Source organism: Macaca nemestrina, chromosome 1 (assembly GCF_043159975.1).
Source record: "Macaca nemestrina isolate mMacNem1 chromosome 1, mMacNem.hap1, whole genome shotgun sequence".
In the NCBI taxonomy this organism is placed as follows: Eukaryota; Metazoa; Chordata; class Mammalia; order Primates; family Cercopithecidae; genus Macaca; species Macaca nemestrina.
This window is the reverse complement of record NC_092125.1, coordinates 5,136,183-6,170,576: the sequence shown is the minus strand read 5'-3', so window position 1 is coordinate 6,170,576 and position 1,034,394 is coordinate 5,136,183. Positions and strand designations below refer to the sequence as shown.

General features: G+C 39.3%; 4 protein-coding genes, 5 long non-coding RNA genes and 3 pseudogenes across 54 annotated transcripts in view; 6 read left to right on the top strand and 6 right to left on the bottom strand.

Annotated features, from left to right (window-relative positions):
* The first annotated feature begins 9,065 nt into the window (after positions 1 to 9,065).
* LOC139356417 (uncharacterized) lies at positions 9,066 to 10,724 on the top strand (annotated as a pseudogene). The gene has a single exon (XR_011608261.1). The product of XR_011608261.1 is annotated as an uncharacterized protein (transcript).
* Positions 10,725 to 60,117: 49,393 nt separating this feature from the next.
* LOC105474672 (centrosomal protein 170) lies at positions 60,118 to 188,312 on the bottom strand. 10 transcript variants are annotated; one of them, XM_011729498.3, is made up of 20 exons: positions 188,173 to 188,312; positions 160,341 to 160,486; positions 156,928 to 157,017; positions 148,236 to 148,314; positions 137,350 to 137,408; positions 137,090 to 137,252; positions 135,642 to 135,776; positions 127,104 to 127,580; positions 122,635 to 122,798; positions 122,155 to 122,448; positions 108,920 to 109,069; positions 105,203 to 105,329; positions 99,865 to 101,697; positions 91,540 to 91,774; positions 77,178 to 77,355; positions 74,806 to 74,976; positions 71,312 to 71,400; positions 64,307 to 64,400; positions 63,194 to 63,245; positions 60,118 to 61,654 (listed from the first exon to the last, which is right to left on the bottom strand). In XM_011729498.3, the coding sequence occupies exons 2-20, from the start codon at positions 160,443 to 160,445 to the stop codon at positions 61,365 to 61,367; spliced, it is 4,785 nt and encodes a 1,594-aa protein (XP_011727800.2). In that variant the 5' UTR covers positions 160,446 to 160,486; positions 188,173 to 188,312; the 3' UTR covers positions 60,118 to 61,364. The 10 variants fall into 10 exon arrangements, with proteins under 10 accessions (XP_011727800.2, XP_011727802.2, XP_011727794.2 ...); XM_011729500.3 differs by having other exon boundaries at positions 77,208 to 77,355; XM_011729492.3 differs by having other exon boundaries at positions 122,155 to 122,798.
* A 176-nt stretch (positions 188,313 to 188,488) lies between these two features.
* LOC105474671 (SHH signaling and ciliogenesis regulator SDCCAG8) lies at positions 188,489 to 441,582 on the top strand. 23 transcript variants are annotated; one of them, XR_011607733.1, is made up of 19 exons: positions 188,938 to 189,373; positions 201,356 to 201,521; positions 202,246 to 202,328; positions 205,903 to 206,016; positions 216,698 to 216,823; positions 223,965 to 224,093; positions 235,802 to 235,866; positions 239,087 to 239,275; positions 249,671 to 249,809; positions 263,207 to 263,359; positions 273,323 to 273,457; positions 276,489 to 276,605; positions 310,282 to 310,424; positions 347,197 to 347,324; positions 349,455 to 349,563; positions 357,886 to 358,017; positions 426,939 to 427,065; positions 427,962 to 428,102; positions 437,700 to 441,582. XR_011607733.1 is itself a non-coding variant. In XM_071069480.1 (18 exons), the coding sequence occupies exons 1-18, from the start codon at positions 188,489 to 188,491 to the stop codon at positions 437,720 to 437,722; spliced, it is 2,325 nt and encodes a 774-aa protein (XP_070925581.1). In that variant the 3' UTR covers positions 437,723 to 441,582. The 23 variants fall into 23 exon arrangements, 17 of the variants coding, with proteins under 17 accessions (XP_070925581.1, XP_070925635.1, XP_070925578.1 ...); XR_011607735.1 differs by lacking the exons at positions 427,962 to 428,102; positions 437,700 to 441,582 and adding exons at positions 411,438 to 411,558; positions 412,018 to 412,202 and having other exon boundaries at positions 426,939 to 427,070; XR_011607744.1 differs by lacking the exons at positions 427,962 to 428,102; positions 437,700 to 441,582 and adding exons at positions 388,237 to 388,314; positions 390,196 to 390,308 and having other exon boundaries at positions 426,939 to 427,058.
* Positions 198,270 to 199,503, bottom strand: LOC139357025 (rRNA-processing protein FCF1 homolog; annotated as a pseudogene).
* Positions 441,583 to 441,767: 185 nt separating the features above from the next.
* Positions 441,768 to 798,627, bottom strand: LOC105474669 (AKT serine/threonine kinase 3). Of its 7 annotated transcripts, none has more exons than XM_011729486.2 (14): positions 798,611 to 798,627; positions 786,493 to 786,650; positions 642,882 to 643,007; positions 610,423 to 610,534; positions 588,520 to 588,664; positions 580,575 to 580,706; positions 556,325 to 556,390; positions 554,894 to 554,962; positions 514,430 to 514,552; positions 505,169 to 505,297; positions 494,215 to 494,429; positions 486,988 to 487,075; positions 450,607 to 450,709; positions 441,768 to 443,228 (listed from the first exon to the last, which is right to left on the bottom strand). In XM_011729486.2, exons 2-14 carry the CDS (start codon positions 786,536 to 786,538, stop codon positions 443,143 to 443,145), a joined length of 1,440 nt encoding a protein of 479 aa, XP_011727788.1. In that variant the 5' UTR covers positions 786,539 to 786,650; positions 798,611 to 798,627; the 3' UTR covers positions 441,768 to 443,142. The 7 variants fall into 7 exon arrangements, with proteins under 7 accessions (XP_011727788.1, XP_070925650.1, XP_070925644.1 ...); XM_071069549.1 differs by lacking the exon at positions 798,611 to 798,627 and adding an exon at positions 798,513 to 798,529; XM_071069543.1 differs by lacking the exon at positions 798,611 to 798,627 and adding an exon at positions 797,616 to 797,747.
* LOC112425379 (fatty acid-binding protein, brain pseudogene) lies at positions 556,397 to 566,826 on the bottom strand (annotated as a pseudogene).
* An 89,189-nt stretch (positions 798,628 to 887,816) lies between the features above and the next one.
* LOC105474677 (uncharacterized) lies at positions 887,817 to 891,325 on the bottom strand. Its single transcript, XR_982902.2, has 3 exons — positions 890,917 to 891,325; positions 888,976 to 889,182; positions 887,817 to 888,768 (listed from the first exon to the last, which is right to left on the bottom strand). It is a non-coding gene; the product is annotated as an uncharacterized lncRNA (long non-coding RNA).
* A 66,018-nt stretch (positions 891,326 to 957,343) lies between these two features.
* On the top strand, positions 957,344 to 958,527 carry LOC139356415 (uncharacterized). The gene is made up of 3 exons (XR_011608254.1): positions 957,344 to 957,417; positions 958,140 to 958,260; positions 958,429 to 958,527. It is a non-coding gene; the product is annotated as an uncharacterized lncRNA (long non-coding RNA).
* A 19,106-nt stretch (positions 958,528 to 977,633) lies between these two features.
* On the top strand, positions 977,634 to 986,425 carry LOC139356413 (uncharacterized). Its single transcript, XR_011608252.1, has 3 exons — positions 977,634 to 977,846; positions 982,261 to 982,449; positions 986,293 to 986,425. It is a non-coding gene; the product is annotated as an uncharacterized lncRNA (long non-coding RNA).
* A 4,424-nt stretch (positions 986,426 to 990,849) lies between these two features.
* Positions 990,850 to 993,691, top strand: LOC139356412 (uncharacterized). Its single transcript, XR_011608250.1, has 3 exons — positions 990,850 to 990,945; positions 991,306 to 991,426; positions 993,442 to 993,691. It is a non-coding gene; the product is annotated as an uncharacterized lncRNA (long non-coding RNA).
* A 2,584-nt stretch (positions 993,692 to 996,275) lies between these two features.
* Positions 996,276 to 1,005,106, top strand: LOC105474795 (zinc finger and BTB domain containing 18). Of its 6 annotated transcripts, none has more exons than XM_071073515.1 (3): positions 997,159 to 999,072; positions 1,001,416 to 1,002,789; positions 1,002,822 to 1,005,106. In XM_071073515.1, exons 1-3 carry the CDS (start codon positions 999,060 to 999,062, stop codon positions 1,002,899 to 1,002,901), a joined length of 1,467 nt encoding a protein of 488 aa, XP_070929616.1. In that variant the 5' UTR covers positions 997,159 to 999,059; the 3' UTR covers positions 1,002,902 to 1,005,106. The 6 variants fall into 6 exon arrangements, with proteins under 6 accessions (XP_070929602.1, XP_070929616.1, XP_011727918.3 ...); XM_071073507.1 differs by having other exon boundaries at positions 997,162 to 999,072; positions 1,001,416 to 1,002,103; positions 1,002,216 to 1,005,106; XM_071073501.1 differs by lacking the exon at positions 997,159 to 999,072 and adding an exon at positions 996,276 to 996,627 and having other exon boundaries at positions 1,001,416 to 1,005,106.
* An 11,185-nt stretch (positions 1,005,107 to 1,016,291) lies between these two features.
* The window catches only part of LOC105474679 (uncharacterized), a 25,133-nt gene continuing 7,030 nt past the window's right edge, over positions 1,016,292 to 1,034,394 (bottom strand). For 2 of the 3 annotated variants that reach the window (XR_003016420.2, XR_982904.3), the window contains one exon: positions 1,030,616 to 1,031,096. This is a non-coding gene — a long non-coding RNA (uncharacterized lncRNA). Of the gene's footprint in view, positions 1,016,459 to 1,030,615; positions 1,031,097 to 1,034,394 lie in introns of those variants that run through there. The other variant, XR_011610106.1, reaches the window with a different exon arrangement.

Below are 1,034,394 nucleotides of genomic sequence, written 5' to 3'. Positions count from 1 at the left end.
TGAATGTCTTGGTGCCACCCTTGGTGATGAGTGAGTTCTCGCTCTCTCTCTCTCTCCTCTTTTTTTGAGTGAGTTTCGCTCTTGTTGCCCAGACTGGAGTGCAATGGTGCAATCTTGGCTCACTGCAACCTCCACCTCCAAGGTTCAACCCATTCTCCTGTCTCAGCCTCCTGAATAGCTGGGATTATGGGTGCCCACCAATATGCCCAGCTAATTTTTGTATTTTTAGTAGAGATGGGGTTTCACCATGTTGGTCAGGCTGGTCTCAAACTCCTGACCTCAGGTGATTCGCCCGCCTTGGCCTCCCAAAGTGCTGGGACTACAGGCGTAAGCCACCGTGCTCACCTAGTTCTAGCTCTCTGAATTTCCACAAGAGCTGGTTGTTAACAAGAGCCTGGCACAAACCCCTTCCTCTCTCACAACATGATCTCTGCACATGCCAGCTTCCCTTCCCCTTCTGCCATGCGTAGAAACAGCCTAAAGCCCTCACCAGAGGCAGATGGTGGCACCATGCTTCTTGCACACCTTCAGAATTGTGAACCAAATAAACCTCTCTTCTTTAAAATTACCCAGCCTCTGGTATTCCTTTATAACAACACACACACACACACACACACACACACACACATACACACACAAAAGCAGACTAAAATGGGAACTAATTAGAAATAGTGAAGACCCCAGGGACTGGCACCAAGGCTCCCCAACACAAACTGAAGCCACGGATAGAAGGACACACTCATTGTTATTTTTTTCTAATGGTTAAGTAATTATTTGCTCTTAATTTCACAATTTCTGCCAAGGCCTCCCATGGACCAAACTCAACTGGAATCTAGAAAGCAGAGAACCTGAGTGGTATATTCAGTAGAAGTCAGCTTCCTAGGGAACCTTGCAGGAAGGATGAAGGTAGAGAATCTGGTGGTGAAGCAAATGCCCATCACACGCACTTTCCTCCAACAGCGCGACTCAGATGCTATGAAACAATGGTAATTCAGTCTCAGGGTCTGATTGCAGTAACGTACAATCCAGGTTTTAATCACCAGAAATCACATCCTATTGTCTTCTGCACAGACCCAAACACACTTGGAGGTCATGTTCAATATGAATACCTCACAGAGAAGGAAATTTACACACAAGAAGTACATGCAGAGAAAGCCAGCTGGCATGTCGACCATTCAAAAACTCAGGGTATTTAGGATAAAAAAGACTCAGGAAGACAAGTATGAAGCATAATCTGTGGCGTTCCACACAGCAGACATTAGACACATACAGGAGAGTTGTTGGAAAGCGGAATTTATCTTCATATAAATAATACTGAGCTAGATCTTAAATCTCAATATTTCAGATCTCTAGAACTATCCGTCAGTGAAATGGATTGCCAACAGAAAGAGCAATACCATGTCACTTAAGAATACAATCATGGACGAGGCTGCCACCTGCTGTTGGGGGCCACTGCAGAAGAAATTCCAGAACACTGGGCTGTAGAGCATCTCACTTTCCTTACGGGTCTAAGTTTCTGACTCAGTGACCTGGCGTCAGTACCATATACACCAAGACCCACTTACACAGATGACCGTTCTTCACATTAGGCCCATGGAGACAGGGGTAAAATTCTGAATTTGCTCAGATACCTTCTCTGGTACTGACATCTACGCATTACACAATTCATCTCTTCATACTTAATCTTTGAAGTTTGCTACTTCTCAGACAGACTAATGAGTAATGACCAAATATCCTGAAGCTTAGAATGCTTCTAACTCCTCTCAAAACAGAATATTCATCAAAACAGAGCAGTTGTGCACTTAATTTTAGGCCTTGTCTAATGCCTCCTTTCTTGGCAATAATTGTGGCCAGAATAGCTCTTTCCAGGGACAGAGAAAGGACCTTTTGAAAGGATAGGGTCTCTAGATAGAAAAGCAAATGCCTCATTCCAGAAGGTCTTCAAGAAAAAAAGGCTGTGGTGATAACAAAGATAACTGAATATAATCTATTCTGTTAAAAAAAAAAGTTTATGAAATAGTATATGTGTGTATACAGTCCATAAAAAGCTGAATATATATATGTATATATATATACACACACACACACATACACACACACATTCAAATAAATAATAGTTATCTCTAACTAGAGGAATTCTAGTTGCCTTATATTTTCTTCTTTTTCCTTACTTTATTTTCTACAATAAACATGTATTCTTAACAAGAAAAGTATTTTCTGGTGTGCTTTTTAATTTTCTTTGTTTAACTGAGAGTGAGGCTACATAACTACATGGCTAGGAACATTTTTAGAAAACTTGGCTGCTCTGGAAAATTGACATATCCTGATTTCTTCCATAGCTTGGATCTTGACCTACAGGGAAATATAAAAATGTTGACTTGAACCTGAGGGGTGCCATTTTCACTGCTGAAGCAGTTTCATGGATCATGAATTGGAGAAATGACTTCAGCAACATGGGTGTTAAAAACCGAAAGCACAAGTGACCTACAACAGATGATGGAGAACAAAGAGCAAGCCGGGAAAAGCAGTGGCCTTTAATACACACGCGATTAATTACCCTTTGAAAGGAAGCAACACTCCACTCTGCTCCTCAAACTCCCGTATGCAACTATAAACTTACAATGGCTCATTTCAGAAAACCCAAGGGCACCAAGTGATGTGCCAGGGGCAGGGTGGAGGGAGTGGTCAGTCCCCATGGATGCAAGAAAGCACTGTCTGCAGAAAATTGAAAAACAGTCATGACACTGAGTAAAACTGTGTCTGCTTTTGAAAAACCACTATACATCAGCAATGCTACCCGCCCTTGCTACATGGCCAAGGGCACCATAAAAGCCCCAGTGGAGAATTTGCTGATGGAACAAGGGAGTTTCTTCTCCAATCTTCAAGAAAGTATGATTTTTGGTATACACTTCTATTCCCCCTCTTACTTTGGTATATTTTCCTCCCTCTCTTCTCTTCTTCTGTCTATTTTTGTTTGTTTGTTGGGTGGCAGGAAGAATATACATTCCTTTAACTAGAAATAGTCAATGGGGTCACCTGTGTTCCAAAAACCTGAAAAAGGGCTGATTTGAGACTGGACAACTTCTGTTGATTTGTTCCTTTCATTAGCACAACATTCCATTTTAACTGGATTTTAGGGTCATATTGCTTTCTTTTCTATTTAAAGAGTTTGCCCCCCAAGTCCGGGCACGGTGACCCACGCCTGTAATCCCAGCACTTTGGGAGGTTGAGGTGGGCGGATCACGAGGTCAAGACACCAAGACCATCTGGCCAATGTGGTGAAACACCATCTCTACTAAAAATACAAAAATTAGCTGGGTATGGTGGCCCTCACCTGTAGTCCCAGCTACTCAGGAAGCTGAAGCGGGAGAACTGCTTGAACCCGGAAGGTGGATGTTGCAGTGAGCCGAGATTGCGCCACTGCACTCCAGCCTGGCGACAGAGCGAGACTTTGTCTCAAAAAAAAAAACAGTTGCCCCTCAAATTTCCTCTGTTCTTTGAAAACCTAGTCGTCTTCTTCTTTTTTCACTCCTATATTTATATGCAACTTTTCTATAAATATTGGGGTTTGATCACCCAAGGACAAATGCTTTTGAGATAAATTTTACTTATTATATGCTGTATATTATTTTTCCAGGTATCTTATAATGTTTTTATGCCATTGTGCTATTAGAATTGTATCACCTTGATATTGCAAGGCTAAGTAATTCTCTGTTGCATCTTTGATTATATAAAGTTAATATGCCTACAGATTCCATAGGGCCTGAAATGCCTTCAAAATTGCAGACTCTCCCTTTTCATTCATATGATATTTTTAGTTTTGAAATTCTTTTCAGGTAGAGTTGAAAACCAAGTACAGAGGAAACATCCAGAGGAACAATCCTATTCTTACAATCCTATCGTTTTAGTTCGACTGGATATATCTCATTTTAACGACAACGAAACTGAGTCAGAAAGAGCACTTTTGGTTTGTAGACTCATATCAACCCCAGAATTTACACACCACACAAACAGCAGCAGGAAAGGCCAAGGCATTGAAAATGCTAGAACATGGTTCCAGTAGGACCAGTGTTAAATCATTTTTTAAGAGTAAACTTTATTATTATTATTATTATTATTATTATTTTTGAGACAGAGTCTTGCTCTGTTGCCCAGACTGTAGTGCAGTGGCATGATCTTGGCTCACTGCAACCTTCACCTCCCAGGTTCAAGAGATTCTCCTGCCTTAGCCTCCCGAGTAGCTGGGATTACAGGCGCCTGCCACCACACCCAGCTAATTTTTGTATTTTTAGTAGAGACCAGGTTTTGCCATGTTGACCAGGCTGGTCTTAAACTGCTGACTTCAGGTGATCCGCCCACTTTGGCCTCTCAAAGTGCTGGGATTACAGGCATGAGCCACCATGCCCCGGCAAGAGTAAACTTTTATAGCACTTTTTTCTTCTGGTATTCTTTAAAGATAATGAGCTAGAATCTCCGTAGTATCGAATGTATTATCAGGTAGTAATGGAAGGTCCTGAAGGGAAGCACAGTCACACTGGAGACATCTAGTGCTCTGAACATGCCTCTTTCAGGTTAACTTATTTATAAAAAATAGCTGTACCATGGGAGCCATATTTTTTCAACAAAGTTATTTAGTACAGTTACATTGTGTGAATTTTTATCAGAGTAGCGAATCACTTAAATGGACAAAACTTCCGATTAATCACAGAAACAAAGAGCGTTTCAAAGATAATCCCCCTTTGACATCATTATGGTTCTTTACATAGCCATATAGAAGTACCTACAAATAAGAATTATTGTTATCATATATGCAGAGAGTAAAATGGTGGGGGTTACCAGAAGCTGGAGGGTGAGGGGATTAGAGAGACATTGGTCAAAGGATACCAAATTTCAGCTAGACAGGAGGAGTAAGTTCAAGAGATCCCTTGTACATCATGGTGACTATAGTTAATAATGATATGTTGTATGCTTGAAAATTGCCAAGACAGTAGAATTTTAAGCATTCACATTTTTTATACTGTCACAATTTATTCTTACAATAATTCTGGGAGGTAAGTGTTGTTAAGCGATTTAATGGTTGAGAAGAACGAGGCATTTTTACCCACGGAAATGCACTTCAATAATAATGGTTAATATTTGCTTTACCTTAAACAGTCTAGTATGAAGTATATTTTATATAATTTGACAAAGCTACTCACCACTAAACATAACCTAGTGACCTACAAAAACATAATGATGTGTTCACAATATGGGTTTACTGAGAGAACATCTTTAGCCCTAGCGAGAAGTTCTCTTATTCACGCTTATCAAACACTCCTTATATAGGACTAGTTTACTACCAATAAAGAGACTTCACATAGGCATTTAAAAGTGACTTTCCCAAAAGTTACAAAGCAGATCGACAACCAATATTGGAACACAATACACGCCTCCGTACCTCTTATCCACTCTGTAAGCACTCAGAGGAGTCCTGTTTATTTAAAAATTGTGAAACTGTTTTTTTGTTGTTTTTTTGTTTTTGAGATGAAGCCTCGCTCTTGTCCCTCAGGCTGGAGTGCAATGGCGCAATCTTAGCTCACTGCAACCTCCGCCTCCCGGTTCAAGCAATTCTCCTGCCTCAGCCTCCCGAGTAGCTGGGATTACAGGCGCTTGCAACCACACCCAGCTAATGTTTGTATTTTTAGTAGAGACGGGGTTTCACCATGTTGGCCAGGCTGGTCTCAAACTCCTGATCTCAGTTGATCCACCTGCCCCAGCCTCCCAAAGTGCTGGGATTATGGGCATGAGCCACCATGCACGGCCTAAAACTACTTTTAAAAAACTTTGGACATAGTGCCTTAAATTTGTGATTTATATAAATATCTCTTCTATTTTCATAAACGTTACTAGGAAGTAAAGTTCCAGGACACACGAAGAAATCCTCATATAAGTTTCTTAAATCTACGATGGCAGAGGCTACTAGTTGCTTCCCAGTATCCATTCTCTCATGTTTCTTACTAACACGAACCTGAGTTTAGCTGGGCACATGGACATCTGGAATAAAAGACTTATTTCCTAAGATCTCTCGCAGTCAGGTGAGGGCCTATGAATAAGTTCCGACTAAAGACATGTAAGCAGAAGTGTTGAAAGAGATTTCCAGGAAGTCTCCTTTACGGATTTGGCTTATCTAGGAAAAGTAGTCTTTTTCCCTTTGGCCTTCCTCATCTTCCTTGAAAACTGCAAGGAAGTCTGTGACGTCTGGAACCCTAACAGCTATTATGAACCCTGAGGTGACCACAGGGAGTAAAGCCACATACTAGGGAGGATATAAGATAGAAGGAACCTGATTCCCTGGTGACTATGAAAGTGTCCTCCTAACCCTGGACTACCTATGTCAAGACTTATTTTATGAGACCCAGAGATAACAGTCTGTTCTGGGAGGCAGAGGTAGAGATTCTGTTATATACAGCCAGCTAACAAATACAACCGTCACCCAAATACAGCTCCCCACCCTACTCACCACAGGAAAACTGAACTGATAGGCTATCCCTACAAAAGTCCCTGCCCTAAAAAATGACAAACAGAAAATTAAAGAAGCAGACCTGTAATCCCAGACTTTGGCAGATCACTTGGGCCAGGAGTTCGAGACCAGCCTGGCCAACATGGTGAAACCTGATTCTACTAAAAATGCAAAAATTTCCAGACGTGGTGATGCACGCCTATAATCCCAGTTACTCAGGAGGCTGAGGCAGGAGAATCGCTTGAACCCAGTAGGTGGAGGTCGCAGTAAGCCAAGATGGCACCACTACACTACACCCTGGGTATGAGCAGGAGAAAATTATCAAACTGGAATGGGAAGTCCCCCTCTGTCAATGGTTGATTTAGTGGTCTCAGATCAGTTCACTGACACAGAACAACTAAAAACCCTGGCCAAAAATTTAAAAAAAAAAAAAAAAACTAATTGTTTAAAGGTTTCAGAAACATATGAAGATAGTGAGAATTTGGAGGGGCTAACATCCAGAAGAGGAAGGAATCCAGAAAGTCACATCAAGTGTCCAGGGCCACTTTAAATCTCATTATAACTGGTGATTCCAAAAGTAAAAGCAGCAGCCAAGAAGCAAAGGAACAGAGCAGAGGTATTGGCAATTTCACAGAGCTAAAAACATGAGAATTAGAGTTCAGGGGCCCCTGATAAGGAAAGTCCTGATAAACACCTCAAGATTTTTATTGGAACCCCAAAGAGCTATACCTGGAATAAAGTTCAACTTCAAACAGCCTCTATTCCTGATTCTGATCCTACCTTAGCCTAGTTGATTGACTGATGAATAAGTAGTCAATCGAAAGAGAGAGAGAGAAATTAAGCAGAAGAAATAGATCCCTGGAGCTTCATATATTAGAATTATAAGACTGGCCAAGGAATTAAAGTACAAGACGGTAAATTTTGGCAGAAAACTAAAGAATCAAATGGATTTTCTATAACTGAAAATTTCAATGACTAAAATTAAGATATTACCAGATAGGTTTAACAGAAAATTGCATAAAGTTGGCAAGAAAACAAGTAAACTTGGATACAGGACAGAAGTAGAATAAAAGCACTGAGAAGCAAAGAATGCAAAATTTAGAAAAGAGCTTAAGAGACACATCAGGCATGATAAAAAGGTTTAACAAAGTATAATCGAACTTTCCTAGCTCTATTCACAGAAAGGGCCCAGGAGCAGCGACACCTCAACAGCAATGAGTACACATGCTACCTAGAACTTGGTTTCTAAAAACCATCCTCCTCGAAAGGGAAACAGAGCTCATTAAAGAAATGGTAATTTCAAAGCAAGAGCAGAGAAAGTGTAAGATAAGCCCAGAATATCTTTTTGTACAAGAAAGTAAGAAAATGCTCAAAGAATGATGGAGACATGACCAAAAAAAAGCAGAGAAGCCAACTTGAAAAGATTCCAACAAGCCAAATATGGGACAATTTGAACATCAGAATAAATAACAATAACAGAATTGTAACCCATTGAATAAAGTAGGAATTCATGACACCATATTAATATAAATAATTAAATATATTGAAATGTTTTAAGGGGAATGAGGTATTTATGTAGCCTTAAGGTATCTTCTCCCAAATTATGTATTACTTACAAAGGGAAAAAGTGCAGCTTGGCAGGTGAGAATCTTGGCAGAACCACTTTAATCAAGAGGTTTAGTTGAGCATTATCAGTAAGAGTAAATCAAAATCATGATCCACTTGATAGACACAATGAGAAAATAGAGCATCACTTCTGTGACACCCCTACAAAAATTGTATCTAATAATGGAAAAAACCAAAATGAGAGACATTCTACAAATAAATTGTCCTGTAATCTTCAAAAATTTCAAGGTTATAAAAGTCGAGAAAAATAGACAATCTTTTCCAAACTAAAGGGAACTAAAGAGGCATGAAATCTAAATGCTTAATTCTGGATTTCATCTTTTTGATATAAAGAACATTATTGAGACTATTGATGAAATTTGAGTGGGGTCTGAAGATTCATTGGTAGCAGTAAGCTCAAGTTAATTTCCTCACTTTGATCATTGTACTCTGATTTTGTAGAATTTCTAATCAACAGGTAATATAAATTAAACTAATCAAGAGTGATAGGGCATTATATCAGCCACTTATCAATAAACATTTCAGAGAAAAAAATTTACTTGTATTGTTATTGCAATTTTCTGTAAGTTTGAGGTTGCCCCCTCTAAAACAGTAAGAATTTTCCAAAGCAAACAAAAGATATCAAGCCACAGATTCAACGTGCTATCAACTCCATGCATGATGAGTGCATTAAGAAAATTCCTACCTAGGTACATCGCAATAAAACCTGACCTCAGAGTTTCTAGCTCTCAAGACAAATTCCTCCCATCCTGCCACTAACAGATTTCTCCAAACATCTCTGCACCTCAGAGTGCAAATACAATGAAACATTTCACTCTATCAAGGCCTTCCTCCTTTGTTGCTTCAATAGTTTTTATGAAAGGAACTTCCATTTTATTCAAAGTACCTCCAAACCTGCAATCCTAAGGTCCGGCAACTCAATCCCAAAAATCCACTGTAGATGCCCAAAGGCTGGGGTGTTTAGTCTTCAACATTTTTGCCTTTATGGCTCCCAGTCAAGATAGAGCTGCACCAAGTCCAATTCCATTCCTCACCACAGATGATTTTTTCCACTTTAAGATCAGAACTATACAACCTTCTTGCTTTGTGTCAGCATGCTGTTGCACCCATGGGCAAATTCTTAGGTAAGACGAAAACACAGCCCCAAGGGCAGGTAGTAATTTTTTCAGAAAAAGGTAAAGCAATCATTTATCTCAGTCTGCCCAGGACAGTCCCAATTTATATATGTATATTCTCCCAATCGGTAGGCTGTCTTTTCATTTTGTTGATTATTTCATTTAATTTTTTATTATTTATTTATTTTGTAGTGACAGATCTCATTATGTTGCCCAGGGTGATCCTTGATCTCCTGGCCTCAAGTGACCCTCCAATCTTGGCCTCCCAAAGTGCTGGGATTACAGATGTGAACTACCACAACCAGCCAATGCGCAGAAAGTTTTCAGTTTGATGTAGTCTGATGTAGTCTCACCTATTCATCCTTGTTGTTGTTGCCTGAGCTTTTGGTGTGATATCCAAAAATATCATTGCCAAGATCAATATCAAGAAACTTTCCCCCCATGTTTCTTATAGAAATTTTATGGTTTCAGATTTTTCATCCTTTTTGAGTTTATTTTTGTGTATGATGTAAGATGAGGGTCCAGTCTCCCCAGTGGTGGATGTCCAATTTTCACACCACCATTTATTGAAGAGATTATTCTTTCTCCATTGTGTTTTCTTGACGTCCTTGTAAAAAACTAGTTGATTTTTATATGCTTGGGTTTATTTCTGGGCTCTCTATTCTGTTTCATTGCTTTATGTCTGTATTTTCATGCCAGTGCCACAGTGTTTTGATTACTATAGCTTTATTAATATAATTTGAAATCAGAATGTGTAATGCCTATAACTTTGTTTTTCACTCTAAAGATTTTTTTTGTTTGTTTGGGCCATTTCAGGTCTTTTGTGGTTTCATATGAATTTTAGAATAACTTTTTCTATTTCTGTGAAAAATGCCATTGACATTTTGACAGGGATTGTGTTGAATCTATATTGCTTTGGATAGTATGGACACTTTAACACTATTAATTCTCCCAATCCATGAACATGAAATATCTTTCCATTCACTTGTGTCTTCTTCAATTTCTTTCATCACTGTTTTATAGTTTTCACTGTGCAGATCTTTCACTTCGCTGGTTAAATTTATTCCTAGAATTTCATTCTTCTTGATATTAGAGTAAATCAAATTGTTTTCTTTATTTCTATAAGTTATTTCTTATAATACTGATACTTCTCAGGCCTCTGGGCCCAAGCCTGCACATATACATCCAGATGGCCTGAAGTAACTAAAGAATCACAAAAGAAGTGAAAATGTCCGGTTCCTGCCTTAACTGATGACACTACCTTGTGAAATTCCTTCTCCTGGCTCAGAAGCTCCCCTGCTGAGCACCTTGTGACCACCCCCCCCCCCCGACTGCCCCACCTGCCAGAGAACCCCCTTTGACTGTGATCTTCCACTACCCACTCAAATCCTATACAACAGCCCCACCCCTATCTCCCTTCACTGACTTCTTTTTCGGACTCAGCCCGCCTGCACCCACATGAAATAAACAGCAGTGTTGCTCACACAAAGCCTGTTGGTGGACTCTCTTCACACGGATGCATATGACGATACTAACACTATTATTATTTTGATTTGTCAGATGGAAAAGTGAGGCTTGAAGAGGTTAAAAATAACTTTTCCAAGGTCACAGAGCTAATCATCACAATTAAAACTCAGCTCTAGTATGTGAACAAAGATTTTTTTTATACCAAACCAAAATCATTTGTTTCTACTCCACTATTCTGTCATGGTGAGTTTTAGGTGCTAATGGGAAAAGGTGCTCTATGACGGTGTCCAATAGACAATTAAAATTCAAATCTGGAAATGAAATCTGGACTGAAGATTTTTAAAAAAATTAACCCTCATCACATGCAGTCAGTTGTAGAAATCTTTAGCATGGCTGAACTTTTTCATATTAAGAAAAGACTAGAACTTGGCCAGGTGTGGTGGCTCACACCTGTAATCCCAGCACTTTGGGAGGCTGAGGTGGGTGGATCACCTAAGGTCTGGAGTTCGAGACCAGCTGACCAACATGGTGAAACCCTATCTCTACTAAAAATACAAAAAATTATCCAGGCATGGTTGCACATGCCTGTAATACCAGCTACTTGGGAGGCTGAGGTAGGAGAATCGCTTGAACCCGGGAGGTAGAGGTTGCAGCGAGCCGAGATCATGCCATTGCACTGCAGTTTGGGCAAAAAGAGCAAAACTCTGAAGAAAGAGAGAAAGAGAGAGGGAGAGAGAAAGAAGGAGAGAATGAGAGAGAGAGAGAATGTGAAAGAGAGAGAGAGAGAAGGAGAGAGAAGCAGAGAAAAGAGAGAGACAGAAAGAAAAGAAAAGAAAAGAAAAGGAGAAAAGAAAAGAAAACAATGAACAAACAAATGAACTAGAAATCGAGCAGGAAACTGGGAGGACGTATTACTTAATGGGAGGGCCAAAGAAAGTAAGTTAGGGCAAGAGGCCAAGGTATGCCAGAGACCCAGGACAAAACACAGTGCAGAGTGATGTCACAGAGCCAAATGGGAGTGTAATCTATGGCAAGCCCTCCCAAGTATGTGTGGGTGAAATGTAATTAAATTCAGAATCTCTCAACCCCAAAATTTTCCACAAAGGAAGCAGAGAAACAAAACAGTTCATTATTGAATAAGCATTAAACCAGAATGTGATGTGCACTATAGGCAATCCACAAAGACAGAAAGAAATCGCACCTTTTTTTTGTTGTTGTTTGTTTGTTTGTTTTGAGACGGAGTCTCACTCTGCCCAGGCTGGAGTGCAGTGCCGCGATCTTGGCTCACTGCAAGCTCCGCCTCCCGTGTTCATGCCATTCTCCTGCCTCAGCCTCCCGAGTAACTGAGACTACAGGCGCCCACCACCACGTCTGGCTAATTTTGTGTATTTTTAGTAGAGATGGGGTTTCACCGTGTTAGCCAGGATGGTCTCGATCTCCTGACCTCGTGATCTGCCTGCCTCGGCCTCCCAAAGTGCTGGGATTACAGGCATGAGCCACCACGCCTGGCCAATCTCACTCTTTTATACAGCCAAGCAGAAACAACCTATTACATACATGTTCTCAAAATAAACAATAACTAGTCCTCAAGCAAGACGAATTGACAGCACCATTTGTCACACATAGTTTATCCTTGATTAACCTGGCAATTGGGGTGACTATCTATGTTAGTTAATTTGCTTTATACAAAGGAAAATAAATGTTTCATATCTTTGTCACAGGAGGTAGTTTTGAAAGTTGGAACAAGGCACCCACTATCACCCAAGCTAGGCGTCTACACTTCCACAGAACCTGGGAGACAGGGGTGCTATTTCCTTTCTTCCTTGATGTTTAAATTCCAAAGAGATGGTTTCCATGTCTTTGAGAAAGACCTTACTCCTGGAACATAAAGCTGACAAAAAGGGCTAGCTAGTTTTCCAAAGGGTTTATATGCATTTCAAAGACAGGAGGGAGAATTTATAATGACAAGTTTTCTGAAGTAAATGCTCTAAGAAAGGAAGGAGAGAGGCGTGGAAGGAGAGAAGTTCCTTTTCTTATTTTCAACAGGAAAAAAATAAGCCACTTATTTTTCATTTGCATTTGCATTTACATATGAATAGACACCTCCATGCATTCAATCAAGATTGAAACTGAAGTTTTTTTGTTTTGTTCTGTTTTGTTTTTAAGATTAAGCAATGCAATGGGTTGAGGAGTGAGAATATGAGAGGTATCAAGGACGGAGAGCCACAGTACTTTGCAATAAGTTTAATCAGAAAGAAAAATAGAGAGATGAGATTTATGCTAGAGTATAATGTTTGTAGCACAGACCCAACCAGGTTTATTTGCTAAGGGCGTGGAGGTAGTGGAAAGGACAAGTTTCAAAGACCAGGAAGAGAGAGGCTACCAATGATGGTGAAGAGTTTTGGAGGAAGAAAGAAGAAGGATAGTCAAGAGCTGGGTGGAGGGGTTCATCTTGGCCAGGAGGACCCCTTCCTCCAAGCACAGGCGATGGGAAATAAAGGATGAAAGGAAGGATGGGGATGTATAGGTTTGAAGGAAATGGTAGAGGAAGTAGAGAAAGTTTGTATTTAATGGTTTCTACAGTCTCTAGGGAACTGGAGACAAAGAGATCCATTAAGTGGAGAATCATAGTTCTTCAACAAATCTAGGGGAAGGCAGTGTGGTACCTTTCGTTTATGAGCCAAAGAGATGTGAGTGAGTCCAGATTGACATAATAGCATTGTGAGACTGAAATTAGATGATTATAATATGCTCTCTTAGTTGTCTTAGACCACCATAACAAAATACATAGGGTGAGTTAAGCAGTCTTCAAACTTACTTCACAGCTCTGGAGGCTAGAAATCCAAGATTAGGGTGCTAGTATGATCTGGTTCTGGTGAGGACTCTCTTTCTGCTTTGCAGACAGATGCCTTCCTGCTGTGTCATGGCATGGCAGAGAATGACAGCCTCTCATGTCTCTTCTTATAAGGGCACCAATCCCATTCATGAAGGCAGAGCCCTCATGACCTAATGACCTCCCAAAGGCCCTGCCTCCAAATACCATCACATTGGAGATTATGGCATCAACATATGAATTTTGGGGGTTCACATTCAGTCCATAGCATATGCCCAACACCTAGCAAGCAGCAGTCAGCCAGTAAATAGTAACTGTTAATATAACCCAAAGTCAGACAAGCACATGCTAGAGCCAAGACTAGACTCACTGTCCTCTCCTCTGTGCCAGGCTACCTTTTGCCATCTGGGTGACCCAGGCAACTTGTTTACTCTCTGGGTCTCAGTCTCTTGCAAAATTAGAGGATTAACTTTGTCGGTCTAAGTTCCTTAATCCCTTTGCGTCTTTGGCATTGGAGTAGGAATCCATCAGTCAACTGGCATCCAGAACCACTGCAAGAGGGCATGCTGGGGCTCATCAGTCCACAGAATGGAACAAGGAACCAGTAACGAGGAAACCTTGACACAGAAGCAAACTTTGTCAGCAGTTCAGTCCAACAAACTTTGTTGATAACCTACTGTATTCTAGGTACTGTGCTGGGAAATTGCTGTACATCATTTCATTTAATCCTCTTATCCACCTAGATTAGGTTTCATAGTACCCATTTGACAGATGAGGAAATTGAGTCTCCAAAATCATGCAAATTTCCCAAAGTCATGCAGCTAGAACAAGCGGGACCAGGATTTAAACTCAGATATATTTGACTGTAGAATTCAAGATATGTTCACCACTTCAGGCCCAGGAAAGGTTCTTATCTTGTGTCTCTCTGCAGAAAAATCAATCGGTCAAAGTCAAATTAGGGGCTATAAGTGACTCCAGAGGATGGAAAAACACCTATAATAGGCTAGTGCTCTTAATGTGTTAAATTGTAAGAAAAAAATCGAGAAAGACTTTGAAATTTAGTAGGCATCCTAACCATCTCATCCATCTGGGTTATTCCTGCCTTTCATTGTGATTGACCAGACTATTGTACAACCCTGTGGAAACAGAAGTTACCTGTAGAAACATATTAGTAATCAAATAATTTCTGCCATACAAAGATAAATTCTGTCCCAAGGAAGTTCAATTGGCTTCCCTCCCTCAAGTGGAAGAAGACAGGTTTTTTTTTTTGTTTTTTTTATGTGCTTTAATGCAAATACATTCAGCATGCTTAATAATAGACTATAATTGCGTCTGCTGTTTGGATTCTCCTTTGAACAATTTGTAACAATTTTCTGGTTCCCTCATTAATTAACAAGTTACATGAAATCTTTCATGTGGGTCCATTTTATATTTGTATGAGAGTCAGATTGTATCCTTTTTTTTTTTTTTTTTTTTGAGATGGAGTCTCGCTGTGTCACCCAGGCTGGAATGCAGTGGTGCAGTCTCGACTCACTGCAACCTCCACCTCCCAGGCTCAAGCAATTCTCTGCCTCAGCCTTCCGAGTAGCTGGGGTCACAGGCGCCCGCCACCATGCCTGGCTAATTTTTGTATTTTTAGTAGAGATGGGGTTTCACCATGTTGGCCAGGCTGGTCTCAAACTCCTGACCTCAGGTGATCCACCCACCTCGGCCTCCCAGAGTGCTGGGATTACAGGTATAAGCCACCACGCCAGGCCTGTATCCTCTTTTAAAATCAATGTGTTCTCATCTTTGGTTGTTCCCAGTTTCAAATAGTCCCATAAGAAGAGATATCTAGCCTTTCCGGGTCATCATCTCTTCCTGTCACAGAAAGTACCCTGCCTGCCCTTAACCTAAGGCATCGCATTGTATGCCTGTATCAAAATAACTCATGTACCCCATAAATATACACACCTGCTATGTATCCATATAAGTTCTTTTAAGTTAAATTTTAAAAACACATGAAAAAAAAAAAAAGACTAAGCCATGGCATGATGCTCATGTTACTGGAAAGAAGGAGAAGATGGAATAGAGGAGGTAAGCCTGACTCTTTTCCCCCCGGTGGAGTGCAAAAAGGAACCCGGAAGTAGAGAAAGAACAAGGTCAGACATAAGCAGTCTCCTTTCCTTAGGTCCCTAAGATTTGAACCTCACCTGGGGATGGGGCTGAGGAAATGGTGAGGTAGCTAGAAAAGCATCCAAGAAAACCAGTCTGTTTCCCTGCTCGTGGGTGGAAAGATACTAGCCTCTTCTGGAAACCTCACATTCAGCCTCACAAATGCGCAAGAGCAGGATTCTGGCGGGGAGCTAACTAGGGAGCTGACTAGAGAGCTTCCCGGGGTCTCCTCCAGGTTTCCACATGGTGAGCAGACAAGCCGGAAGTCTGCCATGAGGGGATGCGGAAGTGCTGTGGGTCACCCGACAAAATACCAGATGCCAGGTAAGTTTGAATTTCAGATAAACCACAAATAATAACAATTATTACTGTTATTATTTTAGAGACAAGGTTTTGCTCTATCGACGCAGGCTGGAGTGCAGTGGCGCAATCACACCTCACTATAATCTCTAACTTCTGGGCTGAAGTGATCATCTCACCTCGGCCTTCCAGAGGCAAACAATTTTTCAATATTCGTTTAGCTGCATGCTTATGCTAAAAATTATTTGGCGTTTATCTAAAATTCAAATTTAACTGGTTGTCCTGTATTTTATTTGCTAAATCTGGCAACTCCCAGAGGCTCCACAGCCTCCTCCCTCCTGGCTCCACCATCACGGGTGTCCCAGAAACACACCCAGACACCATCCGGGAGAGGGACTGAGAGCAGATCTGAAAGTCCATGTTATCCTAACAGGATCATCCAAAAAGGAAGAGAGTTTGTTCAGTAATTAGCAAGTTTAAAGTTACTGTTCCCACCCCCTCCTGCAGGTAGGGATTCCTGTAAAAGATTAATTGGATTAGGTGTAAAGAAATCAAGAAGCTGTTTTCCTTTGCACATCTAAACAGTATGGGTGTTAAAGTTTTGACCCTTGCTACGCTGGCTAGAAGAGATGTTTGGGGTAGGTGTATGGACAGGTCCTAAAACACAGGGCCAGGAGAGTGCCCGTCCCCTCCTGAGAGAAGTACTAGAGGTTGCAGCTACATCCAGAGGCTGGGAGCAAATGGCACATGCCCATCCCTACTTGTACCTGTGAGGGTAACTGGAAAGCATGTGGCTCCCCAACTTCCTATGGTAAATGGTGAGAATTTGGGCTTTGTTTTATATTCATTGCTTTTGCTTATGGCACGTCCAGAAAACCACAGGGAAGTTCTACAAGCGACTAATGGAGCAATTAAATTATATCCAGCAACTAAAATTTCCCTTAGACAAAAGCACCTGAGCTTCTCTCTCCTGGAAAGAATTACACTTTCTACTTCACAACACTTTTATGAAGATTAATAAATTGATGTTTTCAAAGGTGGTTGAGAACTCTGGGTGGCAGTGTCTACATTGACTGTTTTAGAAATTTATGATAATTTGCATTACTACAGTACTTACTTTTAGACTCAAAAAAACCAGAGTCATGTCCTATGTGGTTAGCACCTTGCCACATGTGGCTATTGAGCACTTAAAATGTAGCTAGTCTGAGGAACTGAATTTTCAGTTTTATTTAATTTTAATTAATTAAAAGTTCAATAATAGCCCCATGGAGCCAGTGGCTACATATTATACAATGCAGCATTAGAACAATAACAAAATAGGAGCATTTAATATTTTAAGGGTCCAGCCCATGGTAAGGTTCTAGAAATAATCATTGCAATGACACATGATTATTATACATATTTTAAACATCTAGACAGAGTTTCCCCAACTGATTTTGCAAATAGCACTTTTCCCTCAGGAAATATTAAGTTTAATAAAACGTTTGATTAAACCAAATTAAGCAGGACTTGTCAGATCCTTTAATATTAATATGCATTATGCATATTATGCATATTTAAACATAAGACATCATATGCAGGCTTTTTCAATGTTTCTTCCAAACTTATTTATTCCCAGAACCTCTTTTAGCCACAGAGGGCCTGTTAACATCTCCTGAAACTTGTGTTTTGGACGTCTTCTTAAAGACAGTTTGGGAAATGCTGGTGTGGAGAAAAGTGATGCAATAAAATTAAAATCTTGAACCTAACAGTACTACTTTAGAAATAAGCCTATGTCAGCATTAGGAGTTGATGCTATTCATTACTTTGTGGTTGATAACCTTTTTGTATCACTTTTTTTTTTTTTTTTTTTTTTTTGAGAGAGTCTGGCTCTGTTACCCAGGCTGGAGCACAGTGGCGCCATCTCGGTTCACTGCAACCTCCACCTCCAGGGTTCAAGCAATTCTCCTGCCTCACTCTCCTGAGTAGCTAGGATTACAGGTGTGTGCCACCATGCCTGGCTAATTTTTTGTATTTTTAGTACAGATGGGGTTTCACCGTGTTGGCCAGGATGGTCTCGATCTCCTGACCTCATGATATGCCTGCCTCGGCCTCCCAAAGTACTGGGATTCCAGGCATTAGCCACCATGCCCGGTCTTTCTATCACTATTCTTACCCCATTCATTGAACCTAAACTGGCCTACATATATTCTGTTGTAGCAATCACTAAGAAAAGTTTCCACAATAGTGTCTAAAACTGTTGTTTTTAACTTATTCTTAAGCATTGGAGCACATTTTTAAAATGTATTCTTACAGAAAATTTGATAATTTCTATACATAATAGATTATGACAGTTATCTTATAAGTATATTTTAGACCTATATATTTACAATGACTTGTAATCACGATAATTAATGAAAATAATAATAACAAAAATTTCAAGTTGGGGCTATGGACATTAAAAGCCATCTTACATCTTTCTCAGCATATAATTGATTTTGGTGTTTTGTTTTAGTTGTAAAAGTATTAAAAGGTTACCACTTATATGTAGAAGTAATTGAATGTGATAACAGGGCTTTTGTGTATTTTGTTTTGTTTTCTTAGTAGCTGTTTTGCAATTACAGGATACTCTTAGGTTACACATATTTAGCAGAAAAAATTTTTACCTAAAAACTAATTTAAGCTTTCCACTTCTAGCTAAGATACAGTAATATTGACCAGATTTATCTTTAGTAAACAACAACAAAACAGGCAAAGTATATGAAACAATGTCTTTCAGATATTTGACATCAACCAGTACAGGAGAATGATACCTGAGAGGGGCTCCTACAGGTTGAGTCCTACAATCATCCCAACTTACTGCCCGGAGAGCGTTCTCAGGGTACAACCCAGAGAAGGCAATATCAGTGGAGCCCAGCAGCCTCCCAGACATCAAGAGACAGAACTGGGAGTCCGGCATGCCAAGACAGTGACAATTCACAGGGCAGAGTGCCAAGAAGAGAGAACTGAACAGAGAAAAAATTGAGGAGATCTGCAGAGGATTCCCCCTTGATTGTTTAGCACAGTACTGATACTAATGAGCACATTTGTGTGAGAAAACTACCCAAGGAGTTCACATGGGGCTGGAACTTGTGTTTCCCCAGCCAGAATAGAAAAATCTCATAATTCATGGAACATTGGGTATATCGGTAGGAAAGTTTTGCCTCAATAGAGGGATAAAATTAGCCCTAAAGACTGCTCTGATGCCCCCTAGTGAAAGCAAGCCTCACAAGAATCAATGTTTCTAATTAACTGTATCCAAGAACAAAGCCCAAAAATTTCATAGAAACACAAAAATATTCAGTGCTTAAAAAGGTAACAATTCAAAATGTTTAGCATCCAATCAAAAATTACCAGACATGCAAAGTAGCAGGAAAGTACAACTTTTGAGGAGAAAAATTAATCAATAGAAATAGACCCCAAAATGGCAAAGATGATAGAATTGGTAGGCAAAGCATGTCAGAACAGTCATTAAAACTATTTCCCTATGTTCAAAAAGGTAGAAGAAAGATGGAGCATGCTAAGTAGTCATGAAAGCTATAAAGATATGTCTTAAGAAGACCCAGATTGAAAGTACAAAATCTGAGATGAAAAATACACTAGAGGGATTAATGACAGATTAGATATTGCAGAGGAAAGATTAGTCAACCTAAAGACATAGCAGTAGAAACTATGTAAAATGAAACACAGCGGGGAAATGACTTAAAAAATGAACACAGGCCGGGCGCGGTGGCTCAAGCCTGTAATCCCAGCACTTTGGGAGGCCGAGACGGGCAGATCACGAGGTCAGGAGATCGAGACCATCCTGGCTAACACGGTGAAACCCCGACTCTACTAAAAAAAATACAGAAAACTAGCCGGGCGAGGTGGCGGGTGCCTGTAGTCGCAGCTACGCAGGAGGCTGAGGCAGGAGAATGGAGTAAACCCGGGAGGCGGAGCTTGCAGTGAGCTGAGATCCGGCCACTGCACTCCAGCCCGGGCGACAGAGCCAGACTCCGTCTCAAAAAAAAAAAAAATGAACACAGCGGCCGGGCACGGTGGCTCAAGCCTGTAATCCCAGCACTTCAGGAGGCCGAGATGGGAGAATCACGAGGTCAGGAGATCGAGACCATCCTGGCTAACACAATGAAACCCCATCTCTACTAAAAAATACAAAAAATTAGCCAGGCGTGGTGGTGGCGCCTGTAGTCCCAGCTACTCGGGAGGCTGAGGCAGGAGAATGGCGTAAACCTGGGAGGCGGAGCTTGCAGTGAGCCGAGATCTGGCCACTGCACTCCAGCCCGGGCAACAGAGTGAGACTCCATCTCAAAAAAAAAAAAAAATTGAACACAGCATCAGGACAACTTTAAGGGGCCTGATATGTGTATAATTAGAATCTTTAAGAGGTAAGTAGGAGTAATGAAATAAACATTGGAAGAAATAACCAAAATCTTTCCAAATTTGATGCAAACCATCAACTCACAAACCTAAGAAAGTAAAAAACCAAAAACAAAAACCCCAAAAACCAAACACCAGAAATGTCAAGAAAACTACACTAGTACACATCATAATCAAATTGCTTAAAACAGTGTTACAGAGAAAAATCTCTTGGGAATCCGAGGCGGGTGGATCACGAGGTCAAGAGATGGAGACCATCCTGGCCAACATGGTGAAACCCCGTCTCTACTAAAAATACAAAAATTAGCTGGGTGTGGTGGTGCGTACCTGTAGTCCCAGATTTTGGGGAGGCTGAGGCAGGAGAATTGCTTGAACCTGGGAGGTGGAGGTTGCAGTGAGCCAAGATTGTGCCACTGCACTCCAGCCTGGCAATAGAGGGAGACTTCGTCTCAAAGAAAAAAAAAAGAGAGAGAGACAAATCTTACCAGCAGCCTGTGAACCAGGAAGTGAAAGTCCAGCACAAGCTCAAGACAGTGGAGTCAGCATTGCTCCACCTAGGAAGCCCCTTCCTCTTCTCCAGAGACTCCAGAATTTGCTTCACCTCCTCAAAACCTTTCTTCTTACTTGGTTGGGAGGCATTTGACCATAGCAACTCTATCACTCAAGGTCAACCAGAAGCAGAAGCATTAAGAGATTTTTTAGAAGATAGAAATAGAGATATAGATACCGGTGTTAGAGATATACAAATGATAGAGATAGACGAGAGAAACAGAGATGAGATTTTTTTAGAAGATAGAAATATAGAAATGAGATGAAAACAGATAGAGATGGTAGAGGCAGAGATCATAGAGATAGAAATAGACATATACAGGGTTTTGTTAGAGGTGTGTAAGTTGTCAGAATCAAAATGGAGTCGCTTATGTTAAGATAACCTTGACAAATAGAGTCAGGGAAGGACAAGAAGAGAGGATTCTCATGCTTACATGCCTGCTAACAGAAACGACTACCAAAAACAATAAAAACTACAACTTTGCACAAAGGCTGTCACAACCTTACATTAAAAATACTCCTGCAAGGACATCTGCCTAGTGACTGCCTATACACTCTCGGACTGGCATCACCCTTGCTATTGTTCTTTGTAGCCCAGGATAATTATTTCAAAACAATTATGTAATCCTCCTTATTTTTTCCTGTAAAAATCTTTGTCTTCCTTTAACCTCCCTGAATACCAACATAGTTTACTGTTGCATGCATATTTCCTTTGCAGTGCTTTATTCCCAAATAAGTATCTTTTAGAGAGCTTCTCTCTGTTATTTAGGTTGACAGAGGTATTTAACCTTAAGCAATTGTGGGAGCTGGTTAAGTCATCTCTGAAAAGCTGTTTTTGTGTCTGAGGGAAGTTGACGTCTATAGGGTAGGCAGTTGAGAAATGTGTTAGGCTGTTCTTGCATTGCTATAAAGAAATACCTAAGACTGGGTAATTTATAAAGAAAAGAGGTTTAAATGGTTCATGCTTCTGTAGGCTGCACAGGAAATACAGCTCCAGCATCGGCTTCTGGGGAGGCCTCTGGAAGCCAGAGTCATGGCAGACAAAACAGGAGCTTACATGGTGCATGGTGAAACTAGGAGCAAGAGGAAGGGGGGAAGGGCCACACACTTTTAACCAGATTTTGCAAGAACTCACTACGGTGAGAATAGCACCAAGGGGGTGGTGCTAAACCATTCATGAGAATTCTACCCCCACGATTCAGTCACCTCCCACCAGGCCCCATCTCCAATACCAGGGATTACAATGCAACATCAGATTTGGGTGGGGCAAATATACAAACTATTAATATATCAGAAAGGAAATATGGATATTAAAAGAGAAAGAGCAGGCCAGGCACAGTGGCTCACACCTAATCCCAGCACTTTGGGAGGCTGAGGCAGGTGGATAGGGAGGTCAGGCATTCAAGACCAGCCTGGCCAAGATGGTGAAATCCCGTCTCTACTAAAAATACAAAAAAATTAGTCAGGCATGGTGGCAGGCACCTGTAATCCCAGCTACTTGGGATTACAGGAGAATCGCTTGAACCCAGGAGGCAGAGGTTGCAGTGAGCCAACATAGCACTACTGCACTCCAGCCTGGGTGACAGAGCGAGACTCCATCTCAAAAAAAAAAAAAAAAAAAAGAGGAAGAGCAATATAAAACCACAATTATGAGCTGAGCTGGAGCCCACAAAAGTGGACTGAAGCCCTTTTCAGTTCTTGTTGCATCTGACCTTGATGGTGACCTTGATGTCCTGCAGTAACCAACACCATCCCAGAGCTAAACACATACTCAGGAGTGGGAGAAGCTGAGGCAGGCTTGGGAGGGTGGAGCAGTTGCAGGCCTGACCCCTGCCTCATGTGAACACAAGGTGAGCCAGAAGATGAGTGACAAGGTGTGTGAGCTACACAATGGCTTCAACTTCCCTTGCTCCCCACAAATCTCCCGGAAGAATCGGTTTTGTGGCCCATCCCAACTGAAAACCAATAGGAAAGGTAATTTTGGGAAATGTAATTCAACCAAGCTAAAAACCATCACAGCAACTGAAATAGCATTTGTGGGATAGCAGAGAATTTCCATTACCCATGTTCTTTCTTCTCCCAATTAGCATTGACAATCAAAAATGTGTCTGTGGGTGGTCTATCCAAGTTTATCACATAATGAATTGTTTTACAATCACCTTTCCCTGTATTTGGAAATCCTGCCAGAACACTGTGATGAATTCTCCACGTACACATAGCTCAAGATGCTTTTTAATGGAGAGGGAATAAAGAGACTTACTGGAGAATACAAACCCACTAAATAATGCTAAAGAAAGATTCCATCTGTAGAGAACTTCCCCTCAATATCCAAGGTCACGAGGAAAGAGGTGAGGGTATCTGCTCTAAGAAAGAACAAGGTTGACCAACTGCAGAATGAGCCAGAATAGAACGGGATAGTTAATGAATTTGAATTTTAGTTGCCTTAAAAGGATGATGATCCAAGCATGAGCTCTTGAGGTTAATGTAGTCTGATGCAGGAAAGACCTCAGTGGTAACAAATTTTTTTCCTAGGGATGGCCCAGAGTTCATTTTCCATTGTGACACAGGTAAGACCTGGAAATGGCTTAATTAGGACCCAAAGTGTTTTAGTGGTGCTCAAAACTGGTGAAAGCAGCGGCCAGAATCCTTCATAGACACAGTGGCAAAGGGACTCCATTTGTGAGAGCCAGACCAACTTCAACTGATCTCCAGTGGATGCACGTGTAGAGCCATGCCTGGTGGTCTGAAGGGAGAAAAGCAGCATCTGTCAGTGGAACACCTGATGAAGACAGGCCTGCAGCAGAGAACAGCTGGCAGCAGAAGGGGCTGGGGGACGTCTCTTTAAGAGCTGGGTTTCTGGAAGCCAAGTAGGAAACAAACGCACCACCACCACCACCATCACCTTCGTTGAAGGGGTAGGCAGCACTGTAACAATAAGGGCTGCAAGTTCTAAGTGTTCAGAAAATTGTTTAGAAGCCATAAAGATGGAACAAAGGCTGGGTGCAGTGGCTCATACCTGCAATCCCAGCACTTTAGAGACTGAGGCAGGTGGATCACTTGAGCCCAGGAGTTTGAGACCAGCCTGAGCAACATAAGAAGATCCCCTCTATAAATATACATGTATTTATATATGTAAATATATGTATATTTGCATACATCTATAAATATATAAATATGTATATTTGTATACATCCATATTTATGTATATTTGTATACATATTTATATGTGTATATAAATACATATTATATATTATGTTTATATGTTTATTATATATTATGTTTGTAATATATAATATGTAAATATATATTTTTATATATTTATATATAAAAATATAAATATATAAATCTATATATTATGTATCTATTTATATATTTATATATTATATATTGTATTATATATTATATACTATATATAATATATAATTTATACATATAATTTACATATATGTATAATTGCATATGCATATATGTAAATTATATGTGTGATTTACATATATGGTATATAAATATATATTTATATATAATATATATTTATATATTATATATAAATTAGGCACGGTGGTACATGCCTGTAGTCCCTACAGGCTGAGGTGGTACACATCTGTAGCACCTGAACCTCCTGAGTAGCTGAGGGACTATAGGGAGTCCCGTATTGCCCCAATTGTTCATCCCTCCTTAAATCTATAATTTCTACTGTGTAAATTTGCAGTTCCTTCCACTCAAGATGTAAACTGCCCTCACTCATAACATCTGGCTTGGCCATGTAACTCCCTCCTACCTCAGCCTCCCGAGTAGCTGAGGGACTCCCTGCTGAGGTAGGAGGATCGCTTGAGCCCTGGAGGTTGAGGCTGCAATGAGCTGTGGTCACACCACTGCACCACAACCTGGGTGACAGAGAGAGACCCTATCTCAAAAAAAAAAAATAGGTGGTCCAAGACATATATTGGGTTATTCAAGGGTCATTGAGTTCACAAGAGATGCAAGGAACATTGAGGATTTTGTGCTACTGGATTAAAGGAGAGTTCTACTTTCTCTACCTTAAATTCTGAATATACATGCATTTTCAATTTATTATTTCCAAGGGATTCAGGGACTCAGATTTCTCCTCCGCTTCCTGATCCCTGTAATAATAACAGACATACCCTTTCCATCCTTGGCAACAGTCCTCTGAAGTGATCAAGGAGGTGGGATTTTTGGAACACTCAAGCTGATAAAAGCAGCCTGGGGATGGAGGCGTGCTGAGGATCACTGTGTGATGGAATAGGCCTGGGTCATCACATGGCATCAATCAAGAATCACAGGCAGCCCGCGTCTTAAGTACCATTATGGACTAGAGACCTGCACTTAAGCTATGCAATGAGCTTTCTGCCTGTTCACATAATTGCCTTTGCCCAGAAAGGACTAACGGTTTCTCAGGATGAAGAAACTGTAGTAAGATGTGAGATGCCCATTTATGGCTAATTGAAGATTAATGAGCTTTTAGTGCCATTTACCAAGTGTTAAATCGCAAACAGGTAATTTCTAGGCAGAACCACATCAGGTCTCGGATTTCAATTCTCCAGGGGAGGTGTGTGATTGTGGGCAGCCACAGCTTTTCACTGCTCATGCAAATCCCACAGAGTTGCAAAATGTGAGGACCGAGTATTCTTTTGTTTACTTTCTGTGTGTAAAACTACAATTGGCCTTCGATATTCTTATATGTGGCTTATGCAAGAATGTCAAATGTTACGAATTATCAAAAGCAGTCTTCATCGGCACAGAGAGCTGGTAATCTGTATACGAAGCCTCCTAATGAATCTATGATGCTGGTAATTCACTGTCACCTTGAAACTGTCCTGCATCCCCATTTTCCCAATTCTGCCCTCCAGCAAGTATAAAAAGTTGCTTTTGATCATGAATTTACTAGCAGTGGTAGATTGGACTATTGCCCCCGATTTTTCATCCCTCCTTAAATCTATCATTTCTACCAAGTAAATTTGCAGTTCTGCTTAAGATGTAAACTGCCCCAACTCATAACATCAGGCTTAGCCGTGTCACTCCTCTGCCTAAGTGAATGGAGGCAAAAGTGATGGTTTAGCTGGTTCTGTGCATAAACTTTCAGAGGCTACAATGTATTTTTCCTTTTCCCTCTAGGGCTTCTGCCATTTCCAGAAGAACACGCCCTAGCTGGCCTGCTAGTTCAAGGGCAATGCAAGACACGAGGAGCAGAGATGGACCCGACGCGTGGCTGACAGCTAACCTCAGCTGCACCAAGTATAGATCAGCCCACGCAGCTGGCTCACAGCTCCTGACCAAAAAGTAAGACAGCTGTTTTAAGCCACTGAATTTTGGGATGGGTCGTAAAGCAGAGCTAACTGATTATTGATCGAACCTCTGTGATATTCTAGCCATGGGTTAGGAGCAGGGCATACCGAGACGTGCAAAACCTAAGTCTTTGCCTCCAGGAAGGGCCAGTCTCACCGGGACATTGTGTCACTTCCCAGTGGGGTACTTCTGACTGGAAGGAGGGTGCAGAGGGCCGGGCTTCCAGACTCGTTTCCAGCATCACTTTATTTCACGAGTTCAGTGTCAGTAACGTAAATGATGACTGTCGTGGTGCCAATAGAGAAATCTAGTGAAGAGGTTATGGGAATTCTTACTAAATTTGAGCTTTTGTCCAAACTCCAGCAGCTGCTTTTTCAAATATTTTTTTTCATTTGCCAAAACAAAGTCATTGAAAGATCCTTATAAACCTGTGGTTCTCAAAAAGCTGCCAAAGAATCCCAGGGGGCAGTGAGTGACTTTATTTGGAAATTCAGAATCCTCAGGGATTCCGATTCGGTCTGTCTGGGATGCGAGACTAGAATCGGCATTTTTTTCATGCTTCACTCTTCTCCCTTTACCCAGCAAAACTGTGATGCTGTAAGTCTGCAGGCCACTGTTTGAGAAATTCTGCTCAAAATGGCAAGCTTCCTGGGGATGGTTACCATGGAAATGGACACGAATCTACGGGGACCTCATCCTGGATTTGTTGGCAGAGCTCTTTGGCTTGTCCCTTCATTTCTGCAACCTTGTTTCCTGATCCCCGCCTCTTGACTTGATCGGCCTGGACTCTAGATATTTCTCTGAACTTAGTAGGTGCCTGCTGTGGTTTGACTCTCTGTCGTCCCAAACCTCGCGTTGAAATTTGATCCCAGTGCTGGAGGTAGGGCCTTATGGGAGGTGTTTGGGTCATGAGGACAGATCCGTCATGAAGAGATTGATGCCCAGGGTGGGGCATGGAGTGGAGTGAGCTCTCACTCCATTAGTTCCCAGGAGAACTAGTTATGAAAACAGAGCCCAAACCAGGCATGGTGGCTCATGCCTGTAATCCCAGCACTTTGGGAGGCCAAGGCAGGTGGATCACGAAGTCCGGCGATCAAGACCATCTTGGCTAACACAGTGAAACGCCGTCTCTCCTAAAAATACAAAAATTAGCCAGGCGTGATGGTGCGCACCTGTAGTCCCAGCTACTTGGAAGGCTGAGGCAGGAGAATTGCTTGAACCTGGGAGGTAGAGGTTGCAGCGAGCCAAGATCACGCCACTGCACTCCAGCCTGGGCGATAGTGAATTAAATTTAAAAAAAAAAAAAAAAAAGAGCCTGGCACCTTCCTGTTCTCTCTTGCTTCCTGTCTTGCCATGTGATCTCTGCACGCACCTGCTCCCCTTTGTCTTCCTCTATGAGTGGAAGCAGCCTGAGGCTTTCACCAGAAGCCCAGTCTTCCAGCCACCAGAATTGTGAGCCAGATAAACCACTTTTTAAAATAAATTACCCAGCCTCAAGTATTCCTTTATAGCCACACAAAAGGACTAAGACAATGCCCAACCGATGTTTTTTAATTGAATTAATGAGCTTGTCACCACCTGGATCCAGATGCCTGCCTGTCTGTCCTTGAGCACTGACTGCTCTAGATCTGAGCACTGGCCTGATGCTGTGAGCTGGCTGCCCTGATCTGTCTCGAAGTTCTGGACCATCCTCATTTCTTCCTCCTCCACCCCACATCCACCCCGCTTGTCTTTCTCTGGTTCCCTAATATTCAGGGCTGACTTTCTGAGCTTCATGTTCATCGGGATCTACAGCCAGTGGGACATCAGCTGCCAGACCAGCATCTCTGCTATTATTGAGACTGGTCTGAACTCTCAAAGCTTCAACGTAAGGGGGAAGAAAGGTGGAAGGTTTCCATCTATAAATAAGAACTGGCCACCTGTGAATACACTGAGGCAAAACAGAATCAAATGCCATCCCAGAAATGTCACAGTCAGGGCGCAGCAGCCATGTTTACAATGCAGATCTAAATCATTTAGAATTATTGAAGTCTAGTCCAGAATATGGTGCCGCTGGCTTTTTAATAGGGATCAATAAATAATTTCAGCACATAGTGAAATTAAAACTCTGCATTGCCATCTGGAACTTGGTGTTCATATGCTGATTAGAAACCAACTAGCTGATGTAATTCTATTTCTCACAATATCCCTGAGCACAAAGGAATTTTTTCAAAAAAGACACACAAGAGAGAATGAGGTTCAAGTCTGGTCTGCGTGTTTAGGAGCTGCTCTCAGAGAACAGGAATTCGTTTTGTTTTGTTTTGTTTTTCTAAATGGAAGTCTCTGTTTAGTGACCCCTCCAACCTTGGGATTCTGCCTTTTTTAGATGCTGCGTAACATTAATTATCACTTAAACTCATTGTAACTTGGGGACAAATAAAAGGAGGTTATGGAGTGACATCTTTTACCCAGTAAACACATGGCCAAAGGGCTGCATGTAAATTCATTTGCAGTAGGTCAAGTGACAGGTTTGGTTTTGTTTTTGAGACGGAATCTCGCTCTGTCACCCAGGTTGGAGTGCAGTGGTGCAATCTTGGCTCACTGCAACCTCCACCTCCTAGGTTTAAGTGACTCTCTTGCCTGAGCCTCCCGAGTAACTGGCATTATAGGCACCCACCACCATGCCCACCTAATTTTTGTATTTTTAGTAGAAACAGGGTTTCATCATGTTGGCCAGGCTGATCTCAAACCCCTGACCTCAGATCATCCACCTGTCTCAGCCTCCCAAAGTGCTGGGATTACAGGCATGAGCCACTTCCCCTCGCCTCATGACAGTTTTAATTCAATCACAAAGGTTGGCATTTAGAGGAATCCTATGACAGATTTTTTGTAAAATCAAAAATTGCCTTAAAATATATAGATGATAATAAAAGTTTCATATGGATGCACACAACACATTCCTGTACCTCTCTAAAGGCACATGTAAGTTTTTATTTGTTCTAGCATTTCTATGTAACTCTGTTATACCTCTGGCTAGTCTATTCACTCTTTTAGAATGGGCCTTCCTGATCATTGAATTCTGTCAGCAGCTGTCTCATGCTGTGAACAAAGCAGGCACTTGTTTTTGTTAAATGAGTATCTGGAGGGTGCAATTTATTTTGTTTAATGTGGCAGCCAGGTGACATATGCCTCTCTTTGAAGATGACACCACCTGGAAACTTAAATCAACTTTTAAAAGAGTGTAAACTTCTGTTCAAGAATGACAGATCCATTGATGGTATTATCTAAAATGACATTGCCCAGAATTTTTTAGGACAGCTAGCATTGTCTCATATATATACACACATATATATGTGTATATATATATGTGTGTGTATATATATGTGTGTGTATATATATATGTGTGTATATATATGTGTATATGTGTGTGTGTGTGTGTATATATATGTTTGGTATTTTTTAGACAGAGTCTCACCTTGTCGCCCAGGCTGGAGTGCAATGGCGCGATCTGGGCTCACTGCAACTTCCACCTCCCAGGTTCAAGTGATTCTCCTGCCTCAGCCCAGTAGCTGGGATTATAGGTACACACCACTATGCCTGGCTAATTTTTGTATTTTTAGTAGAGACAGGGTTTCACCATGTTAGACAGGCTGGTCTCGAACTCCTGACCTCAGGTGATCCACCGGCCTCAGCCTCCCAAAGTGTTGGGATTATAGGCGTGAGCCACTGCACTCAGCCTCTCTCTTATACATTAATCTCCCTCAATGCCGTTGTCAGAAAAGGAATTCAGTGGGACATAGACCAAGGGTAGGAGGGCAGAAGATGGGGAGAAGCGGTACCCTGACAGAGCTAATGGTCTGTCCTGGTGGGAACTGATCCACACGGTTAGTAACCATCCCCCAAGCCAGACTGGAAGTCAGGGCAAAGCCCCCATTTCATTAAAATCCCAGCCCCCAGGTGACAATTACGGAAACGAAAAGTTAATGATTCCAAATGGAGCTGTTTCTCCTACGCGAACTTATTACTTCAAAAAAGCATTTCAAAATATTTTTGAGAACACAAAAACAAAAGAATTAGAATGAGTGGGTCTTTAAATGTGAAATGACCTTGTTAACATAATTCATGCCTTCGGTGTACATTTTGAACACCTATCATGGGCTTGCCTATAAATCATTCCCAATCTGTGCCCTGGTGAAGCTCACATCCTGGTCAGGAGGAGAATCCAGTGGACATGTCAGTGCCCTGTGCGATAATAAATCAGTAACATATGTGTACCAATGCAAGGGCGTGGCAGGGAGGATGAAGCATGTTTTGCAGAATGTGGAGAAACAGCAGAAAGGAAGCAGTAGCTGATGTCGCTCTTGGTGGAGTGGACATGTCGGCGCCCATCTGTACCCCTCAGATCCCTTTGACCATGTCTAGCACCTCATTCTTGGGGTTCATATTTCTGCTTCTAATGCTACATGTCTCTGGCTCTTTCAGAGCACCGTCCTCAGACTGTGCAGGCAAAGCAACCCCAGCACAGACAGCTGCAAGTACCTGGGAGTTTTAGGATACCCGGCCCCCCCACTGCAAGCCAATGACTGATGGAGTACAAGAAGCATGAAGGTCCAGATCCCTGCCTCAGGGTGGAACAACTCCAGGCCATCGCTTACTCCAGAGCCCCTGCAGGATCAGGCTGCCACCATTCTTCATGGGCCTTCACCTAAAATGCCACCCTTGTTTGGCTCCTTTCCTTTCCCTGTCCTGACTCCTCCACTCTCTTACTATTTTCTCCTAGGAGCATTTCCTTCTTCAATCCCTTGCACGTGCCTTCTCACCTCAGAGTACGTTGTAGGCCACTGGTCTAAGGCATATGAGGAGATTTTTCAGGAGAACATGGAGAAAATAAGGGTGTTCCAGCCAGAAGGAAAAGCACTTGCAAAGGCTTGGGGGCATGAAAGAATTCGAAATGGTGGACTGTGGCCTGGGCATGGGTTGAGTTGGGGGGGAGGCAGGTTGGATAAAATAAGAATAAGCAGAACCCTGTTGTGAAGAACCCTGTGTACCATGTTCAGAAGTTTCTACTCTAGCTCACAGGCAGTGGGAAGCCAAGGGGGTTTGTAAGCAGGAGACAGAAATAAAAAGGGATGAATTTAGATCTAAGATTTAGACAGATGTCTTTGGTCTCTTACAGACTCAATGTTTGTGTACCCCTAAATCTCTGAGTTGAAGCCCTAACCCCTAATGTGATGGTATTTGGACATGGGACCATTGAGAGGCAACTAGGGTTAAATGAGGTCACGAGGATGGGCCCCTATGATGGGATTAGTGTCCTTTTAAGGAGAGACCCAAGAGGGCTTGTTCCCTTTTTCTCTCTGCCAAGTGAGACCACTGTAAAAAGGCAGCCATCTGCAAGCCAGGAAGCGAGCCCTCACCAGAATCCAACCATAATGGCACTCTGATCTTGAATTTCTAGCCTCCAGAACTGTGAGAAATACATGTCTGTTATTTAAATCACCCAGTCTATGGCAGCCTGAGTTGACCAATATAGCCTTTTGCATCTAAACATGTTTTCCATGCCTACATTTTGAGATTTAAATAGTATAGCCATTATGTAAGTCAGTCTTGTATTTCCTCAAATCTAACATGCACTTTTAACCTTCAGATCTGACGGTTTCATGTGACTTATAACCCAAGTATAAAATGTGTGGGGTTTTTTTTTTTCCCCAAAAACCTATTTAATCAATAATGACTTGTGAGATGAGTCAGACACAAACTACAGATAAAATTTCAGCATAAGTGGCTCAGCTTGGATAGTGTGTGGATATGACTTATCCTAGAGACTACTTTATATTAGCTTTTAAGGCACTTTTCAGTCCTCATAGTAGATGGTTAACTGAATATACATTGTAGTGACTGAAGATTCCTTTTTCCTTTTCTGAGATGGAGTCTTGCTCTGTTGCCCAGGCTGGAGTGCAGTGGCGTGATCTCGGCTCATTGCAACCTCTGCCTCCTAAGTTCAAGCAAATTCTCCTGCCTCAGCCTCCTGAGTAGCTGGAATTACAGGTGTACACCACCACACCTGGCTAGTTTTTGTATTTTTAGTAGAGAAGGGTTTCACCATGTTGACCAGGCTGGTCTCGAACTCCTGACCTCAGGTGATCCGCCCACCTCGGCCTCCCAAAGTGCTGGGATTATAGGTGTGAGCCACTGTGCCCAGGCAGGAAGATTCCTTTTTGTTGAAATTATTTTAAATCACAGACAGGAAAAAACTTCCCTAACCTTAAACTTCATACTATTCCTTGAGAAATGTATCCCGTTTAAAAGAAGGGTGAAATGAAGCATCAAGGACTTAAAAGGAGGTGAGGGTATTAGTAGACTTTTCTCTAAATCACAGGCAAAGCATTCTAACAAATACGGAAAGAAAGACACTAGTATTACATGAAATATTTTTACTTAGCTGACCTTTCTAGTTGAATTTTGAGTGTGAGCAGTGGGGTTAGTTTGATTTTTGTTTTTTGTTTTTTTTTTGAGATGGAGTCTTGCTCTGTCACCCAGGCTAGAGTGCAGTGGCACGATCTTGGCTCACTGCAAGCTCCATCTCCCCAGTTGACGCCATTCTCCTGCCTCAGCCTCCCCAGTAGCTGGGACTACAGGCACCCGCCACCACGCCCAGGTAATTTTTTTTATTTTTAGTAGGTTTCACCGTGTTAGCCAGGATGGTCTCAATCTCCTGACCTCATGATCCGCCCTGCTCAGCCTCCCAAAATGCTGGGATTCCAGGCATGAGCCACCGTGCCTGGCTGAGCAGTGGAGTTCTTAATAAAATGTTCACAATATGCACACTATTTTTTTTTTTTTTTTTTTTTTTTGAGACAAACTCTTGCTCTGTTGCCAGGCTGGAGTGCAGTGGCACGATCTCAGCTCATTGCAACCTATGACTCCCTAGTTCAAGCGATTCTCCTGCCTCAGCCTCCCGAGTAGCTGGGATTACAGGCACGTGCCACCACACCCAGCTAATTTTTGTATTTTTAGTAGAGACAGGGTTTCACCATGTTGGCCAGGATGGTCTATGATCTCCTGATGTCGTGATCTGCCTGCTGCGGCCTCCCAAAGTGCTGAGATTACAGGCATGAGACACTGTGCCGGGCCATGCATGCCAATTTTACACAACCCAAAATAAGGCTGAACAAGGAAGCTCAGGAAGCCAACCAATGCATAGCCCAAACTTTTTCGTTAAATGAGTAAATTCTGGCATGAGGTGTGTCACTTGATATAAACACCAGCAAGTATAGGAGGAATCTGGGCTGTGGTCCCACCTGAGGCCAAAGGGACCACATGGCCATGATGAAAGTGAGGGAGAAGAGATCTGTCAAGATTTAATTCTCAAAAATGAATGATCACCAAAGATTCCGAGGTCATAAAAATCAAGGAAAGACTAAGGAACTGTCAGATGCCAGAGGGGCCTGCAGAGACATGATGTCTACATGTAACATGGCATCCTGGATCAGATCCTGGAACAAAAGAGGTTACAAATGGGAAAACTGGTAAAATCTAAATAAAGTCTATGGTTCAGTTAATAACAACGGACCAATGTCGGTTTCTTAATTTTGACAGCTGCATCACCACGGTAATTCAGGATGTTAACAACAGAGAAAACTGGATGAGGGAGTATATAAGAATTCTCTGTACATCTTCACACCATGTCTATACATCATAAGTTATTCTGAAATAATAAAAAGTTGACTTTGAAAACACTGATAAGTAACAGGAGAGAGAAAAGAATACATTCCCTCATCCAGCTGTTGGGAAAGACAGAAACTTGTTCCATTCATTCATCTGTCTGTGCATTTATTTAATAGCTTCCATGTACTCGGTACTGTTATGGGACTGTAAAAACAGCACTGAATAGGCCGGGCACGGTGACTCACACCTGTTATCCCAGCACTTTGGGAGGCCGAGGTGGGCAGATTACCTGAGGTCAGGAGTTCAAGACCAGCCTGGCCTACATAGTGAAACCCCGTCTCTGCCAAATATACAAAAAATTAGCCGGGCGTGGTGGTGGGCACCTGTAATCCCAGCTTCTCAGAAGGTTGATGCAGGAGAACTGCTTGAACCCGGGAGGTGGAGGTTGCAGTGAGCCGAAATCGTGCTACCGCACTCTAGCCTGGGAGACAGAAAACAACAAAAACAGAAAAAATCAGCACTGACTAAAGCACAACTTTTACTCTCTTGGAGTTCTAATTATTATTATATTCACCTTGTTGTTCTATCAAAGATTGCTAATGATCAACCTAGGCACTGATAACTGTAACTCCTGTCTTGAAATACTTCACTCTGCCTAGCTCTCTTTTTAAATTTCTGCCTTGGAAATATTTCTGGTGCATAATATATAGAGCATAATACATGCTAGTCAATGTGCTAAGGTTTTACTGCATTAACTTTTTTTTTAAGAAAATTTGCTCTGTCATCCAGATTGGAATGCAGTGGTGCAATCATAGCTCACTGCAGCCTTGAACTCCCGGGCTCGAGTGATCATTCCACCTCAGCCTCCCAATGAGCTGGACTACACCATGCCCTGCTAATGTTTTCTTAATTTTGTTTTGAGACAGGATCCCACTATGTTGTCCAGGCTAGTCTTGAACTCTTGGCCTCCGGAATCAAACATAATGAAATATTATTCAGCCTTAAAAAGAATGAGAATTTGATACCTCATGGATGAACACTGGTAGATGACACTATGCTAAGTGAAATAGGCCAGTCACAAAAGGACAAAGATTGGATGATTCCACTGTTGTGATGGACCAAGAGTAGTCACATTTACAGGGAGAGAAGGTAGAATAAAGGTTACCGGGGGACTAGGGAATTGTTTATTTTTCAGCATATTCATACTTTTTATTATTTATTTATTTATTTTTGAGACAGAGTCTTTCTGTGTTGCCCAGGCTGGGGTGCAGTGGTGCAATCTCGGCTCACTGCAACCTCTACCTCCTAGGTTCAAGCAATTCTCCTACCTCAGCCTCCCAAGTAGCTGGGATTACAGGTGTGCGCTACCATGCCTAATTTTTGTATTTTTAGTAGAGATGGGGTTTCACCATATTGGCCAGGCTGGTCTTGAACTCGTGGCCTCAAATGATCTGCCAGCCTTGGCCTCCAAAAGTGCTGGGATTACAGGCATGAGCCACCACACCCGGCCCATATCCACACTTTAGAATACTGCTCAGCAATAAAAAAAAGGAACAAAGTATTACTCAAAAGCATAGATGAGCTCAAAAACATTACTGCTAAGTGAAAGAAGTCGAAATCAAAAGACTCAGACTATATAATTCCATCTGTATGAACTTCTAGAAAGGCAAAAGTATAGAGACAGAAGATCAGTGGTTGCCCTTGGCTGGGGCTTGCAAAAGATTGATTGCAAAGAATTACAATGAAACTTTATAGGGAGAAGGAGCTCTTCAGTATTTTGATTGCAGTAGAAGTTACATGACTGCACACAAGTATCAGAAGTCATCTAACTGGGCCGGGCACAGTGGCCTATGCCTGTAATCCCACTTCTTGGGGAGGCCGAGGTGGGTGGGTAGCTTGAGGACAGGAGTTCAAGACCAACCTGGCCAATATGGCAAAACCCTATCTCTACTAAAAATACAAAAAATTAGCTGGGTGTGGTGGCACAGCATGTAATCCTAGCTACTTGGGAGGCTGAGGCACAAGAACCACTTGAACCTGGGAGGCGGAGGTTGCAGTGAGCTGTGATGGCACTGCTGCACTCCAGCCTAGGCCACAGAGCAAGTCTCTGTGTAAAAAAAAAAAAAAAAAAAAAAAAAAAAAAAAAAAATTAAGGCATTGAACTGTATACCTGAAATTAGTAAATTTTATTGTATGTAAATTATATATCAATAAAACTATTTTAAAATTATAAAATTTGGCTGGGCATGGTGGCTCACGCCTATAATCCCAGCACTTTGGGAGGTGAGTCGGGTGGATCACCTGAGGTCAGGAGTTTGAGACCAGCCTGGCCAACATGGTGAAACCCTTTCTCTACTAAAAAAATACAAAAATTGGCTGGGTGTGGTGGCACTCACCTGTAATCCCAGCTACTCAGGACTCTGAGGCAGATGCGCCTGTAATCCCAGCTACTCGGGAGGTTGAGGCAGCAGAATGTCTTGAACCTGGGAAGCAGAGGTTGCAGTGAGCCGAGATCACGCCCCTGCACTCCAACCTGGGCAACAGAGCGAGACTCTGTCTAAAAAAAAAAAAATTATAAAACTTAAAAAAAATAATGTTAATGATAACAGAAGTTTGAGAATCAGAGATAAACTGTTTGTGTAATGATTTTAAAAACAGGTGCCCAATTTTTTTATGGTTCAGTTTCTAAAACAAGAGTTATGCCGGGCGCGGTGGCTCAAGCCTGTAATCCCAGCACTTTGGGAGGCCGAGACGGGCGGATCACGAGGTCAGGAGATCGAGACCATCCTGGCGAACACGGTGAAACCCCGTCTCTACTAAAAAATACAAAAAACTAGCCGGGCGAGGCGGCGGGCGCCTGTAGTCCCAGCTACTCGGGAGGCTGAGGCAGGAGAATGGCGTAAACCCGGGGGGCGGAGCTTGCAGTGAGCTGAGATCCGGCCACTGCACTCCAGCCCGGGCGACAGAGCCAGACTCCGTCTCAAAAAAAAAAAAAAAAAAAAAAAGAGTTATTCACCTGTAAGTCATTTGACCAATGGAGAGATAATTTTTTAGCACTCTTTCCAATTACTAGCGTGTGTTTTCTTTGTCCTAAATCATGTTTAACACATCATTTATACTAAAAAAGCTAATTAAAACAATTATGGCATACTTCTAATAATGTTAAAAATGAGTAACGATACTTAACCTAAAAGGGTAAATTTATAATAGTACAATTTCAAGTTTCAGAAACCAGAGAGGGAAGAATATTTCAGGACTGGAAAGATTCCTGCCATTCCTTAAATCATATTCCTCAGCATCCATTCATTAACACATATTAAAGACCTGCTACACTTCAAACGCTTTCTATATGCTTCTGATCCATCAATGAGCAGAAAACACAGATATGTATCAGTTAGGTTAGATGAACTATTGCACAGTCTCAGCGGCTTCTAGCACAATAGTTCATTTCTGACCCATGGGACCTGATCATTGCTGGTTAACGACAGCTCTGCGACAGATTGTCATCCTTCTGGGACCCAGCCTGGTGGAGTAGCCATTGTCTGCAACTCTGAATAAACACATCGTAGTTCATTCACACTTTGGAATACTATTCAGCAATGAAAAGGAACAAGGTGTCAAACTCAAAAATGGGTGAACTCAAAAATACTACTGCTGAGTGACATAAGTCAAATGCAGAAGGCGTTATGGCAGGATAAAGAACATGGTAAACCACATGCTGGCTCCTGTAACTTCTGCCTACAAATGACAATGCTTTTGCTTACATGTCAGCAGTCAGACCTGGTCATGTGGCCATGTCCAAGGCCAGTGGGTGGGGAAAGAATAATCCTACTGAGAGGGTCAGAGTATGCATTTGAATAATAGCGCAGTTTACTGGTTTCCTATACATAACAACATAGAAGGAAATAAGGGTCATAGAAAAAAAGAATAGGGCATGCAGGATTGGAATGCAATGATATGGAGCAGGACATGGGGTTAAACAGTTCTCAGTTCTTCAAACCCTGAGAAGATTTGAAGGAGGTGAGGGAGTTGGCTAAGCAAAATATGAGGAAAGAGCATTCGAAGAAGATGGAACATCGAGAGCAAAGGCCTTGGAATAAGATCGTGCCTGAGATGTTGGAGGAACGGTAAGGAAGCTGGGTGGCTGGAGTAGATTAGGAGCATGTAGTAGCTACTCCTCCTACTGGAGGTAATCACAGCAATGGGGTGGGACAAACAAAGAGGACTTTGTCATCATCATAAGAACTTTAGTTTTTACGCTGAGTGAAATGAGCTAGTACAGGGTTCTGAGCAGAGGCTTATTATCTAAGTCACCTCTTAAAAGATCACTCTGGGATGGGCACAGTGGCTCACGCCTGTAAGTAATCCCAGCACTTCGGGAGGCCGAGGCAGGCAGATCACAAGGTCAAGAGATCGAGACCATCCTGGCCAACATGGTGAAAACCCATCTGTACTAAAACTACAAAAATTAGCTGGGTGCGGTGGTGGGCGCCTGTAGTCCCAGCTACTCGGGAGACTGAGGCAGGAGAATCGCTTGAACCCGGGAGGGGGAGGTTGCAGTGAGATCTCGCCACTGCACTCCAGCCTAGTGACAGAGTGAGACTCTGTCTCAAAAACAAACAAACAAAAAACATCAGCTTGGGCTGTGTGCGGTGGCTCACATCTGTAATCCCAACACTTTGGGAGGCCAAGGTGGGCAGATGCCTTGAGTCCAGGAGTTTGAGACCAGCTTAGCAACATGGTGAAACCCTGCCTCTACAAAAAATACGAAATAATTAGCTGAGCATGCTGGTGCCTGCCTGTGGTTCCAGCTACTCCAGAGGCTGAGGTGGGAGGATCGTTTGAGCCCAGGGAGGTGGGAGTTGCAGTGAGCAGAGATGGTGCCACTGCACACCAGCCTGGGTGACAGAGGGAGACCCTGTCTAAAAAAAAAAAAACTCTGGCTATTATACTGGGGACAAAGGGAAGCAGCAGGGAGACCAATTAGGAGGCCATCACAAGAATCCATGCAAATGTCAACGGTGATTCAGACCAGGGAGACAGCTGAGAGGGTGGTGAGAAGTGGTCAAATTCTGGATATTTTTAAAGGTCAAGTCCATGGCATTTCATGACAAATCGGATGTGGGTGTGAGAGAAAAATAGAGACAACGATGACTCTAAGGATTTTGTTTGTTCGTTTATTTGCTTACTTGGGTAACTGAAAAAACAAAGTTGGCTTAAGGACCTGAAAACATTTCTCAGAGACGACACCAAAATGTCCCGTAAGTACATGAAAAGATGCCGAACATCACGAACCTTCAGGGAAATGCAAATCAAAACCACAATGAGATGGCACCTTATACATGTCAGGATGGCTATTATAAAAGGCAAGCCATAACAAGGGTTGGTGAGGATGTGGAGAAACGCGAACACTTGTAAGCTGTTAGATGAAACAAACTCGTACCCCATTATGAAAAACAATATGGAGCTTCCTCCAAAAATTACAAATAGAACTATCATAAGATCCACCAATCCCACTCTTGATATATATCCACAGGAAACAACATCAATATCTCAAAGAAATATCTGTACTCCTGTGTCCATGGCAGCACTATTCACAATAGCCAAGGTATAGAATCAACTTGTCTGTCAACAGATTAATACAGAAAATGGAGTATATATATGCAACAGAATAATATTCAGCCTTAAAAGAAGAAAATCCTATCATTTGACACAACATAGATGAGCCTGGAGCACAGTATGCTCAGTGAAATAAAGAGTCAGAGAAAGACAAATACTGGGTGACCTCACTCATTTGGAATCTAAAAAAAGTCACACTCAGAAGCAGAGATTAGAGATGTGGTTGCCAGGGGCTGGGGAGTGAGAGAAATGGAGAGAGGTTGGTCAAGTGGTACAAACTTTCAGATAGAAGATGAATTAAGTTCTGGAAATCTAACGTACAGCATGGTGTCTATGGTTACCGATTATTGTATACTTGAGATTTGCTAAGAGAGAGCAGATCTTAAATGTTCTCACCACACACCGACACACACACAAGGTATTCGTACACCAAAAAGTATCTGAGACAGGCCTCGATCAATTTAGAGGTTCATTTTGCCAAGGTTGAGGATGCACTGGGAAAAAGAAACACAAGTTACCGTGCAATCTGTGGCCCATGTATTTTCCAAAGAGAGTTTTGAAGATTTCAATATTTAAAGGGGAAAGAGCAGCAGGAGGGGAAAAAGGAAAGAAAAGATAGATAGCGAGATAAGTGGTTATATTCTTGTGAAACTTTCATTAGTGCTTACTGAATTCACATGTAACATGTGAAAGGAGGGTGTAGAGGAATAGTCAACTATGCATTCTTGTCACCCTCAGTAAATCTGCATTTTACATAAGATAAAAATACACAAAGAGAAAGAAGTCAAATATGCATTTGTAAAGATAAACTCTTATTTATTTTACATTGTCAGGGTGATCTGCTTTGGCTGTGTCCCCACCTAAATCTCATCTTGAATTCCCACATGTTGTGGGAGGGAGCTGGTGGAAGGTGATTGAATCATGGGGGCAGGTCTTTCCCATGCTGTTATCCTGATAGGGAATAAGTCTCAAGAGATCTGATGGTTTTAAAAAGAGGATTTCCCCTGCACAAATTTTCTCTTAGCCTGCTGCCATCCATGTAAGACGTGACTTGCTCCTCCTTGCCTTCTGCCGTGATTGTGAGGCTTCCCCAGCCACGTGGACCGGTAGGTCCAATTAAACCTCTTTCTTTTGTAAATTGCCCAGTCTCAGGTGTGCCTTTATCAGCAGCATGAAAGTGAACTAATACGCAGGGTGAGGGAAGCCACCTGGAGAGGTATGTGGCCTTCTATCCTGCAGCTATGAGTTTAGGAACAAAAGGAAAGCAGTTTTGGTTTTTGCTGTTGTTGTAGTTGTTTTTTGCATGACTCAGCTCCCAAACTTAACTTTTCCCTTCGGCCTAGGGGGTTTGAGGTCCCAGAGATTTTATCTTCCTTTCACATAACCATAGAAGGCAAGGGATCTCTTAACTCACTTGATTATGGTAATCATTTCACAATATATAAACAAATCACATTGTACCCCTTAAATGTATATAATTGTATTTGCCAGTTATAGCTCAATAAAGCTGGGGGAGAAGAGATTTATCAAAAACACATTAACAAAAGGCATTGCTGTAACTGAGGTGGGGAAAGCTGCAGGTAAAGTGGGCTTGGTGTAAGATGGGAGATCAGGGGTTGAATTTAAAACATTGTAAGCCTGAAAAGTCTGTGGGATACATAGGCAGATTCCCAGTGCACCTTGGATGAAGTCCGTCTCATCTCCGCTTCTCCCGTGTCACAGAATGTCCTCTGGAGCCAGAGTCAGCAGATCCAGGTGGTGATGCTGGCCTCACCAAAGAAGTGGGGAGGTCACTAGTGTACTCCATCTCTCCTCATCTGTGCAGTGGGTCAGTAAAACATGCCAACAGAGTTATTCTGAGCATTCTGTGACATAAGTATATGGCAGAGCTTTGCCAATTAAAACATAGGACAGAAAATGGCCTGGCTGCCGCCGCTGCTGCTGCAGTTCACAGTAATGATCTCATCAAAGAGGTCAGCTGGCTGCTTTGGGATAAAACACAACAAAAAAGTGGATCACATTCTCCTAGAGTCTCACGATCCCAGGTATCCAGAAACACAATTTGGAAACACTGAAGTTATTTAATTTTTCTTCCTTTGATGTGCTAATTTTTCATTCCAGCCTACTCCACTCTGGGCAATTCCCTGTAGAATTCCTTGAGCAACATGAGCTCTTTTGCTGACTCAGATAAAATTGGACATTACGTAAGGTCCTGCGACCCTTACCTGGAAGCTATCCCAGCTGGCTGCTGGGGTTGAGTCAGACCCTTAGGACCAGGCTGACCCTGAGGCCTGGCGACTGCCGAGCTCCCTGTTCAGTGTCTGGAGAGCAGCGAGCACAGGTGGGAGCCGGACCCTGCGCGGTTTGGAGCAGCGGGACACTCACTTTGAGACAGACAGGCCTGGAAGTGAGCAGCCACTTTCCACTTCACTTTGTGGCATATGATGGATGTTCAGCAACAAATATCAGCCTCCCGTCTTCTCCGGGCCCCGCCCCTGGCTCAGGCGAGTGGTGAGTTTCTGCCAATCCTCTCTGATTTTGGGCTCGCGGGAGTATAGTGCGGAGCAGCACGTGACTGCTTTCCAGATGTCAGCCCCAACACACCCCAAATCCTCTTCATTTCTCTCGCAAAACATTTTGACTCTGTCATGCATGGGTTACCTGGATTCTTTTTCAAGCAATTCAGCAGGATTTCATAGAGCCTCTTGGTGAGGGGATGCTCATACATTTCCTGTTGAAGCATCACATACTTCTGCCCACTGTTTTATTTAAAAAACCACCTAACTCAAGTCTCCAGGGATTTCCTTTCCTCCCGGTAGCCTGGGGTTTGGTGAACTCCTCAGGCTACCCACACTTTGGGCTGTGTTCTTCTTCCATTTCCCTAGATGTGCAGCCAACAGTTATAACTGGACAGTTGCAGACACGGCCTGTGTATTGATATTGACATTTATAGCAGGTTATTGCAGGTGTTTGTAAGACAGCCTTAATTATAAGCTTCTCATTAGGATCTTAGCGTCTAAGAGAAAAAATATTTTCATGTATTTTTTTTTTCTTTCTCCAAATCCAGTGAGGGTGAATCATGGCTACTTAGAGAATCCAAAGTTGAAAATCAAGATAAATATTGCAGTTTAGACCAGGCATGGTGGCTCACACCTGTAATCCCAGCACTTTGGGAGGCTGAGGAGGGTGGATCACCTGAGGTCAGGAGTTTGAGACCAGCATGGGCAACATGGCAAGACCCGGTTTCTACCAGAAGTATAAACAATTATCTGGGTGTGGTGGTACAAGCCTGTAATCTCAGCTACTTGGGAGGCTGAGGTGAGAGAATCACCTGAGTGAGCCTGGGGAAGTCAAGGCTGCAGTGAGCCATGTTCACGCCACTGCACTCCAGCCTGGGTGATGGGAGTGAGATCCTGTCTCAAAAAAAAAAAAAAAAAAAAAAAAAAAAAGATGCAGTTTAGGCAACATATTGTCCTAATGAAGCCCTTGCATCATCACTATCCTTATAATGCACACTTACAAAATGTAAAAGGGGAAAATGCCTCCTTTTTGCTTATTCCATTAAGGATGTAATAACCCTAATGGCCTTTCATGAACAGCATGTTCTCCAAATGCATCGCATCTGGACACTCCCGAGGGGCTCTGGAATGGATTTACTGCTTTCTCTGAAAACTAGGACATGGCCTATTTCATACAATATTATTTGATTCAAACACATAAGAATAAAAACTAACTTCTAGTGCTAAAAGTCAGCTACCCTGATGTACGGTTTTGCTCCCCGAGTGACGAGATGGGAACAACACATGGATTTGCCTTCTCTTGTGTGACTGAAGAAGGGTAGAGCTGTAGGTTTTTATTTCCCACAACCCAGGAGATGGCTCCTATTTTCACAGGATCGACCTGGATGGCACAAAACTTATGGCCTGGCTCCTATCCTTGGTCCATCTCTTACTCTAGCCGCTGCTACAGCAAGCAGCTTCGAGGAGATGGGACCTTCCCACACCGCCCCTCTGCTGCAGCATCTCTCTTGCTTTTTGACACCACAGCACGGAACACTGCAGCAAGCAGCCCAGCATTCACGCAAGCGTCATCCCAACGCACAAGAGAATGAGTGCCCCAAGAGCACCCCTTGAAGAACTGGAGCTGGAAACTGATGAATCGAGGCTCCCTCTGTCTTTCAGGCGCACAGGCAGTCCATTCTGAGGTGCATTCCGTGGCTCATTAGGAGCCCCTGGGCAGTCATGCCCCAGCTGCCTAGAGGAGCGACCAAGCTGAGACTGTACTCTTATTCGCCTTCCCTCCTTCCCTGTGCCACCCTTGCCAATCCCTCAATCTTGTTTTCTGGGAACACTTTCCCAACTTAGAAAATTCTGGAGGCCAATTAAGGCAGTAAGCCAGGGAAATGTGTTATGTAACCCTGTGATGAACTCACAAGAGATACTTGGATACTTGGAGAAGTCCATATCCTGTGTCTAGGTGAGACCACAGCTAAGTCACTGACTGAAGGAACTTTGTATTAAAAAAGAAAAAAAACTTAGAAAAATGAAATTCCAAAATCACCATTAGTAATTCTCTTAGGTATTCAGATATTCATTGATATACATTCATTGAAATTTTCCTGAATGCAAAGGAGGAGATACAGAGGTCTGAATGTTGGATGTAAGAACTCACATCTGCAATTACAGGAGCCAAAGAATAAGCTTAATGGATCTAGATTCTGTGATTTTATTCTTTTCAGAAGTGCTAGTTCAGTTTCAGAAAAGTTCAGTGCCATTTTTTTCTTTTTACATTTGTCTCCATCAAGTTTATGACAAGTAGATCCAACGATTTACTCTCGATCAGAAATACTGGAAATTTACTCTCAATTTCAGTCCTTTAGCTGATTGGTATTCTTTAAACATAATGAAGGGGAAAAGGAAATATATCTTAAAACATTTTTTTTAAATGTGAAACAATTCAGGTCTTACAAAAAACACAGAAAATGATAAATTATGTGGTATACCACCAAGATCAAACAGCTATTAATATTTTATCTTATTTGCTTCAAACCCATCTTTTCAGTAAACAAGCGTGCTATTTATTTAATAAACAAAATATCACAGTCCAGCTCCTGCCTCACCCAGTGTGCATCACCCTCTCTTTCCCCCCATCCCTGGACATAACTCTATTCAAAAATTAGTGTGTATCGGCTGGGCGTGGTGGCTCACACCTGTAATCCCAGCACTTTAGGAGGCCAAGGCAGGTGATCACCTGAGGTCAGGAGTTCGAGTGGCCAACATGGTGATACCCCGTCTCTACTAAAAATACAAAAACTAGCTGGGCGTGGTGGTGGGTGCCTCGAATCCTAGCTACTGGAGAAGCTGAGGCAGGAGAATTGTTTGAACATGGGAGTCGGAGGTTACAGTGAGCCGAGATTGCGCCACTGCACTCCAGCCTGGGTGACAGGGTAAGACTCCATCTCGAAAAAAAAAAAAAAAAAAATTAGTGTGTATCATCCCCACATCTACTTTCCTACTTCTTCTGCATAAATATACACCCATAAACAATATGTATTAGTCCTCTGCATTCTAGCTTTTTTTTGTTGCTGTTAAGAAGTCTAGTTGAAGTTCTTGGTAAATAACCTTTCAATCATCTGACATATAATATTGTAAAGAGAGAGGCAGATTTTTATTAATGCCTCATCAAAAGTAAGTTTTTCACCAGGAATATGCTTGTGAATGCAACATAAACATTTATAAATGTACCATTCGTCAGTTTTCTTTCCTCATGGGAATAGCGAAAAAAAAAAAAAGAATTCATGAGAATTCCTGTGCTTCTTTGGCACAGACTTACAGCAATACAATAAATAGCAAGCACACCTATGTGTGAAGTCTTATTTTGTACACCTCAACTACCAAAAACAAACTTGATCAACTATGCTGGAGGAAAGACCGAATATCTTTCTCTTCTCTCCATGGAAAATGATATTACAAAATTGTCATCACATATTGAGGCCAGCAAAGAGAATATAGCCCGATGACACAGGAAATGACATTTCTCAAAAGAAGACATACAAATGGCCAATAGGTATATATAAAAAAAAAAAAGTTCAACATCACTAGTCATCGAAGAAAGGCAAATTAAAACCGCAATAATATATCACCACATACCTGTTAGAATGGCTATTATCAAAAAGACGAAAGATAGCAAGTGTTGGAGAGGATATGGAGACAATTTTTATTTATAAGTTTATATAGTTATTTATATTTCAACACTATTGCTAGAAATATAAATGACTATGGAAAACAGTATGGGGATACCTCAAAAAATTAAAAATAGAACTGCCATGATACAATCATCCCATTACTGGGTATCTACCCAAAGGAAATGAAATCAGTATGTTGAAGAGAGATCTGCATTCCCATGCTCATTGCAGCAGTATTCACAATAGCCAAGATATGGAAGCAACGTAAGTGTCCAGCAACAAATGAGTGGATAAAGACAATGTGGGATGTACAGCATATATACACAGTGGAATGCTATTCAGCCTTTAAAAAAAAAAAAAAAAGGGAAATTCTGTCATTTGTGACAACATGGATGAACCTGGAGGATTTTATGCTAAGTCAGATAAGCCAAGCACTGAAAGACAAATACCGCATGATCTCATTTATGTGTTGTAACCAAACCCAGGTTCAGGTACTCACCAAAAGTCAAACATGAGATACAAGAGTTGGTGGCTGGGTGTGACTCATGCCTGTAATCCCAGCGCTTTGGGAGGCTGAGGCGGGTGGATCACTTGAGGTCAGGAGTTCGAGACCAGCCTGACCAACATGATGAAACCCCATCTCCACTAAAAATACAAAATTAGTCAGGCATGGTTGCACGTGCCTGTAATCCCAGATGCTTGGGAGGCTGAGGTAGGAGAATTGCTTGAACCTGGGAGGTGGAGGTTGCAGCAAGCCAAGAGATCAGATCTCGCCATTGCACTCCAGCCTGGGCAGCAACAAGAGCTAAACTCCATCTCCCCCCGCCCCCCAAAAAAAAGCATTGGTGGGACAAAAGCCAGGTTTATTCACAGAGCTAGTAAACCAAGAAGACACTAGCATCCTAAATTGCTGTCTTAAGTCAGGACAAATCACAGTCTCTTTTTATGTTAAGGGCAGAGGGAAGAGGAGGGGCTTGGGATCAATAGGTGACTGTTGACTACAGACATCTGGGTGCCAGTAAGGGTCCTAGAAGATGGGGAAAGTCTTAGCTTTTAGTCAGGTCACATGCTCCTATAAGTCTTTTTATTTTATTTTTTAAATAGGATCTTGGTCTGTCACTCAGGCTGGAATGCAGTGGCATGATCATAGCTCACTGCAGCCTCAGGTTCCTGGGCTCAAGCAAATCCTCCTGCCTCAGTCCCAGTGGCTGGGACTATAGTTACACACCACATTGTGTGGCTAATTTTTCCATTTTTTTTGTAAATATGGGGTCTCACTATGTTGCCCAGACTCGTCTTGAACTGAACTCAAGTGATACTCCCACCCAAAGTGCTGGGAGTATAGGTGTGACCCACTGTGCCCCACTCCTATAAATCTTTAAAAAAACATAGTTTACATACTTCTCCTTTAATCTCAGATGGTTGTTTTTGTGTTTTATCTCAGTGCTCTAAAATTATCCCAGCCTATGTGCCAGAATGGGTGAAGACCACTTAAACAAAAATGGAGTTAGTTATGTTCTTTTGCTGTTTTGCTGTTATATTGAAAGGACACAAAGATAGATGTGTACCCGCCCCCCTCGCTACACCCTTTGTTCTGCTCTCTAATCTTTGCACATACCAGAGATTTTGTTTTGCACATACCAGAGATTTCGTAAGTTCTCTGAGTATCTGTTTTTCTGCACGTACCAGAGATTTTGTAAGTTCTGAGGCAAGGTCACAAGACGTGTTTAAGTAAGATAAACTCTTGCTGCCATAAACCTGCTCTCCCGCCTCAAAGGTTGAACCAAAATATCAGAAATGGCAGGAACCAATCATAGTTAGCCAAATCGCCTTGTTCAAACACTAGCCAATCATATATCTGATTTGTATAATAACTCTATGCCCACTTTTCTTAGACTATATAACACTGCTCGGAGCTCAGTGGGGGAGCTCTCCTGCCCGTCTCGTTTCGCGAGCGAGTGAGAGTTCCAGGTTCGAACCTGTAATAAAGATCCTTGCTGCTTAGCTTTGACTCTGGACTCTGGTGGTCTTCTTCGGGGAATAAACGGTCTGGGCATAACAATATAATTGAAATCTAAAAATGTCGATTGCATGGAAACAGAGTAGAGTGGTGGTTACCAGGGGCTGGGTGGTTGGGGAGATGTTGGTTAACGAATACAAAATTTCAGTGAAATAGAAAAAATAAGTTCAAGAAGTCTGTCATAAAGCATGGTGGCTCTGATTAATAACAATATATTGGGCTGGGCACGGTGGCTCACACCTGTAATCCCAGCACTTTGGGAGGCCAAGGAGGGCAGATCACCTGAGGTCAGGAGTTCGAGACCAACCTGGCCAACACGGCAAAACCAGGTCTCTACTAAGAAAAAAAAAATACAAAAATTATCCAGGCATGATGGCACATGTCTGTAATCCCCGTTACTCGGGAGGCTGAGGCAAGAGAATCTCTTGAACTTGGGAGGTGGAGGTTGTAGTGAGCAGAGATCGGGCCACTGCACTCCAGCCTGGGTGACAGAGTAAGACTCCGTCTCAAAAATAAAAAAAAAAAGCCAACATATCGTATTCTTAAAAATTGCTAAGAGAGTAGATTTTAAATGTTTGAACTACAAAAACATGAAAAGTATGTGAGGCAAGGCATATGTTAATTAGCTCGATTTAATAATCATTCTACTATGTATACATATTTCAAAACAACATGTTGTCAACAATATACATAATTTTAATTTGTCCATTGAAAATAAATTTTTTTTAAATGCAGGAAAAATTGTAGAGGTTTATATTTCCTGGATTTGGTGATGTTGTGGCTTTTCTCCCCCCAGCTTTTTGAAACTTTTGGTTTGTTGTGATTTCTTGTCTCTTTCTAAATAAATATTCACTTTACTGACAGATTTTGTATCCATACTTTTGTATTCTTTGTCTTTTAAATGGCTTCCTAAATGGTAAACATCATCAGGCCCTCAAGATGTGCTCCACCCGCTTTGAACTGTAAAACCCCTGGGGACCCTAACCTGAACAGCTCCCACCCTCCCCAGCACTCTGGAGCTGGCTGTGCCCACAGGCTTTCTGCAAACGCCCCAGGCACCGAAAGGAAGGAAGCCAAACGCTCCACGCTGCTGGGTATCTGACTCCTGGAGCCGCAGCTCCCACGACTTTGCAAAGGGCATGCGCCACGCAGGGCATGTACCCCAAGCACTAGGCGTTACTCGCTGCTCTCTTGGCTTTCGAAAACGAGACAGCAGGAAGTGATGGCAAGCACTGCGGTCATCGAATGTGGATGAACTGAAAATTTGTTAACCAAATGGAAGCACTCCGGGGGGTGAAAGTGGGGGCACTATTCTTTTTTTTTTTTTAAGTCAGGATCTCACTCTGTGGTCTCAGCTGGGATGTAATGATGTGATCAGGGCTCATCGCAGCCTGGACCTCCCAGCTCAGGTGATTCTCCCACTTCAGCCTCCTAAGTAGCTGGGACTGCAGGTGTGTAACACCATACCCAGCTAAGTTTTTGTATTTTTTGTAGAGACGGGGTTTCAACCATGTTGCCCAGACTAGTCTCAAGCTCCTAGACTCAAGTGATCCGGATGCCTAGATCCCCCGCCAAAATGTTGGGGTTACCAGCGTGAGCCACTTTGCCTTGCCTTCATTTGCCAGATTGTCCCAGGGAAGTGACCTTGGCTGAAACCCTGGCTCTGCTTCTTCTGGCCGTGGGGCCAGAAGTGAATTACCAAATCTGCCTGGGCTTGTGTCCTCACCCCAAAAAATGGCAATAAGAACTACCTCACAGGCCAGGTACGGTGGTGCACACCTGTAATCCCAGCAATTTGGGAGGCCAAGGCATGAGGATTGCTTGAGCTCAGGAGTTTGAGACCAGCCTGGGCAACATAGTGAGACCCCACCTCTACAAAAATCAAATTAGATGGGCATGGTGTCTCATGCCTATAGTCCCAGATACTTGGGAAGCTGAGGTAGGAGGATCATTTGAGCCCAGGAAGGTGGAGGCTACACTGAGCTATGATCACTCCACTGTACTCCAGCCTGGGTGACAGAGCCAGATCCTGTCTCTGAAGAAAAAGAAAAAAAGAAAAGAAAAAGAACTACGTCAGTATTTTGTTAAAGGTTAAGGTTAGATTACCTAGATATAGCCTCTCTTTCTCTCCACATATATCTGTGTATCTATCTATATACACATATATATTTAGAGCTATGTATATATACACAGAGATAGGTATAGCTGTAGCTAGATCTATATAAATATATATATATAGACATAGAGCTATCTCTTTACGTATGGATATATATATTTATGTATCAATCCGTAATTCATAAACTTGGATATGCACAAAATACCACATTTTCTCTAAACCAGCTTAATTTTTATTTCAAACGCCCCTTCACAGGAGGCTGGGAGGATGCTTGAACTCAGTCTTTTTGAGGTATCTCACTGCCCCCTCCAAGATACACTACAAACTCCCACACTCTGTCAAGCTCTGCACAGGAGTTACCTTGGAGAGCCTGTTGTCCTGGGAGCCTGACCCGGGAGTCCTAGGGGTCTCTGCTGCTTCCATGTGGACATCAAGTCAAGGGGCCTCTTTCCCAGGCTGCCCAGACACACTGTGCTGTAGCTTTTCCTTGGGATGTTGTCTCCCCAGTGACTCTGCGGTGACCTGTCTGGGGACCTAGGATCCTCATTTTTTTAGCGTGGAAGAAATCCTTTCTTCACATTCAGCTAAGACATTCTATCAAAGCCTGAGAATCTGCTTCCTTTTCATTTCTCTTAAAAAATCATATACATTCTAGGTTGGGCACGGTGGCTCACGCCTGTAATCCCAGCACTTTGGGAGGCCGAGGTGGGAGGATCACAAGGTCAGAAGATCGAGACCATCCTGGCCAACATGGTGAAACTGTCTCTACTAAAATACAAAAAATTAGCCCAGTGTGGTGGTGCATGCCTGTAGTCCCAGCTACTTGGGAAACTGAGGCAAGGGAATTGCTTGAACCCTGGAGGTGGAGGTTGCAGTGAGCCGAAACCATGCCACTGCACTCCAGTCTGGCGACAATGTGAGAGTCCACCTCAAAAATAAATAAATAAATAAATAAATTCATATACATTCTACTAAGGGCTTTGGTCCTGAAAATCTCAAAACCAGTGAGAACTGCAGTTGAGTTTTGCTTTCTGCCCTGCCACATCTCTCCTTGCAGTGCATGAGCAATTGGGTTGGCCAAAGGGAGAAACATGGGGAAAACAAACTTTCACAATACTGCACTGGCCATACAGCACCTGCCATAAAGAAGGGGTTCGGTAAGTGCTTGGCCCTTTTCCTGGAAATGATACCATAATCACCAGGATATACTGATCCAGCCCGAACCACTGGCAGCCTTTACACGGGCAGAAGTGAAATGAGCAAAACATTATGGTGAAGCAATAAGACTGAACATTTCTGGGAGAAGCAGTTGAAAAGAATAACTTCTGGACAAAACAGTGAACACCTGGTAAGTCACCCATTAAGCAGGACAGGAAGAGAAGCAGAATTACTGACAAATAAAGAGCTAACAAAACGTTTCTTCCAGAAATCTGGGGGAAGAGAGTAAAGAGAATAGCTGAAGTCCACAGAATAGCCACGAATAGCAAAGAAGATAACTTAGAGCTCAACCACTCAACATCGTCCCCACCCCATTTTACAAGTAATGAGGCTACAGCTGAAAGCACTTGCACAAAACCAGTAACACATTAAGTTTAGCTGCAAGATTCCTAACTCCACCAATTGGTTTTTTACTCTAATTACAATATGTTGTCTTTTTATGCCTGAAAATAGAGGATTGAAAAAGTCAGTTGGACCAGGGTTAAGATTTTGACTCTCTCACTTACTCTGTAACCTAGAGTCTCTTCTTTAGCTCTAGCCTCTACTTCTTCTGTAACATAGGACTAATAATTCTTGTGTAAGAGTCTGGGTTGTTGTGAAGATTAAATGAGGTACTGAAGGACCCAGTACAGTGTCAGCACATTGTAGCTGCTTGTTTTAGAGTGGCAATATTAAGATTCTTTCCAGTTCTTCCAGTATGATTCATTTTGATAAACTAAAAGTCTTCATGAGAAATATCCCATTTGCTTTTTTTTTTTAAAGAACACATATCCAAGATTTTATTTAACCTTTAATTAATGAGGGAACCAATAATATGTTAAAACCAACACAAAGGAAAATCTAGAGGACACGTAGGCAAGGAGGAATGCAAATAAATGCAAAACTGGCCACTTTCATGGCACCGTAATTGGTTGTGTCTACACCTGACATGTATCCATTCCCACAGTGTTATAAAGAAATACCTGAGACTGGGTAATTTTTAAGAAAAGAGGCTTAATTGACTCACAGTTCTGCATGGCTGGGGAAGCCTCAGGAAACTTACAATCGTGGCAGAAGGCACCTCTTCACAGGGCTGCAGGAAAGCGAGAATGAGTGCAAGCAGGGGGATTGCCAGACACTTATAAAACCATCCGATCTCGTGAGACCCACCCACTATCACGAAACAGCTTAGGGGAACTGCCCCCATGATCCGATGACCTCCACCTGGTCCTGCCCTTGACACGTGGGGATAATGGGGATTAGAATTCAAAGTGAGATTTGGGTGGGGACGCAGAGCTAAACCATATCAAGATGCATCATTCATTATTTTCTTTTATTGTTAACAGCTTTATTGAGAGATAATTCACATACCTGTTATAAATATATATGCAATAATTTACCTGTTGTAATTGTACAATTAAATGGGTTTTTTTGGTGTGTCTTTGAGATGGAGTCTCGCTCTGTCACCCCGGCTGGAGTACAGTGGCACGATCTCAGCTCACTGCAACCTCTGCGTCCCGGGTTCAAGGGATTCTCCTACCCCAGCCTCCTGAGTAGCTGGGACTACAGGCACGTGCCACCACGCCCGGCTAATTTTTGTATTTTTAGAAGAGATGGAGTTTCACCATGTTGGTCAGGCTGGTCTCAAACTCCTGACCTCATGATCCACCCACCTCGGCCTCTCAAAGTGCTAGGATTACAGGCGTGAGCCACCGTAGCCAGCCAATTCAATGGTTTTTAATGTATTTACACAGTAGTGCAACCATCACCACAATCAATTTTGAATCTTTTCATGACGCCAAAAGGAAACTCTGCCTTTTAACCATAACTCTTAACCTCCCACTTCTACTCTCACCTCCAGCCATAGTCAGCCCCTAGTCTATTTCCTGTTTCTGTAGATTTTCTCTCCTGGACATTACATGTAAATGGAATTGTACAATATGTGGTCTTTTGTGGCTGGCTTCTTTCACTTGGCATACTGTTTTCAAGGTTCGTACTTGTTGGAGCATGTATCAGTGCTTCATTTCTTTTTATATTTGAGTGATATTCTACTATGTGGTTCATTTTAAAATACTGACTGTGCATTTAGTGGGCTTTCATGAGAAGCAAAATATGGAGAACTCTTTTTTTTTTTTTTGAGACGGGGTCTGGCTCTGTTGCCCAGGCTGTGGAGTACAGTGGCGTGACTTCAGCTCACTGCAAGCTCCACCTCTCAGGTTCACGCCATTCTCCTGCCTCAGCTTTCCGTGTAGCTGGGATTACAGGCACCCACCACCACGCCCAGCTAATCTTTTTGTATTTTTAGTAGAGACAGGCTTTCACGTGTTCACCAGGATGGTCTCCATCTCCTGACCTTGTGATCCACCCGCCTCGGCCTCCCACAGTGCTGGGATTACAGGCGTGAGCCACCACACCCAGTCAAAATATGGAGAACTCTGAGATCTAATAGATTAGAGCTTTCAGTTTCTCTCCAGGAGAGCAGATTCCTGATACAAATATCAGTTTCTGCATCCAAGCCATGAGGTTCAGTACTTTTGTCTTCTGGCTCTTTGTTTGAAATTTATATTTGCTTTCATACAGCTTAGCACAACCCGGCTAAAAGTAAATCCCACTCAGGCCACTGGCCAGTTTTCCATGGTGGCAGGCCCCGTGGACTCTTCTAGGAACTGCATGTCTGGAAAAACAACATAAAACAAAGGAGTCTCTAGAGAACATCAGTCAAATATTATAGTTTGATATGGTGACCTGAGGTCTGATCTGGGGGCATGTGCTTAGAAATATCAAAAAAAAGTAGGCAGCTTCAGTTCCTCTCACCCTCTCGGCTGTTCCCAGCAAGCTGTGGATGAGTTAAGTTTGCCTCCCCACCTTCCCACTCACCCATTGTCTGCCCTTTTACCTGCTAGCACTTGGTGTCCTTCAGGGCTGTTGCCACTCCTTCCAATGAGGGAACATCTGACCAAACTACTGAATTAATAAGAAATTGCTGATTCAGCAGGAACTTTATATTTCCAGAGAGGAGGTCAAGGAAAGGGCCATATGATTTGTAGACAGAATCTCTAACAGAATCTCTGAAGCCTTTTCCTTCAAAAATAAGTGCATAATCTTTTTTTCTTTCTTTCTTTCTTTTTTTTTTTTTTTTTTGGAGACAGAGACTCACCCTATTGCCCAGCCCAGGCTGGAGTCCAGAGGCAGGATTTCGGCTCACCACAACCTCTGCCTCCCAGGTTCAAGTGATTCTCCTGCCTCAGGATCCTGAGTAGCTGGGATTACAGGCACCCACCGTCACGTCGTGCTAATTTTTGTATTTTCAGTAGAGATGGGGTTTCACCATGTTGGCCAGGCTGGTCTCGAACTCCTGACCTCAAGTGATCCACCTGCCTCAGCCTCCCGAAGTGCTGGGATTACAGGTGTGAACCACTGTGCCCAGCCCCAAGTGCATAATCTTAGTTCAGACACAACTGAGATCAGAATTCTGCTTGCTCCTTTTAATTCACCCATTCATCCATCCATGCATCCATCCATCCATCCATCCATGCATCCATCCATCCATCTATCCATCCAACGCACATTTATTCAATACCAGTTTGGTCAATCTTTAAGCCTAGTGTTAGGTAGAAGGGAGCAATCTGGGCTGAAAACTTTTTCACAAATTGTATTTAAATTATGTATTTGCGTCTTGTGGTAGTGTTTTAACTTTTTCTTCCTTAAGGACAAGGACTGTATTCATTCCTATGAATATAGAGATGATGATTACATAATATTCTTGATCATAGAGATACTTGAATAAATGACCACATATATGTTTGGTAGTCAGCCTAGTGCTCGTCTGTTGGTGGTGTGGATAAGGAAGGCTCACTGGGAACCAGGGATATCTCCAAGTGGTAATAGACTACAGAAGCCAAGCTGACCATAGTCTGTTAGCACACTTTATTACACCTGCTGGAGCTAAATGAAAAGGAATGCAGTTCAACCATGGCCCTTCACGATGACCATTGTTTGCTTTTGTCCTGTGAAAGTCAACTTCTTCCCTCTGAAGGCTGCTTGATTCCTAGACTGACACTGGAGAGGAAAGCAGTAACTTTGGAAAAGTCACGGTGACACTTCCTAGTAATAGGACGCTTTGGAGAGCTAAGAATCAGTACAGCAATGCAGGAGAAAGAGGTGACGTGCTCCCCAAAAAGCAGTTCGAGGAAGTAATTATGTGCATCAAAGTTATAGACAACTATCCGTGCCATTTTAACATGGATCAACTTTATTGAGAAATAGTTTACATTTGATAAAAAGTATCATTTTAAATGTACCTGGTGAGTTTCATGACATGTACTCCTGTGAATAACTGTCGCCATGCCCAAAAAACTCGCTAGTGGCCGGGCGAGTGGCTCAAGCCTGTAATCCCAGCACTTTGGGAGGCCGAGATGGGCGGATCACGAGGTCAGGAGATCGAGACCATCCTGGCTAACACGGTGAAACCCCGTCTCTACTAAAAAAATACAAAAAACTAGCCGGGCGCGGTGGCGGCGCCTGTAGTCCCAGCTACTTGGGAGGCTGAGGCAGGAGAATGGCGTGAACCTGGGAGGCGGAGCTTGCAGTGAGTGGAGATCGCGCCACTGCACTGCAGCCTGGGCAACAGAGCGAGACTCTGTCTCAAAACAAAACAACAACAACAACAACAACAAAAAACTCACTTGTGATTTTTTTGTAGGCAATTTCCTCTCACCTCCCATCCCCACTAGCACTCATCTGTCACTATCAGTGTTTTGTCTTTTCTAGAATTTCACATAAATTGAATCATCAAGCATGCCCTTTTTTGGGTCGGTTGCTTTAGCTCAGCATGTTTTTGAAATTGGTCCATGTTACCGTGTGTGTCAGTAGCGTGTTCGTTTCTATTGCTGAACAGGATCTCATTTTATGAATGTTTCACTATTTGTGATGCATCCTATTTGGGATCCATTCACTTGTTGGTGAACACTGGAATGCCCAGTTTCTGGCTATAACAAATATGGCTTCTATAAGCATTGTGTACGAGTGGTTTTGTGGACATGTGATTTTATTTCACTTGGGTAAAATACCTAGGAGTGGAAAGGCTGGGTTGTGTGGTAGGTGTACATTAATGAGGAATTTCTAGTTTTCCAAAGTGGTTGGACCATTTTTTCTTTGTGCCTTTTTGAAAACACTGTTCATATTATGAAGTCTTATAGGGCAATTAAAAATTTAGGATAAATTTTTTTTTTTTTCTCTTGAAGGGAAGACTCTGGGCTATAACCACAGACAGACTGGTAACAGGCAGCAGACGTGGCAAAGGTCACAGATCCTCCATATGCTGGACATAATGGTCTTTGCCAAACAGTTGAAAGTCTTGGCCACGAAATGCTGCTTTTCATCACTGAGTAGACACTACTGGAAAAGCAAGCAGGAACCAGAGCTCCAGAGACTTGGGTGCAAACATTACCATGAAAATAGCACAAAGAGACTTTGTGTGTTTATTTCGTGTCAAATTTGATGGAAATTTTTCTCATTCAAGAAAAATCCAACTGTCACTACCCTTGCTCATTATTGCAAATTGGCGTAGGAGCCCCCTACACTTTTTACTGTTTTATCTCTAAGTGACAGGTTAAGACCATGCTGCTTTCTGCCTTGCTACACTCCAGCCACTGTTTGTCCTGAGAGATTTCCATGGTCATGTTCTGTTAGTCCAAGGGGTGGTTTTTTACTCCATTTTATTTGGCCTTGCTCAGAGACAAGTGTTGTAATCAATAGCTTGGGAGGCAGCTCACTGGTCACATAGCTCTGATGTGGACTCACCAGAGTTTCTATTGGCAGCCCTGGGTTTTCATCTCTTTAAAACAAGTGGAGAGTACAGTCAGCTCATAAGCTGATGTGGTTCTTCATAGCATTCTTCTGGAAGCACCCAACATCCAGCTTTCAAGGAGACAGTTCATTATCTCTTTCAAAGAATCTGTTTCACCTAACAGACATTCCTAGCATTTGGTCATTGCTTATCATCAGTAGAGAAGTTTACTAGGAGAAATGTCAGGATACCCAGCTCTAGAAGTTCTACTCAAAAGCAGAGGAAGGGCCTGGTGACCTCTTCGGGTCTGTGGTCACGAGACAAAGCTGTAAAGGGTGAATACAAGTCACTTGGTTTGTCCAGGCTCTACCAGTTGTTTGCTGGGTGACAGCCCGTGGAGAATGGTTATAAAGAGTTTGGACTTCCAAGTCAAATACATGTTGATCAAATCCCAACTGGGCCGCTGCCTCCGTTCCTTCATCTCTAATGTAGGAATAATAGCTTATTAATGAGTTGTGAGCATTAAAAGGGACAGTACATGTAAAGCATTTATTATACTGCCTAGAAAAACAGCCCCTCCCTCCTTGTTATATTTGTTTCAATTACCCTAAATATGACATTGCTCAACTAGTGTTGAGCATTTCTAGAGCTAATGTACTGTGCCTCAAAATTTACAGAATTTTTCATCTTTCAGTTCAAGGTTAGACCTCACAGTAGCAGTAGTAAATTACAGTGGTAATAACTTGAAAATATTTTAATTAACAAAATCTACAAAATGTTTGTTGTACCTTGCAGGATGTATAAGAGTTAAAGAGAATAAGTTAAACATTCAACAAGAATCAGTTCCAGGTGATGAGGTGTTGTGAGAGACAGAATGTGGCTGACGGGGAACTTTTCCTTATGGTCAAGATTCAGGAAAAGAAGCAACAAGTGTTAACAGTGAAACAGCAAAAGGACTAACATAACTAATTCCATTTCCGTTTAAGAGGCCTTGACCCATTTCTGCACGTAGGTTAGGATGCTTTTAGAGCACAAAAGCAGCAACCATGTAGTTTTTGAAACTAACTGCGATTAAAGCACGTAAACAACCACGTTCTGTTAAAGACTTACAGGAGCAAGCAGGCTTGGCTGCTGTCACATGGGAGACCATTACTCAAAGACAAAGACGTTTCATAAACCTCCCCCAAACCCTTGCTGGCAGCCAGATGTCTGTGGTTGTTGGCCCCCCAGCCTGTCCCCCTTATCTAAACCTAGAAGACCAAAAAAAAAAAAGCCTGCATTTGTCTCCTATGTGTAGAGATCCCATTCTACCTCATCTTAGAGTGAATTGTTTACACAGCTATCTCCCAATAGACTTTCTTGAAAGTGAGTACATACATCTCAATTAATGCCGATTCTATTAAATACATTTTTATTTTGGTTTCTAAGAACTTTCTGTGTTATGCAAACACAAAGGGGTTATGCAAACACAATGAAAGGAAGATCATGACAAAGAATCAGAAGAAGCTTTTTGAAGAACATTTCATACAGTCATAGACAACTTAGGCTAAAAGGGACTTGGATAATAACGGTGATGTCCTAATTTTGCAGATGAGAGGGAGGAACGCACTGATAGCTAGGAGGGAGTGGGTCTGGATCTCAGACTTCCAGGTTTGGTTTCCTTTCCAAGTCTGAATCCTTTCAGGCAGAGACGTGGCAAGCAAACCCAAGGAGATGAAGGAGGCAAAATGGCACAGATGTTTCAAAGCAAAGGGACCATCCAGGAAATGAAGATTACTTTAGTTACCAGGGAAGAAACGTGTATATGTCATGGGGGAAGGGAAGAGAAAATGCACGTATGTGGCACAGCCCTATGTGGTGCGGTCATGTGAAGGAAGCTGTATGAAGAAGTTGGTGGGACCCTGAAGAATGAAAGGGCTATGGGTAAGCAGGAAGGAAGGGGAGGAAGATACAGGGTACAGAAGGATGAAAAGCTCATGGTGGTCAAGAAAGTTGTAAATGGTGGTAGATACTATAATGGGTCACACAGATATGCACAAAAGAAAAGGCCAGAACACACAAAGTCTCAAAAGGTTAAGCTGTGAAATTTATAATTTTGAATAATACTGAGACATTCAAGATTCTTGAGCTTGAGTGATAGGATAAAAAAGAAACAGTATAAATTGATAGTTATCAAATTTAAGATGACAAAGGTATTTTAAATTTCTACTTTATTCCCAATATAGATCACTGTCATAAAGCTTTCTGATGATCTAAAGCTGGTTAAAAATGAAGACCTTGTATAGGCACATTACTTTAGGACATTAAGCTAAGTGAATTATATTGATCATAATCTGCTAAGACAATTTTTTTCTTTAAATAGTCAAACTAATAAGAGATTTCACAGTAACCACATATTAATAGAACTGGAGGATTCTTGCTTTTGCTAAGCCTTGGGAAATGGTTTATAATCATTTGATAAGTTGATGAAGTATTAGCAAGCAAGATGGTAAAAGAAATAAAATATACAATCATTGTATAAAGTTCCAGAAACACTTTATTTAAAAATGGAGTTGTAAATGCATAACAAAATAACATAAGTAATAAATGTAACAAAAATAAATAAGGAGGATAATGTATTCATACAAAATAAAAATAACATAGTAAAAGGCCAAATGTTTATAATTGAACCAAACTGTGTAAACACTTAAACAAGAATGTAAGCAGAGTAGATTCTAATATTTTCCTAAACTCCTTACCTTCTACTTCCATGTGGATATAATCAGTACCCAAATATTAAATAAAAGAGGGAGCAATGCTGATTATTTTGTCCAACTTTTTCTTCAAATGGATTGACCCTGTTTTAATGTTTCGTTTATTCCTTCAAAGCATTTGTATCTTTCCATTTATGTTCTTTAAAACCTTTTTTCAGTCTTCCTTTATTAGACAGAATGGGGAATTTAGCTTTACAAGGAGAATAGTTCATTTACCTTTTTTTTTTTTTGAATTTAAAGAAAAATAGGGGATCCATTATACTTTTGTTTTTACATCTCTATAAAAAGTTTTTTGCATCTTTATTAATTGATCCAACAATACAGGATTTTAAAAATCCTGTAAAGTCTTGAAGTGTATAGAGTTACTTTGTTTCTTAAAACAAATATAGCACAGGATTATTGTGGAAATATTAAAGACCATTTCATAAAAGTTGCAGTTTAACCTTAATAGACTGATGGGGTCAAGGGGGAAAATCCAGGTCTACTAATAATATTTAACTGAATTAAGATACACTCCAATTATAGTGTTCTGGAAACACAAAGGTAATTACTTTTCTTTTTTTTTTTTTTAAGTTATCCAAATGTCAACTTACTGGAAAGAGAAAAAACAAGTTTAAAGAAGAAATTTTTCATAGGCTTCTTGTTTAGTAGCACAGGCCAAAGGCCTTTGTCGTCGTCGTCTTGCAGGGTCCTTATAAATGTGTAAGACAGACAGGATTTACTATTGAGTCCTACAGGGAAACACACAGAAGCAATTCATTGCTTGGGAGTGAAACTATCAACTAATCTTATGACTACTGGTTCTCCAAGTCCCCTAATGAAGAAAATTTTAACCTCATGATCATTTCAAGAGAATTTTTTTTCAACTGTCACATATAAACTTGGTAACACAGGACCAATATACATGTTCTGAGTTTTAAAAATATACTCCACCTAAACTATCTGTCTAGTTTAATCTTTCTAGTTATCATTTAACCTAAAATGAGAGACCAAATCTTATTTCCATTAAAAAAATGAAAAAAAGTGCCAAATTGATCTTTTTGAAAGTGGAGTAAAACACTGTGGGGTTAAAACAAATACAGTATTATCAATCTCCTATGTACAAAAAAGACGGTTAGTCCTTATTGATATATAGATATGTCCACCTACCACTCCCAGCAAATCTTAGTGCAAACATAATAGTTAATTTCCGTAAACCCCAAGACAATTTATGTATCAACAAAGTTATATAAATCACATCTATGTTGGAAAATTTTAGGACACAGAGTGACTGTTGTGGAAGGTCTGCTTTACTGTGGAGAATACTTCTGTCATTGTGTCCAATGGTAATGAGTACTAATATAAATCCTATTATTAAGAAGCAAATAGAATGGTTTAACAAATCTGTACAGATGAAGAAGTCCATTTCAGGGTGCAGCTTGGCACAGGAGACACACGGGTTCAGAAATGTTGGCTATTTAGTTTGCTTGTAGGTCACAGCATGGCTTAAAAAAAAGAAAAAAGATCTATGAAGGGAAAGGGTGTAATCATAAAATTCAATTTGAAAATCATAAAACCACAAAAGGTGACACTGCCACAATCTGCTTTTTCCTATTTGTGCATCAAGTGGTTATCTAAATGGTTTGAAAGGATTGATATACTACATTGTAAGCCAAAAATAAATAAATAAAATTAAGAAGACAGGGATTCCAAGATTGTAGCTGACCAAGCTGTCTTGTTTTGTGTACGTCAACACTATGCTGCTTCCAATATTCCTAGTCATTCCACAGGTAATGATTTTTCAACACTCAAGAGAAAGTCATTCATGTACTGTAACATCTTCCTCTTCCCCATCGGGGTTGAATCTATTGAAATGTATACTGAAATCAGCCTCAGATTCAGCATTCTCAAATTCAGCTGAGACTGAAATAGCAGCAGGATGAAGAGCCCTAGCTTCTGGTTGGCCAAGTGTTGGTGTCTGACCCGGGCTGCTATGGTTATTCACAGGGCTGGACTTCTGTTTTGGTGGAGATGGCAACATAGCACTGGGAAATCCCATGTTGTTCAGAGCCTCCAAAGTTCCATCAGGATCAATCATAGCGTTGATTGCTAAAGGGAGGGAAAAGGGAATAATTCTAGATGCAGTTACATTCATGTATAAACACTGTTGATGATTTGGATAATACTTAAACTATCAGCGCGTATGTGATCTTAAATGTGGCTAATCTTCCAATATTATATTTAAAACTCCATTCGTAGTTATTCTGTAGTTGTACTGTAAATTACCCAGCCCTGAATACTTTCTCTGGGTCCTTTGATGTGTCACTTACGGGCATTTCAGAGACTTGTAAGTCTGGTATTTGAAGATGTAGAATTCAAGAAAAATCTTGTTGAAATTTGTCTTCATTATTGTGAGAGGATAGAGAAAATACTGAATATGATTTTTAATAAATATCTAAACCCTATTTATCACTCAGATAACTGAGGAATTAGCTGCTAAGTCAGGGTTCAGAGTAACCTCAAGGCTAGAGAGGCCAGAAGAACATCAGCATACTTTGAATACTACCACAGAATATGTCATTTAGCCTGGCCAGAGTGCTAGGGTATCAGCTGTATACACCACTGAGATACAGGGGTTCCCTCAGAGCCTACAGACTAATATCGCAGGGCAGCTTGCAAAGCCAAACAAACTTGCTGCCTGTATGGGAGGAGTCAGTTAAAGATCAGCTTTCAATCCAAAAGATCTTTGGGTTGACATGGAAAGTTCACAGGCTGTGATTTTCAGTTTGGCACTGGGCAGAGTAGGGAGTTGGGAGAAGGAAGTAACACAGATGTAAGAATCATGTCGAAGGTACTTTTAAAAGTATACCCCCAGTCTACCAGCTAAGAAGCACTGTGTTAGCAAGCCGCTTTTACTCATGGGGTGTATCATAACCCTTAGGTATGCTGGGGCTGAATAAAGGTTAAAAATCATTTTGATAGGATCCACATATGTACCTATGATTATTCAATAGATAAAGACTCAGTAGAATCAGCAGTCGACTATGGAACCTGCTTGTTGTACCACTGGGGACTTCTAGGTCAAGAGATACACAGGCATTAATGTACAATCCAGCTCTGACACAAACCAAACAACGTCCCTTTCACAGTTTAGAGGGCAGTCTCTTTCATTTTCTCCTCTCCTTTCTCTTCTGGTCTCTATGGCCAATATGTACTCATTTCTTGTTAACTAAGCAACTATTATTTCTATTAGAATGTAAGTTTGTTTCAGGTTACATACACCACCAACATAATTTAAGAATTGTCAAATCACACAAATAATGCTAATTAACACAACTTTATTATATATTTTTCACGTATTATTTAACACATAAAAAATGTCAATTAGTTTATGACATCTAGCCTATTGTCAAACCTATGAACTAAAATATGCCCCACATATATCTTTATTATATTTTTAATTTTTACACTGGGTTTAAAAAATTCCTTTTTATGAGTAATGTGAATGTATAGAACTCTATATTTTATGTATGTCATTACATTTAATCAAATAATATGCTAACAATAAGAATATTTTAAGAAATACCACTTAGAAGGCACTTATTCTAAATTATTAGCTCTTTATATTTAATTCAGTAGTCTATTTACCTTGTAGCTGTTTTTCTACTCTTTTCAGTTCCTGTAAGATAGAAGAAATCTCCTGCAGGGAAAGCAATAACAAAAATTAGCCTCTACTTTAGCTAAATGGTATCCGTTTACAAGCAATGAATTTCACTCTCATTTTATTTGGAACACTTAATATTATCTACATGGTACTTATTACATTAATAGCAACATGATATGAAATAATTATATCTACTAAACAAGATTCAAACTAAAATATTTAAATTACAATGAAATAGAATGATTTTTCAGTGAGATGATTGTAGCAGATGAAAAGTTTAAAGTCATTTACTACTATTTAAGCAAAGTTTTTTTTTTTTTTTTTTTGAGACTGAGTCTCACTGTTGCCCAGACTGGAGTGCAATGGTGCAATCTTGGCTCACTGTAACCTCCTCCTCCCAGGTTCAAGTAATTCTCTTGCCTTAGTCCCCCTAGAAGCTGGGATGATAGGCGCCCGCCACAATGCCTGGCTAGTTTTTGTACTTTTAGTAGAGACAGGGTTTTGCCATATTGGCCAGGCTGGTCTTGAACTCCTGACCTCAAGTGATCCACCCTCCTTGGCCTGACAAAGTGCTGGGATTACAGGCGTGAGCCACTCTGCCCGGCCGCAAAGATTTTTAAAAATTCTTATTAATCAACCTTGCAGTGACTATGTAAAAATGCCTTCAAATTATCTTTGTAAAAACATATAAACTGCAACCTCAATATTATAATTGTATTCTGAGCAATGAAAATCTCTACAAATTCTTTTAAAAAGATAAGTATTACATTAAGTAAATGGAAACAACTTATGTCAACTTAATATTTTCAAGTTAAATTTGGTTCTCTTTAAAAATTTCATGTTTCTAATGTTTAATTATTACAAGAAGAATATATACTAGTAAGAAACACAAAAGGCTCCTCCTTCATACCCTCTGCAACTCTGAAACAATCAACATTTTAAACCTGTGAGTCAGTAGAAGCAATACAATTTCCCAAAAGTTTGCATTTATATATTCTTTTGAAAAAGCAAATCAACGAATAGCTCAAAAATAAGGGTATTTTCCTTAAAATAAAACTCTACTAAAATGTTTTAATCTTCAAGAAAAATTACTATACCATGCTTGAGGTTTTCACAATAGGGACTTCACTTTCGGCTCTTAATTTGCTTTCTATGTCATCCCAATTCCGATCTTTGTCTTTAAATAATATTCTATAAATCAAAAAACATAAGCATATAACTTTTTATATTTTAAAAACTTATTACTTTTTTTGTTAATGATACCAAAACAACGTATCTTTTCAAAGAAAAAAACCCAACCATTGCATAAATTGAGAATTAAAATACTAAGCCAACAATACCAATTAATGAATGTGTATGAGCTCCAATTGAATGCTTATTAATACATGAATACATTTTTTACTGTTTATCTTATTCTTTATTGAAAACAAAATATAAAACAAATGTAAAGATGTTATGACCTCAAAACTTTAATATTTATAATTTACAATACAGTAATGCCCTCTTATCTACGGTTTCTCTTTCCAAGGTTTTAGTTAGTGGCAGTCAAGCATAGTCCAAAACTATTACAGTATTTCGGGAGAGGCAGAGGGAGAGAGAGAAAAAGACCACATTCACATAACTTTTTTTTACAGTATACTGTTATAAATCTTCTATTTTATTATTAGTTACCATGGTTAATCTCTTAATGTGCCTAATTTATAAATTAAACTTTATCATAGGCATGTATGTGTAGAAAAAAACACAGTATATTAGGTTTTAGAACTATCTGTGGTGTCAGGCATCCATTGGGTGTCTTGGAACAACATGTATCACCTGATTATAAGGAGAAACGACTGTGTAACTGTCACTTATAAAAAAAATGCAATTTTGTTCAGAGAGAATATATGAAGTATAGGAATAAGTGAGATAAACAGATTGAATTAGGTATAAACAATTGTGTCTGTAAAGACTTCTTTATATAGGAATAAGCACCTTATTGATCAAGAAAAGTGTGTATATTATTTTAAAGACTGAAAATTGGGAGTACTTACTGTGCTTTTCTTTAAAAATTGTTAATTCGTGTTAGTATATTTGTACATAATAACCTATTAGGAATTAGGATGCTATTCTTTTGATAAAAACAATTGCCAATAAAGATAATTATTCTATCATTACCCTAACATCAAATAACTTATAAAATAAAGGACCACAACATTTTGATGTGTCTTCCAAATGTGGGACATTTTTCTCTCTAACACTTTAGAATCTATCAGACATGATTCAGCAGTTTTAGAAAGATGTAAAATACTAGCTACTTTTTTGGTTTCTTTTAAAATTTCTTCAGTACGTCTGGAAATCTAGTGTAAACACTATAAATCTCATGTAAATTTATTACTACTGGAAGCTGAACAGCATTTAAGCAGTAAACTAAGTGAATATTTGTGCTGGTATTTCTTCAAAGATCAACGTACCAGACTTACCTTATGTAAAATCACGAAATTCATTAACATCACATCGAGTCTGGAACATTTGCTTAACATGACAATGGGTCTAGAATCTGGTATAAGAATATTCTTATTGCCTACTTATTAAATTTTCTAAACTCAAAAAAAAATAAACACCCTTGCCAGCCATCTTTTCTAAACTATTACGTTCTTATAAAAGAGTCCTTGCAGCATTAGGACTGATGGAGAATAAGGAAATAATGACTATTTCATGGACCAACTTAGAACTTTAATGGACTTACACAATAAAGAAAGTCTCTGTTTAGCCACACAGTGCTAAAAATTCAGTGAATTTTTCCAGAGGATGGCTACTGAGTATAGTGTTTGTGGATCTAAAACTGTTAAACCATAGACATTTCACCTTTGGTGAAAATGGGTTAGAATAGTTACCTATGGTCCCTGAAAAAAAAATGCGCCACTGAAGAAATAAAAGGTTTATTTTAAAATACAGTTTGTTGGCCAGGCACAGTGGCTCATGCCTGTAATCCTAGCACTTTAGGAAGGCAAACTGGGTGGATCACTTGCTGCCAGGAGTTCGAGACCAGCCTGCGCAACATGGCGAGACCTCGTTTCTATAAAAAATACAAAAAAATTAGCCAGGTGTGGCGCAGATGCCTGTAGTCCTAGCTTCTAAGAAGGCTGAGGTGGGAGGATCACTTGTGCCCAGGGAGGTCAAGGCTGCACTGAGTGAGTGAGCTGTGATCATGCCACTGTACTCTAGCCCGTCTCAGAAAAAAAACAAAAACAAAAAACAACAAAAAAACAAAACACAAAAAACAATTTGTAAATATAATGGTACAGATCTAAGAAGTCAAACTTGCCTTTTTTTTTTTTTTTTTTTTTTGTGAGACGGAGTCTCGCTTTGTCCCCCAGGCTGGAGTGCAGTGGGTGTGATCTCGGCTCACTGCAAGCTCCGCCTCCCGGGTTCCCGCCATTCTCCTGCCTCAGCCTCCTGAGTAGCTGGGACTACAGGCGCCGCCACCTCGCCCGGCTAATTTTTTGTATTTTTAGTAGAGACGGGGTTTCACCGTGGTCTCGATCTCCTGACCTTGTGATCCGCCTGCCTCGGCCTCCCAAAGTGCTGGGATTACAGGCGTGAGCCACCGTGCCCGGCCCAAACTCGCCATTTTGACATTATGAAATAAACTTTAATGTAATATTTAAATACTAGAGAATCAGAAAATTAGACCAAGAAATTAGTTTAGACCAGGCTATAATGATCAGAACTTGTTTTTGTTCAAAGGTCCTTATCAGTTTTAAACTGAAAAATCATAGCTTTCAAAGTCATATTCAGATTACATTATGGATTTAAAATAAGCTAAACTTCAGCATGAAAATACATAAAATTCCAAAGCTCATTTCATTCAATAATTTAAGAATTAAGTTAGGATACTTTTTGATAAAGTCATTGGTTTTAGGGAAAGAAACAAACAGAAGTCTCAGGCTCCTATCCTACGAGCCAGAACCAATTCTCTAGTACTAGCCATTAAAACATGCAAACGCCGAGTTGTGCATTGATGGCTTACCAATGCAAGGCCGAGCGACACAACCTAAGGGTTGCGAATTGATGGCCTACCAATGCAAAGCTGTGTGACACAACCTAAGGGGGTCATTTTCACATGGAATGCGATGAGAATGCTGTACATACAACAGGAGTTCCTATATAAATATTTAACAATTGATTCAGCAGACAGTGTTCATACAATGTAAATATGCGTGCCTCTAGGATGAACCCCAGTAGACATCTGAGGTTATAACTCCTGACACAAAGCTTAAAGACCAGTTGATGCTCAAACTACCCTGGCACTTTTCATGCAGAAGGCCCAGGTCTCTACCCCTTAGGTTTGGTTATCACAACTCAGGTCTACCTTTGAACAATATCTTCTTCCCAAAGCCTTCTCTAATCATCCTAGGTGAAAGTGATCCTTTCTTTGCCTTTATATCTCTAACTGAGCACTAATCTGTTTTATGCTATCTTGTACAATAGTTGATTTTATATGCGCCTCACCTTGCCAATTATACTGGAAACGCTTTAATAATAGAAATGGTTTTATCCTCATTACCTTCCATAAAACCTGCCATAGTGTCCAAACTCAACGCTCAAACTGAAGGCAATTCCAATACATTAAACATTCTGTATTTATGTATAACTTTATTGAGGCATTTTTCTGCATCTTTTTTTAAACTTCATAAATTCTGTCACTTTCTGAGACAATACAGTTTATCAATCCATCAGCAATGTGTTCTTTGTTTTCAATTTTAGTTCAATGTCAAAGCTATAAAAAATATTTTTCTTTGGGGGAAGACTACAGAATGTAGGAAAGCTGCTCTGTGGTAAGGAAGAGAATGGTACAGGGCAGGTAATCTGTGAACATCTGCTGAATAAATGAATGAGTGGTTAAGAATCCAGTTATCAGGGACGACGACCTATACTTCAGCAGGTAGGATGAAAAAAACATGGTGTACTTGTTTATAGGTGAGGAGACTCCAGGGTTTTCCAGTTACAAGCCAATGACCATACAAGACTCTCATAATTTTTTTATGGGTAACACTGGTGTATCAAGAGGACCCATATTGGATATATTAGCTTCCTAAGGTTTATAATGATAAAATCCAAACTACTTAACAAATTCTGCCAAAACAGATTCATCCTCATCTCTCTAGTGTCATCTCTCACCATACTCTGGCCCTTTCACTTCACGTAATTTTTGACTAACTCCTCTCCTCATCATTCAGGACTTAAACTGCATGGCAATTTCTCTAAGAGCCCTTCTCTGAATTTCCAAAGTGCTCTTGCTATGGGCTTCCATAGTAACCATCATGTATTTCCCTTAACACACTGAACTGTAATTACCTGTTTACCTGCCTTCTACACTAAAATGTGAGGACATCAAAAACAGTGCTAGACAAATAACATATAATCAAAAATCATTCAATGAATGAATGAGTCTGGAGACTTTATTCCCACATAATATGATCTTAACCAATGTTTATTTCATTTATTTATTTCTTTGGTTAATAATCCTTCCATAATGCCCCAGGTCTAGAAAATAATTTTAGTGGAACTAAAATAAAAATGATAACAATTATATATTATATTTAACTACAATGAATGCTTGAGCCAAATCTGAGGCATGAACCATGGTATTAATAAGCAGCTGTGTGATTGAGGCCTACAGATTTGTTTATTCATGTGTAATAACTAATAAGTTAAGTTTAAAATTTTTTTTCCCTACAAATTTCAGTTAGGCTTTACCCCAGGGAATGGTGGACTTCATTTGTCTCTGGTCATAGGATATATTAGCAAATCATAGGTGAATGAGTTGCACAGTGAAGGAGATTCTTTTACTTGTGAAAGAAGTAAACCTGGGAATGATGGAGTCACAAGGGGAAAACATGTACTATATCTTACATAAGACAATAATAGGGTGCTAATTACTTAATCACTGAGTGTGAGTAAAAGAAAAACAATGGACTCATTTATAAGCCCTATCAGGATTTATAAAATGTGGTATTTATAAACAGCATGCAACTACTTTAATTTCTCTAAAATCAGTTATAACCCTTAAAATTTCTTAGTTAATAAGGTTCCAGTTTATACCTGAAATTAATATTGTTCTTATACTTTTTATCTCATCAATATAAGCAGTGATTTTAGTATTAAGAAAAAGTTAATGCAGGTAATTGGGCTTCAAGTGGAAACAGAAAATGTGAGTAGTAAAATACAGGGAAAATCAAGTGAAATAATGAAATTAAGTCAAATCGTGTTGATAGCAGAAATAGCTAACTTAATACAAGCTGATTGGTTTACATGGTATAGAATGTAAATTCCATGAGAACAGGGGTCTTTGTTTTGTCAATGTCTAATTATAAAGTGACTAGAATGTACTTAATACTTATTTGTTAATAATATTAAAATATTATTCTGTAAAAATTAAGTCTGTTTAAAATTCATAAGAATATATAGGATTTGATAAAGGTAAATTCTCTTCAAAAAAAAACAATGGATAGGTATGTAATGGCAGTCATTAAAAACACTTTCGACATTATTTATATGTACAAGGTACTCCTTACGAAAAGCCAAACATTAAATGTTCTATTGCTTTTTTTTTGAGATAGGGTCTTGCTCTGTTGCCCTGGCTGCGGTGCACTGGCACGATCACAGCTCACTGTAACTCTGAACTCATGAGCTCCAGTGATCCTCCCATTTCAGCCTCTCAAGTAGCTGGGACTATAGGCATGTGCCACCATGCCCAACCAATTTTTTTTTTTTTTTTCATCTCACTATATTGCCCAGGTTGGTCTCCAAGTCCTAGGCTCAAGTGATCCATCTGCCTTGGTCTCCCAAAGTGCTAGGATTACCAAGCATGAGCCACTGCACCCAGACTCAGCTGTTTTTTCACTAGGCAGCATGCCTCATATTCCAATCAAATATGGAGGGGTCTGTCAATACATTTCACTCATACTCTTTGGGAAAAGTAAAGATCTAATTAAGAGAAAAGATCAAGGTACAAAAGCAAATAAAATATGATCATATTTGTATAAACCTTTGAGAAATGAACCCAGAGTGGGGAAACACACCACTATTAGATATAATATACATTTTTTCTGGAAGATTTATATTTTTTAACCATGTTCATGTATTACTTTTGCTAAAAAGACACACATTTTAAAATAAATAGAAAAACGGGACAAGACAGTGCAGAGTACATTATTTTTAACATAAGGAATTTTAAATTAATATTCTTTTAGGAGGCAATAAAGTGAAGAGAAGTTCTCGTACACCTTTAAGATTTTTTTTTTTTTTTGAGACAGAGTCTTGCTCTGTTGCCCAGGCTGGAGTGTAGTGGTATGATCTCGGCTCACTGCAAGCTCTGCCTCCCGGGTTCATGCCATTCTCCTGCCTCAGCATCCTGAGTAGCTGGGACTACAGGTGCCTGCCACCATGCCCAGCTAATTTTTTTGTATTTTTAGTAGAGAGAGGGTTTCACCATGTGAGCCAGGATGGTCTCCATCTCCTGACCTCGTGATCCGCCCACCTTGGCCTCCCAAAGTTCTGGGATTATAGGTGTGAGCCACCACGCCCGGCCACCTTTAAGACATTTTTAAGATACAGGCTCAAGATAACTTAAAACACATTGTTTTAAGCTAAACAGACTGTTTTTAAGAATACTTTAAGTTTTAAATGGTGTTTTTGAAATTATTTTTGAAAAAATTTAATGGCTTCTTGGTACTCATCAAACGCTGATAAAATATATTATTTCAATATATAAGCAATATAGAATTATATTTGTGTGGAATATTACAATTCACAAACCATGTTCAAATACTGTTTCATTACATTTTAAATTTTAATTATAGGAATCAGAAATAAGCAATAGCAGCATGGATTTCTGAAGTACTGTTAAATAAAATCTGTAAGTCTATTTATGTTTTGAATTAGTAATAAATTTAAAGTTATAAAGTAGTACTGGATAGATTTTTACTTTGGGACAAATTTTTCCAAAGGTAAACACATTCATTCTGACGATACATTTTTAGCCTTGAGAAAAAGCAACAAAAAGCAAAGTGAGGTGATATTAAAGTTAAAAAAACATAAGCTATATATATATGTACCTGATCTTTCCAGCTGTCTTATCTATAGATTGTCTTATCTTCTTAGAGAACTGAAAGACAGATGACAGCAGCAGATTATCTCCCATGACCTGCAACAGCCAAAGAAAAAAGTAGATATTAAAATATTACCCCTGTATTGTATAACTACTGGGATCACCAGTCATAAGTCACTATAGTTAGGGGCAGTTAGTATTCATGCTTATTTTAATTATAAACCAATGAAGAATATAATTAATATGTAACTAAAATGAGAAAGTGAAAGAAACACTATTAACAAAGGAGTTCTTTTATTAAATAGCTTGTCAAGTTTCCATGTTATTTTGGTCTTATCAGTTTCCAAACACAATCCATTTTATCCTCAGTTTATCTTCAATTACTATCATGATCCTGTCTCTCTTACTTCCACCTGAAGTATAAAAGAGAAGATACAAGTAACTTAGAGTACTAAATTTATTATTTATTCTTTCACCAAGTAATGTGAATACAGAAATCAAGAAGAGTACAATCCTTGTTCTCCAGCAAAGAGTCTAATGGGAAAGATACATTTTTAAAAATTTACTCAAAATAGTAAGTTTTTATACGGGGTGTTGGTATTACTCCAGCTGAGATGCATGGGCAAAACCAGGGGTCACCAACCTCTGTAAAGAGCCAGAGGGTGAAGGTTTAGTCTTTGAGGGACATAGGGTCTCTGCCACAATTCCTCAAGTCTGCCTTTGCAGTGTGAAAGCAGCCGTAGATAATGAGCAAATCATGCATGTGGACATAGCTGTGTTGGAACAAAACTTTTACAAAACAAGTGGCAGGCTGGATTTGGCCTATGGGCTGAAGTTTGCCAAGCCCTAGGCCAAATCATGAAAGGCAAAGCTAATGAAGCATGGTAGAAAAAGGACAAAATGTGAGTCTAGATCTGGTTTTCAAAATCAGCTCCTTATATTGTCAGTACTGTATCTGGCGTCTGAAAGAAAACAGAAGATAAGGCCCTAGATGGCAAAAAGGTTTAAAGATCACGGGGGGAGATGATGGTAATATACAGGGAATACGATTACACGTTTTATCAGAAAGCCTAAGGTCTACAAAACAAGAAGAGACGTTCAGATAAATTTTGAGATTCGGTGCTGTAAGAATTCTAATGAGGCCGAGCACAGAGGCTCACGCCTGTAATCCCAGCACTTTGGGAGGCTGGGGCGGGTGGATCACAAGGTCAGGAGATCGAGACTATCCTAGCAAACATGGTGAAACCCCATCTCTACTAAAAATACAAAAATTAGCTGCCCATGGTGGTAGATGCCTGTAGTCCCAGCTACTTGGGAGGCTGAGGCAGGAGAATTGCTGGAACCTGGGAGGCAGAGGTTGCAGTGGGTGGAGAGAGCGCCACTCCCCTCCAGCCTGGCGACAAAGCGAGACTCCCTCTCAAAATAAAAAAATAATAATAATTCTAACGAAAGAGAGTTCATTGATGAGTGGCATAAATAAGGAAGTGATCATGGAAAAATGTGAACTAACTTCAGAATGACAAGGATTTGAATTTAGTGGGCAATAAAATGTTATTTAGGTTGTGAAAAGTAACATTGTCAAGGAAAGGATAAACAAGCAAAACGGTTTTTGTGGGCCTTAAGAAAACAATCAAATAAAGATGGAAGACATATACAAATTAGGAAGGCATGAGAAAGGGCAGGAGAGTCTAAGGAAAGATTGCAACACAGAATAGGATATTTCTCTTTTCTTTGCTCATGAAGTTTAGCTTGTTGTCACAAAGCATTAAATAAATTCCTGATATCAACCTTGAGATAACTATCAATGTAGATGTTTCCATTCTCTTTAAAAACATAAACTTCTTCCACATAGTTTTATTACGTTTGGAGAAATTTGTCTTCCTAGACATCAGGACAGAATGAGTAGAACAAGATTAGAGAATGGGCCCTTTTCCTCACACCAAGAACAAATCAACTATTAGGCCAGGACAGATCAAGTACGCTTTAAAACTTTTTAGTGTACGTCAATTGTAACTTTCAGGCTAGTTGCATACTTTTCCACCAGGTAGATCTTTTTCTACTCAGTACCATGAGAAACATACATATTCTTACATAATAATCTCAAGATCCTATTCCTAAATCCAGGGATCCACAAATATTAATCTGTCATCAATCTCTTCTTGTCAACTGTTTCTTTCTACACTTTTCCTGTACCTAGCCCTTAAGCATATACCACCTCTGTGTGTTGTTCCTAAATCACCTCTTTCCATAGTAGTATTTGAAATAACCACTCTTTGATGAAGGAACTCCTTTATATCCTTGAATTTTTTATTACTCTGTAATTGTTCAATCTGGGAATATACCAGTTTATACATTCACTTTTCAGCTGATGTAAACAGTTTCCAAGTTTTTGGTATTGTCAACAATGTTACTATAAATGTAACTTCTACTGTCAATAGGAAGGGGTTTTTCTTGTACATACACTAGCAAAATTGCTAGGTCATGTGATGTCTTTATTTTCAACTTTAGGAGATAGTGTCAAACTGTTTTCCAAAGCCACAGCACCAACTTAACCTCCACCAACCACACATAAGAAAGCCTATGTGTCTACATTTCCTCCAGTACTTCACATTTTAAGACTTTTTAACGTGCCAACAATTGAATGATTATAATCTCACTGTAGTCTTGACATGCATTTTGCTGAACACTCGTTAAGTTAAACATCCCTTTATGTTTTCTAGGCCTTCAATATTTTCTCTTTTTTTTGTCATTTTTTTTTTTTTTCGGAGACAGAGTCTCACCCTGTCACCCAGGCTGGAGTGCAGTGGTGTGGGTTCAGCTCACTGCAACCTCTGCCTCCCAGGTTCAAGCGATTCTCCTGCTTCACCCTCCTGAGTAGCTGGGATTACAGGCACGTGCCACCATGCCTGGCTAATTTTCGTATTTTTAGTAGAGAAGGAGTTTCCCCACGTTGGCCAGGCTGGTCTGAAACTCCTGACCTCAAGTGATCTGCCCGCCTCGGTATTTTCTCTTTGGTGAAATGTTGTTCATGTCTTTTGCAGATTTTTCTATTGTGTTTTTTAATTGATTGGAGGGAGTCCTTTATATATACTGTATACTAATCCTTCATAGGCTTTATGTTTTGCAAAAGTTTGTAACTTGTATTTCTACCTTCTTTATTATTTATAAAGAAAAAGTCCTTAATTTTAATATACTCAAATGTATCAATTTTCTAACGCCAAAACTTTTTGTTTCTCTTAAGAAATCACTCCCTAGTACAATATTGAAAGAAATTTGTCTGTATTTTTTAAGTAAAAGTTTTACAGTTTTTCTTGCATTATTTAATAACTAAATTCGTTTGGAGTTAATTATTTGTATATGATGTGATGTCATGGTGAAATTTCATTGCATTTATTAAGGAGAATCACTTTTTCCCCAGCCCTACTTACTGAATGGTTCCTCCTATTCTCACTTACGGAACATGCTTCTTCTGCCGTATGTTAAAATTTATAGTTTACTTACTTCATCCCTGCTCCAGGTTCTCCGCCTTGTGATTGTTAAGTGATCAGGAGGCTCTGCTGCTTGAGGTCTTGGATCACCAGATCGACCGTTGTTTCCTTCTGGTGTTTTAGAATGAACTAATGGAGGCATCTTTCGGAAGTTGAGGCTTTCATCAAAAACACGATCAACCAACTAACGGGACAAGAGCAAACCTTTATGAGAACACAGTAATTTGAAAAAGTACCAATACTGGCATTACAATTTTTATGATTAGACAGAAGTTATTCCATTCTCAAGTAGTAACAGAGGCATGACATCTTCAATAAACCAATTACTCTTTCTTTTTATAAGCACTTCAAAGGTATTTCCTTTATAAAATCGAGGTTCATCTACATAGGTTTTATTTTCAAAATCTAAAATAGGTAACTATGTTAAATTTAATTCTTCCATGGATAAGATTTTCTCCAAATGGAAAACAGACGGTAAATAGAAAAAAAGCTGAGCCACGTAGATGGACAATGAGTTTCATTTTACACACATTGCCTTACCAGTATAAAATAATGTTTCTTTTTCTTTTAGTTTCCTATCTTGTTTTTCCTTTTTTTCCTCCCCAAATCCAGGTGTCAAATTTCTTCACAAGATATATAAATTGCAAATTCCAATTAAGTTTACAAAAGGAAAATATTTTTTTAAACCACAAAATAAATATTTTGGTCTTAGTCAAATAAACTTTTAACAATGCTACAGAAATTCACATTCTAATAAAAATGATATACTGCCATCTACAGTGCAAATCACAGACATACAATACTAAGTAACTCGGGTTTACTGAAGAGGGAATCAACCTAGTACAATATTCTGAAATAAAACAAACAAAAAAAAATGAAATTTATTCAATGGAATGTTTAAGTAATTTTACTGGGTCTGAGTGAATGTATAATCATGTTAGGTAAAATTTAGTTAGAAAGCTGAGAAAATAATATCTTCATCATTTTAAATGTACCAGAAGAATTGTGTATGTCTTGCCACCAGGACGATCCTTAAGGTTTTCATCAATAACGATGATTTCATATACAATTACATTTGATCAATGTGGTAACAAAACTCTACACAGATTGATGAAGTATCATTTAATAAGTTAAACAACACATTGAAGGAAAACAAACAAAAAAGTGACCATTAAAGAATCAGATTAAAGAATAAATGTGACAAAAAGCAAACGAAGAAAATATTATTAGCACAGTTTACCACAATTAAATTTGTCAGAAAGGCTAGCCATTTTTGCCTACTATTTAGGATTATCTTGTAAAATTGAAGAAACAGAACAAGTAGTATCAGGGGCTGGCAAACTTTTATGCACAAAGAGACAGATAATAAAAGTTCAGGCTTTGTAGCCATACAATCTTTCTCTCAACTACTGAGTTCTGCCCCTGTAGCAAAGAAACAGCCATAGATGAGAGTTAAACAAATGAGTGTGGCTGTGTTCTCATAAAACTATTTATGAACACCAAAATTTGAATTTCATGTAATTTTCATGTGGCAAACTAGTGTTCTTTAGATGTTTTTTCCTGCCATTCAAAAATGTAAAAATCATTCCTAGTTCTTTGGTCTGCATTAAAACTGGCAGCAAGGCCAGTCTGCCAATCTCCAAACACAGAAGTTCATTCTTTTAAATGCCAATCCTTTGCTTACATATCTGTCCCAGATCAAAACAGCCAACATGGCCAAAGAGAACACTAATTTTGTATTATATGTTAAAGGCGCTGTCTGGAGCAATGTTATGCAAATGGCGCCTTCTGGAGTTGTACTGTAAGAGGCCCTGATATTGATATTGGATGGGTAATAGTCTATATATGCTAACTTGTATTCCAGACTTTATAAAAATGTTCTGAATATGTATTTGTATGTGTGTATATTACATACATATTTCAATTTTTCAAAATATCTTTAAGTATATGGGTATTTATCAAAAGAATTATTAAAGCAGTGAAACTGTAGGATTTTTCTCTTTCTTTGTTATCGGAGTATCTTCTAGATAACTAGCAATGAAAATACTTTTAATTGGAGCATTTTCATAGTCAAACTTTATAGAAACTTTATACAATCATTTATCAAATTTTGGGTTGCTTTTCAAGGTACCATTTATATTCACGTTTCAAGTGAACCTATGGACCAAGAATTAGCAGGCAAAATGCTGTTTCTAAAGAATTTTCCAGCTTCATGTTAATAGTAGACCAAATGTTAGCCTTCACTAGTTTTGTTACAAAAACATAAAATAAACTGTTAAAGCAAAGTTGGAAAATGCAGAGCTTCATGCAAACAGGGAGGGTGGACATAACTAAAATAAACTAAGCAAAAAGCTAAAAGCAAAAGAAATAAAGAAAAGAAAGAACCTTATGCATTTCTCCATGAAGATCTCCTACCTCTTCTCTAGTGTCTATGGCAGAGCCAGGGGTGGTGGCAGCAGTGCTTACTGTGGTACTAGGGGCAGTGCCTGATGAAGTCACTGAATCTATCTCTCCTGCTACATCGTTGATCTCCCGAGCAATGAGAGCAAGATCTTGGCTGATCCTGGTAATAATTTTAGAAAAGAAGTTTAATCCCTCTTAAATAAACAGCTCTAGAAACAATCATTTTTGAGATAATCAGTCATGTAAGTTGTATATCTAATTAAATATTTGTACCCCAAATTAACTATTAACTATTTTATAGTTAATATAATCAAACTCTTAAACCTGAATTCCAAAATTAAGATTGATGAAACTAAACTCCAAATAACCTACAAGACATCACCTTGATAAATGTACTTTAAATACCCTTGAGTAGAGATATGCCCTTAACATACACTGTTAGTGTTAATGACTAGCATTAATATATCACAGGGGTTCTTAAACTTGGGGAATAATGGATAGAATTCAAGGAGTTCATGAACTTAAATGAGAAAAAACAATTACAATATCATTTTCACTAACCTCTAAGTGACGTTTAGCATTTCTTTCAATTATAAATACAGGCAACAAACCACAGTGGTATTAGCAATACTGGTGATTTTTGTCATCAACAGAGATCACATTATAGTTGCTACAGGTATCTCAAAACATCATTTACAGTCATCACTACTTCAAAATTAGTGAAGTCATTAAACACACAACAATAACATTTTATTTAATGTTAATAAAGAACCATAAATTACTCTACTACTTTCAAATATTTTCATAACTGAATTTCAATATAATTGGATTTCTTTGTAATTCTTTTATGTTTACACCTCAGAAGGGCTCTACAAGCTTCACAAGATGGCCAAAGGGGTCTACAGTACCAAGAAATTAAGAACTCTGCACTCTTCAGTAGAGCACTTTACACTATGCACAGCACTTTCTAGTACATGTTATGTCACTTGAGGCCCACCAAGTTCTTTTGAGGTAGGATTTATCTGACTTTATCACAATCTCAGAGAACCTGAATGGCTTGCTCATGATCACATATTTAGACGTAGCTAAGGCAGGACCGGATCCAAGCTTTAGTGCTCATTTCCATAAAGCCATTTGTATTTTTACCTACATGGACTGAAGAACTAAATAACTGTTACCAGTGATAATCAAAGGGGAAACCAGATTTTTCTTTTAGATTTTTTTTTTAAGAGGGAGAAACTTACAAAACCTACCACTGATATTCCTGTTTTTTGAGAAACATTTCGTTTCAGTAAGATATTAATGTTTTCCAAGTTGCATCCACTGCCCATAAACTCAATGTGGCTATTTCCACAGAAAAGGTTTTGGAATGACAGAATATTATTAAAAGTATATGTGAAAGTTTCTGCAACTTCAAAATCCAAAGGAAATAAAAAGTAACTTAAAAAAAAAAAGAAAGAGCCTAGGAGGTCTGGCTATATTGCCCAGGCTGGTCTCGAACTCCTGAGTTCAAGCAGTCCTCCGACCTCAGCCTCCCAAATAGCTAAGATTACAGACATGTGCCTGGCTTAAAGTAACGTTTTTTTTAACTTACGAAAAATGTAAGTTTGAAAGACTTTCAAGCACATTAGTAATTACATAAAAATTTAGATTTAAAAAGAGAACTAGGTTGAAGTTATGGACCAACAGAAGCAATTTATGGTCAATATATAAACTTTGTAAGAAATGACAGCTAATTCCTCATTTATTTATCAACACAAAAAGGCAGGAAAAACACCAACAAATATTTACTGATTCCTTATTATGTGCCAGGCACTGTGCTAAGTCTTAAATACTACAACAATGAAGAAGCAGAAAGGGTCCTTGTCCTCATGAAGCTTAGAATAAATAGAAGGCACCCTTATAATATAATGAGTACATTACAAAGCAGCTTCATATTCCTCAACTCATTTAATTCCCACCACCACTCTGTAAGAGAAGTATTAATCATCTTGTTTTCCAGATAAGGAAAATGAGACACAGAAGAAGATGTGACCATTTTTTTGGCCAAGGTCACAAATAGTTAAGTGCCATAAATCTTTTTACTATGCCATGCTATATCTCACATGATCGCTCCATATATAATTTTAAAAAACATATTAACTGTTGATGTGATTCTTTTGAAAATGTGTTTAAAGTGTTCCCTTATATAATATAGCAAATCCTTGCAATTCCCCAAAATAAATGAACTAAGATGAGAAACAGAATAACGAAGCTTAATGAGATAAAATACAGATAAGCATCAGTGTATCCAAAACACTATTTTTCATTAAAGTTTTTTATGCAGATGATCTGTACAATGAAGTTTCTAATATTTGTGGAAAATAGTATAAATTAATTAGAAAAAACATGGACAACAGCAATTTCCACATGTGATACGGTAAAATATGTATTAAAATCAGCAATTCTCAATGTATACACAACATATATTGTTGATTTGAAAACCTAATTGATATTTTAACATTTAATTCCACTTTATTACAAAATTTAGATAAGAAAATAGCACCAAAGGAACAAAACAGAAACTAAGGGTTCAGTTCTCTAACATTAGTCCAGTCTTTATGTTTTCCCGAGTGTCAGAACCACTGACTCAGTTTCAACAATTCTGTAGAAGTATGCATTATTTAAGAAAAAAAGGTGAGATAACATGATAAATGTACTTTAAGTCACAAAGTTTGTAATTTTTCTATGTAAACTATCTCAGTCATAACACTTTTTTTTCACTGAAAGGCTGTACACTGGCAAAAATAATTGTACATTTTGGGTATATTGGAAGATTAAAGGATATATTAAAAACTACAGTTCTCGTGATATGCATACCCAACTAAACATACAATCTTTGCAAGATTATATATCATTACAACCACAATAGAAACAAACTATCATACTTTACTGATTTAAACTGCCAACAAAATATTGTTTTAAATTAGCTATTTAAAAATTTGCCTTATTTATTATTATTTTTTGAGACGGACTCTCACTCTGTTGCCAGGCTGGAGTGCAGTGGTACGATCTCAGCTCACTGCAACCTCTGCCTCCTGGGTTCAAGCGATTCTCCTGCCTCAGCCTCCAGAGTAGCCAGGATTACAGGCATGCGCCACCACGCCCAGCTAATTTTTGTATTTTTAGAAGAGATGGAGTTTTACCATGCTGAACAGGATGGTCTTGATCTCTTGACCTTGTGATCTGCCCATCTTGGTCTCCCAAAGTGCTGGGATTACAGGCGTGAACCACTGTGCCCAGCCAAAAATTTGCCCTATTTTTTAATAGCACATTAGTTTTCAAAAGTTTTTACATGTAAAACTTTCCAGAGGATACACACATGAACCACTGGAATTAAGTTTCCTTTGACATTACTGGAAAAAAGCAACTGGTTGGCTATTCATGAAGTATACTAGCTTTAGAATCCTAAAACCAAAGCTAATGACAGCAAGTCAAACCTCCTGTTACTTTAACATTGGCTAAGAGATCATAACTGTAATGACTCAGCTTTTAAGAAATAATTTAGTCTAGTTTGTAAATGACCAGAAGTGTTAAAATGTAAAAAGAGTTTAAGGACAGACATTTAAGGGTCGTTGCAGAAAAGCTCATGATTTCCACACAATCTAGAAGAGTTTAGTAAGAAAAAAAAAGTTTTGTAAGACGAAAAAGGGCTAGCCAATTTTCCCAGCACCGTTTATTAAATAGGGAATCCTTTCCCCATTTCTTGTTTCTGTCAGGTTTGTCAAAGATCAGATGGCTGTAGATGTGTGGAAAACAGTGCGGCGATTCCTCAAGGATCTAGAACTAGAAATATCATTTGACCCAGCCATCCCATTACTGGGGACATACCCAAAGGATTATAAATCATGCTGCTATAAAGACACATGCACACGTATGTTTATTGCGGCACTATTCACAATAGCAAAGACTTGGAATCAACCCAAATGTCCATCGGTGACAGACTGGATTAAGAAAATGTGGCACATATACATCATGAAATACTATGCAGCCACAAAAAAGGATGAGTTTGTGTCCTTTGCAGGACATCGATGCAGCTGGACACCATCTTCTTAGCAAACTATCGCAAGAACAGACAACCAAACACCGCATGTTCTCACTCATAGGTGGGAAATGAACAATGAGAACACTTGGACACAGGAAGGGGAACATCACACACCAGGGCCTATTGTGGGGAGGGGGGAGGGAAGGGATAGCATTAGGAGATATACCTAATGTAAATGATGAGTTAATGGGTGCAGCACACCAACATGGCACATGTATACATATGTAACAGACCTGCATGTTGTGCACATGTACACTAGAACTTAAATTAAAAAAAAAAAAAAAGAGGAAAAAGGGGATATCAGCTGAAAGGTACTCAGGAAAGCTGGAAAAAGAAAATATAAGGAAAAAAAGTCTAAGGTCAATTATTCTAAGTGAAGTAACTCAGGAATGGAAAATCAAACACCACATGTTCTCACTTGTAAGTGGGAGCTAAGCTATGAGGATGCAAAGGTGTAAGAATGACAGGAATTAGCTTTTAATCCTTGTATCAATTATGAACCCGTTTAGAACATAGGCTCTGTGTTTCAGGTTTTTTTTTGCCTCCCCAACAGTGGCAAATATGGTCAGCGATTCATAAAAAATATGATTGATAATAGGATGCACCAGGGAAACTTTGAATCTGAATAGAGATCATGGTAATGAGATACGGGAAGAACAGAGAAGAAATTAGTGGTCCCTCTCCCTCCCAACTCCTTGCAATGGTATAAAAGCCAGTCAGCCAAATAATAAAGAGCCGTATTATTTTTGCTGAGTCAAGGATCCTGTATCGGGCCCCAAAACTTCAAAGGTAAGTATAAAGTAAAAATTCATAAGCATGTGGCTAAAAAGTTTTTTATTTCCATAGGTAAAAACAAATGTTGTTTCATTAAGGATTTGGTTTAGCTTGCATTTTTCCTTCTAAGTGATTAGCTCACTCACGCTCTCCCCTGCACCTCAAATAGAACAAGTATAGTGGTTTAAGGTTTACAAGGCACGGGAAGAAAAAAAAAAAAAAAAACCTGAGATATTAGCAAATTCACTTCATTTCATTTAAAATTCTCATTGCTTATACAACGCAGGAAAAAGTACACTTGTAAGAGACCCTGTAATAGCACACAGAGGGGGTAAAAAGTCAAGCTAGAAGTACATGAATGCTGGCACCAACTGGACCTATAAAATAGGACATATAAGGTTTTTACTTTGTATATGAGCAAAAAGTTCTAGATGTTCCCTAACCAGTAAAGACCAACTGTGAATCCCCTGTCTAGAGGCAATCCAGATGGAATGCTCAGTATCACTGGCTACGCAGCACGAACGCTTAGCAAGGTCAAATAGATACTTGGAAATTCTATCTCAAATAAAAGACAGAATTCTTATTACTACACTGCCTACAAATAAAAATACAGTACTTGTTTTTGGCATACAAAAAAGTACCCAGATGAGGCTTTAATGTGATAAGGCTGTAATTTTAAAAAATATACATGCCTTGTAAATACTTATAACTACATTTTCCCCTGAAGGCTTTTCCTGGTTTTGGCCCATCATTCAAGATTATTTTTCTCAGCAGTTAAAAGCAATGAACATAACCACATTTATGCGATTCTGTCATTAACTGGATCTCTTCTTTCTTTTTTATTAGACAGCACCTAATTTTAATACAGCCTCTGGCTTGTGGTAAAGCCACATCTGATCTTCAGTTCTTCTTGACATGCCTTTCATACAGATGTGTTACCATTGATCCTAAGAAATTCACCTAAGGAAATTCACCTAAGGTTTCCTAGAAATGTCATTCACATGAGTTCTGTATTTTAAACCATGACTTTGAAAATGAGCTATGTAAAAATCTTTAGAGTTTGACTTAAAAATTTTCAAATTGGAATCTTAAGCATTTAAACTATTCATGGCCTACTGATAATGAGCTAGATTTCTTTTAAAAAACAAAAGAGGCCAGGCACAGTGGCTCACACCTGTAATCTCAGCACTTTGGGAGGCTGAGGCAGGTGGATCATTTGAGGTCAGGAGTTCAAGACCAGTCTGGCCAACATGGTGGAACCCTGTCTCTATTAAAAATACAAAAATCAGCCAGGCATGGTGGCGGCGCCTGTAGTCCCAGCTACTCGGGAGGCTGAGGCAGGAGAATCCTTTGAACCTGGGAGGTGGAAGTTGCAGTGAGCCATGATCACGCCACTATACCGAAGCCTGGGCAAAAGAATGTGAGACTCTGTCTCAAAAAAAAAAAAAAAAAAAAAAAAAAAGGAAGAAAAAAATCCAACAAAACAACAACAAAAAACAAAGGAGACACAGACAAATTTGGGAAGACTCCAGGCATTATTTATTCAACAAAATTTATTTGGTATCAGTTGGGCATGGTGGCTTACCCCTGTAATCCTAGCACTTTGGGAAGCCGACGTGGGCAGATCACCTGAGGTCAGGAGTTCGAGACCAGCCTGGCCAACACAATGAAACCCCATCTCCACTAAAAATACAAAAAAATTAGCCAGGCGTGGTGGTATGCACCTGTAATCCCAGCTACTCGGGATGCTGAGGCACGAGAATTGCTTGAACCTGGGAGGCAGAGGTGGCAGTGAGCTGAGATCATGCCACTATACTCCAGCCTGTGTGACAGAGTGAGACTGTCTCAAAATAAAATAATTTTAAAAATTTATTTGGCATTTACAAAGCAATGGTTATGAATGATTTCATGATCTCACTGTACAATAAAGAATAAAAAGTTCAGTCAAGAGGCTTAAAGATTAATTTATGTATTGATTAACTCACATATTTGACTTACATATCAACTATAAGGAAGGTTCACAAAAAAGTCTCCTAATGAAAAGGAAAGATCTTTCTCTTCCATTAGTGGAAACTGTCAGTTAATTTATTAGACGTTAGTGGCATTGTGATTCAATAATAGAAGACCTTAACGAAAAAAATTTGGCAAACCCCATTCTTTATGCAACAAAAGTATGGAGAACTGGGACAGAGTTACTCTGAGCCACAAAAGGTTTAGGATGGGATAATAATGAATTGAAATTGGAGGTTTCTTTTGGGCAGCAAGAGCAATTTAATGAGTGACCTGATTACAAAAGCAGAGTTCGAACAAAGTACATGGAGTCTACTAGCTATCAAGAGACAGGGATTTAATTTTTTTTAAGGCACCTCAAATTATTGTCAATGAAATGTTTATCACTACAGATAAGTTACATTTGGTAAAATGTAGAAAGATTCTAGTCTCGAAACTAGACTTATGAATGTGCTTCAAATAAGCAGAGAAAGTCGCAAATAAAGAGGTAATTAAGAGGGTAACTTTGCAGGTTTTAGCAAACCCACGCTATCTCCACCAATGACAAAATCAGTAAGTTAAAAGAAGATGGTCTGATGTCATCTGACAGGAAAGTACTTAATAAACAAGACTCGAGATAGCCAGAATATTTTTAGAAACCCGGGTAGAGACTATGAGGAAGGAATAATGAAGTTTTAGGAAATGTGGGAAACTACAGAGAAATTGAAGAATCATTGTCATCTGAACCTATGGGCAGATGATTTATTTCCCTACTCTTGCTCTTTGGATCTGAGTAGCCCAACAAAATAACAGGGCCTAGACTTTAGATATTATGAATCAATAAATTATGTCTTAAAACTGACTTAGCAGATATGCCTTATTCCTTGATTAAGGTAGTTTTTATTTCCATAATATTTTCTCCAAAACAAAAAACATTTTGGTATTATCAAAGCTCACCTCCACTCACAACTCCAAATGTAGTATATCCTTCAATTATATTATAATTAAAGACTTGTTAGCTAAATTGCAATACACAGAAAAGCATTATATTACCTTATATACAATAAGAAAACCCATACCATTTAATTCTGACAACTAAATTGGTTCCTACCAACAAAACAAACAATAAAAGCACAAAGCTTTTAATAATGTATTAAAATTACAAGTAATTTGGTTTTTTACTGTTAAGATTACCACTCATTCATAACTGTAACTGCAAATATTTTAGGCTTGAAAAACATAAACCATAGTCCTATTTTAAAATGTTTTCAAAGAATTTGATCAGTATTCTTTTTACTTGAATTTCACTAATAAAATTATGTGTAAAAGACTCAGTAATAATAAAAGCTTTCTGTCTTACAATGCCAAGTGAGTTTCATTTGGGGTCAACAAACCAGGGAATGGGACTGATAGGTGTTCTGTGATACATTTATTTTTTTTTAGACAGAGTCTCACTCTGTCACCCTGGCTGGAGTGCAGTGGTGCGATCTCGGCTCACTGCAACCTCTGCTTCCCGAGTTTCAACAATTCTCCTGCCTCAGCCACCCGAGTAGCTGGGATTACAGGCACCCGCCACCACACCCAGCTAATTTTTGTATTTTTAGTAGAGATGGGGTTTCACCATGTTGCCCAGGCTGGTCTCGAACTCCTGACCTCAGGCGATCTGCCCGCCTTGGTCTCCCAAGTGCTGGGATTACAAACGTGAGCCACCGCACCCAGCCGACACATCTATTTAATGATCACTTTAATATTAAAAAATAAGCCACTTACATACCACTGTTTTTACTAAGAGGACAAAAACATTTGTAATAATTAAGTTTGGACTGAAAATTTGAACAAAGCATTGGCTGGGATTCTTAAGCACAAATAAGGTAAGCCTAGCATTTTATAAACTGTAGGAATGTAATGCTGATTCTGAAATTCCAAGTATATCTGGATTCTCACAAATTTAAATATGTGAGATCTACAGAAAATTGAAAACTCCAAATAAAGTTCTAACTATAATCATAAACCACTGTTTTCTCTGTATCCCTCTTAAATATAACTAACATTTATTGACTACTGACTATATGTCAAGCACTAGGTTAAGTATTTGCATCAACTTGTCACCTCTCTCAGGTTGGCACCATTAAGTCCATTTTCCAGATGAGATCACTAGAGCACAGTTAACTCACCCAGGGTCACAGACCTTGTGGTCGAGTTGGGTTTGAATCTCAGAACAAGAATATGGTCTGAGTCCACAGTCCATATTCTTCACCATTCAGCTACACTGCATCCCTGTCACTGAGGTTATCTCAGAGTTCAGCTGCATTTGCAGCTCCCTCACCATTCCCTGGTGACACCATTTACTGGCTCCAAGTATTTACTCTTTGCGAATGACTCTACATCGATGAGTCTAGCTCTCACGGCTTCCTGTTTCACAGCCACGGTTCAACTGTCTGCTAGATTTTTTCACAGGGCTATCCTTTAGGCATCTTGGTGTCAGTATGACCAAAATACAACCTATCTTCTTTTTCCATACCTTCTGGGTTCCCTACTCTCACCAATCTCCCATCTGATCAACCATGGAACCATTTTAAATTCTGCCTTACTATTCCAGCAACCATCAAAAGCTAGGCCTCTTGTGCCACACAGCCAAGTTGTGGATGCACAGGAAAAGTTCTTGAAGTAAATTAAAAGTGCTACTCTAGTGAACACAGGGATGATGTGAAAGCAAAACAGCCTAAATAGCCTAATGCTGATATGGACAAAGTCTGAGTGTCCGGATAGAAGATCAAAACAGCCACAACATTCCCTTAAGCCAAACGAATCCAGAGCAAAACCCGAACTCTCTTCAACTCTGTGAATGCTGACAGAGGTGAGGAAACTGCAAAAGAAAAGTTTGCAGAGGTCGGTTCATGAGGCTTGAGGAACAAAACCATCCCCTTAACATAAAAGTGCACAGAGAAGCAGCAAGTGCTGATACAGAAGCTGTAGCAAGTTATCCAGAAGATCTAGCTGAGATAACCGATTAAGGTGGTTATAATAACAACTGGTTTTCAATGTTGATAAAACAGCCTTTTATTGGAAGAAGATGCCATCTAGGACTTTCATAGCCAGAGAGAAGACAATGCCCAGCTTCAAAGCTTCGAAGGACAGGCTGACTCTCTTGTTAGGGGTTAATGTAGCTGGTGACTTTATGTTGGAAGCCAACGCTCATTTTCCATTCCAAAAGTCATAGGGCCCTTAAGAATTATGCTAAATCTACTCTGCTTGTGCTCTACACATGGAACAATAAAGCCTGGATTACGGCATATTTACAGTGTGGTTTACTAAATATTTTAAGCCCACTGTTGAGACAAACTGCTCAGAAAAAAAAGATTACTTGCAAAATATTACTGCTCATGGACAATGTACCTGGCTACCTAAGAGCTCTGACTGAGATGTACAAGGGGATTAATGTTGTTTTCATGCCTGCTAATAGCCATTCTGCAGCCCATGGACCACGGAGTCATTTTGACTTTTTGTTGTTGTTGAGGTAGAGTCTCGCTCTGTCCCAGGCTGAAGTGCGGTGGCACAATCTCGGCTCACTGCAATCTCCGCCTCCCAGATTCAAACGATTCTTCTGCCTCAGCCTCCCGAGTAGCTGGGATTACAGGCGCATACCACCACGCCCAGATAATTTTTTTCTATTTCTAGTAGAGATGGGGTTTCACTGTGTTGGCCAGGATGGTCTTGATCTCCTGACCTCGTGATCTGCCTGCCTCGGCCTCCCAAAGTGCTGGGATTACAGGTGTGAGCCACCGCGCCTGGCCCATTTTTGTCTTCTAAGCAGAAAATGTATTCCTTTATTTAAGAAATACATTTTGCAAGACTATAGCTGTCATAGGTAATGATTCCTCTAATATATCTGGACAAAGTAAACTGAAAATCTTTTGGAAAGGATTCACCATTCTATATGCCATTAAGGACATTCGTGATTCATAGAGGAGGTAAAAATATCAAGATTAACAGGAGTTTGGAAGAAACTGATTCCAACCCTCATAGATGACTTTGAGGGTTCAAGACTTCAGTGGAGGAAGTCACTGTAGATATGGTGGAAACAGCAAGAGCACTAGAAGGACTAGAGGTACAAGTGGAGCCTGAATATGGGACTGGATTGTTGCAATCTCATGATAAAACATTAACAGATGAGAAGCTGCTTCTTCTGGATGGGAAAAGAAAGTGGTATCTTGCAATAGAATCTACTCCTGGTGAAGCTGTTGTGAGCACTATTGACTTGACAACAAAGGATTCAGAATATTACATAAACTCAGTTGATAAGCCGGAGGCAGGGTCCGGGAGGACTGACTGTAGTTTCGAAAGAAGTTCTACTCTGGGTAAAACGCTATCAAGCAGCATTGCATTGCTACAAGGAAATCTTTCATCAAAGGAAGAGTCAATCAATGTGGCAGACTTCACTGCTGTCTTATTTTAATTAAGAAATCGCAGCCAGGCACGGTGGCTCACGCTTGTAATCCTGGCACTTTGGGAGGCCGAGGCGGGAGGATCATGAGGTCAGGAGAGCGAGACCATCCTGGCTATCACGGTAAAATCTCGTCTCTACTAAAAATACAAAAAATTAGCTGGGCGTGGTGGCGGTCACCTGTAGTCCCAGCTACTCGGGAGGCTGAGGCAGGAGAATGGCGTGAACACGGGAGGCAGAGCTTGCAGTGAGCCGAGATCGCGCCACTGCACTCCAGCCTGGGCGACAGAGTGAGACTCTGTCTCAAAAAAAAACCAAGAAATCGCTACAGTCACCCCAGCCTTCAGCAACCACCACCCTCAAATAAGTCAGCAGTCATCAGCAGGGATGTAAGACCCCATGCCAACAAAAAGCTGATGACTTACTAAAGGCTCAGATGATCACTGGTGTTTTTAGCACTAAAATATTTACTTGTTTAGGTATATACACTTTTTTAAGAAGCAGTGTTACTGCACACAGTATAGTGTGAACATAATTTTTATATGCACTAGGAAACAAAAAAAATTATGTGACTTACTTTATTGAGATATTTGCCTTACTATAGTGGTCTGAAACCAAACCTGCACTATCTTTGAGGTGTTACTGTAGATAATCATCCAGTATAATTTTTTGGTTAAATATATTTCATTTGGTCATCTGTAAAGCTGGTATTATAGCTCTATTTACCCTAATATTCATGAAAGTCTGCATCATGTCTTGTATTCCTATTAGATGGAAGTTAATATCTGTATTCATAACAGAGAAACTGAGGCAGGAGCTAACAAAGCACATGCATCAGGGATACCTGAAAGAAACTTTCCCTCGTCAAACTGAAGACCAAATATGCCATATCTCGCTTATATACTTTATATTCTAAATGGAGCTTGCTTTTGTGCTTTAAATTTAAATGCAGGTAAACAGTTACTATGTACAGATTAACAAAGTGCTGATCAAGTGAAATAGTCCTAAATTCTAAACAGAAAGAGTATGCTAAAGCATAAAACATTTTTGTAATACATTAAAACTCACTATTATATTTTTCAAATAAAAGTGTCTTTACTACTCTTCAAATATTGCTCTTAGCACAGGAGTCTTCTAGGTGACAGTAGTAGTTCATGTAAATAAATAAAATTATTTCTCATATTCTACTTAGTTTGTGATTCACAGCCATTTGAAAATGAATTTTCTCACGCTAAGCAAACTTATCACTGCCCTATAGAAAATTACATATCAACATTTCCTTCCATATTTTGTATTTTTCCTTCTTCCTTCCACTACCCTCCTTTTTTCTCCATATAAAATAAAACAAAAAAACCCCACTTCTCTAGCTTTGAGATATATGTCTGGAAAGTGTATCTTGAAAAATTAAAATCCCAAAGTCAAGTTTTATTAGCATAGTGCTACTGACAAACTAGAGGGATAAGGCATGAACATCACTGGAGGTTAAATAGCCTGGCCTTAAAGTCCTGCCATAGATAATAAAAAGTACACATTGATAATAGTAACACTATGCACATAGCAAAATAGAACCAAGTGAAAATACAGTGTATAACCCTTATTCCCTCTTTTGTTTGTATTACAACTATTTTTTTATTTGAGGGTAGGGAAGTGTATTTGGCTCAGAAGAAGGGTTTTAGTCTTTCTAGTTTGGGGTAGAGGGAGCTTGAGAGAGGAGGCCTCCTGCCAGGAGGCATCTAGACATACAGGCACCACTGGATCTTTATATGGACGTCTTTTTCAAGGGAAGGGGAAATATGATGAGACAAGAGTAAGACCTGTGGTTGCTAGCTGAGCCTGGAAGTACAAAAAATGTGTCAAGTTGCTCTCTCTACAAGCATTTTGTCGGCCCATAATGATCCATGGATGCCAAAGCACATATATGCCTTTCCTCTAACTAGAACAACTGGCTTAAAATGCTTCAGTAATTACTCTACTAAAAAGCTATTTGTATGTTAAAGCAAAAATGTTTCAAGCAGCACAATGAGATTAGAAAGGCATGTTTTCTCCAAGAATAAAAGCAATGACAAGTGAATAGTCTTTAAAAATAAAAAACTAAACATCAAACCAATGAGCCAGAAAAAACACAATTCACAGAAGTCAATGAAATAAAGAAAAAAAAGATGAACATTAAGATAGAGTAAAATTTTGTTGTTTTTTAAAACCATCTATGAAATATTATGTATAAACTCTTTAATAACGTTCTCAAGTATACAACTTGAAGATTAAGGTCTTAAAGACAGAAGTAAGCTTAGTATGTACACAGTGAAAATGTTTAGGTAACAAATGGTATAGTGCAATAAAATTTAACATCTCACAAACTTTAAACAAAAAATCCTTATATTTTAAGTACTATAACATCTGCTTGAGTATAAACTCTCTTCAAAGTTCAGCCATAGTAAGTTATTATGTTATTAATTAAAAATCATCAGCAGCATAAATTTTATTTTTTGTACATAATCTAAATCTAAAAGTTACTATAGACATATTTATTTAATCTTCAAAATAATCATATTTTGTTTTACTTACTAAAGGGTTGAACTGACCATACTTAATGAGCTCATAAAAGTATGAGTGAAAATCTGCTTACCCTAATTCTCTCCAGAGAGCATTAGCCACATCTCTAACACGTATACTATTACATCTTTGGAAGTTTAAAGGAAAGTAATCCATAAATTGCCTGCACAGTTCTTAATTATGTAGATCTGATACTGCCTCCCTTTCAAAGTTATACTTACTTATCACCATCTATAAAAGAAACTCTTAAAAAGGGAGGAGAGGGGAGAGAGAAAAGGTCAAAATAAATCAGTTCTACAATATGTTAGTGGCACAGGTATAGAAAAAAAAGGAAAAAAGTTGGATAGAGAGTAATACTACTGAGTAAACAGAGTTCACAGTTATCTGTGGATTTCAGTTCTTAGACTACTAGTACAAATGAAGTACAAGCTAAACTCTGTTACCAAGTTGTAACGTTCTTAGAAATTTTCAGTTCTTAAAGGTAAGTTCTGAAAACCAACCTGGCTATCTCTTCTCGATGAGCAGTCCAATCTCGGATGTAGTCTTCCTGCTCTTTAATCCGGTGCTTGAATGAAGAACTAGTAGGCATTGCTGATCCAGCGCTCTGCAAGCGAGTGGTTTTCAGGGCTGGAGAAGTACGTAGACGGGTATGTTTAGGGGAATTACGGTTTGATCCAAATTCATCTTCTGAGGTGGAAGCATAATCAGTAGGAAAGCGCCTCCATCTTGAATTTACTAAATTAGTTTAATTATTAAAAAAAGAATTATTATGTTATCATTTAAAGGAGGTAAAAGTCATGACTTCAAAACACCATGAGAGCGCACACACAGCACAATTTTCAAAAACTGACATACACATACCTCACAAAAACCATAAGTCTACTACTCCTTAGAGATAGAAACATTACACTTTGGTGAATTAAAAACAATGAAGAATCAAAAACATCGAAAGACCATGTTTTCCATAGTGTGGTGAATAAACATTCAGATGAAAAATTTCACTAATGATAAACAACTAAGCAAGCTCTATCCATCGATGTTTAACTGGAGCACTTTTCAATTGCAAATATTTCTTATTTGAGTGAGAATATGAATTTTTCCAAAAAAAAAAAGACAGTAACAACATCAACGACAACAAAAATAAAAACAAGGGAAAAGATTTCCTCATGCCACATGGACTTTCAACATGGAGATGGTAAAAACTCTCTTTTCCCAACACACAGACGTGCATAATTCCGGCTGTGGAAATTATGCCTTTATGGCAGAAAAAAAAACATTACCTCTGTCATTCAACATCCTGTTACGCTATGGTTGGAAAAAATCTTTTTACATATGGTAAAAAACACAACAAAGCATCTTCAGTACAACCCTCTGCTGCTTTGACACTGAAAGCATATGGTGAAAATAGACAATGGCATAAAATCTACAAAAAGCAAAACTCTACAAGCTTTTGTCACAACCATTGACATTGAAGGCACAGGAGATACTGTGAAGAGTCACATTAAAGAAAGTGGCAATCACTTTCTTATTTACAGTTAGTAAAGACATTTAAAAAAATGGCATTGCTGAAACATTTAAAAAATCAGAAGACAAAGCAGACACTTTACTACTGTTAATATGAGAATCAAACATACAAATAATTTGTGAAGCATCAATAGAGGTAAAAAAGAGAAATAAAGGCTAATTCCTGGTAAACTTCACAAGGGTAGGAACCATGTCTGTTTAATCCAGTAACGTATATCTAGCACTTAGCTGAGTGTTGGCTAGCAAATTTTTAACAAATATTTTGGAAAAAATGTAAGACTTCCTGGATATAAACACTTACTTTTCCGAAACCTAGTGAAAAGCATTAAATGTTATCGGCATTTTAAAGTAATAAAACCTTAGCATCTTTTTCCTTTTCAATAGAAACTGACCCTAAGCTGCATAGAACCCAGAATTTCCTCCACTTGAATTTTATGCCTTTTATATCTTTTCCTCCAAAAAGTACATTTTTACCTGGGGATCTCTAAGGCTGAGCTTGCTCTCAGATAAAACTGGCATACATTGCCACCAGAACCGGCTTAAGAAACAGAGAACTCTATAATGAGGAATATGCCATAAATTGGAGCCTATCGATCTGTCCTCATTCACACCCCTATCTGGAGATCCTGATGTTTGGAACGACATTCATTCATAGATATGAGAGAATGAACATATGCAGAAAGTTCATGGCTCTCTGTAAAAGTGTATGCAAATGCATATACTAGGTAATTAGTCATAGATTTTTTTTGAGGAGCTTAAACATAATTTCTGATTTTAACACTGTAAGATAATTTATTAACATAGATACTATTTTTACCATGGTGATAATGTACTCATTTCTAGATATAAAAACTTCCATGAGTTGAAGTGATCCTGAGACTTGAAACCAATTTTAGGAAAAGTTTAGGAACAAGAGTAGAGAGGTTTAGAAAGAATTAGAAATATGGCAGGCAAAATCAGAAATACTGTAAACAAATCTGTACTTCTCAAAAAAGTGTTTCATTAAATGCTAAATGTGTGTTTTTTTGCTATCTTACAATAGTGTTCATAAGGAAAAAAAAATCAATTGTTACATCAAATTTCCTGATTTTTGATTAGGCAACTATGGTCACCATACATATGATTGGAAACTAGAGAGAAAAGAAAAGCAATTAACAAAGAGCTTTAATAAACTGGAGAACATATGAAAACATAAGTATGATAAAACTAAGACAGTTAATTTCGAGGTAACTTAGAAAGAATGGCATCGATGGCTGACTACATGAAAGCAGAATGAGAGACTGAGTGCCAAGTACTGTTAATATATGTTAAATGTCAGGTGACCACATATAAGCAGAGCCATGCTAGAATTAACTTTAAATAGTCTGAGCTCAGGATCAAAAAGCAATTACATTTTGAGGAAAAAAGTAAGAGAAAAACTTCCTTTTCACAAACTTTCCATCTCTTTTCATAGGTTGGTCTACCTAGAAGTCAGTAAGAATAGTAAAGCTACTAATAATATCTTTTAAAAGCAATCAGAGGCCGGGTGCAGTGGCTCACGCCTGTAATCCCAGCACTTTGGGACACTGAGGCGGGCAGATCACAAGGGCAGGAGGTTGGGACCCTCCTGGCCAACATGGCGAAACCCCATCTCTACTAAAAATACAAAAATTAGCCAGGCGTGGTGGTGCATGCCTGTAATCCCAGCTACACGGGAGGCTAAGGCAGGAGAATCACATGAACCCAGGAGTCAGAGGTTGCAGTAAGCTGAGATTGCACCACTGACTCTGGCCTGGTGACAGAGCCAGACTCCGTCTCAAACACAAAAAGAAAAGCAATCAAAAGAAATACAGCATATTTTAAAAAGTAAAAGGTAACATCTTTAGGTACGTTCTTTTAAAATCGAGGAGGAAACTGGATAAAATAATCAGCATATAGCACAGAAATAAAAATGTGATTAAAAATTATTAAGTAATTAAGAGCTCCCTTTGCCAGTGGAAAACATATCACACACGGTGTACTATGAAGAAAAGCTCCAGTTACCTCTGGACACACTGAGTCTGTGTAACAACGAACAGCAGAGCAGAGACTGAGTGAAATGATGGCTACTGGTGGAGAAGGAACTGGGAAAGGGAGTTCAATGCAAGGCCCTTTAACCTATTATTTCTCAAAGAATTAATTTCAAAACTTTTTGCTTTCTTAACATTTGCTTCCAAACTATACCAGCTACCCAACTTTTTTTTTTCCCTAAATTCTCTACCACCCGCTAATTAACACCAAAGAAACTTCAAGTTAAAATATTTTAACTTTTCCCCCATCTACTTATTTCATAGAATTTTGGAACCGAATGACCTTTGACATGAGTCTAAATTCTTCCATTTACAGAGAAGAAACAGGCCCAGAGAGGTCTTACCTTGCTAAAATCACAGTATAAGCCAGGTCTATGGACTCCCAGACTTCAAAACTAATTCTCTGAGATTCCAAGTGTTGTATACATTCTACACTTTTGTTTCCAGTAAGTTTTTTTTTTGAGATGGAGTGTCCCTCTGTCACCTGGGCTGGAGGGCAATGGCGCCATCTTGGCTCACTGAAACCTCCACCTCCCAGGTTCAAGTGATTCTCCTGCCCTCAGCCTCCAGAGTAGCTGGAATTATAGGCACCCGCCACCATGTCTGGCGAATTTTTGTATTGTTAATAGAGACGGGGTTTCACCATGTTGGCGAGGCTGATCTCGAACTCCTGACCTCAGGTAAACTACCTGCGTCAGCCTCCCAAAGTCCTAGGATTATAGGCATGAGCCACCGTGCCCAGTCAAGTTGTTTTAAAAAGACAATGTAAATTTCTCATGTAATGATAGTTTTTCTGATTTCTGATTTCTACCTGTGTTGAAGAAAAACTTTTTCTTTCTCTTGAATTTTATTCAGCTTAAGTAACAATTTATAAAAATAAATTAGATTTTCTTAATATATTATTAGGCTCATTTGATGGGTTGATATTACTAAGGCATTTAAAGGTGTTTGAAATGCCAATCTCTAAGAGACTTATTGGTTAGTAAAGGCCTAGACAGCATATATATTAAAATGAAAGTTCCAAGATGGGCTTGATTAAGCTCGTAGCTAGAGCTACAGCATTCATTACAAAATTTAGTTTTTAATTATAAAATAGGCAACATTCCCTCTTGTGTTGTAGTACTAAACTACTATATTCACTACAAAAACATACTATCATTTATGATGTCTAGAGAATTAAAAAGGAAAAAAAGAGTTGTTAGTATCGTATTTCTGTGACTGTTCCAATTTCTTTGTTGGCATTAAAACGTGCAACTATAGATTTTGCAAACACACTTCAAAAAACACACATTGCATCTTCATACTATATCAGAATATTTTAGTGGAAAATTACCACAAACATGTTTTGCATGTATATTTATGAGCATGCAGCAATAAGATCAGTTGGGGAGAAAAACTGCTGACAATGCTGTTTTGTCCTTTGACCTGGAGAAAGAGTTAATTCAAGCCATGCATGTCCAACATTTAATTTCTACTGTCTATAAACTGTGAAGATTAGAATTAAAAAGGGACAGCAAACAGTCTAAAAAAATTTTTTTTTTTTTTTTTTTTTTTTTGAGACTGAGTCTGGCTCTGTCGCCCAGGCTGGAGTGCAGTGGCCGGATCTCAGCTCACTGCAAGCTCCGCCTCCTGGGTTTACGCCATTCTCCTGCCTCAGCCTCCCGAGTAGCTGGGACCACAGGCGCCCGCCACTTCGCCCGGCTAGTTTTTTTTTTGTATTTTTTAGTAGAGATGGGGTTTCACCGTGTTAGCCAGGATGGTCTCGATCTCCTGACCTCGTGATCCGCCCGTCTCGGCCTCCCAAAGTGCTGGGATTACAGGCTTGAGCCACCGCGCCCGGCCAAAAAATTTTTAAGGATATTAACATAATGTTTTTATTTTCTAAAATGTGCACTTAAAACATAATGAAAACCAAGGGCTTTATTTTGATAATTCAAGGTCTTTAAATTTAAATATATCTTGCCAAAATAAATCTGGATATCTCAGTTACAACTTGGTATCAAGAATCACTGAAGGAGGCCAGGTGCCTGTAATCCCAGCACTTTGGGAGGCTGAGACAGGAGGACAGATCAGCCTAACCAATATGGTGAAACCTCGTCTCTACTAAAAATACAAAAAATTAGCCGGGCCTGGTGGCACACGCCTGTAATCCCAGCTACTTGGGAGGTTGAGGCAGGAGAATCACTTGAATCCGGGAGGCAGAGGTTGCAGTGAGCTGAGATCATGCCATTACACTCCAGCCTGGGCAGCAAGAGCAAGACTCTGTCTCAAACAAACAAACAAACAAACAAACAAACAAAAAATCATTGAAGGAATGTTTTGGGGGAAAAAAAACTAGTTAAACTCCTAGAAGCAAATTGCAAATTACATCAGAGAAACATAACAGAACTCTTCTCTTAATGCTAAATCTGAGATTTCCAATCTTCTATTTTTATTACACGTTACTTTAAAAAAACTTTTTTTTTTTTTTTTTTAATGGAGACAGGGTCTCACTTGTCCCAGGCTGGAATGAAGTAGTGTCATCACAGCTCACTGAAGCCTTGAACTCCTGGGCTCAAGTAATCCTCCAACTTTGCCCTCCCCTAAAACACTGGGATTACAAGCAGGAAACACTGTGCTGGCCTAAAACTATTTTAAAAACATCATCTAAAATATGGAATTGGAAACATTACAGAATTATTTTTACATATCCAATTGGGACAATATCAAAGGTGCTAAGTTCAGATTATTTCCAAGGTCTTTAAAGTTTATACCGTGCACAGCAACACTGATCAGTATGATTTAACATTCTTTTAAGTCATGTTTCAAAAGATAAAAATTTTCTTTTTTTTTTCCATTCAAAATAGTATAATTATCTTAAACAGAAATGTTATAATATCAAAGGCACCTAAATTAGCAAAATCAAACAGGTATGTTTGTTTGTTTGTTTGATGACCTTCTCCATACAGCTATTATAGTATGTTCACACTGAATGAAAGATCCTGGCTACTGTCCTAGATAAGATGTAATACTATAAATGGGTACCTTGAGAGAATCTGAATATACAATCCCAGATTACAATGTGGCTTTATGCTCATAAGGTGGAACAGAGAATATAAACTGGGTAAAACATTTTAGTAAACAATACCAAAACCTTTATATGGTATATTGACCTTGCATATACTCCTGATAATAATCCAGTAGATTCCAGCTGTCTTCTGGAAGCTTGCATACAAGTAAACACTCAAACTATTTCTTAGAGCTAGAATAAATATGGCAGAACAACAACAGGCTGGGGATTAAAAGCCTTTGATTCTCATTCCGCCCCTGCCACAGCCATGTGCCCAGGGCAGGTTATTTCCTCTCTTGGCCTCAGTTCCCTTAAGGGAATAACTCTTCTAACTCTTAAATTCCATGATTCTCATTATTTAATATACTGCTAGTAAGTATGAAAAGACCAAAATCATATACTTCAATTTGTCCTAGGGAATTTCATATACAATTCAAGGTTATTTTTGGACACAGAAAACTGAGTATTTATCAAGTTCTGTATTCAAAGAAGCAGAAAATGAAATGTAGCTTTATATATAGCATCTTACAGTTGTTTCTTAGACTTGCTGAAGTAATCATATTTAGCTTGGATCTCAAGCCTTATCCTAAATATCAAGGAATAAAACCACATCATGTGTTAAGAGGTACTCCAAGCTACCTGGTAACACAGAAATTATGTTAAGACAGGAAAATACACACATATCTTAATGGAGATGAGGTGATAAAACACGGAGTATAGCAGAAGAAATTTCTTCAGGAAATGCAGCAGAGATGAAATGTGAATTGAAGAAGTAGAACCATAAGCAACAACAGAATGAAAAAAAAAACCAAAATAGTTAGTTTTAAAATATTTGGCAATAAATTTATGAACCACCAACCAAAGCTTCAAGTGTGGAAATGAGGACTGGGGTAATAAGGAAAATGTTGTCTAATTTTTTTTTGGAATCATGATTATATGTTATCCGGCTTCAGCCTACATCCATTTCTACCATAGACAGTGACCATCATTACCAAACCCACTGACCAGCAAAGAGAGAGAGGTGAATGGAGTGGAGGAAAGCAGCAGTGAAAAGAGGAAGAAAAGTGAAAAAAGTATCATATGCAAAGTACCGTTCCTTTAGGGTCTTGTAGGATATAGTGTGGTAGATGTAAACCAATCAAAAATAAAAAGATGAAATTTCCTATCAACTTCCCCTCCACTTTTAACTCAAGACTTAGGGCTCACTGAGATGTCTGCCTACTGAAAATCATCACGCATCTGCAAGCCTGTTATAACAGCTGGCCTCCCACACTGGCCTTTGCAGCCACGCCCACAAAGGAGACTCATTATGAAGTAATGAGAACAGGCTTACAGGATACAAACAAATATCCACCTCATGACTCTTCGGTCACACATGTCTCTCAATGGCTTCAGCTCTGAACACAAAGTATGTAAGCAAACAAATATAACAACATCAGTTAAATTCTGGTGGAGAGTAAGTAGTTTTTGTAGTTATTATATTCAATTACACCTAATTACTAGAGTTAAACGATGTAACAGCACTTTTTGAGATAATGCTCATAACCAGTTAAATTTCTACAGCCCAGTTTGGCCAATATATGCTGAGTGATTCCCCATGAATCCATCTTCTTCCACTGAAATAAATTAAGGGTTAGTTTTCACCTGCTCCAACTATAAACAGATTTAACTTTAAAAAGTATAGGTAAAGTATGTGAGACATTTCAAAATAGGTAGGGAAAAAAAAGAACAAAACATTGATTATTTAACTCTGAAAGAAGTAATAAAGCATATGCTGCTTTTCTTCAAGTTCTTAAGGGCTTTGAATTATGTGAGGATATTTAAAGGTTAAACACGCTTTTAGAAGCACAATGTTAATTCCTATACTTTAAACCAGATAATGCCAGATAATCTAATTTTGACACACACACATCCAAATATATCACCAACTGGAGAATTAAAACTCCTAAATCAGTTCAATGAATTCCTAATTTTGAAATCACTATTTTGCCCCAGGACTTTAATTGGAAGTATATATAACTTCTGACTTTTCCATTTACTATGCTACATAAAACTATTTCATGGAACCTCCCCCGCCACCTCATATATCATAACTTTTGTTTTGAACGAGTATCTTGGGAAGACAACTAGACACTTTTTTTTTTAAAAAGGAACCCCAAAATATACAACATGCTAATGCTATTAGAAATCTGGATCCAATTTACCTGAAGCAGAGCCATGAGCTGAGGTCATACTTTTGACCTTGGAGTCTGAGAGTCGAGAGATACTGTTAGCTCTAATTCTAGGAGAAAATTTATCTGATGGTACTAATCTGGCTCCACTTCTAATGATGGCTTCTGCGGTCCTCGAAGAGGCACTACTTCTAGAAATTGTTGCTTCAGAGTCACTACGAGCTGACAGTGAGCCAAGTCGTGTTCTACGAGGCTGAGCCAATAAATCAATCCGAGAGATGTTACGCCTTCCTGTGGGAGGTTTTGATGTAGAACTTGTTGTGGATACTTCAGAAGCAACAGATGCTTTGTCAGCATCGGCAAGTTCACTGTCTGAAGCTTCACCAAGTCGTGCTCTGCGCAAGAGGGAAGTCCTGGTAGGTCGTGGCCTTGGAAGGGTGGTCGATTTACTGGATGAACCAGATACTACCGGAGAAGTCTTAGATTTCGTTACTTTACTTCCTTCCAGTTTGGAATGTACATGCTCATCAGCTGAGGTAAGTGGAGTCCGTCCATGAGGTTTACAGGAGTAAGTTTCTTGATCAGATGACATAATATCAGAGATGGCAGAATGAGGTACACTAGAGGTTTGATCATCATCGGTTAGGTCTACCGAAGGCTGTCTTATTCTCCCACTGGATTGAACAAATTTACGACCATCTGCTCTTGAACCCACATCTGTGGAACGACTTTTTGTTTTCTTTTCCATTTTTTCCCTAGTACCTGAAGATGACGATTTTGTAACATCTTTGGAAGGAGAACCTGTGGAACACCTATCTTTATAGAGGCTAGTGAAACTCTTTCGCTTTTGGGTTGATTTTCTTTCAGTTTCTCCAGTAACCAGACTGATTGTACTAGCTGTATCTACATCAGATTCTGGTGAAATAGAATTGTCTCTATTATAACTGGGAGTGTCTGGTCCTTCATCAGTTTTATTATCTTCACGTAGTTTAGCTTCTAGAAAAGCCATGACTGCTTCTGTGTCTTTTAGAATAAGGGTTGTGTCCATACTAGAATCAGGATCTAAAGACTCACTTCTTTCTCGTATTCTACTTGCAGATGTTAATGCTAAAGAAGAAGGAGTAGAGGAAGTCTGTTTATTTATATGAGGAATAAGTTCTATGGGTATGTTTGGGCTGGGTTTTTCTATAGTGAAGCTCCCTTGTCGCACTAATGACTTGGAGGATTCCTTCTTGTCTCCTCCCTTTGGAGTCTGACTTTTCAGAATTTCCTCAGCTTTTCTTCTTTTGCTCTCACTTTGTGCCACTCTGTCTCCTTTGCCTGTAGAATGTCCTGAATTTTTTTCTGGAGGTTGTGATTCTTGTTTAAAAGGTTCCTCCCTACATTTATCTGTCTGACCTGAAACGTTTTTGGAAGACAATTTAGTAGGTGTCCACTGAGCCTCCTCCCTTTGTTCTTGTTGTTGAAGTTTTGCTAATGTTTGCTTTACCAAAGAAGTTTCCTTATCAGGTTCATTTTTCTCCTTTCCAGGAGCAGAGCTGCCTAAGTGAAGTAGGGTTTTATTATCTCCACCAGTTTTGAGAGTTTCTCCATTTACTGCCCTGTTCATTTTACTCAAGGGTCTGTCGGCATCTTGTTTATCTTTCTGGTATACCTGTGTAGGTGCTTCTTTCTCCTGAAGTTCTGTGTCTTGTTTTTCTCCTATCTCTGACCTCTGTGTTATAACCTTTGCTCTGTGGCTCTCAAGAGACTTTTCTTCATTTGGAAGCTGGGGAAGAGTTCGTCTCCTTCTCTCTCCCTGGCTAGCCAAGGAAGTTGCAGAGCCAGTACTTCTCACTGTCATGCCAGACTCACTGATTTCTGTCTCTATAAAATAAAAACCACAAAGAAGGAATTGGCTAAGACAAAAAAATAAAAATAAAAGGAGCACCCTACAGTTGTCTGTCAGTATCCACAAAGACTGGTTCCAGACCCCTTCTTCCCCCAGGATACCAAATTCCAAGGATGCTTAAGTACCTTATATAAAGTGATGTAGTATTTGTATATAACCTACTCACACCCTCCCATATACTTTAAATCATGTCTAGATTACTTATAATACCTATTACAATGTAAAAGCTATGTAAATAGTTGTTAATACTGTATTGCTTAGTGAATAAGTACAAAAAATAAAGTCTATACATGTTCGGTGGGGACGCGATCATTTCTTTTTCCCTCTCAAATATTTTCAGTCCTCAGGTGAATTCACAGATGCAAAACTCACTAATACAAAACCTATGGATGCAGAGGGCCAGCTATATTACATTACATTTTGAGATGTAATTAAAAATGACTTAGCCTAAAAAACAAGTGAGCCAGCATTGTGACTAAGTAGTTTAAAAAGTAAGTACAATTTCAAGCTGCACAAAAAAGCAATTCCTAGAGGAGTCAGGAAGGCCAATTGTATGAGATGAAAATTAGAGTCATCTGATCATTTTTCTCCTTTCATATATTTAATTTTCTATTTATTAATTGACAAAAATTATGTATCTGTGTGGTGTATAACATGATGTTTGGATACACGTATGCCATTATGGAATGGCTAAGTCAAGGTAATTAACATATCTATTACCTCGCATACTTATCCTTTTTGTGGTGAGAACATTTAAGATCTACTTTCAGTTATTTCAAATATACAATGCATTGTTACTAACTACAGTCATAATGGTATATAAGGGTCATCTGATCTTAAACCTAAATATATTGCTCTTCTTTCCTCTTAATGTGTTTTATAGAAGGAAAGTTCACTGTGTTCATTCTTGCTTTTGTAACCTTCCATCCTTGAGGTTTGCTCAAAAAGCCAGAATCTAACTATTGTAGATGTATACAGAGAATGTCAAATAAACATTGTTTATTTTCTGTATTTTCAACTGCACAGTAGAGAAGAACAAAATATATAGTTTTTAAAAAGTATTATCTACTTCAAAGAATGACACTTTTGGATTTCCTAAGTAAAATGAAAAACACAGAGCTTTAACATTTCAAAAAAATCTATAGCTGATTAAAATAATTTTAAAAATTAGAAGTATGAAATAGCAGAATTTTCATAGGACACAGCAAAATTTTATAAATTGAGGAAGTTTTAAATTATAGTCTTCTGGTTATTAATGCCACATATGGAACTACAAAATCCCTTTCTTTTTTTTCAAGTAGAAGCCGATGAGAAAATATATATTTTGATTTTTCCATGAGAGAATTTGAGAATATTTAAGGATTTTCCTGACTGTTAAAAATGGAATGTATTTCTGAGAAAAAGGAGACATCTTTTCAGGGAAATATAAATTAACATATAAAGCTTCCTAATCCCTTAGGGATAAATGGAGAAAAGATACTAGATACAGCTTCCGTGGGTCTTTTTTTTCTCTTTATAATCCTAAAAGTTCAGCATTTAAATATCGTATCAATACAATGGTTATGATGGAGGAAAATCCTTACTGAACTGATAGATTTAACTTTAATTTAGTCATTAATCATGTTATATCTTGTTTTGTTTTTTCTTTCATATGTCTTATCTCCTTAGTACTAACTGAAGCATCTAGAATGTAATGGCTACTTTACCCTTTTGTATTTTTCTAGTATTTCTCATACTGCCCCCTCCTCATATACATTCAATATGTTTAACAAAAACATTTTACGATTTAAGTGGATTTATCAAGCTTATGTAAATAAGTTCATTTAAATATGATGAATAGAAATGAGATCATGAAAGCTAAGTGGTCTATTATTTTTTATAACAAGGGTAGAACTTTGCTTTTCACAGATAATACTTAATAATTTTATAACAGATTCTTTGGTAAATTTATCTAGCCTTCCGTCTGGTTTCTTTGTTTCCTAAACACAGGGTATATGAAGCAAATGACTCTGTTCCCTCAAAAGAATTTTTGGTAATACTATCAATAACTTCTAGATTCTAATATAAATAAATGATGTAGCTTTTCTAGTACACTGCTATGTAGCTTCCTCAAATACTTGTAATACTTACAAAATTCTTAAAACAGATTTTTGGGGTGCCACAAGCCTGAGACAAAACAAATTTCCATTTGCAACCAGAACAAAATTAAGAAAACAGATAAAAATCACGTACAAAACCTCATCGAGGGTCTTTTTGTTTTTTAACTGTAAATGGGTATTTATTTTTCAACTTGGATAAGTTTTTTATTTTGATTTTTTATTGTAAGTTGACAATGTATATTTGTATATGTTTATCGTGTATAAAATGTTGACCATAAATACAATGTGAAATAATTAAATCAAGCTACTTAGCATATTCATCACCTCAAAGAGTAAACATTTTTTGTGATGAGAACATCTAAAAGGTGCAATACTACATTATTAACTATATTCACCAGGCTGTGCTGTAGACCTCAGGAAAAAACAAGCTGCTTCCTCCTGTCTAGCTGAGATTTTGTATCTTTTGACCACCATCTCCTCATCCCCTTTCAGGGTCTTAACTAATGAACAAAATGCAATAATGAAATCCTTGAAGGCAAACAATTTCATTTTGTTTAAATAAATTTCATTTTGTTTGTAATAAAAATCATACTACATAGATTTGTAAGATTATTAATTTCTTTTTCATTAAATGTATCACATGAAGTAGGCACTCAATAAATACCTGTTGTATTTGTGAATGAAATCATTTAGACCTGTCTTCAACTTATTTTTAAATTTTAACTTATATATACAATATATATATGCTTCATCTACATATGTAATATATATACACACATATATATTATGCTTCATCTACAAATTATTTCCTTATCTTCAGTTAAGATTATACTTTAATGAGAGCTACATCATTAGTCAAAATCATATCTTAAGATATCAGCATATCAGAAAGAGTAGGAAGAATTTTTATTTAAAAGTAAAAACACAAAATTTAAAAACCATTCTTATTTTCAACAGCAGAAATTTACAACTAAAAGGAAAAGTGCCTTGGAATGAACTATTAAATCCAAGCTGGTGTCTGTTCACCTGTCCTTAGAAGTCTCAACTTATGAAGTCCACAGAATTTCTCAAAAAACAGTTTTATCACTTTGAATTTGTCCCCTGCTTAATATCCCTCAAAATATACAATATCTAATAAAAATCAGCGTTTTACTTATAAAATAAATTCATGTATCAGCATGAGAATATGTGAACTGTTTATTTAGGTTTAACTTCCTTCTTACTATATAGATTTGGCTTGTTTTTATAATAACAACTGATATATGATTCACAAAAAACAGAAGGAAAGAGTAAGAGAAAGAGAGAGAAATGGCGAAAGAGAAGAAAAAAGGGATAAAGAATGAAAGGGAGGAGGAATGAAAGAGAGAAAGAGAAAGAATACCATTCTCTAAAGGAAGAGGTGCAGAAAATTCCATTATCCTTTCTTCTTGATCATGCCTTGTATGATTGGCAGCCAAACTAGCCCACTGTGACACCCAACGCTTGCTTCCAGATGAAGATGTGCCTTCCTAAAGGGGAAAAAGAAGAAAACGAAATCATGCAGCCTGGTCATATCTGAGTCTCATGAAAGACAATTTCATTTAGTCACAGTAACTTGTCATACAAACCCATAAGTAAACCTCACCTTGCTATATTATCATTTATTACATTTTCTCTTACACAAAATAAAAATTCTCTAGAAAATAAAGATTTTCTCTGAAAACAAACTATGTTACTAAATGAAACTGTTTTGTTAAATTCTCAATGAAAAATCTCTAGAGAAGCCAAGGCTTCATATGAAAACTGTAATGACAACTAGGGAGTGGAAAGCTATGACGGAAACTTTATTTTGAACTAGTCAAAACAAATATTTCATTGAAAGTGTCAGATTTGGGCCGGGCATGGTGGCTGACGCCTGTAATCCAAGTACTTTGGGAGGCTGAGGTGGGCAGATAACGAGGTCAGGAAATTGAGACCATCCTAGCCAACGTGGTGAAACCCTGTCTCTACTAAAAACACAAACATTAGTTGGGCATGGTGGCGCATGCCTACAATCCCAGCTACTCGGGAGGCTGAGGCAGATGAATGGCATGAAACCAGGAGGTGGAGGTTGCAGTGAGCTGAGATCACGCCACTGCACTCCAGCCTGGCAACAGAGCGAGACTTTGTCTCAAAAAGAAAAAAAAAGTGCCAGGTTTGATAGATTAATAATGACAAGCTAAACACTGAAGAAGTGAAGACTTCAAATAGATAAATCACTACATGATTTCAAGAATAGTATGTAAGAATAGTAAGTATAGGCCAGGTGTGGTGGCTCATGCCTGTAATCCCAGCATTTTACGAGGCCAAGGCGGGTAGACCACCTGAGGTCAGGAGTTCAAGACCATCCTGGCCAACACGGTGAAACCCTGTCTCTACTAAAAACACAAAAATTAGCCGGGCGTGGTGGCATGCACCTGTAGTCCCAGCTACTTGTGAGGGTGAGGCAGGGGAATCTCGTGAACCCGGGAGGCGGAGGTTGCAGTGAGTTGAGATTGTGCCACTGCACTCCAGCCTGGGTGACAGAGCGAGACTCTGCCTCAAAAAAAAAAAAAAGAAAGAAAAAAAAAAGAATAGTAGGTATAGAGAATGACACACATACAGTGAAGCCTCCTAAGGATACTAAAGCCTGCTGCATCCTTAATCCCACCCAAGGTTTTCTGTTACCTGCCCACATTTCTGAGTAGTGAAGGTGGTACCAGAGCCATGTGGACCATGTTAAGAATACCAACAGTATGAGTGTCACTGACACACGCTTATGTAAAACCATTCTGTGAAGTGTTCTAAATGGCCTGTTAGGTAATTCCTACAGAAGAACCTACTAGGGCTATAGCTTTTGCTTGGCAGGGGTTCAGGGAATAGAGAAGAGAGAAGAGAGTCTATTTAAATTCACATTTACCAAAACCATTCCTGGGTTACTCAGAATGGCAACATATTGCCTCAAATAACTATCACCTGCTTTCAATAAGTAAATTAAACATCTCATAAAACAGGAACCAGAATTAAAATTCTCCCAATCATAGGGAAATAATGAGCCCTAAAATACAGTAATTGCTTTGACAGTTTTCAGGAAGTAGACCATATAAAGAAACAATTTTAACATTAATAAACAAACATATAGGTCTATTTACCTGTATGTAAAAAACAAATCTTATTTATACTTAATACAAATGTTAACATTTTATTTATATTTTCTTTATTTATACCTTAAGATTTTCTTTTATATTTCATTTTTTTCTTTTATTTTCCATTTTATATTAATTTATATTTGTATGTTAAATTAGCTTATTTCCTGAGAGACACTATAGCATGAGTGAGAGAATGAAAGCTTCCATTTAATGCTAGTTCTTATTATCTGAGTAAATAATAATTAATACTTCTGCCTTAGATACTTTTTTTACATTTCTTTTTGACACATCAATGTGGTATGAAATTCTTTTTTTTTTTGAGACGGAGTCTCGCTCTGTCGCCCAGGCTGGAGTGCAGTGGCCGGATCTCAGCTCACTGCAAGCCCTGCCTCCCAGGTTTACGCCATTCTCCTGCCTCAGCCTCCTGAGTAGCTGGGACTACAGGCGCCCGCCACCTTGCCCGGCTAATTTTTTTGTATTTTTTTTAAGTAGAGATGGGGTTTCACCGTGTTAGCCAGGATGGTCTCTATCTCCTGACCTCGTGATCCGCCCATCTCGGCCTCCCAAAGTGCTGGGATTACAGGCTTGAGCCACCACGCCCGGCTGTATGAAATTCTAATATCATTTCTGATAAAGGTAAAAAACATTTGTTAAGTGCATAAATCTCAGGCAAGTAATACGCTGGATGCTTTATATACTTCGTTAAATTCTCTGTAAATAGATTTTATCAAAAATGCCATTTGTGTAGATGAGAAAACAGAAGATAAGGGAGAAGTGACTGATTCAAAAGCTCTGAGCTAAAAGTGGCAGCTCTGGGTCAGATCTTTCTAGCTCTACTATACATACTGACTGTAATTATCGTAACCAAGCAATCCTTTTTTTTTTTTTTTTTTTTTTTGAGACGGACTCTAGCTCTGTCGCCCAGGCTGGAGTGCAGTGGCCAGATCTCAGCTCACTGCAAGCTCCGCCTCCCGGGTTTACGCCATTCTCCTGGCTCAGCCTCCCGAGTAGCTGGGACTACAGGCGCCTGCCACCTCGCCCGGCTAGTTTTTTGTATTTTTTAGTAGAGACGGGGTTTCACCGTGTTAACCAGGATGGTCTCGATCTGCTGACCTTGTGATCCGCCCGTCTCGGCCTCCCAAAGTGCTAGGATTACAGGCTTGAGCCACCGCGCCCGGCCGTGCAATCCTTAATTAGTTTCATATTATTGTAAGTATATCCTGGGCTGTACTGTATTTGCAGTTACTGAGGTATATAAATTGTATCTATTAGGCAGTGCCCCAGTGCATGTTTCCTGGTATGATATACAGGAAACATATACTTCCAAGAAACCATAAGCAGCATATGTTTCTTGTTTTATCTCATAATGCCAATCAGAACTATGAGCATATAGCTCATTAACTGCTTACTGAAACATAGTATTTTCCTCATTGACAAAATAATATTTTTAAAACTTAATAAAAATTAAAGTTGAATTATTATAAAATTGCTTTAGGCTTTCATTAGAAAATAAATTTGTAAAAATTTAGTTCTTAGAAGCATTTTATAAGGAGATACATTAATTGCTTAAAATAATGTAATTTACAAATGATAAGAATTCAGGCTGGGTGCGGTGGCTCACGCCTGTAATCCTCACAATTTGGGAGGCTGAGGTGGGTGGATCACTTGAGGTCAGGAGTTCGAGACTAGCCTGACCAACATGGTGAAACCCTGTCTCTACTAAAAATACGAAATTAGCCGGGCATGGCAGTGCACATCTATAATCACAGCTACTTGGGAGGCTGATGCAGGATAATCACTTGAACTCAGACGGCAGAGGTTGCAGTGAGCCGAGATCGTGCCATTGCACTCCAGCCTGGGCAACAGAGTAAAACTCCGTCTTGGACCAAAAAAAAAAAAAAATAGAATTTATACTTTATGCATACAAATAGGTACACAGAACAGATGTATACCTCTGAGTGGTGAAATCCAGATGTAGTTAGTGGTTTTCTTTCTTCCATTACTGCTGCAGCGGAACTGAGAGCCCAATCTTTTATTAGATCTTTATGTTTTTCATTGATAATAGGCCTATTATAATCCTGATTGTCATCTACTCCAAACACCTAGAGGGAAAAATTATTTTATAAATGAAAATGAAAAGTCTGAGCACAAGATTAATATGTGAATAATATAATTAACTTCAGAGGCAAATAAAAATATTCTAAATTAATTTTAATAGTTAATTTCAAAACTAAGGAAAACTTCTTGAATGACAGTATCAGCTAATTGTGACAGCTGGAAAGGAAAGCAGGCAGACACAGCTTATGTGAAAGTAATCATCCTTTTTCCTTTTCTCTTTTTTTTTTTTTTAGACAGAGTTTCACTCTTGCTGCCCAGGCTAGAATACAATGGCCTGATCTCAAACTCCGCCTCCAGGGTTCAAGCGATTCTCCTGCCTCTGCCTCCCAAGCAGCTGGGATTACAGGCATGCGCCACCACACCTGGCTAATTTTGTATTTTTAGTAAAGACAAGGTTTTTCCATGTTGGTCAGGCTGGTCTCAAACTCCCAACCTCAGGTGATCCGCCCACCTTGGCCTCCCAAACTGCTGGGATTACAGGCGTGAGCCAACGCGCCCGGCTGAAAGTAACTATCCTTTTTTTTAACATTTAGCAAATGTCCTGTTTGATTAAAAAAAAAGAAATATTCAAGACATATTTTACTTGTTAAAAGATGTAATACGCCAGGCGCGGTGGCACACACCTGTAATCCCAGCATTTTGGGAGGCCGAGGTGAGCAGATCACTTGAGGTCAGGAGTTCCAGACCAGCCTGGCCAACATGGTGAAACCCCGTTTCTACTAAAAATACAACAATTAGCTGGTACCACGCGCTTGTAGTCCCAGCTACTTGGGAGGCTGAGGCAAGAAAATAGCTTGAACCCAGGAGGCGGAGGTTACAGTGAGCTGAGATCAGGCCAAGGCATTCCAGCCTGGGCGAAAAAGTGAGACCCTGTTTAAAAAAAAAAAAAAAAAGATTTAATAATGTTGTTAAACACTACAATAATGCAAAGAGTTAGAAATAAGAGTATCTCTTCCGTTTCTTTTCAGCTTCTTTGCTCTATTATTTTTGTGATACCTGTTGGAAAACTATGAACATGTGGCTCATTTTATCTGTTCCTTCCCCATCAGTGTTTACCATTTACATATCTGAGTTACAGTTACACATATAATTTTCTAAGATGCCATTTTATTATATAATTGCAACACAGTGGATAGCATAATTTTCAAACTGTATTTGCCTAACAATCACTTAAAGACCTTTGTTTGAAATGCAGATTCCAGGCGTATTCAAGATTAACTGCTTAAAAAAGCAAGTTGTCAATGTCCAACACTTTTGAAAAGTTCTAAATACAAAGACAAACAATGGTGTGCTTCTCTTTTACGGGCAGGACCTAAGTCTTACTCATTTCCTGGCACATAATAGGCCCTGGATGTCGTAGAACAGATTGGAAAAATTTTAGGCATATAAATTTTAACATTCTATTCTGCTATTAAATCTCCACTTTGTTCCCAATTTTTATTCTTTATAGTTATTGTTTGTGGCTCTGATTATTACAATCTAGAAAAATATCATGTGTTTGAATGAGCAATTTGCAGACAGGATCTTTAGGATATAACCAGAGAGCCTTCATTTTCTTTAAGGAGAAACTACCTCAGGCTCAACTGTTTTCTGGCATAAAGTTTTAATGGTCTTATAGTACAGCTCTCTGATAAGCTCTGAAGTTCACATTTAGTGAAACAGATATCAGACTTTCTCATTCATTAAAACTTGAAAATTTTACCACTAGATGGCCTTATTACTTAATATTTAATTCTAACATAACCATAATTATCAAGAATTATGATTTAATATTCCTTGAACTCCTCAATATTTAAATTATCTTTGCTTTAGGAGCAAATTACATATTATTTTAAATCAAATATGAATTTTAATACATGGAAGCACAGTGTACACAAGGGAAAAAACAAAAACTGCTTAGTTTTGCTTAACATTAGGGTGACTTAACAGCAGTGAAAAAACCAGAGTATAACCTGTGTCCTCTACCTTTATCCCCCACGTGCACAGAAAGCAAATTATAGCTATTCAAGTTATTTGTGTCCGTCTTTAAAAATGTTAATCATTCCTAACTCAAGTCATTGAACTCCAATTTTACTGGTTTATTTCCTTATTTTATAATTACTAACAAAAATCTAACTCAAGTTTGAAAGTAAAAATAACCACATAAGTACTTGCATTTTTGCATCTCTTTGACATGTGATTTAGAAATTACCTTGAGTGATTCTCTGATTAATATTTAATTCTAATCAACACTAAAAACTTGATTTCCTCAAACATCTAAGTACCAGCAGTTTCAAATAAAATATCATGAACCTCTCTAAATCACTTCTGACACCACTTTGAAATGACAACAAAAAACACACACAGAACTAATCCTGTGAGGAAGTGGAGCTGAAGTTAGACAGAAAATACTTGGATGACGCTCAACAGATTCCTTTTAAAGCATATAGAGACAGCTATACATACATTATTAAGTAACAATTATTTCTTCTCCAAACAAGTGGTAGGGCCTGACCTACTACGCTGTGGGGAAAGAAGCCTTCAAGTTTCACATCTGTTTTGATAGTTTTGAAAAATTAATGATAGCAATGACTACCAGTCCTGATTGAAATCCATATCTATTCGTTTCTTCGTCTAAGAAGAAAAACATCCACTTGTGACAACTTTTATGTGAAAACAAAGACATAAATTTTATACTGTCTATATACTTAAAGTTAGTGTACTTTTCACACTTATAAAAGATACCTACAATCTGAAAAAAAAGGGCTGATAATTGTACAGAACTTGAGAGCTCCTCAAAACCAAGATCAAGTATACTAGGTTCTCTCACTTTTCATTCTAGATTCTGGTCCTAGGTGATTTCACCTAGGAACATGCAAGGCTTCACTTCAATTACCAACTATAGATGTTGCTTACTGTCATCCCGCCTGCTGGAAGGGGCTCAAAGATATTTCTTTTTTTTTTTTTTTTTGAGATGGAGTCTTGCTCTGTTGCCCAGGCTGGAGTGCAGTGGTGCGATCTCGCCTCACTGCAAGCTCCACCTCCTGGGTTCCCGCCATTCTCCTGCCTCAGTCTCCCAAGTAGCTGGGGTTACAGGCGCCCACCACCATGTCTGGCTAATTTTTTGTATTTTTAGTAGAGACAGGGTTTCACTGTGTTAGCCAGGATGGTCTCGATCTCCTGACCTCGGGATCCGCCCGCCTCGGCCTCCCAAAGTGCCGGGATTACAGGCGTGAGCCATGACGCCCGGCCTCAAAGGTATTTCAAACACAGTATCTCAGCTCTAGGCTCATGATTCTCTTCTCTGGTCCGGTCTCAATCAAAATCCCAAATATGTGATAGTACAAAATCCAGGTCTTTCATTCAGCTAGGAACTTCTGTAGGCTAGAAGTCCACAGTGGGGAAGGAGATGAGATACCTAATATTTATGCTTGCACCCCAAGTTTGTCAGTCTCTAATTCTTCCAGAGTAGGATCAAAGGCAGGAAAATAGGACAGGAGTAGAAAACTTCTTTGTGAACTTGCACTTGCCCGCAGAGCTGTCTGGGCTTGGCAGACGTTTACAGACAACTCGTTTGTACTGGGGGTAGGAAGTGGGTTTCACATGTTCTCTCCTACAGTTCCCCCGATCTGAGTAGACACATCTCTATTTGTGGAATGAGCCGTGACCCCTCCCCCATGGCCTCTAGGTTTGGGGTAAGAAGGCAGTACCTCCCTCCCTTTCCCACTCCAACAACATGAAATAATCTTTTCTTCTGAATACATTTGTGGATTTGGCATTTCACATCCAAAGCTCCGTGGCTACTGTAAACAATTTTAACAACCTGTTACTGAGGAATGGCACTTACTCTCCGCAGGCAGGCTACTCAGCCAGTCACTGCAGGGGATTACAAAATCTATATGACGGTCTTTGCTTTTGAGGAGGTTAGGTCTAATAAAGGAGCTTATAAAAAGAAGAGGATGTCACCTGAAAGAACCATGCAGGAATATTCTGTAATTAAAACCAAATATCCATAAGAACCAAACTAGATTTTTAGATTTTAGTTTTAAGTTTAAAGAGACTAAACATTCTCCAGATAACGAACTCGTACAATACAAACCAAACCTATGAAAAGTTTGATTCTGATTTTTTTCACTAGCATATTATGATCATAGTCATTATTATTTAAAAGCTCAGGCTGTGCAAAGAAAGTCCACAGTGTCCAATTCTGAAATCAGAATGGTGAGGATGGGGGATACAGGGTCAATTTTCGTGGTGATAAATATCCTACCTACTGAATATTTGCAGAGAGGTCAAAATTTACATTTAGTAACATCAGATACAGGAAGCTTGCTGATTGTGACAGAAAACAGAGATCACTGTGCACGAAGAGAAGTGCCGTGGGGTAAGATGTAGGCACAGAAATATAGTAATACAACATAGAGCAAAACAATTCAATAGCAATAGTGCTAATTTATTAGCTTAAAAAATATCCAAATTAGTTGGAATTCAGAATTCATCTTTCCACAGAAATGAGAAATATAATGGCAGATTAAATACCTCACTTCTATAGTCTTATTTTAAAGTAACAACAGAATAATAGTATTGCATTAGTATATCAATCACATCAAGGTGTCCAAGTAAAAATGTAGTCAAGTTTCAACCTCAGATAACCAGAACATCTTTCTCCTCAATGAGCAAATGAGCAAAGACTTCTTGGGTAAGGAGAACAGGGTCTCTGTTAGATCAAACCAACAGTAGAGGTTCCCATGGCCCATGAAAATAATTTAACACATAATTACTTTAAGAATTATGCAGAATTCTAGCCACTAGGGTCAAAGAACTAAATCAGGATGATTTAAGAGGAGAATTTATTTTTGTAACTGTCCATGAAAATCTAATTTTACTTTTAAAAAGAAAAATCCCTTAAAATTCAATGGAATAAACTATTCTGAATATTAAACACTGTGATTTTTATCGCATATTTGTAATCAACTTTTAAATTTAAAATCCAGACAGAATTATTAGAAGAGCACAGAAAGGGAGCCAGGAGAGACATTTTATCATTTATCCTGGTACACAAATAAATATAAGTACACACACATTCATAGCAGTGTTACAACAGCCAAAGGAAGAAGCCACACAATTATCCATCTGCGGATGAATGGATGAAGAAAATGTGGTTTATGCACACAGTAAGATATTTATTCAGCCATAAAAAGGAATGAGCAGGGCGTGGTGGCTCATGCCTCACTTTGGGAGGTCGAGGTGGGTGGATCACCTGAGGTCAGGAGTTTGAGACCGGCCTGGCCAACATGGCGAAACCCCCTCTCTACTAAAAATACAAAAATTAGCCGGGCTTGGTGGCATATGCCTGCAGTCCCAGCTACTAGCGGGGCTGAGACAGGAGAATCGCTTGAGCCCGGGAGGTGGAGGTTACAGTGAGCTGAGATCACGCCACTGTACTCTAGCCTGGGCAGCAGAACAAGACCCTGTCTCAAAAGAAAAACAAAAAAAAAAATTAAAAAAAAAAAAAAAAGAATGAAGAGCTGATACAGGTTACAACACATGTGAACCTTGAAAACATTATTCCAGGTGAAAGTAGTTGGTCACAAAAGGCCATATATAGTATGATTCCATTTATATAAAATGTTCAGAATAAGCAAATCCATAGAGACAAAAAGTGTGGGTACCAGGAGGCCGGGAGAGGAAGGAATGGGAAATGGCTGCTTCATGATGAAGAGATTTTGTTTCGCAGTGATGAAAATGCCCTGAAATTAAGATAGTGCTGATGGTTGCACTCCCTTGTGAATGTACTAAAAGCCACTGTATTGTACACTTTAAATGGCTAAAACAGTCAATTTTATATTATACGAATTTTACCTCATATTTTCTTTAAATGGGACTCTATGTTTTGTTTTTTTTTTTTTTTTGGGACAGGGTCTCATTCTGTTGCCCAGGCTGGAGTGCAGTGGTGTGATCTCAGCTCACTGCAACCTCCACCTCCCGGGTTCAAGCGATTCTCCTGCCTCAGCCTCCCGAGTAGCGGGGATTACAGGCTCATGTCAGATGCTCTGCTATATTTTTTGTATTTTTAGTAGAGACGGGGTTTCACTGTGTTAGCCAGGATGGTCTTGATCTCCTGACCTTGTGATCTGCCTGCCTCAGCCTCCCAAAGTGCTGGGATTACAGGCGTCAGCCACCGCGCCCAGCCTCTATCTTCTTCCTTTGCTCCTCTGTCTGGGTGAAAACATGTTCTTAAATCTTTGTCTTCCCTCTTAACCTAACTTGTGTCCCTGATTCTCCCCACTCCTTAGAAGTCTTACATCCATAATCTCTTCCCTCCCATCCCTTCCTACATCTTTCTCAATTTGCTCTTTATTTAATATCTTCAAATTATACTTAGATCTCATTTAATGCCTCTAAAATTAAAATGTCCAATTTCTCTTCTCTTTATGGTTCATTCCCTTGTCATGCATTTCCTCTTATAGTCTCTACAAGCTGGCTGTTCATCAATAATCATATTTCCCTTTCCTTGCCAAGCAGATTTTCCAGCTGGAAGCTGCCAGGTAGGTATTGCTAGGAACTCAAAGGTAAGTCTAGTCTTTTTATCACAGCATCTCGCCAAAATTTATACATTTCTTTTTCTTCTAAGACTATCTATCTATCTATCTATCTATCTATCTATCTATCTATCTATCTATCTATCCATCCATCTATCTATCTTTGCAGCTTTCATACTTAATATTACAAAGCTAAGTTTATAATACATAGAAGGTTTTAAACTATGTATTTTAACAAGTTATTTTGGAATCAAGATATAAACTAGTTTCAGCATATAAAAATGCAGAAAAATTTCTTTGTGGGGCCCCGGTTGGATTTAATCAATCTATAAATTCATTGAAATAAATTAGCCAATATACAATGAATCATATACAAATGCTAACAAATGAAAAAGCAGGTCACAAATTTTTCTTTCTCATTCATTCACATTCAAAAGATATTTATTGAGTGTCTATTACATGCCAGACACTGTTCTAGACACAAGGGATACAGATGTGAACAAGACAAATAACATCATCTTAGAGTAGACAAACAGAAAATAAACCAGATGGAAGTGAGTTCTATAAAGAAAACAGAACACGGTAATCTGATGGAGAGATATAAGCAGTGAATGATGGAGCTACTTTAAATACAGTGGTGGGTAAAAGCCACTTCAAAGTGAATTATGAGATGAGTATAGAGTTTCCATTTTACAAGACAAAAAATTACAGAGATGGATGGTGGTGATGGTTGTGCAACATCATAAATGTATTTAATAACACTAAACTCTACACTTAAAAATTGTTATGATGATAAATTTTATGTTATATATATTTTCCACAATAAAAAGATGGAAGGAATAAATAAAATGAATTATGAGAAGCTAGGCATGCCAAAAACACAAGGAAGAACTTATTAGATTGAGGGCACGGTAAGTGGAAAGTTCCTCAAAGAGGAAAATAAACAGAATTTCATACAACAAGAGAGAATGGAAAATGAGGGCAAACCTATTATGTTAGGCCTGTGACTGAATAAAAGGTGAGGGTTCCCTCGTGAAGCTTTGGAAATTCACATCGCAGAAGAGGGTTTCTTATACCTAGGAAGGAGGCGGCAGAGGTCAAGAAGGTTTGGGGAGAATTGATCAGAGAAACCAAAAGTAAACTTTCCTGGTAGAAATTAAAAAGAAAAAGTTCTCAATATAGAAAAAATTGCTCAGTCAAAAATAAAAATGCTGACTCTTTTATCAAAGTCTTCTCCTGTTGTCCAAGGCTCTTATTTGATCTTCTACTCCTTGAGTTCCCATGCACATCTAATTTTCTATTTGAGTGGACTTTGGACATCCTGCCTTTCTCTGAGTTCTATGTGGCACTGTCTACATAGATTTTGATTCTAGTTTATCATCATTTCCCTGGGTCTTACTTGGATCTCATCTTAAATCTTGCTGTGACTTTCAGGGTTTGGAATATTTTCCCAGGGTCCAGGTCCTCAGCACCGACTTTCTTGAGCTGTTTGACTCACTTCTGTAAAGGTTCTTCCTCCCGTGTTTCTAGTTTTGTTACAGGTCTCCTGGCTCTAGATTCTTCCCTACCAACTGTTGCCTATAGAACCAGCAGTGACCAGGCCCTATGAGGGAAGAAAAGACGCTAATAAGAGGCTATGTGGGGGAGATATATTGACACAATGAACAAGAATCAAAACTCGGGACAAGAAAAGTATCTGGCAGAGTTGTCTATGGTATGAAATTGATGAGAAGAAATATCGCTTTTAAGAAGATAGTTCCTCAAGCCCTCCACAATGATCAAGATTTTTTCTTGTTCATTTAACGTTTAGCTTTCTGTTCTTACCGCAAGTTTCTCCTATTTAGCTTAGGAGGCTAGGAAGTAACCCTGACGAGGTCCTCCTCTTGCCTCAGTGGTTATCTCTTTTGATGGAAGAGTGGAGAGAAGAAACTGGTACTGTGATGGGAAGGTAGTTATCAGAGAGGCCAAAGGAGAGAGGGTTGGGAGAGATATTACTACTATGAGAGATAAATGCCTTTAGGCGGTCAACAGCACTTTCTTATAGTGTATTTCCATGTAAACTTAGATGTAAAACTTAAGAGGTCTTTATCAATATCAGGTATTTGTGTTAACATTTTAAAGGTGAATTTGATGACATGCATAAAATAAGGTGATCTATTGACAGAGACAGCCCCAAAATACAAACCCAAATGCTGTAATCTCATAACCTGGCGACAGAAAAAGAGGGTAGCTCACTATCTTTTAACTACTACCAGCACAGAAAAATAAGGAGACAGCAGTTTAATTTGGTCATCTCTTTAAAGAAACCCTATTTCAATGTTACACAACTCTTCCCAAGGTAAGATGCGAATACATGGTTTGCTCATCTTCTTTAGACCAAGAATAACAATGTATTTTGGAGAAAAACTGAAAAGGCATATTCTGTGCTCATCATAGTTAACATCATTGTATCATGTGATACTGTTGCTTACTGGCTTCTCTTCACTCTGCTTTTGATTCCAAGGTGCTACATATTCCTTTGGTTTTCTCTTATTCCTGTTTGATACTTTCCAGTTTCCTTTGTTCACTTTTCTCCTTTGTCCATCAATGTTGGTGTTGCTGAGATTTTCATACTTTAGTTCCTCTCACCCTACACGTTTTCTCTGATTGATCTCATCTCTTATTTTGTATTCAATTACTGCTATGGTTTGGATGTGGTTTGTCCCTGCCAAAACTCATGTAGAAGTGTAATTGAAAGTGTGACAGTGTTGGGAGGTGAGGCCTATGGGAGGTGTTTGTGTCAAAAAGGCAGATCTCTCATGAACATATTAATGCTGTCTTGTGAGTTCGTGTTCTCATGGGAATGGATTTGTTCCCTTCATAGTAGACTGTTATAAAGTGAGGCAGCCCCTCGTTTTGCCTTTTTGCGTATGTCCACTTCTCCTCTGACTTTCTCTACCATGTTTTGACCCAGCATGTAGCCCTTAACATAAGCCAGCCATATGTGCAGCTATGCTCTAGAATGTCCCAGCCTGCAGAATTGTGAGCTAAATAAACCTCTTTTCTTTATAAGCTACCCAGTCTCAGATATAGTAACACAACACATACTAAGACAGCTGCCCTCTATTGTCTAATAATTCCCAGATTCCAAGATCTGGGCTATTTTTAGCCCAGACCTCTTACCTAAGATCTAGGCATTAGCTGATTGACTACTGGACATGACAGCAGCTTTTAGATTGCCTTCTGTGCTTCTGGCATTTCCAGTGTTCAATCCATACTTCACATTTCTGACAGTGACTTGACCATATCATTGCCCTACTTAAATGTTTTCAATGATTCCCCACTGCCTTTGGCATTAAAGTCCTTAGTATGATATATAAGGAACTTCAACACCAAGTCCAATCTCATCTCTTCAAAAGTAACTTGGTCCTCTGAAAAAGTCATGTGTGCTCCTGTGCTTTCGAATAGGCTGTTCCATATTTCCGGAAAACTCTACCTAGCATGCCTGTTATGGGATTAATTACATATGTTTCACCACTAGCTCAGCTGGCAATATTTATTGAGGACATTTTATATGCTGACACTAGGTTCCTACAGTGATGGAGTTTACATTTGTTTGTGTCTCTCTCCAATGGGAGTGGGGAGGCAAATGAATAAACAGTGAACTAGTGAAGCAGTAATAAAGTTTATGATTAAAATGAAACAAGTGGATGACAGTGACTACTTTTTTTTTTTTTTTTCACTGGATGACTAAAGACTTCTCTGAGGAAGGAATGTTCTCTGAGGCAGACCTGAGATCTCCTCTTGGAAGCTACTGGTAGCTTTCCTCCAACAACTTTATTTTTAAAGTCTTGGTTTTTGTCTGTGTATATCTATTCCAGTACACAGCCATTTCTTGAGGGAAAGAGCTCAGTCTTTTCATTATGAATCACCCTCTCCTAGACACAAAGCCTGACACATAGTTAATGTTGCATTAAAGTTGCTAAATAAACGAATCAATGAAATAGAACACATCTCAAATGATGACGTGAAAAAGAAGAGTTAGACCACATGAACGTTTCCAGGACAAAAGAGCATTTAAGTTCAGACAAACAACAGCTGATGGCCCCAACTTCCATCCCACACACCCAAACTTCAAAATGGAGAAACTGGATGACAACACTCGTCCAGGCAACTTGATATGATGCCTGTATCTACTCCTATCCTCCCAAAGTGCTTTTTCTGCCTTCCTTCTGGCTGTTGTTGGTCTCTGTTTTCTTCATACCCACAGGTTACTTCATCTAACTCAGGCATATGATTCCTGGTTCTACGCTTTTGTTTTCCCAGAGCCTGACTGTAATTAGCCCGAATATGGCTTTGAGCTTTATGTGGATTCAAGCTAATGGAATCTTAGCTTTTTTTCTTTGGTAGTCACAAGACAATGTAGTGAGCTTTGTTCTTCCCAGCAATATGGTCTCAGCTTCATTTTCTGGTTTATACAAACTAAGAAAGTCTTTGAACTATGTACCTGGGCACCTACTATCATTACTCCTTTAAATGACTCCTGCTCTAAAGCCTTGGGTTTCTCGATCCATAGTGAGACCATATAATTTGCTGTCAAAATGGACTCTGAGAATAAAAAATGATGCTTATGACAATTGTAGGCAACAGGTGTAAACCAGGTTTTGTGGCCACCCTCTCTATCCAGCAGTTTCCGAAGAGTTTCATCTGCTACAATGACTTCTTTCTTGGCTTTCTGCTATCCTGGTCAAGCTAGGTCCTCACACTGTCACTTCCACTGTGGTTTTCTATTTGACTCTTTCAGCGCTGAAAGAACATTCTGGGACTTGTTAATACTTGATGTAGAGATTCAAATGTGGAAACTCCTAATAACAGTAATGATAAAGTAACACTTATACAGCAATATAAGAAGATGGGTATTGTGATAAGCCTTTTATATGTTTTATTGAATTCTTTTTATAATCTAGTGATACCTCCTCTGTTTCAGAGATAAAAGAAACTGAGGCTTAAAGAGGTTACTTTACCCAAGGGCACACACTAGCACATGCAAAGTTTATATTTAATCCCAGATCTGTCTGCTTACAAGTGTTCATGTTCTTAAATTGCACGCGCTCTCTGTCTGTCTGTCTGTCTCTCTATCTATATATATAATCCTTCACTGCAAAATAATCTTTTAATGGGAAAACATCAGCCATTATGATCAGTCATTAAGAAACATTAGATGTTTCTTAAACACTATACTTCTCTTATTAACAACTATAACATTGCTCACCTATTTCCCAGACAATGGGTCTCCAAAAGTTTGGAGTTGAGCAGCCCAGTGGTAAACTTTAAGCATGTACTCCACAATAAATGTATGCTTAGAAATTATACATACTCTTTTACAGTGTAGTAAGAGATTTTATACACTATAGGACACAATCCAAAATAAAAATTAAAAATATGAAAATAAAAGTAAACATAAGCTTTAATATTTTTCCTGCATCCCAAAGGGTTATCTTATCTTGCCCTCCTCCCTGAGAGGCCATTCCAGAAACTTATCATCTAAATAAGTGCATCTCAAATGTTAATGTGCACGTTAGTCAACTGGAGATCTCATTTGTAATGTAGATTTTGACTTGGTATATATAGGATGGGCCTGAGAAACTGCATTTCTAACAAGCTTCCAAGTAATATTTATGCTGCTAACCCATGGAGCAGATTTGAGTAACAAGAATTTAAACAAAAGATTAATGTTAAGCCAAACGGATACTGCTATTTTTCAAGAGGTAATATCAGGTTGGTGCAAAAGTCACTGCGGTTCTTGCCATTGAAAGTAATGGCAAAAACTGCAGTGACTTTTTCAACTACCTTGGTAGCGGATTCTAAAGTCAACCTTTCATGACCATTGGCAAAACCGAGAAAAATTACTTTTTAAACCATGCAACAATCCTTACACATACTAACCAGTAATATCAAAGAACATACTTGAAATGTAGATAACCATCATGACTGGGCATATACTTGGCTAAACCAGTAAACTAAATCATAACCAACTGATTTTGTTTTCATATACTTCTATCACCAATGACAGCAGTGAATACAAATTAAGAAAAAATACAGACAAAGAACAAAGCTAAAATATGGATTTTCATCTGCTTCCAACATGAAATCAGTAGGCGGGAAATCTGTGGTTAACTGTCATTGGCTAATATCTACATTTATGTTAACAGAGTTACAGCAATGTTTGTTGGTTGGTTGCTTCTTTTTATTTTTAAAATAAATGCAAAGCAAGAACGTCCAAAGCATAATATTTTTAAAACCTATCTTTAATTTACACAAATTTAAAAGGTCCAAACCTTTTAAATGTACAGAGCTTTATGTATGAAACTCAGGCAAATGCAGAGTATCAGCAAATAAAATCACAAAGCATGTTGGTCTTACTGTTAGTCTTGCAGTTCCCTAACAAAACCCTAAAATTCACAAACCACTGACTTCATGACAACATCTCATGCTGACTCTCCAATAATTTCCACCAGTCAAATACACCGCACAACGACTAAGATCACACTCAAATTTCAGTTATTTACCTTGTCAATCATTTTTCTTGCTTCCACTTCCTCACTGTTGGGATTCTCTAACTCAATGGTATAAGTACCCTTGTCACTTTGGTCATCATCATTATCCTTTTCAGAAGTAGCAGAAGTTGCTTGATTTTTTAACATTTTATCCATCTCCTGGCTTGGTCTGTGCCCAAGACTCCCTGAACTTCTTAACAATGCAGTTTGTAGGAAGGGTATTGACACCGATGGCTCCTCTGATTTCTGTTTTAACAATTTCCCATGTGGAACACCATGCCCCCCTCTGTGATGCGCAGAGCTAGTCTGTAAAGACAAAGAAACCACTTTGGCATCTGCTGTTGGAGATTTTGCTTTCTCAAGTTTTGTATGTGGTGGTGAATATGTAGTTTCCTGACACAAGATTCCCGCACTTTGAGTAAAAGAATATGACCTTCTTTTCCTGGGATTGTCTTCATCAAAGAATGCAATCATAAAAGCAGTTTGACTTACAACAGCTTGGTCTTGATGCTTTTCAGTAGCCTGGACCTTCTGTAGCTTTTTGTGTTCTGAATGGTGGCGTCTTAAGTGTTCCTCAAGAGTTGCACGTTTGCTACAGCGCCTGTGAGCCCCAGCATTCTCTGAATCACTCTGCGTACCATCATCATGTTTATTTCCTGGATACAAAAAGAAACCACACAATAGAGAAGGAAAAAATCCCATGTAGAAATTTAGAAGCATACACAAAAGTGCTATTTGTTTTGTTCCCCTCCTCCTTTTCAATCCAAAGTCATATGTTCTCTTCAGTAACAGGCTCTGCAAACTTGCTCAATTGCAATGGTTACATTCAAATTTATCAACTAACAATGAGGTCCTTTATAAATGACTGAATAGGATCGCCTTTCTTTCTGCAAATTTTAACTTTATAATGTTTCATCAATGTCTTAATAGATAATCAATGTTCTATTTCTGTGATATTTGTATTCCTAACATCAATAAACATTAATTCTGCCTTCAAATTATACACACTATTTAGCAATAAAAAATTTGACTCTAGCATTAGAGATGAAAAAAGACAAGAAAAAGGGTAACGTCACTGAAATGCTTACTGTTACACAGGAAATGAGAACACAAGTATCGTAAAAATGTGATGAATCTTAAGCTTCACTGATGTTCAATACTTTCAGAAGCTCAGCATATTTTTTCCTTTTTATTAAAAAGATTCAAATTTGTAGTCCCCAATAATTATTGCACAATTTTTTCCAAATATCTTTCCAGTTATGAGAATTTTTGAAAACTGTATTTGCATTAGAAACCCTAGTGGCTTCAAAGAGTTAAATAAAGCATGCTGAGAGGTCTATCAATGCAAAGGGTCATCTATGAAATCTCCACCTAGATCTAAGGACCCACTGGGCAAACAGCATGGTGCTAAATATTACCAGATATCTTCCCCATGAAGCATATCAGGTTAGAATATAATTGAATTTTGAAAGATCACCTCTTTAACAAAGGTTATTCTATTTTAGAGCAAGTAAAAGCCACTAAATAGTTAGCCTTCATGGTTCTGTTAGGTTTTGGATGTGATGACACAAAAATTACTTTTTTTTCTGATTTAAAATTCTCATTAACGAAATAATAAGTATATGATAAAAATAATCAAATGATATTGTATTATTATAGTACGAAATTATTAGAAAGTTGAGTTATTCTATGCATGTTTTAAATGGAATCACAAATCAGAGCTTAATTTAAACTTCTGTAGCTATAAATGAATTTAGTCAACAAGATACATTCTAATGCTTCCAGGACTAAATCTGATTTTTAAATTTACCTGGGCTACAAATTTTAATGTGAACGCCCACTGAATAATATGGTTCCAAACAAAATAATGATCAGACCTGAAAGACCTGGGGGGTGGGAGAAGCAAACAACCTATGTCTAGGGAAAAAGTTGAGTGTTAATGTTTCTAGGTTGTTCCTAATGAATTTAGAGATTACTAACTGGTCCCAATGATTTAGCACAGAAGCACTAGTTATAAAAATGTGGTGCATAAAAGGAATGAGAAGACACAGAAGAGAGAACTACAGAACACACAGAAAAGGGTCACGTATTGGAAAAGTAACAGGCAACGGAAACAAAGGGAGTAAGATCAAAAGGAAGGTGATTTGGAGATCACGTCTATCAAAGTAATAGTGATTAATACTATAAAAATCATATATGACAACAAATCTGAAGATCTTTCTTCAAATTGTTGACTATTCAAAATGCAATCTGAAAAGAAAAAATGGGATTAATTAATGAAATCCCTGCCTCAGGTAATTAAGCTAGGAATAACAGATAGCAGATGAAGGGCAAGCCCAAACAAACTCACTAGTTCAAATACAGACTTCATTAAAAACACTGGATTTTACAACCTATTTCATTGTTCTATTGGCTCTATTGAAAAGGAATCCAGTTTCTAAGAGCTGAAGATAACTAAACTCCAATATTCGCTGCACCATAAGAACAAAGAATAGATCCTGCACATACTGAACAATCTTAATGAAAATACCATCTTCACAGAATTTAATTCTGATTCTAATACATAAAATTTGGCACTTAGTGGTGTCAGGCCCTTTCAAGTATCTTTCCTATAACTTGTAGTTCAAAACTTTTCTTATCAATTAGTCATTCTCTTTTTTGGAAAATTACCATGCCCTCTTGTATTTTGTTGGTGTTATACAAGTCAATATCTCATCGCAGTTGCAATTTTCTGTTTCTACTCAATAAAAAGGTCACTAGCAAACAGTCCTCACCAAGTTCTGTTCTTTCCTTTGCTTATCATTAGCCATGCCTAAATATGTTGAAGTCCTTTTAATATTTTTAGGCTAGGTTAGCTATAACAAGTTAGTGGTGTGGCCACAAGAAGTGGCAACTCTCCTAAAGGGTCAAAGTGTATGGGCTTTATTTTCCTCACTATCCCAAAGCCCCTGCACTTCACTCTTGTAGGAGCAAAGTTTTTGTTTTAGTTTTGTTTTGCCTACTTTCAATTCTTTGATCTAAACAGTTGCTGAAAACCTAATTTTTGTAAAATTTTTATTATTTGCTATAATTACACTTATTTAGAGTCCTGCTATATACTCTTTTATATCCTAAATCATGGAATATTGTTATCTAATGATGGAAGCTCTGACTTTTGGAGAAAGTCACATGTCATTTATACACATGTCCAGAAAAGTAAAATGAATCTATCTTGGATCAAAAATGAGTTATATTCACAAAAACACTACCTTGAATGGCTTGTAAAATGGTCTGAAGGCAAATCTAAAAGAAGAGTTCTCACACTGCCACCATACTGGAATATATGTCTACCTATAAATCAACTTTGAAGGACAACAGTAATATGATTACATAATTTCTAGTAAGGGCTTAAAATATCTAATCATTAAAATACAGATATAGTATACATGTGGACATTAATCCTTCTATTTGGAATTAGGTCCACAAATGGGTCTTGTGAGGAGAGAATGTTTTAAAATAATGGCTTAAAAATAATAGCCAGTACAGAAAAAAGTTATAATGACTAAAATAAGTTACAATGTAAATGGGTTTAATAAAGATATTTTTAAAATGATTATCTTTTAAAAGGATATTTTACCTCAGTTTTTGTTTATTAAGAGTGGTTTTAAAAAGTCTAAGTTATTTCTAAATTCTCAAGGTTCAGCCACCTCTTATACTGTACTAGGATATCAATATTATTTATCCATTTCATATAAACAGCCTATTTATTTGTGACTGTTAACCTATATAAATATAAATAAAATGTCTCAACTATGTATTGTCTAGAAGTAAAAGGTCACAGTCATGTCTAAAAAACACATATGCCAGGTAACTGCTGATAACTATAATTAAATATTGTAATAGGCTCCAACAAATAATTAGGTAATCACATCATCTCACTGTCCTGAAATGTCTTAGAAGCAAATCAGAAATAAGTATGCAAATACTATTTCTTCATTACTTGATCAGAATGCCAGGACATAAGATATAGATTAAATCAGGGCCAGTCTTGTCATTGACAGAGAAATCACCCATTGCTTATTCAAATTAGTACCTATCACATGCTCGAGTACTAGATGAAGTGTTAGGAGTACAAAAACTCCTAATATAGTAACAGAATGCTCAGATAAACATGTAATCACAATTTGTTCTAAATCATTTTCCTTATAGATAGCTTATTAAATAAAAGTAAGACAGAGTAACATAAATCTATATTCAATTAATTCTAAAATAAACTTAACTGGCAAAACCAATGAGAAAAAACTGATCAGCTGATACATCAATGTACAAATATCAAATTTTACTAATTTTGGCTAAGTTCTATACAAACAAAGTATATATAACTATTTCAAAAATGAACATTCAACCCTAATGTTCATAAAGTCCTAATATTAAAAAAAATATAAACTTGATTAACAGATCCTACCAAATATTTCTAAACCAAAAACCTTTGTTTTATGAGTAACCACTGAGAATACTTTGAAGCACTCCCTTCAGTGATGTGACTGTATTATCCAAGTGGAACATTTGGCTCATACCAACTTAAAATGTCTTTCAGAATCTAGGTATTAATGATAATAGAGAACAGAATTGAACATAGCTTTTCCTTAAATCAAGAAAATGATGGAACTCATCTGCTAGGGAATCCTACTGGTGAACTTAACAAATTTTGTATTTCTAGAAGAAAAAGAAACATGTTTTACAGCATAAATATAAGTTCATAAAACCAATCTGGTTTTGTCAAGAAAATGAAGAAAGACTAATTTGAGCGAGGAAGTTGGACATGGGTGGTGTGGCTTCCTCTTGAGTTTTAAAATTAAATATAACCTTTGAAAAAAGCAGAATGTTTTCTACCATGTAAATATCTACTAGTAGTATAGTAACTGCAGACTGGATTTTCTTTATCATAAAATAGGAAGTTCTGAATGATCAAATCACTTTACCTTTCAACCTTTTCAAGTACACTGGAACATCACTTTTAATGCTTTTAGAATCCTCTTCTGTTCTTTCCCATAGCATTTGAGGAGGGTTGTTTTGTGCTAGCCAGTCAGCGACTTTGTTTTCGGGCGCCATCATTCCTGTTTGAATCCCCGGCAAGTCCTGAGTTCCAGGAGAAGACTTCTTGGACTTGTGGCGCTGATCAGAAGTAAACTTTGTCACATGGTCTCTAATAGTTACCTTCCCTGGGGTACTGTCATCAAATTCAATGGTAAATGAAGCATGCCCTGCACCTGTTATATGGGAACTTGGTGTGTCTTTTGTTGGGATTTCATGAATAGTGCTTTCTGTTATTTGTGATGGTTGCTGGAATTCTTTTGTAGGGATTTCAAAATAACTTGGTTCCCTACAGAAAGGAAAAAGTACTTCTTCATTTGCAGCTGCAGATTGTTCCTCAACTTGCTTGGCATCTATGCTGCACCCTAATGAGAAAAATAAGAGAAAATTCAAAATATTTGATTGCTTCTGGCACTTGAAGGAGTCTGGTAATGGCCATGTGTACTACTCCGTGAGAACTAGAAGGCAGATCACAGTCTGGATGAAAACCAATGGCATTTATATTACAGAACAAATGTCATAGAGAAAAAAGAATCTTGATTATAAACATGCTATTTGATTACCAACAGGGGATGCAAGATAAGCAGCAGCAATGGCAAATGAGAGCAAAGCAGGTAAGAAATGGATCTTGCATGGCTAAGTCCGTATTTTTTCCAACTTGGATCTAGAATTCATTAAGGTCCAAAAGAATTAAAATAAAATGTAGATGGAGATGCATGTTCAATGTATACATAAAAAGTGACAGAAAAACTATGAACTTCCTTCTCAAGTCACCAAGATGAGATATGTAGCACATGTAGTGCTTCAAAGGAGAACAGGTACTCAAATGAGAATATAAACATGAAGTAAATATGTAAGTGATCTTCTGGAAGTAATGATTCCACTTACCATTCTTCACCACTACATTCAGAAACATTACTTTCAGAATGACAAAGATATTGCTGAAGTGCGATCCTTGCAAGAAGATACAAACTTTTTATAAAGACTAAAACATGTGGTTTGCAATCCAAGCAGCAGTGTGAAAGAAATAAGGTTAAAATGGGAAATTCAGTTTCCAGACAATGACTCTGGAAGAAAATCAGTTTACTTTTCTATACAGCAGAATATGCAAAAGTGTCAAAAATTCTTGGAGGAAAGCTGAATTGTAAACCTCAGATTAACATTAGTTGGCAGAAGGAGCAAGTAACTCTGGAACACTATCACTACTCTTCTATCGCCTCAGAGTCTAATACAACAGTCTAAAAACAGATGCACTTATGAATAAAATACATGAATAAAATGCATTTATGAATAAATGAAAATGACAACTAAAATGTTTTTGGCATGTTATTAGGTAGTGCAAACGCAAAAGAAAAAAATTAAAGATGATATTGTCCTGTTGTTGAAGAAGCAAAGCACGTCCATTATCAAGATGAAGAGCAAGTTCAAATGAGATATATTTCCCTAAAGCTTGAAAATAAACTCTGCTTTTAAACAGATTAATAGAAAAATCATTTACAGACAATTTATTAGGAAAACAAGGCAATACAGGGAGACTAGGCTGTTTCCAAACATTTTCTAAGTAAGTGAAGCATTTGATCTTTTGAAACATCTTTTCAAAGATTAAATTTTAGTGGGATCTGTCAGGTACTATAATTGGTTTCTTGACAGCAGTCTGAATATGAAATAATAAGAAACCTGACTGCTTTTAGGTTACAGAAGAATGATATAGTAACATCCCTTTTCGTAATCAAATGTGTGGGGTAGGGCACTGAAGACAACAAACTCCATTTTCACAATAAACATAGTAATAATAAAGTGTCAAAAAAATCTAAACAGAAGGCAAGGAGAACATGTAATATGAAAGATTATAATTTTCACTGTAAAAAATTACCCTTTTAAAATCTACTCAGTTTTCCTATCACTGAACATGAAAGAATAGTATTGGAAAAACTCTACATTATCAGAGAAATAATCATACATTTATATGACACGACCTAAAGTTTTAAAAAAGTTTGATTAAATGAAGAGTTAATTTATCTTTTTCTTAAAAATAAAATGTTCAGCTGGACTTTTGAGTGTTTACTCTGAAGTCATGTTAGTTAAAATTTCCATTAGAATAAAATATTAACTACTCCTCATATATTAATAGTTCATTAATGTTATTTTTCTATTTTTTCAGACAGTGATTTTTTTTAACTATGTACAATGTACTGTACTTGATCATAAACTTGTTCATAAACCTGTCCTCTCTCCCTCCCCCCATACAGATATATACATATAGTTTGTTTTTGCTTTGCTCATCCTTCAGGTGACAGAACAAGGTTAAGATGGTAGTTTCTAATACCACTACACAGAGAGCCAAGTCAAACTGACCCACTACACAGGGAGCCAAATAAAATTGATGTGGCTCAGCTATGAAGCAAGTAACACAAAAAAGCTGGCCAGGGATATAGCACTTATCAACCACTTGTTGCTCATGATTCAAAGGAATATTATCTCAATTTTCCTCCCTTGCAAAAAAAGTTCACATGCTAATACTGACATGTTTCAACATGTTTCATGCATTAAGACAGCTGAGATCAACAACTGCACTGCATTGTTTTGGAGGTTACCATTCCCAAGTTAGTACTACTTCAAACTCGCACTTACTCAAAGCTAGAAACTTGAGACTTACACAAGTTAATAACTAATTCATCTAGAAATCAAGCACCTAACCATGCAAGCAGCACAACAGAGTGGAAAGGCAGCATGTTATGATCTGATGATCACAACCGGGCAGCCTGTTTCGTGCAAAGCCCAGACAAGATCTGAAATCACATAAATCTTATCTCTAATCAGTCTGCAATCCTCATTTTCCTCATCATAAAGTGAGAAAACAGTATCTTCCCATAAGATTGTTGTGAAGATTTAGTAAGATGAGTATTAAGTGAGATCATGTAAGTTACCCAGAACAAAGCAGATATGCAAATAAATGCTTCTCCCTCAACTTTCAAAAACAGCTGAGAATCAGGAAGACAAAAAGCTAATACCAAAATCTAACTTTAAAAAACCCAAGACAGATATGACAATGCCTATCCTTAAGTATTCATAAACTTTACTAACAGTTAAGATCTTCACTGAGAGATTTTTACTATTTACTCAGATCACATGTAGCAAATCTTGGGCAGGGTACAAAAAGTGAGGATTAAGGACAGACAGACTGCACCAAGTGGTAGAGATAAGATGAAAAACAAGAGCAGACAAATGGCCCCAAAAACATGGTAGTCCAGTACCATTCAGTACACAGGGCAAACAGTCTTATATACTACAGTCTCCTGAGGACATTATTGTAAGGCAATGTCAGTATTATTATATTATTAATATAATTGAGTATTGATATCGATATTGCTCTTGATATACATGAATAATAATAGTGATACTGATATTGATGATTAATGATGATTCTGAGTCATAAGAAGAAGTTTTAAATTATACTGAACCTTCTCTGCTTAAGAAGGTGGTAATGGCCGGGCGCGGTGGCTCAAGCCTGTAATCCCAGCACTTTGGGAGGCCGAGACGGGCGGATCACGAGGTCAGGAGATCGAGACCATCCTGGCTAACATGGTGAAACCCCGTCTCTACTAAAAAGTACAAAAAACTAGCCGGGCGAGATGGCGGGCGCCTGTAGTCCCAGCTACTCGGGAGGCTGAGGCAGGAGAATGGCGTAAACCCGGGAGGCGGAGCTTGCAGTGAGCAGAGATCCGGCCACCGCACTCCAGCCTGGGTGACAGAGCGAGACTCCGTCTCAAAAAAAAAAAAAAAAAAAAAAAAAAAAAAAAAAAAAAAAAAAGAAGGTGGTAATATGGGTAATGAATTTAATAGAAACTTAGGAAATGGTTAAACTTTAAAAAAAACTATCAACTGTAAAAGTAAAGTTCAATTATCTGGAAAATTCATTATGTGGAAAGACTCATTTCCCTAAAGATGATAAAAACAGATGAGGTGTGGTTCAACTACACTTGAGAAGTACCTAATAGAAAAACTATGAGGAGTCTTCTAATCAACACAGAAAAATAAAGCACCTTTCCTCCCTCAGAACACTGACAGAACATATTCTGGAATTTAGAAATTTAACATTCATCTATCTTCAGAACTCATTTTGTTATACCAAATTAAACTAAATAATATAGTAAATACTTGTTTAGACTAATATTATATTATTAACCTCAATTACTACATTTAAAAAATTATTTAATGACTATGCTGTAATTAATTCCATATATCTACACCAGAAAAGCAATTGGTGATAATCTGCTTATGTTCTTAAGGTACTTTATGACTGTGTTACCTTAACACAATGTATTATAAGGGATACTTATACTTCATCCAGAATAAATGTTCTTTTCATTCTTCTGTACTAAATTCAATGAAATATTAAACTTATTTGAGATGACAAGGACTATAATTATAACAGCTCATTCTGCTTAAGACATCCATCCAACCTAGTCTGTTCAAGTATGTCAAATTAAGAAGACCTGAGAAGCTCCTTTTGCTTAGAAGGAGCTACGACTTGAACATTTCCAAATTTAGTTTCACTGGATTAAAAATCAATATAAGAGAGCCAAAAATCTACGATGCCCAGTTGTACATGCCATTTCAAAATGTGTGCAACAGTCAAAGGCCTTTAATTATAACCTAAATTGGTTGAGACCAAGTTAGGAGGTAGAAAAGCATAGCTGTAAATAAATTGAGGACAAATTTTCTGTCTTAATACGATTAAAAATAGTCACACAATTTCTGAGAACGAAATTGCTCTAAAGTAAATATCTGCTTAAACCAGGGCTTTTAAAACCATATGGCAAGTCTTCCAGAGTTTCTGGATATATATGAACCCTCAGAGAGGGACGTTAAAAATTACTAGGTAGCAAACACACTATTATACTTTCTGGAATGCAACTTTAAAAATTAATAACTAAGAAGCAAATCCCTTTTTGCTTTCACTAAGAGTATGCTTACAGGGTAAATTATGAAACTAATCACGTATACTCCACAATTTGAAACTTAAAAAAGAACGTTTAAATTTTTAAAAATACCTTAATTTCAAAATGATCAAATTAAAGAACACTTGATATACATTTCAAATCCGATTCTACAATTTCTGCTGGCGTCAAATTATTTCAAGACAGTAATCTATTTCCCTCATCCTATAGTTTAAAAAGCTGCAAATGATAAACCTGAAACAGTAATATCCTCATACTAACATAAGAAAGCAAGTGAGAGTCTCTTAAGGCTATTACTAATCAGACAGGGCACTTTAAGGAATTTGACACAAGACATAAATCACTGAATTATTACTCAAAAAGAATGCCAAGATTATGAGACAGCTTTTGTTCATCGAGCAGAAAGAGCACACAAGCTGAGAATTCAGTTACATTCATAGAGATGAAAGTACTGCTGGATGCTTCACATTTGAAATTTATTTTATTATGCTGAGCTATGAGGGATCAATTTGTATGGCTATTTGATTTTGGAGTGTTTAAGTATCTGTACCCTATGAAGTATACGCTTTTAGAGTGGTTGTGTTTACAAGAATAATGATGGCTGAAATATTAAAACTTCTTCTGCTTAAGAGCATGGACTCTGGAGTCAGGCAATCTAAGTTCAAATCCCAGCTCCATTATTTGTAGTTGGGTGACTCTGACAAGTAAATTAATTTCAGTATGCCTTAGTTTCTTTATCTACAAAATCACAGTAACTACAACTTTAAATACTCCTGTGATGATTAAATAATTAAATGCATACAAAGCACGTAGAAGAATGTCTGGATAAAGTAAACACTACTGCAGTGTTAGCTATTACTGTAAATCATGGTTATGCCTGCTGTATAAAGATTACATATACACTTCATTGTATGTTAGAAGTTATGTGCTTCAGATTTCAAAAGCTGTTTTGTGTGTGACAGGGGAGGGCTAAAAATGTTAATGGCAAGATAAAAATTAGTGATTTTCAGAGTTCGGTGATAATTCTATTCAGCTATGTTTTCTTAATCACCTAATTGGGAAATCTTTTCCCCTCTCAGTAATAGGTGGCTCTAGGGCACAATGACAGTATATTATGTGGTACTTGAATAAGACATGTATAGTTTAGTTGTGGGGAGGAGGCATACACACAACATACTGAATGAAACTGTAAGGTATTGATGATAAATATACAGACATCATTTAGAATGTATCTCTTTATCATCTAATGTATGTGTGTATTTATGTTTGTGGGAAAAGAGCAGGCAGGAATTAGCATAATTTATGGGGGATGCACTGGGAGAGAACACTCAAACAACTGGTAATGGGACGTAAACACTCAAACAACTGGTAAAGCGACCATGGAAATTGGGACAAAATTAGAAAACTTTGACATAGAAAACTTAGTTTAAAATCTATTTGGCAGGCAAAAGACAGTCATTGTAGTTTCTTAAGCAAAGAAAATAAAGATCAATTTAAATGTACTATACAAAATAAACTGCAGGAGGGTTGAAACCAGGAGGTTGGTAGCCCAATCATGACTCAGGACGGGGGGCAGTGTGGGGAAAGCAACAGACCTACAGACCTAAGGATTACACAAACAAGGTGAAGGGAAGGGAACACACAAAATTTACAAATAAAGCAGACATCCTTGGTTTTCTTTCCATATCCTTTCCCTGTTCTTTCCTCCTCAAAGGACTCCAAAAGTCTCTGATATCCACTCTTTCCCGACACAGATCATGTGGCTTGGGGGAAAACTAACACCACACACAGATTCAAGGTGGGCAAGACTGGTTTAAGGATAATCTAACTTGCCTTGCCAGGGACTGGTTCAGAAATAAGCAGGTGACCCTCTCCTGAACCTGTGAGAGGTCAATGAGATGAGAGAGATGTTGAGAACTTTTGCCAAAGTTCTTCCAAATTCTGGAAGGTCTTCTGGAAGTAACATTTTCGCTTTTCTGTTGCATGTGATCAAAGCAGCATGTACCCCTTGCTGCTACTGGCAGGCAGCCTATGAGAGTGAGGGTAAACTCCTCAGTCTGCAACCACTATGAAGAGCAAGACTGAGAGGCAGAGAGAAGCTAGCTAGCTGATGACGACATTGCTGAGATGCTGAAGTAAACCACCCTGATGGGGTTCAGTTATGTGAGCCAGGAAATTTCTTTCCTGTTTGTCTCAGGCAGCATTTGTTATTTACATCTGAAAGCGTGCAAAGTAATACTGTTTCTGCGCATGGGCATGATGAAAACTGCTGGTGGCAGAAACGAATAAAGCTGGGATGGGAATTTATTTGCAAAGTTGACAAATTCGGCCTTGGGCGCCGTAAGATCAAGTTGACAATGCTTCGTTCTTAGACTTGTGTCCATTAGAGCATACCTAAAGAACCAATGTTCTCATTCTCCAGCTAAGAAAAATGTACTATTTATTTTGTAGAATTAGGGTGAAAAGTAGAAAATTGAAAAGAGTTCTCATGAAATTTATCCTTGTTTCAGAGCCAGACTTAGTCTTCCATACTGAGCCCAGGTGCCCGTTTAAGTACAGGATTTTAAGATCCAGTTCTGGATCCTTATCTGCTGTTATCTCAAAAACTGGCTGCTCCATCTTTCTGTTCTCATGTCTTTGCAAGGTCCTTATGTGGCAACTGACACCTCCATTTATTTCCTGGAAGTCTTGATTTTCTGGTTTATGGACTGAACCACTCCATTAACAGTATCAGAAATATCAAACATACGTTACTTGACTATTACTCTGAGAATCTGACCCAGAACTATTTTTTCATGCTGGCTGCCAAACTCAACTAATCCTGTTGCTGCCATTTCTCATCACAATGAGCACACTGAGGTTTTGAAGAATTTGTAATTTCCTATCACATTTCTGAACAAAGTGGAAATTGCTCAATTAAAAATATGACTAAGCTGGACATGAAATGGTGTGTGCCATAATCTCAGCTCCTCAGGAGGCTGAGGTGGGAAGATGGCTTAAGTCCAGGAATTCAAGACTAGCCTGGGCAATACAGTGCGATCCCATCTCAAAGAATAAATTAACTAATTTATTTTAAAAATATGATTACATGCTGGGGATCTAATAAAACACAAAATTAGTGCCTAATATTTTGGTCTAATTGATATATTTTAATAATTATTCTTATATACTTAAAATGCCTAGTTACATCATTAATCTGCTTTCCAAATCTTAACATCTCCTTTCAACTGTAAAAAATATTTTAAAGGTGCTTTATAAAGATATTAAAATTAATACTTTGCTTATAATCACTCATAATTTTAAATTTTACATTAAAATAACAAGGCCATTAAAACATTCATCAATTAAAAAACATCAAATTATAGAATACTAGAGCATCTCTTTTCATGGTAGACTGCTGTTTGCTTAGATTACATATGCTTCCCAAAATATCCATTTAATGTCACAGTGATTGAGATTTTTTACCTGATGTTCCAGCTTCATGATTTTTTTCTTCAGGTTTGCCATTTGTCTTGAAAGCTCTTTTTTCATCCACCTCATCATCCCCCCACCATGACGGTTGCCCATATAATGGAGTACCACGGGGCATGGCAGAAATATCTGGAAAGAGGTGGGAAAAATCTGTCTAGAGCAGATGAAACAGAAAAAAATACGCTTTCGCAGAATGCTAGAACTGCCTGGTTGATTAAATTAAAAAGCAAAGTACAGTCTTGATAGCTAAAATGTAATCTATCCTGAATAGCTTTGTATTTGTGATAAGATCTTATCCAATGTTGGACATAACTAAATAAATACTATTTCCACTGGGTGGTATCTAAGTCAAACAACGTGCTACATATCCCAGTAGCTTTTTCTTCAAGTGTTATGACTTGTTTGGTATATAACTGAACCACTTGTAACAAATGGCATTTTACTTGAATTTAGACAGAAAGTGACCTCAGAAGAACAAGTTTGTTGAAACTAGGCAATAATTAACTAGGGAAGAACAAAACCAGTCTGATCAGAAATGGCTCGTTAAGGTTAAATGTAAAAGACAAAGCTAAAGTAAATGTTGGCATGAGCACCCATTTTCTAATTTTTTTCAAGCCCAAGGGCACACAAACTAGTTCTTAACAGAACTAACATATTTTTGTTTGAGCAAATGTAGTAATGCCTATCCATTTAAAAACTTGTTTCTGTTTGAATGGGATTATTTATGTGAGGCATTTTATAACATTCCGAGAATTATAAATTATTATATGATGATACAGCTACATTTGATTTTTAAAAATTTCCTTTTAATTCATTTTTGTTGTTATGCTGCAGAAGAAAATGCAGACAAACATGAAATAATAAAAATACTGTAAGGTAACCCTCTGAATCTGTAGGTATTCTGCATCCATGGGTTCAATTAGCTGCAGATGAAAAATGCTTTGGGGAAAAAAATTCCACTAAGTTCCAAAATGCAAGACTTAAATTTGCCTTATGCCAAGTACTACTACACAAATGAAGTGATGTGTATGCATTGTATTAGGTATTAAAGTGATCTAGAGATGATTTAAAGTATACAGGAGGAGACGTGCATAAGTTATGTGCAAATACTACGCCATGTTACATAAGGAACTTCAGTATCATGAATTCTGGTATTCATGGGAGTTTTGTCCTGAAACCAGCCCCCATGGATACTGGAGGATGACTATATTTACTTCCCTTAAACATTTAAACATATTAAGCACACCTATATACAACTGCCATATATAATTATGTGTTTTATAATGTTTCCTAATGAAAGCACTGGCAGCATTAAAACACACTCTGAAATTATCACTATTATACATTATTTTTATATGGACATGGCCAACTTTCTGAGAACAAAGCATGCAGTGTCTTCAAGATCAAGTATAAAGACGGTCTTCAGAGAGAGGCCAGCTTACCCATGGCTTTCTCCTCGGATTTCAGTGCTTCGGTAGCTTTGTGCTGCACTTCAATGGCAGCGTCTGCTCCCTTTGAATCTATGCTTTTGGCACTTGCAGATTTGGATAATTCTGATTCTGAAGATTTTTGCGACAACTGAAGCTGAATGGTAAACTTCTCATGCTGTAAAACATTTAAAAATGGAAGTGAAACATCAAGAAGTAAAATTAACCATAGTGAAATAGTAGATTTGCAAAAGAAGTTAAGTAAAAACTGTTACCTTAAGAGCTTCTTCGGGGACCCTCATTTCTCCTTGTACTACAGTGAAAAGATTTGTATGTAAACGGGGCTAAGGAAGAATATAACCTCAAATTTCTTGTAATTGAGCTAAAAATGATCATCAAATGTAATTTGGAAATTGTTCTATTTCAACAGGCAATTACAGCAGAATTATTATATTTCCCCTGAATAGTTAAATCTTAAAATATGCTCACAAATATAAACATTTTCATTTAAACATACTAAAAACCTTAAGATCCAGCAAGTTTTCTAATTTTAAGTAAAGGTGGCCCTCAAGAAGCAAACAACTGGGTAATTAATCAGAGCACAGAGACATTTTCAATTGTCACTAACAATAATAGAACTACAATGAAGAAAATTAAGTGAAAACATATACATAAAAAAACATGCATCAAATTATATTGATAGCTAATCACAAAAATGTAAGGAAATATCTCATCGAGGATTAATCAACAGCAATTCCTAAAAGAATTTGATTACTCAAACTTCATAAGCATTGATAAAAATATAGTTCACTTTGCAAGTACAAAAGAAATGCTATAATTAGGGTCCTTACAGCGACCACAGCCATGACTGTTCCCCATGAACTGCAATCAAGGTCATATTACATTATCAAACAATGGATTCTATACCAAGATTAGATTAGAACCAAGTGCTAGATATAATGAATGCCTTCATTATTAAGCCAAAAAGAACAATGCCTCTGTATATTAAAAAGATCTATTCACTAAAGAGTAGAGGTCACATTTCCCACCATTACTTAACTCTGTAATGAAAGGACTTTTATAACCATGTACTAAATTCTATTCTTTGCCAGTTCAGAGCACTTATGACTTCAAGGGTAGAAAGTTGTAACTATCATGACTACTTGGGGAGAAAAAGATGACTTCCCAAGCATAAGGGAAGTGGGAAACTTGAGTATTTACTCTAGGTTTCTACTTGTTAAAATAATAAAAATTCAGAATTGTAAATATACAGAGTTTTGGGAAATATTCTGTTCAATTCCATTAATCCTTCCGTTTCATAAATACAGAACTTGGGCAGTGGACGGACAGAAACCAAAACAAGAGTCTAGTCAACCGAATCCCAGGCCAGGGCTCTCCTATTAATCTACATTGCTTTTTCCCATAGCCTTGAAATATTAAAATTTTCCTTTTTGTCACATTCATACACTGGCATATATTTGCTGGTACATATGGAAAGACACATCTCATAACTAAGTATATTTAATAAAAGATAATGTCTAAATTGCAAACATATGGAATCAATCTAAATGCCCATCAACTGATAAGTGGATTAAGAAAATGTGGTATATATATACCGTGGAATACTACTCAGCAATAAAAAAGAATGAAATAGTGTCTTTTGCAGCAACTTGTATGGAACTGAAGGCTATTACTCGAAGTAAAGTAACTCAGGAATCAAAAACCCAAATACCGCATGTCCTCACTTCCAAGTGGGACCTAAGCTATGGGTACACAAAGGCATATAGAGTGGTATAATAGACACTGGATAATCAGAAGTGGGGAAGTCGGAAGCGGGATGAGGGATGAAAAACTACCTGTTGAGGTACAATGTATACTACTCAGGTGGCAGGTGCACTAAAATCCCAGACTTCACCACTGTACAATTCATCCATGTATCCAAAACCTCACTTGTACCCCTAAAGCTATTGAAATTTCTTTAAAAAGACAAAAATGTGATTAAGCTATTATAAGAAAAAACCTAGAGTTTGGTAAGTATACATACATTCACATATTTATATAATATATAATATGAATTTTATATAAACACGTATATATAATGTAGAAAAACACTGGCACGACTACTGCAGATATTATTGAAGTTTTTCATTCTCTTCTGAAAATTGCTCTTTATCTAATGTCGTTACAGATGTGAGTTCCCTGAAGCAATATTATGGTAAAAACTTTGCTTTAAATATAATAATAATATGGTCTAGTAACTTTGTTTTATCCCCCAAAAACTCATAAACAGCTAGAGAAAATTCATAGCATTCCTACTTTTTTTTTTTTTTTTATGGGAAAAGGCATTAAAAACTGACAATCATTACCGTTTTTTCCATGGAAAACACAAGTGATTTCAGCCTGTTGTGAGGGTTTTCGGGTGCTTCAGGCTCACCTCCTGGGAGTGCCCAAAGGCAATCTCCCAGGGCCCATCTAAGGTATCCTCTTTAAACCTAGACACGCTTCAGGTCATGGAGAGCTTGAGAGGAGTCATCCTTCGAAAGTTCAAACATTTTACCTTCCAAAAAGGTTTCTGTGTGTGGAAACGAGGAAGACCTCAAGAAGCCTCATTTGGGTCATTAACTCATCCGGGAACTCTGGCGCAACGGTGAGATCTGGAGACTGCTCTAGCCCCAGCTTTTGACAAACTGAGGTACAATAACTTATGGTATCAGTAAGCTATAAAAAGTTTGAATTCTTATTTATTAAAAATCATAATTGGATAGGTTATTTCCCCATTTCTTTATATAAGACTATGACTGCTATTCTAAGCCATCCCTCCCCCTGTATTGACCTAAGTCAATTTATTCAAGAAATGTTTATCTAAAAGTAGGACTGTGGACACTCCCCTGAACACTAGTAATGTGTTCTTAGATATGGTTCCTCCCACTCTTTTATTTTAATGACAAGATTAAAAACAGAGCAAAATTTTAAACAGCATTAGTCATTCCAAGGAGTATGACCTAAAATATGAAGTGTCAGATATCACTGTAAACATGTCTTTCAAAAATCATGTCAGATAAGTAAGAATACTTGAATAAAATTATTTTATACAAGGAAAGATCAGAAAAACCTATTTTTCAAAACTAATATATTTTATACATGTGATTTTAAAAAAAATGTAATAAGGCTATCCCTAGAAATTCTTGAGTTACCCAAAACTGTTTCCTTTTCATTAAAAATATGGAAATTTTCCCTCATTTAACAATAATTGATAATAAAACATACAATTATGCTAAATTAGAGTCCACAGAGTATTAGTAAGGTACGTCCTAGGAGACAATAAGAGTTTAAAAGAAAGTTAAGAGCAGGAAATTTTCTAAGGAGAAAATTTTATCTATTTGTTTAATTTTGCCTATACCTTCAGAAAAATGTATCATTTTATTTTAGGAGATGACTATCTTTCCAACTTGTACAAGACCCTGTTCTTTAAAAACACAGTTTTCAAACAACTGATTTAAACTTCTCTATCACTTCATTCTTTCATCCAAAAAACATCATTTCCATTAATTTAAAAAATTTAGTTCTTTTAAGCTTTGAGAAATGTCCTCTATTTTTGAAATTTGAAAAATATTAACATGTCCATGTTTTGTTATGGATATCAACCACATAAATAAGGAAAAATCCTAACTTCTCTTAATGAAAGTGCTTAATTTTTGCTTACGTTTAACTTCCCCTTGATCATTTCAGCAGCCATTATCTGGACAGCCCACCAAACAGTGGTACATATAGTGCTGGAAGTACAGACTAATTATAGTTTTAGACGCTATGACATGTGTTGGAGTTTTCTTTAACCTGGTTTCCAATATGATTAACCCAATCATTTTGTGGGCCATTATGCAGGAATATAAAACTTCTTTGGGAAAATATATAAATCACAATTTTAAAATACAAGGTACTGGGTTCTTACTTATGATGACTTATACTATTAAAATGATGAGGCGGTGGATCTTGTGATTCAAGATATTTAAGTAATGTGTAAATAATTTCCCATGAAATGTGGAAACCATACTGTACTCTGCTTTTCCTCCTAGCACATTAGTGGTTTCTTCTTAGTCTCTTTTACTGGTTCCTAATCTCACCCATCTCTTAATATTGGGAATGTACCAGGTGTCAGTCCTTGAACCTCTTATCAATCTATATTCAGTCCCTTAATGATCTCATTCAGTCTTATGGTTTTAAATATTATTTATATAATAAAAATCCCCATTGACATCTTTAGCTTCTACTTCACCCCTGTATACAACCTTACATTCAACATGCCCCAAATCAACTTCTTAAACTTCTGGATAAGATGGAGTAAAAAGAATTGGATTTATTCTCCTACATTAAACAACTAAAAGATGGGTAAAACACATGACACAATGTTTTACAAGACAATTGGCTTCAGGCAACAAAAGACAATGATCTCTGAGAGAAGGGCAACAAAGCAAGAGTCCAATCACTGCCCCAACTCACTGCCCTGTGAAAGTTTCTAGGTCACACTGCGAGGAAGAATAATCCAGACAGAGCCTGGCAGACTCCCTGAGTTGTGGTGGAAATGAAGTCAACAGTCCAAGCAAATCAACATTACCGGAATTCACAGGACTGAGTACTGAAGAGAAGCCTGCACAGAAAGAGAATTCCAGACATATTCAGTCTCTGGAAAACAATATTAGAGATAATAGTACCCAGTGCCCACACAGGGCCAGGAGTACTACCTACTCCCAACAGCCAGACTGTAAAACCTCATGCATGATTCATGAGTCACTGGGTAGAGCACAAGTCAGCAAACTTTTTCTGTAAAGGGCCAGATAGTAAATCTTTCAGGTTTTTCAGGCCATATGATCTCTGCTTCAGCTACTCAACTCTGCAGTGCAAAAGAGCCTGAGGGCCAGATTTGGTCAATGAGTTTACTGACCCCCTCCCATAGAACATACAGAAAGGTCTTGCCTCAGTTGTTGGTAATAATTAGCCCAGAATAATCTTAGAAGCCTAATAAATCTTAAAGACCCAAAGTGATAAAACTGTTTCCAAGTAACTTGTATTCCAGAACAATGCTCAAATAATATTGATACAAATACTAAAATATGCATATAACACTCAGCAAAGTAAATTCACAATGCCTGCCATCCAATAAAAAATTACTGTGAGTGTAAAAATTAATCAATGGAAATCAACCCAGAAGAGATGAACAAACTTTAAAATAAATAATGGTGGAGATTTTTTCTAAATTTGATTGAAACTATAAAGCCACAGGATTTTAGAAGGTCAACAAACCCCAAGAGGGTAATAAAAAGCAACAAACAAAAAGAAGAAAGAAGGAAGAAAAAAGAAAGAAGAAAGCTACACCAAGACACATCATAATCAAACAGTTCAAAGCCAGGGACAAAGGAAAATAATGTGAGTGAGAATACAGTGGAGCAACATCTTTAAAGTGCTAAAAATAAGAAAAAGCCAACCCAGAATTCCATACCCAGCAATAATATCTTTTTTTTTTTTTTTTTTTTTGAGATACAGTCTCACTCTGTTGCCCAGGCTGGAGTGCAATGGCATGATCTTGGCTCACGGCAACCTCTGTCTTCTGGGTTCAAGCGATTCTCCTGCCTCAGCCTCCCGAGTAGCTGGGATTACAGGCGCGTGCTGCCACACCTGGCTAATTTTTGTATTTTTAGTAGAGATGGGGTTTCACCGTGTTTGCCAGGCTGATCTCAAACCCCCAACTTCATGATCCGCCCGCCTCGACCTCCCAAAGTGCTGGAATTATAGGCATGAGCCACCGTGCCCAACCAATAATATCTTTCAATAACTAAGGTGAAACACTTTTCTAGACATATAAAAGCTGACAGAATTCATCACCAGCAAAGCCATAGTACAAGAAATGTTGAAGTCCGACAGGTAGAAACAAACTGACATATGAAAATATGGATCTATACAAAGGGATGAAGAGTACCAGAAACTGAAGCTTCATGGGTATAAGACATAAGTACAAAGGGTATAAAAAATGTATTTCAAAATACATATTTTAATTATTTAAACTTCTTTAAATGACAATTGACTTTTTACTAATAACAATGTAGTATGAGTAGGACAAAAGAAAGTATACTGCTTTTTCTTTTTTTTTTTTGAGACAGAGTCTCACTCTGTTGCCCAGGCTGGAGTGCAGTGGCGCAATCTCCACTCACTGCAAGCTCCGCCTCCCGGGTTCACGCCATTCTCCTGCCTCAGCCTCCCGTGTAGCTGGGACTAGAGGCACCCGCCACAACGCCTGGCTAATTTTTCGTATTTTTAGTACAGACGGGGGTTTCACCGTGTTAGCCAGGATGGTCTTGATCTCCTGACCTCGTGATCCGCCCGCCTCGGCCTCCCAAAGTTCTGGGATTACAGGCGTGAGCCACCATGCTCAGCCCCAAAAGTATACTGTTGTAACGTCCTTGCATAATATGTAAAGTGGTATAAATGTCACTTGAAGATAAAACTTGAAATTAAAGACAAATTTTAAGTCCTAAAGCTACCACTAAAACAACAACAAAAAATTATTGCTAATAAGCCAACAAAGGAGATAAAATGAAATAATAAAAACTATTCAAATAACTCAAATGAAATCAGAAATGGAGAAAAAGAAAACATAAAACTAATGGGCCAAACAGCATACAAATTTCAAGATGATACATTTAAACCTAACCACAGCAATTATCACATTAAATGTGAATGGCCTAAATCACCAAATAAAGGCAGAAATTATCATATCAGATAAAAAAGTAAGAACTACATGCTGCCTACTTTATATGTAAAGACAAACAGGGTAAAAGTTAAAAAATGTAAATAGACAAAAGAAAGCTAGAACAACTATGATATTAAGACAAACCAGATTTCAGAGCAAAGAATCTTATTATGGATAAAGTAGATCATTTCATAGCGATACAGGGGGATAATTCATCAAGAGAACATAATAATCCCAGTTGTCTATACAACTAATAAAAGAGCTGCAAGTGACAAAGCAAAAAGTTCTGCAAGAAGGAGGGGCTAACTTGGAATTATAGCCTGAGATTTCAATACCCCCTTCTTATTAATTGAAAGAGTAAGAAGACAATAGATCAGTAAAATACAGCAGACCTGAACACCCACCAAGCCAACCTGGCCTAACTAACATTTATAGAACATTCCAACCCCCAAAGAGCAGAATGCATATCCTTTTTAAGTACATATGGAACATTTACCAAGATAGAACATATTCTGGGTCACAGAACAAGTCTCAATGAATTCAAAAGGATTTGAGACATACAAAGTATGTTCTCTGCGCAAAATGGAATTAGAAATCAGTAACAGAAACATAGCGGAAAACTTCCCAAATATTTGGAAACTAAACAAACATATCTATGACTCAAAGAAAAAATCAAAAGGGAAATTAGAAACATTAAAGTAGAAATTGGGGTAAAATTGATAGCTCTAAACACCAGAACGAGAAAAGAAAGGTCTCAACTGAATGGCCTCAGCTCCTATCTAGGAGAAAGTTTAGAATAAAGATAACAGAAATCAAATAGAAAACAGAAAAATTGTGAAAACCTGGTTAAGCCTAAAGCTGGTATTTTGAGATGATTCTTCCCATATTCTCCACAAAACCTGCTCTGCTACTGAGTTCTCTATCAGTTATTAAAATGATGCCTTCCTCTTTCATATTGCTTAGGCCTAAATTCTGGTTCATCCTTGACTCTTTCTCTTACTCTACATCCAATCTAATCAGAAAATTTTATTGGCTCCATCTTCAAAATACACACTGAATCATTTCTACCTCCAGATATATCACCCTGGTCCAGACCTCCTTTATTGTTCACCAGAACTACTGCAGTAGCCTCCTAACTGGTCTCTCTTTTCATACGCCTGCCCACTTCACCCTTAGTTTTCTTTGAACAAGAGTAGCCAGAGGATCTTTTTACACATATGTCATTTATCACTCCTCTGATAAAAAAAAAAACAAACCTCCAAAGACTACCCATTTCACTCAGAATAAGTCAAAATCCGTATAATATCCTATGACAACTGATATATTCTGACCCCTAATATATGCAAGTTCTTTGCTGGCTCCGACCACGCTGGCTTTTCAACGCCATCCTCCAATACGTCGAACGTGTCTCTGCTTCAAGCCCTGTGCACTGTACGCTCATCTGTTCGCAGGACAGTTTCTCCGCACGTCCACACGGCTAACTTCTTTACTTTCTCCGCATCGTTGCCCCAGTGCTGGCTTCTCACTGAGGTCTTCATGAATATTCTTTTCAAAACTCTAACTTCCCACTTAGCAACACTAGCGCTCTGCCTCCCCCTTTCACACGCTTTTCCACAGAACTTACCATCCTCTAATACCCTCACTCTTAGTGTGTGTTGTCAGTCCCTTCAATCCCATTAAAGTGTAGGCTACAGGAGGACAGTGACTATGATCTATGTTATTCACAATTATATTCCCCCAAACCACTGGGACTATGCCTGGAACATAAGGGACATTTAATAAATAATTAGAAAATGAATAAACTTAGGTTTCCTTATCAGCCTCATTTTTGGCTACCTGAAGATGACCACTTTCTGGTTTTTCTTGATTACTGCAGCATTTTAGTACTCCTCATGAGTTTACTGTCATTTTTAAAGCTTGTATATTTCACTGAGTATGTGTTTCTCCAAATCATTTATTTCTCCAGTTAGAAAAGAGACTTATGTTGCCTAATTCTAGTCTCAATCCATGTTAAATTGCTCCTTCTAGTGCTGTAGCATTTTATTTTATTTTATTTATTTGAGACAGAGTTTCGCTCTGTCAACCAGGCTGGAATGCAGTGGCACAATCTCGTCTCACTGCAACCTCCGCCTCCAAGTTGAAGCAATTCTCCCTGCCTCAGCCTCCCAAGTGGCTGGGATTACAGGTGCCCGCCACCACGCCCAGCTGATTTTTGTATTTTTTGGTAGCGATGGGATTTCGCCGTGTTAGCCAGGCTGGTCTTGAACCCCTAACCTCAGGTGATCCGCCTGCTTTGGCCTCACAAAGTGCTGGGATTACAGGTGTGAGCTACCATGCCCGGCCTGCTGTAGCATTTTAATTAAAATCGTTTTTCACTCCAAAGTATAGCAGTTTATAGATTGCCTATTAAGATTAATTTTAATTAGAATAAAGTACAAAAATGTCTTCTAACTAGTATAGCTAAATACAGACACAAGTAAATAAAATCTGCTTTTAAAATTACATATATAATATGATTTCTGCCACTATAACAGATCCTATTTTAAAATAATAAAATTATATGAGCCTCCTCTGGGCATCCAGACAGTAGTTATGGCTCAACATTAAGTGTACAACCCTAAGAAAGTCTTTGGGACAAAACATTTGTCCCAACAATTTTAGACAGACATATTATGACCTGGTATGTAAGAGAAAAATGTCAGTTTGCTGTTAAGAAAATGGTATACTATGTATAAAAGCATGAGGTTTCTTCCTCAATCGTTTCTTTTTGATATAAAATTCAAAGTTAACTTTACAGAGTTTTACTAAAACTTGAATTTCCTAGTATTTTCTCATGATTCAAAACAGTTGATGCCAAATGGATTAAAGGAGGTACCTAAATTCAAAATACACTTCTATTTGTTCTTGATGAAACTTAGGCTGGTAGAAAATGACAACCATTCATTAAGGCTTTAATGCTAATTCTTAATTATTTCACTGACGCATATTTTTTTAAAGACTTAAAATATACACAAGTATTACTATTTAATGGTTTGGCTTTTTGTATATTCCTTTGGCTCTATAAGTGTGAACATTATAAGGTATGCTACAAAACTTTCTTAGATTTAAACTTTAAAAAGTTGTAATATTATTTTTTGTAATTTTTTTGTTTTTTTTTTTTTTTGAGATGGAGTCTCGCTTTGTTGCCCAGGCTAGACTGCAGTAGCGCGATCTTGGCAAACTACAACCTCTGCCTCCTGGGTTCAAGCGATTCTCCTGCCTCAGCCTCTGGAGTAGCTGGGATTACAGGTGCGTGCCACCATGAATGGCTATTTTTAAATTTTTTTTTGTATTTTTAGTAGAGACAGGGTTTCACCATGTTGATCAGGCTGGTCTCAAACTCCTGACCTCATGATCCACCCGCCTCGGCCTCCTGAAGTGCTGGGATTACAAGTTTGAGCCACAGGACCTAGCCTATTTTTCATAAATTTCAAGGAACAATTTCATATAGTGTTAATACATTTACTTTGGACATCAACTCTATTTAGCTGAGACTACACTTTTTCTGCTACAGTGACAAAAGTCCATCCAAATTGCTATGCTTAATACATTCTTTATTACCAAAGTCCCGATAAAAGTAGTAATTCAAAAAAACTAAAACTCAAAAAAAAATTCAGCATAATATGGAATAGCTGTATTTTAATTAAATGTACATAAGTCCTTTTTACAAAGCTTCTTGCCTACTATGAATGGAAATGTCTTCCTTCTTCTGCAATCATGCTCCTTCCCTTCACTAGAGATTCTTCACGCTACCCCATGCAATTTAATACAATCATGTTCTTGTTCAATTATTAGATTCCTAATTTTAAACATAAGAATTTTAAGTACACACTAAATGCATATTGTGGATTAATCAGAGAGTGTAGGTCTTTAGAAGACACAGGATATTGAAAAGTTTGTATTTTATAGGCAATATAGCTGTGATGCATAAAACAGTAACGCGAGAGATGGAAGGAAAAGTAGGTTTAAATTCTTACATTCATCCCAGGAGGCTGATTCATGCATCACGTTCTACCTGAAAGCAATCCCTAGGCCGGACTAAAATTAAACATTCCCCTGTCCTCTCCCCAGTTACATTCTTTGATGCTCAAACTATATATGCAATAGCACTTCAGTGAGACTGCTGCTGAAACTATATAAATAGAGAGAGAGAAAAAAAAAACAAAAAAACAAACGCTGAGTCCACCAACTTTTCCAGGATTATTTTTAGGAACAGGCATAATAACTAAAAATACATATGTATTTTAGTATAGGAAGGCACCCAATAAATAGAAATTCTGGCATATCTATATTGTGAATTGTGTTTCAAAAATGTTAATTTACACCACAGTAAACATATTTGAATAAACTTAATAAGTACATAAAACCATTTAAGGATATCATATCCAAATCTCAGCTTATCTTCAAGTTTCAAGGTGATATAAGTCTGTTCCGGAATCCTTACATCATTCACAAAAGTCTACAAGGAAACAAAAAAAGATGTTAGGTTACATATGAGGTATTAATTCTTACATTTTAGATAAGCAAATTCTCAAATCTGAGAGTTAAAAGTACGTATCACATGGTGGCTAATACAGCCTGAGTATCATAAGATGTGCCATGCAGCCTGTAGGATGAGAAATGATTTTATACTAAGCCTTTTATCTCTATTACTGGTAACACACAAAGAACCCAGTGCTGCCAAGATGAATTTAGGCACTTAGAATAGTTCCTAAAAATGGTGCCAAGAAAAGCTCCTAATCTAAAGCTGGCAAACCGTAAAGGGTAAAATATTTAACTGTTAATATACCATCAGGGTTTGCTCGACCCAATTTTAGATTTTTGAGAAATTCTGACTATGTGTAAGCACTGACATTTCACTACTTTTAGTTTTGGAATTATTATAAAGAAGAAGAAGAAAATTTACTTTAAGAAAATAGAACAAAACTGAATTCAGTTTGCAATTGTCATATGGGTCCTTTGGATCCTTTTAGGAATCTGAGATACATTATAAGGTTTCAGTGATCTTATTTTTCCGATATGTTGAAATTCTGCTATTTTATCATCCTAGTAGCTATTTAATCTTTACTCATCAATTATTCCTAACAACGCTAAAAGTGACCCAAATAATAAGACAAAATAACAGAAGCAATAACCAACAAAAAATGTCGTAAGCCACATTTACTATTATATTTTCTTTCTTCTCTCTCTCTCTCTCTCTCTCTCTCTCTCTCTCTTTCTTTCAGGGTCGCAGTGGTGCGATCATGGTGCACCGCAGCCTTGATTTCCCAGACTCAGGTGATTTTCCTACTTCAGCCTCCTGAGTAGCTGGGACTACAGGTGCATGCCACCATGCCCAGCTAATTTTTGTGTATTTTTTTTGTAGAGACAAGGTCTCCCTATGTTGTTCAGGCTGATCTCAAACTCCTGGGCTCAAATGATATGCCCATTTTGGCCTCCCAAAATGCTGGGATTATAGGTGTGAGCCACCATGCCTGGCCAAACTATATTTTCTAGTGGGCACATAAAAAAGGAAACAAGATAGAGGTAAGATTAGTTTTAATAATATATTATACATTTCACCTAATATATCCAAAACAGTACCATTTCAGCAAATTATCAATATAAAAACTAACAAGATAGTTCACATTCTTTTTTTTCCTTTTTTTGGTACTACATCTTTAAAATTTAGACTACTCCACATTTCAAGGGCTCAACAGGCACCCATGGTTAGTGGCTACTGTAGTGAAAAGCACAGACCTAGAAGTATGATGCAATAGTGAAATAAATCACTATTTCATCATTCTTTAGTTATCTTACTGCAGTGGCCAAAATATTCATCATCTTTCCAAGAAGATATAAAAGACATCTGGAGATACAATCTTAATACATTTTGGGGTTTCTTTTTTCACCTATTAAAGAGCACAGTTGAAAATTCAGAATTTCCAATTTAACATTCATAAAGGCAAAGAGAAGAAAACAGACAGGAAGATATTTCATAATTATAAGATAAACACAAGAGAGTGGGATTCTAGACTACGATAATGATGATAAAGCTGACAGCATAAGCAAAATTAGTAGACTCTGTGTCTTCAGATGAAGACAGTCACAGACACATTTTCTCTAATGCAAGAATCAATGAGAAAGAATGTTTCCACGGAAAAAAAAGAAATTTTCATCCAGTTAGTCATTCAGTAAGAATCATGCAGTATTTTTCAAAAAGAATACGAATGATTTTGGGTTTTGTGGGGATTTTGGCGGTTTCGGTTTTGGGGTTCTTTCTGAGACAGGGTCTCGCTCTGTCACCCAAGACGGAGTGCAGTGGCACGGACCATATCTCATTCTGAAGCCTCGACCTCCCAGGCTCAGGTGATTCTCCCACCTCAGCCTCCTCGGTAGCTGGGACTAGAGGCTGGTGCCACCATACCCTGCTAATATTTAAATTTTTTGTAGATGGGGTCTCACTATGTCGTCCAGGCTGGTCTTGAATTCCCGGGCTCAAGCAATCCTCCCGCAGTGGCCTCCCAAAGTGCTGGGATTATAGGCATAAGCCACTGTGGCCAGCCTCATTTTAAAAGAAGTGTCATATTTTACAAGCAATACTGACAGCCTTCTTTCTTTTTTTCACATCTGTGTTCCAATACTTATTTGACATAGTATGTAAGTGGACATATTCTCAACACAAGTATCTATACAAAGGTGACTAGAAGGAAAGAGATGATGTAGACATAAAATTACTGGATTAAGCTTCTAATTATTGTTTATAAATCTAAAAATAACAAATGTTTTGCAGTTATGGAGGAAAAAAGATGGCTATCCTATTAACAAAATTATAAGCTGTTAAGGTTTTTTTTTTTTGAGACGGAGTCTTGCTCTTGTCGCCCAGGCTGGAGTGCAATGCGGATCTCAGCTCACTACAACCTCCGCCTCCCAGGTTTCAGCCACTCTCCTGCCTCAGCCTCCCAAGTAGCTGGGATTACAGGCGCCCGCCACCAAGCCCGGCTAATTTTTGTATTTTTAGTAGAGATGGGGTTTCACCAGGTTGGCCAGACTGGTCTCAAACTCCTGACCTCAGGTGATTCACCTACCTCGGCCTCCCAAAGTGCTGGGACTACAGGCATGAGCCACTGCACCCAGCCAAAGTTTTTAAAACACTGTGTTTTGACCATGCAAGAACAAGAAGAACCAGAAATAATACACTAGAATCAACTGAAGACACACAGTACTTGAGATCTGGAATCAGCATTTATAAGACGGATATATGTTCCAGGTGAATACATGTCAAATGATGAGCAGTTAGTCGCATTCAAACAACACTGCCCATTTTGGGTAGTATATACCTTTAAACACCAGGGAAACATGGAAGAAAATTTGAGTATGTCATGTCTAATTTTTTATTAAAATTTCAAGTTGTTTTAATTACCCTTTTATTCTTAATTTTGTAAATTATTTGTACAATATGTTTTTATTCTTTTGTAAATTATTTATACAATATGTTTTTATTCTTTTGTAAATTATTTATACAATATGTTTTTATTCTTTTGTAAATTATTTGTACAATATATTTTTATTCTTTTGTAAATTATTTGTACATATGTTTTTAAAAAAGGGTCCACTGGATACAGATGCTAAATGGTGATGACTATCTTTACTGGCTTACTTAGAGTTAAGGCCCTAGAATTTCCTCTAGATTTATAGAATACAGAACAAAAGTATGCTTAACTGCCTGTGCAGACATCAAATAAACACCCAACAAGTTTTTCTTTGATAAACTGAAATTTTAAAAATTACTTTATTCTTTCCTTTTTAATTCCAATTTTCCTTTTTAATTACTTTATTCTTTCCTTTTTAATTCCATTTTTATCATCTTCTATATTACTAGATTTGAGATGGCCATAAGAGCTTATTTGAGAAAACTGCCCTTCCATGGTGAGGAAGTTACAGTAAAATACATAAATGGATTAGGTTATTAAATCCTCAAATTCCTATGCATAAATAGCTCTTTGTAATATGCCATAAAATAACAGTTTTAAGTCTACAAAAGAAATTAGAAAAAGTTACAATCTTAGTTTCAAGCATATATATGGAGATAGTGGAATATCATGAAGACTCTAGATTATATCTTAGAATGAGTTATGAGTTGTCCTAAATCACAAGCTTCCAACATGTTTTACAGAAAGGTTGAAACTGGAATACAAAGAAAATTCAAAGGCTTCTGAGACATAAACTCTAACTTCAGGTTCATTTCCAAAATGAAGATTTCAGAGTGTTTTCAAATTTATGTCTTGAGTTTACCAAAGTATTCGGAGGATACAGTCATGCATTGCTTAACAACGGGGAAACATTCTGAGAAATGCATCACAAAGTGATTTACTTCACTGTACGAACATTACAGAGTTTACGGTACTTCCACTAACCTAGATAATATAGCCTACTACACACCCAGGCTGTGTTGTATATCCCATTGCGCCTAGGGTACAAACCTATACAATACAGCATGTTACTATACTGAATATTATATGCAATTGTAACACAGACAGGAATTTTTCTGCTCCATTATAATCTTATGGGACCACTGCTGTGTATGTGGTCTCCCATTATGGGATGCATGATTGTAATTACAAAACAGGAGAAATGAGGAAAATGATGAAAAAGGATGAAAGAAAATGTTAATTTACTAATGTCTGCTAGGCAAAAGATAAACAACTAGATACAGTATTGAAGAGGAGTGCTACAGCTCTGAAGTTCTGAGCCAATTTTATTTGAAACTATCTCTAATAACCTAAAACACCACATTCATTCAAAAGGCCTACAATGACCTAGAAGATCCATTTAAGTTTAAGACTGCACAACTCTCTTAAATATTAAACACCTGTTGCATGTTGAACATGTGTACTCGGCACTTTCAGAGATGAAGAAACATATAATTTTAACATGCTGCCATTTATGACAGAACTATTCCCTAAAGTCTAAAAAGGCTTAGGAAATATGAGCCAGACACAGTTTCAGTTCACAAAAATGCAAGTGAAAACATCTGTGAGGAAACAGTCTCCTGAAGGTCTAAAATCACCATTGGAAGAGAGAAAATTTCAAAGAGCAAGAGGAAAAATCATTTAACTACAACAAATTTTAATAGCTTAGATACGGAAAAAAAATGAGTTTTGTTTCTTTGTCAGTGCCATTTGAACACACCTCTACCTGGTGGTGAGGAAAATGAGGCAAAGAGAATGAAGTAATCATCAAGAGCTTGGAGTACGGAAGTGGCAATGTTGGGATTCGAACTCAGCTCTCTGAACTACAAATCCTATGAGCATTCCACATCAAGAAAGATTAGGTGCCCAAGCTAAACCAGCTCCCAAAATTCCTCCATTCAAACCACTAACCCCACAGAAGCAAACCAAACTTAAATAAATACCTATTTAATTTACATACAACTAAATGACCTAATTGATAGTATAAAATCATATAGCCAGCACACATTACATTGATGATCTGGGAAAGTGAACAGAGTACAACCACCTCAATCTCTGTGCCACCTACAAAAGCCTCCTTTCCTTCCCTAACCTTTCCTTTCAACCTTTAGTGAAGACCATTCTCTACTCTATACCACACAGGTCTGATGCTGGCAGGAATTCTAGTGTGCAAAGGGGACACAGTGTGGCTGGAACACAGACTGCTGATGGGGGCAGTACAGCAACAAATGGCAGGCTAGGAATGGCACAGGAAGGGTGTGGCAGAGGCCATGGTGGCTACCAGAGAACTGAAGGCAAACAGGGGTTCCCAAAGAAAGAGAACCTTCAATGGGCTTGCAGGAAAATGGCCCATGAAAATATCAGCAACGGAACCGACTGCAGCTTTCTCAGGCAGAACAACCTCATTTCCGGCGGCAATTCCATAAATTGTAGATCTAGGTCCCTTGGGAGTGTGTTCTGGGATAGGGTGAAAGGGGACAGCAGTGCAAATGATCATCTTACGTTGAATTTAGTTGGTAAGTGATTTTTCTAAACAGTAACAGTGAATTCTTTGAAAAGTGTATGGGCTACAGGGTGCTAACCTTGTCTTTGCTGCTTTTCTTACCATGATAAAAATAACTTACACTTACTGAATGCTTACTATGTACTGTTGTGTTTAAAATTATTAGCTTATTTATATCTTCACAACATACACAACACACTCACACAACCTGTGAGTACCATTTTATTATTTCTATTTTTAAAAAATTGAGGAATAGGGAACTTAGGTAACTTGTCCAAGGTGACGTCAAAGCTGGGTCCATAACCACTACACTGTGTCCCCTACCTCCAAAATTTATACTTTTAACCTGATACTTAAAGTTCTAGAATAACATGGATAAGAATAGTAAATAGTCTGTGAATAACAGTCTACAAGTTCTCTTATGACTAAAATGCATGACAGTTGGTACTTCCTAGACTTTTGACATGTTTTGGCGGCTAAAGGCCTTTATGTCATGTTTCTTAGGCTGTCATTTGGGTAACAGTATATTTGTAATTTATGTAATGCTTTAAAGTTCTACACTAAGCACACACTCAAATGTACTGTTACATTTAATCCTTATAACAACACTACAGAACAGGAATTATTTCATCCCTTAATAGCTGAAGCAAGATTCTGCACTGCATCTTTGCTTTCATAAACTTCAACTCGTAACACATTCACACACTTTGGAAGGGAGTATATATGAGGAAACTGAATTTCAGAGAGATTAAGTGATTTGTCCCAGGTTACACTGCTGATAAATAACATATCTGAGTTTCAAATCCTGGTACTGATTTCTAACTCAAAATGCAGATGTTGCTCTCCATGAGTTAGTATCTTTCACAATATTATTGAGTATAATCAAATTATAAGAAAGATATCATTCATATTTCACCTGATTATTTTTGGAACCAATGCCAAGTAATTTCCATATTTGATCATAGTCTTTTAAAAGACTAAAATGCTGATGTAATTCCCACTTACTATTTTCCAAAATAATAATGTAAAGACATACAGACCACCACTGTTCGTCTGTTGTCAAGATGAAACTTTCTAGACTTAAAGACAATGTAACATTGTTAAAATAATCCACACATAGAAGTTAAACTTTTTCACTATAAATTCTTCAAGTAGAAAATTAATTCAATTCCACTCAAAGCAGATGGACTGGGTCCGTGCACTGTGCAGAACTCTCTGCTGGGCACTGTGTTCACGGGAGCAGAAGGCACAGGAACTTATTCAGCAGCTCCTAATTCAGCACAGCTACAGAGGTATAAAAGTAGATTTAATACCAGGCTCATCAAGCACACAAAGGCTTATGGGTGTGAAGAAGGAAGACAGAAATTCTAGCAAAGAGGAGTTGAGAATCAAAATTGCTAACATTCATGCCTAATGTTACAACAGTTTCTACCTACTTTGCCCATCTCTGTTAATTTTAACCCTTTCAACATGTCAACGTCAGCAGGTTAAAATTCCTAAGTAAACGGGCCTCTGTTTCATCTCTTCAAAAAGAAGTCGAATTTGAGCTTTACTTTAAAAAATGTGTACAACTTTTATGAATGGCAAGGGAGATGGGAGAAATAGTAGACTGAAGAAAATCTAACAAGTTATTTGAAGAAAGACATAGTATAGCAGGAAGACTGCTGTTTTGGAAGAAGAGCAAGGGAAAATGTAATGATGGAGCATCAATCTGAAAAGGAGAATAATGCCAAATGTGAGAGTTCTCAAGGCAGACATGAAGAACGTACACTTAACTTTATGTGCTTTGAGAAAAAAAAAAGGCTTGAATAAAACAAAGAAAAAAAAAAAGTCTTGAATAAAACCAACAGAAAAACATGCCTACAAAAAATTTGTATTTATCTCAAAGAATAAATATAAAAGTCCTTCAGTAGCAGGTCAATTCAGAATTGGTAAAAAAAAAATGTATTACCATATTTGCCACATTTCTGCATATTCTTGTATACAATGTTTGATGCACATTTGAAAAGCATGAGTAGCCTGAAGCAGTTGGGATACACTTATTTCTGTTAAATTCACTTCAAGAATTTCAATAGCACAGACATGAACACCACAGTATTTGCTTGTGTTTGCAGAACCATAAGAAAATGAAGAAACTGAAATAAGAGAAATAATTCAATACTTTAGCATTCTTTTTAGCTTGTGGCTACTTATATTATGCCAAATTTAGAAAGACCAAATGAAGAAATAAGAAAAAATTCACTTCAGTAACACAAAAATATATTCAAAGTATGAATTCCAAGAATAATGAACACTGGTGTTTAGATAATGTACTGTATTTGTGAAGGCAAATGGTTGTGTTGTTTCACCTTTTTTACTCTAGCAGAGAAAGCTGTCTACTCTCCAGCACCTTTCCATCTTTCTTTTCTTTTTTGTTTTTGTTTTTTTTTTTTTTTTTTTTGAGACGCAGTCTCACTCAGTCACCCAGGCTGGAGTGCAGTGGTGCCATCTTGGCTCACTGCAACCTCTGCCTCCTGGGTTCAAGTGACTCCCCTGTCTCAGCCTCCTGAGAAGCTGGAACTACAGGCGTGCACTACTACGCCCAGCTAACTTTTGTAGTTTTAGTAGAAACGGGTTTCGCCATGTTGGCCAGGATGGTCTTGAACTCCTGACCTCAGGTGATCTCCCCACCTTGGCCTCCCAAAGTGCTGGGATTATAGGTGTGAGCCACCGCGCCTGGCTCCATCTTTATTTTCTAAAGTTAACCACTACGTCTCTGTCCTTAAGAGTACTTTTTTGCATTCTTACTGCCATGACTTTGTATCGTTTTCCCTCATATAAATTACAGCCATATAGTGAAGTCCAGCTTAGGTTCCAGCTTCTTAAAGAAGTCTTCTTTAGCCATCACAGACAATGACAACCACCTTCTGGACTCATCTGCTTATACAGTGTCTTTGGAATATGGGCTAGTTTCATATTCTACTGGATGGTCCCCAAAGTGCTGTGTACTTGATAAGCATTTAAAAATAAAATACAAATTAAAGATAAAGAAAATGTAGCTAGGAAATGTAATCTGATTTTTCTTCTTACAATATTAAACAAATGTTCAAAGACAACAAAAAATAAACCCTTAACTTACCCCATTTAGACTGCCCAAATCTTTCACTAAATGTTCATCCGTGGAGGCATCATAGTTGATGACAGCATGTTGCTTATCCACACTACGAGACTGAAAGAAATTTTTTAAGTTAATAAATACAAGAAAATACTAGAATAAATACCAATCACATTTTGGCTAGATACTAGCATTAAGAGAACAGTAAATATACAGAAATATCAAAGTTAATGTGGATTAAATGATATTAAAATAGTGCCACTATACAACAAAAATTTGTAGCATCACTCCCCAAAGAGGAAAGCATTGAATTTGAAAGATATTCTTTTCTACTAAATTCACATGTTCTACTATTGAGAATTTACATCAGCTGACTTTGTTGAATGTATTAATTTTTTAAAATTTAAAACAGCTATAGAGAAATCATGTGAATTATAATTTTACCATGTTTTATATATCTTATTGTAAAAAAATTTACCTTGTAGGATTTTCTTCTTTCAAAACTAAAAATGAGCATAAACTATATAAAGAGTCCAAAGACTTAGAGGAAAAGGGACACACTATGATATGTTTCAGAGCAGAATTATCTTCACTTAAAATATGGGTTCTAAAGCTGGAATTCACGGGACAGCTCTAAGAGGGAAAAGGACTGGAAGTCAAAAAAGAGTATTTTAATGGCAAACTGTGGTTTTTGAAAATTGCTTTTAAGTTTCTTTTAAAGTTTTCTCTGTCTTTCTCTAAGCTCTGGTGCAGATGGAAGCACCCGAAAGAAGAACTATAAGCCTGTGGAAGCTGGTATTGAAAGGAAATATCATTATAGTCACAGAAGAAACAGTCTGTGAGCCAATGAATTGGAACTTGATCACCGTGTATTACGGGGTTACTGTGTGAACCCTGGTATACTAAAAGCAAAGGGAGTATCAAAAATGGGGAACAGACATGACTTCCAGTTTCTGGTTCAACATGCAAAGAATTTGAAGTCATCACTCCCATCTTCCTAGTAAGAAAAATGTTGAACAAACTGAAAACCAAAAACTCATCTTAACTTTTATCAGAGACTTGAGGTCACAAGGCAAACGATCACCCTGAAAAGTAGAGAGACAAGCAAATACAGAGAGAATCACAGCTTGCCAGGAGCAGAAGCCACCGTGAGACACAGCAACCAGTAGGCCAACTTAAAGGTGAAGTGATTAATTGCTGAAGACTTGAGGGTGGACCAACTTGAGATTTTAAAAAACTCCTGCATTAAATCTAAAAATTACTTAAAATTCATTTTTGCCTTGTTTTAAATTTTTTTTTTCTTCTGGTTAAGCTAATGAAATACTAAATTCAGTTCTTAAGTTGGTAAGAAGCAACATAGCACCACTCAGCAAAATAATTTCACCACATTGTTGATTTATCAAGTTGATCTAGTCTAAGGATAAAACCTCCAAATGTTGTAAGAGAAGTGAGATTTCAAGTACATGTAGGCTCTCAATAAATACTTAATGGATCCTCATAAATAATCTGTCTCTGAGGAAAAGAGTACACAGAAAAAGGGCAGAAATCCTTTGGACAATGGACTGAAATTCAAAGAAAAAAATCAAATTAGAGTTGAGAAAAGGTAAATTCCAAAGTAAAGAGAAACGTTACTATTAGATACAAGAATAAAGGAGTCGAACGGCTGCTCATGGAGCCAGAGAATGGTGGCTTTCAAAGGAGTGTGATAAACACAGATCAGGGATATTGAGAAAAAATGATTTGGGGAGGATACTTAGGACAGGCTGCTTCGCTACGTCTACAACTTGTTTGAAATCTGGAATATCCTTAATCTACAGTGTACCCTGCCCTCCAACTGCTTATGGTGAACACTGACAGTACATAAACACCTACAGCAAGAGATAGAGCACTCTTACGACAAGAGAACAACAGAGTCCACTGAGTCGAGTGAGACGCCATTACAACTCCGGGGATTAGGGAGTGAGGAGTGGGCCTGTTATGTGGGATCCCAAGAATACATCGTTTGTTTGTTTAATAAAGACAGTAACAACTTTTCAAGAAGAGTAGTCAGGAACTCAAGGCAAAGAAGATCAGTTTAGTATTCACAGAATAAGACAATCCCATTTGTGTAACTATTTTTTAAACTAAGCAGCCAATGAAAAAAAAATCCTATGTTTTTAGTTATCATGAAATGTATATAAAGTATCAGTGTGTTTCAGCACCCACCACAGGAATTAAGCAGAAGACCAAGATTACAGAACATAATATGTAGTGACTGGGTCAAGGAAAACTGAGGGAACAGGAAGAGTATATAATGGATATCTAACCACTTAAGCATTAATCTGTTTTCATTTCTACATAATCAAATTCACATTTCCTCTAAATTAAGCTGAACCAGAAGGTGCATGACAACTTGATGTTCACAACCCATTTGGATATTTCAATGAAAATTTAATAAAAATCCCTCAGAAATATGTAATTTAAATCCTAACAGACTGCTAACTTCATCACGTTTCTGATACTAATGGGAAAATCTTAGCTGATCTGAGCGTAAAACTGCAAAGACAGACAATTTTGACCAGGCCTTTTTTCCTGTTAAACTTCTGGCCAAGAATGAAAGACTCTAGTCCCTGTCCTTTTATAGCAGGGGTGTCCAATCTTTTGGGTTCCCTGGGCCACAATGGAAGAAGAAGAATTGTCTTGGGCCACACATAAAATACACTAACAAGAGCTGATGAACTAAAAAAAAAAAAAAATTACAAAAAAAACTCATAATATTTTAAGCAACTTTATGAATTTGTGTTGGGCCACATTCAAAGCCATCCTGGGCCCAGGCTGGATGAGCTTGTTTTATAGTGTTTTCCCTGAAGACTATGCCTCCTCCGTCTGATTCTAACTCCTAGAGACCCTCTTCCTGAGGCTGTGTACTCTTGAGGATCTATTTTACTTGGAGTAACTTATGGTAACTTTTATACTATCTGTATGTATCACATAACATCACATTGTATACCCTAAATATACACAATAAAATTTGCTTTTAAAAATAGTCAACAATTTTTACTTATGCTTGAACTCCTGGCAGGCATCATAATGAACATCTCTAAAAGTGCTGAAACTAATTTCCTTTATCACTGAAGTATCAGTGATCAAAATTCAGTTTTACTCCATGCTGTGCTGATTTTTGCAATGTCTTATTTTAAAAGTGTATAATGTGAAACTTTCCACTTACTAATAAACTTCCTTATTCTGAGAACTTATTTTTCAAAATAGAATCCTCAAGACTTAGAACTTTTTTTTAGATGGTTCAAGGGGACAAAAAATTAATTAGAATGATAGCTGGAGCTAAAAGGAGAGAAAGTTCAAATCTAAATAGCACTGTTTTCTAAAGGAGTAGAAAAAGATTATATACCAATCTCAAGTTTTGAATAAACACATATAGAGAAGGCTGACAAAATTACCTGCAACATGAGCTCACAGTCATCTCTTCCAACAAAAATCATTTCTCGCGGCAGCCTGTGGCGAGTGCCTCCACTGCTCACCAAAAACCAGGATGTTAAGCTCATTTTCTGCTTAGCTTCTAAGTCTTTGGCAAAGCTACGTCATCCTGAAGAGAAACATGAAGAAAAATATACATTCAGATATTTTCAGCTTTAGTGGGCTATTCACCAAACACTGGAAGGCCTAAGAATAGAACTGCATTCATTCACATTTATACTAAATGAACTGTCCACAGGTTCCAGGAAATATACACATATATACTAAATTCTCATCAGTGAAGTAAGCCCACAGAATTGACTAAGAGTACAATTAAAAAGGAAGAGATTAAAGTAATAAGTAGGTTATAGTTTTCATACTTCTGAAAGCCTTTTAGCATAGTTTATAAAGGTCTATAATCCTCAAGTAAATGCTCATGTTAGCATCATGTTAGCATCAGAAAAACAGCAATACTGTACCAATAAATGTCTTAGGTATAAATGGTTTGAGAAAGACACAATGAATTCAGTGAGTATATATGATACCTGATTAAGAACTACGTTGACCAAATAAACTGCTCCTTTGTCTACCAAGTGTAAACTACAGAATGCAATTTCAATTTCTTTTTCCTCACGTGTACTTTATTTTCTTAATACATTTTCCTAGGGCAGCAATTCTGAAACATTCTGTTCTTGGGACTCTTTTAAACTCTTTAAAAAATGAACTCTAAAGAGCATTTGTCTACATGAGCAATACACACACATACATATATATATATTTTACATATTAGAAATGAAACTGGTATTTATTAATTCATTTAAAATAACAATAATCCAATTTCATTTTAAAATTACTAACATTTCTATGACAAAGTAACCATATTTTCCAAAACAAAAATAAGAAAGGTAGCACTATTTTACATTTTTCAAATCTCTTTAACGTCTACCTTAAAAAAATAAAACCTGATATCAGCTTTGAATTTAATCCATTGCCATATACTGCTTAATTTAATGACATATAAAGAAAACTTGGCTTCATACAAACAAGCAGGTGGAAAAGGGAGAGGTATTTTAATACGCTTTTCAAATAATTGTAATTATTTAGTAATTTCTTTGATACTACATAAAAATTATACAAGCAGTAGTTTCTTGAAGGTTATTTGCAATATGGAATCTGAAACCATATTAATGAACTTTTCACACAATTTTATATAAAAATCCATCTCATGGCTGGGCAGGTGGCTCATGCCTATAATCCCAGCACTTTGGGAGGCCGAAGTGGGCAGATCACCTGAGGTCAGGAGCTCAAGACCAGCCTGACCAACATGGAGAAATCCCGTCTCTACTAAAAATACAAAATTAGCTGGGCGTAGTGGCGTGAGCCTATAATCCCAGCTACTTGGGAGGCTGAGGCAGGGGAATCACTTGAACCCGGGAGGCAGAGGTTGCTGTGAGCTGCAATGGTGCCACTGCACTTCAGTCTGGGTGACAGGGCAAGACTCCGTCTCAAAAAAAAAAAAGAAAAAAAAAAAGAAAGAAAAGATAGACAAATAGATCAATGGACCAAACACATGGATAAAACTGAAACCTGGTTAGTAGTTTCTTCAGTAGCCAAGGCACATGATTCAACTCAGGTTCCTCTAAATGGTGGGAAAGGAGCCTTTGAGTTTCCAACTTGTATAGAATATGACCAAGGTCTTAACCAGATGTGATAGCAGGTACATTTCTTTCCAAAATTTCTGGATTAGTCAAATAGACATGGGTTTTAGAGTATACTTCCTGAGTTAGATTACCAGTCCCTCATGCTTTCTAAATGACTGCAAAAATATATGCATTATGTTTCTGCATTTCAGGTATCCCACCTGTAAGAAAAAAAAAAAAAAAAACCAAGAAGATATCATCTAAAGATGCAATTGACAGAAATCATCTGAAGTGACTATTTTGGAACTCTGGCATATAGTAAAAGAGGGTGATAAATGTCACGGAATTTCCATCTTTCATGGTAGCAGCTATCACTCATTCCACAGCCACAACCCCAACAGCTCCATGAAGCAGCCTGGAGACAGCCTCCTGCATTCCTAGTGTGGCTTCCTGGAGCCAAGGTACACAAAAAGGACCTAGTCTTCCAAATACTGGATTGCATGATCTCATTGCTGCTTTTGATTACTGAGGAACCAACACAACAGCAGGCCACCAGTACTTTAATACCCACGGGTCTAAGAAACTTCCAAGGAATTTATTATATAAAGACAATGTATGTGTGTTTTGTTTTTCTTTCTCCTTTTTGAGGTCAGATATTTAAAGCAATATTTATTAGGTCAATAGCTGACCACAGAAGAAACACAAGAAACTTCAGTGCCCACATATAACAAAAACTACACACCTTGCAAAAACTGTTTACAAAAGTCACAAACAGATAATCACTTCAACCCTGAACAAGTAAGATTCAGCAATCCCTGGAGAGTGCAAGAATTACATTTCCGGATGTACTACAACATAATTTTTAAAAGGTCTAGTTCTCACCAGGCATGGTAGCCGATGTATGTAATCTCACCACTTTGGAAGGTGGAGGAGGGAGGATTCCTTGAGCCCAGGAATTCAAGACCAGCTTGGGTAACATAATAAGACCTCACATCTATGAAAAATTAAAAAAAAAACAGCTGCGCATGGTGGCATCCAAGAGGTTGAAGCTGCAGTGAGCCATGATCAAGCTCTGCACTCCAGTCTGGACAAAAGAGTGAAACACTGCCTCAAAACAAATGAATAAATAAAAATAAGATAAAAAGTACAGTTCTCAAAAAATAAAAAATAACATAACGAAAATAAAGAAACAACAAAAAAGATTTGATAGAATCTCTCCTGTTAACGCCCATTGTAGTTATTAGTCGAAGGTGTTACATCAACTATCTACTGTCTTAAATATGTTGAATGAGCTAAAGAAAACCATCAACAAAAAAATTAGCAAAACAGTGTATGAGAAAAATGAGAATATCAGTAGGAAGACAGAAATTATGAAAAGGAACCAAACAAATTCTGGAGCTGAAAAGCAGAATAACTGAAGAAAAACTCATTAGAGGGGCTCAAAAGCAGATATGAGCAGGAGTTAGAAAGGTTCAGTGAACCTGAAGATAAGAACACTGAGGTTGTCTTATCTTCAATATGAGAAGTAGAAAAACAAATGAAGTAAAATGAACAGAGCCTGAGGCACCAGCAGGATATCATCAAACATACTAACATATACATTATAGGTGTCCCAGAAGGAAATATGACAGAAAAGTATTTGAAGTCTTAATGGAAAAATACTTCCAAAATAAATCAATACATACATCCTAGAAGCTCAATAAACTACCAGCAGATAAACTCAAAGAGCTCTACACAAAATACATTACAATCAAATTGTCAGAACCTAAAGAAATAGAAAGAATTTTGAAAACAGTGACATAAGTGACTCTTCACGTACAATGGAGCCTCAGCAAGATATACAGCAGATTTCTTCTCAGAAACTATGGAGACTAGAAAGCAGTGGGATTGACAGTGGGAAAGGAGAAGAAAAAAAGACTGTCAACCAAGAATTTTATACCCAGCAATACTGTCTTTCAAGCATATATATATATATATATATATATATATATATATATATATATGTTTTAAAGCAAGCAGAAATTAAGATATTTCTAGTGAAACAATAGCTGACAGTTTTTGGTTTTTTTTTGTCAGCACAGTGCCCTACAAAAAATGTGAAAGACATTCTGGCTGCAATGAAAGGACACTAGACAGTAACTTAAAACTGTGATAAAAATTTTTTAAACCACTGATAAAGGTGTCTATAAAGGTAAATGTGAATCCACTGTTTTCATACTTTTCATATGGTTTGTAACTTCTGTTTTTCCTATATGGTTTAATAAGCAAGTTCATAAAGCAGTAATTATAATCTGTTACTGGAAAGGGAATGTATAAAGGTGTAATTTGTGACAATTATAATATTACAGGGGAGGAACGGAGATGTACACAAACGAAATATTTGTATACTCTTGAAACTAAATTGATATATTCAAACTAGGCTTATAAGTTTAAGATATTAATTGGAATTGCCAAGGTAACCACTAAGAAAATACATTAAAAATATACAGTAAAAGAAAGAAAAGGGAAATCAAAATGATACACCACAAAAAGTTAAATATTTAAAAAGACAATAATAAAGGAATAAAAGAAAAAAACACATAACATACAGAAGACAAATAGATCAATGACAGAATTAAAACCATCTTTATGCTGAGTGTGGTGGCTCATGCCTGTAATTCCAGCACTTCATTTAAAGTGATTAATAATATAACTAAAGCAAACCCCCAAATTTTTCCATTTTTCCATATCAGCAATCCTCACTGTCTTTTCTTCTTCTTCTTCTTCTTCTTTTTTTTTTTTTTTTTTTTTTTTTTTTACTGAGACAAGATCTGGCTCTGTATTGCTCAGGCTGGAGTTTGGTGGAAATATCTCAGCTCACTGCATCCTCCAACTCCCAAGCTCAAGCTCCGGGCTCCCACCTTACCCTCTTGAGTAACAGGGACTACAGGTGTGCACCACCACACCCAGCTAATTTTTGTATTTTTTGTAGAGACGGGGTTTTGCCATGTTGCCCAGGCTGGTCATGAATTCATGAGTTCAAGCAATCCACCTGCTTCAGCCTCTCAAAGTGCTGAGCTTACAGGTGTGAGCCACCATGCCTGGCCTTCAGTGTCTCTTCTAATACTGTAGTACTTATTCTTGAAAGCAGACTAGCCATAATACAAAATTTTATCAGTCTCTATCTTCTGTGCTTATTAATTTCAGCATTTAGGAAATCTCAAAGAGTATGAGAAGGTACAAAACTAACAGATTTGCTTTTCAATAAGTTTATTCCCATTCCCCCAGGGCACAGTTAGCCATTCTTGTCTCTGTAATCCCACAATATTTTGTTCAAACATTTATTATGCTAGAATTTAAACTATAATTTTTTGCATTAATAATTATATACTGTAACGATATGATTACACCTCAAGTTGATGAGCTCTTTGAAGGCAGCACAACTGTCTTCCTCCATCCTCCCTTCTTTCAACAGCTATTGAGAAGCCTGCAGAATCCAGGCACTTTTGAGGATCAAGGACACACAAAGATAAAACAAAAAAATCTTGCCTCAAGGAACTCACTACTGCAGGGAACGGTAGTTAGTAGATGCCACGACAGAGATAAGCCTAGGGTGTTACTAGAACAACAGGAGGTTGTCATTACTCCGGACATGGATGGTGACAGTAGGGATGGTATCATTCTAAATCAGCACAGAGTTGAAATACAGAAACATTTTTTCATCACTGTATCCCTTGAGCCTACCCCAATGTTTCATCTACAGTGAGCATTTGACAAGCTATTTTTCAATGAATGAGTAGCTTTGGACCAGCTACAAGTCTTGAAGTGAGGATAACCTAGAAATCTCCAGGGGCAGGAGGTGAAATTAATCATCTAACCTTCGACAGCAATTAAATCTAGCCATTAAATCCTAGTTATAGTCCTCTTCGGTTGTCTCTTTCTGATTCTTTATCTTTCTGTCACATAAAGCTGTTTTCACCAGCGATCTGAGAAAAGTTTAAAGCTCAGACACTTGGGTGTCAGATAGATGTGAACACTGGCCCAGTATCATAGTTCCATTTACGTGGAACTATCATTACATTTACATTTAAAGCTATCATTAACTTTAAAAACTGACTTTCCTGCTAAATCAGAGTTCTTTTCATGATTTAATGGACTAAAATGTTAATAATCTAAGTTTTACATTCTAAATAAACATGAAACAAAGAAAAACTCTGCAGTTATTGAGCAGAGCACACAGGTTTCAAAAATATGTACATTTTACAGCAAATACTTTAGGCTGGGCGCGGTGGCTCACGCCTGTAATCCCAGCACTTTGGGAGGCTGAGGCGGGCGGATCACGAGGTCAGGAGATCAAGACCATCCTGGCTAACACGGTGAAACCCTGTCTATACTAAAAATACAAAAAATTAGCTGGCACGGTGGCGGGCGCCTGTAGTCCCAGCTAACTGGAAGGCTGAGGCAGGAGAATGGTGTGAACCCGGGAGGTGGAGCTTGCAGTGAGCTGAGACCTTGCCACTGTGCACTCCAGCAGGGGAGACAGAGCGAGACTCCATTTCAAAACATAGATGTATATATAAATATAAATATAAATATAATATTTACATAAAAATTAATATATAATATATATATTTAAAACGTTGTTCCTAGTCACATATCATTTAAATTGAGGAACGATGGCAAGAGGGGTCTGAATGATGTTAATTACTATAATACTTAAGTCAAGACAGGCAATAATAAACAGTGCACTTGATATATGACAGCATTACAAGAGAACTACAAAATAGTGCACCACATCACCCATAAAAAGAAACTGGTTTACTCAGATTATTAAGCCTCAGAAAAAATCATTGTTATATAAATGATAGTCAATGTATACAATCATTTGAGCTAAAACACATGTTAAGGGCAGTCTATCCTTATGCCCTGGCAATTGGCTGGCTGATTCATCACCAGATGGCTTTACAGAGAATAAACCTCCTCTTACCCCACAACTCCTGCTATTGCAGAGAAAGAAATAGCTGGCCTCACCTTAGGACTATGAGTCTACACAGTAGAAAATGCTTTCCTTTAGTCTATGCATTTCTCATTTTAATAAGATACTATCTACTTAGGCATCCATGTGACAACTTTTCTTTTGGTACTAACAGGCATGAAAGGGTGACAGTAATCTCCATGGGGTTGGCCCAGGACCTAGCTTTGTTTCCTGAAAGAATAAATTGTAGGAGAAAGAAGATCTGGTTCTCTTAATAAAATCAATGAAAATATAAACAAAGGGGGGGTAAAAGTGATAAACTTTACCTTACAAAATTGTAATCTGAACCAGCAGTAAAGCTTACCAACTAAAATAAACACACTAAGGGTTTGCATCAACTGGCATCTGTAATTTTGCCATGTCTTTTTACTCCATCATACAAAGTATCTAAAAGATACAATTTTAAACAAATGTATAAATTCAGGAATCCTATTTCACATTTTCACCCCTAAAAAGTCCCTAATAGAAAATATATCCTCAACACCAGAGGTCTGTCTTTTGATGCCACGTACTTCTGAAAATGAAGGAAATAATTTGGGGTGGCATTTCAACTAAGGATTCATTATCAAATAAAGTCCAAACATATGTCATAATAACTCAGGATCAAAAAAATGCAAATCATGTATTATAAAAGCAAATGATTTTATTCATAATTGGTAGCATTTATTGATGACTTAATATGAGTCAGGCACTGTTCTAAGAATTTCACATATATGTGTGTATACACACATAATTGTTTTTAGCTACTAAAATTCTTCAAGTTTTAGAAAATGGACATAAACATTATATACTGATTATACATGAGAACCCCATTTTATAGAGTACTATAAAATAAAACCCAGTTTGTTTCTTCATTCACAAGTCGTAAGCACCATAAGATACTGGGGAAAGAGAGTGGATCAATATAGAAAAATTTCTAATCTCATAGAAACAAAATAAACAAATAGCTAAATAAATGAATAAGAAAACTTCAGGGGCGGTGGGAAGAAAGAAACATGAAAAAGCAAAGAGGACAGGATAACTCAGGTGGTGCTGTTTCGGCTGGGGTGGTCTAGGGAAATATCTTTGCAAAACTAACGTGTGCTTAGAACCCATTCGAAAATTCAGCTCTGCTGTATAATTAATTTGATCTGGCACACAGAATGAAATACACTCTTGGAAAAAAATTCATTTATTTTAAATCTCCACCCTTATTTATATAGCTACTCCAAAAGAATAAATCCACAGCTGTGCTTTTTTTGGATACTTACCAAGATACTTGTTTCATGCTCATGTGAACAAACTCATTACTGGGAAAATTTCTGCTTTCATATGCTCATGATTATTCTGGAATGACTACTCTAAATTTTACCTTTATCATCTGCCATATATATTATTAATTCTTTTGTAAAAGGCAATTAAAGCAAATAGGTATAAAGAAAAAATATCAGCTGCAACTTAAATCTGAAATAGCATTAAAACTAAAAAAAAAAACAAAAAAAAACACACTTCTCACAAAAATAAGTGAAGATGACATTCCAAATACCAAGCCGCACATTCTGTGTCTGAGTTTATTACATATTTTTAACAGAAGACTTAGATTTGACAGGAAAAGCTAGCAAGCCAGAGATTTAATAAAAGATTTCTTCATAAAAAACCATTCAATAAAATGCTTAAAAGAAAATACCTAAGAAAAAATAAGTTATACTTTTCCATAAATTATCTAGGCATTAATAATTCTTGCTAGGTTTTCCTTGCCAATTTATGAAAAATGTTAAGTATGACTTGTTTGCTTTTGTAAAACTGTACTACCCTTAATAAAGCATAATTGTGTTGCTTTACACCAAAAAATCAATTAAGACTTAGATTCAGACATTTATCAAGTACCTCCTTTGTGCCAGTAACTGTGCTAACTGCTTCTATTAATACTTGCATTCTTTCATTTAACTCCCAAAACAAGCATTCAAGAAACATTTTTCCCTTAAGAAAACTAAAGTTAAAGGCTTATTCAAGGTTACAAATCTAGTATAAACACCTAGATTCAAATCTGGACCTTCAGCTACCAAATACGGGGCTTTTCCCACAAATCACTATCTCCTTTGTATTTTTCTTAAATATACCTTAAAATGATGCAGGTGATTATGCTAGTCTCGGATATGGCTACAGTTGGAGTATGACTGACAAGGAATATATTTTAACTTAACAAGAAGTTCTCTGACACTCTGTTTGGGCAATAAATGCTGACAGTTCATGTAAATTTCCGCCTACTTTCAATCTTCTCAGCTTCCTGTTTGGCCACCAGCAGGCTCCAAAATTCTCTCCTTGAGAAGTTCCCAGACAAGAAAGAACCAATCAGTTATTAAAAACAAAAACCAAAAATCAGCGGACCAAAAATCAGCGGATCAATCTAGAGAAATGAGGCAAATTTAGTAAACTGGGGTACAGCATGAATTAGAAACCTAGAATCTGAAAGAATAGTAAACTATCTGCAGGTTCACTAAATAACTATAAATCTGAAAAACTGCCAGATCATAGAGCACTAGGAGCAGGAAAAGACATACAAAGCCATTTCAAAGAGCTGAAACTGTCTACAGGAGGGAGTGACACTGGGAAGAAAGCAGTCTGAGTTTAGGGTCTGTAAGACCCTGAAAGCCAAATGCTTTGATTCACTGTTCTTAGCTCACTCATGACAACCATTTCTCTGTCATGTGCCTGTAATTAATTTTAGCATATCGCTAATTCTTGTGCCGTTTAAAAACAGTTTCTGTTCATCTTCAATACCTTTTCTGATTCACTATACATTAACTATCTGGGAGGTGGGTACAAATCATTTCCATCGCAGCTTCAGTATAACATATGAAAACTGAATTGAAACTTCAAAGTGTAGAAAACTGAAAAGTCTCAGGGTCTATTTTAAGCAAGAATGTATTTAGTGAATATATCACTAACACACTTTACTGTATAACAGTAAGTTGCTAATTACTAGCCTAAATTATGCAGTTTTTATTTTTATCTTCATGTTAAATTATAATTTTTATAAGTATCTCTATACCAGCATTGTGCAACAGACTGTGATGATGGAAATGTTCCTGTTCAATACATTAGCCACAAGCCATATATTAACTATTGAGCACTTGAAATACGGCTAATACAACTAAAAAGATGAATTTTACATTTCATTTAATTTTAATTAATTTAAATTTACATATTCATACGTGGCTAGTGGTACTCTAGCTAGTTCAGTTCTCAAACCAACAAATGACACTATTATTTACCTTAAGGATGGCTTTCGTTAAATATCTCATACTTACCGTATATAAACATGCAGAATGGCTGATAAAATAATGCATGCGGAAAAGAAAAATTTAATCAAAAGAAAATTAAGTGCTCTTGTATTTTAATTTAATTAAGAGAGTATCACTATAGGCCAGGCATGGTGGTTCACACCTGTAATCCCAGCACTTTGGGAGGCCGAGGAGGGTGGGTCACCCTGAGGTTAGGAGTTCGAGACCAACCTGGCTAATATGGTGAAACCCCATCTCTACTAAAAATATAAAAAATCAGCTGGATGTGGTGGCGGGTGCCTGTAATCTCTGCTACTGGGGGTGCTAAGGCAGAAGAATTGCTTGAGCCTGGCAGGTGGAGGTTGCAGTGGGCCGAGATTGCGCCACTGCACTCCAGCCTGGGCAACAGAGCGAGACTCCATCTCAAAAAAGATAGCATCATTATGACTTTCATACACATTAGAAAATTATATAAACAATCGGGTCTATCTTCTGTCTAAAATTTTTAAATATTCATTGCACTGGCAAGACTGTTCTTTCATATACCGTAATTCTTAGGCTACGGATGTTTAAAGTGATTAGGTTTATCTTTACCAGAGGTATGTACATACCTAGGGCTATTACATACCTCTACGCCATGAGGTATGTAATAGTTCAATGGAATTTCTTTGTAGTTTGATTGAGAAGGTGAAATACAAGAATTCTCTTAAGGGAGGGAATTGCTAGGCATAGCCAGCCTAAAGAATACTGAACCCTGGGAGGCCGAGGTGGGAGGATTGCTTGAGCCTAGGAATTCAGGACCAACCTACGCAACAAAGTGACACCCTGTCTCTACAAAAAATTAAAAAAAAAAAAAATTGCCAGGTGTGGTGATGCACCTGTAGTGCCAGCTACAAGGGAGGCTGATGCAGAAAGATTGCTTGGGCCCAGGAGGTCAAGGACACAGTGAGCCAAGATTGTGCCATTGTACTCTAGCCTGGGCAACACAGTGAACTGTCTTAGAAAAAATAAAAATAAAAAAATAAAAGAATATTGATATATTTCATTTAGAGAAGAGCTTCTGCAATTTTGAGGGTAAAAAGAAGCTAACATGGATAAAAAATTATTGGCATTAATAGTCAACAAGTGGAAGTAACCCAAAACCTAATGGTAGATACATTTTTTAAAAGTATAAGGCCGGGCGCGGTGGCTCAAGCCTGTAATCCCAGCACTTTGGGAGGCCGAGACGGGCGGATCACGAGGTCAGGAGATCGAGACCATCCTGGCTAACCCGGTGAAACCCCGTCTCTACTAAAAAATACAAAAAACTAGCCAGGCGAGGTGGCGGGCACCTGTAGTCCCAGCTACTCGGGAGGCTGAGGCAGGAGAATGGCGTGAACCCGGGAGGCAGAGCTTGCAGTGAGCTGAGATCCGGCCACTGCACTCCAGCCTGGGCGACAGAGCGAGACTCCATCTCAAAAAAAAAAAAAAAAAAAAAAAAAAAGAGTATAATTTTCCTCATTATGTTTGAATTTTCTTATAGTAAACGTACTAGAGTGTATGGTGTATATACATGTATTAAAGAAAAACTCAAATCACCTAATCAGAAAGTAATTTTATAACAGAACTCAGTCCACATATTAGTAAATTTGAATTTCTGAAGTCAAAGTAATTTTTAGAATTTGAACTATGGTGCTAATAGTTCATGGTTGAAAATGTCCTCCTAAATGTTAAATCTAATGATCTCTAGTATTGCTATCTTAAATTACCTCTCAATATCTTTGACCATTCTTGCCTTCTACAAACATCACTCTGGTTTCCTCTCACTTCTGTGGGCACTCCTCAATCTCTTTTAAAGTGTCTACTTTTTCTTTAAATTCTGTTTTTAGGAGGTTACTCCCCTGTACATAATCCCTTTGGGACTTCTTTGAAAACCCTGGGCTTCCAATATTGCTTATTATAATGTCACACATATAATGTCAAGTCAAAACGTTTTTTACAAGATCCAGACCTTCCCTCTAACTGCTTACTAGTCATTTTCAGTTCAAGGTCCTCAGATTTAATTTTTTAAAAACAGAACGCTTTCATCTAAAGAAATGTGCCTTTTTTCCTGTTCTCCCTGTCTTAGTGAATGGCATCACCAACTGCCCAGATATCTTATCTCCCACTCCCACTTTATTTAGGTAAGTCATTATGTCCCTTTGATTCCACCTCCTAAATATCTTTCTTGGTGCCTTTCCTCTTATTCCACTGGTACTTACCAATAAATTACTGCAGAACTCTTTTACCTGAATCCCTTGTCTCTAACCTCCCACTCTCCAAATCCTTCCTCTATCCAGCTATCAAAAGTACATTTATAAAAGTAAATCTAATAATTTCACTCCCCAATTTTCAATAGCTCCCTGTAGAGTTCAAGATAGAATTCAAACTCTGTAGTTTTGAGTAAAAAGCCCTGTTAGCTCCCCATGTGACTCTGCCCCTCCCTTGTGTTCCATGTTCAACTGAATTTGAAAGTGAAAGCTCTGTGCAGTCCCAAGACCTTTCATAGTGAGCTTCTCAGCAACCACTTCCCCCAGGAAAACACCCATAGAATTCCCAGCCTCCTAATTCTCATCACCTATGCTGCCCTTCACATACACCTACAGCAACTCCTAAACTTCTTCGTACAAAATATACTTACTTTTGTCTATTTTCCCTTATAAACTGAGTTGCTTGAGTAAAGTGACTATTAGTAATCCTGGTATCTCTTGTACCTTGTATGGATGCCTGAAACTTTAGTAAATGTTCAGCAAACATTAATAGGTAGTAGTGGCACAACACAAACTTTTTCTGGTGAAGTTTTATCAAGAGGCCAATAGCCATATTAGAAATCTGACATAAAATTCATTGGGAATTTTCTGATTACTTAGTAATATGAATACAATCTGGTCGACCATGGTGATGGCTCATCCTGTAATTCCAGCACTGCGGGAGGCCGAGGAGGGTGGACCACCTGAAGTCAGAAGTTTGAGACCAGCCTGGCCAACATGGTGAAACCCCGTCTCTGGTAAAAATACAAAATTAACCAGGTGTGGTGGCACATGCCTGTAATCCCGGCTACTCAGGAGGCTGAGGCAGGATAATTACTTGAACTTGGGAGGTGGATGTTGCAGTGAGCTGAGATCGCACCACTGCACTCCAGCCTGGGCAACAAGAAACTCTGTCTCAAAAAAAAAAAAAAAAAAAAAGAACACAATCCATTTAATATAAAATAAATCAGACTAGAATTGCAATAAGCAATTCATAGGATCAGTTTCAATATTCATCTCCTCACTTTGAAAGTTAAGCCGTTCACCACCACTGTTAGATGTTCCACCTTATTTCCTCAGAAGAACACCCTTGGTTAAGGAGATCACCTTAAGCTAATGGCTCTTAGACCTAGAATCACTTGTGGAGATTTGTACATACAAGCACACTTTTATGTGTGTATGTATTTATCAATGTCTAGGCTTCATACGTGAAGACTTCAACCTTATAATATAACTGGTAAGGTATAGGTATCCGTATTTTTTTTTTTAATTCTGTAGACACCACTGTGCACAGTTTAAGAGGCACTGATTTATGTATTTATTTATTTTATTTTATTTTTTTGAGACAGAGTTTTTGCTCTCTTGCCCAGGCTGGAGTGCAATGGTGCGGTCTCAGCTCACTGCTACCTCTGCCTGCTGTGTTCAAGTGATTCTCCTGCCTCAGCCTCCCAAGTAGCTGGGATGTCAAGTGCCTGCCACCTTGCCTGGCTAATTTTTGTATTTTTAATAGAGATGAGGTTTCACCATGTTGGCCAGGCTGGTCCTGAACTCTTAACCTCAGGTGATTCTCCCACTTCATCCTTCCAAAGTGCTAGGATTACAGGTGTGAGCCACCACACCCAGCCAGAAGCACTAATTTCAACAACAAAGTGCTTAATATTCCATTTTCACACTATGAAAACAAAGTTCAAAGTTTTAATAATATCTAAATGAACAGGGAATTGCAGAAGGCAAATTTTATTTTGTGTAGGAGGGTACCTCTGAACACAAAAATGAAAAGTTAATGAAACACAACTTTTTGCATGAATTATTTAGAAGTACTAAGGAATATGAATATTTTGAATCACAGATTCAGTTCAGGCCAACTGGTGCAAACTACAGGTGTGCTCCCCATTAAGACTACAGAACTAGAAAGTGCAAAAAACCAGGCACTAATAATTTAATTGCCTTATAAAACAATGTTAACAACATCCCTTCCTTTACCAAAATGCCACTACAACTGAAATGACTGCTTTGTGAATGAAAACATAAGAATGCTTCACCTTCTATAAAGGTATTTTAAAATATAAAAGAAGGTAATGATATGATGACAGCTATAAAGAAATTATCCTAACTATATCAAGAAAATGTAGGCCGGGAGTGGTGGCTGACGCCTGTAATCCCAGCACTTTGGGAGGCCGAGGCGGGTGGATCACCTGAGGTCAGGAGTTTGAGACTAGCCTGACAACATGGAGAAAACTTGTCTCTACTAAAAATACAAAAATTAGCCAGGCGTGCGGCGGGCGCCTGTGATCCCAGCTAATGGGGTGGTTGAAGCAGGAGAATCCCTTGAAACCGGGATGCAGAGGTTGCAGTGAGCCGAGATGGCGGCACTGCACTCCAGCCTGGGCGACAAGAGCAAAACTCCGTCTCATTAAAAAAAACCAAAAAAAACAAAAAAAACCCAAAAGTATATTTTCTAATCTCTCAAATAGACTCCTTCAGCTTGGACTGCATGGGCTGACAATACGGGAGGGTAGGCAGAGTGGGCTATGAAGCTGACTAGGAAGATCAAAAAGAAACAGAAAAGATATTACAGCACAGGAAAAGCATAATGTACTGATTTAGAACGCAGACTGGAGGAGGAGACTACAAATTGGGCCCAAGAACAAGAGAGAAAGGAAAGTCAAACATTAGAAATCTTAGTGGCAAGAGCAGACATCTGAGAGGTAGATGAAAGCAAATGGTTGTCAACACAGCATTCTTTGATGAACGATTCCTACCCCTCATCTTATTATATTTGAAGGGCAGGGGATGTTAATTTGGAATCAACCCAATATCCACTAGGAAAAGGTGCCAGATTCTAGTGATGAGTTATGTTCTTTTTTTTTTTTTTTTTTTTTTTTTGAGACGGAGTCTCGCTCTGTCGCCCAGGCTGGAGTGAGCGGCGCCATCTTGGCTCACTGCAAGCTCCGCCCCCCGGGTTCCCGCCATTCTCCTGCCTCAGCCTCCCGAGTAGCTGGGACTACAGGCGCCGCCACCGCGCCCCGCTAATTTTTGTATTTTTAGTAGAGATGGGGTTTCACTGTGTTAGCCAGGATGGTCTCAATCTCTTGACCTCGTGATTCGCCTGCCTCAGCCTCCCCAAGGGCTGGGATTAAAGGCGTGAGCCACCGCGCCCGGCCAATGAGTTATGCTCTAAATGTTACTCACAATAAACACTAGACCTGCTGCTTCTAGATACCAAACGGTCCCATCCCCTTGTCCCCAGCGTATGGTACCCTCCCTAAAGCTCTAAATTTTACTTTAATTACCTTTCACCAAGTTGGATTCTATTTGTTCCTACCTCTCCAATTTATAAATTTTGAACTTTTTTTCCCCCCTCCGAGATGGAGTTTTGCTCTGTCACCCAGGCTGGAGTGCAATGGCACCATCTCGGCTCACTGCAACCTTCCCCTCCCGTGTTCAAGTGATTCTCCCACCTCAGCCTCCCAAGTAGCTGAGATTACAGGCATGCACCACCACGCCCAGCTAATTTTGTATTTTTAGTAGAGACGGGGTTTCTCCATGTTGGTCAGGCGGTCTTGAACTCCGGACCTCAGGTGATCCGCCTGCCTCGGCCTCCCAAACTGCTAGGATTACAGGCATGAGCCACTGTGCCTGGCCCTAAATTTTGAATTACTGATTCTTTATAGTAGATCCTTAACATTGTGGAATTTGTTGTACACCACTTAGAATCATAGGGTAAAGGCTAAGTGAGGTGGCTCATGCCTATCATTTCAGTGCTTTGGGAGGCCGAGACAGGAGGATCGCTTGAGCCCAGGAGTTTGGGGCTGCAGTAGGCTACAATTATGCCACTGCACTCCAGCCTGGGCGACAGAGTGAGAGGGAGGGAGTGAGAAAGGAAGGAAGGAGTCATAGGGTAAAACTTCAAGCAAGGGCTCTTATTTTTTACTAAATGGCCCAACATATAATTCCTTATGTAAGTAAAGAAGGGTAGGGGGATAGTGGAAGTGGAATGTAGTAAGATATAAAATTTAGAACAATAATTTACTCCTGGATTAGATACTAAAGGGTAGAACCTCTGGATTAGAGAAACAACATAAGCTTCACTAAATAGCTCTTTAGCTTAAAAAACAGAAACAAAATTCAACTTACCATACTGATTTATTTATTTATTTATTTATTTATTTATTTATTTGAGATGGAGTCTTACTCTGTCACCCCGACTGGAGTGCAGTGGGGTGATCTCAGCTCACTGCAACCTCCGCCTCCTGGGTTCAAGCGATTCTCCTGCCTCAGCCTCCTAAATAGCTGGGACTACAGCTGCGTGCCACCAGGCCTGGCTCATTTTGTATTTTTTTTAAAGTAGAGACAGGGTTTCACCATGATGGCGAGGCTGGTCTCGAACTCCTGATCTCGTGATCCACCTGCCTCAGCCTCCCAAAGTATTGGGATTACAGGCAGGAGCCACCACGCCCGGTCATCATTCCTCTTTAAAAGTAGATACCACACACACACACACACACACACACACACACACACACACACGCCCTACCCCCGAAAGGAATAACTCAATGTCATCTGTGTCAATGTAGTTAGCTAGCTGTTTACAGAAACACCTACTTCACCAAAACTACTGGAGTGAAAAACAGTATGTTCATTTTTTAACTGTCTTTTTTAATATAACAGTGATAGGTTGGAAAATATTTCAATAGTACATTCAGAAAATGTAAAACTGAAACATAATTAGCCTCAATTAAGAGTACTTTAGTCAGACACACACAAATGCTAATATCTGCAATTTACTTTGAAATGCATCAAAATACAAGATACACTGATAAATGGAATGATGAATAAACGGCTAGGTATGTGATAAAACTGGTACTGTGTTACTGGTAGAATCAACATGGTGAGTATATGAGTGGTCACTGTCAAATTCTTTCAACTTTCCTGTATATCTGAGAATTTCCATTTTAAAAAAAGAAAAAATCTAGAATAACCACCCCACCAAAACAGAGAGCTCCTTGCATCTCACACTCACCCTCAAAAATGTATCTCCCAATTTAATTCTAGTGAAAAGAGGAAATTAAAAAACAAATAGTTTAGAAAGTAAAAACTTTGGGCCAGGCGTCGTGGCTCACACTTGTAATCCCAGCACTTTGGAAGTCTTGGGCACGCAGATAGCTTGAGCTCAGGAACTTGAGACCAGCCTGGGCAACACGGTGAAACCCCATCTTTACCCAAAATACGAAAAAATTAACTGCGCGTGGGGGCGCGTGCCCTGTATTCCCAATTACTTGGGGAACTCAGGCAGGAGGATCACTTGAGCCCAAGAGATCCAGGCTGCAGTGAGCCGAGATCCCCCCTACTGCACTCCAGTCTGGAGGACAAAGTGAAACAAAAGAAAAAAAAGATAGTAAAAAGAAAAAAGAAAAAAAAAGAAAGTAAAAACTCTGGGGAGTTATACAATAAACTGACACAGCAGGCTATATATGACTAAACACATTCAAAAAAACATTATCAATTAACACATTTGTATGTAAAAATTCAAATCACAAATACGACAGGCATGAATTTAATAAAATTTTGGGTAGTGAGATTATTTCATAAGAAAAAGGAAATGAGAAATTTGATTATACACATGTTAAAATCTTTGTTGGGTAAAAATAACAAATTTAAAAGGCAATGACAATCTGGGAAAAATTTTTTACAGTATCTATTACACAAAAGCTGTTACAAGTGAGGGTAGCAGGGTGATACAACAGAAGTATGGTGATCCTAGAATCTGTCACAAGTGAATATAATGATGGACAATCCTTTAGAAAAACAAGCAAAAGGAACATACACAAGCAATTCAGATCGGAAATACAATGGCCAATAAGCATATTTTTTAAAAATGTTAAGTGTTACCGGTAAGAGAAATTTAAATAAGGGTTTTTTTGGTTATTGTTTATCAAAGTGGCAAAACTGTCCAGATTGGGTGGCTCATGCCTGTAATCCCACCACTTTGGGAGGCTGAGACAGGATGACTGCTAGAGCCCAGGAGTTTGAGACCAGCCTAGGCAATAAAATGAGACCTTGTCTCTGTGAAAAATAAAAAAAACTTGGCCAGTGTGGTGGGTGGCTCACGCCTGTAATCCCAGCACTTTGGGAGGCTGAGGTGAGCAGATCATGAGGTCAGGAGTTCGAGACCAGCCTGACCAACATGGTGAAACCCCATCTCTACTAAAAATACAAAAATTAGCCAGGTGTGGTGGTGTGCGCCTGTAATCCCAGCTACTCAGGAGGCTGAAGCAGGAGAATCGCTTGAACCTGGGAGGCAGAAGTTGCAGTGAGCCGAGATCGCGCCATTGCAATCCAGCCTGGGCAACAGAGCGAGACTCCGTCTCAAATAAAATAAAATAAAATAAAATAAAATAAAATAAAATAACTTAGATGTGCATGGTGGCCGATGCCTACAGTCCCAGCTACCTGGGAGGCTGAGTGGGTAGGATCCCTTGACTCCAGGAGGTAAAGGCTGTAGCAAACCATGATCACACCACTCCACTCTAGCCTGGGCAACAGAGCAGGACCTTGCCTCAAAAAAAAGAAAAAAGAAAGCAAATTTTAAAAAAGATATGCAATATTCAGCACTGATGAAGGGTTGAAGGAACACACAGTTTCATATGCCAGTGGTAGAAGAATAAACTGATATAAACTGGAGGGGGTAATTTTATTGAAGTTAGAAAAGGTTTAATTAGTAGAATTCTGCATTTGTATCTGCATTGTATTTTAACCATAATTTGTTGAAATCAAAGAAAAACATTGATTTGCACAGAAATTCAGAGTTAGAAATGTCCATTACAGTGTTGTTTATTTTTTTATTATTATTTTTTTTGAGACAGAGTCTCTCTCTGCTGCCCAGGCTGGAGTGCAGTGGAGCAATCTTAGCTCACTGCAACTTCTGCCTCCTGGAATCAAGCAATTCGCCTGCTCAGCCTCCCGAGTAGCTGGGATTACAGGTGTGCACCACCAAGCCCAGCTAATTTTCGTATTTTTAGTAGAGACGGGGTTTCCCCATGTTGGCCAGGCTGGTTTTGAACTCTTGACCTCAAGTGATCTGCCAGTCTTGGCCTCCCAAAGTGCTGGGATACAGGCATGAGCCACTGCGCCCGGCCTGTTGTTTACAATTCTAAAAATGCAATTTTAAAAATATCTTTAATTTTCATAAATTGTATGTAAGTAGATGATATGTTTCAGAAGACAGACTCTATACCACCATTAAAAGTTGGAGCCAAAAAGTTTAACTTCATGATAAAATGTTACCAAATTAAACTGGAATAGACAAGATTATATAACACGGCTACTGGCTAGTGGGATTATAATAGTACTTAATGGTAGAAAAACTTGTTTTCTAAATTTTCTGCCATGTATTAGGATTAGATTTTTAATATAAAAAAGTATTAAAAAATAAAAGGGCCTTCAATTTGCAATGCATTATATGCATTTCTTTTTATCCGGGGAGAAGTATGTAATGACCAACCATAGCAAATCATATTATATAAGGTTTGCAAGATACCTAAATGTTGTGCAGGTATAGCCCCACTGCCTCCAAAAGCTGACTGCAGAAAGTCCTGTATTTGTGATGCTCCTTTTTCACCAAAATAAGTATTTTGCACTTAATTCCTATTATCATCAAGGGGACTCATTTCTCCTACCCTCCTGTTTCCTCAAATCAGTTTCTAGCTGGCTGCCAACCGTTCAAAACCCCTAACCAGTCCCTAAGCTTTCAATGTGCACTTTTTCTATTCCGTGTAATGTGACAAACCAGTACTGAGTTGAACACCTTCCAGAAAAAAGTTGGTTAAAAGAAGAAAGTCTTCCTGGCTGGCCTAGGGAAAAACTGTAAGCAAGTCTTTTACATTGCTCACTTTTCCACCCAAAGTCTCTTTATCTGGACAGTTTAGAATTAAAGGATGAATTCAGGATTGGGGAAAAAAGCTATTATCTTAAAACTTGTTTTTTTTTTTTTTTTTTGAGATGGAGTCTCACCCTGTTGCCCAGGCTGGAGTACGGTGATGTAATCCTGGCTCACTACAACCTCCTTCTCTTGGGCTCAAGCGATTCTCCTTCCTCAGCCTCCTGAGTAGCTGGGATTACAGGCCTGCGCCACCACCCCTGGCTAATTTTTGTATTTTTGGTAGAGACAGGGTTTCACCATGTTGGCCAGGCTGGTCTCGAACTCCTGACCTCAGGTGTTCCACCCGCCTCGGCCTCCCCAAGTGCTGAGATGACAGGTGTGAGTCACTGCGCCCGGCCTGGTTGTTTTTATCCTCTTTCTAGCATCAAGCCCTTTCCTCTACCCTCAAGAATATTATAAAATGATGTGCAAATCTGCCTATGGGGATAGAATGCAGAGGAAGTAAAAAAAACATTCCTACAGACTCAAAATGAAAAATATTTTTATTTGCCAACATACATAGTTCTTCAAATCTAACACCATCAAGTTGGTACCACACTTGGGGCAGTAAGGGAAGGAGACCCCTACCTGCAGTTATACCTTTCATTTGGCTTTTACATCCACCTCATTTGGCTACCACAATAAAGCTCTGAGGTAGCTGGCCTATCACTAGCCTCCTGAAAAATTCTTCCCATGCAACAGCATCGCTTCTCCTGTTCAAACATAGAGGCAGCAGCAGCGGCCATACCCATCCACGTAGGAAACAGCATTGGCCTCTTCATGAGTAACACTTTGTTCAGGGCTTTAGATTTCGTAGTTTCCAGGGAAGAATAACTGTGAACATTCATGTTGATAAACCAGATGGAAGAAAGGAAATTGCTTTCTCAGAGACCATTCAGAAAGAAAGAGGATACTGCCTGATTTCTTAGGAAGTATTTAGGTGATTAAAGGTGATACAGGTCACTCCTTATCTCTAAAAATACTTCCTTTACTTGGCTTGTGGGACAATATACTCTTCAGTTTCCTCACACCTCACTGGCCACTTTTCAATCCTCCTCGATGGCACCTTCTTTTTTGCTCAGCTTTCCATGTGGAAAGTACAAGTTCTCAATTTCTGGATCTCTTCTCCGTCTAACTCCCTACCCAAGAGATCCCTTTAAGTCTACTGGTGATGCTTAACATTTAACTATCTTCAGTCCAAACCTCTCCTCTGAATTCTTGACTCACATCTCCAACTGCCTACCTGAGGTGTCCTCTTGGGTGTTTAACAGACACTTCAAACTAACATGTCCAAAACGTTTGACTCTCTAAAGCCAGAACCTAATAACTTTCACTAATGCCACTACTGTCGCTCTACTCTAAACCATTAACGTCTCTTAAACCAGATCATTCCAGTCATTTCCTCGCTTATCTCATGGTTCCCAGTGGCTTAAAGAATACCCAGAGCCATTCTTTAAAAATATAAACCATCTTTTGGGCTGTGCTCAAAATCCTCCAATGAACACTCACAGTACTTAAAATCAACCAATAAAATCTCTATGCAACCTCATTTCCTCCTATAAGCACCTTTTCCTCACTCACCTTCAGCCACAGTGTTCTCCAAATTCACTTATCCCGTTCCTGCCTCAAAACCACTGCACCAGAGTAGAACACTCTCCACTCAGATACCTACAGGCTTGCTTCCTTACCTAATGCAAGCTCTCTGCTAAATGTCACCTCAGAAAGAGGGATTTCCTAACCACTCTAAAACAGTTCTCAAGGTGTAGCATAGTGGATAAAGAGGCTATTTTTTTGTGTCATATAGGGGACACAAAATATATATTTATATTTGCTTGAGGTGAAGAAAAATTCATGGCCAGGCATGTTGGTTCATGCCTGTAATACTAGAACTTTGGGAGGCTGAGGAAAGAGGATCACTTAAGCTCAGGAGTTCAAGACCAGCCTTGGCAACATAGTGAGACCTCATCTCTACAAGAAATTAGCTGGGCATGGTGGCACATACTTGTAGTCCCAGCTACTCAACAGGCTGAGGTGGGAGGATCGCTTAAGCCCAGCAGGTCGAGGCTGCAATGAGCTGTGATCCTGCCACTGCATCCCAGCCTAGGTGACAGAACAAGACTCTGTCTCAAAAAAAAAAAAAAAAAAAAAAAGTTCACTGAAGAATACGTAAGAAATAATAAAAATAGCTACTTACTGGATCGGCAAAAGTGGTAATTCAGCAGATAAGATGTGGGGTGAAGAGGTTTTTCATATTATTTCTTTTCAACATATTATTTGAAAACTACCTGAATGAACACTTGAAAATAAATTTAAAAGAGCAGTCCTCCATCACTATCTCTTTACCTTGATTAATTTTTCTTCATCGCATCTATCCTTACGTGACTTTATATCATAAAAGAATTATCCATATCCTCCACTATATTGTAAACTTCATCTAATTCCTTTACTACTGGAGGATATAATGGTTTTCTCTTTAATTTAAAAAACAAAAGAAGGTCAGGTGCCGTGGCTCACACCAGTAATCCCAGCACTTTGTGAGGCCTAGGCAGTGGATCATGAGGTCAGGAGATCAAGATCATCCTGGCCAACATGCTGAAACCTTGTCTTTACTAAAATACAAAAAATTAGCCAGGCATGCCTGTAGTCCCAGCTACTCGGGAGGCTGAGGCAGGCGAATAGCTTGAATCCAGGAGGCGGACGTTGCAGTAAGCCGAGACTGCGCCACTGCACTCCAGCCTGGAGACAGAGCAAGACTCCGTCTCAAAAAAACAAAAACAAAAACAAACAAACAAAAAACCCCAAAAAACAAACAAACAAAAGCCATCCAAATGGTTTTCATTATTTTTGTGTCACCTTTCTTCCCAGCATCTTTTATTTACGTAACATGTATTCTATTTATAAATGTGCATGGCTTCGTCCTTGGCTATATTAAGTATATGGCCAGGATGAAGACATAAGAGTTTGGCCTGTTAAATTTATAAATGTCAAAAAGCCAGGAAGGAAAGCTAATCCCTTGGATGAACGAATCATGATTCAAGAAGATCCCAAGTTTTAACTATGGCTACGTTCACGGAGATGAAATTTAATAGGGTGCAATGGTAAAATACTGCTTTAAAAACATCATCAGTGTGTATATACACAATGGGAGAGATCTAGCTACGTGTAAAAATGTTGATTTATGTTGACTACGTCAGTGGTTTCCAGACCAATTTTCTAGAAAACAAAGTAAGAATCAACATAAGGCTGCCAACTTTTTATTGGTTAATTAGGAACACTAAAAGAAAACAAAACCCCATGACCAACATCAAAAGAAACTTAACACCTATCATTAACAGGTGTTACTAACACTATCATTTAATAAAGGCCATTTATGAACATTAGAAAAGGAGAATAAAATCTCAAAAAATAATCCCTTGAATTACATAACTATAACTTGAGAAGCCATGTAACGTTTCTCTCTCTCTCTGTTTTTTTGCTTTGAATTAGCAGAGATTACTGTTGTTAAAGAGTTGATACAATTTTAGACTTTAAACACAAGTGTGTATGGCTTGAAATAAGAAAAGGGACAATTTCACTGCACTTTGCATTCAGACCCTAACTGCAGAATTAAATATGGAAACAAGCTCAGAACACAAAGAATGGCACTGACAGAACTGATTGAATCCAACTTAGAGATGTGAGGGATGGCAAAGGAAATTACATGAAGTTGGAGGTGTTGTTAACATTTAGACAAGAGAAAATCTAGTTAATACACTGAGAAAAACCTTACTTCATCTTACTTCTAAAGACTGAATTGCAACCAATGGGAAGAAGTTATATAGTAAAAGCAGCTACTAGCTCAATTTAAGTAAGATCTTCCTATTACACTTTTTGGAAGCTAAACAGGCTTTTCTATGTCCAGGGAAGGGTTTGTGGAGAAGTTGGACCTAATAACATCTCAGAGATATTAGTAGTGGGTGGCACATTGTATGAGTTGACTTCTAAAGTTCCCTTGAATTCTAAAATTGTATGAACCAGAGTAAGGAAACAAGTGGTACTCTTTAACTTACTAAGATGAGTAGAAAGAATTTTGGCTTTAGCCAGAAAGACAAAGGTTCAATTATAGGCCCTATCAGTTAGGAATGTGTAACACAGAGGCAAAGTTATTCACTAACTTTATGCTTCAAATTTTTTCAATGTGTAAAACTAATACCTTAATTTAGAAATTTGTTGCATAAATTAAATACACACACATCACAGACACACTTCCTGGCACTTAGGAGATGTTCAATATTTAGTAGGTATTATTCAACTATTCAATAAATATTGTGTTTCAAAGGGTAATATTTTCTATATCATTTATTAATTATGGATATACCTAAAAAATGACTTGTTCTCTGCTATGTGTCATTTGTTTTTCAGACCTCAACAATGCATGCTTGGGATTCTTCTCCACTTCTATACTTTGTCACAATCCCTGTTTGTATGTAAGTAGATTTTATGAGGTTTTCTTTAACTTTGCTTTTGCTGTTTTGTTTCTGCACCTTTATTTGATCCAAAAGTGGGCTTTACCGGTAACACACATTGGCTATGTCACTGGCTTTGGCTAAAACATTTCTGCTAAACTGTACAATATATCCAGTTTAATCAACCACACTACCAGACAGATGTTTTTTCTCTCTCACAATGGCTAACTCACTGCTGAACAATCCTTCATGAAATATTTGAGTAAGTAAATCAAAACCTAGGGTATTTGATTAGAAATTTTGGTTATTAATGAGATAAAGATGGTCTGATATTTCTTCCCATCAAAAGTATCCCATTTCTTAATGAAACAGATCAATATTGAATGCTTCAGTCAATATTATCTACTCACCAAGCATTCTTCAAATGGCATGTAACTGCTCTTTTGTTATACTTCCAGAATAATTTGCAACTGTACAGATATTTTAGTTAGCAATTAAATATCAGGTTGTCTGTCAGATACTTAGTTGAAAAGTACACTGCTTAACATCCCAGTGTTTGGGACAGATAAGAAAGAAAAGTCTTTACATATTAATTAGTATAGAAAAAATATTTTTCAGGAATAGAATTTTGTGGAATAAAAAAATTTTGACAAAAAAACTTAAGCATATACAATATTTAGTACTAGATGAGCATTATCTAATTGCAATCAGATACAATAATAAAACTAGTTCTTCTTTTCAGTAGATAAAAAGGAACAAGAAACTGATACTTAGAACAAATCAAACAAATCACGAAGCACAGAATTTTAAAAAGTACCATAGCAGCATTAATATGCAGAATGTATGCTAAGGTTTACAGTATAAATTTCACTATTCTAATGTTAAAATAGGGAACAGGCAGATTATTTCCATACAAAATAATCTCAGAACACAATGAAATTTACCAGTAAAATACATTTAAAGCATGATTGAATATAATTCCACACACTGAAATTTAGTTACACATTTTTTTAAGTTGAAATTTAAGATAAATAATAAATCCTTTAAAGAAGTCTATTAAAATGCAACATAAAATTAAACGATTAAAATTATAAGGCAAGAAAAGAGCACTTTATGGCAAAATCAACCCAATAAAAAACAAAGTTAATATATCTTAAAATGTAAATTCTAGTTTAAGTTGAAAGTAATCACTAATAACTCATTAATGATTACAACTCATTAACTGTGGTAAAATAAACATCACAGGCTCTTGTTATGCAGAAATTTTATTTTTAACACAGCCTATAGAGTTGATCATCATATTATTATAAAATACTATTGATTTTCAAGAAATAATACTAAAACCTACCATTAAGTAGTAGGGAAAACACTGCAACACTTCGTTTTTATGAAAAGCACATGTTAGGACATCTTTCCTCATTTAGTAAGTTACTTTATACAACTAAAGGTCCATTTCAGAAGAATTACTACTTTTACATCGCAGAGGCAAGAACTTGATTAATAACGGTGAGAATCAAGTTCAGTGATAGTCACAGCCTGCTCAAGGAGAGCGTAAAGAAGCTTTCCATACATTTTCACAGGGTAAAAGGGCTGGGGGGACACAGGAAAGATCACTCTGCAGAATGGACCTTGAGTTTCATTTGGCTCTGCCTTCCATTAACAGTCTGGCTTGGGCAGACAAGTCAGTTAACTTTCTGAGTTTTAGTGTCTTCCTCTGTCAAGTGCACTTGGGCTCTTCCGTGTTACCTACAAAGTTAGGAAGAGCTAAAGGCAGCCCTAGTTTTACTTTTAAAAAAATAATGACAGAAAAATACGTAACTTGTTATTCATCAGTGTACTGTTTCCAGAGCTGAATTCCTAAGTCTCTGAAGCATACCCAGCTAGGGTTATACCAGTGAAGATCCAGATACTATAGTCAAAATGTCACTCTCTCCTCTCCCATTATTCCTCCACCTGCTCCTCCCCATCCTGCTTTATCCTCTCTTCTGGTGTGTTTTAAGAAGCAACGCCAGCAAACGGCTGTATCCATTGTAAACTTGAGGATGAAATCGTTTTAAAAGATGCATTTTCAATCAAATGTATCATCTGCTTCGCCAAATTCCTCCCAAATGGCTAAATTTTCATTAATACAATAAAAATGAGGTAACAACTTCGGAAACAGAAATGACCTGGGCCAGTTGTTTTGTTTGTTCTACTTGCTTAAAAAATAAAACGGAAAGATGTATCTATTCCCTCAGGAACATAAATGCATTACCCGCCCATTGAAAAAACAATTCTGCTGGTTCATTTCCCTGACACAACAGCTTCCTTGTCAGGCCCTCTCCAGCCCAGGCTCCAATGTCACCTAGTAATTTTATATTGATCACCTTGGCAGTGCTTGGACTCCAGCAGGCATAGTCCCTGTCTCCCTTACATTCCTCAAAAATAAATTAAATAAATAAATAAAACTCTACGAAATGCCACCGAACAGAGATTCTGTGACTTAGTAGACAAATCCCACGTCTTCCCGCCCTGTGTTAGGCAGCTGCAAATGTTATTTTTTCATCGCTTGCATAAAATGGAAGCGAAACGTACCAAAACCCTATATTTGAATCCTAGGACAATGAAGCCGACAGGAAGCCACTCTCTCCTCCCCCGGGTTTACTACGGAGCCAGAGCCTCCGCGGGGTGCAGTCGCCTGGCAGGGTGCATGACAGCGCGTCTTCCACGCCCTCCCAACGCGTCCAAAAGGCTCCTCGCCTGACCTCGCCAACGGCCTCACACCTCAAAACCAACCACACAAAAGGGATCGGCCCGCGGAACTGCTCCAATCGGGGAGAAATCCCTTCCCCAGCGACAGCGCAGCCATTCCCTCCAATGCTCCGCCCGCACCCCTCGCAAACTGCTACGGCGGAAGGGGGAGGGCTGCACAAAGCCAGGAGAAAGCTGAAAATGAGTCAATGCACTTAGGGGACGCGGAGGCGGCGGCAAGGGACTCGGGAAAGCCGGGGGGCCGCAGGACTGGAGCTCCCGAGGGCGGCGGGTGGGGGATGGGAAGGGTGGTCCCGTCCAGACCCCGGTCCTGGGCGGGCAGAGGGTGGGGGTGGCGGCGCCGCGCGGAGCATCCGGGAAGCGCCCCCTTCGCGGTCCAGCCCCGCAGCCCCGCACCCCCGCCCCGCGGCGGGCCGCGCCCGAGTCCTCGCTGCAAACCCGAGGAGCAGGACGTGGAAAAGCAGCCGCGGCGGCGGCTGCGGCGCCTACACCGAGCAGCCGATCGCATCACTTACCCCTCACAGTGGCGAGAGGGACCGGACGGGGGAGGCGGGGCGCGTCGCGTCCCGTGAGTCTCTCGCACGCCGTCCTCCCCCCACCTCGTCGTCGTCGCCGCCGCTGTTGTCGTCGCTGCCGCTGCGGTCGAGCTCCGGGGCCCTCAGCTCCGCTGGGCAATAACGTTATTCCACACACGCCCCACACATAGCGGTAACGGCAAAGAGCGGCTGCCTAGTGCGCAGGCGCCTCGGGAAAGGGCGAGGAGCCGGACCCTATCCCCTCCTCCTGCCCAGTTCCAACGATTCCTTACTGCGCAGGCGCCAGACACAGACAATGAAAAGGGGTTGTGCGAGGGTCTCACCCACACGTTTTTCCAGCTTGCCCACTGCGCAGGCGTGCCCCGAAAGACCAGCTAGAACAATGAAGAGGACCTCGGAGTTAGGTGGGACCGCAACCAACAAGGACTACAGTTCCCAGCGGGCAGAGCGCCAACTCCAAGTGGAGGTCCGGTTACTGGGCATGCTAGGAGTTGTAGTGTCGGCCGCCTTTACAATTTAGGCTGTTTGGAGGATTTAGAGCTTCTATTTCTTGAGGATTTATTCGACCGTTTAAAAAAATACCGCAACTGAAGCAGGGTTCAGAGGTTCCTCTCTGCGTCCTTGAGTAACCTAGGGATCAACTGCTGCATATTAGCAAATTCGAAGCGTCAAGGCCTTCAGTGAACCCTTTCTGTCATTTGGGGTGGTCCAGGCGGCAGAAGAGCGGGATGGAGGCGGGACTAAAACAGGCTGGGCTGGAGGAAAAGGGCGGGGCCTGCAAGCCTGTCTCTTGGCAACAGGCTCTGGCAGCCCAACCGTCCGAGCTAGCGCCTGGTGCGCAGTGGTCTCTGGGAATTGTAGTGTAGCTGGAAGGCTCTCAGGATTGTCGAGCTTGGAGGCGCTGAACATGAGGACTACAACTCCCGAGGTCCAACGCGAGGGCCAGTGGGTGGGAAGAGCCCCCACGAGCTTCGTGCGGGATTCTAGGCTCCCCTGTGACAGCCGCGGCAGGAAGCAGGCGGGCGCTCCGCGGCCACAGGCCTGCTGTTTTCGGAAGGGAGAAAGCTGGACATTTCCCCACGTAACTCCCAGCTCTGGGCCTAGAGTGTGTGCATGGCGAAGTCCCCGGAGAACTCTACCCTGGAGGAGATTCTGGGGCAGTATCAACGGAGTCTCCGGGGTGAGTTGCTCCAAACCTCTGTCCCTAGCCCCGAGGTGCCCAGGGCCTAGTGGGCGGGAGCGGACCAGGTGCGTCTCCTAACACCTGGGTCTGCCCCATCCAGGCTACAGAGGAGCAAGATGGATGTTTGCTGTGGTCTTCTGAGGAGGATGAAGTAGTTTGATTTAGTTTTTACAGTTAAGCAACGATGTTTCCTCAGATTCCCTTAGTTACCTGAATCAACTCCTTGATCTTGGCATCCTTCTCAACCAGCGACAGCAGAGACTCTTGGATAGCTCTATGTCATTTTTGCCCAGTTCCCATACTTTGTTGTTTAATCCAATAAAAGTCTGATGCACAGTTTTTACACATTTAAATTATGGCATAGTGGATTGAATGTGATTTATAGGATCCGTGGGGGGAAACACATAATAATTATTTTAATCACAACAGCCCCCATTTAATTGGTCTAGGCTATTTGCATACAGTAAATCATCTGCAGCTTACAACAGTTGTATGAATATTTTACACATGGGGAAATCGAAGCTCAGAGAGGTTGAATTACAGGCCAGAGCCCACACAGCTGGTTAGTTGCAGAGCCAGGTATTATCAGGCTTGTCTGTCTTCAAAGCCTATCTAATCAAGCCATAACTACTATTATCAAAATCTTATTAATTCAGATTGTCTTACCACATTACCCTATGAGCAAGTATCTGTACAAGTAATGTCTGTATTTATTTTCTTTTAAGCTCTGTTGGACTTAATGTCTGTACTTTTAGATGGCGCTGTCACCTTGGACAATATATATGACATCTAGAAATTTCGATTCTGTTATAATGGAAGTTATGGAATTGTCCATAGGGTTATTGTGGGGAGCAAATGAAATAATCCCATAAAGCAGCGATTTTAAGACTCCTTAAAATGTTTACCTATAGTAAGAAATAAATTTTATATGGGACATATGTGTACATATAAACTATAAGTTTCAGTGAAGAATTTTTATTCTACTAAATATAATAAACTCTGCTTTCTATTCTGTTGCATTTTCATAACCCTCTAAGTCATGACTGTTTAGGACATTTGGAATACTAAGTTATGAAGCATATGTTGTTCTGCATAATATGCCTACTATGTGTCAGTGCCTCCTACTATGTGTTAAGCATACCAGGTGCTAGACAGGCAGTAAGGAACAAGACAAAGTTCCTATCCCCATGGAGCTTCTAGATTAGTTGGGGAGAAAGACAACAAAAAATTGTAGATTACTATGATAGAAAATAAGGGTAAACATCACTGCTTACTAGACAAGCACTCATTAAATGTTAGTTGTTATTTATACTTGTTACTTAGAGCAAAGTGAAGGTTTTTCAATATTAGAAAGTTTATCTTTCCATGACTCTAGATTTTATAAGGGTTACTATGCATTGTTACATCGGTCAATTGTGTTACAAACTGTCAACATTCTCAGTATTCAAACTGCAGGAGTAAAAAAATTGGTTTTAATGAACACCTTCCTCAAGCTACTGATGTTTCAAGAGCTGTTAGATACAAAATAAACACTTGTAACTTTTCATATGGAAGCAAGAAAAATACTGTGCACAATGATATGAGTAATTTTAATTTTTAAGATTGGCAAACATTTTTTGTTTTCATTGAAAGTTTTTCCTGATGCTTCTCTTCCTTTGACCTTATTTTAAGCCTTTATATAATTGTTGGAGGCTATTTAACATTAGGCATTTTAACGCAGTAAAGGGGTTCCTTTTAAATTAATGTTATAGTAATATGTTTAATACTAGTGGTACTGCTTTCAATAATTACAGAATGAAGAGTTTTCATTCAAGGATAATACATTTTAAAATTAGTTTGAAATAAAATTTAAATTTAGTGTGATAACAATATAAGGTAGTGGAAACGTTTCACCAGGAGCGAATACAAGGGATAGAAAAAGTTAAACAACTTTAAAAAAATACATAGTCATAATTTTAACAGTGAATCGAGAAATGTAACCTGAAATGTTTATGGGCTTTTCAGGACATATCATTTATTTAGTAGCACTTTTATTTTTGTATGTTAGCTTGTATAACAGCTTCTGGAAGGAAACAAAGCAGAATTAACCCTGAACTTGAGTACAGTCAGAAGTTCTTCACAAATATAAATTGCCGTTTTTGAGTAGTATAATGTCATTTATTTATTTATTTATTTATTTATTTAGAGATGGAGTCTCGCTCTGTCATCCAGACTGGAGTGCAGTGGTGCCATCTTGGCTCACTGCAGCCTCTGCCTCCTGGGTTCAAGCAACTCTCCTGCCTCAGCCTCCCAAGTAGCTGGGATTACGGGCATGCGCCACCATGCCTGGCTAATTTTTGTATTTTTGGTAGAGACTGGGTTTCGCCATGTTGGTCAGGCTGCTCTGGAACTCCTGACCTCAAGTGATCCGCCCACTATAGCCTCCCAAAGACTGGGATTACAGGCGTGAGCCACCGCGCCTGGCGGATAATTCCCTTTAAAGTAAAATATTCTGTTTCTTAATAAACAATGCTGGAGTTATGTGGAAATTCCTTATTTTGAGTGTGCCTAATAATTTAAGAATTGTATTACTATGTAGTAAGATAAAATGCAGTTTAAAGTTCTGTGCCTTAATTTGTTTTGGTTTTGTTGGTTTGTTTGGTTTTGTCTACCCACCATTACTTCCCCAAAATGCCTTGCATAGTTTATGATTAATGGAAACTTAATAAACAGTCTGGTCTTTCCTCACCGGTTATTCCTCTGGCTTGTAAGTAACTGCACATGTAGTCACTACTAATATCCCTTCATTTGATATTTAGCTAGGAAGTAGCTGCATAAAAATGCAAAATGCTTTTCCTATTTTCCGTGATTGTACTTCCATTTTAAAAACATCTTTTCCTTATTTCTTTAATATTGGTACTATTATGGCATATCAATAATTTGAAGTTCTAATGTGAAAACTGAGTCAGCGTTTACTTTCTTGTTTTCAAAATGAGGTTGGGCGCGGTGGCTCACGCCTGTAATCCCAGCACTTTGGGAGGCTGAGGCGGGTGGATCACCTGATGTCTGGAGTTCGAGACGAGCCTGAGCAATATGGAGAAACCCTGTCTCTACTAAAAATGCAAAATTAGCCGGGTGTGGTGGCGGGCGCCTGTAATCCCAGCTACTCCGGATGCTGAGGCAGTAGAATTGCTTGAACCTGGGAGGCGGAGGTTGCGGTGGGCGGAGGTTGCGCCACTGCACTCCAGCCTGGGCAACAAGAGTGAAACTCTATCTCAAAAAAAGAAAAGAAAAGAAAAGAAAAAGATCTTTTCTGCATTTTTAAAATTTTGGTGCTATTATGGTATATCAAGAATTTGAAGTTGTAATGTGAAAACTGAGTCAGCATTTACTTTCTTGCTTTTAAAATGAGATCCTTGCCTCATTTTGACCCTGATGATCTTGGAGCAGCTCCACGTTCACCTTTCATCCATTCCCTTAACACTTTTCAGTGATTTGCTCTTTGAGTTCTCTAAGATATCTCTTGCTTTGGGTCGCCTATGCCCCTTTCCAAGAAATTGGAGACGTTTAATGATTCTTCTTCAAAACGAGAGTTCTGGCAGAAAAACCGGAAGGTTTTGTTGCCCCCACGTATCTGTTGTATTATTTCCTACACAGTAAATGGTCTGAAAGTTTCCAGTGTGGTTAAAAGTGGATATATACTGGGGATCCTGGGAACCACAGAATGTAATCTAGAACAGGGAGTGATTTGGGAGGTCTCTTGGCAGTATGGTTAGGTGTTCATTTATTCTACGGGCAGTTATAATTCAACACCCACAGAATGGCCGAGAACTACATTTGTAAGTGGGCAAGATAGCACATGCCCCTTCTCTAAATTCAATACATCATTGTATAAAGCCAAGAGGTATGAAATAAACTATTTCACAGCCAACAAAGGGTGAAAACAGCCCCAATCACAGGCAATCCAGGCTCTATTTTAAGTACTGCACACTTGAGTGAAAGGAGAAAAAATTGCTAGAAATGCAGTATCCTAGCCTTAATAGCGGAATCATGTCTCATCTCTTGCTACAGCATTGGGAATAGGTAACAGTTTTATCAGCATCACCTATATACATGACTCACCTATTCGCCTAATTCCTAGCCACCTTTGGTTGGGTGAGTATAAGGAAAAATGAAACAGACTTCTTGTATGACAGGAACTCATAATTTTGTATATACATTTTGCGTTTTGGTTTTACCCTTTCAACATTTTGGTGTTTCAGCCTTTAGATAAACTTATGGCAAGAGTGTGGTGGAGTCAGAGGAGAGGATGTGGAACTAGAAGCCAGGTCACTGAACTAACTTTTGCTTTGCTGACAACCATCTGTGTAACCTTAGGCAAGTGAAAGCAACTGTTCTTGGATTCCCATTTCCTCATCTGTAAAATGAAAAGTTTGGACTGGATGTGAGAATTATTGCCTTTAGGTGCCAAGCAAATGATCAAAAGGTATGATGGAGTCAGTGCAAGACATTAGAGAAATGATGAGGCTTATGGCCAAATTGGGCAATTTCTGCTTTTTCTCAAAACATTTCAGTTTCTTTCTTGCTCCCTCCCTCTTTGCTTCCTTTTTTTTTTTCTTCTCTCTTTTTCCCTCTTTTCCTCCCTCTTTTCTTCCAAGAAGGAAGCCAAGCGAAACACACCCAGAGCCTGACTCCCCTTTAGACACCACTCTCTGACGCTTTGATCATTAATGTTCTTCCCTTCAGCACTTGGTTGGATCAGATGAATGATAAGGGCTGTGTTTTTGTCTTATGGAAATGAGAGTAAGGAGTTGAACCAGGTACACAGAAAGTGAGCGGATGAATATGGAAGAGAATATACAATCTCGGGGATGGGCTTTATCTTTATGAATTGATGTAGTTCAAGAAAACCAAAGATAAGGTTGACTTTCTATGTTTTTCTTGTATATAATTAGCACATCTATCCAAATCCTGCAAAGTGGCTCACAATTGTAGAAGGGCTGTGTTAGTCTTACTGGCCAACAATTTGGTCAGTGTATTCGCCAGCAGTGATATCATCTGGCTGTCTTAAGAAAACGTGTGTAACTCAAATAAATGTTCGTGTTTTCTCAAAAAACTTGTATTTCTTTTTTCTTCTTTTTTGTTTTTCTCAAATGTTTTCTGGATTTTTAAATATTGTTTGCCATAAACACTATATATGAATATATATACATAAACATGAGGGGTTTTTTGCCAATAAAATTCAAATTACACATATTCATTTTTTGTTTTATATACTCATGTGGCTTTTCTCTCTCTCTCTTTTTTTTTTAATCTCGGCTTACCACAACCTCCACCTCCCGGTTTCAAGCGATTCTCCTGCCTCAGCCTCCCCAGTAGCTGGGTTACAGGCACGTGCCAACACGCTCGGCTAATTTTGTATTTTTAGTAGAGATGGGGTTTCTCCATGTTGGTCAGGCTGGTCTCGAAGCTTCCAACCTCAGGTGATCCACCTGCCTTGGCCTCCCAAAGTGCTGGGATTATAGGCATGAGCCACGGTGCCCGGCTTTTTTTTTCTTTTGAGACAGGGTCTTATTCTGTTGCCCAAGCTGGAGTGCAGTGACGTGATCTTGGTTCACTGCAACTTCTGCCTCCTGAGTTCAAGCAATTCTCCTGCCTCAGCCTCCCAAGTAGCTGTGATTACAGGTGCCACCACCACGCCTGGCTAATTTTTTTCATTTTTAGTAGACACAGGGTTTTACCATGTTGCCCAGGATGGTCTCGAACTCCTGGCCTCAAGTGATCCACCTGTCTTGGCCTCCCAAAGTGCTGGGATTACAGGCCTGAGCCATTGTACCTGGCCTCATGTGGCTTTTCTTAGTACTTTTAACTTTATGATCTTTTATTTTACTAGAACTTAAAAGTACAATCTCAAGTTTTCTTTCCTACTACTGATGAGATAAAATTGACAAAAGACAGGATTTAGCAATCAGAAAAGAAAGGAATGTTCTACAAGTAAATAGTTATCCCTGGAATAATCTAAATCAAAGCTATGTTTCAGTGTTAGGAGATTATAAGGGTACTTTTGCATGTTCTTTGTCAGAAATAGGAATAGGGTAAGTTTTTTTCAAACTGTTGAGATATGGGGAGTAATAATATTCTCTCTTGGGATGTTTAAAGACATCCCAAGATATTGCCAGTTTGTGCTAAGGTTTTCACCGTTTTACTTGATGATAACTCTTCTCAGAGTCCAAAAGTAGACAAGGTAGCTAGAAATGCCCTTGTGCACTGCCTAAAGCGACCCTGATGATGGCGGAACTTCAAAAAAGCCCACTGGATACTTAAAGGGATGGCCTGAGGGCAAATATTGCTTTTAGGCCCTGAAACAAAATTAAGCTAAATATGAATTCTGAGCTCTAGCTTCTGATGGATGTAACATCTATTCCTGACACCGGATCAGGTGTGTCCCATCGCGGCACTGTCGGTCTCAGGCTGTGCCCTCCCTACCAGCGCTCCTGTGGCAGAATAGCTCACTGTCACGCTCATTTTCCATCAAGAGGCGGCAACACTTACAATGTAGTAATGTGGTCAGTGTGATAGCAAGTCTCCCCTCAACACTGAAAACTCTTGTTTTATTGATCTTGTTTCATTGACTTGAAAACTGTCTTGTTTAATTGATCTCGTTTTATTGATTTTTTTTTTTATTGTCACAATTGGGGGTGGAGATGAGTGCTGCTGGCCTCTAGTAGGCAGAAGCCAGGGATGCTATTAAACTGACACAACACAGCCCCTTCCAACAGAGAATTATCACGTCCAAAATGTCAATAGTGCTGAGGTTGAGAAATCATGATCTAGAAGTACAGGTTTTGCTCGTAGACCTTGCTCTGCAAGAATCCTACTTTACAGTAATTACAAGTAAGGATATACAGATTGTATTTGCTGGTGATTCTACCTATGTTCTTTGCCAGCCTAGCTAGGTTTACTTCTTTTATCACTGGAAAGTGACAGGTGCATCAGTCCTCCCCGCTGGTGCCAAAGAAATACCAGGTGGATCCCTCAGAATGCATATAGCCAATCTCCTGGATTTGCCACCACCCATATATCTTTAATGATCTTCCAGATGTTGCTTTCTTAAGATGTTTACATTCTTTATCAGATTATCTTTTACCCCTGGCGCCAAGCACTTCAGCATATTTTCAGATATCAGAGTCTTAGGATAGTATTTTCTTTGAGATTTAAACAAAAAAAAATTCTACATAGTACTTGTAATCTCTTTCACAGTTGTAATTGCCTTTCACAAAGCTGACTTTGTCTGATTTTTTGCTTCTGCTGTTTATATCTTGGTAGTGCTACTTGTTGGTTCCTTCATAAACAGTGACAGCAATCTTCTGAACTAGGCTGAGGCCCAGTCAAGTGTGGACAGACATATGTATCTCTTATCTCACTGTGGTTTCATTTTTCTGCGTGTCTGCCCTAATCTAAGCTTGTACTGGGAGCTGCAGTGCATCTCGTGTCTCGGCCTAGGGAGGAATAGTTCATTGCATATTTTCTCAGAGACAGCTGGGCGCTTCGCAGGGAGTGGTCCCCCCTCCCTGTCACCAGGGCAATCTCTTTCACATCCCCCAGGACAGATGGAGAATGAAGAAATTAATAATTCACAGTGTGTATATAAGTGGTGATTCGTCCTAGACTGAAATGTACTTGCATTTTGTTCAAAAACATCTTGATGAAGAGAGGCCCAATGGTGAACTAAGAGTTAGAACATAGGAAGTAGGGAAACTCTACTAAGAAAATGGACAAGACAGGCCAGGCAGGGTGGCTCACGTCTGTAATCCCAGCACTTTGGGAGGCTGAGGCGGACGGATCACCTGAGGTCAGGAGTTTGAGACCAGCCTGACCAACATGGAGAAACCCTGTCTCTACCAAAAATACAAAATTACCCCGGTGTGGTGGTGCATGCCTGTAATCCCAGCTACTCGGGAGTCTGAGGCAGGAGAATCCATTGAACCTGGGAGGCGGAGGTTGCAGTGAGCCGAGATTGTGCCATTGCACTCCAGCCTGGGCAACAAGAGTGAAACTCTGTCTCAAAAAAAAAAAAAAGAAAAAAGAAAATGGACAAGACAGACTGAAATTAGCCAGCAGCCATTAGCTCAGGTACCGTTTAAGTGCTCATTGTACTGATTGATGTTTGGATAGTGCATTAGCAGAAATATTATTTACTTGCACTTACTTTCATGTGATCTGTAGGACTCAGGGGTCCTGTTTGTGTCTATAGTCATAGTTAAGTTTATAGTCAGTTCCTGGTTGGTGCTGGGGAAAAGAAATCAGGATGCATTCATCGTGAAATACCCTTACTCTCCTCTCAGGAGAGAAGAGGAAATGAGCGTGTTCTCTCTCTTGGTTAGAAACAGATAAAACTGTGTCCCATTAGCAATTGGATAGGAAACGATAACTGGAACCTTCTGTCTAATCTGGTTTCCTTAAATGTACGGAGCAGATAACTGCATCTGGGGAGTAGTGCTCTTAGTAAGGGTTATGGGGGCTTCAGTTGCAATGGCTCCAGTTGAAGAGCCATGGGATTTTCATCTGTCCTGAATCATCTGAGTGTTATTCTTCTTCAGATTAACTGGGTTTATCTGTTACAGTATATAATTATGTTGCTTTGTTATATATTTGAAAAGCACTTAGCATGTTTTGAAATGTAGCGCTGAAGTGACTTTAAAATGTCAACTCTGTAGTTTTAGTTTTAGGGCACAGTTCTTGCAAATTCCTGCTTTTCCTCTCTGTCTCTAGTACCTCTGAAGTCAGTAGTTGCAAACAAACAACCTTAAAGCCTTTTGTATCACTTTTCTTTGGGATAGTTGTTGAATTCAATAGTTCATTATTTCACATAATATTGTGTTCATAGTACAATTTAACATGTAGTCTTTGAATGTTATAAATTCTAAAAGATTAAACAAGAATATTAGAAAAGGAATGAAAAGTGCCCTTAAAATGCTGCCCTAGGCTGGGCACGGTGGCTCACTCTTATAATCCCAGCACTTTGGGAGGCCAGGGTGGGCGGATAACCTGAGGTCAGGAATTCAAGACCAGCATGGCCAACATGGTGAAACCCCGTCTCTGCTAAAAATACAAAAATTAGCTGGGTGTGGTGGCAGGTGCCTGTAATCCCAGCTACTCGGGAGGCTAACGCAGGAAAATCGCTTGAACCTGGGCGGTGGAGGTTACAGTGAGCCAAGATCACTCCAGCCTGGGGACAACAGTGAGACCCCCTCTCAAAAACAAAAAAAAAAAAAAAAAGAAAGGAAATATACATAATAGGAATTCCAGGAATCTTATGGATTCTTCTTTTTAAGGTCCCGGTCACCGGGCGTGGTGGCTTATGCCTGTAATCCCAACACTTTTGGAGGCTGAGATGGGCGGATCACCTGAGGTTGGGAGTTTGAGACCAGCCTGACCAACATGGAGAAACCCCGTCTCTACCAAAAAAATGCAAAATTAGTCGGGTGTGGTGACAGGTGCCTGTAATCCCAGGTACTCGGGAGGCTGAGGCAGGAGAATCGCTTGAGGTTGTGGTGAGCTGAGATTGCACCACTGCACTCCAGCCTGGGCAGCAAGAGTGAAACTCCCTCTCAAGAAAAAAAAAAAAGTCCCAGTGAACTGTGGGCACAATGTAACACTTACACACTTAGGCTGAGTTACTCTCTGTACTAGGCAGTCATGTGCATAGGTTCCTTTGTGTGTTCATGGTAATCGTTCAAATCTTGGATCCTTGGCGATCCTTAGAGCCACTCAATACTTCTGCCCCAATTTCTCAATTTCAGCCATTACACAATCAGTTATCCAAGGGATACACTTGGCATACAGACAGTCCATCATTGACTGCACTAAGTCCAATTTGACTTTTATGGAAAAGTTGATAAAGTTGGTATCAACGAGGATGTGGTAAGGTGGGCCCAGCTGTGTATTATATTGGAAAAATAAGCAGGAAGGGTGTTGGGGAACTTCTCTTTCCTTTAACGCGCTGGGATCCTTCTTTTCTTTCTCTTTAGGTTTTACTCTGTACTTTTCTTTAAGCTTCCGATCTCTGAGACTAAGCATTCACTTCATGGTTGCATAGTTCCTTTTTTTTTTTGCTTCCTCATGGTGATGCCACACTCCTGTTTCATCCATAATCACCAACGGTGCAATACTTTTACCTGGTATACATTTTTATGTTAGTCAAACTGTCTCTGTCCTTTCTAATAGATTCAATAAAGATAAGTGTTTTATTCGTGGATTTAAGGGCATAAATCTGAAGCTACATGAACTGAATTGCTTATCGTGTAACACTTGATTTTCCTTTTGCATGACCAAATCTCTTTTCTACTCTATTTTCTAATACTAAGTTATTGTAAAATTGTCACGGTTTCATATATTCCCAAAACCAGGAATGTGTCTTATCTGAACTTCCTTAAACTCACGATGAGTCAGAGGAGGCCAGTCTTCATTAGTAATCAGCACCAAATTCATTTCAAAGAAAGATCTGTGTGGACATAGGATTGGTATGGAGAAAAATATGGTGATAAATTAACTGTGTCTCTTGTGGAGTTGAGTAATAGAATTTCATTGTCGAACCCTGACCTGAGATACATGTTTTCTTTTATCAAAGTAGAAAATGAGTTGCTGTAAGTAAAGAAACTGTTTTAGATATTGTGTAACATGGAGATTTTTTTTTTCTATTAAGTACTAATATTGCTTTTGTTTCTGTTCCAAACTTTGAAATCAATGCACTTGGAGAAAATGGAAACTACTTTTCAAGGTCCTACAGAATAGATGTTTATGAATATATTTTCCTGCATGATTGGTAATGAATCAGGTCTCTTTCGTGCCATTGCAGTTAGAGGGCCTCTGGTGCTAGAGTCCTCTGGAGGACTGGGCTGTCGGAGTGGGGGCCGCGGGGTGCGTGCGGGGAGGGCTTTTCTCTTTCTTCACGGGGTCTCAGGGCCTCTCGTTTCCTCTCCACGTATGCTCTTCCCAGGTCTCTCCAGCAGGGTAGCCAGGTATCTTACATAGGGCTCCCAAAAGCAAACATTCCAAGAGGAAGCAGGAGCTGCCAGTCCTTTTAAAGACGAGGCCTGGGTCTGACATGGTGTGACTTTTATTGCATTCTATTGGTTAATGCAGATTACGGGCCCCGTCAGTTTCAGATCAGAAGACAACAAGGGAATGAGGCTGGGTTCCTTGGAGGCTATTTTTTTTTTTTTTGAAACAGAGTCTCGCTCTATTGCCAGGCTGGAGTGCAGTGGTGTGATCTCGGCTCACTGCAACCCCTTGGAGGCTGTTTTTAGAGATGAACTATCACAGTAATATACCTTAAAAATGCTTCATTTTAGACAGTTTTTGTGTGTTGTAGGGGTGGTCAGTTGCGCTAACCAAGAATCTATGAGATGTGGTTAGCCAGCAGTATATCAGAAGAGCTGTACTACCGGGGCTGCCACTCTAAGCACTTCAGCTATGCAAATTTTGATCAAAACTAAGCCAGACATGTGGATGTTTCTTGGTGGGGGAGGAATTTCCTGTCCCCAGGGACAATGAGGTTTCCCTAGGTTGGAACTGGGTGTGATGCAGTCCCTCTTGCTGGCTCTTCCCACATCCCCACTGCTCCTCCCGTCCTCCTCTGTCTCCAGGTTGGTAGAGGAGTCAGGCATGAGGGGAAGGAGAGCACTTCCCTTAGCAAGTTATCGTTTAATGGGAGCTGGTGGGAAGAGTTCTATCATTTAATACTCCTTGCTGGTGGTGCTATATGTAGTGAAATCAACTGCGACAGTGATAGGGACCTTAGAGATCATCAAGTCCTACCTCTACACCATGAAGTTAATCTTCTCTCACCATCTCTGGCACATCCCTCAGCAAGCTAGAAACAGAACTCTGCGTTTTTTCCATAAAGTACGAGAAATAATGATTTCACCTTTAAAAACTGCCTTCTTGAGCAAGTGTCCATTTGGTCACCCAGATTTCATTGGTCCTAACTTTCATCAGGTTGTTCTTGCAGAACGTGCCAGTAGAAGCATTCACCAACTGAAATGTGCCCTGAAAGAAGGTGATGTCACTATTGGAGGAGATGCACCAAATCTTTCTTTTAGCACCAGTGTGGGAAATGAGGATGCCAGGACAGCCTGGCCCGAATTACAACAGAGCCATGCTGGTGAGTATGAAAGTCAGTCCTAGCCTGAATGATGCATAGTGAATTTTTTAAACTCCGTAGAATAATAAGTCCTTTCATTCTTCGTTCTGCTGCTATGATGTTATTCCTGAAACACAAATCAGATAATTTAATTCCCTTGCTTAATCTTTTTTTCTTTGACTTCCCAATGCCTATAGGCGAAAGTCCGAAATTCTTAGTTACAAAATAACAGTGTTTTCCTAAGATAGCTCCAACCTGCCTCTTTGGCTCATCTTTGTGTACTTCTCATGTTAATCATCCATCTCACAACTCATATTCTAGTTATAATGACCTCCTCGCTATGCTTTTATGCTTTGACATGTGCAGTGCCTTCTAATTGGAATTTTTCTTATCCTTTTCTGCTTGGTGAACTCCTTCCTGTTCGTCCTTGCAGTGTTATCTCCTCTGTGAAAACAAGCACAATTAGGTGCTTCCTCTTCTTGTAGCACAGTGCACAGCTCTAGGTCTACATACAAACTTATTTTATATCAGTGTCTCTCTCTTCATTGCTAGATTCTTAGCACTTAAGGGGTAGAAATTCTTTTTTTTTTTTTTCTGATGTTGGTCTTTGTATCCCCAGTTGATAGCAGAATTCTTGATAGATAATATATATTTCAGCAATTTTTATTAGTTGGAAAGATGGATGGGTGGTAAGAAACCATGGATCTCAAATAAGGTTAATAACCCCTCTGCTTTTGCTCTATAGTTAATCAGCTCAAAGATTTGTTGCGCCGACAAGCAGATAAGGAAAGTGAAGTATCTCCATCAAGAAGAAAAATGTCCCCTTTGGTAAGTATCAGCTTTTCCAACTTGACAAAGCATTCCTATGTTTTAGTGTACTGTGTCATTTTGTAGTACATGTTGCAGAAAGAATTTAAGCATGGCATGCTAATAGTGAAAAACATTAAAAGTAATTCTTTTCCCTCTGATGATTTTGGCTGAAAAAATAGATTTCCATGGCAGAGGGAATCTTGATATTTTTAATTTATTATTCACTTGGAAAATGGGAGCAAGGGAATAGTTGGGAGAATTTATTTTGCAACTGTTAGCAAAATATGTAATACAAATATATAATATATAATAAATTAATATAAATTATATAAGTCAAAGGAGAATATATGTAAAAGATAAACTAATGATTTTAGTAATTTCTTTTTTAGAGGGCCATATCTATCATCCATCATTTTTAGAAGTTACTTAATTATAATTGTAGCCCACCTTTGTAATATTTTAAAATTTTGAATGTCAAAATAATACATTTTGTTTTTAATTAATTAATTTTTTTGAGATGGAGTCTCATTCTGTCGCTCAGGCTGGAGTACAGTGGCATGATCTTGGCTCACTACAACCTCTGCCTCCCCGGTTCAAGTGATTCTCCTGCCTCAGCCTCCCTAGTAGTTGGGATTACAGATGTGCACTACCACACCAGGCTAATTTTTTGTATTTTTAGTAGAGATGGGGTTTCACCGTATTGGCTAGGCTGGTCTCAAACTCTGAACCTCAGGTAATCCACCTGCCTCGGCCTTCCAAAGTACTGGGATTACAGGCATGAGCCACCGCACCCGGCCTCAAAATAATATGTTTTAATATGTAATGTTCTATGTGTTAAAATATATGGTTATAAAATTGTATGATATATAAGAAGTGGTGCTGTATTTCTTCTGAGGCTGTTTTTTATTGCTTTGACAGAGTATATTATTCCTGATTAAAGCATTTTATATGCTAAAGGCTGAGATAGATGTGAGTGAAAGAACTCTGAACCAGATTTAAGTGGCCAAAATAATAGTCAAGGGCTTAGTTCTATCTAAGATCTATCACATACTCTCTAGGATATTGTGCCTGTCTCACGGAGTTTTTGGAATAACAAGATAAGATTACATACTTAAAATTCTTTAGAAACCTATGAAGTGTTACACAAACATAACATGTCAGAGCAGCAACCTCGCATTTTCAATGTGTTTTATAGTTCAATACAATGCCTATATGCTGAAAAGTATGGAGACATGTTACTTTCTTTTCTTCACCACTGAAATGTCAGAATATCACTCCCATAAGAACACTTCATTCCAGGCTGACACAAACTTTTAAGCTTAATTCCAACTTTAGAGAAATGTACTTCATATGCATATTCAATATTTATAGATATAGATTTTATAATTTTAATAAAACATCTCATTATTTAATGAATTTATTACTATTGACGTCTGGTTTCTAGCATGCTCTTAAGCACACACTGGTGGAATGCTTTTAAGTCTACCTAGATGCAGTTGCTTTTTCTGTTGAATACTCAGACATGCTTATTCATTTTTTAAAGCATGAGCAAGTGATATTATGGAGCTTATTGAATCCAGGCAGGCTGGAAGACCTTCATTAAGAGAATCAGTTTAGTACATACAGAGTACACTTTAAAATATACAAGTCTATTTATATGGAGCTGTGTAAAAGAATGGAACTTAGACTCTAAATGTATATAGCCTACATGTAATAATTATAAACCATAATAGTAATAATTAGCTTTTTAAGATTATACCCTTAGAATGCACTTTCATAGCCAGTATAACGTATTAGAAATACATGCATATATTGAGAGTAAAACTGAGGCACTATTGAGATGGAAAAGAAGTTATTACTTACTGTCTTAAAATGTAGATATCCAAACTAAAGCCCTTTAAAGTAGACACAAATGATTTCAGGTGAACGTTTTTCATACAATATTAGCTTGAGCTTTTTATTTTTCACATTGACTTCCTGCTGTATACTCATAGTAGTAATTTATATTTGCTTACCTTCTGAACCTATTTCTATTAATGGAGGATGATTCTAATTGTTTGATTTCTACTCATGACAGATAATTCATTTAATTAGAGTTACTTTGGTTTTTAAATATCTTCAATACACCAAAAAGCAGAGCTCTATTTTATTTTATTCTGCCATGGTAGCTGGTGCTTGGTTATCGTTTAAAATTTCTGCTGTGCTGAGAAAGAGAACAGCTGAGAAACAGACACTGTGTCTCATTTCAAGCTTTCCTCTGGGTTTGTTTAACTGGGTGACCCTTGTTTTCCCTTTTCCTGATTTCCTCATCCTTTTAAAAAAAAATCATGTGATGTGTATATGATTTTACAAACTATATCACAGTCACTTTAAGATAAGGTAAGATATACATTAGCAGTAAGTTCCAGGAATGCTACAGAGCTAAAATAACATTAGTGTTTTTTTTGAAATCTCTTCGTTGGACCCCTCAACGAAAAAAGTAGTCAAACTACTTCAGGGCTCTACTCCTGGAGGTTCTATGCTCCAGAGCGGCATACGCTTGAATTGCCTTCAATACTAGAGTCAAAAATCGAAAACTATGTTTTGCTAATGTATCCTTTTTGAGATGGAATTTTATCGCATTGACACAGGCTTGGCATCAAAGAGTTCCTAAAGAATCTCTCCCTCACGGAGCTGCTGCAGTTTTAGCTAGCAAATCCTCTTCCATGGCAGTTTCTTGGAGAGAGTTGTCCCTTGTATCTCAGCATTACTGAATGGAATGTTGTTTTTCCAATTTGTTAAAATCGTTCATTCCAAGCCAGTTATACTACTGCTACCCCAGCATTTTTCCATTCACTATATGTGCTTTTTATAACCACTTTCACCATCCATCTTAAAAAACAAAATGATATTCACGTCCGTGAATCTTGTGTATTTGTGGAATTTATAGGATAGAGAAGCAAGTATTTGTGTTAGTCCATTCTCGTGTTGCTATAAATAAATACCTGAGGCTGGGTCATTTATTTGAAAAAGAGGTTTAATCAGCTCATGGTTCTGCAGGCTGTATAGGAAGTGTGGGACTGGCATCTCATTCTGGTGAGGGCCTCAGGATTCTGCAGGCTGTATGGGAAGTGTGGGACTGGCATCTCATTCTAGTGAGGGCCTCAGGAAACTTTCAGTCATGGTGGAAGGTAGAAGGGGAACAGGCTTTTCATGTGGTGAGAGCCAGAGCAAGAAGTGAGGAGAGGTGTCACATTCTTTTAAACAACCAGATCTCACCAAAACTCAGAGCAAGAACCCATTATCATGAGGATAGCACCAGCACCGAGGTATTCATCCATTCATCATGACCTAAACACCTCCCACCAGGCCCCACCTCCAATGCTGGGGGCTGCATTTCAACATGAGGTTTGTGGGGGATAAGCATCCGAACTATATCAAGACTGTAAGCTACATTGCGATCAATTATATGTTTATATCACATCAATGCACAATTGAGTATGGAGAAGGTAACAACTGATTCTTTGCTAAATCCAAACATGCTTAATTTGCTTTTTAAAAATTATGTATGTATGTATGTATGTATGTATTTATTTATTTATTTTTGTCATAGAGGTCATTAGAACATGAGGAAACCAATATGCCTACTATGCACAACCTTGTTCCTATTATTAATGACCAGTCTCAATATATTCATCATTTAGAGGCAGAAGTTAAGTTCTGCAAGGTAAGTTTCTCATTAAGAATTTAAAACTAAATAAATTAAAGCTTATATTAACTATACATTGTATACAAATTTGCTACTATAAATCTTCATGTTTGTAGCAAGGCATTGACAATTGCTATTCTTACATGATTGAGAGACTGATGTGTCACAAGAGCTTGTCAGACTTGGGAATGATGCTCTTGACCATACCATTTCTGATTGCTTGATTTCGCAGTAGTTCATTACTATGTCTAATGATTTCATAATATGCTCTCATATTTCAGAAGTTTTCCTTCTCACCCCACTTGCTGTAACCCAGCAAATGGCAAATGCTTTAGAATACAAATAGCAATCATTCTCCCGCACTTGTCAACCTATTGGGGCAGGGGTACAATAATCAGGGATTCTAAACTGGCAAGACCAGTTCTTCTCCACTGTCAGTATTAGGGCTCTTACTTTGACTTTGAATGAGAATGGTTCATAGGGTACTGACAGTAGTGATCAAGAAACCAAACACATCATATATAGCTTGTGACACTAGAGGGTTATATGCTCAACTGTGTGCAGTTTACTAATGTCATTAATGCTAATAGAGCCTTTTCATCTCCCCAAAGTATGTCGTGTTTTACTTCTTTTCTTTCTCTCCCTCTTTCTTTCTTTCTAGTTTCAGTGTATTAGATTGTACAATATTTTTATAGGAATTACTGATATCTCTTGTATCATGTTTTTACATATAGTGTATGATATTATGTATTATATTGTTGACATTTTAAGATGATGCAAGGCCAGTATGTAACTTAAGGAGGCTTTAGATGTTTCACTCTCCTGATTTTACCAGGGAATTTCTGATCTTAACATGTAATTTCCTGTTCTTGGAGGACACAGTCATTAATATACAGGTGGTCTTGGATTACCAGTAAAGCTGAAATAATATCCTAGGAACTATTTCATTAACAAGGCTCTATTAATCCCTAAGATGTTGTGGATAAAACTTGAAAGATATAAAGCAGAATGTATTTACCATCTACTTGGGAAGACAGAACTATTCCCTATTAACACCATAAGCAGCACATTAGAGAATATAGTATAGGCCTTTACTTCTTGGTATAAGCTATAATTATAATAAGAGAAGAAAGTTAGGAAAAGCTAATGTCTTTGGGAATGTTTTTATGGGAGAGAGAGATCTTGAACCGGTCTTTTTTTTTTTCAATTTTTAAAATTTTACTTTATGCTCTAGGGTACATGTGCAAAACGTGCAGGTTTGTTACATATGTATACATGTGCCATGTTGGTGTGCTGCACCCATTAACTCGTCATTTACATTAGGTATTTCTCCTAATGCTATCCCTCCCCTCACCCCCCACCCCACAACAGGCCCCGGTTTGTGATGTTCCCCTTCCTGTGTCCAAGAGTTCTCATTGTTCTCCATATCCTCATTAGCATTTGGTGTTGTCAGTGTTTTAGAGTTTAGCTGTTCTAATAGATGTGTAGTGGAACTTCATTGCTGTTTTAGTTTCAATTTCCTGATCACAAATGACGCTGAGCATCTTTTCATGTGCCTATATTCCACCTATATCACGTCTTTGAGTGAGGTGTCTGTTCAGGTCATTCACCCATTTTTAAAATCAGGTTGTTCGTTTTTTTATTGTTGAGTTTTAACAATTCTTGTTGTATTTTGGATGCCAATCCTTTATCAGATATGTCTTTTTCAAGTATTTTCTCCCAGTCTTTGACTTGGCATTTACTTCTCTTAACAGTGTCTTTCAATGAGCAGAAATTTTTAATTTTAATGAAGTTTAACTTACCAATTTTTTCTTTCATAGATTGTACTTTTAACTTTGCATTTAAAAATTTATTACCAAATCCAAGTTCACTATATTTTCTCCTTTCTTCTTCTAGGTATTTTATAATTGTTTATTTTACATTTAGATCATGTTTGAAGGACAGTTGTCCATATTTTGGGGTCTGTTTCTGGGCTATCCTGTTCCATTGATTTACTTGTCAATTCTTTTGCCAGTATCACTCTATCTTGATTACTGTAGCTTTATATTAAGTCTTGAAGTTGGGTAATATCAGGACTCCAATTTTATTCTTCTTCAATATTGTGATGAGTATTCTGGGACTTTTTTGTCTCCCTGTAAACTTTAGAATCAGTTTGTTGATATCCATAAAATAGGATTTGGATTGGAATTGTGTTGGATCTATTGATCAAGTTGGGAATAACTGGCATTTTGATACTATTGAATATTCCTATCCATGAACATGGAATATCTCTATTTACTTAGATCTTCTTTGATTACTTTAATCAGTGTTATGGTTTTCCTCAAATAGATCTTCTACAAATTTTGTGAGATTTATACCTATTTTATTTTATTTTATTTTATTTTATTTTATTTTTGAGACACAGTCTCGCTCTGTCATCCAGGCTGGAGTGCAATGGTGCAGTCTCGGCTCACTACAACCTCTGCCTCCTGGGTTCAAACAATTCTTCTGCCTCAGCCTCCTGAGTAGCTGGGACTACAGGCATGCGCCACTACACCTGGCTAATTTTTGTATTTTTAGTAGAGATGGGGTTTCACTACGTTAGCCAGGTTGGTCTCGAACTCCTGACCTCATGTTCCACCCGCCTCGGCCTCCTAAAGTGCTGGGATTACAGGCATGAGGAACTGTGCCCAGCTACCTATTTCATTTTTTAGTGTAAATGGTATTATGTATTTAATTTCAAATTCCAATGATTTATTGCTAATATAGAAGAAAACAATTGACTTTGTGTATTGACCTTGTATTCTGCAACCTTGGTATAAGTCACTTATTAGGTCCAGCATTTTTTGTTGATTCTTTGGGATTTCCTCATCAACAAGCATATTATCCGCAAACAAAGACAGTGTTATTTTCTCCTTTCCAATATGTTTAGATTTTGTGTTTTTTACATTTTTCATTTATTTTTCTAATTAATTGTTTTGAGATAGGGTCTTGCTCTATTGTACAGGCTGGAGTGCAGTGGCATGATCATGGCTCACTGTAGCCTTGACATCCTGGGCTCAAGTGATCCTCCTACCCCAGCCTCCCTGGTGGCTGGGACCACAGATGCACACCATCATGCTTGGCTATTGTTTTATTATTATTACTTTTTGTAGAGTTGAGGTCTCATCATGTTGCCCAGGCTGGTCTTGAACTCCTGGGCTCAAACAGTCCTCCTACGTAGGCTTCCCAAGGTGTTGAGATTATAGGCTTTAGTAAATGTGCCCAGCCAGATTTTATTTTTTTTAATTGTCTTATTGCATTAGCTAAGACTTTTGGAATGATGTTGAATGGTTGTGAGAGGGGCCATCTTTACCTTGTTCTTGATCTTAGTGGGAAACTGCTTTCTTACCATAAGGTATGTTAGCTATAGGTTATTTGTAGATGTTCTTTATCAAGTTAAGAGTGTTTCCCTCTATTCCTAGTTACTGAGAGTATAGATGCCTCTCGACTTACAATGGGATTGTGTCGTGATAAACTCATTGTAAATTGAAAATGCATTTAATATACTATAGAATATTGGTTGTTTACGCCTGTGATTGCACGGCTAACTGGGAGCTACAGCTCACTGCCACTGCTGCTGCCCAGCATCATGAGAGAATATTATACTGCATATTGCTAGCTTGGGAAAATATCAAAATTTGAAACTTGAATTATGGTTTCTACTGAATGCATATTGCTTTTGCAGCATAATAAAGTCAAAAAAATCATAAGTCAAACCATCGCAACTGAGGGACCATCTGTGTTTATCATAGATGGCTGCCGCATTTTGTCAAATGCTTTTCCTGCATCTACGGTTAAAATTATGATTTTTCTTCTCTACATTGTTGATGTGACATTAACTGATCCTCAAATGTCGAACCAATGTTGTGTAATTAGAATAAGTCTTACTTTATCCTGGTGTAGAATTCTTTTTTACATTGTTGGATTTGATTTGCCAGTATTTTGTTGAGGATTTTTTCATCTACGTTCATTAGAGATATCGATCTGTAATTTTCCACTTGTTTTCACTTGGTTTGGGTATTAGGTTAATGCTGGCCTCATAAAATAAGTTAGCAAATACTTCCTCTTGAATTTTATGAAATACGTTATAGATAATTGGTATAATTTCTTTCTTAAATATTTGGTACAATTCACTAGTGAACTTATCTGGACCTGGTGCTTTCTGTTTTGAAAGGTTGCTAATTGTTGATTTAATTTTCTTGATAAATATAGGTTTATTCAGATTATTCTTCCCTCTGTGAGTTTTCATGGATTGTGTCTTATAAAGAAATGGTGCGTTTCATCTAAGTGACTAAATTCATGATCATGGAGTTGTTCATAGTATTTCTTTGTTATCCTGTTTTTTAAACATTTCTTTATTATCCTTTTAATGTTCATGGGATCAGTAGTGATAGCCCCGTTTTCACTTCTGATCTTAGTACATGATAGAATCTAATTGGTATTTTCTCTTTTTTTTTCTTAGTTAACTTGTATAGAGTCTTATCAATTTTATTCATCTTTTCAAAGACCCAACTTTTGATTTTGTTGTTTTTCTCTAGTGATTTTCTATTTTTAATTTCATTCTTTCACTCTGATTTTTACTATATGTTCTTTTCTGCTTACTCTGGAATTAATTTGCTGTTGGTTTTCCAACTTCTAAAGTAGAAGCTTAGATTATTTATTTGAAGTCTTTCTTCTTTTCTAATTTTTTTGCACTCCTTTTGCTGCATCCTTTTAATAAGTACATAGCTTTTTATCAGTTGTATTTTAATTTTTACTTAGTTGAAAATATTTCTAAATGGATTTTGATACGTCTTGGATTCATGTGTGTCATTTAGAAGAGTGTTGTGTCATCGTCAGGTATTTGGGGAGTTTCCCAGCTGTCGTTCTGTTACTGATTTCTGGTTTAATTCCATTGTTGTCTGACCGCATACTTTCCGATTCCTTTAAATTTGTGAAGGTTTCTACATTGTAGTCTGCCCGGGTGAATGTTCTGTGTGAGCCTGAAGAAAACATGTGTACTGCTGGTCTTGAATGAAGTAGTCTGTAAATGTCACTTAGATCCAGTTGATTGATGCTGGTGTTCATTTCCATTGTGTCCTTTGTGATTTTTATCATTTCTGACAGGGGATGTTGAAATTTCCAACTGTAATAGTGGATTCATCTGTTTTCCTTTGCCTCATACATTTTGATACCCTTTTATTAAGCACGTATGCATTAAGACTTGTTACATCTTCTTGGTGAATTGACCTCTTTATCATTATGTAATGTACCTCTGTATCCCTGATCATTTTCATTGGTCTGAAATCTGCTTTGTCTAAAATTAATATTGCTACTCCAACTTTCTATTGATTAGTGTTAACATGATATGTTTTTTTCATTCATTTATTTTTAATCTATCTGTGTCTTTGTATTTATAGTTGGCTTCTTTTTTTGTTTTGAGGTTTTTTTTTTTTTGGTTAGAGATGGGGTCTCACTATATTGCTCAGGCTGGTCTTGAACTCCTGGGCTCAAGGGATCCTCCAACCTCAGCCTCCCAAGTAATGGGATTACAGATGTGAGCCACCTTGCCCGGCCGGCTATTATAGGCTTCTTGTAGACAACATATAGTTTGTTGTTCTTCCTTTTTTTTTTTTTTTTTTTTTGAGACGGAGTCTCGCTCTGTCGCCCAGGCTGGAGTGCAGTGGCGCGATCTCGGCTCACTGCAAGCTCCGCCTCCCGGGTTCACGCCATTCTCCTGCCTCAGCCTCCCGAGTAGCTGGGACTACAGGCGCCCACAACCGCGCCCGGCTAATTTTTTGTATTTTTAGTAGAGACGGGGTTTCACCGTGGTCTCGATCTCCTGACCTTGTGATCCGCCCGCCTCGGCCTCCCAAAGTGCTGGGATTACAGGCGTGAGCCACCGCGCCCGGCCTGTTCTTCTTTTTTTAACCACTCTGACAGTCTCTATCTTTTACTTGGTATATTCAGACCATTATATTTAAAGATATTATTGTTATGATTGGATCAATGTATAACATATTTGTTACTATTATTTTCATTGTCTTTATTTTTTGTTTCTTTAAAAATTTTTCACACTTTTTCTGTCTTCTCTGGCTTTTTTTTTTTTTTTTTTTAAAGAGATAGAGCCTTGCCCTGTTACCTAGGCAATGATGTAACCAAAGCTCACTATAGCCTAGAACTCTTGGGCTCAAGCAGTCCTCCCACCTCCTCCCTGCCGAGTAGCTTGGACTGCAGACTTGCGCCACTATGGCTGGCTAATTTTTATGTTTTTTGCAGAGATGGAGTCTCACTATGTTGCCCAGGCTGGTGTCAAACTCCTGGCCTCAAGTGATCTTCCCACCTCAGCCTTCCAAAGTGCTGCACTTACCAGGTGTGAGCCACTGCACCTGTCCCTTCTGTAACTTTGATTGAGCATTTTATATGATTGCATATTATTTTTTATATTTGGAGACAGAGTCTCTCTCAGTTGCCCAGACTGCAGTGCAGTGACACCATCTTGGCCCACTGCAACCTCTGCCTCTTGGGTTCAATCAATTCTTGTGCCTCAGCCTTCCTAGTAGCTAGGACTACAGGCGTGAGCCACCACAACCAGCTAATTTTTGCATGATTGCATTTTTCTCCTGTCTTAACATATCAGTTGATCAACTGTACTTCTTCGTCTTTTTTTTTCTTTACTGGTTGCCTTAGAGTTTGCAGTAAATATTTATAACTAACTTTACTTTCAAGTAACCCTGTGCCACTTCTTGAATAGTACAAATTCCTTATGACAGAATTCCCAAGCCCTCTCTCATCCTTTATAATATTTCTGTCATTAATTTCAGTTATCTATAAACTACAATTACTACAAACACTATTGCAATTATGATGTTGAACACAAAGTGTCATCTGTCAAATAAATTAATAAGAAAATATTTTCTATCCACTTACTCCTATTTTAATACTCTTTTTTTCTTTATGTAGATGGCAGTTTCTCACCTTATCATCTTTTCTCCTTTCTGAAGAACTTTTTTAACGTTTCTTGCGAGGCATATATGCTAGCAATAAATTCCATCAATTCTTGTTGGTCTAAGAAAATATTTTTCTTTCTCTTTTGAAAGTTAATCTTGCTGAATCCAGAATTCTAGGTTGGTGTGTTTTTTTTTTTTTTAAAACACTTTAAATATTAGATTCATTTTATTCTCTTCCTGTTTGCATGGCTTCTGAAAAGTATTCCCAGGTAATTCTTGTCCTTCCTTCTTTATAGGTAAGGTTTTTGTTTTTTTGTTTGTTTGATTTTTGTTTTATTATTATTATTATTTGAGACTGAGTCTCGCTCTGTCACACAGGCTGGAGTATAGTGGCGAGGTCTTGGCTCGCTGCAATCTCGGCCTCCCGAGTTCAAGCAATTCTCATGCCTCAGCCTCCTGAATAGCTGGGATTACAGGTGCCCACCACCATGCCTGGCTAATTTTTGTATTTTTAGTAGAGACAGGGTTTCACCATGTTAGCCAGGCTGGTCTTGAACTCCTGACGCTCATGTGATCTGCCTGCCTCGGCCTCCCAAGGCATACATTCCCTGTATGCTGGGAACACAGGCATGAACCACCGTGCCCAGCCTGATTTTGGGGTTTTGTTTGTTTGTTTGTTTACTTTGGCTTATTTTAAGATTTTTCTCTTTGTCTTTGATTTTCTGCAGTATGAATATGATATTCTTCAGTGTATTTTGTGGTGGTATTTATCCTGCTTGGTGTTCTGTGAGCTTCCTAGATCTGTGGTTTGGTGCCTGTCATTAATTCAGGAAATTTTTCAGTCATTATTGACTGAAATATTTCTTCTTTTCCTTTTTTGTGTTCCTGTGGTATGTATGTATTTATTACACCATTTGTAATTGTACTGTAGTTCTCGTATAATTTTTCTGTCTTCAGTTTTTTTCCTTATTGCATTTCTTTTTTGGAAATTCTTATTCACAATTCTTAAAGTTTACTAATGCATTCCTCAGCTACGTCCAATCTACTGATGAGCCTTTCAAAGGCATTCTTCATGTCTGTTAATAGTTTTTTTATTTTGAGCATTTTCTTTTCATCTTTTTCATAGAGTTTCCATCTCTCCACTTATATTACTCTGCTGTTCTTGCATATAGTCTATTTTCTCTATTAGAGACCTTAGCATAGTAACCATAATTATTTTATTTATTTATTTATTTATTTAGAGACAGAGTCGTACTCTGTCACCCAGGCTCAAGTGCAGTGGCGTGATCTCGGCTCACTGCAACCTCTGCCTCCTGGGTTCAAGCGATTCTTCTGCCTCAGCCTCCCAAGTAGCTGGGATTACATGCATGCACCGCCACCCCTGGCGAATTTTTTTTGCATTGTTAGTAGAGGTGGGGTTTCACTATGATGGTCAGGCTGGTCTTGAACACCTTGGTCAGGTGATCCTCCCACCTTGGCCTCCTAAAGTGCTTGGGATTACAGGCGTGAGCCACCGTGCCTGGCCTTAATTGTAATTATTTTAAATTCCTGGTCTGATAATTTTAACATCTCTGCTTTATCTGAGACTGTTTCTGATGCTTGTTAAATCCTTTCAAACTGTGTTTCAGTCTTTTAGCATGTCTTGTAATTGTTTGATGAATGCTGGCCATGACATATTTGGTAAAAGGAACTGAGATAAGTAGGCCTTTAGCATGAGCTTTTATGTTTATCTGGCTAGAAGCTAGGCTGTGTTTGCTGTCACTATACATGTCAGAGGCTGAAATTTCCTTCCATGTCCTGGTCTTGTCTCTTCTGTTGTCTCTTCATTACCCTAGTGAATTCTTCCTAAATATAGTCTGAGATATGCAGTTCTTTCTGTTGAATTTCTCTGTTAGTATACAGGAGCCCTAGTGATGTGGTCGTTAGATGTGGGAGTAGAGGGAAGCGTTCAGTAGGCCTATGACTAGATCTGAGTCTTTTAATAAGCCTTTGCCTTGGGCTGTGACATTCACAAGTGCTTCTCAGTCTCCCCTGCCCTTTAAGGTAGACGGGAAGGCTAGAGGAAGCTGGAGGCCCCTTCTCCCACACTGAATGCAAGAGGGGGCTGGAGCTGGATTTCTTTATTTAGGCCAGTTAGGTGACGGCAGCCCCCCAGTCACTTCGGCTCCGGTAAAGTCGTTTCCCTCGAGTCAGGCCTGTGACAAGGAACACAATGTGCTGAGCATATTTCAAACTGGCTGCTTTTCTTCTTTCTTTAGGTTGCATAAGGGGATTTTTCTCTAGTTTTTACTGTGAAAATCTGGCACTGTCCTAGAGATAAAACTGGGGAAGCAGGGCAGTCCTATGACTGGGTCTTCCTGGAATTTATTTATTTATTTATTTTGAGACGGAGTCTTGCTCTGTCACCCAGGCTGGAGGGCAGTGGCGTGATCTCGGCTCGCTGAAACCTCGACCTCCCAGGATCAAGCCATTCTCCTGCCTCAGCCTCCGAGTGGCTGGGACTACAGGCGCCGCCACCACACCCGGCTAGTTTTTGTATTTTTAGTAGAGATGGGGTTTCACCATATTGGCCAGGCTGGTCTTGAACCCCTGACCTTGTACTCTGCCCACCTTGGCCTCCGAAAGTGCTGGGATTACAGCCCTAAGCCACTGTGCCCAGCCCGGAATTTTTAACTCTCAAACTTGTTGACACTGAGCTTCCAGCAAGTCATCAATTACAGTTTAGATTTTCTACCTCCTCCAGAGGTTTCTGATTTCCTCCTGTAAATTCTGTGTCTCAGCGACCACTCGTCTCGTCAATTTTGGGGCAGCAGTTTTCCCTGTGACTTCAATTATCTGATGAATCTAAGAAGAGTTGTTGATTTCCAGTTTGTTCAATGTTTTTCCTGTTGTGAAGATGGGAGTGAGCTGTTCCAAGCTCATTACATTCCAGACTGAAAAATGAAAGTCCACAATATTTTTTTAATTTCAGCTTTTAGTATAGCTTTGGGTTTAAAAATAATAATAATTGAGGGGAATTTTCACATGTTGTACAATAGCTTGTGATTACACTAGTAATGAATATTAGGTTACGTATTATATGATTGATATATTGATGTTATTGAATTGTTTTTCCAGCGACTGAGGTCCACTCAATAGCTATTCTAATTATTGTTGACCTGTAATTTCTTATGTTACATCCTGTAATTTTAATTGTTATTGATTTGTTAATTCTTTACATTACATCCTGTGAGGCCAAGGAAATACTCTTTCAGAATTCTCCATGAAATGTTTTACTATAATTCTCTCCTATCTGGCTACCATTTCATAGGTAATCATCATGCCTGTCTATGCCTTTCTGTCTCAGAGCCTCCCTCTATTTAATCTTCCATCAGTTTTTAACAAGTTGATGGTATTTGATCATTAGTCATAATATGTCTTAACTCATTTTTCAGAGTCTACTTCTTTAAAATCTCTTGGATAACTCTTTTAATTAAGACTTTTCTTTGAGCCTTGATTCCTTGGAGAAAAGGAAATTGTCAGAAACGACACACTTTTGTGATATGCCACCAGCAGGCCCATTACTATATACCTTAGCCTTCTCTTTGGTATCTAGCTAATATTTAGGTTGCCTTGTTTGTCTAAATATAATTATATTTCAGGAAAAGGAGAACATAAGTCTTCCATACTTTATATCATGCTGGTCCTCTAATCAACAAATAAAAACACTGCTTAATAATGCTTAATGTATTTGATGTTGCTTATTATAGGAGGAACTCTCTGGATTGAAAAATAAAATACAAGCCGTTGTGCTTGAAAATGAAAGCCTCCAGCAAGAGCTGAAATCTCAAAGACAGGAGGAGACACTAAGGGAACAAACACTTCTGGATGCATCTGTGAGCATTCTTTTAAAAAATCATACATTTTATTTAGTGTGAATATTCCCTTCTGCCCTCTCTCCCCGCCTTCTTAGCTGCTTAGTTTTTCTCCTTGAAGTGTGGCCAAAGTACTATGTTAGTATTTGTTTGAGACCTCAAATACCAGATTTCACTGTGGTAGAATGAATTCTCAAGTGAAATGATCTTGTAATATTTGCTGTTGTTTCCTGAGCGTACCATTTCTGCCTTACCATATGGAAAGAGCAGGTCTGAAAGCAGGAAATGTGTTATACAGGAAGGACTTTGCTGAGTCTAGAAACCATTCAGAACCTTAGCTTAGATTTGTGCTGGATTTCTCTAAATTGTCCTTGATATCTGAAATCTGAGAAGTCTAATTAGCAGCATGATATAGCAGAAAGAACATTGGCCTTAGGGTCCAAGAATCAAAATGTTAGTCTTCCCATTGTCCCTAAGAAGGCTGGTGTTTAGCAAGTAATTTTAGAAGGCTTTACATAGCTTAATCCCGTATGTCCTTTATTTCTTTATTGTTATTTTGAGAAGATTAACATATACCAGGGGTTTTCAATGCAAATTCCTGGACTCCAGGCCCTGTGAGTCTGATTCACTTGGTCTGGTTGGCCCCTGGGAATCTAAACTTTTATCAAGTTGCCTAAGTGATTCTAATGTCAGTGGCCCAGAGTTTGAAGAACGTTGGGTCAGATTATCCCTATAATTCTGTGACATAGAATTATTGTGGTGACTTTTAAATAGTGCTTAAACCACTTTCTTATGACTTATCAGAGTACTTTTGTCTTAAACTTTTTAAAACTGTTTTTCTGTAAGATATAGTCACAGCTGCTTCTGCTTTTTGAGACAAATGCAACTTTTCATGCGGAAGTTTTCATGCTTGCCTATTCCAGCTTCACTTTGCAGTTTACTTTGGTGGTTTTGACTTTGTCGTCATTAGTAAATCAGCTGTTAAGAAAACATGAAAGTCTTGATGTTTGACTGAGATATCCTCTAATTTTCGTTTTTGAAGTCTTTTTTTTTTTTTTTTTTTAACCTGAATTGATAGCTTGTTTTTAATCCTGGAGTTGTATATGTTAGAGTCTGCTATTGAGAAGTATAGGAGTGTATTAACTCTGATAAATGAAGTGGGCTAATTAGTATTTGAGTTTAATTTTCTGCAGTTGCATTTAAGTTTGTGATCAATTCTCTTCTCCTCACTATATAACTTTTTCCTGAAGATTTATATAATTATTAATGGTAAAAATTCCATCTTAGTTGCTTATTATTTTAATGTCAATTTGAAGAAGATATCACCATATATGAAATACTTAGAAGTAGCTTATTTTAAAAATATTCATTTGCTTTTCTTCCAAATATGTAGTCACTTAGCAAGCAGTGATTCAATTATTCATAGTCTTCAGTATTTATATAACGGCCAAGAAGTGGAAGAAAGGGAAGTGAAGTGAGAAAGGAAATTAGGCAGACGAGTGAATCAGAGGGCAAGAGAAATGAGTAATGCAAAAGGGGAAGGAAATGATGGTAAGAGCACACATGCCTTGCTGCATGAGCAAAGAAAATGTGCTAAACAAAACTACAGTCCGAATCATAGGAAGGATAAGGTTTTAGAGAGGTTTTGTTGTTTTTTTAAACATTCATGTGAGCTAAATGTAATGCAGATATTGAAATGATTACTGCAGATATGCCAGATGACCTTGATATCTATTTTAATGTTAGTCTCCTGTTATTTGTTGTTGTTGAATTGTTACCCCCACATTTTACCTGTGTAAGTGAATTGAAACATTTCAAGGCCAGATACAGCGTCTTATGCATGCAATTTCAGCAGTTTGGAAGGATGATCATGTGAGTGGATGGATCACTTGAGCCCAAGAGTTCCAGACCAGCCTGGGCAACATAGTGAGATTCCATCTCTCCAAAAAATAAAAAAAATAAAAAAAATTGCCAAGCATGCTGGTGCACACCTGTGGTCCCAGCTACTTTGGAGACTGAGGTCAAAGGATCCCAGGAGGTCAAGGCTGCAGTGAGCCCTGATCACGCCACTGCACCCCAGCCTTGGCAACAGTGAGTGAGACCTTGCCTCAATAAAAACAAGATGAACAAAAAACAAGACATTTCAGCAACACGTGCATTGTGCTGTGGCAGAAGTTATAACATGAATAAAAGTGTTTAGGATATCTTAAATATAAAAAAAGTCAAGAAATACCTTCTTTTGGGGGGATGGGGTTTTTGTAATGAGTCAATTAAAATATTGATGCTAAATCTTCCCTTGCTGTATTTAAATTTGCTGATTTCACCATAGATTTTCAGTGTTTCATAATGCCTTTTAAAAAAGATAATTGAAACATTTATATGGTTTATTAGTCAGGGTTCTCTCAAAGGACAGAACTAATAGGATAGATATGTATAAAGGGGAGTTTACTAAGTAGTATTAACTCACATAATCACAAAGTCCCACAATAGGCCGTCTGCAAGCTGAGGAGCAAGGGAAGCCAGTCCGAGTCTCAAAGCTGAAGAACCTGGAGTCTGATGTACAAGGACAGGAAGCATCCAGCACGGGAGAAAGATGTAGGCTGGGAAGCTAAGCCAGTCTAGCCTTTTCACGTTTTTCTGCCTGCTTTGTATTTGCTGGCAGCTGATTAGATGGTGCTCACCCAGATTAAGGGTGGGTCTGCCTTCCCCAGCCCACTGACTCAAATGTTAATCTCCTTTGGCAGCACCCTCACAGACATACCCAGGATCTATCCTTTGCATCCTTCAATCCAATTAAGTTGACAGTCAGTATTAACCATCACATACAGTAATAGCTAACGTTTATTGATGACTACATGGTTATAATGTGCCAGGCACTGCATCAAACACTTTATTTACATTATATTACTTCAGATTTGCGATAGCCACACAAGGCGGGTGTTATTATCTCTGTTTTCAGAGGCGTAAATTAAGGTACACAACTGTTAAGTAACCTAAGTAATTGGCCTAATGTCACAGAGCTAGATAATGGCAAAGCAGGGACTCAAACCCAGGACTGTCTAAATCTCTAAATACACCCAGTAGAACCTTAAATTATACGGCTTTTCTGTGTAAATTAGGAAGAGCTCGTCGACAGTGAACCAAACCATCTTTGTTTGCAGAGGATAGAAGTTTTCCCTGGCAGAAAAGAGAAGAACCTCCTTTTTATTGTCTCCTGCTTGTAGCCCTGGACCTGGATGGTAGCCTGCAAGACTTTCAACTTTTGGTCTAGTTTTTGACCTAGAAGTTAAAGAAGCAAGCCATTCAAAGTATATTTCATTGCTGTCCTGATTTTTCATCACTTTCCCTTCTCATAAAATATTTCCTCATGGAAAGCTTTTCTCTAGAGTTCACAAAATCACAATAATACAAAAACAAGTTATTTATTCGACATTTTGTCATGTGTCCTCCTTTAAAGATCTAGGATTTTTTTTTTTAAGGAGAAAATTTCTGGGCCAATTTTTTTTCATGTTTGTTTTCATCCCCTCTCTTACCACCACCCCCCACCCTGTCCAGTTAAGAAATCAAAGGTCTTGAATGATCTTCAGGGATTTAACGTACTTAGATTAAAAAAAAAAATCTTGGTTAAGTAGCATTCAAGTTTTTTAAAGCTATGTGTGAAAGAACAAAATATCCATTAGACTAGCACTTCTTTCCAAAGAATGATAATATTTTATATCGTAAGTCAGCAATCTGTGGTCTCCATGCTTCCTCCAGTTTCTCCATAGAACATTAGTACCACCCTCCTTCACTGATCTCAAAAACAACTTTAAATGCAATAATATCTTAGGGGATTTGGCCCTGCCTGGAGAATCAAGTGCAGACTCATTCCATGGTGTGGTATACTCTCAAGTCCCTTACTTGATTCTGTAGCTTCATCTTCTGACATTCATCACCTTATATTTTGACCTCTAGTAATGTTGAATTGTCTAAGACCTCCCTGCAGGCACCATGCTATTCCATACCCCTGTGACATTTGTCGTGAGGTTCTCTCTTCTTAGAATGCCCTTTCCATCTAGCTTACCCTTACTCATCCTTCAACGTATCACACCAGTGTCAATTTTTTTCTAGAAAACCTTCCTTGGATTGCTGGGTGCCCTTAGTATCCCTCCTGTGTTTTGGCAGAGGCCCCTGTGCACACCTTTAGCCTAGCACTCACATTATTATATTGAAAGGACGTGCCTAGCTGTGTGTCTCCCTTATTAAACTGTAAACTCCTTGGAGCCAAGATTGATGTTGCTCATTTTTGTCCTCCAAGCTCTTAGCATAGTGTCTGAACACCGTAGGTGTTACACAAATGTTTGCACTAAACTGAACTTCCAGAAGAATATGAAATAGAATTCAGAGTACTACTTTAGGTGAATGTAGTTTACCACATTCTAGCATGATGTGACACTGCAGTATAGTTCAGTGTTTGGGGACCTGTCCTCTCTTGTGACTACTACCATATCCTTTGGCCCTTAGCAAGTGTTCAATAATTATTTGTTGGATTAAATTAATATAAGTATTTTAATCCTTCTTGTGCACATGAATTCCCCAGATCGTTGGGCTGCTTACTACATTGAATGTTGAGAGGGTGACAGAGGTTGCAACTAACAATGGGTACACTAAATTCAACTCAGGCATGTTTGGTTTGTTTGATAAATTTTGAGCCAGTATTTAATAATGTTTCATATGAAGGACCAGGTATCTGGTAATATGAATTTTCACTCCCACATGGCGATGATTGACTGGAATTGAGTAGCGACTGCTTCCTTGGGATAGTACACCTTTCTGTGGCTTGTCACAGTGCCTACTCTTCTTCCTTTTTGAATCCCTGGCATGCAGGCTGCATGTCAACTCTGTTTGTCACTGCACATGCACTGTTTCTTTTTACTAAAGATAAATATTTATCTTTCGGAAAGGCAGAAGATCAGAATAATATAGGACATTGAAGGGAAAAAACTGTTCCTTTTTCTCATAACGCTTCTGACACCAAATGTTTGGGACTGTTGTCTCCTACACCTGGCCATTCTCCATTTCTCTGTCGATACCAACTAGGTGTCCAGTGATTCAATTCAATTCTGACACTCACTACACAGTTAGTATCAGACCCACAGGTAAAGGGCTCAGTCCCACATGACTACCTGCTACTTTAGATACCAACTGCAAATAGTAGGTCTGTTGGTTATCCACAATTCTGTCTGATTTGTTTGTAAATTGGGGGTTCCTACAATAATTTGTGATAATTTTCTATAATGGCTCGCAAAATTCAGGGAAACACTCTACTTGCTATTACTGTTTTATTATTATATAAAGGATATAAATGAACAGCCAATTGAGAGGCACAGGTCCAGGCTGGTCCCAGGTAGAAGAGCTTCTGTCTGTGGAGTTTGGGTACACCACCCTCTTGGCATGTGGATGCATTCACCAATGCAGAAATTCTCTGAACTTCATCATATAAGATTTTTATGGAGGTTTTATTACATAGGCATGATTGGTTAAATCACTGGCTGTTGGTGATTAAGTCAATCTCCAGTCCTTTCCCCGCTTGAGGTGGGAGAGTGGGGCCACAAGTTCTAATCTTCTAATCATGGACTCCAGCCACCAGTCATCTTAATAGCATACCAAAAGATACTCTTATCACCATGGAGATCCTGTAGTGTAGAAGCATATGCTTTTTCTCTAGATAAGAATCGGTATTCACAACCATATACAACGAAGAGTCACACTTCCAAGAAGAAAGCCAATGTCCCACTTCAGCATCAAATCTAAGACACTGCATTTCGCTTTCTCTGTACCAATGTCATAATTTGTTTGTTAATCTCTTGGTTTTATTTCAAAAACGAAACTATATTTAGAGAGGAAACAAATTCTACCAGCTGCTGTTGGATGCAAAAGATCTTTTTCTTTCTTGAATGGTTTATATTTGGACAGAGAAAGGTACATATTTGAACCATATGTGAATTCAATGTAATGTATTAGCTTTGATTGTGCCAGAGTTCCTAGAGGGCTCCAGAAATCAAAGGATGTGGCTGGTCACCCTAATTTTGGAGACTTGAATGCCTTTGTTCATAGTAGGAATCCAGAACAGAACGTAGCAACTTCTGTTCCTCATGATTTCATATACTCCGTCCATAATCATCTGTCCTAATTCCAGATGCTAGTTTGCTTTACCCTATGGTAGCAAAATCAGTCAGTTTTCATTTTCTCAGGAAGAGAGAAGACTACTGGCAGGAGGAAGTGGAAGGCAGAGTAGAATGATAAAACCATGTGTGTGAAACATGGCTGCTTAGCCCAGTACTAGCAATCGCAATCATTTTGCTCTCTCTCTTCCATGTCTATTAAGTGAGAGTTTGGCTTGGTTGATTTCTAAGATCTTTTCTATGTCTGACAAGGAGTAATCTTATCAAATTATTGAATTAGGCCTATGGTTGTGAATACTCTTTCAGCTGGCATTTTATACCCTAATGTTAGATACTCAGTTTTTATTGGGGAGCATGAATTTGGGTTATGAGGCAAATAAATAGTTGCTCTTAATGCCTGGAAACAGATTGAAATGCAGTGTTATAGATCTTACAACATTTTCCTACAGAGGTTAAAAATATTCAGAGATTCCTGGATTTTAGTCACATGAAGTTTTGTGCTTATGCCTTTTTCTCAATTTTGCACATATAATCCAAAGAATAAATGAATGACTCTAAATTAATGACTCTAGAAGGTTTCTAGACATAGTACCTTATTGGATCTTGATGTTAACCCTATGATGCACATTAGGCTGAAAAAACTAAGCTAAAGTAGAGAGTTTTGTGATTTTCCAACATCAGTTAACTAGTGATCAGCAGCGTAGGGTCTTAAATCTATGTTTTTTGTCTCTAAATGTCATGTCTTTTGATTTAAGATTTTTGGCCATATAGATTATGAAAAAGAAATGTTAAATTAAACAGTGGAACCACTCTATTTCTTATTTATAGTTTGAGAAAGATTGACTCTCCTGGAATTTAATTCTCAATGTCTAAATTTAAGATCAAGATTTCTAATAACGTTTTATTTAAAAAAAAAAAGAATCGGTATTCTATTGGTAAAGTATGCATGTTTATTTAAAGTTGAATTCAGTTGCAATTACTGGCACATTTTGTTTTAGGGAAACGTGCAGAATTCTTGGATTACAACAGGTGAAGATTCTGGGGTGGGTGAAACTGCCAAAAGACCATTTTCCCATGACAATGCAGATATTGGCAAAGCTGCATCTGCTGGTGAGCAGCTAGAACTGGTGAGTATTTGGGTGCTTTTCTCTTATACATCTTTTTTCTTTTTCTCTTTTGTACTTTTTTTTATTCTGGTAAAATATATATAACAAAATTTACTATTATAACCATTTTAAGTGTACAGTTTATCTGTAATAACTACGTTCATAATGTTAATCTTACCGTTATCTGTTTTCAGAAGTTTTTGATCATCTCAAAAAGAAACTCTGTACCTATTAAATAATATCTCCATTCCCCTCCCTGCCAACCCCTGGTAACCTCTATTCAACTTTCTGTCTTTATAAATTTGCCTATTTCAGATATCTGATATAAGTGGAATTAAACAATACTTGTCTTTTTGTGTCTGGCTTATTTCCCTTAGCATAATATTTTCAAGGTTCTTTTTGTTGTAGCATGTGTCAAAATTTCTTTTCAAGACTGAATAATATTCCATTGTATGTGTATTACCAAACTTTATCCATTCATCTATTGACTGACATTAGGGTTGTTTCTTTTGACTGTTATGAATATTTCTTCTGTGAACATTGGCATACAAGTATCTGTTTGAGACCCTGTTTCAATTATTTTAAGGATATACCCAGAAATAGACTTGTTGGATCAAATGGTTATTCTTCATTCTTTTTTCTTTCTGCTCCTCAGACTTGATCATTTTAATTGTCATTTCTTAAAGTTCACCAATTCTTTTTTCTGCCTACTCAAATTTGCTCTTTAACACCTTTAGTAGATTTTTTGTTTCAGTTGTTATACTTCTTAGCTCCACAATTTCTGTTTGGTTTCTTTTTATAATGTGTTTTCCTGATTTTCTTTAGTTGTTTGTCCATGTTTGTCTCTTGGCTTTTTGAGTGTATTTAAGACAGTCATTTAAAAGTCTTTCCCAGTAAGTCTGATGTCTGTGGTTTCTCAAGCATAGTTTCTGTCAGCTTATTCCATTCCTTTGAGTGAGCATGTTTTCCTGTTTCCTTGTATTCCTCGTTATTTTGTTGTTGAAAATTGAGCATTTCACTATCATGTGATTACTCTGGAAATCTTTAACTCCTTCTTTCCTAGGATTTGCTGTCTTATTTTACTATTGAAGGCTGTAGTAGTCCTTTTGTGTTGAGACTTTTTCAAACTATTTTTGCGAAGACTATTCCATGTCATGTGTGATTATTGAAGTCTGCGTTCTATTAGCTCATGTTCAGCGAATGTTTGACAGGGATTTCCTTGAATTCCCAGAACTGAAAACAAATACCCCCCACTCCCCTCCAAAGGTGGAGGCGAGGTGGGGAGAGAGAGAGAGAACAGCCCACCTCTCCCAGTGTTTTCAGATTGGCTCTGTGCTGGGACATTCTTTTCCCATTTAACCAGGCTTGCTCTGAGCCTAGGGATCAGCCATAGGTGAAAGCTTACGGTCTTCTCAGAATGTTTCCGAGTGTGTATCTTTCCTAGGCATACTGTGACTTTGTAAATTCCCCTGTACACACAGCTGCTTTTGAATGTCCTAATTTCCCAAGGTGTTAAAAACAATTCTATTTTAAGACCAAATAATACTTTTCAATCCTTTGATGTATTTAACAGAACTTTATTCTTCTTTTGGTAACCTGAAGTTTTCTTTGCATTAAATGTGACATGTCAGAGTTGATCAACAATGATGAAAGTGTGAGATTAGCACTGTAAATGGAATGTTCCAGAGGAAGATACAGTGAATCATAGTTCAGGTTCTCGTTATCATCCACAGATGTTACTAGTTTTCTAAAGGTTCTTTCTGTCCAGTCGCCCTCCCCTGTCTTAGTCCCTAATCCAAGCTTCATTCTACTTGGGAAAGAGTACCCTTCTTCAAAAAAGAAAATTGGAAAGACTAAGTAAATTATATCTTTTTTTCCTTCCCTGAGTAATTTACAGTAGCTATTTAATGCCCGTAGGATAAAGACCAATGTCTCAAGTCATCCACAATTTCTGTCAAACTAACGTTCGAGACTAGTTTCACACTCTTCTCCTGTCTTTTGTTTTTTGTTTCTTTTTGAGATGGAGTCTTGCTCTGTCACCCAGGCTGGAGTGCAGTGGTGCCATCTCAGCTCACCACAACCTCCGCCTCCCGGGTTCAAGCAATTCTTCTGCCTTAGCCTCCAAAGTAGCTGGGACTACAGGCGTGCTCCACCATGCCCGGCTAATTTTTGTATTTTTAGGAAAGAGACAGGGTTTCAATATGTTGGCCAGGCTGGTCTTGAACTCCTGACCTCGTAATCCACCCACTTTGACCTCCCAAAGTGCTGGGATTACAGGCGTGAGCCACTGCGCCCAGCCTCACTCTTCTCCTGTTACAAATCTTATCTGTAGGCAGGCAGACCACTCTCCAGTTGCTACTTCATAAATTTATAATCCACTTTCATTTCTCTTTGAAGAACTGGCTTTGGTTTATGCAGCCCTCCCTCCCCAAAATGTTCCCTTCTTACTCTCTACCTATTGAAATGTTTCCAGCCTTCAGGGTGTAGTTGAAATGCCCTCCCACATTCTGCTTTCCGGAATAGCGTGCCTTCTCTCTTCCCTTTTCTGCATTAGAATTCCTTTCTCTTTCATGCCTCCCCCTAGCACTGTGTTTATGATTGTTGGAGACTCATCTATTTTCTCTGTTTGTGACAAAGGTCCATTTCTGCATTTGTGTGCTCTACGTCACAGATGTTTTTCACTTTTTTCAAGGGTTTCATCCTTGCACTTTTCTTTCTCTTGTATCTTTTCCCTCTCAGTGGTTTATTCTTTTTATTTAATTTAGTGTTTTGAGACGGGGTCTAGCTCTGTCATCCAGGCTGGAGTGCAGTGGTGCAATCTCAGCTCACTGCAACCTCCGTCTCCTGGGTTCAAGCAATTCTCCTGCCTCAGCCACCCGAGTAGCTGAGACTACAGTCATGCGCTACCACACCTGGCTAATTTTTGTATTTTTGGCAGAGATGGGGTTTCGCCATGCTGCCCAATCTAGTCTCAAACTCCCGGCCTCAAGTGATCCACCGTCCTCAGCCTTGCAAACTGCTGGGATTGCAGGTTTGAGCCACCACGCCCGGCCAATGCTTTATTCTTAGCAGAGTGCGTTCTTTAATAGCTCCCATAAAGCAAACAAACCCAAAATATATTCTCCTGACCCTACATTCACTTCCAACTATCACCTTTCATCTTTGTTCTCCTTTTCATACCAAAATGTTTCCAAGCAGTTGTCTATGTTTATGTCTCCACTTCTTTCCCTCCCATTCTTGTTTCAGTATGCTTCAGTTGAGTTTCGCCCCCTATAGTCCACCCCAACTGCTCTTCTTCCAGCTATCAGTTCTCATTGCTATAAACCTTGTAGCAGCTCTGTGTAACGTGGACATTGGTTGACTATACCCTCCTCCTTTATATTTTCTAATGACACAATTTAACATAACATTCAGTAAAGTACACAAAACAAAAATTTACAGCTCAATGATTTATCTGTAAATGAACACCTATGTAATTATCACCACTTTATGCTTCCTGCTGGTTACTGCTCCTTCGTGCCTTTAAAGCTAATCACTATCCTGAATTTTCCGAAAAATACCCAAGTATGCATCCTTAAACATTTTAAGTTCTCTTTTTTCAATGTTATGTAAGTGGAATTGTAGAGTATGTATTCTTTTGTATCTGGCTTCTTCTGTCCACCATTATATTTGTTAGATTCATCCATGTTGTCGCATTGGCTGAACTTTGTTCATTTTCTTTGGTGGGTCTACTATATGAACATATGACTTTATCCATCCACTGTCAGGGAACATTTGTGTTGTTTCCGGTTTGCAGCTATTGTGAGCAGTGTCGCTATGAACATTCTTTCATCTACTGGTGTGTGTTACACAAATTTAGGCTGCATATGTATGTTGGAGTGGAATTTTTGGTCTCAGGATATGTCTGTGTTCAACTTGAGTAGGTAATGACAACCTTCCAAGGGGGTTTTATCAGTTTACACTTCTACCAGTAGTTTATGAGTGATACGTTTGCTCCATGTCCTTACCGACCATATAGTATTGTCGATTTTTCTGGTGAACTTAGAGTGCTGTCTTGTGATTTTCATTTGCATTCCCCTAACTACTAGTGTGATTGAGTATCGTTTCATATATTTATTGTCCATTTGATGCCTCTTTTGTGAGCCACCTATTCAGATATCCTTATTATTTTTTATTGAGGTATGTATCTGACATATTTATTTAGGGAGTTCTTTATATATTCTTGATGCAAGCCCTTTGTCAGTATGTGTATTATAAATATATATTCCCACTCTGTGGCTTCGCTCGTAACTCTCTTGATAGTTTGCATGTTGCTTGCTTTGATGGCTAGAACTTCAGTTTGTTTTCCTTGATTATGTAGTTGTTTTCTATGTCCTTTTAAAAAGTTTTTTTTCCAACCACAGTCATGAAGATATTCTCCTACATAATCTTCTGGAAATTACAGTTTCTTTCTTCTTTTTTTTTTTTAAGACAGAGTCTCACTCTGTTGCCCAGGCTGGAGTGCAGTGGTGCGATTTCGGCTCACTGCAACCTCCACCTTCCTGGTTCAGGCAATTCCTCTGTCTCAGCCTCCCGAGTAGCTAGCATTACAGGCACATGCCACCAAGCCCAGCTAATGTTTTTTGTATTTTTAGTAGAGACGGAGTTTCACCATGTTGGCCAGACTGGTCTCGAACTCCTGACCTTAGGCAATCCACCTGCCTTGGCCTCCCAAAGTGCTGGGATTACAGGCATGAGCCACCGTACCCTCCCCTGCCTTTTTTTTTATTTTTATTTTTTGAGATGAAGTTTCGTTCTTTTTGCCCAGGCTGGAGTGCAATGGCACGATCTCAGCTCACTGCAACCTCCGCCTCCCGGATTCAAACGATTTTCCTGCCTCAGCGTCCCATGTAGCTGGGATTACAGGCACACGCCACCATGCCCAGCTAACTGCATTTTTAGTGGAGACTGGGTTTCACCATGTTGGCCGGGCTGGTCTTGAACTCCTGACCTCAAGTGATCCACCCTCCTCGGCCTCCCACAGTGCTGGGATTACAGGTGTGAGCTACTGCTCCTGGCCTACGGTTCCACTTTTTGCATTTAGATCTGCAACCTACCTGGAATTTATTTTTGTATATGGGGTCATAGTTTGTTCTTTTCCTATGTATTTATACGTCCAAGTGCCATTTCTTGGAAAGGTAGTCCTTTGCCTTTACGATAGTACCTTTCTCATAAATAAGTTGTCCATATATATTTGGATCTGTTACTGGACTGTGTTTTAGTTCATTGTGCTAATACTATACTATCTTGATTGTTAGCCTGATATCTGGCAGACCAAGTCTTCCAACGTTGTTCTTTATCCTTTGGCCTTTAGTATTTCCAAATACAGTTCAGAATTGTGAAGTTCCAAAAGTCATTTTGGGATTTTGATTGAGATGACTTTAAATTATAAATTATAGGTCATTTGAGAATTAACGTTTTATGATATTATCTAATCCTTGTAAACTGCATATCACTCCACTTATTTGAGTCATCTTTAATTTTTGTCAATAACCTTTCATAGTCTTCTGAGTAAAGGTTTCATACATCTTTAATTAGAATTATTCCTTTTTATTTTTTATGCTATCATAAATGATACATATTTTCCAAATTTTTATTTTCTAACCCCTCATTGCCAGTATAGAGAAAACACATGAGTTTTATATTTTGATTGAATGTCACTTTCTTTTGACTAGTGTTAGCATGGTATATCTTTTCCCTCCTTTCACTTTTAACTTATTTGTATCTTTATATTTGAATTGGGTTTTTATAGAAAGCATATAGTGGGGTTTTGCTTTTTTATCCAATCTGACAATATTTGCTTTTTTTTTTTTTTTTTCCTGAGGCAGAGTTTCGCTTTTGTTGCCCAGGCTGGAGTGCAGCGGCACAATCTTGGCTCACTGCAGCCTCTGCCTCCCGGGTTCAAGTGATTCTCCTGTCTAGCCTCCCAGTTAGCTGGAATTATAGGCACATGCTACCATGCTTGGCTAATTTTTGTATTTTTAGTAGAGACGGGGTTTCATCATATTGGTCAGGCTGGTCTCAAACTCCTAACCTCAGGTGATCCACTTGCCTCGGTCTCCCACAGTGCTGGGATTACAGGTGTGAGTCACTGTGCCTGGCCATATTTGCTTTTTAATTTGGGTATCTACACCACTGACATTTATTGTGATTATTTATACAACTCAGTTTAAATACACCATCTTGCTATTTGGCTTCTTCTTTACCCATCTCTTATTTATTCCTCTTTACCTCTTTTTCTGTCTTCTTTGAATTATTATTATTATTATTATTTGAGACGGAGTCTCACTCTGTTGCCCAGGCTGGGGTGCAATGGCATGGTCTTGGCTCATAGCAACCTCCGCCTCCCAGGTTCAAGCAATTCTCCTGTCTTAGCCTCCTGAGTAGCTGGGACTACAGGCGCTTGCCACCACACCCAGCTAATTTTTGGTTTTTTTTAGTAGAGATGGGGTTTCACTGTGTTGGCCAGGCTGGTCTTGAACTCCTGACCTCATGATCCACCCACCTCGGCCTGCCAAAGTGCTGGGATTACAGGCGTGAGACACTGTGCCCAGCCATGAATTAATTATTTTTTATGATTCACTTTTGCTTTTTTTGTTATTGGTCTGAAAAAAAATCTTTAGTACCAGTATTCACTTGATTGCTCACTTCAGAAACCCGGGATTGTTTTTGGTGTATTTTTCTCCCCTATATCTATTCTGTCATAAAATTCTGTCAGTTTTTCTCTTAAATATCTCTGTACTAAATCCTTTCTTTTTAATTCCTACTGCTTGATTGCTTTTGTTCATGTGCTTATCTCTTACCTATGTATTTGTAATTACTGGTTTCCCTTTCTTCACACTTCAATTATGATTTAAGACTCAATTCTGATAAAAAGTTTTCAGTGGCCCTCCAGTGTTTCTTCTAGGGGGAAAGTACAGGAGACATGTGTACCAAATAAAAGTCTTGATATTTTTATTCTTCTTGTGGCCCACCTTTACCTACTTTACCCATCTCCAACCACCCCTCGACCTCGCATTTTACATTCTAGTGATACTGATCGACTTACTGTTCAAACATATAGCATGGTTCCTTCAGCCTCTGTGCCTTCTGCTCTACTGGAAATTATCCTTCACGACTTAACATTTCCTCTGTGAGGCCTTCTTTACTTCTCTTTGGCTGAATTAGGAGTTCCTGCCTCTCTAAATTTTTCAATTTCCATATACTTCACTAGAGCAATTTATGAACAGTTGACCCTTGAATAATATGGGTTTGTATTGTGTGGGTTCACTTATATGTGTATTTTTTTCAAGAAATATATCAGAAATTTTTTTGAGATTTGTGGCAGTTTGAAAAAACTTGCAGATGAACCATGTAGCCTAGAAATATGAAAAAATTAAGAAAGAGGTATGTCATAAATGAATAAAATATATGTAGCTAATAGTCTATTTTATCATCTACTACCATAAAATATACAAATCTATTATAGAAAGTTAAAATTTATCAAAACCTATGAACACTCTCACTTACAGACTGTACATGGAGTCATTCTCAGTCAGGAGGAATGCAAAAAAACATAAAGATGCAGTATTAAATTATAACAGCATAAAGTTAAATGTAGCACATACTGTACTACTATAATAATTTCATAACCATCTCCTATTGCTATTGTGGTGAGTTCAGGTGTTTCAATTGTCTGCTTAAAATACCATGTGACACTAGTTATCTCTGTGTAAACAGTTTGTCTCTTCAGTAAATTACATATTACAGTAAAAAGTGATCTCTTGGCAGTTCTCGTGTAGTTTTCATCATGTTTAGTGTGATACTGTAAACCTTGAATAACACCATGAGGCCCATGCAAAGTGCCACTAGTTATGCTGGAAGCGCTCCCAAGAAGCAATGTCATGACATTACAGGAAAAAGTTACATTGCTTGATACGTTCCATAGATTGAAGTCAGCAGCTGTGGTTGCCCCATTTCTAGATAAACTAATCCAATATGAGGACCATTGTACAAAAAGAAAAGAAAATTTGTGAAACCATCACTGCAGCCGTGCCAACACGTACAAAAACTTTATACTTTTGCCCAATGCCTTTTTATCTGTCATGGAAAATGCAAGTTTTATGTGGGTACAGGATTTCTGAAGAAAAGCATACCTGTAGACTCTAATATAATTTGAGAAGAAAAAAGAAGTCATTTTATGACAACTTAAAAAAATAAGGAAAGTAAAGGATGTAAAGCTGGAGAATTTAACACCAGCAAAGGATGGTTTGATAATTTTAGAAAGAGATTTGGCTTTAAAAATGTCAAGATAACAAGAGAAGCAGCTTCTGTTGACCAAGAGGCAGCAGACAAGTTTCAAGATGCCATTATGAAAATTATTTAGGAGAGGCTGGGTGTGGTGGCTCACACTTGTAATTCCAGCACTTTGGGAGGCTGAGGTGGGTGGATCACCTGAGGTCAGGAGTTCAAGACCAGCCTGGCCAACATGGAGAAACCCTGTCCCTACTGAAAATACAAAAATTAGCTAGGCATGGTATCATGTGCCTGTAATCCCAGCTTCTTGGGAGGCTGAGGCACGAGAATCACTTGAACCCAGGAGGTGGAGGTTGCAGTGAGCCAGGATTGCACCAATGCATTCGAGCTTGGGTGACAGAGTGAGACTCTGTCTCAAAAAAAAAAAAAAAAAAAAAGGAAGAAAATTATTTAGGAGAAATGATATCTACCTGAATAGGTTTTTAATGCAGATGTAAGTGCTCTATTCTGAGGGGCAAAAAAATGTCACAAAGGACTTTTATTAGTATGGAAGAGAAGTGAGCACCAGGATTTGATGCAGGAAGGGATAAGCTAACTCTATTGTTTTGTAAAATGTACTCAGGTTTATGATCAGGACTGCCCTTATCTACAGAGCTCCTAACTCATGAGACTTGAAGGGAAAAGATAAACACCAACTGTTAGTCTTTTGGTTGTGCCACAAGAAGGCCTGGACAATAAGAAACCTTTTTCTACACTGGTTCCATTGATACTTTGTCCCTGAAGTTAGGAAGTACCTTGCCAGTAAGAGACTGCCTTTTAAAGTTTCTTGATATTGTACAATGACTCTGGCCACCCAGAACCCCACGAGTTCAACACTAAAGGCATCAAAGTGGTCTCCTTGCCTGCAAACACGGTGTCTCTAATTCAGCCTCAAGATCCAGGGAGTCATAAGTATCTTTAAGGCTCATTACACACGGATACTCTATGGAAAGGATTTTCAACGCAATGGAAGGGAACCCCAGTAGCAAGAACATCATGAAAGTGTGAGAGAATTACAGCATTGAAAATGCCATCATTGTTATAGAAAAAGCCACGAAAGTCATCAAACCCATAACAATGAATTCCTGCTGGAGAAAACTTTGTCCAAATGTGGTGCATGACTTTACAAGATTTACAGCAGTCGGTCAAGAAAATCATGAAAGAGATTGTGGATGTGGTGGAAAAGGTTGGGAGTGAAGGGTTTCAAGATAGGGATCTTGGAGAAATTTGAGAGCTAATAGACACCACACAAAGGAATTAACAGAATATGACTTGATGGAGATGAGTGCTTCTGAACCAGTGCCAGAAAATGAGGAAGAAGACATAGAAGAAGCAGTGCCAGAAAGCAAATTGACATGAGATAATCTGGCAGAAGGGTTCTGATTATTCAAGACTGCTTTTGACTTCTTTTATGACATGGACCCTTCTATGATATAGGCACTGGAACTAAAGCAAATGGAAGAAGGGTTGATATTGTGTAGAAACAATTTTAGAGAAAAAGAAAGAGCATAACAAAGTGAGACAGAAATTACCACGTGTTTCCATAAAATTAAGTTCACCTGCCTCTCCTGCCTTCCCTCCCAACTCCTCCATCCCCGAGAAGACGAGACCACCCCGTCCTTTTCCTCCTCCAACTCGGCCTACTCTGTGAAGATGGTAGGGTGAAGGCCTTTATGATGATCCACCTCCACTTAATGAAGAAAATACCACTTTCTTTGCCTTCTGATTTTCCTAATAACGTTATCTTTTCTCTAGATTACTTTCTTGTAATAATACAGTATATAATACACATAGCATACAAAATATGTGTTGTTTATATTATTGGTAAGTCTTCTAGTCAATAGTAGGCTATTAGTAATTAAGTTTTGGGGGAGTCAAAGTTATACATGGGGCCAGGCTCAGGGTCTCATGCCTGTAACCCCAGCACTTTGGGAAGCTGAGGCGGGCAGATCACTTGAGCCCACGAGTTTGAGACCAGCCTGGCCAACATGGTGAAACCCCATCTCTACTAAAAATACAAAAATTAGCCAGGCATGGTGGCATACACCTGTAATCCCAGCTACTTGGGTGGCTGAGGCACAAGAATAGCTTCAATCCAGCATGTGGAGGTTGCAGTGAGCCAAGATTATGCCACTGCACTCCAGCCTTGGCGACAGAGTGAGACTCTGTCTCAAAAAAAAAAAAAAGAAATTATACATGGATTTCCAACTGTACAGGGGTCAATGCCCCTAACCTCCATGTTATTTAAGGGTCAACTGTAATTGAAATTCTTCATTTTTCTATTCCTTTCTGGGATATTTTATAAGTTCCTTGAAGTCCAAGCCACCGTCATCTTAGATACACAATAAATATTTGTTGAATGAAAGAATAACCGGATACCAAGAGGCTTATAGGAGTTAGTCTATCATCATGTGATTTAAAACTTTACTTTTGATCATTCATCTAGCACATATTTATTGTATGTCAAATATTCAACAGCCACAATGAAGGAGTCTAATAAGATCTGATCTTTGCCCTAATGGACCTTATGGGTTACAACTGTTTTTTTCCCAGAGTCACACTTTTAGGGATAAGACCTGATATATGCAATTTTGAAAGAAAAAGAAAATCAATTTTATGACTCAGAAGTTCTTTGCAGGCATTCACACAATAAAAATAGAAAATTTGGGGTGGACTAGGAAAATATTTTCTAGGAAGACATGTTTCCCCCACCTTGGGTAAAAAGGAAAAATTGAACTTAATATTAAAAATTAAAGTTTATGGGTGGGCACAGTGGCTCATACCTGTAATCCCAGCACTTTGGGAGGCCGAGGCTGGCATATCATGAGGTCAGGAGATCGAGGCCATCCTGGCTAACACGGTGAAACCCTGTCTCTACTAAAGATACAAAAGAGCCTGTAATCCCAGCACTTTGGGAGGCCGAGACGGGTGGATCACGAGGTCAGGAGATCGAGACCATCCTGGCTAACACGGTGAAACCCCGTCTCTACTAAAAATACAAAAAACTAGCCGGGCGAGGTAGCGGGCGCCTGTAGTCCCAGCTACTTGGGAGGCTGAGGCAGGAGAATGGCGTGAACCCAGGAGGCGGAGCTTGCAGTGAGCTGAGATCCGGCCACTACACTCCAGCCTGGGCGACAGAGCGAGACTCCGTCTCAAAAAAAAAAAAAAAAAAAAAAAAAGATACAAAAGAATTAGCCGGGTGCGGTGGCGGGCACCTGTAGTCCCAGCTACTGGGGAGGCTGAGGCAGGAGAATGGCATGAACCCGGGAGGCAGAGCTTGCAGTGAGCCGAGATTGCACCACTGCACTCCAGCCTGAGCAACAGAGTGAAACTCCATCTCAAAAAAAAAAAATTAAAGTTTACTTATAAAACACAGGACATGGAGAAAAATATACTTTTATTTTTCTTTTCTATAGGAGAAGCTAAAACTTACTTATGAGGAAAAATACGAAATTCAGGAATCCCAACTGAAGTTTTTGAGGTAAAGTGAAATCTTCCATTTATAGTCATACCAAAAGCATAATGATCTTAAAATATATTTGAATGTTTGCTGAACTTCTAGTTTTAGTCATTATCAAACTTACTTGCTGACATTTTATATATAATTTAAAAACTTTCCTCAGATTATTAAAGGATAAAATGGCCTAAAATTGAGTTATTTTTCAAATCACATTCCTATTTCTTCATCAGTTGTAAAATACTTGTGTTTTCTCATAAAAATAAGAATCGTGGCTGGGCGTGGTGGCTCACGCCTGTAATCCCAGCACTTTGGGAGGCCGAGGCAGACGAATCATGAGGTCAAGAGATTGAGACCATCCTGGCTAACATGGTGAAACCTTGTCTCTACTAAAAATACAAAAATTATCTGGGCGTGGTGGCACACACCTGTAGTCCCAGCTACCTGGGAGGCTGAGGCAGGAGAATTGCTTAAACACGGGATCACTTGAACCAGGAGGTTGCAGTGAGCTGAGACCGTGCCACTGCATTCCAGCCTGGTGACACAGTGAGACTCCGTATCAAAAAAAAAAAAAAAAAAAGAATCACTAACTCACTAACTGCTCTTATAGAAATTATGATATTCAAGTAAAATAATAATGAAAAGAAAGCACTTTAGTTTTCAAATTATTAGTATTTTTCTCTGTAGATAGTCTTCATCTAATTTTAAAATTGTAATGATAATATAATAGTTTGAGTATTTGTATGCGTCATGAATTTGAGTGTATATGATGAATCTTCACATAGTTTTTATAGAATCTATTTATTAGAGATCCCAGTAAGACCTATATATTATAGATTAACCATTAGTGATTTACATATAATGAGTAGAAAAAGACAGCAGGAATTAATGTTTTTGTTGTTAAAGATTATTTTTAAATAGTGGTAATGAAGTATTTTTAAATCAAATAAACTTTCAAATACTGTTTATCATTTTATTTTAATAAGTCCAATTTGAAATAAATTTTAAAATCTTCCAGGCCATATCTATCTAGAGACATAACTAGAGTAATAATAAGAGCCAGAACTCAGCCGGTTGCAGTGGCTCATGCATGTAATCCCAGCACTTTGGGAAGCCAAGGCGGGTGGATCATTTGAGGTCAAGAGTTCGAGACCAGCCTGGCCGATATGGTGAAACCCTGTCTCTACTAAAAATATAAAAATTAGCTGGGTGTGGTGGCACACACCTGTAGTCCCAGCTACTCAGCAGGCTGAGGCAGGATCACATGAACCCAGGAGGTGGAGGTTGCAGTCAGCTAAGACCACGCCACTGCACTCCAGCCTGGGTAACAGAGGGATACTCCATCTAAAAAAAAAAAAAAAAAAAAGCCAGAACTCATAGCTTTCATTGAACATGCTTTTTTATTTTTTAAATATTCTTATGTTTTTCATAGATTACCCTGATTAGTTTTAGGATTTCTCTAGAGATTTCGACTTTTTGTTTTTACAAAGAAACATAACATTTAAAAATTACTCTAATTTTTGCTTTCTTGCTTTTTGTCCTACTTTATTTTATTTTGATTTTTTTTATGACTTGATTCTTCAGTTTTTAAAGTGATATGTTTCTAGATCATTGTACTTAGGGGAATGTGACTTATTTTGTCTCATTCAGAATCCAGATATTTCATCTTTAATTACATTAAAATACCGACTTGCAATGAACTAGACTTTGTTCTCTGAATCCTTCTGTTTCTTCATTTTCTTTTACTATAATTTAAGATTCTTTAAAGAGGCATTTTCTTAAATAAAATCAGTCTTCTTTTCAACTTTCTCTTTTGCCATTGCCAGTAACCAAATCTACTTGAGTGTTTTGAGTTTGGACCTGACCAAAATTAGTAATGGGGACCCTTTGAGTTTGGAATGTGCTTCCCAAGTTCTTTTTATAAAGCCTTTGAAAGTCAGACATTCTCTACATGGTATTGAAAAAGAAAACTTACCACGTTGGTGTTATTATTTTGGGGATAGGGTAGAAGCGGCTCCTTTTTTCCCCTCAACTTTGGAATGCCATTAGATTAGCTTTTTTTTTTAACCCTTAGATTGCCTGTGGGTCTTTTCTGCCTCTCCTGGGTTGCTTGACAACCCCCGAAATCTCAACAATTGTCTGACAGCCAGGCTGTTGACTTCTTCTCTGTGACAGGGAGCCAGTTATGATGGCCATAGCCCCTGAGCATGGAGACTCTGACAATGACAGTAGGGAGTAGACAGAGATGGAGATACAGTTCCTGCCTTCAGTAGTCTCATTTTTCAGCTTGAAAGTTTTGTTTTGTTTTTTTTTTAAATAAAAATAATAATAAAAAAACAACAATGGTACAAGAGCCACCTAGGCAAGGAAGCTCAGTCGCCAAGTTGACTTTAGCGCAACTTTACTAGGATAAGGTAGGAAAATACAACCCATGCACCAGTCATTTAATCCTTAAAAAGTCACCTTGAAGAAAACCTCATCCAGAGGTGAGCTGATAAAGTAAAAAGAAACAAAAACTGCACCCACACCCACACTCACACCTCCCCACCACCCCCAGCCCTTTCTTTAGCAGCCTGTGTTTCTAGCTAATAGCTACTACCCCTGAAATCTTATGACTGGCAAGTTCTATGTAACTTCCTTCTGTAACTTACTTTCTTTTGAAACAGATCTTTGTAGAAGTTTGTTGTTAGATAATTATCTATCTAATGTTTTCCTTCTGAAGAAAAATGGGCAGTAATAAACTAGTCAAGGATAAAAATCCATGTTTTTTTATGTGAACTTTTAAGGTACTCTAAAAATTTTAAGAGGTTAATGCTTGAAAGAGGTTATTTTCGTCACCTCAAGTATGTTGTCTTGTATTACCCCACCTCTTTTTTAAGAAAAACTATTTGGGATTTATATTTGGAGTTTTATTTTTGTTTTGTGGTTAATATAGCATTAATGGAGGTTGGATCCTGGAACAAGAGAGCCAGTATTGGGCAGACTCTAATCTAATATTAAAATCTTACAAGAACCTGAGCTAATTATTTAATATATTCAAATCTCATCATATTCAACGTGTCAATTACAATCACCACACCAAAAGTTTCAGGGTCATGGTAAAAATTAATAAGGTATTGGATGTAAACTAAAGCATCAGGTGAATGCCCATAAATGATAGTAGTAGTTAACATTATGATGATTCATTTTAAAGTCACGTAATTTTACCTGGCCATTTTCTAGAATTTTTCCCCCCTCTTTTTAGGAAAGACTTAGCTGAATATCAGAGAACTTGTGAAGATCTTAAAGAGCAACTAAAGCATAAAGAGTTTCTTCTGGCTGCTAATACTTCCAACCGGGTTGCTGGTCTTTGTTTGAAATGTGCTCAGCACGAAGCTGTTCTTTCCCAGACCCATAATAACGTTCACATGCAGACCATTGAAAGACTGATGAAGTAAGTATGCTTCTACATACGGAGTCTTTGGCAATATGGAAAATTCTGCCTTTAAAGGAGCATTGTGTTATTTTAGCGCTATGCTAAATCACATGTGATTATTGTTAATCTTCAAATACAATGGATTTTAAAAGGTTCCTTCATTGTAGCTTCCTTGAAGACAAATGGGTAGGTTCTGCCTTGTCACCATGCCGCTTTGAACAGAAACCCTGTCACTTTGAACAGATAATAGTATCTCTTGGTTTCAGTCCATCTTCAAGTGAGAGAATTGAACTAGACAGTCTTTACAATTCTGTCCGGTTCTGTGAATCTATAATTACAAATTGAATACTATTCTTAACAAAAGTGAGTGTAATAGAAATTCCTTTGGTTTTGCCATATCTTGAATTTTTCTGCTGTACTTCAGATGGAATGAGTTACTACCACGTCTTTCTCGTGTGTCTGTTGTAAGGAATATTATGAGGACCCACTGTGTCCCACTATTGATATTTGAGGGTTAACTGAGAACAAGTTACAGATGACCTTTTGTGTTGTCAAAGTTTTCATCTAAACTGAGTGAAACAATTCTCTATGTACATCTGTTTTGTTCTGTTTTCACTATTCCAGAGGGAACCTTTTCCTGTGAAAATTGTTTTCAGTAGAAATTGAGAATTATTATGTAATGTGGAACCCAGTGGCAGTTTATAGTGTATGTTCTTCTATGCCCCCTACTTTTCTGTGTGCTCAATGTCACCTCTCTCTGTCTGCTCCGCTCACTTAAATAACCCCAGATCACTTCCTTTTAGAAGAAGTCTCTCACCAGCCCTGCCCCATTTTGTCCTCAACTGACTTAGGTTCCTTTCTTCTGTGATTTTACAATATATTGTGTACACCTGGAGGCAGCAATTGTGTTTTGTTTATTTCCATAGCCTTTGTTCCTAGCAGAGTGTCTGGCTGGCAGTAGGCACCCAGTAAATGTTCGCTGTTCATGTGACAAGGCATTTTGGCATTGACTACTCCACAGTCAGAGATCCTCCTGCTGGAACTGCTGTGGAGAGGTGGCATGACTGTGGTCATTAAGGTCAGACCGATTTTGCTCCATGTCCTGACCTTCAACAAATTACTTTTCTTCTCTGAGCCTGGAGTCTTCTGTTGTTTGGAGGAATAATACCTGCTTCTTGAGATTTAAGATCTTTTTGGGATTTTTACTAAGGCAGGTTAGCCTGTGACCAGAAGTACTGCTTTTGAAACTGACTGCTTGGGTTCATGTTCTGATTCTACTGCCAACTCACCATGGAACCTTGCAAAAGTTACTTAGCCTTTTTGTGCCTCAATTTTCTCATTTTTAAAATGGTGACGTAAGTACCTAACTCATAGAGTTACCTTGAGGGGTCACTAGAGAAAACCTATATAGTGCTTAAAACACTTCCTGACATATAGTAAGTGCTCAATAAATATTAAAACCATTCTGTACCTTCCATACTCCCAAGAATGATCAATATGTCTTGTAGCTGTGGTTTCCACACATGGCTAACCCCCTGGGGTCGGGGGCAGGTTGCTGTTGATTTTGAGTTGGGGTCTCACTCTGTTGCCACGGCTGGAATATAATGGCACGATCATAGCTCACTGCAACTTTGAACTTCTGTGCTCAAGTGATCCTCCCGCCTTGGCCTCCTGGGTAACTGCAGACATGTGCCGCCACACCCAGCTAATTAAATTTTTTTTTTTTTGGTAGAGATGGAGTCTCACTATGTTGCCCAGGCTGTTCTTGAACTCCTGGCTTCAAGTGATCCTCCCACCTCAATTTCCCAAAGTATTGGGATTATAGGCATAAGCCACCACACCTGACCTAACCTACTGATTGTTATATGAACAGAATTTCCAGTGTGGACTGGCTGGTAGCTTTTTTGTTTGTTTGTTTGTTCGTTTGGTTTTTGTTTTTTTTGAGACAGAGTCTCTCTCTGTTGCCAGGCTGGAGTACAGTGGTGCAATCTTGGCTGTCTGCAACCTGTTTCTTGGGTTCAAGTGATTTTCCTGCCTCAGCCTCCCAAGTAGCTGAGACTATAGGCACCCACCACCATGCCTGGCTGATTTTTGTATTTTTAGTAAAGACAGGGTTTCACCATGTTGGCCAGGATGGTCTCGCTCTCTTGACCTCGTGATTCGTCTGCCTCGACCTCCCAAAGTGCTGGAATTACAGGTGTGAGCCACCACGCCTGACCCGACCAGTAGTTTTTATGATCTATACTGCTTGGTTCTGTTTTTGTTAAGTATTTTAAGTATTAAATATGTTGTTAATTTATTCATATATGCTCAATATAACTATTAAATATGTATTAACTATTTTCAGATACAACTAACAAATGTAGTAAACATTTATTGTATGTCAAGGACTGTGCTAGGCAATTTAAGAACATAATTTTTAAAAATCTTAAAGCATTCATGAGGTAGATATTATTACCCTCGTTTTAAAGGTAGGGAAATTGGGGTTCAGAGAAGTTAAAAATTTGCCTGTTTATATTTGAAAAACAAGAACAGAACTGTACCTTACAAAAATAAATTCATGGTGGTTTTGAAGGTTCAGATATAATTCAGACTATAAAAGCATTAGAAATAAATATAAAAAATATCTTATAGTTGTGGGTTATAGTACTAAGGATGACATGAAAAGTGGAAATCATAAGGGAAAAAAGATACATTTATTTCTATTAAAAAATAAATTCCCTTACAATAAAACATTACATATTCAGTTAAAAGGCTGAGAAAAAAATATTTGAACTATACATGACAAAAGACCGATAGAATAAATTTCCTTTGAAACAAACAAAAAGGACAAGCTGCCTAGTTGCAAAGTAGGTAAAGAATAGAAATCAGTGAGCAACAAAAGAGGAAGGTGTCAGCATATCAGAATGTATTTATTCTGTTAGTATTTGAGGAAATACAATCAAAAAATAAAAAACCAATCCATCAGACTGACAAAATAGAACAAGATTGATAATTTCAAGAGTTGGTGAGGTTATGAGTAAGCAAGTATTTTGATATTCTGCTGGTGGGTTCATAAATTGGTGGAAATACTTTGGAAGTAAATTAGTACTGTCCATTAATATTCAAATTGTGCATTTCACTTTTCAAAGTCTACCCTCAAGAAAAAAAACTCATGTACATGCATAATGGGGTATGTATAGGGAATGCTTTTTGCAGCATTGTTTATAATTATATGAACAACTTAAATATCGTTCAAAGGAGAGTAACTAAACATGGTTTAGATAAACTATGACATTTTGTGCATAGTATGAAAAACGGAAGTAGTTCTATGTATATTAATGTTGTACCATCTCCAAAATACATTGTTGCAGGAAAACAAAACAAAATGGCTAAAGATACATCCAGTATGAAACCTTTTGTATTTTTTAAGTCCATATACAACTATACTACATTTTTCCCCTTCAAGGTTCATAGATATGCACAGAAAAATATTTGAAAGAGTAAGCACCAAATATTTAATAGAGATTACCACTAGAGAGGTGGACAAAGGCAATGAAGTTGAAAGGGTGTCAAATAGGCCTTTAAAAATATTGGTAACTAATTTTGCAAGGAGAATATAGTTTAAAAATTAATTTTAGAAAGAAGAAAGCATATTAAAAGTTGCACATAAAAAGAGCCAGAGCTTAAAACTAGGTAGTCTAGCAAAACTAATAAGCCAGGCACAGTGGTTTATGCCTGTAATCGCAGCATTTTGGTAGCCTGATGCAGGAGGATCGTCAGGCCAGGAATTGGAGACCAGTCTGAGCAACATAGTGAAACCCTGTCTCTACAAAAAATTTAGAAATTAAAAAAGAAAAAACCATAACCAACAAATAACAGGTTATTATGTTGCCTTTTATATTATCCTTCTAGATTATGAAAAAATATTTTTAAAGGAAGCTGTAATGTTTCGGTTACTTCTAAGCCTGGCAGTCATTCAGAAATTAAGATTCTTGATCAGTTATGTATTCCTTTGTCTCTATCCTAAATTTAAGCTCGTAGCCTCTTGAAGTAAATGTCAGTCTACTTAGTTCAATTTTCTGCCTTGTCAGCAGAATATCATTGTCTCATGTTCTGCATTAATATCGGAAAGGATATTAAACCTATTAACACTGAATGGTTTCTGCTTTTATTGTCAATGAATTCTTTTTCTGTATCGTTCTCTTGGCCTAAGCTGGTGTTCAGTTTCTTTAAACTTACTAATGCAGAGTGCTGAATATTGAGTCCTATGCTAACTTTGAAGAGTGTCCAGCACCTTTTGGGTTTGGATTTCTAGTTTTATGTATAGTTAGAAGCCTGACCCCTCCGTAAGCTGTTATCATATTACCTGGATGACTTTAACATAGAATGTTTAAAAATGATACCTTAAATATGATAAATCAAAAGTTTCCTTGTAAATGTGGTATTGTGACAGCAGCTTTCAGCTCCTTTGTTGCATCCTTTAGCATTTACTATTTTGAATATATATTCTTGACACAAGAATGGTTTGATGGCCAGCCATGGTGGCTCACACCTGTAATCCCAGCACTTTGGGAGGCTGAGGCAGGTGGATCACTTGAGGTCAGGAGTTCGAGACCAGCCTGGCCAACATGGTGAAACCCCATCTCTACTAAAAGTGCAAAAATAGCTGGACATGGTGGTGCACACCTGTAATCCCAGTTACCTGGGAGGCTGAGGCAGGAGAATTGCTTGAACCCGGGAGGCGGAGGTTGCAGTGAGCCAAGATTGTGCTATTGCACTCCAGCCTGGGCAACAGAGGAAGACCCTGTCTCCAAAAAAAAAAAAAAAAAGAAAGAAAGAATGGCTTGTACAGTTGACAGGGAGGAGATCAGGCATGACTTGGAGACCAGGCCACCCATATGTTTCTGGTGGTTTCTGGTTTCTTAGGACTCAAGGACGTTTTGGAGAATATACTTAACAACTGTCAATGACACTGGATATATTTTTTACGTTGACTTGAAGTCTTCATATTGTTTCTGACCTTTCGCCTTTCACTTGGCCTCTTTATGCCATAAGGGAGCTAAGAGTAACAGTAACCTCTTTTTCTTGCTTAATGATCAAAATACCTTCACATGGTAATGAAGATGGAACTGCTTAAATTCTTTTCTGTAGCTCATAGTACCTTGGAGAAGTTTCACGGTACTTTTCAAAAAAGAGAAATGATTCCAAGGGTACTTTTCTGGGGCTTTAATCCAGCTTGTGATTTTGGAGTGGATCGTTGGCCATGCTCTGCATAGTTGGCTTTCAAAGACGACAGCAGGAACTTCCCAGAATTGAGGAACAAAGAAATGTTGTAGTCAGCCTTCTAGACTTTCTTTGTAAAAACGGCATAGTAACACTTACTAGTGATGCCTACTAATGCTTAAAATTAATAGTAACTGGAGTAATTTAGAAATTATAAGACATTTCTTAGCCACTCCACATTTCAAGATGAAGCTCATGCATATACATTAGACCAACTCTTTTGCTTAAACACTTGGCTGAGATTGTTAAGGGACTTTCTCAGTCCTTTTGGCCCCGATTGCTGCGCTAAGGTTCTTAAATATTACATGCTCATTAGTGCATGTAAGTGCACGCTTTTCACCCCAGAACACTCGGGATCTTTACGTCATCTTTCTGCCTCAGCTGCTCTTTCATCTGGATCATGGAACGTTGCAGGGTTAACATGGTGTTGCTGGCTTTGCTTCAAGAAGCTCCTTGATTACATTGATCGCCACATCCACAAGGTGTTTCCAAGCACAAGCACTCACAGAACGTTTGCTATGGAAGATGGTAATTTGGAGAACTGCCCTTTCCCTTTCACACTGATATGCCATGTGTATCTGTACAGCTTCCCACTGTGAGAGCCTCATTCAGGTGTGACTCTGGGCCGGCCCTGTGGACTGCGGGATCAGGAGCAGGACTGTAGCTAACTGGGCAGTTACCCTGGGTGGCTGGAATCGGCTGTTTCTGAAAGGCAGATTATATAAGTAGCACTGTCAGACCCAGGGGATAAGTGTGGGGCTAAAAAGGGAAAGCTCAGACAAGATGAAGCCAGATGGACACAGGAATGGAGCAGGAAGCAAGGTCTTGTGTTGAGGAGAGGGGACTGCCAGCCCAGGGCTCTTTCGAAAAAAATTATTTGTGGGGTTGCTTGCTGCTATTTGGTATGTGGACTGGCTGAGTCAAAACCAAACCAAACCAAAACCAAGATTTAGTAACACCTGAGTGGATGATTAGATAATCCTAAATTGCCAAAATGACTACCTACCTGCAAGCTTCCCAGGTGGTCTCAAAGCTACCTTGAAGCATGCGTTGCATTTGCCTTACAGAAAGGTGGAGTGTGTCAGCCCAGCGGTTACACGGAGTTTGAGTGTAATCGTTTTGTGGTCTCACTGTCGAATGATGGGCTTAACAAGCTATCTGTATATTGGAGTTTTATCTTTGATAATTTTCTGTGGTTCCATAGTCTAAATTTGGTGAGTTAATATTCTGAAACACTTTTGAACCAGAGCAACTGAACTCTAGTTTCTGATTCAAAATAGGTAATGTTTTCAGTTTAGATCATGAAATATTAGAACTGAGAGGGAGCTTTACTTCACATCTTTTGACACCATCCTATAGCAGACTCTTTCTTCATTTATTTGTTTTCTTATTGCTTATTCTGTTGAGCATCTACTGTGTGACAAACACTACTCCTGACAAGAGCATATTCTGAAAAGAGATAAAATCTATTAGACATAAGTTTCCCATAAGCAGCAGGTTTGTTAGATTTTTATCCTGTTGTGGATCTGTCTGTTTGCATACTTACAAACATGGAGCTTTTTTGACCATTCTTTTTTTTTTTTTAAATGGAGTCTCACTCTGTCGCCTAGGCTAGAGTGCAATGGCACGATCTCAGCTCACTGCAACTTCCACCTCCCAGGTTCAAGCAATTCTTGTGCCTCAGCCTCCCGAGTAGCTGGGGCTACAGGTGTGCACTACCACAGCCAGCTAATTTTTGTATTTTTAATAGAGACAGAATTTCAGCATGTTGGTCAGGCTGGTTTGGAACTCCTGCCCTCAAGTGATCCGCCCACCTCAGACTCCCAAAGTGCTGGGATTACAGGCGTGAGCCACTGCGCCCGACCTTTTTTGTTCATTCTTTTTCTTTGGAACTTTGGCTTTGGTGATTGCATGGTATCAGAAACAGATAAGAATCTCATTGAATAGTTACTTTTGCTCTTCATTAAGTCTTAGTGATTTAAGAAAGGTGACTATAAGATGCCTATATTGACTTGCTGTCCTTACAGAGTGAATTTTTCTTTTCTTCTAGAATCATAGGTCCTAACTGGATTGCATATCCTTGATGAAGCTAGACCCCTTTTATGTTATAGAACTTTTATGGAAATATAAATAGATACATACTCAATTTTGCTGGTGTTTATTTTTTTACTTAACTAGGATAATTTAATCTTGCCTTGATTCTTCCACTTTTTTACATAGTAACTGTGTTTGATTATATTCAATTAAAACAATTTACTTCTTTTTTCATTTCCTTGGAAGAAAAATTACTTTTACCAATTTAAAACAAATCAGGAAATTCTAAAGTGAAGATCACTCTGCTTCCATGAATTTTATATTTGTAGCAATTTATTCTTTTTTAAATAAAAAAGACTTTTATGAAACTGCTAATAACTGTAACTTTGTTCAGTGTTACATGTTTCTTCAAATGTGGCTGCTTTCCAAATACCACAAATAGTTTATTTTACCTTTAAGAGATGTTTTAAATTGAATCATTGGTTAATCCTGAAAGTGATTCAAGCAGAGTTTATAATCCTCTAAACTATGACTCTTTAAAACTTGCTAATTTAAAAAAAAAAATCATAGTTGGATCTTTTCTCATAGTTTAAGAACTTGGCAATGAAAAGGAAACTGCAAGCATTTATTTCAACTAATTTTGAAACCGTGGTTTAGTCTTCAACTCTTTAACAAAATGGGGAATACCATATGTAACAGTCCAACATACATTTTTTGCTTTTTGTGTCTTGAAAGTTTCCTGCCTCACTTTCTCTTTGGTGTACTGGATATTTTTATTCAGTCGATAAATTGCAAATATCCTAGAATATTTTATATGAGACTTATTTAATCTATGAGATTATATCCTTGCTATTTTACATGCCAGAGCATTTTGGCATTTGGTTCACTTCTACCCTCAATAAACAGCTTAGGATGAAGTACTTCTGAGAACTGCTGAAGAGGGGTGGGTCTTGGCAATGATCAAACCCGGTGGGATAAGATTGTGTTAAATTGTGAATATTATATGCGTAACCAGGAGATTTGAGGAGTTCAGCAGTGCTAATCATTGAACAACAAGTGTTCATAAGTAACTGAAAGAATGTAATTGAAAGAGAAGCACAAAAAAGAGGATTGTGGAGAAAGATAAAACGGAAAGGACATTTATTTGTTCAAGTAAATGAGAGGAGAATCTGCTGCATGGACAAAGCCTCAGTCCTTTCTTAAAATGTTGACTGCTACTTTGATTTACAATTCCTACCTTCCCTACTTTGCTGCATTTTTCCTTTTCAGCACCTCCCCCCCACCTTTTTTTTTTTATAATTTTATTTTTTATTATACTTTAAGTTCTGGGATACATGTGCAGAATGTGCGGGCTTATTACATAGGTAAACACATGCCATGGTGGTTTGCTGCACCCATCAACCCATCATCTACATTAGGTATTTCTCCTAATGCTATCCCTCCCCCAGCCCCCACCCCCCAACAGGCCCTGGTGTGTGATATTCCCCTCCCTGTATCCATGTGTTCTCATTGTTCAACTCCCACTTATGAGTGAGAACATGTGGTGTTTGGTTTTCTGTTCCTGTGTTAGTTTGCTGAGAGTGATGGTTTCCAGCTTCATCCATGCCCTGCAAAGGACATGAACTCATCCTTTTTTATGGCTGCATAGTATTCCATGGTGTATATGGGCCACATTTTCTTTATCTAGTCTCTCATTGATGGGCATTTGGTTGGTTCCAGTCTTTGCTATTGTGAATAGTGCTGCAATACGTTTTATAATTTTATTTCATATCTCTCTTCTGATACCCTCCACCACTCCTGTTTCCTTTTGAGAACTGATGCTAAAGACAGTCTATTCTAGTGGTTCTCTACTAGAAGCAATTTTTCTCCCCTGCCGCAGAGACACTGGAAAATTTCTGAAAACAGTTTTGCTTGTCACAACTGGGGAGAAGGGCACTACTATTAACCAAAAGGTGAAGTCAGAAATGTTGTGAAATGGCCTACAGTGCAGAGGAGAGCACCCACAACAAAACCCTAGTCTACCCATTTATTACCTCTTTTTTTTCTCCCGAGAAGTCACCACTATCAGGAAGTTGGGGTGAATTATCTCCCTGGAAGTTTTCTTTTTTTTTTTTTCCAGGTTAACATTTATTCATTCTGATGAATTCTGTCACACATATTTAGCATTAAACAGAAGCAAACTGTAAACCACCAAATATTGGAAGAGAGGTATTTACTTTTCTTGGTTTTTCATTAAAACGGCAAGAATGCTATAAAGACTCCCTATTCACAATAGCAAAGACTTGGAATCAACCCAAATGTCCATCAGTGACAGACTGGATTAAGAAAATGTGGCACATATACACCATGGAATACTATGCAGTCATGAAAAAGGATGAGTTTGTGTCCTTTGTAGGGACATGGATGCAGCTGGAAACCATCATTCTCAGCAAACTATCGCAAGAACAGAAAACCAAACACCACATGTTCTCACTCATAGGTGGGAAATGAACAAGATCACTTGGACTCAGGAAGGGGAACATCACACACCGGGGCCTATTATGGGGAGCGGGGAGGGGGGAGGGATTGCATTGGGAGTTATACCTGATGTAAAGGACGAGTTGATGGGTGCTGACGAGTTGATGGGTGCAGCACACCAACATGGCACAAGTATACATATGTAACAAACCTGCACATTATGCACATGTACCCTAGAACTTAAAGTATAATAATAAAAAAAATGAAAGACATCAGACCACAGACAGCATTCTATGTCTTATAATGGCCAAACCTTTTGAAACTAGTAAAACGTACAAATTTAAGGGAGCCTCCCCCCAACGTTTAAAAAACTAATTTGCTCTTTTCTGGGCTTTCCCCTGCAGCTATCTCCACAATAGATGATTGTCCCACACAGATGCAGTCCTGCCACGAAGGCTCTTGGCCTTTCCGGCTGCTCTGCCTGCCGCTCGCCAAGTGAGGACAGAGGGTCTTTCTCTGGGGTGTGCTTTATTTAATATGTGCTCAGCCGGCCTACTCTGGCCCTTCTAATACATATTAATGCCTTTTCCTCCCTGACTTATGAAGACATGATCATTTGATCATTTCTTGTTCTGAATGTTCTTTTTGTGCTGACAGAGAAAGAGATGACCTGATGTCTGCACTAGTTTCCGTAAGGAGCAGCTTGGCAGATACGCAGCAAAGAGAAGCAAGCGCTTATGAACAGGTGAAACAAGTTTTGCAAATATCTGAGGAAGCCAATTTTGAAAAAACCAAGGCAAGTCTAATAAGATGCAAATAAAAGCGTCTTTTTTTTTTCTTTTTTCTTCTGAGTATTTATTTGGTTATTCTTCTGTAACTAAACTCTGTTTTTCAAACACACAAAGTGAATTATCAATCTGTTAATGTTGACTTTTCTGAATTAAACAAATTTGCTATTTGGAGAATTCTTATTCCTCTGCAAATACTGTTGTATCACTGTTCAGAGAATGTAGTACAGTATAATACTTTGAGAGACCTATATGCTTAATCTTTTTATTTGCTGATAATTTGCAACGCTGCAAAAATCTTAACACCCAGGCATTAGTTTATTTATGTTCATATATGATTAAAGAGAAATGTTTTTCCTCAATAATTGGTAAGTTTTGAGAAAATCCAAATACACCAAAGATAATAATATGTACATATTCAGTAGCATTTCTTTCTTTCTTTTTTTTTTTTTTTGGAGATGGAGTCTTGCCTTGTCACCCAGGCTGGAGTGCAATAGCATGATTTCCGTTCACAGCAACCTCTGCCTCCTGGGTTCAAGTGATTCTCCTGCCTCAGCCTCCCACGTAACTGGGATTACAGGCATGGGCCATCATGCCCAGCTAATTTTTGTATTTTTAGCCGAGATGGAGTTTCACTATGTTAGCCAGGCTGGTCTCGAACTCATGACCTCAGGTGATCTGCCCACCTCGTCCTCCCAAAGTGCTGAGATTACAGGCGTGAGCTACCACGCCTGGTCTTAGTAGCATCTTTGAGTCTGGACTTACTGTAAGGTAACTCAAACATACCTAAGGAGAATAACAGTTTATACTTAGTGATCAGATGGTGTTAAAGGCAGTTTGAAGAATAGGAGGTTACTGTTGATTCATTACTGTATTTGGGGGCCACACTGTAATCCGTTAAAGTTGCATGTATTTTCCCTAGACACACTAGCATACAATTCAAGTTCTTAATGGCCACATGTAGCGAATATTGGACAGTGCAGATATAGAGCATTTTCATTATCATGAAAAGTTTTGTTGGATAGCACTGGTCTAAACCATATACTAATCTCAGTGTTTTATTAAAATGTTAGGGCTACATTACTGAGTATATGCCCAGAGGAATAGAAATCATTCTGCCACAAAGACACATGCACGTGAATGTTGATTGCAGCAACCTTCACAATAGCAAATGTAAACGATGGAATTGATGAAATCAACCTAAATTGACGGAATCAATCCTAAATTGATGGAATCAATCTAAATGTTCATCACTGACAGATTATATAAAGAAAATATGGAACATAGACACCATGGAATAGTATGTAGCCGTAAAAAGAATGAGATCAGATCTTTTGCAGGAACATGCATGGAGCCAGAAGCAATTATTCTTAGCAAACTAATGCAGGGACAGAAAGCCAAATACTACATATTCTTACTGATAAGTGGGAGCTAAATGATAAGAACTTAGGAGCACAAAGTAGGAAACCACAGATAGTGGCATCTCCTTGAAGATACAGGGTTGGGGGAGGGAGAGGAGCAGAAGAGATCACTACTGGGTACTGGGCTTCATACCTGGGTGATAAAATAATCTGTGTAACAAACCCCTGTGACATGAGTTTACCTATATAACAAACCTTCACATGTACCCCCGAACCTGAAATAGAAGTTAAAACAAAATTAGGGCTATTCAATTCTGCATTAAGCCTCTTGTCAGCCATTGCTATGTCCATTTGTCTTTATACAGTTCATCCATAACTCTTCCCATTTGACCCTCATGCCTTCTGAAACTTAGGTTCAGTTATAACCAAACTCCCCACCATATTGTTTCCTCAAACTCTCCTGTTTCTTCATTTGTTCTGAGCTCTAGCTGTCCCTCGATATCATGACTTTCAAAACCTTCCGCGAATGCCCTTGTGTCAGTCAAGTCATCTCATGTGAATGTGACGGAGGAAACCGCAGTTACTTCACTCCCGACTGCCATTTCCAGGGCTTTGTTTTGACACTTACTCTTAGGTCCTATTCCTCTTTGAAATTAAGCTACCACTCTGTGTTAATCTGTTTTGCATTGCTATGAAGAAAGAGTGGAAACTGGGTAATTTGTAAAGAGAAGTAAGTGGTTTATTTTGGCTCATGTTGTGCAGGCTGCATACGAAGCATGGGACCAACATATGCTTCTGGTAAGGCCTCAGGAAGCTTTCACTCTGACAGCAGGCAGAGGGGAGCAAGCCTCACAAGGGAGCAGGACTGAGCGCAGAGGAGAGGGGCCAGGCTCTTTCTAACCATCAGACCTCAGGATAACTAATAGGGCACCAAGCCATTCATGATGGATCCACCCCGATAACCCAAACACCTCCCACCAGGCCCCACCTCCAACACTGGAAGTCACATTTCAACACGAGAGATTTGGAGCGGACAGGTATCCAAACCATATCACACTCCTCTTTGAAATCAGTGTTGTCTCTCTTCTCCCTAATCAATAATATTTCTCAATCGAGAAGGTGCTCTTTGACCCTTTCTATTTTATTTTAGTTTTATTTTTATTATCATTTTTTTGAGACAGAGTTTCATTCCAGCCCAGGCTGGAGTGCAATGGCACCATCTTGGCTCACTGTAACCTCAGTCTCCTGGGATCAAGTGATTCTCCCACCTCAGCCTCCCAAGTAGCTGGGACTACAGGCATGCACCACCATGCCCAGATAATTTTGTATTTTTAGTAGAGACGAGGTTTCACCATGTTGGCCAGGCTGGTTTCGAACTCCTGAGCTCAGGTGATGCACCCACCTTGGCCTCCCAAAGTGCTGGGACTACAGGCGTGAGCCACCGCGCCTGGCCCCTTTTTAAAAAGTTTTAACATCTGACCCTTTTCCTCTTCATTCTGTCTCTTTTGTCATCCTTAAATGTTTGAATTTCCATGTTGTTGATACACAAAACACTAATACTCTTCAGCTTCCTTAACTCTACTACATCCCCTACTTCTACGCCAACCTCCCGCATGAACTGAAGTGCCCCTAAGATCTCAAACTCTGAAACCACACTCTCTGACTAGAGCCTTCCCTCTTCTTTCCTCCCTGTCAAAGTTAAATCTGCTCCATGTCTTCATCTTCGCCTCTAGTTCTTCAGCATTCTTTTTATCTCTCATTTTATCTGTTGTGTCCAGGCTGGTCTTCTTTTCTTCCCATTTAAATATAAATTTTACAATCTCAAACTGAACTCACATATTCACTCTCCCAAATCTGCTGCCCCTTCTGTATTCTCTTACTGGATGGCACTTTTATCCACTAACATGCTCTGATCAGAAAACTGGATTTCACACTGTCCTTCACCCGTAACTTTTAACCAGTCACTAAGTACAGATCTGAGTTTCTAACGTTTTCTTGAATTCTTTCCCTCATTAACACTTTTCTTATGGAAGCTGAGTAATCTCTGGATTTATCTACTACACTTCTTCCTAGCTTGCCTCCCTCCTTCGTTCCACTCCCTACACTGCAGCCAGAAGCGATCTTTCTTAAAGACACATTTGATCATGTGACTCTGATTTAAAATCCTCCGGTGAATTTTCACTACCTTCAAGACAGTCTCCACATTCTTTCCCATGCCCGTGGTCTGTCATAATGTGGCTCCCTTTTGTCCTCCAAGGCTGCTGCTGCTTTCCTCCTCTCACACCCTATCCCCCAGTACACTCAGCTGTCGTCAAAGGCAGGAGCGTTTAGGGAGTGAACATGGGCTTACTAGAGTTAGCCAGACCTAGATTCAACTTGTGGCCCCACCATTCACTCGCTATGTGACCTTGGACAAATTACTTTAACTTCTCCGTGCCCCAGTCCTTCCTCATCTGTAAAACAGAGAAATATGTGACTCGTAGAATTGTGAATGAGGACTGCATTTTAAAATGTATATTGGTTATCTTATACAAACCCAGGCAGGCACAAAATATTTTCTCAATAAATAGTGGTAGTGGTGAGAACCCTGCTGATTATCCCATCCTCTCTCTAGCCTCTGAGTCTTTGTATGTGCCATACACATTCTTCTCCACTCCACTGCCTGTATATTTCTCTAGCCTTACCTGTCTTAGCCCACATGGTACTCCCTCTAGGAAACCTCTGATCTCCCCTGCCTAGATTTGATGTACCCCTAATACGCCTTTATAGCAGGGTTTTCAACCTTGGCGCTATTGACATTTTGGGCTACGTAGCTCTTTTGTTTTGGATGCTGTTCTGCACATTGTAGGATGTTTAGAAGCATTCCTGGCCTCTACCTGCTCAATTCCAGTAACTTACCCCCCTCCCCCAAGTTGTGACAACCGAAAATGTCTCCAGACATTGCCAAATGTCCTTTGGAGGGCAAATTTGCCCCCATTTGAGAACCACTACTTATTAGAGCATTTATCAAAATGTATTATTATTGCTTATTTGTCCGTATCCTTCATTAAACTTTTTAAAAAAAATTTCAGCTTTTATTTTCGATACAGGGGTACGTGTGTAGGATTGTTACATGGTGGACCCAGGTATTGAGCATAGTGCCCAGTAGGTACTTTTCCAGCCCATGCCCCCCTCTCTCCAACCCCAAGTTGTCTGCAGTGTCTGTTGCTCCCATGCTTATGTCCGTGTGTGCACGACGTTTAGCTCCCATTTATAAATGAGAGCATATGGTGTTTGGTTTTCTGTTACTGCATTAATTTGCTTAGGATTATGGCTTCCAGCTACATCCATGTCACTGCAAAGCACGTGATTTCATTCTTTTTTATGGATGTATACATTCCCTGGTATATATGTACCATGTTTTCTTTATCCAGTCTGCTATTGATGGGCACCTGGATTGATTCCATGTCTTTTTTTTTTTTTTTTTTTTTTTGGAGACGAAATCTTGCTCTGTCGCCCAAGCTAGAGTGCAGTGGAGTGATCTTGGTTAACTGTATCCTCCGCCTCCAGGATTCAAGTGATTCTTCTGTCTCAGCCTCCCGAGTAGCTGGGATTACAGGTGTGCACCATCACGCCAGGCTGATTTCTGTATTTTTAGTGAAGACGAGGTTTTGCCATGTTGGCCAGGCTGGTATTGAACCCTTGACGTCAAGTGATCCCCCCGCCTCGGCTTCCCAAAGTGCTGGGATTACAGGTGTGAGCCACCATGCCCAGCCTCCATGTCTTTGCTGTTGTGAACAATGCAGTGATGAACATTTGAGTTGATGTATCTTTTTGGTTTAATGATATATATCCCTTTGGGTATATACCCAGGAATGGGATTGCTGTGTTGAATGGTAGCTCTATAGTAAGCTCTTGGAGAAATCTCTGTTAAACTTTAAAATTGTCACCAAGCCAAGGGCTTGCTTCCCTATGCACATAGAAGCCAATGCTATGGCCCTGGCTTTTAAGAAAAGAAAAGGCTTTCTTGCAAGTTGACTGGCAAGGAGGTAAGAGGCCACACTCAAATCTGTCTCCTCATTCTGCAGCAAGATCAGGAAGATTGGTCTCAGAGGCATTTCTGAGTAGCCCCAGGTGATACCGGTGCAGCCAGTCTGCCAGGCTGGTGGTATTCACAATGAGGAGGTTAAACATCTCATGTACCCCACAAATATATGCATCTACTATGGACTCAACAAAAATGTAAAATAAAATAAAAACAATTAGGAGGTTAAAGCTTTTTCCCATTGCACATGCCTGGACTACATGACTTGCAATTTTGGCTCAGTGCTATCTGTAACAACTTAAACAATGGTTAATCAGTTTGCGCTAGTCCCTTGGTTACGGAATTTCTCCATCCTGATCACCATTAAATCCATAGCATCTTGCATAGATCTCAGCACATAATAAATTGGTACTGAGTAAATATCCACTGAGGAAGGAAATTGCAACTCAGTTCTCACTAGCACTCTACAATTCCTTTATTCTTATCTTTCCAGCTTACCTACTTTGCCAGCAAAAGTACCCAGTGAAAATTAGGCCCAATCACACCTTTTTTTTTTTTTTTTTTTTTTTTTGATGACTAGTTTGAGCCTCCCAAGCATTGCTGAAGGAAGTCATTTAAGAAAGCCACTTAATAGCTGGGCGCGGTGGCTCATGCCTATAATCCCAGCACTTTGGGAGGCTGAGGTGGGCGGATCACGAGGTCAAGAGATCGAGACCATCCTGGCCAACATGGTGAAACCCCGTCTCTACTAAAATTCCAAAAATTAGCTGGGCGTGGTGGCATGTGCCTGTGGTCCCAGCTACTCGGGAGGCTGAGGCAGGAGAATCGCTTAAACCCGGGAGGCGGAGGTTGCAGTGAGCTGAGATCACGCCCCTGCACTCCAGTCTGGCAACAGAGTGAGACTCCATCTTAAAAAAAAATCTACTTAATGAATTCCACTGAAGAGTAATCCTAGTCACCTTCAGTGGTTGTAGGTACTATTGAACAATTCTTTTCTCTGCAGTTGAAAACCTTATATGCTCCAGCCAGGAACTCCACTTTCCTCACTTCCAACTCCACTGCTGGCACCTGACTTTCATCAGATGACCTGCTTCACACTTGACTAAGGACCAACTGACAAGAGCCTCCTCAGCATCTTCTCATCCCTCGAATGCCTCCTCTCCTTATTTCTCCTTTCTTTTCTGGCCCTGTTATTTCCCAAGATGAACATCTTTCTCCTCATTTTTGATGTCTCCCACTTCTGTGTCATCACATTTTTCTGGCGTCCTTTATCCTTTCCTCTTCACTGTTTTTTCCTCTCATCCTGCCCACAGCCTTCATTTAAGTAAACAAAAAGCAGCTTTGCTGTGATCATCTTTCACTCCGTTTATTACTGTCCATTCCTCATTTCACTGGCAGACATCTCACAACAGTTGTCCACCCTGGTAGTTTTCCTTTCACTTCTGAGCACATCGCAGCCAGGCTTTGAACGAACTGTAGCCTGATTTCATGTTGCTGAAGTGCTCACTTAATGATCACTGGTCACTTCCTGATTGCCAAACCCAGTGACCTCATCTCAATCCTCACTGGACTCAAACTCTATAGATTTGGAACCCTGTTAACTCTCCTGTCATAACATACCATCTCTTTCCCTTGATTTAGCTGATACATTACTCTCATGGGTCCACATTGCACCATTCTTGTCCACTCTTAAGTCTCTTTTAACTTGTTTCTTGTTTTCCACAAGTCTGAAGTGTGGATGTTCCTCAGAGTTAGTTCCCAGCCCTCCTCCCATGTTGCCTTGACTTCCTGGGATTCATTTCTCCTCACGTGGCCAAATATTACCAGTGAATATGCCCACATTATGCCTTTAGCTTTAACTACTCTCCTGAGCCCCAGCCCTAGTGTTTTACAGCTACTAGATCTTTTTTATGGATGACACACTGCTGGCATCTGAAACTCTACACAACCAAACTGTTCATTGGCTCCGCCTTCCCATCTACCACTCCTTTTCCTTCTACCATTTTCTCTGTGATCGTCTTCAAACGAAGGCAGCACCATCTTGACCGCAGCCCTGGCTTGCATTCTTTAAAACATCTTGGTTCTTCGCTATGCTTGCTCTTGACATTCCATCAGTTCCCAAGCTCGCTCTCTCTCTCTCTTCAGAGCCAAATTTCTATTTAACTATGCCTACCTTTTCATTCTTACACCACTGCCCTGGTTCAAGTCTTCACATCTTCACATGCTCTTTTTTTTTTTTTCGGAGACGGGGTCTCACTCTGTCACCAAGGCTTGGTGGTGTGATCGTATCTCACTACAGCCTTGCACTCCTGAGCTCAACTGATTCTCCCTCCTCGGCCCCCCAAAGTGCTGGGATCACAGGTGTGAGCCACCGTGCCCAGTGGTATACTTCACGTATTCTTATACCAAGTATGCAGACAGTTACACTAGCTTTCTAATTGGTTTCCCTCAAATTTCATCTAATTCCAGCATACTTTTCACAGTGCTTTCATAACATTTATAATTCCTGAGTTATAAATCTCCCTGTTTAGGTAGCTCCCCTCTTGCAGTAGAATAAAAGGCAAATCTGGCCCCACTCCAACTTGGCTCGTCTTCTCTTTCACTCTCTACTCTTTCACTCTACTCTTTCGTACCACCTTCACTGTGGCCAGAACATGACCTACATTTGGCCATTTGCATTCATTTGCTCAAGGTGTATTTTTCTGCCTTGTATTAATCTGTGAAATATCTATTCCATCTATGAGGCTCAATTCCAGTGGCAGTCTTCCCAGAAGTTTTCCCCAGCCCCTTCTTGTTTGCATTAACTTCTTTTTCCTCTATATTCCTGTTGATGTGGTGTATAATTTTGGTAGTTGTTTACACAGCTTTCTCTACCAGAAGACCTTGAAATCAGGTCTGTGACATCTATCATTGTATTTCACACATGACCATTTATGTCTTAATTAACAATAAATGTTTGTTGAATGGAAGTCAATTATTATTAATGTGAAGTTTTGTAATTAATTTTTTTAAAAAATGTAATAGCTGAGAGCAAGCAACGCTATTGTTCGTTAGGAATCTATAGCATTTTCAGTAAATTAGTAATAATGAATGCAAGGACAAAATGTATTGCAAGTCTAGTAGTTTTTATCTGGAAGGTATGTTAAAACACATTAGAATTTTTGCTTTCTGAGTGTATTAAAAAGTCAGATGGCATACATATTTTAATTTAAAACCCTACTACTTACTGAGCGATGAAATGGTTACTTTGTTTAGTTCCTTGATGTTTGTTGCCATCTAGTGTGACATTTGGGTATCACATGCTAAGTAGAAGGAATTACATATTTAACATTCATAGTGGCAGTGAAAATGCCTAAGAAAATAAATACATAACTTGAGAAGTGTATAATGCCATGCATAGATTCTTGTGTGGAACTATCTTGGATAAACTCCCTACTCTTCCACTTTCTAGGTCTCTGCTTTGGGCAAGTTACTGAATATCTTGAAGTACCAGTTTCTTCAATTGAGTGATAAGAACCAATTAAAATGTATTTAGAGGGTTAAATAATGCATATATGCCACTTAGCAAAGTATCTGGCACATAGTAGGTGCTCAATAAATGTTTTTGTTTGAAAATGGAAGTTGTCTCAATTGGTGATAATTTTAAAAGAGGAAAAAAATTCACCTGGGACTAAATAGTGAGAAAAAGTAGAGGCTTTTGCAGTGACACCTTGATAAAGCTACAAGACACCTTGATAAAGCTACGAGAAGCAGATAAAAAGGTTAACCATGCCTTAGGCCTGCCTGCTTGTGTTGGGAAGGGAAATTGTTGAGAGGTATGTGGAATGGCCTGAAGGTACAGGCTGTGGCATGAAGTTACCATAAGCATATCTATAATGACATAACCCTCTAAGGAAAAAAAATTTTTTTTTTCTTTTTTACTCATAACAACTTGAGCAAAGTATTTATTTCAAATTTGCTAAGACCTATCCTGCCACATACCTTCATGGGTAAGTGGTGTGAACTTTTTTAAAAAGTTAATTATTATGTATACATAATAATTGTACCTATTTATGGATTACATGTGATATTCTGAATATTAGTTTTTAAAACAGCAACCTGGTAGGTTGAACAAATATTTACAAAGACTTTTTTCCCCCTTTTGAAATATCCAAGTTATTCTGTTTCTTGGATTACAGGGAGTCAGAAAGGCAGGAATTAGAAACCTGGATTAAAAATAAAATCAGAAAAGCACTGAGTTGTAGTCACAAGTATAGAAAACAAAACTTCTTGATAGGCACGTTATCTGTCACAAAACAAAAACAAAGTATTAAGTATCTTGAAAAATGGTACATAGGGATAGACTGGTAAATTTCTGGTTAGCAAGGGTTTATAAATTAAAATCAATAGTTTGCATTATTTGTAAGTTAGATGCTTGAAATGTGTTAATCTTTTTAATTTTGTGGGCTTTATTATTACGTAAAAATAAAAATGTTTATAAGCCTTAAAGTTCATGTTCACAGGTGTGAGCTGTATAATTTCATAAGATCTTAATTCCTTAGTTATGAATTATTCTGTCACAAAGATTTCTTGAAAACTAACCCTAGCAGTTGGGAAGGACTTTTATATGGTCCACAATAGGTCTCCTGTTTTAAAATTTTAGTTGACTAGATATAAATTTTGTTTTTGAAAATGTTTTGACTGCCTAAGATAGTAGTGCCTACCCTTTGGTTTAATAAAACCAGGACTGGGAATATCAAGTCCAATCAACTGTGTTTGAAAAAAAATGTTAATATGTCAACATAGAATGACCACAGCTAAAGAAATTTCCCAGAAAAGAAAATGTACCTTCAGGAATGAGTCTGATGGATGGGGGGGAATGTATAATTCCCCAACTTCCTAAGACCTACAGCCATTTCCACCAAGGAAAGGGCTGTGTTCAGGGAAGGGAGAGAAGCCAGGACTTGGGAACTACTGAGAGAAATAACAGCCACAGGCCCCAAATTAACTTTGTCACCTGTAAAGATCTATCATTTAATGGCAATTGCCCATGTATAGCATTCAGTTACTATAAAGATCCATCATTTGATGGTAGTTGACTTTTTACTGACTTAGCCTTTGAGAAGTCGGTTACTATGTCTTTACTGAATGGTTATCGGGGTACTCAATCGACAGGGATTCTGGAAAATAGGAGAAGAAACTCTAGAATTAAGAGAAAGCTTTAATGGAAATAGTGTATAAATATTTGTTTACTACACCCAAATCTTTTAGTATGTGCGGTCCAGTTATCTTTAGAAAGAATAAATCATTTTTCTGATTCCAAGTGTTACTACGCTTTTCTATTTTCTTCATTGTGACCGAGCATATATGTTAAAATCAAAGCAAATAAAAGTAAAAGCTATTTTTGTTTGTTTGTTTGTTTGTTTTTGAGACGAAGTCTCGCTCTGTCACTCAGGCTGGAGTGCAGTAGTGTGATCTCGGCTCACTGCAAGCTCTGCCTCCCGGGTTCATGCCATTCTCCTGCCTCAGCCTCCCGAGTAGCTGGGACTACAGGCACCCACCACCACGCCTGGCTAGTTTTTTGTATTTTTAGTAGAGACGGAGTTTCACCGTGTTAGCCAGGATGGTGTCAATCTCCTGACCTCGTGATCCGCCTGCCTTGGCCTCCCAAAGTGCTGGGATTAAAGGCGTGAGCCACCGCGCCTAGCCTTAAAAGCTATTTGATAATATGGAATTGTTGGTTACACGCTAAGAGACGTCAATAACCAGTTTTTTGTTTGTTTGTTTTGTGTGTTTTTTGGGGACCAAGTCACGTTCTGTTGCCCAGGCTGGAGTGCAATGGCGCCATCTCGGCTCACTGCAACCTCCGCCTCCTGGGCTTAAGCAATTCTCCTGCCTCAGCCTCCCTAGTAGCTGGGACTACAGGCATGCACCACCATGCTCAGCTATTTTTCGTATTTTAGTAGAGACGGGGTTTCACCATGTTGGCCAGGCTGGTCTCAACCTCCTGACCTCAAGCAATCCACCCGCCTCAGCCTTCCAAAGTGCTGGGATTACAGGCATGAGCCACCGCGCCCGGCCAATAACCAGGTTTTAACCTAATATTTGTAATCAGTGTTGTGTTGCTCATTACTCATCCTCAACCATTGGTGGTGGCTAGTCCTAATACAGAGAAGACCATCCACAAAACCAAGGCCTTAGCAGTGGTTTTGTTTACATGATTTTACAGCTTCTCACTTTGTGCTTTTCGCTGTATCATCCTATCTTGGCATTACATCTCTTATCGTGCCAGGATTATTTACTGTTGCTTGTTCCTTAGTTGATTGAGTTCTTTGAATTGATTCTGTAGGTGCCTTTCATGGTAGCCTGGTTTTAGATCTTCAGTCTCTTCTGCTGTTCCTATACTTAATGATGTTGACTCCTGAGTTTTTGTTCAATTGAAAACTTTCTGATTGGATATATTGGTTTATATTAAGTAAGCATTTTGTCTATTCATACCAGTAGTATTCATTATATCAGGGAGAGTTATGAACATTTACTAGATTCATGTGAAAAATTTCTCAAGAGCAATTACATTTCGAATCACAAAAGTAACTAATTCATATTTCAAGCTCCAAGGGCTTAAATTATAGAAAAAGTATGCCTTTTCATTTATTTTAATATCTAATTTAAAATTGCCTTTTCCAGGCATTCTCAGCTGGAATTTGGACTTGGGACTAACTCCCTAGAAGAATCATTTTTACTCATTGCATTTGTTTATTAGTTAATCTGAGACAATTGAATTTTACCTTTACATTTTATGCCTGGGAGCATAGAAACTTTTCAGAAAGACCAAAAGAAATCAGAGTTTAATGCTTTCCAGATGAAGAGAGGAAAATTCACATATCCTAGATATTTATTGTCTGAATTTATTACAGCTTTCACCAGAGGGAAGCATAACTATGCATAAAACTTACAGTGCTTACTGAGGCCATTTCAGTCTCCATTAAAATCAAATGTGACTATGAAATTTATAATCAAGTAGCATGTGAGTTATATGAGACCTGGGGTTCTTTCTACCATTTCAGGAGAAAAGAGAGGTTGTGTAAGGTGGATATCGTACATAAGGGCCACTGGAATAAGACTATAAGATGCTATAGTACCTTACTTTTATTAGGATTTTTAAAAATTGGGATTTTACTATGCAATCTATGTATGTAACTAAATTACATTTGTACCCCATACATTTATACAAAAAAAGACCTCTCCAAATTGGGATTTTTGAAGTCATATTTTATTATTGGGTGTTATAAATAAAGATATGGTAAAAGTGGCCAAAATGAAGTTAGAGAGTTTTTATTTCTGGAAATGCAGAGTGGGAAATTTACAGTAAAGGACAGTTATGAACTTTACCAGAAATGGAAGATCCTCATAAAACTAAGTAGTGAATACTGTCTTGAGTCTTTCCATTTAACTTATGATTATTACATAATTTTTACTTCAGTTGTATGTTTAAGGGGAGTGAACTAAATTTTCTCTTGGTTATATTTAAGGAAACTTGATTATTATATAGTATTAAACAAAAGATGCCTGTGTGTAATGATATATTCAACATTTCATTGTAGTATTTTGATCTATCATTTGAAGTATTCCAATAATTTTTATCCATGAGCAAATAAGAAATGAGTTAAGTTGGATGCTTATGTATTTCTTGTAGTAGAAACATGATATGTAATTGAAAATATTCGAGCGCTTAGTTTTCCTGGTTCCCTTTTTTAAAATTCTGACTCATCTGTGGCCTTCATCAAGGTTCATTACCTGAATTTTGTCATTGATTAATTAATATGGCTTTAATCATGAAAACTGAACTATGTCAATACATGTAACATTTGGATACTCTCTTAGGTCAATAAGTGGTATTGATAAACAAATACAAAATTATTCTAATAGGCTTTATAGTGAATTTTAACTATTTTAAATATACTTAAAGCTTAATTATCTCATTTTCCCCATATTTTTTCCAAATTCTAAACTCCTCTTTCAATCTCTTCTATCCTGGCAGGCTTTAATCCAGTGTGACCAGTTGAGGAAGGAGCTGGAGAGGCAGGCGGAGCGACTTGAAAAAGAACTTGCATCTCAGCAAGAGAAAAGGGCCATTGAGAAAGACATGATGAAAAAGGAAATAACGAAAGAAAGGGAGTCCATGGGATCAAAGGTACTTAAGGACTCTGCTGTTATCCACATTGCAGAAGAAAGGTTTTTTACGATGCCACTGATGATTCCTTAGGCTGGAGTTCTTGAATGAACCTTAAATTTTAAAATTGTTATTATGTAAGTAGTTAAATTTCTTATAATTTAGAGTTCATAAAAATGTTTTATCATTTCATATATTTCTCAATAGTTTGTGTTGATCTTTTCAGATAAAATAATCAGTTAAATTCCATAAAATGAAATTACAAAATTTACTGTAAATCCTGCCATTCTGTTGGATTCCCTCTGTCATGCTTCCCAGAGGCATGCTATGAAGATACCCAGATTTTATTTCAACCTTGGCTAAATCAAGGAGAGATGACTCCCCTGCTTTATCTCCTACCCCTAAATTAAACCTGCAGAAAATGAAAACACTTGTAAGAAACTGAGTAACCAAGAAAAAGTGATTATGCACTCTGTCTGAAATCAGTTCTGACAAATTACGTGATGAATAATGATGGTAACCAGATGAAGAGAGAAATTTAAGACGAAAGGAACAGATAGCATGAAATGAGCAGTCTTTGAAAAAGAGTTCACAAACTAGAATACAGAGTTGAGTGGGACCTAGCTTTAAAATTGCTGACTAGACTCGAATTGAGCAAGTTGTGGTCCATCAAGTAACCAAAACAACTGCGTTACATGTTTGTTTTGAAAAGTGGACTCACAGCTTGTACTCTAAATTCTATGTTGTTATAAGATTCCAATGTATGATAATTAACTCATTCAATCAATATATACTGAGAATGTACTGTGTGCAAAGCAATGTGGAGGCCTAAAGATATGTATAGAGAAAAATCACAACTTCTGCCCTGTGAGTTTTAAGTCTTAATAAGAGTAAACTCAGGCATTTTCTGTAAATGTCCTTGTCTTCTTATCCATTTTTTAAAATTGTGTCTGTCAAAACCCTACTACCTACCTTCTCTGCCCTGGATTGGTGATCTCAGCTGGTAAAAATCGCACAGCCTTGCAGATGACACAGCTGTAGACTCCAGGTCTTCGGTGTCCATGGTTCTTTCAGTGCTTTCTAGCAGTCCTCTTATGCCTTCCTCTCTCTTCTTCATTCCACACTCAACAGATATTAACTGGGGGAGCTGGGAATGTTGTAGTCACAGGAACGATGCAGTTTCCTCATTTTCATAAGTGAGTTTTCGATCATCATTGCAATAAAGCCATAAGGTTCAGTTTAGGATACCGTGGACATGTGTAACAGAAATCTGACCTCGTCTAGGCAGTCACGAAAGACTTTCCTGAGAAAGAGATGTTGAAAATGAGACCTGAAAGCATTGATGAGTGGTCAGGTGAAGAGGGGAAGAGGGTTTCAGGCCCAGGAAAATAACATACCCAAGACTCTGGACCTGGAAAGGATCGCACTTTCTAGGAATTTGGAGAAGGCCCTGATGGCTGGAGCATAGAGAGAGAGGAGCAGAGTAGTGGGAATGAGTTTGGAGACTTATGTTGGGATGGAATCATGAATGGCTTTAAAATCCATATGAAGGATTTCAGTTTTGTCGAAAAAGGGATGGAAAGCCATTGAATGGCTTTAAATTTGTCAGTGTCATGATGCCATTTATATTTGAGAAAAATCATTTTGTCAATGTATTGGAAGGAGAAGCAGAATCGATGCCTGGAGATCAGCTGGAGGTGATTCTCGTAGTCCAGGTCTGGAAGTGGTTATTGCAGTCCCGGTCTGGAGGTGATTTTCACGGTCCCGGTCTGGACATCACTTGTCTTCTCAAATTCTCTATAATACCACTTTTCCTCTTATTCTCAGCAGAGAGCCTTACTTCCCTAACACAGAAAATTAAAGCCACTGGGTGATGACCACCTCAACTATTTATCTTCCCCATGCCTTAAAATAAATTTTCACCTGTATTCCAACCCAGTCTGAATGGCAAAGGCCTCTTCCTAATCCTTTCCGCTTCCCATGGACGCCGTTTCCTTCACCCCCTCGAACTCATTCCATTTGTTCCCTCCACTTTTCTGAATCAATCTTTCCTTCACTACAGTCTCTTTCTTATCCTCAGGAAAATACTTTCAAATGTCTCTTACTGTTGAAAGAAACAATCTTTCTTCTAATCTGTGGTTCTTAATTTTTGCTACACAAGAAGTTCTAAAAATCTGATTGTCCAAACAGTACCCCAAGCCCATTACATCAAAATGTCTGAGAGTAGCATCCAGGTGTCAGTATGTTTGAAACCCACCCAGGTGATTCCAACGTGCAGCCGAAGTTGGAAACCACTTCAGTAATTCCATCTCCCTCTTTGACTCGTTCTCTTAATAGTTGAGTTTCTTGAAAGATTTGTCCATACATGTTGTCTTTATTTTGTCACCTCTCACTTACTTCAACTTCCATGCCGCAGCCAATGAAATTACCATTGCTATGTTCACTGAAGATCTGTTTGTGCTATATTTACTGATTTTTTTTCAGTTTTATTCTCCTTAAAAGATTCTCTTTCCTTTTATGATTTCTTTGAATTCAAATTCTTGATTTGGGAGAATGATGATGTGTGCTTTTTACATTACTCTGAGTTTAAAGTGCCTTTGAGGCAATAAAGAAGACACATCCAGAAAGCAGCTTGATAGGAGGTTCTAGAGTTGAGCAGGGAGCTAAAGATTTAGGTGTCTTTAGCAGTACTGTGGCTTGAGTTCCATGTATATATAGCCTTAGGACCTAAAGCTTCAGGACTAAAGCTATTTGATTTCTAAATCCTTAACTGTACACTGAGCTCCCAAACCAGCTTTACTTTCTACCTTCCCTATCTCAGTGGACCAACTGTTTATCCAGTTATCCAGCACAGAAATCTTGTCACCCTTTTCTCCCCCATCTTTCTCACCCCACACATCTCATCATCACCAGGCTCTAAGACTTAAGCCCCTGAGCATTTACATTGCCCTGTATCTCCGTCCTACTGCTACCCATATCTCATCCTTGGCTGGTTCCTGTAGCCCCTGTGGTGTCCTTGCCTGCAGTCTCACCTCCTTCCTATCTGTTCTCCAAACCGCCGCTGGGACGATCTTTCTCAACATGTCAGGCTCTTGCTTTGAAATCCTTTCACGTCTCCCTGCAACCTTGGATAAAATTTAGAATCCTTTATCATAGCATGAAGACTCTACAATATTCTTCCTCTCTTTGGCTCTCAAGTCTTATGTTCCTTCATTTTTCTTCTTTGCACCCTCACCACACTGACCTACTTGTACTTCCCCAAGCATGCACATATGCCTATCTTCCATACTGTTTTTTTCAGTGCAGGATTTTGCGTATGCTTTGCCCCCTGCCTAGAGGAATCCTCCTCTGCCCTCTTTCACTGATTCTTCAGAGTTGTTTGTTTGTATTTGAGACAGGGTCTCACTCTGTCACCCAGGCTGGAGCTCAGTGGGGTAATCACAGCTCACTTAGCCTCAACCTCTTGAGCTCAGGTAATCTTCCCACCTCAGCTTTCCAGGTGGCTGGGACTACATAGGCGTGCCACCATGCCTGGCTAATTTTTTGTGTTTTTTGTAGAGAGGTTTTTGCAATGTTGCCCAGGCTGATCTCGAAATCCTGGGCTCAAGCAATCCACCCTCCTTGGCCACTCAAAGTGCTGGGATTGCAGGCGTGAGCACTGCGCCTGCCCAAGAGTTTTTCTTGGTACCATCTCCTCTCAGCGCCTCCCATAACTGAATTGGGATGGTCTCCTGTGGGTTCCCATAACTCAATTCATCACAAATTCATGTTGAATAGTTTGCTTCCCCTAGTTCAGTGAGTCCCTTGCATGTAACATCCTCAATGCCTGGCACATTCCTCTCATATAAAATGTGCTCAGTATATATTAGATGAATGAAGGAATGAATTACAAGGAAAAGAAAAAAGTCCCTATGCCATTGAGAAGTTATGACTAAAATGCTGAGAGTTCAGAGGATCAGAACTGATTGTCTGCCAGAGATCGTGGAAGGCTTTGTGGAAAAGATGGCATTTTAATTGAGCTTCCAAGAATAGATGAGATTTAGAAACACAGAGTATGGGGGAAGGAACGCCACCTGTAACCAACATGAATAAGACATGGAAAGGAGATGAAGTTGCGAATTGAGTGTTGTGTAAGAGAGAATGGTATCAATAGCAAACACCAGCTATTGTTCACACCTAGGAAATTTGTATTTTTTGGTTGTTTGCTGGAAACCATTTGCCTTGCTGAGTAGTTCTACTGTGTAGAAGTACATTGATGAGAATTCCTGATAAGAAAGGAAAAATGAAGGCTGAAGTATGCCTGGCAGTGTTCCAGGTACCTTCATATGTAACAGAACCTCTCTCTTATGCTGACAGTTGTTTCATGAATAAAGGTGGTGACAGAAATGCAGCACAGTTTTTATTTATCATTTATTTATTTTTAACTTTTAGATTCAAGGGAGTACATGTGCAGGGTTTTTACTTGGTTGTATTGCATGTTGCTGAGGTTTGGTTTACAAATTATCTTGTCACTCCCTACGTGAACAGAGTACCCAATAGTTAGTTTTTCAACCCCTGCCCTGCTCCCTGCCTCTCCTCTCCAGTCATGCCCAGTTTCTGTTGTTGCTATCTTTATATCCGTGAGTACCTAATGCTTAGCTCCTACTTGTCAGTGAGAACATGCAGTATTTGATTTTCTGTTCCTGCGTTAATTCACTTCACACTATGGCCTCCAGTTTCATCCATGTTCCTGCCAAAGACCTGATTCCATTTTTTATGGCCGCGTAGTATTCAGTGGTGTATATGTACCACATTTTCTTTATCCAGTCCATTCTTGGTGGGCACCTAGGTTGATTCCATGTCTTTGCTCTTGTGAATGGTGCTGCAGTGAACATGTGAGTACATTTGTGTCTTTTTGGTAAGACAATTTGTTTTCTTTTGAATATATATCCAGTAATGGGATTGCTGGTAGAATGGTAGTTCTCAGTTATTTGAGAAATTTCCAAACTGCTTTCCACTGTGGCTGAACTAATGTATATTCCACCAACAGAGCAGAAGTGTCCTTTTCTCTGTGGCTTCTCCACGGTCTGTTGTTTTTTGACTTTTGAATAACAGCCATTCTGACTGGTGTGAAATGGGATCTCATTGTGGTTTTGATTTGCATTTCTGTGATGGTTAGTGTATTAGTCTCTTCTTGCACTGCTATAAAGAAATACCTGAAACTGGGTGATTTATAAAGAAAAGAGGTTTAATTGGTTGATGGTTCTGCAGGCTGAACAGGAAGAATGGCTGGGGAGGCCTCAGGAAACTTTCGGTCATGGTGGAAGGGAAGCAGGCATGTCTTCTGTGGTTGGAGCAGGAGGAAGAGAGAGCAAGGGGAGGTGCTACACACTTTTAAACAGCCACATCTTGTAAGAACTCACTATCATGAGAACAGCAAGGGGGAAACCCGCCCCTACGATTCAATCACCTCCCACCAGGCCCCCCCTCCAACAATGGGGACTACAATGTGATGTGAGATTTGGGCTGGGCAGAAGTCGAAACCATATCATTCATGAGTGATCTTGAGCACTTTTTCATATGTTTGTTGGCCATTTGTGTGTCTTCTTTTGAGAAATGTCTGTTCATGTCTTTTGTTCATTTTTTAATGGGGTTGTTTTCTGCTCTTTCAATTGTTTACTTTTTTTTTTTTTTTGGAGATGGAGTCTCGCTCTGTCGCCCAGGCTGGAGTGCAGTGGCGCGATCTCGGCTCACTGCAAACTCCACCTCCCGGGTTCACACCATTCTCCTGCCTCAGCCTCCCGAGTAGCTGGGACTACAGGCGCCCGCCACCACGCCCGGCTAATTTTTTGTATTTTCGGTAGAGACGGGGTTTCACCGTGTTAGCCAGGATGGTCTCGATCTCCTGACCTCGTGATCCACCTGCCTCGGCCTCCCAAAGTGCTGGGATGACAGGCGTGAGCCACCGCACCCGGCCAATTGTTTACTTTCTTTATGGATTCTGGATATTAGACCTTTGTGTGATACATAATTTGTGACTATTTTCTCCCGTTCTGTAGGTTGTCTGTTTACTCTGTTGATAGTTTCTTTTGCTGTGCAGAAGCTCTTCAGTGTAATTAGGTTCCACTTGTCAATTTGTGGGTTTTGTTGCAATTGCTTTTGAGAAGTTAGTCATCAATTCTTTCCCAAGGCCCATGTAGGACTGAGTGTTGTATAAGAGAGAATGGTATCAATAGCAAACAGCAAACCTAGCAAACACCAGAATATGGTGAAGGGTAAGAGCCCAGTTTCGTTCTTCTGCATATGGCTAGCCAGCTATCCCAGCACCATTTATTGACTAGGGAATCCTTTCCCCATTGCACATTTTTGTCAAGTTTGTCGAAGATCAGATGGTTGTATGTGTGTGACTTTATTTCTAGGTCTGTATTCAATACCACACATTTCTGAGCTAGAGTCATTGAAGATGCTTTTGTCCCTAGGAAGCCCTGACATTTGTCTCAAGGTCCTGCTCTAAATAAAGATGTGTGAATAAAGAGCTGACAGTGGTCCTAGCACTGAGGTTCCAACTCTCATCAGGAAATGGCAGAAAATGGTTTTGAAGTAAAAGGATTTAGAGTTGAACCCAGCTTGACCTTTCTGTGACCTTGAAAAATTCACTTAACCTCTCTAAGTTTCAGAGGAGTAAATGAAGTTAATACATCAAGAATTGATAGAATTAAGTCAGATAATGTTTAGAAAATATCTAATATAATGTCTGACTTACCATGGGCATTTAATAAATTTTAGCTTGTGGCTATTGTTTTAGAGAAAGAGAGGAGCCTTATTGGATAGAATTCTTGGCCCTTCATGTTAGTAAAAGCAGACAGACTTTTATATAAAGCCCAGCTTTACCTTTTACTTATTAGTTTGAATGAACTTGAGCAAGTTACTTAGTTTTCTGGATCTCATTTTTTCAAATAAAATTAATTCGATATAATTCCTTCTCTAGGGGATTTATTTTTTATTTATTTATTAGAGACAGGGTCTCACTGTATCACATAGGCTGGAATGCAGTGGTGTGATCATAGCTCATCATATCTTCCAACTACCTGGCTCAAGCAATCCCCCTGCCTCAGCTTCCTGAGTAGCTAAGACTACAGGCATGTGCCACCGTGCCCGGCTAATTAAAAAATAATTGTAGAAATGGGGTCTCATTATGTTGCCCAGGCTGGTCTTGAATTCCTGGCAGTCCTCCTGCCTCAACCTCCAAAAGCTGTAGGATTCCAAGCATGAGCCACGCTGCCCGGCCTTTCTAAGGGGATTTAAAGAGAGAATGCATATCACACTGCCTGGCACAAGAACATAATGACTAACCAATTAATTATAACATTGTAAGTGCTAGGTAGTTAAAGTTAGTGCTAGAACAAGAACCTCTGCTTTCCTAACAGTAGGAATACTTGTGAAACTTACAGATTTTCTTTCTTTCTGTTTTTTTTTTTTAAATTCCTCCCTTACTTTTCTTTTTTTAAAAAATTCCATTTGTGTGGGAAACTGTAGGAGAACAGATGCCTTCTACCTAGACAGGTTTGAATCATTCCCCATCAACGGTACTTGCTGTGAGTTTGTGTGTTATCTTCATTAATGGTCCTTGGTTGCACTGAGCACTCAGCTTTGTTAGTTCATTCAGTCATTGATCATTTATTTATTGAGCACCCCCTGAGGTCCACACATTTTCTCAATTGCTTTCCTTGACAGTATCCATTGTTAAAATCCTTAATTCTTATCTCTTGCATAGGGAGTAGAGCTTCATACCATGTTCAATACACTAGGGACTGCTCTGCAGAAATTTCTGTCAACCTCTCCCAACCTGGGTGTCCTTGTCTCTTCCTTGCCCCTGTCAAAGTTTAAAGGACTTACCTGATGTCAACGTCCTGGACATCCAGCAGTGTTGCAGCTGTGTCTGTGTTACTTCTGGCTCTGCAACAGATGTGGATGGAGAAGCTCCTGCCGTGCAATGTTGACTTCCAGATGGTGGGCGTGGGGAAAAAGAAGGTGTGACAACAGGAGGGGAGACCTCAGAAAGTGCGCGACAGGAGGTAGCAGACAGGTAGTGGGCAAAGTAAGGAAATGACGGGTGGCAGAGAGAGGAATCCTAAGGAACGGGAGAGATTTGTGACATGCCTTAGAAGAGAAATTGACTAGAATTTATAATTAGCAAAATAAAAGTATATTTACTTCAAAAACCATACGATGTTAAGATGTTTACCGTCAGTTATATATGTCCACATAAATAAGTAAAATATGATTTTTAGTAGCTGGTAATTGAAGTTTGTTGCTGTCATATGGTTCCAGAAAAGCTATAATTACACATTCATGATATGTGTACTCGTGAACTCAAAATTTTAAATTAAGAAATTAAATTGATATTTTTGATTTGTTATATTTAACTTCTTTTCAACCTTAGGTTTATATTGTAATGTGCTCAAGAATATTTTTTTAGTTTGTTATTAGTAAAACTAATTGTATGTGAAAATTAGATTTGTAGACAATCCTTTGATGATAGGGACATCTAAACAACCATAAGTCAAATATACAATTCTCCACTACCTTCAGAAAAGTTAATTAATATATCTGCCTAAATTATTTTCATAGGGTAAACTTTAGCTAGTTCTGTAGTTCAAAGGCAGACACCTGTCTTTCTTTGATTGATCTAAGGGTCTTAATTTACTACAACTTTGGTTCAATGTTGATTTTTATTTTTATCATAGAATTTTAGTAATTGATTTAAGTTATAAAACTGAATTCACACCCATGTCAGCATACAATGGTAAATTTCAAACATCATTATTTAAAATGTGGGACCAGTTCTTGTTTTAACAGATAAAAATTGATAGATATTCCTATATATTTTGCTGCTTCTACATTTTAAAAACTGCCGGTACAGTAAGAAATTAAGAGCCTAGAAGAGCGACTTCCTGGAAAAGAACAAAACATAATTGGAAACCAAAAGCTATAAAAGATAAATCTAAGATCTAGAAAGCATTTCTAATCTTGAGAAGAAAAACTGAGAACCTAATATCCATAGAGTCCATTGGAAAGCCATTTATTCTAATAATTTATTCATCAAATATTCGGTACCTCTTGAGGAACTTCTACTCTAATGAAGAAGCAGACAACTAAAAACAGTGGGATGAGTACTGTGGTCGAGGTACACAGAGGTCGCGGTGTGACGGAGGTATATATACTGAGATTGTAGGAGCACATGCCATAGTGATATTCCAAATATTAATCTCTACAGTGTGGGAAATAGTGAGAGTGGACACAGGCTACAAACAACAGGCATGACTGTCCCAGTGCACACTAGCTGAATATCAACCCTGAACATGGGAAGGGTCACCTATTTTGTGCTGGAAACTGGAGTCAAGGAAGACTTCCTAGAGGAGAGGAGATAATGGCTGAGCTGAAACCTATAGGAGAAATGAGGGAGAACTAGATAATAGGGGGTCGGTTGGGATTTTACCAACAAAGGGCACTGCACAGAGCCTCGTCTTTGTTGGTTTTGGGGGAAGGGTAGTGGGACCCACAGCAGACCAGTTGCTCTCTGTAAAGAACTTCCTCCCTAACTCTCCCCATCTGTCCTTTTATACCCTCCATGTGGAAGAAGGGTTTAAGAGTTGTCTGCTTCTGTATCTCCTCTGAATGTATCTGTGGCGCGCTGTTTCATAACTTAATTGGGTGTTTGATATCTGTCACCTTAGGGTTTCAACCAACACCTTGATTTTATCACCTTGTTATACATTTTTCAAACTAAGGTTAGAGATCAGGGGGATGAATAGGAGAGAAGTACATATTTCAGTTCACTGGGCATAGGTGAATAGAGGAAGGAGAAAAATGAACATACCCAATCCACAGAGAAATGGCTCACAGAGCCCAGTGACTATGCTGAGATGCTATTAATTCAAGAAAGTTTTGGTATTTGTTTTGTCAAATGACATTATTGTTTAGGACTTTTATTTTCCCTTACAGATGTTGATCTTGTCTCAGAATATTGCCCAACTGGAGGCCCAGGTGGAAAAGGTTACAAAGGAAAAGATTTCAGCTATTAATCAACTAGAGGAAATTCAAAGCCAGCTTGCTTCTCGGGAAATGGATGTCACAAAGGTACAGAAAGAGGTTTTAGTGTAATTGTTACTTAAGGAAATATTTTCTTTGAAAAATGTTTTCCTAATGTGTACAAAACTCTTACTGTTATGAGGAGGAAGTTTGGAGTAGAAAAGTTTTGTGATTTCAAGAATAATAAAAGGCCACCTAACAGTTACTCAGCAAACATTCAGTTACCGTATGCAGCCCCTTAATGGGTATTGCATGTACAAGGATGAATTAGACACACGTCACGGCCTTGAAGAGCTTAAGGGTTGAGTGACGGAGACAGACTTACAAATAAATAAGAGTTATATTACTTCAATTATTGAATATTTGATAAATCTCATTTTTCTAAATTAATTAGCAGTGCCTTGTTTTTACCATAGATAGCATAGGGTTGGTGTTTACAATAATTGCCAAAGACATATATTTACAACTTAAAAGGTGTGCTTGACATAAAAAATCTTCCACTTCCTACTCCTTTTCAGACTTGGTCATTAAAATAAAGATTCTAATACTACATGATCTTATTGTATTGGTGCTTAAATTTATACTTGAAAATACTACATTGTCTGTGCTATGGGCGTCACTGGTTCGTGAATCAAGAACTAAAATGTTTAATGGTCTTTACTGGCAATGATTAAGATACATATTGTAAGAAATACTAGTAGTCCATCTAGATTTCAATAGTTAATTGCTTTAAAACAAAGAAACTAATAAAATCAATTTATTTTTTACCACTAAATATATAGATAATTTGCTTAAAATACTCCTTCCATGTTGCCTTTTATTCTTCAATGTATTTTCCAAAATTTTGACATATTTGTAATGCCATTGTTGCTCTGTAATTCAGTAATTAAAATTAATTTTAACATATATTAGGAAAGGGAGCCATTTTCCCCTTTTTCTTGAGTTTCTATAATTCTCCATTTGCTTTTTAAAATTCCTATTAGCTAATGTACAAGTGTAAGAAGCTCAAATTTTTGTGTGGAGATAGGGTGGAAGTGAAGGAATTAGTTCAGAAGGATGGGAATGCTTAACCTAGATTTATAGGTGAAAGCTATGATGAGACAGTTTTCAGTTGTTAATAGAGAGGCAGCTTTCTGTTGAAGTCGGTACAGCAGAGAGAGAGTTCTCTGTCTCAAGAACTAGCTGAAAGGACATATGAATGCATCAGAAGAGTGATTAGACTAAATCGCCTTGAAGTTGCTTCCAACGTGGAGATAATGTAGTTCTGGTTCAATTTAATGTGCTAATTTATTTGAAAAAGAATTTCAGTGTTGTGGATAAACGTAGCAAATGCTGAACTGAAAGTAGTAAAGCAGGGAACCGTAGGAGTAAAATGAAGGGATAAAATAATTTTAAATGTAACCTGATGCTTAAACAGTTTTTACCTAACAAGTTTGTATTGGTGTTGGGTTTTAAACATCATGGTTGTATAATCATTATCTTCTGACATTATCAATTCAGGGTTTTATTCCATTTTATTCATAGAAATAAATAGTAATAGTGAACAAATGGGAAAGAAAATAAAATATGGCTCCTCTCATTTTTTTTCCTGTCACTCTGAATTTGTAATTTTTATTTAGGTTTAAAATGAATAGTTTTTATAAATTTATAATTTTTGAAATGGGAAGAATAAACTCTCGTACACTGAAGGCATTTGAACTTTCAACAGAATTTTTAATAAGTTCGTTATTGTTCTAGCTTTCTGAGGGCCACTGGGGAGAAGCCTGTTGACTTTTTCTTCTGTCTTGTCACCATAGCTTTTAAACGTAGATTATTTTTAAAGTTACTTTTTAGGTTCTGTTTTGTTTATTTGGAGACAGGATCTTGTTGTATTGCGCAGGCTGAAGTGCAGTAGCTATTCACAGACACTAGCACAGTACATCGCAGTCCTGAGCTCCTGGGCTCAAGCCATCCCTCCGCCTCAGCCTCCAGAGGAACTGGGACTACAGGCATGCGCCACTATGCCCAGCTTAAATGCATATAGGTTTTATACCTTAGTCTGTTCTGATACCTCAGTAATGATGAAACTGATTTCTAAAGTTTCCAAAATCGTTATTTTTGGAGAAATACCAAATACTTGAAGAGTTTCAAGAAAGCATAACCATGAGATAATATATTAAGAGCCATATATTTGTAAATTAGAAGCCAGCTTAGCTGACTTCTACATTCACTGAACTTTCCATAGGTTCTCAGTTCTCTCAAAAGGCCCATAATCTGCTTGTTTAGATTTATCTGCTAATAACACCTTTCAAATATATTTCCGTGTCTGTAGCAGCCCTAGATTGGAAAAAATAAATAAAACAAAGTTCTTAGTGTTAAGTATAGAGGATGATACGCAACACTTTTAAGATACTATGTATGTTCATTATTGATGCTATATTACAATTATTTCCTTTTATATTGAATGTTACAGTGGTAAGTGCATAGTCTGCTTAGTTCCAGTCTATGGCTTTTGCCAGAAAATCTTCCTTAACTTGAATACCTGGCATTGTGTATGATAAGATGACATCTGCAAGCCTTGCAGTCAATAGTGGATACTACAGACCTATATATCAATAGTATGTCTATCAGCAGACAAAAATTCCTGTATACGTTTCCTTTTAAAGAGCATAACTGATGAAATCTTTAAAAGAAAACTTTGTCATATAGAGTGAATGTTTAACTGTATCAATGTGAATGAATAATAACATAGCTTAACATTTTAACTGCTAACTTTACCTATTTAAGGGTTAGATGATAGTGCATTTTGGTTGATAATATGCAATTGAAACCGTTATATAAAATAATCTTGGGCACATTACTTAAATTCCTTAGTTATGCATTTATTTATCTATAATTTCAAGTTGTTAGAATTAATAATCCCTGGTGTTGCTTCTGAATCTTAACAGTCTACGTTGAGTATTCTAGTAGAAAATGGCATTCTTAGAAAAGTTTTGTTGTATTTTATCCATATGACCTCTAGGGGGCACCAAAGGATCTAATTGCAGGCATTGCCTGGAAGATTCCAGCAGGTAATCATCCAGTTTTTACAATCTAACAGGTGTGTGGAGAAATGCGCTATCAGCTGAATAAAGCCAACATGGAGAAGGATGAGGCAGAAAAGGAGCACAGAGAGTTCAGAGCAAAAACTAACAGGGATCTTGAAATTAAAGATCAGGTAAGAGAGGACACAGCATAATTGCAGCAATTATAGATATGAGTAACATTCTTTCTCAAGTTGATGTTGTTTTATTCCTAAGTTATTTATTTGTATTGTTTCTAACTAATGGGATGATCCAGTTTATACTGTTAGGAGAATTTCTTTTATAGTTGCCTAAAATTATCACCTTTCACATGAAATGGTGAGAATACAACAGCAGGCATACACAATTCCAATCTGACAGGTCATAAATATACATTTGGATATGTGTATCTATTACAAAAGTAAAAAGAAATGTTCTAATGCACAGTTTGAACCTAAAATATACATACATAAAGTTCTTGAAAGATGCCAACTTGAATCCAATTTTAAATGAAAAAGTTTAAAATTCGTAAGATGAGATGAGTTGATATGTAAATATGTCAATCAAATTGATTGTTGGCAGAGTGAAACCAGTTTTAACTGAGATAACCATGAATACGTTTGTTCATGAAGCCTAAATACGGTGACATTAGAAATGTTAGTGGATAAAAGCTGCGTACTTTAATTTCAGTTTGAACAGATGTTTTATGTTATATCTTTATTGAAATGAAGTAGATACTCGAATTTTAGTTGACAACATGGTTAAAGTTTTTAGAGAGGCAGTTCTAATAGGCTGACTTTTGATTTTCTATTTTTGTGTTACAGTACAGGACCTTGAAGGTTTTCATTCTTTATGTTCAATGAAAGCAGGTTGTTTATTCAATGAAAATAATAAGACTGGGTTCTTAGGGTCAATAGTTTAAAATAATTGTTTTAGAATTTAGAAGGACGATGCTCCAAATACATTTTTTTCAAATATGTTTCTAGTTCGAGGTTTTTCATCATATTTTCCAACATATTTTCTCTTTTGAGCCAATGAAGTCTTTACAACAAATGACGCAAAGACAATTGGGAAAAGTATTGAAAACAAAAGTGATAATGAAGATTAGTACAAAAAGCTTTTCAAGCTGAAATCCTTAGTACTAAATTAAAATCTTGGCAACCAAAGTAAAATTCTGCATTTGAACCACTATATTTGGTGTTGTGGTAATGGGTTTTAAATTTTCAGAAGACTTTTAATTATTAACATGTGCAAATAATGAAACATTTTATTTCATCCAGTTGGGGGCGTGCCTGATAGTGGAATGGAAAATGCTTTCTATCAGGGACTGAAGGCCTAGGTCTACTGAGTTTATCACAGATAACTTTTCTTTCCTAATATATTGTAATTTTTTTAAAGGAATCATATTGGCATACTTTTGGTCTTTTGTATTATTTGAGAGCATTTTGACAGCATAATATTTTGGACTAACTGGAAAAATACGTCAGGAAAGAGTCTCAGTTATTTAAAATTCCATTATAATTTTCTAGAGGAAAAAAAACCCATCAGGAACAATAAGAGTATAATATCACTTGTAAAGGAATAACTTGTTTAGAAGCATTTGCAATATTAGAAGTATTTGCAGTATTAAATCTCATTTTAATTAATCCGTGATGGTATGGAGGCTAAAGTTGCCGGATTTACAAGGAGCAGTTTTCATTTGTAAACATTTTCTGATAATAGTAGTTTTCTGACAATAGTAGTTTTCATAATGACATTTAGTGGGTTGTTTTTAGATAGAGACTGCCTTTTTAGGAGAGTCACAGCTTTAGGAATAAGACCTCTGAACAGTTACAAGATGTTTGTGATGTGATGTGATGTGATGTGCTTGTTACCGTTTTTTTCCCGACAGAATGTGAGGAAATCTTATAGGTCCTCTTTTAACTATTTTGTATTGAACAGACAGTTTCAGAAAAGAAAGTAGTGGTGTCTCATTCCATGGATGATTTGGAGGAGCAAAGCAGCAATTGTTCTTTGGTCTTTCAGCCATGACCTGACCTTCTGTCTGTGAGACCAAAGAACTACTTTGCTTGGCCACCATCTGCACTCAAGAGAGAAATTTACATTTAACTTTTAAAAGCGGGGCATGTTGAGCATTTATCTGAAATGCCTACAATAATAGAAAGTAGATTAAATGTTGAAGTGTTGTGCATCTTACAATTCCGCATCACAAGCAGGTTATCTGTAGGTTTGCAAACAAGGTGTTCTTCATAATATAGTCATTTTATTCATGTTTTAGTTCATCTGACCACTTGATACATTTTTTAAGTAGGTGGGAAACTGTGAGATTGGAATGTGTGAGAACAAGAGCCTTTTTGATGTATACAAAATAGGGCAAATGGTTGACCACCAAAATAATTTTCCTTGTGACCTGAGCCTTGGCTCTGGCATAATTAGAAGGAAAGGTTAGGAGAGTAACAATGACAGCCTCTTCCACCCACTTTCTTCTTTTCTTCGTTATATTGTGTCAGGAACCGATGGGCGGATTATCCTTCCCATCAACTCCTTTGTATCTCTTCAGCTTAGATAATTCCTGTCAGCCTCAGAGGATGCTTCTTGCACCAGAAAAAAAAAGGCATTTGGTATGAAGGAGAATGTGAAATATGCACTGTGATTTTTATTAGAAAATTTTTTAGGCAATGGTTATACACATACTCGATCAGGGGAATTTAAAAGCATATATGAGGGTACAGGGAATATTGTAATGGGTCCTCACATTTCCATCACCTACACTCATCATTTTTCCAATCCTCTTCCACAATCCTATTCCATCTATCTTACTTTTCTTCTCTCCACTTCTGTCCTCATCGTCACCTTCATCTTCTTTGTCGTGTTTTTTCTGTTCCACCTTCTCGTCTTCATCTTCTTCCTCTTTGTTTCTGTCTTCTTCCTCTACCTCTTTTTCTTCTTTTGCAGAAGTATTTTAAATGGATCTCAGACCTTATGTTATTGTACTCATAAATACCCATGTGGATCTATGAAGGATATTTTTACATACTATGTCATTATCATACCTACCAATGTTAACAATACTTCTTTAATATCAAATAACACCCAGCCTATATTCACATTTCTTTGTCTCAAAAATGTTTCTTTTACAGTTGGTTTATTCAAATTAGGAAAACAAGTATGTTTTTGTGTGTTAGAATGATCTGGTGTTACCCTTTTTAATAGGAAATAAACAGAACTCTTAGTAAAATTTCATCTTTCTTTGTTGTTGTCTGTTACATTTTGTACATAATATTTTGTGCTTTATTTTTATAAAATGGCTCATTATCATTCTAAAGAGGCATAAATTAATCCTACAGCAAACTGTTTGAAGGAAATGGCTACCACGCGGCATTCCTGATAATCACATCCCAAAAGGAGCTTCCTAGCATCTGAAACCCCAAATTCATCATTAATTTCAGTGCCTTGTATTTAAGATTTGGAAATGTTGCAGGAAGCGCTAACGTTGCCCGGATGAGCTGACCTGAAATCAGTGATGCATACATAGAGTTTTTTGTCAACTTCCCTTTTGGTAAATGAATCTCAGAAAATGATTCTTTATAGCCCCTAACCTTTGATTAGGACCCAGTGCAAAGTGAAAATACAGGACCCTTTTGTTCAGAAAGCAGGAAAGAAGTGATAGTAAAAAGAACTAAAATATAAAATATTTTCCTTTCTTCTTCAGTCTGTCTGTCCTTGCCCCTCCTCCCTCACCAACCCAGGCTGGACATGCCTCTTTTTATTTGCTATTTGATGTTAGGCTTCTTCAGCATAGGGATGATAGTTATGGGGGAGTGCAGACCCCACAGGTGCCCATGACGGGCTGTGCACATGTGGCCTGTCAGCTTCTGGGTTCTTCTTTCCTCTAGCCACAGGATCTACACTATGTCCCAGCATAGAGCAGGGGCTCATTCTCCCCACCGCTGCCCCCGCAAGGAAGTCAGACAGGTGACCCCTGAGAGACTGCAGTCTCCATACTGCAACACATTTGCTGTCTGCATCAGGGATGGATAAGAGGCTCTGCACAGAATCCACTGAGTGTGCTGTGGTACTGCCAGCTTGGGGCGGGAATTCTTACCTCCCTGTCCGGCTCTAAGATGCCAGGGATGGGCACACTTGACTCAGTCCTCTCTAAACACACATTCAGGATTCTGCCAGGGGCAAAAGACACAGCAGAACACACACCTCCCCCAGTGACATGCCCTGGTCCCACCCTGGGTGGAGGACCCCACCCCAGCAGCAGGGCAGGGCGGGATAAAGGAAGCTAGAGAGGAGTATATTTCTGAGAGCTGCCTAGGGCTGCACTGAGGCAGTGGAAAGATGAGACCAGATATAGGAGTTCAGTCTCCATTGTTCCATCAGAGTACACCTACAAAACACAATTCTAGGGGGGCAGTGGCTCACACCTGTAATCCCAGCACTTTGGGAGGCCGAGGTGGGCGGATCACCCGAGGTCGGGAGTTTGAGACCGGCCTGACCAACATGGAGAAACCCTGTCTCTACTAAAAATACAAAAAACAAACAAACAAACAAACAAAAAAAAACTAGCTGGGCATGATGGTGCATGCCTGTAATCCCAGCTACTCAGGAGGGTGAGGCAGGAGAATCGCTTGAACCTGGAGGCAGAGGTTGCAGTGAGCCGAGATCGTGCCATTGCACTCCAGCCTGGGCAACAAGAGTCAAACTCTGTTTCGGAAAACAAAAACAAAAAAAAACACAATTCTAAGATAAAATTGCTGATAATTTCAAGACATTGACCACAGAGTGTTAAACTAAGCGCCCTTTGAAACAGCACGTGTGACTGCACTGGTCACGTGCCCAAGAAACTGCCATGACCAGGGGGTTGGGCAAATGGAGATTTTGCATACTATTATATGTGTATATACTCCACTTACATATACAGACACATATGTATATTCAATATGCTAATGTGCCCAGTATTCATAAAAAAGTGTTAGCCAACTACAGCTCATAGGTCAAATCTGGCCTACTATCTATGTTACAAATAAAGTTTTATTGGAACTCGGCCATATCTACTCATTTGTATATTGCCTATTGCTACTTCCTGCAATAACAGCAGACTTAAGGAGTTGTGGTAGAGACCATATAGCCCACAAAGCCTGAAATATTTACTGTCTGACCCTTTACAGAAAAAGTTGCCAATCCCTACCTTGAGTATAGAAATACAACTGTATTTTTTAAGTTTCCTCTGAGTTACTAGGATGCTGAGCTTTGAGTTTGAAGACCCATGTGTCTTAAATAATAACAATGGTTTTAGAGTATTTTGCAGTACAACAAATGTGCCACATCTTTGGTCTCTTAAAAATCTAATGGCATTACCAAGTGAGTGTATCACTGATAATCATGGCATTCTCTTATTAGTGTCATATGACTTACTAGGAGCTTGGATGGGAGTGTAAATACAGTATTATTTTATATTTGATATTTACAATTTTGTTTTTAGGTTGGTTCTTATTTTTCTGAGATAAGGCTGATATAGAAAGCTTTTTTTTTTTTTTTTTACTGGTATTGTATAAATTATAATTTTGGAGTTGTGGCTACTATTTAGTAGAAAACATCAAGTTTGAAATGACTTTAATGGAGCAATCAAAGCAAATATTTAGGGTGGGGTATCTCTACAAAACAAATAGATCCAAAAATTTTGGCCGGAAAAATGAGAGCAAAAAAGGATTTGAGGGTTGCTCATATCTACAGCAGTGATTCAGCACTTGGACACTGACATGAAGGATGGAGTATAGCGACACAGAAATTATCACCTAAATTCAGTTGAATTAACTAGACTGTTGGAAGAAGTGCATCTATATTGGATGGCTTTGTTTAAGGAGAAGAAGGCCTGCCTCCAAGCACCTAAAAGTCAGTCCTTTTTTCTTTCTTTCTTTTTTTTTTTTTTTTTTTTTGAGACGGAGTCTCATACTGTCGCCCAGGCTGGAGTGCAGTGGTGAGATCTTGGCTCACTGCAACCTCTGCCTCCCAGGTTCTAGCAATTCTCCTGTCTCAGCCTCCCGAGTAGCTGGGACTATGGGAGCACGCCACCATGCCCGGCTATTTTGTTGTTGTTGTTGTTGTTGTTTTTTAGTAGGGACAGGGTTTTACCATGTTGCCCAGGCTGGTCTTGAACTCTTGAGCTCAGGCAATCCACCTGCCTCGGCTTCCCAAAGTGCTGGGATTACAGACGTGAGCCACCACTCCCGGCCTAAGTCAGTCCTTTTTAAAGTTAGAGAAATATAAAAGCAATAAAGAAAAGTTGAAGAATTGTACCTTTTGCTTAGAGAAGACTTCAACATTGCTTCACGTCTTCAAGGATTTGACAGATTATTTCAAGGAAAAAGTTAAACACCTGATTTGAGTCTTCAATATGGACAGAACAAGAACAAAGGGATTTCACTACAGCAACCACAAATCACAATAGCCTGAGACAAGAATTTCCTGACAGTAAGAAGATTGAAATTGCTGCAACAGGCCATGGAACCTTTTCCCTGGAATTTTTAGTTTTAAATAGTAGCAGCAATATGATTTACCCGAAGACCCAGCTTATGGACCTCTGAGGTCCAGTCTTCTATTTGATTCTGGAAGCGTCCTAGAAAGACATTGTTGTGTCTTTTAAAAGTGGATAACAGCAGTGTTAGTCTTTTCTACTTGAAACCTAGCACTTACAGATTAAAGTAAAATCCTCTTCCGTTCTATTCTCTGCTTTGTGTCTGTAAAGCTATGTACTCTTTTTCAGAAGGTTTTTGGGGAATATGCTAAGATAATGGATGACTTCTCAAGAGCCAGACTTCAGAAACTTATCCAAGTACCACCTGCAGTCTCACTTCTCCCTCTACAAAATGACTGGGAGAAGGGCCATTTGGGCCTGCCTTTGGTACATGTAATCACTCGGTCCTGGTGATGACAGAGTTGCTCTCCAGTATTCTTCACACCCTCTTTCAGTCTGTAGGCTTAGCACATTCTTGTCCCTGCTCCTCACGAAGACAACAGCAGTTCCAGAGGGCTTGGCTTACCCAGACCAGTATGCTAGACACTGTGGGGGTAATAACTAGGAGACCCAGATCCTACCCGTAGGGAGTTTATATTCTAGTTGAGGAGTCAGAGTACACATTCGAACATGCCTTAAGAATACTTGCAAAGCAGCATATCGACAAGTGCAAATTAATGTAGTGTGAACTTCATGCTGGCTACAGCCCATGAGAGGGAGAATCTGGTTCCATGTGTGTGATGCAATAAAGCTTTTTTATAGCATCTTCTCCTAAGTATGCCCTAAAGCATTGTTCAGCATACTTAGATAAATTTGTGTTCTTATCACAGCCTAACCAAGAATTCTGAGAAAATTCTTCAGCCTCACATATGTCTAATAAATCAGCCTCTTTTGTTCTTGTCCTGGATGATGCTTGAATGGGAGAAGTAGGATTTATTGGATTATGCAAATAATTTAAGATATGTTCATTTAATAAAAGTCTAAGTTATTGATTGAACTTATTTTTCTAAAACACTGTGCTGAATTACTTTCTTCATTTAAAATCATCACATTTTGGTAAAATCACAAAATTAGCAGTAAAAAATATAATTCAATTTTTCTGTCTAAAGGAGCAGTTCCAAATCAATCCAGCGAATAATACCGAGTTGGAGATCATTGGGGCATTTAATATTTAGTCACTTTGTTAATGATTTAGGCAGTTGTTTTCTGAGGCTGTGTAAGTATACCTCATTCATACACTGTGCTTTCAATTAACATGCTCAAAAAAGAGTCTATTAATTTCTACTTGTCATTTGATTTTCCAACAAAGATGATAATGCTATTCAACGTAATAATTTTTTTTAAAAAGTCAAATGTATAAGCAGAGACATTACATCTGAAAATAGCAATTTAGGTATATTTAGAAGATAAGAGTACAAATAGCAAACAAAACCAGCTTTCTTAGAAGTAATATGCCTTATAGGAGAAACATTAAGAAATAAATGTTTGCCTTTGGATGGGAGTAGAAAACTGTACACTGGACTCTAAGAATATTCCTGTGTGCCCTGAAGAAATATAATGTTTGCTCTATTTTCAGTTTCAGTGGATGACATGTATTTTGGTTCTTTGAACATTTTTTTGCATGCTTGTTTTGACTGTAAAAGTTGACTCACCAGCCAACTGCCAACTTTGCAAAGTGCCTTCTCAGGTACCAACTCTGCAGTCTGGTAGCTACCAGGTAGTGGCAGTTCTTTGAATGCATCCATGCAGGCCAACAAGCTGAGAGACATTAGAGATAAGACAACTACATATGCTTTCTTTTTTCTTATAGTCCAGAAATATTAGTACCAATATCCAATATGAATATTACTAATTACTACATATGTATACATTTAAAAACATTTATTATATAAACATAACCACATTAACAGAAGCCAGTAATTCCATCACCCAACAGTGCAAATTGTTTTTATTTTTCTGTTTTACCTTCCACTTTGTGTACATATGCATCTATAATATTTGCAAATATAAATAGATTCTAGTTTTGGTTTTTGCATTTTTCATTTAACATTATCTTAACCATCTTTTCTGTGTTGCTCCTTATTCTTCATAGTGATCACTTTACTGTGGCCATTTACATGTACTTTTAAGGGAAAATGATAGTAAGTTAGACTTTGAGAACAGCCACTATGACAGATTTAGAGCCCTTTTGCCCTAAACTTCATATGTTGCTTTAATTCAATAACCATATATTATGTGCACTCTACTTGGCTATAATCAATTTCTGTCAGAAAGGAGTATGTAAGCCAGGTATGCCAATAAATATACGTCAAAGAGAACATAGTAACTATCAGCAAAATGCAGAGGGCATGGGAATTTGGGAGGGAAAGAGAACATCCTTGCAGGATGGTTAGAATGTTGCCCAGGGCCAGACATGGTGGCTCATGCCTGTAATCCCAGCACTTTAGGAGGTCAAGGCGAGCAGATCACTTGAGGTCAGGAGTTCATGACCAGCCTGGCCAATGTGGTGAAACCCCGCCTCTACTAAAAATACAAGAATTAGCCGGGCATGGTGGTGTGTGTCTGTAATCCCAGCTACTTGGGAGACTGAGGAAGGAGAATTGCTTGAACCCAGGAAGCGGAGATTGCAGTGAGCTGAGATTGCACCACTGCCCTCCAGCCTGGGCAACAGAGCAAGACTCCATCTCGAAAAAAAAAAAAAAAAAAAAAAAAGAATGTTGCCCAGCATGGATAAAAGAAGAAATTCATTTGGTTAGAAGTTTCAACATGGCAGCTTGAGCAAAGGAATGGGGGTGAGAAAGGAGGGTGCATTCAAAAACATATGTGTCTTTTGATTCCATAGCATTTTTGTATAACTGACCTCCATATTTCAAGTGCCACTTCTCTGCTATAATAGATTGCCCATAGAAAAAAGGTTTCAGTAATACTCAGAATCCCAATATAATTGTCTACTTGTAATATACCGCATGCCCTGCAGTCAGGTATAGAAGTCATGTTATCATTTGGGAATGGATGCATATGTATTTCATTTGGTTTGTAGTAGTTTTTACATAATGGAAAAATCTTAAGATTTTTCAAATTTCAGATAACATAAATAAAATGGCATTTTATTTACAGTGTTACAGTCATATAGGATTGTTTTTGTAGAAATAAAGAATTGACAATTATCTTGATTTGTGGAAGATTAGCACATGACTGTTGATGAAAGGTGAAACACACATCATACAGGGCACTACTTTGCCTAAGGACTGTGAGTGCAAAGACTTGACTTTCTGATTTGGCTTTTCCAGCTAACTTCCTGAGCAAGCCTCTTGGAGCCTCAGTTTATTTCCCAGTGAAGTGAGAAGCTTTGGACAAGTGGTAGCAAAGGTTTTTCTCTAACTCTAAATTCTTACGTTTCTAGAAACACAGGAAATATTTCTTTGCTCCTCTTGTGAATTCAATATTCATAAAATCAATAGAAATTGCATGGAGCCTCAAGTTTTCTTCTGTATTTTCCAGTTATTCACTCTCATTTTATAAACATGACACTTTTGTTAAGATTATAAAAATGAATTTTGACTGTCATCTGTAGTTTTAAATATTTTCGTTATGATTGGTAATAGAACAATAAATGTCCAGCTTTGTAAAGAGTTAAGTTTACTTACAAGACAGACATCATCTAATTTGCAACAAGGATTAAAACCCCACTCTAAATTAAAATTTCAGTGCTATTGGAAGGATTTGAGGCACCAGCAAAGTGTCAAAGGTAGTATTGTGGGGGAGTAGCCAGCTTTTACAAGACCTGTGAAAGTAAATCTCTTCGGCCAGCGTTTCTCAGGTATGTGAACTTATGATGATCAGGAATACATTGGTGGATTCCCGCTGGAGAAAGCATTAATAGTTAATGCTTTCACTTTCTGTTTTCACTTGGTGCCCTCATAAATGCAAGCATGCAATGAAAAGCTGTGGCAGTTCTGGACACAGATGACCTAGAATATGATCATCTTAAGATTTTGCTGTGGGGGTTCTTTTTAAAATAAATCATCAAAATGAAACCAGAAACAATTTTGCAATTGTCTTAGAAGTTTTACAGATCCCCGGCATGTTTTCCTGACCCTCACTGGAGTTCAGTGTGAGACAGAACACCCTACACAGAGATTCCTGATCTAACTCTAGGCTGCTCATGAGTGTTAATGAATTGCAAGGTGTTTAGAGCTTTCATATTACTCTTCTTAACAGATGGTCAAGTTAATTTAACTCTTTTTGGTGTTAACATCTGTACTTCAGTGGATTTGTTACACTTACATTTAGGAAAAAGACAAGAACGCCACAGGGTCTTTATTTCTGGTCTGCCTTCTGCCATCCCTGAAAATTTCTGGAGTTCCCTATAGGAATGGAAAATTCTTCTTTGTATAAAATCTCTCTACTTATAACTGAAGTCCTGATACCTTCTCTCTCTCTCTCTCTCTCTCTTTCTCTCTCACACCGTCTTTCCCTGGCAATAAATTATACAAGTAGTAGTATTAGCCTTTCTTCATGAGTCAAGCTGTTAATGAAAGTTCCCATTAAAGTGCAAGGGGATGCTCATATCTTTATAGAAAGTGTGGCTGCCAAGGAAACAAGGGAGGTAAAAATAAACTTTTAAGGAGATCTTAAGATGGAAGAGAAAGAATTGTTCTACTCGAAAGATCATTGCAAATGCTACCTTTTCTGTTGGACTCTTCTCTCTTTCTTTCTTTATTATTGTTATTTTTGGATTTGGGGCTTCACCCTGCTGTCTAGGCTGGAGTGTGGTGGCTCGATCTCGGCTCATTGCAGGCTTCCCCTCCTGGGTTCCAGTGATCCTCCTGCCTCCACCTCCCGAGTAGCTGGGACCACAGGTACATGCCACCATACCCGGCTAATTCTTTTTGTATTTTTTTGTAGAGACCAGGTCTTGCCTTGTTGCCCAGGCTGGTTTCGAACTCCTGAGCTCAAGCCATCCCTCCATCTCTGCCTGCCGAAGTGCTGGGATTACAAGCCTCGGCCACTGCACCTGGTGTGGACTCTTCTTTAGCTTGCTTAGAATATTCTGCAAAGAAATCTGAATTCACTCATATGGAGAGGTGATTGTCATATCCTAGTTTGCATTAGAAACTTAAGGTGTCATTTTCAACTAAATTTATCATAGAACTGTAGGAGGATCAGTGTTTCTTCTCTAATTTACTGAAGGTCCACTATGTGTATAGCAACTTAAGCTATGCAAGGTTTTATATAATAAGCACCAGACATGTTTCATTTTAAAGGCGGCATCAACACAGACTAACAAATGGATCAAATATCTGTATCTATTTTAAATCCATATGTAGATATATATCTTTCTATATATCCTATTAATCTATAACCTTAATGTGACTTACTGATGATTTTTCTTGAGCAGAACATGAAGTTTGAAGTATCTCAGTGCTGAATTTGACATACCATAGACTTATTTCAATGGCTAGGAGAGCAAGAAAGATGCTAGGATTATCCTTAGTTATAAAAACAAGAAGAGAAAAGAAAAGTAGCCGGTTGTAGGGGGGAGTGGGGATGTGGGAAGAGAAAATGGGAGAGATTTTAGAGGAAGACATTCTAAAGGCATTTATACTAAGAAGAATTGGACTTTTTTTTTTCCCCCTGTTTACACTGCTTCACCTTAAACAATAACTCAGAAGAGGCAAACATGACCACATATCCATCAATATAGTAATACATCAGGATTTTCAGAAGGGAACCACGATAATGGATTTTAAAAAACTATTACTGGTATGAAAATCCTTTTTCCCTACAACCACTGCTGATTGTCGAGAATAACTTCATGAGAGACATGGTGGCTTATTCCCGTCATCTGAGCACTTCAGGAGGCTCAAAGCAGGAGGATCGTTGAGCTCAGGAGTTTGAGACAGCCTAGCCAACATGGTGTGACCCTGTCTCTACAAAAAAAAAAAATCCAAAAATTACCCAGGTGTGGTGTCATGTGCCTATAGTTCCAGCTACATGGGAGGCTGAGGTGGGAGGATCACTCACACCCAGAAGGTCAAGGCTGCAATAAATTGTGTTCACGCCACTGCACTCCAGCCTGGGTGACAGAGCGAGACCCTGTCTGAAAAGTAATAATATATAATAATAACTTTATGTACCTTGGCATTTTTCAGAAGATGCTTCTTATCCACATAGCAATGGAATTTATGAAAGTAACTTTTGGCGGTGGCTCACACTTGTAATCCCAACACTTTGGGAGGCCGAGGTGGGTGGATCATGAGGTCAGGAGATTGAGACCATCCTGACGAATACGGTGAAACCCCATCTCTACTAAAAATACACAAAATTAGCCAGGCGTGGTGGCACGCGCCTGTAGTCCCAGCTACCCGGGAGGCTGAGGCAGGAGAATCACTTGAACCTGGAAGACAGAGCTTGCAGTGAGCTGAGGTCGTGCCACTGTACTCCAGCCTGGGCAATGGAGCGAGACTCCATCTCAAAAAAACAAGAAAATAAAAATAAAAGGAAGTAACTTTTGTCTTTAGTCTTTCCTATTTCAATGGCCTGGAAGGAAGGGCCTCACATAATAAAGAGCAATGGCTTGGTGGGCACCAAGGGTCAAAAAGACTTTAATAACTTAGTCCACCCCTCCATTCTGTAGATGATTAGACTGTGAGTCAGCTGGGAGTAATTACCTTATTTCCATGCAGCCATTTATTTAACTAATAGTTAGTGATAACCTATTATGTGTTACAAACACATAGGCACGGGGATTGCAATGAAAAATATAAATCTGTTTACTGCTCTTAACAACTCTTATAGTCTGGTGAGGAAGGTAAATGTGCTGGGGGTTCAGTGAAGGGTGTGGCCTACTGTGGTGGGAGAGGGTCCAGAAAGATTTTACACATTTACAGCCAATTGATTTTCAGCAAGGGTAATAAAACTCAATAGAGAGCAAACAGACTTTTCAGTAAATGGTGCTGGGAAAACCTGATAACCACATGTAAAAGAAAGAACTTGGGTTCCTACCTCATAGTGTAGACAAAAATTAACTCAAAATGGATGAAAGACTAAATGTAACAGCTAAACTTATCAAACTCTTAGCAGAAAACATAGGCATACATCTTACTGACTTTGGATTAGGTAATGATTTCGTAGGTATGACACCAAAAGCACAAAGAACAATAGAAAAAAATCGATAAATTGAATGTCACCAAAATTAAAACTTTTGACCTTTAAAGAACATTATCAAGAAAAAAGACAACCCACAGAAAGGGAGAAAATTTTTGGTAACTCCTGTATCTGATAAGGAACTTGTATCTAGGATATGTAAGGTACACTTACAATTAATAATAAAAAGACACCCCAATTTTTAAATGGGCAAAAGACCCTAATAGGGCTTTTTAAAAGAAGATATGTTAATAATAACTGCATTATTAACAAATGATTAATAAACATGTGAAAAGATGCTCAACATCCCTAGCTATCAGGAAAATGCAAACCAAAACCAAGATGAGAAAGCATTTTACATCTACTTTGGATAAGTATAATAAAAAAGACAGATAATAACAAGCATTGGTGAGGATGTAGAGGAACTGGAACTCCCCCATACGTTGCTGGTAGAATTTAAAGTCATACAGGCTGAAAAACATTCTGGCAGTTTCTCAAAATGTTCAACATAGAGATACCATATGATCTAGCAATTCCAGTCCTAGGTCTATACTCAACAGAAATCAAAACATGCTACTCAAAAACTTCTACACGGATGTTCATAGCAGCATTATTCATAGTAGCCCCAAACTGACAACACCCCAAATGTCTATCAACTGATGAATGGGTAAATAAAATGTGGGGTGTGTGTATATACATACTTATTACATGGCAGTAAAAAAGAATGAAGTAATGATACATTCTACAGCATGATAGACTCACAATTGAAAACATCATGTCAGGTGAAAGAAGCCAGTCACAAAAGACAACATATTGTATGACTCAATTTATATGAAATGTTTAGAATGGGAGAATCTATAGAGACAGAAAGATTAGTGATTGTCCAAGTCTGAAATTGGGGACAAACGGGAGGGACTCCTGAGGGCCATGGAGTTTCTTTTGGGGTAATAAAATGTTCTAAAATCGATTGTGGTAATAGTTGCACAACTCCATGAATGTACTAAAAACCATTCAATTGTATACTTTAGGTGGGTGAATTCCATGGTGTGTGGATGATGTTAATAAAGCTGTTATTTTAGAAAAAAATATATATCATCCGAGTCATATTTTAGCCCAGTCTGGAGGGAGCACGAGAGTGGGAAGTGAAGGCCATTCCGGCAAATGGGACAGAGTCACAAAGGTACTGTTCTGTGTGTACCTGGAGGGCACAAGGGGTGCAACAGATGAGGAGGGAAAGACAGAGCCCCACAAAACTGAAATGATGTGCCAGAAGTGGCTGTAAGGTCCTTAAAGTCCGGGTCTTAGCTTACCTTTCATCGTGTGTCCGGTACTCAGCATAGAGGAGACCTACCGCAGATATTTATCTGTTGATTGAGTGAATGCATAGTGAGCTAAGAACAAACCTTAAATACTTAGTGATAGTACCTAAATGAGATGACTGGGCTTCTCACTCCTAGGTCAGTCTTTGTTGTGCTATGTCTGATGGAAAATTTTAGAATCAAGATGAGAATAACTCCTTTTATAATGATATTCATGTATTAGCAGTTATATGTGTTGAAAATGCTTGATCAGTCTTTTTTATATTTAGTTGTTCTAGTACGTATGTAATGGTATCTCATTGTGGTTTTAATTTTTATTTCCCTAGTGATGAATGGTACTGAGCATTTTTTTCAGATGCTTTTCTTCTGTCCGTATATCTTCTTCACATATATCTACTGCTACCGTCTAGTTCAAGGTACTGTCATCTTCAGCTGTGTTATTGCAACAGTCTCTTTTTTTTTTTTTTTTTTTTGAGATGGTGTTTCGCTCTGTCGCCCAGGCTGGAGTGCAGTGGCGTGATCTCGGCACACTGCAAACTCCGCCTCCCGGGTTCACACCATTCTCCTGCCTTGGCCTCCCAAGTATCTGTGACTACAGGCACCTGCCACTACACCTGGCTAATTTTTTTAAAATTGTATTTTTAGTAGAGATGAGGTTTCACCGTGTTAGCCAGGATGATCTCGATCTCCTGACCTCATGACCTGCCCACTTTGGCCTCCCAAAGTGCTGGGATTACAGGCATGAGCCACCACGCCTGGCCAGCAACAGTCTCTTAACTAGGGTTCCCTGCTTCTCCCTATCTAGCCCCTTCACAGCATAAGGGCCAGAGAAATTCTGTTAAACCTATGTCAGCCGGCCAAGGTGACTCACTCCTGTAATCCCAGCACTTTGGGAGGCTGAGGCAGTTGGATCAGGAGGTCAGGAGTTCAAGACCAGCCTGGCCAAGATAGTGAAACCCTGTCTCTACTAAAAATATAAAAATTAGCCAGGCGCAGTGGCAGGTGCCTATAGTCCCAGCTACTCGGGAGGCTGAGGCAGGAGAATCGCTTGAACCTGGGTGGCGGAGATTGCAGTAAGCCGAGATCGTGCCGCTGCACTCCAGCCTGGGCAATAGAGTGAGACTCCATCTCAAAAAAATAAAAAATAAAAAATAAAAAATAAACAACCTATGTCCAATCTTGTCACCCTTCTGAAACTATCCAGTGGTTCCTACCTCAGTAACAGTCAAAGGCAAAGTCTAACAGTGACCTCCAAGGTGCTAACCAGTCTGCCCCCACAACCACTTCAGAGCCTTTGGACTCACTCTTCTCTTCGCTGGCTTCTCTGGGCTATGCTGTGGATCACAAGATTAACCCTTCAAGTCATCGCTGAAATCATCTCTGTGAGACTTTCCTGACTACCTTGTTTTACGTTGTAAACCAGTTTCCAAGTGCTCCTGCCCCCTTTCTGCTTCATTTTACTCCATATCTTACTCATTTGTTTATTATCATCTTTCCTTATCACAACATTAGCTTCATAAAGTTATGCCCTCTTTAGTTCATACTCAGCACATTCGCAAAAGCAAAATGTGAATTGCATTGCATTGCTCTTCCATTTAGCAGTTTAGAATGGCTTCCCATTTGCATTTAGAAACACGAATCCAAACTCCTTTCTACAGTTTACAAGGCCCTGCATACTCTCCCCACTGCCTGTCTTTCCACCCTCTTCTTTTTTTTTTTTTTTTTTTGAGACGGAGTCTCGCTCTGTGGCCCAGGCTGGAGTGCAGTGGCCGGATCTCAGCTCACTGCAAGCTCCGCCTTCCGGGTTTACGCCATTCTCCTGCCTCAGCCTCCCGAGTAGCTGGGACTACAGGCGCCCACCACCTCGCCCGGCTAGTTTTTTGTATTTTTTTTAGTAGAGATGGGGTTTCACCGTGTTAGCCAGGATGGTCTCGATCTCCTGACCTCGTGATCCGCCCATCTCGGCCTTCCAAAGTGCTGGGATTACAGGCTTGAGCCACCGCGCCCGGCTTCCACCCTCTTCTCATGCACCCTTCCTCTGTCCATGCACTGGAGCCTCCGTGGTTTGCCTTTAGCCTCTCAGACATGCCACGGCCTTTGGACAAACATCTTCCACATATATTCTTTCCCACTCTTCCTTTGCTTAACCAGCTCCTTTTCTTTCTTTTGGTTTCCAATTCCATGTCTCTATTTCACTGGCTACTAATGTATACTCTGTTATTCTCTCACAGCGCCTCATTCCCCTCCGTCATGAAGCTTATTATAAGTTTTTTTATTATTTTATTGTTCATTTGCTTTTAAACAATCAGTTTCTTCCATTAGAATGTAAGTTGTTTGAGGACAGAGACTTTTACTTGTCTTACTCTCTTTTGTATTCTGGTGCTCCAGTGCCCTGATTGCAGTTAGGGTCACAGTAATTGGATGGATAGGTGGGTGAAGAGATGGCCAAGTGACTGCCTCAAGTAAATTTCTCATTTTACTACCCACTACTTGCTGAACCTGAACAGGTTACTGAAAATGTGCAAGCTTCAGTTTTCCTCTTTGTAAAATGAAGATAGATAACAATTCCTACCTTATAGGATTTTGTAAAATTTTAGGTCATCTATGTTAACCTCATAGTACAATGCATGCCAGATAATAATTGCTCAATACATACTGATAATTACTAGTTTTACTAATGTTGTGATTCTTACCTTTTCCACCTTCATCTTTGTCCCATCTGTGTCGCATTTTACCACATTCCTTTCCAGAGTCGCGATGATTACTGAACATGAGACTGCGGTACGAACCGCGCAGTGCATGGCGGTGGAGGTATTGCCTAAGCTTACGTTCATCTAGCATCAGAGCCAACTAGCATTTACCTTGTTGTTTATCGAACATGTCTCATTGTACATTCTTACTGAGCTTAAAATTCAGTTAAAACCCCTCATGGCACGTATCTACTGACCTACAACTGGGCAGTGAGTATAGACATTTGCATTTACCTGTCTGGAACTTGGTCATTTTCATTTGGGCCTGTTGTGTCAGCTTGTCCAAACTCTCTTGGAACTTCTTTTCAACATCTTGCCATAATAAATTATTCCTCTCAGGTTTATGTCACAGACACACTTGGTTAGCACATCGGTGGCATCCTCATTAAAGTTAGTGGTCTAAATAGTATAGCACAGAAAGCATCGCAGAGCCTATGACCTATAGCTTCCTTATAATTTGATATTTGCTGTTCTGTCTTCCATATGATTTGTTCTAATTGATGTTTAAGAACCAGGTCATGTTTGTTTTTCTGTTTAAGAACCAGACCATTGCCTTCTTCAAAATAATTCTAGTCAATTAAAAAAATTATTTTTATGCCTGCTATGTATAAGTAGTTTGCTTAGATAGCGATGAGCCATGTGACAGAAGCTTGCATTGATGGCAGGTAATGAAGAAATCGGGCCCGGATGGCTGAGAACTCAAAGTGCCTTTGTAAATATGGAGCAGATTTGTAGTTCGGCAGGATATAAACCCGTGCTGGGAAACTCCCAATGAGAGGGCAAAACTGAAATGGGTCTGCCTGAAACTCCGTTTGGTTCATCTAGATAACCTGGATAAATGGGCTAAATTGGAAATTTGGGTCTTTAAAATCATTTTTTGAGATTTTCCCTATTCATTCTATTGACTTACTCTCCATTTCAAAGTGTTTTGTCCTAATCATTTACCCTATATCTCTCTGTTCTATGCCTATTTTATTTTTCTTTATGAAAATGGGTGAAAGCAGGAATTATGCTAGTTTTCTAATTATCACAGCATGTAAATTCAGTAATGTATATGAAAGTGTTTTATAAACTATGAAAAGCTGTATACATACATAGGAATAGAATGGATGGTCAGTAAATTGAAGAGATGAGTTTACCCCTTTGTATGTGGAAGCTGTTAATTTGAAAGAACACACTCAAAATATTAGCTAAAAATCTACTTCACATTTTGGTGCTGCTTGCTAAAATTAGTTAGAAAGTATAGGTTATTTTTGAGTTAAAAGCAAATTCAATAAATTCTTAAGTTCCTCAAATAGAATTTTACAGAAATATTTACATAACCCACAGCTAAAGTGAGTTTTCTAAAAACTCCCCATAAGGTGAGATCACGTACACCATGTCTCAGTACAGAAGGATTTTTTTTTTCAATCAGTTATGTCTCTATAAATAAACCTAGTTTTGTTGTTAAAATTGCTGTTTCCTCTTCACATAAGAACATTTCATTAATTTTGGTGAAAACCTTCCAACAAAATAAGGTTAAATTGTCCAGTTTTCCAGTGGAAGAGGAATTATTTTGCGTCACCAACAAGCAGAGTAACAGCTTAAAGGTAAGTTGAACACAGACATGCTGTTTGGGTGGTCAGAATATTTTGCATCCAAGCATAAATGTTAGTAAGAGCCTAAAGGTGAGAATGCTTTAGGTATGTTTTTGGTAATACTTTACCTCTCCTGCTCTCTTTAGGATTTGGGAGCCAGAGCATTGATACTGATGTTCTCTGTAATTAGGTACACCAAGGAGTAACAGAAACTGGGTAGCTAGGTAGGTAGGAGAGGTGACCTCAGCTAGAGCCGGTGTGTTTGTGTAGGCAAGAAGAGGAGCTGTATTCCATGGTCTAAAGTGTTAAGTGATCCAGAGTACAAGAATATGACTTCCTTTTCTCAGTTATTTGAAGCTCATTTAGTGAAAAATTAAAATACCGTTTCCTACAAAACAAAATCATGTAGTTTGAAATAGAAGGCTGGGAGACCTTTAATGGGTACAACAAATATTTGAGGTTTTCTTGGTTTGAGAGAAAATAAACATTTTCTTTTGTCCTAGCACCTATACCAGACAGTAATATTGACAAAAACCAAACCTAAGAAAATGCATTTTTTTCCCTCTAAATTAAGAAATAATATGTATGGCTTTAAGATGCTGCTTAAAAAAAAAAAGAGTAAGTCTTAACATTTGTTCTACTTGTCAGAGATTGACAGAATAAAGAGAATAAAAGAGCAAAACGAAAAAGTTCTTGTTGATTAACAGTTGTCTGAGGAGAAACAGTTGATATGTTTTCTTTATTGCATTGAAAAGTTAATCATTGCCAATAGAAGCTTATTTATGCTTGTAACTGAGTTAGCATTGTGGCTTGGCATTATTCCACATTTGAAGGGAAATGGGTTTCGGCGAAGAGTCTGGAGCTTGAGTTCCAGTACAGTTGAGTGGGCTTAGTGAGTGGTTTAATTTCACTGGGGTCCCACGTTCCCACCTGTAAAGGGAGGGGATAGATTAAGATGATGACTGAGGTGTCATGTATCCCTAACTGCATGTTTTTTTCCTAAAGGCCTATTTTGTTTTTTATGGAACAAAATATTTTATGTTCGCATGGCAGTTTACTCCCAAATGTTTTTGGGACCATTTAGATAGGAGTACACTTTAGAAAAAAAGATAAGCAGCACAGTATTTAAAGAACAGGAATTATATTTGCTAAATAAATACTGTGCATCAAAGTCTTAAAAGTTAGGTACAAAATAACCCAAAAGTTTCATTGTATATTCCCTTTAGCAATCAGAATATTTGATTATTTTCTAGAGAGTTTCTATAAGAGTACCATTTAGTATAAGAGTTTTAATTTGTGATATTAGAAAAAAAAATGTGTGCACCATCTAAGAGACAAAATAGTTTTGCCAAAAATTTCCTATTGTTCTGGTTAAGAATAAATGGGCCAGTTTCTTTTACACAATAATTTTTAGTACCAGATACCATATCTAAAAAACTATATTTACTATGGCAATAGTAGCAGACTAATTATCTAGCTTTCTTTGGAAATTGTGGCTTTTGTAGTTGTCAGTACTTTTATATCTACACTAAAAAGTTTTTGGCTTTGAAAAGTATGCCTGCATATATGTTGGTTTTCCTGTAATTTTAGTATCTGAGAAAGTATTACATCTGAAGCATATGTAGAAGTATAGAAAATTGTTGAAAATTCCATATTGAAATGACCTTTAGGCTGCTATTCATTTAAGGTAATAGTGTCAATTTTGAACAAACTTTTTTAAAAAACTGTTTTTTCAATTTAGGATTATGAATGGCATCCTTGTCAGTTTTTAGGTATTTTTAACCTCATGATGAGAACCTGAGTGCATTGTAAATACATTTAATAATGAAAAAGATATTTTGTAAACTTGAAGTCAATAATACATTAACTTCTTGCGTTTAAATTGACTTATGAAGTTTTCTTAAGGCAAAACTGGTTATAAGTTTACTAATAGCAATATTTTCAGTTCATTTAAGTTTATTTTACTTTTATAGATAGTGAAAGCATCTTTGTCTTATTTGAAAGTGCCTGTCATTCTTATTTATTAAAATTGCTTTAGTGTGGTTTTTATGTTTAGTCTTGCTTTTTACTTGTGTTTAGCCATATTTCTATACATAGGGAATGGTGCAGGAGCTACACCACTGTAATTAGTAGTGGGCAATGTGACCAATTTTTTTTAATCTTATATTTCAGTATAATTTCAATGCAATTACTCTATTGAGTAATTAATAGCTTTAATGTTTAGACAGAAGTGAATATAATTAGCCCAAAATATAACAACAACATGTGAAAATGATGTTTGGACTTAGTATAAATCCTGAAGCCCTAATATTAATACTTATAATTTTCTGTTGTAAATTTTTATGAAAACTAAATAAGAGTAATATAAGAATTTCTGTTATTTACTGTAGCCCAGATGATTGTAAACTTGAGGAGGAAATGATGTAACTTAGATGTATCATTGGACTTGCACTTCTTTTTTATCAAAATGATAGAGAATCAATTAATATTTTAATAGTTATGAAATAAAATAAAGTGAAGAGTGAAATAGCTTGGATATTATTCATATATAGTATATATAGTGTGTATATGTGTGTGCATATATGTATATGTAGATATCTATAAAATTATCTGGCCATCTGGATTCATATATATATATATATATATTTAAAATGTCTGGCACATTGCACATAGCAGGCACATAGTGTGTGCTCAGAAATATTTATTGTATTGAATTGAGAGCTTGGGAAGGAATAGTTTAAGGGAATAAATTAACAGTTTGCTTTCCTAAACTGGAATTATTTTATTATATTTTATTTTTGCTTTGGATGATTTTCTCAGTTGGCAAAAAAAAACTATTTTCAAATGGTAATAAAAGTCAATAACTGTAATGAATATTCTTTTTATTACGCTTTGATATGTTTTCCTGCATTTTGGGTAACTGTTTAAAGATTATTTTTCTTTGGTAATTCTTTTATCTACCAGCTTTTGTACTTTTTAGATTTTTTGTTTTTATTGGCCATTGGAAAGACTGCTTTTTCTATATGGAGATGTCCCACCAGAAAAGATGTTTTCCTGTTTTTTTGCAGTTCATTTTGAAAGAAACAACTCCAAGTTTATTTTTCATTTGAATACAGCTAGTATAGCAAGAAAAAATCCTTCTGAAGTGCTTTCAAAAGGATTAGGTCAGGGTTAGGTGTAATTTTTTTTTTTTTTTTTTACATTAAGTAAATTTAGAGTTGCTATTTAAAAAAATTGTGCCAATTTGTTAACAAACACAGGTCAAAGGCACCTTTACACTGGTGACTCTCACCTGAGAAATAATGGGTGTTCTTCACCAGCTACCCTCTTTCTGCTTTTCTACCTAGGGATCATGGCTTGATCGCAGGGAAGAAAAGAAGGAGTCTCAGTTTCTTCCTGGTACTTTTGTTTACTAATGTACCAAGGGCTATTTTATTAAATAGCATTATAAGTCAACTTGAATATATTACATATATTTAATATATGCATCTATATATAATATTAATATATATCTTAAAATAGATGCATATATCTAAATATTATATGTAAATATACATGTATATAAAATTAGTCTTATATATTAACATTTTAAGTGGAAAATAATTTTTTCTTTCATTAAATTGGAATGTCCAGTACATGGCTGACATAATTGTCTTCTAGAAAATGAGAAGCCAGCTAGACACATTGGCTCATGCCTGTAATCCCAACACTTTGGGAGGTCAAGGTAGGAGGATCTCTTGAGCCCAGAAGTTCAAGACCAGCCTGGGCAACATGACAAAACCCCATCTCTACAAAAAAAAAATACAAAAATTAGCCCGGCATGGTGACACACACGTATAGTCCCAGCTACTTGGGAGACTAAGGCACGAGAATCTCTTGAGCTGGAGAGGTTGAGGCTGCAGTGAGCTATAATCTCACCAGCCTGGGTGACGCTAAGACAATGAGACCCTGTCTCAAAAGAAAACAAAAAGAAGAGAAAAGAAAAGAAGGGCCAAACTGTTACTTTTTTGAGCCTTTCTTTCTTTAGAAATCATAACATTTGGGTGGTCATAGCATATTAAAGGATTCCTTTTATAGGTATACCAAGCAAAGGAATATAGGTCTACATTAGTCTTTTTAGTTATGTTCTCTCCACAAACATTATGAGACCATCATATTTAAATGTCCCAATACAGCATTTTGTAGTATGTGCAGTAGAATAGATGCCATAGGATTACCAGCTTTGCAGAACAAGGAACTGCCAAGTATCCAAAATGTTTTGAGTTTATTAACTTCATTAACATAGCTCTTGTGATGCGGCTCCGAACAAAACAGAGAAACATTCTCTTGGATGATACTTCCTTTAGGTGGATTTGTAAGTGATTGAGCACCACTCCCGGGATGTTTTTCCTACAGATACAGTAAACATTGTAGTCCTCCAGTAGTCAGGTACTAAAAACAGTCAGCCCCCAGCTGAGTGAGGGGGAAGAGCGCTATTAGGAAGCCGCTTTCAAAATCTTTACAGTGATATCAGACCCTTGATATTTGTAGGGACAAATCTAAGATCTTCACAAGCGGAGGCAAAAACAATGAATTTCTCCTAGTAAGTGTAGTAAGGTATAACGGGTCCCTTCCGTCTCCAGAATGTTTATAAACATAGAATAAAAATTATTTGTGAAGCCAGTGAAATAAATCCTACCAGTAAGATAAACTCAGTGTATTTCATCGCAGTGGTGTGACATTTCAGGAGGGGGTTATGTTCCAAGTTCAACCTAAAAGGTTAAATATTGCATGTGATCAAAATTACTTTAAAACATCTCATCCGTTCCTCATAATTTAATAGTCTACATGGATTTGTCTATACTGATTTTATATGCATTTAGAGCCATATATTCCTGCCACATTGGAGACATTCATACCCTATCTCAAAGATTTTAACCCATATCATTTTACTTTCATTGTTGGGATAGATTGCTATTTAATCAAATGGGGAGTCGATAAACAAGTTGACTTGTGTTTGGCAATGTTTGTGCTTTGTGTGAAAAATATACCTGTTTCGTAGACGAAATTACCACATAGTGTTGTCGGATGGTCATACTATGAAAGGTACACATGTACCGTGACCCACCAAGGGCTCAGTGGATTCATGTCTCACTCTTCGTGCTCACCCCAAGGCATTCACTCATTGAGTTGAATGGTGGGTGGAGTCACCCATACTTCTTCCATTTATCTCTTTCTGTTACATGTTGCAGCTATACTACATGTTCCTATTGCAGTAACTGTGAACCATCTGATTTTATGATCATAATGTTTGAAGACAAGGATGAAATGTACCACATAGCAGGGTGATAAGAGATTGCATCTCTTGGGGGCCATTTGCATCAAACTCAAGAGCAGAAACAGGGGGCCTTAAAAGTAAGAAATGAAGGATACAACCTGGGCAAGGGACAGGTGTGCTTCTGAAGTGGAAGGTTCTTTAACATTGTAATTGATGGCTGTCTTTTACAGTTCAGCTCTTGATACATTTTCTGGTATTGAACCAATGCAAAACTTATTGTCAGACAATTTTAAAACTCCACACCATTGACAGCTGATAACTAGTGTGGTCAACAATTAGGAGATTTATATATTTGACTCCTTCATTATTTTAAGACTTTTCTATTTATTTCAACATTGTCTTCTTTCACTTTACCTCTTTTTACTCACAATTTTGGGTTGTCTTTATCCATTTCAATCTGTAATCTGAATCTACCTCTCCCAGTTACTCTTGGTGATATTCACAATACCTTAACAACTCTTTTGCAATGTATCATTTGAAAAATGTATCACCTCTCTTTTATAGCTTTACAACAATCACATCTTATTTCAGATTTTTCCCTCATCCAGGGCTATCTTAATGTTCCTTTACAACTTTTATGTCTGCTGCTAGCATCAGCAGACATAAAAAGTCAAGATCTCTATCTATGTATGCAAATATGTCAGCATACAATACCTTGAACATTGTTAATGTTTTAGTCATTTAGAACACTGAAAAAGCATGATAGGATTGGGGCAAAAAAGGCCCTATATTATTTTAAAGAAAAAAATTGCAGATTTAACAAATGGCCTGATATTTTGTCTATGATGATCAGAAACTTACATTCATAGGAATGCAAAGCAAGTTTTTTTTTCACTTTTAGCAAACATAAAGTCTTTATTAAACCTGTCCAAAAAAGTAGAGCTATCACCTGAACTCATTTTTGTAAACTGACCACAGAGTTGTAGTGATTCTTTTGCCACTGAATCTCCTGGCATGACAGAACAGTGGTGTAAACTTGGCTTAGTCAAAAAGTCTGCTTTATTGTCACAATGTAATACAGTCAGCTTTATATCAGATGTCTTAAATTCTTCTCTTCTTTAGACACATACTTTTAGAAAGGCACTTCTTTCCTGCCATAGTTCCATTTCATCTGTTTTGAACACTTGTTTTGGCTGAGAGCTACGTTAGCTCTGAGGAAGTGCTTCTGAATTTAAGTGATCAGTTGATGCTACTTCTGTTAACATTATGCAAAGAAAAAAAAAAGTTTCTTAAAATTCCTTCAAGAATATTTGCTTAGAGTAAGGATTGATTAAATAGCCACATTGGAAGCAATTGGAAAACTGAAAATTCCACAAAAATGTTGCATATTTTGTTGGGAAGGCTGAGGGTTAAGTTGCATGTTGATTCTTAGGCTGGCATGGAGTTCATCATGTTGTAAAAGGTGTAGACAGTGGGACCTGAGGCTAAACAAATCCAAACCTCAGGACGTCTTCAAGTCACTAGCCCTAAAGTCTCCAGGAGAAATGCTTCCTCAGAGTGAACCAGGCCCAGGGCTTTGCACATTAAGATCCTTGTGTTTGGTAGCATGATATTTGATCTGTGTCATCTGAGCTGTATCTTCTCCAGTTGTCTCTGTGCTATTTGTGTCTTCCACCTATGTCACATTATAGACCAAGAGGTTTTAGAAGGCAGACTGTGTCATTTCCTCTTTATTTTCTGTTAGATCTAGGATTGTTTAGGGAGACAATATGGTGTAGTAGAAAGATTATAGGACTTGAAATCAGACGAACTCCGTTTTGAATCTCGGCTCTGCCACTGTATAATCTTATGTAAGTTACTTAACATCTGTGAGCTTCAGTTTTCTCATCTGTAAAACAGGAATAGGATACTTATTTTTATGTGGTTGTCATGAACACAGAATGGAATTTTAAAATATAAAATGCTAAGACAGTGCCTGGTACATGGTAAGCACTCAAAAATGTTAACGGGTATCAGTGTTACTATTAAGTCCACAATAAAAGCATTAAGTCAGTGTTATGTGCAATCAACAATGGTAACCGTGAACAGGATTTCTAGAATGGTATCAGCAACCTTCTACATCTGCCACAGTGAAGAGGACAATCATTTTTGGCTGTTTCCAAAATGAGTTACTATTTATAATATCCTTTTGTTCACATAGGCTGATTCCCCAAGTGTCTAGCTTGGAAAATGAGTCTTAGAAATACATTTTGCTATATTCTAGACCGGTGCTATGCCAAAAAATTTTCTGTGATGATGAAAATATTTTAAACCCGCACTTTCCAATATGGTAGCCATGGAATCACCATGTGGATACCAAGCACTTATACTGTGATTAATGAAGTAAGGAACTAAATTCTTTATTTTAATTAGCTTAAATTTAAGTAGCCAAAGCTAGCTAGTGCAGCTGTAGACAAAAATTTACTAATGATTTGACAAAATCAATCTTAACATCTGTAAGTTAATAAAAGTATGAACTGGTAAATACTAAATTTCCAACGAGTACATTTTTTTTTACACACACAGAACTTTATATAAATGATTATTTTCTCCCAAGTGATAGGTTATATGTTTCAAAATTCAGTATTATGTACTACCTTGCTTTTGGAAATATATTCTTTGAATTCATCCATTGGCTTCTGAGTGATAAATTCACATTGTCAAAATTTGTCAGCCTCAAATCTACCAGTTCCTTCTTTTGACTTGTGAGGGTTTTTGGATCTAGTCTTCTTACTGTACTGTAATTTTTTTTCTCCCCATTCTCATCTTCTCTTACACAAACAAGTCACCCTATATTAAAGATGGCGAAATAATTTTTAAGTCACATAATGTTTAGTAGCAGGAATAAATCACTACCATTGAGGTATTATAGTTTATGCTTCTTTTCTTTCCAGGCAAAGTTATCCTTTTGAATTAAGATGTTGTATAATGTTTCAAATAGGTTTTACATTCATTTCTTTGGATATTTTTTCTTAGGAAATCAGGAAAAATGTATAGTAGAATTTCTTTTAATGAAACTTTTTATTTGATTCTATTAATTTATGTAAAAATATATTTTAATTATCTGAAGTATAGAATGCTTCTCAAATTGTAGGATTGTGAAATCAATTTTATAGATTGAAGCAGGAAATGTTTTTTTAAAAGAAGTGGAATTGGCCAGGCATAGTGGCTAATGCCTATAATCCCAACACTTTGAGAGTCTGAGGTGGGAGGATTGCTTGAACTCAGGAGTTTGAACCAGCCTGGGCCATATAGCGATACTTTGTCTCCACTAACAATTTTTAAAAAATTATCTGGGTATGGTGATGCATGCCTGTAGTCCCAGCTACTTGGGAGCCTGAGGTGGGAGGATCACTTTAGCCCAGGAGGTCACAGATGCAGTGAGCTGTGATCACACTACTGCACTCCAGCCTGGGTGCCAGAGTGTCTCAAAAAAAAAAAATAAATAAATAAATAAATAATAAATATGTAAGATAAGATAAAAGAAGTAGAATAAAATAAGATGGAATAGGAAATGTCAGAGTGTGTGACACATCATAAGAGTTAATATTGTTTCATGAAATGCTTCTTACATTTATATGTGTGTGTGTCTCTGAATTGTGATTTAAAATGAATTTTTTACTATGGATCTTGGCCAAAAAAATGTTTGAAAGCAACTGCATAATTTATTGTATGGTGTGGTGAAGGCAGTGAAGTTAGAAGATCTGGTTCAAGGCTTGGGTGTACTGCTTTAGACAATTTTCAATGTCTTTGACCCAAAATTTCTTATATGTATAAACAAAGATACCTGCCCTGTAGGTTTCATGCAATTGTTTCAAAGATCAAATAAAATTCTAAGGTGATGTATAGTTGTAACACTCCTTGTTCCTTTCAAGTAATAATTTTATATTGACAAAACTCAGTGGCTTGCACCAACAATCATGTATGTTTGTATTTATGAGTCTGCAGGTCAAGTAAGATTTGGCTGATCTGTGCTCTATTTGACTGGGTGTTTCTGCCTCAGGTTGTGGGTTGTGCGTTGTCTGGGCTATGGTTGGGGTTTGGGTCTGATCTCCATGTATTCTTTCTGCGGGCTAAGCTGAAGGGGCAGCGGCTACCCAGTGCATACACTTCTCTTGGTTAATCACCAGAACATGAGCTAAACATAAACATATTTATGATTTTTGCTTACCTTATAGCCATGCAAATTCCACTGGCCAAATGAAATCATATGGCTAAGCCCAGAGTCCCTGGGGAGACGTAATGTATTCCACTCTCAGTGGAAGAGAGATGGGAGTGAATATTTGCTGAACAACAGTCTAAATAAACTATCATATTACCCCCAAACTATTAAACCCACACGTTTATTAACTGCCTCATTCTTAAATATAAAAGGATAGCCAAGTATTACCCTGTATTTGAGGAAAACCTACACCATAATGGAGAGTCCAAATCAGATAAACAAGAAAGGAACCTGGAGGAAACTGAGGCAACATATAATGAGCAAAGGAAAACATTTAAATACTGTATATTCTAATAGGTAAGATATTATATTCATAGATTAAAATTAGCATGCTATGTGAAAAAGTGTCAATAAAAAGAAATAGCTCATAGAAATACAAAAGGAGTAGAAAATTTTCTTAACATTCAAAATGAAGTGTCATCAGTCAAAGAAATCTTTCAGAAGTTACAATCAGAAGACAGAGATGGAAAAATATAAGAAAATGAGATAATCAATCCAACAACTAATGTCCTGGAGCTAAAGTGTATGGCATCAAAATATTTTAAAATAGTAGAAGAAAACATTCTCAAAGTGAAAAAAAAATAAGCCTTCAGATTGAAAAGGACTCACTGAAAACTCTGCACAAAGAATGAAAAACAGCTCCATTCCAGGATTCAGCATTGCAAAATTTCAAAATGACAAGGAAAAAGAGATGACTGTAAAAGTTTCCAGAAAGAAAAAAATATAAATCATAGACCAGGTACTAAGAATCAGAATGGTACAGGGTTTTTCAGTTGTACTATTAGGATCTAGAAGACAGTGAAATAGTTATTAAAAATCCTGAATGAAAACTAATTTCAAAATAGAGTTTTATACCCAGCCAAACAATCAAGTGTATGCATACAGTAGTAGCATTTTCTGGCATGTGAATACTCAAAAATGTGTTTTTCGTGTACTTTTTCTTATGAAAGCTACCTGGAGATAGCTTTCATACCAAAAAAGGGAATAAATTGAGAAACATGATGACTTATGACCCAGAAAACAAAGAACTCTAAAAGAGTATGGAGAAGGCTTGACACAAGATAGAGATCAACCAGGCCATACATAAGGTGCCAAGAGGGATATATCCAGAAAATTTTTTTTAAAAGAACTTATACTTTATCTAATATGTTTGGTTATTTGAAAAAATACTGTTGATGGTTGTTTAACAGATATGTTTGAATATTTGGGGAAAAATGTCAGTTATCTAGAAAAACAAACTATTAAAAAACTAGGCAATTAATTCTAGAAATAATAAAATGATATGTAAGAAAGTTAATTTAAACAAGAGAATGCTTTTCTCAGTAGTGAGCAAATTTTTCATAATCATTATAATGTAAATGAACTACTGACTAATGCTTTAACCAAAATCATTATATGGGAGCATGAGGTGGGTATGTAGGGTGGGTGGTACGAGACCTAAATTGTCACCCTTCTTCCCATAAGAAAGGTCTAATATTGAAAACTTAAGAAATAGCAATATAAGTTTGTCTTTTAAAAATATGAAGATAAACATCAGAAGAGCTAATGGTGTGTGCCATTGGAGATTAGGTTTGAAATAGGGAAGGTAGGTCATGCGCACTGCTGTTCCTTGTTATGAGCCATTTAGTACTATGTGACTTAAATTAGGTGCATTACTTTGATGGGCAAATTTAATCAACAATAAAAATAAAGTTACATATGCCCATGATTAAGAAAAAAACTTCCTACAATGTGGAGGGATATAAATGAACAGCATCAAGTCTCCCCTTTTCCACATTCGATCCCCAGTACTGTTTTCTAGCAGTGATCACTTTTAATAGTTTCTACTTTGAGTTGTTCTGGTGGTTATAGTCATGACTTGAAAGATATCTTTTGGTAAGGTGTAAAGCTAGCTGGACCTGCCTTTGCCCAGTTAGCCAAAAGATGGCCACATCAAACTGCACTGTAGACATGCAGGTTAATAGTGTGCTTTGAGAGTAATGTACGATTGGCCTATGGCTATGGTTGGTCTTTCATCCCCAAGCTACTATATACAGCCAGGGAAGCAGCTCTGACCTAGTTGGGTGAGGCAAAGGGTTATCCTGCCAGTGGGAGCATGGCATTTCTGGCAAGAGATTTCTCTTCTAACGGTTGGACTTGGTGCCATGGCAGATTTTCCTGACTCAGGGAGTAAGTGTTGAGCCCTGGTCCAGCTGGTTAGATTATTTGTTGATTTTGATTATCTGCACCAATAAGCTCTTTCGCTGGCATGGATAATCAGAAGCAGGCAGTGATTTTCCATCTTCCTAACAAAAATGCATTTCACATTTTGAAATTACAATAGATGAAGTTTTATTCAGTTTTCACCAAAATACCGCTTTATTGAGAAGGGGGAAGTTTTATGAACTGAGAACTCTTTAGAGAGAGTCATATATTCTTAGGTGGGTCATTTTTTCTTACCACTTTTCTGTTCTTGAAAGACAAAGGGAAAAATCAGTAATAATGATATTCGCTGTCTTTTATTCAGCTTTTACTGTGTGCTAGGCACTCTGCTAAGAATTCTCAGCCTAATTTAATCTTCACAACAGCTTTAGGAGCTTGTTATCACTCCGATTTTGGAAGGAAGAAACTATATAATAGTCTAATGACTTGTCCAAGGTCACAGAAAAGTGCCAGAGCTGTGTCTGGAGCCCTGATCTGTGATGGCTGTTAGACCCATGTTCTTTACCTCTGTGTTTGGACTGTCCTGCAATGCAACCCTTGACTTTTTATTCCATGAGAAAAAGAAAGCAGCTAATTTTACTTAAAATCTAATTACCAGTGTAAGGTACATACGTTGTTATTGTTGCATAGTGCTTACAAAAATTGTATCTTTTCTTTTTAAAAAAAAAGTTTGGAATTTTATACATTTTCTGTTTCTGTCATTCTTTTGTCTTCTCTCAATTCAAAATTCTGGAGTCATCTTTGGTCTTCCGATTCCGCTCCTTTTACTTCCATAAAATCACCATATTCTCTTTGTATTTCTGTTTTAAGTCCTCCCACTCCTCATGTCTGGAATACTGCAATTATCTTTTCATGGTCTTCCTTCTGCCATTCTTTGCCACCGTAAATTGATTGTACACATTGATCCAGTTTTCTCAAGCTCAGCCTCTGTCATATTGCATACCTGTTTAAGCCATCAATGTCACCCTATGATCTATAAGAAAAAGGTAGTGTTATTAATCTACAATTAAAGAGCTTTCATGTGATCGAAAGTATCACTCCAGAGCTTTTGTGCCCTCACTTCTTTCTCACTTTTCTTGTTCATGCTAATATATCCCTCATCTGGCTACTGAGGCATGAATTTTCTCTATAACTCAGTTGGTGTTTTTATATGCTTTGCATTTTGATAGTCTTCTTGTGTATATATGTCTCATTTACCCAGATGAATTATAAACTACTGAATTTAGAGATGGGAACTCTGAATTCATCATATTATTTAGTATAGTTTCTTGCATATAGGACTGTGTAAGAAAATTAATGAATTAATTTTTGAAGTTTTAAAGTTAGCATATCTTTCCAATTCTATAGTTCTTTGCTTTTGTTAATTTTATAAAGGTTAAACAATACACATTTAATACTCTTTATTTATTTTTATCTCTTTAATTATATTTAATTATGAAATTGGGAATATATGGGTTTAACTTTAATAACACAATATTTTAAAGAAACAAGTCAGTTTAACTTAGTATTTCAATTGAAAGATACAGAAAATCTACACTGAATGAAAATGATATAATTATTTCATAGTTTTTCAAATAAACCCATATTTGAGAACTGTACTAAGTTATTATATTGTTGGTTAATGTATGGTTTTGATGGAGATAAGCTGAATATTTATACTGTTATGAATACAAGAAAAAGTGTAAATGAATTATTTAATTTATCCTACATGATGTATTAAATGCAGTTGGAGGTTGTTCAGAATATTGAATAAGGACATGAGAAAATTTGGAAGTTTATTTAAATACTAAGTTTAAATCCCTCTACTTACACATAATTTTGTTTTCCAAAAGGAGGTTGCATTTTTTCTGTATCAAATTTGTTTCTTGCTTTCTGCTGAATTTGAAAATATTTCTGCCCTTTCTTTTTTTTTTCTTGTTTTAATAGCCTAAATATTTTTAAAGGTTCATCTTTTATTTTCTTTGACTTAATTTTACAGATGTTCTATTGATAAATAAATATTTCTACTTTAATATATAAATTATTTAAAATTATGGCCTATATAAGGTATTTTTGCTTTGAAATATTTGAGTTTCAGTAAGATAAGGATAATTTCACCCTGAAACCAAAAAATAAACCTTCATATATTTTCATATTTATTAGTCTTAGAGTGTTCTTGTTGACTTTTAAAATTACAAATTTAAATGGAAATATTATTTTAGCTCAGAAATCTCATACACTCTCAATGCTTAAATTTCTCATGCTGTTTTCTTTCCTGGATTATTTTTTCGAAGTAATATTGAACATCATAATCATGCCATTTTTTACACCTCACAAATTTCTAAAAATCTCTTAAATTATTTATTTTACCTTTAATTTGGGTTTCAAAACACCCAAATGGAGCCATAAATTTATCTTTTAGAATAAAAAGTACATACTTGATGTAAATCACTGCATGTGTCTGATTGAATCTCACACAAAAATGTTACATTTTAAAGGTAGTCACATTTTAAGTAAATATTACTTTTTAAAGGGAATAACTCTTAGAGTGAAAGTGCAATTATCCAATTTGACTGCTCTCATTTAATCGTTTCAGTTTTAAAATTAGACTTCATTTTACAATCCAAAATAAAATCTTACTCATGTGCATTTTTGGATGTGCTAATTCCTTTTGTCATAAAATGGAAGCTAGCCTAAATTTTCTAATAATTTTTTATCACATTGAAATTCATGGCAAAAAACTAAAAATGAGCTAATTTTGAATTCAAGTGCATGTATTTTATATGGATGCTTTTCCCCTTTTCTCTACCTAAGGAAATAGAGAAATTGAGAATAGAACTGGGTGAAAGCAAACAACACTTGGAACAGGAGCAGCAGAAGGCAGCCCGGGCCAGAGAGGAGTGCCTGAGACTAACAGAACTGCTGGGCGAATCCGAGCACCAACTGCACCTCACCAGGTACTCCCTAATCCCATTATGCGCCATAGCACCGATTTCATTCCACTGATTTTTGCCACAGGCTTCCAAACAGTTGTTAGAGTTAGTCTTAGTCATTCAATTCACACATAGCTTTCAGGCATATTAAGAAAAGTGGAGATGTGGTAAGCAAAACACCCAGACATGTGAATGATAAGTGTGGCAGGGAATTACTGATAGATTACAAAACCTTTCATCTACAATGCTCAAATATTTAGGTGATTCTCTATCAATATAAGCAAAATGACATATTTCTCCTACCACCACTACTACCTCTTCTGCTAATTCTACGTCTAATAAAAATCTTGAACTGAAGGATGTGAGGAATTTATTTAGGAAAATAATAAATACTCTCGGTGAGAGAGACAAAGTAAATAAATTGTAAGATGCAAATTGAAATGGAACTGATACGAAATAAGGAATCTGCATCCTAAGGAGGTGTAAAATTTCGAGATGAAATAGATTGGCACTGCTCATGTTCAAATCATTATTATAACTGGGCTTACACCATTGAGATTTTAGATTACTTTGTTTCCATCTTGAGATTTTGTGATGTGATCATCATTGTCATCAACTTTAGTAAATATGTAGCTCGGCCCTAAATTACATTAAGACTCTTTAGGTTGTAAGCATTGTGAATTTGCTGCATTGGAAAAACATACACACACACACACACACACACACACACAAATACACACATAGAAAGAAAAATTCAAACAGAGAGAGTAGATATTTCGCTTTATCATATGTGGTTTCTTTTCACTTTGAGTTTTATTACGATTTTTCAGTGTTCACATCAAGCCTTTGGGGTTGCTCAGTTCTTAGAGTTTTTCAGTTTTTAGAGAGAACTTTGTTTAAATAAACATGTAAGTTTATGATATTTGGTTTGGTTTATAAATTAGAAAAACACTGGTCTTCCAATCATAGTAATATGTTGAATTTAAACTATGAAAGGGGACTGATCCCTTTTACATTAAATATGACAATGTAATTCTGAGCACGGTATGCTAACAGATGGAGAAAAGCACCACTTGAACAGCCTGCATTTGGAGAAAAAAATATTCTAGAGGTTGGTGAACCTCCCAAAGTTTTGGGTGAGTGTTAAGATGCCTCTGGTTCTGTTAAAATCAAACCTTGCATGAAACATTTTGTTATGATAATATTCCAAATGATTTTACATCTTCCCTTTTAAACAATAAAAGAAAGAGGAAAGAAAGAGAAAGCAAAGAAAGAAAATACATTATTTATACACGTATGGTATCTAGAAAAAAATCCTAATAGATGAAACATATGAGAAAAAAATTGCTTAATATTGCAGAATAATAACTGTTCTTTTAATGCTCATTTAAAGTATTGTCATTGTAGAACTGAGAACCTAATGTTAGCATAATTCCTGTGGTTATTTAATCTTACAAGCTTCAGAATTGAGCTTCATCATGGTAGTGTTAATAGTTTTTCTCTTCTGTCAGACTTCTATTCAAAACCAACCATTTGTGTGCTAAGCACTGCTAAACCTCAGAACTAGGACGGCTTTTAACGTCTCAGTGTGGCTGGGCTTCAGTAAATAAATATTAATGCTGGTTTTGCCCCTTTTGCCATTCTGTCTTATTCAGAGAGTTAATTTCTGAAGTCAGAGTCCATAGAGAGTTTTCCCGTGTAGTATCAATTTGTAGTGTTTGACAAGATCAATTTCTTGCAAGTAGAGCATATTAAGATGCAGCAACTGCTGAAAATGGACGAGTGGTAACTAATTCCTTTGTTCTTAAGAAAAACGGTTTTGCTTGGTTCCATAGAAAGCTTTTTTTTGTTGTTGAGCTTTATTTAAACCAATTCTACAAAAATTTAAGCGTAGTTTTACAGGAAATAAAAATTATTTTCTAAGTACGGTACTCTTTTGTAAGCATTTTATGCTGAGTCTGTGTTCATGTTTTATAAAATCCACATTCATAAATTTAAAGATGACAATTAGAAATGCAAGGAACTGTGTATATCTCCCCTTTGCACTGGCAACGTGACTTGGTTGTTGGGCTATTTCTGCTATATAGCACTTTTTTGTCTTTTTGTTTTTTGTTTTTTAAGTTTGCCACCCCTCACCATGCTTTATTGATTCAGTATACTCAGGTGTGTGACTGAGAAATGTTGTGTCGTTCTTTTTCAGTGTAGATCAGCTGAAATACATAACTCCCACACAGATAACACCTTACCACACAGTCTCAACTTAAACACTTCAAATGGCATATTCTAAACAAAGTTTAAAATTGAATATGAAAACCATGTTTAAAGTAATGATGAAATAAGGATCCAAATCTTTAGAGGCAAAGAAAATTCAAAAAGTGTAGTAGAAATCTGTACATCAACCTAAAAGAAAAATAGCCTACCACTTTTTTGGTGTTTCTCCTTATTGGATTTTAAAACAGTAAATGGATGCCAAGCGCAGTGCTCACACCTGTAATTCTAACACTTTGGGAAGCCAAGACAAGGCAATCACTTGAGGCTAAGAGTTCGAGATCATCCTGAGCAACACAAGGAGACCCCATCTCTACAAAAAACAAAAAATATTAGGCAGGCATGGTGGTGCACCTATAGACCCAGCTATTTAGGAGGCTGAGGATGGAGGATCACTTGAGCCCTGAGGTTCAAGGCTGCTGTGAGCTATGATTGCACCGCTCCACTCCAACTTAGGTGACACAGTAAGACCTTGTCTCAAAAAAAAAAAAAAAAAAAAAAGGAAAATAGAAATTTAGCATTAATTAAAGGACCCAAATGGGTGAGTATAACATTCACTTAGTCAACAAATATTTATTGAGCACCTACTATACTTTGCTTGGTCCTAGGCATAGAGAGAAAAAATAAAACTCAGTTTCTGCCCTTAGATTGCTCATACTCTAGTAAAGAAGCCACATCTGTATATTCAAATATAATGGAGTGTGACAACAGTGCAATGATAAAAGTGATGATTACCACAGGAGCACATAGGGAGGAGGTCTGGCCCAGTCTGCACCAGAGGTGAAGGCAATAGTCGAGGAAAGCTGATATCAGGGAAGGCTGACAGTGAGAAAGGGATAGTCAGGGAGGTGGAGATATTTGGCAGCAATCTTGATTAGTGAGTTCATGAGTAAGAATTCTGAAAGTGGAAAAAGGTGGGTTGGGGACCCCAGGTAGAGAGACCAATAAATACAGAGACATAAAGATGGGAGAAAACATAACTCTACTATCAGATTAGGTGATTGGTAGGAGATAAGACTGGAAAGGGGAAGCAGGGACCAGCAGAAGAGCCTTAGGGGCCATCTCCGGAGTTTCGCCCATTCTCAGTTGCTCTTGATGCATTTTAAGCAGGGGTGTCAACGTGATTGAATTTCTGGGTTGGGAGCTTGACTCAGAGAACAGTGTGGAAAGTGAGCTTTGAGAGTTGATCTAGGAGACAGAAAGACCAGTTAGCCCAAGGTCAGCAATTGCAGCCAGTGGGCCAAGTCTGACCTATCGTCTGTTTTTGTGTGACCATTAACCAAGGATGGTTTTTATATTTTTAAGTGCATGAAAAAAAGGGAAAACAATATTTTTTGACACATGAAGATTATACATCCATAAGTAAAATTTTATTAGAAAACGCCACCATTATCCTTCATTTATTATGTATTTCTCTACCACACTTGGGTTGAATATGGTCCTCAAAGCCTAAAATATCTACTATCTGTCCCTTTACAGAAAAAGTGTACCAGCTTCTCAGTTAGGAGGCTGTTAGTTCAAGTAAGAAGTCAAGAGGGCTTGAATAATGACAAGATTCAAATATGTATTTAAAGAAGGTAATTGAAGAGCTTTGTGAAAAATGGATGGGTTGAGAAGAGATGACTGGCAGGGATCCCAATTAGAATATAAGCACCATAGTCCAGAGGGAGAGTAATGAAGCCCTTGGCTATGGCTATCCTGTGAAGTGGAAAGGAAGTCGCATCTTCAGGAGGTATTTGGAGTCATGAATAAGAGAGGACAGAATTAAAGGTGGCTGTAAGTTTTCTAACCCAAGTTGACTAGAGGATCTGTTAAGCCAACTGAGGAACTTAAAAGAGGTAGCTGAGGAAAAGAATACTTTTTATTGTGCAACCCCAGTGGAGATGTCCAATGTTGGCTTGGTGTGAGGAGAAAGGTCATGACTAGAGGCTTAGATCTGGATCCCCTTTTACATTAATGTATTCATTGTAGCTAAGGGAGTGGTTAAAAGCACATAGAAAGGACCATGTTTTAAAGTACAATGGAAGAACAGCCACCAGCCAGTAAGACTGAAATGGGGTCTTTGGATGTATAAGAAAAGAATAAAGAAGAATGATTCAAAGAGTATTTTTTGGGGGGTGGGGGGCGGTAACAATTAAAACCGTATGCTTTCCCAGACAGCCTAGGATTGAAGAAACTTGAATTATAGTATCTTCTCTAGGCATTCACTCCAGGATTTCTTTGCAACTTTTGAGAAATTACTTTAACTCTTTGGGCCTGCTTATGTACCTATAAAATGAGGTGGGACTAGATGATTTATAAGTTTCCTTCTAGTTCTGATAATCAATGATTCCAATCATGATTTAAGACAACCCATTATTAACTTCCTATTTCTAGACGTTAGGCATTTAAATTGCTTGGACGATCTTTTGTTTAAGTTATTTTCTTAGTTTGAAGTTTAGAAAGTTCATTGAAATGACCCTCAGACCCACCACTTAAATTCATTGTAACTTAGGTTCTGCTGACCTCTCACAAAGGTTATCAAAATTGTCTCAACACTCTTCCAGTCTCTTTTGCTGACCATTGCCCAGTGAATATTCATGAGCCTCTGCCTTGACTCTGTTACTTACTATACTCTGAAAACCTTCCATGGTGCCGCTCTATTAGAGAAAGGCAAATGACAGCATGGCATGCGAGGTCATCCTGATAGGCTCTCAACCTTCCAGTCTTATTTCATCCAAGATGAAACCCTCTTACCTGCTGATTTCCAGACAAATGTAAGTACACACAGCTCCCCTTGCACTTTTGGAGGGCTTTTCCTCCCATTTGCTGTTCTCTATACCTAGAATACCCCTCTGACCTTCTCTAGCGCTATTACTAAGCGCTACCAAGGTCTCCCTGAAATCCTGATTTTTCTTCTTACCAAGGTCTCCCTGAAATCCTGATTTTTCTACCTAGGCCTCCAAATTGATTCTTGTCAGAGGGAGCACTTCTCCCCTTGAATCCTTCTTCCCACTTTGAGCTGATGACATTTGAGCAAATGAATTACTCGAAGGAGGAAAAAGCAAAATCTGGGAAAAAAAAAAGAATCAATATTTGGAAGTTTTTTGTGTACTTGCTATTTTTTGCTTCTGGAATGTGTTATTCTTCAAGTAGGAGAGGTCTTATCAGTATTATATTTCCAAGAGCTCCTAGCTCGCCACTTTACAAAGAGTTGGAGCTCAATAAGTCATTAATAAAAATGGCGAATATATTCCAAATGTATGACTATTCTTTCAAGCTCAGTACTGCTATACAAACAAGTATCTTCTCACATATATCAGAAGAAAAAGTATAAGAAGGTGATAAGGCTAAATTTTTTTTATTGGGAATTTTACTTGTCCCTATGATACTGTATTATGATTTTGTAATCACTTTTTATTTTTAACTTTGCATAAATATATATGTTTAAGTATATCAGAATCCAATGATAATCATTCTAACAATGCAAGTAGGTTTAGTAAACTGCACCAGGCCTCTCACTTACATGTACGTGTTTAAAAACCACACACACACACACACACACACACACACACACACACACTCTTAAACTAGACTTCCCCGTAATTAAAAGATGACAGTGGAAGTCATGTGCTGTAGTGCACACCTGCAGTGCTAGAAATTTGGGAGGCTGAGGTAGGAGGGTCGCTTGAGCCCAGGAGTTCAAGGCCAGCCTGGGTAACATAGCATGACCACATCCTGGGAAAAAAAGAAAAAGATGACAGTGTTTGAAACAAGTGCCTCGTAAGCATGAACGCTAAACATATCTAGCCTAGCATGTATGAAAACAAAGCAAGGCTGCTTTCTTCCAGTTATTACTGTTAATATTACTCAAACAACTTCTTCCTTTTCCATAACAGACTTTCAGGTACGTTTAAAATTGTTCATCCATTTATTCGCCCATTCTACATGAAGCATTTTCTGTCGTAAGACGCTGTGCTAGGGATGATGGGAGATAGAAATATAAAGTGGACTCAGCTACTGCCCTTTAGAAGCTTACAGGCTAGCGGGGAAGAGAAGAAAAGACATGAGTAGATCGGGTGTGGTGGCTCACGCCTGTAATCCCAGGACTTTGGGAGGCTGAGGTGGGCAGGTCACTTGAACCCCAGGAGTTTGAGACCAGCTTGGGCAATGTGGCAAAACCCCATCTCCACAAAAAATACAAACATTAGCTGGGCATGGTGGTGCGTGCCTGTAGTCCCAGCTGCTCTGGAGGCTGAGGTGGGAGGATGGCTTGAGCCCAGGAGGTCAAGGCTGCAGTAAGCTGTGATGGCACCGCTGCACTCCAGCCTGGGAAACAGAGCAAGACTTTGTCTCTAAAGTTAAAGAAAAAAGAAAGAAAAAGAAAATACACATGTAGTTGGTAAGATAAATGATAAGATCTAGAAGGGAGGTTCTAGAAAAGGATTACAGGGAGAGAAACAGATTACTTCTTACTGATTTTGGTAGGATTTGGATGTAGGAAAATGGGAATGAAGGGCGTTCCGTGTAGGGGAATTGATGGAATTTGGGAGGTGCGCATGTACGCATAAGAGTAAGTTAAGTACAGGACACACAACGATCATACAGACACCTAACGGTATCACCTCGGAGTAAGAATATATTCATCTTAGGCCAGGCATGGTGGCTCACGCCAGTAATCCCAGCACTTTGGGAGGCCGAGGCGGGCAGATCACGTGAGGTCAAGAGTTTGAGACCAGCCTGACCAACATGGAGAAACCCCGTCTGTACTAAAAATGCAACATTAGCCGGGCATGGTGGCACAAGCCTGTAATCCCAGCTACTCGGGAGGCTGAGGCTCGAGAAGCGCTTGAGCCCGGGAGGCAGAGGTTGCAGTGAGCTGAGTTCGCACCATTGCACTCCAGCCTGGGCAACGAGTGAAACTCCGTCTCAAAAACAACAACAACAACAATATATTGATCTTAGTATCTGTGTGGTACCATGCTACATGTAGCAACTCTTTAAAAAATAGTAGAGTTATAGCTCACAGCAGTGGCTAACATTTGCTGAGCCTCTACTATTCCAGGAACCAACCTGAGAGCTTCTCATATAATCCTATCAATAGCTCTATAAGGTACAGATTCTTATTTTCTCTAATTTACAGCTGAGGCAACTAAGGCACAGAGAAGGAAAGGAATCATCTAAGGTTACACAGCTGATATGTTATCGAAGCAGATTTTGAAACCCAGTAATTTGCCTGCAAAGCTTGTACCCTTATCCATTAAGCTGTGATTCTATGTAAATTACTAGAGAAATGGATTAATGCAATTGTTCTGAAAAAGACAACTTAGAAAATCAGTAACATTAATTTATAATAGAAATAAATGTTAGCTGCTTCTGGCCGGGCATGGTGGCTCACGCCTGTAATCAATCCCAGCACATTGGGAGGCCGAGACGGCAGATCACGAGGTCAGGAGATCGAGACCATCCTGGCTAACATGGTGAAAACCCATCTCCAGTAAAAACACAAAAAGTTAGCTGCGCATAATGGTCCGCATTCGTAGTCCCAGCCACTCGGGAGGCTGAGGCAGGAGAATCTCTTGAACCCGGGAGGCGGAGGTTGCAGTGAGCTGAGATTGCACCACTGCACTCCAGCCTGGGCGATAGAGTGAGACTCCATTTCAAAAAAGAAAGAGAGAGAGAGAGGGAGAAAGAAAAAGAAAGAAAGAGAAAGAAAGAAAAGAAAGAAAGAGAGAAAGGAAAGGAAAGGAAGAAGGAAAGAAAGGAAGAAGAATGGAAAGAAGTGTTAGCTGCTCCCTTATGCGTGATGCATGACGGTGAATTTTGGCTTGAATTTTTCCTAAGAAACATAGTTTCCTTTGGCCTATTATTTGCCATTGTCATTTAAACATGTTATAATGCAATTGTCATTCTCCTTTACTTCCTTACTTAATTTTCACGCAAGAAGAGAGGCTTTTATTAAAAAGTAGAAATTTTTCAAGTATTTGTTTTTGACATGTCCAAATAGATAAAGAGCTATAGGATTCAAATTCCTCTCATACGACTACCATTTACACACACGTGGTCGGGTTAATTTACGATATGGCTGAAGAAAGCAACCACTTCTTAACATTTATGTGACTCTTATTAACTGCTTACTGAGACATTCTTTTCCATACCTTTTGCCCATGTACTGAAACACATTTTTTTTTAATCCTGCATTTTTTTTTTCTTGTATCTGATCTTTAGGGGAACTACTGCAGGAAGCTTTCTTTTGTTTATTATCCAGAGAATTTAGAACTCGGATTGCCCTAAGTATAAAACCTTAAAAATTCTTATTTCTCCTTTTATATAAATGATCTTTTTACTAATGTATATGTACTTCAAAGAATTTCTCAGAGCAGGAATCTAAGTGAGAGTCCACCAAACAGGTATTATACTGTGACCTACTTTTGTGATCCAAATGGGAAGATCTGGCCTGTGACCTAGAGAGACAGCAGCTCGACCTATAGGATTTGTATCTTTTTGAAAGTGAGAAAAGGGTGCAGCAGAGGAGTCACTAGGTTACCCTATTACAATGGATAGATCATGTGGGGAGAGTGATAGAGGCTGCCTTGCCAGGGCTTTCAGTTTCCACATAGTAACTAGTACAGATTTTTTTTTTTTTTTTAATTTGAAGCAAGAGTCTTGCTGTGTTGCCCAGCCTGCAGTGTAGTGGTGTGGTCTCAGCTCACTGCAACCTCTGCCTCCCAGGTCCAAGCAATTCTCGTGTGTCAGCCTCCCAAGTAGCTGGGATTACAGGTAGGCAGCACCATGCCCAGCTAAGTTTTGTATTTTTAATAGAGACAGGGTTTCACCGTGGTGGCCAGGCTGGTCTCGAACTCCTGACCTCTGGCGATCTGCCTCAGCCTCCCAAAGTGCTAGGATTACAGGTGTGAGCCACTGTGCCCAGCCTCTAGTACAGATATTTTCTTGAAGTTAATTGTTTGACTTCCCAGCCTGTCAATACAAGTCAGGACTTTTAGGGTTAATTGAAATCCAAAAAGGATAAAGTGATAAATTTTTATAACGAGACCATGTACAATCCAGGTACAGCTGGCCTCAGTGTTTCCTGGAGCCAGCATGCTATCATATTCTCACTTTCCAGAACAGGGCTCAATTTCTATCTGAATTTTGCTCATTCTTTCAGATTCTTCCATACCATGGAGTAAAACATCCTTCATTCTGAAATTGATGATAAAGGAAATACCCTTGATCTCAAACTGTAAGAATGTGACTTCCTGGCTCCTTCACTTCCAATTTCAAAACCTTTGGTTAGGATCATCCTTGGGCGCACCCACGCACTTTTGGGTGCTGTGGCTGGTAGCCCCTTCAAAACCACATAGAATAAGGAAAGAAAGTTGTACTAAGTAAGGGGAGGTGCTCTTACTAGGGGAAGGGTGTCAGGGGTCCTGGGTGAGTAAAACACCAAATGTCTGCACTGTTGCCCCTTGTTGTCTTTTTAAAAATATAATCCCTGGTCAGGTGCCGTGGCTCACGCCTGTAATCCTAGCATTTTGGGAGGCCAAGGTGGGAGGATCACTTGAGGCCAGAAGTTCAAGACCAGCCTGAGCAACATATCAAGACCCCAGCTCTACCAAAAAAAAAAAAAAAATTAAAAAAATTGGCCAGGCATGGTGGTGCATGCCTGCAGTCCTAGCTATTGGGGAGGCTACATGGTGGTGCGTGCCTGAGTCCTGGCTACTTGGGAAGACTGCTCGAGCCTGGGAGTTTAAGGCTGCAGTGAGCTTTGATTGCCATCGCACTCCAGCCTGGACAACAGAGTGAGACTCTGTCTCAATAATAATAATAATAATAATGATAATAAATGAATAAAAATGCAATCCCTGATTTTTCATCTAAGAAATGGTTTGAAGTGGAGAGAGGGGAGCAAAGAGCACATTTTTGTCCATGTACATTGGAACGTGATACTCTCCACTGTCAACATGTGATAGATCCAAAGAGACATCATCAGTTCTTCACAACAGGTTCTCCTTGTTGTTTTACTTAGAAAACTCTTAGAATATAAAAAGAAAGATGCACGGCTAAATCTCCAGCATGCACATGTACTGTGCTTGGTCTCTGCAGTAGTGCTGTTCCAGCTGTGGCCCATGATGGGCTGCTTGTTAGTGTCTATGACAAGATAAGTACTGAAATCCATAGAAGTCTTTGGCAAATTTTACATCAATTTTTAATTGCCACAATTTTCAAGTGCATGATCAGTGAGCTTTTTTTTTTTTTCTGGTATCTTTTAAATTTTTTCTAGTAATTCATTTTTATTGTGTTTTAGAAAACTATTTGCAAAAGATTCGAAATTAAAACAAATATGCTGATCATTTACCACAAGAAGCTTGAGATGCTATGCTTCTCACTGCTTCCAGCAAACCTAAGAAAAAACAGTCCTCTATAGATGAGGAAGCCGAGCCTCTAAAGGTGAAGCTTGAGGTTGGGCATCCAGGAGGGAGGAGAGTGGGCAGGGGATGAAGGGCCAAAGCTTGTTTCAAACTGAGATAGAAATACTTTCGGTGTTGTACAATCTCAGCACCCAGACCAGGAACCAGGGCTCTTTGATCTCTGTGCCCCCAGCACCAAGTTAGGCACTGAGTGTTTAGCAGGTTTTCTATAAACATTGAATAAAGTTGCCTCTGCTCTTTATTGTTGGGAAAATGTAAAAAAAAAAAAGGGGGGGGGCAGTGGGGAACTGCACTCATCTTAAGATAACAACAAACTTAGGTCAAAAAGCCAAACTCATTCTCTGTTTATTTGAAGAGGATATTATAACACTGATATATATTCTTGCTATTTTACAGTGAACTTTTATCTTTTTTTTTCTCCTGAGTTTTATTCAAGAATTTTTAGCCTAAAGTTTCCATTTCAAAGTTAAGCTCAGTTTTTTTCTTGTACTCCTTTCATGAATAAATTAAGCAGAGAATGTGTCAAAAATAATTTTAAATGGATATATGTGCAACCAACATCTTCAAGGCTTGAAATAGATGGCCTTGGTGCTGTTTTAAATTGCGTCCTCTTTTCCTTCCCCCACCCGGTATCAGATAAAACAGGCTGTCAGAGAGCCAGGAAAGAAAAGGCATTTCATTTTGCTCTGGTGGACGCCGCACCGCCTGAGCCTGCTCTGCTCCACCTGTTTGAAGGGCTAAGAACCCTGGTCTCAGTGTGGCCCGGGGCGGGAGAGGTTCGAAAGTCAGGCACTGCCAGGAAATGTGTGTTTGCAGGTTCTGCTTAACGTTCCCTGGCTCGCTCCTCTCAGTTCTGTGAAGCCCAAATGTGAATGCAATGAAAATCTCCACTGGGGATGCACTCATCTCCCCTGCCACACAGGCCCACAGCCTGGAGCATGGTGGCAGCGGCAGCCAACTCATTTCCTGAAGAAGCCCAGAGGAAGCCGAGAATGTATTGCCCACACCACTTGCCTGACTCAACAACAATGAGCATCAGGTTCAATGAAAATAGGAAAGAAAAAGCAAAAACAGAGAATTGTTCTCATAGTAGCCCTAAGCCAGAGTATGTCTCTAAAAGAAAGTTCTGCTCTCCAATATTATTTTGAAATAAAAGGAATATAACAAAAGCCCATCAACTTGATGTTTAATTTCTTTTGGTGAATTTCTAAAATTAATTAACATACTTATATATATACATATATATTTTAGAGGTGCAGTCTCGCTGTATTGCCCAGCCTGGCTTCCAACTCCTGGGCTCAAGGCGAACCTCCCACCTGAGCCTTTCAAGTAGCTGGGATGACACGTGTGTGCCACTGTGCCCGGCTTTGATACTTAGTTTCTTCTCAAACGCCTCCTCCTAGTGAACGTGTTCTTTACATCAGTTATTCGGCATGACTTCCCTTAATGTTTCCGTAATACCCACAAAGTATGTGGTGGTTTGTTGATTGATACATCTTGGAATTAAAACTCATTTTAAGGATCCTGAGCAAGTGAGAGGCTTGGGGAATATTCAGTCTCCTCAGTGCCCTCTCCCAAGCCATGTCTCATGGGAGACCAGGGCCCGCTTCAAGTAAACACATTGTCATTATGGTGCAACTCTGTTAGAGCCGCCAAGCAAAGGATGCAGTCCATCTCGGGAGCTCAGAGTAGGCACCAAACAGGTCAGAAAACGTTTGGAAGCAGCTTGCCATCTAGCTGAGCTAAGACTCTATTCCACCTTGGCTCTATGTGGCCTCTCCCCAGCAGGCAGGGTTTCCTGTGATAGGGCTGAGCATCTCCTGCCTTGACCAAGCCATGGTGGGTAGGGAGGGAGAGCCACAGGCTGCTTGGGTTTCAGAGTATCAACGGGGTTCCTTCCCCAGGGTGGGCACCCGTGAATAAACAGGGCATCCCTTTGACACCTTTCCTGTGTCTAACTTCAATAAGCCTATTCCTGACCAGGAGATTCACCAAAAGAATGAACCCAGTGTTGAGGAAATAACCATTAGAACCATATGAACAAAAGAGGTAAACAAAATAAAGAGCAAGTCTCTATTGGAATGTATGCAGGAGATGGGGGTGATAGGTGATCAAGGTGAAGCATTCACCGTGGGTTTGGGCAGTGGTTTGGGCAGTGTTCCAGATTTGCCCTTTGCCCAGTGGCTCATCTGAAGTGTGGTTCACCAGGCTGGACGTTGCTTGATCTTGACACTTGTCCTAGTTCTATTTCTGATTATTTTTTGTCACCTTGGGGAAAATCCCCTATTGTACTTGATTTCCTACAGACCTTAACTGTGATTTTATGAGGATATATATGAGTATGCAAAACCTTTTTAACTCATTCAACGTTTTGTAAATCTGAAGTATTGTTTTTCTTTTCAGGCACTCCAATGCTTTTAATATGAGTTCGGGTAAAAAATGAGTAGTCAGTGTATTGATCAGTCTAGAAAACTTTAGAGCAATTAAGGGCACGATCACCTGACTGAAGCTCTTTATGGCAAGGCTATGGTGCTGAAAAATTTGGGGCACAGAGTAATATATTGTTAAATATATTATTTCTGACTTTCTACATCTTAAATGATCCTCTTTGTCTTTAGAGGGCAAACTCTCTTGCCATTCCTGATATTAACTCTTTGTCAAAACAATATCTAATGGAAGCAGCTCTGTAACCTAGGGGCTCTTTCAGTTCTGCTTTGTGGCACTGATGGCAGCTCTCTATTCTTAACCTATTTCTGAAGTCAGGCATTTATTCGGAATCATTCACTATTGAATTAGTTAACGATGTTTGGTTTGAGGAAAGATGGTAATGATATTAAGGAATGATAAAATCCATCTACAGTGAACATCGAGACCAAGTCAGAACTGTGGAGGAACCCCAATTCAGATCCTGCACTCAAACTGATTTGCACAAAGAATTATCTGTTAAAAGTGGGAAAAAGAATGGCAGCATGAGACAACTCATGTAACTAATAAACTTTTTAGATGCTGTTTCATATGTTTGCTTTTCATTAAATGCAGGAATGGTTGCGACTATGTTGTTGTGATTCAGTCAACATTTATTCCTATCTGTTTTTCATATACAAAGGCTGAGGGATGCCAGAAAATAAACTGTTAACGGAGAATTAACTTCTTTGGCATGCTTTCATACTTATCTTCCAAATTAAAGAAAATGAAATGGGCAGAAACAGAGTGTAGATTACCTCCTTTTTGTCAAAAATGGTGGGAATTTGAAAATTAATAATAAAAAAGGGAACAGATGCAGTAACATGCCAGAGGGAGATTAATGTGGAGAGTAAAATCTGTGAGCAACAAAACTGAAGCAAACTGAATCAGTGGGAGGTGGTTGTACAATCAAAATCAGGATAAAAGAGAAATTACAAACAACCCTGCACTTGTCAAAGTAGTAGTAATGAAATCCTGACTCTGCCAGCAGTGAGAACCTGTGTTAGCACTTTGGGGTAAGGATGGTAGCCGGGTGCCAGGTAGGAGGGCAGTGTTAGGTTGCTGGGCAGCAGCCATCTTGTGTAGAACAGATGGCACCGAAAGCTGGCAGGGGAGGGGCTCCTTAGCAGAACTAATCAGACAGTAACAGATAGGGCAGCTGGGAAGACTGACCACAGCGAGGGAGTCTGCGGGGTAGCCGAGTGCCATGATGTTTGCAGTGGTGTGCCCATTGGTCTGAGATAAGACCTTGCAATGTCTTTCCCATCTACAGAAGAACGGAAACTTTGTTCAAAAAGGAAAATTGAGTTGAACTGTGTCAAACTTGGAGGGTGGGGGTGGGCATTGGGGTAGTGACTGAGAAAGGAAGAATTGTCCATCTCTGAATTTGTCCTGTGAGTTTTCAGTCCCAGCTACCATGGAACCTTGATTTTTGCTGTTTGTATGGTTCTGCCAATCTAACGTAGACAGTGTGGCACATGGAATGATCACTTTATACATTTTATGCATCAAAGAGTTTGCAGTATCAAAGCTATAGTTAAAATTAGAAAAGGTTTTTTGATATGCTTTCTACCACATATGTCTTTCACAAAATGAAAAACTAAAAAGAACCATGTGATACATGCATTCCTACTTAATAATTTTTCATAAGCTCATTTAAGCTGTGTTTGATTCAGTCACTTGCCCTTCTTTTTTCCCCCATGTAACTGTCAGTTGAACATCAAAATATAAGCATAATTCAGAGCCAAAAACCTTAAAACAAAAATCAAACCAAATCATTCTGCAAATAAAAGAGAAAACTGACCTGTTAAAATTTGATAACTTATTAAGGAGTCATGGTTCTTGAAGTATAGAGTTGGGACATTTTATTAAAATGATGACTTTAACAAAGAAATGCAGATCTCCTACATCTGCCTTTGAACTTGTCTATTTCTTTTTCTACAGAAGGTTTATAGCTTGGCTCAATTCAGTCATTTGGGAGGGGGAGGGGAACCTTACAGGATTTGAAATAGGTGGTATAACATAGCCATATGCTATTTATGCAGCAGTTTCTGCAATAAATCTAATTTGGTGCTGTCAAAAAATTAGACTTATTTGATATAGCAGCACATTAGTAAATGATTGTGGCAGATTTAAAGTTGTCATTTAGTCTCTTCTTACTCTTAACAGAATCTCGCAAATCCATTTTCCCCCTTGATCAACTCTATGAAAATATCCCAGTTCTTTGTCCTGCAGCCCTGAAAATATTTCCACATCTGAAAGAAGGTCTTGCCTTAAGGTAATTGAGGAAGGGGGTGGAAAAATGAATATCCTCTGTTGTTAAAAGACTTCATAAATATATAGGCAGAAAAAAAATAAACCAGAGATAATTACAGTATTTTCATCATTTGCAGTTCTTAGAAAAGCGGAACTGCAAGTCTCATTCAGAATGTAAATAAATTAAGGTCAGTTCTTTATTAAGGAGTTTAAATATTTTACCTTCCATCCTACGTCCATATGCTGTTTTAGGAAAACTGATATTAAAGAATGTGAGTGACATCAGCTCTTCGTCTTCACCTAGCAGTGCCCTTAGAAACGGCTCTACTCTTCGGTAGTGTAACCTGGCAACATTGCTTCAATGCCTCTTTTTCTTTTTTTTTTTTTTCCCCTGTAAAATTTGTGTTTCCGGTGTTAGTATCAAACTATCTAAACTTTTTCCTAGTTTTTCTGTTTGAAAGATAAGATAAGCAATTACGCATTAAGCAGGTAAATATTAACAATATTCTCTGAATTCCTAAATCAGTCCATTTATAAAAGTAATGATTTCGTTTCCCTTTTCTTTTTCTTGCGTGTTTATGGAAGAGAAAAGTGTATGTGTGTATCGCATTTATGCGTCTGTGTGTGACTGGAAGTGATGTTAAAACTGATTGTTTTTCATTTGTTTATGTTCGTATCGTACAAATTATCCAAAAGAAGGCTACTAGTGTGTTTTTGAAACGCAGTTTACTTAGAGTGAAGAGTTCCTTCACGGTGATTTAAGCAGCCTCTATTAAACTAGCATCTTGCAAATGCTTCTTTCTTTTATATAGCAAATCAGACCATGGAAGTGATCAAATTACCAGGATTCTTTCAATGCTATTCAGAAGCAGGGATCCAGGTGACCAAACTACTGTCAAGCACAGATTACACTAAAGGAAAAAATATCCAGAAAAGCTTTAACAAACCTGCTGGGTAAACTTAAGCAATATTTTTGAAATTTCCTCCACATGAAGAGAAATTATTTAGAAATGATGTTTTAGGAAGATGAAGAAGAAAACACCCCCTAGAATTCATATTTTGAGTATAAAATCCATATATTAAATTACATTGTATGTTACATGAGAATGATTTATATGACACTGGGTATTTTGAAAGTCAGCAATAAAATTGAAATTATAGCTAAGAAGCATGTCTCAGTACTTAGATTTTAACCTATCCTTTTGGTTTTGGTTTTGGTTTTAATTTAGCCTCACAATTTTTAAAAATATGTCTGAAAAACTGCTTTGATAAAATCCTTTTTATAAATTATAAATGTTTAATCAGAACTTTAAGATTTAAATTTTAAATTCCATGTTTTCTCCATTGCTTTTGTTAATAAAATTGACATTCAATTTTATATCAATAAAAAATATTTAATTTTTATTTTTTCTAAAAATTTAGAAAATTTTACAGACTTGTTTGATTTTACTTGATACAAGCATCTGCCATAAGATTAAATCTTAGGATAATCTTTCAAAATATAAAAGCAGCCTTGTGAATGAAGTGCCATTTAGGTTCACATTTAAGTTCACATTTATAACGGTGTTACTTTTTGCCATGTATTTTCTCCTAAAAAATGATCTTCCATTTTCTGATAAGAAATTTGAATTGAGTCATTGGTTTGCCCTTTTCCTAAAGAATATGATATCTAAAATACTAGTAAATAATTCAACATTGAGTGATTTCGTGTCTAATTTATGAAGGGAGAGTAAATACTTGATAGCTATCGTTGCCACAAAATAAATTCAATTGAGAGTGTAATTTTCACCTAATTTCTATGAGTTTATTTTTTTCACAGAACTAGACTATTGATACAACTTCTATTTCTTTAGATAGATTATGTGTTTGTTTGGCAGCATATATTTAAACTTTATTGAAATGGAACTTTGTTTTTTAAATGATGGAATTTATAATATACATGAATTGATTTGTATATTATGGGTTAAGTTTTTCAAAGCAGTAATGGAGCTGTGTGTTAATATATAGCTTATAATTGAAATGGTACATATTTGTACATTTTAAGCCTTTCAGTGTAAAATTTCTTAATTGGAATACTCTCTCCCTTGGCTAATTCATTAGTGAAAATATTTATTCCTCAAGTTAATGCTATCTAGTATGATGCAATTTTTACATAGTGTAAACTTGTTTATGATATTTTGATTTCACTTTAAAACTTTTATTTTGCTTCTTATACATATAGTTCACATTCAATATAATGAGAAGTGCAGACACACATGAAGAAAATACTTATCAGCTGTCTGGTTTTACAAATGATCATTAAAACACCATGTCTTACTACTTTGACTCCAAATTATTGTCTTCCTGAACCCAAAAGTAATTTTCACAAGTACATTACACAACAGAACTTCATCTTCTGCTGGTTAGCAGTAGAGGATTTAAATCCATGCCGACAGTTCATTTGACAATGACCTTGAGGGGCTTTGCTTCTTGAAGAAGAAAGCAGAAGCTTGCGGTAAACAAAGTTCACTTCTGACAGATGGATTGAATGACAGAAAGGTTGCGAGTGCCAGAATAGCCCTGGCAGAGGAGGAAATGTTCAGTGGAATCCAACAGGAGAGGAGGTGTGAACAGGTGCAGGGTTGCTGACGGAAGGGGAACCAGATGGAAGGAGCCAGAGCCAGTTTATTTAAAGGAAAAGGCAGAAAACATTGAAAGGCTGTGCGATCAGTGGCTAAAAGTGTTCATAGAGGAAGGTAAAAATTCACAAAGCAAAACTGCACAGTGGGGTAGCTAACACTTAGCATAATGGTAGTAATTTGTGAGTTTAGTTTGGAAGTTGCAATTGAAATACATTCATCTTGGCTCTTGACACCATCAAGTATAGATATTTGAAAGTTGTTTATTTTTTTTAAGTTTCTAAGCTTTTTAAAATCCATCCATTAATTTAATTTTTTCCAGCCAGAAGCTCCATTATGATAATACTAAAATTGTGTCGTCAGCTAGGAAAGAAAAAAATTTAAAGTGAAGGTTAACGTTCCATTCAAATTTATCTTGTGATGCCTCAGTTTTGTTCACATATGGGAAGCAAATGCATGCACTGTTGGGTGACATCTGTAATATCTAAGAAATTTGCAGTGTTAGAATAGATGCTGTTGGTTGCTTTTGTTGTTTTGGATCTCTGTTCATTTTGTTAAGTCCGGTTTGATTGTTTCAGTAGGAATAATGCTCTTTAAAATACACATTTGCCTGCCACAATCTGCAGGTGAATTTCTGCTGCTGAGGTTGACCTGATTTTCATTGACTTTCAGTGACCTGCCTTTGGGCAGACACCTGCAAACCCAAGTACGATTTACAAAAAGAACAGTATACATACAGTGAAGCAAGAAATGAGGACTTTCTTGTTTTCTAAGACCGATTAAAATGTAACTTTCTCCTCTGCAAACCAAAGATATCCCTGCTAATACTCTGTGTGGCCAATTCGTACATACCACTTATGCGGGCTCTTGTCTACCACAGTTTTCCTTGAAAATTTTACTACATTACATTTCTGACAAAGAGACGCCAATAGAGGAGGAGCTATTAAGAAGCTATCACCAGGGAACATGATGAAAATGCACAATTATTTTGAGGTTTTAAAGGTCTCGTAAATAATCCACAAAAGTTTCTGCACACTGTTCACAGAGATTAAAGACACAAAGCAAATGAGTACTGTATTGACATGCCTTGTTTCAGAACTGGCCGGATCAAATAGGTTATGTTTGATTAAGGCTGGATGTTTTGGGATGTTTTGAGTTTACAGAGAATGTCTGTGATCTGTGGCATGCTTTTGTCGGTAAATACAAAGAACTGAAATTAGATTAGCAGTTATAGAAGATGTTGATTTACTCCTATGCTGTATATCAAGATCATCAATTTTGGTCTTTTTTTTTTTTAAATCTGGATGAGGCAATATACAACTATATTTTGAAGGAAAAATGGTAAGTGATTTCTTCTAGTAAATGGAAGTTGATGACCTGTATTTTAAAATCACCTGCAAAATGTACTTTTTTCTCCCACTTGTTAAGGAATTCTTCTTATTAATAACTTCTTATCTAATAACTTCATATTAATTATCTAATAACTTCTTATTAATCTAAAATTTTATGTAAAATTGATGGAGTAGCCTTGCTTTGGTTATAGTATACTGATTTTTCCATCTCTTCCATCATAATTACCAAATTTATTTATATAATAATGCTACCAGCATGGTGCTGCTTTGTAAAATAGTAACATAAAACTCACCTGAACTATGGGATTCAAACTGAAAGTCAGTAAAAAGAAACTGCAACAATCAGTGTCATCATTTGACAGTCGTATCACAAATTAAATTGCAAACATCTTACAGGTAGAACCAATAGCTTCCCAGAAATATGTAAATTTAGTTGTGCCTAGTAAAGTGTCTTATGTGGTACGAGTCTTTAATTTTCTTGAATGAAGGGATAACAAGTTGATTGCTGTTAAACAGGTGTTCAGTCAACATTTATTGAGCACATGTTCTGTTCTAGCTACACTAGGCATTATGTAAATTTTCCAAATAAAGAGTCCATGATCCTTTTTTACAAGTATCTTACAACCTACCAGACAAGGTGTATGTAATTACATGTACACATACGTGTGTGTGTGTGTAAAATCTAGAAAATAGTATATAAAGTTATAAACTTTCTGTGACTCATGATCATCTTAAATGAATTAATGAAACTCCCATCTAGCCCAACACTTATAATGTGTGAGAACATTGAGAGAAGCTAAGTGATTTGCCTAGTACCAACCGTGGGTGAGTGACAGCAAAAAGTGGAGTGAATTTCCTTTCACTGAGTCTAGTGCTCTTCCTGCATCCCACGTTATACTTCTTTGTTCTCATTGATGATATGACTTGTCTGAGAAACCCCATTAAAATCCTTCAGTGCAAGACTTTCACAGCCTGTTTTGGAAAGGAAAAAGAAATTAATTTTGGATTTTGGCACACGGTTACTGGTTCTTGAAACAAACAAAACACAAAGGTTCTTTAGCTTGCAAACAGTAATTACCAAGTTCACTTCTTGGAACCTTTTTTTTTTTTTGCTGGAGTCTCACTCTGTTGCCCAGGCTGGAGTGCCGTGGCGCGATCTCAGTTTACTGCAACCTCCGCCTCCCGGGTTCAAGTGATTCTCCTGCCTCTCCCTCCCGAGTAGTTGGGATTACAGGCATGCACTGTCACACTCGGCTAATTTTTGTGATTTTAGTGGAGACGAGATTTCACCATATTGGCCAGGCTGATCTCAAGCTCCTGACTGGGCTCAAGTGATCACCCGCCTCAGCCTCCCAAAGTGCTGGGATTGCAGGCGTCAGCCATGGCACCCAGTTACCCTGCTTCTTGGAACTACTTCTGGGAGGGGTAGTGAAGATAACCTCCCGCATACATGCGCTTACCCTGTGATAGGCACATTCTATACCCTAACTCACTTAATCCCCACATAACCCTTCCAGGTAGATTCTGCCATAAACCCCACTTGACCGATAAGAAAACTGAGGTATTCAGAGGTTAGTACCTTGACCCAGGTCACAGTGCTACTAAGTGGTGCAGTAGGGACTTAAGCCGAGGCAGTTAGGCTCCCACCTATGATTTTATCCGTTACACTATATTGCCTCTGATGGTGGATGTTGTGAAAAATAACTTCTGTCTCCAGTTCCTTTTGGAAAGTTGTATTCAACAGGCTAAACCAGGTTTCTTGACAGTAAGGGCTTCTCAGCACTTTTAATATGTTAGTGCACACTGTGAGTCTCTTAGAAAGGAATTTAGGTTTCAGGGTTTCCCAAATTTATATGACTTACGGAAGTTTTTCTATCAAATCTCCACACATCTTCCAGGAATCAGGTTTTTAGGAATACACTTGGGGAAAAATTGAACTGAATTAATTTGTAGTAGGACTGCTGCAAACTATCATACGGGGTTATTCGTTATTGTATCTCATCAGTATTGTATCATCGTTATTGTATCTCATCATTATTCGTTATTGTATCTCTGCAACACCCTACTCCATCCCACCCTGCCCCGCAACTTCACTTTCATTAGAACACAGATGGCTCATGGAAAGAGTAGATAGGTTGGTAACTTTCAATTTTCGTTTAGTCATTTCTCTAAAATGGGAGTGTGGGGTGGGGAAGCATCTTTGACCAGACTTCAAGAGTAGCCAGACAGCTGTGCCAGAGTCATGTTCCAAGTTCTTCCATATCTTACTGTCCCAACTTTGCCTTTATGTGATAATTCTATTTATTTTAAATTATGTGTTTATTCTAGAAAACAAATTTGACAATTACATAACTAGATTGCCAGTCAGTTCATTGAAGTCAGACGCCTTTTAAAGCATGACTCTTTGAATGAGATTTCATAGAATAGGATGGTATTGTGGTTGCTCTCCTGTATAAACGTTTTAGACAATCTCCTGCCAGGAATTATTGGCACAGATTTGAAGTATGGGCCCCGAAGTCAGACTCTGCACTAGATTTTATTTTCCTTCAACCCACGATATGGCAGTATTCCTCCCTTTTATGTGTATTCTTTCCTGTGTTAGGAAGAAATAGAGCAACTCATGGGCAGTAAGCTCTGGAAGTCGAGAAGTTTAGCACTCATAATGTGCTAATTTTTCTGTAAATACACTTGGAGGTGCCTATAAATTATAATTATGTCAAGCAGTTTCTACTGGTGAGGTTTTCTATAAATAACCGTCTTGTAACGATAACAACTGGAATTGTGATTCTCATGAAGACTTACTATGTGTGGTCCTAGCTTTCCCACCCCCCCCCACCCCCCACTCTCTGGGTTCTCAAATTACATTTCCTTCAACAAATCAACTCCAGCAATTTTTATAAAAGTTTGAAACCATTCACTGGCTTATTTGTATTCCTCAAGGTGCAGAAAATGTTTGGGAATAAGCGAAAACTACAAAGGCAACAGATTAACTCCCCAGGCAGTGGGATAGCTTCCTAAACTGGCTGACACATTGATTGACAGGCTAATACGACTGCAAGGTCCTCTCGATGAACTTTGAAACTAGTCGTTTCTTACTAGAAACAAGTAATGAATGATACAAGGATGATTCCTAGAGATTGAGTAAAGAAATCCACGGGGAAACATTTCAGAGAATCTATTCGCCATTTAAAAATTATAGAAAGACTATCCAATGATGAAGATTTTCCAATTTTATTTACATTCACTTATTAGGAAGGAGTCTGCGACCCAGGTACATAACCGAACATTTTTAAAATAATTTGCCAGCTTGGCTGTATGGATTAACTTTTTCATAATGCTTTGTAATTTAATTTTAAATGTGAATATGTATTTTGGGAGTTGCTTCAAACCAAATCAGATTTGCAAAAAAAAAAAAAAAAAAAAAAAAAACAAGGATCGTTTTGGTATATTATGGTGACTACTTCAGCTTCTGTTGTTCTTAGTGTTCTATCAGAATTCTTCTCCTTTGTTTCTCCTTTCAAATAATAGGTGAGTGGCTGAATTAAATGAGAAATTTATCAAGGTTAAAAAGGGTCATTTTAATAGTTTTTGAAAATTATGAGTTTTGATATCTTCATGAGGCACTTATGTTTAGTAGTTTTGGGCACCTGGTTATTTTTATTTGTGGAATCAGGATTTAAAATGCTGCTTTGCTATAGGGTGGTAGACAAAGGAGTGGCACTCGGACCAGTGCTGTCCAATAGAAATACAGAGGGAGCCACAAAATGTAAACTACACATGTCATTTAAAATTTTCAAATAACCACATTTTAAAAAGTAAAAGGGGGCCAGGCGCAGTGGCTCACAGCTGTAATTCCAAGACTTTAGGAGGCTGAGGCGGGCAGATCATTTGAGGTCAGGAGTTCGAGACCAGCCTGGCCAACGTGCGGAAACCTTGTCTCTGCTAAAAATACAAAAAAATTAGCCAGGCATGATGGCGCACAACTGTAGTCACAGCTACTCAGGAGGCTGAGACAGGAGAATTGCATGAACCCAGGAGGCAGAGGTTGCAGTGAGCTGGGCAACAGGCAAAACTCTGTCTCAATTAAAAAAAAAACAAAAAAGCAAAAGGAAACAGGTGAAATTAATTTTAATAACATAGTTTATTTAACCCAATGTATAGAAAATAGTATTATTTCAACATGTGATTTATATAACATATTATTAATGACATATTTTAAATTTTTTTCCTAAGTCTTCACACCCCTTTGTGTATTTTGCACTTACAGCATGTCTTGATCCGACCTAGCCATATTTCAAGTGCTTACTAGCCCCACGTGGCCAGTGGCTGCCACTCCAGATGTCACAACCTTACACTTTTGTTTCTCACTTTTCCAGCTTTCCCACGATGCCCATCAGAGATGCAGTTAGATTCCCATGAGCTTAAACCCTGAATTGTTTCTACAAAAATAGGAACCATTTTATTAAAACAAGAAAATTATGCCATCTTTTTCTTGAATTTTGGAGGCAGTAGCCAGTACTCATATTGATTAGTCTTTTTCTGAAGAACTGCCACTTTGCGGAGGAGGAGGAAGACAGAGGAAGCTACCGCTTACTGGCCATTACTTGAAGAGCAGATGAACGATTAAATGTACAAGCATCACATTATAATAAGTTCTTCTATATCTTACTGTCCCGTCTTTGCCTTTATATGTTGAAGAGTTGTTGAAAATAAATTCGACAATTAAATAGCTAGATTTAATTGTTAACTAGGATTAACAATCTGTTGTTAATCTGTTAACTGGATTTAGACAGTTTAGGAACCTTTCAAATGGTGATCTGGGCTGGACATTGCCAGTTGCCTTATGTGGAACTTCTCACATAATCCTGATAATATCATTTGTTTAATGAGAAAAGTGAGGCTTAGACTGAGATGAGGGTCCGCCTTGACGTGACACACCTAGCACACGGGGGAGCCCGGGCTGGAGCCCAGCCCTGTGTGTGCAGTGCTGGCCTATGCTGCCTCCCACTGTGGAGCTTATGTCAGTAAATCAAGGAAAATTTTTATTCTTTCCTCATGGCTGTCTTTGAGATAATTATATTGATTGTTCCAGTTTGAGTAGTCATCTTCTAGGAAATAGTAAGGATGACAATAATAATAAGTACTATTACTATTTTTTAACTTACTATATGTCCGTGCTGTACTAACAGTATTTTATACGTAATATCCTCATAGTCCTATGAGGAGAGGTGCTGTTACTAACCTTATTTTTCATTCAAGAAAACTGAGTCGTAGGTTATGTGACTTCCTTAGAGCAGGAGTTCCCAACCTGGGGCCACCTGAGCTCCACCTCCTGTCAGAGCAGCAGCACTGAATTCCGGTTGGGGCACTAACCCTATTGTAAACTGCGCATTTGAGGGATCTAGGTTGTGCGCTCCTTATGAGAATCTAATGCCTGATGATCCGTCACTGTCTCCCATCACCCCCGATGGAACTGTCTAGTTGCAGGAAAACGAGCTCAAGGCTCCCACTGATTCTACATTATGGTGAGTGCTATAATTATTTCATTATATGTTACAGTGTAATAATAATAGAAATAAAGCACACAATAAATGGAATGCAGTTGAATCATCCCCACACCCCCACTCTGGTCCATGGAAAAATTATTTTCCACAAAACCAGTCATTGGTGCCAAAAAGGTTGGGAACCACTGACTTAGGGCACACAGCTAGTAAATGGAGGAACTGTGACTTTGATGGTAAGTCTAGCAGACACCAAAGCCTGTTCTCTAAACTTCTGCCTCCTTATGTACAGGTGCCCTGCTGGCAGTGGAGCTTACATGCGAAGGGATAAAGGCTGAAAGTATCCTGTTGTTTTTAGGGGTATTTTAGGATTTCAGTTGCTTATACTTATTTTCTCAGAGCACAAAGTCCTCTGGTTTGAATATACTCAGGGCAGGCTACCTTGTGGAAATTAGTTTGAAGATAGATTTAGAAGGCTGGAAGAAGCAGGTCTCCAGGAATAGAAAGGGCAGCTCTGTAGCTACAGGAATGCTGAGGATGAATACTAAGAAATGGCTAGAGGAAGAGAAAGATCCAGCAGATACAGGTTATTGAAGCAGAGGAAATAATTAAGGATGTAGATAAGAATAGTTTCAAGCAAGTACTACAAAGTCAAATAGAAATAATGTTAAATCATAAAATGACTAAAAGTCAAAATGTTTTGTTGAAGAAAGTGACTTAATTATTGTATCAAGAACAAGAATTTTCTTATTTAGAAGAGTGAGAATAGTGGAGTAGGAATCAGAAAATTTGGGCTCGGGTTGGTTTTTTTCTTCTGTAAATATAGTGCTTTTTACCTCTAGAATTGTGTGCAAAGATGGAGAGGTTACAGAGTTCTCAATCAAACTTTAAAAATGGACTACAGTGGTCTTGTTGCCAAGTCAAGGTTACTAGTCCATAGAATACAGCTGTAATTTCTGTATACATGCATGTTGGATGTTTGACCAAAGGCACACCGTCTCAGCAATAATGAAAATTCTACTATCTTTATTACGGAAGTTCCCCACTTACTCAAACTTAGACTTCTTTTTCTTTTCGTTCTGAGACAGAGTCTTACTCTGTCTCCCAGGCTGGAGTACAGTGGCACAATCTTGGCTCACCGCAACCTCCGCCTCCCAGATTCAAGCGATTCCCCTGTCTCAGCCTCCTGAGTAACTGGGATTACAGACACGCACACCACACCTGGCTACTTTTTGTATTTTTAGTAGAGATGTGGTTTCACCATGTTGGCCAGGCTGGTCTGGAACTCCTGATCTCAGGTGATCTGCCCGCCTTGGCCTCCCAAAGTGTTGGGATTACCAGTGTTAGCCAGCACGCCTGGCCCAAACTTAGACTTCTGGCTAGTTTGAAATATAGCTGTAAATTGAGGCATACATTTAAAAGTGCTTTTAAGAAGCAAGTAACGATCACAAAGCCCTTGCACTTGTCTGTGCAGCATCTGTGGAACTATCATGACATACTTCTAGATGTTAAAAAGCAAAAAGGGAAAAAATTAAAAACAAAACAAAAAGCATGGCAGCAAATCACAGCAAACCAACCAATAAAAAATTATAAGAAGACCAGTATGCTTTTGGTTCTTTAGAATAACATCTGAGACCTTTCTTGCAATGAATATTATTGAGTGCCTTCTGTTTCTAGCCACTCTATTAAGCACTTAAAGATCTGGCAATGAGCAATGATCCATAGGCGCTCGCTAGCAGAAGGAATAGTGACAGTACGTAGGCCCACCTTGTTTTAAATTGTGAACGTTGTTTATTAAGGAGAGCTTATTGTATTTGGTATAGTTTCCTTAAGAAAACAGAGACATAATTAACACATTTTAGACATATTTCTACTGCAAATGGTCAGAATTCTATGGATCTAATACCTGGAAAATTCTCGTATGTGGAACATATGCTCAACATTCTAGATAAATGATGCATGACTCTGTCATACTCATGAGATAAAATATAATACAAATATATAAATATAATTCTTACTATTATACATATTTCTGAATAAATTTTATAGCCACAAGGGAGCCAACATGTTCCCCATTTAATAAGATGTCCTAGAAATTAATTTGCAAAACATTTTAAGAATAGAATAGAAACTTTTCAATTAATTATGCTACAATTTGATAATAGTGAATTTCCATTGACATATTATAGAAATGCCACTAGAATGCATATTGATCCTGCTGATACCTGATTTGAAGTTACTCATCAGAGGGCTTAGTTACTGGGAATTTGTAGATCAAGTGATATTTTTCAGAGATGAAAGCCAAGAATGCATCAAAGTCATTAGTTCATACAGACAAATTGAAATGGAAAACATGAATTTTTGAAAATATGAAGATACAAAGGCAAAATCATGATCAAATTTATTTTAGGTAGTAGCGTATTTGTCCTTATCATTTAATCGGGCACCGAGTGTTGTACAGTAGGATATGGTGGCGCTTTACTCTCTCAGGATCTTTGCCCCATGCAATCACTTAATGCATCGGGCACCCTGAGCTATTGAAAACATTTGAAGACTGAGAAGTAATGAAGTGTGCATTATCAAATGCACTGAGGCTGTTCAGTCTCAGTATCTACCTGTGGTATCTACCGTATCTAAAGAAACCATTATAGAAATTGCTCTTACTATTGCTGTAGTAATAAGTGCTTTCCCTGATTCTAATGTTGTCCCTTCCCCATCTGTTCCCCACACTGCAGCCAGAGTGATCTTTCTAAAGCATGAGTGTGATCACAACACTCCACTGCTTAAAACCCTACATTGGCTCCCTGTTTCCCTCAGGACGAGGGCCTTAAAAATAGCTTCATGTTCTGGCTCCTGCCTACATCTCCAAGTCTCGTCTTTCTTCAGTAATTTCCCCTCCACCAACTGCGCACTGCGGCCCCACAGCATATATCCTCCAGCATCCAGCCATGTCAAAACCGTTCGCAGCATTCTCGGAGCGCCTGGTTCTCTCTCCACCCTGAGTCTTTGCACAAACTGTCCACTTCACTTGTAATAATCTTCTTTATGTTCTTTGTATAGCAGGTTACTACTCATATTTTAAGCTTCTGATTTTTTTTAAGTTTCCTGAAATCCTTCCTCCCGGTCCCCAGCCACTCCCCACTTCCTATCCTTTCCACCTGTATAATGGTAGGAATTTAGCCCTACTTTAATATTTACTATACCATGAGTTGTTTTTTCCCCCCAAAACTTGTTTATTTTGTTCACTAGACCATAGACTCTTTGGGGCCGTGGTCTACATCTTGCACACTGATGCATCCCCATACTTTTGTGCTTGGCACAAAGTAGTTGCTTAAGTATTTGTTGAATGGATGCGCATTCCACTGTTTGACTAAACAAACCCCATGTGAGGCAGTGCCATGGAATGGGAAGAACACTGGACTTGGAGTGAGAAGACAGAATTGGATTCCAGCTTTGCTACTAATACTGCATGGCTTTGAGAAAAATCTCTTAATTCCCTGAGTTTGAGACGCTTTATCTATCAAACAGGAATATCTGTTCCATCTCCCTGCCCCATAGAGATGTTATGAAGAATAGCGAGGTTGATGCATTTGAATGTGCCTTTTAAAATAGAAAGTACAGACATGCAAAGGATGATGCGATAGTAACTGGAGTTGATAGTAAGAGTCTGCGGTTTTGTTTTAAAAGTAAATGGGATTGTGCATATGTAATAGAAACAGGCAATAGCTAGTCTACTGTACTGTCTTTTGCCTTGAAGGTAAGTTTTCATATTATTTTGGAGATACTGGAAGAACATTTTTGGAGGGAAAATTATTTTTAGAGATGTTTCTGTTAAATATTTCCTTCCTTTTGTGTATATTCCCTTGAAAGAAGTTGACCTCCTTTCTGTTTCTGCTTTCTTCCCTAGACATGACTCATTCTCTGATCTGATAACTCATCTTTCAACATTGTGCTTGAAGTTCTGACATACTTTGCAGTGAAGAAAATAGAAGTAATTTACTCCAGGAAATATGTATGATGCCATTAAGTCTTTTGCATACTTAAGGAAGTAGAGATTCCAGAATCTCATTCCTGTGTTTTCCTTTCTGTTTCTTCTCAGTAGTTCTACATTTGCTCAAATAAGAGAATATAGCCCCTGTTAGCTGTAAATAAGCATAGAATTTTGGGTTCTTCTCAAACATGGAAGACATCATGCTGTCTACCAATTTTATTATTGTTTTTGTTTTGTTTTATTGCCGATAATAATAATAATAAATTCTTGGCAAAAATAGGGATTATCTTATCACATTCTCTGACTGTAGTCAGGAGACAGGGTGATATTTACCCCTGTGAGGATACTTAGTACTTTGCGTCTTTTAGTAGTTGATCATTCATTCGTTTGTTTATTCATTCATCAAATGTTCATTGACCACACAACTGTATACCAGGCACTATTCCGGATTCTGGGGATAAATTAGTGAGCAAAACGAAGGTTCCTGTTCTCCATGGACTCAATTTTGATGCACATTCCAGATTGATGCACACGTCTCATCTTTTCTAGAGTCTGTGGCCACTTGAGGCAGGAGATGTGTTTGTGGTACCTTTCAATGTTTTTGCAAAGCTGAATATATGTCTTTAAGAAGGACACAACTAATTGATGGTGTCATTGTAGGAGAAAGTAATCTAATAGCTTAGAGGACAGCAGGGAAAGAAGAAGGAGAACTAGTTGCTTGGGATTTGGCTGTTAAGATGGATAATATGGCTATTAAATGGCACACTCCCATAGAGATAATTGAAATAGAAACTTGTTATCCTTTCACCCTTCTCTCATTTCTCTACATCCCTGATAAAAGAAGAGATTGAAGCATAGTGATTCACCGTGGAGTCAGAGAGCCCTGGATTTCCTGATATAACCTTTAAGAACTAAAGAACATGAACATACTGTATAACCTCTCTAGGCCCCCATTTTCTTACCTATAAAGTGAAGATACTAAGAGAACCTACTTTCTATGGTTGGTATGAGGATTACATAAAAGAATGCATGTAAGGACCTTAGCTTATGTGTAAACATTAGTAATTGGTAGCGTCTTAAAATGATTAGTCCTTTAAGGTTGGATTTTTTGTTCTGCTTGAATGAAGAACCCCAGGATTAAAGGATGAAAGTTATTTGTCTATAGTCACACAGGTGATAAGGTGGTGGATGCCATACTCTGACCCTCTAGCTCTGTGAGTTTTGGCTGTACTCCATTGCCTCTCAAGGTGCCATCTTCCCAGAGCACAAAGAGAATAAACTCAAAAAGTACCTATACATTTGTTTAAAAAACAAGGCAAAACAAAACAAAACTATAAGCAAATATTTAATTCTAGTTGCTGGTAGATTTGCTTTCCATAGATTATTAATTTTGAAACTACTTTCTGTGTATTCCAAGTTTGAACAAACAGATAAGTATGTTGAGGATAATAGGAACCAAGTTTCTTACTACTGAGGAAAAAATCACAATTATGGAAAAAAGGGAGATAAGGTTCTGTGTATGTTGTTGGCTTGTAATTGGAAAGACCAGTATGAATGTGTATGCATATATTCATATAGGATACAGATAAACATTTATATTTATATTCACATTTATCAACTTATATGTATATTCATATCCAGACTTAGTCCACCAAGGTGACCTAGAAGCAATGATTTTGCAGTAGCAATGAGCACCACCTAGTGACAGATCCTGGTTTCTAAATACCATTCTCCATTAAAGGCACAAAAAGAGCTGCTTGTTCAAATGCTGATTCCAAGACTGGTACAAGGACATTACAAGACAATCCTGCAACATTTTGTGGAGGTAGAAAGTCACAAGAATAATAGAGATATGTCACATAGGAACCACCTTGAAAGGGTTCCCACTGGCAAAATTCAGGATAAATTGAGCATAAAAATAATCATCATAATGGATTATAACCCACTGAATATGATATGAACCCATGACTTCATGCTGATATTAATGAATTAATAAATGATAGAGAAGGGAAAGCTCTTTCTTATACTACAATGTTAACTAAAAAATAGAGAAAGAATGATGGAGCAAAAAAGTCACTTTTGGATGTAAAACTATTAGGTGAGAGCTCGCTGAAGAATAGGATGTTTGCGTAGTCTCGGCATCTCCCAACAAATTACCTCTTACTTATTAGGTTGGAGCAAAAGTAATTGTGATTTTTGCCATTGAAGGTAATTACTTTTGCACCAACCTGATACAAAGAGGAAACATAACTTTACGGTAGAGAAGCCTGCGAGAGCTCACCTAACTACTGTTTTGCTGAGTCTGACTTGTACCAGCTCATGAGAGCCAGTTATGTGTATTTCTTCCCAACTTGGTATTCAGGGATGTCACTTCGGTAGCTTAAAATAGAGCATGGTGGAAGTGTCTACACTGAAAATTGGTAAATACTACAAAAGAGGGATTTCCTGTCCCCCTGGAGGCCAGTCATTGAATATCATCTGGTACACCAGTGATGTTAATCAAGCTATCAAAGCTAATAGCACCAATACTGGGACAAATGTACATTTTCTGTCTAAACTCACATCAGTACCCAGCACCTCCCTGCCCCTTCTGTCTGTATTCCTTAATGATTTTCAGCCAATAAGCATGTTATAAATTCTCACAAGTTTTTTATACCTAGATGCTACTATCACAAAGCTCAATATTTTATCTTAAAAGGGAAACACCTTTTAACCAAAAGAGTTGTATGTCTCACACTGGAACTTTAGACATCAGTAAAAAGGTGAATAGGAACATGGAAGGTGGGATTGGTGCCCCAACCCCACAACTACCCAGTCCTTGTTCCCAGACTTGAGCCTTTCATTGTTTCTGTCCCAGGGTCATTGTTGAGCTAAATTTAACGTCATTAGAAAATATACTTTAAAAAATCTGTTTAACAAATCATTTTTGCTCTGTGACATGAACATTTTTTAAATTGCAAGATTTAAAATAATAAATGATATGAAGAAGTTGAGTATCAAAAATATAAGGTTAATGCTTCAGTCCCATTTCTAAAAAATGGGATGGTAAATATCATTGTGACTATTTTCAGAAAATGCAATCAACCAGAACTATAATTGGTAAAAACGAGTGACTATGCCTCCATGTATATGTAGTCTGTATTTGAGGCCTAGCCAGTCCTTGTTCACTCCTTTTAATTCTGAATTTTTGTGAAGAAAACATTGACATGGCCCACACATGCCTGGATTGCAGGTGATGTGAATAACTTGGAGAATAAAGGTGGATGTTCCTATTCTAGATCATTTGCTCCTTTAATTAATTAATTAATTAATTAATTTTTTGAGACAGGGTCTCACTCTGTCACCCAGGCTAGAGTGCAGTGGTGCAGTTATGGCTCACTGTAACCTCTACCTCCCTGGGCTCAGGTGATCCTTCTGTATCAGCTTCTTGAGAGCTGGCATTACAGGCACACAACGCCACATTTGGCTAATTTTTGTACATTTTTTTGTAGAGATGGGATTGCACCAGGTGCCCAGGCTTGTCTTGAACTCCTGGGCTCAACGCTCAAGTGATCCACCTGCCTCAGCTTCCCAAAGTGCTGGGATTACAGGTGTGAGCCACTGATTTGCTCCTTTTAAAAATCGGCTTTATTGGGGTAAATTTAAGTATAATAAAATATCACCAATTTCTAACTGTGCAGGTAAAGATGGTTTGACAAATATATAGAATTGTGGAAAGATCATAGTCATAACGTAGAAGAACATTTGTATCAACCTAAAACGTGTCCTTGTGCCCTTTTGCTCCCTGGTACCCCTCTCCTACTTCCAAATCCTGGCAACACGGATCTACTTTCTGTCCCTTAGTGTTTACTTTTCTTGAATGGCCTGTGAATGACATCATAATATATGTCTTTGGTGTCTGGCTTTTTAAACTACGTGTACTACTTTTGAGGTTCAACCAAGTGCTGTATGTAGCATTGTTCCTTTTTATTTCTACTCTTCCTAGCCATGGTAAGACTATACCACAGTTTATCCGTTAAACAGTTGATGGACATTTAAGTTGTTTCTGGTTTTGAGTGATTGTGAATAAATATTTCAGCTCCATAACTAACAAGAAATTCTTTTTTACTCAGTGTTTTGAGTGGGAATTACAGCAAACCAATTGGAGAGACTGGCTTGACTCTCCTTCACCAGGCTCTCACACCCAGCTGGATTTGACTCGCATTTTGTTATGCTTTGGTAAATTTTCCCCCTTGTACCTTTCTTACCAAGTATTTTACCATCTACTTTCTCTTTGGCCACGTTGAACTCCCTGCTAGGGGCAAGGAGCATGTCTTCTTTGTTTGACCCGGTGCCTAGCAGAGTGCCTTTCACATAAGAGAGGTATGATACCTCTTTAATGCATTGATTTACGTTCTTCTCTAGTCGTTCCCTGAATGCCTAAGTGCTTTTGACAATTTTTTGAATCCATTATTGTATTACCTCTCGAGCAGGTGTGGCCAATCTTTTGGCTTTCCTGGGCCACACTGGAAGAGGAAGCATTGTGGGCCACACATAAAAGACATTAACACTAATGGCAGCTGATGCGCTAAAAAGGAAAAAAACAAAAAGGCCCGTGCATAAATCTCATAATGTTTTAAGGAAGTTTATGAATTTGTGTTGGGCCGCATTCAAAACCATCGAGGCCGCAAGCTGAGTAAGCTGTCCAGCTGGCGGCCCAGGACAGCTTTGCATGAAGCCCCATACAAACTGTAAACTTCCTTAAAACATTATGAGATTTTGTGTGTGTGTAATGCTCTTTTCTTTTCTTTTCTTTTCTTTTCTTTTCTTTTTTTCAGCTCATCAGCAATCATTACTGTTAGTTTCAGTGTATTTTATGTGTGGCCCAAGACAATTCTCCCAGTGTGACCCAGGGAAGCCAAAAGATTGCATACCCGAGCTCCAGAGTATTATAAAATAGGTTTCCCTAGATAAAAATATTTTAATCCTACCTCTGCCTTTAAATCATTCGCTGTACAACCTATAAGCAGACTTCAAATTCTTTGTGACCCTTGGGGATTTTTTAGTAGGTTTTTTTTTTTTTCCAACTGTAAATTGAGAGGGTTTGATGAAACACATTTGAGGTTCCCTTTTAGTTCTAACATTCTGGGAATTTATAAAAAGCCTACCAAGTCAGAAAGAACCTGCAAGAGGGGAGAGAAGGCAACATAGGAAAGTGGAAGGGGAAAGGAGGTTGGAAAGCAAGACTGTATCATGTTTCTAGGCAATGAAACATAATGTATAGTTTCCCAAATAGAGGGAAAGTTGGGGAAGGATTCAAGAAACATCAGTTGATGTGTAACTCAACATTTGTTTGTAGAAGTCTGTTAACTTGTTTTATTTTATAGAAAGGACTGCAATTATGACAGTTCTTTTCTATAGTCAATTTATTTTTTATTTTTATTTATTTATTTTGAGACAGAATCTCACTCTATCACCCAGGCTGGAGTACAGTGGCACAATCTCTGCTCCCTGCATCCTCCACCTCTCAGGTTCAAGTGATTCTACGGCCTCAGCCTCCCAAGTAGCTGGGATTACAGGCGTGCACCACCACTCCCAGCTAATTTTTGTATTTTTAGTAGAGATAGGGTTTTGCCCTGTTGGCCAGGTTGATCTCTAACTCCTGGCCTTAAGTGATCCACCCGCCTCGGCCTCCCAAAATGCTGAGATCACAGATGTGAGCCACCGCGCCTGGCCTATAGTCAATTTAGAATATCGGTGATTAGGCAGCCTATTCTGAAAACTGATGGTGAGATTGACAACCCCTTTACACTGGGGAACTGTAAGTACCAGTTTGTGATGGGTAGTTTCAGTTATGACTATTATCCTCATATAATTATTAGTAGTGCCCCTCTCACTCCCAGATGAGTATTGGTGTTGGAGAATGCATTTATGTCACCCAATTGTTAGGGGTTGCAGAGCCCCAGGTTTCTATCTCTGTCTCCTGCCCCAGCGGGGGGTCTGACCTGGGGATGGTTAGAGTCCACAGGGCTTTTTTAAAGCTGATTACTTTAGCAGCATGGTCTCCAACTGGCTGAGCCATTAGAACCATTCTCTTCCAAGCACCTTTTTCTAACATGTCTGAAAAGTTTTTGCCTCCTCATGTAAGACTTAAGCAGATTCTCCAGCTACACATAAAGATAGCAGCCTTCCTTTCCCCTATGACAAGAGTATCACAACATCCAATCCTGAAATATTCACTGCCCACTTTCTGTGTGCCAAGCACTGAGCTGGGCCGAGGGTATAGAGACAAAGATGACAAAGGAAGTAGGCATGTAAAACAATAACTAAAGTGTGATACATACTATCTTTGTACATTGTACACAACATATATTGAGGTCATTGCGGGAAGAATAGTTAATTCAGGAGGGAGGAAGGAGAGGGGAAGAATTTTGAGCTAGGCCTGAAGGGGGTAGTGGTATGTATACATCTTACAGGGGGATTGAGTGGGCAGGTGGCGGAGCTTTCCGGGAAGAGGAAGAGACATATGCAGGGATCCATGACCAGAAAATACATGGTGTGACTGGGGAGGCAAAACGTAGCCTAGTCTGACTGTCCATTTGTTGTATATACTAGTTTGGAACTGAGTGCGACGTAAGACCGTGGACCACATCCCGGGGGGAGGAGGTGTTATTAGAAGTACCAGACAGGACCTTATTTCACATTTAGCATGGACCCCCGATGATTCCATTTGAGTGAGGTGTGGGTGTATTTTCATTCCAGAATTTTACACTACAACATTACCACATGCATTGACCAATTTTAATACAGGCTTTCCTTATGTTGCTTTATAATTAGAAGCCAGTGAATTGAAGTTCCACAGCGGTACATAGACTAGTAGTGATAGCTTTATGGAATTGTTTATTTTTAGTTTGGCAAAGGCTAAGCAGTAAATATCTCAATTAGTAAACTAAAGCAGCATGGATGAGAAATGCCCACAAGGAGATCAGGAGTTAGAAATAACTAAGTCAGTTAATTGAAGGAAACCCTCATATCACTTACCCCATATTTAGAGTTTGAAGAACCATCCTAATATGTGTGTGTGTGCGTGTGTGTGTGTGCGGGGGGCGGGACATGTACATGCACACACACACTGTCAGTATCCACGGTGCTGCCAGCATTGAAGTCCTTTGCATTCCCCAGATTCTAATTGTTTAGGAAGTTTCTCTCTTTGGAGCCACTGTGCTTGGTTATTGACCCAGTGGGATAGGTCAGTGTCCTATCACAGTACGATGGGATGTTGTCTGACTACAGAAGCTTTTCATCCTGCAATTTCTTTCACTGTGACCCACGAGGGATTTTCTTATGAAGTGCTGGGGGAAGTTATTCATATTCATATTCGTATTTATATTCACATTATATGGCCTGATGTGTGAAGATATTTAGTGAAAACATGCATGTGGCACTGCAGAATCATTTACTCGCCTCTAGATAGAGGCTCCTGCATTATGTTTAAGATTCCATTTTAAGTTTCGAGTGAAAACAGAAGTGGTCTACAAAGCTTAGTTTTAAGAATTTAAGTTTTGTTTAAGGATCGAATCATGCTGTTCCTAGAGTTCCAGTATCTCTTGGAAATATTGACCACTCAGAAGATGAAAGATTCATTGGTAGTGTAAAACATTAAGAATGTTAGAGAAAAAAGGTTTGTGTTTTAAAGTTACAAAGTACCGTTATTTAGTTGTTATGATTTTTTGACACTGCATACTGTAGTCCATTTGCATTCATGACACATATTTAACATTGTATGGAAGGTTGTTTGGATTTTCCCTCTAAAGTGGGGGAGGATCAATAGAAAGGTCATTGTCTTCTTAGGCTTAACAATTTACTACCTATCAGCTCTCTCTGGTCTATAGGGGACATGATGGGGGTTTGTGCATCTGCAGATCAAATTTCTGTATGTCTCCTCTCTGTTTTGCAGACAAGAAAAAGATAGCATTCAGCAGAGCTTTAGCAAGGAAGCAAAGGCCCAAGCCCTTCAGGCCCAGCAAAGAGAGCAGGAGCTGACACAGAAGATACAGCAAATGGAGGCCCAGCATGACAAAACTGGTAGGTGGTAGGGAAAGATTAGAGCCTGGGCACTCGCTCACAAGCCAGGCCCACGCCTTACTGTGAAATGACATCAGGAACACCTGTAACCTTTGGCTGGCCGAAGGGAGCAGATGCTAACTACACCGGAGATTCCGAATTACATATTAGTTAGCGTTTAAAAGAGAAAATGGAAAGTATTGCCCACTGTCTGTTGATTTCAGAGTGCTGCTCTCACATCTGTTGCACCATCTGGATTATGAGTTTATTTACCTGTGTTCAAGAAACGTAAAGCTGAGAGAGACCACAACAAAGTAGAAAAACAAAGGGCTTGTTTTTGGCTGGGTTTTCAGGCACACATGTCATATAAAGAAAATAGCATCAGAAGCTCTGCGGGAAATGCTCTGAGCTTACAGTTAGAGTCTCCTGAATAGCATTGAACAGTTCCCACAGTACACACATTATAGCTACTCTAAAAGCCTAATGAGTTTGCTTCAGCATCCAAACTGGAGAAAAGCTTTAGCCATTAATCGGTTCTTAATTCACTGTCGCAGCTGGATGTAATTCAGTGGCTCCAAATTGATATGTTCCTTTATTTAATCTTTGCAGCTTCGAACATTTTTAGCATTTGTATGATTTCCCCACCTCCCCCAACCCAATCTAGAGTGATGTTTAATCCTTTGCATTCTTCAAGTTCTCACAACTGCTGTTAAAATTCACTAATACAAGGCATTGACCACAGCTGGCAACTTGGCTAAAAATTGCCATCTTTCATCACATTGGCACTATTCTGCAGACTGAGTTGGCCAGTAACTCTTTACCTTTAATTTGAAAGTAAAATGCACTTTGAAAATAGACAGTTTGATTTGTTCAGTCAGAGCATTATGTAGTTTCTTTCACTTTTGAGTTGTGTGTTCACAGACAGTGTTAGTCAAAACAAGACAGTGTCAGTCATTATAATTCCACGCCACATACTCCACACTGATTGTACTATTAAAACAAAAGTTTAATTGATCCTGTCTCTTCCAGAAAAATGTTGCTTAATTTTAGTGCCTTGATTTATTTTGATTTGTATGCTGTATGCTTTTTGCCAATCATTGGCTAAAATTGAAAAGAAATAAAGGACTCTTAAAACTTATGCTTAGAGGTAATTTTCATATGATTTAATGTATTAATATATTGTATTTGATGGTACGGTAAAAATTATTTCTTATCCTATGGGTGAAAAATTGCTAACATGCAAGCCTTTAAATAATCTATTTACTTATGAAGAGGCAAATGTCATATTGACTCACATAATTCCTTCTAGCACTTTCAGTAGAGATTTTCTTCTAACAGCATTTGGCCAGAAGAAACGAAAATTCACCAGGTTTAGTAGATGTTTCTCCACTAAAAATAAAAAGAGGAAATTGGAGGATAAATTATTGTTCGCCCCCACTGCTAGCATGATCCTAGTGATCAGAGTCTTGGGCAGAATCTCAGCACTAGATGAGAGTGTATTTAACTGTTAAAACCACCTTAAGAACATTTCCTTTTGTACACACACAAAATCACACCGTTTTCAATTTCTTTGACCAGATCTCCATTGAAGCTCATGCTGTTGACAATGAAATTGAAATTCTAAAGAAAATACACATTTTTACCTTCACAATTAGAGAAGTGTATGCAAGATTGGGGGAGGGGTGGTGGTGGTAGTAAACCATGTGTGCAAATATGAAACAAAGCATGAATTACAGTGTAGAAGAGAATTCCTCGATGATTTTAGTTTTGAATTATCTGGTTGTGAGAATTTTTTGACACTGTTTATAGTAAAATTGTCAAAATTAAAATATAATATCTTGCATATTACAAAGATATAAGTATCTTTGCTTCCACTTGAGGTATCTGACACTTTATTAACATGTCAGAATGTTACACCAAGCTGGTCTGATCAAACATGTTTCTGGTGTATACTTATGTTGAAAATAAACGACTCCCAAGATTGAGTGTCTTTCCAGATGATGAGTCCTTTGACTTAGGACATTGAAGGTGATGTAGTGGCTTATTGGAAATGTGTAGGGGTCTAAGCACTTTACCACTCTGTGTGTGGAAGCACTGCAGAGCGACAACCATAAACATCTTATGTTGGTGGGGGTTTATTGTTATTTCTAGAAAATGAACAGTATTTGTTGCTGACCTACCAGAATACATTTTTGACAAAGTTAAAGGAAGAATGCTGTACATTAGCCAAGAAACTGGAACAAATCTCTCAAAAAACCAGGTAGGTGATGTTACAGAATACTTTCAAGAGCACTGTTTATGTGATTACTCTAATTTTTCCTTAAAAAACAGCATTTACACTGTTTTATAATGTCAAAATTAAGTATCTGCTGATGTTTTCTTTGAAAATATTTTCTACATATGGACATTTTCTTAATTGTCCATACACTTTTATGTTTTTTCATGATGATGTGTGTACTATTATTTGACATTTTAATGTTTAGAATTGAAAACTGAAATTTCAGGAAAGAAAATATGGTAATAACATAAAGATGCAGATAAATCAAGCAGTTATAAAATCTTACATTTTATAATGTAAGATTGTTATGGTTAACACATTTTAATCTATTGTTACAATTCACCATGAACACAAAAGCTATCTTTAGGTTAAATGATAACAGATGAAATGTGCATATATAAAAATGAAAGTAGATGGTACTTTGAAATAAACACACCAAAACTATTCTTCTCTTCCCTAAAATTGTTATATTTTAATAGAACAGCCATCATTCATTTTATAGGCATACTACTCTTTTATAAATCCATTGATTGGAATCTTAATGACTTTTTTCTACACACTTTCTAGTCAGATTATCTCAATGAATAAATTATTTTATATTTTAAACTGCAAGAAGCCTGACTCCTCATCTCAGCTCCGACAGTAACTGACTCATCTTGGACAAATGTATTTGACGTACTTGGACTATAGTTTCTTCTTTTGTCAACGAATAACATTGGACAGAATCACTTGAAATTGAACTATAGAAGGCAATATTCACATAACTGATACGATGTCAAATATTACTTTATATGATAATGAAAAAATAGCCTGTGTGTCTTCTCTTCTGTATTTTTCTGAAACTTACGTAGATCTATTGAGAGCAGGAAATATGTCTCAGCAAACAAACTGCTCACCTAGATGTTTCATTCGGAAAGGATTTCCGGGAGGATCAGGGCATATCTGATCACTCTGAGCTCCATCTTGGGATCCTGCATCAACAATCTGTCTTAGCTGATAGAATCCCCATCCCTGAATCTTTTGGGGAATCAGAGGGCTCGTGCATCCAACTCTCCCTTCTCACAGGAAGGCAGAGGCTCCTGTAACCACCAAGAATGTACTCTGACATGCGCACCTTCCTAGCACATACTAAGATTGTATTTTGGTAGGGGAAAACCTAGGTGCCAAAATACCAGATATTTCAAGGAGATTTGACCATGAAAACTAAATGATTTGGTCATGAAAGAGACCCATAAAATATCTACAGTAGCTATTCTTAACCAGAAATACTTGATTTGCACCACATAGGTCCAAAAGTAATTTGTTAGAAGCAAACAAACCAGATTATATCATTTAGGGATAAAATGATACTAATCTGGGTTTTATATAAATGTGTTAGGTCTAAAATTGGTTTGTGAATGATGACTGATCTTGCTCTCCAAGGAAACGTAATTAGGGAAATTTATTATATAAAAGAGACAAAAAGGTGCTTGGTATATATTATTTAATTCTCACCACAACTTGAGACAGAAATTATTATCTTCCAGATAAGGAAACCAAAACTGTTTAAATAACTGGTGAGTGGGAGAGCTAGGGTTCTAACCTAGATATTTCTGGTTCCAAAGTATATGTTCTTTCTTACAGTAATTATAGTATTTTACATTTATTGCTAAAGAAAATTCAAGTCATAGTAGTTATGGTGAGAAAGTTTGGGAAGGAAAAATTAACCTTTAAATTTCCGTAGAGAAGTAAGCGTCCTTGGCATGTAACAGTTAACTTACTCTTTGCCCCTAGGCCCTCTTTTTCCTCCTCTAGATCTGTCGTCTTGGCCTGTACTGGTCTAACTCAGCACCTCTACTGCTTCTCCTGCTTCTCATTCCTCCAGCTCCTGAACACTGCTTTGTAAATTGGATGTATTCTTTTATATCTGACACATAGGTGGCACTTAATGAATAAATGATGAATGAATGAAACAAATAGGTATGGTGCTATTCGCACCTCCTGATCTGACTTTTGATGCCAGTCTGTTCCATTGTGGATGACTGGCAGTGTGCAGTAAAGAACACGTGGCAATTCAGAGGAACTAGATTTGAATCTCACTCTCCCACTTGGAGCTTTGTAACCTTGGGTGCATGGCCTCATCTCCCCAAACCCCAGCTTCTCCTTCTGTAAAAACATTTCCAAAGCCACGCTGCAGGACTGTTATGGGAATTGGAATTATATATGTAGATACACTTACATACACGTTATCAAGTGCCTAGCACAATGCCCGACACATTGTAATACACACTAGCTGCTGTTGTTTTCACAATGGCATTTTTAAGGGTCTTGACTGGAATTTGGGTATCACTTGACATAGCTGTTGTCTTTGCCGGGGAAAGTCTGACTGTCATTTGCTGATGGACAGAAGTCTATGCCACAGTGAAAGCCTTTTTAAAACAGTCAGATCAGGAAAATGTGGATCTAGTTGTATTTTGTAACTCTAATGAATTAAAACAGGCACCTACTCTAACTTTACAATTTGTCTCAACCAAGGCCTGGCAAGTTGTAAACACTTGATAAATTGTTACTTCCTAGTTTTAAAACTCTTAAGCGCCCCTAAAACTTACGAAAAGTGCATTTTGTGCACCTCACAAGAGAGTAGTGAATAGGACAAATTGTGATTTTAGGGTTATTTGTTCTTAATTTCTTTTAGTTCCGGTTTCATTTCTCCCTGGCTTCCTACTCTGACATTTTCAATAACTCATTCATGTTAAATTTAACATTCCATGTTGATGTTACCTTCTGCTTTGAAACCACCTACAAAACTTGAAGGGCTCAAACTGCTTCTTTTAAAATACAAGTTATTAATGTAGTAAACCCTGAAGAAGCCCTCCAGCAGTGTGCCTCTGCATACCCCATGCCAAACTATTGGGCTAAATAATTTTCCCTGTGCTTTGAGGTAAGGAAAATCTTGGAGTTTCCAAAGTTTTGTCATTGTGGAAACTCAGTCTCCAACTTTATATTTATCCAATCTGTATGGTAATTTTGGTCCAGCTTTTCCTCAGAGTATTGCAGTAAAATTTTTCTTGAAAGTAAGTGTATTTATTTTGTATTGAACAATAATTAAGACATATTTTTCCCTCTTCTGTTACTAGCAACATTACTCTAAGAGTCTTATGTTATTCAAAATACCAACTAAACAAGCGGATTCCTACCATTTAAAACAGGTCTAGTCATTTGACTGGAGCCCACGCGGAATGACGGGAAAGCTGGCCGCGCGGGCTCGGTGGGCACGTACGCCCTTGCTCTGCCCCAGCCTCATGCTAGGCTGCTCCGTTGCTCTGTGAAAACGTTTTGAAATGGTACCTGCTTGTGTGGGTCTGTTGCATGTGTTTTCTCCCCAAGTAGACCGTAAGTCGCATTGTGGCAGTGATGACTGCTTCTGTTTTCTGGAAGCCTCCATAGTGATTAGCACAGTAGTTTGCGCCCTGAGTGTACCCCACACTGCACGTAGTGGTGTCTGTAACCCTGGCATTTGTGAATGGCACGTCCCATTTTAAACTTAAAGTGAACTGCCGATTCTGTGCATTTTATATAGCTTGTTTTTGACCATCAGGCAAGAGAATTAATTCCATTTTGCTTTTAATTGGCACCAGGCAGACATTCTGGCTGATTTTAGTCGAGGCTCACATAAACTTTCGCTCTCCTTCCTTCTGTATTCCCCAGTACTCTGAGAGCTTATTACAGTTATGGGGTTGTTTTTTGAGGGAGGTACACGGAGCTATTTAAATAGCTTTGGTACAACTGTGATTTTTCTTTATCAAAGTGAAGGAAGCGTTCTCTCTCCCCACGCACTTAGATGAATCAGCAGTGAAACGTTGCAGTGCGGTTTGCAGTGCTATCTAACACCTGGCCTGGGAGAGCTTGGAAGGATTGGGTGCTGGCAAGGAGTGAGCCTCTGCCAGCCACAGAGTGGAGAGAAGTGTGTGCTAGGTTTTAGCTTCCACCACTTGCACATTGAAAAGAACCGGATAGAGCGTAGAACCAGGGTCTATGTGGATTTGCTGCTTTCTTTTCTGTCATTGTCACTTTCTGGGTTGTGGGGCTTGTGGACTGATGTCTAACACTGCCCATTGTGTATTTGTGATTTGCGTTTTGTAATTAAGAGGAACAATGGGAGTCCATGGGGTCTCGTTATATATAATGGTTGGTTTAATTTGTTTCACTTCTATCTTGTTAATTGTAAATTGATCATTAAGATTTGAATTCTAATCTGTCACCAGGGTTGTGAGTATTGAGGCTAGAGCAATGATCCTGGTTTTAATCACTGATGATGAGAAACAAATTTTATAATTTTGGTACATATTGCAGTTCATATATTTTAACACTATACTTTATGGTGTTATAAATATTGTTAAATGACTTTTAGTGTAGTTTTACTGTGTGGACTATAATGTATAAATTATATTACTGTTTTGGCAACAGTAGGTATCCAACTGTGTGAGTTTAATTGAGGTGAAGAACACACACCCGGTTGAACTGTTTTTTTCCTTTGCATGTTTACATGACGTTAGGTTGGGATACTATAAAAATTATATTTTCTACAAGAGAAGACTGATATTGGCCTCTGCTAATTGTTACCAAAAGTCAAACTAGAACCTAAAAGAATAAAAAATTCAGATATTATATTTCCCTTTGAAAGCAATTATCATTTTAATCTGAATTGTAGTAGTAAAATATATTTCATGCAAATGCAATTATACAATATAACTGGTATATAAAAATACAGGGGAAAGTTCATGCTTCTGCAAAGCCAGAAATTGCCTAAATTTTCTGTGAAAATGAATTAGAGTCAATTATCCTTTTATATGACACAGGATAATCGTGCCAGAAATGTATCTCCAACCTAACAGAAAACTTGTTAAGTTTACTCTTTGAGCTTTGCAGACTACTGTTCTAGGAATATATCGTGAACTCCAGACAGAAAAAGGATGGCGTGCAGGCATATATGTCAAATTTTTATTGAGAAATGGAAGTTGGTAGGCAAATTACAATTATAAATAAAGAAAAAAACAAAAATATGCGAAGCAGAAAAAAAGATGGTTGCAATAACACACTTGATAGTGATATGTTCTTTATAAATAACATTTGTATTTTTGTGGTTATGTAAGACATCCTCAATGCAGGGAATTTGGAAAATACAAAGAAGAATTAAGGAAAATTTCCTGCCACTACCATCTAGAGATAACTATTCTTACCTCTGACATATTTCCCTTCAGTCATTTTTCATGTGTATGTATGTGTACATTTATATTGTAATTGAGATTACACTGTGTGTACAGTTTTGCATCTGCTTTTTCATTTGATATCTAATGAACATTTTTCTCTATCAGTAAATACTCTGAAAACAGAACTTTATTAAATGATTTGCATGGATAAGAATTATTAGGCTCTTAAGATGCTTCTAATTTTTAACCATTATGACTAATAATACAACAAAAACTTTGTACCTAAGTCTAAATTTTTGATTGTTTCCTTAATTGCTAGTCCAAGACTATGAATCCTTTTAAGGGTATTAATGTGTTTTACCTTGCTTAAGTACTACACTAACTTCTAATCACTGTATATGTAGCCATATTAGTAAATAACATTACAAAGAAGTGAGATTTTTTAAAAAAGGATGAGAAGCAATATTGCGCAGTGGGTGGAACGACCCCTTTAGAGGTGGACTAAGTAGTATTTGTATCTGGGCTTGCCTACTTGGATGACCTTAGGCAAGTCATTAAACTTCATATTTAACCTCACAGAGAAAAGAAAATAAACCCTTACAAGTACCTTATAGGATTAATTGAGATCATGAATGTAAAGGATGGATTTCACTATTTGTTATACAGTGGCATGCAGTAAATATTTGGTGGTAGTATCTGGTTTTGTTGTGCTATATTTTGAATAATAGTGAAATTGAATATGTTATAAATAGTATTGATCATTTATGTTTCTTCTGTAGATATTTTAAATATTTCTTATACTTTTCATTGGAATTTTGATGGAGAGTGCAGTTAGTGTTTCATTAAATGATGCTTTTAATGTTTGTCTTATTTTGTAAATAATTTCCTGTTGTTTACATTGATTTTAATTAATAAGCTTTATTTTTTAGAGCAGTTTTATTTTCATAGCACAACTGGACAGAAAGTACAGAATTCCCATATATTCCCTGTTCCTTCCACACACAACCTCCCCCACCAGTGACATCTACATTTTGTTTTATTATGATTTTGTTTCAAAATCAGAATTTTTAAAAAATAAAATACATAACTATTTTACAAATTTAGAAAGATGAAAAAAGAACAGAGAAAACATTCCTGATCCTACCATCCAGAAATAATCAGTATTAATAGTTGGTATACATGTCAAAATATTTTTCTAAATTATAAAATGAAATCACATCATACGTGCTGACTTTTAATGTTTTCTCTTTTTTACAAATATGTCACAGTTTTAGATCAATAAATATCACTTATAAATAGCCGCATTATCAGATTAATAAGTAACAGAACCAGGCTCCTGTGGATAGATTTCTTGGTTAAGTTTCCAGATTACGGGTTGCAAAGAAAGGTTGTTTCTAGAAGCAGTGCTACAATGAATACTCTCACACAAACCTAGGATATATTTTAAATATATGATTTTTTTATGTGTAAAAGTTTTGTATTTTTGTATTGTAAAATCTATTTTTTTCTTTGTGATTTTTCTTTTTAAAAGTGCCTTTTGCTTGGAAAGTGCCTGAGAAAAGATCAATGTTCTGCATTTTTTTCTAATCTGGTTTAAGGATTTTTTTTTTCTTCTTTTGGAATTTATTTTAGTGCATGGTATGACAGGAGATACTAATCTTGGAAGGGATACCAGATCAAAAATTTATTATAACTGCCTCTAAATTCTTTTGTATTGTATGTGATTCTGAAAGGAGAAACATAAGCCATTATTAACTCCTTTTGGACTATTTCAAATATGGGTAGATTCTTATTAGGAGAAGCAAATGTAGATTGAACACTTGATCTGAACTTGAAAATGAGATAATCCATGCTCTCATACAGAATCTGGTAGGAAAGACAAGGCACAGAGCACAATTTAAAAGAATAAATTATAAGCTAATGTATGCATAAAGGCTAGAGGTAGCTTCAAAAAACGTGCTGACATATTGAGAACTGCAAGGTATTAATCAGGGCAAGCTTCCCGTGGGATGACATTTGAACCAAGATGAAAACAAAATGAAGAATGAGGTGAACTAAAAGCAAGAGTTTTTGCCCCATACACGTGAGCAGCCTGGTCCTTGGGATTAACAATTTGTAAAGTAAAATTTCCCTTAGCAAATCCAAATCCTTTCCTGACCAGGAAGAAAAGGCTATCTTGCCTACTGGAAGAATCCTTTCTTTGAAGGGAATTAATTTTATGTCAGGAGTCTTCAGGAAACAAACCAATTATTAACCTGAAAACGACTCATAATATACAAGAGTTTTAAACTCTCCATTCTAACTGATTAGGCATTAGGGCGTGAGGAGATGGTGGCAGTAGGCAGAAATTTAGAGTTTACTTAATACAAGGAAAGGAATATAATTTTTCTTGGATAAACATCTTTCTGATCTTCAAATTTTGAGACTTGGATTGTCATTTAAGACACGAACAACAGGATATTGCCATTTTGCTCAGGGGAGGTCAATCTTTTTTCTATTAAGACCTTCAGTGGATTGGAGGAAGCCCGCCGAGGTGGAGGGCAATCCGCTTTTCTCAAAGTCTACTAATTTAAATGTTAATATCATCTAAAAAACACCCTCACAGAAATGTCCAGAATAATGTCTGGTCAAATGTCTGGGCACCATGGCCCAACTAAGTTGACACATAAAATTAACCATTAAAGAACTATTTTTATTTTAACCGTGTGCCATTCAGCTGGTTATGCTAATTAAAAGAAACTCTGTGATAGAAATTAGGCCTAGGGTTTCTTCTTTGACAGCATAGTGTTTGGCCTATAACAAGCACTCAGTAAGTATTTGTTAAATAAATGATAGTCTTTTAAGAAAGAGATTTGATCATTATCATTTTTGTCTTGTTCCTTAGGGAAGCCATTTCTATTAGAATAAGTTGTTATTCCTTTTTCTGTCTAACACGTGAGTCTCTACAATGTATCTTGCCATTTCTGAAATATTTTCTTTTGCAAAGGATATAGTTTTCATTATACTATTATGTTTAAGTATGGAGTTTAAGATAATGTTAAGGTTATATAATAACAATATGCCCTAGTAATAAGAACCTTTAACATCTATTATTTTTGTGTTTTCACCTCTCTAGATCTGAAATTGCTCAACTCAGTCAAGAAAAAAGGTATACATATGATAAATTGGGAAAGTTACAGAGAAGAAATGAAGAATTGGAGGAACAGTGTGTCCAGCATGGGAGAGTACATGAGATAATGAAGCAAAGGTAATCAAGGTTTCATGATCAACTCACGTGTCACGTATTGAATGTGTTTGGTTTACACGCAGAAGGGGAATTGCTGCAGAATAAGTAGAATTCATCATCATGATGCCATTCCGGACATGCTCAAAATGTAATACTTTTATTTTATGTATTTATGCTTCCTTAATTTACATTGTTCTTATTACATAGAAAGAGGAGAGTACATCCTCTTTTTGTCGGTCTCTGAAGACATAGAATTAGATTTAACATGGAAGAATGGAGGAAAGCCATTTTCCTTTAAGACGTAAGTTAGTAATATTGCAATATGGAGGAATTTCAAATCATCTTTCCTAGAAATTAGGTTTTATATGCTTTTTGTAAGGTTAAGCACATAGTAGGTCTAAAGAGGTTAAACATCTTATCAGAGGTTGCACTAATAGCATTGCTAGAGTCAGAACTTGGCTACAAACAAAACCTTTGCTTCTTTCTAGTGGCGTTACTTTGAGCAAGTCACTTAAGTTCTCTGAGTGACTGTTTCTTCACCTATATATTGGCACTAATCATATCTACTTTGCATTTTGATAGAAAGATCGAATATAATATAGTAAAGCACATGGCTCATACAGGCCACCCACTAAATGTCATCAATGATTATTCTCTTTTTCTTGATGAAGAAATTCAGCTCAGAGAGGCTAATAGGTTTGCTCAAAGTGACAGATGGAATAAGTGGTAGAGTTCAGACTTGAATCTTGATCTTTTGACTCCAAATCCTTTCCTTTTTGTGCAGTATTGGGGATTTTTTTTTTTTTTTTTTGGCAATAAGCACAGCCTCTTATTATTTTTTATCCATGTGCCATTTCTCATTTCTGTGTGATAATGGATTCCCTGGGGAGAAAATAATCTCAGTATTTCACAGCAGACAGTGAATAGGTTTCTGTGGACTTGGACTTCCACGTGACAACCGCATGCTCAATGATAGCAGTCACCCTTCCAGGGGACACAGTTCGCGTGGCCTCCAGCTCTGTATCCCCACACCAGTTCCCAGTCATCCCTGCCTTCTCTGTTTCAAAAACAGTTCTTGATATAATTGAAGGAAATGAAAATATTTATAGACTCCTTGTATTTTTTAAATGTAAAGTAACATATTAGCCTGGGGAGGGGGGAGGTATTTTTATGTTGATTACTTGCTTTATTGAATGGAAGACAGGCAGTCAGATAATGGCACTGCTTGTCAGTCATCAAAATACCAAAATATGCATATATTTGCAAAGTAATAATTATTCATTCACTATTAAAATATTTACTTAAGCCCAGGCACTTCTGTAGGCCAGGGGTCTGCAAACGTTTTCTGTAAAGGGCCAGAGAGTAAATATTTTGGACTTTGCAGGCCACACATGGTCTCTGTGGCATAGTCTTCCTTGTTTTGTGTTTTTTACAACCCTTTGAAAAAGTAAAGACCATTATTAGCTAGAGGACCAACAAAATGAGCCAGCGAATTTGGCCATTGGGCCAGCCTTTGCCCCAGTCCTGTGCACCTGGGGCAGCTTTCCATTTATTTTCTTACATTTGTGTATTGCTTTAGAGTTCTCAGAATGCTCTCACACTTGTTACCTTATGTACCTTGAAGCAGCCTTGAAAGTAGCTGTATTTATCATCTCCATTTCCAGATGGAGAACTAAGCCTAAGAAAGACAAACGTGCCGAATGAAGGTCAGGTAGCAAATTATGATTCATTCATTCAACATTGATTGATTGATTGAGTGAGTGATTGCTACTATGTGTCACATTTTCTACCACATGCTGGAATAAAATAGCAAAGTAGATATAGTTCCCACTGTAATGGAGCTTACATCCTTATAGGGAAGATGGATGTTAGCAAAAGAATTTCACAACTGTCTAATTAATTATAGTTGACCCTTAAACAACACAGATGTGAACTGTCTGGGCCCACTTACACACAGATTCTTTTCAATAAATTTATTGGAAAATTTTTTGGAGATTTGCAACAACTTGAAAAAACCTGCAGATAAACCATGTAGCCTAGAAATAATGAAAAGAAGTTTTAAATTTAGGTATGTCATGAATACATAAAATATCTGTAGATACTGGTCTTTATCATTTACTACCATAAAATATATGCAACTCTATTATAAAAAGTTAAAATTTATCAAAACTTACACACACAAACACAGATCATACATGGTACCATTCGCAATTGAGAGAAATGTAAAATGTAAAGATGCAGTATTAAATCATAACTGCATGAAATTAACTGTAGTACACACTGTACTACTGTGATAATTTTGTAACCACCTCCTGTTGCTATTGCGAGGAGCTCAAGTATTGTCGTATCCACTGAAAACCCTGTGTGTACTAAATCATCTGCATGTGAACAGTTTCTCTCTCCACTAAATTGCTTATTGCAATAACAAGTGATCTATTGCAGTTCTTGTGCATTTTTCATCATGTTTACTGCAATACCATAAACCTTGAATAACACTGTGGGACCCATACGAAATGCGGCTACTGATGTTGGAAGTACTTTCAAGAAGCAGAGAAAAGTCATGACATTACAAGCAAAAGTTGCAGTGCTTGATGTATAGCTTAGATTGAAGTTTGCAGCTGCAGCTGCCGTCATTTCAGATGATTCATCTTGTAAACAGACAGTATAAACTTATCGCATCAATATATAACAGTGCAGTACTGTAAAGGTATTTTCTCTTATGATTTTCTTAATATTTTCTCTAGCTTACTTTATTGTAAGAATATAGTATATAATACATATACAAATATGTGTTAATCAACCGTTTATGTTATCAGTAAAGCTTCTGGTCAACAGTAGGTTGTTGGTAGTTGAATTTGAGAGGAGTCAAAGTTATGCATGGATTTTTGACTGTACAGGGGGTTGACGCTCCTAACCCCCATGTTGCTCAAGGGCCAACTGTGCAATCATGACCAGTTCTATGAAAGAGAAATACATTTGGTGGTACAAGTACATTTAATAACGGGACTTGTTTTTTAAAAAATTATTTGTAAGAGAATATCTCACTCTGTTGCCCAGGCTGAAGTGTAACCTTGAACTCCTGGGCTCAAGTGATCCTCCCTCCTCAACCTCCCAAGTAGGTAGGGCTACAGGTACATACCACCATGCCCTGCTAATTTTTTTTTTTTTTTTTTTTTTTTTTTTTGAGACAGAATCTTACTCTGTCACCCAGGCTGGAGTGCAGTGGCACAATCTTTCGGCTCACTGCAACCTCCATCTCCTGGGTTCAAGCGATTCTCCTGCCTCAGCCTCTCAAGTAGCTGGGACTATAGGCACGTGCCACCATGCCCAGCTAATTTTTGTATTTTTAGTAGAGACAGGGTTTCACCATGTTGGCCAGGATGGTCTCGATCTCTTGACCTTATGATCCACCTACCTCGGCCTCCCACAGTGCTGGGATTACAGGCATGAGCCACTGTGCCTGGCCCTTTTTTTGTTTTTGTTTTTGAGACAGAGTCTCACTGTGTCATCCAGGCTGGAGTGCAGTGGCACGATCTCAGCTCACTGCTACCTCCGCCTCTGAGGTTCAAGCGAGTCTCCCGCCTCAGCCTCCAGAGTAGCTGGGATTACAGGCACCCGCCACCACGCCCAACTAGTTTTTGTATTTTTTAGTAGAGACAGGGTTTCACCATGCTGGCCAGGCTCATCTCGAACTCCTGACGTCAGGTGATACCCTTACCTCGGCCTCCTCTGGGATTACAGGCATGAACCACTATGCCTGGCCTAATTTTTAAAACTTTTTGTAGATACTAGGTCTTGCTATGTTGTCCAGTCTGATCTTGAACTCCTCACCTCAAAGCATTCTCCCACCTCAGCCTTCCAAATCTCTGGGATTACAGGTGTGAGCCACTGTCCCTAGCAGGGCACTTAACGTTGATTAAGAAAAGCTTCAATGGAACATGACATTTCAATCGGTAAGCAGTGGGGTTAGATGATTAGCCTTTTAGATCAGGAATTGGCAAACTATCTTGCTGTCTCCTAAAAAATTTTACTGACTCCTGTTCTAGAGAAGGAAAATCTATAAAATGGAAGTTTCTAAGATAAGAAAGCATAGTACTTGAAGAACACCAAGAACTGTGTGTCTAACATAAAGGGAAAAAGAAAGTGTGGCATACAATGAGGTTAGAGAGGTAGGCAAGGGCTGGACCTAAAGGCAGGGTCTTTATTTTTTTATTTATTTTTTATTTTTATTATTATTACTATTTTTTTTTTTTTTTTTTTTTGAGACGGAGTCTTGCTCTGTCACCCAGACTGGAGTGCAGTGGCAAGATCTCGGCTCACTGCAAGCTCCGCCTCCCGGGTTCACGCCATTCTCCTGCCTCAGCCTCCCGAGTAGCTGGGACTACAGGCGCCCGCCACCACGCCTGGCTAATTTTTTGTATTTTTAGTAGAGACGAGGTTTCACCATGTTGACCAGGATGGTCTGGATCGCCTGACCTCGTGATCCGCCCACCTTGGCCTCTCAAAGTGCTGGGAGTACAGGCGTGAGCCACGGTGCCCAGCCAGTCTTTATGTTTTTATCATGGACCTTTTATTTTGTCTTGTTACTAATGGGAAGAAAATGAGGCCAAGGTGGGTGGATCACGAGGTCAGGAGTTTGAGACCAGCCTGGCCAACATGGTGAAACCCCGTCTCTACTAAAAATACAAAAAGTAGGCCGGGTGCAGTGGCTCAAGCCTGTAATCTCAGCACTTTGGGAGGCCGAGACGGGCGGATCACCAGGTCAGGAGATCGAGACCATCCTGGCTAACACGGTGAATCCCCGTCTCTACTAAAAAATACAAAAAACTAGCCGGGCAAGGTGGCGGGCGCCTGTAGTCCCAGCTACTCGGGAGGCTGAGGCAGGAGAATGGCATGAACCTAGGAGGCGGAGCTTGCAGTGAGCCGAGATTGCGTCACTGCACTCCAGCCTGGGTGACAGAGCGAGACACCATCTCAAAAAAAAAAAATAATAAATACAAAAAGTAGCTGTGCATGGTGGTGAGTGCCTGTAATCTCAGCTACTTGGGAGGCTGAGGCAGGAGAATCTCTTGAACCCTGGAGGCAGAGGTTGCACTGAGCCAAGATGGTGTCATTGCACTCCAGCCTGGGTGATAGAGCAAGACTTTGTCTAAACAAACAAACAAAAAATAATTAGGGAGCTTTTGGATGATTGCTCCCAATTAGGCAGCAATGATGATGCTTGGACTGGAGTGCTAATATTGGTGACAGAAATAAACATTGGTGAAATGTATAGGAAGTAGAACCAGCAGGAGTTACTTGACTGGCAGTGCTGGGTGGAGAAGAGGAGCATGTCAAGGATGACACCCATATTTCTGACATGCAGTGGGTGCCTAGTGCTGCTACTTACTGAGAACTAGGGACCACTCTAAAGAAGCAGGTTTGTGGCTGAGATGGCCTGGGTTTGGGATGAGATCAGGCGTTACGTTTTGGCCATGAATTTAATGTGCAAATGCGTTGTTCAAATGGATAGGTTGAATAGCAGTGGATGTAAGGATCTGAGCTCAGGAGAGAGGTCTGGACTGGAGACAGAAATTTCCTCTGGCCTATAGAGGATATTTGTAACCTTGGGAGTAAATGAAGTCACCTAGAGTAAAAAAATAGAGTAAGAAGAAAGGAGGGCTTACTGACTCCTAAAGAACACTAACATTTTTAAAGGAAACGTAGAGGTTGGCAACAGGAACTGAAGGAAAGCACCCTGAGAAATAAGTGGAGACTGAAGAGCAGGTTCTGATGCATGCTGGAGGATGGAGATGCCTCGGGAAAGAGGAAGTCCTCTACCAGATGTGCCCAGTGATTACAGAAGACTGAAAATGGCGCGGTCATCACTGGTGACCTTAACCAAAACAGGTTTAGTTGAAGAGTCGGTGCAGAAACAAGATGACAGTGGATTGAAAAGTTAGCAAACATAAACCACTTGTTCAGGAAATTTGGCTGCAAGGGAAAGCGAGAAGTAAGAGACACCAGTGGTGGGAATGTATTGGGAGGGGCATTTTGGACGAAGGAACATTTTATTTTAAGTTGGAGTAGATGTGAGTGCATTAAATTTTGATTGTAAAGATCATTCAAGTTATAAAAATGAAGAAAGTTAAATTTTCAACTGGTGGTTTGGAACCCCCAGTGTTCACAAAGGCAGTCCAGGGAATTCACATTAAAGATAGCAGTGCCTTTTTTTTTTTTTTCTGTTATTTAAAAGTAAGTATCAATTCACGTATTTCTCCATAGAAGATAGAGCTGTGTGAAAATCCCCCAGTGTATTCAGAGTGGACAAGCCCCAGAGCCAGTGGAGCCCTGCTGAGCACCTGCGTCCTCTCATCTGGGTGTTCACTGTCACCAACTCCCAGTAATCCCAGGTGTTTCATCAATTACACAGTTGTACAGGAGTTTTCCCCACTTTTGTTTAAATTATATCCATAAAAACCATTGTCTAAAAACACAGCTTCTGACTGTAACAATCTAGTAATGAGTTTAAAATAGGTAATTCTTCTATAAACTAGATTCAGGATGATCTTTACCAAATCCGTAAGTTCTGTGTTTGTGACAGAAATCTGATTCTTCAAAAGCCAGTGTTAAAAATACAAAATATAATATTGATTTGTATGTAATTAGACATTTTAATTCAGGGAATTAACACTATTTACTATTTTCAGAAAAGTGCTTGAAAATAGAAGCCTGAAATCTTAATCTTAATCTCATAATTTAAAAACAAAGAGAGTCCTTTGCAGGAACATGAATGGAACTGGAGGCTATTATTCTTCAAACTAGTGCAGGAGCAGAAAACCAGATACTGTGTGTTCTCATTGTAAGTGGGAGCTAAATGATGAGAACACATGGACACGTAGAGGGAACAGAAGATACAGGGGCCTGCCGGAGGGGAGGAGTGGAAGAAGGGAGAGGATCAGGACAAATAACTAATGGGTACTCGGCTTCATACTAGGGTGACAGTTAGAATCTCTTCACACTCTCCCATGATGCACATTTACCTCTATAACATACTGCAGATATACCCCTGAACTTAAAAGTTTAAAAAAATGGGAAAATTTTAAAAAGAAAGCTGTAATAGTAGCAGTTGAATTTTACATTCAAAAATCAAACATTTCAAAACAGATCATGAAATTGTTTTTGTTATTGATTTTATAACATGGATTTAATTTCATATCTATGTTTTAGAGTATCTTGTGGTGTGAAGACATGTTATTAGCCAATGGTGCCTTTTTCTTTCATAATTAATTCGCTATGGATTTAATTTATGTAAATGAAATAGTGGCTTATTTATTGCACAGGAAAATTAAAATTTTATTTTACAAAATTCAAACTTATGCTTATTTTAAATTTAATGCTTTTACTTAAAAAGTTCCTCTTTATTATATATAGTAGTGAGATGATTTAATAAATTGCATGTGTTTCTGTGAAAGGGGTTTGAGAGGCAAAAGAAATTTGGAGATGCTGAGGTAGACAAAGTGCGGCGTATAAGGTTCCTGAGAAGAGAGGTGGGTTGGGACACCAAGCGCTGAGCAGAAAATGATAGTGAACTGGGCAAAGGGTCACCTGCCCCGTTGCCATCGCAGCAGCTGTAGCAGAAGAGATGGTATGAGCTGATAAATGCAGGCTTATGGATACGGTGCTGGAAAGGTAACCTGAGGCCAGACTTAGTTTATTCCGTGTTTATTGGGCATCTGTTTTTTTACCATTCACTGTGCTAGGTCTGGAGACACAAAGATGTAAAAGATACACTCTGCCTCGGAGAACTGCATGAACTCGGAGGGTGGAGGTTGCAGTGAGCTGAGATCGCACCACTGCACTCCAGCCTGGGCAACAGAGTGCAACTCTGTCTCAAAAAAAAGAGATACACTCTGCCTCACTCCCATGGCTGCAGACTTCCTCTCTGTTTGGGCTGGCCTAAGTATTGCAATTCTGCAGTGCAGAGTAGCCACGGCAGCACCTGCCATCTCCTGGGAGGTCACTCCCAGCTGCTGCCATGCCTCCAGAAACGCAGATGCAAGGAGAAAGGCTCTCCTGAGGAACCAGCCTCCCTTGGCAGGCTAGACGGGAGTTGGCTGCCCTGAAAGTGTGTATCTGTTTCAATCTCCTGTTCTCTGTTTTATATAAACCTAAAGGTCTGTTACGGAGATTTGGGTGTATGGTCAAAAACTTCCACTGCTCCTGGGGAAATGTCTTGAGTTGTTCATCCTTTGCTTAGAAAAGTGATCAAGGTGTAGACCCAAGCTCCCGGGTAGTGATGAGCAGAAGACTCACCCCGAGTTATAGGTGTTTTTATCAGTTCTTACGGACAGTTTCAAAATCTATTAAGTAAAAAATTTAAAAGTACTGAAATTTGGTTTCTATAAGCCAAAAGAACTTACTGAGAATGCTAATGCAATATTCTACTGGCCGCCTCCACACCCAGCAGAGCTTGTGCGACGTAGCCTGAGCGCTGCTCGTTTGACTAGTGATGATTTGCGGAAAGGATTCTATTACTATGTTATCAGCGTTGTTCCGGGGCCGTCTTCATTTTCAAATGCTGCTCTTCTTGCTTACTTTAGCTTCATCACAATAATTTAGTTTGTTTTGGATTGTTTTGTTAACCCCCTACAGTGCAGTATTGCATACTTGCATCAGCAGTGTAATGGTTTCCCAATAACTACGTTTTAAGTCCCGTATGACTTGTAATTCAGAAATGAATCACCCATTATCTGTTTTGCTAAAGCAGATATATGATCCCCGCCTCCTGCCACCACCTCACCAATTTGCTGTAGAGAGGCACTCCTTTGATTTGCTGCTTGCAAATCTTTTTTTTTTTTTTTTTTTTTTGAGACGGAGTCTCGCTCTGTCGCCCAGGCTGGAGTGCAGTGGCCGGGTCTCAGCTCACTGCAAGCTCCGCCTCCCGGGTTCATGCCATTCTCCTGCCTCAGCCTCCCGAGTAGCTGGGACTACAGGCGCCCGCCACCTCGCCCGGCTAGTTTTTTGTATTTTTAGTAGAGACGGGGTTTCACCATGTTAGCCAGGATGGTCTCGATCTCCTGACCTCGTGATCCGCCCGTCTCGGCCTCCCAAAGTGCTGGGATTACAGGCGAATCTTTGTTTTTAAATAACTGCTATTAAGAGCAAATTAACAAAATTAGATTTATATGCCATTATTTTATAATATAAAATTATACTCTTATGAAGAAATGGTAAGAGATGTATATGTTGCTAGAAAAGAATCTAGATTATTACATTTTGTTTGTTTTGAATGTTCCTGTTATCCCTAGAGTTTGTTTCACTGGACCATTGACATGTTTGGATTAGGGAGGCTGTCTCACCTGAGGGGTCTGACTACAGACAATCTGAGAGGATCACATAGAAGAAAGCAGGAAGCTGCGAATACTGGAAATCACTTAGGAAAGTTTATCCTTTTTCAAATTATTCAAAAATTATAAGCCAATTGGGGTTCAAGCCATCCCTTTATAATAAACCAGTTGTATGCATTGAGAACTCCCTGAGAGGACTGGAAGACACGTTTGTGTATACTGTAGTGGGAAGGCCAGATCAGACTGCTGCCCTCCCAATAAGTTGGGAGCTTTGCCACTCTGTGGGAGTTAGAATTTTGATCTGGGAATGGATAATGAGTGATTTAAAGCGGGCTGTGCAGTTCCCTTAGCCGGGACAAGGCAGCTGCTGGGACTGATTACCAGGGAGAACATTAAATGGGAAAAGGAGGCAACAAAACAAAGTTGGGACAATGCCAAAGAAACTATAAGTTACACTTTTGCCTAGGATAGGCCCACTGCCCGGGAAGAAGAAAAAAACACCCTTTGATGTATTCATCAAATATTTACTGAGTGTTTATACACTGCTGATGTGCTTGGGATACATCAGAGGACATGTAGACAGCCTTGTCCTTATGGAACTTACATTCTTTGAGCTACCTTCAAGATCTAGTCCTTTGTTTTTAAGACCTAAAGCCAAAAGTAGAGAGAGAGTCTGCATCATACTTAACAGCATCCATCCTAAAACCGAATTCTCTGGACTCTCCTCAGTTTACTTCTTTGAGGCTGCTTTGTAGCTCCATGAGCTAATTCCTTAATCTTAAACTTAATCTTCCTCACTTTCTTGATCTCCAAAATACTACCTTGTAGGGTTGTGAAAATTGCCTAAAATAATCCCTGAAAAGGTCTTTAGAATAGTTCCTGGCACAACGTTAGTGCTCAACAAATGTTTCACATTGCTATTCATTCATATCCTTCACTCAACATATTTATTAGACCGTTAATACATGCTGAGCTCTGTTCTGGATTCTGGGATTGCGTCAGGAACTTCAAAGACTTAGATTCTAAATGGTTGTTTATTTATATTATAGGTTAAATTGACTCTTGTGAGTTAGTCTGTGAACCAAAATACCATGTTTACATAATGTTATTTCTAAAGCAAAATGCCTTTTGAATTTTCAACAACTGATTTATGGAACGACATTTTGGACCACAACTTGGGATATGCCTATGATGTTCTAAGTGTTTGTGAACATGTGAATGTGTGTGTCGTGTGTGTGTGTGTGTGTGTGTGTGTTTGTGTGTCCTCTATTTGGTGGTGAAAGTTTTCAGTCTGAGCCCCAAATAAAATTTCAAGAGAGATACATCTATCTGGCTGCTTTTTTAAAATCATATTTTCAGCATAGTTAGGAATAAGAAACACTCCAAAAATTTTTTTTACACAAATTTTAGGTTCACAACAAAATTGAAAGGAAGGTACAAAAATTTCCCATATAACTCATACATGCATAGCCTCCCCAATTATCAGTATCCCCCACCAGAGTGGTATAATTTTTACAATTGATAAGCCTTCATTGGGACATCATAATCACCCAAAGGCCATAGTTGATGTTAGGGTTCAGCCTTGGTTTTGTACATTCTATGGTTTTGGACAAACATATGATATATATCTATTATTGAACATGCTCTGTATGATATCATATCATGATATATAGATAATATATCATATATCATGATATGTATGATATGATATCATACTGAGCATGTTCACTGTCCTACAAATCATCTGTACTCTGCCTATTCATCCCTCCCTGACCCCATGCCCTGGCAACCACTGGTCTTTTTACTGTGTCCTTAGGTTTGCCTTTTTCAGAATTCTCTATAGTAGGAATCATATGGTATGTAGCTTTTTCAGGTTGGGTTCTTTCACTTTGTAATGTGCATTTCAGTTTCTTCCATGTATTTTCATGGTTTGATAGCTCATTTCTTCTTAGTGTTGAATAGTACTTCAGTGTCTGGATGTACCACAATTTATTTATCTGTTCACCTACTGACAGACATCTTGGTCACTTCCAAGTTTTAGTCATTTTAACGAAAGCTGCTTATAAACATCCATGTGCAAGTTTTAGTGTGGATGTCTTCAACTTTCGGGGGAAGTCCCAAAGAGTATGATTGCTGATCTGTATGTTAAGAATATGTTTAGTTTCGTTAAAAACCACCAAACTGTTTTCCAAAGTAGCTGTTTCATTTTGCATTCCCACCAGCAGTGAATGAGAGTTCCTGTTGCTCCACATCCCAACCAGCATTTGGTGGTGTCAGTGTTCTAGACGTTGGCTATTCTAATAGGTGTGTAATGGTATCTTGTTGTTTTAATTTGCATTTCCCTGATGACATATGATGTGGAGCATCTTTTTTTATGCTGATTTACCATCTGTATATCTTATTTGGTGAGGGCTCTGTTAAGGTCTTTGACCATTTTTCAATCAGGTTTTATCTTCTTACTGTTGAGTTTTTAGAGTTCTTTTAATAACTTAAATAACAGTCCTTTTATCAGTTGTGTCCTTTGCAAATATTTGCTCCCAGCATGTGGCTTGTCTTCTCCTTCTCCTGATATTGTGTTTTGCAGAACAGAAGTTTTTAATTTTAATAAAATCCAGTTTATCAATTTTTTTTTTTGAGCAGTGGCAAGGTTTATTGTGAAGAACAAAAGAACAAAGCTTCCACAGCATGGAAGGGGCCCCAGGTGGTTTGCCCCAACTTTTTTCATGGATCATACCTTTGTTGTTGTAGCTATAAAGTTATTGTCATACCTGTGGTCACCTAGATTTTCTGATACGTTATTTTCTATGAATTTTATAGTTCTGTGTTTTACAGTTAAATCTGTGATCCATTTCAAGTTATGTTTTGTAAAGGGTGTAAAGTCTGTGTCTAGATTCATTCTTTTTTTGCATATGGATATCTAGTTGTTTTAGAGCTGCTTGTTAAAAACTCTATCTTTGCTCTATTGTACTACTTTTGCTGTTTGTCAAAGATCAGTTAACTACATTTATCTGAGAGGAACACTCTTTTTAAATTCCCAATTGTAACTTCATTAAGTCTTTAGGAACAGAAAAATAAAAGGCTAGCAGAGTTTAACTTCTACTTCTGGGAGGGAAAATTTTATGTTAGTACTAGGAAATAACTAATGCCTGTTTGGAGGCAAAAATTCTGACAAACCATTTATAACCTGCCAATTTTAATATTTTTATAATATTTGTTATTTTTGCTTTTTCTACAATTAACTCTGGATAATACAAAAATATTCAATTAATAATGCTTGCTACACACGTTAGCATTGTACAAAGAACCACAAGAGGCTATGACTATTAAACATCTATGTTTAGAAAGGTCTTTTGCCAAAAGACAGAATAGGTAAATTTCTGTTCTTATATTAGAGGGGAGAAAAGGTGCATTTCAGTGCTGAAAGTCCCTGAAAAATTTCTTCCATATATCCAATGTAAACCTCTTTTAGTCATTTCACTCTCTAAAGCTGATTTTCTCTCTTTGGTTTATCTTTTTGGTAGATCTAGAACTTCTGATTAGAATTTTCATTATCTTAACTCTTAGACTTAAAATTTAACTTAGAACTTTTAAGTTAAATCGGATTTTTCATTTCTGTAGTTGTGTTTGTGGCTTTGCCTTAGACTCTATAATTTTAAACACTGAATTTTAAATTTGAAAACCTAAACTAGATTGCCTGGCTTTTGCTTTATTTTGCACCTTCTAACTTATTAATATATCCCTATATTTATTAACATGCATTCAGCACTAGGTACAAAAGGAAAAAAGACATATTTACCCGTTAGAAGCTTCTAATCCAGTGCAAGAGGTATACAGTAATCATATAGGTGTTATAGACTATGGTAAGAATAAACCCAGGATGCTGTGTGTGCCCATCAGACTGGCATGTCACCCAGGTTTAGAGGTACAGGGCACAATTCTTTTGAGAAATAATATCTATCGTGAAATCCTAAAATGACATGGAAGAATTCTTTTTTTTGTTTTGTTTTTCGTAACAGAGTCTTGCTCTGTTGCCCAGGCTGGAGTGCAGTGGCACAATCTCGGCTCACTGCAAGCTCCGCCTCCCGGGTTCACGCCATTCTCCTGCCTCAGCCTCCCGAGTAGCTGGGACTACAGGTGCCTGCCACCACACCTGGCTAGTTTTTTTGTATTTTTTAGTAGAGACAGGGTTTCACCATGTTAGCCAGGATGGTCTCAATCTCCTGACCTTGTGATCTGCCTGCCTCAACCTCCCAAAGTGCTGGGATTATAGGTGTGAGCCACCGCGCCAGCTATGACATGGAAAAATTGTTAACAGGAAAAAAGGTGTACATGTTTGAAGATCTTGGGGGTCAAGGAGAACATGGTCTCTTCAAGAACTCACTATTGCTTTAAAACATAAAGGGAGAAGGACAATAAATGAGGCAGAGACAGTAAGCGGGGGTTTAATCTTCCTATTGTCTTTCTGTTCTTCTGGGACTCCAGTTATGCATTAGAAAGACTATGTGATGATGTCCTACATTTGATGTTGTCCCACAGTTCTTGGATGTACTGTTCTAGTCTCTTCCCCACCCCCATCCTCAACTTCTTTCTCTCTTCTTTTTATTTCATTTTGGATAATTTTTATTGGTCAATCTTCAAATTTAATGATTTTTTTTCCCTCTGCTGAGTCCATTCTGCTGATAGACCCATCATGGGAATTCTTTATTTCTGATGTTGTATTCTTTGTTTTTTCATTTGTAGCATTTCTGTTTCACTCTCATCACGGCCTGTGGTGGGGCTGGGGGTGGGGTTTCCAGCCATTTCCACAGTGTTAGATACAGTGGTTTGCTGGAGCTAAATATTAAACTTTTAGAAATGTGTGAGCCATTTGACATCACATTGATAGTTTAAAATTGGCCATGGCAGAAGTAGGTACACTACAGAAATTTTCAGACACTATGAATCAGGACTTATTTTTCCCCAGAAAGCTGTTTTTTTGTTTGTTTGTTTGTTTTGTTTTGTTTTTGAGACGGAGTCTCGCTCTGTCGCCCAGGCTGGAGTGCAGTAGCACGATCTCGGCTCACTGCAAGCTCCGCCTCCTGGGTTCATGCCATTCTCCTGCCTCAGCCTCCTGAGTAGCTGGGATTACAGGCACCTGCCACCATGCTTTGCTAATTTTTTTTTGTATTTTTAATAGAGATGGGGTTTCACTATGTTAGCCAGGATGGTCTGGATTTCCTGACCTCGTGATCTGCCCACCTCGGCCTCCCAAAGTGCTGGGCTTACAGGCGTGAGCCACCGTGCCCGTCCAAAAAGCTGTTTTTTAAACATTTAGCATCACACCACTGATGGATTTTGCTTTTGCCCTCCCTCAGTGACAGTTCACATTTTTCCTAGGATCAGGGCAACAGGTTTCCACCCATTTCCCAGAGGAAGACAGCTTTTGCCTCTCACCTTCCCCTGGACACAGTGGGCCTTTTCCTGAGAAGGTTTCTTGCCGCTCCCCCAGGAGCTTGAGGCTTTTGCTTCATGTGAAAAAATAGAGTCTAGTCAGTGGGCAGTGGGAGTGCTCATGTCCCATCTCAGAGTGGGGAAGCTGCCCGCGGGTTTTTTGCCCCGCCTCCAGTCTTTCCTGTGTGCATCCAGTGGGAGGAAGGCTGTGGAAAAGTTCAATAATGAGTGCAGGTTTTTCTTGTCCTCTTGTGTTTGGGGCTCCCAGGGTTCCAGGCTGGCACACTAGCCCACACTCTAAGAACCCACTAAAATGTTGGCTGCTTTCCTTTAATCTACTTTTACAGTGGCCTTTTCCCCTTTCCATTTCCCCTTTCCATGCCATGCCAAAGATAAAACGGTTCAATTGTTCTGTCTTCAGAGAGACATGTCACCTTTTGGAATTTACATCAGCTAGTTACCTTGCACCTCAGCTGTCTGATTGGCTCAAGAAAAAAATATGATTTTGAAGATTATCTGGCTTTTGCTCATTGTTAGAGTGGGAGTGATTGTGTGTATGTGTGTGCGTGTGCGTGTGTGTGTGTGCGCGCGCGCGCACGCCTTCCTACCTCCTAGTAGGAGGTAGGCCCCTCAGAAGTTAGACCTGGAAGTCTTTCTCTTGAACCATGTAAAAATGTTTAGGATTTCTTCTGAGCACTCTGAGAGGGTCCTTTGAAGGCTTTTAAACAGGGGAAAAACGTTTCTGTGATGTTAGTGTTTTCAGTACCATGAGGCTTTTCTCATCCTTGGTGAGCCGGAGTGGCTCCTGATAACTTTCTGCTGATCGTGGCCTATCTTTAACTTTGAAGTTGGTTTCTGATCTCTGAGTTTATTGACATTTTTACCAGTGATTTTGCTTGCATTATCCAACTACTTCCATTCGTATGACATTCCTCTGGTTTGTATCTTTCCATTTCTGTTTTAAGATATGTTAACTAACCAAGTGAGTGACTTCAATGAAGATTCTGCCAATTCCTTCATTCCTACTGTCTTAGAACCTGCACAAGGATTAAATACGAATGCTTATTTTGGTTGCAGTCCCTGGGCAGTGAGAGTGAGGGTACGGAAGGTGAGGTGTGGAAGAATGGAAAACAATGTGTGATAATGTGTTACAATACTGGTGACTGCTGCTTCTTTTATTTTTACGTTATTTTATTTTTTATTTTTTGAGACAGGGTCTCACTTTGTCACCCAGGCTGGGGTGCAGTCGTGCGATCATGGCTCACTGCAGCCTCAACCTCCTGGGTTTAAGCGATCCTCCCACCTCAGCCTCCCAGGTAGCTGGGACCTCAGGTGCATGTCACCGCACCCAGTTTACCATTTTAGATTTAATCATGTGGCCGGCTGCAGTGGCTCATGCCTGTAATCTCAGCACTTCGAGAGGCCAAGGCAGGTGGATCATCTGAGGTCAGGAGTTCAAGACCAGCCTGGCCAACATGGTGAAACCCCATCTCTACTAAAAATACAAAAAATTAGCCAGGTGGGATGGTGGGTGCCTGTAATCCCAGCTACTCCAGAGGCTGAGGCAGGAGAAACAGTTGAAGCCAGGAGGCAGAGGTTGCAGTGAGCCAAGATCACGCCACTGTACCCCAGCCTGAGCAACAAGAGTGAGACTTCGTCACACACACACACGCATGCGCACACACATACACACGCATGCACCCATGCACACACACACACACACACGCACACACACACACACGCATGCACGCATGCACACACACACACATCCCCAGCCTGAGCAACAAGAGTGAGACTTCGTCACACACACACACACACACGCACGCATGCACACACACACACACACACGCATGCACACACACACATCAGTGGAGCTGTTCTGTAGAGATAGTAGTATTGCCTTCTGTTTCTAGAGGGGGAAATTGAGGCTCTGAGAAGTTATATAACTTCCCCAGCATCACATAGCTAATATGTGGCATTGTTAGTCTAGGAATGCAGGAGTATCTGAGGTCAGAGCCCATGCTTTTAACTACTGTACTGCAGTGCCTACCTGAGTTTCCCCAGCAAGCCAGCATCTCAGCGGGGCTTGGACTACAAGCCACCTGACTCCCAGTCCACGAAGCTCTCTGGCAGATTTTCCCATCCCAACTTGGTAGTGACAGTGTTTGTTACATCTAAGAGTCAAATTCTTTCTCTACTAGGGGCCTTTCAGGCTAATATGCCTTAGAAAGCTTCCCAGGTTATAGCAAGACTAAATGAGCTTTTAAAAAGACTTTTTAATTGCTAATGGAGCATATGGTGCATAATGGTTAAGAATATGCAGTTTCCAGAGCTTTCTGCCTGGGTTCTAATGCCAGTCCCACCACCGAACCTGCTGTTGACCTTGCGCAAGTTACTTCCCCCCTCAGTGAGTCAGTGTCTTCATCCACAGGAGAGAAAAACAGAAAAGTTCCCACCTCGTAGGGTTATGAGACTTAAATGAGCTTAGAGCTTGCCTGGCGTGTACAAAATAATGTATGTTTTTGTTAAATAAAATAAGTTCTTCGGTTTTATTCTGCAATTCAAACTTAATAGTATATTGTTATTAAATTAGAAAAAAAAAACAAAGGAAAAGAAGAACATTAAATAGCAGGTCTTCCTTTGAAGCTAAATAAGCTCTGCTGCTAGGCAGGACCCCACTTTTGTCTCAGGAAACGCTCAATTTCAGGCTGCGTTTCAGAGGTTTGGTTCCAAGGCAGACCCTTTTCACCTGACTTGGGAAGGGCAGTTCAATTTGCCTGTCAGAAAGCCTGTGGATCAGTTCCAGGAAGAATTCCAGGAATTCTGGAAAATGGATGGAAGGCATTGACATGGGGTGGGAGCTGTGTGTAAGGCCCTGTAGGCAGCAGTGTTCCAATTGTGCACTGTTGATGTTGCACAAAAGATTGAAATCTAGACTCAATCAAACATGATGAATTAACTGCTTTGTGGGATACCATGGCTTTTTGACATTTCTTTGGTAATGTTGAACAAAATAACTTCTGAGGTGATTGCATAAGGAAAGCATTGCCTTTAGTGCTTTTGAAAAGTGTCTTCCTGTGTTGAGCTGAATGTGCATATTTAAGGGGGAAAAGCAATTTTGTGCATTGTTTTGGCCATGTGTAGCATGCAGTCTGCTGGCGGTGGGAATTTAGCAGATTAAAGTAAATGTTTGGTTTTGTGATCATATCTTGATGATATTTAGTGATATTTTCTGGACTTTTGTTTTCTAGAAATTAATTGGTTTAAAATTTTTCCATTATCCATAAAATAATTTATTTTGTATATGAACATGGGCAGAACCATTTTCTCCTTCTTATCTATGGAAAATATTCAGCTTTAAGGAGCGGGTATTTTTTTTTTTTTTTTTTTTGCCAAGTTTTCTTTTTATTTATTTATTTATTTATTATTATTATACTTTAAGTTGTAGGGTACATGTGCACAACGTGCAGGTTTGTTACATATGTATACTTGTGCCATGTTGGTGTGCTGCACCCATCAACTCGTCATTTACATCAGGTATAACTCCCAATGCAATCCCTTCCCCCCTCCCCCCTCCCCATGATAGGCCCCGGTGTGTGATGTTCCCCTTCCTGAGTCCAAGTGATCTCATTGTTCAGTTCCCACCTATGAGTGAGAACATGCGGTGTTTGGTTTTCTGTTCTTGTGATAGTTTGCTAAGAATGATGGTTTCCAGCTGCATCCATGTCCCTACAAAGGACACAAACTCATCCTTTTTGATGGCTGCATAGTATTCCATGGTGTATATGTGCCACATTTTCTTAATCCAATCTGTCACTGATGGACATTTGGGTTGATTCCAAGTCTTTGCTATTGTGAACAGTGCTGCAATGAACATACGTGTGCATGTGTCTTTATAGCAGCATAATTTATAATCCTTTGGGTATATACCCAGTAATGGGATGGCTGGGTCATATGGTACATCTAGTTCTAGATCCTTGAGGAATCGCCATACTGTTTTCCATAATGGTTGAACTAGTTTACAATCCCACCAACAGTGTAAAAGTGTTCCTATTTCTCCACATCCTCTCCAGCACCTGTTGTTTCTTGACTTTTTAATGATCGCCATTCTAACTGGTGTGAGATGGTATCTCATTGTGGTTTTGATTTGCATTTCTCTGATGGCCAGTGATGATGAGCATTTTTTCATGTGTCTGTTGGCTGTATGAATGTCTTCTTTTGAGAAATGTCTGTTCATATCCTTTGCCCACTTTTTGATGGGGTTGTTTGTTTTTTTCTTGTAAATTTGTTTGAGTTCTTTGTAGGTTCTGGATATTAGCCCTTTGTCAGATGAGTAGATTGCAAAAATTTTCTCCCATTCTGTAGGTTGCCTGTTCACTCTGATGGTAGTTTCTTTTGCTGTGCAGAAGCTCTTTAGTTTAATGAGATCCCATTTGTCAATTTTGGCTTTTGCTGCCGTTGCTTTTGGTGTTTTAGACATGAAGTCTTTGCCTATGCCTATGTCCTGAATGGTACTACCTAGGTTTTCCTCTAGGATTTTTATGGTATTAGGTCTAACATTTAAGTCTCTAATCCATCTTGAATTAATTTTCGTATAAGGAGTAAGGAAAGGATCCAGTTTCAGCTTTCTACTTATGGCTAGCCAATTTTCCCAGCACCATTTATTAAATAGGGAATCCTTTCCCCATTTCTTGTTTCTCTCAGGTTTGTCAAAGATCAGATGGCTGTAGATGTGTGGTATTATTTCTGAGGACTCTGTTCTGTTCCATTGGTCTAGATCTCTGTTTTGGTACCAGTACCATGCTGTTTTGGTTACTGTAGCCTTGTAGTATAGTTTGAAGTCAGGTAGCGTGATGCCTCCAGCTTTGTTCTTTTGACTTAGGATTGTCTTGGAGATGCGGGCTCTTTTTTGGTTCCATATGAACTTTAAAGCAGTTTTTTCCAATTCTGTGAAGAAACTCATTGGTAGCTTGATGGGGATGGCATTGAATCTATAAATAACCTTGGGCAGTATGGCCATTTTCACGATATTGATTCTTCCTATCCATGAGCATGGTATGTTCTTCCATTTGTTTGTGTCCTCTTTTATTTCACTGAGCAGTGGTTTGTAGTTCTCCTTGAAGAGGTCCTTTACATCCCTTGTAAGTTGGATTCCTAGGTATTTGATTCTCTTTGAAGCAATTGTGAATGGAAGTTCATTCCTGATTTGGCTCTCTGTTTGTCTGTTACTGGTGTATAAGAATGCTTGTGATTTTTGCACATTAATTTTGTATCCTGAGACTTTGCTGAAGTTGCTTATCAGCTTAAGGAGATTTTGGGCTGAGACAATGGGGTTTTCTAAATATACAATCATGTCATCTGCAAACAGGGACAATTTGACTTCTTCTTTTCCTAACTGAACCAGGAAGAAGTTGAATCCCTGAATAGACCAATAGCAGGCTCTGAAATTGAGGCAATAATTAATAGCCTACCAACCAAAAAAAGTCCAGGACCAGATGGATTCACAGCTGAATTCTACCAGAGGTACAAGGAGGAGTTGGTACCATTCCTTCTGAAATTATTCCAATCAATAGAAAGAGAGGGAATCCTCCCTAACTCATTTTATGAGGCCAACATCATCCTGATACCAAAGCCTGGCAGAGACACAACAAAAAAAGAGAATTTTAGACCAATATCCCTGATGAACATCGATGCAAAAATCCTCAATAAAATACTGGCAAACCGGATTCAGCAACACATCAAAAAGCTTATCCACCATGATCAAGTGGGCTTCATCCCTGGGATGCAAGGCTGGTTCAACATTCGCAAATCAATAAACATAATCCAGCATATAAACAGAACCAAAGACAAGAACCACATGATTATCTCAATAGATGCAGAAAAGGCTTTTGACAAAATTCAACAGCCCTTCATGCTAAAAACGCTCAATAAATTCGGTATTGATGGAACGTACCTCAAAATAATAAGAGCTATTTATGACAAACCCACAGCCAATATCATCCTGAATGGGCAAAAACTGGAAAAATTCCCTTTGAAAACTGGCACAAGACAGGGATGCCCTCTGTCACCACTCCTATTCAACATAGTGTTGGAAGTTCTGGCTAGGGCAATTAGGCAAGAGAAGGAGCGGGTATTTGAAAGGCATTTTGTATGAATATAGAAAAACAGCATTAAAGTGGCTTTTGAGTCACTCTTTTCCACTAAATGTAAATTGTAATATTTCTATGTTAGGCAAATGTGTCATTAAAAGAAAGTAGGCGTCCATCCTGCTGATGTATTGCTGACCCTGGCTGCTAAGTGAAGCTCACACAGTCTTCTGCAAATGTGGGTACGGGGGACAGATGGGTATTAAGATGCCAAATGTGCTGTTCATGCTGAATTGTTTTCTAACCAGCCCATGCTACTTCTCTGCTATTTCTTTATCTTTTTCTTTGTCTGATACTCCCCTCAATTTTACATTACTTTCCTGCTCTCTTTTCACAGTCCTGTTGCTTTGGTTCTTCATTTCTAGAATACCCACTTCATTTCTAGAAGGAAATCTGGTCAGAATGTATACTCTTCTACAGTAAAATGGTAAATGGTGTGCCTAGGAGTAGCATTTTATTCAAATTCATATGGCTAGACTTTATTATCTAAAATCTGAGATGTGCTAATTAGGGAACAGAGAATTTTAATCAAAAATCTAGTTGTCAGAAAACTCTAGGTTTGTTTAAAAATATATATGTAAATATAGGTACAGATATATCATACAGACTTTGAACTATCTTAGCATTGGGATTGTTTTATATGAGTCAGATCAGAACATAGGAAGAGTCACAACTGTCATTGATCATAATTTATGACCCTTTCTAGACTTTCTGAATGTTGTTATAGAAAGAAATGTCTTATATTGAGCTTGATTCTTTAGCATCATAGAAATTCATTCAGGAAAGTTTGATGAATAACAGAAGAAATCCTTATTCACTGGCCCAAAGCTTAGTTTATACTCAGTGCTGTTATAACATCTGCATGTGTGTCTGCATTAGTACTGTCAGTTTTCCATGGCAAAAAGAGACTCTTTAAAGATGGAAATTATTATAATAAGACTTTGTATTTTTATAAAGTACCTCTAATTGGTAGCATTCAAAATGAATTCATGTTGGTTAATAATGAGGCGTAAACTTTGCTGTATAAGTGAATAGTTCATCATATTACACCAACAGGTGATTTTTACATCGATATCAACAGTGTTTCTTGAGATTGAGGAACTGTGGAAAGGATTTTAGTAGAAGGGTGGCGATTTGCGGCAGATGTGTATCTGCACCTCTGGTCTCACTGGTTGTAGTGGAACAATAAAAGTGTAGCAACCGTCTGGGTGGCAAGATGGCTAAGGTCGGCTCCCGCCTGTGACAGTAAGAATGGAGGAGATTTGTTTGACGTCCTAGACTCCGGATTATAAGAAGGAGACATGTCAAGCAGTAACTACGTGGCATGTGGCTGTGATGCGTGTGCAGCCAGCCTCCTGGTGTGGCCTTCCCAAAGACAGGGAAGCGTTCCATTCAAGTGTGTCTCAGCACTTGCATGACACAATGCCGCTGGATTTGACGTCAGTTCTGCCTTCAGGGAAAAGCCCTGATTTTCATAGGTAACCTAATCTGTAGGAAAAAAGAACATCAAAAAAAAATATATATATATATAGCCACAAAAGTTCTTTCCACTCGTATGTGGATCTTTCCAGTTTTTTCAGACAGAACCCGAACGACAGCCTCGCAGTCACAGAATCTTCCAACACTGAAAGTTAAAGCTGATTTCTTCGTCATGGAGAAAAGCTTACAAACCTTTTCAGACTACTTTAGGACCAATTCTTGGAACCACATCTTCTTCCTGATTTAAATGTTTGGCTGTGTACCTCCAGCTAGAGCTATTAGAGTTTTTGCTGATTTGCTTGGCATATCTCCAGCAAAATAGTCCATTAAAATTCAAATCCTTTCCCAATAATTGAGACAATCAATTTACATTAAACAAGGCACAAATATAATTTTATGTACAATTTAAATTCTATAGAAAATAATCAGTATGCAATACAGAGGGACACTTATTTTGATGCAAAGAGATGTTTTTATAGTCTGCATTAAACAAATCTTTCATATTTTCAAAATAGTGCCCTCATTATCTTTGCGTAGAGGAGCTCTATTGTGTTTTATTTTAATGTAGGAACAAGTGTGTGTCCGTGGCTGCATGTTTGATAAGCAATGTAACTTTCTCTCCGTGACATGTAAAGGGAAAGGCTTGAGATAGAATAAGGAAGGTACTTGCTTGCTATTTAACTTGGAATAATTCTTACAAAAAGGGCAAAGAGGATGCGTGGAGCTTTTATTGCCTTTGTACCAGCATTAGTGAAATGGGCATCGTTTGTTCATCTTCACCCTTTTAGGACAGACCAGGTAGTTGTTGCTCTGCCAGAGGTTGTGTTAGGTCCTAGGCAGATCACTTAATGGGACTTGGGAAGGATGCATAGGATGGGGGGCCATGTGCACGCACATAATTGTGTGCCGTAGTGCAGAAGGTTCCTGGGAAAGTTTTAAACCCCCAGCAAGTAACCTCGCAAGGCAGCTAGCCTCCACCAATGTGCCTGAATCCTCCACAGTTCTCATTTGTAAGCTCTGAATGAGACCGGTATTGTCGGTCAGGAAATCTAGAACGCTGGAGAAATATTATTAGGAGGAATATAGTAAAAATAATGACAAGATCGAAAACAAATCCTGTCAGAGCCCAAGAATAAATTTGGCTTCCGCTTGCTGTGTCTGTCTGTTTCCATAACGGTCCAGAATAGAAACCGGATGTTTAAAATCTCTCTCCTTTTCACATGCTCTCCTCCCCTCCTGTCTTCCTTCCTCTTCAGTATTAGTAGACTTACTATTTTTATTATTTTTTATTTATATTCCTAGTTTTCAATATTTGCCATTTGTGTGGATAACACATTAATTTTTAATGAAATATTTTCAGACTCTTGGAACTCTTGGAATAGCTGAATCATAAAAAAAAAAAACTTGAAATGGATATAGATTCCAGGGCAGCACACAAACTGAATATTACACTTGTTTTAGTCTTCCCACTGACAAATGACAAATGGTTATTCGAAAGGATCATGTGTACTTAGATTTAAACTTCTTATGTTTCTATATGAGACTAGTTTGTATAATTTTTGTGGCACAGAAGGTAATTCAGACACCATTTTAATTAATAATTAAAATGAAAGAAACAGCAAAACAATATGTTAGGTAGTGAGCTCCAATAATTTTCTTTTTATCTAGAAATACTTATTTTTGACAAGCCACATTGCTGGTAAGGGAATTCAGATGTGATTTAGATTAAGTCTTAGGCTTAGCTTTATTTTAGTTCTGTTGTAGAACTAAAGTTGTTGTTTTTGTTTGTTTGTTTGTTTGTTTTGGGGGTTTTTTTGGTTTGTTTTTTTGAGATGGAGTCTCTTTCTGTTGCCCAGGCTGGATTGCAGTGGCATGATCTTGGCTCACTGCAGCCTTCACCTCCCGGGTTCAAACGAATCTTCTACCTCAGCCTCCTGAGTAGCTGGGACTACAGGCACACGCTGCCACGCCCAGCTGATTATATTTTAGTAGAAACGGTTTCACCATGTTGCCCAGGCTGGTCTCAGGCTGTTCTCAAACTCCTGAGCTCAGGCAGTCCGCCTGTCTCAGCCTCCCAAAATGCTAGGATTACAGGTGTGAGCCACCACGCCAGGCCAGTTCTAAAGATTTTAAAGTGGCATTTGTTTCTTTGGGTAATTTATTTCCGCCAATCAATAATTGTTGTTAGTGAAATTAAAGTTAATACTGGATATTATTTAATTTTATACTACATGCCTTTCCCAGAAATGCAACTTTGTAATCTACTTTGGAACTGTAAATTAGTAAGAATAGTTTCTTCTAAAAGTTTGTTTGTTGTTATAGCTAGCATGGACATTTAAGATATAACATCTTTTAGATCTTTTCTTATTCTCAAATTATAAGGATTTCAATTTCTATTTTATGTTGGTAACTTATATCTTATTTTAATCATTTATATATGTGGTTACTTTTGTATTTTCTTCCTTTTAAATTAAAATTCCTAAAAAAGTTTACTTATCTCAAGTAAATTTACTTATTCTCAACATTAATAACAAATATATATTTTTCCAAATGTTATTTTCTAATGTATTTCTAAAGACTAATAAGTGTTTAAGGAGCTCTGCCTGCCTTATATGACCCAAGTTATATAGAATGGCATTTTATAGAATCAGAAGAGACTTGAAAGATTATCTAGTCCAACTTAATCTCTCATCATCTACTCCCGGCCTCCATTCCCATCCCCATCCCCAGCACCACATTTTATAGATAAGAAAACGGAAGCCCAAAGAATCCAGGTCATGACTCGAATCTGTTTTCTGACATCAGGTCTAGTGTTTCTACTATACCCACTCAATAACTTACATGCTTCCAGAAATAGGGAGGTGGACTAGTACTAATGATGAAAGGAAAATATAAAATGGACATAAATAATCAGATGTTTACCAGAAGCTATTTTGTCCAGTGACCTTGAGAACAGAAGTTGGATGGTTAATCGAAAGGTCAAAAAATACATGACAGGTGATGTATATGTGGGGCTAAGACATATTTTTTGTGTGTAAGGATCACCTGATTTGGCATGCCATGTCATTTGCCCTGGATAAACAATGCCCAAAATACATCTTTTATTGCACCCAATTTTGATTTCTCCAAACCAAATGAGGACGTGAAGACACTTGGGAAACAGCCTTCATGCAGAATTTCCTGTTTTAATGGCCTTGCCCACCAAGTCTTTTACATTTATTTCAGGCACACCTAATTGGACAAACTTTTTGTGTGTGGGGGGGTGGAAATTCAGCTCTGTTGAATGTTTCTAAATCATTCCACTGTGTTTTCATAGAATCAGCAACTCTTTTTTTTAACACTCATATTTCTGAATTCATCAACGATGGAATTACGTTTATGTAAGCAGCACACATAGGCTTGGGAAGAAACACGGCTGACTTTAGGAAGTAGAGCACAACTGGCGGGAACACGAGCACCCATTTATGCTGGAGAGCAGCAGTCATTGGCCATAGTACTGAGTGTGCCATGGACATCTTTCATGTGTTTGACAGAGGGAAAAGGAAAGGGTTTGCTGTTGGATGATCAGGGTAAGTGGTGCTCCATTTGGAGAGCTTCTCCTGTCCTTTGGAAGGAACTACCTGAGTCAGACAAATACAGATGTACAACATAAGAACTGGTTAAGAAGAATCTGCATTGCATTCTCCATGAACTGCCTTTCCTCCTTCTTTTTTTAAGACAGGGTCTCACTCTCTTGCCCAGGCCAGAGTGCAGTGGCATTATCACTGCTTACTGCAGCCTTAACATCCTGGGCTCAATTGATCCTTCCACTTCAGCCTCCCGAGTAGCTGGGACTATAGGCATGCACCACCATGCCAGCTAATTTTTGTATTTTTTATAGAGACAGGGTCTCACTTTGTTGCCCAGGCTGGTCTCGAACTCCTGGGCTCAAGCCATCTGCCCACCTTGGCCTCCAATTGGGATTATAGGCATGAGCCACTGCACCTGACCAATTTTTTTCTTTGTGTCAGAGAAAGGCCAACTTGGAGGCAGAAGAAAGGGAACTTTATCTGTTCCCTTTCTGCTTTCTCTGTTCCTGGCTTAAGAACATCAGCCTCACCCCACCCAGAAGCTGGGCCAGTAGAGCTTTTATATACTGAGCAAACCATCCATAGCTACGTGGCAATAAAAGCAGTGGACACTGTTCAGCCTGGAGAATATACCTCATGTACGGGTTGTCAGGCGACCTGCTGCCCGGTTGGGGCTGCCTGGGGCTGCAGCCTGCTTTCTCAGATGGGGAGCTGATCTACTCCTTGCATAAAAGTCATGGAAGAACTACTTTCTTAGAAGACTGAATGGCTGAAAATACAAATAACTTCAAATGGGTTTGGGAAACTCTTGGATTAAGAACCCATGCTTGGCCAGGCACGGTGTCTCACGTCTGTAATCCCAGCACTTTGGGAGGCTGAGGCGGGCGGATCGCCTGAGTTCGAGTTCGAGACCAGCCTGGCCAACGTGGCAAAACTGTCTCTACTAAAAATACAAAAATGACCCAGGCACCGTGGCACGTGTCTGTAAGCCCAGCTACTCCCAAGGCTGAGACGGGAGAATCACTTGAATTCAGGAGGCAGAGGTTGCAGTGAGCCGAGATCGCGCCACGGCACTCCAGTCTGGGAGACAGAGCAAGACTTCATCTCAAAAACAAAACAAAACCATGCCTCATTCTTAAAAGACATTATGAATGCATTAAGACTCATTGCTAAATGAGGAGTACACAAATCAATAGGTAATGGACAACTATTCTCTCTCTAAATTGGGCGAATATAATCCTTCCACTTTTCCTTTTATTTTGGGGGGAGGAAGGGGATCTGAGCATCCATTCTATTTTTCTTCCTTAATTAGGTCTTAGTATCTGTCAAGATGGTGATACATACACTGTCTTAAATAACTGCCTGCTTACTTCTTTGCTACACTGCTGTGACCCAAAGGGGTGGGGCAGCACTGTTGCAAATGTGTTTTATAGACAATCCGCCCTTCACAGATAGTCTTTGAAAAAAGGATTGCATGATATCTTAGTTTTGGGACATACTGCATAAGCTATCTACTTTTTAGAGAGTCAAAATGTACATTAGGATATTAAAAGCATTGATAAGTCTTCAGAATTATTAACTATTTTTAAAATTTAAGTTATAGTTAAAATAATATAAATAAAAATATTTGTAAACATTTAAAACTTTACAAGAAAGGTAAGAAGATATGGCGTGAAGAGCTTCAAACTTCCCTGGGGGGTGGTTGTTGGAGACATGTCACCTAAGTAAGCGTGTAAATGGCTCCCTGTGGCATTTCTTAGAGGAGCTAGTTTCTGTGTGGCCTTGTGATCATCTTTCACCCTTCCTGTCCCAGCCGTGGCTTTTATTTTGGCTTTATTTCCCTGATACCATAGTGTGTAGCAGGATTCCCGAGTCCTTGCTTCCTAACTCATGGGCCAGGGGAGCTGCTCGTGGCTGTAGCTGCTGCAGGCGTCCGCATTGCTGAACAATGGGAGGTGTCATCCACAGGTGAAGCTTGAGGTGTGGCTCATCCAGGCTCCTGGGACCTTGTCAAGGCGCAGATTCAGAGAGAAACAGGTCCTCCAGGGCTTGGTTATGTCCGTTACTAAATCTGGCTGTAGCAAACAAGGAGAGTAAACATCTTTTCTTTATAGTTCATGGGCTCTGAAAAGGGATTTTCTGTTGTTCTGTTCTTCCTTCTCAGGAATCTAGAATCGTGTGTGAATAGAAGTAGAGAGGTGGTTGGTGTTTGTTCGTGTATTTGTTTTATTTATAGTTCTTTCACTACACATACATACATTCTTCAGATATGTATTGCGTTCTAACAATGGTAGCAGGGGTCTGTGGTAGGCTTCGGGGTTGAAAAGATATGTAACACTTAACCCTTGTCTCTGAGAATTCACAGTCCGGGTGCTCTTGCCTGGAAGACCTTTTCCTCCCCTGCCTAGAGACCTCTTATTGCCCAAGACCAGGTCAGCCGTCACCTCCAGTACAGCCTTCCTGAACGCCACTCTCTGTGTTACTCAGTACTTCATTCAGACAGCAGTTTGCTCAAACGTACAGGACATGATAATTATTCTTTGACTGTCCGACTTGTTTAGACTGTGAACTCCTTAAGGACAGGAACCATACTCTGGTCATCTTTGTGTCTCTTGCCTGTAATTCAGATCCTGGCCCTTAGAAGGCATTTACTAAATGAATTTATAGTCCCTTTTTATCTTCTTTTTTAAAATCATCATATTTATATCATCCTTTTTATCTCCTAAAATTGTAGAAGGATAAAAACGAGACAAAAGCAGAACTTGATGTGTATGTGTAACATTCAAAAAATATTTTATAACCTCTCATGTATATCTTCACGTTTGGAAAACCTACTCAATATATGTGTGTCTAATTACTATTATTAAGTAATACAAATCTATAGTTTTATTGTATAATGATGCACATCCAGTGGACACTCAATAAGTATTAATCACACTATTAACTATGCTTTGATCTCATTAGAACAGGAATGGCTCCCTTGCTCTAGTTAGGCTATTTAACAACTCGTTGTGTTATTAGTTGATCCTTGTTTTTCAAGGTTTGTAGGTCATGTTTAATGGAGCGACTTGCTAAGGTTGTTAGCAGTTACATAAATGACTCTGACTTCACAAATTTTATGATAGCCATTTGGAATGAATTACATATTTTCCAAGCTTTTGATTTCCGCAGCGGCTGATACATTAAAGAATAATTGGTAAGTTGCAAAATTTGTGACAGTTTTGTTTTTAAAAAATCAGCTAAATTTGGCTTTTTACATATTGCTAGTGATTTCTGTATCATAGATGAAGGAGATAGCATAGACTTGAGGCTGGGAAACACGTTTCTTCTTTCACATAGCCAGGCAGAACAGCCCTTGGAAGACGATCCTTGGAAACACATTATCATTTCTTGTTCAAACCAAATATACTTAACTTCTGTATCTCTTCCACTTTAAAATCATTATTTTTGTGACCGATGTCTGGAAGTGCCCCAGTTTTTCCACATGGCCCTTAACACAGAGTGTTAGTGTTGCATTTCATAGTTCTCATTTTGAATTATGCCACTGTATTCACTAGCAGGGTTACCTCCTGTTAGGCCCGACTGGACCATGGAGTCCTGGACTCCTTTTGGCTTTTTGCCTAGAGTAGGGGGGCCTCAGTGACTGCAAATGTGGCAATTCAGACAGTCCCTTGGCCCTTTCCCCTTAAGTACACACTCCCATCTTGGGATTCTGTCTTCTCCACTTCAATAAATGGCTCCAAGGAAGAGCTTGAAAATGTGTTTGGATCTGATTGCCAAATTTCTCACCACAACTATTCTTTCAGGGTGGGATTTTTGAGGTTGGGTAGGGGCAGGGTTAAAAACATGAGCTTTCTCTAGAGGCCAACATTCCCTGATTCTAGGCAGTCAGTCAGTCCTTTTCCCATGGTAAATGTCTCTGTTTTCTAGCTCTCAGAGCACTGTATTCACGGCACTCAGTGTCCTCTCATTAGATTGTGAGGTCGTCAGTGTGAACCATGTGTTATCAATCTCTGAGGTCCCAGTATATGAAACTGTATTGAATTAATGAATGATTCTGTAGGAACAGACATTGTTTTCATTTAAAAGTTCTTAGATAGTGGTTAGGATTAATATAGGCTGATTCCATATGTGTCCTCAGTTCTTTCCAGCACGCCATTAGGGTTTGAACTCCCCTGGCTTCATTAGCTATTTTGCAACTCCTTTAAGCTACTGTATAGTTTGGTTCTTTTGAAACAGAAAACCAGCGAAAAATACAAAAGTGATTGAATACCTATTACATGATAGGAATTCTGCAGACCTTGGAGATAATGGAAGATGAATCAGTCACTGACTTCCAGGGATTCTCGTCTGGTGGGAAAGCAGGTATTCTAGCCTTGCCAGCCCCTGTTTTAGCAGAGATATGTGTGGACAGCATAGGGTATGTATGACCTGTTTGTTTTTGTTCGTTTGTTTTGTTATATAACCTGGTTTTTTGCTTGTTTGTTTGTTTTGAGACAGAGTCTTGCTCTGTTGCCCAGGCTAGGAGTACAGTGGTGTGATCTTGGCTCACTGCAACCTCTGCCTCTCGGGTTCAAGCGATTCTCCTGCCTCAGCCTCCCGAGTAGCTGGGATTATAGGCATGTGTCACCACACCTGGCGAATATTTGTATTTTTAGTAGAGACGGGGTTTCACCATGTTGGTCAGGCTGGTCTCGAACCCCTGACCTCAGGTGATCCTTCCGCCTTGGCCTCCCAAAACGCTGGGATTACAGGCATTAGGATTAATATAGCATTTAATTCTAAAATGCTGCTGAAATGACTTGTTGAAAAAAAAGCGTTTATTGATATGACAAAATGTTCAAAATATATCCCCTAAGGGGAAATAGGATAAAAGTAGTATACTTTATTTCATCTTTTGCACACACAGAAGGTATATAGTTATAGATCTCTAGATGGATATGTACCCCAAATGTAACATCTTCTTCATACTCTAGCTTGTGTATCTCACACATGTAGACTCAAATTTTGCCCCATGTCAGTTTGTACCTAGAGCTCAGCATCTCCTTGAGTTTCCCAAAAGATTTCATAGGCACACGTGTACTGCTGATCAGCGTAGATTTCACTGAAGATATTATAAGAAGATGGAAAACATTCATGCTATACCTCCCTTAGAAACAACATAACAATCTCCCTTAATACTTAGTTCTCCCCTCCGTAGTCCTTTCCTGGTTGCATTCCCAACTTGGAACTTTTTTTTTTTCCTATCTCCCAGTTTCCTTAACTCTATAACTTTCTAATTCTTTGCCTTCTTATATTTCTAGGAGCCAGACATTCCTCACCCCCTTCTATTATGCAGAACCATCCAGTTCTGCCACAACTCTTGCCTTAAATGTACATATTCAGAGTAGCCTGCATCTTGAGTAAGCACACATTGTACACACATGCATACGGACACTTACATATATATACTAAAGGAAATTTAAGCCAGGCCCAATGGCTCATGCCTGTAATCCCAGCACTTTGGGAGACCAAGTTGGGTGGCTCACTTGATCTCACAAGTTCAAGATCAGCCTAGACAACATAGAGAAACCCCGTCTCTACAAAAAAAGAAACACAAAAATCAGCCAGCTTGGTGGTGCATGCCTGTAATCCCAGCTACTCAGGAGGCTGAGGTGGGAGGATTGTTTGAGCCCAGGAGGCAGAGGTTGCAGTGAGCCGAGATCACTGCCACTGCACTCCAGCCTGGACAATAGAGCCAGACTTTGTCTCAAAAAGTAAAATAAAAAGTTGACTGTGGCCTGCTAAAGTAATTTTGTGACCCCCTAAAGGGTCATGACCCATAATTAAAAAACCCTTCCATCAAAGACCCTTTAGCAACCACACAGCTGCTGAATAAAATTGTCTCCCTCTTGTTACTTCTCGTTACACCTGCGTGTGCATGCTCATGCATTTCCATGTGTGCACACACACAGAGACAAGAGGCCACACACCGGAAAGGAATACAGGCGTGCTCTCTGGGATTACTGGTGTGTCTCTTCCACTGCACTTTCTGACCATTTCTAAGTTTTCTGCACTAAGCATGTGTTACTTTGTAAAAGGTAATGCAAACAGTAACAGGCTCAGTTGAGGTTTTTCATCTTCCCCTTTTCACTACCTCCCCTAGTAACCCTTGCAAACAGAGTTAGACTCCTCTCTCTCTCTCTCCATCGTGCCTTTTTGACTTCTCCCCACCCCTGAGATGATCTTTTTTTTTTCTTGAGACAGTAGCTGGCTCTGTTACCCAAGCTGGAGTGCAGTGGTGAATCACAGCTTACTGCAGCCTCAAACTCCTGGCCTCTAGGGATCCTTCTCCCTCAGCTTTTTGAGTGGCTGACACTGTAAGTGTGCACTATCACACCTGGCTCTCTCTCTATATATATATATATGAATAAATTTTTTTTTTTTTTTAGTAATGGGGTCCTACTGTGTTGCCCAGGTTGGTTTTGAACTCCTAGACTCAAGTGATCCTCCTGCCTCACCCTCCCAAAGTACTGGGATTACAGGTGTGAACCACCGTGCCCAGCCTGCAACGAGATTCTTATACTGAAATGCATAGATGGGCTGTGAACCTTCAGAAAATGTATATAAAACTTAATGTTTACTCATTTCTTTTCTGAGAAGCAGATCCAATTATTCCGTGAGGGCTTCTGTTGTGCTGGGCAAGGTTCTAGGTCTGATCCTTTAGCAGCCTCTCAAAACACTGAGGAACTAAGTGACTCCCCTCACTCTGTTGCTTTCCTTCTTTGTACTGTGAGTGCCATGAGGCAAGGACTTCATCTGCCTTGCTTATCACTGGTTTCCTGCTGCCCGGTACAGTGACTGGAACATAGTAGGCACTCACAAAGTGTAGTGTTCTGAATGACTAGGCATTATGAGGTAGAAAATACATTGATCTTATGACTCTCCTTTTCCGGAGTTGATGAGATATCATGATGTTATTTGAGGGTGCATGAAGTAATCAAAAGTATTCTAGGACTCTGGGAATTCAGACTGGGGATGGCAAAATTTGGAGCAGGTTTCGATTGGCACTCAGGTGGGCATCTGTCTCCCTGTCCCACCAGCTGTACTCTGCAGTCGCTTGTAAATTACCCTCTTCTTGGTGGGCTTGAGGCCCCAACCCAAGACTGCAGAGTCAGTGCAACATAAAAGTCCAGGTCTCCTGATTCGGAGTCGAGACTATGGCAGCACTCCTGAGCTTGACTTTCCCTTGGCTTCGTTTAGTATGGTTCATTTTGTTTTTGAAGGTAGTTTGTTCCATAGAAACCAGACAGGGTGCTGTTTAAATAGTAGGCTGATGTCTCAATGTAACATATTGGCCCACTGAGCTCTACAAGAGTGTGAATCACAAACCCGCCTCTGTACATTTCTGATACAGTGTGAATGTTCTGGATGTAAGAAAATCCCGTTACGAATGATCAGGTTATCTCATTTTGCCATCAATCGTTATCTTGAAATGTTAAGTTGATAGAATAACTGCTGTTCCTGGCTAAATAGTTTCTCTCAACTGCAGCAAAATATTTTTAAAATCAGGTAATTCAACCACTAATCCAAATTTTATTTGGTTTATTTTCTTCAGACTGTGTATATAATACTGGGACTGAGTGTTTAAAGTTCAGCTCAGTGTGTAGTATTCCTGTGATAATTTCAGCACATAAAATAAGATGTTTACAAAAGCCAACCTGAGACCGATATTCTCCAGCAGTTTAGCAGCAAATTCCTACTCTGGGTATATAACAATCATTGGGATCTTTCTGTTGGCTTTACATAAACTCAGATTAGTAGTAAAATCTAAGTACCATCCCATTTGGCAAACTCTTAACTTCAAGCAGTCACAAATTTGCTTCTGATTGTGCTTTTCATTCGCACCTAGCTCAGATTTTTGCCTGATGCTTTTTTAAATCCTCTAATTTACATACTGTGGTAAATTTAAAATGAGAACAGATGAATGCTGCTAAACTTTTCTATTTCACTGATGAATATGGTATTTTGCTTTAACTATCTAGCTGTTATATATTCAATGACCTTTAAAACATGAAATAGATACTTCTTTTCATATATACTGTGCAAGATGAATTATTAGTATTGTCTTCCTTTGAAACTATGAAACTGAGACACAGAGGCCAAGCAGAGCATCTGGGAACTGATTTCCATAGGACTAAAATCAGAGTTTCCTATTCCCGGGACTCACACCCAGTCAGCTGGTCAGAGAGGCCTGGTTCACTCACGTTTGGTTATCTTGGAAGTGTGGGAGGTAATGCATCTACTCTGAACGCACTTCTTTCCTTACCCTACAGCCCCAGCACACCACAGTCTACATCACTGTACCCGATTGGGCATGTTGGAACAAGTACGAGTAAGGGAAGAGGTCACAGTTTTTGAGTGGCTAATAGGAATTTGGCTGCAGCTAAGAATATGTTATCTCACATATTGTTGTTAATAATAATAATAATTATCGTGTTCTCCAAAGGAGCTAAAGGAGAGTTGGAGAAGTTAAATTATTCAACAACTGAGATATCTAAAGCCCGTGCTCTGTACTATCTTCTGTTTGTCCCTGTTATCTTGTTTAGTGAGCAGCATAGCATTTTGCAAGAGTGGGCCATTCACCTGCTCAGGATTTCAGTCAGCGTAACAAATGTGCCATCCACTGTGGTGGGTGTCTGGGGTAATCAGAGAAAACTTCCCAGATACGGTGGAAATAAACTGCTTGACAAAATGAATAGAATCTACCATCACATAATTTTCTAACTGTTCATTTGTTTTCAACAACCAAAATCACTATTAATTTTGAAACTATATACACTACTTAGGATTAAAATGCCGTAATTCACAAGACAAGAAAAATCTAGGGCACATTTTAAAAGAAAAGTGTAATTTTGAAAGGAGGAAATCTATTTCAGAATGAAGAAATGAAAACTTTTGAAATCTTTAACAAAAAATTCCTAGGGAATTTTGAAGTTTTATTTTGCCCTAACATGAAAAAAGTAGGCCAGTTGCTCAACATTAATTGCTTTACTTCCATCTATCTTTATTTGCATTTGTATTTTTTGAGATGGAATCTCGCTGTGTTGCCCAGGCTAGGGTGCAGTGGTGCTATGTCAGCTCACTGCAATCTCCGCCTCCTGGGTTGGAGGAATTCTCCTGCCTCAGCCTCCCAAGTAGCTGGGATTACAGGTGTCGGCTACCACGCCCAGCTAATTTTTGTTTTTTTAATAGAGTTGGGTTTCACCATGTTGGCCAGGCTGGTCTCAAACTCTTGACCTCAAGTGATCCGCCTGCCTTGGCCTCCCAACGTGCAGGGATTACAGGCGAGAGCCACCGCGCCTGGCCTACTTCCATCTATCTTGATCGCTCTTGATCATGCTGAGAGACTAGAGGCTCTGAAATTTAATAAATGACCCTAATTCAAAATACCTTACTCCAAATTCAGCTTGATAGAAAGCCAAACTGTTGTCAATATATCTCACTTTTACGAAACCCAACATACATATTTACAAAATAGATTAGTTAAGTAGTCATTCTTCACTTAGCAACATAATTCATTGTAGTAAGTTCCCCTTGTAATGCATATAAATGTGATTTAGTTTATTAGAACCCTGTGTAAGTGCAAAGTACATTTGATAATGTTATTCAACAAATTAGTTTCTCATTTATCCAAATATTTGGTTGGGCATTGTTGTGGCCCCTAAGGAAGCAAACAAGTGGGTCAGGACGGCCTCTGGATCGGAGGGATGCGTGTTCCAGGAGCAAGGACTGTTGGTGTGGGCTGATCGCTGGTCTACAGGCTATGGGAGCTCGGAGCATGGACCCAGTCAGTTCCGTCTCCCTCATCCTAGTTTTCTGGATCTTCCAACTCCTTATTCATCGAATGAACCAGGAGCATGCAGAATTTATCTTGGTGGAAAGCCTTTCTTCTCAGTTTTCTCTCCCTGTTTTGGTTTACTGAACAGGGAAGCCTGACATAATTAGGTCTGAGAAGAGTCATCGGGTTCTGCTCTCATCCTTGATCCTGCCCTGGTTGGCAGGGAAATTCTCTTATTAATTCTGTGGCTGGCTTGGGTCATGCAGATGACCCAGGGCCACTGAGCTGTTCAGGTTGTCAAAAGCTAAATGACGTGGGACCCTTCTGGGGATTAGTTTAATGAAGCTGCACAAATATAGTCAGATGACAAATTTGGAGATGAAGTGGCAGAGTAAATAGTATTTTTAAAAAATGCATGTCTCTGAATGTAATAGTAAACCTGTACGGGAGGCTCTGCTTAGAGAGAAATTAGAGTGAGCTATTAGCTATGCCTATGTGTTTATTTTCATGTAAATACATCAAGAAAGCTAGATTTTCTTGCTTTTATTTTTATGCCAATATGCCTAGGTTAAAGTGGGTCATTCCCAGCATTTAAAAAGGGGGTAGAGGGAGGGCAATTTACTTGGTTTTGGTAAAGGGGTTGGGGATTATTTTATATTTTATTTATGGGGCAATCTTCCATCTTTATCTCTTCATTCTTACTGTGCTTTTCCTGGACCTTGTAATCTGATCATACTTAACTTTCTTTTGTAGAATTGGGGTGGAATACCTAGAGTTCAGCTTGAAAATCTTTTGGTAGATGCTATATCTTTAATAAATGTTAAATACAGGCATCACACTTTTAAAGAACATTTGTTTTTTAAGGGTCTTTGTGCATTCATCTGAGGAAAAAGCAACCAAATCTGTTTTATTCAAATTCCAAATTCTAGGGGAGCAGATTGTCACAGAATACACAGTGATAAACTTCCAAAAAGGAAAATGGGCGGAAGATCGTAGGTATTTATTACGCATGCTAGAAACATTAATGCTTTGTGAGGAATCAACAGATCTTCCATTCTCTTTTGGTTGAGTGCACCTTATTTTGTAAAGAATTAATTTATTGATTATTTCCTATTTTTTTCTTTAAGGAAAAATCTTATAAATATTCATATTCAGAATAGCATGTGTCTATTCTGTTGATCCTGAAGCCATAAAAGAAGTTTCATTCTCAGTGTCATATCGACAATGAAAATTATCACAAAACCAAAAATAATTCATGTAAATGTCCGCATTGTTTCATCATTGGTTTTAGATCCAAAGCATCATTCTTTCTGTTTAAAGTGGCCATTCGGAACTGAATGTTTTAAATGACTTATAGGAGCCCTGTAGAAAATATACAGAAAGAATTCACCTTTTAAGTAAAAATACATTTGCTTTGCTTGGCCTGTCAGTTTCCGTATTTGCAGTGGCTTCCCATTATTGACTAGCATCACGCATTGAGGATTAGGTTTTCAAATGCCGTGTATTTACTTCTGAACTTCTCTGCTGGTAACAGTCTGTGCATACGTGACATTTGTGACGCTGATGGTTGATTTCAAAGTATGGTATCTAAGTCCAATTTTTCATGCATTTTATGAAGCTTTTGTCCTTAACACATTGATTTAAGTCGCTCAAAATTGATTCTTAAAAGAGAGATCATTTCTATGTTTACATAATTGCAACCTCAAGCGTACTTTGCAGATTTTAGCTGCCACTCTCCAATCCCTCTGTTAAGTGGTTATCAAGGGTGGTTATTACCATTTACAATATGAGGAAACCAGGAGACAGGGATTTTATTGACTTACACTGTAAGACAGCATTGCTGCTAGTCTGTTAATATGCGTTTTCTTCTCTTTTCTAAACAGATTTTAAAATTTGGCTATAATATGCAAGGCATCACTCTCTGTCAGAAATATAATTGTCAGGTGTCCTGGTATGGAGAGAGGTCCTGCAGAAACCTTCAGGACCCATCCCAAAATGAAGAAGACACAAGATACAGTTATGTTCTGTCCTCCTCTTGACTTCTGTGGGGGTCAGAGTGAGTTACTAGTGTTCTCGTGAAAACATCTGACTATTCAGCACACACAATCTTAAGGTCTTTGCTGTAAGAAGCTCAACCATCCTTTAGCCTCCCTGGCCAGGGATCCTGGCCTCTGCTTTTGTGTTGCAAGAATTCTTGGTTCTGGCCCTTTCCTTGATTCCCTAATTTCCACAGTTTGACAGCACTGAATGTTGTGTTAAACTTCTTGCTACCATGTAAAAATTTCCTGACACCGCTTGCAATAATTGTTATTATATAATATATAATTATGTAAGATGTAACAACTATATAATAATCATCATTGTAATTCTTATCACTGTTGTAGCAGCAGCTTAGAGGGTGCTTGCTGTATACCAGCTCCTCTTCTAAGCACTTACCTTTTAAACCCACTGAATTTTCATAACCACCACGTGAAGAGAGTACTAGCAATATCCCCATTTTAGCAATGAGGAAATTGAGGCACAGTGAGGTTAAGTAACTGGCTGAAGGTCACACAGCTACTATGCGATAGATGCCGAACTTGAACCTGGGCAGTGTTGCTGCCCAGTCTGGGAAGAAGGGATGCTGATTTGAAGAATCTTAGCAATACTTTAGCTCCCATAATAGTAAAAATTTTTAGAAGCTCTTCCTGTGATTCCAATCAGATGTGGCATTGTTTTATATTCCCATTCTCTGTGATCTCTAAATGGCATTCCTGCCACTAAACTGCCACTGTTTTCCTACAAGGGACATCTGATCAGTTTCTGAATTGAGTCCCAGGATACGTGCCTTAAGCTATTGCATGAATCTCCTCTATGTAGGAAATTCTTGTGTTCTGATAGATGGAGAAAAATGTGGTGGAGATAGTAAAATATTATCAGTTTCAAATGTGTTTATGTTACCTTAAATTTGAGGCAGATTATGGACAGTGAGAAGAAAAAGAAGAGGAGCAATAATTTGAAATAGAAGAGTGACAGAAAGGACAATTTAGTAGAGCCTTTCCTTCCCGTAATGAAAAAAGTAGTCCCTAGTTATTGACAGTTCACTCAGACGTTACTGTACTTTACAGTCGTCTTTCAAGGTTTCCAATTTATGACTGGGGAGGTGGAGGCTCGGAGGGAGGAAGTGTGGCCACAGCTGCACAGGCCTAGGAGGGAAAGCTAGAATTTAAATAGGTTTGCCTGACTCGAAAGCCTGTGCTGTCACTGAAAGACCATAGTATCTTTCTGCCTCTAAAGAGAAGATGGTCCTGTTGGACCTGGAAAATCAGTGGCTAACATGGGGCTTTTCAAGATGCAATAAGATGGAGGAGGCCGGAGGTTCAGCACGTGCTACCAGAAACAAGTCACTGAAGAATGGAGGCATATTACAGAGAGACTTGGGGGCGGGGGGTAGAAAAATTGTACCTAAAATGAAAGAAAACACAACCTTTTGAGTGAGTGGGAATGGAAGGTGATACTAAAATATTTAGAAAGCTAAAAAGTTTTTGTTTTTTAAGAGACAGGGTCTTACTCTGTTGCCCAGCTTGGAGCGCAGTGGCACAATCAGAGCTCATGGCAGCCTTAACTCCTGTGCTGAAGTGATCGTCCCACTTCAGCCTCCTGAACAGCTGGGACTACAGGCGCACCAACACCCTCAACACCGAGAAATGTTTTTATTTTTTCGGGCGATGAGGTCTCACTACATTGCCCAGTCTGGTCTTGAACTCCTGGCCTTAAATGATCCTCCTGCCCAGGCCTCAAGAAGCTAGTAAGTTTCTCATCAGTTTGCACATGCTTCTGAGTATGCTAATGCTTTTTTTTTATTACCACTCAGTGGTAATAAATGGTGATGTGGTAATTCCAAGCTGTTTAGGAAAATTTGTACTACCAAATGTCACTGTCACTCAAGGGATTATTGCATATAGGTCTTATTTTGTTTCTTCTTTTTTAAGGCTTTCTCTGCCTTTCTCCCTTCTGTTACCATGGCAGTATTAATGTTATTGATCTGAGTAGAACATGATGTTATTCATCAGTGTGACATACATTAGATTTGTAAAGAATCTATGTATTAGAGCAATTTATCAGGTGTTAATAATTCTCATACATTGTTTTATTTTTTGGTCACCCAATAAGAAGCCTCTATTGAGATAAAGAGGCATGATTTTTTCTCACAAAATGGATGATTTCTTATTTTAAACACAAAGTGTGTGTAGCGAGCACTACTTTCTCTAGGACGATCTATGGGAGGATTCCGGTGGCATGTTGGTCAGCCTTCCCTGAGGTGACCCGCGGGAATGGAATTGGTGCCAGCAGGGAACAGTCATGCACAGGCCACCCAACTCACAACGTGACTGATCACCACGCCAGCCATGTCAAAACTGGACATTTCCTGTTCACAGAGAGTTGAAGCAGGTCCATCTTGAAGAACATCTGACTGGACATTTAAAAATGGATAAAGATGATTCAGAGGACAAAAAGCCCAATTTTCCATTTTCACGAGCTATAGGTAGAGCAGCCCTAGGTGACGAGAACAAAGTGTGACCGAAGCATGTTTATTATTAAGAAAGAGATGGAAATACTGGAGATGGGCATTGGCTTAAGTCTATTTCAGTAATGTTGTGGTCACACCAGTAAGTCCCCAGCTTCCCTCTCCCCTGTGTAGCTTTTTCTCCTTTTTCTATTTGTTGCACCTGTGACGGCAGCATGTTAGGCCTGTTCGGTTTCTCAGGTGGTGGAAGTCTGTGGCCTCTTAGCTTGTGCCTCCCAGCACACCTGAAGAAAACCACAATTCCCAGAGAGGCACTGATGCTTGTATCTTATTGCTTAATTATTATACCTATTTAATGCTACTTAGAACATTGTCAGCTGTTGAGAAAAGGTAATTATCACTAGTCAAATGAAAAACACTTTTTTGGCTGCCTTACGGATACACATTTTACTGGTACCTTGATACATAATGAAGCCTGATAGCAAAACTTTTGCTTGTCTCTTCTTCAAGCCACAGCTGTTTCCCTGCTAAATTCATCCCATCTGTCTTCCCTTCCGTAGAGCTGTAGGCAGTATAGCATAAGTACAGAAGCAGTTCAGTGCTATTTTGGATAAACATAGCTGAAATTTGAATCTTTGCCATTTGCGATGCACACATTTTGTTTTACTGCTGTAAAGAGAGCTGTCAAAATACAACTACATGGATAATTTACTAAAATGCAGTCAAATATAAGGTTGATCAGAGGGAGAGTACATTGGGTCACTCTGACTATTGCAGTCTGTGCTCTGAGAGGTGTCACTGACCTCGAGGTCCCCGTGAATTCTGTTTGGGGAGAGTGAGCACGTGAAGTCTTCGCTTTAATCCTGCAGCATGGTTTTGAGGAGTTACCAGTTCCCTTCACTGTGCCTGTGGCATGACTTTCAGAGTCTTTCAGAGGCTTCAGAAGTCCATTTTCTTCGTCTTCAAAAAATGTGCACTGATGAGAGGCGTGTTCTCTTTCTTGGCACAGCCAGACGGAGCTGAGCTACACGACCATTCTGCTGAGTTCCGACATTTATTTCATTGGAACCTTTGTTACCACTGAGGCAGTCTGTTTCGTTTTCATCCCATTCCTTATTTCTGGACAATTGGTGCATCTAAGTGTACCATGGTACATTTTAAAACTCAATACTAGACAATGCTTTAGAGTCGAGGGAGAGGCTTTCTTGAATGAATTCCTCTTCTGAATTCTAAGAAGATTCACCTGGCCCACAGCCCTCACACACATATTTACTGCTTTTTCCCATGTGCAAAGGTCTTTTCCAAGCCCAAAAGGGTCATGACCTCTTTGAGGGGAAGGGCTAATACCTAATATATTTTGGTAGCCGCTGTGGTCAGAGCTCATAAGAGGTACTTGGACTTCAGGTAAGTGAAACACAACATCTTTGGGATGAGATCTTATCCCACTGGTTCTTTACTCTCAGATTTCACTTTATCTTACCCTCTCTCCACCACTTCTCAACCCTGCATCAGTGTAGCACAGAGGGAATGAAGGGGGCTGCAGGAAAGGTGTGGAGGCCAGGCCAAGGCTTGGGCCCACTACTTTCTGCCCGTCCCTATTTGCCAGAACTCAGTCACCTGGCTCACCCAGCTGCAGGAACTGGGATGCATGACCTAGAAGAGGAGGAACCTGTGGAGTGGTGAGCTCCAGTGTTCTTGTCCCTATCATCCCTGCCTCTAAAAATAACCCTTCATAAACAAATGGTAGCAAAAGTCATCTCGTGCATATAGAGACATGACAGAAAGCAACATCTTTTTAGGTAAGGGGCTGTGTGGCTCTGAAGGTAGGGACAGTGACCAGTGAGGTTTCGCTCCTAACACTGTCATACACACATCTTTTTCACAAATGTCATCTTGCTAACGACTCTGCAACCTCCTCGGAGTGCAATCTTGGCTGTCTTTTTCTCCACTGTATCCCAGCGCCCAGTAAAGAAGACATTGTGGGTGCTCAGAAAATACTTGCTGAGCAAAAATGAATGCAATGAACGCGTGAATAGTAGAACAAATTTACATTACATTTTTTTTCACGTGATCTTAAAATTCCTACCTTTGGTACAGCCAGAAGACACCGGCATCTATGTGTGCATTGCGCTTCAACAGCTTTAGCAAAATCACAGTGTGCTGCCGGGTCTCCGGCTGCTGCCGGGCCTCCAGCTGCTGCCGGGCCTCCAGCTGCTGCCCGTGAAATCGTTTCCCTAGAAGGCCCCCAAGGCCTTTTCTGCACCAAGGCATTTGCCTTCTCTCATCTAGTTTTCTTTTGGCAAAGAAAAAAAAAAAAACCCTAGGCTCTTGGGAAGATAAAAAAAAGCATATGACTGCCACACATGCCACCGACTCTCTGCTTCGACCAAAGGTGGAAATGGTTTTGTCAGCGGTTCTTTGAAAGCTGTTTATTTTAAAAGATAAATAAGTCTTTCCCCTTACCCTGTGAGGACATCTGATCCAGGGCCAACAGGAGCTTTCAAAACACAGTCAAGTCCACTGATGCTGTTCTTAAAAATACCTTCTTCATTCAACAGCCACATGTGTTGGACCCTGTGCTGGATGCTATGGGTACCAGCAGGATTCAGTCCTGACTCTCAAGGAGCTAACATTTTAGTGCAGGAGGCAGACAGTCATAGTGCACTGTGGTAAGAGCCATGTGTAGGGTACAGAAGAAGGAACAGGTAAGCATGAGGAGACCAAGAGGGGCTCTGTAGAGTGGCGACACTTGATGGCTAGGGAGAGGCAGTGTATGCAGAGGAGATTAAGGCCCTTTCTCTTCCGATATTTTTTTGGATTGCACACTTTAGAAAACGATTTTAGACTTAAGACCCAAAATGAGAAGAAGCACATGACTTCTGGCTGACAGCCCTGACATCCCCAATATGAGGGCATGATTCTGTGCCTTGCTGGACCTCCTGACTGCCCAGCCAGCCAGCCGGGGCTGCTCCTGTGTCTGTCCAGCCCCAAGACCCACCTGACAGAGCCGCTTCCTATAATGCCTAATGTAGCACAAGCCACTCACAGTATGGGTCTAAAGCCAGAGTTTTATCTTGGGAGGGAAAAAATAATATATGTGACAAAAATGTTATCCATGGTAATATTACTCATTAAATTCACCATATGATTAGTTTTTTGAGTTTTTCAGTAATCCACTGACATCTTCGCCCCGTCTTTGTGACAAGTCCAGAGCCTGTGCCTTTGACTCTGTTTGCATAGGTGGTACTCCGACATCTTTGATAGGGAGGGTAATGAGACCGTTCTGCCAATAGGGCACATGGCCACATAGACCGTTTAAATAATGAAATCTCTTGGCAATACCTATCCAAGGGGTGGATGTGAACTCTCGGTGTTCCTGTGAGAGCCAGCAGGGGTAGGTGCCACTGGAGAGAGAAGGCTGAAAATAGCCCCTCATTCAGAGCCTTGTGTAGAAAGTTGGGTTGTTGTGCTCATGTCCTCTTGACCCAAAATTGTTAACATGGTTGGATGAAATAGTGTTCCTAGACAGGAACAGAAGTGGCTATCAAAATTAACATGGCCCTGTTTGACACCTGATCCTAAAAGTGATACTTATTTTTGTAAATTACAGTTGGAAGCTTGTGGTGGCATTGATGGTGCTTTTTCTGAATGTTGTACACTTAGGTTTTCCAGTTACACGAATTGTTTTGGGGGAGCTTATACATCTGTTCCCATCCTCTAGGGTGGGCTAGTTGCTATGTTATGAACCTTAACCTTTGCATATACCTCTGTTTTACATGGGAGGTCACAACTTGGTAATTCTATCTGATATTCAAGCGGATTATTACAAGTGCTCAGAAGACTAATATAGTTAGCATTTGATTTGAAAGGGACAAAGACCAATTAATAGTTTTCTGAAACTATACTTAATATTTCATCAGGCAAGTAAGGTTGCTGCCACTTAGTTAACTGGGATGCCAAGGAATTGCTAAAAGAATCAAATTAGTACACATTATTACACATATTTACACACATTGAACTATTTCAAACCAGTATTGCTGGAATAAAGACAAAATAATACTGTGTATTTACATAACACCATAACACCTTTCATCAGAAAAATCTCAAGCCTTCGCAAACGAACTGAGCTGCACAACACCCTGTGAGGTGTGTAGGAAGTAAGGTAGAACAATAAACAAGAAGTTGATGAAGGGAAAAGGCAGGCAGGCAAGCGTGCTTGCATAGGGTGAGCGAGACTCCTGCTGGATGACCCACTGCATTCAGGTCCTGGTCGCCCCATCCTGAGGACACCTAGATTGAAAGCTCCAGTACCTGTCACAGCTGATTATAGACTTGAGTATTCTTCCAGGTGTTGTTTTTCCATTCTAATGTCTGCATTTGCATTGAATTGACTGGACAGAGATACCGCATTCCTCCTCTAGGGGGCTGTAACAGTGACTCCCAGTGTGACTGATCATTTGATCATTCTTTCACTTTCCCTAGGGCCGACTAAATACAGTTTCCTTTCTTTTTCCTTAGCCAGATTTTTTTTTACTAAAGTGTGACAGTTTATTCTCTAGAAATGCCTAGAGATGGCTGGGTACATGCTAGTCCCTGGGAAAGGCACGGGTGAGTCATGGTCTCTTTTGGGAGGGTCAGGGCTGGTGGGAACAAATTCATGCCCAGGCCTGCCTCAGTGGCTGCCATGCCCAACGCCTCCCATGACAGGCCTGGCCTGGCACCGTGACCAGAGAGAGCTGACCAGGCCTTCTGTGGAGCATCTGAGACAGGCCTGGAGCTGGAGGCAGTAGCGTGCCAGGAGAACCAATGTGAACACAGGAATAGCAACAGGCCAATGGGAGTCGTGAATTTTGCTGTTAGAAATTTGGAAGACCATACATTAACATCTTTAAATCAATTTTGAATGGACTCTTCTATTGGATATTCAAAAAGTTTAGTCCTGAAACTTAGTACTCATTCAGTTATCCCATGCAAAGGATTTATTCACCTCATCCTTTGAGAAAAAGAACTTTCTGTATGTTAGTCTTTCACACAGCCTCTGTTTCAGCTTCACCTTTCAGATTTTCCGATAATTTAGGTGTCACAGATACCCACGATAGGATCATTTTTCAGACACTATAATTTAAATGTCTCTGAAATGTAATAAATAGAGCTTTGTCTGGGTTTTGGAAATAATGTTTTCTTCCCAAACAGCTGTTCATTTGTATTAACAGTTTTTTCTGTCTCTAACAGAAAGGCAGCATTTCTTTTTTATGTTTAATCTCATCTGCCTTTTCATCATGTTAACTCTGTTCAGTCTATTGTCGTGGTATTATTTTAATATCCTGGTGTACCACAGGCAGATGACTAGCATGACCTCAGGGCTTTCTGAAGACAAGATACCCCTCATTTTTCCATAGCCTGTTCTAGGGCCGACTATCACTCTCTCTCTTAGTGGGGTTGGCTAATTTCATTACCTATTCAATTCTTCTGAGAACATTCTGGTAAAAGCATTGCAGTAGCAATGCAGTAGGAGCAAGTCTTTGCTCCTGTATTTAACTGGCAAAGCAAAGGACTTTGGTTTTCATTTTGGGGGCCCAAGTTAACACCCAAAGGATGGCAATTTGTGAGGCTGTGATAAAGATGGTGAGAACTGGCATTTGAGATATAGCAACATTTGATTTATTTGATATCTGTGATCTTCTAACAACCTTGTGACGTAGGTAGAAGAATTATTGTTAAAATTAAATTTTACTTTGAAGAAATTCAGGCCCAGAGAGGCTAAATGTCGCAGATTCCCGTGGCTGGTAGGCTGGGCCTCATACCCTTTCCTACTTAATGCCTCTGAGACTCATCGAAGAGAAGAGTAGTTAACAGTGCGGGTTCTGAACCCAGACAGTTTAAGTTCGAATCCCGTCTCTACTATTTCTGTGCTATGCGATTTGAGGGCAAGCTCCTTAACATGGGTGTCAACTTCTTCCTCTCTAAAATTGTAACAGTTGTGTTACCTGTGTCACAGTCTTCTCTCAAGGACTGAATGAGTCATTACACAGACATGTTAAGAACAGTGCAGGGCACATAGTAAGTACTCAACAAACATTAGCTAGGTGAATTGTTTCAAGTGTCCAGCACAGGAAGCAGCCCGTAATAGGAAATCAGCCTGTGTTATGCCTGGGAGGTGATATTCCACAGGTCCTATTCAGTATAGACAAGCTGACTAAGGAAGGCGCTCAAGTCCGGCAGGGAAAGTTCATTCTGCCCGTACTGTTAGCAGAGTTAGAATATAACAATACTTCTGTTTTTGCGGTACAACCCAGGACTATTCCAGCCTATTAAATTAATGAGAGGCAAATAATTGACAGTGTCTGCCATTGGGGAACCGGGTCTCACTCTGGGTGGAGCAGTTAATATGCAGGTCTCCACTCTGGAGGGATAGGAGTGCCGCTTCCACATGTTGCATTCCAGAATCCTTTCTAGATGCCTTCAAGATTTATACCCTTAAAGTTGGAAACCTGTGGGGCGCCTTGTGCCCAGACAGCACTAAATTCCAAGTAACGCATCTCCATTCACAACCTATTGTGTGCAGACCTTCCTGGACACTGCTGTTGACCGTTGACTGATTATGTGATCAAAGATTGGTGAATCTGGAAGCCCTGGAGGGGTAGCAAAGGCTTTCATTTTTTTGTTTGTCTTTTTAAATCCTGTTCCATGTTCCACTTTGAACTGGATTGAAGTCAGCAGTGAAATCAGGAGTGTGGAAGCTGTGGTACCGGAGGAGAGAACCAGTGAGAGAGACTTGGCTTATGGCAATCAGTCCAGCTCCAGTCAGATTAAGGAGACACCAGTGAGGGAGTGAACAGAATGATAGAGAACAACCCAGCTGAGATTCCAGCATCCTTGTCTTCTGTCATCAGATACAAGAGGAGAGTTCACAAGCGAAGCCCAGTGGCTTCGTTCAGAGAGAGTTATCTGGTTAAGCACATATGTACGCCACAAATCCACATTTGAGTTCCACCGGTTTACATTTCTTCATGTCAGCATCTGATCAGGAACCTTCAAATGTTCTAGCCTCCTGTGCAAATAATTTTGATTTGGAAGCCTTCTCTGGATAGTTCACTTTTACTGAAAGACTATTCTCTTGATAAGAAATTTCTGACAATTTTAGTGATGTTAAATCAGATTCCACATATATAATGACAGCTTTGTTGGTGTGTATTCATGTGTGAAACATTGAAACACATGTCATGTCCTGCCATCTTATAAAGAACAGTGCCTTAATGTTTAACTATGCTGTAGGGAGCACCCAGCATTCATACACATGTATGAGTGTGTGTCAACATACATAGGATGATTGAACCATGAACTCTGTAAAGTTTGGTAGCATACACAGAAATTTAGTAAGGAAAGGATTTTTGTGCTACAAAACTTCCTTGTCAAATGCCCAGTAGCTTTAGATGAGTTCCACCCAAGAACATTGTTGTATGGACAAAAGAGAACAGGATTTTCCAGCCATTGCTACAATAATAGGTTTAGAAGACAGATCTGGGATCGTGTTCCAGCTTTACCACTTAGTACCCGTGTGAAGTTAGGCAAGATATTGTAGCATCTTCCAGCCTCAGTTTCCCAGTCCATAAAATGAGGATCATAATATTATCAATAATATCTTCTTCAAAGGGTTGGTGTTAATTTTTTTTTTTTTTTTTTTTTTTGAGACAGAGTCAGCTCTGTCACCCAGGCTGAAGTGCAGTGGTGTGATTTTGGCTCACTGCAACCTCCACCTCCTGGGTTCAAGCAGTTCCCCTGTCTCAGTGTCCCAAGTAGCCGGAACTACAGACGTCCACCACCACGCTCAGCTAATTTTTGTATTTTTAGTAGAGATGGCGTTTCACCATATTGGTCAGGCTGGTCTCGAACTCCTGACTTCAGGTGATCCACCCGCGTCGGCCTCCCAAAGTCCTTGGATTACAGGAGTGAGCCACCATGCCCGGCCTGATGTTAAGATTTTAAAATGGGGCCAGGTGCAATGGCTCATACCTGTAACTCGGTGCTTTGGGAGACCAAGGTGGGAGGATCACTTGAGCCCAGGAGTTTGAGGCTGCAGTGAGCTGTGATCACGCCAGTGCACTCCAGCCTGCATGACAGAGGAAGACCCTGTCTCTAAAAACATTAATTAATACAAATAAAATGGCTGAAAAAGCATTTAGCACAGTAACTGCACATAGAAAGGGCTCAATACATGTTGTTTATTGCTTTTGCTATTTTTATTACTGAATCACAATGACCTCATTCATTAGATAGAAGAAATACTTCCTCCGTAACAGAGCTGGGTGTCAGAGTTGACTGAGCTAATGTATGTGAAAAGCACTTTGTATATGCTCTGAAGCACCCTGTGAAAATAATGGTTGTATGTTTATTTACTGAGGATCTACTAAGCGCCAGTCACTTTATATACTCTCCAATTCTCACAACAATCTTGTGAGAGACATAGTATTATTTTATATGGCAAATGGGGAAACAGGCTTACAAGGATTTGCTTAGGATCATGCTCAGATTTCGACCCAGATCTGTTTTATTTTAAATTCAGATTCATCCTTCTACATAGCCACATATCAATAATAATAACCTTGAGAATTGCTAATAATAGTTTCTTGACTTTATTAATGGTTGAATTGGACTCATATTATCTATTTTAGGCTGATTTGTCATTTTTTTGAGTAGTATAGCATCCGATGCTTGCTTTTTTTGTTAAAATGTATGATTTTGATGAAATGCACTTAATACATCCTCACTCACAAATTGTGTATGTAGCTACCTACAAAAAATACTTGTAGCACTAAGTCCTTGGCTATGAAGGCAGTTCCAAATAAAAGAACATGTCAGCAGAGTCCTAGGCAATGGCAGTGTGGTTGAAATACACATGCTGTCCTCAAGGTGAATAATTTGAAGGGCATATTTTTTGAATGGATAAATTCTGATTTTTATTATAATTTTCAATGCTTTTTCAGTCACTCCTCATGTTTTTACATTTTAGTTACATGAATTTTCATTCATATTGTGGATTACAAGTAAACTGAATTTACAATTTGATGCCCCTGCCTGCATACTAATGATAACTAGCTTATTGCTCACCAGCTCACAGTGATCTGCTCAGATTGGCATATTGGACCCCGGGCATATTCATGAGGTAATGTATCTGCCTGCGAGTGCATGTGTGCATCTGGAACCTAGCGTATTGTAGGGAGATAGGCATGGCCTTTTCGGTGTGGTCCCTTCCTAGCTACAGGGCTTTGTGAACGTGTTCTTTTTTTTTTTTTTTTTTTTTTTAATCTTCTAAGCCTCAGTCTCCTCATCTATTAAATTGGAATAATGATACTCATCTCTCAGAGTTTCTTGGCAAGTAAAGGGTACTTCAGATAATGTGCACCATACTCAAAACATGTAACTTCCCTTTCCACCCTTCTTTGTTACAAAAAACAAACAAGTATAGCAACAGTAGAATATTTGCTTTGCTTTTTCACTGGATCATAGTTCCACACACATGAAAAACCATGTCTGGTTAACCAACACAAGGTCTAAACAGATTTACAAGGGGATCAGATGCTTCCCCTTTCACCTGCCTGAGATGAAGGCACCAATGAGGCTGTCCCATGTGTGCAGTGCCTTCTGCCCAGATGTGGCACAAGTGCTCCAGCTGCCCCTGACGGGACTGGGGCCTCAGAATCCCCTTTGCTCTGCCTTTTGGGTTTTTGCCCCTAAAGCATCCTGGTCATCATCACTCACATGTGCTTACCAGGTTTTCCTTCTAGTTCAGAGGAAACCCATACTTTTCACCTGTGTCTTTTTGATCCCTGGCATTTTTCTAATGCCCCCACTTTTCCCAACTGCTCTTAGTTACAAATGGCCAGATTTCAGTCATTAGGAGAGTAGGATTTTTTTTCTTTTCCTTTTTCTTTTTTTTTTTTTTTTTTTGCAGCCTGTCTCACTGGGGGCTGGATTCCAAGGAAGCAGCCCGTGCACTCACAGGCCAGGAGAGCCAGGATTTCAACGGTGTCAACAATCTTTGCTCATCATACCAAAAAAGCGCTGTGTCGGTGCCGACTCATTAGCATACAGCCGTGCTGTGCTTGCTAACAAAGCAGGCTCTGGGTATCTGCTAGTTTCTCAGCTTGTCTGTCTTCCTTGACCGAAAAGAGGAGAAGAAATAGATTCAGGCAAGGGTGCTGTCCCCCTCCTGTGGCAAGAAAGCATCACAAGGATTCCCAGAGAGAGCGAGCTTTGAAGTGGTTTTAAAGTCACCATCCTTGGGAGAAAGGAGACTGTCCACCCTTTGTTTTTCTGATCTTCTTTTATAGCATCAACAAGCAAAAGAAAAATCGCTATGTTCTCCAGTTAAAAATGATCGAGCCCTGCATGCTTCCTGGTCGTCTCTTTCGTTGTTGTTGTTGTTGTTGTTGTTGTTGTTGTTGTTGGAGTGCATAAGAAGAAATATCTGTATAGGCAGAGGTACACAAGCATGCTCTCCCCTCGGTCTGTCTCTCTATCCCTCTTTTGTTGGGGGGATGGAGGGAAGAAGAAACGTACAAGCAGATGTGCTGCTAGATCTACAGGCTTCTGCCAGCCATATGGCATCTTAAGGAAAGATGGTTGGAGCGTCTGGATTAGCAGAGTCGGGATGGGAAGCCATGTGTCGTGTTGGTACAGGCAGTTGTTTGAGCTCTCTCTAAATGGCTTCAGGAGATTGTGTAATGGAACAAATGGTCCTGCGAGCCCAGGAACAGCCTTGCCGCTGCTGGAGAGGCAATTGGCCCTCGGGCGGGTACTGCTTCCCTTTTTCCCCCAGTATTATGTATTCTTCATTTAATGTTCTTCGAACTCTGAGACTTGACTCGGAACTTTTCAACTTATTACGTTCGTGGGTTCTGTCTGCTCTGTGTCTGCCTGAACTCTACTCTCTCCCTAATCTGGTAATTAATAATGCCCCAGTCCTCTTCTGTGTCCTCTCCCTCGGCCCTCCACAGGGGGTCCGGGCTCAGCAGGCCAGCCTTTCGTGCCTCTTGACAAAGGCCTTTTCGGAGGAGGCTGCTCTGCTATTAGGGGTTGGGGAGTGGAGGGAGGATGTATCCACCCATCAGAATTCCCGGAAGCTTCAGGAGATGGAAAATCTTCCATTTCTTAATGAGTAAACTGAGAGCGTAATGTGGTCCCAGGTGTTAAGCACATGAGAAATATGTACCGTCACTATTTTGGACCTCATGTGTGGCATTTAAAAAATTATTCTAATTTCATACTAGTGAAAGCATTGAACTATTAGGTCACACGTGCCATTTACTCAGCAATTGGAGACCTCAGGACTCTACTCTCTAATACATAATTTAAATACTGTATTAATATACTGTAAATTGGAGAATTGAAACACTATGAGGCTGGCAACACATGGGCAGTATTTCAACTGTGGTCAGGTTCTCAGGCCATTCTTACTTGGGGAGGCTGGAGGTGAAAGGAGCAGTGAGACCTCACAGCTAGAACAGATCTGGTGAGTTTCTTCTCTTAGGAAGGCTCTTTGGACATTTCAGCTGCGTATTAGGGCAAACAGATCTTGTTTTGTTGGTGTTTCAGGGTCATTGCATATGCAGTGCAGTGTCTGTAGCTGCTAAAATAGTTAGGTCTGCCTCCTCCCTGGGATAGATAACAACGCCTGAGGCTCCAGGTGTATCATACGTTGTGCTTAATGGAAGATAAAATGGCTAGTTGACTCAGTCAAAGAACCCGTCCATTTATCTGACTAAATCATCAAACCAGTTTGAATTAAGTCATCAGTTTGAGTCCCTGAGAGTAGCTGGTCAGTACCTGGTGGGCGTTTTTGTTTGGTTGTCTGTTTCTAAGTCCAGGACTGGAGAAAGAGGTCAGTACCTGGTTTGTGCTGCACGCCATGGGGGCAGAGTGCCCTTCTTCCTTTCTCACAGGCAATGACCCCAACTGCCCAGGACCCCAACAACGGGAGCAGGTAAGAAGTGCAGCTTCCAGGTTAAAAATCAGTTCACCTGTGGTCAGCTGTGTCCAGGCATCCAGGTTAAAAATCAGTTCACCTATGGTCAGCTGCGTCCAGGTTAAAAATGAATTGCCTGTGGTCAACTGTGGGAGATAGGAAGCTGTCATGCCTATTGCAGCTTCCCTCAAAGGTACTTTGAGCAATGAAAATACATTCTTATTTATTTGCTGTGGAACAATGCAAAGCCTTCCCCAAAAAAAGAAATGAAACCTGGAGAATGTGTGACTGAACTCTAGTAGGAGAAAAGGACACAAGTCTAGAAATCTCAAGTGTCTTCAAAGTGTTATTATTTGTATGGACTTGTGACTCCAGCAAACAACTTTTACTATCTTAAACAAGGTCATCTGAAAATCATTTGAAGATTGTTACCAAATTCCTTCGTAAATATTTTCTACAAGCATAAATGTCAACCAGAAATTTCAGATAAGGTACTATTTCTCCTGTGTGAATTCTTTGTGTTTAAAATTCATCTCATATACATAGGTTTTAAAACACGTTTTTAAATTTTCAGAGCTCATTTCATGCTGAACATGTTAAGTGCTAGGATATTCTTACTTTGTCTTCCGAGTTTAGGATCTGTGCGGGGGTGAGGGGGGTATCTGTAGAAAGCATAATTTTGATTGTTATCCACCAATTGGAAGAAATCACTACTTTAATCCCTTTTACCTTCCAAGTGTACATGGTCCCAAATTTGTCAGTCTTAGAATTTCTTGAAACAATGCAATTAAACTGCAACATATTTCCTAACATTCTTAATTAAGACAGTGACTGAAAAATGTAGATTAACAGAAGTTACTGTTTTTATCAACATATTTTCTCTCTCTTTCCTGCCACCATCACATCCCCCTCCCCCCACCCCTTTTTGCTTTAAATGTCTGATGTCAGTTTCATCCACATGTACATTATGCACATGGCACTGAAGAAACAAAGTAAAAAATTCTCTTTTAATTCTGAGCTGCATGCCCAGCGCCACATGCACTGTCTGTTACATGTCGCTTCTTATGAGGTTCATGCTGGGAAGTTTCTTTTTAAAGGCGAAGTGTTTCTGAAGGAAAGAGTTCAGGTTGGGCAGATTGTGTTAGAAAAATCTTACTGTCTCCGAGTGGAATTAATATACTGATTATTCTGTGCAGGCTCAAACTGGCAGCGTGTGCAAAAGTTCAAGAGTGTCTGGGAATTGAAATATGGAGGAGAAAGCGGGAGAGTGAGCAGAGACAAAGAATTGGAAGTAGGGCTCAGAAGTGAAACTAAACGGTAACTTTGTAAAGAGGGGAAGGGAATTCAAGTATGAACAACTGTCATGAAGCAGTACTGACTGAAAATATTTTTATGGATTCAGGAAGCCCCATTTTCCATGGCACTTTTTAGGAGTGGTCTTAAAAATGAGTTTGGTTATTGGAGAAGAGTTGACGGGGGCGGTGGGAGGGGGGCAGAAATACTTCTCTGAGTTCTGAAGGTCCTTGCCAGTTTCAATTAAGTCACATGAGAAGCTTAATCACTAACATAGAAATGTCAACGGGTTGCAGTATTTCTTTGACCTGTTAGCCAAGATTTTTTTTTCCTGTTTATTAAAATTTGAGTCCTCCATGATCACTGACAAACAATGATTCATTTGTTTACAAATAAGGAATTAAAAGGTAAGAAAAGCAAATGCAATCACGCAGCACCTTTCCCATCGCGGGGAAATCAACCTTTTTACTCATTGCCTCTCAGGGGAAAGAACTTGGGACGTGAGCATGGAGTTAATGAAGCTTTCACCCATCTCCTCCTCTCAACCGTCATCCCGGTTTAATCCTCTCCTTCTGCCAAAGTCCAGAGGCCCTGCGAGCCCCCGCGGAGTCGCCTGAGCCAGATGCTCCGCACCCAGCCTCCCCAAGCCCCGGCCGGCTGTCCTCCAGGTGCGGGCTCCGGGCCCTCTCGCGCGGCTTCGCTGCTCGGCGGAGCCCGGGCCTAGTATCCAGAGGCGAAGCAATCGGGAGGTCTGGGTGGGCAGGGAGGCCGAGAGGACCATGCACCGCCCGGCGGCGCTGAGACCTGGCTGCCTAGGCCACCCTGCCCGGCGAGGGAGAGGGATATCTCCTGCCTGGAGCGCTCCGCGGTGGCCCGAGAGCAGGTGCTGGCGTGCGGGAGGCGCACGTGGAGCCCTGCGGTCTGTTCCACCTGCAGAGGCAGAATTGCCCAGCGTGGGGTGGAAGGCGGGCTGGGAGCTCCCGGGATGCGGCGTGGCAGCGGAGGGCTCGGCTAGATGCGCTCCTCGGACTGGCTAAGTAAAGGAGGAGGCTCCTCCTGAGCGTGCACAGCCGCTCCTAACTCCCTCAACGGAGTTTCACTCAACTCCGAGACTGAAGCATTTTATTGGCAGCATTTAGAATGGGGGAAAAATCTACCTTCTGTTTAGCAGTTGCTCTTTTCTGAAGCAGAAAATATCTCTAGGGATGACTTAGTAATAGGGGACCCCATTGCCATGTGGGTCAGGGATTGGGAGAATGTCCGGATCCTGCCAATGCACCTCTGTGAAAGGTGGCATTCAGCCTGGGAGGAGAGGAGCTGGCAGGGCAGGCCCCTCCCAGACACGCACAGGCCCTAAGCCCTGTCCTAGAGTCCCTCTCCTGTTGTCATTTGCTATCAGGGCAGTTCTCCTGCCACTAACCCTTGCTTCTCCCAACACAACCAAGAGACAGGCATATAGCAGTGAATACTGTCTGGATGATTTCGCATGTCTGGGTCTGGGGTCTTTCTATTGCCTGCAGGGGTTTCCTAGTCTACCCAGCAGGCGCTCACCAGGAGTGGGGGCTGTGACTGGGACCCATGGCCTGTGCTGTGAGGGGTGAGGGGCCACTGTGTACTGTCACCGGGAGCAGCCCCGAAGAAGGCCCCTGCTCCCGCTTCCTTACGGCGGCTCTTCCTCAGGAAATCTTAATGTGGGAAGGATGTGTGTGGGACTCCATAAGCAACACTAACCCAGTCCTGGGGAGAGACAAAGCTCTTGCCCTCTATCAGACCATCCTCGGAGATCTCTGGGGCCTCTGAGTTGAATCCCAGGCCCTCCCCTGCTTTCGCGAGGATGCAAGGCTTGTGTACATAGAGGGTTTCTGATTGGAACACCTAAAAGTTGATTGATGACAGAGAGATGGTGCTAAACTGGCATATTCCAATCTTGGTATTTGTTCTTTGTCACCTTCCTCAAGGCTCAAGGTGCTTTTTGGGCTAAAATGGGGCATTCTGTGAATGTGTGCTACTTTTGAAAAATAGAGGAAGGAGTGTTGGAAGCCTAGACTGGTTCTCTTGCCACTCCTCAAAAAGCAAAATTTTGCAGCCCAAATATTAAAAATTGACTCCGCATATTCCTTCTCCCCCACAGTGGCACACAACTGGGCAGGCTCCATCTCGTCTGCTGCTGGAGCCCACTAGAAACCAAATGAGCCCTCCAGCAGGCCTAATCACTCTGATCTGTCATGGACCTTCTAGCTGGAAGAGTTATGCCATCATATTATCCCAACACTCACCACTGTGTGGAGGACCCCCTTTTACTAAATGATTTATTGCTCTTTGCAGAATTCCTTTGGCTGCAGATTTTATTTCTGAGTCACTGTGTTCAGCTCAATTGGTCGCCTTCAGTTACCGTGGCAACCAGCAGATGGGGTTCTTTGACAAGGGTCAGCGGGGAGGCTGCCTTGGTTTAGACAGAAGAGGAGCTAAATAAAAAGCTTTCAGCATTGACAGTTCTGTAGTGGATGGCCAGGAGTTGTTATCAGATTACTTGCATTAAAACCTAATTAAGATGTGTGCCAATAAGTGAGCTGTAGTGATTGAATCTGGTTACTTAGCTGCCGTGGGCCCAATCTTATTCCGTCACACCTCTGTGGCTAGTTTGACTATCCCAAGAACGGTCAGATATGAAGGAAATTGAGGGAGACCTCACCACAGTGTGGAACGTGACAGACTCTGGGACCACAACAGGAGGGTTTTAGTCTCTGGGAGCACCAGGAAGACCCCATTCAAACAGAAACTTCCTGAAAACACAGCAGTGTGTCCCCCAAACCCAAGATGGCAATTGAACAGGACCTCCATGCGTCTGATAGTTCCATGTCTTCCGTTAAGACTATTGGTGATTTAATTGCAAATAGCATTCAACAAAAAAAAAACTGGCCTGTAATCATTCTGGGTTAAAGAAGTCTAAATAGAGACATGCCAACTAAGTATGAAGGATCTTTTCTGGAGTGGGAAGAAAGGAACATTATTGGGCCAGTCAACAAGATTAGAATCCAATTCAGTAGGTTGGATGAAACTATTAGGTCAATATAAAATTGACTGTAGTTGTTAATATACTGTGGTTCTCTAAGAGAATACCTTTATCCTTAGGAAATACACACTGTAGCATATAAGATAAAAGGGCAATGGTGCATGCAGCTTACTGTCAACTGGTTCTGTACACACACACACACACACACACACACGGAGAGAAGGGAGAGCATAATAAATCAGATGGGGCAAAACTATTACAATAGGTGAGTTTGGATAAAGGGTATGTTGGTATTCTCTAATATTCTTGCAACTTTTTATAAGTTTGACATTATTTCCAAATAAACCAGTTTTTAAGGACGGCTTTAGGGTGAGGTAGGGTATGGTGTGCATGGCAGTGTGGGTTTTCCTGCTGGTGCTTCTTTATGGCCTTGAGCTACATGCAGCATAGATATTACTCTGCAAAGATTCTGATTTTCAACCATTTCCATTCCTCTGTCCCATTTCCTTTGCACAGTGGGGCTATCCTCACCATGACTCTGTTCTTGCTTGAGACAAAGCTGATTAAGGTAACTCTTGCTTCAGGCAGATGGTCTTCTAGGTTCTTCAAAGTCTAAGATTCATAACGTGTCAACTGCTGTCACTCTTGTTTCATGGTGTCAGGATCCTTTATTCATGCTCAGTCTTCCAAAGGTGTTACAAACTCAGCCTTGGTTAGATAGCACTTGTATTTTAAGAAGGTTACAAGGTAGTGATACAACAGATCTAATGGACCTAAGATGAAACTCTGCCTCCTTTTTGGTAGAAGCACTGTTTTAAGAAGTTGGTCTTTGACGAGCTTCGGTGACATTGTCAGAGGCTTTAGGGTCCTGTCGGAGGCAGCAGTGCTGGAGCTTGAAGAGCTGAAAGTGTCCCCTTGGCCATGGGCCCACTCACTGGGTATTCACTGGGGGCCTCTGTGGCACTGTGGGTTTCCCAACATGGCCTTCCAAGCTTCTGGCCTTTTTTGCATCCTTCGTGCCAACACCAGTCTATGGATGAGATCAATTGTGTCTCAAAGTGTGGTTTCCAGAGTACGGTCCTCAAACTGTTACTGGTCTGGGATGAGGCAAGAACTGAAATTGCGTCAGAAATTTTCCAAGCAATCAAACACTGCTTCTTCCTTTTTCTTGTACTCCACAAAACCATTAGACTGCAATAGATTGGAAATTTTAAAAGAATTAAAATCAAATTGGGTTCTCCTCACTGAGCTCACTGGAGAAGCCCTGGCCTAGGGATTTCTCTCTCCTCTGGCCCCCAGGCCTCGGAAAAGGAGCTGGTGTCAGCTGCTGCCCGGAAGATTGCCCCGCATGTTCTGTCTCTCAGGGTCCTTCCCTGAAATTCTTATGTTTCACATGGAATAGAAGAACGTCGGGCCTTTCAAAGAAGGATTTTGAGATGCTGCAAAGCTCACTGGATTTGGAGTCAACAGATGTGGGCTGTAGCGCCAGATTTACTACAGACAGGCTGCCTGACCTCGGGCAAGTCACTTATACTTTCTTGGTTTCACCATAATGGGCTGAACTGAGTGTTCTCCAAGGTGCCTCTCAGCCCTAACATAATATGATTCTTTTGATGAGAAGACCAGGATTTGATCTCCCCCATCACTTGGGGGCATCCCCAAGGAGCCCCCTGTTCTTCCTCTGCAGGCAGCCAAGGCTAATTAGGAATCTGAGAGAATGAGCCAGGAAAGGGGCAGTACAGGACATACATGCTCTTCATTGAAGGTGGTTACCCCATCCCGTACTGCACGATCCTCAGGAAAATTCCTCTATTGAAACCATTATCGAATAGGGTAGATTTAGGCAAAGGAAATTTAAACAGCAAACCAGCCACTAAAAGTGCCTTAATGTGACGCCTGTAATCCCAGCACTTTGGGAGGCTGAGGTGGGCGGATCATGAGGTTAAGAGATCAAGACCATCCTGGCCAACGTGGTGAAACCCCATCTCTACTAAAAATACAAAAAAAAAAAAAAAATTAGCTGGGCATGGTGGCGTGCACCTGTAGTCCCAGCTACTTGGGAGGCTGAAGCAGAAGAATCATTTATTTGAACCCGGGAGGCAGAGGTTGCAGTGAGCCAAGATTGTGCCACTGCACTCCAGCCTGGCCACAGACTGAGACTGTCTCAAAAAAAAAAAAAAAAAGTGCCGTAATGTTCTGAGCGAGAGTAATGGGCTAGAGCGTGTTCCGGAAGCCTCAGCACACTGCTTGTTCTCGCTGATAGGACCTCGTTCATGAGATGGAATTACGTAAAATGCCACAGCAATGGTTAAGTGTTAGAACGAAGTAATACAACTTTACATTAACATGGTTTATTCACTAGAATTAATGACCTAGAGCAGTAATCGCATTTTCAAAACTTCAGCTTGCTGACTAGGTGTATTGCTATGTAAATAGCTAGCGATATTTGAAGATAGGAACACAGTAAAATCTGTAAAGTAATAGGATTGTAGAAATATGGAGCTGGAAGAGAATGTAGTCATCTAGCCCCGAGGCTGGCAAACTTTAAAAGGTCAGGTAATAAATATTGTAGGCTCCATGGCCATATGGTCTCTGTCGCAGCTACTCGGCCGTTATGGTGCAAAAGCAGCCATAGACCAAACGTGAATGAATGGGCATGGCTGAGTTTCAATGAAAGTTTATTTAGGGGCACTGCAAGTTGAATTTCATGCAGTGTTCACATATTATACTCCTTTTGATTTTTAAAAAATCATTTTAAAATGTAAAAATCACTCTCAATTGGCAGATCATACAGAAACAGGCAGTGGCCTGCAGTCTGAAGTGTGCTGACCTCACTTCTAGTTTTCTCCTCTCATTTCACATGTGAGGAAACTGAGATTCAAAGTGATCACAGGATTTACTTAAGTTCTCATGACTGATGCCAGAGTATTTTAGGAGCAGACTAGGAGAGTTTTCATATAGACAGTTGGTTGTTTTGATGATGAAAATTGAAGCCACACAAAGATTATTCTCCAGAAGAACTCATTTTGTATGTGTGATTAATACTGTGAATTAGAATGTACCAGTAGTTCTCATGCTTAAGTATTCATCAGAGTCATCCAGAGGGCCTTACTAAAACGCATGCTGCTGGGCCCCACCCTCAGAGCTGATGGTTCAGAAGGTCTGGAGATTACTTATATTCTTAGTTTTACAAATGGAGAACCTGAGGTTGAGAGAGACATTCAGTTTCGGGCTTAAGGTAAAATAGCTAGCTTGTGATAGGGTTTTGAACCCATGTCCCCCATTTCCAAGTTCAGCACTCATAGGATTAGGATTAGAGCTACAGGTAATCATCAAGCAGAGAGGCAGGACTGGAGTTTTGTTTAGAGAGATCCTTCTAGTCTAGCTGTTGTGGGGAGTATGGATTACAGGGGGCCGTGTAGAAGCACACAACTCTATGAGAAGGCTGTGCAGGAACCTGGATGTGAAGTGCTGGCAGCTGGACTTCAAGAGTGAAGGTCATGGAATGGATGGGTGGGATGGATGGGTGGATGGATGAGTGGGATGGATGAGTGGGATGGATGGTGGGATGGATGGATGGATGGATGGTGGGATGGGTGGATGGATGGGATGTGTGGATGGATAGGTGGGATGGGTGGATGGGTGGAAAGGGTGGATGGATGGGATGGATGGGTGGATGGGTGGGATGGATGGGTGGGTAGGATGGATGGGTGGGACGGATGGATGGGCAGGACGGATTAGTGGGATGGATGGATTGGTGGGATGGATGGATCGGTGGGATGGATGGATCGGTGGGATGGATGGATGAGTGGGATGGATGAATGGGGGATGGGTGGATGGATGGGATGTGTGGATGAATAGGTGGGATGGGTGGATGGGTGGGAAGGGTGGATGGATGGGATGGATGGGTGGGATGGATGGGTGGGTGGGATGGATGGGCAGGACGGATGGATGGGCAGGATGGATTAGTGGGATGGATGGATCAGTGGGATGGATGGATCAGTGGGATGGATGGATCGGTGGGATGAATGGATGAGTGGGATGGATGGATGAGTGGGATGGATGAATGGGGGATGGGTGGATGGGTGGGATGGATGGATGGGTGGGATGGATGAATGGATGAGTGGGATGGATGGATGAGTGGGGTGGATGGATGAGTGGGATAGATGGGTGGATGGGTGGATGGATGGGTGGGATGGATGGATAAGTGGGATGGATGGATGGGGGATGGATGGGTGGGTGGGATGGATGGATGGATGGATGGATGGATGGATGCATGGATGCATGGATGAGTGGGATGGATGGATGGGTGGGGTGGGATGGGATGGGATGGGAGAGGTTCAGAAGGCCTAAAGGGCTCATCTATGGAACCAGGAGACTGAGCCGTGGGGATGGTGACTAGGGGTGGTCCCACCCACATGAGAGGGTCACAGAGAGAGGAGCATTGAGAGATGACTCCACTGTGTCAGGTGGCGAGTTTGAAGTGGGCTTGGAAATGCAGGGGAGAGGCCCGAGGCTGAGATCAAGTGCTCAGGATCCTTGTCCTCTCCACTTGGAGTCATGAGTGTAGATTTTAAAAATCATGCAGGCAGAACGTTTCCAGTCAGGAGGGTGCTGACCCCAGCCCTGGGTCACACCAGCATTTGAAGGTCTGATGGAGGAGGAAGAGGTGCCTGAGACGATGGGACCAAAGGGGAGTGAGAGACCAGGACAGAGTCTAAGAAGGAGAGTGATGAGTCACACTGTGGGCCTTACTCTGTGGCCTTGGTGGCTTAGGTAATCCTGGCTCTGCCTTACCTTGTGTGCGCTTGGGCAAACGATCACTTCTCTGCACCTTGCTTCTCTCATGCATAAAATGCAGATGATAAATTAATGCATAGTATTGTTAAGAGGATTAAATTAGTTAAGGAATGTAAAATGCTTACAATGTGGGCATTTAGTAAATGCCCAGTAAACATTAGAGGAGGCCGCTGGGAGGAGTAGAAAAGTGAGTGCATATTTTACAGTTCATGTATTTGCACCTTTGAAATCCATATGTTGTTTGAAAAATGTTCTTCATTTCCATGAGGAGGACGCCACTCCCAGGGAAATAGTCTAAGCACTTTGAGAACACTTATCTAAGAGAAAGGACAATCTTTGCTGTAGTCAGAGGGACCACAGGGAGGAGGCTCTGGTCTGAAAACATTTCAGAACAGAAGATTTTACCATTACCACCAAAACCAAAACCAAAACAAAATCCAAAACAACAACAACTAAAACCTTCCACTGTAGTCTGTAGGTAGCTCCCAGGGGGAATTGTCCAGTGAAGCAAAAAACTCTCATTGAAAAACATATACGCATGAGGATACGGGCCCCCTCTGGGGAAGGAAGGGGCTGGCCTGGAGAAGAAATCCATTGGTAGTGGCCCTGTGGGGCTGGTGCTAGGTTCCCAAGTGTTCATTTGGTTATTATACCTCATAACTTATTTATACATTGCATATATTTTGTATGTATCACATACAACATAAAAAAATTTAAATATATGTATTCACTTGCTTTCACAGTATTCATAGCAAATGAGTGTCTGAAGCATAGGACCAGAGCTGGCAGCTTGCACTGCTTCTGTTTTGCATAAGATATTTTCCCCAGCCCACTCAGCTCTATAAAGTTGTTTTGTATTTCACCACTTGCTCCATCTTATCTTGAAGCCTTGCATATTTTTTTAAATGCTGGTTCTGATCATGCTTGCAGGGTGTGGCTCAGAGGATCGCTGTTGGACCAATGGAGATCTGTCTGGGCCCAGCACACTTATGAGTCCCCTGTGATTTCATCAGCATCTGCCTTTAGAAACCTGGGCGTGTTTGTTCCCATGGTAACTGCTGCCCCTGACACGCCCGAAATTCCTGGCGATGCCCTTGTGTGGAAGGGGAGCCCGTGATGCCCATTCTACCCCTGCATAGGGCAGCTGCTTTTCTCCACCAGGGTCCCCAGTCCTGCCCAGGCAGGGGTGGCAGTTGTACATCTGCAGATCCTGAAGGACATGGACCCTGTGCCTGAGACGGCCACACTAGCCTGGGTGCGGGCTCCCTCAAGTGTCCTTCCTCATGGACCTGCGGGCCCTACCCTGTGTTGTAAGGGCCGGGGAGCACGGGGGCTTCCTGGGAGGAGGACCGGCTTCCTGCCCCTGATGGGGACCGGCCACAGCTCCCAGGGCTCCATGACAGCACAGTGAAGATACCAGCCACATCCTGGGGGCCCTGGATGCAATCCCTGCCTGTTGTAAAGATGAGATAAAGGCGGGGGGAAAGAAGGGTCTGAATTAGGGGTTGAGCTCTGAAATCTGGCAATTCTGTGTTTCCTGCCGCATGGAGGGTGTGTGGTTCGCAGGCCGCGGGGCGCTTCTGCCAGCGGGGGCTGGTGCCTAAACACACTCCGCAGACCCCATGATGGCAAAAGCCCCTCGCCCTGTTCATGACTTAATGCCTCCTAGAAGAAAAGGCTAAAACCAAGAAACACAGAACAAGAAATTGCACCCTCAAAGCGACAGTTGCTCTGAGACTGGAACGCTGAAAGGGGTTTCCAGGCCCGTGGCGATGGTGATGGGGGTGAAGGTCGCAGGTGGAGGGCACGGGGCGGCGGCTGCGGAGCCGGGGGAGGAGGCGGCGGGTGCCCGGGTCTTCCTCGGAGCGCGCCCCCTGGGCTGGGCGGCTGTCCCTGCCTCCCACCGGCGCCCTGGTCCCCGCAGCAGCTTCCCCGCCGCCACCCCGCTGCCTCGTCCCCTTTCTCAGCAAACAGTGGTGCCGGCTACGTGGGGGATCCTGGAGGCTGCTGAGCAGGAGCGCCCTCCTCGACCCGCCCCTGCTCCTGCCTCCACTCTTGCCTCGGGGGGAGGGTCTCAATCTTCTGCCTAAGGCACCCTCCTCCCTCGGGAAGTCCGCTGTCCTCTGCCGTGAGGATTGCCCCTCTCTCCTCCAGGGCCTCCTCCCCAGCGGCTCCCACCCTCCGCACCCCATCTTGCGACCTCCCCGCCAGCCCAGCCCCTCACCAGAAGAGCCTCTCTCTTCCAGCCCCTGAAATCTGGCTTCTGCCCCAGCCAGGAGCCTGTGCAGGGCGCTTCGCCACCAGGTGGCATTTCCCACAAACCGGCCACTCCGCCCTGACCCCTCTTCTCCCTGGACCTCCATCTCCCAGTTTTCCTCCCTCCAGGATCCCACTCTCAGTGTCTTGCCAGATTCCTGTCCGCTGCCAGCCCTTGAATACCGCGGTTCCTAAACCCCTATCCTGGGGCGAGCCCTGCCCTCTCACTGTAGAAGAGCTTCTCAGCCAGAGGGTCTTGCGGGCCGGATATCTGCATTTTTAACAAGCTCCCCACACTGACAATCTGTGCCAACCCTTCCCAGGCACATCTTGCCCCCGCGTTCATGGCCTCACCTCCCAGCAGGTTTGGCCCACTCCGCTAGAGCTCCAGCTCGGCCCTTCTTAAGCCCCAAGCTGCATAACTGCCTGGTGGGAGCGTGTTCCACAGGTACCTCGGACTCGCCCTGACCCCAGAACTTCTTTTCTACTCCAGGCCGGTCCCTCCTGCCATCCTCTGTCTGGTAAATGGCACTGCCATTGCCTGCAGGACGAAGTCCATACTTGTTTTTTTGGCTACAGAGTCCAGCATCACCTCCCTCTGAGCAGCCTGCAGCCTCTGGTCCAGCCACACTGCACAGCTTGCAGTTTCCAGATAGGCAGTGGCCTTTGCACTGCCGGCCCCACATGGGAAGGCCCCGCCCCTGGCCCTGGCCAGAACAGCACCCACTCATCCTTTCCCATCCCAGCTTGTCCGCTGAGTGACTTTGAATGAATAATTCATGTTGCCTGTGCCTCTGTTTCCTCATCCTTAAAGTGGCATAATAATTAGTTCCTGCCTCATGGAATTGTGAGTGCCAAACAGTAAGTCCAGTGCCGGACATAGTAAGTGCTCAGCATATGATGATGATGAGCCACGTCTAAGCAGGCGCAAGCCCGCCCAGGCTTCTCATCTGCAATATTGGCCATTTCTCTTCATGCCTCAGTGTCCTGTTTGAGTTGAGCATGTTTTTTTACAAGTGAGTCTCCTCCATTGGCCAGGAACCGTCCGAGAGCCGGGAGCATTTGTCATTCTTGATGGACTCCCAGGACCTAAATTAGTACTTGACCCTTAAGAGGTGTTGGCTGGGTGCGGTGGCTCATGCCTACCATCCCAGCACTTTGGGAGGCAGAAGTGGGCGGATCATGAGGTCAGGAGTTCGAGACCAGCCTGGCCAACATAGTGAAACCCCCGTCCCTACTAAAAATATAAAAATTAGACGGGTGTTGGCATGCACCTGTTGTCCCAGCTACTTGGGAGACTGAGGCAGGAGAATTGCTTGAACCCAGGAGGCAGAGGTTGCAGTGAGTCAGAATTATGCCACTGCACTCCAGCCTGGGTGACAGAGCCAGACTCCATCTCAAAACAAAACAAAACAAGGTGTTTACCAAGGGTTGGTTCATTTAGTGAATTAAGTGAGTTAACCACCATTAACAATGGTTAAGGACACCTGGGCACTGGCTGGATTTGACTCCAAGCTCTACCGATTACTTGTGTGACTTTGTGCAAGTTAATCAACATCTCAGCTTGTTTTCTCATCTGTCAAATGGGGGTGATACTAGCATGTACCTCCCAGGACTGTAGTGAACTTTTAATTAAGATAATTATTGAATGTAATAGGTAGTTTATTGATTAATCAATTAAATTTACATAGGTCATTGTGGCGCAGTGAGCCCAGGGGCTCAGTAGGTGTTAGCAGTCATCAGAGGTGCTATTTGAAACTGTGGGTGGATGAAGAGGTGAACTCAGGACCACGAATATGAGAGAGCAGTAACCACCATGGAAAAGAAAAGAGAGCCTAAGTGTCTAGGACACCCCAAGCAATCTCTTCTGAATGACGGCAATGAGACATCCATTAACAGAGGGGTAGGCTGGTTTGTGCAGGGTTGGAGGCTCTTCCAAAAATAAACAACTTTAAAAAAATCTCCCCCGGGTGCGGTGGCTCACACCTTTAATCCCAGCACTCAGGGAGGCTGAGGTGGGTGGAGCACGAGGTCAGGAGTTCAAGACCAGCCTGGCCAAGATGGTGAAACCCTGTCTCTACTAAAAATACAAAAATTAGCTGGGCACGGTGGCAGGAGCCTATAATCCCAGCTACTTGGGAGACTAAGGCAGGAGAATCGCTTGAACCAGGGCTGCATAGGTTGCAGTGAGCCAAGATTGAGCCATTGTACCCCAGCCTGAGCGACAGAGTGAGACTCCATAAAAAAAAAAAAAAAAAAAAAAGTCTCGAGCCGGGTGTGGTGGCTCACACCTGTAATCCCAGCACTTTGGGAGGCCGAGGCGAGGGAGTTCAAGACCAGCCTGACCAACATGAAGAAACCCCATCTCTACTAAAAATACAAAATTAGCTGAGCGTGGTGGTGGATTTCTGTAGTCTCAGCTACTGGGGACACTGAGACAGGGGAATTGCTTGAACCCAGGAGGAGGTTGCAGTGAGCCGAGATCATGCCATTGTACTACAGACTGGGCAACAAGAGCACACCTCTGTCTCCAAAAAAAAAAACTCTTTTCCCAGTTTTTGTAATATAGGGAGTCTTCAAGTTGCTTTAAAAATGGAGTCAATGGGAATCCATCCTCAGCTCTTAGCTGTGAAGGGAGGGCTGTCCCTCCTCAGGGATCTCACTCCTCACAGCAGGGGTGCTTCTGTGGAAACCTGGTCAGCTGGTCCCCTGCTGTCCTGCGGGGCTCACACCCAGGCACTTGATTCAGCGGGTCTGGGTGGTGTCTCCTTCCTCCTCCCCACCCCAGTAATCTCTATAGCTTTCCCAGGGCCCCAGGTTGCAAAGCACTCTGGACTAAGCCTCCTCCAGGTTCTGAGGGCTCCATAGGAGGAAGGTCTAGGCCGGAACCGGCCTAGAACCCCCATCGCTGAAGGTGGAGCCAGGGTGGCCTGCCATGCCCGGCGTTTATGCTGTGAGAGCGGCTCTGGCCCTGCCCATTGCCCTGGATGGGCTGCCATCCCTTTTTAGGAGTTCAAAACCACATACCGAACCCATTGGTCCAAAGGACCATCATCCTGTTTGATCCTAGCACAGGGCAAGGGACCACATGGACAGCGGCTGCTCGCGGCACCTTCTTGCTATGCAGTCATGTCGTGGTGTCATTTGTCACGTTTCTGTTCCATTATTTTCAAGCAAGCAGGAAGCCACGGGGCTACCACCTCAGTTGCTCTTAGCCAGTGGCTCTCTCCACAGGTAGGCCTTCATCGGAGGGGAAAAGCCACCTTAGGGTTCTAGAGCTCAAGGGCTAGTGATGTATTTCACCTGTTGATTTAAATACGAAGCATCGGATTGTCTGCTTCTCAAGGAAAAGAGCTGTTACCATCTCTGTCTCTTCAACGGGACCCACTCCTGGGCCCTACAGCAGGGCAGGTGCTCAGATGAATCGTGGCCGCCTGCCTGTGTCAGAGGGTCGGCCTAGGCAGGTTCCCCAGCCCGCTGACCCGGGTCGTCCTCCTCTCTCCCGGCCACTCGCTGCTAAGGACAGCCCGGGCTCCCGGGGCCATGCAGGAGAGCTTCTGTGATCTGCTCCAGGGCGGTGGCTTTGAGAGTAGCTCCCAGGAAAGGCTGCCTCAGCCCCAGCGTGATGGGGACGGGTAGGGGCGGATGAGGCTTCCCAAAGCAGCTATGGCCTTAGGTATCGCCAGAAGGAAACCTACTTTTCCTCCAAGATCAGAGGGAAGGATGGGGTAGGATGAGGTGGTATGGGATGGGATGGGATGGGATGGGATGGGATGGGATGGGATGGGGTAGGGTGTTGGAGCATCACCATGTATGTATGTCACACACACAGGGAAACACTCCTACTTGGATGGAAGATCTTTGCTGTTCTGTTGAGGCCAGCCTGATCCTGGAGGCAGGGCAGGGCTAGGCTGTTGCCCAGGCTTGAAAGAGGCGCCAGGGCGTCCCTGGGTCCTTACACTTTCCCCAGAACCTGCGGGCAGCAGGAGGCCCTTGGCGGGGTAGGGAGGGGCGGCGGTGGTGCGGATTGTGGGCGAGGCCACTCGGAGGCGCCCAGCCTGGGGGGCGGGGCTTCCTGGGAGCATGCGCAGTGCCGGCTCTGCCCGGGCTGGGGCCTAGACCGCCGCCCCCGCCTCCCCGGCACAGGTAGGGCGCCCCACAGACCGGGTAACGCTGGGCATGGCTGAAAACGGGGAGTCCCGGTGCGTTCTGGGGAAGGGCCAGGGCTGGGGGCTCGGGCCCCTTGACCAAAGCCTCCAGCCCAGCCCAGCGGAGGCTGAGAAGGGCGGTGGGGCAGGGCCGGAGTAGCCGTGGGGAAATGGGAGGGCGTGGGCCGAGCAGCGCCGCGCGGGAGGAAGGTGCCACCATCGCCGGGTTTCCCAGAGGGCAGTGGTTCCTGTGCCCGCATGTGCGGCCTTTTCTGTGAAGGAACCTATCCCAAGGCCCAAACATGTGGCCGTGTCAGTGTTTGGTTGTGCTCGGAGCCCCAGGAGAAGCCGAACTGAGGGCAGCCAGAGGCCGGTGTCCGCAGAACGGCCCCCGAGGTCTTTGGCTCATGGGCCTGGAGTTTGAAATGCACCTTGAGCTTTAATGGCCTTTTCCTTGTGCGACTCCGAGTTAACGTGGCTGCTGGTGCTTTTGACGGGTGAGGACGTGAGGCAGGCCACACATCTCGCTGCTTTCCAGAACACTCTGGGTCGTCGTTCAATTCCCAGTTTAATCCAAAGCCAGCAGTTCCGTGAGCGAGTGTGCTGCTGGCTGTAGGAAGCCGACTGTGGACAGATGAGGATAATGGTCTGAGTGAATTAGCAAGTCTGGAGAGGAGCGCCCATCAGCAGAATGACAAATTTAGGATCTTTAAAGACATCTGGTCAGCGATGCCGGAGCTCGTGATTGACTGAGTGATTAATAATGGAAAACCCTTACTTCAGTGTTTCCACGGCCCTCACCCACGTCCCCAGCCGGGGCGGCCGTCCGCTCAGCCTGCCAGAGACCTCTCCAGCTGAACGATGGCGGCAGTTGGGCCCTCATCTTTGACCTGTACTTGTTAGTTCAAAGTTTCCTTTTTTCTTCTAGTTACCCCACTTATCTGCGTGTTTTCTAGTTGATAGTGTACTGAGATGGCTCCCAGTTCCCACGCACATTTGCTAGAATGTTACCTTCACACAGTGCTTACCAAGGGCCCACTGCTAGCCAGAGCCTGGCACCTCAGGGTCACCTTGGGCGTCCTGCTTATGGTTCCCTAGCAGGGGCTTCCCTCAGATACACACAGCCCCTGGGCCTGTTGAAAGGCTGACGTTATCCCTCTTTAATTCTGCGGTGGATTTTTCTTCAGGCTAAGGCAGCTGGATAAGCACAGCCAGGCCACAGCCCAGCAGCTGGTGCAGCTCCTCAACAAGCAGAACCAGCTTCTCCTGGAAAGGCAGAGCCTGTCGGAAGAGGTGGACCGGCTGCGGACCCAGGTACTGTGCAGAACGCGGCGCAGGTGGGAGTCCTTGGGCGGGCTCAGCCCACCTAAGAACACGCGGGAGTCTACAGGTGGGTGTTTTATGCAGCTCAACAGGCCGGCTTTCCCACGGATCACATCGGTTAGCAGTAAGCTGGGAGGGAGGTCCTGACGACTGTGCTGGGCAGTGCAGGACCCAGAGAAGCGGAGCCATGCGCCCGTCCTGGTGAGGGGGTTAAAGTCTGTCAGGTGAACAGACCCAGGCCCGCGAATGAACGAACCACACCTAGTGCCAAGCTGCGCTGTGCAGGCCGCGGAGGGTGCGAGAGCAGGGAGAAGCGGGAGGACGGCCGTGGCCGGCGGAACAGGCTATTTGGAGGAGGGTGGCCTTGAGCTGCCTCTGAAGGTCGTGTATGGTTTGAATTGGTTGAGGAAAGAGGTGTTCTCAATTAGCAAAGTCGTCTTGAATGGAATGCAGGCATCTTGTCCTAAATTAGCTGATTACTGGGCTACTATCTGGAGTGCTTGCAGAGCACCCGGCAGTGTCACACAGCATGCATTAATTCCCTTTACCCTTGAACAACCCGGCGGTGCTGACATTATTGTCTCCATGTTTTAGATAGGGAAACCAAGGCCCAGACAAGCATTACAGCTGGTAGGTAGGGACACCACAAATGGAACCTGAGCCTGACTCCACAGCCCAGGCTTTCCCCATTCAGGTGAGATCCAGGGCCACCAGCAGGGAAAAGGGAGGAAGGAAAGTGTCCGGTGAGTTTTGAACGCGGTATGAAACCTCTTGTTTTCTAAATCGCTTCTCTGCCTGTTAGAGAGGCTGTGCATTTTGCCCCATCAAGCAGTTTGTTAGGATAGTGAGGCGGTCCTGGGCTGACCAAGGCCTCCGCCTTTCATTAGGATTGCACCCAGGTGCTCTGTGAGTGCCCTGGGGACTTCAGCAATACACGCTTGGAGTGATGAATAGGAAAATGCATCTGGAAATGGAAACGAAGAGGAGTCTCATTCTCCTTACAAAATGACCCTGTGCTCAGGGAACCTGTAAGTACTGACTTTTCCCACTCAGCCCAAAATCCCTCTGCAAAACATGTGTTCACAGGCAGTAAATGAGCACAGCCAGGCGCCAGGGAGCTAAGGCCTGGAGGTGGAAAAGCCTCTGTGTCCCCATGCAGTCCCGGGACTGCTCACCGGGACCGTGGGGGGAGCAGGCCGCTCAAAGTCCTAGCCACAGCCGCACTGCCACTGCTAAGCTAGGAGGCGAGGCCTCACCCGGCGCGCTCCACGGCAGGGTCCTGGAACCCGAATTTCGCCAAGCTGGTGGGGTGATTCTGGAGGACACTACATTTTGAAAACCTTCGAAGTGTTTGGAGCTGGAAAGAACAGAGAATTATTCCAGTCTGTGTCACTGTGCTGAAGCCCCCACCCCCGCTTCGGACAAGTAACTTAAGCCTTTTTCCAGCCTCAGTTTCTCCTCTGCACAGTGGGCATGGTGCACGCCTGGCTTCACCGGCTATGGGTGTGCTGAGTGCAGGCGGGATGCCCCACAGGCCCTGGGGCACACAGGCTGGACATGTGAGGGTGTTTCCTTTCTCCCTCATCTTCAGAGGGTCCTGGGAGAGGTTCAGGGAAGGCAGGGGCCTGCAGAGCAGCAGCCGTAGGACCAGCGCCACTCCCCTGTCCTCTGCTTTCAGGATGACCCCCTCATCCTCCACCAGACCCAGCTCAGAACCCAGCCCTGTGGGCAGGTCCCCAGGGAGGGCCCCAGCGGCATCTGCTTTAGGCCTGGCTAGCCAAAGGTCAGGGCCACTGGGGCCACTAGGTCTCCTGGCAGGTGACTAGGCTCTTGCCACATGGGAGGGACCGTGACTCCTGGCATGCGTGAATCTTTGGCCTCTAAAGCCAAGAGCTCGGTCAGACCTCAGGTTGTGGGGAGTCTTCCATGGAAGCTGAAGCACACGGGCAGCTTCCTGTGGGCTCTGGACTAGGTCAGGAGAATGTGGGCTTTGCCTTTTAACTCCCCATCTGCCTGCTTTACAGCACACTTCGATCTTAACATGGATCACCGATGCTTAGAAGCCTCTTCCAGGGCTTTAAAAATCTGGTTATGCCAAGTGAGTTGCAAAATTTTCACAAAATGCATTAAAAAAACCCCGAACCTCAAAAAATCCTCAGAAAAACTAGCAGGTCTTTCTTCTTTTGCCTGAAGCAACAGCAATGATTTGCCCATCCTGTGCTATCTGATACTGGCCCATCTGGCTCATCTCTAAAGCAGCCTTTCAGATTCAAATATTACACTTGGAGTTATTTTAATATGAACATGACAAAAGAAATTTGGTAGAGGGAATGTTGGCTTTCAGTTGCAAATACTAGTGGTCAGAGAGGAGGCAGGGATCCAGGTTTGGAAGCGCTCTGCGGAATATCTAAACCCAGAGCCCGCTTTTTCTGGCTGAGCCTGGCCTTCACCTCTAGGTAGGGGCTGTCAGTGGGCTTCAGCCCCTGCAATGCCTTTTTGTCACGGAACCAGCTTGTGAGTGAGGCTTCTGCTGAGCCGTGATGTAAGCGAGGCTGCTGTAGGTTCAAGCAGGTATTTTGGAGGAGGTGCCGCCTGCGGACTCTGGAGTGCTCAGCCAGCCTGTCTGTGTTCCTGGAGTGGCCTGCAGGTCCAGATCCTGGGCAGCTGAGGGTAGAGCTGTCCTCATGTCCGGGTTAGAGATGGTTTAACTAAAGGCTTCCATTTTCTCAGCCTGGATAAGTTAAGCTTAACTTAATTTTGCATGTCTAACTCTAAACATCTCTGTCCACTTAATACCCAGAAGAGAATGGGTCGGGCAGCGGTTCCAAAGCAAAGTCCATCCCTTTCCTTCACTCCCTGTCCTGGGTCCTGAGCCCTGCTGCCCCTGGTGGTGGGGCTCAGGCTGGCCTGTGGCCTCTGACAGCAAGTGTCTAGCCTGTTAGCAGGCTTCATTATTCTAACTTGTTTCTGCTTGAATTCTGAAACACTCAAAACGACATGGCTGGCAGAGGGAGCCCCTGGTAGTGGTATCTGCCACATGGATGCTTTTGGCCACGAGACCTGCCACCCTTCCTGCTCCCCTCCCCGGGGCCGTCTGCGGTGGGCAGGGCTTAGGCCACTGGCTACAGCTCTCGGCTCATGGCTTGGCTTGTGCTTTGTTTTGTTTTGTTTTTTGAGACGGAGTCTCGCTCCGTCACCTAGACTGGACTGGAGTACAGTGGTGCTATCTCTGCTCACTACAACCTCTGCCTCCCAGGTTCAAGTGATTCTCCTGCCTCAGGCTCCCAAGTAGTTGGGTTTACAGGCACCCACCACCATGCCCAGCTAATTTTTTGGTATTTTTAGTAGAAACAGAGTGTCACCGTGTTGGCCAGACTGGTCTCGAACTCCTGACCTCAGATGATCCGCCCACCTCAGCCTCCTTTTAAAGGGCTGGGATTACAGGTGTGAGCCACTGCGCCCGGCTGTGTTTCTTTTGAGATGAGTTTTGTTCTTGTAACCCAGGCTGGAGTGCAATGGCATGGTCTTGGCTCACTGCAACCTCCGCCTCCTGGGTTCAAGCGATTCTCCTGCCTCATCCTCTCAAGTAGCTGGGATTACAGGCGCCCACCACCACACCAGGCTAATTTTGTGTTTTTAGTAAATACTGGGTTTCTCCATGTTGGCCAGGCTGGTCTCGAACTCCTGACCTCAGGTGATCTGCCCCCCTTTGCCTCCCAAAGTGCTGGCATTACAGGCGTGAGCCACTGTGCCCGGCCTCTTGGCTTGTTCTTAGTTTTGGGTGACTACAAATAATGGCATCATTGATCTCCTGCCTCACCCGGGGGAAACAACTTCAAGAAAATGGCTTTTAAATGTCATGAAATGGCTCGCTCTTCTCCTTGTGGAGAACAGACATTGAAGCATTTGGCCAGCTTTGCCTAGACGCAGTTCCCCGCACTCTATTGCGAGAGGGTCAGGGCCTCCAGGGACACACTCTGGCCTGTGTTTTGTTTGAAACTGGGTAGTCACACTCTCACCTCTTGTTGAGAGGCGGCCCTGGCTGGGGGAGGCTGAAACCTTGGTGGGGGCCGGGAGGGAGGGGATTCGGGGTGAGGTCAGTGGGTCCTGGGGGAGTTTGGGCAGGGCCTGACAGCTTGGAGCAGGGTCAGGGGTCTGCAACCTAGCGCCGGGGGCTCTAACATCTGGCTAGGAAGGTTGGAGCCGGCTGGTGAGGAAATAGGAGTCTTGGGGAGAATGGCATCTGGGAGAGGGGAAAACAGAAATTATCTGTCCACTTAGAGGATGGTCTCAACCATCAAGCTGATTTTCTGTGTCTGCGTGCTTATTTGGTAATGAATACGGTCTCAGCTGACTTGCATTTTCTGATGGCCGTCGTATCCTAAGTAGGCTGTTTGGTTCTGTCTGCAGTGTTCAGTCTGGGGAGTGATTCCCTTTTAGTCCCCTCATATGAATCACTTACAGTTTAGAAAACAGAGTCGGAAACTGACTTGTCAGTGGTTAATCAGTTGGCCCTATGACTTTTAAGCATTCTTGGCAGTGAATTTACTTTCTAATTTGATTTAAACTTGTGCATGGATCCAGCAGCCATATGTGATTATATTCAAGATCATCGACATTATCTCATTATACCAAAGGACTCATAGAAGAGAGCCGAAAACAAGCAGGGGACGCAGAGACACAGAAGATGATGAAGGAGGAAAGGCCCATTGCGACTGCAAGCAAAGGGAGAAGGGAGGCTCTAGAAAAGTGACAGCTCTAGGGGACCAACACTCCCTGCTGGGGAGGCCTGCCTGCAAGGCAGAGCTGCTGCAGGCTGCCCATGTTAGGCCTTGGAGGTGTCACTTAATTTACTGTGGTCCTTCCAGGAGCCCTGGGGGCCTCGCCCAGCTGACTTAGGAGCTACCACAGAGTTAGCTACCTGTAAGACAGATGGTGCTTGAATAGAACAGCAAATACACTGAATAAAATAAATTAAAAAGCCTCCTCCTGAACCAAGATTTTTTGGAAAGAATTCTAAATAGATGAAAACAAACAATTTGATTTCAACCAAATTGTTGTTTTTTTGTTTTTATCCTGATTTTCACCCGAATTGTCAGTCTCAAAAATAAACACTGATACATTCCCAGAAAATATTTTTCAAATAAAAACTGACTCTGTTAAAGTTTGCCCTGATTCTTTCAAAACTGTGTACAAGACACTGTCAACCAAAGTGACTTGCATATTTTTTTAAATAAACTTGAACATATGCAGCTAAAATGTCATTAACTCCCTGCTGCCTGAGTGTGTTTAAAGAATGACACGAGGCCCCGGGTGCTGCGTGTCTAACATGAGCATCTCGCGACCTTCGGCGAAACTTCCCCAAACACCTCCAGCAGCAGAGAGTCAAACTTCGTGTTTTTTTGACTGAGCACCCTGTGTCTAATACTGAAAAGCGCGCAGGGCTTCATTTTAGCCAGACTTGCTCTTCCGTTAGCAGTTCACTTTGTCCAAGAGAGAGTACTTTCAGAATGAGAATCATGGGAGAAAAGTGCATTGAATTTTATATTCCTTCAGATACATTTGCTCTACTTATTGCTTCCTGAGTCAGACATTACATTTTGCAATATAAATTCACAATCAAGATTTTAAAGGGAGCTAAATATTTTAATCCAATTAGACAAGTGAACAAAACACTGAATATTACATGTAGTGTAGATCAGTGGTTCTTGCCTTTAAAAGACTGTAATTCCGTCACATTACAACCCCAAATGTCAGTGTTGTCTTTATTTTTAACACTTTCAAACATGAGGCAGCCAGAGGCTCCACTCTCTGCTGTTGGTGACACTGTCTGTCCTTTGGGAATTCTTAAAATCTATTTACCATGGAAACATGGTTCATATAAAACACAGACCTGCCTGTGTGGAGAGGAAGTTCTGATGACTCAGGGGACTTGAGAAAGCTGGAAGATGACAAACTCAGACCCCATGGTTAGGAAGGAACCCCTGGGCTTGGGTGCACCCTGGGGAGGCGAGCGGCACCTCAGAGCCAGGACCTCCACCCCAGCCTCCTGTGTGCTGGGGCCTCCCTCTCCCCCTCAAGTCCAGCTAGAGATGCTGTCTTATGGAAGTCCCACTTCGTGTCTGCAAGGCGGCCTTCTCTGTGGCTGCCTTACCATTTCTCTGGTTTCTACGGCCCCGTTCCTTTCTCGGAGCCCAGAAGCAGCAAAGCCAAGGCCTGCAGTGGAAGGAGGGCTTTGAACTCTGACTGCCGTGTGGCTGCTGTTGTCAGAGGCCCAGCTGGGCAGCCAGGAGGGAAGAGTGGCCGCTGCCCTGGGATGGCTTTAACCATGAGCTCCTGCCCTGCTCTGCAGCTGACAGAGCAAGGTTCCTGGACAGGCCTGACCTGGAGGGGATGAGGCCCTCAGCGAGAACCTCAGTCACTGTGCTGGGGACAGCAGGGCCGCGGGGGCCTGAAGGTGGCCGACCGCCCCTCAGCTCTGTAGAGGAATACTCCCTTCTAACAGGTGGGCGGTCCTGCTCGAAGGCTGTGCTTCCACAACGTTCTGCCCAGCATGCTGAGGGCACCTCCTCACTGCACTGGTGGCAAGCCAGAGCTCACGTGGCTTATTTCATCCAGGTTTCCTGCCCAATTTGGCAGGTTAATTCCGTAGACATCAAACTGGCTCCCCCTCATCTGCTAGAGCAAGCGGGAGAGTCCTGCATGGGAGTCTGGACTTTGAGGTCAAACTGCCTGGGTTCGAATCTCAGCTCTGCGTCGCCTCAGAGACATGTGTTAGCTTCCATGTCACTTGATTTCTGGCAGAGAAAAAGAAAAAAGAACCAGCTTCCCTTTAAAAGGAAGTGCCTGATATCACCCAGAGCCCAGCACGAATGGTTATGAAACCAGCAGGATTAGTGCTGAGATCATTGTGGGCTTGAAAGGGCCATTTGACATAAATAACCATTTTGTACATAGAAAAATAAGGCTCAGAGAAATGAAGTGAATGGAATTGGGAAGTGGCTGGGCAGGGAAATGAACTTCTTCTCAGGCCACAGGATGTGTGGATGGGGGCAGGTACCCGAGCGGGTGCGGGCGGAGCCGGGCCTGGCTGGAACAGCTGCCGAGCCCTAGCTCTGGCGCCCAGAACACGAGGCGGAGGCGGGAGGCGAGCCACCAAGCGAGGCAGGGGCTGCCCTGGAGCTCTGTCAACTCAGGGCCAGCTTTGAAATGCCCCAGATGGAGATGGGGGAGGGGTCTGCCCTCTCCAGTTACAAATGGATGCTTTATTGCCAGACACACAAGGAACCAGGACCATGTTTTGACTTGGCCAAACAGAGGCAGCACGCCAGTGACAGAGCAGATAGAGGGGGGGAGGGGATGTTACCTTCAGAAGGGCTGGCTAGAGCCACCCACAGAGAGAATGAAGTGGGAAGCCCGGGCAGGTCTCCCGTGAGTAGGGGCGAGGGGTGCCACCATCTCCCCGGGCTGCCACTTCTGGCCTCTCTGGCTGGCTTGGGAACAAAGCAGCAGAAAAGGCTGGCTGGACCCCACAGCGTGGTTGCCCGGGGAACAGTTCAGGTCACCCAGAGCAACTCATTTCTTACACTCAGAACTTAACAAACTTCAGAAATGAACGAGGCAGGGTTTGTGGAGAGAAGACTAAAACGAGAACAAAGAAAATGGGTTAGCAGCTGTGTGCCCGCAGCTGGGGGTGCATTTCCGCCACCTGTGGACAGCACGGCAGGGGAGCCGTGGCCAGTGTGCTGCGGGGCAGCCACAGGAGGGCCACAGCAGGGCCATGATGACAAATGGAAGGGGCAGAAGGATGGGAGACACTGGCTGAGGGCTCAGGTCCCGCTGGCATACGCACGCGCTGCTTTCCTGGACAGCGAGACCACGGCCACTGCGGTGCTGATGACAGGACCTTCTGGAAATAAGCATCATGGATATCCCTAACGGCAGATAAGCCAGATGTGGGCAGTAACTACGACTTCTGTCTCGGGACATGCTGCAGGGTCAGAGGAGTGTGTGGTACCGAAGAGTCAGCAAACGGAGGCGACAAAACGGTGAGCTCCTAGGATAGATTATCCAGCCCCCCAGTGCTGACTGAACGCTCTCCATGGGCCAGGCACGGCTGCAGGCACGGGGGCTTGCGCAGGGACGGTGAGTTTGACAGTGTGAAAGTGGGGATGGGTAGAGAGCTTCTCACCTGAGCCGCATGAAATTCAAAGCCCATGCAGACGGTCACGGCCGGTCTGCCGCAGGAAGGAATCAGGCTGACTTCTGTTAGTTCCTGGTGAGGCCCACACATCTGTGTCACTCCCGTGCAGGCCCACGGAATGAGGAGGTCACCTGAGTGCCAGCAGCGAACAGCTCCGATACTGACAAATTGCTAGGTGGCCTGGGAGCCCATAGGCATTATGTAGACTCACCATGAGAATTGCCTGTTTCCTGGAGCTTATCAGAAAATTCCGCAACACGTTTTACTTTTATTTCAGGTTTTCACGCCTGTTCTGTATTGTGTGTGGGGGGGTGTGTTTTCTACCCAAAATTCAATTTTTTTTCTTTTTTTTTTTTAAGAGACACGGTCACGCTTTGTCACCCAGGCTGCAGTGCGGTGGCATGATCATAGCTCACTGCAGCCTTGAGTTCTGGGCTACAGCAATCCTCCTGCATCAGCCTTTTGAGTCCCTGGGACTACAGGTGTGCACCACCACACGTGGCTAATTTGTACAAATTTTCTGTAGAGATGAGGTCTTGCTCTGTTGCCCAGGCTGGTCTCCAACTCCTGGACTCAAGCGATCCTATTGCCTCAGCCTCCCAAAGTGCTGGGATTACAGGTGTAAGCCATTGTGCTAAGCTGAGAGTTGGGCTGTTTTTCTTTTGAAGTGTTACCTGTTGGGATTTATGCTTACCCTTTTTGTATTCAGAGTCATCCTAGCATTTCTAAGGTTAGGAAGCCACTGTGTCAAGAGCGAGGCCACCAGGCCACCTGCCCTACGTGGCCAGTCCATGGAGCAGGGGTGGAGGGCCATTCAAACCAGTCATTTAGCAGGACTGTGCTGGGTCAGTTCGATCCGCTGGCCTGGAAGGCAGGTCAGCTTGGTGCAAACCATGTGTCTGACGATCAGATTGCATTGGTGGCAGTCTCTGCTGTGAGTATCGCACTGAGGATAGAAGGGAGTCCCCTCTGCAATGGCAGGGCTCTAGGGCATAGCGCACGGGGTGGACTCCCCATGGGCCACTCAGAAAGGGCCTGGAGAACAAGGCACCCTGTGGGCCCAGGAACTAGTTCACCTGGCTCCACAGGCTGCGAGGGCTGTGCGCATCGGATGGCAGGTTTACCAGGAGAAGTGAGGCCTCCTGCCAGAGCCCCACCTGCATTCAGCCCGAGGCCAGGCCCCCCAGCTACTCTAACTACCCTGCTGAGACCCCCCCACTACTCACAGACCTGTTCAAGAAAAAGCTGTCCTCAGGGCCTCTCACACACTGGGAAATCTACTTGAAATGGAAACATTACTTTTTCTCATTTCTTGTAAAAGGCAACGGGCTGATGTTCATATATTTCTCTTGAATGCAGATTCGGTTTCACTCATTGTCCTGTCTTGGAAATCCCCACATAATGACGGCTTAAAGTAGGTTGACAGAGTCCTCCCTTGGAGTCTAGCTTGGAAAATCCTCACTGGGGAGGAGCAGGCCCACTTCTCTTTTTGGCAGATGGTTCCTAACTACGGAGGGACCAGATTGGGCGCCTGGCCCTGCAGTGCGTGCCAGTGTAACTGATGCGGAAACCGGGATTTGGAAAACACCGTCTTGGCTTTCCCTGGACTTTACACTCTAGAGGGCGAGGACTGTGGCCCAGTCACCTTCCCACACAGTGCAGAGCAGAAACTCCAGCCATGTTGTGTGGAACAGAACCATTTCCAGTGGCTTCTGACTCTAGTTCCTGATGTAGTTTAAACTAATTTGGGCAGCCATGGCAGCAGAGGCCAGGAACAGTATTCAATACTTTCTGAACTTGCGATTCTCCCCCAACCCAATTCGCATGAAGCAGCTTCGGAACATTTGTATCTGTGTAAAACTAAGAGACCTCAGTACACCCAGTCCCCTCTTCCAACACATGGGAGGTTCGAGGTTTCCATGTGAAAATACTTTTTATATGTGACAATAAATCATTTGCAGCTATAAATCTGGAGATGTTTCAGCTTGTTTCAGGAGGAATTTCTTAGGGGCACTTGGCCTACACCCTGTTTTTCTTCTAGAATTACCTGCTGTAAGGTCTGAAAAATTTTCAGTAAACAGATTCTGGCACAAATCAATGTGTCCTTTCCTGGAGAGGAGAGATGGCTCTCTGGCCATGTCCTAACACCAGCCTGTCCTTATTTAAGAGGCACGAGTGTCTGTAGTCTAGGTTGTTTTCAAATTTAACCCATTAAACCAGTTAACCTTATTTCGTATGTGACAAGGGCTTTGATGTGGACAAGATGAGGCACAAACTTTTCATATAATTTCCACATTTTTAGCAACAGGTTTTTTTTCTCCAACAGTTTTCATCATAAAAGGTGACTAAACCAGCAAATGAGAAGACAAATCACATTGAAGAACATGAGCTATTGAAACTTACTTTTTATTATTTTTTCCAGTTACCCAGCATGCCACAATCTGATTGCTGACCTGGATGGAACAGAGTGAAATAAATGATTTACAAAGAGATATTTACATTCATCTGATTTAGACTGAATATGCCACAACGCACCACGACCTTCCCCGGGTGACACCGCCTCAGCCTGTAGGGGCTGGTCCTCCTCAGCACGTGCGCCATCCCTGCACGCAGCCGGGCTGGAGCTGGAGTCTGACTCCAGATGAGCAGAGCTCCTGGTGTATGTTTTCAGAAATGGCTTGAAGTTACGTGTTTCAATCTGCTCATTCGTATGCTAGGTTATACATATGATTTTCAATAAATGAACTTTTTAAAGACTTGAGTTGTAATGTTTCCTTTTTATCTTGTAGTGATGAACAGAACACACCAAAAAGGCACATATTTTAACTAGGCCAAAGTATATTAAGGACCAAACTTTTTTTCCTGCCATTCATTTTTCTTTTCATGATCTATATATCATCCTTCACCTTTAATCAATGTCCCATCAGACTCCATTTTATTTATTGTCCTAATTTGTGTACAATCAATCAGGAGACACCAGGAAGCACTATGCATTACTCTTTCCATTCTGTTAAACAACGAAAACAGACAAAAAAGCATCTTTGGCTCGGTGGTGTCAGATTTTTTTTCTTCAATATGCAGTATTTGAGAGGAGCCTAAAAACGTACTTAGTGAAATTAGAAAATTTACTTAGAGTATATCAAATATCTGTACACAGATAATTATTTGTCTAAAATAGTATTTCTACTATACATAGTTAAGCCCTCAAATGCTTTAAAGTAATAAAAATGGACACTGGACATACTGTGTTGTATCTGGGAATGACAAACACTAAAGGCAAGGCTGCAGTTGGGACAGGTCCCTGACCTTCGGCTACCCTGCTTGGCCAGCGAGCCGTCATCCTCATCCCCATCTCAACACAGAGCGGATGTCACCACACGCTCAGCCTTGCCTCTCAGAAGTGGTGTGGACTAGGCTTTGGAGGCGGTGGCATGATCTACACACACAGACCATTCGAATCTCTTGAGCGTGTAAAAGGCTCAAGCCTGAAACAGTAGAACTTCTATTCAGATTCAGAAGTTTTTCATCAAATGTGCTAGACATAAAGGCTGTCACATAAGATATTTTAATTGTCCTTAATTCTGTTTTAGATATACTGTGAATAAATTATACAATATTCTAAAAATAGCACCTTTAAAGAATTATAGAGGTCACTTTATTTTAGCCTCCTGGATCTGTCAACCCCAGTGGTTTTGAGAGAAGAGCACATGTGAGAATGCTCTCAAATTTGGCTGTGTGACGTACACATACGCGCTTGACTCACTCTGGTCCCAAAAGCCATTCCTCTGTCTGGCTTCATCACAGGAGCAAAGCCAAGTTTCTACAATAGTAGCTTTATGAGGTAAAATCAGAAAAAGGCCCCATCCAGAATGATTCAACGTGAAGTCAGACTGCAGTCCAGCCGTCCTACCCATCTACATCACCCGTGTCGAAGTTTGTTAATTTGCCATGACGTGTTAGAAATACACTCTAAGAAAGGAAGTATGCAGAGCAGTACATTATCAGGAAGACATTAATGACAAGCTACATTCCTTCAGATTCTGGGTCCAAACCATGTGTTGTAGAGATGATGAGGGTCTGAATGTCTCCAAGGTCTGAGACCTCCTCCATCCCTGGCTTCACAGAACATCCGTCCTAAATCCAGTGCTGAGAGTCAGCGTCTCCCCTCTGAAGCAGCCCTTCATCAAAGTTTGCGTAACCGCACTACTACCATTCCACTGAAGTAAAAATGATCCCCTATGTGTGTGGGAGCTACAAGGAATTTGTATATTTTCCTGTCACATTTTATACAAGGTGGGTTAATACCAGCTGGGGCTATTAAAAATCTGTTTTCATTAAAGAAGATTTAATTTGGGGGGATTATAGAACCACATCCAACAACAATAAACAGAGAAGTAGCAGATTGACATAGTGCTTTATTTAAGCTGTCTGCACGAAGGAAAATCATGTTCATCCCTATCATATACGTGTAAAAATACTAAGGATGTACAGTGTACAAAAACAGTTTCTCCTAGTTATTTCACATCCTCGTGGGCCATATACTTAAGGAAATAGACAGTTTTAGTATGACCAACAGTAAGAGTAATACAGTTTCTTGGGTTTATAGTTGCATCTGCTTAAAATCCTTAACCAGATGACTAGATCTTGCACAGATCTAATGAAAGAACTAGCAAGGTCAAGAAATGTCACAAACTATAAAGCTACAGGGAGGTAATTCAATTACCAATTTAGAGGTTTTCTTTTTATTTAAATAAATACTTTACATTTCATGCTTGCCTGTAATGCACTACCAGGAGCAAGATGAGGAAATTCTACTGTGGACAGTACAAACAGTAGCAGCAAAGTGTGTACGTTGAGGTGTAATATAGAGACCCTGCAGTTAGTAAGGAAGGCCCTTACTTTTGTCCTCTAGGAGAAGCAAGTGGCCCCTGCAAGAACAGTCAGCTTGAAGAAGCTGGAAATCAGGGATGGGAAATGGAAAACAATACTTGAATAATGCTATGTAATTAGTGTAGAAAGCAAAGCTGAGCGTGACCCTGCCAACAATCCAAGCAGAAATGGCCAATTTCCTCCAAGATGGCTGCATTACGACAAGAAGTCAAGCTTCATGACAGTTAGTATGGGCTGGAGTCTGCAAAGTATGAACTGTATTCTCACAGAATGATTCCAGGTTTCAGGGTGTTCCACCTGCCAGAACCCAAAACTACAACTATGGGCGACACAAGGGAAGTTTTAGAAATCTCCCTGTACACACATTTCTGGTTTTCTATTATTCCTCCATGGCAGCTGACAGATCTGGAAGTGAAAATAGGGGATTCTCAAAATCAAAGCCAAGAAGACACCTTGTGTGACCCCAGTGGAGTCTCAGAGGCTGGAATGGAAGTGACTGAGCCCCAGGCGTGGCTGGGGACTGAGAGCCAGTGTGAGGAGTGGCCCGACTGGGGCAATGTCAGTGCCAGTCATTACACTTTAGCAAGTGTCCTTGGCCAAGGTCACGGGAATCACTTTAAGATCTGGGGGAAAAAACCAAAACAACACAAAGCTATGTGCTTAGTGTACAGCGCCATGCTTTCCCTCCAGAGGAGTGAGTGCTCTGAACATCAGCCAGTCTCAGCTTTCTGCTCCTCCTCTCACCTGTTTCTTTCTTATATAATGGATGCAAGACAACTTAAAGAACATACCTTCTAGTCTACTTTTTTGTCAAAATGAAACATTCAACATAATTCCAAGTGAAAAAAAAATTAACTGTGTGTAAGTAAGAATGAACTACCATTTACTGTAACTTCCTACTCAATACTAAGGATGAACTTCACTCAGGTAGAAATATGAAAAATAAGGATAACATTGATGTCTGAATATGTCTTAGCTGCCTTAGTAAAATGCCCTTTAACCCCCGTCAGTCCCAGTGGCCCACCCACTGCCAGCAGTGGTTTCATAGCTATAAATCCACACTTCCAGCGTCAAGAGGCTAAGACATCTGCATATGAATATGATTCATCCTACTTAGAAAGTCACTTGCTCTTTCATACAACGCAATCATAATACTGCATCACGCTGTCGTCTTCCATTTGGGAGCTGTCAGAGAGTTTAACTAAAATCCATTTCCATGATCACTCCACGGAGTGGGTGGCCTTCTGCTTGCCGCAAGAATGGCCCCAGCCCCTAGGACTTCATAGGCTGCTTTGGAAATTGTCAGCTCCTAGCACCAAAGGGTTTAATCTGAAGATCATCATTAATGAAGGAGAAAGATGAGGTTTGCATACATGCCCCCTTTCAGTGAGAAATGTTGGAATCTGGGGACATGAGTATATACAGAAAAAGAAAAGCTGGAGGTGTTCTCTTTTTTTGTTGTTTTTTCCCTGATGGCTTAATTCAGTGATAAATGTACCATGATCCCAAGAAACACACCAGGTTCTTAGCCTTCACTGCCCACTTCCTAAATCCTCAAGATGTGTTCATTTTGCCATGTAAAGATCATTTCTTATCATCACTCAGGTCTCAATTTTCTTCATTACTTTTTGTTGCCAGGTCATCATAATGTTTCAATTCTTCAATGAGCAAACGTCAACAGCTATTTGTTTCATTAACCCCTTGGCATGGATAGTTGGGGATTTTCTCATTTTCAGTACCAAGGGGTTAAATGACAGCATCTCTTCTCCCAAAGCCAAATTCTAACCAATATATTCCATTTCAGAGCCTTATCGTTTTTTAACAGAGGAGAAAAAGTGCATGATTCTCATCAGCGTGTACAATCCTTGCACATGGGTCAAAAGAAACTGCAGTAAGTCTATTTTATATAGGTTGGAGCTGCGTTTGCTGACATGACATACAATTCTCATCACTAAAAAATAAATACTACTGCAATATAAACAAAATCATAAAAGGACATTCAAAGTTTTAACATCTGAGAAAAAGCTAATTCACGTAGAACTGAAAGTAAAAAATTAAATAAGGCAAACACCTGTTTACCTTGGTGTACAAATTTTGGTGAAAAGCAGTATCATTATACCTGTCTACATTCTTCAGCCATCAGAGGTGATAAATGTCAAGAAGGAAAAAAGGTTTCCAAGCACGGGGGAAAGATGCTCTCTGGCGCAAACTGTTTCATAAGACCCTGTAAGTGACCTTGGCTGTGCATGTGCCTTCGTTTCTTGGTAGAACAGTGTTCACTGGCTCATGATTGCCCGGGAGTCTCGACATCCACATGTGATACGGGCTTCTTCTACAGTATCCACCAGGAATTTAAAAATATATATATATATCTCTATATATCCCAACAGTTGTTCAGTCCTTCTACCAAATGCTTCCTAATCAATTCCAGCCACAGCTTAGTGATATATACCTACTTCACGCATGGATCTGATGTGCTTTACATATGCACGCCACCACCCTTCCACAATTGCTTGTTCTGAATTGATAAACTATATCTTCTTAGTCTAGTTAGATTTTCTCTTCTAGAAAGTTAAAAAATGTACCTAGAATCAGTGTATCTCATTTAGCCTTCACTGAGGGAAAAACTCAAAGATCAAAAGATGACAATTGGTGCACAAATGAACAATGGTGGGCTCATGACTTCCAAAGGCTGGAAAATTACTTCTGAAAGTTGCTATAATAGTAAGACAGTAGCAGCAACAGCATGAGACCTTAGACTGAGATACAATTTCATGCAAAAACAAAAACTGGAGTGTATTTGCGTGTATGTGTGTTTTCAGGAGGGTGAAAGGTGGCGAGGGGTGAAGACCCTTGGCTGGTCTGGGATGTCGGAAGGTGCCCCTGCTATGTGTAAGAGCTAGGACTGGTGATGTCCAGGAACCGTTTTCAGTAATAAATTGAAGATGACAGTGAAGTAGCAGAATGAAAGAGACTTATTCTCGTCCACTTGCAGAGTAGGAAAACTGAGGGAAATGCGGCCGCCTCTCATTGTCCATGCAGTCCATACCATCCTCATCATCTGTGGGCAGGAAACAGCTATTTTAATTTTACATTTATTTTTTGCAACATTATCTCTGGTCTATGTTTTGTAAACTCTGAACATAGGAAAGATGAACAGAGGCAATAGCTCCTATAAACTTGTGTTTATCGATAAGCTATACAGTGATTACACTTCCAAAATCATCTGATTTTCATAAATACATAGTCTATGAAGAAATAATACTGTAGAATCATCTCTAAGACATCAAAATTTCAAGACTCAACTCAATGAAACAGTGAAAACAATGGTATTGAAGAAAACAGAGTGTTTAAGAAGGAGCAGTCTTCAGTAACCTTTCATTTCATGTAACCACATATATCAAAATTGCAAGTCAGTGAAATCCACAGCATCCAAAGTCTGTACAGAATCCATCATCAAATGTCTTCAAGTGCTTGTATTTTTTCTTTGTGAGGCTTTAAGTGCAATTGTAAAATAAAGCTTCCTATGAAATGTTATTCAACATCTAACATCTGGCTTAACTCACCTTTCCCAATTGCCCTATGTGAAAACTTTAGCATGAAGGGGCTAAGTGAAAGAAAAAGAGGGAAAGATGTCAACGTCTGAGGCCTGGCTCATCAGGAAACAACCGAAGAGACTTGAAAGGCATCAAAACAGGCCGCTTACAATCACAGTGTTCCTCCTCTCAGCTTTCCTGGTTTTCTCTATTTCAAAGATCACAGATGATCAGCACCCTCTTCTCATAAGTGTCCTGTGATGACAGTCCTGTGCTGTCGGAAGCTCTTCCTGATATGTGGCCACACGGTCAGCCACTCAGTCAACATGCACTCCCACACATCTGCTCTGGGCTGAGCACCCATCAGGCCCATGGACCGCAGAACTCTGAACAAAGTTCCCAAGGACCCCCTGGACTCACAGTCTCCTGGGGGAGGTGCTCCACTTTAAATCCCCCGTGCTCTCCTCTAAGCTTAATTATATGCTGTCCTGCAATGGAAATCAGTGAATCTTTCCAAAACTCAACCCTTTTCTCTTCAAGCAAAATAATTCAGTTTCCTCAAACCCATATAGGAAGTACATTACCAATTTTTTTTTTAAATATTCTAACCTCTCCAGGGAGCATCAGCTGGACGTGGGTGTAAACAAATAAAGCATATAGGCCAGATCCCACTGCACTGAGGCTCTGACTCTGTCACCCTGAAGAGGAGGATGCTCGGCCTTTGTCTGAAGAATAAACACTTCCATTCTTGTCTCACTGTTTTTCTTTTCTGTATCCCATTCTTAATGCAGAAGATTCTAAGAAATGGGATTCAAGCTGGCATTAGCCCAAATGTTTGACCTCTAATGTATCAGAAGATATCCTTGCATTAGGTAAGATTTGGGGCTCCCTGCTCTGTGGAAGACACTGAACTCGGAGGCCCTCTCTCCTTCAGCAAATAGACCACTGGAACTGCAGTCGGCATTGCTAGAAGGTATTGAGGTTTGGGGAAATCTCCACCTCCTTATAAAGTTATTGGTTCCAATATTTGTACCAAGCAAGTCACATGCATCTTTTAGATCAAATACCTTCAGCAGTTTTTTTAGCTACAGTAGAAACGGAAGGAGCTGGGAATGATGGTGTATCCATGGTTGAGCCACAGAGTATAAACACTCTCTAGAGAATACAGGCAGCTAAAACCTTCATGTTCAGATTCTGACATGTGCCAATCACATTTCAAATAAACAATTTTCCTCACCAACAGCTTTATTTTGCTCAGTGTTTCTGCACGGCAAACATGCAGCTGGCTCTGGACAGCAGTGGGGAGCCTGGTGCTTGTCCTGCTCAGCCAGGAAGGGCAGGAGAGCTGCCTGGGCTCCTGGGGCCATGACCAGGACTCACTCTAGCCCGGCGAGGTTCAGCATCCAGGTTAGCCAGACGCTCCACAGGGGCAGGTGCTGGACACTCTTTTGGAAGAGGAGGGACTCTTGCTGGGTGTCAGCTAAGAATTGAGAGACAGCCTTCACTCTCACTTCAGTAACACATTCCTCGCAATTCTGAATCTAGGAAATTTCACAGATATCCCTGAGGGCTCCAATCCTTGATATTCTTTAAAGCCAATGATCCCCCTCCATCATTCCAGCCCTTTTCTGTTGGCAGGCTTGGTAACAATGAGGTGTGAACATCTGATCATGGCCCTAAAAGAGTTGAGAGCCTGGGCAGGATGGTGGGAGGGGAGCTGGAGGAAGTGGCAGCTGACTCTGAGTCGGAGCCTGTCAATGTACACAAGTTAGTTTCTGCTGTGAGAGGCAGTGCATAGGGAACAGTGATGATGATGAGCATGAACTATGTTTCTCAAAAACACTTATCTGGAAAAAGAAGACCATGATCAACTCTACATGAGGAACATCAGTTGCCTGATTTTCTTAGAACATTTAACAAACGTCATTATATGGCAGTAAAAGTGACCAGATCTCAAAGAAACCCTCTTTTTCTGTAAGGGGAAGGCAGAGGACCATCAATGGCAATAACGAAAGATGACACATTCCCAAATCTGTTCCATTATTAATGCCAGTGAGGACAATCTGGCATGTCACTGCAGCTGTTTGTAGAAAATGGGACATTTTGCCTTTCTAACTGCTGATGTGTTCTGAACAGTAACTGTACTCTGTTTTATACAAGCAAGGTGGCAAGTGGGAAGACAACTGCTAACGACGGTGCTACCCTGGACTTGGACCAATGAAACCTCTGTGTGTTAGCAGTTAGGGAGCTGCAATGGTTTCTTACCAATTAAACTATTCAAAGCAGCAAGAAAAAGGTTATGTTCAATGTAATCACCGTTTTAAGGTTTCACTCATTCTCATTTTTATCTGCCCCTTAAGGGAATCTAGGATGGATCCAGGAACTGTCAAACTAAAAACACCGCCCCTTTGCCCTAGAAGAACCTGCAGTTCACCACCATCGAGGCTGCTCCCCTAAGACAGGAAGCCCAGGGCCCCGTGGCCCCCAGTGCGGAGCGCTGCGCGGTGCCGAGCCACACACACACACACACACACACACACACACACACACACGAGCCCCCCCCACACACACACACAACACACACACACGAGCCACACACACACACACACACACACACACGAGCCACACACACACACACACCACACACACACACACACACACACACACACGAGCCACACACACACACAACACACACACACACACACACACACGAGCCACACACAACACACACACACACACACACACACACACCACACACACACACACACACACACACCACACACACGAGCCACACACACACACACACACACACACACACACACACGAGCCACACACACACACACACGAGCCACACACACACACACACACACCACACAACACACACACAACACACACACAACACACACACACAACACACAACACACACACACACACCACACACACGCACACGAGCCACACACACACACACAGCCACACACACACACACACACACACACACACACACCAGGAGCGGCTGCTGAACAGAGGTGCCTACAGATGCGTCGATGCTGGTCTTTGCCTGGGCACACTCTGCTGAGCTCTGTCATCTGACTTTCCTTTCTACAGTGGTCCTGAATCGGGAAAAACACAGGAAGTCCACAGCGCCCTCCCCACCCCTCAATTGTGGGGTGCCCTGTCAGACACAGATGACACTGCTGGGCTCTCGTTGCCATACTGTCCGGGGCCCAGGGGCAGGGCAGGACCACATCCCATTTCTGACACCCACAAAAGCCAGACTTTTCTTTAAAGACAGAGTCTTGCACTGTTGCCCAGACTGGAGGGCAGGGTTGTGATCTCAGCTCACTGCAGCTTCTGCCTCCTGGGTTCAAGCGATTCTCCTGCCTCAGCCTCCCAAGTAGCTGGAATCACATGCATGCGGCCCCACGCCTGGCTAATTTTTGTATTTTTTTGTAGAGAGGGGGTTTCACCATGTTGGCCAGGCTCGTCGTCTCAGGCTCCTCCTGACCTCAGGTGAGGCGTGCACCACTGTGCCTAGACAAAAAGCCAGACTTCCGTGGGCGGACAATTGCAGGCGGATTTTGATAACCATCTTGGAAGTTACTACAATGTACAGGCTTCGTAGGTATCTCTGTCTCAATCTAGAAGTGAACCTATGATCATTTAAAGACACCAAGGTTGTAGGGCTTTTACAGCATGACCCATGTCTGAAAGGACATATGTTATTTAATAATGGAGTTGCTGTTAGTGGTAAAATATGACATGCCAGGAAAAACATTCTTGATGGCTTTTATATTGCTGATTAATGAAGTCAAGGAACTAGGTTCAAATTATGTTCTAGAAACTGTGCTGGGGGACTTCTAACACTTTCTAACATTTCAGTCTCATTTTAGAAGTCCTAGAAATTGAGCAATAAAATGCAAACTAACGACAAATTCTCATCAGGACAAGTGCCCCGTGGGTGTGGTGTAAGGAATAAGGCAGGTAAGATGAATTTCGCAGAGATTCTGGTCCTTGAAAGCTAGGGCTTTGAAATTCAAGTCAATCATGAAAAAATAACTAAGAGGCATATACAACAGTTTCTAATTGACCTTATTTGTAACCAAATCCATTTTGATTTGCTCTGGTCTTTCCAGTCCCACATTTCCGAGCACAGCATTAGTTGGCCCTGCCCGCCGGCCCTCCACTATGCCAGCCCTCCACTACGCCGCTCCTGCAGCCAGGTGCTCGCTGGGTCGGGCCTATCGTCCCCCGAAATGGACTGGACCACAGCACACAGTAATACTATGGACTAACCAATCTGGTGCTTGAGCAGAATTGAAAATAGGGTGATTCAAATTTGCAGAACTCTCAGTGCCTCTCCTAAATTTCTCAGGCACACAGGAGGACAAAAACAGGCCACCGAGAGAGTGTCAGCCCTGCTCCCCGCTTTTGCAGAGGACAAAGTGACCGGCCATCGCCCAGAGCTGTAAGGGGCAGAGGCAGGACATAAGACGGGTTCCCCAGGTCTGAGTCCTGGGCTTTTTCAGCCTCACTCTGGGTCCCAAATTGGGATTTCACTTTTAGCTTTCTGAAGTAAAATATCTACTCCTGATATGTTAGAGCCTTCCTATTTCTACGACTTCCAAAATAACGTATTTACTTGCTCTAAAGAGTATGCAAATGCCAAATGCTCTATTTAAGAATAGAAACTTTCTCAAAGAGGCTGAGACTGAGGACAGAGACCTGTCAGGACCTTCCCAATGTCTGCTTTGGATATTCAGAGGGGAGGCAAACCTGGGTGTCCTCCCAGCTCTGAAGTTCCTAGGCCCTCACCATATTCTGTTTATTTATGCACCTAACAAGTATTATTGAATATGCACACTGTGCCAGGCATCTAACCAGGAGCTTGGGCTAACAACGAATGAGACAAACTAGATCCTTCCTCTCCAACCCACTGCACATTAGTGGTAGAAAGAGACACTAAGCAAACAAACAGAAAAATACCAGCAAGTAAAGGTGCCAGTGTAGAGAATGAAGGGTGGGAGGGAGTGTTGTCAGACTGATGTTCTTCAGACTAGGAGGTCAAAGAAGGTTCTCTGATGGAATGACATGCAAGCTTAGAGCTGAAGGACAAGAAGGAGCCGTCCATGTAAGATCAGGGAAGAAGAGCATTCCAGGCATGGACACCATAAATACCGTACCCAGAGCCTGAGGCATGGTGACCTGTGGCATGTTCAAGGTGTGGCTGGAACCCAGGGACAGTGGGGGAAGATGGAGCAGGAAGAGGTCAGAGAGGTGGACAGAGCCCAGATCAGTCAGTGCTGTGCAAACCAGTGTGAGCAAATTGGATTTAGAGTGCAATGGAATGGCACTGGAAGGTTTTAAGCAGAGGAATGGTGTGGTCTGATTACAGTTAGGATTATATCCAAATGAAAGGGCCTAGCAAAGGCTCTATGGCAGGAACTGCCCATGGGCGGATCCAAAAACTCACTGGTGTTACCCAGCATTTTGGACAATTCTAATGCCACAGTGCTGGGGACAGAGGCCAAGGCCTATGCCCATTATTTCTACTCAGCCCTGAGCGACTTGCCCATGACTCCACAGGCTTTCCAACACTGTCTGTCAGTGACTCTTAGTGATTCTAAAATTCTAGCAATGGCACAAGACTGAGTGGAAACTCTGCCTCACCACAGGATAGACCATCAGTAGCTCACTTCAATGTATTGGTATTTCACAACTTAGACTAGACATCGGTCAAGTTGGTAAGCCCTGCTCCCTGACTATGGCTGATCCAACTTCAGGACCTGGAGCACCTTAACTTTATGTGAATCTAAAGAAAGAAAAGCACACACACACAAATTATATCTTCACTTTCAGGGTGTTCACAGTCCCCTTGTCGCCAGACCATGGTCCCCATATTAAGACCTCTTGGCCCATATGACCCCTTGTTTGCCTCTTGACAGGAGAATCTGTCACCTGTGACCATGTTGGGCACAGCATTAGCCTCCAACCTCCCCTCTCCCGGACACTGAGTCCACATCAGCACTATTGATGAATCTGCCTCCGAAAAAGGAATGAGAAGAGAAGACATATAGGAAAGGAATCGAAAAGAAAAGGAGAGAAAAACTATGATGTGAACCAAAAAATGTGTGACTTGAAGCATCCTTGCAGCCCTCCAAATATTGCCCCGAAACGCAATCGTATTCGTATTCCTAAGTTAGTGATGATACACACAGACCTCTGTCAGCATGAAAATGTTTATCAATTATGTCTGATCACCTTTTCCCTCATTACAGCTCCACTGATTTATGGAATTTCTCTAAGTGTGAGACATACTAATGTATATGAATTGACTTGAAGTGGTACATGAACACATAGTTTTCATAAATATGTAATTTATATGTATTCAAAAGAACCAGCAAACTAAATTATGTCCTCACAGATAATGCTATTTAAGAGAGAGCTAAGTAAAAAGGAGTGACTCTAAGTGAATTTTAAAACTATGAAGTAAGTAGGAGGCCAGAATTGGCAAAATTCTGAAGGTGATGTGGGAATGAACGAAGTCTAGGAAAGAGGGGAGTCTCTATTTCACAGTCCTTTCAGTTGGTGTCAAAAGAATCTATTGGAGAACAGTAAGGAAGGGCTAGTCTGTAATTTCATCTACAATTTCTCTCTATATAATTTATCCTACCCAGAAAAGCATTTCTTGCAGTCCTTTGATATTACCTGTCTTTTGATATTTCCACTGGGAACTCAATGTTCTTAAATTCAATTCAATATTCAATATTCTTAAATAGAATGGAGTAAGTCACTGTGGAATTTGATCTTGAAAATATCAGATGAGTTTTTAGAAGACTGTTTTCTTCAATTACATTAGAAGAAATTATATTAGAAATTTATCAATTGCCTTCTAAATTTACTTACATTTTTCAGGTGGTGTTATTGTAATAGTCTGAGCTGTAAATTCTTCATCAAAATATCTAGTATCTGTCTCAGATGTTACTTGAGGTTTAAAAGGAGGTACAAGCTGTAAAAAGAAAGAAAAAGAGTTTTATTAACTGATTTCAATTCAGGAAAATTCCTTTCTGGGAAAAATGCAGAGAGCATGTAGTTAAATGAACAGAACAAAAGTCTACAATGCTGAGTCGCTGTGTAAGGGGGACATGGTATTTGGCTTCCCAGTCAATAGTTTAAACAAACCGGTGGGTAATTGGTGGTTCTGTATAAAATGTAATGGATCACGAAAAACAACAAAGGAAAACCACAGAATAGGACGGGAGAGGGATATTGAAAAATCTGTCCTGGTTTTTTCCCCCAATAACAAACATACATGCAAAACCATATTGACAGGGAGCAGTGTGCCAGGACGTGGGCTCCTCTCCGGGCAGCCTCTTTCTAGTACTAGCTGAAGAAAGTATTAACAAAGATACAACTTAATAATACAGCTACCACCAGGGTACGGACGAGAGTGCTGCCTTTCCCTTCGTAAAGAACTACAACTTTGGACTTTGCCAAGAATTTGCTGATAGGAAGTGGGCATCGATGCCCGCCCCGCTCTGGAAAAGGGTTTCTTGGCAGCCCCTGCAGTTACACGCAAATTTTTGCCCACAGCTTTCATCAGATCCTCAAAGGGGACCACACCCCAGAAGAGATTAAGAGTAGCTCCTCTGGGATTGACAGGGCAGGAATCATCTCATTCAAGTTGCACCTGTGGCAGGCATGGGGGTGGGGGAGGCGGGGGTGGAAGAAAGTCTTGGGGAACCGGAGGTCTCAGGAGCCGGAGCCCTGTGAACCTCTGCTGGTTGGGAGGGAGAAGAAACTAACATGAGGCTTCTGCGTCTCGGGGCTCTAGCCTTCAGGGATAGGTGGAACCCACAGGTTCCTTCTAGCACAGGATGCCCAGAGCCAGAGCATTAGGGTCAGAGTATGTGCTCTGCAGAGCATCATTCAGAACAGGGGATGCTGCTTTAGAATATGGTTCTCATGGGGATAGGAACATGGCAAACAGAATGACAGAAATCAGCATGTTTTATACAAATTTTACAGAAACAAATACACAATTGGCTTGAGATCAGTGCATTTTCCCACTCTTTCTGTCACCAAATTTATGTTAAATAATAAGGCAAAATCTTTAAACTATTCTCTAGACAGAACTATATTTTTAAGAATCGTGGGATGAGCAGAATTAAAAGCAGGTTTTCAAAATAAAGGACCACATTTCAGTTTATGGTGCATGCTACAAAGCATTCTTAATCTCTTCTTTTTAAAATTCTTTGTTTGCCCCCAGCACACAGCTATTCTAAGGTCTTCATGACTGTCAAGCTTTGAGGATGAACCAACTCTACATTCCACGGATCAGCTGGTAATGGCTACTAATCCCTGACCTGAAACAAACTCCTCTGCTAGTGGTAAGCAGAGCCTGCCATGGTGCCAGACCAAGTTTCTTTCTAGCTGCTCTGCTGGCTCCCTGGACATGAGCAAGCAGGTCACTCCACTGCTAGAAACCCTCCCTCTGACTCTCGGGCTAAGTGCACTGTCTTCACCGGCATCACATATCACATGCACATGCGCGGGGAACACCAGAGGCGACAGAGGCTGGAACGCTTTTTGTTTGTTTGTTTTTTAAGAAAACCCAGGGGTAATTGCCCCTATCTGACAGGAAACTGGAAGACTGGAATTCTGGTTGGGTTTTTCTGATTTACTATTCTACAGACGTTCACAAAATAGGTCTTTATCCATCCAATCAAAAGTTAACCACAAGAAATTCCTGTGGCTGGAATCGGCTTCTCTTGGGCACTAGGAGTAGGTTTTGCTTACCTCTGCTCCCCCCTTTTCATCTGGTTCTTTGTGATGTCAGAAATTTAAATTTGCCTTCAAGTTAGGGGAAACTTGTCCTTTTAGATGGGAGAATGATCATCTGTAACTTGAACAAACTGAAACCTATCTTAACACTTTTCAAAAGATTACAGGAGAGCTTAAAATAGTCTCTGTTTCAAATGCCACATGTACTGAGGACTTTCCTGACCACCTTCTTATATTAAACAGCTATCCTCCCCCTCACTTTCTATCTTCACATTGCTTTTTCTTCGAGACTTTGCAACATCTGATACACAGGCACGTATACCACATATGATATACGTAGATTTGTTTGTTACTGTCAATGTCATCATCAATAAAATGTAAGTTCCACGAGGGCAAGGACTTTAAAAAAAGTTTATTGATGAGTAATTAACATACACTAAACGGCCCACGTTAAGAATATACAACTTGGGCTGGGTGTGGCAGTGTGTGCCTGTAGTCCCAGCTACTTGGGAGGCTGAGGTGGAAGGATCACTTCAGCCCAGGAGGCAGAGGTTGCAGTGAGCCAAGATTATGCCATTGCACTTCAACCTCGCCTGGGCAAAAGAGTAAAACCCTCTCAAAAAAAAAAAAAAAAGAAAAAGAAAAAAGAAAAACAGGCAGCTGATATGTTTTGACATATGTATATACCCATGAAACTGTCACCAAAATCGACATGGTGAAAACATCTCTACCACTTTAAACGTCGTCTCGTGCCCGCGTGTGCCTCCATCCTCCCACCCCTGCAGGCCAACATCTACCACTTTAAACGTCGTCTCGTGCCCATGTGTGCCTCCATCCTCCCACCCCTGCAGGCCAACATCTACCACTTTAAACGTCGTCTCGTGCCCATGTGTGCCTCCATCCTCCCACCCCTGCAGGCCAACATCTACCACTTTAAACGTCGTCTCGTGCCCATGTGTGCCTCCATCCTCCCACCCCCTGCAGGCCGTGACTGGCATACTTTCTGCCGTAACTGACTTGCTTGTATGTTTCAGAATTTTATGCAGATGAATCATATAGTATGTACCCTTTGTCTGTCTCGTTCATTTAGCATGATTACTTTGATATTCATGCATGTCACCGCAGGTATCAATAGTTTGCCCACTTTGCTGGGTCATATTTCAGTACACAGATGTATCACGATTGACCCACTCATCTGTCAATGAACATCGGGGCTGTTTCCAGTTTGGGGCACTTACAAACAAAATTGTTATTAACTTTTACGTCCAAGTCTTTGTGTAGACATATGATTTAATTTAGGACAAATACTAAGGAGTGGAATGGCTGGGCCATATGGTAGGTATACATTTGACTTTTCCAGAAACTGTCAAATTGTTTTCCTTTATGTTAAAAAACAATTCTAATTCCTAATTCACTCAGAGCATTTCATTTTTTGTTTAAATAAATTTTTAAAAGGATGAATTTTTCTTGATTTTTTTTTTGCATCATTTGATATAATCATTTCCTTCTTACTCTGTTAATAGGTGAACTATAGTGATTGGTTTTGAATGTTATATTCCTAGAATATATTCCTAGATATTCCTTATATTCTATTCTTATATTCAACCTTATATTCCTAGAATAGACCACACTGGTAGTGGTTCTTTGTATCTATTGTTAGATTTAATTTGCTAAAATTAAATTAAACATTTCAGCATATATGTTCATTAAGAATATTGGTCTATAGCATTCTTTTAAAAATCTTTTTGCAGGCCAGGCGTGGTGGCTCAGGCCTGTAATCCCAGCACTTAGGCCGAGGCAGGCAGATCACGAGGTCAGGAGATCGAGACCATCCTGGCTAACACGGTGAAATCTCCGTCTCTACTAAAAATACAAAAAATTAGCCGGACGGGTATGGTGGCGAGCGCCTGTAGTCCCAGCTACTCAGGAAAATGGCGTGAACCCGGGAGGCAGAGCTTGCCATGAGCTGAGATGGGTGGTGCCACTGCACACCAGTCTGGGCAACAGAGTCTGAGACTGTCTGAGACAGACTCTGTCTCAAAAAAAAAAAAAAAAAAAATCTCTTTGCATACTGATGTCAAGTTAGTACCTGCCTCACAGAATGAACTGAGAAATATTCTTTCATCTTCAATTTTCTGGAATAATTTGTATAGAATTGATAATATTCCTTAAATGTTTGGTAGACTTCATTGGTGAAAATATGTGGGTCTGGTGTCTTTGTCAGAAGGATCTTAACCACAATTATAATTTCTTTAGTAGGTACAAGGCTATCCATGATATCTATTTCTTCTTGGTAATTTGTATCTTTCAAGATATGTGTCCATTTTAGCCAAAGAGTTGAATTTATTGGCATAAAGTTATACATAATGTTTCTATATTATCCACTTAATACCAATATAATCTGTAGCAGTGTCAACGTTTATTATTTGTCTTCTCACTTTTCTATTCAGTCAGGTGAGAAATACATCCATTTTAATGATCTTCTCAAAAGCCCAGTTTTTCTTTCATCAATTTTCTCTATGATTTTTTGTTTCTGTTTCATCGATTGCTATCCCAATCTTTATTTCCTTTGTTCTGTTTAAACTGCATTTAATTTGTTCTTGTTTTTATAATTCCTTTTTTGTCTTTCTTAGAGACAAAATCTGACTCTGTCACCCAGGCTGGAGTATAGTGGTGTGATCATAGTTCACTGAAGCTTCAAACTCCTGGCCTCAAGCAATCCTCCTGCCTCAGCCTCCTGAGTAGCTATAACCACAGGTGCGCACCAGTATGCCCAGCTAATATTTTATTATTCAGAGATGGGATCTCACTATGTTGTCCAGACTAGTCTAGAACTCCTCTACCTTGGCCTTCAAAAGTACTGAGTATAGTTGTGAGCTACTGTGCCCAGTCCTAGTTTCTTAACATAGAAGCTAAGGTCATTAATCTTACACTTTTCTTCTTTTCTAATATTTAAAAATATCTTTTAGTACTATAAATTTTATTTAGTACTATAAAGTATTGCTTTAGCTGTATATCACAGCTAAACATGTTGTGTTTTCATTTTCAGTCCATTCAAAATACTTTCTAATTTCCCTTTGACTTCTTCTTTGATCCATGGATTATTTAGTATTTAGTTTCCAAGAACTTGGGGATTTTCCATATATCTTTCTGTGTCTTTTTAATTTCATTTCCTTCAAAGAGAATATGTTTTACAGTAGCTAAATCCTTTAAAATTCATGGAGTTGTTTTGCTCAACATAGGGTAGACTGTGGTAAATGATCTGTGACCTTGAGAAAAATAAGTGTTCTTATGTTGTTGGGTAGCGTGTTTCATAAATGTCAATTAGATCAAGCTGATTGATAGTATTGCCCAAGCTGTCTATAATCTTACCAATTTCTCTCCAATTGCTGTATCAATTATTTGAAGATGGGTATTGAAACGTCTAATAGTAATTGTAAATTTGTCTATTTTTCCTTATAGTTATATTAGTTTTTGCTTCATATATTTTGAAGTTTTGTTATTAGATGCATAACTAAGATGGTTAATACTTCTTGATGAAATGACTCCCTTAATTATTATGAAATAATCCTCCTTTTCTCCAGCAATATTACTTGCTTTGAAATCTACTTCGTATGATTTAATATAGCACTCTAGTTTTCTTTTGATTAGGGTGAGCATAGTATATAATTTTCTGTTCTATTACTTCTAATCTACTTATATCTCACATTTAAAATTGATTTCTTATAAGCAGCATATAGGTAGGTCTTGCTTTTTACCAAGTCTAATCTCTGTCTTTCAATTGTGGTGTTTAGAACATTTACATTTAATGTGATTATTGATATAATTAAGATTAAATTTACCATCTTGCTATTTGTTTCCCACTTGTCTCATCTGGAACTTTGTGTTGCACTAATGTGGTATTCCCAACCCCTAAAACAGTCTTTGCCACATAGTAGCATTCAACAATATTTGCAGAATAAATGAATCAATCATTAAATCTTGGAGTGGAGTAAGATGTCAGTGAGCACGTAGCATATCTTTTTAGAGATTAGGAAATTAAAGCTGACACTGGTTAAATGGCTTGCCAAAAATTATACAAATAAGAACTGGAGTGGCAAAAACCTAGGTCTCTTGATCTCAAGGTCTTTCTACTGTAGCATTTACAATGTGAAGGCTTTGAATGAAAACTACTTTCACTTTTGATTGTTTCTCTACAAATTAGTCAGTCAAGAAATTCATTCTGGGAAGCATTATTCCCCCTTCCACTCCCCCTGTCCCTGAAGGTGAAGACAACTCAGTGTAATATAAACATTTGTAGAGGAAGCAAAGACCCTACATTATGTATATGGGGAACATTGTGGGGTAGGGCTTGTAAAAGACTGCCTCAGTACAGTTGGGCATGGTGGCTCACGCCTGTAATCCCAGCACTTTGGGAGTCTGAGGCAGGCAGATCAGGAGTTTCAGACCAGACTGGCCAACATAGTGAAACCCCATCTCTATTAAAAATATAAAGATTAGTTGGGTGTAGTGGCACATGCCTGTAGTCCCAGCTACTTGGGAGGCTGAGGCAGGAGAATCGCTGGAACCTGGGAGGCAGAGGTTGCAGTGAGCTGAGATTGTGCCATTGCACCCCAGCCTGGGTGACAGAGCAAGACTCCAACAAAAAAAAAGAAAAAAAAAATTGCCACAGTACTTGAACAGAAGCAGTCCCGTAAAAATCATCAGGATGCCCCAACTTTAGATTTCATTACAAATTTCTAGAATATATAATATTCCGGAGTAGTCTTCATAAAGTTTATGGAAAATGTGTATTATGAAAAAACCATGCACAGATTTCAAAAAATTTCTGCACCAAAATTAACTCACACTAACTTGTTGTAACATGTCTGTACAGGATCAAGTTTGAGGCACTAAGAAGGATAAGACGTCAGTTTGGAAAGAGCCCCTGTAAGAGCAACATGAATTCTAAAATCAAAGCAAGAACAAACATTAAATTCGTGGTGAAGCTTGGGTGGAAGAATGATTAAATCACTGATGCTTTATGAAAAGTTATGGGAAGTATGCCCCAAATAAATCAGCAGTCTAAAAATGGGTAACTTATTTTAAAAAGGGACAAGACAATGTGGAAGATGAAGCCCGCAGTGACAGACCATCCACATCAATTTGCAAGGGAAAAATTAATCTCGTTTGTGCCCTAATTCAAGACGACCAGTGATTAACAGCAGAAACAATAGCCAATACCATAGACATCTCATCTGGTTCCGCTTACAGAATTCTGACTGAAAAATTTAAGTTGAGCAAACTTTCCACTCGATGGGGGCCAAAACCGTTGCATCCAGATCGGCCGTAGACAAGAGCAGAACTTTCAATGGAAATTTTAAACAAGTGAAATAAAGATCCTGAAGCATGTCTTTGAAGAATTGTAACGGGAGTTGAAACATGGTTCTATCAGTATAATCCTCAAGATAAAGAAATGGGTATGAAGAAGTGGCAATGGTCCAGTCAAAGCAATATTGGACAGGTCAAGGGCAAAGGTCATGGCAATAGTCTTTTGGGTGCTCAAGGCATTTTGCTTATTGACTTTCTGGAGGGCCAGAGAATGATAACACCTGGAGAAAGTTAGCCAAAGCTTTAGCAGAAAAACTTCCAGGAAAGCTTCACCAGAGAGTCCTCCTCCACCCGCATAATGCTCCTGCTTAATTCCTCTCATTAAACAGGGGTACTTTCATGAGCTTTCATGGGAAACCATTAGGCATCCACCTTACAGTCCTGATTTGGCTCCTTCTGACTTATTTTTCCCCTAAACTTAAAAAAGCTTTTAAAGAGAACTAGTTTTTCTTCACTTAAAGACTGCACTGACATATAGGTAAATTACCAGGACGTTCAGCTCTTTAGGGATGAACTAACTAGCTGGTATCATGGCTTACAAAAGTATCTTGAACTTGATGGAGCTTATGTTGAGAAATAAAGTTTATATTTTCTGTTTTTATCTTTTAATACCATTTTCCATGAACTTTTTGAAGTCCCCTCATATTTACTTTAAATAATAGCTGAACGAATTTCAAATATTATATTATTATAGGTTGAAATGTGTCCCTCCAAAATTAGTATGTTTAAGCCCTAACCCCAAGTACCTCAAAATGTGACTCTATCTGGAGATAAGGCCTTTAAAAAAGTAACTGCATTAAAATGAGATATAAGGGTGTGTCTTAACTCAATCTGGTATCTTTACAAGAAGAGGAAATTTGGACACACAAGTAGACACACTAAGGAAAAACCACATGAAGACACAGGGAGAAGACGGCCTTCTGCAAGCCGAGGAAAGACACGTCAGAAGAAACTAACCCTGCCTGTACCTTGATCTTGGACTTTAGCCAGAAATGTGAGAAAACGAATTTCTGTTGTTTAAACCACCCAGTCTGTGGTATTTTGTTATAGCAGCCCTAGCACATTAATACATTAATTTCCTATTTCAGCTTTAAACCAGAATCTTCATCTCTTCTTTTTCTCTAACCACATCTCTCAAAACATTTCTGTATCAACAGAATGTAAATTCCCATTTAGAAAGGATAGTCATAAATATTTCTGTAAATCTCAGCTACTTTTATGGATCAACTCAATGAATAGCTATAGTGTCATTAACTGCAAACAACGTATTTTTCTGACAAATGCACTAAACTTGAAACAAATCTTTATTTGAAAAACAATTCGCTTTCAGAAAATGTGCTATCCAGTGATCTTAAACAAGACAATAAAGTTTCTGGGTTCAAGACATCAATTTCATTTCACTGGAAATATGCAACTTGAAGTCCATATGGTGACAGCAAAGTTGAAGCACCCTAGATCCTTTCCACACTGATCTTTTATCAAACTTTAAATGTTATGAAATCACTCTACCATTTACTATCTTCCTAAAAGTGTCCATGAAAGAACAGAGAGAATTTTCTGAAGGTTGTTAGAGTAAGTCACATTTGGTATTCCTGGTATGGCTGGAATGACCACACGAGGGTATATAGGAACACCAAGGTCTCTGAAGGTAAGGGACTCCACAGACCTTTCTTAGCAACAGGTCGCGTGCTACTATCAGATATCTATATTCTTTCTTCTATTGTTCCTTCCAGGTGCTTAAGAAATAGAGTGGAGAACTTGAAACTTTCTGGGGCAGCTGATGTAGACAGTGATTATGGTATCTTAACTGCCTTAACAACTGTGGTTATTTCCACCACTTTGTGTTGGCTTATAGGGTTCAAAATCAGCGAAAATAGATGTTTGCTGTAAAGAATTGCCAACACTATTGCATGTTTAGATCTCCCAGAGATAGTAATCTGGTGCTGTAATTTGCACTTCTCTGAAACAACATGAGAAAGTAGTCAATCACAGGTGGAGATTCTGGCTTATTTAATTTCTATTAAATACTGGCTTCACACTTTGTGTATATGTAGGTGTGCACGTAGTGGAAAAGCAGGAGTATAAAAGAGGATTTATTTCTAACAAAACTAATGGATATATGGCATACATTATTTAGTTACATTGTATGCTAAGCTGTGCCATACCAGTGAATTCTTCTTGACATAAAACTAGACACGATAATTATATTTCATTTTTACAAAACTACACAGTAATAATTGAAGCTCAAGCTGTTAATCTTGTGCCTATATAAAACGTACCAAGGGGCCCAAGGTATATAACAAATTAATATACCACTATTGTATCATCATAGACCTGCCAAAATGAGTACTTTAGCTATAAAAGACATTAAATGTTTAATTAATACACCTGCTTTCCTTGCTGGAATTCTGAAGCGTTTGTTAACACATGATATGGATGATTTGCATTACTTTAAAAAGTAATCCCCAGAAATTGGAACTTGTATTTTCTTTTCGGTGATACATTTTTCTCATTCAAAAATAACTTCATAAGCACTCATCCTACTGATTGTAGGTCTATGCACAGGTGATGTTATTCACAAATATCTATAGCTATGATACATTATTTGAAGATCTGTTATACCTGGAGAGGATTCACCTATAAATTACAATAAAAGAGCTCTCATTAGTGAAACACTGGGAGCCTTTTTAAAAGGCATGAGAGGGGAACAAAAATACTTTGCATTAGTAGTGTTTCTGGACAAGTTGCATCTATTCTAACTATCGGAACTTCACTAAGAGCCTAGTGAAACAATCTACTTTCTCCCTTCTTCAGCTGATTTTATAGGCACTGTCCAACATCAGCAGTGTGGCAGCCATTAATCACTATTTCTCATGAGAAATATTCAAGAACATGAGCAAAAGTTGAATAAGTATGTAAACTGGGGAGAAATGACATAAAGGCAATTTCCAACTTACAAGCTAATTTTGTTATAAAAGCCTATATAGGGAAGGCTGGGCACAGTGGCTCACATCTATAATTCCAACAATTTGGGAGGCCAAGATGGGCAGATCACTTGAGGCCAGGAGTTCAAGACTAGCCTGAGTAACACAGAGAGACTCCATCTCTACAAAAAAAAATTTTTTAATTACCCAGGTATGGTAGCACATGCCTGTGATCCCAGCTACTTGGGAGGCTGAGGTGGAAGGCTGAGGGTGAAGTGAGCTGTGATTGCACCACTGCACTCCCCTGGGTGACAGAGAGAGACCCTGGCTCAAAAATTAAAAAAAGAAAAGAAAAAAAGAAAAATGCAGCCTACATATAAACTGGAAAAAACTTGGGACCTGTTTCAATAGATACACACACATACACACAAACGCTATATAATGTAGGTAGGTAACTACGCAGTAACATTAAGGTCTATTAAACCAGAAATATATAAAAATATAATACTAAAGCTTCTAACAAGTATCTATTATTTTTAGAGAGAAATTCATATTATATTTCTGTAAAGATGATGTAACCAAGACCCCCCCTCTCTCTCTGTCCAGGTTCTAGCACTGACAGCCCCAGCCACTCTCTTAACACCACATCAGATGAATGCTGGAGAGACCCAGTGGCAGGGAGCGTTTGGGTTGGGGGATGAATTTGTGGTGAGAAGGAAAGACAGGGGCTTTAAAAGCTGAGGAGGAAGAGGTAGAAGTTCAATTTCAGGCACGGGGCAGGCAGCAATTTCTATGTTCGGCAAGGAAGCTACTGGGGAAAAGAACCCGTATTTATCCGGAGCTACTATGCCCAGACGCTACTATGCCCAGAAGCTCTGGCTCCAAACAGGGGTAAAAGAATAGCAAGGGGGGCAGATGAAGTTCTAAACACACACACACACACACACACACACACACACACACACACACACACCCCTTTCAGAACCCCAATTGGATATCCAAGGCTTCCCTTGCAGGTGTGTACTGGGCAGTTAAACATCAGAACAGGAACAGGCAAAGAAATCACAAGGAGTACTTCCTGTTAGCCTGGTAAACTCTCAAACAGGACTTTAAATGATCTGAAATACTCTATTCCCTAAAAAGAAAAAATAAGTATGTTTTTTGAGCATCTCTTCAATGTGTCTTTAAACAAATGACAAAATAGTCACATTGAAAATAATCTTACAGATCTAGTCCAATCCCCTCATTTTAAGATGAAAACACTGAGGCCCTAAATATTCACACTAAAGTCATCCTAAAGCATCACGGTATTAACTACCGCCCAATTAATTTTAACCCAATCCTAACTGCAGCCTCGGTAACAGGTCCTTTACTCTTAAAATCTGGGTCAGGCAACCTCTGAAATACTTCTATCACCTCTGAAACACAACCCACATCACATGAAAATGTAAATCACCTGCTTATTTATGTCTCTTCTACTAAACTGTAAGCAACTTGAAGGCAGGGACTTTATCTTAGCTATCTTTGCAACGCTAGCTGTTGGCATAATACTTACCACAAACTACAGTTTGTGGTCGCTTAATGACAGGGATCTCTTCTGAGAAATGCATGTTAGGTGATTGTGTCATTGTCAAACATCATGGAGTGTACTTATATACAAGCCTTGATGGTGTAACCTACAATACACCTAGGCCATATGGGATGGCCTTCTGCCCCTAGGCTACAGCCCTGTACATGCTACAGTGCTGAATACGGTAGGCAACTGTAACACAATGGTAAGCATTTGTGTATCTAAATGTAGAAAAAGTACGGTAAAAATATGCTATTATAATCTTATGGAACCACTGTGGTATATGCGGTGTGTTGACTGAAGCATCGTCATGTTGTGCATGACTTAACAGATAAGCACTAAATATTTAGTGAGTAAACACAGTAAAATCTTCACAGGAGGTTCTTTGGTGTTTCGGCCATTGATGCCTACTCACCAGGCATCAGCCTCTGCTGACTCCTGAACCATGCATGCACAGGGCAGCCTCCAAGCTCCCTAGTGAAGTCCAAAAGGCATTGTCAAAAGGTAATGAAATTACACGTTCTCTAAAAAGAGGTCTGAATTTGTGACTGAGAATTGGGACAAAAGAGAAGGGGAACAGCCACGAATTATGTTTTGGCTGCACTGAACTAACCATAACATTCACTGGTAATTCGCACTGTTTAAATAAGCTCTCTCACACAAGCTCTTTAGAATGTTGTACAAATGTGAATCTGTGAGATATTTCCTTGCATGAATACAAAACATTGCTGTGTCACATGAAGAAAAGGTGTACATCTGGCATGCAATAATGCATAATTAAGAACAAATACTCAGTTTCACTTCCAATCATGGTGAAGCAGCTCCGACTGGATTAACCCTCCTGCATGTAACTGTAACCTCAGGAAAAAAACATGAAAACAATCTAAGGGTTCTGGGAAGCAACTGAAAACAGGTAGGTATTAAAGGGGAGGTGGGCATTAGGAATAAGGAACGGTACCAAATGAATTTCTCATTTTTATGGCTTTTGGCCTGAAGGTGGGCCCCAGCTTATGCCATTTAGGGTAAAAATCTTAAATCAGACACCCATAGTTCTACTGCCATGAACGATCAGAGGACAGAGCTTGAACAAGTACAGCAGCTTTAAAGTGAGGGGGGTGAAATTCCAGAAAAGAGGCAGCCAAAGAGAAAAAGCCCTAAACCCTCAGTATAAAGTCTGCCCAAATCTCTGCTGACTCCTAAACTACACATGCACAGGGCAGGCTCCAAGCTCCCTCGTGAAGTCTAAATAAACAAACCTGAAATCTTAACCCACTGGAAAAAAGAAAGCATTTGCAGTTTGAGTTCATCCATGATGACTGGCCTAGGAAAATACAAAATTCAGTATCTTTGCTGCAACCTAACCGAATTCAGAGGCACAACATACCAGTCACAATGCCCAGGATCCATTCCAAAATGACTCAGCATTAACAAAAAAAAAAAAGAAACAGAACCCATACACTAGAAAAAGATATCAAAGGAAACTGATGCTCTGATGATCTCATATTGAAATTAGTAGACAAAGATTTTAAAGCGACTTTATAATTACCTTCAGTGACGTAAAGTAAAATATGTTCATGAGTAAAAAGGTTGAAAATCTCAGCAGAGACACAGAAACTATTAGGAAAAGGACCAAATGGAAAAACCTAAAATAAAAAAAATAAATAAAATATCTGAAATAAGAAATTCTCCCTATGGGCTTAGAGCACACTGGAGATTATGTAAGAGTCAGTACACTTGATATACCAGCAGAGATTATTATCCAATTTGAATAGCACAGGAAAATAATATGAAAAAACAAACAGAACTTTATACATTTTGGACAACTTCCAAAAGTGAGAAGAAAGAAAGAGAGAGAGAGAATTAAGGGGAGAGGGGAGGGGGGAGGGGAGGGGGGAGGGGAGGGGGGAAGGAGAAGAGGAGAAGTATGGAGAGGAGGGGGAGAGGATGGAGAGGAGGGGAGGAGGAGGGGGGAGGAGGAGGAGGGAGGAGGAGAGGGGAGGAGGAGAGGGGAGGAGGGAGGAGGAGGAGGAGAGATAGATAATAAGACAGAAAATATATTTCAAGAAATAATAGCTAAAAGTTTTCCAAAGTTAAAGAAGGATATGCAAGAAATTTAAAAAGCTCAGGCAACTCCAAGCAGAATAAATAGAAAACCTCACCTAAACACATTATAGTCAGAAGGCTTAGAACCAGAGTCTGTCACGGTTCCGTGAGAGAAGCAGAACTACTCTGTGTGTGTGTAAAGACATTACAGGGAATTGAATTTACCTGATTGTGGGAGCTAGTTGTGTTGTCTCTGTAAGGCTGTTGTCTCCAAGTTCACTGCTGGGGTTTGATGTCCACAGGACAGTAAGTCGAGAAGGGAAGATACAAGCAAAGCCAGGAAAGATGAAATGAAATCTAGAAGCACAAGCTGGAGCCCAGGAGGATACACTGAAACCCGTGTTAATTCGTACTGCCTGACCTTGCTGGTGTGGATATCCTGCAAAAGCTGGGACCCTCATCATGGAACTAAACACACACCCCAGCCCAGAAGGAGGCTCCACGGCTAACAGGATGCAGGAGGAGGTGGAGCTGATGCAGACCACTGTCACGTGACAATAAGATGGTCTAGGAGACAACATGAATGAGCTACAAAATGGCTGTTCCTTCACGTCTATCCTCCAGATCTCCTGTGAGAATCTTAAATAGCAAAGGGAATCCTGGGAAATGTGGCTCAGTCTAGTCAACTGACATATTACAAAGCCATCACACAAACAAAAATATCTTGAAAACAGTCAGTGAAATATACCACGTAACTTGCAAGGAAGAAATACTTAAATATGTACTCACTAAACTATCAACTCACAATTTTATATTCAGTAAAAATATCCTTTAAGAATGAAGGCAAAATAAAGACATCATCCCATAAAAGAAAACAAATTTTTTTGCCAGCTGCACTACAAAAAATGGTTAAAAAAAAAAAAAAAGACTGAACGGGAATTATTCCAGAAGAAAACATGTATCTTCAAGAAAAAAATGAAGAAATGAAAGTGTTCTGAAATTAGACAGTGGTGATGGTTGCGCAATTCTGTCAAGACCCTAAAAACCATGGAAGTGTATACTTTAAAGGGTGAATTATCTCAATAAAAAATCAACAAAACAACAACATTGGAAATAGCAAATATCTAAGAAAATAATAAATACTAAGAGTCCTAACTTAGAATCTGGGACAGATATGAAGATTAATCTTCAAATAGAAACACAGATGTTTAATGAATAAACCAAAACACTTAAAATTAATATAGTAAGGTCTGGAAGATTCACTTAGGCCCTTTCAAAGGAGACATTATTTCATTGAGGGCTCTCTGTGCCTTGCACATGACAGATAAAAATATTACTTAATCAGTTGCCATCCCATTGAAATGAGTATCAACCAAGTGACCAAAATAAACTATAAAGTACCTAAATTACTCTCTAGAGGCAAGATTTTTCTTCTTTTCTGAAGGAAATCTCTGAAGGATAAGTAGGAATGCAGTAAGTATTAAGATCCATTTCACCATAAGCCAAACATTCTAAATCAATCTTCCTGGAATACCTCTTAAATCTTTTCTAAGTTGTGCTTTATATAATACTTATATAATTATGTTTTATAATAATTATAATTTTTTCTTTCAAGGAACAAAGCTTTAGCAGTCAGCATAAAATTGAGCTTTGGGATTTTCAACCTCAGCTGGGCCTCCAGCAATCTATACCTCTTCATTGGTCCCTACTTGGGTTTCTCTCTAGCTCTCTCTGAGCCTCTCCCTACATGTGACAGTCACTGTCTTAAAATTTCTAATATCAACCATAAAACATTCTTCTCACTCTTAATAAGAAGGCAGAACTTCTGCCATAAAGATGGTGGGACTTATACCTATAGTCCCAGCTATTCGGGAGGATCCCGTAAGGCCAGGAATTCGAGGCTGCAGTGATCTGTGATCCTGCCACTGCACTCCAGCCTGGGCATTACAACAAGACCCCATCTCTTAAAACACACACATACACACACAGAGAGAGAGAGAGACAGAGAGAGAGAAATTGAGGCCTTCATTCAGGAACTACCATAACTTTCTGACTAAATGCTTATAAACACATCTGCTCTGGTGGGCATCTTACTTCTTTCCAATTGATGTCACTACAAGGGTATCCCACTTTTCTATAGGTTAGCTACGCTTCAGAGACCTTACATCTTTTTCTGTATTTATTCACTTTACATCTCACTATCTGTATGTTTTTATCTTAAATATTACTTTTTTCTATGTAGCTCCAATTTTACACTCCCTTTTGGATCATTCCCCTGAGTATGAAATAAATATCACCCATTCTATGTGTTCCCTTTAGCTACTGCTCCTTCTTTCTTTACTCTTCAATTTTCTCTATTTTTTAAATTTTAGGTTGAGTGGCACACATGTAGGTTTGTTATATAGGAAAACTGCGTGTCTTGGGTGGGGTTTGGGGTACGTGTCGTTCCATCACCCAGATAATAAGCACAGTACCTGATAGGTAGTTTTTTGATCTTCACCTTCCTCCTGCCCTCCACCCTCAAGTAGGCCCTGGTGTCTGCTCTTCCTCTCTTTGTGTTGATATGTACTCAATGTTTAGCTCCCACTTATAAGTGAGAACATGCAGGATTTTGTTTTCTGTTCCTGTGTTAGTTTGCTTAGGCTTATGGCCTCCAGCTCCATCTGTTTTGCTGCAAAGGACATGATCATGTTCTTTTTGATGACTGCATAGTATTCCATGGCATAACTGTACTACATTCTTTATTCAATCTGTAATTGATGGGCATTTAGGTTGATTCCACGTCTTAGGTATTATGAACAGTGTTGTAATGAACATATGTGTGCACGTGTCTTTACGGCAGAATTTACATTCCCAATAACAGGACTGCTGAGTCAAATGGTAATTCTGCTTTGAGATATTGCCAAACTGCTTTCCACAGTGGCTGAGCTCATCTACATTTGCACCAGCAGTGTATAAGTGTTCCCATTTCTCACAACCCTGCATCTGTTATTTTTTGACTTTGTAATGAAGGCCATTCTGACTGGTGTGAGATGGTATCTCACAATGATTTTAATTTACATTTCTCTAATGATTAGTGATGTTAGGCATTTTTTCATATGCCTGTTGGCCACATGTATGTCTTCTTTGGGGAAGTGTCTGTTCATGTCCCTTTCCCACTTTGGAATGGAGGTTTTTTTTTTTTTTTTTTTTTGTATATTTGTTTAAATTCCTTATAGATTCTATAAATTCCTTATAAATTTCTATAAATTCCTTATAGATTCTGAATATTAGACCTTTGTCAGATGCATAGTTCGCAACTATTTTCTCCCATTCTGCAGAGGTCTGTTTACTCTGTTGATAGTCTCTTTTGCTGTGCAGAAGCTCTTTAATTAGGTCAAGTTTTGTTTTTGTTGCAATTGCTTTTGGAGTCTTTGTCATTAAGTCTTTGCCAAGTTCTATGTCCAGAATGGTATTTCCTAGGTTATCTTATATGGTATTTTTTATGATTTTAGGTTTTACATTTAAGTCTTTAATCTATCTTGAGTTGATTTTTTGTATATGGTATAAGGAAGGGGTCCAGTTTCCACCTTCTGCATATGGTTAGACAGTTATTGCAATATCATTTATTGAAGAGGGAGTCCTTTCCCTATTGCTTCTTATTGTTGACTTTGTCAAACATCAGATGGCTGTAACTGTGTGACATTTCTGGGCTATTTTTTCTGTCCCACTGGTCTATGTGTCTGTTTTTGTACCATTACCATGCTGTTTTGGTTACTATAGCCTGTAGTATAGTTCGAAGTTGGGTAATGTAATGTCTCTGGCTTTGCTCTCTTTGCTTAGTATATTGCCTTAGCTATTCAGAATTCTTTTTTGGGTCCACATGGATTTAAAAATAGTTTATTAATTTATTTTTTTTTCTAATTTTGTGAAGACTGTCATTGGTAGTTTGAATAGGAATAGCACTGAATCTGTAAATTGCTGTGGGCAGTATGGCCATTTCAACAATATTGATTCTTCCTATCCATGAGCATGGAATGTTTTTCCATTTGTTTGTGTCATCTCTGATTTCTTTGAGCAGTGTTATGTAGTTTTCATTGTAAAGATCTTTCACTTGCCTGGTCAGTTGTATTCCTAGGTATTTTATTCTTTTTGTGGCTACTGTGAATAGGATTGCATTATCGATTTTGCTGTCAGCTTAGATGTTGTTGGTGCCTAGGAATCCTGATTTTTGTACATTGATTTTGTATTCTGATATATTGCTTATGTTAATTTGTCAATTTTTGTTAAGTTGTTTATTGGATTATAGAGCTTTTGGGCAGAGAGGATCGGGTTGTTTAGGTATAGAACCATACTGTCTGCAAACATGGATGGTTTAACTTCAGCAAATTTTAAAAACCTGAAATCATACCAACCATACTCTCAGACCACAGCGCAATAAAAACAGAAATCAACACTAAGAAACTCTCTCAAAACCATATAATTACATGGACATTAAACACCGTGTTCCTGAATTACTTTTAGGTAAATAATGAAATTAAGGCAGAAACCAAGAAATTCTTTGAAACGAATGAGAACAAAGATACAACATACCAGAATCTCTGGGACACAGCTAAGGCAGTGTTAAGAAGAAGTTGATAGCACTAAATGACCACATAAAAAGTTAGAAAGATCTCAAATTAACAATATAACATCATAGCTAGAAGAACTAGAGAAACAAGAGCAAAGCAACCCCAAAGCTAGCAGAAGACAAGAAATGACCAAAATCAGAGCGGAACTGAAGGAAATTGAAATGCAGAAAAAGTACAAAAGATGAACAAATCCAGGAGTTTTTTGAAAGAATTAACAAAATAGACTGCTAGCTAGAATAACTGAAAAAGAGAGATGATCTGAATAAACACAATCAGAAATGACAAAGCGGACATTACTACTCTTCAATTTTCTTGAGTAGCCTAAGGTTGGTGTTCTATTTCTTTTAACTTCCACTTGAATTAAAAATTAAAAAAGAACTATTTTAAGCATTAGGAATAGAAAATAAGATAATCAAGTCTAATGGATGTTAACATTGGACCATATGTATTTTCAAACATGTTTTTTTCAGATGTAAAATAGTTACTGCTAAATACTAATTTCTTCCTACTCATTGATGTTCGTTCTATCTATCTATCTATCTATCTATCTATCTATCTATCTATCTATCTATTTTTTGAGACGAGGCCTCGTTCTGTCACCCAAGCTGGAGAGGCAGTAGCGTGGTCACAGATCATTGCAGCCTTGATCTCCTAGGCTCAACTGATCCTCCCACCTCAGCCTCCTGAGTGGCTGAGACTAACAGTCTTGCACCACCATGCCCAGCTAATTTTTTGTGATTTTTAGTAAAGGTGGGGTTTTGCCATTGGTCTTGAACTCCTGGGCTCGAGGAAACCTCCTACCTTGGCCTCCCAAAATGCTGGGATCACAGGAATGAGTCACTGCACCTGGAAAGGTTCAACCATTTTAACCTGTGAGAATGGCAATCACCTATGATTCAAGCAAATATTGTCCTGAAGTTACTTCATATCATTTGCATGCAAGTTTTTATACTTTTCTCCCATATATATATTTGGTCATAAATACAATGCTTTTTATGGTGCATTTTCAGTTTTTGTAGTATGGTATTCTATAAATATCCTCAGTAATTTGTTTTTCTGTGTTTGTTTTTAGAGATTTATCAATATTGATACTTATAAATTTGAGTTACTCGTTTTTTTATTCTTGAATAGTATTCTACCATAAGAAAAAACTGCTCTGAGTCTGTATTATCATTTTGAGTACTCTCATCTTAATATTAAATATCCAATATATAAACATGAGATGGCTTTCCATTCATTTATGTCTTCTTTTCTTTCTTTCAGTAATGTTTCGTAGTTGGCAGTGTACAAGTCTTGCGCCTCCCGGGTTAAATTTATTCCCAAGACATTTTTTGATGCTATTTTGAATGAAATTGATCTTCCTAAGTTCCTTTTTACATTGTTGATAGCTAGTATATAGAAATACAATGTATTTTCTAGCTTGCTTTTGCATGCTGCAACTTTACTGAATGTATTAATTCTAAGAGAGCCACAAGTGTGGCATGTGTGTGTGTATGTTTTAGGGTTGTCTACATACAAGATCATGTCACCTATTAGTAGGGGTAGTTTTATTTCTTCCTTTCAAATTTTATTGCTTTTTATTTCTCTTATTTAACTCCTCTGGCTACAGCTTCCAATGTCACATTAAACAGAAGTGTTGAAAGTGGGTATCTTTGTTTTCTTCCTTATCTCAGGGAAAAAAATTTCAGTCTTTCACCAATGAATATAATGTGAGCTGAGGGTTTTCCAAACTATTGAAATGATCCCTTAAACGACAGTCTTTCCAAGAGTTTTTAATATATGACCTTTATCATGTTGTGGCAGTTTCCTTCTATTCCTAGTTTTGTGTGTGAGTGTGTGTGTGTGTGTGTTTTTATCATAAACCAGTGTTGAATTTTGTCAAATGCTGCCCATCAGTTGAAATGATCATGCAGGTTTTCTCCTTCATTCTATTAATGTGGGACATTACACTGATTAATTTTTATACGTTGAAACATCCTTGCATTCCTGGAATAAATCTACTTGGTTAAGGTGTACAATCCTTTAATTATACTGCTGAATGGTTTGCAAGTATTTTGTTAAGAAAGTTTGCATCTGTATTCATTAGGGACACTGGTCTGTAGTTTTCTTTTCTTAAAATGCCTCCGGTTTTGACATCAGGATAATAGAGCAAGTGAGAGAGTGTTCACTCCTCTTCAAATTTTTTGAAGAGTTTGAGAAGGACTGGCATTAATTTTTCTTTAAGTGTTGAATAGACTTCCCCAGTAAAGCCATCTGGCCCTGGGCTTTTCTTTGCTGGGAGGTTTATGATTAGTGATTTGATTTCTTTAAGAGTTATGGGGTCTATTTGGATTTTCAATGTATTCTTAAGTCTTTTTGGTGATTTGTGTATTTCCAGAAATGTGTCCATTTCATCTAGGTTACTCAGCTTGGTGGCATATGGTTCTTCAGAGTATTCTCTTATAACCCTTTCTATTTCTCTAAAGTCAGTAGTAATATCCTTTTTTTCATTTCTGATTCAGTATTTCATTTTTCTCTTTTTCCTCCTTAGTCAATCCATTTAAAGTTTTGTCAGTTTTGTTGATTTTTTCAAATAACCAACTTTTGGTTTCAGTCACTATTCTCCATTGCTTTTCAATTATCGATTTCATTTATTTCTGTTGTAATCTTTACACCAATAAATTGGTTAACCAAAATAATGAAGAGGTAAAACTACCAAAAAGATATAATAATACTACAATTTTGGTACATCTAAACATGGAACTAAAAAAATGTCAAAACTGATAGAACTATAAACAGAAATAGTCAACGCCAGAATTATAGTTGAATGTTTCACTTCTCTCTTAGTAACTGATAAGAGCAAGCCATTAAGCTATCAGTAAGGAGGCAGAAGACTTAACACTATTAACCAACCAATTCTATCATTGACATTTATAGAATATTCTACACAAGAACAAAGTACCCATTCTCTTCAAGTGCATATGATTCAACAGTATAAACTATATATATATTTGAAATGGAGTCTCGCTCTGTCACCCAGGCTGGAGTGCAGTGGTGCCATCTCGGCTCACTGCAAGCTCCGCCTTCCAGGTTCACGCCATTCTCCTGCCTCAGCCTCCCAGAGTAGCTGGGACTACAGGTGCCGCCACCTCGCCCGGCTAATTTTTTGTATTTTTAGTAGAGATGGGTTTCAATGTGTTAGGCCAGGATGGTCTCGATCTCCTGACCTCATGATCTGCCCACCTCTTAAATAAATCAATAAATTTAAAAGATTTGAAATTATACAAAATACATCGTCTAATAATAGCAGAAGTAAAACAGTCATCAAAAACAGAAAGACAGCTGAAGTATCTGCAAATATTGTACATCAAACAAAACACTGCAGTAATTCATAGGGTTAAAGAAGCAACTGCCAAAAAAATTTAAGCATTTTGAAATAAAGTTAAATCAAAATACAACATATCAAAATTTACAGGATGCAGATAAAGCAGTGTTGGGAGGTAAATATATAGCAACATATGACTCTATCATAAAAGAATTCAAATCACGAACACAACTTAATAAACAAAAATAAATAAATAAAAAGCAGAAAATATAGAAAAAACAGAAAAATAAAACAGAAACAAAAATAAATGAACATAAAGTCTAGTTCTTTGAAAATAATAAAATCACTTAATTCCAATAAATCCAGCAATGACATAAAATTTTCAAATTCCTTGAACTACACACAGACTACCAAATCTCATTTAAAAAAAAAAAAAAGGATAACTGTAATTACCCTATATCCATTAAAGAAACTGACTTTCTTTCGTTCTGACCCAGAAGGCCTCACAGGAGAATTCTGTCAAACATTTAAAGAAGAAATACATCAATTCTATGCAATCTCTTCCATAAACCAGAGGAGAAGGGAACACCACTCATTTTATGTGTCCAGCATTATTGTGATTCTAAACTCAGACGTATAAGAAAAGTATAACACAGCATCTCTAACGAACATAGATGCAAAATCCTCAAAATAGTAACAAATCAAATTTAGCAATATATAAAAAAGATAATATTCTGTGACTTTTCTTCTAGATATGCAAGATTAATGTAATACTAAAAAATCAATGTGATACACTGTATTAACCAATTAAAATAGAAATAAACATAAACATAAATCCAGAATCCATTTATAATAAAAGTGCTCAAAACACAGGGAATATTGGAAAATTTTGTCAACCCAAGAGATGGCATGTATTAAAAACCTACAACTAATGTAATACTCAATGGGGGATGCAATGTTTAATCTCACCATTTTGAAACAGCATGGTTCCAGTAATCCTGATCAGTGTAATAAGGTTAAAAAAAAATACAATAAAACTCAGAGTGGAAATAGATGAAATAATCATCTATGCAGACTATATCCTTAAATTTAAAAAAAATGGGTACTAAAATTAGTAAGTTAGTTGAGCTGGCTAAACTATCCAAAGACATATAAAACCTCCACTGGAGGGCTATTTACCTCAGTGTCTTTTACCCAGTACTTATGTACATGTTCAACCAAAAATTACATAGCATACTAAAAGACGAAAAGAAAAAAGTTTAAAGCACAAGCATCAGAACCAGATACATACAGATATGGAATTATTAGACTAGGAATTTACAGCATCTATGATCAATATACTAAGGGTTTTAATGGAAAAAAGTGGACTACATGTAAAAACAAATGGGTAATGTAGGCAGAGTTATGGAAACTCTAAGAAGGAATAAAAAGGGAATGCTACAAATAAAAAAATTACAACAGAAATTAAGAATGCCTTTGAAGGACTTATTTAAATAGACTGAACATGGCCAAAGAAACAATCAGTGAGCCTGAAAAATTATCAATATAAATTTCCAAAAATGAAACACAAACAGAAGAAAACAATGAAAAGGCAGAACATTCAGAAACTTTAGGATAGTTACAAAAGGTAAAATACATTTGCAATGAAAAGATCAAAATAGGAAGAGAGAAAGGAACTGAAAAAATATTTTAAGCAGTAATGACTCAGGATGATTTTTCAAAATTAATGACAGTCTCCAAATCATAGATCCAGGAAGCTCAGAGAAAAGCAAACACAGGCTGGGGGCAGTGGCTCACGCCTGTAATCCCAGCACTTTGGGAGGCCAAGGCGGGAGGATCATGAGGTCAGGAGTTCAAGACCAGCCTGGCCAACATGGTGAAACCCCGCCTCTACTAAAAAAAAATACAAAAATTAGCCGGGCTTGGTGGCAGGTGCCTGTAATCCCAGCTACTCAGAGGGCTGAGGCAGTGAGTCGCTTGAACCCGGGAGGCGGAGGTTGCAGTGAGCCGAGATCAAGCCACTGCACTCCAGCCTGGTTGACAGAGTGCGACTCCGTCTAAAAAAAAAAAGAAAGAAAGAAAAAGCAAACATAAATACCTAAAGTCTACACCCGGACATATCATTATTTGAACTGCAGAAAAATCAGAGACAAAGATAAAATCTTGAAAGAAGCCAGAAAACAACAACAAACAACCTTACTTAAAAAGGAACAAAGAATTAAATTGGATTTCTCTTTAGAAATCGTGCAAACAAGACTAAAGTGGAGTGAAATATTTAAAAGCATTGAAAGAAAAACCCACCAACCTTAGAATTCTGTATCCAGCAAAATCATCCTTCAAAAGTCAAGGAAAAACAAAGAATTTCTCAGACAAAAACTGAGGCAATCTGTTGCCAGTAGACTGCCCTGAGGGAAATGTCAAAAGAAGTTTATCAAAAAGAAGGAATATAGGCCAGGTGTGGTGGCTCACATCTATAATATCAGCACTTTGGAAGGCCAAGGTGGGAGGATCCCTTAAGCCCAGGAGTTCAAGACCAGCTTGGGCAACATAGTGAGTGAGACCTTGTCTCTACAAAAAAATAAACAAAATTAGCCATGCGTGGTGGCCTATGCTTTCAGTCCCAGCTCTGTGGGAGGCTGAGGTGAGAGGGTTGCTTGAGTCCAGGAATTTGAGGCTGAAGTGAGCTGAACACTCCAGCCTGGGCAACAGAGCAAGACTCTGTCTCCAAAAAAAAAAAGGAAAATAATATAGGTTACAAATTTGTATCTATGTGAAGAAAGGAAGAATATTAGAAAAGGAATAAATAAAAGTAACATAAAATTCTGTTCTTACTATTCTTAATCTAACAGTTTGCTCAAAATAATGATAGCAACAATGTATTTTTTGATTACAGCTCATGGGTAAGTGAAATTTATGACAGCAGTGTTGTAAGGGATAGGCAGGAGGATCAGGGAATACTGTTATATGGCACTTGTACTATCTGTGAAATGTTACAGTGCTATTTAAAAGAGGACTTGAATTAGTTATAAATGTATACTTCAAACTCAAGGGCTGGCAGTTAAAAACAGTTTAAAAAGTATAATTTACTCAATTAATATGCTATGAGAGGGAAAAATGTTGTCTTATACAATGCTCAATTAAACCAGAGAAGGCAGAATAAAAATGGGATACACACACAGAAAGAAACAGCAAGCGCAATGAATAAAAAACTGTAAGAAATATGGTAGATATTAATCCAACTGTATCAATCATCATTTTTAATGTCAGCAGTCTAAAGATATCAGCTAAAAGACAGAGACTGTCAGAGTAGATTTAAAAAAACAAGATCTAACTATATGGTCTACAAGAAACCCACTTTCAAAATAAAGACACTGCTAGATTAAAAGTAAAGGGATGGAAAAAGATAGGCACACATAGTAATTTAAAGAAAGTGGGAGGAGCTATGTTAATTTAAGACAAAGTAGGGCAAGGAAAACTATCAGAGATAAAGAGGGGCATTACATAATGGTATCCGGGCCAATTCTCCAAGAGAACATAACGCTTCTTAATGTGTATGTGTCCAGCAACAGAATTAAAATATGTGAGGCAAAAACTGATAGAACTGGAAGGAGAAACAGATGACACTACTATTATAGTTGGACACATCAACATGTCTCCCCAGTCAGTTAAGGACATAACTGAACTAAACAGCACCATCAATCAGCTGGATTTAATATCAACATTTGTGGAATATTTTATCCAAGAAAAGCAGAATACACAGCTCTTCTCACACAGAACATTCATCATGATAGACCATGTTCTGGGCCATAAAATGCACCTTTAACAAATTTTAAAAAATCATGTAAAAGTATGGTCTCAGACCACAGTGAAATTAAACTGGAAATCAGTAACAGAAAGATAGTTGGAAAGCTCCAAAATACCTGTAGACTAAACAATACATTTCTAAACAACATACATATTAAATAATTCAATAAAACTTAATACTATTTCTAACTAAATGAAAATAAAACATCAAAATTTGTGAGATACAGTTAAAATAATGCTTCGAGGAAAATTTATAGCATTGAATGCACAAATTAGAAAAGATCTAAAACAAATAATCTAAGCTTTCAGGTTAGAAAACTAGAAAAAGAGCAAATTAAATCCAAAGTAAGGAGAAGAAAAGATATAATTAAAATTAGAGCAGAAATCAATGAAACTGAGAACAGAAAATCAGTGGAGAAAAACTAACAAAAGCAAAAGCCAGATCTCTGTAAATATCAATGAACTGATAAACCTCTAGACATGTTAAATAAGTGTATTTCTATCAGCTGCCTTGCATTAAAATTTTTAATATGTTTTAAAAATTTCAATAGCTTTAGGGGTACAGCGGTTTTTAGTTACATAGATGAATTGTATAGTGGTCAGCTCTGGGCTTTAGTGTACCTACCCCCCAAATAGTGTACGTTGCACCCAGCAGGTGACTTTTCTTCCCTCGCCTCCCTCTTCCATCCTCCCCTCATTCTGAGCCCCCACTGTCCACTCTACTACTCTGTAGACCTCTGCATACACATAGCTTAGCTCCAACTTCTAAGTGAGAACATGCAGTATTTGATTTTCTGATCCTGAGTTACCTCATTTAGGATAATGGCCTTCAGTTCCATCTAAGTGCTGCAAAATACATTATTTTGTTCTTTTTTATGGCTAGTGATATTCCAAGGTGTGTTTGTGTGTGTGTGTGCATTCCATTTCCTTTATCAACTCACTGGTTGATGAGGACTTACGTTGATTACCTATCTTTGCAATTGTGAATTGTGCTGCAATAAACATATGAGTAAATGTATCCTTTTGTATAGAATGACTTCCTTTCCTTTGCGTAGATACCTACTAGTGGAATTCCTGGATCGAATGGTACATCTACCAGTAGTTCTTTGAGAAATCTCCATACTGTTTTCCATAGAGGTTGTATTAATTTACATTCCTACCAACAGCATGTAATCATTCTATTTTTACTGCATCTACATTAACATCTATTGTTTTTTGACTTTTTAAAAATGACCATTCTGATTGGGGTAAAATAGTATCTCATTGTGGTTTTATTTTGTAGTTTCCTGAGGATTTGTAGGGATGTTGAACATTTTTTCCTATGTTTACTGACCACTTGCATATATCTTCTTCTGAGAAATGTGTATTCATGTTGTTTGCCCACTTTTTAATGGAATTATTTGACTTTTTTCTTGCTGATTTGAGTTCCTTATAGATTCTGAGTATTAGTCCTTTTTCAGAAGTAAAGTTTGCAAATATTTCCTCCCAATTTGTAGGTTGTCTATTTACTTTGTTGATGATTTCTTTTGCCGTGGAGAAGCTTGTGAGTTTAATTAAGCCCCATTTATTTATTTTTGTTTTTACTGTATTTGCTTTTGGGGACTTAAGTCACGAATTCTTTGCCTAGGTAAATCTCCGGAAGAATTTTTCACAGGTTTTCTTCTAGAATTTTTTATGGCTTCAAGTCTTATATTTATGTCTCCAATCCATCTTGAGTTAATTCTTGCATTTTTCATAGTGTTTGTTTTGTGTATGTAGATGCTGTTATTTGGTGCAAATAAATATGTTTCATCATTTATGCTACAAATGATCTACTTATCACATTTAATATCTGAAATCTACTTAGTCCCAAATTATTATTGTTGCCTCTATTTACTTTTTGTGTCATTTGATTAAGCTTCTCCTCATTATTTTTTCCAGTTTGCTGTGTAATTTTATTCTAGGTGAGATTTTGTAAGGAAAATCTAGTTGTATTTCCTAACCCAATTTGAAGGCTTTTAAAGCTTTACCTGTATACATTTCATGCCAGAAATAACACTGGTTTTGACAGCTGTTTGTGTTTTTATATCCTAAGTACAATGCCTCATGACCAAAAGAAGACACTAATTAGAAGGGCTAGCCAGCAGAATGTCTAGCAGATATTTGGAACACATCTTTCTTTGACCCAAAGTTTAAAAGTGGGCCATTATTTGATTGTGATAAGGAAAATATCAAATAGAAACCTATTTTCAGCCTTTTATTTCTCTTCCATTGGTGCATCTGTTCTACTCCTCTGGCCCTGCTTCACTTGTAAAAGCAGTAGCTTACAATCATTAACCTCTGCGTAACTGCCATCAATCACCAAGCTCTTCAGGCTGAATATCTCAACCAGAAAGTAGAAAGTCACGACTCAGAAAAGTTCCACTTCAACTTTGGCATGATGCTTCACAAATGATCTTGATACACTTTGCAAAAATGTGTCCTCAAACCAACTTCCATTATTGACCATGAATATTTTCCAGCACTCAATCCCAACCTTCCACGTTCTCATTGCTTTCCTCCTTCCTGACTCCCCTTTTCAAATCTTCTCTTCCCTCTCTCCTATCCATTTCCTTAGCCCTCTCCTCCTTAATCATTTCCACAGCTCTAATTAAACTCTGAATTTCCAGACATACTTCCATTCTCACTCCCAAAAGTTAGTGCTATATTTCTAGCCATTAGACAACTCTATCTGAAATTAATTACCAAAACCAACTATAATCCTCTTCCTTAAACTTTCTCCCAGTATTTTCCCCAGTATTGCTAGACTTAAAATAGGAGTCCTCAATTTCTTTATAATTTCTGTGGAATTCACACTTCCTTTCCCTTCGTTGCCTGTGTTCTCCTTTAGTAAGGGCTCTGTCACTTAACACTGTATTATTGCAGTAGTCTCTTAATGAGATTCCCTTTTCCAGACTCTTCTCCCTACGAGTCTATTCCAACAAAACTTGAAAAAAATCCAATTACCGCATGTCATTTCCTTACTTCAGCATCTACAGTTCTGGTAAGTAGATCAAGCAAACATACGAGGTCAACTTTCAAGAAGCTGCACTGCATTCACGGGCCACCTGTCCGCTGTTTACATCCAGATTCTATCCACCACAGATTCCAGTTCCTCCAGTCAGCATATCTTCATGCACTTCTCTTGTTACTACTTTATTTTTTTCTCACATTGTTTTCCCATTCTGAAATGTCACATTTCCTTCGTTTCCCAATCCTGTATTCCTTCAAACACATTTTCCCATGAAGGTTTCCAAACCCAGGGAGGTGGAAGTGGAGTTAAAGGAGCCTTATAGTAAAGAAAATCAAGAAAACAATGATGGCAGATAGAAGCATAGTCTATATAAAGGAATGGAGAGTGCTAATAATGGTTAATGTGTAGCATTTTCAACCACTTTAAAATATAATTATCTAAAGCAAAATCTAATTACCATTACCATGTATTGTGGTGTTTATTAACATATGTGAAAGTAAACTGTAAGCAAATAATAGCCTAAAGAATAGGAGGAAATAGAAATACGCTCTTGTATGTAAATTGGTTATGACTGAAGGTGGACTAAGTTAAACATGTGTACTGCAAACTCTAGAAACAACCTCCAAACAATAAAACAGACATACAATGAGACAATAGCAGTGATAAAATGGAACCATAAAATATTCAACAAATCCAAAAGAAGGCAAAGAGAAAAAAAGCAACAAAGAAAAAAATAAACAAACAGCAAGATGGTATATTTAAACCCAACTATGTCATTAAGTGCATTAAATGAAAATGGGCTACACATTACATTAAGTCATAGTTTCTAACGAATAAGAAAAAAACAAGAATCGACTACATGCTGTCTAAAAGAATATCCACTTAAATATAATTGGCATAGGATAAAGGTATAATGATGGGAAAAGATATATTACACAAAAGCAAAAGAAAGGTGGAGTACTTATATTAATATCAGATGAAGTAGATTTCAAAACAAAGATTGCTGCTGTCTATACAGAAGAACATTTCCTAAGGATAAGGAGGTAAAGATGAGTGCAGTGATGTATGCCTGCAATCCCAGCTACTTGAAAGGCTGAGGCAAGAGGACTGCTTGAGCCCAGGAGTTCAAATTCAACCTGGACAAAATAGCAAGACCCACATCTCTTTAAAAAAAAAAAGAAAAAGAAAAAAAAAGATGAGGTAAATTCACCAAGAAAACAATCCTTAATCTATATATGTATGCAACTAACAATGGGGCTTCAAAATACATGAGGCAAAACCTAAAAGATAAAGTTCACGATTACAGTTGACAATATCAACAATCCTTTTTCAGAAACCAATAGAACAAGTAGGCAGAAAACCAGTAAGAATATAGAAGACATGAACAATACTACTAGCTGTCTTGACCTAATGAACACTAGTAGAACAATTTATGCAATAAAAGCAGAATACAGCTGACCCTTGAACAACATGAGTTGGAACTGCATAGGCCCACTTACACCCGAATTTTCTTCTGCATCTGCCACCTCTTGAGACAGCCAAGTCCAATCCCTCGTCTTCCTACTCCTCCTCAGCCTACTTAACATGAAGACAATGAAGAGGAAGACCTTTATGATAATCCACTTCCACTTCATGAATAGTAAATATATTTTTTCTTCCTTATTTTATTAATAATATTCCTTTCCTGTAGCTTACTATATTATAAAAATACAGTATATAATACACATAACATACAAAATATGTGTTAACTGTTCATTAAAGCTTCTGGTCAACAGTAGGCTACTAGTAGTTAAGTTTCTGGGGAGTCAAAAGTTACTGGGTTGAGCATGGTGCCCCTAACTCCCGCATTGTTCAAGGGTCAATGTAGAGATTCTTTCAAGTATATATAGAATATACAGCAGCGTAAGTCATTTTCTGGGCCATAAAACAAATCTTCTAAAGTGTAAAACAATTAAAATCATATAAACTGTGTTCTCCAACCACAAGAGAATTAAGCTAGGAATCAGTAACAGAAAGATAACTGAAAAATCCATATATTTGGAAATTATGGAATTACGGAAAATTGGAAATATTTGGAAATTGGAAATTAATCAACACACTTACAAATAACCCTTAAGAAGGAATCACAAGGGGAATTAAAACTCTTTTGAAATAAAAACACAGCACATCAAAATGTGCAAAGCATGACTAACAGTCCTTAGAGAGAAACTTCACTTAGATGACAAATTCCCTGAAAGACACAAACAGCAAAATTCATCTGAGTAACAACAGATAACCACAACAGCCCTGCAACTATTAAATAAATTGAATTCACAGTGAAAAACTTACCAACAAAGACAAAACTCCAGGTCTAGGGAGAGCTTCACTGGTAAATCCCACCAAATATTTTGTTAATAAATAATACAAATCCCACAAAAACAATTCTATAAAATCAAAGAGAAAAGAGAAGTACTTCTCCTTTTGTTTTCAAAAAGCAAACATGATCCTGCAGTGAAAATTATACAAAGACATTTCAGGAAAAGAAGATGACATAGTAATATCGCTCAGGACTTCAGGATACAAATAGCCTTAGAAATACAATGTGCCAATGCTCGCAATATATAACAACACGTCATGAACAAGTGGGTTTTTCAACAGAATGCAAGGTTCACTCAACTTTGGAAAATCAATGTTAATTCACCATTTTAATAGGACATAAAAGAGAAAAGTCATATGAGCATTGCAGTAAGTGCAGAAAAAGCTTTAATAAAACTCAATACTCATTCATGATTTTAAAAACTCTCAGTAACCTAGGTCTAGAACTGCCTCAATCTGATAAAGGAGGTGTAAAACACCTATATTAACATCATGTTTTTATAACATATTATATTCAAATAATTCTGGGCTTAGAGAAGACTTACAAAAATATAGCACACATAGTTACCATATACCCTTTACCCACCTTCCTCTAATGTTAGTATCTTATATAGCCACAGTATGAATATCAAAACAAAGAAATTAACATCAGTACAATACTATTAACTAAACTACCAACTTTATTTCGATTTCACCAGTTTTTCTACCAATGCCCCTGCCTAGTCCAGGACCCAACCCAGGATCCCACATTGCAGTTAAGTCATCATGCCACCTTAGTTTCTCCAATCTATGAGAGTTCCATCATCATTCTTTGTCTATCACGAGGTTGACACTTTTGAAGTTATCAGGCCAGGTATTTTGAGGAATGTCCTGCCATGTGAGTTTTTCAGGTTTCCTCACGATTATATTGAGGTTATGCATCTCGGAGGAGAGCACTTCAAAAGTGATGTGCCGTTCTCAGAGCATCTTATCATGGGTTCCATGAAGTCAGTATCTTACTTACTGGTGATGTTAACCGTGATCACTTGGTTAAAACTGTGTTTTCCAGATCTCTCCACTGTAAAGTTAGTCATTTTACCTTTGTAAATGATAAATATTCACAGGGAGATATCTTGAGAGTATGGAAATATCCTCTTTCCTAAACTTTTGCTTACTAATTTTAGCATTCATAGGTGAATCCTGAATGAGCAATTTTCACTCAGGAGTTTTAATGGTAATTTCCTACTTTCCTCACCTCTTTTACATTAATTGGAATTCATCTGTAAGGAAGACATGTCCCTCTCAACACTTTATTTATTTAGACAATCAATCACTTATTTATGCAATATAGACTCATGATTACATATTTTATCCTTTGGATCATAAACTAACACTATATATTTTATTACTGAAATTGTTTCAGCTTTTGCCAGAGGACTCTTCAGGTTTGGGTACTTTCTATGTCTTGCCCTTTTTTTTTTTTTTTTTTTTTTTTTTAAGGCTCCCTCCTTACTTTCTGACATCACAAAATTCTCCAGGCTCATCTTTTTTTCTTCCCCCATAATAGTGCTGAAATCAGTCACACCCTCAAGGAGCCTTGATTCCTTTTATTGGAGAATAATATTTAGAAACCCAGATCTGGCTGCTAGATGTGCTCATTAACATCCTATTTAATGGTGAAAGGTGCTTTTCTCCCTAAGACTAGAAACAAAGTCAGGATGCTCACTCTTACCACTATTCACATTATATTGAGGGTCTTAGCCAATACAGAAAGGCAAAAGAAGAAGAAAATGCATACAGATTAGAAATGAAGTAAAACTTTATTTACAGAAGATATGATTGTCTGTGCAGAGAATTGTAAGTAATCTACAAAAAAGGTTACTACAACTAATTCTTGCAAGCCTGCAGGAGAAAAGGTCAGTATGAAAAACCCAACTGTATTTCTATATAGTGGCAGCAAAACAAAGTGAAAATGAAATTCTAAATATCATTTCCCTTGGAAGACATGAAACACTTAAGGATAAACCTAACAAAATTTGTGTAAGACTTAAACATTGAAAATTACAAAACATTACTGAGAGAAATTAAAGATGACCTAAATAAATGGAGATAAATTGCATTCATGGATCTGAAGACTCATTGTTAAGATGTCAGCTCTCCCTAAATCTATCTACAGATTCAACACAGTCTCACACAAAATCTTAGCAGACTGACAGAGTGTAAAATTTATGTAGAAATCTATATAGACATTAATCTAGATAAATTCATGCTACAAAACACCCTGCTAGAGAATCTTAAAGCTTGAAGGTACTTAAAGAATCGTATCTTTTGCATGAGTAAATGACCTGTCCATGTCCACAAAGAAAGCAAGAAGCAAATCCAGGACCAGGATCCAACTTTGTTCTTTCATGTTTTGATACTGTGCTCTTTAGAGTGGAACATCACGCTACTTGTAATTCAGATTACTTCACTTTTTACTTTGCCTAGGAAGAGATTCAGACCTCCTCAACAGATGCCAGAATCTCTAGATGTGCCATCACCTCTTGATGTGCAGCAATAAGTAGAAAAATAGCCAATAATTATGTGATAATAAATTAACAAGAATAAATTTACCAAAACTTATTAATAAAAATGTAACAATAATCCCTGATCTTAGGAATTAATTGACTTTTACAATAAATTATACATTTTAAAGATATAAGGACTCCATAAAAATGTTTTATTTTATAAATGATTTAGTAATTTACACTGAAACACTGAAATTTTAACTGAATTCATTAAAACAGCTACTAACGTCAGGCTGGTTCTCAAAATTAATTTCGTGTTCATCTGTGATATGATACAAACCCAAATAGACTCAATCACATTTTCCTTTCAGAAAGAAACTGAAATTTAAAAGTGCTGCTATAATAAAGTTGCTCCTTCAAGTATGTATGGGGCTGCAGAGAACACCAGAGCCTCGGGGGTCACGCAGGATGCCGTGAGTAAGCCTGTAGATGGCATCAATCCACGACCAATCTATTATTTACAGAAACAGTCATTTTTTGGTTGTGCTTCTTTATGCAAGATATTTAACACTTTTGCTCAAATTAAGTGGCACCCATTTAAAAAAAATCATTATAACAACTTGAAGGAATTTATCTACATACGTCATCAGAAGTTGTTTTGGCAGCTCCTCCTCCCTGCCACAGCTGCTGGCTCCCCTAATTCCATTCCCACATGGTAGCTGCTGGCTGTCTTACTATCACCTTTACACTGGGCGTGTCTAGCCCAGTGGAGCTGAGACAGGATAGGCCTTGCTTCCTTACTGGTATACTGGTTGGGCTCTCAGAGCTTTCTCCAGGTGGGGCCAAACTCTTATTTAACATGAATAGCTGAACACTGAGATAAGGAAACTTTGTAGCTAATCTTATTGTCCTCACAGGACTAAGGAGGTCCATATTTTGGCCCTTCTTTGAATTTACAGGGCCACATTGGTACCCCAACCACTGTCTCTTAAAGAAATGGTTCTTTTCCTCTTCTTTTTTTTGGAGTAAGTCCTCCTAGAAGAGGGTGTCTAGAAGGGATGATATTTAGTTGTAGCTTATTATTAGCTATTTATTAAAAATAAAACCATGCATGATTTCTGGGAGACACAGCAAGCCCTCATCTCTTCCAGGTTTTTTTGTTGTGTACTGACACGATGAAAACAGTACACAGCTCATTAGGGGCATTCCTATATATGCATGCAACTCATAAGGAACATCCTCAGTGAGACAAAGTGGATGTAAAATTGTCTATAAGAAGATAATAAACATTTAGCACATTTAAGAATGCTCAAATGCTTCTCATCAAAGTTGTGAAGGATTCAGTACTTAACATGGTACTTTAGACATAGAAGAAACTCAGGATATGTGAGTTGAATCGAGTAGAGGTGTCTAACATGAGGCACCTATTTTAAATTCCTAGTTACAAGAAACAGATCGAAAATCACCACACTCCCAGTGACCAATAACATAATACAGACATGAAGTGCTTGTGTTACTTCCTCCTAACTCATCTAATTCATATGACATAATTCTATCTTTACCTTAAGGCTTAACAGAGAAGAACACCTGGCACATAATAGACCCGAAATAAATGTTGTTGACTAATAAATGTTTCAGAGAAAAATATGAAATGTTGTAATAAACTGAAAGGGATGAACTAAAAATAATTACAGAAAAATTTGGAGTAAATTATTGAATGAAAAATATTTCATAGTAAAAATTTTATATAAGCATCTGAAAATCAAAATATCAAAATCAATGAATGTACTAACAATATCTGAGGTGGTTTAAAAAAAAAAAAAAAAGCGGGTAGCGGGGGACAGACATAATAATATCCCGTTCCTGAACTCAAGCAAAAATTGCAGTATTTAAAACAAGAAGGGTGGGTGCAGTGGTTCACATAATCCCAGCACTTTGGGAGGCCAAGGAGGGAGGATTGTTTGAGCCCAGGAATTCAGTATCATACCAGGCAACATGGCAAAACCTACAAAAAGTACCAAAAAATTAGGCAGGTATGGTAACTCACACCTGCAGTTCGAGTTACTTGGGAGGCTGAGGTGAGAGGTAGAGGCCGTTGAGCTGTGATTGTGCCACTGCACTCCAGCCTGGCCAACAGAGACCTTGCCTCAAAAAATACATAAATAAATAAAAACAAGTAATAAGCAGATCACAATAAAACTAAACATATATAATTAGTAGTGTTCTTTTTTTTTTTTTTTTTTTTTTTTAAGCGATTGGGTCTCACTCTGTCATCCAGGCTGGAGTACAGTGGTGTAATCATAGCTCACTGCAGCCTCAACCTCAACCTCCTGGGCTCAAGCGATTCTCCTGCCTGCCTTAGCAGCCTCCTCAGGAGTGTGCCACCACGCCCAGCTGATTTTTTTATTTTTCTTGTAGAGATGGGGTCTCACTGTGTTGCCCATGCTGGTCTCAAACTCCTGGCCTCAAGTGATCCTCCCACCTCGGCCTTCCAAAGTGCTGGGATTACAGGCATAAGCCACCATGCCTGGCCTAGCAGTATTCATTTTGTGGGCAATAAGGTTCTGTTTCAAATGACAGAAAAGTCCAAAATAAGACATTGTGTTTACTACTTCATTAAATATTAAAAACAAATTTCTTTAAATTCCTTTTAAAACAAAGATTTGTATAAATGAATCTGAAGTGTTTAAAATTAAAGACATAAGGGCAAATTAAAAATTTTTAACTAGTTTTTTAAAGAAAAAATAATACTGGGTATCTTTTTTAAAATTAAAGAAATAACGAGAGGCAAACTAACAAATTATTATGGGAAAAAATAGAAAAATAAATTCTGTGATCATATTGAGTAAAATTTCAAGAGGCATTTAGGGAGTCAAAATTATAAGTAAAATTTTGTGCACAGAAGTTCAGTAATCACTTAAATGTCGGTAAAATGGAAAGTATCATTACATCATTAACTTTTAATCACTTAAAATATTTTTACTATAAATTCATTTTAGCAGTGCAGCCAAAATATATACACACTATGCCATAAAGATATCTTACCTTTTTATCATATACATCTTGCCAGTTTACTCCAGAAAAGAAACTGTGTCTCATAATTTCTTTTGCATCATCTGGTCCTCCACCAAGGCTATGAGAACAGAAATAAAATTAAGTACAAAACATTTACATAAGCTCAAAGCGTAACAAAAAAAAAAAAGGTTTTGTGAAAGTGTAATTTTCTGCACAATAAATAGTTCTTGGGATAAACAGCTCTAAAAGTAAACAGCTTTTGCTATAAGTTCTATTTTTCCTAATATGGTTATAAGAACTAGCTTCAGAAGAGTATAGTATTTGGAAAAGAGCAGAGGCTTTGGAGATAGATCTGGAAGAAGCAACCATCTCTGGCACTTATGAGATGTGTGACAACAGAAAAGAGGCTTAACCTCAGTTTTCTAATCTGCAGAGTGAGGAATAATAATATTTGCTGGTGGGTCACTGCAATGGTTAGAAACAACATAGGAATATGGTTTGGCTGTGTCCCCACCCAAATCTCATCTTGAACTGTAGCTCCCATAATCCCCATGTGTCATGGGAGGGACCAGGTGGGAGGTAACTGAATCATGGGGGCGGGTTTTTCCCATGCTGTTCTCATGAGAGTCAGTAAGTCTCATGAGATCTGATGGTTTTACAAAGGGCGGTTCCCCTGCACATGCTCTTGGGTGCCGCCATGTAAGATGTGCCTCTGCTTCTCCTTCACCTTCTACTATGATTGTGAGGCCTCCCTAGCCAAGTGGAACTGTGAGTCCAATAAACCCCTTTTTCTTTATAAATTATGCAGTCTCAGGTATTTCTTCATAGCAGTATGAAAATGGATTAATAATAGGTAAGGAAATTCTGGTGTTTTCTGGCTTATTCAATTTAATATAGTACATATTACTAAGAATAAAGGAACTAAAAGTGAGAAATAGAAAGAACAGGAGGAAATGAGGGAAAAAGAACAAGAAAAGGAAGAGAAAATAAACCTATATATCTGAATTTAATATAGTTGGCTTTATTTGGACTTGTTCATTATTAGAAATGATATGTACCGGTAAGTGCTGAACAACCAGCTCTCTGTGAGCAATCATGCATTTATACAAATATAATTTTTTTTTTTTCCCAAGGGCATAGTAGATACCAGGTGCTCAGAGCAGAGCAGCCATGGAGCTGCTGGGACCGAACCTTGCCTGACCTAGCCACAACCACACCCCGGACATAAAAATTTAAATTTTACTGATATAAAGAATGCAAAACAAAATTTACAAAGATCATAGAATATACAATGTTGTGTATTGTAAATTAGTCATCTGATTCTCACAGAAAACTTGTTAATTTTTGTTGTACTCCAAAGCCACTAATGGATGCAACTTACGATTAGTTTCAACATGAATACTGGTTGACATTTTCGTTTATGCTAAAGTCAAAGCTGAAAGTGATACAATGGAGACTTCAGAACTTCACTTGTCAGTTATGTGAGTGACTTCTTTGCTAAATGGTTAATAACTTTGGGACAGTGGAAGAAGACTCACTTTTTGGTGCTATTTACAATGTAACGAATATGGACACAACAAACTTTTAAATTTAATCTGCATTATTAACATTTTCTCTTAAGTCTAAACAATCAACAAGACCGTAAGTCCAGCCCCAACTCATACTATTTGCCAATTCTGGTGATATAAATTCTCCCACCGTGGCCAATTTTGAGCTACCAGTAAGATGTCACTGAACACGTAGGCAGAAAGAGACGCATCGTAGAAAACCATTATATATTATGTCCATAGAGATACAGCAGACATAACTAATCTCAAAAATACAGATAACAGTGAAACTTAACAAATTAAAGAGTGATGAGTTTTGAGTATCTATGACCTTTGCTTTTCCTATTCTTAACTAGTAAATTTATATAATTTTTAATAATGACCATAATCTACAACCAGCTCACAAAATTGGTGAAAATTTCACAGTTGGTTCTTGAGAGCCAGTATATGCTAACTCCAACACACCACTGGGTTGGAAGAAAACCAAGTAGGTCACAGAAAACAAATACAGATGCTCCTAAACTTAACGATGGGTTATGTCTAGATAAACCCACATTTCAACTTAAGATGGGTTTATCTGGATGCAATTCCATCATTAGTTGAGGAGCATACTAAATACGCATCACTTTTGCACCATCATAAAGTCAAAAAATTGTCAAGCCATCGTAGGTTGGAAATCATTTATAATTATACAATTCTAATGACTTCTGGTTATTAGATCTAAGAAACACATGACTGGGAAGAACCTAGGATCCTTTGACACACAGTCAAAATGGAAAACAGTCAACTGATACCTGAGTATCTTTAGTGATGATAAATGATTCACATCAGCTGGGTCTCCAACTCCCAGATCCTTATAAAATTCTCTAAATGAACTACACCCCAGAGATGGGACTTTTAGGTTTGATCATAATAGTGCTGTTTGATGTTTGCATTTGGAATTTTCAGACTGGTAGTTCTGTATTCAGTGAGAGCTCAGCATTTCAGACCCTGCCCTCTTTTTCATTCTATTTCAATTGTGTAGGGCTTCTTCCCCAGGAGACTGCAAACTCCTTTGAAGACAAGGAGAGTGCTGGATTATCCAAAAGGCATTCTAAGCTTCTGCTTAGGGAACCAGAGAAGCAAAAGCACCAAAACACGTTTCTGAAAAGCATTTAATATTTTCAAGCATGCATCAACATAGTCTGCATGAGAAACATCAAAGCTCCATGGCATTTTCTTACACTTATGTTATAGTTTATTTCAATACTGTTTTCATTTGAATTGTACTTGAGATGGGAGTTGGAGTGGAGAATCATAATCATTTTGTAAATAAAATGTTTTAATCCAGCTTTAGTTATCCATTTTTGTAACTCCTCAAGTTTTCTAGCAATACTTTGGTTTTGAACATAGCCAGCATTTATTCTATATTTATCAAATACATGTAAAACTAAAATATCAGCTATGAATACTATGCAAAGTCTGAGAATACAATCAGACTTCCATTTTAGAAGCTAGGAGAAATTCTTTAACACACTTCCTCAATGTGTGAAACTGTCAAAAATTTCAGTGTCAATGACTCTCTAATATACAATTTAAGACTTCAAAAATAATAACAAAATATGCTTTGAAGTAAGATATTTATGTCTAGAATACTAAACTCCAGTATCAGAATGCCAAACTAAATCCTCAGCTACTATGAATTCCTTTACTATTAGGAACATCACAGAATTCACATTTTCCTAATGTTACTGAATACATGAGGTCATGTTTTTCCTATCAACTCTGCATAGGAAGATAAAGGAGGGGCTAACAGAATGAACATAAAGGATGGAGAGTAAGAAATAAAAGCAAAATGAGAGTTGACCCTTGGATAGCACCAACAGCAATTCAATAAGACATACCGGAAAAATTCCAGTAGTATTTAAAATAGCTGTGTAGAAAAAATGAAGAGTTGTATTATAATGCTATCATTACTTATGTTTCCAAAGACTTTTCAAGATCCTTGTTAGTTTCCTTTTCTTTCTGCCCCTGAAACTGAGGTTCCCCTAAGATTCTGTCCCGAGGCCCTCTTCTCCTTATCCACTACCCTCGCCACTACTAACTTGGCTCTAGCTACCTCCTAGATATAGTTATGGCTCCCAATCCATATAGTCAGTTACTGTGTTTTTTTAAGCATTGATTCTATTATTTCCAGCTGCTCACTTGACATTTCCATCTTGGTTTTATATAGAAACTTCAGACTCAGTGTACCCAAAGTTATTATCAACATCTACCCCCATCAAGTCTCGTTGGTTTGCATACCCTGTCTGTTAATCACCCTAGCTGGAAACCTCAGAGGGATTCCTGACTCCTCCTACTTCCTCACAGTTTCTAGTTAATCATAACCTCTATCACTTGTGTACTACTGCTTCAGGTAGGACTCCATCTATTATCTGAACAATTCCATAAATATTCTTTAAAAAAAAAAAAAAAAAAAAAAGACAGGGACTCACTCTATTGCCCAGGCTGGAGTGCAATGGTGTCAACTTGGCTCACTGCAGTCTCGACCTCCTGGGCTCCAGCCATTCTCCCACCTCAGCCTCCCAAGTAGCTGGGACTACAGCATGTGCCACCTCACCCAGCATTTCTTTTTTAACAGAGATGAATCTTGCTATGTTGCCCAGATTGGTCCCTGAACTCCCAACCTCAAGTGATCTTCCTGCCTCGGTCTCCCAAAGTGCTGGGATTACAGGCGTAAGCCACTGTGCCCGGCCCAATAAACACTTTTAACTGCTCTGCCTGCCCCTGGATCCTCACTCATCTAATCTGTCCATGACAAAGATGCCAGAGTTACCTTTTCATGACACAAATCTGATTATACTATCCCTTGCTCTAAATACTTAAGCACTATCTCATCCTCTTCTGAATAAAGATTAAATATTTTCTAAGAAACCTAAGATCCTTATTATCTAATATCAGCTTCATTTCCCAATGTTACCCAACTCATATTCTACACTCTAGTCACTGAGCTTCTCAAATGCCATGTTCTTTTGCAATCCTAGCTAAACTCTACATGTAAATTTCTGTGCTTGAGTGCCAATGCAAATTCTAACTCCTTTCTGATTCAGCTCAAGTCCCCTAATCCCCTAGACAAAGCCAATAATTTCAACAGTACTTTGTATGTAGTTTGACCTGAGCATCTGTGAGTATATGTTTTGTGCCCCAGATTATTCTATGAACATCTAGAGCAGAGACTGGTTCATCTCACTCATCCTTGTATCCCCTGTTTTTGCTGCAGCAGTGGAGGGGTTGACACATCTATTATAAGAGAAATTATTAGATCATTGAAAATACTGCATCTTCTCATTAGATCAATAACAACCTCCTGGTGAACAAACAGGAATTATTCTATTAATACATACCAGGCGGCTAACGTTCTAAGAATTTGCCTCACATTCATTCAGTAGTTCCTAAGTACTGACTATGTGCTATTCACAGAGTGGGCTGACAAATTAAAAAAAAAGAAAAAAGAATGAGACATACACATGAAAACCACAAGTAAATTTTGTTCTACTAGCCATTTATATAGAGGGCCACAAAGTAAAGGATGGTCAAAGTTGCCTGCCACAATAAGAAAAGGATAAGATAAAAATTCACTGCCTTGAATACCAAGCCAAATATTAGACCAAAAAATCAAATAGATAAAAGTTGGCTGGACACGGTGGCTCACGCCTGTAATCCCAGCACTTTGGAAAGCCGAGGTGGGTGGAACACGAGGTCAGGAGATGGAGACCATCCTGGCCAACATGGTGAAACCCCGTCTCTACTTAAATACAAAAAAAAAAATAGCCAGGTGTGGTGGTGTGCACCTGTACTCCCAGCTACTCAGGAGGTCAGGAGGCTGAGGCAGGGGAATTGCTTGAACCCAGGAGGCGGAGGTTGCAGCGGGTCAAGATGGTGCCACTGCACTCCAGCCCAGATGACAGAGCGAGACCACCTCTCAAAAAAAAAAAAAAGAAAAAAGAAAAAGAAAAAAAAAAGATAAGTCACAACTCTGTTTAAAGGTTACCTATCACCAGGTGCTGCTCCTTACTTAATTGTAAAAGAATGCTATTAAACGGAACACATTTCAAAACTTGAACTAAGAAATTGTTGCATTCTAAATAAGATACATACGAAATACCAAATAGGCACCAAGAAACTTGATTTCTACTCTTGGTCTGCACGAATATTCTGAGAGACCTTGAATAAATCACCTAACCCTCTTTGGGCCTTTGTTTTCAACTCAATGAAATGGAAATGAGAATAGTATCTCCCCTATCCACCCACTGAAAAAGCCAGGGAGTTAATGTATGTGAAAGTGCTCTGAAAAAGAAAACAAAATCACTTTACACATATAAATAATGTCTGTAGCTAGGATTACAAAATGATTCTTGAATAATTCTTCACAAAGCAAAAAGACAGTATCTCTTTTATTATGTTTGCTTATTTCTGCTGAAGATAAAGTCATGCTCCTTATAAGGTTAAAAGCTAGAAGAATGCAATGAAAACCATTTCTAAGATAGAGTTAAAAATCCAACTTTTTGGCATTCACTCATTAATCCAGTCAGTATATACATATACATATACATATACATATATATATGAGCATCAACCATAAATAAAACATTTTCATAAAACCCTATGTGAGGTATTATAAAAGATTCAACAATATGTGAAATCATCTATGCTTCAAATGAGTAGACTCAGAGAAATACTGATATGCATAGATACCTAGATGGGAAGGCAGATATATACATATACAAACACACATATTAAGAGACATTTTGAAAATTAATAGTCATTTCACATGATTTATGAATTTATAAACATGAATGAATGTATAAACATGCATAAAAAATACTGTAGTTCACTGAACAAAGCAGCAAGAGCCATAGGATTCTTCAAGTCATAGCCATAGCTACAAAAACAGAAATACAAAGTGTGTACAATTTTTTTGCCATCAACCCTTTCAGCTATGCATAGAAAAGATTATTTTCAAATGACAAAAAAGCAGTTAGAGGCCGGATGTGGTGGCTCACGCCTGTAATTCCAGCACTTTGGGAGGCCGAGGCGGGTGGATAACTTGAGGTCAGGAGTTCAAGACCAGCCTGGCCAACTTAGCAAAACCCCATCTCTACTAAAAAGACAAAAATTAGCCAGGTGTGGTGGGGGTGCTTGTAGTTCCAGCTACTCAGGAGGCTGAAGCAGGAGAATCACTTGAACCTGGGAAGCGGAGGGTGCAGTGAGCCAAGATCGCGCCACTGCACTCCAGCCTCCGTTTCAAAAAAAAAAAAAAAAAGCAATTAGATATGTTAACACAGGCTGCGGGTGAGAGGAGAGTATTGAAAAATAGGTCTATTCCTTTTATAAGAAATACAAAGGCCCAGAGACTGAAAGAAAGAAAAGGGATTCTCCTATCCCCACAAGATCAAGTAACAGAGCAATTAACAAATTTTCACTCATAATATGGATAATGAAACTCTCAAAATCCTTATTTGGTAAATCTGCATAAAAGTTCCAAGTTAGGAAAGAGTCGAGAAAAATTTTTAAATGTTCTATATTATGCAGTTAAAAATAAGTCAGGATCTCAGTGGGAAGATGTCTACACCAAATACATTGCTTCTTGGAGTTAGTTATATTTGAATTAATTTCCATATCTCAATTTTTAACCACATTCATCAGTAATTCGCTGAGCGTCAAGGCTTACCGTTTATTTGGATCCTTTATCAAGAGCCCTGAAAGCAATGATTTTGCATCTGAAGAGAGTGTTCGAGGAAACTTAATGTCTTCCATTAATATTAATTCAAAAAGTTTCTCATGGTCCTGGTTGTAGAAAGGTAACCTCCCACACATCATTTCATACATGACAACCCCTAGGCCCCACCAGTCTACTGCTCGGCCATAGTCATTATCTTCTAACACCTAAAAGTGAAATCAGTAAAAAGATTAATTATTATATGTTAACTTTTAAAGCATTATTCATAAAACATAAGATTTTTATATAAAAATGAATCTTAACTTTCAAAGCCTAGGTAGTCTATTCTGAGATCTTGACATTTAAACTGTGAAGCATCCTACAAAAAACACAAATCACATCAAATATGTGGAACATTCAATACATATCCAGAAATGGCCAGTGTACAAAAAAAGGGGCAGGTCGTACAAAAAAAAAAATCCCAAGTACATGAATATACATAAGGATCAAATGAAAAACGTTAGCTAGCATATTTACATATTTTTTCTTAGGCCTAGTGACTTTTTCATTCTGGTTCCACCCATGTGGACTTTAAGTAACAACTCAGAGCTAGGGTGTGCTGATTATAGAGCATATAACATGCACTACACATTCTTGCTTTAAGAAGAACTAAGTAATACAAATTAAACAGTGAAAGACAGTAGTAAACAAAGGCAATGTAATGGAGAAGTCTACAGGGCAAGACAATCATTAAGTTTGAAAACCTTTGGAGGTCCCTGTATGTTTCAACTCTTTCTGGAACTATTTAATTGACAAAGTGAATATAATAGCTTATGGTATGAGGTGTAATAAACTTTAATAGCCACAGCTTTGTATCTCACAACAAAAATTTGTTACAGCAAAAAAATGGACTTAATATCTGTGTGGTATATGTCCTTAAATTTTTCCCAAAATATATTACAGGCAAAATAAATTTAGTTAGAAAAGATATAAAAGTATCCGTTTGCCTATGTTGGAGCAATGTGTTCAAATGGGAACATGGTAACTTACCATTTGCCCCAGGAAAAATTTGGTTTTATCTTTTTATCAGATTTGTTCTTCATCCAATGGAATATTCCTCATCCATATGCAACTTTGAATATTTTATTTTAAAACTGTATTTGATAATCTTAAAGCTTACTTTATTTGATCCTCTCAGCTTTGGAAAACCAGATCAGGAAAACCACATATATGAATTTATCAATTTAAAAACACTTACAACCGATTACAAAAGAGAACATTTGATAAGGACAAAGTAGTACTTGTGTTCCAAACTTCCTTGGTTCAAATTAAATATTTTCTGGAAGATTACTCTTACATGACTTTTATTTAAAATTTATCAATAATCTCACAGAATTACAGGTGATATTTTTGACAGTTACATTATGATTACCTAAAAATACTACGAAAGGCACTTTGGTAGGGTATTTAAAGACAAAGGATATAATTTATAAGAAAAAATATGTTACTTAAAAGATCTATTCAGTAAGCATTTCTATTATGAAAAGATTTTTAATTCAATTATATCAATGTTTGCTTTACGGCTAAAAAACTGAAAACTTCACTGGTAGGATATGAACACAAGTTTAGATCCTATGCTTTTCTAGAAATGTTTTGTAAATCACAAACTAACAAAAACATTTTCTGGAAGAACAACAAATTCTAGTTTTCATCATTAGCCTAAAGAATGTATTTTTACTTGTTTGAAATGAGTAATCTGAGAACAAATAGAAAACAAAAAAATAACCTGAAAAAGCAGAAGAAATTCTACTTACATATTTATGTTAAAGGAAATGCTGCATATATTATTTTAAAATACCAGTGACTTCTGATGATTCAAGGATCTATCTCATGGCCAATTAGTAGAATGCACTGTTTGTGGGCCTTTATCTAACTGACACAAGATTTTAACTAATAACAACAAAAAAATTTAAATCTAAGTAACCTTTAACTGCATTCCTACAACACCAATAAAACAGTGGCATATATGGAAAGGAGCCAAATGTGGTTTTTAACCTCTTTTTTTCATAAAACCATAAAAAGCATAAAAGCTGGATTAACTGCCTCCCGAACCCACATTTCACCAGCCGGGTTCTCATCCCCAGCTGGCAAAACTGGCAATCCTTTATTTTTGTTTAAATACCTGGTTTGCAGCCAGAAGGGAAAGTGAGTACATAAAAAAAGGGGTTTTTATTTTTGAAGAGAAATAAGCAACTGAAAAATAAAATTGCATTGTAAAAAAATCTGTTTGATAAAATAAATTTTATTTAGCTTTGTAAAATGAATATTGATTCTTAAAATAAGTGATTTTGCCTCTGAACATACGTGCTTTAATTGATCTACAGATACATAATGCTATAATTAGAACTGTTTGCCGTATCACTTTGTATTGAATAAAACTGACGTAACGTATTGTCTTCCGGACATGTAAACTTAAGCAATGCTGAGGAGAAAACACCCTAACAACTAAAATCCCTCTTTACCTAAGAGATTTCACTATCAGTTAGAAAGATTTTTGTTCAAATCCTATCTCCAAACAGCTATAAGATGAAACATATATAAATAAAAATAATTACACTATCTTATATGTGGATATATATGTTCCCACTATTCAAACAATATCTTTTCTCTTTCCTGAGTCTACATTATTTCAAAACACAATACTTTTAAATACTCTGGAAATCCCACAGTCAAATCAACCAATTTGAATCCCATAACCTCTTTCAGATTATTTTAAGGAGACAATTTTTCTCCCTCTACTCAAAGCACTTATTATTCTATAAATACATAACATATACAATTTACATTTTTTTAACTTAAGGATTGCAAAGTCTTTCTGGCTACCTCTGAGAATTTTTTTTTCTAGCTAAAAGGCTAATTTATTTCATGGTTATTGTGAGGGCTGGCTGAAAGGTATGATAAACAGTGGTATAACGGACAGGTACAACAACGGTAGAGCATATTTTCAACTTCATTAAAAGGTAATTTCTCATACAATCTGGATATAAATACAGATCAAAATATGCTCCTGAAAAATCCAATGAAAGATTTATCTTGAAGAAATAAACTTGCATCTCTTTTCCATAAAACCAACGTTACTGACTTAAATGAAACCCAAACTTTAAATAGGAAAGCAGACATTTGGTATTTCCTCTACCCCTACAGTCCTTTATAACCACAGATGTAGTTGTACTTTATACCTACCTTCAACACAAATGCCCAAACAGAGATGAAAGAGGGGATTTGGAACATTAAAAAAAAATGCAATTGTTACAGACTGATGAGTGGTCACATCAAATGAAAACTCAAACAGAGCACAAACTCTAGAAAATAAGGCTTTATTTCTAATAGGAGCCAGAAATTGCTTTACTTTCTGATATGATAAAACCTAAGACTCAAGGAGGTTACAGCAGATACAAACTAACATTAAATACCCTGGAAATATCTGATCAATATTTGATGAAGAGACTTACATTTATAAAACAGCCAGGTGAGTTAATAACAATTCAAGAACTAATGTGTTTTAATTTCAAAGAATGATATTGAATGAGAAACTACATATTTTTAAATGATACTATCAATTCAAGTTTCCAATGTAAATATTTATTTGGCTAATGGGCCTTTTAAAAAAAAAATCTATTCATTCCAATATTCTTTTACCAGGAGGATTTACTAGGAGGTTAAAGGAACACCTCCCTCAGCCTACCCACCAGGCCACACAATGCACCCAAGGCAAGCAATTATAAGGAGGCTATGTATGCCCTGGAGTGGCTTACTGCTCAATCAATAATCCTGACAGAACAGATGGGGGAAAAAATTAAACATCTAAACAAACTGTCTGCACACCTATGTTGTGAAAGTAAACTGCGAACTTGGATGAACCAATTTACCACTAATTCAAAAAAAAAAGATTTTTCCAGTAGTCTTACATTTCAGGTAACTGATAGATGTGTGTTTTATACCTAAACACACATCTGTATCATTTATCATTTATGGGAGCCCTTCATATATTCTTAACATCACAGGTACGGGCTAAGAAAAAAAGACCTATAAATCTTCTCATTCAGATTTTAAAGTGAACTGCAGTTTCAGGAAAAGTATCCATTTCAATACATAAGATTATAAATTCTACAGTTGCTTGGTATTTTCTTCATAAATACATATTTTATAACTATTTCTCAACTGCTTTAGTAATTTTTAAGCGACAGCAACTGTCAATGCCATTTGCTATGAATTGTATGAAGGCTGTACGCTTTATGGCCACCTCTCCTAGCACACACAAATACTTGTACACGGTTAACATCGTACTTTCAAAAGCAAACTCTGGCTAGCACAGGAAAAATCCTTCGACAAGAGAAAGGCTAAATGGATACAATAATGATGATTAGATCATACTTACACATATCTTCCAAGAGATTTCTATACTTCTTTTTTATTCTGAAGCAATAGACATTATGGGATTCCAAGAAACTGAGCCTTTATAACCCAAGTAACAATAGCCATTGTAAAATACTATAGGTAATCACTAGTGTTCCCAGTTAGGGTTAGTTTTGTATATGTTCTCATGGTACAGAGAATTTAAAATTAAACTTTGTGCTTAAACTAGAATCATACCAAAGTACTGAATGCAAATATTCTGTTAAAGCCAAAAGACCATATAACATTGAAAAGAAGTTAGGGCAAAAAATAGCTACTTTAAGAACTGACAGACCTCTAAGTAAGTACAAGATGCCACTTATAAACATTGAGAGGCGTTAATTCCATTTTAGTTCATATTTAAACAATGTCTAATTATGAGATAAAATGGAATGGCTTGTAATATTACCCAGAAAATCATATAAAATAGCAACATACTATAGAAAGAAATTAAATATATTCAACTAAACAGTAAGCCAACTCATATGAGAGTTAGAAGTTCTTAAATATGAATTCTAACTATAGAGCAGACAACTTCTATCTGAACTCATCCCTCTACTCCTTTAATGTTCCCTTTAATCATGGTGATGAGATCTTTTCTGAATTACCAGGAATATTAAGGTTTTCAAAATTACCCCAGGTGGACAGATATCATATGAATTATTAACAGGTAAATAAAATGCTAGGGTTGTCCACAATTTTAGAAAGGCTACTAAAACAACTCTTTCTTTTCACAGAAAGCATAGAGATTCTAAGACTAGCTTTACAATCTGCTGGAATATAGTAGAACTTTGTGCAAAGACTAATCAGAATGTAACTACATGTGCTACTATTTTTACCTACAGATTAAATGTGCAAACATATGTAACTAGCCTCATACATTTCTCTTCAGATCTCCTAAAAACAATATTGGCAGCACCCACAAAATGACATATTTTACATTTATTCTTTGTTGGATTTAAAATAAAGAAAATTTTATTTAGTACATTTCGAGTAAGTTAGCTTCTAAACATTTCCCACACCTGCAACACTAGTCCATGCCCTGGCACCTCCTTTATTACCTTTTCTGGAAGTTAATATATATCTTTGATTTTTAATTTATATACAATTTAATCTCCATTTGTACTATGACCTCAAATGATGACTTTGAGCAAATCTTTGTATCAAAATAGTTATCAAAATATTCTCATCTATTTCAGCTATTTTAAAAATGTTACATTATGTTACATTATATGTAAGATATTAAAGACAGTAGGTTTCAAAGAAAAAAATCTGGAAAATTAGAGCAAGTGAAATGTTTTCTAAGAATGGGATTCTAAAAAACTAAAAAGAATGCATCAAATACTGCTTCAGTAACTGGAAAAACAAATCATTTTACATTTAGATGAAATAAAATTATATACATTTTTTTCTCAATAGCAACCACAGCTAGATATTATATATTTCCCAACAATCAAGTCATTTTTTGCAATCTTTGTTAGTTCTAACTCGATTATCAAATAATTTTTATTTTTACACTATTACAGAAGTGCATTTCTCTAGGTTTCCAAAACCACCTTATTCAACCTTCCCCATCTGTCACCATCTGCTTCTTTTTAGCATGTACTTTTTGTGTGATCACATAAGCATGTGAAAACTAACTAACATTCAGATGATTATCTGCTGGTACATTTGAGGACTGGGCATAATAAAAGTGAACTGCCAAAACGCACTTAACACTTTTAATTTTGTTGGGTCTTGCATGTAAGCTACATTTGATTTTCAAACTGTTTTACAGTTGGAAAGTTGATCAGGTACTGCTAACTCAAGAGCAAAGCTGAGACTCTAAATAATTAGCACTGCATAAAATGGTTTGGATTCAATAGAAGCCAAATCAAATAATAAAATTTAACAGTAAGAGTTTATATGTGATTTCTAATTTCTTTTATAATTTCTAGGTGTGAAAATACAGCACAGATTATAAAAACAAAATCCCCTCAAGATATCATATGATCCATAATTTACTATAAGTTTATTTCCTTCTAATGTACAAAAGAGCAAAGGTACATTCATTTAAAGCTACACATGCAAATGCAGTTTTCAGGACGTAGCACACTAAATGCATAGTGCATATGCCAGCTAGAAGTGAACCTCTGTAACCTGTTAAAAACACAAAACAAAAACTAGCCTTTTCTACATTAACAGTATTGTTAAATGCTTCCCAAGTTGGAAAACTGCATTATAAGCTGCATCCTTCCTCAAAAGAGATAACAGAACAATACCTTAAAAATATTTTTTTCAACAAATGGCACATTTATACTGTAAGTTTTATGTTTTCCTCATTTGCCACAAGAAACAAATTAAGTTCACTTAAACCTAAGTTTATTTTAAAACCTGCCATGTATCTGACATTGAACATTTAATAAACTGGCTTTAAACTGATTTTTAACACTCTTTGTGAAGTATCTTCAAAATACCCTTCACCCGTCTTCATACCAGATTAAAAAAACATAAAAGGTGAAGGAACACTATTGCTAGGTGAAGTATAGGTTGCAGCAAGATTCCTACATAATGTGTAAACAAATCTTCTGTAAAGACAGAAGGGATAATGTTGACAGTGAGTCATTCACAAGAGAAGCAGTAGTCAAGAATGTATTACAGATTTGATACACAACTACTACTCCTAATATTGTCACAAAAAGCCCAGCATTAATAATGGTAATGTACTAGAAATTTCAAGGTCCAAAAAAAGTGAGAGACACCATCTGAGGTAAAAAGAAGAGGCTGGCTTCAGCTCCTGCCAATCCCTCCCTAACACTGACCATGTAAATCTGATCACAGTATCGCCTTGCTCTCAATTCACAAGTGATTTTCCCTAGCCCACAGGATCAAATCTAAAACTCTGTTACATTTCAATCCCTATCTATGTGTCCAGCCTCCTCTCCTGCTTCCCCTTTTCCGCTGCCGGACCCTCCCTGCAGGCTTAAGCACGTTTCCTCTTCCTTCCACTCCACTGTATGGAACTAGTAAAACAGTTATTTTCTTGCACAGTAATAACTGTTTTCCATAACTTATCACCTTAGTAAACAGCAAGCCACTTGAGGGCAAAAGACATTTTCTACCATCATTGTATTCCCAGTACCTAAGGTAATGCCTGATACTTAAAAAATATTCAATAAATAATTATTTGATGAATGAATGAGTGTTCTTCAGTAAAATGGTGCCACTGAAGACCAGAATAAAGGAATTAATTCTTATTTTTTAAGGGTAAACACAGTCAGAGTTTAAAAACGCAAGATGTGACACGACATTTAAAATATAAAAGCTACAATTTCATGTTGTTTCAAGATTTCTCATACTCAAATAGTAACAACAATAATCACTCTTCCCTATAAAAACATGGTGTCAAGATTTTAATTATGAATCACTGTGTATCAACCAAGGATGGGTATATAAACTGTTTTTAAAGATCAGACTTTTGAAGTATTAAAAAAGGTATACAGAAATGTTTTCTTGTCTTTAAAGAGAAACTCATAATTTTGTGGGAACTATAAACTTTCCATACAGAAACAAGTGTACTCTTCTTGCATTAAATTCTTAATTTGTTCTTCAGCTAATGACATTGCGTAGGAAATAATATCTTTGTTTCTCAGATCATCTGCTTCTTAAATGAGATGTATTCGTCTTCTTTAGAAATAATTTACCCTAATTGTGACACAACTAATTTTGTTATTCTAAATATGGCATATCTTTTTCCATAGCAAATTTATAGCAGGGGTAACTGAACTCCAGAGAAACAAATAATTTTTTTGTGACATTTATAAAAACAATTCTATTCTAGAAAATATTTTATTTGAATAAACAAGAAACAGTGTTACTAAAGTTTTACCTAATTCAACCACAAAAATAGAGAATTCTAAACTACAGATTTTTAAAGAGAGAAAATTATATTTTTGGCAAGAAAATAGTAGGAAATTTATTGTATTTTAAATAGTAGCACTTATTTACAATAATTTAACATTGTTGAAATGTAAATGTAATCCCTAGTTGAAAAGAACTATTAGAATAATAGACTAGCATGAGTTACTATATGTATAAGGAATGCGAGCATCATTGGGGATTTTACTTCCTAATTTCTTTTGATTACATTTTCCTGTTGGGCAGGAAATTTACAAAGTATTCATTTAAAAATTATGATTATTTATATTTGTAAGTGGTCTTCAAATTAGGATTTTTTGAGGCCAGGACGTATGTAGTTTAAAAAGTAAAAGTGGGCTTTATAGTCAGACAAACTAATTAGAATCTTCATTACACTTCCACCACTTCCCGGTTGTGTACAGATAACATTTAAACATTCTGATCTCATGTTCCCTCACCTTTAAAAAAAATTGTATTTGCTACCTATCATCAAAGATTATTCCAAATGTTAAATGAAATAGATGTAATGCACTTACACAGCATGTGGCACATAGTAGATGCTCATTAAATAGTTACCCTCACACATCAAGTATTAACACCTCCCTATTTGCCTATAGCCACAAAAACTGTATTGGAGTTTGAGGGGAAATGGAGCACTAGCTCCTCTCTTTGGAAAGCTCTTCCCTTTTACCTTTGCGATAGGTACCATCTCTTTCCATCAACCATCACTTTCCCTGAACATACTGTCTGTGAAAGATGTTATTTTCCAAAGATGGCTGTGGCAGTATCTCCCATCTCACATGCTCTTCTGCACGTAAAGGTGTGGTCTCTGTCTCCACCACTTAAACGTGTGCAGGCTTACAACTGCTTCGGGGAGTAAGGGTATGACAGAAATGATGTTGTGTGACTTCCGAAAATAGGCCATAAAAGGAGATGCATAAACAAATGTTCAGAGCAGCAGCATTATTCACAGTAGCCAAAAAATGGATGCAACCCAATGTACATCAGCTGCTGAACAAATAAACGAAATGTGGTTTATCCATACAATGGAATATTATCCAGCCATAAAAAGGAATGAAATAACAATAACATGCTAAAAATGGGAAAGAAGCCAGTCACAGAAGACTCCATACTGTATGATCCCATTTGTATGAAATGTCTACAACAGGCAAATCTATAGAGACAAAAAGTACATCAGTGGTTGCCTACGGGGGAAGGAAGAATGAGGAGCTAATGGGTATGGGGTTTCTTGCTGGAGTGATGAAAATATTCTGGAATTGGACAGTGGTGATAGTTCTACAACTCTGTGAACGTACTAAAAATCACCAAAGTGTGTATTTTAAAGAATAAGTTTTATGGTATATAAATTGTACTCCAATTATAAAAATATCTGTGAAATCAAACTTTTAAAAAGTTAATAGTCTTGATGGTTTACTAGGTGGAAACAAAGGCACCATGCAGCTTCTAACGTGTTCCCCAGGACATTTGCTTTTAGGGCTCAGAGCCAAAGAAGTCTGACTGCATTGAAATTGTCATTATGAGGAAGTCCAGACCCATGGACAGAAGGGCTACATATAAGTGCTCCTGCCAACAGCCCAAATAAGTTACTAGTGGACGGCCGACAGAACTGTCAGACATGTGAGTGAAGATGCTTCCGGATGACTCCAGTCTCCAGCCATAGAATCCTGCTCTCACTGTAAAGTCTTTCAGGCTGAGACCTCATACGTAGTGGAGCAGAAATTAGCTGTCCTTGCTGTGCCCATCTGCATTCCTGATTCACAAAATCCATTATTTTATAGAAAATGGTTGTTTTCCACTGATAAATACTAGGGTGGTTTGTTACACAGCATTAGTAACTGGAACACCATCTACAACAGCCACACCACACCCTTACATTTAATAGTGCTTTTTTTTTTTGTTTATGAAACTTAAGACGTTATGTTATTTCTTTTTTTATTTTCATTGTCTCCCTCCACTGAAAGCTAAGTTCCCTGAGACTAGGATCCTTTTCTGTCTTGCGCCTGTAACCCCATTATCCAGAAAAGTACCTGATATACAGCAGATATACAATAAATATCTGTTGAATAAACAAATTAATAAATTATTGTGGAACCCTTAGCACAGGGAGGTTACCACTTTGGAGCTTCCTTTGACATAAATTCCAAAATGTAGCTACTGTCATTTCAATAATTTTCCCAATAAAATAATTTTAAATAAACCCACAATACTATAAATTAAAAATCACTGTTGTTTCTAAGGAAAGTCCAAGATGGTTTATAAAAATATAAATATTCTTGCTGAAATCAATTATTCTATTTTAATAAATGAATCAAAATGGGTATAGCCAAGATAAAATGGATATGGCCAAGATATAAAAATTGATTTAATCGACTTTAGTTAGTACCTTTGTGCTTATAGTTTATAAAATTTAATTTCAATATATTCTTGGTCCTACAATATCCCATTATAGCAAATTAAGAACAAAAAAATTTTGATTCAGGTTGAAATAGAGATAAAAGTAGTAGACACTAGAGTTAACTTTTAATGCTTAAATAGTTTACTTTACAAAACATCATGTCAATGTTACTTTCCTATCAGTGGAGCCAAAGCCTACCTCTGGTGCCAGATATTCTGGAGTGCCACAGAACGTCTTCATGGTGGCTGCATCTGTGATCCCTTCTTTGCAAAGTCCAAAATCTGTAATTTTTATGTGGCCATCTTTATCCAGCATTAGATTCTCCAACTGTGTATTAAGAAAAATGATATAATTTGTTCTACAGTCTTCAGCAACAGGAAAATACCGTTTTGAAAAACTACTGAATGCTGAGTAAGGTATTTTGGAAACAGGACATAGTTGTTGTAGCTAATAGAACTTTCAGTACTTACAAACCCTGTTGTTTCACGTGTAAAAAGAAACATGTTTTATCAAACACTTCAGGATGATAAAATTTTCTATTTTTAAACCAATAGGAATGAGTGATACTGCTTTAAGAGCCATTATTTTGTAAGTTCTGAAAATTAAAGCCTAGTCAACTTTTCAAAGTAGACATCAATCCTCTCTTTTTTAAAAAAAGAAAATGTGATCTAAACAATCCCAAAGAGATGAGCATCCTCTTCTAGATATTTACAGATGGTTTTCAACAATTTCTCCTGGGAATCTATTGCTATTATAAAATATTCACTTACAGAAATTTTTTTGGTGGTGCTTGTAAATCAAACCTAAATCTTATTTTGTAAGGTAAGGCGATATCCTCTTTTGCAGTTCTTTGTAATTAAGAAATACCAACCCTTTTAAACATAAAAATAAAAAGAACATCAAAGTCAAACATTCAACAGTTAATAAAAATATATAGCATAAATGTTATAAAGTTGGACTCTCTTTGAATCCATTAATTCAAAACACCAAAGAAATCTTAAAGATTTAACCAAGTAACAGGATCATGTGCCTCAAGCGGAAAATTATGAAACGTAAAAGAGGAGGAATTTGTGCAAAGCCAACACAATTAGAAATAACAATGTAATCAGCCAGTTCCCCTTGAGCTAATGTGAACCTAAGATTATGATTATCATCACACAAAGATACAGATGAGTTCTGAGTTGTGATCATACAGCCTTATGTATTCAGGGCCCATAAAACTTTGCCTACTCATGTAGATACAACCTAAAGGTATTTCTTTGGTCATACAGAAAAAATATATAAAATGTGAAAAGTATATTAACAGGATAAATGGTAGTTAACTTTCATTTAAGGAATAGATTCTTATTCTACTCCTTAATGTGATGACATTTGAAAGAATGTACCTCGACTCTGATGTTAATATCGAATTTAAAACAGATCTCCACTTAAGAACATAAACAGATTATCAGTCATATAAAATATGTTATCATACTCTCTGCCATATTGTCAAATGTCTTATAAACCAGACACTAAATACAGTTAGGCAAGTTGTGTTCACTGAAGCAAAGATCAGAATAAACAAAAGTCCTTTTTTATAGTACTTCAATGTGTTATGTAACTAAACCAAACGCTTGATACACATTTCATGTATAGCATATCTCACAGAGGTAAGTCTGGCTTCAATTTTTTTCTACAGAAAGCTGAATGAACCCTAAATATACTGCTGAACCTTTTTTAAAAAAAATTTTTTTTTGAGACAGAGTCTCTGCCACCCAAACTGGAGGGCAGTGGTGTGATCACCTGAGCCTCCTGAATGGCTGGGAACACGGGCACGTGCCACCATGCCTGGCTAATTTCTTAATTTTTTATAGTGACGAGGTCTCACTTTGCTGCCCAAGTTGGTCTCGACCTCCTGGTTCACGTAATCCACACACCTCAGCCTCTCAAAGTTCTGGGATTACAGGCATGAGCCACCATGCCTGACCAAATCAAAATTTTTTATTTTATCCAAACTCAGTTATCTTGCATCTTCCTAATATTTCTCTACCATCCAGAACCTATAAATCAAGCCCAATTTGCACAAATGACAGTAAGTCTTGTATACCGAAACCAATCAGAAACATCAAGAGTCTTCATCTCTATTTTCTCTTTCTGCCTTGGTCTGTCTCTTCTCAGCCTCTGGTTTCTCTCTTTTTTCCACCTCTTTCAAACAACCTCTCTTCTTCCTCCCTCCCACTTCGCCATATTGAGAAACGTTAAGTATATACTAAAGCTTCTGTTGTTTTACTGAATAAAAATGTATATGCCCTGTTATTAATTTTTAAAAATATGCTTAATATATAAATATAGCACATAAAATGCTGAAGATCTTTAGTGAATACTCTTTTACTAATACAATACCTTAACAATTCTTGTAAAAATTCCAAATAATACATAATATTGAACAAAATGTGAATGTACTTTCTACATCGTTCCATCCCCGTTAGTTTGGTGTGTAATCTCCTCACATGCTCTGTGTGCATGGGCAAGTCTTCATGAAAACACGACAGACAGGATGCACTATTTCTCCACATTTTCTCAAAGTTATTTCTGAAGGGGCTGGATACAGAAAGACCAAAATGTATAAACACTGCTTTTTAAGACCAAGCTCTCTGTGTGTGTATGTGTGTGTAAAATTCTGACTTGCATCTAATTCTGTAACCTCGTATTTCATCTCTGAGCCTCAGATCATGGTTGTGAGATGAAGAATGAAATGAGATGCAAGGATAGGTTTGGGTAAGGAATAGGCTGAGGGTGACCAACTCCCAGTTTGCCCAGAAACGAGGGGTTTCTCAGAATGCAGGACATGTAAGTGCTAAAACTGGGCTGTCCTGGGGAAACCAAGACGGCTAGTTACCCTACTTGTTTTACAAAATAGCTTTTAAAAACGTTACAATGACATAGTAAGAAGTAAGATAAGCCTAAGGGATGATTGTGAGAGATGCAGTAAGGGTCATGGCCATGGGGAACGGTAGTATACTGTCTGGGAGGCAGTAGAGAGGAAAATGGATAAGACTATGGGTTTAAGTCAGAGGGTTCATATTAAAATTTGAGCTTTAACCCTTATTCACTGTGTGACCTTGGGTATATTATTAATTTCTACATGCTTCAATTTCATCTATAAAACAAAAGTAAATAACAGTAACAATCCAACGTGATAGTTTTGAAAATTAAATGAGACGTTAAAGGCAAACTTAACATCCTATAAAAACTGAATAAATGAACTGATCTTTCCCTAAAACATGGTTTATTTGTAAATTGTCATGATGTGGGCTCTTCTAAACAACACTGTATTTTAAAGAAAACAACAAACTTCAAGAGTGGAACCCCATAAAACATTTCTGTCAGCCAAATGACTGTATTAAAAATATTTTTCCATATGCAATAATTTATTTTAAGTAACAAAACACAGGCTGGGCACAGTGGCTCATGCCTGTAATCCCAACAATTTGGGAGGCTGAGGCAGGCAGATTGCTTGAGCTCAGGAGTTCGAGACCAGCCTGGGTAACATGGTGAAACCCCGTATCTACCAATAATAGAAAAAACTAACTGTGCGTGATGGCATGTGCTTGTGGTGCAAGCTACTCTGGAGGCTGAAGCGGGAGGCTCACTTGAGCCCCAGGCGTGTGGGGAGGTTGTTATATGCAGAGATGGTGCCACTGTACTCCAGCCTGGGTGACAGAGTGAAATCTTGTCTCAAAAAAACAAAACACAAATGTTTTATAATTTTCTTTCTTTTTTTTTGTTTTTGAGACAGGGTCTCGCTCTGTTGCCTAGGCTGGAATGCAGTGGCACAATCACTGCTCACTGTAGCCTCAACCTCCCAGGCTCAATTGATCCTCCCGCCTCAGCCTCCTGAGTACACAGGCGTGCACCACTACCATGCCCCGCTAGTTTCTGTTTCTTTCTTTCTTTCTTTTTCTAAGAGATGGTATTTTGCCACGTTGCCCAGGATGGTCCCGAACTCCTGGGTTCAAACAGTCGGCCCACTCTGCCTCCCAAAGTGCTGGGATTACAAGCTTGAGCTACTGTGCCCAGCCTCATAATTTCTCAGTTATTTTGAAGAAGTGTCCACATTCTTCTATCAATTATTTTGTGTTCTCTCACCACCCTAAAATGTCATTTTGCTGAGCATGAATAACTAAAACTTGTCCACCAAAAATATGAAATAGAGATGCATTAGCTTAAAAAACAATATCCCCAAATCTAATCTTGTATAAAGATAAATCAGGAGATAATAAAATGTTCAGTTCTGTTATACAATACATGATAATTTTACTCAAGATGCATTAACAGAGTTTCTGTAAAATACAGGAACCATTAGCAGGGTGATTCGTAAACCTGCAGACTGCACAGAAAGTCTTTCCAAAGCGTATCAATGGCCTAGATATATCAGTAACATCTGGAAATCACTGTGTTGGTTCATTTAACACTAACATAATGTAAGTAGTGTTTACATTATTTACAGTAGTCATACATTTTTAGGAATCTTTCTACTGTGTAAAGGAGGAAGAAAAAAATTTACAAATGATCTTTCTTTAGTCTTCTCTTCTAAATCACTTTCCTGTTTCCCTTTGTTAGCCACATAATATGTAATGCATATTGTCACTGACTGCTCAGGTACTCTAAATTTATGAAACTTTACATGCATCTGTGTGATATTCACAGTCAATCTTAGTTTCCAAGATGTAGAGTAGGGCAGCATGCTTATGCTTATGGATGCATCCACTAACAAAAGTAGTGATGAAGTCAAATATGAAATCATAAGAAACAAGACTGTATATTAAATATCTAAGTAGTGCTTACTATTTCTATCAGAGGGTTGTTATCTAAAAGTTCATGTTTTTGAGGAGAGAAAAAAAATCAGACATAGAATTTGTCTGATTTTTTCTCAAATTCTCATAGACGAATTCCTCATAGAATTTCCACCAAAAAAAATGGCAACATTTTTGGTCCAGCTGAAGTGGACAGGCATTATTTGACAGAAGGTCTGGATTCAGTGCATATATGAAGAAATGGTAGATTTTAAAACCTTTTTTCCTGGGCTCAGTGGGCACAAAATTGTAACAAAAATTACTATGTTTCCTCCTGTTCTTGCTGATGGCTAGCATACAATTAAACTTTAAAAATCCTAGCTGTCTTAATACAATGCTTCCCAACCTTTTACATTTCACAGTAAAATACAGATTGAAAGTGGTGGGGCATACCAGGTTCACTGGACAAGATGCTTGAAACCAGAACTCGCTGGCCTGGAGGCCTCTCTGCCAAGGCTCGGTTGTGACCTGTTTGTAGCGCCCAATCTGAGAAGTTATGCTTGAATGTAGGCCAGACTAAATATTTCAAAGTTTAAAAACACCATACATATGGTATCGTTTTAATTAAATGACATTGTGATTAACCAAAGGAATGAAAATAGCAGTTCCTGAGGGCTCCGATGACTACTGCAGCAATAGCAATAAACAATTCCTGTCACTCACTCTTAACACCGCATCTGAGCCCACATACATCAAACTCAGTTTTGGGCACCAAGACTCACTCAGGCCCAAGAAGGCAGTAAGGAATTCCTACTCGAAAATTGCAGTTTTAAGTTTATGGGCATCCAGTGCCAAAATGTCACAAGCTGACCTGCAGAAACTGAATGACCATGGAATGAGGAAAGTGTGCTGAAATTCCGAAAGAGAAACGTTTCTTCACTTCAACCTCTTAATCCAGAAAAGGACTCATCATGTAAATCGACCCCAAATAGGTTGCCAGGCTATTTACAAATTTATTATGAATAAGGAACATAGTTGAATACCAGTACAATTTGATTGTAGAAGTGGAAGGAATGAAGAGCAGTGGCTTAAGATTTCTATATAGGAGGAATCCAGTGACCGTCCGGTTAGCAGTGGGAGCTGGGGAAAGTGTCTTGAGACTCAGCAAGCAAAGCAAGGATGCTTTTCCCATCCAAACTGCATTTATTTGAGGTGAACATGAAGGAGCTGACAAGGTCGAGGAGGGCTATGGTAAAACTCCCTGAAGTCACCCGTTCGTGCCATTACTAAGTGTTAGAAAGTATCTAAATTTGTTTGGTGTTTTCTCATATTAATACTGTAAATGGTTAACTATTCTCACATTAGGTGGGAAACAAGATTAAGTGTTCTACAAATAGGATATAGCAACAAGTTATGTATTATTTTCTCCCATAAACTAGCGAGAAATTAATTCTTAATGAATTCCAGTATCGTTATATTCACCTTTGCAAATGACCCTGTTCAGCCTACGCTGTGCTTAGATGGCCATGGTCATTGGTTGTATTTGTAAAATAAGCTAAGCAGAAAAGAAGATTTTAACATACAATTTGCACTACTGAAGAAGTCTTTGAAGAGATTTCTTCGAATTTTTAGGCAATCATGAAGCAACAGCAGTTTTCCTTAAGTAATCACAAGGAATTTGGGTCCTTAATAAAAATAAAACTTCATTACATGATGTGTATTGACAAATTAAATGAACTTACTTTCTAAAGTACAACGAAGCTTTCAATAATGTTTCTGTTGCTATAAACACTAATTTATTAGGAAACAGGAACTGATAAAAATATCTTAAGTTAACCTGCACATAAAAGAAGGCTTTGTCTCCAATGCTGAATGAGACAGTGGCAAACGGGTATGGACTTACTTGAGAAGTGCTGCTATTGCAGGCATAGCAATTGGATTTGCATTTGAACAAAGTCAAAGTTATTAGTAATGAGAACAGAGACAAATCTGAGACTGATCAAAGTGAGTACCTAAATCAGTTCGTGATAATGTTCTTTAATACATCTGGTATAAATATATTTGAAACACTCATTCTCTTACCTTCTGCAGTTTAATTTGCAGTTTAGGCTTACAAAGATTCCCAAAGTTAATCCACTGCATCCCCCCATATGCATCCCCCCACTATAATTTCATTTCAACTCTAGAAGTCAGAATGATATAGTGACAAGAACACTCAATAAGGAGCTAGGATTCAAGAGTTCCAAAAATTCTTACTGCTATCAACTTAGGTCATTACTTTTAGTAAGTCATTTACTAGGCCTCTAGGTTTGAAGGACATCACCTATAAATTAAAGACCAGCTCGAAATTTCTGTGATCTTACCTAAAATACATCATTGTATTATAAATAATCATGTTACTATGGATACAAATCCATACTATGGATACAAATAACATTTGTGTAAGTTTTGGATGTTTGATTTCTTATGTTACATGGATTTTTCTAGGTGTACCTTTACAGTTTCTGTCCTATGCTAAATATATACTTAGATCTTTAAGTTGAGGCTATTTTTTTTTTTTTAAGAAATAAACTCAGGGAGCAGAGACCACTTAATTGTCAAGTAAACTTGGTGAATTGTGCATTTGGTAACTAATTGACTGATATTCATATATAAAGTAAGTACTTTATATTACAGTTCAACAAAGTAAATATTTTATATTACAGTTTAACAAATTTAGTCTAATTCCATCATCAGAAAGAATGGGGCAGTGGAACTCACTTAATGAGCTTCAATATACCAATATGTTGGCTGGGCACGGCGGCTCATGCCTAATCCCAGCACTTTGGAAGGTTGAGGCGGGCGGATCACGAGGTCAGGAGATCAAGACTAGCCAACTCGGTGAAACCCCGTCTCTACTAAAAATACAAAAATTAGCTGGGCGTGGTGGCATGTGCCTATAATCCCAGCTACTCAGGAGGCTGAGGCAGGAGAATCGCCAGAACCAGGGAGTTGGAGGTTGCAGTGAGCCAAGATGGCACGACTGCACTCCAGCCTGGTAACAGAGCAAGACTCCATCCCAACAACAACAACAAAAATACATACACACACACACCCCCCCATATGTTGATTCATTTGATCAGAAATGATTAAAGAAATACTGACCAAGACCATAATCGATACTGCAATGAAATGAATATTCTCTTCTTTAGCAGTCTTTAAGCTAATAATTCAATCTTTTGAATTTAAGCCTTCTGGATGTTACCTATTACTTTAAAATTGTTCTAATTGCCCTAAATCTAAGCATCCCTGTTTCTATCCTTCCCCATTTCACCCCTACAAATAAGATTCATAAAACACGTAGTGGGAATGCGAGAAGTGGACTCAGGAAGAGCAGAGCTAACTACTTCTCAGTATATTTGGAAAGTTAACACATATTTTGTCATACCACATAACTAATTCCTTCAAAAAAATCGATATTTAAGACATTTAGACAGTATAGGATTATCTGGCCATGCAGATAACACGAATGCTGAATTCTGCCATATTCCTACTTATAAAAAGGTTCAGGCTAAATACAATCAAACTACTAATTTGTATTAATCTGTAGCCTGTTTTGGCACTTAGACATTTCTGGTCATCTCTGATCTAGATGTTTTATAGGTACATAGTTCAGTTTTTCCTATAACAACATCTTATAGCTTCTATATACCTCATTTCAAACAAAACAGAATTTCATAAAAGCCTCATGTAACTTCTGTTTCTACCAATCATTATGTTACATGAAATAGTATTTGATCAATAAGGCAATTCTGTGTCAAATTTTATATACGATTTGCTTGTTACAAAAGTAAGACTGTAACATCTAGAATTTATTCAAAATGTGTCCTGGCACAAATTCCTTTAATGTAGTCAACCTAATTCATAACACTGTCATGAGAATTACTATTACCTTGTATGAGTTACTCCAGGGATCAACAAATGACAACCTGTGGACTAAACTGAGCCCATCGCCTATTTCATTTACTGGAACATAGCCAAACATATTCATTTACATATTATCTGAGGCTGCTTTTACCCTACACTGATGGAGTTGAGTAGTTTGCAAAAGAGACGATATGAACATTAAAGCCTAAATTATTTTATCTGCCCTTTACAGAAAGTTTGCCAATCCCGAGCTATCCTAAGGGTCTCATCATAATGGAACTCAGAGAAGTCAAGACACTATTACCAACAGAACAAATAGAGTGCTTTCATAAATAAAAAACTAGGCACATTAATAATGGTTATTATGTTAAAACGCTTCAGGTATTTAAAACCACCCAAAGTCAATGCTAAAATCAAAATGAATATGTTCCTTCCAATAGTCTTACTATGCTTCTTCATAAAACATTTCTGTAAACATAATAAAACTTGTTTTAAATGTAACTTGTAAAGTTATTTGACTTAATCATGTTTAACATTTTTATTTGATCAGAGCAGTCGAGTAGAAATTACTTTGCAAATCAAAAACTCACACATAAATCAACTACATACATGTTAGTGAATAAAATTTCCTCCAAATGTAGTGAACTAAAATTTTAAACATAGTGCTTTTTTCCCAACTAAAAGCTGCTTTTCTCAAAACTGTATCACTTTGTAATTACTTTATGTTTGTCCCTATAGTCTCTGCAAAAAAAAAATTTTGATTACTTTTTTTTTTTACCTTGAGATCACGGTACACAATCTTTCCGGAATGTAGATAGTCCAAGGCAGAGACAATTTCTGCACCATAGAAACGTGTGCGGTCCTCAGAGAACACCCGCTCTCTCGACAAATGGAAAAACAGCTGCAGGGTAAACAGCAGGGACAGGATTGTAATAATTACTGATTTAGTGGGGGAAATTAACACAAACATAAAACACCTCTCATCACCATATTGTGATGATAGATAGTGTACTCTCAGTGGACACTGAGCATTCCTAGACAGCAGCTGGCTTATCTTTTCCAGGTTTCCAAGGGGAAACTGCGAGCTGTTAAATCAGCGTTTTAATCAATATACCAATCTTGTTTAAGGCATTCTGCTTGCTACCCATTTAACCTTCAGTTACCAGAGGAAAAAAGTATGCATCATCAGATTGCAATTTCCTTCTCACTATACTGTTGCTTCACTCTTCAAGGATTAGGTATTGAGACATTACTAAAATAAATGAACACAAGCATAGACATATTTTCTACTTAATTATTTGATTTCAAAGACAAGACTGCCAATTTGCTGAAACTGATTTACGTGAACTTGTTATATTCCACAATTTTTGATTCATCATAGTATCTCTAGAAATATTTTCAAAGTCAAAGTCAAATTATTATTGAGAAACTTTAAGGTTTTATGTTTTTAATTTATTTTGGTAATGCCCAAAAGGAACTGAGAAACATCCATTATTCTCATCACGGTTCTCAATGTATGTTATATTTTCAGTAATAATTACCTACAATGCCAATCCTTTCTCATGTAATCACTTAAAACTATAAGCCCATCCATTTCCTAGTTAACTACTTAAAACATATACCATTCGACAGTCAACAAACATTCACTGGGTGCTTACTGTGACCAAGCACCCAGCTCTCCAACAGGCCACTTCTTCATTAAAGAAACTACAAATATTATCTCTCAATTGGACAACATACATAAAGAAAGACCAGGTTTCAGGCACTAGGAACTGACTATCAATCTTAGTTGTTGAAACATGCTTAGAACAACGAAAGATCGTTCACAGTGCTGAGTAAATTGTCAGGTATCACAGAATTAATAGATACACAATACATGTCTGTGAAAAAAATGAACCAGTCAATGCACTCTTGACTGCAAGATCAGAAACTATTCCCTTACATGGATCATTGACTCATAATGTTTCTACAATATTGATGAAAATTATGGTTAACTAAGATTTGTTCTGCACACACCAAGTCATTATTTCAGGTAACATAAAACAGGTTCCCTACAAATTTATTCTACCCCATTCCCACCCTCACCTTCGCTTAACAGCGTATTATTAAGATAAGCTTTATGCATGACCCACTGGCATAGCAAAGAGAGAGAGAGAGAGAGAGAGAGAGAAGATCTCATCTATAGCCCCAAAAAGTGTAGCACAACAATAATTATATTAAAACTAAAATATTTTTGCAGTCTCTAAACTTTAATGCTTCCTACTATATTACTGTATTTTATCAAATCTCATATGCTACCAATTGGGACTGCATCATCATTTTATAAAACACCAAGGAAAAAAAGGTTGTCAGTTAAAACTATAACACATGATCTATTCTAAAAGGCATTCTGGGCCGGGCGCAGTGGCTCAAGCCTGTAATCCCAGCACTTTGGGAGGCCGAGGTGGGTGGATCACGAGGTCAGGAGATCGAGACTATCCTGGCTAACATGGTGAAACCCCATCTCTACTAAAAATACAGAAAACTAGCCGGGCGTGGTGGCGGGCACCTGTAGTCTCAGCTACTTGGGAGGCTGAGGCGGGAGAATGGCGTGAACCCGGGAGGCGGAGCTTGCAGTGAGCCGAGATCACGCCACTGCACTCCAGCCTGGGAGACACAGCGAGACTCCGTCTCAAAAAAAAAAAAAAAAAAAGGCATTCTGATTACAGAAATTTTAAGTATGTCTTCCAAATAATCAATATAGTATGTGAAAAATCAAATCATTTATACAATTACTCAGGGATAGTTTTCAAAATTCATTCATTTTATATATTAAGACATACACTATCTATTACCAGCCTAACAAGGATAGAAAGTAGAAGGAGCCACGTTTTCCAGGTTAAAATAATTTCTGCCATGCAAAATATCACTAACTTTGATGAAAAGATTGTGTGATCTCTATGTGGAGTTGTGGTAGACTTCTAACGAGATGAAAATAGTGATTAGGTTTCTAAATTTTCTTAAAAGAATGTCAAGTCCACTATCTACTCATTTAACTTTACAAAAAATATGGATCCTCCCTAAATCAATATAATATATGCAAGATTCTAGATCTTTATTTAGACTATGTATCTTCAATGTGTCTGCCAGCCAATTTCTATAAAAATATCAGCTAAAAATTATATTTAAGGGAAAGAATTTACTTCTCAGTCTGCTATCTGATGTGTACCCTTACTACTTTATGGAACTTATTCTTAAGATAACCAACAACCTCTTAATCACCAAATCCAATAATCTATTTACAGTCTGCACTGCTTCTTCCAATTCTGAAGCTTAGGACATCACCTACTGCCCTCTTTCTTGAAACACGTTTCTGGGCTTTGGTAATACGACTCTCTCCTGATTTGCCTCCTCACTTTCTGGATAATCCTTCTCGGTTTCTACTTTGGCTCTCAATCAACTTTTCAATTCAGCATTCATTTAGTGAGTATCAATTATTTTAAAGTCACTGCTGGGCACTGGAAAAGAAAAAGAGGGAATACAATGATAAGAGGAATCTCTTATGTTTACAAGCATTGATTGTGGTGACGTTCTCATGAGTATACACTTAACTCCACATTCATCAAGTTGTTTCCATTAAATATATATAGCATTTTGTATATCAATCATAACTCAACAAAGTGGTTTAAACAAAAGACATAATTCCTGCCATTAAGCAATACGAATGAAGAGGACACAGGTATTGATTTTAAAAAAAAAAAGAGGGTTGTGATAAATTTCATAACTCAGATATTAAAAGTACTTTGAAGGCAAAGAGGGATTAATCTATGCTAGCATCATGTGAGGAGACTTGATAGATAAGAAAAAGCTTTACTTAAGTTTTGAAGAATGGGTTTTTCATAAATGGAAAAGTTAAGGGAAAAATCCCCAAAAAAGTGCTCTTCAAGTTTTATTCATTTGTATTTCCAACACAGCCTAGGACAGTACCTGCACATAGTAGGTGATTAATAAAAATTTAGAAAGCATTAATACTAAAGAGGAAAAACAGCAATGGCAAGAAAATACATGTAGGGAACACATGTATAAAAAAAACAATATACAGTCAGATAAATAATAGGATTTCCGGGAAAAAAAAGATGAGATCAGACTGGTTAGGATCTTTACTAACATGATATAAGCAAGAATTTTTTTTCTGTAGATGAGAAGTATGAAAGAATTTTAGGTTAAAAATTAGCATAATTTGGTTCCACATACACAAATCAATGAATGTAATTCATAACATAAACAGAACACAAAAAACACATGATTATCTCAATAGACACAGAAAAGGCCTTCAATAAAATTCAACATCGCTTCATGTTAAAAACTCTCAATAAACTAGATATCGAAGGAACATACATCAAAATAATAAGAGCTACTTATGACAAACCCACAGCAAATATCACACTGAATGGGCAAAAGCCAGAAGCATTCTCCTTGAAAACCAGCACAAGACGAAGATGCCCTCTCTCACCACTCCTACTCAACATAGTTATAGAAATGCTGCCAGGGCAATCGGGCAAGAGAAAAAAATAAAGAGCATTCAAATAGGAAGAGAGGAATTAAAACTGTCTTTGTTTGCAGATGACATGATCCTATATCTAGAAAATCCCATCCTCTCAGCCCAAAAGCTTAAGTTGATAAGCAAATTCAGCAAAGGCTGAGGATAGAAAATCAATGTGCAAAAGTCATAAGCATTCCTATACACCAACAACAGAGAACCAAATCATGGATGAACTCCCATTCACAAGTGCCACAAAGAGAATAAAATACCTAGAAATACAGCTAACAAGGGAAGCGGAGGACCTCTTCAAGGAGAACTACAAACTACGGCTCAAGGAAGTAAGAGAGAACACAGACAAAGGGAAAACATTCCAGGCTAATGAATACAAAGAATCAATATTGGGAAAATGGCCATACTGACCAAAGTAATTTACAGATTCAATGCTATTCACAATAAACTACAATTGAAATTCTTCACATAATTATAAAAAACTATTTTAAAATTAATATGGAACCAAAAAAGAACCCGTAGAGCCAAGACAATCCTAAGCAAAAAGAACAAAGCTGGAGCCATCACACTACCTGACTTCAAACTATATTACAAGGCTACAGTAACCAAAACAGCATGGTACTGGTAACAAAAACAGACACATAAACCAATGGAACAGAACAGAGAACTCAGAAATAAGACCAAGTATCTACAACCATTTGATTTTTAACAAATCTGACACAAATAAGCAATAGGAAAGGACTCCCTATTGACTGATTCATTGATTGACTGATTGAGACAGAGTCTTGCCCTGTCACCCACGCTGGAGTGCAGTGGCATAATCTCAGCTCACAGAAACCTCTACCTTGCAAGTTCAAGCGATTCTCCTGCCTCAGCCTCCTAAGTAGCTGAGATTTATGGGCATGTGCTACCATAGTGGGCTAATTTTTGTATTTTTAGTAGAGATGGGATTTCACCATGTTGGCCAGGCTGGTCTCAAACTCCTGACCTCAAGTGATCTGCCCACCTCAGCCTCTCAAAGTGCTGGGATTACAGGCATGAGCCACCGCATCTGGCCAGGACTCTCTATTTAATAAATGGTGCTGGGAGAACTAGCTAGCCATGTATAGAAAACTGAAACTCCCCTTACTTATACTTTATACAAAAATTAACTCAAGATGGATTAAAGACAAATGTAAAACCCCAAACTATAAAAACCCTAGAATAAAATCTAGGTAATACCATTCAGGACAAAGATATGGGCAATATTTCATGACGAAAACATCAAAAGCAATTGCAACAAAAGCAAAAATTGACAAATGGAATCTAATTAAACTAAAGAGCTTCTGCACAGCAAAAGAAACTACCATCAGAGTGAACAGACAACCTACAGAATGGAAGAAAATTTTTGCAACCTAGCCATCTGACAAAGGTCTAATATCCAGAGTCTACAAGGAACTTAAACAAATTTACAAGAAAAGAACAACCCCATTCAAAACTGGGCAAAGGACATGAACAGACACTTCTCAAAAGAGGACATTTATGTGACCAACAAACACATGAAAAAAAGCTCAACATCACTGATGATTAGAGGATGCAAACAAAAACCAAAATGAGATACCATCTCACACTAGTCAGAATGGTGATTATTAAAAAGTCATGAAACGGATAGATGCTGGCAGGGCTACAGAGAGATGGGAATGCTTTTATGCTGTTGGTGAGAATGTAAATGAGTTCAACCATTGTGGAAGACAAGTGTGGCAATTCCTCAAAGACCTAGAACCAGAAATACCCTTTGACCCAGCAATTTCATTACTGGGTATATACCCAAAGGAATACAAATCATTCTACTACAAAGATACATGCATGCATATGTTCATTGCAGCACTATTCACAATAGCAAAGTCATGGAATCAACCCAAGTGCCCATCAATGATAGATGGATAAAGAAAATGTAGTACATATAATCCATGGAATACTATGCAGCCATAAAAAGGAATGAGCTCATGACCTCTGCAGGGACATGAATGGAGCTGGAAGCCATTATCCTCAGCAAACTAACGCAGGAACAGAAAACCAAACACTGCATGTTCTCACTCATAAGTGGGAGCTGAACAATGAGAACACATGGTCACAGGGAAAACAATACCACACATTAGGGCTTTGTGGGGCGGAGCCAGGGGAGGGAGATCATCAGGAAAAATGGCTAATGCATGCTGGGCTTAATACTTAGGTGATGGTTGATAGGTGCAGCAAACCACCATGGCACACATTTACCTATGTAACAAACCTGCACATCCTGCACATGTACCCTGGAACTTAAAAATAAAATGAAATAATTAGCATAATTTTAAAAAGGCAATTCAGGTGAAAATGAGAGAATCAACTAAAAATGCCTGAGACTACAGCCTGCTAAACAATTTTTAAACTACAACAAAAAAGTTACTGACACCACTGTTGTGAAAAGCTGCAGACACAATGAGAGAAAACCGTACCAATCTGTAAGGACATCACTGTCTGGTTACAAGAGCCAGATACATAAACTTTTCTACTGAAATTAAGGTAATTATTATAAAGTAGAGAAGACACTTAAAGAATAAGCACGCTTGGAAATATCAGAAGTTATATTTGAGCTCGCAGAGAGCTTCTGAGGGACATCAGCTAAGGTAGTAGTAACAGACATATAAGGAGAATCAATATGCCAGAGGGAACTAGCTTTTACCACTTGGGTCAAGGGAGAAATCAACAATGTTGAGGTTTTTCTATGGCTGACTGAGTAGATGCTGATATAAAGGAAAAGAATGGGAATGGGGACAGAGGAGCAATGGGTTTTATTTTGACATGCTGATATCTAAATAGGCATTTGATAACACAGCTTTGCAAGGTCATGAAGGTAGATATGGGAATCATTCATAGAAAGGAGATTGTTAAGACTAAGAAAGCAAAGAATAGTCTAGGAATTCAGTAAAAACTGAAAAGATAAGTGAAGGCAGAATCTTAGGGTACTACTATACATAGGACAGAAAAAAGAAGCAAAACAGGACATTGACGTGGAATACTAAGAAATGTAAAAAAAGGAAGCAAGAATACAAGAAGTGAAGGGAAAATAAAGTTTCAGAAAGACAGGAACATTTGCTGAACTTAGGAATTAGGTCATCTGTTACTTTTCAAAGGTAAGTTGTCATATTTAGGTGGGCTGAAAAGAGAATGTGAAGGCAGAAATAATACACCATTCCTTTAGAAAAAACTGAATGAGGTGAGCTAGGGTATTATTGAACCAGAAGGTTTTTGGTGCAACATACTAAATAGCGCCTTCAAGAAAAAGGTTTGTCTAAAGAAATTGACCTATATAACTACAATTCATATGGAATAGGCACACAAATTAAAGACCAAAGAAATAACGAAGCAAGGAACAGGTTATTTTAGGTTATAAAATTTAATACCGAATACTTGAACATGACAATATATGATAAGGTATATGGGAAAATGACTAATAAACAGTGCAACAATAATTAACTCTGAAGAAGCATAAAATGTAATTTTCACCTCATATCATAACAAAATTCGTATGTATTAGTCAAACATAAAATTAAAAACTAGAAAACATGTATAAGTAGTTATGAAGTCTCAAGATGAAGAATAATTTTCTAAGCATAAAAGAAATGGAAAAAACAGACTTTTCGCTTTTCCCCAAGATGGTGGATTGGAGGCTTTCTGCATGCCTCAGCCACTTGGACATAGCAAGATAAAGATAACTCTGTGAGCTTTAATTCAAGAAGGGAAACAGGAATGTACTGAAATCATGAAGTACACGTCAGATCCCAGAGAGGAGAAGGCTTGCAAATAGCCCCAGTGATGGCATCCAGTTGATAAACGTGAAGTGAAGTCCCAGTGCATGAGAGAGGCAGGGAGCCTCCCTCTGTGACTCACCCTTCCACTGGGGATCCAAGCAACCCAGGCCAAGGGAGAGCACTTCATTTCTCTCAATCCTGGAGCTTACCTGGGGAGTGGCTTGGAGTCACCGTGAGGGGAAAAGCTGCAGGCATTTTCCCAGACCCGGGAAAAAGAGCAGGACAATGTTTTTAATTTGGGCACATAAAAAGTCAGCCATTCCTTGATGACCCAGCAGTGTGGCTGCACAGGCATGTTAGTCTTGGACCAGAGATTAAAACACCTGCTCTGGAGTGGGATAGGGGCTTCACAGCCAAAACTGGAAAGTGCCCCAACAATAGGGCTAGAATTGTGCTTTCCCAAGTTGCAAGCCTGGGGCAGCAGGAGAGCTGCTAAAGCTGCAGTTTCTCCTGGGCTGCAAAACTTGCAGTCACGACCAGGTTGGCAACCTGGAACAGATTTGCATGTGCCATTGCTGGGTACCCCACTCTGTTCTCCTGAGATCATGGTGCAGTAGGGCCCTTTCTGCTACATCTCCAAGCTTATCTCCGGCATCCAGAGTAACCGTTTGCCTAGTTCAGCAGCCTAAGCCACGGCACTCCTCCTGGACACAGGTTATGGTAAAGCAGAGCTCTCTCTGCTCCATACCCAGGCAGATCTCTAGGCATGCAGAGTACCTCCTTGCCTGCTTCTGGAGTTCAAGTCACCCCACCCCCTCCTACGCAGAGATCTTGGTGCAGGGGGCCTCTGCTCCATGCTCTAGGTATCTTGAGCACCTACTCTCCTGGACTAGAAGTTTAGACCATCCCCTATCCCTGTGCAGAGAACTTGGGGCTGAGGAAGTTTCCCAGCTACACTACTAGGCACATCTCTGGGCCCTTGGTGGCCACCTACTGAATTCTCCATTGGCACTAGTGCCTGTGTCTGTCATCAGGGGACCTGTATGTGGACCTGTCAGGTCTGGCCCTGCCATTCCTGCCCTCTGCCAACCCCCCAACCCTGGGGCTGGGCAGTGAGCTCAGACTATGGTACATTCCATGAATTGGCCATTGCCTATGGCAACAAAGAGCTTCTGCCAGTGAACAAGTATCAACATATACACTAAGCCATGCTGGCTGCAGTTGGCTCTTACCTCTAAGTGCCATCTACAGGCTTGCAGGTTAAATGCCACAGCCCAAAATAAAATTGGCCAAAAGAAGCACAGACAACTAAAGAAACAAAGTCAAAGACCCTACCCAGAATTCTCTATGGTCACATCCTGAAGGGAGGGGAAGAAAAGGGAAAGTAGAAAAATATATAATAAAATTACAGGGAAAGAAAGGAAAGAAAAAAATCCTACCCACATGAAAATAATTACAAAGTTACAAGTGTTAGGGTCTCCAGATAAGAAAAAAGCAGCATAAGAATTCCAGCACTATGAAAAATCTGAATGTAGTGATACCACCAAAGGATCACACTAGCTCTTCAGAAATGGTCTCTAACCAAAATAGAAACTGAGAAATGACAGATAAAGAATTCAAAGTATGGACTGCAAGTAAGCCAAATGAGATCCAAGACGAGGCTGAATATCAACCAAAAAATACTTCTAAAGTAATCCAGGAAATGAAGGAAGAAATAAGCATCTTTAAGAGAAATCAATCAGACTTTCTGGAATTGAAAAAAATCACATAAGGAATTTCAAAATACAACTGAAAGTTTTAACAATAGACTGGACCAAGCAGAAAAAAGACTTGCAGAGCCTGAAGACCAGTATTTCAAACTAATCCAGTCAGACAAAAATGAAGAAAAAATAATTTTAGAAAATGAATAAAGCATTCAAGAAATAAGGGAATACAAAAAGTGATAAAACTTACAAATTACTGGTATTTCTGAGAAAGAAGAAGAAAAAGCAAACAATGAGGAAAATATATTTGAGGAAACAACTCAAGAAAACTTTGGTAATCTTGTTAGGGAGGCAGATATCCAGATACAAGAAATCCAGAGTACAACTGTGAAATACTATACAAAATAAACATCACCAAGGCACACTGTCACCAGACTGTCCAAGGTCAACACTAAAGAAAAAAAAAAACATCTTAAAGGCAGCTAGAGAAAAAGGGCAGATCAAAGGGAATGCCATTAGGCCTACAGTCAACTTCTTAGCAGAAACCTTACCAGCCAGGAGAGATTGGAGGCCTATTTTTAGCATTCTTAAAAAAAAAAAAGAAAGAAAGAAAAAGAAAGAAAGAAATTCCAACCAAGAATTTCGTATCTTGCCAATCTAAGCTTCATAAGTGAAGGAGAAGTAAAATCTTTTCCAGACAAACAAGCACTAAGGGAATTTGTTACGACTAGATCAGCCTTATGAGAGATCCTTAAGAGAGTTCTAAATATGGAAACAAAAGAAAAATAAATGCTACCACAAAAATGCATTGAAGTATATAGCCCACAGACCGTATAAAGCAACCACACACTGGAAAGTACAAAGCAACCAGCGAATAACTTCATGATAGGATCAAAACATCACATAACAGTATTAGCTTTGAATGTAAATGGTCTAAACACCTCACTTAAAAGACACAGAGTGGCATGTTGGATAAAAAAACAAGACTCATCCCATCTGGCTGTCTTCAAGAGACCCATCTTATACATAATGACACCCATAGGCTCAAAGTAAAGGTTTGGAGAAAGAGCTACCACACAAATGGAAAACAAAAAAGAGCAGAAATCACTATTCTTTCATCTGATAAAACAGACTTCAAACTAACAGCAGTAAATTAAAAAAAAAAAAGACAAAGAAGAGTACTACGTAATGATAAAGGGTTCAATTCAACAAGAAGACTTAACTATCACACATATATCTATCTTCTCTCTATATATATATCTTCCATATATGTATATATCTTCCATATATACATATCTCACATGTATGTATGCACCCAATATTGGAGCACCCAGAGTCATAAAACAAGCACTATTAGATCTACAAAAAGACATAAATAGCAACACAATAATAGTGGGGGAGTTCAGCACCCCACTAGCATTAGTGAGATCGAGGCAGAAAACTTACACATTCTGGACTTAAACTCAACGCTTGACCAACTGAATCTGAAAAAGATCTACAGAATACTCTCTCCATCAACCACAGAATATATATTCTTCTCATGTGCACATGGAACAATACTCCAAGACTGACCACATGCTCATCCTTAATTTAAGTCTCAAAAAAGTTAAAAAAAAAAAAAGAAAAGAAAAGAAAAAACAACAACCCTGAAATCATACTAACTATACTCTTGGACCATAGTGGAATAAAAACAGAAATCAATACCAAGAAGATATCTCAAAACCATGCAGTTACATGAAAATTAAACATCTTGCTCCTGAATGTCTTTTGGGTAAACAACAAAATCAAGGCAGAAATAAAAATGTTATTTGAAATAAATGAAAATAGGTACACAACACACCAAAATTCAAGAGATGCAGCAAAAGCAGTGTTAAGAGGAAAGCTGAAAGCACTAAATGCCTATCTCAAAATAGAAAGTTCTCAAATTAATACTCTAACATCGCATCTAGAGGAACCAGGAAAACAAGAACAAACTAACCCATAAGCTAGCAGAAGAAAAGAAATAACTAAAATCAGAGCAGGATGGAATGAAATTAAGACCTAAAAATACACATAATGAAGTGATGAAGCCAAAAGTTGGTTCGTTGAAAGGATAAGGAACATTGCTAGACTGCTAGTGAGATTAACAAAGGAAAAGAGAAGGTACAACTAACCACAATCAGAAATGACAAAGATTACATTACAACTGATCCCACAGAAATACGAAAGGTCCTCAGAGGCTACATGTCTACACAAATGAACAAGAAAATCTAGAGGAAATGGATAAATTCCTGGAAACACACAATATCCCAAGACTGAATGAGGAAGAAATTGCAACACTGTGCTGACCAATATCGAGTTCCAAAATTGAAATAGTAATAAAAAAACCTACCAGCCAAAAAAGTTCCAAACAAGACGGATTCACAGCTGAATTCTATGCGAGGTACAAAGAAGAGTTGGTAAAAATTCTACTGAAACTATTCCAAAAATATCATTTTACAAAGCCAGTAACATCCTGATACCAAAACCTGGCAAAGACACAAGAAAGAAAATCACAGGACAATATCCCTGATGAACATAGGTGCAAAAATCCTCAACAAAATACTAGGAAACTGAATTGAAGAACACGTCAAAAAGTTAATTCACCATGATTAAGTAGGTGTCACTCCTGGGATGCAAAGGTGGTTCAACATATACAAATCAATAAATGTGATTCACCACATAAACCAAATTAGTTTTCAATAAAATCCAACATCACTTTATGATAAAAACCCTCAACAAACTAGGCATCAAAGGAACATACCTGAAAATAACAAATGCCATCTATGACAAACCCACAGGCAACATCATACTAACAGGCAAAAACTGGAAGCATTCCCCTTGAGAACTGGAACAAGATATGGATGCCCACTCTCACCACTCCTATTCAACATAGTACTGGAAAGTGCTAGCCAGAGCAAATCAGGCAAAAGAAAGAAATAAAAAGGCATCCTAATGAGAAAAGAAAAAGTCTAACTATCTCTCTTCACTGATAATGATTCAATACTCAGGAAACCCTAAGGCCTCCACCAAAAGACTATTAGAACTGATAAATGATTTTTGCAAGTTTTCAGGAGAGAAAATCAATGTGCAAAAATCAGCAGCATTTCTGTATACTGGTAACATCCAAGCTGAGAGCCAAATCATTTACAATAGCCACACACACACACAAAAATATCCAGGAAGACATCTAACCAATAAGGTAAAAGATCATTACAAGGAGGACTACAAAACACCATTAAAACACCATTAAAAGAAATCATAGATGACACAAACAAATGGAAAAACATTCCATGTTCATGGATTGGAAGAATCAGTATCAGTAAAATAGCCATATTTGCCTGCCCAAAGCAATCTACAGATTCAAGGCTATGCCTATCAAACTACCAACATCATTTTTCACAGAACTGGCAAAAAAAAAAAAAAAAACAACTATGCTAAAATTCACAAGAAACCAAAAAAGAGCCAGAATAGCCAAAGCAATCCTAAGCAAAAAGAAGAAAGCTGGAGGCATCACATTACCTGACTTCAAACTATACTGTAAGGCTACAGTAACCAAAACAGCATGGCACTGTACAAGAAAACAGACACAAAGGCCAATGGAACAGAAATAAAGCCACCCACCTACAATCATCTAATCTTTGGCAAGGCTGATAAATATAAGCAATGGGGAAAGGACTCCTTATTCAATAAACGGTGCTTCGACGGCTGGTGAGCCATATGCAGAGGAATGAAACTGAACCCCTATCTTTTACCATATACAAAAATTAATTCAATATTCATTAAAGATTTAAATGTAAAACCTCAAACTGTAAGAATCCTAGAAGAAAATCTAAGAAACACCATTCTAGACATCGGCATTGGAAAATATTATATGACTAAGTCCTCAATAGCAATTGAACAAAACCAAACATTGACAAGTGAGACCTAATTACACTAAAGAGCATCTGTACAGCAAAAGAAACTATCAACAGGGTAAACCTACAGAATGGGATAAAATATTCATAAACTATCTGACAAAGGTCTAATATCCAAAATGTATAAGAAAGTTAAACAATTGAACAAGCTAAACACAAATAACCCAATAAAAAATGAGCAAATGACATGAACAGACATTTCTCAAAAGAAGACACACATGCAGCCACCAAACATGAAAAAATGCTGCACAACAGTAATCTTCAGGGAAATATAAATCAAAACCACAATGAGATATCATCTCATACCAGTCAGAATGGTTATTAATATATCAAACAATAATCAGTCTAACAGTACAATAACATGTTGATAAGGCTGCAGAGAAAAGGGAATGCTTGTAACACTGTTGGTGGGAATGTACATTAAGTCAGCCACTATGAAAACCAATCTTGAAATTTCTCAAAGAACTTAAAATGAAGCTACCATTTGACCCAGCAAACACATTACTGAGTGTGTAACCAAAAGAAAACAAATTGTTCTGTCAAGTAGACACATGGACTTCCATGTTCCTCACAGAACTATTCACAATAGCAAAGACATGGATAGACCGGATTAAGAAAATGTGGTGTATATATATGCCATGGAATACTACACAGTCATAAAAAGAACAAAATCCCATCCTTTGCAGCAACATGGATGCAGCTGGAGGCCATTATCTGAAGTGAATTAACACAGGAATAGAAAATCAAATACTGCTTGCTCTCACTTATAAGTGGGAGCTAAATGGACATAAATATGGTAACTATAGAAACTGGAAACTACTAGAGGAGGGGAGGAAAAGGGTGGAAAAACTAACTGTTGGGTACTATGCTCAGTACCTGGTCATGGGATCATTTGTATGCCAAACCTCAGCATCATAGCTGTATACCCAGGTAACAAACCTGTACATGTAGCTTCTTGAATTTAAAATAAAAGTTGAAAAATATAAAAAAGAAATGGAATAATAGAGGGAAAATCCAGTAGATTTAGCCATATAAAGTAGCAAAGATAGAAATAAAATGGAGTATTTATAACATGTGACAAAGCTCATATCCTTAATATAAAAAAATTAAAAGACTAAAACACAAGAAAATGGGTAAAGGTATAATTAACCTGAGAGGGCTATACATTTTTAATGTATATGAGCATAGGCCACCTTATAATAATCAATGCAACAGAGACAAAACTTAAAAAACAACAATTTTAAATCCATGAAATATTTGCATTGTCAGTGAAAGTGAAGTGAGATAAGCATCTTTATACACCGTTGGCTGGTATGTAAACAGATACTCTTTTCAAAACAATCTGGCAATAGATAGCAAGATAATTTTTAAAGTTCAGTAGTTGCTCTCCTAGAAATTTCCTTAAACAAAAAATGAAAATATACGCTGGGTGCAGTGGCTCACACCTGTAATCCTAGCACTTTGGGAGGCCGAGACAGGCGGATTGCCTGAGCTCAAGAGTTCAAAACCAGCCTGGGCAACATAGTGAAACATGTTTCTACTAAAAATACACAAAAATAGCTGGGCGTGGTGGTGGGTGCCATAATCCCAGCTACTCAGGAGGCTGAGGCACAAGAATTGGTTGAACCCGGGAGGTGGAGGTTGCAGTGAGCTGGGATTACACCACTGCACTCCAGCCTAAGTGACAGAGCAACACTCTGTCTCAAAAATACATACATACATACAAACAAACATACATACACACATAAAAATATAGAAGCCATCTTCTACACAATGATATTCTTTTCAGAAGTATATATAGAGAGAAAAATGTGAAAACAGCCTTCCAACCATGTTGAAGAAAAATTAGATTTTTATCTCACAATATAGTACAATAAATTTCAGATTTTTTTATATTTTAAATTTCAAATTTTTTATATTTTTTAGTTAACTACTAGTTAAAAATCAGAATATATGAGTGAAAAGTCAATGGGACTGAACTTACCCAACTGCCCTAAACATTTGATAGGCATATCTAAAACAGAAAATGAGAACTGAGCAACTATATAATAGAACACTCATTAGATACTGGACAACAGGAAGTGCATGATGATGGTCCCTGTTACAACAGAAACAAATGAGGTGAGCCATATGATTATCCTCCTTTTGTCTGGGGGCACTTTCTGACACATTATTCAGGAAGAAAAATCATAAACCTAATTCAAGGGTTTCACTGCTAAAAAGATAAACATCAGATTTTCAGGATGATGAGGTAGATGCCATTTGCAGGACAGAACACTAGCGAGGAGGAAGCTATACAGAATCTGCACAGTTGAGTCTGCTGTTGAATACTAAGCAGTGCATGTGTGGGGTTAAACTTTATGAAGACAAGCAGAGAAGGAATGGAAAGCTGTATACATGTAATAGTTCCTAAAGCTCACATAGAGCTGAGAGACATTCAATTTCTACGCAGTCAGAGGAGAGTCATTACTGAACTCTTAGGCATTCAGTATATATCTCAAAAGAGTCAGAGTGAAACCTGAACTTACACGAACAAAACTAACATCAAGACTGAAATATCAATCATATTTGTAAATACTGCCTTCCAGAATAAAAACTAACACTCTGACAGAAGAAAACAAAATTCAGTAACTCATGTAAAACTCAAATTATCTAATCAATGGAAGAGAATCACAAGCCAAAAATAAATCCATGCCTATATGGTCAACAAACATTTGACAAGGGTACCAAAAATACATAAGGGAGAAAGAACAATCTCTTCAATAAATAGTTGTAGGAAAACTGGATATACACATGCAAAAGAATGAAACTGGAGCCTTATCTTTCATCATATTGAAAAACCAACTCAAAATGGATTAAAAACTTACACGTAAGACCTGAAAGTAGAAAACTTCTAGAAGAAAACATACCAAAAAAAACCTCCTTGATATTGGTCTTGGCAATTATCTCCTGGATATGACACCAAAAGCACAAGCAACAAAGGCAGAGAGAAATAGGTGTGACTACTATTTATCTCTGCTTGTGTGAAGCAAATAAAACAATCAACAGAGTCAAAAACCTATGGAATGGGAGAAAATACTTGCAAATAATATATCTGATAAGAGGTCAATATCCCAAATACATACAAAACTTGGCTGGGCACGGTGGCTGACGTCTGTAATCCCAACACTTTGGGAGGCTGAGGAGGGGGGATCATGAGGTCAGGAGTTTGAGACCAGCCTGACCAACACAGTGAAACCCTGTCTCTAGTAAAAATATAAAAATCAGCCGGGTGTGGTGGCAGCGCCTGTAATTCCAGCTGCTCGGGAAGCTGAGGCATGAGAATCGCTTGCACCCGGCAGGCACAGATTGCAGTGAGCCGAGATCACACCACTGCATTCCAGCCTAGGCAACAACAGCAAAACTCCATCTCAAAAAAAAAGAAAAGAAAAGAAAAAAGAAAAAAATCTGATCAAAAAATAGGCAAAGGACCTGAATATACTTTTCAAAGAAAATATATGAGTGCCCAAGAGATACACGAAAAGGTGCTCAAGACAGATCATTAGTCATCAGAGAAACGCAAATCAAAACCACAATGAGATGTTACCACACACCTGTTAGGATGGCTATTATAAAAAAGATGAGATAGCAAGTGTTGGTAAGGATGTGGAGAAAAGGGAACCCTTGTGCACTGTTGGTGGAAATGTAAATTGGTATAGCCATTATGGAAAACAGCATGGAGGCTCCACAAGAAATGAAAAATAGAACTATCATATAATCTCACAATCTCACGTCTAGATATATATCTATCTGAAGGAAATGACATTAATATTTCAAATAGATATTTGCACTCCCACATACACTGTAGCATTTTTCACTGAAATTAAGGCAGGACTGCAGGTATCTCTATTCCAAGAATGGAAACACTCTCTCTATATATAGATTTCTTGGATACGAAGAAGAAACATCTATCAGCAGATAAATGGATAATGAAAATGTTGTATATTTATACAATGGAATACTCTTCAGCCATAAAAAGAAGGAAGTCCTACCATTTGTGACAACATGGGTGAACCTTGAGGGCATTATGTTAAATAAGATAAGTCAGAGATGACAAATACTGTATGATCCACTTATATGTGGAATCTAAAAGAGTCAAACTCACAGAAACAGAAAGTAGAATGATGGTTGCCAGGAGCTGGGGTAGGGAAGGTAAGTAAAATGGAGAGATACTGGTCAAATGGTACAAACTTCCAGTTATGAATAAGTTCTGGGGATCTAAGGTACAGCATCGTGACTATAGTTAATGATACTGTACTGTATATTTAAAATTTGCTAAGAGAGTAGGTCTTAGGTATTCTCATCACACATAGCGAAACCTGTTTCTACTAAAAACACACAAAAATAGCTGGGCGTGGTGGTGGGTGCCATAATCCCAGCTACTCAGGAGGCTGAGGCACGAGAATTAGTTGAACCCGGGAGGTGGAGGTTGCAGTGAGCTGGGATTACACACACACACACAAAGGTAAATGATAGGTAACAGATGTATTCACTAATTCAATTGTGGCAATCCTTTCAAAATACATACATGCATCAAATCACTACACTGTATACCTAAAATTTATACAATTTTATTTGTTCATTATACCTCAATAAAGATGAGAAAAAATTTAAAAAAAAAACCCAAGAACAAGTGATTTAACATCCAATCAACATTTACTAAACATGACAAGATGCAAGAAAATATGACCTATAACCAAGAGAAAAATCAGTCATTAGAAACATACCTAAAAATGATAGAGATGATGGAATTAATAGATACTGACTTTAAAATAGTACATGAACATAAAAAAGAGATAAAGGGAAACAGAAACAAATGAGACTGTAGAGACTAAAAAAAAATCTAAAATAAAAGATTCACTAGATGGAATTAACAGATTTGACACTGAAAGAGAAAGGACTTAGGAACGTGGAATCATAGCAAAATAATCGATATTAATTATAACCATGAAAAAAAAAGCCTCAGTGACCTGTTGGACAGTATCAAGGAATCTAACACATGTGTAATATAAATTACTGAAAGGAGAAAGACATTTGAAAAAGAATGCCCGAAATTTCCTAAAATTGGATAAATAACTAAATGCACAGATCTGCAGTTGCCCAGGAGAAAAGGGAAATGAATAAGGTGATAGATATAGTTACTCCAGCTTGCTACCTGGAAACAATGTCCAGGCTGTAACACAGGGAGAGGAAGAGAAAACGAAACAAAAAGAGCCTATGAGGATCCTCGATTTAATGATACAGAGTTCAGAGACTGGGGAGACCAAGGTATCTATAATTCATGAGACACGTAACTAGAAAGAAGACAGTACCAAAGACAGAGCTCAAGAGATCTACAATGGATTGCCTTGGAGTCTCATTGAGCAGCACCTGTATGTGGGGAAAATACTAAGGCTAGGGAAAGAGCCACTGAAAAAGACTAGATGAAACAATCACTCAGCTCACACAGAGGTAAAAATATTTCATGTCCTCACACAGCAAAATAGAAAGATCTCCTAAACACTATGGCATCTAATAGAGTTTTAAAAATATACCGCCTCCTTAGTGCAGCCATGTTAGTGCTAGAGCTAAGGATATTCCGGACCAGTCTTACTAAGCTTAAAAGCAAGCACTGATAGGCTCATACTGTTTATACATAAGAATAATGCCTAAATATATTTTTTAATCACCAAATTTCCAGCATCCAACAATGTAAAATTCAATGTCTGGCATCCAATAAAAAATTAAAGGACATAAAAAGAAAGAGGAAAATAACCTATAATCAGGAGAATAATCAATGAATAAAAACAGACTGAAAAAATGACACATAAGATATAATTAGACAAATATCATGATAAAATAGCTGCTGAAAATATAAAAGTTCAAAAGGTAGAGGGAAGCACAGTAAGATGAAGATGAAAAAAAAAAAAGTCCCAAATCAAATTTCAAGGGATGAAAATGTCTGAAATAAAAAATATACTAGATGTTACTAGACACTGGAGAAGAAAGTATTAGTAAACTTAAAGATACAGGGGGAAAAAAAAACAAAATTAAAGACAGAGAAAAGACTGAAAGAAATGAAGAGACCATTAGTAAACAGTGGGATAACATGAAGATATCTAATATGTATATAAGTAGATTCTCAGGATGGAACAAGAGAAATGAGTAACAAAATACTTAAAGAATGATGTTCAAAAATTTTCCAAATTGAATGAAAACTATATGCTTACAGATCCATGAGGCTTAAAACACCCTAAGCCTGGCCGGGCGCAGTGGCTCACGCCTGTAATCCCAGCACTTTGGGAGGCCGAGGCAGGTGGATCACGAGGTCAGGAGATAGAGGCCATCCTGGCTAACACGGTGAAACCCCGTTTCTACTAAAAATACAAAAAATTAGCTGGGTGTGGTGGCGGACACCTGTAGTCCCAGCTACTTGGGAGGCTGAGGCAGAAGAATTGCATGAACCCAGGAGGTGGAGCTTGCAGTGAGCCGAGATCGCCCATTGCACTCCAGCCTGGACAACAGAGCTAGACTCCGTCTCAAAAACAAACAAACAACAACAACAACAAAAACACCCTAAGCCAAAGAACTGTGAAGGAAACCATGCCAAGGCACATCATAATCAATAGCTGAAAGGAAAAAGCTTAACAGTGACCACAGAAAAAAAGACACATGAAGCATCAAGGAACAAATCAGACTTCTTGACAGAAACTGTATAAGCCAGAAGAAAGTACAATGATATCTTTATAGTAATGAAACGTAAAAATGGCAAATTAGAATTTTATACATAGCTAAATGTCTTTCCAAAAATGAGAGGAAAATAAAGCCATTATCAGACATGCATGTTAGAGAACTCACCACCAGAGACACTGAACTAGAAATTGTTCAAGAAAATGTTTCAGAATGAAGGAAAATGTTCAGCCTAGGCGACAGAGTGAGACTCTGGGTCTATATAAATAACCATATGATCATCTCAATGGAGGCACAAAAACCTTTAAAGAAAAGTCAAGGTCCACTGATAGTAAAATCTTCTAGGAATAGGAGAGAACTTAACCTAATAAAAGGTATATATGAAAAACTTATGACTAATATCACACTTAATAATAAAAGATTGAATCTTTTCCAAGATAGAGAACAAAAATACAATGTTCACTACTTTTGTTCAACACTGTACTAGCAGTCACAGGCAGTGAAAGACACATAGACAAATAGACAATTAAACAGACAAATATATACAAGCCATACAAACTAGAATGGAAGTAAAACTGCCATTATTCACAAAGAGCAAGACTATCTACATAGACATTTCAAAGAAATTTAGAAAAGGGTTTCTAGAACTAATAAGTGAGCTTAGAAAGGCCATGGAATACAAGGTCAATACATAAAATCTAACTATATTCTTATATGCTAACAACAAACAAGTGTAAATGGGAAAAAATGGGAATATGTTAAGAATAAATGAAAAATTATACAAACCTATACACTGTAACTACAGTGCTTCAACAGACATTAGAGAAATCCATAAGCAAACAGAGTGTGTGTCTGTGAATTAGAAGACTCAATATTTTTAAATAGATTTACTGATTAAATGCAATCATAATCAAAGTTACAGCAGGCTTTTTTGTAAAAATTAACATGACAATAAATTTATATGAAAATGCAGAGGACACAGAAGAGTCAAAACAATTCTGAAAAAAGAACAAAGTTTTTCTCTATTTCAAAATACATCCCCAAAGCTACAATTATCAAGTTAGCATGGTACTGATGTAAAGAGAGACTCAAAGATCAATTAAACAGGATAGACAGTGCACAAACAGACCCATATGTGTGACAAACTGATTTTCAACAGAGGTACCCAAGTCATACAATCAGGAAAAAATGGTTTTGACCCAAGTTATACAATCAGGAAAAAACAGTCTTTTTATTCTGAGACAGGGTCTTGCTGTGTTGTCCAGTCTGCAATGCAGTGGTATGACCATGGATCACTGCAGCATCAACCTCCTGGGCTCAAGCAATGCCCCCAATTCTGCCTTGTACCACCAGGCTGGGCTAATTTTTTAAATTTTTTATTTTGTAGAGACAGGGTCTTGCTGTGTTGCCCAGGCTGGTCTGAAACTCCTGGACATAAGTGGTCTTTCTGCCTCAGCCTCCCAAAGTGCTGGGATTACAAGTATAAGCCACCATGTCTGACTAAAGGACAGCCCTTTCAATGAAAGATAGTGAAAGAACAAGATTTCTGTATGTGAGGGGGGGGAATGAACCTCAACTCTTAGCTCACAGCATACCTAAAAATTAAAATGGATCTCAGACCTATACATGTAATAGGTACAACTTAAAAAGTTTTAGAAGAAAATACAGTCATGCACTGCTTAATGATGGGGATACATTCTGAGAAATGTGCAATTAGACCAATTCATCATTGTGCCAACATCATAGGGTTTACTTACATAAACCTAAATGGCATCGCCTACTACTTCTAGGTACAGAACTGAACAGCATGTTACTGTACTGAAGACTCTAGGCAGGTGTAACACAATGATATCTGTATATCTAAACACATCTAGAAAAGTACAGTAAAAATAGGATATAGAAGATTTTAAAATGACACACTTGTCTACTGCACTTATAATACTATGAATGAAACTTGCAGGACTGGAAGCTGCTTTGAGTGAGTGGTCAGTGCATATGAAGGCCTAGGTGATTACTGCAGACTTTATGAACACTGTATACTGTATAAAATAATTTATGAAAATTATTTTTCTTTCTTCAGTAATGAGTTAACCTTTGCTTTCTATAACTTTTTCACTTTATAAACTTTTAAATTTTTAAAAACACCTTGACTCTTTTATAACAGTTTAAAATATGAACACACTGTACAGCTATACAAAAATATTGTTTCTTTACATTCTTTATAAACATTTTTCTATTTTTTTTTTAGCGTTTCAACTTTTGGTTGAAGATGAAAACACAGCACATACATCAGCCTAAACCTACACAGAGTCAGGATCATCAACATCACTGTCTTCCACCTCCACTTCTTGTCCCACTGGAAGGTCTTCAGGAGCAGGCATCAAGTTGTCATCTCCTATGCTAACAATGCCTTCCTTTTGGAATATCACCTGAAGGACCCACCTGATGCTGTTTTACAGTTACCTATTTTTTAAAAATAAGCAAAAGTAATACACTTTTAAAAAACAATGGAAAGTATTAATATATAAAATACATAAAGAAGTAACACAGTCATGTACTATCACGATGAAGTATTATGTACATAACTGCATGTGCTGTATTTCTATACAACTGGCAGGACAGGTTTGATTACACCAGCATCACCAAAACATGTGAGTCATGCACTGCTGTATGACTTACAACATTTACATCACTAGGCAATATGAATTTTTCAGCTACATTATAATCTTATGGGATTGTCATATATATGGCCCACTGTTGACAGAAACTTGTCATATAGCATGTGACACATAAATAGGAGAAAGATGTGTGACCTGGGGTATACAAACATTTCTTGGACAGTACACAAAATAATGAAAACCATAAAAGGCAAGAATTGATCAATGAGACATCAAAATTAAAAACTTCTGTTCCTCAAAAGACATCACTGAGAAAATGAAAAGGCAAGCTACACTCTGGAAGAAACCATTTGTAATACAAATATTTGGCAAACTATTTGTAACCAGATTATCCAAAGAACTCTTATAATTCAGTAAGAAGATGTACAACCAAAACAGGTGAAATATTTGAATAGACAGGTCACGCAAGTATATGCAAATGGCAAAAAGTATGAGTAAAGACATTTACTATCATTAGTCATAAGATCAATGCAATTTAAAACCACAGTAACATACTTCTACATACTCGCTAGAATGACTAAAATGAAAAACATTGACCACAGCAAGCACTGGTGAGGATGCAGAACACCTAAAATTCTCATTACACTAACGCTAAGAATGTAAAATGACACAACAGTTTTAAATTTTTGTAAAATGTAAGCATATGCTTACCATAAACCCAACAATCATACTCTTCAGTATTAATTAAAGAGAAAAGACACAGGCCTATCAGCTTTTTTCATATTAGGCAATGACTGGAATTAATCCAAATGTACATCACCAGTGGAAGAGATTAACAAATGGTGGTATAGCTGTGCAAAGGATAATGACTTCATAATAAAAGAAATAAATGAGAAATGCAACAAAGTTAATAATCTCAAAAACATTACGCAGAATGAAAGCAGCAGATATGAGAGTATATATTGTATGAGTTCATTTCTGTGACATTTTTTAAAAGATGAATCAAATCTTTAGTGTCTGAAAGCAGATCAGTGGTTACCTAGGGCCATGTGTGGATGTACTCCAGGTACAGAGAAGACTGACTGCAAAGAGGCATGGCAGAATGTTTTGAGGCAATGAGAATGTTCTATATTTTTATTGTGATGGGGGCTACATGCATATATATGTTTATCAGACGTAATATAATCATATACTTAAAATGAGTTCATTTCATTATATGTAAATTATACTTAAGTTGACTAAAAAATGAAAACAACCTAGATGTTCGATGATTTGGTAAGGTTTTAATAAATTAAAGCATATCTACATAATTAGTAGGCAACAAGTATATATTTTAAAACAATAAAACTGAAAATATTTATACAGTATAAAAAGAAGAAATATATTAACATGGTATTAGCAATTATTTCTAGATGGTAAGATGTACAGTGGTTTTTATCTTCTCTTTTATACCTCAAAAATTTTAATTATTTAGTATCCATTCCCCAGAATACTATGCATTTTTTTTTCTTTTTTTTTTTTGGTGACAGGGTCTCACTCTGTTGCCAAGGCTGAAGTGCAGTGGCATAATGATGGCTTACTGCAGCCTCAACCTCTTGGGCTCAATCTTCCCACCTCAGTCTCTCGAGCAGCTGGGAGCACAGGCACTGGCTACCACACCAGGCTAATTTTTAACTATTTTGGTAGATACAGGGTCTCCCTATGTTGCTCAGGCTGGTCTTGAACTCTTGGGTTCAAGTGATCCTCCTGCCTGGGCCTCCCAAAGTGCTGGGCATGAGCCACTGGGCCTGGCCTATGTATGCCCTTCTTAAATGCAGAGATCATCTGTCTTTCTCATATAGTATACTAAGCACATAGCACAGTGCCTGCCTCGAGGACAGCAGCATTCAATAAGCACTTTTTTGACAGAATTAAAATAATCTTTTTGACTTTTTGAAGTTCTCTGTAATGAACGTACATTATCACTTTTGTAATAGAAAAAAAATTATTCAAAGATCTCAAATAAATGTACTAATAATTAATGTACTGACTTATGCTTATTATAAATTTAATACTCTTTTTTTTCTTGGCAAAGGCATAGAAAAATGAGAAAATTATAACAGTACACTATATCTTTGCATCTTCAGCACCATGCCTAGTATATGACACATTATATTCTTCATAAATACGTATTGCAAATAATAAAATTAAATTCAGAAATACTTCTCAAAAAATTATAAGAAAAATCATCCTTAAGGTTTTTGAGGTAAAATATTTTCATTAGAAGTATTAAAAAACATATATAATAGTTGAATAATCTTGTCTTTGTTCAAAAAGGAAAGTGAGTTATTTGCTGCTAAAATAGGGAGCTTATCTTTCTCAAGCTAAGTTCCTTTATAAAGGCAGACACTACATAGTTTTTTTCTTTTATTGTTAAGCTTAGCCATGCTATAGGAATACAGTAATGTAAATGCATTAACTCAAACTACTAAATATACAAGCGTATGTCATCATTCTATTAGGAAATTTTCTCCATAACTCTCTCTCATAATAGCCTAACAGGAACTGCACTAGAGTGCAGCTGAACTCCCACAGTTTAGAAGTGGACAGGTATTCAACCCATCCTTGCAAAAACATGACTGCATGTATAGCCATGCGCTAAAGTTTCATTCTCAACAGGCTTTTCTCATCAGAGCACAGGAAGTTCCTTCCCACATACCCTTCAAATGTCAATCTAACACTAATTCCTCAAAGAGATAACTGAATTTATAGTAGGTTCTCCATTATTCTCTCTCATACTACAGAACTCTGTTGCCATTGTATTTATTGGGTTTATTTTATTATTTTATAGTATGCATCTCCTTCTAGAAATCATGACTGTTTTATTCATCTTAGCGAACTCTATGACTCAGACACAGTAAGCATTTAATACATACTTTTGAGTGAATGAACTAATCTTATTTGGAGAACATATCTGTCCTTCAAGATTTAGTTCAAATGTACCTTTCCTCCTAAAATCTCCTGTATAGGAGAACATTTGTGGGGATGTTCATTATTTTTATTGTGGTGATGATTTCAAGGATCAAAAGTTATCAAACTGTACACTTTATGAGAAAATTATTTATAATTTGTTATTACACTCAGTAAAACTGTTTTAAAGAAAGGGAGACATCTCAAGACAAAATGTAGATTTTCTCACACAAACAAAAACTAACAGAAGTTATGGCTATCAGACCTGCACTACAAAAACAAATGCTAAAGGAAATTTTTATGCAAAAGGAAAATATAGTAGATGAAAATGTATACCTACACAAAGGAAAACAGAGTGCTTAAAATGACTACTTTATGAATATAAAACATTTTTTCGTATTACAAATTATTTTAAAGATAATTGCTTAAAGCAAAAGCAGTGTATTATAAAGGTTAAAAAATACATAGAAGTAAAATGTCTGAGAACAGCTGCACAAAAGAAGGCAGGGAAACACATGTATGCCTTTTAAGGTTCAGATAGAAGGTAAGAAAATAGACGTATGCTATTATAAGGTTCTTACAAGTAAAGTGACAGCATATTGTTTGAAAGTCTACTGTGATGAGAAAAGATACATATTCTGAACCCTAAAGCTACCACCGTAAGAACAGAACAAAGAAGCAGAGCTAATCAAACTAAGATTATTTAAACTCATCAAATTACGAATAGAAATTCTTCAACTTAATAAAGAGCATCTACGAAAACTCTACAGCTAACATCATGGTTAATGGTGACAGTATGAATGCTTTTGCCCTAAAATTAAGTATAAAGCAAGGATATTTGCTCTCATCCTGCTCTTTAATACTGTTCTAAAGGTCCTGGATAGCTTAGTAAGGTAAGGAAATGTACGCATATTAGAAAATAGGAGTAAAACTGTCTTTGTTCTCACCTGACATGATCATCTACATAGAGAAATCCAATATATTTACAACAAAAGACTACTAAAACTAATATTAGAATGGCTAACAAGTAAACATCAACTGGATGTCTATATATTAGCAAGAATCAATTACAAATTGAAATTTTTAACAATGACTGATAAACCGTTTATAACACAAAAACATAAAATAATTACAAAGTATCCCTAAGGATAAATTTTAAAAACTTTCAAGACCTGTACACTAAAAACTACATAATATTGTTGAAAGAAATTAAAGACTTAAATAATGGTAAAACATATGCCATATTTATGAATCAGAAGACAACACTGTGAAACTGTCAATTCTCCCCAAATTGATCAACAGATTTAACACAATCACAATTAAAATGCAGTAGGCTTTTATGTAGAATTCAACAAGCTTATTCTATAATTGATGTGGAAATGCAAAGGAAATTGGATAGCAAAACCAATTTTAAAAAAGAATAACAAAATTGAAAGATTCTAGCTGCCCGACTGTAACACTTATTCTAAAGTAAGTGTGTGGCATAGTGAAGACAGTGTGGCACAGGTTTCAGGATAAAGACATAGACCAATACAACAGAATGCAGAGTCCAGAAATCAACCCACACATACATGATTGATTTTTGACAAGGGTACCAAATCATTCAATGGGAGAAAGACAGTCTTTTCAACAAATATGCTGGAACAATTAGATATAATTTTGCAAGAAACAAATGAAACATGACCCTTACATAGCAGTATACATTAAAATTAACTTGAAGTGGACCACAGACCTAAATGCAAGTGTTAAAACTATTAACACTTCTAGAAGAAAGCATAAAAGAAAATCTCCCCGACCTGCCGCCACCCAACAGGTCTAGCTTTGACTTTAGAAAAAAATCTTAACAAACTTGAGTTAGAAAAAGATGTTTTAAAAATAAAATGTATAAATCATACGAGAAAATAACAAATTGTGTTTCCTCTAATTTAAAAGTCTGTCCTTCATACTGGTTGGAAAGCCTATCAGTGATTTTCAGGTTGAGAGTGATGCAAGAGCATTGACAATAAAGAGACATGCGAGGCTCTGTTGTGATAGAAACATTCTAGATCATGATTGTGGTGATGGGAAACTACTTTATACAGCTGTCAAAACTCACTAAACTGTACAGTCAAAATTGATTAATTTTACTGAAGGCAAACTATGCATTAAAATGCTGATTACAATAGATTACAACAAAAATATATTTTGGAAAAATTCCCCACTATGAAAAGACAAACTATAAAATGGGAGAAAATATTTATAAAACATATATATGATGAAGCACTTACATGAAATAAAGAAATCTGACAACTCAATATTAAGACAACAACATAATTTTTAAAATAGACAAAATATTTTAACAGATACTTCAAAAAAGATGATGTTTAAATGGCAAATCAGAACAAGAAAAGAAGTTCAATACCATCAGTTATTTGAAAAATTCAAATTGAAGCTACAAAATACCACTATACATCTACCAGAACGAGTAAAATTTTAAGACTATCATGCCAAGTGTGGTGATATTGTCAAGTAACATCCTGGGAATGCAAAATGGTACAGCTGATTTTGAAAAGAGTCTGCAGTTTTTAATGAAGTTGATCATAACAAATGACACAGAAATTGCATTTCTATGTATTTACCCAAGAATATTAAAAATATATATTCACACAGATTTGTACTGGAATATTCACGAGCTTTTATTCTAATAGGCCCAAACTGCAAAGAACCCAAACATCTATCCAGTGGCAACTACATAAACATACGACTGTACATCATACAATGGAGCAAAGCCATAAAAAGAAACAAACTACTGATATATGGAACAGTATCTATAAATTTTAAAAGTATTATGCTAAGTGAAAAATGGAGAACACAAAAGCCTATAAGTATGTTTTTAAATTACAGTTTCTCATATTTAAATACTGTTTTGTGTCACTGTCCTGTTTTTCCTCCTCAAGGATTCCAATTATACATATGTAGCTTCTTCTGTTTTCCCTCCCTTGAAATACCCACTCTGTGGTAAGCCAGCCTTTGTATAAGAAGTCTGACTACCCTGAGATGGCCGTGCTCTGCCATAATCACATGGAAAGGAATCATGTAAATAGACAGATGCCTGGTAGGCCCCTGCAGTTTCAGCCACTTGATCTGAGATTTTAGATTTGTAAGCAAGCATGTTACATGTTCAGGCTTGTCACATCTCCTAAGAACTATATTCGGTGCATTCAATTACATTTAATGCAGTGAGACACTGGTTTAACAATTCATTCTTTTAAAATGTCTTTGAATTATAAAATTATATACTAAAAATGCTTCCCAACTTTATATTGCCCTAATTTAGACGCTAATGTAAATATTGTAATGCATCCTTCTTGACTTGGGAATTTTGAAAAAGCATTGTGTGAAAGACAGGATTCTGATATAACCTACATAATATATTAATAACTAAAATAGTTGGCAAAGAAATTAGCTTGTCAGACACCTGACAATAAAGATGTTTATATACCTGAAAACTACGTAAAATTTTAAAAATCATCACTATGAATATGAAATGATAATTAAATTAATTTAAAAATCACCCAGATCACACCTCCGTAAATTAGTAAGGAGAACTAGAATGCTGACTACTGGTGCTTTTGTCTTATGTGAATTTAAAATGAGATAATTTTGGTTCACTGATAACAAAATGGCAGCCAAATGAGAAATCTGAATAACCATGAGAATCTCAAGAAAGGCAAGAAACTGAAAGCCATATTGCAAAAAAATCAAATACACGTTTTCAAGGAAATTAATATAGAGTTTACAACAAACTAAGTATGGACAAAAAACAGTAGCACACAACTGAAACTGTTAGCCTCATTACAACCTACATAAAGAAAATAGAGGAATGTGAAGAATTTATCAGATGAATAGCATTTCTACACAATGATTTTCCTTTACTCCCCTAATGAATCTTTAACTTCAGGAAATTTCAGACTTGAGAGAGAACTGCAGAGGTCCAACAAATAAGCCTGAAATAAATGAAGCTAAGAATAAGATTTTGGAAACAAGTCCTAAGTAGAGATTCCTAAACCAAAGGAAACAAAAACACCTCCTTAGTCAATTTTGTCCACTTTATTCTCCCAGGATATTTTTCTGCTTCCCATGTAAATTTAGTAACATTTAAGGAATAAAAAGAGAGCTGCTTGGATGTATTAGCAGTATGATTGGTCATATTACTAGACAGATATTACAATCAGTTCTACAAATGCCCCCACCGAAATTGCACTGAACTCACTCTTACAACCTTGTTCTACTGGGCTCCAAGCCAACCCTTGTATATTCTGTACTACAGCCAAGGTGCATACCTTGGACCAACCCAGAAAAGAAAGAATCCCGGGTAGTCTCTCGAGGAACTATTAGATGTCAAATCCAATGGGCAATTCTCAGTTATCATCGTACAGGATTTCATATACTCTGTTGTACCTAATCTCTCCTTAACTTCTAAGGCTTCTCTTGTCTGGCTCCTCCTGCCCAGGATCCTCCTTAGGCTTCTCTAGCATCTGCACCTGTGGACTAAAGTCTCACTGCATCTATAGCTGTGTCCATAGCGTGTCTTACTCTGGTATTTCCAGGCACCATTCTTGGCCACTGATGTTCTAACTGTACATACTTTCCTCACATTGGGTATTTCCTCACTTCCTGGGTTTTATCATTGCTCATGATGCCTATTTGTATCTCTGACTTAACTCTCCCCACTCCTTGGTTGCCACACTAGGTGCTTCAAATATAGCAGGATCTGCATAAGAACTCATTCTTCTTCCTGCGTTCTCTATTTTTATAAATACTCCAGTATCCACAATTCCCCAAGCAGCAAACAGGAAATCGTATGATACTTCTCCGTGTATTTATTCATTAAATCCTGGTGATTCTAACACCTAAATATTACTAGAATTTGATTCCTTCTAACACTGCCTCAGTTAATAACCTTATCTGTTTATTTTTTTATTTATTTATTTTTCTGAGATGGAGTTTTGCTCCTGTTGCCCAGGCTGGAGTGCAATGGCACAATCTGGGCTCATCGCAACCTCTGCCTCCTAGGTTCAAGCAATTCTCCTGCCTCAGCCTCCTGAGTAGCTGGGATTACAGGCATGCACCACCAGGCCTGGCTAATTTTGTATTTTTAGTAGAGACGGGGTTTCTCTATGTTGGTCAGGCTGGTCTCAAACTCCTGACCTCAGGTGATCCACCCACCTCAGCCTCCCAAAGTGCTGGGATTACAGGCATGAGCCACCACGTGCGATGACCTTATCATTTTTATAACTGAATTACTGAAAACCTTCTAACTACAGCAGCCTCCCAAGTATTTTCCTTGCTTCCACTTTTGTCCTCTCTACTTCAAGCTTTATACTGCTAAGTATTCTTTCTAAACATTTCCCCAAAGAAATTCTTCCATGATGCTCCACTGCCTTCATCTACATGACTTGCGAGTGAAGATCTGTCTTAATGTGATTCTGACTACCTGTGCAGACTCTCTGGCTTTCCTCTGCAGAACTCTATCCATTATCCATACTGTGCTGTATTCGGGGAGTGGGAAAACCTGTCTGCTCCTGTGTACTCTACACTTGCCATTTTACCTGTGTAGGAATGCTCTCCTTCCCAACCTTAGTGATATAACGTGTAGTTATTCTTACGTCTTAGCTTAGCAACCACTTTTTAAGAAGAGTTTCCTACTCTGGCACCCTTTGCCTTCCTTTCCTCTGCTCCTTGAGATTCATTAAAGTGCTCATTTTCCCCATGCACAGTAACCAGTATTATCAGAGCAATCATGTCACTGCAGCGTATACAAGTATTTTCTCATCTATCTCCCCAGTTAGTCACTCATCAAAGGAAAATACTAGGTTTTCCTTACTTATGAATCTTTGAGGTCTAGCCCACAGAAGTTGATCATTAAATATTTAATAGATGAATGAACTATAATATACTAGATTATAAAGCTAATCATAAAGTATCAAAAATAATCAAATCATTCCCAAACATTCCTTAGAATGGTATTACACTGGAGACCGACATACTGTCGTCTCTTGACATAGGTAAACCCAGGACGGTTTTCTGTCTTTGGTACAAGAATACAGTCTTTTTTCTTTTCTTTTGAGACAGGGTTTCACTCTGTTGCCCACACTGGAGTGCAGTAACACAACCATGGCTCCCTATAACCCTGAGTTCCTGGGCTCAAGTGAACTTCCCACCTCAGCTTTCCTGATTAATTTACTAGGACTACAGGCACACATCACCATGCATGGCTAACCTTTTTTTTTTGACATGGGATCTCACTATGTTGGCCAGGCTGGTCTCAAACTCCTGGCCCCAAGCAATCCTCCTGTCTCAGCTGCCCAAAGCACCAGAATTACAGGCATGAGCCACCAGGCCTGGCCAGAATATAGTTTATCTAAATGAACACCTGCAGTGACAATGCACTCAATGACATTTTATGAAAGCTTTGTATTTTAAAACACCAGAGTTTATATTCCATGAAGCTCTATGCATAGAAAGTAGGAAGTAACAAGGAGTAAAGCATAGCAAATTTATATCTCTCATCCTAAGGTCACTCTGTAAATATACTCATCGAGAAGAAGAGCAGAATAATCACATCATTTAAATCAACTTATCTATCTCAGCTACACCTTATTGAGCCCACTTCTTTGAATTCACATAAATTACATGCAACTATGATGAAATTCCATTGTACCAATACGACTGTAAGAAGTTAAGGTTGATTTTTCACAGCCAACAATTCTCTTACAATCCACTTCCATCGAGAAGTTTTAGTGCTCTAAATACAGTCATGCATCCCTGAACAACTGGAATATGGCCTGAGAAATTTGCTGGTAGGCAATGATATGGTTTGGCTGTGTCCCCACCCAAATCTCATCTTGAACTGCAGTTTCCATAATCCCCATGTGTTGTGGGAGGGACCCAGCGGAAGGTAATTGAATCACAGGACTGGTTACCTCCATGCTGTTCTGCTGACAGTGAGTGAGTTCTGATGAAATCTGACGGTTTTATAAGGGGCTTTTCCACCTTTGCTTGGCACTTCTCTCTCCTGCTTCCATGGGAAGAAGGGCATGTTGGCTTCCCCTTCCACCACGACTGTGGGTTTCCTAAGGCCTCTCCAGCCCTGCAGAACTGAGTCAATTAAACTTCTTTCCTTTATAACTTACCCAGTCTCGGGCAGTTCATAGCAGCATGAGAACAGAGAACAGACTAGTACAGTATGTTGGTACCATGGAGAGTGTGGTGCTGCTGTAAAGATACCCAAATATGTAAAAGCGGCTTTCCAACCAGGTAACAGGCAAGGTTGGAACAGTCTGGAGGGCTCAAAAGAAGACAGAAAAATGTGAGAAAGTTTGGAACTTCCTAGAGACTTGCTGAATAGCTTTGACCAAAATGCTGACAGTGATATGGACAATGAAGTCCAGGCTGAGGTGGTCTCAGATGGAGAAGAGGAACTTACTGGTAAGTGGAGTAAAGGTGACTCTTGCTATGCTTTACCAAAGAGAATGGTAGCATTTTGCCTCCTCCCTAGAGATCTGTGGAACTTTGAACTTGAAGGAAATGATTTGGGGTATCTGGCGGAAGAAATTTCTAAGTGGCAAAGCACTGAAGAGAATGCAGAGAAGTAAAGTTTGGAAAATTTGCAGCCTGACAATACAACAGAAAAGGAAAACCCATTTTGGGGGTCGAAATTCAAGCTCACTGTAAAAATTTGCATAAGTAACAAGGAGCCAGATGTTAATCACCAAGACAAAGGGGAAAATGTCTTCAGGGCATTTCAGAGACCTTTGCAGCAGCCCCTCCCATCATAGGCTCAGAGGCCTAGAAGGGAAAAATAGTTTTGTGGGCCAGGGCCAAGGCCCAAAAGTAGGGCCCCACTACTGCACTGTCCCATGTGCAGCCTTGGGACATGGTGCCCTGCATCCCAACTGCTTCAGTCCCAACTGTGGATAAAAGAGGCCAATGTACAGCTCAGGCCATTGCTTCAGAGGGTGCAAGCCCCAAGCACTGGCAGCTTCCATGTGGTGTTGGTCCTGCTGGTGTGCAGAAGACAAGAATTAAGGTTTGGGAACCTCCACCTAGATTTCAGAGGATGTGTGGAAACAACTGGATGACCAGTCTGCTGCAGGGGCAAAGTCCTCATGGAGAACCTCTGCTAGGGCACTGCAGAAAGGAAATGTGGTGTTGGGGCCCCCACACAAAGTCCCCACTGGGGCACTGCCTAGTGGAGCTCTGAGAAGAGGGCCACTGTCCTCCAGACCCCAGAACGGTCATCTACTGACAGCTTGCACCATGCACCTGGAAAAGCCACAGACACTCAACACCAGCCCATGAAAGTAGCTGGGAGGAGGGCTGTACCCTGTGAAGCCACAGGAGTGGTGCTGCTCAAGGTCATAGGAGCCCACCTCCTGTATCAGCATGATCTGGATGTGAGACATGGAGTTAAAGGAGATTATTTTGGAATTTCAAGGTTTAATGACTGCCCTGTTGGATTTGACTTGCATGGGATCTGTAGCTCCTTTGTTCTGGCCAATTTCTCCCATCTGGAATGGGTGTATTTACCCAATGCCTGTACCCCCATGGTATCTAGGAAGTAACTAACTTGCTTTTGACTTTACAGGCTCATAGTCAGAAGAGACTTGCCTTGTCTCAGATGAGACTTTGAACTTGGACTTCTGGGATATTGATGAAATGAATTAAGATTTTAAGGGGCTGTTGGAAAGGCATGATTGTGTTTTGAAATGTGAGGATATGAGATTTGGGAGGGGCCAGGAGCAGAATGATATAGTTTGGCTGTGTCCCCACTCAAATCTCATCTTGAATTGTAGCTCCCATAATCCCCATGTCATGGGAGGGCCCTCGCAGGAGGTAATGTAATCATGGGGGTGGTTACCACCACGCTATTTCTATGATAGTGAGCGAGTTCTCACAAGATCTGATGGTTTTATAAGGAGCTTTTCCCCCTTTGCTCAGCACTTCTTCCTGTCACCATGTGAAGGAGGACACGTTTGCTTCCCCTTCCGCCATGATTATAAGTTTCCTGAGGACTCCCCAGCCCTGCGGACCTTTGAGTCAATTAAACCTCTTTCCTTTATAAATTACCCAGTCTGGGGCAGATTTTTTTGTAGTGTGAGAACTAATACAGGCAATTTCATCATTGTGTGAACATCATAGAGTGATTTACACAAACCTAGATGACATAGCCTACTACACACCTGGGCTATATGGTATTATAGCCTATGGCTCCTAGGCTACAAACCTGTGCATGTTTGTCTTATGGGACGACCACTGTGCTGTCCATCACTGACTGCAACATTGCTACGTGGCATGTGACTAATATTGACAAACACATAAAAATCACAAGCATAATCAAGAGCATGCTAAACCCCTAACTCAAATTATAATTCAAGGTAAACTTTCTAGAGCATAGACTAAAGCAGCTCATCTTAGGGCAAAAACTTGATATAAAAAGATTTGAGTGTGCTGCCATTTGGGTATTATGAACTTACAAGAGCTTCCTTACAAAAGGCCAATATTCTCAGGCTCAAGTCCTTAGATGCCACACAGATACTATCCCACTGGCTAAGTCGTGGTATTTGTGTGGATTGTGCTAGTGTGAAGTGTTTATGTGTGTTTATTGTTTCCCTTACTTTAAACCTCTCTATTTCAATCCTATTTCAAAAATATAACTACTATGTTTAATACTCTTTCTATAGCAACTAAGTTATCTGCATTTTTTTTTTTTTTTTTTTTTTGAGACAGAGTCTTGCTCTGTCACCCAGGCTGGAGTGATCTTGGCTTACTGTACCCTCCGCCTCCTGGGTTCAAGCAATTCTCCTACCTCAGCCTCCCAAGGAGCTGGGATTACAAGCACCCACCACCACACCCGGCTAATTTTTTGTATTTTTAGTAGAGATGGGGTTTCATCATGTTGGCCAGGCTGGTCTCGAACTCCTGACCACTCCTGACCACTCGAACTCCTGACCACTTTGGGAGGCCCACCTCAGCCTCCCAAAGTGCTGGGATTACAGGCGTAAGCCACCAGGCCTGGTCGTTTTCTGCATTTTTATAAGGCATCCCTGGGCAGAATAAATGGCAAGGTGAACCCAAAGCAAAACCAACATTAAAAAAGTTGCCACAAGGATAAACACATTAAGCATAGATTTCCTCCCCAGCCGTGATAAATCAAGAATTGAAATAATCCTACTATACTCCAAGAACTAAATAACTATTTTAAAATATATCTAATAATCTAAAAAAATAAAAAATTACGAGGTTAAATACACACAATTCTATTTCCTACTAAAGTTATTAAATATAAATAACTTTTTATTTTCTCTCTCTCTGTGTGTGTGTGTGTGTGTGTGTGTGTGTGTGTGTGTGTGTACCAACACTGTAATTACCTACGCATGTTAAAACTATATACCACATACAGGGAGGCTGAGGTGGGCACTTGAGGCCAGGAGTTCAAGACTAGCCTGGCCAACATGGCCAAACCCCGTTTCTACTAAAAATACAAAAATCAGCCAGGTGTGGTGGCACACACCTATAATCCCACCTACCCAGGAGACTGAGGCACGGGGATCGCTTGAGCCCAGGAGGCAGAAGTTGCAGTGAGCCAAGATCGCACCACTGTACTCCAGACTGGGTGATGGAGTGAGACCCTGGAGAATCAGTTCACTTGCTTCAAAATATTAAATAATATAGTACTTATCTATAGCCCAATCCAAAGGAGAAATTCTGAAGAAAAAAAAAAAGACATGCTGAACAAGAAAAATAATGTAGGAATACTAATGCTAAAGAAAATCATCTGGCTAATCTGAAAATCTGCTTTTAGTGTAAAATTTTTTCAATAATCATCAATTAATTCATCTCAAAAGTACTCTGGGTTTAGAAAAGAAGTGCAGATGCGAGGTAGCACCCTCTAGGAAGCTTTCCTTCATTCCATCAAAGTCCCACAATCTATCTATTATGATAGAAGTGATAATTATTTCACACTCAGTATTATTTTTGTACCCTATCTTTCTCCAGTAGATTATAAAGTCTTTCAGGGCAAGATCTATATTTAATTCAGATTTCTATGCCCTAGATATCTACCAGAGTGCCTTCCACAAAGACTTAATACATATGTATTTTATAAATACAAAGATATCCTCTCCTAAATTTACACTTTCAGCTTTTTTAACAAAACAAACTGTATACTACCTCACTTTCTATTTTTCTTCCTAATCCTCAGTAGTTCCTGTTGTACCACTTTTAGCTAACTTCTCTTATCCCTAATCCCTGAGGGAATGTTCATCCATTTGTTCACTTATTCATTCAAATAATCCAATGAATATTTGTCAAGCACCAACTATGTACAAGTAGTGAATAAGATGCTAGAGTTATACCGTGAACAAGCCTCTTAGGAAGTTAACACTTTGGTGGGAAAGATAGACAAGTAAATAGGTAATTGTAAAACAATGTGAAAATTGTTACTATAGACATGAATACATAATACTGTTTAAAAAATAGAGACACTTAAGAGTGTTTTTCCAAGTTTTTGTCTGCGGACTGTTTTATCTGTCTTATTGTTTCCCTTGGTCATCCATTCATCCCTCCGTTTGTCTGTCTACTTTCAACTATTAGATAATACATATATGTGGCATAAAACACAAAAGATACAGAAAAATACAAAAATGAAAAGTCTTCCTCCATCTTATCCCCAGCCACTCAGTTGATTTTCCCAAAGACAAGCACCAATATCCAGTGAATAATTTCAGAGATACTCGATGCATAGACAAACATATATACACATGTTCACGATCTAATTTTACTTTATTTTAACACAACAGAAGTATGCTTTTTACTCTGTCTGCACCTAGTTTTTTTTAACTTCTATAAATGCCCATATTGAGCTGTCTCATCATTGTTTTAGATGGATATAGAGATTCCACTGCATCAATGTAACTTTATTTAAGCAGACTCCTTACTGAATGCTCATTTAAAGTACTACAATGCTGCAATGAGTATACTTATTTATATATCATTCTGTGGTGCATCTGTACGTCTGCAGGACAAATTCTTAGAAATGAAATTGCTGAGTCCAAGTATAAGTGCATTTTAAAATTTTGATAGATACTGACATAGAGGTTTCATCAATTTCATTTCCACCTTCATAACTTAAATTATAATCTTTAAGGGAATGGCTGCCAAAACTGCATCCACAGTTCTGACTATTCACTCTCCATCATAGTTCCACATACATATTACTTTAAAAGTTAAGGAAAAACTTTTTCAAAACCAAATGTATAAGGTTAACATGTTCTTCGTAACTGCACTGTATCTGCTAAGGCTCCCAAATTCCAACCAAAAATCACTTTTCATTGTACCTTTTTGTTTCTACCAAGATCTAATTAATTGGTCATTAAGATGTAACAATATGGCCAGGCGCGATGGCTCACGTCTGTAATCCCAGCCCTGTGAAAGGCTGAGGTGGGTGCATCATTTGAGGCCAACAGTTCAAGACCAGCCTAGGCAACATGGCAAAACTCTTATCTCTACAAAAAAAAATACAGAAATTAGCCAAGCATGGTGATGTGTGCCTGTAGTCCCAGCTACACAGGAGGCTGTGATGGGAGGATTGCTTAAGCTTAGGAGGTGGAGGATGCAGTGAGCAGAGATGGCACCACTGCAATCTAGTCTGAATGACAGAGAAAGACCCCATCTCAAAAAAAAAGATGTACCAATCCTACAGGTTCACAACATCCATTTTCTTCATATTTTCTCAGACATCTTACTGCAAGGGCCCAGTTCTGTATGCCTGGGTTATTATTATCTAATTATCTTGTCCTATCACCCACCAGTGATTCTCCCCATTCCATCCTCTGCCTGAAACAAGTTCTCGATTCAGTTCCCTGGGTGAAATCTCACTAAGCCTACCCTAAGTGCTAGATCATCCACAAAGCATTTTCTTTTATGACTTTATTAGAACTTAAGTCTTTCACTACATTCTAATTTGTAATACACTAAGGAAATTTATATACTCCTTCACAGCAAGGATAATATCTTAACACATTTTCATAAACCCATACTGCCTAGGCACTCAAAACATGTTTACCAAATTAATGAATTAAGTTTTGGGTTTTGATTTTTTTTTTTTTTTTTTTTTTGAGACAAGGTATTGCTCTGTCACCCAGGCTGGAGTGCAGTGGCATGACCACGGCTCACTGCAGCCTTGACCTCCCAGGCTCAAGTGATCTTCCCGCCTCAGCTCCTGAGTAGCTGGGAGTACAGCAGCTGGGAGTGTGCCACCATGTCCAGGTAATTTTTTAATTTTTTGTAGAGACAGGCTCCCACTAAGTTGCCCAGGCTGGTCTCAAACTCCTGAGCTCAAGTAATCCACCCGCCTCAGCCTCCCCAAGTGCTGGGATTACAAGTCTGAGCCACCATGCAAGCCCTGAGTGAATGAAGTTTTGCAACAAACAAATTCCTGCAAATCAGATAATTCTACAGGAAAAAAATTCCCTAAAGGATATTTAATTATTTATTTTGGAAAATAAGAATATTTTAACTTCATGAGACACAGACCTTATTTAACAACTAAATTTATTTCAGAAAGTCCACAATAAAAATATTTCCAGTTAGCCTTTCCAGTAAATTTACTTTTCCCTCACATTGACTGTGATCAAAACCAAGGAAAAGAAAGGAAAAGGAATAAAGGAATGAGTGAAATGTGCTAATAAAAATTATAAAATTTATCTCCAAAATTGTAAGATATTGTCAGTCTCTTAAATATAGTCATGGTAGACCGGGCGTGGTGGCTCACACCTGTAATCCCAGAACTTTGGGAGGCTGAGGCAGACGGATCACGAGGTCAGGAGATCAAGACCATCCTGGCTAACACAGTGAAACCCCATCTCTACCAAAAATACAAAAATTAGCAGGGCGTGGTGGTGCGCCCCTGTAGTCTCAGCTATTCAGGGGGCTGAGACAGGAGAATCGCTTGAACCCGGGAGGCAGAAGTGGTAGTAAGCTTAGATTGCGCTGCTGCACTCCAGCCTGGCAACAGAGCGAAACTCTGTCTCAAAAAAAAAAAAGCCTGTAATCCCAGCACTTTGGGAGGCCGAGACGGGCGGATCACGAGGTCAGGAGATCGAGACCATCCTAGCTAACACGGTGAAACCCCGTCTCTACTAAAAAACACAAAAAATTAGCCTGGCGTGGCAGTGGGCGCCTGCAGTCCCAGCTACTCGGGAGGCTGAGGCAGGAGAATGACGTGAATCCGGGAGAAGGAGCTTGCAGTGAGCCAAGATCGCGCACTACACTGCAGCCTGGGCGACAGAGCGAGACTACGTCTCAAAAAAAAAAAAAAAAATATATATATATAAACACACACACACACACACACACACACACACACACACACACACACACACACACACAGAGCCTGGGCGACAGAGTGAGACTACGTCTCAAAAAAAAAAAAAAAATATATATACACACACACACACACACACACACACACACACACACACACACATATATATATTTAAATATATATATTTAAAAATATATATAGTCATAGTACGCTAACTACTGTAAACAAGAAGAGAAAACTCAGCCATAATGTGCCCATGGACTATTGTTCCACTGAGTTTAGAATATGGGTAAAATAACTTTTCACAATGTTTGCAGCCTACTTGAAAAGTAACTTTGTAAAACATAATAAATCTATATTTCTGGTTTTCAAAATCTAATAACATGATTTCAAAAATCATACTTCTGTTAAAACGTTTTACATTTAAAAACACAGGAAAAAGAATATGATTATGCTTTCCAACATATAAATGTAGTTATATAAAAACAATCATTACATCTCATCAGAAATAATTTCCTCCCATCCATTCAATAGTATTAAGAGCTACACAAATTCCTATCAAGAAATGGAGAACTACTATATTAAACTTGCATTTTAAGTAATGTTTTTAAAATAATGAAAACACTACCATGCAAATACTGGATTTACTTATTGACTCACCTCGCCCCCATTAACATATTCCATCACAAAACACAAACGGTCTTTTGTCTGGAAGGAATATTTCAAGGACTTGAAATAAAAAAAAAGAAAAAATGTTATATTATAACCCTGTATTCTTATAATAATAATTGTACTAAAAGTAGAACACTTAGAAATAGTAAGCACGATTGATGAAAAGAATTGTTATTGTTTCTTAAGAGTTTATTTACTACTTAAAAGTGCTTAAGAGTTTATGAGAAACATAAAACAAATGTTTAGTTCACAATAGGTATTATTACAATAAAAATTAAAATTAAAATTTCAAGTAAAAGTAAATATAATTGCAACAAGCACTTCTCAATCTAATGTGCCATTGATTTGAAGCTGCGTTAGTACTCGAGGTGCTCGTCCATGCAACCTCACAGCATGGCCAACAAATTGCGCTAGTTGAAGTTCCTTAGGAATCTAGCTACAGTTGTTATACTCAGGTTTCTAATACAATGACAACATCACTTTTTGCATATTGACTGCATAACAGAACCCAACCCAACAGAGTTGGTTTATATAATTTTGTAGGTTATATATAGGTTATTAAAAAATACCAAAAGGCTATCTTATTACACTAGACAATAAATACACCAAAAAAGGTAGCAAAGTCAGTCTAGGTACTACTGACAGCTCTGAAAATGTCTATTTCACATATTCCAAACAGTGCAAAGGGCTCCACTTTGGAAAGCCTAGCTATTATTTTTTAATCTCAATATAGTTCATTGGAACCAGGAAAATACAGAAACTTTACCAATTATCCCTATATTACAAGGAATCTAAGAACAGAACTAAAAAATCCAGTTTCTTTCAAAACAACTACATTGTAGGCATATCATATAATCACAGTTTATTCTTTGTCTCATGAAAAAAACATAGCATGGCTTATCCCCCCTCTAATGTATTTAGCATTCCCATATTTCTTAAAGTACTCTATCCCTCAAAGAAGTCTCATTTCTATAAAATATTTTCAATAAACATTTCTGCCTTTCATATTTGAAGAAATGCTTCTGATCATTAAAATATTTATCAGAAGCCAATAAAACAAACATAAAATCTTTACACTTAAGAAATTGTTAAAAATCTGTCATCTCCTCAATAGTCTCCTTAAAACGCCAGAGGTAATCTATTAATTCTATGGTTTGTTTTTGTTTTTAAAGGCAAGAGATTCGTGGGAGAAAAAAAATTCTCAAAAAAGTAATAAATGCATAATGGGAAGAATTATCAATGCATACATACTGTAAAAATCCATACATTCTAATAAGTTATAGGAAATTTGACTTACAGTCTTTCCACAAAGAAAATGGGATATCTAAATGAATAGTATTTTTCACAATTTAATTTCTAACACAAAATTCCTTAAATTTCAAATGTTATGATTATAACATCTGTCCTCTAGTCACTTACTGTTAAAAAGGGATGTCTAGTGTTCTTTAATACTCTGCTTTCAGTAAGAGTGTGTGCCACTTCATCCTACAAAAGAAAAAAGCAAACCTTCAATATATGTTTTGAGAGCACCGATAATAATAATTTCACTATTTCTCTAAAATTGTAAGCGGTTAAGCCCAGAGATTGAAAAGGATTTTAAAACACAGTGGCATGCTTCCTTTACCACTCAGCATTCTCTCCACCAAAATACAACAAAACTCAAATTAATGATTTAATTAATATGGCTGTATAAGTTCATATAAATTCAATCATACTTAATCAAAGTATATCAAGAATGTTATAAAAATCAGCCAGAAAATTATCAGGGAGAATTTATCAACTAATATTTCAGCATGAGGTAATTTAATATCTCCATGTTTGTAATACATTTTATTCAGGGGGATGAAAGGATATATTTCACAATAAATATAGAATCTAAAAGTCTCCTACTTTAAAGAAATTCGTTATTAGAACACAGAATACACAAGCTATATTTAGTTCTAAATTACACATTTTAGAAATAGAAAGGAACAGAGTATAAAAATATATACCTTTCTGCTTGTGGCTTTTTGCTTTTTTATTTTGTTTTTTAGAGACAAGTTCTTGCTCTGTTGCCCAGGATGGAGTACACTGGTACAATCATAGCTCACTCTAACCTTGAACTCCTGGACTCAAGCATTCCTTCTGCCTCAGCCTCCTGAGGAGCTGGGATTACAGATGTGAGGCGCCATGCCCAGCCTTATGCACTTCCTTATTTTTTTAGAGATAGGGTCTTGCTATGTTGCCCAGGCTGAGCTCAAATTCCTGAGGATCAAGCAATCCTCCAGCTTCAGACTCCCAAGTAGCTGAGACTACGGGATTTTTTTCCTTTGGTTGCAGGGGGGCGGGTGTTACACATTTTTTTTTTAATTCCAATAGGTTTTTGGGAAACAGGTGGTGTTTGGTTATAGGAATAAGTTCTTTAGTGGTGATTTCTGAGATTTCGGTGCACCCATCACCTGAGAAGCATACACCATACCCAATGTGTAGTCTTTTATCCCTCACCCTGCTTCCATCCTTTCCCCCAACTCCCCGAAGTCCATTGTATCTTTCTTAGGCTTTTTCGTCCTCATAGCTTAGCTCCAGAGAATACAAGTTTAATGTGCATCTTTTTTTTTTTTTTTTTGAGACGCAGTCTCACTCTGTCGCCCAGGCTGGAGTGCAGTGGCGGGATCTCGGCTCACTGCAAGCTCCGTCTCCCGGGTTTACGCCATTCTCCTGCCTCAGCCTCCCGAGTAGCTGGGACTACAGGCACCTGCCACCTCGCCCGGCTAGTTTTTTTTAGTAGAGACGGGGTTTCACCGTGTGAGCCAGGATGGTCTCGATCTCCTGACCTCGTGATCCGCCCGTCTCGGCCTCCCAAAGTGTTGGGATTACAGGCTTCAGCCACCGCGCCCGGCCAATGTGCCTCTTTTTTTAAAAAAAAAAAAAAAAAGAAAAAGAAGAAAAGGCTCACAATCCTCCTACTGTAGGTGATCATTTTAAAATGTAAGTATATTTCAAACCAAAAATAAACTAAGAATGTTTTCCCCAACTTTGGGCATAATCTCATATTGCTATCAAAAGCAAACTAGTGTTTTCTCCAACATATGGAGAACTGGAGTTAATGTTTCATATTTCAGAAGTAACACTATCTTAAAGAAGAAACGAAAGGAAGATAACTGCTGAAGCTAACAGAGCATCTCTGTTCTTCAATTCTGGCAAGATCTTAAAGCCCTTGCTGAATCAATTTCTTAACACTATCAGAAAATCAAAATTAGATATAAGAAAGACATGAAAAGCAAAACATCAGGACACTGCATTATATTTGTTATCGTTATAAAAATATTTGACCTTAAACTCAAAAGATAGTAACTACATTAATCAAAGAAGCTAAGATCCTACAACCATTCCAGGAAGGTCACATCAATTGTGTCTGAACAGAAAGTATAATTAACAACAAGTGAAGGAAAGTATAAACATGAAATCATCTCAGTCTTAGTTGTTTTATAGGAGTCAGTTTTAAGTGCTCAATTTGAAAGCCACTGTCATATCGTACTATAGTTCGTAAGTTAATTAGAGTAGCAAACATTGCAAAACAAAATAAATCAGAAGCAGAAATGACACCAGAACTTACTGATTTCCAAATATACTGTGCCTAACATGATGGTAAGCATACAGCAGATACTTAATACATGTCTATTGAACTGAATTGTGTATCATAGGAAAGAATTCCAAGATGTCAAGTGTGCAAGAGTTCATTCATCCATTCATCCGTCCAGCCATCCAGCCACCCACCCAACTCCTTCAACACATATGCAACGAGTATCTTCTGGGTATTCATCTGCATATCAGAGACAGGACACTGAAAAAACAGACAAAATTCGCTGCTCTCATGGAGCTTCAATTCCACCTACATGGTGATCAGTGTTAACGGGAAAAACCAGAGAAGGGGATACTACTGCCAGTGAGCATCACAGAGGGAGTATGAAATACATGATTAAGCATTATACAAGTGGCTATTTTGTGATATACTGAACCAAGTCCATTCACTTAAAAAAAAAAACAACTGCTGATGTGCTCTCACTAATTGCTAAGAAAAGTGCTGGTATAAAGTAACTTAATAAAAAGATAAGATTCCATTGCTCATGGAGTTCACAGGCTAGTGGAAAACACAAACAAGTAAATTATCCAACTTAAACAATTACTCCTGATAAGTGGTATTAAGGAAAAAGTGGAGGTTATCCACTATTGTCAATGGGGCTGTAACGGAAAACCAATGCTATTGGAAGAGTGTAAGTTGGGTATTGTGATGGTGTGGGACATGGAGAAAGTGATGGGGTGTGGGTGACATGTTTGTAAAAGTCTATTCATGTTCTTCTAAGAAGGATCAATTAGTAAAGTATTACAGTACCCCAAGAGAGAAGTGAGGATGGCTTGGACTACTATGGTGGCAGCAGGAACAAGAAAAAGGGGATAGTTTTGAGATATCAAGTTAACAGTAATAATATAAAAGTTATATGCCTCCAACATGAGAGTGAATCATAGAAATTTGTATAGGCAGTTCAGAAAGAAATTCAGAAGATAACATTTACATGTTATGGTTTAAGATGTTAAGTAATCTGGGTCAATAAATTAGGAAAAGACTAAGGAAAAGTATGTATGAAATTTATTTGGAAGTAGAAAAGATATTCTAGTGCCTTGAAAAATGTCAGTGAGGTATTACATTCTATTTTGTTAAAACAGCCTTATCACACATAATAGTTATTTCTCTAAATCACTTAGTAAGTTTCATAAGGGAAGACTTTTTTACCCCCTAAATTTGTAATCTGACCACATGCAAGGAACCACGTAAAGACGTATGGAGGCAAAAGCAAAAACAGTATTTCTTTGTTATGAGAATGGAACTGGAATGAACACCATGTACATATCAAAATGTATTTTCTAACATATTTTACACCTGATCAGATTAGATTTCTTCCCATTAATGCACATTTAATGGTACTGTATTTCACATACTAATTAGTTGCTGCTATGAAGATAAGGTATGCGCAAGCTAAAAAGTAAACACAGATGCCAATAATTTTTAATTACAGTTAAAAGCAACATGTCAAAACAAAAAGTTAAAAATAATAGTAGTAAAACAGTGACTAAAACAATGTGATGCCTTTCAAAAAATCCATTTGTTGATCATAATTATAAAGAGTTCTAGCAATGCTTGGGTATACAATATTTTTTTTTCATGGAAAAGCTTTTGAAATACAAATTTACATATATTATCCATGATAAAATACTAAATAACGAACTTTTAAATCTAATTTCTTTCATGGAAAGAAGCATTAGGGGAAATGGGATTTTATTTCTTGAGGCAGAAGAATAGTCTTCCTTTTAATATTTATTTTCCCGATCCTCTCCAATTTATCATTCACCCTCTACTACACGATCTAAAGCTCTCCTTTCATTTGACCCTCTCAATGTTTTGTGGTAGTTAGGTTATTTGAGGGAATGAGGTGTAGGAGATGGCAAAGAAGAGGAGAAAAAGAAAATTTCTACTCTTAATTATCAAGAACACCATGAGTGTCATCTCCTTTAATCCCTGCACCAACTGATTCCACATCTAAGTTCAACATTAAAGGTCATTTCTACTTCAAAAAACTGCCTCCCATCTTCAAACAACCTACTATCTACTTCACTAGGTACTCTGCTCACATTATTTTCTCCCAAATTGACCACAAATCTAGTTGAAATCAAGACACATTCTGTCTAAACCATTTCCTTCATCCATCCAGAGCTATACTTGAGACCTAGAGGAAGACAGGAATCAGGTGGGAGAAACAGGAGGAAGAGGGTAGAGAAGTGTTACTTTGGCACATATTTTTTGATACATAATAGTTGTATACATTTTGGAGTTGTTTTATGTTGTTTTGACACATTTCACATGTGTAATGACCAAATCAGGGTAATGGGGATATTCATCACCTCAAACCTTTAACTTTTCTTTATGCTGGAGACATTCAAATTCTTCTCTTCCAGCTATTTTTAAATACACAGTAGATGGTTGTTAACTATAGTCACCCTACTGAACTATCTAACACTAGGTCTTATTAGAACTGTACTTCTGTACCTATTAATCAACTTCATCTCCCCATCCCTCTGCCATTCCCAGCCTCTAGGAACAACCAATCTACTGTCTACCTTGATGCAATCCCATTTTTTAGCTCCCACATAAGAACAAGAATGTGCAATACTTGTCTTTCTGTGCCTGGCTTATTTAACATAATGGGTTCCATTTCCATCAATGTTGCTGCAAGTGACATGATTACATTCTTTTTATGGCTAAATAATATTCCACTCTGTATGTTTATCACATTTATCCTTTCAGTCATTGATGGGCACTTAGGTTGATCACGTATTTTGGCTGTTGTGAACAGTGCTGCAATAAACCTAAGCGTGTAGATGTCTCCTCGATATCATGATTTTGTTTTGGATATATATATGGTAGTTCTATTTTTAGTTTTTGAGGAACTTTCATATAGTTTTCTATAGCTGCTATACTGATTTACATTTCCACCAACAGCATAGGAGAGTTCATTTTAGCATCCGTGATTTTTTGGTTTTTTTGGATAAAAGTCATTGTAACTGGGGTGAGATGATGATATGCTCAGGTCCCCACCCAAGTCTCATCTTGAATTGTAATCCTCATAATCCCTAAATGTTGAGGGAGAGACCTTCTGGGAGGTGACTGGATCAGGGGGGCAGTGTCCCCCAGGCTGTTCTTGTGACAGTGAGTGAATTCTCAGGAGATCTGATGGTGTTATGTGTCTGACAGTTTCTCCTTCACGCACTCGCTCTTTCTTCGCCTGACACCACGTAAGACATGCCTCTTCCCCCTTCCACCATGACTGTACGTTTCCTGAGGCCTCCCCGGCCATGCAGAACTGTGAGTCAATTAAACCTCTTTTCTTTATAAACTACCCAGTCTTGGGCAGTTCTTTATAGCAGTGTGAGAATGAACTAATACAGATGATATCACATTGTGGTTTTGATTTGCATTTCCCTGATGATATGACACACTTTTACAAATTAAACTACAATGATTACCAGTGATTATTATTTACTTTTCCACTGTCTCAACAAGCCATATGTTAGCAACCTATACTTTTTTTTCCCCACCAGAGGAGAGATGTCACACTTATCAAGCTCTAAATTTTGGATTCTAACTTTTGTTTCTTGAAAACTTGAGTACTGGCCCAGATAATCACTTCTAATACTTCTTCCATTCACCAACTGTCAGACTGTTTTCTGTTCCTTGATTTCTACTCCTTTTTTCGAAGACTTCTCACCTTGATGGAGAAGATGAAAGCACCACTGTTCTTTGTTAACTACAAACATTATTGCACCTTTCTCGAGCATTGTGTTTGATACTTTGTTCTTGATGCTCCTGTTCCAAATATTCCTTAGATGGAGGGCTACATGAACTCCTTTGACTTCCATCATGATATAATCACTTTGGACTCCAGTCTTTCTTCTGACTCTCTCATTCACAGTATTGGGACAAGTTCACCTCTACCCTCTTAACTCTGTAGTTCACATCTAAAGATAAATTTACACAAACATATTGACTAACACTATAGAATCTCCCACCAATCTCAGTTAAATCTTCTGAGGCCTCTTTCATCCATTGCTACTTAGGTCATTTTTCATTTTCTCAGGATGGTTGTTTCAAATATTTCCCAGGCCTTCTCCCTTGCCTGGTATGTATACTTAAATGTACACACTAACCCTTTCCTAGTCAAGCTACTAAGCTAAGACTAGAACCCAGGTCTGTGCTGACTTCCAAGCACAGAAGCTTTTCATTTATTTGTCTCTCTTTATCTCAACCTCACTCGTTCCCACTTTCAAAATGCGATCTTACTTCTTACTGAGAAGAGAAGCCATAAACATAACATTTAACACATTTGATCCCTCCTTCCTCCTGAAAACAGGTTCTTCTCTTGGGTCCCAGGACATCCTAATCTCTTCATTTTCCTCCTCTTCAGTGACTGTCCTTCCTCAGTCTCAACTGCTGTGTCCTTTGCTCTGAAACCCTTATGCTGTAAGCATCTCCAGGGCTCAGTCCTCAGAATTCTCTTCACTGGGTACACTCTTCCTCTGGTGAACTCATTCAGACTATGGCTCTAATACAGGATATATGCTGACAGACTACCAAATTTATACCTCAAATTTAGACTTCTTTCCTAAACTCAAGAAATGCCTATTTGGCATGGATGTATAATCAATGACATAAACTGGAGTATCTAACGAAAACAGCAAATCTGACATGTCTAAAACCTAATTCCAAATCTCCCTTCAAAAAGTTTCTTCTGCAATCAACTTCATTGCAGTGAATGGCAACACCGTGCTTTCAGTTGCCCAGACCAAACGTCTTAACAAAGATCTCCAACTCCTTTTTTTTTCCACCCATACTCTACGTTCAATCTGTCAGGCAATCCTGTTGGTTCTTCATCAAAATACACCCAAGATCTCATTATCATCACTACCTCCACCGCTACTACCCTAGTACAAGCCACTATCATCAATTATCTAGATTACTGCTGTAATTAGCAAACTATCTGCTTCCAATCCACAGTCTATTGTCAACACTGCAGCCAAAATGATACTGAAAACTAGGTTGTGTAACTACACAGCATAAAAATTTCCAAAGGCTTCCCACTTGATTTACAGTAAAACCCAATATCCTTACAAACAATCCTATACCATTCTTGTTCCACACCATGCTAGACTCCTAGCTATTCAAAGAATATGTTAGAATGTGCTAAGTAAGCTCCCTTCCTCAGGGCCTTCTCAATTGCTATTTCCCCCTGCTGGAACATTCTTCCTTCAAAATATCTAAAGGACTTGCTTCCTGATCTCCTTCAAAAGCTTGCTGAAATTTCACCTTTCAGTGAGCCCTTCCATAATCATTCTATTTAAAACTGCATTAAGTCCCAAAAATCACTACCATCATTATTCCTTATTTCCCTACTCCAGTTTTCTCTGTAGTGTGGATTAGTTTCTTACATACTCTATGGTTTATTTATTTATCACGTGTATTATTTATTCTCTAATTCCTGACTTGAATATAATTTCCCACAGGAGAGGAGTTTGTCAGTTGTATTCTTTCAAATGGTCCCAGTGCCTAGAGCAGTACCTAGCAAATAACTAGGTGTTCGACATATATTTATTGAAATAATGAGTGAATGAACTAGTAAATAATGAATGATCTTGTTACATGCTGCTGAAGAAAAGAAGCTACACGAACTGCATGAAATAATTCTAGGACATAAATCAATGAAATCATACTCCCAATAGAACAATGACAGTTGATGAAGGTATAGCAGATCAAACAAACCATTATCTGCTTCTTACAATAAACTACAATCATTGATGCAATGTTTAATATGCAGGTTCAAAAGATTACGAAAGAAGAGAACAAAGTAACTGGCTGATCACGTTAAGAGATTTTGGTTAAGATTCACCAGTAAGAACTTAAGAGTCCCAGGAAAAAGAGATGCCAGTAATCAAGCAAACGCATTGGGCTGTTATTTTAATGGCAGAAAAAGGGTAACACATCAGGTCTGGGTTGCCCAAACTCTACATATTCCCAGAAAAGTCAGTCTTCAGAATTGGCCCTTGGCCAACTCCTGGGAAACGAATTCTGAGCCTCTGAAATATTCTGCCTGGTCAGCGTATTTTTTTATGCTGGAGTTCTTGGGCCGCATGGTACCAGTTTGACTAGATAGTTTATGCTAACAACAGGATGCATGTGTAACACTTCGTGCCTGATTTTGCTCTGAGAGGTTGGAATCTGAGCATCTCAGGGCAGTCATGCAGCTACTGCTTGCCTATGTGACTGACTTCCAATAAAAACCCTGGACACCAAGGCTCAGGTAAGCTTCTTTAGTTGACAACACTTCACAGCTGGGAGAAGTAAGTGCATCTGTGATAGTTAATTTTATGTGTCAACTTGACTGGATTAAGGAATACCTAGAGAACTGGTAAAGCATTACTAATAGATGTGCCTGTGTTTCCAGAGGAGACTGGAATGTGAAATGATGGACTGAGTGAGGAATATTCACCCACAATGTTAGCAGACAACATCCAATCAACTAGGGACCCAAATAGGGACTAAAAAAGCAAAGAAAAGGTGCTCTGCTGGAACTGGACACTCTTCTTCTCCTGTCCTTGGACACCAAAACTCTAGGCTCTCTGACATTTGGACTCCAGGATTTATACCAGCAACTCCATAGTTTCCCACCAAAACCCAGGTTCCCAGCCTCAGAGTAAGAATTACACTATCAGCTTCCCAGGTTCTGAGGTTTTGGAACTTGGACTGAGATACGTTACCAGCATCCCAAGGTCTCCAGCTTCCAGATGGCCTGTCTGGGGAATTTTCAGCCTCCATGATCACATAAGCCAATTTCTCAGTGAATCCTCTCTCATATATGTATATGTATCTGATTGGGTCTCTCTGGAGACCCTTGACTTCACCACATCATCCATGTGACTCCACTGGAAGAAGATACCTTAAAGCTTGCACTTCGTTTCTCCAGGATTTTGCTCCATGTGGTTTTCCCTTTGCTGATTTTAATCTGTACCTTTTCACTATCATAAATAATAACCATGAGTCTTTTCTGAGTCTTGTGAGTCATGACTCACTGAGCCTGAGAGTGGTCTTAGGGACAGCTGACACAGTTGGCATCATAAGTAGGACTCATTAAAGCATGGCAAAAACATTGTTTCGAAAAAGGAAGAATGACAGGGCAGACAATGATAAACTCTGATGCCTAAATGGGTATACAGTCACCAATGGCATGAGACGGCAGCTGTACTGTGCTAAGTTACCACATATAGAAGTTGTCAATGGAATTTAGAAATGACACACCAAAATCTCAAGGACTTAGATCACTGGATACACAAAGAAATGCAAAATGATGAGAAACAAGCTAAATACACAATCCACTGGTAACCTGTATTTTTTTCCCCACATGTAAGATTTTTATTCCAATTTGATTTGCATTTCAAAGGAAATTATAAAATGTATCCACTTTTTTTTAAAGACAAAAATTTAATTATAAAACATGATAAACTTCCAGGTTAAAATTAGGCTGCTTGGAATAACAAACTCTTAAATCACCATTTTCCACCTCCACACCAAGAATAACCATCTAATCAACCATACTGTAACAGCAAGAGAGCACTGAGACTTGAGTAAATAGGAAAACTAAAGAGCTCTTCCAGCCCCAGACCATGAACATTTTTATGCCTTCTTATAGTGAACGGCAACCACATCATCACCAAAAGTTAAGTCATAACCATTTCACCATACTTAACTTCTCTTATAAAATATGTTTCTTTGTCATCCCATTTCTGTATGTGAGTGAGTTTGTCTCTATCCAGACTAACAACAAACTTGCAGTTTCTGTCATCTGTAGTGGTTTTATCAAACTCTTCTCCCAGATGGAAACTAACTTCTGTGTTCTTGAACATACTTCGAATCCTGATCACCACCTTTTGTCTCCTTCTTGACTGATAATTACTGTTGGTTTGTTCACATTTCCCACCTGCCTAGTGACAAAGCCCATGCCTAGAGCCTTCTTCATGTACTCATCAAAGTTCTGTCGGCCAGCTTCCAAGTATTACAGAAAGCCTCCTCCATCCTTGCCCTTTCCCCACTTTAGAGACAGAAGTGAGGAGCTTCTGGTCTTATTGCCACTGCAGTCTGTTTTTTTTTTTTCTTTGAGAGGGAGTCTCGCTCTGTCTCCCAGGCTGGAGTGCAGTGGCATGATCTCGGATCACTGCAACCTCTCCCTCCCGGGTTCCAGTGATTCTCCTGCCTCAGCCCCTCAAGTAGCTGGGATTACAGGCGCACGCCACCAAGCCAAGCTAGTTTTCTGTATTTTTAGTAGAGACAGAGTTTCACCATGTTGGCCAGGCTGGTCTCAAACTCCTGGCCTTGAGTGATCCACCCGTCTTGGCCTCCCAATGTGCTGGGATTACAAATGTGAGCCACTGCGCCTGGCCCAGTGTACCATATTTTAAAACAGCTAAAATGAAAGTAAAAGAGAGTGTTAAGGAAATCCTGATGCTCAAAAAGCTCAGATTTTGGTTAAGCTGAGTTATGACTGTTAGCCTCCAGGATACAACCCAGTGGAAAATTATGCTGGAAAAAATAACAGACAGCATTTCTATGGCCTTTGACTACCAGGAACATTGTCCAAATGGTGGGTGACAAAATCATGATACTACTGGAAGCAGGGGTTATGTGTGAAGGAGCTATCTCGCCTTGTGAATTGGTATTCATCGGGTTCCTGAAAAACAATTAAGAAAATAGATAGTGAGAGTGACTAACTTGGAAGCAGTATCTTTGATTCTGAATGTTGCAGAATGAAGAAGTCTACTTGGGGTTGATGCAGGAACCACAACTTACTACTGAACAATCATAGATGGTTGTACACGATCCAAACACACAACAGATTGTTCCTAAAGGGACAGCTAGTCTGGTGGACTGGGTAAAAGCCATTGTAAAATTTGTTTACCCTGAAAAGGGAAATGGTCCTTCCCCTCCTTTAAATGCCAAGTGGCACTCCATACATGACATAGCTGATAAGCTGCATACGCAAACCATGCTGGATTAACTTCATGGTCATCAAGATGTTTGTTCATCCTTAATATGCCCTTTAGATCATGGTAAATACTGTGACTAAAAGGGCCCCTCTATGACGGCATCTGATATAACTGCTGCAAAATCTATCAATGATCCAAGAAATGTGTTGGATTTGTTGTCTCAGCTTCTTACTATGGGTCTTACAGATGCTAAGAAAATAAGACTGAATCACAAGTGAATGGGTAAAGACAAAACAGACAGTCAAGGAAGTCCCAAGCAGGATGAGATTTTAAACGGTTACTAAGAGATGGGATGAATAAAATGGACACTGATGTTAACACAAAGGTCTTAATGCTGCATTATCAGAAGTTAGGCTTACCAATGGGAGCTCCTCTTAGTCCCCCAACACTGACAGTCAAGGAAGTCCCAAGCAGGATGAGATTTTAAACGGTTACTAAGAGATGGGATGAATAAAATGGACACTGATGTTAACACAAAGGTCTTAATGCTGCATTATCAGAAGTTAGGCTTACCAATGGGAGCTCCTCTTAGTCCCCCAACACTGAAGGGCCCTAAACAAACACACTCTATGTACCCTAATTTCAAGCAATGCACCAAGCTGGGAGGCAAAAATGACAATGAAGAACCTCAGTTCAAATCATCAGAGGTGATGGGCTACCAAATTAATCAGGATGAGGACTGACACAGAACCAGGGTTTTTTTTTTAAAGTAATCTCCAAGTAGGAACTGAAGGCCATAAGCACACCTGTAGGTACAATAGAAGGTAAAAAGGAAAGCTTCCAGGGGTTCCTGACACAAAATTCAGTGCCTCTGATTCCAAAACCTATTGGTAAAGTCCTAGCAGGGGCAATAATTAGAAAGACAGGATATGAAGATGAAATGGTTGACAGGATTAAATTAAAATTTGGATGAAAATTAGTATGTTTGAATGAATCATGTGAAGTACTTGCATCCACATTACCTGAGTATGTTTTGGGGAAGGATATTATTCTGACCAGGGAAAGCTTCAGCTACTATACTGCAGAAAGCTTGCTAGTTTTCCCTTCAGTCAGAACATGCTAAATGAGAATCTATGGAACTTCCCCAGCTCACATAGGTTGTTAATTTGAAACAGTATCATGGTTGACCAAAAGAGATTTAGCACATTAATTAACAACACGTTCAACACTGGAGTGCTATTACCAACAAATTCTCTGTGTCGTGCATGGAAAAGGTGAATGGCTCATGAGAACTCACAGCAGATAATCAAGACTGGAATAATGTAGTGTCATCTACAGCATCAGCAGCCTCTGACATGGTTTCAGAAGTTCTCAAAATAAAACAGCCTAAAAGAGACATACTCAGCCAGACACAGTGGCTCACACCTGTAATCCCAGCACTTTGGGAGGCCAAGGCAGGAGGATCACTTGAGTCCAGGAGTTCGAGACTAGCCTGGGTAACAAAGTGAGACCCTGTTTAAATTTAAAAAAAAGAGAGAGAGAGAGAGAGACTGATTGTTGTGCCAATACTTTTTCTTGGTCCCAATCTCAGGAAAAAACCAACTGCACTTTGCCTTCAAGTGGGAATGATCCCAATTTACACTTACGGCACTGCTACAGGTTTATCTGCATTCATCAGCTTACTATTATAATTTGTTTTGAAGGGATTTTGACTTGATACAGGTCCAGAATACAATAATATACTACAGTGATGACATGATGACAGTACCGGAAACCTAAGAACAAGCTAGGGCTGACCTGAAAATAGTGGTGGCTCACAGGAATACCACAGGCTAGAGGATAAATCCAGCAAATACCCCAGGGTCTACCAAACTGAAATTCTTACGAATAACCTGGGCAGGAACCACCCATAACATTCTACAGGCAACTAAAATTAAATAGCTGTTATTACATAACCATGAAAGTAAGCAAGAAGCATCCACTGCACCTGGTTTGTTTGAGTTTTGCAGAAGAAAAATTCTGTATCTGGGGACTAGTGCTAAATTCAATCCGTAAAACTACCTGAAAGGACACACATGAATGGAGACCTAAACAACAGCAGGCTATTATCTAAGTTGCAGTGGATCAATTAATGCCTTTGGGTCCTTATGATATACACTCAGATATGATTTTAGAAGTATCTGCAACTCATACTTAAACAGACTGGAGCTTATGGCAAAAAGCTCATGAATGCTGTCCAGCAGCAACCACTGGGATCGTGGGCCAGACAAGAAAGTATAGAACACATCATTAGAGAGATGATAAAAGAGAACACATCATTAGAGAGACAATGCTACTGGGCATTAACTGAAACTGTCTTTATGACTAAAGGATATAACATAATCTTAAAACTTAAAATACCCATGTCTTGGGTAATGTCAGAGAAACACTCTAACGAGTACCTATAACAAAATGAAAATGGCTTAACAGGAATGTGCTAAGGAATTCAAGAAGATACTTACCATATTCGATAGAAGAAAACCTTTTTTTTTTTTTTTTAAAGACAGGGTCTCACTTTGTATCACCCACTCTGAATACAGTGGGGGCAATCACAACTCACTGCAGTCTTGACCTCCCAGGCTCAAGCAATCCCACATCTCAGCCAACTGAGTAGCTAGTATTACCAGGTGCATGCCACCACACCTGGATAATTTGTATTTTTTGTAGAGATGAGGGTCTCACTATGTTGCCCAGGCTGAGTCTGAACTCCTAGACTCAAGCGATTCTCCTGCCTTGGCCTCCCAAAGTGCTGAGATTATAGCCATGAGTCATCACACTTGGCCTCCTCTTTTCTTCTAGACCAACTTTGGAACCATCTGTGAAGCTACCAGATCCTATTGCCACATCCTACTTTTCAAATGTTAGTGTCTCACAAAGAGCTCTCACTGACCACCAAAAAGTGGTTTGTTTTACAGATGATGGCAGTTCAAAGGTGATCAGCCAACATCCTGTTTGGAAGGCTGTCACACTATGACTGACTGGTGTGAAACTGATCAAAGAACAAATCAGCTCAAAGGGCTCAGTTGTACACTGTTTTCCTTGCAATGATGGAAGAACTAAACAAACATAACCCTGATGTGTGGATGTACACCCATGAATGGGCTGTGGCCATTTGCCTGGCCATATGGTCAGGCTGATAGGCAGTGAAAAACTAGACTATTAAATGCATGTGCCAGGCATGGTGGCTCATGCCTGTAATCCCAGCACTTTGGGAGGCTGAGGCAGGTGGATCACCTGAGGTCAGGAGTTTGAGACCAGCCTGACCAACATGGTGAAACCCCGTCTCTACTAAACACAAAAAGTTAGCCAGGTGTGGTGGTGAATGCCTGTAATCTCAGCTACTTGGGAGGCTGAGGCAGGAGAATCTCTTGAACCTGGGAGGTGGAGGTCGCAGTGAGCTGAGTTTGTGTCACTGCATTCCAGCCTGGGCAACAAGAGCGAAACCCCATCTCAAAATAGATAAATAAATAAAATAAATAATAAATGGATGGATTATTAATAGGAGAATCTCTTGAACCTGGGAGGTGGAGGTTGCAGTGAGCTGAGTTTGCGTCACTGCATTCCAGCCTGGGCAACAAGAGCGAAACCCCATCTCAAAATAGATAAATAAATAAAATAAATAATAAATGGATGGATTACTAATGAGGCATGGCTCTATGAGAAGCATTATGGGAATTTAAGGAGTGAATTAAAGTAGGACATGCTGATGTTCATCAAAACAACTTCTTTCAGGATCAGGAGATGATTGGAACCAGCAAGTGGATGTCCCAGCATGCTTGTCTGAGGTGGCTATCTGGGTCCCCAAAATGAGTAGATATGGGAGATATGCAGCAATGCAGAGATGGGCTGGCCAGTGATGTATTCCTCTTGTACCCTCTGATGCACAAAATTCCAGAAAGAGCCATCCTGTCTGCCAGAAAGGGAGAGAGAGACTGCAGATGACTATGGCATATATTCCCAAGAAAAAAGTCCCCCCACTCCCATACATAGTTGGCAAGTACACTACACTGAGCTACTGCCACTATTCCCAGGAGACTATAAATGGTCATTCTTGGAAATAGACATTTACACTGGATTGAGCTTTGCATAACCAATGGTAGATACAAAAGCTCAAAATACTGTAAGATGACTGGAACAGAAGGTACTGCGCCCCCACCAAGTTACATGTCTTCAGACCAAAGAACATACTTTACAGCCCATACTATCCAAAAACAAGCAAAGAAGTTATCGTATCAAATAGACGTATCATGTCAGATATCATCCTCAGAGTAACAGTCTGATAGAGAATAGGAATGAGAAATAGAAACATTTGTTGGCTAAACAAATGTATGCTTCACAAATGTATGCTCACACCCAACCTGAGGATGGCTAAAGGAAGGTCCCTGCTCCATAGATTCCTCCACTTTTCTGGACATGGGGAAGAAGGGGTGGAGGAGCATGATGTTATCACTACAGAATTCTTAGCTACATCACCTCAACTTTCCTTTCTCCTACATAATGCAGTGGTCCTGGGAGTGGCAAGACAATTGTGGATGCCCAAAGCAGGAATGATCCCTAAGCAAGAAACTCTAATTAGACTTTTCAACCATTATTCCAGAACTCCTAAGGGCCTAATGGGATGGACTGTGCCTTCACCCCATGTGGAGCTGACAGTGAATGCAGCTGCACTGCCTAGTAGTCAAGAGAGTCCTCTAGCTCGGTAACCATGCAATTCAACTCTGAAAGAGTATGAAGGCACTGGGGAAGAGGCACTTAGTAGACTACTATTACTGCAGGCAATCTGATTCAGATATCCCTTCCAAAGGTGGAAAAGTTCACATTTCTGGGTACCTGACTGTATTCATTTCCTGTGGCCTCTATAACAAAATACCACCAAAACTTGATGGCTTAAAACAACAAAAAATTGGCCATGCGCGGTGGCTCACACCTGTAATCCCAGCACTTTGGGAGGCTGAGGTGGGCAGATGACCTGAGGTCAGGAGTTTGAGACCAGGCTGACCAACATGGAGAAACCCCATCTCCACTAAAAACACAAAATTAGCCAGGCCCGGTGGCACATGCCTGTAATCCCAGCTACTCAGGAGGCTGAGGCAGCAGAATCCCTTGAATCCAGGAGGCAGAGGTTGCAGTGAGCCGAGATCGTGCCATTGAACTCCAGCCTGGGCAATAAGAGCGAAACTCCATTTCAAAAAACAAAACAAAACAAAACAAAAAAATCACAAAAAATTTCTCATAGTTCTGGAGACCAGAAGTACAAAATCAAGACTGGCAGAGACATGATCCCTCCAGAGGCTCTGAAGAAGAATCCATTCCATGCCTTTCTCTTAGTTTCTGGAAGCTGCTGGCAGTCCTTGACATTTCCTGGCTTGAAGCTGCATCACTCCAACCTCTGCCACCTTTATGTCACCTTCTCCTCTGTGTAGGTGAAATCTCTATCTGCATCACTCCAACAAGGATGCTTCTCATTAGATTTAGGTCCCTCCCAGATAATCGAGGATGATCTACTTAAGATTCTTAACTTAATTTTATCTGCATAACTATATATGCATATACCCTTTTTCCAAATACAGCAAGAGTTAATAGGTTCCAGGGAATAGGATGTGAACATACTATTTTAGGGGCTACCACTCAACCCACTATAGTTCATTCCATCCTAACATTCACCCCATCCCAATATCCCCAAAAGTCTCAAAAGTCTCAACCAATACAGTATCAAGTCTAAGTCCAAAATCTCATTTAAGTATCATCAGCTCACAAGTCCCAAGTGTTATCATCCAATCAGGAATGGGTGAGACTCTGTACATAATCCATCCTGGGACAAAATTCCTCTAAATCTGTGGACTTCTCACACTAGAAAACAAGTTATCTGCTTCCAAAACACAATGGTAGAAAGGCCTAGGATAGATATTCCAATTCAGAAAGGGAGAAGATGGAAGAAATAAAAACATCACTGATTCCAAGCAAGTTCTAAACCCAGCAGGGGAAATTCGATTTCAAGGTCTATAACTAATCCTCAGTAATTTGCATTTCTATCCTCTAGGCCCATGGTGGCTCCATCAACTTCTGCCTTTGCAACCCTGGTGGCTCCATCACCCTCTGTCTCTGGCCACCAATTCATTCTTGTTGTTTTGTTTTGTTTTTTTTAAACTATAACATGCTTTCAGCTGACATCCATCAACTATACCATTTCTTTTACAATGACAGGGTTTTTAACATTTTCCGTCTGTTCTGTAACCATACTTGAGTCTTCGGTGCTTTGTCTTTTGATAAATTCTAAAAACTGAACACTAATTTGGTGTTTGCGATGGTATAAGTAAATGAATATTATTCATGGGACAACCAAATAGCATGGTCAGACCTGTAATGAAGGAAAGGTTACACTACATCAATAGACCTGGGCTTCTCAAGAAACAATGTTTCATGTCTCAACCAAATAGCCTTTTTTTTCTCCCCCATACAGGCATACTTCAGGTTTCGTTCCAGACCACCACAACAAGAGTATTGCAATAAAACAAGTCACACTAACTTTGTGGTGTCCCAGTGCATATAAAAGTTATGTTTACACTACACTATACTGTAGTCTATTAAGTGTGTAACAGCACTATGTCTAAAGAAATGTACATACCTTAATTTAAAAATACTTGATTGCCAAAAAAGGCGAAGGGTCATCTGAGCCCTCAGCAAGTCGTTATCTTTTTGCTGGCAGAAGGTCTTGTCTTGATGCTGATGGCTGCTGAGTGATCAGGGTGGCAGTTGCCAAAGGTGAGAGTGACTGTGGCAATTTCTTTTTTTCTTTTTTTTTCTTTTTTTTTTTTTTTGAGACGAAGTCTTGCTCTGTCACCCAGTGGCACGATCTTGGCATTCAAGCAATTCTCAAGCCTCAGTCTCCCAAGTAGCTGGGATTACAGGCACCCGAAATCACACCCAGCTAATTTTTGTATTTTTAGTAGAGACAGGGTTTCACCATGTTGGCCAGGCTAGTCTTGAACTCCTGACCTCAAGTTATCTGCCTACCTTGGCCTCCCAAAGTGTTGGGATTACAGGTATGAGCCACCATGCCCGGTGTGGCAATTTCTTAAAATGAGAAAACAATGAAGTTTACCATATTGGCTTTTTCTTCCAAGAAAAGTTTCTCTTTCTCATGCCATGCTGCTTACCCACAACAAAACTTTCTTCACAATTGGAGTCAATCCTTTCACAACCTGCCACTGCTTTATCAACTAACTTTATGTAAGATTCTAAATCCTTTGCTGTTATTTCAGCAATGTCCGTGGCATCTTCTCAAAGAGTAGATTCTATCTCAAGAAACCAGTTTATTTGCTCAACCATAAGAAGCAAATCCTCATTTGTTCATGTTTTATCATGGACCTGATAAAATTCAGTCCTATCTTCAGGCCCCACTGCTAATTCTAGTTCTCTTGCTATTTCTACCACATCGGCAGTTACTTCCTCCACTGGAGTCTTGAACTCCTCAAACTCATCCACGAAAATTGGAATCAACTTCTTACAAACTCCTATTAATGTTGATATTCTGACCTCCTTCCATGAAGCCTGAATGTTTTTCAAGACATCTAGAATGGTGAATCTTTCCCAGAAGGATTTCAATTAACTTTCCCCAGATCTATCAGCAGAGGAATTACTATCTATGGCAGTAATTACTATCTATTACAAAATGTATTTCTTAAATAATAAGACTTGAAAGTTGAAATAATGGGTTGCAGAATGGACATTGATAATGAGCTGCAGAACTGACACTGGGTCAGCAGGCATAAAAACAACATTCATCTCCTTGTATATCTCCATCAGAGCTTTTGCATAACTGGTGCATTGTCAATGAGCAGTAATATTTAAAAAGGAATCTTTTTTTCTGAGAAAGTCTCCACAGTGGGCCTAAAATATTCAGTAAAACATACTGTAAGCAGATGTGTTTGTCATCCAAGCTTTGTTGCTTTACTGATAGAGAACAGGCAGTGCAGAGTTACCATAATTCTTAAGGGCCCTAGGATTTTTGAAATGGTAAAGGAGCAATGGCTTCAACTTAAAGTCACCAACTGCATAGCCACTACTGAGAGAGTCAATCTGCCCTTGGAAGCTTTAAAGCCAGGCACTAACTTCTCCTTTCTAAGGAAGTCCTAGGTTCATCTACGAGGAAAATCTGTGGTTTTGTGTAGTCATCTTCACCAATTATTTAGCTAGATCTCTGGATAACTTGCTGCAGCTTCTGTGTCAGCACTCGTGGTTTCACATTGCACTTTTATGCTATAGAGATGGTGTCTTTCCTTAAACCTCACACACCAACCTTTCCTAGCTTCCAACTGTTCTTCTGCAGCTTCCTCACCTCTCTCACCCTTCACAGAATTGGGAGAATTAAGGCCTTGCTCTGGATTAGGCTTTGGCTTAAGGGAATGTTGCAGCTGGTTTGATCTCCTATCAAGACCACTCGAACTTTTTCCATATCAGTAATGAGTCTGTTTTGCTTGTTTATCATCAAATACAAGGGATCCCTAATAAGATTATCGAAGACTTCTCATCAGAAACACTGAAGGCCAGAAGGCGACTGGTTGATACATTCAAAGTGCTGAAGGAAAAAAAGTAAAGCAAGAATCCAGCAAAACTATCTTTCAAAAATGAGGGAGGTATTAAGACAGTCCTAGGTAAACAGAAACTGAGGGAGTTCATTAGCACTGGACCTGTCATACAAGAAAAGCTATAGTGAGTCCCTTCAGGTTTAAATATAAACCTGTGACTTTAGACAGTCACTTAAAGCCAGATGAAGAATTAAAGATCTGGTAAAGCTAAATACATAAAAATTATAAAAGCTAGTATTACTGTAAGTTTGTGTTGTAATACCACTTTTTGATTTCTACATGATTAAAGAGACTCACGCATTAAAAAATTAGTTGTCTCGTTTTTGGACACACAGTGCATAAAGATGCAATTTAAAGACACCACCAATTGAAAGGAGTGAGTACAGAATTGTAAAGAAGTAGAGTTTTTGAGGGTTAGTAAAGTTCAGGTGGTATAAATTCAAATTAGAGTACTATAACTTCCACCAATTGAAAGGAGTGAGTACAGAATTGTAAAGAAGTAGAGTTTTTGAGGGTTAGTAAAGTTCAGGTGGTATAAATACAAATTAGAGTACTGTAACTTCAGGATATTAAATATAATCTATACAAAGAAAATAGCTACAGAATATACACAACAGGAAATGAGAAGAGAATTAAAATGTTTCACTCAAAAATCAATTAAACACAAAAGAAGGCATTTATGTAGAATCAATTAAACACAAAAGAAGGACAAAAAGCAATGAGGCATATAGAAAATAAATAGCAAAAAGACAGAAGTAAGTCCTTATCAGGAATCACTTTAAATGTAAATGGATTAAACTCTCCAATCAAAAGAAAGAGACTGGGAAAGTCGATTAAACAAACAAACAAAAAGCATGATCCAACTCCATGCTGTCTCCAAAAGCCACAAACAGGGTAAAAGTGAAAGAGAAAAAAACAAATTTTCCATGAAAATATAGCAGTTCCCCTTATCAGTGGAGGATATGTTTCAAGATCCCAGTAGATGCCTAAAACCATGGATAGTACCAAATTCTATAAAGTCATTCCTTGATATCCATGGGAGATTGGTTTCAAAATCCCCCTGCAGATAATAAAATCCACAGAAGCTCAAGTCCCTAATATCAAATAGCATAGTATTTGCATATAATCTATACACATCTTCCCATATTATTTTTGAGCATTTTAAATCCACATTGGTTGAATCCATGGATGTAGAATACGGAGCGCCAACTGCATATACCATGTTTTTTTCCTATACATACTACGTATGATAAAGTTTAATTTGTAAATTAGGCACATCCTTTATAAATGGATATTAAAGTAGATTAACAGCTACTATTAAAAGTAAATTAACAACAAAATAAAACAGAAAAACTATAACAATATATTGTGATAAAAGTTATTGTGATGTATGTGGTCCCTCTCTCAAAATATCTTATTTTACTATACTCATCTATATTTAGGCTGTGGTTGATTCAGGATAACTTAAACTATGAAAAGCAAAACTGCAGCTAAAGGGGGTTATACCATAGTAACCAAAAGAGAAAACGGGTAGCTATATTAATATCAGACAAAACAGACTTTAAATGAAAAGGCCAGAAAAGACCAAAAAATATTATTAATAAAAGAGTTAATAGAGCAAGATATAACAATTATAAACACTTACATACCTAATAACAAGACCATCAAAATATATGAGGCAAAAACTGAAAGAACTGTAGAAAGCAATGACCATTTTACATTAATAGTTGGAGATTTCAACACCCTACACTCTCAATAATGAATACAACCACCAGACAGAAACAAGTAAAGCAACAGAAGACTTCAACAACTCAATGAAGCAATTAAATCTAAGAGACACACACAAAATGCTCTATTAAAGACACACAAAAGGCTCTACCTAACAACAGACTCTACAGTATTTTCAAGTGCACAGGGGACATTCTCCAGGATAGACCATATGTTGGATTACAAATTAAGTCTCAACAAACTTTAAAAGACAAATACAAAGTATCTTCTCCAACAACAACATGAAGTTAGAATAATATAAAGAAAACAAGAAAATTCCCAAATTTGTAGAAATTAAACAACAGACACAATCAATGACAAAGGAAATTAGAAATACTTTGAGACGAATGAAACACAAACATGACAGACTAAAATTTATAGGATGCCGCAAAAGCAGTGCTAAGTGAGAAATTTAAAGCCATAAATGCTTAAACTAAATAAGAGAGATCACAAATCAACAATCTAACTTTATAACTTAAGGAACTAGGAAAAAAATAAACTAAACCCAAAGCAAGCAGAAGGAAAAAAAAAATAAATAAAGATTAAAGCAAAGACAGATAAAATAGAGAAAAATCAACAAAGTCAAAAGTTGGTTCTTTGAAAAGATTAACAAAACTGATAAACCTTTAGCTTAATTGACTAAGAATGTATAAGGAACGAGGAAAATAGAAAATCACCATTAGAACACAACAGTAATAAATTATTATGGGCAAAATCCACGGATATGGATGTTAAAATTAGTACATAAAAGTTGAAGAAAAAATACGTTATTTATATAGTCTCAGAGTATTTCCTCTAAGATACTACTTAGTTTTGAATGGAAAAATAGCAACTTTAAAGTGAAGAAACACAGTAGACACCACTGTAGTCAAGCAATCAAAGTTAACATCACCAGTAAAAAGGTATCAACATCATTTCTTCCCTGATATGTTGCTCTGAGAAGGGCAGGCACATCAGGAACCAAATCCCAGGTCTTGTCACACCCCACATCTTCATAGTGTTAATCATTTTGCTATAAATGAGCATATTTTCTTTCAAGAAATGATAAACAGATTTGTTGGGAGAAAGCAGCAGGGTACTACATCAATCAGAATAGTCTATCATTTGTGAAATATACCCAATTCTGTAGGGTTACTCAGAAAAGTTAAGTAGTGAGATAAGACAGTGTCTAATAGGATATTCCCCAGTCTGATGAATAGAAATTAAATAGTGGGATACAAGTGTGGCTAGTATATAAAAGAAAAAAACAGAATGGAACAGATATTTACTGATGCTTGATACACAGTAGGTAGTAATAATACACAGTAGATATTAAATAATTATAGCAAAAATTTATAACAATACCATATTTTAATTTCATTTGATTTGTAATTTAATTTGTTAAGTTTATTTAATAGTGATGGCATGTACTATTACATTTATCTATTCATTTAACCCTGAAAATAACCATATGAGGCAGGTACTACTATTAGCCCCACTCTATAGATAAGAAAATAAAGGCATGAAAAGTTGGATCACTTACTAAGCGGCAAAACCTACCCGACATTATACTACCTCCCAGAAAATATCACTTAATTAATAATAAGTGCCAGCTAGGATGCTAAATACCTTACATATCCTAATCCTCAAAATATTCCTTCCAGAGGTTTTATTATATCAATTTAAATGAAAAAAACTAAGGCTCTGATTGGCTGCCCAACACACTGCAAGGTATTTAGCACATTTGGCTTCTACCTGGTAACTGTCAGAAGTATCCCTCCTCCTCAGTTACTGTGATAAGTGAATACGTGCCCCCCGTGAACATTTCCAAATGCCCCTAAGACAGCAGTACTTCCCCAAAGTACTGCTTTAAAAAGTACTGGTTGTTAAAGACTATTAGGTGAGATGTGAACCTAGGTGTGTATGACTCCAAAGTCAATGTTCTTTCCAATAGGGCTACTGACTTGTAAAGGAGTTGATGTCAAAACAAATGTACAAAGATGGGGAAACAAAGTTTCACAAAGTGTATGGGGCAATACACTCCAGATGAGGAAGCTATAGTTGCAAATAACTGGAAGTTAAAATAGTCCATAAAGTATAACATTAATTTATGTCATTTGTTGAATTAAGTAAGACATAAAGCAATTTGTAAAGTATATCTCCTGAGGGAATTGGGATTTTGTTCAGAACTCTGAGTGAGAACTGACATCATTAACATGCTATTTATTTAAAAACGTCTAAGCTGAATAAAGGTATGGGGGTGGGAAGTAAGTCTTCCTAAAATAATTTAATTTCACCATTCTAGTATTTTCAAATCTATTTAGTATGTTTTTCCATTCGGTGTTATATAAGCTTTAGAATTTATTAGTAAAAATCATCTACACTACTCTAGTCAATCTTAATAAGAAATTCAGGACAATAGGGGAAAACATTAAAAAGCAACCCTAGTATAATTATGATATAGACCACAAAACATTCTCCCAAACACGCAAACATAAACATTTCTATTTCCTTAAGAGAACAGCTTTAGTATGTAATACACAGATACTATAAATGTCTGAAAACTTGTAAAATTACAAATATGAATACACAAAAATTACTGTAGCAGTAGTCTACAACCATATTTTGGTTGTTTAATGGAACTTGCATACATTAGCATGTAAATTCATGAGCCCACAAACACATGTACACTGCAAACAAAAATTTAGTGATCAACTTTAATAATCAGTTACCTTTGCAATAATGACTTCTTTCTTCAGAATCTTCATAGCATAATATTTTCCACTTGCCTTCTCTCGAACCAAAATAACTTTCCCAAAAGTGCCTTTACCTAGTAGTTTCAAATAGTCAAAATCATTCATTGTCTGAAAAATACAAATTAAAAAAATATAATATGAAGTATTTGATGCAATTTATTTGTTAGCATGTAAGTATGTGTTTGCAATATCCACTCAAAAACAAATTTTACCAATTTATAAGTACATTTAAATGAAAAAGAATCAGACTGGCATTGGCTGTCTCATTAGCAACCATGGATGCTGAAAATAATTTAAGCAGTTCTCAGATGTTGGAGAAAATGATTTTGAAACTAGAATTCCTCAGCCAAATTATCAGTTATGTAAAAGGGCAAAGGAGGAAAAAAATTATTTTCACTCATTTTTAAGGACTCAAGTTTTCAAGGATTTAGTAGTGCTGCTACCCCCAGAAAATGTGATAATCAAAAATGTTCCACACAAACATTTCCAAATATGCCTAAAAAAGCAATGCTTTGGAAGGAGCTATCTGAGAGTTTACTCTAGCAAAATAAAGATAAAATCCAAGACAGAGAGAAATATAGGATATATTTATAAGAAATGTGGAGAACTTCGTATACTTCAGTTAAAATAAATCAAAGAAAGCAGTTGTTATTCCTGAGAGAGTACTTGATGCAATTCAGAACAGCAAGGCAGGGAGCTCTAAGAAGAATATCTTTAATTAATCTGACTGTTTTCAGTTTCACTTCTCCTTCTTAAGTCAGGTAATTCTGAGGATTTTGCCAATCACATGTGCACTTGTTCTCTACAGTCTCCTCTGTGTACTCTTTTCCCGCTCTGCTCTATCAACATTCTTCCAGAAACTTACAAACTTTTGAAAGCACTGGTGCCCTAAAGCCCCTCCCCAACCCAGCTTTTCATTTTTGTGGACTTGCCTCCTTTTGAAATTCTTTTACTTTCATATTAATAGGTTTTTGAACAGAAGAAAAGGTGATTGTATATGATCAGTTTACTTAAATTTAAACTCAGTTTAGAGGTTTATAAATATAAAAACAAGTATTTGGGTTTTATCTTGAAATTACAAGTCATTGAAAATTTTATGCCTTTTATAACTTTTTTTTTCTGTTTATCATTTATCTAAAGTAAACGTGAGAAATGTTCCAAATTAATGGCTTCAGCTTCTACCTTAACTTAAAAAAAAGCAAGTTAACCCAAAAGAATTAGAAGAAAATGATAAAAATCAGAGCAGAAATCCATTAAATTTTTAAAAGAAAAACAGTAGAGAAAAAAATCAGTGAAACCAAAAGCTAGTTCTAAAACATCAGTAAGAATTGATAGGCCTCTGGCCACGTTGGTCAGAAAAATAAAGAGAGAAGACACAAATTACCAATATCAGGAATGACAGAGGTAGCATCACTACAGATTTTACAGATATTAAAAGAAACTAAGAGAATATAAATGGCATTTTGACAATAAAATTGACACCTCTGATGAAATGAACAAATTGCTAGAAAGTCTCAAGCTATGAAAGCTCACCTAAGAAGAAACAGATAATTTGATAACCCCATATTTATTAAGAAAAACTGCGTTTCTGGTTAAACACCTTTCATCAAAGAAAACTCCAGGCCCAGATGGTTTCACTGGTGAATTCTACAGACATTTAAAGAATAAATAACACCAATTTTATACAAACTCTTCCTGAAAATTAAAATGAGGAATATTTCTCATTCATTCTGAGACAAGCATCATCCTGATACTGAGATAGGAGCATGGCAGGTCTGGTTTCGTAAGATGCAGGACACAAAGACCCTGCTGGAAAAACAGGATATGGTAAAGAAGCCAGTCGAAACCCACCAAAACCAAGATGGCTATGAAAGTGCCTTCTGGTTGTCCCCAGTGCTCATTATACATTAATTATAATATATTATCTTGCCAAAGGAACCTCCCATCAGTGCCATGACAGTTTACAAATGCCATGGCATCTCGGGAAGTTACCCTGTACGGTCTGAAAAGGGGGGAAACTGTCAGTTCTGGCAATTCCCTGCCCCTTCACCAGAAAATCTACCCCTTGTTTAGCACATAATTAAAAAATAACCACAAAAATAGCCAACCAGTCAACCAGTAGCCTTCAGGGCTGCTCTGCCTATGGAGTAGTCACCTTTTATTCTTTTACTTTCTTAATAAACTTGCTTTCACTTTATTCTGTTGCTTGCTCTTGAATTCCTTCTTGTGTGAAGCCAAGAACCCATGTGGTCTCCCAGGCTGAAAGCCAATTTTTTAACAATACCAAAATTAGAGGAAAATAATGCAAGAAAACCACATCCCAGTATCTCTCATGTATCATATATACAAATTCTTAAAATTTTAGAAATTAATGCCTACATTTACTTTCAACATTTTTTGCTGTTCATAATTTTGATAATTTTCCCCAAATGTCAAATTACAGTGTCTTACATTCAATAATATCTCTAGTTCAAAGGAAAACATAAAGTAGCAAAGAGACAGCAGGGAAAATAACAAGATATATTAATTCAACTAAAAATCAAACATGTAGCTCTAAATATCAAATATAGTAAATCAGCTAGTGTCATTTGAACAAATAATAGGTAATATTAGATAGATTTAATTGCATTAATAGAATGGAAAAAATCAAGGAATACTACATAACAAGCTATTTATGCTAGGTAGTCTGCAAAGATGGCTGCCACAAATTCCAATTTCTCCCTGTATGCACATTCTATTCTTCCATAAAGGGGTGGAGTCAACTTTCTCTCTCCCTGGGCTATCTCTGTATCTTGCTTTGAACACATAATATGATCAAACTGATACTATGCCAGTAACAGACAAAGCCGTTAAGCCTGGCAGTTTATGCGTTCTCTCTCGGAAAGCTCTAGGAAGTCAGCTCTAATGCTGTTAGTTAGTCCACGTTATCCTGGAGAGAGAGGCCATATGGAGAGACCTTGGAAGAAAAATTACCACTCCAAGAGAGAGGCCAAGTGGAGGAGAACCAACACACCACAACCAACAGTCAGCACCAAGGCCCCAGACACGTAAGGATTGTTGGATTTTCCAGCCCACCCATGTATCAGCTGTAGGCAGCTGCCTGAGAGCCATGCATGCAAGAACAACAGAATGGCCCAAACTACAAAATCATGAGATATTTACATGGCTATTGTTTTAAGACATTAAATTTTGAGGTAGTTTGTTCCACAGTGTGAGGGTTAATACCGAGTGTCAATTTGATTGTATTGAAAGATGCAAAATAGTGATCCTGGGTGTATCTGTGAGGGTGCTGCCAAAGGAGATTAACATTTCAGTCAGTGGGCTGGGAAAGGCAGACCCACCTTAACCCGGGTGGGCACCATCTAATCAGCTGCCAGTGTGGCTAGAATATAAAACAGGCATAAAAATGTGAAAACACTAGACTGGCTTAGCCTCCCAGCCTACATCTTTCTGCCGTGCTGGATGCTTCCTGCTCTCGACTCCAAGTTCTTCAGCACTGGGACTCAAACTGGCTTCCTTGCTCCTCAGCTTGCAGATGGCCTACTGTGGGACCTTGTGACTGTGTGAGTTTAATACTCCTTAATAAACTCCATATATATATATATATATATATATATATACACACACACACACACACACACACACACATATATATACACTATTAGTTCTGTCCCTCTAGAGAACCCTGACTAATACATATGGCAAGTAACTCAGAAACATTATCTTCATAACCAGGCCAGAGTGTCAATTTATTGCTCAAAATTTCACTTGGACAGTATGTTCCTCATTTTTTATTTAAAAGCACTAGAAAATAATACTTGCTGTGCCCTATTACTAAATAGCATAGAAAATGAAACTGAATTATTGGGGAGGTAAAAATTAGAAAACAATTTGTAAAATCCTTTATGACATTTTCAGATGAAAGGCAATATTTAATTATAAATTTTTACTATATTTTGTAAGAATTGCAATTCTTGACTGGGTGTGGTGGCTCAATTTGAAAGGCCAAGGCAGGGGAATCACTTGAGGGCATGAGTTTGAGACCAGCCTGGGCAACATGGCAAAACCCTGTCTCTACAAAAAAATACAAAAATTAGCCAAGTGCGGTGTCAGGTGCCTGTAGTTCCAGCTACTTGGGAGGCTGAGTTGGGAGGATCACCTGAGCCTGTGAGGTCAAGGCTGCAGTAAGTCATGACTGTGCCTCTGCACTCTAGCCTACGTGATAGGAGTGAGACCTTGTCTCAAATAAAAATAAATAAATAGTAGTAAAATTGCAATTCTTAGGGCAATGAGGTTAAAAAAGAAAAAAGTATGACAGCCTTCACTTTGAACTTCACAGCTTGTCAGTTTGACTCTCAATCTTTTTTTAGAAAAAGGGAATTAAGGGAACTTACATAGAAATTATGATTAGTTAAAAAGCACTGTATGTGATAAAATCAGAAACAGATTTCACATCTATTTTGAGAAAACTTGAGGAAATTAAAAAGGTAAGGTATCTTTGCTATCAAATGCTCATGTTCAGAATGGTACACACAATAATTGTGTAGTCTTTACAAATGAAATGTAAGCTATTACAAAATGTTTTGTTCTTCTGAATGTTATGGAAAAAGATACAGTAAGTCTTTAATGAAAAAAACAGGAGTATGAATACTCTCCAGAAAAAAAAAATCCTCCTCCAAAGCCTGATCTTAAGAATTTATTGGGGAAATATTTTACAGTTATACTCTTCCCTTTACATGTTTACATGGCTGTTTTAGGTTAAGAGATATAGGGGTATACATAACAAGTGCTTAATAAATGTGTTCAAATCAGGCACGCCAGAATATAAGACATTGTCTAGACCACAGATTAGATTAAAAATAAACATATAATCAATGAGGAACATAAAGAACTTTTAAGAATACCACAGTATTAGCATATTTGGTCAAAAAAGATAAATTCCAGATACATTTACAAAGTAACAGCAAAACCAAGTAGGTAAAAAGAGAACAGCTCTGATGAAGTTCACTCCTCTGCCTCCATCTCTGCCCACTTCTTCTGGTGCTCTTTCTCATGAGAAGAGGTGGGGCTAATGTTATTAGTCAACTTCTACATTGGTTATATCACTTCTCCCTTTTAAATAAGCAGATTCATGCAGTGTGAAATCATGAGATTTCAGCAGGTCTGGCCATTGTCTTTTTTTCCTTCTCTTTTTCTCTGGATACTAGCCACTGGTATGAGTTACTGCAGCCAGGAATTAGGTGATACAATCCCAAGAACTGGAGTCAAACTTAATGGGAAAGCAGAAGGCACTGCTTATACTTTAAATGTAAATCATGAGATTACAGCCAGTTGATCCCAGAGAGGCCTATGCTAGTCAGTTAAAAATTAAGCAGAACTTTGACTCTCACTTGGCTTTTTATCCTTTGATGCTGTGCCCCTTCACGTACTTGACAAGGCATACGAGAATGGTAGCTTGGCTGACCAAGATTAGGAGACTTCTGGGTTCTCTAATCAAATTCCTTTGAAACACTATCTTTTAATTAAAACATAGAACCACATTTGCTTTTAATTCAAACACAGAAGAGCACTTAAATCTGTCTGTGAGGCCCTTGCCTCTCTATCTACTACCCAACATCCTTCCTTTCCAAGTGAGTTTTTAACTGGCAGAGCAGACACTGTGGCGACAAACTACCACTAAGGGAGGTAATGAACCCTATTTCATGCAAGAAATAGCAGTCTGACGACTCTCACCATAGTTACCATAATCAGTACCTATTTTTTAAATCCTATGCCATTTGACAAAAATTAAAGAAGGAAATATATCCTATAAATTATTAGAACAATATTCTTATTTCAGAATGTGTGGTTAAAGTATTAAAAATAATCCAAACTTCTACAATTCTTTGCATGATGATTGATATACATAAGGGTATAGTTCTAGAATCATTTATGTTATGAAAATGACAGTAATATTTTACCACTTGAGGCTAAGTCATTAGGACCGTTATGGAGTTAGTAGTGGTACAAATGTTCTATTTCTGCACTAACTTCTGCAGTAATTTAGAACTATTTTAAATTATTTCAAAAAAGATAACAGAACTTCAAACATTTAAGATCTTTTAATTGTATACTGTAACACGTCAACATAAAGCTTCTTTCTTTTTCTTGGTTCATGTATCTTGAGCCTCTCTAATCTCTATAATTGTTATGCTTATAATGAAGTTATATTAGAAACAAAATTATGCAGATATTCTCTTATGATTGTACTGTTTCTCAAAATATTATGAAAACCTGTCCTTATATGACATTTGGATATTAGTTAATTTCAATTTATAATAAAGCTTGTAAACTCTTGGAAAAATCAGTGGAACTTTAGTATTACAACATAGTGCTAGAAACTGAGGACTTTAGATCTTACTGCCTGGGTTTAAGTACTGGTTCCCACCCTGTGTGTAATTATGGGGAAAATTTCCTAATCCTTCCATCCTTTATTTCCCTTAACTATAAAATGGGAAGAATCATAATGGTACTCAACTTATAGTTGAAGTTCAAAATGAAAAAAAATGTTTAAAGTATTTATGTAATATGTGCTCAATAAATATTAGCTATTAAAGTTAGCTACTATTCCTTGTCCACATAAAGATTAACCATAAAAATCATTCTAAAACAGATTCTCTTAGAATTTTTTACTCCAACTGAGTCTCCAAAAATAAAAACTCGTAGAAGTATTTTGAATTTGAGGTTCAATTACTTAACCATATCTGATTTATACTATTCTTGATTTCATTTCATTTTAAATGAAATAATTTACATATGTACAAAAGAAGCTTTCTTAACTCTGAGTAGGTAGGTGAGTGTAGCTAGACCTTTTCTTTTTGCAATGACAGAGGAACAAGGCAGGTTAAACTGACATAAAAGAAAAGAGTGAAAATTCAGTTCAACAAACAAATAGAGAAGAAATCTGCAATGAAGACAGAAAGGGATCTCAGACATTTAGCCCAGATGAAGTATAGAATGTTATTCTTATTCACATAAGGAAAGGATAATTAACTTTATGTTGTGACTGTATAACTTCACCAAGTCCACAAGTTTAACGTGGAAAAGGGAGGATATGAACTCAGGCAGTCTATCTCCAAAGAGTTCTTAATCACTGTGCTAATACCAAATTTCATGGATAATACCTTGAAAATTTGTATTTTCTTACCTGAAGATTAATTAACAATCTATTAAACCAAATATATTCTAAAGTTATAAACGGCAAGCTTATCTCAACACCTCTATCTTTAGATTAATCATGAAAATATCATTTTTATAATAAGGAAATTGCTTTTCAATTTTCTATAGCAATGAAAAACAAAATTTATATTTCTCATAAAAATATAAATTGGTACTTATTATGCTGGAGCACTGAGAGAAGGAAAAGTCTATTTCCCTACTGGCTCAGAAGCAGCCATTAAATAAGAGTTATTATTTCCAAGACTGTTCACTTTCCTGCTGACTTTACTATGACTGAGGGCACCAATCAGGAAGTACACCTGAGCCATTATTGCTCATGCTTTTCAGGCGAATATGAAATGCAAAGTGGAAAGGAACAAATCATCAGGGAAAACATTTTATTACAAAGTTTCTAAAACTGTATTAAAAATAATAAGGAACAAAGCAAATTATAAAGCAGTATGATGGCACATCAGTCACACATGTGCCCTATCAGCATTCAGCGCTAAAGTGCTGAATCACTGAAACGATGTTCTCCCTGAAACGATGTTCACCTACTTGGTTTTAAACAACAACAAGTATTTCAGATTCGTGTGAATGAAACCCACCAATACATTTACGTATCATAAGAAAATTGGCTGACATCTTTCTGCAAATGGTAGTTTTTAGTATGTTTCTTCCAGACAAATGAATGCTGTGCTGGGAATAAGTTATTATTTTCTACCTTTCTTTTATGATGGGTTGTAGAAGCATCCATCTCTTCCTCTCCTATATTATCAATTTGTGAAGTTGGACTACAATTCATTCTCTCCTCTTCTTGCCTCTGCAGTCTGTCCGCTACAGCCTGGATAGCTTCTGTCCATTCTTCCCTACAAAAATGAGTAAAATGTCCCATTAATAGATGATGGCAAATGATTTAAATATTTTCCTTTTATAAAATATGAAATAAATACAAATGAAATCTATTTGGAGATCAAACACACACAACACACATAAGCACACACTCCCGCCATCACCCCAAAATGAAAATAGTCCTAAGAGCGTTTCACTACAGGCCTAAAGTCTGTAGTAGCATTTTGTGGAAGTATGTTAAAGAAAAAAAGAGAAGAAAAAAACTGTTGAAAACTCGAGTTAAAATCATTTACATGAACAGTTACATTTTATTTGTCTGTTTATATCTATCCTACTTTTTTTTTTGGAAACAGTCTCACTCCGCTGCCCAGGCTAGAGTTCAATGGCACAATCTCAGCTCACTGCAACCTCCACCTCCTGGGTCTAAGCAATTCTCCTGTCTCAGCCTTCTGAGTAGCCAGGATTACAGGTGTGTGCCACAGCGCCCAGCTAATTTTTGTATTTTTAGTAGAGACGGGGTTTCACCACGTTGGCCAGGCTGGTCTCGAACTCCTGACCTCAAGTGATCCTTCCACCTCGGCCTCCCAAAGTGCTGGGATTACAGGCGTGAGCCACCGCAACTGGCCAATCCTAACTATTGAGTTGACCCCCTAAAAGTTTGCTGCAGTTTTTTGCTTAGCTATTTTAAGTCCATCATTGACATCCTCAAGATTTTTATCAGGTCCAACAGACATTCCAAGGAAAGGTTTCAAAGCCAAAACCTTTAATTGTTTCCAGATTATAGTAAATTTCTAAGAAAAAAAAAAAAAGGATTCAGCTTGTAGTTTGAACAATCAGTCTCAGGAGCACTTATGTCAAGCTTTTATTTTTAGACATTTGGCTATCAGACCAAGGATCATTATTTTTCCAAATAAATTTTAAAATCAGCTTGTCTACTTCTTAAAGTCTATTTGGATTTTGACTAGAATTGCATTAAATCTATAGATAAATTTTGGGAAAACTAATATCTTAATCATTTAAATCTTCTAATCCATGAACATGGTATAGCTCTACATTTATATAGGTCTTTAATTTCCCAATGCAATGTTTGTAATTTTCTGTGTAAAGATCTTTCACATCTTTAACTGAATTTATTCCTACATAACATGCACCACATAACAATGTTTCAGTCAATGATGGACTGCATACACAATGGTGGGCCCCTAAGATTATTACACTGTATTTTACTGTACCTTTCCTATGCTTATATGTTTAGATACATGAATACTTACAATTGCATTACAATTGCCTATAGTATTCAGTACAGTAACGTGTAACAGGCTACACCACATAGCCTAGGTATGGGGTGGGCTACACCATCTAGGTTTGTCCAAGTAATATGTTTACACAATGTTGCCTAATGACATGTTTCTCAAAACATATCACTGTCATTGACACAAGACTGTTCTTTTATGCTATTGTTGAAGGTTTTATTTCACTTTCTAATTGTTCTTGTTAGTATTTAAAAATACAATTGATTTTTGTATACTGACTTTGTATACTGCAACTTTACTAAATTCATTTATTAGTTCTAGTAGCTCTTATTTTTCTGCATTTTCTACACATGCAATCATGTGGTATGCAAACAAGAGCAGCTTCACTTGTTTCCAATCCGTATGCTTTTTACATCTTTTTCTTGCTTTATTGCCCTAGATCAGACCTGCAGTACAAAGTTAAATTAAGGTAAAGAGAGCAGCATACATGCTTTGTTTCACAAGTTAGTATTTAACATTGAGTTTTCACCCCCCTTGAATATGATGTAAGTTGTAGTTCTTTTATACATACATTTATTTAATCAACTAAGTTCTGTTCTATTTCTAGCCATCTGCATACTCTTAATGAAAGTTTGTTGAATTTTTGTCAAAAGCAGGTCAAGTGTGGTGGCTCATGCCTGTGATCCCAGCACTTTGGGAGGCTAAGGCGGGTGGATTACCTGAGGTCAGGAGTTCAAGATCAGCCTGGCCCACATGGAGAAACCCAGTCTCTACCAAAAATACAAAAATTAGCTGGGCGTGCTGGCAGGAGCCTGTAATTCCAACTACTCGGGAGCCCAAGACATGAGAATCGCTTGAACCTGGGAAATGGAGGTTGCAGTGAGCTGAAATCACACCATGGCACTCCAGCGAGGGTGACAGAGCAAGACTCTGTCTCAAAAAAAAGAAAAAGAAAAAGAAAATAAAACTCTCAAATGCAATATCTCTATAAAATGATCACGCAGATTTTTACCTTTATCATATTAATACAGTGAAATTAGCTTAATAGTTTTCAGATGTTAACACAACTTTGAATTCTTGGGATAAGCTCCATTTGATCACATAACTTAAGCTTCTATCCTTTTTACCTATTGTTTAATTTGTTGATACTTTGTTAAGAAATTTTGCATATGTTCACAAGTGTACTGGGCTATAGTTGTCTTTTCTTAAAATAGTTCTGTCTGATTTCTGAAATGAGGGTGACAGTGGCCTTATAAAATAAGTTGAGAAGTATTCCCTTCTCATTATTTTCTGAAACAGCTTGTAGAGGATTGGTCAAATTACTTCCTTAAATGTTTGACAGAACTCACCGACAAGGCTGTCTGGGTTTGAACCTTTGAGGAAAGGTTCTTAATTACTAATTCACTTCCATTCATTGATACTGGGTTTTCTAATGTTTTCTTGGGTCAGTGTCAGTAATTTGTGTCTTCCTTCTTTTTCTTTTTCCTTTAACAATAATACCCCAAAACGTTTTTCAATTCTATTTTTTTTCAAAGAAGTAGTTTTGGTTTTATTAATTATTCTCTACTATTTTTCTGTTTCCTATTTCACTAATTTCTGAATGCTATTGTTTCCGTTTTCTTTGGGTTTATTTTTCTGGTTTCTTAAGACAGAAGCTTAACAATGTAAGAACTTTCTTCTTTTCAAATACAGGTATTTAAGGCTATAAATTTCCTTCTAAGCACTCATTTAGCTACACCCCACAAATTTTGATATGTATTATTTTCATTACTGTCCTTGAAAATTACTTTCTAATGGCTCTTGTGAGGTTTTTGACCCAATGATTATAAAAATTATGTTAATTTCCAGTAATTGGCATCTATTGTCTTAATGCTGATTTCTAATTAATTCTACTGTGATTATAGAACATACACTGTATAACTTTCATCTTCCAAAACGTACTCAGAATCATTTATGACCAAGAATATGTTTATACACACACACACACACACACACACACACACACACACACACACTTTAAGTTCTGGGGTACACGTGCAGAATGTGCAGTTTTCTTACATATGTATACACGTGCCATGGTAGTTTGCTGAACCCATCAAACCATCACCTATATTAGGTATTTCTGCTACTGCTATCCCTCCCCTAGCCCCCCATATCCCGACAGGCCCCAGTGTGTGATGTTCCCCTCCCTATGTCCATGTGTTCATTGTTCAACTCCCACTTATGAGTGAGAACATGTGATGTTTAGTTTTCTGTTCTTGTGATAGTTTGCTGAGAATGATGGTTTCCAGCTTCATCCATGTCCCTGCAAAGAACATGAACTCATCCTTCCTATGGCTGCATAGTATTTCACGGTGTTTATGTGCCACACTTTCTTTATCCAGTCTATCACTGATGGACATTTGGTTTGGCTCCAAATCTTTGCTACTGTGAATAGTGCCACAATAAACATACTTGTGCATGTGTCTTTATAGTAGAATGATTTCTAATCCTTTGGGTATACACCCAGTAATGGGACTGCTGGGACAAATGGTATTTCCACTTCTAGATCCTTGAGGAATTGCCACACTGTCTTCCACAATGGTTGAACTAATTTACACTTCCACCAACAGTGTAAAAGCTTTCCTATTTCTCCACATCCTCGCCAGCATCTGTTGTTTCCTGACTTTTTAATGATTTCCATTTCTAACTGGTGTGAGATGGCATCTGATTGTGTTTTGATTTGCATTTCTCTAATGACCAGTGATGATGAGCATTTTTTTCATGTTTGTTGGCTGCATAAACGTCTTTTGAGAAGTGTCTGTTCATATCCTTTGCCCACTTTGTGATGGGTTTTTTTTTCTTATAAATTTAAGTTCTTTGTAGGTTGTGGATATTAGCCCTTTGTCAGATAGAAAGATGGCAAAATTTTCTCCCATTCTGTAGGTTGCCTGTTCACTCTGATGACAGTTTATTTCGCTGTGCAGCAGCTCTTTAGTTTAATTAGATCCCATTTGTCAATTTTGGCTTGTGTTGCCATCACTTTTGGTGTTTTAGACATGAAGTCTTTGCCCATGCCTATGTCCTGAATGGTATTCCCTGGGTTTTTTCATACTATTTTTATGGTTTTAGGTCTTACGTTTAAGTCTTTAATCCATCTTGGGTTGACTTTTGTATAAGGTGTCAGTAAGGGGTCCAGTTTCAGTTTTCTGCATATGCCTAGCCAGTTTTCCCAATACCAATTATTAAATAGGGAATCCTTTCCCCATTGCTTTTTGTCAGGTTTGTCAAAGATCAGATGGCTGTAGATGTGTGGTGTTATTTCTGAGGACTCTGTTCTGTTCCATTGGTCTATATCTCTGTTTTGGTACCAGTAGCATGCTGTTTTTGTTACTGTAGCCTTGTAGTATAGTTAGAAGTGAGGTAGCGTGATGCCTCCAGCTTTGTTCTTTTTGCTTAGGATTGTCTTGGCTATGCAGATTTTTTGGTTCCATATGAAGTTTAAAGTATTTTTTCCAATTCTGTGAAAAAAGTCAATATTAGCTTGATGTTGATAGCACTGAACCTATAAATTAATTTGGGCAGTATGACCATTTTCATGATATTGATTCTTCTTATCTATGACCATGAAATGTTTTTCCATTTGTTTGTGTCCTCTCTTATTTCCTTGAGCAGTGGTTTGTAGTTCTCCTTGAAGAGGTCCTTCACATACCTTGTAATTTGGATTCCTAGGTATTTTATTCTCTTTGTAGCAATTGTGAATGGGAGTTCACTCATGATTTGGCTCTCTGTTTATTATTGGTGGATAGAATGCTTGTGATTTTTGCACATTGATTTTGTATCCTGAGACATTGCTGAAATTGCTTATCAGCTTAATGAGATTTGGGGCTGAGACAATGGGATTTTCTAAACATACAATCACGTAATCTGCAAACGAGAAAATTTGACTTTCTCTCTTCCTAATTGAATACCCTTTATTTCTTTCTCTTGCCTGATTGCCCTGACCAGAACTTTCAATACTATGTTGAACAGGAGTGGTGAGAGAGGGCATCCTTGTCTTGTGCCGGTTTTCAAAGGGAATGCTTCCAGTTTTTGCCCATTCAGTATGATATTTGCTGTGAGTCTGTCATAAATAGCTGTTATTATTTTGAGATACATTCCATCGATACTTAGTTTATTGAGAGTTTTTAGCATGAAGGGGAGTTGAAATTTGTTGAAAGCCTTTTCCGCATCTATTGAGATAATCATGTGGTTTTTGTCATTGGTTCTGTTTATGTCATGGATTACATTTATTGATTTGTGTATGCTGCACTGGTCTTGCACCCCAGGGATGAAGCCGACTTGATCGTGGGGATAAGCTTTTTGACGTGCTGCTGGATGCAGTTTGCCAGCATTTCATTGAGGATTTCTGCATCGATGTTCATCAGGGATACTGTCCTGACATTTTCTTTTTCTGTGTGTCTCTGCCAGGCTTCACCAAGGTTAAAATGAAGGAAGAAATGTTGAGGGCAGCCAGAGAGAAAGGTCGGGTTTCCCACAAAGGGAAGCCCATCAGACTAACAACGGATCTCTCTGCAGAAACCCTACAAGCCAGAAGAGAGTGGGGGCCCATACTCAACATCCGTAAAGAAAATATATATATATTTTTTTGAGACGGAGTCTCACTGTTGCTCAGGCTGGAGTGTAGTGGTGCAATCTTGGCTCACTGCAACCTCTGCCTCCTGGGTTGAAGCGATTGTCTGCCTCAGCTTCTTGAGTAGCTGGGAGTACAGGCGTCTCTCACCACACTTGGCTAACTTTTTTGTATTTAGTAACATTTCGCCATGTTGACCAGGCTAATCTCGAACTCCTGACCGCAGGTGATCCACCTGCCTCAGACTCCCAAAGTGCTGGGATTACAGGCAAGAAAAGAATTTTCAACCCAGAATTTCATATCCAGCCAAACTAAGCTTCCTAAGTGAAGGAGAAATAAAATGCTTTACAGACAAGCAAATGCTGAGAGATTCTGTCACCACCATGCCTGCCTTACAAGAGCTCCTGAAGGAGGCATTAAACATGCAAAGGAACAAGCGATACCAGCCACTGCAAAAATATGCCAAATTGAAAAGACCATCGACTCTATGAAGAAACTGCATCAACTAACAGGCAAAATAACCAGCTAGCATCGTAATGACAGGATCAAATTCACATGTAACAATATTAACCTTAAATGTAAACGGGCTAAATGCCCCAATTAAAGGACACAGACTGGCATATTGGATAAAGAGTCAAGACCTATCAATGTGCTGTATTCAGGAGACCCACCTCTCATGCAAAGACACACACAGGCTCAAAATAAAGGGATGGAGAAATATTTACCAAGCAAACAGAAACCACAAAAAAGCAGGAGTTGCAATCTTAATCTCTGATAAAACAGACTTTAGACCAACAAAGATCATAAGAGACAAAGGCATTGCATAATTGTAAAGGGATCACTGCAACAAGAAGAGCTAATTATCCTAAATATATATGCATCCAACACAGGAGCACCCAGATTCATAAAGCAAGTTCTTAGAGACCTACAAAGAGACTTACACTCCCACACAATAATAGTGGAGACTTTAACACCCTACTGTCAATATTAGACAGATCAATGAGACAGAACTCAGCTCTGGACCAAGCGGACCTGACAGACATCTACAGAACTCTCCACCCCAAATCAACAGAATATACATTCTTCTCAGTGCCTCATCACACTTATTCTAAAACTGACTACGTAATTGGAAGTAAAATACTCCTCAGCAAATGCAAAAGAATGAAAACCGGAAGTCTCCCAGACCACAATGCAATCAAATTAGAACTCAGGGCTAAGAAACTCACTCAAAACCACACAACGACATGGAAATTGAACAACCTGCTCCTGAATGACTACTGGGTACATAACGAAATGAAGGCAGAAATAAAGATGTTCTTTGAAACCAATGAGAATGAAGACACAATGTAATAGAATCTCTGGGACACATTTAAAGCAGTGTGTAAAGGGAAATTTATAGTACTAAATGCCCACAAGAGAAAGCAGGAAAGATCTAAAATTGACACCCTAACATCACAATTAAAAGAACTAGAGAAGCAAAGGCAAACACATGCAAAGGCTAGGAAAAGGCAAGAAATAACTAAGATCAGAGCAGAACTGAAAGAAATAGAGACATGAAAAAACCCTTCAAAGAAAAAAAACCAATGAATCCAGCAGCTGGGTTTTTTTAAAGGATCAACAAAATAGATCTAGCCAGACTAATACAGAAGAAAAGAGAGAAGAATCAAATAGACACAATAAAAAATGATAAAGGAGATATCACCAGAGATCCCACAGAAATATAAACTACCATCAGAGAATACTATAAACATGTCTATGCAAATAAACTAGAAAATATAGAAGAAATCGATAAATTCCTGGACGCATACACCCGCCCAAGACTAAACCAGAAAGAAGTTGAATCCCTGAAGAGACCAACAACAAGTTCTGAAAATGAGGCAACAATTAATAGCCTACCAACCAGAAAAAGTCCAGGACCAGACGGATTCACAGCTGAATTCTACCAGAGGTATGAAGAGGAGCTAGTACCATTCCTTCTGAAATTATTCCAAACAACAGAAAAGGAGGGAATCCTCCCACACTCATTTTATGAGGCCAGCATTATCCTGATAAGAGTATGCTCCATTCTGATCAATGTACCATGTTTACTTGAAAATAATGTCTCTTCTGCCACTTTTGAGTGTAGTGTTCTATAAATATTAGGTATACCAAGGTGGTTGATAGTGTTATTCTATGCCTTAGCTAATTTTTTGTGTAGCTGCTCTACCAAGTGCTGCGAATTTTTAAATCTCCAAATATGGTTGTGGAATTGCCCATTTTTATCTCTTTAATTCTGTTATATGTGTTGATGACTGCTATATCATCCTGTTCAACAGACATTTTTCTCATTATAAAGTATCACAGTAATCTACGGTAATACATTTAATTTGAAATGATATAATACAGCAATCCATCCTTCTTATGCTTACTGTTTCCATGATCGATCTTTTTCAATCTATTTATTTTCAACCTATATCTTTATCTTTTTCTCCTTTCCTGCCTCTTTTTAAAATTATTTTACATTTTTTCAAAGTTCCATTTTAATTTTCCTGTTGGCTTTTCAGTCATCTTTTTTGCAATTACTTTTATATATATCCTTAGCTTTACGTGGTCCACTTATGTAATATATGCCAGAATAATGTTTTTTCTAATTCCATTTCTCCTCCAATTAGCCTGGTAGCCATCTAGTTGTAACTGAAATTATAATATTTAAATTTGACTTCAAAAAGTCTAATATGTCCATACTTTTAACTTGTACCAGAAAATAAAGCAACCTCACAAAAAATTAACCCCATTTTTGTCAGGACCTCAATTTACGTTATTACATCAGATATTTTTCATTTATATAATTAAAGCACAACATAAATTATTTAAAAATCAATGTTTATTTTTATTGATTGATTTAAGCATTTTGCTTTTCATTCTATTCTGTATTTATCCTTCAATCAGAGATTATTCTTATTGTGTCTAAAGAATACTAGGACAGGGGGGCGCCCAAGATGACCGAAAAGGAACAGCTCCAGCCTCCAGCTCCCAGTGTGAGCGACACAGAAGACGGGTGATTTTTGCATTTTCAACTGAGGCACAGACCGACACCTCACACCTCACACGGCTGGGTACACCTCTGAGACGAAGCTTTCAGAGCAAGAATCAGACAGCAACACTCGTTGTTCAGCAATATTCTATCTTCTGCAGCCTCCGCTGCTCATACCCAGGCAAACAGGGTCTGGAGTGGACCCCAAGCAAACTCCAACAGACCTGCAGCTGAACATCCTGACTGTTAGAAGGAAAACAAACAAACAGAAAGGACATCCACACCAAAACCCAATCAATACGTCACCATCATCAAAGACCAAAGGCAGATAAAACCACAAAGATGGGGAAAAAGCAGGGCAGAAAAGCTGGAAATTCAAAAAATCAGAGCGCATCTCCCCCTCCAAAGGAATGCAGCTCATCACCAGCAACGGAACAAAGCTGGACGGAGAATGACTTTGACGAGTTGAGAGAACCAGGCTTCAGTCGATCAAACTTCTCAGAGCTAAAGGAGGAACTACTTACCCAGCACAAACAAACTAAAAACCCTGAAAAAAGAATGGATGAATGGATAACTAGAATAATCAATGCAGAGAAGACCATAAAAGAACTGATAGAGATGAAAACCATGACACGAGAACTACGCGACAAATGCACAAGTTTCAGTAACCCACTTGATCAACTGGAAGAAAATCAGTGATTGAAGATCAAACGAATGAAATGAAGCGAGAAGAGAGGTCGAGAGAAAAAAGAGGAAAAAGAAATGAACAAAGCCTCCAAGAAATATGGGATTATGTGAAAAGACCAAATCTACGTCTGATTAGTGTGCCTGAAAGTGAGGGGGAAGATGGAACCAAGTTGGAAAACACTCTTCAGGATATCATCCAGGAGAACTTCCCCAACCTAGTAGGGCAGGCCAACATTCAAATTCAGGAAATACAGAGAACGCCACAAAGATACTCCTCGAGAAGAGCAACTCCAAGACACATAGTTGTCAGATTCACCAAAGTTGAAATGAAGGAAAAAAATTAAGGGCAGCCAGAGAGAAAGGTCGGGTTACCCATAAAGGGAAGCCCATCAGACTAACAACAGATCTCTCGGCAGAAACTCTACAAGCCAGAAGAGAGTGGGGGCCAATATTCAACATTCTTAAAGAAAAGAATTTTCAACTCAGAATTTCATATCCAGCCAAACTAAGTTTCATAAGTGAAGGAAAAATAAAATCCTTTACAGACAAGCCAATGCTGAGAGATTTTGTCACCATCGGGCCTGCCCTACAAGAGATCCTGAAGGAAGCACTAAACATGGAAAGGAACAACAGGTACCAGCCATTGCAAAAACATGCCAAAATGTAAAGACCATCGATGCTAGGAAGACACTCCATCAACTAACGAGCAAAATAACCAGTTAGTATCATGATGACAGGATCAAGTTCACACATAACAATAGTAACCTTAAATGTAAATGGACTAAATGGTCCAATTAAAAGACACAGACAGGCAAATTGGATAAAGAGTCAAGACCCATCAGTGTGCTGTATTCAGGAGACCCATCTCACATGCAGAGACACAAATAGGCTCAAAATAAAAGGATGGAGGAAGATCTACCAAGTAAATGGAAAAAAAAAAAAAAAAAAGCAGGGATTGCAATCCTAGTCTCTGATAAAGCAGACTTTAAACCATCAAAGATCAAAAGAGACAAAGAAGGCCAACACATAATGGTAAAGGGATCAATTCATCAGGAAGAGCTAACTGTCCTAAATATATATGCACCCAATACAGGAGCACCCAGATTCATAAACCAAGTCCTTAGGGACCTACAAAGAGACTTAGACTCACACACAATAATAATGGGAGACTTTAACACCCCACTGTCGACATTAGACAGATCAATGAGACAGAAAGTTAACAAGGACATCCAGGAATTGAACTCAACTCTGCACCAAGAGGGCCTGATAGACATCTACAGAACTCTCCACCCCAAATCAACAGAATATACATTCTTCTCAGTACCACATCACACTTATTCCAAAGTTGACCACATAGTGGGAAGTAAAGTACTCCTCAGCAAATGTAAAAGAACAGAAATTTTAACAAACTGTCTCTCAGACCACAGTGCAATCAAACTAGAACTCAGGACTAAGAAACTCAATCAAAACTGCTCAACTACATGAAAACTGAACAATCTCCTCCTGAATAACTACTGGGTACATAATGAAATGAAGGTAGAAATAAAGACGTTCTTTGAAACCAACAAGAATAAAGACACAACATATCAGAATCTCTGAGACACATTTAAAGCAGTGTGTAGAGGGAAATGTATAGCACTAACTGTCCATAAGAGAAAGCAGGAAAGATCTAAAATTGACACCCTAACATCACAATTAAAAGAACTAGAGAAGCAAGAGCAAACACATTCAAAAGCTAGCAGAAGGCAAGAAATAACTAAGATCAGAGCAGAACTGAAGGAGATAGAGACACAAAAAATCCTCCAAAAAATCAATGAATCCAGGAGCTGGTTTTCTGAAAAGAGTAACAAAATTGATAGACCGCTAGCAAGACTAATAAAGAAGAAAAGAGAGAAGAACCAAATAGACGCAATAAAAAAAAAGATAAAGGCGATATCACCAGTGACCCCACAGAAACACAAACTACTATCAGAGAATACTATAAACACCTCTACGCAAATAAACTAGAAAACCTAGAAGAAATGGATAATTTCCTTGACACTTACACTCTCCCAAGACTAAACCAGGAAGAAATTGAATCCCTGAATAGACCAATAGCAGGCTCTGAAATTGAGGCAATAATTAACAGCCTACCAACCAAAAAAAGTCCAGGACCAGACAGATTCACAGCCGAATTCTACCAGAGGTACGAGGAGCAGCTGGTACCATTCCTTCTGAAACTATTCCAATGAATAGAAAAAGAGGGAATCCTCCCTAACTCATTTTATGAGGCAAACATCATCCTGATACCAAAGCCTGGCAGAGATGCAACAAAAAAAAGAGAATTTTAAACCAATATCCCTGATGAACATCGATGCAAAAATCCTCAATAAAATACTGGCAAACTGAATCCAGCAGCACAGCAAAAAGCTTATCCACCATGATCAAGTGGGCTTCATCCCTGGGATGCAAGGCTGGTTCAGCATACACAAATCAATAAACATAATCCAGCATGTGAAAAGAAGCAAAGACAAAAACCACATGATTATCTCAATAGAGGCAGAAAAGGCCTTTGACAAAATTCAACAGCCCTTCATGCTAAAAACTCTCAATAAATTCGGTATTGATGGAACGTATCTCAAAATAGTAAGAGCTATTTACGACAAACCCACAGCCAATATCATACTGAATGGGCAAAAACTGGAAGCATTCCCTTTGAAAACTGGCACAAGACAGGGATGCCCTCTCTCACCATTCCTATTCAACATAATGTTGGAAGTTCTGGCGAGGGCAATCAGGCAAGAGAAAGAAATAAAGCATATTCAGTTAGGAAAAGAAGAAGTCAAATTGTCCCTGTTTGCAGATGACATTATTGTATATTTAGAAAACCCCATTGTCTCAGCCCAAAATCTCCTTAAGCTGATAAGAAACTTCAGCAAAGTCTCAGGACACAAAATCAATGTGCAAAAATCACAAGCATTCTTTTACACCAGTAACAGACAAACAGAGAGCCAAATCATGAATGAACTCCCATTCACAATTGCTTCAAAGAGAATAAAATACCTAGGAATCCAGCTTACAAGGGATGTAAAGGACCTCTTCAAGGAGAACTACAAACCACTGCTCAGTAAAATACAAGAGGACACAAACAAATGCAAGAACATACCATGCTCATGGATAGGAAGGATCAATATTGTGAAAATGGCCATACTGCCCAAGGTGATTTATAGATTCAATGCCATCCCTATTAAGCTACCAATGACTCTCTTCACAAAATTGGAAAAAAACTGCTTGTTCATATGGAACCAAAAAAGAGCCCACATTGTCAAGACAATCCTAAGTCAAAAGAACAAAGCTGGAGGCATCACGCTACCTGACTTCAAACTATACTACAAGGCTACAGTAACCAAAACAGCAAGGTACTGGTACCAAAACAGAGAGAGAGAGAGAGACCAATGGAACAGAACAGAGCCCTCAGAAAGAATACCACACATCTACAGCCATCTGATCTTTGACAAACCTGACAAAAACAAGAAATGGGGAAAGGATTCCCTATTTAATAAATGGTGCTGGGAAAATTGGCTAGCCATAAGTAGAAAGCCGAAACTGGATCCTTTCCTTACTCCTTATACGAAAATTAATTCAAGATGGATTAGAGACTTAAATGTTAGACCTAAAACCATAAAAACCCTACAAGAAAACCTAGGTAATACCATTCAGGACACAGGCATGGGCAAGGACTTCATGTCTAAAACACCAAAAGCAACGGCAACATAAGCCAAAATTGACAAACGGGATCTAATTAAACTGAAGAGCTTCTGCACAGCAAAGGAAACTACCATCAGAGTGAACAGGCAACCTACAGAACGGGAGAAAATTTTTGCAATCTACTCATCTGGCAAAGGGCTAACATCCAGAACCTACAAAGAACTCAAACAAATTTACAAGAAAAAAACAACCCCATCAAAAAGTGGGCAAAGGATATGAACAGACACTTCTCAAGACATTCATACAGCCAACAGATACATGAAAAAATGCTCATCATCACTTGCCATCAGATAAATGCAAATCAAAACCACAATGAGATAGCATCTGACACCAGTTAGAATGGCAATCATTAAAAACATCAGGAAACAACAGGTGCTGGAGAGGATGTGGAGAAATAGGAACACTTTTACACTGTTGGTGCAATTGTAAACTAGTTCAACCATTGTGGAAAACAGTGTGGTGATTCCTCAAGGATCTAGAACTAGAAATACCATTTGACCCAGCCATCCCATTACTGGGTATACACCCAAAGGATTATAAATCATGCTGCTATAAAGACACATGCACACGTATGTTTATTGTGGCACTATTCACAATAACAAAGACTTGGAATCAACCCAAATATCCATCAGTGACAGACTGGATTAAGCAAATGTGGCACATATACACCATGGAATACTATGCAGCCATAAAAAAAGGATGAGTTTGTGTCCTTTGTAGGGACATGGATGCAACTGGAAACCATCATTCTCAGCAAACTATCGCAAGAACAGAAAACCAAACACCACATGTTCTCACTCACAGGTGGGAATTGAACAATCAGATCACCTGGACACAGGAGGGGAACATCACATACCGGGGCCTATTGTGGGGAGGCAGGAAGTGGGAGGGATAGCATTAGGAGATATACCTAATGTAAATGACGAGGTAATGGGTGCAGCACACCAACATGGCACATGTATGCATATGTAACAAACCTGCACGTTGTGCACAAGTACCCTAGAACTTAAAGTATAATAATAATAATTAAAAAAAAAATACTAGGTTAGTTATTTCAGGTGTGCTAGTGAGAAATCCTATCAAATTTTGGTGGCGGGGCGAGTGAGGGGAGTAGAGACAGAATCTCACTATGTTGCCCAGGCTGGTCTTGAGCTCCTGGGCCCAAGTGATCTTCCTGCCTCAGCCTCCAAGGTGTTGGGATTATAGGCATGAGACACAATGTCCAGCCTCTATCAACTGTTTACTGAAAATATTTTCATTTTACTTTTATTCATGGAAAAAAGTTGTTTCTTAGCATTCACTTTCTTTCAGAACTTTGGGGATATCATTTCATCATCTTTGGAAATATTCCATTATCATTCCATTATTTGGGAACATCATTCCATTATATTTCATTATTATTCCATCCCACATATTGATACATTACCTTTTGGTCTAGGTGTTGCTGCTCTGAAAGCAAAGTACATTTTTTCTCTATCTATATTGGGGATTTTCACACTCTCTTTGTTTTTGAATAGTCTAATGAGATTAGGGATTTGCTTCATATTTTTCCTACTTGAGATTTATAGGACTTTTGAAACTATGGTTTGACATCTTTAGCCATTTTTTAAAAATTTCAATCATATTTTCAAATACTTTTTGCTCTATTCTCTCCTCTCCTTCTGAAGCTCCAATTATATATATGTAAGACATTCTCACTACATTCTTTTTATCTTACATTCTATTCTTACTTTTATTTTCTATTCTCTTATCTTTGCATGTTTCATTATAAACGTTCTGACGTAGTTTTGAGTTCACTAATTGTCTCTAATGTGAGGTCTACTTTGCCATTAAAGCCGTCTGCTAGAACTCACAATTCCAAATGTTTTGTTTTCAATTTTAGAATTTCTATGGGGTTCTTTCTTTTTAATTTTACCTTGATTACAAATCAAAGCTATTATCCATTTGTTTCTTTTTTATACTTTCCCTCTGCAGAATCACCCAATCTTAATATACTTGAACATACTAATTAATGCATAGTTCTTTTATCTAGAGTTCCTATGAATATAATTCTATTGTCTGTTTTTCCCTCTGTTATTTTGGCCACATTGTGTTGAATTTTCGTGTACTCATTTTTTAACAAGTCCTGGACGTAGCACATGAAAATTGAGGTAATGTGAGGTCTAGGAAGACACAATATTCTGTTAGAGAGAATTTACATTTGCTTTTAGCAAGCTCCTAGAAAACTAGCAAAGTTGAATCACCTTCACTCAATTTCAGGACTGAAATAATTTATAATTATACGTCAATCCTCTCAAAGCAAATCTATTTCCAGTTTACTCTTTCTTATAGGGCACAGTCCTTTAAGCTATCAATACCAAAATGTAGTGGTTTACCATGTCTCCTCTTTGGTAGATCCTAGATTCCAAAATATCACTCCTAGCTCTGGGAGCTACTCAAAAGGTCTCCATCTCCAATACTACTTCAAGAACTAACAGGTAACCCAAAGGGAAAAGTAGGTTCACTCTCTGGGTTTCTTTTCTCAATAAAGTTTTGGCCCCATAAATCTTAGCCTTATCAGCTCTCTGGTGCCTTTTTAAAAAACAAAAACTAAAGTCTTTTCCAGCTTTACTCATGGTAGTTAGCTGGACTACTGACCCAAATTACCTAATTCATCATAATTCATGATACTTAAACTATAACCCTACACCATTTGATGAGGATGGAGGGGTATGGGGGGTAATTCCTGCAAAAGAGTATCAGGTCAAAGTACCTGACTAACTGAAAGTGGGCATTCAATCTTCTAATTCCTAAGTAATGTGTAAAAATGTAATTAATTTGAAAAACATAATGGAGACCCCTATGAAAGAAGTACATTAATATTTTAAAAGTACATATACTACTTACGCAAAAATCAAACAATTTTCACCAACTGATTATTCATTTACTAATAAATATTTAATTAAATGTCTAATACATGTGTGCTCCTAAAGTTTAAATAAGGAATGGCTTAGGAAGAACTTACAGTCTGATGGGGGGGGCCTTGGTATTATGAGGAAGTATAATAAAATGTTATGGGTAAAATGATACAATTATACACTGAGTACAGTGGTGTTCTAACAATAATAATAGTTTGTGATGGGGACCCAAAGAGAAAGGTAATTCTTGAATGTAGATGTGCAAAATGAATTGGTACTGACCAGGATGAGCAAGAGACAAGCAAAGGATATGAGGTGTTCCTAGCAGTAGGGGCAAAAGGGCAAGAAGGAAAGAGCTACAGGTAATGTAAGAGCACAGTATAGCATTAGTACCTGGGAAACGACAAAGAGTTCAATGTATCTGGAACACGGTGGGGGCGAGGTATATGTGTACGCATGTACATGTGTCTCTGTATGTGAGTGTGAGTATAGTGGCCATGGCTGTGATAGTGAAAGTAGTTAGCTGTAAGAGAGAAAAATAATCTTTGTTTATATTGTGGATGGTCATGTGCAGCATAATAAAGTACATATACAAATCATATTTAACAGTAAATAAGTGAAGTGTATCCAATAAAATAAGGAAAAAAGGTATATGTGCTATCATCAAAATTATTAAACATTGCTTAAAAACACAGAGAAATAACACATAAAACTATCAGAAATGAAGAGATAAAATTGTTATTGTCTGCAGACACTAGATCTACAAAAGAATAAATGTTCTGGGTTACTTAACCCCAAAGGTGATGGTATTAGGAAGTGGGCCTTTGTGAGGTCATGATAGAACTCATAAATTAAAATAGAGCATTTATAGAAAAGTCCTCAGAGAGTTCCTTTGACACTTTTACTAGGTGACAATACAGGGAAAAGACACCTTCTATGAACCGTGAAGAGGGCCCTCTATAGACACTGAATTTGCCAACACCTTGAACTTAAATACCTGGCCTCCAGAACTGTCAGAAATAAATTTCTATGGTTTATAAGCTACTCGGTTTATGATATTTTGTTGTAGCAGCCCAAAGGGACTAAGGCAAATACCATTTACAAAAGCATCAAAAAGAATAAAATACTTTAGGAATAAAGTTAACCAAGAAGGTGAAAGATTTGTACCCTGAAAACTACAAAACATTGCTGAAAGAAATGAAAGGAGACACAAATAAATGGAAAGATATCCCATGTTCATGCACTGGAAGGTTTAATATTGTTAAGATGTCAATACCGCAAAGTAAGCTACATATTCAATGCAATCCTTTTCAAAATCCTACAGCATTTTTGCGGAAACAGAAAAAACAATCCTAAAATTCATATGGAAACCATAAAGAATCCCAAATAGCTGAAAAAATCTTGAGAAAGCAAAAAGCTGAGGGCTTCATACTTCCTGACTTCAAAATGCATTCTAAAGCTTCAGTAATTAAAACAGTTTGGTACTGGCATAAAGACATATAGACTAATGGAACAGAACAGAGAGCCCAGGTAATAAAACCATATATATATGGTCAAATGATCTTTGACAAGAGTGCCATGACTAACACAATGTGGAAATATATTGGTGCTGGGAAAACTGGGTATCAACATGCAAAAGAATAAAAGTGGAGCCTTATTTTACACACACAAAACGAACTCAAAATGGATCGAAGAATAAATATAAGACATGAAATTACAACCTCCTAGGAAAAAACCACAGGAGAAAAGTTTCATAACTTGGTCCTTAGAAATGATTTCTTGATGCTGACAAAAGCATTAAGAGATGAGTAGAACTACATCAAAATAAAAAGCTTCTGCACAGCAAACAACAGAACAAAACAGCAAACAACAGAACAAAACAGCAAACTACAGAATGAGAGAATGTATTTCCAAACCATATGTCTGATAAGGACTTAATATTCAAAATGTATAAGGAACTCCTACAACTCAATAGCGAAAACAAAAAACAGAAACACAAGTAAAAACTTGGCAAAAGACTTGAATAGACATTTCTTCAAAGAAGACATACAAATGATACACAGGTATTTGAAAAATGCTTAGCATTATGAATTATCAGGGAAGTTCAAATCAAAACCACGATGAAATATCACCTTACACCTGCTAGGATGGCTGCTATTTTTAAAAAACAACAACATAAAAAATAAATAAGTATCAGCAAAGATGTGGAGAAATTACAACCTTGTACACCATTGTTGGGAATGTAAAATCACGTAGATGCTATAGAAAACAGTATGGAGATTCTTCAAAAAATTAAAAGTAGAACTACCATATGAACCAGCAATCACATTTCTGGATATTTATTCGAACAAAGTTAAATGAGGAACTTAAATAAATATCCGCCCTCTCATACTCATTGTTGCATTATTCACAATAGACAAGAGGTGGAAGCAACCTAAATATCCATCAGCAGATGAATGAATAAAGAAAATGTATTGGCCAGGAGTGTGGCTCATGCCTGTAATTCCAGCCGAGGGAGGAGGATTGCTTGAGGCCGGGAGTTCCAGACAAGCCCTGGCAACATAGAGAAACCTTGTCTCTACAAAAAAAAAAAAAAAAAAAAAAAATTTAAATTAGTTGCATGTGCAGCTGTAGTCTCAGCTACTGGGGAGGCTAAGCTGGGAGGATCCCTTGGCCCCAAGTTCCAGGCTGCAGTAAGCCATGATCACACCACTGCACTCCAGCCTGGGTGACAGAGCAAGACCCTGTCTCAAGAGAAGAAAGAAGGCAAATGTGTTACATACATACAATGGAATATTATTCAGCCTTAAAAAAGAAGAAAATCCTCTACTATGCTGCAACATGGATTAACTCTGAAGACATTATACTAAGTGAAATAAGACAGTAACAGGACAAACATTGTATGATTCCACTTATGTGACGTGTCTAAAGTGTCAAATTCACAGAAGCAGAAAGTAGAACGGTGGTTTCCAGGGGCTGGGGATAGGGGAATGGAGAGCTGTTGTTCAATGGGAACAGAGGTTCAGTCATGCCAGATGAAAACGTTCTAGAGATCTGCTGTACAACAATATGCACATAGTTAACAATACTCTATTATACCCTTCCAAATGGAAGAGGATTTCACATTGTGTAATTTTTTACCATAATTTTTTAAAAGAACGCACTAATGTAGCTAAGACCATTTTTATTAAAAAAAAAAAAGGGATATGTTGCTATATTAACAGTTAAAAATTTTATAAAGTTTATCTAATTAAAGCCATGTGGTGTTAATGCTAGAATACAGAAAGGTCAAAGGGGAAAAAAATACTAAATCCTAAAAGCCCAAATATGTATATGTGTTATCCACAATCAGTGAGAAAAAAGTGGATTATCTAATGAATGGAGATGAGACGATGGGCTTGCCATTGAGAAAAAAATAAGAGTCCAACCTTATATCATGTACTGAAATAAATGTAAGATAGGTAAGAGATATACATTTAGTTTATGACAGGTAAAAATTTTAGACTGGGCAGAATACTAAAAACAGAGAGTTTTTTCTAACTCACACTAACCCTAAGTCTTCAATGATATCTAGAGTCATATAGAATTTCCAAACACCAGATTCTAGAGGTATACAGAAATGCACAAACTAATGGCAAATATAAGTATGTTGTTTTTCATTTGTACTAAATACTGTTTTTTCTTATAGTTATAAATGCAAATAAAAACTGATGGTTCAGAATAGTATATTATTACAGGAATAGCAGAGGACTTTAGAGTCTTAAGATCTGACAGAAATCCAGCTTTGTAAACACAAATGGCAAAACGAATTGTGCTTCAATAGATGTTAAAAATCCACTAAGAATAACATTTTCAAAGAATATATATTGACATGGGAAAAGTTCCATTCATCCAGCCGGTCAATAAATACTGTGTTGGGCCATGGACTATGTGTTAAGATTTTTTAAATGAGCAAGGAAGCCATGATCTTTGCTATCAAGAATCTTAAAGTTTAGTGAGAAAGGCAAACAAGGATTACAGTTATAATATACTTGATAGAAAAGGTACAAAGGAAAATATCTAAGTACCTAGCAGGGGAACCTGCCTAGTCTATAAGAGTCAGAGGTTTTGTAGGAAAAATAACATTTTAAGTTCAGAACTGAAAAGATACATAGGAATTAGCCCAACTTAGTGGCTATGGATTATGGGTGGACATATCAACAAACTGAAAGCTCAGTATTAATTATCAAGGGAGAAAAGGCCCAGGACCAATGGTGGGGAGGGGAGGGTGTACAGGGAGGGGAGGGTATGCGGGGAGGGGTGGAGCTCGGGGACCCATACCCAGAACGGTATATATACTAAAGGCCTAATAACATCTGCACAGAATAAGATTGGAAGTACACAAAAGAAAATATTATCAATGCTTAACTCTTTTCTATATTTCTTAATCAATCATACATTACCATTTACTCTACTGATCAAAAGGGTTATTAAAATAATACTTTACCATTGTGCTTTTATTAAAATTTTAGACAAGACTGTTAAAACTTAATGTATTCATTTGGCAAATAAGGCTAATAAGACTTAACTTCACAAAGCTGCTGATTAGGATCAAATATAACATGTACAGGATAACGGTTTTGTGACTGTGGTCGCTGGACCTGGACCTAACTCAGTATCAGAGTGAGCGGATATAGAATTGGGAAGTAGTTGTAAAAACTGATAGATCAGGAGGATAAAAACGTGGACCCGATGAAGTTGATGAGTTGGTTACTACAGTGTTGTCACTACCCACTTTAGCAATAATGACAGTCAATGTTAATTAATCCTCCCTCCCGCTCCTTAGACCCAATCTCAGAATCCTTAGCAACCTAGTGCTCCAGGCAGCCACTTGCAATTAATTTAGAATGGCATGTTAATTGCAATCTTTTGCTATCACTAGCCTCAGAATTGCAAGTATGAATACAATCATACAATTTTTTAAAAAAGGTAGTTTGGCTATAAAAATGTCTCTCCTTTTTGAGACAGAGTCTCGCTCTGTCACCCAGGCTGGAGTGCAGTGGTGCGATCTCGGCTCACTGCAAGCTCCATCTCCCGGGTTCATGCCATTCTCCTGCCTCTGCCTCCTGAGTAGCTGGGGCTACAGGCGCCCACCACCATGCCCAGCTGATTTGTTTTGTATTTTTTTAGTAGAGACGGGGTTTCACCGTGTTAGCCAGGATGGTCTTGATCTCCTGACCTCATGATCCACCCGCCTTGACCTCCCAGAGTGCTGGGATTACAGGCGTGAGCCACCGTGCCAGGCCAAAAATGTCTTTTTAAATGTATATTTTAACATTTAAATGTTCTGTTTCTCTGAAAGTATATCTTCTAGCATGCCCAGAGGTTCTGATGTATTAAATATTATTTTGTAAGCCACCGTTATTCATGTATTATGCCAGAAACAAGAATTTAGAGACTATAGCATTTAAAAAATATATTTACATATATTTACAAATAATAAAGTCAGACACAAATACATTAGATGGAGTGTTGCTTTTTCACAAATGTTGCTTTTTCACAAAATGAAAACAAATGAATTTCTTACCTTTCCTCTGGAGTATCTACATGAAATGTTCTCTCTATAACAGTGGTCCACTGGAGACATCTGATTATAAATGTGTTTGGCTTTGGTCGTTCTGTTTTCATTAATTGGCATTCTAAGAATAAAATAAAATGTTTCTTTAAATATGGATATATTTAAACCAAGAAGTAAATAATTGAGAACTACAGAGCTCTATTTTAAACAAAACCCAGTGTGAACTCACAGCTTTCTATGGATCTCCACTCAGTATTATTCACAACCTGACCTTAGTCTTCCTTTCCAATCCTTCACCCATTCTGGCCACATTAACCACCTCAACTGGACTATATAATTTTCCCCAAACACATCTTACCCTTTCCTCTATTTATGGCTTTGCTCCAGCTGTTCTTGTTATCTGAAATACTTCCCCCACTTATTTTATCTCTATCCATATGCATCACCTGCAGTCACAATAATTCTGATCCTTGAAGGTCCAGATCAAACATTATTCCTTCCATGAAACCTTCCATAACACCTGGCCCTAGATTGGCCATTTCATCCTCTCAATTCTCATTACTTATTACCATATCCCTCATTTGTCACTTACCATAGACTATCTTACAGTATTACTTATCATTTTAAGAAAATTACAAATATCACTTATCCTTACCTAGATTATAAGCCCTTTGACAATATAAACTGCCTGCAACTCTTACTATCCACAGCCCTGAGAGCTAGTCAGTCTAAATGTGATTAAATTCTGTTAGTGAATAACTAGGAAGATGTCAAAGAACATGAGCCTAAAAGTATGGATTCTGACACTGGTGTGCCTGGATTCAATTATATTTTCATACCATTAACTATACAAACTTGGACAAATTAATTTAACTCTCTAGTCTTCAACAGTTAAGTGGGAAACAGTATCTACATCATAGAATTGACGTAGGAATAATAAACTCATGTAATATTAGCATAATATGAGACCTGTAAGCTTTCGACAAACATTAACTATTATTTGGCATATATCTGAGCTGGGTTTTAAAGGATAAGTGGTATTGGACACCAAGAAAAAAATAGGGTAGAGTTGTCTGCTGACTCTGCTCTTTTCAAAGAAATTAATTTATCTCCATTGAAAACTTCAAGTCTTTTCTCAGTGCTTATCTGCTGTGTCCTATCTCCATCATTAGCAACTATCAACCACCATTTCTGTCTTTACAGTTCCAATTCATTACTCAGATTAGCTGTGGTTTTTCTTTTTCTTTCTTTTTTTTTGAGACAGAGTCTCGCTCTAGTCACCAAGGTTGGAGTGCAGTGGCGCAGTCTCAGCTCACTGCAACCTCCGCCTGCTGGGTTCAAGTGATTGTCATGCCTCAGCCATCCAAGTAGCTGTGATTACAGGCATGCACCACCACATCCAGCTAATTTTTCTAATTTTACTAGAGACGGGGTTTCACCATGTTGGCCAGGCTGATCTCGAACTCCTGACCTCCAGTGATCCACCCGCCTCGGCCCCCCAAAGTGCTGGGATTACAGGCTTGACCCACCGTGCCCAGTCCCAGATTAGCTCTTTACTGGCCCTTTACACTGAGAGAAATCATTCACCCAAGGGTCTCTGCTTAGTTTTCTTTTCTTTTCTAACAGTTTTCATGTTTTCAGTAATCATCTCTCAGTTTACCAATATCAAAATCCAAACTTTTTTCACCACGGAGTTCTACTTTAACACACACATGTCTAAATACGTAGTGAATATTTCTACCTGGTTGAATTACTGGACCACCCCTGAATCAGTATTTTCCCCCTAAAATGCATTTCTCCTCCCGGTTTGCATAATTTTTCCATCACCTAGGCTGAAAGATAAAGTGATCTTCCTTTTTTATACTATTTGTCATTACAGATGCTCCTTGACTTATGACTGTGTTACATTCCAATAAATCCACTGAAAGTCAAAAATATTGTGAGGAAAAATGCATTTAATACACCTAGACTACCCAAGATCATAGGTTAGCCTAACCTACTTTAAACACGCTCAGAACACTCACATTAGCCTAGAGCTAGACAAAATCATCTCCCACAAAGCCTGTTTTGTAGAACAGTATTGAATACTACACATAGATGGATGCTTTGTCGACATGACGAGATGTGAAAACACAAAAAATAAGAGCATCCAGAAAAATGCTGGCAACACAGTACACTGTAGAGTATCTACTGTGCATGTTGTGATCCCGTGGCTGACTGCGAGCTATGATTTGCTGCTGCTGCCCAGCATCACTAGGGAGTATCACACAGCAAATTACTAGCCCAGGAAAAGACAAAAATACAAAATTTGAAATACAGTTTCCACTGAGTGTGTATTGCTGTCAGGAGCATGGTAAAGTAAAAGACATCATTACACTGAACTACTGTAAGTGGGAGACTATTCATAACCGGTTTTCCACTGCTGTAATTCTAGTTCAGATTCTCCGTGTCCAATGCCTAAACCTCCCAGCTGCCCTAAAACCAGATTCTTCCTGTTTAGAGATGCTGAGTGACTATAGAAGCTAAAGACCGAAACTGTGCTCTGGGAGACATCTGAACATGTCCGAACGTGAACTCTTGATCTCTCTCATCCCTGCTCCTCCGTCTGCCAACCTCTACTATGGTTTTCTCTAGCTCACACGACACCTCCATCCTTTCAATTGCCCAAGCTGAAAACCCAAGAATCCCCTTCAAGTCCTCTCTTCTCTGACATCACATTCACTCCTGCAAATCCTGGTGTTTCTACTTTAAAAACATAACCTGCTTCTGATAACTTCTCACCACCTCCACTACCTCAGACTAAGCCATCACTGTCTCTCACCTGATGATTCCAAAAACCTTAGAATAGCTTTCCCCTGCCCCTCACTGCAGTCTGTTCTCAATACAGCAGCCAGAAATCTTCTTAAAATGAAGATCTGCAAAAAAGTTCTGCAGTGTTTCAGTTCACTAAGAATAGAAGAGTAGGCCTTTAAGTGATCAGCAGGTGTCCTATGTGATCTGACCCTCCCACCAACCCTACTCAAGTTTCTGACCTACTTCCCTAGTACTCTCTTTTCAGGCTGCTCTGCCAGCCACCCTGGCTTCCCTGCATTTCCTCAACAATGCACTACACTCTTTCTGCTTTAGAACTTTTTGCCCTCTGCCTAGCACTCTTCCCACCCCACACATCCACACAGCTGCCTACCTTAAACATCCTATTTAATACTGCAATCTGCACCCCTTACCTAGGACTCTCCCTCCATCTTCTCTTACCTGCTCTATTTTTTATTTTCCATAGCATGTTACTGTTTTCTAACATTTGATATGAAGTTTTTTAGTATCTTTTTTGCTTACTGTCTTTTCAACTAGATTGTAAGCTCCATTCACATATTCTTAGCACTTGGAACTATGCCAGACACACAGTACTCAATAAATATTTTCCAAATGAATGAATTCTGGTAGTAATAATCCAACAAAGAAGGTAATTTTGATGCTACCAAATGATAATTTCTAAAGCAATGTTCCTACAGAAGCAAGAAGGGATTAAATTTATTAGACAAGTAAAGGGGTAGCTCTAATCAGGAGTATAAATAGTTTAGTAATGAAATAAGAGAGAAGATATAAGGGCCCAAAAGCAATTAGGAGTACAGAAGCAAGTAAAAGCTGGTAGAAATTATTTTCTCACTGCTTCTGTTTTTTTTTTTTTTCAATGAATTAGGATATAAAGCCATCGGGAATAGGTTGCAAAAGGATTCATCGGGCTTTGAAGAAAAAAAGATATGAAATAGCACTCTGGGAAAACCAAAGTACAGACAGACTAGGGAAATCTACCATGACGGCCAAGAAGGATGAAGGACCAACCTGAATTTAATAATGAAGAATTTAAAGTAGTAACAGAGATCATGGTTTGTGTATTTTCTCTCAAATATATTCAGCTGCATGTGTACAGGTGAGGAACACAGAGTAATGAATTTAAGCAAGGCTGTATTTTAACCAAGTAAGTTTGTCAAAGCAAGAAAACAGAAAAGAATTGAGAATCCAAGGCAAGGGAGCAAGGCAAGGGAGTAATTACGATAATCAACTAAGAAATTTAAAAAGGGTATGGAGGAAAGTGAGAACCTGGGGATGTGCAAAATAATGAAAAGGTGGTAGAATCAACAGGTCACAAAATCTATTATATCACAATTCAACTCTGTATAGCAGCATTACATACTTTTTGAAATATAAAAGTTAAAAAATACAAAATATAGTATTCCATAAAAATAAGCAAAAACAGTGTTCATTTGAAAGATGTAAGTTTTAAAATACCAAAGACATTATACTAATTTGTACTAATAAAGAGCCAACCAATTCCTATGACTGACTCTGCCCATCAGTCTGATTCTCTTTGAAGCCAACTGTTACTCCCCATATCCTTCTTTTCAAAAGTTCTATTAAATTTCCAGCCAGTAGTTCACGAGCTAACTTACTTAAAAGTTAGGAATTGTGTGCACAGTTCTTCTTATAGCATGTAGGACAGTGATAGGACATAGGAGTATATAATAAATACTTGATGACTGGGCAACTGATTGGCTTTAAATGTAAAGAATGGAGGACAGACACTTAAATGAGAGGCGTGCCCAAGAGAAATACTCAAGAATGAACTATGGGGTACAGAGAAATACAGAACAGAAGCAAAGAAAGAATGCCCAGTCTGAGGTTCACTATTTCAGTTTTACTTCAGATTCCCATTATGGTGATATAAGGTAATTAAGATAATGGACTTTGCAATCAGAATAAGAAATTCAAATCCAGGCTCTAACACAATCAGCGGTGTGATCCTTTTGAAAGTACTTTACATCTAAGCCCTCAAGTTCATCATCTTTAAAAGCACTATCATGAATTAAAAGCACATTTTCAACACCATATCTAAATGAAGTTTAAATGCTATAATTTAAAGAACTTCTCAACACCAGACTTTTAGGAGCTAAAGTGCCGTTATCAGATTCCAAATATCAATTACCATAATTTATAAGGCTGCTGAAAACAATAAAAGACATTACTTTAACTACCATTCTCAAGCAGATCACTGAAAAGGAATGGCTTAGAAAAGAATAAAATTCTTGTATTTATGTATGCAGTGGTTTGGAAAAATATTAAAAGAGTAACATAATGACTAAGTAGTTATGCACAACTTGACTGTTTTTACTAAATTTGCTAAGTATCCATGAACCAAATGATATATATGAAATGTCAGTTATGGGCCAGGCACTATGCAAAATGCTGGGCACACAAAAATGAATAGGAAACTCTATGAGCTCATAGCACACACCATACTACTAATCACTCTACCCATGTAATTATAAAGTACTATTTCATTTATGATATAAAGGATTTGATCAGGTCCTCTGAACCCTCTAGTCCAACAAAAATAATGTTACGTGTAATTACAAATAAATAGTATAATAGAAATAAACCTGTATTTTATAGATCTCAGTATGAAACACTCTACAAACACATTCAATCTGTATACCAAGATATTCAAGTGGTAGTTGGATGACTACCAAGAGAATATCACAATGTCTTATGGTTTGTTGCTGTACAAAACAAATATAACTTAAAAGCTGAATCCAAATTCAAAAAAGTTAAAACTCTAAATTACCATGTTAAAACCAGTGATCAAGTAAATAGAAAAACTTCTGAGTTCTTGCATGTTCACAATAAGGAATCAGAAACACATGATTCTTAAAGGAAATGGTGGTTAATACATGGATTAGCCAATACTTCTTTAAAAGAGTATTTTCCTTTTATTCCCAAAGCAAGGTAGGGCAATTTAAATTTTAAAAATCAGGAGTAGAGTTCTTTGTAGATTCTGGATATTAGCCCTTTGTCAGATGAATAAATTGCAAAAATTTTTTCCCATTTTTGTTGCCTGTTCACTCTGATGACAGTTTCTTTTGCTGTGCAGAAGCTCTTTAGTTTAATCAGATCCCATTTGTCAATTCTGGCTTTTGTTGCCATAGCTTTTGGTGTTTTAGACATGAAGTCCTTGCCCATGCCTATGTCCTGAATGGTATTGCCTAGTTTTCTTGTAGGGTTTTTATGGTTTTAGGTCTAACATTTAAGTCTCTAATCCATCTTGAATTAATTTTCACATAAGGAGTAAGGAAAGGATCCAGTTTCAGCTTTCTACTTATGGCTAGCCAATTTTCCCAGCACCATTTATTAAATAGGGAATCCTCTCCCCATTTCTTGTTTTTGTCAGGTTTATCAAAGATCAGATGGCTGTAGATGTGTGGTATTATTTCTGAGGGCTCTGTTCTGTTCCATTGGTCTCTCTCTCTCTGTTTTGGTACCAGTACCATGCTGTTTTGGTTACTGTAGCCTTGTAGTATAGTTTGAAGTCAGGTAGCGTGATGCCTCCAGCTTTGTTCTTTTGACTTAGGATTGTCTTGACAATGTGGGCTCTTTTTTGGTTCCATGTGAACTTTAGTTTTTTCCAATTCTGTGAACAAAGTCATTGGTAGCTTGATGGGGATGACATTGAATCTATAAACTACCTTGGGCAGTATGGCCATTTTCATGATATTGATTCTTCCTATCCATGAGCATGGAATGTTCTTCCATTTGTTTGTGTCCTCTTTTATTTCATTGAGCAGTGGTTTATAGTTCTCCTTGAAGAGGTCCTTTACATCCCTTGTAAGTTGGATTCCTAGGTATTTTATTCTCTTTGAAGCAATTGTGAATGGGAGTTGATCCATGATTTGGCACTCTGTTTGTCTGTTATTGGTGTATAAGAATGCTTGTGATTTTTGCACATTGATTTTGTATCCTGAGACTTTGCTGAAGTTTCTTATCAGCTTAAGGAGATTTTGGGCTGAGACAATGGGGTTTCCTACATAAACAATCATGTCATCTGCAAACAGGGACAATTTGACTTCCTCTTTTCCTAATTGAATACCCTTTATATCTTTCTTCCACCTGATGGCCCTGGCCATAATTACCAACACTATGTTGAATAGGAGTGGTGAGAGAGGGCATCCCTGTCTTGTGCCAGTTTTCAAAGGGAATGCTTCCAGTTTTTGCCCATTCAATATGATATTGGCTGTGGGTTTGTCATAAATAGCTCTTATTATTTTGAGATACGTTCCATCAATACCAAATTTATTGAGAGTTTTTAGCATGAAGGGCTGTTGAATTTTGTCAAAGGCCTTTTCTGCCTCTATTGAGATAATCATGTGGTTTTTGTCTTTGCTTCTGTTTATATGCCGGATTATGTTTATTGATTTGTGTATGCTGAACCAGCCTTGCATCCCAGGGATGAAGCCCACTTGATCATGGTGGATAAGCTTTTTGATGTGTTGCTAGATTCGGTTTGCCAGTATTTTATTGAGGATTTTTGCATCGATGTTCATCAGGGATATTGGTTTAAAATTCTCTTTTTTTGTTGCGTCTCTGCCAGGCTTTGGTATCAGGATGATGCTGGCCTCAAAAAATGAGTTAGAGAGGATTCCCTCTTTTTCTATTCATTGGAATAGTTTCAGAAGGAATGGCACCAGCTCCTCCTCGTACCTTTGGTAGAATTCGGCTGTGAATCCGTCTGGTCCTGGACTTTTTTTGGTTGGTAGGCTATTAATTATTGCCTCAATTTCAGAGTCTGTTATTGGTCTATTCAGAGATTCAACTTCTTCCTGGATTAGTCTTGGTAGGGTGTATGTGTCGAGCAATTTATCCATTTCTTCTAGATTTTCTAGTTTATTTGCGTAGAGGTGTTTACAGTATTCTCTGATAGTAGTGTGTATTTCTGTGGGATCTCTGGTGATATCGCCTTTATCATTTTTTATTGCATCTATTTGATTCTTCTCTCTTTTCTTCTTTATTAGTCTTGCTAGCGGTCTATCAATTTTGTTGATCTTTTCAAAAAACCAGCTCCTGGATTCACTGATTTTTTGGAGGATTTTTTGTGTCTCTATCTCCTTCAGTTCTGCTCTGATCTTAGTTATTTCTTGCCTTCTGCTAGCTTTTGAATGTGTTTGCTCTTGCTTCTCTAGTTCTTTTAATTGTGATGTTAGGGTGTCAATTTTAGATCTTTCCTGCTTTGTCTTGTGGACAGTTAGTGCTATACATTTCCCTCTACACACTGCTTTAAATGTGTCTCAGAGATTCTGGTATGTTGTGTCTTTATTCTTGTTGGTTTCAAAGAACGTCTTTATTTCTGCCTTCATTTCGTTATGTACCCAGTAGTCATTCAGGAGGAGGTTGTTCAGTTTCCATGTAGTTGAGCAGTTTTGATTGAGTATCTTAATTCTGAGTTCTAGTTTGATTGCACTGTGGTCTGACAGTTTGTTAAAATCTCTGTTCTTTTATATTTGCTGAGGAGTGCTTTACTTCCCACTATGTGGTCAATTTTGGAATAAGTGTGATGTGGTACTGAGAAGAATGTATATTCTGTTGATTTGGGGTGGAGAGTTCTGTAGATGTCTATTAGATCCGCTTGGTGTAGAGCTGAGTTCATTTCCTGGATGTCCTTGTTAACTTTCTGTCTCATTGATCTGTCTAATGTCAACAGTGGGGTGTTAAAGTCTCCCATTATTATTATGCGTGAGTCTAAGTCTCTTTGTAAGTCTCTAAGGACTTGCTTTATGAATCTGGGTGCTCCTGTACTGGGTGCATATATATTTAGGAGAGTTAGCTATTCTTGTTGAATTGATCCCTTTACCATTATGTAATGGCCTTTTTTGTCTCTTTTGATCTTTGTTGGTTTAAAGTCTGCTTTATCAGAGACTAGGATTGCAACCCCTGCCTTTTTTTGTTTTCCATTTGCTTGGCAGATCTTCCTCCATCCCTTTATTTTGAGCCTATGTGTGTCTCTGCACGTGAGATGGGTTTCCTGAATACAGCACACTGATGGGTCTTGACTCTTTATCCAATTTGCCAGTCTGTGTCTTTTAATTGGAGCATTTAGCCCATTTACATTATTATGTGTGAATTTGATCCTGACATTTACAAGAAAAAAACAACCCCATCAACAAGTGGGCAAAGGATATGAACAGACACTTCTCAAAAGAAGACATTTATGCAGCCAATAGACACATGAAAAAATGCTCATCATCACTGGCCATCAGAGAAATGCAAATCAAAACCACAGTAAGATACCATCTCACACCAGTTAGAATGGTGATCATTAAAAAGTCAGGAAACAACAGGTGCTGGAGAGGATGTGGAGAAATAGGAACACTTTTACACTGTTGGTGGGACTGTAAATGAGTTCAACCATTGTGGAAGACAGTGTGGCGATTCCTCAGGGATCTAGAACTAGAAATACCATTTCACGCAGCCATCCCATTACTGGGTATATACCCAAAGGATTATAAATCACACAGATGTAAAGACACATGCACACGTACGTTTATTGCAGCACTACTCACAATAGCAAAGACTTGGAACCAACCCAAATGTCCAACAATGATAGACTGGATTAAGAAAATGTGGCACCTATACACCATAGAATACTATGCAGCCATAAAAAATGATGAGTTCATGTCCTTTTCAGGGACATGGATGAAGCTGGAAACCATCATTCTCAGCAAACTATTGCAAGGAGAAAAAACAAACACCGCATGTTCTCACTCATAGGTGGGAATTGAACAATGAGATCACTTGGACACAGGAAGGGGAACATCAGACACTGGGGCCTATTTTGGGGTGGGGGGAAGGGAGGAGGGATAGCATTAGGAGATATACCTAATGTAAACGATCAGTTAATGGGTGCAGCACACCAACATGGCACATGTATACATATGTAACAAACCTGCACATTGTGCACATGTACCCTAGAACTTAAAGTATAATAAAAAAATATTTTGCATATATAGGGTTAAATAAAATAAATTATTAAAATTTTAAAAAATAAATAATCAGAAGTAGAAACTTTGGATAGAGATTCTAAGAACTATTAACCAACTGATTATCAGTAAAGTAAATGTGCTTATACAAAATGCCAGGTAGCTAACTTTTATTATAACATACTTCTCAGTGTTATTTGTTACACCATTACTTGTATTAGATAGTTATACACTAGTTAAACTCTCCTGAGCAACATGAACCACAAACTGAATTTTAAATGTTCTGCTTACTTTACACCATTCTGAGCCACAGATGACAAAGTTTGTTCAAAGCTGTAATTACTCTGCAAACCTGAAAGCCAATTAGAAAGACTGCAACATGTCAGATCAAGAAATACATACACCAAAGAAAATTTTTAGAGATCATCTGTTTGGATTTTATTAAAATGTTTAAAAGTTTCATTTCAACCAACCTCTTTAGCCATTTAAACACTAATTTTATTCTTTCTAAAATAACATCCAATGTGAAAAACAAAGGCATAATAATAGATTCCATTTTTCATTAAATCACAGAATGAAATAATGCTGGCTGTGAGTTACGATGACTATAAATCAAGTTTATTGTTCAGGTCTTAAAAGTGTGATACACCATGGAGGTTCTTTGAATGGGACAAAAAGCATTTCTATCTTTTGTTTAATGTTTTCACTCTCTAGGGGCAAAAAAGCGTAATACCTATTTAGGATTCAATACATCAACCTTTAAGAGATTCATTTAATCCACTGAGTGAAGGTGACTTAGGTTAGGCGGGTGTCCTGGTAGACAGCAATTCCAGCAGCAGATAACTGTGGAGCGATCACTACATTCCAGGCACTGCACAAAGAGTGGTGTACAAATGTTACTCATTTAATCCAAAGGAAAAATCTAAAAGGTGTTATTACCTTCCAATTTATAAATGAGCAAATTTAAAAGACTCAGGAATCTAAATAACTTGCCCCAAAACACACAACTGTGAGTCATTATATAAGGATTTATTCCAAGTCTATCTCAATCCCAATCCCATGCTCTTCTGAAGAGAATATACTGCTAGGAAAAGTGCCTTAAAAATCAGTAATCATCTATCAAAGCCACAGTACTGTCTTGTTCCCTCTTCTATACCTTCTCTATACCTTCCCTGTGCTTGGCCCTTCTCCCATCTATGACACATTTTCTCATATAAGGAAATCCAGGATAAGTTTCAATTGATAATAATGTTTGAGCTGGTGAGGGCTCCAATGTGTTTGTCTCTGGTTCTCTCCACCGTATAGGGATGGACAGGAATGAGGATTATCTCCTAGCAGGATGCTGATCCTTGATATCTCATTTCTCCAAGTAGGAGTAATGAGAGGTGGTTTAGAATGAGAAGCTGAAGGGAAAGAAAGTGGTAAGGATAGCAGAAAGGAAGGCAAGAGAGCCTTTGGGCTCTTTCGCTGCTGGCTCTCACATTCTCCAATACCAATGAAGTTAATGATTAAAAAAATGTTCAACTACTAATAATGGAAAAGTGATCTGCAGACTCACATCAATCCAACTCACATTGCTAGTTATTTCTGTCTGAACCATTTGCTTATTTATCACCCAGACTCAACATATCTCCACATAAGCCAACAGGAGAGAAGACAAAGTTATTACATTTGATTCCATAATACAAGGGGTTCAACAAATAATGGGAGTAAGATTGGATTAGTAACATTATATTTCCCTCTAGAAGATGTTTTTCTTTTTTTTTTTTTTTTTTTTTTTTTTTGATGTTTTTCACTTTATCATCCACATTCCAAATTGTGACATTTTAATTATCATAAACCACCACTTTGGAATTAACATGAAATACTATTTATGAACTTGAGTTGAATTTTAAGTCACGATATGTTAATGTGAACTTCTCCTAACACATTTTTCTTTTTTGAATATGGTCACTACAAATACTATAATTTACCAAAAGCACATTTACAGAGCCAGTATTTTCCCCATCAATATTTCTCTATCTTGTTTACCTACCGAATACTGCCTCTAATTAAACAAATACACACCTCAAGAATCTTCTAGAACAACTGTTCTTTGCATACTTTTTGCCTACCTGAAATTACAAATAAACATACTGTGGTCATTTTGAGACAACAGTTAAAATATAAAAACGACATAAATCATTTACTAAAAGAATTATAAGAGGCATGCAAAAATCTAGTGGACTCAAGGAATTAGGCATGTTGGTTTTTTGGCTTTGATTTTAATTTTTCCAGTATAATAGCCATGGGCTTTTTTAAAAGGTAGTAAAATATACGTAACATAAAATGCACCATTTTAACCATTTTAAGTACACAGCTTGGTGACATTATTAGTAAATTCACATTGTTGTGTGGGCAAGTTGGCTTTCAAACATATTTCTTGATTTACTTTCACTGTATAAATCATCCATGCTTAATACAGAAAACCCCATAAATAAGTATAAGCAAAATAAAAATATTCATAATCCTACCATTCAGGTATAACTATTATTAGTGTTTGAATACATACATTTTTAGACCTTTCCTAAGCACTTTTTAAAAATAAAAATGAAACCATGATTGATGATATTATATGTTTTGGGTATTTTCCATTTCAGTAAATAAAGATCTACATCATTATATTTAACAGTGGCATAAAACTCCATTGTACTCATACACCAGAATAAGCAGTTTATTTATAGTCATAATGCATGAAACAGAAGCAAATCATTCAGACGTACACAGGATATCTAACCATTCATTACATAACATGCTACTGAATAACATGGTAAAATCTGAAAAATAATTATGAGTTTGTTTGTTTGTTTGTTTGTTTGTTTTGAGACAGAGTCTCACTCTTTCACCAGGCTGGAGTGCAGTGGCGCAATCTCAGCTCACTGCAACCTCTGCCTCCTGGGTTCAAGAAATTCTCCTGCCTCAGCCTTCTGAGTAGCTGGGACTACAGGTGTGCACCACTAGGCCCAGCTAATTTTTGTGTTTTCAGGAGGGACGGGTTTTCATCATGTTGGCCAGGATGGTCTCAGTTTCTTGACCTCGTGATCTGCCCACCGCAGCCTCCCAAAATGTTGGGATTACAGGCGTGAGCCAACGTGCCCGGTCTATTTTTAAGAAAAGCTATTTATATTTGAAACATGATGAACTGGGATTTGATAACAAAATATTTAAACAATCCAACAAGAATGTACATTAGATTGAAAATTCCCTTAGGGGAAGGTCCATACTATTTGATTTCTGGTACTATGCCTAAACAGGGCTGGTCTCAAATAAACAAACAAACAGAATGACTAATACATTGCCCCAATTTATCTGTGCCTTGGCTAACTGAAATCACATATTAAAAAACAGCTAAAAGATAATCTACCCCTAATAAAATAATTAATTCAGGCAAAAATCACCAATGGTAAAATCATTTGGTAAATAAAAATTAAGACTAAATATTGCATAGTGCCAACATGTCAAACCACAGATTATCTGGTAACCACAGGAGGAAAACTTAAGTTTATAATGAAGAGACGACGCGGTCACTACCATAACCCAGTGAACAACGATAGCATTACTAATAGCTGGTCAACCAAATACTAGGTACCTCTAGACATAACGCAATATGAAGTACACAGACTCACCAAGGAAACAATCTTGATAAAAATTCTGAATATGAATCTGATGGAATCCTTAGATCTAACTTCATTTTACAGTAAATACAGAGGTAGAGGAAAAGTTAAATGACACCTTGCAGAAACAATCAGAGAATTCCAGAAGAGAGAACTTTCATAGGATAAATGACGTAGTCTCTTTAATAACTGAATGTACCCAAAAGTGGGGTGAGGAGGGTATTCTAATACTCTGCTGGACTACTAGGGACTTAAAAGATGTATAAAAACCAAATGCAATGCGTGGTCCTCCTTAATACATTTTGGTCTAAACCAGTTTCAGGCAACAAGTGGGAAATCTGAATATGAATTTGTACTCGGTAATACTAAAGATTAGTTTTATTAGATATGACTATGATACAACTTTTTAAAAAATTTTAAATTCATGAAGTACATGTGCAGGTTTGATTCATGAGTATATTGTATAAAGCTGAGATATGGGCTTCTAGTGAACTCATCACCCAAATAAAGAACATAGTACTCAACAGGTAGTTTTCTGGTCCTTGTCCCACCCTTCCCCTTTTTGGAGTCCCCAGGGTCTATTATTTCCACCTTTATGTCCATATGTACCCACTGTATAGCTCCCACTTACAAGTAACTTACAACTTAAATGCCTCGAGATTTCCATCTGTACCAACGAGACAATTTCTACTCACATAACTTCAAAGTAGCTTATCAGTGCTTACATACCACAGTGAAATAAACAATAAACATATACAAAGACCAAGATGCAGATCAAAAGTCACTTTGTTTTTTTTTTTTTGGTTTTTTTGTTTTTTTGAGATGGAGTCTTGCTTTGTCACCCAGGATGGAGTGCAGTGGCACAATCTCGGCTCACTGCAACCTCCGCCTACCGGGTTCAAGCTATTCTCCTGACTCAGCCTCCTGAGTAACTGGGATTACAGGTGCATGCCACCACGCCTGGCTAATTTTTTGTATTTTTAGTAGAGACGGAGTTTCACTGTGTTGAACAGGCTGATCTCAAACTCCTGACCTCAGGTGATCAGCCCACCTCTGCTTCCCAAAATGCTGTGATTACAGGCATGAGCCACCACGCCCAGCCTCAAAGTCACTCTTTAAAGCACTTGTATTAAATGCTGGTCCTCTTCCCCCTAATTGCCCCATTCCTCTCCTTCATTTTGCTGGTAAATCACTCAAAATAATCTACAAAGCTGGCCATTGTTACCTATGCCTTAACCAATTAGCTAAATTCTGGTTTCTACCACTCTACTGAAGTCTCTTTTTCATCAGATACATTTTCTTGTTCTCATTTTCATTTCTTTGCAGCATTTGATGTTCTTGGCTCTCTATCCTTTGAGTCCTTTTTCCTTGACTTCCATGACACTGACTTGCCTGGTTTTACTACCATCCTATACCATTCATTAGTTTTTCTTAGGGCCTCTACTTCCAAATGGAGTTGCCCTCTTAGGCTCAGACCTTTCTGTTATGTTTTTATTTTTCACATTTTTTTCCATAGTAAATCTAGACATTAATTACACAATATTTGTTAGGTACCCACAGCATATCAGCCAGTAACCTAGGCATTGAATAGTGATCTCGTTGGAAAGCACTCTCTAACTTCTTTAAACTGTAAGGGGAAAGTATAGATGTGTTTTACTTGCGTTCAGGAATTCTGACTCCAAATAAGGTAACCTGGCTTTGAAAGATGGTTCCAACCACAGACATAAAGAAGCCTCTTGGGTATTTACTACAGCAACAACAACAACGACAACAAAAACACTTCATTTTAAAATCTGGTTTGATAGCAAGCTATATGAACTAAGGTAAAAGAATCAGTTTATTCACTGATCTCTAGAAGAATAAGGGGGAAAATCTCATCTTAAATCTCTGCCAATTTAAATCAGTAGGAAAACTTTGCTTTCTATTATATCTTTCTCCAAAATTTATTTTTTAAATAGTAACTACTAAATAATTATCTTAGCATATTATCAATTGCTTCACTACATTAAGATTTCACATACGTTATTTCTCAATTAATCCTCTCAGTTGAGTTCTAAAGTATGGTCATTTCCAGTTCAAAAATTTTTTTAAAAAGAAGCTATTTAATGTTTAAATCACTTATTCAAAATCATCAAGCCATTAATGTGGTAAAACTGAGTCTCAAATCCAGGTTTTCTAGCTCCAAATTCATGTCCCTTTTTGTATCACATACTGTTTTTAGGATGTTGGTTGTTAATGAAAGGAAGTAAAGTTTTCTTTCTTTCTAATAACCTTCACACAGATGACTCTCGGAAAACACAGGTCTGAACTGCGCAGTTCCACTTACACATGGATTTTTTTCAATAATAGTACACCAAGTGTGCCTGTCTCTCCTGCCTTCCCCTTCCACCTGCTCCACATCTCTTCATCTCTGCCACCCAAGACAGGAAAACCAAAGCCTTCTCTCTCCTCCTCCTGCTCCACATCTCTTCATCTCTGCTACCCAAGACAGGAAGACTAACGCCTTCTTTCTCCTCCTCCTCTGCCTACTCAGCATGAAGACAATGAGGATGAAGACCCACTTCCACTTAATGAACAGCAAATGTGTTTTCTCTTCCTTATGACTTTCTTAATAGCATTTTTCTAGCTTACATTATAAGAATATGGTATATAGTACATGTAATACACAAAATATGTATCAATTAACTGTTTAGGTTATTGGTAAAGCTTCTGGGCAACAGTAAGATATTGGCAGCTAAGTTTGGGGGTGTCAAAAGTTAGAACATGGATGTTTGACTACACAAGGGTAAACTTTGCACTGTTCAAGGGTCAACTGTATTTCACTTTCTAGTTTTATGCAAATAAATTGATACAAACAGGTGACAGAGAACTGAAATATGTTTTCTCCCAAAGAAAACTGACCAATCTTTTATTTAGTATTCATGCATTAAAAATAGCTGCCATCTTCACTGACATAATATTTAAAAGCACCAACAAGCCCTGATCACATGATAAGACAAAGTTCTGTAAGTGACAGATAAGCTGTCAAGTATTATTATACTGCTTCAGGACTTCTTTATAGAAGTTTTATTTGAATAATGTCTTTCTGTCAATACCAGATTATTGGAACAAGGCTGAGAGCACATTTAAAGTGTTCATTGGCCAAAATGTTAAAAACCTAACATGAATTAACATGTAACTAAAGTTGCCAGGAGTCTAATATCGGAATTTGTTCAGGCTTGTCAGTCTAAGCCAACTTTGCTGATTCCTTAGTCATAATAAAATAATCTGTCGATAAAAATAAAGACTCATCAATAAGTAAAGAATAGAGATGGAACTTCCTAGAGGCACAGAAATATCCAACAATTTATGAGGCAAACAGTAAATCTGTAAATAATAGTTTAACAAAAATATTTTAATAAAATGTTCCACAGGACTAAGGTGAAGTTCAAAGGAAAGTTCAAAGGAAACAATGCATATGGAATAATGCTGTAAAGAGTATTAGATGTTTATTTTTAATTATCTTATAAGAACACCCTACAGAGACAGAAACTTTATCAGTGTGTTTTTGGAAGCAATAACTGTTGCTGGTTGGATGATTCAGTTATCATGAACTATTCTGGCAGGTTTCAAAAGCAGTGCCATTTTAAAACATTAAAAATGTCTAAAAATGCAACCATAGTAATAGATTCTGAGTGCATGGGTTGGGGGGTGAGGGAGAAAGACAATGACAAATTGGTCCAAAAGGACACTGAGACTTCATAGTTGGAAGACTATTGTGCTGACAATTAGTAACAGAGGAAGCAGAGCACAAAACAAATGAATGAAAAAAGCTGAACTTGCAATGAAAGACCTTATTATAGTTCAGAAACATTATTGTAATAAAGGGGCAATGTACTCTCCTCTATAAAACTTCCAAACAGGCACCCTAGTCTCTTTTCTCTTCCCCTGCATTTCATTTTTTCATTAGCATCTGCTTGATTATGTATTATTTCCAATCCAAAAGAACGCCTCTATATCTTTCCTAAATTCCAAGGCTTAAAGGTCCTTCCTCCCAACGCGGCCTTAGGCCTCATTTAACTTTACTCAAAGTATAATAAATGCTTTTAAATTAAAATAAAGATAAAGGGGTGAAAAAATCAGAAAGCCAGTAATTTAGCATGTATCAACTCAGAGGAGGCAACAAAACACGTCCCTCAAGTTCAATTTGTTAAAAATGCAATGATTATATAACTTACGGCAAATATTCAGATGATTCTGCCTCTTAAGAAAATCAGTGTCTCCCCTATGGCTTCTATGACTTAGTTGGAAAAGCAAGGCTGAAATTTTCACATACTAGTGAATCATCTACATTAAGGTGCTGTGTCCCTAAATGGAATTATCCAAAAGCTCTCAAATACATCTTCATGTACTAGTCAAGAATGACAAGATCTGATCCACGATACGGACAGAAAGACTAGTCTAGAGGCATGGAAAACCCCATATCTTCCGAATTGCCCACACTAGAAAACCTCTCACCTCAAGGCCCTAATGTAAGGTAGTCAGAGATCCTTTAGTTAAGTAGGAACATGGAAAAAGAACTGGTCTGGAAACTTGAAAGCTGCGGGTTTATCTCCCAGCTCCATCTCTGAAAGAATTGCTTGCCACTGGGAAATTCCATGAGCCTAGTTTCTCCAGCTATAAAATAGACTGTTTGTCCTCCAAGGATGTTAGTAAGACTAAATATATCTTACTAATACACACATGTATGTGTATGTATGTACATATATGTATGTATGTATGTATGTAAAGTACGAGGCAGAAGGTACTCAACAAGTGGTAATTTATTACTATACTACTCCTCAATATACTCAATATTTCAAGAAATTATTATCTGCTGCTGATAGGCAAACCACTGAATTTAGAAGAAAGGACTTTAGAGATCCTTCCCTCTAACTCCCTCACCCTACAGATGAAAAAATTCTGAGTCCCAGGATGGTTAAGTGACTGGCTCAACATTACATAATAAAACTCTATCAAATTTATCAGCCACCCATCTACCACATCTATATTTGTTCCTTTGCTCTAGCAGAAAGAAGTATCGCTATTATATATAATACAACTCTTGACAACAATGAGGGTCCACTATTAACCCACTGGGTGACACTCGGCATAGCACAAAAGTTCCGTGGGTGCTGACTATGTATTACGTGAAGAGAGTTGTCATCTCTGAACCCCATATATGACTAAACACATTCAAACCAGGCGTTAGATTAGAGTTCAAATCACAGTTCTGCCATGTACTTGCTTTGAGGTTCTGGGAAAGTTTTTTGGTCTCTCTAGGTCTCAGATTCATTATCTAGTTTTTTTTTCCTTTAAGTAATATTTATTACATGTCTTTCATGTGATGACAAAATGCAATTACACAAATAAAACACCCTGTAAAAAGCAGGCTCTTTAAAAATGTTAATTTTCTTCCCTTACTTCCTTAATTGCCCTCCTAATTTCTGATGTATTAATTATAAAATGGGATTAAAACACCAAATATAATGGGCAAACAATCATCTTTCTAATTACAATTTCAAAAACTAATTACACACAATCCTCTTTCTAGAAACTAAACATTTAAGTTTAAAATGACACACTAAAAAAAAAAATCAACAAATAAATCAAGTAGTTACCTACATTCAACTTAACCAAAATAATCCATACATTTAATAAGGTCATTAAAAAAATACAGTAAATACACTGCAGTTGCCTTATCATCCACAGGCTGCAGGCAGTGATCCTTCTACTCCACCCTCCACCTCCCATCCACACTGCTCCAACTTCCCTACATAAAACAAGGCAAATTTTAAAAATTAAATATATAAAGAGATAATGTACCCCTTTCCAAGCTTTCTAAATTTTAAAATTTAGCTTAAATTTTAAAAACTCTGTAGGTAGGATTTTAAAATGGAGTGTTTGTCAGTAAAATTATTTTATATTCTACTAGGAGAGAAGATGAACAACAATGTTACTACAGAAACTACAAATAAAACACAAGGTAAGCTAACACACAGGGTAGCTACTGCCTAACTGTGGCCCCGAGAAAACAATGTCTGACATGATTAGGGCATTCTGCTAAGTATTTCAAATGCCATATTTATTCCTATTACTTATTCTTTTTCCTCATTTGACATTTTTCACTCTATACAGGGATAAGGAAATAACATACCATCTGGAGCTTTCATTCATTTCTGAGGATTTCATACCCACTTACTTCGACAAGATGAAAAGAAATTCAGCCAAAGTTTCTCAGAAATAATTTTTCAAATTAATGCCATTCTTGTTACCTAGAAAGTAACTTTATCTTTTGAAATATTACCATTTCTCCAATCAATCTCAATTTCCAAAGAAGCTTTTCTTGATGATCCCATCTTTAATGATACCTCTTTTTCCTAAATTGTAACTGCATATATTAATAGCAAAACTCACTTCAGAACTTAGCCGCAAAACATCTCAAAATACCAATTCCTAGGGTCTGTGGCATATTTTTGCTACTAGACTATAAATTCTTCAAAGCCAAGGGCTAGATCTTGTATCTATGGAATAAGAAAATGAACACAAAACTCTAGGTTCACTCTGTTAGACATGGGTTCATGCTGTGGGCTCTGCCACTTGCCAAATAGTGGCCTAAGCAAGTCATATAACCACTCTGAGTTTCTTTAAAATGGGGAGCATAATACGTACCTCACAATGTTGTGGTGAAGATAAAATGAGAAAACATATGTGAAAGGGCTTGATACATAGTAACGCTCAAAGAAAGGTTGGTTTCCTTATTTCCCTCTTTTTTCCCCTCAGTACCAGATGCAATGTTGAGAACACAATAACCCTCAATAAAAACTTTCTAAATATTCATTAGAATTTAGACTTCCTAAAAAGTATATTTAAACATTAATTTTGACGACTCCTATGTTTCCAATTTGTGTTACTTTAATTCAAACACATACACACAAGGTAGAAATCTTCAAAATACAATAGGTGCAAATGGTTGTTATTGGAGATGAGTAGAAAAGAAAATCAAGGAAGAAGTCAGAAGTACTTAAAAAATAATTGAGTGATACTAATGATATGTAGAGTGTTCCCTTACTTAAGCACCTATCAACAAGTAAGAGTTGATTGCTGACCTTCGGAAAAGTTGAGTGAGAGAGAAAAGGGGGAAGGCAGATACAGAGGAAAAGAAGTAGGGAAAAAGAATGGAATAAAGGAAGGTGGTCATGCTGGAATCTCTTCTATGTCCTCAATATAAACTACTGAACCTGGTAACTACTTGCCTGTCTTCCTTTAAAAACAATCTCCATTGCATCCTCCACCTTTCATAAAAGCAATAATCTAGGAAGCAAATTACCTTTAATTTTTCCTCCAATGGATGGGATCCTCTTCAACCAGTCAGAAAAATACTGAAGGATTTTATTACTTTAAAAAGGGAATAGCAATAGTCGCACGGGTCTTTCTCAGCCTGCAGCAGCTTTGTCTTCCAATGCCCAGGGTTTCAAGAATTTGGTCTATACCCCGTTCCTCTTGCCCTCACCCCAAACTCTTCACTCTGATCCAATGGTGTGAGATCTTATTTATTTATTTTTTTTTTTAGCAATCAATATATGTTAATTGAACACTCTTTTTTTGTATTAACGTTTTTTACATTTTTTTATTATACTTTAAGTTGTGGGGTACACGTGCAGAACATGCAGGTTGGTTACATAGGTATACACGGGCCATGGTGGTTTGCTGTATCCATCGACCTGTCATCTACATTAGGTATTTCTCCTAATGCTATCCCTCCCCTAACCCCCTACCCCTCAACAAGCCCTGGTGTATGATGTTCCCCTCCCTGTGTCCATGTGTTCTCATTGTTCAACTCCCACTTATGAGTGAGAACATGCAGTGTTTGGTTTTCTGTTCCTGTGACAGTTTGCTCAGAATGATGATTTCCAGCTTCATCCATGTCCCTGCAAAGGACATGAACTCATCCTTTTTTATGGCTGCACAGTATTCCATGGTGTATATGTACCACACTTTATCCAGTCTATCATTGATGGGCATTTGGGTTGGTTCCAAGTCTTTGCTATTGTGAATAGTGCTGCAATAAACATACGTGTGCATGTGTCTTTATAACAGAATGATTTATAATCCTTTGGGTGTATACCCAGTAATGGAATTGCTGGGTCAAATGGTATTTCTAGTTCTAGGTCCTTGAGGAATCGTCACACTGTCTTCCACAATGGTTGAACTAATTTACTTCCACAATGGTTGAACTAATTTACTTACACCAACAGTGTAAAAGCATTCCTATTTCTCCACATCCTCTTCAGCATCTGTTGTTTCCTGACTTTTTAATGATCACCATTCCAACTGGTATGAGATGGTATCTCATTGTGTTTTGATTTGCATTTCTCTAATGACCAGTGATGACGAGCTTTTGTTCATATGTTCGTTGGCCACATAAATGTCTTCTTTTGAGTAGTGTCTGTTCACATCCTTTGCCCACTTTTTGATGGGGTTGTTTTCTTCTTGTAAAATTGTTTAAGTTCCTTGTAGATTCTGGATATTAGCCCTTTGACAGATAGACAGATTGCAAAAATTTTCTCCCATTCTGTAGGCTGCCTGTTCACTCTAATGATAGTTTCTTTTGCTGTGCAGAAGCTTTCTAGTTTAATTAAATCCCATTTGTGAATTTTGGTTTTTGTTGCCATTGCTTTTGGTGTTTTAGACATGAATTATTTGCCCATGCCTATGTCCTGAATGGTATTGCCTAGGTTTTCTTCCAAGGTTTTTATGGTTTTACAGTTTTAGGGTTTTTATGGTTTTTTGGTCTCGTTTAAGTCTTTAATCCATCTTGAGTTAATTTTTGTATAAAGTGTAAGGAAGGGGTCCAGTTTCAGTTTTCTGCATATGGCTAGCCAGTTTTCCCAACACCATTTATTAAATAGAGAGTCCTTTCCCTATTGCTTGTTTTTGTTGGGTTTGTCAAAGATCAGATGGCTGTAGATGTGTGGTGTTATTTCTGAGGCCTCTGTTCTGTTCCATTGGTCTATATCTCTGTCTTGGTACCAGTACCATGCTGTTTTGGTTACTGTAACCTTGTAGTATAGTTTGAAGTCAAGTAGCATGATGCCTCCAGCTTTGTTCTTTTCACTTAGGATTGCTTTGGCTATATGGGCTCTTTCTTGGCATTCCCTTTGAAAACCAGCACAAGACAAGGATGCCCTCTCTCACCACTCCTATTCAACATAGTATTGGAAGTGCTGGCTAGGGCAATCAGGAAAGATAAAGAAATAAAGCGTATTCAAATAGGAAGAGAGGAAGTCAAATTATCTCTGTTTGCAGATGACATGCTTGTATATTCAGAAAACCCCATCATCTCAGCCCCAAATCTCCTTAAGCTGATAAGCAACTTCAGCAAAGTCTCAGGATACAAAATCAATGTGCAAAAATCACAAACATTCCTATACACCAATAACAGACAAACAGAGAGCCAAATCATGAGTGAACTCCCATTCATAATTGCTACAGAGAACAAAATACCTAGGAATACAACTTACAAGGGATGTGAAGGACCTCTTCATGGAGAACTACAAACCACTGCCCAAGGAAATAAGAGAGGACACAAACAAATGGAAAAACATTCCATGCTCATGGACAGGAAGAATCAAGATCGTGAAAATGGCCATACTGCCCAAAGTAATTTATAGGTTCAATGCTATCCCCATCAAGCTACCATTGACTTTCTTCACAGAATTAAGGTGTTACTTCTTTAGCCATAGTGACATCTTCTTTTTTGGTCAGAAGAAGGCCGTGAGCAGGGTTTGGGAATGTACCTCACTTTGTTTAGTCGTAAGAAATAATAGCCCTGACTAATCAAAGTCCTAGGCATTAAATGAAACTAGAAATTTTCCTTCAACCAAACAATAGCATTTGGCCTCAACTGCAAGAGATTGTTGTAAGCAAGTTCTCTAAAACCTTTAAGACTCTTTAAAGAAAGCTCAGTAAAGTGGTTTCCTCCTCACTCCAACGTAATTTAGCTAAAGAAGGAAGAATGATTGCCAGTTAATTTAGCAAACATTACTAACTACCTTCTATCTTATGTTAATACTATTTGGATAGCATTTTACAATGTACAAATTGTTTTCAAATATATATATATTTTTTGAGTCAAAGTCTTGTTCTGTTGCCAAGGCTGGGGTACAGTGGCACGGACTTGGCTCACTGCAACTTCTACTTCCCGGGTTCAAGCAATTCTCCTGCTTCAGCCCAGTAGCTGGGACTGTAGGCGTGCCCCACCAAGCCCGGCTAATTTTTTTATTTTTAGTAGAGACAGTGGTTTCATCATGTTGGCCAGGCTGGTCTCAAACTCCTGACCTCAAGTGATCCACCCACCTTAGCCTCCCAAAGTTCTAGGATTACAGGCATGAGCCACACCACCCGGCTATATGATCTCACTTGCTCCTCACTGTAAGCCTGTAAAGAAGGTATTATTAGCTTCATTGTTCAAAGATGAGCAAAATGAAAATTAGAGAAGTTATGTGATTTGCCAAAGATCACATAGCTAGTAAAGCAGCAGAACCAAGTCCCAAAGTCAGGTCTTCTGACTACGAATCCAATGATGTTCCAGTATACCAGATATTGTAATAAATGCTGTGAGAGTTTTTTAAAATGAGTATACATGGTCACTGTCTTCTACAAGTTTACCATTCCCTTTGATTCTAAATAAGCTTCCACATTTATTCTTATATTCTGATGAAAGAGGCTCAGCAAGTAAAGACTGTAACTAAAAAGATTAGCTTGGGAATACAAATCAGGAAAGGGCTGGGAGATCATGGAAGCTACCAGAGAAGAGGAAGCAGGCTCTAAAACAGAAATCTGATCAGGTCACCTGTAGTGTTATAAGGAAGGAACTATTAAAATAGTGAGATTATTTAATAAGAAACTCAGATGACACACACGGAAAGCTATGATTATAAAGGACTTAACACTGATGAAATCTGTCAGAGATGCAGAGGGCTGCTTTCACCCTAGCAGCTGGATTTGAAACTCTTGACTGCCGCAATCATTTCCATTAAGATGGGATACACTTTTTCTGTTTTTTTTTCTTTCCACATTTGTTGGGTAATGCAAGGAAAAAGTAGGAAAGAATGAACATTTTGTTGAATTTCTGTTCTTTTCAAATTGGAGTATGATTTGAATTGGAGCCTGAAGGAAATATGTGACATTGTTACATTATAATTTTCTTAAAAATGATCTCATTTTAAAATAATTTTTACAAAGGTTTTCTCCATTCCCAATTCTAAACTTGGTTTAAGGTTAAATTCTGCAAATACGTGAACATAACCCCACCTATGAAAATAGAAGCGAGAAGCAAAATTTGATTACATTTACGGTAATTCACTTTTTAAGATAAGGCAACTATTCCTTACAGTGGGATACACTGGTTAACAGACATAACTTTCCATTTGTCTAAAAATTTGATAGCATAAAGAAAAAACAAGTATCTAAGGTGACAGATTTATCAATTACCTTGATTTTATTATGTGAATATATCAAATAATCACATGTACCTGAAAATATGTACATCTAATACGTATCAATTAAAAATGTTTTTTAAATAAAGTAAATCAAGAAAAAAAAGAAAGCACCAAATCAAATGATTAAATGATCTAAAAATCATTAAAAAACACAGGGTTAGGAATTTTGTATGTAATTAAACCGGACTAGAATATAGCACTGTATGTCAAAAAGAATATATAGAACATTAAAAAGTAACAGAAAAAAAAGAATAAAAAGATACAAGGTATAAACATAGTTATTATTTGGGCAAGCGTTTAATTGCGGATATATATTAAAAAATAATTCAGCTTCTCCTTGTCAAAAATGGAGAACATCTGAAATTTTTCTAAGCAAAAAGAATGGTATTTGCAAAGGAACTTTTTTTGGAGATGAATCTATCCTATGTATTGCTTCCAAATATTCCAGAAAAGATAATATTTGAAGGTAAGAGCTTGATTAGGAGACTTAACATAATCCAGTAAGGAAGTGATGAAGAACTGAGCTAGGATGGTAGCAGAGAGACTGAAAAGGATGAGGACTAAATAGTATCTTGCTGACTGACTCACGGCCTCTTTGTTTAAGGATGTATCCCCTCCACTGCACACTATAACCAGATAGGTCCTTTTAAAAAAAAAAAAATGAATACTGATTTGGAAACCAGATGTTCACAAATTTCATCATATTGAAATTCAAGACTTTCCATAATCTGATTACTAACTCTCTAACCTGAGCTTTTATTTCCCTCCAACATAAATTCTCCATCCATCTAGGATATTGTCTATACTATTCACAAAACAAGCTACTCCTTAATACTTGCCTTCATTTGTTTGCTTTTGTTGTTAACCTCACTGAGAATGTCCTCTGTCTTCCAAAAACATAATCAAATCCTCTTCTTCAGGGCTCATGTCAACCCCATCTCATGAGTAAATTCTTAGCCACCCTCGCTAACACTTACCTATTGCTTCTCTCAACTTCTATGGCAGCTACTTTCTACAGAATTCATTTTGGCAATTAATCTCATTTTTCCTCCCATTGCTATATGTTCTATGTGAATGTCTTCCATAGTCAATGACAAATTCTCACATATACAAATTTTATTATATACTCCTTTCACTATCAGGTATGGGTATAACGATCAATCAACACTTCAAAAGTGAATTATTCTGATCTCTCATAATTCATGTACATTTATATAGTATATACTTACATAGCTTATAGCTTTTCTAGAATTACAAGGTTACTATTCTAGGTTGTATTATCTGTTACACAAGACTAAGAATCAAGTCGTAAGTTTTTCCTCTATCCTCATGTATTAGAAGCATTAATAGGAATCAACTGATTTTTCTACATATTTAAAATCTCTGTAAATAATATTTATTCAAAGATTTTTTTTTTTTTTTAAAGGCACAGGGTCTCTCTATGTTGCCCAGGCTGGTCTCAAATGATCCTCCCACCTTAGCCACCCAAGTAGCTGGGATGAGATAAAGATGTTCGTTAGTAGGTTTAAGTCTCATAATTTCCTTACTTTCAAAGAGAGAAAAGTAGGTTAGAGAGTAAATATTTTGGTCATGCACAGTGGCTCACGCCTATAATCCTAGCACTTTGGGAGGCCGAGGTGTGGATCACTTGATGAGCCCAGGAGTTCAAGACCAGCCTGAACAAAATGGTGAAACCCTGTCTCTATAAAAAATTGGCCAGGTGAGGTGGCACGCAGCTGTAGTCCCCACTACTCAGGAGGCTGAGGTGAGAGATCACTTAAGCTTGGGAGATTGAGGCTAGAGAGAGCTGTAATTGTGCCACTGTACTCCAGCCTGAGTGACAGAGTGAGATCTTGTCTTAAAAAAAAACAAAAAAGTTAAAGAAAAAAGAAAAAAAGTAAATATTTCATTTCATCTTTTAAAATTGGGCTTACAAATGCAGAATGACCTATATTTTAAGAAGGGACTGAAGAAAGGTTTCAGAGAAGAAAAGAATATTGTCAGGGTGGGGCAATATTTGCAGCATAGAATAAGGTAGAACTCTAGGAGAGGGTTCTTACGACACAGGCTGGCACTTCTCCCATCCCACCACAGAGAGTAAGAAGGAATGCATCAGAAGTAGGATAAGCCCCAGACATACGGGCAAATGCACATGTCCTCCATGTGGGAACTATTCCCACTTTGGCACTGAGCAAGCTAGTAAACTCAACAGAACTTCACATAAATTGTCAAAATGTTAGCAAGACCATGACTCCTGGATAGACAAACTGTTTTACTCAAAGTAAAATAAAATGCAGCCCTGAGACAACGTATGTATCCTGTATTATCTTTTAAAGTGCATGTTTCTTGTGTATAGATTATCTCAATCCACAATCCTCAGAAATCCATCAAACACTAATTTTGATTAGAGACGTACTATGCTTGAAAACCCTTGTTTTTACTTACATTTCTGTAGCATTACATTGGCACCTACACATGAATAGTTCGTATGTGATCCACCCAAAGAAGGGTGAACATCAAATACTGCTATCCACATTCTGTAGGGCTTGTGGAGTTTCCATTCTCCACGCCAAGATATCTAGTAATTTAAGTGTTGGAAATGGGACCCAAAATCAGGTCTCATCACTGTAAATCTACGGAAAATGTCATAATATGGGGGTGGGGGAGGGGAGTAATATTTAAATGATAGTCAAGACATGTGAGTTTTATTCTTGATACTTAACTACCACTACCTAGTAAGGCAACCTTAAAAAGATCACTGAATTTCTAAAGGCTTCATTTTTCTCATCTAAAAAAGGAGAAATCTGGACTAGATGTTTCACACTTAAAAACAGTTATTAAGTCATAAAATACAGGCACTAGGAGATATGAGATAAGTAAGACTAAGTTCTTTCCCCTAAAATAACTTGCTGGTCAGTGAATGACACATGCACAGGAACAAGATAACCAAGAAACAACGTGTTAACAACAGAAGACAATAGATTTAAGAAGGGCAGAGAGGAGTAATTTAGCAAGGAATAGGGACGGGAATTAAAATCTGAATTAAGTCTTAGAAGACAGAAAATTATCCAGGCAAACAGAGGACCAAAGGACATTCCAATCAAAGGGAACAGCATAAACAAAGCCTCAGAGTGGAAAAGCAGCATAGGTTGTAAAGGGAATTATAAACAGTTCAGTATTGTTGATACATAATTGTAGAGCAGAAGAGAGATGTTGCAAGAGTTGAAAGTAGAGGCAGATTGAAGAGATCTATGATGTATTAAGGAAGCTTAACTTTATCCAGTAGGCAATGATGATCCAAGGCAGGGCTTTCACAGGGGAATGGCATAGTTATGATATAATTTTAGAAAGATCACTTTGATACCCATGTGAAGAAAGAGTATGAGTGGTACAAACTAGAAATAGAGAAGCTAGTTAAGAATCTACAGCAGATATGATGAGGCCTCATTCTGGGGTGATTACAGAAAAGGATAATAGGTTCAAGAAATATGCAAAATCAGCAGGATTAGAAATGGATTGGGAGTGGGGTAAAGATGTGAAGGAGAAAAAAAGGCATGGAAAGCATCCATGTTTTTGATCAGGCAGAGACAGAACTCAGATACTGAGTATAAAGGAAGAAACGGACAAAACTATCTTGAGTTTAGCTTAGGACACACCCGGTCAAAAAATATCTAAGTATAGATGTCCAGCAGCCAATTGAACAGAGTAACCTCATGCTCAGGAGAGAGGCCCAGTCTAGAAATTGAAGTGTGGGAGTGAGCTGCAGAGAAGGTTGTAACTGGAATCCCGAAAGTCAAGGTGTCCGCGCAAGGGAAGGTACAAAGTGTGAAGGGTCTTCCACCAGAACCCTGATAAATACCAGAATTGTGCGTCAGCCTAAGGGGTGGGGGGACAGGAGAGAGGTATACCCCCGAAAACAGTGGTGAGAGTGGTCACTCCAAGAAGGAGACGTATATCAACAGTATAAAATGCAGCCCAGATACAAATCCAGGAAAAATAAGAACTGAAAAATGTCTACTAGACTTACTGACAGGGTTCATGACATGATCTCCCAAAAGACAGCACCTTAGCATTTGAGAAAACAGCAAAAGCAGGAAGGTCATTCTTACCCTCCTCTCATCCTTCTCACCTGAGACAGGTCATAAAACTTGGCAATAATTTTTTGACCTTCCCCTGAAATAAGTCATAAGATCCCCATATGAGAGATACCCACCCTATACCCAGAGGAAAGGAATATCCTTATTTCTGAAGAAACAGGGACAGAGAAAAGAATCTGACAAACAAGACTTACTAAGTTTCCTTCAGTTTATTACCATTATAATGCCTTAGTCGCTGTGACTATCCACCTCTTCATCAACCCTAAGCATAAAAATACACAAGTTTGGCCAGGCATGGTGGCTCACTCCTGTAATTCCAGCACTTTGGGAAGCTGAAGCAGGTGGATTACCTAAGGTCAGGAGTTTGAGACCAGCCTGGCCAACATGGTGAAACCCCATCTCTACTAAAAAAAAAAAAATACAAAAATTAGCCAGGCATGGTGGTGTGCGCCTGTAATCCCAGCTACTTGGGAGGCCCCGGGCGACAGAGTGAGACTGTCTTAAAAAACAAAACAAAACAGTTTATGTGTGTTTGTTTGGGTCTTCAATTCCAAAGGCTGCATTGTCACATAAAAGTTTTATTACTGAAATTTTATATTATTCTCTCGTTAATCTTCCTTTTGTTATAGGAGCCTCAGCCATGAACCTAAAATGGGAAGAAAAGATATTTCTCTTCCCCTACATTAGCAATTAACTGGTCACTCAATAATTTATTATAAGTAGTTTCAATCAAGTGAGTAAGGGAGGAAGCTAGACTGCAGTGAGATACAAAGTGAAAACAATGAGTATAAGACTAGCTTTTTGAAAAACTTAAATCAGGAGGGAAGCAATTCAAAATTTAATTAAGAATGAAAGTTCTCAAGCCCCTTACATTTCTCATACTCCGTTTTTTTCCATATAGATAAAAAGCCTATTTTTGTAAAATTTCATTAAAACCCATATTGATTAAATATGAAATAGTATCTTTATTTATCAGAAAAACAAGGGACTTGAACTGTAGCTAGCAAAGGGATATATATGTATATACGTATATACATATATGTACATATACGTGTGTGTGTGTATATATATATAAAACATTTCCCAACATATCTTAGAAATACCTTGTAAAATTATCTTTTTAACAATGTACTAAAGGGGGCTAGGGCAAAGGGAAAAGCAATGGTGAAGTAACCCTCTCTTGCACCAACTGTTCCTTCTTTAATTCCTCATAAAGACATTCTTCATTGCCCTCTGCCTGGAATATCCTTCTTCTCTGTTTTCATTTGCTTAACTCCTACTCACTCTTCAAGGACCTGCTCAAAGTCCACCTCAGAGAATCACAGAATGTCAGGGACAAAAAGGGCCTTACAAATCCACTGAATCCAAATGTTTCTAACATGCTGATGAAGAAACTAAATAAAGATCAAAGTTTCAGAGAATAACCTGCCCAAGGTCCTATTACTTGTAGCTTAAGGCCAGGGTGGAATTTGAACTTCTTCAACTAGTACCCATTTCAGTAGACCCATTACTTCCTCACATAATTGTTATTTACAGAATTTAAGACTGCAGTAAGTCAAGCGTTAGTGATAATCAATTTTTAAAAATTTATTTAGTGTAAGATCCATGTTACTAATACTTTTGAAAACTAAGGAGCTGACCTACAACTTACTTGTTAGTTTGAGTCAACTACCTACAGCTACTTGATTATACAAGATTACAGATGTCAAATAATATTTATTTCATGGATAAATAAGCTGATTGTCAGTCACTAAATAGGATCCTTCCCCAAGAGTGCAGCATTTATTTCAGCCTCTGCCAGTGGAAGTGTTGGAGCAGATGTTGGCAGACTGTGACATACAGTATGTCTTTAAAACTCGTTGGGGTGTGAAATTTCATAAGGTCAAAAAATGCTGCATTTTGATCAGCAGATACAAGAATTCTGTACTTTTATAAATTATTTCAGAAAAACCAATAACATTTGCTAGTAAAATAGATAAACTAAAAAGCTACACTAGTTTTAGGTAGGGCATTGAGATAATATATGCTGCTTATGTTCTAAAAGCTAATTTCTATCACTTTAAAGCAAATGCTCACCCAAAAAGTCTTTAAAATGAAAATGTGTACAAAATACAATATATTATTTCAGTTGACAATAGGGTTTAAAAAATAATTTTCTATTGAAAGAAAGCCATTATTATCTAATGAGCATTTTGGTGGAAAAGAAGATGTTTTTCTTAACTAACACACATACTTCACAGTGATCTCACTTAAAAAAATATCTATATAAGAATCCACTGATATAAACAGAGAAAGGTTTTTTTTTTTTTTAAGTTAGTATCCATATCATTCAAATGACTTCACAAATCTTTTAACCCTTTGGTTGTTTTATCTTTTTCTTAAAAAAAAAAAAATACAGTAGCCATTCTAACCCACTAACAAGGGCTAACCTGAATAAAACAATAGGAGTAAAAAAAGATCAGGGCTTTTATAATGGTAAAATGAAATTTGTAATATTCAATGACTTATTTTCTTGAATTTTTTTGTTATATTATTGCACTTTTTAGCTTCAAATATCCCTTATATCTTTTTTCCCCCAAATGTGGCTAATAGATAACATATAACCAAAATCAAAATTAAGGATATTGTCTCATTAAGATTTTAGCTTATTAATACAGACTAGCCAGATCTTAACACAAGTTTATTTAACTTAACGTAATTTAAAACACTTTAGCAAAGTGTTTTAACACTTTAACAAAGAACACTTTAACAAAGAAAGATTCTCTCAATGATTAATTAGTAAATTTGAAAAGTCGGAAGAGCCTGGTAATAACATAACAATAATAATCATTGTCATTATCATTGTCATGTTTCAGTTTATTTTGTGCTATGTTCATGCAAATACAAAATTTCTAAGTAAGTTTTAAACATTTTTGTTAGATATTTGTAAGGAAGAAAAATTTAACTACGAACATAAAATCTACCCAGAAGATGATTTCTAACATAAATCACCTGTTTCTCATCACACAATCAAAAGAGCTAAGATTATGACAGGAAACTGATTAAAATGCATTAAGTACCACAACATCTTATAACCATGCTAAATCTAACAACCAAGTTCAAAGGTCCTTGTTTTTATTTTATAAAGAAAAACTTGAAGTATATATTTGGGGAATTATATTTATCACATTCAAGTTCTACATAGAAATATTAAATTCTATTGCATTGTATAAGACCAAATATTATCGATAACCTCTATGGTAAGGAACTGAAATTCTATCAAAGCTGAAAATTTCTCTATTAAATATAAACCCAAACTTTTTCACAGGTTTCTCATATATCTTAAGATATTTGACACATAAAATCATAAAAATAAATAAATACAAGGTGAATCAACAATTATAATTAACTTACTTGCCACTGAAAAGTTGTTGAGGGGATAAGGTAAATCCACATCTTGAGGTTTCTCTTTATATCCTATGAATGAGCCATCTGTCTTCAAAAGGAAATATCTTGGCCTCCAGTTTTTTATATATTCTCCTACATGAGGAAAGCACGCATGTTAATGCTGAAAAAAATGAACAGCAGCTTTTATGCAAAAAATAAATTATGGTACAATATATGTCCTACAACACTGGCCTCCAAAAATTTAGTTACGCAATTTTCTTTTAACTTAGCTTACAAAAGAAAATACATAAACCTACAATTAAGATTCAATAAAAACCCAAACATGCTTTGTTTTTAATGATTTCACACTTTGATAATTCATTTGCACCATTATTCCTTCAGAGAATCATCTGAGTACACATTTTGTTCAGTTTTTCATTTTATCAGATGGTTGTCAGAGCATATTTTCAGCTGCTTTACAAAGCCTTGGTAAATCATCCACACAATATCAATGAATTTCCATTAAAAACACTTATCGTAAGAGGGGCAAGAAATAGATGTTTCTCTTCCACTAATTGTGCCTTTTTTTCAAAAAAGAAAGAAAGAAGTCTATTTCCATTAATAAATCTAGACTATAACTTGTTTAAGCAACATTTTATTGTTCTTCATAGAAAAATAACCTTTTTGCAATGCTGTACTTAAGAAAACGAAAGCACATGGGTTAACAGGGCTTTAAACGATATGCAAACACACACACAAACATAATAACTATTAATATATGGTACAGTGTCAAGTACATAATAGTCAATAAATGTATACTTTATTAGAACTTAATATAAGATACCACCTAGCCACCAAAATACACATTTTTAGCAACCACATTACCATTTGCTTAACCTACTAAAGGACAACTTCTAATTTTAAGCAACAGAGGTGCTCCATGATGCTACAAGAGCTAGAAGGCTATCTGGTATTGATTCAGTTCTCTACTGGTTATTTCTACCTGCTGATTAAATCTCAAATGCTTAGGCAAAGAATTACAAAAAAATTGAAAACAGTTCAATTTTCCCTATAAATCAGCTTCTTCCTGTGACCCAAACTCAAACGCAACATCTGACGACTCCCCTCATCACAGGTCAATACTGCCATCAAAAGTCTCTCTGATTGAGCCCAATCTAATTGAACCCTTATTATATTATATCTACCCTTCTGTTAAAACTGTTTTTCCCCACTCCACTCATTCCCCACTTCCATCCTAATGTATCTATCACCTCCAGATTAATCTTGTGTGTACCACTTTATCACTTTTCTGCTCAAAATATCCTGTGACTCCTTAGTACTTACTGTAAAGTACAGTCTCTTACCATAAAGTGTAATCCAAATATTTTACTATAAAAGGCACTCTCACCCCAACATGTATTTCAGATGTGGAATCATTCCTCTCAATCAGCAATTCTTAAACTTCTTATCTTAGAACCTCTTTATACCCTTAAATATTACTTACAGCACCAACAAATTTTGTAGATTTTTATCTATGTTTACTGTATTTGAAATTGAAAATAGATTTTATAAATTTTTACTTCATTTGAAAATAAATTTATTACATATAACAAATAATACATTTTTATAAAAAATAACTATTTTCTAAAAAAAAAAAAGAAAGAAAAACGCAAAGACTGGCACTGCTTTCCATTTTTACAAATCTATTTAATGTCTGGCTTAATAGAAGACAGCTGAATTTTCTTAACTGTTCCTGCCTTCAAACTGTTGCAGTATGTTGTTTTGGTTTAAATTTAGGGGGAAAAATCTGGTTCAAACAGATATGAAGCTGAAAAAGGGAAAAATATTCAGATAGTTCTGGATATCATTCTTTGATACTACACCAGAATTCAACAAGGGATAATTTCTAAAAGGTTAGTTGCAACGTAGAATTTGAAACTTTATCAATGAACTTTCTGTACTGTTATGTGAAAATCCATTGATCTATATTGGACTTTGAATGAATCTTTAACACTGTATATAATATTATAACATTATGCATTGGTCACATAGAAAACACTGGCTTATCGTGCTATGCTGATCTTCCTAATGTTGACACATTTCATTATACAATCACATTTGTTATCAATACCAGTCTCACGAAAAAAGTAAACATTGGAAAGCTGACAAGCTCATGACAACAGATCTGTTTTCCCAAATTTAATCTTTGCTTAAAAGCTCAATTTCCATCAGTGACAGCATATACTGTCAGTTGTTTTCCTTGCAGTGATAATTCTCTACATGCCCAAGCTGGTACCTACCACTTAATGCTCACTCATGATTTATTAAACAAATGAATAAATAGAGGATATGTAGATCAGTGTCTTCCACATAAGTATGTAAGGGCAAAAATTTAAAGAAAAAAGAAAAAAAAGTGATGCCCCTCTTCACTTCATTTTACTGAAAAAATACGGCCGTAATATTAATAAGCACATGACTTAATAAGCCAAATTTATAAAACTAGAATGCCTAATACACAATTACCATGTTGAAAAATAAAATAATTCCTAATTGCTCTTATTTTTCCATTTCATTTATTCCTATATAAAATTCAAAATCATTAGGTATTAATTCTCCAATTAATGACATATTTAGACTTCAAATGTTGTACAGCAATAAGAGATTTATACTGGTACAATATGCTTTAACTCTGTCAAGGTAAATAACAATAGTTTAATAATTATACCAAAGATAAAATGAATCAAATCCATTTGAAAAATATAAAAGAAAACACGGAGTAATACCATTTATTCTTATTTTAAAATAGTACTGAACACACTTATTCAAGAAATGTAAAATTAAAAGAAATCAAACTTTCAATTCTAAGCATAATTTTCCTCTATGTACATCCTCAGATGAAAAACACAAAAACATCATTATATAAATCTTATATCTTTTTTATTAAGCCAATTTTTTAATTTTTAAAATATTTTCTGTGATCTATAGCAGGACTTCTGGTTGCCAAAAAGCTATTTAAAAATAAATGTATTATGCATCCTTTAAACATAATACAGTATGCCAAGAGAGTGATATACTCACTCACATAGAAAAAAAATTTAAAGGTAAAAATTTCCCTTCTTGCTTAAAAAAAGTATTATTTCTCACAAACTTTCAAATAATTTTAAATTGAGTCAGTTAATCAACAATTATACTGTCATACTAAGCCAGAAGCAGATTTCAAACTTTCAATGAAGACTCCTGAATCTATTTTCTTGTCATTTTTCATCTATAATATGAATGAACTTTCTGAGAAGATGCTTAGAATGCATTCATTATTAATTTGTTACAGAGGCTGGACCAAAAAAAAAAAAAAAGACAACTTAATAGAGCTTAATTCAAGTATTATACCAGGTTTCAGGTGCCTAACTGTTCAAAAAGGAACTGAACACTTTCGTCTCTAGCTCAGAAGTTGAGGCAGTGAGAGTTCAGATGAGGCACGTGTTGTCAGGATGTTCTAAAATATGGACAGGAAGTCCTAGCTTTTATGAGGCTAAGTACCCAGAACAAAGTACCCTCCCTGCCACCAATCCTTTTAAGACGGACTGCTAAAAGTCAATCTTATATTTTAAACACAGAATTTGCATCTAAGTTTACACACGATGCATTAAACCCAAATTGCATTGTACTTTTATGTTTATGGTCCATAGGTTTCAACTAATTTAAAACACAACCTGGTTATATGGAAAGTCTTGCCAAAAAGAAGGATTTATGATGTGCCAAGTATCCCAAAGAGATTGTTCTATCGACATCCAATATACATCTAAATAGTAATGGATAGTCAAGATAAACCTTCAGCATGCACTGCAGTCACAACTGGTTAAGACTTTCAACCCAACCTCTTCTACTTTATATATATATATGTATCTTAATGGGTGCTTCCACTTCCTTCTCACACTCTTTGGCTGGAAGCTATATCTATGTTGAAGTATGCTGTTATCAATACCAAAACAAATACGTTTCCCAACAAGGATTCTGGTATACTGGCTTCTGGTAGTGAGCTGAATGGTGGACCATTGGTTGATGTATATACCCTAAACCCAGGACCTGTGAATATTACCTTATGGTAAAAAAAAGAATGAATATTACCTTATATGGCAACACACGTGATTAACGATTAAGGATTCTGAGAAGAGGGGCTTCCCCTGGAGAATTACCTGGGTAGGCCCTAAATCCAATTACAAACGTCCTTTTAAGAGTAAATTGAACACACAGAGAAAAGGAAGGGAGAATGTGGCCACAGAAGCAAAAAACGGAACTATGGGCCAAAAGCCAAGGAGCACCTGGAGCCACCAGAAGCAAGAAGAGAAGACGAGTGGGTTCTCCCCTGGAGGCTTCTCAGGGAGTGTGAACCTGCTGACACCTTGATTTGTAACTTCTGGCCTCCAGAATTGTGGCAGAATAAATTTCTGTTGTTTTATGCCACGCACTTTTTATTAATTTGTGACAGCAGTCCTAGGAAATACAGCTCCTAAAACTATGACCAATGGCTTTCTAACAGAGCCAAAAACTACTACTTATTCATCGAGTTCTTGGCATAGGACATGTACAGATTCACAGTTAGTACCTTCTGAATGCAAAGAGGAAAATCCACATCACTATTGTAAATGGTACAGAATCCTATTTGTGAATTATGAGGGCGGAAGAAACTGTTTGCTAGAATTCATGATTTTACTTAGTCCTAATTAACTTCAGATTCTGGACCTTTGCCACCTTTCTTACTTCACTTAATAACGTATTTCCTGTAGTTTGTTAAAACAAACGATCTCAATGGTTTTGAGTAAAATTTGGCCACAGAAAACATCCTGAATTTGCACAGCTGAGTAAAAATACTGCATTATTTTGGAACTCAGGCTTAGTCTTTTTTTTTTTTTTTTTTTTTTAGACAGAGTCTTGCTCTGTCACCAGGCTGGAGTGCAGTGGTACGATCTTGGATCACTGCAACCTCTGCCTCCCAGGTTCAAGCGATTCTCCTGCCTCAGCCTACCAAGTAGCTGGGATTACAGGTGCACACCACCACAACCACCCATTTTTTGTATTTTTAGTAGAGACGAGGTTTCACCATGTTGGCCCGGATGGTCTCGATCGCTTGACCTCGTGATCCACCCGCCTCGGCATCCCAAAGTGGTGGCGTGAGTCACTGCGCCTGGCTAGGCTTAGTCTTTAATAACAACCTGACATGGGACCTTGTATGAGTTTAGATTCATGCTCACTTTCCACCTAAAAGATCTGAATAGGATATTCAAATAGATCGTCTTTATCATGGATTATAAACATTCAAACCAGAGCTCACCAATAAAGTTTACAGTGTTCACTTCCTACCATTCACCTGATAACAAAAAACTGTATTTTTACTTAATAATCTTCAACCTAAATTAGTCCATATGTAAAGATTTTATTTCATTGTTCATCAACACTCTACTGAGAATCACATTTTGATTTTTTAAAAGCTGAAGTCTTAAGTGCCAAAGCAGAAGCCAAAAGTGTATGTCTCTGGACTAAACAGTGATTGATTAAAATGTGCAAATAGTCTTTCATCTAGACTGACTAAGGAATATCTAGATTTGTTCAGACATGCGAATGGAAAGACTCTCAGAAATAATTCAGACTGGTGACCTCACAAACAGATCATGTTGATGAATATTTGATTTCATTTTAAGGCTACATTGTGTTCCAGAACCTAGTTCTAATTCTAACTTCATGAAAGGTAGAAAGATGTGAGGTGAGCTGGGTACTGGTTGAGAATACTGAAGAAATACTCATCTCTACCTTCAACTGTCATGGACTATGCTGAAAACACAATCAGGTAGATTCACTGAGATGTAATTAAACAAATATAGATACAATCCAATTGAAAAGAAATCTATAAAACCATAGCACTGTTTTTCACAAATCCCATAAAATTCATTTGAAATTCATTTAGTCCATTTAGAATTCAACTAGAAACAACACAATCACCATTTTAAAAATATGCTTCTTACCTAAGATAAAATGCAAAAAAAAAATCAAGACCCTAATTACCAAGAGTTGTTTAGCAAACAAAAATTCTAATTTTCCGATACAGGTGCTAGCTTTTTAAGATACCACTCATACTTGTTGTAACAGGCTTCAAAGCTAATCACTGCATAAGGAAGACGGTGGGAGCATCCTCACATGTATGTCAGAAATAGATGTTACTGTTTTATCATAAAGCTAAAACAAGTATAAGCTTAGCTTTCCTCAGAATGCTGTATTTTAAATATTTAATTTTCATGTTTAATCACAATCAAAGTCACAAAGTTTTTACCATGTATGATTATTTGTCCTTATACATCTCTGAGGGAAAAAAAATGTATAGTTTTACGATGTATGATTATTTGTCCTTATCCATCTCTGAGGAAAAAAATGTATAGATTACATCTATACTTAATGCCTATGTTAATGAAAAAATCACCTCTTTCGCAATCTTTATTATTTACAGAGGGAGAGAGTCATAGAATTTATGCAAAAAAAAAAAAAAAAAAAAAAGAAGAAGAAGTTGGCCATACTGTCAATGTGAAAAGCATGTGGTCACATTTTCAGAACAAAATAAATTTTAATTTAAACAAATGCTATGTTGTGTAACAAAAGGTACAACAAATTGTCGTGATCAATATGAGGTCAACAAACTTCTCAAATTACCCTTCAGTTTTTTTCCCACTCAAGCTCATCATTAAGATGCTCTAGGTAGAACAATGTAATGGTTAAGAGAAAGGATTCTGGAGTCACACAGCTTGGGTCTGAATCCTAATCATATCATTTATTAGACGCATGACCCTAACCTCTCCACATCTCAGTGTCCTCATTTGAAAAAACAGAAATCATAGTTTTTATCCACCGAAAGGGTTTTTGTAAGGACATAATGTAAAAGCCCTTAGAACATCACCTGGCATATTTGAAGTATTTGATTTGTTCGTTATCAAATGATACTAACACCACTTATAATGTAATTTATAATCCATCTATAAACCACACATTAAATTTTCTACTAATCATGATTGCACTTATTCAGAAGTATTTACATAAATGAGGCAACAATTAATTTTTTAAAAAGTCTCTTTGGCTAGTGTCAGATATATAAAACATGTATCTTATGTAAAGAAATGAAGAGGTTCTCCAACATCTAAACACAGTATTAACTTGACTAACACTTTTACTTCTTTTGGATATCAGAGGGGTAAACTAGTCTTCCAAAGAAAAGAGCAAAAGTCAGATTCTTCTGAATTTTTATCAATGATACACACAAATGTACAATACCATAAAAATATAAACATTTTATGATTTTCAAAGAGCAGCTTTAAATCAAAAAAAGGCAGTTTTCAGTAAAAATAAATGTACATGCTTTAAGAAACTATCTGGCAATATTCCTTAAATAAAAGTCTTCATAAGTCAATTTTTACCTAAGACAAAAACAGATATAATGTTAATTTCAGCATAAAATCTATTTAATTTCATAATTCACAATGTAGTAAATATTTAGTTGCTTGTTGACAGACACCAAATTTTCACATATGAACTACCTAAAAGAATATGGCAAAATCTTTTCTACTAATGGATTTCATAATATTAGCACAAAAAATACTGACTATCTAGTCCATAATTATGTGATATATCTTATCAGTAATCCATTATAGTTACTGAAGAAATGCATGATGATAAATATAAAACATTTGCAGTCTTTAAAATTACCAACTACAGTTTTATACAGAGGAGTACAATTAGCTCTAAGTGGAAGCCTATTCATGTCTCTTGGGGAGTCAAAGAAATGTGCTTCTCACTCAACTTATCATAACCTTATTTTATTGACGTCCTAAAAATAATCATGGGCCAGGCGTGGTTGCTCACTCCTGTAATCCCAGCACTTTGGGAGGCTGAGGCAGGCAGATCACTTGAGGCCAGCAGTTAGAGACCAACCTGGCCAACATGGCAAGACCATCGCTACTAAAAATATAAAAATTTGCCGGGCGTGATGGCAAGCGCTTATAATCCCAGCTACTCGGGAGGCTGAGGCAGGAGAATCGCTTGAACCCAGGAAGCAGAGGTTGCAGTGCGCCAAGATCACGCCACTGCACTCCAACCTCACTAACACAGTGAGACTCTACAAAAAAAAAAAAAAAAAAAAAAAAAAAAAAATCCTGAGGAATTTTGTTTCTATTATCTACATTGCAATCAACTAGTGTAAGTTTTCAACTGCACAGGGACAATATGAAATGTAACTTTTTAAATAAAAGTGGGTCAGGCACGGTGGCTCACGCCTGTAATCCCGGTACTTTGCGAGGCCGAGGCAGGTGGATCACCTGAGGTAGGGAGTTCGAGACCAGCCTGGCCAACCTGGGGAAACCCCATCTCTACTAAAAATACAAATATCAGCTGGGCGTAGTCGCCGGTGCCTGTAATCCCAGCTACTTGGGAGGCTGAGTAATGAGAATCGCTTGAACCCAGGAGGCGGATGTTGTAGTGAGCCGAGATCACGCCACTGCACTCCTGCCTGGGAGACAAGAGAGAGACTCTGTCTCATAAAAAATATAAATAAATAAATAAATAAAGTGATTTTGCATATTATAGGTACTTATTCAATATATATTGATTAGCTTTTCCAACTCCTGAAAACCTGAATTTTTAGGTCATCATTTATCTTTTACTGAGTCTTGAAACACGTTCTTTCCTTGCCCTCAGGCAACTTAGAGTGTTCAATTCTATTCTGATGTCTACACAATGTCTTCCACTGCTTGTCATCAAGCAGCTTTGGGTGTGTGTTGATGCTCTGTGAAAACTGAGCAGTGTCTAAGCATTATGAACCCCTGCCCAGCTCGCTCATTTTAAGGTGCTGCTGCTCAAGAGCACCTAGATCAAAAAAGCCACTTTAAACATCTTCACTTAGATTTAAGGAAAACAGGCGAATAGTTATTCAATCAAAAACACTCAGTGAGTGTCAAAATATATACAAGCACTAAGAAGGCAGCAATAAACGATACAAGCATAGTCCCAGCCCTGGTGGAGCTTAAGTCTAGAAGGCAGCTGTGAGAGGTGGAGAAGAAAAGGGGATGAGTTGACTAATTAAAATTTTAAGTGAAAATTTCTCCCATTTCTTTAACCATTCTTAGTGATCGGTAATGTCATACTAGCGGATGGCAACAGCCCCTATTCCTTGGCATTTCTAAATAGCATCTCAGGTGGATTCAGAAAAAGGTAGTCGATGATATTTGTTGGTTTGACATATAACTGTGGGGAAAGGACTGGGAAGAATATCGGCGTAGGTATCTTCAGTTTGCTGCTATGTTGATTCCAAGATGAGGCACTGCACCCATTCCTCCTTGAAGCCTCATGGTAACACAAGCAAAAGCATGGTAATAGGTTTATGATGCTTTCATCTAGAATAATAAATAACACATCTTTATGTTTCAGGTTTTAAGATATTGCCCATTCTTGTCTTTCTCACCGATTTCTGCATAATACTGATTAATAAGGTCAGATTTTTAAACACCTGAATTTCTCTTTATGGTTATTTCACCCAGGTGAAATCTGGGTCATTGAGATGTTTGTCTGCTCTTGGACTGGTCAATGTTGCCACTGCAACTGGCCACATGGAAGGTGTTTACAATTTTTGTGATTTTGTGTTGTGCTTCCAAGATGCCTTACAGGCTTTCCAGATGTACCCACATTCCTCTGTTTTGCCACATATGTTCCTTCATGATTATTTTGAAAAGTATATTATAGTCAAGAAATTCTTATTCTAATGCATAATGCATGAACCTGTCATTTTTACATTAAGTATAGTTTTCACTTGATCTTAGCCAAAAGTCCAAGAAGCAATATTATAAAGTATAGTTTTCATATCTGCTTCCTAAAGAAAGCTGGTGTCCATGTTTTGCTTTGAAGCTGATGAGATGATGGGAAAAATACCTATGCATTGCATACCAACCAAAAGATGTTAGAATGCCAACTTCTCTAAGATCTCAGTATGGCTGGTTTGTTAGTACTTTTAACTGCTTTACAATTTTCTTTGGTTTTCCAGAAAACTGCATCATTACCATCTACCCTTAAGTATTCTGGTATTTGTTTCATGATATCCAGTAAATTGGTTAATCAAATCCTTGTTCCAGTTGTTTTTAGGAAACATTACCTTTTTAACCAAAGTGATGCTTTTAAATTATTCTCTTAAACACAGTAACATCTTAATAGAGTTATAGTACCCAGTTTTACTCTAAGAGAAAAGCAAGGTGAGTAAGGAAGGCACAGGGGCGTTGGGTGGAGACACAGAGAACAAAGCGTGCCCACGGACTAGCCAACAGAAAGCATCCTGGCAATTTAATGAAGAATAAACCGTGACTGTAGTTTATCCAGCAGTAGATATGTTGTGGAGAATTACTCAATCTGTACTCAGCTTCCTGCTGGGTTAAATGTGAGCTAAATTATTATTTTGCTTACATTTACACCCTTGTAGGTTGTGAAAGCAGAGCTTTCTTTTTAAAAAATCTGTTTTCTGCATTATAGCAAAGTTTCCAGTTCCACACACCGGATTTAACACAAAGTCATTCTTACACTATTTTCAAAAAGTATAGTCACAGAATTTTAAACTATTATAAATATAGACCAATTTAAAAAGATAATTTCATCAGAAACTTTAAAACTTCCTTATTGTAAATATTTCCCATTTTACCACCTATACTATCTAAATATAATATCATACATGGTATATACACTGCAGTAAATAACCTTAGTGAATACCAAATGTGGAAGCAGTGAGTCCATAACGCAAGCAACTACCACAGAGGTGGGCAATAACCATTAATTCAATGACTAAATAAACCTACCATCATTTGAAATAAAGACTATACTCCTGTCAGAAAAGCTCTCTCAAACTCTCTATAACACAACCTCGTATGGCTCAATCCACTCTTCTGTTAGAACACACCTGATGGATATGACAAGTAACAATAATGGTGCCTCACTACAGCAGTAACTGGAGGTTTGCAGAGAAGGCAGGGTGTAGTGCTTGCGTATCAGGAGGTGGCCTGTGCCATCTGAAAAAACTCTCAGGTGGTTCAACCCACCCATCCCACTCCTATACTAACATCAATGCTCTACAGAATAAAAACTAATAGGATTTTATCTTAGACTCTTGCCAATGAGTTTTTCCTCTACTAAAAGTCTAGTAGTATGGACCCTAAAATGACATTGCATCAAACCGAGAGCTTCACTATTCTGAGGATGAATCCATGCCCTTCAAAACTCCTCTCTTCCCTCCTTTGTTTTCCTTAGACAATGTACTGACTGAGACTTTTGCCACAGCATGTTAAGTGGTGAAAGGAAGAAGTGGTAAGAACAAGGAAGAAAAGGAAATGAATGTCCTCAGTCAGGCACTGTGTTCAGGCTTCACTTACAGAGCCCTCTTCACAGCAACACTGAGAGACTGGTGCTGCAGTATTCTCACTTTTCACAGTTAGCCGTGCTGAGGCTCTGAGACACTGGCACAAGCTAGTAAAGGACAGAGTTAAGATTCCAACAGTGGTTGGGAGTGCACACTCTCAAGCCAGACTGCCTAGGTTCAAATGCCAGTTCTGTCACTCACTAGTTGTGTGAGTGAGAGACAGTGAATGCCGTTTAACCTCTCTGGGTCTCAGCTTCCTCTTCTGGAAAATGGGGACAATAATAATGGAGAAATAAAGTTTGTAAAGCATGTAGAACAACATCTGGCTCACAGCAAGCATTATGTAAGCATTTAACTGAATAAAACATCTCAGAGTGAGGCTAAGGAAACCAATCAAAGAAGAAAGGAGATTTAGTGAGTACGTAATATGCACAATATGTAAGACTACACAAAAGTAACTAGAGTGTTTAAAATAAAATGGAATTTATTTAATTTGTCTAGACTATCACTATTGCACATTAGCTGAGCAAAGGAGGTATTGATTTTTTGTAGATAAAATTTATATTTTTGCTATTCACTTTGCTTATGTCCTGTCCTCATCCTTCATTATTACTAAGAATAATGAACTGAGTGTCACTTATGTTTAACTAATTGAAATATCTAGTGAAAAACTGACAATACAACTGTCACAGAAATCATCTTTCTTAATTCAATAACAAGTAACCATAGGGCAAACAAATCAAAAGCCTTCTACTGAATTTACTACTAAACGTTTCAATGTTTCTTTCAAATTATAAGAAAGTTACTCCATACAGAAAGAAAAAAGGACACACCTCATTACTCCGTTTTTTTTTTTTAAATTTTAGATTCAGAAGGTACATGTGCAGGTCTGTTACATGGATATACAGCATGATGCTGAACACCTCATTATTTTGACATCAGGCCTTCCCCACTCTTCCTTTCTTATTACAAAAATTAATCATCATTTAATCCCCAATACTCTGAATTCAAAGAAGTGTCAAGCCACACATCAATATTAGGCCTTTACCTCTATTTTAAAAACGTATGCTTTTATAAGTGCACAGGAATAACAGTATATTTCAACTTCTAGTATATTTATATATAGCCATTGCATATACAGCAAAGTAAATTACTCTTGATTCATATTATATTTGAAAGATGCGATTATGCTTAAGTTTTTAAAACTGAAGAAATCTATGCTTCCATTTTAATGAATATTGCTCTATATTCAAAAGTGTGGTTTCAAATAATTTTGAATACTAGAATACCTGCTATCAAAGACAGAAAAAGTAAAACACACTCGCCAAGTAAAATCATCTTAACTTTTCTAGGTAATTTTCTTATACTCTCTTTGAACCCACCTAATTGGACAATTTGTGGCCAGTCATGTTAACATTTTCTTAGAATAGAACTGAATGTGTTTAAATGATATCGTCAAATTGAAGGGCATGGATATATCTAACATTTTAAAAGTACAGAACAAATCAAAGAAATGCAACCACAAATCAAACACTATTCAATTACTCAAATAAATAATTTTGAGCACTCCCCAAAGAAAGCTTATAGATAATATCAATAGAAAAGCTGCTCCTCAATGTTAAAAATGAATTTACTTACCTTGGCCCTCTGAGGGCAGTATTACCTAACACATAGACAGAAATTTCAGAAAACAATCTTTACCTATCATTCTAATAAAAACAAAATTTTTAAAATGAAATGGGCATATTTGCTCATTATACATACATATTTCTTTCCTCATCATTATCTGTACCTCAATAAGCATAATAATGCTGTTTTCAAATGTTTCCAGTGACTCTGAAAGGAAAGATTTTCTTAAAACCAAGGCATCAGGAAGGAAAATGCATGGAAGCATCAGTATCATTGAAGTCATCCAAAATACAATAAAATTAAAAAGTATGTAAGAATTTTACATTGCATAAATATTCTAAGTTCCTATTTTGCTCTCTGTAGAATAGTTTGTTTTTAAAAACTGCAGGACATCAAAATATACAATCTTTCAGTAATGACAAAGTAATTTGAGGAGAATAACAATTTAGTTCCAAAGTGTCTTATTAAAAGCAGTTAATACCAATACACTCGTTTGTTACAAATCACTCATTTATTAACGAAATATAATGCAAATGACAAATTGTGGAGTTGAAGCACCCACTGAGTTTTCATAACTGATTCTTACACTAAGAATCTTTATGTAGCATAAGAATTATCCATTCTAGAATCTAAATCAATCAGCGTACACTGGGTGTTTTATTCCTTTTGTTATTTCACAGAAAGGAAAAGTTTTCTAGCATTCACTTATCAAAGTTTTTTTCTGATATACAAAACACTGAGTAACTAACCCTATATAATCCAGTGGCATGATAGACCTTCAGTTTAAGAATATAGAAAGTGCTAATTTTCATGTCAGAGTTTTACATATAAGTTAATTAGTAAGTATCCAACTTTCCAAGTTCCACCACTTCTCCCACATAGAAAAAGAAAAAAACAAAACCTAGCATTAAAAGAAAAAAAAAAAGAGCCTCTATTGAAGGAAGACAGAAATTATTACAAGCAGGTAAACAGCAAATTTACTTTCAAACAGCAAGATCTCACATGGATGACACTGATTGCCATTTAGTAAAAATGTGTTTTTTTAGGTTTTGTATTTACTTTTTCAAAAAAGTCCTTGCTTCTATAATTTAAAGTATAGTTCTCCACTCAGGAACTATGCCATTATCTAGCAAAACTTTGAGTAAATTAGATTTTTTAAATTTGAACTACTAGAATTAAACAGTTTTATTCTTTTTAAAGTATATATTATGGATATTTTAAGATCAAAACAATCTAAATTAAATTTCATATCCTTTTTTACTAAAACAAAAGGTAAAAGGAACTAGCTTAACAGTTGAAAATACTACAAATTCAGGGAAGGGAAAGAAGGTCATTTGATAAAATTCTTTTCTATAATAAATATATATACTTACGTTTAAATATCTCTTCAAAAAGATGCCAGGAAACAACAGCTGCTGTTCTATGCATTCTTGCTTAAAAGTATAAAATTACGAACTTTGATGTGTTCCAGTCTCAAGCAAATAAATAAATTGCTTGGCAAAAAAAACAGACAAATTTCACAATTTATGCTTTTCCTGCCTTTGTATCTTAATCATCTTCTGTTCTAAAAAGCACTATCATGTTTACTCACATCTTTAATCAGACTTTTTTGAACTAACACACATTAAAAAATTTAAGCCAAAACATTTAGCAAGATGCCTCAAAGAATATGTCAGACAGTGAAATACTCTGTTTTCAACACACTGGCCAATATTTTTAAAAATTACTATTCATGCAGTATTTTGACGAGCCACAATTCAAATATACATTAAAGCTAGAAGTTTCTGAAGTTTTCTGAATTATCCTGAAGACATACCAAGTACGGTTCACTTATTTGTGAAAATGTTCTCACAGTTTCACCCTCATTTATGATACATTTCATAGGCTATGGATATTTCCACTTCTTTGCTACTGTAAGTTTTTTTTTTAATAAAAAACAACAAAAATTATTTGTTTATAAATTTAGACTGTAACACTTAACTATCTGTCTAGAAATATTGGCATCCATCACCATGTGCCATTAAACATTAAAATATCCTTATATGAAGCTACTAGCACTCCATTCAAAAGTGAGGGTTATTTTTCTAGTATAATCAATTTATTCTTTTAAATCAAAATAGAAGTTCTTAGTCACTATACCCAGTCCTATGAATGACTCTTAAATACTAAATTAGGTAGCTCTCCCAGGTACAACATCCCTTGACTCATCATCCAGAATTATTAAGTAATATTTGCTAGCGTGAATGCCAGATGAAAACAACAGTTCGAAAAGGAAAATGTGAAGAACCACCACCTACATCTGTATGGGAATTAATCATACTCGAGTTTACTGACTTCCTCATGTCGACCAAAGCCATATCCTCTTTACTTCTCTAAGAAAACACTTTTGCTTATCTCAGCACTTTCATCCCTATGTGAGCTTGATTAGTTTCTTCATCTGCAAAATAAAGAGTTGTGACAATCAAATAATGCTTTAAACCTCCATGAAGAGAAGAAATGTTATTTTTAGCTATGTGTTCCAAAGTCTCGTTTTAAAGATAATAACCCAAATACAGCTTAAGCATTGTCCACAGCAGAGAAAAATTCAGCTCCAAAATAAGTTGAGGTTACTTTTTTAAGTAGAAAAATAATTTTGTAGATTTAAAATGTGAAATCAGCTGGCCAGGCACAGTGGCTCACGCCTGTAATCCCAGCACTTTGGGAGGCCAAGGCGGGTGGATCACAAAGTCAGGAGTTACAGACAAGCCTGGCCAACAAAGCGAAACCTTGTCTCTACCAAAAATACAAAAATTAGCCAGGTGTGGTGGCAAGTGCCTATAGTCCCAGCTACTCGGGAGGTTGAGGCAGGAGAATCGCTTGAACCCCTTGAACCCAGCAGGTGGAGGTTGCAGTGAGCTGAGACCATGCCATAGCACTCCAGCCTGGGTGACAGAGTGAGACTCCGTCTCAAAAACAAACAAACAAAAGAACAAAATATGAAATCATCATCACTAAGTAACCACTAATACCATACATCCAAAATACTTTTATCCAACTGTTTTTTTTTCTTTAATTTCCCTACATATTTATAAAACAATCATAAATCCCTAAATAAACATAAGGTTCCAAGAAACAACCTTCTATCTGTGACCATTCTCTCAAACAGCTCTACAGCTTGGTATTCTTATTCTATAACAGTCAAAGCATTACGTAAATTCTCCAATTGTAATAGCTACAGAGCTCCAGACTTGCACATAACACCTAATAAAAATACTAACAGCTACTACTGAATTCATTCAAGACATTCTAAATATATTATCTCATTCTGTCTTCACAAGATCCTTGAATAGCACTTATTGTTTCCTTCTTTCAAAAGATGAAGAAATTCACATTTAAAGAGTTTAAGTGACTATGAGTAAATTCACTCATCTAAGTTAAGTGATATTTAAATCTGGTCTTTGTAACTTCAAAGACATTCTGCCTTTAATATTTCAATCACCTTAACATGTATACTTTCCTGTACTACTAAGATTTGGCAAATGGCTCTGAAAGAATTAGAAGTAACATATGATTAATAAAGCAGAGACCTGCAAGTTTGCTTGTGTATAGAAGTTGGTATAAGCTTGCTTTTCCCAGTCACTCATTAATATCCTGACCACTGGCAAACCATACTCTCTCACTTTAATAACAAACACCTTCTACTTAAAAACTGGCATACTACTTGCCTCCAAACTTAGTAGGGATATTAGGATTGACTATGAAACTATAAATACATGGACATAATCCTACACACAAATATGGATATATTCATGGCCACCTATATAAAAGAAATAAATACATGAGACAAAGGAGAGGTCAGGGTGGCTGATGATTTTCTATGCCTTTTCAGCAAACACAGATTAGTCACTTGAGTAAAAACTGACGGTGAGAGAGAAAGTTTTTCTAGATAGACCTGACCTCTATTTCTTTATGAAAAGTAGAAAATAACAGATAACCTTCCTTTAATCCCTTCAGAGAGACATTACTCTGGACACAAAGCTCCGTCAGTACATTGGCCTTTCAACCACGCTTTAGGCAATTTCTGCTTGATAATTATGCAACAGAACCTTAAATGTTTTAAGAAGGCATGAGTTCCAAAAGTCAAAATAAGCACTTTTTAATTCTCCACACACATTTTTTTTGAAATATAAGTCCACATTGGGCAGAAAAAAGAAAAAAGGAGAAAAGTCAAGAGTTTCTCTTTTTTGTTTTCTAGTTATTCTATTCATATTGATTGGTTTTGAAATGTTACAAAAATTTTTGTGTTCTAGAAAATAAGTAATGTGGAAGTTTTACCTAAGGTTACTGTTTCTTCTCAATTATTTAAAGTGAAAGTAATAAACCAGACATTTAAGTAAACATACTCACTTCCATCTAAATATAAATGTTATCATAGCATTTGAAAACATTCCAGATATATCAAATCTCTAACACCTAATGACAAGAATGTATCAGAAGGAAATATACAACCAACTCATTAATGCTTGATAAAAATGCACGCTTGCCATTTATAGAATCCATGACAACCATGAGAAAGGTATGTACTGATCAAAAAGGCCAGGTTACTATATAACTTTGTTTCACAACTAAGGACATTTACGTTCAAAGTATTATGGAATTACTTACAAAATAAACTGGGTACTCTCTACCTCACCCCTAGTGGTAGGCTATAAAACAAATCGATTCACTTTAAAATAGTTTATGTGCTGACTAGTGTTAAAACGTTCATGTATGCATTAAGATCATACCAAATCACCTGACTGATTTCTTAATCAAAAGCTCCTCTTGTCAGTTAGCAGTTCACACCTAACATTAGCCAAATAGGTTATCTACCATCAACACGGAGAAATAAGAAAGTTTGTATTGCCATTTAAAGAAGTTGCTTTCTAAAACTAGACATGAATAAGGGAGAGAAGAGGAAGTATTAAACCCCTAAACTAATTAACAAAATAAGGGAGGGGGGATGCAGGAAAACAATGATAATTAGTATGTACCCCTGGTTAACCAAATCCACACATACATTCATTCTGTATATGCACAAACATCAGCAGCATCATAAACCGTCTCAAGTTCTAGCCATTATTCAGTTCGACATCTGCACATGTTTATGCGTCTCTCCAAACAACCTCTTGAACACCCTGCTGGAGCTGTCATTTTTTTCTTCTCCCTATCTGGCAGATGGCAAGTCAACAATCGGCATCAACAGCAGCCGAATATCTCCCCCTCCATCCTACCCCCCTAAACAGACACAATAATAACTTCTTTGTGCTTCCCCACAATGCAGCTGCTTAAACCATTTCGCTACAAGGCTGCTTTGCCTTAATAAAAAAAAAAAAAAAAATCCCTTCTGTCAAGTCTAAAAAGCAGCATAATGTTAAGCAAGCTAAAGCCACAGCACAGCTGCAAACGGGCAGACACATTGACAGCTCCTCCCTTAACAAAGCCCTGTGAATTGAAGGGGGTTCATCTGAGGCTCACACAGTAATTAGTATAAAAAAGTCCGACAGCCTCTATTATGCTAAGGGAAAAAAAAAACTGGACAGAACTGGGCTGCTGTTTTGCGTCAAGAGTTCTGCTGCAGAGTAGATAAATCATGTTGGGTTTTTTCCTCTCTTTTTAAAGACAGTAATAAGGAGGATGAGAGAAGCTAATTTGAAAACTTGGACACAGTAATTGTACCATATGGTGAGCATTTATCCTTTCTGAAATGCACGCTAACAGTCACTTACATGCACACTGCTTTGTTTTACAGTTGTTATTCTCTCTACCATATTCATAAAATGGATTTGAATATGTGATACTCAAGAGAAGTTGTGTGTAATTAGCAACAGAACTGCCTAGGTTTAATTTATTGGCCTTGCACTGCAATCTAGTAAAATGCAAAACAAAATTAAACAATGTGTCCACTTTGTAAAAATATTTTTTCTTTAACTCAACAAAAAACTAATGAACACAGGTTCACTGGAGTGTTTCTAAGTTAAGGTACAGTATATTTTGAAAATTCCAACAGAATAAACTATAGCTGTTGATAAGATTTCTACTGGCCAATTTCAAAGATTATGCCACCATAAGAATAATTTTTCAGAAAGATCACCTGGTTTAATTTTGTACTTCACTGAAGCAGATGTAACTCTTCCTCATATATATCAGTAAACCTAGATGCAACAGAATTTCCTTGCATGTGTCCTAAAAATTTGAGGACAAGAAATTCTGTCATTTATTAAATAATTATTAAGTACTATGTGCCAAGCACCTATATGGCACAGGGAGGAGAATATAGAACAGTTTTCATCTTTTTAAAAATCTAAACATAAATTGACTGATTTTGTCTACTTCAAAATTCTATAAAAATCTGTCTACTATTTGAAGAAAGACTTTAATAACACTAGTAGTATGCTGGTCATCATGACACAATATATATCAAAATGACATTTTTCTGAGAGAAAAGTCATATAGGGAACAAGATTAGTTTAATTAGAAGTAAATTCACTGTAATGACATCTGTGTGCCCCTTTTAGGTAAAATATTCTGTGTTTCCTCAATATAAACTATGTTCTAAAACTGACATACTCAACTAGAACTCATATGAACCCTTAAATTTCAAGTGGAGTAAAATCACTGGTCTGAATTTCTACAGCTTCCATGTGACCACAAGTATCCTTCTGATCAATATTTTGGGGACATGAAAAAGCAAAATATTTTAAGGTATTATTAGTTCAAGACAGAACTAAGCGTCCCTACTAAAGCTTGAAGTAATCTGTCTTTAGAAGAAAGACTGTGACTCCACTCAGGAAATTGGGCATAATTACATTAAGAAGGAATGGTTTCATCCAAAAAGTACCAGTAATAATTTTCTATAATAAATCTCCATTTTGGCTTAACAGAAATAAACTTTGTCACCCACTACTAGTATAGTGGCTTCCCTCTATGCTACTGGTATTGGGCCATATGACCAATTTACACCTTGGATAAAAATATTAACTTTTGTATACAGATTTACAGTTTACTAAATATTTTTAAATACTAACATGGGTCTTAAAAGTTCATTATACTGGGTTGACTTTGGTTTTGACATAGACAGATGTTTTGATTAAGAAATATGTGACCAACGACACAAGTCTGATTCTGCATACTTTGAATCCTACTGTATTAACAACCTCATGATACTATCTGGTGTTAAACAAAAAATGGGATCATTCATTCTCTACAAAGTAGGGGGAGATCATTCTTTTTCTAAAAATTTTCAGAAAAACATTACATAATAACTCTTCTTGTTAAATGAGGGAAAGAAAAAAGTATTTTTAGAAGAGAAAAATTTCATTATTTTGAAAACAGGTTCAAAGGTGTTACCAAATGACTTATCTTTTTATCACATATGAATAAAAAGTCATTCTTTGGCCTTTTGGCTAAGATCAAGTGTAAAAAGTCATTCTTAGTGGAGAAAAAAAATTGTTTCCATTTAGGAAAATCAAGTTGAGGATATGTCTGTAAGCTGAATACTCCATTTAGTGATAATACTTAGGGTAAATGGGATGTGAATATAAGATCTGAAAATTTAACAGAATAATGATGGCTTTGACTTCAGGAAAGGTATTGTTACAGCATTTGATCAAAAGTTTTTCTTAGTTAAATCTGTCAACAAATTCTGAACTACCTGAAACCATTTTGATTATATCAATGACAACACTGCAGAAAAATCTGTCTATAAGGAAAAAATTAAGACTTTTAAAAGCTTCTAATAAGGAATATTTGCCAAGAATACACGATTTTTAAGAAGAATCCTTCTTCATATAATCACAATTCTGATATCCTTTACCTAAGGGAGAATGGGGATAATTAAATTAGAACAAAGCTGTAAGAAAATGTTGATAGATAAGAATTACAGAACCAAATGATCCTGGTGGGTCCGGTAAACATATTTTAATTAACCTACGTTGCATCTTTTAAGAGCTCATATGTGTCGCAAAAGTAACAAGTTGCTGTTTTCTTATTAAATGTGAATAGTTCCTCATAAGGTCTAGCAGGTACCAAATACAATTTAATTTATAATGCATGGGGTACTATTAAATACTTGCAAATATTAAGTCAAAGACTGACATACCACTAAGAAAATAATGCAGTGGTCTATTGATACACTAACAATGATGGCAAAACCTAATCCAAGACTTTGAGACGCAAAAAACCTAACATATGGATATGGACTTCCTCAGCAGAAATTCAAGTAATGCATAGTTTAAAACAAACTCTTCATGTCTATAATAAACACAAATCAAGCAATGAGAATACCTAATATAGAATTTCAAATTCAGAAAGACAAGAAATTAAAAATGAATGATTACTTCATATTTTATAACGATGATGTGGAAAAAAGAATGAAAAGAGGAGAGATCATGTCTAGAATAGCATTCAGAAGTAGGCCTCAGCCAAATATTTACCCCTGATTCTTGTCTTTAACCCTAGTGCTCTATTAGAGCTCTTTCAGTTACCAGGAACAAAGATCCACTGAAGCTAATACAAGAAAAAAATGGGTCATTCTAATAATGCTAACATTTCATCCAAAGAATATAGAGTAGCCCTTTTGCAAGTTAGATCTGGAAGGTGATTAAATCATTTTCTTTTATCTTGTTCAGGGATTGTGTCAAGTCTGGTTTCTGTCTCTGGTCTCCTTCCCATTCGCCTCCCAGGCCTGGATGGATCTCAGTCTGTCTGCTCCATCTTCCACACTCTACCCACCAGCTCCTTAGCTTACTCAGAAGTTTTGTTCCTTCATAAACTCAGCTTGCTGCTACCTCTTACAGGCAATGCTACCCATGACACATAATACATTAAAGAATGTGGTTTAGTGTTACTTTAGAAATGTTTAACTTCCATATAATTTCGATTTGTATTAAAGTCTTTTAGTACTATTATTGTATACTAGGTAATAGAAATGTCTTCCCAAGAAGAGTCATGCCCAGTGGCTTTTAAATTGTGGGTCATAATTTTTAATTTTCAAGGACTAGGTAGTATCAAAAATACTGGAAGCACTGGCAGACTTCACCTAATAAATAGGCTGGGTTCCAATGGTCATTACTTTGTCAGAGATTTAAAATTCAGTTTATCATTTTAAAAAATTATAATACAAATGGTAACTAGTTCCTACATGTCATTAGTTGAAAAAGCACTGTATATCTAAAAATACTACTTGATACTTTAATAATTTGCTTTCATTCTCCTTACTTCGTATGAGTGAGATAAGTCAGACAGTAATATTACCATCAGTATTCTATGCTCAAGAGTTTCAAAGCTATAAGCACCTGATTAAAGAATGAGACATTGAGCATCCTATCATTGGATGGCCACATATGAAAGATGTTATCAAAGAAATTTGAGTTTTGAGTTAAAGGTGTTATCAAATTGTCCCATAGGTTACTTTTGATACCAGGATTCTAGTATACTGGAGATTTTACAGATTAGGAAACCAAGATTTCAAGTTAAGAGATATGTTATGGAACCAGTTCTTTTGACTTCAAGTACAGCTAATTCCGATCATAAAACATACGTTCTACATTATACTTGTAAGAAATCCTGGAATCTAAAATCCCTTTTAACAGTACTTTTATTTTTAAAATAAATTATAAGTTAGAATCCAGTTATGCTGAATATGCAACATTTCTATGATTACACCTATTAAAGTATGGGAATAAGAGTAAGGTCAAAGAGAGCTACATTCATTTTACATTGGATGCTATGCATAAGAAAACAGAGGACCTTTCCTCTTCAGTTAGAGGTAGCAATTGCTTCTAAAACACCACCCAAGGCTTAGTTGAGATGGTCTCTTACCACTTGTTTAGAATGGAATCTGATCTTTAGCTGAAGCGATTATGAACAGGAGGTAAGAAAATCCCCATGTCTTATAACCATTTCCAACATATACACAACTGGGGACATGGGTGTCCATAAGTCAATGATTGTATGTATTCTCTGTATTGTTGTTTACATAGGAGATGAAAATTGGAAACATCAAGTGAGACATGTAGTGTATTTTTAATTTATAATTATTAAATCTTCACTTTAAAGCATTAAAATAAAAAAAAAGCTATCTAAAGCCACAAACATTTTACCTATCTACTGCTTTGTTGTTTTTTTCAGACAGAGTCTCGCTCTGTCGCCCAGGCTGGAGTGCAGTGGCATGATCTTGGCTCACTGCGATCTCTGCCTCCTGGATTAAAGTGATTCTCCTGCCTCAGCCTCCCAAGTAGCTGGGATTACAGGCACCTGCCACCACACCTGACTAATTTTTTTTTTTTTTTGGTATTTTTTTTTAGTAGAGACAGGGTTTCACCATTTAGCCAGGATAGTCTCGATCTCCTGACCTCGTGATCTGCCTGCCTCAGCCTCCCAAAGTGCTGGGATTACAGGCATGAGCCACTGCGCCCAGCCTCAGCTTCAATTATGAAGAGTAAATGCTAGCAAAATGAATTGATGAAGTTTTTTCTTTTAAAATATTCTATCTAATATTTTGCATGTCCAAAACACTAGGTAAGTTCCACCTATATTTAGGTGTTGTGGAAGTCCAACAAACTGGATTTCATATACGCACAAAACAAGTCATAATCCAATTATTTTCATGGGATAAGTCATTCCCTAAGAGAATGACTCATTAGGGAAATTATTCAAGTAATGAATCTAACTACCAGCAAAGAAGATATATAGGTATGCAGTTGTATTCATTTAAACATTCCACCTTTTTCTGAGTATCACGTATGCCAAGACAGTCACTGCAAAAACATTTGCAAGCTGCATGTGGAATGTGGCAAAATTCCTTTTCAAAAAAACCAACAGTGTTTAAATCCTATCCAACTCTCAGAGACTTTTATTTCATAATGCTCCCTACTCCAACTCCCCAAGATTACTCTAATTTATTCATGCTATAACTCTGCTAACTTTGTTTTTTTGTATCAATTCCCTAATAAAACATTCCAAATTGTTCTCATTATTTTTTATTCATCTCATCAAGTTCCACACCGAGTCTTCCACCAATTGGAGTCACACCCCAACTTCTCACTCCTCAGCTCAACTTTAGTTTTCTTGACTACCAATTCCAATTCCTAAGAAATGAGAAGTACATTTTGAGTAAATTAAATTACGTACTCAAATCACTGTTGAGTGTATCAGTGAAGGTAATGCTGGCTGCTGAGAGAGGTAAATCATGACAACCTAGTGCTTTACTAAGTTTGTTTCTGGCACACGTAAGGTCAAAACAAATGTTTCCTTTCAATGGTAGTGGTTGAAGGACCTAGACTCCTCCCTTTTAGAGGCTCTTCCATCTCCTTGGTTTCATGACTGCCATCAGAAGGGAAAGGAGAAAGAACACTGAACACAGATGTTTATGACCCAAGCCTAGAGGAGGCATGCATTAATTCTGCTCACATATGAGTGGTCAGAACTCAGTCTTATGGCCACATCTAACTTCAAGACAGCTGCGAAAAACAGTCTAGATTGGTGCTAGGGCAGAGTAGGTGCAGTATGTGCAAATGGATTTGGCCAATCTCTGCTACACTGAACATCTCTTGTAGGTTCTTAAATACTTATTTAATAACCTTGGTGTTAAGAGAGACATGTAAGAAATGAAAGCAACTCTGTATTTAAAAACGGTCGCCAGGCGCAGTGGCTCACACCTGTAATCCCAGCACTTTGGGAGGCCATGGTGGGCAGATCACCTGAGGTCAGGAGGTTGAGACCAGCCTGACCCCATCTCTACTAAAAATACAAAATGGGCCAGGCATGGTGGCACATGCCTGTAATCCCAGCTACTCAGGAGGCTGAGGCAAGAGAATCACTTGAACCCGGGAGGTGAAGGGTGCAGTGAGCCAAGACCATGCCATCGCACTCCAGCCTGGGCAACAAGAACAAAACTCCAACTCAAAAAAAATTAAAAATAACAATGGTTAAAATGGTAAATTTTATGTTACATACATTTTGCCAAAATAAAAAGGATCTTAAAATCTTTTTGATGAGACCAAAAGAACTGGTGAAAAATATATATATAAAAAGTTCTAAATCAAACATGAGCAAATGTCAAAATATAATTAAAAACTAAGTATAATATAATCTTCATGTGTTTTATCAATACTACATAGTGTTCTATTTTTATCATAAATAGGATCTCAGCCTGACTTGGCCTGTCTGCTCTGGTCTAAAAGATGTGAGGAGAAAAAGACAGACTTGTTAATATCACAATATTATCTTAAACCAGTAATTTGAATGAAGAGATTTCCTCAAATATTAGTATCTTAAAATTATAAAGTAGACAAATATTAAGCATCAATGCAATTTGGAGCCAATCAAAATGCAATAATCTCTTGTCCTTTTCCTTTTATTCTTTACGTATTCCCAGATGGTTCAACTATTCCGAAAAGCTCACAGTATACTCTTGGGAAAATGAGTATGTAAACCATTCTTTTAAAGTACTTGCCACACCATATTCCATTGGCAAATGGGGCTAATGCTGGAGCTCAGAGAGCAATACTCCAAAATATGGCACTTCAGCATGCAAAGTGTTTTGCACTAAAGGACACTGGAAGGCATCAGAAGCAGCCTCAGAACCCAGATCTCTCTCGTCTTCTCCTGCCCTCCTGCCTCTTGCCCCTCATTCTCCCCCGCAAAGCAAGAATTCCTCCTCACCAAAACAGGTAATAAAAACTAGACTCTCTTCTCCAAAGCCGGCCATAAAAACTACAATTACTACTCTAACCTTCACCTCACCTTTCTGTCTAGGAACTGGCCTAGACAGAAATTCTGTCTAGAAATTCTCTGACCTACCCTTGTCCACTAACATAGGTCATAGGACCCTCATTCCAGAGGGGTGCTGTCCCCTAACTGGGAGGAAGAAACATTACAAGAGAGAGGCCAAGAAGAATCCGAACAGACAGGTCCTGGTGAGTTTTTACATGCAGTCTATTCATGTTAGATCATAATCTTTTTGTCCAGTCCTATTTCTACGTAACTGTCCGTTTTTCACTGAACCTACGCATTGAAAAATGGATAGCTGTCCCATATCTTTGGGGTCTTCACTCTGAAGGCTCCTGTGTCACGTAAAACTATAATTAAATAGATTCGCCTTTCTCTTATTAATCTGTATTTTGTTATAGGAGCATTGGCCATAACCCTTATGATGGTGAGGAAAGGGAGCATTCCCTTTCCACTACTATACTACCAAATATAAACTAGTACTGCCTTTATAATTCTTATATTTTCTTACTGTTTTTTACATAACGGAGAGAAAAAGAAGTTAATAATCCTGGGAAATTTACCATGCCAATGTAATCCTACCTACTTTTAGAAGGTATCAAAATATTTGTAGAATTAAAGAATGTCACTGCTAAAAGGAAACAAATTTGTATAATATTAGATAACACTTCTGTTGCTCCCAGACAAGGCACATCAGAGGTGAGATTACCCTGCAGATAACTTTTTTAAGAAAGGATAAAAGTAACCTAGGTATTATAATTTTCTAGATAACTTTTAAGTCACATAAGCATTTTGATAATTTTCAATTTTTATAGCAGATTTAAATTTCTACATATTATATAATAAAATCTCTAAAGGAGCCAAGCATAAGATATTCCAAATAATTTCCAAACACATTTTGGTTATGAATACATTTTAATTTTACAGTCATTAAAATTTACACAGCTTAGTAGAGGTCACAGCAGGTGTTACGTTATTCTCACGAACAAAAGTTTAACATTAAGAACAATTCATATGTTTTGACACATCTGCTATATTCGTGTTGCAAGGACTAGACTGTGAGCTTAAGGTTTTATTATATTATGCTTACATTTGAACTGGTTATCATAAAAAAGAAACATTATACTATAAGACTTCAGAGAAAAAGATATACATTAAAACAGCAACAACCTAAATGTACTTTATAATATAAAGTTCCATTAAAGCAGCTCCATCTAAATTTTCACACTTCTAAATATTCTGTGCATGCTTCTGAGGACATGCATATGAATAAAATGCTAAGGGGAAAACAACATAATTGCCAAATTTTATAAAAGGCATTTCCCCCATCACAAAACTTCACCATTTCTAGTGATCACCACACCCCGAGACCAAAGCATGACGTTAAAGAAGGCCCTTACAATACACACAGAAAGTCAACAACTTCCTTCAGACGAAGAAGAACAAATTCTAAACTAGAGAACCCTGGATGAGAATGACCTGCCCAATCCCCACTGAAAAAGATGGAAAATTTTTTCCTAAATGGAGAGAATCACGTAACAATTCATGTCTTCAGTAAAACATCAACTAACTCAGAAAAAGAAATACCATGGCAAATTACACCTCAAATATTATGTTAGACATGCGCAATATAAAAACAACTATCACCGTAAGAAACTTGTCTAGGAAGCAATTAATCTTTCTCAAGAAATGCAGTAAGTCTGGTCACCCATTTTCAAAATTATCAAGGCCACTTTTCATTTAAACATTAAGATTTATTATTTTCATTTAAAATGTTCAAGGTGAAATTGTTAATATGTGTTTTAATATATTCGTTTATAAGTAATAATAACGTCTGAAAAACAATTTATAAAAATGACTGTTTTTCAGACCTTATAAATCATAAATACTTTTCCCAGCTCACACAGGCCCTTTATCTGAGGGATTATTACAAAGCAACTAAAAACTCAATCACAATATAACGAAAATAATGTTAGCTGGCATAGGAGAGTGTTTTGAAGTGCTTTCTGAATACCTCAGTCTCACACTCAAATCAGGAGCATCTGTCCACCAACTGTCAAGATAACGTCTAGCCTAAGAGTTTTCCTGAATTCATCACTATTCATAGATGCCTGTTGTCACTATTCAGAAAAAGAAGAAAGAAAGAGCCATACTTTCGAAGCTATTTTCTTTTTCTATATGTCCTAGTAGAGGCGAATATAGAATTTATCACTTTGAAGCCAATGTAGTCTGAATCAACCGGCCCTCCATCTCCAGATCTAAGAATGCAAGTTAAATGTTCTCTAGAAATTATAGATAATTCACTATATCACATTAATACTTCTCACTTATATTACTACTGATTCAAGGATCTGACCCCAAGACTCAAAGCCTTTACCTCACCATTACTTTCACAACTACAAAGTACAATCCAGCCACCAACCCCTATGGAAAATGGCACAATCAAGAATAAAGTGTTTCCACTGAGGCCAAGCACTGTGGTTCATGCATATAATCTCAGCATTCTGGGAGGCCAAGGCGGGAGGGCTTGAGGACATGACATGAGGTAGAGCCTGTCTCTACAAAAACCACAAAAAAAATTAGCCAAGAATAGTGGAGCCTGCCAGCAGTTCCAGCTACTTGGGAGTCTGAGGTGGAAGATCATTTGAGCACAGGAAGTGGAAGATACAGTAAGTCATAATGCACCAGTGCACTCCAGCCTGAGTAATATGTCTGGGGAAAAAAAGGTGTTTTCATTGGCTTCGTTTTAGATGCTGCTGCAAAATTCAAGTTAAAGCTGTCTCTCTCAAGAAACTTCATTTAAAATGAATTCCTATGAAATTTACATCCTTATTTTCCGAGTCAGATACAACAAATTTAATTTTATAACAAACATATAAATAATCCTCAAGTTACTCAGAAATGCTTTACTAACCCACTGTAACAATGCTGTGTGATACAGGAGAGGAAAACAAGACCCTCATCTCCACAGTCCTCAAAAGAAAAAGTTACACCAAACAAACAAATGAGATAATACAAAGTAGGCCAAAATCTAGAAAAATTGAGGAAAAAAGGAAAAAACAAAGAATCCAGAAAAAGGTAAGACTACCCATTACTGAGTGTGCAGTTGTACCATTTTCTGCTTTACGTACTTATTAGTTCAGTCAGTAATATCTCTATTTTTAATTCCTTAAACCTACATACATCAGAGAACTATTAGGTGAGCAAATCAGTAATAAAGACCAAAAACTGAGAATCAATAAGGAAGTTAGTGTCCAAAGACATATTTTTTTCAAATGCAAAAGGAATTTTTTTCTACATTATAAGACTTATGGTATCTTAATGTTTATTGATTTCCATAATAATTTAAGAGAATGAGTCTTAAGTTTTCATGTAAATATGACTTACCATGTTACTTAATACAAATGCATCCATCTTCTAGGATCCAGACCTACCAGTTCTAATTTCATTTTCTGGAAAACTACATTTTTACCAAGGATTAAGGGGGTTCTAATACAGGTGGACTATCGCCTTCCCTTTAAGAAATACTAACTTAAGAGCTGAGTATCTCCTGGGAGAAAAAACTGAATTTTAAATTAAAATTATTCTTAAATCATTCAAATCTCTGGCCAAAAAAATACATATCCGTTTCTGAGGGAAAAAAAGATGAAGAAAAGGCAACTACTGTTATAAAATATCCTACGGTATAGAAGGAAAATCAGGTACACAAGAAACAAAAGTAGGGTTGGGCACAGTGGCTCACACCTATAATCCCAGAACTTTGGGAGGCTGAGGCAGAAGGATCACCTGAGGCCAGGAGTCCAAGACCAGTCTGGGCAACATAGCAAGACCTTGTCTAGACAAAAAAAAAAAAAAATTTAAATTGGCCTGGCATGATGATGCACGCCCGTACTTCCGCGAGGTTCGCTCGAGTCCAGCAGTTTGAGGATGCAGTGAGCTACGACAGGGCCACTGCATTGCAGCCTCAGAGACAGAGCAAGGCCTTGTCTTTGAAGAAAAAAAAAAAAAAAAAAAAGAGAAAGAAATGAAACTGCAACAAGGGTAGTAAGAAAAGTTCTGGAAAGTGCTGACAGTTTCAGAGGGAAGAGTTTACTTTCAAATGGTGACAAGGGAAGACAATATAAAAAAGATGAAACTTGAGCTATAACTTGAAGGGTTGATGAGTAGGACTTCCCCAGTGACTAGAGTGAGTGAGGTAGTCCATGGGGGTACCATGCAATCTGCAAAGATGCAGGGAAAAAAATTATAACACCACTCTCCAGGAATATGTGACTAATCTAGCAGGATAACAGAACAGAACTCAGCCATTTGTGTGTCTCTACTTCAGAGACAAGAATAATATACTTCAACAGTAACACTGCTCACTGCATAAGATTTGCAAGGGTTAAGGGTCAGGGCATAACCACCCAAATAAAGTCCTTGTGACAACTAAATAAGATAAAATATGTTTCAGATCATTACATTCCTTTTGAAGGTCACTTTGACTATTTCAATACACAGTTCAAATATATTTAATTCTTCCAAAACACCATTGCCAAGAAAAATTAGTGAAAGTGATAACTGGCTTATATAATTTGGCTGATTTAATGAAAAAAATACATATGCCACATATACGTGGCTAACAGATGTCAGAGTTGATTCAAAATGGATAAGCAATATATATGTTGTTACAATTTTCAAAGTAATAGCTAAAAGTACGCACAGAAAGGTGTTTATGCACATCCACTCATTTATCTGGCACTTCATAGAATAGGAAAGCTATTGACCTTTTTAAAAGGTTAGTTCTCATAAACGCCTAGTGCAGGCAGATCTGGAATTTAATACTTCCAACATTAATGTCTAGTGTGCTGGTGGGTACTACTCATCTTTTCAAATCTGTTTTAATTATTCTGTTGCTGGGCATTATAACGGATCTTAAGTTTGATAAATTTAGAGTTCCAACTGGAGGATAACCCACGCCCCAATATGTAAGCCAAATCCATTTCAATTATTTATGAAAGGCAGATAATAACAGAACAAGACTGATTATTTAGGTATTAAAGGATGTATAAGTAAATTCCAGTGATAAAATCTGGAAAAATTATCAGGATGAAGAGTCAGGTGTTTTTTAACCTGTCGGAAAAAATTGTGGGGTTAATATTATTTGATCTACCTACTAAATGTAAAAATATTTTACACCTATAAAGTGAACTCAATGCAGGGAACAACCTAAAATATGGCAAATATTTAATATGATTGTTTGGTAATATTTAAGTTCAGTTTCTATAACTTACAACAGTAAATTCTCAAAAGAAGTTATCAATTTTCCTGAAAATCTTAGTCTGTAGCTTCTCAACTTATCAACCAACATTCTCTTTTTCAACCCAAGAGAAAGTTCTTTATCTACGAACAAGCACTCAGTCCCACAGCCATGACAGTTGTCAAAATAACAGGAAGAAAAATGGACCAAGGATATATAAAGCTGAAAATGGGTCAGAATGCTCAAATTAAGAATCAAATTTATATTTTTATTTTTCTTGCTTTTTCTTACAAGCCAGGGCATCCTCATAAAAAAAGCAGGTAAGAATATGGCAAGAATAGGGATACAAAGTAAAAAGAAACTTGTTTTCCCAAACATCTGGCATCCTTCAACAAACTCTAGCAATGAAAAGTCAAAGCAAAGCAGATAAGATTCTGCCAATCACCTTCTACTTAGGCAGAGGCAATAGGTGGCCTAGCCAAGGCTCCCTGCCTGAGCTGAGAAGAGGGATGTCAGTATTGTGGTAAAGCCTACCTCCTTGGTCTTCAACAGATTCCTTCCATACCCCTAGGTTATGACAGAAAATGAGCAATTCACACAAACATAAATGTGAACCATTAACATTTAAAAGGAGCCTAACCTACATAATAAGTGCTGAGGCTGAATACACACTGTGGGTCAAAATCAGGACAAGGCAGCTTGACTTAGCATCTGTTAAGGGAAGAAAAATAAAGGGCAGACAAAAGACAACATTTAATCCTAGGGTCAGCCTTCATAAACCAGCCTACAATACCAAAAGTAAGTTAGTTGGTTGATTGATTGAGACAGGGTCTTGCTCTGTTGCCCAGGCTAGAGTGTGATGGTACAATCTCAACACAGCCTCGACCTCCCGGTTCAAGCAATCCTCCAAAGTATCTGGGATTTCAGGCATGCACTACCATGCGTAGCTAATTTTGTTCACTTTTTGTGGAGACAGTGTCTTGCTATGTTGCCCAGGAAGGTCTAGAACTCCTGGCCTCAAGTGATCCTCCCACCTCAGCCTCCCAAAGTGCAGTGGTGTGAGCCACTGCTTCCAGCCCCAAAAGTTTATTATTATAAGGACTCTTACTCTTCAAATTTATAGGTTGAAATCCCAAAACTGAAAACCCTATTCTTGCAACAATAACTTGGGGTATTTAGAACTCATGAAACCAAGTGTCACATCCTCTTTCTTAAGTCTACAGAAAAGGAACCTCCACCCTTAGAGTTCAAAGTCTTTCTAGCAAAGAAAAAAAGAGAACTAAGAAAAAAAATCATAACTATTTTGTAAGTATCAAACTAAAAAATTTGATATAATCTTAGTAGTTTACAAAAATAATAATTATAATACTGATTTCACATTTAGGCATAGAGAGATGTTGGCGTTTTATAAGAATTGACCTAACTATCAACAGCACTCAGCTACATCTCTCAAAAATAAGTGAAAGCTATTCTAAGAGCTTGAAGTATTATGTTGTAGTCCTATGATATTAATAGTTTAACGGAAACCACATACAACTTGAAGACTAAAACTACCAACTCCCTAAACAACTCACAGTGTACACTAACATGACTTGACTATTCAGAGAGCCTCACCCCGGCAAATGGTTTGATTGTTCATTACAGCAAACTCCTGAAACACACATCAACTTTTCAATAGAAAGCCCCAACAGCATGTAAGATTCTTTGAATCCCTTGCTGTTGCATAATGGTCATCATCCAATCCTAATCAAACACACACACACCCAATATTGACTTAACCTCAACCAAACTTTGATTCTCAGTACATACTATCCTTGCTTTCTTTCCTCCAAGACACTGCCAAAGTTCTAACCAGGTGGTGTTTGCCCTCTCTGTGACAGGAAATAGACTCCTATCTATAGGTCGTGAGGGAGACACTTGGGCAGCTAGAACTTGATACTATGCCAGTTTAAGTTTTAATCATTCGGGAATATAATGCAAGGAGTTCTTGTGAACTTACAGCGTGCTAATGCATCATACTAGCAATTGTGAATTTAGATCATACAACTTTTTATTTCACCTAACACTTTACGGGAACAGATAGGACAAGACAGGCAATACCAATGCTTTTGCAGAAAAACTGTCTGGTCATATGCTATCCGTTCTTCACGATTTCTAAGAATAACCACTTGAAAGAAAATTTTCAAAAATCTAAAGCCTTAATAAAACTAAGATCAATGAGTTTTAAAGTACATGTCACTAAAAGCACAAACTCATTTGCAGTCTTGCAGTCTACAGACTCTACGGCAAGAGTCATATGCCAGACATCCCAAAAGAGGAAAAGAGTTATCGGAGACCAAAAGAACTTCAGGGAAACTTAGTTCTTCCTTAGAGAGAGGAGTCCTAGATGGAGTCACACGGCTCTCCAATACGCAGGCATCAGGTAGTGTATCAAGAAATGATAGGCCGGGCGCGGTGGCTCAAGCCTGTAATCCCAGCACTTTGGGAGGCCGAGACGGGCGGATCACGAGGTCAGGAGATCGAGACCAGCCTGGCTAACACGGTGAAACCCCGTCTCTACTGAAAAAAAAAATACAAAAAACTAGCCGGGCGAGGTGGCGGGCGCCTGTAGTCCCAGCTACTCGGGAGGCTGAGGCAGGAGAATGGCGTAAACCCGGGAGGCGGAGCTTGCAGTGAGCTGAGATCCGGCCACTATGCTCCAGCCTGGGGGACAGAGCGAGACTCCGTCTCAAAAAAAAAAAAAAAGAAATGATAAAAGATCAGAAAGGAAGAGCCAATGAGTTAGGAGAAACCAAGACTGGGTTTCGAGAATTGAGTTGCTACTTGTGCTGAATGATATTAAGAGATGGAGAAAAAGAAAGAGAAAAATGTTCACGCAGATGTCAACGATTTTTACTAGACTCTTCAGAGGGTAAGAAATCCAAATAAACTAGAATTTAGAGCAGAAAACTAACTACAAGGTGAGAATATGAAAGATGCCAGTGTGGACAAACCATGCAATAAATTTTATTAAAAGGAAAGCAGAAATAGAGGCAGCAGTGGAACGGGAAGTAATGTGTCAAGAGGGGGCTTTTCTTTTTAGGATGGAAGATACTATTGCACATTTATATGCCGGTGTGAACGATAAAGCAGAGAGGGATAGACTGGTAACAAGAGAGGGAATAATTAAAGTTGAGATTTTGAAAAGATTAAAAGGATGGAATTCAAAATACTAGTGAAAATAAGAGCATATGCACTGAGTTTAAAGCATGAGAATATGGTGGGAACATAAATTGGTACAACCTTTCCAGTAAAAAAAATCAAGTGCCTCATAGATTATAAACAGACATGAAAGTAACCATATCCTTTGAGCCAGTAATTTCACGCACAAAAGTCTACCTTAAAAAAAGATCCGAAATCTATCTTAACTGTCTAATAATCAGGGAGAACTGTTAGGTAAATAATTATAAAATGCTATTAAAAGTCCTTAATGATATGGGAAAATGTTTACAATATTAAGAGAAAAAAAGCAAGATATAAAATTCCAAATGTTTGATTTTAAAAATATAAAAATATCTGCATAGACAAAAGATTACGGAGACATAAAATATTAGTAATATCTCTGGACAATAGATTATAGATTATAGTGTTCTTCTTTATGTATATTTTTCATTTTCCCTAATGAGAATGGGTTATTTTATTACCAGAATAATTTACTTTCATCTTGCCTGTATTTTCCAAGTCTCTCTACTGACACCTTCCTAACAGCTTTAAATATTTGTGTATTTCAGAAATAAAATTGTGATAGTGGCAAGAGGCAGACAAACTCCTAGGCAGATTGGGACAGGTCCCCAGTGAAACCCAACCTTCAGGCCACACACAGCATGAAGCCTGAAAACCTGGCTGCCAGTTCCAGGTGGAATCCACAACCTGGAGGGCGAATTTCCTTTATGTCTTTCAGCCAATCAAATGGTATTTTTTCCAGGTCCACCCATGGACCACTCAGCACACACGTCCTCCTGCCCGTGGACCAATCAGCACGCACTTCCTCCATTCAGCGCCCATAAAAACCCCAGCTTCAGCTGAACTCAAACACAAGTCAGGAACACCTTTAGGAGCTGTCTGTCCTCTTTGGGTCTCATCTCTGCAGAGCTGTTCTGTCACTCAGTAAAACTTCTCCACCTTGCTCACCTTCCAGTTGTCCACATAACCTCATTCTTCCTGGACAAAGGACCAGAATTCAGGACCCACCCAACAGTGGGCATGAACAGGGCTGCAACGCTTGACAGCTCACCGAACTGTGGGTGGTGACATGCTCCCATTTGCTGGACTGCAGGAGTGAAGAGCAGTGACATTTCTGGGAGCCCAGACCTCAGGATTTCCTGAGCCAGAGCTGTAACACTATAGACCTCCTGCCTTCTGCCTGCATTGGGCAGCTGCCCCATGTGACAGGAAGTGGCAGTGGAGCTGGGCCAGCCTGGGAGCCGCCGGCTGGGGTGAGGTGGTGGGACTGAACAAGCTGAAACATGCTCCCCCTGCTCGCCAAGCCGCGGGTGGTGAGAATGAGAGAGCATGCCTCACCCACTCCTTGAGGCTCTGCAGTTGCTGGCATCCCCAAGTTGGTGGGTGCCACCACATCCCCCTCTTCCAGGCAGCAGAAACTGCACCAGAAACTGCGTGTGGCACGCCTGGTCCAGCTGCAGTCTGGCAAGGAGCTGGCACCTGTGCCAGCACCCAGAGCTGCCCGCCCCACCACAGCAGCCAGCACGCCTGGCTGCACACTGTGGCCGCACCCTGTGTTAGCTCTCTCACACACCCTTCACTGCTCTGCGCCTGGCTTGCCCTCGTCAGGCATGCGATCCAGGTTGGGCAAACTGAGTGCAGCCTGCCGGGCTGAGTGGGTGGAACGAGCACAGGGGGAGTGAGCGAAACTCAAGCAAGAGCGCCACAGGCCACAAAGGTTCCCGGCTGGCAAAGTGACACCTGAAGGATTCCATGACATTTCGATTATTTCTGCTCATGGCATAAAATCTTATATGCAAGCATCTACCACAAGCCAAAATGAAAGCAAAAAAATATATAATAGCCTGCTGTAGATACATATTATGATGTTGTAGCAGTTCATGTTTTCTACCATCCATACTTTTAAGATAAATGGCATGCAGTATCACCAATAATAAGGCAACAGAGAACAAAGAGTCTACAAGAATTTAGAAAACACTTGGTTTGATATACAACAGGAACTAAGGGGCAAGAAGAGGTAATAGCAAGCTCTGAGTCACTCTTACTGGATGGTCTCAGTAGAGCAACAGTAACTAGGATAAGCCAAGGCGTCCTCTACGCACATAGTGAGGCCAACTTGAGACAAGCAAGGACATAGTTGCAGACTTGGAAACTAGCCACCGCAGCTATTTAAAAATCAATAGAGAGATTATTTTTTAAACCCTCTTTATCCAAAAAGAGTGTTCTGTGAAGAGAAATAGAAGGCACTAGAAGTGAAGCACTGAAAAGTCTCAGTTCATGGAATGATCGCATTTGTAAACTAATAGTTGGTGCCTCTTTTTAGAGTCAAAAGTCAGTAAGTTCAAGTCAGTAAGCTCAAGTCAGCAAGCTCTGGGTTGGAATTCTAGCTCCTGTTTATTAGCTGCGCAACCACGGACCAATCTACTTCGCTAACCCTCAGAATCCTCATTTATAATTTCAGGATTATGATACTGTACTTACAGAGCTTTGAAGAGGATAAAATGAAATAAAATGGGAAAACACTCAGTGAAATGCCTCATATGTAATTACCATGTAACAGTTTTTCCTTTCTTCCTAATTTCATTTACCACCTTCATAATTTGTGTTATATTCACATGCCATCTACATTATTTACTTAATATTGTTCTTCATATAGATTTACATTTTTTTCTAAATAAATTTCACCTCATCTTAACAACACTACCCACTGAGAGGCTGAATATAAAATGGACAGCAGTGAGATCATGTATAACCACAGAACTCTGAGCCACAACCTTTGCAACCAATGCAGGATGGCAAACCACAAACTCTGCAGCCAAGAGCCCAGAACAGTCAGGACTTGGGCAATAACAACCCAGGACCAAGCAGAAAAAGCTAAGATGCTCCCCAGACCAGTCACACAAGATACCCACACCTCCAGCTTTCCCATGCCAGCAGCCTTCCAACCAGAGCATACCTAAAGCTGCCTCTTTTTCCCATTAAAAAGCTTCCCCACTCCCTTGCTGAGTCTACCAAAGGGAAGAGATGGTGGCTGACTGGATGTTTCTCAATCTTTGGAATTACTAAATACAGCAAATGGGTTTTTAAATAATACCCTGAGACTCTAGGTAGTCTAGAAATTTACAACACTGCTTCTCAGTGATGACAGAGTTGTTATATAACACACTGGTTTATTTAGTGAGTTTGTGTACTGATAATAAAAATTTAACTCATGTTGAGAAAAATAAATAATAAATACCAATGAACAAACAACAAGCACTCTCAAGGACTATATGGTGACACATCTATTGTTACGTGCATTTGCCTATCAGTATTGTTTTGGTTCTACAAGAAACCAGTGCAGCAGACTGCAGCTCATTATGTACATTCAAGTGATTAGCAAGCACTTGTTGCCTCTTTCACACCACCCTCCAAACAGCAGCCTTTGAGAGGAGAATAGACTGCAAATTTATTGAGAGAACACTGTTAATCCTTTGGGGAGAATGTAAATGTAAACAGGACTACTCTACATCAAGGTGCTTTGACAACAACGATCATCTGCATAAACACATGCTCAACAACAAACAGGTGTTCTATTTCACAACTAGCACCCATTTGATGCTTTCAAGTAAGCATTATGCACAAACTGTTAGAAGTACTTTGAAACCAGCTGCAATTACTATAATTAGCTGCTTTCCTATACTTTGTTTCCTTTTACCTGTTCAGTACTGTGCTATGCCAATTCATACACTCCAAGTAAAATGACCAGTTCAGGACTTTTACTGGTAAGGTATGAAAAGCTCACAAACTAGACTCAATTTAAACTAACTCAACTGGAACTTTCTGCAAAATATCACAAATACTAAAGGCAAAATTCAAATACTTCTATTTTAAAATATACATTAATGAGACAAAAGATTGTTCTTTTTCAAAGCTGTTTAAAGTTTTGAGTCATAAGAGACCTCAATTATTGTGGTATTAACTGACTAGAAGAGAGAAAGGGGAAATAATCTAAAAGTCTATCAATTAAAGAATAAACAAAAAGTAGTACTACATATTCAAATGGAATACTACACAGCAGCTAAAAGGCATAACTTACCAATAGCTTTAGCTACAGCTGTAACTACATTGCATACAGACAGAGCACAAAAACAATACTAAGTGAAAAAAGGAAACTTTCAGAATGCCAATAAGTATAACCTAACAATCATAAACATATGTAGTGACCAAATCAAAATCTGTATACAAGTTATATCTCAGACAGCTTCTGGGTTCAGTTACAGACCTCTACAATAAATATGGCAATAAAGCAAGTTACATGAAATTCTGGTTTCCCAGCTCATATAAAAGTTATATTTACACTACACTCTAGTCTATTAAATGTGCAACAGCATTATGTCTTTTAAAAAGTACGTATCTTAATTAAAAACTTTTTGCCAAAAATGCTAATGAAGTGAGCATATGCTGTTGGAAAAAATGACACAGACAGACTTGCTCAACAGAGTTGCCACAAACCTTCAATTTGTACAAAATGCAATATGTGCAAAGTGCAATTAAACAAAGCACAATAAACTGAGTACACCTGTAACCATCAGTCTAATTCTAAAACCAAGATTTTCAAATGTATTAATATAAATCTCAGAAAATCCAAAAGTCAAATATGGCATGAACTCTCAACAGAAAAAAAGTAGCTAATTCTCTTAAATCCAATTCAATGATAAATGCACTGTCAAGTCCATCAGGGCTGTGACTCTTTCAGCACTGTGTGCTGCTGTATCTCCTGTACCTCACTGGCACTTCCGTAAATAATATTTCATCAATAAAGAATTTATGAAAGAGTGAATGAATGTATGTATGAATGTGTAAATGACTGCACAAATCGAAGTTCACAAATAAACTGAAACGCTGAAGTACTGTTTAAAAATATACAGTGTGAACTATGAAAAGGAAAAAGAATACCAGGTCACATTACTCCATTACACTCAGGCATTGCTTAATGATGGGGATACATTCTGAGAAATGCATCATTAGGCAATTTCCTCACCAAGTGAACATCATAGAAACACCTAGATTTTAGGCTACAAACCTGAACAACATGTTACTGTACTGAATACTATAGGCAGTTCTAACACAATGGTATCTGTGTATCTAGACAAATCTAAACAGAGAAGGTACAGTAAAAATACAGTACACAGGGTTTAAAAAAAAAAAAGTGGTACACCTCTCTAGGGCACTTACCATGAATGGGGCTTGTTAGGACTACAAGTGACTCTGGGTGAATCAGTGGTGAGTGAATATGAAGGTCTAGTATATTACTGTAGACTACTGTGGACTTCATCAACACTGTACCCTTAGGCTACAATAATAAAATATTTTTTTCTTCAATAATAAATTCACCTTAGCTTACTGTAACTTTTTTACTTTATAAACTTTTTAATGTTTTAGCTTTTTGACTCTGGTAATAACACTTAGCTTAAAGCACAAATACACTGTACAGCTGTACAAAAATATTTTCTTTCTTTATATCCTTATTCTATAAGCTTTTTTTCTATTTAAAATTTTTTTTGACTTTTTTGTTAAAAACTGAGATATAAACATACATATTAGCCCAGATCTACACAAGGTCAGGATCATCAATATCACTGTCCTCCTCCACATCTCGTCCCAGTGGAGGACTTTTGGGGGCAATAATGTGCATGGGGCTGTCATCTCCAATAACAACGCCTTCTTCTGTAATACATCCTGAAGGACCTGCATGAGACTGTTTTACTGTTAACCTTTAAAAAAGGAAAAAAAAGTAAGTAGAGAGAGTACACTCTGAAATGACAACAGTATAATAAATATATAAACCAGTAACATGGTCATTTATTATCATTATCAAGTACTGTGAAATGTATAAAATTGTATGTGCTATACTTTTATACCAAACTGGCAATGCAATAGGTTGGTTTACACCACCATCACCATAAAAACATAATGCACTGTACTATGATGTTATGTCACTAGGCAGTAAGAATTTTTCAGTTCCATTATAATCTTATGGGACCGCTGTCATATATGCAGTCCATCGCTGACTGAAACATCATTCTGCACCACATGACTATTTTTCAAGATGTTTCTAAAAATATCATCTAAGTATGATATTTGAAACTTTAACAACAGGCTACTCATACCAAAAGCAATTTGTAACATTACTTTATACCCAGAAAAATATTTTGTTGTGTTTCCTCTCATAATGTTTTTCACCATTTTTCTTTATTAGAGTCTACTGTGGCATACCTAGCAACAACCGTTAGCATGAGTTAGCATCCATCTTTTTATTAGACAGCTGCAAAAATGGGTGCATGCTCGCCACAATCACCTGTGGGAAACAAATGTAAACCCAACTAATGGGTCACACTGTAGAGGAGAGAAGCCAATGACAGGTGTTTGAGACAGTGCCATGGAAGAATAAATAGAATGGGAGAATGAATTTGAAGTTCAAAGTAAGTATTTCAAATATTATTAAAAAGTAAAATTACTTCCTTTTGCTAGTGCTAAACACAAAATACATCCTAAATAAATATTAAGTACAGTGGTAAGTAATTTAGGGGGAGATGCATTTAGCCTTGGTTATATTTAGCCTAAACCATCTGCCACATACTTTTTTTAATCTGTAAAAATAAGAAAATGCAAGTGCTAGACAGAAAGCTCGAGATGGGGGTAAAAAGTATATGCTCTGTAGTCAAATACACGGATTCAAATCCTGGCTCTGTCACTTATTATCAGTGTAACCTGGATAACATTAATCCCTCTGAAACTCCCATTTCTTTCACTAGAAAACTGGATGATAATAGTTTGGTAACACCTACCACAGAAAGTTGTTATAAAGCTTAAGTTATTTTATATAAATCAATTAGCATAGTGCCTGGCACATACCATAGTAAGCAATCAATGTCAGAAATTACAATTGCCGATCATTATCAGTAGTGATAAATCAACATTCAGATTCCAAAAAACTGAGGTCAAGAAAAACACAAAAGGCCTTAAATGGCTGTACTTGATGCCCAATGTTAATGGAATTTACTAGAAAGAAAGGAACTAAAGAAGGCTAAAGGAATCATAGTCCTGGAAGAAAATGAAAAGCAAGAATTAGAAAAAAGAATGGCTCTACCAATAAAGGTTTAAAAGTCAGAAAAATAACAACTATAGGGATATTTTGTTCTTAAAGCTGTTTCAAAGGCAAACCAAAACAAGAATGAAGTGAATGGTATTATACGGCAATCTTAAAGAAATTAGGAGCCTTGCAAGTACTAAGCTCAAAGATAAGGAAATGGAAGCTCATAACAAAATGAGAAAGTCAGGGCATATGCTGATTTGAAACAAAACAGACATACTAAGACTTTGCTTAAGATTCATCTACTTTAAAACACCTCAAAGTCCAGATGTATGCCACCCCTATTTTGCTATTTTCTTTCCACCTTCCCAACAGATAATAGCCATGTAATTGGCATTTCTTTTTTTTTTTTTTTTTTTTTTTTTTTTTTTTTTTTTTTTTGAGACTGAGTCTGGCTCTGTCGCCCAGGCTGGAGTGCAGTGGCCGGATCTCGGCTCACTGCAAGCTCCGCCTCCCGGGTTTACGCCATTCTCCTGCCTCAGCCTCCCGAGTAGCTGGGACCACAGGCGCCCGCCACTTCGCCCGGCTAGTTTTTTGTATTTTTTAGTAGAGACGGGGTTTCACCGGGTTAGCCAGGATGGTCTCGATCTCCTGACCTCGTGATCCGCCCGTCTCGGCCTCCCAAAGTGCTGGGACTACAGGCTTGAGCCACCGCGCCCGGCCGTAACTGGCATTTCATAGACACAAGTATTTGCTGAATAAATGAACCATCACACACAAATAACATATGTAAATTATCTGAACACAGAGTAATCTTTCCAGCATCATTTCTCACTAGTCCCTTTCTCACAGAATCCCTCAAACCCTACTAATCTACTTTCACTTCCAGAAAGGTGCAAGAGTCCTTTCGGTCACACTTTTGCTGGTCCCTCTTCCCATAACCTGCTTCCATTCCCAGTGTACCAGGCAACTCTTACTCTACCTTTGGATCTCAGCTTCACACTCAAAACTTCTAGAAAGCCTTTCTTGGCTCTATCATACACAAAATGTGAGTTTGGATAAGTCACTTTATTTCTCTGTGCCTCATACTCACCTGCAAAATTGGGATGACAGCGCTTTCCTCATAAGGTTGCTGTGAGAATTAAATGAGATTAATTCAGGTAAAACACCAAAAATAGTGCTTGGCATGTAGTAACAGCTCAGTAAGGCACGGGTGTAACTGTTATTCCCTGACTCCTAAATCCAGGTTAGGAGCCCCTTCTGTTACTCCTTCTTCTTCTTACTAGTATTATTTCCCTTTCCCTACCACAGCATTTATCAAAGTGTGGGTTCTATAATGTTTTGCTAAGAAAGATAAAAAGTAGAAAGAACTAAGGAAGAAGTAGAAAGCAAAAGAAAAAGTGAGCACTCAATGCAGGGATGAACAAACAAAAGAAAGTGAAAAGGAGAAAAGGGACAGGGTAGACTTCCATAAGACATCAGTAAAATAAAGCAATTCTTGTTTTAAGGATTTCAACAGCTTTCCTCTTCAGCCAAAAATTCTACAATAAATAGGACAACTTATGAGAATCCACTGGGAGAAGTCATTGGATGATAATGATTAGAACGATATTTTGTTATAAATCAGATGAAATAAAATCAAGAGCAAAAAGGATTTCCCATCTAATCTAGAATAAAAATCACATATAAAATTGATCTAGACTAAAGTAGGATGCACTTATAAATTATGAAAAGATTCCAAAACATTGAAGTACTGTGGTCTCTTCCTACAAATTAACTGTTCATTTTAAAGTAATATAGGGTAGCATTATGACTGAAGATAACTAATATACTCAAATTGCACCAACTACATCCCTGGCCCAGAGAAGTTAAAACAGAAGAAAGCAACAATGACTAGACTCTTCACCAAAAAAGAAATGTTTGTTTTTGCAGGTTAGCTCCACCATTTTTTTCACATTTGCATCCTAATAGTTCTACTTGGTCTCTCCATTATGCAACAGTTCTTTACAATACAGCCAGCTACCCTGACAACTGGGTTCCTTTGCCAGGGTGGCTTTGTCTAAATCCTAAAGCTGTGCTTGGCTTTGCACTGAGCCCAGTGGCTGCCTGTGATCTGAATGCCAATGAAGAGTACAGACCCTGTTGTCTAACAAGCCAGAGACTAAAAGGTCTCTTTGGGGTCAACAAACTGTCTCGACTACTTTCATAAGCTTAAGAGACTGGAAAATGAAGCTAGAAATGCATCTTATTTCTTAGGAGGACAATGGAGGAAAGTATTAGACGTTTAACATTCATCAGATACTGTTAGGGCTTCAACTTTAGGGAGGGGTCTAGTAAACCGTCACGTGTAAATAAAGTACTTGTTCTTTTAAGAAGGAATAAGCTTCACCTTAAAGAAAATGTAAATAAATTTTATATTATCAAATGTGAAAATGTTTAGAGAATTTATGTGCTCAAAAGTATACATAAACATCTCCAGTCCCACTTCCCACTTTGTACTGGCTGAGGATGACTAGATACTGACACGGAAATAAAGACGGCAAACCATTATGTTGTAAAATCTAGTGTTCAGTTACAATCTAAGACATGCAAAATTATATAACTCTAAGGAAGCAATTAGTAGGTAGTATATACTAAAAAGCAAACATTAAAAATGCTAAAATCCAATGGTAGAAGAGTACTGTTTTAACTACGTTATTTTAGTTTGTCAATAAAAAATAACGTGCGTTGTTTTTGTTTGTTTACATATCTGAATCTGCCATTCCGCTACCATATATTTTCTTGTATTTTTGTGCTTGGAGGTTCCCTTTTCCTTCCTTGTAATGAATTCACCATCTCTCTCATTTAATCAAATGGCAAATCCTGTGTTTTATTTCCTAGATCACTCCCAAATTCACCCACCTTATGCTGCTGCCCCAACCCTAGTACAGATCATGGTGATCTCTCATCTGGATTCCTATGAGAGCCTCTGAACTGGTATCGGGCCAGAGTAGTCCAATAAGACACATAATGTGACACATACATATAATTTTAAATTTTCTAAAAGCCATACATAAAAGAGCAAAAAAAAGAGTAAAATTAAATTGAATAATGTATTTTACCAAATACATCCAAAATACGATCATTTCAACATACAACCAATAGAAAAAATTGAGATATTTTACATTCTTGTTTTTTATATCATGAACTCAAAATCCAGCGTGAATTTTACACTATAATATAGGTCAATTTAGACTCTAAATTTTCAATAATAATTTTCAATAATAGTCCAATCAAAATACTAAAGTTAAAGGAAAACATATTGCCCAAAATTGTAAGTTAAATTTTTAAATCAAAATTAACTAAACTGTAAAACTCGCTCCTCATCACACTAGTTACCTTTCAGGTGCTCAGCAGCCACTTTGGCCCATGGCTACCTTGTTGAACAGTACAACTGTAGGTCTTCAATTTTTGCCTCTTCTAACCTAGACTGAATATATTCAAAAATAGAGACCATTCACATCATCTTATGGCTTTAAAGCCCCTCAACCACGTCCCGCTGATCTGACAAAACCCAAGTGCTTACAGAGGTTTTGCAACCAAGGCTCCCTCCTCCTTTTCCAGCCTGAGCCATCTCCACTTTCCCCTTACACTCTGTTCCCCAGGTAAAAGATGCTTTCTCCAAATCCCGGAACATGCTGAACTTTGTCCCCTTTGGCATGTGCTGCTAGTCCCTCAGGTTTCGAATCAGAGATCACTTCTTCTTTTTAGAGCCCTTTCTGTTACACAGCACAAGCTCTTGTGAGGGTAAGAACTGGGTCACTATTGCTCATTATTGTATCCCCAGCATTTATCCAAATACCTCATACTTTGTAGGCACTCAAAAAATATGAATCAATCCACAGAGTAATCTGAGCTACCCAAAATATGCCAAAGGCAAGTCCTCATGTCACCACATGTGGCCGGAAGAGAAGGGTCTTCCCGGGAGCTCATTACATGGTTTTACTATCACTAACCAAAAAATAAGAGAAACTATGCCAAAATTAGCACCAAAACACTGAGACTTTCAAGTCTGGAAAATGCAGTACAAAGTAATACTTTGTGTTTTATAGGTTCTTCTGAGTTCACTGGAAGGGCAGTATACCTGAGCAACAGAGTAAATTCTAGTGTCAAGGGACTTGTGAGAAAAGCATTGGCCCCACTTCTTACAAGGAGAGCTCATTAGTATTATTTCAGGTTTCTTTCTCTCCCTTTACTCCCTCTAATTCTGGTAAGATGGAGTATTTTATCCGGTGAAAAACGGGTGAGGAAAAATCCTTGGTTTGCAGGATTCTGCTGGGCCCCCGTTTTCCTGCTGAAACTAGTAGGCTGCAGAAAATGCAAATGTGCCTTTTTCTTCTATGCAAGAGAGCAGCAAACTACAAAAGGCTGATGCCTGTTTTTCTAAATAAAGTTTTATTGGAACTCTCATTAGCTTACCTGTTGCCTATCTATTTTCTTGCATTACAATCACAGAGTAGCTACAATTGTAACAAAAACCACAATGCCTACAAAGACACTTACATCTGGCCCTTTACAGAAAAAGACCCCTGCTCTATGGCACTGTCTTATTTATGAAGTGAGATTTAAAAAGTTGGCCTGGTTCTGCAATTCAATCAGCAGGTCATTTGGCTCTCAAACTAAGACCTCCACTTGGACTTTTATCATTAGTAGGTATGTTCCAGCCTCTATCTTTGCTCTTCATTTTGTATCTGATATTGTACAAAGGCCAGGTAGGAAAGAATGACTTACACCATGACCTCTAGAAACCCCAATCCTTCATCTACATAAAATTTCCAGGCACATTTATTAAGTTCTAGGGTATAAAACTTGAGCGGAGGGGTCTCATAAAATAATTGTTCAAGCTATGAAACACCTGGAAATCTGACTTTTGAAGGAAATGTTAGCCCTACATCTGGGAAATGTATATCATTAATGTCCATTTCATCACATATATAACTGTATGTTCCTTATATCGTCAGTAAAGAATACTAGCAGTATAAACTCCAGCCTAGTTCTTCAAAGACTTTTAGTATTTTCATGATAGGACCTTTGTTTCATGCAAGCAGGTACCTGTATTCTCTGCAGAAATTTTGTTACTCTTTGTTGATTTTTGTTTCCTTGAGTGTTTCTCTGTTTCTCTCTCAAAACAAATCCACATGACCCAAAAAGTGACACTAAATCACCCATTTCCAGTAACACTAATAAATAACTATTTCAAAACTTTATTAAGAAGCATTCATCTGTTTCTCATGCCAATATTTTTAAAAATAAAACTTTTTTACAGTGACAATTCTATCATACATATTTGTAAAAATATACATGTAAGAATATTATTCTTGGCAATAACTATAAGGAGTTAAAGAGAGGGAATCAAGATTTCCCTTGTAAGTTTATAGGACATAGTCCAACAATAATCTTATATAAGCTATTTTAATTAGGTCAATAAGAGTGTTGCATATTTTCATAACATGCTTTTTATTCACTTCAATTTCTTAACCAGTTTTGTTCCATTTAAGATCATTTCCTTGTGCTAAACATCTCATATTTCCAAATTTCCTATAATAAAAAGTTGCTTAAGTAATTTAATAGAAGAAGACTAGCAGACATGATAAAATGTAAAATACTTCCTACCTTGGTACAAACTCAGGCTTACTTTTGGTTGCTGGGAATTCTTTCTAAAATGAAACCAAGTATAAGAAACAGCTTTTCCAAACAATTACTTTTGTGCAAAGAATTAGAAATTAAAGATGAAAAGGACTTTATTTTTCTAAATATTTTTATTCCAATTAGACTGTGAGTAATCTGTGTATTAACACTATTCAAAAAAATACCTGTAAACTAAAGTATTTTTCCATAATCCTCAGTTTGTGATAGGCCATTCTGAACCCAAGTTTCTCATCCACAGATTCAAACAACTACAGATAGAAAATTAAAAAAAAAAAAAAAAAAAAAAAAAAAAAAAAACAGTAAAAAATAACAATAAAACAATATATGCAGATGTTATGCCATGACTTGAGCATCTTTGGAATCTGGTATCCCCAAGGGACCTAGAACCAATCTCCTGTGGATACCAAGAGGCCACTACAGTCTGTGTCATATGCCTCTCTGATAGTTACCACCTTCCTAAATTGAATTTTTTTAAAAAAAAAAAGAAGCAAAACTAGTTAATATCACTTTAATGTTATGAAAATAATCGGATTTCATGTAAACAATAAATATACTCTGAGGTCAGGCATGGTGGCTCACACCTGTAATCTCAGCACTTTGGGAAGCTGAGGCAGGCAGATCACCTAAGGGGAGGAGTTCAAGACCAGCCTGGCCCATATGGCGAAACCCCGTCTCTACTAAAAACACAAAAATTAGCCGGGCATGGTGCTGGGTGTCTGTAATTCTAGCTACTTGGGAGGCTGAGGCAGGATAATCGCTTGAACCCGGGAGGTGGAGGTTGCAGTGAGTCGAGATGGCACCACTGCACTCTAGTCCGGGCGACAGAGCAAGACTCCATCTCTATTGAGTAAACAAACAAACAAATAAATAAATAAAACTCTGATAATCAGAAATCTTAAACATTTCTTTTTGTTAAAGCTTTCTTCTCATTTGGTAGAATGATAAAACGTTTGTCCTTTTTCATTTTCCCATGATAAACTGACTTCTCTTCGTAAGCATATTCTCCAAACCCTAGTATTTTTAAAAAGCAGCACTCTACTCCCAAAAAATTATGGGCATAAAAATATTTCAGGGACTCCAATGTATCTTTTTTTTTTTTTAATGTGTAGACCATTTACTAAAATGAAACTCTATCAGGTCATTTAAAATTGACTGCAACAACAAACACTAGCTTAATACATAAACTTTAGAACATGTACATGTTCACCACTGCAACAGAAGAGGTCAGAAGGAGGTAGCGCTTAACTGCCTCAGGCCAAAGTGACACATACTATTTTCACTCCCAATCCACTGGCCAGAAATTAGTCACAGAGATCCAAAGGAAGTGCACGGAAGGCTCAACAATGTAGGAACACATAGAAAAGTTGCTCTCCATCTCAAAAACAGCTCTAAAACACTGTTCAAGAATCTTCCCAACTCTGTGTTCAACGATAAGGTTGTAATTGGCCAGTTAACCTAAAATTAGGCAGATCAACTTTTAATTATACCCTCTGCAATGCCTAACAATTTTACCCTGGAAGGAAAAACTTTGTATATAAGGGACTTGACCATCTGGGCAAAGAAATTCTCTGGAGAAGACTTCCCTGGAAGGAAAAACTCCTGTTCGTTTAAACCACTTCATTTTTTCTAGTCTTGTTTTAAAAAATTACTATCAATAAATAGTTTTAATAACACTTAGAAGGTAGCATTTGAAATCAATTTCATGGTTTGAAACACAGTTTTATTAAGTAAAAAAAAAATTTCGAAGAATTTCACAACTTATCAAATACCGAGACAGACTGAATGATTATGCCAAATGTTTTAGAAAATAACTAATTTATAACATCCCTTCTTAACACAGGAAAGTTTAATATTTTAAAGTGCAAGTGTCATAAAATTTTTTTAGTACTCCAAATGAATAGTAAATACATGAAAAAGCGTTCCACTTCATTAGTTATTAGGGGAATACAAATTAAAACCACATTACTGGCCAGGGGTGATGCTACACCTGTCATGCCTGTAATCCCAGCACCTTGGAAAGATTGCTTACACCCAGGAGTTTAAGACCAGCATCGGCAACCATAGGGAGAGGCACATCTCTACCAAAAATGTCACCAAGTGTTGGTGAAGATATAGAACACATGAAACTTATAAACTGCTGCTGGAATACAAAGAACAAACACTTAAGGAAAGCATCTAACAGCATCTACGAAAGTTGAACAAATGAACATTCTATCATCCAGCAGTCCCACTTCTAGGTACATAGCCAACAGAAATGTGTATGTATGCACACCTAAAGACATATACCCAAAATGGAAAAACAAAACAAATCCAAAAATAGAACAGATAAATTGGGGTCTAGTCGTGTAGTGGAAATATAATACAGCAATGGGCCTGAATGAACTGTTAGTACAAACAACAACATAAATAAATCTCACAAATAAAATTTTGAAAAAGCCGCTATATGATTTCACACTCAAAAGCAGGTAAAACTAATATATGCTGCAGAAGTCGTCCCGTTTGCTTGGTGGAACATAGTGACTGGAAGGGTAGCGGAGGGGAAGGCTTATAAGGTAGCGGTAATATTCCGTTTTTTAAATATAGGTGTTACATGGTGTGCTCACTTCATGAATATTTACAGAGCTGTATTCTTGTGATTATTTTACTCTTATGTATCTCATACTTTAAGAAAAAGTTTACCTTAAAAAATTATTACACGTAACAGAAACAGGCTCTTTTGATTTATCATATTTTGCACCACCAACTATTAGTTCCAGTATTCTTTACTATGTTCAGCGATAATTTCTGAAATGGCTATTCTCATCACCATGAGGGGATCTCATTTGTGATCACTGTATTCATGAGTCCTTGCTCATTAGAAAAAAAAAAAAATAGTGTTTTAATTTCTCAAAAAGATGTTCTTTTACAAGTAATGGGGGAGGTTTTTTTTTTGTGGGGGAGGCTGAGGCAAGAGGATCACTTGAACCCAGGAGTTCAAGACCAGCCTGGGCAATATGGTGAGATCCTATCCTCTATGAAAAATTTAAAAATTAGCCAGGCATGGTGGTGTGCACCTGTACTCCCAGCTACTCAAGAGGCTGAGGTGGAAGGATTGCTTGAGCTCAGGAGGTTGAGGCTGCTGTGAGCTATGATCATGCTACTGCACTCCAGCCTGGGCAACAGAAGGAGATCCTGTCTCAAAAATAAAAGTTTGGGCTTATCACTTTTTAAGAAAATTAGATAAGACGTCAAAATTATTTATTTTAAAATGATCATACCATACTAAAACATGTACGGATTTAGAGATGATTTTTGGTCAATCCTTCTTATTTTACAAAAACAGGAAAAGTGATTTGCCCAGGGTCACAAAAGTATGTGGTAATAGATGATATTAGTTAGTACTCAGCTCTCTGGAATGAGAATTTGTCCCTATTCCCTTTAAACCAAGCTTGTCCAACCTGTGACCCTCAGGCCACATGCAGCCCAGAACAGCTTTGAATGCACCTCGACACAATTCACGAACTTAAAACATTATAGGATTTATTTTGAGATTTTTTTTTTTTAGCTCATCGTGTGGCCCAAGACAATTCTTCTTCCAATGTGTCCCAGGGAAGCCAAAAGACTGGACACCCCAGCTAAACCATTCTGCTGCTCATTTTATCACTGGCACTAGATATGGAGGTTTTATTATGCAAAGGAATTTCCGATACATGCCTTTGAAGTTGGATTTAATTAATTCAAGACACATAATTATATAACGTGAGCATCTGCAGTACCCGTAGTATTCATCCTGAAAATAGTTTCCAAAACTCGATGCATTCAGAACTTCAAAAAAATTAATGTAGCAAAATCTGCATTAACTCTAAAATACAGCTTTAATGCAGGTATCAAAAACTTCAAAAAAAGAAATTCCCCATGTGGAATCAAAAAGATCTTTCAGGTTCATTCGATAATTTTTTTTTTTTTTTTTTTTTTTTTTTTTGAGACGGAGTCTCGCTCTGTCGCCCAGGCTGGAGTGCAGTGGCTGGATCTTCAATGATTTTTTACTTTGCTTTGTTTCTATTTCCATTTAGCCCTATTTCAATGCTTATTTTACTAAACTCAAACATAGGGAGTACTTTATTTTCTAACATGTTTGTCTCCATATATTTTTTTTCAATAATTTAACATCCATTTCTAACTTGCCTATCAGTCCCAGGTCTTTTTAGATCTTTCTCAATTATGGTTGTTATTCTCACAATATCTAAATCATATCATAAGTAATTGTTCTATTAAAATGTATTCTGTCTTTAAAATGAGCTAAACATGCTTTATCTTGAGTGATGAATGTTTTTTCCCCTAAATAATACCAACATAAGCCTATACTTGATACAGCCAGTTAAAACAAAAACTTTAGAGAAAATTTCTGGTCAATTAGTGTGTCACTGAGTTAATAAATCATTTAATTACCACTTGCTTGGGTTATCTGTATCCTCATTTTATCAATAAAGAATATAGTATGACATAAGAAACTTCCAAGTTTAAAGTCACAGCCAGGACCTCTGATTTCTAATTTACCTGAAACTAACATACTCTACAGAAAAGATGAGGGATCTCGTAACCTCTGCATATTCAATGCTTTGATATTCAATTGTTTGTTTTGTTTTAAAGAAATTAGTTTATTAGAGACAGTAAAGCATGAGACAGACAGAGAGAGAATGAATCTTTCCCTTGATAATCTCCACTAACTTTATAAATATGCTCAGAATGGAAATGAATGAGAAGAAACAGAGGACGAAGGAGGCATCAGAAATTTTCAGCCCTGTGTTTTACCTCTGGAGAATTCTTATTGTTATGAAGAACATGAACACGGGGGGTGGGGGGCAGTACAGGAAAGGAACAACTGCAAGCTGCCATGCTGAGTTTAACAACAATCATCAAAAGGGGCTTTGGGAGCTCACCAGCTGCAAAGTTTTTGTATTAGGCTGTGATTCCATTGAGAGGATGGGAGCCCCTAAATAATGATGTCAAAAGGGTTTTTACATGCCCAGGAAGCTATTTCAAGCAAACAAAAATCTACATTTGTTCCTAATGGAGGTTAAGGCCTTTGGGGATTAGAGATAGAGAGTGTAGATGGCTATTATCTAAATAAACTTATTGTTCCTAGCACAACAAAGGAACATATTCCTAAAAAGAAATACAGGATATCTTCACTGTAAAACTGCAAAGAAATGAACATTTTTTCCAAGAACAAGCAAAAATGCCAGAAGTTTCATTTTGAAAGTTATATAGCAAAGTGAATTTGAGAATTAAAAGGGAATTAGAGGATAATTTCAAGAGGAATTTCATTAATGGAGATTTTTGCATCATATTTTCATGCTTTTTTTTATTATAGAGTGTAATTCTTAATGACTGCTTCAACAAAATTTGGGGAAAGTAAAATCACATTGCCACTGCTGCTAAGTTTTAACTGATCTTCTCTCTTGTACTTGTATTCTACCCAGTACAGCCCAGCAAATGCAGCATGTTCACGTTCACTTGTCCAAAACAAAATGACTTCTTTTCCAAGAGAAAATGAAGAGATTAAAGGGAGATATCTTCAATGAACAGACGAAAATGTTACCTAACAACATGCAGTCTTAAAAAAACAATAAAAACGTAAGTTTTTTCTACAGTCAAGGGGAAGTCTGACAATTCTCAAAGCAAGTTGCAGTGGCATCTTCTGTCAGTTATTCCAAACAACATATTTTTTTCCTTCATTGTAGCTTACCAAGTTTGTGCCACAGGTTTTGTTCCTGGCTACTTGATGCGAAGTGCTTTCTTAATATTTGTTTTTACATAGATTATAATCATGCTTAGTAAATAGGTACTTTTCCAAATGAAATTCTTAGTATTACATTGGGAGTTACCATAGAAAACCACATTAGGCTTATTATAAACTGACTTTATCCACAAACACAGAAAAATATAAAAGGGATAAATTTAAGACAGTTCACTTAAGACATAGTATAGGTTTCTTGCAAACACGGCTAAAAATTACTTAAGATCATAATGAATCACAAGGATCGGTAAGAGTCAGTAATGAAATGATGTCTGAAGCAAGCACTGAAATATATCTAGGCATAGCACATGCAAAAAATGTGATACTACGCTTTTTCCACCATAGTGACCTGCAAATTGTTTTACGATAAGGCCCAACAGTTCTAGCAATGCTGTATAATCTCACATCTTTCCCCTGTCAAATGAAGAAAAAATTAAAAGAAGATACACAAACATAAATATATCTTCTAAGACATATAGTATGCCTGGGTATTGTTTATATGTTTCTGGACAAATCAACATGGTTTGTTGGTGTGTCTGGTTTTTTGCATTTTGTTCAATAATTATATTGCATAGCTATCCAAAATTGTTCAGAGGTTTTGAAAGAATCAAGTTGTAAAAAATTGTGGATAGGCAGGAATTCTGACAAGCTTTCTAAACATGACCCTTTATTTCAACATGAAGATAAAGAGGCAAAGCTATACTGATTGGGTAGAAAACAAGAATGGGACTTAAAAAAAAAAAAAAAAAGAGCTGGACAGATAGTGTTCTTCCTTCTAGTTGATAGGAAGGCCACACAGAGTAAAACTATACTCACAACTTTGGTGTTCACATGCACAATCTTGACCACTTAGAAAGAAGCAGCTTTACTAGTGCTTATAAAAATTCATTAGTCCCTATAAAACCAGAACCAATTCAGCAGACAAGTAAATAAAACAATATAAAGAAAATAACTTCACAAACTTCGATATAGAATTTCAGAAAATGTTATTCACTGAGAAATACTATTTAGTGTGATTAAGATAATGAAAATAAATCAATAATGCAAAGACAGTATCAATCACTTGTTTTCAAATTTGAGGGTTTTTGTTCTAATGAAAATATTCTCTCAAAAGTAGTTTAGTTACATGAGTAAGATTTCTGGATAACTGATCTGCATAGGCTATAAAAAATTGCCTGTTTATACAGGTCTGACTTTCAAAGCCCCAATCTTGAGTACGTGGTCAAGGTTAGCCTTACCATACGAATCAGAGTGACATCTAGTGGCAACTCCATTGAAGTACTTGGTACTTCATCTGCTGTAAATACAAATGAACAGTACCTAGCACATGGCAGGCCCTCACATACTGTTGCATGAATACTTTAACTTCAATATTTTAAGCTAATATTATAATTTCCTCAGTTCTACTGAACTTCCTCCTTCCTTTTCCTTACCACTTCTAGTCCTTCATTCTCTCCCTATTTTCTCAGTTGAAAAGATCCCTTCTACTTGTCTCATTCTCTCTATGGAATCCCTGATCATTCTATATTTTTCTAACCCATTTTTTCTTTCAGTATGCACATCTTATCAGTCTCCATCCTAGGTATATGATATAATCTATTTTACGTGGAACTCTTCTGAATACTGCTATACTAAATCATGAAACTAAACCAAATAAATCTATTGTCATTCATGCAAACCTGGGAAATTATTTCATTCATCTCTAGTTGACTTGATCATGACTGTTTTCTAAAGGAACCATGCCACATCTTCTTTACCCCTCTTCAAACCCCTATCCCCCAACCCCATCTTTCTCATTTTTTAATACCCTTACTTCCTAGAAAACAGGGAAACCATTAAATGTGAATAACTTCAACTTCCCAGCTCTCTACTTGAAACATTCGGAATACCCCCTTATACCAAAGGAAGTCTCATACATTCTACTTTTCAAGAACTAACCCCTCTTTCTTGTGTCCCATCTTCATTGTCATCTAAGATTTGATGTCAAATGATGATCTCTCTCTTGGATCTTTTTGAATTTCCCTCTGCATTTTGACTCCTTTCCTTCAACCTATGAACATGCTCAAAACACCCAATCCAAAAATCATCTTTCTTTGGCTTGCTGTAATCTATTTTCTTTCCTTTTATCAAAAACAACTCAGAAGAAAAATCTATGATGACTGTCTCCATTTCTTCAATATCCATTCACTTTTCAACTCCTGGCAATTTGTTACTTACCATCACTACTACTGATCTCCAAAAAGTCACCAATGAGGTTATCAGTGGCCCCTTCACAGGCCTTGTCCCTGAATCCTGAAATAATGCTGTAATAATTGCTCTTGCTTGGCATCTAAAGTGCAGTGATCTTTTTATTCTCTTCCAATCTCCCTCATAACTCCTTCTCTCCTTTCTTCTCCTTCTCATACAGGCTAAATGCAATATGGCCTCATATACACTTGAGCAAATAAAGAGGCGAAGTCTTGCTTTTATAAAGAAAGTGCTTCAGTTTCTAAATAGAAATTGATTTGCCTATGAATTTAGCTCAAAATTATGTGCTGCTTACTACCCTCCTTTCCTTCAAAGTAACGCTTGAACCCTTCTTTGTTTAAATTTGCCCTAATTATTTCCAATCATAATTCACTGTCCCTAATAAACCAAATTTTATCTTGCATTAACATACATTTTGTATCATCTTTAGATGTGTCCTGAGGTTTTTAAAAATTCTCTCTTATGTTAACCTGCAACTACTGTATGCCTCCCTCTCCCCCTTTCTCTCCCTTCTCGTATGCACATACATACACACACATACACACACACACACACACACGGTATCTTACAAGGACAGCAAGCTCAATGCCCTTGTCCTCCACCCACTTCTGGGTATTTCTTCAAAATGTTTTAAATCTGAATACACTACTCTTTACCGGTAAGTTATTAGTAAACACTTGGTGATTAAGGCTAATCCTTTTTTTTTTTTTTTTTTTTTTTTTTTGAGACAGAGTCTTGCTCTGTCACCCAGGCTGGAGTGCAATGGCGCAATCTCAGCTCACTGCAACCTCTGCCTCCCAGGTTCAAGCGATTTTCCTGCCTCAGCTTCCCGAGTAGCTGGGACTACAGGCGCCCGACATCACGCCTGGATAATTTTGGTATTTTTAGTAGAGACGGGGTTTCACTATGCTGGCCAGGCTGACCTCAAACTCCCGACCTCAGGTGATCTGCCCGCCTTGGCCTCCCAAAGTGCTGTGATTACAGGTATGAGACACCATACCTAGCCAATGAAGGCTAATACTTCAATAACTGTTCATTAAAAAGAAATGATAAAATAATGTTTTTTAAAAGAAAAAAACTGACTTTTGTTTTAGCTTTTTGACTGATACTATTAGTCTATAAACACTATAAACACACAGAAAGTGAGATAATGCTTTGGAAAAAGATTAATTTTCTAATTCTGAGCTAACTGGCCCAATTTTACTTGTGAAAACTGCTCTGTAATTTGTCACAACTCTAATTTACACCAAACTCAACATAATTTTTTTAAATGCTTCTCAAAAAAAAAAACACTCTGAAAGAGAAGGATGGACTTCTGGAAAATTAGCAGCACAGAATCATGAAGAACAATATTTGAAGCATCTATACAACTTTTAAAAAACATTTGCCACAAGGCAAGTTTTGGTGTGTGCAAAAATCCATTTGTAGACCAGCTGTGACAGACTCTTTAAAGCATATCCAAGGCAATGATAAATGAAGCGGACATTCATGCCAAACGCTTGGATTTAGATTTACATATCAAGAAAGCATTAATAAGTAATCCTACAAGGAGTACAGTTGCATCTACATTTTATGTAAGTAATAGTTGCTCATTTCTTTTTAGGGGAAGGGGGAATGCTATATTCATCTTTTAAAATGATAAATTCTTCATTTTTGTTTTGTTATTTTCTTTTTCTCCTTAGTCTAGTGAAGAGAGAGTCAGACAGGATATTCTGCTAGAAGGCCCTGGCAAATCTACTCCACTGTTGTGGGGAGAGGGGCACTTTGATCTGGAAGATACATAGGGACTCAGATTTAGAAATGTAGCCTGGAAAAAGCATTCTATTGCTGAATGGACATTTGTCTACAGGAATAGTTCCTGAGACACACATGGAAGAGCTGAAACAGGACCCAGCCCACAGGGGAACAGAGCTTGCAGGGAAGGTGGGGAGGGGGACACAAAAGTAGGCTGTAGCTATTCCAGGTGAGTTCTTCGATATCAAGAGATTTTAGGGAGGTTGGATGTCCTCCAGGAACTTCAGTTCTGGAGCCTACAACTATCTAGGACCATTTTAATTAGCTAATCTGCTATTCACATTTATACCCCACTCAACCAAAACTCCACTAGCTTCAGGGAAAAGTGGAGGACACTACAGAATTGGTACTCTGATTGTCTAGCCAATCACAGTCAGCTGTTGAGCTGGGTTAAATGCTATATACAGGGTCCAAAATAGTGCAGGTTGGGCGACCTCTGTTTTATTATTTAAGATAACTGAGTTTCTTTGCTTTTGATACAAAACCAAAAATCATTAAATGAGAGAACATTTTTAACTAAGAAAAAAAATTTTATACTGAAAAGTACAAAAAATATATTTATCCAAAATCACGCATATATGCATCTGAAAGGTGTATCTACTAAAGTGATATGACATAACAATTCTAAATAGTCCTGAAATGTTGAATTAATTCTAGTAACCATGAGCAGTGCTTTCCGAACAGCTTTGATTCTGAAATGAACATTCTTTGTATTTGATGACACTAATTCAGCCTTTTTGTGGTCGATGCTATAAATGTTACGGAAATTATGTACTGCCCATGTTCATTACCTAAATTTCACATAATAATAGGTTTGTTAAATTAATTTTTCCCTAAAATAGATAAAACAATTACTCCTTATTAAGGATTAATCACTTGCCAAATTTAATTTTCTAAAACAACCTCACTATTTCAATTACACAAAAGTCTTAGATTTGGTTATTTTCAACTTTTCATTTTATTTTTTCAAATTCAAGTAGACTTTAGAGTTTAAAATAACAGAAACACTTTGCAGGTAGTCCCTTGGTTTTTAAGTGGTGTGAAATTCACTGTAGCTTCTGGGTACTCTAAATGCTTTGCTCCAGAGAACAATTATATAAATAGTTAACTCTGAGGATGCTGTCATAAAGGCCTATTAGCTTGGTTTAACAGTACTAGTTATACCATTAAATCAGCTCTAACTCTAGGCTCTTGGGATGAAAGCATGGGGGAAAGGAAGTTAAAGTTTTCATACCTTTTCCCAGGCACAGAATTCGTCCTAAGCAGACATTTGAAGTAGGCAAATGGAACTTTGGCATAATTCCTACCTCCTTTCCCAATACATATTCTTTTCCTACATCCTTTTGTTGTTTCTACCAGTTGCAAGGTCTTCACGCTTCCTCCATCATGTTATGCCATTTAGATTTGCCTTAAGTTCTCCAAATGGCCCATATTTCAAAATTTAAGCCCTACATCACCATCCGATTTCACAGGCAACACAAAGAATGCCAACTGCTTCTAAGGAGTAAGTGAATGAACATGCCATGCCTAAACCTTTTTAAAAATAATTAAGTACCATGACTATGAACTTAAATAAATATAAAATCTATGGGATCTTAAGTAGTGTAAAAAATTGAAGTAAAAGCAACATTTTAAAAAGAAAGCTAGGGAATATAAAGCAAGGTATTTGGATGCAGAAAGTTCCTACGTAAGCAGACTAGCACTAACCTGAAAGCGTATGCTTTTTCACTTTCCTACAGTTTCTTCCCTCCCCTTTTCCCCCTAAACATACAGTTTCTCAAAATCTAGTATCTTCAGAATTGATCCTAAAAGTTGAAAGAGAAACAAGCCAACAATGTCCACTTAGAGAGAGAGAGAGAGAGAATGATCCTAGGAAATCTGTTTTCAATAAAAAAAACTTACAGAATTTGGTTTAAGAAAGAAATGTTCTTTCAGTATGTACATCCGATAGTCATATAATATTGTTCTTTTGTACCTTATGCTGATCAAGGTTGGTAGAGAAATGAATGTTTCTTCTATGAGTTGTAACCATTTCATCATGATATATTCCTCATCAAGACTCTCCAGTTGTTCTCTATTGTCTGCTATGTCAAACACAACTCTTGAACAGGTTAGGGGCTTAGGTAGTAGAGTGTAAAATAACTGAATAGGAATGTTGAGACATTTTATGGCAAACCTCCAGAACTAAATTGAAGAGCTGGAATCCCATCTTTTCCCATGAAGCCTTCTATAAAGCAAAGATGGAGAAGTAACATCTTCTCTTCTAATAATGTGAAGATTATTAGAATCTCTCTTCTAATAATATGACATAGGTTAGCACTTAATGTACATACCGTCTTGAATTATTCTCTGTGTGTTTCATATATTGGTCTTACTCTTTGAGTAGATAATGAAAGCATGAAAGTAGATTATGTAGAATTTGCCTCATCTCTATGTATTGTCCCAGTTTCATTACTAATAGAGTACTCTATCACTCTCAAAAGGGTACTGGTTTGGAAGATACACAGCCAGCTTATCCTTAAAGTAAAAGACCACATCTTAAGTTTCTTTTCTCATATCAATCAAATACCTACTATATACTCAAGAGAAACTTTGATTTGACTGAATTCCAAATTCATTATGGAGTCATTATTTTCTTGGTTACAGTCTCATGGCCCTCTGTACTTTCCATAATTAGCATTTATCACAGTTGATAATTACATTGAATGATTAGCTGTAGAATGTCTGTATCTGCATTTGGTTTTACCGTGAGCAGTGGTACTCAAAACCAGGAGTAGTGATGTGCTCCCCACCTCAGCAGACATTTGGCAACATAGACATTCTTGGTTACTGCCAATGTGCTGAGGGATGGAGAGACAGGAGGTGCTGTTATCGAGTGCAGAGTCCCCCACCCCTGGGCCGGAGACTGTGGCCTGTTACGCAGCCAGAGATGAGCAGCAGGTGAGCAAGCATTACCACCGGAGCTCCACCTCCTATCAGATCAGCTGCGGCATTAGATTCTCATAGGAGTGCGAACCCTATTGTGAACTAGGCATGCGAGGGATCTAGGTTGCACGCACCTTTGAGAATCTAACTAATGCCTGATGGTCTGAAGTGGAACAGTTTCATCCCCAAACCATCCCCCCTCCACACACCACCCAGGTTCATGGAAAAAATGTCTTCCACAAAATCCACCCCTGGTGCCAAAAAGGCTAGAGACAGCTGATCTCATGGGTAGAAGCCAGGGAGGCTGCTAAACATCTTATAATGCACAGTACAGCTTGCTATGACGAAGAAGAATTATCTGGTTCAAAAATGCTGAAGTGAAGAAACTATTCCATGAAGTCAAGAACCCTGTCTATTTTGACTCACGATCTTCCAGCAGAACAGCTTGATATGTATGAAATCATCAATAAATATTTGCCAAATTAATAAATGTATCACTCAAGTCCTTTTTAATTTTTTTTTTTTTTTTGAGACAGAGTCTCGCTCTGTCCCACAGGCTGGAGTGCAGTGGCACAATCTTGGCTCACTGCCACCTCCGCCTTCCGGGTTCAAGCAATTCTCATGCCTCAGCCTCCAGAGTAGCGGGGATTACAGGCAGGTGACACCATGCCAGGCTAATTTTTTTTCTTTTTTTTTTTTTTTTCAGTAGAGACAGGGTTTAGCCATGTTGCCCACGGTGGTCTCGAACTCCTGAGCCTAAGTGATCTGCCCGCCTCAGCCACCCAAAAGTGCTAGGATTACAGGCATGAGTTGCTGCGCCCGGCCTCCTTTTTTAATTCTTATACTGGCTCCTTTTTATCTTGCCTGTCTTCTGTCATATGTGCAAACCCACCTGAAGCACTAGAAATTGAGGGTTTAAAGTGTAAGCATATCTTTGCAATTCTCCAATTACCAGTATACTGATAGATTCGCTGATAAGAAAGCAAAACTATTAGCCAAATTTACAGCTTCATGTTAATCATGTTCTCCATGTTACAGAATTATAAATAATAATAAATTACAGAGAAAACTCTCAGGAGTCCCCAGAGTGTTTTCTTATCATCTTATCATAACAAGCCTTAAGTTAGTCATAAGTTTAGAAAACAGCAAATCATAAAGACCAGAATAAAACTCTAAGACTCATCCACATCATCAAAAATGGACAGTAAAAGAACCCTTTTATCATAAAGCAATTTTAACTAAAGTTCAAAGCATAAGCTTTGGTGGGATATGGGAATCCCCAAAGTATGCATTAAAATGTGAAGACCTTTCTTTTCTTAAGTATTTAGGCATGGCCAAAGTAAGTAAGAATCCGCTGGTACTGAAAGGGGAAGCTAGGAGAAAGGGTCAAGCCCAATCAAGGAAGTGACCACAAGAAGTAGTGGCCAGCATGATTGAGAGATTGGTTATATACAGGAGATGAACCATATAAGTCATATACTGTAGATAACTGAACCTCTGTTTCTCACTGGAAGTTACAAATATAAAAAGGATAAAGCTAGAATGAACTCTTTGGTGTGAGACAGAAATTGAAATATCAATGCAAATTCAGTTTTTAATATACAGATGCAGAAATCATAACCATAAGTGAATGTCATATAATTATTTCCTAATTTTATTTTTAAGGAAAGAGCTTGACAACAGTTACACTCAATACAGGGAACACAATTAATACCCAGATTTAGAGTTCTAAATATCATTCTCCACACAAAAAGGAATCAGGATTCCCTGGAAAACTGCAGATTCCGGGGCTGAAGCAGGGATATCACAAGCAGAGCCTGGAACATCTTATTGTGCCAGAGAGTAAGAAGGTGCTCAAAGAATGATGGAGACATGTTAAAGGACATAGAAATTTGAAGGGAATCCCACTGGCCAAATCTGAGACAATCGGGACACCAAAATACCTAACACTAAAACATTATGACTCATTTGTTGAATAAAACAAGAATCCATGAGCCCATATTGATATAAATAAATAATGAATCTATGAATGGAGAGATTCCCTATAAGAGAATCCCAACTAATGAATGTTGAAGAAACAACAAATTAGAAAGTCACCATTTGACATTCATCTTAGTCACAACTAAGTTAGGCAAGAAACATCAATAAATGCTAAAACTAATGAGTGAAAGAGAAACATAATATTTACATAGTCTCAAAGTACCTCCTTAGAAAATAACAACAAAGGACAAAAGAGTACCTCTACAGTGGAGAAAACTAGTAGTCACTACCTTCAGGCGATCAAAGTTAATATCAGTAATAATGGAATAAACCAAAATTGAGTATCAATTCAGAATAAGAACAAAATATCACTTTTGTGATATTGCTGCCAAAAATGTACAACCTACATCTAATCAGGAAGAAACACTAGACAAACCCTAATTATGGGATGCTCTACAAAATAACTGGCACGTAATCTTTAAAAGCATAAAAGTCGTAAAAGTAAAGACTGTGAAGCCATTCCACATGAAGAGACTAAAGAGCCCTGACAATCAAACGCACAGATCCTGGGTTAGAATTTTGCAATGAAAGACATTACTGAAAGAATTGGCAAAATCTAAATGGGGTCTGATGATTAGATGGTAGTGATTGATACATCACTTTTAATATCTTGCCTTAATAGTTATACTCTTTTTACATAAAAGAATGTCAATGCTACAAAAATGCACCAAAGTAATCAACAGTAACGGAGCATCTCACTCTCAAATGGTTCATTAGAAAAAGCATTACTGAGCAAAACTCCGTCTCAGAAAAAAAGAAAAAGAAGAAAAAGCATTATTCTTAGAACTTTTCTGTAAGTTTGAAATTATTTCAAAATAAAAATAAATGCAATGTCAAAGTTCTTACATTTGCAGTCTCTACTTACTTTTTGATACAGATTTATCTAATTAATACTTTTGGGTTTTTTCCCCCCATACGGAGTCTTGCCTGTCACCCAGGCTAGAGTGTAGTGGCACCGTCTTGGCTCACTGCAACCTCTGCCTCTAGGGTTCAAGTGATTCTGGTGCTTCAGCCTCCCGAGTAGCTGGGACTACAGGTACACACCACCACGCCTAGCTAATTTTTTTCTATTTGTAGTAGAGACGGAGTCTCACCATCTTGGCCAGGCTGTTCTCAAACTCCTGACCTCAGGTGATCCGCACGCCTCGGCCTCCCAAAGTGCTGGGCTCACAAGCATTAGCCACCACACCCAGTTATCTAAGTAATACTTAAGGCTCTTAAATAGGTTATGGCAATAAATTTCATTCATTTGTTACTCACTTGACAAATATTAAGTGTCAGACTCTTTGACTGGCACTGGGAGGATGGTAGACAAAAATCACTGCTTTCATGGAGTTTATATTTCCATGAGGGAGAAAAAAGGTTATATAGTATGAAAAATGCTAGGAGAAAAACATAGCAAAGAAGGGAATAGAATACTTTGGGGAGGACTAAAGTAACCAAGGGAAGTCTCATTGAGAAGGTAACTTTTAAGGAAAATTAAAACAATGTGAGGAAGCTCGATGTAGATATATGTGGGAAAGAGCTTTCCTGACATAGTAGCAAGGCTTTAAGATGGAAAATGCCTAACATGTTCCAGGAAGACAAAAAGGCTGCAATGATAAGAGCATGAAGCAAAGGGAGGAAGTAGTAGAAACTCAGATCAGAGCGGTAATGAAGAGCCAGATCATCTAGAGCAGCAGTCCCCAACCTTTTTGGCACCAGGGACCAGTTTAATGGAAGACAATTTTTCCATAGACCTTGGAAGAGGTAGGGGGAGAAGGTGTCAGGCTAAAACTGTTCCACCTCAGATCATTAGGCATTAGATTCATTAGATTCATTAGTTAGATTTAGTCCAAGGAACGTGCAACCTAGATTCCTCGCATGCAGAGTTCACAATGGGGTTCGCACTCCTATGAGAATCTAACACCGCATCTGATCTGACAGGAGGCGGAGCTCAGGTGGTAATGCTCCCTCACCTCTTGCTGTGTGTTCCAGGTCCTAACAGGCCAGGGACCAGTACTTGCCCACAGCCTGGGGGTTGGGGACACCTCATCTGGAGTCTATAGATCCCTGAAAGGACCCTTGGCTTTTACTGAGATGGGATGCTACAGGAGGTTTCTGAGCAGAAGAGTCAAATCATTCTGACTGAAGTTAAGTAGGATCAGTGGGGCTGCTCCCTGAAAAACAGAATAAAGGCGGGTGGCTCATGCCTGTAATCCCAGCACTTTGGGAGGCCAAGGCAAGAGGATCACTTGGGTCCAGGAGTTCAAGACCAGCCTGGGCAAAATGCCAAAACCTCAACTCTACAAAAAAACTACAAAAATCAGCTGGGCATGGTGGTGTGCAACTGTAGTCCCAGATATTCGGGAAACTGAGGTGGGAGCAGAGCTTGAGCCCAGGAGGTCAAGGCTGCAGTGACTATGATTGGACCACTGCACTGCATTCCAGCCTGAGCAACAGAGTAAAACCCTGTCTCACCAAAAAATGAAATAAAACAAAACAAAACAAAACAAAATAAAATAAAATAAAATAAAATAATACACAAGGACAAATTCGATGAGAGAATGTCTCAAATTTAACTTTTTCATGACAGCCAATCCTGTATTATAAAATACAATAAAAACTTAGGTGAAAGCTAAATTATTAAACCATATTTTATGCTATATCTTTCCAAAATAACATGATGAGTAATGAATAATTTTATGAATCAAAAAGAAAAAAAAATAAAAATTCAAGGTCTTGTTCCAACGTCCAGATTTATTTTTAAAATCAATGAACTTATTTCTTACATTCTTAATCTGAAGGCCATATCTTAGTGTAAGTCTAAGAAACGTACTTAAATGAGAACAGTTATTTAATCTTATAACAACTGTAGTAAATGCTTCACAAACCTAGGAAAGGAGGAGGAAAAAGAGGAGATGATAATATGAAAATCACAAGGCAGGAGAAATTAAAATTAAGAAGGATAAAAGGAAGGTTCTGCTTCTGTAAATATCAGATTAAATAATTGAGATGAATACTCCACTGAGAACAATTTAAACTGTAAGAAAATATTAGGACTCTGATAAATCAATTCCCACATTAAGCTGGAATCACAAATGGCTAATCGTTAATGTCAATGGGGAACCAAAAAATACACTAAATCTTGCACAGATCTACACCTTAGATTCATGGCAACTGAGTAGACCACGAAACTTTAGGCTTTAAACTTGGGTTAGGCTACTCCCGGACTGCTAATGCCTCCAAAGCATCCAGCAGATACAGAATGAAGATAACTTTACTCAAGGTTTCATTCTGTTTTCATCTTTTTAGAGACAGGGTCTCACTCTGTTGCTCAGACAGGAGTACAGTGGTATGGTCTTGGCTCACTGCAGCCTCAACCTCCTGGGCTCAAGCATCCTCCTATCTCAGCCTCCCAAAGAACTGGGACTACACGCATGTACCACTACATTTGTGGTTTTTTGTTGTTGTTGTTGTTGTTTTCATGGAGACAGGATATTGCTATGTTGCTCAGGCTAGTCTTGAACTTCTGGGCTCAAGTGATCCTCCAGTTTCAGCCTCCCAGAGTGCTGGGATTACCATGGGAGCCACCATGCCCAGTCCAAGGCTTCATATTTCTACAAATAATTTTCAAATACCATGTCCAGCAAACACATTTAATCCTCATTATTCATGGATTCTGTATTTGCAGATTCACCTAGGCACCTAAAATTATTTGTGATAAAAAATCTGGGTGCTTTAGGGGTCATTTGCAGGCACAGAGCAGCAAAAAATTTGAATAACTTGATGCCCATGTTCTCACATGAGGTTGAACAAGGTGTCACACTCAGCCTTCTTGCTTCAGCTCTCCTATTACAATGTCCTTTTCACAGTATATTTAGTGCCATGTTTTTCATATTTTTGTGCTTCCTGTTGGTGATTTCAGTTTAATGGCCCTCAGGTATAGTGTTGAAGTCTCATCTAGTGTTCCTCAGCAAAAGAAGGCTATGATATGCCTTATGGAGAATAAATGTTTGTTTAAATAAGCTTCATTCAGGCATGAGTTATAGGGTTCATGGCCATGAGTTCGATGAATAAATAATATTAAATAAGATGTCTTTAAACAGAAGGACGCATAAAACAAGGTTATGTAATTGATCAGCTGATGAAGATGTGACCAGAGACTTGCAAGAACCTAGCCCTGTATTTCACCTAGAGCAATGGGTCAGTATCTGTGGCCCCTTTATGTAACAATAACTAATATGAATAATAACCAGCATGGCCAGTATTTATAACCAGCATCTAATAAGCCAAGACACCAGAGCAGGGACTTCAAATACTGTAAGTATCAGACACAGAGTGTCAATGAAACAACTACATTTACTCTATGTACAAGAAGACAGAAGCCAAAGTTGAAATTTTCCTCAGTGAAATATAAAACTATACAAGAGACATGTCTAATTTGGAAGAGAAACAAATTTTGAGAACTGAAAAATACGATGTCCAAAAATAAAGACTCAATGGACAAGCTAAATATCATAATTTAGATAGAGGAATGTTATCTTCGGTGAATAAAAGAAAATAAACCCTGACCTAGAACTGTCTTACTCAGTAAAAACATCCTTTAAAAATATGGAAAAAATAAATACATTTCACACAAATAAAAACTAAAAGACTATCAATGGATAAATGGATAAACAATACGTGGCATATACATACAATAGAACATTACTCAGCCTTACAAAAGAAATTTTGACACATGGTACAAAATGGGTGAACCTTAAAGACATTAAGCTAAATGAAATAGGCCAGTCACAAAGGGAAAAATACTGTATGACCCCACTTACATGAATTACTTTACTCTTAACCATTTAAACACATAGAAATGATAACTACAACCAAAGCCCATAGCACCATGTTTGATATTCAATAAGAAGGAAATGTTAGCTTGGGAAGAGATACCATTAACTTAATGATGTTAAATTTTTTAAGGAAAAGATGAATGTACTTTTAAAAATATGTACACATTTTAAGAAATATAGTAAGTATTTTCTTATTGAAGCAAAAATGCACAGAATTTTGGTTCCTTTATCCTGGAATCTCTCTTGTCTCAATGTTGCACTGTCACTAATCCAAATCCAGTACCTCATAAGAAATTAGGATGCTGGGACAATTTCTAAAAGTCAGAACAACAGATTTTGGTCAGGATACCTGGCAACTGTAAATGAAGAAAAACATCTACAGTTACCCCCAAATTTCTGAAGAATATGTTTAATATCTTCTCAGTAATTCTGAGTGTCTAAGAAATTCTGGCATGTATTTAGTGACTAAATCATGTGAAATGGATACTTAAATTACGTTTATTAAAATTATCTTTCATTCCTAGAGGGGAAAAATAATCATTTATTCTGTTTAGATTGCTGATCATCTGTTCCTAAATTTATGTCAACAGAAAATACTAAAAATCATAGACAATAAATTTACTATGTAATATGCTTATTAAATGCCCCCTCTGAAACTCCTTTGTAATAATTTGATCAAGCTCATACACATTTTTCAGAAGCAAGGTATTTCAGGAAGAAGAGATAATGTCAAAATTATCTTTTTTATCTGACTGATGTATAATCAATGATCCACCCTCTACAGATGGCTATGAAAGCATCCAAAAACTGTTTCTATGTGACAGAGTGCATCATGCTCCAAACGGACTGTTTTCCGTACTATTAATAAGACTATTAACATACTTTCTCTCAAACCCTTCATTTCAATCGTAAGTCCCCCTTCAAGACTCATGAAATAATTTCATAAAATAAATAAGATACGTGAATGGTTAAAACACTGACCTAAGCACATCTGGCAACACAATTTATGCATGGCAAGGTAAAGATCACTGACACTGTATTTAAAATGTAAATCTTCTAATCTCCCAAAATCATGTACTCACTGTTCCAGAAACATTTCTAGAATGAACCAGAGCTTTCAGGATTAGGGCCAAGTATATTATAGTGAATTTTAATATTGGCTTATGGGTCTGATATCTGTCATTTACTTACTTTATGACCATAAAGACAGACTTATCTGAGTAGAAAATATTTTAACAACTTATGAAAGCAAAAAATTGATATTTCTAAGTATAATTACTCAACTATGAAATCAAATCAAATATCAAATTTTTCTACTGAATGAAAAATTATCCCCTCATTCTCCATTAAGTATTGCCTACTAGCTATACAAAATTGTACGGCTTATTACTCTAACAAAGAAAAATGATATAACGTTTATTTTACTACTGTTAATTAATAAACTAAAACCAGTTTCTAAATCATTTTATTCTACTGAAATTCCCATACATTTTTAAAAAGTGAATAAATAGCCTACTCAGTAGAATTTTTGTTTCTCAAGATTCTAATAAGAACAATCATCAATTAAAAATGATATAAACTTTACAGTCTCAGAATACATCCCTCTAAAGTAATTTTCCAATTGGTAAGCTGTATTTCAGAGAACCCTGCCGTCTTTAAAATCCTAATTATATAATAATACAAATTTTATCAATTGTATTCAATGAATGAGAAGCTAGTGCTTTACTGTGAATCACTTGGAAGTTCGCCTTAATTTTACCTTTAGGCTTGAGCTCAAAACCCATTCAGGACAAAAGACTCTAGCAGCCCTTCATGGATATCTGTTTATCACTATTGGCTAAAAGCATGCCAACTGACAGGGGCAAATTTTGCAACAGATTTAAAATAAGGAAGGAGTCACAGAGCAGATGTACACATCAAAATTCTTCATAGTATACTCAAGTTTAAATGAAAACGACTACAATAATGTCAAAAAAAGTTTAGTAAATAAATTTGGGACATTTCTGTACTTATCAGAACCTCATAACTGCATATAATTTTTAAGTATATTCAAAATTACAGTTATTACTGACTAGTGTCTTTGAGTAAAAAGCAAAAGAAAGTTATTTGCTTACTAATTTCAGAATTTAAATATCGTATTTCCTTTAAGGTTTAAAAGTCTTTTCCTTTTCTGTTTATTTCCATTTTAGACACGAATAGTACTTTTGCTTTAATTTCGAAAGACTTGTGAATGGATGGTCTTCACTTTTTCATCAATCTAATCAGCAGAATACTGAGACTAAGAAGTTAACATGAACACCCTCCAGTGGCTGACTCTGCAGCACAACAGAAACATTTTTACCCTGAACTCGGATTTCACTGTGGATATTTCTGAATGATAGAAAATTTGGGGCTTATACAACAGATTACAATCATATAAATTTTGGTAAAATTCCAACCTTTAAAAATAAAAACATAAACTGTAAGTCGCTACTTTATGCCTCTATTTGCAAAATTCTCACATCAAAATTTTCTCGACCAAGGTGTTAGATACTATTTTAATAAGATATAAAAATAATTTTAATTCCCTTTTAATCTGTTGTCATTATTAATATTCAGAAACTGAAATAAAACTATAAAGTAAAAGGGGCTGGAAGAAAATTAGTCAAAATGCAAATAATGAATCCTTGTGGGAAAAAATACATTTGTGCTGTGTATCAAAAGTAACATTTTTAAAATCCTCATTCAATAGTAATCTGAGTGAAACACTGGGTACTGAGAATACAATTCTCTATACATTTGATTTAATCTTAAAAGTGTAATACACAAATATGTTGGTAGGAAATAGCTGTATTTTTAAGAAAACTTTCACTAAAATTTATTTCCATTTCAAAGAGAATTACCATATTCCTATTAATATTTTAAATATGAATTGTTAAAATCCCAAGTACTGACCTCTAGTATAGGAAACAAAATTGGTTTAAAAATACACAGTAACAAAGAATGGTAATGAAATAAATGAAACCAAAAAGTCTACATTTAACTGGCTGCTCAGTCATTAGAAAGGTGCCCCATAACTACCATATGTTACTCAAATATGTTATCACACCTACAATCTCATCATATGTCTCCCAAGAAATTAATTAGCTCTAACTTTTTCAACTTTGACAAAAACGTCTGCATCAGTCAGATTACTAGCTGTTGCAAACATTTCAAAATTCAAAGCTTTCTTCAGCTTGTATTTAACCTTTTAATTACTATTAATCATTTAGCAACATTTAGAACAGCATTCATTAGACAGATGTCTAATTCTAGAATTCTGAATAATGTAAATTCATTTATACATATATTTACTTTTGGTGCATATTTATTGACGTTAAAAATAAAATTAATCCAAAACCACTTATTGATACATCATTTCACAGCTGTATATTTAGGGTAAGGAGAAAAATACCTAAAATTTTTGCTTTTTCTAAAAATCTAAAAAGTCCTAAGTATTTGAGATTATATGGCTTACAGTAATACATTTAATGAGTATAAAACTTATTTAAATTTTAAAAAGAAACAAGAGGACATGTTAATTTTAAAAGCCTTTATAAGTTACCAGCAGTAAAAAGAAACAGAAGTGGCTAAGAAGAGAATTTTCATAAATATCTTCCTTACCATCAAACTTTCCAAAAGAAAAGAAAAAAAAACTACTACCATTCCTGTTTGATTTTGAACCACAAGCCCAGGCAACCCTCAACCATGTAAACCAGCTTCCGCCTCCACCACTTTATTTAAACTACCCTGGTAAGGCTACCAATGACTTCCTAAGTATTCATTTCACAAATATTTATTGAGCAAAGAACAAAAATCCCTTCTTACAGAGTTTACATTCTAGCAGGACTGAAAGAGAAAATAAACATGATAAATAAGTTATATGATGTATTAGTGCGAAGTGCTAATGTCTCCTGATTCCCTCGTTAACCAAGCAAAAATTAAATGATAAAGCTTCAACTGGCTTCAGTAAAGTCACATAAAACATTACTAAATTCTCCTTTCAATTATCTCTGCTAACAAAATAATGGATAATCTAAAAATAATCTCTATTTAGTAAGGAATTAGATTTAAGTTCCAAAGTTACTCCTCAGGCTGGAGTAAACATTCAAGTTAATCAGAATGAGGGCAGCCACAGGAACAGCCAAAAATACCCTGCTGGCAGCTATCTGTCTTCTCTTTGCAGCTACCCAGGTTTTTACCTACTGCCACAGAAAAGGGCACCTGTGAATTATACAATTTTTTGGCTGAAAAGAACCTTAAAGATACCAGGTGTCCTCTACAAAGCTTTTCTTGGCCTGTCCAAGAAGACTTAAGCATTTCTTCCTCTTTATTTCCAAATTCCATAAAATGCAAAAATTGTGTCTTTATCTGTGCCTGTATTCCCAAAACTTATTGTAAGTCTGGCACAGAGTAAGTTTGAGTGAACTTTTAAAAACACTATTTTAGAAAGATCAGTCTGGTAGCAAATAGAGCAAAGGCTTAAGGTTTGTAATCATTGTTAAATGATTTGTATTACATATATGTGCACTGCTCTCAACTGGTGAGGAGGGGCATCCATTCATATTCAATAAATATTTACTAAGGTCCTACTGTGTGTAAGGCTACCATTACAGAGGGTATTCCGGGGGAGAAAGAAAATAAAAAAGAAAATTAATAATAATTTTAAATTGCAATTAGTCCTATGATGGAAATGTACAGGATACTTTAATAGAGAGTCTACTGTCTTCAATGGCTTCACAAAGAATTAAGATTATACATAATGTTCTGCCAGGGAAAAGCAAGAGCTTAGGTAGATATTGCAGTAATACAGGTAAAGAGATTAGGAGTTCAACTAACATTTAACAAGCTTTACAATGTCTCATGTTCTATGGCACAAACATAAACAATACCCAATCTCCAATCTCAGCCACTCAAGAGCTTGAATTCAAACGAAGAAAAGACACAAAGATATTATCTTGATTGTGGAGAACACACAGACTTGATGGAATCACAGAGATGAACATTTAGCCAACCAGAGTAGCGAAGAAAAGTTTCCTGTAAGAAGAAAATGCCTAGAATAGGCAATAAATGAAAACATAAATAACATATATTTTGAAGGAATAATTAACAGTAGAAGATAATAGCACATGCACAGGAGATTGAAGGAGGTGGAACATATGAATGTTTCTAGTCTGGTGATTTGTCAGTAGAGGAAAGCTGAAAGGGAACTGATATTAATGAAAAAGAAGATAGTCTCAGTTTTTAAAAATCTGAACTTATGATGACAATGGCATATCCATAGGGAAGTTTTTTTCAACTACAACACTAAAGTGAAGTTCTCTGATTTGTTATTTTAATAAGTACCTGGAATTCACTGATACACAAAGAAGATTTGTAGCCATGACAGCAGAAGAGCTAAGAATTTGCAGAGAGCAGAAAAGGCTCAAGAACAGAGTAAGGATGAGATATAGTCACATTATGTAGGTATCAGAAGAAAATGTGTCAGTAAAAGAGCACACTCCAATGGAGGGATGAACCAGGAAAGCCAAAGGAGATGAATGTTTCAATAAGGAGGGGGCAATCAATAAATTAAATGATAGGCACACCGAGAAGGCAAAACAGAGTTAAGGCCATTGGTTATGATAAAAGGAGATAATTAGTGGCTATAGAGAAGAGTTTTATCATGCCTATGGTTTCATTAATCATAATCACAAAGATGAGCATAGACTAATATATGAACCACATTCTCATAACCTCAATTATTTTTATAAACATACCTAATATGTATTAGAATGGATATATAAGCAAATAAAAAATTATATAGAGTATTTCCACTAACAGATAACGTTTTAAATAATACTTCCTCACAAGAAAGTATTTTCAAGTTAAAAAATACCCAATAGTATATTTTTTTAAAGATTTGTCATTTAGAGATAATAAAATTCACATATGAAATGATACAATATCTGAGATTTGCTTCAAAATAATCCAGTGGGTAAAGGAGTAGGTGGATACATAGATAAAATAAGATTGGTGATGAGTTGAAAATTTTTGAAGTTGGTGATGATTACATGGATGCTGATTATACTTGCCTCTCTACTTTGGTATAAGTTTGAATTTTTTTCTTAATGTCTTATTGCCTACCGGGAAACAGAAATATTTTAATTTTCCCTACTTATATTTACTATTTGTTTATAGGGTTCTGAAACTACTCTCAAACTGTCAAAAGTAATGAAAATAGTAAAAGTTCTATAGGATCAAAGGTTAGAAAACTGCCTTATAAAACATATAGGGGGGGAAAATCAAGCATAAACAAATTCAAGAATTTGGTTCTGGTTTCAAGAATATTTAAAATTACAAAATGCCATATACTATAATTTAAAAATATTTAGAATCAAAAAATAAATGCCCTGTTTTACCCAGAAGCTAGGAGATACACATACATATATATATTTTCTATAACAAATATTATATTGCTATGGTTCTCCATGGGAAAATTACACTACTTAAGGCAAAAAGTCTTTGACAAAATCTTACATAGCGACAGAAGTAGAAGCTTATACCTGTTACAGCTAAAATTGGCTTTCAGCTGTTAACTAATACATTCTTACATGTTTCCTCACTTCCATTGCTAACAGTTTTTTCACATGAGTAACTCCAATTCATTTTTCAGGTCTCTGTTGAAATATTACTTATTTCAGGAGTCTGCTGTCAACTTCACACAGTAGGGCAAATGTCATTCTGTATCCTCCTACAGAACCCTTTTCTTTCCCTATCAAAAATAGTTCATTTTAGTTAGGTGCCACATCTTTTAAAAAACTGAGATATAGGCCAGGCGTGGTGGCTCACACCTGTAATCCCAGCACTTTGTGAGGCAGAGGTGGGCAGATCACAAGGTCATGAGTTCGAGACCAGCCTGATCAACATGGTGAAACTCCATCTCTACTAAAACTACAAAAATTAGCAGGGTGTAGTGGCACATGCCTCTAATCCCAGCTACTCAGGAGGCTGAGACAGGAGAATCGCTTGAAACCGGGAGGCAGAGGTTGCAGTGAGCCAAGATCGCACCTCTGTACTCCAGCCTGGATGACAGAGCGATCCGCCTCAAAACAAACAAACAAACAAACAAAAAATATATACATATATAATTCACATACCATAAAAATCACCATTTTCAAGTATACAAGCCATAGTTTTTATTATATTTACAAGGCAGTGCAACTATCACTACTAATACCAGAACTTTTCATCACCCCAAAAATAAATCCGGAACTCATTAGCAGTCATTCTCCATTCCCTTGTCCCCTCATCTCCTGACCATGAGACTACTTTCTGTCCCTATGGATTTTCCTATTTTGGACATTTCATATTAATGAATCATAAAATATTGTAGCCTTTTGTGTGTAGTTTTTTTTTCACTTAGCTGAGCTTATCAAGGTTATTTCATTTCTTTTCTGTCTGAATAATGCTCCATTTTATGGATAATCATAATTTGCTTATCCACTCTACAGCTGATTGGACATCTGTGGGAGGCAATTATGAATATTACTACTACAAACATTCACATACAAGTCTTGTACAAACATACGACTTTGATGTCCTTAGAAATACACTCAGGTGTAGACTGCTGAGACCTGTAACTCTTATGTTTTAAGTTTTTGAGGAAATGCTGTTTTCCAAAGCAGCTATACCATTTTACAAACCTACCAGCAGCGTATGGGGACTCCAATTTCTCCATATCCTCACCAACACTTTTTATCATTGCTTACAGACATGCTAACAGGTGAGTTGATACCTCACATGATTTTAATTTGCATTTATCTGATGGCTAATGATGTTGAGCATCTTTTCATGTATTACTGGCCATTGGATTATCTTCTTTGGAGAAAAATATTCAGATTGTCTATTCAGATTTGTTAATTGGGTTGTCTTTTTATTGAGATGTAAGAATTTTTAATATATTCTGGATACTAGGCCCTTATCAGATTCATGATTTACAAATATTTTCTCCCATACCGTATTCTTTTCACTTTCTTAAAAACTGTTGTTTGCTGAAGACCTTTTCACTTTCTTGACAGTGGCCTTTGACATACAAGTTTTTTATTTTGATGAAGTATACTTTCTTTTTCATTGACTGCTTGTGCTTCTGGTGTCAAATGTAACAAATCATTGCCCAACCCAAAATGACAAGGATTCTAAGAGTTTTAGTTCTTATAATTTAGGTGTTTAATACACATTGCATTAATTGTTATATGTGGTGTGAGGTAAGGGGTCCAAATTCATTCTTTTGTATGTGGAAATTGGGTTGTACCATCATCATTTCTTGAAGACTATTCTTCCACACTGAATCACCTTGCTATCCTTGTTGAATTACCAATTGGCCATATATGTATGGTTTAAATTCCAGATTCTCAACTATCTTCCATTGATCTACATCTCTCCTCTACGTCTCTTTTTGACTGCACCTAGCACAGGGCCTGAAGGTGGGAAGCACTCAATACAGATTTGTCAGCTGAACAGCCAACTCCATCAATAATAAAATGACAGAATTTCTGAGGTAGGAAAAGCCTTAGAGGGTGTTATCCTATCCCATTATTTAATAAACAGGAAAACTAAAATCTAAGAGAAGTTAACTGACTAGCTCAAAGAGAACAAATTAATCATAGGTCAAGGTAGGACCTGAATTTCAGTCTCCTAATTCCAATCCAGAGCTCTTGCCATAATATCATGCTGTTTTTCAAGTAAAACTAATTGCTTTAACATCCACCAATGTGCCTGTCCGGGAGAAGCAGCATGTATATGAGAAGACAGAGATAGGCATGTATATGTAAGCTCAACCAGACTGGAATCCTTTGTATCACCAAAAAGCCTTACAACCACAATGTGCCAGAAAATAGTATACCACAGAATACAATGTTCCTTTCCAGAGAGCTGTTTCCTAACTTCATTTTGTGTTTGAGAGATACCTAGTCACACTTTTAAGCCTGGAGATTATTCTAAATAGAAGAAAGCCATTTTTGTGACAGCAAAAACGATCAAGTGTTCAGGGACCTAATTCCATTACCCTGTTCTCTTCCACATTTCCCACCACCGTTGTCATTCTTCATTCATTACTGTTTTAAAGATTGCAGAAATAGAGTTTGCCTGCTTTCAAAAGCCAGAGAAATTTAAAAGCTAGAGAGCAGAGAACTAAAGGGAAACAACTGAGAAGCTCTGAGAGAAGCCTTCTAAAAAGATATATGGGGGAAGGAGAATCTACATGATTACGTATGATTTCAGGGGAAAAGGAAGAGGCTAGATGTTCAAGCGAAATACTGCATTCATATGTACATGTGAGGGAAATGCTGTATGTGCAAATGTTGTACATGTAAAATGTACAAGCAGACCATGAATTTTCTCATAGTCAAAATATTTAAGTCTCAGTTTAAACTACAATCTCTTCTCTGAATCTTTCCCAGAGTCCCTCAAACACAGTTAACTATTCCTTTCCTAGAGCCCCCACTCTTCCTACTACGGACCTCCATTACTATGATTATTAGAGTGCATTCTATTAATTACATCATGTGTGCCTCCCTCCTAAACTACCTTCTCATTGAGGGCACAGACCATGTGTTTTCCATGTTCTATTCTGTGCAGAACCTAACACAGCCCCAGCACATGTAAGTACTTCATAACTCTTTGTTGAATGGATATTTTAAGACTGCTTATAATACTGAATACATCCATTCTCAAGTGTTAATAAATTTGTTAATTCTTGCTGTGATAATTCCAAACATTATTCACACATAACTTGCCAATACTTACTTGCTCTAAGTACAAACTTCAGAGTTAGCTAATCTGCAAAAAACAAAACAAAACAAAAACCTAACAATATATTTAGAACTGAATATTGTAGTTGTCAGTCTTTTCCACTAATAAGGCATTTCTATATGCTCAACTAAAAATACCACAAAAGGCTCAAGTAAGACTAATCAATGACAAGCAGAATGGTCTCATGTGGTGATTCAAAAAGAAACTGGAGAATCATCTCTTTAGAGGCATGTAAAGAAATTCTGGAGGGTAAATATACTGTCATGTTCACCAAGTATGAGTAAAACAGAAGAATAAAATAACTATGAAATACTGGCTTGGTGGTAAAAGTAGAGGCTTTGAAATCTGAAATTCTGATTTTAACGATTTACCTCCACTGTGACCTCTTTAGGAAGGTCACTTCATCATTCTGTGCCTCTTTTAGTTTATCTCTTATAAAACTTGAATAAGCTGTAGTCCCAGCTATTGGGGAGGGAGAGGTGGGAAGATAGCTTGAGTCCAGGAGTTCCAGGCTGCAGTGAGCCATGACCACACCTGTGAGTAGTCACTGCGCCCCAGCCTGGGCAACAGAGTGAGACCCCATCCCCTCCTCAACAACAAAAAAAAGTTTTTAAAAATGAGAATAAGAATGTCCTACTCACAAGCTCATTGTGAGAATCAAATTATACTATGTATGACCTAGCACAGATACCCAGACACTAGCATATAATAAGCATATAACAACGCTAATTTCCTTCCCAACTGACAACAGGTTGTAAATTAAGGGGCAGACTCAAAAAGCTCTCTTCTCTATAAATATCTCCCCTAATGGATATCCATGTTTGAAGTTTTACCATGAGAAAATTGTTTGGACTTTCAAGAGCCCCAATTAAATGTGAAACAATCCAACAATACTTTAGTGTGTTTATTCATCATTTTAAAGACAACTTAACAAAACCTACAGGTCCTGGAGACCTCTTTCGAACACAGTGAACAGAGAATGATCTATGGATGGTGACCACTACCTGAGGGGTTTGAAAGAGCAAGTAAAAAAAGGCCATAAAAGGGTCCTAGAGACAAACTTTTCCTACTTTATAGTATTTCTTACAATTAGCCCCACCTAACAGAATAACCTCTAAATAAATTCACCAAAACTTCATAAATTCATTAGTAAACCAGTATATCAATTTATTTTTTACACTGCGAAATATAAACACCTGCCATAGTTCCACACACTGCAAACTTTTCCCTTTTTCATATAGTTCCACATTTGCAGGCTCCACTCTTTTCACAACGAGAATTTTTCCTGTGTTTATACCATTGCTACAATACTGCTTTGTGTATAAAATCACAGCTTTGAGTTAACGTCTATAACGTTGATCTTGGGCACAGATCATTTTTCTTGTGAAAAGGTTTGTCACCTGATGGTTATTTTATGTTCATGTTAATTAGAGACTGTCTCTCCATAATTGTTTGTATGTTTTCTCTCAAGTTTGATTTCTGTGGTTCCAGAAGCATACCTGCCTACTTATCACAAGTAAAATAGTGTTTATTAAGAGTTGAAATTTTTGTTATTTTAAAAAAAAGCCCCAAACCATAATTTAAGGATATCTTTTTAACCACTACAGCCAAAGAAAAGATCTAGTTAGGATACGCTATTTGCTCTAGCTCTGTGCTCTCCCGGACTGTCAACTGCATGCATTGTGATAACATCCTAGTACATACAGAGGGCATGAGCGCTCTGCCATATAAATCATTAATAAAATTAACATAAAAGAAAAACTCAAAACCATTACATTGTGTTTACAGATTTCACCAAGACAATGTAATGTCCAAATTTCACATTTTATTCCAATTATTATTATTGAGACAGGGTCTTGCTCTGTCACCCAGGCTGGAAAGTAGTGGTGCAAATATGGCTATCTGTAGCCTCGACCTCCCAGGCTCAAGGGATCCTCCCACCTCAGCCACCTCAGTAGCTGGGACTACAGGAGCGTGCCACCACGCCTGGCTAATTTTTGGTTTTTTGTAAAGACGAGGTTTCATCATGTTCCCCAGTACGGTCTCACACTTAGGGACTCAAGCAATCCTCCTGCCTCAACTTCTCAGAGTGCTGGCATTACAGGCGTGAGCCACCGCACCCATCCTTACTCCTATTGTCTGTCTGTCTGTCTGTCTGTCTGTTTTGAGACAGAGTCTGGCACTGTCTCCTGGGCTGGTGGGCAATGGCGCGATCTCGGCTCACTGCAAGTTCAGCCTCCTGGGTTCAAACGACTCTCCTGCCTCAGCCTCCCGAGTAGCTGGGATTACAGGTGCCTGCCAAAACGCCTGGCTAATTTTTTTGTATTTTTAGTAGAGACGGGGTTTCACCTTTTTAGCGAGGCTAGTCTCAATTTCTGGACCTGCTGATCCGCCCGCCTTGGCCTCCCAAACTGCGGGGATTACAGGCATGAGCCACCGTGCTAGGCCTATTACTACTATTAAGGAGCAAGCACTACCACCTTTTTTTTTTGAGATGGAGTCTCGCTCTCTTTCTGTCATCCAGGCTGGAGTACAGTGGCGCGATCTCGGCTCACTGCAAGCCCTGCCTCCCGGGTTCACGCCATTCTCCTGCCTCAGCCTCCCGAGTAGCTGGGACTACAGGCCCCCACCACCACACCCAGCTAATTTTTTGTATGTTTAGTAGACACGGGTTTCACTGTATTAGCCAGTATGGTCTTGATCTCCTGATCTCATGATCCGCCCACTTCGGCCTCCCAAAGTGCTGGGATTACACGCGTGAGCCACCACACCTGGCCAGTTCTAACCCCGATTCTAAGTCACTCACCCACCTGCCATCTTATGAATCCTGTGTGTAGGGTCCAGTCCCACAAGATCGGTGGGTATTTCTCCCCTTGTGCGGAGATGAGAGATTGTAAAAATAAAGACGCAAGACAAAGACATAAAAGAGAAGACAGCTGGGCCTGGGGGACCACTACCACCAAGACGCGGAAACCGGTAGTGGCCCCGAATGCCTGGCTGCACTGATATTTATTGGATACAAGGCAAAAGGGGCAGGGTAAGGAGTGTGAGTCATCTCCACTGATTGACAAGGTCACGTGAGTCACGTGTCCACTGGACAGGGGGCCCTTCCCTGCCTGGCAGCTGAGGCAGAGAAAGAGAGGAAGAGCGAGAGAGACAGCTTACACCATTATTTCTGCATATCAGAGACTTTTAGTACTCTCGCTAATTTTGCTACTGCTATCTAAAAGGCAGAGCCAGGTGTACAGGACGGAACATGAAGGCGGACTAGGAGTGTGACCACTGAAGCACAGCATCACAGGGAGAGTTAGGTCTCCGGATAACTGCGGGCGGACTTGACTGATGTCAGGCCCTCCACAAGAGGTAGAGGAGTCAAGTCTTCTCTAAAACTCCCCCGGGGAAAGGGGGACTCCCTTTCCAGGTCTGCTAAGTAGCGGGTGTTTTTCCTTGGCACTGACGCTACGGTTAGACCACGGTCCGCTTGGCAACGGGCGTCTTCCCAGACGCTGGCGTTACCACTAGACCAAGGAGCCCTCTGGTGGCCCTGTCCAGGCACAACAGAAGGCTCACACTTGTCTTCTGGTCACTTCTTACTATGTCCCCTCAGCTCCTATCTCTGTATGGTCTGGTTTTTCCTAGGTTATGATTGTAGAGTGAGGATTATTATAATATAAGAATAAAGAGTAAATGCTACAAACTAATGATTAATGATATCCCTATATAATCATATCTATTATTTATATCTAGTATAACTATTCTTATTTTATATATTCTATTATACTGGAACAGCTCGTGTCCTCGGTCTCTTGCCTTGGCACCCAGGTGGCTTGCCGCCCACATTGTGCTTCCTCCCCACCTGTGGGATCCACCAAAGAGGACTCTATAAAGCAAATGTGGAGACAATTACTGCCAAAAATGAAAGAATATGAATTCTTAACATCTCCAGAAAAGCTAATAAAATCAGTCCTGGACTCATTAACTTAGAGAAGAAAAACTCTAAATTCAAAGGTTAGAGAACAGAAACTGATTATAGTCTAATTTTAAAATACCAAAATATATTTAAGATCCAAAATATTTGATACAGAGCTTTACAAAATCCAGCAAAATAAATTTAGTATTATTTATAGACAAAGATCAAAATGGTACTTCTGCTTTCCCAGGCTCACTGAAAAACCCAATCTATCAATTAAATCAGAGAAAAGAAAATAAAGATTTGAATAAAAACAAATTAAAAGACTGCATTTTAAAGGCCACATAGATATAAAGAACACTAAAGCATCTCTTTTCTTCTATTCACAGCATTCTGAGGATTCATCCATAAACCTGAGGTTGACAATCTTCTTCTCTATTGATACAGTGAAGAAAGCATCTCTCCACAGCATGCCTACAACTCTCCCTTTCTTCCTACACTGCCCTTCTTAATGAATGTCATCACATACTCTCCATCAATGAAGAGCAAAATCACCAAATTGGTTCTAATTTTTCTCCACTATCCCATATGCAAAATTTTAGGCCAAGTCAAAATGATGATGATGATGATAGGTTAAATAAAAGATTTTTAAAAGATTTTTATGTTAGAGGCACACTGCTGAATGCTTTCGATAAATTAATTAATCCTGCTTGTCTGTCCCCATTAAAGACTGTAACAAAATCCGTATGTTGAAGCGCTAACCCCCTAGTGTGATGGTATCTGAAATGAGGCCTTTGGGAAGAGATTAGAGTTAGATGAAGTCAGAAGAGTGGGGCCCTCACCCTCGTAAGATTAGTGCCCTTATCAGAAGAGACCCAAGAGAGCTTGCTCACTCTCCATCATGTGAGGCACGGCAAGAAGCCAGAAAGAAAGCCCTCACCAGAAAACCATCATGCTGGCACCTTATCTCAAACATCCAGCTTCCAGAACTGTGAGAAAACACCTAGACTAGGAAATTTTGTTATGGCAGCTTGAACAGACTAATTCAGATAGAAACTATTATTTCCCCCATTTTACAGAAGAAAAAATTACAGCTTACACAGACTAAATAACCTCCCTACACTGGATCCAAGAGACAGTGATAGGGCCAGAATTTAAACCCAGCTTTTAACCAATACTGTTCCACTGACGTTTCTGATATGATTGAGTACCTAAATGTATCATGAGTTGTGCTAAGTGCAATTAAAAAAAAAAAATAATAAGGTGTCCTTAAGTAATTCATACATCTAATGATAATTAAGTAGCATAGTCAAACATATTAACTGACCAAGAATGACTTCCTTGAGGTCTGGCACCTAAGAAATGTTTGGTGAAACATTCAATAAATGTTTGGTTTGATGGTGAAATAAACAAAAAACCATCAGACAGTAATACAATGTAGTAAGTGTTATATGAGTGGGTTACATAAAGTAAAACAAGGGTTTCCAGGAGGAAGCAATTGTGGGTGTGATTAAGGCAAACACTGTAACAGCAGTCCTCAACCTTTTTGGCACCAGGGACCGGTTTCATGGAAGACAATTTTTCCATGGGGTTGGGGAAGACAGGGGATGGGGAGTAAGGATGGTTTGGGGATGATGCAAGCGCATTACATTTATCATTAAATTCTCATAAGGAGCGTGCAACCTAGATCTGTTGTGTGCACAGTTCACAATAGGGTTTGCGTTCCTATGAGAGTCTAACGCCACAGCTGATCTGACAGGAGGTGGAGCTCAGGTGGTAATGCTCACCTCCTGCTGTGTGGCCCGGCAGGGGGCGGTGGCCCGGCGGGGGGCGGTCCTAACAGGCCACGGACTGGTACTGATACCCCACTCGGGGGTTGGGGACCCCTGCACTTTAAAACAGGTAGGGTATGAGAAAAATTGTAACAGAAATAAATACAATGCAGTCAGAACAGGATACAGTTAATAACATTTGGAAGGCATTTATCAGGGATCGCTAGTGGATGTAACATATAAGTTGTCTTTCTCATGACAACTTGAGATGACTAGAATCTCACTGCTTGAATGAGACATAATTCTAGGTTGAAGGGACTATCTGGTCAAAAACATGGGATTTGGAAATGTGGCTGGCTGTTCCTTTTTTGATCCCATATTCAACACTGTACTTTATAATATAAAATATATTAACAGGTGCCCCATCTCTCATCTTTTTTGGAAGACACTACACAAAGCATAAAATCACCCTGAAAGGACAGATACTGATTCCTTGTTCAAAAGCATTAAATAGTCCTACTCTGCCCACAAGATAATATTTATATTCAAATTCCTTAGACTGGAATGTTAGACCTCTCACAATCTGTCGCTGTTTTTCCTTTTCTCCCTGATTCACCTTGAGGCATGAATCCTTTATACTCAAGCTATCCCCACATTATCTGGGGCTCCTAAATAGGCCCTGTTAGAATGTTTCCATCCGGACTCTGGCACCATCTTTAAGATTTATTTCAAAGACTGGCTTTCTTTGAAAGTATGACCTTGCTTATTATACTCCGTCTTATGTCAGTTGCATTCCTGCATGTCTCCATTAAAGACTATAAGCTATTTGAGGCATGGCACCTACCCTGCAGAAAAAGACATCAAAGAACATACATTCATGCTTTTCTACTGGGAATACAGTGAAAAAAATACACTAAAGCAAATCTTTGGGCATCTATGTCTAAGCACAAAAAAGAAGCTAATCATTACAATGCAATATAAGAGCAATAACAGACAAATATACAAAGTATTATGACTGAATCACCCAACTAAGCCTTGCAAGGGTTGAGGCCAGCTTCCCAGAGAAGATGACACAAACTGATTCTTAAAAGATATGAAGAAGATATAGGTAAAGCATACACAAATGTAAAACGGTACCACATGTGGAGAACTACTACTAGAAATTCAGTGTCACTAGAATGTAAAGGATGAAGCTGGAAGTGGCAGAGTATCATCCTATAGAGACAGACAAAAGGCTTTCCATACTATGTTAAGAATACTGTGCTGTAGGCCAATGGTTTAGAGGTACAAAGTTTAAGTGTGTGCTGTGTCAAAACTAGGCTTAAGTTATACTGGAAATCATTTTTTTAAATTGAATTAAACAGATAGTATATGTCAAAAATCAAACATTAAAAAGGTATACAGTAAAAAGTCTCATCACACTCATCCATCTGCCCCGTTTAACCCTGCTTTCTGGATAAAATATTAGTTGTTTTTCATTCCAGAGTTTATGACAATATAAGCAAATACAACTATATCATCTTATTTCCTCTCCTTTACATAAATTGAAGTGATTTTTCCATGATTTTCCATATAAATACTATTCTTCCTATTCTTTTTTTTTCTTGTCACTGAATGGACCTCATCCTACTATTCTTTTTCAACTATGTAATATTCCATTGTATTGCTGTACCATGATTTACTTAACCAATTTCCTATTGACATTTGGGCTTTTTCCCTACTCTGCTGCTGTATGTTGTCTTGGCATATATGAAGAAAATCCAGCCACATGCAGATATGAATAGAAAAAGGGAGAAAAATGTTAACAAGGATTACTGTCGATAATATTCAAATCTCTTGCTGTTACACACAATAGTTGTAGGAATCACCTTGTATATATCACATAACAAACATTTCCAAGTTTACCTACAGGATCCATTTCCAGAAATGAGAAGATACATTTATAAGCTTGATATATATTGTCAAACTGTCCCTAAAATTTGTAGGGATTCCTACAATGTAGATTCTCCTCCAGCAATATCTGAGCAGTGACAATGCCTGGTTTTCCAGAGCAAAAAGAGAATCCTAGGGAACGCTACCCTTTAAAAACCTCATCCAGGAAGAATTCAAAAGAAGACTGAGAAGAATATTCAAAGATGTCAAAAAGAAACAGGAGATCATGAGATTCCAGGGGACAAGCAAGAGTGGTTGCTCAAAGCCAAAATTGACAAATGGGATCTCATTAAACTAAAGAGCTTCTGCACAGCAAAAGAAACTACCATCAGAGTCAACAGGCAACCTACAGAATGGGAGAAAATTTTTGCAATCTACTCATCTGACAAAGGGCTAATATCCAGAACCTACAAAGAACTCAAACAAATTTACAAGAAAAAAACAAACAACCCCACCAAAAAGTGGGCAAAGGAGATGAACAGACATTTCTCAAAAGAAGACATTCATACAGCCAACAGACACATGAAAAAATGCTCATCATCACTGGCCATCAGAGAAATGCAAATCAAAACCACAATGAGATACCATCTCACACCAGTTAGAATGGCGATCATTAAAAAGTCAGGAAACAACAGGTGCTGGAGAGGATGTGGAGAAATAGGAACACTTTTACACTGTTGGTGGGACTGTAAACTGGTTCAACCATTATGGAAAACAGTATGGCGATTCCTCAAGGATCTAGAACTAGATGTACCATATGACCCAGCCATCCCATTACTGGGTATATACCCAAAGGATTATAAATCATGCTGCTATAAAGACACATGCACACGTATGTTTATTGCGGCACTATTCACAATAGCAAAGACTTGGAATCAACCCAAATGTCCATCAGTGACAGACTGGATTAAGAAAATGTGGCACATATACACCATGGAATACTATGCAGCCATAAAAAAGGATGAGTTCGTGTCCTTTGTAGGGACATGGATGCAGCTGGAAACCATCATTCTTAGCAAACTATCACAAGAACAGAAAACCAAACACCGCATGTTCTCACTCATAGGTGGGAACTGAACAATGAGATCACTTGGACTCGGGAAGGGGAACATCACACACCGGGGCCTATCATGGGGAGGGGGGAGGGGGGAGGGATTGCATTGGGAGTTATACCTGATGTAAATGACGAGTTGATGGGTGCTGACGAGTTGATGGGTGGAGCACGCCAACTTGGCACATGTGTACATATGTAACAAACCTGCACATTATGCACATGTACCCTAGAACTTAAAGTGTAATAAAAAAAAAAAAGAGTGGTTGCTCACCAGTGTCAAATACATAGAAATACTTAATAAGATAAATAATTAACCAAAATACAAAACCTAAATGATTAAAACAGTACAGTACTCGTGCAAAAATAGAATGGATCAGGACAAGATAGGGAAAAGAAAAACACTGTATGAAGAACAAAAATAATTAAGAATAAAAGAATTTAAAATAAAGGAAAGTTAATACTATTCTCTACTAAGAAGAACCAGAGCTCCCTAAAAAGCTGCTTCTAGAGCTAGGAAAGTATATGACGAGCGTGGAATATCTTGTTGTCCCAGCAAGTCCTCAAAAATTGATGGAGACATGTCAAAGGAATTGAAGAGCTAGCCTGAAAGTGCTTTCATGGGCCCAATCTAGAATCATTTAAGCATTTCAAAATAAATGATGATAGTAAAAGATTATAGCCCATTGAGTAAGACACAATTCATGAGAAAGAAATTTCTCCTTATAGTAAAAAGCCAACTAAAATGAAAAAGGAATGTCAGAATTAGAAAATTACCATAAATCATTAATAATGTATTCAAGTAAGAAACCTAAATGAATGCCAAAATTGGAGGGCCAAAGTTTGAGGAACAACCAGATATTCTCAAAGAAACCACATAATCTCAAAGAATCATACTACAAGATTCCTATTAATTATAAAGAAGGAAAAATAATAACTTTATAATGAAGAAGAAACTTGGTAGACACTACTGTAACCAGGTGATCAAAGTTAACATTACTAGGACTAGGACAAAGCAACATGATGTACCTCCTGATTAAAGATGATTAGAAAGACATGGCAACTGAATTCAACATATGACTCACGATTATTTTTTGTAGAGTGAGAGCTATAAAGGTGATTATTAGCAATATCTGCATAACCATATTATATCAATGTTAACTTCTTGATTTTGGTAACTATAATTATGTAGGATACCACCTTTGTTTCAGGAAACATGCACTTAAGTATGTAAGACTAAAGGAGGCACCATGTCTCAGATTTACCCTAAAATGGTTCAGGAAAAAATTCTATATATTTGAACATAAATATATTTAAGTATTTAAAAATATGCTTAAAATCTATATAAATATATTTAAAATATATACAGAATGGGAGAGAGACAGAGAGAGGGAATGGAGGGAAGAAAGGAAGAAGAGGAAAAAAGATAATACAACTGTGGAAAAATGTTAAAATCTGAGTAATGAGCATATGAACTTTGCAATTGTTCTAACTTTTATATAGGGCTGAATTATGTCAAGATAAAATTTTCAGTAGATCTGGAATTATAACCTAGATTGATTCTAACTCCAATTTCCATCAAATATTCCTCTGAATGAATCCTTCCACTGAGTGAAAAATGTTAAGAGCACAATTGTTCCTTTCTGGAGATTACCACTATTTAAAACAATAAGTAAATAAACTTATGCCTAGGGAAAAAACAAACACTAAGGGGAACTACACCAAAAATGTTTTATATTTAATTGCAAAGTAGGGCATAATTCTTTTTTAAAAATCCAGATAATAGAGTTAAAGTCTCTTCTCTGGAATACTCCTACACTCTTGGTAACTACTGTTAATAGAGCTATATAGCCTTCCAAACTTTTTTTCTATGGAAACAATTATGTACATATAATTTTCTTTATAAACATGATACCACATTATATAAACTATTGTTTCACTTACATTTTGAAAGTTAACCTTAGCACATCTTTCATGTTAGCACATCTTTTTTTTTAATGGTTGTTTAGAATTCTATAGCACGAATGAATTCATTCACCCATTCGTCTTTTGTTTAGTACTTAAGACTGTCTCCAACTTTTTTCATTTCATATACAATGCTGTAAGAATGAGGAAGCACTGGTTCATTTTGTTTTACTTCACATTTTCCTCCTCTTTTTAGCCATTTGTACTTAGTTAGCCATTTGTACTTCCCTCTGTCGAATGCCTCTTCATATTCTTTGTCCTTTCTTCTACTGGTCATTTATCTTTTTCTTAATGATTTATAGAAGCACACTGTATAAGAATATTAACCCTATTTTTTACCCAGTATATACCTTTTGTTGTAGAGATGATTTCACTTTTACAATATCAAATCTTTATGGATTCCTAATGCCACAATAATGTTGATGTTTGGGTGATGGGCCTATGGATTTTTTAACAGTTTTTTAAATGTATCTAATACCTTTAGTAAGTATCTATTACTTTTTAAGTTAAAAAGGTCATATTTTTATGTTCCATAAAATAAGCAAAATTCCAACAAGATTTTTGATGAAACCTGGAAAACTGATTCTAAAACTCATATGGATTGATGGATTTATTTAATCATTCCTTTTTTAGACAGGGTCTTGCTCAGTTGCCCAGACTGGTGCACAAGGGCACAATCACAGCTCACTGTAGCCTCGACCTTCTGAGCCCAAGCAATCCTCCTACGACAGCCTTCTGAGCAGCTGGGACTGCAAGTGCACACCACCATGCCCAACTAATTTTTACATTTTTTTGTAGAAGTGGAATCTTGCTATGTTGTTCAGCCTGGTCTCAAACTCCCCGACTAAGTGATTTGCCTACCTTAGCCTTTCAAGGTGCTGGGATTACAGGTGTGAGCCACTACACCCAGCCAACTAGTCTCTCTTAATGGCCCTTTGGAGACAAGAGAACCAAGCCAAACATGAAGAACAAAAAGGGTGAGACTTGCCTTACAGAGATCAACACTTATAAAGTGGTATTGGCATAAGAACAGAAAAATAGGCTAAAGGAAAACATCTCAAGTCTGCTTGGGCAACTATAACAAAAATACCATAAAGTAGGGAGCTTATAAACATAGGAAACAACTTACTTATTTCTCACAGTTCTGGAGGCTGGAAGTCCAAGTTCAAGGCACCAGCAAATTCAGTGTTTGGGAAAGGCCCATTCTTCATAGATGGCATCCTTCTTGTTGTGTCCTCACGTGGAAGAAGCAGCTAACTAGTTCACTGGGGTACCTTCTTGCCCCATTTATGCGGGCAGAACCCTCATGACCTAATCACCTCCCCCAAAGCCCCTTTTCTTAACACTATCATATCCGGGATTAGGTTTCGACTAGGAATTTGGGGAGGTAGGGAGGCACAAACATTCAGATCATAGCAGATTAGTACAGAGAACTCAGAAGCAAACCCATATACACATGGAACAATGGTGATGAATTATTTAACAAATGGAATTGGGACAATTAGCATATCTCTGAAAGAATAGTAAGATTAGATTCCTTTAACACCATACACAATATATGTATGGGCGCTCATGCGTGCACACATACACACCCCATTCTGGGTGGATTAAAGAAGCAGTAAATGTAAAAGAACTTCAGCAATTTTATAAGGAAACATGAGACTCTGGTAGCTACCCTCCAAGATGGCTTCTAATGATCCTTACACACTGGTATTCAAGCCTGTGATATTGTGATATTGCAAGAAACATATATTTTTATCTTCCTCCCAAGCTCCTGGGTCCTTAGCACAGAGCTCCTAAAACTCTTCCCGCTTCCTGACTGATAAAGCATCTTTTGTTATAAATGGGGTCTCAGGCCCCAGTTCCTAATACAAGAGCTTCTAAGAATTTCTGGAGTGACAAGAGTGTTTTTTGTATATCAGTGAAGTGAACTGGTGGGCGGGGCCCCTAGATCAGTTCAGGATAATGGCCAGTGACTAGAAAGACTAAAGCTTGATTAGAGGGTTAGAACTTTCAGCTTCACATCACCCTCAACCTCTAGAAAGGAAAGACGAGCTAGAAATTGAGCTGACCATCGATGGCCAGTGATTAATCATGTTTACACATAAAAGCCAAAACCATGGGGCTTGAAGAACTTCTGGGTTAGTGATGGCATCCATGTGCCAGCAGGGTGGCATACCCTAACTCCACAGGACAGAAGCTCCTGTGCTCAGGCCCCTTCTGTACCCCACCCTATGTCTTCATCTGGACTAGGTATACCTCTGGGTAAGTAGGGAAAAAAGAGGAGTAAGATGAGAGAAGAATGCATAAACTTCAGTTACTCAAAGTGAATTTTAAAAAAAATTAAAAATTTGTAAATTAAAAGTTAACAAAATAATTTTTAATTCTTCATTAAAAAAAAATCTGGTGACAAAATATGACAAAGCTAGGACATGGGTACTTTAGTGCTCATTTTATTCTTCTCTATAGTCTTCTGGCTGCCTGAATAGTCCATAACAAAATATGTTTAACCAAAATGAATGGTAAATAATAACTTAGTCAACATTTTCAGCAGAAAAGATCCAAAGATTTTATACAATTGATAATAGAAACCAGTACCATACACAAACACAAAATTAACAATAAGAAATTATGCTAGTATTATAAACACATGAGAAAATGTACAAATTCCAGCTCTTTAGTAATTTTTCATCCAAAAAATACCTGTTGAGTGCTAATAAGTCCAGGTATTATTCTAGACTCTGAGAAGAGAGCAGTGAACAATACAGCTCTCATATTAATACATTGAACTTACATTCTAAAAGGCAGAGACAGCCAACAAAAATATAAACAAAAAAGTAAGATGCTGATAAATGCTATGAAAACAAAATGGATGATGTGACAGAGATGAGGGAGGGAGAAAAGATACTTTAGATTGGGTGTTTTAAGACTCTCTGAGACCTGTCCTGAGAAGTACATAATGAAAATCCTTCAAAAAGCTAAGGAAAGAGGAGCCCAGGCAAGTGCAGAAATCCGGACATGAGAACAAACATAATCCACTTGAGGAACAGAAGATTAAAGTGCCTAGACTGCAGGGAATGAGGGGTGAGTATGAGACAAGATTAAAAAGGCAGACAAGGAAATCCAGGGCTGAATTCAGGTTTCAATGGAATTTTAAAGCTTATAAAATTTGGGGAAGACCCCTCTTTAAAAAAAGGGAACACAAAACCATAAAAACAAATTCAGGTCCTAAATTGAGTATTTATTCAGAATAAGAAAGGAAACGACATCAAATTACAGATTTTTAGAAGCTGCCAACCACATTAAAAAACACTAAATAAGAGTCTGGCCCCTCCAAGTTCTGGCACCAGGCAAGCTCACACCCACAGCCGGCACACCAGCATCTCCTTCATGCTGGGTGTTATGCCAGCTCTCCAGGCACCATGATCTCCCTCATGCTGGGCACTGCTCTCTGGGCACCACCATAGCTCTCACCCTGCACACGCTCTTGACCCATGTACAGTAGCCACAGCCACCAGGGCTGGCCTTCACGGCCTCCTGTGCTCGCCTTCCCACCCCTAGGCTGGGGTGCAGTGGTGCAATCATAGCTCACTGCAGCCACAAAGGCCTGGGCTCAAGGGATCCTCCTACCTCAGCCTCCCAAGTAGCTGGGACTACAGGAGTACACCACCATGCCTGGCTATTTATTATTATTATTTCTTTAGAGACACAGTCTCACGATATTGCCCAGGCTGGATTTGAACTCCTGGCTTAAGTGATCCTCCTGCCTCAGCCTCCCCAGTAGCTAGGATTACAGGTGCAAGCCACTGTCCAACTCAATTTTTTTTTTTTTTTTTTTTTTTTTTTTTTTTTTTTTTAGATGAAATCTTGCTCTGTCAGTCAGGCTGGAGTGCAGTGGTGCGATCTCTGCTCACTGCAAGCTCCACCTCCTGGGTTCACACCATTCTCCTGCCTTAGGCTCAGGTGTGAGCAGCTGGGACTACAGGAGCCAGCCACCATGCCCGGCCTTTTTTTTTTTTTTTTTTGTATTTTTACTAGAGACGGGGTTTCACAGTGTTAGCCAGGATGGTCTCGATCTCCTGACCTCGTGATCCGCCCACCTCGGCCTCCCAAAGTGCTGGGATTACAGGTCTGAGCCACCGCACCCAGCCCCAACTCAATTTTATAATATACTTTTCTACAGAGAGAACACAGAAAATAGTTCAGTCTTTTGTTTACAATAGAGAATCAATGTTTATTTTTTACTACTTATAGTTTAGAAAAGTTTCAGCTTCACAACTATTAGTGATGCCATGTAAATGTCTCAAATTACTGAATCTGTGAAAACCTCTCATGTTTCTTTCACATGTGAGTTGTAAGATTAGAAGAATATTTTTAAAAACTTGCAAAAAGTCAATCCTGGTTTCTCGTCCATTACCCACAGTCTTCCAGTGTTGGCTAGATGTGTCATAGGATGCATTCATATTGCTATGCAAACCTTCGGCCAAGCACCCTCTGACCATGCCAGCCGCACTGGCAGAGTGCACAGCCAGAAAATTCCTGGAAGCTGTTCTTACATGGAGTCAGCTAGCAACAACTCAACTTTAAAATGATTGCAGTCACATAAACATATCCCACTCATCTTCTCCTTAGGACTCCAGAATTGCCTTTGTCCAACCCAAGACAGCCTGAAAGGATAAGGTGTGTGACAGGAAAGAAGACAAAGTGGAAAACTACAGTGGCCTTAACCAATTCAGTCCAGCTTCAGAAAGATACTATGCAAGTGAGAGAGGCCTTACGCTTTATGAGCTTCAAGGTAAATACCTCTGTCCAGATCATTCTGAGCCTTAAAGATCATCAAGAACAGTTAGGATTTTTTCTTCTTCATGAGACAAGAAACCACTGGAGGGTTTTAATCAAGGGATCTGAACTATGTTTTATCAAAAACCCACAGGGAAATGCACTGACCTAAGGCTATCCTCTAACCCTGATCAAAAAGAGGTACTCAAGCACAACGTAGAACAAAGTTATGCTTCCCTCTCCTAAAAATCTGGGGTTCCTCTTTTTCCTTATCTCTGGATTATAGATATACACAAATCCAGTCATCCCATAATTTTCCCAAAGACTTCTAATTGAAAATAGAAGCAATAATTTCTCAACCTGCAAGTTTATAAAAAAAAGAACAGCAGTCTTTAAAAGCGGGATACTCAGTGACTAAGTGTTGTTGTACAGCTATTTCAGGAATGGCGGTATTGTTGTTCCTAGCTGTGCAGCCCCAATCTTAACAGCCTGGCCTTCCCATCAGCTCAGGAGACCACAAATATCTTCAATCAATTCCTTTTATACTTCAATTAGCAAAATTTAACTAGTAAGTTCATTTTTACAAACAATTAAGAGCTCTGAATCCAACAAGTATGTAATAAGCAAGTAATAGTAAACCAGTCAATCATGAACCCTGAAGTAAAAGCACAGGGGGAGGGGTGGGGTAGAGATGGTAAAAATGATTAGAAGCTGTTGAACCAGAAATGCTGGAGGGTGATGGCATTCCTCAGCCCTTCCTACTCACCCACAGGTCTCTTGTTCTGCCCTTCCATCCATGTTTGGGGTGAAGGGTCAAGAGAAAAGCACACAGAAGCTTCTCACCACACAAAGTAAGCCCTGCTACTGACATGCTAAAGAAGCTGTGAAGAAAAGGAAATTAAAGAAGACAAAAAAAGAAGAGGTCCAAGTAAGAATTGACCTGAGAACACAGTGTGTAATGTAACATGCACGGAAGAGCATAATACAGATACAAAGTTTAAAATTTAGGAGTGGGAAACACAGAATAAAAGGTCTGTAGGATTAGGTTAATCTAGACAACCTTGGTCCCACAGTGGTTGGTGTGGAATAACTGCCAGTCATCATCTCATCCATAAGATCTTTGTAACTAAATCATAAAGGCAACGACAAAGTGAATTTACATTTTTCAAATCCAATTACACACTGTGAAACTTTAACCTAGTAAGACAACATTTCAATGAGAAGCTAAAACAATTGTAAAAATTTTGATCTAGAAAAATATCTGATAAAGGTAAAAATAAATGTTACCCATGCACATTTTTTTTAATTAACTAGATCTACAAGGCTCGTTATGAACAACTAGTCCCAGCTCCCTCTCCAATATTTCCTTTTCCCAAAAGCTTTCCTTAGTCTATTCAGTGACTGTCGGTTGAGGAAGTCTGAGATATAGTTGTTTCCTGGTCCTGGCATCCTCCACACTTCCCACCCCTGATGTCTCAACACAATCCTAACTTTGGTTAGATCAATATTTAAGGCTTGTATCATTATAACTACATAAGGTATTCAAAGTTGAACCAAGCAGTAAACAATAATTACTTTTCTTTGCCTTCATAACATTTTGTTTCCCTTGCAATAATTGGTTTCTCATTTATTTAGTTTTCTACATACTTATCCACCATACATTTCTCCCAATTCACCCCAGACTCAACAGCCTGACAAAGCTCCTTTGAGCACATTGATTTGCCTCGGGTTTCTATCCATGTTACCTTCTGGAAGAAGCCTCTCCCTGTCTTCAGACTTGCTACCGTCTGGACCGAGGAGCCTGGGCCAGGCACACAGCTACCGTCCTAGGTGTTCCTCCCACTGCTCTCCCATATGAATCACCTTCTTCCTAAAAATACCACTGCCGCTCTCCCCCACCTCCATTCCCCTCAGATCCCACCACAGAAGTTCCATGAGAAAAAAAAATGTGTCGACAAAGCTTGGAAAACCTTGCAACATATAGGCACTTTCTGGAATTCCCTAACGTATACATTTGAGAACCCTATTCTAAAAAACTTCCAATTTTGATTAGTACAGGTATCTCTGAAACTTAATCAGAGACAATACTCCGTTTTTGAGGAATACCTACCTGCTAATGATGTACACTCTGGGAAATGGTACGTGGATGGTAAGCTACCTGAAGGCAGGGAATATAGTTTATCCTTTGCAAACTCATGACATCTAACATGGAACAAAACATAGGAAAAAAAAATACTGAAACAAACACAGGTTTATGTAATAGTAGATGTCACATATCTTGGTCATATTCTAAAAACTATTCCAAAATACCAATGATCATCCTAGGCATATTATAACAACTCTATATACATTTCATAGAATCTCCACTATCAATTCATTATGTGTGAGTGCAGCTATCCCCGGGTATTCGTGGGGGACTGATTCTGGGACCCACTAAGGATACTAAAATACACAGATATTCAAGTCTCTTATATAAAATGGTATAGTATTTGCATATAACCTACACACATTATCCTGTATACAGGCATACCTTGAGACTTTGCAGGTTCTGTTCCAGACTACCATAATAAAGTAACACAAATTTTTTGGATTCCCAGTGCATATGAAAGTTACGTTTACACTATACTATAGTCTTCTAACTGTGTAACAGCATTATGCTTTTAAAATGCACACACCTTAATTAAGGATCATCTGAGCCTTCAGCAAGTCATAGTTGTTTTGCTGGCAGAAGGTCTTGTCTTGATGGCTGCTGACTGATTGGGGTGGCAGTTGCTAAAGGTTAGAGTGGCTGTGGCAATTTCTTAAAATGAGACAATAAAGTTTGCCATATCAATTGACTCTTCCTTATGAAATATATCTCTGTAACATGTCATACTATTTATCCACAGTAAAACTTTCTTCAAAACTTGAGTTAATCCTCTCACACTCTGCCATTGCTGTATCAATTAAGTTTATGTAATATTCTAAATCCTTTTGTTGTCATTTCAACAATGTTCACAGCATCTTCTCAAGGAATAGAATCCATCTCAAGAAACCACCTACTTTGCTCATCCATAAGAAGCAATGCCTGGCCAGGGGTGGTAGCTCACACCTGTATTCCCAGCACTCTGGGAGGCCGAAGCAGGAGGACTGCTTGAAGCTAGGAGTTCGAGAACAGCCTGGGCAAGAAAGTGAGACCCTGTCTGTACAAAAGATATTTTTTGTTTTTTAAATTATCCAGGCACAGTGGTGTGTGCCTGTAGTCCCAGCTACTCAGGAGGCTAAGAAGGGAGAATCGCTTTAGCCAGGGAGTTCAAGGCTACACTGAGCTAGGATCATGCCACTGTATCTGCTCCAACCTAACAGAATGAGACTTTGTCTCTAAAAAAATTTTTTTAATAAACAGATAAAAACAGCAACTCCTCATCCATTAATGTTCTATCATAATACTGCAACAATTCAGTTCCATCTTCAGGTTCCACTGCTTCTACCACATCTGCAGTTACTGCCTTCTTTGAAGTCTTGAATCCCTCAAAGTCATCCATGACGGTTGAAATTCAACTTTTTCCAAACTCTTGTTAATGTTGATATTCTGACCTCCTCCCATGGTTCATGAATGTTCTTAATGGCATCTAGAATGGTGAATCCTTTCCGGAAAGTTTTTCATTGACTTTGCTCAGAGCCATCAGAGGAATCCCTGCCACTGGCAGCAGTCATACCCTTAGAAAATGTATTTCTTAAATAATAAGACTTGAAAGTTGAAATTAGTCCTTGATACCTGGGCTGCAGAATAAATGCTGTGTTAGCAGGCACGAAAACAGCATTCATCTCCTTGTCCATCTCTATGAGAACTCTTGGGTGACCAGGTCCACTGTCAATGAGCAGTAATATTTTGAAAGGAATCTTTCTGAGCAGTAGGTCTCCACAGTAAGCTTAAAATAGTAAACCATGCTATCAACAGATGTGCTGGATTCCAGGCTCTGTTTTTCCACTGATAGAGCACAGGCAGAATACAGATTTACTGTATTTCTTAAAGGCCCTAGGATTTTTGGAATGGCAAAGGAGCACTGACTTCAACTTAAAGTCACCAGCTGCATTAGCTACAACCAAGAAAGTCACTGTCCTTTGAAGCTTTGAAGGCAGGCATTGACTCCTCTCTAGCTATGGAAGTCCAGGATAACATCTTCTTCATCAAATAGAAGAGTGTTTTGTCTACACTGAAAATCTATTGTTTAGTGTAACCACCTTCATCAATGATCTTCGCTAGTTCTTCTGGATAACTTGTTGCAGCTTCTACATCAGCATTTATTGCTTCACCTTGCATTTTCATGTTACAGAGACCACTTCTTTCCTTAAACCTCACGAATCAACCTGTGTTAGTTTCCAACTTTTCTTCTGCAGCTTCCTCACCTCTCTTCATAGAATTAAAGAGAGTTAGGGCCAGGTGAGGTGGCTCATGCCTGTAATCCCAGCTCTTTGGGAGGCCGAGGCGGGCCAATCACAAGGTCAGGAGATCGAGACTATCCTGGCTAATACGGTGAAACCCCGTCTCTACTAAAAGTACACAAAATTAGCCGGGCCTGGTGGAGGGCATCTGTAGTCCCAGCTACTCGGGAGGCTGAGGCAGGAGAATGGCGGGAACCCGGGAGGCGGAGCTTGCAGTGAGCCGAGATCGCACCACTGCACTCCAGCCTGAGCAACAGAGTGAGACTCCGTCTCAACAACAACAAAAAAAGAGTTAGGGCCTGCCTCTGGATTAGGCTTTGGTTTAGGGAAATATTGTGGTTGGTCTAATCTATCCAGACCACTCAAACTTTCTCCTTATCAGCAACATGGCTGTTTCGCTTTCTTATCATTCAGGGGTTCACTAGAATAGCACTTTTCATTTCCTTCAAGAAATTTCCCTTTGCATTCATTTGGCTCAAGAGGACTAGCTTTTCGCCTGTCTCGTCTTTTAACACAACTTCCTCACTATGCTTCATCATTTCTAGCTTTTGATTTCCAAAGAGATGTGTGAGTCTTCTTTTCACTTGAACATGTAGAGGTCATTGTAGGGTTACTGACTGGACTAATCTGAATATTGTTGTGTCTCAGAAAAGAGAGAGACAGAGGTACAGCCAGTTGCTGGAGCAGTAAGAACATACACATTTATTAAGTTCATCACCTTACATGGTTAAACGTTTCATGGTGCCCCAAAAAAATTAAAACAGTAACATCAAAGATCACTGATCACAGGGCACCATAACTGGTATCATAATAATGAAAAAGTTGAAATACTACAAGAATTACCCAAAATGTGACACAGAGACACAACATAAGCACACGCTCTTGGAAAAATGGCACTGACTCAAGGTTGCCACAAATCTTCAATTTCATAATTTCACAATTCAAGTTCATAATTTAACATGTTTATTACAGTATGAGTGCATATACTTTATGTTAACGACAAAAATTTAAATGAGACAAATGATAAGTGGTGAAGAAATTTTGCCCCCTTCCCTCGTAAACAATTCCGGCAAACCTAAATAAGGGGAGTCACTTACTCCAGTCCCCTTCTCTCAACAAGGAGGACAGGAAGAGAAACCTTCTGCCCCTGGGCGGCATAAACAACACACTGTGCTCCTGCAAGCTTCATTCAGCAGCTCTGGACCAAATGAATCAACATGTTTATCTGCTAATACAGCTGAGCTCATGGTAAAGTGTTATGCACTTAAAAGGAAACAAACTTTTTAAAAAATGAAACTAGTAAAAATTAGAAACTTTTTGTTGTTTCAGCAAATTTAGTAATGTTGTTTATGAAGACCAAACATCAACAGAGTAAATCTTCCAATTTGTCAAAATGTTTATTCTCAACTGAAGAAGATTTAAGGAAACTCAGGCTGGAAAACATTTGATCTAGGGGTCAAGGACAGTCTGACTTCTTAGTTCTGCCAGCAGTTTTTTAAAGCTGCTTCCTGTACTAGGGAACGTTCACTGTTCTTGCACAAACAATAATAAAAGTCATTTATACAAACACCTTCATTATTCTTTCCTTCTAAATTCACTGTTTGGTAATAACAAAGGCTACAATCATGATTCTAATAAATATTTTGAGCTTTTATTTACCATTAAATTTCTATTAATGTATTATTTGTGGGGAAACAAGTTATTCACTTATTCAAAAATATATCCCCAATGCTGCTACTCATGTGCCTGATACTGTGGATAAAAGTCAGCAAAAGAGATGCCACCACTGCCCTCCCAGAGCTTCCAGTTTTGCTGACGAGATATTATGAAATTATACACACATACATAACCCAGACTATGAAAAGGGAAAAATATACCATGAAAGCAAACAATATGATCTGGCCCTGGGGGTCAGAGGATTCCTTTGGCAGTGATAATTAAGCTGAGATTAGCTTTACAATCGCTAAACATTTGAAACACACACATTCCAAATCATCCTAGGGGTAAGAATGCTTACAGCTACGTGGGGGAGGGGAGAAGCGTTTATAGGAGCCAAGGTAAAATCCATGACTTTAAAAATAAAGGTGAGAGCTTCATGTGTACAACACCAAGAGATCACTTATCTATGTAGGAAGAAAAGCAATGGCCACTCCTAGCATATTTCCACTCAAAAATAGATTTCATAGCTAGAACTATTTTCCAGTAATAAAGCTAAACATCAGCTATCAATGTAATAATCTCCAATAATCTCAAGTCCTTCAAACACATTAAGATGAATTTATAACAGTAAATGTATTGCAAGCCTCAACACCCCATATAAACCCAGTAATGAAAAAAGATGTCTTAAGCTTCACATATCACAGGTCACCTAATGTTAGAACAGAAACAAACTTCTAGAAATCATCTTGTAATAAAACACTTTCCACTGTGCAAATCAGGAATAACACCCAAAGTGAAGAAGGAGCATGTATAACGTCACACATCTAGCTCATAGTAGAACAGGAGGTTAGCTAGAGCTTGGATTGCCTGAGTCCACTCTCTATGCTTTTTCTACCAGCATATAACAGCAAATGTATGACAAGAAACACACGTTGCAAATAAATAAGGCAGAATTTTAAGACACAAATTCCATTTCAAAATTTTTATTTTTAAATTTTTAAAAATATTTTTAGGGACAGGGTCTCGCTGTGTTGCCCAGGCTGGTCTTAAACTCCTGGCACAAGCAGTCCTCCCTCCTCAGTCTCCCAAAGTGTTGGCATTACAGGCATGAGCCACTGTGTGTAACTCAAAATTTTTATACATTTTCAACTGACCCGCACATGCTGTAGGCTCTAGAAAACAAATGCTCCCTCTTACCACATACCACAGAAGAGTAAAATTGAAAACAACAGCTGGGCACAGTAGCTCACACCTGTAATCCCACATGCTATGGGAGGCTGAAGAGGATCTCCTGAGGCCAGGGGTTCAACACCAGCCTGAGCAACATAGTGAAACCCTGTCTCTACAAAAAAGTAAAATTAGCCAGACACAATGGTGCACACCTGTAGCCCTAGCTCCTCAGGAGGCTTAAAAGGGAGGATCCCTTGAGCCCAGGAGATCAAGGCTGCAGTGAGCTACGATCACAACACTGCACTCCAGCCTAAACAACACAATAAAACTGTCTCTTTAAAAAAATAAAAAAATAAGTGAAGAAAACGACTATTTATTGACTCCCTAGGGTCTAGGAGCTCGATTGAGTGGCTTATCTACTTTAATTTCCATTAATCATCACAGCTACCCTCTGATTAGATCTTATTCTCATTTTACTGAGACCCAGAAACATTAAGTAATTTACCTATGGTTACATAGTAGAAAAATGGCAGAAGTAGGATTTGAATTCAAGTCTAAATCTAAATCCATGTAGCCATTTTACCATTAAAAAGCTTTTTTTCTTTTTTTGAGACAGGATCTCATTGTGTCACCTAGGCTAGAGTGCAGTAGCACGATCATGGCTCAGCTCACTGCAGCCTCAACCTCCCAGGGGTGGGTGATCCTCTCGCCTCAGCCTCCCAAGTAGCTGGGACTACAGGCGCACGCCACCACTCCCGCCTAATTTTTCTGTAGACGTGAGGTTTCACCACGTTGCCCAGGCTGGTCTCAAAGTGCTGGGATTACAGGCATAACCCAGCCAGTGTTTCTTCATTAAAAAATACTATACAATGGGGTTAGGTTTCCCTGAGAACTTAAAAATGCCCATTTAATTGCTAATGAAACATCTTTTAAAGTTTGGTCTAGGATAACTGCAATTTATAACATTATATCAAAAAGAACTACCAAGTTTTAAACAACTACTTTACAAACAAAACTTGGAACATATTCTCAAGTTAAATTTTATTCATATTTTCTTTTATAACATTCTTTTCAACCCTGCTGTCAGTGCCACCAGAAACGGGTGTTATCTACACCTATGAAATGTTGGCTCAGACACAAGAAGAGTATAATGCATGACTGCTTAAGAGAACCATAAAAATACAAGAACTATATTTTAATCATTCTGATTTCTCCATTGGTGGACAGCCCATTAACAGCTTCAACTGGGAGAGAGCATACTGCTCAAAAATAAGAACCGAGCAGTCCAAATAGAGCAAAGCACATCATTAATTAAAAGAATGCCAATTTTTACACAACTACCCACACCATAGGACTGTTTCTGCTTTCTCAGCTCTGCTAAATTCTGTTACCACTCACGCACCAGGTTCTCAGCTTCCAATATTTAGTTGACGTTGTTTGCCTGCTGTCATCTCTCATCCGTTCTCTTTACCCTCCTGGATTTCTGCTTTTATATGTGTTCACTATCATTTTAGTGGGGAGGGAAATACATGTTTCTCTGATAATACTGGAGATTTTTAAAGTTTTCTTTTGATCCCTTATGGTATCTGTTTTCTCCCAGTGTTCCAAGTGTCACTCCCTCTTCTACCTCTCTATGTCTACTGTTTTTTTTTAAATGTTGGAGTCTTCCCCAAAATGACCAACAGTCTTGGATTGTTAGTTCGTATTTAAGAATAAGCCCCTGAAAAGAACTGACTGGAAGATCTGTGTGGGAGAACAGGGCTTAACAATTGGTAGAATTCACTTAAGGTACACTCAGCAGAAAGCCTATCAGTATCTGAAGATGCTGTTATCTTCAGTCTTCCACAGGAGAAGGATGGGACAGGCTTGACTGTGGAGTTCTGGAAGGAGAACAGAGGAAGACAGCGAAGAGTTCTACAGTTGAGGCATAGGTTTCCCTTGATCTCCTTGTTTTAAACCAAGCAACAATCCACTGCCCCTGGTTTCGAAGTCCAGACACCTCTTCATGAATTTTGCAAAGAATAAACCTTGTTCTCCTGAGGCCAGGGAGTTGGTAGTGAAGGAACTCACCCATCTACAAGGGCACATATGGAGAAAATTGTAGGATTCCACCTGTCAGTGTACACAGATTTTCTGACCAGCTTCCCTGTTTTCAGCTCCATTTCTGACCCCTATCTTCCTTAGTATCTGGTGCCTCCAAATACTGAGCCTCTTGGAAGCTTTGGACAAACACAGTATTGCACTTCTTACAGGTATTGTTGTGCACTTACAGGTACTGTGTGATTCCTCTGCAAAGTCAGTGACCACCTGTCCATCTGCTTATTTCAAAAAGGTATAGCAGCGTCTGTCTCCTGTTGTAACCTCTCCCAGTCTCTCTGTTTTTTCTTCCATTTAGGCAGGGATTAGGAAAGGAGAGGAGATACAGGTGTAGCCAATCTGTCATTTTTGGTCAGAAGCCCTGAGAGAGCTCTTCTGAAATCAGCTATCTCAGGATACTGACTTACGGACTAAATTAGTATTTCTCAAAGTCCGAACACAGATCTGCATTAGAATCCACAAGGATGCTTGTCCACATAGCAGTCTGGGTGATTTTTGCTTTCGCTGTTACATGGAAATCAGATTAAGTCACTAACCCACTTAAAACTTCCTAATAAGCAGCTTCCCACTCCACTTAAAAGCCAAGGTCTTTCAAAGCCTAAAACGATATGGCCAATGTATGTCTATCTCTGATCCCATTTAATACCATTCTTTCCAGCCACTTTCTCTACTATTAATATATCCTGACCACACAGGCCTTCTGTTTATTCCTTGACCAACAGCCAGTTTATTGCTATCTCAGGGCCTCTCCACATGTTCTTTCCTCTGCTTGTAACATTTCTTCTTCTAGTTCTTTGCATGGCCCCTTCTCATTCTTCAGATCTCAGTTCAAAGGTGGACAGACAAAATGTGGTACATTCATACTATGGAATGTTATTTAGCCTTAAGAAGGAAGGAGATGCGGACATGTGCCACAGCATGGATGAACCTCGAAGACACTACGCTAAGTGAAATAAGCCACACAAACACTGTACGATCCACTTACATGAGGCAGTAGAGCAGTCAAATTTATAGAAACAGAAAGAATGGTGGTTGTTAGAGGCTGAGAGGAAAGAGAAAACAAAAAAAAATACTGTTTAATGGCTGCAGAGTTTCAGTTTTACAACATGAAAAAAGTTCTGGAGGTAGATGGTGGTGAATGGCTACACAACAATGTGAATGTACTTAATGCCACTGAAACGCACATTTAAAAATGGCTAAAATGGTAAATTTTATGTTATATATATTTTACTACAACTTAAAAAATACTTTGTTTTTTTTAAAAAAAGCAAGATAAAAAATAAGAGTTATCTCTTCAAAAGACACTTCCCAAGATTACTCTATGCAAAGCTCTCTCTCCTTTCCCCTGCCAGGTAATTCTTTGGCACGTATCATGGTATACTTTCTTCACAGAATACCACTATATAAAATTACCCTGTTTGTTTATTATCTGTCCTCCAATTACAGAGTACGATGTCTTCTAACACTACCCGCACAATATGGTAATAAATACACAATAGGAAGGCACTCAATATACATTTGGAGGCTAAATGAATTAACTGGCTTCTAGGTCAACCCAGATCTACTAAACGAGAATCTTGAGATTCTCAGACATTGCTTTATTGGAGAGAAAACTTGCTATTTATGACCCAAACAGCACCTCCCAATCCCAACAGCTAGTTAGGACAATTTGACACAAATGGCACTTAAAATAGATATTCTCTGTTCTTACTACAGAGTATGTGCTTTTGATTGGAGGGTTGAACAGTGGGGAAGGTATAGATGAAAGAGGAGCGTCTAACATTTTCATATAGGAATGCCTGATAACATGACAATATAGTTCCTTCAATTTAATTATTCTTAAATGATTTAGCATGTATACCTATTAGAAGAGCTTCCACATAATAAAATAGATCACTAAACACCTTTATGAAGTAATTCAAAGTTAGGATGAAAAAACAAAGAAAAAGGTTTTTTTGAGATGGAGTCTCGCTCTGTCGCCCAGGCTGGAGTGCAGTGGCGCGATCTCGGCTCACTGCAAGCTCCACCTCCCGGGTTCACACCATTCTCCTGCCTCAGCCTCCCGAGTAGCTGAGACTGCAGGAGCCCGCCACCATGCCCAGCTAATTTTTTGTATTTTTAATACAGATGGGGTTTCACCGTGTTAGCCAGGATGGTCTCGATCTCCTGACCTCGTGATCTGCCCGCCTCAGCCTCCCAAAGTCCTGGGATTACAGGTGTGAGCCACTGTGCCCGGCCTTTTTTTATTTTTAAGACAGGGTGTCACTGTGTTGCCCAGACTGGAATGCTGCAGTGGCATGACCACTGCTCACTGCAGCCTGACTTCCTGGATTCAAGTGATCCTCCCGCTCAGTCTCCTGACCTCCCACGTAGCTGGGACTACAGGCATGCACCACTACACCTGGCTAATTTTTAGGTTTTTTTTTTTTTTTTTTTTTTTTTTGTAGAGATATGGTCTCGCTATGTTACCCAGGCTGGTCTCAAACTCCTGGGCTCAAGCAATCTGCCCACCTCAGCCCCCCAAAGTGCTGGGATCACAGGCATGAGACTTTGTGCCCTGCCTTCTATTTATGTTCTTGGTATTATCTCATTTTCTACAGGATTTTGTTCTTATATCTTCTCTCTCTTACCTTTCCATCTCACCTGGACAGTTCTATAGCTCACTCCTAGACAGCAAACAAACACACTTATCTCCCCATTCTAAAAAATATTCACTCACTCTTACTACACATTCAACCTCTAATTTTCTCTATTCCTCTCCACAACATCCAGCTTTTTTGAAGTCTACTTTCTCATTTCCCATTCACTCCTTAACCCTCAACTCCACAGTGGCAAACATGGTCATCAACCCTTTAACACAGCAGTTGCTCTCTCATTAGTCACCAATGAGTTCCTTTCTGTTACTCATCATACTTCCTTCACTGTTTTAATCTTGCTCCTTCTTTTAGATGACTTAAATTCTGTTCATCCTTAAAGTATGAGTGGAAAGTGGGGTAGCAAACCCAGACAAGATAGGGTGTGGCCCTGGCTTCAACCGTTATTGCACTTTTCTGAGCTGGCTGACATAGGACTGGTCTGTCTTCCCAAGGGATAAATGAACTAGGGCAGGCACTAGATCCTCATTCAATCTTTACATCCTTGAGCTCTTTATATCTTTATATACTGTGTGCCTGGCACATTAAGTAGACACTCAACTGGGCTGTGGAAGGCAGGAAAGAAGGAAAATGGGGAGGGAATGGGTGGGGGAAAATGCAGGAAACAATTTTACTCATCTTTTTATCCCTAAGTACAAAGTAGAAAAGTTAACCATAATAGAATCTCAATTAATGTTTGGTGACTCTTACTGAATATATATATACCACCTATTGCAATGAGATTTGGGTTTTGTTTAATTTCATTGAACATTTACATTTAAAACTCTGTGAACTGCACATTTACCACAAAGCTATGATTGTAAAAACTATACTGTTAATTACAGTTATAGTTGCTGACTCATTAAGCAAATTCATAGTTTTAGAAACATAGTTTTAGTCAATGAAGCAATAAAATATACTTTAGCATCCTTCAACATTCAGACTGGGGGTAGAGGATGATAGAGAGAGACAGTGAAGTATGAGGTAGAAATAATAAAAACACTGAAGTCTGGCCACGGGGTGGTCAAAAGGCTCTATAACTTTCCTAAAATTAACTTTCAAATCTAAGACAAAACTATCATAAATAAGTTAGTCTAGGTTTAAAAAGCTTTTTTGAAAGTCTGACTTCTGTTACTTAAGAAAAATAAAATGTCTCTAATTTTTAAACAAAGCACACATAAAGGAGCTGATATCAATAAATGCTCTTTTACTGTATTTCACAGGAAAACTATCTAGCACTTTGGGGCACTTATTAAACAGTGAAAAGAAAAATATTTCTTTCCAGTTAAAAAAGGATGAAGACAATTCTTGGGGAGCGGGGGGACCCAAGTAACTGAATTCTGTATATAACTTAAAGTTCATTTTTTTTTTTAGCTCTTATGCTCTGCCTCATTTCCAAGTTTCTATTTCCTTTACTTGCTTTTAAATGTCAGTATTCTCCAGAGTACTATCCTCTCATCCTTCTCTTAAACATGTTCACTGAGCAATCTCATCTGTACCAGAAAAGCACACCGTTTAGGAGTATACCTTCTAGGACCAAATGTGCTTGTGTTTGAATCCTGACCCTACTACTTGCTAGGTGTACAATCTTAGACAAGTTACTTAACTTTTCTGTAACTCAGTCTACCCATCTGTAAATCAAGGATAAACCAACCTTACAGGGCTGCTGTGAGGCCTGAGTTAATATACATAAAACGCTTACAATGCTGCCTGGCACATAATACGTTTTCTAACTAAGAGTGCTAGCTATAAGACGACCATATAATTTACCCAGGGCACTTCTAAGATTTAAAGAAAAGATTATGGGCCAGGCACAGTGGCTCACGCCTGTAATGACAGCACTTTGGGAGGCCAAGATGGGCTGATCACGAGGTCAAGAGATCAAGTCCACCCTGGCCAATACGGTGAAACCCCATCTCTACTAAAAATACAAACATTAGCTGGGTGTGGTGGCATACACCTATAGTACCAGCCACTCGGGAGGCTGAGGCAGCAGAATCACTTGAACCCGGAAGGCAGAGGTTGCAGTGAGCCAAGATTGCACCATCGCACTCCAGCCTGGTGACAGAGTGAGATTCAGTCTCAAGAAAAAAAAAAAAAAGAAGAGATTACGTATTAATAATCACACTGGAGCATCAAGAGTAAACCAGAACTATCTCAGGCAAATTAAGACAGTGTCACCTAACTAGTTAGGATAAGCCATAAAATACTGTTGATATGCACCATTTCTGCCCTGTAAATATCACATAACTAACCTAACGATGTTCAGTTCCAGTTAATGAAAACCTAGCAAATACTTAACTATTATTTCTGAAAGTGGGTTGAATAGGGATGATGGCTGAATAGGTCAAAACACTTCAGAAACATCAAGTTAAATAAAGCTACATATGTTGGAAAGATGAAGTTTACCATCTAGCCTACCCAAAAGTCACTGGTGTGCTAATTGACTTTATGCTTAAATTTATTTTGCAACTACAAAGTTATTCTGAAATGAAATTAAAATGAGCTACTAGCTTTTTAAAATATAAGATATGTTATCTATGTTAGTCCTCAGGACCTATCCCATAATGAGTATTAAATAAACATTTCTTGAATGAATGAATGAATGAATACTAAAAACAATTTCTATTATCGCTGAACTATGAGAGATATGGAAATTGTAACAAAGAATGAAATCCTTAAAAGAAAAAATGATAATTCAAATTTTCTTGTTCACTACTTAAAAATCATTAAAACCCATTTTTGACCTAATAATTCCATCAACCCATGTATTTCATATGTAAATGATGAAACAGGACTTGCCATACCATGGATAAAGTTTTAAAAATGGTAATAAAAATCTTTTCAGGGTTATTAAATATTTTATTTAAACACTACTGATGTTTATCCAGGCAACAAAAAAGTATAATAGGGCAAAGAACGCCTTCTGAATACTCCCTAGAGGCCAATCAGCCAGGTGTGAGAATTCTGAGGTTAGGGTAACTCTTTGAAACAGAGTTCAAGAAGAGCTACCTAGAAATAAAGAAAAAGGCCGGGCGCTGTGGCTCAAGCCTGTAATCCCAGCACTTTGGGAGGCCGAGATGGGTGGATCCCGAGGTCAGGAGATCGAGACTATCCTGGCTAACAGCGTGAAATCCCCATCTCTACTAAAAACTACAAAAAAAAACTAGCCGGGCGAGGTGGCGGGCACCTGTAGTCTCAGCTACTCGGGAGGCTGAGGCAGGAGAATGGCGTAAACCCGGGAGGCGGAGCTTGCAGTGAGCTGAGATCCGGCCACTGCACTCCAGCCTGGGCAACAGAGCGAGACTCCATCTCAAAAAAAAAAAAGAAATAAAGAAACAAATTCAGATCATGATAGCCATAAAGCAGACTTTGCAGAAGGGAGCATCAAAAAACCAAGAGCAGTTTTGCATATTTACCAATTTAATCAACTCTTTCAAAAAAGCTGAAGCAGTAGTCTTACAGTAGTGGTCTACAAAAATTACCCAGCCACATTTAGTTAAGAGCAAATATCCAATGGAAAATCTAATGCAATTTTTATATGGATGCTACTGGAATCATATCCAAAAAACTGAAGAAGGCCAACCGAAACCCCAAACTACAATGTTATTGTTTATGATCTTATGTTAATTCCTGAAATCTGATATGAGAAAAATATTCCTATAAGATAAAAACAATAGTGGGGGCTAATATATATGGAAAGTACTAATAAGTTTGCGTACATTATTTCCTTTGGTTTTCACAATCATCTTAAATAATACCTGGCTTGACTGTAGGAATCTTGACTGTGGCCCCAAGGTCACAGCTCATTTCCAAATGCCTGGTCAGAATTTTTCTGTGGGTAAGTTTGTATACTTTTTTGCTGGCATAATTTCTCTTTCTTCAGGTATACTCCAACACAATACACTATGAAGCCTAACTACTGGTAAGGTAGGGTCAAATTTTGTTATGAAAAGGTCCATATGAGCCCGCTACACTACACAACTACATGGTAGCAAATGAAACCATGACAGGCAGCTGTGACTAAAGCAGCTATACATATATAATTTAAAGCAATACTCCTGGCTAGAATTTATTGGAAAGGAAATATCAAATATTGGAGCTAGAAGAGACTTTAGGGACACTAATCAAAACGATATTTTATTGAACATAAATAAGATGCATTTTTATGGTAAACTTTCCAGTCATTATTGTTGTTCTTAAAGAAACAAAGTTTGGCAAGTTTGGGAAGAGAAGCTAGAATTCTTGGTTTTACATCAAAACCAAGATCATTAATTTTCTTACAGTATACTAGGATTCATTCAATTCTGTATTTTTCTGTAACCCAAATTACTCTATTAAATAGTAGAAATTTAGAGCTAGACAAGATTTCTAATCCATCCATTTTTTACAGGCAAGAAAACGAAGGCCCAGTGTGTCAAGTAGTTTTCTATTTTGGTTGCATACAGTTGGTCACCAAAAGAGTTAGGACTAAAACCCAGGACTTAATTCACATCCAGTGGTTTTCAGCATCACAAAAAAGTCAATGCTTATCAGTAAGAATTTTAACAGGCCAGGCACAGTGGCTCATGCCCATAATCCCAGCACTTTGGGAGGCCAACATGGGAGGATCACTTGAGGCCAGGAGTTTAAGACCAACCTGGGCAACACAGCAAGACCCCATCTCTACAAAAAATTTTAAAATTAGCAGGCATGGTTGCATACACCTGTAGTCCCAGCTACTAGGGAGGCTGTGGCAGGAGGATGTCTTGAGCCCAGGAGTTCAAGGTTGCAGTGCGCTACGATCACACTCCAACCTGGGTGACAGAGTGAGACCCTGTCTCAATAAATTTTTTTTAAAAATTATAATAACAGCTATCACTTATCAAGCACCTATTATGAGCCAAGCACTACTATATTAAGGAGTCTATGTATAATTATCTCAAATCCTCGCAACAACGTTAAAAGTCCAGATCTATCTGCCTCCAAAGCCAGCTGTACCTTCCCTTCCATCATACTGCTTTCACAATCCAAGGAGAAATCCAGGTTGGTGGGGCAAGTGGGGGACAGGATGGTTGTTTTGTTTCTTTCTGTTACTACTGAAGTTATCCATGTAGAGTTACTTCATTTCTGTGAAGGACTTACAAATATTAGGTTATGTATTTGAAAAACATTTTTACTTATAAAAAAGAAAAGGCTTCCACTGTATCTTTACGAAAATATAAACCAAAAAAGTTATGAAGACTCACTTATATAAGCAATCAAAGACTAATTCCTTCCCCTAAGGAATGTGATTTCAACACAAGGCTTTCATTTGACCACTTGATTTATTATAGAACAAAGATGTACATGTACATACAAACACACTATATATATATATACACACATGCACACACACACACATATATACACATACACACACACAGACATATGTAAGACTTAAAGGAAATGTGCCAAAAATGTTAAAAGCCACTCCTCCCCTACAACTCATAATCACAGTGACCTCCTTCAAGAAATGAGCACATACCCCAGGATCCAGACGATCAAGTTTGCCGTCCCCCTGACTCCTGGCTACCGTGATACATTAAGGGATGAAAAACTGACTTAAGGAGGAACAGAGTCACCTCTGAAATTTACCATATAACTGGTGAGAAGGAGTCTATCTTCCTTTCAGACAGTGAGCTGTGATGATGCTGCCCTGAGGCTACAAGCACACAACAGAAGCCTGCTTGAGAATGAAGTCACCGCAGGTGGAAACAGCCAGTCCTCATAGCGGAAGAGGATCCTTGATATCATCATCGGGGTTCTAGACCCACACATGCCTGAGATCAGTCCATCTTGGACTCCTATTTACTTAATCTAATATATCCACTGTGTCTTAATTTTTTGCTTGACTGCTTAAGCTTGAGTTGGATTTGTGCTGCTTAAAATTTTAATAGTACTGACTATTCTCAGAGAGAAGTCCTCAGTTAAAAATAACACTACACTGCAAAATTCGAAACATTTTAAAATTAGGTCAATTAATCATTTTGTCTATCTAAAATATACTTTTAAATCACTGTAACAAAACTTTTGAAATTAAACCAGTAATACATTTAGTGTTCCTAAATAAGCTTATTCTAAATATTAGCAATAACTGCACTTATTTACCACATACAACATGATGTTTTGAAGTATATACACATTGTAGAACAGTTAAATCTAGCTAACAAATGCATTACCTCACATAGTTATCATTTTTGTGGTGAGAACACTTAAAATCCACTATATTTGCATTTTTCAAGAATACAATATACATTATTAACTGTAGTCACCATGCTGTACAACAACTGCATTTTTAAGCAGTAGTAGAGTGTTACAGTGTCTGGTATTTTGTTTGTATTAACATTTTTCTAAAGGTAGAACATACCACAACTCTGCTCCCTTGGCTTTTCATACTCCTGCGAAACCACTCACCAACTATAGGTTATGTTAGGTGGGTAGAGATTTCTTCATTCGCACTCCCAGGATACACAAATAGAAGAGGAAGTTCTAAAACTGTGATGATTTTGCCTTCTCCAAATTCACAGAGAACATCACAACCATCACAAAGAAGCTTCCTCTTTTTTCCTCTTCTGTTTCTCAGTAGTTCTTCCTTCCCTCTGCTCATCCCTCATGCTCACCTTCCCTGTGGACCAACTGGGAGTTTGCCTCTCCTCCTTTCAAAGACTAACCACGTCACCTATGTTCTCATCTCCTCCCAACCTCCATTCCATCTTATTCTTTCTCTGCCAGCTATAGTATTTCCTACCACACTAGCACGTTCCCCCCTCTGCTATCACATATACAAAAATTTTCTCTAACTTTAAAAAAAAAAAATTCGCTGCTCACTTTATTGCTCTCCTACTTTCCACTGACAGATTTTTCAAATGAATGGTTTAAATCTGATATTTAAGCATCACTCTTTCCTTATTCCCCAAAAGTCTAGCTTCCTCCCTCCCCTCAAATCCCCGAAACTGAATTCATGATATTTCTTTTACTGTCAAATCCAATGGCCCCTTTAGCTTTCATTTCCTCGCGCACACTGCTGTATGTGGCGTTATTTCACTATTCTCTTGTAAAATCTTGCCTGCGGGTTCAATGACATTATAATCCATTTTAGCTCTCTTGCTTTTGGACTTCTCTAAAGAGGTCTCCTTTTCCTCTCATTCCCTGAATAAAGTATGTGTTTCTCATGTTCATTCTTCAGTCCATTCTTCAATGTTCATTTTCCATATGCTTTCTCTGAAAAATTGTATCTACCATTAAAACTGTGTTGTTCTCCAATATAAGGCAAAATTACCACACACACACAAAAGGCTGAATAACCATTTTCCCTCCCAAATTATGACTACTCCCAAATTTTCTGAAAATGGCATCACTTGTCTCCCCTAAAACCATGGCATGCACACACACACTCCTCAGCACGCTTCCTATTTTCTATTGCCTAAACACCCTTCTTCCTTTCTCACCTGAAAACATTCCTATCTGTCTCAAATGCCCCTTCCTCTGTGAAGCCTTTCCTGCCACACACCCATCACCCAATGAACATGACTTCCTAGTTCCCCCTTCTATAGAACCATGGCACTAAGTAGATACCTTTACTATAGCGCTTTTTAAATGACTTTAGATTCCTGTGTTTCTCATCTCACCCAATAACTATGTCCAGGTGCAAGGAGCACGTTTTATTCTTTTTGTTTCTTTAGTTGCTGTAACATGACAGGCACACACTTGGTAAGTATTTATTAAGGAAAAAAACGCTCGAAAGGTCCGAGTTCAGAATGTCAAGACACTTCATATACCCGCAGTGCTTTGCACGCGTCAAAGCTGAAAGTGCTAGCTTTGTGAATACCAAAAGCGTTAACTGACTACACCAGTCATTTAGCATTTTGGTATCCTGCCACAAATATTCTTCCATCTTTACATGCATATGTGTCTTATCTTCTTAAATGGGTAAGGACTTGCAGACTAAAACTTCTAATGTTAAGTACATTATATTATCTAGTGTGTTTCCTTGTACCTTAGTAGGCTCTCAATAAATATCACATAGCTATTTGATGTGTCTCATTGTTAGGAGTTCTAAAACTATCTGAGAGATCTGTCATTAACTTAGTGTTTTACATTAAATCAAAGTTTTTCAAAATTACTCATTAAGGAAAATAAGCATACATGGAACTCAAACAACAAATACCTTCAAATCCAAGATCCAAATATGCATTAACTTCTAAAAAGAAAAGGCAAGAGTGGGTTCTTTCAGTGGTAGTAATGCATCTTTCCGTGCAAATATGGATCTCAAATATGGATCTCTTACATATGGCCATTAAAAAGCAATTTCCCTATAATTCATAATATAAAAACTGATTCAGGCAATACCATCAATGGAGGTAAAAGGCTATTGAGAACTATCATCCCACAGATTTATAAATGAGAAAAATGTATCTTTACAGTGAAGAGATCCAGCAATCACCTTCTTAAGTATGTATCATGTATGTAGTATTCTCACCAAAAAAGGTTCAACCTGAATCTAATAATGAGGAAAAATTGGACAAATTCAGAATGTGGAATATTCACAAAACAACTGATATAAAATCCTCAAAAAAATTAGAATCAAAATCTGGTTCAGTGTATATTGCTTGAGTGATGGGTGCACCAAAATCTCACAAGTCACCACTAAAGAGCTTAATTGTGTAACCAAACACCACCTGTTCCCCAAACGCCTCTGGAAATAAAAAAAAAGAAGAAAAGTACATAATAAAAAAAAAATTAGAATCAATGTCATAGAAAGCAATATAATGTTAGATTTTTATTTTCTGGAATAAAACAGTCTCAGGTGACACAACCAAATATATGGTAAGGACCCTGAATTTAAAAAATTTTATAAACTTTTACGGACTACTATATTAGGCATAATTATGAAATATGTTTTTTCTTAGTTGTGTTAATGATACTGTAATAATGAATAGCCTATCCTTGGAAATACAGGTTAGAAAAACTTAGAGATAAAGTGGTATCTACAGCTTCCATTCAAATGATTCAATTAAAAATTTTTTAAAGTATATGAACTGGGCACAGTGGCTCACAACTGTATTCCCAGCATTTTTGGAGGCCAAGGCAGGAGGATCACTTGAGCCCAGGAGGTCAGGATTAGCCTGGACAATCTAGTGAGACCCCATCTCTTAAAAATTAAAACATTAGCCAGGTGGTGGTGCACACCTGTAGTCCCAGATACTTGGGAGGCTCATACAGGAGGATCGCTTGAGCCCAGGAGTTAGAGGCTGCACTGAGCTTTGGTCCACTCCAGCCTGAGCAACAGAGTGAGACTCGGTCACAAAATAAAACAAAAATTTTAAATATATGTAAAGCAAACGTGACAAAATGTTAAGGATGTTTTTGTGCTCATGTACACAATACATTCAGCTTTTCTATATATTTTTAAATCTTTAAAATAAAAAGTTAAAAGTGAAGGTAATTTTCTCCTCTTTCTAATCACTGTAAATACTAGTAAGTTGATAGAGGGGTTCATCCTGAAGAGATTTAGTTCAGATTAAGTATAGAACCCTACTATATCTAACATTTATTTTAAATATTTTTACAAAATAAATAAACTAACTTGAGAATATAAGCTATGTAAACATAACTTCACAATCTAAGTATAAAACAAGTAGAAAAAATTCTTCCTCATTCTACACATAAAATTTGGTAGCTCTTAGAAATAATTATTGGTCAGAAAAATAATCATAAAACTCTTCTTACCAATGTTTTTAATAGAACATATATTCATAAATATTCTTGTGTTTACATCTTCCAATGATACACAGTCATCCCATGATTCTAACAAATCATGACCTTTGGAATCAGAGATCTTACTTTTACTCTGCATCAAATGTTCTCCTGCAACCCCACTACCTGCCTCTGTTGCAAGGCTGCCATCTTATCAGTCTCCCAAATTCAACTTAACTGTCACTCCATCAGCTATCAACAGATTACCACAAAATTTAGTGCTTTAAAATAACAATAAGGCTTTACTATCTCACAGTTTCTGTTGGGCCAGGAATTCAAGACCAGTGATGCAAAAGGCATAGGAAAACTACGATCAGCACTCCTGTTCAAACAAAGGACAATTAGGAGGTGTGTGGGAGTCACTGACCCATAGCAATTCTGAAATCCAGTAGGTGTTTTGAGGCAACACCTTGCATCTTTCTAAGATCTTAAAGGACTTTAAAGTCACATCTTCAAAACACCTGGATATTTCTAAGGTCGTAAAGGACATTAAAGTCACATCTTCAGCTTGATCTGTAGATCATGTTTTCCCATGAGTGTCCTAGATTGGATCTTTTCCAGAATCCATTTCTTAATTCTAGTATTAATGATCATATGAAGAGGCTGGGAATTTTCCAGCCCTACAGTTCCTTGCTCTTTTTTGTTTAACAGTATTTCATTTTGCTTCTCTCTCTCCTTTTACATTTTATATATAAGCAGCAAGAAGAAACTAGGTAGCTTCTTCAACGTTCTGATAAGAAATCTCCTTAGCTAGATCACTTATTCATAGCTTACATTTTTCTATTTTCCATCTTATTGCACATGACAGAGTTGCTAAACGTTCTGCCACCACAGAACAAGGATTCCCTTTCCTTGTGTTGTTTCTGTTAATATTTTTCTCACTTTCCTTTAAGCCCTCAAGCAAAGCCTTCTCAAAGGCTTCTATTTCTACATCAAACTTCTACTAACAGTCAACTCAAGGCTCTACATGCTTTCACTAATGCTTAAAAATCCTTCAAGCTTGTAGCCACTTCCAAATTCAAAAGACAGTGCTCCATTTTCGTTACAACAAAACAAAACCACTCTGATACCAAAATCTATATAATATATATATATTTTTTTTGGCAGGATCTTATTCTGTCACTTAGGATGGGGGGCAGTAGCACAATCTTAGCTCACTGCAACCTCCACCTCCCAGGCTCAAGAACTTAGAGATAGCGATCCTCCCACCTCAGTCTCCCAAGTAGCTGGGACCACAGGTATGCACCACCACGTCTAGCTAATTTTTGTATTTTTTTTTTTTTATAGAGATGGGGTTTCACCATCTTGCCCAGGCTGATCTCAAGCTCCTGAGCTCAAGTGATCCACCCACCTCAGCCTCCCAAAGTGCTGGGATTACAGCTGTGTGCCACTGTGCCCTGCTCAAAATCTCTATTATCTATTGCTATAATTACCCCCCAAAATTAGTATTTTCAATACAATGAGGTTTTATTACACAGTTTCTGTGGGAAAGGAGTGGCTTAGCTAGATGGTTCTGCACCAGGGTCTGTCATGAAACTGCAGGCAATATGTTAGCCAGGGATGCAGTCAGTCATCAGAAGACCCTATTTGGTTTCTGCTATGGCTTGCTCACATGATGGAAAAGCTCATGATAGCTTTTGGCTTACAATTCCATTTCTGGTGGGAATAGGAGTTGAATGGCCATTCCACCTTTACACGGGTCAAGATGGTGTTTTTCTAGGTCACACAGTAGTTTGAACTGCTCTTTGAACTAGCATATCAACAGCTTATCTTCCACGTTTTAAATCACAACATTTGAGTAATTCATACTTTCACTAAAACACGTAAAAACTCAGTAGTGATGATCAAAAGCTGAGGGTATCTCAGGCAAAAGGGGATATCTGGTCATTGTCCACTAGATCCCTAAACCAAAGACACAGGGTCTTAATGTCACTAACATAACATGGTAGGCAGCACTCTACTGTTTCTGACACTACCTTTAGTTCTACTACTGCACCTATTATTTATATTCTGAGAAAAGATTTTAAAGGCATTACATAAAGTTAAAATTAAATTATATCAAGAAAAGGCATCTAAAATGTAGGATACATGACCAGTAAACTAGAAAAGATAAGAAAAACACATAGGCAAAGTAAAACAACACAAAGGCAGAACAAAAATCCACTGTAGAAAGAAACAGTTTGTATCAAGAGAATAGAAATCTGAACCAGTGAAACAGAAAACAAACTACAAATATTCATGGAAAATTAAGGAAAAAAAGATAAAAAATAAAACTTATAAGGGGAGAAAGGGCAGATAAGGAGGATAGGCTACAAATATCTAACCAAAGATAACAAGGTGCTATGCTATCATGGTGGATTAAAGGAGGCCACACATTCCTTATTATTCTTCCTATGAGGAGATGGTCTCCATTTTTCCTCCTCTTGAATCTGAGCTAGTGAATCTTGTAACTTGTTGCACAAATAAAATGCATTGGAACAATGATCTGCCACTTCTGCAACTAGTCTTTAGAAGAGCTGGTGGCTTCTATTCTTAGAAGTTAGTAACATGCTCTAAAGTAATCCAGGCTGTCCTGCTAGAGAGAGGTAACATGGAGGAGAACTGAGGCACTCTGAGCCAACATTCAAGCATCAAATCTGGGAATAAAACACTCTAGCATCTTTCAGTTCAGTCCAGCTACCTTCTAAGTGCAACCATAGGAATGACTCTAGGTCACATCTCCAAGAGAACCATGGACTCAAACCACAGAATCATGAAAAAAAAAAAAAAATTATAGTTTTAAGGCAATAAACATTGGGGCAGTCCATTATACAGCACTGGTAATTGATGTAGCTACAATGATCTACAACAACACAACACTGCCAAAATACAAGAATAATATCTGTAGTCTGTAGTATAAGATACTTGTATTTCAAGACCCTGCTAGAAAATAATATTTTAAACTGTTTGAGGCGAGGCATGGTGGTTCACACCTGTAATCCCAAGAGTTTGGGAAGCTGAGGCGGGCGAATCACTTGAGGTCAAGAGTTTGTGACCAATTTGGCCAACATGGTGAAATCCCATCTCTATTAAAAATGCAAAACTTAGCCAGGTGTGGTGGCGCATGCCTGTAGTCCCAGCTACTAAGGAGGCTGAGGCAGGAGAATCACTTCAACCCGGAAGGCAGAGGTTGCAGTGAGCCGAGATCGCTCCATTGCACTCCAGAATGGGTAACAAAGCGAGACTCTGTCTCAAATAAATAAATAAGCAAACAAACAAACAGTTTGAAAACCCAGCCTGTTTCAAAAACCTAGCTGAAAGTAACAGCTTTTTCATTTCTTAAACTATCTTCCATTATTTACTTACTTGAAAAAATATTCTAAATTCTATCCATGAATTAACTCAGGCATGGAAGATAAATGCTAAATTGTAACATTACATCTTCCAATTTTATGGACACCTATTTTAAGATGTTTAAAGAAGCTGTCTTAACAATCCCACTTAGGTAAGTATATTCTCATTCTTTGCTTCATTCATTCATTCAACACTTTGTGAGGACTTACTATGCACAAGGAAACTATGAAGCAGGATTGAGAGCAAATTAAAACTGGATCACTTCCCTAACTTTCTAGAAAGTCAACCGCTGCCTAGTTTGCACTTCCACAGCACTTTATACAAATCTCAATTTTGTAGAAATAGTAACAGCAGCCAACATTTATGTAACACTTACTATGTACCTGGCAAAATTCTAAGTCATTTTTACATAACTTAACTCACTTACTCCTCACAATAACCTTCATGAGATAGATAGGTGCTATTACCCCCATTTTACCAATGAGGAGACTGACTCATCTTGAAGTCCTTTTTCCCCACTAGACTCTAGACTCCATGAGGGCAAGTGTTTCCTCATCTAAGTATCTCACACATCCCAGTTTCTGGCACGTATTTCGCTAGAAGTAAACAAAGAAATTAGTTTGTCCAAAAACTAGATACAAATATGCTCATTTACTTTACAAGAACAATTTTTTACTCCTCAAAAGTATAAGGCAATAACACTTTCTTGGACTAAGAAAAAATGGCTTGGTGTTGAATAAATACAGTATCTCTAACTGGTAAGAAAGATTAACATAAAGTTTACCCAACAATTGATGAAAACAATTAAGACTTAAATTTTTTAAACAAGTCTAATTTGATAATTTTATTCAGCAATATGTTATGCAGAAGTCCATAAAAAAACACAATGACAGGGGCCAAGATGGCCAACTAGAAACAGCTGCGGCCAGAGGCTCCCACCAAGAACAAAAACAGCAAGTGAATCCTGCACCAGCAACTGAGGTATCCAGGTTCTCTCACTGGGACTGACTAGGCAGTTGGCGCAACCCACGGAGAGTGAGGAAAAGAAGGGTGGTGCAGTGGCCCACATGGGAGCCACAATGGAGCAAGGGGAGCTCCCACCCCCAGTCAAGGGAGGCAGTGAGTGACTGTGCTACCCTGCCCGAGAAACCATATTTTTTCCACAGATCTGTGTAACCCACGGATCAGGATATCCCCCTTATGAGCCGATGCCACCAGGGCCTTGTGTCCCAAGCACAGAGCTGTGCAGATGCTTGGCGGCCACTCAACTGGAGAATACCTAAGACTACCAGATTCCCAGGGAAAGGGGCCATCGTCACCACTGCGGCTGCCTGCTGTTCAAGACGACTAAGCTCCCCAGGGAAGGGAGAGCAGCCATGACTGCAGCTGCCCGCTGTCTAAGATGACTGAGCTCCAGAGGGGCAGCAGCCAACACTGTAGCTCCAGTTTGCCGTTTTTTCCCTGCTGGTGCCAGGGAGACTAGAAGGTTTGGACCCAGGAGAAATTCCCCACAGCAAAGCACAGTGGCTGTGGCAGATCATGGCCAGACTGCCTCTTTAGGCCAGATCCTGACCCATCCCTCCTCACTGGGCAGGGCCTCCCTGCAGGAATTTTAGCAATTCCAACAGGGGTTTAGGAACAGAACTCTGCTCTCCCTGGGACTCAGCCCCTGCGGGGAGAGGCAGCTGCTGTCTCTGCTGTCTCTATGGATCAGCAGACTTAGTCTTTCCCCCTGCTGGCTCTGAGGAATCCAGGTAGTCCAGAGGAGTGCAATAATCCCTAGCACAGTGCATCCCCTCCGCCAAGGGGCAGCTGGACGATTTCATTAATCAGGTCCAGGATCTGGTGCCTCCTGACTGAGAGAGAACCGCCCAACAGGGGCCGCCAGATACCTTATACATCTGACCTCATGATCCGCCCGTCTCGGCCTCCCAAAGTGCTGGGATTACAGGCGTGAGCCACCGCGCCCGGCCCTAACTGTTAAAAGAGAAACAAACAGAAAACAACAGCAGCAGCATCAACAAAAAAGTCCCCACAAAAACTTCACCTAAAGGTCAGCAGCCTCAAAGATGGAAGCTGGATAAACTCATGAAGATAAGAAAGAATCAATGAAAAAAACATTGAGAACCCAAAAAGCCAGACTGCCTCTTGTCCTCCAAATGATCACAACACCTCTCTAGCAAGGGCACACAACTACATGAATGCTTAGATGAACTGAGAGAAGTAGGCTTCAGAAGATGGGTAATAACAAACTTCACTGAGCTAAAGGAGCATGTTCTAACCCAATGCAAAGAAGCTATGAACCATGATAAAATGTGACAGGAGCTGTTAAGCAGAATAACCAGTTTAGAGAGAAATGTAATGACCCAATAGAGCTGAAAAATACAATAGGAGAACTTCACAATGCAACTACAAGTATAAATAGCCTAAGAGACCAAGTGAAGGAAAGAATTTCAGAGCTTGAAGACTATCTTCCCAAGATTAGAGAAAAAGGAATGAAAAGGAACAAAGAAAACTTCCGAGAACTATGGGATTATGTAAGAAGACCGAACCTATGACTGATTAGGGTATCTGAAAGAGATGGGGAAAATGGAACCAAGTTGGAATATATACTTCAGGATATCATCCAGGAGAACTTCCCCAACCTAATAAGACAGGCCAACATTCAAATTCAGGAAATCCAGAGAACCCCAGTAAGATACTCCATGAGAAGATCAACCCCAAGACACATAATCATCAGATTCTCCAAAGTCAAAATGAAAGAAAAAATGTTAAAGGCAGTCAGAGAGAAAGGCCAGGTCACCTACAAAGGGAAGCCCATCAGACAAACAGCAGACCTCTCAGCAGAAACCCTACGAGCTAAAAGAGATTGGGGACCAATATTCAACATCCTTAAAGAAAAAAATTTCCAAACCAAAATTTCATGTCCAGCCAAACTAAGCTTCATAGGCTAAATAAGAAAAGGAAAAACTATTACCAGCCACTGCAAAAATACACTGAAATACAAAGACCAATGACACTGAGGCAGCTACATCAACACGTCTGCAAAACCACCAGCTAACATCATGATGACAGAATCAAATTCACACATAACAATATTAACCTTAAATGTAAATGGGTCAAATGTCCCAATTAAAAGACACAGAATGGCCAGTTGCATAAACAGTCCAGACCCATTGGTGTGCTGTATTCAAGAGACCCATCTCATGGGCAAAGACACACATAAGCTCAAAATAAAGGAGTGGAGGAAAATTTACCAAGCAAATGGAAAGCAGTAAAAAGCAGGGGTTGCAATCCTAGTTTCTGACAAAACAGACTTTAAACCAACAAAGATCAAAAAAGACAAAGAAGGGCATTACATAATGGTAAAGGGATTAAATCAACAAGAGCTAACTATCCTAAATATATATGCACCCAATATACGAGCATCAAGATTCATAAAACAAGTTCTTAGAGACCTACAAAGAGACTTAGACTCCCATACAATAACAGTGGGAGACTTTAACACCCCACCATCAATATTAGATAGATCATCAAGATAGAAAATTATCAAGGATATTCAGGACTTGAACTCAGTTCTGGATCAACTGGACCTGAAAGATAGCTATAGAACTTTCCACCCAAAGACAACAGAATATACATTCTTCTTGGTGCCACACGGCACATACTCTAAAATCAATCGCATAATTGGAAGTAAAACACTCCTAAGCAAATGCAGGAAAACTGAAATCGTAACAGTCTTTCAGACAACAGTGCCATCAAATCAGAGCTCAAGATTAAGAAACTCTCTCAAAACCACACGACCACATGGAAATTGAGTAACTTGCTCCTGAATGACTCCTGGGTAAATAATGAAATTTAAGGCAGAAATCAAGAAGTTCCTTGAAATCAATGAGAACAAAGAGACAATGAGACAATGTACCATAATCTCTGGGATGCAGCTAAAGCAGTGTGAAGAAGGCAATTTATAGCACTAAATGCCTACATCAAAACATTAGAAAGATCTCAAGTTGACAACCTAACATCACAACTAAAAGAACTAGAGAACTAAAAGCAAACAAACCACAAAGCTAGCAGAAGACAAGAAATAACCAAGATCAGAGCAGAGCTGAAGGAGACAGAGATACTACAAACCCTTCAAAAAAAAAAAAAAAAAAAAAAAACCTATTCCAGGAGCCGGTTTTTTGAAAAAATTAATAAAGGATAGAACGCCAGCTAGATTAGTAAAGAAGAAAAGAGAAAAGAATCAAGTAGATTCAATAAAAAATGATAAAGGGGATATCACCACATCACCACTGACCCCACAGAAATACAAACTACCATCAGAGAATACTATAAACACCTCCATGCAAATAAAACTAGAAAATCTAGAAGAAATTGATAAATTCCTGGACACATACACCCTCCCAAAACTGAACCAGGAAGAAGTTGTATCCAGGAATAGACCAATACAAGTTCTGAAACTGAGGCAGTAATAAATGGCATACTAACCAAAAAAAGCCCAGAACTAGATGGATTTACAGCTGAATTCTACCAGAGGTACAAAGAGGAGCCAGTACCACTTCTTCTGAAACTATTCCAAACAACTGAAAAAGAGGGACTTCTCCCTAACTCATTTTATGAGGCCAGCAACAACCTGATACCCAAACCCAGGAGAGAGAAAACAAAAAAAGAAAACTTCAGCCAATATCCCTGATGAATACCAATGCAAAAATCCTCCTTAAAACGCTGGCAAAGTGAATCCAGCAGCACATCAAAAAGCTTATTCACCATGATCAAGTCAGCTTCATTCCCAGGATGCAATGCTGGTTCAACAAATGCAAATTAATAAACATAATTCATTACATAAACAGAACTAAACACAAAGCCACATGATTATCTCAAAAGACTCAGAAAAGGCCTTTAATAAAATTCAACATCCCTTAATGTCAAAAACTCTCAATAAATTAGGTATTTATGGAACACAGCTCAAAATAATACAAGCCATTCATAATAAAACGGCAGCCAGTATCTTACCGAATGGGCAAAAGTCGGAAGCATTCCCCTTGAAAACTGGCACAAGACAAGGATGCCCTCTCCCACCAAACCTATTTAACACAGTATTGGAAGTTCTGGCCAAGGCAATCACACAAGAGAGAGAAATTAAGTGTATTCAAATAGGAACAGAGGAAATCAAACTGTCTCTGTTTGCAGATGACATGATCCTATATCTGGAAAACTCCATCATCTCAGCCCAAAAGCTTCTTAAGCTAATAAGTAACTTCAGCAAAGTCTCAGGATACAAAATCAATGTGTAAAAATCACAAGCATTCCTATACACCAACAACAGACAAGCAGAAAGCCAAACATTAATGAACTCCCATTCATAATTGCTACAAAGAGAATAAAATACATAGGAATAGAGTTAACAAGGGAAGTGAAGGACCTTTTCAAGGAGAACTACAAACCACTGCTCAAGGAAATCAGAGAGGACACAAACAAATGGAAAAACATCCCATGCTCATGAATAGGAAGAGTCAATATCATGAAAATGGCCCTACTACTCAAAATAATTTATACATTCAATACTATTCCCATTGAACTACCATTGACTTTCTTCACAGAATAATAAAAAACTACTTTAAAATTCCTATGGAACCAAAAAAGAGCCTGAATAGCCAAGACAATCCTAAGCAAAAAGAACAAAGCTAGAGGCATCACACTACCTGACTTCAAACTATACTACATGGTTACAGAAACCAAAACAGCATGGTACCGGCACTAAAACAGACACATAGACTAATGGAACAAAATAGAAATCTCAGAAATAAGACCACAGGTCTACAACCATCTGATCTTTGACACACTGACAAAAACAAGCAAAGGGGAAAGGATTCCCTATTTAACAAACGGTGCTAGGAGAACTGGCTAACCACACGCAGAAAATTGAAACTGGGCCCCTTCCTTACATCATATACAAAAATTAACTCAATACAGACCAAAGACTTAAATGTAAAACCCAAAACTATAAAAACTCTAGAAGAAAATCTAGGTAATTCCATTTAGGACATATGCATGGGCAAAATTTTCATGATGAAAACACCAAAACCAATTGCAACAAAAGCAAAAATTGATAAATGGGATCTAACTAAACTAAAGAGCTTCTGCATAGCAAAAGAAACTATCATCAGAGTGAACAGACAACCTACACAGAGAAAATTTTTTGCAATCTATCCATGTGACAAAGGGCTAATATTCAGAATCTACAAAGACCTTAAACAAACTTACAAGAAAAAAAACAACCCCATTCGAAAGTGGGCAAAGAACATAAACAGACACTTTTCAAAAGAAAGCAAACATGCAGCCAACAAACATGAAAAAAAAAAAAGCTCAACATCACTGATCATTCGAGAAATTCAAATCAAAATCACAAGGAGATACCATCGCATGCCAGTCAGAATGGCAATTATTAAGAAGTCAAGAAACAACAGATGCTAGTGAGGCTGTGGAGAAAGGAACACTTTTACACCACTGGTGGGAAAGCAAATTAGTTCAACCATTGTGGAAGACAGTGTGGCTATTCCTCAAAGACCAGACCTAGAACCAGAAATACCATTTGACCCAGCAATCTCATTACTAGGTATATATCCAAAGGAATATAAATCAATCTATTATAAAGATACATGCAGGTGTATGTTCATTGCAGCACTATTCCCGATAGCAAAGATGTGGAATCAACCCAAATGACCATCAATGATAGACTGAATAAAGAAAATGTGGTACATATACACCATGGAATACTATATAGCCGTAAAAAGGAACAACATCATGTCCTTTGCAGGGACATGGATGGAGCTGGAAGCCATTATCCTCAGCAAACTAACACAGGAACAGAAAACCAAATAACGCATGTTCTCACTTCTAAGTGGGAGTTGAACAATGAAAACACATGGACACAGGGAGGGGAACAACACACACTGCGGCCTGTCAGGGATGAGGGGAGAGAGAGCATCGGGATAAATAGCTAATGCATGTTGGGCTTAATACCCAGATGATGGGTTGATAGGTGCAGCAAACCACCACGGCACACGTTGACCTATGAAACAAAACTGCATGTCCTGCACATGTACCCCAGAACTTAAAAAAAAAAAAATCACAATGACAACTATTCAAATCTGCATCATAAAGTATTTTGAAAGGAGTCAGTGACAGAGGAATAAGAAAATAAGGGATAATAACCATTAAAATACGTGGATTTAAGAAAATCCAAGTAACTGTAACACCTAATACTTCAAACTATGTAATTTGGATATTTTTGGCTGACCATTATTTGGGTTGGTAGAGGTGGAGTCATAAGCTATAAAACCTGTGACTATCCATTTCATTGCATACTGTAACTTAAAAACAAAAATGAAAACCCTTACATAATTGACTTGCTACATTAAAAATTCATAATCCTCAGATTACTGGCTAGAAACAGGAATTTGGATTCTACAAGCAGAATAAAACTAATTGAAATAATTTAACAAACGTACCCCATAATTCATTATCACTTCAGGATACCAAAACTATCTTTTTTTTATGAAGGGAGCATAACCGGGCACAGTGGCTCATGCCTGTAATCCCAGCACTTTGGGAGGCCAAGGGAGGCCTGAGGTCAGACGTTCAAGGTCAGCCTGGCCAACATGGCGAAACCCCATCTCTACTAAAAATACAAAAATTAGCCAGGTGTTGTGGCGGGTGCCTATAATCTCAGCTACTTGGGAGGCTGAGGCAGGAGCATCACTTAAATCCGGGAGACAGAGGTTGCACGTGAGCCAAGATCGCACCACTGCATCGCCAGCCTGGGCGACAGAGCGAGACTTCATCGCAAAACAAACAAACAAACAAAAAAAAAAAAAAAAAAGAAGGGAGCATAAACCTAGTACTCCTAGGACCTAACAAAATGGCTACATTTCAGAATAACCCCCAACAAGAGTAAATTTTAGAGAATGTTGGTGTGCCAAATTCTCAATCTGACCTCTGGAAAGACTACTGTCTCTCCTGGATGTCAGATTGAGAGCTGAAGTACAAACATCAGTTATATTTACCAAAACTTTCTGTAGCAGACTGCTGGTTGTCTAACACAACATCAACTACCAAACCCCCTTTACTCTTGCCATTTCCCACTACAGAAATTGAAAGCCAAATATTCACTTTCTAACACCTAGGAGTGGCACATAACCCAGTTCTGGAAAAGTAAGTCTGATAGCGAGCTTCTGAGAAAGCTTCTGCATTCCAAACAAGGGACAATGTGACTGACGCCAACCATCTCCCATTTGACTGCCTTGAACAGAGATGTAATGCCCATTATTACTACAGCCATCTTGAAACCTTACAGCAACCAGTATATGAAAAGCAAACAAGCTCACGGTGATGAACCAGAGATAGCTTCAATCTTTGATGATTCTATCCTGATCTGCTAACTATAACTGCCCACCTATACCCTTGTTGTTACTGTTGGCTAGGTTTTCTGTTATTTTCAGCAGAATGCCAACCTTACTAAGCATGCAAAGACTATGATGTACAATTCCTTTAATTTAAAAAAGTTCTGATAATTGTACAATAAAAAGCAAACATTCTGGTACCAAATAAGTGTGACAAATTAAACCTGTGACAAATTAAATTAAATGTTAGGAAGTCCTAAAAAACTTATCTTAATAATTTTTATATAAATTAATAAAATGCATGCATTTTAGAAATTTTACAAAATACAAAATAATATAAGGAAGGACTCAATACCCAGAAATAACCACTTATAATATTTTGGTATTTTTCCATCCAATCCACTTTCATTCATACACCAATATATAAAAGTATGCTTTTATGTTTATAAACTGGAATCATGTAGGATGTTTTATTAACTAATACATGTAGAAAGTGTAACAAAAAAAAAAAGCATGTAAGACTCAAAAATAAAAGTATCTCTTCCACCATTTCCATACACACAAGACCACATATACACAAGCCCTCATTCTCCATTTCACTTCTCAAAAACAGCCACTTTTAATACTTTTGGCATTGTGGATGTTTCTTGATTTATCACCTATTAACCACATCAACTGACTTCTTACTATAAAGATTGAGAAATTAAGATACCCTTGCCCTTTCTTCCCAATTTTTGTTACTTTCATTTTCATTTTTAGCTTTTCTACTGGCTTGTATTCTACATTAAAAAAATACACTTAAGCCTCTATTTCTTGACCCAGGAATTTTAGATGGAATGTCTTAGCTCCCAACTGTGTAAGATACGGAAAGTAGTGTTCTTATACAGCAAGCATTTTTAATCATAAAGTTTAACCAAAGACTTAAAATATGACTATTTGGCCTTACCTAATCCTGAATGAGAGGAAAAAGATGTATGTATGTACTTATTGCTTTAGTACTATTTAACAAAAAGTGTTGAAAAATACAGGAGCAGTACCATAATGAAGACCAAATCTAGAAAACAACTATTAGAACTTGGAAATCCTATAATGAATTTTTCTAATTACTACAGACAAACATGAATTTTTAAAATATGAAAGATGAAACCTGAGGAAGAGAGTACAACATGAAGGCCAGTTGACAGGAAAAGAATACTGATTAACTCCTCTTTTACAGTGGTCTTCTCCAAAGAGAAATATCATAATGAAGACATTGATATTGATAGTTAGCATGCAGCTTATCACTTTGAGTTCCAGTCAGCATCAGTGATTTTTGAGCAATGTAAAGCATCTGAAGGACACTTTTTAAAAAAAAAAAAAAACTTAAAAGGGCAAGTATCCTGACTGTCTACGTAGAAGAACGGGTGAGTTAAATACTAAATATTAGTAAAGTTGATGTCAAACTAGTAATATTCTACAGATTATTAAATAATTATTTACTATTTAATATGTCCCATGCAGTTAGATAAGAGTTAATCGCACATTATGAGCTTTGATTCTTACACCTACATAAAGTAGGCACTTTCATCATCTCCATTTTACAGATGAGAAATTTAAGACAGATGAAGGATTTTGCCCACAGACACTAATAAATGGCAAAGCCAGGATTTGAAACTCAGTCCCATCCTCTTAACCATTACACTCAAATGACATATATAGGTACCGCTGACCCTTAATAACATAGGTTTAACTGAATGACTCCACTTGTACCTGGATTTGCTTCTGCCTCAGCCACGCCTGAGATAGCAATACCAACCCTTTCTCCTCCTCCTCAGCCTACTCGACTTGAAGACATCAAGGATGAAGAGATCCACTTCCCCTTGATGAAAAATAAATACATTTTCTTAATAACATTTTTTCTCTTACCTCATTGTAAAGATACAGTACATTACACACAAAACATATAAAATGTGTGTTAACAGACTATGTTATCAGCGAGGCTTCCAGTCAACAGTAACCTATTAGTAGTGAAGTTGTGAGGGAGTCAAAAGTGATATGCGCATTTTTGACTGTGCAGGTGGTCTGTGCCCCTAACTCCCGTGTTGTTTCAAGCATCAGATGTACTTTGAAATTGTAGATGGACAAGAAGTAAGAATAGATTCACTAAAAGCAGGTTAAGTCAAACTAGTCACTTTTTTCTTTTTCGAGTTCCAGGTTCCAATGGCATGGATAAATCTCTAAGACATAGTGATTACGATATCATTTATGTAATGTGAGGCAAAACACAAAGATGCAATGTTTATACTGAATAAAGTGTAAAAGTCTCATTTCCTTAATTATCCCCGTTCCTGTCCCTGCCTAATCTCTTCAATCTGAATCTCTTGACAAGGGGTAATATTACCTATAGTTTGGCATTTTCTTCTAGTTCTTAAGTACTTTTTAAAAATTTTAGCTTTATATTGGCATGACATACTTGGCAGCGGTTATTTCTGAGAAAGAATATGGAAGTCACACCATACCCTATATATTTACTGCTTGGCTCTTTTAAAGGAGAATACATTACTTAGATAATACAAAATGTTTTCATCATAATGATGCTCAAAGGAAAAAGGTGAAGAGTTTATAAGTATGACCTCAATGGTCTCCCTGAGTGGGAAAAGTGTGACATATTAAACTACTTAACAACTAAAAAATTCTACAAGGCAAAAATATACCATAACATTAAAAGTTATATTCAAACTAGAAAAATATTCACAACAAAAAAGATTAATCAAATAAAGGTATTCTCGATACACAAAAAGCTCTTACGAGTAAATAAGAACATAAAATTTATAAACCTGTTTAAGGATAGGCCTCATATTTAAAACTTAAAGAACAAGAATAATAATCATTCATTTAAGCAACGTTAAACCTCAGTAACAAAGAAATGTAAAATAAAACAGCAATATGATGGCAAAAACTAGAAAGAGTAACACCCAGCAATAGCTACAGTATAAGAAAGTAGAAACCTTCACATATTAGTGCTAGGAATGTAAACTGGTAGCGTCTGGACAATAAACTGACTTTGTAAATGATTTATATAATCAAAATATAATAAAAGTTCCCTTAAAGAGTAAAACTGAAAAAAAGTGGTTGCAGCCTTTAACTGCACTGAAGGCCCCTGCAGTGACAGACTATGAGAAGAGGCTAACAATCTCACTGCGCTTTTTCCCTGCACCGACCACATCTGCAGTAACACATTCACTTCTGGGCACTACATTGTAAGAGAAACATTGACAAACTGAGCTATTTCCACAGTAAGACACCAATACAGTCAGCCCTCCATATCTGTGGGTTCCCCATCTGTGGATTCAACCAACCACAGATCAAAAATATTCAGGAAAAAGAAATCATCTGTACGGAACACCTACAGACTTTTTTTCTTGCCGTTATTCCCTAAACAGTACAGTGTAACAACTACTTACATAGAATCTTTACATAGAATTTACAGTGGATTAGGTATTGTAAGTAATTTAAAGATGATTTAAAGCATACAGGAGGGTGTGTGCAGGTTGTAGGCAAATACTACACTATTTCATGTTAAGGGATTTGAGCAGCAGCAGATTTTGGTATCTCCAGGAAGTCCTGGACCCAACCCCCCATGGATACTGGGGGACAACTGTACTATGTATGAGAGGGCTGCAAACCCTGTCTTATAATAATAAACACAATAAAGAATTGAGAACACTTTGCTTAGAAAAAGGGATTTTAGGGAAGACATGATAGCAATCTCAAAAAATCCGAAGGCCTATAAAATGGAAAACAGAACTTGTTTTATATTGCTCAGGAGAGCAAAGAAAGATCACCAGTGCTCAGAGCTGTTAAATAATGAAACAGATACAGTGCAACTTTAGTTGCCCACAATATCTAAGTGATCCATTAGAAACACAGTACAAAAGATTCTTCTTATAGGCTTAGAAAGTTAGGTTTCATGAAATCAGAGGTACTTTACAGTTCTAAGAGTAAAGCAAAAATTATCCTTAAAATACGCATTAATCTTCCAAACCATGAACACTACAATATTCTCAATCTTTTATTCTACTTACCTAATTTAGACACCTTATTTACTAGTCCATTCTGGGACAATCAGGGTACAACCCATCATCTTTGTCAGGAATAACCATTCAGTCAAATCTACCAATTCCTACCCTGTCAGTTCTGTTTTGCTACACACAAAAACTCGACAAATACACAACATGGTTCTAGAATTCCAGTGCTGCCCTTACCAAAATTCTCTCCTGAACATTAGGCTGCTTTCATAACTGTAATCTAGTCTGTGTTTCCTACCCTGCCTCAGCTGTCCCAATTCTAGTTCCTTGCCCTAATATCTGTGGCATACTGGTATCTGAACTTCTAAAATTGTTATTTTCTTCCCCATTCTTGCATCACATACTGATTAAGAGACTACTGTGCTCAAGATAATGAACTGTATTTCAGAAAGAAAAGTATAAACTGTATAAAGTTGCATTAGACACAGTGCTGTCAAGGAGTTTACAACAGAAAGGAGAAATAACACATCTACGTAATAAGGCAATAAAAAGTCATAAGGAGGTCAAGACAGGAAATTGTTGCAATATGATACAGACAAAAGAAATCATTCTAATTTTGTAAGACCATGATCTGGGTATAATTTGGCTTTGAAGAACATAGGAGATTTTCACTTAAAAAGAGGGGAAAAAACATGCCAAGCAGAAAAACTAGCATAACCAAAAACAGAAAATTGGTGGTAGGTGCAGGGCTATCACACATCAAAAGGTAATGTGACTGATTATAAAATGCTAACACAAACTAAAGAAAGTTTCTCTATGTCAAAGGATATAGTAACTATGGAAACACTTACTCAAAGAGAGAAAACACACGTTCAAGAGGTACAGCTTCTCTGCATTCTCCACTGGGAAGTAGAGCAGTCAATAATATTACTCAAACAGTATGAGGATTCCACAAGGTGGAAGATACTCCCCCTTTTCCATACTCAGAGGATTTTAAATCTTTCCACCTAAAACTTCTGAGCCCCTCCCCAACAAGATACAAAATATTTTTTGAAGAAATCCAATCTATTTCTAAATGTCAAGAAAGAAACAAAATACGAAGTACCTAAGATCAGCAATAAAGAAATCTCAGGTAACTAGTCCTGGCTCTATACCTACCTTGAAATATGGCCTCAGTTTTGAAATCTGTCAAAAGAATGGATGTAAGACTAGAGCGGCCACCAACAGTGGCTCCTGCCTGTAATCCCAACATTTTGCGAGGCCGAGGCATGAGGACTTCTGAAGGCCAGGAGTCTGAGACCAGCCTGAGCAACACAAAAAGACTCATCTCTATTAAAATAAAAAATAAAAAATAAATTAAAAAAAGGCTAGATAACTTTTAAAATCTCTTCTAGCTTGAAATTCTACATATGAGCTTAAGAAAAAGCTATCTTTCTAGGTAAGTGATTTGAACTCAGTTGTTTTAAACTATTGGTTTCATACTCCTTATAACTTGTAGTCCTCATAATTTCTGATATATTTTTATAACCTGCATTCCTACTTCTCATAAACTTCTTCTCATAATTTAAGCATTAAATTGGAATACAACAGTATGTGAATCATGAAGCTTAAATAAATTTGTGTATCTATACATCAAAACACATACCTAGCAAAATTTCACTTCCAGTAGTATAGTAACTTGTATCAGACTAACCCTCCTACATATAAAATTATGAACTCTGTATAAAATATAAAGAATGACAATTTGAAGGCAGTAGAAAAGCTGCAAAAGCAAGCAGAAATCGAAGGAAACTGACTGTAAAGAAGGGAACTCCAAATGAGATTCGCACTGATACGGCTTTTTGCTCAAGGCGCTCTCCCATTCCTTGGAACTAGAGTGGAATGGCTAGAACTCAGAAAGCCACAGTCTTACTAGTTTGAAGAGACAGAGTTCAGAGCTGCCAAAATAGCTGGAAAGTGAGAGGGAGATCTCAGTACAGCATGTTACCATACTGAATACTGTAGGCAACTGTAACATAATGGTAAGTATTAGTGTATCTAAACATATCTAAACATAGAAAAGGTACAGTAAAAATATGGTATTATAATGTCATGGCACCACCATCATTAGCAATCTGTTATGGACCAAAACATCATTATATGGCTATATTAGTCCATTTTCATACTGCTATGAAGAACTGCCCGAGGCTGGGGCCAGTGGCTCACACCTGTAAACCCAGCACTTTGGGAGGCTGAGGCGGGTGGATCACCTGAGGTCAGGAGTTTGAGACCAGCCTGGCCAACATGGTGAAACCCCATCGCTAATGAAAATACCAAAATTAGCCAGGCACAGTGGTACGCACCTGTAGTCCCAGCTACTTGGGAGGCTGAGGCAGGAGAATTGCTTGAACTTGAAAGGCAGAGGTTGCAGTGAGCCAAGATCGCACCACTGCACTTCAGCCTGGGTGATAGAGCAAGACTCTACATTTAAAAAAAAAGAAAGAAAGAAAGAAAGAAACCTGCCAGAGACTGGGTAATTAACAAAGGAAAGAAGTTTAATTGACTCACAGTTCAGCATGCCTAGGGAGGCCTCAGGAAACTTACAATCACGGCAGAAGGTGAAGGGGAAGAAAGCACCTTCTCCACAAGGCGGCAGAAAGGAGAAGTGCCGAGTGAAAGGGGAAGAGCCCCTTATAAAACCATCAGATCTCATAAGAACTCAAGTCAGTATCACGAGAACAGCATGGGAGAAACCACCCCCATGATTCAATTACCTCCACCTAGTCTCTCCCTTGACACATAGGGATTACAATTTTTAAGATGAGATTTGAGTGGGGACACAAAGCCTAACCATATCAATGGCACATGACTATATAAAGAAACAGTAAGTCAAAATAACAACAGGTGACTTTTCATCAGAAACAATGGCAGCCAGAAGAAAATGAAACGACATCTTTAAAATGATGAAAAAACACAATTATCAAATTAGAATTCTATATACAATTTAAAAAGTCCTTCAAAAATGAAGATGAGCCCAGCCACAGTGGCTCACACCTACAATCCTAGCACTGTAGGAGGAAAAGGTGGGAGGATCGCTTGAGGCCAGGAGTTTGAGACCAGCCTGGACAAGATATTGAGACTCCATCTCTATAAAAAATAATTTAAAAAATTAGCCAGACACACATATGATTTTTAAAATTGTATATAGATTCCAATTTGATAGTGTGGATTCTAATTTGAGCCCCTGTGGCTGAGCTCATCTTCATTTTTGAAGGATTTTTTAAATTGTATATAGGATTCTAATTTGATAGCTGGTGGGAATGTAAATTAGTTCCGCTGCTGTGGAAAGCAGTTCGGCAATTTCTCAAAGAACTTAAAACAGAACTGCCATTCGACCCAGCAATTCCATTATCAAAAATATGACCAAAGGAATATAAATCATACATGTATCATAAAGACACATGTACACATATGTTCATCACAGCACTACTGACAACAGAAAAGACACAGAATCAACCTAAATGCCCATCAACAGCAGATGAAAATGTGGTACATACACACCATGGAATATTACACAGCCATAAAAAAGAATGAGATCATGTCCTTTGCAGCAACATGGATGGAGCTGGAGGCTATTACCTAAGTAAATTAATGAAGGAGTAGAAAACCAAATACTAGATGTTCTCACTTGTAAATGGGAGCTAAACACTGAGTATACATGGACAATGTATACTCAACGTTTTGAGTACACGCTGAGAGTGTACTTTGTGTACACATTGAGTACACATTTGAGTACACACTGTCCTTTAGAGAGTATACACGGAGGGTGCATTTTGAGGGTGGAGGGTGAGAGAAGAGTGAGGGTCTTAAAACTACCTATAAGGTACTATGCTTATTACCTGGATGATGAAATAATCTGTATACCAAACCCCCTCAACACTCAATTTACCCATATAACATATAACCCAAGGTGTATTCTGGAAATTAAAAGTTTAAAAAAAATGCTAAGGAAAAGTTTTTCAGGTGAAAAAAAATATCAGACAGAAAATGAAATCTACAGGAAAACTTTTTAACTGCAAATAGGTATATAAGTGTGAAAGACCATACTTTTCCTGCTCTTCTTCAAAAGACGTATGAATAAAGCAAAAAATATGTAACATTATAACGCAGAGTTTATAACATGTTGATATACTATACAGGAGAACAACAGCACAAGGCACTCTCAGAAGTGGGGGCAAATATAAACATAGTATTGCAAGAGTCTTATATTTTATATGGAGCAGTAAAATACTAACCCTATATAGACTGTAATAAATTAAGAATGAATATTGTAATCTCAAGAACAGAGTTCCTAAACCTTAGCACTACTAACATTTTGAACTGGAAAATTTTTTGTCGTGGATACTGTTCCATCCATTATAGAACATTCAGCAGCATATCTGGCCTCTACCCACTAGATGCCAGTAGCAATCCCACCCGCCCATCCCACCCCGCCACGTCTCCAGACATTGCCAAATGTCCTCTGGGGACCAAAATCACCCTGGCTCTTCTTTAGAGAGTACACACTAAGGATGTATTTTGAGGGTAGAGGGTGGGAGACAAGTGAGGATCTTAAAACTACCTATAGGGTACTATGCTTATTACCTGAATGATGGAATAATCTGTACACCAAACCCCTACAACATGTAATTTACCCATATAACAAACCTGCACATGTATTCTGTATTCCACTACCTTAGAACCATACCTAAAAAAGCAATGCAAGCTAAAATGACGACAGAACTGTTTATCAAAGTTTTTTCCTTGGCTCACCTAAGGAGCCTCTTTAGAAAACTCCCTCTAAATCACTCCGTTCCCCACCAAGAAATGTTAATACCACAGATATATCTGTTTATATAATGTGATTGGAGAGCCACAAACAATTGTAGTATAAAAGGATATTCTGTACCCTCTTCCAAGAACCAATGATTGCCCTACAGGAGAGTTACCACTCCTGTTGAGAATGCATACTGTTAGTGGAATATACTGAAAAAAATTCAATTAACTCAAAAGAAGACAAGAAAGTGTGAACAGAGGAATTTTTTTAAAAAAATAACAATATGCCTAAGTTCAACCACACCAACAATAACATTAACTATAAATTTTTAAATCGCTTTAAAATAAGACGCATAAATAACACGCCAATAGGGGAGATAAAATAGGATACTGAAAAGATACTAAAACCTAACAAAGGCAAAAAAATAGGAAAAAGATACAAAGAACACATGACACAAACAGAAAACTCAATCATATCAATAATTACATTAAATATGACTGGCCTAAAAACTCCCATTTAAAAGGTAAAGATTGTCAAATCAGATTTTTTAAAAAAGGCAACACCCAAACATATGCTGTCTACTAGATAAACAATTTAAATACAAAACAAAGACTAAATATAATAGGATATTTGAAAAGATATAAGATGCAAATACTAATCATAAAAAATCAGGAGTGATTATATTAATATCATACAAACTGAATTCCAAGATAAAGAGTATCACTTGAGAAAAAGGTGAACATTTCATAAGGATAAAAGCAGCAATACATCAAGAGGATATAATAACAATAAAGGAGCTTCAAACAATAATAATAGAGCTTCAAAATATATAAAATGTAAAAAGTAGACTAAAGAGAGAAATGGATACATTTCACAATCATAGTTGGAGACTATAACACTAAGTGACAGAACTAGAGGGAAAAAAAATCGGTCAGTAAAGACATAGAAGATTATGACCCATTACCAATCATCTGGACTAGACATTTATAACACTATACCTCCAAAAAATAAAAGACCAAATGATAGACCACGTAATGGATCATTTTTAAAAATCATCAAAAAGTTGGCTGGACGCAGTGGCTCATGCCTGTAATCCCAGCACTTTGGGAGGCCAAGGTGGATGGATCACCTGAGGTCAGGAGTTCAAGACCAGCCTGACCAAAATGGAGAAACCCTGTCTCTAATAAAAAGGGAAAATTAGCCAGGCATGGTGGTGCATGCCTGTAAATCCCAGCTACGCAGGAGGCTGAGGCAGGAGAATCAGCTTGAATCCAGGAGGCAGAGGTTGCAGTGAGCTGAGATTGCGCCACTGCACTCCAGCTTGGTGATAGAGCGAGACTCTGTCTCAAAAAAAAAAAAAAAGTTTCATAAAATGAATAAACTCCTAGCAAGATTATCAAAGGAAAAAAAGAGAGCAAGTACATAATTTACCAATATCAGGATTTAATAAGGAGATATCACTAAGATCTTACAGACATTCAAAAGATAAGGGAACCTGTAAACCCAGCACTCTGGGAGGCCGTGAGAGGATCACTTGTGCCAGGGACGTCAAGGTCAGCCTGGGCAATGGAGCATATCTTGGCTCTACTAAAAAAATAAAAATAAGGATAAGGGAATATTAAAATCTTTACACCCAGTAACTTAGAGGAACATCTTGGATGAAAAGGAAATCCTTAAAAAGTACAATTTACCAAAAATGACACAAGAGGAAACAGAAAATATGGATAACCTTGTATCTAAAGAAATCTCATTTATTATCAAAAATCTTCCCACAAAGAAAGCTCCAACCCACATGGCTTCACTGATACATTTTGTCAAACACTGAAGAAAAAATACAATCCACCTTATGAGAAACAAGTGCTTCCCAACCTATTATATGAATCCAGCAAAACCATTACATCAAAACTGAAAAGAAATTTACAGATCGATACTCTTGTAAATGCAAAACACCCTTAGCAAAATATCAGTAAGTCCAAATTGGTAATATATTTTTTAAATACATCATGACCAAATGGAATTTATTCCAGCAATGAAAGTAATTACCATATTAACAGAATAAAATGAAAAAAATCAAATGACCATTTCAATAGAAACAGTAAAATCTTTAGAAAAACTGACCACCCACTCATGATAAAAACTATCCAAACTAGGAATAGTAAAGAATTTTTTCAACCTGATAAAGGGCAGCAATAGAAAAGGAACAGCTAATGTGACACTTAAGTGGTAAAATAAATGCTTTCCCAATAACATGAGCAATAAAACAAAATATCCACTCTTACCACTTTTATTCAACAATGTACTAGAGGTCCTATCCAGTGAAATATGATTAGAAAAAGAAATTAGAGGCATAAAGATTGGAAAGGAAAAAGCAGAACTGTGGATGTCTACAGATAACTTGACCATCTATGTAGAAAATCTTTAACATTAATAAGTGAATTTCATGAGACTTCAACTTACAAAATCAATACATAAAACTTGATTGTTGATTGAGGAGCAAGCGTGTGTGTAACAGCAACTTTACAATTCTATAAATAACTCTAAAATGCATATGAAAGCTTATTTGATGGTTTGTTCCATGTGATTCTATTGGTTGAAACTTTCAAAAATAATATATTGAAACTCTAAGAAAAGCTAATTTCACAGTATTGTAAATACATTAGTTAAATCTCAGAGTTTCAATACCATTAGAAAATAAATTTAATTTTCTTATGTTTACTCTCCATGTATAACCTCAACAGTCAAAGTGAGCTTCTCTAACGTACCATGTGGTTTACACAGTCACTACCACAGCTCTTTACTCTCTATGGAAAAAGCTTGCTGCTGGGTAGTAAACAGGAAATCACACTGTCATTTTCTTTCTACTAATCATTTTATAATTTATTTCTAAAGTCATTTTGTGAATAAAAAACGAACCAAAAAAACACATGCATGTACAAAATAAAGGAGAAGAAAAGGCCCCTGGACTTAGATAAACACTCAAAAATGTAAATTTTGCTTTCTGTAACAACTTGTTAAATTTGACTAGATAACAACAATCACATCTTACCACATAACCAAGCTCACAATCTTTATGTTGCTGAAGTATATTTTGTGCAGCGGAATTAAGCTATCTTGTGAGACAACTCACAGACATAAAATTTTTACCCTGGAATTACCAGATACCAACACTGTAGTTCATCTAAATAAACCATTTCATGGAATATAAGAAAAATATTATTCAAAGGACAAAGTCAGTACAAGGAAAACTAAGGGAAAAAGTTATCTGAAAGCCAAAACTGGTTATACATAGAGAATACAATATGAAAGTTCAATCTGTTAGATACTAATACAAAAAGTAGAATAAAATAACACTTGCATGCAGCATTTTCATCAAAATGCTTTTAATGACAAAAACCACCTCTTAGATTTATGCCAATCTCAAAACAGTAACATTATGAATTGACTAGTTGTATATTATATTTTAACTTATTATCAAGGAACTAGCTTTCCACATTTATAAAAGACTACTTAGGCTTCTATGAAAGTTTTATTAAGCAAATGAAAGTTAATAAATTATAATAAGCCCTTAATTAATACCATTGCAATTTATTTAATTCTATAATTTAGACCTTTAAAACTGGTGAAATTTCCTACTTTATTAATACACTAAACACCTTCATAGCAAATATTACCACTAGCTATAAGGGAAACAAGAGAAGTGCTGAAATCGAATTTGGAGATTTAGAGTCACCTAGAACATACGTACAGGCTCGTCTTTGAGCAAGATAATTTGGTAAGTATTTAATATACACACAAATGCCTCCCATGTTGATGTGCAACCAAGTTGTAAGGAACTGTCCTGGATCCATCGAGGAGGAAAACGCAGACAATACTTTACTTGATGTTTGCTCCATGATGTTTCTTTTACTGCCATTTCTAACACTAACAATACTATGGTAATGTGTTATCTCAATTAGTACTTATCATTTTCCACTGTCCAGAAAAGTGTAAAAAAAGGATTTCACTATTAATATATCACTAATAACCAAGGTTAGGAAAGCATTTACCCTACATAATAATGAATATTTACCATTCAGCCCGTTTTTTTATTTTCTAAGAAGATACTTACTGAAAAGCAACTTATTCACATTAAAAGTACAAATCAGATTATATCTGGAAAGGAGATAACAAGAATTGATGCCCAAATGTAGTCTTAAGAAAAACGACTAATATTCAAAGTAGTAACTATATTATAACTTTATTACATCAATTTTTTTTTTTTTTTTTTTTGAGACGGAATCTCGCTCTGTCGCCCAGGCTGGAGTGCAGCGGCACAATCTTGGTTCACTGCAAGCTCCGCCTCCCGGGTTCCCGCCATTCTCCTGCCTCAGCCTCCCGAGTAGCTGGGACTACAGGCGCCCACCACCATGCCCAGCTAATTTTTCTGTATTTTTAGCAGAGACGGGTTTTCACCGTGTTAGCCAGAATGGTCTCGATCTCCCGACCTGGTGATCCACCCGTCTCGGCCTCCCAAAGTGCTGGGATTACAGGCATCAGCCACCGCGCCTGGCCTATATCAATATCTTTTATTGAGCACATAATTTTAAAACACTCCTCTATGCACATTATCTCATAAAGCTTAAAACCACACTGTGAGGTAAAGAAGGCAGATCTTATCATATTTATTTTCAGATGAGTACACCAAAGTTCAAGTGATAATATTCTGCCCAGGATAAATTAGCAGTCAATAATAATGCTATTCTGAAAGAAATTCTTTGAACCAAAATTCAGCCAAATTACAATGAACTATATAATCAAGTTTAGCTGACTAAAATACAAAATTATTGTTAAAATAATACTGAAAATCTCTAAAGAAATAAATTAAAAATAGTGGAGGAAAAAAATGTCAAATTTAGTTTCCCCTAGTATTTTAATGAATGCTTTCAAGAGTACGGTTAATTACTACCATCACAAATCCTCATTCAGTGAATCTAACTTGTTATAAATTCAGGCAAAAATAAAAAAATAGAGGGTACTACTAGTGAATCTAGTACTTTTCATAAATGTACAGGCAAACAGAGATTACCAGACATGTGAAGAAAACACCACCCAAAAAAGAAGTGTAACAAATTGAAAGAGTTATTCAAAGAAGAGAAAAAAATGTGAAATCTATGTAGTGTCCCAATATTAAAGCTTACATCTATAAGATAAAAGCAGATAACTATGAACTAGAAAAAGTTCCCAGAAATATAAAGTAACAGCTGAAATAAGCAAATCAGTAAAGGGCTGGAAGAAAAAGGAAATCTCCCATTTAAAAAAAGAGAGAGAGAAAAGGAAAAGACATGGAAAATGAAAGAAAAATTATACCGAAGCTCCAGAAAAATAAAAACAGAGAAGATACAAGGAAAGAAGTAATCAAAGAATTATAGAAGATTTCCCAGAATGGAAGAAAAACCTAGACTTTCATATTCAAAGGGTTCACCAACATTTATAGGATGAATATAAAAAGGACTACAGCCTGTAGTCCTACCTCAGAGAGGCTAAGGCAGGAGGATCTTGTGTACAGGGGTTCAAATCCAGTCTGGGCAACACAGCAAGACTATCTCTAAAAAAACAAATTTTTAATTTCAAAAATAAATAACAATTTTAAAAAGAATTGTAACTCATCCTCCTTAAATTTTATAATTCCAAGGGGAAGGAGTCATCAACACAAAAAGCTTCTAGAGAACAAAATCAAGTTACCTACAAAGAAATGGTTCATAATAGCATCAAATCCCTTATCAGTAAAACTGATTACTAAAAGGCAGCAGAATGAATGCAACCTTCAAAATTCTAAAGAATTATTTTAAACTTGAATTCTATACCCAGCCAATGTATGTATCAGGTGTGAAAGTGAAAAAGACGTTTTCAAACATTACATTGACAAGCACCCACACACATTCCTCCCGAAAAAGTTACTTCAGGAAGTACTCTAGAGAATGGTAAAACAAATCGAAAATGGAAAGATGTAAGATCTAAGAAAGTATAGAATTTGTCCAAGAATTAAATCAAATAACATGATGTTAGTTGAGCATCATATCCAAAAAGAAGTAACTTCATACTAGAATTTCAACAAACAGTAAAATTAAAAAGCTGGACAACCAGGTGACATAATGAAGGCATGAACTCTTCTACCAACAGGAGGCAAATGTGGCAATTAGAAAATACAGGATGTGAGCTGAGATTGCACCAATGTACTCCAGCCTGGGCGACAGAGCAAGACTCCATCTTAAAAAAAAAAAAAAGAAAGAAAAAAAACAGAAAAAGGAACTGGTGCGGTGGCTCACGCCTGTAATCCCAGCACTTTGGGAGGCAAAGGCAGGCAGATCACGAGGTCAGGAGATCGAGACCATCCTGGCTAACTCGGTGAAACCTCGTCTCTACTGAAAATACAAAAAATTAGCCAGGCATGGTGGCAGGTGCCTGTAATCCCAGCTACTTGGGAGGCTGAGGCAGGAGAATCGCTTGAACCCGGGAGGTGGAGTTTGCAGTGAGCCGAGATCACGCCACTGCATTCCAGCCTGGGCGACAAAACGAGACTCTGTCTCAAAAAAAATAAAACAAAAATAAAGAAAAACCAGGAAAAATAGCCACAGTCCAAACTAGAAACCAAATTAAAATATGGCAGCTCTGGAGTACAAAAACAGTGTAAGAAATCCATTTGTTCTCCAACGAGAACACATGGACACAAGGAGGGGAACATCACACACCAGGGCCTGTCGGGGGTGGGGGGCAAGGTAAGGGAGAGCATTAGGACAAATACCTAATGTATGGGGGGTTTAAAACCTAGGTGATAGGTTGATAGGTGCAGCAAACCACCATGGCACATATACACCTATGCAGTAAACCTGCACGTTCTGCACATGTATCCCAGAACTTAAAGTAAAATAAAATAAAATAAATCCATTCGCTCTCTAAGAATCTCATCATACCACTTTGTTTAACCATATTATTTATATAATGTAATATTTTAACTGCTTTTCAGAATCAGCAAGTATAACTATTATAAATCTTGACATATAAAACAGATGTTATAGTTGACAATCTGGAAAGGGAATGTGAGGAATTCAACGGAAAGATGAGGAGGAAAGCTAATTTTTTTTACAAATTATGAAGTGACAAGTTTAGAGACAATGTCTGAACACTCTAAAGTTAACTGTCAAACAGCTGTAAGTTTAATCATAAAGGCAACCAAAAAATAAATAAAAGGAAGATGGTAGAATCAGTATTAAAAGTTAAATCCTTCTATTTTTCACAATGGGGAGATATTAGGTTACTGAAGGTTAAAGTTTACTATATTATATTAAAAATTGGCATAATGATAAGATTAAAAATAGGAAAAAAGTTCTAAAATAATTATCTCTGACAAAGGAGGTAGAACAGATAGGGAGTAGATTTTTTATTTTTCATTTTATACCTTTGTGTATTATTCAAATTCTTATGTTTATGCGACTATTCATCTCAAAATAAACACACATTATTAGAACCCCTTTCCCTGACTACTACAGGAAAAATGATGAGAAATTCTTATTCATTTTTTGTCCATAATCCATGGACTAAATACTTTCTATTATGGTATTTCAAAGATATAATTAATTAAACAGACTCAAGAATCACCCTAAATCCTTGATAAACATGTGGAGATAGCAACAGCTTACACTGTGTTAGAACTGTCAAAATACATCCACATCCATCATCTCATTTAACCCTCAAAACAATCTTGTGAAAGCAGATTTTAGAGATTAGTAAAGTAAGACTCAAAAAGGTTCAAGTGATTTGCCATCCCCCTCCAAAAAAAGTAGGAAAATAATATAAATATGATTAAAAAGTAAACCAGAAAAGCCTTTATAAAGCACTAAAATCTGAAAATGCTTTCCCAATTTATAACAGGAGAATGACATTGAAAGAAATTACACTTGACAATACAGATAGTCAGGCACATCGGAAGACAGCTGGGCAGTTTGTTAAACATGCACTTCTTATAAAGTTAAACATACACTCACCATATGACCCAGCAATATCATTCCTAGGTTATCACCCAAGACAAATGAAAACACATTACACAAAGACATGAACTCAAATGTCCAGACTCTATTAGTACTAACCAAAAGCTAGAAGCAGCCCAAATGTCCACAAGTGATTAACAGATAAACTGTGATATATCCAGACCATAACTACTACTCAACCATAAAAAAAAACTAATGATGTACAAGACATGGATGAATATTAAAAGTATTATGCTATGTAAAAGAAATCAGCCACAAAATAACTATGTATTGCATGAGTCCATTTATATGAAATTCTAGAAAAGCAATTATAGTAACAGCAGATAAAGTGGTTGCCAGGGTTAAGGGATGAGGACTGGGCTGCAAAGGGAGAACAAAGAACTTCTTGGGGTAACGAAAATAACCACTATATCACGATCAGAGTGTTTGTTACACTACTGTATACATCTGGCAAAACTCATCAAATTATAACTTTACATTGCTTAATTTTATTACAGAAGTTACAACTCAATAAGTCTCATTTAAAAAATAATTCATAATCACATTTAACTATGACAACAGCTTTTCAGCATAGGTATTTACTACAGCCCATCAAAGAATATTAAAATCAATATTTAGGAGGGAACTTTTAACCATGCAGTAGATATACAGGAACTAAAAAGTTCTGACAATGGAACAGTCCTCATCCTACTCAACTTGGCCATGTGGGTAAACAGTAGTTGCCTAGCAACTAATGTAAACTCTAAATTTCTAATAAATACATTGACCACATAAGCAGGTGATCTCACAGATGATAAACCAAGCTTTACATAGAAGGGTTCTTCCTTTAATAATAAAAAAAATAATGTGCTTAAGTTATTTATCTAAAGTAGGAGTAAACAAGGTATACTAAACCTAGATAATGAAAAATAAAATTTGAAATTAAACATAAACATACACACACACAAAATCCTTGTCCTCGTTTGGCCTTTTACGTCAGGACTTTACTTACCTAATTTATGGGATTCATCCATGAATTTGTGGGTGAACCCTTTCCCCTTTTCTACTTTAAGCCACTCCCATACAGCCATTCAAACTGGCTTAATTCTCTTATTTACATGTGATTAAATGCATACAGGATAGTACTTTTACATATATTAAATGATTCTAAAGGTATCTCTCCAGATTATAGAACCTGTAGACACCACAGGAAAATACAACACTTTCTGTAACATGCATACACACAACATACCAGAAAGTCAAACCTAACTAGATTATAAATGTGCAAAATCAAGAATTACAAAGAAATCCCTTAATAACAAGCAAATTCCTAACACACATATTAAATATATCATTTCTCCCTTACTAGACATAGCATGTCACAGTTTAACAGCATCAGAAAAAAGATCAACTTCTAAGACATCACTCACTGCTAGCACTCTTACCAACCATATTACTTTTGGTTTGTGGAGCACTTACCCCTCTTCTGAACCCAACCTTCTTTCACAATGGTAACATCGCTCATGATGACTCCCCTCTGAGCCCCCAACTTGGAGAAATGGTACTTTGTGATATCAGCTTTAGGGTTTGGATTCTCTGCTGCTGCTGCCCTTCCCACTCTCTAGTGATGACTCAGCCTGGAAGGAAGTATTGAAGAAAGAATTTCTTTTTTTTCCATTCTTGCAACTCACAGAGCAATAACAAACAACTAATTCTTTGTAAATGTCTTCAACTGGCCTGACCTCACATAAAAGTCTAGCTCTTCAAACTGGGGAACTTATTTGTTAAATAGTTCTATAATGAATGCACTTCCCTAGTCTTGTGACCAATTTCAAATGATAGTGAAACTTTTAACCTAAGAGGCTGCAACAAAAGTCTTAAGAAAACCAGTCACGCCTACCCAAATAATACAGAAAATTTGTTTGGTGATGTGTATTTGAGCTAAAGAGGGAAGAGAATAAAAGTTAATAGCCCTAATTGTGAATACTTTTTGTTGTTTTTTGAAACGGAGTCTTACTCTGTCACCAGGCTGGAGTGCAGTGGCACGATATCTGCTCACTGCAACTTCCGCCTCCCAGGTTCAAGCGATTCTTCTGTCTCAACCTCCTAAGCAGCTGGGACTATAGATGTGTGCCACAACACCTGGCTAATTTTTGTATTTTTAGTAGAAATGGGGTTTCACCATATTGGCCGGGCTGGTCTCGAACTCCTGACCTCGTGATCCACCCACCTCAGCCTCCCAAAATGCTGGCATTACAGGCATGAGCCACCACACCCAGTCGTGAATACTTTAACTGATATAAAATACCCAATCATCATTTATGTATTCTTACTCTGCCTGTTCCAAGAAATATTTTAGGGAGATTAAAAAATAATTGATTTCATACTATGTACTTATAAAGTGAAACAAAGGGAATATGAAAGTAGAAAAAAAATTGAGTATTCAAGATGTGCCAAGAACCGTTACAGATGCTTACATCTATTATTCTTATGTGATCTTGATAACCTTATGATGATACTATTAATTCCATTTCACAGATAAGGAAACTAAGGCTCACACAGATAAAGCAACTTGCTCCATTTCAACACACCTAGTAAATGTGGAGCCAAGATCTGAAACCAGGCTATCTGACTCCAGAGCCTGCATTCCAAAACTACACTGCCTTAAGATAAAAAGAAGTCAGAGTAAAGGCACACATATTGGGGAAAGATAAGTCACAAATTTGGCACTGAGTTCTTGGGAAGACAATGCAAATAATACAATAGGTTCTCCTATTTACAGTATCCAAAAAAAATTTTTTTTGAGATGGGGTTCCCCCCCATCATCCAGGCTAGAGTACAGTGGCACAATCATAGCTCACTGCAGTCTCCACTGGGGCTCAAGCAATCCTCCCACCTCAGCCTCCTGAGTAGCTGAACTACAGGCAGGCATCACCATGCCTGGCTAATTTTTTTAAAAAATTTTTGTAGAGATAGGGTCCCCCTATATTGTCCACGCTGCACAAACTTTTTTAAAAAAGGAAAAAAAGTTCCTCAGAAGAAATACAACTTTTCCTGGGACAAAAATCAAATTTATCCCAGGGGTCTTCTTCATAAGATGCATGCAGGAAAGTCCTCAAAAACATCCTCCCATAACAGCAATGAGTTTTACAGGGTCATTGCTTATTGTTGCTCTCAAACTAAAAAGGAAAATGCCAACATGACATGAGTAAATCCACTTGCACCAAAGGGGACCAAAAAATGTGGTCCAGGTACACCAGTGTTATGTGGTCAAGAATCATATGCATAAATTTTAGATAACTAGAAAAATGGATAGATGGACTACACAAACATACTCTCTCAACTTGGGTTGTGATAAATGATACACAGCAGTTAAGTTCAGTGTTAGACTCCCAACCTAGTGCTAAATTAGATTACAGGTCTTTCTTCAATGCAAATTAAGTGTGGAGCCTAACCATTTAGCAGTCAGGAATCAAGACTAAACATTCTCTATATAGCCTGACTAAATAAACTGACAAAAGCTATGTAGCTGAAAGCAAGATCACCAGCCTCATGTATTATGAGGTCACAGGCAGAACCTATAGGTAAGGCTGAGACTCCTCAAAATCACCATGAGTCTGTTGCTGTGGAGAGTCAAAAAGGGATATTAGCTTGTAATCCCAGCACTTTAGGAGGCCAAGGGAGGAGGATTACTTACGTCCAGGAGTTCAAGGCAAACCTGGGCAACAAAGTGAGACTATGTCCATACAAAAAAGAAAAAAGATAAAAAAGAAAAATTTAAAATGAGCTGGGCATCAAGGCATGCACCTGCAGTCCCCGCTGCTGGGGAGGCTGAGGTGGGAGAAATCACTTGAGCCCAGAAGTTCAAGGCTGCAGTGAGCTATGACTGCACCAACACACTCCAGCCTGGGCAACAGAGCAAGACCCTGTCTCTTTAAAAAAAAAAAAAAAAAAAAAAAAAAGGGATATTAGAATCTGGAAGTATTTTCCCAAAATACATTTGTTTGACAGAATACTAAATTAGAGAAATTCTAGAAAAATAATGAAAATAAAGATGAAAAAGAGAAATCCTGTGGGCTAGTAAGTGGGAAATTCCACAAATCGTATTCTCTTGAAACATCACTATTGGCATATTAAAGGTTCTAAAAGAAATATGTATAACTTTACTTCAGCAAAGCCTAAATTTATTACTGTCATAGGAAATGGCCACATAATAAGACTTATTTCACCACACATGTTAAAAAAAAAAAAAAGCCAAAAAACCTTCAATAAAGAATCTAAACAACATTTTAATTTGATGTAACATCCTAAAGAATCCAACATGGCCAACTGCCTACATAATATAGAGCTACATAACTGAAAAGGTTAACTACTTACACTGCATAAAGAATTATAAGTCAAATACCGGCAGACACTGGTGCATGACATCTCTAGAAGAGCTGCACTGTAGCCCTTCTCTTTGGTAATACTTGTAGCAAGGGGCTCAACATCTATTAAGGCCATTCTTGGTTTTTTACTATAAAGCTATATAACATGAGTAAAAGACAATTCAGATCTTACTATTCTTAGAGTGGAAATGAGAGAGAGATCAGGGTAATAATGAGTAATAACAAAAAATAATATATATCCAATAAACATATATAAAATACATACTTTCCTATCAAAATGACTTGTATTACAGTATCTTTTTAAAGAACACTAAAAAAAAATTTACAAAATTGATTCTGTATTTCGAAGTGAACATTTTATTATCAGAATGTTAAAGCTGGAGCGACCCTCATTTTATAGCTGAAGAAACAGAGATCAAGACAGATGAAGTAACTTGACCAAAATGAAACAGTCACCAAATGGCCAACCGGGACCAGACAATCAAGCATATGCTCTTTCCACTCATATTACTTCTTCAGAATAAAACAATACACTGAAATATCCAGACCAACCCAAAAATCAATGAATTTTGTTTTGTAACGAAATTGTTTCTAAAAATTAGTGTTTTAGATAAATGTTTTTATCAGTGTTCATATGTGTAAGATTAAACTGTGAAAATGTATGTTAAATCAACAGGACAGAATTTATAATCTTCATCAGAGGCAGTGAACCCAAGCATACATTATAGAGATGGCTTTACCCATTTTCACTTAAAACTATTATCAAATATTACCCATAATTTTCAGCTTTAAAAATTGCCCCTTGGTCTTTACTGGCTAAAATGATACATTCTTTGAAAATAACTTAAAAGATGTCATAGGTGCACTACTCTGGAATTAAGGTAAGTTAGAAATAAACAGTTCTATTGACTAGTAAGCAGCAAACCATGTTCTTTAATTTTCCTATAGCAGCAACACTCCTGCACAACAGCATACATTGTCCCATTCAGTCTTCCATATTAACTAAAAACACTAATCCACAACATGAGCTGGAACTCTGTCATCTGTTTCCTAGGGTAGACAAAAGTTCACCTCCTTCTATATTCCTAACTGTTCTACAAGTGTGTTCCATCCAACAAACTATAACATAATTGGGTTTATTTTTCTTTTAAGCTTATTGCATTAAACATTTCATTGCTAATTTAATTTTTCCCATTCTTATAAAGTTTCACACAAAATTCTTGACAGATTCCACTTAGATTTTACTCCTAAAACAGTTACACGAAAGGTATCTTCATTCTGAACTGACTGCTTGAGAATTTGATAACAGTAATAGCATTTGAATGTCATTTTATAATTTACAAAACATTTTGCATATTTTACTTCATTCAATCACATTATAATTTAGTAAAGCAATCTGACACTGCCTAGCACTTACACATGCTGGCAAATATGGAATAAATGAATGAGTGGATGAATGATGAAGATGCGGCCTTAGATAACTAACAAAGAACAGGCTATGCAAACAAATATAAATTAGTAGAGAGAATGGTCTTAAGCCATCTTAAAAATGAAACTGAATTTAAACATTAAAGAAGCACTTATATATAAATTATAATTAAAATGATAATACTGTGCCCTATTCCTTAAGGTATGTTTCCTATAGACCTCCATTAATTACAAGGACTAGAACACAATAAACGTATCCTTTTTTTCTTGATAGCTTTTCACCATTTTTGCTGAGATTAAGTTTCAACTTCAAGCAAAACCACCATCAATATTATAAATACATATCGATATATTATCAATATATCGATATATATTATAGCATTAAGCTAACCAAAATGATCAATTATGGGAAGAAAAATGGGAAAGAATGGCATATTTTCTTAATGATACTTTTAAGAATTTGTAAAAGACACGTTTGCTTGTAGTAACCAGCCATTCAATTTTAAGCAAAAAGTAAATTTCTTCAAACATCTTTTGAAAATATTAACTCAAAAAAATATGTAACATACATATACTTATTCAGTCAATAAATTATGTACTGATTGTCTACTCCATGACAAGGGCTATTACAGGTTGGTAAGAAAAACTAACTGGTTTCTTTAAAAATCTTGTCCAAACTTGTAACTTATCAAAGAGCTTTCACATATATCAATTCATTTGACTCTAAAAAACAAATCTGTGCTGTAGCTATTACAGTCACAATTTTGAACCTGTGACCAACCAGTAACATTACTTCCCCTACTTACAATAAGTTAGCAACAAATAAAAAAAGGGACTACCTGCAAGTCTTCCATCAATTTGCTATGTTTTCTACCAAGTAACACAATATGAACTCTCAAAAACATGTAATATTTGCAAATAGTTCTGAACATTTTTTCTGTATCAGATTTTTCAAAAGTCCAAAAAGTAAAACATTTTTAAATAAATTAAAAATTAAATATAACTAAGGCATCACAAATGAAGTAACAGAAGACTAAAAGTAGGTTTACATAAAGTTAAAAGGCTCCCAACTCTTTTTTTTACGAATAAGGACAACATTCATAGGTTAATAATTTCCTATAAGTGAATTTCTAAGTTAAACGCCAGAATACAATTCAATAATACAACTTTCTCTAAACTCTTTGTAACTAATACTATGTAGAATATATTTGCTTCCTACAATTTTTTAATATTATGTATGATAGCCAAACTGAATTAGTAAAGGACATCTGAAGTTCAAATACAACAGAATGTTGCTAGTTTGAAAAACAAATGATGGTCAAGGGTAACCACAATATAATTCTATGGCATTTTCTGATTTCAAGAAGTAAGTGAAACTAATATATACCATAATAAATACATAGGGCTATATCAAACTTTTAGAAGGATCTGAGGGACAAGAAACATTCTGAAATGTAAAGGAAATTCAAGGTAATTTGCTCTGTACTTCAAATAATTCCAAGGCAGTCTGTCCCTATTTTCAGAGTTGTTATCCTGTTAAAAAAATATATATCATATACAGAAAGTGAGCCACATAAACAATATACTTTGGATATCTTTTCTCTCTAAAGAGCACTTTGTGGGATTTTCTTAAAGCTCTTTCTATAGATAACTTCCGTGAGGTTCAGAATATGGCAAAATACCTGAATAGGCAAAATTTCCAACTTTCAAACAACATATCAGTTCTTCCAAACTGCCAATTCTGAAAAATCGATTTTATTAACTTTAAAACATTTCTACAAAAACATGAAGCATTTTCCTGGCCGTTTCCCTACTCCTGTTTAGGGCATCTGAATGCCATTTCAATCAACACGATTATTAAAAATAAAAAAGCACCTTGTACTGCGTGATATACTTAATATTTTAATTTGAAACTAATAGAAAAATGCTTATTAGATTCCTGTTTCACCTAAATCACTGAACAAGCTATTGATAAATTATTCCCTCCATTTCTCATGTAAAGTGTAGGCTGCCTCTATGTGAAGGCATCTATAATACCATGGACAGGTTGGGGACTGCTACTAAAAGAACTTCAGGTGGCCAGGCATGGTGGCACATGCCTGTAATCCTAGCACTTTGGGAGGCTGAGGCAGGCAGATCACTTGAGCCCAGGAGTTCACAACCAGCCGGGCAACATGGCAAAACCCTATCTCTACCAAAAATACAAAAATTAGTTGGGAAGTGGTGGCAGGCACCTGCAGTCCCAGCTACTCAGAAGGCTGAGGTGGGAGGATCACCTGAACCCAGGAAATCTAGGCTGTGCTGAGTGGTGACCGTGCCTGGGTGACACAGCACAGTGAGAACCTGTCTCCAAAAAAAAAAAAAAAAAAGAATTTGGTTGCACAGTTGGTCATATTTTTCTAATATACATGTAAAACAATTTTAAAATTTGTCTTGGGAGACTAATTATAAATTTTTAAAAATCCATACATATATATAAAATGCAATTGATATATGGTCCTTTAAATACCAAGAATCAGCTTGACAGAATTTACCCCCAGATTAAACTGAGCTAACCAATAGGTATGGAATCCTATAACAAGGTTCATCACAATGGTGCATTAGGAAGAGCACCAGAAAGACCAAGAAACTTGAGTCCCTGCCCCACCCAGAGTGATGCTGTATAAGGTCACTTTAATTATCTGTGCCTCAGTTTCCTGAGCCATAAAAATAAAAGTGTGGCATTAGATGAACTCGGAATAGCTTTATAGCTCTTCCAGAGCTAATATTTATGATTCTGCAAGTTAAAATCTGCAGAGTATCTACTTCATATATAGATGGCATCATAAGTGAAAGACGTGATTATACATACATAGTTCATGTCCTCAAAAGTTTTATAATTGGAAGATAAAACATTCAAACAGCATTTCAATTAAGACAAAATTTGGGCTAAGCTCCGTTATTGGAAAAATACTATCCTCCTTCCCCTCCTATCTCTAGTCCCCCAAATATAGTCAGAGGCTTTCTTATCTAATATAGATTCCAATATACATGTAAAATCCTCCTAAATCTGTCTTGGCAATCTCCCTAATTATAAATTTTTAAAATCCATCCATATATATAGGAATTATCTAATATAAGGAAGAAGAATTCTCATTTGAAATTCTAGTGTTTTCTTCTAGTAAATCTTTTTACTTTCCCCTCATAATATTTAGAAATGAGAAATATCTATAGTTGGTGATAGGGTACTGAAAAGAAACAGAACTAAAAAAACACATCAACAAGTCAAGAAGCATATATTAATTTTATCTACCCATTAGTATTCAAGGATTACTTGGCAAAGAAAATGAGTTTACATCTAATTTGATGAAAGACTATGATGCTATAATAAAGTATGTAAACATTTGAGGTATCTAATTTGGCATTTTAAACAAATGAAAGGGGATGTTAATGGGCCAGTCAATACACTTTTATTAACTTGATGCTATGGAAATTATTGTACCAAATTATGCAAATTTAGAATTGTCACTGTTAAGTCTAATAATAGGTACAAACAAGAAAAACACTAAAAGTGTTGTAAAATTAGGGAAGTTTAAATAACAGGTATTTTTAGAATGCCACAATAAGTTCTTCTTATGTGAAAATCACTTTCAAAACTGTAGCAGGGGTTGTTTGAAAGATTAAATGAATACAGGTAAAGCAGGTATCACAGTGCCTGGCACATGGCAACTGCTCACCAGGCATTGGTTAGCAATAACTCTAAACTGAATCTAATCCTGTCACATGTAAAAGATCAGGGCAAAGTATTTGTTGTCAGAAGATTCAGGACTATCTTTCCAAAAGAAGGTATGCTGTGTGACCAGGATTTAAAATACTGATGCAGACGCTGAAACCTGGAGTAACACAAATCTTCTAACAAAAATTGTGTGTATTATTAATGCATATTAACTTAAAAATAAAAATGCAAGTCAGATTACAAGACTGATTTGCTCAAAAAAAATGGAAATGGTTTTGCAGTTCTTGCATTTTGTTGCTCAAATCTAAGATAGTCTTAAATTTTTCTTTTTAACACTTTAAAACTTAATCACACTATAAAAACAAGCTCCTATCAAATCATGCTAAACATCCAATTAACAGTGGTTAACAGTGATTGCCTTATCTTCCCAAGGACAAATTCTTGAACTAAAAGATGTAATAACAAAAGAAAGCATGGCTATCTTTTCACGAAAATACACAAAGTTTAAGTAAAGGCTAAACTTCCACAAAATCAATTTGTAAAACAGGTTCCTCATTTTAAAGAAACCCAGACAGCTGGAAATTTCCACTGAATTTTTATAAGAAAATTTCTCATATGTTTACATCAAAAGCTACAGTTTAAAAAATAAGTCCTTACTTTCCACAAGACTCTACCCTAAGTTCATTTGTTCCCTAGTAAGTTTAATCAACACATTTATTTAGATTTGCAATGATTCTGAAAACAAATTCCTTCTGACAGCGATTTTCTGAATGAAACGTAAATATTAAAAGTTTTTAATTAAACCAGCACAGTTCACACTCCAGTATTTGTTAAATATAATCTTATTTAAAATATTTTACATCTATAAAATTTTTTAAAAGTCCAAAGCAGAACCTTAAAAGTACTCTGATATATACAACTTAGAGTCAATGTCAAGATTATCAATCCGAAAATTAATTTTAAATTGGATAACAATTCACTCAAGTAATAATTATGGAAAGAAAACGAAATGAATACAAATAATAATTTCGTAATTTTTGCAGGATTACTTTGGACTATTTTTAAAATGCTAAGAAAACATGCTGCAAATCCACAATACAAACACACATCTGGAAACTAAAACCCTACATTCATCTAAATTTCAACATTGTCTCATTCATGTAATATTTGTTCTCCCTCACTTTAAAATTGGAACCTAAAGCCAATCAAAGATATTGGGGGTCAACCCCAGTAAGGAAAACAAAAAGATCTTCAAGTGCTATCTCCCTGTAAACTTTCAAGTACAATCTCCTTGGTAAACTTTCCAAGTCAAGATAATGTACTGGCAAAAGGAAAACAATTACAGTCCGGAAATATATCTTGCATGTGATTGTCCATTAAATCATAAACCTTGGAAAACTAGTAATTTAGTAGTAAGTTGCTATTTTAATTATAAAATATTTTCATATTTTAGACAATCACCTCCTGGAATGTTTGTATTCGTTTATACATATTTTGCAAGTGATACTCGAGTTCTGAAGACTAGTCTTCATTTCCTACACCATCTTTATTAGACTCTTCCACCTTCGGTTTCCTAAGTAAATATATAAGCTAAACCAATGAGTTTCACTCATTTGTCAGTTTCAACCACTGACAAAACCCAGCGGTTGCCTAGTGATTTATAGTACTAAAAGATATATACGACCATGCTTTACCAAATATGGAACACATGTCTAAACTGTTGACTTGAGACAACTGTCGATGTATTAACTACAAAAAGCCATTATATCTTCAGCTTCAAATAAAATCAAAGTGTGAACATTTTATTAGAGCTAGAAATTACCCAATACAGATGCATAGATTTTACTGTTGACTTTCTAATTGGAAACTTCATCAATTGCAAACTACCAGGTTTTCAACCAAAATGCCACACTGGTGAACTGAGTTGGTTTTATTTTCAAAACAACATTATTTTGATGGAAGAAATGTCAGCATCCCAGCTTTGACTTATGGGTAAGCATTTCCTCTGCTTTCAGAACACAAAAAGTAAATACCGGTATTGGAAAAACCTGGCCCCAACGAGATTCTTTATCTCTAGGCTAACTGTAGATTCCGGGAAATCCCAAACAAGGGGCGACCCCGCCTCGGCGTCAGGGTCAACACAGCAACCAGCTAGACTTCAACTTTGGGCTCTGAAGGGCCCCACCGGCATCATGGCTGATGCGGACCGATGCGCCGGAGGAGGTGGACAAGGAAGAGGCTGGTTTGTTTACTTGCAGCCAGAGCTGCCGCCGCCGCCAGCAGCGACAGCATCACTGGATCAGCCAAACCCAGCATCTTCCGCACATTTCTATTCTTAGCACACAACTCCCAAGCGGATCAAAACCCCACTACTATTAAAAACAGAGAAGCACGTTACCCACCTCCCACACACACACACCCCCCACCCCACCGGTGCCGTCTTTTCCTGCGCGCCAGTGGCGGGGAAGGGTGGGGAAAGGAAGGAGACCCCAGGGACGCCTGTGCATCCTCGCTTTCACCCCACCCCACGCGCAGACAGCCTCAGCGCCAGGGCGCGCGGCAGACGGCTCCCTCCCCCCAACCCAAACACACTGACACCGGCGCTCCACGCGTTATATAACCTCGCCGCCGCCCCCGGTCCAGGCGGGCGCCCCCTCCCCACGCCGCGCGGCCCGGGCGGGGAGGGGAGAGGGGAAGGAGCGAGAGTTGCGCAGACTGGAGGCGCCGGGCCGGGGCAGCCCAGACACAGACGGTACCGCTAGGCCGGGAACACCCCTCCCCCGGCCCGCTGCGCACCGCCGCCCCCCACCTTCCCCCGGAAAGCTGGGGGTGTCGGTGTCAACCGCGCTGGGCATCCCCCGGCCTCCACACCCACACCCACGCCCGAAGCCTCCGGTGACCCAGCCCCCGCCCACGCCCCCGGCGCGGTGACAACCCAGAAGCCCCCGCCTCACCCCACCCCGCCGCCATCCCCAGCCTGAGGGAGGCAGGGAGGGAGGACCGGGGCCCGGGGCCCGGAGGGAGTGGAGGCCAGGCGGGGAGGGGGCGAGGTGGGGGGCGGTGGCTGTTACCTGCAAAGGCGGCGGCGGCGGCGGCCCCGCAGCTGCTCGGGCGGCGGCGTAGGATGGAGCCGGGGGGGGCGGGGGGAGGAGAGGGGGCGACTCGGGGGTCCCCCCTCCCTCCTCCTCCCCTCCTGTCCTCCCCCCACCCCACAGAGCCTCTGGCCTCTTGGAGCCCGGTGCGGCCGGCGGGAGGGCAAGCGAAGGGCTGCAGGGGAGGGAGGGAGGGAGCCGGCCGGGCCGGGCCGCGGAGCTGGAGCGGGAGGCGGCGGCGGCGGGAGGGAGAGGGAGGAGAGAGGGCGGCGGCGGGGAGAGGAGGAGGCGGAGACTCTACATGGGAATCGGATATCGGCTACAAATTCATCACCAGAAAACACCGCTCGGGCGGGGGCCGGGTCACGCCGGCGGGGCGGCGGCTCTGGGCCCCGGGGCGCGCCCGGCGCGGGGAGGGGGTCTGCGGCCTCCTCCCGGGCTGCGCCTCGCTGAGAGGACCCCCGCCGCCTCCCCGCCCCCTCCTTCCTCCCGCTCGGGGCCGCCGCCGATCGGTTCTCGCCGCCGCCGCCGCGGGGCTTGTTGTTGACTTTGAGGAAAACTCCTGACGTCAGGGGCTGGCTCTCGGCGACTGGCGGGAGCGGCTTCCCCGCGTCCCCGGCCCTGCCCGCCGCCTCTGCTCCCCTCCCTGCCCGGCCCTCGTCCTCAGGCTTCCCCGCGCCCCCAAACCCGCGGCGCCCCGCGCCCCCTCTCCTCTCGCGAGAACATCCCCCTAGCCAGCCAGAGCCGGGAGCGGGGGCAGTCGCTCCCGGGCGGGAAGTTCTGGGTTTCCCCCGCGCCCGCGTGGCCCTTGGCGGGCACCCGAGGCCTGGGAGCGGAGGCTCCTGGCCCCGCCGTTTCCTCGGCTCAGCCACCCACCCGCCCTGGCCGCGGACGCGCGCGCTGCCAGGCCCCGGGCGTCTCCTCCGGCCCTCCGCGGCCCCTCGGGGAGATGGGCCCGGCGCTAGGGCTCGCACCTGGAAGCCCACGAGGTGGGCGGTGCCCAATGAGGAAGGAACCGTAGAGCGCGGAGCGGTCCAGGCGCCGACCCCACCCACTGCACCTCGGGGAAGAGGGACCCCGGGTCAGTCCGTAGCACGAACCATTCCTGACTATCCCAGGAGACCACTGCAGACCAAGAACACCTCTCCGAACAGCCTTCCGCCCCGCTCGCTGCAAGCATTCGTCCACACACGGTACACAGCGGGCGGATGGTAATTCACTCTTAAAATCACACCCTTTTTAGGGATATTCGTTTTCAATGACTTTGGGAAAGCCACGAGGTACTACATTCAGTACGAAGAGGCTGTTTCTTTATTTTGAAGTCAGTGACTTCTGAGACTGCATTGGGGACACTTTTTTGCAGAATGACCATATTTTACCATGCAGCGCACTTCAGAAAGTTACAAAAGTTTACAAGTTTTGTCGCTTCTGGAAACACCTGGTCTGCATCCCTATTATCGCGCCACGTGGCTCTAGCCTTGTTGATGTACCTGTTATTTTCCCCCATTGCAACATTTTTGTTAATATCTGTGGCTTCTTTCTGCAGAAGAGTTCCTCCTCCTGACATGCACTTCATTCTGTTTTCTATGTCATGACAACTTTCTGATGGTAGTCATTTTTTTATACTATAGCCCCCCTGGTATTTATGTACTGTGTGGTATTAATATTTATACTTCGAGGTTCACATCTTTTATGAACTGTGCATCTGTTGGGATTGTGGACAGGAGTAGGAAACCAAATAAAAGGGTTTTTAAAAAAAATCAGTTTTATCCGTTTGTAAGGGAAGCGTGTTTCCCTGACCACCCTGGAGCAAAATTTGCCGTTTTGAGATAACAGTCCATCTGAGAAAGTCCTCCACCGTGCCTTTCCCCTTTTCCCGTATTTCCCAGCATGCTATGAGCTGATGAATAAACAGACTTCATCCTATTTTCGTTTTATCTATAAAATATACATAGTGTTTCCATAATTATCAGACCTCTCACAGTCACTATTGGTAAAATTACTGGGTTACAGGTTTCTTGCTGTAAAACACAAAAATAGGTCACATTTTTATTCCATAGTACCCCAACTTGCTTTTTATTTTTAAGAAAGTAGTCCCTTATGACACCAGCGCTAAAAAGAGTGTCTGAAACTTTAAATACTTAACTTTTGAGAGTCGGGGTATCCAGAATTACTGAATTACTAGATACTTCTTATCAGCGAGATGTTCTTTTGTTCCCAAATTAAGCGTCAATATATTTACAAGAATTGAATGTGTCATATGAGCCATACTACCTCAAAATATTTCTCCCAGTCTAGTCAGATTGCATTAAATCTTAGATGGATTAAACCCTAAAATTCAGTATATGAGAATGGATTGTATACTCTCGGCTTCATGAATTTGAAGAATTATAAGTTTTTATTTCTGCTTTATTTTTGCTTGTGGACTATAGTAGTTTCATAAGTTTCCAAAATAAAAGCATGTTTGATCTTATTATCGAATTACTATTATTTAGGACTATTATTTAAATAACATTGTTCTTTCTGTTGGACTATGCCGATATGAATTTGGCAGAATCTGCCGATTGTGGTGTGTCGGTACTCCATACAGAGTGTGTGCTAGATTTCTTCCCTATTTTGTCATCACATCCAATAATATGGAATGCAGCCAGCATATTCATCCCTGGGAATGTCCCTCCTAAATTTTGCAAGGAACGCCTTCATTCTTTATTACACCAAATATTCTTAAGATGAACATTTCTCAATAGTAGTTATTTATGCATTTTAAGAAAAATGTTCATTATTCTTTACTACCAATGACCAAGTTTGATACTGAGCTGTTTCTTGGTACTTCCCCCATTTCTTGGGAGTAACTAAAACTGGAAGGATATTTAGAATTTCAGAGCATCTAATGTCTTAGTCCATTCAGGCTGCTATAACAAAATACCATCAACTAGGTAGCATATAAAGAACAGAAATGTATTTCTCACAGTCCTGGAGGCTGGGAAGTCCAAGATCAAGGCACCAGCGGATTTGTGTGTAAAGAGAGTTCCGTTTCCTGGTTTGTAGCTGGTGACTTCTTGCTGTGTCCTCACATTTTAGAAAGAGTGAGGGAACTCTCTTGAACCTCTTTTTCTTTTCTTTTTTTTTTTTTTTTTTTTGGAGAAAGAGTATCATTCTGTCACCCAGGATGGAGTGCAGTGGCATGATCATAGCTCACTGTAGGCTGGAACTCCTAGACTCAGGCAACCCTCCTGCCTCAGCCTCTTGAATAGCTGAGACCTACAGGCATGAGTTAATGTTCCCAGCCATCTTGAGCCTCTTTTATAAGGGCAATAATCCCATTCTTGAGGGCTCAAACCCTCATGACTTAATCACCTCCCGAAGGCCCCATCTACTAATACACTTTGGAAGTCAGGAGTTCAATCTATGAATTTGGGGAAACACAAAAATTCAGACCAGGGCATCACATAACGAAAATTAAGTTACTGCTCTTCTGTCTTAATAGAAAGGATGTGTTGTCCTAGGAGAGGGCATGGAACAAAGCAGGCACAGAATACGTGTTTGTGGAAGAAATACATGTTCTAATGTTCTAATGAAGGCTCTAATAAATCTGTGTACTATGTACAGTGTATATAGTATTTTCCTCTTGGGATGTAAAGTGATTTATTGGAAAGAACATAGAAGTGCTTTGGAGACTTGCAGACCAGAGTTCAAATCCTCTCTCTGCATAGTTTGTCTCATCTCAGGCAAGTTGCTTAATTTTTCTAAGCCTTAATTTCCTTATTTGTGAAATGGCAGTTACAACTACTTCAACAACTTATGTGAATTACATTTTACGAAATATTAGTATCTAAAACACAGTGAGTGGTCAGCAAGCTAAGATTCCTTTACCATAAATGTGAATATGTTAATCTAACAATAACTGCTACAAACCAAATACAAAAATCTATATTGGCACTCTGCTACAGTGGTTCTGAAATAACCACGTTAAGTCTACAGCTGTAATTAGTGAATATATCCTAGATGATTAATAGAACAATTTCTAAAAGACTATAGCTAAAATTTCTGTTGGTTAAGCCTCCCAGTCTGTTATATTTTTCTTATAGCATCCCGAACTGACTAAGGCATACAGGTCATTACAATAGTTATCAGTACTAATTGTCTTTTTCTCCCTTTCCCTGATTGATGTTTGTTTGTTTCTTTCTTTCTTTCTTTCTTTCTCTCTTTCTTAATTTGTTTTTTGTTTTTGTTTTTGTTTTTTTTGAGACAGAGTCTTGCTCTGTCACCAGGCTAGAGTGCAGTGGCATGATCTCGGCTCACTGCAACCTGCACCTCCTGGGTTCAATTGATTCTCCTGCCTCAGCCTCCTGAGTAGCTGGGATTACAAGCATGCGCCACCATGCCTAGCTCCTTTTTGTATTTTCAATAGAGATGGGGTTTCACCATGTTGGCCAGGATGGTCTTGATCTCCCGACCTTGTGATCTGCCTGCCTCAGCCTGCCAAAGTCCTGATGTCTTTCTTAAGGCACAGGCCAGGTGCCTGTACAAGAACATGTGAGCATAGCCAAGGGCCAGATATATCACTAATCTGGTGCTGTGGGATACTTAAAGCCCTGTGGAAACCTCCTTCTTATTTTGTCCTCGGGTTTTATTTTTCTGCTATGTTATTAGAGTATGAATGAATTTTTTTCATTCATATTCTCGCTGTCAGACAGCTAAATCTGTTAGCAACTAAAGCAATCTCTGGACATTACATTTAATATTTCAGGACACTTGGGTCACAGAAAGTTACTGACCACGAATAAATAACTGCTTGTGGAGCATCGAGCTAGAATTCATGTTCTAATTCCAAAGCAACAAGCATACACAATTATTATTCCTGGCTGTGCAGGAGAATTGTGGTATGCGATAAATTAATACATGTTCTAATACTACAGCCTCATTTTAGTATGTAATTCTAACTTCCTGAGGTGGTGTGCATTTCTAGTTGTTTCTGAATCAGCTCTATGGGGATTGGACTTTCCAATGCAACAGCTAGCAGTGAAATAACAACAGTGAATTTCCAACCTTCACCTGGATAATTACCTCAACTTCTTCCTTGGTTATCTCATGTAAATACTGTCCTGTTCCAGAAGGTTTCCCCATCCATTTTAAAACACAGTTTCTTCTGCTAATGAAAGTACTTTCACAATTGACTGAAAAGTTTCAAATCTACATCTCACTATTTTAACCCTCCATGAAGTCCTTCAATTGTTGATTCTGTGCTATTTCATTAAATATTACTGGCTTTTTATAGTAGGAGAAAATCAGTCTCAGAATTTTTCTGTTGACTAGACAGAACTATGACCATTTTCAATTGCAAACACTATCTCGATTCAGTAATTGGATTTGAATCAAAGCTCCAAATTTGATTTAGAATTCAAACTTTGTAGTGGGGAAAGCAGGCAGGCTCAGCTTCTCTATTTCCCTATCTTATTTTCCCCTTCCACTCCACAAGTCAGTCTCTGGGTGAAGGACAAAACAGTTCTTACCCAGCTGGTACCGTTGTCAGCCAGCTTTGCTCTCTCTCAGCCTAGCACACAGAACCAGCTACATGATTTGCAAGGCCCAGTGCATAATGAAAATGCTGGGCCCCTTGCTGGAGAAGAGTTAAGAATTTTAAAACTTTGAGAGCAGAGTGTTAAGCCAAGTACACAAGCCTGTATTCCGTACAGGTAGCACACCCATGAGGCTACTGGCATGTGCTTAACGCTAGCTGTCCAGGGGCTTTTCGGAGAGTTGCTTCTGGGCTACTCTAACTGCAGCCCAGATGTGGGTAATGCACCCTTACCTTCAGCCAGCGCTACTGATGTCCCCTCAGTTTTGGTTTATTCAGTCCTATTGGAGTCTTCTCACCCCTCTGGGAGAAAGTCTCATAGGCGCAACTCCAGATGGCTCCAGGCAAGTTCTATCCCTCCGATAGGACTCTGTCTGGGCCACAGAAACCATTGGAACATCCTTTGCCTAGCAGGCGATTCTCTTCCAAGCAGTTGGGCAGGCTGTTTCCCAATTTTCTGAATGGGAGTCAGATCGCGGTCCACAAAATGCCCCTGCTCTGTGTCCAGCCCCCACTGCAGGAAACACATTCCAAGCTCTCCACACAATCCATGGAAACTCATGGAAGCCCCCGGCCTAAGCTGAAGAAGCATCCTCCATTCTCTCTGCACAGAAGGTGATGAGCGCAAGTCTCCCCTTCACAAACCTCTTCTATCTCGAATTTTCTCAACTATTTTATATGTTTTAAGTGGATGAGAGCGTGTGAGTCATAGATTCGATTTTGAATTCTTTCCTTCATAATAGTGACCAAGCTTGAAATTTCGTACTTTTGTATCTTGAGATCTCAGGTTAAACTTCAATTTAAAATTCCTATTAAAAAGCATATTCTCTGCCGGGTGCAGTGGCTCAAAATGCAGTAATCCCGGCATTTTGGGAGGCCAAGGCAGGAGAATCGCTTGAGCTCAGTTCGAGACTAGCCTGGGCAACATAGCAAGACCTTGTCTCTGCTAAAGTTATTTTTTTTTAATTAGCCAGGCATGGTGGTTCACACCTATAGTCCCAGCTATTGGTGGTTGAAGGGGTTGAGGTGAGAGGATAACTTGAGCCTGGGTGGTTGAGGCGGCAGTGAGCTATGATTGCACCACTGCACCGCAGCCTGGGTGACAGAGAGCGTCTCTATCTCAAAAAAGAAAAAAAAAAAAAAACTTCTCTGTGCTATAACTATTTTCTCTGATGCTTATTTAGATGTGTGCTCATATGTATTAAAAAATTATCAGCTGTTGGCCGGGCGCAGTGGCTCACGCCTGTAATCCCAGCACTTTGGGAGGCTGAGGCGGGCGGATCACAAGGTCAGGAGATCAAGACCATCCTGGCTAACACGGTGAAACCCCAGCTCTACTAAAAATACAAAAAATTAGCTGGGCGTGGTGGTGGGCGCCTGTAGTCCCAGCTACTCGGGAGGCTGAGGCAGGAGAATGGCGGGAACCTGGGAGGCGGAACTGGCAGTGAGCCGAGATCGGGCCACTGCACTCCAGCCTGGGCAACAGAGTGAGACTCCATCTCAAAAAAAAAAAAAAAATTATCAGCTGTTACAGAATAAGATATTTAACAGGTGTTCAAGGCACAAAATTAAAATAGTATCTTCTCTACATGTTTGTATTTCTGGTTGATAAATATGTTCCAACAAATTGCCTTTTTCATACATTATTACCTACATTACTATTAAATATTTTTAGAGACTCTTGCCCTTAGGTAATTTCTCAAATTTTTTATTAAGCAATTTAAAGTTGGACACTTTGAAATTTTATCTCAGAAGATGCTGTGGTATAGATGCCACAAAATCAAGAATGAAAGGATGAATGTGCAATTTGTATGAGAGTCAGTCACTTGCACAAAGGTCATGCTGAGCTATGAAAACCTCTATATACAGGTATGAATCATAAATGATGGATTTTTACATACTTTTTTTTTTTGAGATGGAGTCTTGCTCTATTGCCCAGGCTGGAGTGGAGTGGCACGTTCTTGGCTCACTGCACCCTCCGCCTCCCAGGTTCAAGTGATTTGCCTGCCTCAGCCTCCTGAGTAGCTGGGAATACAGGTGTGTGCCACCATGCCTGGCTAATTTTTTTTTTTTTTTTATCTCTAGTAGAGACGAGGTTTTGCCGTGTTGGCCAGGCTGGTCTCGAACTCCTGACCTCAGGTGATCCGCCCACCTTGGCCTCCCAAAGTGCTGGGATTACAGGCACGAGCCATCACGCCTGGCCAGATTTTTAAAAAATAATGTAAGACTGCCTTGATTTCCCTTTAATGTCTATGATTACCAAAGAGAGGTGTGCTTTCCTTTGTTCTTTATCAAGGTATTAAAAATTGAGAAAATATTGGACTTTGGGGCCTACTTTAAACTCCTTAACTTTTTCTTTCTTCATTCAAAGTGCTGTTGGGATCCTTGAGTATACAATGTTCAGAGAATAACAATTTACTAAATATGCATGTCATGCTTGCCTACCTTGTCTCTTTCCACCCCTCATCTTTGAAAAGTTACTTCCTTATAGCTGTCTTCTTCTTCCAAATATCTGATAAAGTCTTTGAGTTATGTGACATCTAGAAATCATATTTATGAGCAGAAGTTTCTTCATAGAATCCATAAGGGAAAAGACAATCTCCAACTTTCATTACTCTTTATGCACTCTCTCCTTGATGATGGTTATGATAACCCTCTTTTTCTTAAATCTCCACTCAGGGTATCATAAAACTTATCTGCGTATTTACCTAGTCCCATTGTCTTCCCTGATAAAATGCTTTAAGCCTTAGATCGTACAGTTCTTATTTTGGCATTCACTTCAACTTAATTCCATAAACGTTTCTCGACTCTCTCTATAGATGAAGGTCTAGAGATAGATTTAAGTTCAACATAGAGTCTCCTTCCAAGAAGCTCCAGCTATCAGGGAGACCAACATGAATAAGTGACTATAAAACAAATAAGTGCTATGAGAGAAATATGTATAAAGGGATATGAGAACACACCATTGGGAGCAACTAATAGTGAAATGAGAGAGAGTAAGTCAGGTCAACCTAAAGACAGGTTATTGATATTTTAGCTAAGCATTAAAATGAGGTCTGAAGTCGATCAGGTGGAGGGAGGAGGACATTCCTGCAGTGAAAAGAGCACCCCAAAAAGCACAAGAGAGTAACACTGGGGACTCCAAGAAAATGAAATGGGTGCAGGGAAGGTCTCAGTGACATGAGTGATATGATAATTCAAGTCCAGTTTGAGCTGTCTGTATGAATACAGGAGCAGTGGAAAGGGAGAAGGAAGACTCTCAAATAACTTATGATATAGAATCAACAGGAGTGAGCAATTAGATAGTGGGCAGAAGGGTGGCAAATAGAAGAAGGAGTGAAGGATGATGCCCAGAATTCTCCCCTCCCTGGCACTGGGAGGAGGATTGGACTATGTGTGTATGGATGAACATGCACACACTATGGTTATTGTTGCTAATTTTATAAAGAGAAAAGAAGATGAGTCGTTTTGGACATGTTAAAATGCAAATGCACCTGTGAGACTTCCAGGTAGATAGAGCAATCCACACAATAGCTAACACGGTTGAGTTCTTACTTTGTGCCAAGTGCTCCACTGGACACTCTATTGATTTAATATCAGGTTCATTTTTGAATATGGAAATGGAGGGGTCTAACTAAAAGACCCGGTCTGGATGTAGGCTTGCATCAGAGCATGGGGTAAGTGGCTCTGAGCAGCAATGTGATATAAGAGCCAAACCTTAGGAAGCACTAACACTGGAGGGCAAAAGGAGATGGAGGAAAACAAGTCAAATAGGTAGGAAGAGGAATAAAATGAGTTATGAAAGCCAAGGTGAGACAGAATGTCAAGAAAGCAGTGGGAATGTTGCACAGAGGTAAAATAAAAGATCAACTCTGATAAGCGCCTACAGAATTTTACAATTGGGAAGTCATCGCTTACCTTGGTTGAAGTAATTTCGTGGTGTAATGGGATCGAAAGCTTTGTTGAACAGAAAATGGCAAACTGAGGAAGAGGGAAACAAGGAGAGATGAGGGGAGAAACTGATTATTTAGGGAAACCTACTGGAAGCCAAGTTCTGTGCCTGCACTTTGCTTACATGTAGCTGCACGTTACAGTAGTCCGGGATATTAACTGTTGTTCCCTAGTTTCTGACTCCCCATGGGCCTTACTGGCTGTTGAGTGAACTAGAACATCCTTGCCTCAGGAAGCAGATGACAGAGCAGAGAGATGAGGAAAGGACCTTTTCTGGCTTTTTAGTTTCAGAAGCCTAGCCCTCAGTGGGAAATAGAAATGACTCTGGGGCTTAAAACAGTGGATGAGGGAGAAGATGTGATGCTGTAAGAACAAGGTTTCATGCACATCACCACCACCACCACCACCACTAGAAAGAATGTCAGTCTAGCAAGAGGAAGAGAGGACAGGAGTAGATGGGTGGGTCTCTGGGGAAGGGTTGGTTCTATTACCTGCCCCATGGGGACAGCACAAGAAAGAGGATGAGTCAACAACCTGACAGGCTTCAGGATTCCCAAAGAAGAGGAAAGTTGTGCTTCCTTTCCTTAAGGGAGCCTGGATGGAAGGAAGGACCAGACGTAGACATGTCCTGATGGTGAATGAAGGCAGTCATGCCCCTCAGGGCATCCTGGAGCCCAGTGTAACCTGGGCAGCAATACAGTAATCCCTGTGTGATCAGGATTTCTGAGTTTGCACAGGCTTTAGGACAATTTCTGAGATTCCATGCCCTACAATGGTGCAGGATCAGCATCATGGTTCCAGCACACCAGCAAATGGAAATGAGGGGACAGAGGAACATATCAGAAGTAACTCTGAGGACCGACAATCAAGGGACAGTCAAGATGACCAATATCTCAGAGGACAACAGTATGAACGGACAACCAAGACAAGTAGCCCTTCTCTGTCCAGATGAATTGCTCGCATGCAAGTCACTCTCCCCACTGCCTTCCCTCCAGAGCACCATCACAATCCCAGGCTGATAGGAACTTTCCATCCACGCAGCAAAACGGAGGCTCAAAATAGAAATAGAGTTGAGTTCTAGAAATAATGTTACATTTCCTACACACCTGAATTTGGGAAATGAATGATAGCCAGGAGGGGATCCAAGGTGATGAAACTTCTTTTTTAAAAAAATTAAGAATGAAGAGCCAGGCATGGTGTTCCAGCTACTTGGGAGGCTGAGGTGAGAGGATCCTTTGAGACCATAAGTTTGAGGCCAACCTGGTCAACACAATGAGACCCCATCTCTTTAAAAAAATTATAAACAAATTTTAAAAAGAATGAGAGAAACTAGATAATATAAATGGGGGAAAGGAAAGAACTAGTTGAGAGGGAGAGCTTGAAAATTAAGGAAAAAATGGATCACGTACTAAGGAATGATTCTGAGGGATATGGGAGGAAAATCAACAGAAAGGGATACACCTTGAAGGGAAGGCGTACACCTCTGGAAGACAAGAGTGAATGCGAAAAGGATGTGCGTAGATAGAGTTCTGTAGAGAGCTGGGAGAAATGTAATAGGTTTCATGCTTCATGGCGTGGAGGAGGAAGGACCACGTGGCAATGCTTGTTGGATGCCTGTTGGAAATAACGTAGGATGAAGACAGAACCATAACACAGTTGAGTTCCTTAAGCGTTAGGTGGTATATGTCTTGTGTTCGGCTTCCTTCAATGAAGTAGTGGATGCCGCAGTCACTACCCGGATCCACAGCCCCCTCCTTTTAAGATGGAAGCAGCCACTTCGCCAGCTGCTGGAACTGTTGGCCACTGACACTTAAGTCCCTTTTCTAGGAATTGCCATCTACTGAGAGAACCAATCCACCACAAAGTACACCCCCTTCTCAGTGACCGTAGAGTCTGAAGGTGGAAAGTCCAGCCCCCTTGCCTCAGTTCAGGAGGAGTCTGCTGGCCTGTATAGATGGGCATACTGGGCATCGCTCTCCCATCCCCCCAGCCCCGACCAGGAGATCAGCTGGGGTCTTTGTTGTGACTGCACAGCACTTTCCCGCTGCCCAGCCTGCCTTCTTCACCCCCTGACAGGCACTGATTGTGAGAGCACACCCCACAAACTTCCTGCAGCACTGTCTCCATCTCACAGTCTCTCACTGGGAATCCAACTGGAGAAAACACATCAACCTTATGACAGCACCGGCCCCTCAGAATCACAGTCAGTACTGTGGGAAGGAACTCCAGCATGCCTTGGGAAAATCCAAGTTTAAAGAACAGACAGCTCTGCGGTGGGACAACCTCCTTTCCTTCTGCCCTCTTGTTTCCACGTGGATGAAAGTTACATTCCTGGCCCGTGTCATCCCTGACTCCCGCCTCACCAGAGACTTACCTGATGGAGGAGTCCGGGGGAAAGTACTGGGCACTGAGCCCATTCTAGGGCCCCCTATTTGGAAGACAGGTTGGCCCAAATGCTCCCTCCTACCAAAAGAGGCCTGTCCTGTGGGTGTGGTATGTACTGTTCTGGTTCTAGGGGAAAGTGTTTGCAAGCCCATTTGTCTGTAGGCCTAATACACATCCTCCCATCCAGTTTTTACGAATATCAAGCTGCTATTTTCTTTGCCAGTGTCCATTTTTTTTTTTTTTTTGTATTGTATTTCTCAGTTGGGATCCACATTTACAAGGGGGAGAAAGGGTTCGCTATTTAATTCTCCGAAACCTTTACTATAGTACTTTCGGAAGGGAGGGAAAACACTGTTTAGTATTTGGGTGTCTCTTTAGGATAAGAAATAAGAGTGACAAGGAATGCAAAAAAGAAACATCATACAGACAGAAGATAAAGAAAAATACAGTTGTTTCAACATTTAGAAAATATCCATGTACTCTAGTCCTGTAAGCAGGTAATTCCTGCATGCAGGTAATTCCTGCCTGAGAAGGAGTGGATCGCAAATCTACCCAGACTCCCAGTCATTGGATTTAAATCATTGTTCCTTTATTCTCCAAATGTTTGGCTTTGTTCAAGAGATTCATAAAAAAACCAAGCGTGTTGGCTCTGTTACACAGAAAGACTGCATCGGCTTTTTGCTAAAATCAGTTTTATCATGAAGTTAATGACATTTTATTACCAAAAGATAAGTATGCTAAATGAATCCACATATCACAACATCTATTATAGGTTTGTAGACTTGATGGTAGGGATGGCACTATTGTTATTAATGTCTATTTTTAAATTACCTTAATCTGACCTCATTTTACCCCAAATTACTCCTTGAGATGATTTTGCAGGCTGAGTCCCAAGTTAAGGATGGCTCTGAAATTTTTCTGTAGCAAGAAGTTAGGTATGATTTGGTTTGTTTTGAGAATAAACAAGATTAAGAAAAATTTACATTTTAGACCAGTCGAGTACTTTAGGTGTCGTCTTTTACAGATTTCACATTTAATATAATTCTACTCCTGACATTAAATTTTATTACTCTACAAACTAGCCAGAAGTAATAAGGTTCTAAGAGCTATAAAACATGTGTTTGGCTTTTCTCATCTGTTTGAGGCAATGGTAGAATTTCTGAGGTACCCTGAAGTGTTAATAAAATGAATTCATAAATCATTTGTTGCTTGTCAGTCATATTGCTTAACAATAATGCTATTATCGATTTCCTCTAAAGCATGTAGATTTCATACAAAAATGGAAGCTACGTAACTACAGTTTTTCACCTTTTTAATAACATTGTGGGGTGCAGGAAGTGGAGGCACAGAGGGGCCTTCAACTTCTCCATCCTACTGTAACATTCTCTGGCGTGTCTGGGATGAAGGATGTATCAGAGAACAGGAGGGTTCTGCTCTCAGAGGTGATGATGGGTTTGTGCTGAGCTATCGACACTCATACCTGGGCCTCTTGTGATCAATGACACTCAATTTGGAGACGACTGACTGGGGTTAATGGTGCAATCTGTGGATTTGGAACAGAGTTCTTCTCTATGTGAAACTAATTGGCCCATATGGGGATTAAACTGGTAACAGTGTCCTCATTTGTCAACCCATCTATTCAGCTTTTGAATCTAGTTGTGTTTGAGGACCGTCCCAAATTCAGTCAATGTCTTTTCAAATCGTAATACCATGGCTTCAGAAAGAGGAAGAGGTAAATTTTTAAATATACAAGTTATTGATCAATCTAATTCACTGTAAGAAAATCATTATAAATTAAATAACAATTATTCTATTGCCAATTATTCTTAAATGAATATCCCTGTGCCATGGGAAACAACAGGAAGCAAGTCTGTTTCCCATTAAATACTTTATTCCAGAATTACTTTTAAAATTTTCAAATCATGCCTTCAGACCCCCACCCCTGACTGCCCAGTGACTGCAGCTACCCCCAGCTCTTTTCCAAAACATCAGATTTTAAGATGGAACTGGGTTTTCCCTCACTTGATCTTCCTTTGTTTCTATGTTCACCAGAAGCCTTTCCTAAATCCTGATGCCAGAGTGCTTTTTAAATCCATTTACCAATTACATGATTCATGTCCTGACTTTGAAATAAAAAAACACACCCCTATTTGCCACATCCTTCAATTCAGACTTAAAGGGCATATCTCAACAATACAACATATTCAAATTCAAAAATTCTTTTTAGATCCATTTACATTTTCTCTCCTTTTATTTCGTAATTAACCTGATGCTTTTCTCCAATTCACCCGATACTTAATATCTAACTAATGCCTGTAAAAACAAGCCCCAAATTGTTAGTTAAGTGTGCTGTGGTAGAGACTACAACATGGTAGAAATGAAAAGATTAAATAGGAACCCTAGAAAGGCTGGATAATGATGCACCAGGTGACAACATTTATATTCAGTTGAAAAGCATTTTCATTACCTAACTTTCCAGTTAGAAGCTATTTTTTCCTTCCAAAAAGATTTTTAAAGGAAGTGATCTTTGAGCAGTCACAGAAACAAGGAACATTTCTCACAAATAATAAAGAACCAAACATGAGGAAGTGGCAGAGAAGCGTAGACCAATAAAAGTAAAAGTGTGAGATACTAGAAGAGCATCAGCAGAACTTTGACAAAAAGAGAAGAGTTAAACTGGACTCCAAAAAGAGATTATATTTTAGCCCTACTGGCTAAGAGTTTTCTTTTTTTTAAATTTTCAATGTTTTTAGAGACAGCATCTGGCTTTGTTGCCCAGGCTGGAGTGCCGTGGCATGATCATAGCTCACTGCAACCTCAAACTCCTGAGCTCAGGTGATCCTCCCACCTCAGCCTCCTGAGTAGCTTGGACTACAGGTGTGCACCACCACCCTCAGCTAATTATGTTTAAGAGGATGCCCAAACATCTAGTGAGCATTCTTTCTGGGTGTGTCTGTAAAGGGGTTTCTGGAAGGGATTAACATGTCAATCAGTAGACTGAGTAAAGCACTTGCCCTCCCTGGGTGCGGCTGATCATAGTTCCTCCCATAGAAGGCCTGAATGAAACAAGAAGTGGAGGAAGGGAGGAATCTCTCACTCTGCCTGATGAGCTGGAACTGCCCTTGGTGCTCCTGGTTCCCAGGACTTCGGACTAGGACTAGAATCTACAGGGGTGTCCAATCTTCTGACTTCCCTGGGCCACATTGGAAGAAGAAAAATTGTCTTGGGCCACACACACATAAAATACACAAACACTAATGATAGCTGATGAGCTAAAACAAAACAAAACAAAAATCTCATAATGCTTTAAGAAAGTTTACAAATTTGTGTTCAGATGCTTTCAAAGCCATCCTGGGCCACATTCCGCCCTCAGGCCGCAGGTTGGACAAGCTTAATCTACACCATTGACTCTGTTCTCAGGCCTTCCAACTGTCCTGCTGACATTCCTAGGTCTTCAGCCTGCAGAAGGTAAATCATGGGGTGTCTCAGCCTCCATAATCATGTGTTAATAACTTAGAAAAATATGCTTTTGTTAGAATGTGCAACATACTGTGTTCGAATGAGAGAAAGAACTCATGAGTGAAATAATGTACCCACATGACACTTTTTTTAGTTCTGTATTGATTATTTTTAAAAAATTATGAAATGTAAAATTTATGTAGAAAGTATATAAAACATGTACGTAGATTGGCAATCATCTTTTTTTTTGTTTGTTTGTTTTGTTTTTTGAGATGGAGTCTTGCTCTGTCACCAGGCTGGAGTGCAGTGGCGCGATCTCGGCTCACTGCAAGCTCCACCTCCTGGGTTCAAGTGATTCCCCTGGATTCCCCTGCCTCAGCCTCCCAAGTAGCTGGGGCTACAAGTGCTCACCACCAAGCCCGGCTAGTTTTTTGTTTTCTTTTTCTTTTTTTTTTTTTGAGACAGAGCCTCGCTCTGTTGCCTAGGCTGGAGTGCAGTGGCACAATCTCGGCTCACTGCAAGCTCCACCTCCCAGGTTCACTCCATTCTTCTGCCTCAGCCTCCCAAATAGCTGGGACTACAGGCGCCCGCCACCACACCCGACTAATTTTTTGTATTTTTAATAGAGATGGGGTTTCACCATGTTAGCCAGGATGGTCTTGATCTCCTGACCTCGTGATCCACCTGCCTGAGCCTCCCACTGTAATCCCAAAGTGCTGGGATTACAGGCGTGAGCCACCGCGCCTAGCCAGTTTTTTGTATTTTTTTTTTTATTTTTATTTTTAGTAGAGACAGGGTTTCACCATGTTGGCCAGGATGGTCTCGATCTCCTGACCTTGTGATCCGCCCAATCCAATCATTTGAAAGCAAACACCTATGTAACTCTTAATACCACCCAGGTCCAGAAAGCAGCATAAGCAGAACTCCAGGACGCACTGTGCTCTTCTCCAGTCATAGACCCTCTTCCCTCAAGAGTAACCACTACCCACTCCTCCATCTTTGGGATAATCATTTCTTTAGTTTTCATCATGGTGTCTCCTCTAATGTATCAGTTCATATGTAAGTTTATTTTTAACTTTCTCCTTGTTCTCAATAGTATGTATTTAAGTTTCATCTATATTGTGAGTGGCTGTATTTTTTCATTTTACTGCTACATGATATTGGATGAATATATCATGATTATTTTAGGAATTTCTCTATTTCATTTAAACTCAAATTTATTGACAAAGATTTTATAATACGTCCTTATTTTCTTTTTAATGTCTAGGAATCTGTAATATCCTCTTTTTCATTCCTGATGTTGGTTATTAGTGCACTCTCTTTCTCCTTCTCCTTCTCCTGGTTGATTCTCACCAGAGGTTTGTCAATTTTACCAGTGTTTTAAAAAATGCAAATGTGGGGTTAGTTGACTATTTTATTTTATACTTGTTTTGTAATTCATTAATTGCTGCTGTCTTTATTATTGTCTTCTACTTTCTTTGTTTTATTTTGCTGTTCTTTTTCTAACTTCTTGAGATAGATGAATAGCTTACTCACTTTCAGCCTTTCTTCTGAAATAATCCTCCAGCCTTGGCCTCCCAAAGTGCTGGGATTACAAGTGTAAGCTACCGTGCCTGCCTTCTTTTTCAACATATGGATGTACATGTATACATTTTTCTCTAATGACTTATTTAGTGATGTCTTATATGTTTGAGATGTCATATTTTAATTATCTTTTAGTTCAAAAACATTTTTGTGTTATGATTTCTCCTTAGAATTTTATTTCTCAGTTATCCAAAATATGAGACTATGCTTTGCACAATTTCAATCCCAAAATTCATTGAGGCTTGCTTTGTGTCCCAGCCCCAGCTTTTTGTAAATTTGTGTGAATATTCTACATGTGTGCTTGAAAATCACATGCATTCTGCAGCTATTGGGTGTTGCGTTCTATATATGTCCATTATAACATTTTTTAAAAATCATAATCATATTGTGAAAATATTTTATATCTTTACTGATCTTTCTTGGTCTCCATAATCTATCAATTACTGAGAGAGGAATATTAAAATCTTTTTCTTGACATTTTGTCAATTTTTGATTTATGTATTTTAAGGCAATGTTGTTAGAAACACACAAATTTTGAATTCTTATGGCTTCCTGATGAATTGAACCTTTTATTATTATGAAGAGACCCTCTTTAATAATACTTTTGACCATAATATCTATTTTCATTTCATGTTAAAAACTACACACACATACACGCACACGCACACACACACACAGACATACAGTCATGTGCCAGATAATATTTTGGTCAATAATGGACCACAGATATGACAGTTGTCCCATAAGATTATAATACTGTATTTTTACTATACCTCTTCTATGTTTAGATACACAAACACTTACCATTATGTTATACTTACCAGTAAGTCTATGATATTCAGCACAGTAACATGCTGACAGGTTTGCAGCATAGGAGCAGTAGATGTGTAGTAGGCCTAGGTGTGTAGCAGGCCATACCATCTAGGTTTGTGTAAGTACGTTCCATGATGTTTGCACAGTGACAAAATTGCCTAATGAAAGATTTCTCAAAATATATCCCTGTCATTAAACAATGCATGACTGTATGTGTTCCTGTGTATTTATGTGTGCACACGTGTGTGTGTGTGCATACAGAGAAGAGACAGAGCACAACAGAGCTATACACACATATATGGTTATAAGTACATATATACACACACACACATACACACATATATGTATATACACATAATATACATATATATCCGAGTGTGTGTGTATGTATGTGTGACTATATCAGCTTTTGTCTGGCTTACATAGAGCACCCTTTTTTGTCCTTTTATTTTAAACCTTTTTGTATATTTACGCTTTATATGGATTTTTAAAGTGAAGTCTGAAAATTTTGTCTTTTAACCAGAGGATATAGTTCATTTACATTTAATATAACAATTGACAAAACTATGTTTTTAAAAAATCACTATCCTATTTGATAGTTTATATTAGCTCTGCCTATTCTAGACTTTTTTCCTCTCCTGTTAAAAGAAATGGTCCTAATTTTCACCTTCACTTTCTGTAGCTTAACAAGCAGCTCATTTGGAAGAAACTAGCTCAATAAAAGCACATCAAGTTTCCAGAAAATACTATTAGCTGAGTTCCAGAAACCCCTAACCTAAGATCATTTTCTTGACCAGGAAATCTTGACTATTAGAGGGCCTCATTGGTGACCCCTGCCTCCTTCCATGTCCCTCATGAATACATAGAATCACAGAGGACAGGATCCTTCCGCTGGAGCTCTGCTCCTCAGGTGTGCTTCTCTGTGTGAATACTGAGAAGTGAGAGCCTGGGTGGTATTTTCAGCTGCTGTCTGCCTTCAAGTTTCCCTAATATACCTGACTTTGCATTTGTGTCCTGGCCTGTTAGTGGTGCATGTGCGTATGACCCTTAGCCTGATGCTGTTCTTACCTTTCTTTTGACTGATTTCTTCTTGTCATTTTCTTTCCTCTATGAATTTGGCAACTAATCTCATTGTCTGTTATTTTAGTAATGACTTTAGAAATCACAACATACACAATTACAGTTTTGAAGCCTAAAGGTAATCAGTACCTTTACCCTCTTCCTAGAGTGATGGGAGGGATAAAAACCAACAACAAAAAAAATATTTTTTGGTCTCCATAATCATAATGTTCGAACCCTATTATCTCCACACCTACCAACTGAATATATTTTTGCAACAGTGTATCTTTCAATATAATTTTTTTAATCCCCATAAGATATTATTAATGTTGATACAGTCACTAATTGTTTTGTTTATCCAAATAGTTACCATTTTCTTTCCTCTCCATTATTTCATGCATCTTGGATCATCCTTCCAGAAGTACCTCCTTTAGTAGAGTGCTTCTTAAATTATCTGTGGTGAAAGACCTGTCTTTTTTTTCTTTTAATCATCACAGCCTAGTATTTTTAAAAAGTACAATAACATGCAATACTAGGGGAAAAAATTAAATGAAAAAAGACATACAAAATACAAACCCCACATGTTTATTCTTGGATTCAACAGACGTAAAAGTACTCTGTCAAACTGTTGTAAAGTTTTCAGAATGCTTCCTTTCACTTCCTGGACTTCTGTCTTCTGGACCGAAAGCAAACACTCACAGGCTGATGTTAATCCATGGACCTGACTTTGAGGAGCACTGCTTAATATTTTCCTTAATGAAAAGTTTCCCGAGTTCTGTGAACCGCTCCAGCAAATTCAGAACGCAGGAGGGGGCTGTAAGAATCCCAATTTATAGCCGGTTAGAAGAGTAAGTGACAACCTACTACTTGTGATTGGCATCTGAAGTTGGGGGAAGTATTGTAGGACCGAACCCTCAACCTAGAGGATGTAATGCTATCTCCAGGTAGATAGTGTCAGAATTGAATTGAATTAGAAGACACCCAGCTGGTGTCCACAGGAGAAGCTATGAAGATTGCTTGGTAGGGAGAAATCTCCACAGATTTCGGTGACCGAGGTCACAGAAATATTCCGTGTTGGTTGTTGAGTGAAAGACTAGGAGAAAACAGTTGGTGTTGTTTTGTATCACAACAACTGGAAACAGAAATTATTATTACTTTGTATTTCATAAGAGGGTCTGTTTTTCCAGGTTGATTAAGAATTCCTACTTAGAAATACATTCAGAACTTTAATATAAATTTTATTAAGTTCCAAATTTGTTTTGAGTATGGGAACTCTGAAGCACATGTGTGTATACATATTTATAAGCATAACAATTTATAGATACATTGTTATATTTGTCTTATTAATAAATATTATTTTGCCATTTGATAACAACCGCTTTTCCAGTAGCCCACCTTACATTGGTATACTATGGAGGAACAGTGTTTTTTTCTAAATAAGTTAATTACATAATATTTTATGTTTCTCTATTCTTTAGTTAGATCATGGAGTTTAGGAGCTGGGCTACCATGTTACACTTGTTAACAGTATGCGATATAAAAGAGACTCTAATCCTGTGAGCACAAAATGGGGGAAGTCATAAGAGATTCCTAAGAAGAGAAACTTGAACTGGGGAGAGACTTAATGCATTAAAAATGTATTAAATAAGTTTAAGGACTCAAGGGATCTATGCTGATGCTAAGTACAAGACTATTCCTGTTGAACAATAGGAAAAAAGGAAATTAGATGTAGCTCAAGATAACTTGCTCATTAATTTCATCATTGTGTTAAGGAAGGAGAGACTTAGGATTATTAATTTTTTCTTTTTAGAAAAACCTGTTGATAACTATAAAATGGAATGGATCAGCCAAAGGATTTGAAAAGTTGAGATTCTGGTTTGAGTCCCAGCTTTGCTATATAAGAGTTATGTGAAATTGGGAAAAATATGTAATGAGACTTCATCGTAAAATTGAGATAACAATAGTACTTAAATCAATAGTTGTTGTAAAGTTAACATAAGAGACGTGTCAGAAAACTTGGTATGATTATTAATTTTCTGAGTCATAACTGGACTCACAAAGGCCCAGAGAGCTGGTAACACATTGTTTCTGGGTGTGTCTGTGAGGATGTTTCTGGAAGACTGAGTAAAGAAAATTGCCCTCATCAATGTGGGATAGCATCATTTAATCTGTTGAAAACCCGATAGAACTAAAAGGGTGGAAGAAGGACAAATTCACTCTTCTTGAGCTGGGTCATCCATCATCTCCTGCCCTGGGACATCAGAGCACTTGGTTCTCAGGCCTTCAGTCTCCAGAACTTACACCAGTGCTCCTATACCCCACCCTCTGCTTCCCCAGCCCCGAAACCCCCTTCTCATGCCTTTAGACTTGACTGGGAGTTACATCATCCACTCCCCTGGTTCTCAGGGTCGTGGATTTGGACTAAATTACACAACTGGCTTCCCTGGGTCTCTAGCTTGCAGACAGCAGACTGTGGGACTTCTTGGCCTCCATAATCATATGGACCAATGCCTCATAATAAATCTCCATATATATATATACACACACACACACACACACAAACACGTACATTATACATCTTACATATATATGTATATATTATACATAACATATATATATTTATATTTATATCTCCTGTTGGTTCTGTTTCTCTGGAAAACCTTGGCTACTACACTTGGTAAACTGTAGAGCAGAATTCTGGGTCACAGATGCATGACCTTAGCCTGAAAGTTTTTTTTTGTTTTAATTAAGTGTCACTTTTTTAAACTTTTTATTTTATTTTTAATTTTTTTTTTTCTGTAGAGAGGACATCTTGTTATGTTGCCCAGACTGGTCTCAAACTCCTGGCCACAAGCCTCCTGCCTCAGCCTCCCAAAGTGTTGGGATGACAGGTGTGAGCCACCACACCCAGCAAATGTCAGAGTTTAAAAATTTGAATTTCTAGTTTATTTTTTTTTTAAAAATCAACTTTATTCAAGGATTATTTACATAAGATACAACATCTTATTTATTTATGTATTTATGTATTTATGTATTTATGTATTTATGTATTTATTTGAGACAAGGTCTCACTCTGTTGCCCAGCCTGGAATGAAGTGGCACAGTCATAGCTCCTGCAGCCTCGAACTCCTGGACTACAGTGATCCTCCTCCCACCTCAGCCTCCCAAGTGGTTGGAACTACAGGTGAGCACCACCATGTCTGGCTATTTTAAATGTACAGTCCCAAGAGATTTGTACAAATGTATAGACCTTTGTAACAATAACCATAGTCAAAATAAAGAACATTTCCACCCACCGAGCAAGGCTCCCTCGTGCCTTTTTGCAGTCAGCCTCTCACCGGGGAACTGGTCCCGGGGAACTATTTATCTGCTTTCAGTAACTATAGCTTTGTTTTGTCGTTTCTGGAATTTCATATAAAGGGAATCATGCAATATGTACTCTTTTGTATCTGGCTTTCTTTGTGGAGCATGTTGTTTTTGAGAGTCAACCACGTTGTGTGTGTCAGTTATTTATTCCATAATACTGCTGGGAGTCATGGTGTGGATATCCCAAAATTTGTTTATTCATCTATTGATGGACATTGTAGTTATTCCCAGATTTTGGTTATGATGAATAAAACTACTATGCATATTCTCATACAGGTCTTTGGGTAGAAGTATGTTTTCATTTCTCTTTGGTAAATACCTAGGAGTGCAATAACTGGACTATATGGGCCATTTGCTTAACTTTATTCTGTCGCCCAGGCTGGAGTGCAGTGGCACAATCATGGCTTACTGCAACCTTGACTTCCTGAGCTCAAGTGATTCTCCCATCTCAGCCTCCAGAGTAGCTGGGACTACAGGCTTGCTTTACCACACCCAGTTAATTTTTGTATTTTTTTGTACAGCCAGGGTTTCACCATGTTGCCCAGATTGGTCTCTACAAACAAACAAAAAAATTAACTGGGCATAGTGGTGCACACCTGTAGTCCTAGCTACTCAGGAGGTTGAGGTGGGAAGATCACTTGAGCTCGGGAGGTGGAGGTTGCAGTGAGACAAGATGGCGCCACTGCCTTCTAGCCCAGGTGACAGAGTGAGATCCTTTCAATAAACAAACAACAACAACACCACCACCACAAAAAGCAAAAAAGAAATCAAATTTCTAGAAAAAAAGAAATTGAATTTCTAATTCATAATGATGACATATCTCACTGACTTAGGCAGTTTAAATTTTTCCTTAACAATTTTTTTTCAGTTTTCAATTTATAGGTCTTACATATACTTGTTAATTTTATTCTTAAGTATTCCATGGTCTTTGAAGCTATTATAAATGGTACTTTTTTAACAAAGTAAAAAATTTCAGGTGATTTGTTGCCAGCATATAGAAATAGAATTGATACGTGTACATTGATCTTATATCATAGGACTTTGCTAAATTGACTTATTAATTTCTAATAGCCTTTATGTAAGTTCCTTATGTATATGATCTTGTCATCTGCAAACATAGGCAATTTGATTTTTTCTTTCAAATACATATCCTTTTTATGTCTTTTCTTTACCTCATTATTCTGGCTAGAATCTCCAGTATCATGCTGAATGGAAATGGTGAGGGGAGGTGGGGTTTTTCACCATTAAGTAAAATGTTAGTTGTAGTTTTTTCATTGGGGTATTTTATAAGGTTGAGAAAAATTCCTTCTATTCCTAGTTTGCTAAGAGTTTTTATTAAAAATTTATGTTGAATTTTGTTCAAAGCATTTTTTTGCATCTATTGGGATACTTATTTAGTTTTTACTTTTGTTCTGTTAAGATGGTAAATGACGTTAGTTGATTTTTGAACGTTAAACCAACTTTGCCTTCCCTGGATAAATCCCATTTGGTCACAATGTATTATCCTTTCTATATATTGCTGATTTTGAGTTGCTATTCTTTAAAATAATTTTGCATCTCTGTTCATAAAAGATATTGGTCTATAGTATTCTTTTCTTGCAAAGTCTTGTTTTCAGGGTTATTTTGTCCTCATAAAATGAATTGCAAAGCGTTTCTTTTACTCTATTTTCTGAAAGAGCTTGTGTATAAATGGCATTATTTCTACCTCAAATATTTAATGGAATTCACCAGTAAAGCTCTGTAGGCATGGAGTTTTTTCTCTGGGAAGGCATTGAAAAATTCAGTTTATTTAATGGATATGGAGGTATCCAGATTTTCTATTTCATCTTGTGTCAGTTTTGGCATTTCATGTCTTTTAGTAAATTTTTCTATTTCAGGTAAATTGTTGGATTTATTGGCATAAAGTTAATCATAACATTCTTTTACACTCCTCCTAAAATCAGTATGTTTATAGTGATAGCCCTTCTTTCATTCCTGATACTGGTAATTTGAATCTTATTTATGTTTTAATCAGTCAAGATAGAAGTTTATTAATTATAATACAAATATTATGGTTTTTAAAAGAGAAAAAGAAAAATATTTTAAATATTTTCATAGAACCGTAGAACCATCTTTTGACTTCATTTTCTCTATTGCTTTTCTATTTTCTATTTTTATTGATTTCTGGTCTTGTCTTCGTTATTTTCTTCTTTCCAATTGCTTTGAGTTTAATTTGTTTTAGTTTGTTGAGATGGGAGCTGACATGGTTTGGCTCTCTGTCCTTACCCAAATCTCATCTTGAATTGTACTCCCTTAATTCCCATGTGTTTTGGGAGAGACCCGGTGGGTCCTAACCTCAAGTGATCCACCTGCCTCAGCCTCCCAAAGTGCTGGGATTACAGACATGAGCCATGGCGCCTGGCCAAAAGAAAGAATATTTTCTGTTTTTGGATATATTGTTTTGCAAATGTCAGCTAGGTCAGGTTTGTTGTTAATGTTATTTGAGGCTTCTATACCCTTACAAATTTTTTATCTACTTGTTTTATCAATTGCTGAAAGAGGGGTGTTGAAATTTCCAAATATAATTGGGGATTTGACCATTTCTCCTTTTAGTTATGCTATATTTTCTTCATGTCTTTAGTATCATTATTATTGGGTGCATACACATTCAGGATTATAATGTCTTCTTAATAAATTGATCCTTTATCATTATGAAATGTCCCTTTTTACTAATGGGCATATACTTTTTCATGATGTCTACTACATCTGATATTAGTATAAACATTCCAGCTGCTTCAGGATCAGCATTTGCATGGTATATTTTTATTATTCATCTACTTAACCAATTTGTGTTTTTATATTTAAAGTGTCTTTCTTGTAGACAGCATATAGTTTGATCTTGCTTTTTTTTTTTAATCCCTGTATGATAACCTCTGCCTTTTAATTGGAGAGTTTAGACCAGTGCTCATTAATGTGTAGTCTATGGACTCCCAGAAGTATCCAAAGGCCTTTCAGGGGTGTTTCTGAGATGAAAACCATCTCCATGATAATAGTAGAAGGTTATTTTCTTTGTTCATGTAGGGACATTTGCACTAATTGTGTAAAAGTGATGGTGGAGAAAACTGCCTTAGCATAAATCAAGGCTTTCACAACAAACTGCAGTGTAGCCAGTGCCATTCAACACATACTTGCCAAAAAAAAAAAAAAAAAATCAAATTTCACTTAAAAATCTTCTGGATCAAGGAGTAAAATATTAATTTTATTGAATACATGTCACTTAAATATTCTATTTATTGAGTTGGAAATACACATAAGGCACTTCTGCTGCATATTGAAGTATAACAACCTGAGTAAAAGCATTTGTGGGATTATTTTAGTTGCAAGCTGAACTAGCCACTTTTTAAACGTTTAAATGGAACACCACTTTTACTTAAAAGAACAACTAACAAAAGATGGTAATTCAAACTTGGATATATGGCAGCGATTTTCTCAAAAATCAATGTAGTGATCCTGACACTTAAACGAAAATTACTGCTGTATTTTTTGCCAATGGTAACATTGGAGCTCTCAAGTGAAAATTAGAAGTTTGGAAAAATTGTACTTGTCACCGTGAACTTGACAGCTTACAACAGACGAGATCAGTAATAATATGAACAAGTATATTTTTTCAGTGTTGTATGTTGTAATATGTCAACATTTTGAAGATCTACAAAACTCAGTGAACCAATACTTTCCAAATGATGAATGCATGATGCCATGTGGGTAAAAGAACCATCCAAATTGCTAGATAGACAAATGGATTTTAATGTACTTAACAATGAGAAGTTCAATGGATCTGATTTCATTTCCCACATTGTAATTAACCTTTAAGCAACTACCCCTTGCCAAGCTTTAGTACAGTATCAAATCAAAGATGAATATCCACATGTACACAAAAAAAGATACTAACATATTTCTCTTTTTCCCACCTACATAACTGTGTGAAACCAGATTATCTTCACATACCTCAACCAAAACAACATATTGTAACAAATTGAATGCAGAAACAGACAGGAGTATCCAGTTATCTTACATTAAGCCAGACATTAAAGAAGTTCGCAAAAATGTAAAGCGATGTTGTTATTCTCCCTAAATATTTTTGTTTTGAAAAATATAGTTATTTGTCCAAAAAGTATGTTGTTTGTGTTGTGTTATTTTATTTGATTTGATTAATTTATTTATTTTTATCTTTTGAGATGGAGTCTCAAGACTCTGTCACCCAGGCTGGAGTGCAGTGGCATAACCTTGGCTCACTGCAACCTCTGCTTCCCGGGTTCAAGTGATTCTTGTGCCTCAGCCTCCCGAGTAGCTGGGATTACAGGCTTCTGCCACCATGCCCAGCTAATTTTTTATATTTTTCGTAGAGACAGGGTTTCACTATGTTGGCCAGGCTGGTCTTGAACTCTTGACCTCAAGTGCTCCACCTGCCTCAGCCTTCCAAAGTGCTGGGATTACAGAGTGAGCCACCATGTCCAGCCTGTGTTTCTTCTTTGAATCAAATGTTGTTAACTGAATTTTTCTGGAGGAAAGAGCTTTCTGCTTTTTTTTTAAATTTCATTATTTTTTAGTTGGATTGCATTATTGTCAGACAATTCTTTGGAATTTGTTGAGGTTTTCTTTATGGCCTGATATGATCATTTTTCATGAGCGTTGATGAGAATTTAAGAAGTAGGTAGTTTCTAGTAATGGACTTGAGAGCTCAATATATGCCTGTACATCTACCTCGCTGATTTGTGTATTCGGGTTTTTGGTGGCTTCACTAAAATTGTTATCCCTGTGATCTGTCTTGGTTTGAGAACTATGTTAAAATTTTCTGTTATTTGTATGTTTCTTAATTCACCTTTTCTGCTCTTTTCTATTGCTTCGGTTTCTTCTTTTGGGTTCCTATTATATGTATGTTGGCTTTTGTCTATCTTCTATATCTATCTCTTTCTTTGAAGACTCTGCTAAATTTTTCTATTATTTGCATGTTCGTTGATTCTCCTTTTCTTTTCTGTGTTCCTGCTCTGTGAAAATTCATACTATTTTATTAGGTATATAACTATCAATAACTATTATATCTTCATTGTGAATATAGCCTTTAACACTATAAAGTACTTTTAACATAATTTGTATGCTATTTTATTCTGGATTTGACCTTGTAAGATCATGATTGTAGACCCTGTCATTTAGTCTCAGTTCTTCCTGTGACTATTTACTTATATAAGGCTCAACATTAGTTCTTGTTTTGATGTTTCTCTAGTCTTTTTCATTTTTTGAAGCTCAGGTAGATTTTTCTGGACGTCCCTACGGGAACAGTATTATGTGAGTTCTTGCCTGTTTGTAGCAATTTACCTGTGACCTTCCTACTTGAAATTAATTTTTCCTGGATATTAAATCCATGATTTACATTTTCTGCTGTTGAAAAGTCTGATGACAATCTGCCTTTTATCCTTCCTTACAAGAGTCTTAGTTTTTTTGTTTGATGTCTGAAGCATTGTTTTTACAAAAAAATCCAACATTTTTACTAGCTGTGTACCCTTTCAAGATATAGTTTCAAGTCGTTTTTTATTTCAAAAAGTTTTCTTGAATTAAAGAAAACTTTTTTTTTTTCTTTTTGAGACAGAGTCTCGCTCTTGTTGCCCAGGCTGGAGTGCAGTGGTGCAATTTCAGCGCATTGCAACCTCCACCTCCTGGGTTCAAGCAATTCTCCTGCCTCAGCCTCCTGAGTAGCTGGGATTACAGGCGCCCACCACCATGCCTGGCTAATTTTTGTATTTTTAGTAGAGATGGGGTTTCACCATGTTAGCCAGGCTGGTCTCAAACTCCTGACCTCAGGTGATAGTCCTGTCTTGGCCTCCCAAAGTGCTGGGATTACAGACAAGAGCCACCGTGCTGGGCCTTGAATTACAATTTTTAATATTTATTCTGTTCTATTGTTTTGATTTTCTCTTTCAGGTTCCTATTACATGAATGTTAGCCTTTTGTTTATTTTCTATATTTATCTTTCAAATTCTTATCTTTTCCTTGATTTTTTTTTATTTTTTAAAACTTCTGCATTTCCATTTTCTATTTCTCTTAAAGCATATGTGTGTTCCTTCTGGTTTTCTTTTTATTTCTAAAATTATTATTTTTTTCTAATTCTTTCTTAAGCTCTGTCACCTGTTTTCTTAAATATTTGTTTTCAATAATTATCTGATTTTTTCAAAGTTGCTAATTTTGATGTGTTGTCGTCTAATAATTTTTACTATGCTTTTTTTTAGTTTTTAAAAATATTAAACTATAATTTTCGTGGGTTTTTTATGGGCTTGTTTTTGTGGTATGATTTTATTATCTACAGACATGTTATTCTACTCTTATTTTCTTTTTTGTTTATAATAACTTTGTATGAAATTTACTGTAATCTTTTTTCCTATACTTTTAGGAGAAGCGCAGAAGAGATTTTCTTGCTCTAGAGATCTAAAAAATCTGTGTGCGGTTTTCTTCCTCCAAAGTGACCAAAAGTAATTTCTGAGATTTGTCTCCCTTTTCTCCTTACTTTGCTTTCCAGTTTTTAACTAGATCGTCTCTTTATTTGCCTTTGTAGTTCAAATCCTGCCTAATCTGGATTCTCTTTTCAGTAGTTTACCCTCAGTGCAGAATTTTGTTTGTAGGGGAGATTTACTTTGTTAGTTTTGAGAGTTTATGAGATCCAGACTGCTCCATTCGACCTTTTCTATCATTAGGCCTAATTACAACATGGTTCCTGTGAATTTGCCTGTAAGTTCTATCCTCCAGATCCCCCTCTCAGTTTCAGCCATTGTTCTCAGATGAACTTGTCCATAAGTTCTATCCTCCAGATCCCCCTCTCAGTTTCAGCCATTGTTCTCAGATGAATTTGCCCATAAGTTCTATCCTCCAGATCCCCCTCTCGGTTTCAGCCATTGTTCTCAGATGAACTTGTCCATAAGTTCTATCCTCCAGATCCCCCTCTCGGTTTCAGCCATTGTTCTCAGATGAACTTGTCCATAAGTTCTATCCTCCAGATCCCCCTCTCGGTTTCAGCCGTTGTTCTCAGATGAATTTGTCCGTAAGTTCTATCCTCCAGACCGCCCTCTCGGTTTCAGCCATTGTTCTCAGATGAACTTGTACTTTGTAATGAGTACCACATGGTGGTTTTTGTTGTTGTCATGATCTCAAGACCATTAGAAGCTCATTGGTCATTACTTTTTTCCTCCAATGCAAATACGGATACTGCTCACATCCTGTAGGTGACGGTGTTGTGTACTTGGGGGACCACAAAAATACTTGTCACCTAGATTTCTTGTTAGAGAGCACTCATGAGTCTTCTGTTTCGCTGTTTTAGTTGCTGTTTATGTTTTTCGGGGAATTTAAGGAGATTATACTGTCTTGGATGCCTCCTTCTTACTAATTCTTTTTGATGCCCAATTTATACCATTTTAAACCTGTGGAACTACATATGATTAGGCTTCTGTTTCCTTTAGACATGATCCCCTTAGTTCTGGATAATTTTCTTACTTTATGGCACAAAAAGATACTAAACGCTTATCTTAGTCATCGCCTGCTCCAGTCTTTGAATGAGCATTTCTACAAAGAGCTTCCATTCTTTTTACCCATCAGACTTTCCTCCTGCCTCAGCCCCCCAAACTGTTGGGATTACAGGAGCATGAGCCACTGCACCCAGCTAAATCATTTCCTTTAAAAACCTAAGCAAAGCATTGGAAAAGGGGCAACTGAAATTTTCAAAAAAGGAAAAAAAAGAATTTTACAAAACCCCCAAAACCTAAGCAAGTCCTCTTCAAGAAGGTTCATAATTGTAGAAACTCTCTCAGTTAAAGCCACTGTACCTTGACCAAAAAATAAGTGTTATATCAAAGAGAAAGGGGAAAACCATGATATAATGGAGCCAGAATTGTGCTTGAAACCCAGGTGAAAATAAGGATTCATCATGTAATGCAGTACAAAGTGAAAGAAAAACAAGAAGGAAGGAAAGAAATTAATTTTCACTCAGTGTCTGTCATTTGTCAGGTTGAGGGTTGGGGTTTTCACATTACCTTGTTTGACCCTTAGAAAAACTCAGTGGGCATGTAAAGTATAACTATCCCAATTTTACAACTACAGAAACAGAAGTTCAGAGAGTTTACTCAAGGTCATCCCACCAATACACAGACTAGGTAATATAGTAGAGGTACAGAAATATTCGTGTCCTAAATTAGTGGCTTCAAAAATCATTAAAACAAAACAAAACACCTAAAGGTTGTAGTAATTTTACCAGTAAATAGATACATACATATGTATATAAACACACATAGATTTTCAAATTTTGAAACTTTTTATTTTTGAAATAGTTGTAGAGTGATGGCAAATTGCAATGATGGTTCAGAGGGGTCCTCTGTATTCATCACCCAGTTTTCCCTATTGGTTACGTCTTATGTAACAATAGCACCATAGCAAAACCAGGAAATTGACGCTGTCATAACATGCATGTATAGTTCTATGTCATTTTATTACATATGTAGATTCATATAACCACCATCACAATCAAGATACAGATCTATTTCATCACCATAAAGATCTCCTTTATGCTACTGATTTATAGTCACACACACACACCCTGCCTCCCCGCTATCCATAATCCCTGTCAACCATTAATTTGTTCTTCATCGCTATAGTATTTTTTCATTTTGAGAACATTTCATGAATAGAATCATGAAGTATTCCATTTGAGATTTTTTTTTCCCACTCAGCATAATGCTTTTGAGATTTATCCAAGTTGTTGCATGTGCTAATGGTTTGTTCCTTTTTATTGTGGAATCATATGCCATGGTATGAATGTATCAGAATTTATTTAACTCTTTACCTATTGTAGAACATTTTGGTTGTTTCCAATTTGGGGCTATTAAAAAATCCAGTTGCTATGAATAATCATGTATAGGTCTTTGTGTGGATGTAAGTTTTCATTTCTCTGAGATAAATGCTCAGGAGTGCAATTGCTGAGTCACAGAGTAAGTGTATGTTTAGATTTTAAAGAAACTGCTAAAGTGTTGTCCGGAGTGGTTGTCCTATTTTACTTTCCCATCAGTAATGTAAATGTATGAAAGATCCATCTTCCCTGTGTCCTTGTTAGCATTTGATGTTGTCACTATTTTTCATTTTAGCTGGTCTAATAGATACGTAGTGATAGCACATTGTAGTCTTAGTTTCCATTTCCCTAACAGCTAGTGATGTTGACTATCTTTTTATGTACATATTGCCATTCACATATCCTCTTGAGTGAAATGTATAGTCCTTTGTCTACTTTCTAATTGGAATTTTTGCTGTTGTTTGGTTTTGAACCATTGAGTTTTTAAAGAACTGACACTTCTTAATATACTCTAGGTACTAGTCCTTTGTCAGATACGTGAGTAAAGGAGATACAGAGAGAGAGAGAGAGAGAGAGAATGCTGTAAGAAAAATAGATGTGCTTTAGTCAAGAATAGGTCAAGGCAGACATCTGGGCCAGTGTAACTCAGCAAGTTTGGAGCACAGCCACTCAGCTGGATTGGGCAGCCGAGACAAAGGCTGGCAGAGAGACAACATAATAAAAGCCGTATTTCACCTGCTTATGGCCCCCCGAGTGTTCTTTCAGCTATCCACTACCCATCCACCCACTGGGGCTGGAACCTGAAACTTGGCAGGACACATGCACATGTGCTAGTTCTCTGATGTCCCTTCTTTTTTTCTTGAGACAGCGTCTTGATCTGATGCCCAGGCTGCAGCCTTGACCTCCTAGGCTTAAAGTGATCCTCCAACCTCAGTCTCCCAAGTAGCTGGTACCACCAGTTTGGTGTGCCACGAAACCCAGCTAACTACAAAAAAATGGTTCTTTTTGTAGAGACAGTATCTCCCTAGGTTTCCCAGGCTGGTCTCAAACTCCTGGGCTCCAGCAATCCTCCTGCCTCATCCTTCCCAATTGCTGAGATTACAGGTGTGAACCACCACACCCAGCTTGGTGTCCCTTTTTATAAGGACACTAATCCTATCATATCAGAGGCCCACCATTATGACCTTATTTAACCCTAATTACCTTTTTATCTGTCTCATCTGCAAATTCAATCACTTTGGGTGTTAGGGCTTCAACATGGGAATTTTGTGGGGACACAATTTAGTCCATAGCATGATGGATGATCATGGAAGCCCTTAATCTCCTCTACTGGCTTCTAGGCCTCCCCTGACATAGCTCCAGAGGAGAAACAGAGGAGCGTCCACCGAGTCAGGGTGATCTTTATCGACTCCTAGTGCCACAAAGATGATGGGGACAGTTACTCTTGTGAGTATACATTAGGTTTTATGGGACTCTACCTTATGAGAATGGATGAGGTGCCCTGCTGCCCTTGAGAGGCAAGGCATCATGTCGTCAAAAGGCCTGTGAGGGGGCCACATGGCAAGGAACTGTATATGGTCTCTAGGAGTCACGAGTGGCTTTGCTGAAAGCCAGCCCCAGTCCTACAGCTTCAAGGAATGAGAGTGTGCCAACAACCACATGAGACTGGAAGAAGGTCCTGAGTTTCGGAAAGGAATGCACCCCACCCAATGCCTTGATGGCAGCCTAGACCCTGAGGAGAGGACTCAGCTAAGCTATGCCGGACGCCTGCCCTACAGAAACTGTGAGATAATGCATTTATGTTGTTTTAAGCCATTGTTGTGGTAATTTGTTATAGTGTGATAGAAAACTAATACAGCACTCCAAATTCCATGACTTTCCTTTGTATCTGTGATCTACTTATCCCCCACCCTACACACTGCACCCATGACAGAAAAAGTGGTAACTATAAACATTGTTTGGACATGCTTAATTTCCCTATAGCGAATGTTGACAAAAACTTGATACATTTCTTGCCATATGAAGTAAGTGGGCTTATTGGAGAATAGTCTTTTCTGCCAAAAGTTGCAGGAAACAACAAAGGGTAATAAAATTTAATATCTGAGGAGATGGTAACAGATGGACTGTAGGCTTTTAAAAAAATGAATATTGGAATCTCTAAGGTGAATGAATCTTTTATGACTAAATATGGAAGACAGGTTTTATAAGTATACAGCAAAAAAAATAAAATAACAAAGCAAAGTTGAACTATCATGAAAAAGATGGAAAATTAAAAGTTAAAAAGGCACAAATCTATGATTAGCATAAAAAGTACATCTGTGCCAAAAAGTTAATCAAATAATAAAATAAAACAATTTTAATAAGAAAGATCGTAATAATGAAATGTCTCATGTTAAGAAACGTGAAAATCAAGATACAATCAGTATGGAGCAAATAACGATAATGCTGGCATGGGTGCTAAAATATCACCAAAGAAACAAGTTTTCAGTCCAGAAGCACAAACATGTCAGTCATTTCTTGCCCGTTTCAAAATTCCAAAAGAAGTTGGGTCCAAGATACAGCATGAGTTTCATGCTAGCCAAACATCATATTATTTTCTCCTCAATTAAATCTTCTCGGTGAGCTACAAATGTTTCTTTTGTCACTAACCACTCCAGGTGGGCCTTGTTAGCTCCCAGTTTATTGCCAGATTGCTAAGCCCACTGCTCAACTGAGTGCTGTCATTCCCTCGTCTTCCCACATTTGCTACCTCCACGCTCTTAAATCACAACTGCTTAACACTCCCACTCTTGCCTTATACTTCCACCTCCTCGTGTGCTTCCACATGGCCCTAGATGGTGGAAACAAAATTCTCTTATCCATCTGACATCACCTTTTTCCTACGTATTCCTTCAAAAAAGCTCACCTCTTCTGAGGAGGTGATTCTGAAATGATTTTAATGACAAATTTAAGTAGCACAGAAGCTACTAATAAAAATAGTCTCTCTTTGATCTCAATGAGATCCATACTTCCCTCTTTAAGTGCAACTTCCTCCTTTCCATATGCCCCTGGGTCTTGACTGCTATGCAAATATGAATTACAAGCCCAAGAGGCAGAGATGAAAGCCATGAGAATAAGTGCTAGGTAGTGTCTCCTGTTGTTAGAGAAGAGCAAACATAAATTATAGTTGACTGGTAAAGACATTATTGGGAACAGAGCCTCCAGTTTTGAAAATTACATTAGCTGATTGATTCAATCACTAATTCAATAAGTGCTTCTTGTGTGCGGATTATGTGCAAGGTGTAGCTTTGTGCTATATGTACCCTGAGGGGAAACAGAACTACTAGTGTGGGAAGTGATCAAGATTAAAAAGAAGCAAAAATACAAGCTGTGATAAGTATATAGAATAAAATAAAGAGAGTTCAACGATGGGGAACAAGATAGGAAGGGAGCAAGGTAGTCATGGAATGTAACAATTAATTTTATGTGTCAACTTGACTGGGCAAAAGGATGCCCAGGTAGCTGGTCAAACGTGATTTCTGGGTGCATCTGTGAGGATGCTTCTGGAGGAGATCAGCATTTGAGTCGGTAGACTGAGTAAAGAAGATTTGCCCTCACCAGTGCAAGTGGGCATTGTCCAGTTCACTGAGGACCCAACAGAGTAAAAAGGTGGAGAAAGTTAATTTGCTCTCTCTTCTTGAGCTGGGACATTCATGTTTCCTAACCTTGGACATTCGTGCTCCTAGTTCTCTAGCCTTGGACTTGGACTGGGACTTACAAACATTGGCTACCCTGGTTCTTGGGGCTTTGTGTTTGAATTCAAACTATACCACTGACATTCCTGGGCTTCCAGCTTGCAGATGGCAAATTGTGGAACTTATCAGCTTCCATAATCACCTGAGCCAACCCCTCATAATAAATCTCTATCTATCTATCTAATCTCTCTCTGTCATCTATCTAATCTCTATCTATCTATCTATCTATCTATCTATCTATCTATCTATCTATCTATCATGTGTCTATCTATCTCCTATTGGTTCTACTTTTCTAGAGAACCCTGGCTAACCTCACTAAATTATTTTTAGTGACATTCTTGTTACGTGCCTTTAAAAATTTTCGGCCGGGCGCGGTGGCTCAAGCCTGTAATCCCAGCACTTTGGGAGGCCGAGACGGGCGGATCACAAGGTCAGGAGATCGAGACCATCCTGGCTAACACGGTGAAACTCCGTCTCTACTAAAAAATACAAAAAACTAGCCGGGCAAGGTGGTGCGCGCCTGTGGTCCCAGCTACTCGGGAGGCTGAGGCAGGAGAATGGCGTAAACCTGGGAGGCGGAGCTTGCAGTGAGCTGAGATCCGGCCACTGCACTCCAGCCTGGGCGACAGAGCAAGACTCCATCTCAAAAAAAAAAAAAAAAAAAAAAAAAAGTCTTTCTTTTATTTTCTTTTTCTTTTCTTTTCTTTCTTTTTTTTTTTTTTTTAAGAAATGAAGGTCTCACTATGTTGCCCAGGCTGGTCTTCACCTCCTGGCCTCAAGCAATCCTCCAGCCCCAGTCTCCCAGTGTGCTGGGATTATAGGCATGAGCTACCATGCCCCGCCTCTATGTGTCTTGTTTGAGCTCTGCTCTTTGTCTCTCTGTTCTTCACAACTTCCATTCATTTTCCACTTTCACATTTCTAACCCATATTAGTTTCCTTTCCTTCTTGCTCCTCAGAAGACAGTACCTTCCTGCTGCTTATATTTCAAAAAAAAAAGAGGCAAATTTGTACCGTGTGATCCTGGACAGAGTGGGCTCTGGGGTCAGATCTCCTGTGGCCTGGAATTCTGGCTCTGCTACTTGCCAACTGTGCGAACTTGTGCAAATTTCCTTTTAGTTTCCTGAGATATAAAATGATGATAATTATGGTTCCTAGATTCTGAGGTAGTTGAGAGAATTAATTAAAATACAACATGCAAAATAATTAATACAGTGTCTGCCATATAGCAAAAATCAACGGATGTTAGCTGTTCCTGTTATTTCATCTTGCCTGCATTTAAGATAAGCTGACTTTACAGGTATGAGTGTGTGTGGAGGGGGTGCAGATTCATGGTACTTCAGCCGCCGAAGAGCCAAGAATCCCATAAGCATAATTAACTGAGTTAAAAACATTATTAATTTTAATCACATATATTTTTATACAAATGTATTTCTTAATTGCACGGGCTTTGCACACGTGTTAAAGAATAGTGTAGTCAGTTGGACTACACCAGAGTAAAACGTAAAGAAATATAAATACCTAGGCAAATATAGCACCTTTACAATTGATCTATTTGTAATCACGATTTCCTCCAGCCCCAGTTTTCCTTTAGAATTTGAAACAAGCAATAGAAGGAAGGAAATCGAACTCAAGGATCCTTAACTCTTTTGGAGTCAGACCACTTCTACGAGAAATCTGAGACTTTAAGCCAGGTTGGCATTAAAAGGTTTCTGGGTTACAAGACTCAGCTTCTCTAATTAAGAGGGGACTTTATTATTCTCTTTGATTCCACTGCACTCATCTGCTTAGGCTTGTGTGAAATATACTTGGGCTTCTACACAGCTCCTGAACCTTGGTGTTTAAGTCCCCACAGACTCTTTCATGGCACGTGTTATGTGTTCTCAATCTGCACATTACTTTGCTACTAAACTGATTCCCTGAGGATTTTTAGCGTCTTTCCCTTCAAACTTCAACTTTTGTTTCAAGAAAAGATTATGGGGAGGCCGAGACGGGCGGATCACGAGGTCAGGAGATCGAGACCATCCTGGCTAACACGGTGAAACCCCGTCTCTACTAAAAAATACAAAAAACTAGCCGGGCGAAGTGGCGGGTGCCTGTAGTCCCAGCTACTTGGGAGGCTGAGGCAGGAGAATGGCATGAACCCGGGAGGCGGAGCTTGCAGTGAGCTGAGATCCGGCCACTGCACTCCAGCCTGGGCGACAGAGCATGACTCCGTCTCAAAAAAAAAAAAAAAAAAAAAAAAAAAAAAAAAAAGAAAAGAAAAGATTATGGCCACACTATTTTTTGTATTTTTAGTAGAGACGGGATTTCACCATGTTAGCCAGAATGGGCTCGATCTCCTGACCTCGTGATCCGCCTGCCTCAGCCTCCCAAAATTCTGGGATTACAGGCATGAGCCACTGCACCCGGCCTTTTTTTTTTTTTTTTTTTTTTTAACTTGAAAGATTATTTATCATTAGCCCAGCTGCCTCTCTTGTTCTTAACTCTTTGCCCTTTAAAACTAGAGGTGGCCGGATGTGGTGGCTTACACCTGTAATCCCAGCACTTTGGGAGGCGGAGGCGGGTGGATCACAAGATCAGGAGTTTGAGACCAGCCTGGCCAATATGGTGCAAACCCCGTCTCTACTAAAAATACAAAAATTAGTTGGGCGAGGTGGCGGCGCCTGTAATCCCAGCTACTCTGGAGGCTGAGGCAGGAGAATGGCAGGAACCCGGCAGGCAGAGCTTGCAGTGAGCTGAGATAGCACCACTGCACTCCAGTCTGGGCGACTGAGAGTCTGTCTCAAAACAAACAAACAAACTAAAAACTAGAGGCTTGTAATTTCTAATTTGTGCACAAGTCACTCTGCAGCCATTCCCACATGCTTTTGAAAGCCTTTACCATGATGCTGTTCACACAGCCACCTCTATACTGATGAATCTCTCTGAAGACAGAGGCCATGTCTTCTTCAGTCACCACAGCACTTACAACAGTGCTGGACACATAGTAGGTGCTCCAGAAGCTTTGCTGAATAAAGAAAGAAACAATGCTTTAGTGGATTCATATACTTGCTGCCGTCTATAATAAGAGCATTTCCTTAACACAGAGTCAGACCTGCTATGCCAATCTAATTAAGTGTAAAATTTGACAAGGTCTGAAAAACAGACGTATAAATGGTTTCACTGTATCTATAGTTTAGTAGATGGTATTTCGATGAGCAGCACAGACTGTCTTTCTTTCTTAAAGGTTGTGTTAAATGTTGAAATGGTTCTCAAGTGTGGCAAGAGAAGGTGCTAGCCTATTTGTAGTCCTGAGTAAATCAAAATATACTTCACTATTTGTATGTCTGGATTATCTATCAAGGTCCATTCCATGTCTACGACTTAATACTGGATTGTGCATGTATAAACACTATAACATACTGAAGAATTGAAACACATATGGAGAAAAACTATTAACAAGATCTAGGCAGAAAATTAATAAACCTTAATAAATATTTTAAAAATACAGTCCATCTGGGAGAAACATAAATTTTATTTTTATTCATTAGGGTGATCCACTCACTGACTCATTGTTCTAACTTCCTTTACTAATTTGGAAAAATTAGTCACTCTAGGTGGTGATGTGAACATTGCAACTAAAGGTTTCTTTATGTTTTCAATTTGCATGATTTGTGAATACTACCTATAAATACTAGTAGTTTCCTCAAAGTTGGAAGTTACATAATAACAAAAGAAAACTCAAACCAACTATCAGGGTAACGTGTAGAAATTTCTTTTAAAGCCTGGCCATGGTGGCTCACACCTGTAATCTCAGCATTTTGAGAGGCCGAGGCAGGAGGATTGCTTGAGGCCAGGAGTTTGAGACCAGCCTGGCAGCGTAGTGACACCCCATCTCCACAAAACATTTAAAAATTAGCTGGGTGTGGGCTGGGCACGGTGACTCACGCCTGTAATCCCAGCACTTTGGGAGGCCAAGGCAGGCGAATCATGAGGTCAAGAGTTTGAGACCAGCATGGCCAACGTGGTGAAACCCTGTCTCTACTAAAAATACAAAAATTAGCGTGGTGGTGCACACCTGTAATCCCAGCTACTCAGGAGGCTGAGGCAGGAGAATCACTTGAACCTGGGAGGTGGTGGTTGCAGTGAGCCGAGATCATGCCACTGCACTGCAGCCTGGGTGACAGAGCAAGACTGTCTCAAAAAAAAAAAAAAAAATCAGCTGGATGTGGAGGTGCACAACCATAGTCCCAGCTACTTGGGAGGCTGTCACAGGAGGCTGGTTTGTCCTCAGAAGTCTGAGTTTTCAGTGAGCTATGATCATACCACTGCATTCCAGCCAGGGCAACAGAGTGAAACCCTGTCTCAAAAGAAAAAAAAAAAAAAAAGAAATTCTTTCAAAGATCTTAAACAGAAAGTTTTATTTGAAATGAATTCAAGAATAAGAGGCAACTTTTGGACTAATCAGTGTTTTCCTTAACAACATTCTGTATCAACATCCACACTTTTAGTAAAACGTTTACCTCTTCCCCTTACTTGCCCTCCCCAAAAAAGACTTCATAGGAAAAACAGTATTCTAGAAACACCCTGCCCTTTTCACACTTCCTGAGGTTTACTTTCTCCCTCTTCCTGCTGTAATTTTATGCAAACAGGTAGTACTTATTCCAAGACAGAGGCGATAGCTTCCCATATACTTGTTTTTCCTTTGAACAGGTATTCCCCTTAACGTAGCCTTACTTGGGAGTGAGATGGGGTAGGGTAGCGTAGGTTCTAGTTAAAGCTCTTCATATAAGTTTTGACGGTTGAAATACTTTTTCCTAAACTTTCTATCACAAAGATTCCAGAATATTTTCCCTGAAAAATGTACTAAAGCTATCCAATACTATTATTGCCTCTCAGAAGCACTTACTATCCAGAATATCACTATGGAAAGGAACAGAGAGAGAAAGGACAGAGGGGCAAGTTTCACAGAGCAAGTGGGGTACTCAAGAGATTGGGTTTCTGGCAGAAAAAGGAACAGATAGAAATTTTAGACACATCATTGTATTGTGTCTGAGCGTTCGGTTCCATGTGTCAGGCTGCCTGGTGCATGCTTATTTCTCCGCACTGAACCTTAACAGAAGAAAGCTGTTTTGCCTCCTTGCATGTGGAGTGGTGGCATTACGGAGTCTGCAAGAAAGGACTGGTTTACACATCTTCTGAAGATGCTGCGGGCTTGCAGTGAGCCGCATTGCATTATTTCTCTGAGGAACTTTAAAGATGTACGACTGAACTCCTGAGCAAATGTTTCAGTGGTGACCGCCTTTCTCTGTGAGGAGAGATCGTATACTGCAGAGCCACGGTGTGAGTTACAGTCTCTGAAAAGCCAGTTGCCAAGAGGCAACTTGCTCCAAATTCCCTGGATTCAGATTTTAGTGCAGAGAGGAATGCTTGAGAATGCATGAGTCATGATGCACTGTTAGTAATTTTGCTAGAACATCAGGAAAGAGGTGCTTGGTGTTGCATACTGCTTGCATCTGGATGGAATGAGAGCTTTTAGCTTTTCCTCAAGAAGGGCTTATTAATAGCAGAGGACTAAAGTAATAAGTGTGTTCCATGTATAGCACTTGAGGAAATGAGCAATGCCAGAGAAGGTTTATCAGGACTCACTGCTGGTTCTTTCTCTACCACTGATCAGATCAGATTTTTTGATCAGATTCTTGCAGAAAACAGATCTATTGATCAGATTCTTGCAGAAAAACAGCCTGTAATGGGTTTACTGTGCTGAGATATCACAGACCAGGAGTGTCTTTTATGATAGCCCAGAAACTATCCTGTCAGAAAGACTTGAAGGGCTGCTGACCTCAGTGGCAAAAGGAAGGCTGTAACACACAGGGAAAGTAAAAGATGTCAGGGTTGATTTCTGGTTTAAATTTTCTTAGCCTGCTAAGTTAAAATTGCTGGCTTTGGATACATCTTACTCAAAATCATTTTATTTCAAACATAAGGGGTCATTGATGAAAATCACCTTAAAGATTAACCACCTTTTCTTCCTTACCTCCCCCCCCAACTAAATCTACAGCACTGTAAAATAGATCAGAAATTAAAAACACTTCGTGCAGCTATGAAATTGGAAAATGAACTACACAAATGCTTAAAGATAGCACTAACTCAATAACAAGCTAAGTGGGCACAACATAAGCCACGTTATGTTTGTATATATGCATAGAAGTTATAACATTTTGGCTTTTTTCCTTGAATGAACTCATACATATGGAAACACACAAGTGGATATCAGTCCAGAAAATAAATGTGTTGACTCATATAATTGAAAAGCTCAGGGAGCTAGCTTCAGGCTGACCTGGATCTAGCAACTCAATGTTATCAGGATTCTCTTTCTCCACCTTCCAACTCCGGCTTACTCTGTACTGGCTACATTCTCAGGAAGTTCTCCCCATAATGGTTTCTAGCAGTTACAAGTTTACATTCTTAACTTGGTAAGAATGTAAAAGAAAGCAAGTTTATCTCTTTCAATAGTTTCAGCCAAAGTCCTGGAATTAAATTTCATTAGCCTAGCTTGGGGTTAGGGCCCATCCCTGAACCAATTATTGCAGCCAAGGGTGATGGTATGTGCCTGGTTGATCTGGTCTGAGTTGTGCACTCCCCTTGTCCCAGCCCCAGCCCTCCCCAGGCTAAATGGACTGAGAGTGGGTGAGAGGGCCTTTTTTTTTTTTTTTTTTTTTTTTTTTTTTAAAGGAAATCTGTGTACTGTTATCAGAAGAGGGAAGCAGCAGGTTTACACTTCAATTGGTAAATATTTTGGATATGTTTAGGGACATGAAACTCTTTTTTTTTTTTTTGAGATAGTACTTTATACCCAAATATGAGCAGCCCCTAGAAGAAGCTATATGTTTATTTAAATCATGTTGTCTTTGGCTCAACATATTTTTGGAACTCCTTTTTTGAATTGCCTCCTGACTTATTATTTAAAAATAAAGTAAAATTTTGTCTCATTGGTGTGTACAATTACATAACATTTTACCATGAAATACCCAACCATATTAAATAGATTAGGATTCTTTCCCACTGTTTGAGAATAAATATGCAAAACAATGTGAAAGAAAATTCCAAGAATGAAATTTTTAAAAATGACACGAATAGAAGAACTGTTGGATTAAAACAGACCCTACTTTGAGAGGGACAATACTTATTTGTGTAGATAAGCGATCTTATCATGTGGTCCTTGCCCTTAAAGAAAGCTTAGCTTTACTGTGGTTCTGAGTGCCAAAGGAGCCAGAACTTTGATAAACTTCTTTCTGAGATGGAGTTTCTTCCTGTGTATTTAGAAGAAGGAATGGTTAAATATCAAGGAGCAACTTATCTACCAGCAGAAGCATCAAAAGCACTGTGCTCCCCCATCCTCAATAATGCCAAGATTTGGAGAAGGGTGCTCCTGAGCAGATGGTTTGACAGACTAAAGCATTAGTTTGCTGAGCCTCCGTGCTTGCTAATTAATTCTTCAGTTTACTAGGATTTAAAATGATTGTTCAAAACAAGACATCCCTTAAAATAAATGCTAGGTGAAAGTCTCAACACGGTATTGATTATTAAGGTGGTTATTTCAAACAGATGAGGGTTGTCATTAAATAACAGAATTGCCTTACCTGCTCTGTTGGTTTAATTAAGCTATTTTCAATTTGTAAAAAAAGATTATCTATAGTTTTAATATTTGTATTCACCAGGATTGTATTTTTCCAATTTTTTAGTTAAGGCAATAAACGGAATTCTATGGTAGATTTCATTTTGCAGTTCAGATAAATAATATAGTTGACATTTATAATCGGGAAAGCAGACTTTGTAGGACTGTGGCTTGAATAGCCTGAGTATAAGAATTAAAAGTTGTAAATTCTAGTTTTGACATAGCTGCTTACTACATTACCACAAATCACCTGATTTCCGTGTATTCCTTCATCCCTGGAAAGAATGAGAACTGAATACTGACCTGTCTCACGCAATGCAATGAAATGATTATGAAGGATATTGAGATCATGTGATATTTTCACTCTATAAAAGCCTTAGGCTTTTTTTTTTTTTTCTTTTTCCTTTGGAGACAGAGTCTTACTCTGTTGCTCAGGCCGGAGTGCAGTGTTGCGATCTTGGCTCACTGCAACCTCTGCCTCTCGGATTCAAGCGATTCTCCTGCCTCAGCCTCCCAAGTAGCTCAGATTACAGGCAACCACCAGCACATCCAGCTAATTTTGGTATTTTTAGTAGAGTTGGGGTTTCACCATGTTGGCCAGGCTGACCTTGAACTACTGACCTCAGGTGATCCACCCACCTCGGCCTCCCAAAGTGCTGGGATTACAGGCATGAGCCACCATGCCTGGCCTTCAGATTTTTATTGTATAGAATTCTTAAAATTTATTAAAGGGATTTTTGGGAGGGTTCTTTTTATATTGGCATCCTGATATTGAAACTGTGTGCAAATATGAGCCATGCAACTATTTATTTAGAGCAACTGAAGGAATCTCAAGAGCATTTTTGTAATAAGACAGGCTCTCCTTGTATATATTATTCCCTTAGAAAAACGAGCGCATTTTGAAAGATGTAATAATTTGCATAGGTTGCTAGGCCATTGTTGTCATTTGAAAAAGAAGCACCATAATCTAAAGGCCTGAGAGCTGAAAAAATTCAGGACACAATCAATTTTTTAAAAATAGCATCAGACACACATCATAAAACTAGGTTTGTGTGCCTGGGGAATGGGGAGATGTTGGTCAAAGGGTAGGAAGTTTCAGTTAGAAGAGTAAGTTCTGGAGAGCTATTGTACAGTATGGTGACTCTAGCTAATAATGATGTATTGTATCCTTGAAAATTGCTGAGAGGAGATTTTAAATGCTCTCATCACACACACAAAAATAGTAAGTATGTGGGGTGATGGATATGTTAATTATCTTGACTTAGGCATTCCACAATGTTACATATATCAGAATACCAGGGTGCACACCATAGATATATACAGCTTTTTTGAGACGGAGTCTCACTCTGTCGCCCAGGCTGGACTGCAGTGGTGCGATCTCGGCTCACTGCAACCCCCGCCTCCCGGGTTCACGCCATTCTCCTGCCTCAACCTCCCGAGTAGCTGGGACTACAGGCATGCACCACCACGCCTGGCTAATTTTTTGTATTTTAGTAGAGACGGGGTTTCACCATGTTGGCCAGGATGGTCTCAATCTCCTGACCTTGTGATCCGCCTGCCTTGGCCTCCCAAAGTGCTGGGATTACAGGTGTGAGCCACTGCCCCTGGCCACAATTTTTATTTGTCAATTAAAAAAACAGATTATAATAGGGAGAAAATAGGTTAGTGGGTATAAATGAAGTTGAAATACATCGTCATCTTCTCTTCCTACTCCATTTTCCATTGTCATGAGCATCTCTCTTCAGGAGGGAGCTTTAGAGGACGTTTGTAAAAGCAGTTGCTTGTGCTCTCTTAATCTGGGAAAGTGCGAGTGGGAATCTCATGACACTATCAAATTCCTAACTGGAGCTAGGGAGGAGAATCTTTATTACTCTTTATTAAAGTGAAAATTGATATAATTTTTATAATTTTAATAAAGCTTGTGTTCCAGTAACTTATGAAAACTATTAGAAAGTTGGGTTATTCATAAGCAGCTAGCAAACCACATGCTATTATCATGTTCTAAAACACTAAATTTGCCTCTCAACTATTCAACACTTTTTTTAATGTTCACTGTGTACTGAATAAGAAGAAACCCTGATGCTTTAACGTTTTATTGTACAGAATTATTAAAATTTATTAAAGTGGCTTTTCACTGGGTTCTTTTTATTTTGAAATTTTGTTACTGTGACTGGGCATGTTCGATGCTGTTTGCTTAAGTCTCAAGCTCAGACCTGCCTTGTTTGATCACCTGCTGAATTGAATGTCTTGCATGTACCTCGTACTTCACCTGGCCAAAAGAGAATTCTTCATCTTCTCCTCAAACATGTTCTTTACCCAGGATTTCTCTTTCTCAAAATAACATCACCATCCACCCTGTTGCCCAAATCTGAAACCTAGAAATTATTCTTGATACCAATCTCTGTCAACCCTACTACATCAGCCAGAGTTCTATCAGAGAACAGAACCACCAGAAGATTTGTGTGTGTGTGTTTTACATATATATAAATTTGTAGACAGATTTAAATAGAAAGCACACATATACATACACACATTTTAAAGGACTAGTTGCAGAGATTTGATCTTACATAGTGTTATGGTTATGCATCTCTGAGAGGCTATTCTCTTTGCATTTGATGCTGGAGCTTAAAGTCCTCTAAATGGGCAGTCAGAAGGGAAAGGCAGATGTAAAGAGGACAACAAAAATAGCCTGGAACCCATAAACGTGAGCTGGATGCCCCTAGGACAGACTGAGACGGAGTCAGGTCTTGTTGCCTCTGACCGTGGTGGTGTGAGCTGTTGCGTGGGCACCCACAGCTAGATCAGCAGTGGGAGAAGTCACAGGAGGTCCAGGAGAGGGTGGCGCAGTAGCAGGCCCGGCCACTACCTCCACTAATGAAATGTGTGTGAGTTACAAGATGGCTGTCACTTCACTTCCATCCTCCAAGTCTCCCGCCAGAATCCCTCTCATGGGCCACCTTCACGGGAAATATACACAGAAGGGAATTCCAGGACGGGTAGTTCAGCTCAGCCAAGCTGACACATTACAAGGCCACCACACCTACATTGAACCAGTCACCAAGTCCTGATCATTCAGCCCCTTCATCTCTCCATTTCATTCACTTCCCTTACCTCCACTGCCACCATAGATTACCTAAGTTATTCCAATGGCCTTCTAACTCACCTCCCTGCCTCACATCTAACTGATACAAGAGCTAGTTGATCATTAAAAGTAAAATCAGATTCCCTGATTAAAAGCCTTCGCTGGCCCTTAGAATAAAATGCCAAGTCAGTAGCATGTCCCAGACACCCCCAGTGGGTTGACTACTGCCCTCTCCCACCTCGTCACCTGCCACTCACCTTTGGACACTCTAAGCTCCACAGAGTTTATGTTTTTATATGCACGTACCAAGCTTTCTCTCACCTTCATGGTTTTATATGTGCTGCCTCCTTTTCTGCTGACATCTTTCTTTGCCTTTTCCCCTTTTCTTCTTTTGTCAAAACTTTCCTGTGGAGCCCTGCTCCTCACTTGGGTCTCATGTGAATATCTGTAGGTTACAACGGCCTTCGCCAGTTGTGCTGTTGCCTCCCACGTCCCCTCTTCTGCCCTTGACGTAACACCCACCACATTGTGTTATTGAATGCCGATTGGCCCTGCCACGCCATAGCTCTGGGAAAGCAAGGACTATGCCTGTCTTGTTCATAGTTGCATCCTCAAAGGCTCGTGCATGTAAGTGTCCAGTATTTGCTCAACAAGGGAAGGAATTAAGGCTGCTAGGAATTACTAAACAAAGCCCTGCCTTCCCGTTCCAGCTGGAGGCAGACTGACTACAAGTTTTTGAAGGTTTACGATGTGCATGTTGATCGCTTTCATGGGAGTTTGTAGAAGGCACTGACCGGGAAACAGTGTTACCGAGGGAAAGGTGTTACCGAGGGAAGAGTGTGTGAGCTGAAACTTGAAAAACGTATTTATCAGGGGGACAAGAGGGTAGATTGAGGCCGAAGGAAGTGTGTGTAGAGTCAGGCATGTGAGAGAGCACAGCATAGGCTAGAGTTCACCTGGACTGGAGTGTAGGCAGAAGCCTCGGACCGGGGAGAAAAGCCAGGGCCAGATGGTATGACATGCTCAGGACTCGAGATATTTGTCCTGTGAGGGAGGGGAAGTTTTAAGGAATTGTGAGGCAGGAACAAACCCCATGTTTGTATTTTGGAGACTCATTTACAACGATGTAGAAGATGGATTGGAAGAGGTCAGCAATGTTGGGCTCCTTAGAGGTTTAAGCAGTAGAACCTTGCTTAATTCATGGGGGATGATTGAAAGGATTCATGGGGAGAGTAGGGAAGACATCTAATCATGTCTATCACTGCACAGCCAGACCTCATAAAACCAGGAATGATGTTGTTCCCGTTTTTCTTGTTTCCACAGCTCTGGCCCCTGTGCTGTCCTATTGCCCATTCAGCTTTGGGCAGTCCCTGGTGCCTCGTCATGCAGAGATGCAACTGCTTTTTGCAGCTTCTTTGTGTGTCTTAGCTCTCCAAGAGGGATGATTTGATTGGCAACCACTTTTAATCCAGTGCAGAGCACCCCCACTGTATTAGTCTATTCTTATGTTGCTAACAAAGACATATCCAAGACTGGGTAATTTATAAAGGAAAGAAGTTTAATTGACTCACCGTTCCACGTGGCTGGGGAGGCCTCACAATCACGACTGAAGGAGAATGAGGTGCAAGGTCACGTCTTACATGGCAACAGGCAAGAGAGCTTGTGTAGGGGAACTCCCCTTTGTAAAACCATCAGCTCTTGTGAGACATATTCACTATCATGAGAACAGCACAGGAAAGACCTGCCCCCATGATTCAATTACCTCCCACCAGGTCCCTCCCATGACGCATAGGAATTATGGGAGCTACAATTCAAGATGAGATTTGGGTGGGGACACAGCCAAACCACGTCACTCACCCCTACCCATTTTTGGGCAGGTCTCTGATGCTGGATCTCCTTCTAGGTCTGCGATCCATCAGCTACCACTGGGGCAGATTCTTCCATCAGCTGTGGCCAGGTGTGGGGCTTGTGGTAACATAACAAGTAATTTGGCTTAAGAATGCCCTAGGAGGAGGGTAGTGGGTATAGCAGGCACTTCGAAGCTTCCCAAAGACGGTGGAGCTGAAAGACTCTCCACCTGGCCTGTGTAGCTCAGGGGCTTAGGCCAGGGGCAGGAGACTAATTGGAAGACTTTTGCACCAGTGAGAGGTGGCAAGGGCCGGAACTGACAGCAGCAATGTGTGTGAAGAAGAAGGGGTGAATTAAAGCATATATTGAGAAGGTAGAATTGGCAGAACTGAGGGACTTGATTGATTGGCTTTGGGACCTAAGAACGGATGACTCCTAGGTAGGAACAGGCTGATTTGATCTAGTAATATTTAGTGAGTTAGGAAGCATTGGGAAAGAAGCAATAATTTATCAAGAGAGAAGAGGTCAGTTTGGCTTCAGATATGTTTGTTTTCTGGTATCTATAGAACCCCCAGGTTGATCAGCCAAATAGGCAGTTGATTAACGGGTCTGGAGGAGATCTGGGTTGGCTGTCCAGTCCTCAGCATTCAAGAAAAAGTTCAAAGCAAGAGAATGGATGGATCCCCTAAAGAGAATATGCAGAATGAAAAAAAAAGCAATCCAGGGAGCAAGTCACAGTGGGCAATCCAATGGAGACTGAGATGAAGTAACCAGGCAGTTATATCTGAGAAAAATATTAAACAGTTACAACACTAATATTTTAGACATTGATGAGGCAATTTATCAATTAGTCTCTGAATGTATTTAAAAATTAGCACATTTATGTCTTGGATTTTCCTCTGCTGCTTCATGCAATGTTTGGACATATGTCTGAAAACTTCTGTGTCAGATATTTGCATCACCTCGATCTTCCCTTTAGACTGTAAAAGATGCAGTGTGTAAGCATGGCAAATGGAAGCAGAACAAAATATTAAATTTAAGGAATTTTTATCTGTTCATTTTTTCCCACATATACCATCATTTGCTATATAATCAAGGCCTTAAATTTACTACACTTTATATAGTGGTACCTAATTAGAGCTACGCTTACCACTTCCATGTCAAAGAATGTCCCATATTTTCAGATGAGCAATATCTTTCTTAAGGTAGATCAAGCAAAGTACTCTAACATAATTCAGTAATGTCTTTTGTTTTTATATGCAATATACTTCTTGATATTTTTAGCGGCTTACGGAGCTACAGCAAAAGACTCCCAGACTGCTGTTTTTCAAATTGCTAATTGTGACTAACTAGTGGGCTGTTTTAGTTGGCCATATCAGTCTTTAAAACAAATTAAATGAAATAGATGAGAAAATAATATGGTGTATCACATACAGAAAGAGGAAGTTTGTTTTGTAAAAATTTTGTTTCAATTGAGTATGGTGTGCCTGTGTTTGTACAAGTACCTGTGTATGAAGATATGTATATGCGTGTATACAAGTACAGGGTTGAGATATTACATTTATTTCTTACAGTAGATTGTGGTTAAAAAAAAAGTTTTGACTTTGAGAAACACTGGCCTGACCAGTTTTGGATTGATACATGCCAACCTAGATCCCATCACACTGTGAAATCTTTTTTTTTTCACCTTGGGAACCCCAGAATTTAGCACAGTGCCTTGCGTAGGGTCGACAGTCAGCAAACGATGGCCGAGTAAATGATTGAATGAATGTATGAGCCTTAGTGTAGTATGGGTTAATTTTCCCTGAACTCGTTATCCTACATTTGCTGATGTTCAGGATAGGCTGTAATATGGGGAGAAAATAAGGACAAGAAATAAACTCAGTCCCTCCAGGAGCTTTAAAAAAGGAAACCTGATTTAGACAGAAACAATTATTATGCATTTCAGCCTCTCTACTGGGCAGAGAATGCCTAAAACATGAAATGAAAAGGCTATGTGTAGCACATTTATAAAGTTCTGAATATTATCACACAGCCACAATCTTGTTCATTCCACTTATAGGAAACACATCAGTTGTTTTAAAAAATTCTTTGTTCTGTTGAGAAACAATTTATCATGATTCTTGTGCTTCGGTATAAAATGGCCCAGCCTAGTAAATATCTGATGATGGCTAGGAAAAACAAAGATGATATTTTCATATATATTTTTTCTCTTTCCTAAGGAACAAAACTGCAGAGCTTGTATTTCTCAGACACCTAGGTCATGAGACTTTATCCAGTGACACCTTCCCAGTGGGAGCTGTTCTCTCTAAAATGAGCTAAGTTTAGTCGGGCTCTCAGATGGAACTTGAATGCAGAGAAACTCACAGCTAATAGAAATAGAAAACAGCAGATGAATTCCACACCCCTGGCAAAGAGCAACTGAAATCACCAGTGCAACATCCTGAGAAATCGAACCTGCCACCTCCTTACACCTGGGGGAAAATGTCAAATGTCCTCTGTTACAATATCTGGACAGCTTGTGCAATTTTATCAATAGAGAACAATCTGCAGTTGGTTTTTTTCTAGTTTCCTTTCTGTTAGCTATTTAAGTGAATTCATTGTATGATGGTGAGTAACCAGAATTAAGTGATGAAAGTATCAAACCGTTTTTCATCAAAACTCTCACTGATGGCAGAGACTCTCAAAATTTGAAGTCATCCATAGCTTTACAAATAACTGCTCACATACTCTAATTGAAAAGTGCTATTTTGTGCTAGAAAAATAGTAAATAATTTTATTTAAATATGTTTATGTGATCACAGTATCTTCAGGTTGAAAGGGCTTCCCAACTTCTACCAAATATTAGCCCAACAACAGGTGCTGGCCTCAGTGGAAGATTTTCAGGTTCACAATAAAACAAGAACTCTAAGGACAATGTTGTCAGTTCTTCAATAAAAGCTAAAGGATTATACAGATGCTCCTTGACGTATGATGGGGTACACCCTGATAAACCCATCATAAGTTGAAAATGTTGTAAGTTGGAAATGCATTTAATACACCTAGCCTACCAAAGATCATAGCTTAGCTTAGCCTACTTTAAACATGCTCAGAAGACTTACATTAGCATATGGTTGGGCAAAATCATCGAACACAAAGCCTACTTAATGACAAAGTGTTAAGTAACTCATGTGATTTATTAAATAATATACTGACTATGAAAAAAAGAATGGTTGTATGGGTACTTGAATGGCTTCTACCAAACGGCATATCACTGTCCCACCATTGTGAAGTGGAATCATTGTTAAATCAGGGACTGTCTGTATTTGGATGATTGTTGTTTAACCTGTGATTATACCTATTACACTTTTTCAGTGTTAAGATACCCTTTGCATTTTTTAAAATGAAACGATGGTGATAGCTGATGATTTTTTTTTAACTGGGGAGAAAGGTTGACAAGCCGAAAATGGTAACTACTGATCTAACCCAAACCTTGATCTAGTATTTGAACCCCCTCCTCCATTCTTCTGTGGTGAGTTCATTTAGTGTTTGCCAGAAAGGAGGAATGGGCCATCTCCTGAGGAGCAGGCCTCTGAAGACAATGCCCTCGGAATGCTGTTTAATGTCTCTTAGAACATTCAAGTACTCAAATACTCTTCACTGAGGATGTCTCTCTCTAGAAATCTCCCTGAAGGTCCTGTTATAAATTTGGTACCTGAGAGGAGGTAATTAACCAGAAAATATGCATAACTGTTTCATTTTTTGGTAAGGTTTTTCAGATATATTCTAGACAATTTTAATCATCCTCTTTACCATATATGCATTAGAAAGAATATTGTTAAAATGAAAAGATCTTTGTTGAATCAAATTACTTCCTTCCCCTTCTAATGATTTTTCAGTTTTGAACAATTCATCCAATGGAATAAAATCCCAGCAGGAGAAAATTGAAGTGTATTTTGAATTTATTATAATAGTATTAACTGGTGCTTGGGAAAATAGGTTGACAATAATTTAAAGTGGCCATCCTCTGAACTGTGATCCTTAATCCTGACAGCTCGTACCATTTCATAGCCACTGTGTTAAATTATTATCATAGTTACCAATCCCTTGCTTTGTAGAGTATTTTAGTTTACAAAGCTGGTTCACATTATGGTCTCACTTAATCCTGATGATAATCCTGTGATACAGTCAGGAGAGGTTTTTACCTTTATTTTGTAGGTGGTAAACTAGAGCTCAAAAATAGTCAGTCACTTGCCTATGCTCCAGCAACGTAGCAGGGCCAAGGTTCAATCCCAGGTCCCCTGATTCCAAATTCCTAGCTTTCCCACCAAACCAGAAAAACCTCTCTCCAGGTACGAGGATAAATACTTTTCCTCTTATCTTCAGGTTTGCTAACATCTGATGTTAAATCCACGAAAGAGAAGGTCCATCGAAGAATACATGATCAATGATGAATCTCTGGTAAACAGACTTTCAGGTCAATTTCTTCTATCTAAATAGAGCCAAGCAAACAATAAGATCAGCCCTCTACTGTTCTATGTACACACAAGCCCACAGTAAATATTGTTGACAGGCTGCTGTGACAAAGTTAGCACACAAAACTTATAACTATAAAGACATGATACTTCTGACTTGGTACAAACCCACAAAAGAATCTCAGTAGAAATTCTGGAGATATATATATGTTTATACATTTACATTTGCATCTGTGTGTAATATCTATCTATCTATCTATCTGTGTGAATACATGTATATAGGTGGCATATAGAATTTCTCCCAAGTTAGCTTAGGATTTCGAGTGACCAACCCAGAATGAGCTTTCTCTCATATTTTTTTCTTTCACAAGAGAGATCAGTTCAGAATAGTAATAGCAATTAGTATTCTGTAAGCAGCAACCCATCTTCAGCTGCAGTGGCAGGATCCAAACAGCCTAAGCCAGAATCCATATGACAGGAGCTCAGTTCTTTTTATTTATTTATTCTAAACACATGTGGTCTCTGCAACTCAGTGGCTTGGGATTGTTATTATAAGGGCAGGATGACAATTTCTGCAAAGGAAAATGGTTATTTGCTTAGCTAAAGTTTAAGGCTGCTAAACAGACTACTATGAAATATAGAATTAGCTTATCCTTTTACCTGCTGGTTATAGCAAGTCAGCTATGTTCAACAGTTTCTCAAGGACAAGAGAGAATTCGTGCTGGCTTTCTATCAAGAAGCTAACTCCAAATAGACAAGAGAAACAAAAGCAAGAGCAGGACCAATAGATAAAAGAGCCCTTGTTAGTGGACTAAAGCGGTTGCTACAAATAGGACAGCGGAAGGAGAGTTGGGAGGGGGAAGAGTGAAGCAAGGTCAAAGAAGGATGATATCAATAGAATATCTCCAAATAGCACAGAATGCAGCAAGAAGTAGCAGCAGATGTCAGTCCAGCCCAATGTCAACCCCCGTGGAGCTATGTAGAAAGACTTGGAAAGAAACAGCATCGCTGCAGTTGGTATTAGGAGTCAAGAGACAGCAGATGATACCTTTCTCCCCATGAATTGAAAGCTATGACTTGCCACTGGCCACAGCCTCATCTCCTTTCTGCCTGGCCCCTTTCAAGCTTTTAGGGTATTTTTTTCTTTATTTCAGATCTTTACTCCCCTCCTTTCCTTTTGATTTCTTTTCTTGTTCCAGACTCTCTGGCTGCCAATTCTGATTCCGATCGTCACCCCACTGGCTGTTTCTTGCCTATGCCACCAGGTACCCTGGTTCCAGATGCTTACTCTGGCCTCAGCAACATTCCAGGACTGATGATACATATCCAGGAGAATATATTTACTGCGGCACTCAAAAAATTCCCATCGTGATTTTAGACATTACTGGCATGGATTGACTTTCATAACTGTGGAGAAAAGCCAAAAATGTATAAAGGAAGTCTGTTTTCAGAGTTCATATCCCTTAATTTTAGTGAATGGATGTGGGTGTGTTGAAAACTTAGTTTCTTAAGAACTGCCTAAATTTCATAATTATTTCATTTTCATCCGCTCACAGATGGCTTTGCCCTGGGTGTAAAAATTGAAGAGCCAATATAAAATGATGCTACCTTTACTCTGGCAGTTAAATTTTAAATTTCAAACATTGGTTTTCAGAACCTTGGAGAGCATCAAGCTCAGCCCTCCATTTCCCTCACTGGAGCCAGCTCAAGTGTAGGCTGATTTCTCCTGTAAAAATGTGAAATAAGAAATAATGAGATAAGTTGACAGTGAAGCTAGTAAATTCTGTAACAGAAATGCCTTCCGCAATGACCTATTTTTATAGTTTAAGTTTCCGTTATATAGTGTTGTGTAGCACTTAGGAGGATGGATGTGGAGCCAATGAGATATGACTCAAAGCCAGATTCTGCCAAATCCTAGTTATATAACGCTGGGCAAGCTGATCTCCCCGAGCCTTAGCTCTTCTAGTCTGTAAAATGGAGCTGCAAAGAGTAGCTACTTCGCAGTGTTGGAGTTCTGATTACATGAGATAATGCCTGTAAAACCTTTTGTACCTAGGTGGCACTCACTGCTTTCTCCATGCCTTCAAATGAGTTGTTTCTAGTCTGCTTGGCAACAGCTGTAGTCACCAGTACTGAGGGCTTGCTGTGGGTGGGGGATCTGGACCGCCAGTAGAGATGACATACCTGGGATGTAAGGAAGCAGATCAGTGCTAGCCTTGGCAGTTTCCACGTGTGTTGGAGGAGGGGCTCCATGCTAACTCGTCCACTACCTGTAACTTTCACTTGCATGCGCTTTCTGGTTTGCCCATGTCAATCGTGTTATTAGCTATTGATAGTGTTTTCCTGCTTTTCCCTGTGTCCCTCCCAGAGACAACTGGATCATACATTCATTTGTTCATTTCACATATATTAGTTAAACATCTACTTAGTGGTAGGTATCATGCTAAATGCTTAAAACTCATTTATGCTGGAGGTTGTAAAATTTTGTGTGTGTGAAAAATCAGACCTTGGCGATGACTTTGAGCAGTAGGATATAAATAACTCCCACAAGCTTAAAGTTCCAATAATGGAATACTAGGCATAAATGGTTAAGATCTGGTGATGAACAAAAAAAAAACCTGGCCTTTTTCTTCTTAGGAGGAGATTTCTCACCCTGGGAATCTTGGTGGAAGTTAGATCCCACCCTCACTATTGAGGAGCTAAAAGGGTAAGACTACTCGTTTCTCAGTCTTTCTTGCAGCTGGCATCTGGCACATGACCTAGATTCAGCCAATTTGGACTCACCTGCTGCAGATTTTGGATTAGGATCTAGTGATACAAAAATGCAGGTAGAGTGAAAGATTCTTTCTGGTGGCAGCAGTGGTAGCTGCAAAATCCGATTTCCAGGGTGTCCAAGAGCGGTGGTACTGGCATCAATGTCCGGTGCCCAGTGCTAGCATTGTTGGGGCTGCAGGCTGCTGCTCATGTCTAACGTGACTGCACATTGGAATCAGCCAGGCTGGTATAGTAGCATGATTGGGCCTGTGGTTCTTCCTGCATAGTCTCCCTTTGTTCCTGTCCACTTTTTTTTTTTTTTTTTTTTTGACAGAGTCTCTCTCTGTTACCCAGGCTCGAGTGCAGTGGTGCGATCTCAGCTCACTGCACCTCCGCCTCCGGGATTCAAGCAATTCCCCTGCCTTAGCCTCCCAAGTAGCTGGGACTACAGGTGCCCACCACCACGCCCAGCTAATTTTTGTATTTTTAGTAGAGATAGGGTTTCACCATATTGGCCAGGCTGGTCTCAAACTCCTGACCTTGTGATCCGCCCGCTTCAGTCTCCCAAAGTGCTGGGATTACAGGCATAAGCCACCTTGCTCGGCTGTTCCAGTCCATTTTCTTATGGCTGTTTTTGTAGCCCTCCTGGAAATTCCATATCATCTTTTAAATAATTTTTTTCTAAACCAGCTAGTCAGTTTCTATTTTTGCAGCTAAGAATCTTGACTGCTTTACCAGAGACCCAAATCCCAGATCCATACTTGAAAACCCTTGGGCAAGTGACTTATTCTCTACATGCCTCAGGCTTCTTATCTGTCAAATGGACACTATGGCAGGGGAAAGAGTGTACACGAAGTGTTTTCATATCATATCTGGGACATAGTAAGTGCACAATCTATGTTTGCTCTTATTGACATGTTTAAAAAATAATGAGGACAGGACAATTCAGAAAGATGGCAAAACTTGTGAGCAAATCTCTTGACTGTAACATATGCTACTCAAACAGGGAAGAAAATGACCAACTTTATTTTAAATTATTTCAGTAATTGAGAATATGAGTGCTCTATAAGGTGGCAGGCTTACAGTGCTTTAGGCTAATATAATTTCTTTCTCTCTTCATGGCATTAAATGAGGTTTCCAGATACCTGTTTTTTTTAAATCTCAAATAGAGACTAGATAATAATGGCTGACTGAATTTTTAAATTACCACTCAATATTTAAGGATACATATATACAGATGTAGAAGGCTGAGGTATAAGGACCCTCAAAAATTCATCTATTACAAGCTCCCGTGATTAGCTAGTATGGTCCTAAACATTCAGAATTTAAATTTGCCTCTCCTGTTTGCAAATATCTCCATTTATAATTCTCACATTTCCTGAAAAGAATTGAATGTCCACCATTGTTCCAGGGGTGGCTGTGGTAGCCTCTTGTTATTCTTGGGTCTTTCTGTTCAGGAACTTGTGTCTTACATGCAAGCTCAATCTTTTTATAGCTAACAAAACCAAATGTGCTTTGTACTGTTTATTGTCAAAATCAGCTTAAACCAATAGATGGTAGTCTTTTGAGATATTTTGTTATGGAGAACCATGACAGACATGGAGATAGAATTAATATAATAATCTTTCACGTGAAGCTAACATCATTTTCTTTTTTTTTCTCTCTTTCCTTCCCCTTCCTTCCTTCCTTCCTTCCTTCCTTCCTTCCTTCTTTGGCAGGGTCTCACTGTGTCACCCAGACTGGAGTACAGTAGTGTGAGGTGTGAACACAGCTCACTGCAGCCTCAACCTCCTGGGCTCAAGTGATTCTCCTACTTCAGCCTCCCGAGTGGTTGGCACTACAGGCACATACCGCCACACATGGCTAATTTTTGTATTTTTTGTACAGACCAGCTTTCACCATGTTGCCCAGGCTGTCTCAAACTCCTGGGCTCAAGCAATGTGCCCGCCTCAGCCTCCCAAAGTGCTGGGATTAGTGAGCCACCACACCTGGCCAGCATCTTTTAATACTTTAAAAAAAAAAATCCAAACTTTAGTGCAAATTATTGCTTTATGGTTTGATATGGCTGGTTTTTTTTTTCTATATTACTTATTAATTCTATAATCTGTATAGCAGTAGTAAGTTGTGCAAACCTTTTGGAAGTTGTATAAGTGCCTCGATCTAAGGGAAAATAACTAGAGTGTTAATGAGCCTGGGAGCATCCTGAGGGTATCAGTACCCAATAGTCTTCCCTCAAATTAACCTCTTTTCTGTAACTAGCCACCAAACCAAAGGCGCTTGATTGGGCAAAAGCCCTAATGTGGACAAACAAAACTAGAGCATGAAGATTTAAACAGCTGCCGGAACGGGCTGATTGGAATGAAAGTCCTAGCTTATTGCCTCTGTGAAGACCTTTCCTTCCTTTCCTTCTTTTCTTTTTCCTTCCTTCCTTCCTTCCTTCCTTCCTTCCTTCCTTCCTTCCTTCCTTCCTTCTTCTTTCTTTCTTTCTTTCTTTCTTTCTTTCTTTCTTTCTTTCTTTCTTTCTTTCTTTCTTTCTTTCTTTCATTCAGAATCTCGCTCTGTTGCCCTGCTGCCCAAGTTGGAGTATAGTCACGATCGTGGCTCACTGCAACCTCTGCCTCCCAGGTTCAAGTAATTCTCATGCCTCAGCCTCCCAAGAAGCTGGGATTACAGACATGCACTACCACACTCTGCTAGTTTATTAAAATATATTTTTAGTAGAGATGGGGTTTTGCCATGTTGGCCAGGCTGGTCTTGAATTTCCTGGCCTCAAGTGGTCTGCCTGCCTCGGCCTCCCAAAGTACTGGGATTACAGGCATGAGCCACCATGCCTGGCCCATGTGAATTTGTTTCTAATCAGAAAAAGAATGTATTTTTTTAGATCAGGGAGATGGAATGTGAAACAGTATTTGCAACAGAACCAAACATTGAGGAATAGAATGGCAAATAATTTTTTCTTTTTAATTAAAATGAGAGACTTCAGGATAGATTCACATAAACAATGAAGGGTTGCTAAGTAATAAGTTCTTGGGGAAAAAGGTTTCCCTTTAATTAAGAAACTGGTTTCAAGGGCTTCGATCAATAAGAGATTCCCTTCTAACATCAGCAGTTGTTTGGAGTTCTTTAACAAAATCCTATTATCCAGGGAAAAAAAGGTGACTATGGGTCAAAATTGTGTAGGAATAACTGGGTGACGCTTACAGTTTTTATCTTTGAGCACCCTCAAATTATTAGGTTTTTCACTGAATAGAATGCCTTAGTGATTCACATTTTGTAGTTAGGGGTTAGACGATAACTTGACTTCTTATCTGTATTTATTTGAAGTTGTAATAACTCTTATTAAAATTACTAATGGAAATCACCTCTAATGAAGGACTTGTATCTGCATATTAACTCCAGTAATTTGTTCTCATAATCCTGAAATTCTCAAAAAGAAAGAAAAAAAAGTCTTTCAAAGGGGAAAGCCACCGGTTTGAAATCATTGCTTTTCCTGTTTCCTGAACATTTTCATGTCACTTAACCAACTGGAAAAGAATGCAGCCACACTTTCATTTTCCACTTCTAATAAATGTTTACATTCTCATTTTCCTTTTTACGTTATCTCTTGATATTTTTATTCTTTTTGAGATTTATTTTATTCAGGTGCTTTCTTTTACTCCAAAGCTCATTTCTTCTTTTATTCCTGTTATTTGACATTTTTTGGAAATATGGTTTGAAAATACCCTCTTCCTTTAGACAAATTACTTTTTTAAAACATAAAAACTTCAGGGTGCTGACGTGTCAAAATAGTGTGCAGGAGGTAAAAGCTCTGAGGCTGTTCTTTATCAATGGGAACTGCATATCGATTTGTGTAGAAAGATTTGAAAATTACCCCTAAAGAACAGTGGGAGTCTAAGCTGAATACAGATATAAATCCGAGTCAGCATGATTGCTGGGAAAGGATTCATTCAAATGCAATGCTAGCAAGAAAGAAATAAATTTGTATGGCATTAAAAATTTTTGGTAAATTCCCCTTGTTTGCAACTGCCAATTCTGTAAAGTGTATGGAATTTTAAAAAAAATCTTCATTTTTTTCTGATATTAAATATCATAAAATAAGACAAAATAGGAGCTCTGCAAGGTTCCTTGCAACTGTAAGTGCTTGCTTCTTTTTAGGGGACTCGCTCTAGTGGCAAATGGAAATGATACTATATAGTTTGCTATCTGTACTCTAAGTGTGTTATCTCACTCAGCATTCACAACGTGTAAGGTACACACGTTGTTACCCTGTGCACAGCTTAGGACGTTGAGGCTCAGAGACATTGAATAAATTGCTAACATACTATGGTGGGAAGGAAAGGAACAGGGACTTAAATCCTGGCAGGATCTCCTCCCTCCAAAATGTGTATTCTTTCTGATCTACATGTATTTTAGCAAAGGGACCCTGCATTCCCCAAAGGCATTTCTATTTGTGCATGCCGTATTCTCTTCTGTGACTTCAATTGATTTCCAGTTTTGTGTTTGTGTCACTAGGAGGACGCATTTGTCAGACCAAGCACGGATCCTCTATGTGGTGGTGGTGGTATTATGAGAGAGTGAGGACTCTGTTGGGGGAGAACTGACTGAGCACTCCCCATGAGGTGGGACAGTTTGAGGGATGAACTTGCATTATTTTGATTAATCTTCAAAAGAACTGCGTAATAAGTGGCTGGTTAAGCATTTATTCATTTAATACATTGCTAATGGTCTCTTATGCGATCAACGAATGAGACAGACAAGATTCTTGCCCTCATGGAGCTCACATTCTAGTAGGGAGAAACAGACAAGAAACAAGCAAGCAACTTGTGTGGAAATACAAGTGACAGGTTGGAAAATATGCTGTCGATGACATTTAAGCTGAGGCCCGGAGGATAAGGAAGCGAAAGACACAGGAGAATCTGGAGAAGCCAAAGGAAGCAACAGTGAGTTCAATGACCCCAAGAGGACAGCAGGCCTGGAGGGTTCAGGGACAGAAAGGAGTTCTGTGAGGTTGAGTGGAGTGAACAGGGCCGCAGGAGGTTCCAAGGGGGTAGACTAAGAAGTTGGCATCTGTAACTTACGGAACGTGTTAATGGGGGATGAGAGAAAGAGAGGGAGGAATGAAGAATGACTCCTAGGGATGGGTGTAAGCCACTGAATGGATGATGGAACCTCTATACTGAGATATGGGCAGCAGGTTTGGGGAGGAGAATCAAGAGCTCTGTTTTGGATGGATTAACTTTGAGATATTTATTAGACAGTCAACTAGAGATGATAGCAGAGAGTTGGCTTTATCCATCTAGAGATTGGGGAGGGGGTTAATAGTAAAAATAGCCCCCCAAAAGACAGTCTTACATATAGTAATATCTATGGGTCTAATAACTACTATAATTTTGAAATTGTGATGAGCATTGTGATGTACTTGCTCTTTGGAGATATCCATAAAACTATAGTGCAATAGCAAAACATCTGTGATTTCTATTACTCAGAGGTAAACGTCTTGCTAATATGACTGTGGTGTGTAGGATTAGTGGAAATAGAGATGTAATATTTTTCCCACCTAAATTCACAAAACATCTGAATTCTCCCCATGAGCCTCTTGTGGGTCTCTGGACCCCAGATTTAGAATCTGGCTTTTATCATTGCTTTCAGTAAACTAACACAGGAACAGAAAACCAAACACCGCATGTCCTCACTCATAAGTGGGAGTTGAATAATGAGAACACAGGGAGGGGAACATCACACACCTTGGCCTGTAGGGAGGTGGGGGGAAGGGGAGGGAGAGCATTAGGAGAAATACCTAATACATGTGGGGCTTAAAACCTAGATGAAGGGTTGATGGGTGAAGCAAACCACCATGGCACATGCATACCTATGTAACAAATCTGCACGTTCTGCACATGTATCCCAGAACTTAAAGTGAAATTTAAAAAAAAAAAGAAAAACTTTAATTAACAATGTTATACCGGTAATAAAAGGGTTAGCCCAGGCAAAAAAAGAAAGAAAGAAAAATAGTCTTCAATGTGTGACAGTTCCAACCTCATCACAAATAAATAAATAAATATATCAAAATCCGGCTTTTAAAAGAGCAAGGAAAGATACTTCTTCCATTATAACTGGGGTGACAGAAAAGATGGTAACTGGCTGGGCACAGTGGCTCAGGCCTGTAATCCTAGCACTTTAGGAGGCTGAAGCCCAGAAGTTCAAGACCAGCCTGTGCAACATAGTGAGACCCACGTCTGTATCCCCCGCCAAAATAACCCCAAACAAAACTTAGCCAGGCATGGTGGCACACGCCTGTAATCCTAGCTACTTAGGAGGCTGAAATGGGAGGATTGCTAGAGGCCAGGAGTTTGAAGCTACAGTGAGCCAAGTTTGTGCCACTGTACTCCAGCCTAAGGGACAGAGCCAGACCCTGTCTCTATGAAGGAAATAAGGAAGGAAGGAAGGAAGGAAGGAAGGAAGGAAGGAAGGAAGGAAGGAAGGAAGGAAGGAAGGAAGGAAAGAAGGAAGGAAGGGGGGGAAAGAAAGAAAAAGAGAAAGAAAGAAGGAAAGAAAGAAAGAAAAGAAAGAAAGAAAGAAAGAAAGAAAGAAAGAAAGAAAGAAAGAAAGAAAGAAAGAAAGAAGGAAGGAAGGGAAAAAAAGGAAAGGAAAAGAAAAGCTGGGAACTGACGAAGGCCAGTTTATAGATTTGGTGGCTTCTGGTTTCTTTCGGAAGGCAAGGTCATCAGCTGAGGGTAGGGAGGGAGGAAAGGGGTAAAGAGGTGGGAGGTATAAAATGCTCAGCTCTGATGGGGAATACCAACTTTTAGGGAAGAGTAACAAGCTTTCTGGGCTGTACATGACTGTCATTAAGAACAGGATGGGTTCAGAAGGCAGTCATCTGTGGTTTGAATCCAGGCTTTGTCTTTTTTTACTTTATGACCTTGAGAATGTTATTTAACATTCCTCTATGTGCCTCCACGTCCTCATCTTTAGAGTCAACATCATCTTTGTGCCTACTACATAGAGTTGTACTAAGAATTAAAACAGTTGATACACATCAAGCACTTGAACTGTGCCTGAGATGAGGGAAGTGTGTACTAAATGCCAATCTTTATTTTTAATAGCACATCGATTCAAAAGATACGAGGGAGAACTGGTAAGTCTTGGAGATTAATTTGGTAGAAGAGATGGATAGGAAGGAGTCAAGACTGGTTTGTCTGAATAACCTACTAGATGGTGGTGCCGTTTTCAGTCAAGGAGAATGGCGGAAGAGCAGGCTTGTGGCGGTGGATGACGAGCCCACAGTGAAGGAGAATGGCGGAAGAGCAGGCTTGTGGCGGTGGGTGACGAGCCCACAGTGAAGGAGAATGGCGGAAGAGCAGGCTTGTGGCGGTGGGTGACGAGCCCACAGTGAAGGAGAATGGCGGAAGAGCAGGCTTGTGGCGGTGGGTGACGAGCCCACCGTGAAGGAGAATGGCCGAAGAGCAGGCTTGTGGCGGTGGGTGACGAGCCCACAGTGAAGGAGAATGGCGGAAGAGCAGGCTTGTGGCGGTGGGTGACGAGCCCACAGTGAAGGAGAATGGCGGAAGAGCAGGCTTGTGGCGGTGGGTGACGAGCCCACAGTGAAGGAGAATGGCGGAAGAGCAGGCTTGTGGCGGTGGATGATGTGCCCACCGTGAAGGAGAATGGCGGAAGAGCAGGCTTGTGGCGGTGGGTGATGAGCCCACAGTGGATGATGTGACCAGTGAGCCACTGCACAGACAGACCATGCACTCCCGGACCCCAAATACTGAGGCCCGCAGTCCCACAGTGGCTCCCCTCTGTTCATAATTATGGCTTTGGAGTTTGTTTTAATGCCTTCATTGGAAGCACACTCTATTTTTTCTTTTTTTCTATTCGAGTCCATCCCTGTTCAGGTTAGATATGAAGAAACTAAACATGGATTTTTTAATTTTAATTTTTATTTTTTTTGAGACAGAGTTTTGCTCTTGTTGCCCAGGCTGGAGTGCAGAGGTGCAATCTCGGCTCACCGCAACCTCTGCCTCTCGGGTTCAAGCCATTCTCCTGCCTCAGCCTCTGGAGTAGCTGGGATTACAGGCACGCGTCACCACGCCCAGCTAATTTTGTATTTTCAGTAGAGACAGGGTTTCTCCATGTTGGTCAGGCTGGTCTCCAACTCCTGACCTCAAGTGATTCGCCTGCCTCGGCCTCCCCAAGTGCTGGGATTACAGGTGTGAGCCACCGCACCCGGCCATTGGGATACAGGTTTTTAATCTATGTATGATGTAGTCATTGGAATTTTATTTCAAGATACAAATATCATTTACACAAGACCAGACAGTTGGTTTTTAAAACGTTAGTGCTATAGGAAAATGTTATGAGTTGAATTGTGTCCCCTTAACAGACATGTGGAAGTCTTAATCCCTAGCCCATCAAAATGTGACCTTACTTGAAATAGGGCTGTTGTGGTTGTAATTACTTAAGGTGAGGTCGTGCTAGAGCAGGATGGACCCTCACTCCAATATGGCTGGTGTCCTTACAAGAAAAGCAGAGAAACACATGAGGAAAAGATAGGCATGTGGTGACAAAGCTGGAGACTGAAATGATGTATCCACCAACCATGGAATGCCCAGGACTGCCAACCAACACCAGAAGTTAAAAGATGTAAAGAAAGATTTTCCCCTATCGGTGTTGGGAGCATGGTGCTGTGAACACCTTCATCAGATTTCTAGCCTCCAGAATCTTGAGACAATATATTTCTGTTGTTTTAACCCACCCAGTTTGAGGTACTTTGTTACTATAGTCCTGAGAGACAAATACAGTATATATTTGTGATTGTCACAGTATCATTTTTTAATTCCTTTTTATTTTTTTAAAGAGACTAAGGTCTTACTATGTTGCCTGGGCTGGTCTCAAACTCCTGGGCTCAAGTAATCCTACAGCATTGGCCACCCAAAGTGCTGGGATTACAGGTGTGTGCCAGCGTGCCTACCTTATTTTATTGTTTCTTTCTTTCTTTTTTTTTTTTTGAAAGGGAGTCTCTTGCTCTGTCGCCCAGGTTGGAGTGCAGTGGTGCGATCTCAGCTCACTGCAAGCTCTGCCTCCTGGGTTCATGCCATTCTCCTGCCTCGGCCTCCCCAGTAGCTAGGACTACAGGCGCCCGCCACCACACCCGGCTAAGTTTTTGTATTTTTATTAGAGACAGGGTTTCACTGTGTTGCCAGGATGGTCTTGATCTCCTGGCCTTGGCCTCCTGAAGTGCTGGGATTAAAAGGCATGAGCCACCGTGCTTGGCCATTTTATTGTTTCTTTTAAAAAACTGATCTCTGGCTTGTTCCAGTGACATTTAGAATCTTCCAATTGTGAGGTCATACCTCCGGAAGCAGAGACTTAAATCTGTGTTGAATTTCTTTTCCCTCTTTTAAAGCATCCCAAACTAGCTCTGATCAAGGTGGTATCAGATTGTGTCTTTCCTAAGCAGCTCTGTGGTTGTCATGTATTTGGCATCTGTGATAGAACAAGTAAAAGTAGAGTCCTCCGATGGAAAAGGAGCTTGGTCCCTCAGCCCCCTCAGCAGTTTCCAGGAGCTCAGTTTAAACATCACAGCTCTGGGGGGATTTCATCAGGAGGGTCAACACACAGAGACAGTGTACAACATTCAAAACCTCTGCAGCAAGCGATTTATAGAAACGGTATTTTTCATATGATCTCTTCATTTCAAACCCAGAAGGAAGTCAAGGGTAAAACATGAAAGCATAACTCAGGAAAGGCATTTCTGTGGAGTGCTCGTTGAATGAGGTTTGCGCAGAGCTAATGATCTCACCGCTGTGCGGTTAAAGTATGCTAAGCACACCTGCAGGAGCAAGTGGCCAGCAAACCGCGTGGACTGTCTTCTGTGAATATCCCTTCTCTCGGATAGGCATTGGCCAAGCACTGCATAACACTTTTCAGTTAAATTCCCTGGCGTGAACCTAAGACCCGTGGACTCTCTGTTGTTGACTGAAGGACATGCTTTTGCATGGGTACCTGACACCCATGTGGCAAGATTCACATTCCATGATGAAAGTCATGTCGCCGGATGAGTATTCTCACCTACTTGGAGGACTGTCCTGCCTTTGAGTCAGAGGCTGCTCTCATCAATTACTAAGGAGAAAGAGAAATTTGTTTTTTCCTAAAAAATCAGTATTTCAATTTTCTTTATTACTCATATAATAGGTACTCATTGATGATACATTGGAAAATACGGAAACACAGGAGAACATAAAACTCATTCACAGCCTTTAAGCACAGTTAACATTTTATATGCTCTTCCAGACATATTTCCTTGTACTTCTTTTTTCAAAAAACTACTGTGATATGCAAATTTGCTTTCTTTCTGTTACCAATATATCGCCAACAGTTTTCGTTTGTGCGGATTACTGCAACATTCTGAACAGTTCCCTATTGACGGGCATGTGGATCTGTTTCCATTCTTTTGGAATTAAGAACAGCACATTGACTCTTCTTCTATCCAAGTTATCTGGCATATTGTAAATTATGATCTTAGGATAAAACTCCATAAATAGAACTAATGGGTCAAAAATACACATATTTTGAGGCGTTTGATAAGTATTTCCAAATCATCTCTTAAGTGCATTCCCACCAGCAATATTTTACATCATTAGATCTTACCTCCACTCCCTGCTTCATAGGTGAAATCTGATATCTCTTGGCTGTTTCATTTCTTTAATCTGTAATGAAGTTGAAACGTCCCCCTCCCCCTGCTCCAACACAGTCAACACAGTTTTCTGACTCATGCTCCAAAATCTTAACAAATCTTCCTGAACTTTCCAGATTTTGTTTCCTGCCTTGTTGTTTTGGAATTATTACATTATTCCCAGGTATGTAGCATATTATTTCCGGTATTTTCCAGAATACCAAGGAGATCATTTGTCATCCATGTTTGTCACAGCTTTCATCCATGTTTGCTGTGTTTCATCCATGTTTGTCACAGCTTGGTTTTTCAACCGCCTTCTCAGAGGTAAAGATTCTTCCTCAGTTCCTTGAGGGGAAAGAGGAGCCGGTGGAGGTGGGAGCGCTCATTGAACCTGCGCCTTTACTGAAGCAAGAGAACGTCCACCTGGGACAGCCTTTGCTGGTGGAAAACGCTTTGATAAACTAAACTGTCTCTTCCACGTCTTCTCCATGTGACTGGCGTGTGAACTCGTTGCTCTCTCTAAATGAGGCCGTTGAGATGGAAACATAGATGTGTTTATGACAGGGTGACAGCGCAGGTTACAGGGAAGTCCTTGCTAGTGACATCAGCAACTTGTAGCTTAGTGGTGGAGACAGCGCGCTCTGGAGGCCTGGTTCCACATCCAGTGTCCCCCGGGATCGTGTGTGCCTCAGTTTCCTCATCTGCAAAATGTGCCTACTTCACAGAGTCGTTACAATTCAGCCACTCCCTGCAAGGCTGTTAAAACCTGGTGCATTGAAAAGTGCGAAGAGGATGGAAAAGGAGAGAGGGGCGGAGAAGGGAGGGCTTAAAAAGTGGGAGACAGCCTGGGTAGAGCCGAGAAGCGAGCAAGAACAGGTTGGAAGAAAAACACCAACCTGATCCGTCTTGCTTTTCCCTTTTCTCCATGCAGCCAGCGCTTTTCCTCCTCACCCTCCCCAAACGCCCACACCCACCCGCTTCTGCACCGAGAACCTCGAGGCGCGCACGCACGTGGAGGTGACGCCAAGCCCAGCGGCGAGGTCGGGGCCGGGGGTGGGGGCAGCCGGCGTCCCGCGGGCCTCTGTGGCCGGGGAGCTCCGCCAGCGCATTGTGCGAGCGAGCTGAATGCAGCCGAGACGTGCGCGCGCGGGCTCGCACGGATTAGCCGCGCTTTCCCATGAACCACAAAAGAATGCCCGAATCTGGGACGTTTGTCATCAAGGGGCAGGCTGCTCAGGATGCAAGGTAACCAGAGCTTTCCCCGGACTGCTTCAGTCTCTGGGGACGCGGGGTCACCCTAATCCTTCCTGTTTATATTGTGAACGCGTAGGCAGCGAGACTTAAGCTCGGCGATGGTCAATAAGCATCACGACGCAGGCATTCCTGAGCGGCTGCGTCCTCCGGTGGCGTTCTCGGTGTTTTGGAAAAGGCAGCGTTGCCTCCCCTGTATTCAGCCCCCTCACAGCAGCGCGGCTGTAGCGCTGCCGCAGAAGCGCACCCCAACGCTGCCGGCCCCTGTTTTATTTCTTTTTTCTGCATTCGTCCACTTTGCCCTCCAATTATGGCGACGAGTTCAGAAGATTGTGAATATGCAATTGTCCAGACACGTCTAATCGAAGAGTTAATTCTCAGAAAATGACAAGTTTATTGTGGTGTTTGTGGAAGCCAGGAGATAAATTAATTGGTAGAACCCTATTAAAATGCACTCAGAATTCTCCCCCAAATCACACATGTTTCTCTTTCATTCAAATGTGATGCCTTTGAGAACCTGGACTCTCAAGGCTGCAATTTGTGCAGTTAAACGTCTGTTGTTAAAGTTTAATACTGTTTTAACTCCACTCCTAGTCAAAGGAAAGCGAAAGCCTCCTGGAGTTGAGCCTGAAGTCAGAGCTCACAGAAGAAGGGCCGTCCCGGTGGCGCTCCAGGGAGGTGATCTGCTCCTGGAGACAAAGCCCACCCGAAAGGAGCAACACTAGAGGGTTCCAGCAGACACACCTGAGTACCAAAGGACCCGCCCCCAGCTAAACCTGTTTGTCTTCAAGAAATAGTGAACGTGTTCTTCTTGAGTTGTTTGTTTATTGATTCATTCCACAACCATGTATGAAAGGTTCAAAGATTCTGAGCCTTGTGCTAGGAATTGGAAGAGGAATCGGATGGATCTGCTTTGGAGGGGTTCATGGGGCAGAGGAGGAGGAGAGGCAGGGAAGCACATGGTTGGGTGTGCTGAGTGCCAAAGTCAGGTTACTAGTAGATGATGTTTAGAGAACAGACAGGAAGCTGAGAGGATGGGGTGAGATTTCCAGAGAAAGTGGTATTTGGAGAGGGTGTTAGCATTGGTTCTCAATTTGCTCATGCTTTGGAAGGAACTTAAGGAGGGGACACAAATTCATATTCTGTGCCCCCACTCCCGTACCAAGTTATAATAGAATCTCCGAAGGTAGGGCAGGGAACCTGTATTTAACAAGTGACTTCACGCACTCTATGGTGGTCAGCTGAGTCTTTGGTCCCATTGAAAGCATGAGCAACAGGGGTGTGAGGGGAAGGGTTTGGGGCTAATGGAACAGCATGTGCGAATACAGCAGGGGTGAGAGAGACCTTGTTTGGCCGATGGTGAGTTGTTAAACCATTCGTCTCAAGAGCCTGTGGTTGGTATTCCTGCAACAACTGTGTAGAAAGCCTTCACTTCTAGAATTTATTTGTTCCCTTAAGTTGACAATTGTATTACTCTAGTAGGAATCAATGGAGAAAAAACACACATTATAGTACAGTTAAGTCTTAACGTGGTTGATAGCTCTTGGAAACTGAAACTTTAAGTGAAACGGAGTATAACAAAACTATTTACCATAGGCTAAATGATATAAACAAGCAAATTATTGCCGCATATTTCTGGTCACAAAAACATTACCAAAATTCTAAATAAAGACTCAACGCCCTTCTAACATTAAATATTGAAATAAATGTGAGCTATAGACACACTTAAGAAAGATTAATAAAAACAAGTAAGAATTATTTACCTGATTATTTCAGTTCAGGATTGAGGATGGCCAGACCCCCTCTTGGTTGTTGAGGGCAGCAGTTGGGAACCCTCCCTGGACCCTGGATGGGATGCCGTCCCATCGCAGGGTGCACTCACACACACAGCCACGCTAACACTGGGATATTGTAGACACACCAACTTACCTAACGTGCACATCTTTGGGATATGGGAGAAAACTGAGTACCTGGAGAAGACCTATACAGACATGGGAAGACTGTGCAAACTCACACAGACAGTGGCCCTGGTGGGGAAGCGATGCTTTTTTCTCATCAGTGTTTTTTTGAGACAGAGTCTTACTCTGTCGCCCAGGCTGGAGTGCAGTGGCATGATCTCAGCTCACTGCAACCTCCACCTCGTGGGCTCAAGCAATTCTCTTGCCTCGGCCTCCCCAGTAGCTGGATTACAGGTGCACGTCTAGCTAATTTTTGTATTTTTACTAGAAACGGGGTTTCACCATGTTGGTCAGGCTGGTCTCAAACTCCCGGCCTCAAGCAATGCCCCCCCACCACGGCCTCCCAAAGTGCTAGGATTACAGGCATGAGCCACCGCACCTGGGCTTTCTCATCAATGTTATTTTGAAAAGATGTTGAATCAAATGATGGTATTTGAGGACCTGCCATACTTGATTTAGGGCCCCTCTCCAGCAAGACAAGCACACACGAACACACTGCTGAAATGTATCCAGTTAACATAATGAGAGAGACCTGTTTTTCTGAGGGTTGCCAGGTATCTCATACAAAGTCTTAGATAAAAGGTAAATTCTTATTTTGAAAACACTAGATTAATGGCTGAATATTTATTTTATAAGTAAATAATTATTTTGCAACTACATCATAAAATATGTAGTCATAAAGGCTTTCCATGTAATCAGCTGTGACAGAAAAAGCTTTTGAGATGCTTGTGGGGGAAAAGTTATTGTACAGAACTGAATTGTAAAGCAACTGGCCCTTTCTATTTTAAGCCTTGTAACTAGCCAGTGATATGAAGTGTTGAAGTATGAGAATGGAGAGATTTATTAAATTTTCTCAACTAAGGAGGTATTCAAACTTGATTTTCTGTTTCATAATTAAAGCTTCAAGTCTTCTGACAAACACTACTGCAATACATGTCACCTCTGGTTATTTTTTTCTTCCTTATCCTTAATTCATTGCTGAATGTTTTAAATAAGTCATTCCTTCTGTCTGCATTAACATTTAAATCCACACCTGCATGCAAAGATTTCCTTAAATCTAACCTTCCAGTGGAACTTTTTCCAATTAAATGAAGGGAACTTCCTTTTCAGCTGTTACATTAAATAGCCCCTCCTCAGTAAAACCTTTTCTGATTCCTAGACCTTTCCTGGATCCTGGCCCTCATTAGCACTTATAAGTCTTCTCCTGAATTGCCCATAAATATAGTGTTTATTTGTTTAATGTCTCTTTTTCACCCCCTTAAGCTCCTGAGGATGGAGACCTTATGCATCAAGTTCAACAATGTGTCCCCAAATCTAGCACATATAATTGTTCAATAATATTTGCCAAATTACTGAATAACTACAGATTTTCATAAATTGGAAATACCATCCTTCCTTAGACCAATAACTCCTTCCGAGAGGCCAGGAGACATGCTTTTCTACCAAGGGATGTAGGGGGGACTTACCAGACATTTGTTGTCTGCGATTAGTAATCAGGGATATACCTGTGCTTTTAAAGTCTTTTATTAGACCAGACTGTTGCTTTTGTAAGGATCTGAATGGCCATGTCAATTATCGTCTAGTGAGCATCTGTTAAACACTCAGCCCTCTGTTAAGCAAAAATGCAACATTAGATTTGGTCCCTACCCTCAGAGATGTCATTTTTGGTAATTGTTTTTCTAGTCATTCTCCTGCATACTCAGGGAAGAAGCCCCACCTCACTCCTGGGGTGAATTTTGATTGGTCCAAACCATTCTGGCTGGTCTGTTTCCCCTTGTTAGTAATTGGCTAAGCAGGGGCATGTGATACGTTTCCTGATTCTGGTCAACTAGATATAAGGAAAATGGCTGAGTGGTGGTCTTCTGTGAAAGGATTTTTTTTTTTTTTTTTTTTTAAGAACACATTAGAGAAACTTCTCCTTTTCCTACCCCGTGTGTTATTGTATAAGGAGAAAGTCCTTGGAGCGATCACAGACATCCTGGGACCATACGGCAATCATCCTGAAGACAAAAGTCACTGCACTGAGAAAGAAGGAAAGATTCCAGGCCCTTAATTGCATAGAGGTGGGTCCAGTCGCTGATTAACCCTAAAACTGTTCCACCTGTAGTCTTTTGTGAGCTAGTACCAGTTCTATGGTTTCAGGTACATTTAGCTGTGTTTTCTGTTCTTGTAACTGAAAGCACCCTAACAGATACATGTAATCCAGGGAAGCACTGTGACATGTACATTAGTCTTGTGATGGAAGCAGAAATAGTCTCTTTATTTTTTTCTATAAGACCCCGAGTAAAAGTAGAGAGAAGTTTTATTTGTTGCAATTCCATGGTTCCATTTTAGGTCACACCTACATGCACAGAAGGCTGTCATTTATTGAATACCTATTCTGTGTGAAGTGCTTTATCTTATTAATCCCCATAACAACTGTAGACCTACTTTACAGATGAAAACCGTGAAGCACCAAGATTTCAAGGACAAAGCCCTGCTAGGAAGTGGTAGAGCTAGGATGTGAAACCAGATCAAAGTTCTCTTTAATAGCTGGCATTGCTTCTCAGTCATCAGGTTGTTGATATCTGTTGCATAGTGTATCCATTAAGCAATTTATGACAAATAACAAAGCACCAATGTTGAAATGTGTGAGGACAGATTCAAGGCTAAGCCTACATAAAGTCGCTCGCGTGAACTTGCATTCCAGTGTGTTTGCCTTCTGTTGTGGGAGGGGAGAGGGTGGAGCTCTTTCCAGCCCTCAGAAAATTGTGCTTACCCTACAGCCCCCCTGATCTGCGCGGCAGCCTTGAATGTGGGAATGAGTAGAAGAAGAGGCAGGTGAAGGTTTTGCCCCCGAATGTCCTGGGAGAAAGTGCTAAGAAATTCAGCCACAGGACTGGGATACAGGGCTCTTGTTTGTCACTGTTAGGTAATCTTGATTCCTCACTCCATAACTAGAAGGGGTTCTGGTATAATTGTGATTTTAAAAGCAAAGCTGTTACATGTGTTAAAAGTCATAGAGCTATGTACAAAAAAAAAAAAAAAGTCAGTTTTACTTAACGTAAAGAGAAAGCCAAGCGGGGTCATTACAAAGGTGTGCCCCTCTGGAAATGTGGTGTCCTTTTCTTGACACCACCAGTGATAAGTATCCAAGGACATGGAGGTCCTGGTCACAAATCAGCGCTCAGAAGACAGGTTGAGGGGCCAGTAGCAAAAAAATGCTCAGAGTCGGGGGCGTTGTCAAGTGGCAGGGAATTAAAGAGGAGTAACCAGTTTATTAAACAGGTCAGAACCTCTCATGAGGCTGACTTCATTTCACCCCAGTGAGCCCATTGAACTTACTCTATGACCTCACTCTAACTTGCTCTTTGGAAGAAGTCTGGGTCAGATCACATAACCTTGGTGGTTATTATTTGTTTCTTTGTTTAAAATTTTTAAAAATTTGTGGTAAAATATGTGTAACATAAAGTTGACCATTTTAACCATTTTTAAGTGGCATTACGTAGATTCACATCCTTGTACAGCCATCCCCACCACCTGTCTTCCCAAACTGCAACTCTGCACCCACGACCCACTAGCTGTCCATTCTCCCCTCCCCAGCCCTCGGCAACCACCCTTCTACTTTGTGAGTTTGACCGTGTACTTCATACAAATGGAACCATACAGTGTTTGTCCTTTTGTCACTGGCTTATACTACTTAGCATAACATCCTCAAGACTCATCCGTGTTGGAGTGTGTGTTGGAATTTCCTTGCTTTTTAAGGCCAAATCATATTTCACTGTATGAATGTACCACATTTTGTGTGTCCTTTGATGTGTCGTTGGATACATGGGTTGCTTCTACCTCTCGGTTACTGTGAACCCTGCTGATGTGAACATGGGTGTGCAAATGTCTTTTTTCAAGTTCCCTGCTTTCCATTCTTTCGGGTGTACACTCAGAAGTGGAATTGCTGAATCATATAGTAATGCTATTTTTAACTTTTTGTGAAACCGCCATACTGTTTTCCACCGAAGCTGTGCCATTTTACATTCCTGGATGGTTATTCTTAGAGAACCAAAATCCCAGTCCAGTCTGACAATCATATGTCTCTGGTTCAGCCCGGTGCAGTTTCAAAATGTGATATTTTTATCACACAACAGCTTCTCTCCTCTGCAGCTTGGGCCTTCTTTCTACTTAGAAACCCGCCAGGGAGGGACACGGCCGGCTCATTCTCCCTCCTTGCTTTCTGTCATCTCACGCTCGCTGGCTGGCTGCTTTGGCTCCCCAGGGTCAGGCACTGGGTGGGGTGCAGGGAGTTAGCGACACCACTGACGTCTGGCAGTGGTCCCCTCTGGGTGGGACTGCTGTCCAAAATGACTTTCTCTCTTTGAGTCCCTTTGCGAGTTTCTCAGAAATCCTTTCTCCAGCTACTGGGGAGGCTGAGGCAGGACTGCTTGAGCCTGGGAGGTCAAAGCTGCAGTGAGCTATGATTGAACCGCTGCACACCAGACTGGGCAACAGAGCAAGACCCCATGTCTTTTAAAAATTCCTTCTTGGACTCTGTTTCTGGCAATGCGTTTCCTCTGGCTACGTGTGGGTCATGCTCAGCCCCTGGGATCCTAGCAATCTGTCCCTGTGCAGGGGGTGTCTGTTCCTCCAAAGGCTCCTTGTAGGTAGAGTCCTTTTTTTTTTTTTTTTTTTTAATGGCACCCCTAGGCCAGCTCTTTTGTGCTGTGGGTAGAAGTGTAGCTTCCTCCCTATGAAGCCTTTCCTCTGGTTGCTCTGCCAATGCTTGTCAGCCTCCTGTGTTTAGATGCGTATCCTGGAAGAGCCGGTTACCAGCTCCTCTTTCTCCTAAATTCCACAGGACCCATGTCAAGCTGCTGGTCTGGGTTTCTTGAAGTCTGCTCTTACTCAGGCTTAATGTGGGGTAACCACACCCTCCCTCTCCCGTGAGCTGCAGTGATCACTGGTGACTTTCCAATACGCAGTCCTTCCTGCCCTTCTTCTCCCCTACAAGCCTCCAGGGTGGTGATGGTGATGGGATAATGCTAGCAGAATCAGATCCACAGTCCCCGGTTTTTCTTACAAAGGTGAACTAGTGTCTTCCTCCAGGGCAGCGTTTCTCAACCACAGCCCTACTGACATTTGGGGCCAGAAAATTCCCTGCTGTGAGGCCTGCCCTGTGCATTTCAGGATGTTTAGCAACATCCCTGGCCTCTGCTCACTAAATTCCAGGAGTATCACCTCCAGTTGTGACAACCAAGAGTGTCTCCAGACATTGTGAAATACCTCTTGGGGGGCAAACTTGCTCCTGGTTGAGGAGTACTGCTTGGGGCATCTGGAGCTGCTTTCGGCCTTCGGCGTTCCACAGAGCCCCGTTTTGTTACTCTGTGGTAGATGGCTTCTGATATAAAGGAGCTAGAGCCGGGCTGCAGGCACACCCTGAGGAGACTTGCCAGAAGCTAAATTGGAGTCGTTTCTGTTTACTGCCATCTTCTTGTCTCTTTAGAAAATTCTTGTTTATATGTTGCAACCTGGCCTCAGCTGTAACCCAGGAGGTCAAAAGGCAGGTGACATGGGCACACGGGGAGGGAATGCAGGCTCTCCGCGACCTGCCCCGGCAAGGCCAGCCTTGGTTGTGGGGCGGTTGATAATTAGTGAGCCTTCACAGAGAACAATCATCTGGGCTTCAAAATCCTGCTGCCTCTTCCCACAGGGAGAACCTCCCCTCTTTGTTACCCTAGGCAGATCTGGATTTCTTTCCTTTTTTTTTTCTTTTCTAAGGAAATCAGCAGTTTCCTTGTTAGGTTCTATTGGGATTGGACAAACCCTAAGAGCCAGGGTGTGGGAGCTGAGCTGTCTGAGCCTGTCCTGCTTCAGGTCAGGTGTGTTCTTGGGACCTGGTACAGAGCTGGGCCCTGCATGGCGGAAGGGGAGGAAAGTAGCTGTTATTGACTGGACAGTCTGATAGGAACCCTTCTTTCAAAGATTGTGTGTGTGTGTGTGTGTATCCCAACTAAATGTGTCTGATGGTTGCTCATGGGTGATAAATGGGGCAGGGACCCTCGTGGGCTTCCCAGCCCCGTCGCAAGCCCCTGTAGTGAGTGCTGAGCTCTGGCCTCTGGCCCCTGGTCCCACTCTCTGTTGCCCTCGAGAGCACTTGGCCAGGGAACTTGTCTTGCTCTTGACAGCTCTGATCCCAGAGACCGAAGTGACAGCTTTAGCAATATAACCCTGAATATAGGAGCCATAATCAGACTTACCTGCATTTCTGTACTTTTAGAGAAATGGAAGTATAGGATGAGTAGATGTGCAAGTAAAAGATTATTTAAACATGAGAGGTGATAGGAGAGAAGGCACAGGGACAAACAAAAGAGTAAGAGACAGATGCTGCCAGAAGCAAAATTACATACATAGACCAACAGAAGAATGAAAAATAATAGGAAAATATATGGAAACGCAAAAAGGAAACAGATTTGAAATATAATATCCCACCTGGTGTGCAGCTACTTTACATGAGCCATTCTTGAGAAGGTTCAAGGAAGCGCCATGGGATGGAAGGGTTTTGGAGAATGAGGAGGAGGCGACCTGAGCTATTGAGATAGATATCGAGATAGGGTTCCCTGCCTATGCAATAGCCATTTGCCCATAATTTGCCCCCACCCCCCACCTCCAGCAGGAATTGGGCAAAGATTTTATTCCAGGAGTGAGTCATGATGGGCCTGAACTTATCTTCATTTTGTTAAGTGATTGATCTAGATGTGGCCATGAGACCCAGTGCAGCCAATAAGATGCAGACGGAAGTCTACAGACGGCTTCCCCTCCCGAATCCAAAGGGAGCCCAGCAAGGGCAAAATGTTTTTGCCTCTGCCCCGTTCTCACTTGCTGGGGATGCCCGTGAGAGAATGCGATACCAGAAGATTTGTTAACTAACTTTGGACTCTGAGCTGACAACTATTAGAATGAAAAACCAACCCACAGAGCATGGTGGAACAGAGGAGCAGGAACAGTCTGGCCCGTTGAGCTGCTGCACTACCCTGCACCCACCCACCCCTCCAGACTCTCGTGAGGGCAACAGTGAATAATCCTTACAGTTAAGCCGTGGCTAATTGTTTTTTCCTCCTGATCTAACACATGCCAAGGGAATGCACCAAGCAACTCCTGTATTATATGTTTCCTATTTCTTTAAATGTTCTATTAAACCAAGTTCTTAGGAAATGACTTACATTTTTCTTAAAAAAAAAAAAAATTAAAAAAATCCTGAGAGCTAAGTAAAAGGTTACGGAAAAATAGAATTCTTTACAAAAATAACACACTGCATACATATTTGCTTGATATTGTGAGAACCGCTCAGGCTTAGAGAAACATTTTATAATGTCTGGTGTTGTTGATCTTGGACATGGTTATCTTGCTCTCTGTCAAATGCTGGATTCCCACCGAGAAGCAGCCGCTCACTTTTCCCTCGCTTTTTGTTCTGATGATGCTAACGATCCCTTGCATGACAGACACAGAAAAGAATGCAGGACACAAATGGGGGAATGCATTCAATTCACATAAGAATTTAATGAGTCAATCCAGATTACAAACCCCTCACTGGCAAGGTTATATCTTTGTAGTGATTTGTTCTCACCTCCTTCTATTATTGTTTACTTTCTCTATGCCAGCAACAGTAGTCACAGATTAGAGTGACTCTCGCCATTCGTCAATAGAGGTTCAGTGGCCTGAGGTTTCGAGCTGTGGCTTTTGTTCCAGCTAGATATTTTCATGTAGTTTAAATTAATAAAACATGAAGGAATTTCCAGTATAATGCGTGTGTGCTGCTTTGCTTTTCAATTGCATATTAAGTGTATGCATATGTCTTCCTTCTAAGGAAATAGAATCACACAGCTCTCAGCTTTCACTTGCTCACCAGGTTCCTGTTGATTCTCCCTCGATTTCTTTTTTTAGGAGAAAATATGTAATAAAAACAGGGACAAGAACTTTGGTTTTTCTTGTTGTTAATAACAGAGAATTACCAGAGCCGCTTTTTCTCTCATCCTTCATCATGGGAAAGAATGATGCTAGCAAGGCCTGGGACTGAAGGTCACGCTGCCTGGCTTTGTAGGGACAGATGGCCATTGCTCATCATGTTAGCAAGGAGCTTGATGCTCACTTCTGGACATCAGCTGCTCACTATGTATATTAAGTGATAATTTAGCTTCAGGTGGCACCGAGCCTGGTGCTGTCTCATCTCCTACCACCTTCATGGGAAATATTCAGACAGCAGTACCTTACTTGCCAGTCTTCGTCTTCCATTACAAAACACAAGCAGACTCTTTCATATACCAAATAATGATAATAATACGTACTAGTGCATCTTATCATTCGGATTTTGCTTTGCCACCTAGACATTCTCAATTCCGAAGCCCAACGGACAATTTTGTAAGTTATATGAAAAACAAACCACCTTGTGAAAACAAAGCAACAGGAGCCACAGGGCTGAGGTGGGTGGGAAGGAACAGAGCACAGCAGGGGTTGGGGCAAGGCCACATTCATCAAGAGCTAGACCATTGCTAGGATTCAGAAGAAGACGAACTTCTTTGGTTGTTGGGGCTTTACTGAGAAATTCTCTGCTTCTAAAGTAGCTTACAGTTCTCTGAAGCAGCTGCATCATTAATTCTCACTGAATTCCTGTAAAGTCAATGTCTTCATGGGTAAGTGGAAGAGCCAGGCTTACAGCGCCAGCCAGCTCTTCTTAGATGTTTGTTAATCCCAGGGTCCCAGGTACATGGTCCTGGAAACATTTATTTTATTTTATTTTATTTTATTTGTGTGTGCGTGCGTATATATATATAAATATGTATGTGTGTGTATGTGTATATATATATATATATATAACCACATTCCGCGATGGACTGGGTACAGTATCTACAATATATATTATATAGTACCGGACAAAATATTGAATGAGGGCTATGGAAAATATGGATAGGATTGGAGGACCACAATCCAAAAATCATGAAATCTTACACTTCTGCTAAAATGGACTGACAAATTTGGATCTCAGTTTCTTGGTTACCAGAGGAAAATGGGAAATATGGTAAATTGTAAAATTAAGGAACATATTCTCAATTTCAGAATTCACATTTTCATACAGAAAAAAGCATGCTGCTTTTTTAAAAGATGCAAATTTTTCCTGACTCTCAGGTCTTCATAAGAGTTCTAGCTTGTGACCAGGTGCGGTGGCTCAGTCCTGTAATCCCAGCACTTTGGGAGGCTGAGCTGGGCAGATCGCCTGAGGTCGGGAGTTTGAGACCAGCCTGACCAACATGGTGAAACCCCATCTCTACTAAAAATACAAAATTAGCCAGGCTTGGTGGCACGCACCTGTAATCTCAGCTACTCAGGAGGCTGAGGCAGGAGAATCACTTGAATCTGGGAGGTGGAGGTTGCAGTGAGCCGAGATCATGTCATTCCACTCCAACCTGGGCAACAAGAGCAAAATTCCATGTAAAAAAAAAGTTCTGGCTTGCATCCTTTTTTTTTTGAGATGGATTCTTGCTGTGTCACCCAGGTTGGAGTGCAGTGGCATGATCTTGGCTCACTGCAACCTCCATCTCCTGAGTTCAAGTGATTCTCCTGCCTCAGCCTCCCAAGTAGCTGGGATTACAGGGGTGCACCACCATGCCTGGCTAAGTTTTGTATTTTTAATAGAGACGCGGTTTCACCATGTTGGCCAGGCTGGTCTCAAACTCCTGACCTCAGGTGATCTGCCCGCCTTGGCCTCCCAAAGTGCTGGGATTACAGGCATGAGCCACCACACCCAGCTTGGCTTGCATCTTCAAAGGCCACAGATACTCATGTAATAGGCAACAGGCAATAACTTTACCAATCAATCCATTAAAAGGCTTCCTGCTGTGTGCATAGAGCAATATTCACAAGGCCGAAGTACACTTGAGCCCACACCACAGTGTACCTCACGGAAGCCATTTCTTCCAGAGGAACTCTATTATATGGGCTTAGATCTTCGTATGCCGGTTCTAGAGTTCTAGGGAGGTGTTTGCCTTCAACTACGTTGCAGAAGACACACTCCCTTTCCAGGCCAGATATATGCAGAATCTTGCATGCTCCCTTTTTCTTTCCAGAAGCATCTCTACCAGGCTTTCCTGACTGGTTTTCTCAGGCATGCCCTCATACAGGATTTAAAAGGCAGGGGTGGGCCCGAGAAAACCTCACCCCAATCATTCTAGAGCTGTGACCAGAGCAGCAAATAAAGACATAGTCAGTGACTTCCCTAGCTCAGCCACCAGGCTTAAAAAACAGGCTTGTTTTTTGTTTTGTTTTGTTTTGTTTTTCCCTAGACCATGTTATTAACCATAGAATCATCACGATGCCTGCTAATTCGCTTCTAAGTTATAAGGAAATACCTGTGGGAGGCAACTGAAATTCAGCAGCATATTCAACATACTGAAGAAGGAATTCTGTTAAAGAAGGAGGCCCCCTTGGAAAATGAGCTTTTGCAATGTCTATATAACAAATGGTGGAGGTAGAAATTTCTCTGATGGATGATGAGTACATACGGGTGCCCTTCTCAGCAGATACGGTTAAGGCCTTCCCTCCAGGGATGGACTAGGATAATGGGAAATTATTTTATATTTGCTAAATGCTTTCTACTTTGCAAAGTTCATGCAAACACATGATCTCATTTGATTTTCACAGCATACCTGAAAAGTCAACAATTATCACCCTCATTCCTGATGAAGAAACTGGGGCTCAAAGAGATGATGTGGCCTGTGTAAACTTTGGAGCTATAACTTTCCTCAAACCGTGGAATCCCCCAGGGCCTGCCAACTAGCCAGGTTTTGCAAAACAGACAAGGAGTGGTACTAAGCAGAGCTCCTCCATTCAATCCCAAATTTGTTTAACACATACCTCTGCTTTGGTGCCCTCATTTGCAAAATGGGAATAACATGATCTATCTCACACTCAGAGAATGTGGTGCAATTCCAACCGTACCTGTACCTGGCATCTCGATCTAGATAGTGTTCAAGGAAGGTTGCTATCATTTTTTGTTTGTTTCTTTCTCTGTTTCTTTGTTGTTGTTGTTGTTGTCTGTTTCTTACTGGTTGCCAGCCTCCACCTTTGAATCTTGCTTGCTTGCTTGCTTACAGAGTCTCACTCTGTTGTCCAGGCTGAAGTGCAGTGGTGGGATCTCAGCTCACTGCAGCCTTCGCCTCCCGGGTTCCAGCGATTCCCCTGCCTTCGCCTCCAGAGTAGCTGGGACTACAGGCACCCGCCACTATGCCTGGCTAATTTTCGTATTTTTAGTGGAGACGGGGTTTCGCCATGTTGGCCAGGCTGGTCTCGAACTCCTGACCTCAAATGATGCACCCACCTCGGCCTCCCAATGTGTTGGGATTACAGGCGTGAGCCACCACGCACCCCGCTGGAATCTTTCTTTCTGCTTCTCTCTTGAAGGCCTTTCTTATTCTAAGTTTTACCCGGTGGCATCCTGTGGAATACTAGGGACAATAGTCATCCCAGGAGTAGAAAATTCAGTCCCAGCTGCCCTGTTTTCCTCCTAACCCTGCAATTTTGGACCGGATCCTGCCATCCTGAGTAGTGCATGAGTCTGAAAGAGAGGACTAATGCTAATCCTCTCCCCTGGGACCTCTTAACGTGGATTCCGTTTTTGTTGCTGGTGTTGTGGGTTTGTTTGAGCAGAGCCACTTTAACTTTTAAGGGGCCCCCAAAGTGTTTTCCTGAAAGGGCTGGGTTGGGAGGCCCCCTCTCAGACCCCAGGCTGTGGCCGGGCCACTTCCTCCCCTCATCAGAATGCACCACCACCCCCAGACTGCAGAGTGTGGGAAGAGCTGCTTGGGACTCTGTGGGTCGAGGAACTCGCTGGAATCTCTGCCACGGGGCCCAGAGCTACCCCATGCATGACAGAGAGCGACTTAACGAATGAAGGAGGCTGGTCTCCTGCGCGTCTTTGGACCTGGAAAGGGAGAGGAATTATAAATGACTCAGGGAGCACAAAGAGGGGATTATGGCCCTGGCTGTGAAAGGGGCGAGCCGGCTGATAATGCACTGCTGCAGCCTCGGCTCATTCCGCTCATGCCTTTGAAGATTTCCCTGCAGCCAGTGGCGCAGGAACACAAGCCCGTGGACGGAAGGGCACCACGGCGGCCCCTGGCAGGCACCACCGCGGCCCCTGACAGGCCCCACCTGCAGCCGCTTACCTGTAAACTGATGGATTATGCACAGAGAAAGGGCCAAGGCAGTCAAGAGGTGTTCTGGTTCGTTCTAAGATAGTCACTGAAAGGGCTGCAGCAGAGTGAAATCCTATCCCGATCAGATCTGAATCTGCATTTTAAGAGAACCCCAGCGTATGCTTGGAGTTTTCTCTTTTGTACACCACCTACCTTTTTCATAAGCTGTCCTCCTTAACCGGAGGACAGCTTATGAAAAAGGTAGGTGGTGTACAAAAGAGAAAACTCCAAGCATACGCTGGGGTTCTCTTAAAATGCAGATTCAGATCTGATGGGATAGGGATTTCACTCCGCTGCAGACCTTTCAGTGACTCATCTTAGAACGGAACAAACATTTGATGCTTGGCCTTTTATGTGCATAATCCATCAGTTTACAGGTAAGAGGACTGAGGTGGAGAAAATAACTACATGACTAGGATGAGAACCCGAGTCTCTGGCTTACTATTACGCCTTTTAAAGTAGGTCGCCCGGCACTTTGGAAGACCAAGGAGGATCGCTTGAGCTGGGAATTTGAGACCAACCTGGGCAACACAGCAAGACTCCCTCTCTACAAAAAATTTAAAAAGTAGCCAGGCATGGTGATGCATCTGTACCCCCAGCTACTCCAGAGGCTGAGGCAGGAGGATCACTTGAGCCCAGGAGTTCAAGGCTGCAGTGAGCTAGGATTTCACCACTGCACTCCAGCCTGTCTCTTAACAACAGGCCGGCCGCGGTGGCTTACGCATGTAATCTCAGCACTTTGGGAGGCTGAGACGGGTGGATCATCTGAGGTCAGGAGTTCAAGACCAGCCTGGCCAACATGGTAAAACCCCATCTCTACCAAAAATACAAAAACAGTTAGCTGGGTGTGGTGGTGGGCAACTGTAATCCCAGCTACTCAGGAGGCTAAAGCAGGAGAATCACCTGAACCCGGGAGGCGGAGGTTGTGGTGAGCTGAGATGGTGTCACTGCACTCCAGCCTGGGCAACAAGAGCAAAACTCTGTCTCAAAAACAAAAACAAAACAAAACAAAATTAACTAAAAAACAACCAACAACAAAAGTAGGTGAGTTGAAGCCTGGTCACTCTGAGCCACATGACCTCAGGCCCTTTTGTGCCTCTGTCCATGTCGCCTTTGGAAAATTCAGAATGTTGGAGTGGATACTGAACCCGGATGGGAGTGGGTAGGTGAGAGAGAAGTATGTGGGTGTCTGAATTGGGTTCTTAGTTTAACATTTTACGTGTCTGTGAGTGGTATGAAGTTGGTAACCTCTCACTGCTGTGCATTCTAAGTGGGTCCTCTGAATTTCAAATTCCCTTTGGCTAGAGAGAAGGTAGGGCAGGAGATTGTGAGCTCTGGGCAGTAGGGGATAGCTGGGACTGAACTGTCTGCATCTGGGCATGTAACTCCTCCTCCACGCTATGGACTATGAACAGCAATCCCTTCCCGCCTGGCCCTCTGCTCTCAAACATCTCTGTTCCAAGCTCAGAGATAGGCAGAAGTGCACTCCCACTAAAAACCAGGGCTCTAACTGGGCATGATGGCATTATTTCCCACAATAAAACCAGCCGACCAAACAAATGTCAGAAAGACATTCTTTAGGTCTTGCAGACATTGAAATCTATTCCTTTTATTATAGCTAGGAATAAAATGGGATTTTGTGGAAGCTCTTTTTTAATAATTAACTTACTGTTTTTGATGACTAGTCCAGAAGAGTAAGCAGGAGACTGAGTTTCAAAGCTTGGTCCTAGCTTTTCCTCTCACTACAAGCTTGGGACAAGGCAGTGACCCCCCTAGTGTTGGCCTGTTTATATGGAAAATGAGAAAAATGCATTGATTAACCAAAAAATTAAAAATCTACAACGCGGCAGTTACTAAGCCCGGAGACATAGTTCTCACATGGAACTTATATTCAAACGGGGAAAACAGATAGTAGGTAAGAGACACAATGAGAATTACATATTATAGTGAGTACGATGACGAAAGTGACCATGGTGAGCCGCAATCCCAGGGGACCTTTTCAGAAAAAGCAGCACTTTCCAAAATGTGGTCTGCAGACTCTTGGCAGGGAGTGGTGGTAGAGGTTGAAACCCTTTCAGGGAGCCCACAAAGTCAAGATAATTTTTATAATAATGCTAAGATGTTTTCCTCCCCTTCCCTTTCCCCTCCCCTTCCCTGCCATTCCCTTCGCTTCCCTTCCCCTCCCTCCTTCTCCCTCCCTCCCTTCTCTCCCTTCCCCTCCCCTCCTCTCCCCTTCCCTTCCCCTCCCATCCCCTCCCTTCATCTCCACTTCCCTTCCCTTCCCCTCCCTTCCCCTCCCTTCCCCTCCCCTCCCCTCCCCTTCTCCCCCTTCCCCTCCCATTCCCTTCCCCTGCCTTCCCTTCCCCTTCCTTCCCCTCCTTTCCCCTTTCATCCCCTCCTTTCCCCTCTCATCCCCTCCCCTCCCTTTCCTTTCCTTTTTTTTGAGACAGTCTTTTGCTCTGTTGCCCAGGCTGGAGTGTGGTGGCACAATCGTGGCTCACTGCAGCCTCGACCTCTTAGGCTCAAGCATTTCTGTCATCTCAGCCTTCTGAGTAGCTGGGACTACAGGTTCATGCCACCATGCTCAGCTAATTTATTTATTTATTAATGTTTTTAGAGACAGGGTCTTACTATGTTGCTAGGGCTGGTCTCAAATTCCTGGGCTCAAGCGATCCTCCTGCCTCAGCCTCCCAAAATGCTGGGATTATAGGCATGAGCCACCATGCCTGGCCTCCTTTTTTCATTGTATTTACATTTGCACTGATGAAATAAAAGTCATAATGGGTAAAACTGCTTGCACCTCAGCAAGAGTCAAGCAATACCACCAAACTGTACTAGTAGTGATTGTACCTGTTACCACTATACATTCTAAAAACAAACAAATAGTATGCCACTTTTATTTGTATGTTTTCTTGATGAAATACTGAAGTGTTTAAATTTTATTAAAACTCAACCTTTGAATATACGTTTAAAAAATGTTCTGGAGGAAAATGGGAAGTATGCATATAGCATTTCTGCCACATACCAAAATACTCTAGTTATCTTGAGGAAAAGCATTTGTGCAGTTGTTTGAGTTGCTAGCTAAACTAGCTGCTTTTTTCATGGAATACCACTTTTACTTAAAAGATCATTGACAGAAAAATTATTGTTATTCTGACTTGGGTAACTGGTAGACATTTTCTCAAAAAAAAAAAAAAGAAAGAAAGAAAAAAGAAAAAATGTAACTGAAAGTATTTGTTGCCAGTAATAAAGTTTGAACTTACAAGTGAAAATTGGAATTTTAGAAATCTTATATCTTCCACCTTGAACTTGACAGAATCTCAGAGTGCTTAAATACTTTTCTAATGAGATCAATGTTGATATTAATGAACCTGATTTTTTAAATTTTGTGTAATACAGTGTGTCAACATCTGAGAGATCTCCATAGCTCAGTCAACTACTATTTTTCAAATGATCAGCGCACATGTTACAAAACCATAAATGGGAAAAAGATCCATTCTAAGTGCATGTGTGCCAATGGATTTTAGTGTAATAGAGTAGAAACATTCATTGATACAATTTCAGATTCCACATTGCCACTAAGCTTTTAGAAACTCCCACATATCAAATGTTGGTATAATATCAAAGAAAAATATACACAACTATCTGAAAAAGCTATTAACATACTCCTCCTTTTTCCAATTATACAACTGCACAAGACCAAATTTTCTTCATATACTTCAACCAAAAGAATACATCCCAGCAGACTGAATAATGAGAGAGATACTGATGAGAATTGAGTTGTTTTCTCTTAGGCTAGACATTAAAGAAAGTTGCAAAACTGTAAACCAATGCTACTCTTCTCACTAACTGCTCTGGACAAATCTACTCATTTCTCATAAAAATAGGTGATTTATGTTGTCATGTAATGAACTTGTTATTTTAAGTGGATTAACAAAATTGTTTAAATTTCTCAGTTTTAATTCTTAATAAGGAAATATTGATGGGAAATAACCCATATAAATAAAATCCCTCTGTCTTTTTGGTATGAAAAGAGTCCTGAGAAACAGTCAAAATATTTGAGAACCTTGAAATGAGGTATTCAAGGGAGGCCTTTCTGGGGAGTGCTGAGACCCACAGGAAGAGCATTCCACAAAAGGAAATGTGAGAACAAATGATTAAAGATGGGAAAGAGCTTGAGACATTCAGGGGAGAGAAAGGATAGCCACGCAGGTTCACAGAGATTATTAGTTTAAATGAAAAAATGTGCATGAAACTCCTTGGCATTGTACCTCACACATAGTGAATGTGAACTAAGTAGAATCAGGTGCTGGGAGGGCTGTGTGGTGAGTGGCTGGGGCTTTGCAGTGGGTCCACATACCTTTTGTGCTCACGGACAGCTCTTCCAGTCATTGGGTAGCTGCATCTTGCATTCTTTGCTTTTTCCTTCTAGTTCTTGGACTATGTCAAAAGATCCACCTTTCAGTCCTGGTTCTACAAAGTTTAACTCTGGACCAGAGAGTTGACCCTGCAGGATCTCAGTTCTCACTTCTGTAAAATGGTGATAATAATCCATGCTTCCTTCCCAGGATTTTATGATGGTCAGATGAGAAGGCATAAAAATAATTCAGAAAACGTAGATACCAAGTACTCAGCACTGCTTGCACCTCCTAAAGGCTCAATAAGTGTTTAAGTAAACTGTGTTTGAACAACACACACAACAGTCATCCCTCAGTATCTGTGGGGGAATTGGTTCCAGGACTTACTGCAAATACCAAAATTTATGCATTGTCCAGTCGTTTATATAAAATAGAGTGGCATTTGCATATAACCTATTCACATCCTCCTGCATACTTTAAATCATCTCTGGTTACTTCTAATAGCTAATATAATGTAAATGCTATATAAATAGTTGTTATACTGTGTTGTTTAGACAATAATGACATGACAGAAACATCTGTATCTGTTCAGTACATACTTTTTCCTGAATATTTTTGATCTGTGATTGGTTGAATTCATGGATGTGCAACCCACCGATACAAGGGGCTACCTGTACTTTGTTCCGCTGAATGAATGTATTTGAAAATACAATCTCATGAATCAAAAGCCACACCTGACCCTCCGCAGCACAATATCTGGGGAAGAGTTCTTCCTTTGGCGCATTGAGTGTCCGCAGGCTTCGTGACGGCTTTCTGGAGCCCACAAACATGTAGATGTGTAGTCAGGAATAAAGTTATTGCCCTCAAATCTTGTGATTTGACTTCTAAGAAATTACGTAACAAGATAGTGTTACAGTTACTTACTATGGTTGTATGTTACTTACCAATATATTCTTTTACATCACTGCAGTGGAAAGGTAAATCAGCCAGGTAGACTATGGATTCCTTCCAAACAAACATGTGTGGATTGCCTACTATGCACCAGGCAATTGCTTTTCTGGCCTCTTTGTAGAAGGCATTTTGGAGGAGTTGAAAATTGCTCTGTGCTTTGAGATTAGGAGGGTATTTTTGTATTTATACCCTTATTATAACCTCTGGCTTTATTCATAGTCTTTTCAGGGTTATTCCTAAGGACTGCCATGCTTAGGAGTAAGCTCAGAACGCCTCAACCTTTGGTGCTGCTTGAGGGAAGAGGCATTTTGCTAAAAGCCAGATCAGTTAGTGAAAAAGAATTCAGCCTACCAGGCAGGAGACTCATGGGCCTCTCAAGTGTATACTCTCTCGTGCCACATGACAGGGAACAGATGTCACAGAAGAGACTGGAGGTGATGGTGCTGTTTTTTACTGTTGTTTGTTTACAACAGCTTCTATTTTAAGGAGTCTTATTTTATATTTTATGAAAACATTTCATCACCTATTTAACTAAATTTTACTTAATTATTCACTGTAATTATTTTACAGGTTGCTTCCCTCTTTCTAGGAATTTTGTTTCAATTTAATTTTTGTTTTTTCAGAGTACATCCTTGAGTGAGTTTTTCAGAAAGAGAATAAAGTGGAATACATTTAGAATCCCTGCAGAACAAAAACATTTTTAGTTTGACCTCACGTGTGAAAAATTTGTTGTCAGGTATAGAAATCTTGGATCAGACAACTTTTTTTCCTACAAAGTCTGAAAACATGGCTCATGGGTGTTAGGGTTGAGTAGAGGATTGTGCCAAATGATTTTCTTTGCTTTAAAAGGGAAATGCCCTCTTGTCTGAGACTTCCAAGATATTGACTCTAGAAGAAAAATTATCCCAGACCTGGTCTGGGGAAAACTTTTCTCATGACATATGTCCCATTTCCTTCTGGTAAGAAACTAAAATTTCTGATACAATGCTCGAGCAATTTTAAAATAGACTTTAATGAGCTTAGAGAGCCTACCTTTGAGAAATTAGCATTCTACCCGCCCAGTTCACTGTCAGCCAAGAATTTAATGATTTTGAACCAGGTCTTCTTTTCCAAAAACCTCTCTTTGCCCCTACAAATTTGTCTACCAAGAAAGAAATCCTTTCGATTGTTCCATTTCTGGACTCTTCCTTTTAATCAAGTTTGAAAGAAAACTTTGACAAGTGCTCATGACTCAATTTCCTAAAAAGTTTTGTTTTTTCTTTTTAATCATCATTTTTGGAGTTCAGAAATTTCCCTGGGACATGTCAAAGTGTGAAGGATGACATTGCTGTTGATGAATTGCAAATAAGGAAGGCATAGGAAAGCCATTGATTTGTTCCAGAGTTATTATTATTATTATTATTATTATTTTAGACAGGGTCTCTGTACAGCAGGTGCTGGAGTGCAGTGGTGCAATCATGACTCAATGTAACCTCAAACTCCTGGGCTTCAGTGATCCTCGTGTCTCAGCCTCCTGAGTAGCTGGGACTATACATGCCCACCACCATGCCCGGCTAATTAATTAATTTTTTTTTTTTTTTTTTTTTTGTAGAGGCAGTTTCACTACATTGCCCAAGCTGGTTTTAAATTCCTGGGCTCAAGCGATCCTCCCACCTCAGCCTCCCAAAGTGCTGGGATTATAGGGTGAGCTACCACGTCCACCCTGTTCCAGGATGTTTAACCTGTAAGTAAAGAGGAAGCGATGAAATTGTGGAGGAGAGGTCTTCGGTGGTGGGCAGAGACAAAAGCAGAAACATGCTCATATCACACTAAACACCCTAGCAGCTGCTTGTCAAAACTCTGTACTTAAAAAGTCAGTTGTAAGAGCTGGTTTGAACCATGTTTTTATCTCCTCCAGAGGACCTGAACTTGAGCCCCACAGCAGACCAGCTGAATAAGAATTTCTTGGGCTGGGGTTCAAGTATCATGGCTACTATTTTTCAGTCTCCTCAGGTGATTCTAAGGGCAACCAGGGTTGAGAAGCTCCAGTATAACTATTTTGCTGCTGCATCGGACCCCCGCCATTATTATTTTCAGACACAATCCCCAACTGCTCCTGCCTTTGTTCAATTTCCCCTCTACCTGGTTGCCATAAAGTATCTCCACTCACTTAGATGTATTTTTACCCAATTTAGTCATCAATGCAACAACTATTTGTAGAACTTCTTTTTATGCCAGAATCATGCTGCATGATGGAGGACCTCTTTAGAGGATCCCAGATAGCATGACTAAGCATTCTCTTTCCTTCCTGCATGACTAAGCATTCTCTTTCCTTCCTTATTTGGATCCCAAAAGCGCTGTTCCCAGGCTCTCACTGCCATTGCTACCTGGGACATAGAATACCTTGCTTGTCCCTGGCTTCTTAAGAATAATGTTTCCCTGTTCTCGTCCCTGAATTGACTGCCACCTGATTACTTGTACTCATGATTTCTTGACTGCATCCCTACTACTGAAAGCAGTAGATAGGTAGGGGCAGCAGCCTCCCCAGACAGCTATTTATTGGGGCAGACCTATTCTGGGCTGAAACAGTCTTTTGTCTTTGCAGCATATGCAATACCAGAGACTCAGAATGAGCAGAACATCCATGTGAATGCAGAAGGGAAAAAAATGGCTTGGAGATGGACTCTCAGAGCCTCTTGACCCATGTAACACTCCTTTCTCCAATCATTCCAGTGTTTTCTGCTGTCCTTTTCTCATGAATAAGGCTTCGGGGCCCTTTCTCCTTATCTTCTTTGGGTAGATGGAGCCAGGAGGCACAACAGAGTGACTGCAATTGGCTGAGTGTAAAAGGGAATATACGATTATGTGGTCAATTTATTTTCACCTCATTCATTCTCAGGGGTACATGGTTTTCGCCTCATTGATTTTCTGTGTTCATTGACTTGAAGCCTGCTGCTTATGGGAGGTTACTTCACGTCTTCTCAAGCCATCTTTTTTTTTTTTTTTAACTGCCTTGGCAACTCTCTGCTTTCAGCTTGAACTAGTTTGAACTAATCTCAGTGGTTTACCTACTTAATAAGGATACTTGTCTTTTTCATAGAAGTATTATATGATATAATCTTTTTATTATAAATGTTAGAGTTTGAAGGGATCTTACAGGTTATTCTAGTCCAGCTCCTTCATTCGATATGAGGACACTGAAAACCAGGAGGTTAAAAGATTTGCCCAAGGTCACACAGCTGGAAAAGCAGAAGAGCTAGACTGGGAAGGAAGGAAGGGAGGGAGGGAGACAGAAGAAAGGAATGAAGAGAGGGAGGGACAGAGAGAGGGATGGAGGGAGGAGGATTTTACTCCAGATACAACAGTTGGATGCTTTTGGCTGCAAGTAACATTTGATTCAAACTGGCTTAAATAATCCGGGTATTTATCATCTCACATATCAAGAAGTTCTGAGGCAGGGCAGGCTCTGGGTGTGGATGATTAGGGCTCTGGCTCTGCCTCTCAATGATTCCTTACCTAACCTGTCTCCATGTGTCAGCTGTGTTCTCAGAATGGCTTCCCCCATGGTACCCAGATGACTACCAACAGCAACAGGGGGAACGTGCTCCTCTGTTTACATCCAGATGGAGAGAGCGAAAGCATGGATCAGGGGTCCTGTCCTTCAGACTGATTGATCAACTCGGTTCACACTGGTGCACCTGTCCCTAGGCTAGCACAGTTGGTAAGGAAGGCCATAAGCTTGTGTCTGCATTCCCCAGCTCATCTCTGGCAGGGAGAACGTGCTCACTATAATTCATTTAGACCCATCAGCACCTCGCTCTGGAGATGGATTGAAGTCCATTTCCCATGTGTCACTTGAGTGTCATGGGGGAGAGGTTGGTCCGTATTCCCTTAGAAGGAAAGAAGAGAGGTGTGGATGGGTTGGGTGGGCAACCAAAAGTATCCCCCACACAAGAAGCCAGTAGGCAGTATCTCCCAGGTGAAGCACACGGCACAGAGCCCGTATGCGGCAGATGGTGAATGGCCAGCCCGTGGGGCCGTTCTTATTCTTTGTTGAGCCCTGCTGACATGTGGGACTAACTATACCTTTCAAACTTTACCTGTGTTGGGAAGGGAAGGGATGAAGTGGGAAGGGGACCAGCCATACCTCCTCTTGCCTGTGGAAACTTTATCCTATAATGAGAGTAGCCAGCAGGAAAGAAAACAAGGAGGGCACCCCATCTGATCTGTAGAAGAGGCACCTGTGCCAGGGTCAGGGTGGAAGCAGGTGCATATCTCAGGGCATGAACTGTGTAGGAACTCTAGCCTGAGTAGGAATCCTTACTGCCTAAAGGGATTTTTGAGCTAGCACGAAAGAGAAGAAAGGTTATGAGCCTCACCTGAAAATCCTTCCACTGTTTTGTTTTTGTTTTGTTTTGTTAGAGACAGGGTCTCACTCTGTCACCCAGGCTGGAGTGCCGTGGTGCAATCCTAGCCCACTGCAGCCTTGAATTCATGGGCTCAAGTGATCTTCCTGCCACAGCCTCTGGAGTAGCTGGAACTACAGGTGCACGCCACCCTGCCTGGCTAAGAAAATTCCCTCTTGAATTAATTATAATCCTCTCCTGCCAAAAAGTCATCCTTTTCAGGTGGGGCTGGCAGTGTGTGGCACCTATCAGAGCAACCATGAGACTCCCGACCAGCTATGTGCTTGCCCTTCTCCCGGGCTGTGCTTTTTCCTTCTTATTGAAGTTTTTATTTATGACATCCATGAATGCCAGTCTCAGGGCAGAATTCCCTCCCCACCATGGTGCATTGTTTTGACTTTAGGTCATCCCTAGAACTTTTTACTATTCTGAACACTACTCATCTCGATGTATTTTCCTGGCCTTCTATGGCTGCTCCATTGGGTATGTTTGATGCGGGGAGTGCTTTGAGGTTTGTGAAAAGCGTTTTTGAGAAACTTGCAGTTAGATAACATCCCTGGGTCTCAGTGATCCTTTTTTAAGCACCACCATCATCTACATTAATCATCCTGTTTTTGATGCATAGACAAAGGATGTGGAACTGTTTCTGTAGGGCTTGCGGAGAGGGCTGTTTCTAGGAGCTGTTTCTTCCAGTCTGGAGAGGCAGCTTCAGTCTGAGTTGTGGGGGCGGCGTGGCAAAGCTTCTGGCTCCTGAATTACAATAAGGATTTGAATCAAGAGAGCCCACAAAGATTCTGCCCATAAAGCTGCTTCACTCTTACTTTCTTTTTTTGGAAGTGAGGCCCCAAGTATTAATGTTTTCCCCCACGGAATGCAATGATGTATGTAGAGTGCAAAAAGAGGGGAAGCTCAGAAATTATTCCATGGCTCTATTTTTTTCCTCCCTGAATAACTTACTTGAGTTCTCAGAAGCTTTGGGAGCGTATGCTGGTGTGCTCTGAGTCTGAGTGATCCTGTCTGATGAGGCTGAGGTGTTCTGCTGTTTTCTCAGGCTTGCCAGCAGCGTCTGGTGGCCTCCAATGCTGCTGTCTTCAGTCCCCCTTGCTGACTGTTCTGACAGCCTTGCTGGCTGGCTCCGTCTGGCCCCAGGTCCTAGAATCGATCCTGATGATAGAAAGATGTCTGCAATCTCAGCCCGATTCCCCATCCAATAGCTCTGAGAATTCAATCAAATGCCCCTGCAGATTCAGAATGCCACGCTGTGCCACGTCTGCTAACTTTCTATGCCTGCCAATGTCCTTTGCTGCCAACCAGCTCCAAGGGTAAGCCCTGATCTCCTGTATGCCCCTTGAATTTCTGCATCCCACTGTGCCCTGTGATGCTGCATCCGTTGATGGCTGCCTGCCTTGTTCTAGAACCCCTACCTCTAATAGCCTCTACTAAGCAGAGTCCTGCCCTGAGCCCCAGCCTCCCGGGTGGATTTCTTGCATGGTACATGGCTCTCACCAGCCTCCCTCCCTGGAGCTGATCCATGGCCTGTGCCCCCTCAACACTTGGTCAGCAGTCTCAGCCTCTGCCTGGCTTCTGGTTCCTGAGGGGATGGCTACTGCCTGGGTTTGTCACCGCATTGAATAAAGCATATTGATGGCTGCCTGCATCGTTCCTGAAGGGCTAGGCCCTTTGACATAGTATGTTGGACCAGTGGTTAGAATATGAGGGCTGTAGATGCCTGGACAGTGCAGGGGCGTTGCAAAGAATTTAGGCATCTACATATCCACCGAGATTTATATGTGGAATGTCTTATGGAAATATCTTCGTTATGTTTTGAAAATGTGTACAGAGTTTTCTGTATCTAATGAGGTAGCGATCCATTTAAAAGCATTACTGAATTCATAGCATCTTTTTGTCGCTGTGTATCTTCTCAATCAATCAATGGACGCCAGAAGTCCAAGTACAACACAGCACAGCGTTGACATCTGAGCAAGGCCTCTTATGCAGTCGTTGTCTGCACTGCCCAGCACTCACGGATCTGCTGGCTCCCTTGGGTTGCAGCACTCTGTCTGCAGTGGCAAAACTCCTAAGAAACAGTTCATTCTGCCTTAAATGTGACCCTTTGCTGGAAGTTTTTCCTGCCAGCTACAATAGGCAGGGGTGTGAGAGTTCACCCTCTCTGAACTGTCTCTATTGCTCTCTCAGAGCAAATGGACTGCAGAGTTATACTGGCCTCAGAGCCACTAACCATGTCATGACTGCCTTATGGAGACAGTTCCAAGGGGGAACAGTCTCTGGTTCCAAGCCATGTTTTGATTCAAGTCTCTGAGGATGTCCATACCCCTAATGGCTAATAGAGAAGTGGGGTCCTCGAGCTTCCCAGGACATATGAAGAGCCTACTTTGTTCCCATTAATCTCAGACGCAAGCTCTAGCTTCTGAGATATCTGAGCCAGCATTCACATAAACACCCCATTCTGTAGGAACGAACAGAAGGAAAAGGCAGCCGGAACAAATAACTTCCAAGTTAATATTTTGCCAAGACTCACCCAGACTGGACTAGACCGTAAATTCCTGATGGAAGAAGCTGGGATTCCCCTCCTCCACCCCATCCCCCCTAGGCCCCACTATACTCCATTCTTCGTGTACTCAGGTGTAAGTCTGAGATACTACATTCCAAGGGAGAGTACCTGAGCTCAGGGGCTGAGTGAAGTCTGGCCTTGAACCCAGTATAACCTTCTAGTGGCCCTCTGAACCTCTGAGGCTATTACAGGGGAAGAGGGACCCAGAACCCTAACAGAGGAGGGAGTGGGACACAGGACTGAGTCCCTGGAAGCTTGTTCCGCACCAGGGCGGAAGGTTTCCCTGCCCCTCTTTCAGAAGAGCTGTCCTTGGTGTTGAAGCAAACCTCGGCTGCTTGTGTCCTCTGCAGGGGAGAGTTATGTAAATAACGCCTGCATCTCTGGGAACTCCACTGTCCCAGGTAGTGGAGGGAGCCCTCGGTGGAACTTGGTGAGGCCATTCAGTCGGAACGCTGTGCATCTCCTTTGGCCTGCCCCTGCTGAGTCAGTCTGCAGGCCAGCTTGTTGGGGAAGGTGCGTGTAGGAGAGAAAATAGAGGCCTTGGAGATGCCCCACTAACACCAGGAACCTGGCAAAGGAAAACTCCTGAACTCGGAAAGAGACGCTGATAATAACTAAGTTCCCTCATTTCCGACTATTTAGGGAGAGCTCTGCTACGAGCCTGGGACAAATGTGCTGTGCCTCTGTTGTCTGGATTGTGAAAAAAGCCAAGACAAGGGAAATGATCTGGCCTGTTGTCATGGCAATAGCAGCCCTTCCGCAGCCATCGACGGAGAGCCTGTAGGCTAGAGCCTATGATGTGTGCTGCGGTCACAATGCAGGAAAAGATGACCTCAATTCTTGCCTTCATGGAGCTTATGGTATAAAGGAAGACTCAGAAAAAAAGAGAACAAACAAATACCTATATAATTGTGTAGTCTGAGAAGGAAACAAACGTGCCCTGAGAGAATGACAGCAAATTTACTGTAGACAGGGAAGACCACTCATCAGAGTGATGTTTATTTATTTATTTATTTATTTGAGATGGAGTTTCACTCTGTTGCCCAGGCTGGAGTGCAGTGGTACGATCTTGGCTCACTGCAACCTCCGCTTCCTGGGTTCAAGCGATTTTCCTGCCTCAGCCTCCAGAGTAACTGGAATTACAGGTGTGCACCACCACCCTCTGCTAATTTTTATATTTTTAGTAGAGACAGGGTTTTACCATGTTGGCCAGGCTGGTCTTGAACTCCTGACCTCGTGATCTGCCTGCCTCGGCCTCCCAAAGTGCTGGCATTACAGACGTCAGCCACAGCGCCCAGCCAGAGTGATGTTTAATAATGTGCTGTGATGGATGAGAAGGAACGAGCCCACTCATGAGTATGGAATAAGAGTACTTTGGGCTGAGGGAAAAGTGAGTTCAAATGCCCTGGGGTAGGAAAGAGCTTGCTCCTTTGATGAACTTAGAGAAGGCTTCTCTGAGATGACGTCATAAGAGCTGCTTCCCTAATATCACCTAGTGGAAGGAGAGATGCCCAAATGAAATGGACTCATTGAGTAACTGATGTAACTAGTAATCTGAAGTTTAATCCAAATTATCATTTCAAAGGGAGGTACAAATGCTCAGGAATCTGTCTTAACCAGGCTGACCTTGAATCCTGCTGCCTAATTTTACATGAAGACTTTCAGGCCTGGCACCCTGGCTCACGCCTGTAATCCCAGCACTTTGGGAGGCCAAGGTGGGAGGATTGCTTGAGGCCAGGAGCTCGAGACCAACCTGGGCAACATAGTGAGATCCCATATCTACAAAAAAATGTACACACGCACAGAACTAGCTAGGCATGGTGGTGTGCATCTGTAGTTCTAGCTACTCAGGAGACTGAGGCAGGAGCATTGCTTGAGTCCAAAAGGTCAAGGCTACAGTGAGCTAGGATTGCACCACTGCACTCCAGCCTGGGTGACAGAATGAGACCCCGCTTCAAAACAAAACAAAACAAAATAAATCTTTCAGTAGTTCTGTGATTTTTACTACCAAATGGAACTGTATTTTGTATCAGGACATGTGCCTTTAAAAACAGGAGAGAACTGTGGATTCTCCATGGCAAAAAAAAAACAAAAAACAAAAAACTAGAAAAAGGAAGTCTTAGAAAAAACGAAGAAGCAAGCCAAGGCAGAGACAAAGCTCTTATCTGCACAACCCCAGATTCTGGTCAAGAAAAGCTCAGCAAGATCAGAGAGGAGTCGTAATCTGTGATAAACAGATGGGGAGACATGGAGGGCTGTTGATGGTGGGACCCGGGAAGAGCCTGAGGGATTGGATTTGGTGAATGGAATTTTCTAGGCCAGGTCAGGCTGCCTGACAGTGTAGTTAGTCCAAGAAGAGCTTTTATGTGAGACCAGGAATGGATCCTGGCATGGGGGCCAAAGTTTATAGAACATGTGTCTATGTACATATGTCTGTGTTTACACACGTCGGAAGAACTTGACACAATGAGAAATGCAGTATTGCTGAGTGCCCTCCCAGAGCCTCCGAAGAATCCTCAAGTGAGGGTCCCTGAATCTTAAACCACATTTGCTCCATGCTACCTCTACCTGTGTACCAGATGCCTCATCCAAGGTCATATGACTTCACTTTGCTTGGCATGGAAAAAAGGCACTAAACTTGGATCACACGTTGAGTCTCTGCTGTGATGGTGAAGTAAGAGTCTGGGGAGAAAAAAGAACCAGATAGGTTGGAGTTTAGTGTCTCAGAGGCCATGAGGGCAAAAACTGGAACACAGCTGCTGCCTGCTGCAGGGACAGGATGACGAGAGGGAAGCAAGCCAGACAGGTGACGAGTCTTCCCAGTCCTCCGCCACCTGCCTGCCTCCGCTCTGTGGTAGCAGGAACGCTTTCTCAACTTAGGAACGTCTCTAGCTTCACTTCTAAAAGGAGACTGCCATTGTTGTTGGCAATTAGCACATGAGAGGTATGCCTTAGGCTACCCTTAAACTGGCCTGATCTGCTGAGAAGAGCAATAGTAGAAACAGCCTAAGTCATTTATGAAAGTGGAGAAATGCCTGTTTCCAGGGCCCCAGTGCCCCCTAGCGCTCACCCACCCCCACTCCAACCCTTCGTCCTACTCTTCTGGCAATTAGAGTTTGCCGTCAAACCCATAATTTTCCAAAATGGATCCCTAAACTTTAACTCCACCCTTGTTGCTGTCCCTTTGAAAACATAAGCACACAAATCACATCTCATTGTCTTAGTAATCTGTGAACTAACTACTTTGATTAAACTCTAATACAGTGAATTTGTACTCAAATTGGAAAGGCAGGCCTCGTATACTGTCTTTTCTAGAAATAGTTTTTTTCATTCATTGAGCAAAAATTTACTGAGCATTTAGTATGCATCAGATACTGAATTCAGGGGTGACTATGAGAAGGTCCCTGCCTGGAGGAATCTGTCACCCAGAGGAAAAAGCAGACTCAGTGATCCGTGCAGAGCACAGTCAGGGCATTTGGAAAGAGCATCCTAGAAAGAAAGCAAGGGTGACTGTTAATTGTGGAGAATCTTAAATGCTAGTTCCAGCTGGCAGGTCTCTACTCTAGGATAGCGAAGTCTCAGCATGTGCTTTCCATGCTTTCCGATGGAGAGTCTCCTAGTGCAGCTTGGCCAATCGACGTGATGGGCACTGACTTGGGAGGCTTAGTTCGTAAGTCTTAAGTATTTTCTGCCCCTGTCCAGACAATGTCTTTTCTCTGTTGTTTTTTTTTTTCTTTTGAGATGGAGTCTCACTCTGTTGCCCAGGCTGGAGTGCAATGGCTGGATCTCGGCTCACTGCAACCTCTGCCTCCCCAGTTTGAACAATTCTCCCACCTCAGCCTCCGCAGGAGCTGGGATTGCAAGCACCCACCATCATGCCCAGCCAATTTTTGTATTTTTGTAGAGACGGGGTTTCACCATGTTGGCCAGGCTGGTCTCGAACACCTGACCTCAGGTGATCCACCCACCTCTGCCTCCCAAAGTGCTGGGATTACAGGCATCAATCACCGCACCTGGCCTGTCCAGACAACTTCTGAGGTCTCTTCCTCCATTTAACTGGGCACAACCTTGTTTGGAACTATTTCACAGGAGCTCAGATGAATGGCAGAAAAAAACGGCTGCTCGTTTATTCTTTTTAAATTGTTAATTCATTAATTTATTTTTAAAAACTCATTCACTAAAATCATTTATTCTTGAGTCTTACTCTGGTAGAGAGCAGTGCACAGTGAGACTGACTTTAGAAAGCCAAAGATAGATTTGGCTAGTCCTGCTGTCCTTTCTATTTGCAATGACTTGCAGATATTAGTGGGAGTGACAGAGCCCATCTTCAATTTTAGAGTGGCTATAAATCCATTTGTTCCAAATTCTAGTATCCAGGGGCTGATCCTCACCTGTTTAGCTCCATGAGAAAGTCAGGATTGTCAAAGTGACTGTCCAGGCAGGGTGTGGCCCACAGAGCTGCAAATTGCTTTAAAAACATTTTACTGTGGAGATGTGAGAGCGATTTGGTGTTGCGGAAAGAGATAAGCATGTCAAAGCATAACATCTCTGGTAATTCTTTTCCAAGCAGCATGGAGTGTGTCTTTGCTAATTTAGATCACGTATCTCGTCTTGGTATCGATGATCAGTGCTTAGTTATGTGAGGCACCCACTGAATTTCTTGTGATTGACACTAGGACAGTTACAGGTTGCAAATATCAATATAACCTTAGTTTCCGGACGCTCTGTGCCATGTTTCTGCAATGGGAGTCTTAGATGTTTAAAATGACTGACAGGATATGGAGGTGCTGAGAGTATTACTGCCCATTTCTAATCTTCGGGGGCTCAAAGAATTGTTTTTACTTCCGCTTCCATGTCTGCGCAGTGATCCCCACAACTGCCACCCTACGGGGGTTCTGTCTCTGTACGTCCCCATCAGTCCTATTAGCATGTTTGACTCACATGTTAGAAGTTCAAAATAAAATTAAGTAATGCTAATAACATTTTCAAATTTGTGGATTTTAAAAATTATTTAGAATGCATTTTAAAATTATGGTAAAATAACTCTCTGCTTCACATAACTTTGAAACTTTTTTTCCTTAAAATTTGCAGCCTCCAGGATTTGTAAAAAAATAAAATTTTTATGTCTTTTGTGACAAAGAACAAAGGCCAAAAACCTGCAGTTCCCTTCTACTGTGGGTTGAAATGTGTCCCCCCAAAAAGATTTAAGTCCTAAACCCTGATACCTGTGCATGTGACCTTACTTTAAAACAGGATTTTTGAAAGTTAAATAAAGTTAAAATGAGGTTGTCCTGGGTTAAGGTGGGCACTAGTCCAATGACTGGTGTTCTTATAAGAAGAAGGAAATTTGGACATAGGGACACAGACACACAAGGCCACAAACCAAGGAATGCCAAAGATTGCGAGCAATCGCAGACGCTAGGATGGCAAGGAAGTCTCCTCCCCAGGAGCCTTCGGAACAAACATGGCCCTGCAGACACCTGCACGTTATCAATGAGGACTTCAATCTTCCAGAATTGTGAGAGGTTAAATATCTGGTGTGTATGTGTGTGGTTTTTTGTTTTTTTTTGTTTTTGTTGTTGTTGTTTTTTTTTGAGATGGAGTCTCACTCTGTCGCCCAGGCTGGAGTGCAGTGGTGCAATCTCAGCTCACTCCAAACCCCACCTCCTGAGTTCAAGCAATTCTCCTGCCTCAGCCTCCTGAGTCGCTGGGACTACAGGCATGTGCTACAATGCACAGCTAATTTTTATATTTTTAGTAGAGACGGCGTTTCAGTCTGTTGGCCAGGCTGGTCTTGAACTCCTGACCTCATGATCCACCCACCTTGGCTTCCCAAAGTGCTGGGATTACAGAGCCATGGCGCCCGGCCAAATATCTGTTGTTTTAAACCACTCAGTGGCACTTTTACTGTGGCGGACCTGGGAAACAAACACACTTTCCTTCCCCTAAATTCACCTATTAGATGCTGGGTCCCTAATACAGTGTTTATCTTTTGAAGGGTTTATGAACACCTGTGCTTACTTCTGAGCCAGGCATGTTGGATCTTACAAATGACTTCTTGTCTTATGGGACACGCAGAATCCCAGAGGAATGTTAGCAGCCAAGAGCCAAAGTCTCAGTTTACTGGGCCCTAGTGAAACAGCCCGAGGGATGAGTCAGGGAGGATTGCAATGCTGTTTGTTACCCAAGTTGAGAACTTAGGCTCACAATAGTGCTGCTGTGCTGTTAATAACTGGGGAATTTCCATTACAAGGTATCTGATCACCTTGGGATACCAATGAAGGATCTGAGTTCAATCAAGTGATGACAACACAGGCTGCCTGGTTTATCTTCAAGAAATGTAGCTCCTTGTTTTGACCAATCCCAAAGTGCTGGGATTAATGAGTTCCCTAAAGGAGGTGGTGGCATTTGATATGATTTTATTGTTTTATAATTTGTGGTTTGCAAGCTTCTGTAGTCAGGAGATTTATTTTGCTCCCCTTCTCCCCACAAGAGCCTCCCCTGCAGTCCGGACAGGCTGTGTCATGATGCCTGGTGGTATCTTGTCTCGTCATTGAAATAATTCATATGTTTTGCACAAGATCTAGATGACAACCACATTTTATTTATTTTATTTTATTTTGCCAAAATAGCCATTATCAAACCGGATGAACATACTGGCCATAAAATAGCAATGAATAATCTTATAGCAGGTGATAAGAAAATAAACTCCTCGGTACAGTTTGATCTTTTATATAGGAGATTCCTAAGCATTATATAGTTATTTAAGTCTCAGTCTTGTACTCAGACGCTTCTTAAAAAAAAAATTCCATAATTAATTTGGAGAGTATAGGCTGGGATGGAAGGGATACCTCAAAAACTCAGAACATCAAGTTGAATCATAAGAGGCTTTCTCCCTGACCCACAGAACAGGCGCCACTCTGTGACTAACTATGCTAAATAAATATTCACTAGCCCAGCTAGGAAGACCATGTGTCCACAGAAAGGATATGGTCAAAACAGGAAATAGGGTTCGAAGAAGCAGAATTTGTTCCTGGGAAAAACACTGATGATTTTTGTTTTGTTTTGTTTTGTTTTCCCGCCCAGGCTGGAGTGCAGTGGCAGAATCTCAGCTTACTTCAGGCTTGACCTCCCAGGCTCAAGCAATCCTCTTGCCTCAGCCACCTGAGTAGCTGGGACGACAGGCGCCCACCACCATGCCTGGCTAATTTTTGTATTTTTAGCAGAGACGGAGTTTCACCATGTTGGCCAGGCTGGTCTCTAACTCCTGAGCTCAAGTGACCCGCCCTCCTCGGCCTCCCAGAGTGCTGGGATTCCATACGTGGGCCGCTGTGTCTGGCCTTGATGACTTCTTAATGGATATCTCCATTCCTGTTGCCCTTTTGAGCTTGATTCGTGTTTAAGATGAGTTAAACTAACATTTCACCTCGGTACTCTGATGGTACTCAAAACCAATATGTCCCAAACTAGCACAGTTCAACAGGTGCTAAAGAAATATTTTTGACACAAAAAATTAGCTGGGCATGGTGGTGGGCCCCTATAATCCCAGCTACTCTGGAGGTTGAGGCAGGAGAATCGCTTGAACCTGGCAGGTGGAGGTTGCGTTGAGCTGAGATGGCGCCATTGCACTCCAGCCTGGGCAACAAGAGTGAAACTCTGCCTCAAAGAAACAAACAAAAAAAGAAATATTTTTGAAAGATAAATGAATGAACGGCTCATCTGTCCTGCCTTAAACCCAATGCTCAGAATTTCCTTTATTAGTGAATGGCACTAATGTTTGCAAGCTAGAAACCTCTAAGTTGATGATTCTTCCCTCTGATACTCAGCGTATCTCATCAATCACCCTATCAAGCTTGTCAAGTTTACATTTCCCTGAAATAAAAAGCACACACTGTCTAGTTTGCCTGAAATGGGAAGACCTGGTGCTTCCCCACCACATGGCTTGAGCAGAAATCTTCTCCACCTCACCCAGGCAGCTTGAATTCTTCCCTCTATTAAAATTCTCACGAGCGTCTGTCTTATTCACCTGTAAATAAGGTGCTTGGTCTCCAGTGCTCGGTCTCCAGCCTGTTGAGATACAGTGGATGACGAGGACACGCTGATGAAAGCAATGAGAGGACACAGTGCCGGCCGAGGGGAGGGCAATGGGGCCACCAAGCACAGTCTCTGCTGTCTCTGGCTGAACCCAGTCTGAGACGCAGCCATCAAGTCCTCGGAGAAGCACTGAGTTCAGGGATGGCACAAAGCAGACGCAGGAGCGGCTGGCTGTAAATGGAGGGGCTGAGGTGGGCAATGTCTGTTGTAATCCGCGGCAAGTCTTTTTTAGAAGCAGATAAACGCCCATTTGAAAGCAATTGGCACCTGAATTATGATACTTAGGTGAGCTCTGTCCTTGTCGTGTTCATCGTATTCTGCACTCATCAGCAGGGTGGAGGTGCAGCTTCAGGGACGGAGTGACCAGCTATTAACACAGAGGCAGCCTCAAGTCTTCTCTCTTCCCTGGCCATGGAATGCACCTTACAGGATGCAGGGAAAGCTCCATATGGCGTGGAGAACAGCACCTGGGGCGGGGGGCACAGTCTTGCCCCTGAGAGGAAGACAACTGACACCCCACAAACACTGGTGGACGGCTCCCAGGAGGAGTCAGTGGCCCCGCCTGCAGTCGCTCTCTGTCCCGAATTCTGTGTGCATACGCTGTCCTCCTCATCAGCATCACTAAAGAAGTCCCTTGCTGAAAGTCAGGGTACCATGATGGAGCTTCAGTCATGCTTGAATGTTTCTGTTTTATGGTCCAGGACTGGAGAGCTCTGAAATAAATGGGGCATATGATAATTCGGACATTCCTGGCACTGAGTAAGTTCAGGAAGCAGGCGAGGGGGCGATAGGGCACGGTGAGCCTCTCCACCCTGTGGCATCTGCCAGCCTTGCTCCAGTCCTCAGCAGCACCCCGGGTGCCTTGCACCTCTTTAAAACATGGGGCTCGTGGGCATGCCAGCAGATGCAGAATTCTAGTTTCTTTTAGTTAATTGTTCAGTAGACCCTGAGCCCCAGAACATTTTCCTCTGAGCACAGACAATATCCAGGGTAAGATAAAATCATCTTAGCCTACTAGGTTGATTGGAAGGAGCAACTGCCCTAGCGCCTAAGTGAACGTTGGCAGAACTCAGGCCGGTCCTCTGAAGACCTGGGGGCTTATTCCAGGGATATCACTGACAGGTGGATGGACTGTGGTGGAATCATTTTTATTCTGTAGGATGAAGGCTGCCTAATGCCGGCCTGTGGAAAGTGCCATTCTGCGACCAAGTCATTGACGCTTCACAGGGAGTAGAAGAGACTATGGAGACAATTTCTCCATTAAAATTGACGGATTCACTTAGTCTGAGATTATATCCTTCTTCTCTATTGTAGAGTTTTAAAAAATGCTCTTTCTACCTGAATCAGTAAATAGGCAAATTTAGAATGTGGAACATTCTACAAGACAACTTCTCTTTCTTCAAAGAGTCAAGGTCATGAAAAACCTTTTTTTTTTTTTTTTTTTTTAAATGTGCAGGGAGGATTCTAGGTTGAAGGTTTTATGGAGACATAACAACCAAGTGTAATAAATGGAACTGGATTCAATCTTGGAAGGAAAAAAATCTATAAAGGACACTTCTAAAATAACTGGGGAAATTCAAATATGAATTGTCTATTAGATTATTAGAATTTATGCTAATTGTCTTAGGTGAAACAACAGTATTGTGATTGTTTTGGAGAATATTTTTTTTTTCTTTAGAGATGCATGAGAAAATATTTAGGGGTGAAGTGACATGACTTCTGTAACTGTCAAATGGTTCTTTAGGAAGAAAAGTTAGATGGAGATAAAGCAAAAATGCAAATGATTTGTGAATATAGCTAAGGGGGCTATTGATATTCATTGTGATTATTTTAGCTTTTCAATAGGATTAAAAGTTTTCAAAATAAAATTCAGGAGGAAAAGATTCAATTCCTCCTGTGAAATCTTTTATTGGTACCGTATCTTATGGCTGCAGGCTCTTGCATGACGTAAAGTACTTTAAAATGAAAGCATTTTCGAAATAGCACAACAATCCTCTTTCTTTTATGGAATTATAGTCATAGGTGATAGTTTCTTTGTATTAATATTCAAAATAAAAACGTGTGAACCCCACATTTTTACTGCTGCTGCCTCCTCCTCCTCCTCTTCCTCTTTCTCCTCCTCCTTCTTCTAAACATGATACTGGTCTAGGAATCTGGATGTCTAGAGAGTGCTGCTCCAGTGCTTGGCTTGTGCTATTCAGGGGTCCAACATTCTTCACGTCATGGCACATACAGAAGATGGTAATACTTGGCCAATGGAGTGAGACAGTTAATGTCTGAAGGCAACTAGCGCAGAAGCTCTGGTTGTCCCCAGGATGACGGGGTCACTATCTTGGCACCCCCATGAGTCATCTGGGCCACATAAGTGTGCCACAGTCCACAGGTTAGGAAACTCTGCTTACATGGACAAAAGTACTATGAACTGCTTTCATTATGATTTGAAACATTTGCTTGGAAAAAGTTATCTAGTATATCTAGTATATGTCCAATACACTATGGATTCCTACTTTGATGCTATGAATGAGGTTTAGGTATCACTGTGTATTTGTGATAGCGCTGAATACCAGTGCAGTGGCCCGCCTCTCTAACGCGTTTCCGTCTGTATCATCACTCATTACAAGACTTGTTATAATGGATCTTGAGTTGTAACAAGGTTAACAGAGATGCAAACTCCTACAGGAGCATATGGAGCTAACCCAGGAGCTAATGTTCTATCTCTAGCTTTTGAGATTCAGTCCAGCTTGAATGGATTCAGATGAAGCAGGAAAGAAATCTGAGAACAGGAACCTAGAAAGGAAGCATTAACCCAATTTAATCTTTTCAATGAAGCAAAGTTTCATGTTTGGAGTTCAAACTTCTGAAGTTCTAAATAATTAATTTAAATGCATTGAAATTTCTCTGTTTAGAGGCTGCTCTCATGAAGAGACTGAGCTTAGAAAAGTGGTTTCTCAACCCTCTGGGTGCATCAGAATAGCCTGGCAAGCTTCTTACAAACACAGATATGTGGTCTTTATCCCTAAAACATTGTGAGTCAATTGGTCTGGCATTCTACTGTTCAGAGGCTGCCCACCCAGGGGATTCTAGTGTGCTAGCAAATACTGAAGCCTAGAATCAGAAGATCATAGTAAACAACTGGGAAGTATAAAGTGCTTTGCAATTATGAGACATTATTTTTATGATATGCTACTATCATTTCTTTTCTGTCTTCTCCTGATTTCTCAACATGGTTAACTCATTCCATTTTGAGTGGAGTGTTTTTGGTTTTTGTTTTATTCTTCCTGGAATCCCTGTGGCCTCGTTCTTTCTATTGCTCAGCAAGAACCCACATGCCTGTGACTGGCACAGAAGAGGTAAGTGAGAAGTATCTTCCTGGGCACGTGTGAGAGGCTCCTGATGGAGAGTGTGCTTTCTTTCTAAAGCCAGGTAATACTGTTGTGCCATTTCTCGGTCTAGATTCATCGTGACTTTGCTTCCTTCCATGAACTTGGACACTTTGGAGTCCCCTCCATCAGCTGGATGTCTGTGTCTTGTGCCAGAGAGTACACAGGAAATCAAGTGCTGGCGCCATTGCTTACTTCCAGACTCAGATGCCAACTTCTTTGTTCATAATGCAAAATTTGTTGGTCAGAATAAAACTATGCAAATAAGATGCTCCTATAGCCCAAGATAAAAGTGGGACTTTATTTATTTTAATATTTTTTAGAAACAAGGTCTCACTCTGTCGCTCAGGCTGGAGTGCAGTTGCACCATCATAGCTCACTGCAGCCTCGAACTCCTGGGCTCAAGCCATCCTCCTGCCTCAGCCTTCTGAGTAGCCAGGACAAAAGTAGGACTTTAAATTGATGCTGAGATTTGCAAGATTCAGTTAGTAGGATCCTAGAGAAGTTAAATCACACAGGTTGAAATATCCTAATGATGATGATGATGATGATGATGATGATGACGAAAGCTAACACATAGTGTTTACAATCTGTCAGACCCTAATCTAAGTGCTTTACTCCCATTAACTCATTTAATCTTCACAACAACTCTATGGGTTAGGTACTATTATTATCATCCCTGCATTACAGATCAAGAAACTAAGGCACAAAGAGATTCTTTCGAGGCTTGATTTGCCATTAATGAGTTGTGTGAGCTTGGATACACCACTTAACCTTTCAGGAGCTCAGTTTTCTGGTTGGATTAGTGCATTTCTACAACTCCTTTCTACTCGATGGTTCAGTAACTTTGTGAGTCATTCATTCCTAATGATCTCTGATCTCTTTGTTTCATTTAACCAGGACATTCCACTTCTGCCCATATATCTTATTGATTTGGTGCAGTGATTTATTCTTTTTCTGTCCTTACCCTACTTTTCTATTGACCTCTGTTTTCTATTAACCTCTGTTTCTGTTCCTTCAAACTCTTCTACATTCTTTTCCTTATTAAAAACATCTGGAGAATCTTCTACGTTTTGATAGATTTCATTTCTAGAGGTAGAGAATTTATCTCTGTACATCAACACTGGAGTTTGAGGACTTCCATTTAGAAGCCAAACGCAAATCTTAGAATTTTAGTGAGTCAAACAGTGTCATTTTCCTAAAAAATTAACAGTATAGAAATGAGTGAGAAAATGATGACAATGAGCTGAAATACTGAACTGAAGCACATAGTAACTGAAGTAGCAGCTGGATCATGGTACACAGTGTAAGTCGTTGCACTGACACTATTTTAATGAACACATTTTACATTATTTTCACGAACGTTAATATAGAGCTGCTACTATGCTTGTGATTTAAAGAATGATGTTTAGTGTATACGAATACACCCAATAATGATGCAATGAAGAAGCTAAGATTTTCCATTCTCTTCCAAATTTGAAAGTATGGACAGTGAGATTGAGGAAGCAGGTAGAGCAGTACTTGAGAAATTTAAGAGGACTGAGGTTCTCTGTTTACTCCAGATGTCCAGAGGATCAATAGATAGTCTTTATCTCCATGGTGACTTACTCATTCCAGAAAAACAACTATCTAAAAAGGGAAGCTAAACATAATGATTGCACATTTCTATAAACATTCAGGGCCTTTTCTGCTTTGCACTGGAACCTGAAATGTGTGATTTTCTATTTTATCTGCAAATCAGAAGGTTCTCATGGTCATCATATTAAGAGTTTATATAAAAGAGGCCAGCTCGATGAAGAAGAACATTCTCAGCTCTGTACGCTTACCTGGCACTTCTAGCACTCAATTCTCTATTTTCTATGAAACCAGGAAGTTTATGGATTCCTGCAAGAATTCAAGTGACTCATATCAATGAAGGCGGTGAATACGTTGGGCCCAAACACCATGGGAAACATCTTTGTCAGGGGGAGCAGAAGTTATACTAATTAAAATGTACTGAGAAGGCACAGGGTGGACTCCCAATAAGTTACAGATTATTTTAATCCTAAATAAGGATGTTGCCTCCTGGCATGTTGTACTGCAGGGAATTAGAATGGAAACGTCGTTGGCATTTCTGGAAGTAGGGTCAGCAGGCTCAGATGGGATCCCTCAAGTTAGAAGCTGGGCACATTTTGATAGAGAGCCACCGTTTTAATTAAGTGATATTTAGTCAATCTCCTCTACGTATTCAGAGAAGATTAGGAAAAGGTTCAAAGTGAAAGGATCAGAAACAGATAAAACTTGGAGAGAAGAGTGAAGGACTTGGTATATTAAGAAATAATCAGCAGCCAGGCGCGGTGGCTCACGCCTGTAATCCGAGCACTTTGGGAGGCCGAGGCAGGTGGATCACCTGAGGTCGGGAGTTTGAGACCAGCCTGACATCATGCAGAAACCCTATCTCTACGAAAAATACAAAATTAGCCTGGACGTGGTAGATGCGTGTAATCCCAGCTACTTGGGAGGTGGAGGTTGCGGTGAGCCGAGATCGTGCCGTTGCACTCCAGCCTGGGTGGGGGGAGAGAGAGAGAGAGAGAGAGAGAGAGAGAGAGAGAATGAATGAATCACGGATCCTATAAAGGAAGAGTATGATTGAGTGCAAGGTGCTGGACTCCTACAGGAATACTGGCACATGCTGAGACAGTTGCCACGTGGGGCTGGCGCCTCAGCATACAGACCTCTGGGAAGATAAGACATCACCGGGATTTTTTAGCCAAAAACCTTGATAAGTTCATTCGTTTTAGAGGAACTTGGGGATTCACTGTGGAAACTTAGTGTTTTCTTTTTTTTTCTTTTCTTTTTTTTTTTTTTTTTGAGACGGAGTCTCGCTCTGTGGCCCAGGCTGGAGTGAGCGGCGCCATCTTGGCTCACTGCAAGCTCCGCCCCCCGGGTTCCCGCCATTCTCCTGCCTCCGCCTCCCGAGTAGCTGGGACTACAGGCGCCACCACTGCGCCCGGCTAGTTTTTTGTATGTTTAGTGGAGAGGGGGTTTCACCGTGTTAGCCAGGATGGTACGCCCAGCTAATTTTTGTATTTTTAGCAGAGACAGGGTTTTTCCATGTTGGTCTCAAACTCCCGGCCTCAGGTGATCCACCCGCCTCGGCCTCCCAAAGTGCTGGGATTACAGGTGTGAGCCAGCGCCCGTCTGAAACTTAAGTGTTTTCTGTGTGGATTCTGAAAACCTAATAAAGTTGCTGACATATTTCCTCACTGCGTGTCATCACATATATAGACCCCGTGCAAATCTTTGGACATGATTGTAAGCTGACTTATTATCCATTGTCAAGAATGTTATCGTTAACACGTTCAAGCATTAGTGTATGGATGCAACTTTCATTATCGGAAAGAGCAAGTTAAATGATCCAGGGTGGGCAAATAGGAGGTAGCCTCATGTCCTCTGGACCGCCTATTCTTGGTAAGCCCTCGCTTTTCAAATGGCAAACGCTGGGCTCAGCCTCCACATCTGCAAATGATTTGAGAAGAAAGAATTTGGGTTAAAATTCAGAGATGAATGTTAGCATGCCTTAAAAAGACTTCCCTGAATGCGAAAGGAAAAGAAAAAAACGCTATTTTTTGGTGTGTGGTGATGGAGAATATTAGGATTGTGAGTAGGAAAGTACTTTTTTTTTTTCAACTGTAAAGCTGGAAGAGCATATGAATAAGAATGGTTTGTGCTGGCAGCAGCAGAATTGACATTTGGGAGAGGAGAGAGAAGCTAGCTTCAAGCCGGAGGACCAGATTTTGAGCTTGCTTAGTTCTACCAGGAAACAGCAAGGGCAGGAGGTCTGGCCCTACTACCCGTGTGCACCCGTGGTTAATACTCTCTAGAGCAGAACCGAGAAAATGGGAGTCTATAACATAAACATTAATCCACTTGTATAATTCTGTCAATTAAAAGACCAATAAACAGGCAGCTTAATAGGACATTATGCCATAGATGACTCTAATCGGCTCAACATATTGATTTCCGAGCATTCTCAATTTGTTTATAAGGACCCGGTGTATTCTTTTTTCATTACTTTGCCAACTTATCCCTATGTTGCATGGTTTTTGCAATATATAGTCTTACACGGTAGGAAATGCTGTACCACACTTAATATCGGGCTGGTTTAATAAGATCAGAATAACGTTGACCGACTTCATGTTATCAGATATAAAGTTGGGGTTGCAAAAAGATGGATAGACGCAAAATCGTTGAAAGGGGGATTTTGCCTGGATTCAATCAAAATACAAATCAAAAAATTGTAAAATAGAATCTACCAGCTAAAACTAATGAGCACAAAACTGCATTGATTTGGCCCAGGGTGGACAAATAGAACATCTGGCGTATTTGGCACCAATGACACAGCTGGCATTGTTGGAAACATTTCTGCAGAAGGTGCAGATGCAGAAATGGGAGAATTGGTACAAACAGTGCAGATGGAACAGTTGGAACAGATGACAGTGGGCAGAGCTGGCGATGCTGGCACAGGTGTCACAACCTCAACAGCTGGCACAAGTTGTGACAATCCTGGGATTTCTTAGTACAAGGCACATGTTCATTTTGGCTTTGGCTGCAGAGAGATAAGAGCATTTTATAATTAGTAAATGTGCCATTTAAAAAAGAACTTTTTTCCCCTCCATCCTTAAGGACATCCACCTCCAACTGTTAAAGCTTGGAATATGGAACATTTTTGCAAATTAGAATTTCCCCGAGAAAGCCATAATTGATAAATACAGATTTCATAGAAGAGGTAATTAGATATTTTTGTTCTGATATAGATAAAATTCGTGAATGGGATTTCTTCATAGGAGTTTTGTGAAAAATAAAGTTCAGATTTTTGGAAATGAAAGTACACTTTGCGTTTGAACCACAATTTGTTTGTTATCAACTTAGAGGGTTATTTGTTTCTGAAATATCGTGAGTATTCCCCAATTATATACAATTTTCTGTAGAATCACACTTGAAGATGTGCTCCAAAATTGGAAACCTGTCTACAGAACAGGTTGGGAAAAGAGAAAAAATGCTGGAATACAAAATATGGAGAAATCATGATATTGCCACTTTCAAATACCAATGGGACTTGGCTCTAATTTCCTCTAAAATGCTGTAAGTTGGGCTTGAATAAAAATATAATATAGTATAATCTTTTGGGTAATGACATTTAATATCAGATATAAAGTTGAAAGAACAAAGCAACTTTTTTGTTAGTGGCTAGAAATTATCGTCTTCTAATATATATATATATATATATATATATATATATTTTTTTTTTTTTTTTTTTCAGACGGAGTCTCGCTCTGTAGCCCGGGCTGGAGTGCAGTGGCCGGATCTCAGCTCACTGCAAGCTCCGCCTCCCAGGTTTACGCCATTCTCCTGCCTCAGCCTCCCGAGTAGCTGGGACTACAGGCGCCCGCCACCTCGCCCGGCTAGTTTTTTGTATTTTTTAGTAGATACCGGGTTTCACGGTGTTCGCCAGGATGGTCTCGATCTCCTGACCTCGTGATCCGCCCGTCTTGGCCTCCCAAAGTGCTGGGATTACAGGCTTGAGCCACCGCGCCCGGCCTAATATTTTTTATTGTCACTAAAGTCTAGTCATGTCACAGGAAGGCTAAAAATGATTACTTTGTTAAAAATAATAAAACCAAAACAAGGGATTAAACAATGGGTTCTTAAATCTATAAGCACATGCTCTTGAACATAGTAGGTACTCCACAAATTCTTGTGGAAAAAATGAACCTGTGGTCTAAGAAATATCAATATTCAGAATTAAAAAAAAATCACCCTCACTAATAATAACTAAACTTCTATTAGGAAGAAACCAAACAAATCAGGCCTCAGTCTTCCTTAAAGTCTTAAATTTTATAATATATTTTAACTAGCTTCTTTCCCCCATGGGAAATTATAAATGAGAAAAACTGGTTGGATGTCACCTACTCTATGTCCCCAAGGAAATCCATAATTATTTAGATTTTCAGTTAATATTGAACTAAATCAGCACCATAAATCGGCTTCTATTCATGATTATTACAGCACAGTGAATGTTTTAGATGTATTTTGAGACTTTTGGGGAACCATTACATTAAGGGTTAATTAATTCTCCCTGGTGTCAAGTCCTTGACCATTAACAACATGCTGTCTTTATTTCCAGTTGGCCCTGCATATATTACCTTATTTGATTTAAAAAAAAAAAAAAAAACCCAATAAGTTAAAGGCATTTTAACATATCTGATTGTAATTTCTCCGTTACTTCTACTTTGTTATAACCTCATGTTGAACCCAACGAAACTATTCTTATTGTTCAGCACTTTAGTTCTATCACTTAACTCTAGTTCATTTCTTGACTGAGCTGACAAAAATGTTTCTGCTTAAAACAGATACATTAATTTGTTAATTGTACTTTTGTGACACAGACAAACTAAGAGATGGAGGAGGTGGTGAGAGGGCTTCCTGTTCTCTTGGGCCACAAAGATGATGACAGCTAAATCAGTTCGGAGGAAGAGGTTGGACATGTCCACCCTGTACGTCTTGCCTTGGTCTGAAACACTTCTCTGAACCTCAAATGAACGTTTCTCCTCATCAATAAGTACTTTATAGAAAATGATCAATTCAGGGGAGCAAATGAGGATATTTCTAGGCCTTGACGCTTGAGGGGTCAGCAAAAGTTTTTCTGAAGAATGAGGATGAGGGTGAGTCATTCCTTTGAGCACCTGCCTTCTTCAGGAATTAAATGAAAATTAAACATGAAGCATGCAATTTGTTGGAGTAATTCTATTCCCCTATGCTTGTCCCAGCCACTGTCTATTTCTAAGCACATTGAACTTCCCGATATATTGGTGGCTCATCTTGTGTAAATATCCTTTTCCTTCTCTTAGCTCCAAGACATCAGATGTGCTTTTCTTCCACCCTTCAAGTGGTTGCTCTGCATTACACCTCTCTGCTATCCCTGGAGGGCTTCTGAGTACTATGTGAGCTGGGATTTATGGGAACGGGGACGTTTTCATACAGGGCAGCTTGTCTTTTCTGCCCATGGTAAACTGGAATACATTGTTTTCCTAGGCTTAAAAAATAACTATGTTGAGAATCAGAACAGAAAACCAGACACCACATGTTCTCACTCATAGGTGGGAATTGAACAATGAGATCACTTGGGCACAGGAAGGGGAACATCACACACTGGGGCCTATTGTGGGGAGGTGGGAAGGGGGAGGGATAGCATTAGGAGATATACCTAATGTAAATGACGAGTTAATGGGTGGAGCACGCCAACTTGGCACATGTGTACATATGTAACAAACCTGCACGTTGTGCACATGTACCCTAGAACTTAAAGTACAATAAAAAAAATAACTAAGTTGGAAAGCTGGTGAACAAAAATAAAGCCCATTTACCTAAAATAAAACCATCTACAAATGCAAAACAAAATTAAAGGTAAACTTATGTATTAATTTTAAGACCTCATCTTCTTCCACTTTCTCTGCATTCTCCTGATGCATCAGCTACAGACCCCTAACAAGACCCCAGTCCCAGCTCTTTTTGGAATGATAAGCATCAATTCGTGGATCAGGTATAGCCCCTAGGTGTGTTAGCAATGAGCTTGCTGGTGCTAAGGCACTGTTTTCCCTCCCTTGCCCTACCAGGAGGGCCGTGGGATGGTTATGAAGATGCAATGATGTAGCTGTAAAGCAGCTCATTCTTGCGAGTCTGCTGGAAGTGGGAAAAGAGGAAAAGAGAGATAGGTAAGAATTCGTGTTTTTTGTTTTGTTTTCAATAAAAACCAGAGTAGTCCTGTATGGAGATTACTGGGCTATTGTTTCACTACAGTTTAAAATTGAACTTATTGATGATTTGTGGTTTAGAACTTGCAACAAATCAAGATTTAAGCTGCCATCTATTCCCCTAAACTACTGTGCTGATATCTATCACCATGTTATGTAAATAAACAATTAAATGGAGTGTAGATTCATTTACTCATTTAAAAATGTTTCAGTGTGAAAAAATGTAAAACATACTAAAGAAGTAGATAGTAGACAGACTCAGATACCCATCATGTAGGTTTAACCATTACTAACATTTTGCTAACTTTGTCTCATCTTTCTCCCTGCCATCCACACACATATTTTCTCCCCACTTTCTTGGAGTGTTTGAAAGTAAATTTGAAATGTCATTTTACCCTGAAATACTTCAATGTTCATTTTTAATGGGCAAGGGCAATTTAAAAAACACAACAACCCAGAATGATATTTCTTCAACATCATCTAATTCCTAGTCTAGCCTCAGAGTCCTCTGTTTGTCTGAGTGGTACATTTGTACAATTAGTTTGTTCAAATCAGGACCCAAACGAGGTCCTGATAGTGGCTCTATGGTTTATTTTCTCTCTTTTTTTCATTGTTACTGATTAGTTAGATAAACTAGATCATCTGTCCATAGAACACGTTGCATTCTGAGTTTGGCCCACTGTTGGCTTGTAAAGACATTTAACCTGGTCTTCTATCTCCTGTATTTCCTGTGGATTGGTATTTAGATCTCTAGGCTTGTTGGGATTCAAGTTCAATTTTTTAGGCAAGAATATTGCATAGCTGGTGGTGTACTTCCTATTACAACACGTTATGGGGCAAATGATATCTAGTCATCCCGTGTTTAGTGGTGCTAAGATTGTTCAATGCATTCAGCTGGTATACATTTTTGATGCTTAAGACTGTATTCATCTGTTTTCAAGCTTCTTTTCACATATGGATATTGCTAATTTTATCTCAATCTCTTTGTATAATCACCAGGGAGTCCTTCAATTGTTAACAAATATTCTTTGATATTCATTTTATTACCAAACTTCCAATGGGCAATACCACCTTTCCATATACACACACGTATATCTGGAATTTTTCATAGCACATTTTACATGTATTTTTCTTGCCTATATCTCGTTGGAGGTTAAAACTAAATTATAACACACTTTGTGCGTCTACATGCATGGCCATTTGCAAGTTAACCAATGAATACTAGGTTAGATCAATACATGATCAGTTAACAATTGCAGTAATCAGAGTAAATATTTGTAGTCTGGGTAATTTTCGTTATATTTGCAACCAAAGTTCATCAACGGTTCATTGATGTGTAACCAGTCTAAAAATGGTTGATCCAGTTGTTGCAGGAATCCTAGTGGCTAAATGAACTTAACTATACTGCTGTATCATTCATTGCTTGGCAATTCATCTATGACTATCAAATGTTTGGTAATTTCAATATAGTCAGTATTGCATGACTTGCTTTTTCCTTCCCATCACTGGTAATAAGTATGTGGTCATAAATAGAATACATGGACCAGGAGCGGTGGCTCATGCCTGTAATCACAGCACTTTGGGAGGCCGAGATGTGTGGATTACCTGAGGTCAGAAGTTCGAGACCAGCCTGGCCAACACGGTGAAACCCCATCTCTACTAGAAATATAAAAATTAGTGAGTTGTGGTTGTGGGCACCTGTAATCCCAGCTACTTAGGAGGCTGAGGCCCAAGAATCACTTGAACCCAGGAGGTGGAGGTTGCAGTGAGCCAAGATTGTGCCACTGTGCTGAGTGACAGAGCAAGACTGTCCCCCCCCCCAAAAAAAAAGAAAAAAGAAAAGAAAAGGAGTAGAATACATGGAAATATAGCAAACTACTTAGAAGCAGTTAAATGATAGGGTAATTCCAAAATATAAACATTCATAATTGAAATCCTATGAAAAATGCATACTAAGTTGGATTGTTTCAAATAGATTGTTACTGAACAAATAGAATCAGAATTATATGCAATGAAGTATTAAATAGACATTTTGAATATTCTAAATATTTTTAATCCTTATTTGTTCCCTTGTCTGAAAATGGAAGTGTTAATATCATTGGTTTAGGATTAATAAATACAGAATTGAATGTTTTTCCAGTGGTGATTAATTGTAACCATAAACACTCTCATTAACAATAAACATTTCAAGTTGTTGTGAAATTTTTTTTTTTTTAAAGAGGCAGGGTCTCACTCTGTGCCCCATGCCATCGTGTGGTGGCACGATCATAGCTCACTGCAGCCTCAAACTCCTGGGCTCACGTTATCCTCCTACCTCAGCCTCCCAAGTAGCTGGGATTATGGGCCACCATGCCTAGCTATTTTTTTTTTTTTTTTTAATTTTCTGGAGAGACAGGATCTCACTATGTTGCCCAGGCTGGTCTTGAACTCCTGGGCTCAAGTCATCCTCCTGCCTTGGCCTCCTAAATTGCAGGCATTATAGGCATGAACCGTCAGGCCTGGTAATTTTTTGATAAATCCTTTTTTTTTTTTTTTGGAGACAAAGTCTTGCTCTGTTGCCCAGGTTGGAGTGCAATGGCACCATCTCGGCTCAATGCAACCTCTGCCTCCTAGGCTCAAGCAATTCTCCTGTCTCAGCTTCCTGAGTAGCTGGTATTACAGGCACACACCACCACACCCAGTTAACTTCTGTATTTTTTGTAGAGACAGGGTTTTGCCATGCTGGCCAGGCTGGTCTCCAATTCCTGAGCTCAGGAGATCAGCCCTCCTTAACTTCCTAAAGTGCTGGGATTACGGGCATGAGCCACGGTGCTCGGCCTTTTTGTGAAATCTTGATTAGGAGAAATGTCTTATTTCTGTATGAAGTTTGAGGTTTCACTTCCATTAATTCAATTGATCATTACTGTAATCCAGTGGGAGAGGATATTTGAGTAGAGATGAGAAAGCTGAGATAGGAAGAGAACAGATACCTTATGTCCAAGAAAAGACAAAGCCAGTACTCACAGTCAATGCTCTATCTAATTTGGACTTCCCTCATTTTGTTCTTGAGAAAATATTTAGTTCACTTTCACCTACAGATGTTCTGAAGCCTAGGTCTGTCCAAGGCATTGTGGAAGCTTCCGGTTTGAGCACACTCCACTTGCTTCGGGATTCCAGGAAAGTTTGGTGTCAGAAGATTTCTGCCATCTGTTTTCAGCTTACCTGATAGAGAGCATTTGGTTGTCTTCATAATTCTTGTTTCTCTTGGGCATCTCTGTCTATAACCCTTTTCTTCCTTTTTATACTCACAGGAAAGCTGGATTTTTATGTAGTTTCCTACTTCACTTTCCTTATTGTATAAGAAGAGAAGAAAGTTGGAGAGAGCTACGGTATACGACTTTTGTAAACTATTCATTAGATCCTGTAATGTGATTTTCTCCCTGAAAAATATGAGAAAGTTTTCCCTGGCAACCATCCTTTTAGTTCGTTTCTCTCCCTCCTGATGTTTGTGCAATCTATGTTGGGAAGGATTTCTTTATTAAGCTCCATAAGTTTCCAGCATGACTTCTGCCAGAGACCTGATTTTAAAAAACATATTGCCTTTTTTGTGCTTCTGCTTCCGTATTAAAAATACATTTAATTAAAAAGATTCTCATTAAATACATATTTAAATGGAGATACATATTATGTTTCTTATGATGTTTTTCTAATCTTTTGATAAGACCATAACCATTAAAATTGGGAAATAATATTTTTTCATTGGTTAGTAACCCACTTTTAGATCTTTTCACTGGATATGGAGAAAGTATGTGTTGCTTTTGAGACAATTGCTAAAGTGAATTTAGCAAAAGATCAAGAACTTGAAATTACTGAGCCCAAAGAAGAAACAGTAAAAGGACATCTCTTCAAAGCCCTGTGATTTGTAATCATTCTGAAACAGATCTTGCCCGTCATCTTATTTACTTTAAAAAACAAAGTGAATTATACTTAAATTATAACAAAAAATCAGAGAGATACAACACAACACCTTAAGAGTAATTGTTTATTGTTTTTTTTGTTGTTGTTGTTTTGAGACAGAGTTTCACTCTTGTCGCCCAGGCTGGAGTGCAATGGCATGATCTCGGTTCATTGCAACCACTGCCTCCTGGGTTCAAGTGATTCTCCTGCCTCAGACTCCCGAGTAGCTGGGATTACAGGCGCGCGCCACCACGCCTGGCTAATTTTTCTATTTCTAGTAGAGATGGGGTTTCACCCTGTTGGCCAGGCTGGTCTCAAACTCCTGACTTCAGGTGATCCACTCACCTTGGCCTCCCAAAGTGCTGGAATTACAAGGCATGAGCCACTGTCCCTGGTCTAAGAGTAGTTGTTTAAATAGCAGAGCATGATTTTAAGAAACTCTTGGAATCTTTAAGAACAACGAAAAGCAATTGTTGGTCTTTGATTACTAGAAATCTAGGAGATGGGCTGGAGGTTTACTAGAAAAGCAGATCTGCATTTTTCCCTCCCTGAATCTAGGAGTTTCGTTGCTTTTCAGAGTCCCCTGTTTGGGTCCACTCCCTTAATAAGGTTGAAATCTTTTTAGCATCTGACTCTAAATTTGGGTCATTTCTTCGTTCCTCTTTCTTCTCTCAACCTCCGTCTTCACAATGACAGACTGCATTCCGTAATTGCTGTCTTTTGTAATTGTTCTATCTCCAAATTGGCTGATTAGGGGAGAGACACAGCTGTCCATCAAAATGGTGTAAAGTGGCTGAAACAGCCATCCCCTGAGCTGGAGAAAGTTAATTGCACTTTCTGAGGCTATCCCAGTAGGAGAGGAGCTGAGAAGGGCCCCGGGAATCCCTGTTAGTGCTATTTTTTTCTGAGCATGTCCATTTCTAACGTGAAAAAAAAAATGTAGTAAACAGCCTGTTAATTAGATTTGCAGATAAAATTAAATCAGGAAGTATTGGAAACACACCAGTGAATAAAGAGAAATGCTACACAGGGTTTCTGAGGTTAAAAATATAGAAAGGATCAAACAAAATGAGAATTAAGTCAGACAGGTGTAACCTCAATGATTTAGAGAGGGGAAAAGCTGTAAAGGTAACCAGCAAAAGGGAAAAATCCAGAACACAGTAATGCCAGAGGGACCGGGGGAGACTGGACGACAAATTAGACAAGTTTGCAATATGCCACAGAAGCTAATGTGATTTGGTGCTGTATGTGTAGAGACATCACATCATGAGGGAGAGGTGGAGTAATTTAGTGCATTTGGCAAAGACGCACCTGGAATATTGTGTTCAGGTCTGTGTATCTGGGGAGCAGACAGATATAGAAGAACTAGAGGGAAATCAGCATAAAGCAACAAAAGTGATGAACACGATGGGCTGATTTATGAGAAAAATGGACTGTGTGATTGGGCCTAAAAGTAACAGGAATGGAGCATTGAAATGGAAGAGTGTTTTCCTGATCTTTTATCTGGAAAACTCAAGAATGATTGAAGTGTAATTAGCGTGAAAGTATATATTGTAGTTTAAAAGGGAGAACTAAAATTTGCAAGGAGGGAAACTAGCTATGAGATTATTAAAGTGTCTTTTTAGGGGAGTGAAAGAAGGGCTATGGCTGAAAAAAAAATGAGTTTACATTGTTATCATACTTTTCATTCCAAAGCCGTTAGATTTACCCTGACCACGACCCTTCAACACTGAAGAAGTAGGTGGAACTGCTCATCTATCGGGACCCCAGAAAGCTTCCTGGATACTTGTTCCTCTACAAAGTTCCTCTCAGAAGTCGCCATTTTAAAACTTGGTTTTAGTAATGCTCCCCAGACAAATGCTGGTATCAGATGGCTTCGCTTTTCCTTCTTTTTAGTACTTGGATGTCAGCAAAGGCAGTGACCAAAAGCAACAACTGATCTGCCAATATTATCTCTATGTGTGGCTGAAGGCTGTCATTTAATCTGAGAACTGGCTTCTGATGGCAAAGGGAAGATAAATCTAATTTTTAAGGATCTCAAAATGATAGCTGGAGGAGCAGCATTTTGCACTAGCTAATGAGGCTAATTTGTTCTTAAAATACAAGTTGCTGTGCCTCTTAAATTAAAATTCACTTCTGATGTAAATACAGAAGATATAAATACAGAGAAGAGATATATGCTGTAATTTTTATTTTGCAATTTGGAGCCTGTTCTAAGAGGAGCTGTTAGGAAAGTGATTTTTTTTCTCTAAATTTGAGGAGATCTTTACTTCCAAGCTTCGAATACATGGGAGGACAATGATTAGCATTAATTTTATAAGAAAGAAAACAAACTAAGATGTTTTCTTCCTGGCTAGAGATTACAAAATGCATTGTGCTAGAGATTATTTCCTAAATCATTGTGATTCTCCACTTTCTCATCTGGAAAATGAATGTGGGGGAGAGAATTGCTTTCAAAGTAATTAAAGAGTCCACTGACAAATGCTTTATTAACATTTAGATGTTTAATTAAATCTGCCGGGGAGAAAGTTCGTATTCCTAAGTCAAGGGGTTTCTCTTTTTCCTCTATTCACTGTGGTGGGGACACAGTGAACATTCTCTTGCGGTCTTCCTTTTCATTTTGAATGTGACACAGAGCAGAGCAGGATCTTAAGATAAATTAAAGCAAACAACAAGAGACCTTGAAAACTAAATGGCATTCATTTTCTAAGTAGTCTTTGATCAGCTATTTAAAATAACAGTTTGAACCACAATCTAGAAGAAATAGATACTCTCTTAATGGGGCAATGATATTTAATGCCTACATTAACAAATTATACAGAGTGAAGCATTTAATATCTAGTTTATCTAAGGGATTTATGCCACCCTTTTACTCTAGGTTTTGCTTCTTAACACTGGACTCTGATTTTTTAGCACATAACAGAAATCGGCTGCCCTAGTCTTACCTGAATTTAAGTTCAGGTCATGGAATAAGGAATAAACGATGTTATTTATGTAAAAGAATTAATGAATTGTATCTGGAATTTTGAATGGGTCTGTAACAGATAAACTTCTCCCTTTCCGATACCCAGAATTCACATTAAAGCAATTAAAACTGTTACTAAAAGGAACTGAATTTGCTGTTCACTGACCAATCTTTGTCATCTTTAACACACCAGATGAGAGCCACCACAGCTTTAAAAATAGGAGCACAGGGACTAAAGATGTATTTTTTCCCCTTTCCATCTAGATTGGCAAAGTTTCTTTAAAACTTGCTTCCTTCCTCTGCTTTTTCTTCTTTAATTTAGCATTGTTGAAAAATCCTGGTGTAGGCAATTATTGTTAAAGTTGGAGGAAGTGTCTGCCATGTGAAAGGAAGGAAGGATCTTCGTGGGGAGCCCAGCCTGCGGTGTGAGTTGCTAATATGTGAGACATGTTTTCATCATCAAATGCAACCTCCTTACCATGGTCCCCAAGGCCCTGTGTGATGTGACAGCTGTCCACATCTCCAATCCTGTGCTGTACCCTTGCCCTCCTTCTCTGGCTTGAATATTATGCTCTTCTCTGCCTTAGGAACTTTGTACTTGCTGTAGCTTCTACCTAGAATGGGCCCCCCAACGTTTTTTGTTTTTGTTTTTGTTTTTTTTTAAGACAGTCTCGCTCTGTTGCCCAGGCTGGAGTGCAGTGGTGCGATCTCAGCTCACTGCAGCCTCCGTCTCCTGGGTTCAAGTGATTTTCCTGCCTCAGCCTCCCGAGTAGCTGGGATTACAGGCATGTACCACAACAACCGGCTCATTTTTGTATTTTTAGTAGAGCTCAGGTTTTACCATGCTAGCAGGGCTGGTCTCGAACTCCTAACTTCAGGTGATCCGCCCACCTTGGCCTCCCAAAGTGCTGGGATTGCAGGCATGAGGCACAGCTCCCAGCCCTCCCCTGACTTTTAAGTGCTGGCTCTCTCCTCCCTTTAGGTCTCAACTTAAATGTCACTGCTTCAAACAGGACTTTCCCACGTGCTTAATCTCAGCCCTGGCGCTGCCACCTTTTTCTCTGTCATATCCCCCGTTCAGCCTCCCCCGGCTTTCTGCTCAGCCTCTTCCTCATCCTTTATTCCCTCATAGCACTCCACACAGATGATCCTGCTCGTTCGGTTGTCGTCTGTGTATCGGCCATTTATCCCGTTAGAATGCAGGTTCCACCAGCGCAGAGGACCTGTCTGCTTTGTTCTTTGCATTTTTTCCTGTGCTGAAAACAATGCGTGGCCCCCAAATGTGGGCTAGTCATCCTTCAATGTTGGACATGATTTTAAGAAAACATCTCATTGCACATTTCCAAACATGTCAACTTGTAAAAATGGAGGAGAAAAGAGACATGACAAATCATTGTTTTGGAATACATTCAGGCATGTTTCTTAACTACAGCCACATTAAGCTACAAGGATAGAATAAACATTGCCCACTTCAGCAAACTTGTCTGCATATATACATGGATGCCAGACTATTACCAGCAGAAAGACAGCCAGTCAATAGGTAGGGTTCTTGTCAATGCAAAGGAAATTGAAAGACTAACAAAAGGATACAGGCTGGAAGGTCCTTGAGGCCAAGAGCTTTCACTTCAGTGATTCTTTTGGAGGCTCTAAGACAATTATAGGACACAGAACACATCCACGGCCTAGGATATGGGGGTAAGATGGAATGGGGCATTGTCAAGAGAGATGCCAGGGAAAGGCCAATGGGAAGGATGTGATGTAGGTTCTATTCTCAGTCAGAGGCATTACCAGCACAAAGCATTGAAAACTGCCTTCTTGCCTTTCCCACATAACAGAAGCCTGAAAGGAGGGATAAATCCATGGATACAAAGGAGAGAACCTAAGTCTGGTGTTTTTTTTGTTTCTTTTCTTTTCTTTTCTTTTCTTTTCTTTTCTTTCTTTCTTTCTTCTTTCTCTCTTTCCTTTCTTTCCCTCCCTCCCTCCCTCCCTTGCTTCCTTCCTTCCTTCCTTCCTTCCTTCCTTGCTTCCTTCCTTCCTTCCTTCCTTCTTTCCTTCCTTCCTTCCTTCTTCCTTTCCTTCCTTTCTTCTTTCTTTTTAGACAGAATCTCACTCCGTTGCCCAGGCTGGAGTCTGGAGTACAGTGGCGCAATCTCGGCTCACTGTAACCTCCGCCTCCCAGGTTCAAGTGATTCTCCTGCCTCAGCCTCCCAAGCAGCTGGGATTACAGGCAGCCACCACCACACCTGGCTGCTTTTTTGTATTTTTAGTAGAGATGGGGTTTTACCATGTTGGTCAGGTTGGTCTTGAACTCCTGACCTCAGGTGATCCACTTGCCTTGGTCTCCAGAAGTGCTGGGATTACAGGTGTGAGCCACCCTGCCCGGCCCCTGGGCCTGTTTCAATGGCATATCGAACAGAAAACAAAAATGAAATCTCCCAAGCCCAGTAAGTCTAAGTGCTCATAAGGACTCCTGTCAACCGTGTCTCTGGATCTAGAAGAATCAGAGAAATCTCTCGAGGGTCACTGGCACAAGGGCAAGGGGAAAATGTGCCTATAGGGCAGCAATGGCCAACAAGCCCTTTCCAAGGGTCAGGTAGCATCTCAGTGCTGTGCGTACATTAACTCGGGCAATCCCACCACGACTTTGTGAAATATGTACGGTTATGATTCCTACCTTCACAGATGAGGAAACTGAGACACAGAAAGGGGGAGCAAATGGACCAAGGTCCATCAGGTAGTAAGTGGCAGAACTCACATTTGGACCTGGCCAGGCTGCCTCTAGAGCCTGTCGAGACAGAACTTTCATGTTCTTTACTCTGAAAGCTTAGTTTTAAAAGGAATGCTGTTTTAATTTTTTTATAGCCCTCTTGGGTATATCCTGTTATCTCTGGAAGCAGGAAAACCAGAGTCTAATATTAGGGAATAATTTAAGGCTAATCATGCTTTAAAATGCCTGAGAACATGATAGAAAGAGTATGTAGGAACCCAGCTATAGCTCAGCTGCCTCCCCAGGGGTTTGGTGGCAAGGAGGCTTGCTTCTCTCTGTGAACACTGCAGCATTATATGTAGGGCAGCGTGGAATGCATTTGTGACATCCCAGACAGGTCCACTGGGGTCTTTCTTTTGCTGTACTGCAAGCGATGCTTCATCTCAGCCCTTGTCTCACAGGTCCTGCACTCGCCAGGAGAGGCAGCAGAGCAGGGAAGAAAGGGTGGAGATGTGGAAGGAGGCAGTCCTGGATTGAAATCCTGGCTCGGCCACCGATTAGCTGCATGAACATTGGCAAATTGTTTCACCTCTCCATACCTCCATTTTCTCATCCACCAGATAATGTTAGCAAGATTCACCTTTGAGAGCTAGCATGGGCTTGATGAATGAAATAAGACCTGTGCAAATGTGTAGCCCATGGAAGGCATTCAACAAATGCCGCTCTCTCTCCCCGCTACCAGGCCAAATCCTCACTTGTGTTTGTGATTATGTTTAAGATCATGTTTAGGATCTTGCACGGTGTCTGACTGTTTTTCAGCAGAGGCTAAGGAACATGCCAAATTAGTTTACTCATTTGCAGTTGCATGATAGAAATGGAGGGCATGGAGCACAATTTGAATTCTAAGTCCCTGTGATGCACGCCAGTTTCATTACTGAAGGCACAGACCCAGGTTCAGTGATATAGGCAGGCGATGAGGGGTGATGGGGAACAATGCTTACCCTGATGGCAACAGGAGAGTTAAGGCAATTAAACTGGATTTTACCCCTCCAGAGTCCAATACTTGTTTCTCCAAGTACAGTGAGTTTCAGAGACAGCACATAATGTACCAATAATGAAAATAACTCTGTGAACAGCACGGAAGTAAGTTGGGGCTACTTCCGCCCACACAGAGATGAATTTTATGTGCAGAAGCCCAGCAGAATATAAATGAACTGCTGTATATGAGAAATAAGGAACAAGAAGCTGAGACTCTGGGATAGACCTCGAGAAGAAACCTGCAGACTTTTGTTTACCTCTCTCTCCCCAGAGTAAAAGCATGGAAATAAGGATTTCCTCCTTGCAGGGGTATGGCTGGTTGTCACAAATGCCATGCACAGCAAGTGAGAGTCATGATATCGAGAGCCTCTGATTCTCATCGCAAACTCTCTAGATGCTCCTCTGAGTGTCCTTATTCAGGGCACGAGTCACTGGCAGCAGGTGTTTGTTCATTTTGATAAATGTCAGCTTCTTAACACTCGCTTTGGAGAGGGAAGGAGGACAGACACTGACCCTGCTCTGGCGGAACTGAGGGCGCGCTGGAAGGCAAGCAGCTTCTATGCATCGGAGCCACGGGGGCTAGAGCTGGCCCCAGCCTCCTCTCCCCTTGTCGGTGTGGGGACAACTCAGCACTGGCAGACGTGCTCCAGATGTCCTGCCATCATCTGGTTGATGTAGACTCTGGGGAGCCCCCAGCCTCCTGTGATATACAGAGACAGGAAGCCTCAGGCTTCCAAGTGGTGCCCTAGGGGTTTCTGAAGTGCACTAATGCACTAATTGAGTATCACTGTTTTGCCGTTTTTCCTGCGGCGCCCATCCCTGCCCACTCCTCTTCTCCTAGTTGTTTGCTGTCTGAAGGCTCACTTAATCAAATATCCCACTCAGTCAATTGAATGAATGTTGAACCACACAACGTGCCAAGGCGCTGTCCAAGGTATCAGAGTTCATTACTGCAAATTGCTGTTTACTACCAGAGGGTATGCTCTGTTTTTGCTTCTGTGAAATCTCCTCCTTACAAATGTGAAGCATAATGAAGAATAAAGAACAAAGTGGGGCCAGGTGCAGAGGCTCATGCCTGTAGTTCCAGCACTTTTGGAAGCCGAGGCTGGTGGATCGCTTGAGCCCAGGAGTTCCAGGCCAGCCTGGGCAATATAGCAAGACCCCATCGCTACAAAAGAAAAACAACTAAAAAAGTAGTTGGGTGTGGTAAGATGCGCCTGTAGTTTCAGCTACAGAGGAGGCTGAGGCAGGGGGATCGCTTGAACCCAGGAACTTTAGGCTGCAGTGAGCCACGATCATGCCACTGTACTCTGGCCTGGGTGACAGGGCAAAACTACCTCAAAAAAGAAAAAAAAGTGGTTAAGTGGTATTAATTGAGAATTTTGAGATAAAATGCAGTAAGATGAGATTTTATGATTTTCCATGAAGCTGCCTTCCACATATTTATTTAAACCTTTAAGAGAAGCATCAAATTGAGGTGTGTTTTATAAAAAGTCTTTTTAATCAATAATTATTGATGTATGATCTACTGTGCTATAGTACTGTTAGAAGTCTTGAGAGAGACTTAGAAAAGGTTTAGACATGGTTTAAGCTTTCAGGAAGTTTCTCTCAATGAGTTAGAAAGATTTAATGTATACATGTGAAACAATCCAGGCAATATACAGTTAAGTGGTACATTTTTAAGGGAAAAAATTATATAAGTGCTTTAATTTTAAACTCTTTAGACTTAAGCATGGCCTTGGTTAAAATAAACCCATACTTTTTTTCTAATGTTTTTTGGTTGGAGTAAATATGCATATAAAAATTTACCATAAACTTTACCATTTTTAAGAGTACATTCTGTGATGTGAGTGGTAAATTTTGTTGTGCAGATTAGCACAGATGGAGAAATTGGGAAAGGTGGAAGATCAGAGAAGTCTAATGCTCTCCTAGGAGGTATGACTTGAGCTTTTATTCAAAGAGGGTGGTTAGGACTGGGATAGATAGAGGGGCAAATGGAGGTATGTTTGTGGCACACCAAGATTTACCTGAATGTCCACATCTAGGATTGAAATATATGTAAAATATTTACTTTTATCTTTTGTGGCTGCTTGAATGGGAAATAATAAGCTGTGAAACAAGAATGCAGATATATGTGGAAATTTAGAATAAAATGTCTTATTTTAAATGAATTAAGAATTTGAGGGTCATTTTGCAATCTGGTTACAGCTTTTGTTTTAATACATGGAATTTAAAAAAATCCCGAGTGGCTATCTCAAGGAATAGCTCATTAAATACTGCTGTTCAACAAAGCTGGTTTCAATCTTTTTATTTTTCTATATAATAAATGGTCCACTTCTGTAAAGGTGATAGTTGCTGTATCATCTATTTGCAATGGGAATGGCTACTGGAAACTTCAGAATTTTTTCACAGTGAAGTTATCTTTCTAGCAGCAGCAATGACGTGCTAAAGACTATGCTATGATACATCAAAAGGTTTACAGGTGTCATCCTCAGGGAAATGCAAAGCAAGACAAAACAGAACAAAGATAAGAACGAATTCCATGGCCACATCGGGAAATTCTGATCCGAGTTTGTTATGAAGAGCACTCGGGTGAAGCACAAGGAACAGGGAATCAGAAGACCTGGATTCTGGCCCAGATTCTGGCGCTAAATCACCTTGGCAAAGTAACTCAAGTGGTCCTCAGTCTCCTTGTCTAAACCAGCCACATGAGCAACACGCCTTCCTCGCCACTACATGTCGGGTGAACTTACACAAAACGGAGATAATGCCTGTCTTTCCTAATTTGGAGGATTCTGGGGAGTGTCAAAATGGATCGTAGTATAATAACAAGATGGAAAATGTCATTATTAACCCAGAAGCCATCCCAGTGTAAATGACATAGGGAAACCAAAAAACACCATGTTAGGAGTTTTTTCATTTGGACCACAGAGGTAAACACTGGACTCCTACTAATTCTGGGCATCCTTTAAAAACTGCCACCCATGTGACTTTGGACTTTTTTTTTTATTATTTTCTAGATAAGCTTGTTTACATATATGTTCAACCATGACTCCCTCATTATCTTTCTCCATGCAAGGGCCCTCAGGTGGCATTTGCATTGAGTGGAGTGATTTTTGTTTTCTAAGAGGGAAATTTTACAAACCGTGCTTCACTTTTCTTTCAGCTTGAGCTGTTTTCTCCTGGGAAAACAGCTTTTTGCTTGGCAAAAATGGATGTGAGGCATTGGCGAAAACGAAAGGCCGTTTTCATTGCAAAGAAAACTGCCTTTTGCTTTTGCCAAAAAAAAGCAAAACATATGAGACAAAACCACAAATATTTCCCTGTTTGCAAACCCTGTGAAAACGTGATTTTTCACCAGTGGTGAGAATATTTTCTCACATTACTCTTTCCATTTCTAGAAATTATGGTTTCAATGGTGAAAGTCGTAAGTTACACCTGCAGCACCTTATGACTAGAATCAAATATCATGAATTATTGTTGTTAAACATGTTAAACTTATTTTCCATCAACGGTAACATTGAAGGAGATGGAGCCTTTGCTTTAAGGTTAGGGTCTCAACAAAGTAGAAAGAGAAAAGTATTGAACTACCGGGGACCATTGACACTGAGCAACAAGGCTCAAAAAGGTGTTTGGGGTTCAACTGAGATTTAGTATAGAGGGCGCAGCTGAAAGAATAAAGACTAAGTCCAGCAGCAAAAGAGCATAAAACGGTGGCAATAACACAGTACAGTAGATAGAGAGAACGTTGAAATAGTATCGGGGAGATGTGGTCTCCCTCCTCAAGTGCGTAGTCAACTGGCTGTGCAACCTTTGCCAAATCAGCTCCACCTCCTGTGTCTCAGGCATCACCTGTGAAAGTGCTAGGATTCAATTAAATGACCGTTCGGATTCCTTTCCAATCTAAAGATGTCCAATAACGAGATTGGAAGCGCATTTGAAAAATATAGAAATTGTGAGTATCAAGAGATCTCCACTAATTGACTCCCTTGATTCTGAAATAGGCTGCTAAAGTCAGAAGCTACTTTGGTGTCTAATGATTTATACGAAGGCATTCACATAGCAAATTTAATTTCTTTGTGTTTGTGACTGCCCTTAATACCAATATGCTCTTCCTCATGCCTATGCTAAGCCCTTTTTACTAGAATTAAGCTAATTTCTTGTAATCTTTCCCAGGGAAGTAGTGAGCATCCATTCACCCTTTTTCTATTGTTAAGATATTTAAAATATTAATATAGATGTGGGTCACTCCAAGAAATAAATTTGCTCAGGGAAGTGGCATGTAAGTAAATTTGTGATAAGCGGAATGATATCTTGAAAAAGATTTACTTTTTAAAGCAATTCTATAATGACTTTTTTATCAAGTAAGAAATCACTTTATCAAAATAGATTCCCCAGATGAATTTATTTTATAAAAATTTATTTTTACAGATATTGTCAAGAACCCTCTACAGTTCTTTGCTGTTCTTGACCCACCTCCTTCAAACTTGGATTTTCTGTTTCTCTCTTCTCCTAAGAGCTGCCTGCTGCCTTAGTAAGTGACAGTCGTGAGGCAGACACTGGACTAGGCACGCTCATTCTTGCTCTCTTTATCAGTTATTGACTGCTGACAACATGCTCGACACAGTCGGACACTTGAAATATGTTTTCTCATTTATCCCTATAGCCAGCCCTAGGAAGGAATCATTATCATCCTTGTGTAATCAACACTTTTTTTTAATTTTGAGACAGGGCCTTGTTCAGTTGCCAAGGCAATGGTGCCATCATGGCTCACTGCAGCCTCCACCTACTGGGCTCAAGCAATCCTTCTGCCTTAGCCTCCCCAGTAACTAGGACTGTAAACATTCACTACCATGTCTGGCTACTTTTTAATTTTTTTTTTTTTTTTTTTTTTTTTTGTAGAGATGGGGTCTCACTATGTTGCCAAAGCTGATCTCAAACTCCTGGCCTCAAGAGATCCTCCCGCTTTGGCCTCCTGAAGTGCTGGCATTACAGGCCACTGCACCCAGCCTCCAAGGCGGTCTTCTACACGGCTTCAGCTGCTGAGACAGTCTGCTGCTTATTGGGTACTATGCTCACGACCTAAAAAAAAAGGGGGAAAAAAATCTGCTACTCTGGCCCCAGGAGCTGTGTTTGACCTGAGTCCCTCCCACACCAGGCTGACCTGAGTCCCCTCCCACACCAGGCTGACCTGAGTCCCCTCCCACACCAGGCTGACCTGAATCCCCTCCCACCCCAGGCTGACCTGAGTCCCCTCCCACACCAGGCTGACCTGAGTCCCCTCGCACACCAGGCTGACCTGAGTCCCCTCCCACATCAGGCTGACCTGAGTCCCCTCGCACATCAGGCTGACCTGAGTCCCCTCCCACATCAGGCTGACCTGAGTCCCCTCGCACATCAGGCTGACCTGAGTCCCCTCCCACACCAGGCTGACCTGAGTCCCCTCCCACACCAGGCTGACCTGAGTCCCCTCGCACACCAGGCTGACCTGAGTCCCCTCCCACACCAGGCTGACCTGAGTCCCCTCGCACACCAGGCTGACCTGAGTCCCCTCCCACATCAGGCTGACCTGAGTCCCCTCCCACATCAGGCTGACCTGAGTCCCCTCCCACATCAGGCTGACCTGAGTCCCCTCCCACATCAGGCTGACCTGAGTCCCCTCCCACATCAGGCTGATCTGAGTCCCCTCCCACATCAAGCTTGATCTGCTTGCCTGCAAGGCTCTAACCCTCTTGGTAGGATGTTGACAGGAACGTCTGGGATGGGGTGGTGCTTGGGGGAATCTGGACGTACATTCTGCTGCAAAGGGACAATGCATGGTGTGAAGAGGCTGTGCTGGGAATCATTTAAAGTGCAAAGCTGGTGAAGCCCGTACCTCCTGTAGCAGTCGCTGATCCCAAGCAGCTTCTGCTGTACAGTGCTGGCAAGTGGTCAAGGGTGGACTGCCCCGCTTTGCTGCGTTTCATGGAAGGACTGTGGCCTACACGCCAGAGCTCTTCGAACAAAAACACTTTCAATCCCCTCATTCTGATTTTGTGGGGTTTCCAAGCTGAACTGGCCTGGCTCTTTGGGAGAAGTTTCCAGCCCCATAGCTGCATTGGCCAGGAGTGTAGGGGGTGGGACAGAAGGTACCCACGAGGGTGGCAGGTGGGGCCACTGGCCAGGAGTGTGGGGGGTGGGACGGAAGGTACCCATGAGGGTGGCAGGTGGGGCCACTGGCCAGGAGTGTAGGGGGTGGGACGGAAGGTGCCCACGAGGGTGGCGGGTGGGGCAGATGCGAGGCATTCCAGATAAGGCAGATCACAGGCAGCCAATGAGCATGCTGTCCACGGAGCTTGCTTTCTAGTGGTGGGAATCAAACAAACGAAAAACAGAGAAAAGTGAGAAAGATCCCAGTCAGCAAGACCACATCCAAGGAAGGCTTAGTTGCTTATCAGCCCCATTAAACACAGAGATGATAGTTTGAGCCAGGCTGGCCGTGGGTTCCTGTAATCCCAGCTACTCATGGGGCTGAGACAGGAGGACTGTTTGAACCCAAGGGTTCAAGGCCAGCCTGGGCAACATAGAGAGACCTCATCTCTAAAAAAAAAAACTCGAAAAAGTTTGCAATGCTCCGTTTACTACCTTGATATAAAATTTATGGAAAATATATCTCCAAATATAATGCACTTTAAATATAAAGTGTACTTATCAATATATTACATGTAAATATATAGCAAATAAAAATAAAATATTTTAAATTTGTGTATTGATATAAAATATATTTTGTTTATATGCTATATATTTCATGTATATGTAGTATATGAATTTATTAAAAGACTAAAAGGGCATAAATAAAAGGAAAATAATTTATAAAAAAATGAATATTTATTATAACATGTGAAAAATGCTTGGGTACACCTACACCAGATATTGCTATTTCTCTGGAGGTTATCCCTCGCTTTATTTAGATTTCCACTTACATTTCTTTTTCCCTATCAATGCCTAAAGTGTATAAAAATGTATATCTTTCCCCTGAATAGGAAGAAACTCTTAATAGGTACCACTGTTAGCCTATCTCCTCCAAAACTCATGTTGACATGAGTTTTCCTTAATGTGACAGTATTGAGAGGTAGGGCTGTTAAGAGGTGTGTGGATCATGAGGTCTCTGGCTCCATGAAGGATTAATGGGTTAATGGATTAATGGGTTAATGGATTAATGGGTTAATGGATTAATGGGTTATCACTGTGTGGAACTGGTGGCTTCTTAAGAGGAAGAGAGACCTGAGCTAACAGGTAGCTCACTGGGCCCCCTTGCCACATGATGGCACTGCCTCAAGACTCTATAAAGAGTTCCCACTAACAACAAGGGTCTCGCCAGACATGCTGCCTTGGACTTCTCAGCCTCCAGAATGATAGGAAATCAATTCCTTTTCTTTATAAATCACCCAGTTTCAGGTATTCTGTTAGAAACAACAGAAAACAGACTGAGACGGTATATTTTTGGTCTCGTCTTCCTTTACCCTCCTTCCTGGCGGTTGCTATTCCCTGGAGGTCTAAGACTGGTCTGCTATAGATATTTGTGGTGTGTAGGGAGGTGGAAGGGAGAATCATTTCTCATGTTTTATTTTGTTTTGTTTTGTTTTTTAGTACTGTGGCAAAATCAAATTTGCAGTAATTTCATCTGTTTTTGGTTTTTGGTTTTGTTTTAAGAGACAGAATCTTGCTCTGTCGACCAAACTGGAGTGCAGTGGCATGATCATAGTGCATTGTAGCCTCCAACTCCTGGGCTCAAGTGATCCTCCTGTCTCAGCCTCCCAAGTTGCTGGGATTATAGGTGTGAATCACTGCACCCAGCTTATTTCTGTTTTTAAATTGACGTCCCTAATATTTATTTTCTCTGTTTATTTAAATTTTTTTTTAAAGCATACAGTTCAGTGGTTTTGAGTATACTCACAAAGCTGTGAAGCCATCACCACTATCTAATTCCAGAACATGTTCGCCACCCCACAAAAGAAACCCCACACCTATTAGCAGTTACTACCCACCTACTCCCCTTGGCCCCCAACAATCACTAATCTACTGTTTGTCTCTATGAATTTGCCTGTTCTGGACATTTCATATAAATGGAGTCATATATTATGTGGCCTTTTGTGACTAGTTCCTTACACTTACCATAGCATTTTCAAGATCGCATTATGTTGTATCATGTATCAATACTTTACTTCTTTTTATTTCCTCGTGCCTTGTTGCTTCTTTCTGGATTAATTTCCCTTCTTGAAGTATATCCCCCAAGAATTCTTTCAAAGGGGCATAAAACTGTGGCATAAATTCCCTTAGACTCAGTATGATTGAAAACATCTTCATTTTGCACTCACGTTTAAGTAAAAGATTGGCTGAATATAACTGTTTAGGTTCCAAGTTCCTTACCTTCACTATTTTGAAGATGTTTTTCCACTGCTAGCAAGAATCCGCATAGCAATCTGATTCTTGCGCTTTTTAAGGTGACCTGTTTTTTCCCTCTGTCAGCCTTTAGAATTTACTCTTTAGCATTGATATTCTTACATTTCACTGTAGTATCTAGTTTTGTTTTTCCTCACCCTTTTTGATCTTGTTTAACACTGGATGAGACCTTTTCATCTGAAGCCTTCAACCTTTCTCTAATTCTGAAAATTATTTCTTCAAGTATTTTTCTCCCTGTTTACTTTTCTTCTTTCCTTGGAGGACTCCTATGGTGCAGAGAGTGACAGCTTTACTTCTGTTTTCCACACTGCTTAGCTTTTCTCACATTCCTTCCTTTCCTGATGCTTTCTTTGGGAGTTCTCTGACTTGATATTCCAGCTCACTATATCTTTCTGCATTTGTATCCGTTCTGATATTTAATCTACCAGCGAATCTTTTCCTTGGAAATTATACCTTTCTGCATACAATATTTCTAATAGTTTTATCTTCATAGTCACTTGTGCCTCTTGCAGGTATCCAAAGTCCTCCCACTTATGTTGGAGGCTATTAATTGTGCTCGTTTAAAATTCTTATTCGGTCTCTCCTACTACTTTTGCTTCCTCTGGAGCAGTGGTTCTGTTGTTTTTCTCTGTGAACCCATCTTTTATTCCGTTGGGACTCTCAACTGCATTGGCTCCAGTGTTTGCCTTTAGCGGGAGATGGGAGAAAACCCTGCTTGTGCTTTTGAGGCTCCTTTCGGTTTGGGGAGTGGGGCTGCCTCTACGGTTGAACAGACCCTCATCACATACTTGTTCCACTACTTTCTATTTTCCCTACTTTCTGCACCATCCACCCCCCAAGGAACTACCCAGGACTTCTGTCCCAGTTAAGGTGGTTGTAGGTGGGTGGCAGGGAGAAGATGCTCAGACTCCCGCCAGCCTCTGGCTTGTTTCCTATTCCAGCAGGTGCTGATGTTACCCTCATGCTACTTCTCCAGCCCCACTTTCCCTAGGCTCTGGGCTAGTGTTCCTGTACAAGGGGATCTCCCCAGGCCGATACAATGGAGGGAAAAGGGAACAACAGGAGAGAAGGAATCCAGTGGCTCTGGCTGCCTTCCATTCCAGACCACACTGTACCATGTTAGTTGCTGAGCTTGGCTCTGCGGTCCTCCAGACTCAGCCTCCTACCTCTTCTGGAGTGTCTCCAGGTTAGGGTCAGTGGATGGGGTCAGCATCCCATGCTCCCTCGCTATTTTCCAGCCCTAATATATTATCATTTGTCTTTCCAAATATGAAAGAAATTGTCATTTGACTTAAACCAAAGCTCTTCCAACATTCGATTGGTAGGGCCTTCAGAGTAAAATCTGAAAGCCGTGGTATCTTAAGTGTACTTGAATAGCTTCTAGATATAAAAAGAGACAGTTTCAAAACACAATCAATGGTCTGATTAATATTTCATCTTATCAGAGCCAAGACACTGAGTCCAACCAGTAAGTCTGCTTTCAGTCAGACAGGATTCAGTTGCTTGGTGTTTGACCTTGAACTTCCAAATATAGAAAATGGAAAAGTGCTTATGAGGACATCCATGCAATTGTCAGCCCTGATTTCAAAGGCAACCCATTAATGTAACTATTGGAGAGGGTGTTTTTTGGTGGAGGAGAAAAAATTTAAATTGTTTCTTCATTCAAAGAATATTTATTGAGCATCTACACTGTGCGAGAACCTATACTAATATCTTCATAAGATGTTCTTTTATGTGAGGGATACTCAGAATTGTAAAGTGTAAACTGATCACATGTTTCATGATAATGATGATACAGTCTGAAGAAAGGGTCTCGTTGTTTCTTGTTCTATTACAACTCTAGTCCCAAATAGAATTTAGACTATGTTATCCACAAAACTATAGTTCAGCAGTACTTCCCGGTTCTAGAAACACTGTATTGGAGGGAGAGCTATTTCTTTTTTCTTTCTTATTTATTTATTTACTTTTTGAGATGGAGTCTCGCTCTGTCGCCCAGGCTGGAGTGCAGTGGTACCATCTCAGCTCACTGCAACCTCCGCCTCCCGGGTTCAAGCGATTCTCCTGCCTCAGCCTCCTGAGTAGCTGGGATTACAGGCATGCACCACCACGCCCGGATAATTTTTGTATTTTTAGCAGAGATGGGATTTCACCACGTTGGTCAGGCTGGTCTCAAATTCCTGACCTCATGATCTGCCTGCCTCGGCCTCCCAAAGTGCTGAGATTACAGGCGTGAGCCACTGTGCCTATACAGGGATAGCTATTTTTTTAGGCTATACCCTTCAGGCGTTGGTATAGAAGAAGGTGCCATCTGGCCTGCAGGTACAGGGAGCTGAGAAAAGAGAATTAGCAGAAGGCACTCATAGGCAAATACCTGGGGTAGGTGCTACGGTCTAGATGCAGCACAATACATTATCTGGAATGCTAGTTAAAATGCAGATTCTGGAACCCTTCCAAGAGACACTGAACTAATGTCTCTGGGGTTAGGGACCCAGACATCTGAAAATTTCAAGGCCTTAGCTATGTGTGGGTCTTTCCCATGCACCTAGGTTGAGCTAGGTAGGGGCTGCCCATGTGGGGAAAACAAGGAAAGGAGGGGCCCAAGGGATGGGTAACATTGGAGGAGCACAGGAGCCATGATAGATCATGATAGATATTTCATGATAGATCATGAAAGCATATTTAGAAGACAACCAGAATCCTAAGTCCCGAGAAATAAGATTATGCATCAAGAGAAATGCGTGAGGTGATCCAATCATTGCCAGGGTGGGTTACAGAAAAATGAATCCAAGGATCAAGTGTGGGGTGTACGAGGAGAGTGCTTTGTGAACTGAGATCCACAACACTGGGCCACAGTAGGACTTAGTTTTTAATTAGAGCCTTGTGTCTGTTGTCATGGCATGAAGACTCCTTCAAGATTCAGCTGGTGGCTGGAAAGATTTTGCAAAGTCCTAAGGGGAAGTCCTAAGGCATACTCATCCATCTACTCACTCATTAATTTATTCATGGATTCAACAGTTAGATGTGGCGTATTCATTACTCAACACCTATTAAGGGGATCCCCTACGCACCAGGCACTGTGTCAATGTCGAGACTGTGCAAGGTCACGTGAAGTTTCGTCTTTATCCTAAAAGCAAATGGAAGTCACTGGATGCTTTTAAGAAGAGATGTAACACAATCAGATGACACGTGGAAAGGCCGCTCTGCCACAGTGGAAGGCATGGGCATGGCCACAGGCAGGCCAGCTGGGAGGCTGTCACAGGTTCTGCATGAGAGGTGATGGCTTGGACCGGGGTGGTGCGGAAGGTACAGAAAACAGACCAATGTGAGAGATCCTGATGTGCTAAACTTGAATGGGTAGGACATAATGCTGGATTGAATATGGGAGAAGGGAGGGTTTGAGAGAGAGGGAAATGCCAGAAATTACTCCTGGATTACTGGTTTGAACCACTAGATGGATGATGGTGCTATTCATTGCAAGAGGGAACCCTGAAAGGAGACAGGTTATGGATTGGGATGCTTATAGTCAAGCCATTTCCTCTCGTTAGTCCTGCTCTCCTGTTGCAATCATAGACCACTTTGACTACCTCTGTGAGCTCCCAATGGACCACTTTGGTTACCTCCACAGAGCATCAACTCATTGCTCAGAGCCTTGCTCTAGGAAAGTTTGCTTTCAAAAAAAAACACATTTTTCTATATTTAGGAAGTACAAGTGCAGGTTTCTTACCTGCCCATGTAGTGTCGTAGTGAAGTCTTGGCTCCTGGTGCACCCATCACCTGAATAGTGAGCACTGTACCCAATAGTAGTTTTTCAGCTCTCAGCCCTTCCCACCCTCCCACTCTGCTGCCTTTTGTAGGAGAAGAATGTTTTCTAAATAAGCTGGTGAACACGATGGGAAAACCGTTAGGTAAAATAACCAGGAGGGGATCTGAAAGTCCTATCCCAGCAACAGTGGGTAGGGAAGAACCTGGATGGGTTAGTCTTGGCAATTCTTCAACATGGCTACTGAGCCACTAGCGTCAATCTTTCTGGCTTTCATAAGCTCTTCCCACCACCTAGCCCCACAGAGTCTGTTCCACACATCTATCAGTGCCACCTGTTTGATGGTCCTTTCCTTTAGTTTTTTTCTGACTCCTTTGGAGCTTATGAACAGAAAAATGTCGAAAAGGCAGGCCGAAGACATTACTCAGCCAGACAGGGATATTTATTGAGCCAACTGTGCAAAAAACACTCCACTAGTGTTTTATTTGTTATTTGTCTGTTTGTTTGTTCATTTGTTTTTAGACAGGGTCTCACTCTGTTGCTCAGACTGGAGGGCAGTGGTGCAATCACGGCTCAACTTCTCTGGCTCAGGTAGCCTTCCACCTCAGTCTCCTGAAAAACTGGGACTACAGATGTGCACCACCATGCCGGGCTAATTTTTGTATTTTTTGTAGAGACACGGTTTTACCATGTTGCCCAGGCTGGTGTCGTACCCCTGGGCTCAAGCATCCACTTGCCTCAGCCTCCCAAAGTGCTGAGACTACAGGCGTGAGCCACTGTGCCCAACCTCTACCAGGAATTTGAAGAGGTAAAAAAGAAATGGCTCCCAAAAAAAGAGAAGGTAGAAGCAAAACATCTGGGTAGTTCACAAATTGTACAACCGACTCCTGAAACACAGAAAAAGGTGTGGTTGGTTTTTCAGGAGGTTCCATGTACAGAAGCTGGGATCTCATCATAGGGAGGCGACTGAGCTCCCGGCTTTGCTGTTTCAGAAGGGAGGACTGGCAGACACTTGAAGCTCTTGGGGGTGCTGATGCTAGGATTGTACAGACTTTGACCACGTCGCTTCCTCTCACATTTTCACTGGAAAGGACAAGGAAAACTCCTTACAGGGCAAATGAGCTGTTGACATAAATTACCAAAGTTATAAGGACATCTTCCTGGAAAACATCCCGCTTTTATGTGTAATTTCAAAGAAAATGAAATTCATTCCCTCGTCTAGTGAGTGACTTGATCATAGAGAACTATTTAGGTAAAGCAGAAAATGTTCACAGAATGTTGCGGTGTAAATTATGAGGATAAGGGCCTTCCCTCACTCTAGGACTCACAATAAAAGAGTTGATCCACATTTGGGGTCTAATGACCCCTGAATCTTTTTTTAAACAATGTCATCAAACTTACTAGGGCCCAATTGTGGGAAACTGAGGTAGGGACTTGAAATACCATTTCCTGGCCATGTACTGCATACCTGAGTCAGGCACTGCAGGAGATTCATAGACACTATTCACTTAATTATCGCAACAACCCTGTTAACCAAGTATTATATCCCCAGTTTTACAGAAAAAAAATTTTTTTTCAAAGGGACAAAGGCATTGGCCACACAGCCAGTGCAAGACAGAACCAGATCCAAGAGTTCTGCCACATTCCATTGTCTGTGATATTGTGTTGTCTCCTGTTGCCAGTTCCCTTTCCACCCTTTTGACCTTTTTTCCACTTGGAGAAAATTAATCTTCCTGAACCCCATGAGCCACATCAAGAAGTTCCTGCTGCAGCCTCAGCATCATCTGAAACTTGTTAGCCATCTAAACTCTCAGGTCCTGCCCCAGAACGTCTGTTTTAGTCTGTTTAGGCTACCATAATACAGTACCATAGACTGGGTGGCTTATAAACAACAGACTTTTATTTCTCACAGTTCTGGAGCCTGGGAAGTCCCAGAGCAGGCACTGTGTCTGGTGAGGGCCCATTTCCTGGTTCATACATGGCGCCTTCTTGCTGTGTCCTCACATGGTGGGATGGGCAAGGGAGCTCTCCAGAATCTCTTTTATAAGGGCACTGATCTCATTCATGAAGACAGAGCTTTCGTAATCACCAAAGTCTCCACCTCCTAATAGCATCACACTGAGGGTCAGGAATTCAACAAGCATTTGTTCTGTAGCAGCCACTGAAAATGAAACTCTGGGGTGGGTCCAGCAATCTGTGTTGTAGCAAGCCCTCCAGCTGATTCATAGGAAATGAATGACTTAGAGGGATTCCTTGGGGATCTTTACTAGGACATGTCCAAGAAGTACTCTGGAGTAATTCAAGGAAGTAACCAAGAACTCTTCAGGGCTCAACTATCCATAAGTGGCAGATCACTTCCTGGGGGACTGCAAGGGGTTCTCTGTGTTTGCATGAGTTGAGGAACTGGGCTGGAGGGAGTGACCACCCAGGACCAGCTGTGCCTGCAATCTTTGCCTGCAACATAGGAAAACCTCCCGTGGTTTTCATTTCATAGGAACTCTAGCAGCCCTGGTTCTCTCCAGGTATTACAAAAGAGGCCAACATAGTTTACCCTTACCATTGCAGGGTAGTCCAGGCTGAGCTTTTCTTGTCACATTTCCCACTGTCTGAGTTCTCTTCCTGGCAGGGAGGCTGGCACTGTGGAGGACAGCAGGCTGCTCTGGTGGAAGCTCCTCCAGGCCTTGGCTGGTAGTGGGAGGCCTCCTGTTTGAAGCTGTTGGTGATGCCGTACCTGGGGAACATGTACACTTGGTAAGAAGCGGGTAGGGAGCCAAAGATGGTAAGCTGGAGAGAAGACTGTGAATGAACCCCCAGACAGGAGAAGATGCAGCTGTCCAAGGGTGACCTGAACACCAGAGGGCTGAGAGCAGGGAAGTAGCAAATGCCTGGGGTGAGTGTTATGGTCTAGGAGCTGCACATCAGAATTACCTGGATAAAATGATAGGTGCTAGAGCCCTTCTACAGGTTACTGAATAAGAAACTCCAGAGTTGGGGCCAAAGAATCCATGACAAAAATTTTTTTAGAGACAGGGTACATCTCTGTCACCCAGGGTGGAGTGCAGTGGTGTGATCATAGCCCACTGCAGCCTTGACCTCCTGGGCTCAAGAGACCCTCCTGCCTCAGCCTCCCTGTAGCTAGGACTCCAGGAGCACAGAGCCATGCCTGGTTAATTGAATTTTTTTTTTTTTTCTAGAGATAAGGTTGTGCTGGGACTCCAGGCCCACTGCATCCAGCCAGAATCCATTTTCTTTTTCTTTTTTCTCTTTTGTTTTTTCTTTATTTTTAATGGAGTTTTGCTCTTGTTGCCTAGGCTGGAGTGCAGTGGCATGATCTCAGCTCACTGCAACCTCTGCCTCCCGGGTTCAAGCGATTGTCCTGCCTCAGCCTCCTGAGTAGCTGGGATTACAGGCACGCACCACCACATCTGGCTAAGTTTTGTATTTTTAGTAGAGACGGGGTTTCACCATGTTTCAGGCTGGTCTTGAACTCCTGACCTCGTGATCCTCCTGACTCGGCTTCCCAAAGTGCTCGAATCACAGGCGTGAGCCACCGTGCCTGGCCCAGAATCCATTTTCTAAGAAGCTCCTTGGCTTGCTGACTCTGATGTGGTTGGCCAAGCCGTGATCCTGGGATTTAGAAACCATTGCTGCCTTCTACAATACTACGTGAGCCCACTCAGTATAAAGGCCAGAAATAGGGGGGGTCCCCTGGGATTTGTGTGCACTTTCGGGTACAGATTCAACTTTTCAATCAGTTAGTATATTTGGTGTGGCTGTTTTAACAGAGATGGAAAGCAGAGGGTTAGACCAGATGGTAGATTTATTTCTCTTTTATATGAACGTCTGAGGTGGTAGGGCATCCAGGGTGGCACACTGGCCCTGCTCTACAGGCTTATCCCAGAGGCCCAGACTCCTTCTCCGTTGTCACCTGCCATCCCTTGAGATGCTGTCCCATCCAATAAAACTGGCTCGCAAGCACCACATCAGGGTTCCAGCCGAGATGAGGGGAGAAGAAAGCGCAGTGAGCAGCTTCCTTGGACCAAAGTAATGCAGAAGTGGCAGGTGTCTCTTTCACTCACATCTCATTGGTTGCAATCTGCTCAGATGCCACATCTGTTGCTGGGAAGGTAAGGGAAATAAAACCCTTGGCTTGGTCACCATTGCCCTGCCAAATTTGGGAAGTTTGGTTATTAAAGGGAAAATAGATATTGAGGGTTAATCAGATGCCTCTCCAAGTGGCTTGGAGTCACTATATCCCACTATACCAAGCTAACATCATTATGTTCCATTCTTAGCCGTCCCTTGAACACCACTCTCCTCTGCTTATGTGTTGTGGCCCTAGACATCATGGAGGTTGTGACAGGGTCTGTAGCTGCCACACAGGAGGTCATATTTTAAGCTGCCCAGGGCTGTGCTTCCAGGGGTGGAGCAGAAGGGTGAGGGTGGGTATATTAGTCTGTTTTCATCCTGCTGATAAAGACATACCTGAGACTGGGCAATTTACAAAGAAAAGAGGTTTAATGGAGAACTCAGAGTTCCATGTGGCTGGGGAAGCCTCACAATCATGGCGGAAGGCAAGGAGGAGCAAGTCACATCTTACATGGATGGCAGCAGGAAAAGAGAGCTTGTGCAGGGGAACTCCTCTTTTTTTTTTCTTTGGACAGAGTCTTGCTCTGTCACCAGGCTGGAGTGCAGTGGCAATATCTCGGCTCACTACAACCTCTGCCTCCTGGATTCAAGCAATTCTCCTGCCTCAGCCTCCCGAGTAGCTGGGACTACAGGCATGCGCCACCACGCCTGGCTAACTTTTGTATTTTTAGTAGAGATAGGGTTTCATCATGTTGGCCAGGATGGTCTCGATCTCCTGACCTCATGATCTGCCTGCTTCGGCCTCCTAAAGTGTTGGGATTACAGGCATGAGCCACCGCACTCAGCCTGAACTCCTTTTTTTAAAACCATCAGGTCTCATGAGACTTATACCATGAGAACACCACAGGAAAGACTTACCTCCATGATTCAGTTACCTCCCACTGGGTCCCTCCCATGACCCGTGGGAATTCAAGATGAGATTTTGGTGGGGACACAGCCAAACTCACTATCAGAAAAAGAGAGCTCATGCAGGGGAACTCCTTTTTTTAAAACCATCAGGCCTCATGAGACTTATTCACTATCATAAGAACAGCACAGGAAAGACTGACCTCCATGATTCAATTACCTCCCACGGGGTTCCTCCCACAACACTTGGGAATTCAAGATGAGATTTGGGTGGATACACAGCCAAACCCTATCTGTGAGGTTAAGGGGTCAATAAATGGCAGTGGGTTCAGTGGTCCTGGCTTCACTCCTAGCACCTGCTCACACATCAACTTAAGGTACTTCTCTGGATTCTTAAACTAGGGATTCCCAGTTCTGTTTGTTCGTTAACTCTCATTGAATCCGTACACATTCACCTACAGCTCTCACATCATAAACATCTGTGTTGCCACAGAATAAAATGCAATATTTAGCCTATGGCATCTTACCCATCATATATTTGTACCCAACAAAAATTCTTAAATGTAATGGGAAAATCACTCAACAAAATGTTATAGATTGTGGGCTATGAGCCAAGAAGTGTTTATGGTTGGATTTCTAGCATCTGACACAACATAGGCATACAACAAACATTCTTTGAATGAGCAAACGATTGACTATGAGGATGTGGAGATGAAGCAAACTGAATGAGAGTTTGTCATTCAGTGGGAAAAATGCACGTGCAGGCAAGACCTCATAATACCACTCAGAGAGGCTTCAAGTTCCCTGTTTCTCTTTCATGTCTCAGTGTTGGAGCATCGCCCCATCACTGGGTCAGTCTGCTTACCTCCCTGCAGGTGTGTTTTTGAATTAGCACATTCAACAGTAGCACTGTTGACATTTTGGATCTGTCAGTTCTTTCCTGGGGTTGAGGGGGAAAAGCCTATCTCGTACACTGTAGGATGTGTAGCTGCAGCCCTGGTCTCGACCCACCAGATGCCAGTAGCACACCTCTTCCAGTCGTGACAACCAAACATGACTACAGAAATTACCAGATGTTCCCTGAGGACCAAAACTGTCTTCTTTTGAGAACCACAGGGGTAGACCCATTACACATCTCTTTTACAAGGTGTGCCACAGATGCCGACCAAGCACTTGTGCAAATACTTAAGGACAAGTCTAAGCTTTGCTCTCAGGGATACTGGCTCTTCCCACAGTCCCCCAGCTCATGCAGGGGAGTGGATTTCTGTCTTGGTGAAAATATACATCTTATTCTTAAAGTTTCACAACAGGATGACAACTTTGCCTCCCTCACATCTGGTTTTAGGGTACATGGTTCTCATTCTAACCAATAACACCAAATCTTGTATCAAGTCGGTGGTTAAAAATTTATTCAAGAATTAATGAAATCCAGAAACTGGCCGGGCATGGTGGCTCACGCCTATAATTCCAGCACTTTGGGAGGCCGAGGCGGGCGGATCACAAGGTCAGGAGATCGAGACCATCCTGGCTAACACGGTGAAACCCTGTCTCTGCTAAAAATACGAAAAATTAGCCGGGCATGGTGGCACATGCCTGTAATCCCAGCTACTCAGGAGGCTGAGGCAGAAGAATGGTGTGAACCAGAGCGAGACTCCATCTCAAAAAAAAAAAAAAGAAAGAAAAGAAATCCAGAAACTGTCAGGGTTCACTACGAACATCTGAGATTTGAGAGACAGGTTAATCATTCTTGTGTACATCCTTGTACACATTGTTATGTACGAACTTTAGTGTACAACAGAAACATTTGGGGAGTTTGTATAAATGCATGTTTTGATTCCATTTCTAGAGATTCTGATTCAGTAGATTTAGGGTGGTGCTCAGGAAGCTACACTGTCTGAAAAGCTCTTTTAAGTAATCCGTAGGCTACACTTTGAAAAGAGATATTAATTTCTCCAAGTATTATTTCTGGATGAAATTAGACAACCAGAAAGAAAAACTCTCTTGAAATCTAGTAATAAAAGTCCTTACATTTTATTCCTTTTCAAAATGTTTTTGATGATTATAGAACCTTTGTATTTCCATTCAAATCACCTTGTCAGTTCCTACAAAAGTATCTTACTGTTGTCTAGTCACTGTCTATTTCATTGATTGATTTTAATTCTCTGCATAGCACTTAAGTACTTTTAAATTATCACTGATCTCCTCCCACTAGAATATAAGCTTCATGAGGGCAGAGGAATTATCATTTCTTTTTTTCTTCACTGTATCCCCAGTTCCCTGAGTAATGCCTTTCACATATTAGGTTCTCTATACATATTTATTTTATTATACTTTTATTTACTCATTTATTATTATTATTTTTTTGAAATGGAGTCTCTCTGTTGCCCAGGCTGGAGTGCAGTGGCGCGATCTTGGCTCACTGCAACCTCCACCTCCGGGGTTCAAGTGATTCTCCTGCCTCAGCCTCCCAAGTAGCTGGGACTACAGGTGTGTGCCACCATGCCCGGCTAATTTTTTGTAGTTTTAGTAGAGACAGGGTTTCACCATGTTAGCCAGGATGCTCTCGATCTCCTGACCTCGTGATCTGCCCACCTCGGCCTCCCAAAGTGCTGGGATTACAGGCATGAGCCACCGTGACGTATTTGTTGAATAAAGGAAAAAATAAAAATAAATAAGAGATACCGAATGTGTGTACTCAAGTCCAGTTTAAGGGTATTTTACTGGACAGTAACCTCTAACTTTCTATTAATCATTATATTTTATTAGCCAGAACACCTATCTGGTTAAACAGTTACCTTGTTTCTAACAAATAGGAAAATAATTCATGGCTAAATGACGGGGCTGTGTCTTGTTCCACGGTGGCTGCTTCTCATTAACCTTCATAATACGCAGATCTGCTGTTAAAACGGATGGGTTTCAGGTGATTCGATCAGCCTAATGAAGTGTAGCGCAAGGGTTTTGTAAAGGGGTGCAACTGTCAAGACTTCCTCTGGCAGGAAGGCAGACTCACTGAGACGGCAGCGCGGCACCCAAGACCTGTGCTTTCGTCTTTCTCTCAAACTCACTATCCCTTTCCCTCTTTTTCTCTAGCACTGTTTCTTGACTCATGCCTAGAACTCCACAGCTTCAAGGTAAGTGTCAGGGCTGTTAGTTGCAGGTGAATGAAATCCCAACTCAAATGACTGGAGCAAAGATGGGAACGCAGGGTTGAGAGAGGGGAGGGTTGATATCTGGTCTGGTGGGTGTGGTGCTCAAGTGGTCTCCCAAGAATCCTGCTCACATTTCCCCTGGGGCAGCTTAGTTCTGGGGAAGCTCTCTTTTCACGGTGGTAAGTGGATGTCGGTATCTATGGCCTTACCAACACTCACCTTCTCAGGATGCCCACAGAAAGAATTCCCCTTCCCCAACAGTTCCAATAAGAGCCTTGGAATTGGGCCAGGCATGGTGGCTCATACCTATAATCCCAGTGCTTTGGGACGCCAAGCCAGGAGGATCTCTTGAGGCCAGGAGTTGGAGACCAGCCTGGACAACACACTGTGACCCCATCACTACAAAATAAAACAGAAATTAGCCAGGCGTGGTGGTGCATGCTTGTAGAATCAGCTACTTGGGAGGCCAAGGCAGGATGGCTTGAACCCAGGAGTTTGAGGCTGCAGTGAGTTATGACTGTGCCACTGCACTCTAGCCTGGGCAATGGAGCAAGACTCTGTCTCAAAAAAAAAAAAAAAGGCTTTGAATGGAGTCTCATTTGTTCTAATTGTCCTGGCCTGGATAGCTTAACCACCCAGACGTCACTGTGGCCACTGCACGTGGTGCTCTGCAGGGACAGCCTAGGTCTCACGTCCACTTCTTGGGCCAGGAATGAGGCTAGCGCCACAAAACCCTGGTGGAGTGAGGGTGAGAAGACAGGCAGACATGGGGCAGGAAAAAGTGCAAATGTCCGCTTGAGCACTAAAAGGGGGCCACGGTTGATGCCTTTCAAAGGTGAGGCCTGAGAAGGGTGCTCCTTGCAAGTCTGCCAGTGCTGTGTCTTTCCACATGCTGAGTCCTGGCTCATTGGAGCCCTTGGGAAGCTCCTGGTTGGGCATTTCAGGTGCATGTTGCCCTCTTAGCTCCAGACCTTTGGTTTTGATGGTGCTCTTCCGTTTGTACCCTTGCCGTGCATAATGTTGTGATATAATAAGAAATATATATTTGGTTTTTGTCCCCAGTTCCTGGCCCAGAGTTCCTAAGACCCTTGGAATTTCCATTGTGTTAGGGTCACGCCTAACACATCTTTTGTTACTCATAAGAAGTCCCTTTCAACCACACTTTAGTTTATGTTAATGAGGTGACAAAACCCCTAAGGATGAGGCTGGTTTCCAGGGGAACCATGTGATTAGAGGTCGAAGCTTTTAGCCCCACCACCCAGGAAAAGGAAAGGAGCAAGAGATTGACTTAGTCAACAATGGCCAAAGATTTTATCAATCAATCATGCTTACATAATGAAGGTAATGGAACCTCTATAAAAACCCTAAACAATGGGGTTTGGAGAGCTTCTGGGTTGGTGAACCCATGGAAGTGCTGAGAGGAAAGCGTGCCCGGAGAGGGCATGAAAGTTCTGTGCCCCTTTTCCTATCCCTTGCCCAGTGCATCTCCCCCATTTGGCTATTCTCGAGTTGTATCCTTTATAATAAACTAGTAAACATAAGTAAATATTTCCCTGAGTTTTGTCGACCATTCTAGCAAATTATCAAACCCAAGGAGGGGAATCAGGGCAACAGCTGATTTACAGTCGGTCAGTCAGAAGTTTGGGAGGCCAAGACCAGATGGGATGAGTGACTGGCATCTGCAGTGGGGATATATACTTGTGGGGTACATATATTTTAAAATGTATGATGACGTTATCAACTATCATAACCCTGTTGTGCAGTCAACTAGTTTGTCTTATTGTGGGACTGAGTCCTTAACCTAAGGGGTCTATGCTAACTCCAGGAAGTTAGCATCAGAATTGGGTTAAATTGTAACACACACAGTGTTCACCAAGAATTGAAGAATTGGTGGGTGTGGGATAACTCTTCTCCCTTTGGTGTCAGGAGTGTGAGTGTAATGATAACAGAGTGGTCCTTGGGTGCCCTCCTGTTCTCATTTCCAACTCTGACTTTAATAGCCACCCCCACTCAGGCAACATCCCCCAAGTTGTCCACATGCTATCCCTGACCATATGCCTAGAGTTTCAAATGTGACAACCCAGCACTTCTGCTAACAGAGTAGGATGTATGAAATCTGGATATGGATGGCTAATGGGTACATTAAAAGATAGAATGAATAAGACATGCTCTTTGATTGTACAACAGGTTACTATAGTCCATAATAACTTAATTGTACATTTTAAAATAGCTAAAAGAGTATAATTAGATTATTTGTAACACAAAGGATAAGTACGTAAGGAAATGAATGCCCCATTTTCCATGATGTGATTCCTACTATATACCCACACAATTTTTTAAAAACTAAAAAGAAAGAAATATGAACATGATTCTGCTGGAATCCAAATGTCATCCACTGGATTCATAAGACACCACCACACGTCTCTACATAGAAAAACAAGGACAAGGCCAAGAGTTGGAGATTCAGGAACTCTACCCACCCCATCCCCTTCCCTTTGGGTTCAGTGTAGGCACATCCTGTGTCTCAAGGGCCATAATGAAAGTGTTGTCTCTGGCCATGACCTTCTATTATTTTTAAGTAGCTATGGCTGAACAAAAGACAAATAAAAACTTTCTCTGCTTGACATTAAAAAAATTACTGGCATGTCATATGGTAATTCATTAAAGAATTCTCATTCATCAAAACAATTCATTTTTGTTTGAAGAGGTTGAATAAGCAGTTTCTTGCTGATTTCACTGTGAGCCTCTCTGGCCACATGTGGCTCCGGTTCGTATGTGGTAATTTTATTCTCAAATATTAAGAGCTTTGGGGGGGCATATGTGGAACATTTTAAATCACAGGGTGCTATTTTACTTAGACACCTCCATACAAGCTCATTTCCTTCTTTATGTTTTTTTTCTTTTACAATTCTAACACCTAGAACTTGCATTCAGTCACTTTTTTAAAGATGGGAAAATACACACCAAACGGATTGATTTGAATCTGCCATTGAACTGTATATAGGAAAATGGTCTCAGGGTAATTTTAAAAGTTTTTTTTTTATAATATCCTAACGTAGGGGGAATTATTCCAGAGTTTCCTGGAATTCTGAGCATAATTAACCCTTGTAAATGTGCGCTTTACAAAGTCCTTTATGATAAAGAACACCCAGTTCATTTTTTATGGTAGTTTTGTTTCAACACCACAGAAATAGATAGCTTTTGGATTTCCCCAAAATTTTTTTCTCAGAAATCTTTTTTTTTTTTTTTTTTTTTGAGACGGAGTTTCGCTCTTGTTGCCCAGGCTGGAGTGCAATGGCATGATCTTGGCTCACCACAACCTCCGCCTCCCAGGTTCAAGCGATTCTCCTGCCTCAGCCTCCCAAGTGGCTGGGATTATAGGTCCACCACCACGCCCAACTATTTTTTTGTATTTTTAGTAGAGACGAGGTTTCACCATGTTGGCGAGGCTGGTCTTGAATTCCAGACCTCAGGTGATTCACCCGCCTCGGCCTCCCAAAGTGCTGGGATTACAGGCGTGAGCTACCATGTCCAGCCTCAGAAATCTTTAGTCAGGATGATTTCCCAATATCTAACTTGTGCTATTCATTTAATAGATTTTATCTTTTAAAAGATTCTTTTCCTTTTTTAGCCTTTCAGCTTCTTCTTCCATGAGCCCAGTTTCCTTGGTGAAATCTGAAATCTTAATGCCTGTGCCTCTGACCTCTCCTCATTTTCTTTCCTCTCCTCCGTAGAACAGAGACTGTAAACTCAAAATGCTGAGGTCAGATAGCTATTTTAAATGAGTAAATAGGTTGGGAACGACAGAAAGGAAGCAAAGGGGTATATGGGAACTCTGGAAACCAGAGATCCTAGACTAAGGAGAAGGTTGCCACCATTTAGCGTCAGCTAAGAGTTCCCATAAGAGATGATGACCACAGAGATTGCCAGAAGATACACTTCCAAGAGAAACCAGAGATCTACGTTTTAGTGTGAAATGTTGCAGTTTTAGAAATAGTCAATTATTTTAAAATTTTAAGACTACCCCTTTCCAAAGCCTGTACATGTCCCATAGCCACTAGAAATTCTTTTACTCCATGCTTTCACTAAAGTTACTTCCATTAAAATCTGATTAGGCCATACTCCTTTTTTTTTTTTTTTTGAGACAGAGCCTTGCTCTGTTACCCAGGCTGGAGTGCAATGGCACAATCTCAGCTCACTGCAACCTCTGCCTCCAGGGTTCAAGCGATTCTCCTGGCTCAGCCTCTCGAATAGCTGGGACTACAGGTGTGCACCACCACGCCCAGCTAATTTTTGTATTTGTAGTAGAGACGGGGTTTCACCATGTTGGCCAGGATGGTCTTGATCTCTTCACCTCATGATTCGCCCACCTCGTCCTCCCAAAGTGCTGGGGTTATAGGCATGAGCCACCGTGCCCGGCCTAGGCCATGTACTAATTCTTACTCTTCCCCTCACCTCCTTAGTAGTTGGGCCAGAGTTTTGCAAGTTACGATAGTAACCTGGTAAGTATCTAATGACGAGAGTCCTGCTCCTCCCCTGCTGGTTATTTCAGGCACTGGGACTAGAGCTCTTCCTGGGAAAGAGTGAATTGGGACCAATTTCCCTTGGTGGAGTTTGCCACTGGCCTGTGGACAGAGACTGAGGAGAGAGCTGCTGGTCAGGAAAGAGGTGGCTCTGCCCTTAATGCTGGAAAAGAAAGAACAGCTCAGTTCCAGCCTCCATCTGTCCACTTCCCCCTCTAATCACCTGGTACTTTTCCCTCTGCCCTTGTTAATCCAGCACCTCTGCCACCACTGTCAATACCGGGAGAGGCTAGATACAGGCCCATCCCGTGTACCCCATGTTACCCCCACACACCGCACACACGTAGACACACAGACATACACACATCCACACAAAGACTCACACACACACATAGACACACACATATCCAGACATAGAGACACACACATTCACATACACACAGACACACATTCACACATATAGTGATGCACACATCCACACACAGAAATGTACATTCACATCCACACATATACACACAGACACACACAGACACATACACATCTACATACATTCACACACACAGACACACAGGGAGACACACACACATCCACATGCAAAAATATACACATCCACATCCAGACTACACACACACAGGCGTGCACACACACACAGGCGTGCACACACACACACACACACAGAACTGTCATGCCCTGACTCGTTTTCTTCTCAGCTGCTCTTGATGTTCATTTTTATTTGATTTAACCACAGAAAACGTGGTGTGTCTGGGATTTCCAATGCTGTGAACAGGACCGAAGAAGTGGTGTGTGCTCGGTTAGATCATCCCCCAATTGGTCCACAAGTGTGTGTAATCAGGAGTTGACGGTATTGAATTACACTTGGTTTTTTGACAGTACTTAAGTTTTTAAAACATTTTTGCAGTTAGCATTTTATTTTCAGTTTTATAAATAAGCCCTGTGGCTCCGGTAGCGAAATATTGTCGCTTTTGTTTTTAACAGATTTCAAGACTTGTCAGTAAGGCTCAGAGGCTTGCTTGATGATACTGGGTGATCAGACATATGAGGGTCTCCGAAGACATCTGGACATCAACTTTTTTTTTAGACAGAGTCTTGCTCTGTCGCCCAGGCTCGAGTGCAGTGGCACGACCTTGGTTCACTGCAACCTCCGCCTCCCGGGTTCAAGCAGTTCTCTGCCTCAGCCTCCCGAGTAGCTGGGATTACAGGCGCCTGCCACCGCACCCAGGTCATCTTTGTGTTTTTAGTAGAGACGGAGTTTCACCATCTTGGCCAGGCTGGTCTTGAACTCCTTCCTGCCTTCGTGATCCACCTGCCTCGGCCTCCCAAAGTGCTGGGATTACAGGCGTGAGCCACCGTGCCGAGCCACATCAAATATTAAAGTATGATATTGGCTGACATGAATTTTCACTGAATTGTGTGTGTGGTTTTACTTTTCCTATGATTTTATTTTATTTCTTACCAAAAGTGATTCATTACCAATGGTAACTACACAGGTGACTGAATATTTATAGTGTAGTTAGCTATGGTGTCCCAGTTTTTGGTCTTGTTAATTTGATCACTGTATTTATGATGCACTCAGCCAATTAGTAGGAGATCAAAGACCAGTATTCATTTTCTGACTATGATGATCTGTTTGGTATTTTTTTCTAATTAGATTGGGTCAAGCAGCACAAAAAGAAGGGTAAATGTAGGGTTTCCATGCAATGTTCTTGTTTGTGTATACCTTGCTAAAAAATTTTAAAGCATTACCCTGCTAGCTTATTGCAAACTTATGATCTAGCAAACTCTTCTCTGGGGGAAGCTATATCAATTGGGATTTTTTTTGGCTACAAAATCCAGAAAACCCAACTGAATATAGCTGTAAAAAAAATAATATCTCTCCAAACAGCCAAACTTGGAACAATTTTAACGACAAAATAAAGTAGTACTGGATTGCAACGTAAAGTATAAAGTAAATATCCAGGAATCCATACTGATATAAATAAATGATTGCATAAAGAAGTCAATAAATGGGGGAGAAAAGACAACTCCTCGCAGAAGAATTCCAAATAATTTATGTAAATACTCTGCCCTCAAGGAGGTGGGCCACGCTTCATGCTCCTTCAGGGTGGGCTGCCTGTAGCGACTTCTTTCTCAAGAATACAGTATAGAAAGGGGTGGGAGGAAGAGTAAATTTACAGTGGAGAAACCTCACAAACACTACCCCAGGCAGGAGGTCAAGGTTAGTATCAACAGTGATAAACCATGTTGAAAGCGTGTACCCTTGATACGATGTGATGAAAATGGCACTTTACCTCTGGGGTCTTCCTCCCCCAAACACCATAACCCCGGTATGATTGTGAGAGGAACATCAGACAAATCGCAGGACAGAGGTACCCTACAAAATACTTCACCGTTACTCCTCAAAACTGTCAAGGTAAATCTGAGAAGCCATCACAGCCCCGAGTAGCCTAAGGAACCATGACAACTAAATGCAGTGCGGTGTTCTGGGGAACCCTGGAATGGAACATCAGGCAAAGCTAAGGATATCTGAATACACTCTGGGCTTTAGTTAGTAATAATATATCCAGTATATGGTTCATTAATGGTAACAAATGTACCATACTAATGCAAGATGTTAATAAGAGGGAATCTGGGTGAGGGATATATGGGAACTCGCTATACATCTTCTCGATTTTTCTGTATATCTAAAACTATTCAAAAAAATAGTGGTTTTTTTTTTTTTTTTTTTTTTTTTTTTTTGAGACAAGATCCCACTCTGTCACCCAGGCTGGAGTGCAGTGGCAGGATCATGGGTCACTATAGCCTTGAACTCCTGGGCTCAAGTGATCCTCCCACCTCAGCTGCTTGAGAAGTTGGGACTACAGGTGTGCATCACCACATCTGGCTAATTTTTTAATTTTTAAAATGTTTTGTAGAGGTGAGGTCTTGCTGTGTTGCCCAGGCTGGTCTCGAACTCCCAGGCTCAAGCAATCCTTCTACCTCAGCCTCCCAAAGTGCTGGGGTTACAGGTGTGAGCCACCATGCCCAGACAAGTGTAGTTTTCAAAAAGTCTTATCTTACCTAAAAGAGAGGACTCACAGGACGTGGCCAGAGGCTGTTGATTAAGCAGTGAAGCAATCCTGGAAGCTCAGGTTCTTTCCGCCTGCCTGCTCTGCTCACCTGACGTGGGCTGATCTCCCCTAGTGGGTCTCATGGTTGTAACAGAACCACTGCACTTACCAGGACACAGGCAGACACAACAACATCCAATAGGAGGCAGAAACCATTTTTCATTATGTTTCTTTGTAAGTGTGAAGGTCCTTTCCCTAGAAGGCCCCAGGAGGTCTCCCTTTGAGACCACTGGATGGAACTGGTGCCATATCTGCTCCTGAACCATCGCTGACAAGGGAGTAAGATGACCCCAGCGTCTGACAGGAACAGGACTTCCCTTGAGTCTCATGGTGGGGACATCTGAGCCAACTGGGCTCTTCCAGCCCCTAAGAATAGGCTGAGGAACTGGCCACACTGCTGTGCAAGCTGAGGCAAAGCAAATGACCTTCCTACTTGGAAGAGTTGTGGTTGTATCTGCTTCCCCAGGTTGAACACACCACTCCAGTCCCTGTTAAGCCCCATCCTCTTTGTGTGTCCATTTCTGCAACTTGTGTGAGTCTTTTTGAAGGTTAATGCTTAGGTATTCTATATTAAGCTGTGGGCATATTATTTTTCTCTTTTCTTTCCAGTGGCTGCCTAATGGCTTTACTACTCACTATAACTCTTCCCATCTCTCAACATGAATAGGGAAAGCTGCTTGACTCAGTTCCCTGCTTTGCGTTAGTTTGGAGGTACTTATTTGCAGTGCTCTCATATCTGTGCTCTATTTTCAGGGCTCATATGGAGCTCTGCTAAGGAAAGCCATTTTCCCCCTGCTTTTCATCAGAAAAATGTAGATGACAAGTGCCTATATAACAGACCCTCCATCAGAGTCCTAAACATGTTTCCAATGCCCCGGCACTATTATGCCAGTGCATCCTGTCACTCTCAGTCTCTGTAAATGGTGATATATATTATTAAGATGCTAGATCTTCTACTTGTAGTAATGTGGTTCCTAATAGGTTATGGAATAATTTTTGTAAATAATTATGATCAGTAATCTGGGTCCCACAGTCTTGTTTACAGAGGCAAGAGAGGAGAAAATCCTTCAAAATAATATAGGTAAACCTTTTATATCTTCCAGTGAGAATAAACATTGACAGTAACCACAGTTGCTTTCTCTCTTAAAACCAAGAAAAGGCAAAAAAAAAAAAAAAAAAAAGAAACAAAGAAAGAAAGAAAGAAACAAGTGAGAATAAGAGAGAACTAAAGATCTAGATTCTACAAATGTACTTGTCAGAGAGTGGTGAGTCCTATGGTAAAATAAATCCAACAGGTTTGGAAGCCTGGCTACGCTCCTGAGAAGGGGTATATCAAGGAGACTTTATTCAAGAAGCAAAACCAAACAAAAACAGAGGAAGAGACTGAAAACCACATCATTTCCTGGTAAAGAGTGTACGCTGAATTGGGTGAAGGAATACGGACTCAAGAAAACCCGTGGGGGAAAATTGACGCTTCCTCCCAGCCCCCACCCCGCTTACTTCCTCCGTTTATCTGCCAATGCAGAAAATAAGCCAACAATAAAACAAGCAAAGAAACCACTATCTAATGATAATTTCTGAGCCTTCTATGCCTCTTTTTTCTCACCCAAATCCCTAGAGAGGTGATGGTGTGGACATGAGTTTTATAACAACTGATGAACTTGTTCTGAGAGGAGTGTACGTGTGCACGTGTGTGTGTGTTGTGCTTGTACACACATTCATGCATGCATAAGTGTGTGTGCCTGTGTGCATGTGTGTCTGTGTGTGTGGCTGAAGAGAGGAGTGGAGGAGTGAGACACACAGAGAAACTATGGGGGCACCCGTACTTGTCTGATTTGAAAGGATAATGTTTTGAGCCGAAGGGATTTGATCTCTACCTCATCTAGAAGCTGCTTTAGAACCACAGAAGCCTGGATTGTCTCTACAAAGGGTGCAAGATAAAGGTGTTAGGACAACTTAAAGAGACGGGAGGTGCTAGGAATCGGCAGGTGCCTGATTGCCAAGGTAAGGCTTGAGAATCCTGCTCTCCCCTCAGTCTCTCCCAGGTATTGTTCTTCCAATGCTCCCTAAGTCCCTTCTGGCATGGAAATGTGTCTCAGATCTATTACCTAGTAGAAGACAGTGCCAGGAGGCAGGTCTAAGTGTGCCTACTCTGAAATGGGCTTTGGAAATTAGATCATCCACAATCCCCTGGCATAGTTAGTGGGCAGTTATTAACATTTTCACCAGTGATGAATTGAGGGGTCCTCAGGTATGGGGGAGAACAGTAATGAAAGTACAGTGACATCAGACAGCTCTTTCTGAGCGACGCCAATACACTGGAGAAAGACAATGAAAGGCTGCGAGTGAATAACCACCAATTTAAGGCAAAGTGTGAGAGTTGGAGGACCTCCTTAGCAGCACGTGAAGAGCTCCCCATCTCCTGAAGTCAGAGGCAAATAATAAGAACAAATAAATTGAGGATCATGCCTAGGACTCAATTACAAAGTTAGTGGAGTTTCAGAGAAGATGGGATCCTCAATCCCAGCAAGTTTTCTCTGCCCAGATCATGGCCCTGGTTGGGAAGAAGTGGGAAACTGAGACTTGGGATGGATATATCTGGGTTGATCACTCTTGAGTGAGCCCTGAAAAGCTGGGTTCTCCGCAGTCCTCGAGCCTGTGGAAGTGGCCCACTCCTCCCTGTTGGAGGTTAGCACCCCCACCCCTGCATCCATGAGAATGACGTGGAGGTCTTCACCTTGCAAGGCAGCACATACCCCTCTCCACCTCAGGATCTGCCCCCACATCCACTCCCTGTCAGATCAACCACTAGGACCAAGTCAGAGCATAACCTGGTTGGGGAAATGTTGGGCCTGGTGAAGGAAGAAGGGAACTATATGCTGAAGAATCCATAGCAAACATACAACAGCAGAAGCTGGGAATGTATGTGTGGGACTGGATCCTGAAAGTGCGAGATCGAGAGGGAAAGGATTATAAAGTTGGACAAGGGAGTTTGTTGATATGGGAAGTCTCTCTCATGCTATGGAATTACACATCCTGGCAAGGACCTGGGAGATTATGCTCTAGGAATACACTGTTAGGTTGGCACTCAGAAGTATAGCAGGAGTGACGAGCTACCAGGACTACTAGAACTTCTGTGGAAAATGATGGAGGAAGGGATCAAAAGGCTCAGATAAGTGGGCATGCTAGACTGGGAATACTATTCAATCCTGAAAACTTACCAGCTGACTTTGTTAAATGGGAATCCTCTGATGATGCTATAGAAAGTGAGAGAGAAATCCCATGAGGATCCAGATCCACATCAATGAATATATAGGGATCCAGTACTCTAAGGGATCCCAAAACATCCCCTCCAAAGCAGTATGGAATCTATTGATAAAAGGGCCTTCTGATATGGTGGAGAAGCTCACTGTTGGTTGTCCTCTGCAGGCAGGGACTGATGGCGGGAGATGTTACAGAACTGGGCTTCCTGATAGCACTGAGGATGAAAAGATTCCAAAACAATAGATTTAACCAACAGAATCAAAGTGGGTGTAATTACTATAATGGGCATCTGGGATAGAGTTGGGAAGGGGGTGCTCTGCAGAGAGCTATGGTAATGGTTAACAGAGCTTGGTATTTCTAGGAGCAAGACAGATTGGAGCCGACAAGGGTATTGCTCAATCTGTACCTTAAAAGAAATTAAGAATGAGTGATCAGGAGGCCAAGGGCAGCCATCCTATTAAAACATCATGATCCCTTATTAGTTTCTACATGTGGGTCAGTCTTCAGACCTGGAATCCATTAACTGAAGGAGAACCTGGGTCCTTAGGAGGAAGGATTCTATATCACCATAGCAACTGTATATGATGACGATTTGTCCAATATTTCTCCAAAGGAACCTATAGCCTTTGACTGAGGTAATCATCTGGTTGGGGAAGAGGGATACCCGGACATTTCCAGGATTGTTGGATGCAAGGTCTGTGTTCACATTAATACCTGAGGATGTGCAGCATCATCGTGCTCCTCCTGTTAGAACAGGGTGCATGAGCATCGCGTGATTAATAAAGACCTGGGCCTGGACTGATTCACAGTGGGTTCCCCGGGTCTTCAAACCTACCAAATGCTCATTTCCTTAGTCTCAGTGTATCGTCGGAATGGACATACTTGGTCTTTGGTAAAACCCCACCTTGATTTCTTCATTTGTGAGTTTGTGGAGTGATAACTATTGTAGTAGTGAAGGTGAAATAGGAAAACTCTGGCCGGGCACAGTGGCCCACGCCTGCCGTCCCAGCACTTTGGGAGGCCAAGGCGGGTGGATCGCTTGAGTTCAGGAGTTAGAGACCAGCCTGGGCAATGTGGTGAAACCCCATCTTTACCAAAAAAGCCCCCCAAATTAGCTGGGCCTGGTGGCACACACCTATAGTCTCAGCTACTCAGGAGGCTGAGGTGGGAGGATCACTTGAGCCCAGGAGGTCAAGGCTGCAGTGAGCCATGATCATGCCACTGCACTCCAGTCTGGGTGACAGAGCGAGACCTTGTCTCAAAAAACAAACAAACAAACAAACAAACAAAACTCTGAAACTGCCCCTCTACCCTGGCCAAAAGAGTAAATGAAAATGAAATCAAGATTGCATCCCAGGGAGAATGGTAGAGATTAGTGCCACCCACAAGACTTCAAGTGTCCAGGAGTAGTTGTTCTCCTCATAGACCACTTAATTCACCAGTCTGGGCCCCGTAAAGACCAGAAAGATTCTGGAGGATGTGAACTATGCAGACTCAAACTCAACCAAGTAATAGTTCCAATTTCTGATATTATTACAGACACGGTTTTGTCGTTGTAGTTGTTTTTGCTAGAACGTAGTAACACATCCTCGGGTATGTGGTGTGTGGCCTTGGTTTAGCAAATGTGTTCTTTGCTATTCCTGTCAGAACAGAGTACCAGAAGCAGGTTACATTCACATGGAGTGGATGACAGTACACATTTACCACCTCTCCCCAAACATACATTAACTCTTCTCCCTGCAATAATTTAGTCCAGAGGGAACTTGGACTGTCTGGACACTTGAAGAACATTATATTGGTCCACTAATTTGATGACGTCAAGTTAATAGGTTCACATTAACAAGATGTGGCAAGTAATTAGAGACCTGCTAACATATGTGCTTCAGAGGATGTGAGAAAATCCCACAAACACTCAGGTGTCCATCATATCCATGAACATTTAGTACAGAACAGCTGACTGCATTTCATATTTCCCCTCACTAAGAAGACAGCGTAACACCTGGTAAGCCTCTTTGGGTTCTGAAGGCAGCATTTTCCTCCTTGGAAATATGACTTTGATACATTTTCCAAGTGACATAGAAGGTTGTCAGCTTTGAGTGGGGTCCAGAGCAGGAAAGGGCTCTGCGTCAGGTCTAGGTTGTGATGCAGGCAGCCCTGCTGCTTGAACCGTATGATCAGCAGACCTTCTGTTATTAGAAGTATCTGGGTGGGAAAGTGTGCCATGTGGAGTTTATGGCAAGCCCAATAGGAGATTCACAATGTAGATCCCTAGGGTTCTGGAGCAAGGCCATGCCATCTGCAGCAGAGAATTATATATCATTTGAAAGTATAGCTCCTGGCGTGCTAATGGACCTTGGTTGAAATGAACATGGGACATCAGGTGACCATGTGGCCAGACTGCCCGTGATGATCTGGGTTCTATTCAACCCAACAAGTCCTAAGGTCAGGTGGGCCTAGGAGCAATCCATCGTAAAATAGAAGTAACACATCCAGAATCGAGCATCAGCAGGGCAGGTGGACACAGGGGAGCTGAATAAGCAGGTGGCCCGACCCTCCTGTCACCCACCCCTGCCACACAGCCCCTCTCACTCCATTCATATTTATGATGACCACCTGCATGACCGTGAGGGCTGCAGGGCCTCTTATTGATCAACTGATGGAGGAAGAAAAAGGCCAACCTTAGTGTATGGAAGAGTCAGATTTGCTTGTGGGTGCAAAGCCAAAAGTGAACAGCGGCTGCATGCCGTCCCTCCTAGGAGTGTCCTTGAAAGATAAGGGGAGGGGAAATCCTCCTCCCAATAGGAGGAGCTTTGGACTGTGTTATCATTCACTTTTGAGGAAAAAAAAGTGACCTACACAGAGATTCATGGGTGATGGCAAAAGGCTAGGCCAGGGGCCTGGGAGGAGCAAGAATGGGAATATCAGGGACAAGGACTCTGGGGAAGAGGCATGTGGATAGAACACTGGGAGGAGGCCTTGAGTCACCTTTTAATGCCCACCAGAGAGCATCTGCTGCAGGAGAAGCACCGAACACCCAAATAAACACAATGGCCCATGTATTGTACCTACGGGGACACAGTACCATATAATGGTCACTGACTTTGGGTCCTAGAGGATGCTGTCCTAAGAATGCAGGGTTTCATCTTCAAGCTGGTAGCTAATCTGCTCCTTTAAAAGCCCACCTCGTCTCTCCATTAGGCCAGCAGCTTCTAGGAGATATAATAAGTGACAGGATGAGTAGAGCCCATGGTCAAATGCTCCCTGCTGGAACTTCTTCGCTGTAAAGCGATTCACCCGTCCATGTCAGCTAGCCTCTCTCATGGCCGTCTATGTGCTGGTACAGTTGGTGTATAAACATGGTGGCTGCTACCGCAGGGAGGGAGGGTCCATGTAGGCTCAGCAGCATGGGCTGTCACTCATTAAGGCTGACTTAGTCATTACTACTTCTCAATGTCCAACGTGCAAGTCATAGAGACAAATGCGGAGCCCCAGATGGAGCACCATCCCGCAAAGAGACCAAACAGCCACTTAGCAGGGAGTTGATTCCTTGCATCCTTTCCACTCCAGAAGAGGAAATGATTTATCTTGATTAGAATTGATCCATATTCCAGGTATGAGTTTAGCTTTCCTGCCTACAGGGCCTAAGTGACTATCTGAAGGCCCACAGAGTGTTTGCTCCGCTGACATGGGAGCCTACATCACATTGCATGAGACCAAGCAATCAATTTTACAGCCAAGGAGGTGCAGCAGGAGCACTGGACCATGGGCTCTGCTTGTCCTATCCCATATTCTACCTCCCAGAAGCTGCTGGTCTGGTGGAGAGATGAAACAGGCTTGTAAAGGATCAGTTCAGGGACTGCCTTGAAGGTGATACTCTGCATATCCTCCAGGACCGTAAGTCAGTGACCATTGTATAGTACTGTGCCCCCAGGAGGTAGAATTCACACATCTGGGAACCAAAACGCAAAGGGAGGCGTAGTCCTGCTCACCATCCCTCCCGGCAGCCCACTTAGGGAATCTGTGCCTCCCATCTCTTCTACTCTGGCATCTGTGGGGTCAGAGGGTTTGCTTCTGAGAAGGGGATGCTTCAACCAGGGGGCAGAGCAAGAGTCCCTTTAACCTTTAAACTGCCAGGGGCCGGGCACGGTGGCTCACGCCTGTAATCCTAGCACTTTGGGAGGCCGAGGCAGGTGGATCACTTGAGGTCAGGAGTTTGAGATCAGCTTGGCCAACATGATGAAACCCTGTCTCTACTAAAAATATAAAAATTAGCTGGATGTGGTGGCACACGGCTGTAATCCCAGCTACTCAGGAGGCTGAGGATCACTTGAACGTGGGAGATGGAGATACCATTGAACTGTGATCACGCCACTGCACTCCAGCCTGCGGGGCCACAGAGTGGGACTCTACCCCCCCCCACACACACACACGTACACACAAACACACACACACACACACGTACACACACACACACACACGTACACACACACACACACACACACTGCACTCCAGCCTGCAGGGCCACAGAGACTCCACCTGCAAACACACACACACACACACACACACACTGCACTCCAGCCTGCGGGGCCACAGAATGAGACTCCACCTGAAACACACACACACGCACACAAACACACACATACACACAAGCGCGCGCGCGCACACACACACACACACTGCATTCCAGCCTGCTGGGCAACAGAATGAGACTCCACCTGAAAACACATCTCTCACACACACACACACACACACACACTGCACTCCAGCCTGCGGGGCCACAGAGTGAGACTCCACCCGCACACACACACGCACACAAAAACACACATACACACAAGCACACACACACACAAGCACGTGCGTGCGCGCACACACACACACACAGCACTCCAGCCTGCGGGGCAACAGAGTGAGACTCCACCCGCACACACACACACACACACACACACAAATTTAAGCTGCCAGGCATGGTGGTGCCTACCTGTAGTCCCAGCTACTCTGGAGGCTGAGGCGGGAGGATCCCTTGAGCCCAGAAGTTTGAGGCTGCAGTGAACCATGATTGAACCACTGCACTCCAGCCTGGGTGACAGAGGAAGACCCCAATCTCTAAAAAAAAAAAGAAAAGAAAAGAAAGAAACGTTAAGCTATAGCTGCCACCAGGTCTTCCAGGACCCTTGTGCCCAGAAACTATCAGGCAAGGAGAAGAGTTTCCCTCCTGGCGGGAGTAATTGACTCTGGTCATCAGGAGGAGGTAGGGCTGCTATTTATACATTGGGGCAGGAAACGATATGCCCGCTATGCAGGTGATCTATTTTGGTGTCTATTGGTGTCCCCTGGCAAATTGTGATGATAAGCAGACAAGTTCAGTATGCACAGCCTGAAAGCACAGGTGACCAGGGTCCTGGGAATGAGGCTCAGTTTCACCCCACTGTGTAAGCCACCTGCATCAGCAGAGGTGCTAGCTGGAGGTGAGGGGAATATGGAATGGGTAGAGCTGGAGTGAGGGGATGGGTAGAAGTTACAGAGTCAAGACCAGCTATAGCTACAGAGACTGTAGTTCCTCCCACTAACCTTCCTTTTGAAGTTTCTCCAGGACAAGATAAAAAGAGAATCCTGAAGGCATTGTTCCCAGATGGGGTGAAATAAATAATACAGAGTAAGTAGATTCAAGCATATGAGAGTGGATGTGGTAACTTACAGTCCAGACCCCTGCTCAGGACCCAGGCACCATTTCCCTAGCCTTTGGGAGGGTTTGCAGTCAGCTCACAGATGTCCCTCAGCCAAAGGGAACTCCCCACCCAAGCCTGCACTCCTCCCCAGTGGCAGCTCATGCCAAATATACTGCCAAATATAACAAACATCATGTCCGATGCCTGATGGATGCAGGGGTGAAAAGACTCAGCCCCAGTGTCTCAATTCCATCCAACACTAAAGGGACATCCCAGCTCGGAAGCACCCCGTGTGGTCGGCTGAGGCCCCGGCTGCAGCTGCACCAGACGTCAACGTCTCTTTCCACCCAGTCTTGTGCCCTAACTCCGTCACAGGTGACTCCCCAACACGCCTCACTTAAGTGTGCTGCGGGCTCGTCTCTGAATCCACAGAGACCGGTTCCAGGGAACTTTAACCTGAGACAGACTGAGACAAGATGGATCTCCAATGGATAACCCACAGAAATAGAATGACAGTTTCTGGTGCCATCAGAACATCGATGGCACACTTTTCAGGGTTGTCCCAGCCTAAATTGGAACCCTGGACTCAGTGCTGAAGAATGATATTTGTTGTTTATCGTTTTGCAGAATTCTTCTAACTCAGACCCAAACATCTCCACACTGCCCCCATCCTCAAGCCCTGCCGTCCATCCCACCCCTATTTGTACAGGAACCATTATTCATTTGGCAGTTTATTTGTGCTGCACCAAAAAACCAGAGAAGCCAAAACGAAAGAAAAAGGAAAAGCAAAAAACCAGAAATGGAGAAGTGTTCCCTTTCCAGACAATCATGTAAGTATCCATAATTACCTTATCTCCTTTTATAGAAGTCATGGATTTTTGTGTTTAAACACTGACCACAAAAAGTGACTAGTAAAATCTCTGAAAAGTTAAAGGAAGTGCTTAAATTCCAATTTTAGTAAACTTGTGTCCAATTCAATTTTCTGTGATTTTTAACAGAAATGGAATGTTGGGGAGAACTGGGGAAAAAGCGTAGTATTCTGGTTTGCATGGTAGACCCCATGTGAACAGGTGTTTAAAGTTCACTGCTAGGTAAGCTAGATTCAAATTCAAAACTTTTGTCGAGCAATGACTATTTCAAACTTTTACTTTTTTTTTTTTTTTGCTGACAAAACCTTGTTTTTTTCCCCCGTCCTTTTTTTTTTTTTTTCCAGCAGGAAGGCACAATCATTCTACGATACTGCCAAATATAACAAACATCTACAGATGGGTTGGTCTGCAGCTGGAGGCTTTAACTTTGTAGTATTTATTTGAAATATCCAAGCCAGCAGAGCAGGGCTAAAGCACAGTGGGCACAATTCACAATGTTTTGGCTCTGGAGCAAATAGCAGTTGAACTTAGTTTTTTCAGCTAAAATGGAATTTATGCAGATGTGCTTTGCACTAAATTCATTAAACAATTACATCCTGGTGCAGTTTTCACATTTTTGTAAAGGATTTGCATAAGCACTAATTAGATCTAAAACAATGTTACTGGGCAAATTACAGTGCCGATTGTTCGCCTCGGCTTGCATTCCACATCTGCTTTGCAATGATGATGATAATTTAGGTGCAAGCAATACAAATGCCGGTTTTTGTTACATTTAATAGAAATATTTATTTAAAACATGCTATAGATTAATTGATAATGTAACCATTTTTAAAGAGCCTCCAAATGTTTTCTCACGAACATGGAGTGGAAAAATGCAGTCTGTGAAAATACAGTAGCTGAAACTTCTCACAATTGCTAGCTGGCATTTCCTCAGTGAGGTTTGCTATTGAAAGGCAACTTTGCATTTCATTTGGCTTCAAGCACAAGCTGGGTTCGCTGAATTACAGCAGTGCCTTTGAGAGTGCAGCGGCATTTGACATAAAGGCATAAAGACTTCCCTAAACAGCTCCCAGTCGTGGCAACCCACGCTACCTCTTCTTTGGTCAATCCGTTTCAAAGGCTGACTTAGTATTGGGAAATTATTTAATGGCTTAAGTATTTCACATGTTAGAGTACGTTTTCTTTCTTCCATATTCATCTTCTGTCTACTTTGTATATCATTAAGTATAAGGAGGCATATTAACATTTAAACATAAAATCAATTCTGCTGAAGCGAGGACATTCAGACAGGGTTTCTATGGCAACTTTGAATGTACCAACTTAATTCAGGGTTTGCTCCAACCCAGAGTCACCTCCATTATCGCTCTCACCCTAGACATTCTTTAACTCGCCTGGCCAGCCGTGTAGTCGGGAATCCTGAAGTGCTATCGCTCTGCTCCTGCCCAGGCTAACGGCGGCGACCAGCTAGCATTATCTCTCTCCCTGGGAAGGAGGCCAACCTGGTGAATCAGTTTGGCTTCTGGTTTCCTAAAAACCACTCCTGTTGTTTGACTTTTCAAATGGGTTACTTTTATTGTTTGATAGAGCCAGACATACAACAGCAAGCTTGGTGCCAGCGCTGACAAACATGGAAAGGCAAAATGAAACTCCAAGTGTAATTGTCACAAAAGTCCAAGTTTGGACATATCTCCTCTCTATGAGGGAACACTGTGCTAATTATTAATGCAAAGCACAGCCAGCATTCATGGTGCTCTCAAAATTTAGCATCCATGTTCATTCACTCAGTTTACTGGAGTGCTTCCCTAACCTTTACGCGGGCCTTTCCACTTCATTCTGCGGTTTTTGCTAGGTAAGAGGGATTGGAACTAGAAGGGTGATAATTTCTTCTACAGACTTAATTGGTAAGCCTGAAAATGCAGTGCTGGTGGAATATGAAATTACATCCTCTTTGAAGGAAAACATAATTTAGCACTGGGGCTTTGGGTAGTTTAAAGGTAAAATGTATTATGCCTGTGGAAAAGGCAAAGCAATATTTGTAATAAAAAATGTCACTTTTTAAAGACTCAGAAAAAAGAGAATAATTAGTATTTCCTAACTTGAACCCCAAATTCTTCTTGATTCACCCTGGGAAGGTGTTTGGTTCTATATTTTATTTCTATGTTGTGTTTTATTGTAAGAGGGAAAGAATGAGGATTTAATTTTGACCAAATTAAAAGTAATGTGAGAGTTATTTCCCAAACTCCCAAAAGCTGCCTTTGGACTGATGGAAAATGGAGAAAACTCTAATCAAAACACTGACGTGTATTTATTTATTAATTTGTTACTTATTTGTTTACTTAAGTATTCATTTGAGACAAGGTCTCACTCTGTCACCTGGGCTGGAGTACAGTGGTGCAATCATTGCTGACTGCAGCTTCAGACTCCTGGGCTCAAGCAATCCTACCTGTTCAACCCTCCGAGTAGCCAGCACTACAGATGCATGCCACCACACCTGGCTAATTTGTAACAATTTTGTAGAGACAGGTTCTTGCTATGTTGCCAGGGCTGGTCTCGAACTCCTGCGCTCAAGCGACCCTCCCACCTTGACCTCCCAAAGTGTTATTGGTGTGAGCCACTGCGCCTGGCCAAAGACACTGAAATCTTAGAAAGTTATGAACAATGGGAAGAGTCTTATTATGGTAACTTCTTCAGTCACAACAGCATTAATCACTCCTGTAGCTGATAAAAAGTTTAGGTAACTTCTGAAGTGATAACTAAATGAAATAACAGAGCTCTTTGTAAAACCGACTTAATGCAACTGTTGTACCTTTTGGCGAAAGGGAATCTCGTTTGTGGTTTGACGGCACAGACGATACCATTTCCTGCTCCTAACTTTCTAAGTCACTGGATAGTGACCATATATGGCCCTATGGGGCCGGAGGCAACTCTGGGTTCTATTTTATCCCTCTCCTTCTTTCCTGACCTTCTTCTTTCTCTCATTCAACAAGAGTTTCTGGTTCTTTCTCTGGACCACGGAATCTATTAGGCACTGTAGAAGCAGAGATGAGTGTGCCAGAGGACCTGCCTTTGTGGATTCACACTCTGGTAGGGAAGAGTCATGCATCCTTATCCAACAGGGCACACCCTTGTCATCCCCGATAGAGGTCTGAGGCCATGTCTTGGGAAAAACCCAGAGGTTGGGTGGCTATAGTAGTTAGGAGATAACTTTATTTCCTGGACTACTTTGTATTCGCTGGACCGAACTCCTGAATTTTATTAGTCAGGACATATTATCCAATATAATGTTACAAATTATTGCATATCTGATATAATATTACATGGATGACCTGATCCACTAATGTCCGTCAGGAAAAACACAAATTAGTTGTAACTGAGGATGCTGATCATTGAGGATGCTGTACTTCAGTCCCACAGAGTGTCTCTTCACACTGCCTTGTAGAAGTTGCCAGCATTAAAATTCCCTCTTAAATGAATCTTCTGTAAGGAGCTTATCCTTTTAACCAGTTTAACTTTATATTAACTGGATTAACTTTAAATCATCAGCACTTTGAGGCACTTCTGGTAGAAATTTGCCATTCTAGATGTTGCTTCTGCGCTGGTCGAGTGACTACGTCTCTCCTTGTAGTGGTGTCATCTGTGTGTCCCAGACAGAAACAGCTCCTTGCTATATATGAGAGGAGAATCTCACATTTGGACTTCTGTGTCAGAAAGGCTGACACTATAGAGAAAGGAGCATAGGAGAGATTTTATTTTATGCATTTATGTATGTATGTATGTGTGTATGTACGTATGTATGTATGTTTGAGACGAAGTCTTGCTCTGTTGCCAAGGCTGGAGTGCAGTGGCACCATCTCGGCACACTGCAACCTCCGCCTGCTGGGCTTAAGCACTTCTTCTGCCTCAGCCTCCAGAGCAGCTGGGATTACAGGAGCTCACCACCACGCCTGGCTAATTTTTGTATTTTTAGTAAAGATGGGGTTTCACCATGTTGGCCAGGGTGGTCTTGAACTCCTGACCTCAAATGATCCACCCACCTTGGCCTCCCAAAGTGCTAAAGGTGTGAGTCACCACGTCCGACCAGGATAAATTTTAAGCAAGAAAGTGTAATGTGAGTTTCTGCTTAATCTAAAAGAAATGAATTTCTTTAATAAAACGACTTCTAGCCATTGCTTTGCAAAAGAAAGGGGGAAATATAGTGATGGCAGAGGGAGCCAGGAGCCCACACATAGCTAAGATAACGTTGGGTATCTGAGGCCTGGTGGCCCTACAAGAGAAAGCTTAAAGGGTGGACATGAGACTAAGAGACACACTTAATTTTACCTGGAATTTGCCCTGCCCATTAGCTTCTTGAAAACACTCAACAAAACACACGTATTAGGAGGAAGTTCAGAACTGGGCTGGGCTGCCCTTTCTCTACGAATCCGATTCTGGTTGGTTTGACAACATTTTAAAGCACTTACTATGTGGCAAGTTTGTGTTATGCTTTGAGGATATCACAAGGCTCAAAAAATATGATCCCTTCTTGCCGTCAGACTCTGCTTAGTGGGAGCAGGAACCATATACGTTATTCTGCGTAGCACAAAGCATAGCACTTTATCTGGTACCCAGTAGGTGTATTCTGCATATTGGAGGTAGACCCCTAACAGATCATTTCAATATAAAACAGTAGATAAGATAAGCAATGAACGTCCACAGGAGAGGCCCCAACCCAATCTCTTTGAGTCCTAAAGGATTTGGATATGTTAACTGGGGCCAAGAAAACTGGGGAGGGCTTTCAGACAGACGGAAGGGCATAAACAGAGTCGTGGAGATATGAAAAGACATGGTGTTTGGAAAAACTACAAGTAGTGTGGTGTTATCAAAACCCAGAGGTTGACGTGGATCATTGGGAGATAAAACTTGAGAAGCAGATACAAATCAGACTTGTGGGCCGTACAGAGGACCCTGGGTTTACTCTGTAGGCTGTGAGAAAGCACTTGAAGTGTTTTAAGCACCAATCACTCTCCTGTATGATATTATCTCACTGCCTTGTAATAATAACAGCTCATATGTATTGAATGCTGTTTGCTAGGTGCACATCTCAGTGCTTTACAGGCCTTTTCTCATTTTACAGATGAGAACCTTGACTCTGAGAGATTGAGTAATTTGCCCACGGTCACAATTTTAAATGCAGAGCAGGGACTTGAACCCAGGTCTGTCACTGCAGCAAAAGGCAAGGAGAGTGTGCAGTGTTTCACAGAGAAGTATAATAATACCATGGTTTTTGACATTGTTAGTCATCACGGGGGATGTAAATCAAAACCATAAGGTACCACTTTATACCCACCAGGATGGCTAGAATAAAAAAGTCAGATAACAAGTTTTGGGAGGATATGGGAAAATCAGAACCCTCATATATTTCTGATGCAAATGTACAATGTTTCAGTTGCTCTGGAAAACAGTCTGGCAGTTCTGCAACTGATTAAACATGGAGTTACCATAGAATTCAGTAATTCCGCTCCTAGGTGTATGCTATAGACTGAATGTTTATATGTTAAAATTCATATGTTAAATCCTAATGCCCAATATTTGAAGGTGAGGTTTGGGAGGTGACTAGGTCCCTATGGATGCAATTAATGTCCTTATAAAAGAGGCCCCAGGGAACTCCCTTTTCTTTCTACCATGTGAGTTTATATCAAGAATAAGGCCATCTATGAACCAGAATGTTGGCCCTTACCAGACTTGGAATCTACCTGCTATGCTTTGGTTCTGTGTCCCCAGCCACATCCGTCTCAACTTGTAACCCCCACGTGTGGAGGGAGGGACCTGGTCGGAGGCGACTGGATCACAGGGACGGCTTCCCCATGCCGTGCTCATGATAGCGGGTGAGTTCTCATGAGACCTGATGCTTTGAAAGTGCAGCACTTGTGCTTTGTGCTGTGAGTCAAGTAAACCTCTTTTGTTTACAAATTACCCAGTCTCAGGTAGTATCTTTATAGCAGTGTGAAAATGGACTAATATATTGCCAGTACCTTGATCTTGGACTTCCCAGTCCCTAGCACTGTGAGAAATAAATTTCTGTTGTTTATATGCTGTCCGGTTGATGGTATTTTGTTATAGAAGCCCAAAGCCACTAACACAGCACATAGCCAAGAGAAATAAAAACCCATGTCCACACGAACATTTGAACATGAGTGTTCAGAGCAGCATTGTTCATATAGTCAAACGGTGGAAACAACCCAAATATCCATTAATGGGTGAATAGATAAACAAAACATGCTATATTCATACAGTGGAATTTCATTTGGCCATGAAAGAGAATGAAGTATTGATATATGCCACAACATGGATGAACCTTAAAAACATTATGCCAAGTGCAAGAAGTCAGTCACAAAAAAACTATATACTATGTGATCCAATTCATATGCAAGTCCAGAATAGGAAAATCAACAGAGGCAGAGAGTATATTAGTAGTTGCTTAGGGGCAGGAGGAATCAGGCGAATAAGAGGCAATGGCCAAAGGGTGCAAAGTTTCTTTTTGGGGTGATGAAAATGTTCTAAAATTGACTATAATGGCATTTGCATGTATCTGTGAACGTACTAAAAACCACTGAATTGTACACTTTAAATGGGCGAATTTTATGACAGGTGAATTATAGCTTAATAAAGCAGGTTTTAAAAAGAAGCTTTAAAGTTCTCTGAAAGGAGTCATATTCAGAAGGTCCCATAGTACAACACATTTTTAATTACCCTCAAATTGATCAACTTGAGTGGGAGAGTGGTGTTGTTTTCTTTTCTTTTCTTTTCTTTTCTTTTTTTTTTTTTTGAGACAGAGTCTCGCTCTGTCACCCAGGCTGGAGTGCAGCGGCGCCATCTCAGCTCACTGCAAGCTCTGCCTCCCAGGTTCCTGCCATTCTCCTGCCTCAGCCTCCCAAGTAGCTGGGACTACAGGTGCCTGCCACCACGCCCAGCTAATTTTTTTGTATTTTTAGTAGAGACGGGTTTTCACCATGTTAGCCAGGATGGTCTCGATCTCCCGACCTCGTGATCCGCCCACCTTGGCTTCCCAAAGTGCTGGGATTACAGGCGTGAGCCACCGCACCCGGTGGTGGTGTTTTCTTATGAAGCTCCACTGAAAGGGTCATGTGTAGGAATCAGAATATTTGGGTTTTTAAATAGTGAGTTTACAATAACTCATTTTTTTTTAATTTTTATTTTTTTAGAGATAGGGTCTCACTGTGTTTCCCAGGCTGGAGTGTAATAGTGTGATCATAGCTCACTGCACCTTGAACACCCAGGCTCAAATGATCCTCCTTCCTCAGCCTCCTGAGTAGCTAAAACTACAGGTGTGCACCACCACGCCTGTGCAATTTTTTTCACTTTTTTTATAGAGACGTTGCCCCATCTCACTACGTAGGCTGGTCTTGAACTGGCCTCAAGTGATTCCCCTACCTTGGCCTCCCAAGTGCTGGGATTACCTGTGTGAGCCTCCATTCCCTGCTGGAGTCAGAATATTTAGATTCAAATCCCAGCTTTACAAGGTTTCATCACATTGGATAAGTTACTGAATGTCTCTCTAGGCAGCCTTTTCCTCATCTGTCACGTGAAAACAGTACTGGTGAGCGTCTATTTTGTAGGGTTGTTGCAAGGACTGAATGAGAATGGTGGCATAGCACCCAGTTGATGTCTGGTTCCAGTAGGTGCTCAGTGTACACTACTCATTACTATTAGTAATAACCATGTCAGCGTTCATCATAATAGTAATAGAATAAACAACTGTAAAATCATCTCTTCAGATTCCAACAAAACAAATAATTAGATTAGCAAAAAGAAAATCAACTCTAATAGTTTATTTGATTTTGTCATGGAGACATGGATTTTGTCCTGGAGCCCTCCTCACATCCATTAGGAAGACGATTATTTTTAAAACAACAGAAAATAACAAGCGTTGGTGAGGATGTGGGGTATTAAAACTCTAGTGCACCACCAGTGGGAATGTGAAGTGGTGTAACCCCTGTAGAAAACAGTATGGTGGTGTCTCACAAAATTAAAAACAATTATCATGTGATTCAGCAATTCTACTTCTGCATATACACCTAAGAGAACTGAAAGCAGAGTCTTGAACAGATATTTGGACACCCATGTTTATAGCGATACTCTTCACAATAGTCAAGAGTTGAAAGTAAGCCAAGTGTTGATCCATGGATCCATGGGCCAACTAAAATGTGCTATACCCATACAACGGAATACTATTCTGCCTTCAAAAGGAAGGGAGTTCTGACACACGCTACAACACGGATGAATCTTGGGGACATCATGCTAAGTGAAAACAAGCAGGTCACACGAGGACAAATACTGCATGACTTCATTTCTATGACGTATCTACAGCCGTCAAATTTATAAAGATAGAAAAGAGAATGGTGGTTGCCAGAGGCTGACCAGAGGAAGAACAAGAAGTTGTTGTTTTGTAGAACAGAGTTTCAGTTTTACAAGAGTTCTAGAGATTGTTTGCACAACAATGTACTGTGTACAATGTAATGCGAATGTACTTAACACTTAATGAACTGTACACTTAAAAATCATTAAGATTTTGTTACGTGTATTTTACCACTTTTTTTTTAAAGCAATAGTTGCCTGCACTATTAGCTCTATGTCTGAGAGGTGATACAGGGTCATGATGAAGAGCTGCTTTGGACTTCCACAGACCTGGATCTAAACTCTGTTCCACTGCAGTCTAGCTAAGTAATCCTGGTCACCTTCCTCCAGACTCCACTTTTCCAAGATGGAAACTCTATCAGGTTAGGAAAAACTGCTTTATCCAACAGTGAGATGAAAACTAAAGAAGACTTTGCCTGTGCTACATGTTTAATTTTTTTTCTAAAGTTTTTTTAAATGGCTGTCTTCACTGTTACTAATTTTTATCAAAACAGACTTCCTTATAGTGTTTCGGGGCACCATCTTTACAATTAAAAATTCGCTTTTGGGCCGGGCACAGTGGCTCATGCCTGTAATCCCAGCACTTTGGGAGGCCAAGGCAGGTGGATCACCTGAGGTTGGCAGTTCAAGACCAGCCTGACCAACATGGAGAAACCCTGTCCCTACCAAAAATACAAAATTAGCCGGGCGTGGTGGAGCATGCCTGTAATCCCAGCTACTCGGGAGGCTGAGGCGGGAGGATCGCTTGAACCTCAGAGGCGGAGCTTGCAGTGAGCCGAGATCATGCCATTGCATTCCAGCCTGGGCAACAAGAGTGAAACTCTGTCTCAAAACAAAACAAACAAAAATAAATCTACTTTTGAGGAAAATGAAAGGAGGGGGACATTTCACAGATGCTACTGCAAAAAAGACATGTTAGTCATGCATAACCACAATGACCATATCTCTAGGGTTGCCAGGTAAAACACAGGGCACCTAATTAAATTTGAATTAAACATAAACAATGAACATTTTTATAACAATTTTTTAGTGTAAGTCATGTGCTAAACATTGCATTATGTCCCATGCAATATGTGGAATATATTCATATGAAAATATTAACTGGGTGTTATAGTTTGGATATTGGTCTCTGCCAACCCTCATGTTGAAATTTGATCCCCAATTTTGGAGTGGGGCTAATGGGAGGTGTTTGGGTCATGGGGTGGATCCCTCATGAATAGAAGAATGCCCTCGGGGGTGGAGAGTGGTGAGTCAGTGAGTTCTCACTGTTAGTTCCCTTGAGAGCAGGTTGTTAAAAAGAGCCTAGCACTGGCTGGGCATGGTGGCTCACACCTGTAATCCCAGCATTTTGGGAGGCCAAGGCAGGCAGATCACCTGAGGTCAAGAGTTTGAGACCAGGCTGGCCAACACGGTGAAACCTCGTCTCTACTAAAAATACAAAAATTAACCAGGCGTGGTGGTGCGTGCCTGTAATTCCAGCTACTTGGGAGGTTGAGACAGGAGAATCGCTTGAACCCAGGAGGCTGAGGTTGCAGTAAGCCGAAATCATGCCACTGCACTCCAGCCTGGGTGATGGAGGTCTCAAAAAAAAAAAAAAAAAAAAACCCTAGGACCTCCCACTCTCACTTGCTTCCTCTCTCATCATACAACCTCTGCACACACTGGCTCCTTTTCACTTTCCATCATGAAGCAGCCTAATGCCCTCACCAGATGCAGATGCCCAGTCTTGAACTTTTCAGCCATTAGAATCATGGGCCAAATCTACCTTTTTTTCTGTATAATGTACTCAGTTTCAGGTATGAAAAGAAACTAAGACACTGAGTGTCCTGTATTTTGTTTGCTAAATCTAACAACCCTACATATAACATTATTGTTTTTATAGCTCAAATAAGTGACAAAAGTTAGCTCTAAGGAAGAGGAATAACTAGTTTTTTTTTTTTTTTTTTTTTTTCCTAGTACTACAGCAATTCTTCATTCTTGTCCCAGTGTTTGTGTTTGGCTATTATCAAAGAGACATGATAGGCATATGGCTTGATGACTAAAATGGCAACTGATAATGGGTCTGATATATTGATCTTTTATTTTGTCTCCTAATTACAATGGCTTTGAAACAAACAAAAATATACATGGGCTAACTGCCTTATTTTCTTTTCTGCCTCTTATTTTATTAAAGCATCTTAAATATCATTTACTTTGTGCTGTGTCCCTCTCCCCCCATTTTCCTCAAAAGCAGATTTTTAATTCTGAAGATGGTACCCCTGAAACACTATAAGGAAGCCCTGTTTTGATAAAATCAATAACAGTGAAGACAGCCATCTAACAAAACTTTAATTAGGGAATTCTCCTTCCATCTTGGAGTGCCTGTAGTGTTGAATGTGATTTAAATACTGCTGGCCCCACTTGTATTCACCAGACAGTCTCCTGCTGGGGACGGTGCTGTGTCATTAAAATGGAGTCCACTGAGAGAGACAATAGTCACACGGTACAGAAGCATGAAAGCCATGGCAAGTATTTTTCAGCCTTATCTCAAGACGGTCATGTAATGTGTGCTTACAGATTTGATTGATCTGCTCCATGAGACCCCTCTGCTTCTCCATGAGAGTTTGTGTTTGATTTCTCTGGACAGTGGAGTGTGGTGGTGACAACCTGAGAACCAGGAACCAGGAGGCACAGAGGCCACCTCAGGTTCTGCTGCCTGTAGGCCTGGGACTTAAACGTGTCACCAACCCTCATGGAGTGACAGCTGCCATGGCTGAACGATTGGGGCTGATGAATGCACTTGAGGGCAGATGAGAAGGTACCCTCAAAAGAGCTCTGAGAATAGCACCAAGCTGAAGCATGTGTGCAAAGGGCTCTTCTGTTTTCTGGGGCTCCAGCCTCTCTCAAGGTTGATGGGTGGCTGCCTTCTCCACTCCGCCCCATCCTCCCTGCCCCGTCGGCCCCTCTCCTTGCCTGTTGTGGCAGCACTAAGCCATCATTCCCACTGGAAAATGACCTGACTCTGGTCTTCTTTGACCAACTCAGTATCAAAGACGCCCAACAGTGGACCTCATGGTCGCTTAAAGAGTTGAGAAGCCACCTCCCCACATCTTCAAGGGGCACAACAGACCTGGGCATTTTCGTGTAATATTTAATTTATTAGAATGACAAATATAAAAGCCTTGTTTCCTAAAGCCTTTTTTTTCTTTTTCTGTGGAGACAGAATTTCACTATGTTAGCCAGGCTGGTCTCCAACTCCTGGCCTCAGGCAAATTCTCCTGCCTCTGTTCCCCAGGCTGGAGTGCAGTGGCGCAATCCTAGCTCACTGTAACCTCAAACTCCTGGCCTCAAGGGATCCTCCCCCATGAGCCTCTTCCAAAGCACTGGGATTGCGGGCATGAGCCACCTCGCCCAGCCCGTTGAGTAGTTTTTGACTGGCTTGAGTTGAAAGGACTAAATTCCCCTTAAACTATTAGTGCCATTTATGTTAATTATTAGTTTCTTTTAAGCATTTTAAACTGCAGTGATAAACTTAATACACTTAATTAGCTTTCTAAGCAACTCAAATATCTGCTCAGGCTTAAGTTAATAACCCTAACAAAGAAAACCTTCCAACGATTTTAAAGTTTTATAAATCCGGTTAAATTGGGAGTTATGAATATTGTGACTCTCAAATTCTATCAAGTATTCTAATAGTGTTTAAAAGTTAGTAAAATTATCTCATAACATTCAATTTACCACTTAAAAGTCTCAAAATCACACTTATAAAATTGTAGCTGGTAACTTGTGGAGCACGAAAGAGGTGCAGGGCCAAGGTGACCTGGGTTCTGGGTTGACAGAGACTATGTCTTACAAACAGCTGGAGTGCGTACATAGGACAGCAGGAGGGTGGTGGGGGCAGAGAGAGAGGCGGGAGGAATTCTGATTTACATGCAAATGTCGAGAAGTGTCTAGTAGGCAGCTGGAGATATGGGACTGAAGGTTGAGGTGAAGATTTCATTGTCAGAGACAGTGTAGGGAGAGGAAAAAGCAAAGGTCCAACTGAGCCCAGGACATTGGGAGCCCCACACAGGCTCATGATGGACCCAGAGAGGAAATCAGGGGAACAACTAACTCAGCCAGTCCACAGCTCTGGGCCCTGTGCTTTCAACCTTTTGGAGCGGAAAGGCAACACCAGAGGAGCTGTGGCTTACCTGGCACTTGCCATGGTCTTACCGTGTTATCTATGATGTCTTTAACTTTGGGGCTCAAGTTTCCCTCTCTGTGGGATTGAGATGATGATAATGGTTTCTATGGTAAGAGAAGAAAAGAAATTGCTATTCCAAGTCCAACTCATGTCTAAGGAAAATGGCTCTTTAAAAACAGAAATTGACTAAGCAGAAATAGGTCCGGGATATAGGAGCGGATACCAGGGAGGGGCTTGTAAAATCAAGAGGAATTTGGACTTTCTTGGGACTATTTGTGAGCGTGGTGAGGAAGGGTTCAGGAAGGGAGGATGGGGTGGAGAGAAGACCGGGTTGGCCACTGAGGCAGCTGTGAGCCACATTTGGCTACTGAGCTCTTGCAATGAGCTCAATAAGTGTGAAATATACATTGTGTTGAAAGACATTATGAAAAAAAGAATGTTAAAGAAAATCATTAATACTTTTAAATATTGATTACATGTTGAAGTTCAAGTTCCCAATATTGGATAAAATAAGATAGGTTAAAATCAATAAATTAATTTTTAATACCACTACCAGGAAATATTAAATTGCACATGTAGATTGTTTTTCTGTTGGATGGTGCTGGGTTACAGCTATTAACAAAAGGACAAATCCAATATGCCCTATAACAGAGTGGGTGATTTTATTTTTAAAGCACTGTGATGTCTAATATTCAGTTTGAACTTGTTTTGAATCATAGCAAAGTAAACATCTTCTTTGCCTCCCTCCAGATCTTTACATAAGTCTATTCCATACTTAATTTGCTTTTTGTGAGTGCATTTTCTGGGAGCAGAAGTTAAGTTTCACCTATGGGTCTCTGGTACAGTCCAGTGAGAACACTTGTAGGAAGAGGTGATCATGAGAAAGACAGATTTCCTATACCAGGAATTCATAGGTTCATTGGGGAGGGGTTTTAACTTCTGCAGGATGAGGATTTGGAGCTCTGAGCCAAAATCATCTAAGTTTCAGGAGGTAGCAGCGCTCCTGCAGGCATCTGGGTGGCATCGTTTTGTAGGAGTTGTTAAGTTTATGGATGAGAAGTTTAGAAGGCACCTGGTCTAATCCATAGGAAAGATCAGCGACGACAGGATCCAAGCCCCCATGATGAGTGGGAGGAATTGCCTGCCCATCACTTTAACTATTATTGGCTGCCTTCTGGGACGCTCTGAGTAAGCAAGGTGGATGAGATTGGGGAAGGAATTACTGACCAAATGCAAACATAAATGTGGTGTGGGAGGCAGCAGAGCCTTTCTGTTAGAGCAGTTTGTGGTGTATACACCTCCTGTGTAGAGTTGATGTTTCCGCACTCATCCCCAGACACCCTCTTACTCTTTAGGACTAACTCTCAACCCATGGATTATTGAGGGAGGGAATATTGCTGTTGCTAAGACTCTAGGGTTTGATCACCCATGCCTTCTGTATCTCAGTTCCTATCCAGACACCTGTTACACATTTTTACAGCAAGCCTCACACTCACACAGCGGTAGTTTCAGGAGAAAAGACTTCTTGGAACTATTATAATATTTTGTCAAAGTCTGTCTCTCTCTCTCGTTCATTGGTGGCTCCATCCTTTTTTCCACCTTCTGGCTTTGAGGTGGCAAGAGAGGAAGATTCCATGAAGCTCACATTCCAACATTGGAGACAGCCTGGAGCTGTCAATGACCTCCCCATTTCCAAGCAGAAATCATCGCATGTAAGAAGGTACAGGTCCATAATCCCTCATCTGAAATGCTTGGGGCCAGATGGGATTCGGAATTCAGGACTCTGCAGATTTTGGAACATGGTGCGAAAATCATATAACATGACATCCTAGGAAGGCTTGGGGCAGCACTCATAAGCAAACTCATCAATGTTTCTGGAGCGAAACATATGAAGATTCACTCGGTGAAATAAATAAAGACTCCAAATAGCCTCATCTCAGTTCAGGAAAAGTTTTGATGCCAAATGAGTTTGGTCTTCACTTACGAAAACAAACAAACAAACAGACAAGTCTCTTTGACTGTCAGAGCTCTTGGATTCCCTAATACAGAGGTGCAAATATGGGTACACCACCAATGCCAGGGCTCGGTTGGTGCTCAGCTGAGCTGGGCATGCCAATGTGAGCTTTAGTCCCACTAGCAATGCTCCAGTGGATTCTGCTGGCCCTAGAAAATCTTTAGTCTAACTTTGGTATATTTGAGAGAGTCATTCGCTGTCATGTAGTTAGCCAAAGCCTCTGAGAGTCTTCTGAATTTGGGTTCCCTAAACAGCCTGTACCCATCGCCCTTATGGAGGTCAGCCTAGGAATGTTTTCTTTTCTGCCTTCTACCTTGGAGTATTATGGAGAATCAAGAATTTGTATTCTTGGTGTTTGACTTCCAGGTAGTTCATGCATTTTTAAAGTTTTTTTAAGAGATGGGGTCTCACTATATTGCCCAGGCTGGAGAGCAGTGGCTACTGATAGGCACAATCATAGCACACCGCAGGCTTGAACTCCTGGGTTCAAGAGATTCAGAGCAGCAGGGACTACAGGCATGCGTCACTGCACCTGGCACTTCATTTCTATTTAACTAACACTTTAATTGCATGCACTATGTCAGTTACTTCTTTAAGACAGGGACAGTTATAATCTTCATTTTACGGGTTAGATAATGCCCAGGAGGGTTGAGGAACTTGCTCAAGGTCACGTAGGTAGTTAAGTGGTAGAGGAGGAATTAAAGCCACGAATCCACCTTCAGAATCTGTGCTGTTAAACACTATATCATACTCCCCTATGAAACACTGAGTTTACAGAAGGTTAAAAAAAGGGTACACATGGCCGGGCACAGTGGCTCACACCTGTAATCCTAGCACTTTGGGAGACTGAGGCAGGCAGACCACTTGAACCCAGGAGTTCGCGACCAGCCTGGCCAACATGGCAAAACCCCATCTCTACTAAAAATACAAAAATTAGCCAGGCATGGTGGTGCACTCCTGCAATCCCAGCTTCTCAGGAGGTTGAGGCACAAGAATTACTGGAACCCAGGAGGTGGAGGTTGCAGTGAGCCCAGATCGTGCCACTGCACTCCAGCCTGGGCAATGGAGTGAGACTCTCTCTCAAAGAAAAAAAGAAAAGGTACATATAAGAAGAAAGTTTCTTTAATTTTTTTTTGAACCAGAAATAAATATGATTTACTCCTTCCAGAGAGTTAAACTGTACCTTGAAAGCATTAACTTTCCATCTGTGGTCACTTTCTTCGACCTCAAAATAAGATTCAATATAGATTCTTTGTTTTTAAAGAATTGAAAACTAAACAAAAGTTTATTGCCCCAACAATTATATATTTTAACAGAATAATTTGAAATTGAGTCATATTTATAAGGGTAAACTGAATTTCTAGAACTCAGGAATCATTTACATTATAAAGAACTTCCTTACTCTCTTCTGTGCATGAATAGACTTAAAATACAGCAATAACTATTATTGTTCACAATGCTATAGCTGTTACTTGGAACACACAAAGTGCTCTAGCATCACAAATTAATTGTTAATGAGACTATTGCTATTGAAGAGTTATGTTGTTAGGAGGGAATATGATTGTTCCATAGAAAAGATGGTGTCTCCTATGTTGTAATCTTGGGTGGATAAGCAAAGCCCGTATCTGGCCAAGTCATGAGGTACCTCAGACTCCCCTTTCTGTTTTAGGTATGTTTGGACTGAACACGTTCAGGATGCAAGGATCAAAACATATCTTCCCAATGTTCTGGAAAAGGAAGATCAAATACACTTTGATTAGAAATCTATACTCAGCAAATCCATCTGTTTCTATACATTTGTACTTATTTTATCTCCATTTCTTACTAATGAAGTTTCACTTGGAAAATCCCAATCTTGCCTCCACTAAACTGGGAAGAAAAGAGATAGGGACGTGCTGAGGCTGGACTACCTGAAGGCATCGTGGTGTCCAGAGGGCTTGAGGGAGGCAGCAGCTCTAACACCTTAGAGCCTTGGGAACAGTCTCTGTGACAGCTACACTGAGAGGAAAAAGCACAGTGGGAGAGGTTGATCTCTTTCCACTGGGAGATTGATCTGCACTGGGTAAGTCTATTAATCCATAAAGCCTCTTCATCTCTCAGAGTCTGTGATTTCTAGTCTTCTCTAAAAGTCCTAGGCAAAACAGACATTTATGAATGGTATTAAGCAGGTACTATACTGCAGTACAAAACAAAAGCAAAAACAAAAAACAACCTCCACGTCTCAGTGACTTAATGGCTTTTCTCACTCCTGAGGTCCGCCGCAGGCTGGGTGACCCTCCCCGGCATCCGCCCTTCATGCTGTAACGCGTGCAGCTCTGCCGTCTCGGCAGGAGGTTTCCTTGACTGCCTTGGCAAGAGATGAGACGGCTGGAGCGTTGGGCGCTGCCTGTTCGATTCCGACCTGTAGGATTCACAGGTCCACAGTCCATCAGACAGAATTAGTCACAAGGCTCCACCTAAGGGAAAGTGGGTGGGCAACACTGTCACATTCGTCAGAAAGAGAATCATTTATGCAAAAATGAATAGGTTCCAACCCCTTTCTCTTAGGGTAAACTCAAGGAACTGTAGTGAGAGTGGTGTATTTGTTTGCAATATTATTATTTATAGATGCCAGGATGCATGGAAGTGCTAGAAGGCAGGGTGATGTTCTGTGTGTCTTGATATCCCTCATGCCTGCCGCAGTACATGGCATGTGAAAAAAAGCTCAACAAAGCCTTGACAACTAAACAAATGAATTAGGTATTCTATATCCTTCATTTCCCAAGGCATTTCTTTTCTTTTTTTTTTTTAATTGAGACGGAGTCTCGCTCCATCCCCCAGGCTGGTGTGCAGTGGCATGATCTCGGCTCACTGCAACCTCCACCTCCCTGGTTCAAGCAATTCTCCTGCCTCAGCCTCCTGAGTAGCTGGGACTACAGGCATGCGCCACCACGTCTGGTAATTTTTTTGTATTTTTAGTAGAGACGGGGTTTCACCATGTTGGCCAGACTGGTCTCAAACTCCTGACCTCAGGCAATCCGCCCACCTCAGCCTCCCAAAGCGCTGGGATGACAGGTGTGAGCCACCACGCCTGGCCCCAAGGTATTTCTTATTGCTCTTCCTTCCCGGCCCATGTTAGGTACATCACATCAATAAGGCATTCTGTATATCCAAATCACTTCTGATTTGCTGCAATTCATCTTGATGAAACTGGAAGCTTTGGTTCTGCAGCTTTGGTAGCAGTTAGGAAACTGCCAGCAAAGCGGTAGGAACCAAGCAAGGTGCATTTCAGTGTGAACTGAAATTGCTGCCATAGTTGGTCCCTTACCTGACTCTCTTTCCTAAGAAGCAAATTGGTCTTCAGATAAATTTTGCCTGTTAGATTCTTGGCCAGATCTTTAGCCAAACCAACCAGTAAGCCATACTTTGAATATCAAATGCCCTGATCACCATCAGCGGTTATGCTCCTGGCTATTTTTCTCATAATAGCAGTGGGCCTGTGTTAACCACACATTGTCTCTCCTTTGGTTCCCTGGGTGGCGGATGGCACTCCCCTTGTGAGGCGGTTTGGCCCTGCAGCCATGCCTGGATAATGGCGTATCTTGATATCTTGGCTTTGGACTTCTTAAAGCACACTCTCATGAATGAGCAAATGGTCCTTGGCCAGACTCCTAAAAATAACTTGTTTTGCCTGCTGCCTCGGCATCTGACTGCAAAGTTGGTGATATGTATTATTAAGTAAATGTGAATTTAACAAAAGTGTGCTGTGGTTTATGCACTATTAATCTTATGCTGTGCTTTGAAACAATGTCAGGGTTTCTATGGACTTTTGAGTTTACATCTGAATTTGGATATACCAGAGCACTGGGTTCTTTTACTTATCTCTGTGAAATCTTTTATGCAAGGGTTGGTTTTCTCCTCGAGGCCTGGTGTCATGCAACAGAAACTGTGTATGTGCATGGTCATATTTTCATCTGTGTGCAGGCTGCCCCCTTGGGGTTCGAACATTCGTATTTGCTGCTTTTTCCTGCCATATACATTTAAGTGGAAAGAGTTTCATTTAGATGTAGAAAGGCCTGGAGGTGTGAGGAGGTGTAATTTTTCAGTAATGAGCTTAGTATGTATAAAAAGGTAATGGGCAGTTTTATAAGGACTATTTATAAACCACTGAAGGGGAAAAAAGCACACTTCATTCTTGTTATTAGGATGAGGAAACTAGATGAAAAGATTGTTCATTCCAGTTTAACTGATCTATATCAAAAGACTCAGAATAGATGAAAATCGGTATTTCAAAAAGACAGCAGGCTAAATAAAAAATTCCACACAATGTTCATCCCAAGTAGTCTTTTTTTTTCCTTTGTGTCTGTAGTTTGAGCACTGGCGATAATAAAGGAACCTGAAAAATGATAATCTCATTTTTTAGTTATTTGATAGTCTCATAACTGTAATCCAGTGTTTTGACATTGACCGGCCTCTTGTTTGAAAGTATCTTTGGTTACAGACCAGGTTGTTCTGAACTGGAAATGATCTACTTTCTGGGTTTTCTAAAGAAAAAACTTAGGCATATTTAATAAAACTCTAACCACTTATTTACCAAGAAATGCATTAATTCTTTTAATGGTGTTAAATGAGTATCCAGACTGTTACGGTTTTTGTAGTTGTTAATAGCCCACCTGCACTTACTCAGTCTTTCTTTTTTTGAGTATTCATATGTTCACAGAAACTCAGTCCAGATGGTTAGGAATTAGATAAGTTGTTTAAGACAGTGGCACGTTATAAAGATACCCAGACTAGTCCCTGCCTCTTAGGGGTGGGGACAGAGACTGCAGTGAGGTTAAGCATTTCACTCATGATCACACAGTCACTGGTGACTGAGGACATGAATTTAGTCTTTTCAGATCAAGCTGGTGACCAAAGTCTGTGACAACTGCATTCAAAGCCTCAAGTAACAATACGCTTCGTTCAACTGCAGAGGTAAGCCAGGACAGGGCTTCTTGATCTTTGACGAGTAATGGCTTCAACAGGGAGGCTTTAAAAGGCACATATCCTCAGATCCCACGCCAAGACCCTACCCTTGGAGATTTGGGTTCAATAAGTCTGAGGTGGGACCCTGGTATCAGTATTGTGGGAAAAGCCCCCAGGCGATTCTAATGAGCTTTAAAGGTTGTGAATTAGTGATCGAGGCCCATGGTCAGATCTACAAGCCTGGATACACGGAGAACGGTTTGAGGGAAAGAGGGGATTAGTCTAGTTCTGCCTCCACGCCAGAAGGCACAGGAGGGCTGACGGACTCCTGATGGTTTCCTGCAGCTCAGAGCCACGGTCAGGCAGCTGAGCAATCCCTCCTCCTTCCCTAAGCCACAAACCTCTGGCAGATGCTTGGTGATTTCCTTATGGTAGACGCGAGGGGAGTAATCACACCCTTACATGTTAGGAACTTTATCCTCTACATCTCTTTAGAGATGCTAGGGTTCCCTGTGGGCTGCAGGGCTAGGCATTCTCAGGCAACCTCTCATTCCTCACCAGAAATGAAGACCACCCCCAGCCTCTCAAGTCACCCTCTTCGTGATCTTCTTCTCTCAGTCCTGTGGGGTCCTGGTCATTCACATTCATGGTTCAAAAGCTATTTCGGTGCCTGCTCTGTGCCGGGACTGTCAGACATGTGACCCCAGTAATCCCAAACCCAAACAACCCCCACATGGGGCTTTCTTGAAACATGCAGAAAACAAATCAAAAGTCTTTTCATGTATAACTTCAAATTGTTTCCTGGTTTTAGAAAAGCATTTTTGTACCATTTCATCTTGTACCCTAAATAAACATCAATACTTCAGATTTTAGTTAATAGAAAAATTTTAAATTCATTTTTGTATTTCCAGTGAACAAGCCAAAGTGTTAAATCTTGCTTCATTTTCCCCCTAGGAAATAGGCAAATCTGTTAAAATTTACCTTCTGCCTATCATGTGCTTCAAAACTCTGAAAAAGAGCTGAACTTCAAAAATCAAACCATCAAAGGAAATAACAGTGAACAGTAACAACATCTTCTGGGCAGTTCTGAAAATAGAGGCTCTAAAATTTTTATACAAATGCAAGAAAGAGTCTCATGATAAAATGTGATGGATAATAACTTGCCTTATGATGCAGGCCACAAACTCATTATTAAGCCGAAATGGAATTTTAAACATTATTCCTTTTGCATCTATTATTTTTATCTCAATCATGTTTCCTGAAATGGATTGTCTTTGGTAATTGTCCAGAATTTGTGGGAAATGTTGGTTCAATAAAACCATCATGATTGATTTTTTGGAGGAAAATAGAATTCTATCTATATATCTGTCTGTCTGACTGTCTGTTTTTGAAGTGTCTAACCCTGTTAAAAAAATACCCTCAATGATCTTATTTTGCACAAGTATCAGGTAGGTTATAATAACAATAGCCTACAAAATACACAACAGTAGTATAAAAGGAAATGGAAAAGCTCTATCTACCTCAATGATCCATTGTTGTCTCTAGCAATATGCTCACAGACTACCAGTTAAGTGAAATTTTTTTTTTTTTTTTTTTTTTTTTTTTTTTTTTTTTTTGAGACAGGGTCTTGCTCTGTCTCCCAGGCTGGAGTGCAGGGGCACAATCAGTGCTCACTGCAGCCTCTATCTCACAGGCTCAAGCGATCCTCCTGTATCAGCCTCCCAAGTAGCTGGGACCTCAAGTGTGCACCACCATGCCCAGCTAATTAATTCAAAAAAAATTTTTTTTTAGAGATGAGGTCTTGTGATGTTGCCCAGGCTGGTCTCAAACTCATAGCCTCAAGTGATCCTCCTGCCTCAGCCTCCCAAATAATACTTGACAATGATGCTAAACCCTGAATAGAGAAATTATAAGCATGAACCACCATGCCCTGCTTTATTTATTTATTTATTTATTTTTGAGATGGAGTCTTGCTCTGTCGCCCAGGCTGGAGTGCAGTGGCATGATCTTGGCTCACTGCCAACTCCGTCTCCTGGGTTCACACCATTCTCCTGCCTCAGCCTCCCGAGTAGCTAGGACTACAGGCGCCTGCCATGACGCCCAGTTAATTTTTTGTATTTTTAGTAGAAATGGGGTTTCACCATGTTAACTAGGATGGTCTCGATCTCCTGACCTCATGATCTGCCTGCCTCGGCCTCCCAAAGTGCTGGGATATAGAGCCCTATGGAAGCTTTTCTTAATGTCCTCTATAGATGTTCAAAAATTACACCTCATCATGGGAAAAACACACAAACAAAGAGGAAAGGCAGCAGTAAGAACAAGAAGAACAGCAGCTGACCAGGGCTTGAGATTAAAGCCACACCATTTTGGAGAGCTCATCTTCCATTATTAGAAATGTTTGAGTCTTAGATGCTTCAATATTAAGATGATGTAAGAAGATGATTTTATGACATAGTGAGTTGTATCCTTGAGCATGTGGCCCTTGTTAAGTGGGCCTTTAGAAAATAAATTTAAAATTGGGATATTGGAAACTATATTTTCTGTTTATTTACTAGGTAAGAGAAGGCTATGCTCTTGTTTCTTCTTTCTGGGAATACAGCTAGACTAAATTTCTCAGACTCTCTTGCAGTTAATTTTGGGCCACACGACAGAGTTCTGGCCAATAACATGTCAGTAGAAGTGTCAAATGCCACCCTAGGCATGGATCATGTTAAATCTCCTTGTATATAATCTTGTGTGATACCTATTTCTATTCTGTGGGGACTTGGGAGGCCATATATGGAAGATGATTGGAGTCTCCGATGGCCGAGATGGGAAAAGATTGGTCTCTGAATAACTGCATGGAACGGAGGGTCCCACATTCTTCTCCCACCCAACGAGAACACACTGGGCTTGTCTATCCTCAGAAATAAACCTTTCTGCCCTTTGATCAACATCTCATTTTCCTCACCCCTGGTAACTGCCATTCCGTTCTCTACTTCTATGAGTTCAACTTTTTAGATTCCACGTATAAGTGAGATCATGCAGTATCTGTCTTTCTGTGTCTGTCTAATTCCACTTAGCGTGACAGCCTTTCGGTTCATCCATGTCACAAATGACAGGATGTCCTTTTTAAAGGTTGACTAGTATTCCACTGGACACATACCATGTTTTCTTTATCTATTCATCTGTTGATGGACACTTAGATTGATTCCATACCCGGACAATTGTGAATAGTGCTGCAATGAACATGAGAGTGCAGGTATCTCTTCAACATACGGACTTCATTTCCTTTAGATGCATACCCAGGAATAGGAGTGCTGGATCATATGTTAGTGTTATTTTCATTTTTTTAGGGAACCCCCCTCACCCTCCGCCACACAGTTTTCCATAATGGCTGCACCCATGTATATCTCCACCAATGTTGATTTATTTCTTATAGAAACGAACTTGGGAAGGATGCAATCCTGGGCTGGTATGGTAAATTTAGGAAGTCATTAAATTAAGAAGCTTCCTCCAACTCTCCTCTCCAGCCTCCTTGTAATGTGGCTCTCAACCTTGTGGTCCATCAAGTCAGCCCAAGCTCCAACCATCACATCCATATTCCAGACAGTGGAAAGTAACCAGGAAGAAAGGGTCAAAAGGCATATACACGGTCTTTTAAGGAGGCTTCCTGTAAACTGCACAGAACACTTCCACGTGCATTTCATTGTCCAGAATTTGTCATAGGGAGCTATCTAGCTGCAAAGAAAGCTGGGAAATGTAGTTTTTACTTGGGGGCAGTTATGTACTTGAGAGTTTTGTCACTAAAGAAGAAAGGGAGAACAGCTATTGGGGTAGGAGACCAGAAGACTTTGCTATAGTTAATAACTGCAAGCTTCTTACTGTGAGGGAAAAATCGGCTTATATACAATACAATTGTAGACACACACACCTGTGTTCATGTGCACACTTCTTTGTTTATACTTTAACATATGTAACATATATAGCTTGCCATTTTCACCCTAGTCTTAGCCCATCAGAATTCCTCTGTAGTCAGTGAACTAACTATTTTCCAGTGTTTTGGGCATAAACGTAACTCTACCTGATGGCAAAAGAAAAATAAGGATACTTTACATTTTGTGTATCAGCATGCATAGAAATACAGTCATGGGCCACATAATGGTGTTTCGGTCACCAATGAACTGCAAATATGATGATCACATAGGATTATGAGCTTAAAAGTTCCTATCACTTAGTGACATAGCCATTGTAATACCATAGCACAATGCATTACACACATTTACAGTGACGCCGGTATGAACAAACCTACCTGTGCTATCAGTTGTATAAAAGTACAGCACATGCAATTATGTACAATAAATAGTACTTGATAATGATACTAAACAACGATGTCATTGATATATGTTTTTACTACGCTATACTTTTTACTATTATATTTTAGAGTGTATGCCTTCTACGTATTAAAAAAAAAAAAGTTAACTGCAAAGCAGCCTCAGGCCAGTCCTTCAGGAGGTGTTCCAGAAGAAGGCACTGTCATCACAGGAGATGACAGCTCCACGTGTGTTACCCCCCCGAAGACCTTCCAGTGGAAGATGGTGACACGGATGATCCTGACCCTGCATAGACCTAGGTGAATGTGTGTCTTTGTGTCTCAGCATTTCACAAAAAAAAGTGTAAAAAGTAAAAAATAAATTTTAAAAATAGAAAAAAGCTCATAGAATATGGATAGCAATATTCTTGTACAGCTGTACAATAAATACGTTTGTGTTTTAAGCTAAGTGTTATCCCAAAAGAGACAAAAAGATTTTTAAAAAATGAAAAGTTTACAAAGTAAAAAAGTGACCGTAAGCTAAGGTTAATTTACTAGTGAGGAAAAAAATATTTTTAAATAAATTTAGTGTGGCCTAAGTGTCCCGTGTTCATAGAAAGTCTACAGAAGTGGCCGGTAACATTCCAGGCCTTCACATTGACCCATCCTCACCCACTGACTCACCCAGAGCAACTTTCAGTCCTGCAAGCTCCATTCATGGTACGTATCCTCTACTGGTGTGCCATTTTAAATCTTTTACACCTTATTTTTACTGTTGAGATACACAGATACTTACCATTGCGTTACAATTGCTTACACTATTCAGCCTAGTAACATGCTGCACAGATTTGCAACCTAGGGCAATAGGCTGCACCTGATAGCCTAGGTGTGTAGTAGGCGATTGCATCTGGATCTGTGTGAGTGCAGTCTATGATGTTTACACGATGGCAAAATCGCCTAAGGATGCATTTCTCAGCACATACACCTGTCACTAAGTGATTCATGGCCGTAAGTAATTACATGTATGTGTCAGTATAACACGCTCTGCTACTGTTTCAATGTAAGCACGGCAAGTATTATGCTCATCCTATTGGATTTAGGGATGGATATTCCCTATTCTGAGTCTGTTGATGCCAGTGCATGTGTTTGAGTGAATGGCAAGAACTTGCTATACCTTCCATTTCTATAGTGCCTACTACTTTATAGAATTGTGGAGACATCCTGGTAGAATAAATATAAAACAGATAAACTGTCTTTACATTGGATGTGTGGTACATACCGTTCTTTATCATGTTTCCTGTGTACTCTATTTCACGGGCACATAATATACACACCAAATTTCCTCCCTATTTTCTACAACATCAAGGACAATGCCCTGCCCCCATGTAATATTATATTATTTTGTTTTAAAATTGCATCTTCTCTCATTCCCCACCCACCTGTCGGGATACACTCCAACATCGTATTTGGCCATGCTACCACACCCCTAATATAACAGCATATGGCATGTTTCAAACCAAAGATTTAGGATTTTCAGTACCCTCAGCGATCAGGTGTTGGAAGCGTCCAAAAAGTGACCTCTAGAAAACTAGGGCTGCATGGTTTACATTTTACACTGTCTAAATGCTTTACAAAGGACTATCTCTTAATCTCCCACTAACCCTATCATTAAAGTGCACGCTATCATTGTCATCCCTGTTTTTACAGAAGTGGAAACTAAGCCTTGCCTAAGTTAAAGTACAGTTACATAGCTAGGGGCAGCCTGACGCCAACTGCAGATGGTCTGCCCCCAAAGCCCACGATTCGAATCACGACGCCATGATTCAGATCATCAGCATGGCCCCTGACGGTCGGTATCCAGGGTCCCCACAGAGAAGCTTTGCCAGCCACACACATTTGGGGAGCACCGCTTTGTACAGCGTGCTCTGCTCAGACACAATCCCTCTCTGGGAAGGCCTGCAGTCTGGTTAGGAAAATAACGTGATCATATAAAATGACTGGAATATCGAATACCCTATCCACAAGAACCCACTGATCTCCAGGCTGAGGCGGGCTCGTGACTGCAGAAGAATTAAGAATCGTAGGGGTTCGTGGCTGCTGACATACTGTTGCAGACCACCTTCCCTCACTATGAAAGATTCAGTAGTTTGAGGCAAAGGTTTTTTGGGTTTTTTTTTCTTTCCCAGGCAAATCGTGTCTTCCCATGAATTAACCACCAGCCATTTTCATGTGCACTCACTCATCCCCCTGCCACCCCAGTCATTTATTTGCAATCACGTTCGCATATTCTGGGCACTGGAAGTTGGTTCAGTTAACAAGGAAGAAGGAAACTGATAAAGATATTGTTAATGGATCTCTTTGTGCATAAAAAGAACTCCCATCTTCCCTCCCACATGCTGTCCTGAATTCCCCTTTTCCTTCTTCTCAAAGTTTTACTTTTTCTCGGAATGTCTGTGTGTGCCATATGACAGTGATTTTCTGCGGTAATTGCTTTATTCTTCAATAAGAACCTTTACAATAGCAAACTCCTACAATACTTATGTGTAAATTAGGGCTGTTCCAAGGCAAAAAATTGAAACTTGCACGTCGTCATTTTTGATAAATTTTTAAAAATTCCCCTTGAATGTGAGAATATTTGTCTTGTGCCAAAAAAAAAAAAAAAAAACCATTAATTATTTTCTGCATCTAGAGTTTCATGCATTTGGGTTTACATTACAGGATCTCAGAGAGAATAGATCATTAATTCATTTCAACAGAGTCAGCTTACCAAGAAAAAGTGTGTTTCGTTCTGCTTTATACAAAAGTCGAGTACGATTCTATAGAATTGCAATTTTACAATTAGAGTGCTCTTGGGCTTATGAACAGTGTTCATAAGTCGGCTGGCTGTGGAGGGTAGAGGGTGGCTGCGTCCCCAAACAGCAGGGCCCAGCACGAGGGAAACGCCACACACCTTCTCTGAGGGGCCCCAGAAGAAATGATCGCGGTAGCAGTAGCTTTATTTTGCTCACTTGCAATAGCAACAACAAAATGATGCCACAGACGAAAACTGTCATGTCCCACCCGCTCCATCTGTCCTGTGCTGTGCACCCTCATTCTACAAATTAATCTTTCACACATTTTTTAACAAAAAAGTGTTCATGTTATAAAAGAAAAAAAAAAACAAGGAAAACAGAAAAGGCTGTGTAGAAAATAAATTAAATTTAAATTTGATGGCAGTTATGACTTTTTTTATTGACTATAAGAGCAAACAGTCACATCAAATTGGTGCCACTGGCATATAATTAAAACTACAGGGCACCCTTAATGATCTCTGACAATGATCGCGTGTGTTTTTTTTAAATATAGCACGCACATTTTGTCCAATTTGGGCTCTTTTTTCCTGTTGCTTTTGTCCTCTTTCTGAGTGGATATTATTCATGAACTGAGTCTTTATTATCTATTTGGCCATCTGCATAGCATTGGCCATAGTCCCCTGTATTGTAATTTTGAGTGAAAATAAGGACTGCTGGAGATTGCAACACTAAAAATAAATAATAATAACAACACGCTTTAAGAACTCAAAAGTAAAAAACATAAAGAAAAACATTTGGGCTGGAGGTGAGCTTTGGAGGTACGTGGCTTGAAGGTGGGGGTGAAACAAAAATCATTCCATTCCCTCATTCAGCATAATAGAAGCTGGATATTCACTCTGACCAAACTACCATCTAGTTGCCTTGATAAGATAATATGCAATTCTGAAAGCAATGCTTCCTCATGCTGGATTGTCTTTGAAAGAAAACAAATATTTGTTCTCTTGGTACTCTCTTGCTTCAGAAGTCCACAGACTTCTTCGTGGAGGGACAGCCAGTAGCACAGCCTCCTCTGGCTATCAAGATTTTAGCCACTGAATATTCATCTTTACCACGTATTAGGTCCCTTGCTTTTAGTTTAGTGAAGGCAGATTTTTTAAAAAGTTAAAATAATAGAACATATTTCCAATTAAAAAAATATGCGTGGGGGAAAATGAACTGAAAACTAGTATAATTGTTTTATTTCTAAAACGTTGTCTAATTTTATTTGGTTTCCTCCATTCTTCCCCCCAACCCTTTGGATCTTTTCTTTTCTCTCTTTCTGAAATTCTTTTCATCAGGGTTTACTTGCCTTTATTTTCTTTCCACTTGTCAGATCTTCCCTGCAGCCTCTGGAAGGCCATCAAACCAGCTGATTGAAAGATGAATATGAGTTAGCAAAGAAACATCTTCCTGAACAGAATAAATATGCAAGACTATAATATATGAGAAGAACACTTTTGTTTCAAGTGAAAATATACAGTATTCTATTTGTTTTTTAATGTTCTTTGATTTTTCTTTTTTGCTTGTAGTTTATTCCTATTAAACTTGAGGAATATTCAATTAAAGCTTTGCTTCCTCTCTCTCTCTTTCTCACGCTTTCTTTCTCTCTTTTTCATGCACACAAACTGCTTGAGCTCACTACCAAAGCAGAATGAATTCTGTCAATTATCTCATTATTTAGAAAATGAGTTATTTACTTGCATTGAATTATGGTTTAAAATAACTTTCTTGTTGTATTTCTCTTTCCTTCTAAAATTGGTTCATGTATGTATACAGTAATAACCTGAATGGCATAAAATTTTCAAATTTGGAAAGTTTGAGCTAATCACTTTAATATCCATATTGATTTACCTAAAAATAATGAAGAAGTTCTAAAATCAAAAGAGATAACCCAGTTTCCAAAATAGCCCATGTGTACTTGCTCATGGTGGATAAAATTTAGGGCATATGTATTTATTTATTTTCATACCTATTTAACTACTATAGAGAGGGTATGCTGGTCATTTTTAAAAATGATTAAGAGTTAATTTATAGCTTTTAAGACTAATTTAATGACAAATATTCCAATAGCCCCATAATACTAAACTTTTGTATCTAGCATTAATGTTAATTTTAATTATTATACGTTTATATATTAATATTATATCCATTAGTTACCCCCATGAGATCTGCAGAAAATAAAAATGCAATGATATTTTACACAACTGTTTTAAGCCACATCATTCCATTTTCTCTAAATTGATGTGATAATCATTGATATTTTAAAACCTTATCCAGATGTGCGTTTAATAATACAGTACAGATTTCTCTTTAACAAACTATATTTCAAGTCTGATTCTCTAAAACAAAAAATTCCTCCCCCCAAAAAGCAAAATCCATAGTCTAGAGTATGCACAATTGAGAGTCAAAATTTCCACTCTTTTAACATAAGAATAAAGTGATAAAAAAAATCATGTCCTTAAAAATATTCTTTTAGCAATCTGATATAATACGAATACTTTAAATAATACTAAAAGACATTATACTTGTGTGAAATGGTCTGGGCCAATATCACATGCCTCAGTCATTCCTTTGTATTGTTCCTCTAGCCCCCACCTCCTGCTAAAGTATTATATCAAATGTTATCTGATACTAAACATTAACTCTTAACCATAGCTTACAACTGCCCTGAGTTGAACTAGAAATTCCAAGACAGAATAACAAATGGGGCCTCTCTCTCCACTCACTCTCATTCTGTGGGAGTTTTAGAGTTGTTTAGGAAAGCAGGATTTGAAGAATGACATCCTAGCGTGCTTAGGTAAAGTATGTTCATTCTAGAATATTTCTGTAGCTGTTCGTAAATGTCACAGACTGATCATCTCAGAAGCTGTGTAAGAAGAAGGGATCTCAATCAAATGTCTGACCAGATCCCTCCTTATGGCCGTAAGAGTTTAATTTTCATTTAAACAACAATAAATACAGGCATAAGGGTTTGAGATGAATTATGTAAGCCCCTTAGCTACAACCATTACATTCTGCCACCAAGTGAGCTGCTGTTCTCACTTTGTTTTATGGGTTCTGCATAGCCTGTGTTATTATATCTGCCAAATAAAACCCAGCAAACCATGCAAATGAAAATATAATCTTTTATCTCTCATAGTCACCGGATGTACCCAAATATATAATTTTATCGATTCCTCTGCACCAAATGTACTGCTATTAGGACCCTACTGTCTTAATAGGACCTACAGAAAGGGAAAACATTTCTTGCTTGGAGGTATCTTCATTTATATCCACCAATAGCATATGTCTGCAGTTGAGGCTGCACTTGAAAAGTCAGGAATAATTCCTTTCATTATATTTTTAGCTCGTTTATGTGGTTCGATGGAGATCATGGATGCATCCTCAAGGATAAACACCCAAATGACTGTGCGTTTTCAAAGCATGGCAGATTCTAATTTGTTTAAAAACAATAGAGTTTTTTCTTTTGATTTCAGAGTGGCCTAAATATCTGAAGAAAAATGACTTAGTGAATTGTCGATGAACTAGCTCTGCAACTCACCAATCTTAATTTGGGGACTTGGACAAGTCACTTAGCCATTCCATTTCAACATTCTCCTCCAAGTAATGAAAATAACAACACATCTTATGCCTATAAGCGATGTTTGAGGAATAACTCACCTCTAAAATGCCTCAAGGATGAAAAACCTCTTCTATATCCTAGAGAATTGCTATGCTTCTCCCAGGAGTAAAGTCTCTACCATATCCATCTGGGGATATTTCTAGGTTGGGTCAGAGTGCACCCCAAAAAAGTAAATATATGCTTTTCTGGTAGTCTACATAATAAGCTCTCCTTCATCCCAAGTTTAAAGGGAGCAATTCAACATGTAAAGCATTGCTATTCCCGCTAGCCTTGGAAAAAACAAAGGTGTAAGTTATTTCTTTTCACTATCTCCCTTCCCTTCTCCCCTCTTTCCCTTCTCTCTTCCTTCTCTGCTGCCCTCTCCCTTCCTTCCTTCTGTTCTCTCCCTCCCTCCCTCCCTTCCTAGAATATTTCTTGAATGCTTATTATGTGCCAAGCACCAGTCTAGGTGCTAAGGATATTATCATAGAAAGAGTCCCCATCCTGAGGGAGCTTACATCCCACCAAGGAAGACAGGAAACAAAAAACAGAGGCCGGGCGCGGTGGCTCACGCCTATCATCCCAGCAGTTTGGGAGGCCGAGGCAGGCAGATCACGAGGTCAGGAGATCGAGACCATCCTGGCTAACAGAGTGAAACCCCATCTCTACTAAAAAAATACAAACAAATTAGCCGGGCGTGGTGGCGGGCGCCTGTAGTCCCAGCTACTTGGGAGGCTGAGGCAGGAGAATGACGTGAACCAGGGAGGCGGAGCTTGCAGTGAGCCGAGATTGGGCCAGGGCACTCCAGCCTGGGCAACTGAGCAAGACTCCTTTTCAAAAACAAAAAAAACAAAAAAACAAAAAACAAAAAAACAGAGTGGGTATCTTTGACAATGGGAATTTTCCTGGTTCACTTTATCAAAGTAGTTCAAGAGTGCTTCCTTCCAATGCTAGTTCATGCATCTGGTGATGAGCCAGGCCAGATGTTTTGTACAGAGGCTGATGTAATTCCAACCAGGCCTGATGCATGATAAGGATTCAGTGGCTGTTAAAGGAATGAATTTATTTCTGAAATGTGATTAGTTAGGTTAACATATAATTCAAATTACTCAATGAAATGTCAACATATACCTACAATTTCCCCATAAGGTCAACCTAAAACTACGCAATGAATGTGCTATGAAATTCTTATCTCTATTAAGAAAAACCTAGTTCATATTAAGCCAATCTTACCAGAAAACCAGCCAAACTAGTGACTTAGGTATATGAGTGTGCATGTGAGTACACACACACACACACACCACACACACACACCTTGCCTTGATTGTAGCAACCTCATGTCTAGAAAGAGTTAAATGCTGAGTACAGCCTACATTATTTTTTTAAAATTCTTTATTCTTTTATCAAGTGATCTCTTGGCAAAATCAACTGAGTATATTCTAGTCTTCTTTACTTTGGGGCCAGCTATTTCATGAAGTATTATTTAAGAATAATTTGCAAGACAAAAAATAGTGCCATACATCAGCAGAGCCAGGAAGAAGTATTCACATCTCTGCTTTATTTACCTTGCTGCTGCCACCACCAACTCTGCCAGCACCATCGCCACCACCATGGCCTCTACCATAGATCACTTCCCACTGGGATCTTTCCTTCTCTTTCCCCTTCTTCCATTTTCCTTCTTCTGTACTGTCACCATTTTCTCACCATTCTTCACAGCCCTCCCGTCCCTGTAAAGCTCTTGTCCCATATATTGCTCTACTCTGTCATTTGTCTCTGTCTAAAATGCCCTATTGTGCATGTGTCTCTGTCACGCAGTCTCTTGTCCCCGTGTGTTTTAGTGAGCCTGTGTTCCTGCATCTGTCCCATATCCCAAGTGCTAAGGTACGGCATGGCTTTGCAGACCAGTTGTGAGTCCGGTTTCTTTTTTTGAACCCCATTTTTTTTTTTTTTTTTTTGCCATGACCTTGCTGAGCAGCCTCAGTTGTATAAAGTGACTTCAGAGTAATGGGTTTTCAGTTAAACCATGTGACAATGCATTTATGTACAGAGACAGAGAACAAAGAAAGCTTCCAGGCCCCTAGAAGGAATGTGAAATGTGCGTTCTCTGAGTTCATATTCAAGAACCACTCTTCCTATTGTCTCCCATAAAGCTATTACTGCAGCTTCAATTTAAAATGCTTATTTTTACTGAGTTTAATTTAGATACACATTTGCATTGTAAAATGGGTACTTCAAAAATAATCATTTTAGTCTTAGGCATAAATGCTAGTTCTTTGTAAGAGAAGTAACTTCCTGAGTTGCATGTTATTGCTAAGGGTGAAGTAAATTTCTGGAGTGAGATTTAACCTTCTGTCTGCTCTTATTACCGGGAATAGTTTGAATTTGGTACGTATCAAGACTTTTGTGTTAAATTTATAGAATTTCTTTATAACCAAAGAGTTGTATTAAGACAATTTTATCTTATTACAGTAGTTAGGATTGGTAAAAACTTATTAGGCATCAGCAACATATTAGTCACTGAAAGAAAAATGAAATCTCATCTTTGTCCAGTGGATTCACAATGACATTTATATATACATAATGAAGATATAAGAGGGAATGATACTATTTTATGTATTGTTGGCACCTAGCACATGGTGGAAATTTAACAAGAACCATGATAATGCAGTTTCCTTAACATATACTAAGTTCTTAGTAAATAACTTCTAGATTTATCATTTTCCTTTCTGCTGGTTTAAATCCAAGAAGGTGCTGCCTTCAAGAGCGAAGCAAGCACAAAAGGGAAGGAAAAATCTCTGCCTGGAGGAGAATGCAGACAGACATGCTGTTTGTGTCTTTGGGTCTGAAGCCCAGCAGCTAACACACAGTAGGTGTGAGGCATCAATATTATCTGGTAACCTCTCTTGTTCTGTTCATTTCACCTTTTCTAAGTTCATTTGCAACCTGAATTTCTACAGACTCCAATTTAAGCAACTTAATACAAGTGAGAGTATTAGCATTCAAATATTTAGAAGTTTTATCCTCTCATTTTGAACAAAACAACTTCTATTTACTAATATTGTACAACATTTTAGCACAATTGATACCCCTGAAGACTTCCATTATTGAAGAAGAGGTTCTGAATATCAAAGGTTCATATTAAATCCTTCTTCAATAGAATTTACTCATCTGGAAGTCACATGTTTAGTTGGGTTGTTTTAAATGGTAAATCTTAAAAAGCCCACAGATGAAATGAGTGCATCTTTTAATGATCCAAAGCAATGCAGCCTTCGACACCACAGATTAACTCCAACATGTGGTATTTGAAGGCATGGGATTTTTAAGGATGGTAGACTTGCCTTTCGAAATTTGTTTTGTTTAGGATATCCTTTAAATAATTTTTAACTGATTGAACTCCCACCAGTGAATGACACAAAGGCATTCTGTGTAGCAAGGAAGCCAGCCAGCCTGGGGTTCAAAAGTGGCCTGGGATTATATACAAAGTGAATGATGAATATATTTATAGCACAAAGTTAACTAGAAAAGGCATCATTGTGTGCATGTTTTTCTTCCATATGCTGTAAGGTATAATGTATTTTATGGGGAGACTGGAGGAGATAGAGGGGAGAGAGAGAGAATGAAAAGAGGGTTGTGAGTTGGGTGGTTACTGAAATACCTCCTTGATTTTTCCTAAATTATTTGAAGTGGCCTGTCTTAGTCCCAACCAAGCTTGAACTATTGGCCTCCTTCAGCCATTATGCTGTCTGTGAAAGCACTGATTTACAGTAAGCAACAAAAAACTGGCTACACAGGAAAAAGAGTTTTAGGGAGACTGTATCCTTTGCTCCTCTCTGTCCTTAAGCCTCAGCAGGTTTGAATTACTGGTGTAGGTTCATTCTGCTTTCATTGGTATACCACCAATGCCTGCTGCAAACCTGCTAAGGACTTTTCATCAAGAGTTTATAACATTATTTCTGTCTCCAGGGCTGAGAATCAGGCTGAATTATCTCCAATTTAGGGCTTACCACAGTTTAGGAATTTAATAAATAGATTCAAGTATCATAGAATTTATAACCCAGGGAACGATTTGACATAGAATGTGCTTTGCAGAATTATATTTTATAGATAAGATTAGAATATATTATAGAGAATTATAAATGCATAAAATACGTATTTTAAGAAAGATGCTATATAAAACATGCTCCCTGTCCACTTTATTGTTGTGATGTGTGTTCTGGTTTGTTCATTTACTTTTTTAAAATCACTGTCTCAACTGCATTTCAGTGTTTCCTTTTCCCTTTAGACCATATCAACCTGTTCATTTCTACATGCCAGGAGAGAGACAGACACAGAGAGAAAAAATCTAAATAAGTTCACAGAATTTCATGTATGCTCTGATCTTGAAAATGAGTGGGCTTAACAGAAGCTTGAACAAACTTTCCAGTTTAGTGTCTTTTTCCTCTCTAGGTTCAAAATCAGTTTGACCTCTACTTACATTTTATTAGATTTTATAGTTATTATATTATCAATATAATACCTTCAAATACCTGCTATTTTACTATTGTTTGCCTCCCTAATTTTTAAAGAAAAATTCCATTCCTATAGGAAATGAATACATTTATAAAACATCAATATCCAAAAACTAGTTTCCAAGATAACTTTTTCAATGTGACCTATTGCATAAAGTGTAATAAAAACACTGAGGTTTTTCAGAGATTTGAGCTGTGGTTCACACTTAAAAGTCAGACCTTCATTTTATGGAGTTGCTCATCAAATTAAATTTTATTTGATCCATCAACATTTTGTACTATTAAATTGTTATTAGTTGAAATGAATATGTTATTAGCACATAAAACTTGTTCCCTGGCAAGGAGGATTCATTTGTATCACTCTTAATTTCAGGACACCTAGGAAAGTATGGATTACCTGGAACTGTACAGGACTGGATTCCTCCCGAGAGAAAGTATGGTATCTTTTCCCAAGAGCTTAGAATGTATACTTTTTGCCCTTTTTTCCCCCCCACTGTGGGGGGCGGGAGAGAAGTATAGATTATTACCTAAAAAACAAACAAACAAAAAAATGACAAACTCTGTCAAGTAGCTTTGTGTCATGGTAATTTGCTAAGCCTGTTATATCGTGGTAAACACCCTACTTTGAGGTGCTTACTTGAGGGGATATTTAGACTTTTACTTATTACCTTCCATGGTTCCAATGGGCATTAAATAAAAATAGTACTCATTCTGTACTACGACTCCTGTGATACCAGCCTACTTTTATTTACAATTTTCATGGTGATAACTTTCCAAAGGATTAAAAGTATCATTTGTATGATAAGTTTATAAGACAGTTTAAAACAAAGAGAGTAAAAACAATTTATTTAAATATGAAAAAAAGGGCATAAAAGACAGTCACACTAAGGGACTCTGTATAAAATGGTTGTAGCAATTGAGGGGCAACAGACTTGCTTCCTTAAATATCCATTTAATCTATATTTCCTGGCCACACTGCTCAGTTCCCAAAATGGATTCTAGTAATGACTGTTAGGGAAACACAGTGCACACACACACACACACACACAGAGGTTAGTTTTTGATGTAGCAATGTCTCCTCCTGCACATCTTTGGGGCTGTTATTCCACTTGTAGGTACATTCTATAAAACATTTTGTTACAGCTATGCCTTGGCTTTAGATGCAGTAGAGCTGAGTTTCTAAGCTTTTTGGAGATAATCTGAGTGTCCTAATATTTTCATGAATTGTTTAATATCCTGACACTATCAATTACTTTATGTCTACTCATCTAGAGATCTGTCATTCTCCTTAATTTTAACTTTTAGTAGATGAGAAACAGCTTTGATAATGCAAACATTTCTTTTTCCCTGAATTTGTTGGTGAAACATGCACTTTTCACATCTCATTTTGTGTGCCTGTATATTTCATTCTTGAATAACATTTATTCCCTACCTTGAAACAGGTCAGACTGAAATTGGGCCTTCTACCGCTAGACTGAAAAGACCTAGAATTCATCGACAGCACAGATACAACAATAGCCTTCATGGAATACAAAAACTCTAGTTCTCATAGGATATCCTTGACCTCAGTGATGAATCATGAGGGCGTAGAGGGTTGAGAAAAAAGTAGACACATCACTACTGTTTCTAACAAGATATCCCAAAGCTATTTCAGTTCCAGGAATTCTGTCTGCTCCTGTTTTTACTTCATTAGCAATTCAACATGTCTGATTTGCCCACACAATACTTTCAAGCTACTTTACCCATTTGACCTGGAACAAAGTGAAAGCACATTTTGCCCAGTTGAAAGGTCTCCTGGCAAGTTGGTTAGCAACAGGCTTGCCAGTCTGGGTTCTGTTAGCAAAGACTAAACACATTTCATTAGACAATTACTAGTGAACTGATTTCCTCTCTATGAAGTTGGGTTTTTGTTTTGTTTTGTTTTTCTATATTCTTCAGCCATTCCCCCTCCCCCACCACCTGTTATTCAACTTTTTACTTGTAATTCTTGCCTCAACACGATTTCCAATTTCTTCACGGCAGAACATTTCCACGTCTTTGTGGCTGTGATTAACGCAGTTTAATTGCCAAGAACAGGTACCGAGTAAAAGTTTATTTGAAGGAAAGAAAAGCGACACAGCAGTCTTACATCGTCCCTCGGCAGTTTAAAGTTGTGGCTAGATACGTATCAATTAAGGAATCAAGCTGAGGCATCTGCAAGTACCAATTTTACTGTAATGCTCTAAAATTTGGTCAGTTGGGGAAGTCTTTACTTGTAACAGTGTAAGTACACAACGGACAGGAGGGTTTTGCGAGAAAGGCAGGCGCTCTGCCCTGTTCTGCCCGTGACATGATGACGTAAGAACGATTCCCAGAAACTGCCTGAGTTGCTCACGTCCCCAGCTCCCCGATGTGCACCTGGGCGCGGGACGCCGCAGGACGGAGGGAGAGCGCTCCTCGGTCCCGCTCCCCTGCGCACTGGCAGGCGAGGACCCGGGCGTCGTCACCCCCACGGGAGGGAGCAGAGAGAGACACCCGAAGAGGGCCTCGAGTCATCCGTGTCCCCGGGTGCCCTGCCTCTCCAGGATACCTGCGTAACTCGCAGCAGCCAAGCCCCACTACGTTTAAAAGTGTATTTGTGGTTGTCACGGTGCACACCGAAAAGCTCGCTCCGCACCCCCAGAGTGCGCGGGGCCTCTGAGCCTGGAAACAAGCCCCTCCCAGCGCAGCTGTCGCCGCCGCCTGCGGGCTCCTTTCACTTTCTCACGGCCAAGTCACCCAGAGGGGCGCCGCTGCTGCCACCGCCGCTGCGCCCGAGGACTCCGCCCCATGCCTCTTCGCTCCAGGCCCCCGCCCGCCCGAGCCCCGCCCACCCCAACAGTTGCTGCCTGCGATTGGCACGCACGGGAGGGCAGCTCCGGCTCGCCACCCCCATTGGCTGGGCCCCCCTGTCAATCCGACGACTGCCCGCCACCCCCTCCGCCTTCCCGAAGAGCCGCCCTCCCATTGGAGGAGTCTGAGGGCTGGGGGCGGGCGGGGAGCGCCGGTCCAGCCGCTTTCGGTCAATCGCAGAAGCCCAACGCCCGGAGGGAGGGAGGCAGGGGAAGGAGAGGGGCGGACTGAGGGTGGGGGGAACATCTGGCCGGCGCCGCCGCGTGCGTGCGTGGTGCGTCCTCCCGCCCCCTCCCTTCCCCCTCCCCCGCGCCCGCCCCCCCGCCCCCGCCCCCCCACCCTGCCCGGCGGCTCCGCGCTCGCTCCCTCGCTCGCTCCCTCGCTGTGTCTGGCAGGCTGCGGCCGCCGCTGGGCTGCTGCCATGGGGAGCCGTTGAGAGTGGGGCCCTCTTCGCTCCGCCGCGCTCCTCCGGCTGCCAGCGGGGGTGGGCGGGAGGGAGGGGCGGGGGGGGAGCGGGCGACGGAGCCGGGATTGGGGGGCGGGGGGGCCGGGAGGGAGGGGGGCAAGAGCCGGAGGAAGCCCACCAAGTCCGGCGGCGGCGGCGGCGGCGGCGGCCGGGAGGAGGAGGAGGAGGAGGCGGAGGACGCGGCGGCGGCGGCGGGGACGCGGTGACTTAGGGCCGCTCCGTGTGAGTCCCGACGCCGGCCCCTGGCCCCTGACCCGCGCCCCCTCCGCGCCCCGGCACCCCGGCGGGCGGGGGGCGCCAGCTGTGCGGCCCCGGCCGGCTGGGCGGCGCGGGCGGAGGGCGGGCCGGGCCGGGGGCGCCCCCGCGAGTGGAGTTAGTTTGTGTGGTTGGAGCTGTTGGGGCGGCGGGGGGCGGCGCAGCTGCGGGAGGCCCGGCCGCGGGGACGGGCCGCTGCAGCTGCGGGGTCGGGCGGGGTGCGGGCTCCCGGCTCCGCGCCGCGCCCCCGCGGGCCGGTGCAGCTGCGGCGCGGGGCGGGCTCCCGGCCGGTGCAGCTGCGGTGGCGCCTCTCGGGTGCGGAGGGCGGCGGGCTGGGGGAGGGGGCTTGGGATCCGCCGCAGCTGCAGTGGCGCCCGGGACGGCCGCGGCTCCGGGGACCGGTGCAGCTGCAGTGGCGCCCGGGGGAGGGGGCCGGCAGGGGAGGGGGCCCTCCCGGGCTGGTGCAGTTGCCCGGAGGCCCCGGGGGCTCGCGCGTCGCGGCGTCGGGGAAGCGGTAGCAACCACCCTCCTCCGGCTGGCTGCTTCTTACGACTTTTCTTTTGTTGCCGTGACCCGGCTCTGTTTTCTCCTCTGTTATTGAAGGTGTTTTCCTGCTGCACCGGCTCTACGCCCTCCACCTCCTTCCCTGTGGTTTTAACCTTCCTCTTTCCCCGTGTGTTTTATGCACGGTGAACTACGTAAAGATTTGCATTGCTTCCCCACTCGGCATCCCCGCCCCCACCTCTCTGAAAAACAAAACCCCAACCTCACAAAATCTCTATGGATCCGCGGTAGCGAGACGTGAAGGGGTTGATTTGTGGAGTGGGAGTCGCTGGCCCATTGCGGTGCTTGGGACTCATTAAACTGTCACTCACCCCCCACCCCACTGGGTAAATGGGGTGATTAATGTCTGATATACTGGAATGGGGCGAGGGCATTTATGGAGAATAGGTGGTGTGGCTGGAAAGAAATTGATCGCCCAAGGATGTCTCCTGGACTAAGCGTTCATAATTATGTCACTCACCGCGAAGTTGGAGAAAGTTAGGTTTGTGACTTTGGGAAAGCGAGAAGGACAGGAGAGTCGTCGGGTTTTGTTACTATTTAACTCTCCGCCATGGCTTTCTAATGGGAACGAAGTGGTTATCACCAGGGCTGGGACGCTGACGCCTCAGGCCCCAGTTCCTTTTCTACCCCTCGCCCTCCCAAGAGTCTGAGGAGATGTATTTGACATTCAGAGATGTCGCAGCACCCTGCCCGGCACCGGTCAGCCCAGCCCGGGTCGCGTTACAGTTTCATCAGCTTTTAGAAAAGACCCACAAACTCTGGCTGAAAAGTTCTCAAACTTACTAGACCTGGCTTCCCCCCACACAAAGATTTTCTTGTGATCATTAAACATGACAGAGTGACACACCCCACACACACAAAAAAGATTGTTAAGGGACACAGATCAAGGGGAAGGCAAGGTTCTGCTTTTTCTGAGCAGAAAGATCAGATATGCAGGTGCAGCATTCATTTTAAGTGACTGTAGCAGGTTGTATCAGTTTATTAATTGGTCTCGTTGAACTGAAGTACTTTCCAGGATTTCAGAAAGTGCAGTTTCAGCTTGTTGGTACTGAGAATTGAAATTTGCATTGACTGTGGCAGTGTAGGAAATTTTTCTGAGAAGGTAGTTGTAGATAAGTCATTAAATAAGAGTGAAATAATAAGGTGAACCAGTCCGAAGTAATGGTTCTGAAGAAGTCTGCCAACGTTTGAGACATGTATACCATTATCTCAGCAGAAAAAAAAAGTGCGGTAATAATGTTGAAATGGGACTGGAGATGTCAAATGGGTTGGTTTAAAAATATCCCTAAACTGCCTTAGAAACTAAACGTTGGAGTTAAATAAAAGTGAATCTGGATTTCCTGAATAGCACCGTGGCTTGAGTGTGCTGTCAGTATGTAAGCCAGTCCACCAACTTAAGACAGAAGTGTTGCTATTCCATAAATACAGTAGAACTCCATATGCTGAGTTTTTCAATTTCTTCTGTTAGAAAGTTTGGAAAAAAAGGAAGACTTTGAAGTATTTTGTTTATACTAACAGAAGAGAAAAGTTCTCCTAAGAAAAAGCTGGTGGCAGGAGTGTAGAGGAGTAGCATATGGCATTAAAAGGAGCACAGCTGGAGGTAGCATTTCCATCTGAACATGATGTCAGAGCAGCTGACAGCCTGCCATCCCTCAGCCTTTTATTCTAACACACAGACAGGGAGTTAGTGTGTGCGGATCTGTGGTGGAGAAGGTATCTCATTCCTCTCTAACATCATCTCCACTTTGCATCTGTCTCTCTTAGTCTGCTTTTTTTCCACCGATGTAACAGACCTGGAGCCAGCAGGACTCAGAGGAAAGGACTTAATCAGGTTTATGTGTCCTAAAGGTAGGAGTAGCAAGAGATTAGATTGAGCATATTTCTGTTTTGGTGTTTTGTTTATTTAATTTTAAAAATCACATTACTTTTCTAACCCAGTTTAGGAATAATATATGAAATTGAGTATTAAATGAACATCTTACTGGAGTTGAAAGTCTTGAGCTTGTTTAGTTTTAATTTTTTATCCCTTTTACTTGAGCGAGTAAATAACTTTAATACACAGAAATATGTCAAGTTTTGAAATGTTAAGAAAGGCTTTAAAATACTGCTTTTGGAAATCACGTTGGATTAAAATGCTTTTTTGTTGTTCACTGCTATTTAGATTTGACTGGGATGGTGGTGGTGGGGAAATACTAAACTGTCTGGAATCCAGCATTCAAACTTATATGAGAAGATTATTCTAGTTAAGAAGCTAGATTGTTGTGTAATTAATTCCACTGTGAAACTTTATTCTTCAAAACATTGAACAGCACTGCTGAAACATACAGCTGTAGTGCTTTTGAAACTGAAGGTTTTTAAGAAGAAGAAAAAAAAAAACTTTTGTCCCCAGGAGAATAGTTTGACTGGTTTCCTCACTTCTCTTTCAAATATATATTTAAGAGATCTTTTATTTCAGCATAACAATAATTATTTGCAGGAGTTTTTGTGTTAGCGACTAATTTAGAACTTGTAGATTTGAGCTGCCTGAATTGGCCAGACAGCTGTAATCGCACTCCTCTATTCTTAATCTCTTTATCTGGGCAGCAGCTGCCATATGGCCACAGTCAGCTGGATCAGATGTTTATAAGCTTCCTTCTTCGTCCCTCTCTGTCCTCTCAGCCTCCTAATTTGATCACGGCTACCTTGTGAGCTGCCCTCCAATCTTTATTTTTAGCCTTCTCAAGGATTAGGATTGATGTTAGCTGTGGGGCACTTAAAGTGATTGTATTGTAAATCTTAGTTTATTCTAGCAGTGGCATCTTGCAGAATGTATTTGGGGTTAGGATAAAGTTTTAGTCTGTCTTGGGCAAAGTGTAGAAGAAGAAGAAGGAGGGAAGTAATTTCTGAATATTAAATTAAGTGTATCTATTCCCAAAATGCACTTGCTGAGATGGGTGGTGTGGAGCCTTGCTTCTGGTCACAGGAAAGGGGAAGTCGGGTCTTTCTTTTTCAGGAGTTTACCCACTGCAGTTGAATTCTGACCCTTTGTACATCTTTGCCTCTCCCCTCCGTCCATTTCACTCTCCCTCATCAGAAAACCAGGGCAATGATGAATATTTGCAAGAATAGAAGCTAGTGGGAAAACAAAACTATATCAAATTAGATTGAAACAAAGTATTTTCTGTTGGCTGAGGTAAGGCAGAACCAGGGGGGGGGGAAAGTTTCTCTTTTTCTAAAAAGGCTTTAAAAAAAAAAAGTTGAACCTGTAAAGCTTTTGAGTTTTATTTAAGCGTTATATGCCTTTATTTTTAAAAGTTAGAATTAATTTTAATAGGAAATTCATTTTGCCTTGCAATGGATCAAAGTTTAGATGAGAATTTTCAGAGTTAAATAAAGCCCCTCTGGTTCCTAATATTCTAAAAGTACAGTTTCTACGAAGAAATATAACAATTTTTTTCTCAGTTCATTTTGAAAAATCTTTGGATTTGTTCATAGTAAAGATGATCTTTTCCATCTGCTGGTGCAGCTCCTGATCTCGCACATGTGTGCTGTACCTGCAAATCTGAAGGCATTAACATCTGTTTTTATACACAGGGCTTTTGTTGTACCACTCTGACTTTAAAAGTAAGTTGTTTGCTAATTTCTGGACTAATTATGCAATTTCATTTTTTTTTTCTTGAATCAGCCAAATGTGTGTGTGTGTTTAAACTGTGCTTTCTAAGTACAGTCAAGTAGCAAAAGTAATAAAAGGAAAAGGATGGTTGAACAAGTTTTCTTGTATGTTCCAGGATATGTTTGGGACTTTCTTTGTTTATTATATGAGTTGTTTCCTTTGAAATTAAAGCTATTTTGTAGGTTTTGTAGGACCTAATTTGATAAGTAGAGTTAGTTAAATTTCTTCTGAAAGAGATCTAAATTCTTATTCTTAGCGAGAGACTGTAGTTAAAGGAAGGCTTTGAAAGCTTGGGTTCAGGGAAGATGGAGATGCGTCGGAGGCTGTCCGGCCGGGGTAAGGAGTTGAGAAAGTGCACGTTTTCCTTCTCGCGTTTAGGTCTCGTCCGTGTGATTTGGTAGTGCTGGGTCATAAGCCCGATTGAAATTCAGGGACATGTACCACGGCGGCCAAAGCGGAATTAATTTTTTTATATGGGGACTAGAGCACTGCAAAGTTGTTCCTGACCAGGCTCTAATGAGAAATTCCTCTCTCCCCAGGTTATGAAGACAGCATGGAGTTTCCAGACCATAGTAGACATTTGCTGCAGTGTCTGAGCGAGCAGAGACACCAAGGCTTTCTTTGTGACTGCACTGTTCTGGTGGGAGATGCCCAGTTCCGAGCGCACCGCGCTGTGCTGGCTTCATGCAGCATGTATTTCCACCTCTTTTACAAGGACCAGCTGGACAAAAGAGACATTGTTCATCTGAACAGCGACATTGTTACAGCCCCCGCTTTCGCTCTCCTGCTTGAATTCATGTATGAAGGGAAACTCCAGTTCAAAGACTTGCCCATTGAAGACGTGCTAGCAGCTGCCAGTTATCTCCACATGTATGACATTGTCAAAGTCTGCAAAAAGAAGCTGAAAGAGAAAGCTACCACGGAGGCAGACAGCACCAAAAAGGAAGAAGATGCTTCAAGTTGTTCGGACAAAGTCGAGAGTCTCTCCGATGGCAGCAGCCACATGGCAGGCGATTTGCCCAGTGATGAAGATGAAGGAGAAGATGAAAAATTGAACATCCTGCCCAGCAAAAGGGACTTGGCGGCCGAGCCTGGGAACATGTGGATGCGATTGCCCTCAGACTCAGCAGGCATCCCCCAGGCTGGCGGAGAGGCAGAGCCACACGCCACAGCAGCTGGAAAAACAGTAGCCAGCCCCTGCAGCTCAACAGAGTCTTTGTCCCAGAGGTCTGTCACCTCCGTGAGGGATTCGGCAGATGTTGACTGTGTGCTGGACCTGTCTGTCAAGTCCAGCCTTTCAGGAGTTGAAAATCTGAACAGCTCTTATTTCTCTTCACAGGACGTGCTGAGAAGCAACCTGGTGCAGGTGAAGGTGGAGAAAGAGGCTTCCTGTGATGAGAGTGATGTTGGCACTAATGACTATGACATGGAACATAGCACTGTGAAAGAAAGTGTGAGCACTAATAACAGGGTACAGTATGAGCCGGCCCATCTGGCTCCTCTGAGGGAGGACTCGGTCTTGAGGGAGCTGGACCGGGAGGACAAAGCCAGCGATGATGAGATGATGACCCCAGAGAGCGAGCGCGTCCAGGTGGAGGGGGGCATGGAGAGCAGTCTGCTCCCCTACGTCTCCAATATCCTGAGCCCCGCGGGCCAGATCTTCATGTGCCCCCTGTGCAACAAGGTCTTCCCCAGCCCCCACATCCTGCAGATCCACCTGAGCACACACTTCCGCGAGCAGGACGGCATCCGCAGCAAGCCCGCCGCCGATGTCAACGTGCCCACGTGCTCGCTGTGTGGGAAGACTTTCTCTTGCATGTACACCCTCAAGCGCCACGAGAGGACTCACTCGGGGGAGAAGCCCTACACATGCACCCAGTGCGGCAAGAGCTTCCAGTACTCGCACAACCTGAGCCGCCACGCCGTGGTGCACACCCGCGAGAAGCCGCACGCCTGCAAGTGGTGCGAGCGCAGGTTCACGCAGTCCGGGGACCTGTACAGACACATTCGCAAGTTCCACTGTGAGTTGGTGAACTCCTTGTCGGTCAAAAGCGAAGCACTGAGCTTGCCTACTGTCAGAGACTGGACCTTAGAAGATAGCTCTCAAGAACTTTGGAAATAATTTTATATATATATAAATAATATATATATATATATACATATATATAAATAGATCTCTATATAGTTGTGGTACGGTCTAAAAGCAGTCTTGTTTCCTGGAAATAAAAAGTTGGGATATTAACTTGTTTTTGCACTTTAGAATAGCATGAGAATCTCACTAATTTAGCATTCTGATAAAAGAAACTTTAGAGCAAGTCAGAATAGAGAGGTGTTTTTCCTTTGAGGGGGTAGGGGAAGTAAGCCAATAAGAACCTTTTAAACGAATCGTCCTATCACAAAATGCTTTCATATGGCTTAATTTTGTCAACACTGCATTGTCTTTTGAGCTCTTTTTTTCCCCCCAACAATTTTTTTTTTTTTTCAGTAGAAATTCCCTCCAGTTTTATTAGCCTCTTTATATGTCTCAAATTGCATGAATTTTTTCTGGCTGTTGGAAACCTGAATGCTTTTAGACCCAAATGGAAAATTTCTGAAATGCTGGATTATCTATTTTTAAACAAGCAGTTGACTTAAAACTTTCTGTGGCAACTTCTGGTTTTCTGACGGTTCCCAGTGAGAGAGATGCTGAAACTACACTGGGATCACTGGGACACTGTCTTGTGAAGGTTTGCTTGGGATGAAAAAGGATATTGCAGCTTCAGCAGTGTTGAACTGTGTGTTTAAAAATGTGAATTACTGTTATTGTATACTGTAATTGATTACATGGGCTGGGGGGGTGTCAAAGAACTTGACAGGTTGTGTTGATGCTCTTAGTTGAGTCTTGAAAAGTAAATATTAACGCTACAGAAATGCATGAGTTTCAATATATTTTTTGTCTTTGTTTGCATTGTATAACTTTAACGAGTGAGTTTAAAATTATTTAATTTCCTTAGAAGAATAGCACCATTTGGAAAAAAACCTGGTGTTATGAAGAACGTAAATGCACTGTTTTTATTTTTATTTTATATAATTTAAATTGACTTTCCCACTGTCTTTAAGTTGAAACTGTTAAGCTGAATAAAAACTTAAGCTGCAAATTGATAACTTCGCTACATAACAAGGAAAATATAAATGTTTACAAACGGCTTAAAGATTTGCATGTGCAGTGTGCATTTATAACAAACTTCTAATTGCACAAAACCCATGCCAGCTCAGAGTTTAGGTGTACACATTTACCCAGTTGAGCATTTTTAGAATAACTACTGCACAAGTTGACAATAGGTCATTCTCTCTCTTTTTTTTTTTTTTTTTGTTTGCTCCCTTTTTCTTTTTCTCCCCTTCTTCCTTACCCTCCCTCCCTTACTCTCCCCCCCCCCACCACCCTCCACCCCCAACTCATGAAAAGATTCTATGGACTGAAAAAGCCCCAGGCTGAAAGGACTGGACTGCCTTGATTGACATGGGGAAGGGGGTTAGTAGACTATGTGGATTGCGGCAGCAGAGGCTGCAGCCTAACGTGTGGTTTTAATGACCAGCACGCAAGGCAAAAAGCATTTTGCACAGTGTTTGTTTTCCTGTCTTGCACTTACAAATAAGGTCTATGGGAGTAGCATGGAAAACGTTTGCTGTTTTTCCCTTTTTTTTTTTTTAATTGCTTTTGTTTAAAATTTGATCGCCTTAACTACTGTAAACATAGCCTATTTTTGTGCTTAAGATACTGAATGGAAAACTCCATTGTGTGTTGCTGGACTGTTTTGGAAATATTTGGTTAAATGTGTGTTAATTTGGCTGTAATGGCATTTAAAGCAAACAAACAAACAAAAAAAAGCTGTGAAAATGGCCTTGGAGCATTATCTTTAGTTACTTGAAGAGTTTCTAGTTTTTTTTAAATACAGTTTATGTTAAAATAATTTTTATTAATTTAGAGAAGACAATCAATGTCTGTGAGAAAACGGACTTTCTTTTGGATTTTCTTTTTGTGGTCATTGTGAGTGATTGCTTTTTCCTTTTCTTAGTTTCACATTCTTCCTTTGTTCTAAAACTTAGACTGACATCTAGCTTTGACAATCATAGTATGTTTTATTTTCCTGAGGGGGGAATAACTTATAATGCTGTTTAGTTTTGTACTATTGGTGTGTTGGTGAATTTTTAAACTGTGTGCTAACTGCAATAAATTATATGAACTGAGAATTTCTTGTGTGTATTTTTTATTGTGATTATGTAGTGTATAGATTCTAAATATGTGTCATAGCTGGCATCTTTAATGTCAATTGTGATCGGAGTTCATGAAATTATTAGAATGCCTTAAATCACTCGAATGGAAAATGTGCAAACATTCTAGTCACATAAGAAGATACTAAATGCACGTTTAAAAAATGTGACCCATTTTCACAATCTAGATCAAGAATGTTGAGGTAATTCCCTAGAAACTCATGAATCAGGAAACTACGTGGCAGCATAGATTTTTAAAAATACACTGTACAACTACTAATCCATATATACCATAAGTCACTTTTCATGTGTAATTTTATCCTAAGTTGATTGGTCAAATCTATTCTCCTGTGTTCTGGTTTAAGTGGAAAATTGAAGGAGACCGGATGTTTTAATTTGGGAGACTGCTTGGCTAATGACTGGAATTCTAGGCAATTGAATTAGCAGGCATGCAATTGTTCACGATTAGCTATATACATCCTTTTTGTTGCTGTGAGAACTCGAAAGTTTCCAGGTTTTAATTCTCCAGTTTTAAACATGTAATTAAATACATGGGCCTTTAAAAGAATTCTGTTCCCTACTTTTTGTGATTGTCCCAACTTTATGCGTACCCAGTTGGGTACACGTCAGGGTGAGAAACACTGCTGGTTGACCTGGGTAGGGAACTGACAGAAGGCTCACACATGCGGATGATATGCTAGGGGAATTGTCACAAACAACCCTGAGTGCAAGCAGTCAGGTAGCAGGCACAGAGAGGTTTTGTAAATCTGCGCTTGTCTCTAACTTCCAACCTTAAATAGAAATATGACTATGAAATTTTACATTCTTACTGTCAAAGGTAAACTCTTTATATCCAATGGCCTATAGTAAGGTCAATATTTTTAACCTCTACATAAGTGGGGTATAAGGTCTGAAGTTTGAAAATATACCATTTACGAACTACCTGGGGGCTTTGGATAGGAAGCCACAGGGATTTTGTCATGAAGTATAATAACATAATTTGGAATCCTAATTTTCATCCCCCTGCCTTTTTTTTTTTTTTTTCTAAAACAGAATTTTTAAAGTATGTAACTTACCCTTGGTTTTAACCAGCCAAATATTGTTTCACATGAAAGGGGAATGTACATTTGACCCTCATAGAATAATTTCTTGAGCAGTTACAAGCTTATAAAAAAGGGAGGGAAGGGGACTTTTTATTTTCAGTTCCTATAGTAACTGGTCAAAGTATCTCACAGTTTCCTGAAGATGTTGAGCGTTTACTTGACAATTTAGTTCCATGGACTAACATCTAATTTTAAGTGAGGAACATTATCTTAATCTTAACTGGATATACTTATAATATTTTGAAATGATTTGGAAGAAATAGCTTCTTAAAACTTTCTTTGCAAAGCTAGAACAGAATATTAATGATGCAAACTGCCACATTTGATAAGTGAAATGAAGGAATCCTTTATTTGCCACATTTAAAAGAGGAAATTAATTTGTCATGTAATCATGTTGGAAACCATTAAAACTGATCCCTCCTTTGACATCTGGCTGATACATAAGTATATTTTAAATATATAGTTTTAGTTACTTTTGAAAAGTTCTTTTTCCTTTAGATAATCAATTATGGACTAGAGTGATGTGGTTCCAGCATTGTGTGCTCGGGGTACCCTAGGGAAGCTCCAAGAAGTATAAAGTGTTAAGGATACTAGTTTCGGATTTCCTTTCTGGTTAATTATGCTATCAGATTAATTGGTGAATCAAATGGAGTTTCTCTTTAACATTTTTTATGAATATCTACAAATAGGTTATTGAAAGGCTGGGAAAAGGAGAACACTGTATTAGCATTTTAGCACAGGTAACATTAAAATGGCAAAAATACTCATTTTCCAAGTAAATCTTTCAAACTACCATCAAAAAATCTTTTTTTCTTTTTTTAACCAAGAAGCGACACTACTTAAAAAATCTTGAACTTCCACGTGTTACGTATAAAACACACACGGACTCTTTGAAGCCTTGACTCAAGAAATCCCATTGTACAGATAAGATTTTTTTTAATGGTCTTAAGGCCTCAAACTTTACTGCATTGCATGACTATTTTATTCCTATAAGGCTTAAAACATTCTTTGATTTCCACTATAACGAGGAAAAGTTTCGCATGCTCTGACTAGGAAACTGAGATAATTTTAGATTTTAATTTGTAGATACTGACCTAAATTTTGGTTATAATTGTTTGTTGCAATGCTTGAATTTGCTGATAAGGTACAGTGAATTGTGTGTGAATTTGAAATGCAGCAAAGAAAAAGCTCCGTCCTTTTCACTGAAATTACTTGACATTAAAATGCTAAAGATACCATCTTTAAAAATAAAGGAATAGTTTTAGTTTTTAAAAGCAAATAGCTTTCAGGAGTTTCATTTTGGCTGTAATCCAAGTTTATCACACTGACAGGATTTTGTCCCTTATGTTAAAATTTTTCTACCTTTGCCTACAAAAACACGGCAAAATATCTTTGTATATAACCCCTTGGTTTAAAATGTAGAACCACTTATCTTTCAACTCTGAGTAGGTTTACTTCCATAAAAAAGAAACGTTTTATATGTCTAGGACCTTCACCCTTGCTTACATTTCCTTAGTATTATAAAAGGATAGCTAAAGTAATCAGATTTTATTGATGACACGGGAGGTTTTTAGAAATATTCATTTTCAGAGGCACTTTAGAAATTAGACTTTCAGTATTTTTGCGAACCAACCCCTTAAAAAAATCTTTACTAATTAACTTTTGTAATTCTCATGAAAGAAGCTAAACTCCAAATTTAAAACACTGTAATCAGAAAGGATGAGGTCACAGAAATGAAACAATGGCATGAAAAGTTTTTCTTTTTAAGTCTAAATACTTTATACTGTATCTGCTTACACTAAATAAATTGTTGAATTAATCATCCAGGTAATTTAGGTTCATGGGGTAGTATTTGTCTAAAAATATTCAAGAACTTGAAATAAATCAGCATTTTTAAAAAATTATCCAGGTAACTTTCCTGATTCGATTCTAACATTTACTAACTTACTGTGCATCATAATTCCTAGGTTTATGTGGTCACGATACTTTTCTTTAGCTGTAGGTACTTTACAAAAAAAAAAAAAATTCTTTGAAAACCAAAATTTTTCTTGACTTTTGGGGCACATATGGCCAAATAAGGTATCTCCTTTTCTAATTTTTGGAAATGGGTTTGCAGTTAAGCTTGCAATTTGCTATAGGAGCATTCTCTAGTTAGTTTGGCAGGAAAGGAGTGAAAACCCCATTTGGCTTTAAAATGTAGCACATTAGTCAGTAACAGTTTCAGTGAGGATATTTAGAGTGGCTTTGAGAGGCCGTGTGACACCCGGAGAGAGTCCATTCACGGAAATGACTTATTTACAGTTTGTTATAATCTCTGTAGTTAATCATTAAATCAAGTAGCTTTTATTAAATGTCAATATGTATGGTTAATATGACTACATAGGAATTTTAAAAAGTCATATTGCCCCAGATATTCATGTTTGTAAAGGGTATATTTGTAGTTAATTTGAAGTGGAGCTTGGAAAATGTATTTGAATATTGGTAAACATTCATAGGACAGATTAAATTTGTTGTTTCAATACATAATGCATACACAATGGTATGAACTTGAAAGAATAGCATAACCTTATTTATGGATGCTAGGCAAACCAGAGCTAACTTTTGATATGTGGTAGCTTAAAAGGATGTATCCTTATCATGTGTGATTTATAAATATATATTACCTAAAACTGTAAAGCAGGACACATTCATTTTATTTTAAAAATCATATTTAATGCAGTTTGCCTTTGAGACGATTGTTAAAGACCTTAACATTTTTGTATGTCTAATGCTCTGAAATGATCTTTGATCAAAGTGAGAGCATTTAGATTTTTTTTATCTGACTCTCTTAAAATTTCTTTTTGAAAACAGCCTCAAAATATACACATACCTTTTCTGTGGACCATGTCTTTGGAACTCTATCATGTAAATTAGCTGTTTGGTAATATTGAAATGCCAATTACATGTTTACTAGGCAGCAAAGCTTCCTAAGGATGTCTATTGGGATAATTTTTGGAAAAGCACAACAGTGCAATAATAGATAATTAAAACATTTAAGAAACATAGTCGTCGTTTGTGAGCCACAGTTACCATAGACGTTGGTGCCAACGATTCGTATTTAGTGTAAAAAAGTCCATTTTTTTCTCATTATAATGGTTTCTGAATGTCACTTAAAACCTTTATGAAGTAGAAGAAATTTGAGCAGAGAACCATAGCTCAAGAAAATCTAATTTATAAAAGTTATTTTTATAACTACCTGTTTTTGAGAAAGAAGGTCGCATGCTTACACATGTGACGGAGGAGAATGGGACAGGTTTATATTCAAAGCCTAGTCATTATCCACGAACCCTTAGCATAAAATTTGTTTGAGGTCTCCAAAATCTCTGAGATTTTCCAACTGAATAAACTGAAAGAAACTGAAGTCTGGCAGATGGAATATTCCTTTAAGTTCTGATTTTTGTTGAGATGCAAACTAAAATTCATACTTTATAGTCGGTTCTCTCTGTTTCTCAATGTCCTTTTATTTACTATAGGAGGGTAAATTTTATGCATCAAGTGATTTTGACACCATTGCACAACTGAATTTTCAAGCCAAGTTTGTTTTTGTGTCTGACTTTCTACCATTCTGAAAAAAAATCGAAACAAATTTAAAATGAACACTGTATTTGAAATGGGCCCTATTTACCACTGGGTACCAGCGAACTGCATATTCCCACTGAGTGAGGGCTGAGCATGCAGATGAAAGAGCTGAGGCATTTTCCAGGGGCTCATGACAATACACGACATCGAATTGGATGAAATCCTTAGGTTAAAAGAAAAAAATAAATTAGGGAATATGTTGGGTCACAATGAAGTTTTGCTTTTCATAGTAAGTGTGAAGTCTAGAAAATGTGGTGATTTCTCACATTCTATTTATATGTTATTTTACTTGAGGGATGCCTCAAAGCAGTACTAGAATCACTTCTGTGCAAAAGGGGGAGGAAGGGAGGGCTTGTCAGCATGCATTCAGTTTGCTTTGTAAAGGTGCTTATCTTGCAGTAAAAATAATATTTTAGTCAAAGTATGACAGGCGGTTTGTAGGCCTGACCAGCATGGAAGGATTTTAAGTGACTGGAGTGTTTCTGTTTAAAAGTCAGTCAAGTAACACCCTCAAAGACTAAGGCGATCAATCCTCCTATTGTTATTCTTATTTAGTAGTACATACATGCTTTTTTTCTCTCTCCTAACATAACAGAACGTGTAAGCCTTCTAACCAAAAACAATCCCAAGCTTACATCTGTATGCTGAATTTTAAAATTTGCATTCTGGCCTGGTGGCTTTTGAAATAATGAACTAACTCTGTTATTCAAATTATAAAAATTCAGTGGCCAGAATGGCCCAATTGTTTTCCATTATTTGTAGACCTATGGTATATGTCTGATCATCCCCCTTACAGACTGCTGCATCACATGATTTTCCACAGAGACTGATCGAACATCACAAAAACTTACAGCTGGAAGGGGCAACAGTGACTTCCGTGTCATTCATCCTGAAAGTGGAGGAGCAGGCATGGGGAGGTGAATGGACTCAAAGCTCTTTGCAAACATTTCATACCTTCCCCAAACCTTTGGTATCTATCATTTTATAGATGAATTTTTCTCTGTTTAGAGGCACACAAAGGCTGAATTCCTTGCTCTGGGCACATCTTTGATCAAGTCTGAATCTGAAATCAACATTCTGGTTATGCCTAAGTGATAAAATTTGCATCATGCAAATATCTATTTACCATGATTACCCGTACTATTGTCTGCAATCTATGTTTACCAATGGAATCTAAGATGGGATTGATGCTATTTCTTTTCCTGACTTTGACCCTATCAACTATTTTAAAAATACATACAGCAGAACGTTCTCTGATGGTGTCAAAGAGGACATGTTTTGGCCCATCTCCTTCCGGCTCACCAAGAGCTAAAACCCTGTCAGGATCCTCCTGACCGACACACACTCACTCTCTCTCTCTGCTTCCAGCTACGAAAGGGTGGCTTGGGTTTCCAAAACATGTTATTTGTTCAACCACAACGAGGCACTGCTCCTTGCAGCTAGTCACTGCAGGGTTGTCAGAGCTGTTGCTGGACGTGCAGAAGGGAGAGATGAAACATGGACCGAGGGCGGCAGCCAAACGGGATCCTCAAAACTTGTTTGCTGCTGAAATGGGAGAATTGAATATTTTTCCACTTAATCTGAAAATTGGCCTTGGTTTCCTGGAATGTTTCTCACCTCCTCTCAGCATCATCTACTGGAAAGAAGGCTCAAGAGAAAGTTGGGGAAGATCTATCAATGCAACACCCGAGGAAACCCACCCCGATACCTTCATTTCTCCATTTGTAAGCCCAGCATAACCATACCCGTGTCACCTTTTTCTTTAGAATAACATGAAAATGAATATGCAAAAGCATTCAGCTTTCAGAGAAAAGATGCTATGCAAATTTGAGGTGATCTCACTATTATAATAATAATTTTTTTTTTGCACTAAGATGAAATGTTTCCTTATCCTAAAGCCTTCCTACCAAGGTGGACTTTTTTCAACGTGGGTTTTTGTGATTTAAATCCACCAAGCACTAATAGTTTCCAGTTTATTTCAGTATTAAGCAGGAAAGCAGTTTCTGCATGAAATGTGAAAATTAAAATGCCATAGTAATGAAAAAGATTCCACATCCTCAGGTGGGTTTTGTAGGTGTGTACGTGTTTAGCTATGCACATCTCATATAACTTACATTGTACTTGTAATTCTTTTCTCAAATCCCAAATCTCTGAAAGCCCTTTCAAATCTCTATGTGATTAACTCGTCCAAAGGCTAAGTTGGATACAGATATTTTTTTCTCTTCAGGCTGAAGAAATCAAGACTGAAAGCTTTGGTTCATGTTTACTCTTCTATCATAAGTATTTTAAAAAGTATGATTAATATATATAATAACGAACAGGCACAGCTCCCCAGGGAGGCACACATATTAAAATGATTTACTCCACTCTCACCAGGAGAAGGTGGTCCATGCCACAGCAGAGCTCAGAGCATCTCAATCTCAGGCCTCGCCTCATCTGTGTGCTCTTTTACGTGCGGGTGCAGCCCACGTTGTGGTGTAATGCAAATCTATGGCTATACTGTATCACAGCGAATACATCCATTTGGAGGAAGAGGCACCTGGTGAAAGGCCACAATGCAATGGAATGCAATGCTGCTATGTTCAATGCTGCTTACAAGAAAACCTTTGAGTAAATATTGCACGGGTCAAACTTACGATCCAACTTTTTCACGTAACAGGGCCAAGTATTGGATGCCTTCAGAATCCCCATTCAGCGTGTCCACTTTGCTCTTTGATGCAATGCCACCTCACAAAAGCATTCGAGCCACAGTCATCTATTTTTTTTCCTTCTTTCTCCCCTTGCTATAATGACCCAAATCTCCCTTTTTATTTTGTAATTTTCATAAGTTTTTTAAGGCAATGACTATAATAATTCATGTTTGGTGAAATAATTATTTTGGTTGATGTATTTCATAGTTTGGTCTCTAAAAAAAGTTAAAAAACAACAACAAGAACCAAAAACAAACAACCCCCCCTCAAGCTTCCCTCTGCTTGATGCCATAGACAAGAGTCCAAAGGACATTAGCTGCTCCATTGCACACATTGGAAGGGAGAGTTTGCTGTGAGCTCAGTCCTTCTAATAGACTGGCAATTTTGTAAAAGGTTTAGAGAATTTTGTTTAACCATTTCTGCATGTGTTTTTAATGAGCTCATGATGGTTTGTAACAAAGGCCAGGTTGTGTGTTTTCCAGCACTTTCTGACCTGATTTCTCCCTGCTGACTTGGGGAGTGGGCACCTGTGCTTCTCTCCTGGCTCACCTATGGGAGTCGGGGTGGTGGGGCCATCTCCGGGCCTGTCTTCATGCCAGGGATGAATCATGTAGTAGGCAGAGTGGAAGGAGTCTCTTTGTTGACAGCTTTCCATCTGGACTTTGGATACGGCTGATGGTTCATGTAGAGCCTTGGTTCGCTGGAAGGGGCTACACGAGTCAGCTCCTCCTTAAGGGATCAAGGGTGTGTAAAACATCAGGAAAGAATGCCCGGGATTTCATGTGCAAAGCTTAGAGAAGCGTTTTATCCTCTGAGTTTCAGGTAGCTGGGGTTGTGAATGTGTATGACTGCAGCTTTGACAGGTCGGTCTTTAATAGTCAATAGGATCATTTATAGCCTCGTTCAGATAATCCAACTGGAGTACACCTGAATAAATACATCAAGCTCAGGTGGCTAAAAGCTAACCCCTTTTGAGTTTAATAATTAAAATAAACAGAACTATGAAGATGAATTTCAGTTTGTCATGCATAAATGTAAGAAGCTCCATAAAGGATGGTGTGCTGTGATTCATATAGGAGTATGATGGATGTATGATACGTTTTCCACAGCTATTTAAGAAAAAACGATTATCTTAGTCATGGGGTAAAGTTATGTGAAGCATTGCACCATCCAGGCTCTGTCTGGGCCAGTACAGATTTTTTTTCTTTTTCTTTTTCTTTTTTTTTTTTTTTTTTGTGAAAGATTACTTCTTGGCAAACTAGATATGCAAACGCCAGAATACAGTAAAACCACATTTAATTGGACCTACTTGCCAACTTCTTGAACACAGCTTGGATTATTCCACTGGAGGCTGCTTCTGTTAAAAGCTGGGGGAGGAGGAAGTGGCATATTGACAAGACTTCAGATAATTTTTTTCACTCGAAGTACAATTATGCAATGAGCCAAGTTTGGAAGTATTTTACTATGTTTAATAATTATTATTAAAGATATTGTAAAACATATGCATTTGTTAAGTGGAATGTAATGGGAGTAAAATCATGTCATCAATTTTCCTTTGGATTTATTTTCCCATTTTGTGTTTTATTTGACAGCCTTCCAAATTGATTCTAGCCAAAACCATGCACTCTAATATATATCATACTTGATATTAAAGTGAGAATGCGGGTAATTTATAGAATCTGAGTGAGAACAGTTTTCTTCTCTTAGCCAGCCTATATGGAGCTGCCACCTCTGCTCAGGTAGCAACCGACACATGCCTTGGACACAGAAAGGAAAATAATAGGGGTCGAGAAATCCTCCACACATTCTTCCTGATAGACGCTCCAGAACCCACATATCCCAGGCATTGTTCAGTGGGAGATCAGGGGCAAGGAGAAGGATAACTATTTCTTTATGTGTGTGTGAATCTAGAGGAACCAGACTCGTCTCTGGAAATGCAAGTGGGAAGTGGGATTCACTGAGAAGCCATCATTCTGCTCAGGGGAGTCCCGACTTCAGGCGAGGCATCCTAAAGGTGACACCACGATCCTTCACCTGGAAAGCTAAGGAGACATGACATCAGTGTGTTTCACATCCTAAGCTTAAACAAATGTATATTGTTTTTATCGCCTCTTTTTCAAGGGGGAACACTGCCCCTGAAACTGCACTCCTTGAAACCGAACAAAGGTGCCATCGCTAATGATTAGCAAGATGCTCCGGATGGTTTGCATCGAACTCCACCTGCTATGTGAAAACCCCATGCTTTTCTCACTTTCCCACGCAAGCTGCTTAGCAGTTGGGTCCTCTCCTCCGAGTGTGGTTATGTGTCGGTTTGACTTCTGCATGCCCTGTGATTTCATTGTTTTCTTCTGCCCTGCCACAGCAAATGACCAATGGAGGCAACCCGCCGACAGAGGAAAAGGGCAGGTCCCTGCATCCATCTCAGTGCCCTGCAGCGGGCGGCCTGTCCTTTCAGGCGGGAGTTCCCAGTGGCATTCCTAGGTGTTTTGAATGTGTGCCCCGGGCTGGGGAAAGCCTCGTGCAGCTCTGCTGCTGCGGGACGCAGGGGGGACTGGAGGGGACGGGAGCAGTGCGAGGCTTTCACGTGCAGAGGGGACACGAGGACGTCTGGATGGCATCCCTGCGAGCAGGGCTCCCGCTGCAGGCCTTTGAAAACCCTGCTGCCCCGGCTCCCAGCGCCTGGGAACTTTCTCCCTGGAGAATGCAGAAAAGCCAGTGATTTCTTAGACATCTCCAGCTTCGCCACACGCAAGGTTGTCCAGGAGCAGTGAGGTTCGGGGTGAGGGCCTGAGCACTTTCTGAAAAGTGCTTGTTTCTCAGAACCTGGAACTAGGAGTGAGGAGTGACAGGAGCTCTGCCCTCGAGTCCTCTGATAGCCAGCTGTGCAGTCTTAAACAGGTGACTTCATCTCTTCATCTTTAAAATAAACCTTTTGGGCCAAATGACTCGAAGATTTTTCCAACTCTATTTTTTTTTTTTTTTACCTGTTTAACTGAAATGCTGATTGAACTTGGGCTGGGAACAAAGAAATCTTTTCTAATTAGAGTAGAAATGATGACTAATACACTGCTCAGGCTTCTGAGGCTCACTGGGATCAAAGGCACACTCACTTGGATAAGGGAGGGCACGGACCGGGCTGCTGAGCGTTTCCACCAGCCTTTGGGTTTTAATATCTAACTATGGTTATGCCCACACATGCTGGCCATGTGCTAGACACACGCTTCCTTGTCTTTGCTCAAGTCTAGTGGCTTTTGGTTTATTTGTATTTTTTAATAGGAGAAACCTGAGAGATCCTAAGTAGATATTAGGCAAGAGCTTGTCTAGTTCCATGTTTTGTTTTGTTTTGTTTTGTTTTGTGTGTTTTGTTTTGAGATAGGGTCTTGCTCTGTCACCTAGGTTGGAGCTCAGTGGTGCGACTGTGGCCCACTGCAGCCTCGGACTCCTGGCTCAAGCCCTCCTCCCATCTCAGCCTCCTGAGTAGCTGGGCCAACAGGCATGCGCTTCCTGGCTAATTTTTTTTTCTTAATTTGTAGAAATAGGGTTTAGCCATGTTGCCCAGGCTAGTCTCAAACTCCTGGGCTCAAGCGATCTGCCCTCCTTGTTCTCCCAATGTGCTGGGATTATAGGCATGAGCCACCGAGCCCAGCCCAGTTCCATGGTTTTTAAAAAATGTTCAACACCTACCTTTAAGAAAGATGATGAGGCAATATCACCTTTGTTTTCGTTGCTGTCGATTAGAGAGAATGACTCCTAAGGAGTCTTGGTTGGACAGCTCCCCGTCACCTTCCCCGACAGGGCCTTACCTATGGAAAGGCTAATTCTAGTAGACAGGCAGCTTCAACAGGAAGTGGCACACCAAAGACCGGCGCTTGTGGATGTGGTTCATGGGATGTGGAGTGTCCAAGGGGATGCTGATAGGCCTAAAGATCAGAGATCATTTGACTTCTGTAGATTGTCAAAAGAGAACACATCACAATTGCAAATGGACTTTAAAATGAGAGAAAACCAAATTTCTAGTGACAATCAGAAAAACGCCACAATCCACCATGGACAGCCACACCACCGACCTAGTCATTCTTTTATATTTCTAGCTTGTACTTAATCCATTCCAGCATGGAGCATAACGCTACCAGTGTTCTGTGAAGAAACAGTCCAAGAGAATGATTGCAGTCTAATTTGCATAAGAGTCTAACTCAAATATTTTCACTTTTTTTTTTTCATTTTGAAGTCACAAAGTAAAATGGTTGAGGAATTTAAGATTAGCATGTAAGCGAGACTGAAATAGGACTATGTTCTCATATTAGTTAAAACTCTTTGGTTGCAAGGAAGAGAAATCCAACTTAAGAGAGTTTAAGCCAAAAAAGAATTTTATTATAAGGCTACTTGGATTCAATGGAATCCAAAAGAGGAATATGGCTAGGCCTTGCAAGCAGCTAGAACTAGAAGCTCAAATGCCGTCTGGATGTGCTCTCCTCTCCTTGCCTCTGATTCTCTTTCTGCTGATTGGCATTTTCTATTCCTCAGTCCACATGGTGGAACAGGGCTGCCAACTGCTTCTGCATTTACATGCCTTCATTTTCAGACACCCAAAGAGAGAGACTGACTTCTTTTGTCAGTTGCAGTTCCCAAATCCTGGGGGAGGGCTCTGATTGGCCCGTTTGGATCAGGTGCCCACCTCTTGACCAATGGTCGGTGCCAAGGGCGAGGCCCGTTGTAGCGAAAGTTAGTTTCCCATGGTGCCATATTGAAGGCAGTGCCTATGCACGGGGGCACGGGAGCAGGGGAGACAGTTCCCCAGAATGAGGCTGGTGCTGAGCTGACGAAGCAATGCGGGCTCTTTACATTTCTCAACAAAAATTGAAGGGAAATGAGGAGAAAATATTATTTCTTTGGAAGTGAGAATAGTATATTCTCCCTTTTGGTGTTTCCAGAGTTCATTTCTAACCCATGGCCAAATGGTTAAGGGAAATAATTTTTTTTTAAGTACAGTAAAATATTAATTACTTTTCACTTAACTTGGCTTATCTAATCTTTTTGCCTTATGACCTTACAGTCTTGGAGCATGTTCACATACACTTTTCTGAAACCCTTAGTTGGTTCATGCCGCGGAGGCCATGGGACTCAGTTGCTGAGCCGACCCTTCAGCTTTTTACTATTGATCCAGGTGCCCTGTGGGTGGGACAGGGGGTGACCAGACAGCTGCACCCAGGAACGAAGAAGGCATCTCCCCTTTCCCCGTGTTCGGGTCGGAGGAAGGAGACTCTGTGGCACTGAAGAGCTCTGTATTCACAGCAGGGATGGAATATGTGTTCTCCACCTAGAAACACTGGAATCTAGGAGGCAAGGGCGTGGAGGAGTCGAGAGCATCAGTATTGGTTAGTGGGAACCAGGCCCTCTGAGCCTGAGCACCCGGGAGTATCAGCCAGGGTACTGGCTACTGACAAAGTCACACTCCCCTTCTCTTGTGCTTTCAGTGCCACTGTCTGAAAATGAAGCTGTCCCTTAGAAGGTCCCTCCTTCCAGCCCCTGGGTGACCTGGCTTTCCTGAGCCAAGAGCAGAGGACCACTGTTTCATTTTTTGTTTATTTAAATTTTTTTAAACTTTTTTTTTTTTGGTATTTTTAGAGATGAACTCTTGTTGTGTCACCCAGGCTGGAGTGCAGTGGTGTGATCATAGCTCACTGTAACCTTGAACTCCCGGGCTCAGGTGACCCTCCTGCCTCAGCCTCCTGAGTACATGGGATTACAAGTGCATGCCACCATGCCCAGCCCCACACAGTTTTTTGTTTGTTTGTTTGTTTTTTGTTTTTTTTTTCTTGAGACGGAGTTTTTGCTCTTATTGCCCAGGCTGGAGTGCAGTGGCGCGATCTTGGCTCACTGCAACCTCTGCCTCCCGGGTTCAAGTGATTCTCTTGCCTCAGCCTCCCGAGTAGCTGAGGCTACTGTATTTTTAATAGAGATGGGGTTTCTCCATGGGGTTTCTCCATGTTGGTCAGGCTGGTCTTGAACTCCCAATCTCAGGTGATCTGCCCGCCTCAGGTGCTAGGATTAGAGGCGTGAACCACCGCGCCCGGCCCATAGTTTGTTTTAAATGGCAGACACAGGCTGGGCTCTGTGGCTCATGCCTGTAATCTCAGCACTTTGGGAGGCTGAGGCAGGAGGATTACTTGAGCCCAGGAGCTCAAGACCAACCTGGGTAACATAGTGAAACTCTGTCTTTACAAAAAAAGCCAAAAAACAAAAAACAAAAATTAGACAGGTGTGGTGGTGTGCACCTGTAGTCCCAGCTACTCAGCGGGCTGAGGTGGGAGGATCGCTTGAGCCTGGGATGTTGAGGCTGCAGTGAGCTGAGATGGTGCCACTGCACTTCAGCCTGGGTGACAGAGCAAGAACCTGTCTCCAAAAATAAAATAAATAAATAAAATAAATGCTAAACACCAGTTGTCTGGATGTGTGGCTCATCACTCTTTAGGTACTCATGGTCCCATCACTAAAGATGCAAAATAATCAGAATCCAGACATGTAAGAGATTGAAGGAAGCTCCTGTTTAGAATTAGGTCCTCAAGGTCAATGTGGGGACACATTGATTCAGGGTGTCACAGACTCTGGAGGAAACAAACGGGGACATTTCAGGCACCATGGGTTTTGTTGTTGCTGTTTGTGCTCTGTGCTCCAATTCGTTTTTTTTTTTCTTTTTGATGGAGTCTTGCTCTGTCACCCAGGCTGGAGTGCCGTGGTGCGATCTCTGCTCACTGCAACCTCCACCTCCCGGGTTCAAGCGATTCTCCTTTCTCAGCCTCCTGAGTGGCTGGGATTACAGGTGTGTGCCACCACGCCCAGCTAATTTTTGTATTTTTAGTAGAGATGGGGTTTCACTATCTTGGTCAGGCTGGTCTTGAACTCTTGACCTCATGATCTACCCGCCTTGGCCTCCCAAAGTGCTGGGATTATAAGCGTGAGCCACTGTGCCCAGCCTGCACTCCAAGTCTTGTGATTTGTATTCGGAAGGCTTTTGGGCCTGACATGGGACTGCTGTCTCTCTTCAGGCCTTTGTTGATCTTCCCGCCTGCCTGCTGCGTGGATGGGGTGCAGATCCCAGTCTGCCCACTTCACCATGATGAGAGCTTGGGCACATGACAAGGTCCCTTGAACCCCAGTTCCTCACTAACATAGGGATTTCAGCAACTCTCTCTCAGAAAGGCCATGAGGACGTGTGAGTTGGTACCTTTTGAGCAGCGGAAGCTTCATCTCTGCTAGGATCCTTTCAGTCACAGCTGACCGAAAACAGACTCAGACTAGTGTGGAGAAAGAAGAGACGATTAACTCACACGACCAGGAAGCCCAGGAGTGGCGCTGGCCTCAGGGGTGACTGGACACAGGGGCTGAAGATGACACTAAGTTCTTTCATTCTCTGTTTGCCTTCCCCACCCTATTTTCATGGGTTCGCTCCTGTATTTCTGGCTGAAAATGGGTTTTCCTCACATGATGGGGGAAGCTTGCCAGAGTTGGAAATGGAACTAATTTAGAGGGGAAATGTTGGTGAAGCGGCTACTGCACACTTGGGCCTGGGGATACAGCAGTTCCTGCCCTCATGGAACTTACCAGCCAATGAAACAATGAAACAAAAAATTACCATAAAGTATCATGAGCGTTACAAACGTGAAGTGAACCGCAAGTGGGACCACACTGTAAGTGGAGTCCGACCTGGCTGATGTGCCAGAGAAGACTCTTCAGAGGAAGTGGCGGGAGAAGAGTCAGCCTATAAATAAGGGGGTGGAACAGTGTTTTGGGCAGAGGGATCAGCACGTGCGAAGGACCAAACAGAGAACTGGGCACATCTGAGGAACTTGCTAGATCTTTCTCAGTCCAATCGGCCTGGACAGAGCACTACGGGAAGGGTGCTTCTCCCAGGGCTGCCAAACAAATCACCACCAACTGGGTCACTTCAAACAACAGACCTCTATTGTCTCATTGTTCTGGAAGCAAGAAGTTCAAAAAAAATTAAGAATCTGGCAGGGCCATGCTCCCTCCAGAGGCTCCGTGGGGGAGTCATCCCTTGCCCCTGAAGTTCCAGTGTCTGGTGGTTCCAGGGATTCCTTGTGGCTGCACCACTCCAGTCTCTGCTTCTGTCTTCACATGGTCTCCTACTCTCTGTTTGTGTCTTCTCTTCTGCCTTTTTTCTTTTCTTTTTTTGCGACAGAGTCTCACTCTATCACGCTGCCTGGAGTGCAGTAACATGATCTCGGCTCACTGCAGCCTCCGCTTCCTGGGTTCAAGTGATTCTCCTGCCTCCTGGGTTCAAGCGATTCTCCTGCCTCAGCCTCCCGAGTAGCTGGGATTACAGGCGCCGCCATCACAGCCGGCTAATTTTTGTATTTTTAGTAGAGAGGGGGTTTCACCATGTTGACCAGTCTGGTCCCCAACTACTGACCTCAAGTGATCCTCCTGCCTCGGCCTCCCAAAGTGCTAGGATTTCAGGCGAGAGCCACTGTGCCAGGTCTCTCTTCTGCCTCTTAAAGGACACTTGTCATTGGATTTAGGGCTCACCTGGGTAATCCAGGATGATCTTCTCATCACAAGATATTTAACTTAATGGCATCTGCAAAGACCCTTTTTCCAAATGGGGTCACATTCAGAGGGTCTGGTTGTTAGGTGTGGACATACCTCTTGGGGGAATCACCATCCAATCAAGAGAGACGCTGCTGGGCTGGTCAGCCAGGCCAGGTCCTAGGGGATCTGGGCCTCACCATAGAGCAGGAGAAAAACATTTCATTTTGCACTCCAGAAAGAACACTATGGTTGTGGAAGTGCCATGTGAGATGCAAGCAGGATGGCTGGCCTGTCAGGAGAGGACCGCTGTGGTCCAGGTGGGAGGTGATGGAGGAATGGGCTGAGGCAGCAGCCGAGCCAGGGATGGAAAGAGAAAAACAAGTCAACAGGACTTGGGGACTGACGGGGCTGGGTGGCTGGCAGCAGGGTGGAGGCAGGGTATCATTGGGTGGTGTGTATCATTGTGATACGTATCCCTTACATTCATTTTTCCCAGGAGACAGTGCTACGCAATAGAAAGAATATTGTCTTTGAAACTGGCGAAACCTGGGTTGAATTCCCAAAGCTCTTTCACTTTCCAGCTTCTTGACCTTGGTTTTGTGTTTCTTATTTTGTCTGAACCTCAGTTTTCTCCTCCATAAAATGGAGATAATAATACTGACTTCATAGGGCCCTTGAAAGAATTATATGGCAGCCTTTGTGGCATAGTGGGCTCTGGGTGGCCACGTGACCACCACAGATGTGTTCATTCCTCCTCCTTCCTCCTGCCCGACCAACGTCCTTTCCTGCTGGGGCTTCCCCGAGCGCTCAGCTGCACCCACCTCCTACTTCTCTCCCACGTGCTTCCTGCACGGCTGGCTCCACCCCACCTGCAGCCTTTTTTTTTTTTTTTTTTTTTTTTTGTCTCCTGGGACCTGCCCACAAATTGCCCTCTCCACTGTCCTGGAACCTTCAACAAATATTTTTTCACCTGTTACCCCTAAGTAGCCCAGGCTGTGAAAGGAACAAGCTGCAAAACGGGTAGTCTCAGCGCCTTGAAGGGGAACCTGAAGGGCTTGCTGAGTTTACTGCCGGCTGCGATGTGTTCGTTCACTGGTTTATTCCTGCAGCTATGCATCCACTCCCTCAACAAACACATAGAGTGGGCGAGGCATTGTCTCGCACCAGGAACACCGAGCTGAACGGAAATGCGGTTCTCACCTCATGAAGTTTACTAATTCTCCCAGGCAACCAGCCCTCTCTGAGCTCATGAATTTTCTGGATGCACTGATTTAGTGGCTTCGCTCTCTGGCTTTGACACCTCCACAGGTAAAGAGGGAGACCTGGGAGGAGCATGAATTGATTCCCCAGTCTCATCCGGGCTAGGTGGACATCAGGACACACAGACAGGCTCCCAGGAGGTGGAACAGAGGCTGGAGCTTCCCTGAGAAAGCAGATACCCCCATCCTACCTCTCAGACACATTTCCGCCTTCGCTGGTGACATTTTTCTCCACCCCGTTTCTTGCCACTTGCCATTCATAATCATTGCTCTAGGTCTGGCAAGCGGAGAGGGCAGGACAAAAATTTGATTTACTTACGACAATGTTTTAAGAGCTCGAGCATAAAAACATGTGGTTTCCTGGGACTGGCCAGCCCAGGAAGTTGGCTGGGACGTTAAGGAGCTGGCTGGCTGACACAAAGTGTAAATGCCTACCACTTCCTACCCTCCTGCCGGAGGCTTGCCTTGCTCTTCTGAGCACTTTCTACCTTCAGGCTGTCTGGAGCCTCGAGGTTCTCCGTGGAGACACTATGCAAATGCGTGTGTTCTGACACAAGACGCAAATGTCAGGAATCCTCTTTCGAAAGGGCCAGTCTCTAAGACTTGCAAAAAAGGTGACCAGAGACTGATCTAAACCTACCACCTGGAAGAGATGTTGGCTGTGAGGAAGGGAGAAACAATGAAATAATGAGATGGTGTGAGCTCTGGAAGGCAGAACCTTCGGGAAAACGAAAGAGTAATTTCGTTCATTGATGAATTCATTTGTTCTACTAAGTATTGTGCAGAGCACTATAGGGTTTACCAAGAATAAAAATTGTCTGTGTCACGGAGGACCCAAAAGAGACCAGAGAGAACATTTTTATTCTTGGTTTACCGAGAATGACAATTGTCCCTATCCTGGAGGACCTAAAAGAGACCAGAACTTTAGGGAAAAATGAAAGAGTAATTTCGTTCATTGATGAATTCTTTTATTCTACTAAGTACTGTGCAAAGCACTATAGGGTTTACCAAGACTAAAAATTGTCCCTGTCCTGGAGGACCTAAAAGAGACCAGAGAGAAAAAGGCAAGTACACACGAACATGTGTTTTGCTTTGAGAATCGTGCAAAAGAGCTGACATGAGGCGGGTACCTCATGTTTAACGTACTCTGCTTCACTAGACGTAAATTCCTGCTAGCTTCCCTAACAAAGCTTCAAGGTAGGCACTAACACTGTTTTACAGATGAGGAAGCTGAAGTTCAGAGAGTAATTTTTCCAGGAACCAGCGTTCCAACCTAGATTGGCTGACTCTGAAGCTTATTAAATCCACCTGTGAAAAATCAAGTTAAGAAACAGGTGAAATGGGCCAGGTGCAGCACGTTGGGAGGCTGAGGTGGGCGGATCACCTGAGGTCAGGAGTTCGAGACCAGCTTGGCTAACATGGTGAAACCCTGTCTCTACTGAAAATACAAAATTAGCTGGGCGTGGTGGCATGTGCCTGTAATCCCAGCTGCTCGGGAGGCTGAGGCAGGATAATAGCTGGAACCTGGGAGGTGGAAGTTGTAGTAAGCTGAGCTCAGGCCACTGCACTCCAGCCTGGGTGACAAAGTGAGACTTCTATAACTTTTATGATACAGTTTTCAATCAGCTGATTTACTTCCATTATTTCAGGAACGCCCCGGCATGTTGCACAAGGCTTTGCCTGCTGGAGCGTCTGGTGTTCAATCTAGACCAGCACGCAGCCCCGGCTTCTTTTGGCCTCCATGGCTGATTCCAAAAGTTCATGTAAGAAGGGGCAAAGAGGGATTTTAGAGCCAGAAGGGAACTGAGCTTCCCTCAGCCTTATAGAAGCATGGAAATTGAGACCCAGAGAGGTTAAGTGCCTGGCCTAAGGTCACACAGCTAGTTAGTGGTGGGGAGACGAGACTTGGTTTTGTCCAGTTCTCCTGCCATCTGTCGCTACTCAGCATAGTAAAGGAGATGGCGCAAGTCATCTGTGGCTCATAGAAGTGCTAGAACAATCCCATTCACGTCTTTGATGGTACCTACTGGAGCCCCATTACTTCCGATTATTCACATGCTCTGGGCACCCGTGGCCAATCTATACGTGACCTTTCCTGGGGTCAGACTTCCCTGGTGCCGTGTGGACTCAACGCAGCACGCAGCCTCAGCCGTTTCGTCTCTTCTGTGCATTAAGAGATCTGTTTACATTTAATTGAAGCTTGGCATACTCTGAGCTGAGGCGGCCTTGCTTTGGCCTTCTGAAAAAAGCATGCAGTTTTGGCCTATGAGTTTGAGTTTCATAGAGTAGCTTCCGATACCGAAGGGAGGCTGGCCCATTACTTTCTGGAGTCTTTCTGAATTGCACAAAACCTCTGTGTATGCCTTCTTTGTTGTTCCTTTCCCAGAAGCATAAAGTCCCTCAGATTCCAAGGCGATGTGGCTGGGAGAGCCCAGGTCCGGTGGGGGCCAGGGATCCCTCCATGTCCACACACGAACAAACCCTCTGCGGTCTCCCGTCCTCACGGAGAGGCTATTATAGCAGAAGCTCCCTCGGCCCCCTTCCCCACCTCCTTGGAGTTGAGGGGGAAGTGAGAAAGGGCTTGGCTTGGTGCCTGGCACACAGCAACCCTCCATAGAAATGCCAGCTATTACTATTGCTATTGTTGCTATTATTCTCACGACTTCTCCATCTTCTGCACCACCCACAGGCTGCTTTGCTGTGAACACGGGGACATGGAGAAGAGTGAATGAGCTAGTGGGATGGGAGTGACTGAGTGTGAAGGTTAGGGAGGGAAATAAAACAGCCCGCAGCTCTGCTGCACTCAGCGCCTTCTCCCTGCCTGCAAAGTCCTTCCTGGCATCTCTGGAAATCCTGACTGCCCCACAAGGCTCCCACCTTCTCCCTCGTTTCTGCACAGCCACTTGGATTAGTACTTGCAACTTGAATGGCTCTTCTCGTGTGCTGCCTTCTCCAGGGCCCACTCATGCCTGTGGCTGTTGCGGCCCTACTCTGTGTCATGCATTTGACATTGCACATCTTATTTATTCATTTATTTATTTATGGCAGGGTCTCACATTGTCTCCCAGGCTGGAGTACAGTGGCATGGACACAACTCACTGTAGCCTTGACCTCCTGGCCTCAAGCAATCCTCCCACCTTAGCCTCCCAACTAGCTGGGACTACAGGCACACACCACCATGGTCAGCCAATTAAAAAAAAAAAGTTTCTTGTAGAGATGGGGAATCTTGCTATGTTGCCCAGGTTGGCCTTGAACTCCTGGGCTCAAGCGATTCTCCTGCCTCGGCCTCCCAAATTGCTGAGATTCATCTCTTTTAAATTCTCACATCAACCTTAGGAAGGAGGTGTTTCCCATTAACCATGACAGATAAAGACACAGGGCTCAGGGCAGTTAAGTGATTGTCTGAGGTCACCATAGAGTGACAGGGCAGAGAGGCAGGCTTGGGTCTGTCCAGCTCCAAAGCCCGTGCTCTGTCCATGCATCTCAACACTTACGGTTGCCGCAGCTGCTGTTGGCTAGCCCTAAGGTGAGCCATGGTCACAGACCTTCGACCCACAGCACAGTCAGGGGATGTGGCCAATTTTCTTTTCTTTTCTTTTCTTTTCTTTTTTGAGACAGAGTCTCATTCCATCACCCAGGCTGGAGTGCAGTGGCGAGATCTCAGCTTACTGCAACCTCCGCCTCCTGGGTTCAAGAGATTCTTGTGCTTCAGCCTCCCTCCAGTAGCTGAGATTACAGGTGCGCGACACCACGTCGGGCTAATTGTTGTATTTTGTATAGACGAGGTTTCACCATGTTGGCCAGGCTGGTCTCAGACTCCTGGCTTCAAGCGATCCACCCGCCTCAGCCTTCCAAAGTTCTGGGATTACAGGTGTGAGCCACCACGCCCGGCCTCGACTTTCTTATTTATGCATTTCTGTGTTGACCATATCTTTTTCAATGAGCTTGCATTACTTGTGTGCTGTAATTGGAAATAATATTAATAATCACTGACAGCACCCTGGACAAGCGTCAGCTCACTGATTCCTCACATAACTCTGGGTGAGGATCTTGTGATGATCATTCTTGTTTTCTAGAGGAGAAAAGCAAGTTGTAGAAATGTTAGATAATTCACCTGCTGTCATCCAGTCCGTAGTGGCAGAGCTGGGGCTTAGACCCTGGTGGGCCTGATTCCCAAGACCTACTGTTGAGCTTTTACTGCTTCCATGTGGAAGAGAAGGGTTTTGTCTCAAGAATACAGGAAGCATTTCATTTATATGAAATATCCATCATCAGCAAATCCACAGATACAGAAAGCAGATTTGCAGTTGCCAGGGCATGGGGTGGACGGCAGGAGATGCAGAGTGACTGTTAACATGTATGGCATTTCCTTTCTTCTTGTTTTTTTTTTTTTTTTTTTGAGACGGAGTCTTGCACTGTCACCCAGGCTGGAGTGCAGTGGCACGATCTCGGCTCACTGCAAGCTCCGCCTCCCGGGTTCAAGCGATTCTCCTGCCTCAGCCTCCCGAGTAGCCGGGATTACAGGCACATGCAACTACGTCTGGCTAATTTTTGTATTTTTAGTAGAAATGGGGTTTCACCGTGTTGGCCAAGCTGGTCTCGAACTTCTGACCTCAAGTGATCCGCTCGCCTTGGCCTCCCAAACTGCTGGGATTTCAGGTGTGAGCCACAGTGGCTGGCAGGAAACTCTTTTCAAGAGAAAAAAAAAAATCTTTGGCCGGGCGGGGTGGCTCGCACCTGTAATCCCAGCACTTTGGGAGGCTGAGGCAGGCAGATCACGAGGTCAGGAGATCAAGACCCTCCTGGCTAACACACTGAAACCCCATCTCTACTAAAAATACAAAAAAAAAAAAAAAAATTAGCTGGGCATGGTGGCAGGTGCCTGTAGTCCCAGCTACTCGGGAGGCTGAGGCAGGAGAATGGTGTGAACCCGGGAGGCGGAGCTTGCAGTGAGCCGAGATCGCACCACTGCACTCCAGCCTGGGCGACAGAGCGAGACTCCGTCTCAAAAAAAAAAAAAAAAAGAGAAAAAAATCTCATGAATGCAGAAAAAGTAGCAGCAGCAGCCCGTGGGGATGGAAAACCCTAAAAACAGCATAGGAACAGATGACCATTGGAATTACCTACTCTACCAAAGGGGTCTGCAGGTTGAAAAATCACACTAGCTAAGGGTTACAGTCCGCTAAGCGCTAAGTTCTTTATGTTGATTATTTCATCAAATGTTCATCAGAACCCTGGGAATAGTTATTTTTATCATACCCATTTCACAGATGAGGAAACTGAGCTGTAGAGGGGTTAAGTGGTCATCACGACACTAGTAAGCGGCCGGGCTGGGCTTTGATTCCAGGTGGTCTGACCTCCAGGTCGACACTGTCACCTGTGTGTCCTGATCGATTACCTGTGAGTGCAGCACCCACAGGCAAGTCCCACTTCACTTCGAGAACACATTCCCATTTTTATTCTCCCTGCTTTCAGCAGTAACTGCTTGTCCAGCAGGGTAAGTGCTTCAGAAACACTGAGCTCGGTGAAACTGCTGGACACAGGAGCCCCGGTGAGACTCTGCCGGATGATGACAAATCATGTTCACATTAACCTTGTGCCCTGAAGGTTGCCTTTGGTGGGAAGCGGCAGAGAAGACGTGAGTTTCTTGCCAATTCCACCTGGTGGAGAGCCTGCCAGGCCTCCTGACTTGTGGTCCTGTCTCTGGCCAGCACGGTGGCTGCTTTTCCTAGGCAAGTGTGTCGTAATGTCTCTCCCCGGGATGGCCAGTGCAGCTGCCCAGGACAGGTGTGCAAAGACAGAGCTCCACTGAGGCAGGGCGAGAAGAGAGTCTCGAAGATTGAAAAACAAAATAAAAAGCCAAACCCATAACCTTCTGCCGTAGATACTCTTTAAAGTCCTGGGGGAGGGGGTGGGCGTTATTATGCTGTGTGTGTGATGAGATACCAGGGCAAGCCACTGTTAATTTTATAATTCAAGTTCTGTTGGAATAAATAACCATAAAAACAACGATAATGACTCCATGATCTGCAAATATTTGCTCTCCACGCAAGTATTTGTGGAAAAAGCATGAAGTCTTGGGTCCTCAAACTTCAGAAAACAGAGTACAGATCTCAGGGAAGCTCCAGGCAGAAACTGAGGGGGCTCCTGGAAAGTCTCTGAGTGTAAATGATACAAGGGCCATCCCTCCGTTGGTTGGCAGTAGGGGAATAATTATATCCTGGCCATTCCGGATTTATTTATTTTATTTTATTTTATTAATACATTTATTTTGAGACAGAGTCTCCCTCTGTTGCCCAGGCTGAGTGCGGTGGTGTGATCTCGGCTCACTGCAACCTGCGTCTCCTGGGTTCCAGTGATTCTCCTTCCTCAGCCTCCTGAGTAGCTGGGATTACAGGTGTGCGCCACTATACCTGAGTGATTTTTGTATTTTTAGTAGAGACGGGGGGGTCTCACCATGTTGGCCAGGCTGGTCTTGAACTCCTGACGTCAGGTGATCCTCCCGCCTCAGCCTCCCAGAGTGCTGGGATCACAGGCATGAGCCACCGCATCTGGCCCCATTTTAGATTTAAATTCCAGAGCCATCCACAACCATTTCCCCTGCTCTGCGCATGCCCCCACTTTCCCCAACCCCAAATCTAATCAGTTCATGGGATCCATCAATGTGATTTCTGCATCGCTTCTCCCCCATCTGCCTTCTTCCTGCCTGTGTCTAGTGCAGTGTCTCATTACCTCCTGTGTGGACCAGTGCAAGGGTCTCCTACCTCGTTCTTCTAGAAACAAGAGCAAACTTTCAAAAGCATGGGTGAGGTCAACTTACTCCCTCGTTCCAAATTCTGTAGTAGCAGCATTTTACTTCCAGAATAAAACACGGACTCCCCAGCCTGGCATGCAATGCACAGGGTGATCTAGCTCCATCAATCTTTTACTCACTACTTATTCAACACGTATTCACCGAATTCCTCCACGCACCCGGTGTCGGCATCCCCTCTGTGCACACCGTGCTGCCAACAAAGTCTTCGTGTCTTCTCTCAAGGACCCCAGAGGGTGGCGGGGGTCACACCAGGGTGCTAAGGACTTGCCCACTGGAGCCCTTGTGAGATCAGGGAAGGCTTCCTGGAAAAGGTGACTTATCTAAAGTCACTTGAAGTCACCAAAGAAGGCATAGGAGGGAGCCAAGAAAAGATGGAGTGGGTGTGGGATGGGAAGGCAAAGGGAGCAGGTGCAAGGCCCAGGGGTAAGGGGGTGTGGGCAGTTCAATATAGCCATCGCCTGTGAGAGGGAAAGTGAAGACAGGAGGAAGTGGGTCTCCGTTACAACAGGCTGGAAGAACCTGTCTGGGAGTTCAGGCTTAATCTTGAGCAGTGGGAGGCCATGGAAGGGTTTAAGCAGGAGAGCGCTTTGAATAGATTTGCATTTTAGAAAGATCATTCTGTCTGGAGTTTGGAGAAAAGATTGGAGAGGGGGAGAAGAGAGGCAGGGAGGTGGATAGGAAGCCCCTTCAGGAGTTCAGGCAGAGGGTGATTGTAGCACTGGGGACGGTGACATAATGAGTTGACAGAGGTAAGAGGTATTGAGGTGCTGAGGGGTCTTGGCAATTATTTGCTGTGAAGGGTGAGAGATGAGGAGGTGACAAGCCCACATCACAGGTCTCTGGCTTGGGTATGCGTGCAGGTGGTGGTGCCGTTTTCTGGGATGGGAGCACAGGACGAGCAGGCCTCAGGTCTGGGTGAGGGTGGGGAAGCATGAGAGGGTGAGCTCAGGTTTCGACATACTAAGAGTCAGTGCCTGTGAGACACACCAGGATAAATACTGATTGAGACTGACAGAAACAGAAAGGTTGAGACAAATCCAAAGGACACCAGTGTCGAAGGAAAGCCTTCAAAAGAGACGGAGAAGGAAGAAACACAGAGGTAGGAGGAAAACCCAGGGAAGTGGGTAATCCAAGGCAGGACATCAAGTAAAATCAGGACAGAAAAGCACTTCTTGGTTGTCCTGAGTCAGGAGGTTGTTAATGACCTTGACAAGAGCAGTGTCCCAGGAGTCGGTGCTGGTATGCAGAGGATCTAGGTTGGGTTGACAAGTTGTCCAAGGTAAAAATGTGGAAGCAGGAAGTGAATACCAGGTCTGTCAAGAACTTCAGCCATGAATAGTGGAGGAAAAGAAGAGGATTGAGTCTGGGGAGGGACAATCTTCAAAAGAGGTTCCCGCTCCCATTCCGCCCCTCCCTCTCTCCTTCCCTCCCTCCCTGCCCTCCCTCCCCACTTCTTTCTCTTTCAACAGGGGGATGAAGGAAGGGGCCAGAGGAGCTGGAGCAGGTGGAGCTCCAGATTCAGGAAGGAGAGGGAATGACCCACAGGGAAAGTTGTAGGGGAGTGGCTCCCAGCCTGGGTGGAGAGGTTGGCAGTGTGGGAGGAGGGATCCCTCTTTCACTGTTGCCAAGAGGAGGAAAGGAGGGGGCAGATGCAGATAAGCCTAGGGGTTGGGGCCAGGAGTTGGGAAAGTCATCTCCTCATCCTTTCTAGCCTTGAATGCTCCTGTGCATCGGGGCCACACGCTCTCCTCCCGAGGTGTGCTGATCTTTCTCGCGTCACCCTCTGCATCTGTGCATCGGGGCCACACGCTCTCCTCCCGAGGTGTGCTGATCTTTCTCCGCGTCACCCTCTGCATCTGCTCAGTGAGTTCCCCTTTATCTGCACGTGCTTCACTCCATCTTTCAACGCAAAGGCATATCCAGATTTTGTGGAGCCTGAAGTGTACACAATTTGGGACAGTTGCTTTAAGAAAAAGAATGCTAAAATAGATCACTTTGGCAAATCTTACAAAAATCCATGGAGATGTGAAGGCAGCTCTTCGGCCCTTCCTGGGACCTTGAAGTGGATCGTTGTAAGCTCCCCCGCACCTGAGGGTTAAGCTTCATTCGCTTTATGTTAAGTCTTCCTCCATTTAAATGTGAAAATCCTACCCAAACCTCAAACTTGAACAACAACAAACAAAATAAAACGAAGAAAGAAACCCCAACACAAACAAAAACCTTCCTGCCTGAAGTTCCTCCTGTTGGAAAGAAGTAAGGAGAGCCTTAGTTTCCCCATCTGGAGAATGGAGCTAAGAGCCTCTATCTCCAAGTCCTGAGGACTTAATGAGGCAGCATATGGACAAAACCTGGCATAGTTTCCTTCCCATAATTGGTGCATACAAAATGATTGCTGAAGAAACAAAGGGATGTATGAACCTAACTCTCTTTTCTCATTTATCACTTTTTTTTTTTTTTTTTTTTTTTTTTTTTTGGTGAGACAGGGTCTCACTGTGTCACCCAGCTGCAGTGCAATGGTGCAATCCTAGCTCACTGCAGCCTCAAACTCCTGGGCTGAAGTGATCCCCCCACATTGGACCCTCAAGTAGCTGGGACTACAGGTGCACATCACCACATCTGGCTAACTTTTGTATTTTTTTGTGGTAATGGTGTTTCACTGTGTTGCCCAGACTGGTCTCAAACTCCTAGCTCAAGCAATCCTCCTGCCTCAGCCTCCCAAAGTGCTGAAACTACAGGCGCAAACCACCTCACTTATCACTTTGACCTACATGTTAGTTATCTGCATGCTCATCTTATCTTTCCCATTAAACTCCAAATACCTTGAGCATGTCTTATTATTTTTGAGTCCTTCCCAAGGTCTATCAGTGTGTCTTGCATACAGTGGGTATTCAATCAATTTATTGAATGAATGGATGGATGAATGAACGGAGAGTATGAATCACTTCATTAAGAAGGAAATTCATTGTTAGGAGAGTTGCTTAGAAATGTGCCTAAATGAGTTTTCCAGTTGAGGCTATCAATTCTTGGTGTCCACACTGGTGGGGATCGGTTAACAAAAGCACAGGAAGGACTGGAGCTGTGTCTTAACAGATAACACGCATTTGGTTGAGGAGGCAGAATGTGGAGAAGTCAGGGCTGGAGACTTCAACAACATTCAGAGTTTAGTTGGTGCTATTAGGAGCCTTCAGCACAAGACAGTCTGTGGAGTGCTGCTTGGGCTAAACACGATAAACTAGAGTACCCCTAAACTAGGCAAAAGCTGTCAAATGCAATTCAGGAAGACGAGTGTAATGAATATGTAGGATAATATGGGTAGATTTCTTACCGGATGCATTTTGAATATATTGCCGCTTAGGGAGAGCTCGTCTCCCGGAGGTACCCACGTGGGGGAAACTACTTTTCTGTTTACTTCCCAAAGGGCTGTTGTAAAGATTAGATGAAAAAAAAAAAAGTAAAAGTGCTTTGTAGACTGTAAATGCCACATAAATATTCTTTATTATCACTGTTATTGTTGCATTCCTGGCCTTCTCTCTCTCCTTCCCCGCTCTTCTCAGACCAGTTTCCTTGAGGTATCATCATTCCCCAAGCACACGAGTGTGTTCCTAGACCCCAGGGTAGCCTGTACCAAGTGGTATGAGACATATATGTGTGTCCGCCTATTCCTCAGATTCGTTTTTACCCCTCAGTCCTGAGCACGATTCCTGGCACAAAATAGGAGCTTGGTAAATATTTGCCGGATAGAAAATGCTCTCAGGTGATGGGAAAATAGTTCTTGGGTCATTTCATCCGGCCCCTTTGGTTTCATCTGACTTTGGTTGTGTGGTCTTCCTAAGAAAGGCGAGTCCAGTTTCCAAGACACTAGACCTCTTTATTATTTCTAGGACGTCAAGGCCAAGCAAATTCCTTGTTACTCTACAAGTCTTGAAAAAAATGACCCTCCTGGAAATTCCTGAAAACCAGGAAACCAGAATGTTCCCGTTCTGATGTAACTTCTAAAAAATTCATAATATCAAATTAAGAAAGACAGTGTTTTTGTTCCTTTCTTCCTTTCTTTTTTTTAGTGGAAAAAGCCCCAACAAAATATCCGAGAATGTGGGTTTCGATCTATGTGATCTTAACCAGAGCACTTGACTACTTGGAGTCTCCATCTCCTCTTGTGTAAAGTGAAGATAATAATTCTGTCTTGGCTTCCTTATGGGGACGTTTTCAAGATGAATCGGATAATGCGTGTATCTCCCGAAGCCCTGCAGCCTTATGCTTCATCCTCTCAGTGCAATCTTTTTAGGCAGGGCACTTGGTAGACACACAAGACATGTATCGATAAACATTGGCAAAGGGTCACAAAAAGGAAATACTAAGAAAATATGGAATAACAGCTCTCTCTGGGGGCAGATCAGTTGGTAGCTGTTAAGAGGTGGATTTCATTCTAAGACTGGCAATGGGGACCATTTGGCAGGAAGAATGGGGATGTAAAGCACAGAGGAGAGAATTCCGGGGCCTACACCCGTCTACTCCTCCTTCCTCCTCTTACAGAGCCGCCTGGTCCCAGGAACCCACCCTCTCCTGTCTAATTGTGTCATAGGACCCTGTGATATGCTTGCTGCCTCTGTATTCAACATCCCCCTCAAAATAGTGGCTCCTTTCCACTGATATACTCAATCTCCACCATCTTTAAAAAAATCCTCCCTCAACCCTATAAACCTTTGCCTCGATTTCTCCCTTTCATTGCCCAGCAACTTAATGGAGTTGAATACTCACTGTTTCTAAATCCAGTGAACACTTTCCTGTCTTCATCTTATTTATTTATTTATTTATTTATTTATTTATTTATTTATTGGGACATGGTCATACTCTGTTACACAGGCTAGAGTGCAGTGGGGTGATCCTGGCTCACTGTAGCCTTGAGTTCCTGGGCTCAAGTAATCCTCCCAGATCAGCCTCCTGAGTAGCTGGGACTACAGGTGTGTGTGGCCATGCTTGGCTAATTTTTAAAAAATTTTTTGTAGAGATGGAGTCTCACTATGTTGCCCAGGCTGGTCTCGAACTCCTGGACTCAAGCGATCCTCCCACCTCAGGCCTCCCAAAGTGCTGGGAGTCACTGCGCCTGACCTCTTTATCTTATTTATGATGCTCGCTCCTTTCTTGAAGTGCTGCTTTCCTGGGGGCATCCAGTACATTACACTGTCCTGACTTTCCTCCCATCTGTGGCTGCTCCTTCTCTGTCTCTGTTACA

Excerpts from the sequence above, each read along its gene's own strand:
- LOC105474672 (XM_011729492.3), bottom strand. The coding sequence starts at position 160,445 with ATGAGCTTAACATCCTGGTTTTTGGTGAGCAGTGGAGGCACTCGCCAC. Across the intron at positions 105,330-108,919 it reads CTGGATTTCACCACTCAGAG|GAAGGCACATCTTCATCTGG; the intron begins GTATACATCTGT and ends TTTCCCCTTTAG. Across the intron at positions 64,401-71,311 it reads AAGACAGCTGGAAAGATCAG|AATATTATTTAAAGACAAAG; the intron begins GTACATATATAT and ends TTTGATTTATAG.
- LOC105474671 (XM_024790648.2), top strand. The coding sequence starts at position 189,101 with ATGAGGACTACAACTCCCGAGGTCCAACGCGAGGGCCAGTGGGTGGGA. Across the intron at positions 216,824-223,964 it reads AAACACTTCTGGATGCATCT|GGAAACGTGCAGAATTCTTG; the intron begins GTGAGCATTCTT and ends ATTTTGTTTTAG. Across the intron at positions 249,810-263,206 it reads CCAATTTTGAAAAAACCAAG|GCTTTAATCCAGTGTGACCA; the intron begins GCAAGTCTAATA and ends CTATCCTGGCAG.
- LOC105474669 (XM_011729484.3), bottom strand. The coding sequence starts at position 657,336 with ATGCATAGAACAGCAGCTGTTGTTTCCTGGCATCTTTTTGAAGAGATA. Across the intron at positions 580,707-588,519 it reads CAACCCATCATAAAAGAAAG|ACAATGAATGATTTTGACTA; the intron begins GTAGAAAATAAT and ends TGTATTTTTCAG. Across the intron at positions 487,076-494,214 it reads ATAAAGGATCCAAATAAACG|CCTTGGTGGAGGACCAGATG; the intron begins GTAAGCCTTGAC and ends CTGTTCTCATAG.